The following is a 1058902-nucleotide window of genomic DNA, read 5'->3' on the forward strand; positions in this document are numbered from 1 at the left end:
GCCAAGACTTCCTGGCTGTCTGCTAAGTGTTTGGTGCTTCCACAACGCCTTTACCCCCTTGTTTACCGTCGGAGACAAGAAAATAAATTTCTATAATTCTCAATTAAATTACAGTGAGTTCCAGAGACTGACATTTAGGTTTTATACTACTTTGCTTGTACCTTGCGTCGCCTGCTGAACAGTAATACGCTCATTACTGGTTATTGGTAGGGATCACCCTGATACTAACCACCTTACTCTTCTAGCTAGATAACTAGCCACTCTAATATACTCTAATTTCACTAGCATAGATTTCTCTTATTACTTATCTTCCTAAGTTTTCTACCTTTTATAGTTAGACAGTTACCTTGTTTGTCTTTTGTTTCTTTCTTTCTTCTTTAGAGTATTTAGTTTTATTACTTTAATTTCCCTATCTATAACACCGCCCCCCTAGCCGCGGGCCAATGTTAATGGAGCCCGCGGGCAAGGTCTGAATAATATATTATTATAGAAGAGATTATGTCATCCCCCCCCCCACCTCAAATCCGTAGTAGTTTAGTATAGTATTTGATAAAGGACTGGAGGGGGGAGGTCATGTGACCTGGACTTAGAGAATATCACTAAGTCCAGCCATGTCGACCATAAGTCTCTTATATGTGGGATCCTGGGGTTTCTGAGTGCATAAGTGCGAGTATATGCGTGTTTCCGGTGGCCGTAGTGTGTACCATGAGTGCCCTGGTATGTGAATAGAGGGCACAATAGGGGTGTGGCTCATGACACCTGGGTGTTTGTCATGACCCAACTGTAATGTTGGTCACACACTAGTGATGGGTGCTTAAGGCTGTACTAAACAAGGTAACAGCTACTAACTAGGCTAACTACTGTATCTAATAGCGCTTAAAGCACTCTACTTCTATCTACTGTCAACAAGGGGGCCTTAGGCCTGGAGGTGTTGTTGTAGACACAATCAATACCACAGAATTTATTCCCATTTTCTCAAATTTAAGCAAAGGCAAACAGACTACATTTTCAATCATGTGATCTTGGCGCTCATATCATACGTGTCATGCCCTAGAGGCGTGACCACCTTAAAATCCACTAAGTCAAAGAAATAGTGAATATATGCGCTATTTTTATGAAGATTTATGGATATATGCATCTTTATGCTATTTTAGGCGCTGAGCGCTTATTATGTAATCTTGTCACATGACCTTTAGTCATGTGATCTTGTTTTCTTATCTCTGGTCATGTGACCTTATCTTTGTTGTTATGTTTGTACATGTTATTGTTGTAGACACAATTGATACCAGGGAATTTATTCCCATTTTCTTGGATTTAAACAAAGGCAAACGGACAACATTTTTGATCACGTGACTTTGGCGCTTATATTGTACGCTAAGCGCCAAGCCACGTCCCCATCCACGCTTACCTCAGCACGCGTAGCCACCTCCACCTGATGACATCACTATGACACGTCAGTGACACGTATGCATGAGTAAGGCCAACTGCGGATTGAGGTTCTTATTTGATACGGTATTGCATATAGTTGTATTTGTAATTAGGTAGTTCTGTAATATATAAGGAGGCCAACCAACCATGGTAACACCCAGGTTGATTACCTCTTGTTGCATCCTACATTGTACAAGGGCCTTACAGCCCAGTAAGTTACTTAGATACACGCCTTAAGCGTTGTCCTTGCTGTACATACGTAGCTCGCCGCCGCCTTAAAGCGCAGGGTCATTGTAGTTAGTTAGTTTGTTGTTGTAGGGTACCCCATTGCCGCCTTAAGCGGTTTTACTGTATTAGTCACATGGCCACAAGCGCCCGCACCCTTGACGTCCTTACAGACGTCTAGGACACTAGGTAATCAACCTTAAGTTGGTTGCAAACCGTGCCTACCAGCACACCCACTTAGTTCAACAACAAGAAGGCCCCTAGTACTAGCACGAGGGAAATCAGGTGATTGGGATTGCCTTTTGCTGTCAATAATCAAACCAGTGTCATCCCCACCTAGTACCAAATTGCTATAAGGCTAACGGGTTCTAATTGTCTGCATACCACTGGTTGCCGCACCTTTTGTTAGCGACCCTAGACAGCCAATCCACCCGCTTGCAGAAGCACTGCCCTGCATCACGCCCGTCCATGGCAGTTGATCAGGGTAAGAACTGTCCAACGCTAGGCCGGTTGAGGCAAGGGTTTAGCGTACACATACAATAAAGCGCTCATAATGTCATAACCCATATCTGGAGGGGTTATTACCATATATATCCACTGTCAAAGATATATATAGTATATATGATGCACAGTGATATATCAATAATATAAGTTGCTGGGGGACGTTGCACTCCCCCCGCCCCCCTAGCCGCGGGCCAATGTTAATGCCCGCGGGCAAGGTCTGAATAATATATTATTATAGAAGAGATTATGTCATCCCCCCTGTTATGGATATGACATTTCTTCTTGAATCTGTACTTATTTTATTAATTATACTAGTAATCTCACAGTAAATAAATGAGATAAAGATGCGAACTAAGGTTTTCAAGGTCCCTCTATCCAATAGTGACCTTCACAAAACCTACAAAGCTCAGGAATACCCTTAATATGCAATGCCTTTTGCATATATGCTGTTTTCTCACTCATTTAAATATATATAAATTCAGCTGAGTAGATAAACAGTAACAAGTAATATTTCTCTTGTTTGTAGTATTTATTATTCAAGATTCTATCTTGTGGCTACACACAGAAATATTCAGGGTCCCCCCTGTTGCATAGGCAAGTGCTCTGGCGCTTAATCAGCCCTTAAGCGCCGACGCACTAAATGCGCCTTTTCTCCATCACCCGGGCATCCCACACTGCCGAATCGCTTGCGCTTAGGTGCGCATGTTTGTGCGCTCCAGAACGCTGGGTCAAACTCCCAAAACGGACAGCATTTGGCTGAGTTATGCCCCATTTACTGTAAGTACCCAATGCAGTGGTATCCTACCTTTGGGACTGTTTACTCCAAGGATGAAACACTTAGCCTTGGGACATCTAAGGACCCACACAGGTAAATAATGCCTTGGGGCAAACATTGCCTTGGGGCAAATATTAGGATTTGTTGTTTGTTTACTATGTACCAAAGTATTGGCTCCCTCAAGTGTTTCAGTTGCCACATGTACCTCCTGTACCCCCTCTTGGTATCAATCATGTATATACTTGTTTGTGCGCCTTCTCAGGGTATAAAAGGACCCTGTGAAGACGCTTCTAATGCATCCATTTATCCACTCTTATATATTGACATATACACACAAGCCTTTAACAGCTTATCTGCGCATTTACTTTAGTGATTGACTCACTGTAAATAGCATAGGAGGTTATTCGGCGCACTAAGACCATAGGCCAGTCCCAACAGACACAGGGTAACCTATTAGTGTACTTACTGCAACCCTGTGCCCCTTGACTGTCACAGTTGTTGAGTTCAACATTGAGTATAGTGCGACAATACTGTAAGGATTGTTGTGATTGAGTGATAGTGTTTCAATCCACCATACCCCTTATATTGTAGATAGCTTTATCTACAATATCTCATAAATCCTAGATATATTTTAGGTAAACCCCATAAGTCTTAAGTCTTACTTAAGCATATATAAGTCCTATACTTATTAGGCAAATCCTATAAATCCTGTACATTAGTCAGGTAACCCTCTTACTTAAGGTACTATCCTAGAGACCTTAAGTAAACCTACCCTTAGTCACTTAGGCTTAAGTAACATTAGTCTAAGGTACTATACATAACCAACCACCTGCACTTCATAGTTGCTAGACTATTTGTTAGGAGTTGTTATTCCTGATAACCTAGCCTATATTGTGCATATATTCTGTGCATATATTCTGATTCTTAATACTAGTTCTTAGTTATTCCCATATACATTTTGTATATAGTAATTCTTTCTTACTCCTGTACTTACACGACTCTTAACACACAGCCCTTATCATTCCCCACTTGCCCACCATTACCTTGCGTACCCCCACTTGCTCCTCATCCCAGGCATCCTCTCATGCTGGCTGCTCCTACCCGCCAACACATCCCATGGCAACCCATTCCCGGCCACCCTCTTGAGCCCACTCCCCTATCAATCAAGGGGACATGGGACCCTTCCTTCCGTCAGCCACCGCTGTCAAAATTGGGGAAGTCTCCCTCAAACGTATCACCCGCCTCCTCCTTGGCCTCCTTGGCCAAGTTGAACGCCTCAAACAGGAGGTTGCAGAAATCAAGGAAGCAGGGATCAAGACCTGCACCAACATTGAAAACATCTCCCAAACCATCAATGTTGTCAAGGATGGGCTTAAAAGCCTCCAATCCCATGGGCCCAGGACCCCAGAAGACACCAAGCCCCTGGTTGTGGAAGCAACGCCACGCCCCTTACCAAAGGCCAACCCTACTGGATTGGTTAGTTGGGTCTCCTTCTGGCCTGAACCATTGAAAGGGCTCCCATCCTTTGCCCAACCAGCCCCGGTACAAGCAGTGCCCCCGCAAGTCCCATCTCCCCCTATCTCTCCGCGTCTCTGATCCCCAATTGGAGCTCCTACCCCTCTCCCTCCGGCTCCAGCCACCCACTACCCCGCTCTGGTCAAGGTTGACCACCCCAACGCCTACACAGGCAAAATAGGGAGCAAAGCCAAACAGTGGCTGACTTGTATGCTGGCCTGGACCCGCCTCAACTTGCGGATGTTCCCAACCAATCAGGAGGTTCTTTCCTTCCTCCTGATGAACATGAAAGATTCCGCTGGGGCCTGGGCCCACCCCCACTTAGACCAACTAGGCTCACACCAAGCCATAATTCAAACGGTCAAAGGGTTCAAATTGGAGTTTTTGGCGGCATTTGGCAACCCTGACGCCACAAGGGCCGCCAAGCGGAAGATAACTACTCTTACCCAGTCCAGCACATGCGCGGACTATATCACAAAGTTCAGAACCTTGGCAATGGAGCTGGACTGGAACAACGCGGCCCTTAGAGGCCAGTTTGCCTGTGGCCTCCATTGGGAGGTCAGCCGTCAAATAGCAACCCACAAGCACCGCCCCTGTACCCTCCTTGAGCTGCAAAATGCAGCACTTGTCATCAACAACGCTCTCCGCAAAGAGCGTGCTAGCCATCCACCAAAGGATAGTAAGCCTAGCAGACCATCCAACCCCGCAAGGGGGACAAGTACCGGTCAAGCCACTTCCAGTTCAAAGAAACTCTCCAATGACCCCAACTTTGTGTTGGAAGAAGAACAGAACCGCCGCCGCGCCACCAGCGCCTGCATCAAGTGCGGTAAAATGGGCCATAAGTTTGCGGAATGCCGCACAGGCTGGAAAGCCACCCCCATTGAGGATAAGGGGAAGGCTAAGGAAACCGCCAAGACTGGCAAAGAATCTGGACCCAAATTGGGAAAAGATTAAGGGTACCTGCTGCCGCGTGCAAGGGCCCCAAGGACTCTGGTTTTGCATTGGAATTTTGTAACATATCTCAATTGTATAGAAATAACCCCTATTTACAATTCCAATCAAACCAGAAAAGCAAGCAGATATATTAGAAGTCCTGATAGACTCAGGCGCCACTTCATCATTCCTCCATCCTTGCACAGCGGAACTACTCTGCCTCCCTTTAATAGACCTCCCACATCCCCGCACCGTTACTATGCTTGATGGGTCAAGCCCCCAGGCTGGAAAGATTTGGAAGAAGGCTCATCTAACCTTCCTAAATGATGGCAAACGCATGACGGAAACTTTCCTGATTTGCAACACCAGGTCACACGCTGCCATCTTAGGAATCAAATGGTTGGAAACGCACAACCCCAAAATCAATTGGAACTCACAAACCCTCTCCTTCCCTCACAATCCACCAGAACACGTGGCCATTGCCAAAGAGGAAGAAGCTGATCCAAACCCCTTAGAAGGAGTACCCTCCGAGTACCACCAATACGCCAAGGTATTTGGAGAAGAAGAATTCAATAAGCTTCCTCCCCACAGGCATTACAACATTGGGATTGAACTCACAGAGGAGGGACCCCTCAACTTGCCTCTTTACTGTTATGGATATGACATTTCTCCTTTAATCTGTACTTATTTTATTAATTACACTAGTAATCTTACAGTAAACAAATGAGATAAAGATGCGAACTAAGGTTTTCAAGGTCCCTCTATCCAATAGTGACCTTCACAAAACCTACAAAGCTCAGGAATACCCTCAATATGCGATGTCTTTTGCATATATGCTGTTTTCTCACTCATTTAAATATATATAAATTCAGCTGAGTAGATAAACAGTAACAAGTAATATTTCTCTTGTTTGTAGTATTTATTATTCAAGATTCTATCTTGTGGCTACACACAGAAATATTCAGGGTCCCCCCTGTTGCATAGGCAAGTGCTCTGGCGCTTAATCAGCCCTTAAGCGCCGACGCACTAAATGCGCCTTTTCTCCATCACCCGGGCATCCCACACTGCCGAATCGCTTGCGCTTAGGTGCGCATGTTTGTGCGCTCCAGAACGCTGGGTCAAACTCCCAAAACGGACAGCATTTGGCTGAGTTATGCCCCATTTACTGTAAGTACCCAATGCAGAGGTATCCTACCTTTGGGACTGTTTACTCCAAGGATGAAACACTTAGCCTTGGGACATCTAAGGACCCACACAGGTAAATAATGCCTTGGGGCAAACATTGCCTTGGGACAAATATTAGGATCTGTTGTTTGTTTACTATGTACCAAAGTATTGGCTCCCTCAAGTGTTTCAGTTGCCACATGTACCTACTGTACCCCCTCTTGGTATCAATCATGTATATACTTGTTTGTGCGCCTTCTCAGGGTATAAAAGGACCCTGTGAAGACGCTTCTAATGCATCCATTTATCCACTCTTATATATTGACATATACACACAAGCCTTTAACAGCTTATCTGCGCATTTACTTTAGTGATTGACTCACTGTAAATAGCATAGGAGGTTATTCGGCGCACTAAGACCATAGGCCAGTCCCAACAGACACAGGGTAACCTATTAGTGTACTTACTGCGACCCTGTGCCCCTTGACTGTCACAGTTGTTGAGTTCAACATTGAGTATAGTGCGACAATACTGTAAGGATTGTTGTGATTGAGTGATAGTGTTTCAATCCACCATACCCCTTATATTGTAGATAGCTTTATCTACAATATCTCATAAATCCTAGATATATTTTAGGTAAACCCCATAAGTCTTAAGTCTTACTTAAGCATATATAAGTCCTATACTTATTAGGCAAATCCTATAAATCCTGTACATTAGTCAGGTAACCCTCTTACTTAAGGTACTATCCTAGAGACCTTAAGTAACCTACCCTTAGTCACTTAGGCTTAAGTAACATTAGTCTAAGGTACTATACATAACCAACCACCTGCACTTCATAGTTGCTAGACTATTTGTTAGGAGTTGTTATTCCTGATAACCTAGCCTATATTGTGCATATATTCTGTGCATATATTCTGATTCTTAATACTAGTTCTTAGTTATTCCCATATACATTTTGTATATAGTAATTCTTTCTTACTCCTGTACTTACACAACTCTTAACATTGGTGACCACCGCAGGGCCTAGTGTTGGTTATCTTTAATTCTTACCTGTAATCTTTTGTACAAGCTTTCATACTTTGTATATACATTCTAATTGTGATACTCTACTAACATTCTTTTATGTCTAGAAGATCAAGCAGACCTGTATCCTCTAATAGGACCCCTTGGGACACAAGACTTTCAAGAGAAGGTATGCCTAGACATAGTACCCCTAGAAACTCTGTGCTTCCTAGAGACAGCATACCTACAGATAGTCCCAGCAACCCTTTTGGACCTACTAGGTACTCTATTGAGCAATCCTCTCCTGAGGAGCTAGTGATTCCCCAACCTATCCAACCCTATGAATCACCCATCAAGCCACATGCTTCCATGCCAGCCTTGGAAGACCCTCAAGCAGGACCTAGTAGCTCAAGAAGAATATCACCCCACTCTCATAAGTCATCATCCAGACACTCTCCAAGATTGTCTCCTTTGGAATATGAAGCTATTCAGGAAACAAACAAGCTAGCTAAGCCAAGTTCTTCTATAAGGAAGCCTTCACCTTTTGGTCATAAGACTAGCCCAGCTACCTTCCAGAGGATGATACCTGTATTTGGACTTCCTGATATAGATATGTTGGAACCTTCCTCTAGTAAAACTCAGCCCTCTGAGCCTATGAACTCTCATGAGCTTAAGAGATCTAAAGGAAAGACTTCTGAAGCCCACATATCTAAGCATAGGGAGACTCAAGCTGCCTTACTGGATCCTAATGATAGGTCTTTTACTAATGACCCAGCAATCCAGAAGTACCTACCCTATTCTCCTTCCACTACCTTATACCCTTTAAATGAAGAATCTCCAGGAGAATTCAACTATCAGCCTGACTGTACCCAAATGACCTCTTGGTGCAGGAAGAACCCTCAAGCTAATAGTTTTAGGAAAGTCTACAGGCAGCTAGGAAGAGTATTCTATCATGTGGAGATACCTCCAGCCCATGAGAATTGCTACCCCTCACCTTCTTGTGAGCAATGGGCTTCTCACTACTTCAAACTACTAGATACTGTAGTAACCTTTAGACCTACATGTTGCATCACTACCAAGTTAGTCCCTGCTCAAGAAATCAACCATTGGCCTGAATATGGTAAGTTACACATAGACCTGAATAAACTAATCAAGAGAACTGTTCATAGCGTCTATGACATGGAGGAGCTATTGCCCATTCCTGAATGGCCAGAACATGACTGTTTATTCACCTCTCATTCCTTTGAGGTAGCTGCTGTCACTTATAGGGATCAGATGGAGCGTTTCATTCAAAAGCTATATGAGATCCTTGGTAGACAACTTCAGACTGGACCACCTTCCCCAGTCATCTCTGCAGGACATCTCAGTGAGGTAGAACCTGGACAAGAACACCTTAGGGATAGGACTCTACAACTCAAGCAAGATATGACACTGTTAGTGCCCAAAAGTTCTAGAGCCTCTTCTGTCACTCCACAGGAGGCGGCTCAAGAAAACTTACTGAGGAGTCTTATCAAGCCCACAAGTCAAGTTACTATTACTAGTCCTTTACTCCCAGAACCTCAAGTCTCTCCTCCAGCTGTAGCCTTGAACACCTCCAGCAGTACTCCTCCAGGACACCCTCCTAGTAGCTTCATTCATCTAAAGCCTCTCTTACTGTTACTATGCAACCTAGGTATTTAGGACCTAATAATGGAACTTTACTCATTCCCTCAGAACCTTTACCACCACCTCCTAGTTCTATTGCTACTTCTTCCTCTAGATCTATACCCCTAGAAAGAATACCAGAGGAGTCACCCCATGTAACATTACAAGTCCCACCTACCTTAGAAAGGACTGAGAGACTTAGGAGAGAAGCCACTAGATCTCTAGGACCTAGGCCACCTACTCCTAGACCCACTGTAGTCCCTTCCACTAGCTCAGAAGAAACCTTACCATCATCCCTAGAGGGAATGCTAGTATTCCTATTGCACAACCTTCAGCTATACCTCCTTTCAATATACAAGCCCTTGAAGATTACATCAACAATCTTTCAGATGGAAGTATAGATGGCTTAAGTTCTTCTGAATCATCAACTGGAAGAGACCAAGTAGCCCCAGAACTAATAGCCCCAGCTACTCCTGCTGATTCTATTACTTCTGTCTCAAGTGCTGCTACTCATACCATGCAAATCCCAGTAGCACAGTCTACTCCCAGGATTAGGAGCCAAGTAGAAGAGGATAATGTTAGGAATATACCTTATAATCCACCTTTAAGCAATGCTGCTAGAAGAGTTAGCCTTGCAGGCCCAAGTATTCCTCTTAGAGATCCACCTCCACATGCTGACTTTATTAATCGCAGATCTTCCTTGGGAGCAAATCGGCGATCCTCAGGAAGACCAGCTATACCAGCTGAATCCTTTACCAGAGTATCTACAATCCCAGAAGAGCGCTCCTCTAGACTAGCTGAAAGTGCCCACAGGAGATCTACCTCCTCTCCTGAATCAAGAAGAACTCCTCTAAGTATCCATACCAATTTACCTTACTTACAGGAGCAGCCAGCACCAGTTACTAGAGAAGAAGCTAATATGAGTAGGAGAGGAAACTTCTTAGCCCCTCTACTAGCACCTGTCCCACAACTTCAAGTACCTCCAGCACCACCCATTGACAGGACTAGGTTACCTCCTCATATTGTAGGACGTATGGTCTCCTCTAGAAGGTTTAGTGAGCTGTTTAATGATCCACCTCCTAGGGATCAACTTAGAGATAGACTAGCTCCCTTAGCTGAAGGAGGAGGAGGAAATGACCCACCATATGATAGCGATAATGGAGATTTTGATAACTCTGGTAGAAGAAGGAACAATCCACCTAGAAGAAATGGAGGAGGACCTCCCAACGACCCAGAAGATCCAGGAAATGAACCATATGCTCAAGCAAATGCAGCTAGAGCTAGACCTTTCAATCCAGCTCCTGTACATTTTGATACTAAGCTGAAACCTGACATAATCCCAGAGTAGGATGGAGACACTAAGAAGCTGTCGCGCTGGATGACATCCATCAACAACATAGCTGAGTATAGTAGCTACACTAGAATTCAGCTTGGACAGCAGATTCCTCTCAGGTTCACAGGAAGAGCTCTTAGATGGTTCAATGCATTAGATAAGGACTATAGGCGAATTATAACTGAAGACTGGCCAGCACTTAGGCAAGCTATCACTATCCACTTCATGAATAGGACCTTCCTGAACAGAAGCAAGAATGAAGCCATGCGCATCAGGTTCAGGGATAAAGATCATTCAGAAGAGACTCCAGAAGACTATGTCATCAGGAAGATGGAAGCTCTCACTATTGTCAGTGACTGGACTGACTCTGAATTAATCTTTGAAATCATGAATGGTGCTCCTAAGTCCTGGACCACGCATATAGACACCTCAAGAATAGTCACTTGGGAAGACTTCCTTGACAAGATTGCATGGCATGAGGAGGACCTTTTGGGAAAAGATTCTTCTCATAACTCTGACATACAGCGTCAACTACACCAGATGCAATCTACTCTCAAGAGACTAGAAGGAAACAGGCACTCTAGGCCAAGTGCGCGCTCACACTTAGCAGGATCTAAACCAGTAGGATGGCATCAAAATAATCCTCCACCAAAATACCCTAAGGATGACTCTACAGTATCTAAAGGTAAAACTCCTAAAGACAAGAAAGCTAGACCTTGTAGACACTGTGGAAGTATGATGCACTGGGATAGAGACTGTAAGCATGCCAAGAAGAACTCCAGATTTGTGCAATCACATATGGCACAAGCAGATGATGATGAATGGGAAGCACAGGAAGCTTATGAAGATCTCTGTGATGAAGCCTACCTTGATGAAACAGAATATGACACTGAAGGAGAAGAGTCTGTTTCTGAGGAAGAGCAGGATTTTCATAAGCCCCTTCAGTCATTAGCTGTCTCTACCTCCAGCGCTAAGCCCAGCTCTGGATCCCAGGAGGAACAGCATGGTCTGGAGGGGACCACTGTCAGCCAGGGTACTAACTCTGCTGACCAGGGCAGTAAGGAATCTGATTCATCTGTATTTTCTGGATATGTACAACCCAAGCTCCCCACTAGGAAGAGCCTTAATAAGAAACTGAAAATGGCTAGTAGTCATACAGCTATTGCAAAAATGGAGAAGAAATCACTCTCAAGCAATTAATGTCAAGACCACCAGGAACTGCTTTCTTTGGATCCAAAGCCACCATCATCAAAGGTTGGCTTCAGACAAATAATGGACCTAAGAAGCGCATCACCTTTGACTCAGGATCAGAGATCACTCTCATTAATGAGTCAATACTTAAAACTCTAGATCCATCACCTAGAGTGCGCATTGGACAAAAACTCAAGTTAATTCAAGTTACTGGGAATAGTAGCTTATCACAGTATATTTCCCTTCCTATCATCTTTGATACTGAACAAGGATTAGTTAAAATGATTGTAGAAGCCTACATAGTTCCTAACATGAACACACCTTTTATCTTAGGAACAGACTTTGCATCTCAGTATCAACTGTCATTAGTTAGGAATGGAGAAGGAACAAGGATAGTTTTTGGGGATACAGGACGTTCTATTCCTGTGGAAGAATCAGATTCCAGCCCAAGAATTGACCAACAAGGTAATACCTTTATGGTTGAAGTTGCGCAAGGATTCATCAAGAATTCTGAGAAAATCAAGATCTCTAAGAAAGCCTACAAGAAGCAACTTCAACATAGGAAATTACCTCCCAATACTGTCAAAGTAAAAGTCTATGAGACAGTTACTATCCCAGCGCATACCATCAAGCTCATCAAAGTCAAGACAATATGGAAGGAAGGTCAAGCCTCTGGTTTTATGGATAGATCTTTCAATTCCCATCGACAAGAAGAACATCTGTTTGCAATAACAGACTGCCTGATAGATAGGAACAATCCTAAGATTCAGGTTTCTAACCTATCAGAACATCCTTTACAATTGCAAGGAGGAGAGATTCTTGGATATATGCATGATCCCAATGAATACCTTGCAAAGGAAAAGGACATTACTAAGGAAGAAAAAGACAGCATTATCAAGTATGCTACCTTAGTACAAGCCATGGTGCAGAGGAAAGCTGAAGAGAAGCCTACTGTGCAAGAAGAGGAATTAATGAAGTCACCTGAAGGAGGACCTAAGACTGCTGAAGTACCTGACCCAGAACCTGTCCCTTCAGATAGATTTCTTCAAGAAGTTAATTTCTCAGAACATCTCACCCCTAATCAAAGGACTAAACTAGAAAAAGTCTTGCGCAAGCATGAGTTAGCCTTTGGATTAGATGGTAGACTTGGTACTCATAACACTCAACTGGAAATTAGACTAAGGCCAGGAACTAAAGAAATATCTCTAACCCCTTACCATGCTTCTCCAGCTAAAAGAGAAGTCATTGACAAGCAGATTGAGGAATGGCTTAAACTTGGAGTCATTGAGCCATCCAAAAGTGCTTGGGGATTTCCTGTCATAGTAGTCTATCGCAACAGTAAACCCAGACTATGTGTGGATTACAGACGTCTCAATGAAGTAGCTGTACCAGATGAGTATCCCTTACCAAAGCAAACTGACATTTTGCATGCTTTGGAAGGATCTCAATGGCTTACTACCTTAGATGCGCTAGCTGGTTTCACTCAGCTAACCATCAAGGAGGAAGACAGAGAGAAACTTGCTTTCAGATGTCACAACGGCCATTGGCAACCTACCAAACTACTCTTTGGATATAGGAATGGACCAGCAGAGTTCCAGCGTGTCATGAATAGGATACTTTCAAGATTTCTATGGCAATTTGCCCTAGTATATATTGATGACATAGTGATCTATAGTGTTGAGTTTGAAGACCATTGCAATCACTTAGATCAAGTCTTAGGAGCTATTGAAGAAGCTGAAATCACCCTATCTCCAAAGAAATGTCACATTGGATACCAATCACTACTATTGCTAGGACAGAAGGTATCAAGATTAGGTCTATCAACCCATAAGGAAAAAGTTGACGCTATCTTAGAGTTGGAACCCCCTAAAAATGTTCCTACCTTACAGACTTTCCTAGGGATGATGACTTATTTCTCCAGCTATATTCCCTTCTACTCATGGATTGTAGCGCCTTTGTTTAAGCTTCTCAAGAAAGGAACAGCTTGGTCTTGGGAAGAAAAGGAACAACAAGCGTTTGAACTTGCTAAAGAGGCACTTGCATCTGCTCCAGTAATGGCTTATCCTATTATTGGAAAACCTTACAGATTATATACAGATGCATGCGACTATGGCCTTGGAGGAATATTACAGCAAGTCCAATCAATCAAGATAAAAGACTTAAAAGGGACAAAGGCATACAAGTACTTAAGGGGGGAATATGATAAAGGAAACCCAGTTCCCAGAATGACAATTCCTGCTTCCAAGCAGAGAGACAACGTGACTGGGGGGGATACATGGGATAAGCAAGACTTTGAAGAAACTGTACAAGTAGAGCGAGTCATTGCTTATTGGTCAAGGATTCTAAAAGAAGCAGAAAGAAACTACTCCCCAACAGAGCGCAAAGCATTAGCCCTCAAGGAAGCACTTGTGAAATTTCAGGTATACTTGGAAGGAGCTGAATTTGTTGCTATCACAGATCACGCCGCTCTCACTTGGAGCAAGACTTACAATAATGTCAACAGAAGACTCATGACATGGGGCCTAGTATTCTCAGCCTACCCAGGAATGCAGATTGTGCACCGCGCAGGAAGGGTACATGACAATGCAGATCCTATCTCAAGACTTAGGAGGAGAACCCCATATCATACCAGCCCTCTGGCAGATCAATTGACTCCACTCAAGCTCAATATGGAGGAAGACCCATTAAGAAACCTCTACAAGGAGATAAATGAACGTTTTGAAGAGAAACTTCTTAGAGTTGCAAGCGCATTCACCCAGAGTTACAAAATTGGAAATAGCCAGAAGCCCATCAAGAAGTGGATACCCACACCGGCAGAAGCTATATCTTATCAAACAACTACCTCATACTCTGTGGAAATATCAATAAACTCAGAAGAAATCACAAGGTTCATAGAAGCATACAAGAAGGACTCCCATTTTAAGCAAGTGATGGAAGAGTTCAAGTCGCACCACAATCCACTCAATCCACCCTTCCATCAATACCAGATTGGAGATAATGGATTGATCTACTTTATAGATTCCCAGGAAAAGTATTGGCTATGTGTACCTAGGGATCTACAAGTAGATATTTTGAAGGAAAATCATGATAACCTCAATCAAGGAGCACATGCTGGTTATGCTAAGACATATCATCGAATTGCTTCTGTTTACTATTGGCCTAAGATGGCTAGAAGCATTCAGAAGTATGTACACACTTGTGATATCTGTCAGAAAGCAGGACATCGACGGCATGGACCCAGAGGATTCCTTCAACCTTTACCTATTCCACAGCAACCCTTTGAAGTAGTATCAATGGACTTCATCATGGATCTTCCACCAAGTAACAACTACAACGCTATCCTAGTTATTGTGGACAAACTAACTAAGTATGGACATTTCATTCCATGTACTACTCAGATAGATGAAGTACAAACAGCGCAACTGTTCCATGATCACATATGGTGTCACTATGGTTTACCTTGGCAAGTAATCACTGATAGAGATGCTAGATGGACAGGAGCCTTTTGGGGTCACTTAGTTAGTATGTTAGGAATTCAGCGAGCACTCACCACTGCGCATCATCCTCAGAGTGATGGACAAACAGAGATACTTAATCAAACTACAGAAGTGGCTATTAGAGTATTCACTAACCCAGCTAAGGACAATTGGAGTAAGCTTCTATCAGGATTTGCGCACTCATACAATACAAGTGTGCATACATCCACACAACAGACACCAGCCTTCCTACTCCGCGGATTTCAGCCTCTAACATCAGCCGACTTACTGGCTCTCACTTCTGAGAACATTCCAAGACCAGCCCAAGAAAGTCAAACAGCTGAAGAATTCAAGGAATCCATGGAATTAGCACGATCACTAGCTAAGGACGCTCTCAAAGTAGCTCAGAATTATCAACAGAAATACTATAATTCTGACAAGACACATGTTACCTTTGAACCAGGAGATTTAGTCTTAATCAATCCCCATTCCTTAAACTTACTCAAACATCAGTCAGGGAAAGGGAATAAGCTAAATATGCGTTATGAAGGACCATTTGAAGTCATGGAAAGCATATCACCAGTAGCATATAGGATAAGATTACCTGCTAGCTATCGCATACACCCAATCATTAACATAGCACACTTGGAATCTTACAAGGCATCACCCCCAGAGTTTGGAAGCCGACCCACTCAGAATATACCTAGAGAAGACTTCCAACAGATGCCTGAATATGAGGTGGAAAGGATAGTAGAAGAAAGGACAATAAAGAAAGGCAACAGGAGAATTAGACAGTACAAAATCTGTTGGCTTGGGTACAGCTCAGAACATGATAGATGGAGGACAGAGAAAGAATTAAGGAATGCTCCAGAAGTCATCAAGGAATGGAAGCGAACCTCTGGCTCCACTACCCATCCCAATCACAAGAAGAAGAAGGAGTTCTAAGCTCCACATGGCTTCTCCTATGTACCCACAGGTGTAACTAAACTGGTCATATCCTCCAAGATAGGAAATAACAACCCACTCAACGTCTGAATCTCTAAGTCAAACCTATCTTATGGAGGATGGATTTTGTATAAATGCTCTCACTAAAACTCTCCCAATCACCATCCCAATCTTACTCAATTGTCCACAAACCATATCTACTATGTCCTTTTCCCAAGACTATTATTGCTATCCCATCTTCACCTCCTACAGGAATGACGTGCCTCTCACTCCTGAGCTAGGTATCATTGAAGCTAGTCATGTTTGCAATTTGTACTATGTCTATGCTAACCGTCACAATGATCACTACTCCCCCTACTCTGAGAACCACCCTGATCCCCTAGAACGTCGTATTCACGCCATGCCTGACATTGAGGTTTTCCTTATGGATGAGGACCATCCCCCTCAATGGTTTCTAGGTGTTGACCTCACTCACGCGTTGCACGGGGCTTACACCCATGCTCTTTGTGTCTTTGGCAAAGCTGTACAACCCGCTGGATGGAATCGTCGCAAACCCTGGGCCAATTACAACTACGCAACTGAACTTGTCAAGATTGGTTTTCCGTACATCCCGCGTCCCATTTGTTTCAAGGAGGACATCTATCACTTCCCTGCCGATTCGTTCCACAAGCTCCAGCAACAGGTACATCACAACAACTTCTACGCGATTTGCCTCAATGCTCTATCCATCATCATCACGGCTACTAAACAAATGGAGTATAGTAATATTGCACATGTTGGGTATATTCGCGGTTCCCCCGCCTGCGTTTTGGCGCATCGTTTTTGGTGCCGTCTGCATGGTCACCCGGTAGTTGAACACTCCGAAGACGATCTGTCCGACGCAGGTAAGACTTGTAGCATAACGCGACATAATCGTACTCAGCTCACCAGGTTATCAATCACAGGATTCCCTGTCAACGGATACGACGGCGACGACAAAGCACTGGGACCGATTACTCCGCCGCCTGAGAACGTTCCGCCGCCCCACTTGGTGGACTTTGCGGAAGTCCCCTTCGACTACGCCGCCTGGGGACTTCCCCCTCGAGAACCTTCCAAACAACCCAAAACAACTCACCTGGGTTACCAGAACGGCGACTCGTTTACGGCTCCGGAGTACGCCCCGTTACACGCCGCCAACGAAGCAGGCAAATTCCCTGCTCCGGAATACGCCCACAGCCACGAGCTCGACATTGCTGCCCTCACGCAGCAACTCTTGTTGGTTGCAGTCGCACATAGCGTCGAGTCCGTATTCCCGGGGTTCGGTAACGACTTCGTCGAATCTGTTTGGGAATGGCCGGGAGAACCAAATCCCGTCGTCGACTTGGGACCACCTGAATGGCCCACCGTACCGCAGCAACATACGCCGCCGTTCTCATGGGAAGACCACTGGCACGAGGTTCACGCTCGCGACCTCGAGCTAGGCGACAACCAGGACGTCAACATCGGCGGAGGGCTCGAAATCGGCTCTGAACACATCATTCGCCCCCTTCCCGTCGTCTCTAACTGAGCTAACAATATGTCTTGCTTGTATATACTACATCCCAACGTTCCCAGCGTCTCAATTCCTGTATTCTGCAACCACTAATACCTTACTCGCGAATTTGATCCTTTTGACTTGTCTAAATAATCGTCGCTAAGAATTCGACCCTTATTCGTGTGAACGTCCCACCACACTTAATACCAATCGATAGCCACGATTCGATAGATATCGATAGCACTTTCAACTAAGTCAAAAGCCTCAGATTTGACCCTGTAATAATTACAACAAGTAAATACCCTGCACCAGCTGAAGACTCAGAGCGGGTGACTAAGCCTTAAGCGCCCATGGCTCCGACACCTTAAGACTTAGCAATAAAAAGGAATCAAATTCCAATTTCAAGGGGTATAATCAATCAGCATCAAACCTTTAATCAGGAAGCCATCTCTGATAGGATAAGTCCAGATTGGGGGGGATATGTTATGGATATGACATTTCTCCTTTAATCTGTACTTATTTTATTAATTACACTAGTAATCTTACAGTAAACAAATGAGATAAAGATGCGAACTAAGGTTTTCAAGGTCCCTCTATCCAATAGTGACCTTTACAAAACCTACAAAGCTCAGGAATACCCTCAATATGCGATGTCTTTCGCATATATGCTGTTTTCTCACTCATTTAAATATATATAAATTCAGCTGAGTAGATAAACAGTAACAAGTAATATTTCTCTTGTTTGTAGTATTTATTATTCAAGATTCTATCTTGTGGCTACACACAGAAATATTCAGGGTCCCCCCTGTCGCATAGACAAGTGCTCCGGCGCTTAATCAGCCCTTAAGCGCCGACGCACTAAATGCGCCTTTTCTCCATCACCCGGGCATCCCACACTGCCGAATCGCTTGCGCTTAGGTGCGCATGTTTGTGCGCTCCAGAACGCTGGGTCAAACTCCCAAAACGGACAGCATTTGGCTGAGTTATGCCCCATTTACTGTAAGTACCCAATGCAGAGGTATCCTACCTTTGGGACTGTTTACTCCAAGGATGAAACACTTAGCCTTGGGACATCTAAGGACCCACACAGGTAAATAATGCCTTGGGGCAAACATTGCCTTGGGACAAATATTAGGATCTGTTGTTTGTTTACTATGTACCAAAGTATTGGCTCCCTCAAGTGTTTCAGTTGCCACATGTACCTACTGTACCCCCTCTTGGTATCAATCATGTATATACTTGTTTGTGCGCCTTCTCAGGGTATAAAAGGACCCTGTGAAGACGCTTCTAATGCATCCATTTATCCACTCTTATATATTGACATATACACACAAGCCTTTAACAGCTTATCTGCGCATTTACTTTAGTGATTGACTCACTGTAAATAGCATAGGAGGTTATTCGGCGCACTAAGACCATAGGCCAGTCCCAACAGACACAGGGTAACCTATTAGTGTACTTACTGCGACCCTGTGCCCCTTGACTGTCACAGTTGTTGAGTTCAACATTGAGTATAGTGCGACAATACTGTAAGGATTGTTGTGATTGAGTGATAGTGTTTCAATCCACCATACCCCTTATATTGTAGATAGCTTTATCTACAATATCTCATAAATCCTAGATATATTTTAGGTAAACCCCATAAGTCTTAAGTCTTACTTAAGCATATATAAGTCCTATACTTATTAGGCAAATCCTATAAATCCTGTACATTAGTCAGGTAACCCTCTTACTTAAGGTACTATCCTAGAGACCTTAAGTAAACCTACCCTTAGTCACTTAGGCTTAAGTAACATTAGTCTAAGGTACTATACATAACCAACCACCTGCACTTCATAGTTGCTAGACTATTTGTTAGGAGTTGTTATTCCTGATAACCTAGCCTATATTGTGCATATATTCTGTGCATATATTCTGATTCTTAATACTAGTTCTTAGTTATTCCCATATACATTTTGTATATAGTAATTCTTTCTTACTCCTGTACTTACACAACTCTTAACATTTACAGCATGACTGACGCCGAGTCCTCCACACTCAAGGACTGGCTCAGGGATGAATTAAAAGCTGGAAAGATCCAACCCAGCAAATCCTTGATCAGTTCCCCCATTATGTTTGTCCCTAAGAAGGATGGTTCCCGCCGCTTGGTTGTTGACTACCGCCGCCTCAACAACCAGACCAAAAAGAACATCTACCCACTTCCCTGTCCTGATGACCTAATGGCCCAGCTCCGTGGCGCCAAGGTCTTCACTAAACTGGACTTGCAATGGGGTTACAACAATGTCCGTGTTAAGGAAGGGGACAAATGGAAGACCGCCTTCTGCACCAAGTACGGTCTATGCAAGTCTCTGGTCATGACCTTTGGCCTGACAAACGCCCCTGCTGCCTTCCAGCACTTCATGAATGAACTGTTCAAGGACTTGTTGGACATATGCGTCATTATTTACCTTGATGACATTCTAATTTACTCTAAAGATGACGCATCCCACACACAACACGTTCACAAGGTCCTGAAACGGTTATTGGATAACCAGTTGTTCTGCAAGGCGTCAAAATGTACCTTCCACGTTACCTTGGTAGAGTACCTAGGAATCATTGTCTTGGATAAGGGTTTTAGTCTGGATAAGCTCAAAATCCAGGCAGTACAAGAATGGCTGGTACCCACCAAAGTAAAAGAAGTTCAATTGTTCCTGGGATTTGCCAACTTCCTTTGTTGTTTTGTTGCCAACTTTAGCCACATGGCTAGGCCATTACATTACCCAGTCAAGAAGGACACACCTTGGAAATGGGACATCAAGGAACAAGAAGCCTTCCAGGGACTAAAAGACGCCATCACCAACGCCCTGGTCCTTTGCCACGCTGACCCGTCCAAACCGTATTTTCTGGAAACAGATGCCTCCGGCGCAGCTCTAGGCTCCATACTTAGTCAACAACAGGAAGACGGATGCTTACACCCATTAGGGTTCCTATCAGAGTCTTTCAAATGTGCCAAACAGAACTACAACACTCATGATAAGGAACTTCTTGCAATCATCTGTTCCTTTGAGTACTGGCGCATTTTCCTGGAAGGGACTTGGCATCCAATCACCGTATTTACCAACCACTGCAACTTGGAATACTGGAAAGAGTCCTGCACATTCAACCAATGCCATGCACGATGGCACTTACTCCTTGCCGGTTATAACTTCCAAATTGTATATAGGCCAGGAAAACAATTGGGGAAGCCAGATGCCTTGTCACATTGAGCGGATCATGCGGATATCCCACCAGAACCCCAGTCCATGTTACCAGATCCGGTATTTGCCAACGTTGCCTTAGTTACACCAGAAAAGGAGCTACAATGCCAGATTGAGTCATCCCTGGACCAAGACAAGTCCCTGGAAGAAATCCTCTAATTCCTGCAGAACAAGTCCAAAGCACCCCCCTCCATCAAACGCGCGTTCAAGGATTATGAAATGGAGGCTGGTCTACTCTTCTACCAAGGACGGATTGTAGTTCCTGACATTGGAACACTAAGGACGGACCTACTCTGCATCTTCCACAACAGCCCCTTGGCAGGACATCCAGGAAGACAGCGCACCCTAGAGCTAGTATCAAGGAACTACTACTGGCCTGGCATCCGTGCTGAAACATATTGGCATGTGGATTCCTGTGAGATATGCCAACGGATCAGGAAGCCCAAATACACGTCTATTCCCCCTCAGCCCCTTGAACTCCCTGCTAGACCCTGGCAGCACGTGTCTTACAACATGATAGTAGACCTCCCTAAGGACGGAAACAGCAACTCAATCCTGGTAATTATTGACAGTTTCACAAAGTACGGAATATTTGTAAAATGCTCCAAGAAACTCAAGGCACCCAAGTTAGCAGAACTATTCCTGGAAAACGTATGGAAGCGCCATGGCATGCCAGAGAAGACCATATCCAACAGAGGAAGGGTTTTTAACAACAAGTTCTTACAAGCCCTATACAAGCGCCTTGGCATTGACCCTCACTTCTCCTCCGCCTATCATCCCCAGAGCAACGGACAAAAGGAACACGTCAATCCCTCTATTGAACACTTCCTCAGGGCTTACTCAGGGGTTAACCAAAGGGACTGGACCAGATGGCTTCCAATGGCAGAATTTGCATACAACAATGCTGTACATAGCAGCACGGGCAAGACCCCTTTCAAGGCCTTGTATGGATGGGAACCCACCTTAACCCCATCAAATGTACCAATGGACGTTCCAGAAGCAGATGATCTTGCCCAGACAATGGAGGCCCAGTGGAAGGAAGTAGAAGTGGCACTCCGGCAATCTAAACAACAAATGATGGCCAGGGAAAGTGGAAGTCCAACGGAATTTGAGATTGGGGAAGAGGTTTGGCTAGACGCCAAGAACGTCAACCTCAAAACCCTGAGCCCCAAGCTAACGGAACAACGCCTAGGGCCATTCAAGGTTATTGAGAAAATCTCCAACCAGGCTTACCGCCTAGAACTTCCCCCAACAATGCGGATCCACAACGTCTTCTACGTAGGGCTCCTGTCTAAAGTCAAAAGGGACAAGAAGCGCACCTTCAAGAATTGCCCTCCACCAGCCACCGTGGACAGAGAAGAAGAGTACAAGGTGGAAGGGATTACCAATGCCAAAGAAAGGGATGGGAAATGGTTTTTCCGAGTCAAATGGAAGGGGTACGGATCCAAAGAAAACACGTGGGAACCCCAAGAAAACTTAAAAAATGCCAAAAAATTTTTGGAAAAATACAAAAAAGACATGAAAAAGAAGGCCCTTGGCACTGCCAAGGCCCTTAGAGGGGGGGCAGTGTTGTAGACACAGTCGATACCAGGGAATTTATTCCCATTTTCTTGGATTTAAATGAAGGCAAACGGACAATATTTTCAATCACGTGACTTCAGCGCTTATATCATACGCTAAGCGCCAAGCCACGTCCCCACCTGCGCTTAATCAGCATACGTAGCCACCTCCACCTATGACGTCATCATGACACGTCAGTGACATGTATGCATGAGTAAGGCCAACTGCGGAGCAGGGTTCTTATTGGATTGCATATTTGATAAAATGTATTTGTAATTAGTTACTCTGTAGAATATATAAGGAGGCCAACCAACCATGGTAACACCCAGGTTGATTACCTCTTGTTGCATCCCACATTGTACAAGGGCCTTACAGCCCAGTAACCACCTGCTTAGTCACTTAGTCTACGCTGCCTTAAGCGGCCTACCCATTGTACTAGCGGAGGAAAAAAGTTTGGAAATGGCGCGTGATTTGGGCGCTAAAAGAAAACTTGCTCTCCCCCGGCCGCATGAATGTAGTATATAGAAACAGGAAATACATTGGTTAAAATACAGTAGGAGAGATAAACAAGTGTTAGAATTTTGTTGGGAGTCCCTTTGACTTAACTAAAGCTGTTACCCGAGATGGCATTTTCCGTGTGTACTTATTGATATCATCTGCTGTGAAGGATTTCCAGGCAGCTTCAGTGGCATTCCAAAGGTGCTCAAGACTTCTTCGGGCCCCAGGGGTACTGTACACACGTTGCTTAAGTTCCATCCATAATGGTTCTATTGGGTTTAGGTCTGGTGAACTTGGGGGGTGTGCAATGTGTTTAATACCAAGTTCTTCACAAGCCTGTTTGGCTAGCTTTCCTTTGTGTGCCGGGGCCCCATCTTCAACTACTAGCATCCTGTGTCCCTTGACTTTCTCCATCTGTGCAATGAAGTCCTTAAGTGGACCATTTAGGACCTGCATAACATATCCTTCTGAGTTGAACCCTCCCCCCCTCCACCTCCCATTACGCAATTGCAGCCGGGGAGCCATCTCCAGTTGGATAAGTGGCCCCTTATACCCATGGGAGATACACCCCCATACCATTAATGCTTCATGGCCACTTTGAAAGGTTGGGGCTAGGCATTCCGGGAGATATGCCTCTCCGGGTTTCCGGGTGACCATTGGGTGAACTGAGTGATTGCCGGTCCCCAACTGGAGCTTGTCAGTCCAAATGGCTTCATCCCAGTTCCTAAACCGGTTCACGCGAGCCCATTCTAGACGCTTTAGGACCTTTCGCTTATCTAAGAATGGCTTTTGGCGCGCAACATATCGGCGGTAGCGCCGGCTCTGGGCAATGTACTTGACTTGCACAGCAGTAAGGCCATTACCTACTCTAGTAGCAATAGATGAATATGGCTCAAAACAATGGCAAAGGAGGGTACGAATGACTAGACGGCACAATTGAGGTGAGAATTTGCGTGGGCGGCCAGATCAAGGCAAGGAGGCAAGGGTGCCGTATGTTTCCCAACGTTTAACAGTTTTGCATGCCACAGATGGGGGAACACCAGTTTTTGCAAGTATTTCAGGATATGAATTGCCCTCATTGTGTAGTGTAATTATTTGAGCTTGATGAGTCACAGGGAGCTCTCAACCGCGTTTGCGAGACATAGTAAGATGTATCGTACAAATTCTGGGCCATCACGTGCCGGCATTTCCAAACTTTTTCTCCCCGCTAGTACATACATAGCTTGCCATTGCCCTTACAGCCTTGGCCATTGTAGTATAGCTGGTTGTTGTCATAGGATAGCTTGCCACTGCCTTATGCGGTTTCTACGTAGTTGTACCCGGCCGCAAGCGCCCTCCTCCTCAATGTCCTTACAGATGTCTAGGACATTCTCCCTTCAACAATATACCTGTATCTATCTTGCTTCACAAACTGAAGAAAAGTAACTCATAACTGTCTGATAATTTGAGCAAACCAAAACCATAAATTAAGTATTCTTAATTATGCCTCAAGCTTCATCCAGCAATGCAGTTAGTGTTGTACCCAGGGTTAATCACAATATGCATATTTACCCTTGCATTTATGTAGAAGGATAATATGGGACCTTGGGACCCTTGCTGCACACTGAAACAAGTGTTGGGCTGGGTGTAATTCCTTGCCCAGATGGGTTTGTGTCGTAGACACACTCGATACCAGGGAATTTATTCCCATTTTCTCGATTTTAAACGAAGGCAAACGGACGACTTTTTCGATCACGTGACATCGGCGCTTATATCATACGCTAAGCGCCGAGCCACGTCCCCTTCCGCGCTTACTCAGCAAACGTAGCCACCTCCACCTGATGACATCATTATGACACGTCAGTGACACGTATGCATGAGTAAGGCCAACTGCAGAGCGGGGTTCTTATTGGATTAGGTATTGCACATAATGTATTTGTAAATAGTTCACCTGTAGAATATATAAGGAGGACAACCAACCATGGTAACACCCAGGTTGATTACCTCTTGTTGCATCCTTAAAACTGTACGAGGCCTTAAGCCGGTAACTACTAAGAAACCCCTTGTACTTGTCGCCTTAAGCAACTTCTCCATTGTACTTACATAGCTCGCCAACGCCTTTACGGCCTTGGGCATCGTAGTATAGCTAGCCGTCGTCGTAGGATAGCTTGCCACCGCCTTACGCGGTTTACTTAGACATTTCCCGGCCGCAAGCGCCCTCCTCCTCAACGTCCTTACAGACGTCTAGGACAGTTTGGGTGGATAAACTCAGTGGGGCTGCTATGATATGAGGGATGTGGATACTGAGACATAGATACTACAACTGGGAACAGAGGGGTGTATCTAACTCAAGGGCGTAATTGACACAAGGGGGGCCTGGGGAGCAAAATGTGGGCCGCATATATATACTGTCCTAGACATCTGTAAGGACGTCAAGGAGGAGGGCGCTTGCGGCCGGGTGTATCTAAGTAAAGAACCGCGTAAGGCAGTGAGCAAGCTACCTACAACAACAACCAGCTATACTACGGTGACCAAGGCCATAAGGGTGTTGGCAAACTAGGTAAGTACAGTGAAGAGGCCGCTTAAGGCAGTGTGGAGGATGTAGCTAAGTGTTTACTGGGCAGTAAGGCCCTTGTACAAGATGGGGATGCAACAAGAGGTAATTGACCTGGGTGTTACCATGGTTGGTTGGCCCCTTATATATTACAAGGATGAACTTAATTACAAATACATGTTATGCAATACCATATCAAATAAGAACCCCGCTCTGCAGTTGATCTTACTCATGCATACGTGTCACTGACATGTCATGATGACGTCATAGGTGGAGGTGGCTATGTGTGCTGAGTAAGCGCGGATGGGGACGTGGCTTGGCGCTTATTGTGTGATATAAGCGCCAAGATCACGTGATTGAAAATGTTGTCCAATTGCCTTTGTTTAAATCCAAGAAAATGGGAATAAATTCCCTGGTATTGATTGTGTCTACAACATATACATATATCTGATTGGCACACGTGTGCTCAGCGCAATCAACCTGGTATGACCAGCATGGGTTGTCTCAGTGTAAACCAATGTAGATCCCATTGGCAATCATTGTTCTGCACATGTGATTGTTGGACCACCTGAGGCGGATGCAGACTTGCTTATATATGACCAGGTGGAGTCACCCAGTATCCTCATACAACCACAACCATGCTGAGTATGATTTCTATCTCATTGTTAGTGCCTGCCTAACTGATCTTGAAATAATGATATGTTTCTATACAGCATAAGATATGGTTGGACAAGGTAGACAAAGCGCGCCAGGACATGTAGGTCTGCCATTTATAACATTTATTGCTTGAAATTCTATCTGACAAAACTCTGACCATCACAGACCTCCCCCATAAGCGCAATTTACTCCCCTGCAATGCATCCCCTTGTAAGTGACATACTTGTTGTTACATCAAGTATATACTAACTAACCCCTCAGGTTGTTGCAACTGTTGCTAGGTACATCTAAATGAACCAAGCATTCAAACAGGCAGGGGGCCTGGTCACTATTGGGGTCTATTGATTACATTTTGTATATACATACAAGTAATACACACATTGTAAACTGTCAACACTATTGTTTGCACAATAATTTTATAATTATATAGAACAAATGTTTGACGTAGCATTTATGGTGCATTTCTGCCCGGTTTCTGTGTGCGTGTATACACTGATAAACACCACATATGGTCATAGCAAAACGCGTGCAACCACATACCTGGGGGCAATATATGTCAAAATACGCGGCAAAATTTGATGGATATCCACTGGTCAGTATACCATCAACCAGTGTAAACCAATGGTGCCCAAGTGGATAGCGTCCCGCCAACTGGGTTGGAGTTCAACTGCTCTGCATGGGTCATTATTCCATTGGCAGCAACGGACATCATCGGCCAATGCGTGCAAGTATGGTCACGGAGCTCATAGAACAGCGCGGTGGAGTACCTGCATGTGAGATCAAAGACCAGTTTGGTCTTGATGGGTTCGTATGGTGCTGTTCTGGTATAAACAGGCGCTAAACCGTGGGTTTACGACCCTCCAATTTGCAGTGTGACTGCTGGGCATTACTGATCCATATCCCACCCAACTCCCAACCACCATGATCTCCCTTTGACAAAAAGGGGGTGAAGTCCTGCGTAAGGAAGGAAAATATAATGTGCAAATGTATAACATTGATTAATACACGTGAATATGGTTTTAAGTCAAAAGGTTCATGTGCCTCCGCTGCTTATCTTCCGCTCGATGTATGACTCGCCACATCAGATCAATCCAATCCTGAATTCCTCCCTTTCCTACCCCATGCGCCCACCTTGCGGCTAACCCTAACCTCTCTAGCTCTTTCCACTCTGTGCGCATGACGTATCCATGTGGCATCAAATCCCTCTTCCACTTGGGGATACGCCTACTATCGTTCGCCTTCTGCCATAGTAAATCAAGGAAGTCATACGACCTGTCGGCTCCAAATTTATGCCATGCTCTTGCCACCTCCAATGCCGAGGGTTGAGTCTTCTGCAGCTCGTCGTTCCATTGCAGAGCTCGTGATAACTCGTAATCAAAGTCTAATGAGACTCCACCCGTCATTTGGCGGACTGCGAGCGTAGCTTGAACCTCGACCAGACTGAACACGGTGATTCCAATGGGCAACCCGATGAATGCAAGAGAGTTCGGAGGAAACGCTGCTCGCAGGGGGAATGTATGTAGTGCAAGCGGGAATATATGGAATCCCGAGTTGTACAAGTGACCAGAGGTGTGCTGTGGTTCCTCGACCGGTAATTGCGTCAAGAACGAGCAGTCGTATTGGTACCCGGTTGCAAAAATAACTCGGTCTACGTATTCTCTCTTCCCGTTCTTGAAATGAACGAAGCCGTCGGATGTAAAGTGGGATATAGCGCCTCTCTGGATGATGTGCTCAAAGTCCTGGTCCCCGAGTGACCTGACCGAATGGACTGTCTTCCTTGCCACCAAGGAAATTTCGTCGCTACAATCAACTCCGGAGCGACCGCCTCCGATAACCAGGACGTCGCGGTTGCGGTATGGGTCAGGTGTACGGTACCATATCGAATGGATATAGCTTCGGTCGTTTGATGAAGCCCATTCTCCGAACCCATCAATATTTGGAACGAAGGGGTGTCGGTAGTGTCCATTGGCTACTAGCAGATGGTCAAAATAAGAGACGCTTTCAGCTCCTGGTCCTTCATGTGGCTTGGTGGCGACCTTCCATTGATGGGTTGAACTATTCCAAGTCGCCGAGGTCACCTGTGCATTAAACTGAATGTACTTTCTCAGTTCGAACTTGTCGACATAGCTCCGCATATAATCGTTGACCGTCTGAGAGCCTGTAAAAAGGGGAGTCGATGGCGGCGCTAAGTGCGAAGGGAAAAACATGATTGGATGTGGAACATTGGTAGTTAACGAATCGTACACGGGTGTCTCGGGCCATTTCTTTTTCGAGGGATCTGGACGTGGCTCGGAAAGCCTGAAAACAATGTTAGTGGACTTATTTACAGCCGACTCATAGTCATACCAGACGCCCCCGACATCTTCACGCTGTTCAAACCCCACTACCTCGACTTCCCCAGCTCGAACATAGTCGCGAAGCTCATCAAATAGTACTTTGAGTGAGGCGAGCCCTGCTGCACCTCCAGCTCCAATTATTGCGAAGCGACGTGGGCGACTTGGTCGTGTTGAAGTCGAAACCATTAGAAGGAATTACTCTCGGTTGGACGCTCGTCGAAAGTTACCACTGAACTCAGGGTATGGTCCAATTAACTAATAGTATATATAGCAGAGTCCATGGCATGAGTAAGATGTTCTGTCCTAGCACAATCGAAGCGCAGGATGGTGTGCTTGATTTACCAACTCAAGAATAGTAATTGTTATGACTTGTTGATGATGATTAATAAGTGGAGGTCAAGGTACAGATAAGAGACACAATGATTTCAGTTATGCGATTCAAAGGCGTCATGGGACGTGTGCAAGCATAGTGCGATTTGGTATACGAATTTACTGACCAGTTATGGTCGCTAGAACCATATATATTTGAGTATACTATCGGGTGTAGGAGAAACTATACACCTACGTCGACCCAAATTAGGCACTAACGAGCCTCCTTGCATGAACGTGCGCCTATGTCGAATCTTAGTTTGGAAGCCATAATATTGCAGTTAGTCAAGATATTCATACCTGTTGATTAATAAGCCCTTAAGCGACCTTATATCCTTCTTCAGCTGCTCATGGATTTCATTTTTGGGTTGAGTAGAAGTGGCCCCTGGCATAGAAAATTGGAAATTGTATGCTCGTGCTGCAGCATCCAGTGCAGAGGTGAGGTGGATTTGAGAACTGAGGTAGCCCGTTAGGTCAGATAAAGACTGTAGAGCGTGTTGTCTAGATGTTTTGGAAGGTGTTGGGGGTATTTGTGAGGATATGTTTTGCAACTGGCTGGCAATGACAGGCTACATGCTGTGAGGCAACGAAGATGTGTGAGTCGAGTGGATTACCAACCTTTGAATCTTCGCTGGGGGCAATCATAGATGGATTCAAACATTTGATTCTATGCTCGCTCAATTGTTCAGTTAGACGGTTCAAAAGTCCAATTTGATGCTCCCGTAGACGCTGCTTGGCTCTAATCATCTTTACCCATCGAGGAAACACAAATTTCTGCGAGGCAAATGTTAGTCACACGGATAGAGTCGAAAAAACAGACATACAGAATAAATCCAAGTAAGAACTGCAGAGGCTCCCGCAGCATATGTGAAGAAGTAATATATAGTAACAAGGTTGTCTAAAAGCCTCGATCGAGTAGGTGATACTAGTGCCTCTGGATAAGTACGTGGGGGGACAACCGGAATGGATACGAGCTGAAGAGTTTGGATTAGTCCATGACACTTGATTTGGTGCATTGAAAGCTTACTGCTTGCTGAAGTTCATCGATGGTGTCTCCCGAAAGCCCCTTGTCTGCTAGATACTGTGCTTTGCTTTTCGAGTCACTTTCTTTGAGTTCAGGAGACTCCAAGAAAGACTGTGCCTTCGAGACCAGGTCAGATGATTTTTGTTGTTCTTCAAATGCAAATTGTTCCACTTGTGTTAGCGGCGTCGTCGCAACAGGCTGAGTCGTAGCTTGGGGCTCCTGCGATTCCTTAGGCGAGGTCGTGATCTCGACAGGGTCGGTGGAAGGTGAGACAACGGGCTGCATCTCAGGGGGTTGACTATGTGTATCCATAGTAGACATGCTTTGATGTTTCTCGAAATAAATCGGTCGAGATAGTAGCTGACAGTCAACAAGCACAGGTTCAAGGTGGTTTCATCCGGCGGTGTGAAAACAGGTGGTTCCCGGTCGGTCATAACCAGAGCGCCTGAACCGGAGGATCTAAGCGCCGGATACTGATAAGATACCATAGTTTGTGTACTTCGACGACCATCGCAGCCGGCTGCATATCGTTTTATTCTTCCATTTTTCTGGTTTGTTACTACTCCCATCCTTTTCGATACTATGTCTCGCCACTTTGATTCTACACTTGTGTTCGACCAGGTCGACCTGGACATGGTGATAAAGGTCATCAACCACACAGTTCTCAGTGAGTGCCACAGTAGCTCCTCAACAAAAAAAAATCAGCTTGTTTATGCCCAATCGAGGTCCATTCTTTGCCTTTTTTGTACCAATCACGTATAAGGCTCAAGGCCTCCCATGGGACTCCCCGATTATCCAGTGGTCATTCGTATACGTGGCTGCTATCACCACCTTCTGTAAGGCATATATCCTAACAAATCGCCTCTCGGCTGCTAAATCAACACTAAAGGGTTCCTCAAATTTGCATCGAGGCTTTGGCGCAATGGTGGTAGTTGGCTCTACAGCCCAGAGCGCATTGACTGGGGCGAGCAAACTGTGCTCATCACTGGTGGTGAGTATTATGAAATACATCTGCTACACTCTACCACTGGCTGAAACCGGATGCAGGCTCCTCGGGAATAGGCGCGTTGCTAGCCAATACGTTGGCTGTTCGGAACGTTACCGTTGTAGTCCTAGACGTCAACCCGATTGTCACTGAAAACTGTAAGCTTCCCTGGCCATTGTTTGTCTATTGATAGTTATACGTTGCGCCGACAGATAACATTTCATACTATAAATGCGACGTCTCCAAGTGGGAGGAAGTAGAGGCTGTAGCAAAGGAAGTTATTGAAGATGTTGGTCATCCAACCATCATTGTAAATAATGCAGGTGTCGTTCAAGGTAAAAGGATCGTCGACCTGGCAGTTTCGGATGTCAAGCAGTAAGTAAATCATTGCTGTTTTATTAAAGTCTCCTGACACTATTCAGAACTCTCGATACCAATGTGGCTTCGCATTTCTGGACGCTGAAAGCTTTCCTGCCTGGTATGATTGAAGAAAAGAAAGGACACATCGTACGTTATTCGTTCTGTCTAAACAACCCGAAATTCAATTGTTATGGGCTCAGATCACCGTTTCATCGATCATGGGCCTCGCCGGAGCGGCTCGGATGGGTATGTGAAGACATTTGATTGAGTTTTCGATAACTGAGTGCTCTGTGAAGCCGACTATTGCGCCTCGAAGGCTGCTCTGCTTGGACTGCACGAATCGCTTCGATATGAGCTTGACAATGACTACAACACCCCGGCAATCCGAACGACATTACTTTGCCCAGGTCACGTCATGACTCCGTTGTTCAGCCATGTCAAGCTCCCTGAATCCTGGTGGTACAAATTCATTGTGCCCAGCCTCGCACCCCATGATGTTGTTAAGGCCATGATTGCTGCCATGGACGAACAAGAAAGCCGGACTATTTTCATGCCTTTCTACACTCAATTTGTCAGGCTTACCGGGGTCATGCCGAGCTGGGCCAGGGATTTCTGCCAATGGGTGAGTGCAGCCCAAACAATTGATCGTTCAGGGGGCTAACTTATGTACAGATTTCGCAAGCGGACTACGCTATGCGTGATTTCATCAAAGTCACCGGTCGGCGAGCTGACGAACCAGCACTCACAAAAGAATGACCGATCTTGGTTTATATCTCGAATCATGTAGAAACATAATCAATACACTTCATTCCTTCACGGTTTCTTCTATCAAACCCACGCTTGGGTCCTAAGCGTCTTTACCCACAATGTAGGGCTCAGGTGAGTTGAAAATAAGGCTAGGTTTGCGTTGAGCCAAATCCAGGAGCATCTCCGCAAAATAGCTGTTGGTTTTAAGGTGAGTAGTTCGGGAGCTATACGAATGTATCTTAGCTCGTACTACGTTCGCGTAGAGAACCTCTATATAGACAGTACCTATACGAATGTATCTACAGGTACTATAAGCATGATAAATATGAGAGAAAAGATCAGAGGAAAATACCTTAGCTCGTACTACGTTCGCGTAGAGAACTAAGGAAAGAGAGAGCACGCGTTCGTTCGTATATAACACATCACGATGGTAAGAGGTAATAAGTATGTAACGTGAATACGAGATATTGAAAATCCAACACGCCCACTCAATATCCGATAGATAGAATCATGAGAAAGGAATAGAAAATTGTCACTTCATACCCAGACCGCGCACGAAAACGGGAAACTTCAGTCGACCAAGTGGCTTTGTGAGCATATCAGCGATTTGTTCATCAGTTGGTACATATCTGAGTTCGAGTTCACGCAGGAAGATCATTTCACGAATAAAGTGGTACTTGATGCGAATGTGTTTAGTATTCTGGTGATTCGAGGGATTTCGCGCCAAAGCCATGCTTGACTGATTGTCAGTATGGAGAATCGTTGCGTCGTTCGAACGATGGTTGATTTCGCCCAAGAATTGCCGAATCCATATGAGTTCACGTGCGGCGCTTGATGCTGCGACATATTCAGCTTCCGTACTCGATAATGAAATCGTCGACTGTTTTCTCGAGGACCACGCGACACAACCTCCTGCTATACGGAATACCCATCCGGTAGTAGATCGACTGGAGTTCTTGTCACCCGCAAAATCTGCGTCCACGTACCCCTCGAGGTCCTTTACTTCGGATCCGCGGTATATAATACCAACTGATTTCGTTCCCTGCAGATAACGTAATACTCGTTTTCCAGCTAACCAGTGTTCGTCTCCTGGATTCGCGGCATGCTGTGCCAGCAATCCAGTGGCAAAAGCGATATCGGGACGGGTCGAGATCATCGCGTACATCAAAGACCCAACTAATCGTTGATAATGCGTTCGGTCGATAGTCGGTGAGTCCAGCTTCGGTAAATCGAGCGATTCGGCCATTGGCGTCTCACATGATTTGCAGTCGGACATCCCGAATCGAGTAAGGATATCATTGATGTATTGCTTCTGTGATATTTTCAAAGTGCCCTCGTTTCGGTCCCGTTCGATTTCGACTCCCACAAACATCTTCGCCTCGCCCAGATCGACCAGTTCAAACGATTCACGGAGCTTTGACTTGATTTCTTCAAGATATGTAAGTGGCTTTCCCGCTAGTAACATGTCGTCTACGTGCGCTAGAATGATCGCCAGATTGTTCTCATCTTGTTTGATGAATACGGCGTAGTCTGACTCGCATCGAGTAAAGCCTATACCCTCAAGAACCTCCTTCAAGCGTAAGTAGAACGCACGCGCAGCTTGTTTTAAACCGTAAAGGGCCTTCACTAATCGCCACACATTTTCGCTCCCGTCATCAAAACCTTCAGGTTGTTCCATATAGATTTCTTCATCGAGATTTCCGTGTAAGAACGCGGTTTTAATGTCAAGCTGAAGAAGTTCAAGGTTTCCTAGCGTGGTTAGAGCAAGAAGGATACGAAATGCGTCGGATGCTGCCACGGGTGAGGAAATTTCGCTGTAATCGATACCTGGCTGTTGAGAGTAACCTTTCGCAACGAGTCTAGCTTTGTATCGGACAATCTCTCCATCCGGTCCTAGTTTATAAGAGTACACCCACATGCACCCCACAATATTCTTGCCAGACGGACGTTGTGTAGCCATCCACACCCTGTGTTTTGTGATCGAGTCGATTTCTTCAATCATCGCCTGCATCCATAGGTGTGAGTCGTCTCGACTCATAGCCTCCTTGAAGTTTCGCGGTGCGTCATCCATTTTTAATGCGGCGAATGCCGACTTATATTCCCAGTCGCTTGACATCGCGATTCGTGCCGATCCGCCCACGTTCGATCCATATCGTGCTGGAGGACGTGAAATTCGGGTGGATCGACGTGTCGGCGGTGGTTCGTTCGATATGAGGGGCTCGTCGTCTACTCTGGTGAGTACATCGGGTTCTTGTTCTTCGACCTCGTCTCTAACGTTTTCGGGTTTCTCAGACTCGCCCACTTTCTCGGAGACCTCTTCGGCATTCTCGAGATCGTCATCGTCTTCGATTATGATGCGCTGGCGGGTTTCGCCTCCTTCGTCGAATACAACGTCGCGCGACGTGAAGATCTTTCCCGTGGAACAAATGACCAGTAAGTGGGCTTTTCTATTCGGTGCGTAACCCAGGTAAGTGCACTCGATTGATTTTGGTTGCAGCTTTGTTCGTTTGTTATTGGGTACGCGAGCCCAGGCTTTACAGCCAAAAGTCCGAAGGCGTGAGACGTTCGGTTTCCGGCCTGAGAAAACTTCTTCGGGGGTCTTGCCTCCGAGGAAACTTTTCGGCGTGACGTTCCAGAGAAGGGCCGAGTGGAGAATCGCGTAGCCCCAGTATTTCGCTGGTAAGTTGGCATCTTCCCGCATTGTTCGATCGAAATCACCCATAGTTCGAATGCCTCGTTCAGCAACTCCATTACTCGATGACGAATCGGCTTCGGTTTTCTGATGTCCGATCCCTTTCGACTTCATCCAGCCTTCGAATTCGTCCAAACAGTATTCGCCGCCTCCATCGGTACGTAGGGACACTATTCGATCGCCTGTCTGATTTTCTAACGAGGCGACTAGTTCCCTGAATCGCGCCGGGAATTCGTTCTTATGTTTCAGTAAGTGGACGAACATTTTTCGGGATTTATCGTCGATGGTAACTGAGAAGTATCGATAGCCACCTATCGCTTCGACGGCTACGGGCCCGTGCAGATCGCTATGAAGTAATTCAAGGCATTTTGAGGCGTGATTCGTCGATGTAGGGAATGGACTTCGAGTTTGTTTTCCTTTTACGCAAGGGGGGCAAGGGGATTTAGGCGGTATGCGGCTTCCGATAATATCCATTCCGTCCGCAGCTCCTTTTCGCACCATGTCTAACACGTATTCGTAGTTTAGGTGACCTAGGCGACGATGCCACGTTGACAGGTCTGCTCGTGCAACTGTCCCGGCACTGTAGGCGAATCCAAGGGCTTCAGAGTCGTCTTTTTCGTTCCGATCATCAGGTTCGACATGGGCAATGTGAGTCGTTATTTTGGCATTTTTTACTCGAGCATCTAGTCGATATAACTGACCCAACGCGCGTGCGTAGCTGACTTCTTTCCCCTGTCCCTTATTCGAAACGAGGATTGCTCCTCCGTGCTTGAACATCACATCGGTGCCGCCGTCGACTAGTTCTTTGACCGATAATAGGCTGGCACTTAGATCGGGTACGTGTAGGACTGACTTGATGTAAGCTTCGGTCTCTTGACCTTGGCGATTCTTTAGTGTTACGAGAACGCGGCCTACGCCGATGGCTGGAATCCGGTTTCCATCGCCAACTTGAATGTTTATCGGCGTGGATAGCGATTGGTACGTAGCGAACCAGTGACGATTTGGGGTCATGTGTCGAGATGCGCCGGAATCGAGCAGCCAGGAGCTTGCGCATGAACGATCGTTGGTTGCGGGAAGAGCGTATAAAGTGGGTTCGGAATCGTTCCCATTGTTTGTCAACGCGACCTTGGCTGATTCGCTTTTCGGTGCTGCGTTCGAAGCTTTCTCTTTCGCCTCCTTCGCTGCGCGTCGCTTCTGATGCGGTCCTGTTCCCTCTGCGTCGCCTCCCTTTCCCCAGCATTCTTTCTTGGTATGTCCCGTTTTCGCACAGTTTTCGCATGGAGGACCTTTGTCCTTTCCTTTCCCCTTCGCGTTACTCTGGGATTTTGATCGCGAATTCGACTTTGAGGCTTGCGTGAACATGGCATTGAGGCCGACTCCAGCTTTACGCCGTTTTTCTTCGGCATACGCGGCTTCGATAACCATATCTGACGTGACGGTAGAGCCTTGGTTCGAAGTGGAGACTACAGAGGAGATGATCGCATAAGATGGAGGTAACGCGTTCATTAGGACTTGGGCTAGCATTAGATCGCTGATTGGTTCGCCTAGAGTCTTCATTTTCGAGGTGAGCGATCGTATGTTATTGAACGCTGTGGTAAGGTCTTCTTCCTCCTCGATTTTCGTACTCATTAGCTGCTGGAATAGGAAAGACAGGGATTGCATTCCTTTTCCTTCCCATCGTTCGATCACGCGTTTCCATGCTTCATGCGCTCCCGATGTCTCGATGACTTCTGCCATCGCGCCGTCGTCCATATTCATCGCGATTTGCGCGAATGCTTCGTCGTTACGCTTGTCCCATCGATCTATCAGCTTCTGGTGTTCAGCAACCTTACTTGCGATCAACGCGTCTGCTCCCGTTAGTGGTTCGGGTTTCTTTTCCGTGCCGTTGGCTATGGTAAGTAATCCGCGTAGGCGAAGAACGGTTGTCTGACGAAACTTCCAGGCCGTGTAGTTGGATCCATCGTCTTTGAGCGACGGGATATCGAAGGTTTTCTTGCTGAGGTACGATGTATTGCTCTCTGACGTCGCCATTGATTTAAAAGCTGACTGGGGCTGGGTCGTATTCTCAGGGTTCTCGGTTTTCGCGTCGTTGACTGCGTCACCGGGGCTCATAACCTTTTAAGGTGAGTAGTTCGGGAGCTATACGAATGTATCTTAGCTCGTACTACGTTCGCGTAGAGAACCTCTATATAGACAGTACCTATACGAATGTATCTACAGGTACTATAAGCATGATAAATATGAGAGAAAAGATCAGAGGAAAATACCTTAGCTCGTACTACGTTCGCGTAGAGAACTAAGGAAAGAGAGAGCACGCGTTCGTTCGTATATAACACATCACGATGGTAAGAGGTAATAAGTATGTAACGTGAATACGAGATATTGAAAATCCAACAGTTGGCCCATGCGAACCAGGGCCGGGTATAATCCGAACCGTTGTGTACGTTTTGTGATTCGTGAATCAAGCCGAGGCCCGCCGTGTTCTAGATAGGTAAGCGAGAATAAATAAGGGCAGGTGGCGTATGTGAGCGAAGCTACTCACGTTGACGATCGTGTATAAGAGGGCTTCGATTTCGTTGTTGTCATCCGAGCCGTATATCGCGGAGATGAGCGACATGGGCCATGGGTGAACAGTATCTACGTGAGGACCTCTGTACAAGTATTAGTGTGAAGTCCGACATGGTAGATACAACCACTCGCCCAGTGCCAAAGAACGTCTTCCCCTTGGCATAATAAGGATTCCTGCGTGAAAGTATCATGTCTTTCGTCTTTACATAGGTAGGATCTGTCTTGTCTGCGAGGAAATAATTAAGTTAAGGTGCTTTAACTACGTCTATCAAGACGCACTCAAGAATCCAAGGTATGGCAACGACAGAAGCGACTGTTATGAGACGAATAAGAATCGGGTCAGAAGCACAGTTTTCAGAGGACTTACAGGAACGTTGGCGTCATCCATAAGGTATTGGCTTCCAAGTCCATTAGTCTCATAGGCAAATACTCCGTCGGAAACCTAGGGTTCGGAGACTCAACGCAAAACAAGATAAAAACAAAAATCCATCCCGGTCGACCTACCGTGTGATTCCAAATGGCATCCCGTATTTGAGAGCTCCATTCGCGGGCGCTATCAGACACATTCTTCAATCGACCAATACTATCAAGAGCGTCAGCAAGATGCGCAAGCTCTACCGAGAGCATCGCATTGGCAGGAGTCAAGAACGCTAAAACACGAACATTCCTTAGACACGATATTGAAGTGAAAAAAATGGCCAAGCGTACCGTATGTGCTTAAATCATCACTTGGTCGATGGTGTGTCCCAACCATACCGGTGTACCCTTTAGGCTCGCCATTGCCCCGGTTGGGCACTTGAGGACTGAGGGCACCGTTTCCTCCTGTCCAGTTGTAGTACGAGATGACATTGAAATCCTCATCAAAGGTCCCTTGGGATTGTTCCTCTATAACGCGAAAAATCTGTGAAATTGCGGCATCCCAATTGTCGTTGGCGAACGAAGGGTCTTTGGTCGCTTGATAGTATGAGCGAGATAACTTCCTGCAAGTCGAAATGAGCCCAAGAGAATTTTGAGCCAGCGGGAAGCGAGGAAAGCTTACAAGAATCCGCAGAGGGAGTCCAGCTCGTACTTTACGCCAAGAAAGTGTTAGTCTTTAGTTGCAGAGTAAACTAGTAGCTACAAAATACCTTGCATTCGAATACGGTTTGATTATTAACTGGCCTAAAAAAAGTACCCCATGAGGTAACTGAGACACCGTTGAAGGAAATTCACGTACGGGTTTACAGTAACCCCCAAAGCCCAGTCGTTGACGGTTGGTTTGAGTCCACTTTCTGGAGGCGGTTGAAAAGCACCACAATAAGGATACTCTGCAATGTAGCGAGCCTATAGGTTATATATCAGGCTAATGGTGGCCGCTAGATTATCAATGCTTACCTCGTTATTGATGACGGCCTTCACAAGTGTAGCAAGCTCTTTGTCTTGTCCGAGCAAGGAGTGATAATGAGCCAGTTGATTTGCCGTGTCTCGCAACCATTGTGCACTACAGAATTTTAGTAAGATACCCTATTTTACGAAGTACCGTAGCGTACGTGATATCCTGTTTTCATATTGTATGACCTAGTGAGAAATAGTTGGTTACGAACGTGAGTGGGAAGCTCACCCCAGTAATTATGAATGCCAGATTGTTTTCCTTACTGAAGTACTTGACTGTTGTGTCCAAAGTATTGGGAAATGTGTTTTCGAAAAGCCGGCCAACATCAGGATCTTTTAGACGCTTCTTCATCTGATCGATGACGGTCTATAACATAGATTAGACCTGGGATTAAAGACATGGCCGGTTCCGCCTTCGTACCTCAACTGATGAGCTGTTAAATGTCCGGCATTCTGGAGGAGGCCTCATCAATGGCAAACCTAGTACACCGGCGCTAGGTATTCCTTGAGGCTTCGTGGAATACTTGCTATAGTCTTCGCATTGTGCTGCGACAGGGAGTACCAGAGTCGCCGCGGACGCAAGAGCAAGAACAAATTGCATGTTGCCTGAACTGGAGGGCTCATCCTGAAAATGAGAAGAGTTGGTGGGGTTTTTATGTTCAACTTTTAGGCCGAGATGTTCAGAAGCGAGGCTCGCTACAACTCCGATGCAAGTTGAACTGAATACAAGTGGTGAGAACCACATCGGCTGAGAGAATGACGTCCCAGTGTCTGTTTTAGAAGTTAACTCCGGGTGAATTTGAAACTATACTACCGGCTAATTTCAAGGCTGAAGTTATGATTTTGCTTCCGTATACCAATTTTTGACTAGTGTTTATCATTGGACGAGTGCAAATCTGTATTGCTGATATCTACATGATCATAACATGCGGCTGAGACACATGTGCCTTCTATTTTTGCCTCCGTTGTTCTACTCGGCGTAGCACTCTACGCATTAATTCGACCCAGTCCTTCATTCCTCCCTCGCCAACACCTTTTGACCATGAATCGGCCTCTCCGGTTCTAACTAAATCCCTCCATTCATCTCGAAGTACCACCTTGGCCTGGTAGATCTCAGAGCTCCATTCCGGGCAGGTACGGCTCTCGCCAGCGAGGTGCCATAGTTCCTCACGATGTGCAAACTGAGCGTCACCATCGAGAACATGCCAGTTCCTGGCGACTCGCTCAGGACTCTTATAAACTTCTATGAGTTTTTCGTTCCGAGTCTTGCAAAGTTCAAGTTCTCGACCAAGGTCCAGGCTGACCCGGCCTGATATCACTCTCGCGACGAGAAGTGCCTGTGCCTCAAACAACGGGAAGGGCGCCAATCGGACAGGAATCCCGATGAATGCGATTGAACCCAATGGAAAGCTCGTGAGAAGAGGGAATATATGCCTAGCCAAAGGGTATATATGCGCACGAGAAGTGTAGAAACTCGTTTCGTCGACGCCCGGATTCCGTATAGGCAACTGCGGAAGGAAAGGGAAGTCGTATTCATAGCCGGTAGCCAGAATAACCCGATCTACATGCGCTTGTTTACCGTTCTCAAAAACCACCAGCCCATCAGCAGTAAAATGATCGATTTTACCACGTTTAGTTACCGGACCTAGATCTTCGTCCTCGAATGATCTGACACTTTGGATTGTTTTCCTTGCAACTGTAGATAGATCACTAGCTAGATCATTTCCGGAAGGGCCGCCTCCTACAACGAGAACTCGTAATCCGTGGTACTGAGATGGTTCTCGATACCACATAGAATGTATGACAGTTCGGGCGCCGGATGCACTCCAATCGTCAATTCCAGGAAATGTAACGAAATGGGGCTTCCCATAATGTCCATTGGTGACAAGCAAATGGTCGAAACATAACTCGCTGGAATTCTCGGGCTGGTTTCTTGGATGAGTTGTAACATCCCACTGGTGGGTGTTGTCATTCCAAAGGGCACGCGACACGACCGTGCTGAATCGAATAAAAGGGCGGAGTTTAAACCGAGTTTCGTACTTGTGCAGGTACTCCACTATTGCTTGCGCCGGTGGGAATAAATGCGTGGAGGGGGCAGGATCACAAGAAGGATACAACATAATAGGTAGTGGTAAGTTCGTCGTCAGACAGTTATAGAGTGGTGTGTCGGGAACATCGGATTGTGGTTTGGTATCGGAACGGTCTGGTAGCCTGCTACTTGTTCACCTTTAGTTTGCAGCAAAAGATTATATGAGCATACCAAATCCCGCCTGTGTCATTTCTCCTCTCGAAACAGGTTATCTCACAATCACCAGATGATATTTCTTTCTTGAATTCATCGGCCAATGTGCGAAGTGAGGCCAGGCCCGATGCACCAGCACCAATGGCTGCGATTCGAAGCTTCCCGTTGCGTGCATGAGGGAAACCCATTATATTAAGGAGATATATAGTTGACTTGGCGTGGTCCAGACAAGTGTGACAAACGATAAGAAAGTGGGGCCGTCGGCCGGTGGTGGCAGCTGAGAACAAGAACGTGCCGAAAAGCTCCGCTCACGTGTTCGATACCCGAGGGTTGCGCATACAGTCGATCAAAGTCAATTACACAAAGTTGTATTCTATGTGTTGGATGTGTGGTGGGTGCTATAATACAAAGGTCCAAAATATGTATAAATACAGCAGCATATCTAACTCTTAAACCAGGGAGACATAACACGAAAGCATAATAAAACGACAGCATGAACACGAAAACTATGAAAAACACTTGGAAAAGTACCGTGGTAGAGCAAATGAGAACAAGCCTTTGGATTGGCAATTTGTCTTATTGACAGCAATCCAGCTCGCGATGATTTCAACATCAGTTATGGAACAGTGGTGGACTAGTTTGCCTTCGATCTGTAGCCATCGCTTGCCTGCACGATGGCACTCGTCTGCAATGAGTCGCTTCTCTCTGTGATGACCAGCAAATAACTAGAAAGAAACAATTAGCCTCCTATATTTCGCAAATTTGAACTAGGAAGACTCACGGCTAATTTGTCTGTCTCTGGTATCCGCCGCCAATGAGCTCTTGAATGGCCTTTTGTAACAAGGTTGAGCGACCTACATATGGGTCAATTTGAAATTCAGCCACAAGCGAGTTGCTGCCTTACTGCTTGATGTGGTTCGTCGAGAGTGGGAGCCTTGTCGTGTGACCAGTGTCTCCAGAGTCCACGTCGGGGTATAATATGAGGCTCGGATCGCGGAAGTTATTGGATGGCCATTTGATAGTAGCGACCAGATGTCCGTGTGATATCATGCCCGTATGTTCATATATGTCGGTGGATGTAGTGCCATCAATAAGGTCAACAGAGGAAGTTGAAGTAAACTGCTTGTTGCCCGCTGCGTCCATGAACGCATATTGGGTTTCATCGTTTCCGGGCTGGTCAATGAAGAGCTTAGGCATGCCCACTGGGCGATTGGATAAGAAAGTAGGAGGTTCGAGGGCGGGGTGAGAAACGGCACATCTCCATGAGCCCATGCGCCTTTATAGCCGGAGCACACATCGGGCCTCAGAAGGCTGGCATCCCTTCTTGGATTAGTTGCATGTACATGGCTGCAGCGCCACGCGAAAGCACAATCACTTCTCGTTGATCAGCGGTTGGTTACTGGCACACAGCAACTGGCGAAATTAACGCGTTGGCTTTCCAGGGGACCCATGTTTGGCGCCCGTCACATTCCGGACAAGTCCATACTCTAATCAAAGGGCCACTAAACATTCGACGGCAAATTGCGCGCTTTAGGCGCTTGGTCATCCTTAACGGGTATATTGTAACCCTTCTCGTCCACCTATGGCGAAAGGCTCGGAGTACAAAGCCATTCGGTCGGAAAGAAATACCTCAATGTTCACGCCGTGACCGGAGCCGACATCACAATCTGCGGCGTTATGTGCTCATACTAATTTTAGTTGATGAAAGCTATACGTATACATATCCGCAATGCTTGTAGACCTCCACACATCAGTCAACATTTTTGTATCATCCCGAGCCCGAGCCTAAAAATAAATTTTAACCCAGCCCAAAATTAGTTCCCGTGACGCATATACGTATAATACTTGGAAATATTGTAACACAGAAATAGTGTCGCGGAGACAGTGGTTTGTCTATTTTTCTGAAACGGCTAGGTACTCTTGGCTGATATGAAACGGACTAACAAAAGGTGATGTGGTGAAACGAACTATACTTGTCTTCCCTTGAGCCGAATTTGGAGACTCGTTCGGATGACATAATCCACACGCGGAGCTAGTATTACTTTCCTTTCGACCTCGACAGGACTCACAGACCGACAGACAGAATGGCGTCGACACAATCCAACATATTGTTCGATGACCTGTTCACTATCACAGATATCGACATGGATGGGAAAAAGTATGATCGGGGTAAGTCATTTTTCGTTCAAGCCTATCAAAATAGCGCCATAACTTCGCATTAGTGTCTCGACTAGTCGCTACATCTGCAAATTTAGGGATGCATCTGACATTGGATTTCAATACTGAGATCTACCCTCTTCAAGCTGGAGAGAAATTTACGCTGGTGCTGGCTTCGACCCTTGCACGTGGTGGTGCTGCTGAAGCCACCGAAGGAAAGGATGTTTGGAGGCCTGATGGCAAAGGCCAACAAGGGCTGGAAGAAGATTACGAGTATGTCATGTACGGATATGTAAGTGTTTCATGACTGTGATTTTATTGTTTCCTCTTAAATTCCTCCAGGTGTACAAATACGATGAAGGAGAGGGGGACAACGTGTAAGTAATGTTCCTTGCACTCTTGATAACTCAACTAATGTATTGAACAGAACAGCATACATATCCTATGGCGGCCTCTTAATGTCTCTTACTGGATCGCACCGACACATGCAGGGCATTGTTGTTGGAAGCCGATTGTATTTGTTAATCAGGAAGTAAATTTATTATTTAAGTTCTGTTGACCATCGAAATTGGCACTGAATTTTACTGCGGATGCCTGTGCGAACGCTCGAGTCAAGATCTATTCACTGAGCTCTGGAAACTTCAGCGCTAAGGCAGTGTTATCACCCACCTACCAATCATGTGTAGAGTGTACGTACCTCTCGTATATCACGACGACCATGGATTTTCGGGAAATTGAGGAGTTGAAAAAACAATGGACAAGGTGAGAATGTTCTCGGCGTGACAATCGAGTGTTACTTCCTCAATTTGCAGGGAACAAGTGGGACTCCAGCAAAATGCTATTTTCGAGGATCATAAGCTCTCTTTTCACACAAGCCCTCCGATAACCTCCATCAAGTCAAGTGAAGCTGAAGCACCTGATTACGATGATCCGACCGTGCGTAACGAAGATCCAAAAGCTTTCACGGTATCAGGCTTGCGCTACGTCGGTGGTCTGGACATTAGTTTTATTGCTCAAGAAGGCGAAAGCGCGGAAACTGTGGGTTCTCCTGGCCATAATGCCTCTGACCCTAATGTGCCAGATGCCTATGCTGTCATCACGGTGCTAGAGTACCCTTCGCTCTCGGTGAGTACCATGCTTCTAACCAGTCCACGGAAGTTTTCATGGCTGAGGCAATTTTCCGGCTTGCTCGCCCCAGCTTGTCCACTCACTCACGCACCCTATTCGTCTGACTGCACCTTATATCCCATCTTTTCTCTCATATAGAGAAACGCCAGCTTATCTTGAGCTCATATCAAAGTTGAGAGAGAATCTTCAAAAAGCAGGAAAGGAGCATGAGTTTCCCCAAGTCATACTCGTGGATGGAAATGGCCAATTGCATGAAAGAGAAGCGGGAGTTGCCACTGCTGTTGGCGTGCAGGCTGACGTTCCAACGGTGAGAAACAGAGTACTAAAATAAATCACGAACGGATTGGCTCAAAAATCGCGCAGGTAGGCGTAGCCAAAACGTATCATCCGCCGACGCTCCAACATCACGAGGCCCACGACTTGCACTGGCGTCTTTCCCAAAAGGGCATGAAGCAAAAGTCCCGCGAAGTCTTGAAGAAACCTGGAGATTATTTGGGTGTATTGAATGCCCGACGAGATCGTTATGTTGGTGTGGTAAGTCCTAGTTGGGTTTCTCCTTCCTCAAATTAGAAACTGAATGGTGACAAGGCGTTACGTTCGGCGACATCTTCCAATTTTCTCTATGTGTCTCCAGGCCACCGTGTATCGATGATTCAAGCGATACGCCTGACGATGGCACTTAGTCGGTATCGGATTCCAGAGCCAATTAGACTTGCGGATAGACTAGGCCGTGATGCAGCCACAATGGTAACACCGATAACAGTAACGGATAGGGAAGAGTAATGGGATAGCATTGGTGGATCGCATATGGGTAGACATAATACAAACATATTGCTGCTTATTGCAAATGACTCGAGTTCAATATGTGCACAGATAACAAGGAATGTAAAAAAGAAGAGATTTTTAACACGAAAACAATTAGAGAGCGCCCGATGCATGATACAGCATATCCAAAAGAAAGTCCCAAAATTGCCAGCTCTACTGGTTGATATACCCCATTCTGCGTGCGTATTCCATTTCCTCTTCTACAGTGATACCATCGGTACCAGCCCAGTTGGCTGAGCTTGTCCGCTTGCGGAATCTTGAATGCCCAGTCTTGAACAAGTCTCCCATCTTGAGCGGCTGAATTGGTCCGAAAAGCGCATCGGGATTAAACCTTTCTTGGTCCTTGAGCGCATCCATGAGAGCCTGATCCTGTGTCCACGAGGGGAAGTCTTTGCCGCGATCCTCGTCATCCGAGTCCGAGTACTCCGAGTTAATGTCGGGCAACTCAATATTCTCACTCTGGATCTCGGGTTCCTTTTGCGCAGCCTTGAGTTGCGCCTGTACCCGTGCCTGCATCTGTTGTTGCAGTGCTTGGCCGGGCGCGTCGGATATGCTGCCCTTGGCTTTCTTTGAAGCAGCGGCTTTGAGGCTAGAAGATGACGCGGCAGGCTTGAGTGTCTTAGTTGTCGCTGCGGGTGGCGCAGACTGGAACGGATTTGACGAAGTAGTTTTCAATGCTGATTTTAATGCTGATGGACCTGGTCCAGCGGTGGCAGTCGGCTTGGCAATGCGCGATTTAGTAGCGGTCGAAGTCGTAGCAGCTGAAACCGTTGCTTGAGTAAAGGTGGAGACGGAAGGTACAGCGGGCTTTTTGCCCGCAGCCTTCATCTCGACCTCGAGCTTGCGTTTCTTGTTGGGATCTTCCGTGACCTGTACATTCCGTGAGTCCATGCAGTACTAGGATGTAACGATGATTGGCCCACCTTTTTCGCCGGAGCTTTGATGCTCTTGGCCAACTCTTCTCGCTCCTTGCGCTTTTTCTCCAACTCGAGAGTACGCGACTTCTCCTCCTCTGCCTTGCGCAGCGCCGCAGCCTGTCGACGCTCCTCCATCTCGCGCAGGCGTGAGGCCTTGCGGTCCTGTTCATCCGCAGCCTAACACAGGACTCGGTTAAGACACATTCCAGAAAACGAAGTTTTATGACGTTACCTTTTTAACACTGCCAATAGACTGAGCACCTTTGACAGGGGCTTTTTTGGTCGTAGACCGGGTCGACGAAGTACGCGACGAAGTAGTCTGAAGAAACCATATTTATCAGTCATACCACTTTAGACATTGGCTTGCTCTGAAACATACTTTAGCGTCATCTTCGTCACCCTCACCATCCACGTCATCATCGCCTTCAACATCTACATCAGGATCCAAGTCCAATTCCGGATCCAATTCATCCTCCATTTCGGCATCTTGAGTTTCGAGTTGAGTGGCAGCCGTCGATTGGGTGAATTGGTTCTGGCTCTGCGTAACCTTGTCAAACACACTACCGACTTCAGTCGCAACCGTCGTCTGAGTCTCAGTTCGGACAGGCGGAGCAGTAAACTTCGTTCCACCAAAGAGGCGAGCGGCTTCAGCTTTGGCAGCGCGCACGGCGTCTGCGGTGTTGCTTGCAGCAGTGGCGCCGGGCTTGGCTGCGTCCGAAACCTTTTTAGGAATCGGAGCAGGGTCGGGGAGAGAAAACACGGGCGGAGCAGGCAAGACTCGTCGAGTGTGAGGGGGCGAATCGACGGGCGTGGTGCTCCTGTTGGAAAGCGTAGATGCAGCAGGGTCGTCTGTCGAAAGCCCCAAGTGCAACCCAACAACAGTCTCCGGTTCCTTTTCCCTTGCTTTTCCCTTCTCAGCACTGGAGGACCCAGACGGAGGTCGGACACTCAAATCCGACAAGCTAAGCCTCTTTTCTTTCTCCGAGCTTGGGTTGGGCAGGTTCGCATTTTGCATCGTGGGTGTCCATACTCGGGAGGCAGCTGGTGTTTTGCCGCTCGTACTCTTTTCCAATCTCGCGAGCCTGTTCCTCAGGTCATCTAGCATGGACGTGCCTGTGTTCCATGACCCGCCGTCTTCGTCTTTGAGAGGGACCTGCATTTCTGTTTCGTCTTCCGAGCTTGAACCGCTCGAGCGCGATGACCCATGAGAGAGCTTTTGAGATTTGGAAGGAGGTGGGCGAGACGGATGTTGGAGTGCGGAAGACTTGCGTTTAAGACGGGGAGGTTCAGAGTCGGTCGTTGCGGAGCCAGTGGAAGTCGCGGTAGTGAGAGCACCAGTCCCATCTGTTTTTTTCCTCCAGCTAGATTGTCTTAATTCGCGATTGGCATTACCCGATACACTAGGTTCACGGCGAAGTTCTTTAAGAGAGGGACCTGCGAATGGACCACGCGGGACAGTCGAGGATGCACGCGGGGGATTAAGCGGTGGCTGTGAAGATGTTCCTGCGAGAGGCACCAGTACAGGCTGAGCAAAGGAAGGTGGCTTGAGTGGTTGTTGCATTCCGGTCCCCGAGTGGCCTCGTGAAGGAGGAATAGGAAGAGGTCTCGGACTCGTAACAGGAGGCAGCGTCGGCTCGGGAGGAGGTGTGGGCTGAGTCGTCGCGGATACTGAGGCCTTTTTGATAGGCTCCGGAATGGGGGCGATAATTGGAGTGGTAGCGGGAGCAGGTGCACTATCGAAAACGTCGGCAGCAGTGATATTTGTACTCGTAATGGGCTCAGTCGGTTCGTGTTCCGGTTCTCGGACGGGCGTTGGAGGCTCTGAGGCGGTAGGTGGAGTGTCCTCCGATGCCGGCGGACTAGGCAGACGTTGGGTGACGGGCGCAAGTGCAGGCGGGACATCTGCAATCTCAGTCACATCTCCTTCTTCGACCTCAACGGTTGTAGTCGAACGGGCATCGGTGAAATCCTCTCTTGCGTCTTCAAACGCAGCGACAGACTGTCCTTCATCGTCCTCCTGAATGACAGACAAATCCTGCTCGGCGGACTCCAAAGCCTTCTCAGGCTCTCCGGCTGGTGGTACGGGAAGCTCTTTTTCGGATGGCGCTGGTGATGATGGCTCAATCCCCAATTTGGTAGTGAACATCTGTTGCGCCGTTACGGTGCTTTGTATTGAGGTTGAGTGTTCCTTGGGTAGGATCGTAGCATCACGGAAAGGCGAAAGGGGGTCGTCTGAAGGCGTGGGCAGTGGTCCCTCGGATCTATTCGCAGAGCCAAACAAGGGCACACCAGCTCGAGCAGGAGTTGCACGAGCAATCGAGTCTCGAGGGCCTGATGATGTCGGTATGGGCTCGGGGGGAGGATTCGGTTGAGAGCGAGCAGGTTTGAATATATTCTGTTTTGGAGAAGTAGCAGACGCATCGTTTTCCTTGTCCTTTGGACCAAGCTGTGGGACAGTTAGACTTGACACTGATTAATGACTATTTACTCACTCCAAAGGCAATGGGAGCAACTGGCTTGATCTTTTGTGCAGAAGCATGAAGCGCACGAGCCTTCTTGGATGCAGTCTTGTTTCGTCCTGGAGTCTTGGTAAATTCGATTACATTGCTATATAAGTTAGCTTAGAGTTAGCTGGTTACCATTTCAAGTGCGGGTGGCACCTACTCTGGTCGGGGCGCATTGAGGACGTCGTCAAGATACTCATGCAAGAATAAATAGCCATTACATTGCACTTGGTCTTTGAAGTCGGTTCGACCGGGGTCAGCGGCCATACGATTGCGGATGGCACTCGCCCATTGTGCAAATCCGACGGACATGATTGTGATCGTTGCCAGTCAGGGGGGAAGTTAGAAGCGCGCTAGGCGCCGTGGTATCAACAAGGCCCCCCAGCAACGCGGTCACGTGAGAGGCGCGTCTGGGGTCTCACCTGGCCCTCACGTACCGCCAATTCACCGAGACAAATGTCAGTGTTAAAATTCCATTGAGCCGTTAATTACGTCTTGATGAACTAGGCTGAACTCGTCCGACCTCGACAACGCCACAGGTGTAGTAGGATCCGTGGAAGCGGTATTTGTCAGCAGAAGTAAGGGGGGCTAGGGTGGACGGGGTCCTGTTGGCTGAAAGTGGTGTTAGTGCAGACCTTAGCTCTTTCCACCAACCACACGCGGCAGCTGAACGCCGGTTGTTGATACTACTCGTGACGACTATTGGCCATGGCGGCGACTGCTTCAACGTCGGGTAATCCGACTTCTCCACTTAGTATTGCTACTCCTTCGAGTGCCGAGTACCCTGTTCGCGGTCATAAGCCGTCTACGACATCGTCTCTGTCTCCCCTCTCTCCCTCTACTGGCGGCCAACCCCATGTGCCCACTACCCCTCTGTCTACGCTCTACCTAGTCAGCGGTCTCCCCAAGTCACCCCATACTTGGACTCTGGCGGACACCGACTCAGTCGCCGGCCTTCACCATGTCGAAGGTGCTGTTGGACGCTGGTGGCGAGCCGAGGTCCTTGGCTCTAGCGTAAGCCCCGGAGTTGGTCGCTCCCGCAAAAAGTCGAGAAAATCCAAAGAAACAGACAGTAATGTGATTCCAGACGGCCCCAAGAGCACTCGGGGCTCGGGTACGCTCAGCAAGACAGACCTTGGTCGCATGCTTTCCAAGGCACTCAAGTTGTCTTTCCCTCGCGAGGTTGAAATTATTGCCGCGACGCTCCAACCTGCCAGCACAACCCACACATTTACATTCCAGATTCCGGCCGGTGCCTCGGCAGGGGTTGCTCAATCTCATTCCTCTCAGACGGCCCATTTGCCTGGTCTTCGCACGAGTGTCATGTCCTCTAGCACCACAGCGACGTACAACCACCCGTATGTTGACCCGACCTTGCCTCGTCCTTCAAGTACATATCTTGGTCCTCCTTCAAGCACACACTTGCCTCCGAACAGCTCCCCAACTGCTTCAACCGATCCCAGTGCAGACCGAGGCCTCGTCACATATCACGGTGTCTGCCTGACTGTTTGGTCACACGCTGACGAGGAGCGCTCCCTGGCTATTCGTCGCGCTCTGGAATCCGTTGCCCGCTCTCGTCGCGGCTCAGGAGCTTCGACGGGCACTGCTACCCCCGCTACTCCCCGTCGTCCCAAAGCAACCAATACTAGCAGCCCTGGCATCCCATGGAGTGATGCCGAAGAAAGCGAGATTGATGCTTTCAGTATGAGCGAAAGCGACGCTGAGGTCATGAATCCCAACGGCGTTGGCATGGGTGCCTCGAATCTGTTTTTGCCCCAGAACACGGTCTTCTGGCTTCCATATGCCCTGAGTGAGTTCCATAATTGACACTAGTCCAATATCATCTGACCATTGTTTTGCAGCCCTCGTATCAAGGCACCCTATCTATGACCTGATGCGTGACTATCTTACTCTTAGCTGGGCACGGTTCAGCAAGGATGTTCAATCACATACCCTGTAAGTATTTTTCCGCGCGGTTGTTCCGCATCCTCGATCTGATCTTCGAGATGCATCTGCCTCATGTTCTTCAAAGCCAAATCGCGAAGATTCTGGAGTTCCCTGCGCCTCGTGCTGGTGATGTAATCAAGTTGGATGCGTCTCCCGCCAACGAGACCGAAACATTGGAGGTCGTTTGCCGATTCCCTGGCGGTTTGGACTTTGGGAAAGGACTTGTCGATGTCAACGTAAGTAGATATAACGTATAATTTCTTTTCTTACTAATGATTCGCTTAGTTCACAATGTGGCCCCTCTTCCGTTGCTTGAACCTTGATAATATTTTGACAATTTGCGAGGTGCGCCCATCCATATTTAGACTCAATGCGGAACTTTATTCATCCGCGCGGGGCAGATTGCTCTCTCTCCTACTGGGAGAATCCTGTTCCTATCTCGTCACCCAGCCATGCTCGGAATTGCTGTCTCAACAATTCGTTACCTCGTGGAGATGCGCGGGTGGAGCGGAATATCTCTTCCTGTCGTCCATGCCCGCGATGCTCGAATCTACCTTGAGGACCCCGGCCCATGGCTGATGGGCCTGAGCACTGAAGCACGCTACGTCTCTCGCACAGCTCCCGAAGTGTGCATTGTTGATTTGTGAGTGCCAGTTTGCCAGCTGAAGGAATGTTGGACTGACCAAAGGACTGTACAATCCTGAACGTTTGTGTTCCGTCGGACTGGACTTAATTGAATCACATTCGGACCAATGCGCTTTGCCGAAACGCCACCAAACCTTGGCCGGCTTCGTGAACGCCACTCATTCGCTTGGGACCATTTCCATTCCGCACCTTTTCACAGGGATATCAATTATGTCAACTGCGCCTCGCCCCCACCGGGAGCAGTTTCGACAAAACAAAACCGAGACAAACTTCGAAAGATTCTACTGGGCGCGTTTGACCAGTTCTATCACCCCGACAATACCATCCCTCCCGAATTCAAAGAAGCCTTCCCTGCAGGCCGGTTCCGCCCGTTGTGCAAGATTCAGACCAAGCGCGGAAGCTCTACTGCCGTCGTCGCAGAAAGTATCAAGGCCCCCGAGTGGTGGCATCAGACCAAGGTCCTTCAAGCTTTCGATGCAGTTCTCAAGGATCGTGGTCGTAAACCTTCACTTCTCAAACGCCTGACACTCATAGGTGCTGGACGTCGCCAGTCTCAGCTCTCAGCCGCCGAGCAGCTCATTCAACGCTCGATTCGGAAGCGTGCTACTGCATTTGTGGACGCTCGTGATGACCTCGAGACCAAGATTGGTCGCTTGAGCCGTCGCTTGAACTTCTTGATGACCGAGAGTGAGCTTTGGAGGGAGAAGTTTGTTGCATTCGAGAGTTATGCCGAGAAGTTGAGTGCCGAGGCTACCGAGTTGAGGCAGAAGGTCGGAAAGGAGCAACGGGAGAGCCGCAGGTTGAGTGGTTTGGTTAGCGTTGGTGCGCAGGAAAAGGAAAAACTATCTCAAAGTGAGTGATTATACAGCCCATTTTTAATCCAGTTCACTGATTGTTGTCCAGTGCTCCTTGCCAAGGAAAACGAACACCGTGCTGCTTTGCTCGAGCTTGAGTCAATGCGTCAAAACATGGACGAGATGGAAAAAGAACGTGCACACATGGTCGCCGAAGTTGAAGCTCAGATTGAACGTGCGCTCGCCTCGATGGCATTCAGCGATGGAGACAACTACTCGGACTACACCCACTCTCGCCCTGGATCAGCTATGAGCCAAGTTAGCCAGAACTCTCGTATTGGTGGGCACTCGGCTATCGGAGTTGGAGCCCCTAGCATTGGTGGCTTGAGTGGCATCGACGGACGTTCGCTGAGGCACGTCGAATCCGGCCCTAGATTGCGCCAGGGGTCATCATCACGATCTGCAAGCGGCTCTATCTCAATGCAGAGTGCCTCTGAGTCTTTTGATGGTAGCATCCGTCGATTGAGGAGCATGGCTACCACGACTACTTTGGCCGACGATGCATCTGACGAAGCCACCCGCGTCGGAATTGACCTGAGCGCTCATATCAAGGGCGAACTGGGCGATCCTATCAAGCCCGGAATGATTCATGATGACGACTCGGTTATCCAGGTTAGACGGTTCTCCGTCACCGAGGAGGATGGCGTGAATACTATGGGTGCTGTGGACTTGGGGATTTCCGAGCGAAGCGATGTTGTTGCATTGAAGGTTCAACAGATTCAACAAAAGGTATGGATTGCGCTCTTCGTTGCGTGGCTGCTTTCTGATATCAGATGTTGCAGCTTGAGAATGCTTTGGCCGACCATCGCTCCCGTCGTAGCCACTCGATCACTAGTGGGAGTGCGAGTGAGGCTGACTCGATTCAACGTGTGTTGAGCGAAGCCGAGTCCACTGGCCGCCGCGGACTGAGTGAAGCCGAGTCTACCACCAGCTCAAATCGCCGTACTCGCACTCCTCGCGGTTCAAGCCGTCTTTCGGGACGCCATCGTTCTCGCTCATCGGCCTCACTTCGTGCAGCTCGTGAAGCCCTATTGGCTGCCAAAGAGGCTGTACCCCCTGTTCCCAGGAGCCCCGTCGGCACTAAGACTCCCATTGGCGCTCCCTCGGGTTCAGATAGGACCACCCCGACCGGAAATGAGAACAGGGGCGTCCGCAAGGCTACTTCTCGCGTTGGGATGACCACTCCCGAATCCTCGTCTTCCGAGTCGGGTAAAGTCCCCACGGTTTCCGTTGAGTCAGCTCCCGTTACCAAGCCCACCGTCTACCTGCCCGAATTCGGCAAACACTCGCGTGATGACATGCTTCCCACTCCCTCGACCATTGGGCGTAGTGGTGCCGACGACTCGGACGATTCGTATTTGAGTGCAGTATCGGAGAGCATGCGTGGTGACGAGAGTTGGAGCAGGGCTACTGGACGCCGTATCCTTGATGACCCTGGTCATCATGAGCCAGTTAAGGGCAGCTCTCGCACCCGTCGTAATCGAGCCGGATCGTCTTCTACCACTCGTGGACAATACGGCGATCTCCCTTCGCCCACTATCAGCGAGTCGACTGCCGTTGGAAGCGCCCGCGCCGTCTAAACTAAACGCCTTCGAGTGCGCTGAATACCAACAAAACGCAAAAAACTGCATGTCCGTTCTCGAATCTTGTTGTGGGTCCGCTGTCTCTTGGCTTTTTTTTTTTCGTTGTCTCGACTCGATTGCCTTGTCGATACCACTTTCATTCTTTTTTTGCAGAGCGGTCGGTTTTTTGGTTCAAGTCGATTACAAGTATACCTGTCTTTTATCCAACTCTAGTCACTCGTTTGACTTCTATTCCCTCGTTTCTCCTCGTACTGTTCTCGCACGCAGAGCCGTGCTTTAGTCTGCCCGCCAAGTCATGTTTGTCAACAATTATGCCTCTTGATTGATCTTATCTCGTGTTTTTTTGTCGGCTGCAATTTTCTGCTTTAATTTCTTTCGCTCGCATTCCGGCCTTTTAGTGCTATCGTTTGGTGTACATAAAGTAGTTTTGGGGTTCTCCTGCTTTTTCGTTTGTTTATACTTATCGATTTGTCATGACTAGAGAATAGCAAGTAACTGTTTTGTGGTTGCATTAATTAAATCAATGGTCCTTCTCAATTGCAAGCCCAAGTCTCCATGAAGTAGACTTTATCAAGTGCATTTATTCTCGGGTGGGCGAAACATGGGCATAATAGTCAATAACAAACATTCTGAAGTACGCTGTAATGGCGCAATCGGGAATGCACAGTGGTCCATTTCAACGGATTACTCAGATGTGCGCTGGTTCGAAACCCTCCCCTCGCAGACGTCTTGGTCTGAATTTCCACCGCACGGCAACGCGTGGTCGGACTTTCGGTAATCATTCCGCGTTCTTGTCAGGGAGTCAACTCCGCAGCACCGCAGGGTGACCGAGGCTGTCCACCGAGACAAGGAGGTGTTTCCAGACGCGCTACTGGGCCGTGCCCGGTGCAAACCTTTTGTCACCTACCCAAACTCGACTTCAACTAGCTTGGCTCGGGGGTCCTAAATGATCAAGTTTGGTGCACTAGGCAAATCCATGGGCTTCATAAATGAATTCTTCAAATTGACGCACGCTCATGGTGTTGGCCGTTAAGCCTTTAATTCATGCTTACATCACCTACTTCGTAGTAGATGACTTTCAAGGAACTCATGAGCCACTAGGTGTGATTATAACTCGTGTAAAATGAGACAAATTAGACAATGAATATCAGACACTGGGGTGGGTTGAATTGATTGTTAACATATAAAAATGTGACATGTCCGTAGACCTCATTCATAAAATTCCTTCACGGGGTTGGAGCGAGTAGAAGAGGGGTGCATGTAGACATGCATGTACCTTGGACGAGTGAGCATGCGGCCAAAGCGGCGGGAACACCGAGTCCAAGGGTAAAGGTCCCGGCTACGGATCCAGCTGATGCGCAGCAGGTAACGTAGCCTGACAAGCATTACTATTATACAAGCCACATATCTTATGTTCGGACTCACCTGCATTGCACGCAGAGTAGCACAAGCCCATTGCGATAGGGCCCGCCTGTGCTTGGCCGGCATTCAAGGCAACTATAGCCAGGGCGATAGCAGAGGTAATAGAGAGCTTCATTGTGGAAAGATCGATTGAACGTGGGGGTTTGTTTAGGAAGGTACCGAGTGGTGTCTGGCAAAGACCATGAGCCACGCTATTTTATACACAAATCAAGGTGGCTATTTGTATTGATGTGATATTTGCTTCTGACTCAAGTCACTCTATTCGACCAATCAGAAATTTGGCCGCTCAACGAACCCTCGTGGTTACCCTGGAATCACGTTGAGATCGCGCGCCCACTACCTAACTTCGTCTATGAATGCCATCATGTCATTCTGCTATATATCTATTAAGCTCCATGTGTATGTGTCGTAGCTCCTAAATGTCATGGGACACACGCTTCCGTCAAAGGAGTGGCTAAAGGACAGTGGTTTGACGCCTTGTCCTGGTCTTCGGAAGCGAGTAATATTATATGGCACTCAATGGAGCATGATCCCAGGACCTTAAACGCATCCATAACCAGACGAAGGTACGAGATTGTATGTGTGAAATTTGCTAAGATACTGGCGTTATTGTAGTGGTATATTGGTATTATTATAAAAGAAGGCCATTCCTAGTCATAAATGGCCATAGTTCTATGCAAATCCAATGTGAATGCCGAACTAACGCCCTGTTCTGAGTCCCGGTAATTTCAGTAGCCACACTATACCACATTATCGGCCATTAGTCATCCTTTTGTATGCACCACTGTTCCAGATAGCCGAGGCGCATAATCCGTCCAAGTAACGTCTACAATGAATAGCAATTCACACACCCCTAGGACTTGCCCGCCGGGTAGTTTCAGAGAGGAAATGTTTATTATACAAATTTGGGACCCTAGATAACATACAATCACCAACTATTTTACACTACTGTTTAGTCCATTTCTTCAATCTCAACATCATCGTCGTAATCCATCATGTCATCGTACTGAGCCCCAGTCCCCTCGTGATTAGGTACGATGTGGAGACGGTTATGAGGTCCATCGAACTTGACATTGACTACCTCGCCATCTCGGATACGCTCTTCGAGTATCAAGACCGAGAGTGGATTGAGCAACTCTTGCTGAATCACGCGATTTAGCGGGCGAGCACCATAGATGGGTGAGTAGCCAATAGAACCAAGGTAATGCTTGGCTTCCGGGTCGATATTGATTTTCAACTTGCGATCCGCGATGCGCTCTTCGAGCTCCTTGAGGCGAATGTCAACGATTTTCATCACGTTTCCGCGAGACAGAGTGCGCTAAGAGAAATAGTCAGTAAACTTGGGCACGCGTGTAAAATCATTGAGACTTACGAAGACGATAACCTCGTCGATACGGTTGACAAACTCGGGCGGGAAGTGGGCTTGGATTGCGCCCATGACAAGGTTGCGTGCCTCGGGCCTGACAGGACCCTCACCCATATCGTTTAGGTACGCTGCCCCAAGGTTAGAAGTCATGATGACGACCGTATTACGGAAGTCAACAATGCGACCCTGTCCATCAGTTAGGCGACCATCGTCGAGGACTTGCAGGAATAGCGTAACAAATTCACGAGAAGCCTTCTCGATCTCGTCGATGAGGACAATACTGTATGGCTTGCGTCGCACATACTCGGTGAGCTGTCCTCCGGAGTCATGGCCGATGTAACCCGGAGGTGCACCGATAAGTCGAGAGATGGAGTGCTTTTCGGAATATTCGCTGCCGTCAATACGGATCATGGCATCAGGTGAGTCGAAGAGCAGAGTTGCCAGCTGGAAGTGTAAGTCAGTATATGCGTACAACCCATAGTCAAATACGACTTACTGTTTTACTCAGTAGCGTTTTACCAGTACCGGATGGACCGGCCATGAGGAACGAAGCAATGGGGCGGTTTTTGTTTGCCAAGCCGCTGCGAGAGAGACGAATCGCATTCGCGACAGCCTTGACAGCCTCGGGTTGGCCGACGACACTCTCCGAAAGGATCTTTTCCATACGCAATAGTTTCTCGCGTTCGGTTGACATTAGGCGGGTAACGGGGATTGAGGTCCAGCGAGAGACAATTTCGGCAATGGCTTCAGGAGTGACTGCGTCGTTGGCTGAAGGCTCTTCGCTTTCCTTCTTGCGTTCGAGGGCTTCGAGCCGCTTTTGGAGGTCAGGGATAGCATAGTATCTTAAATCAGAGGCAGTAGTAATATCGTAGCGCCGCTCAGCGTCGTCTGCCTTGGCCCTAAGCTCATCTATCTTCTTGCGAATCTCGTTGAGCTCATTGCCGCGGCGCTTCTCGTTCTCGTAAGCGGCCTTCATAGGTTGGAGACGATCTTCGAGGTCTGCAATGGCTTTCTTGGCAATAGTTAGACGCTCCTTGCTCGCAGTATCTTTTTCGCGCTAATAGAGAACGATAAGTAATCATAGACGCTTTGAAAAACGCATGTAACTTACCTCAAGAGCATGAATTTCAATCTCTAGCTCGAGTTTCTTGCGCTCCAGTTTGTCAATCTCCTCGGGGCTCGTTTCGCGGGTGACCCTAACGCTTGCGCAGGCCTCATCGACCAGGTCAATCGCCGAGTCGGGGAGACGGCGGCTGGTCAAGTATCGGTGTGCGAGGACAGCCGCTTGAATAAGCGCGGGGTCGAGGATTCGAACACCATGGTGAACTTCGTATCGTTCCCGAATACCACGGAGAATACTAATGGTGTCGGGAACGGATGGCTCGTTGACGATGACCTGGGCGAACCGACGCTCGAGCGCCGCATCCTTCTCGATGTACTGACGGTATTCAGCATAGGTCGTCGCACCGATACAACGAAGTTTGCCGCGAGCAAGTAGAGGTTTCAGAAGATTCGCAGCATCTAGTAGAGAATGTTAGTAGTAAACTTAAGCATGAAGGAGAGAATACATACCGATTCCGCCACTCGAATTTCCACTACCAGCCATGATCAGGTGCAACTCGTCGATGAAAAGAATGATTCCAACGCCCTCCTCTCCCTTCTTCTCGATCTCGCTCAATACAGACTTGATCCGCTCCTCGTATTCACCCTTGTATTTGGCGCCAGCCATCAATGCACCCATGTCCAAGCTGAACAGTCGTCCAAGCAAGGATGCGGGAACATCACGCTTCACAATGCGTTGAGCCAGACCCTCTGCGATGGCAGTCTTTCCGACACCAGGCTCGCCGATAAGAACGGGGTTGTTCTTTGTTCGTCGACACAAGATGCGGACAACTCGCCGAATTTCGTTGTCGCGTCCAATGACGGGATCAATTTTGCCCTCTTCAGCCAGTGCGGTCAGGTCAACCGCATACTTGGTGAGCGCATCGAAGCCTTGCTCGGCATTCTTGCTATCAACCCGACGGTTTCCTCGAGTTGCTTGTGTAGCAGTCTTGATCGCGGCAGGGGTAAGATTTGCTTCTTTCAGCAAGGCGATAACTCCGGAGTCCTTGACGAGAGAGAGGATGAGATGGTCCTGTGCAATATACGAATCATGCTGCAAGAGGTAGTCAGTATTGTGTCTGACCCAAACTTTATATAACAACATACCATGTCCTTTTGTATACTCTGTGCCTCCCGAAGTACCTTCACAGTCGCTGAGCTGAATGTCGTTTCATCTGGAGGTGGGTCTTGAGAAGGTAATCGCACTAGTTGCTTCTGGATTGCACGGTTTACGGAGGCCTACAGCAAGAGTAAGAAATGAATAAAACTAATAATGGAAATTATACTTACAATATCGCCACCAGCTTTAGCAATCACTGATGCAAACAGAGATGTACCAGCCGCGTTGTCGGCAACACCACTCCCTTCGTTGAGTAGCGCATTAGCAATGTGGAAGGGAGTAACTTGAGCGTTGGCGTGGTCCTTGGCCGACTGAACCGCAGCCTGCAAGGGAGTGGATTGAGTCTTTCTTTTATAATTTAATTAAGTCATGCCACTTACGGCAATGGTAGTTTCAGTCTTGTCGGTAAAGTCAAAATTCATGTCGTGTATAAGTATAGGAGGGTAGGTAAGTGATAACTAGTTGAGTGGTGAGTCGGTGGGGCCAAAGAAGGTGGTCTATTTATACCCGTAACAACCAATCCTCGACCATGTTCCCCCATGATCGAGTTGCGCCCAGAATTCTATCGCACTTTCTGGACAATTCTGGCACTGGTGAGCCCGGTGATGTCAGGGAAGGTCCCTGATTACCAGCCACGGCCAGTTGCCAATTACCTTTTCTGATTCACTTTGACGTCACAGTGACCTGCGAGTTGCATGGTCTAAGCGCCTTGATCGGACCTTTCGTTGACATCGACGACAACCAGCCATAGATTGCCACTCCGAACGACTAGGCTACCGCTATGGTGTGGTCGTTTCTCAACACGGGCAAAGAGGCCCTACATGCGGTTAGCAAAGAGCATAGCTCGTGTATATCTCATCTCGTCCGAAATATTACTAACCTTAAATCAACTAGCTTCTTAATAGATTCTTAGCACCCTACGTCGAAGGTCTCGACACATCGCAACTTCAGTATGGTGTTTGGCAAGGTCTGTCCTCATTTGAAGTCGCAGAATGAGCTATATTCATTATATTATCAGGCCAATTATCTCTTCGAGGACTTAAGCTTAAGAAAGGCGCTTTGGACAAATTTAGGTTGCCAGTGGATGTGCTAGAGGGTATGCCAAGTTTGGTAATGTTGGTGAAGTCATTAAATCTATTTGCAGGATATGTCGGTACATTTACATTGACCATTCCCTGGCAAAATATCACTGGTCGACCTGTGGAAGTATATATTGAGGATGTGTATTTACTGGCAGTTCCCGCTGCAGAGAGCACAGTGAGGTCATTTGAGCCGCTGTTTACATCATTCTAACATACTTCTAGTTCGATCCCGCCGAAGATGAAGAGCGGAAGCAAGCAACTAAACAAGAGCGTCTAAATGCTGCAGAGATTGTCCGAGTTCGGGGGCAGATGGCCGACGCGTCCACTACAAGTATGTTTGTTCCTCGTCGAGCCATGACACTGAGTTTAAAATATCGGTCAAGACGACTCGCAGCAGCACCAAGGATTAATCGAAAGCATAACTGGGCGTATTGTAAATAATGTTCAAATTACCGTCAAGAATATTCACATTCGCTACGAAGATAGCATCAGCGCCCCAGGTGTGAGTAAATCGCTAATTGACATTGTGTTATATTGACATGTAATTTCGGTAGCATCCTTTCTCAGCCGGTATTACCTTGGCTGGCTTCACCGCAAATTCCGTCGACGAGAACTGGATTCCCACATTTATTCAGGATACCCGCGCTGGTGTCCATAAAGTAAGGATATCATGCTATCTAACAATCTGTAGTTATATTGAAGGGCTCCTTAGCTTGCAAAGTTGGAATCACTTTCGGTTTACTTTAATACCGATATGACCAGCATGGCCGGCCTTCCCTTCGCTGAGGCTATGCCTAAGTTCAACGCTGGAGTACGTGCTTGTCTCTCCTCTTCAACTACTCACTAAACATTCTTTCTAGATTGCTCATCGCGGAAAACCACAGCCCGATCATCAATTCATCTTGAAGCCTGTTACGGGCGAGGGACGCGTAAGTACCCAGCCAAGTATGCCTGTATACCAGCTCAACGCTAACTATGCGAATACTAGGTTATTATGAATACGAAGTTTGATAACCAGACAGCAAAGAATGATGTCCAAATACTCTTCGACGAAATCGGGTTCGTGGTCGACGACAATCAATACCGAGATGCGATTTCGATGGTGGATATGTATCATTTCTATTTACGGCAACAACAGGTCTGTGATAAATTTACGCCCAGATATATAATTAATTATTCGTGTGTCAATTCTATAGTATCGCGCGCATCGACCCACCGACGAACAATTGAAACCTAATAAGGCCCGGGCTCTACTCCGATTTGCGGGACAGATGATTCTGAAGGAGGTCCATGAGAAGAACTACAAGTGGACATGGCAGCATTTTGCGAAGCGACGAGATGACAGGAAGGAGTATGTGAGGTTGTTTAAGAAGAAAGAGTCTGACAAGAACAAAACCCTTTACGCGGAGGTATGCACATATCTTCCCAAATAATTTTTATTGTTGTTACCAAAACCCGCCAACAACAGGATTCGGCTACATTTCAAGCGTTGGAACGAGAGTTGGCGTACGAAGACATTCGATTCTATCGCTCGATTGCTCGGTCAGAGCTGCGCAAAGAGCGGGCATCTCGAAAGGCAGAGGAAGAAGCGCACCATACAGTCCCTGCAAAAGCAGCATCTGCGGTAGGAGGCTGGACGTCTTGGATTTTCGGGGGCGGCGGTGACACACAGTCAGAGAAGCCTGAGGAAGATACACTTGGTCTGGATACTATGAGCGACGAACAGCGAAAGGAACTCTTCCAAGCAGTGGATTACGACGAAAAAGCAGCGATTGCTGCTGCTTTCGAGGCTCCGCGCGATGCGATTAAAATGCGTATTGCTGCCCAACTTAAGCGCGGCTCGTTCGCCCTGCGCTCTTCACAAGCCAAGGCTGGAGACGATATGATTTCTGTTGTTTTCGATGCTTTCCGTGCCGATATTATTCAACGCCCGGACAACATGGATGCTGTGCTAATGTTGGGTGGATTCGGTGTCTACGATGGAACCGAGCAAGGATCTATTCATCCACAAATAGTGCGAGTCAAGGAAACTCATCGTAAATCTACCATGGATGAAGGTGTTGCTGTGTCAAGTCCTGACAAGGCTTCCAAGGATAACTGGGAGACCACCATTGACGACCGTGGCAGCGAAGCTGGGGACGAGTCACTTCCTGACGACTTGGATGATTTGTCTGATCATAGACCTGAGCCCGAAAATAAGCCGGAGCGTATGCAAGAAATTGAGGACCCATTCCTTTACGTCAAGTTTGAGAACAATCCTCTTGATGAGCGCGCAGATACCGGCCTTACCGTTCGTATGCGTTATATGGAGATTGTTTATCATCGTGGGTACGTCGAGGCAATCTATCGTTTCTTGAAGCCTCCCGAGAGCCAACTGGAATCCGTTGGTGCGCTCCTGAACGCGGCAGGCGAGACGTTGGAGGGGCTTCGGAAAGAAACCCGTGCTGGTTTGGAGTATGCTCTACAACAACACAAGACTATCGACGTCAAAATGGACCTACAAGCCCCAATTATCATCATTCCTGAGGACGTCAAAGTCAAGCAATGCCAACATATGATTTTGGATGCTGGCCATATCTCCATCGAAAGCCAGCTAGTCCCCAAGGAAACTATGCGTGAGATTGATGCGAAGAAGAAACGCCAATATACCGATGAGGATTATACCCAATTGGAATCTCTAATGTATGATCGATTCTCTGTCAAACTTCATTCGGCCCAGGTTGGTCCCACAACCCAAGTACCCTGGACGTTTTGACTGAATTGTTTTCATAGCTATTGCTCGGGAGCGATCTCGAAACTGTTCTTGCAGGCCTAAGTCATGGTCATGACCGTGCCCAAGAGCTTCATCTACTCGAACGTATCAATCTCGATTTTGTTGCCCAGAATACTATTGTTCCAGATGCCCTCAATCTCGCGAAACTCAAAGTATCTGGCAAGTTACCCGAGCTCAAAGTCAATCTTTCAAATCAAAAGTATAAGGGCCTTATGCGTATCATTGATATTGCCATTCCAAAGTTTGGTGACGACACAGACGTATCAGCCAGTAAACCCAAACCAAGCACTGAGCAGATCCCCGATCGCCCATCCGCCCTTCCAATACCCGGAAACGTATTTTCACGACGGCAGCAAATATCCTATGCTATCGATGATGATATGGAGTCTTCAAATGGTGCCTCGAATCAAGACTTTTACGAAACGGATGAGGGAGAAATTAGCGATATGAAACTTCATCAGCACACCGTTGAGTTCACCTTTGAAGTCGAGAAGCTCCAGGCGTCACTTTACAAGACGGCAGTAGATGGAACTGAGAAGCTTCTTGCAAACACGGTTCTGGAAGGTTTTGCTCTTGAGTTTGCGATGGCTATGTTTACTATGAATGTTGATGTCTCACTGAGGTATGCTCAACAATTCCTTATAGAAATACTGACTATATGCGTATGATTTTTTTAGATCGATTGGCATCAACATGATAACGGAAGAACAAAAAAGGATGCAGCTTCTCACTTCTAATCAAGGTCGAGCTGGAGGCGAGACTAGTTCCGACCTTGTTCGTGTCAAGTATGTTCGCGCACAGAAGGAATCTCCGGAGTTCACGTCCGTCTATGATGGGATCGATCAAAGTGTGGATGTAGCTCTTTCGACATTTAGTTTCAACGTTGCCCCAGAACCGGTACTCACACTTTATGACTTTATCATGTCGACATTTGTTGGCGGTAACGAACCAACTACAAATACCCTTACACCTGCTGAGTCTAGTGCGGGCACACCTGAAGCAGAGGAACCACCCCCACCGGTAGACTCCGGTAAAATCAAAGTAAAGGTCAAGCTCACGAGTATTCAACGTAAGCAGATTGTGATTGGTTTAGCCACAAATAACTCATTCCTTTTTAGTGCTCTTAATGAATGGAAAGAAGATTGGAACATTGGTGCTTCCTTCAGCAAACGTCGAGGTCCTCCTACGACCAGGATCTATGTTGGTAGAAGCGAAGCTAGGTCAACTATCTCTTAGCGACGACTCAGATACACCTGTTTGCTCCAAAGAATTTAAGCAACTACTTGCCATTGAAGGGGAAGATTTGGCCAACTTCAAGTATGAAACCTTCGACCCTACCGATCCCGATTTTGATGGTATCAATTCGTCCATTCACCTTCGTGCGGGTTCGCTCAAGCTCACTTTTGCCGAGGAGCCTCTTCGTGATCTCTACGATTTTTTGGTTAAGTTTGCTCGACTGAAGAGTCTCTATGATTCGGCAACTCAAGCTGCGGTACAACGAGCGGCAGAGATTTCGAAGATGAAATTCGATGTTGTCGTGCAATCTCCCATCTTGATATTCCCGTGCAACGCAACTGCCTCTGAGGACGTGATGATTATGAAACTAGGAGAAATCGCTGCCAGCAACAAGTACGAAGGAGATGACGGCTGTATCAATGCGGGGTTGCGTGGCATTCGACTTTCCTCCAAGCTCTCAGATGGCTCAGAGAGGCACAGACTCCGTGTTATGGAAGACGTGGATATTACCGCCAGCATCCAACAATACGCAAACGTTGATAGAAATGCTCATCCGAACAAACCAGACACATATGTACGTTCGACATTGTTCTAAATGTCAGCTCGATGCTAATATAAGCGCATACACTTAGATTGACATCAAGATGTCCGATATCCGAGTGGCCTTGACTCAGACCCAGTTCTGTATTTTAATGGACCTCGCAAATTCGGTGCCTCAAGTATTTGCTACGGCAGAGGAGACCGAAAAAGAAGTAGAGCAATCGAACAACAAAATGCCTACTCTTCAGATTGAGGCATCGGTGCCTACAACTCCGGCGGATGACAACAATGCTCTAGTTGACCTGGGTCCAGAAATATCTTTGCATGCCACTGACAAGGAAGGAAAACCGATTAACGTCTGGACTACTCTTGACCTTGTGTTCTCATGTCACGCAGTGAAGTTGCACCTATATGATCAAAACGCTTCTCGTGAAGACAACCTGAAGGAATGTGGAATAGCTCGCTTTGCCCTTGTGGACAATATCGTGAGGTACAAGGCCCTCTCTGACGGTGCTTCAGAAGCGGAGGTAGTCCTAAAATCACTGACGATGAGCAACACTCGCCCTGGTCCTACAAAGTTCAGAGAAATTATGCCCGCCGCTCAACACGATCGCAATCAATTCATGATTCTTTATTCAACTTCAGGGGGACCAAACCCATCTTCGCGTGCGATTGTTACAATTGATTCCCCCAAGATTATATTCTCCATGGACCCTGTCTTTGCCCTAGTGGATTTCTTTTCCAGTCCATATGCTAATCCAGAAGTGACAAACGAAGAAAATGCTGGCGCACAAATCGAAGAAGTGGATACTGGTGCACAAACTTCTGAACTGGCCTACCGTGTTGATATTCACGATCTTTCTGTCAACATATTGGAGAACGACGCGGACCCACACAGTCAGGCAATTCACCTAACTGTTAAGGAGGTTTCCACTTCTCAGCAAGTGAGTGTGGTTATTGCTAGCTTGACCAACTGATATCGACTTTTGATAGGGGGTTATGGCTTTGAATGTCACCCAACTTGGCATGTCTCTCGGTCGAATGGGACGCTCAGCTGAAAGCGTTCGCTTTTTAGACGATATGGATGTCACGCTTTCTCTAGACACAAGGAAGTCTACAGCTCATCAAATGACTAGCATCGAGCTTTCGATGCAACCAATCGTATTCCGTGCTTCATACAGGGACATTAATCTCATCATGGCTATCGTCAATCGAGCAATTGAATTATCGTCGAAACCTCAGGGACAAACTCAAGATAAAACGCAAGATGCAAGGCCAGATGCAGTCTCGTCTGTGTCATCGTCGATGCCGCCCTTATCCCAACGTAAACCTTTGCCCTCATCCCGTTCACGCAAGCCCATCCGAAGAGCGAGCCACCGAGCTACTTCTGATATTCCTAAGCTCATGATGTCTAAGGAGAAGGTCTGTCTAATATTACATGTCAATCCCTAATTGTTTATCGCTTGATTATTATTATTTAGCTCAAAGCGTCGTTCGACGGATTCCGTCTGGTCCTAATTGGTGATCTTCACGAATTGCCAATGCTTCACCTGAAGACAAAGCCATTCGAGGTCTTGGTTAGCGACTGGTCAGGAGAAGTAGGTATACCTTCTATGTCTATGAATTCGACTCACCTTCGTCTCAGCTGAAAGCCACAACAACATTTGGAACTTCGATTAACTATTGGAATCTGGTGAATTCACACTGGGAGCCACTTATCGATCCTTGGACTTTCTCGATTTCCGTAAGTATTGGTATGGGATTAGTATGTCAATGACCTTCTCATGCACCTATAGGCTGTTAAAGAGGAGACTGAGGGCACCCTGACTGTGACTTTGGGATCAAAAGAGCGCCTTGATCTCAACATGACCTCTGCATTCGTAGAATTGGCTATCAATACGGCTATGGTATGGCAACAAAAAGGCGACCAAGTGCTACAGCGAGCCCGTGGAGGAGATGCTCCTTATCGCATTCATAACCGAACAGGAGATGTTATTCATGTCTGGTCAGATCAAGACCCGTCAGCGAAGCATGAGAAGACACCTCAATCTGTTAAAATCAATGACGGTGAGATAGTCGACTGGAGGTTCGATGATTGGAAGGCAATGCGTGAAGTAAGTGGATCGTTAGATCACGGGAGCTCTCAGTAATAATCCCCTCCCCCCCCCCCTTCAGCATGTATCGACCACCCGCGCCCATCTTATTGGTATACAGTTCCAAGGCAAACCATGGGAGCCGGTCAAAGGGGTTCCTGTCGATCGTGAAGGGGAATTTGTCTATGGGCTTCGACCAAGCTTGGATAAAGTTATGGATCGACTGCTATGCGAGATTACGGTGAAAGACAACGTGAAGATTATCACGTTCAGGTCCACGTACAATGTTGAGAATTTGACCTCATATACCATGAAACTTGTGCTGGTCGATTCATCTAACAAGCCGGCATATTCGGTTCAAAAGATCGGTAGGTACAACGGTTTGCTGGAAATGATAACGGAGCTTAATTAACCCCACTTTATAGAGCCCGGTGGGCAATATTCTCTACCGATAGAAGCTGTCACCAAGAATCGTATCAAGATCAGGCCCGACGGTATGTATGCACGCACACGCCGTGTTTCTTGAGTTAACACGTATGTTTTTTTTAGCTGGCTTTGGCTTTGGATTCTCTCAGACTAGTCTCTCTTGGGATGAGCTAATCAAACGGCCAAATGTCACCGTGGCCTGCCGTCATAATGAGAATACTGAGGCACCGTTCCGTTTCCAAGTATTTGCCAAGTATGATGCTAACGATCCAATTACAAGGTAAGATGGCTTTTATATAGCTTCGACCCTAAATGACACGGCCGGTTATCAGGCGGTACCCTAAGATGAGTCTTCGGGTCCGTGCTCCAGTTGAACTGGAGAACCTACTCCCATATGACATCAAGTACCGGGTATACGATAAGAACGCCAGTCTCAACTGGACCTCGTCAGTACATTCTCATGTCTAATTTACGAAGGCTGACAGCCTGCGATAAGATATCTTCGACGCGGTGGCGTAATGCCAGTTCATTCGGTCGAACTCACGCATCTCCTTTTGTTGAATATCGAAGCTCAGGATTCCGGTGAGTCTATTAATTCCTATACTAATCTCTTGCTCATATATCATTTCTAGGTTTTGCCGCGAGCTCGTTTGCAATTATCAATGCTGATACAGACGCAGACTTTGACATTGAAAAGACTCTAACTTTACCCGATAAAGAAGGCCGCAAGCTCGATGTAAGGCTCAATTATGTGTGAGTAATTGTACGTATATGCGGTATACCCTAGTCCTAATTCTTTGGCTAAGGCGACACCCGGACTCTGGTGGAGCGGTAAAGATACAAATCTACAGTCCTTTCATCATGATCAATAAGACGGGATTGCCATTTGCCTTGCGCGCCAACCGTACAACCCGTGCAACTGCCGCGCGTGATGTGGCAGTTGGAGATAGCAGTAAGTTGATATGACTGTGATGAGATGTATTATAACACCACTGATCCAAAATTAAACAGGCGCTCTTACGAAACCAACGCCCTTCAGTACGATTATTGTAGATCCTACTATTACTTCCTTCACTAATCCGGTATTATAGTGTTCTCCCATAGCAGTAAAGGAGGCAATGAGTTTTCTATCAGCGTTGCTGGCTCCTCGTGGTCAACAGTACGCTATGCTCTAATATTCTTTGCATATGAGCTCATGTGTTGTCTTTTAGCCCGTCAATTTCGAGTCTTTGCGAACGGAAACAGAGATCGTAATGCGTGCATCCAAGAATGAGGATATCCACGTCGGGATTTCATGGGCGGAAGGTCTCGGAAAGTACAAACTCAGCAAGGTTGTCACATTGGCACCTCGTTTTATCGTCAAGAACATGACCTCGCGTCAGCTATCTTTCCGGGAGCATGGTGTCCCGCTACAAAATGGCTCCATCCTCGACCCCAGTGGCCAGTCACAGCTGATGCATCTTCGTGCTGGAATGGATGGGCTTCTTACTTTTGCCTACACTGCTCTCAATGCTAAATGGTATGGTTCTTGTTTCCAAGAGGACATCTTCCAGGTTTGGCTTAAACTTCTCCAGGTCAGCTCCAATTAACATTCAGGATATTGGTCGCGTATACCTTCGGATGCCAACTCCTGAGAATGAACAACACCATAAACCACACCTCCTCCGTGCTGATGTTGCTCTAGAAGGCAGCACTATCTTTGTTATCCTGAGTCGTGAGACTGGGCCATGGCCATTCAAAATTGACAACCAGAGCGATTACCCTATAACTGTATCTCAAATGGCAAGTAACATTTACCATTCCCACTTATCTATTCTCATAGTCCCTATAGGATACCACTCGACTGGAACGTGGAGACCAACCTCAAGGTACTGCTTCTTATGATGTTGGTCCGCATCTTTCGATATGGTACGCTTGGGATGCACCCGCGGCTCGCGAGAAGAAGATCCGTCTGCTCATTAACGGGCATGCGAAACACGTCGACATCAACGAGATTGGAAACCTACCGCCCTTTCAGTTCCCAGTGAGTTGCACATGCAAGAATTTAATTGCTATGCACGTACTGAACCTAGATCAGGTTCCTCCCAGGAGTCATCGTGCAGTATCATTGGATGTCAAGGCAGAAGGCCCCAGCCAAACGCTTACCATTTCTAACTATCTAGAAGAACGAAGTGTATACAAGAGGCGAGCCCGAGCGGCAAGCGGTACCTTACAGCGTCAAGATACTATGAGCAGTCAGGAAGCCTTCGAGGCGGTAACGGCAAAGGCAAACGTTGGGCTTGTGTTCAAACTGGATTTCGAAGGTGTCGGGCTCTCCCTAGTCAACAAGCGAATGATGGAGATTTTGTATCTCTCGGTGGAGGGCGTGCTCTTGCAATACACTGACACTGATGCAGCTCAGATATGTGACGTCTCCCTGCGGCGCCTGCAGATCGACAATCAACTTCACGACTGCCAGTTCCCTATCGTCCTGCAACCTACTCTACTCGCTCAAGATCCCAACGCACTTCCAGCCATTCAAGGGTCGCTGATGATGCTCAAGGACAACTGTAAGTATTTTGCATGACAGCCTGTTATTATGACTAACCACCTTGTCAAGCTCATGGAGTCACATTTATTAAATACGCCTCGGTTCTACTCCAATCACTTTCTGTTCAACTGGATGAGGACTTCCTATTTACTCTGCTCGACTTTGCCAAACTCGAGGGTGTTGCTTGGGGATCGGAGCCGCAAGAGTGAGTTTTCAGCTTCTCCTGAGAACATATCAGCTAATCAACCACTGTAGTGTATTCACTGAACACCCAGTAGACATTCCTGAGCCACAGAATCTCAACCAAGGCGGACAAGACCTGTATTTTGAGGTTCTTGAGCTTCAACCAACCGAGCTTTCTCTTTCCTTCATGCGTTCACCACACACGAACATCGAGGAAGCCGAGAAGTAAGTCTCAATCGCATTGTACGCTCTTGTTGGACTCACCTTTGGCAGGATCAACACTCGGAACCCTCTCGCGGTAGTGATCAACGCAATGACCATGGCTCTAGGAAATCTTAATAACGCGCCCCTTCGCTTCAACGCACTGGCCATTCGAGATATGCGTCTCAGCGTTCCAATCCTGCAAGAACGTATCATATATCACTACCGTCAAGAAGTCCTGCGGCAGCTGTATCGTGTCCTGGGCTCTGCGGACTTCCTTGGTAACCCTGTCGGGCTGTTTACCAACGTTAGCGGTGGTGTGGCCGATATCTTTTACGAACCTTACAAGGGTGTGGTTATGCACGGGAACAAGGAGCTTGGTATTGGTATTGCCAAGGTATATAATATTCAGTTTAGATGAGGGCGGATGCTGAAGAACTGCCGTCTTACAGGGAGCAGCAAGCTTCGTCAAGAAGACGGTCTTTGGCGTTACGGATAGTATGACTAAAGTGACGAGTAGCATCGGCAAGGGTAAGCGCGTCTGTCCCCTCTCAGGAGAAACTAACTAACGCATAAAAGGCCTCTCTGCAGCAACCTTTGACGAGGAGTATCAACGACAACGTCGTCTTGCCCAACGTACAAACAAACCCAAGCATGCTATGTGAGGCTACTAGACTTGCATATACACACATCTCCTGACCTTCGTCCTCGATCAAAAACCTTTAGTTACGGAGTTACGGCGGGCGCTGAAGCTCTAGCAACAAGCATAGCTAGTGGTGTAGAGGGCGTTGTTGTACGTCATGTGTGCACTAACTGTATTAGTACCTCGTTAACGCGCGTACCTTTCCAGATGAAACCCATCGAGGGCGCCGAGACTGGTGGTGCAAGCGGGTTCTTGAAGGGTATAGGCAAAGGGCTCGTGGGGTCAGTCTCGTTCGACAAACGCCATTTCGAGTATAGTTCTCATCTGTCTCTTACTAGCAGTGCCGTTACCAAGCCTGTCATTGGCGTGTTCGACTTAGCGGCCAACGTGACCGAAGGTAGGGTTCTTGCACTTGAGTATCCAAATATCGCTGTACTAAACCTTTTGCAGGTATTCGGAACACAACCACCGTGTTCGATAATAATCAGTCTGAACGAGTTCGCAAGGTACGTGACCCGCGCGGTAATGTGATCCCCAACGATTCTAACAGACTGAGTACACCAGCCACGGCACATTCCACCCGATGGCATTCTCGTCCCGTACTCTGGCGCGGACGCACTTGGGCAAATGTGGATGAAAGACCTCGACGGTGGACGTTTCCGAAACGAATTCTATGTCGCGCATATCGGTGAGTCACGCTCCCTTCCGTTGCTGCTTCCTTGGTCCTGATGGGCCTGGCTCCCCTCCTAACTTACCTGACTGACATGTTTTATTTCGCAGACTTGCCAGGAGGAGACAACGTAGCGATGCTCACGACTTCTCGCATCATGACCTTTTCCGTGAATAAACTTCGGCTCGAATGGGAAATGCCGTTTTCGTATCTCCAGGGTGTCACGATTGAAGACACAGGTATCCGGTTCACGAGCAAGTCGGGCCACGATCATGACCGATTCGTGCCCATTCCCAAGAGCTCACCCAAGAAGTGGTTCTTCCACGAGATCGAAAAGCAAGTTGTCTCAATTGGTCTTTGTCGTTGCTTGGGCTCCTAACCTATAATGTTTCGTACAGGGTGGTGAAGAATTACAGCGCATCGAAGCGAATTGAGCGGTAGACTGCATATAGCTTGGACTCTTTTGAATATCCTGTTTCTTTCTTACGTGTATCTTACTACTTTGATAACACCATGATCTATATGAAGCTTAGACCCATAAACGCACGGCGACTGTTCTTGTTTACGGACTCCTGGAATCACCGGTTCAGTGCGGGATCCACTCTGAAGGTAGGTTAAGCATAACCTTTTATAGCATACAAACCAATTCATGGAGCCTAACGCCATAGGAGCCCCGAGGTCAATTAGCGAATAACCCAACTCGGAACCTTGTTCGCTCATTCGATCTTTGTAATTCGAGTTCAGAGGCCGTTATTTCCATTTCGTTCATCGTCAACGCGTCGAAAATAACACGGCCTGATTGGTCGGTTCCGTCGAGCTCCGGCCTTTCAACGTGGAGTGATATCAAACAAAAGGACAAGAGAGAAAAACCAGTCTTCGAGCGCTGCACACACTGTGCGACGGACTCATTAACCAGTAATTATATATCGGTATATAGACTACTTTCTCCAACCAGATCGACAACAAGCCAACAAAAAAGAAAGTCACACAGCGCGAGTGAGAAATGTTCTCCAACACCGACCCCCCGGCCGGTTCCAACCAACTAGTCGACACACACACAAGAAAACGTACAGGATCCTCTCCCCACTTCTACCCTATTCCAGAAATACAGTGCCACAAGGGTGTTTGCAAGAATACAATCCATTTTGTCTCGTCTCGTTTTTTTGCGTGCAAGGCATTTACGAGGATTTCCTAAAGCAACCAATATTAGTATATGCACACGCCAGGCGAGATGGCAATCGACTCACGCCTTGCCCTTGACAGGTGCCTTGTAGGTGCGAATGTAAAAGTCGATAAAGAGGAACAAGTAGCTGGTCAAGAGCGCACAACCAAAGAGCGCAGCACCCTCGGTTCCAGAGCAAGTCCCCAGAGTAGGCATGAAGGGCCAGTAGGTAGCGCTAAAGTACGAGTAACCTATAGAAGGCACGTGTAAAGCTAGGACACTTATCGTACACCGCCAAACAAGGGGGGGATGAAATCTAAAACTTACTGGCAAAGTAGACAGCGCAGAGGTCAATGACGAACTGGGTGATTTGCATGGTGGTGAGGTACTTCTTCCACTACAATAGTCATATGCATTAGTGAACAGTGCGAGAACAAGCAAAAAATATGAGCTTACCCAGATCTTACGTCCACCAGCAGTAGCCCAGTAGTAGTAGTCTATAGAAGGAAAGAGGATGAGCGTGAGGTGATAGCGTGGGAGAAGACATGACTTACACATGAAAACGTGAACGGTCAAGTTGAGGACGATCGGAACCCATGACTAGCGATCCCACGCGTGAGAATGAATAACGCTACGTGGTGAGAGGAAAAAACACTTACAACACTGGTGCGGCCGTTCAATTGAGTAAAGCAGAGCAGAGCGGTGGCAGCGTGGTGGAAGACGTGCAAGAAGGCTATTTGAAATGAAACGCATGTAAGGTGGGTGAGTGTGCGAGTAAATGAAACGAGCAGGTACGCACCAAGAGGCTTCTTCTTGAGGACGAGGAAAACCGTGTCGGCAAGCTCAATATACTTGATATAATAGTTGATCATATAATAAAATTCGAGCCTCTACAAAGCGCGTCAGTCGAATGTATGGACCGAGTAAACGGGAATGTGGATGGATACGCGTTTTGTTGCGGAGTTTACAACTTCTCACGCATCCAGCGACAAAGAGCAAACAGTGAAAGAAAAAAAATTGGATTTTTAACTCACGGGAGTCCAAGAGGTCTCGGCGCACATGGCATTGAAGAGGCCGTTCTTCCACCAGATAGGGAAGATCTCCTCGACCATGAGGAGCAGGAGGAGACCGCTACCGGCAGTGAGATAAATATTGTGGATTTGGAAGGGAACGGTAAGCTTCATGGGATCACGAGCACGCATGACCTCGCGCAGACTGAAGATGGTAGTCAAATAGCCAATCAAGCATGCAACGACGACGGGGGGAGTCGAGAGCGGAGTGACACCGGCCTGGTAGGACACAAGGTATTCTGGCAGATGCCATTGCTTGGGAATTACAGACAACAGCGCGTCGGCGAGCGGAGCCATTACAACGAGTGTGAGGTAGAGGCTGGTGAGGTGGTGGGAGAGAGCAGTGCGCTACAGTCTGAAAAACTGCGAATTCGAGACGTGTTCAAATCGACCCATTTATAAGCGCTCAACCCGCGTGTCATCCGTGCATGTGATTTGGCCCAGATGTTTTTTATTCTTCCATTTCTGCGGCAATTACATCCCCGAACCGGAGACCACGTGCAACGGGCCAACGAACACTTTTGTGGAAAAAAAAAAAGGCATGTAGATGATATTGCCATGCATGCGTAACTATGTACTTTACAGAACGGGGCGTATTATACAGTATGCGAGAATTGGCAGCAGCATTAGAGAAAGCAAGAACCGAGAGTCCCAGTTGATGAATAGAGATGGACAGCACATAAAACTCAAAACTAGGAGGCCTTTTAAACTAGTATCAACTCCTGAAATAAACCAGGGGTAAATCAGGTGATGACGAGCGAAGGCACCCCAGAAACCGAAGTCAGGTAGAGTTTATCACTGGAAATAGGTTAGCCCCAGGTACCAAGAGTCAAGTACAGTAATAAATGACATACCTCGGGGCACCCTTCATCAAGTCTTTCATTGCCTCGGTCACTTTGCATGACCTGACACCGTCGGTGCGGTTTTGGGGAAGAACGAAAACAAGCGCCAAGGGACTGTGGCAAGGCGAAAGTTGGTAGCTTGCATTGATCTGGACTGAAATGAGCCAAGTGCAGTTATACGCATATTGCAATCGACTTACCCCCGAAGAGCGCAGGGAACCAGTGAGTTCGTGGACCAGGTCGAGGGAACGGCGCCGAAGATCATGAACATCGTGAAGGTCACTCCCTACAAACATATGAGATCCTGCTATTATATCCTAGTGTATGTGTGGCGCCTTACCCAGGACCTCTTCGGTAAAGCAAGTGGGGAGTGTGCAGTGCAGCTTAACAGCGTGGTTCGGGCCTCCAACCACATCCGCAATCCTAGCAACCATATGCAGTCAGCATTCGATTTCAACTGTGGGGAAATAGAAAGCAACGGGGAGGGGTCGTGTGACATGTATGTTCCTCCCAGCGTGGTCATATGATCGGAGACTTACTTGCACAACGAGCCAATTGCGTCTTGAAAGCTTGTAAACTGTAATGAGTGCGGGGTCAGCAGACTGATGGTATGAGTATGATTTAGGGAGCTGATCTTGCGCCTGCTCCCACGGGATGGAGACCACTAACCTCCTGCACTTGTTCAGCTCGGGGCAATGCCGCGTCGCGGGTTGCGGGGAGAGTAATTGGTGCTGGAACGCTCGAGACGGACAACATGATGGCTTATGGCTTGGAATACGAGACTGGTGAAGGCAGTCGGCGCGAAAGTACTTGAATCAAACCGGCAAGAGGAAAGATAGAAAGGGGAAGGGTGGAGGTCTTCAACCGAGCAACTGCTCTCGTTTTATATATCCCATGAGCCATGGTCGAGAGGGGCACGGCCACACCCGTGACAGATGTGATGTGACACTAGCTTGTTGCAAATATGCCTTTTTCGTTTCTTTTTCGGGCAGTCAGATGACCCCCACTGGCTGGCTGAAATGACGGTATTACGCGCGACTATTGCCGCCCATCCCAGCTCCACCGTGCAATGAGTCCTCCTCATCGCTCGTCGGGCTCGTGTATGAGCGTGACAATCGCCTTTGGCCGACTTGCGTCATTTAAGCCGCCACACCGCGAAATCTCCGCTCCTGCGAACGTCCTTCCTATCCCACTGCTATCCCCCACACCACTCTTCGGATCGAAGTCCGCTTGGGGATACCGCTACCCAGATACTGTGCTGTTACAATTCTATACCGGCACGATACCAGCGGTTCTTAGCAACGTTATGATCTATCTATAGCTCACACACTCAGACCAACTTCGTCGCGAAGGTGCTGCGCCATGTTGTGATTAAATAGCAAGAAGTAATCCGGACCATCTGTGTCGTGTGCCTCGTATGCCCGATTCATCCTTGTTGCAGTGCAGTCCGGGACTAAATCCCCACGGTGCCAAGTAGCACAAGTCTATTCCAAAAATTTGGACGGCTTACCCGATCACACATGGCTGTGATCCCACAATCCCCAACCCGACAAACGAGTCTATACTTCAAAAACTCGAGCGATTGTCTTTTTCGGGCGTGTGTGTGTGTGACACTGTGACTCGAGGGCACCGGGGGCACACGACCTCTTCCGGCTCGAGAACATCTGAACGTCGCACCCGGGCGCGAGCGGATTGTCTATATGCACCAAAAACGATGAGTAATAGAATATGTGCTGGAGCAGGAACGGCCGCTTACGCCGGCTACGATGTTCCAAAATAGGTAATTAAATATCGTATTCCACCCCCACCGCCTCCACAGTCCCCCTTCTCTTCCCATGCTCCCCCGCCTTCGTCGACCAACACGGCGCTCAACACCGAGGCCGTGCGCCCTAGCCGAGTCCGCCCGAGCTCGGAAGTGCTCGGAAAAACCCATCTGCCAAATAACTGCGACCTTGGGTCTAGGTCATGAGGTACCTCCCAAGACCATCAATGACTTTTCATTTCATATTGAATTCGTTAGGCACAATCTCAATGTTCACTATACATGTCTAGTTTGTGCGCCCTGGGCTCATATCCCGACAAGCGTCGAACAGCGCACTTGTTTCACCGAGATGCGGTCGCCGCTAGAAAGTAAAGGTTAATCCTTCAGTATGGTTACGCGACTTGGCTCGAAGCCGCAGAATATTTGTTTGAAACGTATGTTCGCAAGGTCCGGCCTGTCGCATACATGGCACCCTACTTCGTGCCAAGACCACCCTAGTTATCCAAAATGGTAACTACATCACAGGATTGTACGTTACTCTTACCATCGATATCCTGAGCGGTAGGCTCCACCAAAGAGTGACTACATGCGTGACACCTTGTTTTTGAATTCTAACCGACATTAGGCTCTCAAGCATCCGCACTGCCGCGCCCAGAGTATCGTAAAAATAGATCAACGGAGATAAAGGTAAATGTATTCTAGCCCAGCCATTCACTTTCCGCCTCGTTCTGACTACGCAACGCGCTTCTCCCGCAAGTCGAAGAATAGATCGAAGCCTCTCGGATTTTCATAAATATGCCTTCGGTGGCGAATGTCAGTATGGCGATTCGTCAGCTATGAATAGGTCACGTATCCCGCCGATCCGCACATCACAGCCGAGTTGGAAGGGTTACTCATAGGCGGAAGATACACCTATGCATATGGCGCATTCGCTTTATGGGCTCATTCGTTCGGCGGCCGCTACGTACGCACCACTCTTGTAGTAGTCGTAATGACGATTGTAATGGATCGCTAGTCGAGCCTCGGCGCACCACTTGCGATTTGCGCTTGTATAATAGGCACTGTCCTACCTCATGATCTGTATGTTGCCGGGGATACGCGGGTAGGGCGCTTGCGCGAGGACAGGAAGATTCATGACGTCTTTCTTCACCGTTAATTACATGACCGTGGTTCTGTGACGAATTATTCAACGTCGACACACGTCGAGAGGCGGTGCGCTTCCCGCGATGGTGTGCGCAATCGTATACACAGCATGTCATTTTCCATCGATCCACGTGTAATATATAAAAATTAGATGATTTTATTACCACCTAAAAATCTAACATTCTAGTAACATTGAGATTTCCCACAATGTCAATCAACAACCCGCGTAGAGCCGAACGGATTCATGTTGTGAGAGACAATAGCGTGGAAAACGTATGGTCACATCGGAGAGGACTGTGCTTCCACCATCGTTCGTATCTTATAGTATGCATCGAGGGCGCCTACGCAAACGGACATGCCTAAAAGTGCGAGTCTCATGAGCTTTTTGATCTAATTAATCAACGGATCACGATCAAAGGTCTAGACCACCACGTGATTAAGCTTGCGTCGTGAGGTCATAGCGAGTCATTGCCATCATTGAAAATGTTCTTCTTATACTCCTTAGCCACATCCAAGACGACACACCAGACCCACCACCTCGCCTCGCTGTCTTATTCTCGGAAATAATGGGAAGCTGCTCGTCATGCTGTGGCGGTGGTCGCCGACCTCAAAAAGGCGAACGTGAACCGCTGCTGCCAAAGGTTACCGAGTATGTCCCACCTAAGTCGGTGTGGGACAAATCGGCAGATGCTTTAGGCGCGCTCGCTGCCGGGAAAATGCCAACCCAGCGCCAATTGGACTCTGCGTTGAGTGCACTGCTGTCTTCTGATTTGCTCAAAGTTAGCAATACAGCGAGTGGTGCTCTCAGTGCCCATGGGCGAGCGTTGGTATTGGACATTCGCAAGATCGTGGAAGCAATCGCTAGAATTGGGCTTGAGAAGAACTGTGAGTAGCCCAGTGTGTTGGGATAATAGAAAGAACTTACCCAAAATCATTGTAAAAGCCGATGATCTCATACAAGATATCATATGGCAATATCGTTTGATGAGCTCGGCACCGATCCAAGTCGATGCCAACTGGCACAATCAAAGCAAACTAGATATCAATCTGAACGGTGCGGGTACGTACAGTCCCCTCTTCGCATCACCCTCAATCTTCACTAATACTAATTAAAGCCGGCCACCTTGGCGAAATCCCCACAATCGATCAGTCCGAGCTGACGGATGACTCGCTCGCCTTCGCTGCCTCGCTTCGCACGCTCCTGTCACTTGTTCTGACCTCGTCTGGATTTCGACTTCTCATATCTGATATTCTTATCACAACGAGGCAGATGTTGGCTGACACTGCGTCTGATGTAGCTGCAGTTGCAGCTTATGTTGAAACTCGGGCTGAAAACATTGAGCAGACTATTCGGCCCGGTGAAGGTGAAGGCGACAGAGAAATAACGGTGGAAGATGCTGCGAAGCAGGTCGAAAAGATTGACGATGCTGTTAAGGAAGACCTTGAAAAGGCTCGAAAGGAGGCAGAGCTGAAAAAACACGTCATCGAGGAAAGGCTCTCCGAGGAATCACCGGACAGGATTAAACAGACCATCATGGAAAGAGTTGAAGCTGTGCGTTATTCGCTTGATTGACACATCGGGCCGATTAACATGTTGATTCATTTCCTAGATTGTCCAACAAGCTCAAAACGATCCGGCCTACAGGTCAGCGCTGCGGACGATCGTTGTTATTTCTGAAAAGTACGCAAATGTTGCTGCGCAGGACCGCCAGTTCTACTGTTGCCGCCGCCCAATCCGCAGTCGCGGACTCAACGGTCGAGCCATCGGCATCTGTGGATCCGGTCATCGAGAGCGACCCGCACTTGAAGAAACTTCTGCAGGATGCTTGCACCTTGCTCGAACGCTTCGCAGGTGGTTACAGTCTTTCTCCAATGGTCAATTCAATGAAGCAATTCCTCCACCATCTTTCCATTGACGAAACGAGCGGAGTTTCGGACCTTCTTCGTGATGCTAGGAAATGGCTGAACAAGGCACTTGAGACCCCAGGCTGGTTGACTACGCACGATGCACGTAAGGAGTTGGATCAACTCTACGATCGCACCAAGGGGATCCTCGATAGCACACCTCCCTGGCGTGCAGATCTCCAACGTACATCGGCGGAAGCGAGTGAACTATCCGATCATCTGAAACGAGACGCTGCGACACAACAACTGCTCGGGGCCTTTGACGCTCTGGGTACACATACGCGTGCATTTGGAGCACAGTCAGTTCGTAGCATAGGATTGCGACAGATGCGTGCAGAGCTTTGGAGGGACGCTATAGGGTGGCTCCTTCCTCGCATCTTAGCCATACTCAAAGCGGTGCCTTTGCCTCGGGTAGAACTCAAAAGCGACGCGCTGGACGCTGTTGTGGACGACGTTACTTTCAGGGCACCATCCTTCATGCCTGACCACGTGCGGGTCGAAAACTGGAGTGAGGTGAGAGTTAGGGGGAGTGATGCCGCGGCTGAGGACAATAACGGAGGGGGGAGAGATTGGGTTGTTGAAGGAGATAGCATGGTACGGCTCCATATCGATGGGTTGCGAATCACTGCGAACGATATTGCTTATTTTTTCCATCTCAAAACCGCACTACTGGGTTACCGCGATAACGGGCTGCTCAGTGTTGATGTTGGTCACGAGTCCGCTGTGGGGCAAGGAGTGAATTTAGACGTGGCGCTCGAGACCGACCTTGATCCCTCTGCACATGCCGCCATCGTTCCCGAGTCAGATGATCCGCCCCCTTCATTCTTCCGAGTCAAATCAGCGACCGTTGACGTCCCTGGTCTTGATTTCACACTGTCTCGCACTCACCACTGGATATTGAATGCCTTGATCCAGCCTTTCCTTGGGCCCATCGTGCGTACTGGCATGCGTATGGCGCTTTCCCAATCGGTCAAGGGGGGCTTGCAAGCACTGGATCGAAAGTTAGGCGAGGTGTATGCGCAGGCCAAGGCCAACTCCTCGAGCTCACAGGAGCATAGGAATAGTAACGAAGCCGAACCTGGATTTTGGGACTGGTGGAATGCACTTCTAAAGGGCCAGGGCACAACATTCCATGAAGACTCTGACGAAGAGGGATCAATCGACGAAGACGGGCAACTCGAGCCACAAACCGAAACACAAGTGACAATGAAGGGTGTAATTAGGACAACCCATCAACCCGCGACGGATACACAAGCCGAATCCGAAACAGTTCTAGCCGTTGGGGTAGGTGAACAGATATTACCCGGACTTGGCGGCCCCGAGAACGGAAGCAACGTGCCGGAGATTGCAGAGAGAGCTAGGGATGCTATTGATGACGTACAGAATATTGCCGAGGATGCGACTAACCGTGTGGCAGAAGTAGAGAATGACGCCAGAGCCGCCGCAGGGGATGCAAGGGATAAAGCTGCCAGGGCGGCAGAACGGATGGAAGAGAGGCGTGACGCGGAGCGGCGCAGGAAGGGGTGGAAGACCAAGGCTTTCGATCTCTGAATGCTATCTGAATGATTCATGAGAAAACATTTAATTTTTTTGTCACAGATTAATCGCTGTATATCTATCGTATTCAGCAACATGTACTATATGCGCAGATACTTGTAAACATGACTAGTTTTTCCAGCTATACGTGCTAATTGTCAATGATAACAGCAACTACGTTTAAGAAACCGACTCACATTTTCACAACACAATCCTTCCCACCACTAACAATCTTATCCGCCACGAAATCTACACAATAGACTTCATCTGTATGACCTGGCAAGTCTGTTCCTATCTTATTGGTCTTCAGGTTCCATATCTTTGCGGAGAAAAAAAGGTTTAATGATTTGGGGTTTGACTAGAAGCATTCACTCACTTTGATGGTGCTGTCCTTACTAGCGCTCACCAACAATCTTGAATCCGCTGACCAGGTGAGTCGATATACAGGGCCAACATGCCCCCTGAGAGTTGCTACGTATTTTCCCGTCCGGCCTTCCCAAAGCCGGACAGATGAGTCCCATGCCCCACTCGCAGCCCAGCGACCATCGGGGCTAAATGCAACGTGGGCTATTTGTCTCTGGTGGCCAGTCAGCCGAGAAAGGGGTTTCACTTTTGTGGATGCTTCGTTGGATACAGGAGATGGATGCTGGCCGAACACAGACCAGAGAAATAGTGTATGATCGTCCGACCCAGATATCATGAGCTCTGGGGTATTGCTTGTAACGTCGTCGTAACGCTTATGAGCCCTAGATTTAGCTAAATGGAATAAACTTTCATGAGAAATTCGTTGTAAATAGATAGGTGAACCTTACTTTCTTCATCTGAGACTGATACTTTTCCGGTGTGGTCGTAAGGGCCAGTACGAAGGACAAAATCTGTGTTGAGCGCAAGAGTCGTTACCCAGTGTGCGTGGTCCTTCAGTGTGTGAAGCAGTCGGCCCTGCAAATTGATCAATATGTATGCACGCCCATGGGAGGTAAGGAATGACTTACACCGTTAGGGTCCCATACTTTCACCGTTCTATCGCTAGACGCAGTATATAGGGCCCCCTTTCCTGATCCACCTCCCCATCGAACGACATTCACACTCGCTGTGTGACCACCAATAGTGTACTCGAGACGTCGGTTTGTTGTATTCCAAACACGGACTGTACCATCCTTTGATGAAGATGCAAGCCGAGGGTTCGAGGGGTTACTAGAGAATCCGTGAGACTATTCAACAATGGTAAGGTCTAATCGCTCACATATGTGCTGGCTCCCAAGAGAGCGATGTCACCCATTTGGAGTGTCCCTTGAGAGCATCTCCGATAGGTTTCCCAGTTTTAGGTTCCCACAACCGTACCTGTATCCCGACCATTGTTAACATCCGTTCTCCAATATAACGAACAGAACCTACCTGCCCATCATGACCGCCTGTGGCGAGCTTTCTCTCGGTAGGCTCCCACTCTACACATAACACCCATCCTTTATGACCACTGAGGGTGTGCGACGGGGTTTCAGTGTCCAGATCCCAGAGTCGTGCGTTGTTATCTCCAGAACCAGTCGCCAACATTCTTCCAGTCGGAGAAAAGGCAGCACATAGAATAGCGGATGAGTGACCTGTCCGGATTATCCATGAACTTAGGTGTGAAAAAATAGCACAGACTTGGTTTACAGACCTGATAGAGTAGATGAGCACCGGGTCGCAGGCCGTACACGAAATACGGCTTGAGGCGAGCAATAGACAGTAATGATGTCCTCAGGGGTGAATGTACTGGCTGGTCTTTGAAGCACATCAGTTTGGATAGAATTGGATATCAGTACTCGGATGGTGTTCTCAGAATCGTTTGGTATTGGTGCGTTGACATAAAATGCGTATGGCGTTGGATCCTCATCCTACGTAGCGCCAATAAGAATAAGCAACAGTTTTGCATTTAAAGCATACCGTTGAAGTCAGCTTATTGATCATCATCTCAAGACCATCTCGACCAAAGTCTGCGGGTATATTGACCGCCGGTGCGAGTGATTTGCCATCGTCTTCCGAGACAAATGAACTACAATATTAGGAGCTGGCTCTGACGGCTCTGGCTCGGGGGCAGGAATAGGGACACCGTTGTCTAGTTTCACTCTCTTGGGTGGAGGTAATCGTGTTGCCATTATTTCTAGTTGATAAGAACGGTGGTGTTATCCAGGTTGTACAAATTTAATTTCCAATTACTTCTTCAAGAAGTGGCGCCTGGTATTTCCAATTGACCCGAGCTCGTTCCAGCAGGGGCCCGCTTGCCTTTCTAACGACCTCCTAACTTTTGATTCAAACGAAAAAAGGCTCTCAGACATACCGAATCGCCCATATATTATGAGTATTCATCAAAACTCGCTTGCTTATGCAGCATATGCAGTGTTTAATGTTATGGTCGCAAAAGAAGTGAATGATTTAGTTCAGGAGCCTTACATGGTCAGTCATGCAAAACATAAGTCATGAGCTATACTACACATCATAGTAGGACGAGCCCTTCCATATACCGCAGGCTCAGGCGTATTGCAGAGGTGAGTGGGACTATTGGGACCCCAAACTAACAACCCCGCCTGGCCTGTGAGTATCCCCTTGAATTGCTGCCACGTAACTAAATAACTCCTGAAATAGATATGTTCTTTCTGTGATCCTCAAGAGGATATTCTTGTTCAAGTGCACAGTCCCTGTCCTGAGAATGAACAGCTTGCTCCTGAACCTAATGCTGCCACCGCTTATCTCTCATTGTCTGGCACTCTACCGTTCCGACCGACCGCCCCGATCACTACTACAGCCAAGTATTGAATCAATCACAATCTCCGCGTTCCCCATTGCTTGGTTCTTCTCTTTCCTCTACTACACGGAACTTGGTAGTGTCTTTTTTGTATTGGCAACAATGCTGACCGCCGGAAGAGGTGCTCACGGCTGGGCATCGCTGGTAAGCACAGTGAGTCTAAAACATTATTTGAGGCACTCAATACTACTTCCGATCAGATGGGCGCCATCAGTTGCACTTTCCGTCAGACTAATATAGTTTGGGTCGCATATGCCGCCGCCTTTGGTATTCTTCAAGAAATGAGGCGAAAACGCATACGTTCGCAAGTATCGAAACATTCTACCGGGCCCACTCTCTACGACCCGATGGCGCTTGATGCCTCGTTGTGTATGTATACCCATTTGTGAACAGAATGCTTGGTACACAGCTAATATGGCTCAGCCGATATACCCAAAATCCTGTCTAGTATTCCTGCAATATTACCTTGGCTCGTGAAGACTGCCTGGCCTTACGTTGTGCCCGTCGTAGGCTTTGCTTCCTTTGTTTTCTGGAATGGAGGAATTGTTCTAGGTCGGTAAACCTGCCGCGGCCTCGTTAGCTGAGCTCCCGTACTGAACCGAACTATAGGGGATAAATCAAATCACGTACCTACCCTTCATATACCCCAATTATTCTATTTCGTAGCATTCGCCTCCCTGTTTGGGCTCCCTGTACTAGCATCAACGGAGACCGGAATTATATCTCTTGCCGGAGATGTTACGCGACGTATGATCGGAGGACCAAGGTCACAGGAACCCAATTCAACGTTTTAGAGTTGAAGGCTGATTTGGTTCTTCTCGCGTCCTGTAGCCGATTTATCATCAGCGTTGCCTTAACTGGACTCATTATGATATCTGTTCATTGGTTCACGTAGGAGCGATATCCTGTTGATTAACTTTATTACACAAAGTCTAATGGGACCACGCTACTACACAGGATCCAGCACCCGTTCCTATTGGCAGATAATCGTCACTACACGTTCTATATCTGGCGCAGAGTCTATCTGGCTCATTGGACGGTGCCTTACTTATTGGCCCCTCTCTATCTGACATGCGCGTGGGCATGGTTTATTCGAATCGGTAGAGCCTCCTTCTATTGTGTCGGTCCGTGTTGCTGAGTTCGATCTATGCACCCTAGGCAAACACCAAACTTTGCTTCAGACACTATTGCTCCCCGTCTGCCTGCTCCCCACGCTGCTCCCAACGCCGCTCATCGAGCCACGGTATTTTCTCATTCCTTACATATTACTTCGTTTGCAGGCGCGTATTCCCAATGGGGCTGTGATATCTGAAGCAGTTTGGTATGGTTTCATCAACTGGGCAACCATGTTTGTGTTTCTGTACATGGAACGGGAGAACGTCGGCCGGTTTATGTGGTGATTCGTTTCAGACATTCCTCTAACACATATGTAAATTGAGTGTAGTCATCGCGCGCAAGTCAGCGCGACAATTTACTTGAGCCACAAAAATAATGATATTTTGTAATTTCAAGCCACGCGTTACGCCCGTTGTGGCGTTTGCACAGCCGCGATTTGACTCGCAACTTCGCTCGCTTGACCAACAAAAGGAGCGGTAAATAAGAACTAATCCCGGAATGGGTCATCAACAGCTACTAGATTTGTAAATTATGTCAGTGGCTCATATGTCGTAGGCTCATGCTAAGCAGCTTAGACCGGATGGCGTCCCCCTTGGGGCGTAATCGAAATAGACAATAACATGGAAGAAGGTTGAGGGCAGGGGTGGTCTTCCGGCATCTGAACCCGGTAACCCTATTGTCAGCATCACGCTTGTTCCAAACTGATCCACTTCATCCGAAAAGTCTAATTCATCTAGCCACGGCTCCCCGGATCGTCTGCCAATCTCAGTGCCGCAGGCATGGGGAACAGCTCAGGAGAATACCGGCTTGCTAATTGACTGTCACAAAGTCATCGGTGGGGTTCAGGGGTCAGCCGGGCGGAATGAGTGTTCGGTAAGACGGAATCGGAGAAACACTTGGGCTGCTCAGTAGCTGCGGGGATAGCTCACGCAAAAGCGGGCAAAGTGCGGTTAGCGCTGTTTCATGGCCGAACACAGGACAATACTGTAGTGGTCCCTTGTAATTGGGGCGATTTGGGAGATCGGTCTCCGATCTTTGGAAATATACTCGTGGCCAATATGCCTTGACCTTCGTTTGGCTTGTATATAAGGCCATGGTGTTTCCCCAGTCGACTCATTAACATTCTCTCAACACAACCTAAAACAACCAGTACTCGATCCCCTCACACTTCTACTTCTACACCTTCTCCTACTCCTAGTACCACATCTACAACATGCCTGGATTCCCTAAACTCGCTCTCATCGACCGCTCCGCTTTCCCCTCCCAAATTCGCATGCCCGATATCTCTGGATATACCGGTGAAGTATTTGCACTCAAGGTTAATCCTCACTGGCACGAAGCCGAGGCGAGCTCGTATGCATGGTTCGACAGCTACGGTACGTGTTTTCAGTCAGACCGTCGCTTACTAGAAGTACTCATCTCTCATCAAATTGTAGGGGTTCACTCTGGTGCCAAGCGACAAGAGTTCTTCGACACCGGCTTTGGTCTCATGGCCTCAATGGCATACCCAGATGCCGACCTTGAGCACCTTCGCCCGTCTATGGACTTTATCCTTTGGTTGTTTGCTGTAAGCAGTATTCTGAGCTGAGAAAAGTGGGTATATGCTAATGTTTAGGAACAGTTCGATGATATGACAGACGAGGGCGGGCTTCGCGACAGTGTTGAGCGTGTCAAGCAAGCCGTCGACGTGACGATGAGCGTTCTCCGCAACCCAGAAGGACCCCAGCCCAAGTTCAAGATCGCTGCGACTCTTCAAAGGTCAGTACTTCGATCTCAATCGTTATTCATTCGGCTGATTGTGTGTATAGCTTCTTCAACCGCATGCGAGCAAACGCGACCCCAGCAACCATTCAGCGCTTTGTTGACTCCTCAGATCTTTACACTCAAGCTATTCTCCAGCAGACCGTCAACCGATCTGCTGATGAGGTCCCGACCGTCGAAGAATTCATTCAGTTACGCCGCGATACATCTGCTGTGAAAATGGTATTCGGTACGTTTTTCAGGATTCCCCTAGACATAGGCGAGTCCTTACGCAAAATACGTAGCCGTGCTCGAGTACTCTCTTGGTCTCGACCTTCCGGATGAAGTACACGACGACCCTATCGTGGCTGAGCTTGCTCTTGCCGGAAACGACATCCTGACTTGGGCCAATGACGTTTATTCTTTCCCAGTGAGTCAATATAATTCTGAGTCTTCTGACTATCATATTAATACACCAATTCGTTCAGATTGAACAGGCACGTGGCGATACTCAAAACCTCGTTTTCATTACCATGTGGGATAAGAAACTCGACCTCGAGGGTGCGATGGATTACGTCGACCAACTTACAAGGAAACGTGTCCAGGAATACGTGGAGGCCAAGGCAAAGTTGCGCTCATTTGGCCCAGAGCTCGACGAAAAGGTTGCTCTGTACATTCAGGGTATTGAATACTGGGTGCAAGGTGCCATTGATTGGACCTTCATGACAACTCGTGAGTATCTATTCGACTACGACTACCCCAACACGTGCTAACTGCAATACTAGGTTACTTTGGTGAAGACGCTGAGAAGGTCAGAGAGACAGGGATCGTAGACATTATGGCTCCGATCGCGCCTGCCGCTCCTCTCTACGTAGAGGCATGAGTAGATTGATTATTTGTTATGCTCGATTGTTTATTTTCACTTCGATTTCTCTTCATCTATATGCTACTTTTCTGAATGTCTTCTTGATACTTTTACCGTATGGCTGAGCCCCTATGTTAGAGATGATGGTTTAAAGTGTAGTAACCCAAGCATGTACAATAGAATGTTTTACTTTTTTGATTTAACATCCGCCGCGGATTCTCTTCGTATTTTAGATCACGGACACCAGAACGTTTTCGTATCCTGGGTGCTGCTCGCTTCTCGCTATTGTCCCATGCTGGCCTCTTCTTGACACAGGGTTCACATCAATCAGGCCTGCCGCGATGATTGTGCATTGACCTTTTTGTTCAGTGGGGACGACTTGATCGTATATCCATATCAATTCAAATGTACTTGCCCCTAGATGAAAAACCGGCAATCAGACCAAAAAACCATCTCCATTCATTTCATACATGCCATGATCGCTCGACACATGAAAATAATTTCGGGTCATAGCGAACAATAGATCGGTTATATTTCCATATCAGTTAATTATCCAAAACACATCAGTCCAGATATCCAGGCTGAAACCTCCGAGATATTAGTTAATGAATTGCAACACGGACCACCTTGTTAGCCACTTGAATACGGTGTGTGGGGCCACAGCTGACACATAGGCGTCGATTGAGGTACTCGATATATGCGCCACGATCGTGATATCATGGTTAAATAAGCACTGTGACATCACCATCCAATGTCAGCCCCGCCCCAGGCGTATATATAGTCATATATAAAGCACTATTCGATACAAGGATTAAACCTAGAGACCACCACTCACCACACTATCAACAATGATGTTTCAACGTGCTGCCCCCGCTTTCCGCCAAATCGCCCGCCCGGGCTATGCTGCCCAGACCATCGGACGCCGTATGGAGTCCGCTAGTGCCCAGGCGCCAGACCCAAACCGAAAGGCGAAATTGGTGAGTGCGATATACAAATTCCCAATGATGGACTCAGGATGACATCCTAACTCATATAAAAGGTATTTCGATTTGGACCTAAGGACGTCCCCATTGAGCTCTGGCCCATGGCTGCGGTCGTTGGCGCTGGAATTGTCGGAGCCGGATTTGCCATTTCTCGTCACTGTAAGTCTGTCACAGAACGTTACTAGTGGTCAAAGGCTTACACACTTGCCCCAGTCTACAAAGATGAAGACGTAAGTGTTGTTTCTAGGTAACCGATGCATACATGCGTTTTTGGGAACTGACAGTATGATTTCTGTATTAATATTGTAGCTGCGCCTTCACAAGACCCCCCTTTCTAAGTAATTCGAACGTTCCCGCAATTTGAATGGACTTTCCGATCAATCGTGTATTCTGTATCATAGCTCACCAATAAATGTCCGAATTGTATCACTCTGAAGGAACGGCAATATCATATATGCATGTGGAAGTGCTAACTGAGATGAACGCTTGATACATAACAAGACGAAGAAAGAAATGAGATGACGCTCCAAGGCGTCTAGAACCTTTCAACGAGGCAAAGTACTACTATGGCCTTGTTTCTGTGAAGTATTAGCACGCCTAATCCACCTCCATCTCCGTCCAGGGCTGGGTGTGCTTCCCTGGGCCTCTCCGCTGCCTGCCCCAGATTCATTGGAGGGCCCAGTGGTCACCGAAAATCCTTCGCTAATGCTTCGTAGACCGAGCCTCCGGCGTGCCCTGGGAATCAAAGCAAAGCCAGGAGATACAGGGCTAAGACCGATCGAAAATCCAGGGGTAACGAGTGCGCTCGGAGGTGCTTCTGCACCGAGCAGAGTGCCATAGCGTGGCCTGGTATGAGAGCGCCGTTGTGGAGAAATAGGTGGAGATGACGTATCAAGCGAGCCGGTCCGTATGTGCAATTTAGGGATAGGGCCAGCAGCGGGACTGCGGGGTGGTACATCCAAGGGGCTACGGGGAGGCGCGCTCTGTGACGATCTCTGTTCGGAGCTTTCATCAACTGCGTCGGGAGAAAGGGCGGGCGGTCGGGAACCATCCAAAATGGGTTCGAGGCTGTGTTCACTGCCACTGAAAGTATCGTGATGGGCCAACGTTCGTTCGATTTCTGACTCGTCGGAATCTTCTTCCACCCATGCCCCTTCCTTGATACCTCCGCCTTGTTGCACAGAGAGTGCCCAGACGCCACCAAGGAGCACAACAATTCCAGTACTGACTAAAGTGAGCTGCAGCCCAGTTAGCTCAGAGATTTGATCAAAGTAGACTAGACCGTTGATGATGCTCGAAAGGTTGTAAGAACAAAATGCCACTGTGTTGACCGAGGAATGTTTAACGGATGACGTTCCTGATCAACGGAAAGAACTCACGGGGGCAAACAAGTGTGGGGTCGGCATAGGTCAAGGATTTGTGAAGGTACCAAAGCTGTATAGAAACGTAAAAACGGGATTAGTTTGTTCGTCAGACCGATGGTCATCGGTTCCTTTGCGCACCTGAAGCAATGCAAATACTCCAAGACCGAGAACCAATATCCAGCTCTCCCACCGCCAGAATTGATTGTGGCCTTCAATTGTGAGCACCAGTAGTTCTACTCCTGATTTTGCGAATATCAAGCACATTCCAGACAATAGACCAGACACAAAGGCGTAAGATATGGCTATCCAAACGGCAGAGGGTTGTTGGATAGCCGAATTTTCTAGGATCTCGGTAGTCACCAGCTTGGGGTCAATTAAGGGACCTTGTTCAGAGCCACTTTCGATATTGCGTTCGGGTTGGGTTGGTGAGTGTGTGGGTGTAGGGATAGATTCATCTAGACGAATACGGCCTTCTTGACGTGTCAATTTCCATTCTGCTAGATGTGTCTGACGACAAAGGTCACTTGAAAGGGGAGGATAATAGATGAAAAATGACATACGACTACGAGCGCGATAATAACGGCGCATCCGAGTAGAGTAAAATATGCTACAAATGTTGTTCGACGGAATAGACGCAGCAAATCATCAAGTGAATGTGTTCTTTCGGGGACAATCCCGAATACTGCTATTAGTACAGCCCCAGTCGCGACAAAAAGAGTTCCCAAAACCATGTATTTCGAGAACAAGTCTCCAAGGATTAACCTTGCGAAGAATGCATTCCATAATAAGGACACTGCTCCAAGTGGAGCGAGGATAACCACGGGCAGCGAGGCGATCTGGAAGAGAGAGCCGAGAATGTTGGAAGATATGAATATACCTAGCATGGGAAAGATCAGCCATCTAGAGACACTTGTTCGGAATATAAGAACGTACCAAATCCAAGTAGCCAAAGACTTTGAGTATATAGATGTAAGATTCGTTAAGATTTTGACCAAACGAACGAACTCACGGGCGGCGGTAGTCGGGCCTCCTATCCTCCTCTGGGCATGCCTGATTCAGTAGATGACTTTTTCTCTGCACAGTAAGTCCTAAAATAATATATCAACCGTTTAATATACTCCTGTGTGCTATGCGCGACAATCACATGCCTAGCGATTGAACGCACGAGGCCAGTAACCCTATGGTAATACCCAGAGCGACGCTGACTTGTGGGCTTGCGTCTTCTACGGCCATGACGTAGTTCCGGTCCGTTCTGGTTCTCTAAGTGCCGACGACTGCGATCAAGTGTTTCTGGAGTCAAATGTGGTATGTTGGGTTGGGTCTCGGTCTACTTCGAGTTGGGGTAGTTGATCGGTAGCCTCAAAACGATGATGTAATCCATCAATCATCGAAGAAGAGCCGGGCGCTTGCAGATCACTTCTCATCCCAGACCATGACCGTTGGGACCGTGGCGGCTCGGCCGTATCCATAGCTTGCAGCTGGTTACCAATGCATATCAATCTATTAGGATAAAATATACCCTACATGAAAAAGATCTTTGTACCGTATACTTTTCGATGTTGTCGGCTCACCAGCTCGCACTGTGTCTACGACACCTGTGATTTCAACCACCTTGGCCGTGTACTTGGCAAGCCGTACATGGTTGTAGTACTCCGATTTCTACCCTTTTGAGTTGTGACAATATTACCGAGTGCCAGCGGGATTGCCTATGAGAGCAGCCCCCACAGCGTAACGATTGCACTTGACGCTACTTGAATGCAGATCAGTCCCGGTACTGGTTGCCCTGACTCTCCATCTATAAGTACTGATGTATAGCAATTGCTGCCTCTGCATCTTCTTTCACTGTGTTCGAGCTAATCTTATCAACCAACATGAGACTATTTCCAATTATGAGCACTGGGACTGGCTTTTGTTACTCTAACCTTGGCTCAGGTGTGTCCTCCACACTCTACCCTCAAGAAGGGGTCTTGTGGTATTTGCAACTGTATCAAGCAAGGCTAGGGAAATATAGTAGGCAATTTACCATATAAATTTAGTACACAATCTTATCGACCTATAGTTAAATCCACAGCCAGGGTGTTTTATTGACGATGGACGCGATGAATCCGGGAATACCTATTGTATCGCGGGGTGTTATATAGGTTCCGGTCTTCCGCACTTCCTGTGATCATCACACTAAAGTATGCCACAGCTTGGTGTAGATGGTACTCAAGGATTAGACCCCCCCCCCCCGCCAGTTCAACCTTCTGGCTCCGTCTGTCCTTCAGGAACATCACTTTATATCACAAGATATTATCTGATCGCGAATAATTTTCAACGGTCGCTGCGGCTACCTTGAGCTTACGCCAACCAATAATATTGAGGTAAGGAAATTCAGTTTGCCGACTCGAACGGGTGGGGAAAGAGAACAATAACGAGTGAATCCTAGTTCCCGCTTAATTTTGCGTGTTCCGCTAGATATAGTCTAAGCACCCGGTGGCGTGGAGACATATAATACCGAATGTAACCCGGTAAATGCATTTAATTTCTGTTGTATGAGCACAATCTGACCATCTTTGTCCAACTAGCCCATCGCACAGTCTGACCCTGCTGGTGCATGCCCGGCCGGAGCGGCGCTAAGCCTGCTCAGGACCTCCTCCGGGGGCACCAAGCGTGCATGCGTTTCTGGATCTACAAAAGCTGGGAGCATGAAGCCAGATAGCCTTCCGGTAGATATTGATAAGCTTTTCTAGGCTCCTTTGAATTCCGGATGCACTGCAGGATATAGTTTCGGCACAGACACCTATTACGGGCCTTGTTGAGCGAATAACGTGCCAGCACTTACTCTACTGTGGAATAGCGTATTTGATCACTATTTCGGTCAGGCTATGATACAAAGTATTGATTGGATTATTTACTAAATAGCATTTCTCTTCTGCTTTCTTATAAATGCATGCAGGGGTGGTAGCAAACATGGTTTACTATAGTTGTATACATACTCGGGGCCGACACCGCCGCAATCAATGCGCGCTTTTTTCTGAATCGTCTTCATTGCGCTTCGGTGACCAACCGGCCAAACAAGGAGCCTGAAATACGTTTCCAGAAACGATTCCCTGAATGGTCTTGCTAGTTACAAGTATCTGTAAGTTAGTCATATTCAGCCGATCTATCTTTATGTGAAAAGTAGTTGGTATTAGTTTACCCATAATGCGATAACGATGCCAACCATAATTGTTCCGAGAATCTTGAGGAACATCAAATGAAGCTCGGTGCCCAGAGCCAATACACAAAGTGTAAGCGATGCTAGCGGGAATGTGAATCCCCACCACCTGGCGCCGGTCGTAAACAAGCGTCATCAATGCACGCACTCAGACAAAAGACTACTCAACATACCCCATATTGAATTCAGGTTTGACTTCTCCCCCACCCATGCGACTACCGAATGCTAATATTGCAACAGCCCAATACCATAGTCCTAGTCCCATCATACACAAGGCACCGATTATACCTAATGCATATACTCCATGCACGGCTGATGCAAGAGTTTCTAGGCCGGGTCTCGAGAGAAGGTAGGGTCGCAACGAAACAGCTAGACGTCCCAAGTTACAGAGAGCAACTCCTGATTGGCCAGTGGGGCCAAGCGGAAGAAATACCGTTACCTGTGGTGCACGTAAGCCCCAAAAGTCCCAGAACTGCATCGTTTGCACTACTCACAATGACATCCGTAGCCGGAAGATGGTGAAATGCAAGTCGTTGTAAGTAAAGAGCAAGGATCATTAAAGCCAGAGAAGTTCCAATTCCACATGCAATGTAAGCTGAATCGTAACACGACGCGCAAGTTTCAGCGTAAAGTTCAGGCGAGTTACTCAGCCCTTACATGCAATCCACATATGAAAAACATATTCGGGATATTTGTCGACTAGGAGGTTCCCTAATGTGGCGCCCGTAGCCGCAACTAGAACCCATTCAGAGATAATTTCTATTTCAAGTTGATTTATAACTCACTTGTGATAGTTGGGACCACCGGTAACAAAAGCGCAGCTGTCACTGTTTCGGGTCGGTTACTGTGGCTTGTGAATTGCCTATCCGATCATGCGAATATCTCTTGAAACCAGTTGGGTGCAATGAAGTTAAGTACACTTACATCCATGGAACGAGAAGACCAACTGCTCCCGACATGACCCACGCGAACCACCAGCCATAGCTCGCGGTTAGAGCCCACTCCAAACTCAAATTATATGCTCGAGTGCACACAAGTCCTATGGCTCCGAGAATTGTAATCAGCCCCATGGGTATTGTTCCCAGGAACAGGCTCTAGAGTTAAGGATGTCAAGCCGAGGGAACCAGAGAGAGTTTTAAATGTTTATACTCACATGCGTTGCATGACCCAATGTCAAGCCAATGATCTCAGGATGCATCGTATATCGGGTAGCGATGATTCCACAGAACGTGACGAAGAGAACAATATCCAAGATTAAGAAACACGCTGCGATAGGTCGTACCACTTGGAGTATGGATGGCCACGGTAGTGTCAAAAGCAAAATCGCATTCACCTTTGCAGGTAGAAGAGTTTCAGTCGGGGATTAAAGAATAGCGAGGCTAATACCTACCCCCGTTCCCATTGTAACACTGATGAGTACACTTAATAATGGCAGGGATTAATCTATACGAGCAACAGCAACTTACCTGAACCAGGAAGGAGAGAAATAGATGATCCTACAGTGGATTTATAGAAGTCAGGGGGTTTATTATGAGTCTAAAGGCGACATAGAGAGCTGTTGTATTAATTACCGGTCTTTTAGTCCTCTAATACGTTTTGTAGCAATTCCATTGCCTGTTGTAACATTTTCTGTGCGAGTGGTGGAATGGATGTCTGCCTCAGATCCCCCCGAACCGTCGATTCCAGTATGACAGATTTCCGAGATTGCTTGGACGCTACGCCGAGCTAAACCACTAATCTGCCCTAATTGATTGGCCGAATTAGCTTGCTCCAGGTTTGCCATTTTGCTGTATATCCCTTGAGTGAAAGTGGAGAATGTATAGAATTAATGCAACCAAGATAATTTCAGTGTAAGCAATTGAAGCGATTTGAGAATCACGAGCCCGAGTCCGAGAGCGATAGAAGACAGAAGCCAATTTGACCACTACAGTCGTAATACGAGCTCTTAAGAGCAACGAGAGACAGGAGTTAGAAGGTTGAACGTTTGTGGGAGGTGGTCACGAGCTGGTGGGGCTGTCTGCAACAGCTGGCGATTTGAGTCAGTGTCGTAGTTGGAAATCAAACCTCCACCCAACGTTCTTATCTTTGCGTGATAAAATGTAGAATCGGGCCGCCTCGGAATATGCTGGTCATTTCATTAAAGGCATTCCCTAGCAAATGTCTTTATTTCAGTGTTCTGACTTCCACAGAAAAATGACCATAAAATGAGTTGTATTACATCTCTCTAACCCAACTACGCAATTTGGTTGTTATATGCACTAAGATCCCCCTGGAGCGGGAGCAGGTGGTGTCGCTGTCCCTGCTTGGGTGTTTGAAGACCCTGCTCCACTGGCACCTCCCCAAAATCCTCCCATGACTGTCTGTACGGTATCGGCCACTCTCCTAGGCTGTGGTGTATGCTTGACACCGAACAGACGGACGTTGGTCCCGTTCCATATGCTGAGAGGTGTTGTTCCTCGTACGTATATCTCACCCCAGAGAAGTGAGTTGAGCCATACAAGTGAAGCATCGGACCACTGAAGGATCGTGAGTAATGCATGTGGGTGCTACAAATGAGCGGTACTTACATGGAATTTTCGAGGGGCCAGTGGACCAGGTGGAGGTAACACATGGTTCAGGTTCGCTGATCGCAACAAGTCAAGAATTGCAGCCGTGCTTGATGCACGGTTCCCACTGGCCTGTAGTTCGTGTATCTTAGGCGCTAATTCAGCGATTGCGATTTGTACAACATCAAGTGGCAACCTGCATCAAACACATATAAGACAGACAATCTATGGTATAAACTTCAGAGGACCTACCCTCTTTGCCAGGACGAAACCCATTCCTGCGTTGGCACAAATCCATTCTTCCCAAGCGCAACAGCAGCAGCTAGTTCTTCCTCTTCCGATAAATCTATGCTCTCCTTACGACTCGGATTCGCGTCTTCTCTTAGTTTACCACGGGCTTTCTCTGACATGCCGATCGTTACCATAGGCTCATCGTCTACCCCAGCAAGGCCACCCTCGAGTTCTTCGGGCGTAGGCATTAAATGGGCTCGTTCTCGTTCGATTAAGTCCCGTTTTTCCTTGGAGAGGTCAGGATTTTCTGTACCAGGTACCAGCTTGGCCTTTCCTTTATTCGAACCTTTAGCGGCCTCCTCTCGTCTCCTTACTTCTCGTACGGCGCCTCGAAGCGTAAAAACACCGAGTCCCTCGATAACATTTCGCGCTCGAAGTAGTGCGTATACCACATTGGGGTTGTCCTGCAGGTGGTGTGCGATGACGTTGTTGAAAACCTCCAGAATGAAGTAAACTAGTCGAGGGTGAGACTCATCAGCAAGGAGGAATAAAGGTGACGAAAACGCCGTCAAAAGCGATATCAGCCGAGCTGAAGCTGTTATGGTGAGTTGAGTGAGATGAGGCGAGACATTGGAGAGCGTAATAATGAGGGCTGGGTATAGGGATGTAAGTTGGCCAGACGTTGTAGCTACGATCGAATATATTGACTGAACGCGTCAAAAGAGTCAACTCGGTTAGAAGCTGGACGAATACATCGGCCTATTAACTAGAATACTCACAGTGATCATGAAATCACATGTCGTCCCTGGTGTGGACCATTTTGCCGGGACTGCTATTTTTACCGGCAAATGTAACTTTGACCCTAATGCAAAGTCGGATGACATTGATTGGATGATGTATGAGAGTGCGCGGCACAGGCCCTGGGTTTCTATAAAACAGCTTCAGTACACATTGTAGGTATATACATGATACTTACGTGGTTTATCCTTGATTTCCAGGCATGTGCATAGTAGATAAGCAATAAGGTCGACACACTTGTCCGAATCCATAACGAAAGCACGGAATTTCTAAAAAGATGTGTTAATTTCGGTAAATATCTAGCAATAGCTATATGCAAACTTTGTTCAAATCGAGCATTTTCCAAAGAAAAACGTCTGTAGTCAAGTCAGCCGTACTTCGAAGCCCGTCGAAATTGTAAGAGCTTACAGAGTTCGACCAAATAGGGAACCCCTTTCCTTGAACCAGGCAAGAGACCGTGTGAAGCAACCATGTTCTGCTCCAAAATGGAAAGAATTCCATCGAACACGAATTCAAAATCACTGGCGCGATGCTATACACAGCACATGAGTACCTTTCAACGGTATTATACTTAACACACACACCAATTTTGCAATCGAATATCTAAAAGCGTTCGACTTGGACGTTGGGACCCACTCCGAATCCTCGGTCGCCTCTCCACCACCAGCGACGCGGTCACGGGCGTCGCCGCTTTGGTAATCCAATAGTACGCAAAGAGCAGAAATCGCAAGTTCGGGAACTGCATCAGCGTCCATGGCGCGAGTCACTAGGTGGTTATAAGGCATAGACGAGAGTGGTAATGGCGACAAATTTGGCGGGTGCAGGGATATATTGAGAAGTGAGCACAACAGGGTTAAAACACGTCGACGCGGTGTCCGCTGGGTCGCTACTGAGAGAGCTGGAGTGATCATGGAGAGGGTTACGGTCGGAGGTATGTATATTTGCTTGGAAAGAAGGACAAGGAGTAAGCCTGCGATATATTCATTAGCCTACGATCGTTAAACAAGTTCAAGTCAAACGTACGGAGGACTTCAGCTTTGTTGCTCTCCAAGTCCCTTGAGGTGCCCATGTCTGAAGCTGACCCAATCCCTTTGACCCAAATCATATAGTTAATCTTATGATTGTCGACCTGGACTTTTTTAGGGATAGTGAATCCGCAACAGAAGAGAAGGTCGATAGCCAAATTCATTAACCTCTCACCCCACGAAGGTTCAGTATCGGCCTGGTGGGGTATTGATTGAGGTGTAGGAGACTTGGGTGATTTAAGGACATCTTCGTCCTCTTCATCGTCGATAACAAACTGCTTCGATTGATCCACTTGAACTTGTTCAGGAGATGGTTCTTTGGGCGTACGCTTCCAAAATAGTTCTTCGACCCTGCCATGATCGGCGTCACCTTCGAACACCACGGGCAGGATGCGGGCCAGCACCCGTATGCAGTTAAGGGCCTCCTTATTTGGGTTTCTCTGGGTTGTGCCTGGATACAAAGATGAGAATGCGGGGATGACAGGTGCTTCGGTAGGAAAGGTGTGGTCTATCATCAAGAATTGCAGGCGCTTAATGAGGACGATCAACAGCGTCGACAGATTCTCTGGGGCATCGGATAAAGCGCGTCTAACTAAGCGAGTGTGGTTATTCGTGTGGCTTAAGACACCTAGTCTAGTTACTTACTATCATGTGGTACTATAAGATTGCTGACATCGGAAGCGCTATCGAACAGCAAGTAATACTGCATCGCGTAAGCAAAAATAGGGATGATAGGTACATCTGATTACCTGCGACCAATACGCATCATCTGAGTCCGGGATATTCTATCTGCTGGTGAGCGCCTCACTCGCAGCAACGTAATGATTCTGCCACTTACTCTATTTTCGAACAATCTAGCTATACCCGACTTTTTGGTACGGAATGACAGTTTTACATCTTCTCCTAAAATCCCGAATGGTGTCGATAATCTCTTTCCTAAATTAAACATTACACTTGGAGGGCAGATGAGAGAACGTGGCCGCCGAGCAGTAAGTCGATCCGCGTTCACGTGATCGGGCGAGTACACAGCCACCATTCGTGTTGTTGCTTCCGATCTTCATCCTCTGTAAATATATCTGCATCAATAAACGTCGAGAGGCCCGACGTACATGTCGGCAAAGCAGAATGCATCCACCTTTGTTTCCACACTATGCCGGTGCGGTCGGACATCATCCATCAACAATAATAGCCAGGTAGCGAGACGGCAATTGGAATGTGGTATGTTCACTCCACTCCACTCGTGTCATATATACTCATTTGTGATGTAGGCCACTACATATGCTCTGATTGTTGGCACTACAACCAACCGCTTCCGACCCCAGCCTGCAATACCTGCATCATCTACTTACAAGCCCAAGAAATACCTCGATTATCATTCTACGTAACCGCCTATAACGACGTGGTGAAGCGTTTCAAGGAGCTCGAAAAGATTCATTCGGGGAAACTCCACGAAGTCAAGTTGGCTAATGAGCATATTACTCTGTAAGTTTTTTTTAATTTTTAATTTTTTCATTTTGCCAGATTGTTTAGTCGTTGTCAGGCTCAAAACAAAGTTAGCGGCATCCCATGCCCCTGGTATTGTGGCTTCAAGTTCTCCTCTCTCGCTAGCGCAGCAGCTCCCTAATATCTCTACTGTATCTTCGACCTCCGCGACCAAACCCGCCACGATTGACTGGCAGTACGTCATCTACTCAAACCTATGTCTCAACTTATTCATTAGTACGTTAGATCCGAGAGCGGCAAACAGGTCTCGGCGTATCTTATGAAACAACGAGAGTGAGTTCGTCATGTTTCCAACTTGTGTTATGACAAGCTTATGGTATGTAGGACACTGGCAATGTACCAGAAGGAGTGTGAATCTCTCAAGAAGTAAGCGTTGCTGTCGAACACTTACGTTTGTGCTTGGTATTAATTCGAACACCTTGCAGGCGCGTGGCGGACCTGACGACTCAACTCGAGACTAAGAACCGTCCGACAGATGAAGCTGTAACTGCGATCGAGAAGGCTGAACTCATGGAAGCTGAACTCGAGGGCCTGCATACGTGAGCTACTATTCATTTCATTTCAATTGGGCTCATCCAAATCCGGCCTGACATTCTCCTGATAGGCGCTTGGCTAAATGTGAGGATGACTTGGAAAAGGCTCAGGCCGATTTGGGAACTGCCAACTCGTAGGTTACTGACGCCACTGGCTTAAAGTTTCGACTGATGATTTCTCAGACAAAATCAACAACTTGCGAAAGAGCTTGCAGATCTGAAGGAGTAGGTGAATTTTAACTTTAAAACGATAACATGCTCATCCTCAGCAGGAAGGCTACTCAGCAACGAACCGTTCTGGGAAAGGCCCAGCTCCATATTACGAGCCTTCAGAACAGGTGCAATAATGCCGAGCGAGACTTGGCATCTGCAAGAGAGTATGTGGAACAGCCAGGCAATCGAATCGCTTGCTTACTTTTTCATGTAGATCTCTGAAGGCCAAGGATGAGGCAATCAAGGCAAATGCTAGGTACGTTCCAACAGCCAGCTCTGGAGCTTTATGCTCAATTATTTCATTAGATCGCCACGAGGCGCTTCCGTTGATCTCCCAGGCTTGGGTACACCTCTTGGAGGACCGAGCATGGTTTATGTGCCAACGGCTGCCGAGCTTCAACAATCTGCTGCATTACTTACATCCCTGCAGAGTGATGTGTCGCGGCTCAACAAGGAGAAATCAGCCCATGAACAGTCAGTAAACCGTAACTCTGTTCATACTCGGAAATACTGAAATAGCTTCAGAGAGATCAACAAGCTGAAATCTTCCTTGAAGTCCAAAGAGGACGACAACCAGGTCCTTGGAGAGTAAGTATTGGAAGCACCCATCCATATTCGTGGCTTACAAGCATTACAGTAAATTACTCCAAAGCGCAGAGTTGGCGTCTGAGCTTGGAAAGTGAGTCGTTCCTATGGTATTCTTAATTGTCATTAATATTAACTTGGGTTCGCAGACTTCATTTGGCTGCCAATTCTCGCGCTGAATCTGCAGAAGAAAAACTCTTGGATATCCAAAATGAAATGCAAGAGCTTAGAGAACTTATGGAAGCCCAAGCGCGGGAGGACAAGGCAACGCAAAACACGGCCAAGATTGCAAGGTATATATATTTACCCTTTCCTTGCCTTTGTTACTTACATGCCCTCGCAGTGGACTCACAAAATTGGCCGAGTAAGCTTGATCGCGCAATTTCTAACACATTATTCGAACTGACTGGCACATTCATAGATACCAATCTCGAATTGCCCAACTAGAGTCGCAACTCATCGAGGCTACACGTGCAAGAGATGAAGCACTTGCCCAAGCCGAAGTGTGGCAAGAGAACCGGAACAAGTGGAAGCGTTGGGGAGAAGTGATGGCCCTCCAAGCCAAACAGTGGGAGGACGAGGTCTCCAGAGCCAAAATGTAAGTTTAATAACCTGCGATTTCTTGTGATCTAATACTTTTCCCAAGCCCACCCGCAAAGAACGCTTCAGTTCTCAAGGTAACATGAACTCACAATTCGAATGTTCATTCTGCTAATTCACTTTCACTAGCCGGAAGAACCTCCCGCCTTGTCCCTTGAGGCTCCCGAGTCGGGCAAATCTCGTAAGCGGCCCCTCGACATGCCTGACACCGACGTAGACGTAGTTCACGCTCCAGCTCGACCACAAGCCGATAACAATGCCCCACTCACAGTCGACTCGGGCGGGGAAGGCGCCGAACGCAAGCGAGCTAGATTCGCATCTTGAGATTGATTCATTTGGGGTTTATTGCGCGATCAGTGGGATTTAGGTAGTTGGATTTGGGGTGTAGCTATACGCGTTTCTTTTTCGGATGGACAGATTGTTCTTTTTGATTGTAACACGCATATACCTGCTATTGCTGTCGCTCTCTTGAATATTATCGCACGTTTACTCGGTTCAAATCCCGGCACAACACGTGAATCAGACCATCAGCAGGGAGATCATATATATATACCATGTATACGACGAACAAATCCCGGTGTGTAACTGGTTGACACAAGACCACGAAGAAATGAGGGGTGTGAACAAGGTTGTGCAAAAAATATCGGCTTTCAGCTAATGTTTGATATATATGCCCCATACGCATGGGGGAGGGAGATGCGTTCAAAGTCATAAACCGGATTCAAAAGAAGAACAGAAAGAAAAAAAAAAAAAACTAGAGAATACAACCAAATGATAACATGCAAGTACAAGACGACCGAACGCACACACATTCACGAGTCGACCGCCATCGCGTCCTTTCCGAGCCTCAAAGACGGCCGCTTCTTGATCTGTGCCCTAGATCCCGACATATCCACTTTAACAAGTTCAGTCGGACTCGCGTGTCTCTTGGCGCCTACGCCCGAACCAGCGGATTCACCTTTACGTTTCTTGTTCTCGTCCACCATGGCGAGCACGCCCTCGACCACCGCGCGGTGGACAAAGACGTACTGGCGGAGGGACTGGCACAGCGACATGCGCTGCTCGCGCATGTCCTCGACGACTTCCCGGATCGGCTCGTCCATTGACGTGAGCGGCGAGACCGACTTTTGCTGCGAGGCGAGGGCGAGCGAGCGCGGGGTGACATAGTCGAACGTGTCCCTCTCGCGATCGCGCATCTCGGTGTCGGGGCGCGGGGTGACGGCCGAAAGCGACATGGATGCGGGCACGGGTTGGGGTGCGACCAGCTCGGACCTCGAGGTGTTGTCCGCGACCTGGAACGACCATGCGTGCGTGGCTTGCATCGCGGCCGGACCGAGCCCGGGGGGGTGGTGGTGGTGGTGGTGGTTATTATTATTGTTATTGTCTGGGGGACTGCGTCCTTGCTTGGGGCTCCCGTTGCTCATAGTCGTCCCAGTACTAACCGGCAAAGAGGTCTCGGAAAAGTGAAAGGACGCTGAGGAATCAGAAGACGGGAACGAAGTTCCGCCGTTAGTTTCGTTAGTCGAACTAGGACCAGGAGCCGCACCGGCACCCAATTGGCTCCTCTTCCCCATCTCCGGGACATTGTGGGTACCTTTTTTGGCGCCCAACGTTTTCCGGAGCGAGGTTCTTCGCGGGCGGGCGGACGTCATCTGCAGGTTCGTCGGCCTGCGGTACGACGTCGGGTCCGGGGGCTCTGGGAAACTGCCGCGACGGAGTTTGGACGATCCGAGGCTTTCGGAGCTCGGTTCCCCGCTCGTGTCGAGGTCGCTGTCGCTTGGATCGTCGCTCGACGAGAGTTCGAGCGACGAAGACCGGGTTCCCTCGAGCTCCCTCCGCACCCCGTCCAAGATCGCATCAATGGCGACAAAGCTGCCGGTTCGACCGACTCCGGCACTGCAGTGCACCAACACGGGATTCGACTGGGTCGACCCGCTGTACCTGTCCGACTCCTCGGCAGCGTCTCGGACGTCCTTGACGAGACCCAAGAGCCCGCTCGGAGTCTCGGGAACGTTCATGTCCAACCACGACAAGAACTGGAACTGGACAATCTTCCGTGGCGCTTCGTCTGGGCATCCGGTGTGGGTGAGCAAAAACGTGCGACGAATCGTGGGCTGGGAATCGTCGTTCTTTTCGTCGTCCTTGAACCCGAAATCGAACCCGGTGACTTTTTCTACGTTTTCGTTCCCGCCCTCGGTGGCGATGAGTTGGAGCCGAAGCGGGCCAAACCGGGTGCCGGACCAGTAATCTCCACATTTGAGTTGATTACCTTCGACTTGGCGAGTGAGCATAACAATGACGTGCACATGCTGTTCCCAAACCATACTGCAGAAGGATGTTGCGCATATAGACACGAAAAAAAAAATGCAAAGACTTACGTCCAGAAATCGGTATAGGTAGCAGGCATGGGACCTTGAGTGGCGATATACCGCAAATTGGTTCCGCGCGGTCGAATGTAAGAGGCATTGACATAATCCGAGCCATCGTCTGCGGCCGTTTGAAGGCGTACACGTGCGTGTTCATAGGGCCAAATATTTTTGTATCTGTTCGGATCTGATAAATTGGGTTTGGAGAGTTAAGAAACGCATCTTGCGCACCTGTTCTTTGCGCCCTTTTCGACGCCGGCGGTAATACTATAGGGGAAGGAGAGATGTGCGTCGTTTGTAGAAATAGCATTTTGCTGTGATTTGTCGTGTTCAGAGACCCGTGACTCGTTTGAGTGATGGGACATGACGCCCTGGAGCCGGCGCTGCTCTCCGAGCTCGATACTTGAGACCGGAATGAGCGATGGGGAATATATTGGAAATGAGCGACGGGACATACCGGTAAAACTGCATGGCAAGAGCTTCGATTCCCTTTTCCCTGTCGCTGTTTTCGACGATTTCGCGAACCCAGGATACGGGAATCTCGTCCTTGCGGGATATGACGTCCTGGGACAGTGCAAGGGGGATGCGCTCGGTGATTCCCTGTGGAGGATGGTGAGCGAGAAAGGGGGCGCAAAAGTGACTGACATACATGTGAGAGTTCTCGATTCTGGCGAATGTTATCGTAGAAGGGATTCGAGGCCTGGAGTTTGTTGGGTCTGTGGCTGGGGCCGCCGGTAGTTGAGCCTTGAAAAAGGATAAGTAGGGGTTACGTCAGTTTTGAGATCACGTACTTTGCTGGAATGCGGACTGGGGGAGAGAATGGGCGTGGACAAAAGCGCCAATGGGAGTGGCCGATGTGGGCTCTGGGTCCGATGGTTGTGAAGCGCCAGCCTGGAGACAGTCGCGCGCGGATCGAGCGACGGCATTATGACCACCGATGAGCCAGGCGAGCTGTGCTTTGGATCCGGCAGCGGTGAATTTGCGAAGTAATCCGAGGACTCCACTACCATCGGCCAGGCGCGACAAGTCTGCATCGTATACGAGGATGCGGTGGGCACTCTGCCATTGGCTGAACGCGGCCTGTGCACTGGACGAGGCGATCATAGTGGCCATGCTGCCAAGTGGAAAATTGGGGCGCTTGAGCAGGGTGCTGGGCACGGAGAGAGAGATGGCGCCGCGGACATGGGAGAGGGCATGGGCACTGCTCGATCGCACGTCGATGACCAGGGGTGGCGGTTCCTGGGCGAGATAGAGCGAGAGGTCCTTGGGCGACACGGATGTGTATCTCGACTCGTCTGACTCGGTGCTGGCCGCAGGAGAGGGCCGGCGAGCAGGTGAGCGCAGACTCATGTTGGACAGTGTCGTCGCTGTCTGCGAGCTGTGGGTGCGGCCAGTGTCTGCCAGCGAGGGTGCGGATCCGGTGCCCACGCCCTCTGGCCTCGTGCTCGCTGCCAGCTGCAGTGCTGCGCTCTCAAGTGGCGACTCCTCCAGCACAAGTCTCGCCGTCAGCATCGGCGCAGAAGCACCGCTAAATCGCCGTCCAATCGCCTCTGCAAACGGGTCCGCCGTGTCCGTCGCCGTCGCCGACACCGCAGCTCGACTCGCATCAGCCGCAAAAAAATCCATAATTAGGTGAGAATATTCAGCTGGGTCAGGTCTCAACCCCGAAGTCGTCTCGCACAAATCAGATATAGCAGATGGTAGTGTCCCACAACGAGATGGAGCACGGACCCCCTGGGGTGTGGGGCTTCAATGTCCGTGGGTGGAGCATGTGTACTCGCAGTCTAGGCTATTATTTTGCCAATTATGATGTCACACTAGGATGAATACATAACGCTAATTCCATCTTGGGTTCCACCTATTTTCCGCTCTCCGGCCGATTTCCGCTGGGTAAAATCGTCGTCTGCTCGTCCGATGCTCGATTCTCCAGCACTTTGTCCACTATCCCAAACTCCAACGCCTCCTCCGCTGCGCACCCCACGCCTCGTCAGCCATCTCGGCTCCAAACTACCAAAAATCCGATCTCACCTGTCATAAAGTAATCCCGCTCCAATGCTTTCTCTGTACCCGACCATACACCCAGTCCAGCGCGCGTCATAACCCCCCCCGGCATACACACAAGATCGACAGCCGTCAGTTCACGATCACCCTGAAACATCCACCCATTCACGCACCGAATCGCTCATTTCCCTGGACAATACTCTCATCCTGCTTCTTACAATGACGCGTATAAATTTCAGTCAATCGCTCCCGCACACGCAGAATCTCTTTCGCATGAATCGCAATATCTGACGCTTGGCCCGATGCACCGCCCGACGGCTCTGATGGGACACCCAAGCCGGCGTGATCAATCATATGATACCCGGTCGAGGATCATCATCAAGCCGTATTACTTACGATGGATCATAACCGACGCATTGGGAAGACACTGCCGATGTCCACGTTCACCTGCAACACTTGAAATGTTAGAATTTCCACAGAGGGGCGTGAGTTGCGCTTACCCGCCGCTAAGAGCAACGAACCCATCGAGCACGCTTGGCCCATACAATACGTATGCACCGGCGATGAAATGTACTGCATCCTGGAACCCACAATATCCCTAATTCGTACATGCTTGGAATCTTATCCAAGGGGAACGTTCTTACGTGTCGTAGATGGACATTCCGGCCGTGACACTTCCGCCCGGTGAATTGATATACAGATGGATGGGCTTGCTCGTTGCTTCGGCTTCAAGAAATAGGAGCTGGGCCACGATGAGAGTTGCGTCTGCATCTCTAATCTATTTCATACGTGTGTAAAAAAAAAGTAAATTCGTGGCGCATAAAGCTGGGACCTTACCGGACCGTACAGCATGATCACTCGTTCTCGGAGTAGTCTGCTGAAGATATCATACGAGCGCTCCCCTCGGCCCTACATATCCGAAATGAATAAATTGCCCAGTTTATAAAGAGGACATAGGGGAGCAATTAGACTGTATCGCAGAGAGCCTGTCTGGTAATGCAAATAAATCAAAGACCATACCTACAGTCTGTTCAATCACAATCGGCACCAGCCCACTCGCACTAATTCCTTCATTATGCTTCCAGTCTGTAAACACTTGCCCGGACCCACTCCCGAATCCAAATGTCCGATCGAGCCGAGTGGGAAAAGTGCTCAATGCACGCAACCTAGTAGGCGCAGAAGCACTTTTAATACTCGGCGAGACAGTCCGAGCAAGACGACACAGAGATCTAGAGGAAAGGCTCATTTGTGCAGCACCAAATCTGAGTTGGAGTCCAAGGGACCAATGGTCACGTGTTATTGGGTTGTCCTTGCGCGTAAACGCGCTGATGCGAGAATAGTCAAGCCAACGTCGTTTTAATTTTTTGTCGCTTGGCAGTTGGCAGTATCTACAAACCACGGTCTTCGCATATGAGCCCGAGTCGACCACCATATGATCCAAGCATATAGTCTGACAAGTACTTTGGACAAGATTGAGTGACTTGTGGGCGATGCTAATGGCCTGTGATCTTCCTAAACACTCCTGTACTCTTCATGCGTTTCTCAAAAACGAGTGGTGTCAAGCTATGCCCGTGTTCACGACTATATCGTTCTACTCGCGCCATCCCCGTCAAGTTTTGTTTCCCTCTCCTCGTGCCTTATGTCACCTAGAGTGAATGCTGGTGGGTACTCAACGCGCATCGTGTGATATTGCTCCGTAATCTACGCATAATCCATCAAGGCAGCCCAAAATACTCGTCAATTCCTGCTCGCGACAATGACAGCAAGTTGCCTGGGATTGCTGTTGTTCTCCTTCTACTCTCACCCCCCACTGGGAGCGCTAGTGGTAATACAAACTTGCAAATCTTCCCCCTATACGATTCAAGGAATTGCGTAAAGTAAAAATAGTAGAGTTCGATATTTACGTACCTTGTCGTCGCACAATAGAATATCTACATGCAATGAGTCTGAATCTTCCCGCTCTTTGGGGCTTGGGAAGAATCCGCCATCAATATAATCGCTGTATGCTGACACCATATCCAATCAAAGTGGCAAAAGGCATGATCCATCAAACTGATTCGTTCTGTGGAGCGGCCGCGCGTCGAGCCTACGCCCCCGTTTCGACAAAATCTATGCTTTTTATATAAACATACACGTTTTCCCACTTTCCCTTGATATTCACTCAAGCACAACATGCCCCTTTTTTTCGGAAGTACCGCTATCCATCCGTGCACTTCGACTTCCAAACTGCATTGCTCTCTTGGTTCTCCTGCTAGCCAGCATGAGCCCCAGACGCTCCGCAGCGAGCCGAAGAAGTGTCTTATCACCTAGCCCCGCACCCAGCCCTTGCTCCTGAAGCGCGAGCCGTGGATCGACCTTGATCTGCACTGGAAGTTGGGCGAGATAAGAAACAAGAACCAGAGAAAGAAACGGGTAACGAGATTCGCGACCATTGGCCGAGATTACTCGATCGTCTCGTCCTAAATTTCGGGCCGGGAGTCTGTCCAAGTCTAGCTGAAGCTATAAAGATAGTAAGCATATAGTACCTTTGACAAGTACTATCCACTTGCCTCGGATATGAGTCTGTCCCATCCCCCCTGAGTATATGCTACCCTGTGACGCGAATACCCACCCAAGAGTTCGTCCGAGCCGAGCCCGCTAAGCAATACCTTTGCAGGGGTCACATAAACATCCTCCTCAGATCCATAAATTACCCCTTTCCCCCTAGAGGCAAAGTAAAGAGCGTTTGCTAAACTCTATGCCCACAGGATGGTGTCAGATTCATAAAAGCGGTGTAGGACTAACTAACCAGATCCATAACTGTATTAGAGGGATGCATAAGCGCCGTTACTCTGGGCTCCTCTTGTTTACATTCCTACTCTTCTTTAGTTGATCAAGTAACGGAAGAATTAATTATTTGCTCACATCATACGGGACATTGACGCAAACCTAGTACCATTATTAGTAAAATATCGTCCCTGCCATTGATATATTCTCACAAAGTTCCACCTACGATGAGGGCATAGCCTGCGTAGTTCATCAAGCTGCTCTAAGCCCGTAAGTCGATCCGGGACATCATACGTTCCCATTTTTGGAAGCCTATCAACGCTTAAAACAGGAGGCTTTGCTGGAATCTCTAGCGCATGAGTGCTCTTCTTTCGTTCCTTTTTGTCACGCTTTCCTTGGGCTCTGGCCTCTTGGACGGCTTGATTTTGCGAAGCGCTGAGAGTTCGTGGATTTTCAAAACCTACGTTGAGGAGATCGATAGGTTCATCACGGGGAATATGCCTATGTTTTATGGTTTCAGAAAAATAGAAGAAGAATCAGTATCATGTTACTAACCGGTCAGCCAGGTAAGCTACGATTGCCGAATCAATGCCTCCTGAGAATAACACACCGAGACGGGCAACCGGCCTGGGTAATGCATAAGCAGGGTCGTATGTAAATTCTTGCAGCAGGTTTTTACTTTTGGTCTTGAAGTAAATCCACATTGTTGCTTGGGATATTTTCGACGCGAGACCTAACGCTATTGTCTAGCTGAGAAATAAAGTCATCTATTTGCTCCAGAGAGAGAGGGCTCGAGGTCTCGGATGGCATCTCGCGATTGAGCGTCTTCCATCCGTCCTATCAACATATCTATCAGAGACCCCACCAGCATATTCTTGGAAATGAAGGTTAGCTCACAAACACCGAGTTGCTTCGTGGAGTGAACGTCAAACTTTGTACGCACTGAAGCGGAAAGTCAAGACAAACCTATTGATTGCCTTGCGGAACGACACACCTCGAAAATTTTCCCTTCAGAGATATTGAATATATGCCATCAGTAGATATCTCCTCGTAATTTATACCTCTATGGCTTGATGCAGAACATAAGAAGAAGATAGGCTCTGATGGAGTAGGGAGGTGAAGGAGCAGCGACCGCTGACCCAGCGGGTCACGAGCGAAGTGGAGCGTTCGGCTTGGTTTCTGTTAGGCCGAGGTTAGAAGCCACAAAAGAATATGAGCCGAGATACTTGCTTACGTGCAAATAAGTAAACGCATATCTTGAAAAATAGTTAGTCAGGATACTTATTCTAGGACGGTAGTTGTCATACGGGCCCTCTAATTCCGATAGGATATCCCTCAAAGAATCTATATCTCCTCGGCTTTTTTCAATCAAGCTAAAAAGCTTTAGCCCGTCGTTTTCGTCGTGTCTGACCTGCAGTATTACGTTGTAGCCCCTGCTTTACTGACAGGACTGAGTACGTACGGGTATACCATGGAATATCTATACGTCCTTATTTTTATAACTATGAAGCCGTGGCAATTAAATGCTCACCTCTCCATTCCAAGCAAAAATAGATCCATCATTGCTGATGTGGGGTTGACTAATGGTCAAGGTTTTTAGTTAGAGCTTATTCGATAAAGTCAATTAGTACATACCGAGTGAGTCCTCGACGTCCATCCACTCCTCTAAGATGCAACACCGAAGAAAAGAATACGGTGTCTAGTCCATCGTTCAAGACAGTTGTAGAATCAGACCAATCTGGGCCTGGTGCCAGTCTTTAGTATCATTTGAGCTTATCGACCTCTTATTGACTACTATGGTCCCTTACCTCGTTCTATGCATGCAGAGCACAAGTTTCTCCAAATATCAGTGTAATCACCGAGCGGCGACCCTTTATGGGCCTTGTCCGACTCAATTATAGCCAAAGCTATGCCGCACATGTACCGTCGATGCTTGATCGTAGACTCCGACAAAAGAAAACGGATCACGTGTATGCTCCGGCTCACTCTGGCTATAGCATTTAACCTAATTTATGGAAACCATATACAACCCACAATAACGGCTTCCGTGTGCAGCTGGCTTGGTATGCTTGCCTATCGTCTGCACCATATCACATATGTTCGTCGAATGCTCATCCAGGATGAAGGTATTTGACTGGAGAAGGCAATTACATACTGGCCGCCAACCGATTCAATAATGCTGAAGTATTTGAACTCACCCTCGCATTCTTCGACCTTAGACTACTTTGTCGTTATTTCAGGAATGAGAGTGTCCCTTGGCCCGTTATAACAGCCTACCTTGGGGAGACTAGCGTGGATTGACGACCCCACTATTACCTAACTGACAAAAATTAATTGCAAATATCCTGCATAAAGGTCAGATCACCCCTCGACATCAATATTAGTGCAATGAGAAACTTTGCTGCATACATAACTTGGCCTTCAAATAATATCACCAAAATCGTCAAAGATGCATTGCACGAGATAGGCGGCCCAGAAACGATATCCAACAAACCTCCAGAAGAGAACACTGACCCTGGCCTACTGCTTCAATGGTCGACTTACGATTCGCTAGTTCACTCGCTGACACTTGAATACCCTAACAACGTTCTTGCTTCATCTTACAATATAAGAAAAGCGCTAATACGAAAGCATTTCTTGTATCAAACTATCACCAATTATCTTGCTAAAACACCTGAATCTATTCTTCGCAAAGCCATACCTCAAACATGGCCGATCGATATATCTTTTGCTGATGAGCTTGAGGATGCTTGGGCGGATGAGCTATGGGATCTTTCCGTAGAATTAGAAAAGGGTGAAAAATACTTTATTTTGAAACCAGGGATGGGTATGTATCTCCTACCACTGATCTACATTATATACCATTAACTACAGACATATAGCCGATAGGGGACAGGGTATTCGAATATTCAATAGTCGCGAAAGTTTGCATAGTATATTTGAGTCATTTGAAGACGATAGTTCAGACGAAGAAAGCACCGCGTTGGATGAGGATACTCACGGCAACTCGAAAACCGCTGTCATAACATCTCAGCTTCGGCACTTTGTCATCCAAGTACGTCTTTCGCTCTTTCTTCATAGATAAGATGACTGAGAGAAATCTAGGAATATTTAGATAACCCCCTATTGATAGATCCAATGCAGGCAAAACTGGGTCCATTGGCTTCTTCACCATCCAAGGATTCACTTGAGGGCCGCAAGGCGAGTGCGTTTTTATGCTTTCGGGATCTGAATACTGACCCACCATACAACAGTTTCATTTGAGGGTTTATTGCGTAGCTTCGGGTGCCTTGAAAGTCTTTATGAGCTCAAATACCCTTGCGCTATTCGCTGGTAGCGCATATGCTTCACCTTCCTGTAAACCCGGAGACTCGCCGAATGACATGGATCTATCCGCGCACCTCACCAACACAGCACTCCAGGATAGCGTAGACGAATCAAGCGTTCGGTTACTCAAGGAACTAATCGGGTGTGATATTTTATCTGCGCAGGGAATAGGCACAACGTTCTCCTTGGAAGACGTTCAGGGTATTGAAGACCAAGTATCTGAGATCCTTGCTGAAACATTCAAAGCAGCCCTAGCTAGTGCAATTCACTTTCAGGTACTTTCTTGTCTTATTAATTATCATCTAGCCTCAAATATATTCACTCATAGGTGCTACCCAACGCATTCGAATTGTTTGGGGTGGATTTCTTGGTGACACATGCCACCAAACTTGATTCCGAATCTTCTAAATTTCAAGTCCATTTACTTGAGGTCAATGCCGAACCTGCTATCGAGCTTACTGGTGAACGCCTCAATTGGATTTTGGTAGATCTGTTCAAAGGAATCGCTCACGCGTGCGTGAAGCCGTTCTTTGCATCTGCTAAACCGGTTTCGGACCAGGACGAAGAGCCTAACCAGTGGCTGAGAAAGTGCCTAGACATTGAAACAAGAAAATACTAGCAGGGGGTAAAATAAACCACATACAAAAATGATGTGTAGACACCCTGAATGATCATATAATTGAATTTGTTATTCAAAGAAGATTTAAAATGCGATCAACCACTGAGACTCATTTTCAAGTTTCTCGGACGAGCTGGGGATTTGGAAGGTAGTGGACATTTCCAAGTAAGTCGCCGCTAAGATAAGGGTAAATTTAAGCAAAATAGATGTGTTGCAAGTAATTTACTCACGCAATGAGTGGAAAGAGCTGTGGGTCTTCACTTCCTATTAAACATCCGATTCCTCCACCTAACCTTGCGATTACCCGACCCGACTCGCTCCGCCTCGTATCCCATACTCTCACACAATGATCTGCACCACCTGAAACCAAGGTTTCCGACCCAAACCAAACAACCCCTTGAACACCAAATGAGTCTGCACTGGTAACAGGACTCTGGTCTATATCGTGCCGGAACACTCGCATACACCCTTTCTGACCGAGCCAACGTGTATCTAGCACATTCACAGAATTGTCCGCCCGCGAACAAGCAAGCTGTATACCATCTGGAGACCAAGCAGAGTCGATGATTTCACTATCCACCTCCGATTTTGATGATGGGATGCCAATTTCAGCTATCCTTTTCCAACCCATCCTCTGAGGGTCGTAAAGTCGAAGAACGAACCTTTTGGGGTTCCCGCCCCTTCCACTTCCTGTAAAGGCAGTTCTGGTACCTACAAGGCCATTTGTTTCATGTTTCATCGGAAACAGCGCATACACATACCTATAGGATCCACAGAAACGGTGCAACACGACTCCGAGTCTGTGGACACAAGGCACTGGCCAACTTGACCATCAATTAGTACGAGTTTTCCGTCAATTCCATCGTCGGCTTGTGCCCCACAAACAACGTTATCACGGGAACGGCCTGCCCCCCAAGAGGCATTGACAATGTTTTGGCCCTTTTTTTTCAAGTACCAATGATATTTTTTCTCCAACAATCCACCGGTGGCAAAAAGCTTGAGACTGAAAGAAAACTGTAAGTAATTCATGTAAGATTAGCCAAGGTGCAACTTTACCCCCTACGACAACCAACTGCTACAACGCCACCTCCTGGATGAAATTCCATACAACCTGGCTCCTTGACTGGCGCGGTTCCTATTTGGTTTATACGAATATTCAATTCACAAGGTTTGGTAGTCTGTATATCACTTACCAACATACTCAACTGTATCTTCATCTTCGTCAATATACCAGTGTTGAATAGTGCCATCATGCCCCGCAGACAGCAAGGACAAGTGGCTGTAGTAAGTGTGAGAATAGTTACAAATGAAAAAATGAGCGTGCCATACTTTGTAGGGTCAAACGATAATGTGACAATTGAATGCTGTCTCCTTCCTGGCTCTGGCATATCACAGTCACTACGTCTGGTACGAGACTCTGTTATGTGCGCCGGAAGGTCTCGTGCCCCTACCGAGGTCAATACTTAAACTAAAATTCTCGTTCAGACTCTTGGGACTCACTCTGATCCTTGACTTTCCACAAGACAAGCCCTCCTCCGTCATATGCAGCCGATTCCTCATATGTTCGACCAACAGCTACATAGCCTTTGGATTGTGCAATATAATTAACCGCTTGCGAAATATATCAATATATACTCGTAATACGTTCAAGTGTTAAATCTTACCGCCTCTTGGGGCGTTCATCCCAGGTATGCGGGTCATTGGTCGCGAATAGAGCACTGCAGTCTCCATGTATTTGACAGCCTCCCTGCCAAGGTGGCCCTGCTGAAATTTCATACGAGTTAGAAATGGCATCGTAGGAGCCAATCTAGGAAGGTACTACAGTAGCTTAGACTGGTTATTTGTTTCGTAAGCAAGAACAACACTTGCCAGTGAGTTCGCGATAACATTAGCGGGCCGAGATGAACGAGGCTGGTTAAAGTTGACTCGTGTTTCGATGAAAGCACCTGCACTCCTTGAACTGGTGCATTCTTCATGCATCCAACTCATAACAGGAGGTCTCCATACCATTTCGGGCTGTTCGTTTTGTATAATCTCGTGGTTGGGTGCAACAGCTGGAACAGTCGACCTCACGGGAGTTGTGGGGTCCCACAGCTCAAACCCTTCCGGAAGAGACTCTTCATCAGTGTCAACGCCAAGATCTTTTCAGCAACCGTTTTAATTATATCGATTTTACAAAGAAAAAAAACAGACACTACCTTGAGTTATAGAATGTGTGTCCAAGGGGATTATAGATGTGGCGGAGGTGCCATTCAAGATGGGTATACTTTTCCCGTTATCCAGTGCTCTGTTTTGTTTGCTCACTACTCCAACAAATTCAATATCGCTATCTGAGTCTCCATCCAGCATAATTACGTCTGGCTCGCTATCACTGTCTATTATGATCTCCTCGCGCTTAACATTGATAGCCGATGTCGAAGAAGTAGGCCTCTGGAGGTGAGAAGAGCCCATTCTAGAAGCCCCAACCCGGTTCATGATGGTGTATTTCAGTCAAATATCGAGGCGAAGGTGGCGAACCTGCACAGAAGCTGATTGGTCACGTGTGTCGCGGAGGCTGGGAATCAAAGACAAGGCTTGAAAGAATATTTACTCCGCACATCTATTTAATCCATAAAGCACCAATCAAGGATTACTGTTAGGGTATTCTCGAACGCTGATTGATACGCATAGCGTGGTATTATTTTGCCCGCAATCGCCTTACAAGTCCGATGGTCTTCCTAGGCTTAATTGAGTATAGCTCTCTTCCACAATTGTGCTCATCAATGTTCCCGATCCTCTTAGTATGGCATCAGCGTGTAAGCGATGTGAGTTGAGTATGGCACGCAAGACAAGTCAATCATCTCGCCAAGGTTTGGAATTATCCAATCACGTGGTTTCATGGGCTTCGAGCAGACACTTGGATTCCCCAGTTCCAGGTCCCCCACAAAAGCGAGACGATTCAAGCCGAGTCTTCTCATTCACAACCATCATGTACTCTCGGAAACTCTGCCTGTCTAGCTTTCGGTATGCCCTTGCAAGGCAGCGCTTTCAAGCTACCCGTTCTATGGCCATGGCCCCTCGGGGAGATTATGCCACCTTGACCGAGGATGACATCAAGCATTTCGCTGGAATATTGGCACCCACGTCTATCATATCTTCCCTTCCTCCGTTTAACAATCCTCAGAATGAACTGGACACCTACAATGTTGATTGGCTTGGGAAATATCATGGGCGTTCCAAGCTCGTCTTGAAGCCGAAAACGACGGCCGAGGTTAGCGCGGTCTTAAAACACTGTTACAGTAGGAAGCTTGCTGTTGTTCCTCAGGGCGGAAACACAGGCCTAGTGGGTGAGTGCCTCTTGGATTCTTATCGAACTTCTTCATTGAACCCTTGGAATAATAGGCTCCGGAGTACCTGCAAATGACGAAATTATCTTAAATCTAGCGAACATGGCGAATGTCAGATCTTTTGATCCTATGACAGGTATCATAGTAGCCGAAGCCGGGTGTATACTCGAAAGCCTGAGCAATTATCTGGCACCACACTCCCATATCATTCCCCTCGATTTGGGTGCCAAGGGCAGGTGAGCCCTATCAATATATGTACTTCGCATATGGTCACACTTGATATCTCTCCAGTTGCCAAATAGGGGGAAATATTTCTACAAACGCAGGTGGGCTACGCGTCTTGAGATACGGTTCTCTGCATGGCTCCGTGCTTGGCCTTGAAGTTGTGCTTCCCAACGGAGAAATCCTAGACCAGCTTTCGACCATGCGCAAGGATAACACAGGTTACGACCTCAAACAACTATTCATCGGGGCCGAAGGGACGCTTGGTATCGTTACCGCTGTATCCATTCATTGCCCCCCTGCACCTCGGGCACAGCAAAACTTGGTACTGGCTCTACCGTCATACAACCAACTGCCCGAAGTGTTTAAGCTTGCCAAGACACACTTGTCGGAGGTACTCTCAGCATTTGAACTGTTTGATCGAGAATCATATGAGCTTGTATGCCATCACACCGGTAGGCGTGGGTTAGACGAGAACGAAATCGGAGATAGCGAGTGCTTTGTGTTGATCGAGACCAGTGGTGGGCGAGCAGAACACGATGAGGAGGTATGTATGAGATTATTCAGGGTGCATACTCTAATGCGATATTTGGAAACAGAAACTTGCATCACTGCTAGAAATCCTCTATGACACATCGTCATCGTCTTCCCCTCTGATCAACTCCGGAGTTCTTTCGCAGTCCGCTGATCAATTCTTCTCCCTCTGGAGCCTGCGTGAGGGTGTTCCTGAAGCCGCTGGGAAAACAGGCAAAGTATACAAGTACGACATTAGCGTGCCTGTACGCGAATTTATGAATGTTACCAATATCGTGAGGAACCGGCTACAGGAAAAAGGTCTGTATAGGTCAGGCCCCAATTCCCGAGTGTCGCATGTCATGGGTTACGGGCATGTAGGAGATGGTACGTTAGTATTATTGAAAAACTGGGATCATCAAGCTCACGATGCTCCATGACAGGAAACCTTCATATCAACGTCGTTGCGAACGCATACACCCCTGAAATTGAAGCAGCACTCGAACCTTTTGTCTTTGAGCTAGTTCGTAAGTCCAAACAATCGCACTCAACGTGACCATCCTCACATACCCGACTCCCTAGAATCTCATAAAGGCTCTATTTCGGCTGAACATGGTCTCGGCCTCCAAAAAACTCAACATTTGCACTACTCCAAGGGTCAAGTTAGTCGGGATTGGATGAGAAAAGTTAAACTTCTATTCGATGATAAAGGAATCATGAACCCAGGAAAGGTCGTTGCAGTTTAGTATTTAGGAAAACATATATTCATAGATCTATTAAGGATAGGGAAAAGACATCATTTTTGTTCGTCGGCCGATCTCTGGCGCTTAAGTTAGCTTTAATTAATCCCGCTCCGGAAATCATCTACTGTTGCATTCTGACGAGCGTCCACCATTATCATCATGGCGACAAAGAAGGATACTAAGCCGTGGCAGTCTCTAGCAGCTGGTACATTCGCTGGAGCAGTCGAAGCATTCGTCACCTACCCAACCGAATTCGTCAAAACTCGTTCCCAGTTTGATGGAAATAAGGTATATACTCAACCGTTCATCTCGACTCCGAACCGGAGCTCATCTGACGTGAGCCCTCTGCCTAGCAAAGGAGGGCCCCATAACGATCGTTCGAAATACTTGGAATCAACATGGTATCCGAGGATTTTACTCTGGGTGTACGGCATTAGTGGTCGGGAACGCTGCCAAAGCTGGTGTACGGTTCGTTAGTTATGACAGATTCAAACGAGCACTTGCGGATAAAGATGTAGGTTTGTTGGAGCTTGAATATCTAGAAATACTGCTAATCCTAAGACAGGGAAAAGTCAGTGCTCCAAGGTCATTAGTTGGTGAGTTACCAATGACGCGCGACCAAATGGCCTCACTCATGGTTCGATGCTTCAAGCCGGGTTGGGTGCGGGGATGATGGAAGCCATTTTTGCAGTAACACCGTCTGAGACAATCAAGTTCGTGCCCTTGTCTATTATAATCTATCTATGCTGATATTATAATATCAGGACAAAACTCATCGATGATTCAAAACTCCCTCAGCCCAGGTTTCGTGGTCTGATCCATGGGACCGGTATAATTGTTCGTGAAGAGGGTATCCGAGGAATATATCGTGGACTGTTCCCTGTTGTAAGTGCCCAAAGTGCACACAATGGGGCCAATACTTACACTTTATCAATAGATGATGCGCCAAGGGGCCAACTCTGCCGTACGATTCACAACTTATTCGACTCTCAAGCAATTCGTCCAAAGCAATATGCGCTTACGCGAAGGTGTACCACTACCAAGTAGCGTAACTTTTGGAGTAGGTGCAATTGCAGGCCTTGTTACAGTGTATACGACAATGCCGCTCGAGTAAGTTCTTATCATCATTTCATTGCCACGCACATCTCATATGGAGCAGTGTCATCAAGACCCGCATGCAATCCCTCAAGGCTCGCTCACAGTACAAGAACTCATTCGACTGCGCTTACCAGACGTTTGTCAATGATGGGCTCTTGAGCTTCTGGAGAGGAGCTGCTCCTCGCTTAGCCCGATTAATGGCAAGTCGCCTCGAAATTGATGTCCTTCGCTCTACTAATTCATGTACTCACAGCTGAGCGGAGGGATCGTTTTTACAGTATACGAGAAAGTAATAGTGATGCTTGGGGGCAAAGAAGTTGCCTAAAATCACAGTCTATATGGAAGAGTGGGTAACTAGACAAATACACCATGCAGTGTCCCAATTTTTATGACATACTATTACAACAAGCCAAGCAAAATCTGTCTCTATCTATATGAGTGTGTCAGGGATCCCTTCTCGAGCCGTACGCGCTGCCAGACCAGGGAGCATAAATTTCCACGTTGCGCGGTCCGATATGGCGCGCTTGATACGCTCTTCAATCATCTGGTGAATTTTGGGCACATCGGCGAGTTTGGCTCGCGAGCCGAGGAGAGAGGTCGTGCGTAGCTCAAGGTGAAAGTGTGGGGATAAGGTAAGTGTGACCGAGGGAGCAATTGCGGTAGGGGAGGGTGGCTTTATCGTGGCCTAGAAACCCCGGTAGTCAAAAAATTGACCACACATACAAGAGAAAATAAATGCAACTCACGTTGCCGGAGAACAATGATAGAGATAGTGTCAAAGATACGGGAAGTCGCGCAAACATCGGCATCGGATAATTAAACAACACAGATGTCGAAAGTGAGACCGATACCGAATCAATGTAACTCAAATTACATTCTGCGACCTATTCAAAAACTAGATGTCAGTCAATTCGGTCACACGCAAAGAAAAGATAATCTCTCGAAACGTACAAATCCATTCGGGTCATTCAGATCCGGAACAAGTCTCGCCTCGCTAATCCTTGGCGCACTCGTTCCCAAATCAACAGAATGAATAATGATGTTGTCCTGTTCAAAAATCCATGTGTTAGTTTCTATGGTGTTGCGCAATGTATAAAAAGATGCGGACCATAATATCGGATTGCAACGTTGCGTTTGCCCATTTTTCGATTCTGGCCCGTGCAGCCTCGTCCCCGGCACCTCCCTGCAAGTTTCCCTTCAACTCTTCACGGTAGGTTTGTACGCACTTGGGCAAAGCTGTGAGCCGTCAGTCCGGACTGTCCCTCCAAAATAGGACGCTCACCAAGTTCAGCAGCAAATTGAACCATTCTGCAGTTTCCGCGTCTCCGGTCCTCCAGTCCCCCTCCTCGATCTTGGCCTTTTCCGATTCTTGGGGTGGTGGTCGAACTGGCAATGGAGCAGGGGTATGCACAGGCTGAGTCTTGCCCGAGTCCAAGAACAAATGTCGAATGATAACCCCCAGTAATAGCAGAATCGACAGTTGTCCGACGACAAGGCCTTGGGTAAACGTAGGTGTCAACGAAAACAACGACATGGTCAAGCACCAGAGCACACTTTCCCAGCCTGGACACTTGAGAGATTCACCCACGAGGCGGGGACGGGGCTATCGTAAATATAAGCGCCTGGCGTCATCCTAAAACTGATCATGACACATTTCACCATCACTGCCGGCCAAACAAATCCCGCCAGCAGGTGAATTTTACTCTGTATAGGATGAACCGTTTACTATGGCTTTGGATTGCAAAAAGAGCGACAGCGTACGAGGTAGTTACATGATAGATAAATTACACTGCACGCTATGATCTGGACCCCCATACGTATAAATTATAGGGACCCAACAACAAGACTCGAATGCAGAGGAAAGGATGAGTGAGTGTTCTGGTGGGTGACAAGAACTACATACAAGACGCGAATTAATTAGGTGGCTGGCTAGGCGCAAATAACTAAAGAGAGAGGACATAGAGAACGAACGAAAAACGCGAGGGGAGAAATAGTTCAAATGAGAGAGGGAGAGTGGGAGAGAGTGGGGAGATGCGATAGAATTACACGAAATCCGAGAAGGAACGAATGCTTCGAGTTTCAGGGCTAATCACAGAGATGCTTGGCTGGTCGACATATTTCATTCAACGGCCGCTCAGTCATAGGCTCGGCAGCTAGCTCCGGTAGGTGCGCGAGCTCGGCCGGTAACACCACCTTCAGGCTGACGTCCACACTTGTCGCATCGAGAAGCTTCGACCTCGGCCCTCAAGGCTTGAACCTGACTCTCCAGCTCATCGACCTGTTGTCGCGAGGCCCTGAGCTGTTCGCGCAACGACGCAATAGTACTCGCCGATTGAGACTCGGTAGACGACCGCGGTACACCTGGTGAGAATCCGAACGTGGACGGAGTGCGAGGATCAACCGACGAACTAAGGGCATCTGATCCAGAGGACGCAGTCGAAACATGGGTGCGACACGAGCGAGCCGACTGCGGGAAATAAGGAGTTGCCGGGGATAACACATTCGAGTCCTCGAATCCAGAGCTATCACCATTTCGGGATTCGCTCGATCCACGCGAGTTGGCAGCTACCTTGGGTGAACCGGTAAGGTAGTCTTCCGGCATGCCTTTGAACACAGACGACACTGGGCGAAGTCTTAGACTACCAAACGATGGGTCTTGGGAATCCGCGTCCACTTCCGGGGGCTGTGGCTCCGTGTTCGAGCGGTGCTGGTTGAACTTGCTCTGGCGATGGCCATGGTGGTCTCCAATAGAGGTATGAGAGTCATCACTAACATTCTGTGCCCATTCAAGCGAACGAGCACGACCAAGAGTGGGAGAGCAAACGACTACAGGCGGCAGTTCCTTACGAGCGCCCAACTCCAGAGGACTGGTAACCTTTGGTGCTTGGTATTGAGCAGGCACCTTAGGAACAGGTGGCATATCCATTCCATTGTGAGAAACATGGAAGGGGGCGCTTGGTGCACTGATATTGGGGTTACCAGAGCCAGAACCAGAACCATTCTTGAAGAACTTCAGGAATCCGCTGCGTTTGGCCTTGAGCTGCTTCGGAGGAGCGGTTTCCATTGGCGTGCCGGGCTGGGTCGACCTTGGCTCTGGAATGTTCTCAATCGCGGTGCCTGGAACAATATTGATGCTCGTGGTAGATTGGGACGCAATGGACGTGACGGTGTAGCCTCGAGTACGAGTACGTGAGGAATTGCCAGCACTGACCGTCCGGACACGGGCGTCTTCAGGAGCTGGTGAACCACCACTACTGATGGTCGACGAAAAGCCTCCACCGATCGGGCCTAACGTTGGCTTGGACTTCTTATGAATGACTTCCTTGGGACGAGGGGAAATCGGGAACTGAGAAGTATTACTGGTAATACTCCTACTTCGATCGCGCACCTTCATCTGCGCTTGCTCCAGAGAAATCAGGTTGCAAGCTGGAGAACCAGGGAACGCAAGCATGCCAGAAGGTACAACGACATCATCTCCAGCAGAAGCGGACATTGGGGGAGGGGAGGTTGGAACAAAGCTAATAGAAAGGGCAGAGGGGGACTTGGCCGAGCTTGTATAGGAGGCCCCTCGACCCAGGGGCAAGACAGCAATGTGAGGGGGACGATGCTTCTCTTTCTTCAAGTTGGATGATGATTCATGTTGTTCAGGTAAAGTGGCAGAGGACGACGTGGAGGAAGGAGTGACGTAAGAGGAAGCCGTGGATGCAGTGAGTGTTGCGCTTGAATTAGACCTTGACGGTGACACTGCTCCATCGTTACTAGCACCGGCTGATAATAAATCCAGATTGGCGTATGGGTGAACGAAATTTGGGGTGGTAGGAGACGAAGGAGAAACCGGTGATGGCCCCCGGGAATCCAAATGGTACGCGTTAATTTGAACACCCGCGTTGGAACCACCTCTGGGACGAATACCCGGGAAGATTGACTGAACAGCGCTCGTTCCCGATGACGCAGCTGAGGATGCACTAAAAGACGACAGACTGCGGCCACCAACACCTCGGATAGCGTCTGAAAATGAGCCGTTACGAGGAGAGGTGGGCGTTTGGATGTACGACGCGACCGAGGACTCCATGCTTCGTTTGGACGAATCGACAGACGGGCGGGTGTCAGACGAAGTTCTAGCCCAGCCTCCGCCTAAAAGTCGTCTCTCCAAGGTTTTGCTATGGCTCCGAGCTTTGCCTTTGAATTTGCCCGCAAAGAGGCTGAGTGCATCCGCAGGTGCTTCGGTGTCGGACAAGGCCTCTTCGTCTGCTCCGACATCTTCTTCCCAAGGCGCCTTGGAAATCATACGAGTCTTGGGGCCTAGAAAAGGCAACGGATCGACGACCACCCACGGTTAATGAAACAGAAGCCAGGGCTGGGTTGAATGAATACTAACCTAAAAACGAAAGTCTCGGGTCCGGAGTGGACTCCGCCTCGGCCGAGAGGGCGCTAGAGACCGAGGTATCGCTCTCAACAGGTCGGAGCATGCCGTTGTCAGACAAGGTATCGTTGGAAGCTGAAGCCTGCACATCCGACTCCGACTGAGCCTCGGTGCGCTCGTCATCGCTCGAGTCTCTCATTGGATCGACATAACTCGTATACTTGTCGTTTCTCTTTGGATGGAGCCTGGACGAGTAAGGAGAGATGTCGTCTGAAATGTCTGAAGACGACTCGTCGATGGACATCTGGTGGGAATAGCACGACGGAGACTCTGAGCGCTCGGTCAGGTGCGGCGACGTATGGGGCCCGTGCCGGGGGCTGGTAAGGGAAAATGCGTCAGCAGTAGGAGTTGGAGAGAGCGTGGCGGGCACGCCAGAACGGCCACAGCGCGAGTTGAGCAGACCACGAACGTGATCATCGTACCCCATCTTTATATCATCAAATACCTTCAACATCCGCAATGAAAACGATTGAAAAAAACGATAATTTACCTTGTCAAATCTGAAATTCCACACTATTGGTCTCGGGTCTCCCGTCTCGGATATGTCCCGTGTGCGAATTAACGAGTACGATTGGGCCTGTTGATATCGCCTCGTATTAAACGAATGTGGTGTGTCTTTGTGTGTAGGCCGAGCAGCCAGCTGGCGGTGGGAAGGAGCAGCCGACCAAGGTCCAAGCCACAAACACTTACAAGGGGCCGAGCACCGTCCGTCGAACCAAACACGGTTCTTTCCGCATTGGGATTAGCCCCTTGTGTGATGTTCATCTCTTCCGCTGCAGATCCCCAGCGACCCTATTATGGTAATCCATAGACAAATATGTTATTGTAGACCTGTGTTGTATTACAGGACGAGTCAACATAATCATATGCAGTATGTAAGTGTGTAAGCAAGTATGTAGGTGGAAAATGAGAGAAGAACAAAAGAGCGTCATAGAAGTCATACCAAGTCATGCACAAACAAATCGATAAAAAGATACAAATCGAGAGAACAGTGAGATGAGGATGAACGAGGGTACAATGAAACCAACCATCTGAATCTGAAAAGAAAACACGGGAGAAAAGGGGGGAAATAAAAGAAGGGGGAGAAAGGGGCACAAGAATGAAGACTAATAATCAATCAGAGATAACGCAGAGCAAGAAAAAAAAATGCACAGCGAATAGAACAAATAATCGAATTGGCATAGGGTTTATCAGTATTTTCGTGTTGCAAGAGCACGAATGTCGAAAAGATGAGTTCGCACAGGTGCTTCCTCAGCTTCCGTTGAACTTTTCACTGACCGGCTGCGCGAGCGCGATCGGATATACCATCCCTTCATTTCTTGCTTGTGTCGTTCCTCGGCCGCTCTACACGCCGCAACAAGCGCATCATCCACACCTGGGACCTCTTCATGTACGCTTTGTCCACCAAAGCTTTGGCGTCCGCCTCGTCTCGTCCCACGCGCACTCGGAGTATCACCCGCCTCGCTCTCGCTCTCAGACATCGACCGCGTATGTGATCGCGCGGGGCTCATCGTCATCTCGCGCATGCTGTCCATGGATCGCACCGACCCCTTCCAGTCCTTGCCGTCATCCGTGGCATTTGTGCCCCCAGTATTTGCGCGAATAGTGCCAGCCTTGTCTTCCCAATCACCTTCATCGTCAGCGAGTCCGGCAAACACGTCAGGCTCCTCTTCTTCGGGAGGCAGTCGACTAATCCAGCACATGCGAACCGGATCGAATAGCATGTTACCGACGATACGCGCACCGCTAGCAAGCATCGATCCCGTAGGGGACATGAGCCCCCCGATCGAGGAGCCCGTCAGATGAGTGATGAGTGCCGGCCGAGAAGGGGCGGCATGTGCATCGAATTCCTTGAGGACCTGCTCATTCCCCTCCCAACGAAGTGTCTTTGGATTCCACTTCATGTCGCCCACAGCTAAATACCGTCATTGTTAATATAAATCCACGACTGATGACCACATCCAGGCACTCACTCTTCGCAGTGCCGGCACCGCCCAAATTTCTGATCAACATTGGCTTCTTCCTAGGTCCTCCAACTGCCGTGACCGTGGGCTTCTTGCGCCGGGGAGTGGGCTCTGGGATAGCCACCTTGACCGGGAAATCCACCCGAGGCTTGTGCCGAAGGGACTGCTTTCCAGCACTCTTTGGCGGATCTTATCCATCAGTCCGAATCAGTACTGAATAGCTGAATCGTCATTTAGCAAAGAAAACTCACCAACGCTACCGTGGCTAGACGCACTCGATGGTGGTCTTCTCAACGTCCCGCCAGCTTTGCGTCCGAGGGTACCTCCAGAGGTGGTACTGGCGGAGCTCCCTTTCTCGCCGCGCGACGAGGACACGTTTCCGCGACCGGCCGGTTGGACCCGGAACTTGCGTTCCTTTTCTGTATCCTCAGGCAAATCGTCAAACGCGTCGAGCTCTGTTCCATCACTGAACGCTTGTATCCGTTTAGGCTTGCGCATCACTTTTGGAGCAGTGGCTGACGCCATACTCGATATGGAAGATGATGGTGTCCCTCCGTTGCTAGCTCCACTTCGGGTACGAATGCGTCGCGGACTTGTCGGGGTGCGCCGCGGGTTAGGCTGCGGAGATGTCGCTCGGTCGGCAGGAGCAGTGGATATAGGAGAAGGGAAGACGCTGCTAATCGATGGCCGGATTTTTTGTCTCGAGCTCGATGTGGGCATCGTTAACCGAAGCGACGCGGAATTGACTGAACCGGCCGATGGGGTTGTCGGCCTGCCGGAGGACTTCTTGTCGACCTCGTCACGCGGTTCAGGCTTCTGTCTAGCCTTGGAGGAAGCGGTAGGTGCGCCAAAGCCACTTGGGCGGGTCGACAAGGTAGAGGAAGGAGTGATCGATGAAGATGGATCTGCCAAAGAGGCCAAACTTGCTTTGCGACCGAGTTTCACACCAAGTGTAGTAGAGGTCGAACTGCTGGTTGACGAAAGCTGCAGCCGCCCCAGCGACTTTTGGTGTTTGAGCGGAGCGGTACGTGGTGCTATCCAGAAATTGATGATGGACTAGGGATCGATAGGAGGTTGGCTGTCGATGGCGACGCGTGGGATGAAGACGATGCACGAACCGAGGATGGACGGAGAGACGAGAAATTGGTTGGTGAAACAAGCGAGGACCGTGAATCCTTTTTTGACAAGGAACGCTGCGAAACTGAACTTGGCGAACGCGAGCGACTAATAGTTGGAACTTTAGACGCCGAAAGGACCTCCATAACGGATTCAGGACGTAAACGGGACGAAGACGAAGGGCGATAGCTACCGCTACCAGTACGAGGAAGCGGTACGCTTTTGCTTCGGTATTCTGCGGGGTTGGCCATGCGGCGCAGGCGAAGCCGGGTGATGCTGATATCCTCGTCCCCTATAACAAGACCTGACTCAAAGTCCTCAGTTTCATTTGCAGTCCTACGCGATTGAGACGTAAGTGACCCTTTGGCATCGTTCTCGGCTGCAATCTGGGCTGGGACAATTTGCTTCTTGGTCTCGAGGTGCTTCGCGAGGTTCTTGCCAGCAAGGCCCTCAGGAAGAATGAGGCCCTCAAACGCCTCATCCTCGTCCTCATAGATAGCAAAGTCCCCATCAGAGGGGTCCGTTTCGGTGCCAAGTTGAGAGGCCGAAGAAGTACTGGGGCTAGCATCGGGTGGATACAAGGACAATAGACTCGATGTGTCTGAGTAGGTAGAGGTGGATGTAGTCAATTCGCCCCATGGCCCATTGCCCTCGACCAAAGTGGAAGATTTTCGGAGCGAGAGCGATGACGTCTGGGGAGTCAAAATCCGGAGTGACAAATTTGACATTTCCGCGGGAAGAGCAAAGTCGGCCTCAAAGTCATCCTCTTCAACTGGCTTGGTAGACGACTTTTTTGCAACCAATGGGAAATTGTGCTTGGCAATCTTGATCGTCGAGACATCGCCCGCGTCCTCTGTGTCGGGGACGTTCGGCTGAGGTAGTGGTGCACGTGCGAGTGTAAAGTTGGTATGCGAGGGCTCGGGCAGCTCGAGGTCACCGTCGTCAGACCAGTCCTCCACATTCTCCTTGGTCTTGCGCGGCTCTATAGATCCGAGCCGTGTGATTTTACCGGTGAAGTGTGAAGTTGAGCTATTTGCAGACGAGGCGGTGGCACTTTTGATGGGAGCATCTTCAAACTCAGCATCCCAATCTTCGTCTTCCACGGGTGCTCCTCCCAACTTGGCAACGGCGCCAGCGCCAGATAACGAGGGTCGACTTCCCTTAATACGATTCCCAGGGTCGGCCTGCTCGTCGCCTTCGTTGTCAATAGCAAACGTTTCCTGGTCGTCGGGGAGGTCGAAATCGGCCTCGGGCCATTCTTCGGTGCGGGTAATGACGAAGGAGGGGGCTGGGGCTGGGACAGTTGCGGACATGGCAATGGGTAGATTATTCAAGCGTGTGCTCAAGGATTACGAGACGTGTGGATAATCTGATGTACAACTGTGAGCACAGGGCCAGAATCTCGTGTGAGTAGCACGCACAATAAAAACCTCGAGGTTTGTGCGAGGCGAGTGTAGGCCACAAGTGCAATGAGATGATAATGATAATGAACGTGTGTCGTGCCTTTCAAATGGCTAATGAACGAAATCCAGCGGGTAGAAGGTGGATGAGGGGGAGGGGGTGGTCGAGATGAGTCAAGGGTGAGGAGATGAGTGTTGGTCTGAGCGCTGAAACAAAGACGCAGCTAGCAAGCTAGTGTATGTTGTGTCGTGAGCACAGTCGACTTGGGGTATGAGAACCAAAAGACCCGGGTGCTCGTCCGAGTCCAGATGTGGTCTTGCTTCCCGTCTTGAGTGAGGCGATGGCCACAGCCGGTGGTAGTTGTGTGTGCTATTGGAGACGTTCTTCAGGGCAGGCTCACAGCCACTCATCCGCGGGTATCTCAAATTCGGCAGCATACTCCATTTATCAACAAACAAACATTGGCACAATCTGCAACCGCCCGCCCACGGACGCACACACAAGGCGTACTGAATCTTCCACTATAGGTAATTCCGGGCTCTGTTCAATCTGTAGGGCACGCTTAAGTTCCAAGGCTATTATTAAGTTAAGCACGCATGTATGCACCATCTGTATAATCGCCGCCCCAATACTTTCTAGCTGCCGACGCAGGCCCAATGTGTGGTTATCCGGCGTGTCTCCACTGAACACCCGCCGAAGTCCATCGCGCAGTGTTTGTGTCCATGGTGACGCTAAGATCATAGCCCCTATAGTAGGCCGGTCAAATGGGCACCGGCATTAGGCCAAAGCACGGCAAAATATTCTCACTCGTTTGCTTTCCCGTTGACCTGAGAATCGACAATAGTGACATACACAACGTTCCGCTCACCGCGACCGAGATAGCTTCTTGATCACCTAAAAACCTTTGCTGCAACGTTGAGAGTATTGTATCTTGTATGTGGCTCCACATTTCCAGCACCGTAACGGGGTCGTCAAGTATCCGGTCTTCTTCTGTTGATATGATATACCGGGCTAACGCGCCTGTTGTATGCACGCGCTAGTCGTCAAGGTCGCCACATGCACTCATGTTGGTTCTTGACTTACAGGTCTCTGACAATGTAAGTTTATCACTATCCAACACAGTGTTCACGAACACATCCAAATCAAATTCCGGGAGCCGTTTTGTCAGTACTGAGCAACAAATCTTAAACTGAGAATTCGTCAGCCCGAGTATCATCAAAACCGAGCTCCGGAGTGTATTCCAGTCTGTGGTGTCAGATATTGGACCTTTACCGGGCTGTCTTGAAACCCAAGGTATGAGTGTTGGTATAAACGTCGTGCTTGCTACAACAGCCGATGCGGCGCATGTTTTAGCGTGTAATAAGACCACCAGGGTGTCCAGGAGATGTTTCATCCGCAAGGTTTGTCGCTCATTCCAGCCGGCTTGTACATCGGGTTTATCTTCGGAGCCACCGGCGATCATCCTGCGTCCCAACAGGGTCAAAAATGAAAACAAAAAATGACAAAAATGACAGACCCCGCAATATCTTGAAGGGCTGGCTGGAGTTAAATTCACTCAGGGAGTTGACTGTCTAAATACTCACTTTGTTCGACAATCCCCCTGTTATTCCATCGGAATTCCGTCTTGGCTGCGTCACCATATGCGATCCTAAGTACATCAGGACCGACAGTGATTAGGAGTTCAACTATGACCTCCCTCACTACGGTACCATAAAATAAGCCATGAATCCGAATATTTGAATTTCATCCCCACAATTGGTAGTGCATTTATTATCGTCTTGAATCAAGACATAAGGGTGGATCTTCTTGCAAAATTCAGCCAGAACATTATCGTAGCGTAAGTCGCCGGGCGTGACCCTCTTAGCAAGCTGAATGTATGCGTCGCAGGCATGTTCGATTATTGATATTTCGTTCAGGGTGCTTCCAGAGGGAATATCCAGGACGTGCTAGGCTGTCGTTAACCTTGATTAGTTGGTCAGATATTGGTAAACGTACCAACAAGGCTTGAAATGAACAAGGCGCAGCTGCCCATAACACATCAAACTGAGTTCGGTGGTACTCGTCCTCACGGCGCCCGTAATGTTGGATCCACAGTCGAGTCTGCATGCAAGAACCAGAGTTTGTAGTTATTATTTTTCATCACGATTCAACCTACCAGCTGTAGTGCAGTTGAAGCAGCGGATGTTGATCCATCTCCCCAGCGTTCCCAGAACCAGCGCATAATCTCCAAGTCATTGAGTAGCATCAGTAGTGGTCCAGAAGACGAGTTGCTGGAAGTGAACTCATCCGGACAATGGTCCAAGATTAGATCAGTCAATTCAATGAGAATGTGCTCGTGGTGGCATGCAAAGGGTGCATCGAGTGGATCGTTGTGCCTCGAATTGCAATGCTATCGGTGGTACCATGCGGTGTAAAAAAGCAATCAAAGCACCATGAAAAATGCTCACAATATATAATGATATCGTCATTGCATGTTCCGCAAGCACTGAGAGGTATATTGCGGCTGGCGATGTATTCACCACGGTATGCTTAGCAATATGCCTGTATACGGCTGCTGCTAAAATATCTGCCTTGCTGATTGCCAAGTCAGTATTTGATTGAATCTAGGTAGAGTATTACTTACCCATCGTATGCCACAATAGGGGCCTGAAACTGTTCTCGCAGAGCGTAGGCACCATACAATACGATAAGAGCTATACGAGTAGTAGTGGGAGATGCCGTCTTCGATGACAGGATATTAGCAAGTTCGTTAAAATGAACTACAATAGCATTCAGTCATAAAACACTTGTCAAAAAAAGGTTTTAGACCTGGTAATTGAGTCGCAGATCTCCTGGCTTCGTTGCCTTGCATGGCTTTAATTGACTGAATTCCGGAAATCTTATGGATGTCTTGCATCCTGCCGTTGGTCGCCAGATGCAGAATACATGCGCATAGCTTGACGATGAGTTCATCAGCCCAACATATTACCGTGGAATTTGTCTCTTGTTGTGCTAGTTCATTGGTTGCGAGCCTTCGAAAGACGCTCCTCAAATTGAATAAACGAGCGAGAAAGGCAGGTCCCACTGAATGCGCATCACGGCCAGTTGAGCGATCTCAGGGGTAGTATTAACTCACAAAGCTCGATTATACTTGCGAAGGAGCAGTCCGGAACCTGTTCCCATGATAGCAGTGTGTCCATGAACCCTGTGATGTAGTCGACTGCCTCGACAATGTATGAATGAGCACGAGGGTCCTACGTCAAATTAGAGCCTAATGTTTCCGATAATATACCAGATAACTTACACACGCTTCTTCTTCTGATAAATTCTTCAAGAACTTGAGCGACGCGAGACACATTTCACTCGCATCACGTTCAATTGGCGGAGGTCTGAGAGAAGGACAATTGTGTAAATAATGTTCGTGAACTCCAGACGATTGTGTTTGTATATTATCTATGACTTCCGCTTCCGATTCCGATTCAGTCTGGGTTCCATCGAGAAGTGGGCTCGTAGAGTTGAACATGATCGCACGCGTGGAGTGATAAACAACATTTAACGCGGAGTAACACAGCCACGGTAATGAATTGACGTCACGTTACTGGGGCGAGCGCTCTATAACAAGGTGCCTGCTGTCATACCACCATCATCTAATCACAACGTTTAAACCAGTCTCATTGTGAGCATTTCTAGTGTACGTAGCATAACGTTATACTAATCGTTTCCGCCTAAGCACATATCATGTCTTCGGCATTCCCCAACTACTATGAACTCTTGCATCTTTCCCCTACCGCAACGACCGATGAGATTCGTACTGCGTATAAGAAGGAAAGTTTGAGGTAGTTATCGATGTTATCGATCTATCATGTCATGATTCACTACCTTAGTCTACCAGGACACATCCCGATCGGTTGGGAAACGCGACACAGGAAGAGAAACGTGCAGCCACGGAGAAGTTCCAGGTGGGTAATTGCTGTTGATGTCCCAGCGAACTACTGACGTAATCTTATCCAAGGCTGTCGCAGATGCATACTACGTTCTCTCTGATCCTGTTCGACGCAAAGAATATGATACCCTATTCGCCCAACGCACATCACACTTTACTACCGACCCAGGTGCCTCAGAGTCCTTCTTCGCCCAATTTGCTAATCTGTAAGCGCCACTACGCTATTCCGCCTCGCCTATCACCGACATTATATTCAAAGGTTCACTGGTGGTGGATCGAGCGAGCCTCCTCCACATCGTCCAGATCCTGAAGGCGTTTTTGGAGATGTGTTTGAAGACTTGTTACGTCCCGAGGTAGAGAAACATGCTAGCTGGTGGACATACCTCGGGGCCGCAAGCGGTGCTGGGCTGGGGTACATCATTGCAAATATTCCTGGCAGTAAGTGTTTCTCTGCAACTTTCTTGCAATCTGCTTCTGTGTGGTGGCTCCTGACTTTTTACGTCATGTAGTGATCATGGGCGGGTATGCTGGGAATCGATTGGGTGCTATTCGTGATGCGAAAGGCAAACCCGTTGCAGTGGTTTTCTCACAGCTCGGAGGAAGCCAGAAGGCAGAGGTGAGTGTTAGCTGTGGCGGCTTGAGACTGAACTTATCATTTCTAATAATGTAGATCTTGAAAATCCTTGCCATCAAAGTGTTGGGGTCAATCTAAAGTAGCACCTGCCCTACGTTTTTGATACTTTCAGTTCTCCTTCATTGAATTTTTGACAAACTCTATCTTTGTATTTTATTTAATCTCGCTCCCTACAGTTGGGTGTAATTCAGTGTGTGAAGTTGTTTCCGAATGACATTATATAAAGAGTAAAGCTAGATATATATTTACAGATATGCTGAATCTATCCAGCTGGTGCTTCCCGAAGCAGTCGAAATGGAAATGCTAGCGGAGAGCTTCGTAGCAAATGGGGCTCGCCCGGTCTTCCATGAGCCCTCACCAGAATTGTTGTATTCTCCAAATAGTATGTTATCGGTGTTTGGGGTCGAGGTAGACCATTGCTATTGATCGTCAACTAGTAATTCGGACGGGAACAAGATCCACTCACGGACCACCCTGCAGCAACGACATGGGAGCCAATGTTGGTATTTTGAACAATAACACGAGCGAAATTTCTGAGGTGTGCTTCGTGGTTAGAATGCTTTTACGAAGTTACTGGATGTCCTACCTCCAAGGCCGTCCTAAGTACTGATTTCCTTTCCCAGTAATCTTGCTATTGTTGATGACGTAGTAGGTGTTGTCGTTCGTCGAACGCCCCGATGCAGTGATATAGCCGTCACCTATGGTGTTTAACGTTGAATCGGTGACCCAGATTGATGCCCGCTGGCCGAATATAAAGTCGACGGCTCTGGGTTATAGCGTTTAACTCACCAGCCTAGCATATGCGCATATATACACGAAGCTTACCCCTCAATGAAGTTCTTTCCATAGAACTGGGCGCCCACGTTAGCTAAAAGTGTATCTTGATACCCAGCTATTTTGCAGCCATAGCAGCCAAATTGACCTGCTTGGACCGAGAGAGCAATGGCCTGTGATTGGGCAACAGGCTTGCCATATGTATTGGCGACATTCAAATTGTAAATGCTGTAAATTAAACTTATCAGAAGAACAAATATACGCTGAGAATTAAGGTGAATGTCTACCTGACGCCGGTGGCACTGGGTCGAATACGAATGGTGCCGCTTGCATCGTTACTACCTGCCGTTGAGGCTGGTACATTATTTGTAATAGTTGCTTGGTTTGAAGCGTAAGTTAAATCATCTTCGAAAGTTTGGCCGTAGACTAGTTGGTATTTAGACGGTTAAACACAAACATAGGATGGTCCTAATAGTACCGCAAAAACATACCCTTAATGTTAGGGCGGTCAATAATTACCTGCTCGGTATATGTACCCGCATAGACAAAGTAAATATTACTAGATATTTGAACCTGGTTTAGTCCTCATACTACTACACTCATTGTATAGCTCTTCCTGACCCCGAGGTATCTTCAAGGGCCTGCGATAAGCTGGCGTATTTACCGTTTTTGCCAACGGTGATCGCTTTAGGTGGCGGAGAGGCGAGTGCACCTACGGAAGAAATGACCGAAAGAAGAGAAACTGAAGAGATGAGTCGATTGCTGAATCGCATCTTAGTGGTTCTGTGAGTGAAAAATTTTTGAGTAGCTCGACCTTGTTGAGACAGTAATTTTATACGAGAATGAAAGGCTGAGTTTAGCTTCAGCCTTACCAACCATTGCATTGATCTCGTTCTTTGATACAAAGAAGGCATTTCCCTGACTCATGATACATGTACTAACGTTTCGGGGCGTTCTGTAAGTCTTATGAATTTTCATTTAGCCGTCAAGGAAATCGTGAATCAAAATAATTCAGCCCACGCTCGCGCTGCGACATAGGTAGAGGAGTCGGGGTCGACTTCTTGAAGGGAAAGTGTGGCAGGAGACGGTAGGTAGCGGGGACGGGCACGCCGCCTTGCAGTGTGCCCAAGAAACGGTGGTGGATTCAAGCAAAGCGCGGGTGGGTGGGCCAAGCGTGCTTCTACTGTACAGAGCGAGAAACGAATCAAGAGAAAAAAGAAAAAAGAGAGACCGAGACGAGGCTGGTATACAACAAAGGACAGAAAACGCGAGAGGCTGAGACAAAGTACAGAAAGATTATAATAACAACAGTAATACGATTGAGTAAGGCGGAGCAGCGTGAGAGAAACCGTGCGGGCGCGCAACGGGGGCGAGTAACGACTCGTCATCTCGACGCTGGGTATATGTGAGTGCTGAATCTAGGTGCAACCAAACAAACATGCACCTACCACTAGCCATATCCGAAGTCCCAGCTGACGGACTGCATCTGTGCAGATCACGCACACAGTTCGCGAGCATAGGAAGGCAAAGAGGATTCCCAAAAGGATAGGGAATTGCCTCCGTCGATTAGCGAATCTGACGGGAAGCGATTAGAATCAGCAGCGGCGCTCGCCAAGAAGAGGCCGCGGGCTATAGAATGGAACGATGGTGATCGCCAAAACATGAAAAAACTCCGGGCGCGGGTTAGTGGACCCGGACGCATGCAGTGGGGGAGGTGTTCAAGCACGCCGGTGCTTAAGAACGGTCCGAGTCTGGGTTCGCGCGTGCAGAACCCATGAGACTCCATTAAATACGGATTTATCGTCGATTAATGACTATGCCTATATAGATACCAGTAGGCTAAGTAGTGTTGTAAACAAGAGCTGCTTGACCGTATGCCCATAACAACAAATGGTTGATGTCAAGATAGAAATGTCCTGGAAGCTATAGGTTACTCTATCTTACAGCCCAATGACCAAGCCAGTATGACACCGGAGTATGACTAGCAAGATATGTACATATATCGGGCTGTCTCCGCGCATCCAGACGATACACATGCTGCTGTATATGAACAGATTTCCAATGTTTACAGTGTGATTCGAGTACTTCTTGTTCTAAACAATTGTATATAACTATTAATAATGGTGCCAAAGACTTTGCGCATTTTTTCCGAGATTTTGTTAGAACATGTTATCAACACGACTGTCCACTTACCGATCCTAGTGGCTAGGACAGGGTGGAAATCAAAACATTTGATGGCTGAGAATGGGAATAACCCACATTGTCAACTTCGTAATAATCCAGTCAGGTCAACCGGACTAGTAACAATCGTCGCGCGAAGGACAGACACCAATTTGGAAAGATACACCAAGTGTATTCTCACTATCTTGCTACATACTCATAACTATTCCCGGTTACAGGCGATTAGAGGTAGGCGGAATCAATCCAACTCGTGCTTCCTAGAGCAGTTGAGACCGAGACACCAGCCGACAGCTTGCTTGCGAAGGATGCACGACCTGTTCTCCAAGCACCTCCTCCCGAATTATTGTATTCGCCGAATAGGATATGATCGGTATTGGGTGATGAACTGGACCATTGCTAGAACCCGCGTCAAGAGTGATTGGAGCGATTGGTATGTTTGATCCAACTCACCGACCAGCCCGCAGCAACAACATGAGAGCCTATGCTTGTTCCCTGAACTACGACCCTCGCATAACTCCTAGATGGAGGATGAGTGACATTTTTGTAATAGGGTATATGAATTACCTCCACGGGCGTCCGAGGTATTGGGTTCCGGTTCCAGTGATGCTACTTTTATCAATGACATAGTAGTTTGAGTCACCAGTTTGACGGCCAGACGCGGTGATGTACCCGTTCCCAATAGTATTGATCGTCGAACCTGTTATCCAGATGGAAGCTTCCATGCCGAAAATGAAATCAACTGCACTAAATAATGCCAGTTAGATTCTTGAATATGGCGAGCTATACATAGCTTAAACTTACCCCTCGATGTAGCTCTTTCCATAGAACTGCGTCCCCTTGTTAGCCAGTAGGGTATCTTGATATCCAGTTAGTTTGCAGCCATAGCAGCCAAATTGGCCTGCTTGGACAGAAAGAGCAATGGCCTGAGACTGGTCAACCGGCTTGCCATATGTGTTGGCAATGTTTAGGTTATAGATACTGAGTTAGAACAACCACACGATCTTAAGCGGTTAAAGTAGCCATCCGGTATAACACTAACCTGACACCGGTAGCTAACACTCGTACTGTACCGCTTGCATCATTGCTGCCAGCCGAAGAAGCAGGAACGTTGTTTGTGATGGTCGCTTGATTGTTGGCATATGTCAAAGCATTGGACGTTTGTCCATAAACTAAAAGAAGTATCGTCAATGAAGGCTATTTTAGCAGACCAGGTGATTACAGCCTACTTTTAACATTGGCACGATTGATTACGACCTGTTCCTTGTAAGAACCGGCGTACACAAAGTACACGTTACTAAATAGCGTAACCACAACCGTCTAGGTTTGCTGCTAAAACAAACTTGGCTATGTTGACTTGCCTTGATGTATCCTTCAATGCAGCTGACAGTGTAGAGTATTTTCCACCACTACCCACTGTAATTGCTCCCGATGGCGGAGACGAAGCGCACGACACCGTCCAAGCAAGAGAAAAGAAGGTGACAGATGATGACAACAGTGCACTAAAACGCATGATTGGGCTGTGAGTGTGCACTCGCCCTGTTCACCAAGTACTTTATACAACCCCGTGCTTACCTGGGTTTCCCCGTCCGGACCGCTAAGGATCATAACCAATTTATTCCTGGCGACATCTTGGCATGGGTAGACACTTTCTTTGGTATTAATCATCGTATACATGGCCTGAAATTCGTCTAGAACTGGTTCTTCCGCTAGCCTAGGTATACTCGTGACCCCGACTTGGCGGACCGCTTGACCCCGCACTGAGTAATGCACGGTAGAATTCGTGAGTTCTCTGAGAAGCTGGAACACATGATTTGCAGTAGTGGTCCGAAACACGAGTGAACATTGTAACATGTCATAATAATAGCAAGCACCCTGATCAAAATCCTGTGGATCTCCAACCTTGGCAACCAACGTGTCCATATTTAACCAAATTTCAATGATACTCGGGATACGAATCCGAAAAACACCCCAGCTGTTCTAATCAGTGTGTCTTTTACCCAACTCGATACGAGTGCTTCGACCCGGCCCAAGCTTCGACGCATGAGTTTAATATCATTATAGTCTCGGGAGGCTCAATAGCTCTCGTTATGAGTTAAAATGAAAGTACAGCCTAAAAATAGAGCCGGTTACATAAGGTTTGAGAACGGGTATCAGAAGCTAGAGTAACATGCGCATATAGCTAGTGATTTACGAGTCACAGTAGCATATGAACGGAATGAGCATGGGAAGAGGACTAAAGTGTTAAAGAACAAGTGACATTTCCGGGATTCCTTACGACCAATCGAGTATTCATTCTTTAGAGCATTCGACTTAGATAGCCAGCTGTGGAATATTAACATTACTAATGCGACTGCCGGCATTCTATGTGCATTCAACCACTACCTAAAAGCGTAACTACAGTGCACAATGGTGATATGACTACAGATAAGCCGAATCAATCCAGCTAGTGCTTCCAAGAACGGTGGATATGGAGACCCCAGCGGACAGCTTGGTAGCAAATGACGCGCGTCCAGACTTCCAGGCTCCTCCACCAGAGTTGTTGTACTCGCCAAACAAAATATGCTCAGTGTTAGCGGCAGAGCTGGACCATTTCTAGGAGGCGATGTTAGAACATGAGTGGAAAATATTACACTTCAAATCCACTTACAGACCAGCCCTCAGCAGCAACGTGAGAACCAATGCTTGTGCCCTGTACAATAACCCTAGCATAGTTCCTAGAGGGTTCAAGCAACGTCATTGTCATGTTATAACATTATTTATGCACAGAATTAACTTACCTCCATGGACGCCCAAGGTATTGCTTGCCCGAACCGGTGATGGTGCTCTTGTCAATGACGTAGTAGTTCGAGTCTGCAGACGAGCGACCGGATGCAGTGATGTATCCATTTCCGATCGTATTCAGCGTCGAACCAGTGATCCAGATGGATGCCTGTTGCCCGAAGATGAAGTCAACAGCACTGCATGTTCACATGTCAAAACAAGGTCCGCAGTTACGAATGCAACTTTGAACTGACCCCTCGATGTAGCTCTTTCCATAGAACTGCGTCCCCTTATCGGCCAGTAGGGTATCTTGATATCCAGTTAGTTTGCAGCCATAGCAGCCAAATTGGCCTGCTTGGACGGAAAGTGCAATGGCCTGGGACTTCTCAACAGGCTTGCCATATGTGTTAGCAATATTCAGATTGTAAATTCTGGAGGATGGTTTAGTCCAAGCTGAATCGCGGGACAAAGATACATACCTGACGCCCGTAGCCAAAACACGGACCGTGCCGCTTGCATCGTTACTTCCTGCCGAGGAGGCGGGAACGTTGTTTGTGATGGTCGCTTCGTTGTTGGCATATGTCATGGCGTTGGACGTTTGCCCGTAGACTAAGGATGTGTACGTTGATAAGTACGAGCATTAATACTGGACACAACCGCTCACTCTTGATATTTGCACGATTGATAACAACTTGCTCCTTGTAAGAGCCAGCATATACAAAGTAAGTATTGCTGTAGGCCTATCAACATCGATGAATCTACATATGATAGGAGTTATAATTACCTAGATGTATCCTTCAAGGCAGCAGATAAAGTGGAGTATTTGCCTCCCTTGCCAACCGTGATCGAGCCCGAGGGAGGAGACGATGCACATGACACCGACCAAACGAGGGAAAGGACAAAAACAGACGATGTCAAGAGGTTAAACCGCATACTGAAGAGACTGGGGGATAAGGAGCGCTTTTCTGGCTGCCCTCTTTCGCTCTGGCATACTCTTTTATACCCGCGGCATGACAATCCCCGGGCCGCTGGGTGAATGTATAGCAAAATTTGAGGATCATCTTGTCAGGGAAGCTACCTCGACAATTCGCATCCCTTGAGTCAACCATTGTAGTGTGTCAGTGTGGAAAATGTCCTGGTTTCTGCTGGTTCTCGTAACACAGAATCCACGATTTGAAGGTCCGCAAACAGCTGTCTTGACTACCGCCCGCGGCAGAATTCACGATTTTGGTCGAGGCGTGACTATGAGATGCATATGGTGTGCCTCGGACTAATTAGAAGCTACAAATGTTGCTTCAAATACAATGGTAGTAACAGACCTCTAGCCAGCTGGCTCGATTGGCTGGACAACGAACTTGGCGTTGTTGAACAGTCTGGTAAACATTACAGCCTGCGTGCTGAAATAACGTTTAAAATCCCGTCGCTATCCTGAAATGACATGTTTGTTAAATTCTCTAAAATGTTGTAACAAAATACTTAGGCGATTCCCTACTGGAAAGGATCGACGGGACTTCATCGAGGAGACTCCTCTGTGATCACGGCATTCGATCGCGTCGACTATTCGATAGAATCAATCGAGCATGGACGGTAATGAATGAACTCTCTCCCCGCTGATTATCCAAATTCGAATGGGAATGTTATCACGCCAAGGGGTATAACCACATGCACATTTACTCACGATATTCCGCCAAGACATACACTATAATAAAAGATCACACTCAAAATTTCTCGCAAAGGCTATTTCATTGTCGGGTACAGTAACTTAACTATAGACTGGTCCAGACCCGTACAACATCCTGGCTGTCTTCTAATTCTTCCATCAATTCCTCCAATGACCTTTGGTCCGGCTCTGATAATTCCGATTCCGACGCCTCTGTAGGAATATAGGCGAGTTCAACACTGTGCAGTGTGTGCTTCGATAACTTGGATGCTAACGTTGTGAGCAAATTTGGGGGCGTTGTGATCTGAAAACCATTCGAACCGGAAACAAAAACAAACCGCATTATGCACGAACGTACCAGAACCTCGGCCGACCCGAACTCACTCTCGTCAGCCTCAATTTCTGTTATGTCCTCGGCACCGGCATCTACAGCCAAGTCCCAAAGTTCTTCGTACGAGGTCCCGTCGGCGGGCGTGAGCCTTATTTGCCCGCATCTGGAAAACAGGTACGCAACCGGAGCTAGGCGTGCGCTTTGCGGGCAAGTGAGTGCTGGTCTCTACACCGACAGTTTACACTACCTACTTGTTGTCCGACAAAATCTCCCGAACCTTCTTGGCAGTTCTTGTACTGTTATCGGTTAAACATTCACTAGCTTACCGGCGTTAGATAATCTCTACTGAACCTTGAATGAGACTGACTTACATGATCAACCCAACCTGCCCAGGACCAATCGCCTCGTACGTTGCACTCTGCTGCGCATCTTGAGAACTGGGGTTTGTAATCTCTCGAATTACATGAAGAGCATTAGACAAAATATTATATAATTGGACCGTAACTCACTCGGTTCATGGCTGCTTGAATATTGTCCTTCGGAACTCCTGCGGATCGTGCGCTTTTCAAGGCGGCCGCAAGAGCATGATTGGTCGTAGGATCATGGGACCCTCCAACTAGTAGATATGCATTCACAGAAATAAGGATTGAGTACACCATTGGTCCGCTTAAGGGCACTAACCTTTAGCGGCAATCGCTATATTCTAATACCACAATCAGACCGAGTACAAAATTCACTCGACCAACTTCCACTGCACCTGTATAGCCTTTGAATAGATAGCGCCCTTCTTCGCATCTGACGCCGTCTTTCGGCCCACCACTTTTGCCCACTAAGTTACGGTTAGACTACATTCAAGTTACTCCCCACGAAATATTCGCCCACTCTGCCATTTGTTATGGGTGTTTGGTGAAAACTTCGAACGTAAGGTGGTATTCTGGTACCTAATCGTCTTTGAATTACCCGGCCCCCATGAGCCGTGACGTGCCTGTGAGCTGGCTGAAGGAGCTTGGCGATATTCATTTTGGAGCGGGTTGTTTGCGAGGCTGACCAGCAGTTCTACACGTGACTCTGGAATAGACGCTGGGGATCCAGGACGAATCGCCAACTGCCATACACCAATTCCGGGCTAAATTGGGTTTACACGGGCTACTATCTATCGCAAACTCAACTTATTTCGCGGTCAGATTAATTGGAGTGTTATAGCATTTAAATCACAATCCTTTGGCTCTGCTTGTGTAAACCCTCTCTCACTGAAATGGAAACATGGCTGTACTATTTTGAGATTTTCCCTGGCCAGGTGGGTACCCACGCTTATTTTAAGCTGGGTATCGAATTTGTGTATACCCCAGTTATACGTGGCCGTCTCTCATATCAATGTATGCTGATATTTGAGGCGCTCGCCGGGCAAAATTTAACCGAGGCTGACGCCTTCATGCCGGGTCCCGATCATACATAATCGAGGTGACATTCAAAACGTTAATGTATGTGTGTTTTGGGTGGCTCGCTGAGACAACTTTTCGCGGCGCTACGCATACCGGGGCTCGGACAGTACATGCGCCCATGGTTCTACATCAGAATTATGCCAACCAAGCCGCTCAACCATTCGCCGGATGAGTTGTTCGGTTTAATCCGAGGATTCAGATGGGGCTAACCACGATCTTAATCGAGGCGTAAGCTCATAAACCATATACGTTCACCCGGGCCCTTGGTTTTTGATCACGACCGCTCGAAGTCTAAAAAAGTAGGGCACTGTGACGCACGATGCCTCGAACTCAGGACTTGAGATTTACGAAATGGGCTGAACCGTAAGCACCGTACGAGCCGCGGCTTGTGGAGTAGATGGGGCAAATAGCATAGAGCGAGTAGAACCAACTAGAATCCAGTAGTACGATTCATTTCGTGCCCAGATGGGACCTGATCCGACGCGAAATTCTATATTTATGGAGCTTATAGGGCATATGCCAGTCGATTACGTCGTCCACACACGTTGATGTACGCTCCATGTCGAAGCAACTCGATTGGGAGTTTGGCTAGGCTTGGTGAACCTGAGGCGAATAAACGTGCTAGGCGGCGGCAGTTGGCGATCTGTATGTGGTACGGAATGGGCTCGATCCGATGGTGTCCTTTGATGTTGTGAAGGCCTCGTGTCCGAGATACCGGAGGGACTGGTTCAAATGATTTTGGGGGTTTGGGTACAAAAAAAGGAATGGATAGAAATAAAAATTCCGTTGGAACAACGTAAGTGGAAGAATACGCCAAACGGACGCATATGCCAGACGGAAGTATATGCCATTACTATGGACTAGACAATTGAGCGATAGCGTAGAGGATAACACTGGTAGTTCATTAGAGCTTTGATATGCATGAGGTAGAATTTGACAGCGTGCCTCGGACCGTTTGTGTCAGGGGTCCGTGCCGGTGGCTGGGGGCCATGTACTGATTGGGCAGGGTGGGGCTTGAACTTCGGCGATCGCAGAGTGACACTCAATCTACATATTACGCTTACTGCCTGTGTCTCTTGTTCGGAGTTGACCACTCATCCATTATACACCCTCATACAACTCTTACATTTACATACTCTTGATCTACTCTTGTACGACATGACTTGTTCTATGTCCCCCTGTAGCCGCCGCCACGCAACTAGCTACGACTTGCACGCGTCTTCTGTCGAAAAGTGGGACGTTCTTGTGTGGAATAACCAGGTCAATTCGTCACATAACCAGGATCTTGCTACCGACTCGTCCGCTCACCGTCATGCTCAATCTTCATTGGTAAGCCCCTAATGAACTCATAGTTGCTGCTCAACTACAGCTCAAATATATATCGCAGCCCATGTCCGGCACACCGCGGGCGCACGTACCAAATGAAGAAATTGGCTCTTTCGCTGCTGGGACTCCCCAGCTCTCATCCCCTACTCGTACCAACGTCCCTTGTTTTGCTACCAGTCCATCGGCCTTTGGCTTCGGATCCGCGGCCTCTCGCCCCCGCTCAATCGCCCGTCGTAAATCGTCCCACGGCCCAGCCGTCGAACCACTGCATACCCGGCGTGAAGCGCTCTCCGCACTTCACCGGTCTGTCGAGCAGCATGATGCCGACTTTCTTGCTCGCATGCGAGAGCTCGAGCAACGATGTCATTTGCTCCCTGATTCCCTGACAGCATTACGTTCTGAAGACCTGTCGTGTACTACGCGCGGCCGCAAGCGCGATATTGCCTCGTGGGATGAAGATAACGATGTGGAAATGTCCTCTTGGAACGAACGCCGCAGAAAGCATCTTTCATGGGGTGGCTCCTCCGGTCTATTCGGCTCCAGTCTCCCTACTTGCGACTCGGACAAGACCTCTGTCCATAGCTTCGATGATGAATATGTTCCTCCCACGGCTGCAGTGGATGCAGATTCAGGTTCATCTTTAGGGGACGACGAAGATGACGAGCTGGACATTGTCATTGTCCCTGGAGGCAGCGACCATTCCCTGAGCTCCACCCCACCTTCGCTCTCTACCTCGCTTTCGTCCCTTCCCATACATTCAGGTCCCCAGTCACATCCCATTAACCCATATACCCCTTTGTCCTGCATACCAACCAACAAAAAAGGCGTGGAAGAACTTACCGCAGCCATGCATGGCGGCGCAGGCAGCATTGTCGAATGGTCTGTCTCCTCGGATGTTTCTGCTGATGAGGCGCGCTACATCAGTGCTGAAAATGCCCAGGCTGGAGCTCTCTGGGCCTAAGCTGGCGCTCCCATCCATTCCTTTGCTAGCCCCCTTCTCGGTGTTTATTATTCCCCTATCGATCTCCCTCAGCTGTATCTTTTTCGTCCCATCCCAGCCCGCTAAATTGTCCCAGCAAGCCCCGGTCTCGTTTCGTGCTATATATACCAAGACTGCTCAATGCACCTGAGTATTTCTTCTGCATCATAACTCCAAATCATGCAAACAACTAGTCCTTTCTACTTAACACTGTATCATTTTCCCTTCCCCATATTAGCCCCATTTTCTCATTTTGGGATTGTAGTAACTTTGTGTCTTTTTCGGACCCTTGTTATATATTATCCGCAGCTGCACGCTACAGGGTGTAGTCACGAACTTGTTACGAGGAATCACTTTACGCGTGTTGCTAGGCTATCTAATCCGGCGTTGTCACTGTCCGGGTAGCGCATATAATGACCGCTCAGGTGAGGACCGCTCCCGTATGTGGGAACAAAGCAAGCTACGGCATCGTGAATCCATGAGGGAGCCTTTGCTCCGGCCGCTCTACTTTTGGAATCCCAAAGTGAGTATATGCGGCTTAAGGTTGCTGTATTCCCGACTTCCCCAACATCATGACCTCAATCCGAAGGCCCCGAAGCTACCCCTGTCCGCAATGGTGTACCATCTTTCCGACCAAAAGTTCATTCGTTCTTTACGCTGATTTGCCTACCCCGCTGTACCTCCGCGGTATATTATCGCATTATAGTGGTGTTACGCCGTGAAGCCTCCGACTATTTTGATCCAAGTTCCGAGTGATCGAAAGAATATGGGTCTTCGATTTGACTGGTAGCACATTCTCACATTCTCGTAAGTAATGCTGATTGTCCGGGATGGATGCAGTAGCCTCGGCCGCAGTCGACTGTAAGAGTACATCAAGTGAACGAACCTTCCGCTACGAAAAAGGAACACCATAACTGAACTGCCTCTCATAGTATGGAAGATCAAGTTCCAATCCTCATACCTACCACGCCGAGCACAACTAAGAAAGAATTTGATGTGGTTACATGTGGACTCTGTATACGATACACCATATCGAGGTCAATCACAGCACTACGAAGAGCCTCAGTCACATGGTAAGTTATAACTTGTAGATTTCATGCAAAATGAATCAGAAACATGAAACACGGTAATGCAGTATATGCATACATGTAGGCTTTGTGTGCGTCGAAGCATTCATAGATCCCGGCGTGGTGACATCAGCACATGCACGTGACTCGAGCTCATGATTCTCACGGTCCACCGCAAGTGAGCTCATGGACCGAACAGACTTGCTCTTCGAAGCGGGTCCAATTGCCACCAGCTTTGTTCGAACGTGCGGGTTTTGGATACAAAAGACGGCTTGAGCGGGGAGTCATCTAGTTAACAATCCTGCTTGTCACTTGTCGTCTGTCAAAATGGCCGAAGTCAAACGTCCCATGCCTCGCATCTTTTTGATTCGCCATGTGAGTTGATATTTCAGGCTTGATGAACTCCATCATTTATGAATGTATCACCTGACTAGGGTGAAACTGAATGGTCCTTGAACGGTAAGTTATACAAAATGGAAGGGTGACTTTATCATTGAGTTGTCTTCTTACAGGTCGCCATGTAAGAAATTGTGGGACGGGGATAATGTCGTACACTTACAATTAAACTTAGACCGGAAGAACCGACATTCCCTTGACTGAACGTGGTGTTGGTCTCATTAAGGATCGTGCGCAGCATGCTGTTGGCCCAGGGAGTCAGTTATTGGTTCTTTAACTGCATGCGCCCAACTCAGCTCATTGGCATAACTACAGAGCTTCTGGACCCAGACAACATGTGCCACGTCTTTATTTCTCCTCGTCAACGCGCACACAACACCTTCCATCTGTTATTCGACACGTATCCCAAGGCGCCACCACATACTGTGACCGAAGAGGTTCGCGAATGGGACTATGGCGACTACGAGGGTCTTACTTCCAAGGAGATTCACAAAACCAATCCGGGTTGGGATATCTTTAGGGATGGTGCGTACCCCGTTTGTTATGCACTGCGCCGTACGTGTAACCGTATTTGTAGGTTGCCCAGGAGGCGAGAGCGTTGAAGAGATGACAAGGCGCGTGGATGAGCTGATTGCCAAGGTCCGTGAGATCCATAGGTTGTATTTGGAAGAAGGTAAAGGTCGGCGTGATGTATTGATTTGCAGCCATGGTGCGTAAATTCATGTACCAAAAATCCTGCCTGTATTCATGATTTTATAGGACACTTCTCCCGCGTCCTTGTCTCTCGCTGGGTTGGGTTCGATTTGTGTTTGGGAACTCACTTTAACATTGAGCCAGCTGGTATTTCAATGTTGGGTTACAATCACAACAACTTGAAGGAGCCAAGTTTGACTGGCCTCAACTTGTATGCGCTATGAATTATTGTATCTATACTTGTACGTTAGTATGATTACTATTTGAAGCTTAATAAAAGCAACTTTATATATCAACAAGTATTTTAAACTGAAATTGCTTGTTCAAAGAGCTGGGGTTTTTTATATTCGGTCGACCAACCGCTTGGCGTCGAACACCTCGTGTAGGTAGATCTAATCATCTATCCAGACCTCAACCACGACCTACGCGTGTCGAACCACGTGCATACAAAACCGAGAACAAATATCTTCATTTGAATGAACAATTCATTGTACATGTCCCTTGCATGCTGTCATTAAAAATGACGACTTCCAACTGCTGTATCCCTGATCGACGCAGTTTACCACGAGGAAGAACTGATCTACACTGGTCACAATGTCTTCGATGTGCGCCCCGGATTTACTAATACACGTGTCCACTTATTTTATCAGTGGCCCTTTTGTTTTTTGACGACACTGAATAGCACCCCTTATTGGTTATGTGTCGATATCCATGGCCCGTATGAAAATTTTGGATTAACATGAACGGGAGGGTTATGGGAGATTTCGATTGCCTGTTCGGCGGGACCAGTAAGCAAACCCGGACATTACCCTATTTTTATAGCGTATTTCCAGAGAAGTGGTTCATCCATGGCAGCGATGGTGATTGACCGTAACGGGCCATGCCGTATACCATTTCCGGTACCGGATCTTACTGAAGACGGTTTGGTTCGCTATATGCGTATATGCTATGGTAGGAGTGTGTGTACAGATGTGAATCAGGGGTGTGAGCTGGGATCGTCTCTTGGAGCTAAACTGTTCGGCATGGCCGTGCCCCATAGTCAACATCGAAGTCTGTGATGATCTTCGAGGAATAGGCCGGTGTCGGCCCCAAGGCTATAGCTACCAGTTCGTGGGTGTAGCTTCCCACTTCGGAATGCCGTTTAGAGCCTGTAACCTGTTGGAAGTACCGATGCATAAGGCTAGTCTATCGCTGTTATTTATTATTGTTTTATCTGCCAGTCCTTTTTGTACAAATTAAATGTGGCTGCAGCTGCAGCACGTGTGATAAGCATTGGTTTTTGAGCCTATTGGGGGATGAGCACCAGATAGCAACTCCAGGCGCAATTCTATTCGGTTCTTTGTTTTTACGAAACTCGAGGCTACAAAGAACGCTCACACTCGTCTAATACCATATCGACGGTAGTCGAGTCGCATGCCTTGTCGCCCGAACAGGTTTCAATCTAGACATCGTGTCGATAGACTTGAGATTGTCGCGTATCAATCTATTATTCAACATCGTCTATTGCAAACTATATGCGTGTGCATAAAACCTCCGTATTTAATAAGTGTCTCTAATTTCACGTTCTAATACAACCAAGTTAAGAACTGGCCGTCTTTCGAGCAGCAAGTGCCGAATCGACTGCCGCACGTAAAGTAGTGATAACCTGAGATGGATCTTGGGCCATAAATATAGATGTTCCAGCGACAATCACATTCGAGCCTTGGAATGTTCATCAGCAAGAGTTTACAGCAATGGTTGAAAGCGGACAGGATGAGTGCAGGATAGATGCGTGGGAAATATGAAATTGATCGAGGTATACACTGCTACGCCTCTTGAGCCTTAAACTCACCTGCGTGCGCACACGTCTCGATGTTTGAAGTTGAGACGCCACCGTCGACTTGAATGTCTTTGTCCGGGAACCGGGCGCGGAGTTCAGAGACCTTTGGCATGCAGCGTTCCATGAATTTTTGACCACCTCGGCCTGTTATCCAATAGGTAAAGGGAATGCATATACAAAGGGGAGAAAGGACATACCAGGGTTGACGGTCATGACCAATATCATATCGACCGCGTTGGCAATTTCGTCTGTGATAACTGTGGACGGTGTGTCGGGTGAAATCGCGATGCCTGCACGCATGTTGTGCTCGTGGATCATTTCGATGATCTCCATGTGGTTATCTGGATGTGACGAGTCGCGTTAGTGCTAGTGCGATGTAAACAGAGGGCGGAAGGTGCACCTGTTGCTTCATAGTGGAATGTGTAGGATGATCCGCCGGCTGCTGCAATGTCATCTACCCACTAGATTGTCATGAATAGAAGTGGTTGTTGTCATGAATGTAATACGAACGCGTTCAGGCTGAGAGACCATCATGTGACAGTCCATAAAGATATCTGGAATGCCCTTTTTGACACACGACAGGACCGGTGCGCCTGTCATCCCATGCACCTGTTTGTAAGTTTCCTATCCATACATGCGCTTGGAAAACGCACCGATCGTGAGATTGGGTACAAAGTGGCTAGTAGGAGCATAAGCTTCTAAACAGATGAGTGGTGTATTCAATGGGTGACGTACCCGTCCATGACATCTATGCACCAGGGTCAGAATTGATTCGATGTAAGCGGCCGCAAGACTGAAGACATACCCATGTGGAGCCAATCAGCGCCGTTTTGAATCATACGCTTACATTCTGCGGTGAGATGACCAAAGTCGGAGGAGAGAGCGCTGGGGGCAATGATGGACTTCATGGTGGGTGAGCGGAAGGCGTACTGAGACGCAGAGGGCGGAGTCGGACCGTAAGCGCCGGCTAGGAGTGTGACATAATTTGTATAGTAGCAGACAGGTCACATGACTCTGGAGTCGGAGCGTTCGACGATGAACGACAAAGGCAAGCCAGAAGCGAGAATCGAGTATTTGGCGTGGCGCTAACGAATGAATTGACAGATGCACCACCTCCGTATGCCAACTCGAATGGTCACGGAGTCCTGGGGCCTTGGATTGCAAAGACAACGACGACGACCCGGGTGACGACGACCACTACTGAAACACACTTTTTCCCTCTTTTTCGGCGCAGACAGAACAACACTGCTCCGCAGATTGGGGTTGAGACCGGCAGAGACAAAGCGCTTCCTCCACCGCCTGACGAGGACGGTGAGCACGCACACATATGCTGGTATATAGAGAAATGAGCTAATATCTGTCATAACAGGAGGCATTGGACTCGGCACGCCGAGTGCACATGTAAACGGCCGTCGGGACATAACGCCCCGCGCACAGATACAGCGGGACAGAAACATAACTCCGACGCCTCCCCTCCCAACAATCACACCCCCCACACCGATTGCACAGCGCAAACCATCGAAAGATATCCGCAAGGTACGGAGCTCTGGCACTCTCAGAGACATATTCCCAGTTCAACCCCGGAGGAGCGAACACACAGACCGCGACCGCACAACGTCTTATCCCGAGATGCCCTCAATCTTGTCTCCCCCACGCGGACGCCAAACAGCCCTATCTTCCCCTTCCCTGAGCCAAACTGGTCGTACTCTAAGCCCCTCGGTCCCTCCTACACGTCAGACCATGATATATACTACTCGCTCCCAGCCCTGGCTCGACCGCGAGCAAGGTCACCTCGCATGGGAATCTAATGCCGAGTTCGGCGGCCTTGCGCAGCCCGGCCCAGCTACATCACATTCCCTAGGCTCGCGCGACCAAAACCAGCACCGCGAACGTACCCGAAGACCGAGTGCTCCTGCCTCGCCCAACCTCAAAGGCAAGGCCAGAGAAATCGAGCCCCTCCCTCAGGATACAGCCAGTAGACGATCTATACTCGGCCGCCGCCCCTCGTTTTGGTCACGCAAGCCCAAGTCTAAACCCGAACTGGCGACTGCTACACTTGCGCCCAATGTTTCCAGCCCTTCATCTAAGCGGAGTCTGGATGTTCCAAAAGCTGGAGCAGGGCCCAGTCGCTCATCGACCAGTTTCGAGGACCTGATGTCTCCGCGTTCGAGCACTTATTCTCCCCGCACGGGCGCGAGCTCTCGCTCGAGCGTGCACAGAATTAATTCTCGACCAAGTATCGACAAGCTCTCTGGGTTACACCACCAATCCACAAACAACTCCCGCTTGACTCTACCCAGCCCTCGAGCGAGTGTTGAGTCCCGGACAAGCGTTGATCTCACACTTCCGAACGTCAGGCCTACCAGCCCCTTGTTTACGGAATTTGGAACATATCGTGCGAGTGTAGATTTTGCGGCGGCTGGGGGGGCAAGCCTCGTGGCGCGGAGCAAACGAATTAAAGGAGACGCACAAGTGATAATGGAAGGGGTCCCTACAACTGTCAGCCGCCCAGAATCATCTTCATCTCATCACCCGGCAGAATCCGCTCCTATATCAATACCAGGGACACATACTCCACCCCGCCGTCGGATGACAAACAACAGCAGTATCGGGCGCGCTCAGTCATGGCGGCGCAGCCTGGTTGAGAGCGCGCGGAATCTAATAGGTGGCTCAAATGCAAGCCTTGATGGCGGGGAGGATATCCTTTCGGGATCACCAATACAGGGGCTGGTTGGATCACCTGCGCAAGGGTCACCTTTGGGGACTGCTTCGTCGTCGCCTGTCCCCTGGGTAAACATATCTACCAGCCCTCGCGCATCTGGGTCATCGCCTGTTCCACCTCTTGCTATCGTTGCGCCCCCATCAGCAGCACCGGTCGGCTCGTTACGCTCAAGGCATGGCTCACCCATTCCGACGGGCATGATGTCACCCACAACCGCCCAGCGTGTAACCTTTGGAGACAATCCTCAACCTTCTCGAACCCGAACAGGGTCGATAACCGCAGCAATATCTAATTGGAGAGGGAATTCGGGCGCTGATGATGAAGGCCGAGGGACCAGAACCGTTCGACGCGCCAAGTCCACATCTCGACTTACAGCTACACTTGGTCCTACACGGCGGAGGTCGTTTTCTCTGTTTGGGCCAAGACCTGGGAGCGCGGGCCAGGCCCAGACTCAAGCACAAGTAGCACGGGAGCAAGAAATGAAAGGGTCCGCACTCGGGCATTCACATCCTTCGGCTTTTGGACCCGCTACCGACCCGGCTCTGACGCTGACGCTGTCCCCACCGATGTTATCACCTGGCAGCGTGTTCGCATCACCACAACCTATGCCGCTAGATGCGTTGTCTCCCGGGATCCCGGGCACGCCTTTGACAGGGAGCCAACTCAGTCTGGGTGCCCCAGGGTGGGGTGGATCTAGCATCGGGCACAGTGGAGGCGGATCTCAGTTTGGATCTAATACGAACGTATCGGGTACAACTACCGCTGGGGCAAGTCGAGCGTCTTCCATTCTGCTTCGGTCTCCTCTTCGTCCTAGGTCGAGCACGAACCCGCCCCTGCTTCGACGACTCAGCGGTGTATTTGGAAGTGCGAACAGTGGGGGATTCACAAGAGACAGGTCGGGTGATATGCTTAGTCCAGGGGGCAGGCCAGCCGAAATAAACGGTGTTAAGCCAGGCGAGGGCTCGAATTCGGGATCCAGACCTGAGTCTTATAAGAAGCTCATGGTACGTGCGGAGGACGATACACCCGTGGTCTTCCTTCAAAGGTTACTGGAAACCGTGAGCAAGAGCGAGATTGCAAGTGCCATTGCGAGCAAGTTCGTCCCATCCTATTTTTGCTTTAATTTTTGCTAATTATTCGGAATAGAAACGATCCCTTCCACACCGCAGCACTCGCATTGTTCATGGAACGATTTAATTTTGTGTACGACCCGCTGGATATTGCCCTTCGTCGACTGTTAATGGACCTGTCTTTACCCAAAGAAACGCAGCAAATCGACCGAGTGATGGAAGCGTTTGCGAAGCGCTACACGGATTGCAACCCTGGACTGTTCGCCTCGGACGGTACGCTCCTGATCCGTCAATGAGGACCAAAAAACTGATCTAAAATGTTCATTAGATCAAGCTTATGTTCTCGCGTTTAGCTTGATGATGTTGCATACCGACGCCTTCAACAAGAACAACAAAAACAAAATGACCAAGGTCGATTATGTGAAGAATACTCGGATGCCGGGTCTTCCGTCCGAGGTTCTTGACGTATGTTTTCTGTCCTGCCACACTGTAATTGAACTGACGGGCTCGGTAGTACTTCTTTGATAACATTGTCTTTGCTCCATTCATTTTTATCGAGGATGCAACGGACGTAAATGGCCAGCGCGGATTCACAGATAGGGTGACCATGACTCCTGTGTTGGGTCCAACCAACTCTGGATCGTTGTTGCCTACCAAACCAAAGATTGACCCGTATTACATTATCACTCAGGTAAATTGCCTTGTATTCACACTTCGTTGGCCATTTTACTAATGTGCTATGTGAAGAATCTGCTTGATCCACTGAGGGTACCTATCGAATCATATGTTCCTCAGGCTTCGCCGCTGAGGTACAAGGGAACAGCCGACAGGCTAGACGCGGTGCAGCTCCGTCGGGTCTTTGCATCCAGTGTTCAGTTGGAAATCGCTGGAACTGGGGCAGAATCAGTTCGGATCGGGGTGAACAAGTTTGGGCTCCTATCGCGCAAAGGTAATATATTGAATTTCATTCTGATTTGGCACCGCCACTCATACTCCCAACGTGGATAGATGACCTCCTGGAAGGTGGACGCCGAGCTGCCAGTCGCAAGTGGCGTCGTTGGGCAGTGGTTCTCACTGGCTCACAGCTGCTTTTGTTCCGCGAGACGGCTTGGGCTTTGCTGGATCCTCGACAGCCATCGCCCGAAACAAGTTCATTAAGGCCTGAAGAAGTTGTTTCCCTCAAAGATGCGATTGCATTGTACGATGCGAGCTATGACAAGGTTAGTTTTCCTCTCTTTAGGCAATGGAAGAATACTTAGTGTTTGGTCAGTATACGCACGTGTTCAGGTTCATCCTACCCACAGGGCGACAGCAACTTATCCAGGCGGCCGATGAGCAAGATATGAACGAATGGATCTCTCGTATTAACTATGCCAGCGCTCTCAGATCCGCCGGAGTCCGTGTACGTGAAATGACCATGAACGCCGAAGAGACCCGTGCTACTGGTGTTGCTGCCGCGGTTTCCCATGTGCGGGACCAACGGAGGGGCAAGGTCTCACCTCCATCGTGGTCCAACGAGGAGCTCGACTCTACACAACAACCTGGGCCGAAGATCATGGAAAACCGATCAGGACTGTCGTCAGAGGTCGAATTGGATGTGATTGTCGAGTCGTCGGACGGAGGCATGAAGGATACCTTTGATGAGATTAAAGCCCAGTTGGCCATTTCACATCCCTTCCCCATGGGCGGATTAGCACCTCCTACGCCCGACAGACATCAGGGGCAAAGCAGAGCTCGCGCACGAATGACCACACGCGCTGAAGTCCTCCTTTCTAAAATCAAGGAGCTCGAACAGAACATCAACTCGGCGCAGACACTTCTCCAAAACGAGCTGCGCATCGCCCGTAATTTCGCGGTGTTGTCCCCGTTCCAACAAGCTACTCGGAATAGGATTCGACTCGCAGTCGAGGCGCTTGCAAGGCGTGTGCAGGCTGTTCGGATGGATATAGCCAAGATGGCTTGCCACCGTGACGTGCTCGCAGCAGATTTGGCAGCTGAGGAAGAAGAGCGTGAACAATTGCGTACGATTGCTCTCGCAGCAGCCAGAGAACAGCTCTTGCTCACCGTCCCGCGCATGAAGCTTTCGGTTTATGAGGATGTTGTAGAAGAGGAACCCGAACGTCGTCCCTCCCCTGCTGGGTCTGACGCATCCGCATCCGGCGCATCTCCAGCCTGGTCTTTCCGCTCCACTACCGATTATCCAGACCCAAATGAGGATCCGACGCTCATGGCCAAGCGTGATACATCGCTCACGACCCCCGAAATGGAGAATGAGCAACTAGCTCCTTCACCGAGAAAATCCGAGGCATCATTACAACCCCGTCCATCATTTGCTGCATCAGTGTCTTCCCGTAGCGGTATCTCGTCCAGTGGCGATATAAACTTTACCCTGGCCGAGTCTGGGACTGCGGTCGCCGAAGAAACTGAAGAACAGGCCGAAGTCTGGCATGCTACGCGAGCTGGACGACGTGTGAGCTTGGTTGAGCTCCCCCAACCATCAGACAAGCTCAAACTTGCTCAACTCATCCGCCAGCATACGCAGTCTGAACAAGCGATCAACGAGGGAGATGGGCCCTCTTCTTAAACTAGACGTTCCTTAACTTTGACTTTTCAGCTGGGCTCTGGAAAGCACCTACTATCTTATTTTTGCATTGCACAGTCGGTTGTTCGAGTACTTTTTTTATGCATGAACTTGGACTTGTCTCTCCTTCATTGTTTCTCACTCCTGTTTGCATATATACCTTACCCCTACCAACCTCAGTCTTTCCATGCTCTTTCCATGCTCCCCGTCTTAGGCGTACCACCAGAGTAATGTCACTTGCACACTCAACTAGTTATTTATCATTCTCATACTCATATGTTGGATTAGTTCGTCAATTCATAATTTCTACTCAAGGCATTTAGCTTTAATTTGGGTACATGTCTTGAAAACTTTGTCTTATCCGGGGCGATTTATTGCGACTCTCATCCAAAGTATCTAAATTATCCGCACAACAAACCTACTCGTGACATGCATTATAATAACAACAAAAACCACAGGATCTACAAGAATCTGGAATCGAAATAATTTTTGTAATTGTCTCATTACCCCCCACTCGTTCACATCCCCGCAGCACGTCCCAACGTTCGTTCGCCCATCAGCAGGGGCGTGCGTCCACTGTACGTCTATACGGGACCAGCCCTCGTCTCGTTGCATTACGTGTCCCCTCATCCATCCGTTCACCACTTGATGTACTCTCCATACACGTTTGACCTCTCGCCCCGAATAAACGCTTCAAACGTTCGCTTCATTACGGTCGCCCACGACAAGTCGGGTTGATCCTCGTCTTGGGACCAGCGCTCGAGATGAGGAGCATGCACGGCTTTGTGGTCACCATCTTTTTGCGCCAATGCTTCCCGGGCCTTGCGCAAGAGCTCTTCTTTTGCAAGTTTCTCGCCGGCCGCGAAACGGGATCCGAGGTCCGGGTAGTTGCGGGTTCTGTCAAATGGCACCCACCTAGAAGGGCGGTAGTAAAATACAATACAATTGAGCTTCCAAACAAAGTATAATTGAGGAATCAAAAGTACCCACCAGGAGTTGTGGTAGTGGTATGAATATGCTCCCCTAAAGAATCCCTCAAATCCTAGCATGTTGGGCCCTGCACTGTCTTGTTTCGGAGATTCAAAGAATTGGCCGAACCTGCAGTTTGGCCAATCAGCCATAGGAAAGGTATGAAGAACAGACCTCGACTCACTCGGTGAAGAAGGGGAAGGCAGGTCGGTCTCGTTGGTAGTCTTCAGTATTCAACCATGCGCTATCGAACAACGCGTCCGGGAGGCGGAACAGCAATCCATTCAGTCCCGCGTCTTTGACGTACTGCCAGATTGTCATGGGGTGGAAATCGAGGCCTTTGTGCAGTGCGGTTCGGAACAGGAATGTACCCAGCGCACTCCCGCGGTTCAAACGAAGGACGGCGGTGTTGTACTCCTCCAGTCGAGACCATCGGTAAGCGAATGCGCCCTTGTATCCCCACAACTCCTCCCAGTCACGAAGAAGGAGAGTGTCTGCATCGAGGTATATGCCTCCAAAGCGGTGGCATAAGACGAAGCGAGCCATGTCTGACACTATGGTGGACATCCGGTCATACTCCTGGGCAGAACCCGAGCCGACACGGTTCATGACATCGTTCCCATCCTTTTTAATCTTGGCGGCGGTGGTGGTACTGTTATTGCTATTGCTGTTCGCCGCAGGCTTCTTGGGCTTATAGACGACTCCGCCCGAGTTAAAGAGGGACTCCAGACCTCGCCATTCATCCTTGATCTCGGGAATGCCATCTAATTGCTCGGTCGTATTCCAAAGTTTGAACTTGATGACATCTTTGAACCGCGGGTGTAGAAATGGGCTAGCCCAGGGACTGTTCTTCAAACCCTCAAACATGTCTTTGAGCGCCGTCTTGCTCAGTGGTGCCGCAGCCGGTCCGGGGCTAATCCACAGCCAAAATTCGGGGCGACACAAGCCCGGGGGCGGAGCCTTGCCAAGTTCCTCGCTCAAACCAAGATTCTGAGTAAACAAGTAAGACATGAGGGCCATGTAAGGCTTGTCGGTGAATGCGCCGGTCCAGTACATGTGAAAGATACGCGGGTGGTCAGGGTTGCACGCGTCGTTGGAGGCTGTGGGGACCCGAGGGGGTGGAAGTTGGAGCGCATGTTCAGTGTGTTTGCTATTGAAGGAAAGGCCCTCGTCTGGATCGTCTGGATACTTGTTATGCACTCCCGCGGGGGGCACATTGGGCGCGTTTTTGGGAGGGGATGACGCGTTTTTGTCCTTGATCTCGTTGTAGATGAAGTTGTACCTTTCTAGGTTGTCTCGTCTGAACCGTTTGTCGGCGTCGATCCCAGTTCCGATACGCATAAACTCCAGGCAATCCCTCACGTACTAAACCAAACGATTAATCACTTTCACAATAGTACGATTTCGCAAATCACCTTGTTGGTAGCAAAGTTGCAGTGTTCCATAATGACATCCAGATCAACCATACCTCCAGGGGGCGGCCTGGGTGGGAAATGCATATTGGGTGGTTCGGATTTTGGGGATAGATAATGGCGACCAGGCCCTGAGCCTATCGGAGCGGACTTCATGCTCAACGACTTGGGTCTCCCAACGATGGGCTCGCCTGCGGATGGGAGTCCGGGGTTCGGGGGAGGTACGGTGATGCCAACCTTGGCAGGTACTGCAATGCTGCGTGATTAGCATACAGACCAATGGGTACCTATGCTACTTACTTTCTCCGGCGCTAGGATAATGACCGCTAGCGATCTCCCACTCCCATATCTTTTGTAAATCAGCCCGCCTGAAAACGAGGGTGGAGGGGGGACCTGGGAGCGGAGGTCTCCATGTCTCTCCAGGTCGCTTGAACCATGCGGTAAAGCCAAAGCCGACCCAAGTCAAGAACAGCAGAGCAATACAGAGGACTGCCTTTCTCCTGCTCATCTGGGACGATGTCACGGCGGATATGCTTTGGGGTATGGGCAGGACAATTTTCAGACGCTTGCCCGGTCGCAAAGGAAATGGGACGTAAAATGCTGTTGTCCATGCCGAGCCCCGTTGGGTCAAGTGTTGCTTCTCCTCGACCGCGTTTGTGTACGACGGTAGCGGTGAGAGCCGCGGTTTCCCATTGTGAAACGGCATTAGGGCAAGGTAACTATAGATCGTAGGCAAAGGTCAAAAGTAAGCAGAGATATAGGCTTTGGGACACTCTCGCAACGCGTCAAGCGCGCAACTAGTATACCAGTCAAATAGAAGAGGTTACTGTACAGAGATCGGAAAGGTTCAGTCGCATAAACTACCAGCCCACACTCGCGTTTTGTCGCTCAAATGTGCTGGCGATGCAAATCCGTTTTCTACTTCCACGTGCTTCCCATTGGCCCCAAATAGATCCAAATAGTAGCGCTCGCGCGGGGCACCTCAAACCTCCGGACTCACGACGGTACCGCCCAGCACACAGCCTAGATCCAATCTGTCACATGCCTTCGAATAGGGGTTCTCCCTCCACAGCATATTCCTGCCTCACTGCCTATAGTATACGCACAAGCGCTCGACAATATATATGAGCTGTGGGCACATACGCCATCGGTCAATTCCAGCTCCAATCTTGGCAGCTCGACGGCCCTCGCGACGGCTAAAAAGTCTCACTCCCTCGGAAGCTGACGGCCGCCGTCTTGCTCATGATCTACAGGCTTGGTCTACCTTAACCACGGACAAAAACCACAAATTTCAGATTATTGCGACATGCTCTCGGAGACTGCGGAGACCATCTAACATAGGTCAAAGCCGGTTTCACCGTAGATGGTAAACAAGGTCGATGGATTGGGTAAGCAAGCAAGTTTGAAAGTTCTAGGCCTAATGCGTCCCACGAGACAACCAGCGCTACGAACAAACTGGAATAAATGTCCAAGACAACACTTTCAATCTAACCCTCGAAGACCATCTTGTCCGTCAGTTGTTCCTGTTTGCTACGCTTATAACGGGGGACGGAATGAAATAGAAAAGTGGTCCAATTAGATGTACTGGTAATCTTATTCTTATTGGCTGGACTAATACAATTCAAACTGCCTTGTCTACATATTGTATTCTAGTATACTCTACTGGACAGGCACTCGAGCATATACAGCATTTCCAACGATAGCGTAGAGGCGAGAAGTGCCGAGAACATGCGCATGTCGTCGCACAACACGATGATCAGCTCGACCTGCAAAAATAAAACAGCTAACGGGAACCTGTCGCCGCCCCTACGCGATTTTTCGGGAATATCAACTGCGTCATGACAGGTCCATCAAGTTAAACTTGACTACCCCAGATATCGCTGCGAAGACACAACCAATTGAATTTATGACACAGCATATTTGCGAAGTTGCCAAGCTCAAGCCTTGCATGAAACAAGTCTCACCAAACTTGTCTGAGTAATTGCATTGTATTTTACTACTACAGTAAAGTTATTCCTAAATTTCTTGTCAACTTCAAGCACCTCCCAAGGGCACGCTCTCCAAGTCCGCAGGATCAGTCGGCACGCTCAAAACCCTGAGAGTATTGGTGTGACCCAGTCCACCCTTCCAGCCCTGGATGGCGATAACGGTCGTACCCGTCTTGATAATCTTGAGCTTAAGAGCGCTACGGAGACCAAAGCGGATACGGTTGTCTACGTCACGTTGCCATTGTGCACCCTCGATACCTCGGGGCTCGGGGTACCAGAAGGGATAGCAGCCTCGGTGCAAGTGGATTTGGCGGGCGGTTTGTTGGTTGCGAGTGACTGAAAGTACATACATTAGATATGCATCGTGGGTAAATAATATTGCTCACTAGTGATGATAGGAACGCTTGGGCGGTACTTGGAGACCAACCTGGCAGTGTTCCCGCTGGTCGACAAAACCAAGATGGCGCTCGCGCCTTGCTCCTGAGCAGCAGCAACAGCCGCCATAGCCACCGTCTCGGCGGTCTCAGTGGGGCGAGGAGTAACAGCACGCAACTCATCGTACAGGGGAGGGTAGCAGATTGCCGACTCGGCAAGGAAGCAGGTCTCAGCCATCATCAAGACTGTTCATTTGAGTACCGTTAGTACCTTGAGTAACCTAGAACGTAATGTTAGACTCACCAGACTGGATAGGGTACGACCCCTTCGCGGTCTCTCCAGACAACATTACGCAGTCCGCACCATCAAGCACAGCGTTGGCGACGTCACTAACTTCAGCACGAGTTGGGCGGGGGTTGTACTATATAAACCATTAGCATACAACCATATATTACAGTCAAAATACTCACGGTCATAGACTGCCGAAGGACCAATCAGAATACTGTATTTATCTGGAAGTAAACTCAATCTCACCTCCAACATTTGGGTCGCGCAGATAACTGGCTTGCCAGCGATGTTGCACTTGGCAATCATCATCTTTTGGGCGATAAAGACCTGGCTAGCCGGGATTTCGATACCCAAGTCACCACGGGCAACCATGACACCGTCTGCCTCGCGCAAGATCTCGTCAAAGTTCTCGACACCTTGCTCGTTTTCAATCTTGACAATAATTTTAATGGCGGCGCCGTCGGGGCCAAGCACTTCGCGGATATCGATCACATCCTGGGCGCGACGGATGAAAGAAGCAAAGACCATATCGACGCCATTCTTGACACCAAACTGAAGGTCCTTCTTATCCTTTTCGGAGAGCGCAGGCAGGTCGACGGGAGTTTTGGGTAGGTTTACTCCCTTGCGAGATGAAAGGGTGCCGTTGTTGACCGCACGGACATGGACGTCCTTGCCGTCGATGCTCAAAACAAGCAGGGATAGGATACCTTTGAAAATGAATTATATGCGTGTGCAATCATAAACAGGCTATTCTTACCATCATCAACGTAGATGAGTTTCCCAGGAGAAGTCACCGCCGGCAAGTTTGCATAATCCATATACAAACGCTTGTCATCGCAAGATTCGGCATACTGCGGGTCGACAGTTACGATGAATTCGTGTCCGGCACTGATTTTAACATCCTGGGAACGTCCCGATCTGTTGTTAATTCCCTGATCTGCGGCCGATCGGCAAAAGATTACTCACGTCGCATCCAGGACGCATAGCACCGGTACGGATTTCAGGTCCCTTGGTGTCGAGCGCGATTGCTAGCGGGCGTGCATCATCGGGCTCCTCTGAATGGAAGAAGGTCGGTCCATCAGAGTTGGTTCTCACGCCCAGAGTGGCAAGGCAAGAGAAGAGTAGGGGTACACACGTTTGACGAGTTGGCGTACGTTATCGATAACGCTTTGGTGGTACTCGTATGATCCGTGGGAAAAGTTCATTCGGACTGTCATGGAACGGCGTGAGCGTCGGAGAAATCGCTCTGGGTAACAGAAAGGAAAAAACTTACCGACATTCATGCCAGCCTTGCGGAGCTGGCCGAGCATCTCGACATTGTTCACCTTGGGGCCTGTTCGAACGCATTTAGTATGTCTAGAGACACGTTCTGTACAACGTACCGATCGTTGCAATAATCGAGGTCTGGCGTGTAGAATGAGTATCTAACAACGAGATCGTTGACCAATTCACCAACCTTGCGCAAGAATTTGGTATCTTCAGATGGCTCTGGGCCAGCGCTGAGGGTTGAGAGCCATTCGAGGCGAGAGCGAACTTGGTCAGTCTGGATGCTCATATTCGTAGTCTGAAACGTTGCATGCGGCGGTTGAGGAGTAAATATGTATTGGGTTGAGCGGTATGGGTCATGCACGTAATTTGGGGCGAATGCCATGATGTATGCACGGAGCAAGGCATGAAAGGTGATCAGTAACGTGCTCCATAGCAGCTGGAGCTCCAACGTACAAACTAGGAAATGGGGTCTGTGGTGGATGAAAGAGGTTGGGCAAGGGCTGTCGGTCTTTCTGGGGCGTTTTTGTAACCGCACGAAAAAAGATGTCCAAATTCGTTCGCGTCAAGTCTTTGTTTGCCCCAAGCCGCGTCACTATCAAACCCAAGCGCCGACCAATCCGACCCCCACTATCGTAGCACCTTCCTGCGGCCGATGAAAAATTAACGCGGGGAACACTTAATCTGTCGAGTACTTGGCTCGGACTATGCCTAATTCTAGCGCAGGCGGTGTTCCCCCGACTATTATTGTTGCTTTCCGCCCCTCTACCATCTCTGGGCTTGAACCTAACTTTGGCTTTGTACTCACGGTTCTTGGGAACTCTGAGCTTGGCTTTGGAAATCGTATTTCGATCGATTGACATCGCAGTGGGATAGGCGCTATCTCCAAGCCGACTCGCATACAACCTCAGTACGGTAATGTCATTTCATGTTTGAAAGTGAAAATAAATGGAAATGTAGCCTAACACACACAGATACGTATGCTATCAAATACAGCAGACGAGACGAGCCTGGATAACAATAAAGAAACAACAGATCCAAGAGATACGAAATGACAATCGGGACAATAAATACGATCTTGATTATACAATCCTCAATGTTAGGCACGGGTCAACTCCAGCCGTACCAGCCGTGGTACCCGCAACGGCCTGCGCGGCTTGGACCCATTCGCCACTGGCCCCAGACGAAAATACACTTTCACAGGCAACAGAACGGCCGGAGTGGTACCCTGCACCATCGCTTGCACGAATAAATAGCAATGGGAGTCCACGAGTCATATGAGCTGATGGGGGCACGCCGGGTTCGAGAGCTTCGGGAGGGACTACTGGTATTGTACCTGCCGCGCCTTCGGTCGCCGCAACAAGCGCCGACGCGATCGCTGCTGTCCGTTCCGCTGCCTCATCTGAACGTTCTCGTCCAGCGGCCGTGTCACTCGAGCTGTCATCTTTACGGCGCGATACTTGCGCTTGCTGGGCAACTTGGCTTAGCAAACCAGCGGCGAGCAAGTGCCCGGGGCTCATCACGTTCTCTTGCATCGTGCGCACAATATCTGGAATCGGGGGCATATCGACTACCACGATTGTTTGCGATGGTGACATGACAGACGATCGTCTAAACACGCCTGTTGAACTAGAGCCGGTCGCATTGGTCGCTGAACTACCAGGCTTGTCAACAAAGTCGAGTACGGCCTTCTCAGCTGCGGATATGACGGCTGCCTGGTCGCTTGTACTAGGAAGCGCACCAGCCGCCGCCTTGGCATAGGGAACATTGGGCGGAGCAGACGTTTGTACGCTCCCAGACCCAGGGTTCGATCGGTATATGCGCTGCCGAAGGGGGCCAATGTTCCCTAGCCATATCTCAAGAGTTTCGGATTGACCTGTCTCGGGGTCGTCACGAGTAAAGTTAGACACGACAAGCTCCAGCGTGTGTGTCGAAGGCCGGTAAGTAGGCTGTGTACATATTGTTGGGAAAGGAGTAATAGGCCGGGAAGGAGTAGTCCCAAACGTGCCAAGTGCATCAAAGAACGTATACTGGAATTTAGCTGCAGGGACGGTCGTAAGCGGTGAGTTCTTGGGTGACACTCGGCCACTCTACAACTCACAAATTCCCACAATTGTCCAACAGAGCCAATCATCAACTTCATCCACAACCGTTACGCCGTGCGCACTACGCTCTTCACGCATACGAGGGGCTTGGTAATGCAAAGACTGCGACCCTGATTGTCGATCCGCACTCTTGACATCCGTGAGGCCAAGCCCATTGGTACCCGCGTTCCCGCCGAAACCAGAACCGGTAATCGTTCCCGAGGCAGAGAGGTAATATCTCTGTCCATCTTCTCCTATTCGCTGGAGGGCGATCTTCTGCATTTGACTCACAGGTCCACCGTCATCATTAATAATCCGGCTCTTATCGACTTTGCGAATGATTAGAGGGTCAGATGCAACACCGGTTAGAGCATCGGTCAATATGATTTCGGACCCGTAGGTGACAGGCCGAGCGCCAACTGATGACGAGTATGAACGCACGCTGGCAGAAGTTGTGCGAGCCGAACTAGCAGAAGGAGACAATTGGGCAGGCACCTGATCTGGGGACTCCTCCGACTCCGTGGCAGATCGAACAACAGTTACATTGAAGGCGGACCAAACGGAGTTGCTCGCACTCAAACGACCTTGTTCAACAGCCATATATTTGGTGCGTACGGTCTGTGAGTTGATCCGATTGAAAAGCGAGACAGGGCCGCCAGCAAGGATGCAGGATGACATGTTACGAGTTTTAGCCGTCTTCTTCGATGGCTTGGAGATAATGGCTACTTGTGAGCTCTCGAAGCTTGCCCATGGTGTATTGCCGAGTGGTGAATCGGGATCAGACACATCAAGGACGAGCTGGAAATTCTTGGCTTTGAAGCCGGCGGGACCCGAAACATGAAGCGTCTTGAAGCTGGCATGCATAGTTTCGTCAAGTGTGGCGCGCTGTTCGTTGGTACGTTCGCCAGTCTCGGTGACAATTCGCATTGCGAGCTGCTGAGTACGGGGCTGACGGAGTGGACCTTCTACCCGAACAACAGGAGGGGGACATAGGAATCTCTTTTCGTTTCCGTAGGACTTTTGGGCAACGGCTGCATGAAGGCATACGACCGTTGTCATCGAAGGGGTGGGGAGAACTCGGGCATAGTCGAGCACCAAATGGTCGCGCACAGTCCGTCTAATCTTGGCGCGTGACTCTTCGGGCGAGGTAGCTTCATCTCGCTTCCGTTTCCCGGACTGCGGCCAGCACACACCCAAGTCAGCGAGCCAGTGTGGGCGAACCTGTTTGAAATTACTCACCGAATCCTCTACTGTGCTGCTACCGGCGACGGCAGCATTCCAAACAGTTTGAACATCATTTGGCGTTGGTTGGGCAGCAGCCGTGGCGGTACGGTCGTCGATGGCGTTGAGCAGCAGCTCGAGATTCGCGCGTGAGGGTGGCTCCATGGGCCTTCGTTCCATCGGAATCGAACACACGGGCAGCAAAGGGGCCAGGCCGGGGGTCTGTATAACAGTGCGCATCGCGTTTATCCAAAGCTCTTACACCCCGCTGTAAGACGTGGGAATAAACTCTCTTTGGTTTTATTTGTCCACGCCACATCCCGGCGCTTCCCCATGTCTGAAACTCCTGCAACTGCTCTCGCTCCGGATCAGGTCCAACGACTCGCTATATGCTCGTCATCCCCACACCTCCTGTCCGTGTGCCGCCGGGTATGTGGAATATCAGCTATCAGGCCCTGTCCTTGGATACGTTGCTCTCGTATACCCCTGGTTTATTCTGGACCCCCAAAGCACTTGCTGACTTTCCCATGGGCAAGGGCTCTCTCGGCCTGTTCCCAGCTTGCTGATGACGCACCCATCACATCCACCCGAGACACGGACGCTGCGCTTTATCTGCCTGGCCTATGACCGTCCTCGACTGTCTGGACTGGAAATACCTATTTGGCGGAGATTGACAGCATACATTGATTGCCGGATAGCTCACTATTTACCCATTGGGTAAGATTTGCAGCGAAACAATCCGAACTGTCAATTCTTCCTTTCTGAACTTTCAGTCACATCCTATCATGCACAGCTTAGTCCCGCGAGAAGTATACACGTGGAGTCTTCCTGGGATAAAGCGGTTGCTGTATTCATTGTTTTTACCCACGCTCCATAACGACCTACTCAGGAACCCCGAGAATTTGTATAATCGTCTCGGATCGACAGCTATACAGTTCAATTTCGAGTAATTTGCGAGAGATCGAGCTCGTATATTGGAAATCGAGGCAATAGCTCTAAGCATACAACCAAACATCTATTCGATACGACTGAGCGTTGGCAAAGCTATCCGCGCAATATACATGTATACAGTTACTGGACAGGAATGTGTCGGAGCTACAGAATCCCGTTAATTAAGCTTTACAGGGAAAGATGAGGGCGCACTCGTATAACGCAACTTCACCTCGCTACCAAACCTAGTCTTATTACACCCACTAGAATGATCATATTAGTTTTCAAAATAAGAATCACACTGATAGTAAATATAAACCGGCCATAATCGGGCGCATTTATCGATCTTGCTTCACACGCCACGCCAAAGCGTCACATGATCTTTGGGGGCTGAACAGCAAGCGCCAAGAAATTAAACATTCTAACCATGTCAAGTTCTTTACCTCAGCTAACGCTCGTGGTTGCTGCTACACTCTCAAACGGAATCGGAACAAAGGGAAATCTTCCATGGAGGCTGTCTCGCGAAATGGCTTATTTTGCCAAAGTTACCCGCGAGGGTGGCCCACGGTCGTCCAGCCCAAACACGGTGATCATGGGCCGCAAGACATGGGAGAGCATTAAGCCACAATATAGACCACTTAAAGGGCGCCTAAACGTCGTGATTAGCAGCTCGATAACAAGTGTGTGAGTGTTTCAAATTTACATACACAGTCTTGGACAACAAAACGTTACGTTCGAGATTAGAGACGACTTGGCACCTCTTTCGGCATCGGAACACCCGGCTCTTCTGGCATCTTCACTCGACAATTCATTGTCTAGCATGGAAGCTGGAAATGTTTTTGTCATTGGCGGAGCTTCGATTTACGCGCAGGCACTCGAACATCCTGCAACAACTCGGATCCTGCTTACCAGGATCCTAGAGCCCGCTTATGAAGAATGCGACGTATTCTTTCCCGAACTCAAAGCTGATGAGTGGACTCAGGCCGAGCATACAGATCTGGAGAAGTGGGTCGGATTCGAGGTCGCCAAAGGGGTGCAAGAAGAGAAAGGGATCAAGTATGAGTTTCAGATGTGGGTCAAGAAACAGGACTCGAGTCCGTAATATGCGGATCAATTCAATTCAATGTAGTGTAGTGTACTCCCAGACCAAAATAGCAAATCCGCCAATAATGAGTCCAGACCCAACAAAGCTCCAAAATGTAATTACCGAAAGGTCTCGCGATATTATCACTATGCGTATCCCTTAGAATTCCGTAATTAAATGGGGGAGGAGATTTACATACCATCAGCTAGCATAACCAAAACAATCGTCAACAGGTTTCCAACGCTCGCTACGATTGGACCCCACAAGGATAACAAAATCTGCATTTATGGAATTATTAAATTCAGACACATCAGAACTGATTTGATCACTCACCATGAATCCAGCATTAAACACCAACCCCGAAAGAGCAATCAGCCCTACACACGTTCCAGTCCACACATCACCCGGCAACTCATAGCCGCCCTTTCCAAACCAATTCGAAAAAGTCATCGGAATCCATAAGACTGCAAACGTGACCACTCCAGCGGTTGAAGTCACAAAGTTCGCAAACAGACCAAAGGGTAGAGGTTCACCACCGTCTCCTGACAAAGGCGCAGCTTCGTCCTCTTCTCCATCTTCATAAGACGGCGCAATTGACGTACTCGGTACGGCCCATTTCTTATACGCAACTTGGTACAGTGCATACGAAATTGCCGAGACCAGCGCTAACAGGTTTCCTACGAATGGATTTGAACCCGGAGAGGTATCGTCCGAGTTTCCGTAGACAGTTATGAACACACCAATACATGCAAGTAAGACTGCTAAGAGTTTGTAGGGTTGCCATCGCGGTCGGTCGGGTGGAGGAGGGAGGAATGCGGTGCTTAGTATGTAGGCCCAGAAGGCGTGAGTGTTGAATAGAGCTGTTATGTCGCTCAATCTATTTGGCTAGTTACTTCGTGAATAATCAAATGAAAACGGCACACTTACGATGCGAGTGAAACGCTGGCATACCACATTAGAGCAGGACAAGTTATCCCTATTGTTAGCAACGAAATAAATACGATATATCGTGTCCATGGGAACTTGGAGCCAGGTGTCGAATAAGGGGCAAGTATGCAGGTCTGCATGATACTCCATAGAGAGGATAAGTAGCTAGATGGGCTATTGCCTGTCGAGTACTTTAGATATAGGAGGTGCGCTGGGAGCACAACCGCAAACGACGAATGGGCGATATAGCTATAGTCCAATTATGGTTAAATTGCTCGATCATGAAACAGACGACTCACAAGAGGAGATACGGTTGTCTAAATTGGAGCGAGGATTGAACGTACTGAGGCACAGTTAGCTCGTTCACTCGGGATTGACTGGCCAACTCACTTGCGTCAATTCCGTCTGTAATACATAAGCAAAAAGTATAGTCACGAATACAGCATTGGCGGCCGATCCTCCTGAAAGAGTATAGTTGCCCATTATTGTGTCAAAGGCTTGTATTTAATAGGTCTCTATTATATGACTCTGAAATCTTTGTCATAAAAATTAATATAGAGTCAAGCAAGGCGCAGTCCAAGTTTGTCCCAGTACCTCCGGGGTCGCAGGAATCCTAATTCACCCGGATAATCACGTGACCGTCAACCTTCACTCGTCCCAAAATGCTTCGCTCGCTATTATCTCTGGCTCGACCATTACTCGGAGCCTCCTCAAGGACGCCATTCTTTCGGTCTAATGCTGCTATAGTGAACTATTGCGGTCATGCGCATTCGCATGTTCACACACCACATACGGGGGCCGACTTGATCGCTACCAGGGGAATGAAAGTCCGGTCCTCTATCAAGTTGTTCTGTGATGGGTGCTCGATCGTGAGGAGAAAAGGGTACTTGTATGTCATTTGCTCCAAGAATGGAAAGCACAAGCAGGTATGTATATATGGTCTACACACTACTCATTATTCACCGATGGAATGTTTTATCTGTTCAGAGACAGGGATAAGACTCGTGGGTACGAGACAATTCTGTTCCAGATCAACTCGAGACTGATTCTGGAGTGCTAGTCTGGATACTCATGCTCGTGTCGCCCACGCAGCATTCTGGCTACACGTTTGTTGCGTTATTCTAAGCGACGTTTATGTACAAACCACTCGATTGAAACACCCGACTCCAATAGAATAACACGTTTGAGCCACGAAGATATGAATAGCTATAATTCGGTTTCCTCTTGTCTCCTTTATTTCGGGAGAAACGTGAATGTCAGACGAGTCTAACCTTTGAGCCGAGTAGATCAAATGAATATGGTGCAATGGATCCGGGTCTTTTCTATTGAGGAGTGGGTCTGTTCTTCGACATGTAGAATTGACCAACTGCTCACAAGACCATGCTGGTGTTATGTAATCGAATCGTTTTCCTAAACCTCCAAATGACAGTTCACGGAGAATGAGATAATAAGTGTAAACTCGTCCAAAGTACCAAGTACATATTCTTTAATTAACTGTTGTAAAATTCAGAGTAATATCACTAAATACGAATTTGGCAGAGCAAACGGCTTGATATAGTGTCTGGTGCTGCCCAGCTCCATACGGAGTACCCCCGGAAGCAAACCAGTGGCTTGGCCAATCATCGCACGTGCTCCCTAGGTATCATCAAGACACTTCAAGACACCCTGCCGCTCCGCGTGCCGACACACTAAAATGGCTGAGCAGGTACGAACGCGTAGCGCATATATAAATTAATATTAGGGCAAAATTAACGCTGCGCGCAGATTGAAAAAGCCTTCCAACAGCAACACCTCTTCCAAAACGCCAAGTGGCGCGGTGGTAAGTTTAATCTTGGTGTGCGAGTAAGGGGGAGCTAAACTGATCAAACGGGTGGGGATGGGTGCTGCTGGTATGGCTTGGTCGGTCGGGTGGATTTGGATGGTGATGTGAATAGGCAAGAAGGTTGTCACCAAGACCAAGAGGTGGTACAAGGATGTCGGTCTTGGATTCAAGACCCCCGCCGAGGCCATCAACGGCACCTATATCGGTGCGTCGATTGCAAAGCTCGGTTTGCGATGAGACACTAACATAGCATACACTCAGACAAAAAGTGCCCATTCACTGGTGATGTCTCTATCCGAGGCCGTATCTTGACTGGGCGTGTTGTATCGACCAAGATGACGAGGACGATCATCATCCGACGGGACTACCTCCACTACATTCCCAAATACAGTGCGTTGATTGTATAGAATCAGGTGTGCCTGAACATTGATGAATGGGCGACAGACCGATACGAGAAGCGTCACAAGAACTTGGCGGCGCACGCTTCGCCTGCGTTCCGTATTGAACTTGGAGACACGGTGACTGTGGGTATGTGAAATTTAATGATTCTATTCTCGGATGCAATCTGAGTGTATTATGATGGTTGGTAGGGCAATGCCGACCGCTGTCCAAGACGGTTCGATTCAACGTGTTGCGAGTATCGAAGAACAAGGCTGCAGCCAAGAGCTTTGGCAAGTTCTGAGAGATGGAGCGAGTTATTGTTGTTGTATTTTACTATGCTTTTCGGTCATGCCAATCAATTGTGCATAGTGGCAATATGTTTTATGCAATCTTACGTCTGTGTGCTGTGATCTTAGTGTGGAGGATATATTGGAATTTTGGGTTGGTCGAGACTTTTTGTCGGGGGGAGGACGGAGGCGGACCCTGATATTTGGCGGTGTTTGATATGGCCTCGTTTACTCCACCTGAATTGGAAGCTGGATCAAGAGCATCTCACGCTCGAAGCCGACGTCGACTGTCTAGTTCTGCCGCCTTTGGTACATAGTGTGTGTTGAGTGGACTATTTACGACGCCAGACTGGGTGCACACGTGGAGCAAAGACGCCAAGCGTTGTTCGTCTTCCTGTTTACCCCTTGTGTTTCGCATTTCCATTTCCACTTCTCCTCTGCTACTGACGACGACTGGACCGGAGCGCGTAGATGGCACCCATATCTGACTTTTTCAAATCGCTGCGGTCGTCGAAAGACACCAATGGGAGTTCGAAGCGGTCGAAGAAGGGGACCGGGGAGGGCGCGTCACCCGCGCACGAGCCATCGCACCTGCCCACCGACGCCCCAGCCCCCACTCACCGCGCGGACCCCACAACACACTCGACGCACGGACCAGATGGCACCAATGGCGTGGCCGCCAAGTCGCCGTCCCAGTCATCGTTCTCGTCGCAGACATACCAGCCTGGCCCAGGCGAGTCGAGCACTCCCCCAACACCGATCCCTGGCCAGACATCCGGACCCATCGACATCCCCACCACGACCACCATTCTCTCCAATCCCAACCCCTCATCGCCACCGGGTCCCGCCTCGGCAGAAAAGGTCCGCACCATCGACATTGATGACATGATAAACCGCCTGCTCGACGTCGGCTACTCGGCAAAGGTCAACAAGTCCGTCTGTCTCAAAAACAACGAAATTACCGCCATCTGCCAGGCCGCGCGCGAAGTCTTCCTTTCCCAGCCCACCCTAATCGAACTCAGCCCCCCTGTCAAGATCGTCGGCGACGTCCATGGCCAGTATTCAGACCTCATCCGCCTGTTTGAGATGTGCGGTTTCCCCCCGCAGGCAAACTACCTCTTCCTCGGCGACTATGTCGACCGTGGCAAGCAGAGTCTCGAGACCATCCTTCTCCTCCTCTGCTACAAGGTCAAGTACCCAGAGAACTTCTTTTTGCTGAGAGGAAATCACGAGTGCGCAAACGTCACGCGAGGTAAGACCGCCCTCTCTCACTATACCTTGGGATGCTGACTCACACGAGCGACAAGTGTACGGCTTTTACGACGAGTGCAAACGTCGGTGTAACATCAAGATATGGAAGACTTTCATCGACGTATTCAACTGTCTGCCTATAGCCGCAGTCGTCGCCTCCAAGATATTCTGTGTCCATGGTGGTCTCTCCCCTTCCTTGCACTCGATGGATGACATCAAGCGCATCCAACGTCCAACCGACGTCCCTGACTATGGCCTTCTCAACGATCTATTGTGGTCAGATCCATCTGACAATGCCGTCGACTGGGAGGACAACGAACGTGGCGTCAGCTATTGTTTCGGCAAGAGCGTCATCAACGACTTCCTCGTCCGCTATGACATGGACCTCATTTGTCGAGCTCACATGGTTGTCGAAGATGGTTACGAGTTTTGGAATGACAGGACGCTTGTTACCGTTTTCAGTGCACCCAATTATTGCGGGGGTAAGTCACTTTTCTCTCCCCCATTGGTTCGTCCCCCAACTGAATTGCTCTTTCCAGAGTTTGACAATTACGGGGCGTGTATGAGGTACGCAGCGGCTTTTTTAACGTTCACTATGGATTCCAATCTAACCGCTGATCATTTGGCAGTGTTTCCGAGGATTTGCTCTGCGCGTTTGAGTTGCTCAAGGTTTGTCCGGATTCAGACAGAAGCCAGATGTAGCTAATCTCATTTTGCAGCCCTTGGACGGACCAGCGTTACGAAAGGAGATGACCAAGGTCAAGCGAAAGAGGTATGGCCCTTTGTAACCGTCTGGTCCCACACCAGCTCATTCGCATCTTCCACAGTGGACAACAACCTCCGGCGATCACCGCATCATAGTGTGGTACACTTCTCACTCTTGAACCCAACACCCGTCTCATCTCCTCGGTTTTCTCGCTAGCTAGTGTACTCGCGCGCAGCGGCGCTGTTATTCCACCCCTTCATTTTAAATAACCTTTTCCTCTCCTCGCCTTTCTCCCCCCCTTTTTTTTGTCTCTGGATTATTGACGCATCCTTGTTCGCATGGGTTCTCGTCTATCTCTATCTCTGTCACGTGTTCTTTTGTTCTTGTGTTCTCTATCTCTCTCCCACCCGTAAACGTTTATATCAACATGCCGTTATCCTCTCTTCTTCTCTTCCTTGCTGTCAATAGTCGTTTGTGCTGTGCCAAACAGTAGGGAGTATGCCAGATAACTTTGCCATCCCCACCCAGGTGGTTGTGAAATGACTAACCCATCGATGAGATGAACGCCTTCCCGATATAGGACCCGTGTTTGTTCCTAGGGGGCCAAACTACCGTGAATCGAGTTGCTTGGCTTGGTCTTGGGATGACCGCATCTATGCATGTACCTGAGCGTCGTTTTGTACCAAATGATATCATTGGCGTTTGTGGGGGATAGTCACTTGGATCCATGGAGACACCAACTCCATAGTGGGCCCGCATATATTCCTCAGGTCGTCTTCCAGAAGGCTTGCGGAGCCTTGGTAGATCTGATAGCCCAAGTCGCTCATTAAAAGCTCTGGTTTATGTTGATTTATTTTCCAGGGTCATGATGTTGTTTTGGTAGTCTACAAACTTGATCCTCCCCTTTGTGCCCCTTTGTGCATACGATAATTTCAGCAAAGTACATTTTACTACATTATTTAGTTACGAGTTTCAATACATATTATCAACTTGTTTCATCTTCAGCTAGTTCACGCGCGCACACGCCGGTCTCGATTCCTTTGACCAATCGCATCCACCGCATCCAACACATTCCCAAGCGCCAGCAGCCCAAAACTCTTCCTCCCAAATGCCTCGCAATTCGCCTTGGCCACCTGATACGCCGCCCAACTCCTCCCCGCCCAGTCTTCAAGCGAATCTCCTTCCGGCCCACGCAACACATCCCGCACATTCTGGACCAATATCGCCGACGCGTTCCGCATCTCCGATATCCGGTCTTGTCGCTTTCGCCGCTGCGACGTCCGTTCGAGGATCGTACCTGCCACCACTTCTTCTTCGGACAGGGTCGAGCGCGGCGCAAGCGCGTAGTCGTTGCAGATCCGAACCAATTCGTGGGTGTATTCGCTCAAGAGCCCGGCGGCTTCGACGAGGTCGTTTCGCGGGGTGCTGGTGGTCTCGCTAATGCGGGTGCGGGTTCGGATGTGTTGAGCGAGCAAATCTCGAATTCGGCGCGTCATGTAGTCGTATTGGCTCTGTTCGAGGGGCCGGGCAATCAACTCCACGTCAAGGAGTTCAGGGCCGAACGTTACGTCCGGATGCGTTCCTCCCGCTCGGAGCTCGTCCCCTAACTGAATATCACGGTACAAGTGTCCTAAAGCCCGGTCGCTCGTGTACACCGTGTCCTGGGCCCCTCGGCGACCTCGAATCTCCCCGGCATCCCAGTCGGGTTTTGCTCGACCTGGGAGAGGGAGCTCTCCAAACACGACGGGTGTTCCCGATTTCTGAAAATCGACCGCCTTGTTGTGAAGTTCGGCTAGCTTCAGACAGTCTGGGTCGTTTACGCCGAGAGGACGTTCGTCGGCCAGCCGTAAATGGCGGAGCGCGACCATACCGAGCATATCCGAGTTGATATAGTCGCATATAAAATCTGTGACGTCGTCGATGGTGGCTTCTCTGTTTTGGATCATGCGCTTGGTTGCGGGCGGGTACTCGGCTGGAGGGTGTATAACTCGCGGAGCGAGCTGGGGTACTTTTGTGAGGTTGATGAGATCGTAAAGGTCGCTGTATGCGGGGTTGATTGTAAGGAAATTGGACTATAAGGTAGTAGTAGCGGTACTGACCCATCGAGGTCACCTCCACCTAAGAAATTAGGTAGAGGGCGATCACCTTGACACGAAAATACAATGGTATTTTCGAGGGGCTCTATATCGAATGGTGATCCTGGAGGTGGCCTCCCTATCGCAGTGACTACTTGTACATCTCCGCTATCGGAGCCGCATTAGAACATATCTATGAGTTAATTTACATATGGCTACTTACGGGTGGATCACCGGTGAACGAGTAACCAGAAAAGGCCCTTCAAGATAGATAGGGCTCTGGTCCCTATCTCGTACACAGGCTGTGGACCGTTTTATTAAGTTCGTAGCTAATTATGATAAGAACGACAGTACCAACCGTATATCTCCTGGGGCTCGAGATAATCAAATTCATCCGCGATACCAACTAGTTTCCAAGAATGAGGGACAGGGATCCTAGCATGGTGCTTGAGATCTCGGAGAATGTCGGCTTCAGCGTCCTTGAGCACGGTATTTAGCCCAAGGGACTCGAGTTGCCCCAGATCTACTTCTAGTTTCTCCATTTTTAGTAAAAGAGACGGAATCTTATATGAATCCCCAAGGCCATAGATCTCGAGGGCCCTCGCAGCACTTGAAAAAGACCGCATAGCAGCCTTTGTATCTTCCTCCGCCTTGCGTTGTAATCCAAGAAAGGCTTCAATGGGCACTTGACTGCCAGTGTCGAGGAGCATAATAAGTGGCCTGTTGAGGAAGCACGGCCCTGGTTATGAACTAAGCTTGTGTACTTTGGCGAGAGAGAAATAGGCTTACCAGGTCGATCAAATGCTCGGGAGACTTCGACGTCGAGAGAGCGTGAAGAGAACTTATCCATCGATCTACGAACGCATACAACAGAGCCTTCCAAGCGGTAGTCGATCGCAAGCATCCCTTTGTACCCTCCGAGGCGAACTTGGTATGATGCTGGGACAAAATATGGTCATTTACCTCGGAGTCTTACCAATGCTCTCCACATTTGTTCAGCAAACTCGGGTGATATTGTCCCTACACCTACAGTAATATCTCTATCGTAAGAATTAGGTCAGATAGTTTTAATTCACTGATTACCATCTGTAAAACAATATCCGTTTCGCTCAATATCATTGATAGCAATGACTTTGTCAGCTGGCACGGTGACTGATAGGTCTGTCGATGAAAATGCCTGTCCGATTCGAGCACCCATACGAGCGGGGCACTGAATGTCCCGGGAAAAGTCACCGATAGCGGTGATGATAGTGCTTGCGTTCTGAAGCCCATGCTGGGGATCGTTAAAAGGGTGAACAAACCACACTGTATGTGCTGTTTCGGGACATGTTTGATTTTAATTCCCACAGAACAAGCAGGATGCGTGGAGGAACTTACACTTTAGAGATGAATTCGAGTATCCCAGATACTCAAAACGTCGCCCAGCAATTTTTAGACCTCTTTTCAAGTACTTCCCTACCCGCTCTCGGACGAATTGTGGGCCATTCACGTCGGGATCCCTATAGTGAATTCAGCTTCAGCCCATGCGTTGTAATCCAAGGGGTTGGCGCTCACCATTTCAGTTGTCCTTTTTCTTCATCTGTGAAGCGGACACGAATAAAATGGTCCCAGTTGCCCGGAAACATACGCAGTACGCGATTGAGCTAGACGCATGTGCGCGAGTTAAATATAGCACTCGATTGGTTTCCAGTTTCTGCGTACCTGTTCTGGGACCGGGCCTTCCAGTAGAACCCGAGTTGGGGTGACGATGGCGTGGAGGCAAGGAAAATCTCCATTGCTGTTGTTGTCCCTGGTTTGTCTCAGTCTTGGAACAGGTGCGATAGGGTGCCTAATAGTAACAGCTGCGCGCTCGAGGCATTCTGAAACAGAAGGTGGGTCTTCCCAGCTTTCGCCTCGGTCCAAAACTTCCAACCGGGCAATGAAGTCCAGCAGCACTGTATAAACTTGAGAGATTGGTAGGCTTTCAACAAGCCTATCGATCGTAGGCATTATCGAAGCGAACTCCTCTGGGTTGATTAGCACATCCATGAGAATGCGCGAGAGCTGGTACATGACAAGATTAGTTACTGGGGGAAGGGGGAGAGGCAATATAAATGGACACCTGAAAGGCCACTTTCCATTCTTTCCCTTCGATCCACCTTTGAAGGGACTCAATAGAGGTTCCGGAGAACATGTTTGATTGCGTAAAGTAGATGGGGCTGTTGTGGATCCGTCGATGTGTTGTAGCGGGCTTGTAGAGTCGTTTGAATGTTACGGCCCGGTCGTGGGTCAATCGAACCAGGAGGTTTCGCGAGACGAATTTTGCGATTTTACTATGTTCGCAGTCGAAAGTAAGTGACGAGAGTCTGTTTCGCCGGCTAGGCTGGCCAGGAGATAATATTTGCAGGATTCCTGTCATGGTTTCAGCAGACTCGTAGGAAACGGGAGAGTTCAATTGGAATAATATCATGCTACTGGAGCGCCCTGGGTCAGTGTCGAAGGTGATCTTATATAGATCGGAATACCGAAACTTGATATAGTAGTTTGTGCTGCTCTGTAGTGAACCCAGGAAAGGTAGACTTCCATTGGTAGGTCCGGCCTTGATAACAGTAATTTCTAATAAAATGATGCGATTGGAGTCATCGATGTATAGGTCGATAGTCTGAAACCTTATTCTGTTAGACCGTTCATTATATATGCCATATGGGAAGGAAATACCCGGACATCTGAGCTAGCGCTCATATCTACCGAGTACTCGGACAGAAAAGCCCCGCTTCTTTGGATGTAGCCTTGATTGAAGCCGGCGATCCTAATTCGCTGGGAGAGATTCACATCTTCTCCACGAGTGGCTAGTTTTTCTCGTTCATCTTGAGGGCTCCTATACGGTGTGCTGCGAAGCCTATCCACAATACTACGGTTCACATGGTGCCTGGACCTTGTTACCAATATATTATACCCCTTAACCGAAATTCTTCCATGTGCATATTCCCCATAATTTGCGAGAAATTCACTTCCGAGTTGCTCGTAAGGGAGGGTAAGCGTGCCTGTTTGATTCTTGGATGAATTACAAACATAGTATATGGTAAACTAGTTGCTATCCTACCTATCCTGTTGCGAGCTGGTTTAGATTGCACAATAAAGCGAAAGTCGAAATTTATTGGCTCTGAAGATAAACGCGAAAAACTTCCCCCATGAAGTACGCTTGCAATCGACGATTGCACATCTTCTTGGCGTGCGCTAGGTGGTATACCGCGTATAAAAACTGTAGCCGCTCATCAGGACACGATATGGAACCACGTTAACAAATAAAATGTATGACATACGCTCCATGTATGGGTGTCTGCAAGTGTCGAGGTCACAACGGTGGTGGGAAGCTGGCGTTGAGCCACGAGCAGCGATCTTTATAAGTGTAGCCACATCAAGATGTGCAAAGTCATGTGCCTTTCCTGGTATAGCTGCCTCGTGGCTACAATCACGTGAGTAGAAAACTTGCAGAGCCCCGGACACCGCTTTATGACTATCTCTGGTTCATAATAGTAATTGAAAACGGTATTAAACATATAACATACTTTCAAGTCTCACACAAAAATATCAATGGCAGTTTCTTTATCGATTTTTGCTCAAATACATAGTGAAAAGTTATTTGATTCCTATTGTTTCATCGTATCAAATCCCGTTGTGTCATCGATTCCATCGCCTCGAAAGCGTTCCCGAGTGCTAGGAGTCCAAAACTCTTCCTGCCGAATTCATCAGATAACATGGATACTTGATACGCCGCCCAACTTCTCAGCATCCAATCCTCGGGGTCTGATTCGCCCGTCTCCATACCTCGAAGTATATCCCGGACGTTTGCTACCAGAGCTGAAGAAGCCGTACGCATCTCGGATATCATATCCCGACGTCGACGCCTCTGGGAAGTAAGCTCAAGGATAGTACCTGCTACAACCTCTTCTTCCGATATGATCGAGCGTGGAGTAAGAGCATACGTATTGCATATACGAGTGAGCTCTCCGACGTATTCTTCCAGTAACTCGACTGATTCGATGAAGTAGTTTTCAGGGACGTCATCAACATGGATGTAACGCGCAAGAGAATTGCGCAAGTAATGCGAAATAGGGTCAAACCTATTGCGAGGAAGAGGATGCGCATGAATTCTCGGATTAAGGTCGGTACCAAAACGTGTAGTCGGATGAGTTCCTTGGTGAGAAAGCTTTTCCTCAGACAGCCGAATGGCGCGGTAGAGGTGACCCAATGCGCGCTGGCTCGGGTACACCTCGTCTCGTGTGCTTCGGAATCCTAACTCACCAGCATCCCAGTCAGGACGGGGCATTCTCCCAGAGCGTGGCATATCAGAAGAGGCCACAGGAGTGCCAGACTTGGGGAAGTCAACCGCCCTACTATGAAGCTCGGCAAGTTTAAGGCAATCAGGGTCATTGACCCCCGAAGCACGAAAATCCGCCAGTTTGAGATGCTGTGTTGATATAATGCCAACCATATCTGATGTGATAAAATCACATATAAAATCTTTCACGTCATCCATAGTACAGGATCGCCCTTCGATACGCTTTTTGGGAGCAGGTGGATATTCTGCAGGTTCAGCGAGTACTTGAGGGGTAAGGTCCGGCCAGGCCGTTAAGTTTATAAGATCATAAAGATCACTATATGCGTTGTTACCACGCGGTTTCGACGTCCTGTGTATTGTACTCACCCATCAAGATCCCCTCCTCCTAAGCAACTTGGAAGCGATCGTTGGCCTTTGCATGAGAAAACCACAGTATTTGGTAGAGGCTCTTTATCAAAAGGACTGCCTGTGGGTGGCCTTCCAATAGCACGAACCACTTGAACGTCACCCCTTGAGCGACATTAGCGTTGTATTCCTAGCGAGATTAACGTAACACTCACGGATGAATGGCTGGCGATCGTGTGATCAGATATGGCCCTTCCAGGTATATTGGTCCTTGGTTTTTATCACGCAAACACGCTGAAAATGGATTGTATAACATCAGAAATACACGAAGGGTCTTGTAAGAGACTCACCATAAACCTCTCCTTCTTCCAGGAAACCAAACTCATCTGCGATTCCAACCAATTTCCAGGATTCGGGGACGGGTATTCTGGCGCGGTGTTTCAGCTCTCGAAGAATATCTGTCTCGGCGTTTTTGAGGATAGTCTTTATCCCAAGGCTATTGCAATATTCGGCCTCTATTCCAATGTTCTGCAGCCTGGTGAATAGAGACGGAAGCTTGAACGATGCACCAAGCCCGTGCATCTCAAGAAGCTCGGCAACGGTGTCAAAGCAGCGCATTGATTGACGGGTATCCCTGACTGCTCGGTGCTGCAACGCCAGGAAGATATCGGTTTGGACCCTATTTGCAGTCTCAAGGATCATGATAAGAGGACGATTCAAAAAGCATCGACCTATAAATACCAGTAAGGAAAATATAATATCATGCGAGTACAAACTTACCAGGTCGATCAAATGCCCTAGCAACTTCAACATCCAACGAAGGCGAGTCAAATTTATCCATGGACTTTCGCACGCATATAACAGAGCCTTCGAGCCTATGGTCTATCGCCAGCATCCCTTTGTGACCTCCTAGACGCACTTGGTATGCCGCAGGTAAAAAATATGATCTTCGTTTTCGGAGTTTGTTAAGTGAACGCCATATCATCTTTGCTACTTCAGGCGAGATCATGCCAACCCCTGATACAAATATTTCAACATTCTGCACAGCATCGAAACATTACTCTCACCATCAGTAAATATTGAATCATTTCGTTCAATATCTGGGATTGGAAGAATCTCTTCAACGCTAACACTGATAGATAAATCCGTGGAGGAAAATGCTTGCGCGATTCTCGCACCCATACGAGCTGGATATTGGCCATCTCTAGAAAAGTCACCTAAGGCCGCAATAATGGTTCGTGCATCCTGGCGCCCGCGTTCCGGGTGATCGAATGGTCGGACAAACCACACGGTATGCCCTGTGAGATGGAATCGTAAATCGTAATCGCAAAGGAGGGCGGAACTTGATGGATTAACTCGCCTTTCAAAGCCGATGAAGAATACGCAAGATATTCAAAGTGCCTCCCAGCAATAGTGAGACCATTTTTGAGCACCCCACCAACACGACTCTTAACAAAACGCGGAATATCAACTTCTTGGTCTCTAAGTCGTACTTCAATATAATGAACTTCGTATGAATATCGTAAAGGACTGACGCTCGAAACGGGGACTGCTCTTCATCTGTGAAGCGCACTCGTAAAAAGTGGTTCCAGTGATCGGGATACATCCGCAGGACTCGATTCAACTAGAATTCTATAAGTAATGAAACATATACGATTTCTGAGTTGGTGTACCTGTTCAGGATTCGGACCTTCGAGGGTGACGCGGGTAGGTGTTACGACGACATGAAGGCACGGAAAGTCGCCATCAACCCCCTGTCTCCGAGATGTTCGTAATCTTGAAGTCAGAGTTGGGCGCCGGGACTTTTGGAGCGCGTTCTGAAGACATTCAAGTACGGTTGCTTCTTCCCTACTTTCCTCTTTCTCCTGTCTTCTGTTCAAAATTTCGAGTCGACTGACAAAATCCAACAAGACTTTGATAACGTGTTCTGTGCGTGACGTCCTCACCAATTCTTCGATCATCGGCCGAACAGACATGTATTCCTGGGGGTTTAGTAGGCCATTGGAGAGGATTTTTTGTAACTGCGACGGGAGGTTTTCTTAGCACATTTCAATCATTCAGCCTAGTTTGACCATACCTGAAAGGCCACTTCCCATTTGTGTCTTTGGATCCATCGCTTAAGCTCAGCAATAGTAGCAGGCCCAAAGATATTGGACAGACTAAGCTGTATGCGTTTCTTCCAAGGTTTAGAAATACGGGCAAGCTCAGCTAATTTCTCGAAATCCTTGGCTGCGGGCCTCGATAAATGTACCAATATGGTGTTGGATATATATTTGGCTAGTTTTTCATGTTCACCAAAGGGAAGGCAGGTAATCCGATAACGTGTATAACGTCTCTCTGTAGGATTGAATATATCCAAGTGGCGGAGCTCAGTGAGCATCGATTCCTTCGCCTCGTAAGAGACCGATGTGCGTAGTCGAAAGAGAAGTTTGCTAGTATCAGAATGATTATCAAAAATGATGTCTTCGATGTCTGAATATCGAAATCTGATGTAGAAGGCGTCCACTTCCAGGTTCACGTCCGAGTCCGAGTCCATGGCTAATGTAATAATGATATTTCGATTAGTGTCATCGAAGTGCAAGGATAACTCCTACAAAATAAATGTGAGCCGACTTATCCCGGGACCTAAATCAACGGACCTTGATACTGCTCCCTAGATTGATTGAGTATTCAGAAGAGAAAGCAGAATCGGAGTTACGTTTTATCCACCCTTGCTCGATTCTCGAGAGTAGAACCTTAGCCGAGAGCTGCTCAGCCCTCTCAGCCAATCTTCTCTCGGCCTCGCTTTGTGGGTCGCGATATTTTGTCCTAAGAAGCCGTGCAACAACATCCTGTCTTAGGTCTTTCTTCGACTTAGCAACGAAAATTTGGCGACTATTCACGATTAGTTGAGCTGGACCTGAGTAACGCCGGATGAATTCTTCAGCTATTTCTACTTGAGGAAGAGTAAGGGTGCCTGCCCTACCTGTAAGCTAACTTCATCGAGTCAAGGTAACTGTGTACGAACCAGTGCCTCCATGGGAGAATCCTCCTCCACGTTTGTTACGGTGCATTTGAAAGTCGAAATTGATAGGCTCCGATCCAAACTGCGCGAAATCACCACCATGAAGGGCATTAGATAGGGCGAGCTGTACATCTTCGATTCGTGCACTAAATGCGATGTTTCTCAAAAAACCTGACAGGGAAGCAGAATAAGATAGAGGTTTGATTGTGAAAGTTATTAGGCACCCACACTCCATTGCGACTTTATGTCTGGGGCCCCGTGTTATGACTTAAGCTGGAGGGGCGAGATACGAATCAGTCCCGAGTGGCTAGAATATATAGCTCCGAGCCACTACGAGGAACGGTGATGAGCGGAATAAGGAATGATGATTTGATCCCCGATGGACCATCCTCATTGGCTAGTTGAGTCGATTTTGGAGATCACATAGTATACCAGAGTACCTATCACGGATATCAGTTTATTTGTTTCGAGGTTGGTAGTATCCGGAAAGAGGTATAGAACAATCGATTGATAGGAAGCAACACCGGCTATTAAGTGGCTTTAAAGGAGGCGTCATCCATTGACCGCTAACTGACTGTGGAGCCACGCTTTTTGATGGCGCTTAGGTCGCTTTTATCAGTAAATCCCCATTTTCTCCTTTTCTCGGACAGATTTGACGATTCTGAGAACGGACATCTCTGCGCGTCGAGCCTTTACATCTGTATATACATTTTGTTTTATCCCATTCGGCTTTGTTTTGGCTGCGCACTCCTTTGATTGCGACCGCTTAGCTCAGCATACGAGAGAAACTCGGTGGCAGTCCATGCGCGCAAGCTTACTAACATAGTCCGGGGGCCTACTGACCGACTGAAATTATGTTCCAAGTTGAAAGAGCGATTGAAAATAAGAATTTAATTGTTTGTTGTATGTACATAGTTAGGAGCAATCTCGTCGTACGGAATATGTGCTGGGGTCTCTTGGTGATGTTTGAATATCGTTGTAGCCCACGCAGCAGCTTGGGACCCGTCCATACCATGGTCATATCCATTGGCAAAACGTTGAGAACGAGCAGCGAACCTAATGAAAAAGTGAACAACCAACTAAAGTAGAGTTATAAGGTGGCATACTTGCGCATCGATAAAATTGGGGGTGATTCTAATGCCTTTAGTGCGTTCTCCTTCAACTTTTTTGAGCTACTATTAGGGGGATTATCTCGATAGTCTCTTTTTGCGTATCCCCAGACTTGCTCTATCATACTCAGCTCACAGTGGTACTTTGGGAGAAATACCACTTCAGTTCCCAGCTCTCGAGCAGCCTCTTGTAAGCCTGATTCACAATTATTGAAATCTGGCTGGTTCATCATTACCCGACGACAGCAACAGTCAGTCTTCCCTGGTTCACATCCCTTCGTGCAAACTGCGTTCAAATCGGCAAGATGACCGAGACTGCGCTCTTGAAGAATCCACAACATTCCCTTGAAACGATTGGGTTCGTTTGGGTCATAGAACTCCTGGGGTGAGCCGTCTGGGAGAAAACCATTCTCCATTCTCACAAACACGCGTTTGTCGTCCTTGTCCTTGTAGTAAGGCCAGTCCAGAAGCGGACCCTTGGGCATTCCATAAGCGGAAAGTGAGGAAAGCGAGCGTTTCGTGTGCGAAGGAGCATTGTCGTACACAAATATGTGAGTGAACTGGGGGAAGTGTTCGTTGACAATTTTGACAGCATCCTCTAGTTGAAGAATGACACGGTCGTTTGTAAACCATCCATCTTTGTCGCCCCCGGGAAACATTGTTACTCTCGCAGATTCACTAGATTCATTGTGAGTTTCAAGCAATACACATTCCACTGCAACTTACCCATTCGGTCCACGCAACCACCCAAACTCTGCACACACAAAGTCGGCCACCATTAAACTACACCCCTCTCCTTTCTTGTGTGGTACTGGGCTTTCTCCAACAAAGACCCATCGAACTTTACGACGATTGTTTGCGTAAAAAATTGTCTCGTCGTGAAACCACAAAATAATGGGTTTCTTGCCAGGTAGTAATCGCAATGGACGTGTAGGATCTTCAACACCATCCCGATTATAAATTATTCGCCGCCGCTCGATTTTCTTCAGGAAAGGTATGTATACCTTTTGCCGGTATTCAACTACATCTTGTTGTTTGTGACCGTCAAAGTATTGGCCCACAGGTTCAGATTGCCAAGAAAAACCAGCCCAAGAGAGCCAGCGTTGTGCTGTTCGAAGACTAATCTTTTTCTTGATGTCCAGTGTTTTCCAAACCTCTGGATCAGACAGAAAGTCCACCACATCCTGTGCACCCGCCAACTTCCCAGCTTTCTGTAAGTGAAGCCTGATTGCAGATGACACATCCTCATCCTCCAGTGTGGATACGTTCCACCAACCTCGGATATTCCCAGGTAAGTCACCATAATTGATGAGTTGACGGGTCCATTTACGGATTGTTCGGGCATATGTATCTCTTCGATTATGCATACGTGCTGCATCCTTGGATGCCTGAATAAATTTCTTTCCTTTTGGCTCAGCCTCAAGGAATTGGTTCAGACAGGCTTGTATTGCAGTGTATTGCTCAGCAGTGATCCGGTCCAGGTCTTTGTACTTGTATCCACCTGATGGAAGTTGGGTCCGGCGTGCAGAATCAAGTGTGGCAAGTGCTGTCTGCGCTTGGGCAACAGTTGGTGGGCGGTAATAACTAAGTTCCCATGGGAGTTCTCCACTGCTAGAGCCAGAGTCGGAATCTCCTTCAGAATCAGAAGAGTCAGAGTCAAAAGAATTGGGGGAATTGGGATAAGCTGGAGGATGATCCAGTTCGGAGCCACAGGGGTCAGGGGCTGCTCCAGTAAGTCATTTAATTTGCATAATCTGCTTAAAGAGCCAACCTATATAGACTACATCCACTCCTAGTCTGCAGAGTGATGTCTCAGAGTCATTGTACAAGTCCAGTGGCTTGAATACACTTTTGTTGTTGTTGTCTTCATTGTCAAAATGAGCTGTTTTTATACGTTTTTGCTACCATGATATCAAAATAAAATTCATAAGATCTATTTGACACACTTACATTGGCCCTGGCCTTTTCAAGAGCCTGTAATTGCTGCCTTTTTTTATTGCTGATAGTCATTGGGAAGTATGGTTGCTCACTCAATCTAGTTAGCGGTCCCCCGGACTGTGTTAGTAAGCTTGCGCGCATGGACTGCCACCGAGTTTCTCTCGTATGCTGAGCTAAGCGGTCGCAATCAAAGGAGTGCGCAGCCAAAACAAAGCCGAATGGGATAAAACAAAATGTATATACAGATGTAAAGGCTCGACGCGCAGAGATGTCCGTTCTCAGAATCGTCAAATCTGTCCGAGAAAAGGAGAAAATGGGGATTTACTGATAAAAGCGACCTAAGCGCCATCAAAAAGCGTGGCTCCACAGTCAGTTAGCGGTCAATGGATGACGCCTCCTTTAGCACTAGTCTGGCGCTTGGAGGCGAGAGTTCGAATTCGAGGCGCGTTCCACATGCGAAGGGACCCCTGACACCCTTAGCACTCTCGACTTTGACCTCCACTTGCCCAAAATCAACACAAAATGAGGCACGTAAGCTACTTCGTAAAATGGCAGAAAACTAACGCTAGTATATTTTGGCACAGTCAATACGCCCACGTTCCTAAGTCTGAATTGTCCGAAGCGGAGATTCGTCAATTAGAGGAGCACGAAATTAGCCAAGGACCGTTGTCGGTGTTGCAGCAGTCGGTACGCAACCACACCCAGGTTTTGATTTCTCTTCGAAACAACAAGAAACTTCTTGCTCGAGTAAAAGCATTTGATAGGCACAGTAATATGGTGTGTTGCGGAGGTGTTACCCTGATACCACGCGTCTGACGAACATCTTGTAGGTTCTAGAAAATGTTAAAGAGGTTGGCTTGCGTCACGTTTGAGCTTGACGAAAGAATCTTCTAATTTTATTTTAAGATGTGGACTGAGACTCAAAAGGGTAAGAATGGAAAAACGGTCAACAAAGACCGGTTCATTAGCAAGATGTTCCTTCGGTAAGTGGATTGATCTCACCTGTGGTATCTTGTTACTAATATTGCTCCCGCCTTTAGTGGAGATTCGGTCATTCTTAGTGAGTGTGAATTCTTTCCGGCGTGCCTGTTATCACTGACATGGTTCCAGTTTTGAGGAACACTGCCTGATGTGCTCATAATATCCATCGCCTTTCTGTACGTTATCTAATGTCGATTACACGTTCATGTCACAATATCAACTGGTTGTACCCCACATTCCGGAACGCCCTACGGCAGACCAACGTACGATAGTAAAATACGACCCCGTACAAAGCTGGCCCTACTTAGGCCAAATAGGAGGTTTCGCGTGTATGGTAGCCTGGTGCACCTGCAAACACCTCCGAGTCTCTCCGAGTTCATTTCGACGCGTCGAGACCTGCGGAGCATCTCACCGGTAAACAGCGGTCTATTCGAATATGGGAACGGCGTGGACATTAATTCGAAGATAATCGTAACTTTTTATTGTTTAAGGAGCATGGGAGATGCATTCGGTGGCGCGTATCGGCATAGTCCGAGAACGCAAGCCCGCAGCCTCGTTTGTTCAAGCGTAACCCGCCCGCCCGAAACCAGCCAAAATTCATATAATACACAACACCACACACGAGCAAACTTCAGGATCATCCCCCACCTTTAAAATGCCCCAACGAAATCGACCGGCAAGCCCTCTCTTAGACTACCGTAGCTACGACCACGCATTTTGATTCGCTTGAACCACCCTTAATCCACTAGGAACCCATACTACGCCATGTCGTCTCATGTGCTCCGTTCTAAATCTGCGCCTACCACAAAACCACTTTCGGCGCATTTTATTCCCAAAAATGTCTCATTCTCTTCTCTCGAGGCGAACCAACCTTCCAGACATATTCAAGGTCCGAAAGTGGAGTCAAATATGTTCGACGAATCGGAGGAACTATATCGATCACCTATAGAGTCACCACTCACACAACGAGTCGAAGCATTCAACCTTTCAGGGGGATTCTTTCCGTCTCAAGCTCACGAGTACGAATGGGCCTCTTCCAGCAACATTTCACATGGAGAAGAGAACCCAGGAGCACTGAGCCATAGTCCTCACTCAGCTTACAGCTCCTTACCAGCAACTCCTGGAGCCAACTTGATTCACCGCCCATTACCGGACGAACTGGACCTTATGGCCACTGAAACTATTCGATCCGAAGACAAAATGGGAGTTCTTAAGCTTACCGGTGAGTATAAGCTGGATTGTTGATCTCGGCTGAGCTGAACATACACTCTAGCTCGTGGTTTATCTTCTTTACTATTGGGTACCAGTGACGACAAGCCATCACGGGAGTTTACCTCTCACACAGAACCCTTGAGCGAAGATTCATTATATTCTTCTATCCGTGCACGAAGACTGGAAGCAACCACCCCTCAAGAGGAACAAGCTCATTTCGGAGAGCTCTTTTTCGGTCCACAGCCAGGTCAGACAATTGATCGACCTCATGGCTGGTCAGAATACCTGGGACGTTTTATATAGCACCTCTTTCATCTAGTACATGTACATCATCTCATTTTCATGTTATTTAATACATATTTTTTGTTCCAATTTTATTTTGATCTTATCTTATCTAACAAGGTGCCGATCACCGGGACAGTGTGGACCCTTAGCGCAACTAAATTTCTGAACCGCCCCAGGTTCGCTGGGCAACACCGATATCAGCACCAACACATTATATCTACAACCATACAATTAACCAAATCTAGGCCTCAAAATGAAGCTTGATGCGACGGATCTAAGATACATCACCAATGAGGAGTTCCGAGTTTTAACAGCGGTGAGTGAGAAGTCTATGCATTCACCAGCACGGTCTGATGATTCCTGTGCAGGTAGAAATGGGATCCAAAAATCACGAAGTTGTTCCATCGTCTTTAGTAGCTCAGATCTCGGGGCTAAGAAATGGTGGTATAAATAAACTATTGGGACAGCTAGCGCAGAGGAATCTCATTGCGCGAGTCCAAAACACAAAGTGTACGTCTAAAGAGCCACTGGATCTCATCACCACTCACGTATATGCATTCAGACGATGGATATCGGCTAACTTATGGAGGGTACGATTATCTTGCCTTGCGGGCGTTCTCCAAAAGGGACACCATTCATGCGGTGGGCAATCAGATTGGAGTAGGCAAGGAAAGCGGTGAGCTTTTTATCTCATTGTCATGTTAGTTCGGGGCGGCTAGAGCACCCACTAAATCCCGCTTAGACATATACGTCGCTTCAGATACCGATGGAGAACAAATGGTACTAAAGATCCATAGGTATGCTAAAGTCTCTTGTACTCGAATTTATTTGACGCAATGGCCCAGATTGGGGCGTGTGTCATTTCGTGCAGTCAAGGAGAAACGTGACTACATGGGTAAGCGTAAATCCGCGAGCTGGATGTACCTCAGCCGGCTAGGTGCGAAGAAAGAATGGGAGTTTATGAAGGTAGGTTTGATGTGAGACTTGCGGAAGAGCCTAGTTTGATGTAATCATGGACAGGTGTTACACGAGAATGGCTTCCCTATCCCAAAGCCCATCGATTATGCAAGACATTGTATACTTATGGAACTGATAGATGCATATCCACTGTAAGCGCAGCCGATAGCCCCTCGGATGAACACACTAATTTGTGTATAGGCGACAGATTGCATCACATCCCAACCCGGGATCACTATACAGTTCCCTGATGGATGTGATCGTCAGGTTTGCAAAAGCTGGGCTTATTCACGGCGATTACAATGAGTTTAATATTCTAATCAGACGGTGCGACATCATTTGGAAGAGCGAATCCTCAATTCTGTGCTAATCTGTCGCTTCCTGCCAGTGAGACTGGGGAGCCAGTCGTTATTGATTTCCCACAGATGGTTTCGACGCGACACACTAATGCGGAGTGGTGAGATGCTCCCTATTTTATCTTGATTAAATAATTGATCTGTCTGTTAAGGTATTTTAACCGTGATGTGGAGTGCATCCGACGGTTCTTTAGGCGAAGATTTGCATATGAGAGTGCTGTCTACCCTCGTTTTTCAAAAACAGTCACCGAGAGCGAGAGTGAAGAGGGATTCCGCCTCGACGTTGTCGTTGCTGCAAGTGGTTTCAGCGGGAAAGAAATGAAGACACTAGACGAGGTGCGCTGTGTTCATCAGTGCCTTGAATTCGATGCCGAACTCACCCCCTCACCCCCTCATTAAAGTATATGGAGTCTAGGCTAGGCGAAGATGTCGAAAGTTCTGAGCAGGAAGGTTCTGAGCAGGAAGGTTTTGAGCAGGAAAACTCTGAACTAGAAAGCGATGAGGAATCTGAGCCGGATGACGATGGCAATGAGTCACCTAACTTTAGGCAGGTCCGGCCAGCCGCCCAGGACCATGTTACACGTCAAGAGCGACGGCGCATCTTGGATACACCACTGTCCGATACAGGAGAGGATCGAGATTTAACCACAAGGTTACCCGTCGAGTCCCTGACAATTAAAGACGATGCCGATGGCAATCGGATTCTCGGCGCGACCCAGTCTAAGACTTTGGGTGGCTCCAGGACCTTTGTGGGTGGCGATGGTTCGGAGGGTGATGTGCCACAGGTTGTGCCTAAAAAGCCTACATCCGTTGTACGAAGCCTTGTTTCGTCAACGCTCGAGAAGGAGCGCCGCCAAAATTCCAAGCACCATAACAAACGGGGTACTGCAAAAGTCGGGAGAGCCAAGGGACATAAAGGGAAACAGAATCTCCGAGTCAGGGCGGACAGTTTGGGTGTTTGGGATTAGCTGGTAGGCCTCAGTCATCGTGTAAATATTTACGACATGTTTGAGTATGCGAAGGAATTCCTGAATTTAATAATACAACATCGAACTTCCAGAGATTTCGTGCATCCTCTTCACCCCATGCGCACGCATGAGATAACCGAGGATACAAGAAATATACAAATCAAATATACAAAGAGTCACGTTTGTCGAGAAAAAATCAGAGAATTCATACTGAATGGCGAACCGGAGCCCCAACTGTACAGCATATACACGACTACTACTTGCGGCGATGAGTGCATACCGTGACGGGAGCTGCCGAAAGCGGGGAGTTATCATCACCCTCTTCTATAAAGTAGCCGCTGCTCACGCTACGCGAAGAATCATCGCATGATTGGCGGAGGGAATAAATCTATAAAAAGTAGGTAATGAATGAGATAGAAGCTTCCCCCACAAGCCAGCATTGTGTTACCTCTTTTTGAGTTTCGATTAATTTCGCCCTCAGGTTTTCGAGTTCGCGTTGCAAAGAAGAGATAAGGATCTACAATTAAATGCCCTTGAATCAAATATTTTGCTATTGAGAACAACCCATAATCGGCTCACCCGTGCTGCCTTGGAGTCTAGCTCTCCCTCTTTGGACGCCTGTCTAGACGCCTGCATCGGGTCTCCGCCTAAAATGTCCACCTGGTGCACAAGAGATGACGCAGCTCGCTCATAGAAATCTCTTTGAAGCCGGATTCGCTCGTATGCTGCCTTGTACTTGGCCGAGGCATCTTGGCCTTCTCTGGAACCATCACTGCATCCAATCATTCGATTCAAAAGGTTCCGGAGGCCGGATAATCAATCAAAGCTGCTGACCTTGTTGGGGTAAGTTTGTCCCGGCAACCTTTCGAAGAACCCATCCGGGCTCGGGAGCGCTCAGTTTGTTCAACTTGTTGACATTGTTGGGCGTGTAGCATGATTCCAACTCGACGGCGTACTGCATTGGTCGAGCCGATTCCGTGTCGCTGTGGGCTCGCGGGTTCTTGGATCGGCGGAGCTTGTGACGAATTGGGTGTATGCGCGGTAGGCGAGGCACTGTAGGGCGGAGAAATAGCGAACGAGCTGGCGCTTTGTTCGGCTCCTTGATTATAGATGTTGTCGTGAGTTTCGTGGACGGAGTAGCTATAGGGGTGTTCGGAACCAACAACACTACCTCGTCCATTGTCGTATGTAGCGTAAGATGAGGGCTGGCTGTTGTACAACGATTGTGCTTGGGGTGTGTTCGAGTGCTCAGAATGAGTTGGTTCCGGACCTCCGCTAGAGTGATAGCCACCATCAAAGGCCGTAGAATAGCTGTTATCCAACCCAGTTTGATCTTGCCTCGCCGGAGGATGGTGGTATTGTGTCGATATGAACGAAGCACTTGGGTAATTTGACTCTGAAGGTATCTTGACTGCGTGACCATACGAAGATGTTTGGGGATGAGGGCTAGAGAACGAGTTTGGGAGCGCAATCGAATCAGTGTATGATGAAGGGCAATAATTCCCAGTGTTAGCGTAAGGTGACACGTTTGTTGGAGAACTTCGCGATGGAGAGCGTGACGGCAGATGCTCTTGGGATGTTGGTGAGGAGGTAAGCAAAGGCTGAAATGGTGATTGTACAGGAGCGGTAGCAAACGTGCATCTGTCCGACGCGCATGTCGATGCAAAGTTAACATTGTGATGGGTCACAGAGGGGACGCATACCCAGGCCAACTACCGTTCGAGGGGTCCCTATACGCGAAGTTGGATGTCGTGCTATGCTGCACAAATGAGTCCGTCGTTTCCAGGGGTTGCGTGGTGTCCCCCCAATACTGACCCTAAAGTGGAGCGTTGCGACACCACAGCATTGGAACACATACATAGACCTACCTGTTCAGTTAAACGGTACGAGCGCGCTTGAGCAACATAAATCGACATTGCTCGGGGCTTGGAAATAGAATAAGGGCTGGGTGCGTGTGAGGAACATGGATAGGATCTCATAGTGGAGGCTTAAAATGGTGGTAGCAAGAGGATCCTTGGACAGACCGACGTCTTCGGAGGGGGATTATAAGGTAAATGATACATGTGAAAATTATTTACTGCAACTCCGTTTGTCTGGGCCAGGCCCCTAAATATAATATTGCATTCTATCATATTACGGGTATGCAAGCTAGTTCTGGGGACTTCTTCGCTCCTGTAATTGAACGCTGCAGATCATAAGCCAGGCACTGGTGGGTTTCGTGGTTGATTCAATATATCCATATAGAGCCGGAAGGACTGTCAAACGACTGCGCGGAGATTACGGTGGATTTATCAGCGTATTAGCTTTTAAGACTCCAAGGGCATATCATGAATCGACCAGTCATATTCCGTCATAGTCTACATTTAATACAACAGCTGCTAAATTACTGACACTCGAATAAGAACAGAAGCAAGGGTACATCACATAGAATTTTGGGAGCCACGCCCGACGTGGTAGAAAGCTCGATTATCGGTATTGAACAAACGACCTGCATAGGCTAATGGATCAACAAAAAGAAAAAAGTTCAACGAACGATCATCTGAACAAACTATGGCGTTATGGACTTGACAGCAATGTAGAGTTGCCCCAACCAATCGTTGCGCAAGTTTCTTTAACATACATAAATGAATGCTCGTTCTATGGATAGTAGAAGAGAATTGACGCACTTTCAGTTCAAGATGCTTCCTCGGTAGTAAATTTATGTTTCTCCCTTGCAGCATATTCCGTCATCCCCTTGCCGCTACCAGTAACGCCAACTAGTATTTGAAATGAATACAAGTCATTATATACGATTAACGTGAGTACTCACCTCGGCCGTGTGGATTGTCCGGAGTTCTGAATATACTATTGCCCTGCACACCAGCAATAGCCACACCTTTTTTCTCGGATTTCTTTGCGAATTTTTGCCAGGCGGCCTGCTTATTGTTTTGCTCCTTGGCTTTTTGGGCGCGAACCTCGAGTTTCTTTTCGTTCTTCTTTTTCTTGCGCTCGCGTTCGGCCTCTTCCTCCGGAGACAACTTGCGCTTATTCATCATAGCGTTGTGACCGCGATAGCCACCGGCAGGCATTGGTTTCACCGATGGTGCATCGACGAGCTCGGTGGAGTTATAACCCTTGAACACGATCGAGAATACACGTCGTTCGTCAGATCCACCCACTGATATAATCCGGGCAGGATACCATTGACCATCACCAGAGTATTTTGCAAGGCATTCGTCGCCAGCTTGCAACGAGGCTGCGGGAGTTGCCGGTTGTTTGCGGTTGTTGGTTGAGCTGGCAGGGGCACTCGTGGCAGAGCCAGAGGCCGTAGGAGTAGATGTTTCTTGCGTAAGGGCTGCCTCGGTCAGGGAAATGAGCTCCTTGAGCTCCGAACGCAAAGACGTCAGCTCTTCATTATCAGGATCCGATGCAAGAGCAACTTCGACTTGCGAAAGCTGGACCTGGTATGTCTCCAATTCTTTTCGGTCCATCCTTTATATGAAAAAGTATGAAATCTAAAATACGGCAAGTGGAGTGAGAAGTGGTCGGGGTGGTCGTTCAAACTAGGCCCGGACAGCCACCCACCTGTACATTTGACATTCACACGTGACCACGCAATACCATTGGATTTGGTCCCACCCATATCATCCACCACCACCATCGACTATGTCTCGTATGTTTGGCGCTTCTGCGCAAAACATAGCTCGCTCTTGTCGTACCCGCCTGAACATCTCGGCCCAGCTACCTGAAGTCCGTCGAAATGCTTCAGGAGGAGTTCATTACAATCAGCCAACGGGCTATTTGTTCGGAGAAAAGGCAGGTCCAGATGATTGTTCTGAAAGTATTAGGCCCTAACCATTGCGCACATAATTAACAGCCCCCTCCACCTGGCCAAAGACGTAAAAAAGAGGACTGGGAATTCCTCTGGTATGCGGGTATGTTTGGCGGCATGATCTTCGGTGGGGTGTTATTATATTATAAACCAGATACAAGGTATGTAATTCACCCTACTATTCTTGAGCTTGACTTATGACCGTTCTGTCCCAGCATTCAAACCTGGGCTTTGAGGGAAGCCAAAGAACGCATGGAGGCTCGTGGGGAGAAGATTGAATACAAGCCCTCGTAATCCCGCATGTCCACTTTCTAAATTCCAATGTATTTCGATGACCTTTGATTTGACTTGACGAGTAACAAAAAACACTGCCCGTTATTCTCTTTCAGATCTCGTTGCTAAATACGAACTGATGTATTTAGACGCGCTTGCATGATACAGTTGAGTGTGTCTGCTAATTTCAAAGTTTCGCTGCCTGTGGAGAGGCGGGCGGCCATTCACCTTACGAACCCTCCTGACAAAACTTCTTGTATTGTTCTTCCGTGTAAAGCTTCTCGATCTACCCAGCTCGGAGTTAGATATAAATTTACGAGTGCTATTTTAGGTAAATCATTACCTCGGATGGGTCCGATACCTCGATTTTACAAAGCCAGCCTGCAACATGGATGTCAACTAATGTACCACTATCTCCGAATGAATTTGTCCCCACCTTCGCTCTCTGGGGACTCATTTAATAAAGAAGGTTTTCCTTCTAATGCAGAGTTGAGCTCCTTGATGGTCCCAGATACTGGAGCATACTATCACAAATATCACACTAACTCAGATGCTGTGTGGTGCTGCTGCGAGAGAACGCAAGCTTACAATATCACTGGCGGCCTTGACACTTTCAACAGCTCCAAGAGAATCTGGGGAAATGTAGAATATAATGGGAGCAACTTGACCAAATTTGGAGCAAACACACCTCCAATCTCCACCGTCGTACCCTTGCTCGCGAGTTCGACAAACACGACATCTCCCAACTGTGACTGAGCATATTTAGTGATAGAAATTGTCCCGATTTTGGTCTCAGAATCATAAGAGATCCACTCGTGATCCTTGGTGTATCGTTTGGCTGGAAATACTTCAATTTCGGAATTGATTGGATATCGTAGTCCATACTTACTCACAATCGTCCGGGCAAACACAGTCGAACGAGGAATTATATGAGGCCTTACAAGGCTAGTGGCACGAAATGGGGATGCGTAGATGGCACGGTACATGTTTATGGATTGGTCGGTGAAAGCCGGTGATGGGTCTCAACACAAATTGGCTGGATATAACAGCGCTTATTTTAAAATTGGAAATTTTATTGACCTCCAATGGATAACATGTGGAAGGTGAGGCGAAACTCCACTAAAGGTTCCAAATTATAAAGTACAAAAATGGATACAAGGAGCTGATACATATATCCTGATACAAGTGTCAATAAACTAGACTTTGGCTATCAGCCGACGGGTCTCTTGTGGTGTAAATCGCAAGATTGTCGAAAGCACACGAACAAGGTTAGGCTGATGGTTCAAAGTAAGCAACAATCCGGTACGGATAAAATTGACACTTACCCTCATCTCCTTATGCTCCAGGAATTGTAATATGACGTTCCGAATGTATTCGAGGTTGACCTCTTCCTCCTGTTTCGTTGGAGTCGCGCCGGCCTCCGAGACGGTGGGAGAACTGGGTCGAGGTGAAGTGGGCGAAGTAACCCCATTGCCATTCTTTCCTGTTTGATTACCAGGGTTAGTTCCCGACCAGAATCCACCTACTCCCCCTGGACGTTGCCGCTCCAACAACGCGGCTGATGACTGGACCTTTCGGAGTTCATCGCGCAAAGTCTGTCAGGAGCCCATATTTTGTACAATTAGAATACTGTTACCCAGCAGATACGATAAATCAAGGCTAACCTTGTTGCTCATCTTGAGCGATGTTTCTCTGCTTTTACTCTCTTCGAACTGTGTCTCTAGTGAGCTAGCCCGTTCTAATGCCTCAGCATGATCACTCTCGATCGTTTGCTGTACTCGTCGTGAGTGAATGCATCTGGACGGAAATTCAAACTACTTTACCAATTTACTTTGTACTTGTTTCAGCTGGCCTTCTAGCGCGGATCGATTTTGCTCCCACCCATCGCGCTGAAATTGTAACTCCTTGACATTTTGCTCAAGAGATGCCACTTTTTCATCCATGCCCTTCCCAACTCGCCCGCTCTCAATCCATTTGTCTTCAGCTTGTCGCAGCGCGAAGCGCAATTTTTCTATCTCTTTGCTGCGATCTGCGAGTGTCTTATTCCAGTCATCTTCGGCCTCGTTGCGCTCCTTTTCGATAGCCCTCAATTTGGCTCGCATTTCAGACAGTCGGCCTTCGAACTTGCCTTCTGCTTCCGAGAGCAGACGGGCGACCTCGGGCCCTGGAGTGGGTGAATGCGTCGACAGCCGGCTCCCATTGCGAAGTTCGTCGAGCTCATCCGTCAAGAGCGAGTTACGGTCCTCAGCCTCCCTTAGTTGAAATTGCATCTCGTTGAGTTGGTTCTGGACAGTTTGCAGGTGGGACTGAGCAGATTCAGCCTCGGCCTGACGTGTTTGGCACTGCTCGAATAGCGAGTCCTTCTCATTGACCAAATTAGAGACTGTGGATTCCAAATTTGCTATGCGAGTAGTTTTTGCGGATAGCTCTTTCGAGTGAGCAGCCTATTCAGAGTTAAGTCACGTCCCATGAGAACTAATTGCAACAAGCCAACCTTGGTTGTGATAGCTTCCAATTCATATTGCCCTTTTCGGGCAGATAGCTCTTTTTCATACCGTTCTTTCGTTTCCTTGAGTTCCCTCTCAAATCTGTCCCTTATTCCTGCAATATCCCGCTCTCGTTCGCTCTTGGCTCTTTCGGCGTCGGCCTTGATGCGTTCAATCTCCGCTCTGGCCGCAGATAGGTCTTCTTTATCCTTCTCGCGCTCCCTGATCACATCGTCTCTTTCCTTCTCTGCCTTGGTGAGTTTTTGACGAACAGTCTTGAGAAGGGTTATTGCTTTGGTACGTTTCTCTTCCTCGTCTTTTAGTGCTCGCTTGAGACGCTCAATCTCAGCTTCGTGTTGCAATACGATACTTTTGCTGGATACCGTATCCGATTCTGCGACTTTGAGCAATGCCTCGGACTCCGTCAGTTGTTGCCGAAGCTTTTCTATGAGATCAGATTGCGAGGTAGATTCCATCTTGTGCATTTCTCGGACCTCTTCTAGTCTTTCTTCTTGTTCTAGGAGGTGCAACGACATTTCAGGGCTTGGGTCCTAAGAATACACATGTATACGTACGTTTGATTTGACCTGTGAGACGTTTAATTTCTTCAGTCGAAAGCTGAAAGCCGAGCTCAGTACTGAGCATCGTCATTATAGTATATGCCATACCTCCACTTTCATTTTCTGATTCGTAAGGTATGCGCGTAGTCCATCTAAGTCTGCTATACCTTCCAATGGAGAAAGCTCTTTGATCAGTTTGTCTGCCGCTACTTTTTCGGCCTGTAGCCGCTTAAAGGAGGTTGAGATGTCTAGGTTTAGGTTAGTCAGAGTAATCCTATTTTCAATAGATACACACCACTAAATCGCTCTTCAACGACCTTTAGTCGCTCTCGTAGTTTTGTATCTCCATCCTCTTCACCAGCAACTCCAGTTTGGGCAGCATCTTCTATGTTGGGACTATTGTCTGTTGGATCAATAGTTGGTGGATGATCTGTCCCTGATACACGCCCTCGGGATAGCCCGCTATTAATAGGAGTGACCAGCGTGTCTGTCTCCAGTACAGTCAAGTTATCGGTCGCAATATCGAGGGCTCGCTCATCTACTGAATCACCAGAAGACCCAACGGTAATATCCGAGCGTGACTCAGCCGTCGCAAACTCGGAAGGGGTGGCAAGTGCACTTGATGGCGTTGACACGTCAACTATGATATTGGGTGGCCGATGAGGTGTTTCATTGACTTCCGGGACTTGGACCCGAGGAGGGGTCTTGGGCGTAGGGGCGTGGTTCGTAACAGGCATGGCTCATGATTTTCGGGTTGGATTTGGGATATGGGATATTCAGGAGGCGGAGGAGAAAGTGGATGGACTGCAACTGGTGATGGAGCCAGTATCTGATTCCGAGGCACAGGTATGATCAAATTGTCAAGTGAAGCGGATGGAATATGTGTATGCTGCGCAGGCGGAGACATCGGAAGGTGAACAGATGCAGGATCAATAGGACCTTCGGTCAGTTCGATCGGTTTGAGAAGGTCACGCTCAATGGGCGAGGCAGGGAGAGGTATTTGTGCAGGGTCGGCCGACACTGGTAGTCGCTGGACTGGTGTCGGAGTATCAGGCGTTTCCACGGCCGAAGAGCTTCTCGCCATAGGAGACACGGAGCCGTCTCCAGCAGAAAAATTGGCCCTTAGTCGCTCCTCTAGAGAAAGACCACTTCTGCGAGGTGTAGGAGCGTGTATAGGAGAGTTTTCACGAGAGCCCTTCGCATCAGGTTGACCAGAGTTTACCGATGCAGTGCGCTGTAGGGTCAGAGATCTTCGAAGGTTAGACATTGCAGAGTCCGCCAGTTGAGATGTCGAGCGTGGTTGATATGGGAGGTAACCGAAAGAACCCGAATGCTGAGTAGGAGAAGGCGTGTCTAGGCTATGCCGAACAGCTGGCGGGGAGCTTGAATACGTAGTATCAATGGGTGAAGATAGGCTATCCTGCCTTCCTGGACGAGGACCTCCTTGGGTGCCAACGGCCAATGCCTCGACTGCTTCCAAACTGTCCTCCAGACGCTTGCGGAAATTATTGAACATCAAGACGACCAAAGATTCTGGTTCGAATGATTAGAGCAACCGTGGTTCACAAATATTATACTTTCACTTTAAGAAACGCGTAGCTCGGCTCTTCCAGAATAAAGCACTTACATATAGTAACCAAACGAAGTAAGATACTACACACTTCCAGCCCTATTGATAAACCGTCGCCAAGAGGCGACACTCTCCGACAAACACAGAGGTTTTAATTTATCTTATTGAGACGACGAATATAAAAAAGGCAAGAACACCTGGATCGACAGCAAGTACAGGCAGTTCACCTGTGTGAGTTGGTACTCCACAGCCACACCACTTTCTACTTTAGGTCACGTGCCTTTGTACTCCTCAAACTGGGGTGCTCCAGCAAGTTAAATAACTTCAAATTACCTTGCCTACAAGAATTCGATGTATACAGTAACATAATATATAATCAGACATTATGAAACTCTCTAATCTACACCGCTCCTTTCGCCACAACAGTGTCTTCACTCACCACGATTCGATTGTTGAGTAGCAAACCCGGGTGAAACACATTGATTGCATACATAGCTACTACTATAGGCATTCCATCTAGGACGTCTTTGATATAAATAATAGACTCTTTCAGTAAATATCGATTAGCATAACACGCATATACTCACTGAAATACAACTCGTTTGTGATTATTGGTCCAGTCCACCCATCTAAGAGCTCGATAGTTCGGTAAATGGATCTAGACTATAATGAGCCAAAATTAATGTCCTCAAGAAGGACGAACCGTACCGGATGTATATAAATAACGTCGAGATTGAAAGGCCAAGGATCATGAATGTTATTTTCGTGTCGAGCTGGGATTTGTTTCGCTCAGTTTCAGAGTCGGTCCTCAATGTTTGACGTAGTGGGCGATCGAAGTGATATCGAAGTAAGAACTCTGATGCAAGGATTGTATATGCAGTTATAGCGACCAGCTGGAATATGATACCCCCAACCTATAGAATGATTAGCGTTTGTTAATTTGTTACAGAACTTCTGGCTAACCATTATTCTTGCCCCCTTTTCTGGATCTTCGTTCATAAATTGAACCGCGAGACTGGCCTTTGCACCTCCAACTGCTTGAATAACCAAAGCCACGATGTCGCAAGTAATAAAGACAACAGTATCTTTCAAGAGCGATCAATGGGGATACGGCTCAAGGAGAATCTCGAGGGTACTCACATAGCTTAGGAGAAAGTCTACTGTATTGGTAGCCAAGACTTTCGATTATCTTCCCAAGTATAACGAAGTTGGCTGCTGTCATGAAAGAAGGAGCAATTATGGTACAGCATATTCTAGTGGTATCGACATCAGCTCAGCTGCTTAGCTCAGATTTCATGGTACATGACGTCAATGTAACTTACTGCATCAGATACGGGCTCAAGAGGCCAGGCCTGGAGCTCGACCAAAGTCTACCCGTCCACCCAAGGATTTCTAAAATCCCGCCGGTCACGATTGTTGGAAAAAGCCACCACATTCGAGACCAAACCATCTGTCCGGTATGCAGGGCGGTGGACGCAGCATACAAGGCTACAAACAATATGCATATCCATTTCGTAGGTACGAAACCATATAAACTCCCCTCTATCTAAATACCATCTGTTGAATGGGCCACTACCCCAACGTATAATAAAAAGTATTTACCTCGTTGACTTTTACCAGTTTCATACTCGGATAGTTATTTCGATCGCTGTTCTATACCCGGGCCAATGGGCGAACTTAATGCACTAGTGCAAGCTCTCTCAATTTCTGTCCCTTTAAATAAACACCTCTAACCGAGGCCGAAGCCGAAGCCGAGATCAAGTTCCATTTATTCTAGCACGTGGGCGGTAATTTACAGTGCTAGTAGCAATCATATCACACATTCGAAGTATTGACAATATAAATGAGACTCACATTAAAATTCCACCGAACTTCATGCTAGGCCGTTCTCATAGTGTTTGATTTAGGCATTCCTCTGTAGAGCTAGCCTAGAACACGAGAGTCCATGAATTTCAATGATCGAGAAACCTAGAATTTTTATATAAGTGTGAAAATTATCTGTTCACCAAAGAAGCTAACGGTATGGGTAATGTAGATGTTATTTACATACAATGCGGACTCACAAGAGACTCACATCATCTTCACTCTTTTGGGGTGCTTGTAGTTGCAGTTTACAACCTCCAATTATTGTGGAATCCGAACGCGATGATTGGCAAGCATAGCCTGCATTCATCCCATATGAGTTCATACCCTCTGCCCCAGAAAATTACATGCACAAAGTTCCCTCTATCTACATGATAGCGACCAAACACCTACCGACGGTACCCGCACACTATTTTGTAGCTTCTTTGCCCTTCTTTGCCCTTCTCCGCCCGATACAGGATCTCACCCTCATGGATCGGAATCACAGGCACATATTTCACATTAGACTTTGGCAGGTTTGTTTTATGTCACCAGCACTACATGCTGTGCTAATAACGTGGGGGCGGATTAGTTGCTAGCCGGTGGAGAGGACCGGATTAAAATCGAAGCCACAGTAAGTAGCCGGTGGTCATTTATTGATCATGGGTAATCCAGGAGCCGGACGTCAGTAGATCTATAGATCGAAGCAGAAGTGATGTATCTATGCATACATAAACCTGAAACTGGTATTATTCTTACTCCACTCGTTGCGAAACGAACTCCAAAACCTTGGTCTCGTCCGGCCTATATATTTCATTTCGGGGATAGCTTCTGTGTTGCCAGGAAGTTTGTACAAATATTGAATGGGAGTTTCACATTGCGTATATGGATTCAGAGCGCTAGACAAGATTCTTGATCAAGACAGACCCCCATGTAGTAGTATTTGTTAAGTAAGGCCCAGGCCCCACACCTTGGTCGATAATGAGTTCTGTTCAAGGGCTTACGAATTTTGGTAGCCAATTGTAACCGGAGTTCGAAACGTATAAAAGCGAAGCTGCGCATATGACTTGGTCGCTGACTTCTTTCTCACCTCCCTCCCACCTCTGCTTCGCATACCCAATACCCATGTCCAACGTACACACTATCAGATTGAACGACGGAACCATCGTTCCCACCCTGGCCTTTGGTACCGGTAAGCAAATAGACCAGAGCCAACTGGCCTAGACTTTCTGATCCCAGTCGAATTCAGGCACTGCTCTATATTCTAAAGATTCAACATCAGCAGTTAGGCAAGCCATTTCGAAAGCAGGCTACATTCATATCGATTGTGCCGAATGTAAGTGAAGCAGGCGTGTTCAATGGCATAGTACCAAAATCAACTATCAGCCTATGGCAATGAGAGTTATACCGCACAAGCAATTCAAGATAGTGGCGTTCCTCGTGAACAGCTCTTTCTTACATCAAAATGTAAGTCGTCAGCGACGACAAGTATACCTGAACATATTATTACCCATTTTTTTCTTCAGGCTGGACCAGGGATCCACGAAAGTCACTTGAAAAAACTCTGAGAGAGGTAAGGGATCAATTATTGACGAATCAGTTATCAGCACTGATATTTTTTTAGTTGAAAACATCCTACGTGGATTTGTACCTGATACATAGCCCTATCCAAACATCGAACCTTGCCGAGGCATGGAAGATCATGGAAGATCTCAAGACAGAAGGCAAAGCACGTTCGATTGGTGTCTCCAATTTTAGAGCAAAGGACTTGAAGGCTGTAATTGAAGTCGCCAAGGTGTGTGAGTTTGTTGGCAGATAAGTACACTTCGATACAAACATTTTAGTAATAGATAATACCGAGCGTCAACCAGATAGAATTTCATCCATACGTTTTTGCGTCAGTTCAGCCCCTTCTCGAATTATGCCGCCAGCATAATATAACTATCGAATCCTATGGCCCACTCACGCCTCTTATTCGTCACTCTGGAGGGCCAGTGGATGACCCGGTTAAGAAAGTCGCAGCTCGAATGGCTAAGGGACCAGAGGCCGGAGCAGTAACGGAGGGCCAGGTGTTGCTCAAGTGGGCACAACAGCGAACGAACGGGGTCGTCATTACGTTCGTTGGCCTCATTTAACCGCTCATATCGCCAACTCACCTAGCTTCTCCCTTAGTACCTCCTCTAAACTTGACCGGCTGCTCGAACAAAAGGCCGCATTGGACTTACCCCCATTATCCAACGAGGAACTACGGTCAATTGAAACTGAGGCTGCCAAGAAACACTATCGTCACTTTGTAAGTTCGCATCTTCAGTTTTCAAAGATATGTCTAATTATTTCATTAGATGAAACATATGGATGACGCATAGATGTTGGTAGAGCCTAATGCAAACGGAAGGCACACAATTATCGTTCGTACGGGCTTGTAGGACTGGTATTCCTGCTTGCTGAGTAGATAGGAGCATGTGTCTTGGCATATGAAATATACCAACCAGTAGTTTTTTCATACATGTTTGCCCATTGGCTCAAGAGTCCGCCATTGAGGGGTTCTCTGCAGAGGTCGGGACTTTGGAGTTTCCTCCGGAGGTCGGAGCCTCTGCCCCACCTGAAAGTTGCCAGGCCGGTATGCTTGGACGCCCAAGATTTAGGATTGAGCCAGGAGTTGATGGGGACTCGGGGCGCCGGGTCACCAGGAGGGCTTTTAAGGATTTTAGTTCTTGTTGAAGCTCCGAAAGAGCTTGCGTTTGTGCCTCCCTGTTTGCTTCAAGCATCTACATGACAGTCAATATACTTATCCGGGAGGATTACAATACTATATCTCAGAGTACCTTGGGCAGCATATCCCGGATGGTGTCCACCTCGCTGCGGATTTCCCGGATCTCGTTCTGGGATTTCTCCTCTCCAGTTCGCAGTTCGGACATTACATTTTTAACCTGCGCGATAGCAGAATCTATAGCTTGCTGTTGTTGTTGGACCGCAGTCCGCGCATTGACAGTATCGTCTTGAATTTGTTTCAATAGCGTGGCAGCCTCGTCAAATTGAGCGGTAAGCTGAGAAGTGGCCGATTCGAAAGCATCCTCCGATGGAGGTTGCAGATGAGGCATAACATATTTCTGGATATCAATAAGCCTCTTATTTGTGAGTAATATATAGCTGTACTCTACTCACTCGTGCGAGTGCGGCCAAACCATACATCAATCCACCAGACACCAGCGCCATAATCTGAAGCAAGTCCAGTCCTCTGTTTCCATATTGTTAATCATTACTTACAAAGTAATCCCTCCAATCTCGCTGTGGAACTGGCGGGGGTGCCACCATGGTGGGTGGTGGTATTTGGAAAGTGTACTGGCTTTGTGGAGAAGAGTAGACCGACGAAGGCCGAGATGCGGTAGACGAAGATGCGGACTGCGCAACCGCATCCTCTATCTCAGCGGCCGTAAGTCCTTTAGTTTCCAAGAACGATATACGCTTGGTTAATGGAGCGGCTTGAATCTGAAACGTGGGTATATGAGACCATCCAAATATTCACACATATAGACACCGACCTTGGGATCTGATAAAAATTCAATCGCATTTTTTACTAGCTCCTTTCTGTCGGACATTGCGTACGCTGGTGGTGCTGAGTCTGACAAAGAGTTGTGTTCTCCGGTCTACACCTCAAGCGTCCAGCCGACATGTGAACTGGAATCACGTGTACACCCTTGGATCCCTGGCCGGAATAGGATAAGCAGGGTCCAGAACAGACCGCAAGCTCCCAAATTTCTCCCATCCAATAAGGTTGGATTTGAGACTTGACAGACAGAAAAATGTACAGAAACATTGCTCGCGGAGTCGCACGTAGGGCTGTGATTGCCTCTACTCCAGGTAGGCTTAAATCAGATACTATTGGAACAGGCATTTACTGAGCATATTCTTAGTTACTGCCCGTTTTTTGGCCACCAAGGCCGTCAGGCCATCGCTGACACAACCGACGATCTTAACACCCTTCCGCGCTCGCGTTCTAGCTGGTACCCTTAACACACTCTATTCGTATCTGACAATTCACTTAGTTGATCGCCAGGTTCGATCCGCTCATATGCCGATAACAAGTTTTCTCGTGCAAAGCCTCATCTCAATATCGGCACAATTGGGCATGTTGATCATGGCAAGACCACTTTGACAGCAGCCATCACAAAAGTACTCTCTGAAGCCGGAGGAGGGAAATTTATCGACTATTCGCAGATCGACAAGGCCCCAGAAGAAAAGGCGCGTGGTATCACTATCAACTCGTCTCATGTTGAGTATGAGACCGAGAATCGTCATTATGGCCATATTGATTGTCCTGGTTGGTTATATAGTTGGCTAATTAAAATATCACTAATTGTGTTGTTGTAGGACATGCTGACTGTAAGTAACACCCCACGACAAAATGCGCATAGACCCTCATACTCTCTGATAGACATCAAGAACATGATCACTGGTGCTGCTCAAATGGACGGAGCTATTATTGTGAGTCGCTCTTTACTGTGATCTGAATAGTAACAAACCCTACTCTAGGTTGTCTCCGCATCCGATGGACAAATGCCTCAAACTCGCGAGCACTTGCTTCTTGCACGACAGGTCGGCATCAAGAAACTTGTCGTGTTCATCAACAAAGTTGATCAAATCGACGATCCCGAAATGTTGGAACTCGTGGATATGGAGATGCGCGAACTGCTTGGTACCTATAACTTTGACGGAGAGACCACACCCATTATTATGGGCTCGGCGCTGGCAGCTTTGGAAAATCGCGACCCAGAGATCGGCGCAGAGAAAATCAAGGCTTTAGTTAAAGCTTGCGATGAATGGCTTGAAGTTCCTCCTCGCGATCTTGAGCAGCCATTCCTGATGCCAATCGAAGGTATGCACTAGGATGAAAAACTTTTCGATTGCGTGTACTCAACACTTGTTAGATGTGTTTTCGATCTCCGGACGAGGCACTGTATGCACAGGACGTGTGAGTGTTCAAGCTGAGGGGCATGAATTTTGCAATCTGACCCTAGATCGAGGTTGAGCGCGGTGTGATCAACAAGAACACTGAAGTTGAAATAGTTGGCCTTGGCAACTCGTTCAAGACTACCCTGACTGGTATTGGTACGCTTCTTAAACTGATGTCGATTTAAGCAACTACTAACTCCAGTGCTGCGCTACAGAGATGTTCCACAAGGAGTTGGATCGGGTATGTTTTGAGACTTAGCACGTTTACGGTGATTGACTGTTCGGTCTTAGGGCGAGGCAGGGGACAACATGGGCGCATTGCTCCGTGGAGTGAAGCGTGAACAGGTCAAACGTGGACAGATTCTATGTGCCCCTGGCTCAATGAAGTCTGTGAAGAAGTTCAAGGCTCAGGTTTATGTGAGTAATCTATAATTAATTCACCGAAGTATACTCATGATTCTATGTAGGTTTTAAGTAAAGACGAAGGAGGGCGATACACCCCGTTCATGAGCAACTACCGCCCCCAATTATTCATTCGAACTGCCGATGTGACCGTGGGTCTTACCTTCCCTCCAGGCACGGAGAATCCGGACGAGAAGATGGTGAGCGAGTCGTTTTGACTATGTTTACCTACTCACTTGGTTACTATATTTGCAGGTAATGCCTGGCGATAATGTTGAACTGATTGGTGACTTGGTCCACGATGTTGCAATGGAGAAGGGTTCTCGATTCACTCTGCGCGAAGGCGGCAAGACCAGTAAGTCTAATAAAGCTTTACTCATGAATAACTATCGAATAATTTTTATAGTTGGTACCGGTATTGTGACCGAGATTTATGAATAAAGCTAGGAACCGACTGATATCTGGCTTTGTTTTGTGCTTTTCTTTCCACTCCCCATTTCGTTGTTCTATATACTTACCCACCGCTCAACACGTGTTTTAACAATCAAATCACGAATGAAACATTAGAATTGAACTACATTTGCAAGACTACAAATCCACAAAAGAATCTTGATACGGCATCCACCCCGATTGTAAAGTTACAGTCAATAAGTTAAGAATTAAATAAAGCATTGAGGCCCAAGAAAAAATTTAAGCTTTTCCTTTCAGTAAAGTTGAGATGTTATTATATATTATCGAGAATCTCGATGAAGGGGGGAAGTCGAACCGCAGGCTTTGAGCTGACTATTGCAGGTTGACCGATGTAGGAGACTATCATTTTAGTACGATCGGCTTTCCGCATAATTACGATTTTCCAGCTATAGTTATAGGTGCGTTTTCAATAACTTGAGGGGACAAACAGAGAAACTATAGCTTACCCTTCACATAGTAGCTCGTTAGCGGGGCTAATGTCACGCATATACTGAGCCCGAGCGGCGATCAGAGCGTGACGACAGTCGGATGAAGTGCTTCGTTTAATTTCGTATGTAGAATTAGAGACTACTAGATGATCGCTAGCACGGACTACTTGAATATCTATGAATACAGTCATGAGCGTTCATCCTATCGTGGGCTGCATGTTAAATTACCTTCTGTCGGAAGCTCGGTAAAAGTTGGTTGTACTTCTTTGACACCAACAACCTCATAAGAGCGCTGCCACCTTGACGAGAATCGCATAGTTGGGTTCAAAGGACTAGGTAGGATAGGTATGTAGCAGGTGGCGACGCTAGAGTCTTTAGAGCAGGGATGAGAACACGCCGACCTACGAGCGAGATAGATATATAGCTTCCTCAGGCCCTCACTGGTTGACCGCCATGGAAGCGGACTTACCAACACAGCTTACGTGGTCTATCAAACTACGGCGCAGTTACAGGCTGCGAGTCATTGCGACCAGATGGTCGATCAGAGGCGTCAATGGGGTGGCGCCTACAAACAAATCACAAAATAACTTTATATTTCAATGTGCCCCTGCCGAAAAGCTAGGCCTTGGTTACCAACTATATCCCTGTGTGTTTGGCCAGTCTATCGCCCAGGATCAACTGTGGTGAACAGTTCATTGGCGCTGACAATCCTGATACTGTGATCGGAATCTTTACGAATCTGCCCGAGGCCGAGACTACACTGGGGGAAGGGGCTGTGCACTCCATCAGGAATTCCAAGACATTTGGTGTGCACGGCCACATTAGCTAACAGAACGAGATATCTAGTGTATAGATCATGTTGATCCAAGCGATTGCATATAATTCCAAGGCGCAACAACGTCATTTTTCAACTGACAGCTATCCCCTACTACTTAAGTCATTCTCACCGGTCCAATTCGATCTGCATATACTTTATTGTTATCTCAGTACTAATCCACGTTAAATTTAAATATACTATATTGTTCACTAAGCCTATGTTTACTCCAACAAATCCCATGGTTCTACCATAGCTAATTCGCGTGATGTCTCCCTTTATTCATTTGGCCTGTGACCGACGAGGTATGTATGGGCTCAAGCGATCCAACAACAGTTTTTCAGCGGGCTACCATGGCCAACGATGGTAATTGATCGAGGTAAACAAATTATCCTGGCACAGATAGCCCACTGACTCGGAAGTTACCCAACATGAAGGTATCCCACTCCCCTACAAAATCCTCAAAGAAGGTTTTAACTTTGCTGAGTCGAACGCCTATTGTTCCTGATGCAGAGCCTCCGAATCAAAGCGAGACCAACACAGTGAGCTCGAATCAGCCTCTTACCTTCCTGCCAGAACACCTCTGACTGAGATCATGGCATATTCGTTCTATATATCATGAAGCACGTCTGGGAATTCTTTCTGGATATCATCATGGTTGGCTACAGCGTATCTACTAGTCGGATCGGTAATTCAGGGAGTTAAATTAGCGTGGCGCCCTCTACTTGAAGTGAACCCATGCAGCGGCATTATAGCGAGTGCCGTTCGAATCAATGGAGTTTCAGGTCCGCAACCTAATTCCCAAACCAAAGGCCAAAGTGGCCCATTCGAGAATGATGTAGTTGGGCTTGTGTAATCTATCTTTCCGATTTAGGTGGGTAGCATGAACCCTCTCGGCAACCAGGGTATCTGCTCATACTATAGCTACTTGAAGGTCCTCTTAAGTGGATTCGGGTTCTAGAGGAACTTCCTGCACGTACAATTGAAATGGAGCCATATATGCGAACCAAATTCATGTTAAATTATTGACTGAACTTTGTCAATCTGGTATGCACAATTAGAAATAGGAGCCAGATGCACACATTATAGGGACACTGGTATGGTGATTAAGTAGCCTGTCCATGGTCTAGGCTTGCACCTTGATGTGTATGACTCTTCCAGACAACATTGAGACGCTATGGGAAATCAGTGAATAGGACCAAGGATTTATTAATTAATGAACCGACCACTTGATACCACCCTGCCATTGAGAGCATGCTAGCAAATGGAAACGCAATAACTTGTATGCTTTCCTTATTGGGTCGTGAAAACCCATTCATGTGAAACCAAACTGTAATCCGCCTTTACGCTGGTTATCATTCATATTAATATTACCGCCCCGTCTACCGATGGGTCGCTCCCATGGCCCTGCCATTTAGAACGGGACAAGTAGACAGCTGATGCACTTTAGATTACATGACCACGTTAACTTATAGGCCGAAAGCGGGAATTTTCTTGGTTGAAGAAAGCGTTTGGTAGTTGGTGAAGCTTGCAAGACCAGCAAGCCCATTTTCTACACCCACTCCTGATTGCTTTATGCCTCCAAAAGGAATCCAGGGTCCATAAATTTGTATCTCGTTGACCCAAACAGCTAATATATAAGCGTTAGCCGACAAGCAACACCTCAATGAGGGATTGTCCACTCACTTCCCGCTTCAAGTTTCTCTGCGATCCTGTCCGCACGCGCGATATCGTTTCCCCATACCGAAGCGCCAAGACCCCATTCGGTATCATCTGAAACAAATTTATTGTATGGAATTCGGTATGAGAAAGTTAGCACTTACTCGCTCGCCTAATCACGTCTTCCTCGTCTTTCCAGCGCATGATCGGTAGTATCGGCCCGAACGGTTCTTGTGTAACAATTTTGCTGTCCTCGGGTGGGTTGTCAATAATGGTAATAGGCATAAATAGCCCTGGTCCAGAAAACGCGTCCAAGTTCCCTCCCATTACAAACGAATACCCTTTCTCTGTGCAGTCCTCAAAGAAAGTCTTAACTTTGTTATATCTGGGGGTGCATCCCTCAGTTTCAGTACGATAGTTTCTCTAGTAACTTACTGCAACGAGTTTTGAACGGGACCTAGCTGCGTCTTCTCGTCGGACCCATCTCCCACTGTAATGTGTTTTGCGTACGCGACGAGTGCATCTCTAACCTTCTCATAGATATCATCGTGGATGTACACCCGCTTGGCTAAAGCCCGTAGCAATGAGTCAACTTTGTTACAAGGCCACAGTGACGTTGCGACTGACCAGCGTTACAGAATTGAGCATTGTTCTAGTAGTGACACCGAGTAAGTTACACCAGAATTTCATGCGAGAATAAACTTGCCTGGAACGCAGCCCAAAAGATATGACTAGACTCGGTAAATCAGATCGTTGAGTTATACGAATGTATTGGTATTTACATACGGTGCTATTTGCTCGGGGCTGACATCCGGAAGCACAATGAGAGGGTCGTTGCCACCTAGAAAGATATCGATCAATAACTCAAGACTCGGAAGCCAACCCGCGTACCGAGCTCCAGAGTAAGGCGTTTAAGATTGACGCTGGCGCTTTGCATAACACGTTTTCCTGTTTCAGTCGACCCCGTGAATCCTATCTATAGCCAGACTACATGCTTAGTTCGTTCTCGGGTGCTTCGTGAATGAACTCACCTTGTCGACTCCTTTATGTGCAGTGATCAAGGGGCCAAGGCCATCATCGCCGTTGAGAACGCTGAGAATACCTGGAGGAATCAATGACTGGCAACTAAAGTCTGCGTTTACTAGTGAGTCCATCCGGTTATTATTAACTACGCACTTGGCAATGAAATGAAGTGTTACTAGAGGCGTAAAGGGACTCGGTTTGATGATGATCGAATTTCCTGCTTGAAGAGCGGGGGCGATTTTCCAGGTGGCGAGTAGGAGCGGAAAGTTCCTGTTCCCGGTTTCAGATATATTTTGCAAAGAGGACGTCACAGTTATGCGTACCAAGGCACAATTCCTCCGACCTTTTGATTGAGCGTTATCAATAAACAATGGATGAAAATGGAAGATGTGATTACATACAACTCCAAGGGGAATATGACGAGTGACTACCCGACGCTCGGGTGTATCGACGTGAATCTTGTCCTCCAGTCGTTGCCGAGAGACTTCACGTAGCCAGTGGACAGAACCCCCGATCTCCAATGCCGCACCGGCCAGCTAAGGCGCCATTAGTGCCCATTATCTCAGGAATAGGTGAGGCCAACTCACAGGTTTGCCTTGCTCAGCAACTAATAGTTGTTTGTACAAGTCTGCATTCTTCTCAAGCTCGTCCGCAAGCTTGTTCAGCACTACGCCACGCTCTTCGTACGACTTGGCGCCCCATGCCGGCTGTGCGGCTCTGGCAGCGGCAACACATTCATCGAGTTGCTCGCTTGTCGCGATCGGGACGTCCGCAAGGTAAGCACCAGTGGCAGGATTGTGACCTTGTTGGTGGTCTCTGAGGAGACTGGTTTACCGTTGATGATGTTGAAAAACTTTATGGCCGTGACGTCGAGCTTGGTCATGGTTGGGATTTAATGGATGATGGGAGAAGAAATCTTGGTCGAGCGAAAGAGATTTATACCACGGCCGGCTTCGGAGATTATGTCAAACATGAGCGATTCGTCCTCGGGCATCTAACCCGGAAAGTACACAGAACAGATCTAGTATAGTTTATATTATTCGGAATAACACAAAAAAAAAAACTAGGAGAGGAATTCAGGTTCGTGTGTCATCAGAGCCGGAAAACTGGAGTTATAGTGGTTATAAGATGAACGGCAAGCCTAAACACCGTCAGCAGCCAGTGGCGTATTAGCTCCACTATGCTCCACAGGCAGATCCCTAGTTAGATGGTCAGAATAAATGGTTTGGAGATAATTATTAGGCAAGAGTTGACTCAATTCTTAGGTGGTATCAGAAGTGGCGTGCCGTGGCGGTACTGCCTCCACACTGTCAAATTAAAACTTGTATAGCACTATGTCATTTTTGGGACCGCTGGTAATAACTTGGGATTGGTGAAGGCCTAGGGCATGTGGTATGTGTCAAACCAATTTGCGCAGCAGAGATCTACATGAATATACAATCGGCACAGATGCGTCGATTGGATATCATGTTTTTGTCAATAATATGATTCGCATACATTCCAATGTCCAGCGACTTCTGTTCGGGATAGGTTCGTGGCGAGTTTTAATCCGTCTCTTACTCAGTGCTGGAAGAAGTGTACAGTTTGACTGATGGACTAAATAGTATGCTTAGGTATAATAAACTATCGGACATAACCTTACTCAACTCCTTGATTACTCTTCCAGCCTCAGCCTTCCATACTGTTTCAAACCTTCAAGCGCAACCAGCTCACAGGACTCCATAAATCTACGCCCACTCCCTTAATGTTTTACCCTACAGCAACGAGAAACATCCAGACACAGTAAACTCAAACTCTGTCGCTGTTTGAATGGAACGTGACACCCAAGCACGGCACCTCCCCAAAAAGTCCAAATTAAACCATTTGGCCATGCGCCAAGTCAGCAAATCTCAATACAGTACCATGCATGAGTAAAGGCTCCGCACAAACCTCTCCCCCCTTGGCCCATTTCATTCTGTTCACACCGGCCAGTTCCGTTGTTCTCTCAGCCTTTCCACCTCCACCCCCCTCGCGCCCACAAGTACCGAATTTCAAATATGGAATGTGATCGAAATTGCGCGTCTTTCGATGATGACTTGTGCGTGCGTACGTCGACCTGCTGAGCAATCGGGGTCTGCACATTTAGGGATCTATCTTACATCTTTGGGTTTCTGTTCTTGACTGCTTGCTCTTACACTTTTGACTTGACCAATAAGGTTATTGCGATTTTAATATGTCTGAGTTTGAGCAGCTACAAGACGAAGAGATTGAGGCTTTGACGGTAAGTGGCGGGTTGTTGGGAACGTTTGTGGCGATAGATTGACACACGGATCTTTCGTTTTGCCACCTGAAAATGTAACTGGGACTTTGCAAAAAATATGTGGCCGTTCTTAATCTATAGGCTGTGTATCCCGATATACTAACGTACAGCCCTACTCCTGCCGGGAAAGAAATCAAACTAGACATCTCGATCGAACTTGAACATGAACGAAAATTCGAACTCGTATCGAGCGTTGCAACGGATACGTCGTCCCCGGGAGCAGGTCCAAGCCACGCACCCGCCGCTCATTCGCCCGATTCGACCATCGAGACGACACTGACGCATCTCCCTCCGCTTCTGATTACGGCCGTCCTCCCACCGAGTTATCCACGCACGAAACCCGTTATTCAGAATATCTCAGCAAGACACGCATGGCTCTCCCCTGCCCTCGTACGAAAACTCGCGATTCGGCTGGGCGAGATGTGGACTCGAGAGGAGGGGGAAGGAGGTATACTGTGGCAATGGGTCGAAGACGTTCGGTCCGGGGCGTTTCTCGAATCCACACGGGATCTCGCGCACCCGTCTCCGAAAATACTGCTTTCGCACCTCATCACGCACCAAGCGACGGCGAAGCAGGCTCGGTTTTCGGCGCAGGCGTATACGTGCGGGATCTGTCTCTCGACGCAGCGCGGGTCAAAGTGTATCCAGCTCGACTGTCCCAACGCACATGTGTTTTGTTTAGGGTGTTTGAAGGAGTTTTGGGGGATGTGTGTGTCGGAAGGTGATGTGACCAAGGTCGCTTGTCCGGGAGTCGAGTGCGTCAAGGCCAAGAGTGATGTGGGGGACGTTGGAGAGGATGTTGTTCGTCGAGTGTTGACCGATGAACAAGTTGCGAGGTGGAAGTGGCTGAGGATCAAGCATGCTGCTGAAAAAGGTGTGTTCTTAAAAAAAAAAAGTGTTGAACCGGGCAAGGTTTCGTCTACTCATTAATGAATGGACAGACCCTCATTCTGTGCCCTGTCCGGTACGGATGTGTCAAGCGCCGGTCCCGCGACCGCAGGCGGCGGTCAATGACGAGACCGGGTGGTCCCGGCTCCGAACATGCGATGCGTGCGGGTTTGCGTTTTGCGTAGCTTGCAAGAGGACATGGTAGGTATTGAGAAGAGTATATGCGGTGGGTATATGCATGGTTGATGATTTGGGGAGTAAACAGGCACGGACCGGTTTCGCGCTGCGCGATTACTCAGACGCGAGAGTTTGTGGAGGCGTACGTATCGTTACCCGAGGGAGATCCTCGACGACGGGCGCTGGAGGGGCAGTACGGGCGCAAGGTGCTGGAAAGAATGGCGCAGGAGTATCGAGACGAGAAGGAAAATGAGGCGTGGTTAAAGGAACGGACGACGGCGTGTCCGCGGTGCGAGACTCGGGTGGAAAAGAGTGAAGGTGAGGATTGGGGGCGCAACTGCAGAAGACGGACTAAAATAACGGAATTGAACAGGATGCAATCATATGACGTGAGTCGCGTATTGGGTGCTTGGAATCGGGAAAGCTGATTCGCGTAGGTGTGCTCGGTGCTCGGTGCACTTTTGTTTTCGGTGCGGAGCGAAACTGCAGGCCGAGTCGCCGTACACGCATTTCTCGGTGCCGGGGAGCTGCTACGGCAAGCTGTTTGACGTTGATGCGTCAAGTTGGGTAAGGGTGTCGGGGAGTGTTTGGACTGGAGGCTAATTACAATGGCCAGGACCCGAACGAGGGGGATCTGCTGAGATTTGCGGTAGAATAAGGGGGAGGGTGGGCTGGACCGTGGCGGTGCGCTGAGCGATGACGGTTACATTACTGTGTGACGTTTGTTCTTTGGAAAAGGAGTTTGAAATGGTCACGGATGGTGGTTATAATTGGGTGGGGATCGGAGGAAGAGGAGACACCCTCGAATTAGTCCCGCTGTTTAAGTAGACGAGTGAGACATATACCCTTGAATAAAAAGCTGGTTGTCACTGCTGCATACCCGAACGACGACTGGTTATACCATGGATATCTATACGACGTCGTTTACCCATCCTCGTACTGGGCCGAGCGCATCCTACTCGCCGGCGTCCTCGATTGACTTTACGCCTGAGCTGCGCACGCCCCAGACGGCCTATTCCCCGGTCCGCCGCCCGGTCCGTGCCAGCTCCCATGTCGCAGAGATCATGCCCGACGCTGTCCAGGCCGTCTGCATCGATGCCATGCAGCAGCACGGCTGTCTCGTCACGTACACCCGTGCCGACGATGCCCGCGCCTGGAACTTCCACCTCTCCGGCGCCTATGCACAGGTCATGGCTGCCAGGGGGCACATCATTCGGTGAGACACATTTATCCGTTTTTCTATTTTCCTTTCTATTTCGTAATTTTTGCTCATCGTCTCCAGCGAGTGTCCGGTCCAGGTGCGCGCGGCGATCAAGGTCGCTCGACACGAGATACTCGACTCTCCCACGTCCTCTCCTGCCCTCAAGGCCGATGTCCGCCGGCGACTGGACGACATTGCCGGTCAGACTCTGGCCCACATTGCCGTTGTCAATGCCTCTGCCACACTCAATTCCGTTCCCGTTCCCGACGGCATCAACTCACAGGCATGGAGCGGTCTCGAGCCAGAGCGCATGTGCGAGCTCGTCGTCACCGGCACCCGCGAGGCCGTTGCCGTTGCCCGTCTCCGTCTCTTGGTCATGATCGATGAGCTCAGCGGCCTCCATGCCGACAGTTGCGACATTGACCACAAGCTTCATCCCATCATCGCCGGCCGCAAGCGCTCAGTCATACAGACCATCCAGGAAGAAACCGCAACGAATATCTACTTTCCCAGCGCTCTCGTCGGTCTCAATGTCCACATGGTCCCCTCTGCAGGTCCTGCCAAATCCCATCTCAACACCATTTGGATTACCGGCGAGTTTTTCGGCGTTCAACGCGCAAAAGACATGCTTGTCCAAGTCGCCGCTCTCAAGGTACGTACCCCTGAGTAATCCCATGATTTGTTTCACATCCAAGTTCCCCCAGGGCAAATCTCTCATTTCCCGTGATACCGCCGTCTTGCCTCGCAAACTCGATTGGATGCTCCTCGAGCGTCTCGACGAGCTCAAGTCCATCATGGCTGACAATGGCACATTCATCAATCTTCCTCCCGTCGGTAGTCAGGCCAGTTTGGTCAGCGTATTTGGCGATCATCGCGTGAATATTCAGCGTACATGTCGTGCCGTCATGCAATTGGTGAGCGCCTCATTTCATCTTTCTCTCAGCCCATGCTAATCCATTTCCCAAGGCTTGCCAATTCTATGTGGCGTCTTTTTGGCTTTTGCCCGTGCACTACAATGTCCTCATGCCAGTGGCTACCCTCAATCCCGCAAGCATGCCCGGAGTTTTGAAGCGCATTGCCGGCCAGTCGGGCGCAGAGGTCGTCTTCAAGAGCAATTGCTTCGAGATGCACGGTCTCGAGCACGAGGTCCGTGGCGCTGTGATCATGGTCCTCGAGTTGGACGTCATTCAGGCAAGTACACCCTCTTGTTGCGACGATCCCACCTCTCATGCGTCATCCACGTCACCAGACCTTTCGGCATGAAATTCGTTTCCAGATCGAACTTGCAAACGAGCATCGAGATTTTATCAGCGGCAAGAAGAACGGCAAGATCAACAAGATTATGCAAATGGCCAATGTCAAGATCAAGTTTGAGACCTTTAATGAATTCAATTTCCTCATGGATCTCTCGGGCAATGATGCCAGCGTCATTTCGGGCTTGGTTTTGCTTCAAGAAGAGCTCCCCGCCGAGATTTCGTTCCATGTCCCCGAGACTTACCACAAGCGCATTATCGGTGTTGGCGGGCGCAGCATTCAGCGTATCATGAAAAAGTATGGTGTGTACGTCAAGTTTTCTAATGCCGAAGAGTTTGCGGCTCTGGGCGGTTACGGCGACAATGAGGACAATGTCATTGCCCGTACCCCGGCCAAGAATGCCATCAACCTTGACAATCTCAAGCAAGCCGTCATGGAGCTCGTCCACCCCAAGGCAAGACCTGAGTGTATGCGGTCATGGCCATGTACTAACTTGGAATTTAGGACAAGGACTACGTAATCGAGACCGTCTCGATTCCGCGCCGCTACCACCGCACCCTGCTGGGCGAAAAAAGCATCTTTATCAAGGACATTGAGACCAAGACCAACTCCAAGGTTCGTTTCCCAGACAAGGAATCTGCCTCGGATGCCGTCGCCATTTTTGGACCCGAAAGTCAAGTCCACGTCGCCTCTGCAATGCTCTTGGTAAGATCACCGGTCTTTGGTCCCGCCATCGATAGCTAACTCGGGAAATTATTAGGATCACGTTCCGTTTGAAGCCGACATGGTCGTCCCACCTCACTCGGAGCTTGCTTCAATCGTCCAATCTACCGATTACCTCTCGTTTTCCGAAACCTGCAAGCGTGATTACCAAGTCGTCATTGTCCCCCAAATTCCGGCGAGCGGTTCTGGAGAGCGCCCGAGCTTCAAGTTTAGATGTCAGAGGAGCAACAGCGACTTTTTGGCCACGGCGCGCGAGCAGCTCGAGGCGTTTTTGGTCAGCGCTGGCATCGAGGTCTACCCCTCGACCATGGGCAAGCGAGCAGACTCGTACATTACCGATGCGTTCCCACATTTCGGAAGCAAGCTGCTCTCAACTACGGCGCCGACCGCATCTGCTGCGAGCACCGTTTCCGCTAGTTCGGGTACGTTTGGTGCTCCTCTCTTGATCATGAATGCTTATTTGTCTAACACTGGTGTAACCAGACTTGGTCGAGTTTCCCCGCACGGGCGATGGATACGAGCGTCGTATCCGTTTGGCGAGCTCTACCCCTGACGTCAAGGCCTTGTTCAATAACCCGTCGTACGTGTACAACCTACCCGAGCACGACGAGGCCGATGATATCGGCTTTGGGCGCAATTTCACGGTCTCTGGACCGCCGCTCACGGCCGACATGTGGAGTCCCCCCATGAATTACGTGAGTCTGGACGTTGTCACGGTTGTGTGACTCACTAACCGATAATTCTATAGCGCCCTGGGTTTTCCTTGACGCATTCTCGCGCGATGGAAGATTCTGTCAAGCGCGGCTCTGACTCGCTTCTGGAGAGCAAGCTGAAGGAGCGTATTTCCAAGCCACGGTCTCTTCAGAATAGGTACGCATCTTATTCAGTACAATTCAAACGGCAGTGGGGGGGATTCTGACTCGGGTATTTCCCATGCACAGGGCCCAAAGTCTGGACCTCACTTCGCTCACTTCGGTCGCGCGCCAGGTATCCTCGATCCATACGATCAACGAACGATCCGTTCGGCTTCTCCGACCGACTACTCGACGACACCTTCGAGCCCCACGAGCGCTACGATCCCTTCGTTCCCGTCTGTTAATGGACCCGCCCCAGTCAACGGAAATAATATCAACGGGCTGCCCAAGGTTTTGCCCCGCCAGACGATGCCCCCCGGTGGGACGGACGAAATCACCCGCGCGATGGCCTCTGTTCGATTCGATTCGATGCACTAGGTTTTCTTTCTTTCCTTCTTGCTAGGCAAGCTTTTCCGAGGACTGGATCGACCGGCGGACTCTTGTCTGGTTGCTGGACTTCCTCGACTCGATCTTTTTTTTTCTTTCTCCACAGCATCCCATTTTACCCGTTTTGCTCCCTATGCCCCGCTCGACATTCTAGCTCTATGCCCCTATTGTGTTTCTTTTCTCATTTTTCTCTCTCATCCAATCATCAGCATACGGACACCCTGCTCGTGCAATAAAACCCCAAAGCAAAAGTTACCCCCTCCCTTCCCGCACTGGAAGACTGTTATCCGTTTCTCCGTCGTACCTCCCGTGCGCGTGTGTATGTATGATGTTGTACTAGTCTATCCCCGCGTGTGTATGCATGTAAGGGCCTGCGTCGTGAATTGTATATCTTATCCATTTTCCATCAAGGAGTGTGTGTTGAATGATGGGCGAGGGCTTAGATCACCAAGATCATGAGGCTCATTGGCCAAGGAAACCGGTTTGTGAGACCAAAATGCGCGATAAATTATAAAATGTCTATGGCATTAGGGAATAAATCGACCGGGACAAGGATGGAGTGCGGTATCATAATGAGTACTTTTTGCTGAGCGATCTTGCCAGCCGAAGCGTGAGGAACGCAGCAACGCCCGAACAAATCCCCCCGATCCTGTTCCGTTCCGTCCAAGGGTTAGGCACGTATCAGCTAGAAACAAGTACACGTCACTCACCTGAAAACGACGCCTATGCTTTCTGCTTGCTTTCCGGGTGATAGAGTATCAGACGCATCCGACCCACCAGGGTGCAAGAGTTGTTTGGTATCGAGCAAGGCAAAGATCGCAGACGATACGCCGATGATAACAAACTGAGGGATGACCACAAATATGTTATGTATACCCTGTCCACTCCGAGTCAGTCCCTCTCTCTGTTTAACCCATACTCGAACACAGAGAGTGAACTTACCAGGATGACGCCCGCCTGCTGTGGTCCTTGTTCTGGAGCTGGTGCCTCGGGTAAACGCTGTGCGTTTTCCCAGTCTTCGGTGTCGTTGAGCAACACGAGGGATACGTCTAGATCCGCTTGGCTCGCCCCTCCGTGGATATGACCGCCTTGTTGTTCGGCCGCGATGGCTTCTCCTAGCTGGGGGTTGTGCGTCAATGTGAGTATATAAGCTTTCGAGGGAAGGGAGAGAGAGGGTATACCAGTGCATAGGGTGCCCATGCGCTCACGGCTGAGCAGAGTCCAATCAGGACGAATATGAACGATGCGAATCCGGGACCTCGTACGAGCCTATACAAAATAAGTCACAAGAAACTCGAATGTGAAATTACAAAAACTCACAGTGTGCTCAAGAGCAACACACCAAACACCATGTGCGATACCGCCCAAGTCTTGGCCAAATCAAACTTGGTCTCTCGCCACCTGTGCAAAGCCTGCTGCATCTCAAGAGGCAGTCGCTTCGAAAGCTCCCATATGATCCCTCCAATACTCTGGTGGTCTGCTTCGCTTCGGCTAACGACGAACAGGGGGAGCATGATTGATGCAAAGAGCGTCAAGAGCGCTCCGTGAAACAAGGCTCGGGATCCGGCGCGGGTGCCTTCCTCTTGGAGCGCCTCGCTAGACGGCCCACGTGAGTCTCCGTGCTCGAGTGCGTCGCGGACGTATATGTCGCCAATGTATTCAGTCGCAAAGAGCATAACTGGTAGCCAGCCGAGCCACGAACTGGATGTGTTTGTTTGGTTAAATGGGTTGTATGCGGTTAGGAGGGGGCGTACAAGAATTGGATGAAGCACTGTGTTACAGAGTCAGTGTTTGGGTCGGTCAAATTCTAGGCTTTGGGCTCACGATGCTGCGAATGGTGGCTGGTAGTTTGAGAACGGTATCCCACATATTTCGTAACATCTGTTTTAGGTCAGTTGCATCTCCTGGGCTGGAACCATTTAGTACTGCATCTGTCAAGTGCAAGAATATACTGACCGTGGCTGATGTACGGCCTCTTGGACAAAAACTGCAGTAATAACATGTGTTCCTAAGAGCAACAGACCAGCAATCACACTGAGTAGCCCGATCTGGCTCGAATTGCTCCCGAACATGTATGGTAGGTCGAGGTTACCGCTATCCGAGCATGTCAGTTATATCTCATCGATTACATTTCAATGCACCGACGTACATGAAGAAACCTAATACTTGACCAAGCCCCGAGGTGCGGCTAGCCCAGGCGTTGCTAAGAAAGCGATAAATAAGTCTCAGTACAAAGGGTTTCGACTACCAGCGTACCCAGAGTTTTGTTCATGAGGCGGCAACATGTCGACAATCAAGGCCCGATCGGCGGACATGACTGTTATGATACTGCGACGTAACTATGTGTGCAGCGGTTGATTTATTATAGCAAACGTACCAGCGTTCACAGCAAAGTCTATACATATGATCGATAGAACCGATATTAATATGGCGATTCCTTGGGCCTGTTTCAGATTTTTGTCAAGACGATGATAAGCAGCAGGAAAAGCAGGCTCACATGTGAAGGCCATAGTGCCTCGCCAATCCCTCGTGCAAATCCCAGCCCAAGCATCGCAGGTACACATACTAGACATCCTCCCATCATGAACGGCCTTCTTCGCCCATATTTTGAAGTCGAAGCATCGGCAAGCGCACCTGGTTGCCTTGATGTAAATCGTAACCCTGTTGAACAAAAAAAGTGATACGTACCTATTAATGGTTGCATGATAATTCCCGAAAGGGGCCCAGCGAGAAAAACAAGTGATAATGTACTTTTAGACATGCCGAGAGATAATAAAGTAGGAGTGGCATGAGACATCATTGAAGCCCAAAGTACAGCCGTTCCAAGGCCAGGAAGTGCCAAAATAGGAAGATGTAACCATTGAGGGCCAATAATGTATCCCAAGTTGGCCTCCGAGTTTGAGTTCTGCAGACTTGGGAAAAGAACCATTGTGAAGTGGTTGGCTCTAGGTTGACCACGTAGATAATCTAGTCGCTAGTCGTAGCCGGGAAGTTCAGCCAAGGAGCGTGACGCGCGACCGCGCTTGACGGCACACCGCACAGCCACGTTGCTTCTTCATGTGGGGTTAACATACGGAACTTGATTCGTTTTATCTATTCAACGCTAAAAGACGATAGGATCTGGATATATATCAGCCCTTATCGGGAGTATTTGTACTACAAGGCGAACCCAATTGTAGGAACCCATTCTGAAGCCATATGGGCGGGACACCATTCCACCATTCCTTCGCCTTTAGTGCGCTCTTGTTTTCTGTTTTTAATTTTGAAACAATCAACTGAGTTCCCTCGGCGCAGCCTATTCGTAAAGTGTTATCCGAGGGGTAAAACAAGGCTTTACCAGGTACGTTCAGTTCAACCTTTGTGTCGCTCTCGGCAGCTGTGCGCATCTCCAGTAATTGCAATCGAGAAGTGTGCTTGTCTGGTATATAGGTAAAAACTGGGCGCTACAGACCGGTTTACTGGGTGTATGCACAAGAATCGCCTTGCAACATACCTGGTGACCGATTGCACGGTGTGTGCGCTCTATGCGCTCGGCATTCCACGCCTTCCAATCAATCTCACTCTGCTCTGCCCTAATTAGCCTCGCCTTTGTGGCCCGCGAGTGATCTTGAGAATAGGCAGTAAACAGCTAATGCACCTATCAACAAAGAAATCGGGGATATTGGGCAAATGCTTACAGAATCTGATTTAGCTTTGCGCAAAATTTCAACCAATAGTTGGCCGCCCATTTTCGCTAATTTTGGTTCCAGAGACATGTAAGTGGAGCCCATAGGTATATCCTAACTTATATGAATTTGGTACCACTTGACGGTGTGCTCAAATACACCACTCACCATAGTTCTCTGGCCCCAGATATCTCCGAAATCAAATCCTTTCCGTCTTCCATCTCAATTACACTAACGCCCGTGGTATCAACTCCATCTAGGAGTGCATGCTGAATAGGAGCTGCGCCACGGTACTTGGGTAACAGTGAAGGGTGAACGTTAAGCTTTCTGCCGCGGTGAAAGATATCCAAACAGCTGCTTGGAATACGCCTGCCAAACGAAGCTGTCACTAAGATATTTTTGTTCGAGGATTCGTTAAAAGGTTCGGGCGGCTGTATTTTAGTTAATTGATCATTGTCGAGAAAACTGAGAGTGTTACTGACTATCCAGTGGGAGAATTCATCCCTATCCTCGGGAACATGAATCACAGGCACTTGGACAGATTGAGCTATCTGCTTGAGTGGAGCTGCACCGCTAAACATATCAAGACATCTCGTACGTACCCCTAGCACACGGACTCACCGACTGACAATGTTTGCCGCCTCCGTCCGATCCACTGGTCCGGCGTAGTCGCAACAACAAGCAAGTCCAAGACATCTAACCAATGTATTAGATACTGAGTTATAGATGCGCCGCTAGGATCCACCTTTGGCCTGACTCAACTCGCTAAACACTACACTGGAGAATGTGTCTCTCCCAAAGAATAATACATTGTAGTCTCGATGAAATGTTTGGGTGATTTTGTATTTTGATGGCGCAAATAATCTGCGCATATCGTGGATACAGGCCGTGTATGAAATGAGAGTCCTTGTGCCGCCTATGTGATACCTCCACATTTATGTGCAGGTGGCCGTCTTTTGAAGTCGGCGCTTGTTAGGCGTTGCTTATCGAATCCAAGATAAATTACAAGATCTCTTAACCGCGCGACCGCGGCTTTTGGGTCGTGCTCTCTTCCAGCCCCATCATATTCGCAATCGCTTGGTCACACTCCTCGTTCCTGGAGAAATTAGGTCAAACAGCTGCAGTGCTCCCTGGCTACTGCACACAATCTCTGGTGTTTTCCGCGACTCGGTCTCCTGGAAGCTATAATAAATAACTGGAACATGAATGGAAATCCTGGACATGCGCTTCACAACATGGCATCCCGTCGCTCTGTTGGCTCTCCTTCCGCCGCCATCGTACCAGCCGTCGCGTCTTCGCTCAGAAGTGTCATGATGTACAACCACAATGCACTTACTCAAGCAATTTCCCAAATTGAAGCTATTGGAGACATCCAAAACGAACTTGTGAATGCTCGCTCCGCGCACGCACAAGTATCCAAAGACCTCCAAATGGCTGTCGAGCGAAGTGCTAATCAGGCTCTTCAGCTCCAACAAACACAGGATGAACTAAGGGCTGCAAACCAAAAGTTACATGGCGCAAGAGAGCAACTGCGGCTACTTGAATCTAGACTTGTCGCCGCAGATGGGAGAGCATCGTCTGAACAGGCGGTTCACCATCCTAGGGTAAGTGGCTGCTCCGCCTATTTGAGTGTAATGTTGCTGAGGTGCCATGTGTCAATTTAGGTCCAAGCACTGGAATCGGCGCTCAATGGTGCAAATCAACAAATTAACGAACTAACCAGGAGGCTTCAGATGGCTACTTCTGCCGCTATTGCTTCACAACATTCGGATAGCCCGGTCATCAAAATAGAATCATTGAATCAATCTTCACCACGGGCTCAGACGTTGGAGAGACGTTTAGCTATGATACTTGGGCTATCAGACCAGGATTTAACAGCAGCTACCAACCAACTTGTGGAGACGCTGACGGGCCCAAACACAAGCGTCATTTCGGGAGAGGTACGTCACCGATGTACTACATGACTCCTCATGCCTGGAAAGGATGTGCTCAATTTTTTTTCTTTTAACTGAATAGATTGGTTCCCAACAAAAATTGCAGGCGAGTGTTCGTTCGCGGGCGACTGCCGTGATCTAATCATCAGAGAAAATCCAGATATTCGCACACTTCAAGGCGCTACGTAGTGAATTCAATACTGGTGAGCTATTATAACTTGCATATCAATCTCCAAACTTACCTATTCTAGTTCTTAACGCGGCTCAGACCTGTACCTCGCGAAACGCCATGTTAGAAGCAACTCTGACAACAATAAGGGACCTTCGCATCGGTGTGCGTATACATGTTTTTTTTTACAATTACCCGAATGGAATCTGATAATAGATTGTCATAGACTTCGCCAACGATACCACAGCCTACAATGTCTGAAACTCGTCCAAGCACTGATACCAATGCCCCTCAAGAATCACCCATTGACGGGGAAATTGAGATGGATATCGAACGTACTGAAGCTGCCAGGGTAGCCAGACAGAGTTCGAGCGCTACCCCAACGATACAACCTCAATCAGTCACCCCTCAACAACGACCTCCATCCACCCAACCTGGAAATACACTCCAGTTGGTGGGAACCCCCACAAACCATGCGTCCTCTACTCAACCACAAGACTCGCCCCAGCGAAAGAGACAAAGGACCTTGACAAGCGGAGGAACAGAACCACTGCCTCGGGATCATATATTACACGCCCACGTTCGTCTTGTAACTACTACTTACAAAATTGAACCAGCGGATGGTGCATCCAACGGTAGCGACACTTCAGCTGCGCAGAAGAAGCTTGTCTGTAAACTGTGCGAGTAAGTAGTACTTCTCCTAGCTTTTAACACTGAACTCATAAGTAGTAAAGAACCCGCCACAAATCACAGTCAGACCACCAAATTGCGGTATTTCCTTATGACAGGGACACCCCAATTACTGTCCCACAATTGGCCGAAGCCGAATCGACTCGGGCGCGGATTGAGCCATGGATCAGCCATATACAACAGCAGCACCAAAGGATGTATACCACGATAATGGGGAGAATGGGGGCAAAATCGAGTACCTCCACACCCACGGCCACGGCCACATCAATCCCCACGTCTGTACCCACGCCCGTATTACCAACACCGTAGTTGGACTTGAGTTTCTCAGTGAACGATTGCCATCCTATATATTACATTATATATTCTCCCTACTATTATTAAATATACAAATCATTCAAATCCAACAGCCATGAGCTTAAATGTTATCGGGTTCGGCACCGTCACCCGAGCGAAGAGTCTCTCCTTTCTTGGTGTGAGCATCCTTCAATGCTTGTAGAACCTGACAGTCGAATTAAGTAAACAGTCAACTATGAATGCAAGAAACAACCGCACGTGTGGTATAACTAGCTCGTCCACTTCCTGGCCCCAAAGCATGTCCAGGTGTTCATGATTAGGAACCTAAGGAGCGGGTGTTATTCACAAGACCGTAAATCCGCGCGGGAGTTTACTCACGCCCCGGCAGGTTGTATGTTTCGGGAGTTCAGCTAACATCACATCTATGTCTACCAAGCTATCGGTTTCACCATAGAGCAAAAATATTGGGGTAACGATGTTTCTAGTCGGAAACTACCGTTGAGTGGCGAGTCAGTTATAAGATGTATGCCGAAAACAGGATTGTTACCTTGGCCGGCTGATAGAATTTCTTCCCAAGGAAACTAACCGGTGACTGGACTTCATCATCGTACCTGTTTATCCTCCTGTGAGCTTTTGCGGCCCTGAAAAAAGAATGACTTACATTTGGAACCCAGCGTTACGCATAATCTGGAACCAATGGACCACAGACTTGGTAGATGTGTACGAATAGAGATGCGCATATGCTGCGATCTTTTGAGAAGCAGATATGTTTGCTCCGCGCCAGTTGAAGAGTGTGGTCAGAGCTGTATCGATTACCTTGATGAAAATTGGGGGATCTACAAACAATGATGAACCTGGGTGGAAATACGGGCCGAGAAGCTGAAACTCACACAGGATACTCTGCCAAAACACTGTTGACGGCAAAATGGACTTTCGTCCAAAGAAGAGGTACATCAAGGTCGGGGATGCCTTCATTAGCCCATCAACGATCGGCTGGTGCAATCCTATATCACAGAAGTCATGTGCCAGGGATCCGTGTATATCGGAGAATTGACGTACCAGGAGGTGACATGGCAGGAGCTAAAGCGATAAAGATGTCAATTTTCTCATTTAGAGCCGGGTGGATGCTGAGCGCAGCGAACGCCTGAGCGGTACCCTGGCTAGCTCCCAATGCATTTCAGCTGGGAGCAACGATATACCATCCACCGTACACACCTGAAGCCCACATAACTCAATGACTTGCTCTTGGTCAAGTTGAGAATATACTCGATCGAGTCTGGAATATCAAAAAGGCAAAATTCATCGATCGAATAATTCCAAAACTTGGCTTCGCTCGGAATGGAGTGTATAGACTTTTTGCTGTACTTGTTACCACGGTTGTTTCCTGAGTTGAGTTAATGTGGCATAAGTGAAAATAAGGCACGAAAATAGTTGCATAATATACCAAGCCACACGTCGTAACCTGCATCGGCCAGAATAAATGGAAGACAGCGCTCTCTATCGGTGAGACAAACCCACACCTCTGTAAACTCTGCTTAGTAATACGCGACTTTCACATGACAACGACCACTCACCAGAGTTCATAAGTAAACCTGGTAACGACGTCATATTCAACGAGCTTGGAGCAAGAAAACATCTAAACTTACCGTGATGCAGGTATACAACAGGTTTTCTAGTACGAGCGCCCGGGTGAAGTGATCTTTCGTTCTGAGCATTGGGCAACCGGTGAAGACCAAGCATGTATCCGTCCTTAGTTTGCACGACATGGCTTTCACTTGTATAACCCCAAATTTGACAAAGCTCTTCAAAGTCCTCGGCCTCGCGAATTTTCTCAGCTCTTCTCTCTTCTTCGCTCGTAGGGCGCTTGGAGTCTCGATCTGGGGAACTCTCCCGAGAGCTGGAGCCACTCCCATAGTGAGCAATGAATATCTCACGCGACTTTTCATAAAACCTGAGGGCCCGATTCTGGTCATTCTTGGCAAGAGGCATACAAGTATTTACGAACCATGCCAGAACCGACGTTGGGAGGGCAAGCGTCAGTATTCGAATAAGTGTTTCAAATGAGACAAAACAGAATCCGAGAACAAGTGCAGTATATTCTCGACTTGTATAGTTGATTAGTTGGGTTTATATGAAGCCAAAAAGTAACGTACAGAGAAAGTCGGCCAAGCACAGGTACATTCACAGCCATGATCGAGGAAGGAGCTTGGGAGCCAGGGGGAGTGCACGTGATATAGTCGGAATGGAGGCTTGATTAGTCAAGTGCAATTTACTTGATCAACTCTTTCCATCACAATCGTCACTTGTTTCTCCAGTCCCGCCCTTTGCACCTATTGGTTGCCCGTCACTTATTGTACGAGTCTCTAACGCAGCTGGCCCGCATATTAGAGATATAAACTAGAAATTCTCGACACTCAGTCTGAAATCTTTGCCTATTGGGATATACACCACTAGCGCCTGTGAGCCCAGCATGTCCTCGACCCTTCCTCCTGCTGCCCAAGCCGCGTCTCAGGCCGCCCTCAAAGCAGCCATTGAGCAGACCTCTCAGCTAGAAGCTGGTGAGATCGAGGAGGGCCAAGACGTCGTCCTCGACCCCGCTAAATTTGATGAAATGCGCACTGTCTTTTCAGACCCCCAAACTTTCAACGTCAAGGTAAGACATCTTCACTGCTCATACTCAATCGCATTTGATACGAATCCGGTCTGTAGCATCCCCTCTACTCTGCATGGACCCTTTGGTTTGATTCTCCAAACACCAAGGGCAAAACCCTCCCTCAGACCCCAGCGACCTCAGTGCCCCCAACCCCGGGTGGGGTCCCACCGACTCCAGGCGCTCTCAGCTGGATGGACGATATTAAACGTCTCATCAAGTTTGATTCTGTCGAAGAGTTTTGGGGGTATATCTGTTCACCTGTTTTGCCTAGCTACCGCGCTTAGCATTCTCACTTTAGGCTTTATAATAACATCATCGCACCGTCTAAATTGCCTCCCAAAGCCAACTATTACCTGTTCAAGGTACGTCGATACACATGCGACTACTTATACACGCGTAGCCAACTGTTATCTATAGGATGATATCTTGCCGGCATGGGAAGATGCAGCCAATAAAGATGGTGGAAAATGGAGTGTGCAACTCCCTAAGGATAAGAACCGTGCTCGGATTGACGAAATGTGGCTCTACACAGTAAGAATCTACCTTTGGCGAGATCCGGTACTTTGTCTTGCTAATAAACTCGGGTTAGATGCTCGCCGCGATTGGCGAAACTTTCGACCCTGCCCTCTCCAAAGCCGCTGACCCAAATTCGACCACTCCCCCTCCAACCTCCTTGATCACGGGAGTAATCGTTTCTTCTCGACCTCAATTCTACCGAGTATCCATCTGGACGCGCCTTGCCCCTGGCCTGGGAGGAACCCCCTCCAACCAGTATGAAACCGAGGAAGCGATTAAACAACGGATTGAACACATTGGACGGCACTTCAAAACTGAGGTCCTCGGGTTCCATGAATCGGCAAAGATCGGAGGCCCACTGGCTACCGAAGTCGAGTTTGCGAGCCACAAGGATAGTGAGAAGAAGGGCTCGAAAGGGAAAAAATGGGTTATCTGATCGTGTGAGACCAGTATGATTGGGATGTTCTTGTCTTTTATTGTTGTGAATATAGTGTGTTTATATTATCCGGCTATTTCTCTCTCTAGGCCCTTTCTCTGTGAGTTCTACGATTAACAGTTCGATTTACATTATTTCTACAAATATGGGTATTCACATCTTAAAGAACAAATTAGAAATCAGCATAAGGAGGCGGGACAGTCTTGCCATCTCCCGCATTCTCGCCTTGGTCTTGGGCTTGCCCACGAAGGAGGCGATCCCTTTCCTCCCGCTCTAAGCGTGCCTTCTCTTCCTCTGCAGTTGGATGAGCGGCCGATGGGGCCCCTGTGTGAAGCAAACGCTCGCGCTCTTCCCTGGCAAGCCGCGCCTTCTCTTCTTCGGCAGATTCGTGCCTAGTTGCACCAGCAAACCCAGGAAGTTCGTCCTCGTTATTTAATGGAGGAGCCGGGCCAGTCTGTGGAGGGCCTGCAGGAGGATCGGTCGTTGGCACACTGTCGCGGCTAAGGCTCCCACTCTTAGGGCCCGGCCCTGCGGCACCGGCAGCCAAAGGCACCCCGGTCTCAGCGACCGTGACATCGTGCTGGGCAGCAGGAATCGGTACGCCGGTAGCGGCCGGGCCAGTGGTCAAGGGTGTCTGGACAGTATCTTGGGTGGCGGTTGCATCACGGAGGGGCGACGATACAGAGGGCGAGTGATTAGGAAGAGAGGCGGGCGCATGATTCAACGAAGTTGGGTTAATAGGGGCAGGTTGCGATGGAGCGTGGCCTGCAGTTGCAGTGGTGCTGCTACCAGTGACTGCATCTCCTCCAGGCTGAGAAATAGCCGCAGACGCGGGATCAAGGTGTTGATTCGAGCTTTGTGACCCAAACCGCTGTTCGGCCAATGCTCCCGGGCCAGTTTGAGGTGTGGGTGCAGTGGTTGGTGGAATACTGTTAAGCTCCTCCTTGTGTGTTTCACCGAAACTGCGAGTGTCGGCCCCAGCACCAACACCAAGGGGTGCATGCGGGGCCTTGAATTTATTTGTCCTCCCTTGGGCAGGTTGGTAGGAATCAAGTGTGTTTTGGAGTTGAGAACGAATACGAGCAGTGTTCTGAGCTCCAGCATAAGCGCCAGTTGGCTCATGGTCAGGAAGCTCGTCCAACAATGCCTCGGCTGCATCGGAGAGTAGCTCGAGTTTGGCAGCGTATTCCCTGAAGGCAGCCCACTTCTTACGTTCGCACTCGACCAAGGCGCGGCGCTTGAGGAGTCCGACTTCACGCTCTTGGGGGGCATCATCTTGCTCGGCCTTGCTCAACTGAGCCTCGAGTTCGGCAATACGCTCGGCACCGTTGGAAGGGGCTTTACTGGTAGCTCCGGCTTGCCTGATCTTGTCGATCTCGGCCCTCATACCAGCTCGTGCAACACGACGTGGATGCAAGGTAGTTTCGGCATCTCGCAGGGACTTGTACGATGCACGTGAAGAGTCGAGCGATTTGGCAAGGTCAGCCGCAAGTGAACCATGTGCAAAATTGAGGTAGGCGATACGATCCGAGACTGGAACCAGAGTTAAATAACTACGCTATCTGGGAGTTCATAATGTGCCCTACCATCTTTAACGTCGTCTACTTGATCTTGGCCCCAAAGGTAAAGTTCTTTAGAGTGACCCTTGGATTCGCGCGAAACTGCCTCATAATCGAGCTTCAAACGGCTGATCAGAATGGCTCATGGGTAATCAAAATGCTTGACTCACAGAAAGGCCCTTCTGGCTAGTGATGAGTAATTGTAATTGGCGGGCATCAGGTCGCACCTGTGGACTGGAGACGATAGTAAGATCAAAGACTCGAGCTTTGAATCCATAGTATACTTACGAGTACTGCGTATGCAGTTGCTTCAAGGTATGCGTGATATTGTCGATAGCATGGTGGCGCCCACCCGACTGTTGGGTTGGTTGGGTTGGATCTGCTTGGGCTTCAGCCTGGTCGTTGTGATCGTTTCGATGTGTTGCGCTTGCAAGAGCAGCCTGAGCCTTCAAAATGGAGTTAGTACGCCAAATATTAACATCAGCCTGGTGTTAAGAAGTTACCTTAGCTTGAAGTTTGTGGAACATGGTTCTCGTAGGGGTAGGTTATACAGACGGTTCCGAGGGTCAAACTGTTTATATGCGATGGGGCACCCGCAGTCACGTCACCGCATTCGTCATATGTATCCATCTTCGTCTGTTTACGCAGTTGCACAGCCGCATACTCCGTTCCACTTTATTCTACCGCAGTCGCCTTGGCATTGACACAGTACGCATCACGCATATATACGAATATCCCTGCCACTAATCCATAGGACTTTTTGACTTGATGTATGTCGCCATGCCCATGTCATTCTAAGATTCATATTTCAATTACTAAGCAGTACGGGGTCTTAATATGTGCTCAAAACCAAGTGAACTGTGTTTATCTCCTCAAACCTAGTTTCCCGCGCATCCTCAGGAAGTAAGCGACCCCCGCTAGTACTCCTCCAACATGTCCTGCACTATCGGTCATTCCTCCTCGACGGCGGAAGGATCCGTAAAGATCCCAAGCAAATATACCACTAACACATAACCATGCTGGGACTGGTACGATAAAGAAGAGAAGGAATGTTGTACTTGGGAATAAGCAAGCAAAGAGTGATATGACGCTATTTGATGATTAGGCATAGGTTTGGCGCAAGGTAATAGCCAACTCTACCTATAAATAGCGCCAGATGCGCCATGCGCATTTCCTCCTCTATGTTGGACAACTGCATTCCATACCAACGAAAATGCGCTGGAGGCTATTCCACCCCCAAGGTATAACGCAAGGAAAGCAGAATTGCCTAGAATCTGCATAACCGGTGGCGCCATGAACCTGTGAAATGTTATAAGTTCGATTTTCGAATGGCATGAACTGAGCCTACCAGAATGACATTCCGTTGACCAACAAATGCCCAGTCATTTCGTGAGAGAAACAGGCTGTCAAAAGCGTCCAACTGGCAAAGTATCACCCTCGGATGGCTAGTAAACCTAATGTGCCCGCTTACATTCTGCCTTCAAGGACATTATTCCAGGAAGTAGTGAAATGCTTGAACATAAACCGAAGAGGTTCGGGATCACGGAACTTTTGCTAGAGTCGCTGTCATTTAAGAGATATAACTTAACACGACGAACGCACTTACTAAATTTTCCTGTGCCCATCCCCACATTAGGAATACCAATCCATTTACACCAAGTATAGCATAGAAAATATGATCGGGATTCATGCGGTCAATGCGTCTCTTCAACTGGCCGAGAAAACCGTTGCCATCTCCTCCACCAAACGGAGATCGAGGCGGGCGGACAACGCGTCGGATAGGAGTTCTCTCAAACGCGCTTCTTAACCCGCGTGCGAACGCCAATATGGATGTATGGTTTGTCGGGCCAGATGTGCGCAATGATGACTTAGTGAATAACTGGGCGATCCTGATAGGCGGGGCTATAGAACATGGAACTCTAGGCTGAGCTATTGGATACAGTCGTAGTGGGTGTGAATTGAATGCGAGAGAACGGCGGAGGATGTTAAAAGTATTCGAAGCCATGAGTAACAACTATCAGGGCAAGTGTAAGGCTGAGGCGGCGGATCAGTAAAGTAGCTATACAAAACTCGATTTTCAAGTTTCACAAAGCGCGAAACCCCTCAATGGGATAGTCTTCCGTGGCGCAATCGGTGGCGCGTCTGACTGTTACATACGTCAGCGCCAGCTGCTATAACGTAATCAGTAGCATCAGAAGGTCAATAGTTCGATCCTATTCGGAAGAGACATGTGATTTTTAGAACTTTTGCTGAGAAGCTATAGACAAACCTAACATATAACTAATGTTTAGACATCTATCCCGTGCACTGTTGGGTGATTATGGCGTGAATTGATTAGGATTGATTGTTTGGGCGTTCAATTTGATAGTGATCGACACTGAAAAGAATCCGCCATAATCTGACACCAAAGACATAAACCAAAACCCTACAGTATAACATTTGTAGAAAGCGAATGATACAAGAAAGATATGTTCAACGTGAAATAAAAAGTGTACAATGTATGTAGAACGGAGGTTTAAAGCATCATTTTATGGACGTGAAAGCGTAAATAGCCCGCGCTAACAGTTCATGGGTCGAGATTGGTGAAACCAGAGCACACTAGTGCATGGTAATTATCGGGTGTCTTATGCATAACTGCCAAACGAATGTCAGAAAGTGCTTAAGGTTATGCCAAACTTGACGTACTACACTTGTAACGTTCGGACACGTTGGGCATGATGCTCTACCAACACATGAAGAGGTCAGGTCGTGTTGGTCGTGTGAATGGGGGAATACACTTACACCATCCTTGAGCTTCACAGAATACATCCAGTGCCCGTTGACCTCCTTCATATCAACAACCGTCCCTACATTTGATCCCACGGCGTTAGCCACCCAAATATCATCGCTAAGGAGCTCCAAAAGAGAGAGAGAGCTGGGAAGCAGATTGGATAGACTTACCAGCTACCCAACGTACTTGCTGATATGTCTGAGGTTCCGCGCTCAAATATTTTGCGAAAACCTTGTCTCCTTTCTAAGTATATGCACGATTTCAGTTTCAGGCTAAGTATGGTCACCAAAACGTTGCTCACATACCAGATAGGGCATGGGCTGCAAGTAAGACATTGTTGATTAGTGGTGAAAAGAGTAGTTGTGAGAAGAAGGATTCGAGGAGATTGAGGAATAGAGCTGGCGTAGTTGGGGACGTTTTATACACTAGGCGGTATTCGTTTTGCGAAGAAGGGCGCAAATTACTCAATAAAGGATACCGGTGGGCGCCTTGGACAATGCGAGGTACAGTAGGCCCGCTCGGCGGGGGGTGACGAGACTGAATAGTGGTCGACAGCAGCGTCCAGGCCAAAAACCCTGAAGAGAAGCCAAATAAGGACCCTGAGAGAATACACTCTTGACCCAAAAGAGGTTCAAAGGGCCTCTCACTGTTACACGTGGAACGGCGACGAGAGCAAAGAACAAAGATACTAATATTTCATGCTATGGCAATGTCCATCTGAGTTGTCCCATGTTCCAGACTAGAAGAAGCTGTATCCAAAGTGAAAAACACATAAATTGAGTTTTTCGCTTAAGCAGGCTGAAGACAAAACATAAAAACCTTGTTTTCTTTTTGACGCGCACAATGGATAGTTGCGCAAATTGACAAGACAAAGTATTGTTGTGACGCTGAGCCATTGGGTTACAATCAGACGGATAACAACCGATGTTGCAGTCAACCGGAGGCTAGCATTTTCCTCTGCCAACCAGATCAAGTAGTGGTTGTGGTCAATCGTAACACAGAAGCAGAATTCAAAACAATCCTGTGGACTCGTTCGAATTATGATGGAAATAATAGTGGCCTAGCTGACAAATACAGTGTACTCACGCGTGCCACCCTGCTCTTACTTGAACTTTGCCACCACCGGCATGGCATCCCAAGCATCTGATCCACTGACTCAAAATCCTTCGCTCGCGGATGTTGTACACCCTGATTTTCATCAAGTGAATTCTACGGTGGAGCTTTACATTAAGAATCAATTGGGACTAAAACTGGATACAGGTATGCCTTTATTATTTTTAATCATATCACACAAGTACTATAACTTCCTTTATAGATGAGCAAATATGCCGCCTTGCTTTGACACCTGCTGGATGCCCGCTCGGCCCGAGACACTGTCCGTTGAGACACACCACACCCAGTCCGCTAAATTTCGGTTCACAGGACGGTACTTCCGGGAACCCGGGTCGTGATCGACTTGCCACCGTCTGCAAGCATTGGTTGCGTGGACTTTGTAAAAAGGGAGATGGATGCGAGTTTTTGCATGAATACAACCTACGACGTATGCCAGAATGTTGGTGGTTCGCTCGGCATGGAACATGCACGGCTGGTGACGAATGCCTATACGCACATCCAAAGGAACGAAAAATTGAGTGCCCTGACTACCAACGAGGCTTTTGTAAGCTAGGTGGGAGTCGTGATGAGATACCAGAAGCATATACATTGACTAGTGCTCTTAGGACCGGATTGTCCTCGAAAACATGTCAGGCGTGTTGCGTGTCAGTTATACTTAAGCGGATTTTGCCCTGATGGACCAGAATGTAAACGTGGCCAGTAAGTCCTCTTTCTTGCTCCCGCCAAGGCCTTGTCCACTCAAATGAAACGGCACAGTCCCAAACCTGGCATTCCTCCTCCCGAAGCATACAGACCCCCATCTCCACCGTCTCAACGCGACCTAGGCCCTCCTCCGCCAGGGTGGGGACGTTTCACCGAACATGGAGTGGGACCAAATGGACCAGGTGGTAGCTTTGTTGTTGGCCAGAATAACACAGGATTTGTTCCCAGGCGTAATTTGGACGACGTATTATGTTTCAAGGTATGTTGTGGCACATACATTACTTTGCGCGGCTGGCTCATATATTGCTTGGCAGTGTGGGCAAAAAGGTCACTACGCCAACACATGTCGGAACAAGAACGTACCTGGAAATCGTGGCGGACAGGAAAGAGGCACTTACCGACCGTATTCTAACGATGACAGTAATGAATAACCCTCTACTTGGTGGGATTCTCTTGCTCCGAAGCATTTACTAACCACATACTACGCTCCGCGCATTCGCGAAGTTTCCATGTAATGAGACCCTAATATTATTATATATCCAGTATTCTGCTATCTTGGCCGATATGCTTGCTCCCAAACTTGTGATTTTATTACAACAGACCCCCCGCCCCATGCTCGTTCATTCCACGCTCCTTTTGAATGACTTTATCACCGTTCAGCCAATAAGGCGACTGGAATCCCGGTTTCAGTCACCTTGATTGGAGCCCCCGTCAACAAGCATGGAACGAGAGTTCACTGTATAACTCCGGTTTTGACACTATGCACAACAATGCAACATTTACCGAATAGCTATGTTACGAGGCACCGCCACAATACCTGTAGGCTCTGTCAGCAGTGACCCACCACTGTTGATCAGGTACCGGCGTCGTCATATAAATCCGGCCGCCGTTGTAACTTTCTCTTGTGATTCTCCTCCGACGCGAAATTTAACCCTGCCGGAATAATATGGATACCCATACACTCGAGTCGCGTATCAAGGGAAGCCTATGGGGCCTCGCGGTTGGTGATGCCCTTGGGGCTCCTTATGAGGTGACTACATTTATTGATATACAGTATCTGTAGTCTTGTATTCACATGGTAACCTAAATAACAGTTTCGGCATAGGGGGACGTATGTCCCATCCAAAAATATGGTAACATGTACCACGTTCTCACACAACGTAGATCTTGTATCCGCATCCAGGCTTAAGCATATGTTGACATGAGTTTCAGGGAAAGCCTCTGCCTCCTGGATCTTGGACGGATGATACATCTATGCAGGCATGGTTACAACAATGGCTGACATATTTTTGCTCGATTTTGACCATGATTTGTAGTTATGCTTGGCTATGTCGCTGTCAAGCACCGAAGGAAAGCTTGATTGGGTGGATGCTGCACGCCGGTGGGCGAGCTGGTGGAAGCACGGTAAGCAAAGAGGCTATTGTCCAACACTGTTTAATATTCGAATAGGCTACATGTCGGTAACGGGCGTATGTTTCGACATTGGTGAACCGTGATTCGGAAATCTCGTCTTTGGGAGTGGGGTTTAATATTATTTTTAGGTGCAACCACTCAACTCTCCCTTTTATCGTACTCCAAGCTGCTTGACCCCAAATGTCCTCGGCCTACACACTTGCCAAATATGAATCCCGAGATAGAGGCTTCCGGTAATGGTTCCCTGATGAGATTATCGCCCGTGCCAGCGGCCCTTCATCGAGATCCTTTTTTGGCGATCCAAACGGCATCTCTCCAGTCCAAGATCACACACTCCAGTCCTCTCTGCGTGGATTCATGCGTGCTGGCCACTGCATATATGATAGGCTTCTATCACGCAGAAGCGAACACGGCAAAAGAGCGCAAGCAAGTGGTACTCAACCCGGACTTCACGCCATTTTCCGATGGGACACCGATTCCTTTAGAAAGTCCTGAGCTTATGGATCTTCATAAACAGCATCGCTATAAGGAAAGGATTGTGGCGGATGTTGAGACCAGTGGATATGTTTTACACACACTGGAGGCTGCTCTCTGGGCATTATGGCATAGTGATACTTTTGAGGAGGTGGGTTGAAAATTCTGTCTCGACCGGGATGCTGATTCCTTTTTTTTTTCTTTTGCCTTAGGGCCTGATGCTGTTGCTTCCTCTGGGGAGTGATGTTGATACAGTTGGTGCAGTTTACGGAGAACTAGCCGGAGCTTGCTATGGCTACGACGAAATACCGACAAGGTGGCTCGAAACACTGCAAAGACGAGACATACTCCATGACACATATAAGGGAATCATAGAGCTGGGGTTGAAACTTTAACTGTTAATCGTGTAAATGGAACGTTATGTGAAGATTTACTGGAGCTTTGTAATTTGAAACTGACTGTGATAGACTCCTTGTGTTTGTTGGCTTAGTGAACTGCATCTGGATATGTTCGGCACATTATGGGATGTTCCGAGCCTGAATAAGATAGAACTCAGTAGAGTAGCGCAACCCGAATTACAGGTCGAGACTAGAATGGCCGATATCTTCGGCGTGAGATGATTTTACCAGGACGGAACTACCGATCAATTACAAGCTGATGAATTCGGTACGACTATCCGGAATAAATCGCACGCCATTTTGGATACGGTTTATTTCATCACTTGCGTCAGTTAAGACATTTAAATATTTTGAATATGTTGGAATGAATTATCGTAGTTACTTAGCTTATGTTGGGGCCTATGACATAGTGGAGCAACGAGAGTTGCTGAAACGATACGCAATGGGAGTACCGTTTTGGGTATACAACGCGCTGTCCCTGACGATCGATCAGCGGAATCTAGCCGCCGCGGCACGGGTGTCGGCACTAGATTACAAATGTAATTAGTCCTTAAAGTTCGGCTTCTGACGCGTTGGCTCATCGGCAGTTCAAACTTGTCAGTGTTGTAGCGGATAATCGAGTATAGGGAGATGTTAGGATAAGCGAGAGAGATGTTATTATTAAATAAGGATTGCTTGCCGCTCTTACAGAAGCTCTAGCATACCAACTTCCTTGGTAGGTAATTATATCGGATGGAAGGTCTTGATTGGGATAGCGCCGGAGGTTAGCCGAGATGACCGAAGCACCGCATAGAGGGGTTTGTTGTGGCACCGAGATGGGCGCCACATGGTTCATCCATTGAGAAACCATCACAAGAACGCAAAACGGGACAGTGTGAGATAATTCGCTCACCAAGCGATATTCTCAAAAAAGCCCACTTCGAACCCAGAGTATGCTAGGGTGTTTCCGACATCAACTTCTCAATCAGAACGCACACTGCCTTTGCTGACTCAGTCACTGGGATTCACCAGTGTTCATCCAGATGCCCGATGGAGACGCCGACCAAGAAGCCTGAGCACACGGAATGACCACTGGGGTCCACGATCATATCTCACCGAGGTGATCGTACCTGTCTAGGTTGGCACAGCCCCTCCTCATAGGCCCTTCTCATCCGTCCCGTCGGTTTTGGATACTATTTCGTAGCCCTGTACATTTTGCAACAATGATGTGTGGAGAAGACGAGCGTAAACAAAGGTTTGTGGCAAGCTGATTCGACGTTTAAAGCATTCAGAGCTGTGGGGGCTGTACGTCTTGACCGATCTCACCCTCCCAAGTTCGATATAGCGACCCACACTGGGTTCACCGGACACACATACTCCCTTTGGCCGCCATCAGCGCATAGTGCTCCCCGGCCTGACCAACAGGCCGTGCTTCGCCCGCCAATCCTGATGCCTAAACCCGCCGCCAGCTCTGGTCCTGCTCTCCGCAGGAATCAAGTGAGTGAACTTCACCAAACTCCGGATGCAAGGTAACTAATTTGCTATACTATCCTAGGCTTGTCAACAATGTCGCCGAAGGAAACTCAAATGTGATGCTGGTAGACCGTGAGTACTTCGCTCCTTCGGTTGCATTCTATCTCACACAATGAGCTCCAGGCATTGCGGTACATGTGTCCGGCAATGGAACGCCTTGGTGGGTTACTGGATGAACGCTTTACAAACAGCTGCTTACCTCAGGGCCCCTGTTAGATTGCAGTTCCGCCTCCCGTTGGGTTCAGGTAAGAGTAAAGCGATTGTGCGAGATTATTTGTAAACCGTGATTTCCATAGCCACCCGCCTGCTCCAACATGCTCCTACGACCCAGTTGAGGGCGTCCCCGTCGTCCCCGACTCGATTGAAGATCCCGTGGAGCGGATAAAGATCATCGAGGCGCAGATTGAAGATCTTCAAAACAAACTTCAGAGTGCCCGACGTGAAGCTAAACAGAAGGGCCACGATATAGGAAAATCCCCGTCGCCACCGATGCAACTATCCCCGGAGATGGCAAGGTCCACACGTGGAACAACAAGTGGGTCAGATAAAAGTAAAGACCGATCTCCTACAATCCCGCCCCAACCATATCTCTTTTCGTCTTCACCGGCCTCCTCACGTCCATCTACTTCCCCATCGGTGTCTGTTTCAGAGCGTAAACATGCCACGCCTTATGCGCGTCCTCGAGCTGCCACACGAGCCAACACAGCGACCGACAGTTCATCGCACACACCAGTACGACGCCCGCCCACTTCGAGCCGATCACTTCCCGCCGATTATTCGCCACAAGCTCAGCCGGACAAAGATTGGGACCCGAATCTTCCGGCTCCTAACATTGTTGCTCACCTGTAAGTCCAATTAGGAGCTATGAATTTTCAAAGCTGACGTCTGTTCAGCGTCGAACTCTTCTTCCAAAACGATCCATGTGCTTCCCGTATTTTACATCGAAGTTCGTTCGTTGCCAGCCTCTCCTTGCCCACAACGCATCCCGAATTCCCTCCTCTAATACTCATCCACGCGATATGTTGTGCTTCAAGTCGATGGGCATCTCACGATGCACCGAGCCGTCAGGAAAAGTTTGCCGAGTTTCATGCAGCCAAGACTCGGACCATATTAGAAACGGCTCTGCGAGCTAATTCAACCGATTTGGCAATATTTCAGGCATCGATAATTTTGCAGTACTGGGCTTACGCAGAAGGAAGAAATCTTGACATGTGAGTCCAAGCATGCCGACCCTCGGCTTCGGACGCTTACCGAAATACTTACGGCGGCATAGAAAATTCAACGCACGGCCGTTCCTGGAGCCCACTCCGAGCAATACCCAAATGGAAGAGAAGCGAAGAGCTTGGTGGTCTTTAGTCATGTTTGATCGCTACGTCTCGCTGGGAGCCTGGAAGCCCTCCGTGGCAGAGGCAGATCTGATGGCGATAGAGCTGCCTATATGCACTGTGGATTTTGAGTGCGAGGTACGGTGAACGCATTGTTTGTATGTCGCTTAAGTATTGATCAGCTGGCTTTGTAGAGTTTGGTTTCTCCCAACCCACAAAAGGTTCACGATCCGTCATTCTTCCTTTCTCACCCAATCGGCTACACGGATTCATACATCATACTCATCAAGGCCACCCTTTTATTCGGAAAAGTGACCGACTATAACCTGACAGTTGATAGCCGATCCTCCAGACGGTCAGGTGATCCTAGAGATAGTGCCGTCTTTCGTGCTCTCGACCGCCTCGTTGCGGTAGATTTTCTTCAATCATTACCAGATGACTACAAATCTTGCCTGGGAGCAGGGTCGACCGGGTCTATGGTCGACGCGGATTTGTACCTGGCGCATGTGCTACCTTATGCGGCTACGATTTCTCTTCACAATGCTCACATCGATTATTCGAACCCTGGGTGCCCTTCTGCCGTACGATGCATACAGGCTGCCAGATCTATCATCCGTAATTATTTCCTACTAAATGGTACACTGTTCGACACTAAGCGGCTCCATCCCTTTGTAACGGTAAGCCCCCATATTTATTCATATTGGGATAGCGTGTTTGACGTCAGTCTCAAGGTCTGCTGGTATTTGGCCGCTGTAGTTCTAGTCCAGCTCTGTAAAAGACATATAACTACGGGGGACCGTGGAGGAGAAGCTACGGTTTGGGGCGAAATTGAAACACTGAAACTTGCGATGTTGGAGTTTGGAAATATCTCTCCGATTGGATGTAAGTGGCCACACATAGTACACAAACATGATGCTAACCGAATATATGCAGTACGACAAGAAAAGCTCCTTCAAGAAACAATTGGTCAGTCGTTGAATCTTTGCTCGCAAACGTCTTTATTGACTTGCCTTCTAGACGATGTGATTCAAAAACCTGTACTACCAGCCAATTTTGGGCTCGATATTCCCATGTACACATACCCACTACAGGATTTGGCGGTTTCGCTTTCTGAACATGGCTCCCCTGAAGGTTCGAATTCGTTCTCCACTACTGGCTATCTTTGAGGTGTTTCTATTGCGTCTATTTATTATTATCTCCGTCTATCTGTCCGTCTCTGGGGCGTCATGGGCATCAAGCATATGGACTCGGCATCTATTTATTTATGTCATGCTTTTACTATTTATTTGTTACTCGCGACGATGCTCATCGCCTTCAACTTGTATTTTGTTCAACATGCACTCTAGTATTATTATGATCATCCTGATACGACTCAAGTTCACCGAGTGGCCCGGGCCCCGGAAAGCACGCGTCCACGTGCCAAAACGAGGTATCAGTACAAGCGCCCACTGTTCTGGTATACCACCATATGGCAAAAATCGAAGTAGAGCCAGAATCCGACCATGATGATTATACAGTTGAAGATAAATTCGGAATACCTCTTTCTCGACCTTCAGAATTAGGAGAGATACCACACGATGAACAAATGCGGCTGATAAACGAGACAGGGATATTGGGCCGGTTGCCAGCCAAAGATGAGGAGAAGCTTTCGCCTTTAGTTGATAGTATACGTGAGTTATTGTCTATTACTGAATATGTGCCCTTGAACAAGCTATTATTTTTGCTCTAGTTGATACCACTATCATGGCTATACCACTCGGTACGCTCTATATCGTACTTGATCTGTGTGTTTCTTGTTCCATGTCATTGCCTTCTCAAGTTACTCACTAGAGAATATAGTTTGGTCCAGCAACAATACGCCCAACAACCGACTATCAAAGAGGAGGTTGGAAGAGTTGTGACAAACGTCCCTAGTGAGTTTATCTGTTCGGTCTAACACCCGTCGTCGCTAACACAACACAGTCCTTTTCATTCTGATCTATTACAGTACGCGTCGGAATTGCAGGAGCATTGGTGTATTCTAACCAGGAACTCAGCGAATAAGTACAAGGCGACTCCGTTGGCTCAGCTCATGTTGTTCTTGACGGCAATACTAGCGGGGCCACGTATGATTTGGTTGGTGAATAAAGGTTCTTGGCTACACGTCACTCGTCAGGTAAAGTGGGGTTTATCCTTCTGTTCCATCTCTGACTTTCTTGTACCAGGCGCCTCCTTTAGGCACAATTTGGATTTATACAATTATCCAGCTCAATCTTATGCCGGCTGTAGCCAGTCTCGCTATAGTTTTTGGTCTAGCCAAATTTATGAACTGGAAACTAGTGTTTTGACGGGTTTCTTTGTTTTCCTAAAACGATATGCGCTCATCAAGGTGCCCACCGAGCTCAAGAACACACCTCGAGTCGCGGCGTATGAATGAGCGCAGAGCAAATACTTGGGCATTCACATCCGTGTTCTGGGTGATTCGTTTACATACATGACGATAGGGTTTGGGCTCTATATTCAACTCACAACACTCGTCGCATTTTTCACCAAGTAACACAATTTTCTGCATCTACGATACTTGTAATTTATGTACTTTGAGCCAATAATCGGAGTATGGCCTGTTACTCCCAATACGTGACGTAAGCTGACGCCTCCGGATACATCCGCGTGATTTTGCTCTCCTCCTCATCGACCCCACAGGCGTCATTTCTTATTCCTCAGTCTAACAACATGGCAGTCACATCCAACGAATACTCTCGTGCAATATTTGTCAAACGAAAGCGTGTTGATGAGCCCATGGATGCATTAAGTCGGTGAAATGTTGTGGGCGGTGTGCTCCAAGCACTCACTAGGCCATCCTGTTAGTGATTGATCTGCCTTCCCAAACCAAGCGCTATCGAGGGGCAGGAGAGGGACAGGGTGTGTTCGCACTTGCAGAGACAATGACAGAAGATCCTTCCCTATTGGATGACCAAAAGGCCAAGGACCTACATGTACGTGTTTCCCCTTGGCTCTCCGGACTTAAACACCGCATTTCGACTGAACAATAAACCTTGGGAAGAAACGACTGGCGATGATCAATCAAGAGCCTAGAGCGTCACCCAAGGTATCGTCTCCGGTCGCGATGGTTATGTCTCCTCCTGGCGCGCCCAGATCGGCGCCTCCTCCTACCCGCGAATATAAAGTATTAAGAACTACTCGGGCCCCTTCCTCCGCTGTCACCTCTAATGTTGCTCAGTCATCATCACTGCCGACCGGGGCTGCCACTGCCCGAGCTCCGGTACCTATCCCTATCCCCGGACAACCATTACCCTCCACCTCCACTTCGACGGTTACGGACCAAACCGAACCTCCAGAACCAAAGTTTGTTCTTTATGAGGCTGTACTCGCGGGCCCATCAATTGTAGAGCAGCCGGAAGAACCCGCGCCCGAGATGCAAGAGTTCCAGGATCTTTTGCAAGAGTATTTGCGAGGTGAGACCCCACAGTTCAGGGACATTCTAGGGGCAAACTAAGCTTGGTCTGGCTAGTCAACGAGATTTCGTTGGATGCACCCCCTCCCAGAAAACCCGTGACGAGCAACTCAGCCACTGCATCAAAGAAGCCAGTTGATGAGGATGAGGATGAAGTTTACGTTTGGGATGTGTTCTATCAGCGTCAGAACTTGAGCGGAGACCTAAGTATTTGGGATGGATTGGCCAACGTCGGGACTTTGTATGCCGTACTCAACTCCCTTTGCCCCAACCAGTACTGACTCGCCTCCGAATAGATCAGGACTGCCGCCCACCGAGGGGGATATTCTCGCCGATGAAGAAGAGAGTGACTCGGTCAAAGACGAGGCTGATGAAGATTCGAATGGTTTGTTTACTAGCCCATCTGATTGAGCGTCCAATAATTTTATTCATTTATAGAGGAGGACTTTTACCGGAACGACTACCCCGACACGGAGAGCGAATCCGATGGTAAGCCGGAATGTCCAATTACGGTCAATCAATTGTATGACTCATCTGCCACGCGTTTAGTCTATGAAAGTGACGGCGACCACGAGTGGAGATGATATCACAATCAACTTTGTTCCGTTTTTATCGGCTTCTCGTAGCACCACTGTTAAGTATTAGGTATCGGACACTAACCATCCAATTGCAACGATATTCTGTATGTAATCATGTATCCTCAACGCAAAGCAATATCATGGATCTCGCAAATCGGTCAACCTGCCATTCAGAAACTAGCTCATCGGGTCGTGCGTTTCGTTTACACATGAATGACATGTACAAAATTTTCGAGAGCGTGAGAAAAGGGGTAGGGGATAGGATGGGGACAAAACGGACAAGGGGAACAAAGGTTGGAGGCAAACTGTCCAAAGAGGAAGAACGGTGAAATGCGTGCTCGATGAATGTACTGTCAAGCGACACACTTAGAATTGAGTATTCTGCTAAACGAGAACGTGGGGAAGGTACGTGAGGGGGCCAAGGGAGAGGGGTGGGGTGGGCCATAAGGGACATTCGGAGAAAAGACATCAAGGGTAGGTAAAGGGATGGGGAAAGGGATGGGAAGAGTGATAATGCTTGAACGAAGAACAAATCGGGCGTTTACTCTCCAACTGCCTCACGGCCAACGCGACGCTCCTTCTCGCTTTCGAGTTGGTTATAAAGCAAGAACAGGGCCTTCTCGTTCGCGTCGGGGGTACCAACGATGGTAAACATACGTTCGCCGGTCTCATCATGAGGGGTCTTGGCGATGCTGATTTTGCTACCAGAAAGGCGACGAATTTCGGTAATCTTGGAGCCAGCGCGTCCAATAATACATCCTACCATGTCCGAGGGAATCGAGATATTTTGAGTGCGAAGGGCGGCGGCAGGAGGTGTTTGAGACGGAGGGGGACTGCGAGAGGGAGGAGAGTTGTTGCCAACAACCTGACTGATACCAGATACTGAGCGACGATTGGATGCGCCACTGTATACATTGTCGGCGGCGCTGCTAATGCGACGAGGCGTAGTCGACGTTGAAGGAGCAAATGCGCCCGAGTTACGACGAGCACCAGTGCCTCCCAACGGGTCGGCACCTGTTCCCGGGCCGGGGTGGTACAGTACAGTACCCAATCCGCGCTCCCAATCCTCGAGCAAGCAACGACCGATTTCGGCGATTGCACGTCCGATGCTCTCAGATGAACCTTGAACTTCGACAACGCGCTCGGTTGACTGTGGGAGCATTTCCTTACTTGCTACCATGCGGGCACCCGAGTTATCCTGAATGGCCTTAATCTTGAGACCCCCGCGGCCGATAATGGTACCCATAAGGTTGTGCGAGATAAGGAGACGAAGGGAAGTATGTGTGCTGCTGGGAGGTGGTGGAGGTGCACCTGGAGACGAGGGGGCGGATTGAAGGAGCTGGGTGATAATTAGAGTGTATGCCTATAATGGGCCGTGTTAGTAACTGAGCAAGTAGGTTGTATTTGTGTTCAAATTAGATTATACGAAATGAAGAATTGCTGGGCGGTGCAGAGAGTACCGGGCCTAGTAGCCGCATGATTGGAATACAAAATTGAGAACGTGAGTACCCACCTTGGCAACATCCTCGACGGTGCCACTGACACTAAGCACACGCTCGTTGACGCCCTGGACGACCTTGCTCACACCAGCCTTGACGCCAGTTTGCTCACGCAAGTCGGCGACATTCTTACCGCCTTTTCCAATAATCACACCGGCTTCCTTGGTAGTGACAAGTGCACGCAAGGTGAGGGTATCCGAGTCCGGGCCGTTGTTCTGTGCAGTACCATCTGCAGGGGAACCGGGGCGGGAGTGGTTGTTTTGGTCCTCCGCAGGGGTTGGAGATGCTGTAGATCGGAATCAGCGGTTGTGTGTATGGTGCATATATTGCTATCTTACCGGAATTATTGGGGGCGGCGGAGGACATGGGGGGAGGGGGAAGAGGGTCGTGATCTGGGTGGATGGTGATGGCAGAGGAAGAGTGGCTTTGGGATTAGACTTCCATCCGTGACTTTTTTGTCATGGATATCCACGTGCGGGATTCTACAACGGTCACGGGGCGCTCCTATTTCGCATTGCATACTTGTGGACATCCATACTTATTTGCTAATACGTATTACCCTGGTCTATAATCACACCTAATGTTTCTGGAATTTCCGTACTTCATTTTGTGAATTTTTAACATGTGTGATCATCCATATCAATTCCCCTGATCGAGTCCCTGACGGTGAACTTTACAATCACCAAAATCCAGCGACACGACATGTGGCTGTGCTCCTCCTGCCGCCCCAGACGTTCCTCCAGATCCAAATTGATGTCTATCAGACGAGCAACACACGCCGGGTCATGGTATACTGACAATGGTAGGCAGTAAAAACTGAGTCATACCAGCTTCTGATCGAAGTCTAGCCGCAACCCTTGATTCACAACTCGATGGCTGGCTGGCACTCGTCCAAGATGGTGCGCTAGAAGGTTTCCGTCCACCAGTTACAGGCTGCAAGGCCATTATTGCTCCGTACGGATCACTGATTTTACGTATTGTGCATTGATCTGACATATATCTAGGCACGCCGGATACTCGTATTCTGGGCCTGCTGCGGCATGGGCATATAAGAGTATTGATACTACCGGCATGTGAGTGACCTTGCGACAAGCTCGTGTTAGTCAATATAATACAATCCACAGAAAGCGGGTGTTTATCCTCGGGCCTTCTCATCATGTGTACTTGAGAAGTTGCGCCCTGTCCAAATGCCAGTCATATGAGACTCCAATAGGCCCCTTGCCATTAGATCTGGATAGTGGGTGGAGGAATCTCCGTTATGAACATTGAGAACTGATATGTTTATATAGCCATCGCAAAGCTACGCGAAACTGGCGCTTTTGAAGATATGCCCCTCGGTACCGATGAGGATGAACATAGTATCGAGATGCATTTGCCTTATGTGAGGAAAATCTTTGCAGGGTAGGTGATCCGTGGACGTTATCGCTACTCTATCTCAAACAATAAACCTAGACTCGATATAAAGGTAGTTCCTATACTTGTGGGAGCAGTCGACCAGGACCAAGAGGCAGACTTCGGAGCACTACTAGCCCCATACTTTGCGGAGCCAGACACCATATGCATTGTTTCTAGTGATTTCTGCCACTGGTGAGCACCATCCGCCATACATCTGAAATTTCATCCGGCTAATATGGAATCAAAGGGGCACACGTTTTAGTTATACGTTTTACTACCCCTCCCCTCCCCCGAGTGCTACTCCAACGAAGCTCTCCCGGAGCATCCAACCCAACGAGGACTATCCGATTTACAAGAGCATTACAGCACTCGATAAGCAAGCTATGGATATTCTTACTCTACCAACCGAAGCTCCCGATACCAAGACGGCGGCTCAGACTCATGACGCCTTTGCTAAATACTTGAAGGAGACTAAGAACACGATCTGTGGGAGGCACCCTATTGGAGTATTGCTCGGAGCATTGGCTGAGCTTGAAAGGGGTGATTCACCTAGGGCTAGTGCGGTCAAGTGGGTGCGATACGAACAGAGTAGTGAATGCAGAAAGCTTCAAGACTCAAGCGTAAGTTACGCGAGCGCTTATGTGGTATTTTAAATGGAACTCCCTGAAATGAACGAATTGACGTGAAATGCATAATTTTGTTTCATCAAGAAAGTGAGTGCAAAGTATAGAGCGCATATTCATATGTCAAAGAATCCATCATGATACATGCAAAGTAACGAGTAAAAAAGACAGCAACTGGCAACCAAAACAGACGGTTTTACTCCTCGGAGCGGAGTTTTGCTGCGGGGTTAGTCACCTTGATGCTCAAAGCTTTTGCACTGAATACCAGAATTGAATTGGGTTCTGTTTTGAAAGCATAAATACAATACGTACCGTTCAAGGATGGTAACACGGTTCTTGCTGCTGACACCATGTGCAATCTCTGCCGCGAAGCTCTTGTTGTGCATCAACAAGAGCTCGAGCTCGCGGACGTTGTTAACAAGGAACTTCTTGAGTCCATTAGGAAGAAGGTGGCGAGTCTTCTTGTTCGAGCCGTACCCAATCTGTGTCCCCGACGCCTCTCAGCATGTGGTTAGCGATCGGAGAGCTCCAGAAACGCACCTTGGGCATAGGCAACTGGCCCTTGAACCGCCTGCGCACCCTGTTATCAATACCCTTGGGCTTCCTCCATGCCTCCTTGACCGAGACGTAACGGTCGGATTGGTGGCGCCTATGGATGTGGATTAGTGTGAACGCGCCGGGATGGGGACATAATAACGCACTTGAAGGGCTTGGTGCGCTTCTTGACAATCTTGACGGTCATTTTGGTCTGCAAATAATAATAAAGTCAGCTCTTGTCCCAAAACTCACAGCAATAATTATTGTCCATCCAAGTGCAGAATGCATAATCCAGCCCCAAACTTAGTATGATCACCCAGCCGCATGCAATGCGTAGAAATCATTCATGTCGACTAGAAATGACAAAATGCAAACTCACAGTGTCGGCGGGCCTTGAGGTGTCGGGAACGCCGTATGTTTCGTTGGTATCGTTTGGTGATTCGCAGTGTCCGGATCAACGACGGACTCAAATTTCACTAGCGCTTACACCGTTACAAAACTACTTTTGTAACGCAACAATCACTTCTCCTTGATAGACTACTAGGAGTCTTTCGGATTCGAAGCTGGATACTCTACTATCGATAGATCGATCCTCCCACCTCTCACCATTTGTATTGGATTTTGTATTCAAGTTTGTATTGATATTTGTAGTGCAATTTGTATGCGTGCTCACTAGATGCGTATATAAAGCCTAGAAGAGGACTGGCTTGAACATTCACAACCACTGAACCATCATGTTGATCACCAAGACCCACCACGACATTAAGGCCTCCAATGGTACTATTAGAATCTTTGTCATTTCTCCTGTAATTCAAGGTATAGTCTCTTTCTGGGAGACAAAGTCATTATAATTATTTGATTGATTGTTAGTTTACCCCGAGGCCAAGTTCCCTGGAGTAGTCGTCTTTAGGTATTGCCTATTCACATTACATATGCACTCCTTTTACCTATTCACTCAGCGAGATCTATCAAGTCACGGGTCCCGTCGAACGATTTGCGGGGCAGATCGCAAGTCAGGGTTATGTAGTTGGTATGTTAGCAAGCTTCCCTAGTCTCGTCTGAACTTGCTGAATAACTCTCCTAAAGCTTGTCCATCATCTTATCATGAATTTGTTGGGCCGGAGCCCCTCGCGTACGATACCGAAGGTTTGTTCAATATCAACCCCACATCCACGTGAAGTGTTCAACTGGGTATACAGGTACCGATCTTGGGAACAAGCTCAAAGTAGGTTGATCGTCCAGCAAAAGGATGAGGCCTATCAGCTCGAGAATTGATGTGAATAAATTATTTGTAGATCGAAAAAGAAGTGGCCGCTTATGATGAAGATGCGACACTCTCGGTTGACCTCCTCGTCTCACTTCCCAATTGCACGGGCCGGGTTGCCGCTACAGGGATGTGTCTCGGAGGACACCTGGCATTCCGTGTATGCGCATTTCACCTTCACCCGTCCAAAATAGTTAGCTTGAGCGCTCAAATACCTAATCAGGCTGCATTTGATCCCCGGGTCCTCGCCTCCGTGTGCTTCTTTGCGACTGATGTTCACTCGAGGACGCTCGGCAAAGGCAAGAACGACGACTCACTGGCTAGAGTAGAGAGAGGTGATCTTAGTGACGGCCGCACGGAACTTGTTATGATTTTCGGCAAGCAGGTATGCCCCATACCTAGAACTACGGGGACAAAAATGTCACTGTCTAATTAATTATCATGCGGGATCTTTGAATAGGATACGCACGTCCCACGTGCCGGTCGTGATCTCATCCGCAAGACCCTAGAAGATTCAAACGTTATCTTTAGCGTAAGTCGATAGATGCCGCATATATTCTACTACCTTTATCCATTCGTGACGTAGTTGTTGGAAGTACAAGCTCAGCATGCCTTCATTCGAGATGAACACTCCAAGGGCCGTTGGGACGCGGCTTTGACCAAGTCGTGCTTTAACTTTATGATGGAAGGTGCGTTACAATTTACGTGGTAGAAGGGAAGTTACTAAACTCAGTATCCTAGTATTCGACCGTACTGTAGCCCGCGATTTGGGTAAACATGTCCCTGTGTCCGGAGAAATCAAGCATGTTTGTTAGCGGTCTGAAGCTTCCACGCTAAGATACGGTCTGCTTTGTTTGTAGAACAAATAACTCAAAATGAATTGATGGTTGTTACGAGCACAGGCCGAAGGGATTTGATTCCCTATTTTGAGTCTTTTTCCGCGAGCATCGGACCGACATCCCAAACATCGGGGCCCAATGCTCTGCCAACTTTTAGACTCATCTAGTAGCCGATTTGGCTCGAGTCTCAGTATACCAATGGTCATGCGCCCAGTATTTGAGTTTCCTATTCGCATTTTAATTAGTAATGGCGTACCGCAAGCCGAGCTGACCAAATCAATTTAATTTTGTCGAACATTTGGGTGTATGTATGTGTCTTGAAGGTATCTAGTCCGTGTAAGAGACTCAGGAATCCAATAACCGGAATTAAGCAAGACGTGGATAGGAGAAACTTAATCCACACTGTATAGGCGTTAGTAGAAATGAACAAAACGACCGGGCTGGGCGAGGTACGATGTTCATGGCTGGAATAGAATGGTGAATTCGAAAGCAAGGTCATACATGAGTGACCTATGAAGACTCATCCTTTGAAAACTTGCTTGTCCTCTCCTCTAAGTGAAGTTTATTATACAATTTGAATTGATCGTAGTATATCCATATGCATTTAAATTATCACCCTCTCCGTAGCCCATATAATCAGCTTACAACCTCAATCATTCACCCCTTCTCGACACCCAGTATCCAATGAGTGGTCGCACCATTGATCAAACACTGAGGTTGAATACCGATTATATAGCTTTGGCTCACTTCCTGTGTGCTTCCCGCCTTTTCTTGGTACCAGAGTTAAATTTGAACGGACCTATATTCTACTACGTGAGTTGGAGCCATTCCTTGGGCTCAAAATAAATAATCGAGAAGTTCCAGATTGGATGTAATATGCGCTAACTAGTAGTGTCGTTCCTTCTCGTCCGAGGTACGCATTTAATGGATAATGGGAGAAAGTATAGGGGAGAGCTGAGCTGAACTCTTGAAACGCAGTCCACATCCAGCTCCTGTCTCTAAAAAATTTTATATGCAGGGCTACATCTTCAGGAGGAATTGAATACTCACTGTATTCTCCGGTTTGGTACTGCTTAACTTAAGTTTTGAAGGCTCAATACCCAGCCCCTCAACCAACCGATCGTTAATCTTGATCGGCTTCGAGATTTTGAGAATTATTCCAGTGAACAAGTAGATAAATTCGAAAGTTCGTAATGACTTCGACGCACACGATATACTACGACTCTCAATTGAGTTACCATTAGACGACTTGAGCAGTGAAGTTTTCGCTGAAAGCTAATCATGATACAGGCAACGCAAATTTGACCCAAAATCCTCAAATCAACAGAATCGAGTGGGGCTCTACGATCGACCTATTATTGTGGTATAGTGTATTCCCGAGTAATTGATACTATCCAACGGAGCCGATGTCTGATAAGCGCCACATCCATCGATCAAACCGCTTTCCATTCTTGTACTAATTTAGACCCATTTCCGATAGCCTTTGATTACGATCAGAGAAATTTTCAACGCGCGGGGCAAGTCAAGATAATGAATGATACAGGCCGGTTCGACCCCATTCCTTCAGTGCATTTCAGATAATTCAATGCATACAAATGATAAGAATGAGTACAAGTTGAAGGGAAGAAGAAAAAAGATGAAAGAGAGAGGAAGCGACTATGGCTACAATATTTACTTCTTCTTCTGGGCCTTCTCAGCAGCCTTGGTGACCTTGCCACCCTTTCCATCAGTCTTCTCAACTGTTAAAGTAATGAATATCAGTAAAGTGCTCGACAATATAGAGATGAATAATACGTACCAGCCTTGATGACACCGACGGCAACAGTCTGCCTCATGTCACGGACGGCGAAACGACCAAGAGGAGGGTACTCGTTGTAGGTCTCAACACACATGGGCTTGCTGGGGATGAGCTTGACGATGGCAGCATCACCAGACTTGATGAACTTGGGGTTCTGCTCAATGGCCTTACCAGTTCGGCGATCGATCTTCTCGATGAGCTCGGCGAACTTGCAGGCAATGTGGGCAGTGTGGCAATCGAGAACTGGAGCGTAACCAGCACCAATCTGACCGGGGTGGTTGATGACGATGACCTGGGCGTTGAAGGAAGCAGCCTCCTTGGCGGGGTCGTTCTTGTTGTCAGAGGCGACGTAGCCACGGCGGATATCCTTGACCGAAACGTTCTTGACGTTGAATCCGACGTTGTCTCCAGGGACACCCTCAACGAGCTGTTCGTGGTGCATTTCGACCGACTTGACTTCAGTGGTCACGTTGGCAGGAGCGAACGAAACAACCATGCCGGCCTTGATGACACCAGTCTCGACACGACCGACGGGGACTGTTCCGATACCACCGATCTTGTAGACATCCTGGAGGGGGAGACGGAGAGGCTTGTCGGAGGGACGGACGGGGGGCTCGATAGCATCGATAGCATCGAGGAGGGTCTTGCCCTTGACGGCACCAGCCTTGCCCTCCTTGGTCCAGCCCTTGTACCAAGGCATGCTGAGATAAAGTCAGTAAAATCCAAATTTAAATAGCGGAAAAATAGTGTACTTGGCGGACTCCTCCAACATGTTGTCACCGTGCCAGCCAGAGATGGGGACGAAGGCGACCTGCTTGGGGTTGTAGCCGACCTTCTTGATGAAGTTGGAGGTTTCCTTGATAATTTCGTTGAAACGGTCCTCGCTCCACTGTAAAAAATGAGTACAAGTTCCACTTGTATAACGGCATTTCATGTACCTTGGTGGTGTCCATCTTGTTGACAGCGACGATGAGCTGACGCACACCGAGGGTGAAAGCAAGGAGAGCGTGCTCGCGGGTCTGACCATCCTTGGAGATACCAGCTTCGAATTCACCAGTACCACCAGCAATGATGAGGATAGCGCAATCAGCCTGGGAGGTACCAGTGATCATGTTCTTGATGAAATCACGGTGTCCGGGGGCGTCAATGACCTGAGCAAGACGCGTAAGAAATGGATCGTTTCGAGCATATAGCAATGCTTACAGTGACCATGTACTTGGGAGTCTCGAACTTCCAGAGCGCGATATCGATGGTGATACCACGCTCACGCTCAGCCTTGAGCTTGTCAAGCACCCACGCTATAGCATACTAGTTAGAGATCGAGCTGGCCGACGAGTACATGCGTACACACCATACTTGAAGGAACCCTTGCCGAGTTCAGCGGCTTCCTTCTCGAACTTTTCAATGGTACGCTTATCGATACCACCGCACTTGTAGATCAAGTGACCGGTGGTGGTCGACTTTCCAGAGTCGACGTGACCGATGACTGAAGATCATGATCACCGTCAGCGGCGATCATAAACCCGGGCACGACAGACTCACCGACGACGTTAACGTGAGTCTTTTCCTTGCCCATTTTGTTTTAGACTATATATGTGTAGGTAGTTAGCAAGTGCTGGTTACTGGTGGTAGTCGAGGGTGGAGAGAAATTTTGTGGAGGACTGGATTAAATGAGATCAAACGACCCTCAACCCTAAGTCCATCCACAAACCATCTTGTCATCCACTTTATCCACCGCGCATAGATGGGGCAAAAACACCATCGACGGCAGCGTCGACAGAGAATAGACAGTAGACTCACTATAAATTTAATTCGTGAAAGAGCAAGCTCGTGAAGGAAGAGGGAGAGTGCAGCTCGTCGACTGGGTTTGGCTCCAACTTAAGGGCCGGAATTTCAATCAGATCGGAAATTTTTGAGCTAGCCCCATCTCATCGATTACGCGGACCTCTTCCGTTGAAAATTTTTTGTAGTTTCCCGAGTCACGAATCCACATACCCCCTTGGCTTTGTCCGGCTCCCCTGTGCCCTCGGCTTCGATGCTATCAGCCAAGTCACGCGCATATATCCAAAGCCGGTTTTCCATGTGTCACATATCAAAAAGGGGCTAACACACCATCTTTGACCGTCTCAGAGGCGAAGCTACCGCAGGTGTGGTATCGTAATGTTCACAAAATGTTTTATTGGGAAGCATATAAATGAATAGTACAGATGATTGGGAGGCATAAATGTTGTATACAAAAAATCGCACAGAGTCTGACCCATATCCCATTAACCATAACCATCCTCTCCACATTCATTTAGCCGGCGGTGGTGCCTCCGCAGGTGGATCCCAATGTGCCCATCCGACCTCACCCATCAAGTAGCGGCTGACCATAATCTTCTCAAACGTCGGACGCTTAGTTACGTCTATAGAAAGACACGCCTTGACAAGCTCTAGAGCATCGCCTAACCTGCCTCCACCATCCGGTTCCTCACAAGCGACTTCCTGCCCGTGTCCGCACCGTTCGAGCAAGGATTCTAGTGCCTTGGTACCGGGTTCGAGGCCTTCCTGCGCTTCTTGTGCTGACGCAAACGGACACTCGCCTACGAGGAGTACGTACGCGACCACTCCAAAGGCCCAGACGTCCTGAGGAGGCCCGGTGTACCTCTCGCCGCGCAAAATTTCAGGCCCGGCATAGTCAAGGCTGGAATGATGATGTTTAAAGCCGAGGGCTTCGAGTCTAATTAATAGGCACTCACGTTCCGCTAAACGTATCCCATCCACCCCTTCTGACCACACCCGAGCTTCCAAAGTCTATCAACCAACATCTACCACCTGGTCCGAGTACTGAATGAAGCGAAATGAGATCCGAAACGTTCATCGTTCATCAAGATCACGTACCGACGTTCTCGTCCTTGATATCTCGATGGCATATGCCTTTACTATGCAAGAACGCGAGTGCATCTGCCATCTGCCCAAGGTAACCTCTAATTAAAAATCCAGGCAATCCCTGCGGATACATTTCGACCAGGTCGAATAAGTCATTGGGTGGTGTATCTCTAGAGTCGATTCCGGGAAACTCTTGGCCATCTATTTTTGGGAAGGATGAAGATGAAGTGGGGAGCAGAAGGTAATAGAAATGTCCATCCTCCCAAAAGTCTAGTAGGGGACATATGCTAGGGTGACCTTTAACAACTTGACCCTCAACCCATTCCCAGGGTATTGATTGGAAGTCGTGGCTATACATACGAGGGGAATGGCCGCCTGGGGAGACGCCATCTTTAATCGACTTGGATTCGTGTCGTGCTGAAGTGGTCTGGAACCGTGATGGGTCCCAGGGCCTCTTGTGGGGAAGTTTGAATGAGGTATTTGATAGTGCGTTCATCACATAGATTTCGATGGGAATGGTGCCATGGATAGGATGCTTCTTCCAACAATCGGACAAGATACGAGACTTGATGATTTGTTTGATAATGACATTGGGCTAGGAGGCACCGTTAAGCCATTTGGCGCACAGATAAATTAGGAATCTCACCCCAAGACTGCCGTCGATCTTAAACTCTCTGGCGCGCTTGACCATACCATAAGCTCCACGGCCTGCTTCTCCGAGGATCATAAAGTTGTCAATTGATCGCCCGCCTATATAATGATTGTGTCCATCAGAGCCAGGACTAGGTGGGGCAGTGGCGGCTGTACTGGCGATACTGATGAATGAAGTTGTAGAGGCGAGCCTCGATAACCGCGGAGCAAGCGGAGGAGGGACGGGCGAAGGGTCCGGAGGGGGAGAGGGCATGCGAGCTACGGGAATCTGCCGGCCAGAAACGACTGATACCCTTCTGGATTGGTTCGAGCGAGATCTGGTCACTCGAGGCGAGTTGAGGCGGGCGGCGGCTAGCTGTGGCGAGCTGAGAGCACCGGGGAGATTTGCGTATGAGGACGAGGGTGAGAGATTGGGAGAGCGAACTCTAGGTGAATGAAAGGGCGAGAATTCAGCCGGGGTTGATGCCCCAGAGTATGAGAAGCCACGTTGAAGACCGGCCGAGCGGGGGCCCGCAGGGGGAGATGGGCCATTGAGTAAACCATTCAAACTGAGACCGAGAACTGCAGCTTGAGGTGGTGTCCTGACAAACATCGACGAGGAACGCTGCGGGAGTCGTGGGGCTTCGGGTGTGGGGGTATAACAACTAAATTGGTTTGTGATTCAGTCGGAAGGCCGTTCTTCTGAGTAGCAGGCGGGGTAGGATGCTCAGATTCGTCTCGAATCTCTGGGATAACTGGTGCTTTCTTTTCTTCTTCCTCCTCGTCATCATCATCGCTCTCGTTGCCCCATTTCCAGTCAAATCCCCGCCCTATCCCTGTGATCCCATAGCTGTTTCCCACACTGCTCGCTCGCGATAGCCGTGTTGGATGCACAGCGATCACAACGTCCTCATCCTGGTCGCTGTCCGATGACTTGGTTTCAACCTCTAGCTGGCTATCCATTGAACGCTTGAGTGCGTTGTGCTCGTCGAGGTTATTGGCGATGTCCTTGAGGGAGAAGCTGCTGAGACAGGGTGGAGCCGAGTGAGAGGTTCGAAGCGGTAGACGACCCCCAATGCGTGCGGGAGATGACGAAGGCAGGGGACTGGTGAGCTGAAAGTCGAGGTTGGTAGACATCACGCGGGCTGATTTGTCCTTGCCGTGTTTGGGCTCGGCCAGCGATGCGTCGACGTCAGACTCGAGCAGATACACTCCAGAGTCGATGGTGCTCATCGAGGTGGAGTACGGAATGTCAAAGTGTGTGAGGAATTCGAACCCGGATGATCGGCGCTTAGGCTTTATACAATCCCCACCTTTGGACCTTGGCACTCGGCAGTTCCATCGCCCTTTTGTATCACCTTGGGCCCTCAAGGAATCTTGTCTCTATGATTTCCCTCCCACCCGCTCTTTCTTGGGGCGTGCGATCCATCAGCCTCGAGGCACACCCGGCATTGGGCGGCACCCTGCCGCTCAAATATCAATTGTCCTATCCTAGAACTCCAAGATGACGAAAGGAGATCATCCGTGGCCACCCCTTACTGGAACACCGCTCCGCTGTATATACCAAATGAAATCCGATTATTTACAGACTATGCTACGTACACAAACTTGCTACACCTAGTACAAATCCTTGAATAATCAAGCACGCTCAGCCAAGCCCTCTTTGCCCTGCCTACAACCCTGACGTCGGCTCGTTGGGCGGAGTATCATCATGTTCATTCGTTACTTGGCCTCGGCTTAACAAGCCCTTGGTGGCTGCAAAATCACCGAGTCTTTTGTTCTCTGCGGATGCTGGAACGTAGAACTCATCGATAATAGGTATTTGGAGAATATTCATCTGTGACACTCGACGTCAGTGGGCAGATTCCTATTTCAGTTTTGCCATAATGGTAATTTACCTTGGGGGTAATTACTGCGCACCAACTGCGTTAGGCTGCGCTTAGTTTCAGCAGTACTTTTAGCTCACCTATTATCGTATTTGAGGGAATCTCCATCCAATCAGCTTTTTCAAAAGTAAGCGGCTCGCTCGCAATTAAAAACATATTCTCGCGTTTATCAGACTTGGTCATGCGGTAATGTCCGCCGGGCGCGTACTCGTGAAACGTCGTTCCGGAACTAAACCACTGCCATACGAATTCACGTCAAATCCAAACTAGGCTTGGGATAGGTTCCTTTTGAAACATACCAGTGAAGCCGCTTCATCCGTTCTTGAAGATACGTAACGTGTGGCGACTGTTCAACAACGCCAAGAGATTAAAACTCGAATGCCGTCTGCCGAACGGAATACACTCACCGACCGACTTGCCGTCTGTGATACAGAAGTTCATCAATGATGGCTGGTTGTGCGTGTAGAGTGGGATCAATCTCTATCAAATAAAAAATCATAAAATCATACTTCAGTAATCTTGGCTTCCTTGGCCCATTGGTTTAGTCGCGCAATGCAAGACAGCATTGCCTTTTTCAATACATTAGGTGTAAATGATTTGGCTTTAGGGTTTGGTAACTAAATGCGTCTTAAGTTGCCTATTAGGTAATTTGATCGCTCCAACACTTACAAACGACAAAAACAGTGCAAAAGCCCATTCTGAATCGGTGTTTCCTTGGGGGACAGCGAACAGCTCGTCGGATAAGGACGCTTGAAGCTTCCGTTTGATCAGGTGAAAGTCGGCAATACTCCCGTTGTGCATCCACTGGTTAGGGTTTGGTTTTTCGGGGCCAGTTCGGAGAGTGAGTAAATACATACCATGAGTTTGCCATGGCTCCATGGATGACAGTTGTCCAATGATAGCGAGCCGGCGGTTGTTGCTCTGACATGCGCACTGCATAACAGAATTTAAGCTACGAGAGTTGGCGGGAGGAACAGATTGACTTGCAATACAAGAGGCGATTTGATCTTGACAGCTAGCCGCGTAAGGTTTGCCTGGAAGTCGTGAGTCTCGTACCCTAGCGTAATCGGTTGGGACAAGCCCACTGACGTTATTCCAAGCCTGCAAAACCGTAAACCACGAGCCTGGGTCTCACGGAGAATGTATACTCACAGGGGTCACAGAATTGAATATGCATGGCTCGCCCTGTGTGGACGAGGGCTCCTCAGGTTGCTCCAGTTCTTGTGAATCGTACCAGCCTGGGCACACGTCATTTGAATCCTTATCCCATGCACATATATGCCTACCTACGCCGAACCCGTCTCCATTAATGGGCCTACGCCTATCCAAACGCAGTCTGCTGTCGAATGCTTGGTTAATGATGGAATGACATGGTCTGGTAAGCAACTAGATATTGATCATGCATGAGTGTCTATTGGCCAAATGGAGGAACTACACTCGCATGTGAAAGTTCGATCGCGTCGGTTCCCTTGTAGATGAGTAAACGACACATCACAGAGTGCTGGGAGGAATAATGAAAGTGTGCAAGCAGGCGCCTTATTTATACGTAGACAGTGGGTCCTTGACTGGGCGTACGCAAACTGGCAAGCAATTGTCAAGCATGATGTCGTGATCGCGTGTTCAGTTCGGTAATACCTAAGCGCCGGCCCCGCACCTCGCTCGACCGAGCGACCCGAAGAAAAGGATTTTCCCGAATACCGGTTCACATATAGTAACTGAAAGATTATATGTTTAGATTGCAATGGTTTCGAATAAAGACAAGCAACGACAGGTATCGCTCGGAGAAAATACAAGTACACGTATGTTTAGCCCCTGATAGTTTAGTAAAAACAAACAGCGTGAAGTAAGGAATGTGGGTGGCGTTCCTGCTGGGTGGCGAGGATTCTGGTCATGTCTTGATCGAGGTCGTCAGACCCTTCAATCTGTGCCAAGTGAGGTTATTTGAGGAACTATTAGTGAGACCAAGGAAACGTACTGCAGCCGCCAGATCTTGAATCGCAAGACCAGCTTTCAAAGCCTCTTCGTGGTTGTCTTTAATTTCGACATTGATAACGTGTACGGGCCGGTTCGACTCGCCGCCCCGGCTAAGCAGGTCTGATTTTAAAGTTAGGCTCCGTTACAGCCTTACCAGCCTTTAAACTCACCTTCACACACTGCGTCAAAACACCTTTCTTCGCATGTTATGACCACGTCTGCCTGTGTCCTGTTGTCCTGCCATCGCTCTGGTGCCCTCTTTATTTTACGGTTTCGGTCTAACATTTTCAATAGTCCATTGGCTTCGTACCTTAATAGCCGTTAGTCAAGCATAAATCACTGTTGTTGAGTCCCACTCACAACCGGCGATCCTGATTATGCAAATCGTTCCACATGTCATCGTACGGCGTTCCAAAAGCATAAATATTTGGACGGTCAGCTGTTGGGCCTGGGAGTCGCACGGCTGAACCAGTGCCTGAGGAGATAACACGGAACCCGGCCCGAGCGAGAACGTTGTGAGCCTCCATGGATCGGTTCTACTTGTTGACGAGTCGTTAGAATAAATTTGTGGCGGAGGAATGGGTAGTATGATACACACCTGATTCGACGCACATACTACGCAAAAGAGGGGGCGGTTACGTGTGCGATATAGAGCTTGACCATATGATTGAAGAAGGGGGTTTGGACTTTGGAGGCGGGGCGGCAAGAAGGTTGGAGTTGAATTCTGGCTGTATGGAGGATCGGTCGGTCCTACAGCATTCCCTCGAGCTAGCCTCGGGTCGATGCCCCTTGCACGTAGTCTAGGATCTTGGGACATGAGATTGAGGCGGAGATGGGCGGGCGGGCTGTTGAAGCTCGCGTGCAGGTGAGACGGATATAAGTACCGGGGCACTTATCTAGGGGAGATAAGACACGGCAAAATCAGTGAGAAAATCAGATCGATATCCGGAAATATCAAGGCATTCAAACGTTTCCCTCAGCAGTATCCATCACTGTCTCCATCTCGACCACAGCACCGAGAGTTGCTCCCAGCAAGCGCGCACAATGTACGGAGCCAGGGAGAAGCGCGGGTCGCCACAGATTCCACTCTGAAGTCATCTCTGGGACAAACTACATATAGTAGATAATGCCAGAATTTGAACATACCTATCCAACAGGGAAGTCCTGGGAACAAGTCTGGGGGTGGTTGAGAATCTAAGCCAAATGTTAAATCCTTGCGCCAATTGCAAGTTTGGGCAATCACACGTGACCCACCATGATCGTAGCCTAGACCCGGGTCACCCCGGAACTTGCAATAGCTAAAACATCCGCCCGTGTTCCCTTGGCTGGGCCTTTTGCTCATGAACGCCGCACTCCTTGGTACGTACTCTGCGTATTTCACGTAAAATATCTAACAGTCTCTAGATCCGTTTGGACAGGACTATCCAGAGTCTGTAGAGAATACGCTCGATGAATACGCAGTGTGCGCACGGTTCAATAGGACCGGGCGCTTCATTGCTGCAGGGAGGCCAGATGGAAAGACTAGCATATGGGACTTAGAAACGAAAGGAGTTGTTCAGGTTTTTACTGGACACGTAAAAACAATAACAAGTGTCAGGTACGCCGTACCTTGCGATTCTAACAGCACGCCTTCAATGACAACTTATCCGAAAGCTGGTCGCGAAATTCACGTTACCTCTTGACGTCTTCTAAAGACTGGAACTGCATAATATGGGACATGTCAAACGGGGAACGTTGCTCGACTGTCCGATTTGACGCGCCAGTCCTGCAGGCTTCGTTTCATCCTCGAAATAGGTGAGATACACCATGTCGGCACGTTGTGTGATATCTGAGGGTTTGGGCTGTAGTAAAGTGTTATTGGTCACATTACAGACACAACAAACGATCCTTGTGGATCTCCGAAAAGCAACCCGAAGCCGGACAGAGCTAATGGATTCTCAAGCACAACAGCCAGAAAGGTAAGAAGCAGAGATACATACTCATGGCCAAGACTGAATATACGTGTAGAATGAAAACAGTCACCGCAGTGTTTTCACCAGATGGAAAGATTATCCAAGTAGGAACATCCACTGGCGTGCTTGCAACCTTCAATACGAGGACCAAATCTATGCTCAGTTGTACAAAGGTATCCAATGGTAACAGTAGCATCAAACATATTGCGTGCGATAACAGTGGAAGGTAGCGTTAAAATCCATGTGTCCAGTTTTTTCTATTAACACTTACACACCAGATACCTGATAGTAAATTCCAATGACAGAATTGTTCGAGTTCTCGAGATAACATCCCAAACCTACGATCTTGAGCTATTGCACATGTTCTCTGACCCTATTAGCAAAACACCTTGGAACGGTATATGCTTTTCCGGCGATGGGGAGTACGTTGTAGCTGGTTGGTATTGAATCTTTGATGTGCGAACGGTTGTCCAACTGGAGATTATAGGGGCTGGCCACAAGTCGGGTCATCATGTTTACATATGGGATCGCTCTTCAGGTGCTTTAGTCAAGATTTTGGAAGGCCCTACCGAGCCACTAGTTGACGCTGACGTGAGTAAACCGAGTACAGGAAAATCTACTGACGTGTACTGACTCATCCTAGTGGCATCCTTTCCGCCCGATTATGTCTTCGGTGGCATCTTCAGGCTTGATCCATATATGGAAAACCACCTACTCGGAAAACTGGAGTGCTTTTGCTCCCGGTTTTGAAGAGTTGGAAGAGAACGTTGAATACCAGGAGCATGAAGACGAGTTCGATGTGGTGCGTTTTATTCTGAAACTTTTGCCAGCCTCGGCTTACATAGATGTAGGAGGACGAAGTTGATGCTTTACGTCGTAAGAAGATGGAAGAAGATTTTGAAGTTGACGTCGAGACAGTTGATCCCATTATTGTTGGGAAACAGGCAGGTGAAGCGCAATCATCGGGTCAAGACGAGGATGATCACTGGATAGCCCTCGAACCAGATGACGATGTTGTTCTTGATTATGTACCAGTGCTGGACGTCCTGGAAAGAGAAAGTGAGGAGGAAGATGATACTTAGTATCGCTAGTTTGTGTGGGGTTCTGATGGGGTGTAAGATGCTTGTGCTTTTTTTTAATCGATTATTTGGACATTCAGTACGTTACGTGGCTATTCAATTATTATGTTGGTTACAAAGTTTACGGAGCCGGCACCTCCACCGTGCGACCTTCCTTTGAGCTCAGCATGGCTAACTCGATCATTTGAATCACAGCTGCAGACTGCTCAAATTTCACTTGAAGATCAGCTCCGGAGGCAATCGCGCCAGCCAAATTCTCGAACAGGCTTTGGTAGGACCCCTTCTCGGATGTTACACTGCGTGCATACAGGTCTTAGTTTCGGTCGCGGTACAATATCATAGCGCATATACTTACGTGGTGGATTCAATAGTACCGTTATCATTGACGAAGTCCAATATACCAGCGATAGTCTCATCCTCACGACCAAATTGCGCATCGAGTACCGCTACTTTCCGTGCTTTCAATTGATCTTCTTGCGGGTCGAGGCCTCGTTTTTCATAGGATCCTTTAGACCCCCGGACACTGAAGCGAAGCTGAGACTTCTTCACAGATAACGATGAAGCAGCAACGGTCGCACGAATTGGATACGGCTTAGTATCATAATAGAAATGGATCAAGAACTGAGGCAACGGCCGGTCAATCTTTTTGCATCAATTCAATAATCGAATGTGTCAGTGCATACCGTATCATCGATAGCTGGTCCTCCGAATCCGCGCAAGTTCTGAATGGATGCTGTCAGGCGATTTGGGCGACCAAAAAGCTGGAGGACCTGATCGATTAGATGAGGGCCTAAGGGTAGTATCAGTCGTTGTCTACTGTGTAATTCTTTTCTTGTGTCTGACCTAAGTCAAACGTATGGCCCGCTCCTGGACCGGCTGCTTCGCGCCAGAATGCAGTTGTACGAGGCGAAGGGCGGTAACGATCGAAGCTTTCACCTTTGTGTTAGTGCATGTATAAGCTCTAACATTTCCCTAAACACACCGTGATTCAAATTCAACAAGGTCTCCGAGCTGCATAGTTCAAGTTGGATTTCGGTCTATCAGTAGCCCTCGGGTCTGTAATCGGGCTGCTTACCTTCCCTTCGCTAACCAACTTCTTCAAGGTCAAAAAGTCTGAATCCCATCGCCTGTTCTGGAATGCGCTTAGGATTATACCTTGGGACTTAGCTAGAGAATCCAACTCCTTTGCTTCAGCATAAGTTGGGGTAACGGGTTTTTCCAAGAGAACTGAAAGTATAGTAAATATCATGCACTTATAATAGAGTGAATATTTTGAATATTTACCGTGCTTCTTGGCTTGTATAGCTGCCTTGGCAAATGGATAGTGAGTCTCGTTGGGCGTAGTGATAATGACCTGATCAATATATACAACGATGTTCAGAGTCAGGAAAATTGTATATAATTCAGAGCTCACGAGTTGCAACTCGGGGTCAGCCAAGAACTCCTCAATGGTGTTAATTACACGAATGGCTGGAATATTGAATTTGGCTCCAATCGTTCCGCCACTCTTCTTCTGCTCGTCTGTTGCTTTGCGCTCAAGAACGGAGTATACCTCAAACAGATTAGGCAAGGCCAGTAAGAAAGGAACCTGGAATAATGAATCTTATGACTTTCAGCTCAACATGCCTTTAAAAATAATGTCTCACATGAAAGGTAATAGCACTGGAGCCGACGCCAATAACACCAGTCCTAATCGGTTGCACCATACTTATCGGCGAGGGCCAGAGTGGAGTATACTCTTCTATCCGGTAGTCCCTTTTGTAGCTGGTATCCACTTCACGCACGTAATGTATTGCTAAGGCGAATACGAAGAAATGTGGGGAGAGCGAGTTGAGGATCGCTTGGGGGGATAAACCTCCACCCCGGCACACCGGAGTGAAAGTTCCACAAGAATGCACGTGATTTACGCTAGCTCGCTAACGCCATAATACCTAATAGAGGAATAGGAGTAAAGAAACATTATATACATGCTTGCATTCCTAGCCCATTAGAAAGTAGCTCCAGTTAAAGCGAATTGTTGTACACTTTTTGCCACATAATATTCCTCTTCCCAAAGCCGCTCTATCATATCGAGTACACGTAGCCACTCTACGGGATCACTGGCTTCGCTGTCTGTTACCTGAGACCGTATAAAGGATATCTTAGTCTTGCTTCGTTCGACTACAGTTTTGCAGAGGTCGATCACTGATTGTCGAACTTTCAATTCGTTCTCTTCAGAAACATTATCCACCAAGCCCATAATCGAGTCCTCCCAAAGCTGTAGCTCATGGTTCGAATCATTCTCAGGGTTGATCGAGACATGAAGTAAACGTAGAGCAGTGATTACTCGGTACGATGGTCGTGCCTCTCCGCCTTGTACGTGAAAGGTCCAATCACTATGCGTGTTGGTCAAAGTATGACTACAATATATAAAGTACACTCACCCCCAATAGTTCCGATCTCTCAATAATTCTTGCTTTAATTGGGAGTTTTTCGCACCTTCAAATTGCTCTTCTAAATCTGGGTCGATAACGATCTCACCATCGGTTATATGCGCACCCTGTAGGCCAAGGGGCAACACGAACCCATATTCGGAGAACAGGAACGCGTTGGAGTGGCCTCCGTAACGTAAGTAAACTTGGTCGCCATTCTTCATTGGACCTAGTGTTGAAAATGCCATTCCTATATTTCGTTGAGATGTGGCAAATCATGGTACCATGTCAAGCTCTCACCGTCGCCGAGTGCGAACTCGTCTTGCGTTATTGACAATGAATCGATGGGCGTGTGATTGGCAAAGTCAAGGATAGGGCACATTGTGACATTATCACTTGGTTGGGGAAAGCCAAGTTCATGGTATAGACAGCGCGTGTTGACTTTAGCAGCGAGTTAGCTTGGTTGGGGTGAGTGTATCAGCGCATATACTCACCGTTTAACCATGCCCACACGTAGTCTTCAAACAAATAATTTGAATCCTCCATCTCTTCCTTCCCCGATAATGACAGGCCAGGAAAATGCTCCTACATGAATGTCAAGTCGGGCTCAACTAAGAGTTATGTGCAACAAACCATTGTCCGTAGCGCCAAGTTCCAATCATCCTTCAACCGTTTCTCAACACTCAACAGCATGTTTTCCACAGAGCGGGGTACCATTTTTATGAAAGCTAGTCTCAGACCTGAATTCTGCATAATGGCCAACGGGTGATCAGCAAAGTATGTCGGAAGGGTACTGATATATGCATCAAAGCTACCGTCTTCAATACCACGCTTGACACGATATAAATGTAACGAGAGTAACTGGATTGAGGTAAGGCGAGGAGGATCAATCGTTGATATGGGAATAAATTGAGGTAAAATGGGCTCTGGGTATTGGGCGCTCAGCGTCCTGGCATTCATAAGAAATTGACTTGGCACCGAGATGACTGTTTCTAGAGCCTACAGAACGACTTAGTAGCCAATAGCTGCAGGACAAGTACCTTACAGCAAGATCTTGGGTAGCAAACAATCCTCGACCGGCCCCTATAATACTTTTGGTATAATAAAGAAAGAAGAAGAAGAGCATGCATCTTACCAGCTACATAACGGGGCTCTACTCTGACAATAGAATTCTCTTCGGAATTGATCAATTTCTCGAGTCGCAACCATGGGGGATCCATTACCCCGAAGAACTAAAGAATAGGTTATGTCAGATTCAACGCAAGATAGTATAGTTATGTATCTTCTAGTAGGGTCTATGTTATCAGTCTAATTAGTTCGTCAAGCTATCAACCGATGTATGTGTCGTGTCGATCCGACTGATCGCAAGAGTACGAACCCAAGCATAATTTAGGCACGGTGGCGATGCTCGGTCCAAACACACGTACATAAGTCATAGTTCTGGCGAGTCCCACCGCATCGACCATAAAAGGCGCCGACATGCTTGTGGCTGTCGTCGACCGCAGCAATTTTGTTCTATATGTCTTTCAATCACATTTTCTTATTGCAAGACCTTGATTATCGAAAGCGAAGACTGCAAGCTCCATCAGTTTTCAGGCCAACTCCTCGAAAGCGGCTGAGCTCTGAATGCTGTCTTCCAACAACATTACCAAGCCTATCCTCTTTAGACAAGGTTGCTAGGAATCAAATACCTCGCACCGAAGTCAGGCAACTGCGTCAGCGGTCAACTTCATCTGAAGGGTCAAGCTCGTCGGAAAATTCGGATGACGCACCCACTTCTCCATCTCAACCGCGGGCTGACGATGCTCGTGGCTACACGCCACAAAAGTCAACACCTTCAGCGCGCCCCAAGGTATGGAAGGAGCCTGAGCACTGGGAAGTTGTTCAAGCTATCGAAAAGAGGGATGTTGTGAAGCTATCTGAGATTCGAGATTATTCATTTCACGTATGTTATTTATATAATGAAAATATGCGCGAGAAATAATATATATTTTGATAGGTGCTGTTGAGAAGAGTCAATAATACCTCGCCATTAGAGCATGCGGTACGGATTGGTTATACCGATATGGCAATACTCATCTTGGGAATGTTCAGTCGTTGGATTAATTATTTAGACGAAGAGGATTTCTCTCGCAAAAAGGTCATGATTAACCTTAATGCAATCCGTAAGTAATCCAGTTTTGTAATGTTTCGAACTATCATGACTCGATTCAAGGCATCAACCTAAGGTTTGCAATTACACAAGGTCTTCAACACAACCAGCCCAATCTTATTTCCTCGTACTTACAAACCATCGTTATGAGTCATGGTGAAGCCTGGCTAAAGGCGTCCATATCGGATGTTGCGAGAGAGTTGAACCAAGGAAGCGAGGGGAAACCTGCTCACATGGCTATTACATCAATCAAGTTAGTACCTGTAGCAACAGGTCAATTCTTGCGTCCTAGACACTACACTACACAGGAATTTCTTTACTCGGGAGCTTGCCAAAGCTGATTCGATCATTACAGTGGACGAATAGTCAGTGTTTGATTCAGCATGGATTTGCAAATAACTCACCGTCTTATCAGTGTGGCGAACGCAGGGTGTGATTTACTGATGTTAGGAGCATGGAACATTGCCATGCAGAAGCTCCCCAATGGGTACGTTTCCGTAAGGAATTTAGAACAATTGGGGTGTTCTAAATCGGTCCGTCGGGACGGGACGGATTCGGTCCGAGGATGGGAGGCTGTGCTGGCTTGGACCAACACTGGGCCGTTCTAAAGTGGCTTTCCGTAAGCCATGGGCATGTTTCTTGATAGACTTATTATAGAATAATCGTGTAAATAAAATATCATTTTCTTCTGCTTGAATTTTGTCTGTTTATTTTAGTTTAGTTTAGCGTATGCAACGTGTGTGTGGTGTGCAACTATGTGTGATATGGCGGAATGGTGCAGGACGCTGGGAATAGGGGCGCGCAATGTTTATCAACCCTTGGATATGTAAAGTGCTTTGACAGATTACTTTTATTGTACACAAGCATCTTACACTAGTTATCGAAACATTGTTCCAATTCATTTGAGTCATGTCACGTTGAATCTATCATACATATCTACAGTGCTGTGTAAATAATGTAATTATGATACAAATATATGCAGTAACACCGAAACACTGATGGCCTAATTTGGCCAACGATCAGGCAATCTTATCTTATCGGACGATCGTGGTCTGTTCTAAACTCAATGGTACGTTCTAAAGTTTAGAAGGGGGGGTCGACCCCCCCCTTCCAAATCATCGTTCTAAACCTTTAGGACACCCCCTCGTCGCGCTCCCAAACTGTTTCCGAGGCGATTTCACACGCGATTCCACGGTGCGAAATGCATCCGAGGTGGTCCACAAATCCAAATTCAACTTTAGAACGCCTCAAGCGTTCTAAAGTCCTTACGGAAACGTACCCAATGCCAAAGCTATTCCCGTAAGTGGTATTCCTGCCATATTGAAGTACACACTGGTGACATACAGCGGCTCCCACCTAGCTCCACTTCTTCGCCCGTGACGACCGAATATATCAGGAGTTTTCTGAAAGGCGTCGTAGACTCAGGGATGAGTGCCGGGCCCACTTGCCCAAAAAGCTACAGTGGCAGATGAAAGTTATGAAAAAGGTATGCCCTTTCCACCTACCCCGGATAAACTGCTATCGAACGTTTATCACAGACCATTGGGATACGGACATATGGCATATACCAGAAGCTCGAAATTCTCAAGGAAGAGCTAGATGGCAAGGAATAATCGGCGCAGCCACACCTACTCCATTCAACCCCACATTATTTTGTAATCATTTATTTGGTTGAGTAATATCTGTAGTACTACTTTGACATTTGGACAAACCAATGGTCGTCTTCCGGCGAATATTCGCGATGTTGGCCTCGAGGTCGGCTAGGCTCCGAGATAATCGAGGTGATATTCATTGCGATCTGTCGCGCGCCAGGGCATGTTCAAGGGCAAGAATTTAGACCGACTTCCCAATCGAGAAAGATGTAATCCTATCGTCATCATTGTGAAGATCAAATGGCCCCAATACCCTTACGCGGTACCCCCCGACAACTCAATCCGGAACACGTTCCGCGACTTGACCCCACTATAAGATTTCGGTAAGGAATATTATCTTTGCGGGATCCACTATAAAGCAGCGCTCACTTTCGTTTTGACCAGCATTCGACTACCACCACCCCCCCTTCCTATACACCATGGCCAGTGGTCCCAAGCTCACATTTAACCCCGATCTGATTATGTCGATCGACCCCTGGTTGGAACCAAACCTGCCAGCATTGTCAGAGCGTCGTGGTCACTTTGATCATGTCAAACACGACATTCTGTCCAGCGAGGGTAGCTACGACTCGTTCACCAAGGGATACAAGAGGTTCGGCCTCAATGTTCAAAGTGATAACTCGGTCACCTATACCGAGTGGGCTCCCAATGCGGTCGAGGCCTCCCTCATTGGCGATTTCAGTATGTGTACTCACCTTAGACCAGTATTCATACTGATCGCATGATATCAGATAATTGGGATCGCGGCTCTCACAAAATGACTAAGGATCAGTATGGGGTTTGGAACCTCACCATTCCCAGCAACAATGGAGCTTGTCCGATCCCTCACGATTCAAAAGTTAAAGTATGTATCTAGGTCGATACCCTTCAGTGTATTTTAATTAATTCAACTGTACTAGATTTCCATGGTCCTTCCTCATGGTGAACGTATTGAGCGTTTGCCCGCATGGATTACGCGCGTCACTCAAGACCTTTCTGTCTCACCTATATACGATGCTCGGTTCTGGAATCCTCCTGCCGAGCAAGCATATAAATTCAAACACCCCCGCCCACCAAAAGTTACTTCAGCCCGTATCTACGAGGCCCATGTTGGCATTTCGAGTCCTGAGCCTCGGGTCGCTACCTACAAAGAATTTACCGTCAATACTCTGCCGCGTATCAAGAATTTGGGATACAATGTTATCCAGCTGATGGCAGTCATGGAGCATGCCTACTATGCATGTATGTGCATCTCATCAGCACGCATAATATATACTGATTTTCCTTCTCAGCTTTCGGTTATCAAGTAACCAGCTTCTTCGCTGCTAGCTCACGCTACGGAACACCTGATGAGCTGAAAGAATTAATTGATACCGCTCACTCTATGGGGATCACTGTTCTATTGGATGTAGTACATTCACATGCCTGCAAGAACGTCCTCGATGGAATCAATCAGTTCGACGGAACCGATCACCTGTACTTCCATGGAGGAGGTCGCGGCTATCATGATTTATGGGACAGGTGCGATTATTGATCTGACATGGCACCCTTGTCGTCTGATTCTCTCTAATAGCCGTCTATTCAACTACTCTCATCATGAGGTTCTTCGTTTCTTGCTTTCTAATCTCCGTTTCTGGATGGAAGAGTATCAGTTCGACGGCTTCCGGTATGCTATCTCAATACTATGATTTGACGAAAGTAACTGACACAGTATAGATTCGACGGTGTAACGAGCATGATGTACGTCCACCATGGTATCGGAACCGGTTTCTCTGGTGGATATCATGAGTATTTTGGTCCTGGTGCCGATAACGAGGCGATTGTCTACTTGATGATTGTAAGCAGGCCGCTAAGCATATCTCGTTACACTCTGATTAATGACCTTTGCTGTAGGCCAACGATATGCTCCACCAATTGTACCCTGAGGTTATCACTATCGCAGAAGATGTATCAGGCATGCCTTTACTCTGCGTTCCCATTGAGAAAGGCGGTATGGGTTTCGATTACCGCCTCGCCATGGCTGTCCCCGATATGTGGATCAAGCTTCTCAAAGAAAAGAGTGACGATCAATGGGATGTCAACGACATCGTGCATACTTTGACCAACCGACGATACCGCGAGAAGACTGTCTCGTACGCCGAAAGCCACGATCAAGCACTTGTCGGTGACAAGACTCTTGCATTCTGGTTGATGGATAAGGAAATGTGTGAGTAACCACGCTCAGCGTCGATCGCTACCGGATTTGACACCCTCGTGGATGAAATTAGACGACTTCATGTCTGATCTCACCCCGATGACACCCATCATCGAACGTGGTCTATCACTGCACAAGATGATCCGGTAAGCAAATAAAACGATCGCTCGGATAATCCCGGTCTGAATATGACGATACAGCTTACTCTCACACACGTTGGGTGGTGAAGGGTACTTGAACTTCGAGGGTAACGAATTTGGTCATCCCGAGGTAGGTTCCGTCTCATCATCTGGAACTGCCTCCCAAACTTAAGCCTCGTTTTAGTGGCTTGATTTCCCCCGCGAGGGGAATGGTAATTCGTTCTGGTATGCCCGACGCCAGTTCAACGTTGTCGATGATGCACTCCTCCGCTACAAGTACCTCAACAACTTCGACTCGGCGATGAACCACACCGAGGAAAAGTATGGATGGATTAACTCTGAACCCGTAAGTACAACGTCAACCCTGGATCATGTCAACCCAAAAAGCTAATACAACCTTATTACCCCACAGGCTTACGTCTCGCTCAAGAACCAGGACGACAAGGTCATCGTCTTTGAACGTAATGGCCTCGTGTTCGCATTCAACTTCCACCCCACCCAATCGTTTGCGGATTACCGAATTGGTGTTGAGGTCGAAGGAAGATACCGTCCCGTACTCACTACAGATGAGAAGCGATTTGCGGGACAAGACCGTATCGACTACAACACTGATCACTTTACGACGCCTTTGGGATGGAACAATCGCAGGAACTGGATGCATGTGAGTTAATACATAAGCACAGCAAGTACTGTTGAATTAATTATACACAACCCGAATAGATTTACCTCCCTTCGCGCACCGCTATCGTCTTTGCCAAGCAAGATTAAATTCGCACTCTCGTTTGAATTCGCCAATATATGCACTAGATCCGTTTCGTTGTCATGAATATGCCAAATGCTCTCGCGTTTTTTGTATTGTTTAGTTCAATTCAGTCAATTCATCAATTCTAGACATAGCTAGACTTTGCTAAAGGAGAACTAGGCCCGATTGTGTGTGGTATACCTATATGCGTACCGTGCCAACCATGACATTTGATCACGCGCAATCGCCAACCCTAAGGGGGGCAGTGTGCGCTCGGTATCGAAACCCGACGTTGATAACAAGGTCTAGAGCCTACGGCTTTTGCCTCTCCTCTCCTTATCACCCTCTAACTATCCCAAGGCAAAAAGTACAACAGTGACGTAGATAGAATTCAAATGTGGGTAACTACAACATGGGATGCGAAGATCTAACACATAAGTTATAAGCTACAGATAACAGAAAAGGGTGTATGTGAGAGAAGCAAGGGGAATATCATATGAGTTTTCGGCAACACAAACATCCAGGAGAGGTAGGGACAATAGCATACATAAACAAAAGAAAGAAAAAAAAGGGCCGGCCATGAGGGGTTAGGACGGTGTTATCGGCTTGGGGATAATTTTGGGGAACATGTTCAACATGATCGAAGTAGAGCTTCCGCTCGCTCTGCGTCCTGGCGATCGACCTGCGAATTGAAATGAGCCCAGCTAGATGTACAGTATCGCCAGAACATACCAAAAGGTTCGCAGTTTTGTACGTCGATGAGTACAAGTGATTGATCCCATTGTTGTGGAGGGTACTGGAGAAATGGTTCACGAGGCCGTGAGCGTCTAAGCATAGAGCGGCGAATAAGTCTCTCGAAATCACATTTTCACGCGGGAAGTTAAAAAAAATGGGGTGAGCGACTTACCAAGCCCATGTGGAAGATCGATCGTGAGACAGCGCATCGCCGCCTTGACATCTCCAGATGTTAAAGCGATCTCATCCACACCTTCAAGTTCGTGTGCACTTAGCACCATGTGGCGATCTGCAGGAGGGAATAGGGATGCAAGTAAACGGACATCGGCCACAACGCTAGCGCATTCACCCTTGGCGCGGGTGAAGCTGAAGAACGGCTGAGGCGGTGACGCGGAACGCCGAGGTGATCGCAGGGTCGTAGACTGTGATCGGACTGTGCTCGAAGTCGCTTCCGCGCAGGATGAGGTAGAGGCTGCAGGAGAGTGCGAGGCCATCGACGACACCGGCGAAGCAGGGTGCTCTTCGTGGTGCTCTTCGGCATCGTCTGGCGAGCAATGATTATCCAACTCAGCAGGTGTTTCAGACTCTAAATCCGTTTCGTCTCGCGGCTTGCATGCGGATGGAGAGGCCCAGGGTGTGATGATCATATTCGGATAGAGCATGAGTAGGATCATGCGACTGAGCCAACTGTCCGATGCATCCTCGCTCAGACCAATGACGGCAAGGTCAGCAGCGACTGCTTCGACTGCAGGTGGAATCTTGTTCGTGATTCGACCATTGCGCTGTTTTGGCTCATCCCCTTCTCGTTCAGAGTCCGAAGACTCGGTTGAGAGGGAGGAAAGAGGAGAAATGGTTGATGCCAAAGTGTACGCTCCGGGGGGTAGAGAGATAGACTGGAAGGACGAATTGGACGTGCTTCGGTGTCGTTTGGGAGAAGATAAGGCAAATGTGTCGTCAATATTCATGAGCTCGAGGCCGAGTCCAAATCCATGTGTGCCCACATCCCCATCGAGCACGAGCGAACCCCGGACGCTGAGCCTTCTTTCCTCGAATGCAGTTGGGGGGTCAATGATCGGAGGTGATACTGTAGAGGTGAGAGCAACTGCGTCGGTGGAATAGAGGCCAAAGCCGGCGTGCGCCAATAGGGCAATGACAGAAGGCAGAGAAGATGATTTGACCTGATGTGGGGTGTATGAGTAATCGCGACAGGACAGAAGAGTATGGCGTCACAAACCAGAATGAAGTCGCTCATGTAGCTCGACTGATACAGAATGGAGATCCCCGCATGGGCAAGAGCGGCAGATATTTCGCAGACTCGAGTGCCGGCATCACCTATGAAAGACGCACGTTGGTGGAGAGTGTTGTAGAGAAGTAAATGCGCAGTTACCAAACTTGTCTTCATCTATTTGAAGTACACTCCATGTCTCTTGAGATATTTCTATGGGAGCACCTGACCTTGCGCCCAATCTGCCTCGGCGTGCCAACGGCCGGAAGTCATCAAGGGTCGTCTGTTCGGCAAAGATAGAAAGTTCGCTGGTATTGAGTGTGATATTGAGAAAGGTAGGCCGCTGTCGGAGGAATTGCTTGACCACATAGTGTGTTGTTTCAGGCAGGCGTGAGCGCGGAATGGTACATAGACGGAGTGCTATGTCGAGCACGGTAATAGTGACATCGGGGAGCGATCCAGGTGAGTCCTGGAACGACATGGGAGGTGCTAAGCAGGCGGATAGCAGTTCAGCACGAGAGTGGCGGCTTGATAAGGAAGAGAAAGCAACTCACTCCTTCAGTGGAGGGTATATCGAATGTGGTGGTATAGTGGAAGTGTAAGGAATATTATTTTTATAGCGGCCAGAAAATCAGACGAGTGGGCGGTAGAAAGGGAGGCGAGTCGAATGGTGTGAGTCAAGGGCACCCGCCGGTATATGAGAGTTTGAAAGAGTCCTAAAGCCGGGATGGACCCGATGGCTGAACCGTTCCCCTGGGTCGTTGGAAATTGCCTGGGCCGAGGAAGACATTCATATTACTATCTTCGATCTCTTTCTATACACACGTGCAAAACGCACATTTTGGATATACCCTGCTCGAATTAGTATATCCCACGACAACCTCGCACACTGTGTCTTGAAAATTTTTGACTGGAACCGAGCACGTACAAGTTGGACTGCTGATGGAAAGGGGGATCATCGCTGGTGTGACTAGCGGCTATTCTAGGGTGCACGAAATTGTCCAACCCCTTTTGTTCTGAAATGGGAAGTTGTTCTCGACCACAACTCCCGTTCTCTCTCTCTTACCACGCCGCTCAAAGACGCATTGGGTTCGTACTTGTGCTTCTGTGCCTCCAAGCACGCTACGTATTAATGTAATTTTGGCTAGTCCCCGGCGCTCCACCATCACCAGTTTGGAGACAGGCACCGCGCTGGGAACAGCCGTGTTACACCACGGCCCGCTCAGCAAACATCAGCAGCTGACCGGCTATCGCCCACCGTTTGCTGGATCATGATGTTACCCCGTTCCCCGGACCTGGAAGCAGGAACAAAACGGCGAAAGACAACTAATCGCCCATATCCTCGCTCGGGTCCGGCCAATGCCCCACCCGCAGGCCTATCTCGCAAAAATTTTCACCACGCCTGCCGAGAACTACGTATACGCCGGTCGCGCAGCTGGTTCCTAGCACTTGTTTGTTTACTCTTGATCACTCTTCTCGCGTCGAATGGCCTTCCTCTTCTATCCGAGGGAATACCAAGAATTCTTCTGCCGTGGCTGGACGCGCCCAATCATGACGATCAGGACTATACTCGTAGCGTCTATAAGCCAAGGAAGGAAGATTTGGACTTGGGCCCCACCCATACTCGAGGAAATTTCGCCTCTTGGCCCTTGGAATCCGACTCAAAGCCCGAAGTGGATCCTCGGAGCGCTCGCTGCTTCATCGCCTACTTGCCACACTCTGGATTTAACAACCAAAGAATCGCCTTGGAAAATGCGATGATGATGGCCTATATACTGAATTGTACACTGATTGCACCGCCCGCAAGACTGGGAACACCTCTCCCATATCGCCCATCCCGCACGCTGGAACAACACCATCTAATTTCGGCAAAGAAGGATCCAGAAGAGTGTTCAAAATTTTTGGACTATACTCCACCCGAATGTCTTGGTCACAACCAATTCACATTGATGCCTTGGGATGAGCTCATTGACTTTCAACCGATTCAAAGGGACCTTGGACTGGATATCCTATTCATGCATGGTGCGAGAACTCCTCGTGAGTTCTTGTACAACCTTGGCCTTCCTGAAAAGTCGATCACATTTCTAAACGACAGAGAACTCTATCAGTACCGCATATACGATACACAGCACCTGGACAACGAAACCAGGCCGAGCTCTAGGTACAAAGATGGATGGCACGTGGAGCATCTACAAGGCCTTCTGAGCACTTCCCCCGCGATCCATTTTGGAACCCTTTTCGGGAGTGGGCGTCTCAGGTTACAGCGACCTGAATATGTTACCACCCGCACTAGGATATCCCAGGGTATGGCAATATCGCATGGCGCGATACTTCAAGCTTCACGCGCCATTCGTACAAGAATCACCGAGTTCAGCCACGACAGACACTTATATTTAGCCATCCACGTCCGAGTCGGGGACCGCAAGTTCAAGGGCACTGCCGTAAAGAATGGGCGTTCCCTATGGTGGCAACTCATTACTAGACTTGGAATCTCTAAAGAGACAGGTAGGGTTCTCGAGGATCGCTTTTTGCAAAAGACTAGGAAGAGCAAACGGAAAAATGCTATTTTGGGCTCTTTGCCTGGACCTTTTATTAAACCTTGGTATAATTCAAGTCAACCTTATTATCCCCACGAGCGGTGTGCTTCGCCCCATAGGGACCTTGGATCGGCAGCCTCATACCTTGGAATACCGTTATTCATCGCCACTGATGCGGCCCATCCTAGGTTACATCCTTCGTTGGCTATTTTTTATGAAACTTTTCCTTGCACATTCGTGCTAGGTGACTTTCCCGATAAGATAAAATCCTTGGTTGCACTGCATAGGCCAGGTGATGTGTCTCCATTCGGGCGATTTCTAGTCCCTCTGGTCGATGCCGTTATTGCAGGTCATGCGACGCATGTGATTGGAACACAGAATAGGTGAGCAACAACCTAAAACTTCGGAATTGCCTAATTTCGGGCCTGGTATAGTACGTTTAGTAATTATGTGACAAGTATATTGCACCCCACGTATTCCGTTGCACGCGGAATCTGAAATTGGTATCGTAGATGTGTGTGATTCGTGTTATTAGTCAATGGAAGTCGTCTAGTTGTCCAATCAATCTTCGGCTTGAATAATAGAATATGCCGGGGCGTCGAGTTTCTCGTGCCCCTTGAGGAAAGGAAGGCCGACGACAAAAATGTATTCAACAGTCTTGCCGCCCTGTTTTGCGACAAGTTCTCCCGCAGCCTTCGCTGATCCCCCTGCATCACCGACGATATCAGTGGGATGAAATGAATAGAGATAAGAGGACTTGCCTGTCGCGATTAAATCATCGATGATAACAACGTTGGATCCTGCAGGAATAGCACCCTCTTGCATGTCAAACGAGTCCTATGATCCCCACCGTCTCATTCAGTCTACCCCGATACCCACACATGCTTCGAATCAAAGCTTGATCGTACTCACCGCTCCATATTCTTTTTCGTACGTCACCGTTGTACATTTTCCAGGAAGCTTTCCTTTTTTCCGCACAGGAACAAACGCGGCTCCCAGTCTCAGTGCAACAATCGGACCCAAGAGGAAGCCTCTCGCATCCAGGCCAACAACAGTATCAATCTTCTTGGACTCAGTCCTTGGGATCGTCTGCGAGGTTATGTGATGCACAAGATGGGTGATAAGCGTCTCGAACGCGACGGGATCCCGTAGGATGGGGAACAGATCGAGGAAGGTAATCCCCTATGCACCGAGATTATTTCAGTCCCCGTGTTGTCATATACCAAGCTATAGCCCCAGAACTACCAACCTTTTTAGGAAAGTTTGGGTGAACTCCCAGGAGATTGCGCAGGTATTCTACGTCTGCCATTGTCGTCGTTTGAAGACTTGGCCGCTATCGCCTATCCGGGATTGTAAAATTGATCGGCAATCCAATTTCAGCTATTTGGTAATTTATCCGAGATAGGAAATGGCCCCCTGGCCAGAATAAGGCTGTGTTCCCAGCGCTAAGCGCCGCACGACGTGGCGGTTAAGTCGTTTCTGCTTTCACAAGGATAACTCTTTTTTGATCGTGCGTCTGGGCTCGATGAATTGGAGGCAAATGTGGCCTCATACTTTGTTTATTGTTATCACTCTCTATATTGAAATCTCATATTGGACAAGCAAGTCGAGGTTTGGCGCGACGGCTCAGCCTTCACCGAGGAAAGATAGCTGGACCAAGGAACGGAAGCTCGAGTATAGGTGGGCTGGTCACGCTCTAGTGAACGAGAGGCCTGTGGTATTAATTGTTACGAAAAGAGAGGCGACGCGTCAGTTGTGGCATCATGGATTCGACTCGTACATGGATCATGCGTTCCCAATGGACGAGGTAAGTCGTGTCTTGGCATATTGTCAGACGCATCCAACCCCCCATCTCATACATCTAGTTAATGCCCAAAGCTTGCCGAGGGAGGGGTCCTGATTATGCCAATCCGCAAGTCGTTTTCTCTGCAATGTGCGCGGGGAATGCTTACCGATATCGCTACAGGGCTAATATAGGCCACAACGATGTAATGGCCAATTTTAGCCTGACCTTGGTAGACAACCTTGACACATTTGTCACGTTTAATAATTATTCTGGTTTTGAGTGGGCCGTTCGGCAGACGATAGATGGCGTATCGTTTGACCAGAATGTCAAGCCTCAGGTACGTCCAGAGTCTTCTCAGTGTCGCTTGTTTTGCTACAATACGAACCAACAGGTATTCGAGATTACTATTCGGGGCATGGGAGGGCTACTGTCAGCCCATATATTTGCGGCTGATAAGGAAGAGCGTTGGGGCTTTGGTATACCTTGGTATAACGATGAGCTTCTCCATCTAGCATATGATCTAGGAAAGCGACTGCTTCCCGCGTTTAGAACAAACACTGGAATTCCATTCGCAAGGGTAGGTAAAAGGTTTAGCATGCCGGCACTAATTTTTGTACTTACTAAAATAAATACAATAAGATTAACTTGCGGCACGGTGTACCTACAACGGAAACGTTTGAAACCTGTTCGTCTGTTCGATTTGTCTCGCCAGTATTATGGTATTAATAAGTTGCAATAGGTACTGCGGGTGCAGGCTCTCTTCTGCTCGAGTGGACAACTTTGTCCCGGTTGACAGGAGATCCGGAATTTGAACGTGTCGCACGAAAGGCATTCTTTGCTATCTGGAATCGCCGATCCGACCTTGGTTTGCTTCCAAACACGATAAACTTGGCAAGCGGGGTAAGCGGATTCGACCAGGCACCGATGGTTTGGTCTCAGTTGCTCTTTGCAGGCATGGCTTCAACCGGAAATTGCTGGGATCGGCGCTGGTATTGATAGTTTTTACGAGTATGCTTTGAAAATGTATGTGATGACGGGTGGGTATTCTTAATTTTATGCAGTGAGGTAGTGCTAAATTAATTCTCACAGGCGAATCCGAGTACTACGATGTTTGGAGAGAAGGTTACTCGGCTATCATGAAGTATTCGCGTGGTCCGGAAGGTTTTTGGGTAAGTAAATGCGCACACTTTCGAACAGCAGGCCCGATTGCTGACATCGCCATCGATAGTACAGAAATGTTGGAGCCAGCACGGGCAATCTTGCTACTGTGTACATCGACTCGCTATCTGCGTTTTGGCCCGGCCTTCAGGTAAGAGGCCCGCTTGAAGCGATCCTACAAAGGTGCTCAAAATCGGTATTTCAAGGTGCTGGCAGGGGATGTTCAAAATGCGATCAAATCGCATCTAGTCTGTAAGTTTAGATTCTGGGCAATCAGGACACTGTGGCTTGACAACACACATTCAAAGACTGGAATCTCTGGCGAAGGTTCTCGGGAATACCTGAAACTTTCAATATCGCTACCCGACAAGGTGTAACGCTGGGATATCCATTACGTCCAGGTTAGACCGCTAAATGCAATTCATAGGTTGGAATGATACTAACGGATTTGATACTAGAATTTATCGAATCAACTTATTTCTTGTATAGAGTAGGCAGCAATCCCATCACTCCAGTGATAAAATACTCACACACTTTGTGCCCAGGCGACTCAGGATCCTTTTTACCTTGATGTTGGAGAGCGGGTTCTTCATGACCTAATACGCCGGGCTAAGGTTAATTGTGGTCTTTCGACACTTTCCAATGTCCAGAGTGGCGAACACGAGGATAGAATGGAGTCATTTGCGTTGTCCGAAACTTTGAAAGTCGGTGAAGCCTGTACCATTTCCCTGAGCGAAGGCTGACACTTAGTAGTATCTCTTTTTGATTTTCGACGAAGAAAACAAAATTAATTCGGATGATCAGAATATGGTTTTCACAACAGAAGGTGAGTTGATAACAAGAAATGCATATAGTTACTAACACTACACTAAAGGACATCTTATAACGCTTTCCCAACAACACTTGAAGACACCCTCAGAGGCATCTCGTTATTTCAGACAGAAAGAACAAAACTTCTGCCCGGTTTACCAGCCCGCTCGAAACCCACCAAGCCTTTATCCCGGAGAATCTTATGGGCTGATTCAGTCTATCCGAAGTCGACCAGACTCGGACTACGGCCGATTCATCACTGGGTTAGAGTTATCAGTCGTAGGCGCGTCCGATTCACCATGGTGGGATTTGTCAGGACGGTGTGCGGTACCGCAGCCGGAGGAGTATGTGAGCACCTCTGTCTACCATGACCAAGCCTCCCCTTTTGATTTCGATCTTTTCGACCTCGATCTTGACGACGTTGCGGCGCGTTTGTCTGACCTACTTGGTGCTCCCATGGAACAAACTCCGCTCACACCAAAGTCCTTCGACTATGTGCTCAGCATAGATGGAATGGTTACGGAAGCTGACAAAGATCTCAGCACCTCAAAAGTGCACCGGGTTGAAGGAGGATTTATGGTTCGGAACATTACCGGTGTGAAAGCGTATGTATTATCAATTTAACGGTGGCTGTTCTTCACTAAACCATCTTTGTTTACAGGAGAATGACAGCCCGAATGGACGGACAAGGTTATGACGTGACAATGCGTACGTCTCTCCACTCGTTCGATTCCATCTTTGGCTTACACTGGATTCTTCAGTGGGACATCACCGGGTCTTGAGCGGCCAAAAGGTTTTCATCAATGATCCGGCATTGCTCGAGCTTCCTGGATTCTCTAAGCTACAGGAAAAAGAAAGGAAGCTTGCGGTTCAACTTAAGCTCAGAGTTGGCGACTCGGATGAGGAGATCAGTTTATTTGCTACCACAGCACTGTTTGGAGCGGATCCCAGCTCCGAGAACTCTCCAGGGACGTTTAGGGTTGACGCTCCTCCACTCCATGTAGTCCCCTCCAATCCTGAGAACCTCAATGGTTGTAGTGACCATGAAGCACTACCTATATTAAATGGCGCCGTACTTGTGGTCAATAGAGGTATGTCGGTCAGAAATCCATAACGCGGGCTGTTCTTAATTTTGCGTAGGGACCTGCTCCTTCTTGGAGAAACTGACCAAGGCTAAAAAAGTTGGAGCCGCTGGGGTGATAGTGGTGTCAGACGTCGATAGTCTTATCAACCCTAGCCTTGATAAGGAGGAAGAAGATTATGCTGCGTCGGAACTAGCCGACGTAGGACTTGTCGTTCTGACACATAGGGATGGAGTCAAACTATTGAAGTCTTTAGAGACTTCGTTGGACACGGTGGTTCCATTATGGGTGAAAGTCACCCGTCAACCATCCCTCGAGGATGAGATCACAAAAGAAGAGGAAGAAAAGCCTAGATTACTCTACATCAACGGAAAGGCATTGATTAACACTGGTAAGACCTTTATTTAAGATGTGTTATCCAATTACTAATATTTTTTTAGTAATTATGATTTAATACCTTGTCGATTGTTGTACATCGCCGTTTCATACATATGTATTTGTTAGCCTCGCATACACCAATAGACCGAACGCCTGGGTGTGTTCATCGAGACCTTTGATCCGTGTTGAGAAGTTGGCCGTTTTGCCAAATTAGCCTTGTGTTGGGTTAGAGCTAAACCTGTAAATTTGATTTCAAATTCTTGGTCCCGATCACACCTGTGCCACCACCCCCTCCCCGACTAGCTTGATCGGCGATCATGTCCAAACGACCATCTGGGGCGTCTTCAGACCCATCTATTCAAAGGTAAGATAAAAGTTTTTTTTCTTTCTTTTACCTTGGTTAGACAATGTTTTGAGATTATCTATTCCTCTAGTTCTACCAAGGATGAAGGGCGCGACAAATTGCTTGCCATGCTGAATTCTCATGGCCAATCTTTTATGAACTCATTTGAGTTCCCAGTAGCGAAGCCTAAAACATCCAAAACCTCCAAAAAGAAGAGAAATTTCAAGGTATATCACTCTTTACGCTATTCGCCTTTCTTGTTTACACGGCCAGTCAGAAACGCAGGAAGCAGAGTGCATTAAGCTGGATGATAAGCTTGAGATACACAGCACAAAAGCAGCAAGTGCTGGTAAGCCATGTTCTATTGAAATGTTCTAACAGAAGGCGAATAATCTTCTAGACATAGTTCCCAGTGCCTCTACTTCTAAAGCACCTGACGTGGTGGTTTTTGATGCACGAGCTGGAACCTCATCTCAGCCGGTAGTTCGAGGCAAGGGCAAAGGATTTATGGTGAGTCAATGAGCCTGTGGCCCGATCGCCGAACTCAACAGGGGTTACAGTCGTCCAAAATCACCCACGTCCAATCGGAGTCGCAGCCCAAATCATCTCAACCCAAGGACAGCGATGAGGATTCTGACGGAGAACATTCCAATAGCAAAAACGATAAACTGCTCCATGAGCTTGTGCACTCTCAGCTTCTGAGTAACCCGCATGCGTATGATGCAAAGCAGGGATCTGCTCAGCGGTCCCGGACCGTTGCAGGGCGACTGCTCGAGCTTGCCAACGATGCAAAAATTGGCCGAGGTACTGATACTCTCAAGACGAAGGAGAACTCGCACCATGCGAAACGCGTGCGGTTGGGGCTATTGGATAAGGCAAAGCAGCGTGAAGCTAAGGCGCTCGAAGAGGTAAATTGCAGTCATATTGTGTTATTAACTACGTATTTAATTTTATAATTAGGCAAAAACATTGGGTAACTACCACCCATCGATCAAGAAGAACTTTGATGCTCCTAGTTCAGGAGGGGCTAAACGGAGGAGAGAACGAGGGCTGGCACTGGGGATTGGGAAGTTCCGAAATGGTGCATTGACATTGTCCAAGAATGATATTAGGTCTGTGGAGGGCGCGCTGCCGAGTACTATTTCGAAAAAAGGCAAAGGTAGTAAGCGGCGCTGAAAGATTGCATTTGGTGTATCTGTAATCTCAGCTGCGCAGTATTTTAACGTATTGCCGGGTGTTTGTTGTTACGATTAGGCTGTACATATATTGTTTGTTTACCAGAGTGATTTTTAATAGGTGAATTACATAAGCGAGATTTGCGGCCGCCCTCTTCGCAGGATTCGTCTTGCCCACCACGTTGTAGACTTGAGTCCGGGAGTCGTGCCTCGAGGAGCCTTCCGGTGCAGATGCTGTTCTGATTACGATCGCAGTATATAACAGTGTTGCCTGCATCAGAGTCCTATTAGCCCCTCGATTCCCTCGACAGTAAACAATCCGGATTCTCCCACCATGCGCAAATTCGGGCTCCGTCGGGCGCTGAGCACCAAGCCCGTCCCCCGCCAATCCGATCCCGAGTTTGTCCAGGAGGACGTCGACGAACATGGCCATGTCATCCCCGCCACTCGCCGACAGCCAGGACGGAAGAACTCGCTGCTGGGCCGTGTGTTCCGAAAGAAGGTACGGTTGGCCCGTGTTTACGCACATTTTATCTAATATCCTATTGTTGTGCAGACCAAGCAATCAGACGATATACATACTATACATTCAGGGGAGGGCATAGCTGTCCATGTAAGCACACGCCTCGTGTTTTGTTTGTTTTTCGTTCTGACCTTTACCTCAGCCCGCACCAATGCACCCCACGCATGCACATGAGTATGAGGGCCAGCATAGCTTTGGCGGGGCTGGCTCTCATCTCATGGGTGAGCCGCCCATAATCGTCGATCCCTCTGCTCGTGACCACTCGGTCCGTGGCCATTCGGTACGCGACCACCACTCTGTTCGCGACCATCACTCTGTGCGTGGTGACCACTCTGTCCATGGCGGCACGGTCTACCGCGATGATATCTCCAGGGGTGGCTACCCTAATGATTACGAATCCACCGCTGGTGGCCATCGGCGCGTATACGAACACGATTATGGGCGTGACGACGGCTATCCCGAGCATGTTACCGTCATGACTGGTTCCCCACGCCATAGCCATGCGACATCCCCGCGCAGTTATCACCAGGTCCCGGTATCAGTTCCGGGCACTGTCATTCACGATGTGCATGATCGCCGTTCGAGCAGCTCTCGCAGCTCTCGCAGCGGCAGGACTGGTGTAAAGACCGTTCATCATCCACAACCGGGAGAAGTTGAAGTCAATCTGCAGCCTGGTGAGAAGCAGGTACGTTTATTTTCATGAGATCATTATCCACATGCCACAATAACGCTTGCTCCTTCCAAAAGGAATTTGTGATTGGCCCCAATACACAGCTCATTGTCCCCGATGACGTTGAGCTCGAGGTAAGATCGGGTCTCTTGCGACTAAAAACTTGCCTGATCTCTTGATTTTCAGATAAGCGACGGTAAAGGAGGTTGGATGCCTTACCACGAATCGCTTCTTCGTAGGCCTCCTCGCGAAGAAGTATACGTCATCTCTGGCGGATCTAACTTCATAGTCGAGGATGAGGTATGTGACAGCAAAACGCAACGTGAATTTATTTAATCTATTTTTTTAGATGGGGAATATATTGCACAGATCACAACCTTCAACTTACTCAGCAGCTCCCGTGTCTACTGCCGGATCAGTTGCAGGTCGCTCTACTCGAAGCAGACGAGATTATGGGCCGGTTTATGTGGATGGTTAAAGATTTATTTCGTTGCTTTACTTGTAATATTTGGGTTCTGGTTTGTACTATTTGTGTGTTCATCGAGTTGAGTTTTTTTATGCTTTGGGCCATCTTACGTTACACAAGTGTCTGCTGGAGTATTATCAGGTCTGCCGTTTTCATACCAATAGTATACCGTCCTCCCGCTCTCTGTCGCAATGCTCCCAAAGTGTGAAGAAGCAAAGCCGGGTACCCCGTTCCGAAATGAGTCCTCAGCTCTTTGCTTTGCACGCCATCAGATGCGCGATATCACTCAGGACTGACATGGGAATGGCGGGTCAGTTGCGAGACCCAACGGCATGAATGTGACAGACCGGCTGGATGCTATAAAAATGAAAGCAATTATGCAAAATTCCATCGGCACATTGGTATGAGATCAGGATGTGCGGGTGTGACTTCCTCATTATATCACGGCTCTCTGCTCCACACCGAGATTGGCGCCAGGGTATTACCCCGGTCCCTCGCTTCCGGACATAAAGCACTCAGCCCTCGTCCCCTTGACACACATGACCCCCTTCCGCTTGCCCAATACATAAAGCAGTGACTGAATCAAGATTTCTACTTGCTCCTCCCTTTGCAAAAGACGAACATCCAGACTTTCTCTGTAAGTGACGAGTGGAGCACTCCGTATCAGAGTCTGACCAAGCACACGACACAATTCATTCAGACAGTGTATACGTCCAAGATGCAGTCACCAGTTCCTAGACCTTCTCGCAATGGCCCTGGCTTCATTGCGCTTCCCCGATTAGATTCCAATCTCGGTGGATGGCGGACGCCAGCTAGCACTTCCACCGCAACCTCGCCTTGGGATGACGGAACACGCAATCACTATACTGATATGGTTACCCCAAGTGGCCGACCTCATCTCCAACCTCTGCGTCTGTCTTTATTGCAAACTCGTATGGATACTACCTCTTCAGTTGTCGCAAACGCTCCTGAAAGTCCGCAACCATTATCTCCACTATCGCCTCGACGTTTGAGTCGATCGGAAGGCTCTGCGCTGGGGATCATTGTGCCGCCCGGTACGCCACCTGCAGAGACTCTCCCCCGGTGGTTGGTCGATAGACGTTTCTCTAAGCAGAAACCATTGTTGTCGGGCGCACGGACTCCTTCTCGCTGGCCTGAACCTTATTCCCCATTTGAGTCAACGTTTAATCCGGCTACACCCATTAACGACAGTTGGCGTGCTGGAGACCAACCAATAGTTCAAACTCCAGAGCCATTGCCTATTATCGAGGGGCTTCAGACCCCCCAGGATGAATTTCCCTTTGACTTGGGCGTCGTTTCAGGCGAGCGCGTTCGTACACCTGGTGGGCCTATGATGCGTCCTCGTCCCCTTCCACGAACCTCATCGGACGATATGTCTGATCGAAGGCTATTTCGTGTAAACGCATGGGGGGAACATGAATCTCCGAGAGACGCTTCTACCGGTCTCTTTTCTCTTATGCAGGCTCAAGGTGCGCGGGAGTCATGGGGTCAATCACGGCCCCGGCATTTCCCGCCTTCAAGGCTCGCTTCAACCGCCCCATCTCCAATCCCATCCCCTCGCGAGTGATCTGCATGCGCCTACACGCACTATGAGCTCACTTTATGCGATTTTTGCTCATGACCCATGTGCTCATATTACACCTGTCCTTGTATCATATATGCTGCACCACGTTTATATCCTTTCATCCTTCGTCATATCCCCAGCCATTAATTACCCTCTCGTAGCTTTCTTGCTGTGTCTAGCGCCCGCATTACTGTTTCCATAGTCTCTGCCGTGTCTCTTACCTGCTTTGTGTTTATATCAGTACCGAGGGAAACTTGTACCAATCGCTGAGATAGCGCCTCTAGTGCTCCGCTGAGCGCCTCTTCAGCTGATCCAAACAGTGACGCAGCGGGGGCCTTTGGAATATTTTGTACGACCGGGGTTCGATCAGCCGTGGTAGAGGGTCCCACAATGCTAGGTGGTGGGATTGTCGTATTTAGGCTGGATGCCTTGGGTGTCACGTTCCGGGGGATTGGTTGTGGAGTTGGTACATTTGTTGCCCTTACAGGGTTAGATTGGGGTTGGGGGGCAGTTGTCGTCCGGGAGGGTGTAGCTCGTTGAGCAACCAATTGTCCATTTTCGTTGTTCACATAAACGGTACCGCATATAACGCACTCCTACAATTTGATAAATGAATTAAATTTTCAATCGTTAAAGAGGCTCATTGACCCACCTTGCGAGGGTCAGGCTCTGCACCTGGGCGAGCACGTGGAAATCGCACTAATGGAATCGCCCAGCAGCTGTCGTTTGGACATTCTTCAGCGAGCATAGCCCATCCCTTGAGCATTCGGTTTCCGATTTCAGTGGACGCGCGGTCCGATTGTGCTCGGCGACGAAGGGTTTCTTCGGAAGGAGGTGGCAACACGAAATCGTCAGAGCCTGGAGGACTGATATCGGTCGCTGGTGTTGAGTCCCTAGAGTACATGTTTCTACCGGCGGTACTAGAGGATGAAGACATTACAAAACTCTCCAAGTCACGTCTCAAAGTTGAGGTCAAATGCAAGGTGAGTGAATAAACGAAGGCCGCCCTGCTTAGTCATATACCATCAAGCGGGAAAAATCGGATTGGTATCTGAGAATTGTCGTGTAACCAGCTCGACACAACGATCTTACGGGGTTAGAACACTCTTATCGAGGAACTGAGTTTATTGAATGCTAGGTACAGCCAGTATCTGGTATGATATTCGTCCAACAAGGTGTATCCTGGGCACGCATAATCAGGCACCCTTGTTCTTCGATCTTAATAGCAAACCACCAAATGAGTATTGTGTAAGTTATAGATGCGTTGTTTATTGCTTACACTTGGTAGTAGGTAGCAATGAAGGGAATGGCGAAGCCGGTGCCCAGGAACGCAGTGACCTTGAAAGCAAATGCGGCCTTGTTCTGATAGGAGAACGGAGTGTTCTACGCACGTTGTCAGTTCATGAAGCGTCATAAGGGTACCCGTTTCTTGAACCTACATTGTTAAGCGTATTTTCTGGACAGATGAATGAACTCAGACTTGTTCACTTAGATTGGGTATGGGTAATCTGACCCACCAAAGTGCACAGAACGGCGTCCGATGTTCTGACGAAGCGCCAATGTTTGGCGAGCGGCCGAGCGAGCGAGCAAAGACATTTCGGTAAAGGAACAAGGTCAAGCGACGGTGACAGTCAAATGGGGAGAGGGGTGATCTTTGGGAAAGTCAGCGTAGTTTAGGCGCCAATGCCACGTGACTCGCGCCCCCACTGGCCAATCCTCGAACTTCCAATCTTCAGCTACATCTAGCGCCGATCTACCTTGTTTCGAGTCTCTGTAACGGAGACATACATCCCTGATTAATTTCAGTCGCAACTTTTGCGCGATATAACTCTGCGTGAAGGAAGCTCCATACATTTGCGTCAGTGGACCAAGTGTAAATAGCTCGCTCTCAGCAAGTCGGGCCAATCTATATTCAAGTGCTCAGTGTGCAGTAGGTAGCATTATAATAAACGTAACATTCATCTCAGATTTCATCTTACCAGGGGGTTTTGCTGAATTGATCTAAGCATGCAGCACGGGGAGGACGAACAACCGAACGAGGCTGTTCGTGGGCGTCACAAGCGTATCCTCCCATTTGTTAGGGATACATCACGTATTCAAGGCCAGAGAAAGCATCAGCTTCCCTCTGTCTTCCCTATCTCCGGCGAATCTTCTCGCGGACATGGGCGCGGGCATGGACGGGGTCGAGGCTTGGGTCGAGGCCAGGGTAAACGCAGGGGTAGGGGTGGAGGTCTTTCTCATCCCCCTCCCGAGTTGTCTCGATACAGCGAGGCTAACTCGCGCCCTGGTCCAGACGAATTTCGGCAGCATACTAATGAGCCTATTACTTCCGGGCTCTTCGCTCCAAGTGCAAGCTTCGGAGCACTGGCTAGCTCAAGCTCGGGTCACTCGCTCCTTGATCGATCTCTTTCCAAGGAGATGCAGAGGCTTACTGGAGACCCATCATCTGACCCTCATATAACTGTTGCTCGATCATCAACTCGTACGTTCCAAACTTCGGCGCGACCTCGTAAACGATTCCGTCCTAGAAAGAATGAGGAGCACAATAGGGCTGAGATCAATACTGGTCCTGCGGAGTTCTCTATTGAGCAACAGCCCCCCCGGCAAACAAACAACTCTTCGTACGACAGTATCGATCACCCCACTGCAAAACGTCCCCGCGTCAAAGAAGAAGCAGTCTCCTCGGGCAGTTCTCATGTTCCTCTGGTAAACCAACAAGTGATAGTGAAGCATGAAATGGAAGAAGAAGCCGCTATTGAACTCTTGCAAGGGCAACCCACTTCCGGCAGCAAGTTTATTTCCTATGATAAGCATTCAATGTGCCGTTTTGACTGCGGCGAACCTCCCAGCCAAGTTCGGAAACACCGTAAGGCGCTCAAGCAGCAAGAAATCCGAGCTCTACAAGACCAGGGTATGAATGTCCTTGCCAGTTTCATCCGGGATGATGGGATAGCGATTGACTGGTGTATTCCAATGAAGAACAAACATAGCACACTCGCTCCCAACCGCATATCTCCTATTGTTATTCTCAATGACCCGAAGTTCGAGACCTCTCGGCTATCAGGGAAGGCCAGTTCCCCAACCCCACCACCGCCTCAGAATCAACCATTACCGTCGCACCTCAACCCCATTATCGTATCTACCGATAGGCCTAGCAGCGAGCGCTCATCTAGCCCGGTCACAATAGAGATCACATGTAAGGAAGTACCAATTCCTCAACGACACCTGCCCCGGAGTGGGAGTATTCGCAACCTGGAGATATGGGCCCTCGAACAGATGAGGCTTTTAGAAGCCGAGTTGGGGCCCGTTGTTCTCCCTCCGCCTGAGCTCGTTGGTATCGGAGAGTATTTAGCAGGTCAGGAGCCACGCGAAGGGGCTCGTCCTTACATCAGGATCAGGTATAAACAGGTGGTGCGTGTTCAACCTCAAACTGGGTCGACTGCAAATCTTGGTGAGCGGAGTTTAATCAACTAGTTGTTCTCAGTATTAAGCTGCGTTCCAAATGAAACATGCATTTTTACTAAAGTTACGCGGGGCCTTCCAGTGATACCACCCGAGTATCCATCACCCACTACTCTCTCCTCTATCGATTCAACCAGACCTGAGCTACCTTTCATAACTTATATAGAATCGTCCTACTCATCTCCGTCTAGCATGCGCCTTCACAAGGACGAGATCGGTGAACTTGCGGATAACCCGCCTTCTCCAATTGCTCCACCTAGCCCTGGGCAGCCTATCATTAAGGATACTTCCACATCCATGGCAAACTTTGGAACCCTGGACGCAAATGCCTCACATGAACCCCAAGCTGCGATAAATGGGAAATCCTCGCAGACTACGCTTACCGGCCACGGCGAGGAGTTGGATGAACTGCAGCGTCTACGAAGGGATTTAGAATTATCTAAGCTCGAAGCGGAGCGAAAGCACAAAGAATTGGAGGAGCGCATACTCGAACTTTCGCGGAAGCGCCCAGAAACGCATACACCCAGGCCGAGCGAACAGCCGCAGCCACCAACAATCGTTCGGATAGCTAACGAAGAGCAATCAAGTATACTCCCCTTGAGGCGAGGTAAGTATGATAAGACTCGTCGCCTTTTGGCAGTCTCCAGTTCTGCAATTCTTCATGTTTCTTGGTTGGGGGTGATGCAACTTGTCAACAAGGGCTCAAGGTACCATCTATGCTCTTCCGTTTGTTTCAAACACTCGACCTTCTCCCAGACAAATTGCCGCAACTGGATTTGGATCAAACCCTCCCAGTAGCATCTCAATCGAAGACGCATGCTCACTTTCTCCGTCTTCAACTGCTCTCGCTCTTTCGGGGCACGAGTCTCAGCTGGCTGTTGCAACACTGGGAGAAGTAAGTTACAGTAGGATCACGGTTCGCGAGTGTTAGCATACCTTTTTTTTAGGGAAGTTTCGGCTTCCACCCATTGCCGGGCAAACCCCACGACGCCAAGGGTGCATGTTCGATTGTCACAGTTGACCAGCATTCAGTAATCACACTTGGACACGACCGGCGTTATATTCACTGGAAATTCCAATCCGACGAGTGTTTGACCAACCCTCTGGTTCTACCGAAGCTCCATTCTTGTACGGCGCTGGCATTTAATCCGCTGCACAATACTGTTATCGCGGCTGGGTCCGAGAGCAATAAGCGTAGTAAGCTGACGCTGCACAACATGGTCGATCCAAAACATTCACCGAATACTGTTGAACTGAGCAATCACCCCCATCGTGTACATGTTGATTGCGACAATCCTTTCCTCCTGGTACTTGAGGTATTGCATTGGCTCCTCGTCTATATCACAGTTTCTCGTATTGACTAATCATGCACGCCCAGCTTGCTCGACTCGACGATCAATTTCAGGTTCACGATACACGGATGCCTTTGTACCAATGTGTGCAAAAGTTTGGATATCAAAGCGCTACGCATGACAAAGGAGAATTTCGCGTACGAGGTATGGCTCTTGTGAACGAGGTCCAGCTTAATGTACTAAACCTGTCCATAGGAAGCACTAAAGGAGATTACTTTGCACGGGGAGATGCTAGTATTGTGAGGCTATGGGACCGGCGTTCATCTCAGTCTTATCAAACAGTGAGTGGTGGGGCCCTATGTAAACAAATCCTAACATATTCTGTGAAGTTACCTACAATTCCACTGCAGCGCGTTGTGGAGGTTGTTCTCGACCATACTTCAGTTTCGTGTGCCACCGAGGCCCACCACATAGTAACTTATCCTATTTTTTGATATAAAATTTCGTTCTTCTGGATCCCGTTAATATCGTATTTTATTCTATTCTTATTTTATCGATCTCTTTATTTTAGTCTCTAAGCCTTGTGATACAACCCCACAAAATACAGTACCAAATACAGCGCAAAATATACAACGCAGCAAATTAATAAGCACGATCCAATCCAATAACTTCTACAGCAGGATTAAGTAAAATAAAACGAAAGGGCAGAGCTAATCTACCCAGCGGATCAAACTGTCCAATCAATAAAGCCTATGAGCAGCATTCCAGTGCCCATTCATTGATCTGATGAGATCATCTTGCAACGATTCCTCAGTTATGACGTGTAGCAAACGAGGTGCTTGCTCTGCCCATTCATCTTCCGCTTCTGCAATCTCGCTCTGATCCAGTGTATCAGGCTCTGGTTCGATACAGATAGGATCGACGCTCTCCACTAGGTCATTGGCAGACCATTTGCTCGGATTATAAAGCGCATGTTCTCGTGTGGGTTCCATGTATGCGTTATATCCTTCAGAGAAATCATCTTCATAGTCGATATAACCAAGGTCGTCGACATCTTGTCGAAACATGTGATCCGCCTCCATGCTCTGATCCAAATAATCGGTATCTTCGTGCACAAACTCGGTGTCTTCGTACGAATACCCAGTATCTTCATTCAAAACCTGCGCTCCAGCGTAGAATGGAGCGTCCTTGCCAAGAGTATCGGAATGGATCTCGTAATCTTCATCTTCGTCAATAGAAAATGCTCCATGTGAGGGAATCCATTTGTCTTGGTTCGGAATACCGGGGCCATTCCATCCACATCCACTCGGCTGTTCCATATATTCGGCAGGTTCCAAAACGCCATAGCTCATTCCTTCCTGTGATTCAATTTCTTCCGTGCGCCATTCATTATGGGCGCTACCCTCTTGAAAGCTACCTGGCAACGGGCAAAATTGAGCATAGATAGTGTTATTTCCAGGAAATATTGTGTCTAAACCATGCATACAGGTTGTTTCCAAGGGTGATGGAAACTGGGTCCACTTGGATTGTTGTAGACACTCTGGTGTGCTGGGTGGGTTTCCTGAATACAAGGAACCAGAGGTGCGATAAATCTTCTTGCGGCTCGTCCGTTTATCTTCAGCTCCATCCAATTCACTCAACGGCGCAGTGGATAGCTGTGATTGCTCTTGTGTGGCCATCGACGCAAAGTATGCTGAAGTGGTCCGGGTTTGGGCGGGCGGGTGAGGTGGGAAAGATCTGGGGTTCGGATCCGTGTTCACCGGGGCTGTCGATACGCGCTGACAGGAGTTGCGGAGCCTGGAAGCCCAAACAGAGTGCTCAGTTCCAATAATAACGTTGTTTCGTGCTGGATATGATGGATTGCCAGCTGAATGATTTGCTGACTTGATGGAGCTCGAGACTGAAAGCGTGGTTTCTTCGATGGCCCAGGTAGGTGATGTTTCACGAACAGATCGAGATGAAGATGAACCAGTAGGGGACCCAGGGCGAGCTACTCGGTTCATAAGCGCTTTAGTACTAGAGTGTTGACTAGATTTGAGTGCTCGGTCTTTTTCGCGGCAGGCACGCTGAGCTAGGGAATGAGCACTGTGATCATCTGAACAATCTGAATGGTGCTCTGTATCTTCATCTCCAGAGCAGGGAGGTGCTGCCTTGTCGAGAAATCTAGATTCAGAGAACACAATATCTATGATTAAAATAGGCACAGATGAGATTAACTCTAGTCAGTATATGAAAAGTTTCCTTACTGGGCACTACCCTCGCCGTTCGCTTATTTTTCTTTGTTATTTTCCCTGAGTTCTTGCCCTTGTTAAAGACGCCAACGGTTGGGCTTGGCCGCACCTATGAGATCCGGGTTAGCATATATGCGAGTAATGTCAACAGACCCAAGTTCACCGTCAAACGCGACTTTCCCAAGTTTTGAGAAGAAAATTTTTGCATCAGTAACAGTGCAGGGGCAGTCTTGACCCTCTCTTTCTTTTTGCTCGTTTTGTCCTCGGGCTGTAATTTTTGTCGTTTACTAACCTTGCAACTGAGATCGATTTCAGAAGCATCGTCTCTTCGGTTAGTGGCGCCTTCGGCGACGTCCATAGCATAGCGCCGAGCTCGCCTTCGATTCCGCCGTTGTTCCAACCCTGCATAGTTCGTCAGTAATGACAATAGTGTAACGGTGAAGAAAAGCATATTTACTTTGCAAGCGCTCAGGTTCATCATCTGAACCTTGGTCTCGCCCTACTGATTTACGTGGAGGATTCATTGATTTACTTGGAGCAACCCGCGCAGATTTGGGGGACTTGACTGGGTTTGGCTTTGGCAATACGGCCATTGGGTCCGCTGAAGATTTGTCTGTGTCGATTCGGCAAGCAGGTACCGTCTCGTCAGGAGCTTCACGATTGAGCGTGGTACAAATATCATTGCCCTTGGCAGTCGCGGCTCTGGGAACCAGTATCGGACTACCCACGCGCAAATCTCCGGAAGACTGTTTGGGCCAGGTAGCGGTAACAGCCTTTCCCTCGGCGGCGTAATAAGACATCAGGCCGTGCTGACTTTCCAGGAAGGCGCTAACACGACTGTTCACCGTGGGTGGCCGGCGTTCACTCAGCATTAGTAACTAAGAGTCATGAAACACAGATTATAAAACAGAATTGTTGCTGTATAAGACAATCGGGTAGAAGGAGTCGAGAAAGTGACGCTGATGACGGATAAGACACTGTGAATACGGAGGAGGACGGCCGATGACTAATCACGTGGGAGGGGAGTGACCGGCTGATCTCTGAAACGTCTTATCAGATTACGAACCCCAGTTCAAGAGGGACCTCCAAAATGTCTACGGACTCATAACTCCCCGCTCGCACGCTATAGCCCCCCCCCTCCCGCTGTTCGGTCCAATTCCACCCCTACAACTTACCCCGGTTTTCGCACCCTGACTTTAGTCTTACTCAAATATCTCGGCGTCTTCCCCACATTCAACTGCGCTCCGAACTGAACAGTCACTTCTAGCAACGCTACACAAAGGCGCAATATTGCGGTTAGGTATCGCCAGACGTTTTCCGGATCGCTTTCTCTTTTAATCAGCCCACAAGAGAGCTTGGCGACTACGAACCAAAATGAGCGGCTTACTATCTGAATCCACACCGCTACTTCCATCCTTTCGTCCCCAAAGAAAAAACACCTCCATAATTGCTGTACTCAGCGCACCTAAGCTACTCTTCACGTATATTTCCCACCTCTTGACATTGCTGATACGCCTTTTCTCATTACAAACGACCGACCCCATACTTCCTATAGTCGCTCCAAGTCACCCATCCGCTCCAGACATTCCCACCGACCGTGGCTCTCCGCATGACACAGTCGAAAAGTCCAAGAAGCAAGCTGTTTTACCCAAAGATTCCTCACTGGTGGTTGTTGCTCGTTCGGAGCTTCCCAGTACCACATACCCAATCTCCTCCCTAAAAAAGGCACCCAGCTGCGACTCGATCCTTCCCATGAAGGAGATTCGATCTGTTCGCTTCTCGGCCATCATTGACATCCATGAATTCTCAAGGCTAGTTGGAGAACCTGTTGGGATGGTGCCAGTAAGTCGTCATTTGCTCGCACGAATTGGATACAAGTTACTAAGGTTGCCCCCCGTTAGGTATCAAAAGCGCCCGGCGTTAGAATACCTCACATTGAAAACGAGCTCCGGTATAGCCGGGAAAAGGCCCGACTCGCACTGGAGCTTGAGCCTGCGCCCATGAAATCGTCTTATAACTACAAACTAGATGATTACAACGGTTACTCCTCCGAACCGCGTTACGGCTCACCTATTTATTGACTTGTTGTTATCCTGCATATATTGTACTATTAATCATTGTATTTTCTATTCGCTTTCGAATTCATTGGTATCGCGTCGTATTCAGGTCATAAAGCACGGGTGATGCATAAATCTTTTGGACATATGTGACATGGAGTACACGAGAAAGAACAAAGAACAATCAAACGGATTCCAGGATCTCCGGCTCCTTGAAGTCCTTCGCCACCCTCGCGCCAGTCTCCTGCAATTCAAACTCAGTTAGTATGCGCATACATAGCGTACAAAAAGACGACATACATCGCTTCCTCCACCGTGAAGCTCGAGAAGTTTGGAGATATCGAACTTGGGCGCCTTGAGGATCTTGGCCTTTCGGACGTACACGTTCTGGAGAGGATAGATACCGCGGCAAGCCTTCTCGATCTCACGTCCAATAGCCTCAGGAACGAACTTCTGGACGAGCTCCTTCAAGTCACAGCTGGTCGCCTCCTTGGTCATGATCTCGAACATCTTTCGGCGAATCTCCCGGACCTGAGCAGTCTGGGCATAAGTGGTTTTGCGGACCTGGGTAGGTCTCCTCTTGGTGAAACCGATAGCAAAGAGACGGAGAAGGTAGCCATCAGTCGTCTTGACGTCGACGTGGGCCTCGATGAGGGTTTGCCACTTGCGGACGAGGGAGCGGAGCTTGTCAGAGGTGAAATCCATGCCGTGGAAGTTGGTCAGGCAGTCACGGTTCTGGACCTCGTCAACCCGTAACTTGATCTTACGGAAGGATTGGTCCTCATCCTTGTTGAGGTCACCGAGGGAGACCTCGATGATACGGCCCTTGAGGGAGTCGTTGGCGTTCTCTAAATTACCAATGTCAAATCAAGGAATAGCTACTGCCCGCGGTCGACTTACTAAGACCCTGGGACCTGTTGACCAAAGTCTTTCCAACGTTCCTGGTGTCGAACATAGAAGGAGCCTTGATATCATACCAGTCTGAGAGACACACTTTTCAGCCACCGTATAACATGTGTAGTGCATTTAGCTAACCTTTTCGGGAGAAGGGGTCAACGACCTTTTTCTTGATACCCTTCTTGCCTTTCGACAAACGCTTGTTCTGTGCACTAAACTGTGAGCGGATGCAAACGACGAGCTGGGCTTGAGCCTACTTTTCCAACGGCCATATTGATTTACAGCCTGAGTGAGAGAATGGAGGGGCTACACAAATTGCTACATTAGCGACACAAAACACAGTTTGTAGAACGCCCAAACATACGAAGTCGACGGGAGGTAGCCTTGAGGTGCGATCGACAAACCAGTCACAAGCGCTTCGGATGCAAATGCGTGGCTTGGTACTTGTCAGTACGAGCACGCCCAAAAGAGCTTATCATTTGAAATTGTACTCTGACGAAATGGAGCCACCAGCCACTCTATCTCGTAGCGAATTTAACCAAATATGCCAACTGTTTCCGAACGAGCCCCTGCTACTATCAGAAAATAGCACTAGCTCTTACTATTTAGGAACAAACTGTTGGAACTGGACCGCGCATAGTGTAAATATGTACCTATAAGTATTCTTGGATGTCTAATGTAGTGTTTTGGCAGCTAATTCCCGGCTGGGGCTACTTATCTCGAACCAGTTCCTCGAAAGTTCAGGCGAACAAAGACATAGTGCAAGCTGAGAGCAAATTTGAAGATGGTCATGAATTAGTCGAGGAAGAAGACGAATCTTGTCTTCCGATCGATGAGAACACGGCTCAACGTGTATATTTTCATGAGAGTATCGTTTGGCACCCGACATACATGGTCCCGGCGTACTATTTCCAGGCTGTAGACGTAGGCAAGTCAAGATATCTATTAGTTACCCGTATACTAAACTGGTAGGAAAGGCGGAAGCCCCGTGCCGCTGACCCAAATCGTGAACACGGACCGTTTCAGACAACGAGCACTTTTAGATATGGCTGATGAGGTATTCGAACACGGCATACAGCCGAGAGAGACAGGAAACGCACAGTTTCCCCTACTTTCGCAAGGTGACCATCCAATTACTGGGGCACCACACTGGTACCTCCACCCTTGCGAGACTTCATCCGCTGTTAAAGAGATCTTGAGTCAAATACTCGACATCCCTTGGGATCCAGATAACTCTGAATGTCTACTTCGTTGGTTTAAGGCCTGGTTGGCTGTCCTCACAACCGCGGTAAACTTCAACAAGTGATACCACATTGTATGTATATATTATCATGAACACGGAATGTAACACAAATTTGATGCAGCAATGTTGTCAAGTCCGTCGGGGGGAAACAGTATTAATTAGCGCACAGACAGATGGTTCGCAGACATTGACGGAATATGGGGGAGGTTGTTATCCACAGATAATGGATCGTCCTAACACAGAGCTATGGTCGTAGCATAAATAGAAACAAACGCGATCAGAGAGGTTTACTGCCAGCCATTATGCTGTGGCGCAACCATCTGAGGAGGCTTTGGTGGTGGGCCAGGATAGATGGTTGTGGTCGAAGGGCCCGGAATATTCCTCCTACTGGAACAGATTGACGCTGTTGTTGAGGATGAGGCGGTGGTTGCTAATATTTCTTGTTAATGATCGCCAAGGGACAGGTCTAATAATAGCTTACCTGATAGGCAGACGGTGGGGGTGGTAACTGGCTCTCCGCGTTGTTTTGGTACGATTGGAAGGACGGGTTAGGAGGCGGAGGCGGTGCCTGGAAGAGGTTTGGTGGTGGAGACTGAGTCTGCTGAACAGGACTGGCCGTCAGCTGAGGCTGTTGCTGCGAAGGCAATGGCGGAGGAGGGCCAGGCAACGAAGGCGGAGGAGGTGGGAATGAGTTGTTGCGCACATGCGCGGGAGGTTGCCATTGTTGCCCATTTGTGTTGGGCGGAGGAGGGTATGATGCAGGTCCAGAGCCGAATAAACTCGGAGCCGAGGATTGATTCTGAGTAGGCAGTGGGAAGGATCCCGGAGCCGATCCAAATGAGTTTGCTCCTGAACCTGGACCTTGTTGGGGAGTAGGCAATGGCCGAGAAGCGCCAGGGTTTTGTGTCTGCAACGACGGTGGAGGGGGTGGTTGCGTGGAATACGGCTGTTGGTGGGGTTGATAAGGTTGTTGTTGCGGTGGTGGGGGGAGAGTCGATTGATGTTGAGGGACAGGCGGAAGCCCCGCCCGAGGCGGAGATGCTGATTGAGGGGCCTGTTGCGGGGGATACCCACCTTGTCCCGGAGGAGCGGAATGAGTCGAAAACGGGATAAATTGGCCTAGTGGAGCACCATTCTGTGTTGGAGGTGCTGATGCAGGATTTGGTGGGTACTGCTGGGGAGGATAAGGGTGTTGTTGAGGGAAAGGGGTGAGAGACGGGTTAGGGGGCTGCTGGAACGGAGTCGCAGGAGGTGGTACATTAAATGGCATGGGTGTTGGGATAGGGGGAGGTGCGGTGAAGCCTAAGGATGCCAACCTATTGCCCTGGTTGGGCGGCACAAATCCAGGTTGAAACCCTCCATTTGGCGGGGCAGGCGTGGCACTAGGAAGACCGTATCCGAGACCTGGATAGCCAGGGCCTTGTGGAAAAGGAGGTGCGCTATCCTGAGGAGCTCCATAACCGTATTGGCTGGGAGCAAAGCTTGGGGCAGGAGTAGGCGGAGGGAACGAGGGAGCAGGAAGCTGTCCAATATGCATGCTTGACATGGACTGAACCAAAGTCGAAGTAGAGAAAGAATCATAAGCAGGTCGTTGGTACGCTGGCTGCAGCGCGGATCCGTTGGGAGGATTTCCATAGATGCTTGGTGGTTGATCAAAGCGCGTGGGCTATATATTTATTCAGACAACGTTTGCAACCCATCACTAGCAAATACTCACTGGAAAGCTATCGCGTCGGTGATTGAAGTTCGGACCTGATCTCCCAAATTCATCGTACGGAGGACCGGCTGGTTCGAGCGCAGACGGCAGGGAACCCTGAGAGGCAATAGAGTTCTGGGAACTGTATGGAGAAATATACAAGTCGGGCTGTCCTAGGGCGCTACTTGAAGGTTTAAGGGAGTCCGGTACACTTGCTGTTGGCGAGGTTTCGCGATTGGGACGAAGAAACGCGGGTATCTCATTGTTAGAGTTGGCAGCAGGGGGCTGAGCAGCCGCGCTGGAAGAGCCAGATGGTATAAAGGAACCCGGACCACCATATTGTGGGTTTGTCGTGCTTGTGCTTGGACGAGATGCCTTCTTCTTTGCGGGAGGCTTCGCATTGGACCAAAAAGTCATCTCCAGATATACTTCTCCTGCATATTTGTCCTTGTTCTGGAGAGTAAACCATTCTGCAATACAAACGGGAAAAAAATGTGTGTCAACATTCCAAAAAAGGCTGTTCGTACGCGTGTCAGACTAACCATCAACTTCTCCCTTAGTTAGCGCCTCCGTCAGGTCCACTTGAGTTTCTCCAATTAAATCTGGCTCTCGTGGATCGTCCGCATAGCATGAGACACGCATCGATTTACCGCCCTTAATATTTCGGAAGCGCTCCTTGGGCGGCGGAGTCTTGTCCCCGGCAGTCCTCGCAAGCTCATCTTCAGCATCTTCATAGATTGAAAACCGGACCTCTTCGTCCCATTCAGGATGCTGTCCTCCGCGTTTAACTGCCTTGGTTCTTCGGGTCTCTTGGTTGAAGGACATCCGACAGTAGGGGTCCTGCTTGCCGATGTGTCTTTTGTTCGGTAGATTTTTCTGTATTCTAGTGTGTAAACCCTCTACTATCAGTGCATTAGAATACGACTGCTACGAACCGCCCTCAATACCACCACGATCAGAGTCCCAATCTCCCTCGGTGAGGATGACATCGCGTCAGACCTGTCAATTACACAAGTAGGGGCTGTAGGCCGGTGCTAGCAGTCTGATACACTCGTTCTTATGGTTGTTGGGAGGCAATCACAGTAGAGTTCAACAAAAGCTCTGTCGTTGACGATTGCAAAGGAACAGAGCGCTCGTGACTGGAGATCCCACACACGGTCGTTTGATATGTGAGAGCCCCTTTTTTGGGCTGTGAAGGGACCCTGGAGCTGAGCTGATCGATGATGTCGGTCACCACAAGCGACCGATCGTACGTGCTTGCACTATACTGATTTGCAAAGACTGCGCTTTAATTTTGTCCTGATTGTTTTAAAATGTGTATTACAATTTATTATACATAGAAATGGCCCAGCATATAACAACTCTATCCTCCAATCTAGAGCTTTTGGATAACAATGGCGGATGCCGCTCCACCCTGCAATCAGTCGGTCAGTCTTTGTGTCTACAGTTGAAAAAATTGCACGTACTCCGTTGCAAATGCCTGCAGCACCGTACTCGCCGGGCTTCAAAGAGTGAGCCAGCGTAACAACAATTCGGCATCCGCTGTTGCCAATAGCATGGCCAAGCGCGACCGCTCCTCTATTGTAACACCGCATTATTAGCTACCGAACCCAAGTGCACAGCGTTCCGGTGCTCACCCAAGAGGGTTAATCTTTGCGGGGTCGATGTTCATTATCTTCTCCGCAGCGCGAACAACAACGCTGAACGCCTCGTTCAATTCAAATTGGGCGATGTCCTCAGCCTTGAGCCCAGCGCGCTCAAGTGCGATAGGGAGAGCGACCGTGGGTGCGATTGGGAAATCGATGGGGGCAATTGCTGCATCGGCAAAGGCTGTATTGCTCTCGAGTCAGATTCGAGAACGCACGTGCGCTATATCAAGGATTGCTTACAGACAATGCGCGCCAAAGGCTTGAGGCCCAACTCAGCGGCCTTGGCGGCAGATGTGAGGACGACGGCGCTGGCACCGTCGTTCAAGTTGGAAGCATTGGCGGCGGTCACAGTTCCGTTCTCTTTTTGGAAGACAGGCTTGAGAGTAGGAATCTTGTCAAACTTGACGTTCTTGTACTCCTCGTCCTCCTTAATAACAGTGGTACCCTTTCGGTCAGTAACAGTGACGGGAGCGATCTCGGCCTGGAACGCGCCAGATTCCCAAGCCTTAGCGGCGCGCTTGTAGGACTCGATCGCATGGGCGTCTTGATCTTCACGAGAGATACCGTGCTTCTTCGCAGTGTTCTCAGCGCAGTTACCCATGTGAACATCGTTGTATGCGTCCCAAAGACCGTCAACCAAGAGTGAATCTTTGGCCTGGACATGACCGAAAGGAGGATTGACGCGAGGGTGGTAGTACCTTTTCAGTCGAGAAAAGTCAGTCACGTGCCATAAGTAAAATGCATACACGGGGTACATACGGGGTATTGCTCATGGACTCCATTCCACCGGCAACGACTATGTTTGCGTGTCCAAGTTGAACGTTCTGAGCAGCAATGGTGATGGCCTTGAGACCTGACGCGCAGACTTTATTAATAGTTGTCGCGTCAGTGCGCTCGGGAAGGCCAGCTCCAAGGACGACTTGACGGGCAGGACTCTGGCCGACACCTGCAGAGATGACATTGCCAAAGTAGACTTCATCGACAAGTTCTGGCTTGACCTGTGCGCGTTCGAGCGCGGCTTTCACGGCCACAGCACCAAGCTGTGGTGCAGTCAACGATTTTAGTGCACCCTGGAATGAACCGACAGGTGTACGAGCGGCCGAGACGATCACAACTTCATTCGGCGACGAAAAAGACTGAGGCCGCAATGAGCAAGGAATTATATGCGAGAATTAAAGTACTAACCATGATAGATCGGATGGAGACGCGAGTGGCAGAGGGGAGACGAGTGCGGAGAGCAATATGTCTAGCACGAAGCATGGTCCCGGTTTTATAGCGGATTCTAAATACACGTGCGGGATTTTAGGGCAACCTGTATTGTCCGATATGGTGCGATTGTTTCAGTGGCGGATCAGACGATGCCAATTGCAATATCTCGTATGCACTTACCAACACACGCAATGGGTCGATGGAGGGCGCTCGTTCCCCAACTATCCCTTTCCCGCTATCTTTATACCAACGGCGCAAGTAGGAAGGCTCTACCGGGTCAGAAAATCACACCGCGCCGGAACTTGCCCTCTCGTCATGTGATTCGGGCTCGCGCGTAGAAATCCCGTAAATGCGCAATCCAGGAGGTTTCCTCGATTATTCAGAGTCACGACATGTTAATTTGGGACCGGCAAACCATCGCCGAAATCTACGAGCTAAACTCCCTACGCTCATCTTCTTGCTCCTCCCAATCACAGAGAATAGCGAACTTGCTCTATTGTACCTACTCTTGGCCATAATGTATTTCTTAGGCCATGGGGTTTCGCGCATTGCTCGCTCTTCGATATCAGTTTCAAATGCTAGGACTCTGGCTACTTCTAATTCAGGACTATCAAGTCTTTTGACTATTCATCCTGAAGTAGAAGATGCATTGGCACACGGTCGCCCGGTTGTAGCGTTGGAAAGCACAGTCATTACACATGGTATGTCGGCATAATGTTTGAACTCGAGTTCAATTAATAGACTCGTTCTAGGTCTGGCTTATCCACAGAACCTCAAAACTGCAATCTCGTGCGAGGAGAATGTGCGGATGAATGGAGCAGTTCCCGCTACGATTGCGTTACTCGAGGGAAAACTTCATGTTGGGCTAGAACGCAAGCAGCTGGAGGTAATAGCTGATGTAGAGAGTCTCAAGAATGCAGGCAAAGCACCTGTCAAACTCTCTAGGCGGGACATTGCACCAGCGATGAGTCTTGGTCGAAATGGAGGAACAACGATAGCAGGTACTACAGTGATTGCTCATCTGGCTGGAATCAAGGTATTACAAGTCCCCCCGTCTCGAACTATTTATTGAATTCGGACCTAGGTCTTTGCTACGGGCGGACTTGGCGGTGTTCATCGGGGCGGAGAGTCATGTAAGTCTGGTAACTGAGCTACTACCATATAGAGTGGCTAACCCGAAATAGCTTGGGATGTTTCTGCAGGTAAATGATCGTTGGACTACTCGTGACCGTTAATCATGTCGCTTCAGACTTAACCGAGCTTGGTCGCACGCCTATTGCGGTAATTGCTTCTGGCGCAAAGTCCATACTCGATATCGGAAGAACGTTGGAAGTTCTAGTATGTAACCAATTGTTCAGTAGATGCTCCTACTTCATTGTACTCTTAGGAAACCCAAGGGGTTACAGTAGCTTCATATGATAACAGTGGTGATTGGCCTGCCTTTTTCACTCCACGCAGCGGATACAAAGTTGGTTCATGCCCGTTACTACATGCGTTCAACTCTAATATGTCAATAGGCGCCATGGGCATTCGACAACCCCAAAGATGCTGCTAGGAGTATCTGTAAGTAAGCTTGACACATTTATTCTTTAGGTCAGCTAAGTGTTTCTTAGATTTTGCAGAGAAACTCGGAGTTCAATCGGGTACAATATTTGGAGTCCCCATTCCCAAAGAATTTGAGTCGGTTGGACTCGAGATTCAAGCAGCGGTAGACAAAGCAGTACTCGAATCCGAAGCGAATGGGATCGCGCAATCTGGCCGCGATGCAACCCCTTGGTTGCTTAGCCGCGTTAGAGAACTTACCAAAGGACTTTCTATTCCAAGCAGTAGGTCTGAAATCGGGGTTTAATGGCTTTTAGTTGACTTTTTAAATTTCTAGATGTCGCTTTGCTCGAAAACAATGCGCGGATTGGTTAGTTACCATTGTCAAGTCGTTGACGGAAAGCCTACTAATATTCGTATTTAGGAGCTCGCATAGCAGTCGAGTATGCAAAACTCAAGGCTGACGGAGTAGGGGAAACAGCTTCTTCTGTGCGTTCTTAATGTATGCGACCAAAAAATCGGGGGCCAACGGCACAATAGTATCAACCAGCACTTGCCAATACACCAATTATCAAAACGCCGGCTCAGAACGCAAAATCACCATTGGTAGTAATCGGAGCGGCTGCTATGGACATCACAGCACAGCCGAGTGTCTCTTCTATATCTGGTACTCATTCAACATCACCCGGAGTAGTGCACATGTCGCCTGGAGGCGTTGCACGAAATGTTGCCGAAGCTGCTCACCGAGTTTTACAAGTACTTTTGCCTGCATCAAAATTCGACTCAGAGAGACCCTTGTTGATATCTCCGGTTGGGCAAGATGCATTTGCAACTGCTTTAACTTATGAGACGGAGTCTCGAGGAATGAGGTCCGATGGCCTCTTAAGGTTCTCGTCTCCTTCAGTACGGACTTCAGTGTGCAACATGTTCTTGGATGCCAAAGGTGACCTCCAGATGGGCGTTGCTGACTTTAATAGCATAACGGGCATTGAAGGCGGGCTGAACAAGGTGAGTACTACTCTTGCGACTTATGCATGAATGCAAGGAGTCATTGTCACTTCAAACTTAGGTTTTGGAAAGATTAGAGGCAGCTGCTCCCAAAATAGTTGCGATCGATGGTAATGAGAGCTCGAGCACCATTTCTTCTATCATCGAAAAGGCAAAAGTGTTGGGATCTATGAGTGAGTTTCTCGAGAGTGACTCTCTGAGTTCAGCGTCTCAATACTTTGTATTGCTTAGCTTTTTATGAGGTATGTATGCGTGGCTTCAAGAAGATCGTGTTACCCACTCATTGGTGTGCCCTGGAAGCCAACCTCAACAACTAAATGCACTCGAATTATTCCCGCAATCTCGAACATGCTAGCCAAGGGGTATCAAAGCCCTTACATAACTGGATCGTTCCCAAATATTATCGAACTCCGAGCGATGTGGGAACTTGCAAGATCGGAGGATGGGCCGATCAACTCTTCATACTGGTGGCAGGTCATTGATGGGTTCGGTTCGGACTTGCATCGCATCTTGGCTGCCCAGATCAAGGGAGACATGACCTTCTTAGTAAACGATGGGATTGTTCAAATGGCGACTCAGCTCGTACCGTTTATTAAGCACTTGATCGTCAAATGTGGTAGCAAAGGCAAGTTTTATATTACATGAATGAAGAGCAATGCTAACCACTTTCATAGGAGTGGCACTAATTGCGCATATAACCGACACAGAAAGTGCTATGAACTGGGTTTCGGAGGGTTCTCAGTCACAAAAGCAACAGATAGTTTCCCGTGGCTCAGACGGCTCGGTGCTTGTTGTTCGATACTTCCCCGCACATTCACTGAGCCAAGATAGTCTGCATAACGTCACCGGCGCAGGCAAGTAGTGTTTTTTGAGTTTTGGACACAACGTGTATTGAGCGCTTGAAAAACCAGGCGATACACTAGTTGGCGCTCTTCTTGCTTCATTGGTCCACAACGAGATGACCTTTTCCCATCCAAGACTATTGGAGGCGGCTATCAATCTTGCACAGAAATGCGCAGTTTTGACTATTGGCAGTGAACTGGCGGTCTCTCCAGCGATATCTACTGTCTCATATTCTACAGAGTAGGCAGTTGTATACATAGCAACCTCTCACCGAGTTGATCGTTACCGGCCTCTTATTGAAAGAGTGCCCGCCCGGAGTGTACAAGGGTGTCGAAATTATCAGACAATCTCATTGAAAATTTTCATGACTTTCAGCTAAAAGTACACGCGTACTGACGAAACCAGCCTGCAGACCTTCAAGTTGAGTTCATACCTATCGCAAGTTACGTCAACTGTTAGCTCAGGCAGATATATACTATGATACCCCAAGTGAGCCGACCGTTATACGGTCGGTCCAAGAGTACTGCGGTCACTGCGGACTAAACGAGTTCCCGTGGAGTAACAGCGCCAAAAATTCAGTTCGTTTGCATACATCCACCTAAATAAGTAGGACTTTCCGATCTCTCCTCGGTCAAAATATGCTGAGATGGCCTTGCAGGCGCAACCCCAGCAGTATAAATCCCCCCTTCAATGATAGGTGAAGCTCAGCCAAGTCGCATTTTGAATCCAGTCAAACATGTACTTCAAGTCTATTCTCGCGACCGGAATCCTTCTTGCTTCCGGACAAATCGCCTTTTCTGCAAGTTTGCTTCCCGTACGAGACGATGATCAGTGTCGTCGTGCTCAGCTTCATGGCTGCACCGGTGTGTAGATACGGGACACCCACAAAGTGAGCACCAATTCAACTAACCTATGCTTTATACAGGGAGCGATTTCACCGGAAATTGCGAGGACACAGACCTGTAGGTTGAATTCTTTCTAATTTTGCTCCTATCATAATTTGAGAGCCTTGAATTACAGAGGATATACAGGAATCTGCTACAGAACAAGTGGTATATTCCGCGACGGTTTAGTCTCAGTGCGGTCTGAGTACCCCACTGGAACAGTGCTGTTTACTAGTGAGTTTTCTCGAGTTTCTTTACATATTCTAAGAGCTCTGACCTTAACTATGTATAGATCAAGACTGCACCGGAGATCCATTGTGGGTAGACACTGAGGGGCAATCCAACATTAAGGAAACGCAAGTAAGTTGGTCTTATATAAAACTTGAGTTTAAGCAAACCAAGACTCTAACCTTTTCTGTTAGTATCAATCCTACGTTGGTATCTTCATTCCAGAGTATTCATGAGGGTGTTTGGTTGAGAGCACCCAGGTTGTCATAGACTTGGACCATATGTAGTGTAAATATGCACCAAATTTGACAAGTGGCTCACCACCGGATTCCACGAAATGGGTTTCTGCATACGTTTTAATTGGCATACCCTTAGCCACGCGATATATTATTAGATAACACAAATCTGTTTCAATTTGGCCTAATGGGTCTATTCCTGAACTTCGACAATCTTCGGTAGAACCTGCTGTTGCGTTGCTGTAGCTATAACCCATGAAGCCATCCCCCAGGTCGTATGTACTAGAGCGTGATATTCTTTCAATTTATGCTGATGATAAACTGTCTAGGCTGTGTCAGCCCCGCAGACTCTTGTCCAAGTGCTAATAAGTTGAGCAGTCTCTTCGACGCTTGTCATACGCTCCATACAACTCTGCTGTGATATCTCGGAATTATCTGACATCCTACATATCTTCCGAAGCTTCTACGCGCGTAAGAACTTGCTCGCGATTCCGGAACTCTGCGCTTGGGGATAATGCTTCTCGTTAACCGTCAACACACGTGATGGCGACAAGTTGCCTGAATTGTATCAATCCCGAACGTTCCACCTCTGTGATCGCTTTGACACCCTCAACCAGTGCATATTCCCGGGCTTAAACATATAGTCCGATAGCCTTCCGATGGGTTCTGCTTGGAAGGCATTGTGTGCCTTGTGCCGCCTTAGCTTATTTAAATAGTGTAGCTAAGCGATAGACGATCCTATCCTCAGTTTTGGCCTATCATGCGCCCTCTAGCCTCCCTTTTGTCCGTAGCCATAGCTATCGCAGCTTGCGTGACAGCCGCACCAATCCAGGAGAGACAGAATGCCTATTCAGCCTATATGTTTGCCTATGTGAGTAACTTGAAATCGTATTTCTACTACAAAATGTCCTCTAACTATTTTGTTCTTCAGTTTACTGGTGAAGGGTACTCTAACGGAGAAACAATATCTTTTGCTGTGAGCAATGGGAACGACGCACTACACTGGACGGAGGTCAATCGAGGCAATCCTTATCTTACCTCCACCCTTGGAACTAAAGGGGTGCGCGATCCGTCCATCATTCGCGCTCATGATGGATCAAAATTCTGGCTGCTGGCAACAGTGAGTTTCTAATACGTTATAGCAATGTATTGTTATTTAACATAGCGGAATAAAACAGGACTTGAAGATGTATGGTAGTGGCGATTGGAACGCTGCAGTACGCACCGGTAGCCGATCCATTGTAATCTGGGAGTCCACCGACCTCAAGAACTGGGGAACTCCCCGGTATGTAGCATTGAACTTTCCCACCACAGCTACTAGCTCACATAGAACGTAGACTTGTTCAAGTGTCACCAGCTACTGCAGGAAACACGTAGGTCAACACTTTATTGCCAAAAGTCGTAACTCTCATCCATTACGTTTAGCTGGGCTCCGGAGGCTATTTGGGATCCATCTCAGAATAAATATGTTGTGTTCTGGGCCAGTTCGCTGTATGCCGCAAGCGATACCGCACACACTGGATCATCATATCACCGCATACTTCGCGCAACGACAACAGACTTCAAGACTTTCTCTGCACCGGAGGTATACATTGATAAAGGTTGGGCGGTTATAGATACCACTTTTGCCTACGACTCGTCGACAGCAACATACTACCGATTCAGCAAAGACGAGAGGGCCAACAGTTCATCTGCTCCTAACGGAAAGTTCGTTTTCCAGGAAAAAGGCTCAAGCATCTCCGGTTCGTTCTCATTGATCAAGGAGGGTGTCGGTAAAGGTTCTGTCTCCCGAGGAGAAGGCCCAACGGTCTTCAAATCCAATACTGAGTCCAATAAGGTAAGAATAACCATTGTCTGCGCTTTATACTGGAAACTAACCATCAAGTTAAACTCATGATCAGTGGTATATGTTTATTGACGAGTTTGGCGGTGAGTAATACTGATTTTCCAGTGTAATGTTGTTATTGATAAAGATAAAGGCCGTGGTTATGTACCTTTCGAGACAACAAATATTGCTTCAGGCGCGTGGACGTTATCCACCGGATATTCACTCCCAAGCCGACCACGCCATGGATCGGTTATCCCTATGTAAGTGTATTTTATTTGGTTGGTTGAAACGGATACCTATTGATTGCTCCTTTTTTGTCTAGCACGGAGGCTGAACGACAAAGGCTGCTCAGTTTGTAAAGACTACAATGGTACTTGGTGATATGATCGTGATGCATATATTCGGGGAGATTAAATTGCCGTCAATGTTGAATGTGATTTATATTTGGCCAAACTATTCCGATAGAATCACATACACATGTGACACCAGTTCCGCCGCATCCTTCCCCAAATTCGCGCTTCTTAATCGCCCAGAATCCGTTTATATTCGTGTTCCCGAACACCGTTTGGAGCAAGCCGGACCGCGTCACGACGAAGGCTTTCTAAAATTGGCATACAGTAGTCTATAAGAGTGGGCAGATCCGAGATGAATGGACAGCACTCCATTCATGATGCACTTTCCAAGATTATATTCATTATATGCCCTAGTAACCGCGAGCCTTGCTTTGGCTGGAGCCGTCAAAGAAAAGCGTGCAACATATTCTGCTTACATGTTTGCATATGTACGTCATTGTGGTTTATCTTAGAAGCTTTATGCTTTTTTGCTGAAAGATGGGTGATATTTTTAAAGTTCACCGGAGAGGGCTACTCAAACGGAGAAACCATCTCGTTCGCCGTTAGTAATGGCAACAGTCCTCTCAACTGGACGGAGGTGCATGGTGGCACGCCTTATCTTACTTCCACCGTTGGGACTAGGGGTGTGCGTGATCCATCCATCATTAGATCTCAGGATGGTTCCAAGTTTTGGCTGCTTGCAACCGTACGTAGCCATTTAACTAGAATATATGCGGAAAATGTTCTAATAACCTCAATAATGTACACTCAGGATCTGAAAATATATGGAAACGGTAATTGGAATGCGGCTGTAAGAACAGGAAGTCGTTCTATCGTAATTTGGGAGTCTACAAACCTGAAGGACTGGGGATCACCGAGGTAGTCTTTCATGAATCTCAAGCGTGATTTTCTATTAGCTGACGATAAAATATGAAAGACTAGTTGAAGTGTCGCCTCCGACCGCGGGAAACACGTACGTATACATTGTAGTCAGGGCTTCAGTTTTATTAATCTAATATATTCGAGTTTAGGTGGGCACCGGAGGCTATATGGGACCCACAACAAAGCGCATACATAGTCTTTTGGGCGAGCTCCCTGTATGCAGCCAATGATACCTCTCACACTGGGACCTCATATCACCGTATACTGAGATCCACTACTACCGACTTCAAGAGCTTCACGCCGGCACAAGTGTACATCGATTACGGTTGGTCAGTCATCGATACAACCATGGTACGGGACACTACTACTGGAACGTACTATCGTTTCAACAAAGACGAGCGCTCCCCAAGTAGCAATACACCTGATTCAAAATTTATTGCGCAAGAAAAAAGCAGTAGTGTGACAGGAACCTGGTCAGGAGTCGTCGCGGGAATAGGGAAGGGTGTGCTGACACGCGGAGAAGGCCCAACCGTTTTCAAGTCAAACACAGAGGCCAATAAGGTATGTGCATATGGGAATATTCAGTGCTCCTCGATTAAATTAGTCCATAGTGGCATATGTTCATCGATGAATATGGAGGTACGCATTGACTCCTTATAATGCATTGAGTGTCATAATTCTAATAGGATGTACATTCGGGCTGTTCAGGTCGAGGGTATGTACCATTTGAGACCACGAACATTGCTGCCGGCACATGGGCCGTCTCAACCAATTATGCCCTCCCGAGTCGGCCTCGCCATGGTTCAGTTATACCAATGTATGTCATTTAAAGCGAACAAACTCAAACAACAGCACTAAAATAGCCTATTGATCTAGCACTGAGGCCGAAAGGCAGGTTTTGCTCGGTCTGTGAATCCATATATGGCATTAGCGCCTTCTCAAATCAAAAAGTCATTTTCTATGGAATTGTACAATTTAGCACCAGGTGCAATGCAAGTAGTAGATACATTCATATGCAAAAGATGATGTAAGTCAAACTAGAAGGGCCCACCAAATGCTTGGCCTAATGTGTCAAGTTCGTTGGTAGATATAGACTCGAAGGACACCGGCGGGACATTCACGAGAACGCTCAAGGACGAAGTAGAAGTGTCCGTAAATAGGCTCGGTAGTGGGCTTGAGCTGCTAGTAAAAGGCGTCACTTCACCCTGGGAGCCACTTGAACGTGATTCTAGCCACGCGCTGTTTCCTGGGGAAATATGCAAATCTCCATGGTCAGAGGGAAGGCCTTTCTGTGAGACGCTGTAGGCCATGTGTGCGTAGTTGGTCTATAGCAATAGATTTAGCGGATTATTTAAGAATAGGCGGGGTCACTACCTGTAGCTCAAATTCTAGCACCTTGTTGTTCTTTAATGCAATAGGGAGTCGTGTCCCCAACTGGTTGAGGACATACCTTGTGAAGATAAATTAAGTCGCATGGGCTTTGGGATTCGGTTCATTCGTACTTAACAGACTGAATTTCGAGGTCGATAGCCAAAGCCTCTCCTTGATGTCCCCTGCCGATTTCAACCTTGTAGAATCGAATCTATAGCAGAAAGTAAATACGGTGTGTTTTAGAAAGTCTTTGTGGCATACCAGGATGGATGCCGCCCGGCCCCAACAGCTCTGTAGATTACCAACGTGAACGGTTCGCCTCCTGGGTGGAGATACACTCATACCATGCATCTATTAGATTTGATGAGCAACCCAGAAAGAGGTCCAATTGTCTTACTCACATCGGAGGAAGTCTGGTGATATCGTAACTCGTTGAACAAATGCTGTGCATCAAGTTAGTAATTGCCCGGGCCGCAATCATGAGCTTCATTGAAGATGTGCAATGAGGGGAATATAAATTGGCATGCTAAAGTTATAGAAAGTTAGACTTGAGCCTGTCCTTTTGAAAATTGCTTAGGTGCCTTATCGTGAAGCAGTATCATTGCACTGGAATGCAAACAATTACCTTCAGTGCTCAGTTGCTGTGATTATTACCAATACACTCACAGATGTGGCATTAAATGTGCTGCATATACATGGGTATCCAGTCCCCTCGAGAACTGAACGATTGGGGTAGTGTAATGCCGAGGAAATGATTTCCTTTAGTGTTATAGCCGATTAGTAAGTCATTATTTCCGCCAAACAATCACTTACTTGAACGAACCAATTAATTGCTCTAATTGATGAAACTCGGGAAGCGCCCGAACGTCAGCCACATCAGGATTCTTGTGTCGTACCCTCAAGTTAAACCATCTCGCCTACGTGAAAAAAAGCTCTAGTCGTCAAGAATCAGTGTATGCAATTGAAAAGTTATTATACTTTCGAAATGAGAATTGCTCCTGAAGGTTTGAACGCTAGGGTCAAAAATCTATAACTGCTAGCACACCACTATGAAGCGATACCTTTGATGTACAAGGAGAAGCCATCAGTTACTTCCGCGAAGTGTTGGAGAAGTGCATCTGTCGATTGTAAGAATTGCCTTGGCCCTTGAATATCACGCTAAATTAGATAATAAGACGAGGACTTGGTTAAATTAAGTAACATTATACTTACTCCCTCCTCAAAATTAGACAAACTGCCGGGCAAAACTTGATGAATATCTTGATCATCGAGGGACATAGCTGGAAAATGCTATTAGGATTTGTTTAAGTAGAATATTGACGGACCATACCCCAAGAGCAAGGGGTGTCGTGGAATCGCTCATTCGAATACGCTACCCAAAACAGGTTTACTCGTACTTCACGCTCTGTGCAGTTGATTGGGTCGGGAAGGAGAGTATCGGGGTTTTCCTATTTTTGATGTGTTAGTGGGCATCCCTCTTTATAGTCCCGTTGCACGCACTGACAAACGGGCCGGATCGCGCTTCGTTCCGTCTCCACGAAACCCCGGGCTGGTATGTAAGCCCAGAGGTACGGCGCACCTTAAGACATTGCCTATGGTCGACCATAATTCTACCGAGCGACCTTGACATTGATAGAAATCGGCCAGAATCACCTGGGCTAGACGACAGGTATGGGTGTGGTTAAATTAAGGATAAAAGACACAAGAACTTACCTTGCGTAATTTCAAAAAGGTTGAAGCCCATCGCCAAGGCCTGTTCTGAGGTCTCCTTTGCCCACCTCGCATGCATTTCTGCAAAAGACTCCTCCCTTAATTCGGGCCGCCTGCGATCCCCAAAAATAAAATCAGGATAAGTCTTGTCGAGATCGCTGCCAGGAGGCGGCTCGATAAGATAGGAAAATACGCCTGCATAAGCGCAGATGGCATGGAGGAGTGATACATGGGGGAATTCAGGCGACTTGGGCGATAATGTCAAGGAGAGCATGAAAGTTGGACGATGAATAATATAATGCGCATGGGGATAGCAGTTGAAGAATACATCGATAAGATGGTGCAGAAGGTCAGGTTTGGGAAATCGTTTCGACCAACCGGATATAATCAACTGCCTCGAACTCATAGAGCTGTCAGATGGCGAACTGGTGGTTTGGTTTGTACCCGGGGCCGCGAACCGATCCATAGATGTTGGGTCATATGGATCCAAGATATCTCCTGTATCAAACAGCTCGTGTTCACCGAGGTTTCCAATAAAAGCGTCTGAGGAAGTCGATTCGGATGCGAGGGGCATTGGTGGCGAAGGCTCTCCTTCCTTCAATAGCTGCTGCTTTAACAAGCTTTCCAACTGGCCTAAACAATGTCAACCCCGGATAAGAACGACACCTATGCTACCTACTTATTTTATCTTCGAGTACCTTGTACTTGGTACGAGGTTTAGCTGGAGACGATCCCGAAGCGGGGTCGTCATATGTGCATTCAGGCTCTATCTGTAGCAATGCCGGGTTACTAGAAGATGCGAATCGATGAGACCTCACGCATGTCGAGCAAGGTTTTTGGGCGTCACTAGGGTGAATATGAGTTGGAGTCTGTTCAACTGCGGCTCTTGCTAACCAACCATCTCTTTAGACAACCTCAATAACAATCAAGACATATCATATGCATGACGCTCACTCACCAGTTTCCGTTTCCTACATTGATGACATGCCTGAATATGGTGGGATAATCAGCCTTTGACTCGCTCGGGCAAAACGTAGGACGAACTTGGTTTCGCTTTAGCAGTTGCGGTAGCTGCCCGCTCGATGAATCGCTCTGTGGTTGTGCGCGAGGCATCTCAGCGATGTCTAATAGTGGAATAATATTATGGTAGCAACGAAGTCAAAGGCTTAAAGGAGGTGGGTTAAACAGAAGACAGTCCGCACAGCTTTATTTACAGCACATCACGCCGCAAGCTAGCCCGGCTGTGGAAGATCACCAGCGTCACACGGATTGCAATGCAAGATTTACAATTCGGATTCGATTATTCATCAGGTTGACGACAAATGTTATTCTAGACCTCGTATAGGTCGTTGAATAAGCAGGCACTGTCAGTACTGCGTCTGTCACTAGCACGATTTATGTATCAAAAAGGCTGGACACCAGGTATAGAAGATTAGGCAATAATAAACATGTTATTACACTATGATACTCAGTGGTGAAAGCAAAAACAGCTACTAGAACACAGCCTGAAATAAGGGATGTTATTTCTTCTGTATGGTTGCAACAAGCCTAAGCGCGAACGTTAATACTCTCGTGCGCGCATTTCAAGACATCTTACTCACCAATCAAGCCCTTCTTCAAGCCCCTCCCCTTTAGTAGCACAACTTCCTCGAACACTCCATTCCCTCCCCTTTTCTGCTCCAGCTAACCCAAGGCGGTCCGAAATCTCTCCAGGAGGCAAAGCTCCAGGAACGTCCTACGTGTCGTCTTTATTTAGACAGGATTTTGTTTCGAAAACGGTCGATATACATGCCTGTTTATTCGAAAAGACGAGTACAGGTACGCCTTTTAGCTCTTCTTCTGCCAGCATTGTAAGTAATTCTGCCCGGGAAGTCTGTAGCCTGTCGTGATCGGAGGCATCGATTACGTAGATAATGGCGTGGGTATTGGCATAATAACATCGCCAGTAGGGTCTGGGAGTTCAAGGCGTTAGTCATATATAGTCGGGACACGGCTATGGAAAACGTACCGTATGCTAGATTGACCTAGTGGGAGTAATATTCATATCAGACAGCGAGCCTTCCTAAAAGTAATGTTACTGACCGCCCAAGTCCCATACTTGGAACTTGATGTTCTTGTATGTTACGCTTTCAACGTTGAATCCAATAGCTTGAAAGCGGGTCAACATAGAGCCTCAAGTTATGTGCGGAGGAAACTTACTGGGAATGGTCGATACTACTTCCCCAATCTGTTTTGTACCTTAGGCGATGCTGTGGCGTCCCTTTCGCTGAAAAACGTACCTGAAGCCGATATAATATAGTCGTTTTCCCGGCACTGTCAAGTCTATAGATACAAAATATTTAAGTATGCTAACGGCTTACAATAGCGGAAGACATACCCGACCATGAGAATTCGGACATCCTTCTCCTTACCCCATGAAGCGAGCGATGACAGAGAGCTGAAAATCGAGGATATCGTAACACCCATAGCAGGCCTTAGACCAAATAAGTCTGGACTGGTTTGGGGGGTGTTTGAAAAGAGAGTGGATACGTGTGAGGTGGAGGAAGTGGTACGTTGGCGAATAGGCCCGGCTTGGAGGCGCGCTCGCTTCGGCGCTTACGAGAGCCGTGATCTTGCGATTTCCAATCGCGTGCCTCACCAGCCGGTTGACGTACACCAGCTTGGTACAGGCTTGACACTTGGGTCTAAAATTCGGAAATAGTCAAGTTCCTCGGTTCATTATGTCTGCCATGGAAGAAGATACCAAAGACGAAGGGGCGTTGCTTGAGCAATTATCTTCTGTGTTAACTGAACTCCAAGAAAACCCATACGACCTTGCCAAACATTATGAACATATTCGGCTGGCTAGTTCGCTCCCTGGCATGGAGGAACAGGCTATCTCAGCCAGGGAAATGATGATTGAAACATGGGCTTCCTCAGAAGGTGAGAGACGCGTAACTTCATCCAGTATTATACTTATCGTTTGTAGATGTATGGCTACCCTTGCTCGATCACAAGATTGCTGCCGCTGGAAATCTAACAACTGAAGGCTTTAACGAGATAACCACATGGTTCGAAAAAGCCGAAGCGGATTATTTCTGTGAGTCCGGCGAATAAAACCATATGTTCATTCTTCTAATACTATAACTAAACTTAGCCATCGAAATCCTACGCAAGCACATGGAGTTCATCCTCAACGCTTCCACATCCGGTAGTGATGAAATACAAGCGTTTCTGACACGCGATACAGTCCGAGAGCTATTGAAAGAAATAGTACTAAAAGGGTCGGGGCATATAACCAAGTGCAATATTCTATGGGACAAATGGATTGCTTGGGAGATGGAATGTTTCTCGGATTCATCTCATACTCCAGAAGACGTTGCACGCGTACAGGCCACTCTCCTCTCCCGACTTCATACCCCTCATTCTGGGCTTGACAATGCACTACAAGAATATTCCACCTTTGTTTCAACCCATCTACCGGATTCCAGTTATGAGGAGCTCCTAGTAGCAGCAAGCAAAGCTAGAAGCGAACCCCAGAAGAAGTTTGGATGGCGCGAACGATGGGAAACGTCCATTCAGCAAGCTGAAGATTCTCCAGCAATTTATGCTCAATATATTGATTACGAATGGAGGCGACCTGACCCTACTTTTTTGGTCCCATTATATGAACGAGCAATCGCGGCCACCGCTGCGCGAAGAATGGAGCCTGGCGGGGAGGAAACACTACAGAGGTTTTGGGCGGGATTATACAAGGCTGTGGTATGTTTGAACTTGGTGCACTTGATTTTCCATAACATTTTTGTTCTAGCAAAAATCTGCAGAAATGAGGGCAAAGGCTATGCACATCAAACGTTCGAAGAAAAAACGTGATGAGGATATGGACGAAGAAGTATTGGAGGATCTTGAGGATATTCAAGTACGCGCAACTCTAGTTGTGATGCGGGCGATACGGAGCGTCCCATTCTCAAGCTCTATCTGGGCATCACATATCTTGAATGCAGTGAGTCACTGTCATATATCGACTGTGTTTCTATTTACTAAAACAACTCAAAGGGTACATCTGCCACAAATGACGCCACAGCCACCATGGCTTCTGTAGACGGTAAGGTGGACGCTGATCTAGACTAGATAAATCAACTTAATCACTATACTACAGTATTAACTGATCGTGCGTTGACGCTCCTTCGACTAAAAGGTGCCGATAGTGAGGCGTTCGTTGAAGTTGGGCTCGCAAGTGCGGACGCACTAAAGGTACGCCTTCAAACAGAGGATGGAGCCGGTAAGTTAAATATAATGCCGTAAAAGAAGTATTTTATTAACAGAGGTACAGATGAAACTATATTTGGGGGTATCGTTACCACTCTTCCAAAGTGCATAGATGCGGTTCGCCAAGGTAACGAAATTTAGTTACATGTTATATTGATGAGCGCTTTAAGGTTTATTTACTCTAGCCAGCAAGGATGGCGATAGACTTTTGCGGCTTGAACAGTACCTATATGCGGCAGTATGACCATCCTTATTTTGTCACCGCAAGCGCTTACCATCTCACTAGTACACAAGACTTATTCAAGGCGCCGATTTCGGAGAATTGGCGGTCGATCTATTGAAAACCACCGAAGAACATTACAAGGGTAGCTATTTGGCATGTACATTGCGAGCCACGGACCTAATGTAAGTTTCTTTGATTTAACTACCAGGAGCATAGCATAAATACTTTGTTTGTTTGTTCAGTCAACGCGGTGAAGTGGTCCAAGCACGCGATGTCTACAAACGTGGTGCAAGCCGACCGTTGGACTGGCCAGAACAAGTGTGGGATAATTGGATTCTGTTCGAACACATATTTGGGGACCAGTCGAGTCTTGAGGCCGCGCAAGAGGTTGTCGACAAGCAAAGGGCAATCGTAATGAAGAAGCGTCAAAAGGTATGGCCAAGTCATATTTTTTTAGGAGGTGACACGAGCTGATTTTGGCTTAGGAAGCTGCGAAAGCTGCAGAAGCTTACGCTGCTGCCAATCCTGTTGCTACTACCACCGAAACTGAAGCCGTCGAAGATCAACCTCAAGACGAAAATGTAATGGACGTCGATGAAGGAATACAAGATAATCGAAAACGCAAGGCCGAATCCCCGATCATAAAACGAGTTGCACAGGAACCCACTCAAAAGAAGGCCAAGGCTGGTGAGCGACGTACACTTATGCATAATTAACGTGGCTAATCGAAGGTTAAGATACCACGACACTGAAGAGGTGCGCTCTCAAAAATCAAAATCGCCACTTTTTAAATAATATCTTTCACAGGGACCGAGAGAATAGTACCGTTTTCGTGACTGATATGCCCGCAGGAATTGATCAAGAGGAAATTCAACAACTCTTCCGTGATGTAAGTTATACAATTTTACCTGCTCTATCTTTCTAAGCTAAACCTGGGCAGTGCGGTGAGATTCGAGAAATCAAGATTATGCAAGTTGAAAGCGAGCCTATTGTGACCGTAGAATTCATGGACCGAGTAAGCTTCCTATCTTGATCCCAGACTGCAGTTGGTTGATGCGCCACTTAGGAAAGCGTTCCTGCCGCCTTGACAAAAGACAAAAAGCGACTCAACGATACTGAAATCAGTGTTCATCTGGCTTGGAAATCAACACTGTACATAACTAACTTCCTCGAGAGTACCGACGACGCCGAGATTCGCAAAATGTTTTCACCGGTATGTATGCACCTAGCAGTAGTTCATTTTGGATAGTTACGCATATAGTCAGTTTGGGAAAATTCTCGATGTCCGATGGCCCAGTAAGAAATTCAAAACGACTCGTCGGTTTTGCTACCTGCAATACACATCGCCTGTACGTCATTTTTTCCCCGACGGGCACTCCAGAGGCTTACGCTATTGCATATAGGCAGCAGCCCAAGCAGCGCTCTCGCTCCACAACAAAGAACTAGCCCCCAACCAACGAATGAGCGTGTATATCTCCAACCCAGAGCGGAAAAAAGAACGCACAGATGCCGGGGCAGATCAACGTGAGATATACATCGCAGGTCTATCGAAACTTTCGACCCGTGCCGACTTGGAGCAGCTGTTTGGTCAATTTGGGGCGATCAAGGAGATTAGGATTGCTACCGAGACAGACGGGAGCGCCAAGGGTTATGCATTTGTAGAGTTTGAGCAGGAGGCAAGTAGGGGTCTTTCGTGCTGTTTAGGTTGGTACTGACTTGGATATGCAAGTCATCGGCATCTCAGGCGTTGAGTATGAACAACCATGAACTCAAGAAGCGTAGAATTGCCGTGACGATCGCTGACTCCCGTGTTCACGCAAAGCACAAGTACGCGCGCCCAAACTGTCATATTCTCTTTTACCCTTGAGCTGACGTTTAAACAGGAATGACGAACACGCCGGTCTATCCCGCAAAGCAGAACAGCGCACCCGCAGCCTACGTGTCAAGAACGTCCCGGCAGATGCAACCGATGGGCTCTTGCAACAGACCTTTGAAAAGCTGGCGCCTGTTGTGAGCGTGCAGGTTCAAGAGGGAAAGGGCGAGGCGGTTGTGGAACTGAAGCATGCCTCGGTGCGTTTTGAATCTGACTGGCATCCAGCCTCATGGGGACCAGGTCGAATTGACTGTTTTGGCTTGATTTTAGGACGTTGGGAAACTGTTGCTCCTCACTGAGCCAATTACGTTCAACGGCGTGGCCCTGGGGCTTAGTGAAGAGTCTGCAAGCAAGGCGCCCTCCAAACCTAACGCTGCGTTCGTACCTCGCGCTGCTGGATCCAGGCCCCGAGCAGGATTGGGGAGCAAAAAAGCCGGAATCGGGGCCATCTCTGCATCAAATCCACCACCAGCCTCAGTTCCAGCTTCCGCTTCGGCTCCTTCGGCAGGAGGTAGCGGAAAGAATCAAGATGATTTCAGGAACATGCTCTTGGGGAAGAAGTAATCGAGTTAAATTAGGTGGGGCGCAAAACAACAATGAGCAAAATGAAGACAATAGGTTGTACACTATACATTGTTGCCTTTTACAAATCAAACATACTCGTCGTGTAACACTCTGTTGGGTGCCCGTTGTGTGCGATCTCGTGGTATGATACCTGCAATAGTTCCATTGTAGTGATCTACCTTTACTTGCATCGTTGCGCAACGATATTCGGTCCGTGTTCCTTCCACTCTTCCTTGCTGATCCATAGCTGGTGGAATGTCCCGAGACTAGCCAGAATACTTCCACCAAGCCATGGTGCGAACCTTCGTTCAGAAGGGTTTCCGGGAGCATGAATTTTGAGTTTAGACTGCGAGCCAAGTTCATGTTAGTATCCGTCTACTCTCAACACAACAGCCAAGCAACATACCTGAATCTGCAGCGGCAATGGTCGTCAGCATGGTACTCAAAAAGTACAGAAAGCAAAACACTTACGCCACCGGCTAGCCTCATCAGCTCGTTATTGATCCTATCCGCCATGCCCGGCAGCAAGCTGTTTCCACCAGTAAGGACGACATTGTTTAATAGAGCCGGTCGAAGGTCTGGCTCTGTAGCGTTCAGACACGCATGGATGAGTTGGGGGAGAGTTGGGGGGAGTTGGGGTCCGCCCTGTTTCGAATGGATGTGTTAGTAGATGTGCAGAGGGTGTACAGATATTATTTGGGGCCAGGAGGAAGAAAGTAGATGCTTACTCCAAGATGATGATGCGTAAAGTACACTTCTCCAGGTATGAAGCGTTCAGACGAAAACACCGAGCTGAATCCCGTCGGAAATTCATAATGTCGCGGAGGACGCATCGCAGCATGTCTAAATCGGCCGCATGGCCAGTAAAGGTTGGCAAGGGGGTCAAGTACAAGGGAATGGCGGGGTCAGTTCAAGTTCGATCAAAGAATACAAAGAAACGCACTGATCGTTCCATCCTTGATCTAACACGCCGACGCATCCATTGATCCATTCCTCGACTTCGCGATTTTCGGCCCACGATAGCCATGTTTTGGTTGTCCCTGGCTGGCGCTCCGGCCGCAGTGCAAAGGAGGGGGGCATGTTTACTTCAACGGGCTGAATATACATCAAATGAATGGGCGTGAATAGAGAACCAGTTAGTGATGTCGAATTGTTGGGGGAAGAGCGGAAAAGGACTGACCTGTTTGGAAGCAATGAGCTGGTGAGGTACGAGTGAAGCTCCTGGTCTTCCAACATTTGCGTTCCCGTTGGAAAGCATCGTGAACGCGGTTGTTTGTGCAAGTGGAGGAAGAGGAGATTGTGCAATTCCTAAACGATTCACAGTTATTACAATATGTACCGAATCATTAACCTTGCGCACCTTTTCTCAGTACAAAGCCATCCGAGACGGGGACAACGCTCGCGACACTCTTTCCGATATCAATAACGAGCGCCGTGCCTTTTCCAGCAGCAAAGCTGACAAATAAATTAATATAGGACTGTTTCAAGTGTAGTGAGGTGCACATACGCGCTAAGCACACCATTGTTGGCGATATAAAATGCTGGGACCTGGAACTCTTCAAACAGAATCTCGGCCATTCGTTCACGGTTAGCTTGTGTGTTCCATGCAGGCTCAGTCATAAGCACAGGATGCTCGGCCGGGTCACAATGCAGCGAACGGTTGATTGCATGGTTAATAATCGCAGGAACAGGGGTCCAATCGTAGACTAGAGAGCCCATGAACTTTCGAGCTTCGACTCTTGTCTAAAAAACTCACCAATGCCGTTCTGGAGGGGATTGCCAACCTCCATACCATCGCGCCAGAGACTAACGCCCTCATCTCCGAGATGAATCCTGACTTCCTTGTTGTTCTCGTCTCCAGAGTAGTGGGTAGTGTATCCAAATGTCGTCGGAAACACGGCTTTGGGTATGTCGTCCCCCGCGTACCCTGCTCGCGTCGTGGATGTCCCAATATCCAGCACAAGCGCCGATACTTCGTCTATTTTGATATTAGTACATACACACGGACGCTCAAAATACCTGAATTGACTTGCCTCCTCCGTACGCGACCATCGTAAACAAGTCAGATTGCAAGTTGTTGTCTGGGCGCTTAGTAGTATAACCAAAACACCCCCGATATAGCACAGCCACACGGCGCTTGATTCAAGAAATTTGGTTCTGCTCTCGATCGTCTAGTGCTCGTGTCTATTTCTTATTTATGGCTCCCAAGACGAATGGAGTTGCCAATGGCAAGGCAGCAAACAGAAAGCGAAAAGACTTGGAAGAAGAGGAGGAAGAGCAGTTGGGAGCGAGCCTAGATATGCCTGTGCCTAGCGATTCGGAGGACGACCATGACGGCGAGGAGTCTGACGGAGAGGCAGATGAATTTCCCGAGATTGACCCTGCTAGTTCAAGTGAGGATGAGGGAGAAAATGAGTCAGAATCGGAGGAAACAGACCACTCGGAAGACGAGGAGAGCAGCAGCGATGCCGAGTCCGACGGTCCTATACCCATTGGCGGCAAAGTTATTACCTCTGAAATTACGGGTCAGCCAAAACGAGTCTATAACCCCATTGAACCAGACTATGACTCGGACTCATCCACCGAAGAGGTAATTATCTCTTTATCTGTGTATTTCAGCTAATTGACTTTTGGTGCTAGGATCCAAACAGAATAGGCAACGTCCCCGCGCATTGGTATGATGACCTCCCACACATTGGGTACACTATCGACGGGAAGAAAGTCCTTCGTCCTGCTCGAGGCGACGAGCTTGACAAATTCCTGTCGACCGTCGAGGATCCTTCGTCATGGACCAGTGCACTCGACAAGTCTACTATGAAAGATGTTCAGCTGTCCGCTCAGGAGCTCGATATCATCAGGAGGCTACAAGAGGGCGAAAACCCCGACGCTGGATACAATCCGTACGAACCGACCGTTGAATGGTTCACAGGCAAGGGTAAAGAGGAAATTATGCCTCTCAGTGCAAGGCCTGAACCCAAACGACGATTCGTCCCCAGTAAATGGGAGAAACAAAAAGTGAGTCCTATGCCCGGTTGGCTCGCATAAACTGACTACATGCGTGCTATAGGTTATGAAGATCGTCCGTGCAATCCGGGCTGGCCGAATTATACCCCGAAAACCGACCACCGCGGACTCTGCGCCCCGATTCTACGAACTCTGGTCCACTCCTGCAGATGCAGACCATCAACCGCCCCTACCAGCTCCTAAACCATCCCTTCCAACAACTGCAGAGTCGTACAATCCACCCGAAGAGTACCTCCCCACCCCCGAAGAAACGAAAGAATGGGAAGAAACAGAAAAACAAGACCGCGAACAAAACTTCTTGTCTAAAAAATACTCGGCCTTGCGCTTGGTTCCTGCTTACCAGCAATTTGCTCAAGAACGCTTCGAACGACTTTTGGACCTTTATTTGGCCCCAAGAGTACAGCGTAAAAAGCTAAACATCGATCCTAACTCGCTTATCCCCACGCTGCCGAGCCCCGCAAGCTTGCGGCCATTCCCTACGCACGAAGCTTCGAGGTCTGATGTAGCTAATACACGAGTGCGGTGCGCGGCTGTGAGTCCGGACGGAGCGTGGATTCTTACAGGCGATGAGAGTGGGATTGTGAGGCTATGGGAGATGCTCATTGGGAGAGAAGCCGCCAAGTGGACGTTCGAAGGCAGAATCGGGGCGGTGGCCTGGTCTCCTCGTACCGACGCGAGCTTCTTTGTCGTTGGAGTGTAAGTGTCTTTTGGATTCGTCTCGAAACGATATTAATTCGGAACGTTTTAGGGAGGATACGATACATTATCTCATTCCGCCGTTTATTTCGCCGGCTGTTCACAAATTTACATTGTCCTTGCTCAACCCAGCTAATTTACCACCTCGTCCAGAGAGCTCATCTCCCTCGCTTAAATGGACGGTTCCAAACACCAAAACAGCATCCCAATATGTGCTCAGTGTATTATTACCAGCCGGATCAGGTCTCCCAAAACAAATCGTCTTTCATCGAAAGGGCGACTATTTTGCTTCTGTCTGTAAGTTATTTTTGTATCGGCGTGTCTCCGTGCCTTGGTGACCAAGTTGGGTTCGGAATTGTAGCCGGGAACGAAAGTCAGGGTGCAGTCTGGATACACCAGACGAGCAAACGCCACTCCCAGGCCCCGTTCCGTAAAGTCAAGGGCGCAGTTCAATGCGTACTGTTTCATCCCACAAAACCGCATTTCTTTGTCGCCGTAAGTTTAATTTGGTGCCATCTTCCGAGTTGACAGAATCTAATTTTTTCAATACAACAAATACAGACCCAAAGATATGTTCGCCTGTACGACCTCGCTGCGCAAAAATTGCTCAAGACGCTTATGCCGGGTATTCGTTGGATATCAAGCATGGATGTCCATCCTTCCGGGGACCATATCGTCGTCGGGGGATACGACCGCAAGCTTTGCTGGTTCGACCTCGAGCTGAGTTCCAAACCGTATAAAGTCCTGCGATACCACTCGCGTGCAATCCGGTCCCTACGGTTTCACGCAACGCAGCCTCTGTTTGCGTCCGCTAGCGACGACGGCACGGTTCAAGTGTTCCATGCGCGGGTGTACAATGATTTAATGACGGATCCATTAATCGTGCCGCTCAAAGTGTTGAGGGGACACCGTATCGTCGACGGGCTGGGTGTCTTGGACATTGCATGGGGTCCGCAGTTGGCGTGGTTGGCGAGCGCCGGAGCGGACGGAAGCGTCCGGCTGTGGTGCAACTAAACATGGATATTCAGTCAGTCATTTATAGAGATGAAGGGGAGGGGAGGGGGACTGATTGGCGTTACCAAGGAAGACGCCGAATTTGCAATGGCCACGTGTGGATATGTATGTCTCTGTGCGGTGGGAGACGAGGTGGTACTTGTCCACCACCGCACCCTCGGTGTCCACCTTGCCCTTTTGCCTTTGTTTTCTTCTTCTCTCTCGTGCTACTAGTTTGCTCTGAATACTATATAAAACACAGAAAATTGATAAATATCCCAACTTTTTTTTTCTCTGATTCTTTTAACTTTTGACAACCCCCTCTGCGTCTCGCTCGACCCGACTCCACTCGACTAATAGCCCACTTTTGCACTCGACTTGCTGACTTCTGCGCTTGATCGCATATCTATCCAACTCGACTCGTTGCTGCGAATTTTAACCTTCATTCATTGACTCTAGCCTATACACATATCCGCCACTATGCAGACGCAAGGAAACAGCCGTGCCTCCCTTCTGGCCAATCTGCGGACTGGCGGAGTGCGCTCAGTGTCTGGGGTCCCCCACTCTGCGGGGCCTACGACCACCTCGTTCCAAGTACCCCGGTTCTCGCAGTCGCATGCGATCTACGAAGACGACGATGATGCGATCGCAGCGCAGATGCAGCACCTCAACTTTGCTTCCAATGCCGCCATGGGCCCTCGCGCCATGATCAACGGTCCTATGACCGCTGGACTGGCTGGTCCTAATCAGTTCCAGCAGCAACAGATTATGATGCAGATGATGCTCCAGCAGCAGCAAGGGATGGGCATGGGTACGTCTTGATTCTGAAAATTTTCCACCAAGCCACGCTGATCCCGCATTGATAGGACTGAGCGCCGAGCAGCAGGCTTTGCAGCTCCAGCTCCAAAACGAGATCTTGATCCTTCAGGTGAGATGATCTTGCAGACCAATTAGGTATTCTCTGACGCTTTGCTCATCCCCTTGTTTGATTGGCTCAGGCAAAGCAGCAGCAGCAGCAACAGCAGTTCCAAGCTCAGATCCTCGCTCAGGCGCAGGCTCAACAGGCTCAGCTCCAGGCTCAGATTCAGGCCGCACAGGCTGCCCAACAGGCCCAATCTGGTCTCAACAACACTCGTTTGAACCCCGTCATCAACCGCCGTGTCTCGGCCGCCAATGCCGTCCCATCCACTGCTGGTCCCCTCCAGACGTCGTTCAATCTCGGGAACGCTCCCGCCCCTCGTCGTACGATGTCCATCGACCAGGACCCGGCCCCCATGACAGCTGCGATTGGCGGCCGCTTTGGTACTCGTGCTCCAAGCCTCTCAGCTACGACTGGGCTTAATCCTAATGCGGCTGCCTTTTCATTTGGAGCCCGTGTCGGATCGCCCACCAAGGAGAACCGTGAAGTCCAGGCCCATAGTGCAAGCGGGAGCCCGCCCCACCCGGCGACAACTGTCATCAGCGGTGGCACCTCGCTTGGGGGAGCTTCTGCGCCAGCTCCTACTGCCAACAGGTCCCAATCCGACCCCTCCTGGCGTCGTCCTTCCCAGTCTTCGTCCCCCGAGTCTCAGCCTCAGCGCCTGAGCCCGCCGGTCCGTGATCAATCTCCCATTTCACGTGCTCGTCCCCAACCGCTCAGGTTCATTTCGGGTCTGTCCACGACTGCGGAAGCTCCCCAAAGCTCTCCCAGCTCCCCCGAGCCTGATGTTGTTGCGACAGGCACTGACGGAGTCCAGACGATCTTGATTGATAATGGCCATAGCACCGGAAGCCGTAGCCCGTCGTCCAATTCCCCAACAACCCCTGTTGGGGGCGAGCCTCTCCCCGGACGCGAAGAAGCCTCGAAGCGTCTCTATGAGGGTCTTGGGATGGGCCGTTCCTTACCTACGAGCCAGAGCCAATTGTCTTCGGCAATGGGATCAAGTGCTTCCCTGAGCAGCCTTAGCGGTGCCTCTACCCCTGCTCGCGCTGTTTCCCAGGCTGTCCGCCAACCCCGCGGACCTCCGAGCGAAGTCAGCGAGCTCGGCCCACGCAACTTTGCATCTCGTGTACGTTCCAAGGCTATCGGCGGGCTTGAGGCCATGATGCTCGCCCGTAACCGCCGTCAGGGGCTCGACGTCGAGGCGTTCTAAGACGCAAAATTAGTCACTATTTTTTATTTTATTCAGCGCGTTTGGCATTCAGCGTGAGCGCGTCTGATAAAGCATGTAGGAGGACGCCGCGCGCTCCTCCCAGGTTGCAACAAAGAAATATAATGTAGTGGAAATGCCAATGCAATTCCAACGCAATCCTTAAACCTTTTCCCCTTCCTCTCTTTCCCCTTCTTTGAATTTTGTTTTGTTTTTCTCGCCCTGAACCAAACCAGCTCGCCTGGTTTTCCCTCTCGTTGATTCTAACCCCTTACCTCTGTTTGATAGTACCTGTAATACCACCATCCACCTGTCCGGGGGCGGTGCTGACCATCGTCCGTCTTGCTCTTATTCTCTTTACTCACGGACGCCTCCGCCCTGTGTTTCTCTGGTTTATCCCCTCCTTGCGTTATTCTTTGTGTTTAAGTACCCTGTCGTATGCAATCTTGGTTTTAGTACTGAAGTGGATTGCGTATACTTGTGTATTTGTTGATTGAATCTTTTTTGCTCGTTTGGTGTAATATGCATGGCTTGCGATAAGGAATTGATCGAAGCGGCTAAATTGGCACGAGCTTCGATGAGGCCATCCATGTGAGCAATGAGCTCTTAGTGCGCGGATAGCGCAAAGTCCGCATTTGCCCTCCACGAATGTGTCGTAAGCCCCAAATAATCTCCTACCTCTAGCGCACGACCACCATGCCGTCACCAACAACGCAAGAACGAGCGCCGCTCCTCCCGTCTAGCCACTCCCCCGACGCACACGGTCTTCCAGCGACCGACCCGGACACTCATGCACCACCACACAAACACACGAGCCTGAAGATTACGCTCTCGAGTCTACTTACGCTGCTGCTCATTTCGGCGATTGTAGCTCTTGTCACTTGGTTCGAACAGGGATTGCCGAGCGATCCTGAAAAAGCGGCGCTGGCAATTTTGGAAAGCGCGCCGGTTATCGTGAGTTTATTTTGTCTTCGGGGGAAACTCCTCCGGTCGCGGAGACTGATTTAGAGTTGGGGGTTGGGGGCGGGGAATAGGATGGACATATTGGTATATATCCCGCTTTGATCTGTTTCGAAAGATTAGAAATACTAAGATTGTGAGAACAGATTTGCCAGAACTCGTAAGAGTAGTGTACAAGAATAATATCACCGCCTTTGATCTACGCGAGCGCATGCCAGCCCATGTCGACATTCCTCGTATTCGTAAAGGCCGAGTTGGTGGGTTCTTTTGGAGTGTGTATGTCGGTTGTAAGGTGAGTCGGTCCGGGTTTGGACATTTGAGCACATTACTCATAGGTGGTGGTTTCCCTCCGGAAAAAGGACGATGGACCAGATTTTTTGGTTCCTACGAATAGAGTTAGGTTAGATCTATAATGAGGCGATTCGAGTTATGGTTTTGATTTGGTATTTAGGGATACTTTGGAGCAAATCGATGTGGCCAAGTTGTTGATTCAACAATACCCAGAAGTAAGTTCTTCCCTCCTGAGGAAAATCTAGTGTTCAACTCGAAAATTTTCAGACATTCCTACTTGCTACGAGCACTGTTGATATCAAAGAAGCGTTTCGAGTTGGCAAGGTCGCATCTCTCATAGGAGTAGAAGGGTGAGCGCTAACAACATCAACGAATGCGTATGCATATTCAACCTTGGTGTATAGTGGACATCAGCTCGGAAACTCGCTCGCGGTACTCAGGCAATACCAAGCCCTGGGTGCTCGTTATCTAACGCTCACCCACTCGTGCAACAATGCATTCGCCGACTCGGCAGGGATTTCGACACCTGTACCTCCCACTCACGGAGGACTTAGGTAACTTCTTTCGTCCCAAGATAGTGGAGGATAATCTAATCACTGCCTTTCTCTCTAGTAAACTTGGAGAAGACCTGGTTTTCGAGTTGAACCGTTTGGGCATGCTCGTAGATTTATCGCACACATCGGATGAAACGGCCGTTCAAGCACTGCAACTGAGCCGTGCCCCCGTGATTTGGTCCCATTCATCGGCTCGTGCTGTGCACAACCATCCTCGTAACGTCCCGGATTATATCCTGAGATGATTGGGATCGGTAAGGGTAAGAAGGATGGAGTCGTCATGGTTTGTGCTCTATTTGTGGTCAAACGCAAGTTACTCAGAGTACGGTAGATCAACTTTTCATCTGGTTTTGTGGCAAATCCTGGGAATGCTAGCGTAGCGGTTGTAGCCGACCATGTGGAGCATATAGGCCGCGTTGCGGGTCGCAAACAGTACGTTGTATCTCCTAGGTCCGAGCTGCGACTAAACGCCCATTGCTTTATAGCGTTGGTATTGGAAGTGATTACGATGGCGTTTCCTCCACCCCTGTAGGTCTGGAGGACATATCGACTTATCCAGCACTCGTAAGTGGGTCACATCCTTAGCTAGGCTCATTCTTAAGTATTTTCGTCCAGTTCGCTGAGCTTCTTCGCCGTGGTTGGACCCGTTCTGAACTCATTGGCCTTGCGAGTGGGAATCTGCTTCGTGTTCTCGAAGGTGCCGAGGTTGTTGCCCGCCAGCTATCTCGTCTCCCGCCAAGCATGGCTCGGTATCAAAATAGGACGGACTTGTGATAATATCAATGAATGATATGCACCCAAGCGATTTATAGTAAACGTTTAACTATTTAGTATTGCATATATCCAAAGTTGTGAATTACAGATTATATTCTCCCAAAACCATCGTGCCTAGTTCTGTTGAAGCACATGAAGACAACTTTCGATAACATCTACCGCATGATCGACCTCTTCGGAGCCGATATTCAAGCTGGGTACCAGTCGAACGGCATCTTTTCCAGCAGTGAGCAGCAAGACCCCGCGTTCGCGAGCAAGTTTAACCAACTTGGCTGGATCATCCGGGTTCTTGAACGGGACACCCCGCAAGAGGCCACGACCACGAGCTGGGCCAGCGATAATCGAAGGGAACATCTCAGGGAGCGCAGCCAAGCGCGCATCAAGCTGTTGAGCGACAGTCTTGACATGCGTGATAAATTCTGGCTGAGAAAGACGAGATAAAACGTGATGGCCCAAGCGAGTTGCGATAGGAGATCCGCCAAAGGTAGTTCCGTGCGATCCTAGTAAAGTAAATAAATCATGTGTTGATGAAAGATGGGGGTGACCGAAGTACGTACCGACTGTCATGGCTTGTGCAATGTTATCTCGTACAAGGATGGCTCCGACTGGGAAGCCGTTGGCAAGCGGCTTCGCCATCGTGACAACGTCGGGGTGACAGTCGATTGGGAAGGCCGCATGAGCCCAGAGCTTGCCTGAGCGGTACAACCCGCACTAGATAGGGAAATTCAAGGCTTGTTCGCATCAGTAAATGATATATATATATATAACTTGCCTGTATCTCGTCAAAGATCAACACAGCCCCGACCTCATCACACCTCTTGCGAAGAGCGCGCAGGAACTCCTGACTGGCACCGTGAACCCCGCCTTCTCCTTGAACAGGCTCGACAAGGACGGCACACGTGTCTTGACCGACCAAGCTATCGATTCCTGCAACATCATTGTACTGTCCCACGTCGAAGCCAGGCACAAGAGGCGCAAACGGCGCTTGATATTTGGGATTGGTAGTAGCGCTCAACGCGCCCATCGATCGTCCGTGAAACGCATTTGCGAAACAAGCGATCCGAGTCTTGGTCGATTCTTCCCACTTCTTGCCAGTCTGCTGAGCCCATCGCTCCTTCCCCACCTTTCGCGCAAACTTGAGCGCTCCTTCGTTGGCCTCGGTACCCGAATTAGAAAAGAAAACTTTGGCACCGCCAGCTACGCCCTCGGAGCCCGCTTCGAATCCAAGCCCACCATCGCGTTTGGTGAGGCCGACGATGAGCGAAGCAAGATTGCCGGCCCACTCGTGGTGAAAGGCGTTGGATGTGTGAAGTAGTATGGCTGCTTGTTCCCCTGCTACCTTGGCGAGCTCAGCATCTCCATGGCCAAGTGCGTTGACAGCGATTCCTGCACTGAAATCCAAGTACTTGCGACCTGTGGTGTCCCATACCCAGGAGCCCTTTCCACGTTGGAGGATGAAAGGAGGGCGAGCATAAGTATTGACAATGCTCTTGTCAAGCTCAGCCAGGTGCGCTTTTACAGATTCTGGGATTGACGCTTCATCTTCTGGATGAGTTATGGAGGTGTAGGTCGTGCAAGGCTTTATAATTGATTAATAAGGACGATATGGAGGCGATCATAGCAATGATGCTAACCTTGGTTGAAGCAAACCGTGCCTGCGTACGGAACAAAGAACGCGCATTACGTGTAACAATGGAGCGCATCATAGTGGACCGAGTCGGTGGCCTGGAGAGACCTAGTGGAACTGACCGAGTGATCTCGACAAACAAGTGTAGACTTCAAAGTGGTAGCCTTTAGTGATCAAGAGCCGGATTACTACACGGAAAGATGTAAATAACAATCAAGCGGTGTGCAATGCAAGAGGTGTTAGTGGAAGGGGATTGCTGGCAAGTCCTTGAGGCGGACAGTTGGAGGATGAGTCAAGTGGACGTAAGGTACAAAATAGCGCGCATGAATGTGGGGTCGCCGTAGAAAATTCATTTCAAATTGGAGCAGCATTGGCAGTATGGTAATCATACCACTACGCAGATTAAGCGTGAACACATGCAATAACATTGGGAAGCGAGCAGGAAATAATTAAATAGCATTACATTGAATGAGGCTCGTGATAGATAGCTCATTGACCGCGCTGCTCATCGCCAGACACAGACATAGCAGAATCCGCCGACTTGGAGCGGGCGCGTTTGGGGCTAGGAGATCGTGATTCTGGGCGGCCGCGAGGCGAATCAGGTGAAGGCGATCGACGACGCCTAGGTGGCGAAGCCGAGCGCGAATCACGGTCACGTTTGGGTGAGGGAGAGCGACTGGCACGTCGAACAGGTGACGGTGAACGAGAGTCCCTCCTACGTGGAGAGCGAGAATCCCTCCTAGGCGAACGCGATCTCCGGGAATAGCGAGCCCGTCTGGAGTAGGGAGATGGTGAACGGCGGCGAGGGGGGCTCCGGTCACGCCGACGCGGAGAGTAGTCACGGGGAGGGGAACGACGAGCATCATCGTCTCTTCCACGACCCGGTGGTGGGGGTGGGGGCATCCTTGATTCTCGCTCCCTGCGTGCCTGATCTTCCCGCCTCCTGCGAAGACGATCTTGCTCTCTACGCTCAGCATCTCGGCGCTTATTCTCTTCGTCACGCTTTTGACGCAGCTCCTCCTTGCGACGATCGTTTTCCTCTCGTTCAACGGCCCTCTGGCGACGTAACTCCTCTTGCTTTTCCCGGTTAAAGGCATCTCCCTCGACGTAGCTGGATGAGGTACCCAATGCTCGCGCCATTTTATCAAGTTCTGTTTTCTTAGCCAGAGCCATACCATGTGTATCGTTTGGCTTGAGATTTTTGCCAGAGTTGGAACACTGGTCATGCTAGCCATGAGCTGCTCCCGGAGCTTTGAAACTTCCGCCTCGATGTTTTCTTCGGGGATACTGACAGATAATAAGCAACCAAAATTGAAGCTCAAAATAAGTGTGCTTACTTATTTTCCTCCAACTCGAGCTGTAGTTCCAAGCACCTTACTTCAATCTTGCGAAGCCGTTCATGTTCCAGAATGCCTGCATCAGGCTCCCTGTGCTTTGGTGGCGCTTGGTCAAACTTGTGCATATCTTGTTGCCCATCTCGAGAGCGGAGATGGGAAAGGTTGCGAACAACATAGCCGTTCGTGCCACTGTAACAAGTTGAGTGTATTGAACGAAATGTAGCTGCTATATCAGACCAACCTTCCTCTTGGCGTTGTAAGTCCAATTCCGTTATCTGGATACCAACGTCAGAGACTACGCAAATTTTGAGTTCATATACATACACATAGTTGTTGACGATGGTGGGGAAGTCGAGGGCGCAAGCGCCAAAACAATGGTTTGTCACAGCGAACTTGAATTTGCATAGGCTACGGCGCTTACTCGTCGGGGGTATCAATCCACCATGTCCCATCATCTCTTTCTTCTTTCACCTACCGATACCCCACTGTATTCGCTAACTCATATATCAACCAAACCTTCCGCTCCCATATCTACCGGATTAAGCTCGAACCTTCCGAGTTGGTCAACGAGCGCATTTGCTGCTACTGCTGCTGCTCTGTCAGGTTCATACGAGACAAGTCAACTCCAAATACATAGCTGAAATCACGTCCAGGAGCATCTTCTAGTGCTGGTGAACGCTCGGTTAATACGAATGCTGGTGCTACACGTGTTATGGGCGGTGGGGTAGACCGTCAGGTAATAATGATGATCGCGAATGCGAGTCTTGATGTTATTGAGGATGTAATGAAGGTCAATGGGGCTATGTGAGTGTGCCTGAGTCTGGCAACTTCTGATACAGATTCACATCTTTAGGTGGCCAGGTACTTGAAGGGAGTTGACAAATTTAATGAATGGACTGTTTCAGCATTTATCACCCCAGGCAGTAAGTATATTGCACATAATTAGTGATCATCAACGAGGGTACCATGTTGCTTCAGATATGAAGTTTATTCTTCTTCACGATGGAAAGAACGAGGAATCAGGGGGGATAAGGAACTTTTTCATGGATATTTGGGAGCTTTATGTTAAGGTGTGATCGATTATCCGAGTGCTCATTCATCAACTAATATAGCGACTTGTAGACTGTAATGAATCCATTTCATACCGCGCATACTTCCATCAAAAGCCCAGTGTTCGACGCGCGAGTACGGGCTAGCGCGAAGAAACATTTGTAGAGGATCATAGTGGACTATCCTTGCTGAAAGTCGAGTAATATTTACAAATTCATCAGATACTACGATATGCTACAAAGAATCAACCATATTTTCACTTTCTTGTTATAACTAATCCGTGGGATCTCGTTTGTCGTAAAGCATCATGCTAGGCGAAATCCGTCCTTGCATCTCCCTAGAAACCTCCTCCACCTCCCGGAACACCCTCAAAAAGTTTCTGCTGGCAAGCCCCTCCAACTCCGCTCGAGACCAACCTCGCCGTAGCAGTTCGGCAAACTGTCATGATTTGAGCACTTTTGCACGCTTCGAATACCGATTTTGCACCTACCAATGCAGGGTATTTTGATACATCTTCCAACCCGTCAGGAACTATCTCTATGCCATCAAAGTCGCTGCCGATTCCAACACTAAAACGGTATGAATGGATGAGTGACTCATGCGCATAAGAGTACTTACTGGGCTCTCCCTGCCACTTTAGCTATATGCTCAATATGGTCTGCAACCGTATAAAGCGTTGCGTTGCCACCATTCTCCACCAGGAAACGTGGGTACAAATTGACCTAGAAACAGTCCCATTTTGAGGCCTTGGTCCACACAGGCCAAAATAGACTCGTACCATTACCACGCCGTCCTTTTGACCTTTGCCAGTACCGATCATCTCCAAAATGTGGTCCGGGACATTACGACTAATACCCCGCAATGCCCGCACCGAAGAATGAGACCACATTACAGGCGCGCGGGAAAGCTGTATCGCTTGGACAGCTGTATCATCCGATGTGTGTGAAAGGTCGACAAGCATCCCAATGCGGTTCATTTCTTGGATAAGCTCTTTTCCTAGTGGGCTTCAAGGGATTTAAGTTTATGTCAAGTAATTATACGAGAACTTGCTCACCTCAGGCCACCGTGGGTTGCTGGAACTGGTTCAAAGATACCGGCTGAATCGGCGAATGCATTGTTACACGAATGGGTTAAAGTCATGTACCGAGCTCCCAATCTATAGTACTGCCGAAGAACCGCCAAGGAATTCCCTAGTTGGTGAGCTCTAATATGCTAATGAGTGACACACTAAATAGGCAGATACAAGAGTACACACCCTTCAACGCCAATCAACGAGGCGATCTTGCGGACCCGGGTCGCTTGTTCGATCTCCTTTACGCTGGTGGCCAATGCAAATGTCTACACCCGTCGATTTGAACTCGAATTCGATTTTCGTGATTCAGACGACTCACATCGGCGTATTTCTCAATCAAGAGAGTAGATACATCAATTTGTTCAAGAGTATCCCTGGACAAGGCAAACCCTGTTACGATATTTCAGGTGTGCGTCTACATAGGACATACCTTACGCGATTAGTTGGCATCAGGAAATCAGGACCCGAGTCCTTTCGTAAAGTTTAGTACACTATCAGGAGCTGAGAGAGGTGTTTTCCGATTGGGCTTACTGCACACTCTACAAATACGCTCCAAAAGTAGCCTCCTACTTTGCCCTGGCGTAGCCGAGGTATATCTACGTGGTATTCCATTGCTTTGTTCATGTCAAATTGACTTATATTGTTTCGGTAGTGCATTCTAACCATGATAGGCAGGTCTAAAGAGTCTTCAGCTCAGATGTGAACATTACCAAAATAAGTCATTTGTACACACCAATATGCCCATCCTACCCCATTCGTTCGGTGAAACCCTTAAGTTTGATATCACACAAGACATCACAGCAACTCACGATTAACGGCGTTTTCTCGAGAATCTTAATAGCAGCGCGCTCCGGGTCATTAGGAAGCCGCTCGATGTAAAACACACCAAATATGACAAGACCTAGCGAGAAAAGCAGCGCAAGTATACTAGAAATCGCAACCCTTGGGTTGTACGCAGCCGCATGTCCATGATGGTCACCCCCTGTCTCGACAGAGCTGGACGCTTGTTGTGCCGCTTGCGAGTTGGGATTCGAGTTTTGAATGACTGTGGTTAGCAGTGGCGTCCTTTCGGAGCTACTAGTATGATTCATATTGGAGGGCTATCTTCCAGAGTTTACCTCCAAACTAGACGTCGTGGGTAATTGTAAGCCTTGGAGTTGGGTAAACATGCCTCACATGTTCCCTTGCTGTAAGCGCCTCGTGTTATGTCAATACAATATGGCGGTGGCGCTTGTTACTCGGTAACCTCGTACATCTATGGTAGCCAGATCATCCGTTCTGTCTGGTACACTGAACTGAGAAAGAAAGAAAAAAACCTTGCTAATCATATAAGCTCTTCAACACTGTACAACTTGCGTTGAGAAAGGGATTGCACAAGAAAACTCGGGGTAATAGTGGGCGGATGGCTTTATATGCGATTTATCACGTGTGTTTGAATCGGTTCCGGTGACCCCCTCAATCGACGAGTTTTGACCGATAGAATGGCGAGTGTATGCACCCCAAAAGTTGCTATCATCGATATATAGGCTTAATTTGGTTTAGGAAAAAAGGGGGTACAGAGAGGCGTTGTCTCATACGGTGAACCAGACTCCGGACGCCATAGTACTAATATCTATGTCAGGACATCGACCTGGCCACCGGGGACAATAAACCGGCGCTCAGTTTGGTACCACATCTGAATGCGGAAATGGTTCCGCAACAAAAAGACCCTGGACACTCTGGAGCATTGAATAGAAGAGACAAGCTACGCTCCTCCTCATCTATGATATATTCATCCGCTGTCGAAAGAGTTGCCTCGACTCCAAAGACGGCAAGTGTCAAATGGGTGGCCTCAATTTTGGGTATACGGAAGCATCGTACCGAGTCGGTTATCAGCGAATAAGATCTCTACCACGTCCTCGATACCCATATTAGTCTTTCTTCACATTTTCACCCTCCAATTGTGAGCGAGCCATTTGAACGAATCAGGAGGATTCGAGTGGAGTCTAGACAAGAGTCTTCGCATTTATCGGTAGCGAATTGTCCAAGGACAGAGAGGGGGGGGGTCAAATCTGGGGTGTGTCTGAAATCAGCACAGGCGATTTTTTGGAAGCCAAGTAGGGAGATGGGTATCGTAATGATTACAATAGAATGATTTCATTACCTTGTAGGCTTCAGTCATGGACACAAATAACTGTTTACGAAGTTGAGCAGGGTCGGGGATTTCGAGCGCTGCTACCCCGGAGCCCGTGTCCGAGCCCGAGGGACAAGAATATGCAAAAAGGAACCTTAAAGTCCTAGTATTATGAACACGTATACACGTTGTGCGCCTTCCGCGTATCTCTATGCGCGCTGCACGAAGCACCGTCGACAAATATGTATACATCTTTTACACCATGTACTGCCGCGGCTCCTGATTATACTATCATCCATACGTCAGCTGAGACAAAAATACAGGAGATTGTTCTTCCGCCCATTTCATTTTGGGATCGAGGCTAAGCTCGTATGACTCTTCAGACGGTAGGAGCGTACTAGGAGATGAGGACCGAGTTTGTACCGTAATCCCATGTGCTACGAGAATAATGGGGGGCAATCTTGACATGCGCGAGACTACCAATCAGCATACTGAGATGATGCACAAGGGTCGCCCTACTGATCCCCACGATGAAGCAAGACGAAATGGTCCGAGGGCGGGTCGGAATATTTGGAATTTAAATATTCGAGCAAGTATCTGGGGGTGTCCGGGGGCCGCGCACGGTACACTTTTGGACGAGATGCGATTGGTGAATCGGCCGGTTGCTCTGAGAGCTATATAGCCGCTCTAAATCACTCTCTAGACCTACCACCACCTCTCAGTAACTTGCCTCTCAGGTGAATACGAATCCTCCTCTGACGTGTTGGCATCTACTTACATTGGTGTAGTTGACCTGTCGGTATTGATCACAATCCAAGAGAATAATTTGTGAGCCCGATTCCCATACTTGTCGAAACCTGATCGACTGACTCGCCGACCAGTCACAATGCACGGAAATCAAGTTTTGGCTGCTCTGGCCAAGTACAACACTACATGCTCCTACCTGGGTGAGCTCAAGCCAAACGGAATGTGCATTCCGATTGCTCACAAACGTTATTAGGACGCACCAAAACGGCATCGATGGCCCGTCTATCGCTCAAGGCCCGTAACTGCCCAATCATGAGCCAGGCAATTGCCGCCCGCTCCGCCGGATATGCTAGTCTTGCCGGGCGTGCTGAAGTAGATGCCATTCACAAACAAGAAGGAGTGTACCCGGTTCCGAGCGGAGCGGTGTGCCCGCATGCTCAAGCCGGTCGCGAGGCTGCTCTCCGTGCAACTCAGCTTGCGCGCGCAAAGAGTAATCCGGCCTCTTCTCCCGCTGGCTGTCCCCACGCAGCCAAGACCGCCGCTGCTGCAGTTGCCGAGAGCACTCATTCCACCCGCTCTGGGTTCGATTACCAGGCCTTCTATGCGGCTGAACTCGAGAAGAAACACCAAGACAAGAGCTATCGCTATTTCAACAATATCAATCGTATTGCTCCCAAGTTCCCCGTCGCTCATACCGCAGTCGCATCCGAGGAAGTAGATGTCTGGTGCAGCAACGATTACCTCGGAATGAGCAAGAATCCTGTCGTGCTTGAAACCATGCAGTACGTGTATTTTCAAATTCACAAAAGTCTTCCCTTCTCACGTGTCTGATGTCACTCAGTCGTACTCTCAACCGCTATGGTGCTGGTGCCGGCGGAACACGCAACATTGCAGGCAACGGCCACTTCCACTTGGCTCTCGAAGACGAATTGGCCTCGCTTCATCGCAAGCCCGCCGCTCTCGTATTCTCCTCCTGCTATGTCGCCAACGACGCGACACTCTCGACTTTGGGTGCCAAGTTCCCAGGATGTGTTATCTTTTCCGACAAGATGAACCATGCGTCTATGATCCAAGGAATGCGTCACTCACGTGCCGAGAAAGTTATCTTCAAGCACAATGACGTTGAGGATTTGGAGGCGAAGCTTCGCATGTATCCCAAGGAAACCCCTAAAATCATCGCATTCGAAAGTGTATACTCGATGTGCGGCAGTGTTGGTCCTATCGAGAAGATCTGCGACCTGGCCGAGGAGTACGGTGCAATCACTTTCCTCGATGAGGTATGATCTCCCACTGCTATTTCTAGCGCCCACATGGTTGACCTTCTATAATAGGTTCATGCCGTCGGCATGTACGGCCCTCGTGGTGCCGGTGTCGCTGAACATCTCGACTTTGAGACCCACAAGAATGCTGGCCAGAACCCCAACCCCATCAAAGGAACAGTCATGGACCGCGTTGATATTATTACTGGTACACTGGGCAAGGCTTATGGTACTGTCGGAGGTTATATCGCTGGTTCGGCCGACCTGGTCGACATGGTTCGCTCCTATGCACCTGGTTTCATCTTTACCACCTCCCTGCCTCCGGCGGTTGTGGCCGGAGCTCAAGCCAGCATCGCTTACCAGATGGAGTTTATGGGCGATCGCCAGCTCCAACACCTCAACACGCGTGAGCTTAAGAAGCGTTTCAAGGCTGACGGAATCCCCGTTGTGTAAGTCTTATCGCATTTCGTTTTTATACACTCGGTCCTTATTATTTCCTCGTTAGTCCTGGCCCCTCGCACATTGTACCTGTGCTCGTGGGAGATGCTGCACTGGCCAAGGCAGCTTCCGATTCTCTTCTCATCGATCACGGCATTTACGTCCAGTCGATCAATTACCCCACAGTAGCTGTAGGCGAGGAACGCCTTCGTATTACTCCAACCCCCGGTCATACCGTTGAGCAGATGGATCGCCTGGTTTCGGCCGTGAACGAGACGTTTGACCGTCTCGGTATCAAGCGCGAGACTGAGTGGAAGGCTGTTGGTGGCCGCGCCGGCGTCGGAATGCCTGACGAGAAGGTCGTCGAACCCATCTGGAACGACAGGCAACTTGGAATCCTGGATGGTTCAAGCCCCCAAGTCTTGAGCAAGGGCATGAATCATCACGTCGGCCTGAGCGCTATGCGTATTGCTTCTGTGCGCAATGCGCACCTGCTCGGAACTCAAATTATTCCAGGCCTCAGCAAACCGAGCACTGCATTCGTCGAGTCTGCTTTGCATGCTCCCAAGCCAATCGCTGTCGGCGCCTAAAGTTTGATAAGCATATGGGAAAGATTATGTGGGATCGGGTTTACGATTTAGCGGTGTATTTGTTGTGTATGTTGTGGTCGGCCCCGTCAGCGACCCACTGCTTGACTTGTCAAATAAATTCGTCGCTCTTTCGTCATACCGCGCTAGAACTGCGTGATGAAACGCCAGATCGGGGAGTGGTTACCCAAGTAATATAAATGAGGAAGAAAAGAAAGGTAGTTAGTTATCTTTACCCATCGTGTCTCTCGCAGTAACGGCCTTGATGTGTCAGAAGCGAGTTTGTCGATCAACCTACGCCTGCATTTTGCCGGTACTGCTCGATAGATAGTACCCGGTTTGTCTAGGTCGCTGGTCTGACAGGTTCTACACAGGCCGAGGCCGGCACGCAAACGTTGTTATTCGTACATAGCAATGCATCGATCAATGGTCTTAACGGATCGGGGGAGTGCTTACTTAAATCGGGAGGATGTGGCTCACAATTTGCGGCGTTGCGAGCAATGCACTCGCGATAGCCGGTCCCATGTTCATCTGTTTCCTATTGTGGGTTTTATGAACTCAATTTTGTATCCAGACAAGAGTTGGCAGGGCGCCCGTTCAACCGGACGATTGATGTCCACCAAAATTGAAATTCCTTCTCTGGACTTCAAGCATCTAGGGGGAAGGCGACACGCTCCTAGCACGCTCTTGATTATTAGGAAAAAAGGATAGCGCTCCCATCATTTTCGGCAACATCCATCCTTCGCGCTTCGATCGTTCTTTCATAAATACGGTGCTCTCTATGGGGGCTGATGGATGGTACGAGCCACGCTTCCCCCTCTCATCGTCCACCCCCACCTCCTGCCCCCTTGGTGATCTTCATACTGGAACTAGCCGGGTTCACCAAGAGGTTTTTCTCTCTCTTTAATAGCCTCCTTTTGTCACCCGTCGTGCAACTCGAGTCGTGTCTTGAATCATGGTGAACTGGTCGGATCCTGAAATCATTGGGAAACAGGCAGCAGCCTTTTCCCAGCTTCTTCTCGTTCTCTTAGGCCTGTACACATGGGAGGTTTTCAACAGCCTGGATTTCGACTATAGTATCATTGCCAACTGGAGAGATTTCAAGGTGCGTGGTATTGTCCCCCCGATGCGATCCCGAGAGATCTCCTATTTAAACTTTCCTTTTTTGGTATTACCTAGTGGCCGATGGTAAGTATTTCAGTTGTTCATGGAAACACGGCTCCAACATTTTGCAGGTTGTTTACTTTGTCTGCCGGTATTCGATATGGGTTGGAGTAACTATGCTCATCGTTGCGAACAATTTCACGCAGGAGCTTGATTGTCAGGGTGAGTGTCGAAGTCAATGGTCTGTAGTAGACATTCTGATCGACCTTGGTCTTCCTCCCCCGAATCATAGTGTTCTATACAATAACCCAGGTTAGTACTGTTCTGCCGTTTTCGTAGCGTAAGCCGACTCACTGTGTTTAAACTCAGCTGTTTGGCAACATTGCGATCGGAACTGCTTCAGGTCTTCTCATGCTTCGAGGGTAAGTGTATTATCTCTTCAATTCACCCTCATACTCAACAAGGTCCGGATCAATCAGGATTGCGATATGGAGCCGCAATCGCTACGTCCTATTCGGTTTGCTTTTCATCGCATTGGGTCACTGGGCGATCCTCTTTCTGGGTACGAGGCCCTGAGACTAAAAAGCCGCGCGCGCGATAGCTAACAGAGGTTCTAGGAGTGATCTCTGTTCGTTCAGTTTGGGACCCACGGACGAGTGTATGCGTGGTCACTGGCACCTCGACGACCCTTTTGCGTCTGATCTATGGCTACAGTAAGTCTTATTCACCCACGACCCTATAAAACTTGGTATCGATCACCTCTTTACTGTACGTATAGCAATGGCTTTTGATTTGACTGTACTTGTTGTATCTACCGCTGGCCTGCTGCGCTCGGGCGGCTGGCAGGGCTCCGACTTGTGGAAGCTTCTGTTCCGGGACGGCATTGTCTATTTTGTTGTGGCTTTTGTTGGAAATAGTATTGCAGCTGTAAGTTGGTTGTTCCGGTCTATTCTTTCGATTGATTGAATCATCTCCTGCAGGTATTCACGATATTGCATTTGAATGCTGCGTAAGTCATTCAACCCCCCACATCTCAACCCCTGGCTGACAAGCCCTTGAATAGCATGGATATCATGTTCACTGTTCCGGCGGCTGTGTTTAGCACAGTCGTTGCGTGCCGAGCTGTTCGACGTCTTTCTGAGTGGGCGCGCCAGGATGTGTATATCCAGTCCGTGTTCGATCGATGGCTCCAATGATCATAGGCTTACCTGTTTACGTCGCAGCTCGCGTTCACGAAGCATTCAGAATAGTTCCGGAGCCAATGCAAACAAGCGAGAGCACCAAAAGCCCGCTGTGCAGATCACAATGGAGACCTACACGGCGTATGTGAACCATTCATTTCAGCTGTCAAAAACTTGGAGCTGACAAATGATACCAGTCAAAGAGAGGATGATTTCTACCACGTGGAGAGACCTGGTGCTCGATCTGCCATTGCAAGGGTTGACTTGGAGGCGCCTGATCACTCCGACGACGAGGGCACAACCCACAAGAGCATGTCTCAAAAAGACTTGACCTCACCATTCTGATGGACGCTCGTGGCTCGTATTTTTCCATTTCTCTTTTCTTTATCGTTATATGTTGTGTATTATATTACTCGCTTTGCAGCTTTGCTTACTCGTTTTCGCCCACTAAATTGCCTTCTTGCCAGTTTATACACATTCGTTCTTCCTTTGGCTCACTTGAAATCGGACATGACATCTACGATTCAAACAATGTAATATACATCATTGCACACATTGAATCTAGATAAATCAACAAGAAGCGAGAGACTAGAGCACGTTTGTCCAAGTTGTCAAGGCATAGCGAAGAGCGCTCCGGCCTCTGGCTTTGCGAAGCGTCTACCGGTACCTACTTGTATAATCCCCGTAATTGACGTTCGACCTCTTCGGCACTAAGTTTGATGTCTATTCGCTTAAATTAGCATGAATTGAAATCTAGGCTAGGAGTTGAATTGTGCACGTACATTTTGAAGGGTCTGCAATAAACGAATGAATGATATGCAGTCGATCGACAGGTCATTTGAAGGAATCATGTCAAAAAATTACTTACTCTTGCTGAATTCCTTGTCCCTGTGTTTTTGCGTGAACCGTTGTAGCGCAGGTATAACCAATCGCACCAGCTCTTCTTGGATCTTCTCTCTCCCTTCATCATCATCTGCCAAAACTCGGGCGTAACGGTGCCTCTCTGCAATCTCTTCTAGAGCTTCGTAGAATCTTGCAAATTTATCCTTGATCCCTGCCTTCTTGTCCTTTGCATCGTCAGTTAGACAGCTCAATAGTGTTGTAAAGTTGGTGTCAAAGTATGCAGCCTATGTCTAAAATGTCAATTGATTGCCCCGCATCGGTGTGTGTGGAGCAACTATGACTATCAGAAGGGGATTGAGCACACCCACCTTTGAACTTCGGTAACTAGAGTTCAGTACATCCTGTGTCGGAGCTGAAAGTAATGCATCAACATTTGTCCGGGGCGCGAGGAGTACCCGGTCTCGGAGATAGCTGATATTATTCAGCACAAAGATGGAGGTCAATGCTGGCCTCTTCAGGAACCGAGATATAGTGTTAACTGTGGAAATTACAGTGGAGATGATATCGACTTTTTGGCACGCTGGGGTTAAATTCGGCTCGATAAAATAATATAGGAAATGTCTCACAAGTAAAGTGTTCAAGGATCACCTGTTCTGGGTCGGTTGACTCCTCAACCCTGGGTTTCGACCCAGGGATCGTACCTTCGCCCATGCGCCAGTTGCCGTCACCCAATGTGATGAGCATTGAGCTCATTGCATCAGCGACATCAGGGATCTGCTCAAGGTAATTCGTAGCCTAGAGTTGTGTCAACTTTTCGGGACATCAGATGGTTGGCGCAGAAAGTGGCTATACCATGACTGTCACATCCGCGATGCCTGTGCCGATTTCTCCTCGACCAGGGGCAGCAGTAGGAGGCGACATTGCTGGGGTTTTGATCTCGAGTAGGAGTTCTGGGAAGCTACGAATGCATACTCCCTTCAACGAATGGATCCCTGTACTAAGGTCATTGTCCTTCCTTCCTGTACGTCGTAGCATTATATCCGTGTAACGATCTTGTGACTGGGATAAAGATGAGTAGATTGCTAATGCCATAAAGATATTGCTTTGGAGGCTTTTCTTGACCAAAGAGCTTAGAGTTGAGAGAGACGATGAGAATACAGAAACCAGAGGTCGGGTAATGATCTCAAATGAATCCTTGATAAAGTCTCGGCCAGGTAGCAATGCACACTTCTGTAATGTCTTGTATTCTGCCTATGTACAGTAGGTTTGGAAAGGGTCAAAATTTGAGAATAACGTTAGGGTCATGAACTCACATCGGCCAAGATCAACAACCCTTCCACCCATATCCCAAATTCGCGTCCGATTGCTATCCGGTCCGTGCCAGTATCGGCGGCAGCTAGAATCCGTCTCACACCACCATCCACGGCCTTCTTACACCACTGGCTACGCATATCTGCATATCCTGCCTGGGCTTCCTGTATCACCGCTAGGATCGCGGCGGCACCTGGGTGTGAAGGATGAGTAGTCGGGGTTGGTGATTTGCGTAATGCATCCACAACTGGGCCTAACTTGGTCATGGTATTCTCATCGAGTGTTGGGAGAGCATCTGGAGATTGTAGATAGTTTGTAGGGTCAACGGCTGGTCGTGATGTGGCCTCTGCAACAATCTTGGTGTATAGTTGGCATAGTTTCTTTGCCCCCGTCTCCACCAGACGCGACTAGAGTTGAGAGCTTCACCACACAACCTAAAGATTCGCCATATTACAATGCTTACCGTTTCTTTAGAGCGTGGGTCGCCGCTCTGAAATGCTATATTTGCGTTCAACCGTTCTAGAGCATCGACATACAAGTGAAGCTGACCCGACTTGGGCCTAAAAGCCCATCTCAGATTTGCACGTCTCTCGCACTAGATCACTCACCCTTTGAGAACTAGATTTTCTTCTGCGACCACATCTTGCTTTTGGCTTGCCATCGAATTGATGGACTCCATAGTACGATCAATGTCTGCCCTTCTACATTAGTTCTTCCCTGACCCTGACACAACAAGCTCAGCCTACTTGTCGCGAGTCGCGTCAGCGATTGTGTTGCACTATGAAGTGGTCTGATAGTCTTCTCTAGTTTGACAAGACGCGAATCAAACTTGGCTAGAATACCTGTGAGGGTTCCCTTCAGTCGTGAGTGGAAGGAGCCATATCTATTTCACTAACCAGTCATTTGCCTAGAAATATCTGAGGTCTTTTTCAAGTGTTGCTCAAGCTTTTGAGATTTATTTAAGATACAAATGTGCAGTTGGTCAAATAGCAAACATACCAACTCAATGTCTGCCATTTCGTCCTCCATTGTTCACGCGTGTATGTATCTGGGTTATTATTAGTCTAAACTTTCTCGGGATAATATGTTAGTATTCTCCAAAAGAGAACTCTCAGTTGCAAGCAATAGATTTGGATTTCCTTCGGTCGTGGTGGTCAAGTGAGCGTTTCGTTTCCAAACGCAATTACCAGATTCGAATTAATTAGATAGCGATTGATCGGGTTGAGATTGTCACCGAAGCATCCCAGGCTAACCACCACACGCAGGTCGTTCTGAGTCCTTTGATCGAGGCTTCTGTTTGCTACGTATAGATGGAAATTGATTCTTAGACGTGTTTCGACATCGCGATACATTCTACGTGATATTATCAATACCTTTATGCCAAAGCACCTTGTATCTCTTGGACTTTTTATCTTGGACGAGTTTGACTTCTTGGATGCAACAGGGAAGCCTACAGGGAAAATAATTCCTGTTCAAGTAGGCTTGTATTTCACGGAAATATCTATGAAGGTTGATGTTCACCGACGATGACATACATTCATAGATCGGAGGCGGCACTTACACGGCTATCGGCGCCCGTATATGGTATGGCAAAGTATTCTTTTCATAACGCGAATCCAAATGACATTTGCCTTTAAGGCTACCTGCTTCAAAAATTGGCCAGATTGTAGACCGTGGATTCGACTTTCCGCCCACAGTCCAGCAGGAGTTGAATCACTATGGCTTAGATATGTGGCACTTTCGTGACCAGCCCAATAACAAAACAACTAGAGCGGTAAATCGATATACGGGAGATACAAGAGAGTGAGCGGTTCATCATACGTGGTCCTTACTTCAATTATATTCCGTTTGTTTCAGATTCATATATCTTACTCCTCGGATCCGACTCACGCCCAAGGATTTAATCGGAACGCCACTTGAATCACCCAGCCAGATTCACTTTGTCTGCTCGCCAGCTCGGGCGTCTCAGATAATGCGGGATGTAGATCAATACGGCATAGAGGGCTGGAAGCCGTTTACGATCTACGAGCCGATTCCCGTAAGCCTTTTATACACTCCGCCCTCACATTACTTCCTACCCATCGTTTTAATGATATAGGCCTCATGCATCCCCGAAGAGCTACCATCATTGAGAAAGATTCTTCATCAAATAGATATCCTCAGCCCAAATGCAGAGGAAGCATTAGGATTCCTTTCTATTAACAAGTCTGGAATCAATGATCCAGGAGTAATTGAGCTCGCAGCAGCTCGGTTCTTGTCTTTTGGAATTAGTAGAGATGCTTCCGGCTATGTGGTTATTCGTTGTGGTGCCATGGGTGCATATGGCGCCACATTAGAAGCGGGGACAGTCAAGGGCTGGTGGACACCGGCGTATTGGACTCCTGAAGACAAAGATGCGGTGGTAGATGTTACTGGTAAGGTCAACTATCTTGAAAGCAACACATCTCTTAAGGACTCCTATGCTAGGTGCTGGGAATGCATTTTTGGGAGGACTCTCAGCGGGGCTTTATTTGACGAATGGGGACGTTCGCGAAGGTAGAGAGAGCACAATGAGATACTCGTATATGCTGAGAACGTGCTCCATTTAGCCATGCTTTACGCAACGATATCCGCTGGATATACTATACAGCAGGTCGGTCTCCCCCGTGTCGAATACAGAGCTCCAGAGGGAGAAGAATTCTGGAACAGAGATAGTCCGAAAGAGAGACTTGCACTCCTCAAGCATAGGTCTGCGTAGTAACTCCCCCCTCCCCCTCCCCCTCCCCCTCCCCCGGGAAGGTAAGCTTTTGAAGATCATTGAAAAAGATACGCGAGGATTGATCATTGAAGCGTCTCCTCTCACTTCAAGCGAACACATTAGAGTACGCGCCATTATTTCTTAATAGAGTTTATAGGTTTGCGGCTGGAAAGGAGCCCTCGCAAGCTGATAGAGATCGTAAAATGAACAAACCAGTGTGGGAGAGCGGCCCCGAACTATACTGATTGATTCGGAGTAAATTATGGTAAATTTGGTTGTTCAAAGTCGCATGCCCATCTATATGCGGTCATGAAGCCAACTAGTAACACAAATCAATAATGAATAAACGTGAGACACATGGACCGGCTGGGTGGAAGCTAACGCCGATTGTTTGGATAACGTTACCTCGAGTGCACCAATTTATCCCAATGAAGGGACATGTACAATGTAGACAATTTGGGGCACGCTGCTGAGTCTATTGTGGTCAAATAACCAATCAAATTGTGGAAGCGTCCTGGAATCCCCTACTATCTCCACTACATCGCAGCGACCTTGTCACCAGCCTGGGCTCGTTTACAATGCCCAAACAGTTCGTATCCCTCGGGCTTTTCATACTAGACGAATTTGAGTTCCTGGATGCGACAGGGGAACCCACCGGAAAGATACTTCCTACTCAAGTAAGCTCAATATTTCACTCAAAATCGTGAGCCCGTGAGACCGTGAGACAAACGTGGGTCGTACAATCACACAGGTCGGAGGAGGAGGCACTTATGCAGCTGTCGGCGCACGAATATGGTATTTTGAAGATTTCTAAAGTAGTCTGGATCTGATTTGAATAAGTACTCAAGGCTACCTGCTTCTGAAATCGGCCAGATCGTAGATCGCGGCTTCGACTTTCCTGCTGCGGTCCAGCGGGAGTTGGATCACTATGGACCGGATATGTGGCATTTTCGTGACCAATCCGAAAATAAAACAACCAGAGCGGTGAACAGATACACGGGGGAATTAAGAGAGTAAGTCGTGCGCTGTATGGGATCTTTATCGAGGTATTGTACTCATTGCTCTAGTTTCGAATACCTCACTCCCCGAATCCGACTTACACCCAAGGATTTAGCTGGAACGCCGTTAGAATCCCCCCGTCAGATCCATTTTGTCTGTTCTCCCACTCGAGCATATCAAATAATGCAGGATGCCGATACGTACGGCGTAAAGGATTGGAAGCCGTTTGTCATCTATGAGCCCATCCCCGTAAGTTTCCTTCTCCACGTGGATCCAAGGATTGTTTCTGACTGGCCTAATAGTTCCGCTGCGTTCCTGAAGAACTGCCTGCGTTGAGGCAGATCCTTCACCGGGTCGACATCCTGAGCCCAAATGCCGAGGAAGCATTAGGGCTGCTTTCGATCGACAAGGCTGGGGCATATGATTATTCGGTTATTGAGTATGCAGCGGCTCGTCTTTTGTCCTTTGGAGTCGGGAAAGATGCTTCTGGGCATGTAATTATTCGATGCGGTGCTATGGGTGCGTATGCTGCTAAGAGAGAGGGAGGTATTGTCAGGGGCTGGTGGACACCTGCATATTGGGGACCTGAAGATAAAGGTGCGGTGGTAGATGTTACCGGTAAGATTAATCATTTTGGGCATGACGGAACTCCTACCGGAACTTTTGTTCCAGGCGCCGGGAATGCGTTTTTAGGCGGGCTTTCGGCTGGACTCAGTTTGACGAATGGGGATGTTCGCGAAGGTAAGAACACCATAATAGGATATTCTCGTATAGTGACAAAAGCACACGCAGCTATCTTGTATGCAACAGTATCTGCCGGGTATACAATACAGCAACTCGGTCTTCCTCGTGTAGAATATAAGGATTCAGGGACGGTGGAGCTCTGGAACGGAGATAGACCAAAAGAGCGACTCGCATTTCTCAGATATCGGTGCGCGGACTTGAAGTGAAGGTCAAGTAATGATAGCAATAGAGAATACATACAAATTACAGGATAGGATGACTGTGCCGAAATTAACATCACTCGCCAATTACTTCAAATGTGCCAAAATTACTCCGTTGAACAATAGGTAGACGATTTCACAGCGTAGCCGAGTAAACCACGACCATATGCATTCACTGGCCGGCGTGAAACCGCGCACGGCTGGCTTCGAATAACTGCTGCTGCTCTGCAAGTAATTGCTCCTCGGACTTGCCGGATGCCTCAAACTTGGAGGTCTTCTTCTCCCGGTCCTGTGTACATGGGTCAACGTGAATTCTGCAAAAATGAGTGGCGCCACGGGCACCATACCTTCTGAGCTTGTTTGTGGTCCTTGAGCACTCCTTCAACTTCTTCTACGTAAGACTCGAATCCCAGTGTCTGTTAATGGAGATTTATTGAATGCCATGCGGTTCACATACGACAGCCAAAACGTTACCTTCAATGCCCCAACAATGTGTTCTGGAGAGATGGTCTTCTTTGCCTCTTTCTCGCAGATTTCGTTTGCCTCGGTTGAAATCATATGAATAAATTCTGTGGAGATCGCATCAGCAACAGGGGTCATGTCGACGACAAGTAAGACATACCAACGCAGCACTCAATAATAAGGTCCCGTGACTCCTTGGAGCTGAGTATGTCTTTGGGCAGAATTTCTGACAAGGAGAAGAGGGTCAGCGCTGAGTGGAGAGAGCTGTGGATAAGTTGTGCTGACCAGCAATCAATTTCTGAACCGTTGCCTTGGGAAGAGAGAGCTCATCATCAGCTGCACCACTGGGACCCTCGTGATCGGACATTTTCTACTTTATAATGTTGGTCAAGTAATGGGGAGAAATAAACGGTGGCGACTTGGTGATGGTCATTTATCTCAAGAACTCAGTGTGCTCGTGTTTGATTTCTTTCCCAACTCGTTTAGCGCCGAGCCACTCCTGGTACCAAACAACCATATCATGGCGACGGTCAGCAAAATGTATACTGATAAACCAGCATAAAACTGACGCCATAATTTCTTTCAGGTCGCACCAGTAAATCCCAAGCCCTTTCTTCAGGAGCTTACCGGAAAGCCCGTGTTCGTTCGTCTCAAATGGGGATTAGAGTACAAGGGTTACCTCGTTAGTACCGACAGTTACATGAATCTTCAGGTGAACTCCTTCGCTCTGAAAACTACCAGTACACCATACTAAATACCAGTCAGCTCGCCAATACGGAAGAGTTCGAAGACGGCAAGTCAAACGGTGCTCTGGGCGAAGTCTTTATTAGGTATGTTTGTTTCGACCGATTCTCTACTCGTTTTCTGAACGCGTCACGCGTCCAGGTGTAATAACGTTCTATACATAAGGTCAGTAGTTATCGCTTGATAGACTTTCACGACCCTAACTTTCCTATTTACAGAGAAGCACCTTCGGACACATAGCATTTTTATCTCATGTATCCCTGACAAAAAAATAACCGAGAAGCTTGCATATGCAGCTATTATTTATCGTAATGAGGGAATAAGGCACTCGGCGAGTATATTCACTCCAACAAACTGAACCAAACCCTTTGGCACATCCTCCAAATCAAAGATTGTTACGTGCCCCTCCCCAGTTCGGCGCGCCGTGGATATCACGTACGTGTCCGTCGCGTGCTGCACTAGAAGAGACACGATATCCCAGCCTGACGGTGGTTCTCCGTCTACTGTCACAGTTCCTTCCAAAACGTCATATTCGATCCTGGCAAAATCATATCCTAGCCCTTCTCCCAAGGCTTTCGTGTAAGCTTCTTTTATCGTCCACATTCTGTATAGTCTCAGCAAGCGAGTCGCCTCGTTGCCAGCCCTAGGGTGGAGTGCTTCTTTCTCGCATGCAGTAAGCTGTACCCATATTCGATGTCAGTGTCCGTATTGCCATCCGCCTTGATTCTCACCCACCTGCTCTGAAACAAACTCGATAAATTCTCCCATAGAAGTCCTCCGGGGCAACGCAATTTTCATCACATCTATTCCCACAGGCTCTCCAGCACCACAAGCGATGGCTACCATGTCCGAATCGTGAGTGGCATTGTAGGTCAGGGGAACAGAGCTTTGAGTCTGCCAAGTTGTCAAGTTGTCAAGTACAATAGGCTGGGTTTCTGGCTAATACTTACGATAATAGGCTTTCCGTGCTCGGTTGCTTCGAACTTGACCATCTCTGTATCTATTTGCTTTTGACGAAGCCAATATCGAGGAAGTAGTTGACCAATGAGTGATCCTTTAGGAACCAGTTTGTAAACTGCCTATTGTTCCAAGGAAATAGTAAAATACTCCATGAATCTTCGGCATGATAGAATTTTCTCAATTTCGCTTGTCTTTCATGTGGCAGAATGCTCATCAGATGGTTCAAACTCTAAGCCACCTTTTTTAGTTCTGTTGATACATATTTGTGGAAAACGTACTTGATTATTGATCAGTTCACTGTCCCATTCTAAGATTGTAACATATATAACTGCATTACTTTCTGCCATGGAGGGAGCGATTACGATGTTTATTTGTTTCCTGCATCACCCTCAGTGGTGTGGCTGTGGCCTCGGGCCTACAACCGTATATTGAACCACGACTGCCCAAGGTCGTGATAGCCCTTTAACCTCAGTTCAACTGTGCCTGTTAGCCTTTTGCAAGATGCTACGGTGGTGCAACCTCCAGGTGGTAAAATGTTTCAAGTGCATGGAACGCGCTGCGGACACATTTACCGGTGTCGCTGGTCCATTCTTCGTTGGATTCGCATGCTTATTGATGGGTTCTGGTGTTTTGGTGTTCTGTAAGTAGCTGTCAATATCTTAGTGAATGTATCTTTAATTTCGGCCCGCACATACCCAGTCGAAGTAATTGCTCCAGATCTTCCATACCCTCTTATTACAATTCCTCTGTGCCTACTTATTGCGGCAAACCTATTGGCACATTATTACTACGTGTGTACGACCCACCCAGGAAACCCGAGTGATGGCCTGGGCACAGCCGAGGGCCGAGGGTGGAGCTGGGCTCCAAAACGCCGCGGTGGCGGGGTACAATGGTCGCCGGTCAGCCTTACAGATCCGACGGGTACAAGAGCTGTGCCTAGGTGTAACAAGTGCCATGGGCCGAAGCCCGAGGTATGTCATTTGACTGTGGTACCTTATCGACTCGACTAATGCCACTTAGCGAGCTCATCACTGTCGTGAGTGTAGCCCCATTGTATATCCTCTAGTTGCATTCACCCACTCTGTTAGGCGTATGCAAATCTTGTATCCTCAAATATGTAGGTGCAGTCCTGTCTCTCGAACGAATGCTTAGGACTGAATACCAGTTTAAAGGACCATCATTGTCCAGTAGGCAAATTCCTCAAGCTACCATAGCTCGATATCTAACCATTGACAACTGTCAGTGTAAGTAGTACACATTGACGGAAATTCTACTCATGGTCCTGATGATTACAAACTACAAGGGATTAATCAATGTGTGCGTATCTATCTTCTCATCGGGTCCAGTGTTATAACTTATGACCCTGCACTTCAGGTCGGTCTTCGCAACGAAAGAGACTTTGTGCTTTTCATGTACGTATTGCGGTTGTCTTATTATGGTTCAAATCCAACTAACCAAATGACATGGATCGTAGGTTATATTTCGTGATCGCGACCTTTTGTTTTGTTGTTGCTGGATACCGAAAGGTTTGGCCGGCTCTTGACTTTGGCATGCATTCGGTGGGTATCGAGATAATTCTGGGGCGCATGACTAAGTGAATCTATCATACTAGTGGCCATATCGGACACCCGAGATGGTGTATCTTATTATATATATCTTATGTTTGGCATTAGGACTGGCGGTGTCCGTGATGTTAGCCTGGAATATCTATCAAATAGGGAAAGGTGTAACAACAGTCGAAGGGTATGACCATGGGATATATTCAGATAGGGCCCAAAGCCGTGGAGAGGTAAGTTCCAGCAAGCCTAGATTCGCCCCCTGTTTGGCTAAATTGTTTTAAGAAATTCGTTAATAGCTTTGATCTTGGCTTTTTCAAAAATCTTGCGTATTTCTTCAACGTCATACCATCTGGATAGTAAGTTTTTTGGCTTATGTTATAGGTATATGCCCATTCAATGACGATATTCAGCCCATTGTGGGTTCTTTTACTTCCACTCCGTACCGCCCCCTATACCAATGGATTTGTATGGGCGAGACGTCAAGGCTATACCAAGCATGGAGGACTAAGAGAAGGCGAAGAAATGACGGATGACGAGGATTGACTAGATAGATCTACTGTATGCATTTTAGGTCTGTCAGGGGAAAAGCATTTCACTTGGAATAAAGCTTCCCGTACAGCCACCCTTGCAAGAAGCCCACCTCGGCGCCTAGTCAAGTGAAAGCCAAACTCAGATCATGCGATCTCGCTCTATACTTGGACTTGCTCGTAGTCGACAACCAGGACATGTATGGTCCCGTACTTTTCAATCGGCTTGTCGTCTGAATCAAGAAAGTGTTCAGAATAAGTTTCTTGCTCACAATGGTTGGTCGAGACTGAACCCAAAAATTAGTCGATGAATCTTTGAGCTTCAAACCAGGTGTTTTTCCCGCTCGGTCCCATTCATGCGGAAACTTGACGACTGAAGATGTCGGCAAGGTTGTTACACTTGCTGGTTGGATTCAACCAGCTCGGTAAGTAACAGATGAATATCCACATGTGGAACAAACACCGAAATGAATTGCAGACCAGTCTCGAAGCATCTTACTTTTTTCACTCTCAAGGATGGGGACGGCCAGACACAGCTGTTGGTTCGCTCTCCTACTGCTGGCGATGCAGAAGCCGGCCCCAAACTTGAAGATGTACCGGTCGAATCTGTTGTCCTCGTCGAGGGTAAGGTAGTAGCCCGGCCTGGGTCATCAAAACGAACGGTGTGTGATGGATTACCTTGCTCCTCACAAGTCCTTGAACTCAATGTTATATAGAATACTTCGACGGGAGACGTTGAAGTGCACGTTGACAAATATACTGTGCTCAATCCCGCAACAAAATTACCATTTAGAAGTGACGATCGGTTCGAATTGGTTAGCTCTATGTCCTCCAAAGACCCTTTTAAGTTTTACTGGAGATATTATGACAGGTCAATGAGCAACTTCGTGCAACACACCGGCATTTGGATCTCCGTCGGGACAGCTTGACTAAAAATATCAAAACCCGAAGCAAGGTAGCCCACATTGCCCGAAACTACTTGTATGACCTTGGTACGTGATCTTTGGTGGCATGCATCAAATGTTTCTGACATCTCCAATAGGCTTTACCGAAGTAGAGACTCCCATCCTCCTCAAGTCCACACCAGAAGGTGCACGTGAATTCGTTGTCCCCACTCGACTTGGTTCCTCTGAACCTCTGTTCTATGCGCTCCCTCAATCACCCCAACAGCCCAAACAGTTGCTTGTATGCTCTGGAGCAGTAGACAAGTACTATCAAATTGCTCGATGTTTCAGGGATGAAGACGGGCGCAAGGATCGACAGCCCGAGTTTACCCAAATTGATTTGGAGATGGCATTTGTTGGATGGGGCGATGGTGTTGATGTCGGTGACGGATGGAGGATTGGAGGAAGAGAAGTAAAGAACGTTGTGGAGGGGCTGGTTAGAAAGATATGGAAAGGAACTTTGGGCGTTGACCTCGAGGACAGATTCAAAGTCATGCGCTATGCTGATGCAATGGAAAAGGTACTGGCTGATAATATTCTGCGAATAAGGCTGGAACTAAGGTCCCGAACTAGTACGGTTCAGATAAACCAGATACGCGATTCGGGCTCGAGGTGAGCGTTTGCTTATCCCCAGTTAGAGTTGATTTGACGACTGTCCAAGATCCATCCGGTCACTTCGTTGCTGCCTGAAGGTATACAAAATAAACTTTCAGAGACTCAGATGCAACTCGAGTGTCTGGTTGTTCGACACGACGACGAGACATTTAATTCTGCGTCTAGGGCAGCAGCTGTAAGTTCAAACCTCAAGCGAATGACTTTAAATGATCTTACATTATCATAGGGCGAACCCAGCGCGACTCGTATAACCATCACAGGAAATAACCTCCACTCATGGGCATCGGAAATTCTCAATTCTGAAGTGGACTGCAGCCACCTTTCCCAGTCCTTACGGCTTCATCCAGGGGACGAGGTTTGGGTTTGCCTCCGATCGGCTAGTCTGGATATGGTGAGTGATATGTTCATTATATGCGTGCAATCTCCCGAGTGCTGATATTATGCGCCAGGGCGGCTCAACGCCGCTCGGTCGGCAGCGTCTAGCCATTAAGGATATTGCAGAGCGATCCGGTATGTATTCAACTAGTCCGATCCGGATATCTGATAACCTATCGCTTGCGAGCACAGGAGCATACATCCCTACCCAAGTTCCTCACTTCCTATGGATCACCGAGTTCCCACTCTTTACAAGCGCAGACGGAGACAAAGAATTCCTCGCCAAAGGCCGTTTAAGCAGCTCGCACCATCCCTTTACAGCACCCATGGCCGAGGACGTGGACAAGTTACTGAACGGACAGCCGAGAGAGGTCCGAGGGCAACACTACGACCTCGTCTTGAACGGTGTCGAGATCGGAGGAGGGTCCGTGCGTGTACATGACCCTACGTTGCAGCGGTTCATATTCGAGCAAGTTCTTCAGGTGCGCTTTGTGGTTTGGGAGCGTGAGGATCACCTACCAAATTTGATCGCTTTTTATAGCTCACTCCGGCTGAGACTGAGACTTTTTCTCACTTGCTCGCTGCACTCTCTGCAGGAGCGCCCCCGCACGGTGGATTCGCAATTGGGTTTGATAGGCTGATAGCCGTACTATGCAACGCGACGTCAATCCGAGACGTTATAGCTTTCCCAAAGACGGCCGGTGGAACAGACGCGTTGTTCAAGAGCCCCAGTAGGGTAGACCGGGAGATACTGGCCGGACTGGGACTGATTGGCAAAAAGTAGCGCAAGTAAGAAACCGGTGTCGTATAAAATCACCCTTCAAATATAAACCGTCCACAAACAATGCAATTGACCAAGCCCATGCATACAAAAAGACTGACACATCCAGGCGAGACACAGCGCTCGAGAGAGGAAGAGTGAGAGGAAGAGAGTGAGCGTGAGAAAAGAGCCAAGAGAAATAAAAGCAACATGTCCAAAAAAAATCATATATGCTAACAAAACATATGGTCGAGCGGATTTGTACAAGTCTGGGATGTTGGTACAGTCTAGATCCAAAGCCGCTCTCGCCTATTCCGATCCTATCTTATGGTCTTCCGGTCGTCGTCCGTCCCAGCAGCAACAACAGTAGTCCCGCTTTCACTCGCTGCGTCATCCTTCTCTCCTTCCTTCCCAACCGTGTCCCCATTTCCTGTTTCGGATATTGAGAAGTTCGGCGCAGTTGGTGTGGGCCCATCCAGCGCAACCCCGGTTCTACCGTTTGCGTTCAATGTCGGGGCCGACGCCTGACTCAGGAGTGTTGGCCCCCTCTCCATAGACTGGACTCGCGATCTGGGGGGAAGAGCATAAGATGCCCATCCACCAGCATCCTCGTGCCTCTCCACACTCGGCTCTCTCGAACCAAAGCCGCTTCCTCCACTGCCCTCTCTCCTCCTCACTCCTTCAATCATTCCGATCAACGGCGGACTTGCCAGCGGCGATGATGCCGCAACTGCATAAGGAAGGTGCTGAGATTGGGACGTAGGGTATCCGCCGGTTCCGCTGCTGCTGCTGCCACTACTTCCCATAAGCGGGAGAGAATATCGTCTTGTGTTTTCTGTCCATTCACTGTGTTTGTCGATCCAGGCGTTTAGTCCGTTCTCGCTTGGGGGTGCACTGGTTAAGCCTCCCCCGGAATTGCTGTTACCCGCACTCGAGGACGCACTTCCTGGAGCGGTGGTTTCTCCTGGCGTTTTTACCCCGGACATGATTTCCAGAGGAGCGAGGATAGAAAATATGGCATCCGGGGCCGGTGCTTGTGATGCGTATTCGTCGAATGGGTCTGGGACAGAAGCCAGAATGTGCTCGAGAGAAGGATCGGAGCTGAAACACATGTGAGTATAGGGGTGAGTCATATGATAGGGAATAAACTCACGCTTTAGCTGTGATGCGATCGTACACGTCCATTGTAGATCTTACTACCACGGAAACCTATGGAAATCGAGTGAGTCAACGTTGGCGAATAGGGGAGGGGGGTGCGATTCCGTACATTGCCGAGAACGCCATCCCATATCTGCTGTTCGTGCTCCAAGACTTGCTGGTAGTAATCTGATTTCAACTTGTCAAGGTCGTTCACTTGAGCTTGCAGAGAAGCCAATGCGGCACGGAATGAATTAAGGTCTAAGGATGGAACCAGTTAGACTGAAATGTCGCGATCGCTAATACAAACGGACCTCGCAGTTTCTTCCTGCCGACTCTCATGTTATCAGCCTCCGTCTTCTGAATAAGGCGGCTCTTCTCTGTCGAAGCCCGCTCATACTCGGCGGTGCGCTCCTGATTCCTTGAAATAATTAACACTCTAAAAAGTTGGGCTGAATTCAGCCGGAACTCACAGCGACGGCAGCCTTGTACGCCTGGAGCTCCTGGCGCAATGGTATCTCGAATTTGTGGACTATCGTATGTTCAAGTATTTGTTCGTGGTTCGAAATTAGATCTGCCAAATGAGATCGCTTAGCCTGTGTCGAAGTATATGTGGCAACTGCGGTGGCATACGATGAAGTCCGGCAGCAGCCTAATCGAGTCAGACATATGTGAGCTTGGAGCGATAACGTGAATTGGCGAGCGAGACATACCTGGAGGTCCTTGCCACATGCATCCGAGGGGCCCTTGAGTCTATCGTGTGTTTGAGCAAACGATGGGAATATGACCTCATCAAACGTTACCTTGAGCACTTCTCTATCGCCTCTGCAAACTTGGCGCTCGCACGAGAGACTCCAGCCAGGGCATCTCGAAAGAAACGACTCGCATTGATTAACTGAATAGATAATTTCAGCTATTTACGATGTTGGCCGTGTTGGTACGACACACATACCTGTTCGTAGGCTTCTGCACTGGCCTTCAAATCGGCCTTGGTAATGATTCGTTCCGCACGCCCGGCAAGATCGCGAGCGTCGGTGGTATTGGTCGTAACAGAGTATGTGGGCGATGTGGGACGAGTGCTCCCGAGCATCTGCGTCGAGCTCAGCGAGCGAGTACGGACACGCATTCCGCTCATCGCTGTCGTCGCCGAACGGCAGCAAGTGTAATAAACGTAACAGCAACCCAGTATTAGTCAGCCAGGGTGCTAATCCCAAAACTGATCTTGGACTCTCTACCACATCCGCATCCACACCCACACCCATGCTCCGTCGTCTGTTTGGCCGTGGTCTGGCGACGGCTGCGGGGAAACCGTATCCCTTTTCGTCTCAGGTGTCAGTCCCTACGCCACCCCCGTTGCCTCCCACCAAAGACCGTATGCTCGTCGGTAAAGGCCTGATGGCACACTTGCATAAGACTCTCCCATCCGAACCCGCCCAAAATCTCATGAACACCCTGTTCTCGAAAACACACAAGGACCGTGTTCTTCCTGGCTCAGTCTTGTCGCTCTCACTCGCACATGCACCCAATAACTTCTCGGGCGTACTGATCGCCGTTCGTCGGAAAGGTCCTGACACAAGCTTTACTCTAAGAAATGTCGTGCAACGAACTGGTGTTGAGATGCGCTTCAGTGTTGGTAGTCCGGCAATCAAAGAAGTCAAGGTCATTCAACGCGCAGGAACTGGGGGAGGAAAGAGTGGAAGGAGGATGAGGAGGGCCAAGTTGTATTATTTGAGGGACCAACCTGCCAAGATGAACGCTATTTCAGCAGGTGTCAAACGCGCGACGGCCAAATGATGAGTTTATATGCGTGTGGTGGTACGTGTCACCTTGCTGCACTGTGCTTTATTGACACTCATGTTTATTCAAGCAAAATTAATAGGTATATTAATATCGTCTACTTCACACTCTATAACACCCATGTCCTCTTTAAATCTGAGATGCAAATGCCTGGTACGCAGGTCTGTCCATCGACTTGAGGGCCACCCGTTTGTCGGTTTCAATATCCTCTATGAGCGCTTCTGCATACACCCATCCATCACTTTCTTTTCTCTATTTGAATTCAATCAACGCACCTCGTGAAATGTAATCCAGCTCAGGTCTAATGTATCCGAGTACTACGACGCTCATTTCTCTGCCGTAGAAGTCATCCTTGTAATCGTGCATGATATGCACCTCCTAAAATACGATAAACATCGAGTCCCGTCCTAGGAAAAAAACGCCACTTGCCGCAGTCAACTTTTCATTCTTGTAATACGGATTCCAGCCCATACTCATCACCATCGGCCAAACCTTTTTATCCGACTCGGGAGCCTTGTCAGAAAAGTGGACTCTTGCGTATCCAAAATAAATTCCAGGTTTTGCCACACTGGTCATTGGATCGAGCGATTCGTCAGGCAGATTAGCTACAGCCACCATCAGCAACCTTACAATCCCCAGGAACGACCTCTAGTACTTACCAGTCAAACAACCCAGCTCCCTGCCTCCTCGCCCGAACCCCCTCTGCACTGCCCCTTTCATGATTACAGGGAACGGTGCTTCGGGTTCATCCCCGCCAACTATCGTCGGACGAGAGCTTCGGAACGACTCGGTCCGCAGAGGCGCAGTGGGACGAGTCGGGGAACGGATCAGCTGAGCAGCAGTCTGCTCGTCGATAGTTTCTTCATTATTAACGCGAGACATCGTACTACGGTATACGTGTTCAAGTGGAAGTAGGGAGGAGGAAAGAGGAGTGGTCGCTTTTCGGATTTTGGAATGCGAATTATGCTAGAAGATATGTAATCATCGGCGACTTTGCTGGAGCGTGAGACCTTCCACCCCGGTCGACTAGCACAGCCACATTTCGAATGGTAGCCATCTGACTCAAAGTCCGATTTCATGCCGGCGTTCGGTCCCGTAGCTGCACACCTATGGCCTAGCAGCGCCAGCACTGTAGCGCTTTGAGAGTATAGGCGCCCCTTGGCATCTCGGCAATCTCCCTGCTCGTCCTTGTACATATACAGGTAAAATCCTCACCTCCTCACGATTCATGATTCTCTCACCGGTACCATGGCGGTCGCCGCTGTCCCGTTGATAGACAATTTTACATCTGTGTTCACCGCGTTTGACCCTTACCATGAGTACTTTATCACACCACTTTCGGGAGGACTTGTAAACTTTACCGTGCGGGTTAATATATCGGATCCTACGGAAGAACACGAGTGCCTCTTTGGGAGCGCCCGCTCGGTAGTTGCGAAATATGCACCTGCTTATGTTGCTAGTATAGGTGAGAGCGCTCCATTCAGCCAATACAGACAGGCAAGTATTCTTCCTACTTTCAAGTCAAGTACCGGTACATATGATACTGGTTCACTCTTGTCATTCAATTGCCCACTATTTACTAGGTGATCGAAGCGCGCGCTCTTGCTTTGCTCTCCAGGCCGTCTGTCAGTGCATACATCGAGTCGAGCAACGTCACGTTTCCCAAACTGGTATACCATAATCCAGACACAAATATTCTCGTCATGTCGGATTTGGGAAATGCCAAAACACTGGACAAATGGCTTGTCTCTGGTCCAGACGTAGAGGCCGCAGCCAAGGTTGGGGCCAAGTTTGGCGAGTTCCTCGCCCGGCTTGGTTCAATATCCGAACACGAGAATATACAACAAGGCAAGAATACGCTAATTGCTAACTCCCTGGCGGGCTGAATTTCATGGTACTGTATCACTAGATGTTTCCCTGAATCTGTTCGAACACTTTGATAATCCATCCATCCACGAGCTCATTTTTGGTTACGCCATCGCTCCCATCGAGAGCCACTTGCTGAAATGTGGATACGACCCTAGTGATGCCGCATTCGTTGGGAAACTGTGCATAGCCATGCACGAGCGACAGCAAGTAAGGCTGAAACGTTTCGAAGGTGCAGTTTTTGGTATCGGGGATAGTTGGCCCAGGTCTTTCCTCGTCGATGGAACAAGTTACGATATTAAACCAAGTGTTGTGGACTGGGAATTTGCGGGGATGATTAGTCCACTGATTGATCTGGCCCAACTATGTATGCGTTCCTTTCTTTTTACTCCGCGTCAACGGGTTTGGCCTTGCTTATGAATTATTAAACTTAATTAGGCGCGCATCTTTACCTCTTATGCCAAACGTCATCCCCAGAAGTCAAGTCCAGAGTGAAAAAGTATACCTTGGCAATGGTTCGTGCTCACCATAATCAAGCACCAGAGTGGCATTACAAGGCCGAATATCGAGCGGATGCATGGTTATTGTTTGGACGCGAGATCATCATCAATACGATCGAAATGGAGTGGTGGGGTGGTGACGAAGTCAAGAAGCAGGCAGATATGAAGATGCTTGGCGGGCAGGGTGCGGCCTTTGTGACAGATGCAAAACGAAGAGGGAATCAGGTCGGAGCGCTGTTCGAGGATGTGTTTGATACGCTATGTTGAAAATTTAAATCAGGAAGTCAAAACTCGATGGTTCGGCCTACAAACAGCTTGGGGTTTACGTGTGTTACTTTCGTTTTTGAGCCTCTTCTATATATAGTTCTGTGTTATCTGTTTTCGGCTTCGAAGGATATACGCCATATTATACAGTTTCTTTAGACACTCTGGCGTTTCTGATACTTCAACAATCGCTTTTCCCGCATACTTGTGCATACTATTGCTCTTTTTATACACGGCTCCCGGTACTTCTCTCTTCCATTATGCGGATCACGAATATTCTACATAAATGCCATCTCACACCTATATTAACTATGGGCTAATCACCATTCCAGGGGAGATTGCCAGTGTGGGAGTGACGCTGATTATCTCCGATCCTACAGGGTAGTTGCAAAGTATTTGGGTCATTAATTTTCAATTATGTAGTTATACTCTGTTAGAAAATCGAAGTCCATGATAGAGTCTTCATAGACCACCCAATTTGTCCCAGAATTTATTAATAGGTGAAGACACGGTAAACCTCGCATATATTTCTGGCAGTTACTCGCATCTGTGCACATGGGAGGTGATCTGCAGCACTATCGAAGATCTATCAAGAACCGTAGATAACGGGACGGTATCACCTGGTAGTCCAACACTCAATATCGTATCAAACTGGTATTCAGTATCTGTATCTTCTACATAAATGTCAAGGGTTTTGTGCAACAACGGTAGCCCGTAGCAAATCTTCTGCAAGGATCTCCGCTCGCACTTATATATACAAACGTCAGTTAGACTACGCGAAATAAGTACATACTCACTCCTCATTCTTTAAACTCTTTAGGTAGTTCCAGACCAACCCGATGAGCTGTAGCCTTCCTTTGCTCCTCCACCGAAAGACCATGGAGTGGGTTGTATCTATCCATGAGGACCTGGGGACAGTTGATTACTAAGTCGAGGTCAAGAGCCGCGGATGTAACTTACCTTGTATTCGCGTTGGGCCCTCAAAAATGTCGCTGCGTTTAAAACATGGCTTTGAAAGGTTTGTGGCGTTTGCCCCGTCGAGTTTGCAACTGCATGCATTTGGTTGTTTAGGAACGCGCCACGTTCAGCACGTGGAAAAATTGACTTGGGAAGGGATGGCAAGGTCAATCATTGGGGGGCTAAATTATACGGGAATTAACCTCACCGACTTTCTTACTTCCCTCAGTAGGGTGCGATATGCAGCTCGGGCCTGGGATGTCATAGATGTGGTTGTCGGAAATGACTTTGATTGGTCACTTTGGGCCGCGCTTATTCGCATTGAACCAAAAGTGGGAGGTCCAATACTTGTTGGGGATCAGTGTTATAGTCTACACCCGCAGAATAAAAGTTTCGACACCAATTGTGCATGAAGATTTGCACTTTACTATGCAATATAATACAATATTCTAACTAAAGCTCGTCCTTCTCATTCTCCTGCTTGTCATCAAGTGGCCAGCACAACGCAGGCGATGTACCAGTGAATAGATACTCGCATTTTTCAGGCTCAGCGATCGTTTGGATCGTATTCTCGGTCCCGCATGTAAGATCGAGCTATGAATCAAAGTCAAAGTCAAAGTCAACAAAGGGGGAGCTAAGTCATTGGAGTTACTCACGATAACACTTCGCTCGGGTCCGTTCCAGCATCTTGCACCACCTTTATAATACTGCCGTGTGTAGTAGTCGTAAGACCCAGGCGTCACTCCTTCCTTATCATTCCACCCAGAGAAGCGGCTAGAAGAAATAGCATCAGCACCAACACTCTCATCGATTACAGGTTTACCTACCCAAGGCTATGAGATGCATGGTCTCTATTCGATTTTTGAGTAGCAGAGCCAAACAGGCACACGCTATACGTGTACTCTCCAGTGTCCTTTTCAAGACACACGCCGTCCAGCTTCTTCCATTCTCCATCTTTTCCAAAGTACCCACCAGTCTCAAGCTTGGCGAGAGCTTCTTCGCTATCCTTTAGCTCGCGCTCAGATTTCCGTAGAGCGTCGGCAGCAGAGTTGTGTGCATTACGTGCATTGACTGTAGCCTCTGAGGTTTCGCCAGTAGACTCTTGGGAGGAGCCAGTAAGCCAAGTCTTGAGGTTGAGGAAAACTGGGATCAGAGCATCTGGAAGATATGCCTGAATAGTGTCCACTGTATATGGTATCGCGATAAGTATCTCGAATAAGAAGGGACGAACGTTACGCACAGATGCTTTCCCTCTCATTATCACTCTGTGGGCCTGAGATGTGACGCGAATGCTCAAGCAATAGTGCGACGTGATCAGCCCTAGCAAGCTCGTCCAGTTTGGCCGTAGTCCATTCGTCTTCCTTGACAGGCTCAGGATCTTTTGCAGGCTCATGTTCTGAATCTCCTTCTGTGACATACGAATTAGCTTGAGCCTCGAGGATTTCTGCTTCGGTCGCGAGTGGGTCTGTACCTGCTTGTTTGGTCGTTGATTCGGATTCTGGTTCAACTCCATGGTATGCATCCCATCCACGTACTGCTTCAAGGACTCCCATATCCTGATCCCAAATACTAATAAACCAACTTGAGACATTGGATCAACTCAATAGCTGCTTACTTGGTAGTTGGGATTGTAAGATCGTTTCAGGTTTGCCAAAATTTCTTCCAGAGTATCAAGTTTAGCCTGAAGGTCTGCTTGTTTGCTTCGGAGCGACGTCAAGGCAGCATTGTGCGATACAAGGGATTTATATAGGGCTTTGATATTATAGGACATAAGTGAAGTTTCTCATGCGTGTCTAATGCATTGACTTACGCGATTGTTTTTGGTGCTCTAATGCAGCAGCATCTACCGATTCAGTATGCTCAAGGGCAGATTTAAGTCGTGTCTCCTCTATGCGCTTTTCTTCCACCTCCTTTTTCAAGGAGTTAATGGCTCCCTGCAGGCGAGCCGCTTCCTTTTTGGCGTAGGCAATATATGATGACCGGATTTTGGCTCCCTACAACGGCCCGAACGTATTATTGATACTCATCCAGCTCAAATCAAAGGAACAATGCATACCGTTTTTCTAAGTTTACGTTCTGCCTCTCTTTCAGCACGGTATTTTTCACCAATCTCTTTGCACTGGTTTGGGCATACACCACTCGGCTCGTCGGAGCCATCGCAGCATTCAGGTTCTGGGGAGCACTGAGAGGTGCGTTTATGCGACGGCTTTGATATACATACCACAAATTCCGTCATTCACACGAGAGCTTTTAATAGTCGCGCCAATGTGGCCCTCATTAGCACAATAGAAGGTCCCATTTGGACACGCGCTGGTACCTGTCCCTTAATTTCAGCGACGCGTGTTCGCATGCTATATGCAGCTAGCTAACCTGGCTCGTCACTTCCGTCTGGGCAGTCACAGAAGTCATCATTGATTGCAGAATATAAGATGGTTTTAGAGCCGTCAAGGCACTTCCATGTCGCAGGACTAGTTGAGGTTATGGGTGCGTATAAAGACGCATTTTGGGGAGACACTCCGGCTGGAAGTTTATTTCCCAATGCCAATGTCGGAATTACTATCGCTGTAGCGAGTGCCAGCAACATTGCGCGAGTTATAATGCTGTTGGGGTCGTGGTTGACCTGAGCCTCGCCCTGACTTATTTAGCTCTCGGCGTCTGTGACGTGGTTTGGGCGCTTATAAACTTGGATTACGTGAAATGTACTTAGTGGTTCTTGCTACCACTTTAGGCAGGCCAGATGAAGTCTGGTATGCCAACCATCGACCCGGCTGGCGTGGACGTACTGAGAACCTATATACCTGCGACGTTTCTTCTGACATGCGTATTTGCCATATATTTTATTCGGATATTATCCTTTTGGAAGCCGACGCGCGCTCTCCTCGGCTTTTTCAGTCACCCATTCCAATCATTTCTCACCCTGGACGATATATCTGAGTACAACTCCTCTATCAAGCGAATTGAAGTACCTGCTATTGAACGAAAATGTTTGAGAGCCCTCTGTTTTATTCAAGCTGTAGGTTGGGTGTGTTGGGCGGTTCTCTGTATTATCAATGGGGGTGGGCTCTCACAACTAATGGGCCCGGCATTACTAGCATTTTCATGGGTAGGCGGAGCCTAATGTTCAAGTTTTGGCATAGTGACCCAGAAACTCATTGAATAGATCCTTCAATTTGCAAGACTCTTTCCCCTACCAGCATCGGCACCATACGTTCTATTCTTGTTTGCCACTCTGAACTTACTCTCGGCCTGTGTCGATATAGTATATCATCATCCCGACTCAAAGGAAATGTATGATATTACCTCCCTCGCCGACGGTATTCGCGCAACTATCTGTGGAGCCATTGTATTCCTCGCTGGTAGATTTCCTGTTGCACCTATCTTACCAGGGCCTAATGTTGCCATGGCTGGAGACGTGAGTTATTATGCTTTTATCAAGAACGTCTAGCTGATACTGTTCTAGCCTTTGACAAGCGAGCTGACCTCGCCTGAGGATGGTGCTTCTTTGTGGGGTTGGCTGACTTTTTCGTTCATGGGTCCACTTTTTGCGCTTGCAAACGAACGTTCCGTGCGGTCATCGGAGAATGGAAAATTCAGTCTGAATGACGAAGACGTGTGGGCGTTGAGCCCTACGTTTGCACATCGTAATGTTTTCAGGCGATACTTAAGAGAGATGTATGTCAACTTTTTGGTGTTCTCACGTAAAGCTAACGTTGTTGCATCATTCAGTAAGGAGAAGGGCCAAAAGTTCTCATTGTTGTGGTTCCTTTTAAGAGCAAATTCACTTGATCTAATTATTGACATAACATTAGAGTTATATTCAGCAATTGCAGGTAAATAATCATATTTATCTCTTATCTTTGGCATTGACGTCCAAATTTCCCTCACCACATTTAATTTCTACAGGTTTCATTCCTCCGTATGCCTTGCAGAGAATTCTCCGTGCTCTTGAGCAACATCAGAATGGAAGCACTCCACGAGATGCATACATTTGGGGATTGATCACGTTTATTGCACATATGAGCTTCGCCCAAGTTGACGTTATACACCGTTGGCATACCCGTAGATGCTATGAGGTATGTTACATTAACCACTATTTTTAGAAAACAGATTGATAAAAAAAAAACGCAGCGCACTCGCGGGACACTGTTTTGCGCCCTGCATTACAAAGCATTGAAACGCCGAGACTTGAGTGGTGCAGCACATACAGACAAGCAAGATGAGAAGGACACCTCGAGTGCTGACATTGGGCGGATCGTCAATTTGATGCAGTAAGTATTTTTAATTTCCTTTATCGTGGGTAGAATTAAACATGAGGACAACAAGAGGTGATGCATACGCAGTAGCACAGCGTTTTTGGGAGTTTTCAGCGGTTTTCTCTGCGCCAGTTCGACTTGGGATCGCTCTTTACTTCTTGTATCAGTGGGTACCGGTAATATATCAGCATCCATTTACGCTCAAACAAATTATAGGGTTTTAGGATGGAGTTCCCTTGCGGGGGTATTGGTCGTTCTTCTCGCGTATGCGATCAACTATCCTTTAGCACGCTGGAACATTTCAGTATGTGCTCCTGGTTGACACCGACTCCAGACTGATCCCAATTTTCTCTAGATAACACGACAATCATGGAAAGCTCGAGACCGTCGAATGTCGGCAGTTAGTGAATTACTAACATCCCTGCGTTTCCTTAAATATATGGGTTGGGGTGCGTGGGCACGAGCGTACATATAATATAGTCGCTGATCTACCCTTTCGAAACAGAATCTCGCTGGTTGACTCAAGTTAAAAATGCGCGTGCGGTGGAGCTTGCCTGGCGGGTACAAGAAAACATTTGTAGCGTCTTGATTGCGTTTATCTGGACTTGGGTACCTTCAGCTGTGGTCCTGGTTGCTTTCACGAGCTACACGCTTCTTGCAAAGGAATCACTGACCGTCAGTCGAGCATTCACAGCTATCGAAGTTTTCAGCCAACTTCAAGGTCCGATGTCTCAATTACCACAACAAATATTTGCTCTTTTACATGGTGAGCGATCAAATTATTTTGATATTTTGATCGATCAATAATGAGGCAATAGCGTACGTTTCCATGCAGCGTATCCAAACCTTTTTGGACGAAACTGAGGTTGAAGATTGGGCGTCCTCTATCAAGCGCCCCGAGGAGGAACTTGATATCGAGGTATTCTCGAATAAAATGGGATTCCAGGAAGGGAATTTTGTATGGCACTTGAACTCATCAGAAACACAAGATCCCAAGAGCCACACCAACTTCAAGCTGACGGACGTTACTGTCGAATTCCCCCTTGGCCGACTGACGTTAATTACTGGAGCAACAGGTTCTGGAAAGTCATCGCTATTAGCCGCACTCTTGGGAGGTTGGTTGGCTTAGATTTGGCACATTACAAGTTTGGTTAACCGTAATATATTATAGAAATGACATGCGCTGGGGGACAAGTCTATCTTGACAAACGCCGCCATGCCGTATCTTATGCCGGTCAACATCCATGGCTTGAGCATGCTACGATCCGGGAAAACATATTGTATGGCTTGCCTTACAATCAATCTCGTTATGAAGCTGTCTTGGATGCTTGCGCATTACGACCAGACCTCAAGATATTCCCGGCCGGCGATCAAACAGGTCAGTCTATCCACCTGTTTGAGTCTCCAGTGACTGATCTGTCTCGACCAGAAATTGGAGAAAAGGGGGTATCACTAAGCGGAGGCCAAAGGGCGCGGTGTGCTCTTGCGAGGGCGGTGTATTCTTATTCCAAGGTTAGTATTGATTTCAATTATTGCCGGCTCGTTCGTAACCAAATTATAATTTCAGACTGTGCTCCTGGATGATCCGTGCGTTTAACCCCGCTTACCGTGACTTGGCCGAACAGTATGCTTACCCTTGCCTGTTTAGCCTCGCGGCTGTCGACATGCACACCGCAAGGCATCTAGTTGATAAATGTCTGGCCGGATCGCTCATGCAAGGCAGAACAATTGTGTGTATATTCACCACATTTGTGGTGGTAGTACTCACAGATCCGTTCAGATTCTTGTTACTCACCATGTTCGAATGTGTCTCGACGTAGCATTCTATCTGGTCGAGCTCAGTAATGGGCGGATCGCACGCCAGGGTACCATCTCTGACCTGCGTGGGAAAGGACAGCTTTCGGCAATCCTCCAAACCCAACCTGAAGATGACACGGCAGAAGCTGAATCAGAAATTACAGCTGTACCAAGCGAAGCTCCTCTGATTAACGAGGCTGATGTGGGTGCTATGGGCGCTACCGATACTCCTATGGCCACAGAAGAGACCATCCTACAACATAACAGCAACATAGGTAAACTAGTAGACGAGGAAGCCCGAGCCGAGGGTAGGGTCTCCCTGAGGACATATTGGACATATATTAAGTACGCAATTGCGGATCTCGATCAAATCTATTTTGCTCATTTCGTTAACCATATCAATAGGGCCGCATCAGTTTGGTCCTGGGTTGCATCATTGTTGCTTTTGCTTGCGGTCCGAGGAATTACGATAGGGTCACAGCTGTTTCTCGCCAAGTGGTCAGAAGCATATGGACGTGAACCGAACATTCTTTCTGTCCTTGTTTTTGCTCGGAATGTGTCAACCGGTTTCTGGTCTTGGCTTGACAAACTACCCCCTCCTATGGTAAACTCGGTCCCATGGCTGCTGATTTACCTCAGCATATCGCTAACCGGCGCATTTACTGTACTCTCCTATCTGGCAATTGGATATTGGTCGAGTCTCCTGGCCTCGCGATCACTTTTCACCTCAATGCTGGATCGTGTGGTTCGGGCACCAAGCCGCTGGCTCGACGTTACTCCCGTAGGTCGCATTCTTAATCGTTTCGTATCGGACATTGGGGCCGTCGACTCAGCTCTCAATCCCTCGGCCCGGGCTGCCTTGTCCGGAACCATCAACTTTATCGCCAGCTTCCTAGTCATTGTATTATTCGTGCCTTCGTTCCTTCCCTTCGCCCTAGTCATTGCTTGGCTGTATATTCGCATCGCGCCTCCTTTCGTTCGTGCGTCACGCGACCTTCGCCGGTTGGAGAGCATTAGCCTATCACCGGCCTTCAGTGGCTTTGATGAGCTGCTTCATGGGCTAATACATGTACGCGCGTTTGGTGCAGAAGCAAGATACCAGGAAGCCTTCTACAAAAAAGTTGATAGGTGGGTATATGCTATAATTGTCAGCAGATTCCATGGTCTTAGGACATGATTAGGTTCCAAAAGTTCGATCACCAGTATTGGAATTGCTCATTCTGGCTAATGTGGCGATATGACTGTAAGTCGAGCCGATGTCCCGGACCCCATATGTTCAATAATCATATTCCCTAGGTCTCGGATCGGTTGTAGTAATGTTGGGGACGCTCTTTGCCTTGCTGAGTGGGGTAGCTGCGGGAACAGCAGCAGTCGTCATTGTACAGGCTGGTGTTTTTGCTGAAGCATCGAGGCAGCTTGTCCGGTTAGTTCAGACTCTTTCAAAGAGTATTCATACGTGTTGATGACATCCATCCATTAGGGTGTTCGCTCAATTGGAGTTGGATTTCAATTCAGTGGAGAGGATAGGGGAGTACCTTATTCTTCCCCAAGAAGCTCCAGCAATCATTGCAAACGCACGTCCCCCCGCACATTGGCCGTCACGGACAGGGGGCATTACCGTGGATCATCTTGTAATGCGATATGCAGATGGCCTGCCTGATGTGCTTCGGGACTTGACCTTTGAGGTTAAACCCAGAGAGAAGGTCGGAGTCGTTGGCCGAACAGGAAGCGGCAAATCAAGCCTTGCCTTGAGTCTCCTGAGGGCTGTTGAACCCTCTGGGGGTCGCATAATGTGAGTATGAACGGCGTCAAAATTACTTACTTTGGCTATACTCATAATATCATAGCCTTGATGGAATTGATATCCGCACCATTGGCCTCGACGATCTACGTAGTCGTGTCACACTTGTCAGCCAGGACGTAGCCCTATTTTCTGGGAGCGTTCGCAGCAATCTAGACCCATTTAATGAATATACTGACGAAGAATGCTGGGACGTCCTCGAGCGTTGTCATTTAGGTCAACGACCTGCGCCCTCAGGGTTCGAAGGAGAACACTCAAGTGGCCGTATATTACTGTCAACCCTAGATGCCCCAGTGAGCGTTGGAGGCAAGGGATTTTCGGCGGGACAGAGGCAACTTCTTGCACTAGCGAGAGCCATGCTACGACGGAGCGCTGTGATCATTATGGATGAGGCAACTTCGAGTATAGACCTTGAAACCGACGATCAGGTGAGTTCCATATCAAATTAGGATTATACCTGTAGGGCCACTAATTTCTACTCACCTACAATAGATTCAACGTACTATCCGAGAAGAGATGTCGGATGCACTTGTTATCACTATTGCTCATCGATTGAAGACTATCATAGGTAAGTTCATATATCGGAATAGGTGCATAAAAACTTAACTGTATTTATAGATTATGATCGAGTGTTGGTCCTTGATCATGGACGAGTAGTTGAGTTTGACACTCCATTGAAACTGATGGAGAACGAAGGCGGCATATTCAGGAGCATGTGTGAACGATCTGCCGACTGGGTGGAATTGAGTCGCACAACCAAGCAACGCGCTACTATCTAACGTACTACTTGACATACAATCATTATAACCTTTCTGTGTACCATTGCTATAACTTAGATAAATTTCAATGACACGCAACTAAAGGCTACCTGTACCTGGCTGTTACCAATACTTTGGTAACGGCAGTGCTTAGTCAGAGATCGGTTTATTCGTCCTCGTGATCTACTCTCTAACCCAACCACATTTACCACTAAACAACTGCTTCTCGCATAATCATAGTATGGCAGCTCGGAAGGTAGGATATTATGATAAGATGCAAAATGTTTCCATCGCTCACTCTCCCCACTGTAGCTACAAAGTACGTGTCTTTTTATCCCCATGTTTTAGGACTCACTGGTTCACACCGTGTGTAGCCGAGATCGACCGCACCCTCAAGAAGGTTGCAGAGGGTGTAGAATTATTCGAGTCAATATATGACAAGATGCAGGCATCTACAAACCAAACGCAGAAGGAGAAGCTTGAAACGGATCTCAAGACCCAAATCAAGAAGCTGCAACGATTACGAGACCAAATCAAGACGTGGGTGGCCAGCAATGAGATTAAGGACAAAACACTCTTATTGGAGAACCGAAAGTTGATTGAAACAGTGAGTGTTCAGATGCATGAAGTGACCACATGTACTGACTATGCAGTGGTACCGTAGCAAATGGAGAAATTCAAGGCCTGTGAGAAGGAAATGAAGACTAAGGCCTTCTCCAAAGATGGTCTTAACGCGGCCTGAAACTTGATCCCAAAGAAAAAGAGAAAGCGGAGACATCAGCTTGGTTAGCGCAGCAAGTGGAGGAGCTTGGGCGTCAAATAGAACACACTGAGGCAGAAATCGAACAGCTCCAAGGTGGCACTACACGATCCCGACGCGCCAAGGCGACGGGTAATGGCGGAGGAAGGGCAGAAGAACTTGCTACCCTAAATGAACGGAGAAAATGGCACGTCGGGCGACTGGAACTCGTAATGCGTCTATTGGAAAACAATACTCTACAAACGGATGCAGTATTAGCGCTGAAAGAACACATCAGTTATTTTGTCGAGAGCAATACGGGAGAAGATTTCGAATTTGATGAAGGCGTGTATGACGAACTAAACTTGGACGAGGAGGAGGAAGCCTTCCGTATTGCTGGCGACGACAATGGCAGTGAAGGGGAAGAAGAGAGCGTGGATGGTATGTCAGTTCTTTCATCAGTTCAAGCTGTTTATGTACCTGGTATAGAACGATCGACGCGTCCACCAGCAAAAGAACCAAAATCCAAAGCTTTCTCATTGGACGATGATTCTCATTCAAAGAAAGATGAGGTGCGTATGCTTGGTAAAACACGTAAACCCGATCTTAAGTAGCAAATCGCTGGATCCAGAGCAGTCCTGTGTTGAAGAAAGCGGCTCCGCGTAAGCAATCTATACATGTTGAATGTGAGTAATTATACCTTTCCTTCTGGAAGAACGCCCATCATAGTTGTTATTTCAGCTAAACCGCCCCCTCCCCAAGCTACTCCTGTTAAAGCACCACCTCCAACGGCCCCAACAAAAGTGGTATGCACTGATTTCAGCTCAGTCGATATTCCTAGATCTACTTACGACGGCCAATTGAATAGTCTTTGCCTCCCATACGATACGCGGCAGCAGCTGCAGCTGCAGTAAAGAACGATTCTCCAGCGTCTAAAGAATCGCCAAAACCAACACCATCAGTAGCTCATCCTCCTCCCGCACAATCCACGCTTGGTTCGACGCAGACATCTGTTACAGCTGCCACCTCTGCCCTACCTACCACTGCACCCGCAGCGCCGGTACCATCAGTTTCAGCCACCGACTCTCCTAGCCAACACTCAGGCCAGAGGTCTCCTTCTTTAGCGTCCAGCATTGTCTCCCCAGCGCCAGTGCTACCATCATTACCTTTAGAAGCACCCCCAGGCATTGTACCGCCAAGTCAGCCGCACGCTGAGTCACGACACCAGAGCCCCGTCAGTAGCAGAGCTGGTGCCGATGCCAGCGTCGACAACGCAAGTGGTAAGCCACCGCCTATTCACGTCTTCGTATTCTAAATCATTTCATACAAAGTTTCATCCCCGTATGCCCTTAGTAGCGCTGCTCTTCCTTCTACAGGCGTATCCCCATACATTTCGGTATGAGATTACGCGCGCAGACCGCGCATACACTAACTGCAACAATATGCAGCAAGCAATTACCGCCGAACCATTGCCGATGAATGGAACATCGAATCAAAACAACTCCGGGGCGAATGGGGTCTCATCTTTCCCAATGTCAGCGTCACAATCCATGAATATGCCTTCCCCATTGCCTCAGCAAGTACAGGCGCAAGGCCCACCCGGTTTTAGTTATGATATACCTCAGCCTCTATCCCAAACCGCTGTTTCTCAGCAACAGCAGCAACAGTCGCAACAGCAAAGGCAACTTCCCAGCTCTCTGAGCGACCTGGTCTCGACTTTCGAAGCATCGAAAGAGAAAGGTTGGTTTGATTATGTATTAGTCAGCCCAGAGGTTTACATGTTTTTATTGAAGCTGCACGACGGGACCCAGAACAACTTAGCAAGGCTCTAGCGGCTGGGCTCGAGGGCATGCCACAACCACAGGACACATCCAAGTGAGTACCTATACCAAGAGCTATGAATTTGATTTTTAGATTGGCCTTATAGGCCAAAATACTATGTGCCCCGTAACCCTTATCCCTCACAACCATACTACCCACAACAACCTTTGACGGTACTCAGTTCCCCAGCCCTCTATTCCCAGTTGGATGTGGAAACATTATTCTTCGTATTCTATTATCTTCCTGGTACATATATGCAGTAAGTTTTCATATATATTAAGTAGCACAGCTCTGACCCGCGTCTCAAGGTACTTGGCCGCCAAAGAACTAAAGCGCCAATCCTGGCGCTTCCATGTCAAGTATCTCACGTGGTTCCAAAGGCACTCCGAGCCTCAAGCTATCACCGATGAGTACGAGCAAGGCGTATACGTATACTTTGATTGGGAAGGATCTTGGTGTCAGCGCAAGAAGAGCGATTTTAGGTTCGAATACCGTCACTTATCCGAGGACTAGGGCAAAGTTTATGGTCATTTCTTAATCATTCACGCTTGATTTTCATATCATGTTCGACCCCAAGATGCATTCACCTTGGTCGACTGTAATGGTCACACCTCCTCATTCAATGTATCAAATTAGTTAGAATTGGGCAAAATCCACAATTTTATTTGGAGTTTATGTAGCGTGATGATGGACACAAACAAGTGATTAAGGAACCATCACTCAAGGACGACGGTCGCGCCAAGATCCTTGAGTGTCTTCATCAATTTCTCGGCTTCTTCCTTTGGTACATTCTCTTTCAATGTCTTCGGGACAGACTCAACGAACTTCTTGGCCTATCATTGAACAGGTGTTAGATAAGGATGCCATCACGTAGCGGCGTACTAACCTCGACCAAATTCATATTTGGCATGATTGCCTTCACCTCTCGAATTATTTTCGCCTTGCTGGCTGCATCAAACTTCTCGAGCTTGACATTGAATATAGTCTTCTCCTTTGGTTTTTCCTGTTTGACACATGAATTAATATGGACTAGGGACGGCATATAGCGACCACTAACCTCCGCTGGTGCCTCTTCGGCAGCTGCCGCTACGGATGCTCCTGCGACAGGTGCTGATGCTGCGGGCATGGCAATTTCCGTTATATTCAATCGAGTCTATTTGACATTAGGTGGCCCTTCACGTATATCTAACGGCAACAAACCTTTAGCAAAGAGACCAAGTCTGCCGCTTGTAAAAGAGTCAACGACGAGATATTATCGACTAGGCCAACTATTTTAGGATCAGTTACTGGCGGTGGTGCAGATGAAGACGCTGAGGATGCTTCAGTGGTCAGGCATCTTTGGATGAGTCTACAGTTCAATAGTTCAACAGTAAGCGAAACACTACTAGTTTAAGAGCCGGGACCCAGCTACTAATCTCTACCTTGCAGTTCCCCGCCTGCGAACGGCTGAGCGAGCGACACCAAAGAGCCTGAGCTAGTTTGTTTCATTATTTTAGACAATCATATGGTATAGTAATGTCCGAAATTACTCTACTGACCGACATGGGAAGATCGAGATGCACAACCTCAAAAAGCTACAAACGAATGCCAGTCGATCACGTGGCTCGGTGCCCAACTGGCTGATGGAAGCGCCCAAGCCAAACACCAACGTCTCCAAAGGCGATTAGCGACGACCGCGCATATAGAAAGCAAGTGGGACCTACTACCACTCAATATAAACCATCCATCTCTTTAGTGCGCATTTATAGCTACTTTATTTCCCATGTGTTTCTCAGGTATCGCAACAACTTTTCTCGAAGGGCATTCTCAATTCAGACACCATGAGGGCTACGACTCTCGAAGTCTGTATCGATTCTTTGGAGTCTGCATCTGCGTGAGCATCTTTTAGTTACATGAGATCTCTACTTCAATATTTCCAAAATTCAACACAGAGCTGTGGAAGGAGGTGCTCATAGGTTAGAGGTGTGCGGGAACCTACCTCTCTTCGGTGGGACAACACCCAGTCTCGGCCTGGTCAGGTCGATTCAGAAGCGTTTTCCTTTGGTCCCTTTGATGGTCGGTATCTATATCTCCCTATGGTGATATCACTGGGAGATAATTGATATATGTGCTTCCCATTTATCAGGCAATGATCCGCCCCAGAGTGGGCGATTTCATCTTCTCCGCGGAGGAGATAGAGACGATGATAGAGGACGTTTCAATGTTTCGTACACTGGGTTTACATGGCGTTGTTATCGGCGCCCTTCTGCCAAATGGGCTTGTGGATCGTAAAACGTGTGGAATGTAAGTGAGACGTATCATTAACTGACGCTCCTTCCTTGGACTGATTGCTCAACAAGGCTCGCCGCTGCAGCGTTTCCTATGCAAGGTACTCCCACTAAAGCACTACTCTGTGGTAACAATCATACTTAACGCTTTGTATCATCTTCAGTCACCTTCCATAGAGCGTTCGATCTGACAGCGGATCCCAACCAAGGTACGCATCCCTTGCCAGTGATGTACATTGGAAGCTCATGCACAGTGGTCTATGCGCAGCACTGAAAGACATCGCTAACATTCCTGGTATTACACGTATCCTAACCAGTGGTCATGCGACTCCCAGAGTTTATGAACCAGCATCACTTGAGCGCTTGGCCGAGCTAGTAGCATCCGCGTTATCGAGTTCCCAACAGAACAAGGGTCCTCACAATATTGCCGATGCCACGCTGCGGATTGTTCCAGGCTCAGGTATCAACCCACAAACTATCGGGCAAGTATTCTCTGTCGTTGGCGAGCTGGTAGACGAGTATCACATGAGCGGGGGTTCCTGGATCGACAGGTCTGTTCGCGCCAGTAGGGGAGAAGAGTTTCAAATGGGGCCACGCGGTCATGAGCAGGCGGTCTGGAAAACGGATGCGAATCAAGTCCGAGGTGTTCTACAAGCGCTTGTCCGGATGCGAGGAGATTTGAACGCTTAAGATCATGGTTCGGATGATTACGGTGCTTTAGGACTTATTCGACCGGTGTTCTTAGCCACTTTACACAGGCGGAATTAATAGTTAGCTCCTGGCCCCTTGTATCAGTCTGATCGGACACCCATGCTATCGGATACGAGTTCGTGGCATCATTGACACGTCTACTTGTGTATCCTCTGTGATAACTAGCTAGCGCCAAAGTTTGATGCACATAGCAATTGAGCTATCCTTTTTCAGCTCAAAGAGCTTGGCCTGAGAATAGTACCTTAAATAGATCGCGCACATATATTATTTCAACAGTATACTTCATATGCGTGGGATACGAAGTAAAACGGTTTGACTCCCGCCAGTTTAGGCTCAACTGCCTGGTTCTCCGCGGCATTTTTTTGGGTCTACACCAAGCAGTGCGAAATGCCGTTATATGTTTGGGTCAATAGGAGTACTCCGTATGGAGATTGGGCATATAGCCCTTTCCCTCCTAGGCGAGGTGCACGCACATGACAACGGTTTGATGAAGCCAACAGTGTCCATATGACTACCTCCGATCACTTTCCTCTTCCCTTTTCCGCAGCATACAAGATATGTTGAAATTTCAGACAACATCCAGAGCGCCGAGTGATCGACTGTGCGTCAACCGAGTGTTCGAAACACCAAAATTGCGTGCATCTTCGCCCCTGAGCAGACGAGTATTAGAAGGTTGCAATTGGGAAGATCAATGATGTTCCTATTTCCTACTACAACCCCCAATGAAGAATCGCCAAGGAGATCTGCTTGGAGGGGAAATACTATCCATAATAGACGTTCATTGTGATGTCTCTTGGTATTTTATACCATTCCAAAGCTATCCTAGTAACGTCTAGAATTGGTGTGATCAACCAGTGAGGCTCGAGTTCCGCCCTTCGGGAGGGCCCACATGGCAACGTTCATGGCTTCAATTCCCCAGGCTGCGCTTTTCGACCGCTATAATAGCCAATTTCAAGCGTGCCGCAGGATGTCCAAATGTCAGACATTCGTCAACATACCGATTTTCGGCTGGGAAGTGCACGTTACAAGTCATTTCGTATGCCCGCAGTCAATGACTTTGAGAATATCAGTATCTGGTCACTATATGCAATCCAAATAGTCATTAGGCTACCCGGGTTATATACGCAGTGAGTTTCAACTGTCTCAAATGTCCCTTGCCATTAAACTCGGGCAATAATCAGTTTAATTTACACAATATAGCAAATCGCACATAGCCTGTCAGTAATATTGATGGGACGCGCCACAAGCTGTGGGTTCCGGCTTCGTAATCATGATTTTACGGGTCGGGTGCGCCCTATAACCGAATATATTCTCAGTGGTTTTATTCGGAAAGGTGTTAGCGAGGGGGTTAGATACGGATAAATTTTAGTATATTTCGCGTTCACCAGAGGTTTGACATGTAATAATAAATGAAGCTCTGGCCCACTCGGGGTGTAATAGCCCCAAACAAATGGCGTATTACGACTTCGATATGCATCGGCCCTGGCAATAGATATAGAAGCGTGTGCCTCCCGGCCTCATGTTCCCTAACGGCCACGTGAGGTACTCAAGGCAGCAGTTGAGTGTATCGAAGTTGTTCAAATACGTAGTGGGTACCAATTAGGCCGATAGGTTCCGACTGATCAGATTAAGCAAATATCAAACCCAAGGCGCTGGGTGCAGCGTCATGCCGTGTTTTTCTCCCCGAGTTACTGTCCGCAAAGGGGTCGAAAAACCAGATTTGAGGATGCTCTGAAGGATGCGTTGGTTGGCATGTTGGTCTGTTGATCTAGGGACTGCTCCGCAGTCAGGAACAACTTCCTAGAGTGACTCCCATTCCGACGGCCGGCCCGTAGGTTCAAGCCGATGTTTGTGTGGACTTGGCAATACCATATCTCAGTTGTCCCCTCCAGCAGCCAGCTCTTGGAGTTATATAACTAGTGCCAGCTTGTTGAGATCAACCTTCCCTCTAAATCAGATCCCACTGCTCATAGAGAAAGTGAGTATCCAGACTATCTTTCTTGGGCTCTTGCCGCCCCATTCGACCTATACCAAGTTTGTTGTCTGTAGCTCGGCACGACCCCTCCGTATCATCCCGGCACCGTCCTCTGTCCACAAACGTCGATTTGCCCCACCATTAATATGCAATAACCTGCGGGGCTGATCGTTCTCTAACTTGAACTGACTGTGCCTTCTCTAGACCAACATTTACGCCAAGGCGCCGGCGTCACTTCCGATCATAACATCTTAGCCGGTGAGCAATATTTAACCGTGTCAATCTCGACACTTCTTATTCACTTCCCCCATCCAGCTCGATATGGAGCTTGCGTCCGACCATCCTGTTCGTGACCACTCTGAGTCCAAATACTCTGACCCCCCTATTGGCTATATCAATGTGCGTCGGCGTGAAGTTCGGCGGCCCCCGCCCACGGTTAATGTAAATCAGAGTGATGATGACGACGATTCCTCCGTAGAGGAGCTCAGAGAGCGTGCAGTTACACAAGGTAAGCTCCTTACCATAACTATTCCATCAATCCAATTCAGGCGCCACCATTATCCTATCTCCGCTGCTCATGCATCACCTTGCAGACAGCAGTCAATCGGATGGTGTCCATGATATGCAATCACATTTTCGAGCCCTACTGCCTAAGCTCACAAGCATCTCGAGTACAGAGCGCGCATCTCTTGCAGAGCATGCATACCCGACTGCATCTTCCCGTGATGGAAATGCTCGATTCGCGCGTGCCCCGAGCAGCTCTGGTCTTGCCCGCCATCGCGGAGGCCCGTCGACTATTGCAACATCACCTCGTGACCCCCCTCAACGGCGAGATAGCATATTGACTGCATCCGAGTCCAGCTTTGTGTCAGCCCCTTCTCCTTCCGTTGGGCCAAACGATCAGCTGCGTTCGCACGGGGAATCATCTAGCAACCATCTGTCAGACCATCCGTATCGGAGGCCAGGAAAGCATCGCGTTGGCGAGAGTCCCACGCCTGAAGAATATATGGCGCTTCCACCCGAGGCGAAAAAGAAGGTCGACAACCGATTGAGTGCACGACGGAGCCGAGCGAAACGAAAAGGTACTTGTGGTACTGTCCTTCTCCAGATTGGATGCTTATCGTTTTCAAAGAGCATGTGCACATTCTTACTTCGACAATTGCGGAGCAACAAAATACCATTGAACTGTTACGAATTGAAAACAAGCAATTGAACGATCACATCGCCAATCTTTCGCGTGCAGGATACTCCCTCCACGCGCCTCCGTTTCAACCAGGGCTTGTTCCTCATCCCAGCCCGCATCTTAGTCACGTGCAAGGACCCAGTCATGCCCATCCCTCTAGCCGTCAACCCGTTTCTCACCCACAACTCCCGCACTTGTCCGGTTCGCCTCGCCGATCTCACCTTGCCCATTCTCCAACTCTATCACACCCATCCACCTCGTCCGGTTTAGTCGCAGCAGCCGGACTACCCAGCGGCCCTGGGCAAGTTCCTATCCTCGGACATAATGTAGCCTCAGCATCCCGTTCGGACGCGAGTGGTAGCTATGCGGTCCAGGGCCGAGGCAGGTCTCGGTATGACAGTCCGGGGCGTGGCACCAAACGTGAGGTGGATGATGAAGTAGATGACAGGTTGCGCACAAGGGTGCGATATGCTAGTCCGGAACGGATGAATTGGGAGCGTGAATCCGAAGGCAGGCGGATGTCACATTCAAGTTTCCGCGTAGGTTTGATTTTGAGATGATAAATTTTTGATACTGACTCGTTCACAGTCATCTTCCCAGTCAGTAGAGTACCGCTCTCGATATGCTCCTAAACAGCCTGGACCTTCAAGCCGTTCTCCATCTCCACAACGATGGGACAACCTTCCACAGTCACTTGCAGCACGTCAAGATACCACAGAAGATGTTTCCAATTATCGAATCCCGATCCAAATATCCGGACAGGGGTCATTTTCCGATCGCCTCGCTACCCTCATACGGGTCCACAAGCGCGCCGTTCTCACGTACCAAAGCTCTCGGCGAGGTCAGATGACGAATCGGGAAGAAGACCGGATGGAAGGTGTACTGGTTGCCGCAGAGGCAATTGGAAAAGAAGTGGAGGAATTGACGGAAGAATTCCACTTTGTGGGTCGCCATGATGGCGATTAGCCGCCTCGCTCGGATATAGTTCATGAACTAGGGATATTGTATACATGTATTTCTCACTGCTGTTTGCCTTCGAATTTCCTCCTTTGCGTGGTGCTTTTTTATGGTTGCATACTTATGGAACACTGTTGGCATTGGTCCTTTTGTTATTTATTCGCTTATACCCGTTGTTACATACCCGTGCCATGCTCACATTCTCGCGCCTCATAATCGCATAACAGTTACAGCCTTCATTTGGTCAGCCTAACAGAATCGTGATCGCGAGATTTGCACGAGCTATTTTTGCCAGGAGTTAGCCATGCAGGGGCTTCATGCAAACCGAACATAGACCTTTTCAAGGTGACAGACTCCGGTGCTTCCTAGAACCTTCGACTTCTTTTTTAGCTGATGTCTACTGAGTCACGTGCCCAGTGCATTGAGGCTTGCAACAACCACTGACATGGCTGGGCTTCGGAAGGAGAACAATAAGGCACCAAAGTCCCAGGAAGGACTGAACAAGAACACTAGTCCCGAAGTACGTATATTTTACTTCTTTTATGCGCGTTAATTCACCGGTGAAGCTACAGAAGCCTACTAGTACTGGTTCTTTTTACTGGGCAATTGTTGCCGGTCTCCTTGGTTGCGCCCTTGCGGTATTTGTATCCCTATGCTGTATTGTGAATGAAACTGATATCTAGAACCGTCAGTTTTCCGGATTGATCCCGTTGAGCCGCTCTCCTACACCCCAAGCATCGCCAGTATCGCGCATTAATGTGAAGCTCGAAGTAGATATAGAGAAGCGGGATGCGATTGTCGCAGCCTTTCGTGTAAGTAAAACATGTACATGTTTACTCTGGACTTATTCGAGCATTGATGTTAGCACGCATATTCTGCATATGGTGTGTATTTGCCACGTCAGTTAGCGCTTAAGCTTACTTTTGCCACTTCGTTTCTCGTATTCGCATTCAGAACGAGATGCATTTGGTGCAGACGAATATCACCCAATAAGCCAAAAAGGATCGAATCTAACAGATGCCGGCGGGATTGGCTATACTATTGCGGACTCATTGGACACGATTATAATGATGCAGCAACAAGGGTATGACTTTGATGCCGAGTATGAACGAGCGAAAACTTGGATACGAGACACCTTGAGCTTCGATCGTGATGCCAATTTCAATACATTCGAGGTATGGTTAGCACATTAGCATACACTCTCGCTCCACACTGCGCAAAGACTGAAATTCACATGGATAGACTACGATACGTGTATTTGGAGGACTTCTTTCAGCGCATTTCTTGACAGCCGATGACGTTTACCTTCATAGAGCTCGGTACGGAAAAACCACTGGCTGATCAGGCTACGACTGAATAATGCTCATTTGCATTCTTAATTCAGTGAACTGGCCGATCGGATTATGCCAGTCTTCGAGACTCCCTTGGGACTTCCAACTTCGATGGTAAACTTGTGCGAATCAAAAAAGGCAGGTGGTGCGATGGATATTCTACTGAATGGGAAAATTCTGATATTTGTTCATCCAGGACGGCAAATGCACTAGCAAAGGAGTTCTTGATAAAGACAACGGCAAAATGATTAGCGTAGCAGAGGCTGCGACGTTGCAACTTGAGTTTAAATACCTAAGCTACCTGACTGAAGAAGACAGCTACTGGCGGGCAGTTGAAAAGGTGCGCCATGCATCCCATTTTTGTACGTTGCTGACCAAAACTCGTGTTGTCTCAAGGTTATGGGAATCATCAAAAAGGCAGCAACCCAGCCGATCGTCCCCATATTTCTCTCGTACGCTCCTAACACCCGAAGCGTACCAACATCATATTCATATAACATCTAGCGCCGAAACAGGGCAATTTGTTGTATCGGACATTCGACTTGGCTCGCGCGGAGATTCATACTATGAGTACCTATTGTGAGTATATCAATGTATATATTTTATCACCACCACTTATATTTATGTAGAAAGCAATACTTGCAAACAGTAAGAGATTCTTCACAAAAGTCTTTCAGGTTGCTGAATAGTGATTTACGATAGGACCGTTCGGAAATAGTTTATCGAGTGGTAAGCATGAAATGACCTGATCGACACTTAGGTATAACAAGATGACCAGATGTACGATGACGCGATGGCCGCTATCCGGGAACACTTGTTGATGAGGACACCGACGAGTAAGATTGTACACACTGGGGAGCTTCAGCCTACCCGCGCTGGTGGGTATCAACAGCGGTTAGCTTTCTCTCGCCCTTCCGGGGGCTTCCGTGGGCTAAGCATTCATTAGAGATTGGAAACTGGTTCCCAAGCAAGACCATTTAGTTTGCTTCCTTGGCGGGTCTTTGCTCCTCGGAGTGACAGACGGTGGCCGAATGAGAGTTCCCCCCGACACTTCGAAATTCAATGAGCGCGAAAAAAATGATTGGACGATGGGTGTCAAACTTATAGAGGGTTGTATGGCAACTCATGAAACTGCTACGTACGTATGCTATCTACTGTGGGCTCCCCTCCCTGCCGGCTGAGCTGTTCCTCCTTATCGTATCTCTAGAGGACTTGCGCCCGAAATTGCCCATTTCAGAACAAAACATGACCCTCCAATGGTACGAGACCAAGCCCCACTTGATTGGTATATCAAAGGGACCACGGAGTGAGTTGCAGAAACCATACACTCCATGTTCATTGGGATTCTCTTGTGGTAACGGCTAATTTCCACAAATTAGCATCGAAAACGATACATCATACGACGCGAGATATATTCTTAGGTGTGTACCATTATGTATTTTTCTGTCCGTCGTTCACCTCTAGTTTAGACCTGAAACAGTTGAATCTCTCTTCTTAGCATATAGGCTTACCGGTGATCCAAAGTATCGCCATTGGGGATGGAACATTTTCCAGTCTATCGAAAAGCATTGCAAAGTGTCTACAGGAGGCTATGCGACCGTGCTCAACGTTGACAAGCTTCCTGTTAGCTGGGACGACAAACAGGAAACCTTCCTCCTAGTAAGTTTATGATTCACATATTATAGAAGAGCTCAATTTAGGCTATTGATTCTTAGAGTGAAACCTTGAAGTATTTGTTTTTACTATTTTCTGACAATACCGTACTACCATTGGATGGTGAGTTTAATGGCAGAGCTTGTCAGTATTGTCCCTGACATTCATACAACCTCTCAGAAATTGTTTTCAATACTGAAGTAAGGCGTTATTAACTCATCTTGGAGCTAATCAGAACTAATTCACTACCAGGCACACCCTTTCCCCGTGTTTACGCCTTCCTTGAAAACTGGGTTTGCTTGAGTACGCGCCTAAAAAATAAAAGGGCTTTTGCAGTTTGAATCAGGGTGTCAAATATACGAGAACCTGGCTGTATGCATATCTTGTATATTGTAGTATAGCCACCGATCGATACGATCGAGACCCCTATCGTGATAGAATTTACCTCATAAGGAAGCTGCCTTGCTGTGCTGCAATGAGGCCCGATCAATTCGATACAGCCGCCTTGCCCTCGACCTCGACCTCAACCACCAATACACTGATTACTATTATTTACTAACTACCATGTCTGCCGTGCGTAGCGATTTCCCCCATGAACAAGTCTTTATTTAGTTCATTTCGTTGTATGCTAGCCCCAGGAATACGATGAAGATTTGAACCCCACCACTACCGCTGGCTACAAGGTCACAGCCAAAAAGGTACGCGTGTATTATGCACAAGTCGCGTCATTCTAACATGTTGTCGTGTATTGGTCGTTTTTTACAGACAGTTGACGAATACGGTACGCGTCTTTCTCGTTGATCGCGGCCCCACAGTTACTGACAGCCATTGTGACGCGTTTGCAGCTAACCTGGACGCCAACGACGAGTCGCTCGTACGCTGGAAGGCATCCCTGGGAATCGGTGCTGGGGGCGCTCCAGGTGCTGAAGCCAAGGTGCGTGACTGTTTGTATATTGTGGACACATCCCAACGATCATCCAGTTTATTATCAAGGAACTCTTCTTGAAATCGGATACGCTGCCCCCCGGAAAGACGGTTAGCTTAAACTTGGCTGACAAGGAGGCTATGGAAGCAGCCAAGAAAAAGCCGATTACGATCAAGGAAGGGATAGACTACAGGTAGAGTAGATCACCTGTCACTTGTCTTTTTTTTTTTTACCAACCCCACTTAGCGTCGGCCTGAAATTCGAGATAGAAAACGACGTAATCTCTGGCCTTCGCTATCTTCATGTTGTTAAGCGGGCTGGTATCAAAGGTGAGGCAACCTAGCCCGATAACATCGCGTTGCTAAAGTGCCTCCTCAGTCGACAAGCTTGAACAGATGATCGGCTCCTTTGGGCCCAAGGAGGGGGAGCATAGTGTCAATTTCGTCACGGAGGAATCACCTTCAGGGATAATAGCACGTTCGGGCACATACGACGTTGTAAGCCGAATCACGGACGACGATGGGCACGTTCACGCAGGTAGGCCTTGTGTTATATTTGAGCATCGACCACCCACTGACCGTGTGTATTATTACTGCAAGACTTCTCATGGTCCTTCAAACTTGCCAAGGAATGGTAAATGGCCCGTGTGGAGTTATTCTAGTGTATCGTGCTTGTTTCCTTTATTCTGGGCAATATTTTCATAACCCACCATGTCATGACGAAATAATGACCAATGTTAGTACAGTAGTTATAAATTCTAGTACCGTGGGTCAATACCGTATAGTCCGAGAACAATAGGCGTGCCAAATATCTTGAAGGACCATGACCAATGTGGTGCGATGTGTTATGGCTGTGGTTAACGATCCTTGAATGAACATCAGAGAGCAGATTCTCCATGATTTGAGAGTTCATTTGTTTCCACCATAAGACTACTGACGTACAACAGCATAGGAGCTGCCAGTCATCTCATGAGTACTCAGGGTACGTGCAGCCGTAGTTCACACTAACTCGCCGTGGATTTGAGTTACGTTGTAGTTAAAGTTACAATATCATATATAATAACATTGGCTCCTCTATAATGAGTCAGGAATCTTGTGCCAGTGTAGTTGGCAAGGCAAATACTCATTCATTAGGTTTTGGATCTTACTCGAGATGCGGTCTCCGATCATTAAAAGGAGAGTCATATTGCAAGGCAAATTTGGCCCGGTGAATGGTTGGGCAGAGACTGCGTACAGTCAGTGCGGCAGTTGCTATCCAGAATATGTCCTTTTGCCGCACAACACGTCAGACATAGGCGCTTTTGTCAGGATACAATACATATCCATTCGTTTGTGTGGTAAGCCGCGAATACCAAGCGAGGGTTCTGGACACCGGTGACGTACATACTCTGACTTAATAAACATTCCGACCTTCGCAAGTCTATCACATTTTTAATTACTTCAGATATAATGCACTTAATTTACAGGACAAAATTTAGCTTGTTCTATCGATTGAAGTGAATAGCATGCTGCGGTAGATGCCTATACCTGCCCACAGGATCACTTGATGTTGCTCGGCTGCTGTTGGTGCCAAGTTACAGGCCAAGTGTTCAGAAGACTTCACGTGAGCTGGGCGGCTCTTGCTTGTATTGTTTTTCTCCGCAACGCTCTATGAAAAGAGCAACGTAACATGGGTTCCTTGCCTCACTCCCCGCCAACGTGGTCATGTACTCTCCTCTGTGCTTGTTAGCCGTCGCTGCTTGCGCGGTCGTCAGCGCTGCACCGATTGCGGATGTTCCGGTGTTGATGCTTTCAGAAGCACAAATAAACCTTGTCCGCCAAAGGCTTATCGAGGGTTCTCAGCTTAGGCAAGTCGTGCTATTTTTGTACCAGCCCAGTTCCTGGCACTAAACCGCCACAAATAGTTGGGAGCTAGGAACGTCCACACAGGCCCTGTTAGAATATGACTATCCTTCATTATCAGTCTATGGCCCACTAGGGCTCAAGATTCCAAATCCTATGGATGCTTCTCTTAGTCCTGGTTCGGTGTACTCGGTCACAGACAGGATCGTCCAAACGCGGAACCCCTTGATAGCTGAAGGTTTCGTCTCTGACAGTGCGGTCGGCGATCCTCCCAGTGAGTAGTGTTAACCTCACTCAACACTTTTTCACGGTCAAGTAACTGATGTGTCTGCCTGGCTTATAGGTCTAGGTGTTGCAATGCTTTTAGCAAACTTTTCAGGCGCAGCTGGAGGAGACTACAACACTGCTATTCAGCAACAATTGGATTATCTCTTGACCAAAGCCCCACGGAACACTGACGGCGCAATATCGCACCGAATCGAGCAAGTCCAACTTTGGAGTGACAACGTATACATGGTCCCGCCGTTTTTGGCCTACTATGGGGCGCTTCATAATAACGCTTCGATGATGACGGAAGCATTCCACCAAGTAAGTACTTGCATGGCGGAAACATAATTGCTTCCGCATGAATAGACCACTGTATTGATCTGACCTTTTACTTTTTAGGTGCAAACATACCGTAACACCTTGAAGGTTGACAGGTACACAGGATTATGGAGGCATATTCAACTTGGTGAAAACGTGGATGTGGGCCACTGGTCGACAGGAAACGGCTGGGCTGCAGCTGGAATGATGCGTGTATTGGCAACCATGGCCAACTCTCCACTAGGGGCGTCTTATCCTAATGAGCAAGCTCTTCTTGCTCGTTGGATTTCGGGGATTTTGACTTCGGCCTGGGCGTATCAACTGCCGAATGGCACTCTTTACAATTATGCAGACCTTTCTTCACCGGCTTCTGTAACGCCGTCCTATACTGCGTCCCCATCCACCGCCTTTTCGGATGCATCTGGGACTGCTCTTCTAGCAGCGACGACATATAGACTTGCAACGCACCTTGTACGCCATCCGACTCTCACTTTTCAAGACAATGGTGCTTCCACGACTCGGTCTCTGACAGCGATATTGGCTGGAGAAGGCTACAGTGTCCGCTCGCTACTTGACCCGGCTGCTCTTGCTCGCAAAGGTGTCTCCGAAAGTATCGATCCTAGCACAGGGTGGTTACAGAACGTTGCCAATCCGTACAGCTATTCGCAGCGCGGCACGGTTAGCCCTGAAGGACAAGCGTTTGTTCTTATGCTCGAAGCCGCAGCAAGAGACTGGGAGTCTACGATCAAGACAACCGACCGAAACGCTCTCGAAGCATCTTTGGGAGCATGATTCATACGTACCTTTTTTACGAGTTACGATTTCAAGAACAATTCACGAACTCTAGGTTATTTGCTGTACACCAAGCCCTATTATGGCTCACGGACATATTATATTTGTATGGTTCTGTGTTTTTCTCCTCTCTTACGACAGGCCTTTTTGCCTTTGGGTGCCACGTTCATCAAGCGTGGTACTTGAAAGGTACTTGTAGCTATGGTCATGTTTGATTTATGATGTATAAAACATACAAATGGTATAAACACAATAAACGGTTACGTAGTGACAGAACGAAGGAACATGACCAAGAACAAAAGTCCGTATTAGCATATACGTTAATTAAGGAGATCATTGATACTCGTCGATTTGGAAAGGTGAAATCAAGTCGTAAGTGTGATCATTCATTGTTCCTCCCCGATCCGAGCTAAATTTATCCTTGACGCGAGAAAACAGACCACCAAACGAAATGTTTCCAGAACCTTTCTGTCTTCCGCCTATTTCTTCGGCCGAATTGGACGCTCCTCCGACAGACCCATAGCACTCGATTAAGATTCTTTCCAAACGTTTGATGCTGTCATTTGATGAATGACATGCTTCGTCCAAACGTTTGACAATGAATGATGAGAGGGTCTGGAAAGGTAGTGGTAGTATCGGCAAAGGACCCGGGAGAACATAGAGCTTCCCACGAGGACCACAAGGCGCGGTAAACGATGAGTCTGACCAAAGCAGGGAGGTATCCGGTACAGTGGTGGTGGTTTCTTTATCGTCCGGCGTGTGAAGCTCAAGGAACAAGCGACAGAGCCATGGGTCGCGATCATGGTTTCCGCGGACGAAATACAAAGCGACACGAAGGGAATGCGTACCCGACTTGCTGCTGGCAATTGCTGCGGGGGTAGCCATGATGCTGGTGCTTCCATAATGCGAGAGCAGTCGCAGCAAATGCCGGAAGTTGGGCGCCTGGACATGGAATGCATCATTCTTACCGATCATAATACTCGGAGGCAAGGGGCTTGCGGGGGGCATTGAGACGGGTGTGGGGGGATCCGGATCCCGGAAGCCATAAGCTGAATTCCGTCTAGTCAGCATAACCTGTATATATGCGCATCAATAACTTACAAATTCCATGCAAAAGTGTCTCAACCGGCGGTGCATCGGCTGGAGTTTCTTGCAGGTTCGATTTGGATGCGTTACGTGAATGTAGTCGACCGAGTGTGCTACTTGAGGGTTGAGGTGGTTGTAATAAAAGTCCACCGGAACTACCCGGCGATTCTTCGTCTATGGCCCATGTACGGTTTGGAGGACCCTCCGCTAAATTAGTAGTAGAGCTCGACATCCCAAAGAACACAGATGCCCGAGATAAGCGTGAACTAGACTGGCCGAGTGCATGTGACACTGATAGAACTCTTTGCCGCTTGCTAACGGTAGTTAGCTCAGGTTCATGATGCGGCAACAGGTCAGCAGCCGGATGCGCTTGGGAAGCCACGCGTGGCCGAGTTTGAGTAGGGGGTGATACACTCGAGGTCCTAGAGAGCGCCTCGTCCCTTACAGGGGGGCTCTCAGTTGGTGTGTGACGATCGGAGAGCTACCTACAGGCTGTGGGGCTGACTGCTGACGCTGGGGTCTGGAAAGGCTATTGTGATGACTAGGTGGGACGACTTCGATTATAGGAACTTCAGCCTCTATAGACGGCGATCGGATTCCTTGGTTATTCCCTGGTTGGACGGCTGGCGAACGGGGATGGCCGAATAACGGAGCGGGAGATGAGCTGGTAGAAGCATGGTCCACTGGAATAGGTTCAATCGATTCAATAGGTAGCGCAGGGGAGTGAGTCGCAGAACCGGTAACTTCTTCATAAGTAGGTGGCGGCGGCTCATCTAGACTCAGACTCATGCTTGGTATCACAATACCTGCTGAGGAATCGTCGGTAGAGTTCGATGCCATTTCACCATGTGGCAGGGAGATCTGGTTAGGCGTGGGGATGGCAGAGATAGGTAAAGGGGGTGGAGGTTTGCGAGCATATGTAGCACCGACTTCTTCTGGCGACGACGACCGCAGAACGGGTGTCCATGCACCACTTCCTTCATTTAAGCTACTTCCCGACAGTAACTCCGAATCGGCACCGAGGACATTATGTCCCATCGACATCTCACGCATACTCTCATACATCGCCGCTTGGAGATCTCTTTCCTCATCCGGAGTACTCGAGACCTCGGATAAGCTCCTCTGAAGTGCCTCGCGCAGTTCGGCTTCTTGGTCGATTGGGGCCGGCGAGTTGGTAACAGGAAGCACAGGCTGAAAATCCTTTGGAGGCAGAACAGGCACCTTGGGCGGTAGGGGTAATTCATTAATTGGCGCGTTCTGGTCTTTAGTAGGAAGGGGTGGCCCTTCGAAATCTGATGATGGCTCCTTGGGAGGTAATGGGGCCTATGGGTAGTTGCAGTCCCAGACCTACTCAACCCATCTGACCATGGACCATGAGTAAGAATAGTCGGTGAAGTGACCGTGTGTTTTGGTGGTGGAGGAGGTGGAGGAACTGGCGGAGGAGCTGGGATTCGAAGTGCAGACACATAGGGAGCACCACCCGGAGGCGGAGGTGGAAGAACAGGAGGCGGAGGTGGTGCATGAGAAGGTGGGGGCGGGAGTGGGGGTTGAGGAGTTTGCGCTTGTGGTATAGATGGCATATTATTCCAGTCTGGCTGGAACGGTGCACGGAAATGCATACTAGATCGGGGAACGATTCCACCTACCCAGTTACCCGTGCTCTCCGTTCGTAAGGATACAGGCGCTCCTATTGTTGGCACAGGAAAAGAGGGGGCAGGAGTAGGTGTCGTCGGAATGGTCGTCGGCCCGGGAGAAAAGACGGGCAACGAAGTGTGTCGAGTCTGAACTGGTGAGTGGTTATAGTACATATGGAGATGCGGCTCGGAATAATGAGTTGGCATGGGTGGCGGGGCCATGGGTTGAGGTTGAGAGATTGGTACAGGCAGGCTATGATGAGCTGGCCCCGGGGTCGTTCCTCGGTTTAGGAGCGGGGGTGGAGGTGGAGGGGGTGTAAAAGGTAGCTGTGAAGGTGGCCTAGGAGGTAGTTCACTGGGAGATGCTAGTAGCGTAGAAGTATTCATTGCCGGGGTCGAAGGAGGCAACGAACCACTATGGGACGAAGTGCTCATGGGGGACCCAACGTATGCTCGAGGAGAGAGGCTGGCGTTGGACATCGCAGGACTGAACGGGTTTTGGTATGTCGTTGGTGAAATGTGATACTGGGAGGCATGAGGGATAGCCACCTCTGGCTTTCCCCCATCGAGCATCCTGACATGCTCGGGAGGAAACATATGTCCCATCCTAGGAATAGCGGACTGAGGAGGCAGAGAATGTGCTCGGTGGTCTGCCATGGCTCCGCTAGGGACAGGAGACGGTGCCCACTGGCGAGAAATATCGGGCGCGATACCAAATGGGCTAGAAACTTGATTGCCACGGTCAATCCAAGGAGGCCCATTATTAGAAGTATTTATCTCGGGTTTAGGTGGTAGGAACGGTAGACCATTGTGGGGTACTTGCAGATTGCCTGAGAGGTGTGGTGGTGGTTGTGGGGTAGCTTGACGCCATAGTTGGCTTTGAGGTGGTTGATACTGAGCTGGTGGATACTGAGCTGGTGGGTGTTGGGTAAACGGGGGATAAGCTTGGTAGTTTTGTGGGTTTGGTGCATTCTATAACCACGCACTGACAAGTCGTCAGCTGCTATATCCCAGCATGTTAAATTACGGAAGTTGAGAATTTGGTCCTCCCCCAAACGAGCGAGCACAAGCTGAGGGGTCAAGGGATACAAGCGCTTATTTGACACTTACCTATTAGCCCCAAGCTCCTCGACTTGATCTAGCCACAGACTTTTATAACTAGCACAATGGACTATAAAATCGCACAGTGGTACAAAAGTAAAGTACAGTCCAAGAACGAATTATCAGACACCACAGACCTCTTTTTTACATATTGGTTTCACACTCACCGCTCCGAATGCTTGCCAATCCGCAGACACAGCGCGCCAATCCGATCCAATGCCCGCACTTGGTTCGGGCGTTACCGGAGGGGAAGGGGAAGGGGCAGTGAGAAACCCAGACCAAGCCCAAGACTTTGCACGTTTTTATATGTTTTTTTCTTTTCTTTTCTTTTTCCTTAAGAAGAGGTGCCAAGGCTCGCCCGGCACTCGACTGCGCAAACGTCACGAGCAAAGAGAAGAAATCGGGACGAAATGTCTTGGGAGAAGGTAGCTTATAATGACGAGCGTGGATACTTTTTCTCGGTTTCGAGGCGGTGCTTTCGGCTCCTGCTGTATTCTCGCAACAGATGTAATATCGATGACACAATAGTTCTTCGGGAGACTGCAAGTACCCCAAGGCTTAGAGCAAGATACAAATTCCTCTGAGTAGGTTGCAGGTCGGATGTTTAGTGCGGTGGTAGTTGAAAGCTTGGCGTGTGTAGCGCCAGGTACTACTGACTGGTCACTTGTCTCGGCCTGATCGCTCATTCCAGACTTGTAATTGAATTCATTTATGATCGCTTCGTGCCTTGTAACATCCCCTTTTGGGCTCTGTCAGGCGAGCAACGCACGTGCAACTTTTTCAGGATTTCATCGTACTGTACAGGAGAGGCGCCAAGACACAAGTATTAAACATGAGGGAAACATGAGACATATGTTAGGTCCACCAAAACAATAAAAGCACGCAACAAGAGGGAAATAACACTGCCAGATGAACGAACATATACATACAGTGGGAAAGTTAAGATAGCTATTCAGTATTCAGACTCAGGGGAGGGGTATCCATTAAACTTTGAAGTGTTATTTTCTAATTTTAAACTACTGGGTGGCTGTTAATGAGCTATAATTACGCGAAACAGGATAATGTACTCACCAAGTTACCGTTCGATCGATTCACTTCTCTTTCTTCTCACACGCCTAGCCGGCACCGGTGTGCGTCTGCCTGTGTCGGATTCAGCGATGTCGACATCCAAGGGGGTACTAGGCTCATCGCCATCACCCCGCAACGGACGGCGCAAGGCAAGAGTCAAAGACACGGGCGATAATGGAGTTGCATTAGCGCCAGTGGCCGGCAACGCATTCGGCTCTTGAATCCAAGGAAGTTCCGAAAGTGCCAGCATAGGAGAAAGGCCCGCTCGAAGTGGCGTAGGGACAGGAGGTGGAGACCGCAGTGGTTGACGTTGCTGTTGGCCGACCAACGCGCTGAGCGTATTAATCACCGAATGAAGACCCGTGCCCATATTTGTTCCTCCCGCACTAGTAGACATAAAGGAATCCGAATCCGAATCGTCCGCATGAGTCTCGAGTTCCGAAAACGGCTCGTCGAGATGCGTATGTTTCGGATTGAACAGCACAGACGCACGGTCGATTCGGAACATGTGCATTGCGCACGGGCGGTACCGCACGCCGACTTCGTTCCCGCTGAACATCGGGTTATTCAGTCAGCACAACGAAGCGCCTGGTGAATGGTACCATAATCAATATGGAACGCACCATCGCAAGCAGCCCACTCGTTCTCGGGTACACTTGCACATCGATTTGGACTTGGGAACTGGGTATGTGTGTTCCGGAAGGCCGCCGATCGCTGCGTCCTCGTCGTCGGGCTCGATGAGAGCTGCGCAGGACCGCATGCGGGGGACACTAAGAGCGCTGTAGTGCAATATTGCGCCACATCCATTTTGGGTATGGCTACGGCCTGATTTACGGGGTGGCGCTGCCCGTGTGGGTACCGTGCGCAAGTCGATAGTGCTGGGGAGAGGTGAAGTCCGATAAGGAGATGCGTTCGTAGGAGAATAATAAGAACCACTGTCGCTTTCTTGGTCACTTGTATCCTCCTCCTCCACCTCCTCTGGTCCACCACATATAACCCGACGCACTCCATGTCGGTCATTGGCCCCGCGCAACGAACTGACAAGCAAGCAGTCCGGGTTTTCACGGCCTAGATAATGAGAACCAGAAGGAAAAAGATCTGTCCGTCCGCCACTCCTGATCGCGCCCCGTCGGCGAAGACGAGAGGCCTGAGCCGCATTCTGCATCAATTCGCTCGGAATATCGTCCATGTCGGGATCCAGGTGTGTGTTGTTGGTGTTTCGGCTTCGAACCAGCCTCGTGGTAAATGCCATGACTTGGTTTCGCTTGTTTTTAATGAATCGGTATCGGCCCGGAGAGGATAGGTGAGGATGAAGCGAGGTCGAAGATGGGTTTGCGGAGCGAGATGTGTATTTTCAATCTTTCTTCTTTGGCCGACATAATCATCCATATAATCCCTTGCAATATCGCCCCCCAGTCACCGAGGACCCCACAGCCACTCTTACGCTGGCGGAGCTGTGTAGTTCCATCTGTTTCAAAGGGACCAGGCTAACAAAGCAGTGTGACTGAACAAAAATAGACATCGACTGGTCCATTGCTATGTTGACTGACAATTGTCATGAGTCATGGCCAATCACTTTGGGCGCCACAGCACTCATATATATGGTATCCAACGGCTGAAATGGATCTTCATGGCTTTGGAAGTCATGGGAACCTTCCAGCGCTTTCATGACCGCATTTCACTTGAAGTCGGGAGCTATTTCCTGGGAGTATATGTAGTCGTTTCGTGTTGTCTGAAATGGACGTACCCGCTAACAATCTAGAACCTGGGTGTTCTGGCGACGCAGATCCATACGCATTCTTGAATATAACCACTACCCACAAGAAGGTACCGGTACTGCTATTCTGTAGAAATATATACAAACCCTACCTATTCAAAGTAGATGAGCGAGTGTTCAGGATGAGCACAGGCCTTATCTCAGTAGCCACCTATCCAATTTAACCGCTCATTCAAATTTCACTGCGCCCACGGGAACGACGAATTTCCTGTACATGCATTCCACACTTGTGCGCGCGTTTTTGTCCACGGATGACGAGAAGACAACAGCCCCGAGCCATCACTGTTTGTTTAGCACTGTTCAGCTGGGCCGGTCGGAGTTGTTTCAGTAGTCATTTCCTGCCCCTAGGCCCTCGAGCCGCGGCTTGGCATGTCCTGTCAATTCCAGCCCTGAAGCTGCGCATGTAGCCATCACACGTAAGCACCATATATAACTAATTTATCGAATAATGTCGATATTTGATTTATAGCGTGTAGACCATGTGTATTTGCGAACTCGGGTGCCCGAGCCTTTTCCTCTCTCTTTTCGGTTTTCAACCCCACCTTGTCAATGTTGGAGGACAAGGGCAAGGTACAAGTTTCGCATTAATAAGCATATGTGCATTTGGTAATTCGTATACACTGACGCACTAGCGATGTTCAAGCTGCCAACCTAAATGTTTACCGCCGGGAACATAGGCACCAAGGGCGCCGAGCGAACCAAGCCGTGCATAACCTAGATGTTGGGGTATATGCATATACAAGTCGGTTACTGGAGTGCGGGTAACGATATAAGGAACCTTGATCCCAATAAGTTTCATAGAAGACCCTAAATTAAATGTCTTTAATTCAGATACTGCGATAACCCAAGGGTTGGATTGACTCACGGCAATCAACTCGTGGGCATGGAAAGTAAGGATACAGGCGTTGTGGATGCAACAATGGCGACCCAACCTATAATAGCCAGTATCAGTGCGCCGTTCCGGACGTTCGATCCGTCTGAAAGGAACAGGATCCAAAAGGGGAGGACGGAACGCCTTTTGACAACCGGGATTGGGTATAAAGCGGGGGCCGGCCTCTGGGCAAGAGGGGCTACGATCCCCCTTTCCTACGCTTGAAAATCCACAACCCAACTGCTGCAGATCGATTATCTGGGCGTGTAAACCGATCACGATATATAATTTGCGAAACCGGTCGGGTGGTCTGGAATTAGCACAGCTCCAGCAGGGTTCTTGAATTATCCGAAGGGCAACATCACGACGACGACAACCACAGCGACTGCGGACTCCCTCACTTGGTCCTTTTTCTTGTGTACAACTTGTGCCTTTTTTTTAAACTTGTTTTATTACTTTGTTTGTTGGACGGATCATCGGCGGCTGTTTTATTTTCGTTGTTCGCTTGCTGATTGAATAGTTTTTTTTGCTCATTGGATTAACCCCTTATTGGTACCTTTCCGTGATGAAGTCTCTAAGGCGTTCGTTGAACAAGGACTCTCACACACACTCGCCCGTGGTATCTGCACCAGTACAGCTCCCCTCGCTGGGCAAACCGCTCCCGGCCACAGCCCCACCTCAAAAAGTGATCCGGGCGTTACGTCCATACCGCTCCAACGGCCCGCAAGAGCTGTCGTTCAGCAAGGGCGACTTTTTCTACGTATCCAAAGAAGTGGGAGAGTGGTACGAAGCGCACAATACTCTTACCGGATCTCGCGGACTCGTTCCGCGCTCACACTTTGAAGAGTTCTCAAGCACAAGTGGCGGCCAACCGTGAGTGACATTGTTATATTAATAATTAGTAATTGTAGGGGATAAGGCTGACGTTTTGACGCCGGGGTATTGTTGTTGTTGTGGCCTGCCAGCTCAAGGCTGTCTGCGCCAGGACCTGGTAGTGCACCCATGGTTGGTCCTATTTCCCCTCCGCTCTCCACCGCCACTGCCCCCGCAGGCTCGAAACCAATCGCACGAGCACCGGCACCGCCCAGGCTACGGACGTTTTATGCGATTGTCCAATACGACTTTACGGCCGAGCGACCAGACGAGTTGGATGCACGTGCCGGCGAACCGCTCACCGTTGTCGCCCAGTCGAACCGAGAATGGTTCGTGGCCAAGCCGATCGGACGACTGGGGGGAGCAGGCCTCATTCCCGCGGCCTTTGTCGAGATCCGGGACCCCACGACGGGCAAACCGATCGAGGATGTGGACAAGTTGATTGAAAGGGGTGAGCTTCCCCGCGTTGAAGAATGGAAACGGCGCACGAGCGAGTACAAGGCGAGCAGCATTCCTCTCGGTGTGCTCGACGATCCCGTCCCCCCTGTTCCTGCCCATGGAAACGGCATGTCCGACCAGTCCACCCCTCCTGGGCTCGATCCGTCCAGCGGTGCTTCGTCTCTCGAAGGAGAGTCGCGCCAATCTCAGGAGATTATGCTTCTTCCTACAGGACAGCTCGTTTACGCATCGGTTCCCTCATTCCATTTCGAGAATAAGGAATATTGGTTCCGCATCAACGCACGCTATGCTCCTTACCCCCCACACGATCGCGCACCCTCACCGCCAGAACGAGACTTGGTTCTCTACCGTGTATACGACGATTTCTACGACTTTCAGATTGCATTGCTCGATGCCCTCCCGGTCGAAGCCGGACGCGAGATGCCCGACGGAACGCCCATCCCTCCTCCAGAACCCAACATGCCCCCTCCAGATAGGTTGCTGCCTTACATGCCTGGCCCACTCGGATACGTCGACGACTCGATCACGACTATCCGATGCAAAGAGCTCGACGAGTACGTTGCCAATCTGTGCGACCTTGCGTCCCGCGGTGGCGCCCACGTCCTCGGCCACGCGCTCGTCCGCAAGTTTTTCTCTCCCCGGCCGGGCGATATTATGGACGAAATGGCGGTCGAACCCGGGCAGGCCCAGGCTTATGGGATGGCGGCCGGGAGCGATGCGCAGACGGCAACGCAGCAGCAACAGGACCATGGGGACGATCTCGCAGACCAGTTCTCGCAAATGGACGTGCGAACGCATTCCCGCTCCCACTCGCGTGCGCAGAGCCAGAGCCAACAAAGCCATACGTATAGTCACAGCCGGAGCCAGAGCCAAGCTGGACGGTATTCCGAGTATGAAGGGACGAACGGGGCGAACGGTCAGTTGATGTCTCCGCCGTTGCCTACAGCTTCGTCGGGAGGTGGGGGGTCAGGTCCCAATCCGGCGTTTATCAAGGTGAAGATTTTCAGTCGGTCGACGGACGATTTGATTGCTATTCGTGTTCCGCCGAATGTGACGCATCGGCAGTTGATGAACAAGGTATGTTGTTCAAACGGTAACAATGACCGAGACTGACTGGTCGCTCTATAGGTCCGAGAACGACTGGATCGAGACGTGGCGAAGCTTTCGTACCGAGACAGCCTCCGCGGGCGCGGAGAAGAAGGATTCATAGAGCTCGTAGGAGACGAGGCGCTCCGAGAATGGATACGCGCCTCGGACAAGTTGGTGCTCTTCGCCGACTAACACTCGGTACCCCCCCCCCCCATCTCCTTTTCCGGCTAGTTCATCTGAACTAGCGCTAGACCTCCCAATTTCGTTTTGTTCGACCTCCCTCTCTCCCCTAAGCATTTTGTGGAATTATCTTATCGAACCCTTTAGGATATATACTGTGCGCGGACTTGCTCGAGTTGCATTTCTCCTCGCTCGTTTTTTTGTGTATGAATTTTTGTTTTGTTTTTGTTTACATTTGTGTGTTATTTCGGGTGCTTTTATGGTAATTTCGATGAACGACCGTTTTGGTATGTGGTTTGAAAGCAACGTGAACAAGCTTGATCTGTAGATGATGGGACTATAAGGCACAGTCAAGTTGGTGTGTGCTATCTCTGTCTCCCTTTCTAGCTGGATGGTATCCGGCCGCTCGGGTTTTCAGCTACCACGAGAGTGAACAAAATGGATTCTATTGTTAGATCAAATTATATCATGTAGGTGTTGAGAAAACCATTAATGCTCTTTGGATCGCCCAGTGAACAAATTAATCACTCTACATACTCGAAAATATTGTGCCCCTCAGATTTGCAGGACCACACTACCTCGTCTTCATCGCGCTCACCCCGTGATTTAGAGTGAAAGGAGATGACTGGCTATTTCTAGAACATACTAACTCAAACTCGCGCGACAGCTCCTTTCATGTCGTACATAGAAGCCCTGGCCAGATAAGTGATTTCTAGCTACCCAAGTAACAATCATTTTCTAGCGCCCGCGGTCTTTTTGCGATACGTCAAGGGGGGCTGAGCCGCGCAGCACACTGGGAGCCTGGGACTGAGATCTCCTAGCTAGACCACTTCCAAGTACGGCAAGTCATCCTAGTCCTAAAGGACCACAACCACGTGCATTATACGTCATCATTCCAGATTCGTGAAGAGGGGGGGGGATGGGTGGATGTATGCGCCTGGCAACGAGAGGAGTGCGCGCTCAAGTGCGGAGTATGACGAGGGGTATGGTAAAGTGGAGACGGTGATGGGGCGCGGCGCACACGTCATTCGGTAGAGCAGCCCCCTTCCCCCCTTCGAGCTCTTTGGCTCCATAGCGTCACTCTTGTGAGCGCTCGAGTGGGAAACAAAGGTGGGGGGTAGTGAAGGCTATGGGTTGCGTGTATTAGTACAGCCATCTAATGTGGGACAGATAAACAAGGAGTTTTGGGCACAAGAATACTGGTGCTATGAATACAGTGGATGCGAGCAGACATGAAAACACAAATAAAACGTGATCGGGCTGAGGGTGTGCGTCTGAGTTCAAACGCGAGTGTGCGCAAAGAAAGAAAACAGAACAAAACAGGCGAGAACGAGCTCGTGGGGAGGGAGATGGTCAAGTGGATGCGTCAACGCATGTCTTGCTGAGCTCTTCGCATTCGAGGACGAGTGCGCGGATGGGTGCGGCGGCGTCTTCAGCTCCGGCCAACAAGTCCCTGAATCGGGCGTCGCAGTGGATGGGAATAGGGTCGTCGCAGCTGCGTACGGCGCGGGCGTAGACTTCGCTAAGCGCCTGTAGTCGGGCTCGAGCTGCGCCCGGTGGAATTCTCGGTTCGCCCGGCTGAGAGGGAGCCGGGGGGTGTACCAGCGGTCGGGAAACGGGCGTCGGAGGGCTGCTGCCGCCGTAGCCATTCGACGTATACGCACGGGGCGGGTGTGGAGGGCCTGAAGTGGGCTGAGCGAGAGATGTGGCCAAGTGTCGGAGCGAGTCAAGCTCTTGTCTCGAGTCTTCAAGTTGTTGACGCGCCATATGCAACGAGCGCTCGAGGTTAGCGATGTAGTCTGGGCGCATACAGTTTGTCAGCTCGGGCAAGTTGGAGTTGGGCCAGGTTGGGCGGACGGACCTTTGCGTCTCTCGCGGTGTCTTCGTGCAGCGAGTTTGTTGCGCTCTAAAAAGTCGCGTCGGGCCTCGTCGTCTTCGTTGCGTCGTGCGGCAGATGAGGCGGGCTGAGGTGTCCCATCCTGGCTCAGGCTGTCTGTGTCCTTTGACGGGCGGCGGCGACGAGTAGGCGACATATCAGCCATGGTTAATAGATTGTCTGTTGTAGAGATGCGAAATCGTCTGTCCGGGGAAGAAGAATACTAGTAATACCAAGCTCGTAAGCGAACAACCCATAAGTGTTTTTTTACTACCGCCATGACGCCTCTTCAACGTCATTTCGCACATGACATCACCTCTCAACTCGAGCTCCACGTGACTGTCGTCGGGAATGGATCGCTCGCTCGAGGGAAGAAGTTCTAATCAGCTCGAGCACGGCTTCGATACAATTGCTGGCCATAGGTCTGTCATGAACTTGAGCGATAAGCTGAATTATCTGATAGAGCGCTTACCTGGATTCTTTTCCCCCGGTCACCTCAGTCGTTCGCACGAATCTTGGGTGGTCCGTGAGTCTGCTTGTGGCCACCAAAACTATTGTGGCGCCAAAAACAATCGTCATTTGGGAGGCACTGGCATCTTTTTCTTTGATCTTTGCTCGCCGAGTCTAGATCGTTCGTTTCCTTGGCGCCTGGACATGTTCGCTCGCTCATGCAAGTCTAGTTCGACATTGATGTCATCTACAACCCCTCTAACGTATGACGCGCTCAATTTTCCGATCCCGGCGGGTTTAAATTTCCGGCTCTCTATGACGAGCACCCCCGGGTTGAAATGTGCACATCGACGGCTCACTGTTGATGTACAGATCTTATCCTTCCTTGGATGAAATGAATTGCTTCTGAGTTATCAGAACTCAATAAAGATGGGGAAGAATTCGAAGATTTAAGAAATATCTATTGGTTTTTTTCCCTAGCCGTACATGATATAACCTTGAGAGTATCCCTTGAAACTTTTTACTGGTAGACGCGGAGAGCGGCAATATCCCAGTAGGCGTTCTTGAATGCGGCAGGGTTGTTGTTGACATAGTCTATGCAATGTGATTAGTTCAAAAGATGAGATGAATAGATGGGGGGGGGGCTTACCAACGCAGCTGCCGGGGCATCCAGAGTTGCCGTAAACACCACCAGCCCAGTCTCCGCAGAAAGTCAAGTTGATAATAATATTCTCGGGCCCAAACTTGCTAGCAATATTGCAGCTCGAGTTGACAAACAAGGCGAACGGCCTTCCCCAGGTCGAAGTGTCGATCGAGCTCGCGCCGTTTCTAACTTGGCTCGGAACCGCCCCCGAGTTACGAGGCCAGAACCAGACTTTGATGTAGGTCGAGGTACGCTCCATTGCGTACCACCCGCCGCCGACCGAGTTGAACGCGGGGCCGTACGAGTTGGCGACAGGAGCTTGGACACCACATCCGGCGTTACCGTTGACCGTCCAGTCGCAGTTTGTGTTGGTCGTGGTTCTGTGGTACATTACGTGTGTTAGTCAAAGTGCGTTAAAAGAGAGAGAGATTGTTGAATGGTGACTTGCCCAGTCTGGTCACGGGTGTAGGGCTGAGTGCAACCGGGGGTGGTGTGGAGGGTCGCAGCGTTGGGACCTTGGTCGTTCACACCTTCGATGATGTCAATCTCACCGGCTTGGGGCCAGTTGACGGTGTTGGTAGTCCTATTAATATCGCAGCTCTGTTAGGCGCGCATATAGCCGGTCACCATCGTACTGTGCTTACCAATAGGCGGGCCACGAGCCACATCCCTGGGGCATGTGCCTCACATCCATAATCTCAACGTGAGTGGACCATTGCTTCCTGCTCTGGATACGGACCGAGTTCCGGCCTGGCCCGGAGGGGTTGAGCGTGGTAGTCGAATCAGCGCGCATGATAAACGTATTTCCGGACGCAAACGTAAGGTTCCTGCTGACAGCGGTCGATTGGTCGACGTAGCTTTGTAAAGTTGTGAGTATATATGCTACAGGTATACTGCTTGGCTAGTACGAGTCGGGTGACAACTTACTTGACACGTCCGTGGGTGGGGTCAGCGATGGCTTCATGGGTGAAACCGCTCAGGAAAGACGACCCGATAAAGGTGTCGGTGACAGAGTAGGTTGCAGCGCGGACCACAGAGGCAGCAGCAAGAGTTGCGAGCGACAGAGCGAGCATTGTGAAACGAGTTGAATAGGTGAGTGAGTGACCGAATGAACGAAGAGACAACTGGTTGATGGGTCATTTCAGCTCTCGACCATTGTAGCATTTATACCACCGAGACAACTATCGAGGGAGACATGCCCGGTCGCTCGCCAATAAGCGGTTCGTCGGGAAGCGGTCGTTTAGACGTGAATGGCTTGGGTCGGGCGGGGTTCGAGGAGACCGAGTGGTAAACGTCGGTATAACCTTTTTTTCTGTCGGAGGAATAAGCGAAGGTATTAGGAAGCGGAGGTAGTGGGAAAAGGAGTAATCGGTATCATCACGCGGACAAGCGTGTACAGAGGCGAAGCCAGACAACGTCCAGTGCCTGAGCATAGAAGGAAATGTGTAGTCGTCTATGTATCAATCGTAGGTATAGAAGTTTTTCGATAGAGACAGAGATGAGTAAGAAGAACATCAGAATGGGTTGAATATGATAAGAAGTCAAGACCGCGTGTCACGGCGAGCGCACACTTAGGCGAATTCGCGACCACATGCGCCCCGGGATCGCCGAATAAAACCCACATGATACCGACGTTGGCATATCGAAACCGGGAGAAAAACGCTAGATCATCGCTATATATGTGTGTCCAATCCGCATTTATCGGCCCAAACTTGCTTGGTCAGACGTTAGAGCGAAAAGAGGGAGGGGGGGTGCGCAAATGTAGATAAGAGGGAGAGTCACGTGGTGGCTATGCCTTGGCGCCTATTGTTTGACCGGAAATCCAATTGGTGATGCTCACATCGGTCAGAGGAGAGACAGCTTCTCTGAGCTTGACCACCGAGAGCCGAATGAGCGAGTCCGAGCCACGCGCGCCTGTGCCTGCTTCCACCATATCCAATGACGCAAACGATCAGCCTACGACTCGAGCAAATAGCAGGGATATTGGGAATGAGCCGGCGCCGATTCCAGATGTGCAAGGAGGAGGAGAGGTCGATGTGGGAGGAGTGGGACCCGGGACCGAGGAGATATCTGCATATTTCAAGCTCGAGTCGGCGCTTTTCACCTATTATTGCCAAACGCTGGTCGTGACGATTGGAAGGCGGCCCCCTATTGCGTCCAAGGGGGGAGTAGATCCGCCACCCAATGGGGGTGGGAGCGGGAGTGGGGGCGGAGAGTCGGGCCAACAAGACGGACTGTTGCCTCCGCACGAGATCCTTACCCTCTCAGGCCCCTCGGGGAACACTCAATCAGAAGGCTCGAATAATGGGATGAATGGCAATGGGAATTCCGGGTCCGCCGTCGTCGATGTTGATCTTGGTCAACTCAAGTCGGTTTCTCGTCTCCACGCACGCATTGAATACGACGAGACCGAAGCTTGCTTTGTATTGGTTGTTCTCGGAAGGAATGGCGCATGGGTTGATGGAGAGTGGTATGGCAGCGGGCGCAAAGCTCCATTAACAGCTAGGTGCATATCAGATTTTTTTTGCCTATTTTTCTGGGGCTTATCTACTAGTCCTTTTTGCGTATGGCAGATCGCGAATACAAATTGCCACGCGTGTCTTTTACTTTGTCCTTCCCGATACAGCTCCCCCACGTTCTCCTTCCCCAGATTCTCAATGCTCTCCCCATTCCCATTCTCGCTCGAGGTCTCAATCCCGTACTCGTTCTCTGGACGGGTCTATATCCATCGTGCGAAATACACCGCCTCGTCGGCGATCTCCCTCGGTCGATATCATGTCTGTTGCTTCAGCCGAGTCTGGAGATGAGACTCAATGGGTCGATGTTGAGCCCCCGCCACAGCCTGTGCCAGCCAAAGGAACCAGGAAGCCAGTAGCAGTCAAGGGGGTAGGAATTGGGAAGGGCAAGGGGAAAGAGAAGTCCCAGGACAAGGACAAGGGTGCTCACGTAGACGTGGCGCCAATTCGAGCCAAGGGAGGCAAGGGCAAAGGAAAGGGCAAGGGTCAGTTTATATTCATCTGCCGATTTGGTATCCGTCTCATTGCTTGGTAGCTCCAGCTGCATCTCGAGACCACAAGCGCAAGCAACCCGATCCGGAACCTTCCACGTCCAAATCGGTGCCGGTTGCGTCAAAGGCTCCGTCCAAGTCTGTTACAGTGATCAAGGGAGCCCCATCCTATTTGCCCACACCCGAGTCTGGCACAGAGCCTCCACCACAACGGCCAGCTATCACGTTTGCGACACATTGCTACCATGCGATTAGAGCTCTTGGTGGAAGGGCAACCTTGGCCGAGATTTGTCAGTGGATGAGAGAGCAGTATGAGTGGTTTACAAGTGCAGAGGGCCTGGCGACGAATTGGGAGGTCAGTGGAGATCTTGAATCATGTATTGAGATGCTGAGTTGCTTGTCTCTAGTCATCCGTCAGACATAATCTATCGTCAAACAAGGCTTTCGTAGCGCATAAGCGAAAAGAAGGGGAAAAGGGCAAAGGATTCTACTGGACATTTGACCCTGCCTGTGAGGCTAGTTTTCTCGAACGGGAACGGAAAGTACGGCCAGCGCCTAATCAATCCACTTCGGCCCAATCTCAACCCCAGCCTCCCACTCTCCCCCCTCTGGCGGACGATGGTACAGATGGATCTATCGACGTTGAAGCTGAAGAGGAAGAAATCCGAGGCACTGGTCCTCCACGACGAATCGACACTTCGACTGTTATTGATGAAGCCAAGCGACGCCGTGCGGAAAAGGAGGAACGTCGGAGGCTCAAAGCCGAGAAACGGGAACGACGGGAGCGGAGAGAAAAAGAACGAGCGATGAAAGCCGCCAAGCGCCTCGCTGCAGCTGGTGGACCGTCTGCCGTGCCTTCTGGCCAGCCTCCACCATTCTTCTTCCCACCTTATGGGCAACCGTACCCATTCCCACCGTTTGTTCCACCTCAGCCAACCGGAGAGAATGGGGCACCCCCTGCTCCTGCGCCATTTATGATGAAAGGACCCGATGGTCAGATGATCCCTATGCCAATGCCCCCGCCGTATATGGTCCCAGGTCCGGATGGGCAAATGATACCCATGCCAATGCCCCCATACATGATGGGCGCACCCAATATGGGAGGGAAAGACGGGAAACCCGAAAACGGGCAGCTACCGCCTCAACCGTTTATGGTCAAAGGACCAGATGGCCAGATGATTCCTGCTCCTGCCCCACCCTATGGTTTTCCTCCGTATGGGTATCCGTACTATTTACCTCAAGGGCCATATTGGATGCCATATGCGGCGCCAGACGAAAAGAAAGATGCTGGAGGATCTCCGACGGTCGTCAAGAGGGAAGAAATAGACGAGGAAAAGACTGTCAGTCCTCAGCCACATGCCCCTCCATGGATTATGCCACACGGTATCATGCCTTATCCCCCTCCCCATCATGTGGGCATGCCTCTCGGCACTCCTGCGCCTGTTCCTTCTCCAGGGACGAGCGGGGAGGTCCCCCCTTCCGCTTCGCAAGTCTCTGCGTTAAATGTGGCCGCTCCCGCACCTGTTACATTAGCACCTCCCGGACCAAGTCTGGCACCGACTATGAGTCCTGCGCCGACTATGGCTTTGCCTAGTCCTGCTCTTGGGTTAAGTCCTAGTCCAGTACCCGTTTCGGGCCCAACTCCTGGGACCAGTCTCAATCAGGTTCCTATGACTGGATTGAGCCCCGTTCCTGTAGCCCCTGCTGTAGTTGTTTCGCCGCCGCCCCCACTCTCACCTGCGTCTGTCCCTGTTTCTGCTCCCACCCCTATGGTATCTACAACTGCACCCTCTGCACGTGTATCTATGCCTATGCCGGTACCGACACCACCTGCGCCGACTACCCCTGTCACTCTCACACCAACTGCACTGACAGCCTCTGCTCCTGCTCCTGCTCCTATGTCTGCACCGACACCCACTCCAACTCCACAAACTCCTGCACACGCCTCAACATCCAGTGCCGACCTCTCCAAAGTCTCGATACCCATAGTCGTCGCCCCCCTGCCAGACTCGTACGTTCCTCCGCCAGGCAGTACACCTACGCCCTACATGGTATTACACGAGCAGAAACTATGGTTGTCTCCAGAGGTATTTGGTAAACTCACGGAAGAACGATTGGCCGAACTAAGAAAGTTGGGCATGCGAGAGGTCAGTTGGAATTTATGCGTTTAAACTTTTTTTTGTCGGGACGACGTTGTTTTGTCGTTTTGTTATCATCTCCCCATCTTCAATGGCTCGTGTTCTCCTTGGTGGTGCCAAAATTGGTTGAACGGTAGAGGAAACTTTGGGTTGGAGGTTAACTTAAACAAAGATCTCACGGATCTTGACATTGCCACCACGAGGACATATGCCCCCTGCCCACACCTGTCCGTTCAATCTCTAGAACCCCTATCAATCGCTGCTGTACGGCCTGTCTATCTGCCATTCACCTTAATGACTGAAGCCTATTTATGATTGACTGACATTTATGTAACTCGTTAGGTGATAAGCACTCTACAAGCCGACATCGTGCAATATCTCAAGCTCAAGATGCGCTCAGGCCCAGGCGCGGGCTTGGGGACAAATGCACGTGGCCGGGGGAGAGGAAGAGGCCGGGGACGCGGAGGTGTGACATCCAGACCAGCCCCTGGAACTGCGTCATCTACTCTTGGAGAAACACTATCCGTCGCAGTTCCTAATATAGGCACATCTGAGCCGAGTTCGAGCGGATCTCTACCTACCGAACAAGAAGCAATGGTCTCCGGCGACACGGGCTCCCCCAATCAACAAACCAACAAACCTATTGGCCCGCCCCCGAACGTGGACGGTGCGCTCCCCACGGACGAATCCGGCTTGAACATCACCCCCGCAGAGATATCACACGCCCCGGCCATTTCCACTGGTATTGTCCGTGCACGAGAAGGCGACGATGAGATTGCCCCAGAGCCGAAGAAACTCAAATCGGATGTGATTGGGACGGCCTGAGCTGAAGTTAGCCAGCGACTCATTTCGTGCGTTATCTCAAGTTTTATCTGACTGGGTTGTTTCGGGTGTGTTTTATTATAACTGCTGTCTCACTTTTTCTATCTTTGGTCTAGAGCTTGGAATTTTTTTGGTTGTTGATTTATGTATGTATGTGATATACCTCGGGCCATGTATTAATGAACACACCATGATCTACGAAGTTTTTGATACGAGGGTCTAAGCCGGCGGCATTCGGGAGATCCTGGGACCAGTCATCGACCGCGGAGGTGGGTTGCCGGGATATGTCATTTGTTGCTTAGTGGTACGTACGTAACGTTCGGCGCCTTTATTTCCGCTGGACGACAGAGACGGTTGTTGCGACGGTGAGATGGATTCGGGGTATAAGAGAATAGGTACCCCTTTGGGTGCAGGGCTACTCCCAAAAGTCCTGGTTGACTTGGCTGCGTCGAGTGCATCGCCGAGGGTTGGATGAGCGTAGAGCGCTCGTGTGGGGTTGGAACGCCGATAGCAAACTAAACAAGGCAGGTGCACATGTCACCCGCATATCTCGCGGCAGATGGGTTTCTTACATTGTTCTAGTGCAGTGACTCTGAAGATCTATAGATCTACCCGAAGTTGACCTTCGGCAGCCGCGGTGCACCACCTGACGTCGTTTTTGTCTTACCGTCTGAATAATCTCCACCAATCCCCGCTCGTACTGGCTGACTCGGCGTTTCGTCTCGACTCCCTCTACCTCCACTGTGCATTCCCACGCAGTCTCAACTCGAATAAATACGCATACCGGCTGTGCGTTACTTTTTTCGAACCAGATTCCAGAGACGGTCCCTCACTTGGCTCCCTTGCCCCCTGTGCTCCGGTCATATATTAGCCTTTGGCTCCTCGACCAGCAAGCTCGACAATGCGGAACCTCTCCAAGACTCTCCTGGCTCTTCTGGCCGCTGCTGCCGCTGTGGCCTCGTCCACACCTGGCTCCAGCGATGGGATTGTTGTGCGGCAGCCACTGCCCGAGCTCACTCAGCCAATTTACCTAAAGCCGAGGCACGGGGACGACGACATGCCACATAGTAGCACCATGTCTCCAGCTTCCAACTCAACTTCTCATGTGGTTTCTAGCCACTCGCATGGCCACGGAGAGCCTAAACTTGTGCTGAACGAAACTGAAATCCTCGAGAAGTTTGGGTCCGACCCCTTGTCTTACTATGCCCACGACTTTCAACTAGAGGGCGAGAAAGGTCTTGGAGGATTGATGATTTTCCATATTGTGCTTATGAGTTTGGCATTCTTTGTCGTCCTTCCCTGTGGTGAGCCAGATCTCAGTCCCCGGCGCACCCTGGGTTGCATCTAACTTAGATGCCTATCTCTAGCAATCGTTTTGCGCTCTTCGAAGCACAAAGCTCACGGACTTGTCAATGGTATATTTCTCGCGATGACTGCCCTTGGCTTCGTTTCCGGTGCCGCATACAAGAAATTGTCCCCTGACCTGTGAGTGTTCTCAACCTTCCCACGGCACTGTCTACACCGCCACCTGAAATGTCTAATTTCTCAATGACGTATCTCCGATCGTTTCTCCGATCGTTTCTCATACAACATTTGAATTGCAGGTACGAGGGATCCGTCCATGGCAAGGTCGGCAATGTGCTCCTGTTTATCGTGAACGTACTTGGGGTCATCGATGCGCTTCCACTTATTCGTCGGTTCTACGACTTTGTACGCGCAGGGCCATCTGAATGGACCCCATCTCGACTTTGGTATTTCGTCTTGCGTGGACAGGAAGAAGGACCGTCCCGACGATGGATTGATGACAACGAAGAAGAAATCAAACTAACGACTGATCCCGAAGAGATTCAAAACTCACCTGTCGAAGCAAGTGTTGATTCTGAACATGCACACCGTGTGCACGAACGATTATTGCGATTCAACACAGCATCTGCTTGGGTCAACCAGGGTGATGAGTCTCCCAATGGCCACCACCAACGCGAATTTGGCCGCATTCATGGGCATGGATCACCTATGTCTCGTCATTCAATTGGCTCAGAAGCCACGTTGCATGAGCTTGGCTCTCCTTCTCAACCATGGCCATTATTCTCGTCTCCCAAGGCTGGAATGCACGAGGCAGGCGTACAGAAAGGCTGGAGAGGTCGTATCCAGCGTGCTGGACACTGGACCTTCAACACTACGGAGCGTATTATGATTCCCTTTGCCTGGGGTGTAACTATGGTCGGAGGATGCGTTTATACTGGTATCTGCCGAGGGAGCTATCTTAATGGATGTTTGGCACATTTTATCAGTGAGTGCTAACAAAAAAGGTCGATTTCACAGTTGCTTAATTCCTTATCAGAGGGCTCAATCTTCTTCTGGTACGGAATGCTCACCTGGGGTCGTTACCTTGGTGCATGGTCGGACCGTGGCTGGGCATGGAACCGCACAGCGTCCAATCGGGTTTCAGCTGAAATGGTCGAATCTTTCGTTATCTTCCTTTACGGAGCAACGAACACATGGATGGAGCGCTTTGGTGCGAAACCTGGTGCTCCATACAGCACCAAGGAGATCCAGCATATCAGTATTGCCGTCATGTGAGTTCTAGTATATATGCCCTAGTACACGTTGCTGACGCATCCCAGGTTTTGGTTTGCTGGCTTAGTTGGAATGGCCCTTGAATCTCGCACTATCCGTCGCCTCCTGTCCAACGCATCGATAATCGGCAACCCTCGTGCACGCAGCCACCCATTGACAGAGCCCCCAAGTTATAGTGGAAGCTTCAATCCTTTCCCGGCAATCGTTATTGGTGTCACTGGTGCAGCCATGAGCGCTCATCACCAAAACTACGTTTTCCAGGTTAAGATCCACGAATTGTGGGGCAACCTTCTTGTTGCCTTTGCTGTGATGCGCTGCTTTACATATTTCTTTGTATGGCTTCGCCCCGCAAGGTCTATCCTCCCTTCGAGGCCTCCGACCGAGGCGATTTCGAGCTTTTTCTTGACCGCAGGAGGTCTAGCATTCATTTCTAGCTCGGAGCCAATCACCTTTGCTGCTATGCGTAACGGCCGTGGTGAGTATTCTGGGTATCTAGAGCGTCGAGTTTGTCCTGACTGAAATCTGCTATTTCAGATGATGTTATGATGTTCCTCAACGCCATAATTGCATTGGTTTCCCTCGCATATGTGATCAATCTATCGGTTCTTACGCTTAAAGGATGGGCGATCGCTCGTGGCGAGTTGGCTGTTGTCGCTTCAGATGACGAAGAATTGGCGTAGTTTTATGCTCAACACCTCCCTTTCCTTCCTTTTCTCGTTTTTATTCTCTGTAGCTCTTCCTCCCATATTATTTCCTTTCAATTGGGTCTCACATGTTTTACCAGCTATCTGTTTTATGACCATCAGTTCTCTCCGTTAAGACCTTGAATTCAACGAGAATATATCTATTGTATTTACCTCCTGAACCTAATAATTGATTATTCGGCTTTGATCGGATATTGGATACATACACGCGGCTTATTTCAACGAAGAAGTATTTCTTATGTGTGCATATACATTGTGCAAGCAGATTGAGCCTACTCCGTTTTTGGTGCTCTGATCGACCGAATGATGGATAGCTATGTCTAAAACGCCAAGTGCAAAGCACGTAACAGACATGTGCCTTTGCAGTACAAACAGCACCAGAGTGCAAGCGCTCCCAGTCTACACAATACACCCACTATGGCGACATCAAACGCTTGAATGGCGCCTATGGCGCGGTAAGAATATGATTAGTTCCTTCCAGCGAAACCCCATGTGATCCCGCCAGTGACAGCTCCAATTGCCTAGAAAGGACCATGGAATTGAAATCTTTCCAGCATCTCTTGGACCTTCCTTCGCTTACTTATCTATAGCTACTGCCCATGTACCGAACACCGAGGGGGGTATCAGAAAATTATAAAGCGCCGTAGCTCATGGTCCTCCGAACTCCACCTCGACCTCCTTCAGCCATGTTGTTGAATGTGATCGCATACCTAGGTTTGGTGTCCCTAGTGTCGGCATCCCCGGCCTATTATTTGCCTCGTGAACTAGCAGAAAGCAAGACATCGACCTACGGGAAACATGGTGCAGTTGCGACCGAAATTAAGCAATGCTCGGACTTAGGAGTCGAGCTCCTTAAAAAAGGAGGAAATGCGGCCGATGCTGTATGTTCAAAGTCGACTATATTGATCCATGAACTCAATAGTATGCCTTATTAATAGATGATCGGAGCTCAACTTTGCGTTGGAACTGTTGCTGCGTACCATTCAGGTATTGGCGGAGGTGGATTCATGCTAGTTCGATCGCCCAATGGGACCTATGAGACCGTTAGTATTTTATTTTATTTGTTTGCTTGGTTTGATACATAATTTATTTAGATCGACTTTCGGGAATTTGCTCCGGGTGCTGCCACAGAGCTCATGTATGTGAACAAGACCGGATCCCCCTCTCAGGTAGGAGGACTGGCTGTAGCCGTGCCTGGAGAGCTACGAGGGTTCGAAGCACTTCACAAACGACACGGAAAGTTGCCTTGGAAAAAGATATTCGAACCGGTAATCGAACTATCAAAGGGGTAAATCCAATTTATCTGGTCGCTCAACCATTACTAATTACGAGTGCTTACCCATCACATAGATTTGAGGTTTCCCGTGAACTCGCAAAAGTGTTGGCCGGTAACCTTACGTGAGCTACACTGCAACTAGTCTCCGAACTCAAGTAAATGATAAGCAATCAGGTATATCACAGAGGATCCTCTTTGGGCTGCCGTCTACGCGCCCAATGGTAAGGTCGCTGTTGCAGGTCAGACCATCCGTCGGCCAACGTATGCCAAAACTCTGCAGAGGATTGCTAATGAAGGTGGGTGTATACATAACTAGAAATAAGTACCATGTCTCACGACCTTGGCACTAGGGGTTAATGCATTTTACACCGGTTCCATTGCGAAGAATATCATTTCCACGGCACAAAACAACGGAGGAATTATTACGCTGGAAGATCTTGAAAGTAGGTTTGCTCGTCTTGCAACTCTCAATGCTAGTATGCTAAGTTATTCTCAGAGTACCAAGTTGTCATTCGAAAGCCAGTTCAGATAGTAAGCAATGGGCCCTCTTACCAAGATTTTATGTATTCTTACCTCCAAACCCATATAGAAATACAGAAACTATACCATCACATCTTGCCCAGCACCATCTTCGGGCATCATTGCACTCTCTGCACTGGGAATATTAGAGAATTTTGATATTTCGAATTCTTCTAGTATCAACACAACAACCCACCTGTTGGATGAAGCAATCAAGTTCGCATGTGAGTAATCAACGAGAACTTGATCAGCTATGGTCTGATACTTTGGTACTTAGACGGACAGCGTATGAGTGTTGGTGATCCCGCATTCGTGAAGAATGTAACCGATTTGCAAACCTTTTACCTTCAGAAGAGTACATCAAAGGAATTGGCAGACAAGATCTCCCTGAGCACTACCTTCCCATCCTATTATTATAATCCCGATAATTACACTGCTCAACGGGAATCTGGGACTTCGCATCTGGTAGCTGCAGATGCATCGGGTCTGGTTGTTTCCCTCACAAGTACTGTTAATTACTATTTTGGATCACAACTAATGACGAAGGACGGGATCATTCTCAATGATGAAATGGTCGGTAGCAATCCTACAGTCAGACGTTCGAGCTAACGCTTCTGTAGGATGACTTTTCTACTCCCGGAACCTCCAATGGATTTGGTTACATCGCAACACCTGCTAATTACATCGCGCCCTACAAACGCCCCTTATCATCGATTAGTCCAACGATAGTTGAAGACAATGAAGGAAACTTCCGCTTCGCAACTGGTGCAGCTGGAGGTTCGCGAATTAGTATGTATATGCGTGGCGTACGCGTGCAAGATAGCACACTGACTTCGCACATTAGTCACTGCAACCCTTCAATCGCTATGGCATGTTCTTGATCAGGGTATGGATGTGCAAAGCGCCATCAATTCCCCGAGGCTACATGACCAGATTGTCCCGCTTACCACAACGTAAGTTACTAGAATAAGCGCAAAATATACTGTGACCGTTAATTTCGTGATCGCCAGGTTCGAATACACTTATGACAACTCCACAACGTATGTTAAATGCTATTGTTATCTTTTCGACCATGCTCATCGACCGACTTTATACGAATAGCGCGTACATGGCTGCGTTGGGCCATAACGTGAGCTGGGTAGCTCCGGGGCAGAGTGTAGTACAAGGGGTTACTCGTGATCGTAATGGGGTGAGCAATATATCAGAACCCTAATTATGTTTTGTCGGGGTTAAATCTCATATAAAATTACGATAGGTGTTTGCCGCTGCTAGCGATGGCCGCAAGTTAGATTCAGGCGCAACCATTTATTGAGAAACTTCCACACTGAGATTAATGAACAGCCTGTGCGCGGACAAGAACTTTTGGATTGATCTATTCATTTCATTTCTATATGTAGACGAAAAAACCAAGCCGTAATAACACCGTGTGGAATAGCCAACCGTAGAGTATTCAACGACATTAGAGCCCTTCAATCAACTTTTCTGGAGGAGTTCCCTGTGTACAATTTGGTGATAATTCGGTTATATCATGCATGCATGCATGCACCTTGCTATTAGTACCCACCTGGTAGCAGATCTTCCACACATTCTCGATCAGAGGGAACCCACCAGACCGACGGACTTCGTCGGATCGTGCTTCGAGGAAGTTATGAAGCTGTTCAGCCGTTTGTGGACCTTGTAACGATTGACCCCCAAGCTCCTCCTTTTCAAGTTGTTGGAATCCCTTCCCGGTCTTGACCATGTCCTCTGCAACTTTCCTGTTTCGACCGCTTATACCTATAACACAGAAGTTATATCGAACGAACAGGTACGTGCTACATCGTATGCGGACATACATGAGGTCAATATGTCGGCAACACCACAGCTCTCTTCCAGGAACGTTTCCGCTTTAACTTCGGGGAAGAAGTGAACACAGAAATCCTTGATCTCCATTATTCCGATACGTATGATCGCGGCTATCAAGTTACCCAATTTGAGGAAATAGAAAGAGCACTAAACTAGGCATAATGCTGACATTTCGTATTGGACCCCCATCCAAGGCCATCAGAAAACCCGGCCGCCAGCGCGATAACATCTAACACACATAAGGTCAACGATTTTGAGCATAACCTTGCGGTACTCACTTTTTAGTCCACCGCATAGTGCGACCCCATCGACATCTGGTACTACTCGTATTCTAAAGGTCGGTCTATTGAACAACTTGTACCAGAGGTCGGCGTCGGATAGCGAATCTTCGCCATGGGACTTCATTCCTTCGGGCAGCACGCCTAGAGTAGACTCGCAGAATTCATCCTTTGCGACTGTATTATTGTTATTCACGATATTTGCAATTTTGTATAAAATGAGTCTAAATACCTCCTATCGCAATATTTGCACCCCCAAGCGTAGAGCATCGGATACCAAGTAGAGAACTAATAATACGAGGATACGTATAAATCTTGCCGCCATCTGCTTTGACACCCTAGTCGCTTATAGAGATTAGTTGCAGTATATGCACAGATCTCAGGCCAACCTTAATCAAGGATACAGCGCGAGCACCAGGCGCCAGGTGCTCCTTCACACCATCAAGCACTTTCTCTAAAAACTACCAATACAACGTGGTCAGCAGAATGTTGTCTGATACAGGGTGAACATACCTGATGCGGAACCACAACAATGAGCGCTGTAGCTCCCTTGATCGTCTTTATTAGGTCGGGCTCCGCTTTTACATTCGACCCTAGCTGTATTCCGGGTAGATATTTGACGTTCTCATGCTTATTATTAATAATTGACGAGAGAGGCTTTCCATCGACCTAGAATGAGAGCGAAATCGGTGTCTGCGACTGTGGGGGATCAAAACAAAAGATACCTTCTCTTCGTGAACGAACATCGTTATCTCTTCTTCCTATGTTTTATTGATATGCAAATTCGATGATTAGATGCTACCTGATATTAAGTGGATGTGGACCCACAAAGACATCGGGATGATCCTTGACGTTCATGGCTATTAATACGGAAAGCTCATTGATCGTTATCTTCAGACAAGATTGTTCAACTACTAACCAGCTATCCGAGCAATGGAGGATCCCCTATTATATCAATAGAATCAGAGACGATTTAATCATGATATGATAGATATCATACTCACCAGTTTCCAGATCCTATGAGGCATACTTTCTCCTTTGCCATGGTACAGATGGTTGGTCGGCGAGTTCGGAGGAATGTCGTGGATAGGAAGCCATCGAAAGCGAGGATAAGTAACTTCTTATATATGGTCACGACGTGATGTAATCGAGGTAGCGATCTAATCGCTAACTTATGCTCGAGACATCAGCAATGAAAAAACCATGTATATGCGCCCCGATGAGGTGACGTATCTATCATCAGAGGCAAGCCGGTTGTGTACTCATTGCACGTGGTTTAATGACCGATTGAAGTTAATTAGAAGCGCTAATAAATATATAATTATATCCAAGCTACAATCGCGAGCAAAGCAAATATTCAAAGTAGTCTTTTCAATACTCTAAAGACCATCAATTAATTTTTCAGGTGACATTCCCTACGTGGTTCGTATGAAACTCGTTAGCGTTGATTGACCTTAGTCGTCATCTAAGCATACCTCATAGCATATCCTCCAAACTGCCTCAAGAAGAGGATAGCCGCCTGGTCGACGGACATTGTCACCACGCGCAGTCAAGAACGCGTGCAAATCCTGTGCAGTTTGCGGGCCTTGGAGCTTCTGGCCGTTGAGCTTTTCTTCTTCGAGCTCACGAAAACCCTGCCATGCCCAAGGTGTTATTGGCACTGAATTAAACAGCCTAGCAAAAATAAGTCTAACCTTGCCTGTTTTTACCATCATCTCAGCGATCAATCTGTTCCGACCGCTCAGGCCTGTGCCACACAGGCGCCTCAGTACACTGCGATCGGGAGAGTCATCTTCATGACGGCAACTTACAGGATGTCATGATATCAGCTACCCCACAACTCTCTTCGAGGAACGTTGATGCACGAGTAGAGGGGAAGAACTCCAGGCAAAAGTCTTTGAGCTCCAAGAGCCCGATACGCATGATCGCAGCTATGCAGGCGCGAAACATCAGCCGCTCGATTAAAGGCGATTATAATTGAACTGACCTTTCGAATTCGACCCCCATCCGAGTCCATCGGAAAACCCAGCAGCGAGCGCAATGACATCTGTGCATACATGCTTCAGTTTAAAAGCAAAACCACGCATGCACTTTCCGATCCCAGTACATACTCTTCAGTCCACCACAAAGGCAGACGCCTTCGACATCCTGCACTACTCGAATGCGGAAGGTGTTTGTTTGAAATAGTCGATGCCAAAGCTGTGACTCAGAGAATGCGTGTAATTGGGCGTCTTCGTCAGGAGGTGTAGTCATTGGAGCGGGCGGAACTCCAAGCGTTGACTCGCAAAACTTGTCCTCGGCCACTAGATCATGAGGTCTGGCTAAGAAACAAGCGGTGCAGAGTGAAATATCCAAGAAAAGTTCACCTTCATTGGCGATGTTGGCTCCACTTAATGCTGAGCAAGGGATACCGAGTTCCGAGCTGATCACGGTCGGGAAGGTTGAGATCTTTGCGCCCTCAACTTCAGCCCCCTTTACGACACAGTCAATTTACTTATATTAGACGAAGAATGATGGATATGAACCTTAATAAGGGATACGGCCCGAGTCAGGTGGGAGACATGACCGCGTATTGCATTCAGCACTGGGGGCAAGAACTGAAAAGTTGTTAGAGTTGAGCAATAAACGGATATAAAAATATACCTGATGCGGCAAAACAAAAACAAGAGCGGTAGCGTCCTTGATGGATTTAAGCAAGTCGGGTTCTGCTACCACATTATGTCCCAGTTGAATACCAGGCAGGTACTTGGGATTCTCGTGTGTGTCATTAATCAGGGCCGAAAGTGAACGTCCCTGGAACTTTAGCACCCGTTATGCGTTAGGGATGACGCCTGCGCCCTACAACCATTGCTTACCTGCTCTTCGTACACATACATCGTGACATCTTCAGCCTACCGGTGTGAGAGTAGGTAAATGGCAAAGTCGCTCGGAAGCGGAGTTTAACTCACGAAAACATCTGGGTTCCTCTTTGTATTGATTGCAGCGATGCGGGCAATGGCCGACCCCCTGATTCACAACAGGCATTAAGAGTATTTCAAGATCTAAGTCAAAAGTTAAATCATACCAATTACCCGATCCTATCACGCATACTTTTTCCTTTTCGACTTTACGAATTTGAGTTGACATTGAGCACCTAAGATAAACCGTGTCGCTGAGACCGAAAGCCGGTGAGCGGGTTGTTGAGCAGTACCTACCTGAAGGCGAAGGTGGTAGTTGAGCTCAACAATCGCCTACGTGCAATGCCCCATAACATGAATGTTTCGGCTGGATTTACACGGGCCAAGTTGGTTGGGGGAGAGCCGAGACTGAATTCATGGGCAACTTACATAAGTTATGTACCAACACGTGAAACCCACCCGCCACACCTTTGCCACGAGCTCAAATGGCGCATATATTGACGTTGACAACTATAATTATGAATGGTTTGGCCTACCCTTGAGCGATCTCAGCCCATCTAATTGCCATCACCACGTGAAAAGAACACAAGTATCTCAGGCACCTCGGAACCGGGTCTAGGCTTGGTCTGAATGGCATGCAGAAAAGCGACGGGGAGCTCCGAGCTACGGTTGCTTATTGGGATAGTTTGGGCAGCATTCTGAGATACGGACTCTATCTACGATGGCCAGCTGACTAGCGATGGCAGCGATTGAAGGCGTGTCGAAGAACTGGATTCGTGGATCCGCAATTGATGGTCCTCTCCATGGGTATCGGGGTTCTATGCATGTGGGTATCCAAATTTATCACAAATAAGGACTCGCATGGATGGCATCATATGCATATGGATGTACGTGGCCGCAGCAGTTCAAGGTCGTAAGGGAGTGACGCTGCACGACAAGTCATAATTGGCAAAATGGGAGGGTACGACGTCATCGGGTAGGGCAAGCGGATCCAGAAAGCTCAAATTGCCGGATTGGATTTCGAGTTGGACGCAGAAGACTCCACCACAACCACCATCAGGCTGATCCATAAACTGCAGAGCTGTGTAGCGCGTTGCTCCTGAACCGAATCCGTTTCCGAACCTTGTCATCTCCCAATTAATAATACCTTGGCCACTCCTTTCGGCCGGTATAACTTGAACCCCGCACATGCACTTGCGATTACCTAGAGACCTAGTTTGCAAGGCTCTCAATTTCCCTAACCACTTCCACCTCTATCCCACTTGATATAAATCCACATTCTTATTTCCTTTTCAGCCTTTACCCACCAATTCACCTCATTCCCCTCTTATACTCCCCAACATGTCTATGGACGAAGTGATCGAGAACCTCTGGGTCGGCGACTTTGGTGCTGCAACCAGTATAGAACTTTTGGAGATGGCCGGTGTAAAGTATGTAGTCAGTTGTATGAGAGGCAAGGTTCGGGTCCATGAGGTAAGTTGACAGCTCTTGTTCCGGAAGTTGTCATTCTGTCAACGGTCGTATCTATTCCAAACCCAATAGTTCTTTATTTCTCCGTGTATTTTACTTACATCTCGGACACCGTGATCCTGGCTACCTACCGTACCAATGCTAACATGTCCCAACTTGACAGACCATGCAACGCCATCAAATACCCCTCGATGATACCGTAGAACAAGACGTCTTATCTTATTTGCCGGCAACGATAGCCTTTATCCAGAAATCACTTGCTAGTGGAGATGGTGTTCTTATACACTGTATGGCCGGGATGAGTGCGTGTGAACAACAGTCCGCTGGCAGCAGGGAGCTAATTTCATCATTTTCCGATCCAGGTCGAAGTGCGACTATTGCAGCAGCCTACTTGATGTACAGTCAAGGTCTCGACCCAACAGGGGCTCTCGAACTGATACGTGAAGTGCGCCCAACCATCCAGTATGCACTTTTGATCGAGTCTAGATATGGCACTTGACTGATCTACAATTTCAAACGAAATTTCCAGGCCAAACCCTTCTTTCCTCCACCAGCTCGACGTCTTCCACGCTGCCTATTGCAAGATTTCCAAGCGCGATAAGAACATTCGAGAGTATTATCTTGAGCGAACGGCCAACGAAATGATCAGTAAGTCTGTTCCTCCGCGGTGTTATGGCTTAGTTAACCGTTCTTGGGTAGATGGAGATGGGTCAGCGCCCGACATGAGCATGATTGCTAGTTATCCTAGAACACCTACTGCTTCTGCGCCAGGGACCCCTGGTGGACCTCGCCGTCGAATTCGATGCAAGATGTGCCGGTAAGTGTCGGAACAGATTAGCTGCTTGATGGTTGGCCTAACATTACCTCTAGTCGTGAGCTCGCTACTCGCGAGCACATGATGGACCACTCTCAGGGCGGGCCCACTACACCCATCTCTGTCAATGGCTCTGCGACTGTTTCTCGCAGACAATCATTTAGTGACTCGAACGGGAACGTTGCGAATGGATTGCAGCTCACTAGCATGTCTCCGGCTGGCTCTCGTCGGCCTTCTACCACTAAACCCCCACGCCGATCGTCCTTGAACCAATCTATGAAACCAGGAGGCATTCTGGGTGGCGGCCTTACCCCATTGACGACCATGCAGCCAACCGACAAGCAGGACAAGGTTGACAAGGACGACAAGGACGATACGAATGGGTATATTAGCCACCCTGATCGCCGCCCAAGCATCATTGCTTCCGAAGCCATCAAGAAACTGAGTACGCTCACGATGACAGCCGTCGACTCCGATGGGCCTGATGATTATGCTGTAGACGATGAAGACGAGGACGATGAGACCCCCAGCGCAACCAATACTAGCGCCGCCCCAAGTCCAATCACAATCAGCGGTCCTCTTGTTGGCAACGGCCGAGTCCACGCTTTACGCTCCGACCCACTCAACGGAGTCGCAATCCGTCGCGGCAAACCACACCGGATCTCCCTCTCAGGAGCCCATAAAGAACTAGAATTGCCACGCACCCCCGCGGACGAGGTCACGCCCGGCCTAGACGCAACCCGCGCCATCGATCCCTCTGTCGCTCAGGCCGTGGCCGCCCAGGAGAACGTAATGGAATTGGACGAAGTCGCTTCGAGCCCCACTTCTCCCCAATATCAACACCCAAGTGAGATGTACTCGGGCCTACCACCCAAGTTGGCTGCGCTCCGAAGGCCATCCGTCGCACAAGCGTTCAAGGCCTCGGGTTTGACCGGGATGACGCCAATTTCTCATAGCCCAGCTCTCAGTCCGCCAATCCTATACAACCCTAAGTGCTCTGGGTATTTTGTCGAACCGGTCAGTAAGATTTTAACCTTCCTGTAATTTTTTGGCTCATAAAAGCTTCTGCAGTTGAAATGGATGAAGCCCTTCCTTGAGACTGGCCAACTGGCTGGAAAGATCATCTGCCCCAACCCCAAGTGTGGAGCGAAGCTTGGAAACTATGACTGGGCCGGCGTAAGCTGTAGCTGTAAGGAGTGGGTGACACCCGTAAGTGATTACTCGGTTGGATACCCGAATTCTTTTAACGTGCGATCCGCAGGGATTCTGCATCCACAGATCTAAAGTCGATGAGATTTGGTAAACCCGTGGTTTGGGTGCTTGTGACACGATACCTACGAACTTGATGATACATATATTGGCTTTTTTGTCTCAATTCGGTCTTGATCTCTATATAGTGATATATTATTTAAATCGACTGTGCGACGAGTGAAACGCATGTATTATAAGCCATAAGACACTAAACCCGAGGTAGAGTAAGAGTGAGAACAAAATATAGTCATGGTCCAAAAACAAATCACAGAGCATGCATCGACATAATACAGTTGATGTTAATAAACCAATAGAGGGCCAGAACGAAACACCAGTCGCCCAAATGAAAACTAGAAAAGTTCATCAGAGTTGGTACTTGAGCTTGCCTGCCGCGATTGCCTCGGCAGCATCAAAACAACCCATTGCACCATACTCATCCATAATAATATCCCAGAACACCCCCGCGCACTTGGACTTATACAACAAATCAATGATTGCTTCCGGATTCGCGGGCAATCCGCCCAAGTCGATATTGGCGACTTCGCCAGATGGCATATCGACTTTGAGTAATCGAGCAGGCACAGCGGTTCGCTTGAGTTTGAAGCTCTGTTGCCGAGGAGGTTTCATGAGAGAAACGAATGGATTGACCTCCATCTCTGTCTGCTCAGTGTTTCGATCAACAATGTCAGACACGGGTGAGGAGAGGTGTGTTCGGGAAAGAGGCGGGCCCCAGAGCTGGACCATCGTTTTGGCAGTTGCTTCGGCAGTACGAGAAGCGTCCAAGTCGGATTCAACTCGTTGAATAGCTTGTTCAAGCTCTTGAATGCGTGTACGAGCAATGTGCAACAAGGCTAATCTCAAGATCAGTATCCGGAACAATCACCATTGGAACTCTGACTTACTGCGCTGCGTCTGCAACTGGTCGTTCGACCCCTGGCCCGATGATACTGCGGTCTTCAGCTGTGTTTGGAGCTCGGCCGCCTGTTTCGCACTGGCCGCCAACCTCTCCTCGGTCACCACCAACTTGCTCTCCAATTCCTTTCGCGAGATGCGCTCCTTTGCCAACGTCTGTCTTTCCATTATCAGCACATGCTTTTCTGACATAAGTTCGTTCTGGAGCCTTGATAACTCCACTGCATGTCGCCTCGAGATCTGTTCTACGTCGGCGACTCGATCCTCTGTTGCGCGGGCCCGACCCTCTGACATTGCGAGTTTAGTACCAGCCGTAGATAGCTGTGCTCTGAGAGCGTGTTCTCGCCCTGTGGATTCGTTGAGCTGATCCTTGAACGTTGTAAGATCCCGCTTCATCGAATTGTTGCCGTCTTGAACCTCGCTCAGTTTCTTCTCGATTGCCGCAAGCTGCTCCTTCAACAAAATCACCTCCTTCTCCGCCGACTCCTTTGCCTCCAGTTCTGCTCCCGTTTTTACTCTCTCGGCCCGAGTAATCTCGCGCTCGGCAGTCACGAGTTTCATGGCCATTGTCAGCTCTCTTTGCAGAATAGCATCCGCCTTTTTCCTGTCCTCCACCTGCTTGGCTTGTTCGTCCTTGATCTTCTCCTCCATTTCCTTGAGCTTGGCTTCCAGCTCGCCCCTAATCTCTTTCTCCCTCTCGAGTTTAGCCTCCTGAGCGCTAGCGATGGCCTTTTCGGCGTCCAAGAAGCTCTTAGCCTCCGCACGCTCCTTCTCCGCTTGATCCCTTGCCTCTGTGTACCGCCTCTGTTCAGCCGCAAGTCGAGCCTCCGCAGCGGCTAATTTAGCCTGAGCTTCCGCTCTAATGCCTCTCTCCTCGGCTAATGCTGCCCTCTCCTGACTGACCAGATCTCTCTCGGCGTCCAGCATTGTTCCTAGTTTAGTCCGCTCCGTTTCAGCTAACAAAGCAGCCTCCTCCGCCTTGCGTCTCTGCTCAGCCGCCGCCTGCGCCACTTCCCTCGCCTTTTCAAGATTTCCGGAAGATTCAGCCAATCGCTCTTCAAGTTGTTTAATCCGCTGCTGCAGTCCCTCGCGTGTGGCGTCTGATTGTTTCCTCAGCGCCTCACTCTGGGTCAAGAGCGACCTCTCGATCTCCAGTGCTTCAATGAGCTGAGTCTTTTCCTTGCGTTCGGCGTATAGTTCGTTCTTTACCGACTCGGCAGTTGGGAGCGTCATTTCGAGAACCTTGATCTTCAGCTTGAGAGCTTCGTTCTCATCTCTCATAGCCCTCAACGACCTAAGCTCCAGATCCAGATCCGACTCGACAGAGATCGATTCCTGCATTCCAGGAGAACCTTTGGACTTTTCCGAACCCGAGAGAACCCCACGGTTGGATTTGTCGGACCCAGAAAGTCGTGCCATTACGCTCTCGGCATAGTCGCTCATGTCAACACCGAGTAATTCTCGTACTCGTTCCTCTTCTGCTTGCAGCTCAGCCGCACGGGCCTTTTCAGCTTCCAGAGCAGAAATTTCGGGTTCGACGATGATGGGTTCGGATTTCGAAGAGGATGTACGGTGACGACGGCGCTTGATCAACCGGCTTTCGAGCGTGTCGGATTTACGCTTTGTTGGAGAGGACGAAGACGGAGGGAGTGCAGCGAGCAGAGAACCTGGGGAGCTTGAAATCCCAAAAAATGACAGTGGGTCACGAGATGGTGATCGGATTGGAGTTCGAGGTCGAGCCGAGGTGGAAGCACGCGGAGTGGTGGATAAGGTGGTGGACGTGTGTAGTGGATCCCGAGCAGGGGGGACGGGAGGTGAGTCTGGTAGAGGAGCAGGAATTGTCTCATCTGTGGTCGCAATAGATGGTTTTTGTGTAGGAGCGAGGGGTGGTAAATCTTGCTGAGGTGTAATGGAGGCATCTTCGGTCAGTGTCGTAGAGTTGGGGAACAAGTCTTCGGCGGATACACCAAACGAAGAGTCACCTTCCATAGGTACGGTAGACATAGATTCGTCCATGGGTGCGATTGACGATTGACCTTCAACGAGTGGTGGGGTTTCCGTGGCCTGAGTAGGAGCCAGGGTCTGCGCTGGTGGAGCGGGCGTGTCCTGCATAACTGGAATTGAGGGTAGTTTCTGAGCAACTTGGCCTGATGGGGCTTCTTGTAAAGATGGCCCTTGTGCAGGCGGAACAGTAGACGAGCCCCGCGAAGGGGCCAGAGTCGGCGGATCCCCCAAGGACTTATCATCCCCCAAAGGTTCTTGGTCCATCTCTTTCTTGACTTGAACCTGTTTAGACATTTCACCTGTAAAGGCGCAATCAATAACCAAAAATATCCACATATAACTAACAAGGCTCACCTTGAGCATCAAGCCACCCGAGTAAAGCCCGATGACGGGTCGCTTTTACAGAGGCCTTGGGAATAGTACTGGCGATGGTAGCTAATGTAGTTCCACTGGCGCCAGGGGTTGGAGCTCCTCCGGCGGGCGTGGAGCGCGAAGCAGTAGCATCAGAGTTATGACTCGAAGTACCGTTGGTAGCCTTGGCAGTGGCACTGGTACTCAGAGTGGCCGGACTTGAAGATCTCGTCCTAAAAGCGTTCATCAGTGCCCTCGGGCCTGTGGGTGGTGCCTTCTGTCCAGGTAAAGCAGCCATGAGGGCCCTAGGGGCTGTCGGTGGTGTGGTTTTCTTTGGCGCAGTCGGAGGTGTGGCCGCTTTTACATGTGTAGGTGGTGCGGTCGATTCTGGCACCTTTGGCAGAGTCGAATTTAGTGATGCAAGGGCAGTGGCCGACCCTGAGCCTATCGGTGGTGTGGCTTTCGCCGGTAGTCTAGTCGAATCGGGAGCCGCGATCGAGTTGAAAAGGTGGTGATGTGAGACCGTTTTTGGAGTTCCAGCTCGCGAACTCGTAGGTGCAGTACTTATATCTTTAGTCACCTCTGCTGTGGCTTTCTTTGTGCCCTCTGAGAGTTCCTTTGATACTTTTAAGCTTTTCTTGTTCGAGTCTGAGAGAGCTGAAACAGGTTTGTCTAACGCGGATGTTGAGGGGGTAGGTGTTGGAGTGGTCTGTCGAGAGGGTGAATCTCGGGGAACTGGGTTTGACGATTGAGATGCAGGTGCTAAAGGGTGAGAGCTTGACGTCGATGGAGATTGCTGTGTAGGGGCGGACGCAGCTAGAGGGAGGTCTCCTGGCGACGATGAGGCTTTTACAGGGATTACCCCCGAAGCCGGGTCCGTGGCTCCGTTTAATCGGTTTGCATCACTCGGTCCTGGGATAATACTAGATCTGGCCAGTATAGGAAGCGTGGCGGGTACAGTCGGAGGCGTATCCACACTCGCTTGGGGCGTCGTATCTGTCGAAGGGCTCTCACTCATCGGCGTAGGAACAAAAGGTGGTGCCTCTGCGCCCAAAGTTGACTTGGTCGCCTTCTGTGTACTGTTAATTCACCACCTCAGTAACCTCAACCGTGGATTTGCTCACCTTCGTAGTAGCCTTTGATTTAGAAGAAGTCGCAGGTTTAGATGTGACAACACCAAGTTTGGCTCGAGCACCATTGACATTTCTTTTGCTCGGCAACCACGCGTTGTGCGAGGCTTTCGATGACTTGGAGGACGCTTGCGTTTTAGTCATGTCTTTTTATATATAAATGAGTATGAGATTGGTCTTGTCAATAGGGAAGAAGGCTTACCAGATTGATCGTCATCACTTGCATGTTCATGAGCCGAATCGTCCTGGGACACATCAGCCCTCGATCAAACCGGAGAAAAGCGCGAAACTGACAGAGATATCGATAACATCTTCCTCCACTGGTTCCTTCTCGCATTTCAAGACCATGCGAGCAGCGGCCCAGAGCTTGTTGGCGACGTACATTTGCGCGACAAACCTCCACCACCCAGGACCACATTTAAACTCCTTCAACTTGCTGACGATAGGAGTAGCATCCTCGCTCAATACTCTCAAACAACTCAACGGAAACTCGGCAACTTTTGGAGGTGTAGGATAATTCTTGGTGACGTAACTGGGGACCATGTTCTGGGAGTTAAGCCACTGCTGAAAAGCTGGGTGATTTGGCTGGTTTGGCTGAAGAATCGTAGACGTGATTGACTGCGGATGGGATCCATTGGGTGTAGTGATGCGAGGTGCCCCAATACGATTGCAGCAGCTATTAGCTGCTAGTTCCGACTCGAACAGCAAGAAGGCGTGGGGGGCTCCAGTAGTCAAGTCTTTCCATCGTTGGATCAGCAATCTGCGTATCCCAACAAGTCAGCAAGTTCAGGCATTAAATAAATATATATGAAAAAACCTCACATTCTCCCAGCCCGCTCGTATATCGCTCTGAGATTCGTATCATGTAGTCGATCCACTGGTCCTTGGAGGTGTGCAACATGCAGTGGGTTTCTATCGAATAGTTGAGCTGCATTCATCAAATCCAGAGAAGGAGAAAAGAGCAGATCCAAAGTTTAGAACTAGTATAACAGAATATACAGCTCCCACGATCTACCCGGTAGCCTAGGATCGAGGATAAGTTGAAGGCACTAACATATCCTTCCCTCGCTTACCAACCTTTTCCAATTACAAATCCCCATCTCATCTGCTCGATTGCAAATCGTTTTCCGCCCACACACGATGATCCCGACTCGTGCAGTGCTCAGTAAAGCCTCTCGACTCCCGCTAACTCCCAAGCATGGAAATAAGGACTTTTACAAGGGTTAGCTATTTTAAAACTATCTTAAACAATGCTACATAAGTATGTGATTAGGAACAAGAGCGGCGTACTTGCCTGGTGGTCACCGCACCGGCGCACCCGGAAAACATGTAGTAGGGGGCAAGGCCAAATTCAGAGTCGTGGACGAGATGGTTCGGTATTTTGTCGCACCGCCTATACAGGATATTGTCAACTCACCTGTAAGTAGCCTGAGCTATACCCCTCACCCCCAACTCCACCTCTGACTGATAGCATAGCTGAAACCATACGTCCGTACTGGAACTAAGCTCTCCCTGTCCGAGCGAGAAGAAGCATATGGAAAACTTCCCCAGGGTGGATTCGGAGGTTCTCAGTATTTAAAACTCTCCAGAGCGCTGTACGAGGAAAAGTAAAATTTGAGTCTGCTTTACGAGAACTGTACTCTACCAGCATGTGTTTGTCGTATGAGGTTGGCTGATGTATATTAGGTCGGGACGAGGCTGGTGATTATTCAAGTTTTATAGAAGCAAACATTTGCCCATCACTGCGACCAATAGCTCGGGCCTCGTCAGTAATGCGTATCTTTGTAACAAACCTCACCACACATCCCTGGAATGCCTACGATTTGTTGATATACAACGAATAGTATCTACCATGTAATAGACGGGAATTGAAGAGCTCAGCCCGGTCCCAAGCAAACTCGTTGGGCCACTCTTTGCATCGAAGGTTGTTACTACAGAATTAGGGTGCGCAGCCCAAGCACCGAAACTCTTGAGTCAGAGTCACGAGAATAAGACAACGAATGCGTTGATTATGAGTGTGTTGGCGGAGAGTAATCATTACCTGGTCGTTCGGAAATAGCAAGATGGATGATGGCCCAAGTGCCGAGGTCTCCACAATTCCGGGTCAATAAACCAACAATAATCAGGACCAGCCACCTGATTATGTAGAAGGATGTTCTCTCGACCACTCACTCATATACACATCTTATCGCGTGGTGTGTTAATTACAAGGTAACAAAGGTGAAGGTGTACATATATAACAAGATCAAATATCATAAGCAAGATGCACCATGATACACCCAACACATCACACACTTTTTGTGGTTTATCTATGCATAACCTTGAGGAAGATTTAGCGTTAGTTAATATGTACAAATATTTAGATATCTACAAGCTTAGGACGAAAAGCCATTTGGTAGGCTGGGGATAGGTGATCTTGAGATTTACCGCCATATATGCGTAGGTTTTATTTTGAGAATTTGTCAGCTAAGAACTGAATGAATTTATCTACGCATACTAAACATTATAAACGTGTCGGGAGTGCTAGGGCATCGCCAGTGCTGTTTCGACGCTCTCCCGAGCTACCTTTAGACAAAGACCTTCCTTTCTTCCCTTCGATTTCGCCAGCATTATGTCCTAACAGACATTCATATTCAGGACCTCTACGAGTTTCATTACTTTCCATCATGGTTCTGGCCAACTTGAAGGTCTATCGCGGCATGGAGGTCGCGATAAAGGAATCTCCCAGCCAATACCCCCCTTCACCGCATTTTTGCAGATACTCACGATACACTATCCAATAGATAGGCACTTGATCTGTAGCTACCTCAATTTTTCCGTGGTGCGTTTTGATCCCCCGTGATCTACAATAGCTTCCAGTGATTTCCAAGAATTCGTGGACCAAGTCAGTCGGGTAGTCACCGAGAGTTATTTGCCATCGCACATACACATACACTTTCAGTCCCAAGCCATGCTATCTATGTTTATCTGTCAAAACTGGCGGACAAACGGCTTAAAGTACACTCCATTGTATTTCCACCCGCTTAAAGTGTAAGCATACATTCATTTCACGATAGTTCTTGTCAAGTTCCTATGGTCTAGTGGTTATGACGCTTCGTTGTGGTGGAGCATCATTCGGTGCTTTCGCATCCGAAGCAGCCCGTGTTCGATTCACGGTGGGGACATTAATTTTTAGTTACCGCTTGAGGAGAATAGGAAAGTGTGTAATACCTGGACATGCGTCTCCATTCTTCCTTCACCGTAAAGATATCTGTCTACCCTTCGTGCGTTACCTGATACTTTCAGCATGTTGGATCATTTGTTTTTCTCTATCATTATCGGCAACATTACAGGCTTACGCATGCGTACTTGTTGATAATTGCCCATTTTGGGTACTTAGCGTTGCATGATGCTCCTGTGCCACCTTCGAAAATCTAAAGTTCTCTAAAGATCACTTGGTCTAATTTTCAACATCAACCATGAGCGTCCGCCCCTCAGTATTGCACACGACCACATATGGCTCGCTTCATACATGGATCGAAGATCCGTCCGGCCTGGTAGATCTCTCCCCAAATTCTTCGCGAGGCCTTGAATTCGCTGTCCTTGGAGATCGTAGGGTTAGAGTAGATCCAGGCAAAACCGCATTGGTGATAGTGGATATGCAAAAGTAAGTCCGATTTAGCCCCCTTTTTTGTGGATGGAGACTGAGTAAAGAACAAAAGTTACTTTCTACACCCGGAGCTTCGAGACCATCCCACAGGGTTGGAGTGCGTGAAACCGTTAGGGGAAGTACTACCCGTACTTAGAAAGGCCGGTGTCCATATCATTTGGCTGTATGTCATTGTAGTCATTCGCTTTCTCTTGACTCACGAAAAAGCAGAAATTGGGGCCTGGAAGAATCAGATCTAGCTCTGATTCCTCCTTGCATCTCTCGCTGTTTCTCGAAGCCTAAACTAGGAAAATGGATAGATCCACCAGGACTTGGAGCGGACCTTGGCCCGAAATACGGCAGAATACTGATGAAAGGAGAATGGAATACGAGGTTGTACGAAGGTTTAGAGTATGAGGCTCAAGACTCGTGGGTAAACAAGACACGGTATGTCAGATCCTTTGGGTTGTTCGATGTGCTAAGGAGCGCAAAGTATGTCAGGCTTTCAAGGATCTTCTGACTCCGAGTTGGAGAGAAAGTTGAAAGAGATGGGGATTAGGACGTTGCTATTTGCCGGCGTCAACGCCGATCAAGTACAGTGCCAATTTTTCTTCAGGTTGGATTTGACTGACAAAAGTATAGTGTGTGTTAGGAACAGTGACGGAAGCATTCAGTCGTGGATATGACGCTGTAGTCATAGAAGATTTGGTGGCTACTACATCGCCAGATGGCGGAAAGAGCAATCTTGTATTCAATGCCCTCCATGTATGTCATATATCTCCGATTGGTGTTACTATACTAATTTCAGTAACAAGTGCTATGGCTTTGTGACAACCAGCCAGCACCTTCTTTCCGTTAAATAAATGCCAAATTGAATGGTTTCACCATAGTTTTTGAGTTTATATAGTTAATGAATGGCTTCTAATCACAAATTTGGGGTACATAAGCATACTCATATCAATACCCTCATTGCCTTGAGAAGGAATTAGTAACTGCTCAATTGCGAACAAATCAATGTCATAAATTTATACACTATTTTACACTAATTGCATCTTGCTAGATGCATTTCGTTTTACAGGTGTGTCCTAAGCTGCTCCGTCAAGGCAAGAAGGGCAAGTGCTTGACCGTATGGCATCCTATACAAAACGTCGGTCGCTGGCTCATAATTAATAAATATTAACTCACGAAGTAATCGGAATCTTCCTGTATCCATCCAGATCCTTGAAAACCGGGGTCCCGAAGCTACATTGCTCCAGCTCTCCCTTAGGCGTAATGCAATTGATGACCCCTGCGATAGCCTTCTTGGCAGAAGTAATGTACACGGGGTCATTGGGAAGAAGTCGTGTCCTCACGGCCTTTAAGATTCCGTATGCAAACCCAGCAGTGGCACTCGATTCGACGTATGAGTTGGGGTCATCGATCAATGTATGCCATAGTCCGGTCTTAGGATCTTGGTACTTGACGAGGGCATCAATTTGAGCTTTGAGAGTACTGACGAGGAATTCGCGCAGACCGTCACCCGGCTGGAGGTTCAGCAGCTCGATGAAATCCGGAATGGAAACCGTTATCCAGCAGTTTCCACGCGCCCATCGGGCATTGGCAAAATTGTGTCGACCATCGAATGTCCAGCCTGAGCGAACATCAGTTCAGTCAAAAAAAGACTGTAGGAAGGCATACCATGGAACCATAAACCAGTCTCCCTGTCCGCAAGGTATTTTGTGTGTACCATGAATTGCCGCTTTGCCTCCTCCACATAATGGGGGCGATTAAGTACCAATCCAATCTTGGCTAGGGGCAGGACACTCATCATCAGAGTATCATCCCAAAGTTGACCAAAGTGTTCATCTATGTAGGTCATGTGCTGTAGTCCGCCCTCCTCGGTTCGTGGCATAGTGTACATAACCCACTCAGCCCATGAATCAAGGTACGCGGAGTACTGGGCATAGCCCCGTTCGTGGAGATATGCAGCAGTCAAGAACGGTGCCATTGTGTTCACGTTCTTGGTTGTCCCCACGGGTAGGCGGTCTTCAAACCATTTGAGAGCAATCTTGAGTGCGGATTCGTCTCCAGTAATTTCATGCAGCTTAAGCAAGCCATAGAGACCGACACCGTGGGTCCACTGGGCAGAACATAAGATTTTGGTCTAAAATACTAGCGAAAACACCGACCTCCCAGTCATTCCATCCCTTGGTATCAATTACTCGACCATCATCAAGTTTCAACAAAAACTCTCCAGTCTCATCTTTGATGTTCACGAGCGAGTCAATGAGTTTGTGGATGTGTCCTTCGACATCCTTGCGAGAGAGATGGGAAGTGGGGTTGTTCGTAGCCATAACGGTGAAAGGATAAAATAACCGGTAGGCTCTTTTTCCTCGAGCCTGTTCTTTATATGCATCGCCGGTGCCGGGCGTACGGAGGAAGCGGTAGCCATCGAAGCCGCAACCCGGACCGCTTTCCGGGCGCTTCTAGTCTGCTGACGTAATACTATCCAAACACTAAATGATCAAATCGGAGCAGTCATGTGACGTTCTGTAACCCGCTTTCATCACTGATCACCGCATACTTCCTATCCTATTCTACTCTGCTTGATTGCTACTCAAAGTTTATACACTATACAGAGATCGAGACGGAGCTCATATCATCCACGCATATTCTTATATTGACCAAGCTTCAGACTTCTTGAACCAGCTCCTGCTTGGCCCCTCCCCCAGTCTGAAAAACTCCTGAAACAAGTTTCTCTGAATCCTTTGTTATTTTCTACCTTGCCATTTACTCGGTACATAGTCGTATTCCGATACAACTACACTGGTGCCTCTTGCATCATCTGTGGCGCAAGACGATACATATTTTTTGGAGATTTTGAGTACGGGCTGCACAGCTTGAATTACTGTTATTCACCAACACCTGTGGAGTAGCATTCCTGGTCCAAAAGGCCACAAGCTATCCAAATCGATCGATAGTAATAATCTCAATAAAAGGTTATCAATAAGTCGCCTTAAACGTAAGTTGTAGACATTTTTAAGACGCAATCAGTGTCATTTGGAGCTTGAGAACTTTTCATAATCCATCCTGGCACCCATCCTATTTCAGACCCATTGTCTGACCAAGTGTCTCTTTTTCCCCACAGGCTCTCCTGATCGTGTTATCCACTGTAATGGCATCTTCACAGCGCAAGTAAGTTTTCACGGGTTTCAAACTCGCCTAATATCTCACGCTTATGTGCATTAGGAGCTCTCGCATTATCCTTCGTCCTGGAGGCCCGAAACAAGAGCCAGATACCGACTACGTTCCTCAAGCCACCGTCGGTCCGTTGTCTTCAGCTCGCTCTTCTCCATCCACAGCGCCCACTCAGACTCGGCCAACATCTAAAAAGTCGTCTCGTGACCCAGCATCACGCAAGGCCGAATATAACAGATTATACTATGCAAAGTAAGTTTCGTCTTTTTGACCGGCTCTGGCCATAGTATTGGTATGATTTGTTATTGACATTGGCTATAGGAACCGTGGCATATTGCTTAAAAAAGCCGCTGAGCGGGCGCGCACGATTCGCAACCCAATCGGCACAACCAGATCTTCAGCCAAAAAGGCCACAATAAAGATACCACCTTCTTCAACTTCAACTATCCCCTCAACAACACGGTCATTATCCAGCGTGGCAAGCTCTGATCTCGGAGAGCCGAGCTTCGCTTCGTTCGATATAGAGACAACTCCAGACGCACCAGATATCGCATTACCACTCTGGGATGAATCTGAACTCGTTCAGGTACTTGTTCCACCAACGCCACAGAACAGCGAGATCCGACAGCTGTTGATCGATGCGCATAGGCATAGTCTAACAACGATGATGCTCGACCGCCAAAAGATGGAAAAGACGAGAAACGATAACCCTCTTCCAGCTGTGTTTTACAAGAGACGTTAGGCCAACCTGGAGACCCGACAGTCCTTATTTCGACCCTGTAGACCATTATGATTCGGAGCGCCCCTCAGTATGGTTTTTACTAACATATTTATCACGGTATTGCCATTGTACTCAATAATCTCAATGTGGAAGGATCTGTATCATAAACGGTTATTTGACTCCGTTTATTAAACACCTGGAATGTCACTAAAGCAATAATACAGAAAATGGGAAGCATATGTGGGTACTATAAACAAGTAAACAAGAGCGATACTGTAGCCAGCAACAGGTATACTAGCAATAACAACAATAACAAGGTATCCACTCGGTTCAAACGATGGACTTGGCCAAAATACAATTAACATTCCAGGGAGCGGCGTCGCTTTATTCCCATCTCGTCTACGTCAGGCATCTCCGTATCTTCATCCTCAACAGCAGAATTGGTCATTTCATGCAACGCGCTCATGCGCCCACGTTTACGTGAGGGCGTTTGAACCGTCCTGAATGCTAGAGAATCACAGTTGTATTGGCTGGTCCCCTCGGGTGGTGGGGAGGGCACAAACGCTCGTCCAGTCTCAATGGCTTCTCGTATCTTGTCAATACTACGAGGGAGGAGGGCGAATGGACGGATGGAAAAGTTTCGAGCGGCATCATAGCGTCGGGTGGTTTCGAAGCGATTCAGTGGATACGTGGGCAGGACATAACAGAGGTTAATAATATATGCGTTTGGCACCCGCCAGAAGCTTACCGATGTTGAAGTTTCAAGTTATCGGCCGCATATGGCTGAGCTTTGAGGTAATACTGCAAAGCCGTAGGCAAGTCGTCCCTGTCGAAGAAAAACTGGATCAGGTCGGGTTGCTGATAGAAGTGGCGTAGGTGGAGCAATGTATATTTGGTACATACTGTTGCTGGTACATCCGTGCACGCTTAATGAGGGACTTTGCAACCTTTTTCCTTGTAGTGTAGTCCATGTTGATAGCAATTTCTGCATCGGTAGGTTCACGGCTGAGTAAAAATCGTCAGATATAGAGAGCATACACTCGGTTATGAAGCTCACCTCTGATCCAAGAAGTCTACCCGGGGAGTAAGGAGGGAGAGATTCGCGTGGCGGCGGATCGAGGGGGTAGCCATTTCTACTTCCACAGTTTTGTTGCCGAGATGAGAGCTGGCTCCAGCAACAGATGTATACGACGGGGGGCCACCATGCGAGTCCTCGGCTTCCGCGGCCCTTCGACGTTGCCACTCTTCCTCTTGTTGTTTGAGAATCTCACGTTCTTGCCGGCGTCGCTCTTCTTGCTCGGTGCGCTTTCGTTCCTCTTCTTCCTCTGCCCTTCGTTGCCTTTCTGCCTCCTCCTTTTGCTTTCGTTCTTCTTCTTGTCGTTTCAGTTCGTCTATGCGTTTCCCCTCTTCTTCCAATCGTTTACGCTCTTCTTCCAATAGGCGCAATTCCTCGCGAGCCTTTTCCCGTAGTTCTTCCTCGCGTTTCGCAAGTGCAGCTTCCACAGCGCTCGCAATCTGAAATAGGCTAGTGTCAGGGTGTATGCACTGGGGTCTGATATGGGACCCACTGACCCTGGCTTCCATTTCCTCTTCTGTAAACCCAACGACTTCACCCCCGCCAGTATTATTGACGCTAGACACACTAGATCGGCGGCTATGGCTTCCATATCCAACACTGCTTGCCCGTCGTCCTTGTTTGGGAGCTTGTATACGACTCGTCCCCACCACACCAGCGGCAGATCCGGTCGGGCCAGCCGAAACATGCCTGGTACCCGTGGCACCCATAGAAAGACGACGAGAGTGGCCACCAGGGGCAGGAATACCGCTGGTTGAGACGGAAATAGGAAGACTACCGTGTGAAGATGAGGTAGCAAGTGATGCGCGAGGTCGCCCAATACCAAGGCTACGGCGAGAGCCAGAGGTCAATAGCGAAGGCACTGGTGCAGGTGTCGGTGCAGTGCAGGTGGAGGAGCTGCGCTAATGGTAAGCCAAAACACGCCGAGCGCTGAGGAAAGATAATACCTTGTTGATTAACGACCGGACGATTTTCAATCTCCTTAGTTCGGGTGGCAAAGTTCAGAGTGTTGAGTGTATCCTGCTTAAACTTTGCTCCTGGTGCAATGTTACATATCAACAAGCTAATTGAAGTCCCTCCCAATGCATCTTGAAGAATGCGGGTGAGCTTCGAGTCTCTGGATACAAATTGCTCATGGTTTAGTATTCGAGAGTATAGCTGAATTATTTGGACGTACCGGTATGGGATACGGGATGCACGCTGGTTGAGGGCATGTACAACTTGTCCAAGAACTGAAAGCGATTTGTTGATGGCAGCTGACTCTGCCATCCTGATGGAGTCATTTCCAGTCATCTAAAAATGTGGCGCTGAGTTAAAGGTCCAAACGAAATAATAAAATAAACTAACCTTGTTATTTTCTGATCCGGCTAGGTCGACCAAATTAACCTTGCCCGTAAGAGCTTAAAACAGTAACAAGTTAGTCTATGGCAGCCTACATAATTGATGGATCATACTTGGAGCTCCAGGGTAGTTTTCAGTTACGGAAACCTTGATGCCTAGTATGGCGTGCGATCGACTGGACGCTCGGTTGAAGTTAGTCGCCGCGACAGATCGACCTTTGCATGCGGCACTGGAATTTCTCTTAGTCCGCAAAAGTCTTTCGGGTTATCAAAGCTTACATGAAATGCGTATCAAACTCATCCGTAGACTCAATAGGGGTTTCGGTCAAGTTTGCTACAAACACCTTCCCCTTACCATCCTCTCGTACGGGCAGCTTTGTCCCCTAGGTATACGGACCAAATTGTTAATATAAAGATGGATACAGAAGCCAACAAGAGCACCCACCCTGGTGGACACCATGAGGTCAAACACATCGTCTTTGTATATCTCCATGTACGAGAGCTCGAACTTGACATTAGAACGCATATTAACCTTACGCTCAAAGAGTGCCTGGACAAACCTAAATTAGGGGTAATTAATTGTAATAGGTGAGAACGCACCTCCATAACACGAGGAATGATACCTGGTTGTGTTGCACTACCTTGCATAGTATGTGTTTTGCCCGAAGATGTGACACCATAGGCGAAGATGGTCAATGTCTACAAGGGGTTAGCCGATATACCGTGGGTTTAAGTACATATAGCACTCACATGACCAGTGAATACACTCGGAAGCAGAGGGCGGACATCGCTCTCGAACACTTGTTCTTGAGTAGCATCTTGGCCGTGCACAGATGTGAAGCTAGAGGCAAAATAAACATCGGCGATCAACAGGGCTCCTAATAAATCCGACTTACTTGAAACGGAACCGCTTCCCTGCGTCTACGGGGTTGACGACTGAAAGACTGGAGCTATCAAGAACCTCGACCGAGTCGTCTTGAGACTCGCTGTTGATGAATGGGCGGACCCGGCATGCGATTCGTACTGGAGCAGACATGTTAGCCGCCTAACTTGCTACACCCTGATAAAAGGTGTGGTCGAGTTCAACCTTCACTTATCCACGTGACCGTGTCAAGAGGCGCGTCGTTCAACCACGATGTCTACTACTTTAGGAGATGATCCATTGCTTGATCCAACGACGTAATTATTCCTGCTCTACACACACATTTAACTCTGCTAAATATATTGGTAGGGCACGCAATATCCTCGCACTTATAAAGGAACTCGGAGACCGACCCTCTCACTCCAATGAACTTAAAACAGCGTATACCACCATCCATGGTACACTGGGATCTCAGCTGGGAGTCGATTTGAGCAACCCATTAGCTATCGAAGAACAAGTTCACATTCAGAAGGTAGGCTTATTCCTTATACTTGTACCCGCAAGCGAATTGACAGTATGCTCCCAGGAATACGTTGCCAAACTCAAATTTCGATATGTTGAACAATCGGCTAAAGAAGATTTTATCAAGGCTCTCAGCTCTGCTCCCGAAGACGCCGATATGTCGTTACTTGCCTCTGATACAGCTGCTGCAAAATCAACTCTGAAGGAGGCCAAAGTCCAGCTCGACGCCACATTTGCCAAGCACCGGGAGTTGGCAGAGCAGATCGCGGAAGAAGATGCCAGAGTCGCCGATGAAATGGAAGAAGCGCAAGCACTTGCAAAAGAGATTGCGGATATGCAACTTGAACTGGCGCGACTACGAAGAGACCACCCACTTGCAGATGTGAGCCCTCATTATTTCTAGTTTCCAACTGTGCCTCACCTAATCTCTAGCGGGTGACTCAAAGCCAAGCTGAAGATATACTTGATCAACAAGTTGAACAGCTTCGAGATCTCGACGAACAACTTCAAACTCTATCAGCTCAGCACACGGAAACACGCGATGCACTAACTGCTACACTTGCTTCGGTCGATAAACTCCGCCCCGAGGCGGCAGCTAAAGCAAGGGAAGCCGTCGCCCGTGCTGAGAGTGGGGGTAGAGATATGATAGAAGCGGAAGCCCAATGCGCCTGGCACCGTTCTGCCATACAACTCTGGCGCGAATTGTTTAATCTAGAAAGCGTCAAGGCGGTGTCCAACAATGAGCTCTGGTTGGTTTATGCTAAACCGCGATTTACACTGGCGTTGGTCTTTGATCATATCACTCATAAATTTGCTGGCGCACGAGTAAGCCATTTTTAACCGGTTTTACTCGTACTGACGACCCTATAGTTGATCGACATTGACATGAATATCTCCGAGTCGGTTGATCTCGCAATCACTGCCAACAACGTTCCTCGGTTGATCAGAGACATTCTTTGGCGATTACAAGCTTGAACTTAATTTGTTCAACAACATTCGCCTTCGCCGCCCAAATTATACCAGTATCTTTCTCTAGCCCATTGTATTTATACATGTGTTTTATACTTATTCACTGTAAAACAAATATACACATCGCATCTGTGCTGAAAACTCCGAGACAACAGGCAAACCCCCAGAGAACTACCACGTCATGTTACTTCTGAACGTTTTGTCTACAAACAAAGTCCCGTTGATCAGCTCGAAACAATACTCGGTGGAAAGACATTGACTCACGAGAACTGGCCGATCACATTGCCATATGGGCTATAGTGGCAGACAAAGTAATTGGCGACCTATCATAGCGATTAGTGAACTCTACCACAGCAATACTTCCTCGAGAATAATAGGTAACTCACGCCCTAAGGTTGACATGGTTAACTCTAGCTTCTCTAACAGAGCTCTGAGAGAGGCACTCACGTAGCTAGCATCAAAAATTGTTCCTGGTGCACACTGCTTCATAGCACATCCGAGCTTAGTGGTTGACTTCCACACCACCTGAGTCCAGTGTGAGTACTGGGGGTTGCTTGGGTTATAGTCCTCTGTACAAGTGGTTAACTTGCTCGAATCTATCCGGTGCTAGGATAAATGCTTACTAGACTCGGCATTCCACCAACCAACTGCTGTGGCGGCACTTGGGTTGCCAGTCCCGGCAGCAAGGTTCTGGCCAGCTTGGCTATGCTAATTAGGAGCAATACATAAGCATCTGCACTTGAATCAAAAATCACAAATTCCGCCTTACTTCGAACTTGCATTGATTGGCCCAAGCCTGAGCGGAAGTGCTGAGAGAATTATCCCAAACGAGTGCTTTGGCCCCGTGCTTGGCACGCTCATTATTGTGTGCATTGAGGTAGTCTTGCTGCTGTGGCACAGCGCGAGAAGAGAGGAGTGAAGTCGCATTGAATCCAAGATGAGTTCCAGTCATATGGATCTCAGTGGCATTAGGGGCCCCATCGCGCCAGTGAGCAGAGGCGGAACCGGCAGCAACGACCAATGCAAGGATAGAGGCAGCGAAATGAACCATCGTATATATAGGTCAAAGAAAGGTGCCTTTCTGTATGTCAAGATACTGGATTTGATCTGGTATCAATACAACCAGTCTCTTCTCTCTTTTATAAGATCGTTAGCCTATCCAACGTAATACATGCGCGACTAGCACCATATGTAAACTCATTAGCGGCAGCTTCGTTAAAAATACTCTTCTCAGCCTGCCCCAAGCGAGCTGAAGCGAGACTCAAAACAAGACATCCTTGTGGTTTGGTGGCGCTAATCTATTGAAGGTCATGATTGTTGAGAGCCTGGCTAGCGAGTGGAATAAGCGGGCCCCCGGGTTGCCCGAATAACGAATATAGCTTTGACGAAGCAAGAGAGTATAAGAATTCATTCATACGGTGATTATAATAGCACTTATTGAGCTAGCATGTTCGGTATAGCCAGTTTGTCGATACATACATCCACTAAACCCCCTCTGGTCGGTTCAATGTATATCACGTGGGTCGAGCGGAAGGACGAATCATGTTTGATCCGTACTTATTGATCAAGATATCTAATATAATCAGCCCTAATGGAGGATGACATTGTTGCCCTTGACCACCAATCGTAGAGATATTATTTTTAGCAAAGCTCCAAGGGAATAAATTCGCTTTCTTCGATCAGGACCGGGTCTATCTGGCGGAAAAGCAACCAAGGTTTAACTATGGGTGTTTTTCTGAGATCTAGGCCCAGAGCCCTAATTACTTGCGTGATCCTCAACGTGCTGTCACCTCTTGGCTTTGATCTTATCCAGTTTTAACTTTTCGAGAGTGTCGTGGACTGCTCGTGTTCATCACGTCTCGAGATCTCCTTTTGCCAGCGTTGCGATATCCTATGTCTGATCATCCTCGACGCGCGATCCCACCGCACGAGCCCCAAGTAAATACCCTGATTGCTAAATCCAGGTAAAGCACGTATTGTCGATCATGATTCTCTCATTATTGAACCACCGAGAAATTACCTTTGAAGGAGAGAACACGCTCTACATAACAGATCCCAACGCCATGACTCTGCACCCACGCCCTTGTTTTCGGCCCTTACCCTAAGCCATCAGTTACGAGTTTACCCCAGAATCCGCGTGGCGGGCCCCCCTCCGCCACGAAGCTGGGCGTATCCTACCTCTACTTCTGTGGGATCGGCTGTCTCATCGGGTGCGACACCTGACCCCCAATGGCGCGCGCATGCCACGAGATGGATATTCTTGCACCTTGACCAACCGGGCCTAATTCCACATGCAGTATCACACTTGGATGAAGGGCAAAATATTTCGGATATACTGGCGGTACCCACGTTACGCGAGATGTGCGTTCGGTCCTTAGTTTCATTGGTCCACAATTCGGACGCGGAAGCCCGGTCGACGATTCACGAGAATATATTGGATCCGGATCTCCCGGGACACTTGCGAAGGTTCATAGTGCGTTATAGTGCTATACACTCCCCGCTTTCCTGGATTGCACTGGCCCAACTATGGGGCATCGAATATGGAGAACAAGGTGCTGATGGAGAAGTGATCCTTGTCGGTCCGGACGCAGGCGGGCCGATGGTGGCTGCTTCAGCGATCAAGCAATTGCTTGCACCACCAGACATCGAGCCGGACACTCAATCTGAGAATGAAGATTACCTGACCTGGGACGCCGAAGAACATACATCCGCACCCCCAATGAAAGCGTTCATCTCCATTACACACCCAATTTCGAAGTATCTCACATTATTTCCTCCGACAATCACTCACCTGGCCCTCGTCGCAATTCCACTCGATCGTGATGTGACCCCGCGAATAGTAATGGCCAGACTATCCCATGGGCTACGTCTGCTGGAGGCGCTCGACTTGAGCTGTAACCCATGGTTGGGTGTGTATAAAACAATTAAGCTATGCCAATGCTGTTATTGATCTAGCATATAGAGACAGATACCATCAATTCGGTAGACTGGCCAACACGTTGGTTGCGCTTACGCTTTGCTGCATTTATCAACTGCCCAAAATTAAAAGACCTCGAAAGTTTAGACAATGTTATAAACAGCAAAAGGAGTTGGGAGAGGTCGGTTCATATCGATTGGACATAGAAATAAACAAGAAATAAACAAAATATGAAAAAACGGGTCAAATTGTAGATATACATACATATAATCATTAGTGAGAATCAAGAAAGTAGACATATTAAAATACAAGATTAAAGACTGGGGATGAAATCACGCTCATGGGGATGACATGATTGCGAAGCTTGGGGCCAAACTCGACCTCGCAGCGCGAGACTGAGATAGGGTCTCCTAAGCAGAACAAAGTCCAGCATCGTTAGGCGGTTGTTCAAAGGGTCAAATTAAACCATGACTTACATCCCACTGGTCCACATCAATCGCTTCTTGAGTGAGCTCTGCCTCCTCATCCTTCAAGCGCTTTGCTTCGGCTTCGACCCTAGCTCGGCGCTTGCGCAAACTTTCGATCTTATGGTTTCGTAGACTATCAAGCTGTAGCTCGAGCTTGGAAATAACATCTTGATGTTCTTCGATAGAGTTCTTGTGATGGACGAGGTCCGCCTTTAGCCGGTTGATCTCCTGAATATTCGCTTCATCTTGCCTCTGAAGTTCGCCCGCCCGTTGATTGAGTTTCTTTGTCTCTTCGACTGAGCTATGCAACTTGCTTGAAATAATGTCTTTGGCGTCCTTGAGAACTTTGATTTCGGACCTTAATCCGGCAAGAGACGAGTTAAGCCGGATAATTTCTGCCTTACGATCGGAAAGCTGGCTGTTACTGGCTTTGAGGTCGTCTTGAAGTTTCTCTGTGGCTCGCGTGGCCTCCAAGTTGGCTTTTTCGCAATCGGCGATGCGATGGCTTAATTCAGAACGCTTGATTTCGAACTTGGCTTCGGCTGCATCCTTTTCCAGCTGTGCAGCGTCGAGAGATGACCGCAAATCTACAACCAGACCTTGCAGGGCTCCTGCCTCGGAAGACATGTGTTCCACCTGAGTGCGCAGATCGGCCACCAAGGCATCCGAACCTTTTATACGAGACATCAAGGTAACGTTCTCCCTTGCGAGTTCCTCTTTCTGCTCACGAAGGCCAATAACGGTGGTCTGCATAGCCTCTCGATCGGCTTGGAGACCCCCGATCTGTAAATTGCGCTCAGCAGCAATAGCTTCAGCAGTTGTGGCACGGTCCTCGGCGAATGAAAGGGTGTCACGTAAAGACTGCACCTCGCTCCGAAGAGTGCGAAGTTGCTCCGCGGCTAACGATTGAGTTTCCTGGAGGTCTTTGTAGGAGGATTCCCGAGCCGAGACATTTTCGTTCAAGACAGCTATCGTAGCTTCGGCAACTGCCAGACTCTCAGTAAGTCTACGGGCTTCTTCTTGCGATGACAGAAGGGAAGTGTTGGCTGTTTCGAGCTCCTGATTCGTGCTAATCAATGTGGCGCGTAGTTGTGACTGAATATCCATATGGGCCTTGATATCAACCTCTGCCTTTGAAACAAGAATCTTCAGCTCCTGCTGGGAGAGGTTCATTGACGCACACCTGGCCTCCAGATCGACTTTTTCGCGCTCGAGTTGCACAAGGTCTCGGCGAGTCGAATCGTGGTCTTTGTAGGCTTGTGTTAGCTCGACTCGGACTAGGTCTGCTTCATGTTTCTCCTGGGTCAAATGAGCAACAATCCCCCGTTCATGTTGTACTTGATTCTTCAGCGTGGCAATTTCTTCTGCCATTCGTGCCTTTTCGAGGGTTAATTCCGATACGGACGCCTCGTGCTGCTTGAGCTAAAGTACCGTCAATTAGAACCCCCGCCTAAATAACATTCGACCTACTTTTATTTCCGTTTGAGCTCTTTCCTGCAAGATCTGAGGCTCCTGTTCAAATTGTTCAAATCGAGAGATCATAGCATCGGGAGGTGATGAGTTTGGAGGTGTAAATTCCCGTTCTGCATCTATCCCATTTGTATAATCGATGTCCTCAGGGGCTTCGTATTCAGGAGACCCATGTTCGGTAGGTTCTGGGGTTGTTGGCCGGGTGTGGCGACCAAGGAACGAAAGCCCTTTCTTACCAGAAGGGCGAATGGGACTATCTACTACAGATCTCTGTGATGATAGAGCTTTCCGTGTAGGCGACCCAAAGGTATCGTAGTCGTCATCGTCGTCTAATTGTTGGTCCAAGAGGCTCTGGTTTGATTGCTTCAGCGATTTGATTTCAGACCGAGCAACAGCAAGCTCAAGTTTCAACTTCTCGATGGTGGCATGTTGGGAAGGTTGAGACGATGATATCACCCCCGCGGACATGCTACTGCGGCGACGCTTGGTGGGACGATCGTTGCCTAAATACGAATTAAATGAGCAAAATCAACTAATTTGGTTCCAGTTTACCGTACCTTTGAGTGTGTCGGACATCTCCTTGGCTATCCCAATATTAGATCGTCGATGGGATTTGGCATCGTTAAATCTGAATCCTACATTAGAATAAATGCACTACGAATTTTGCTGTTGCTCACGCTTTAACTGCCTTGGGTGTTAAACTGTACTGAAACGGCGCTCGGCCTTTACGAGGAGCCTCAGTGATCGCACCATTGTCACTCTAAGTGTGCTCGAACATGTCATTCATGGCGATATCCCATTGAAACCGCCTTACCAGTTTCTCGACGGCTTTTTTTATTCTAGTTCGGGCTTGAACTCCAAGCGAGAGCCCTTGCTCTTGAGCTCGACGTTCGGCTAAATATCAAACAATACACCATTAAGTAAGTATTCATGTTAACCGTTACGTTTGTTTGCTAACCATCCTTAACAATAGCTGATATGTTGAGTGGCTTCTTCTGTCTTTTTAAGCTATTCTCAGCCAAGGTAAGTAGGGCGCCTATAGATGACAGTTAACCATGACGCAGTTCAACGTAGGGTGAGCTGCTTACTTTGCTCATACGATAGCTTTGATCGTGAGCGAGTCCCGTTCGTGCTTGTCGTAGATACCATTGAGGCGACACTGGGCCTAGCTGAACGGTGGCGTGCCATCGCGCCAATAATAGAAGTAAATCAAAAAAAAAATTAAGAGGCAGAAAACGGTTTCACTCGAGTGTAGATAAGCGTGAACGCCGTGGTCGTAAGAATTAGGGGGATCCAAGAAACAACGAATAAGGATGGGTGGATCTGCCGCGTGGAGTCCACAAGGCAAGTGTGCCCCTATTGTAGAGTGATGTAAGTAGCCACGTGATCGTGCTTGCCTGTTTCAACCCTCACTCAAACCATGCCAACGTTGCCAGGGTAAGTCTCTGAAGCTGGTGTGATTACAACATACATATATAATATTACAAGTCTAAATGATACAAATACCAAACAGGAAATACAAGCATGAAATGTCGTTAAATCACATGATAACACAATCTGTTCCTCTCATCTTCTTCGATGACCTCTTGCCGTTTGGGGCAGTTATCACAAAATCCATCGCCCTAGTTCCTGCGGACTTGTGCACATCCTTTCTTCTCGGAATCCATTTTTCACGGGACCTCGATAAAAAATACTTGGTCTGGCCTCCGGCAACTGCAGTATCCCCACCCGGCACCACGCATACTGTTCGACGGATTCGTGCTGCACACTTGGTGCTGTTGTCATCATCAAATAACTGTTCTGACTCTGTCTCAGAGCTCGTCACCCTTCTTGGATAATCGGGGCGTGAATAAGAACGTATCCTGCCCATGTGGTCTGGCAGAGGAGCTTGATTTCTTGAGGAACTTGAATTCGTTCTATGCGATGAAAGCGAAAGAGGCGTCTGGCCGGCCTCAAAAGTGGCATGTACAGAATTTCTCAACGATCGGACGTCCAGAGCTCGATTTATATCGGCAAAGGCTGCTGCCGTCGAGACTCGGTATGGTGAAGGATAAAGACCAGCCGTTGGTAGGAAAGGTGGAACATGATGATCTGATGAGCACAATGATAATTTGTCTCCGTCGAATGAATTGGAATGCAAGTCGCCTGAGTAAGGGTATTCGGTAGCGGCGACAGGAGGACTCATGGTAAGTATAGAGGGGTGGTTCTGTAATTAGTTCCTGATCCATCCATTTTATGTCGCCAAATCTTGAAAGCATTACGGCATCAATTCCATATTGAATGATAGACCAGCGCTAGCTAAGACTCCAAGAAAAATAGCTCGGCCAAGACGGTGCCCCCCGAACCTGATTGTGTCTGTGCGATGTACCTTTGTAAGTTGTCCAGGAGCTCTTTATCGACGTATTTAACTGATGTCTCGATCTTTCGTATATAATCAATGAGCTGTCGGGACGTACGCTGGCGATATTAAGCAGCAAAACGAGAGCAGAATCCTCCACGAATACTGTAGTTTCTAATCTCGTGGTCACGTGTCAGTTCACATGATCCTAAATCAGGGTGGATCAACAAGGGGCAACATGAAATAAGGAGTGCACTGTAAGGATAAGCACAGCCCACTGACACGGCCAAGAGGTAGATCCAAGGGGATTGGGCGCCTTCAGGTACGCACAGGAGTACCCGTCATCGGTTACCATAGTGCGACGAACAAAGCGCAATGGCCGAATACACGTAACTGGGACGTGAATTACTTTGAGGTCGGCAAGCGTTGAGACTCAGCGTGCTTTCATTCCAAGGAAGCATTCAAATAACAACTATTTTTAGTTCGAAGCCTGAATTGAATAAGTCAAGATAAACTACGATATCAAGTGGATATAAATAGCGACCATGAGCCGGAAGAAACAAATGCATATAGCTACATGATAACACAGCTAGACCGATCCTTCAACGACGTGCTCCGGTACCCCATCTCCTGAAATGACCTCTCTCGTTTAGGAATTGAGCCCACGGTTGCCCACTGCGGGCTGGAGGGTGTTATCAATTTTAAAATCGGTCGATTGGGTCGGGTGTGTCCTCCGCTGGTGTGACTCCCCTCGTACCCCTCGTATCGACCAACTTCGTGAATAGGCTTTGAGGGCAAGGCAGATCTATCAGGATATAAGGCCGCGAGTGAAGATGCTATTGAAAATCTTGGGTTGATGGTACCATAATCCTGGGATGTATGCGCGTGAATAGATGGTGGGTAGCACTGCGATATATCTTCTGGAAGTTGGTCTTTTTTTAGCAATCTAGGTTGGTATGTCATTATTTCCGGATTTGGAACCCTAGGTTCTCGGGGACCCTTGGGTATCCGTCTTGGTAATGATTGGCGCGCATTCCGGGATTCAAGAGCCCTGTTGACCTCTGCAAATGCCTCTAGTATATTTGCGTTATCGTTCACATAGGATGGATGTGAGGGCGGGCCTCGAGTGGGAGCATATGTACTAGAGGCTGCAAAATAGCCGGATGAAATAGTCATAGGATGATAAGTGCGAGTGTCAGAAGCCATTGGTGAGAGTAGGAAATGCTGTAGGGGGGTGGATGATGAGCTTTTCTCTCAATCACCTTGGGGCTGAAATACGTCCGAGTCGGCAATGCAGCCTTGAACGCATATGCAAGTTTCCTAGACCAACGGCGATGTGATCTTCCTCTTGACGTATATACATTATCATTAAGTATTTAACGCAATGCCACCAAGCTTGACAGGGGGATTGAGTAATGGGCAGTGACCATTAGAATAATTTCAAGCATACCGTACAGCCACTGCATGCGCTAATGTAATCATCTCAGCAACGCAACTCGAATGACGGTCAAGGCTCATATCTGGTACGGTGGGGGATTACCTGTGCTTGAATAGGCAACTCGAACAACGATGTAGTGATCGCCGATGTCCCCGTTCAGCTATAATTCTCAATCGAGAGTGTATCTCGAGCGTGAAAGTCCTCGACGGCGCCAAGTTACCGACAAATCAGAGCCGATTGTACCGCATTGAATGGACCCCGTGGTAGTGCTTTCCCGGTTTGCATCACAAATCGGCCTATCCGGGCATCATTTTCTCAACGAGCAACACCAAAATCAATTGAGCTTTCAGAGCGGAGAGGGTGGATTTAACTACCCAGACTTGAGCTACCCCAGTTGTTACACACGATCGTTCATCAGCGATTACTTAGCCACCCCACCGATTGCGATAAACTTGTTGGTGCTCGACTACAGACAGGAGTTACACTTCTCACGAGAAACTTGACTTGTGATCGAGCTAGGACCTCAAGAACACCATTTCATTATGCCTCAGGATGACAACCCTAATATGGTACCTGTGTGAATATTTTGTCGGCGGCCTACCCCGGCCCGACCTCCCCGCGCGTATATGCTATACCTCTTGACTACATTATACCCTAGGTGATGAACATGCGCGATTTCGGCGAATTGACCTAAAGCAGCATGAAAATCCGGTAACCGGTAATTAATTTATATTCTGAAACGAGGATAAGATACATCCATGTTGCTGAAAATGATTGGAAAAAGCACACAGAGTGATCATCAGAATGTAATAATGTGAAAAGTCGATGTGTATATGCTTACTTGTCTATGATACGTCAGCGTAAGATAATTGTAAAACGTATAGTTCGCTTAGAGCAGGCTAGGCACGAACCAGGCTACTGTTCGCCTATCTCTACTTACGCTTCTAGGAGTTAGCCACTACAATCATCCATATCGACTCAGATACAGTGGGTACGTTTCCGTAAGGGATTTAGAACGGTCGAGCCTTTCTAAAGTGCTCATTTAGAGGTGAGGCCCAGCCCGGATGCAGTGTGCACCGTGGAACTCGATGTGAAATGCGTCGGATACAGATCTAGACGCTGAAGAAGGGGTGTTCTAAATATCTGGACCACCTATTTAGCAGGGGGGGTCGACCCCCCCCTGCTATTTTTTAAGGATGTATTTAGCTATGAAATGACACTTGATCGCGCTGATAAGATAACATCCCGCCGATCTCTTACCTTATCGGGACGTTGCTGACTTAAGGTGATTGCATATATTCGTCAAATAATCATTATTTCTCATCTAAGACACGGGATAGGGGCCGTTGTCAACAAATAGCGAGCGCCCCTATCGCAGCTGTCTCCAACCGACTATCACGTATGCTTAGCTGCAATGTCTAGCACAAATCGTTTGTCTATCTCCAACGTAACTCGCGGCCGGAAAGGCAAAGATTGTGCCTCCACTCCATCTAAGCCGCCCTTGACTTCCGCACCAAGCAAGGTGGATGTACTACATATATATATAACTTCAATGGCCCAAGAGGTGTTTGTATTAGGTCTCACGCATAGAATCAATATTTCAATTATGATTTTAGAAGTAAAGTCTATTTTACATGGACGTTCCTTACGGAAAGGCGATACATGAGGTCCAAGCACTAGCACAGCCTCCGCCGTGCGGGCCAAGTCCGTCCCGTCCCGACGGACCGATTTAGGACGACGAATTTAGAAGAAATCCTTACGGAAACGTACCCAGTGCCAAAAATCACTGGCCTCGTGCATCTTCAACGTAGACTTTGGCCTTCAACAAGAGCCAATAGCAGCCTAGTAGGCTAAACCTAAACCAAGAATCAGCAGATTGGCAAGGGACAGGCTCAGGTGCCCTAGGCTCGGCATGCATACGAAAAATTTCGGTCTGCGGGCCCCCGCAGGGATCAGTGACATCAATGAACCTCAGAACCTGGTAGGCTAAAAAATAGAATACCGGGCTGGTATGATCTAGACTTGATATGTTTGGTTGTATGCGTTAGGTACACATTCGCAAAGGTTCTACCCTTGGAAACGTGATTTCGTCTGTAATATAAATTAAATAATTTTACTTGAGAGCCAAGTGACGACAGGGAACGCGAACAATGCACGAAGTGTGTGTGTGGCGCGATCAATGTTCAGTCTACTTCGTGCGGATTGCAACGTCGAGACCTCGAAGTCCTACTAGACCTCCTTCGCACCCCATACCCCGCGCTCGCGCGCGCAAAAATTACTAAAAGAAATCATCACATCTACTCCCGGACCGTTCACTTTCCGCTTGTCGATCTGACACTGTCGTCTACACTAGCCAGAACTCCAGACTCTGCGATCCGGGACCTAAAATATCAGGCTGTTCTAGCGGTTCTGGGGCAGGTTAGACTTGCTGACATCAGCGGGACATTCCTCTTTAGGGATTGATGTCCGTTTGGGTGGCTCAACCGGTGGGCGCGGGGCCGCGCCATTCGGGTGCTTCGCTGGCGTTGTTTCACTTGTTGCCCAAAATGTCGTGATGGTTTTGGAAGTTATTGCGACTCGTTCTAGGGTAAATTACACCATCTCCGCTGTGATTTTGCCGCTCGGCGGCGCCGACCTTTAGCATCGGTCGAAAGCGGTAATGCCGAACAAGTGCAACCGATGTTGGCAAACGGATTGTGGTCGCTGAAGCAAATACCTGCCTCGTCGGATGCCATGACAGTTGTTATACCAATTAAGCGACCATACTTGTCGCTGCGACTCGCCAAACGTCCAAATATCATAATAATATTGATGTATCCGACTAAGATTTTACCTTTCATATTGGTTGTAGATGGTTAGGCTGCGCCATCCCGTGGTTGGCCTACATAGGCCTGGAACCGAGCCAGGTGGAGCATCGGGCTGATCTGAATGTAAATTGGGTGAATATTTTATTGTGTGGGTTGGCTTAGAAAGGGCATGAAAGCATGCGGAAGTGGGTCAACGGACGAATGGCCTAAACTTAGTCTAAAATCCGACGACATGATGCAGAACGCCTCTGTTATCGTTCTCCCTGTATGGATCAGCAAGCCAATCCTCTCGGATATTGATGCTCATTGTCGCCATTCTGGTACCGGACCGGAGGTCTACGTGAACAACAAGAACGCCGCAGTCGGCAGCGACGAACTACGATCTGAGACCGCTCGTTAAAATCGTGCAAATTAGACGTGTTAGAAGCCCGTATGGATTTTCTGACACACAGCAACAACCTTTTGAACCTTCAAACTCTTGGGACTGCAAACCGTGGTAACGATGAAAAACTTAAAGACTAAGATCCTTTCTGTTGGTATGTACCTTCCTTTTTTGGAAAGAGAGCCGCCCTCAACCTTTGACAGCTGAGCAAACTAAATCTCACATTTTCCTTTTCGTTGCCAGGACGTGTGAGTCGGCCGAGGGCAGTGACGCTACGCGAGTAGGCTAATACAACCCATGTTGGTAGGGCTTAAGCTGTTTCGGGAGCAGGGTATTCATAAGAGCCAGGGTCGCTTTTTTGGCATGGCTTTTTATTGGTGTCGGCGTGATTTCGGAAATCATTGGGTTTAAAGAGAACGAAGTAATGCCGCTGCGACCCAGCATACTTCGCCTGACAAACGTGGTCGAGGAATGGAGGGTTATGGGCCGGATCATGGATGCAAGTGACTGAAGGGCAAATGGATGAATGCGGCAAAAGAGGCGCGCATGTGCTATGGAACACTTAGCACGCTTATAGACGGGCGACAACGGACTCGAAGACGGCACATGTCTTGCCTCAAAAAGCGGTTATCCAGATGGAGGGAAGTCAAGGGCAGCATATCATCAGCTTTGATGCGGCCCGGAAATTCCGGATCAGATCATGATTGGCCCAGAGAAAAAGCATATAGGATGGGAAGAGGCTAAAGGACCTGAGATTTGGATGAACACCACCTCGGTCCCAACTACCCCGATATTCCCCTGCTCTCACAGCGTACTGCTGACTCCTGGGCGTTGGCGAACCGGACGCGACGATTACATTTAAATTGTAATTCACACTGTCGCGGCGACCTTGAACAGAAAAGCGGTAAGCCTCGTGTCCCTGGTCTAGAATGCTTCCGCCATGACGTTTCTTCTGTTTCTCTCTCTACTATTCGATCGTACAAATATCACCCTTCCTACCTGATGCATACGTTGAATCCCCTCCTCTTTCGTTGTCATTTGCGTGTGCTCGTCGCTGACGCCGTCGCCTAGCTGCCAAAAGCCTGTGAGCGACCAACCACGGCAACTGGGCTACCGAGACATATCCTGTCTCGATTTGGCGATTTGAAACATCATGTGAGTATCCGTTGGTTAACCACCGGGTCACATGCACCAGAGACAAAGTTGCTGACTTTCATGTAAAAGCAGTTCGTCCGCCACCAGCTCCAGCAGCCTTCAGCCATGGACGCCCTTGACCTCGATACGTCTTACTGCATTGTATGCAATCAGTTCATATGGCCAGAGCGATACCAGGTAGCAGTTGAGGGATCGGCACCGGCACCGGCACCTGCGCCTGTCTCCCCAACTGATACATCCACTCTCCGTGCTACCAAGAAACCTGTAGGGCGTACGACTCGCACGAACCCACAGAGGAAGCAGACACAGCCCCCCTTGCGCCGTAATGCATCGACTCGCAGGGCGCCCACTCTTCCCCCCCTTGAGGCCGCAATCGAAACTTCTGCGACAAAAGTCCGAACAGTTATTAGTCAAGGCCCCGCTCCTATTTACTGCTCTGACGCCTGTCGATCCCATGATGTCGAGTCTGGGAACCGTGCAGAGACGTCCCTGAAAACTCTGTTTGACCCTTCCTACTCCCCTTGCAAACCTTCCCCTATTTCACCTCTCATTTCGGGCTCCGAGAGCGACATGGACACCGACCATAGCAATGCCGGTTACTTCGCACGCTTAATGCCTCGCCGACCCTGGCTCGATCGTCGTATGAGCGGTGCATCGACTGTCAGCATGAGCTCCAGCTCGAGCGCATCCAGCGGTAAGGATTATCTCTATGAGAACCGCCGACGGGCCCGCGCATACCTCGCCGAATCAGCCGCTCGCCTGAACCGCTCCGATTCCCCATGTCAATCTGCTCTTCCTCGGGACCAGCCGGAAGCAGCTGTTGTACTCCCACCGGTTCCCGAGCGCCCAGCCGCAGTTCCGTTCACTCATCGTCGCTTCAAAGAGAGCTCTCATCACGCAATGGCTCTTCCCTTGCCCGTTGCCCCCGATGCTTCCGAGCTATATGCGTTCTACCCTCTTTCTGTTCGAACTCGATCGGAGGCTTCGGTCAGACGCGACCCCAGTCCGCCTGCGCTCTCATCGTCGTTGCCTGAAAGCGGAACCGAGCGTACACCAACCCCCAGCGTCTATGATGCGCCCCTGTGTGGCTCGTTGACCGCAGAAAAGACCAAGGGTCTCCTGGTCCGATCTGTTCTTATCCGCTCAGAATCAACTTCCACCATGGAGCAACTCGGTAGTAACTGGGATGAGGATAACATTCTTGACTCATTACGAGGTGTTCAGTTGGACTCTAGGAACAAGACAGATAGGGAAAGCCGTAGGTCTCGGAAACCTTTGTCCAAACCCAAGGCGCCAAAGAGCTTTTCCAACATTGAGAAGCGGCGCATACACGGAACCTCCACCCCCGAGGAGGTCGGCCCGACTTATCCCGTCCTACAACTTCCCAGGCCCAAGAAGACTGTTGTCAAGACCATCGTTGCCCGTGAAGTCCTCGAAGATGGTACTGAGCGGTTAGTTGAGCGCAAAGTAACAGAGGAAGTTGAGGAGGAACCCAAAAAGTGAGTGGCGTGGTTACCACGGCACTCCTCATACTTACAATTCACTTTTAGGTTATTCACTTTTTTGATTTAAAGTGACCAACGCAATTAATTGCAATTAATTTGCTGGCGCGTTTCAAGCCCAGCTTACCGTGAATTTATTCTTTCTTATTGGTTTTGCACTCGGGGCTCTCTTTCGTTCTACTTTTGATTCTGGTTTTCTACTATGCACTCCTTTTTTCCCTCTATCGCTATGCTATCTGGCTATCCGCTCTCTCGTTCGCAGTTTTCAGTCTTGTGCTATTACACTGTACTCCTAGCTTCGTCTTCGCATTCTAGCACTTTGTATAGTTTCTATATGCGTCTCCCACATCGTTTCATTGCGTTGCGTTAATCTTGACTATGTCCATTTTCCATCCATTACAATTGTCTGATCAAGTGTGAATCAACTAAGTTCAAGTCAAAATTGAGCCTGTGACCGTGCACCAACATATTACATAACGCATATGGTGATTACGTGAGCCAAATTTCTGGAACTGTCCCAATTCCGACCATCATGTCGCCGTCCTCACTCCCCCCGCAGAAAAAGCGTAAGCTGGCCTCTGGTGACTCTAAGGTCAAGGAATTAGAAGGGATTGAAGCCAATATCAACAAAAGTCTTGCGGAAGGCGGATCTCTGAACTGTCTTGTGGATCTTCTGGACATTGCCCGCTCTTCATCCGATCCTGCTTTCCTACACAAAGTACTCTATTCTCTTTATCGCTCCTGCGTATCAATAGCTGCATCTCCAAAGATCAATCTGTCTAAATGTCAAACTGAAGAGAGCAAGGTGGTTCGAACCTGGCTACTCGAACGTATTGGTGAATTCACAGATTTGTTGTGTGGCCTCATGACAGACGAAGAGAAGGCGCTACGCGTGAGTATACAGCATTTAATACACTTGTATCTGCTCCTTCTTGATTCAGTCATTTAGTCTTCTGATGTTAACTATCGATTGTCTAGACCGCCGCCTTACAGATTCTGATGTCCATGCTCAAACACCTCTCCACCGCTTTCTCGACTGCTTCGAATATGCCCCAGATACATTCTATACACTTCCGGAAGATTGTGGGTGCCTTGTTATTATGCCCATCATCTTCCAGGGATGGGCCAATAGAATCAGAGGACCATCACAAGGTGCAACCTGATTTACGCGATACATTTATCGATACTTGGTTGAGCTCTTATGACGACGTCCGATGGTTCTTCTTTCGGGATGCCACGTGAGTTATTGGCACCACATTTTGCCTAGGGCAACGCACATCCTCATACCCCCCATCCCTTTATTTTTTCGTAGTGCTTTATTGCGGTCGTACAAGGACACCAATTCAGTACCTCCCCAGGTAGTCGAGAACCTCTTGTCCTTCCTTGAACGCCTGAAAACGATGCCAACAGAAGCGGCAGAATTGAATGCCTACTGGATCATTGAATTGGGAACCAAGCCCCCTAAAACACCACACGGCCCTAATCCGCCAGGTGACGAACCAGAAGAACCGACTCCTGCAGATCAAGATGACTGGCGCACATTTTTTGACGATGCACCCTCGGCCAAATCCGCGACCCCAAAATCCAATCAGGCTCGAGTGCATACACTCTCAACGCACCAATGTCTTCACTCGCTCTCGTCCCATCGCGCCCAATTTTCTGCTTGCTGGATGACCCTGCTTCCTCACATCGCATCATCGCCATCACTCGCGGCGCGTGCATTGGCGGTCTTGTATCGGGGGGTTATGCCTCACATGGATAAGCCCGTCAGACTCATGGACTGGGTCGGAGGATGTGTTGATTTTGGTTAGTCCATACTCATTTTCCGACTTATTTCATGAACTTAATACTTCATTTAGGTGGCTCAATCGGTCTACTGGCATTGAATGCATTGTTTACGCTTATCAAAGACTACAATCTGTATGATTTCATTATTGCAAGTTGCTGGTCCAGGCACCTGATCTTACGCTTGGCCATATCAGTGACTTCCCTGACTTTTACACGCGGCTATATGCCTTCCTCACACGCGACGTCATGCATCTCAAGTATCGTGCGCGCTTTTTCAGGCTGACTGACATATTCCTTTCGTCGACGTGAGTCAATCAGCACGGGCCGCCACTCATCTCGTTTACCACGCTAACGACTCAGTCCAGACACTTGCCTGCTGCGATTCTTGCGTCATTCATCAAAAGACTCGCAAGGTTATCGCTCACGGCGCCTCCTGCGGCGATCATTATGATAATCCCATTTGTATATAATGTCCTGAAGCGGCATCCTGCCCTTATGGTAATGATTCACCGCGTGGACGATGAAGCCGAACTTGGTAGGTATATATTGATTCTAGCTGGTTATTCACATAACATTGATATTTCCGCCCCTAGATCCGTTTGACGAAAAGGAAACCTCGCCATTGCGGACAAATGCGCTAGAATCCTCTCTATGGGAGCTTGTCAGCCATAGAGATCATTATCTCTCTTCTGTCTCGACATTAGCGAAGATATTCTCAGAGGCATTCACCAAACCGTCATATGCTCTTGAGGATTTCCTAGACCACACTTATGCCACGGTAAGCATCTATGAGTCGAGTCTTGTCTGGTTGTGCCGGATTAATTAACGACGGACGATTATAGCTCTTTGAAACTGAAGCAAAGCGCAAGCTTAAAAAGGACCCTGCTGTAGCCTTGGAGGCGGCGGCTAACCTATTCCCTGCAAGCGCCCTCGGGGAAGGTCAAACAAGTGATGTTGTATCCGAGCTCTGGGTTTTCTAGAATAAAGGTGTAGTTTTCTGGTGTCGGTGGATCATTCGTACACAAGTGCCTTGTATAGTACCCCCTATCTATTGTTGAATCTACGCTATCGATGCTAGCTTACCCAAAAGGTGACAAATGTGACAGCTCCCAGATCTCTCGTTTGACGCCCCCCTGACCAATTCCCGTGACCGGATTACCCCACGAAAAACAACACGTCTCGAGGCGCGTCTCCTTTACAACTACATCTACACCCATGTCCCACCCAGAGCCTAGCAAAACATCAGAGGACCAGTCTGAGGCCTATGTGTCCGACATTTCAGGTCCTCGAAACTTTTCTTCAATCGAGTATGACGTTCGAAGTGATATCCAACACCTAGTTTGGAACCGTGTCTCGCATGGGATGGGAGAAGAAGGTGCCACTGTTGACCGCCAAGCGGCCGGAAACGGAATCGAAAATGACGAGCCTCCTAAAACGGCATCGGAAGAACTCAGTACGCTCGTCGTCGAGTTTGTTCAGTGTGTCTCTGAAGAGAAGCAGTGCACGTCACATCGAATGCGGGTCAAAATCAAGGGATCTCTTGCGCCGGGAGTCGTTATCGATACACCTGGCGCAAGTCTATTTTTCTGGAGATTCTGGGAAGCCGTCGTGGACCTGGCCACGATGACGAAACCGCACCTCTGGGCGGCTGGAGACAAGATGTTGATCTCATCTCATGATTGGGAGACGCTTGTTGAAGCGAGAAAACTCGCTGATGCGAAAATGGACCGGGCTATCGAACTTGTGAACGTAGCCCAGCGGATCGAGTGCCAAGAAGTTTCTGATTGGACGGTGTGGGGAAAGCCAGTACGATGGGCGGACTTGCCATTATTGGAACCTATAGTCAAGGACTTTCAGTACGGTAGGTCTTGATGGTGTACCGAGTAATCCACGGCAATTCAAAGTCATTTCCAGGGCTATTCTCTGCTATCTCAAACCACGAAGACCTTCTCAAACCACGCATACAGCGATACATCTGCGGGGCGATCCTTCCAGAAGCAGGCGAGATCCAAAAAGGTCCCGTACGTGAACTGATCAATCTGCGATGGAAGTGGTTGCAACTTCAGCGGTTCAGCGCCAAGTTGTGGAATAGCGCAGGGCGTCCGGAATACTTTCCGCACGCGATTCGGGTCCTGGATGCACTCGCCTGCTTTGCGCCTCCAGACACTGGGCTTCCCCCGATGTCGGACGATACTGTTCCTGAAGGCGTTGACGATAGTACGAAGGCGGGAGAGCCTGGTAGCAATATAAATGGCGTCACGGACGACAATTCGCCGGCGGACCAGGAGACCGTGAATGAGATCGATGGGGAACCTGTGATCCCGCCCCTTGACTTGTCATTCTACTATTCCCTACCAGAACCGTTCGAAGAATGGACTGAACCCCCTGCTCCCCGACCTCCGACTGTACTGCAGTTACTCTTGGCTGAGGGTGCTGCAATATGGTTATCAGAGGCTATGCCAGCGATTCTACGATACCAATTAGGCAGGCCACTCAGCGTCACTGAAAAAACATGGTTCGCATCTGCCCAGGAGACCCAGCAAGAGCGAGACGAGCGATGGATGAAATGGAAGCGAGGGCTGGCCGCAGTCTTTGCATGGTGTACAAACGGACACAGCGGAATGCCAGGCGAAGCAACGGTACTAATCGGCGTCACGCGTGCTTTGCGTATAATGACACAAGCCGAAAAAGATGCTCGACGGTACTTGACAAAGGGTCAACAATCGATTTGACTGTGGATTTTGTGTTTGTTCGGATTGTGTTATTGGTTCAGCCTCTGGGTATTTTCTTTTGTCTCTTCCTCGCAGCACTCATTTCATCATCTATACCATCCATGGTTCGCATTAGTTTTTCAGTCGTCATCTACACGTGTTATGGACAGAGGTATCAGATGTGTTACCTTACTTCTAATTTTTCCAATTTATTCGTTACATCGCCGCCTAATTCATTCTTCGCATCGGCCTCCGATTCGTTGGAGCCGTCCTGGTCTTCACTGCCCGAATCTTCCTCTTCGCTTTGAGTACCCCAAATCGTATTTGAATGGTTCGGGTTAGCAACGAGCAAATCATCATTTTCTGCTTGTCCTATTCACAATGGGAACTTAGCAAACTACATCGGCGCGATCAATTGAGACGAACCTTCTGCACGCCTTCTTTCATAGTCTTCCTCTAACTCAGCAACTATAAGTTTTTGCACGGCCTGGACTTCTGCAGCATCCTTGCACACTTGGTAACGCTTAAGCAAGCCACTGGAAGATGGTTCAATCAAACATTTTAAAAATTACGCAACTTAACTTGCTCACCCATTAACCTTCCAAAACGAATGTCCCCAAGAAAACTTGCTCAGCAAGATTTCAGCATATTCGCCCAACCCGACGATGTAAAACGCTGCCGCCAACGCTTCGACACAGTTCAATCGCCACGGCTTCCCGTAATTCACTGGATTGGTTGCAATCAAGTACGGTACTAAGGCCCAACAAATGAATAAATATGCTCATCCAATACAAAGCATATACTCACACAACCGTTCGTTGGGTGATCGAATCTTTCCAAATGGGACGTCATCCAATCGAGCCCAACTACATTCGACCACCGCCACCCCCGCCTGCGCGACGAGATCTCGATCAGCGGGGGACACGGGCAAAGTACCCCTCGGTCTTGAGTATGCGGACAATCGAGGCGAAATGCACGGTTTACGTCGATCATCGCCATCGAAGCCCCCGGCGATTCATTTCGCGTTCGCGCCACAAGAAGGAATAAACGAAAAGAAGGAGTAAGTAACCCCAGACTGAAGAGGATAAAGAGTAATAGGGACAGTATACGTACGTCACGACAATACCTCTGAACCGTTGACCAACACGTAAATCTGCAATGAGGCCGAGACGAGCGAGCTTTTTGCCGCTACATCGTTTAGGATCGCAGTGATCAAAGTCCTAGAAACATGAGGTTCGCTTGGGAAGGTGTATGAGGGACGTTTGAAGTTGGGGAGACGTACCCACATCGCAACGGGGACTGGGATACGAGCTTCAGCTTCATCCTTGTCAGAGTGCGTTTCGGACTCTATCAGGCGAAAGAAAGAAGGAATGTGTCAGCCGAGCGAATGATGTGTCCCTTCATGCTTTCCTTCCTGAGAACTATTGTTTTCCCGTCTGGAGGGCAATCAATCAAGCAAGGACTTTGGACTCACTGTCATCTAGACCCAAACCAAGCTCGTCCCGATCAACTGCCGACGCGGGCCGTGTCTCGTCATATACTTTAGCCCTGAATCCCCCTCTTCCGTGTCCTCGCCACGATGCGCACTTTTCCCTCCTCGGTTCGATCCTTTCTTGGGCGGCATAATCACTTTGACAGGTCGAGGTACAAATTAAAGAGATAGTGGCTGTGCAAGTCTCCGGATCACGTGGTGCAATGTAACAGTAATAAACTTAGGGGGGAGACGCTTGGGTGCTTAGGGAGTCAGATCCAGTCGGAGTTGCGCCCAAGGTAACTTACCTTTCACGAGTCGAGTCAAGGGAACCGACAGAGTCGCATGACCCCCCCCCTCTTCTGTACGTTAGCTTCTCGATAAACCTATCCATACCGATGGACAAGGAACAAGAACATGCTCGGCTCCACCTTGTCCTTTTTGGTGGAGCGAGGAGCTCGAGGGCTGAATCTCGCAAAAGGGGCTATCGGGCAGAATGCTCGCTCGTGAATATCACACACACATGCGCACATACACACCTTGGCGCCGCGGAGCCTGTATTATCCCGGCTAACGTTATCCCACCCAACCGTGTAGCCGTACGCACAATTCGCGCTCTCAAGAGGGGAATAGCATTTTTCTTTTTCTTTTTCTGCCTATTATTCTTCTGTTCCTGGGATTGGGTGAAACGCTTACGGTAATTTGCAACTAGCCGGTGCTTACGAGACTCGAGGGCGTAAGGCTGAAGTAAACCTCTTGAATCCATAACGTACGCAAAGGAGCATGCCTTCAACTCGAGAATACGCGCTAATTAGGAAAATGGCTCATTTTGTTGATGCAGCCAGTAGCGTATGCCCCCGGCTAGCTTAACGGACGTCAACGGAGGTAAAAGGCCCAGTTGAGCCACTGTACACAAACGGATCAACTATAGGCATATTTGGGGTTTGAGGCACTATCGCATATAGGTTACAACAATAAGTGACCGGTCTCATTCGCAGTGTAATTGTTTTGTCCTGACGCTCCTTTGCGTGGTTTCTGCTGTGGGCGGTCCGGTATAGTGCGCTCATCTTCCGGGTGTGGCTCAAACCTCAAACTCCGACCGGTGCATATGGTCAATCTTACCCTCAAAAAATGAGAAGCCCCAGAAGCGCAATTATTGGAGCAAGGTGGTAGGAAGAAGGTCGGGAATCGGGGTAGGTGCTGAGATAGGCGGGATCGGCCGTCGGGGCACTCCGGAGACTGTCGGCTAACTATTCCGACTCGCGTGTCCGATAACCGAATCACAAAGTTTTCAAGGCTCATATCTTAATCGGGCTATAGATAAATGGGATAAAATCGTATACGTTTTTTTTTTCGGTGATAAGGTAAGGTGCAAATAAGTTGCTAGTGATACATGGTAGACAAAGCAATACAACAACGGCAATTGAAAAAGCGGTTGTAAAGAAACGTGTGATAGTGTCCGAGATCCGCGGTAAAATAGAATACCAAGTCCGTTTGTGAGTGACGTTGAGGATGAGCCAACAGTCACAGACAAAAGGTGGAGTGGACGAGAGTCGTGCAAGTAAATCGTACAGTATAGACGTGAGGAAACAATGAACAGACCATGACGCAGGCCTGCATCATAACTAGTCGTGGAGTAGCGTAAGAATGTCGTAGTAGAGCCAAGGTACACGCAATAAGATGAACGAAAACAAAAACGGAAAGATGGGTGACAAAATGTCTGTGGGTGGCTAAAGATGAATGATATCACTGGTATAAGGGTTTAAACCATAAAGTGAAAGAGCCTAAAGGAGAAGACGTTAGTTCATAGCCAGAATACAAACGCAATAAAACGTACTTTTGGGGCTCTTCCCGCTCCCAGCAAGATTGCTCGACAATGCGGAGCTCCTTCTTTCCGTCAACCTCGACCTCTTCAATAGCATGACGCTTGACGGGGCCGGGAGGAGAGCGGGTAATTTCATACAAGGGGCCTGATGGGGCGGGCTCGCCCAAGGACGAAACCGGGCGGCTGCCTCGACGTTTGTGATACTCGGGGCCTCCAGCCTCACGGACGAGCTCCTGAATGGACTTGTCCTTGGGCGAACGGGGTGCTTCCGAAGTTGATTTAGAGTAAGAGTGTTTGCGTTGAGTGATGGTACGGTTACGGCGCATAAAGTAAGGTTCTGGCTCTTCGCCATCTTCACTTGGCGAGCGCGCACATTCGTCTTCGCGAATCATGACCGAAGGAACCAAGAGGCCACGGGTTGCGTCGGCGGAGAGCGCTCCCTGGCGCCTGGTCGATCCACGTGAGCTTGTGGTACGGATCGAGGCGGTGTCGGAGACAGTGGAAGCTGTCATGGAGCCCCGGCGCATGCTGGAGCCGGAGCCAAAGCTGGAGGCGCTCCTGACTCGCTGGGACATGGGATATTGGTCATAGAGGGCGGCAACGTCAACATCAACGCTGCGGGTCATGTCCGGGCGCATATCCTTGCTGCCCTCCTTCCAGCGGCGATGGGTGAATGGGACTGGTGCCGGTGTTTCATCTTGGTCTCGCTTGGGGAGACCGGGCTTGGACTTGGGTTTGGGGAGCGTGGTGGACTCGGCAGAGATAGCAGCGGGAGACTCGGAGTGACTTAGACGTTCAGCAGACTCGGCTAGGAGTGCACGGGACCACTGGCGATGCTCTTCGAGAAGCTCAAGACTGGACATGGATGTGGTCGAACGAGTCGATGTTGTGCTTGGTCGACGCGTCCAGGGAAGCGAGCCGCCGGCAATGCGAGTAAAGTAGTCCATGTTGTGCTGGGTGCGGTCATACGAGGGAGAGATGGGTGATGATGAAGTCGAGCAGGGAGAGGGCTGGAAGTGCTCCATGATGCGGCGGCCATTGGCACTGCCGGATTCCTGGTCGAGTTTCCTGCACTTTTCAGAGCAGTAGAGGGGGGCTTGTTCGAGTGAGATGACTGTGCGGATTTTCTTGACGGTGTTGGCACATTCGTCAGTGCGACGAGTAGATGCCTTGATGGTGCCCGACTTGCTCTTGGCGATGCCGGTGGCAGTGGCGGGCTTCGCTGGTACCTGTACCTCGACCTGGCGCTTCTCAGGCCAGATGTAGGTCTCGCAGCGAGTGCAGTATGAGTGGTCGAGATCGAGTGCGTCCATGAGTACGTGTGTGGGGTTGGAGGTGGAGGTCAAGGTTCTGTATTCGCAAGTGCTACTTATACGAGAAGCTATCGCACTCGCTAGAGTCTGATTGAGATGAGCCGATAGCGCTGTCGCTGTTGCTGTCACAGAGGGATGCAGATGGCGGCAAGTCGGCTACGGTCTTTTAGCTTTATAGAAGAAAAGAAAAAGGGGGTCAGCCAGCGTCATTAGGCCCGCCAGGGTTCTGGACCGACCTCAGGGTTAGAGTCGAGACTACCCGATTCTCCGGATGTAGATGGCCACCGACGTGGGTCTATGCGTTGTCTCGTTGGGGGGGATGGTGCTCGGACGAGGGGCCATCCTCTCCTTTATATCAGTAGATGCGATACTCCGGAGAATTCAGTTCCAGACCCGAGACATTCCCCCCCCCCAAATGGACACAGGCTCCAATCATGTCGCACAACTCCATTTCCGTTTCTCGGGTAAATCCCCCGGCCAATTTCTTATTGCATGTGTGGGCCTGACTGGTCGAACATCTGCACCGAATATACTCCCCAATGGACTAGATCCGCACTTCCAATCCGCCCTATCGATCCACTCATTCTGTTCCAGTTGCCCAGGTTTCAACTTACCCGCCGCCAAAATAGGCAAATCCTAAAACATGCCTCTGATTTTTCCCAGTCCTACCACCCAACGCTTGGACGATATGTACGTCCATCGGAACGCGTTGATATACTATTACGTCGTGGGCTACCGGGGCTCCATCCTCACTCAGCGAATGGCAGTGTTTGGGGCTCCTCAATTAGGGCTGCCACCGCCTCGTGGAACACAACGATCCTCTACTCTAAAAAAAACAGATTTTCTCAAAGGAATAGCCTTTTCTGTAAGCCGCTTTTCATACCCTTCATGCATTGTTGCCCGTACCCTCGCATCACTTGGGCCGCTCTCTATTTTTATGTTTTCGCTTTGTTGCATTCCGCAACTTCCATAGGCCAATTACTAGACCACACATAGCACGTTGTCGTGAGACGTTTCTGCGACGACAGACGCGTGTGACCGGCATGGTGGTACGTTTTTAAGCTGCCACCGGGCGACAGACGCCTTGACAGTCGAATCACATCGCGACAAGAACCGCCGCCCTCTCTCGCGCGCGCCCCGGTCCGGCGCCATCTCCGCGGGATTATGGGTAGGACCCAAGCGGGAGCCGTTGGTACTGCCCAGTCTCTCAAATTCGGCTAGATATACAGTTTCCAATATTGACTTCGGTGCCAACACCATGTTCAAAAAACACCTCCGACAAACTCGTTGTATGCACTATCGACGTTTTCCCGACAATTCGTTAATGCTCAGCCCTGCCATTTAGGCATTTAAGCAACTCCGTTGCAAATGACATCATTTGTACCTGCTGGTTGGTTAGGTCCTACCTTATCAGGCAGAGACGAGACAAAAAGTGCCAAGTCCGGCCATGAGTTTGATTTTATCTTTTCCCTGCCCCTGAGACATCAACGGCGAATTGACCGGAAGGTACCAGTATATTCTAGTTTTTTTTTTATCTTCCTGATATCAGCTGTCATAGAACCCTCTTGCACAGTCATTGCGAAATCGAGTCCAGGCCCCGCCCGCATGTTCCCAATTCGGTATAATCCTCAAACATAATCAAGTTTCGGAATGTGTGCCACATTAATTTTATCTGGGGGAAACCAGGGGTGTTATCTTAGTCCAGGTCCGGAGTTCTTAGATTTCATTAAGCGAGCCCGCAGTTCTTTGTTATCCAATATAAATGCAACGTGGTACGTACAAATACAAAGATAGAATTGATACAACAAACATTCCTATACTTATGCGTGGTGATGCGGAGGCGAGACAGCGAAGGGTATACAAGTGGAAAGCAAGAGTTAAATCAAGAGCAAGTGAGTCCAGCTACGCCCAATATAATAAGACAACATGCAACGCGGAAATCGTTCGCGAGAAAAAATAACAATGGGAAGGGGGGGGGGAATGGCGACGGCAGCTAACGAAATAGCAATTGATTTCGGCGTGAAGGAGGGGGAAGATGTCTCTTCGGGTCTACCACTTGGCGACCTTTCCCCACGCCTTTTTCCCCATCCATACACGGGCACTGTGTCCAGTCTTGCCAGAACTAATAACAACAGTTTCGCACGGTGGAGGAATAACCTGTACAACGGGTACCATCACCGGACCAGCAATATGTGTATGTGTAGGTGCAGGTGCAGGTGCAGCTTTTCGGACCACCATAAATTTGGCAATATTCATTTCAGACTTGACCCTCGGATCATCAACCAAGAACGCGCAGCACGAGAGTGTGAATACTCTGCTCTGCTGCGAGGCAGGCAAGAGCGCCTGAGGGAGGTTGATCGTCACAGTGGTATAAGCGCTCTCATCTAAGGAGATGAATAAGTCTTGGCTCTGAATTCAATTGTGTATATGAATCCACGTACCCACTGTCAATCGCTGGCCGAGTTGAATGAATGAACTGGGACGGTTGTTCGGCCCATCGTGGTTCCATTCCGAGCGCCAGTTCGAGTTTGAACCCAAGCCTGTGGGAGACCTAAGTTCAACCCCTATCGCAAACTCGGCATGGCGAGCAAAGTGCGATGTATCGACCTCAATCTCGCCTGTGATCGTTACTTCACTATCGGACAATACAAAACAAATATATTGTAAGAACACGATGTTATTGCATGGAGATTGCGAGTGAACTCACTTGCTGTCGTAGTCAATCACCCATACCGGTTTATGCAATTCCACACACGGGCGATGTGAGTCCCCAAGCGCGACCGAGGGAGGCTGGAGTGTGGAACCTGAGCGTCTGGGCGGAGGAAAGTACATGGCCGCGGAGGAAGGGAGGGTATGAGGAGCGGCTGAGTGGGCAGTGGCCATCATGTTGAATAAAGAGTCGTAAACGTAGACGCAGCGTAAGGGTAGCGTAAATAAAGCTTGGAGCGACAGAAGTAACTTTTCGTCGGACGTAGAACTCGAACTGTATGCGTTTCGGGGTCCGAAGAGGCTAAACCAGGACACGGATATAGGCGCAGGAGAACTCGGTAAACTTGAACCGAGAGCGAGAACGTGATGGTCGTGAGTGCGAAGAGCGATGGTAATACAATGTACAGCGAGCTCTTCGTGCCATATGGGTTGCTTTTTGTACAACTCGATGATCGCGATCATGTTGTGCGTCTGTAATGGGGGAACAAGGCTGGCCGATGAAAACATACAATTCCAATGGGCGCTGAGTAAACAAACTTCAGGGTCCGAGCCCGACACGGATAAAGGTTCGAAGTTGAAGATAAAGTGTTTATTTGGGCATAAATTTATTTACTTAGGGAATAATAACGAAACTTTAATGCTGTGTTTAAGCATCTATCATATTTCTTTGAATTGGTCAGGGGTTTCCGCAAGAGGTGGTAATTTGCACTTGCTAGGCCTTCAAGGAATGCACTTCCAACTCTGATAACTCATCCACCCATACACGTGTCCGCCTTCGCCGGGACATGCTTTGTTTTCTAGCTATTGCTAGAACGGAAGCCAAACCATTAGATGGCCGGGGGTGAAGCAAATCTGACCTCGGCATATCCTATCGGTGCATTGATAGGGCGCACATTTGGTGAACGTTGTGGAGCTATTTTCGGCCATGCGAACTAATTTTTTCGGAGCGCATTCTAAAAATCTGCAGAATATTTCAGGAAAGTGTTCAACATCTGCGTTCACTCCATGCGTCATGTTAGCTCCAATGAGTACATGATTGCGTTAGTGTGGCTAGCTATAGGATATCTCTACGTATTTGTTGTGCTAAATTTGAGCCTTGTGGCACCTAAGCTTGGTACGAGGACACGGTTGTTGGCTTCTTAATATTTTGTGGGTTCGATAACATATAGCAACGGCCAGATCCTTTTTCGAGATCGGGTCTTGACTAAGCACGAGTTGACCCAAACCCCCACCCTGCGACAAAGCAGTTGCAGCCAATTTGCAGATCAAGATCAAGACAGAGGTCGATCTCGCATAGAAGTCTTCGATCATATGTTTGACTCTTGTGAGAAAATGCTAATCGATAGGCGATGAGAGCCAATGACTATTCTACGACTACCAAGGAACTTTACAAAGGAATTTCGAATGTATGCGTGTCGAACCCAATTGAAAGAATCGATATGTGTCTTGGCATACGGTCCGGTACATCAATCGTGATGGGCACGATTTGGGTCTGTGGCAATTTCGCTGGCCTATGAGAACGAGGTGGGATTTATTTATTATATCACGTGACTCTCCGGACATCGGTCCGGAATATTTTGAAATGTACGGCCATATTTCAATCTGACTGACCAGCTACGCGAACCACTTGGTTACCCAGTTTGTCGAATTTGTGGAATTGTCGATATCTCTGTGTCTTCTCGACGGTGTTATTGACTAATAAAAGGCCTACCACTTGCAAGATAAAAGCCGGCACTCGGTCCGAGCGTTCTTAACCCATGTCATAGCTCCTCGATGAGCATCTCGAACTTCTGGCCCCGCTTGCGCGCTCTCGCGTATAAGAATGGTTGTAAGTCGCTTACCCCACATCCCCACATTCACGGTTTTAAATCCAGGTCTTCCACTCTCCCTGGATCGACTCGGTTTGACTCCAACCATGTCGTTCTCTGTGGAAAAAGATGTCAAACTCCCGACGCAGCACAACGAAAGTATCGACGATGCTGTCGCCGAAGTAATGCGCGATCAGGAAACTGGGGAAATCTCAGAGGCCGCCGTTCGTGCGGAAGGCGAGGAGAAGGTTACATTTTTTGTGTGGATTCTGGTCCTTGCCAGTAGTATTTCCGGTCTCCTATTCGGTAAGTCGATTTGCCACTTAGTGCCACAGCTACTTACATTAGTTATATAGGATATGATACTGGTGTCATTAGCGGGACTTTGGTTACCATCGGATCCGACCTTGGCCCGGCACAATTATCGAACACACAGAAGGAATTAATTACATCGGCGACAACTCTCGGTGCACTCATCGGAGGTCTGGCTGCCGGTATGATTTCGGACTTTGTGGGTCGCAAGCCTGTCCTTGCTGGTGCAAACGTAAGTCTACCCTAACCCCGAGAAAAAATATATCATATAATTTTGTTGCGAGAAACCAGGTTGTCTTTATTGGTGGTGCGATTGCCCAGGCAGTGTGTCACACGGTTGCTGCTATGATTGGCGGTCGGTTTCTCATCGGCGAGTTACTTGGCTTGTATAATAAGACAATTAATTAAACCCACGAGATAGGTATTGGCGTCGGTCTGGCAGCATGTATGGCACCCCTCTTCATCGCCGAACTCAGTCCGACAAAGCTACGTGGCCGGTTGGTAACTGTCAACGTGGTTTTCATTACTGGTACGCTCATCGAGCCTCTCTTGATAATATCATCTGACTTCTTCCAAAAAAGGTGGTCAGGTTATATCCTATGGCATTGGTGCTGCTTTCGAGTCTTCCCCGGGTGGATGGCGTTGGATGGTTGGTCTTGGTGCAGTCCCAGCTGCATTGCAGCTTGTCATGCTACCCTTCATGCCCGAATCTCGTAAGCTCATGTGGTTATTCAGTAATACAGCAATTTCTGATATTCCCTAGCTCGCATTCTTGTTCGTCGCGGTGACCTTGAGCAGGCTCAGAAGAATATGGCTAAAATTTATGCCCACGCCACCCCCCAACAACTTACGCAAAAGGTCGAGGGTTTTCAACTATCAAGCTCAGCCATAACACTAAACATGATTATAGGTTAAGCTTTTGCGTGCTTCCGTTCAAGAAAGTATCGACATCCAAGACAATACCACGTTCTTCCAGCGGTTCAAGAGCATCCTTACCGTTCCCGTTAACCGCCGAGCCCTTATTGTTGCGTGTGGGCTTCAAGGTTTCCAACAGCTATGCGGCTTTAACACCCTCATATACTATTCTGCTACCCTCTTCAAGAGCATTGGATTTGACAAGCCCACTGCTGTTGGTTTGATCATTGCTGCGACAAACTTTATCTTTACCCTCGTGGCCCTAAAATACATTGACATCATCGGTCGCCGTAAGATCATGTTATTCACGCCTCCGGGTATGATTTTTGGGCTTGTGCTTGCCTCTATATCCTTTTATTGTGAGTTCTAGACTATGACGAATGATAGCTATGCTGAGCGTTTTACCTAGATCTCACCAAGAGCACTGGTGGGGTTCTTGTCGACGGGGCGAAGTATCCGAAGTCATGGAGCGGGCTTGTACTTTTCTCGATGGTCTTTTATGTGGCTTCTTACGCAACCGGTCTGGGCAATGTCCCGTGGCAGGCAAGTGGTATGATTTCTTTGATTTGAGGGTGAGCATTAACGCCTATTTCGTCCGATAGCAAAGTGAACTCTTTGCTCTTGATGTCCGTGGTATCGGAGCCTCGATCGCAACAAGTGCAAACTGGGCGGCTAATCTTGTTATAGGGGCGACATGTACGTAGCCAGCACCCCCGGTCTCGCCCTGAGTCGATAGTGACCACCTTCGCGCCTAGATCTGTCATTGATGCATGCGATTACCCCTTCGGGTGCCTTCGGATTCTATGCCGGTTTATGTCTACTTGGATGGTTATTCTGCATCTTCTGCTACCCAGAAACTGCCGGATTGTCCCTCGAAGAGGTTAAACTCATTTTCCGTGAGGACTTTGGTATTAAGGCGTCTGAACGCCTACGTGCTACTAAGAGGGGATTGAGGGAGAGGGAGCATGAGCCAGGATCACCATGACGAACTCGCTCGGGATTGTCTTCCACGTGTAAGTAAAAGCTCGCACTAGAGACACTTGTCTTGTATTACTAGTTTTCCAATCTCCAATATACACACAATTTCGCCAGAACTTTAATGAGTTTGATGGATCAAAACGGATCGAAAGCTGGGCCTCTTGTGATTCCTCGCTAGACCTCTGTATCCGTGATAAATCCGTTCTACGTTGCGCATTCAATCAATATATCCGTGGTCGGGCCGGAGGATGCTAAAGTAGTCTCACCTTAATCATGAAGTTTGCTGTTTTACTTTGGTTCACCCGGGCCGGTGAAGCAACAAGGCGTACAAATCTAGGGCCAAGGCATAATGGTCAGTTTCCATGAAAGTTACCCAATCTGGATAAAACCGGTAATGGCATTCACCTCCGCCCATCATGTGGGTGTCTACCTAGCACCAGTCTGTATGTCTTGGAAGCCAGAGAGAACCCGTCGCCTGGTATGACTGGTTAAATTACAAGAATTGGACAAAAGCTCATGAGGCCAACCGAGAGTAGGTATAAGCAAGGCCTTGGTACCTGTAGAAAAGTTAGCTGGTTGGCCTTCATCATTAATGAGTTTCACGGCCATTGAAGTTGTGACCACCACCTGTCGCATATTAGGTCAAAGCGCTTGATAATTACACACATAGAACACCTACTGCCACTTGCCCGGTCCCACATGTTTTGGTCAGGTGCTGTTTAATATGTGTCAAAAGCTTCCCCTTGGCTTGAAGGGAGATGCGCGATGCTTGAATGTGATAGCTGAGCTGAGACATTATGACAAGCTTTATCTAATCCGTCCACACTGCGGGTTAGAACTCAATCTATATTACCATTGCGCCACTTACCCCTGGGTGGTCTACACAATATTGGGGTAACTTTGAGACGCACGAAAGGAGTTCAGGAAGGGATTTAACGCGAGCATGATGTACTTCAGTGGTCGTCTGTTTCTCTGAGAATGGGCTGTGAGTGTGCTGTCGCTTGATAAGTATAAACCAACCGACCACGGTCTACCGTCAGGGAAGAGACCACATCTTTTAAGCTTTCAATTGGTAAGTCTCCTCTCGAGTCTGACTCACGACGCTAAAGTCGATCAGAGATATACCAGGAGCGAGAGGATGTTTATAATGGAAGTCGAGAACCCACCAATAACAAGTATTTCGTGCCCCTCTCTTACGGCACTTGTCAATATGCTTCTCGTTACAGCACTCCTCCCACTACCAGGTACACCACTGATTTCAAGTAGAGATCCCTTTATTACGCCGCCATCTAGTATTTCGTCTATTGTTTTGTTCCCTGTTGAGAGCGCGGTGGCCGAGGCCGGAACTTTCAAAAGTTCAGCAGCCGTTTGTGATCCCGCAATAACTAGCTGAGTACGCTGGGTTTCAGGGAGCTCCACAGAGTCTGTGTTGATATGGGAGGAAATTTGGGGCTGAGTTTGTGCGACTGCGGAGATTGCATTGGCATCCTCTAGCGAGATCCCCAGGTCACGAGCTAGCTCTTCAACAGAGACAGCTTGAATATCGGCAGCGGTGGAATATCCATTTTTCATAAGTTTTGAACGATGAGCGGAATTGATTTGAAGGCTCGCAATAGGGCGATTTAATTGAGTCGGCATTGCAAAGTAGCTATAGTTGACGGAGAGTGCTGTCCCACCGATGAGTGTAAGCGCTAGCGCTAAGCAGTTGGATCTTTTCATAGACAAATATATGCAAACGGCATCCCACTCATGCATGCTCGAGTAGGCTCAAGTGCATAAGCTTAGCATGTCTTATGCCAAGCAAACGAAACATTTAAGAATAAAGCATAACTTCGAATCGAGCTTATTTTTTTTTAGCGGCGACGTATGCGCCCTTAAATAGCTAATGTAGTCGTATTCAGCACAAGGTACCACGCTACTTGCCATCTTCCCAACAAAGCCCCATGGAGCCAAGAGTTAATTTTTGATATTCAGTAATATTATTAGGGAGTTGGCAGTATGCTCGCTTTACAGAACCCAGGTACCATACCCTAGATTTTTTCTATCAGTTAGATAAACGTTTACAACTTGGATATACTTTCCTACCCAAAGTGTCACCAGTAGCCCCCACACCCATAACTTTAGCAACACTACAAGTACATCAATTCAACAGTTTTATCAACCTGAAATAATGATAAAGGCGCCTACCATTCCACAGCATCCGCAATTGTCGCTGTTTCTGGGAACACAAATGATGCAGCATGCGCGACCGAGAAGTTCATTAAGATGAGCAGGGCTCGTATCGCGTGCGGTCAGCTCGAGACCCGTTGAGGTGCGAACAGTAACTTTAAAGTTAACAAGATGTACAAAATATGAGCGCTTAGTATCCAAGTCCCGGACGCTCCAACTTACGTTCCGGATAAACCATATTATCTACAGCCGCTCTACGAGTATATGCGCTGGCACAATGAGCGACCGAGGTAAGGGCGAGAGCGGAAAGTATATTCAAGAAGTGCATGTTCCTCGAATCTTAGGATGGGGCAAGGTGGGGTCTTTAAACATTCATGATAAGGACTTTTATACGTAGCTTCAGTCGAAACTCAACAGCATACAGCCCGTGGGCCGGCGTAGATACTAATAGTTGACTGGTACCATATGGCTCCGACTTGATGTAGGGTGCGTGAATCCGCCTCCTTTTGTGATAAGGATACAAATCTAGACCACAGAAGAGGACGGCATCATCGTGGATAAACCGCGGCGCATATGGTCTCTATAGATAGCAAGGCATGGAATAGCTTGTGGTTCGCACAGAAGTGAGTTCATCTATTTTGCTGACGAAAGCTGTAATGTACAGGACTACCTGGCGATATCGGACGCTCAAGACCTTGAGTAGGACTTTGTCGGTACTATAACACATCCAGAGGTGGGAAGAAAACGAGATTACAGGTTCCAATCTAGTGCTTTTAGATCCAGAAGCAGGCATGCCACGACAAAACTTTATATCCATATATGTTTCGTATGATTATAAGCTACGTACAAAAGCGGCGAATTGTATTGTAAGTAATATGGCTAATAGGGGCTGCAACTTTTTCGCAAAGAAGTAGGTTGGGTTGTGAACATTGTTATATTGTTGCCTTTCAATGACCGTATGTATAAATTAGCCTTTTTTTTAAAAAAAAAAAAGAAAAAAAAAAGAAAGAAAGAAAGCGCATTTCTGTTACATTAGTACTACTAGAGGAAGCTACATATACGCATACCTCCATCTATAATCCCAATCAAGATAAAAAAGAATTACAAAGACGCATCCCCAACAACGTCGACGATACAAACAACCCAGCGAAGGCAACTAAGGCAGGTTCAGAGCGAAGCTCAGCAGTAGAACGAGAAAAAAAGGCTACGTTTCTGGGATATATGAAATACAGTAACGGAAAAAACCTTTCAAATAAAATCGAACTTTTGATTAAGTTGCCCATAACTACTTCAGTTTGGGTTGTATCACGACGCAGGTATATGGGTTTGAAAGCCGCATATACCTGCGTCGTGATACAACCCAAACTGAAGTAGTTATGGGCAACTTAATCAAAAGTTCGATTTTATTTGAAAGGTCTTGTCCGTTACCGTAGCTTTGAGCGGTTTGTCCAATAAAAGGATTGCTTGTAGCCATGTATACGAGTCGTCCAAGTATATGATAGTCCGGGGTAATTGTGAATCACAAGATGTACACACGCACAGCAAGTCCCAAAAAATTACTATATCTCAGAGTCTGGTGGGAACGATGCTGGTTCCGAACCCTGGTAGACACCCCAGAGTCAGTTGGGTAACCGGATCTAGTATTCTTGCCAAAAAGAGTTTCCAGAACCCCAGACTTGATTAAAGCTAGATTGGGCTAATTATAACTTGAGCATCCAAGCAATTAGCTCGGATAACACATCGATTATGAAAAAGACCCCATCCTGCGGCCATGGCTCGTTCTCATCGCACGTATTCAATGGAATTATAACGGCATAGCTCATCAGACAGTGAGAGAAAAGACTATGGGAGCTTTTAGGAGTGGCCAGAAGCAAGTATTTTCAGATAGCATATATATAGCCAAGAGAGTATTCAACCGAGGCTTGCCATGGTTTTCATTGCATCCGATTACAGGTGATCAGGATTGTTACGGAAATTAGCTACGAGAAACATGCACATCAACACGGCGAACCCCCTCCCCCCACTCCAAGTTTGATTTGAATATATGCGTTATGTATGACGAAAAGTCGTCTGGAAACGCCTGTGATATTATGACATGAACGGGAGCCATAGTTTAGGCAATACACTTGAAAGACGAATTGAGTGGTGTGCTTGTGATGCTGCCAATGATATCGAATTGAATGTACAGGTAGTAATGGAGTGAAAACAAAATAAAAATCGCAAAGACGAACGAATCAAACTACGCAGTTACCTCATCGGAGTCTGGATCAACGGGACTCAAGAATTTTCCAACGCCCTGTGAGTTATTTAATTAGGACACTGTTCTCAAGTCGGATCGGGCGATTACTCACTTCATAGCAGGCAATCATGATACCGCACGCAGGTGCGATCTTTGCAACGCGAGGCGTTAGACCAGCAAACAGCGCTGTTGGACCTTCAGTGTGGATTATCTGACGTATCAACCCCGTCATCCCTAACGAGACAGTGGAGTTGGTTGCGCCCTCGGCGCTGGAAATCAACGCGGCTTGCCGTCGAGTTTTGAGTGTGTCAAATGGCATAGTGACAAGAGCCGCGACCTATGAATTAATGGATCTTGTTTAACGATCCAGGCTACGTAGCAATCACCACACTCACCATTCCAGAGAGGGCGCCGCTTCCGAATGCCACTTCCACACCAGTATACCCACGGTTATTCGCTATGCGCTTGCCGCTTTCGTAACCAGCCCAGTAGATGCCACTGAATGGAACATCTCTCCAAAGGGTCGGCCCCAAACCTCTCCAAAGAGTTCTTAATCCATCATTGGCTACCATTTTTTGGATACCGTCCAGAACCGACTTCATCGTATGCGGAGTGCCTGGTGAGACAGGCGTGGACTGAAGTCGTGTTCGCACTAGTTCTAACGGAGACACAAAAGTCGCAACGATAGTCCGTGCCGCAATACCAGCGGTAAGTGGAGTAAGCAGTGGGGCTACTTGCGCCACTGGAAGGGAATGATTCAGGTAGTCATACGTGAGCATGTAGGCTGTAGAAGCAGGAACAGCAATCGTCCTTTAAAATTGTCAATAAGTTGAATACGATCGATAAGCAACCTATCTCACTCACAACGATGTTCCAACTCCTTTCCACAAACCCGCAATACCCTCCGATCGTGACACTTTTACAACTGCATCCCAGAATCCCTTTACTCGCTCTGTTCGCCACGTGCCATCCCAAAGACAGACTAGACTCTCGGAGTGCCCGGGAATCGACGCGTGTGATGGATAAGCAGCAGCAAGGGAAGATATGTTTCGAACACAGGGCAAAGACGATGGTCTGCAGCAGCTGGATGCGAGGCCTGAGGATACGCCTGCCTTGGCTTGCAGAGGGGGCCGCGGGAACAGCGTTGGAGGAGCTACGGTAGCTGTCGGCTGCGTTTGGAGTCGGGTCTTGATCAAATCAAAAGGCGTCACTGGGTGGATGGCTATGAGCAAGCAAGTCCAAGTATTTCCCGAAGTATCCGAGACCTACTAGTGAGAGCAGTCATTGTCGATCCAGTGGCAGCGGCTACTGCCTTTGCATAGACAGGTTGAATTTCAAGCATTTTTTGCTTTCCTTTTGCATTGGCAGACAGAGTCGATGTCATGTTGGTGGACAGGAGGAGTAGTAGGCGCAAGCAGATCTAGAATTTAAGGATGCTCCACAAGAGACGTCGACCCCGATGGTGGGCAAAAACTCATCTGCCGATTCCGACGTCAGCATACGGATGATCACGGGACTATCTGATAAGATGGCAAATTAACAGTGACTAATCGGCCGAGGCTGAATAGATAACTGTGATATTACGTGCAAGAATATAATATATACAGAGCAAATTAGAGCAGGTGTAGAGCATTGACGAGGGCATTTAAATAGTATCCGAGTGCAGATTTAGTTTGCTTTGAGCAAGCTTCGCACGGAACCTTTCAGTATGCGCAGACTCTCAAGCTGTTGGACAGGGTCGTCTGTCAGCTTCAGGCCACCCGCGAGCTTGGCAAGTTGGGCAAAATCAGCTTGGAGATCGAGTGGGATTCTCGAGACAGCAGCACGTTTTTCCAACTGCTTTTTGCGACTGACTTCTGCAAAGTCACGGGAGACTTGCTCTGCACGGTCCACGACTGACGCTGGCACTCCCGCCACATTTGCGACATGAGTTCCGAACGAGCCTGGAGCTACACCTTCTACAAATTTGTACATCATCACGAGCTAAATTGAACCAAGTGAGAAAGTGCTTAAGAACGTCTGGTCGTAGTAATTACCTGACGCTTCTCATCATCAACCACCGTTTGCATCGTCATGTTGCGAATGTTGGGATGCTTCTCACCCATATCAGTGAGCGATGAGTAATGGGTAGCAAAAAGCGTGAGTGGCAGGGTCTTCGTAGCCAGCTCGCGAAGTACAGACTATGGAGTTTTTCAGTTGGGATTCTAACAGTATTGGGATCGATACTTACGCTTGCTATAGCCATACCGTCCTAAAGGGACCACATTAGTATTTCCTCGTACCTCTTGTTGATTAGTACTCACATATGTGGATGTTCCACGACCAAGCTCTGCGAAAATGTTTAGTACATCTCGCATATAGGCACTGACACAGGGCTTACCGTCCATAATAACCAAGGATTTAGGAGTAGCGTCTCTTAAGATTTTGCAGCATTCATCTAACTCGACCTAGTTGACAATGCCACTCAGCGAACGATCATGCAGATTCCCAAGTTCAAATATTACCTTGAAGGTAGATGAATTGGTGAACACGCTGTCGTATGCTCCCATTCGGCTGGAGTCGACGTGAGTGATACTGAACGATCAGGACTGCAAGTACTCACGTCAAAATCGCATCTACTGGTGACAGCCTGGCATGACCCAACTGGTTAGAGTAAGTCAGGGATCGAACGGGGAATGACCTACCTTGCTGATTCGCATGGGACGAGCATGCCCATTTGAGCCATGATAACCCCCGCAGCCGTCATACGCATCACCTAGACGGTGTGAATATCCAAATCCGATCTCGTAATGACAAGAACAACTCACGGTAGATTTCCCTCCCATATTAGGACCGGTGCTATCGATGCCGGGTTCAGCTAATACGTTGCATCAAGGTAGTAGCTACTTACATCAAAGCGACATTAGGATGCTGGCCACCTAACACATAAAGTCAATCATTTGGTCAATTCATAAAGACTGAGTTTTTTTTAGAAACGTACCAAGCCTCACAGAGTTCGCAATGAAGTCTTTCTTCATATTCAACTCCAGCGCTGGATGCCTCAAATTCTCGAATTCTACGAATGCTCGTCCAGTATCCTCTACAAACTCGGGCCGACAGCTGGGCGATCCGAGAGCTTCCGAAGCCTTAGCAAGGCTCAACAAGCAATCCATCTCAGCGGTTACTTTAACCGCACGAAGCCATACGTCCCGGTCCGCGTCGAACTCGGCAAATACACGAAGTTTGAAGTCACGCACAATTCCTGTGCGAGTTTCGCGTGCTTCTTTCAGCGCACGAATTGTGGAGGCCAGGAGAGGGACTGTGTATCGAGTAATTGCCTATATTTCGAGGTCAGCCAGGTCAATGTATGCGTCCACAGGAGCGTACTTTGGTTCCCCCGTGTTTGGTCCAATCCTTAGGAACGCTAACTTTCTTGCCAACAGGAACTTGAACCTAACCAGTCGGCCAAATCAGACCTATTACAGACTGTGAGATGCAATGGATTTCGCTCACAATATAAATATCCTTAGTCCCAGTGGCGCTATGCCAGTAACTCAAGTCCTTGCACCTGTAATCCGAGGAGTGATTGGTTGCCGGATTTCAATCTCGAGAAACCGATAAACTCACCCAAGGTCTGACTTCAGACCGCTCAGTTTCTTCTCAAGCTTTTCTTCCAGTTGCTTGATTTCGGTCTGGATTTCGCAGTAGGCTTCGTCGACATCATCGGAACTGGGGACAAGCAGGTCGTCCTCGACTTATCAAAATCATGATAGTTAGCACCATTTGAATAGGCTTTAAGTAGTCGACCTTACCGTTAAAGAAGCTCTTTACCCTCTTTATATTCTTCTTCAAATCTGGGGCCTGTCGCAGCAATCCCAACACACTCTTGTTCTCGAAGTCTTCGGACATTTCAGCCAGAGTGGCCAGGCCCTTTGACAAGTTCTCGAATGCGCTCAAGACTTTCAGGAAGTCCTTAATTGAGCATGACTTGGCATGTACTCGAGAGACAATACGCTCGAGATCAGGAATACCAGAAACTATTTTACTAAAGCTCGTTTCGATCTCTGGGTGAGAAATCAGATCTTGTACAGCGTCGAGACTAAATCATATGGTTTAGCCTTCAATCTTCGAGGCCATAATTGACGTACCGCTCGTTGATCGCTTTGACATCCTGTAGTGGATTACAAATCCAAATTCTAAACAGCCGTTTGCCTTGAAGAATAGAATATAAGGACAACACCCAACAAGTAGGTGTAATAAACATACCGAAAGGCGTGACACATCGTCCCAAGAGCTTCAACAGTGTTCCTTCCTCGGTTCCTTCGCTATTCACCAGCACCTCAATGTGGGACAGAGTCTGGCCATCGAGTGCGAGCCCCTTGCCCCTCTGTAAAGGATCATACACATTGAAATTTTTCTGTGTGAGAATGTCTTTGTCGATATTAAGTTGCCGCAGATACCAAATCATTGATCCTAGGGATTCAATCGCTGTTTCGTTCCCGATAAAGCTTCGGATCGCATCAGGAACCCCACTCGACCAGGAGTTGTCGTCTTCCATGCCATCGTTATCGCTAGGCTCAGGGGGATACAATGCTTTGAGTTCTTCCAGTGTCCGATCGTAAGATAGGCCTTCGGATTTGCTAAGAGGTGTCCAGAGGCAATTGCTCGGTAATAGGACTTTCATAAGACGTGTAGTCGCCACAGAAAGATTGCCCTGCACTGCTATTAGTACGTCTACTACCACCAGAGTACTGGCCATACCTTGCTATAAACCAGCTCTTTTGGCCTAACCTGGCGCATGATAGTCTGTGATTGAATATTGTTAACACTCGAGTAGATAAACTAAAAAGATGGTTCGAACCTCAAGCTTCGTGCGCACAATGTCATCCTTGAAAGATGAAAGATTAAATTCACCAGTCGAGGCGTCCAGCACACAGATTCCAAACTCTCCTTCTTCCTCTGTTTCGCGAATCGAGATACAGTGTCCAGCTTGTTCGTCTTGCAAGAGCTCAGGATCAACAAGCGTGCCGTTGGTGAGGACCTTGTTAAGTTCCCTAGGTACAAGTTGAGGTATTTCTGAAGTTCGAGGAATGAAGCGTAACTTACCTGCGCACAATCTTATCACCCGCTGCAGCAGCTCCTTTTCCTTTCGGGCCCTTGTTCGCCGCCTGTCGCATTTCCGCTCCAAGCTGAGTTTCAGCTTGGTCGACGCGTCCAACCTTATAACCTGTGCTTGTTATTAGTGTCAAGCTAGAACATGAGCCACACACGATATATACCTTTAGCCAAGAATTTGGCCGCCCAGAACTACGTTACTTGAATGTTAGTGCTTATGGTGTAATGGAAACAATCGGTTCGACTTACCTGGAAACTCGACTCGGGTACCCCAACCTGCCAAGATCCAAAGTCCAGACATAGACAAGAGAGTAAGTGACAAAATGCACTCACCATTTTCATTTTAACGCGATCAGTTAGCTTGAGGTCGAATTCGGAGTGCCCAATCTGGGCGTCGTTTTCATACAGCTCGTAGAACTTGCCTATTGGATTGGTTACTTTCGTGCCCCAAAAAAGGGGTTGATAATGAATTACCGACCTTTTTGGAAGAAAAGAACAGTGTCGAAGTGGTTTTGCTTAATCTCCCAGAACTGAAAGGCCGAAGACGTCAGTCAAGTGCGGCACCAAACGGTCGCAACCAAACACCTACCTGTTTCTCAAACGGAGTAAACGAGCTCCAAGCCCCCTTGGGTATCCAGAGTGTCCGAGGATCAGACCCTTCTTCTGCATGACGAACTCCGTCTTTCTGCTCATCGAGTGAGAACCAGCGTGGGGGAAAACGAATGGACACTCACATCTTTGGGATCCTTCAGGAAGGAATACATCTCCTCATTTGCCTTTTTATCAGTTTTACTATTTTGCGCACGCTGCTCGGCGGCGGTGAGCATAAAATTCGTGGATGAGCCACCAGAGGGAGCTCCTCCGGTCGGTTTAGCAGGCGGACGGGAAGCTGTCTAATTATCCAGCAAGGTTAATAGCTACCTAAATTACAACAATCTGAACACACCTTTTTGCTTTTCTTCTTCTTGGGAGATTCGTCGTCGTCACCTAAATCATCATCATCCTCGGACCCGGCTTTTGAGGGAGCGATCTCTTCAACCTCATCGTCTTCATCATCGTCTACAATGAAATCATCATCATCACGGGAAGAGACAGATGTACGGCGCTTCTTGGCAGGAGTTTTCCCTGTTCCGAATATTAAATATCTAACATTGATAACAAACGTAGTGGAGACCCACCCTTTGGAGCCGCGTGTTTCGCAATCCTTTGCGAAAATGAAGCAACCGCTGCTTCGTCCTCTTCAGAGCCGGAATCCTGAACTTGAGCTTTGCGCTTAACCGCTTTCCTAGTCGACTTTAAGGAGATAACCGTAAGAAAAATAGAATCCTTCAACTAAGAGGATACTAACCATTCGAACAGGCGCCTCATCATCAGAGTCATCCTGAGACAAATCAACAGTCACGTTGGTGTTAGGACTGCTATTCTGAGCACTACTCGAGGTCTTGAGCGCCCGCTCAACGGGCGAGCTCATATTCGCATCCCCCTCGCTCGATGCCCCGCCCACTGGGGACGAAGCAACAGGCTTGACCGGACTACGGAACTGCGATAGAGACTTCTTGGGAGTTGCAGCAGCATTATTAGGTGTTTTGTTAATAAAGCTGAAAAGTGTTTTCTGTTTGGGTCCTTCGCTCGACTTGGATTGCTTGGGAGGCATGTTGTTAGAGTTGTGGCGGAAAGCGTAAGGAACGAGGCGCGAATAAGATCCAGATCGCCGTCAAAGTTATATAAGCGATCGGTGTTGACGCGTTGTTTGGTGTCAATATATTGCTCACTTCTATATGCACTTTGCTTTAAACACAGGTAGCTCTAGCCCAAATGGTATTCCATGGAGGTATTGATTATGGGAAGAACAGAACTTCTTCCTCTCACTCACTTCCACCTCCCAATCCACGCAACAACATTCGCCTTTCTCGCATTCAAATCCTCTTGGGTCCAAACCTCACCATCAGACATGACCCGCCTTTCTCCCCTCCAGATTCCATCATTTTCTATAGGTGTCCAATCTAACCCAGCTTCCTCACCAGCTTTCAAAAACGCCTCTCGTACAGATTCGTGAGTGTATACCCCCGCAGCAAGATAAATCCACGAATCTAGGCTCCGTCGTAGTGTTCTAGTGACAGTCGATAGTATGTCGGGATGAGACGAGTCAAAGTGCAGTAGATCAGATAGTATTAGAACTTGGTATCCTTCAGGCGCTAGGGAACTAAGAGAAATAAAGTCAGTTTAATCGCATACAGCCCCGTTTCGACTGACAGAAGAGATGAAACATCTGCTCCCCATGCGTAGCCAAGAGCACTTATCGAACAGTCTGGTCTAAGTTGTTCCCTATTGGCAGCGAGGTTCTGATGTAGAATTGAAATTATTGTTTCGTCTGGATAGTCTGTAAGCTGAGTTGTAAAGTCAGCTCATGCACGAAATGCACCAAACTCGCTAGTAGTATAGCTTACCATCACTAATAATGGATGCGAGTCGATCGTGGCCGACAGAATCAGAGGTAAAGCTGCTCCAGATCCAAGCTCGAGAACTAGACAGATAATCACAATGCGTCAACCGACAACTAACCATTGGTCACTCACCCGTTTTCCCTCTCAGATCAACATTTCCCAACTGAATCTGTTCAGCAAGAAATAGTGAAGGGGAGAAAACTGCATCGGCGAGTAGAGTGTTTGCCTAAAAGCAATCCCACAGTATCAATACTCTGCCAAAAACACAGGTCAGCCATACAAACCTTTCCCTCCTAACCCACGCTAACGAGTCAAATTTATTCCCAAATCAGATTTATCTAAGTCTGACCTTGGCGGCAACCCTCAGCGTGAGTGAACCGTATCGGACAATCCCTGCTTCGGATGGGTCCGCCCGCGTTCCCTCCATGATCGAAAAAGAGTCTGCAAGGATGTCTTCAGAGTCCATGATCGTTGATGGAATGAAAATGCATAGGTGATCGTCAGAAGCCTTCGGGTGGTTTGTAACAATCGATTCATGTAACGGGTTATGAGAAGGTAAATAATTAAAGCCATTCGATTAAGTTCTGATATGAACAATGTACAGTGCTACACGCGAATTAAATGCCTACACATAGAAAATTTCCTCCAGAGCTACATTTGCATGAGTTTCTCAAGGGCCGTGGTCGCGTCGTGGACCGATGTGGCCCGCAAAGCTTGTAAAGCCCCTTTTCTCCTGGTTGGGAAAAGTGGACCACCAGCCTTGCCAAGACTTCACCCAAGTCAACCAAGCAGGCAACAACAATCAGCCAAATGATAATCCAGCTGTGCGAGAAGCCGTTAGTATACAGTCCAAGAGTAGTTTACGAGTACTCACGTAATACGCATCATGGCGCCGTTATTCAGGTGTTCATGAATGATGTCAAGCTGCAAGTTTGTCAGTCAAGGGTGTCCTATAATTATTCCCCACTTACCAAATCGGATGCAACCCCAAGTCGCTCATTCAACACCTGAACCCTAGGCTCGATTTCGAAGTAATCCCTCGTTGCATCGTACAGACTCTTTAAACTGGCTTCAGACCAGAACAACTCGGGAGTATCAAGAACGTTAGACACCAAATTTACGTCCCGCCGAAGTTTGAACAACCGGCCTGTGAGTTTCAACGCTTCTCCACGACGTAGCTTGAGTTCTCCAGAGTCCGCGAGCTGTTTTGGAAGAGCCGTTACTGAGGGAGCAGCCAAGACAACTTGGGCTATGGTTTCATAGTGAGCTAGAAGAGTCGATTGGGCCAGTGCGTGTGCAAGAGATAGTTTCAGGAGATGTGACGAAGATTTGAAGGCTAAATCACTAGGTTAATCTCAAGTATGCTCCTGAATTTAGAGCGGACTGACTGAAAAAATCATTGTAGATTCTTGGAGAAGGTGCGCTAGGATCATACTATAGGCAAGGTATAGTTAGCAGGTGGTGGTGCTCGCTCTTGTAATTGCTTGCCTCGTAATGGCATTCCTCCATTTCCCAGTCATTCTCTGACCTTCGTCCTTGTAAAATTCCAGCATTATGCAAATCCTCCAGTATATCCTGCTCTTGCGTTTCATCTAAGCCAAAGAAAACAACAACACCTGAAAAAAAGCTCGTAAACACATCAAGCATGGGATAAAGGAGAAACTCCCTTACCATAATCGAAGAAGACAACATCTGCAATATCATTGTCATTGTCCGTCTGCCAATAGTCCGGGTCATTCCGGTGTCGAATTTGGGGCACCCTCTTATGTGGTTTGCGAGACGTAGGTGGAGACGAGGATATATAACCACCTCCTTCTAATGAGTACGGATTACTGGGCGATCCAGGGGCAAAATATGTTCCGTCATAGCCATACTCTTCAGCCTCGGACATTTTTGATAAGATCGATTTGCCGCCAGGCGACTTGACGGGCGGAGATGACCTGATGTTAACATGCTGCCCATAGCCAGGAAGGAGTGGTAAATGGTACACCTAACGTGTATTTAGCTAGGCTGTCAAAGAGGATAAAATAATGATACTCACTGCGTACACAGCCTCGTCAAACACTCTCGGAGCAACACCGTGCTCACGCTTCAAGAACGCCGTTAGAAGTTTCATACGAAATGATTCCGCGATGCAATACGCCGTAAGTCGCTTGTATCCGGCACGTTGCCTCTGCTCCTTGCCCATACGTTCCCCCTCGCTCCTATGGTCATTGCCCAGCCCACTGGGACCCTCTCTTCCATCGGCCTGGGGCTCGCGGGAAGGAGGAAGCGGTTGAACTTGGACATCCGAGGGAAGTACAACCAATTTCTGAGAAGTTTTTGAAGTGCGCTGGGGCTTGGAGGCAGCAGCGAGTGGAATAGAAGTAGTTGACCGTCGAGGCGTGTAAGCTCTCGTTTCTGGGATAGGAGGAAGGTGGGAAGCACGCAGTCGGCCAAGTCCAGCCATCGACGTCGATGTCCGCCTCTGGGGTATAGGTTTGCTCGCCATACTGTCAAGTGTCTACCACAGCCTGTGAAACCTCAAGATGTGTCGTTACGGACTTGGTTGTTGTAGTCCGTTTGGAAGCAAATGACGTTCGTGCCAGAGCGTCAGGGTCCCAGACCCTTCTCGACTTTGAACCAGCACCGCCACGCGTGCACCTACTCTCTCTTCAACCTCGTCATGTCCAGTCTCCAGGGATACGTTGATCGTGAGTCCAGACGCGCATAATGACAAAAAAGAAAACATGATTCTAATATTTCCACAAAAGGCAAAGTTCTTCTTGTTCTGCAAGACGGACGGGCGATAGTCGTGAGTCTCCGCGTCTACCTGAAATGGGCCTGTGCTGAACTTGCGCGCAGTCATTGGCCTTGTAATTTCATCCGTTGACGCATTATCTATCTATGCAGGGCACCTTGGTTGGATTTGACCAGCGGTCGAATGTTGTCCTCTCCGACTCGGTAGAGAGGATCTACAGCATCGAAGAGGGCGTTGAGGAAGTACCGTTGGGGTTATACTTGGTCAAAGGTGACATGATGTAAGTTGTTGGCGACAATCTTTGTGTTTGTTATTGACCATGCATCTTGGCTAGCGCGTTGATAGGGGAAATGGACGCTGCTATCGATTCTGCGACTGACTTGTCAACGATACGAGCTGAACCCTTGCCACCCATCCGCTACTAAACGGCTTGCTCTTAAAATTTCGGATCTCTGTACCATGGTATAGTCTAAAGGCACACTATACCGCCAAAACGAACCATCCCTAGCCCACTGTCACGTCTTGCTGTTGGCCTGGCACGTAACGAATGTATTTATTGGCTTCTATGGCGGCCTCCACTCAAGCATTTTCTGGAATATGTTGTCTCTTTTCCCGAAAACTGTAATTTGTGAGCCCGCAATGCATTCTGTTCAATTAATCATACTTGCTTGTTTAGTCACAAATGCCCCGAGCTGCCTCTTGATTTTATTTCTATTTAGCACACCCGCACAACCCGCTCTGATCTAATAATCTCCCCAACCCTCGGCCCACTAGTACCGCTGTGCGTCTACGACTATCCAGTATGGGCATTCTTCCAAACTACCCACCGCCAAACAGCCTCAAAAGCATTGGCAGACTTTACATCGGCCCTTGATCATTTACTATATTCGGGAATGTTGCAGGTACCGTAACTTGAAATGATTGGAATACTGCCCAGGGCCATGCTATTAGATGAGGTGATCACCACCACCGAAGCGAGTCGGCTGGTAGCTTTTATCTCGTTGGCATCACACTCCATCCACAAGCGCCGGCAATACTGAATTTGACGAGGGAAAGCTTCAGGCTCTGCCAGCCCAAAGCTCCCATGAAATGTCGTCGTACCGTATACACGCAGACGTATTATATACGAAACAGACAAATACATACAATGCCCCCTTTAGCAAGGTCAATAGCACTGGCAAAACCAAGTGTGTCTATTCCATCAGACTTGAACTCGCACACTGGGAGTCTGCCAAGCCATATCATACAGGTCGGACCGGTCGTCGCCGTAAGAAGAGGGACCAAATGCCCAAATGAGGATCCCACCAGCGAGCACGCACAAGCCGACGAGCGAAAGAGGCACTGCGAATCCGAGCATGGTGAGCGAGGGTGAGTAGTTGTAAAGAACAGGTGCCGAATCGGTCGAGCTGGGCGCCGAGACGGTGACCACGGCAGAGGGTGCAATGAGAGGAATGGTAGTGAGGATGACGTTGATACCGGTAATAATCAAAAGCACGATCATAGGGACGAGGTAAGCGAATATACTGTGGTTCTGGCGCGTTTTTCGGGATGCAAGCACACGGGACTAAATGCCAAATTATCAACTCTCCGCCTATAGTCAGTGAAAGCTGTACTGACCACATGGTATATGACCGATGTATTGGATGCCATTAGACAGAACTCTACCATTAGAGCTAAGATGCGCTGCGTTGCAGCAGCATAAGAAGGTCCAGTGCTGATAATGCCTCGATTGTGCAATGTTGAGCAGTAAATATGGTCAATCGTGATCAACGCAGCTGCTCCTAGCCATAGTGCACCACTCCAAGGCGGAAGGTGCTGGGTGTATTGGCCGCGGCCAGACAAGATACGAGGGAAATGCATTGGCGGTGATGGAGCGGTGCAGGCGAGACTGGCTGTACATGTGATAGCCGACAAATTCAAACTGGACTCGGCGCTTATTTGGTTTCTGATCACGGCATCCAGGAGCGTCAACTCACTGCTGATGTCACTCACACGTGATTATCCCTTCGATCCGTACCAACCACACCCAGTCGTAACATGCCTCTCACCACAGCGGGTGCGGCAGTTCACATAACGCCAAGTGAGCAAGGCTGAACTTTAAGTGATCCGCTTACTTACAGCCCAATATAGCCGTTCTCTCGACCTTTCTCAAACACTATCAGACCAAGGTCCACAAACTTAAGCATGGAGGTCAAGAACACCTCACGGATGATATTATATTCGACCAGTAAGCATACTGATGGTTTTATGTTATCGTGCATAGCTAATTATATCCAAGGGCATTCCATATTGTAAAGGCATTTGTGGAGCTGGGAACACACAACACAGTAGACGATCTTCAAGCATTGTGAGTATAATACATAGCTAGCGCATTCGAGGCTCACGCCAACACATTTCCAGTACGAATACCCATATCCCTGCTCCCTTTTGGACAACTGTTATTCCTACCCGAATACCCCTGTCTTCATGTAACGAGGCCGCCGATCTGCTAATTACCTTGCTAAGACGGACCTCGACCCCATCTGGTTCAGATTATACCGAGGAGGAGGCAGAGGCAGAGTTCAAGCGCGTCGTTGGTGGGGAGCGCTGGTGGCAAGTTCGAGGCTTGGAGGGAGTTGAAGCCGAATGGGTGGCGATGAAAAAAGACTGGGAGCAGATATCCAAGGCAGAACGGAGGAAGGAAAAGAAGAAACAACGTCATCGAGAACATACCATCAAACGGAAGTCTAAGCACGGGAAGCACCCTGCAGAAGATCCTCTCGCTAGTGAAGAGTATACAGAGGATATTGATAACCTAACCCGGGTTATGGTAAGCTCTTCCTTCGTGCTGGTCGACAGCCACTCACGAACCCATCTCCAGTTGTATATTCATGGTGGGGCATATTTCTGGGGATCGATCAGTATGTTTCTTTTCTTTGCGCTCCTTTTACTAGCCTAATCGGTCTTAGACACCCACAGGTACCAAATTACCCGTTTTGGTATGCATTACTTGGACTCCTATCAACATGACAGTGCCTGAAACCTCGTTGTCATAGCACGCAAATTCAGTGGTCGTGCGTTCGCAGTGAACTACCGTAAAGCACCCCAATACCCATGGCCATGTCCACTTCAAGATTGCTTAGCCGCATGTAAGTTCCAAAAATCACATGATTCAGCGTTTCTGACGCAATGTCTAGACCTCTATCTCATTCGACCTCCTCCTGGTGCACTTCACTCGGCAATCAATCCGAAGCATATAGTCTTAGCCGGCGATTCTGCTGGTGGGGCATTGGCTCTAACACTCCTGACGGTCATCCGGGACATGGAGCTTCCGATGCCTTCTGGAGCAGTTCTGATATCTCCCTGGGTAGATTTGACGCATTCATTTGATAGCGTTATGACGAATGGCGATACGGTGAGCACCCCATAACCAAACTATTGGCATCTTCACTTCTAATGATAGCCGATTCAGGACATCATTCCACCACACGGGTTCATCCACAAGCCAAGTCCATCGTGGCCCGTTCCTGCACAACCACCTAGTGGAGGTGGGCGTGCTCCACCTTTGTCTGAGGAAGATCAGGGCAAACGTGAAACTGGGACGATGCCTATCCCAACCGATACCGGTGAGACATCGGCAGCACGGCTTGGCGAAATGGACGAGTCCAGTGAATGGGTTCAGCAGCGTAAAAGCCAGGCTACAGAGCCAACGAGTACGGGAAATCACAATGGCGCTCCTACACATTCGACGAGTCAGGATGATACCGAAGAGCAAGCTCATTCTGACCGCGATGCCTTTGGTGGAACAACAACGCCTCCGGACGAACGATATCCCAAACCGGCGTACCCGCAACTTGTCAAAGTTCCTCTTGAGCCAGGACAGCCCCCGCTTGAATTACGTTCGCAAATCCAGGTGTATGCGACCAACGAGTTGAGTAGTCTAGTATTAATATATATCCTCCCTAACTTAACGTTATTATCTTTCAGACAGCTCACCCACCCGCTTGTATCTCCTGTGCTACACGGCTCACTGGGTGGTTTGTGCCCACTCTACATAGTCGCTGGGAATGGTGAAGTTCTCCGCGACGAAATCATCTACATGGCTCATCGCGCTTCCAACCCAACTGCTTTCCCACTCCGTGAAGAACTTCTAGCTCGCGGTCAACAGCGTCAGGTCGCAGAACGATGGACTGAGGGCACACCTGTGCATCTTCAGGTCCTTGATGACATGTGTCATGTCCCCACTGTTTTCACATTTACACTCCAGGTGCGTTGAAATGGGCAAATATATGGAAGTGGTCTAATATCTTTCCTCAATAGGCCAAACTTGTATATCGGCAAGTTGCTAGCTTCATGAAACACTTGACCACAAGCGCTTCCGCGCGTCACTCGAACGTCCACAAGGCTTTCCCGACCATTGACGGCGAGACAGTAGCAGGCAGTACAACCTCCCTAGCTCGTCCACAAGAACAGGAAGGGGATCAACACCAAAAGCAACTTTCAGGCTCAACAGTACAAGGGGACCGAGAAGTATATTTAGAAGACGGCAAGGTGGTCGCGTCTGAAATTACCGACTCTCCCCGAATTTCATACACTCTACCTCTGTCTGAAGACGATCCCAAATCTTCTGAACATGCGCAACAACTCTTGCGTGCAGAACGAATGGATATTCACGGTGTAGCTCGGCCCTTGTCTCCTGACGCACTGCACATCCCTAAAGACGGCATTGGTGTTGTGAAAGCTGCGCCCGTCCAGCGATGGCTTACTGGCCAAACCGCATGGGATTCGAAGTATAAGCGTATTGCTCGAGGCGTCGAGAAGGAGCGCGCGAGGTGGGAGAAAAAGGCCATGGAGGTCATGAAGAAAGCTGGTTTGACAGATGCGGAGATTGATGCTGTGTGGCAAGAAAAGACGGCCAGGGCTCGTATTCAGGGGGTCGAGGGTGAAACGCCGAAAGCCAGCAGTCCTGAGCCCACACAACCTGGCACCCATGTTGCCCTACAAGTTATTCCCGAAGTGGAGAGCGACGAAACTGATTCTATGCGCGAGGAGCGGATGCAACATGGCCGGAGATGGGGACCATTGGATCTTGCTGGCGAGATGCCTCCACCTAGCGCGATAGCCGGACGACTAGATACCCCCGATGCAATTGATTTGCTCAAGACATCACTTTCTCATATGCCTCGTACTGAATTCCGCAGGCAAAGTCAGGGCAAGGCCAAGCAAGCTGTGGATCGCGTTCTGCGTGTGGGCACGGAGCCCGTTGAACCTAGGAGGCAGAGCGCTGCCGAGCAACAGGTCCCTGCAAACCCGCTGCATGGTGTACGGATGTGGGGAGGCCTCATGGGGTGAGCTTAGCATATTCAATTCGTAGGAATATTGTTGATCAAGATCCGTATAGATACTTTGTTGACAAAACCTCTAACGGGAAACAAATTACAAAAGATACGTTGTCGAATCTGCCTAACGCTGCAACCGAAGATACAGATGAAGATCCAGCGTCTCCTCGTGGTAGATTACCTCTTTCTCCTTGATATCCATTTTCGTTGATTTCCTTACGAACATTTGATATTTATCGACCCTCGTTTGCATTATCCACAATACAGTATAGCATCTATTGGATACAGTATACACTATAAAATCAATATATACACGATTTAAATACACATACATATTCACCTCGCTTTCACAATACGAAGCAACATACCCATCCCCTAAGGGATCCCTACCCAAGTGTACAGTGCTGCGCCCTGTACAATTCAAGTATAAGGTGATATTACTATTGTCTAGGGTATATGGACCTACTCCAGCCGATGACTTCTTCACTACTTTTCGAGCAACAAGCGCAATCAAACATTTATTGGCGCGGGCCTGAGGGATCTCTGGGGGACTAACACAATCGGTAACTTTAAAGGAGTGTCAGAACATGTCACACAATCGAAACTAAAAACCATACCCCGAAGTCCCTTGGGCGCGTCCATGAGTTTTCCGATAATGATTTCCATATGGTCTCTCAGACGCTGAAAAAGGGGAATGAGATTCAAGCCTATTAATTCGAAAAAAATATCCTCACCGGCTCAGATCCCCGATACTCCAATGGCAGAGCATTGATAACTTTCTCAACTGCGACCTAAGAATAGATCTTTATAAGCAGTTTCTCTATATAGCTTGTTTACACCTACAGCTCTTTCCTTCTTTTCTTTGGCGCTCATTTTGGGTTTCGCCCCAGGACGGCCCTTTGTGGGCGCTGAAGTCGATGCCCGGGATACAGCACGAGAAGAAGGATCCTCTTGTGCTGTTTCAGCATCCGCTCCAGGCGAAGACTCACGAGTATCTGCCTCTGCAGGTTGTGGGGGCGGCGATGAAGGAGCGGGCGTGCGTTGGGCGGCGGCTCGAGCTGCAGCTTGTTCTGTAAATGGTGGTTGGTCAATGACTCAAGTCATTGCAGCTTGAACTTTACCAGCTCTATCTTCTCCAAGCTTGAATGATATGTCCGGTCGTGGTGCCTATTCACAAGACTATGAAAGAAAGGCATCATAAAGCTGTTCAGTTATCATACCTGGGGCCACTCGACAGTATAGGCATTCATATTTAAAGCGTATAGAAAACTGCTGAAGCTTTCATTGAAAGTTTCTAGTGTTTCATACAGGTCACCCATCCGTTCTATATTCCGGTGCATAGCTGCCGCCTCGTCTGCGAATTCAGCAAAAGCTGGCTCTAAAAAATCAAGACCAGTTGGGCCATTGTCTGCACCAGTAGATCGAGCGAGAGCAGATAGCGAGCCATGAGAGACGCGTTTGAGGGGCGTTCGATGCTCTCGAGCCATGTAGATTTAGAAACCGCGGTGTCAATACAAGTCAATGGGTGGTCAACCACACATCGCGATATCGCTACACGGTAATGCTCGAATCCACGTGATCGTTAAGTAAGCTATTCTCGTCTCCGACTCCTCTCTGTGATCGCGGCCCTCATTATTCGCAAACTATTTAATCAATATTATAAGCTGAACCAACTTCGTTTATCATCTGGTTTCAATGCGCCCTTTAGTATCTATTTATGAGCAAAATTGAGGTTGGCACGCTTGAAGCTGTCTCCCAGCTCTCGCTTTGAGGAGTATGCAGGATCTATACATGTATATGTGCATCAGTGCCTTTAGGCGAGTTTCGGATTGCGTAAACATTCTCCATGGATCGTTCTGACATGGCTCTTCTTGAGTGGATCTAGCATGCCACTCTGATACACCGTTGCATCGAGGTCAACTCGGCCCGATACTCCTTAGATCCGACAAAAGAAATATGCGCTCTGTACACGCTACAGAACCGAGTTTCTAATCGTTTGACTGGCATCTGAAGGTCAACCAGACGTTTCAGTACTCTTTAATGGCCTTGTATGCTGGTGCAGTATTCTCTAAGCTCACTGAGAATGGTCTTGTGAGTACGGAGACTTGATTACCATCATGAAACTAGCTAGAACAAAAGACACAATACATGAAGTGCTTTTTAGAGCTTAGCGTAACGTAGGTTCCACTCGGCGGTGAGATGGCTCTGCCAAGGGAAGGCATGTGACTGACCCAGGTGACCCCAGAGGAGAACTTTAGTTCTACAAAATGTTGAAATGTCAACTGTGGTGACATGATGCTGGGAGTACTGATCATTGGAGTATTGTGCTACTAACTCCCAGAATTAGAAGTAACTCCTATGAAAAGATTCAGAGTGGAGCTCTTCACATTTCCAAACCATTGTGAAGCGATCGAATCGAAGGGAATGCTGCATGACACATTTATAAACCAAGAGAAATCAATACTCTTTGGTTGGTATCTCGTACAATACAGATGTCAATACATTAGATGCGTTGAACAGATCTTGTACGTATTGTTGGACGGGGACGAGAAGTCTTGCCTGCACGTGGCTAGGGCCGAGTAAAAGTGGCGGGTGCCGAGCAAGGGAATAGCACCTGGGTGGCGCCCCACACATCCGCCGATCCCTACTAAAATCAAATCCCTATTTGAAGCTGAGCCGCACCTACCCCTCAACGTTACCCAGAAAGGCTTTTGATGACTTGGAATGAGTGCAGTAATATATAATGCCTCATAAACCTAACCTAGACACTTGATGGACCCGAGTGCTACATACGCCCGAGAGAATTGGGTATTTGTAACCCATAGTTTAGCACGATTTCTTACGATACGGCCATCTGGAAATCAAGAGGTCTGAAGCCCATTACCCATTCGAAGTGCTGTTTTCCTTCTACTGTAGTAATGCACTGGATCTGTCAAGACAAGATTTGGGGTATTGGAGTGCGCGTGATTCCTGGCGATTCGTGAACGCATGTGATACCATATCTGCATTTAGCGTGGAATTTCGGCCATCGAGTACAGGTGGCAGCTCAATGGGTCAGATGAAATGCCTCACGAGGGACAAGGCTGGACGTGCGGTTATTCCCAGAGAGGCTGATTCTTCGGTTTAGAAGCCTAACGAGGCAACATCGCTGGAATGTATGTATTGATAAATCAGACGCACAAGTGCTAATTCATACAATAGAGAGAGATGCCCAAGTAGCACGCATTATTTGAGATACGCCGACCAACGTACCGAGCTGGCTCGGCAGGGGACACGCTGCTTCAAAGTGTCGGTTGTACAGAAAGGATTGGCGATGATTTACGGCGCACCCTGAGCGGGACCGACCAAAAACGGTCCACGAGGAGCTAACTAATACGATTTGACGGAATAGGACAGCTGGGACACTGCGGCTGATCCATGGCAAGAATCCATGTGAGAGTTTTGTCCTGTTTTACACAGCCAAGGTCGTTGTTTGGCGTCGGACCGCGGGTGGAGCCCAGAGCCAGAATATTCTAGTACCGATCGAGACTTATCCTTTGCCCCTGGCCAGTTGTGTATAGCACCCTTTTCTCCCTCAAATAGGCCTCCGGACAAACTTGTTCTGTTGGAGACCTCGTCCTCTCCCCGGGGCTGTAGAGGTACGTACCAGTAGATTGTTGTTGCTAAACACAAGCGCCAATTAACCACCAATTTCAGGTTCATTTGCGTTTCATACGTATCTGTGCTTCTGTAGGTTGCAGACGACGACCCGACGCTTCTCACAAAGAGCTACAACATCCAACCCGACGACACGTAGAGCATATAGCTCTTTAACATCTCCACACGCGTGGTCAAGCCCGACTTCGCTAGGCAAGTTCACCCGCTTGGATCGGCTTCCCAGTGGTAGACCTTCCTTTTCGGTTAGTGCTACCACTTACCTGTTACTTGGTTCTTCTTGTGTTCATCCCGATCCGCATTTTAATTGGTCAGTTACACCAGTACGATTGATCGTCTCCGGTATAAATCCATAGCATTCCGACGACTTCTCGCACACGACACTCCTCTCCCCCTATCTTCTCCTCTTGCCATGTACCTATCGCTGCGTAAGTTGGCTGTTGCCGGGCTTGCTGCTCTAGCATTTCCCGGTATTATTGCCCAGGACACTTCCAGTGGTGTCAGCCAGACGTCATCGGTTGCTGGATCGAGTACCAACGCAAACCCAGCTCAGAGTACGAACAACAATTCCTCGCCATCTGTGACCGTTACTTTCAGTGATGTACCAACCACAATACCTGTGCTTACGACACAAGTCATTTCACGTTCGTTGTCGAGCGTACAGACGCTGTCTAGTGTGGCGACCACTGTTAGGGTCTCATACACCCTGACTCCATCCTCCACTTCCGCCTCGACTACAAGCGCCGCTGCATCCGCAACCTCGACCCCCTTTCCCCATCTAGATACGCGCGTAGATCCGACTTTCGGTGTACTCGGGGCTCTGCTTATCCTTACCGGATTGCCGACTGCCTTTTGGGGCCACAAGAATCGATGGTCTAGTTTCTTCCTGATCGGGTGGTACACCCTGGCTCTCACGACTATCGTCCTCATTCTCAAGTTTGGGGTACTTGACGCAATCAATCCCCCATCCAAAGCTGTTAGGGGCATGTTCCTACTGGCCTCGGCCGTGGCTGGCGTTGTCGGCGGTGGTCTCGGCATCTTTTTTTGGAAGCACACCAAATACTTTATTGGTGCATGGGGCGGTTTCGCCCTGGCTCTCTGGATACAGTGTTTCCGGGAAGGTGGGCTGATTCGTCAGATTGCTTACCGATGGATTTTCTACGTTGGATGCGCAGTTGTGGGCTTCATTCTCTGCACCATCCCAAAAATCCACTACAACATTCTCCTGATATCCACAGCCGTGGTCGGCGCATCGGCAACTATTCTTGGAGTCGATTGCTTTTCTACAGCCGGTCTAAAAGAGGTGGGTATCCATGTTTTGTAATACAAACTATTACTTAATTTGTTTCATATACGTATAGTTCTACGTTTGGAATTTGGGGTTCATGCGCATGTTTCCGGTGTTCTACGATATCGGCATGCCTTACCCTCTCTACCAGACAATGCAAATTGAACTGGGTCTTATCGCTGCCGTTGCGCTCATGGGTGGGGCTGTTCAATTCCGATTGCTTACGGTACTCAAGAAACGCTTGAATGAAATCAACGAAGAGCAGCGCAAGAGGGAAGAAGACGCTGAAATTGCGGCTGCGGAACGACTGGGCGCATTCGACGACCAACTGGAAGAATGGGAGAAGCGCCACGGAAATCTTGCCGGGTCCCACAAAGAGGTTTCCAGCTCGGGTGGGCTGACGCCAACCGCCACGGCCTATGAAGGGCGACCCAGCTCTCAGTTTAGCCTGCTTAACGGTCCCAAATCCACTGGCCTAGCAACCACTCCCGGAGCCCGAAGTGGAGATTACTTTGCCATCCCTCTTCAATCCCCAAGACTGCTACCATTGCTACACCTGAACCCGCTGCGACCGGAATTTCAGGCCGGCGTCAGAGCAATGGTGCACTCCCAGTACTTGACCTTGGCACTGACGATCTAGCTGGTGGAGCCGGCGGTGTGAAGCGCGACTCGGTCGCTCGAATGGAAGAGTCTCTCCAGGTCAACGAAGATACCGCTGCTGCCCGTCGTAGGGAAGAACTCAAGGCGGAAATTGATGCGCTCAAGAAGAACATAGCTCATCTCAAGACCGAAACCAGCGGCACCAACAGTCGTCCAACTTCGCTCCTTTTACTCGATACCGATCTCGGACGCACTAGGACCGTCTCGTTTGATGCGTTAGGATCTGCACCTCGATCAGCCCCCTTGGAGCCTACACCAGAGAGTGAATGGGACAAGTACGTTCGCGAGCGCAAGTTGTTTACCCCACCTAGCGGCGTTACCCCTCCGATTCCTTCTGGTACGATTAACGGACGACCAATGACCTTGATGATACCCGATGCTGTTGCCGACGCTGTAGAAATGCGCAAACGACGAGAGAGCATGCTTGAGATGGGTAAATTAGAGGAGGCCGTGGCTGCTGCTACCATTCCATCTCGCCACACCCGTAGTCGGACAATGAGCAACGGAACACAATTGGATTTGTCAGGCGGTTCGTCATCCGAGGGTCAGCGGGGCCGCGATCAACCAACGCATACACGCCAGCATAGCCAAGGCCCGCCGGCCATTCTCCCACCGCGCAAATCCATGTCACCCGGACCCCGACTTACGGACAACGGCAGCCGACCCCGTGTAAAAACATATGAAGAGATGCAAGAGCGCCACCGTGAGAAGATGCGTGCATTACAGGAGCCCCTGCGCCGTGCCGAAGCCGAGCTTGCTGAACTGGAGAACGCCAAGAGCCGATGGGAGAGGAGTCTCCAGGTTGAAAGGCAAGTTATGGAACGTCGCGAGGCCGAAAAGCGAGCTGCGTATGAAAGGAAGCGTGCTGAGGAGGTCGGCAAACCCAGCAAGAGTGGCGCCGGGAACCGGATCTCCAAGCTATTTGGTGCGGAAAAAACCCAGGCTCAACCCGGACCTACGAACGAATCACCATTTGTGGAGGAAGAAGAGAAATCGCAAGAGAGGCGAGCTGGGCCTGGACACTCGACTCGCGATTCAGCTGTAGCTAAAGTGGCGGCTTGGCAAGCCTATCAGGAGCAAGCGACCACTGATACTAGCCGCCCAAACGCTGACCGAGATGGCCATCGCAAGAAACAGTCGAGGCAATCCAACAGCCCTTTCGCTCCCACTCATGGACGCCAATCTAGCGGACATATGCATGTGGCTCCTAACTAGACTCGAACATTTGACTGAATCATGGGACTTTTTTCTTTTTCTTTTTGGAACTCGGATTGTCTTTGGCACGCTATCATTTTAATACCTCCGCATCCTGTTGTCTCGCATTCGTACTTTCCACCACGACCGCTCATCTGCATCCATCTTCTGCATCTGGACATTCTCATTGCATCCATCGCTAGGTCCGGCTTTCTACCCTATCCTACCCTCCATGCTACTCGGTCTACATTCGATTTCGTACTTCGGTTGTACATTTAATTGTTCATTTTGTGCGGACCGTTCATTGGGTTGTAACGCATGGACGTTTGTTTGGTCACTAGTGTACCTGGCGCTGTTTATTATCCTGTAATAATGTAGGCGTTCCGTATCATTTGGCTTATTGGACTCGTACCGTTGGAAGCAAGAGTTGTTGTGACGCCATTTCGTAGGTAAATACCCTGCATGACTCTTGTATCAGCCGTGAAATATTAGTGCATATGCGGTACCCGCAACCAGGGAGGTACACTTAGTTATTGATCGTTCTTGTGAACTGCGACTGATCGTAAACAAACGATAGCGTATGGCACTTTGGGACGACGCTCGCTCTGCGTTGTGATTAAATTCGATTAGACTAGACTAGATTACTCTTCTCTTCTCTGCGACTCCTCGAGACCCTTGTATCAGACCCATAGACTGCCTCTATATTCCCTCTAAGCTTTCATCTTTGCTTTTAACTCTACCATTTTCTTTACCCTTTCTTGATCCCGCCTTCTCCTCACTCTTTCGTGGCCGTGCTTGATTTCGTCCTTGAGTTCCTGTTTTCCTAGAACCTTTCCTCGTTTCAGACTTTCTTCTTCTCGTGCCCGAGCTATAATGGCAAAGGCTGAAAAACCTAGAATCTGAGCTTCTTCTTCGGTAAGCGCAGTCTCTCTCTTGGACAACTCGCTATAGGCGGGTACCTCCCAAGATGTAAGGCCAAACTCTCGAGCAATTTGGATCCGCTTAATCGCGCTAAGGTTGGCCTTTTCAAGCTCTTGCATAGCATAGTTGCGCAGTTTCGGGAAATCGTATGCGGTAGAAATGCGAAGAGCTGAAATGTAAACTGGAGACTCGAAATGGACTGGGCCGTCGATCACACTGAAATAAATATGACTCAGTAACATTATGACCATTATGTGTTATATGCCACTGGCCACCTTGCGTAGAGAATTTTAAATGTGTTTTTCATGTCTTCTACACCGCGTTCGTCTCGGTTGAGTCTAATCATCGAGCCTGGTCCTGCGGACTCGTACTGTCCGGTATTCTGCAGCATCTTATCTAGGTGGGTAAAATTGCAGAGGATATGTTTGTGGGTTTTGAAAGTTGCATTGTTGATCTTTTTGGCAAAATCGAGATGCCCGAGCCGTACGTAAAGTGTCAGAGCATCAAGGCACAATAACTCGATCACTGACCTGAAGGTCAACATCACCGTGACCCATATCAATGACCTCGTGCTCAGAGTTGTCTGAGGTGGTGAGTTTCGTGACTTCCCTCGCCGTTTCTTTGGAGCCGAGACTGAATGAACTATCACTGATACCAGTCGTACCTGTACACTCATATCAGAGATTGGGACCAGATGTGTGGGTTTGATAAGTTGAATAAATACTTGTTGGTGAATCCATTATGAATATATATCCCAGATGAATATACGCCGAACGTCCTAAGAAATTAGCCGACACCTATTAGGCAAGGTAGAAGGGATTGGTCGTGCGATTTATATGTAATCGACAGGTAAAGTACACCAACCAGACTCTCCGTTGGGGTAGTAATATGGTCCGTGCACATTACATATGTGTCAAAGTTTAGTCGTCTTCGTTTTCGGTCGGTAAAACACAGGACCAAAAGCACATAATGAACCCTTTTTGTGATCATCCTCGTGGAAGAACTTGTTTGATTCATTCAGACGGCTCCAGTTTATGGCCGGCTAGATGTTTCATAGTAAATTTGGGCGCGTGCCACTAGTACGATTGTCAAGAACTATAAAACGAACAAACGAAGCGATCTCGAGATCCAAACAGTCAGTCACTATAAATGCGGAATGTCCGTAGCCAAGTCTATCCTGAGATGGTTGGTGGCTAGGTTGTGAAATTTGATTTGGGACCATCAGGGGTTGAGAATGATGCAGTGCCTATCGCAAGGCTCTCCTTAACTTGGACACAGTTGGGACTCTTGACCTGCAGCAAGGGAAGACATTAGCTGAGCTTACAAATCAATAGCAAAGTGGCGCAACGCGCACCTTTTCAATACAAAGTCTGCAGGTCAAAGGTCCTCATTGTACTCCAACCAATTATTCAGCTTCTTTCTTTGTTTTTCTTCGGCAACCTTCTTTGCTTTGCCTTCTGCCTCTTTCTTTACCTTCTCCTGCTCCTTTTTTAGTTTATCTTTGTGCTCTTGCTCGCCCAAAACCTTTCCCCTTTTCATCATCGCCTCCTCTCGTTCCCGAGCCACTTTGGTAAAAGCGGCGAATCCCAATACCTGTGCCTCCTCCTCAGTTATCGCTGCTTCTCGCTCTGAAAGCTCTTTATATGCTGGCCCCTCCCAGGACGAGAGTCCAAATTCGCGAGCAAGTTGGATGCGCTGAATGGGCACAAGGGACGCTTTCTCAAGATTTCGGATAGCAAAGGCACGCAAGTTGTCGAAACCGTAAACACTCGAGACTCGGAGTGCTGATATAAGTATAGGAACATCGAAGCTGAATGGACCATCGATAACTCTGTGGAAGATTTATTCATTGGCTATACCTGACCCAGAACATACAATTGCTCACGAGGCGTAAATTATCTTGAATGTGTTACTAACATCACTGACTCCGCGATCGTCTCGACATATGGTGATGTATGGAGTAGAGGTTGAAAAATCGTGGGGCTTCATGTTCTGAATCATTTCTTCGAAACGTGCGAACTTGCACAGGAAGTGCTTATGTGTCTTGAATATAGTATTATTAACCTGATGGAATACGTATACCAATATACACGTCATTTGATGCGTATCGCGCATACTAGTGAGTTTTACATACTCGAAGTTCAATATCACTATGTCCCATATCCACTGTGTTTGGATCATCTGTCATGAACTGCGAACCAGTCGGGTCCGGCTTGCTCTTTTCAAGATGTGCACTGTCGTTCCCGTGTCGTGCATGTTCTCCCCCATCGGCAGACATATCGGAGTAGATATCCGGCGAGTTCATTATTTATCCCTAACGATAGACCCCGTATCTAAGATATAAGTGACTGATGCTAGTGGCGTGCAGCAGAAGTGAGCCACTGACACAGCCACCCCCGTTTTATCAAGTGGCAACTGTGACTCCGTGCTTGCAGCGCCTAATCTACTACAAGCCCCCACACATGCGTGTCTTGCATATTCGAAAACGAATAGATGAATTCGATATGCGGTGCACCTCATGGCGGGTGCGCAAAGTGTGTCCCCATCCCTGGGACGCACGGACCAGCTGTAGCCACTACCTGAGGTAAGATAAGGCTGCCTCCCAGCTAAAACCCCTAAACTTCTACCTTCATATCAATATTGGAAGCTCTTGTTAACCGCAAGAGATGCGTTCCACAGATATTGATTATGACAGCCCAACGACGCCTAATGGCGATTCGGTGAGTTTTGGAATAGGTTTTGGGTCTTAGCCACAGCTGCTGACTATCGCAACCTTGTTGTACCAGGGCAAATTCCCAGAAATCAGTAGCAACGGGCTTGGCGTAGCCAAATCTTACGACTTTGTGTTTGACAGAGAAGATGGAGATGTCGAGCTTCAGGCAAGTGGGCAACGTCTTCTTATAGAATCGCGCGAATTTGAGCATTAGTTGACCCCACGGTCTTCCCTATTTAGCTAAATAACACTTTATTTAAAACACGAAAATATTTGCTTAACAAGTTCAGCGTTCTGGCGGGGCTTGTCCGAGATAGTACTGAGTCGTCTAGACGGGCTTCAACTATCGGTCAGATACAATTACCACGAGTGACTGTAAAATGCGACGCACAGCTGGTTGGGGATTTCAATAACACACTCAAGATCCTATACGCATCGTGAGTCGTTCAAGAGCTTTAGCCTTAATTTAAAGTACCCAACCGTGTGATTACCAGAGTGATCGAAGGCCCATTCGACTTTGATACTGCTACTTTGATATCGGCTCTTCGCGTTTCCACAGTTTACGAATACGATGCACTCCGTCAATTTAGCATATCAAAACTCCAACAAGCCGAGTTGTCCGCTATCCAGCGTATCAAGATTGCTCAAGAACTGGACGTAGTACATTGGACAGAGCCAGCGTTTGAAGAACTGGCCAACAGGGTGGAACCAATCGAGCCGGAGGAAGCTCGTATCCTCGGTATTGATGCACTTTTACGTGTATCCAACATGAGGGAACAACGAAGGACGCGCCGGGCCGATGATGACGAAAATACACTTGTGTCGGATACGGATACTTTGATGGGTGTCCAGCCAGGAAAGTCCAGGGTGCAACTACCATGTAGTGAGTAGGCCTCGGAGCATGTTTGGTGTAATGGTTTGCTAAAGTTGTACAGTTACAGATGACGACTCGGACGAGCTTGATGCTGACGAAGATACTGTCTATCATTTTCCCAACTCGGACGACGATATGCTTGGTAATGCAGCACGACCATCGTTTTGATTAGCGTATTTACTGACTTTCTCTCTTAGGCGAAAAAGCCAAAACTGCATGGTTGGAGTGGCAATGCCCGGCCTACGAGTTCATGTTCCCAAGAAATCGAGGCGCCAACGACTCGAAGTAAATTTCCCTGGATGTACATGCACAAACCCCGAATCTGGAGATTGTGTATCATGCCGCATGCCACCGTGTATTTTCAAAGTTCTGCGCTCTCTTCAAGCGCAGCAGTTGATCCATTCCGACGAGATATTGGCTCTCCAATGTAATGTCTGCCATGGGGATGTAATTGAAGTTTTTGGTAGTGTGATTTGACTGAATGTATGCATGTAGCGTTTTCTGATTTTGAACACGTAGTTGGGCCTAAATTCGCAAGGTCTTGATAAGGATTCTGAAACTTATGAGCATGTATTAGGACCCAAAACTAACGTCGGCTTGCAAAATCCATCTTGGCTATTATAAAGTCGTCGTTTTCTATTCTGGTACAACAGCCAGGTGTAAGAACGCGCATACAATGACGTATGTACATGATTCGGTCTCTGAGTAAAGCAGTTTAGTTCACGCATTGAGTCATAACCACGTGAACGCACAGACCCATAGTTCCAATATAGTTGCCACATATAAAAAGGATCCAGTGGCTAGCCCCTCACTGCATCAACTACACCACCAACCGAGCACTCTATTAGTTTCTCAACATACAATTCTTGCTACAAGTACATGGCTGCTTCCATATCGCCTCTGAGCACTCCTCCTATTAGCATAGGTATCACACCGTCAGTAGTTTCAGAGATCGAGCGCAGCCAAGGAAAATCAGAAGAACTAAAGATGCCTGATCCCGTCGCATCGCTCGGTCCGGGAGAGCCCAATGTTGTATCGGATGTTCCAACAATCATAGACCTCGGAGACGGGGATATCGAACTTAAAGTAAGTTGACCCCTTCTTCCCTCCAGATCTCCTGTACCACCAAGTTAACTGAATACGACCCTCTCTCCAAAAAGGTGAACAATACCACGTTCAAATCGCACAAGCACCTCTTGAACGACTTTGCCCGTCTGAAAGAGATGATCAAAGGCATGGAGCGGTATAATTCGGGTGCACAGTGCATTACAGTCTATCGGGACGAACGCGGCGTAGAGGATTTCAAGAACATGTTTAAAGTGCTATATGCTTCGTAAGTCTGCGCCGCTCCTTCCTTCCCTCTGCTCATCACTGACGACCCCCCTCCTCCCCCTCAATTAAATTAAATTATAACTTGAAGATTAATCAAGGGCCCATTCGAATTCGACGCACCCACACTCGTGTCCTGTCTACGCCTCGCAACGGCCTACGAATACCCCGAGCTCCGCAAGTTCAGCGTCGACAGATTGGAGGGTGCTGCTCTCTCGCCGATCGAGCGAATCGAGCTCGCGCGCGAGTTTGATCTTTCTGCGTGGGACGAAGGGGCGTTTCAGGAGCTTGTGGGACGTGATGAGCCGATTACGAGGGACGAGGCCAAGGCGCTTGGGGTTGAGAGGTTTGAGAGATTGCGAGGGCGAGGGAGAATGAAAAGGTGAAAAAGGGGATAGAAGAGGAGAAAGCTAGGAGAGAGGCCGAGGAGAAGAAGAAGGCAGAGGAGGAAGAGCAAAGAAAGCGGGAAGAAGAGGAAAAGAGACAGCGCGAGGAAGAGGAAAAGAGACAGGAAGAGAAAAGAGACAGGAAGAGGAACGAAAGAAACAAGAAGAGGAGAAGGCGGAGACGAGAAGAAAAAGAAGAGGCTCAGAAAAGAGGAGAAGAAAAAGAAAGAGGCCCAGAAGGCGGAGGAGGAGAAGAAAAAAAAGAGACCCAGAAGTAATCCCAAGTTTTCAATCCTTTTTTTTGTTGTCTCTTGCCAAACCAAGTAATGAATCAATATATGCAGTTGAAACTCAAATATTCAAATTTGATCGTACGAGGGTAAGCGGGATTTATTTGCGCCGACATCCGATGATCAATTACAAGGTTCAACAGTGTTGAAGGCCACACTCATAGTCGCAAGGAACAGTGTGCTGTGCCTTGCAACCCGTTGTTTTCTCATGGACGGAGAGACGCTCCACATGTTGTTCTTTGTTGAGATGGAATCGATGCCATGCGTCGCGTCGTCATATCAATCAGCCGGAGGCGCCGTGTATACAACTTGGCCTACGCAACTTCCAAATGGAACGAAATGAAGAGAAAAAACACACACTCGAGCCTTATCGATTAAAAATGCGTTGAGATTACACAACCAAATCCAATTTTCATCGAGTCAATTTTTACATAAAACAACTAACACACAAATCCAAGCCTTGAGAGATCGAGATCGAGGGGGGAAAACGTACAACTAACTCGCAGGGGGATGAGGACGGAATAAAGACAATTGAGTATATACTGTAAAGGAGAAAAAAAGCAAGCAGCGCGAGTGGATGAGGGGGTAAAGGGGGAGGGGTCCGGTTAGCCCAGCTTTAACCGAAAATGCCGGCGATAAGTAAGTTGCTACAAACAAAGATTGCGATTGGCTCTATCGTGAAAAAGAAAGCGTGGATCTACGTTCGTTGGCGTGGTGCGTCGTGGTCGGGTTCTTCGACCGTGTTGGTGCTCGCGGCGTCGTCTTCGCCCTCGGTCATGGCGCTCTCGGAGCTAGACCAGTGAGCACGGATGGTATCTTCGTCGGTTGTGCTTCCGTAGCCGCTCTCGGAAGCATCAACAGAGTAAATTGAGGCCGCGTCGCTGTTTACGGCCGTCTGGATGGGGGTCGAGGATGAGCCGCGTTGTTGGGCGTTCCAGGCACGGGCTTCAATGTCGTGGTGAGATGTTTTGGGGAAAGAGTTGGTTGAAAAGCTCGTAGAGAGGTGACTGGGACTTGCTCCCGCGGGGGCAGGTGGGTTGGACCGGGGCTGGAGTTGAAGGTGGGCGGGTCGGTGTGTTTGGGATTGGGATTGGGGACGGGCGGCGGGTGGAGCGGGCACGAGTGGGGTATGAGGTGATGGTGGAGCAAGTGCGGTGGGTGGTGGGGCGGTGGCAGAGGGCGCAAAAGCCTCTTCTGGAGACATACCGGCCGAGTAACGCAACAGTTGCTCTGCATATCGTTGCATCTCGTCGATAGGGATGCTCAGCCTATATGAAAAGATCGACAGGGCGGGAGGTGAGATGAGATAATGTGGGATTTGATATCGCGGGAGATGGACCGTACCTAAAGTCGTTGAGGAGAAGAAAGTGAAGTTCGAGCTGGTTGAGCTCTGTCTGGGGCAGACCGCCGACTTTTGCATAACGAGAATTGGTGTAAAATACATCAGAAAAGAATTTGGATGCGACGGTGACTCCAGCGATGAGCAGACGATGGATGTTGTAGCTATCGATGGTGAGTGTGCGGTGGGAAGAGGGGGTATGAGGAAGGGCACAGTCGGTAGCGAGCCTTGACATGCTGGAGAGAGGTGAGCGACAGATGGGAGCGAGGTAATCTAGACTTACCGGTCGAAATAGACGAGCAAGCCGAGGAAAACCTCGTTTGTGGTTGGACAGTATTTGAGAATGCGCAACAAATACTGCTCAATGGAAATACTCGGAATGTTTCTGGCATGGAAGGCAAGGGAAGCAGCGGGAGTCGCGAGGGCGTTGCGGGATGCACTCGTCAGCTGGGACCACATAGGCGAGCGGGTGTCTGGGGACTCGGACGGCGGTGTGAGCGGGGTCTGCGGCGTGGACTGGGGTCTTAGTTTGTCGTTTTCCGTCGTTATTTGCGTCAAGAGGGCCGCCAGGAGACGCAGCAGGTCCGTCGAGGGATATGCACCCAGGTCGAGCGATCCATCGGCCAATCGCTGCATCCGGGCCACCGTGGGCCGATTCGCCGTCGTGGCCGTGGGCACATTGGGCGTTGCAGTGGGCGTGGGCGTCGCTGCTGGTGCCGTGGGGGCCGCCGCAGGGGTGCTGGTCGTCGCTGGCTCCGTCGTGGTCGGCGCTGAGCTCGTGGTCGTTGTAGCTGCAGTCGCAGTCGCGGTCGTGGTCGTAGGTGGTCGCCGCACCTCCTGTGTGCGAGAAGAAGACACGGATCGATGCGCTCGTTCACTGCGGCCGACGTGGGACGAGGGTCCGTGCGGGGGGGCAAGTGCAATCATAACTATCGTCGGTGAGGGTGGGTGGAGAAAGGAAGCACAAATAGGCACGTGCGTCCCCGCAATAAGCGCCCCCCTAATGCGTTATCAAATGTTAGTCATACACGTCACGTGTGTGCGCGATGCGATGGATGGCTTAGGGTCTCTGTGCCCAACAACGACGCCGACCGCGACGGACCATCTGCCATCCCAGTGCTATCCACCGCTGACTACCATGGAGAGAGACCGCCCTGCCTCACCGCCACCGCCCAAGGAAAAGACTGTCCCTCCGTCGCCTCCTGGCGTTATTCGAGACTCGATACGAAGCGTGGCCTACACGCGCGTTGGATTCCTCGGAGAGGTGCTTATATTACATTTACTCTGAAATAATGCTCACCCGAAATAGGGTGGCTTTGCCCGTGTCTATGAAGTACTCGACGCACGCGGTGGCCGTCACGCGATCAAGTGCGTCGCCAAATCATCCCTCAAGAGCAAGAAGAGCAGGACCAAGGTGAGCATACTCCCCATTCCATTTCCCAATCGCTCACCGCCCACTCAGCTCTACGCAGAAATAAAGCTCCATCGCGCTCTCCAGCATCCCAATATCGTTGGATTCGAAGAGTGCTTTGAAGACGATGACAACGTTTACATGACCCTTGAGCTCTGCGAGGTCGGGAGTATGATGGACATGCTCCGTCGTCGGAAACGATATACCGAGCCCGAAGCACGTTTTTTCTTAATCCAGGTCATCGGCGCCTGTCAATATATGCACTCCCACCAGGTCATCCATCGTGATCTCAAGCTTGGAAACTTATTCCTTGACCGAGAGATGAACGTTAAAGTCGGTGACTTTGGTTTGGCCGCCTTGATTGAGAAGCCAGGCGAACGCAAAAAGTGAGTTGCCAATTCCCGCTTTGAGCGAGTTTTGAATCCCCGGTCCAGGACCATTTGCGGTACACCCAACTATATGCACCCGAAGTCTTATTCGACACGGCCAATGGACACAGTTTCGAAGTAGACACATGGTCCATCGGGGTTATCTTGTAAGCCCCATGAATTCACCCACCTTCCTTTTATTCGGCTAACCCTCTTTAGGTATACACTTGTAGTTGGCAAACCTCCCTTTCAAACCAAAGACGTCAAAACCATCTACAAACGCATCCGCGACAACCAATACGAGTTTCCACCCGAACGACCCATCTCGCCCGACGCCCAAAACCTCATCTCGGCCATCCTCACGCCCATACCAGAGGAACGTCCGAGCCTGATCGAGATTCTCGAGCACCCGTTTTTCACGCAAGGCATCGTCCCTTCGCACATCCCCATCTCGGCCCAGGACGTCGCCCCCTCGTTTAGGAATGTGTCCAGGTCCGCGTCGAGGGCGAACTTGAGGCGATTGCGCGCGTTGGCGGGTGTACCCGAGGACGACGACCCAAGCGTCTCGATGAACACGTCCATCGCGCCCGAGAGGAGGGGTATCAAGACTAGCATGGCTCCCTCGGCCGTGCAGCAAGAGCGCGAATTCCAAAAGGTCATCAACCCGGGAAGTCCTATTTCCGCGCTCCTCAGTTCGGCCCGCCAACCCTTGCTCGTCGCCCCCCATCTGGACGGATCGACACCGGGCCAAACGCATACGGGCCGTGCACGCGAGCAGCCGTTGTACCGCAAGTTGGCGGCTGCTGCTGCTGCCCAGGGTACCGGCGCGTCATCGGTAAACGCAAACGGTCGCGGAGGAAGCGGGCTCAGGCCGTTGCAGGAAGAACAAGAACAAGACGACCTCGTCCCGATGCGGAACAATCGCGAGCTCGAGTCGCTCAAGGCGCGGATCGTGGCGCAGATGGCCGCTGGAGAGAGGGAAGAGGGAGCAGAGGAAGAAGAGTTTGTGAATGCGGGCGAGGTCGAAGCTGATGCGGAGATGGACGGACTGGTTGCACGGGTCGGGGAAGCAAGACTTGAGAATGGTAGTGGTAGTGGTGGCGGCGCTGGTGGTAGCGCGAGCGGCGCGGCGGAAGAGAAAAAGCGGTCGAGCGGAAAGGAAAAGATGAGCATTGCGCCGATTTTGCCCAGTGGTACGAGGGACGATGTGGATGCAGTTATGGAAGGAGCAGAGGGGCGAGCGAATACGTTTGATGCAGTCGCATTGACGTTGGCTGCCGCATTTGCGGGCAAGGATGCTGGAAAGGTGTGGCGGGATCCTGGTGCGTTTCTGCATTGTCGTTTCTGTGATGATTCGAATTAACCGTTCTCCTAGCGCTGGACACTGGATTGACGCGACCCAGAGTTTTCATCGTTTCGTGGGTCGATTATTGTAACAAGTACGGAATGGGATACGCACTGGCCGACGGCTCAGTCGGTGTTCACTTTAATGATAGCACATCTATCGTGCTAGCTCCTAACAAAATGTAAGTCCTACAGCTCCCGTTCATGCTACCTAAATAACCCCAAACAGCAACCTAGACTATATCTCCTCCCGACGAAACGGCACCATCTACGTGCGCAAAAACTATACGATGCGCGAACATCCCGAAGATCTGAAATCCAAAGTCTACCTCTTGCGACATTTCGAAAAATACATGATGGAGCGGCTGTACGGTGACCCAGAATACGCGTTTGAAGACGTCGAGCGAACCAAAGGGATGGATTTTGTTCAAAAGTATTTGAGGATGAAGCATGTGATCGTATTCAAGATGAGCCACGAAGTCTTGCAGGTGTGTCCTCGGTCTCTCTTACAAGGCTTCCCCTTTGTATATGCGTTATGCTGACCTCTCTGCGTTGCCAAGTTCAACTTTTACGACCACTCGAAGCTCATCCTGGGCTCACAAGGCCACTCAATCACACACATTGACAAGCACTATACGATCACGCATTATACCCTCTCTGGCGTGATGGCACGGGTCGTAGCAGGCGACTGGGCTGATGCGGCCGAAAAGAAATTCTACGATCGGCTGTTGAGTAAGCTCAAGTATTCGCGGGACGTGTTGCAGTCCATCCGGCGGTCGACGGCCAATGCAGGCTCTGGAGGGGCCGAGCCCGGCGATGGAGAGTAAGTTACTGTTTCTGTCGTTGGGTTCGCGTATTGGGTTATATATTCTCTCTCCTTACTCTTGCTTTCGGCTTCCTCCTTTGTGCATGTTGTACACACACACACTATTAGTCAGTAACCCCTCCACGCTTTGATTGTCTATACATGCTCTTTCTTTTCCTCCATTTCTCATGCCCATCTGTGTAAACTTGTGGAATAGGGTGCACGTTATACCGAAACTGCATTAAAGTGAATTATATACTAGAAAGCGAGATACACCCTGTTGAGGTGGAGGATACAAATACAAGCAGGCTATTGCGTAACTGGAGTGCGACAATGTGGACAAGCAGGAGCATCCTGTCGGACAAACCAAGACATGATGCAGTTTGTGTGGAAGCTATGGAGACAAGGGAGAAGTACCGCGCTCTCGTTATTCTATTGATTACCCGTTTCATCAGTCGTTTTTTTGTCTGTTTATAATTAGTACGAACCCTTACCTTGAACTGGGTAAGGCAAATTCCGCATTTGTCCACTCCTACACCCATGAGTGAAAGTTTGAGTTTAACTCGACCGTCTTTCATAACTCGTCGACGCTGAATCTCGATTAGTCCTACATTCAGGTCGAAATCGGGCCGGGGGACCGGAGGGTGTGCTGGGCCGAGGACTTCGCCCACCGCGAGAAGTTGCTAGAGAAGGGTCAAGACCGGTTGTCAGACGGGGAGAAAGAGGGAGCGCTTACTTCATAGTTGGCACCCTGGCGCGAGGCCTCGTTCTCTTCAAGGCGCGAAATGAGCAAGTCTAGGTCCGTGTATTCGAAGTCATCTGCTAAATGAGCTGGTGGTGAAACTGTGGTAGAGGCTGTAGCTGCGGTTGTAGGCATAGAACCTGATGGGCCCGAGTCTGAGTCTTGTGGCTGACTTGGCACCGGGGATAGGGGGTGGTATATAGATGATGTTGTAGATGATTGACGGGTCATGGAAGGTGCAGAGACATGCGGACTCAAGAACGAATCCTCGAATGGGTTGACCTCGGGCTCCCGGCTCGATGGTCCTGCCACCGTCTCTGAGGGAATACTAGGTAAAGGGGGAGATCTCTCGCCGAACGCTCCTGAACCTGGCGGTCGGCTTTGATATTCAGAATTTCCTACATTAGGTTGATCCAACCAGATGACCTCTGCATCAGGAATGATTTCAAGTTTTCCATCAGGCCCAACTCGAGCAGGTACGAGAGCCTGTGCCTGTATATGTGCAGAGGTTGGGCGCTCTGGCCGCTGAGGTAGGGGGGTAGCGAATGGCCTGGTCCCAGCCTCGTTCTGAGGAGAAGCTCGTAGAGGAGATGCGTCAACGTCTTGGGGTATTATGCTGATTGCCCGTGATAGTGACCTTGGCCGAGTGACTGCTGAGGACGAGTGATTGGCTATATGCGTATCTACTAGTACCCTAAGTGCCTCTGTTACAACACTGCCCGAGTGCGTTGGAGAGAGCATAGGCACCTGGGTTTGCAAGTTCATGGACACAGGACGGTCTGATTGCAAAGGTCCAGGTATGGGGAGCGGTCCAGATCCGAGACGATTACCTTGAGAAATCGGAGACGCAGCAGTCGGCAACACCATACTAGCTGGGCGTGACGGCCGAACTGTGGCCTGGGTGGTTGCATGTAAACTAACTGGGCGGGTTGGTGGTCTTGGCCTTTGAATCGGTACAGGTGGTCGTATGGCTGTATGCGGATCTGTCGGTACATCCGATGCTTCTGCTCCACTTGCTGACACTTGCTGGGGTTGGACATCTGAGCTTTCAAGGCCGGGTACTATCTCGGATGTACTGTTCGCAGGTCGAGCCGGAACATTGTCCAAAGTGGTTTGTGATCTTGGGCGAGGTCGGGGTGGTATGGGCGGTGGAACTTTGGGAGCGTTTGCGAGAAGCGACTCGTATGCAGATATACGCGCTGCTACACCTGAGCCCACTTGGCGCTGAAGAGGGCGTGGTGGAGGCGGTGGTGGGGGGCGACGAGAAATAGCAGTAGAGGACGATTGGGATACGTCGGCTGTTAATGGCGCTGAGGGGGGAGAAGTTACAGGTGCGATTGGTGTTGCAGGAGATTCAAGCTTTGGTGATGGTGGACGAGGACGGGAAGGGGACCGGGATGGACTGGCGCTCCTGAAAGTTGATGTTATCCTGGATGGCGATGCCCCTGAAGTGGCCTCTTGGGATGATACAGCTGAACGTGTTGAATGAACATGGGGAAAAGGAGTGTTTCGAAAAACGGTTTCGACGGGTCTTTCCGCTGTCGCTTGAGAAGACCCGTCTTCAGTTCTTGGCCGGATCTCTCGAATAGGGGAGCGTTCTCGGCGAAATTCAGGCGTAGTGGTACGCTCCGGTGAACTGTCTAACCTCAGCCTTGTGGTGAACAGGAGTGAAGTAAGAGGCACCTCGGAATTAGATGGTGTCTCTTGTACAGACGCTTTCCTCGAGTTCGTAGGTTCAGTGTGAATAAGTTGACTCGACGTACTTGTACTTGGCACATCCAACTCCGCAGGCCTGGGCGTCTGAGATTCCGTCGGAGCGTTACGTACGGGCTGTCCTGCGTCATGATCTGCCAGTGCTCCATTGGTTCTGGTAGGAGTATCGATGAGGTCGGGAGACTTGGAAGGAACTGGAGGTCCAGGAGTTTGTGGGGTTTCACTAGTCCTTGGCGAATTGGTCATTGAAAGAGGCAAGGCCATACCGGACGGTGAAGGTGATAGGTTTTGTGGCGTCAAGAAGTTGGACGCAGTTACAGACGTGGCAGTCGGAGAGCTGGGAACAGTGGCTGGTGAAGATTCTCTGGGTATTGACTCTTCATTATCAGCCCCTAGTGCCACTTCAGAGCCCGAGCGTTGCTTCAAGTTTCTCTCGTATTCCCGCCTTACTCTCTCCTCCAAACTAAGCCCCAGAAGTCTATCTCGTTCCCAGGGTGTAGAAGTAGTAATAGGATCGTGTGCAGGATCCGATAGTGAAGGAGGGGCTGAAACCAAAAACATTGGAGAAGGTGGGTCATTTGACCTGGGTAGTTCATTGGGTGGTGGTGAAGTTGGAGTAGACAAAGTGTTATTCTGGTCAAGGGCAAGAACTTCCTCGAAAGACGGTGGTGGGTAATCTGGATAAGGCGATGCTCTAACATCTGGATTAGAGACGGTACGAGCCTCTGAGCTCCGGCGGGGGCGACGAGGAGAACGTGGCTGGGACTCAGTGAGCATACGACTGGGGCCACTAGAACTACTGGGTCTAGCCAAAGTATCAGCCAGCGAAACAGAGCTCGTGGCGGCTTCTGGGTTTCTCCTTCTCCTAGGCTTGCGAGCTCGCCCTTGATTGACTGGAGGTACTAAAGTTACCTGGCCTTACAACGCAAATAACCATAAGTGATCCCCACGCTAGTATCGAGGTGCTCACCATGGTGTCTCACAACGTTCGTAATGTAGGGCTGATCATCATATTCTTCCCCATGCTGGGTTCGATTAGGAGACAGTCCTCGCTGGCGGCTTCTTCGATTTGGCGAGCTATTTGGGAGAGGAAGAGACGTAGTAGATGTCAATACATTCGAGGCGACGCTGTACAGGGACGTCGTGGGTTCCGGAGGAGGCGGTCTAAGAAGCCCATATGGATCTTCGTTCGCTTCTCTTAGCGACTAGCTGTTTCAGCAACTAAATATGCTCACCGTGCAACGGAGGCCGAGGACGAGACATGGAGATTGGCGCTAAGAAAGGATCAAAATGATGTCAGAATAGGCCATCAGATGGACCCTATTTAGGCTATGTAAGCAGCAAGCTGTCATCTGGCTGCTGCGACTTACTGTGACCTTTGGTTGGGTTTGTTCTACTAACGCGGGGAATTGCACTCCCTCTTAACAACCTACATAACTTGCTTGAATATATAAAAATGTTCAATAAGTATACTGCACCTTCAAGGCTGGGGAAGCCATGCACGACTTTGTTGGACCTATCACTGAACTTCAGACAGAACATCGGGCAAAGTTATACAGAAAGCTAAAGATACCTACAGGCCAATGAAATGAACTTTGAAGCTCCTGAGTCTCGGGTCTGCAAGCTCACTTTGTTAAACGAACTGGTTTGGAACATGCAATACCTTAATTCTCATAGTGATACCCCTCGCCACTGCCATGCACAAAAACGATAGTTTAGTTTCTAATTTCCTAGTCACGTTCGAGTTGCCAAGTACTTCGTTAATTCTGTGCCTTCCAACGACTGTTCATGCACAGTCTGACCGAAAACCATAGCCCGAGCTATCAGATTTCAGCTCTGATACACTGATTTCCGCAGTTCGTATTTCAGCCTTATATGACTATCCTGCTCTACATTTGTTTCCGTCAAAAAATTAGAGACTCTATCTTCAAGTCCAATAAGGCGCTTCCGAATTGGACGAATGCCGAATCTCAAATCCTGGGAGGAACGTGCACTTCCTGAACTTTCTGAACTTTCTGAAAGAGAAGAGAAAATCCCAAGGGGAAGGATAATGGTTTTGGGAACTGATATACGATGCATGCCTCCAGGTCGCAATCATGCGAGAGAACCACCGGCACGATCTCATATGACTCTAATAAACTACATCCCAACCTCAAGCGCCCTACGGTCTAAAGCCGATGATGTGAATAGCCCCGATTGATATCGCGAAGTTGTATTCAGTATTCGTGTACAGCTTTGGTTGATCGCACAACTAGGTTTTAAAAGTATACACCCTACGCCTTCCTAGAATCGTATATTGAGATTAACGAAGGTAGCAAATATATGCAGCCAATTTAACCAGACTACATGCGTGTCCCCAAGAAAGGAAAAGAGCTCTTCGTCGCTGCCTAGATTCAACTTTACATAAGTCACAATCACGCAAGACCACCCCACTCGCCACTTGCCACTTACCACGCTAGCCACCATCTGTAGCGAGCATCGATTTCGATATGAACAAGTCAGACGCAGATCCGGGAGCCATAAAGCAAGCCAAAGATGCTTGTGGGGCTATTAACGACCACTCTTTGAACAATGCGCCTCAAAATCTACCAAAGTCCTTAAAGACCATGTCCTCGTTGCTCAGCTTACGCGCATCTGCTGCATATACCACACATGATCTTACCGGAGTATGTATAAACCTTCAGGTACGCAATTGTTGTTAGTAATGAAGCTGTAATTACGATCGAGCTGAACGTCCCCAGGTCAACAATGTGACTATCAAAGTTCATGAAAACCAAATTTCCAAGTTTGCTTACCTGTATGAATTGGTCAAGAAGGCGCGGCTCGCCAACCCTCAGGGTGATACCCTTACTATATGTGTGCAGGGTGGCAACGAGCTTGTACCCGATTTTCTCAATACTTTCAAGATATTAAACACTTCGTTAGTACGCTTATAGTTCACTTGTGTACATCATCGCTAAAGAAATAAAACCAGTCCAATTGACAAGTCCGACAATTTTGGTACCGATATTCTTGTCTCCGCAGCTCGGATCGCAGATGCGTACAAACACCCAGCCCTACGCACGTTCTGCATCAAAAGATTAGAGGGGCTATCCATGAACTCTATGGAACGGCTCCGGATTGGACGCGCGCTTGATCTCAAGTCGTGGAAAGAGCGTGCATATGAAGAATTAATCGAACAGGACGAGATCATTACTAAAGCAGATGCGCTAACGTTGAGGGTCGATGCATACTGGAAAATTACAAGCGAAAGAGAGGCTCGATCCAGAGAGGTTTTGGAACGTTACAAACGGGTACTCTTTGTGTGCGCAGTGATCGATACTTTGTTTCAACGTTTTATGTCCATTGTCACTGCCACATGATAGGGGTTAGTGTGGGTGGTTTATGAAGAATATTGGTGGCTACTCAATTAATTAAATAAGCAATGATATTGCGAAGTAGAACAATGTAAGTTCCTTGATAGCTACACACTTATAGCTAGAGCTTGCGTTTTTCACCGGCCCATAAAGGGCCTGGTCAGCTGGACTATGTGCCGCCCATGGCCAGAAATCGATTGTGTTGTCTGTATATGCGCTTCAAGTGGAGCTGTTATATAAGCCATGATCGAGTATTTGCTATAGCCACTTGTTACTTGCTATCTGCTACGCAAGTTCTCATTGATTCTGACCATTGCCACTGCTATGAACAATTTGGATAAAAAATCGAGCACCGACGAGGCAGATAAGAGCACACGCTCAACCACTAATAGTTCCTCCTCGAATAATCCATCTCATACTGCACCAAGCTCCTTGAAGACCACGTCTTTGTTACCTGAGTCACGTACGTCCTCCACCGTGCACGATCTTATTGGCGCATGCATAAACCTTCAGGTAGGCAAATACTGGTGGTACTAAAATGATAATTGCGGTCGAGCTACTTGTAAATCATCCTAGGTCAATACCATAGTGATCAAAACGCATGAATACCAAATCTCCAATTTTGCTTACATGCATGATCTCGTCAAGAATACACGGCTAGTCAATGCTCAAATCAACCCACTTACTATTTGTGTAACTGGTGGCAATGAGCTCGTATCGGATTTCCTCAATACTTTCAAGATATTAAACACTTCGTCAGTGCGCTTCTAGTTCATTTGCGTATGTTACACCACTAAAGGAATTCGATCAGTTCGATCGACCAGCCTGACAATTTTGATGCCGATACTCTCGTTTCTGCGGCTCGCGTATCAGCTTCTTATAAATACCCAGCTTTGCGAGCGTTCTGTATTGAAAGGCTTGAGGGACTACGCCCGAGCTCGATGGAACGACTCCGGATTGGACGCGCACTTGATCTCAAGTCGTGGGAGGAGCGGGCATGTCAAGAGCTAGTTAAACGCGAAGAAATTATTACGAAAGAAGAGGCGCTACAGCTGAAGATTGATGCGTATTGGCAAATCACAAGCGAAAGGGAGACACGAATCAGACAGAAGCTGAGGAATATGGCAGTATGCGGGGTTTTAGTTTTATGCGTAGCAATGCTTTGCTATATCAAGTTTGTTTTAGTCCCATATATATACTATACAAAGCGATCGGTTGTGTATTATCTTCAATATTAATAGGCTTTTTTTGGATGTTTGGGATTTCGCTTCGCCGAAAGATATGGTACTTCTAGGCGTAAAAGCTTGATATCATTCTGTGAGCATCGTGATTTAGCTGAGGTTTGATTATATTGCGTTTTAATCAGTGTCCTTATATGCATGGGTACTGGGAAGATGCTGCTACAATACAGTTCGTTTACTAATACGTTTCATAGTCCAACTCCGACAAGCTGAAGACTTCCGGAAACAGTTGCAACAAGTCCTAAAAGGGCAACAACCTAGGTAACGTCAGATAAACTGAAGCTAGTGCGACTGTAGGTTAAACATACCTCGGTGGCAATACTCCACTTTTTCAATTGCTTATTGAACTCGTCCTGACCCTTGTTGGGAACTCCAGCTCCGGTACCAGCTAAAACTCGGTCAACACATGCGTGCCGTCGAGCAATCAAGAAGCTTACCGATCTGTTCGGCCTGGAGCTTGGTCCTCATGTTGATAGTCGATTTTGCGATCGGCCCAACAATCAAAGTTGAAAACGGAATCAAGAGAATCAACCCGGCTCCAGCATACAATAGTAGCCCACGGGAGGTGGTAAGCCTTGAGAACAACTACACAGGTTGTTCTTCAATCAACTCGTGCCTTTACAATGCAGGTGATCAAAGTACACACTCGGTCGCTTGGGAACCTTGTCCCAATCTCGCTTGCTCCTCTCCCCAAGAACTTGGGGTTATATGCAACTTCCTTTGGAGCTGCGTATGCGGCGACTAGGAACGCGGCGCCGGAGATTCCAGCGAGGTTCAAGCTGCTTGCCGCTGCCTTGTTCACATCTTCAAATTTCTCGAGGTCCGATGCGGGGCGTGCGCGGTCATAGGGCGTACGGTTGAGGAGAGATGGGAGCGTATAGAGTGGTGCGGAGGCTGCTAGACCTGGAGTGCATGTTAGTAAGGGAGCGAGCTGAGTAGTATCTGGACTGGAGAGCTTACCAGTGAAAATTCCAGCTGTGATGGTCCCGAGGACGCGGCTGGTGTCATAGATAGTTTCATAGGATGGCATGGCAGGTGTAGATGTGACTGAGACTCATTGCACTTTGTTGGATACTTTATATACCGTCTCGAAACGTCGAGTGACGTCGAGTATTCATAATTACTCGTCATGCGTCACAGGCGATCGAGGCGCATCAGTCCTGATTCGGTTTTGATCGAACAGGGAACTCGTGACCGCGGCGTGGGTGGGTCCAAGAGCGAGATCAACAACCATTCATATCTATGAACCAAATACGTCGTTCGATTCCTACTACCGATAACAACAGAGAAAATAGCAAACGAGCGAGTAGTAAAAAGAGTATCCAAGTAAAGGTATAGCGCGAACGAGAGACAAAGAGAAAAGAGGACTACTGGGGGAGTTTGAACTGAAGAGCAAGAGGGCACACCACAACGAATTGGCGGCTATCGGGTATCTGTCTAGAACTCGGCCTGAGAGCCCTGTGCTGCAAGCCTGGTCTCGAGGTTGCGGAGCGACTCTTCCTTGGCAAGCAGTTCTTGCCGCTTCTCGTTGATCTCGCGTTGGACCTTGAGCTCGATCTCGCGAAGCTAGAAGACGGATATATAAGTATCCTACTCTGAATTGAGTTACTGAAACTGACCTTTTCCTCTTCGCGACGGAGTTGTTCCTCCTTAAGACGCACGCTTTGAGTCGCGAGATCTTCAGGAAGGATGGAGTCGTCTGTGTTGTCTGCATGAACCATGCGCGAGAGTTTTTCGGTACGGTAGGTTTCGTAGAGAACGTCGTCAGTGAGGGACTTGAGGTCCATCAAGTGTGAGCTATAGGATCGTTAGTACATATAAATTTGAAATAGTAAAGATATCATACTTGAGCAAAGCTGAGCGTAACCTTGAAAAGTCCGAGTGCTTGGGGTTGTCGACTTCAACTACACCCCATGGGTAGATACGCGCACGAACGGGTTGGCCGTCGATCTCAACCTCGTCACCACTACCAACGATAGCAAAGGGCAACATGGCACGGAGTTCAGAGTTATCTTGGATGGTTTCCTCATCATCTTCTTCGACATCGTAAGGGAAGTTGTAGACCGGAATGCCGTAGTACTCAATATCCTCCATGACGCGCTTCTTGAAGCCCTTGAGCTCAGAGGGAGTAAGGGAGTCGGCTTTACCGATGACAGGGATAACATTGACACGCGGGGAAAGACGGCGCATCAACTCAATGTCCATCTCACGAAGGCTGCCGGACGCGTTGTTAGTGCATGTGATTGAATGTTAACAGCTATACTCACGCGTGACCTGTGGGAGGGATAAAGTAGAGAAGGGCATGGACGCGATTGTCGCGGAAACGTGGGTTACGCTTGATACGCGACTGTTCTGCAAGAATGTCGTCGTATTGACGCTCAAGATAGCCGACAATTTCTTGGAAAGCGAACTCGTTGTCTATGTTGTCACCAAATCCAGGGGTGTCGACAATGGTCAAAGCAATGCGGGTTCCGTCTTCCTCGAGCTCTGCAACAAATGGTAAACATACATTCCTGGAATAGAAAAAATACACATACCAACATTGACAGGTTTGATACGGATGCCCTCTTCGACGTGAGCAGTCTCTGCGTTGTCGGCGATCTTGGGAGCAAGGACCTCAGACTCGCACAAGGTGTTGACAAACGTTGTGCGTCCAGTACCACTCGCGCCTGGTTACCAATTAGTACCAAAAAACAGCAGGAATACTAACTTATACTGACCAACAACCATAAGAGTGAATTGGATGCCCTTCTTGGCATTTTTGCGGCCGCGGTGTCGGTAAGCCATGTTGAACGAAGGTGTTGAAGCGGTGGTGGTAGGTCGAGTGCGTTGAACAGACTGCCACGCAGATGCAAATCCAACCAAAGCGCCCGTCACGTTCACTATCAGTTCGTTGCCAATAAGTCTGACTCAGCTCCCCTCACGTGACCATCCAAACACGAGAACAACCCCCACGACTATGGCGACCCCTGCGCAAATGCAGTCGATGCCAATGGCGGGCAATTCACAGTTTCCCCCGGTACATATGATGACCCGAGAGGGCCTCCAGACTTTATTAATGGTATTTAATGGTATTATTGTGATTTTTCAGCGCTGACTCGGTTGTAGCGCTCGAATACACTGAAGCAAGCGGGGTTTACAAATCAAAACAACCAGGAGCTGGCAAACATCAGCCAGTATCTGAACATGGTCAAACGCTATCAGATGGCTCGGAGTGGTAAGCAACACAATGTGTAACATGTACATACAGGTGGCTTATCCATACCAGCCCAAGCCCAACAGGCTCAGGCCCAGCTCGCGGCTCCGACTCCCAAGCCCGCGATTGAAATACCGGCAACCAACGGGACTGCTCCCAGTCCTCCTGCAAGCCCGGCCGAGCCAATCACCTTCACCCAGGCACAACTCGTCACGCTGCGTTCTCAGATCTCCGCTTTCAAATTCCTCCAGCGCGGGCTCCCTATTCCCCTGGAGTACCAGCAGAGCATTCATCCACAGCCGGGCGCTAATGATTCGGACCAACTCACCGCACCTCCGGGCCAACTTTTGGAGAACGATACTTCGTCTCTCATCTACCCCTACAATGCCTATACCCACCCGACTTCTCGGCTAGCAACCGCTAAAAACCACCGTGCTATCGTACCTAGCATGACCCCACTTGGTCTCGATCCTCTTGCGCTCAAGGCCGCACGCGAACGATTTGTTGAGGCGCGAATCGCCCAGCGTATTCGAGAACTTTCGGCGCTACCTAGCACCATCGGCGAGCCCGAGCCAGAGGCCGACGAGGTGCAAGAGGGTGAAGAAAGTAAGGAGGGTGCACTAGTCGTTCACCCTTCGGCGAGTGCACATGGCAAGTTGCGTGCTCTCATCGAGCTTAAAGGTCTTCAATTGCGCGCTCGTCAACAGGCCCTTCGCCGCAGCGTCGTCCAGCATTTGCAAGAAGCTACTGTAATGACTGTCGACAGGAGCACATGCCGAAGATTCCGCAGGTCTGCTTTGCGCGATGTTCGCCATACCGAGGCCCTTGAACGTCAGCAGCGCAAGGAACGCGAACGCCGTGCCAAACAAAAACATCTCGATTATCTTGGTAGCATCATCGCGCATGGAAGTGAAATTGTCGCTACCAACCAAAATGCTCGCGCAAGGGTAGGAAGACTCGGCCGAGCAGTTCTTCAATTCCACGTTGCCACTGAAAAAGAAGAGCAAAAGCGGATCGAGCGTATTTCCAAAGAACGTCTCAAGGCGCTCAAAGCAGACGATGAAGGCAAGTTCCATTCGTATTGGGGCTTGGTTTCGAACTAACATGTAGTGCAGAGGCCTACCTCAAACTTATCGACACTGCCAAGGATACTCGTATTACCCACTTGCTCAAGCAGACCGACAGCTATCTCGACTCGCTCGCTCAAGCTGTTGTTGCCCAACAAAACGACGATATCCACCGCGATGCTCCGCCAATCCCTTTCGACACCGAAGATGGCCCTGCGAGCGAAGCCACATTCGGTGCCACTCGTCTCGACGATCCAAGCGAAGACAAGGGCAAGGTCGATTATTATGCAGTGGCCCATCGTATTTCCGAAAAGATTACAACTCAGCCCAGCATTCTTATTGGCGGCAAGTTGAAGGAATACCAGATGAAGGGTCTGCAATGGATGGTTTCCTTGTACAACAATCGTCTCAATGGTATTCTTGCGGACGAGATGGTGAGTTTCTTCGTTTGTGTTTTCTAGTCATAAGTTCTAATTTGGTTCGCAGGGTCTCGGAAAAACTATTCAAACTATTTCGCTCATCTCGTTCCTCATCGAGCGCAAAAAGCTACACGGCCCCTACCTCGTCATTGTCCCCCTCTCAACGCTCACTAACTGGACGCTGGAATTCGGAAAATGGGCGCCCTCGATTGTGACTGTCGTCTATAAGGGTTCGCCCAACGTACGCCGGACGATTCAACTCGGCCTTCGCGCGCAAAACTTCCAGGTGCTGCTGACAACTTTCGAATATATCATCAAGGATCGTCCGTTCTTGAGCAAGATCAAATGGGTACATATGATTATTGGTGAGTAGAGCTCTGTAGTATCGTAGATGTTTTGGTTGACAGTGTTTACGTACAGACGAGGGTCATCGTATGAAAAACACTCAGAGTCGACTTTCTCAAACTCTCAACCAATTCTATAGCTCACGCTACCGTCTCATTTTGACTGGTACCCCGCTTCAAGTAAGGTCCTTGGTTACTTCACACAGCCATTTACTTATTCTTGGACTAGAACAACCTCCCTGAGCTTTGGGCATTGCTCAACTTTGCTCTCCCCAAAATCTTCAACTCGGTCAAATCGTTCGACGAGTGGTTCAATACACCCTTTGCCAACTCGGGCACAGCCGACAAGATCGAGCTCAACGAAGAAGAGGCACTGCTTATCATTCGTCGTCTGCACAAAGTACTTCGACCCTTCTTGCTCCGTCGTCTGAAGAAGGATGTCGAGAGCGAGTTGCCGGACAAGATCGAAAAGGTCATCAAGTGCAAGATGAGCGCACTCCAGAGCCAATTGTACATGCAATTCAAGAAGCACGGAATGCTGTTTACCGACTCGAAGGACTCTAAAGGGTACGTGCCATGTGTTTTTGACTCGTAGCGCTACCTGTGACTAACTACTTTGTAATAGGAAGCAAGCCGGTATCAAAGGGTTGAACAATACTGTTATGCAGCTTCGAAAGATTTGCCAGCATCCGTTTGTATTCCCCGAAGTCGAGGATGTGATCAACCCAGGCCACGAGCTCAATTCAAGTGTATATCGCGCATCTGGCAAGGTTGCTCTCTTGGACCGAATTTTGCCCAAGTTGTTTGCGTTCAAGCACCGTGTAAGTTGTGCTCGCTTACTATTGTAGCTGATGTACTAATTCTACGTCCAGGTTCTCATGTTCTTCCAAATGACTCAAGTAATGAACATTCTCGAGGACTATATGACCCTACGTGGCTACAAATTCCTTCGACTAGATGGTGGAACCAAACCCGATGATCGTGCCGACTTGCTCAAGGCTTTCAACGCCCCTAACTCTGAGTACGATGTATTCTTGCTGTCGACTCGCGCGGGTGGTTTGGGTCTCAACTTGCAGACCGCCGATACCGTCATCATGTACGTGCAGAACTTAGTACTCTTGAATTTTCAACTGACTTGCGTGGTAGTTACGATTCTGATTGGAACCCTCATGCCGATCTGCAAGCCCAAGATCGTGCGCATCGTATTGGTCAAAAGAACTCCGTCGTTATTTTGAGGTTTATCACCGAGCGCAGTGTGGAAGAACACATGCTCGCTCGTGCTAAACAAAAGCTCGACATGGATGGAAAAGTCATTCAAGCTGGTCGTTTCGACAATCAGTCATCGGCAGCCGAGTCCGAGGCAGTCTTGCGTATGATGTTGGAAGCCGACAACGAGGAAGTCAACGAAGACACGGTTATGGACGATGATGAGATCAACCAGATTATCGCCCGCACAGACGAAGAACTCGAAAGATTCAAGAGCATGGATTACGAGCGAGATGTGAATGAGGAGCGCGAGTGGCGTGAGACTGGGAACCGTGGACCAAGGCCAGAGAGGATGATGACGTTCCAGGAGCTGCCAGAGGTCTATCAACGGGATGAGCCGTACGAGCCACCCGAGGCCGAGTTGAAGGCTACTGGACGTGGCGCTCGTGAACGCAAGGCTGTGATATACAATGATGGGCTGACGGACGACCAGTGGGTTATGGTCAGTTTTGGGTTTCGTTCGGCTGAGATCGCAGTATTGATGGTTTGTCCTTAGGCGATGGAGGAAGCCGAAGAAATGGATGACTATGACGATTTGCCTGCCAGGAGGAGCCGCGCTGCGAGCCGCCTAGGTCGTGAAGGAGCCAGTGGATCCGTTACACCTGCACCCGAGGAAAAGAATAAGCGCGGAAAGAAAGCCAAGGGCAAAGGACGCGCCGACGACCTTTCTGGGAAGCGCAAGCGTGGTAAAGCTCAGTCTCCTGAACCCTCGTCTGAAGAAGAGGATGACGATTCGCGTGCGCAGGTAAAACATTACTTCGTACCGTTGGTTTGACAAACAAGCTGATATTCCTCGATTCATTAGCAGAAGCGTCGTAAGACTCAGAACCCTGGAGCAGGAACTCCACAAGTACCTCAGCCTATGCGCGATCGTATGAGGGCCGCCTTCCAGGTTTGTCACCAGACTGTGATGGCCTTGACAGGTCCAGATGGTCACCAGCGATGCGAGTTGTTCAAAGACCTGCCGGATAGGAAGATTTACCCTGACTATTATGAAGTGCGTGACCGTTAGTCTTTTAGAGGGATGACGACGATTTACTTATTAAATCGATAGATCATTCCCAAACCGATTGCGATGTCTCACATGCGAAAACGCGCATCGAGCGGATATTACAGAACGGTAGCACAGTACCGGGATGACTGGCGACTTATGTTCAATAATGCACGTACCTACAATCAGGTTCGTTCCCTCCCTCCCTGCTGTTCCTTTCAGCAACATTTTCTGATAACGTTCATACATTCGCAGGAGGACTCGTGGGTATATCAGGATGCAAATGAAATGCAAAAGGTCTTTGAGGAAGTGTTCCTTCGCGAGACTGCCGGCACAGACATGCCCGGTGCGGAACCTCTCAATTCTGCCAACCCTATCAATCCTGGAAACACATCCCCATTGTCTGCGGCAGACGATGATGAGCCTGCTCCTCGTCCACCTGGCCAGAAATCCCGTCGTGCATCCGTTAGCGATGAGGAATACTTGTCTGGCAGCGACGATGACTAGCGGGAAATGTGAAGTCACTTGTGTTACACTCCACTTCTTGGGTTTTATTATATCTTTTCTTTCTTGTCACTTTGCCCATTTCGAGAGTCATGTAAATATGTTCCCAGCCATTTTGCGCGAAACTTGATGTTGATGTTCCTAATATGGCTAATTGATTTGCGTTGATTTTTCTGTTGACCCGAACCACCATCTGAGATTTGATCTACGCCGCATCATGGCTATTACCGCAACAAAAGATCTGCTTCCTGAGCTCACGCTTGTTTCTCAGGGCAAAGTTCGAGATATTTATTCTACTTCTGATCCGAATGCCCTGCTTTTCGTTGCTACAGACCGGATCAGTGCATATGATGTGATCTTGAAAAACGTATGCTTTATCTATGCGCTCTCTTCTTCTTCACTTATATCCTCCCTTAATAGGGCGTTCCAGGAAAAGGCATCATCCTCAGTCAGCTTGCACTCTTCTGGTTCAAGAGACTCGATGGAATCATTCCGAATCACTTGATAACGGACAATGTTGACCAGATGCCCTCAGAAGTTGTTCAGTACAAGAATATCCTCCAGGGTCGAACAATGCTAGTCAGAAAGGCCAAGGTAGTGCCGCTTGAAGCTATCGTGCGCGGATATATTACTGGTAAGTTTATGGCCAGATCCTGATGGCTGTACTGAGAAGGTACAGGCTCTGCATGGTCCGAATACAAAAAATCGGGAACTGTACATGGGATTCGAGTTCCCGAAGGGTTGGCTGAATCTCAAAAGTTGCCTGAGCCATTGTTTACACCCTCGACTAAGGCTGAGCAAGGTCAACACGACGAAAATATCCATCCTGATCGAGGTAGAGTCGCTCTTTTACTCCGCTTTACCTAGGACCTAAACAGGCCGTTCAAAGCTGCCGAGATTGTGGGCAAGGAACTCTGCGAAAAAATCGCTTCGATCTCAGTGAGGATATACAAGGAAGCTGCTGAATATGCGGCAAGTCGTGGAGTGATCCTGGCAGATACAAAGCTCGAGTTTGGACTGGTTGATGTACCAGGAGGAGAACCGGAATTAATCTTGATCGACGAAGTTTTAACTCCCGATTCTTCTCGGTACTGGCCGGCATCTGAATACAAGCTAGGCAAGTGGAAGCTCGCATATCGGGCAGGAACTACGCTGAATCAACGAACGTTTATAGGACAATCGCAGCCGAGCTTTGATAAGCAGTACTTGAGAGATTGGCTCACCGCGGAAGGGTTCAAGAAAGGCTTGGAGAATGGCAAAGATGGCCAGGGTTGGATAATGACGGATGCGGTGGTTGAAGGTACACGCAAAAGGTATCAGGAGGCATTGAATTTATTGACAACCGATTCCAAGTGAAGTCTCTGATGGCAGTGTTCCAACAATGAAATAGAATACACTAAAATAACAACTGAGTATAACCATAGAAAATAAAGAGTCGTCAGTCTAAAGTCATTGCTCTTCGGTGCAAGCTATTGCATCAGCACAGGCATCCAGGAGTAGCCCATAGCTCTCCTCAATGATTGCGTCGGAAAAACGTTCTCGAATCACGTCAATAAGGAGGTTGCGGCTGCGGGAAAATATGTCAGTGGGTTACGCCAGCCGTTCAGTGAATTCTCGTACTCTAGTTTCCCAAATACTACCTCAACATCCACGTCCAATGTATTCAACTGCTTTCCCCAATCGCGAATGTGTTGTTCTTGGAAAATGAATGTAATCTTGGTGAGACCTTTGGCACTAGGAAAACGAACACGCGTTGTTGCCTTGAATCCAAAGCCGCAATCCGCCCGAGTAATCGTTACGGGGTACTTCATTGCCAGCAACCGAAGATTGCATCGCAAATGTGACACAGATGTCCAGAGACGACCCAGCATCCTTACGACCTGGGATAATTTTAATCGCTTAGTCGTTTGTAGATGTGGGAACATATACATACCTTCTTCAAGTTCAAGTTCTGAATCCGTCGTATCATTGCTTGTGCTAGATCCAATACGAGTTCACTCAGTACTGGGAATTCGTCGGTCTGTTTCCCTTTGGGTGGGATAACAAGTATGCGACAGCCAGAGGGGATCGGTTTAAACGCAACACAATCCATCTGAACTCGATAATGATCATCATAGCGCAGTTCGATGAACTTCTCCTCGAGCTTCACAGCATGCCATAGGTGCAATCGCTGAAGTTTTTCAAACTCCTCTGTACTCACATTAGCTATTGTCTGGCGCATGCTAGGTAACGCGTACCTCGGAGATTCACAATCTCAACAGTTGGATGTAACGCATCAAGTTTCTCCTGATGAACCCGGATTTGATCCTGAAGGGTCTGCTTATCACCTTCGGCTTCCCCAAGTTTGGCTTTAAGCTTTTCCAGTTTCACAGTGCTGCTTTGGATGTCTGTTTTATAACTCTCGATCTGCGCGCTGAGGATATTTTTAGTATGGCTCGCTAATCGACGATCCAAGGGATAAATCCACACCTTTGCTCGGCAATCCCAACTTTGAGCTCACTCATAATCTCAGGATCGCAATCTTTTGCAGCTTCAACGGCAGCGCGTTCTGCTGCCAGTTGAGCCTTCAACTTGGCATGCTGTTCTCTAAGGGATGGAATAGGTTCGGTAAGCTGGGTGCCTATAGCCCGCAATGAATCCAGATCCTATAGGACTTTCTTAATAACCCAACAAATGCCAATTTTTTTGTGGAGAGCTCACCTGCTGAAGTAATTCGGTTTCCCTATCGCGGTAGCCTGCATCTCCGTGACAAAGTTGTGCCGCCATTTATACCATGACATTTTGGAGCGCATGCGCATCGCTTCCTTGTGTCCTCCTAAGGTCTCCTCAAGAGCCCTACGATCTTCTTCCCCGCTGGCAAGATACTCCTTGAACAAATAAGGGTTGTTTGCATCCAAGTCTTCTTCGAGAATCCTGATCGCCTTTTTCCCATTAGAAATATACTCCTTGAGTTCTTTGGCAGCCTGCGAAAACACATGCATAAATAGCTATCCCACCCACTTGGCCCAACGCTGGTCCAACTTACATAGTTGTACGTCTCCAACTGAGGAACGCCAATAGTCATCGCGGTGATATAATCTGCAACACCAGCTACTGGGTCCTTCTCGCCACTCTTCCTTCGACTCAATATTCCCAATCCAATAGTCGATCGTCGCTTTACGGTTAGGCCATCCATAAACGAGATTCGAGTCATTTTTAAGAATTCACTTGCTGAGATGGTAGGCACCTGTGAGCTGCAAGTTAGTCCTGAGTATGTGTGAGTTGACTGCGGGGGCCTACATCATCGAGGTCAGCTTCGGGCTGTCCACCACCAGTTCTCCATTGAGCGGGTGACTTGGGAGGAATGTTAATTCCTACTGAACTAACGCGCGACCGCAGCGGACTCGAAATTCTAATTTCCTCGAGAGCAGCAGCAGCTGGTCGAGGGGAGCCTTCCCTGAGCGACGGAAGTGGCTCGGGAGTCCTAGGGCGTGAAGGCTGAGCGGGCGAAGGCTCACGCATAGGTAAGGATGGTTGAGGAAGCAAAGGGCTAGGTGGCTGGACAGACTCGGGAGTAGGAAGTTGGATAGGCTCAGATTCGACCTCGGGTTCAGGTTCCGCCGGGATGATCGAGAGCCTGGCCCCAGGACGGCCCATAATTGACATACGAGGGGCGAAGCTCCGCCTACGAGGCGGCTTTGCGGGCCCATCAGCAGCCTTCTTGCTTCCTGCTTCCAGTGCTACACGCTTGGCAGAGGGCTCTGCTTCAACTTCTTCCCTTGAGCGTTTGGGGGTAGGCGGAGCAGATGTAGCACGGGCAGGGGCCTCAACAACCTTGGGTGTCCCAGCTGGAATAGGTGTTGTAGCACGATTGGGCGTCGAGTTGGTATCCAACGCAGGATTCGCACGGGTGCCGAAACAGAAGTACGACGTGGTGTTCCCAGTTTAAATTCAAAGGGACGAGGGGCATTGCGTGGGCTCCATGTAGCCGGTGGAGCACGAATAGGTGATTGGGATACTTCAAACGTAATTGGGGAGCGTGCTACAGGTTGAGGATCAGCTGGAGGCGTGAGCTTCGAAGGTCCGGCAGAAGGTGGTGCTGATTGCATTGAACCAATACTGGGCGTCCTTTCGGCTGGCTCAGCAGAAGAGGGTGCGATTTCAGAAGGCGCAATATCGAAAGAAAAGGCAGGAACTGTTGCGGTCGGTTTAGGGGCTGCAGCCGGCTTTTCTGTCGGTTTGGACGGAGAGGGGAATGTAAATGTAAAGGGAGCGGAGGGGGCAGCGCCAGTTTGAGGAACAGCGGGCGGAGGGGGGTCGATTGCGAACGTGGGCAGATTCGTTGCTAACGCCTGGGCAGTAATCTCTACTCTGCTCGCTGCTTCTGGCTGTGAAAAGAACTTAAATGCTGGGGTAGGTTCAGGAGGCTTGTCGGCGGACTGGGAGGGTTCGGAAGGTATCTTTTCAGACTCGGGCTCGGGCTCTTCATCTTCATCGTCGTCCTCGGTAAACCTCAGCCCACCCGTTACAGCGGTAACATCCATAGTGCGATCGTCGTCGTCGTATCCACCTTCAAAGTCGCCGCTGGAACTTGATTGGCCGTCTTCATCATCAATTGACATATCAGCTGCTCCAGCGCCCATACTTTGTCTGGCAGCCCGTAGACGTGAGATTGCATCCTCCAGTCCTATATCTCCCTCCTGTGAACTGACCACCGAATAAGTCCCCTGTGAACTGAAACCAGTTCCCTGCGAACTGAAACCAGCATTCCCCGAAGACTCTTGAGAGGCTGGAATAAAGCCTCCCCCTGTATCCGAGTTCATAGTGCTCCCAGTACTGTCCTCATCCATGTCACTTCCTCCTGCATTCGTAAGGCTTTGAAGCTCGGCCCAAGCTTCGCTCTTTCGACGAGGAACAATTGATTTGCCAGTTTTGACCAGATATTCGCCGTTGTCCTTGTCTGAAGTGGACTCCTGTGTACGGCTGTCTTCTTTGGCACGATGGTTGTGTCTTTCGATACTCCTGTCCAAAGGCGGAAGCGGTCCAAGAGGTGCTGATGACCGACGTCTAGAAGGAGTACCTATCTGATAGGTATCGGTCAAGTCCATGCTATCTTCCCCCGCTCCTTCGCCGCCATCAAATTCTTGTGGCTCGTCATCTCCAGCTCCAAAGCTATCTCCGCCCTCCATGCTCTCGTCGTCAAGTTCCATCGATGCTTCACCAGCCTCTACACTGTTCGCTCGGCGTGTTGAGACAGGGCTCTTCTGGGGGGTTGGGGCGTCATTTGATGTGTGAGGTGCAGCGGGGGATGAGGAGTGGGAGGGGGATGATGCCGTGGCGTTCGAGTTTACTGTCGGCTCGAACATCCTGCACTAGTGTCAGTAACAGCCCACTGCGTACGTAAATTGCACTCACCGAACCTGAGCCATTGCAGCAAAACTGACTCTGCGGGCAAGGCTCTTCCTGCCCATGGTCATGTCCGAGTTGATGCCACCGACAACAGTGGTCATATCCATCGTCTCCTCCTCGTCGTTGTGCATCTTCAAGATCGACTTGCGAGGTACCTGCGACATGGAGTTAGCACTTTATCACTCGAACAAGACAGATTACGCACCATACTCCGCCTCTTGCGCCTGCGTGGACTCAAGCCATCTGCCCCGATATTCGCTCCTTTATAGGCATCCATGGGTCCACCAATACTATGTGTGCGCTTCATCTTGGCAACTCTACTCCCGTTTTCTTTGTTGGTGCCAGAGGGCACTGCTATTGATTGCCGCCTGTGCATAGTGAGAGGTGTAATGGAAGTTGAAAGCCTGTTGGCGCTTATAGTTGAAATCAACAATCTCTCCGTCGCGACGCGTCCTGAGTATAATGTAAGCTGCTCGGTCACGCGGATGCTGGCCACATACAAAACGAATGTATTCAAAGATAATCATAAATTCACACCAGTGGCTACAAACCAGTACGTACCACAAGTTGTTCATAACAGATAGAGCCAGAATTATGTAAAGCGTTCGATGAGAGAGCAACTATAACTACCACTAATTAATCTTTCAAGTGATCCGGAAGCCAAGAAAACTATCAATGAATTCCCTGCAGCCAACGAATCACATCCTCCTTGAAACCGTCCACAATACTTACCAGAGCCTTCCGTGCAGAAACTTGGTCTTGGTCTTGATCACTGTCCTGTTTCTTCATCTCGTGAAACAGCCGTTCGAGCGTCGATGTCGCTTCCTCGATATCCCCTATACTCCACATGCGAATCCCTCCCGCTCGATATCCAGCCTCGTTTCGCTCCGATATAAAGTACAACACACTCGCCGGAATAGATTCAGATATCCTTGATAATGCTTGACGTGGAGATTCAGGGTAAGGACATGACGTTGGCCTTGAACGCAACTATTAGCCTACACAAGATATATTATCGGAATGACGCAAACACCTACCCCACTGCCCTCGATAAAACTCCATTTCGTCTGAGATTTCCCACCAAGTTCTCCAGTGGATCCTCATAAATCTGCGCATACACCGGTTCATGTTTTGAAGGTGGATAAGGCGAATACGCCATTGGTGATCTTGATATGTCGTCCATGTCGATGTCATTGTCATGAATCACATCGTGAGTTGATAGATTCAGCGACGGCTCCGGAACCACGACACGAGGAGTACTTCGAGATCGTGATGGAGGCCCTGCCCAGCGTGAAGCAGAAGAAGACCTGTCAATGGCTGTCTTAGATGAGTGTTAACTATACATCGCATCGATTATGGACATCCGTACGGGTCGCGGGTGCCGAAGGAGGATCCCAGCGCAATCCAGGCAAGACCTCTTTCAGAAAGTCTATTGTTGACATGTTCTTCGAGATGGACATGGTAGGAATTTCTAAACGGATCGTCAATTTAAGCTTGACAGTGATTAACGCTAAATTATAACTTACCGGATATTGTCGCCTTGAGGGAAAGATTTCGATCCTGAGAAAGCAAGCGGACTTGGCCCCCGTTCAATCGAGCAAAATACAGACAACAATCCAAAATTATGTTATCGTTTTCCTAGCCTGGCACATAAGACGCATAGCAATATTACGTGGTTTTGGCACTTACACCCCTCCCCCTTAAGTTGCGCCACGACTTTCCGCCCCTAAGAGTCTCATCCTCTTTCTGAGCCCTGAGCACGCCTTGTCCGGTACGAAGTCGTATTTGGATTTGATCTTGAAGCCAATTTGTCGCTGCAACCGCACGTTCTCGCACACCATACTTTGACTGATAGTCTAGTTCATCCACCACAACACCAGGGAGGACAAAGAACAATGGGGGAATACGACTTCCCTTTTCTAAGACTTTCTTGGCAACAGTGTCAAGGAGAGAAAGATGCTTTATAAGAAAGTTGGTGTCGAGTATTAGGAATAATCCTTGAGAAACCTGTTTAAGAGCATGGGTTAAGCACACAATCAAATAACGGTAACTCGGAAGCCGTACATCGTAGTCTATGTCCATTACATGCTGGTCCCAAGTACTGCTATATCCCTGAACAATATCCTCGGTCGGGCGAGGAATCTCAAATTCCATGACATCCATTGAAGACTCGTTCCAAGATCCCATTTCCAGTTTTATCAAAGGGCGACGCGTGTAAATCACCGGAGACCCTATTGTTTACTATTTTTATCCCTTGATGAATTTTTTGAAACAATAAAGTAACGGCAACTGAGTGAAGGAATACCAAGTCCCAGAGTAAGACACCAGGTCGCGCAGATGAGAAAGGTAGAGGGCGTTTAGGAGTCAAAAGACTTCACGTGACGTACACATCTTGGTAATAAATTGGCTTACATGAGACGCGTCTCCTTCGGCCGACACGGAAATATCTTAACGTTGGTTCGTCGACTGAACTTTTTGGACCGAGTCAACCACCCTAGACATCCGTTTGATTAGATAAATTCTCTAGACTACCGGGCAAGACTATGTATACCCTGACACGAACAGCCAGTCGACTCGGTCGAGGGTTCGCTACTCACGCCAGCAGTCCAACCAAGGACTGCTCAACCATAACTCCGCCCTATTCTACTCTCCTGAAGAAACTGGAAGATGTTAGAAACATCCTAGGTCGAGACAGGAAGTTGACTCTGGCAGAAAAGATCTTATATGCGCACTTGCACGAACCTCATGTCGACTTGGAGCGAGGAAAGAAGATTAGAGGGGAGGCGTATCTGAGACTGAAACCTCAGCGTGTAGCAATGCAAGATGCTTCTGCACAGTAAGTGTCTCTTATCAAGAGCCTATATGAATATGCTACTCAATAAAACTGTATTCTCTAGAATGGCATTGTAAGCCAAAAGTTCGTTTGTATCCCTGATCTTCTGACAGAGAATGGAATTAGGCTCCAATTCATGACTTGTGGCCTTCCCAAAACAGCTGTCCCTTCGTCTATCCATTGCGACCATCTCATTCAGGCCGCAGAGGGTGCAGAATCTGATCTTAAGGTACGTAGCTGAAGTACGTGAAAGAGGAGTATTTAACATAACCACTTTAGAGGTCAATTGTAACTAATCAAGAAGTGTTTGACTTTTTGGAGAGTGCGGCAAAGAAGTATGGGATCGAGTTTTGGAAGCCCGGGTCAGGTATTATCCACCAAATAGTACTCGAGAACTATGCTGCTCCAGGAATGTTAATGCTTGGAACTGGTCAGTTGCATTCAATCACCTGCCTTGCCGGTATTGTACTCAGCTGTGCGTGAAAATAGACTCTCATACTCCGAATGCCGGTGGCCTTGGAACAGTAGCTATTGGTGTGGGAGGAGCAGACGCAGTTGATGCTATGACCAATACTCCTTGGGAACTCAAAGCACCTCTTGTTACGGGTATCCACCTCACGGGCAAGATGGGCGAATGGTCAACCCCGAAAGATTTGATCCTTCATCTTGCTGGAAAACTCACCGTTCGGGTAAGTAAATGAAACTGGACCTCGTGAACTATCGCTCAATTTATTCAGGGCGGGACCGGTCGTATTTTGGAATACTTTGGCTCTGGCGTTCACGCGCAATCATGCACCGGCTTGGCTACAACCGCAAACATGGGCGCGGAGGTTGGCGCGACTACAACTGTGTTCCCATATACCGACAGCATGCGCGCATATCTGCACGCGACTGGTCGAGGACCAGTAGCAAACGCAGCTGATCAAGCGGCACAGGCCGGCTACCTGGCAGCCGATGAAGGAGCTGAGTACGACGATGTAATTGAAATTGTGAGTTCCTTGAAACTAGTCAACCGGGTCTCGAACTTGAATTGAAATTATTCCACCAGAATTTGTCTAAGCTGGAACCGACGATCAATGGGCCGTTTACCCCAGACCTTGCTACACCTCTTTCGCAGTTCGGAGCATTCGTAAAGAAAAATGGGTGGAAGGATGAATTAAGTGCTGGCCTTATTGGGTCATGCACAAACAGCTCTTACGAGGATATGGTACGTAATAATTACATTTGTATGGAGACATAATGCTGACTTTCGCTCTAGTCCAGGGTAACGTCTATTGCTAGGCAAGCAAAGGCAGCGGGCCTCAAGGCAGCGGTACGAGTTTCACTCCCTTGCGTTTGTCGTGGATCATGACCTGGGACAAATCGTTACAGGTCCCATTTCTATGTACCCCCGGGTCTGAGCAAATTCGAGCGACAATCGAGCGGGATGGGTTAACTGAATCCCTGCAGGGTATTGGGGCAACTGTGCTTGCGAACGCATGTGGACCATGTATTGGTCAATGGAAGCGTGAAGATAAGAAGGGGGAAGAAAACGGTAGGCGATTATTTATCCGAGTAAACAAAGTATTTCCCGTACTTACCCGCGCTCGTGTAGCAATCTTAACCTCATTCAATCGTAATTTCAAGGCGCGCAACGATGCAAATAGCCTGACTATGAACTTCCTCGCTTCACCAGAGATAGTTACAGCGATCAGCATCAGTGGGAAGCTATCATTCAATCCTATGATCGACAGCATCACTACGCCCAGCGGTGAACAATTCAAGTTTTCTCCTCCAGCCGGAGATACCCTGCCCAAGGCGGGATTCACACCTGGTGACTTAGCGTATACGCCTAAGCCCAATCCAGAACCCCTGCCCGAGACTGAGGTCGTGATCAACGAGACATCATCTCGACTCCAAGTTTTGAAACCTTTCGACTCTCCTTTCGCAGGTCAGTCTGAGAAAGAGCTAAAAGACATGGTTTGTTTGATGCGCGTGCGAGGCAAATGCACTACCGACCATATTTCCGCTGCGGTGAGATATTTGTCTTTGATGACTAGAGCCTTCATAACCGAGCGCATACAGGGACCTTGGTTGAAGTACAAGGGGCATCTAGAAAACATATCAGAAAATCTTTGTAAGTAGTGTTTTTTCGATGCGCCCAAGGTAACCAATTAAGAGTAGCCCCATATAGTAATAACTGTTCGTCCAAGTTCGACTGACTCCGATTTGAGCTCTCTAAGATATCCCCCCACAGGCCGTAAACGATGAAGGAGGAGATGTCAACGTTGCTTTTGATTGGGCACATCCACCCAAGGATGCTTCGCATAGGGATACGATCCCTGGTGTGGCTAAAAGGCTAAAGGCCCGGAATCAGCCATGGTGCTTGGTTGTGGACGATAACTACGGCGAAGGAAGCGCGCGGGAGCATGCAGCCCTTCAGCCTAGGTTCTACGGTGCATGCTAGGCCAGCTAGATACTCGCACGGTAACTAACTTTGATTGATTACTTGTATCCAGGATGTTCAATGATCGTCGCGCGGTCCTTTGCTCGTATCCACGAGACTAACCTTAAAGTACGTCTTTCCGACTATCACCGATTATCTTCACTGAGAGCATTGTTCTTGACAGAAACAAGGCGTGCTGCCGTTGTGGTTTGCTGACAAGGCGGATTATGGTAAAATCCAGTCAGGGGATCGAGTCGAGACGATCGGGTTAGCTCAGGTTATCGCAGGACAACAGGATGTTCAGGTTGTCCTCCGTATTTCCCCACGTAACGGAGATGCATCTTTCGACATCGCTACCAAGCATACAATGTCTACGGACCAATTGAAATGGCTTCAGGCAGGGTCGGCATTAAACTATATCCGTGATTCGCGTGCCTCTGCGTAACTTGATGTGTGTTAATCCTCTATATTTTTTTTGGTCGTATGTCCACTTTGATTGTGTACAGTATACTTGTGTAGTATTCAGCTATGATTTTCTCCGTAATCATGTGCCTTTATGCACTTAGATCAGGAACAAAGATATTAATTTTCCGTGGCATCCGGCCGGGCCGGCGCGATAATTGGCGTAGACCTCGCCATATAATCAAGGGGGTGCTCGAGCTCAGCGTGATGCCTCTCCTGATGCCTCTGTACTCTGGGGCTCCAAGCTTGCTCGTTTATAATTACTATACGACATCGACGTCAATACAATAACCTTGCTCCAACCTGAGGAATAATGTTGTTCCAGAGAAACAATACTCCTCCCCGGTCTGACCGATTTTGAGATTATGCCGGATTTCCAAAGGTGAGCGCATACATATCATGGCCTATCATGCCTTCATGTGCTAATTTAATATCAGCGCTTGAAAGATATCCTATTCACCGGATCATCTCCCGGTCGTGCCACAGTTAAGCACCCCAGAACCAGGGGGTCACCCAAGAGGGGGCTTCGGTCGGTTAATGGTTCGAGCTATGCTCCATATCCAGTGCAACGACCGGCGTTTTCATTGTAGTCAAATTTCCAGAACAATCCTCCATCGAGAACAACTCGGCTCTTACACCCGGTTCCTCACATCTCCGTGAGAGCATTCACGCAGACGCATGGATGGAACTCTTCCAAAGCTTGCTCATCTGACCGAGCGCCCACATTCATACACCTCGTGATCAATCTGGGCTAGACAATCTCACATGAAAAGCTGGCCTCTGAAGGTGGCTTTGCCTGCCCGTGCTTGGATAGCGGGGTGTTCCGGTATGCGGGATGGGTGCGATGGTCGCGAGTGATGGCCCTGTGATAGGTTCAACGGGGATTGCAGCTGGATGTGAGGCGTGTGAGACTGAACGGAACTGTCAGAAGGCGACTCGGTTTCCCAGAAATCGCCTAATCCCTAGGGCGTTCTCGGCTTAGCTGGATCGGTGAGTGTTGTTCAACTGTATCTGGTCGATCCCCAATGATTTGAGTTTTCCTCAAACCTATTGTCCTGATGTTTCGTTGCCTGCAGGCAGGCTAAAAATTGCACAATCGTCCCTGTGGGGAGAGCGGGATCTGTTTATAAAGTGTCAATTTAAGCCTAGGCCGTCGTCTGATCAACCCGTGCCTTTCATTTATTCTAGGGTCACGTGGCAGGGTCTTCGAAATGACGAACCAAATTCGCTCAAGGTTCCGTGATGCCACTCCAAATCTTCCATTTTCGTGGGGGTACTTGCCGACGCTGTAATGGGGCCTGAAATCCTACAAGCTGACGGCACATTCACAAACACGGGAAAAGTGTGGTTCGGCTCAGGTGTAACCGGTTTCTCGCGTTGAGCCAAGATCATCATGATTGGAGTATCTCAGGGGGCAAAGCAGTTGGAATATAAACCCGGTTGTCTCATGAAACTGAAGACCAGAAGTACTACAACCCCCACTCCTCCCCCTCGCTTACTTCCTCCAGGACCATGTCTTCTCCTCATACTCAAGCCATTACTCCTGATTCTCCTGGTGTGCACGGGCGTTCCAGTTATATATACAGCAGCGACACTGCACGAACACGCCCGAATTCGATGGACATTCACGAGAAATATGACCATACCAGGCACCTCGAGCAGGCCAACCAAGCCAGCTCTGACGACGACCTTGACCATGTTACGGAATTTCCTAATAAATGGGCAAAAATTCGGTACGCATCAACTATGTCTCAATTGATATTCATTTCCCATGTACTGACACCACCACATAGATACTTCCTCCGGGAGCCGGCGGCCGAATTTCTTGGGGTAAGTCATCGTTGCATTCCTTCATCTTACTCGCTTTCTCACGTAAACATCTGTAGACCATGATTCTCATCATCTTTGGCACGGGCGTCAATTGTCAAGTTACCCTGTCAGGTAGTACTGCAGTATCGTCAGGTCCAAAAGGAGTACGTTTATTTTGTTGCCGCCGCTGAATCTATATTATAACTCGAGCACAGGAATATCTTTCGATTTCTTTTGGATGGGCCATTGGTGCGGCGCTCGGAGTATGGGTATCTGGTGGCATCTCTGTGAGTGCCATTGTTAGCTATACCAAGAACTCACCCTAACCATACCCATAGGGTGGTCACATCAATCCAGCAGTCACCCTTGCCCAGGCTATCTTCCGTGGATTTTCGTGGAAGAAGGTGCCTTCCTACATTCTTGCTCAGACCTTGGGTGCATGCACTGGCGCGGGTCTTGTATATGCAAATTATCACCGGGCCATTGACTTGTTCGAGGGTGGGCTTGGCGTAAGGACTGTACCCGGCACTGCTTCTTTGTTTACGACTTTTGCTGTATGTATGACTTCGAGTCCCCACGCCTACGTGTTACTAACTTGGTTCTTTCCTAGGTGGACTATCTTTCTAATCGTGAGTAGTTCGCTGAACCAAGCTTTGTTATCTTAAGCTAAGCATTATGTCCAATAGTCCAATGCTTCTTTTCCGAAGTCCTTGGAACTGCTATCCTTCTCATCGTGGTCGCTGCGGTCACTGATAAGCGCAATGGCCCTCCCCCCAGCGGGTTGGTTCCGCTCGTTATTTTCATTACAATCCTTGGGGAGGGTGCTTGCCTTGGTATGCAAACTGCGTATGTTGGTCACCCCTACTGCGCATACATCCTAACTAATTCCCGTTATTGATAGATATGCGATCAACCCTGCTCGCGATCTTGGTCCTCGTCTGATGTGCTGGATGGCTGGTTATGGCCGCGAAGGTAAACTTCTATTCTTCTACGAAAAATGATCACATGCCAACGTTGAACTTTTAGTGTGGAACTACCGAAGCCAGTACTGGCTCTACACCCCTATTGTAAGTTTGTTTCTATTTTAACACATGACCCATCTGAGAATTTTCCCAGATCGGTCCTATTGTTGGCGCTATTCTCGGCACTGCCATTTATGACGCCTTCCTCTTCACCGGCTCGGAAAGCATTTTCAACAAGCCGTGAGTCCAATCAGTTTATTAGACAAGCAAATCTCATCTCATCTCGTTCTGTAGGGATGCTGCCACCCGCCGTCGCCGCCTTCATGCTCCCGCCGAAGCTAAGGGCAAGATTATTCCCTCTGGAGAGGACGCGGTTTAGATCACACCATCACGATTCGACATCGCCCTCCATTTTCTCCCCCTATGCGCTGTTTTCGTTTGCTATGAGGTTCTTTCGGTATCCGGGTTAATACTGGGTTAATGAGTTGTGTGTAACGATTTGGCGGTAGGGGGGAGGTCTGTTTATCCACTATTCATTCTGTTCAACTTTGCTTTGGGTAGCTTTCATTTGATCAACATGTACAATACCATCACAACTTGACAAATCCAAAAAAAAATTGTACCTGTAAAGCTTAGGCCCAGTGCGGCCATGTTTTCATGAGAGTCGTACTTATAAAGTTGGCGACGAAAGTCATCACACTGTATTTTGGAATCCAGACGGCTGGATTAGCGACAAATCTTCAATATCTTCTAATTCGTCTCTCCAGTTGAATGAAATGTTGTATATATGCAATTCACTGGGCATGGAGATCTTCCCCTATTACGTGTCGTGGCTTGACCTTAAAAACTGACTCTATACACTTCGGCATAGTCCGTTTGTGTCAGTGTTCGTATTCTTGCCCGGCCATCGTTTTGTCTAGAACGTACGGGTCGTGTCGAATAGAATGACGTGATTAATTAAATAATTCCTTTATCCATGCAGATCACCCACTCGAACACTGAATTCTGCTTACCTACTGTCGTGCGCCGCAATTGCAAGGTCCGCGTACCATGCATAGCAAACGCCCTGGTCCGAGCCCGAAGGTTCTCTCTTTGATCGACGAAGTAAGATATCTCGCCGCATGTCAATCCTTTCGTGATTCCTCGGAGTTGCCTGACATTTCGAGTTATTCACGTGCCAACTCGGTGTCCATAGACTCGCTCATTTTGGCAGGTATAGAAGTGGGTTTACGGCGGGTTATATCTCATAGTGTCCTATTGGCTCGTTGCAAACGGGCCAAAATAGTTAAACCCTCATATTTCCGTTCAAAAATGCCTGTCTTCCTAATGATATTTCCTACTTGTTTTGTCTATCCGGATGAATAAAGGCAAATCCGCATGGGCGTAGTTCCTTAGGGAAAGTGGATATAAACGAGCAGAGAGAACCGATAGATGCATAGAATGACCCCAAATATTCTCAGCAGTTGCGCTCCGAGATCAACCAACGCTGATTCGGGGTATATCGAGTCCAAAGCGAGCGCATCGTCGGTGGGACAGAATTCTGAACTCTTTGCTTTGTGACCCGATGAATTCCCATCTTTTCTTCGTCAAGACAGTTTTGTCCAATTAGGGTGCCAATGTACTTTAATAGTAGTCGGGCGTATTCCCGAATACGAGGGACACCAGTGGGGCACCCTATATGCGATGAATGCGAAACGGAGCGACCCATTACTGACATATCTTCCAACGTGTATATAGCGCAAGCCCCACTTAAGCGGAGCTAACAGCTTTGGACCAATTCCCCCCGGTCGCATATCCTCATTCACTGTAATTCTTTTTTAGTAAATTATGGCTGGATCAAAACGGTGAGTCACTTCCGGCCATAACTGATATAAATGCTGACTGTACACGCATACCTAGGGCATATAGTCGCGTTCAAGAGGGCCCCTGGATGCCTGTTAATGTCAGTGAGATTGGGATAGTAGGTTCAGCCTTTTTGCGTGCGGATCGCATTAATAAAGCGCGAGCAGAAACGGCCTCGCGTGGCGCTGACTACTCATGGCGCATCATACACGAGCCTTCCTTGGATTCGTACGAACAACCTACCAGTGACCCCAGAGGAAGGCACTCTAATCGCTGCAACCTACACTAGCGACAAGTGTTGGGAATCATTGCCACCTGCTCTTTCCACTGCCCCCTTGTATCCGCGTCCAATAAACCTCCCCCAATGCCAAGCTGCAACGTCGTTACCAACACGTTGCATATCCGCGCCCCCCTCTGGACCAATTCCTCTTTCAGAGCCCACGAGGCGCTCTTCTCTCGTCGAAACCTTGGTGCGTCCGAATCCAATTCGGCGAGACAGCGCACCTACACCGTTCTTGCCTTCACTTGCGTCGGCCACTGTACCTGTTTGCCGAACCGCTTTCGGCGACTCTTATTTTTCGTCTTCGCCGACCTCGGGCTCGGGCTCAACGACCAGTAGTATCGTCTCAGGGCCTGCTAGCCCGGTGACTATAGGTCGCACGAGTGGTGCTGCGGACCAGCGTCTCGCGCAATTTGCCCGGTGTAATGTGCAAAACGGAAAGCTTGGCGAATGGACGACCGAGAAGAAGGATATTCTATGCGCATATTTCCTTACCAATTCATTTCCGAATATGAATCAGCGAGAAGCGCTGGGGCGACAAGTCAAGCTCGAGGCGAGTTCTTCTCTCCCAGATTAATGTGATTAATGCTAATCGAGTGCTTATATGCGTCCATTTATAGACATCCCAGGTGTCTAAATTCTTTTCCCGTACTCGGTCGGAGATCAAGTATGCTCGTACGACTTTGGAACACCTTGAAGAACAGGCGACCTTTGGAATGAGGCTCGTCAACGATAATGGCTTCGTCATCCCCTACGAGCTCGGCGCCGATGCCAAGCCGAACCCTAGACGTGGCCGGGGGCGTGGACGTGGGCGTGGAAGGGGCCGAGGACGTGTGGATGACCAGGGGAAAGCACGAGGAGGTGGTCGGGCCGATTCGGTGTGCTCGGACGCCGATAAACTTGACGCTATCGCAGAATCGTTCGACTCACACTCACGACCCGGGTCTGATCACGTTGGTTCCCCTAATACAGTCGATATTCGCGGAGGATCCGACTCAACGCTGGGTTCAGGGATAATTCCTTCCTCGGTTCGAGAAGCTGCCCGTAGCTTGATGTCCATATCCTCTGCTGTGTATCACTCCACGCAGACTCAAGGAGTGCGTCCTGATAGAATTGATATCACCTCCACCTACGCTTCCACCAAGGTATCCTCCACCCGTTCTCCAGGGTTCAAACATGGGCCGCCGTCCAACCGAGTCAAGATAGTAGCTGGGGTGAACACGGCTGCTACCGTTCCATGCAACACACCGGGCTACCCTATCCTCCCCGATCGTCAAACTGCATCACTGTTTGGACCGGACGCTAGGAGGCTTCCTAGCCCAAACCCATCTATACTGCGCGGGCACTCGGGCAGCCATGGCCTTGGGGCAGGTTCTCTCACGAGCGCCAATCAGTTAGCTAGTGGGGATGGGGCCTCAGTCAAAGTAGGTTTAATCAGATAATGTCTCTCGACGATCCCTCCTGAGTGTGATATGCTATTTCGTTTCTCTTCTCTAGCCGATCAACGTGGATTCGTTGTCCCTCGCGGTAGATGTCTTTTTGGGTGCCACCACCTTGGCAAGGTGAAAGACCTTGCGGCCGGAAGCCGTTGTTTTTTGTATCTATTTTTAATACTTCACCTATCCATCCCGGGGTGGGCCGAGCCCTTTTGATACTTCCGGGACCATCAAAGACAGATCCAGGTTCTCATTCGTTCTACATATTTATTCCAATTTATGATTGATATTGTTTATCTCCTGTCTGGAGCATTCTTTTTTCCCAATCTGGCCTAATTTGTAGCATGAGCCGCGGGATGTATGTATGCATCCATATGTGCTCGAGTTTATTCATTCGCTTGCAACGAAAAGTTCGAACTCAGCCCTGCTGATCTATTGTTTGGCCGCTCCACGGACACAACAACCGGCAATCTAGTCGCCACGCGTCGTCGGCATCCGGAAATAAATGACTCGGGAGTCACGTGCGCCTGCTTTAGTTGGCTGAGTAAGGCTCATGTCGCTTTGAAAGCGGTGGCAGAATATACCAGAATATGAGAGGAGGGGGGAGGAGGAAAGGAGTAGCAATGCAGTGAGGATTGGGAGCCTTTAATAGACTCCGCAAGTAAGGAATTCGGGAAATTCCCGGGATCAAGAGGGGGCGTGATATGGCTGTGGGTCCCCCATCGGGTCCTTGAAGGATCTGTAAGCCCAGACAAGAATCTGTAGCGGACCACCACCACCTATCCTCCGCCAACTCTCGCATATATCGTTTTCTGCTGCATCTCAGCATCTTTCTCTCTCGTTGACAGTCACTGGCTGATACTTGCATAAGTTCTATATTCTCCCCAATCCCAATGGCATTCGACGCACAGGCGCTATGGGACCTTACCAGCCCTATCACGATGCCGTCGATGAGTGACAACGACTTTCTTATGCTACTCGAGAAACAGATGCAAGCCGCACATCCTACCTCTGGGAACGCTACTACGGCGACCGCTGACGGCCAGCAGGGCTTTTCAAATATCAATCCCATGGTTGCCCCCTCCTCGGTCATGGCCCCACCGCCCGTTCCCGCTGACACAATGTCGCCCCCACTTACTGATGAATCAAGTCCCAGTCCTCCCGGCACCAACAACGATAGTACTGTCGGCGATGGCTCTAAGCGCAAGGCTTCCCGAGATGACTCTCAAGACGTCGAGGGCCAACCACGCAGCAAGGTCCAGCACAAGGCCAATGACGATAGCGTCAATTCACAAACTACAGGTAGCTCCTTGCTTCTTTCTGCGCTTGCTGCGGCTCTTGGCCGTCGCCTGCCGTGCATTTCGACTGCTTATTAACATTATATAATACACCTAGACGAGCCTACCAAGAAGCCCCCCGCTCGTCGCAAGAGTGGCGGAAACGCAAACGTTAGCGACGAAGGCCGTCTGGCCAAACGTAAAGAACAAAACCGAGCTGCTCAACGTGCATTCCGCGATCGGAAGGAGAAACATGTCCGAGATGTATGTCACCCCCCTTATCGCCTGATTGAAGTTCTCTGTCTAATATTGAAGCTTCAATAGCTCGAGGAAAAGATTCAGGAGCTCGAGCAAAAGTTCAACACCTCGGAGTCTGAAAACACTAACCTCAAGGATCTGCTTAAGAGGTATACACATTTTATCCCTGTGATGCTTGGCGGAATGCTCATATCCGATCACAGGCTACAAAACGAAAACATGATGCTCAAACAGTCCGCGTTCACTTTCGAGTTTGCCCCATCCGAAAAGTCGAGTAATCAGATGGCTACATCCCCGACGGCGAATACCACCAGTAGTTTATCGAGCTCTGGCACTAACCCCTTTACCTCACCGTCTCATTCACAGTCGAGTGCATCCCCGGAGTCGACAACAGCCAACTATGTCTCCAAGAGCCCTAACAACTCGCTCTTTTCCACCAACAACACGCCTTCACCCAACCTAAACGCCCGCTCTAGCTCTCAAGACAACGTCACCTTCAACTCGGCTGGGATAATGACATTCAGCAATCCCTCGACTGCTCAACCTACTCCTATAACTCCCGCATTGTCAGTGTCGTCGCCCGGGGCCGGCCCATCCTCGATCTCTCAGAACGCATTTAACCAGGGCTCCCTATTTACGTCATACCGCGACCCGTCGGCATCTTACAGCCTTGGTCATCCATTTGGCGACTTTAATGCCTTTGGCACTCCTTCCAACGGTGGGATTGCGGAAGACTTTGGGATGGATTTTGGCATAGATATGTCTAGTATCAGCAATCACGACCTAGGTGCTTTTGGACTCGGCAATGACTTTGACGATTTGTTCGGTGGACAGCTGGGCGCGCTTGACGGGACAAACTCCTATGGTGGGGTAGGATCCATAGGCAGCCCTTCGTCAGCGGGAGTGATGACCAGTGCACCAACGCCCCAAACCACGAGCACTTCGGCCGCACCTACCCCAGCATCTACCCAGCCCCCCTTGATCATCGATGGTTTACCCAGCGCAGGCGAATCGGCGCGTGTCGAGTGCTCGATAAAGGCGCCCTCTGCCAGCGACTGGAGGCGCTGTCCCAAGACAAAACAAGATTTTGTTGAATTGGTCCGGAGGGATAGCAGCAATCAGCCGAGCACTTTTGGTCCCCCTCTCACCAGTGATGACAAGGCACAAATCGAGCAAGATTGGCAACAGTTTACCCAGCGTCCCGAGTTGAAGGTAATTATTTCTGATGGAATCAAATGAGGCGTGGACTAACTATCCATAAAGGAACTCGACGTGGATCACCTGTGTTACGAACTTTTTGACAAGGCACAATGCACTGAACTTAAGACACGTATGAAGCAGTCGATGATGCGTATAGCCAAGGACATGGCCGGCGGACAAAATCCAGCTTAGTCTGCCATCCGTCTGTGACCACATTCGATTAGAATAGCCATGTGTATTTTCTGTCTTGCATCGAGTCTGTATCTTCACAATCTTGTGCTTTCGTTTCACATTTCTGTCTGGCCGGCTACTCCAGTTTGTAATCTAACATTCATGGATAGGTTGCTATGCAGCGGAGTATGGTTTATTTTGATTTAGTCAATAATGTATCATATTAGGTGTTCTTGCTCAATGCCATTGTCGCGTAAAAACCCGCACCTTTTTTAACAAACAGAACCAGTTCATATTCAAAAATCCAAGAATATACATGATACGTGTAACCGATAACCGATAAATCTACAGTATAAACCCCCTTGCCTTTTCTCTACTGGACGGGCACATAGGGTTCCACGAGCATCTTTGAGAATGACTTGAGTTTCTCAGGCCCTCTGACTTCTTCGGTCAGAAGTGGGAGGGTGATGATATGAAAGAATTCATCGTAAAGTTCATGCGCTTCGGCAAGATATTTTTGCTGCATATTGTATCGCACATTGCAGTGCTCGCAGTCCGATGCTATGTAATGTCGTTAGTGTTGAGGGTTCTATGCGTGGAACCGAGCCAACTCACTTTTCTTCGGGAAGAGCAATTGATTCACCACAATGTTATGCGTGTCAATACCATATGTGGTTAGCTCCTGGACAAGTCGCTCCGTCTCATAAAGCGACAAGAATTCAGAAATGCACACGCAGACAAACGTGGTTTTTTCCTACGATACGTGAGCAACTTCTTCCCTACCCTACTTGGCAACCACCATTGGGCACCACAAAAACAAGAACTCACAGGATCTTTAAATTGCTGGTTGACCTCGGTGATAATGGCCCTCATACCATCCAATTTGGCAAACATGTCTTCCTGCTGCCCTGCGCCCGGCCCGCCCATCATTGCGGATACCTGCTGGAGCATAGGTCCGAATCGACCGGACAGGGACGAAATTTTACCCAGTGCCTTTTCTAGAACGGAGGGGAAAGATAGGAAGCGGAGAGTGTGGCCCGTCGGTGCGGTATCGAAAACGATGACCGAGTATTCCATTGATTTGACGTGTCTATCATCCCGGAGCAATTAAATTAAGATGGAGGGGAGGAGTGAGTGAGTGAGTGGCAAGAGGGGCGATATTAGACTCACTTCATGATCTCCGCGAAACCCATCGCTTCGTCCACGCCCGGAATCGCGAACGCCAGGTCTTGCATCATGGAGCCCATTGCGCCCTGATTGTCCGCTGTTCGTGCAGAACGTGAATCGAGGAACCGAGCGCTTGGTTTAGATAAACTTACACTGTTCGATCATTTCTTGTATAGAACTTGTAGGGTCAAGTTCCATTGCGTACAGGTTGTCAAAGCCATTGACCTTGGTAGCCTCTTTAGAGAACTTTTGGCCGAATGCATCTGATAGATTATGGGCTGGATCGGTGGACTAGTGGTACTTGGTATCAATGTTCTGCAAAAAAAGTTTTTGGCTGGCACTTACGATTAAGAGTACCGACTCCCTAACTGCGGCCAACTGGATCGCAAGCGAGCAACTGGTGGTCGTCTTTCCTGAACGGAATGATATGTAAAGAAGTGGTCCCTTTTACCGATTCAGGAACTAAACATGCGTACCGACACCACCCTTTCCACCTATATAGCACCAAAAACGTGATGAGACACAGGAGTCATAGGGAAAGATACTCTGTTTCACGAACCGCAAAATATCCATTTCAACGTCTTTTGGTCCAGTACATTCTCTAATGTTGGGGGAAGTGTCTCAAGTTCTCCGGCCATGGTAGCTGCTCGAGTAAGGGAGGTGTGGTGGAAAGAGGTGTGTATGCAATGTGCACGTAGGCGCAGCCAGGGCTCGAAGAGACGTGTGTGCTTACGTAAACGCGTTTGAGTTTGGCCTCGAATGTGGGATGTTCTTCCAGGGGCTTCTAGATTAACGCTATGTAGCACTGTACACACAAAAATATGCGAAAAACGACAGCATGGATATGTGAACTAGGGACGTGTATATTACACAGCGTAAAAGCGTCACGACGATAGCATGCAACTGGGTCACCAGGCTTATTATGTTATCTACGGACACTCACGCTCCTCCGTTGCCCAGGTACTTCCGAAGAGGCACGAATCATTTTAGGCCCCGAATCTCCTTGTCCTTCATTCCATCCTGCACTCCCCCATTCTGGCGGCATTACGGCGTAGGGCGCATGATATGGGTAAGGCGGAGCCTGGTATTCCGGCTGGTGTGGTGGTGGTGCGGGGCGCATCCATGAAGCAGAGACGTTAATAAATAGGACTAGGAAAGCCAGTGTCGAGACGCTGAAACCCTGGGTGATCATGAATTGTTAATTAAATTAAGCAAATTGAATACAAGTCACATACCAGCGTCTTCCATGTGATTGGTTCTACAAATCCGTTTACCACTTCCGCTAATGTTTCTGCAGCGATGCGAGTACGCCCAACGATACTCGCATCCCGTTTCATGCATCTCGCCCATTCGTCACAGAATTGTTTCATGTGTGGTACTCTTTCATCTTCCTTCTCACACTTGTTGAGAGTAAACTGACTGGTGCACTGTGTGATTTGGGCGGCATTTTCTATGAATCAAGAGTGAGGATAGTTAAGATGGAGTAGAGTAGATACTCACCTCCCATGTAAACCGAAATATTGTCCTCAATATCACGACGAACGGTCACAATGATGATCACGAGAATATACAAGAAGCCAAGGATCAGTGAAGTGTTGAATATGACTCTCACGTATCCGAGGAGTATGTGAGGAGCATAGGGAGATGTAGCCTGAACTGGAGCACTTGGTGCATTGACATGCATCGTGTAGTGATTTGACAACATTCGAGGCCCAGCATACCTATCCTCCTCCGCTGATGCTTCAGACTCGCTTCCCTCGTCTACAGGTGCACTCGTAGCTCGTCTGGGACGCCTCCTTACTTGATAAGGTTGCTTTCGGGCCTTGACAACGGGCAAGGGGGCAAGTGTACCTTCATCCAACTCTGACCCATAATTGGTAACCTGCGCCTTTTGAGGGCTGCTTGGGGCCGATTTTATTTTTTTCGGAGAGGATGGATCGATGCTCTCCATAGTAACGTCTGCGATCTCTGGCTCAGGCATCGCATTGGACTTTGTCGGCTGTTAGGAACAGGCATGCAGAACGTAGCGCTTGGCTCTCTTACCCGTGGATTCCAGCTACCAGCTGCACCAGCAAATCCTCCGGCAAACGAAGGCTGGTTGTATCCAGGTTGTGGTGTGGGGAAAGAGGGGCTCCGTGAGCCTAGTCTTCAATGTTATTACTTACAACGGGTACATGATAGAATTAGCGACACGTACTGGATGCTATTGATGTTACAAATGGACTACCTGGAGCATAAACGTTACGATCGGCGCTGTCATAGGTATAGTCCATGGGAGCCTCTTTGCTCCTACGTTCAAAAGGTCGCGGCATGATGTAGTTGAACGAGGCGCAAAGAGTAGGATGCGGTAAGCGAGCCAATGTCACGTGATATGCAGGAGAGCGCGTCGGACAAGCATCGCGGTCCATCCTCTGTAAATAACTACCACCATGCCGACTGACCGCGCCGGGGTAAGCCACCTTAACCAAAACATATCCATGTATATTAAATGGTATCAAATTAGTATACCGTCACGATGTTTGTCGTGGACGTGTCTCCATCCATGGAGACTATGCGGACGGTATTCCTCGAGCCTGCGGAAGACGGAACCGAAAGAACCAAAGAGGTGACTCATTTAGAATGGTCACTACAGTATGTGATGCTCAAGGTTCAGGAAATGGTACGCATGGAGGAATAAATATCTTTCTGCATTGACGATGAGCAACCAGATACACAATGGACGCAAAACAGACCAGTGTGGTGTTATCTTGTTTGGGACAGAAGGTTATAAACAACGCTACTCTTACCCAAAAACATTCTCATACGGTATCCCAAATCTAGAAACCAATAACGTCGTGGAAGATGCACATCCCGGGGAAGGATACACAAATATTATCGAGTACATTCCGATTGCTCACCCCACACCTGCCACATTAAGCAAGATAGCGGCAATTTCCCCGTCTACTCATTTTGGTGACCGTGAGTTCTAATTCTATAGACAAGGTTCCTGGCTCAGCGTTTACTCGTTTCAGCCATCAACGGGATTATCGTAGCAATCCAAACACAGTCTGAATACCTCGTCAGGAAACCCAGTTGGACACGACGAATGGTGCTTGTAACGGATGGAGAAACGCCGCTGGAAATCGAAGACTGGGATGCTACAGTCGACAAAATCAACGAACTTGCCATCAATACAACGATTGTGTGAGTTTCAACCGCAGTTATCCTGAATAGTAGCTAATCCTAGAGAAGTGGCGTCGACTTCGATGATGAAGACTTCCCCTTTGTCGAGCCTGACAAGTCACCGATTAAGGTAGGTGCTCATCTGTGTTAATATCCGCGTGATGGTATTCAGCAAAGTGGATTAGCGAGTCAACGAGAACTTCTGGGCTCAATTCATTGAGCGTGTCGAGAATGGCCAAATGGGAACTTGTGCATACGCCCTTCATGAAACCTCTCGGCCTGAACCCAGGCCCACAAAGTCGGCCATGAGCAACAATATATTCCGCATTGGAGATCCTGAATCGGCACAGGAGCAGGCCATTGAAATTGCTGTCAAGACGAGCAAGGCCACTGCTTTGGTTCGACCACACTCCATGAAGAAATTTACCAAGAGAGAAGTGTAGCTCCTACTCAAGGACGGTCAACCCAAGCTGGCACAGGATTTGATGACTATAGGCAATATGCCGAGCTCAAAAGACGGACCGAATTTATTGTAAGGTTGCCAAAAAGCGGTAACAAAGAAGAGGGCGAAGATGATGAGGAAGGGGAGGAAGGAAAGCAAGAGTTCCAGGAAGAATCAGTAGACGGAGAAACCCTCGTCAAGGCCTTTAAATATGGTTCCACTTGGGTCCCCTGTGAAGAAGGTCATTTCGAAGGGCTACACACACGGAAGGGAATCGAAGTACATGGGTTTATTCCGGAGTCCAAGGCAAGTATCCATTCTCTAGTTCCGCCATCCATAGACTAACGCAATGCATTTAGTACCGAAGGCATTTCAGCATGGGTGAAGTCCAGTACATATACGCGGATGTCGGCTCTTCCCGCGCGCAAGTTGCATTCTCCAGTATCGTGCATGCAATGTTCAAACAGGGTCTCATGGCACTTGTGCGCTGGGTCAATCGCGATGATTCTGACCCAAAGATGGGTGTATGCAAGGCCGAGCCAGGAGAGGTAGATTATATGATGTGGGTGCAGGTGAGTACTGATACGACTTTTAGCTGATTGAATTTGACTGTTCGCAATTTTCATCCACAGGTTCCTTTTGCCGAAGATATTAGACACTATAGCTTTCCTTCACTGGAACGATATGTATCAAAGAAAGGCGAGCTATTGACAGAGCATCCCTACATTCCAACAGACGATATGAGGGCCGCCATGGACAGTTGGGTGGATGGCATGGATCTTACAGACGCGGGTCCCAAAGATGAGAACGGGTGCGCCAGTTCCGATTTCTTATAATTGGAGCAAGACTGATACCTTTAATCAGTGTCCGAACAGAGTGGTTCGATCTCACACAGTCGTTCAACCCTGCCGTTCATCGTATCAAACAAGCACTCTTCCATGGAGCTGTCGTTCCTGACCTCAAAGCCGAACCAGTCCCCCCTCCTCATCCCGAAGTCACGAAGTATATGGACTCACCAAAGCGAGTGCTCAGGCGTTCGAAATTAGACTTGGAAGAGTGTATACAATTATTCAACGTTAAAGAAGGTTTGTCACCACCATCTCGTGATGCACTTGCATTTGGTTAAATCTCTTCGAATACTCTAGTTCCTCCAAAGATACCGAGGAAGAAAGAGCAGAAAGCCATCCCGGTAGCCACCGATAACATCGACGTGGATATAGAGGATATTCTTGGCCCAGCTGTCACCAAATCAACACCTGCACCAACTCAGGCTCAACCCAGGTCTAAACGTGCAACTGCTCCCGAAAAACAGCCTTCTCGAAAACCCGATCGGTCACTACCGTCTCCTACGCCTTCCTTTGCAGAGCTACCAAGTGCCTTTCATTCCACTCCCAAGCCCGATGCTAGGCCCAACCCGAACAGAATCATTAGCAATTCACGCCCACTTGCAGACTTCAAAAAGAATATCGAGGCTCAGGGAGATCTCGTTAGCAAAGCTGTCGAAGACATGTGTGCAGTCATACCCGAGATTGTGGGATCTTCTTTTAGCACGCAGAGGTATGGTGAAGCTCTGGAATGTATGCAAGCTCTCCGGGAAGTGGCACTTAAAGTAAGGCTCCGGTTTTATTTCATCCATGGATCAACTGAATAATTATGCGGTAGGAAGACGAAATCGACGCTTGGAATGGGTAAGAGGTTTAAAAGAGTGACTGTATGCACTTACTTATCATTGTACGAACAGTTTTTTACGGAAGTTAAAGGCATTATGCAAGTCCCCTACATCCCGGAATAAGGATTTTTGGCAACATGTTCAAAAAATTGGGCGTGAAATAAGCCTAATCAGCGACACCGAGGCAGAAGAAAACGAAGGAATGAGCGACGTGACAGATCGAGCTGCAGCTCAAGTGAGTAAACGTCTATCATCCACTTGTTTTTGACCGGATGCGAACTGAGTACCTCCCTGAATAGTTTATAAAGACCTAGCACCCACATTAGGCTTTATTTTTATCTATTACACTAAATTATACCTAACCTGCACACAGCTTGTTAATTAGAGTATATAAATTCATTGGTAGTTTTCTTTTCATGAGTACACATGGACAGACTAAAAACTGACCGCAAATAAAGAAAAAATACAATGAGAAATTATGCAATGTAAGTCGATGCAGAAACGTTTCCACCGCGGCCAGTCCAGTTGATGTCTGGGCAACGCAAATCGTAAGCCAAGGTGAGACCCATCAACAAAAGGATATTAACTTACGGATATCCTTGCCCTCGGGTAGACGCTCGTTCTCCTTTCCGGGCAAGACACGGAAAGTGTGCGCACCAAAGTAGTCGCGCTGGGCCTGGAGGATGTTGGCCGAAACGACCTCGGAGCGGTAGCCATCGAAGAAAGCGAGCGCAGTGCTGAACGCCGGAGTAGGAATACCCCAGAGGGTAGCCTGTGCGTTGACTCGTCGCCAGCCGGGCTGGGCATTGTGGATAGCCTTCTTGAAGAAGTCATCGAACAGGAGGGACTCGAGTTCGTGGTTCTTCTCATATGCCTTAGTGATATCGTTCAAGAAGACCGACTACCAAATCGAGATTAACCCGGAGAAACCCTCATCGAGAGTACACAACCTTACCTTGATGATGCAACCGCCACGCCAGATACGGGCGATGCCGGCGTAGTTGAGATCCCATTCGAGCTAGATCAAGAAACTATTTTCAGCACATGTCAGGTTTGATTATTACGGTACCAACCTCCTTGGCAGTTTGACGCATCAACATGAATCCCTGGGTGTAGGAAATGATCTTGCTGGCGTACAAGGCCTGTTCAAGGTCGTCGATGAATTGTTGCTTGTCGCCACGGAACTCCTCGCGAACGGGGCCGTTCAAGACCTTGGAGGCACGAGTACGTTCGTCCTTGATCGCAGACAAGCATCGGGCAAAGACCGCCTCACCGATGAGGGTGACTAAACAAATTTAGTATCCAACCCTTCTTGACTCCATCATTAACCTACCAGGAATACCAGCGTCAAGAGCGTTGACGGCAGTCCACTTGCCAGTACCCTTTTGTCCGGCCTTGTCGAGGATCTTGGTAACCATGGGTTCACCATCCTCGTCCTTGAACTTGAGAATGTTGGTGGTGATCTCGATCAAGAAGGAATCAAGGACGCCCTTGTTCCATTTCTCGAAAATGCCGGCAATCTCATCTTCAGGAAGACCGAGACCGCGCTTGAGGATGTCATAGGCCTCGGCGATGAGTTGCATGTCACCATACTCAATACCTGATCAAGAGTTAGATGATGAAATAAACCAATGACATAATGTTTACCGTTGTGAACCATCTTGACGTAGTGACCAGCACCAGTAGGACCCATCCAGTCGCAGCACGGGTCGGGTCCAACCTGAGCGGCGGTCTTTTGGAAGATCTCCTTGATCGCGGGCCAGGCAGCTTCATTGCCACCAGGCATCAAGCTAGGTCCGTGGCTGATAAAATGCTGTTAGAAAAGCTTATTTGGGTTTATATATGCGCTTACCGAGCGCCCTCTTCACCACCAGAGACACCAGAGCCGACGAACAAGAGGCCCTTGGCTCGAGGTCCTTGGCGCGGCGGATAGAGTCAGGGTAGTAAGAGTTTCCTCCGTCAATGATAATATCGCCTTGTTCAAGGTGGGGGCTGAGCTGCTCGATGAAGGCATCGACAGCAACACCAGCCTTGACAAGGAGAATGATCTTGCGGGGGCGCTTGAGCTTGGCCACAAGTTCCTCGATCGAGTAAGCGCCAACAATGTTGGTGCCTAAATGCGCGTTTCTCAGTTCCTTTCAAAGCTCAAATAAAGTACTTTGACCTACCCTTGGCCTCATTTTGCAAGAAGTCATCGACCTTGGAGGTGGTACGGTTGTAGGCGACAACGGTGAAGCCCTTGTCGTTCATGTTCAAGATCAAGTTTTGACCCTATTCAGAATATCAGCAAGCATTCAACCAGACATGGCAGCTCATGTACACACCATGACAGCCAAACCGATGAGACCAATATCGCCACTAGGAAAGAGAGCATATGAGTTGAGAGCGCGTCAATGGACTCGAGTAGGGTCCAGAATGATGTGATGTCTACTTACACTGGGGCAGCCATTGTTGTGTGGTTTAATATGGATCGGAGTCGTTGGTTCGTGGTAAAGATAGTCTGACAGGACAGACGGGAGACGATGGGACCTGTCGGGCGCAGAGCGATCGATTTTGAGCGCACCAGTCCGTTCCCACGGCTCCATCCGCCCGGAATCAATTCCTTCCCACGGCCCGCGCCTCCGCATCTTGTCTCATATCCCCAGGCATCTCGTCTTGACTCAGGATAAATAATCCATATTCTTACTTTGCCACTGCCTTTGTAAGGGACTATCTACCCTTATATCAGGCTTCTATTGCGGGAGGCGAGGTACATAACGGGCGTTACTATCTCACGCTCAGAGCTACTATGAAAGCATTCTATCTTCTTGCGCATACAGCATTCAGCTGCAGACTATACCCCACAGCCTCACTGAGAACATGCACTCTCGGCAGTGACGTACCGAAGCATGTTCTCGATCATGCGCCGATAACCTCACCTCAGTCGAATGAAAATCCTTGATTCTTTAACCACTTGCAACATCTTGACCATAATCTCTGAACGAACATATTGATAGTATCTATGGCTGCACGCATCGTACAACTAAAATAAACATTGTGGTTGTCGAACTAGTTGAACGAATATACTATCAACGATGATTCTCGCCCGCGCCTTTGCTACATGGAAGGGTCAGTGTTGTGCTCATTCTATACACAAAACAGTAAATACCTGGGCCATTAAAACTAGGTGAAACATTGAAAAGTCAGCAAAGTACTGCGCACAAGAGGTGCGGTGTCGACTCACTGTGTTCATCATCTACCATTACATAGTAGTGCTGATCCAGCCTCTCATTGATCAAGGTCTTGCGTAATGCAAAAGGTGTGTCGGCAGCATGTTCGCCTTCAACAAATGTATTCCGAAGAGAAGGCCCATCACTCCAGGTACCTAATACTGTATCCGTCTTGGGATAGAATATCTCGATCTCCGATTCGGTCAATAAGATTTCACGCTTGTTTCGAATAGGATCGAAATCGAAAAGGCAGAGAGATGAGCGCCTACGCAGTAGGGCGGCAGTTATTTCGTTCAAATCGCTATCGTCGTCGGTATGGTCAAGACCGACGCTAACGACGCGTTGCCCATATACATAACACTCATTTCCTGTGTACAATAGGTCAGTGTCCACCCAAGAAGTCCCTTTCACCCAATTCTCCCATGGGATGTTGAGCACCGGTTTGTCTGTAGGCCCCTCAAGTAAATGCGTGACGGCATCAATAAGATCCGTAAATTGGATGTAGAGAGTGCTCTCCATCTCGTCAATTGGGATTACTCCAGGTGATTTCATCTTCAAACAAAGAACTCGACTTTCAGGTGCCAAATCGAACAGTTTAGGACGACTATCATGCCGGGTAGCTGATCGGAAAGAGGGTCCAGGTGCAGGGTCACACCGGCATGACAACCCTTGAAGGTAAAGGAAAGGACTGCTCGAATCTGGGAGTTCAAAAGTCGCAATTTGACGAGCCCCTTCAGCTGGATTATCGTCATTGGGTTCGTTAAACGTAAAGACCGCCATTTTTCCATGCGTCCTGGGATGAAGTAGCCCAACACCGCCCGTGGACACAACTTCGAGATACGGAATTAGTATCAGTTGATCAGAAAGGAACGTAAAAGTTTTGGCTCCAGGTTTCCATGGCTCGATGTACTTGTACCGGTGTAATCAGGTTGCTTGGGTCGTGAACACATGCAGGCTTCCACTTACTGTAACGTCTTTCCCAGTAGTCCAATCCCAAACCCTCAACTTGAATTTATCCGACCCAGAGGCATTAGTAACCAAAAATTGTACAGCCAAGTACCTCCCGACTATTTGGAAATAAAAGGAAGAGGTGGTGCGTCTGTATGAAGGAGTACTATAGTTAATCGTCGGTCGTGCTGCGTCTGGGTGTGGTTCATTGGTCCCAAGGGTCCGCAAGTGAATCGTAAAATGGTGTGTTCGATCAGGTTCACCCTCGTTGATTCCGGCTGAGTTTGGATAGAGAACGGTTTGGTTGGACTCGAGTAGGACAAGCAAGTCATATTCGGGTTGCATAACAAAATCCCTCGTGTCTACGCCAAGATCGTCAAACGACCATTGCTTCCATGGGATATCCTTGTTGACCGAAGGGATCTGATAGAGGTCTAGCCGACGAGTGTATTGTCCGCCAGGAAAAGAAGATCCTTGTGCATAAACACCCCCACAATAGTCGTATGTTGAAGTATCACCGTTGGGATTTCTCTTTTTGAGTGGGTAGACATCGACTTGTGTCCACGAGGTGCTCTTCCATCTTTTTTGATGTTGCTTGAGAAGCTGTACTTTCTCGGTACTCAGGAGGTCGCGGCGAGGATTACCAGGAGCTACATAGCCGAAGGAATACAGTTCAATGAGATATTGGAGTTCGGCCGAATCGTCTATAAGGCGTTTGAATAGTTGGCACACCTGTCCGTTCAAAGCAATATATTTAAGAGCGCGCAGTTATGATGAGCGGATTGGTTATGACTCACCTGATACCACTTCAACAAATCCTTCGCTGGTGTGCGCACAAAGATACAAAGTATAATCTCCTTGGGGAGACCCAGAAACAGGGAAGTAGTCATTTCCCAATTTGCGTTACAGATACAAGTGCAGTCGTGTCGAGGTCCAATACTCCGGTTCTGTGTTTGCTTGATGGAAGGTGCTCGCGCATGGACCAGGCAATGTCGTCCCTTGTGTTCAAGTGGCACACCAAATCAATGATGTTACGGGTGTAATATTTCATCGTGTTACATCATCTCCGGGTCTTTGATTAGACATACGCACACCTAGTCATGATTCAAACCTTGGGGTAATCGACCAGCCAACTAAGCCTTGGATGAATTCGAAAAGTTTTGCAGCATCACGGCAGAGTACTGTCTGGGAGCTATACGTAATATTCTTATGCATACGGGGAATGTGGAGAATGCCAATCCCAGGTTTCACTTTTATCTATATCGGATGTCGAGATGAACCACAGCCATATACAACAATGGGTCGTTTAACCCATCATTTTACAATCGACCATTGTGGTCTCCACAAAGATGATATAACACGCTAGATTTTACAGTCTATAAGAACGACAACCGTGAATTCACCTTTCAAAACCCCAGCCAACGACACACAATCCTAATTGAATGTATAAACTACTAACGATGATTTGCGTCCCCCCAGGTCCTGCTGTAGAATTCAGCGTTAGCCAGCATCACACCTATAGGGTCGTTGTCGTACTTACCAACACAATGACAACTAAATGGGAGGAAGATATCAGGGTACCGATACAAGCACGGATATACAGACTCACCGTGTTCTTCGTCGATCATGACATAGCAATAGGGAGAATGGAACTCTTCATTGATCAATGTTGAACGCACAGAAAAGAGTCTATCCGCTTTTGTCTCTCCAGCCAGGAATAAATTCCTCATCAACTTTGTCTCTTCCGCTGGAATATCCCATGCGCTCTCGGCCTTGGGATCGCTTATCCTGACCCCGCGCCGAACTTGCCGAGACGCCTGTTTTACTCGTACCGGGTCAAAATCGAATATGACAAGTGAATGGATTCTAGTCGTCTCTTCTTCAGCGTCTTCAGCAATGTTTTCATTTCTGGCGTAGACAAGGCCAACAGTGCGTTGGCCATGTACATAGCACTGATTTCCTGTGTAGATTTGACCAATATCCACCCAGGAGGCCTTATTTCCCCAGTCTTTCCATGGGATTGTTACCACGGTACTCTCTTGAGTGCTTTTGTCGAGGATGTCCATGACCATATCCACGAGGTCCGCGCATGAGATGTACAGCATACTCTTGGTTCTCGTTCTTCCCCCCGTGTTGACTCTGATATTTAGAGCTTCCATAGCCACACAAAGTACTCGATTATTAGACGCTAAGTCATATATTTTTGGACGCCCGACATAAGGGACGGCTATTTGAGCGGAAGGGGAAGGCGGAGGGTCACACCGGCATGAAAACCTAGATATGATAAACCGAGTTCCCGTCACCTCTGGAACCTCTGGAAGATAGAGCGAAGCAATTAGTTGGGCTGGTTGAGCGATAGCATCATCTGTTGAGGGTTCGTCGAATTTGTAGATATCCAAATGGGCTTGGTGCCTCAACCCTCCATCGGTGAAGGTGACGGGACATGGTATTAGAATCAACTGATCGGATAGAAAAGTGAAGGATTCAGCTCCATCTATCGATGTCCCTATATACTACTGGTAGATAAGATAGACCGAACTCGCTCGTGTTAATTGGCGCAACTCACCGAGATGAGCTTCCCAGTTGTCCAGTCCCATATTTTCAGCTCATAGGAACGAGTCCCACGCCAAGCCAGTACTTGAAAAAAGACAGAAATGTATCTCCCTACCACCTGGGCATAAAAGGAGCACATGGATTGCATGTAAGACGGTAGTTGGCACTCAAGTATAGGGCACGCAGCAGCTGGGTGGGGCTGGCCGGTCTCAAGAGAGCGTAGGTGTATTTTGATATGTTGCAAGGCATCGGGAGAGTCCTCGGTAGTCTCGTGGTCACTTATAGGCTCTCCAGCCTCAAGCAAAACAAGTAGGTCATAGTCGGTTTGTAGTACAAAATCTCGTACGTCAACTCCTATATCAGGATGTGTCCACTCTCTCCATTCGCTATTTTTGTTGACCGAAGGTAGCTGGTAGACATCTAAGCGGCGGGTGTAGTCGCCCATTCCAGGAAGAGACGACCCTCGCACATAGTAGCCTCCGTGGAAGTCGTATGTCATACTGCGAGATTCGAGATCCCTGAGCTTGTACATGTCCACTCTCGTATGCGTGTCACTTCCCCACTTATCCTGATGCTGATTTAGAACGAACACCATTTCTTTATAAGAGAGGTCGAGGCGAAGGCTCCCAGGTGGAACATAACCAAGAGAATCAAGTTTGATTAAGTATTGGAACTCGGCTAAAGGTTCGATAATTTGCCGAAATAAACGGCAAACCTAAAGTTGTATGAGAGAGCCAATGTAAGTGGACGACGAGCTCTACACACCATTCCGCATCGTATGATATCCGGTGGTTCTGCGAGAGCAAGTATACGAATAATAATCTCACTTGGCAACGAGAGTAATTTCATGCTTATTTCCCAATGCTTTGGTATCTGGACTCTTGAGCCACGGTTCGATGGGCTAGATGTTATTTTCGCTGGAACTGAGGATAAGAAGACGACCAATTGACACGAGGGCTGAATTACAAATTCCCATGTAATTATGTAAACGTTAACTAGATGCATGCAATCATTGCAGCGTATGCCGTCCGTAATACGTGGTAAGGAAATACGAAACATTGTTTAAATAATAGGGAGTGTTATATTGACTCGATTTTCATTTTTAGTCACTTAATCGTCTATAAATATGTGTATATGCGCTTTTCATATCTCACTGGAACAGCCTTGGAGCACAGCGAATGAGATGTATATTGTCAAGTTACCTATGCAATCGATCGAAAACAGGGCACGAGGAAAGACCTCCATTAGTCGATATACTTTTCGAGTTCTGACCTCTTTGTTTCACCACTGCTACCCTTACTCTTCTCAAGTGTGTCAGTGAAAATCTATTAATAACTGACGAGGAGTTTAAGCCTAATTTTTTGGAAGAATTATTTATTACTCCCAATGAGCCCACAGTGCTATTTACTGGTTTGATTAATAATAGGAGATCTTTTGTTTCACAATATTGGCGCGTCGGAGGATTTTATAAAGATCTATCGCGTCTTCCATCGGTCGGCCCCAATAATGAGTGCACTACGACCGTCTAGAATTGTTGAGCGGACAAACGGGACGAAAAGACGGGGACATTCGATCGAAGTATAGTCCAAAGGATCAAAAAGAATCGAGTTGGCTCATGACACATGTCTAGTTTATCCAGGGGTCCGTGAAGTCCAGAGGGGGTAGGCTCGAGCGCTCGGATAAGAACGCGAGAGATACAACGCCGCCCCTCCGGCACAGAAGTCCGAATAAATACGCCAGCAACGGACCTTCTCTTGACCTCAAACTGAATTTATGAAAAAAATCCGCCATAGATTGCTGCTTGGTGACCTAGCTCTGAACTACTGGGTAGGAAATCGAGTTGGTGTTTGTATGTAAGATTATGACAGCAAGGCAACTTCCAACTGTTTGAGTTTACATCGACCACGCCTCTTCCACAAGTCCTAGGATGATACAATTCGGCTTGCGCCAAGTTGCATGAGGGAAGGATCATTGGTTTCAAGTGAGCGCAGATGAAAAGTTACTCTATATCGGGCATGGTTCGATATGAAATTGGTTCGCCAGCGTTGGACAGGGATTTGAAAGTGACCAGCAGACTGTGCGGTCACACCCGATCGTAAAGTCGTTAGCCTCAATGTCGAGGCCAGGGTAGAGCCACTGCCTCGACGTGGTACCTTTCATTGCAGAAGGGAGCTGTCACACGTCCAGATGACATGTACGAGTTGCTTCGGGGGAAGAAGATTCTCGTGCATAGACTTCGTTGCAAAATCTATAGGTTGCACCGATGTTGATGGGTTGGAGAGCGCATGCATCGGCTGGGGTGGCTAACCTACTAGTCTAGTTTTGTTGATATTGTGGAAGATCACGGCTTTTCCTTGAAAAGGATGTCAAGCCGAGGGTTGGGAGAAGCCAGTGTAACCGAACGAATAAGGCTCGAGAAGAACTGAAGGTCAGACAACGAACCAACGATTTGTATAAAAAGTGACAGACGCAGATTGTTTGAGAAGTGAAATTTGTATGAAATGTACGACGCACTCACTCAGGCCGCCAAGCGGCATCCGATGATATGCAATAGTACCAGCCACACCAGTCTAGTATGTCAACGATCATTTCCATGGTCAGAACGGGAAGGCCAAATATGTTGCCTGTCGAATTCAAATGACGACATTTATATAAGTCCATAAATACTAGACGAGGTGTCCATCTTAAGTGCGCACCATCTGGTTCCGGTAACGAAAAGTAAACAATCAATCGATGTATATGGAACTTCTGTGGTAGGTTCTGGGTTCGAGCCAAGTAAATCACAAATTATGATCGAGTTCCAAATCACCCAAACATATCGATAGCTATAACCATGGAAAATAGTGTATACTAAAGCAATTATAAGACACCAGCGAATATAGATTGGGCCAGCTTGAATAATGAAGCGACTGGTGTCTGGCCATGGTTATTTTCCTCCTCCTCCATCGCCAGCAGCTTTCTCAGCAGCCTTTTTCTGTAAGCGTATGAGTAAACCACCTTGGTATATGAAAAAAGTGGCTAGATTACCAATTGTTTTTGTCGAAGGGCATCGGCATCGCTGTGAAAGGTCGCAATCAATCGACATCCAGAAAATGAAGAGAGTATGTAACGTACGCCTCTCGTCTCTTTTGCAAGGAACTCCCACTCTCCTTGGGTTTCTTCTGAGAGGCAGCCTTCTTTTGCGCACGCTCACGGTCGTGATCGCGCTGATTGCCACCTATGATACGGAGTCAAAAAGAGCTCTTGGTGTATTTACTCCGTTCGCGTACGAGTCATGACAGAATGTGAAATAAAACAAGCGAGAATAAGAGCTAGGTAGACGGTGGTCACTGGTGAAAATGTGGGCTCTGGGCGCCAAAAGTCGTGCAGGTCACATGATGTATAGCCACTAAGAGGAAGCTACACAGCCACTAGCAGGCCCTTGCCACGCTGACACCTAAGAAGTATAATTATCACTGAGTTGTCCGGTTATGAGTGGGCCTTGGCTTTGATCCCGCGTTGGTCATCGACGCCAGGCTGAGATAGCCCCGTCAACATATGCTAACCGGGGACTTGCCGAATGAGGCGTTATTACGGATGGGTATTTTAAGCCAAGTTGCCGATCTCGTGCGGTACTGAGACAGACCCCAGACATCTCAGCATTCGGCACGACCCAAAGACAGGACTTCTCCAGACTGGTATTACCTCATGTTTAAGTCTCACGCTGTGACCGGGTAATTGTGATGACGACACCCCATGTGGACGCCCGGACTAGATTTAGCTTGGCGTCAGGAAGCACGAAAGTGTCATTTAGTTTAGAGACAAATGAGCGATTCACATGCACCCGTGATAGAATGTGCACTGGTCCGCCGGAGGGGAAGCTTCGGCTCACGGCTGTCATGAAGGAAAAGCCTGTACCATCAAAGAGCAGCCTGGATCCACATGTCTTCGACCCAGGGTAGCGGAGAGCACAGAACGAACCCATGGAGACCGACCCTGCGGCTCCTGGGCTGCGCACCGAGGGGTTTATTAATTGATCAACCTGCAAGGTTATCAATGTCAAGCACCTCAAGGGGTGATTGACGTGTTACGCATTGAGTATATGTATGGTTACCTGGCCATCACACCGTGGTGAGCTGAGAGCGCCGTTAGTCCCAGGATTGGCGTCCAAAACTGGAGTTCCCAGAAGGGGAAGTGCGGAGGACGGGTGGAGGCAGCCGGTTATTTTAATATGAGGGGTGCACAGCATCCGAGTGGAGCGAGACGCCATCTCAACATGGTTCTGACGTCGACATCTCAGGCCCAGAGCGTAAACAGATTGCTTAAAGAATCCGATGTTGCTAAAGAGCTCCAACCTACACGCGTCAGGCATTGTGCTGATGTGGGATGTGACCTCAGTCGAGTCAGCCAGTCGCATTCGAGTCTCAGTCCAATCAAGCGTTGATGCGATTGCTATTTCTCCGAATTTGGAATTCATGGTTACCCTGGGGAACTGCTTAAAAGAACACACATAAGGGGGGAAAGACATTCCACTGTAACAAGAAAAAGAGGTAATGTTCGATGAATGTGTTGCTACTTGGCAACGTTTTCCACCTATGACTAATTTGCGTGGACATCGGGCATATCAAAAAGAGACAGAATAGGAGCCCAACCTTCTAAGGGACGGGCCCTTCTGGGCTTCTTAAAGAAGAAGGAAGCATGATATCAGTGGCGGTGCAGTGGGCGTTGGTTATGTTAGATTGGCAATGTAAAGCTCGCTTGGGCACGGGTTTACGATGGGATCTGTTTGATTTTCGCACATCCGAGCCGGGGGGCAGGAAGCGACGAAGTGGCGGAGCGATCGAGCGATCGAGTGCGTCGATAGCAAGGAGTGGTCCGGAGTTGGCCATACAACGTTGTATGAGCGAGGCTGAATGGGCCGTCTGGGAACTGGCAACATAGGGCCGCCGGATAAAAATCAGGGGAAATCATGATGCGGTGAACCACTCGGAGAACAAAGCGATCATTCCGATAGGGGGAAGGGCCATTTTGGGTCACGCAGATCACGCAAGTATGCTTCTCAGGCTCGGCCAAGTTCGGGGTAGCGAGCCGAGTGTCCCCACATAATAAATTGAGTGACTGTGGACAGACATGCTCGAGAATATACTTTGTTCCGCGCGGTGGCGGACAAAGGGCCCAGTGCCAGATCCGCACAATTGCAACGATGTGAATTGACGGGTGAAATGGTGCAATGTGGTGAGGTCTGAGGTCTGTGGCGCAGTGAAAATAGTGTGGAGATTCCCGGACTCAGGAACTCGAGAAGAACGCATCTAATCTTATCTAACGGCTCGATCGGACGGCTGACTGTGGGGACGCATTGTTGTCAAGCGAACTGAATTGGCAAGTGGCTGATGGCCCTCTCGAAATTCTTGGTTATTCCACATGCGACCGGCGCCTGAATGCCGATCTGAAACTTGGCCGGAGGACATCGCGAAGTGGGCTCGAGAAGATGTGCATCAACGTCATGTGGATGAACGCAAATGGACGGGATTGAATCACGCGGCTTGACCGGATGCGGGGCTAGGCACTAGACAAGCTCGAGATAGCGAAGGCATTGCGTTATCTAATTGCTTCTCCTTAGTGACCGAAAGTCTGGTGCCGGACAGTCTGGGTCTGATGATGGGTGCCGCGGATTCGAAGAGGGGCTGCCAGGACGAAGACGTGTCGCATTTGCTTCCACCCGTCCTGACACCAGTGCTTCTCGCCGCTCTGAGGTACTTATAAAGACCCCCGCTCTCGGGTACGCGCGAGTTTCCCATTCCACACGATGGCCAACCATCACCACTACCATCTTCCTCCTCACCCGGCCCACCCGGCCCATCCCCCATACCCGCACCCGCCACCTCCTGGCACCCCACTGGCCACCAACGGCTCTGCTGCCAGTCCCGTGCCAGCCCCCATGTCCACCCCCTCTGCTCGCGGCCCTCCTGCTGCCGCCCCCCCAGTCATCCCCCACCCCGCTACTCAGCTCCCGGCCCTCCAGAAGCTCGCACAGGCCAACGAACAGACATGGTTACTCATAGGCAAGTCCACTTTCCCTTAGCGATCAACTTGTCAAAATAACTCCATTTTTATATAGGCACTGTCGCCGAGCAGATGAATGACCTCGACCGCGCACTTGGCGCCTATGAGCATGCCATTCGCCACAACCCCCACTCGATCGCTGGTCTGACCAACATTGCAGGCATCGCACGTTCCCGTGAAAATTACTCGATGGCAAGCCCAATAATATTACGTAGATGGGCTCCCACTGATCGCCACATAGGCTGTTGACTATTTTCAGCGTGTACTCAGCCTTCAACGCGAAAACGGCGATGTATGGAGCGCCCTTGGCCACTGCTTCCTCATGAAGGATGATCTCCAGAATGCTTATTCCGCCTATCAACAAGCGCTTTACTACCTTCCGAACCCCAAGGTACATGGTATTTCCAATCCATGCTATGCATGGCTCACACTCATTCAATAGCTGCAGGATCCGAAACTTTGGTACGGAATCGGGATCTTGTACGACCGTTATGGCTCTTTAGAACATGCCGAGGAAGCCTTTTCGAGCGTTCTTCGCATGGACAAGGACTTTGACAAGGCCGATGAAATATTTTTCCGTCTCGGGATCATTTATAAACAACAACAAAAGTATGAGGAAGCGCTCAAGGTGCGTGGAGCCATATCTCAGCGTGTCGCGCCGGACTGACATGACCTAGTGCTTCGAACGCATTCATCGGAACCCACCTGCTCCTTTGACAAACATTGACATTTGGTTCCAAATCGGCCACGTGTATGAGCAAATGAAAGATGTGAGTGCTGCGGCGTCTAATTACCCGTTATGTATCTAATCTATCCTACGTAGTACACTGCTGCCAAAGATGCCTATGAGCGTGTTCTCAAGGACAGCCCCAATCACGCCAAGGTGCTCCAACAGCTCGGATGGCTTTACCACCAGGCTGGGGCGCCCTTTGCGAATCAAGATACGGCGATTGTCCTCTTGACCAAGAGCCTCGAATCAGGTAGATCGTTTGACCACCTACCATATTAGGGTACTGACGTCTCTTCCAGATCCAGCCGACCCTCAGAGTTGGTACCTACTGGGTCGTGCCTATATGGCCGGCCAAAAATACCAAAAAGCCTACGAGTCCTACCAGCAGGCGGTTTATCGTGATGGCCGCAATCCTACCTTCTGGTGCAGCATTGGGGTGCTATATTATAATATCAACCAATTCCGCGACGCTCTTGATGCTTACTCGCGCGCTATTCGCATAAACCCTTATATTTCCGAAGTATGGTTCGATCTTGGTTCTCTTTACGAGAGCTGTAACAACCAGATATCGGACGCTATCGATGCTTATGCACGCGCTGCGGAGCTCGATCCGGGAAATCCTCATATTGCACAACGTTTGAATTTGCTCCGTAATGTACAAGCGAATGGAGGAACACTCCCCGCGGCACCCGGCCCTCAAGATATCCACCCTACGGCTTATGCTGGCGGCGGGCCCATGAATCCTATGCACACCCCGGTTGGCCCTCCACCTCCTCTTACTGGGGGTCCTGCTATTGGATCTGCCGCGCCTCGTCCTGTTCGCCCAGACTCTCGTGGACCCCCACCCGACGTCATTGGCGGATCATCGCGCGAACTTCCTGCTCTCGGCCTCGGTGGGCCCAATGCCCGCGGTGGATCTCCTCCACCATTCCACGCCCCTCCACCCGTTCAGCTGGACGAGTCAGGTCGTGGCTCGAGCACTCGTTTGCCGCAGATGCCTCCCATGGACCTTGACCGTGCACCTCCTTCCACTTCGCTCTTCCGTTCCCAGTCTCAAGGTCCCAACGCCAACCCGAACCAACTCCCGCCTCCACCAGCCCTTACTGCCAGTGCTGCCGGCTATTCCGAGAGCAACCGCCGCACTCGAAGCCCGTCACCTCATCATCTCCCACCTCCAGGAAATTATGTAGGACGCCCAGGTCCGAATAGCCATGGACCTGGATCGAACTATCCTGGCGCTTACCCGAATGGTGATCCAGCTTGGGAGCGTGAAAGGAGCGGGCGTGAGCGCGAACGCGAACGCGAACGCGAACGTGAGAGGGAACGTGAACGTGAGGCTCGTGACCGCGACTCTGACCGAGAGGGCCGCAGCAGCCGTGCTAGACAACCGAGTGTGTCCGATCGTGTCAAGGTTGAGATCCTGAACCAGCAGCAGAATGGTGATCGGTTTTTTCCTGGCCGAGGAGGACCACCCTCCCCTGTAGCTTCTCGTTACGATCCTCGCCGCTCCCCCCCACCTCCAGAGCGCCTACCAGCTGCAGGTCGATCGCCATATATCCCCGCGCCTCCTCAGCCCAATGCACCTCATCCTGGATACTGGGATCGTGAACGTGAACGCGAACGTGAGCGCGGTGCTCCTATCAAGGCGCCATCTCGCCAACACTCGCCGGCTCCACGTGACGTACCCACTCCTTCGAATTCTCGCCGCTATGATCCCCGGATGGATATCGACCAAGAATCTCCCAGGGGTGAATATTGGCCTACTGATCTGCCTCACCCTGGGCCGAATGCTCTCGATCGCGATAGGTACAGCGCGACTCCTGACGGCAGCAGACGCGGTCGTGGTCCCGAGGTCCCACCCCATGGATCCGAGAGCCCCACTCCTGGCGGCTCGGGACGCGGCCCAGCCCCGGAGCCAGTCGGCAAGACAGCTCGTCGCCGTGGCGCTCAGGCTGCGGCTCCCGCGCCCGTTCAACAACAACCACCGCCGCCACCGCCCAAGGAGAAGAAGGAGCGCAAGCCCCCGACAAAACGGGGTGGGCGTGAAGGCAGTGCCGTCCCCCCGGAACGTGAAATGTCAGCTCCGGCTCCTCGTGCAGCCCCTAGTTCTGCCCCTGTATCCCAGGCCGCTCCTCAGCACCCTACTTTCAAGGTAACCCTCGGGGACAATAACAATACACTTCCTCCTCCACCTATCCCGGGTACAACTGGTGCAAACCACCATCGTTCGCAATCTGGATCCAATGGCTCGGCTCGCTCGCGTGCTACACCTAGTCCCACCATGGGACCACCGCGTCGAGAAGTTGATGAGGATTACGACGAGGGTGTGGCTGATGCCTTGATGGGGTTGTCTGGGCTCAAGACTCAGGCCATGCGATCCCGTACCGCATCTGTGCATTCGGTCGCGTCCCCCGGACCTCATGCGCAGAGCATGAGACATGATGCATTCGCTCCTCCCGTGAACCGTTCGCCACCCGTCTCGACCGCGCGACCATCTTCGCCCTATGGCCGCCCGACGTCCTCTATTCCCGCCCATCCGCCATCGCCTCAATCGATGCGCAACGGAGCCTCGGGCCGTTCTCCTCCAAGCTCATTTGCAAGGCGCGGATCAGAACAGCCACGCGACAAGACACCTTCTCTGAAGCGCGGGATGGACGATGATGCATCTGGTCCTCTCGAGAAGCGTCATCGGGTTGATGTGCTGAACCATCCGGTCCCTACGGTGTTCCCACCACCACCTTCGACCGATGCGCGCTCTTCCCCCAACATAGGTCTAGGCCGCGCCCGATTCGACCCTGTATTGTCAGCGGCTGACATCCGGATGGATACGGATTCGCCCAAGGGAGAGCCGGCTCTTCCCCCCATTGCGACTCTACCACCACCACCTGATTCTCCCCCGCGTGGTGCCAAGGGCGATGGTGACGACGGACGGAGTGCTTCAGAGCGTTCTGGCGGATCGCGCACCGGTTCGCCAGCAGCGGCTCGTGCAGAGAATGGAGCTTGAATGCAGTGATATACACCCTTGATGATGATATCTTTTTGTTCTTTTTGCCTATATTAATAATATGCTCGTTTCGCCAAATGCTTCCCCTCGCTACATAGTTTGTTTGCTTGTTTGTTTGTTTTTCCCTGGTCTTTCATGCATACACATCAACATGGTTCCATTTTTTATGAGTGTAATTAGCGCTTCGAATGGGATATTCTCATTGGCAAAGAGAACTGGTGTGACTAATCGAATTGATTTGAAATCTGGGGACCTAGCCCTGACAAGAGAGAGCGACGACGGTAAAAAGTCATGGGATGACGGGAAACACGGACTTGGAAGATTCGCAGCCTCGGTTAACAGCCAACCACAACGAGACGCCGGCTCAGCTCTTGATGGATGATGATGCAAGGGGTGAGTTGGTAGCTGAAACTGCCGAAAATCTGATTTTTTATACTCTTATGTTTTCTCTCTAGGCAGCAATCGAGTATCTGGCATGGCCGACGTGGATAGCAGGAGCGACGATGGGGATATTACTGGCATCTACGACACTAGCGTTGGTGGAGGTACCCGAGGGGGAGCTGATATCGACGCTGTTGAACATGCATTGGATCATATAGAATCCCGTCCAGCGCACACACGCACTGGATCCGAATTCGACCCCGACGCACGCAACTCGGAGCCAAGTCCAGACGTCAACTTGGACTTGTCCTCGGTTGAAGATGCCGCTGGGGACGGAGCCATTCTCACACGTGATTATGTTCACCCCCTTGCTGCTGCCCAACTTGCCCCTGGAAAAATACTCGTGTCGGGTCAGATCCAGGGCCAGATAGGAAAGACGGCTAGTGTCAGGAGTCGGGGGAGAGTCCCAGATGCGTTGGAGGTTTTGCCGCTCGATGAACATGTGTAAGTTGTTTTTCTTTGCGTCGACTTTTCGTTAACCATAGTTTGGATAGCTCGACCAGGACTCGTCGGAGAGCAATACCCCATTCATCGTATTATAGTGGTCCTCCGGGACTGGACTCCGCCTACGGTTCAGATCCAGTCGCTCAGATAGGTGTTCATTATCCAAGGGAGATTTTGAGGATCGAGAGGGACTACTCTGGGGGCGAACTTTGTCAGTGCGTATTCGGTTGCTTTTCTTTTTTCTTTCTCCAATCTCATTTTTTTGACAGGTTCCACCCAACATTCCCACTCGAACTCGAAGGCCGCGTAAGTATTCACCCATATCTACCCAACTCAGAGGGTTGACCTCCTGGTCTAGATCACCCCTGTTCAACATCAAGAATCCATGAACTCAATCAACGAAGTTCTTATCAGTGCACACAGCCTACTTCCGAGCTTTGTCTACAACTCGGTCGCCATTCTGACCTTGTATGTGTCGACGTTGTTTGTTTCGTCGCACTACGACAAGGTACGCTGCCATTATCACTGGTCTTGGTCACCATGGGATTAATCTGGCCCACAGGAAATGCAACGACTAAGGTTGTTGATTGATCAACTCAATAGAGAGGTGTACAACCCACAGGGTCTGAATATCCTTTGGCCCCAGAGGACGGCGTTCCTCTTTGTGAGTCTACCCTACCCAACGTTGTACAGCCAACTAACCAAGTTGAGTGTCTAGCTGGAGATTGAGTATTATGTACGTTCTCTTTTTACACGATTATCGAGGCAAAGCTGACACTTGTTCACAGTAAATATGAAGTATTATTTATTCTCAATGCTACTCAGTCCATATAGTCGCCGCTTTCGTTCTCGAATTGTCGTATTTAGTAGTTTCTCTCATCCTCGTCCGTTCGTTTTGTTTACACTGTGATTACTTGTCCGTTTCTTTATTGTTATATTCAAGGGTGTTTTTTTGGCCACATGGATTCGGGGTACCAGCCGGTTACAAATGTCTAGGCCCAGACCGTAATGTCTACTTGTGCGAGGCGCGCGCTTGGGAAAGAATCCTATGAAACCCACGACGTGCAATTGAGACCGGTCCGAAACTCACTTGCTCGTCCTGACTGCATTCTCGCGTGACTCTTGAGAAAACAGAACACCCCGCCATCTCGCTTGATCTGGCCTGACTAGATAACGTTATAAGAGGTGTCTTGGTTGCTGTGATCTGCTGTAGTTTGCTCTCAGCGGAGTCTCGGCGTGAATATCAGTGCCAAAGCAAGCATAGGGGGTTGGAAGAAGTGCAATGACTACAGCGCCATACGATCCTAGCCGGGGTGTGGCAGCGCTTGCACACGCTTCTCACCTTAGTGCTGGCATTCCTGAGGCCGCCGTTCCGAATGATATACTTTGTAGAGGATGGATGCTCAAGAAACGAAGGAAGAAGATGCAAGGTACGTTCCCCAAGCTAATATCAAAAACTATCTCCCAAAACCGCCCAAATTAAATAGGTTATGCGCGCCGGTACTTTGTCCTCACCAACTCGGGCGTCCTCTCTTACTCGTTCGATCCCAAATCACCCACGCGGGATTCGATCCTCTTGCGCCATGCATCGTTATCGAGCAGCGAACGACGGAGAGATATTCATATCGATTCGGGAACGTCGACGTTTCACGTACGTGCCCTCACACAAGACGATTTCAGCTTGTGGATCGGGTCGTGTCGGTGTGTTCCTATTTTTTACTTTGCTGCCTTCCGCACAGGCCCGGGCGACTGAAATGAAATTCACTGTACCAGGAAATTTGTGAATATTTCTGGAGAGATTGAGCATGAAGAGCCTCTGCCCGCTGAAGGAGCTGGAACAGGTGCAAAGGCTGGTCATACGAGGTCGTATAGTCGGAGTATGAGCCTTGGAATTATGAGTGATCAGAGAAAGGCATTGGGATTATTGGGTGAGATGTCCAAGGTACAGGTCTATATAGTTTTTACCCTATGCTACTGATATATCATTCGAGCAGACGCTACATGACTTGGAGGAAGCCATCGCGATGGTCAAAGAGGATGATTCCAAGAAGAAACATCATAACAGTACCAAGTCAAAGAAAGATAAGGAGGTTAAAGAAAAAGAGAAAGAGAAAGAGGGTCTATTCGGCTTGTTTTCGGGCTCACACAAGAAATGTGGGTACCCCATCTCTTCGAGAGCACGAATTTCGACTTATGTTTGGAAAAAGCTTCAACTCCTACAATGACAACCGAACCACTTTCTCCCCCTCCTGTATCCGAAGACGGGACGTTGGTAGGAGCGACTCCACGCGTGTCCTTTGCCGGCTCGGTGGCATCTGCACCCTCGACAGTTCACTCGTACCTAACAAGCACGATCCAAACCCTCAAAACACAGCACTCGGCGCTCACAACTCTCCTCGAAGCACGCAACATCACACCCATACCCAACCGAACAGCATCTCCCCTCATGGGAGCTGCTATCGACTTGTCCCGCTCACGTTCCGTGTCACGCGTATCGAGGCACAGTATGGCTAGTGAAGTCACCTCCCAGATGTGGTTCGACGCGAGCGATGGCGCGGACGAGTTCTTTTTGGACGCAGATGAGAGTGAGAGTGGGGCTATCAGGGCTGTGAGCGAGAAACATTCGGATGTGGAATCAGACGAAGAGTGCGAGGATGTTGTAGATGAGGAGAGTTCAGAGGATGAGCCCGAGCCCGAGCCTGCCCCTACACTCGAGAGTGATGTTTCCGCTATTCCCTCGACTGCTGTAGTAAGGCGAACGAAGCTTCCGGCACCAAATACAGGCGAAGAGGGCAGTTTGTTTGCCGTATTGAAGAAGAACGTCGGAAAGGTGCGTTGATGTTGTTGTTTCAACTTTTTGTTGTGACTCTAACCGGATAATAGGACCTTTCGACAGTTTCGTTCCCTGTTAGCTTCAATGAACCAATTAGTGTTTTGCAAAGGTAAGTTAGCGAGTTAAATTTGTTTCAAGCGTGTGCATAAACAACTGTTTAGGCTAGCCGAAGATGTCGAATATACGAACCTGCTTGACGAGGCGGTCGCCGCATCCGATCCAGTGGACCGAATTGCTCTGGTAACTGCATTCGCGGTATCCGGCTACGCATGTACCCTGCACCGAGCCAGTCGCAAGCCTTTGTGAGCCGTTACCTCTTGTGCAAACTTACCGTTCTTACACAAGTTTACACAGCAACCCGATGCTTGGCGAGACTTTTGAAGACATCCGTCTAGGTTTCATCGCAGAAAAGGTCAGCCATCATCCCCCTATCATGGCTTGCCATGCGCATGGAGACGGGTGGGAGTTTTGGTGTACGAGTGGTGCCAAGAATAAATTCTGGGGTAAGTTCAACCCCGCTTGATACCCTGCCCAATTAACGGATCGATGTCATAGGCAAGTCATTGGAGATTATACCAATGGGTGCAGCATATGTCCGGATCGGAGATGAAGTTTACAGTTGGCAAAAGCCTTCGTCCTTTATGCGTAATCTTATCGCTGGAAACCGATACCTTGAACACGTTGGACCGATGAGTATCACTTCCACAGCTGGGCACAGGTGTGATCTCGACTTCAAAGAGGGGGGGTTCTGGGGCTCGACGCTTAACCACGTGGGAGGCTCCATTCTTTCTCCTGATTCCAAGATCGTGTCCAAGATTGAAGGAACGTGGCATGAAGGGTTATCGCAGCACCTCGATACAAAAGGATCTCATTTGAAGGTCCTTTGGCGGCCGAACCCATTCCCTCCGTTTGCCGACCAGTATTACGGATTCACGGGATTTACAATTACGCTCAACGAGTTGACTCCCGATCTGGTTGGGGTGGTGCCTCCCACTGATTCAAGACTACGACCGGACCAACGAGCGATGGAAGAGGGCCGGATAGACGATGCAGATCGATTAAAGATACAATTGGAAGAAGGACAGCGTGCCAGGAGACGAGCTCGAGAAGAAGCAGGAGAAGAGTGGAAGCCCCAGTGGTTCGAGCAGGGTACAGATGGGGAGTGGAAGTACAAAGGAGGCTACTGGGAGACAAGAAAGACGGGCAAGTGGAGCTCTGTCCAGTTGTGGTAGCTTATAGGGGCTTCTCGATTCATAGTCTGTGGACCATGGTTCGGAGCATCATAGATCATACCTTTTCCTATCTCACCTTGACAGGGATAATGTATAGTATAGGAGATACCAATCCATTACGCTTCGGTGTCGTGTGTTAGACTCATAGGGAGACCCTGTGTCGCCAGGTGGTACATGGCCATGGCACAATGAAGTTCATGTTGCTGCTTGTGGAGTTCTCCAAAGGCCATACTTGGTATGTCGTCTGCACTTGATGGAGGAAATTGCCCCCATTGCTCGCTTGAGGCTCTGTGGCCTATGCAGTGTCAGTCTCAGTGATGTAATGGTCGAAGGGAGCCTACCCGATGTTCCACTGTTCGCTCTACGCAACCTGTTAAGGCTTGCTGTTCTGACCAGGCTCTAAAGGAGAAATATTCTGAAATGATTCGCTGGTTCAACTTCGTTATAACTCACCACTGGCGAGTCCAGGTCACGGTCACGAACTTCGTGGATTATTGACTGCGATGAACCGAGAGCCTGTGGTTTTTCTTCATTACCGTATTTTTCTCTCTCCTGCTTGAACCTAGGGGATATTGAATCACGAAGATCCATGCCAATCCGAATACACGTACCATTTCGCGACAGTCTCTACTGATCTACCGCACTCCACGGAAATAGCCTCCATTTGTTTTCTACTGGGATGCGGATTCCTTTCGAATGCCTTTTTCAACATATTTTTGGCCTCTCGCTTATCAGGCCTATAGTCATTTGCTGGAGCCATGCTCTTTAACAGTCGGCAGTGGACACTTGTTGGTGGTGGTGGTGGTAGTAAAATTCGTGTCGAAGCGCCACGGTGATTGTTTATCCTTATTCCAGCGTCGAGTCTAATTCCGAATCGAGTTTAACCATACTTGGTGTACCGTGTTCCTTAGCGGGTTCATGAAACAGAATGAACTTGCTTAAAGCATCATTTGTAATGAACCAAAGTAAATTTAGCCGGGTGATGTGTACATTTCAGACTTAAATGGTGATTGACCCAGTCAATTTCTTGGAGCGACTGCTAGATCCAACCCAGACGGAAGTAGTTCCGCTGATCAAGGACCACTTTTGACCAGCTACGTTCCAGTAAGAGAAGTCATACCTATAAAAAAAACCCCCAATGGTCACTGGTTTTGTACTAAATTACACCAAGGAATTGACGAACCTGCTCAATGTGATTGTAACCGTAGTCGAGGCGCCTGGCTGGAGAGAGACATTTTCGAACCCCTTGAGTGCATTTGGCGGCTCACCAGACGAAGCTGGAGGAGAAATGTACAGCTGTGGTATCTGCACCGACTACGTCAGGATCGGCAGCGCTATGACTCATGCACAATCTTACCTCAGTACCGGCAACAGCACCAGTGTTCTTCAGTGTGAATGTCACCTTGACCCAGGGGTCTTGAAGCCTGTATTCCCAGGTCAGTTGTCGACCACAAATGTTGAAAAAAATTCGATTGATCGTACCAGCTACTTAGGGGGCTACCAGGCCCCGTCGGTTGAGTTCCTCCCGAAGCTCCCGGTGTGACAACCAAATTAGAATACTCGAATGTGGTGTAACTGTGGCTGTCGTATGAGCACGCAAAATGACCAAAGTGAAAATTAGGGCTCACGATAGACCAAACCCGAACTCGAAGCGGGGCGTGATGCCATTGGCATCAAACGCTCGGTAGTCCACTTTCAAGCTGCGTACAGAACTTACTCAACCCGATCGAAAATAGCATGCTTAAGATTTAACTCACCCTTCTGTATAAGGGATCTGTACGATCCCGCTACCGCTAGTGATGATCGAAGCAGAGTAATCCGAGGCGGATTTAGCGATAGTATACGGGAGTCTTCCGCTAGGGTTAACGGCGCCCCAGAGTACATCAACTACAGCATTGCCCGCTTCTTGGCCCTGCAAACCAGCCCAGAGGACCGCCGTGACTGTACAGGATAAGCTCCAAGTTGGCCAACTTCGAGCATATACTTACCATTTGCATGGTCAATCCAAGGTTCCATAACGATTTGACCAACAGTGTGGACAACAACAATCGTATTCTTGTTGACCGCCGCTACGGCTGCAACGAGAGCATCGCCATTATGCCACGCTTGGAGGTTGTTCCTACAAGAAAATGAGATACATACTGCACGCAGACAGCATATGCACTCACCGGTCGCCAGCATTACCTTCTACGGTAATGTACCCTTCACCTGAATCTGCAGAAATAAATACCAAGGCAACATCCTTTCCCCTCGCCGCATTTGCAGCTGCGTTGATGTCACTATCACTCAAAGAGCTTGTGACAGTTGCCCCAATACTTGATGCCTTGGTTTTGATCGCATCCAAGGGCTAGGATCCGAGGCAACTTAGTAGGTTTCTGTTGGATAGAATTCGTACATACGTTGACCAAATAAGGATACTCAGCTGTCCCACTACCCCAGCCCTGCGCAAGAGTCCCATCGTTGCAGCCACGATCGGTACATCCGTTAATCCCCTTAGAGTTAGGACCAGCGTCGTTTCCAACTACAGCAATGGTGGATGGCGTCTTGAGTGGTAGTGCTGAGTTCTTGTTCTTGAGTAGGACGGTGGAAGCGCCTCCGATTGTCCGAATGAGTCTGAGGGCATGTTGAGGGCGGTTTGTGATTTAATGAAGAGATATAAAACTCACGTTTTATGATCACCTTGAACATCAATATGTTTGTTGAACGAGTCATTGATATTCCAGGAATCAAAGTTGACGGCTGGGTATCCTGAATCCTGCCCAACAAGGTACCTAAAAAGACATCAAGGCGTGCAACACAAGAACAAACCAATTGATTTACCACGCGGCGAGGATACGGGTCGCTAAATCGTCAATGCGACTTTGGCTGACTTGTCCGCTGTTGACAGAGTTGACCAGGTTCGAACCGAAGTAGCTGCCGGCAAACTTGTCAGTACACTATGGCTCTCCTTACAGGTCTGGAATGACTTACGTTGTGCCAGATCCTAGAGATATATCACCTGGCATAGTCATATCAAGCCCAGCGTTGACAGAGGTTGCTCCTGAGTGTGTGGCCCACCAATCTGATTTACAGCTAAATTAGCAAATATATGCGTACTGCAATCTCAGCAACATACCCGACATGACATCTAAATCAACCAGAAGGCTTATTAAACTATGTAAAACCAGCGAAAAAATGACTCACAGCCTTGGAATCCCAGCTCTGATTTGAGTAGCTTGTTCAAAATATTGTTGTTCTCGCAAGCATACGTCCCGTTGACTGGAAAGTACAAAACACTAAATAAATGTCAAGCTTTGTGCACAGTGGTATCCCACCTTGGTCTATTTAAGGACGAGTTATTTAAAAAAATCGGAAGAGCTATGCATAGGACTTACTGTAAGAACACATAAAGCTTGCTACTCCAGCTTGTACGGCTTTTAGGAACTGGTCCCAGGTATTAGGATACGCTCGGGATTAGTACAATAATATACTCACGGGAGGTAAGTAGATTTCATGTTGCTGTTGTATCGTAGAATCTGTTAGTCATTGTGCCAGAGCCTAAAACAATCAAAACCAACCGTTCTGAGAAATATGTGAAAATACGCTCTCGTGCATAAGTTCAACAAATACTCACCTGTCATCTACATTGGACGAACTCGATTCGCGGAAATGCTCTTGCTCACTAGAAAAAGTTTCAATACCTATTGTCAGCCCTTTACTGCATCTCCCACGCACTTGTTAAGATAATGCTTAGCGCTAGATGCAAAAATTTAGCACGCGTTTTATGAGAAACTTATTATAAGTCTCACCAAGCCTGTACGCCCTGAGACTGAATACCAATAACGGTCTCGTACGACGCCTCTCCGGACAAATAGGGATCAGCACCGAAACCTTCCCAGTTCCTACCAGCCGCCGGGACCCTCGCGATGTTCCTGTCAATACACGTTCAGTAAATCGCGCTAATGCGTGCCGAACTATTACGCATCACATACATGGCAGGACCTATTCCCTAAACCGTTAGTTCCCCCGCCGTGAGATCATGGAAAAAGAAAGGACCGACCCAATGCAACATTTACACCTTTCCCTTTAAACTCTGCCCCTAACGCAGCTCCTCTTTGCCGGAACAAATCACGGTTAAACCTATAGTCAAGGCCAGATTAGACTTCTCTGGGCTCATTTAAGCTGATTAGCGGACGAACGTGGCGGCAGTGTTGACTCCGGCCGGGAAAACGGAGACTTTGTCTGCAAAGCGGACTCCGAGCGGGGAATCTTGAAGGCAGAGGCCCGGGAAGTTGATGCTTGAGATAGCAGGAGTGTTTCCTACACAGTGGCCCTTTTCCCATTGGACACCTGATAGGCGAGTTGAGTGAGAATGGTTATCGATAAACAAGAAGGGGATGTGATGGGACAAGGGCAACAAAGTTCAAAGCGAACAGTGGCGAGCTGGGTCCTTACCTGTTCCGAGAGAAACTTTCTCAGATAGTGTCAGTTTTGCGACAGCAGCTTTAGCCTAGTTATTCAATGTTAATCCACGCTGATTGAACTCAGGAAAGAGGAACAATACCTTGGTGATAGCAGTTGCCCATGCTCCGGTTGGTGCAGGCCCTGTGATCGCTGATTAGTACCCGCTTTCAGTCGGCATGCATATGATGGGTACCGACCAGAGGTAGTGGTAGGAACGCTCGAGGTTGGCGCCGATGTGGTAGGATCTGGGTCACAAAATCAATCAACATCTCAGCAGCTCTTCGATAGGGGTAACAAACGCAACTGGCAGGAGTCGTAGACGGAGGAACAGTTGTCGTGGTAGTAGCGCTTCCCGCCAGGCATTGATAGTAATCTACCAGACTACTTAGTAACACAGTTTGTTCCTCAAACAACCCACATACAATCATTGATCTTTGTACAGACTGTGCCTGACGCACAAGTCTTATAATGCAACCTTGAGTTTTCCTATATCGAATCATGAAAAAGGGGACATACCGTGCCCCCAGTCCAACCAATCCCTCCGCATTGAGCATAGATGGGCTGCTGAGCCGATGCGCTCTGAACCAAAAGCAAAGCAATTGAGAGCGTGAGCCAAGTATTGGTAGACATCCTTTAGCACCCCAATGCGAAACGTTTTCCCCTCCATCGTACCCTTTATATATGGATAACCACTATTGCCAGATGAAGAGCTTCGGGCGGCATATGGGCGGGGAAATAACGGGATAAGGTAGATGGGAAGAATGCATGCCAAGGTAAATCGAGTGTCAGTAGGCGTGAAGTTTACTCGGGCTACCTGACGGACGCTTGAAATTGTCGGGTAGAAGTATGCAACCATGGGTATGGTTGAAAAAAGAACCATAGATAGCGCTATACGTCGGCAATACCATAGCCATTATAGAACTCCCGGCAAGATTTTACCCTCTTCTCGGAAGATATATGTCGCGAAGGCAATCTTAATATTCATTTGGTCAACTCAGCGTTATGATGAGAAGACTTAAGGTAGTCACCCGACGAGATCACGGACAAAAAGTATACCGAAACGGAGATTGTTCGAACAATTGCCGGTGGATGAGTACAGACCCTTTCCTAGCCTTGTGAATCTGTTGAAATCTTGCGCAATCCATCAAGTCGTAAATAGATCATGACATTGGCCCATCCAATCTCAACTGCAATAGCTCATGAACCAAATTCCGTTAAAAATATGAGAAATACATTGCAGTTCTGTGAGTAAGAATGAGAGTTAAGCATACTAGGGGAGGAGGATAAAAAAGACAAGGGGCGTAGATCAAACTCTCATCATTACCCAGAGTTTGACACAACCAGAAATAAAGTCCACCAATGCTGCTGATTCAAATTATTTAGCAGTTGCAACCGTAGTTCTGAGTGTTGTCTGAGTCGATTCTAATAGGCTCCGGATACTCAGTGTATCTGTTAGTAAGATATGGTAAGTTATCCACTCGACAGGTACAACGGGAGGGGATTCATACAATTCAATTTCTTCCTCTTGGGCGAGGGCATTCTTAGCAATCGTCTGGAATGCCTGTTCGACATTAATAGCCTCCTTTGCCGATGTCTCAAAGTACGGAATATTCCCCTTGGATTGACACCAGGTCATGGCACGCTTCTGAGATACCTGTCGCTTGTTTTCCTCGACATCGATCTTGTTGCCCAAAACCACAAAGGGGAATGTCTCTGGGTCACGAGGAGAAGCTTGAATGAGGAACTCGTCCCGCCAGCTGTCGAGGGTCTCGAACGACTATCAAGGTCATGTGAGTCGGTGGCGGCTGGCCAGGTGGACGAGGAACGGACCTTGGCACTATTGACGTCATAAACAAGAACACAACAGTCTGCACCACGATAGAATGCGACTCCGAGTGACTGGAAACGTTCTTGGCCAGCAGTATCCCAGAGTTGCATAGTGACAAGGCGGTCATCGACCATGACTTCCTTAGTGAGGCTTTGCTACCATGAGTATCTTTGCGCAGGCGACAACAAGGCTATTGTTTGACTCACAAATCTGCACCAATAGTGGCCTTGTATTGATTACTGAATCGCTTGTTGACGTACTGGTTCATCAGCGAAGTCTTTCCCACACCACTGTCCCCGAGAATGATGACCTATAATATAGGAATTTGGTTAATATCTTCCATGTCGGAGCGCAACACAGGCCGACTCGCTTTGAGGAGAACTCGGCCCATAATGATAGAGGAAGCAAGCTACGGTGATAACAGAGGTGCTCTGACACAAGGTCGAGAAAATCAGTACATAATTATCGAATACCATAGACCGATAAGCAAGAACAAAACATACATGTGATTGCGGAGAAAACGGCAACTGGTGGCGAGTCCAGTGGTGGTTGGCAGGAGAGGCAATGACGATATGGCGGTTGTCGATTTAGATCAAAACAAATACGTCCAAACCAAACGGCGACAGCGTGAGTCCCCACAGCCTGTTCCTTGCCACAACACTCCCTATTTCTGTCTCAACTCGGTTGGCTGGACATATCGCTATGTGAGTGTTCATCATATAGAGACAGCTTATTTCTTAATAATTTATATAATTATTCGTAGTATGTCGTGGCAGGAGGAACTCAGACAGCGACTGCTTGAGAGAACCGCAGAGGAGACGGCCTATGCCGGTATTATCGAGCAATGCAAGTGTGATCATATCATTATCTCTATTAATGCGCTAATATTCGTGATAGACCGACGGTTGGCACAACAAGCGAGGCTATTGAACGAACGCAACGCGAGTCTTCTCCGCGCCGTCGGATCCGTCCAATCGCAGACAGGAGGCACATCTGCAGCAGGTACACCCGGGCCAGAGTAAGTCGATACATACTGGCCGTACATCTCGCTGACAGTTACAACAGTAATCCCGTACGAGTGGCCTATGTGGTATCGCTCGAATCACAAATTACTGCACTCCGTGATGAACTGGCAGCCGTATACAAAACACAGGGCCAAAATGCCCAACGGTTACTCTCAATGAACGAAACATTGCGTGAAAAGGAGGAACAAACGCGACTAAATCTCGAAGAACTCCGTCACACCAAGGAGGAGCTTGAGCGCCTGCGCAAGATCACAAAGGACCACAAGGAGCAGATTGAGGAGAAGAACCGCGCGTTGCAAGTTTTAACCGACGAGGCCCAGGCACACCACCTCGAGATGTCCCAGATCGAGCAGCGGAATGAGGAGTTGAAGAAGGATAATGCTGGGTTGTTGCAGCGTTGGCTGGATCATATGAACGATGCTGCGAACAAGATGAACCATGCCAATGCGTTTGTGAGTTGAGCCAATCCTGTCTTTACATCTACTCAATACATCATAATAGTATACCGAATTGCGCACAGCTGGATGGGCATCTCAGCCAGGCTCAACCGCCACGTCTGAGCTCGGGGATGATATTGTAGACGTAACAGCTGAACATCTGTCGGCGTCGGGAAAAGTCGAGCGCAACGGCGCGCCCTCCAGCTCGCCCAATATGTTGCAACTCAACCCGAACGGTTGAGCAGCATCGTTTGTGGGTGCAGCTCGCCCATAGACGTGGGGACCGCTATTGGAATAAACGGTCAGACGGCTGTGGCATGGTACGAAGCGAGACGCGCCGTTGCGGAACGAGATGTTTTAATGCAGAGTAAGGTCGATGAGGAGTGGTCGGTTGTGGATGCACCCGAGGTAGAAGTTGAGACTACGGACACTACATCTAATAATCCTGGTACCGACGATTGGGAGCAGTGCTCTCCCGTTGCCGATTAGCGTGCCACCGTGTATAATGTTTTCAGGGCCTATATATAGTATGTTCAGCGTACGAGCTTAGATGCACGCTTGCGGCTACTTGATCTTAGATCTGATCATAGGTTTCGTTCTCTCCACTGATGGGCGTGTAAAGCCTAATTCCTCGAACCGAAAAAAATTGTAGGGTAATTGTCTGATAATAATTGACAAAGACAATGTGTATAACTTCAAGCGAGACCGGGGGGTCTGTGTTAAACTTATAGATGCTTGAACAAGATAGAGAATCGTAGCAACGGGACAAGGGACACAATGATATAAGAGAGAAAAGATATTGAAACACTGGGATCAACGATGCGGTGTTAGACGTGCGAGGACGAGTCAAGTGCGAGCATGAAGAAGGCTAAAACCCAAAACCGAGAGAAGAAATTGAACTACACCGGGATAGAGGGAAATGAAGTAAAAGGTTTACAACGCCTGCGTTACTCGGCACTCCCGCCGCGCGTGGCCCTACCTAATTTGTTCAGTTTTGGCCGTTAGATCCAGGCTGAGCTTGATTGTAGTAACCTGTGGAATATTCAAATTAATTCAAACTTTACGAGAGAAAATCAAGTGAACTTGCCTCCCCAGTACGCTTGCTGCTGGTAGAATGCACTCGGGTCGCTTGCACCCCACTGGCCAGGAGCGGTATTGCCCTGACCACCCATGGCGGCATTGTCTTGTCCCATACCCATTCCAGCTCCGGCCTGGGCGGGGTTGGGTTGGGGCATACCAGCGTTGCCTTGCCCATTAGCAAATCCGCCATATCCAGCGCCCCCGAATCCGTATTGAGCATACGCGTTGGGTTGAGGCATGCCGTACATAGGCTATCAAACTATGAGTCAATTTGACACGAAATCCAAAACACAAGTCGACTTACTACTCCGCCATAGGCGCCAGCCCCAGTTGCGGGGGTGATCATGCTGCCAGGGGCACCAGTATCAGCTGCACTCCGATCCTTGCCCCAGCTGCACTTGATTGGGCGGCCGTGCACAAGCTGACCCTGCAGCTGCACAATCGCCATTGCCGCATTCTCGTGGGTGTCCAACTTGACAAACGCGAACCCTCGATCAGCCTGCATGCGGATCTCGGACAGATAGCCAATCGATTGGAACAGAGGAATCAAATCTGCCTGCGTGCAGTAGGGAACCAGGTTACCGACGTAAACGGTCGTATTGTAGGCGGGTGTCTGGGAGACAACGGATTCGTATGAGAGCGGGCCACCTTGGAAATTCATTGGAGCAGGAACACCACCCATCGCTCCACCACCCATTCCCATCGAATCGCCCATCGAGGGCATGCCGGGTGGCATTCCGCCTCCGCCGCCCGACTGGGTCTTTTGGTTGGCCCAGTTGACGCGAATTGCGCGGGAGCCGAGCCACTCGCCATTCATGGTAGCAATCGCCTGCTCCGCGTCGGTCTTGTCCCTAAACGCGAGGAACCCGTATCCACGCGACTTGCCCGAGTTCATGTCCCACATGACACGTGCATCGCTGAGGCTGCCAAATGCTGCAAAGGCCTTTGCGAGGACTTCATCGTTGACTTCTGGGGACAAATCGCCCACGAATACATGGTAATGGTTGCTGGTATCTTCTTTGTTCTGGGTGCCTTGGTATGCCCAATTCACGCGAATTTCAGTATCGAATATTTTGCGGCCATTGAGCGTTTGAAGCGCGGTCTCGGCAGCACGCATGTCCATGTACTCGACGAAACCATAGTTCTGGCCGCCGTGCTGATAGTTGCGGTCTGGAATGATTTTCACGTGCTGCACCGGACCAGCCACTGCGAAAATCTCGGTCAGCATGTACTCTGTCACGCGAGGCGACAGATTGCCAACGTAGAGATGGGCGCGGCGCTACAATGAACACGTTCAGTAATTGGTCAAGACATAGGTAGATGCGAACTCACAGGTGCTTCAGCACTTGGTCCATTCATCATTTTGTTTGGTAGTTATAGAGACTGGTGTACAGAGTAAAACTGAATGAGGATCTGTCATATCGGTCAGTTTAATCATGAGCGGTCAAACCCATTGACCTAATACCACTCACGAAAATTTATTGACACAAGCTAAACACCAGAGAGGAGATGGAAACAGAGGAGAGAGGAGAGAGATACGAGAGAAATAGAGAGAAAAAACAGACGAGGAACACGTCGAGACACTCAGACAGCCGTGGTCAGATGCAGGTGCAGGGCGGCTATCCACAGCAATGTCAGGCAAACTTCCGACCTGCCCTAAACTACGTAATCTTACCCTCATTTGAACAAACACAGGATTTTTACATCAGTTTACGAATTGTGATGAGCTGGGCGACTATATGCATCAACGAAAGGTATTTTACACAAATTTCACAAATTTTACTGTTGGGCAGGAACATTGAGCAGGATGTTGCCTCCAGAGCTCGGGACGTATGACACGTTGCGGTTGGGAGCCAATGCGGCTGCAATGGCCTAGACTCCGCGTAAGATGGTAACTGAGCCACAACAAGACAGCATCGTACCTTGCTCGCTTCAATTTTTCTAAAAGTAACAAACGCCTCTCCAGCACGATCAAGCGCTCGAGAAATTGTTGCAGCGGCCTCTGCTTCACCTTCGGCACGGATGACCGCGGCTTGTCGCTCTTGCTCAGCCTAGGCGGTAGTTAGTATGCTATACTTGGCTAGTAAAATACCAATGCCGGGCTTGCCTTTTCTACCACAAACTTTGCCCGCTCAGCATCTTGCTGCGCAATCTGTTTAGCTTCGACGGCCTGCGTAAAACTACAATTAGAGCACAGATCCGGAAGCTAACAGACTGCATACTGTTGTGAACTCCTGTCCAAAGGTAAGGTGCGTGATCGACACATCCTCGAGTTTGATATTAAATTCTCCGGCACGAGCCAGGAGATCCTCACGGATGCGGGAAGACACCTATCGCATTCATTTCAGAGGAAACCATCCGAAATGAAAGTTTATGATGACTCACCACCTCGCGCTGGGTGATCAGTTCGGCAGCATCAAATTGTGCAACAATGCTCTTGAGCACTTCGTTTCCGATCGAGGGAAGGACCTGATAGCCAATGTGAACGTATATAACACTATCTGGTATCTATCACCTACACGTTCATCATAATCCAGACCAAGAGTCTGATAAATTCTGGCCAGGTGGTTTACGTCCGGTCGGGACATGACTCGCAAGGTAATAGAAATCATTTGCAGGTCTTTGGACCCAGTAGTTGTCGAAATGTTCTACATCGTGCCGAGTTTAAGTTAGATTAAATATGGCTGTTGTCTAACCATGTCCTTACCCTAGGCTTTATGCGGCAATCATACAGAATAGCTCGTTGCAGCCACGGAACAAGAAAATGAGTACCCTCGGGCGATGCCTATTATCTATTTTAGTTTATTCAAACCTTCGAGTCTTTTTCACTCGCCTCAGGTTTCACTCCGGCAAACCTATCGAACATAACTGCGCGATAACCTCCAGGGACATCGTAAATGCTCGCCTGTATTAGGGCCAAACCGAAAGCGGCGGGGACTTCGTTAGAAATTTATTTATTAGTACAACCAACTCCCTACTCATACTTGCACTTACCGAGAGCTCGAGATAGAACGTTTGCTGCTGCCGACATTATGATTGGTGGCGCTCGATGATGGTCGATCTCGCTCACGAATTTTATCACGTGATTTGTAAGAAAATCATTGGTCTAAGACAACAGCCTGTCTAAAATGTCAACTTTCATCCACCACTACGCATACTAGTGGGATTGATGGCAGTCGATAAAAGCCACAATCAATTCGCATCTATGTTCCTGTTGGTACACCCAAAACGGTACTTGCCATTGCCCAACACGATTGACTTTGGACACCTCCACCCCCACGTACATCTCACCTCATCCCCCCTGAGCGCGGAGATAGCTGGGAAGCCTGGACTTCTAAAATGTTCGCTGGCTTACATGAAACTATTGGATTATATCTTGTTTCGGGTCTAAATCATGGAATGAATGGTACCCTCAGCTCACTTCCTTCTGAACCGCCGGCTTTGAGCGGCAAACTCGTGTGAATTGACACACATGGGTCGAATACAAAATCAGGCAGAGCACTCTGGATGCATGTAAAAAAGTACTGAATGGCTCTTCCTACTATTCATCGCCAAGTGGAACTGGTTCCTGTCGTGCGATTATCTCGGACATTCAGTGTCTCCGCAGCACATAGATTGCACTCAATCTACCTAACCGATGAAGAAAACCAGAAGTTATACGGGCCATGCAACCGACAATATGGACACGGGCATAATTATAAGATCACCGTCTCCCTTGTAGGTCAAGTAAGTAGGGCACCTTTCCATACTTGGTATGACTCATGGCCGATTACGAGTTTTTAGGTCGATCCCCATACTGGCATGGTTGTAAATCTCCGTGTGCTCAAGTCGATTGCGCAACAGTATGTGGCTGACCTTCTAGATCATCGAAATCTAGTATGTAAGCCAGTTGTCATACGATAGGAAAAGCGTTGATTGACGTGTTTCATCGAGGATATGGAAGTCGATTACTTCATAAAAAGACCATCCACGACCGAGAACTTAGCCGTATTTATCTGGCAGCAGATGCGTGTAGGACTTCGAGATATGGGGCTCCCTGATTCTCTACTAGATAACATTACGATCGAGGAGACAGACGCGAATTGTGTATCTTATTCGGGCAAGTGTGCTCCCAATTGATTGACGTTTACTCAGTCTGGGCCGTCGGTGTTACAAGGCAAATTTACATTGGCATGGACGGTTTGTAATGATCTCATTACAGCGAAAGTGGCAAAGTAACTTCTCCCCCCCTGATTATTTAAAATAGACTCTCTGTTTCAACTCCGCCCGCATTTTTAGTGCATCTCTTCATCTTCCTTTTGCCACCACCCTCACCCAACCAGACTCCCCGTTATCACAATGGACAATGACACCAAACCTGAACTGTAAGCCATGAGCCATGTAGTTCTTTTTTACTTTTATTTTTGGGGGCTCATGAGGCTTTCAGAGAGATGGGTCCCAATGCACTATCAGAGATATTCACGCCGGAGATCAAAGCAGAAGTAACAGCCCTGGTTCAGGCAGCTTTATCTAAGATACAGCCGTCAGGTTTCGATTGCTCTATCAACAAGGCGTCACCATGCACTATTCGAGTTTCGTCAGTCGATACTGAAACGGAAGCGGACCGCAAGTATAAAGAGATCATATCCGCATTTGACGCCAAATTAGCGGAAAGCGACAGGCAGCTTCAGAGCGCGTATCATGATCTTAGCGATGCGCAGGACCAACTCGAGAAACAGCGGGCCAAATCGGTCCAGCTCGAACAGAGAATATTACAGATGTCTGAGGCAGAGGGCATACTTAAGTCTACGCTTACTGCTCTTCACGCTGAAAGGGATAGTGCGTTGTCCCGTGAGCGGGAGGCTCTGCTGTGCAGAGATCGGGCCGAGATGCATAATGCTCAATTGTCAAGCCAGATCTCTGAGCTCCAAGGCGATTTAGATCTGAAGACAGCAGAGCTGAACGATGCTAGTTATAAACAGCAACGACTGGAGAGCCTAATCAACGAATTAAACAAGGAGAATGCGTCTTTGCGGCAGACTTTGTCCCCTCAGGGGGCTCCAACAGGGGCTCCGACTCAATCCGGAGTAGCAACCAGTCCGCAAATGGGTCAACCGCCTGCCAACTTGTACTTCTCTGTACCAATGGCCCCCGGTGGCCGTCGTCACACTGCCCCGAACGCATTTGCTCCTGTAGCTCCAACCATCCTCAGTATCCCGCCTACCAGCCGGCTACCCAAACGAGCTCGAGCTGACTCGAACGCTTCACCTACTTCAGACAGCACGCAATCTCGTGCTTCCTCTGGTAGCTCCACAAATTTTGCGCTTCGTCCTATCAAAGTTGAACATTCCGCTTCAAACCCACTGGCATCCACAGAAATTGTACCACCCAATCACAATGGCGATGTTCTTCCGCGGTACAAGGCTTATTCCTCAATATCTCCGGTCACACCCGTATCTCCCTATTATACGCAGCAAACTGCATTTGCCTCGCCTGCCCACCATCAGAATCAACCACCATATCAGGCACCTCCTGGCGTGCCTCAGGGATCAACATCTGCGCTCCCTGCTATGGCAGCTTCCCAAGTTAAGTGTCACCCTCCGCAATCTTTCGTATCTGCTCCTGCGCATACGACGAAGCCCGCACCACAATGGGGACCCATACAAGAATTTATCAGCCAGATGTTTGCCTTTACTGTTCCAGGATTCCCAGAGTGCAAAATATGCAAGTGAGTATCGAATCATTGATCTTCAGAATGCCCGGATCTAACCCTGTATCTCACAGGGTTCGGCCTATGAGTCCTAACAGACCAACTCTGCCACCCACTGTACCCGACTTGCTCGCGCATGCAGAACAGCACCATGGTAAAACCATGGCGCCCAGACCCACCCAACGGCAACAAACTCAACCATGAACTGAAAGTAAATGTTGATCTCTTGCATTCGTTCCTTAGTATTCCATTTCCCTCCGTATTCATGTAATATTTCCTGTATCTCTATCCGCTTTTTCTTATTTTCACTATGTCTACCATTAACCCTTATCTCTATAATTGATTCATCATAAAAGACATGAAAGCATGAAGTCTAATAAACTTCCAATACATATCGCTCTTCTTCTTTCAGGTCCTCAAGGTACTGGGCAGCCTCTTCTTGGGTCTTGCCTCCAAACTGAACCAACGAATCAATCAATGCTGCATATACGTCGGGAACAGGCCACGTCGGCCCGCAGAGATAGAAGACACCCTTGTCAGGTCCTGCGAGCATTTTGCCGAGCATTTCGCTATCTTCGCGCATCTTGTGTTGGATATAAACTTTCTTCTTGGTATCTCGAGAAAAGGCAAGTCCGGCGTGGGTGATGATGCCATCAGCGATGTACGCTTCGAGTTCCTCTCCATAAAGATATTCTTGCGATCGATGGCGGGAGCCAAAGTAGTAGATGAGAGGGCCAACGGGTTTGCCTTGGGAGACAAGCAGAGCACGATGCTGGATGAATGCGCGGAAAGGCGCGGCGCTGAAGGGAGGGATGTATTAGAAGGCATTTATTTAGAGAGTTTAAAACGTGGAGTGCTTACCCAGTGCCGAGACCCGCCATGATTATAGGTTGCATATCATCAGGAGGAAGCTTCATGACAGATGGTTTGATGGACACGGTCACTTTTTGGCCGACCTTGAGGCCAGCAAGGTAACGTGTGCACTGACCATAGCGAGGAGAACCTAAAATGAATGCGGGGCATCAGTTAATCGAGATCATATAGCATCTATGCGGCAAACTTACCGCTTGGAGTTACCCAGTCGACAGTAACGACTAGCAAGTCTACGCGGTCTCCAACTGCACTCTGGGCCGAAGCAATGCTGTAGTGACGCGGCTTGATATCGCCCACAAGAGTCGCCAGTTCGGACAGAGAAGGGCGAGCGCTGGGGAATTGGCGCAAGACGTCCGCATATGTCACAGTGTCGCCCTCGGACAGCTTTTTGAATGTAGCGGACCCCTCGGGTGCGGCAATGAAACGGAGAGCCATAGCATCGTCGCGATTTTTGGCGTGTTCAGCGAGTGCACCGTAAAAGCCCTTTGGCGGACGGCCAAATAGATCGATTTGTTGTTGAAGTGCGTGGAAAACAGTGCGCGAGTGCGTTTGGCTTGGATTGCCTGGAGCAGGAAGAGTGATTATCGACTTGGGATCGACACCGTACCACTCGCAGAATTCGAGGACTTCGGCCTCGTCGTTCCATCCATGCACGCCTAAAGCTTCACCAATAGCATATTTCAGGCCCGTTCCAGCGGTGTCAAACTCGAGGTGGAATACGTTGCGATCATAGGTGAGTGGCGTAAGGCGTTTGTTGACGGTGCAAGTAACGAGGAATCGCTCTTCAGTAAGATCTGGCCGCAATGCTGGGTCAGTGGCATGAGCGACTTGAGTCGACGACGAAACAGCTGGGGAAAACGCCTCGCGGAATATCAATCGCTTCGCTGCCTCGGCCCATGAGCCAAGTATAGGGATCGCGGGAGCTGGTCTGCCATCGTATGCAGGATCGTCGAGATTGAGGGCGTTGAAGGCAAAAGCGGCGAGCTTCTTGGGCGGCGTAGCGTCCTCGGCCAACGGCTCGGGAACAGGAATCTCAACGCCGACCAAGCCTGACCAAGCAGCATCACAGGCAACCGTGCTGGAAACACCTGCAACAACATCTCCGTAGATCCTAGCTGAAAGAGTCTGTACAGCAGCGGGAGTAGCCGTAGCTCCGAGGTAAATACGTAGGAGAACGAGATGAGCGAGCGCGGTTTGTAAAAGCGAGGCGTCCGAGCCGCTGTCGCCGATCTCGGCCGCAGCATTCTCGACATCAAAGGTATATACCCGGATCCCTCGTGCGTTTATATCCTCGATAGCTTCCCTCGGAAGGCGCGAGGCCACTTCAGGAGCTCCCCCACTGGCAAGTACGAGCACTGGAGCACCGTCCTTGACGAGGGTGAAGGTGTTGTGAGATGCAAGTAAACTAGGGTCAACAATAGTAAGACAGTCGACTTGTTTTTCTAGGCTCGCGATGCTGGAGACCGGCGCTTTTGAAAGGTGTTCATCATTCGAGGGAGTGAGCACAAGTCGTGAAATGACGGCGCCTTGGGAAGATGCAAAGGCATCGTAAACAGGGAGTAGACGCGCAGCGATAGGGCCTCCCTGGGTGAGGAAAGTGTGTGCGGTAATTTGAGGAAGGTGCGTCAGGGAGGCAGCGGTCGGAGTAGACAGGAACGCAAGGCTCTTGTATTTGGCGCCCTGCGCGAGGCTGGAGGGTATCAATGTAATTTCAGTAATGAACTGTGCAAAAGCATTTGCAGAATTGTGGAACGCCTCGGATCGTTTTGAGGGAACGCGGTGGCCACGAACGGAGACATTGGAGAGTCCGGAAGTCAAAACATCGCCGAACAGTGGACCGGAACCGGAGCCGTTGGGAACCTCCTCTACAACGTGAACTTTCTTGACGGATTCGGGAAGAGCTTTGCGAAGAGCCTCTATGTTCCATGGGGAGAGGGCACGAACGGAAACGACACCAAGGCCTGGAGCGTGGCTGGCCAATAAACGCGCAAGAGCTGCAAGAGGACCGTTGAGGAGAACAAGCGCAACCTCAGCGTCAGAATTCCCAGTGTAAGTGAACTGGGCAAAACTGGAAAGCTCAGATAGAGTGGAAGTGGCACTAGCAACTTCAGGGAACACCGATTTGCCGGTTTCGCGCGTGGCTCCAGAATGGTCGAATACGTGAACGACATGGCTCGAGAGTGAGTAAGAGAGGGCCGCAAATTCTGCAGCCTCTTGGGCGGTTGAGGAAATGAGGACAGTGAAATCAGACCCTAAAGATGCAAGGGCTCGAGCAGCAGGAGCAAGAGTCGGTGTCAGCTCGAGTGTGGGAGTGGGAGTGACAGCTGCAACCTGGATGACCAAGCGACCTGAAGACGAAGGAGCTGGAAGAATAGAGAGCGCAGGGACCATTTGGGCAAGTCCCTCGGGAGTCGTGAATGCAGTGATTGCACCCTTGGTGGCCCGCGCACCATCCTCACTCGTTCCTTCACTCAGTCTTCCGACGAGTCCAAGTCCAGCACCTGCTCGTGTTTGTGCACGAGTCACCTTGACATCAGTCTCTTCGGCCCATTGTGTAATGCGTACCCCAAAACCGGCTTGCTCTGCTAGGTCGAATACCACAACAGAGCTGCTATGTTGAGCCGCAAGAGCCTCGATGGTATAGGCAACAGGACTGGTTGTAGTAGTTCCTGGAGCAGTATGGGGTGAAACAGTATCGTATGCGTTCAAACCCCCCTTTTGACCCTTGGGCGAGGATGGCTCGCTAAGGGGGCCAGTGAGAGTTGAGGAACTGCTGAGAGGGGTTGAAACTCCGGACATGGCTTCGACACGACAAGGTCAGCAGAGTGGCTGTATAGATTCAAGTTTTCCCCTACCTGCTTGTTAAGTCCCAGTGGACTGGACTTGGTGGTTTTGAAAAACTGTCGAGTGACTTGAGTTCATATATTTCGGCTATTCGGAAAATGGTTGCAAATTGTAGATGGGTCGCGGATGGCGAAATCCGTATGGTGCTGTTTGGTCTCTTGTAACTTGTTGCAACAAACCCTAGAAAGTGCGAATACATTGATATGTAGAAATACCATAGACCAGCTATAAAATTTTACGTCGTTTATTTTATCCTATCTAATTGATTGACATTTTATGGGATAAATGTATAATGTCTTGTATCGATAGAGCTTCGTTGACAACCCATTCGGAAATGGATTCGGAAATCAAGCACGCAATCCTGTGTCATACCGCGTACGACCGAGAGCTAAACCCACCAATTACCCGTCGATCAAGGTCCAAATCTCATTAGATATGGTAAAAGATACATCAAGTGCCAATATGTACTCAAAGTCTCGACGAGGAAATGGTGCCTAGAAAGCCTTGGAGTTATGGGGGTTACCTCCACCACTCAATCGGATTCCTTTTCGACCTCACATATGCGTTCTTCTGATATTGGCGATACAGTCTATTCAAGTTGTTTTAATTAAACTATTTCAAGAAGCCATTGATCTGGTCGCAGTGAATTTATGTAAATAATCCTTTTGGTAGTTAGAAGCTCAAGAATTGGGTCAAAATAACCTAATTAATCAATAGAATACTGGTTCGTGAATTTAGACGCCGTTTTTTTTTCGAGAAGGCAGTCCGCAGGTACTAGTACTATTGGAGCCGTGATTGTAGTAATTCATTATGGCTCCCATTCAGTACTTTGGCTCCATTACCTCCTGTACAGCATCGCTTGCAACGATCCATGACCTGTAGATAAATAACTTTGTCAGGAACAAACGATTGGCGATGTGTCGCAGGGCTCAGGTGTGCGTTCGGGTGGTTGGACTCGCCAAGTCGGGCATACTGCACCCCGTGGCCGATGAACAAGAAACAGGCCATCAATTCATCCAAGCAAACCCACTCGAACCCATAAATCTAACTGTACCAAGTGGCGCTCTAGACTAATTACGAACCTAGACATGGAACTGCAAGCATCTTTACGGCGTTTACGTTCACAGCCTTTTCCTTTACTGACCAGCCAACCTAACCGCGGGGCGCTTTAGAAGGAAGAAGTCCCAAATCGGAGAGAAAGTGGAACTGTATAGTCACGCAAGTTAGATCCCGCAGGCCAATGTGGCCGTCTCGGCCACGGCGAATACGCAAGCCTTTCGATCGCAGCACAATGACATACGTATACGTGTTAGCCGTTTTATGCTCCATTTACATAAATACCAGCCCATCCAGTGGCAATTCCTACACATCCAACTCCACAGTTTCATTCTAATTGAACCTGCCATCATGGGAAATACCTTGATGAACCCACACTCAATGGTGTCCCCAGCTCTGAAGAACAGCCACTTGTCGTAGGCTTGGATGAAAAGGCCAGGCGTAGACGTCGTTGCCGCCGTTTCGCCCACTTCATCGTGGCTTCGATTGCGCTTATCCTTATTGGCTATGGCTCACTGCGTCTGTTTGCATACAAGGTACGCTGTCGTGCCTCGTTTCCTCTCCTTGGCTAAATTAACGGCTCCCATAGTACGCCCACTCGCATATAGAGTGCGTCCCATACGAGGGCGGCAAGACGATTGTCAATCTACCTATTCTCTACCCCCGATCGGCTGTCTTGTTGGATTCAAGCATCTCCTCCGGAGACGTCTTTGTTACTCGCGTCGAAACCCACACAAACGAGGTCAAGGTTACTTTTGAAGAAGACAGCTCGTCCGAGGAAGAAGCCGAGATCCGTCTATGCACGCTCAAAGGTGGAAAACTGACCGGCGTTGGTATCTATGTAAGTGCTCAAGCATATATTCGTATTTATTGCCCAGGAGGCTGACCGCATCTGGTCAGGCATCGAAGAAAGGTCAACAGGACTTGCTCCCGGTAATCAAGTCCGTCAAAGTCGAAATTCCCAAATCTGTACCACCTCCCAGTGTCGATCTGCTTCCTCCTCCCAGGCGCCACCACTGTCTGGTCCGCTTCTTCAAGTGGGCTGGGGTATGGGACTCCAAACAGACTGAGATGGCCAAGCTCCGGGACAACTAATTGACTCCTATTCAAGTCTAGCCGTTGTCGAGTTCTTTTTTTTAAATGTGTACATATATGATTTATGAAACGACAATCATTTGTCTGATAATATACTACTCTTAATCTACTTGACGCGTTCCGACAGTCGAGTCAATTGCTTCTTCTATGATCGCCACCAGAGCGGACGGCGATCACTGGCGCTAAACACCATCACCCCTATCTCACGTGCGCTCTGCATAGATCCTCCTGCTCATCCCCCAAACACCTTGACAACGAGACAATAATGATACGTCTAAGCCGAGTACAAAGGACCAATATACGACAACCGCTACGGCGCATGTCATCATCACCGCCGCTGCCACCACCAAAAACCCCTTCTCCACATGCTTCTTTCTATACGGACACGCTTCCGGCGATGGGACCAGTGTTTTTGATCGCGTTTGCTGTATACATGGCGAGTTCAATCCGATAGATTTCGGGATTGGAGGACATGACGACTGAGACATGGGGATAATATGTATAGGGGTTAAAGTTGGCCCAGTCGCGGTTGGCGCATGAGAAATTTGTGCTAGAGACTCGATCGCACATCGTTTCGTTGGAGCAAGAGCTTGAGCGGCTCAGGGAGGCGCGGCGGGAAGCTAGTTCTGCTCCGCGCGCTATTTCTACTCCTGCTCTTTCAGGAGGTACAAAGTCATGGTATGCTTGGTGGAAATGAATGCATCGATCACTTTATCAGCATGCATGAAAATTTCAACACAGTAGCGTCAAAAACCAAGAGTCCATTGACAGATCGGTGCAATACACAGATGGATAAACACTGAATACACTATGTACCAAGAATAAAAGCGAGATATAAACTCGAAACCTAGTTGGAATCACTCTTTGCAAGCGCGTTATAATGCTTGTCGTAGATTTTTGATGAACTGGTAACAAAAAAGTCAAGACAACGTGTCGGGCTCGATGATTCTCGTAAACTTTACCTGAGAATTGCCGAGGCAAAGCCGGACAGAGCCATGGCAGGTTCTCGTACCTTTTGGAAGTGGAAGACATCGTATGCTTTGATACAGACAGATGTCAAGATACTGATCGAAGCAGAGCAAGCCAAGTCACTCACAAACAAAGACTAAATCGCACAAGAGTTTCATACGCGAAACTTGTAACCACTTGTACCGACTCTTGAGCGTCTCCAGATCGTCCTCGTCTTGCTCTAGTGCAGCGAGGGTGCTATCATGCACATGTTTGGGGTTCAACTCCATTTGATCCTTGTACACTCGGGATTCGTCTAACGAGTGAATCCGTGACGTCAGTTGATAGCCAAGTCAGGTTGCACCACCAAGGAGACACACGTACGTTCTGCAATCATATTCTTCACCAAACTCCTATCAGCGCCAACCTCGACCAAACCAGCAAGGGTGCTCAACAACCAAAGCCAATTCGCAGCCTTTTCGGCCCGACCGCCAACCTTCTTGCCAACGAGCCCTAACCGGCTGAAAGTGTAGACATCATCCGCCAACGAATTGAAAAGTTCCAAGAGTACGGGCGGGGATGCGTGCAGGAAGCGGTGGAGGAGAGGTCTCGATTTGCCTGAACTACGAGAGGCTAGAGGGTCGGATTCGCTGAATGGGACGGATGCAGGGTTGATAATTTGCAGGAGGGGTCCGAGCCAGTTGAATAGAATAAGGCATTTGCGCACGAGAGAGAAGCCCGCGACGGTTGATCTTAGGCGGGGCTCGAGTTGGCCTGACCCTCGTTTGAGGCGTGCAAATGTACGCGCGTGGAACAAGAGATATAGTTTAAGAGAGTATTGAATGAGTTTCTGCTCGAGGTTGTTACTCTGTGGGTTCAATAGTGGATAGGGGCGGACGAACGTACAAATGCCTTGTCCCGACCGTTGGCGGATCCTATCATATCTCTCCAAACTTCTTCCGGGCGAACTCGTTGGGGCGGGCTGGGCATTTTTGTGGTTACACTTTTAGGTGGGCCATCATGGCGAACAACACTCTGACTTGGTACAGGTGTACGATTGCCAGTAGTCGAACCAGAGCTGTATATCGAAGCCGAGGGACCCACACTCGAAGTCATCGAAGCGGACAAGTCGCTGTCCCAAACGCCCCATTCGGATGAAACAGACGCGCGCGAGTGCGAAAGACTCGAGTCGGAAGGACCATGGCCGGATGCAGGAAATGTTTGTACTCGAGACCTCTTGGGCAATACAGAGCCTGGGTTTACATGAAAGCCAGGGGTATCTGTGGGTGGAAACGTGATCTCGGACATCGTAGTTGGGAGATGGAGCAATGGGGTGCTAAAGGGCTCGGGGCGCCACTCGCAAATCTGCCAACACGTTTTCAGATCGATATACGTACTCGGCTGCGCATCCCAATGCATATAGTGCTGATTGACTTACTTGGACCAAGAGATGGAGTAAACGTGTCGGTTGTGGCAAAAGCGCGCTCACCGGCAAAAGCACGCATCCAACGCCGTGCAGTCACGTGACATTCGTGATATCATAATTGAGGACTCGTCTGCTAATCATGGGCTGAATGTCGTCACATGCGCTGGCTGGCACGAGGAGCGCAGAGAGGGAAACCCCCTCTGCCCAGCAATTAGACAGGAGTACCTGCTGGATGCAAGTTGGCCGGTCGAGTTTGAAATGAGTCAATGGAAGGGACAAGCACTAATCCAAACTGAATAGATCCGCTGTCATAAAGAGAAAAAAAACTTTTTGTCGTTATTCATTAGGGATGGTGATTGGAGGTGTCGGTAATGGGGGTTTGAGATGTGTTTTGTCAGACATTATGTGGGTGAATGCGGGTCGGCAATCGCGAATAGTTCCAAAAGGGGCCCAGAAGCCCGTAATCAGACCCTGAGTGTTCAACAACCACAAAACGTGCCTTTTCAGTGGTGACCTCTGCACCGCCCGCCTCTTTTTCAGAGCGCGCTCCCTTCCGACCTCGGGTATCAGACAGTCTCTGACCACCTAGTTAGATTGAGTTTATTACTTTCTTTTCTTTATTATTTCTTTTCTTTTGGGTTTACTGCATTCCTACCACTCCACCATGGCTACCAACAATGATAGCACACCCGTGCCTGCGCCTGCGCGATCCAAGACGATGGGGCATTCGTCGTCGTTCTTGAACCTCAAGGGAATGTTCAAGATAGGAGACAAGGCGAAAAAAGACAAGGAAACACCTGGAACACCGCCTGTGCTGGGGATCGACACACAGTCCTTGGGGACACCGACTGTAACGACACCTACTCCCCTTGCTGATGGTCCTGTTACCTGTACCTCTCCCGCACAGATAGCCCCAATGACCCCTGCCTCCAATGACGGTCGTTACTCTTACAACTCGTCCGAAACTCGCTCCAGTGACTCGCAAGGTGCCACTCGCAAGGGCCGCTCCAGGCCTACCAGAGGCTCCCAAACCCCCTCTACATCTCCCTCGGTCTCTCGCTCGACTTCCTCGCACGCACTCACAAGCACTCAGAATGGTTCCAAGCCAGACAAGTATCGAAGCCTCGGCCGCTTTGAATCGGCCTCCAAGCCGCCTACCGCAAACTCATCACAGCAGTCGATTACTATTCCCACTTCTCCAAATACAAAGAATGCACCGCTCTCCCCCCGTAGCATGGGTGCGTCAGCATCGCGTTTCATCCGCCGAGTCGCGTCTGCTCCCAATGCCAAAAATATGTTCTCAATCAACACCAGCTCCAAGTCTACCACTCGCAACGGTCTCTTGTCGCCTGGACTCGACCCATCGATCCCACCAGTTCCATCCTTCTTATCCGGAGCTGACAAAACATCTGGTTCGCCTCATTCTTCTCCACCATACTCCCGTTCGTTCGTTAACCGTGCCTCTCGTACAATGTCAGCCTCGGGAAAGCAAAAGCATCTCTCCCCCAACGAAAAGGCCGCAGACATGGGGAGGGCACAGTTTCGACGAACATATTCCAGCAATTCAATCAAGATCCGATCAGTAAGTCATCCATTACCACCTCCACTCCTTGGTTCATCACTCAGCCATTTCCACAGGTCGAAGTTGGCCCTAGCAGCTTTCAAAAGATCAAATTGTTGGGAAGGGGTGACGTTGGCAAGGTTTACCTCGTTCGCGAGAAAAAATCTGACAAATTGTTCGCCATGAAAGGTAGGCGGGTCCCCGATCCTCCCTTGCCCTGTATATTCATCAATTGGGTTAGTCTTGTCCAAGAAGGAAATGATCGCACGCAAGAAAATCAAGCGCGCGCTTGCCGAGCAAGAAATCCTGGCAACGGCTAACCATCCTTTCATCGTTACCTTGTATCACTCCTTCCAGTCTGAAGATTATTTGTATTTCTGCATGGAGGTCAGTTTACGAGCAATTTCTGACGACTGTCGTTACTGACGTGGTTTTTAGTATTGCGCCGGTGGCGAGTTTTTCCGTGCATTGCAAACCCGCCCCGGAAAGTGCTTGTCAGAGGACGATGCTAGGTTTTACGCCGCCGAGGTGACGGCCGCGCTGGAATACCTCCACCTGATGGGTTTTATTTATCGTGATCTTAAACCCGAAAGTGTGTATTCACGTGCATCTGCTCCACGTCAATTATTGACTCGATCCTGTCCAGATATCCTGTTGCATCAGTCGGGTCACATCATGCTTTCCGATTTTGACTTGGCCAAGCAGGCTGGGTCCCTGGGTGGGGAGGCTCCGGCCATTGCACATCTTGAACCCAATGGCGTACGTCCCACGCGCGGAAAATGCCGCTGCTCCAATCCAATAATGCTGACATGTTTTTTGAATAGGTTCCGCTTGTTGATACGAAAACGTGTACAGCCAACATAAGGACCAACTCGTTTGTAGGAACAGAAGGTGTGTAACACTCTAATTGCATCTATGGAGCCCCAGCTGATCTCGTGATTTAGAGTATATTGCACCAGAGGTTATCGAAAACAGCGGTCACACCTCGGCTGTCGACTGGTGGACGCTCGGGATCTTAATCTACGAGATGATTGTGAGTCTCTTCCCAATAGGGCCGACTCTGTACTCATTCCGTAACAAACAGTGCGCCACAACGCCTTTCAAGGGCTCGAACAGAAATGCCACTTTCCAAAACGTAATGAAGTTGCCCGTTCAATACCCTGAGTCTGTCAAGATATCACCGTGAGCTTGCGCGCTATAACCTTGATATATCCCGCTTATTAAACCTTACCTGTTTCACAGACAAGGCAGGGATATCATCGTTAGGCTCTTGGACAAGAGCGAGCTCACCCGACTGGGTAGCCAAAGTGGCGCGAGTGAGGTCAAACAACACAAGTGGTTTGCAAAACTCAACTGGGGATTGCTGCGCAACCAACGACCGCCGGTGAGTCCAAGTCCGCTCGGTTGACAAACCTTTTTTTTCTAACAATGGGGGGGATCTTGTAGATCCAGCCTGCGGTAGCAAAAGGTATCGACGCGGTCAATTTCCGGAATATGAAAGAGTCGTCCTCTCTTGATTTGGATGGATCGAAGCGTGCTGCGACTGCACCCGGAACGCCGGTGCCCACTACACCAGCCTTGTTCACTAATGAGGATGGAATGGAGCCTGCGCCGACCAATCCTATGGATGACCTCTTTGTTGGATTCTCAAGCGTCACCCTTCACTATGACGGCGAGAACTAAAAGCTGGAACTCTTTTTCATATACATTTGGCATATTTTGACAATCTTTCTCACTCGAGACGCTGTGCTGGTCTTTTTCTTTCTTGCTTTTTTTTTTTTTTTGTTATCTAACACCCACTCTCACTCTCACTTGGTGGTACTTCTGTGTTGCTTACGGTACATATTCGTATTGTCTTGCTTGCCTGCTTGGTTGCTTGCTTTGTCGTTCTCTCTCTTTTTTTCCCTTATAACATTTGGCAATATTACATTCATGTGAAGTACATACCATACCCATCGACTCTCGCTACTCTATCACATACACATGTTTTACGATCTTCCTCGAGCCGCAACTCACCCCGTGTGAATTCTGTGAGAACCTGGGAGTCATGGGCCCCTTTGCCACCGAACCAAACCCTGGTTCAGCGATAGAACGTATACCTGGTACGCATATGACATAGTATACATGTATGCGGATGTCCAGTACGCAACTTGGACGATCTATGGCTGTGAACCCGCATGCTGTTCGGGGTTTTGGACTAGTCTGGAAATACCACAACGTCCCTCGGAAAAAACCGTGACTATTGGAGGGAGGAGGGGGTTCGAGTAATCCTATCTGCGTCACCAACTTGGATGAGTACTGGAGCGATCGGTGCTGCGCCCATCTCGCTTATTGCAAACGGATCTTCGAACCGTTGGGTGTCTCTCCAAGTACACCGAATCATGTGTTAAACCACCATATATGCCGGCTTCACTTGGTGTAAAAGTGCGTCATTGGCTTTTTTTTCGTGCGTCTACCCCGATTCAAGTTGCTGTTAACGTTACTGCGCTCTTTCGCCATCCCACATTAGATCGTGACCTTGTATTGGATGAACAGAGGAATAGGATGCTACATCTTATTCAAACCATACAAATTAATTCTTGATTCAACACCCTTCGTGGTACATACCACGTTATACATCGGGCACCTCGAGGCTCAAAATGGGCGCCCTGTCTGTTTTGCTAATCGCACACACTCGCAATAGAATACGGGCCGTTCCGAGGGGAGAAGATCCCCGTTCATAAACCCAATTACTGATCTGGTGCTGTCGCTTTATAATAGGAACAGCTCTTCATTCAGAAGAAATATGAGACTATAGTGACATCATCAAACTTGTCCAGGCCTAGGAAACCGCCCTGGGAAGGGATGCCACTGAGGCCATTCTAGTCCCCCCACGCTTGTTCGACACTTTAACGATTCCTTGGTGACTACGCTGAAGTCTTTATCGTACTTGACTATGTGTTTACCCTTGTAATCGTTTTCGCACTTGTCACGCCCCATAAACAATTGGAACGGTTCGATCCGGATTTCGGATTTCAATTCGGGTAGACTTGTCCATTATTGCAGTGGCTCGGAGGGATATGTGCAGGAAGATCAGAGTGCGCATCACATATCTCACCTTTTACTCTGCTGTATGTATGTGTTATAGACTTGGCGATATTACTTTGACTGTATGAGTAAAGTAGACCATGTTAATAATGTATAAATTAGATATACAAATGCAAGAAGGCTAAACAGCTTTGTTACCAAGTGTGGACCCTCTCTAATTGAATCCAGACCTTACAACCTCTTATTTTGGCAAAGCAACATGCGTATAGTGTATAAATCGGGAGATCTACGGCGTGGGTGGGATGTACTCCAAGTTTGGACTAGTGCAGAATAGATGAAACATTTCTAAAATGATTATAGTCGAATTTGGTAAATGAGTTATCCATCAAGAGTGCGCTTATGATGAATCTCGAGCCTATTCCAACAGGTAATCCACCGATCTCATAAATAATTCATTGGCTCATTGGCTAATACTGAACGCCCCATAAGAATCAATAAATGCGCCCATGGATTGCTAATTGATCATGAAGCGCCCAGGAGGCGCGTTCCGTATAAACGAGGCGCAAGCTACAGCTTTGCTTGGCCTGCTACCTCCGTACAACTGGGTGTAGTTTGTAAATGCTACAGCCGCACTTACCATTGTCAAATGAGTATCAATTTTACGCTCCATAATGATTTTAGAACAACAATTCGTACCTCTGATATCGGTTTACTCGCGTCCTTTTCGAACTCTACATATTTATCGTTATAGCCAACAAACACTTTTGCTTGGATTTGCATCATGGCAAACTTTGTAGATCAGATCCCGAATCACGATCACGAAAATATCATGATCCAAAAAATCACCATTCCATCCTACCTATGTTTTGACATCGTACTCGAGCTGTAAACGTCGTAGCATCGCATCATCCCTGTGTCTACTACTGTATAGGGTACAGGAGTCAGGGTGCTTTTCCCTCAGCTACGAGCTTCTCTCAATTGAATGGAGACTATACAGATGCATATCGCGGTTTCACACCTGCGTATATGGGCACATGTATGCAAGGGTTTGGACATGCCTATTTGTTCACCTGTGCTAAAGCATACTAACGGGGCGATGCGTAGAAGGTGTGGTGCGTCTATGAGCGCTCCCAGACTTCCCACAGTCCGGTTAACTATCACGTTGAGCTGGCCGATTAGGACTTGAGGATGATCTGATGCTACTCAAAGCGCCTCGAGCAGCCCGGGGGTGAGGGATAGTATGCCTATGGCGTCAAGCCTACCGAGAACCTAGTATTGGCTCCGAACAAATACGAGACCGTGTGAATGCTCCAAATGATGCTTTACTAGGATAACGCGCACAATCGGTCGGGATGCTCCAGGCTGGTTGCCGTAACGCAGAGCAAGTTTCTTCCTGTCAGTGCTGTGTCAAATAATAGACTCAGCTTCGACTATCATATGTAATGCTTCGGTGAGCTGGCTTCGTTGCACCGATATGAGTATAGAGGGATAGTCCGGAAGCCGCACGTTACAGCTCTGCGATTAGGTTAGAAGGGGCACAATAGTGCTAGTATGATGCACGGATCAGCCCTGTGTCGATGATGGATTAGGTGAGGATGTAATGTGCAGAGGTATAGCCGACATGCGGCTGAGCAGAGGCCAGGTGATTGGGACAGGGTACACACAATCCAGACACCATCCGCGCTCCACTACCAACGCCCATGAGCAAACAGATTTGCGAACGGTCCACCAGTGTAATACGGGTCCGTAACCATTATAGCGATTACGCCGTCTCCGAGAGCACAAAACGTTGCGGTTGCATATGGACAGAAAACGAGGGTTCTAAAATTCTTGCGCCTGGATTCCATCCGGGGTGACACGCGAACACTCAAGGAATGTGCACTTCCCGCGTTCCATTGTCAGGAGCACTGTAGTGCTGCACAATGTTACAAAGCATAGTGGTCTCCTTTGGGCGATGCAATATCAGGTGTCTTGCTGTAAGGATTCGAAATACAGTAAACCTGAATCCCTCATTGATGCCCCACAGAAATTCACTTCGTACCGCGGCAAAAGTAGATATGTCGTTCCGCCGGCGATCGCTCGCGCATCGGCGTATTGTAAAAATAAGGATTGAGGACTTGATATGCAAGACGTCTCAGGCGAGCCGGTCGGGAGAATACTCGGAATGCGCTACTCGGCTGGAAGACGTAGTAGCCGCAGCACTCAGTCACCTGCCGACGCATAAAAACGAATTTTCTACCATATTTAGATATTCGCATGGCCATAATCCGCGCCCAAGAGCTTTCAGGTGACTGACCAGTCAGTCATGTGTCGGTAAAGCAGGCTGTATGCACCACCGAGCTGACAAAGGTTTCGCTGAGTCATCAACCGGGGTTCATAATCGAATTTCTTCCAGAAGACGTGTACGGTAGATCTACAGAACGGGTCAAATGGGCCTTATGGAGTTGTCGCACGCCTCGCTCTGACCTTATCTCCGTCAGCAAAACGTAGGACCATACGAGGGTTTTTAGCGACCCAGTCGCACAGGCTCAAGTGACGTGTTGGGAGCATGTATAAAATACTTACCGTACAGTAATCTCGACAAACGGGAATAGGAAGCAATGCCTCTGCCGAATGATTCGTCCCACGATCTCAACTGTGGCGGCCACGAGCGTGACTCTCGCATCAAGCCACAGCACCATACAAGGTCGATATTGGGAAGGTTGTAGCCTATCTATACACGCGGCCATCGATAATTCCGCTGGCTGCCTGTAGAAAGCTGAGATTTTCATGAATCATCGCATTCAAGCAGTGAAGAAGGTTTTCCATGGGGTTCACAATCGGAGCAGCAAACATGAATCAATTTTTCCATCAGTCAGCCCCCAAGTCAGTGGGCTTCCAGGGTGGCAGAGTTTATCCCAGTAAATGGCATGAAATGAGCGGTCTGGATCTCATATCGTTCATTCCCCCCTCCCCATTCCTGGATTGAATCGTATGTGAGAGCCATTCACGGCGTTGATGTAGGGCTATCAAATAGACTATGGCAATAAATATAGCTTTGACATCGCATGAGACCCGGTGTTAGTCGAGCACTAATAGTCAACCTGCACTGATTCGTCTTAACGCCCGGCGCTGAAAGCTCCGGACCAGTGACCATATTTGTTAACCAAGGGGTCTCGAGGACATAGGTGGACTATCGAGGTACTGGAAGTCGAATCCTGGAAGTCGTGATGATATGCAATGGAGTATTGTGTATCCCGAGCGGAAATGGGGACAGTGTTGATCTTTCGAACTAGGTTTGCCTTGATGAAATATGCAATATATGGTGTGTATAACGAGATGAAATGTAAACTAGTACGGAATTGAGGTGAGTAAATAAAGTGAGTGCACTTTTTTTGGTCTGTCGAAAGTTCCAAGAAGAAAATCACCGATCATGACGAGCGTCGCGAGGGATATCATCGTACGCGCGTTGGCATAACACGGTGAATAGCGGACCGGAATTTCGTTTTAGCGGAAGAGAGTGGCTTAACCCGCGGGCGCAAAGTGCATACAATCGCCTCGTGGTGATATGGGGTAGTGTGATAGATGGTACCGTTTGTTGTGATACAATTTTGCAATTGACTAGATTGGATTACTATAAGCATATCGCCCGCCTCAGAACTCAGCCTATGTACGGATGGTTGACAGGATGTTGGAGAAGTGAACGCCCGTCTACGTGTGACTATTTTATATTATTAGCAGCATTTGGGTGATGGACGCCAAGTTTTATTGTGATTGTTCGGGTGCCTCGAAGGAAGACGAACATTGCGATTGCTTGATTGACTTTCTGTGGCAATGGGGGTTCGCGAAGACGGGGGTCGGTGTTCTTGACTTGGCCAAGTTATACAGCGTCTAATTATGCACACTACGTTGTATAAAGCACGTAACGGGCACACGGGGTTGCATGCGCACCCACGGGGGGCCATCACTGGGGTGCATATGTGGACGGCAGTGCCATCGTTTTGGTTTCTTATCTCGGTTACTAGTGAAAGCAAAGGTGTATCCCGCCGAGGGAGTACGGGTTAAGGTGATATTATATTAGGTTTTGTACAGCTCGTCATCGATTAGGGTATTTACAAGCTGCCAGCACAGCACTCATGTGAACAAACTGTGTGTGGGTGATTCACAACACACTGATAAACAAAACGCCTCAATGATAGTATTGATAGTGTGAATATCAATCTTGGGCGATGAGGCCAGAGAGTAGAGTAGGAGAGAGTTTCTCCACCCAGAGAGTACACCCCATGGCAACTGGGAGTGAGCTATGCGGCGAAATAAGCTCATAATCACATAATCATGGGACAAATAGTGTAAAATTATCGATGGAACGCAACGGCTGGAAGGAAGCCCCCAGATCAAAGAAGTCAAAAGGGTTTCGCAAATCAGCGATTACACTCAAAATACTTAGGTATGATCCTATAGAATGCGCGATCAGGACTTGTGGAGGGCAGAGTAGGTTTTATATGAGGTGTGTATGCAACTCCAGCTATGACTAGCTTGGGCAGCAGGAAGATCGAGTGGACAATGCCGTAAGACTGGCCGTAATACTATAGAGCAGAAAAGTAGGGTGGCGATCCGCGGATTGAGAAGCATGACCCGAAGTAAGGGATCGGAAGCAAGAATGATTCTTCTCCGCCGACAAAACAGTGCGGACCCCGACTGCCACTTTTGGCTGAAGGGTAGCACGGTAGCCGGGGGACGATGGTCAGTCAGGGTTTGTTTGGTCTCCTCAGAGTTCCTATATTGACTTCTGGATCCACAAATCGTCTTCGTGTCCCCTGCTCGCGCCCCGCCAGTGCCCGCCAACCGACCTTGAACGATTCCAAGCACGTCACGTGCATGCTTGACATCTTGCCTCGCACAATGTCCAGCTACTCACCTACTCAACAGTCTCAGATCTACCCGCCTGCGCTGCCGCAGCAATCACAGCAGCCGCCTCACTCTCAATCGCCTGAAGAGCACGACGATGGGGATGCTACTCCTCCCAAGTCTGCTGATTCCCAGAAACTCGAGACAAAGCCCCAAGCAACATTCTTGACCAAACTCTACGCGTACGTTCGTTTCTTGTCCCCAACGTCATTTTTGCTTATTTTTTCTGCAACATAGGCTCCTCGAACGCCCCGAGTACCAGTCCATGATCAGATGGGATGCTGCTGGCGAACAGATCATTGTCGAACGTCCGGAGCAGCTTGCACTACATGTTCTACCCAGCATCTATCGCCAGTCGAGGTTTGCGAGCTTCTCCCGCCAGTTGAATGTGAGTTCCAACCTTGTTTATTATTTGTTTTTGTCAACTTACAACTCGTCGATACAGATTTACGGATTTATGCGCAAAGTCAACCTACGCAATGTTGATCCAGCCATTGACGATCCCGATGCGAGCACCTGGTGTATGTATACCTACCAGCCGGTCCCATCATAGTATTGACATGTGTATATTTGTAGCTCACCCGACGCTCAACCGAAACTCCCCTCCCGAGGTGGTTGCCAACTTCAAGCGACGAGTACCGCCTCGTCTGCCCAAGCCCAGGAAGCGGGACCAAATCGACATTTCCCGGGTCGGCCCTGGAAGTCTTGCTCCCGGCTTGACTGTGCCGTCTTCCACTCATCCCATGTCATTGGGCATGGTACAAGGCAAGCCGCGAACGCGTGGTTTCTCCGCTCCATCTCTGCCATTTGGCTTTGCAGGCACCGCACATCTTCAACCTGCTGGTCAACCCCAGCCTTACTACAACGTAGCGCCTCCGCAAAAATGGGGTGGCTCCTATGGGACGAGCTTGCCCCCGCTCACCGTTCCCGGCGAGCACGGCTACGGTCCCAGTTACGGCCGTCACATGGATGATCCACACGCTCCCCACTATGGCCATTCCAGCCAATACCCACCACACCATTCCAGCCAGCAGTTACCTGTCCTACGTGACCCGGCCTTTCAGTACCCTGGGTACGGCACAGGTGCCCCAGGCAGCGGGGCGGACACTTCAAGCTGGTCTTTTCTCCCTCCCGCCTCCTCCCTCACCTCGAGCCACTCAGGTAGCCTTTCATCTCTCCTGAACCCGTCCGCAAACTCCGGATCGTATGCCCGTCCGCCGAGCTCCGGCGGATTTGCACATGGGTCTCCTGATAGTCGACCCAATACGGGATACAGTGTTGCGTCGTCCGTCTCTTCAATCGGTGGTGGTGGATATGATGGCGGTGAACAAAACCCTTTTGCGCTTCGCCCTACCACCGTCGGCGGACGCGACGAATCTGGACGGCCCCTCACTCCGACATCGGCCGGCGGCGTTCGCCCCGGCTCGAGTAAAGGGAATCCGCCTGGTGCGAGCTCCCTCAGCATACGCAATGGCCGGCCTAGGAGGCACAGCCAAGTGAGCCCGTATCCTAGCCCCTACAGCCCGTACGATTCCGAGGCTGGTTCTAGGCCGGGGACTGCTCCTGACGATCATCTGGGACCCCAGCGAAGTCGAAGCATGGCCGAGCCATATGGCTCCTTCCACAACGGTCCGGCTCCTGCAGAATTCGCCTACTCTGCATCTGGCGCGGGCGTTGACAATGGCGAGTGGATGGGACAACGTGGTGTTCGACCCAGCACATCGACATCGACCATGTCGGGTCATTCGCCAGCATCCAACTCGGCCCTCAACACACCACCGGGGATTGACGACAACGGTATCGCTACGACTCCACCGGCAAGCGGGCATGGCCCAACAGGCCCGTTCGGCGCATCAGAAGACATGTCGCGGTGTGAGTAATCGTCTACTTGTTTATTGTTGCCACTTTTTTTACGGTCTATGGGTCCCTTCGTCCTTTGCTTCGTCACTTCATTCACTTGGATCTCTTTCTGGGGGAAATACCGCTTTGCTCATGTCTAGCTCAATTCAGCTGACCTGCAGTTTTAAACAATCAGTCTCTTCCGATCTCAACTACTTTGGCATGACCGACGGAGGCAAGCCTCCGATCCACGCATAGATGACGGCCTACCTATGCGATGCCTCGGCACTATACCCCGGTCCCGCCTGGTCTCGCTTTGGTTCGGATATTGTTTTGTCCTTATGTGGTGTCTTTTGTCGACCTTGTCCCGTCCCCTGCCTAAAATTGTTGCCCTAGTGCAACGTCCGTTGTATCATGTTCAGTTACTTCTATACTTGTTAGCCTTTGATTCTGGATGGGACTGGGTGGTCTTTTCCACCGTTTTTGTTCTACACTTGACGATCAGTTTATTTGCATTGTCACCACCTTCAATGTGTCTATTTTTCCCCCATACCCCCCACACACCCTTTTTTTTTTTTACTATTCGTTGCAGCTTTCGATTTCGGGCCTTGTCGTTTCTATCTCCCTTTTGCTTTGCTCTTTATCAATTGTGCCAATACGTGTAAATTTGTGTCTACGTCAGTACCTACCGCTTTGCCTGATTCATCTTTTGATTCTTTTCTTTTTGCGTATGTTTCTAGTTCATCTCCAGTTCAAACGATCAAAATAGATGTGCATGCGTTATATTGTATAAAGTAAAAAGAATCAAGAGTGCCTTTTCGTACATAGTTTATCCATTTTAACAGTCCGCTTGCGTGAAAGACCCGTTAAACTGATTCCGGGCCCCGGTATAGTACCATCACACACACACACTAGTTGTGTGCATGGACAAGAGTAAATCCTTCCCGTTGATTGAGTGTAAACTTTCCGGGATTGGCTGGATACCAGGATGTGGAGCAGGAGCCTTTGCGTATGGTGCGATCACGGCTGATCCTTTTGCCTTTCGCCCTGCTTATTTCCTTCTTTTCCCTCGTGGGTTGTATTATGACATGTATATATGTTTGTTTGGGCATAAGTTCATTCCCACCAGTTGAGCTTGCGACGCGGACCCACGTCTCGACTTGGTTAGTCGCATTTACCAAGAGGTCCAGTCCTCTCTTCCCCGCGACGTGCCAGCCTGTGCTCCGTAGAAATCTAGTCAATCACCGAGGTTCAACAAGTATCGTGCAGGGCCACGAAATGTTATGATCCGTCCGACGAGACTGGAGCCAACGGCGGAGCGGGCCTTGGAACCCAGTACGGAAATAACAACCGGGGACAGAAGAACACTGTTACAGTTCTCTTTTCTTTCTTTCTCTCTACAACTCGAGGTTCTGCCGGGCCGTGGTTCATTTAATGTTGAATTAAATTTGGATTTGATTATTAATCAGCGACAGTTGCCTCTAGCCTGTATACATGTGTACTGTATTGGTATTGGCTGGGTGTTTTTAATTTGGTTCGGCCGAGCCTGAAGGCGTCTGTCTGGGTCTGTCATGCCCCGGCTAAATGAATCAATCGCGCGCGCGCATATGTCACTCGTGCGTTTGCGCGTGGAAAATTTGGTCAAGGTGATGACGATGCTCGTGCATGTATGACGGAGCTGGAGATGATAGGAATGGAAAGCAAAGAGGAAAGGGGGGGGGGGGGGAGGGGCAGAACTCCGACGCTCTGTCGTCACTGTTCACAGCTGCGACCCCGGCTGAGCTCCAGAAAACGCACCACAGAAGCCGGCTCTCGGTACGAAGCCATCGAAGCCCCGAGCCCGCACGCGGTAGTTTGCTCGTTTCGGAGCCTCGCACCACATGCTTGTGTGGCTGGCCGGGGCCTACCGAAATTCTTACCGATAAGTCAAGTTACGGTGCATCACTTCCCCTCCTTGGTTGTCAAGATCCAAATCCAAGCACAAGGTGGAATGTGAATGACCCGTAAGGCTTATTCAATTATTTGTCTTCTGAACCGCATTGCCGAGTAATAGACTCATCAAAATATAACCGCATACATATATGTATATACATTCCAAAAATTGTCCGGCGCATTGTATTCGTGTCGATGGCGTGTTGACGGCATCGCCCAGTCTAGTCCTTCCTCCCATCGACCCGTCCATGTTCGAATTCACGTGCTACAACGAGCGTTTGGGCGCCGGTCAACAGAAGCAAAGGAAGCATGCGTTGCGGAGAGTTCTAATCGAGAGCAGAGCCTGGGAAGCAATTGCCTAGGATGGACGACTTGACCGAGCATCGGGTATTGGAAGATCCTACCCAAATAGATCGCATATGACCATATTCCAACGAGCACATCGTACTGAGCCGTAAAGATAAGCATAGAGGGACAGGAGCCGTATGGATGCATCCATTCCTGTCGAAATCACAGATGGTGCAGTCGCGATGTGACCTCAGAGTCCTCGGTCGTCTTAGCTATTACTGCGATTGGATGAGAGTGCTGGTGACAGCAGCAAGTAACTAACCATTGTTGCAAGTATTGTAAGTGGGTGTAAATACAAATTTTGCTATGCCTACCAAGTAGGAATCAAGTCCGTAATCTAAGTCCTCGAAAAAAAAGCAAGAAAAAAAAGAGCCATATGCAATCAACTACTACCGCCATACAACCTGGAGTTTGGCGACGGGTTAATCTCGGTGGGCGGATAACTACGTTCCCTGAATGGGGACTGTCAAAGCGATAAGCGGAGACGCGAACAAAGAGCAACCACATCAGAACTTGAATCTAGAATTCACAACTATGCCTACTTACCTCGGTCATATCTGTCTCTCTCGAACGTGCACCGCCGTTGACGAATTCGTCCGACTCATCCATTACAGCGGGCGAGAGGAATGCTACCGCTTCCTCGTCATCTCGCCTTCCCCGCATTGGCGCTAAACTACGGGTCACGGGACCGCGCCCCCCGAATACCTCATCTTCATCATCGAGTTCGTCCACGGCCCGGCGGGCGACCCAAGAGAGGTACATAAACAACATCACACAGAGCGTGATTCCGATAATCGTCCACGCCCGTCCAAGGCCCGAATTTTCATCTTCTTTAGCGCCTTCTCGCATATGGTAATCAGCGAACGAATGGATACTTGCGCCAATGCTGGTATGAATGATGACTTTGAAGAGACTGAGTGCGGTACAGGCAGTGTAAGTAGTGAGGGTAAGTCGAGGAGAGGATGCAAGGAGCACGTTCATGACATTGTACGGGTATGGTGCTAGTCGAATGAGGAAGAGTAGTGACGGTCGTTTTTCGATGGCACGTAGGATCCTCTTGAAAGAAGGAGAGTGGGATATAAGACGAGCAATATGCCAGCGAAGGAAGGTCCGAGACAAAAGAAATACTACAAGTGCGCCACTGAGTGCAGCGAAATAGGATATGACAGCGCCTGTCATGGCACCAAAACAATAACCCGATAGCCCAATAAGTGTAGAGTAAAGAGGTAAAGGAGCTATGGATAGAGTTAGCGGCGATAGGCTTGTTTTAGACGATAAGACTTACGGAAAGTCGTGACGAAAATCAGGAAGAAGAGTATTAATTGCCCTTGGTATCCTTGAACCTGTAGCCATTGAGACAGCTCATCCAAGCCTAGAGGCAACGGTCAGAGGACGAAAAGGACTGGGCCTAGTTAAAGCATACCTGTGAATACTTCAGTCTTGTAATAGGTGATTGCAACCAAGAACGCAATACTGGAAAGCGCCCAGATCATCATTGGGATCCATGGCTTCAGAGAGTCAGGCACGTCGCAAGTGCAAGTGCTCCCGCCTATTCTTAATTCTTGTGTATACTCCGGACGAAGAGGATGGGGAGATCGTGTGGGGGCATATGGATAGCGGGGCAAGGGAGTGCGTGTGGGAGGAGGATGGGAATGCAATGCCAAGGTTGACGGGAGAGGCCGGCTCCGGTCGTCAACCGAGAGTGAAGACTGGTGTTGTAGTGGCAGTGGTGCATTGGTCCGGTCTACGGATCGTGCCCGACGAACACCAGAATCAAGTGGTCGAGCCTTTTCGTTTGGCCAATCACTGGTTGAACTGGATCGGGAAATATGAGATGCGGGGTAGAGGTTCGGGATATGTGCATTGGTGTTAGTATAGTGGAATGTAGGACGTTGTTGTCGTGAGCTGGTATGTGACTGGGGATCGAGAAAAGGAGAGGCAGGAGGTGTTGTGCTTGACGAGGGTTGGTTACGAGACATGGTTGTAAGGCTAGGTTCCCTAACTCGCTTCCCAAAATACCCTTATTTGTTGTTTTCACCAACGACACCAAGCGCTCTTTGCCAAACAGCTATCACAAGCGTCCGTGCGATTGAGAGGGAGGGGCAGTCAGGGATCGACGAGCGCTGGCCTGTTAAACGATGGCGATGCAAGTGCTGCGGAACAGGTCTGGCCCGATCTCCGAGAAATATGCTTAAAATAATCTTCAACACCACAACTGACAGCCCTTGATGCAGAAACAATACCGACCAACGAGCAAAGGCGATTCTACGTCGTTGCTGCAGACTTGATGCCAGGTAGAGACGGTGGTGGTTGGGCAACTAGAACTAGCCAGCAATCGAAGCCCACAAAGGCCCTGATGGCAGCCCTGATATCCATGTGCCAAACCCACCCTCGTGACCTCAGCTTCAAATGGTGGGACCACAGTAGCACCCCTCATACTCAATGCAAAGTCTACGTGGGACCTGGGTATATGCATGAGAATATTACATCGATTATCGACCGGTGAGTATAACTACTGCCGCCCACCCCTCAGCATAATTCATTAATCCCGCAATCCCGATCTATGGTGACTCACGACCCAACATGGCATCTACGAAATGAGCAAAAGAGTCAAACGTTTCTGGACGTGGGACGTCCGGTCCCCCTTTTTCCTCATCTCCTTTGCGATATTTCCCCGTCCGCACTGAGCACCCCCGAATGTGAATACAAATGCTAGCATATACAAATACATCTATATGTAGACTTACCCAAGACACGACGGAGATTAAGTTCGACTGCGCCTTCGCCTAAATCGTTGTTAACATCATCTCCAATTATTACAATACACCGGGATGGGGAATCGCTATGCCCCGGGTGCGCGTTCATCCACACCTCTTTCTCGATCCCATCCCTCGAAAGGCTTTCGAGAGTGGTCTCGAAGAACCGGCGGGTCGGCTTGCCAAGAATATGTGCCTTGACGTTTGCTGCCGTTTCAAGAGCCGTCACAAACGGACCTGCCAAGGGTTACAAGACACATTATATATTATCCAATCCCGCTGAAACGCATTTACCTGGCCCAAGAGATAGAGCACCGTCGGGGCTCCGAACGTACGACGCTCGATGCATCGCGATCAGCGGTGCAGGGTTGTGAATTCTGTCTTTGCCGCACGCCGTCGTATCATTCGGACGCTCTCCGGTTAATATTCGAAACGCAATGTTCATATTGTCATAACTCAGTTCTTCGGGAGCGAGCCCGACAACTACGGCATCATGGTTATAAACGTTGTGAGACCTTCGGTGCTCAGGGAATTCTTCCATTGCCGACGCTGAAATCAAAAAGAATGGGCTGAAGCAAGTGCATAATCAGTTTCTATGTCCAACCAGGCCTATATGCCGAGAAGCAATAACAAACTCACTTTAATTTCTGTCTACGTACGATCTCACGCGCAGCCCCTAAGCTTGTAAAGACTTCATGTAATTCAATTTCAAACCCCATTTTGTCGAGAGACCTGACTAGGGAAGAGGTTGATTCCTTTGAGGTATTGGAACTAATTTCGAAAAACTTAATATTATCTCTCGTGGAATTGTGTGGCAAGGTGTCCGCTCACCAGAATCTAACGGGGATACCTGCTTGTCGGACCCGCCGGAGAGCGTTCACTGCACCAGGCAGGGCATCTTTCCCTATGTGTAGGGTGCCACTCAGATCAATCAATAATGCGCGAACCGACGGTGCTACCATCGTCAAGGGGGGCAAGGGCCAAGTTGTGATCAGCTATCGTAGTCAGAACCGGACCGAGCTAATTTACGTCAGACTAACGGCCAAACCGTGACGGTACCGATTAATACGGATATTTGAATGGACACCATGCTATCATGATGACGACCAGGCCCGAGCAGAGAGAAGAGAACTGCTCACGGTCACGTGAGTATCCAGCTGGTTCTCCACGACTCGACTGCGTTCTCAGTCTTTGCTTTTTTTCTTGATTGCAAAGTTGGAATAGCTTGATATTTAGTTTCGCTATAAATAAAATCACCTAGGATACGCAATGTCGGACAATATGTTATCTCCACGCGTACGGTCGCCAAACCTTCAGTCTCCAACTGGGCAACGGACAGTACCACAATCGTCGGCACCACCAAAAAAGTGAATATGGTCCTCAGCGACGAAGAGTTTTTGCTAAGGAAACAAACAGATTTGACTCTGACCAACTGCGTGCCTATATGAAGAAACTGTTGCCTTCGACCTTGCAAGGAATGGTGTGGGACTCAAAAGACCGGGATCAGAGCAAGGCATGGACGAAAGAGATTGGAGAGAGAATAAAAGCTAGGATGCTTGGTGAGTGTGCAATTTTTACGAAATACGGTAGATTCTTTCTTACCGATATATGACAACAGAGATAGAACCTTCAGGATTGTAAGTGGTCGTGTAGACTACAATATCACTCTAATCTCCTTGTAGTAAATATGTGGTTACGACTCAAATCAACGAGAACCTGGGACAGGGAGGACGGTAAGGATGTCACTAATTAAGCCATTCTTACCGTACTTACCAAAAATCCGACAGGGCTGGCTTGGTCTGCCACTGGGAAGACTCCGATGCTTGCATCCAAGAAATGTACACAAACGTAAGTTTTGATGTAACAGTTTTTGACGTAGTGACTTATGATACTGTAGGATTCATTGATTTGCATCTGCATTGCATTCGCTATTCGCATACCCTGATCAGCTCAGATGTATTAATATGTGATATAATATGTATTTATTGGTTTGTAAGTGCTGATCCATACTAAATTGGCATACTCTGACCTTTCATCCAAATAGTATGTTTTCAATGGATGATGTAATCTTCCTTAAGCGCCGACTTGGATGTTCCTTGATTGGTTTTAGAGAATTCTCTGAGCAGGACCTGCGTGCTTCGCTATGGCGTTTGCTCTACCGCCTAGAAGAAAATCCATTTCGTAGTTTCCAGAGTTATTTGGTCACGTGCTGTGGATCCGTGGGAACCAATGACGGGATCACTTGGCTCTTTACAGAGCAATTGCGCGATCAGCACGAGTGTATATGGTTGTCGGTCGTTGAACCCGATATTGGAGGCGCAAATGATGGATAAGAGGGAGGTGCCACTGATCTTTTCTCCGTACTTCCCCCTACCCAGAAACCAATACTTGCATCTGAAATAGTACTATGCCCTCTCTTCGTCTCGGAAGGTATGTCGCAGCCAATGTCACTCATGCATTCAATTAATCTGCGATCGCCGGTAGCGTCGCGCCTGACTTCTCTGCGGAGACAACTCAAGGTCCCATCCGATTCCACGAATGGCTCGGAAACTCCTGGGGTGTGCTATTTTCCCACCCAGCAGACTTTACCCCTGTACGTCTACCTCACTTGAGTTTCATTTTTATTCGGCAACTAACGAGAAATGGGTTGTGCCTGTCGATCAGGTTTGTACTACTGAACTCGGTGAAGTTGCGCGCCGACAGAAGGACTTTGAGGCTCGTGGCGTAAAGGTCATCGGTATCTCTGCCAATGGACTCGAGTCCCACAGCAAGTGGATCGAGGACATCAATGAGGTTGGGAGCAAGATTGCCCCAACGAACGTAGACTTCCCGATTGTGAGTGATTACTCTTGTGTTGCTGTTATCCCATTTTAGATTGACAGAGAACTTGTGGATACGTACATCATAGATCGCCGACGCCGACCGCCAGATCTCGACGCTCTATGACATGTTGGATGCTGTCGATCCTACCAACGTCGATGCTAAGGGCATCCCATTCACTGTCAGTATTACGACATTCACCTTGAATAGTTGCGATGTTTCTGACTTGACTGTCACCCAGATTCGTACCGTTTTTGTAATCGACCCCAAGAAGGTCATCCGCCTCACGATCAGCTACCCCGCACAGACTGGTCGTTCGTTTGACGAGATCCTTCGCGTCATCGACTCGCTTCAGGTATATCAATTTGATAGGGCGACCTCGATTCCAATACTCATATCATATCTTTAGCTTGGTGATAAGCACCGTGTCACCACCCCCGTCAACTGGAAGAAGGGTGACGATGTGATCATCCACCCAGGTGTATCTGATACCGAGGCACAAACCCTCTTCCCCAACTACGTTACTCATAAGGTGCGTATCCTTATTGGTTTATGAATCGTGACACTTATACGCGCATGTAGCCTTACCTACGCACCACTACCCAACCCAACTAAGACGCACTTATATGTATCGTAGTTTAACTATACGAATTTCAAACTGAACTTGCACTTACTCTCTCGTTAATTCTGAGATGACATCTCTTTACGAGGAATAAATTACATGATAGTTGGACACATTATGGGATATATAATATAGGCACAACTGTCCGCATTCGGCATGTTTGTATCTTAAAACCCATGTCTATGTCCTGGTGGACCACCCATTGGAGGAGGTCCACTGTGGTGCATACCTGGAGGGCCCATACCTGGAGGGCCGTGATGCATTCCGGGTGGCCCATGCATACCTGGACCAAAGTGAGGACCACCTGCTCCATGCGAGTAGGGCCCTCCATGATGCCCAGGGCCATGACCCATATGCATAGGTCCACCTATGGGTGGAGGTGGGCCGTGATGATGCCCATGAGGAGGATGAGGAGGTGGGTGAGACGAATGGTGATGATGTGCTCCCGACATGGAGGATCCCATGAGCTCAATGGATGGAGATGGGATACAAGTAGTGTGAATAAGTAAGATTTCTGGGTCGAGGTGCAAGAGCTTTGGTTTACCAGATGAAGCGCACACTATTTATATGACTTAAGCTAAGTCAATATCTGAGAAGGAAATATGTACAACACTTACAATAATTGTATAGTACGGCTCAAGTTTAATGGGTTGTGGTCAATGTGAAGTCTCGTGAGTGTTCTTGGACTCTTTAAGAGGGTTTATAGAGGAGGTAGCGTTCAGCCTTCATCCTATATGTGCCCCCTTTATACCGACGCGCAATGCCAACGTATACCTGCGTCACCACTGCGGACGCTCCAATTTCAGCCGTGTCTCGTAAATAGAATCAATGAGGACAAACGATAGGGCTCATCGGTACGTTGGCTGATCAAACGTTTGAATATCCCGCAGTTTAATGCCGGCATATATAACCACTGTCATATTCCTCCAGAGGATCATGATGGCGGTATTGATTTGGCTAAAAGCGCACAAGTTACCTGCATGGACAAATAATCTTAATTGCTTCAGCCTATTTCACCCTGCCTATTTATAGTAAACAGTATCATATACATAAAGCTAGCATAATTTATATATCATCTAAACCACATAAAATGATATAGTGGGATAGCTAAATTTGAGTCAACTCATTCTGTATATCTCAACAAGCGGGGTGCCTTGGTCGTCAAATGCAGGTATTTGTCATGATCAACGGGCGCTCCGTGCTTTGCCACTAACGCTTGTTGCTCTTCTTCCAGTGAACCTTCACTTCCTCATGTCGTCCATCGCTACAAAGAGGCTGAATAAGGAGTTGAAAGAGCTGCTAGATCCCGAGAAAGGTCCTCCAGTCGGGATTAAGGTATTGAATACCGATGACTTGAAGGTCTGGGTAAGTAAATGCCAGCTTGACAATCGCTCGTGACTACATCTGCACAAAGACACTTTCCATCGAAGTCCTAGGCGAGAGCGTATATCAGGTAAGTTAGATATATCATATGACTCGGGATGTGGGATTTATGGAGTTAGGGCGAGATTTTTGTTCTACGATTCACTTTTACAGACCGATATCCTATGGAGTCACCAGAGGTAGTTTTTGTGGTGAATGAAGAGTACCAAGCGCCCATTCATCCGCATGTGTACTCCAATGGGCACGTAAGCTCATATATATTCATGTGTGTAGATTGGGTATTGATATATCCTGTTGAAGATATGTGCCTCTATCCTAGGAAGCGAATGGAGTCCCGTATTGAACACATCTTCGGTGTGTATAACTCTCCAGAGCATGCTAGCATCATGTAAGGTATGTAAGTTTTAGAGTTGATATCTCTGTACACCGGCTCAATGGGCAAATCTGATGCAGAAGAAGGAAAGGCAAGTGAAGTGGCCGCTTGGATGTGGAGACAACCTGATTACCAGTCTCAAAGACCCGTGGACAACGACCGCTACGTAAGATCAGCACCCCTGTCTCCTAAACAAACCCGTTTCCACTATGATGGTAAGTGCTTTTTCGTTTGTTCACCAGATGAACGCAATTAACGGTGGTTTAACTGTGGTTCAGATGACACGTAAGAGATACCCCAAAATCCACGATCACAAAACTGGGTAACTGACTTGGAGACGTAGCGTTTGAGGGAAATCAACATGTGCACAACTTTACTTTGTTCTAGGAATGCATCTAACGCTGTCGGCTAACCACTGGGAAGCGAACTCCTGAACCCTTTTCATCCCCGCATTGAGTGCACTCGCATAGAAATACCAGTGACGAGATAATGTATACTACCTAGGACTCAGTGGACCCATTTAATCATACCCTGATCCTCGAATAAAAGTTTCAAACCGATACTATTCACAAGCTATACACATTGCTCAAGACACAATCCAGTCCAAAAATCCTAGACCAATACGAAATCGAAGACATACCCGAGGAAAACAACCATAACGAATATCACATTCAGAATTCAGATTCGTATCTTTATTTACCAATAGCGTCTGCGGCTAGGCCAAGTTCCAAATCGACATCGATATCCAGCTGCGCATAGGCCCAACTCTTTGTTTGTCTGCCCAACAACCCAGTGACGGGAATTTCCAGCTCGCCAGAATCGCTTTCGCCTTCCGCATCTGCATCTGTGAGGCCATCGTCTGATGGAGAAGAGGAGCGCACTTGGCGCCGTTGACCGGCAGTTTGCTTTTTCAGACTTCGAGGGAGCATAAGCTTTGGTGCCACTGAGTTAGTTGGGAGTACCGTTGACACAGTGGGCGTGCAGCACGAGCGCGGAGCGGATACAAGACCGTTAGAATTGTCTGCACGTGGTAGAACAACTAAAGCTACCCTCTCCCCTCCGGACTGGGATTGGAACACACTCAATTGGCCTGGTGGGGGAGGGGGAAGCTTGGCAATCGCACGCGCAAGGAGGCCTTCGATGGAATTATCGTCAGAGACAGAGGGTCCTGTGAGACTCGAGACCTGCATGTTTGTAGAAGATAAATCCTGGCAAGTTCCGCATCGGTCCGGGCAGCTATGATGTCCTGCGGCGATAGCAGCCGCAGCGGCGACGGCACCACGGTGTTCCACGCACCCTGCACAAGCGCAGCCTTCGCCACATCCGCAGCTGTCCATTGTTGTAGTAACATGCTTATTCAAAGTCGGAATGGATGTAGGCGTTGACCATGTGGTGATACTGGGGAGTAGAGACGGGCCTGCAGAATCCAAGGGGAGACTTAGGGGCTTGATAAAGATAGAAGCACCATGATGATTTGATGATAGTTCGAGTTGCGAATGTTTGGGGGCGCAGCAGCTACCTGGCATGGGGGTAGTAGTTTGGGAGGATTGACGATTATTAGTTGGCGGTATTGATTTCTTTGGCTTGGGTAGTAGTCTGCGGGATGGGCTAACGCGCCGTTCGGTTTCGACGGAGGTGGAAGTTTCAGCACAACATGAACCACCCTGTGCTTGGTTTTGAATAGGACCCAGAAGATCTTCACCGTTGCATCGGCAACGCTTGGCATCATCGCAGCCGCAATTGCATGGGTTAAGCATGGCTTTGACTGTTGTCCACATTTCTAAGCATGGTTGTTTAGTCGGATTAATTTACTGACTTACAGCGCTTGCGAGATTCTTCCTTTTGTTCCGAATCGTTTGGTTTTTTATTATCGAGGATGTCTCGGATACCGTTTGGCAGTGAAGGTACAGCCGGAGCAGTTCTCGATGCTATAAATTAGATCGTCAAGATCGGATACCATATTAGTAGGTTACACTGGCATTGTGTCTCGTGAAGGTGACGTACACTTCTTGCGTTTACTTCCCGGAATCTCCTCGGTACTTGCATCTACCTGGTTATCGTTTTGCGTGGCGGCAGGTTTGTCGCACAAACATTTCGAGTGGTAGGATCTCGTCTTGCGTAGCTCTCGGCACCGTGCACACTGTGTTATTGGCCGGCCTTTCTTCTTGATCTCAAATAACGGGCGATCAGTGTGGTGGCACGAAGAAGAGCGATGTCCGTTGATGCATGCAGAGCTATATTAAGAACTTGGTTGGCATAGCTGTGGATACCTACCATGGTAGAGGACATACCATGCGAACTTCTGGTTGTCGATTAGTATCTAGGTGCCGGGCTCAGTAGTTGGATCAGATACATGGGACTGGTGCTTACCATAGTGCAGGGATGATTACAGCAAGAGCTGAGGGCCGTTGTTCTCGCTGGCAGCTTTAGCTGATAGTGGGAGCGGGAGCAGGCCTGTCGGGGTGCGGGAAGACATCGGTAGCGACAAATTCACCGGACATGACCTCCGGACACCCTTGGGGCTGCACAGGCTCCTGTCACCCTGCCTCGCCATACCGAGCACAGAAACGTGTTCATCCATACCTTGATTCTGAACGCCAATGGAGAAACGAAGCACACGCACGGCCAGCTCGATTTACATGTTAGGAAAGGCGGGATACATTTCCCTGAATTTTGGTACGAATATACCAGTATCCCCCAATCGATAGGAGCCACATGCTCCCAGCTTACGAGCTGTCCACTCACAGTAGCTTAGAACCAACGGAGCAAACAGCCCCCATACGTTGAATTAGCAAACATCTTGTTGAGAGGCAGCCTCTAAAATTGGTCCCAAGACCAGCAATGGCTGATTGGACTCATGTGTGGTAATTGATGGAGTATCGAGAAAGGAGGAGTCAGTGGTAAGGTTAAACGTGCTGTCGGGCTTTGAACTCGGAGCTGCGCAGGATGTCGTTTTGTAGAGTTTGAGCCTTGAACGCGCAATTGCCTCAATTTAGTCACGTGTCTATTACACAGTTCTCAAAAAAAATGGCGTATTCTTGATAAAAGTTCGTGAAAATCTACGATTAATATTAGATGAGTTAGTAATTCTAGATGTGCATGCAACCACTTTTGAATATACACCCTCATGATATAAACCGTTTTCTATATTGGGTGGATGGCCAGAGTATCAAAGCTATCACCTCTTTTAGACACTTAAGCTGAGTAAAAAAGATTGGACATGGAATGTGCCGGGAGTTTAGCTATCCAGACCGGGGAACATATGGTTGTAAATTTAGAGGTAGAGGGGGCGATAGGACTGTTCAGCTGAAGTATTAAGAGACAAAAAAGACCAAAAAGGTATGGACAAGCTGGAATTTGAATCCAGGACCTCTCGCATGCGTATCTGCAGTTCGCATTTGCTAAGCGAGCGCGCTACCAACTGCGCTACATGCCCTTGCATTTATATCCCCAATTTCTATTAAGCACTATGCAACTATGTCTAGTGGACCCTTGCCGCATCCTGATTCAAGACGTGGGCATCAATGGGGTCCGCGAGACGACCAAATACTAGTTTTGTAGGATGAGTCAAGCGTCAACAAGGAGCAAGTAGTTTGCTCGGCAATTATGGCCAAATCTGACATACATTCAAGCCTTGCAGGTTGTTAGCGATGAACGAGGCGCGTACGGTCTGCGATACAACGATCATGCACGATATCGGTAAGTGCTCATCACCGTAGTAGCCTGATCTATAGTACATTCGACTCCAGGAAGCATTGTGCAAACAAAGTGCACCGACTTCGACGAGGATTAAAGATCACTCATGGTAAAGGAAGAGAGTTCAAAAAACTACCGGTCATCTCTCCAGAGAACCTCAAGGATGGCCAGTAAGTTAAATCGTTGTAGGCTCCTCCCTACTCACAATATACTAGTCTTCAGCTTCGTTTGTTCGAATCTGAGCGGGCTTATTCTTTTGCTCAAGAGCTCTACGAACAATTTACCAAATCAGACGATGCGAAGACTCGGAACATCGCCATGGGACGCTTTCGTCGTGCCGTCAAGTGGTCTGGACAGCTATCATCCGATCTTCAAGCGCTTCGCGAGATTCAACCACCTCGTGTTTCCTCCACAGGTCTTGCTGAAGCCGTCGCATATCATCTAGCTATTCGAGGGCGTCTGCTTCGTTTGCAAGACGAATTTCAACCCGGACTCGAAGCCCTTGTTGCGGCAAGGACTCTATTGGATGCGCTCTCCAAAAGTGCCAGTTCTTCTCGAGATCATGCTATCTATGTTCAATTTGCAGATGAAATTGCGCCAGAAATTCGTCACTGTGCTCATGAACTGGGGCTTGCTCGAGCATACGACATCGATGGCATTGTATCGACCCTGGGGAGCAAAGTCGCATCTGCTTTGATTAAGGACTATGAAAATTTATTGAAGGGAATTCAGTCCGAAGGTGCGGAAAAGAAAGGCGGCGATAAAGCAAAGCAATTGCAAGAAATCGTCTGGGAGGGCAAACCTGTTCCAGTGAGAAGCCCCGAGTTAGTGGACGCATTGTTACGTGTGCAACAAGCCAGTGATGGCTTGCCTGCTACCGGACAAACCAACATCAAGCCAACTCAGACCCGAGGATTAGTTACCAAGTTCGATGGTGTCCTCTTGGCGCTCAGCGAAGCAGAGGAAGTAGCTAAAAAATTGGCCGATGCTCAAAAGGTGTGGTGGTGCACTCACGCGTTCACGGTTGGCTAATTTCCATGATCAGACAGCCTCAACTCAGCCCTCTGAACCGGGTGCGCGCGACGCGCATTTTATCAGCTCCTTCGTTACCTATCAACTTTTATCCCGTCGAACCCAGCGCGACCTTCTTCTTGCAGAAGCCTTGCTCGCTACTCCCGTGCCTACGCCCGGAAAGCAAAACGAAACGCCACAGAAAATCGACCATCGAGTCGCACCAGCTGTGGTCAAGTTGCTCGACACGATACTTCAGAGTCTGAACCAGATGCGTTCTCTGAGCGTTGTTGACGAGAGTGCTGATTTGACCATGGCGGTTGAAGGGAGACTATCCTATACCAAAGCCAGGCGGTAAGTGCATTCACTTAGTCTTCTTTCCTCACTAACTCCCATCCCAGGGCACTTTTCTTGTCAAGGACCTACGAGCCACACAATAAGTTCGCAGAGGCGGTTGCACTCACTCAGCGTGCGAATCTTCATCTGAGAGAGGCGCATACAAACTTTAACGATGTAGCGGAGGACACACCTGAAACTGCTTTCTACCCACTCACCCTGGACTCGGTTAAGGAGCTCGAAAAGGATGTGCAAGATACAGAGACGGACTTGAAAAAGCGCTGGTTCGCATACAATGGCGGAAAAGCGGTTGGAAACCAGCACCAAAAACCTGTGTTCTTTGATATTGCATTGAACTACATTGAATTGCCGATGGAGAAGCTTCAAGAAAAGGCTGGGGTTGCACCAAAGGCGCAGCCTGCCAAGGCTAGTCCCGTCGTTGAAAAACGGGTGTTCGCAGAGAGAAAGGCTGCCGAACCAGAGGCAGAAGAACCTGCTCCCGCTCCTCAGCAGTCACAAGGAATGCTCGGATCGCTTCTGGGTGGATGGTGGGGACGCAAGTGAGAACCTTTGAGACATTGGTTGCTTGTAGATCAATGATCCAATTGAATTGTAACTCAAACGTCTGGTCATCAAAATGTGGCGTGTGATATATATACATGATTGCGTTAAATCTGTCAAAGCAAATGTTTCTGTTATGAATGCATAAGTCTTTAGGTAAATCTCGAGTTTTGTCGCAATTTTGGCCCCAATTTGTAAAATATGAACCTAGAAGAACGTTGGTTTGATTGAGCTGAATTAAACCGTGGGCACTCACGGAAGAGGTGCCATCAATACAGTTAACCCTGCCAACAGGGCAGTCGCGCCCACCGTGCCGAGTCGATTGTACATCGGTCCAGAAATCAAAGGGAAGGCCGCGGCGAACGCGGACCGCAAGAAGGAATTTCCTGCCATAGCAGATGCGGCATAGGGCCTATACGCGACCACCAGGAAAGTAAATACGGAAGTAAATACGTATACAGTCCCTGTTCCAAAACTGAACAAGGGGAGTCAGTAGGGAGACGTTACCAGGCGAACAGGCACTTACGGAATAGACGCGATGATAGGCACCACCCAGTGAACGCTCCGAGGGGTAGTAAAAGCTAACCAAAAGAGGCCAATTGGTACGAGTATTCCACCGGCCATACCGATAAATAGGCGAGTTTCCGGAGGGGGCGCCCCTTGATGCCGTTCGTTGTACCTAGCTTGTAAACTGGGGATCATGTTAGTACATCCTTAGCGATAAGGATATAAGCTCACCGATTCCAAAAGGGTTGAGACGCCAAGGCAAAAATCATCCCAATACCTATCCCGATAAACGATAATCCAACAGACTGGGTGTTGAAGCCGTGGTTGGTGCCAAAGATTGTAGGGAATGCTAGGATAGTTGTGGTTAGGTCAAGCTCAAACAGGGGGACTTTTGCGACTCACCAGTGAAGCAAAGGTACAGGATTCCAAGAAGTAGAGCACACCTACAAAGTTGCGTAAGCCAAACACTGCGACCGCTATGCACACACGTACCATATATCCAGCAAGAGGGCCATGGGCTCGAATGCCAGAATTTCTATTTTGGTCCAATGTAAATGATTTGGAGTATGTGTTCACGGAATCATACTAACCAAATGGTTTATAACAACTCGCTATTATAGTCCGGATAATGCTCTTGTTACTCTTCTCAAGCGGTGCCCACCATCTATCATCCCCTGTCGTTTTTCTTAACCTATTGAAATAATTGGAGTTTGTATTCACGAAAAATGGCATAGCACTTACATTCGCGCCTTTTTCACTCGGAGCACGGGTTCGTATGTTTCTGGAACAAGCTGCATGCATACTCAGTAAACTGGAGCATACAATAAGGTAGTAAATATGCTTACCAGATAAAGCTCAACGAGCTGTACCGTCGCCCAAATAATCATGGTGTAAAATGTCCAGCGCCAAGTGGTGTTTTGGTTGATGAATCCTGAGAATGCGGGCCCCAGGACTGGTCCGATGAACGGGCTAATCGTGTAGAGTGCCATAGGACTGGCCACTTTATCATTGGAGAACAAGTCTGCGACTGACCCGCCGGCTACACTAAGGAAAGCCGCTGCAAAACCCTCAGTATAAATAAACATGCCCGCATACAGCACGCATACCTCCAGAGAATCCAGTCAAGAAACGAAAAATAAGATAGACCACTGCAAACCTGGTTAATAAACATCAATGTGCATGGCAAATTAAAAATTTACCAATATTCGGAGCAAATGCAACTGGGAGATTCAACAACACAAAGAACAAGAAAGAAACCCAGTAGATGTGTCGACGGCCAAAGAACTCGGAGAGCGGACCCAGAAGCAAAGGACCAATCCCTAAACCCTCCACGAACAAGGAAATTCCGAGGATTGCAACAGGTGACGAAACTCCAAACTCTCTTTGAATGCCTGGACGCGCCATGGCTGCCTAAAAAAATCGTCAGAAAAGAATTTTATGAAATGCTTCACGTCATCTGGGCCGGAGAGGTTCGGCGATGGATGAGGGAGGGGATTAGGACTTACAACAGACGAGGCGCACGTTACGCACGTTGACGAGGTTGACAAGACGAATACAATAAGCCATTTGCGCGCCGTTTTTCGATGCTTGGGATCGTCGGTCGAGTCCAGAAAGACCTCCCATGACTGTTCGCCTTTAGCAGTACCCTGAGCAGGATTTGTATGCTGAGTTCGGCCTTTTCAACATCAGCTAAATCGACACTCGGGCCAACAACAGAGCCCTGTCGAGTATGCTCAGAGGACGTCCTTGACGCTGATGATGAATCCGTCATTTCTCGAGAACCTTGAGATTTCGCGGCAGGTTCGAGTTGTGACGACATGTACTCGAATCAGATGGCCTCTCGAGCTTTGAAAACAAAACGTGAACCAGCGCCAAGGTCCCAGTCAGTTGAGCCGGTTCTATGCACTGGACTTGTCGTTAGAGTCGTCGGAGGTTCGTGTGCGGATCTCCGCGACACCTGCATGGTATTTAAATGATACGGCCCGAAAGGCATCAAGTCAGAAAAGAAGTGAAACATTTCGAGCTGACACATGCGCCGATCACGGGAACGGCAAGGAAGTGATATATATCGGACCACCTCCACCTATTCATTTCATTTGACGTATTGGGGACCCTCCAGGCACGATCCCACTGTATCTCTCAAATGCGTAGATTAATTACCACCCAAAAAACGATGAGAAACCATTGCATATTATTATCACAACACTGAGGGGAGTACAAGCAATAATACAGTGCACAGACAGCACGACGAGGCAATAATATTTTATCCGCAAAACTCGTTGACTAAAAGGGGAGAAGACAACCTCAGTCAGCAATATGCTCATCGGTGGAGCCCCAGAAAATGACGACTTACTCGTGCAACCCACAGATGTGCCATACTTGACACCATCTGCACCAACTCCTGCGACAGACAACAGCGCGAGGAGCACACCTCCGAGACCCTCGCCCGCAAGCATGCCCGCCGAAATCGGGAACATGTACATGTCAAAGCTGCGAGGGTTGCGGCGCTCCCAGAGGTAGTTGAAAGTCGCGCCAGCGGCCATGGCAGTGCCATAGTACGTCTGAGGAACGACAAACGCAAGACCAATGGCATTCCAGTTGGGGATGTAGCCCCAGTACTTGCGCGGGATCCAGAGGTGTTTGATGACAACGGTGATAACAGCTGCTATGGAGAGACCAATAGCGGTGTATCCACTCGATGGAGGGATGGCTATTTTTAGGCTATCAATCAGCGTGGGCCAAGAAATCCTAGTCGGGAAGTTGCTTACGGAGTTTATCGGCAGTAACAGCAGTTGCGACAGCTTGCCATGCGGCCACGGATGGAGCACCATAGGAGCAGATACCATCCTCAGGTGGGTACAAGATGCCTGGAAATTTCGTCAATCAAAGTATACGTACTCGTATGCATGGCGCTACTCACAAGGAGATGCCTTGGTAAAGAGCACGAACAAGCCAACGCCCAAAAAGACAGACACAATTGAGCCGGTGACTTGAGCGACAAACTGATTCTTGGGCTTGGCACGTAAAAGGTGACCGGTCTTCAAATCACCAGTCATATCACAAGCCTGAGCGGCAGAACCGGCAGCGATGATACCCGCGACCAAGTTGATTTCCTGCGCAGGCTTGAGCTCCGCACCAGTACCCTTGGTCACACCACCGAAAATGAGCTGAGAGGCCTTGGCGACTGTCGAAACGGGGTTGATATCGGTGTAACCGGAAGACTGGACACCAATGAACGAGAAAATAAAACCGAGTACTAGAGCACGCAACCGAGGTCAGTTATCACGTGGAACGGAACTTGCACCACATATGATCTTACCAAGCGCAAGAATGACTTCTCCCACGTTGAGCGAGAATTGAGTAGCCAAGAGAGCACAGGACATAATCAAACTGAGAATAAGACCAGTGCCCCACGCCCATGCTGGTACACGATCTTCGGGCTGTGAAGCAATGTGACATCAGTCGAAGCTCTGGTATGCACATGCAAGTGCGGCAAGGATGACTCACGAGAGTGGGATCGTTGTCCTCTTCGTGGTGAATGGTGTTCGGATCTCCACGAGTCCTGAGGCGACGGATGTTATTGACAATAGCAGGGCCAAGCTTGCCAAAGCTCTTGAATGCGGCGCGCGAGCTCATGAACATCTCGGCAAACGAGTAGACCAACATGATAAGCACACCAGGCCAGAGAAGCCAGTAGCGAGGTGAAGGGGAGTGAACATATTCATCGAGAGTCTTGAAAGACATCGCCTGGTAGCTCCATACTTCAGGGAAATCGTCGGGAGAGCGTTGTTTCCCGACTGCACCTCCAGTAGAAATGAGTGAAGGAGCGATGATACCCCAAGCGAGAACGAATCCTCCAAAGAAGCTCCAAGAGGCGTTCATACCCGAAAGCATACCAGCACCGAAGAAAGCAGGGGTGACTACGGCAGGGTCAGACATACTGCATTTAAAGTGAAAAGGAACGACGTACATTCAGGCCACCAGCCAAAGTTGTCGAGCTCGATCATGTTCGTCCATCCGAGACGGTAGAAAGTCCAACCGATGTGCCAGTCCCAGATGATGCCAGGGAGGTAGCCAGCAGCGACCTTGAAGCAAAACGCGACACCGAAGGAGCTGGCAAGACCGATCGATTTTTTCCGAGCGGCCTCGGCACCGGTGCGACCCGCATGAAGCGCGCGGATCGTGAATGCGGTGGCGGTCGGGGTAGGGAACATCAGCTTCTCCTTGAGGATATAATACTTGCGCAACGGAATTGCAAAGAATACACCAAAGAAGGCGGCGCTAACGGTGAGTGCGATCAATCTAACCACATCTATTGAGTTAGCACATGGCGACGGTTAACTCGGACGCATCTACTCGCCTTCCTACGTCGGCATCTGGGAATTCCGACATCAAACCCATGCGGTACATCGCAGGGACAGCAGAAACGAAGATGATGCCCATGCCTCCAGCAGAGGTGGCCGCAGTCTGGACTGTACAATTCTCCTTGGGACCGAATTCACCACCCCACACCCAGCCAGGGAGAAACTGCAAAGTGAATGCTTTGGACAGGGGCTTGAGGATGGCAAAACCAAAGATGGCACCAAATAGTTGAGGACCGAATGTGAAACCGGTCTTGAGACCGAGGTAGATGTTCTGCGTACGGGGTTAGACAGAATTAAATGCGTTGATCGAGTGACGCACCGAGGCACCGACGACAGCTCCGAGCATCCAACCAACTACAAGCGCACGAAGAGTTAGTTGGTACTCTTCATCGGCATGTTCTGGGTCGATTGGGAAAGGCTCATGTCTATATAAAGTACTCAGTCTTGAAACCATATGTATTGTTAGCTGGACGTACGGATCGAGCTTTTCGTCCCCGAACGAATCGGTGTGGCCATGATCTGAATCATGAACACCCAAGGACTTTTCGTTATCTTTCTTCTCGTCAAAGCTTGGCGTCTTTTCGTCCCGAGGGCTAGAGGGGACAGAACGGGAGCCTTCAGGCGCAATCCCAGAGAGCTCTGGTTGTTGTGTAGCCATGGGGGGCAAGCCTGAGTTCGAATGCATACGTGAGTGGGGAACTTATACGTAGCGTGCAACTTCGGGGACGGCATCCCTGTGGAGAAAGTTTGCCGAAAACGTCCGCCGGGAGCTGGAGGTAGCATATGGTGCATCGAAGCACATGGTCCAATCGATCACCCAATTGCCGGTCTAGAAATTATTGATGTGATCATATTATGAAATACACACCTTGCCATTTCCGAGTCTTGGTTATGATAATTTTCGGATGTATCCCCATGCCGAAGCGTGGTGCCCAGAACACCCCTGGCCTAGTGTACAAAACCGTGTATCTCACAGTGAAGAGTTGAAAGATAACTAAGATAAGCATATGGTTCGCCCGTGATGACCGGGGGGCGAGTCACAGAGTCCTCTAAGAATAGATTCTCATTAACAAGTTAATCGAGCAGCACCTCTGGAGCGATGGAAAACAACTAGACTTGATCATGAATTTCAACATCGTAACAACCCAGGCAAAACGTAGCGCGTAACACAAAGAATGAAAATATCCCCGCATAATGGTGCAATTGGGCTCGGGTCAAAAACTCCACGCGAGAGAAAAATCACGCGCAGGTCTATGTCCCGGCCATACCGAGGTTGCCGGTCGCGTCGCGTATCTTGGCTATTTCTCCGGCGGTGAGCTGCTCCTTGCTCGCGATGAGGAATGCTTCGAACGCGTTGTCGGCATCCTCTCTGTTTGAAAACTCGGCAGAAAGAAAAGCTTGCATCTTGTCCCAGAAGGCGGGGTTGGAGATGGTCTGGTGATAGGATTGGCGCACGGAGGAAGATACTGAAAAAGGTGTCGGCGTTACCATAACCGAGACGAACCAACGAGTGCGTAAACTTACTGGGAGGAGGTGGCGCGTCAAGTGCGAGCGCGTGCGGGGAAGGAGCCCTGCCCTCTGGATCCGGAATAGGAGAAAGCACAACCGAGGGAATGTTCTCCTGCGAGGGCAGCCGTAAATGGCTGGGCGATTTCTCAGACAAGGTTGCCATTGGGCGTTCTATGCCAGTCCACTCGACACCGGGTTTGATAAGCAGATTGATGGTAGCGCCGTCGCCTATATCGTATTCTTGGAGCAGCTTGTTGTCAGCGAGGGCCTTTCCCTTGAGCAACAGGCGCTGGGCGTCGGCAGGAGGAGCACGTGAGTGTTGAGCGAGTTGCTCTTTGATAGAGGCAATGGAGTCAGTGGGGAGCACAACGAGGGGAAACGCCAACGCAGGCTTTAAGGATTTGACCGTGACGTTTATTTGTCCTGTGCAAGCCGCGGATTAGAAAAAGACTAGTCTCACGAATATTCGATCGAAATAAACCCACCACTTGCACTAGGCTGGGCGTTCTTGCGCTCAGGAGGCGGGGGTATTTCAATCTATGACAATCCGAGTATATAACGCATACGTACAACACGACCCAAGTAAATGCACTCACCGGAACGACCGGTAACTTGCGCGAAAAATCTTCGGGAGCTGGCTCAAACGTGTTTGGATACGTCGTGGGTAACCCAGACAAGGCCGCGACGTGGGACTTGACGAACGTAGCCTCCTCCATCGTGGTTGCAGAAAGGGTTCTCAATCTCCTGGATTATGTAATACACCCAGACTTGCTTGTGACTACCATGGCGGTGAGATCTCCAAGCCATCTTGCGTTCATTCGCCGCATACTAATGTGCAACTAGTCGGGTTTCAGTTATACAGGCGGTAAGCAGGCCATTCAAATAATAACCGTTTAGCTCATTTCGGGCACAGGACGTTCGCGGTGCTTTGCCTTTTGGCAAGAATTTGCCAAAGTAAGTCTCTCCCACACACACGCATATCTTCGGCGGCGCAGCACCGAGCTCATCTCATTTGGCCGCTAGTGCTATGCAAACGCTGATACCCCATCTGAATGTCGGGCGCAATCTGAGGATTATCTAGAATGTCTCCACCATACGAAAGAGGTACGTGTGGTTTCTAGACGTTTCCCTTTCGGTAAATTTCATCCCGTCCTGGTTCATAGATTGCCCGCGCCAAGACTATCAAGACCCATTTTGTCCAGACTCAGGCGCACCAAGGCAAAGAGGGCCGAAAGATTGCGGACATTTTATCCGAGGGGGTGATTGTTGGTGTAGGATTAATAAACAAAGACAAGTAGGACGAATGTTTATATGGTTTGCCTCTACTTAATCAAAAGCTTTCTATGGTATTATGCGCAAGTAAATCGAAAGTCAGGACTAAATGTCTAATGTGCGTAATCGCATTGGTCGGAGCGCTAGTAAATACATGCGAGCCAAGTGACAAACTTAAATAATCCAGGGGATAGTGTCCATGCTTCGAGTGCTCAATCGTAGGTTCCTGGGCTAAAATGAGCGGTCGAAAGAAAATGTTCAAGCTGGTCACATACCTCCCCCATCATCTCCGCCGTCATCACCATAATCTTCGTCCTCTCCATTGTCAAAGTAATTATCTGCATAGTCATTCTCGTCCTATACCAACGGTCAGACCGCCACCGTACGGGCAAGCATGGCTATACGCACCTCATTCTCGTCATCATAGTCCTCTTGGTTTTCTTCATCCGATCCGGCGCCCGAAGCTTTCTCTGAACCTTCCTCCTGTTCCATGCACAGGTCAGAGAGCATTATGCAAGGCAAAATGTACTCACATCATCCTTTTCGTTTGCTTCCAGATTATCCAAATTCAACCGAGCACGCTCTTTCGCCTTCTTGGCTAGATTCCAGAAGTAGAATGTTAGGCAGGTTGATGCTGACAGTGAGCTACACGGACCTTTGCGCTTTTTGGGGTTAAAGTAGGCGTCCCAGAGGTCGGGCGGGAAGAACGCCGGGTTAAGGTCTTTAGCTTGGAGCTTAATCGGTACTGTAGATTTAAGGAACTTGTCCGAGTATCTCGTCTGTTCTGCTAGGGCGTTAAAGCGAGGTTCTGCATGAATGTAGTCGAACCTACCCTCTTTCTTTTGTGGTTCGACGATGTAATACGGTGACGCTCTTAATCTCATGGCTACACCTTCTTGAAGAGCAATGGCCTCCCGCTCATCGTCGGTAATCGAGGATAACAACGGCAGAGGGTCAATGGGCTAGTCCTCACCGGAACGAAACCAGAACCGAGTCAGAACTGCCAGCTTGTATTATATTAGATAAATGAGCTCACCGGGTAAAGAGCAGTCGGTTCTCTCGAAATAGACTGGATGTCTGCAAAGGATAGCCCCATTGGGGGCATATTAGATGCACCCCCAAACCCTCCACGCCCTCCAAAACCTCCTCTGCCACCTCTCGACATTACAAGCAAATTCAAGAAATGAACTTAGAGTTAGGAAATTGAGGATTCAAATTCAACCGCCGGATGCGGATGGCCCGTGCCTCGGGTTTTTTTGCCTGCCCTTATCAAAAGGCGCTTGTTGGTTGTTCGCCACTGCACCTTCTTCTTCCATCCACCTCCTACCCCCACTTCCCCGTTTCTTTTCTCTTTTATTTCTTTCTCTCTTTAGCCAACATGTCCGCAGAACTTGACAAGTCTCTTGACCAGGTTAGCAGGAATAAAGCGGGAAAGATAAAAACATGTGTTAATGTTTTTTTTTTTTAGATCATGCAATCGCGCCCTAAAAACCGCCGTGGAGCTAGCCGTCGCTCGAGTGCCCCAGCATCGACTAGTGCTCGTCAGCGCTACGCGGGTGCTGCACCCGAGTCGAAGCGTGGTCAAGTTCCGGCTTCTACCGCCGGCGGTGCCCCAGCGCAATCGATTGCCCAGAAGATTATGGTCTCTGGCCTTCCACCCGATGTTAACGAGGAGCAAATCAAGGTTAGCAAAACAATAGTAATACACTGACTCTACGAAACTGACTTGTCTATAGGAGCTCTTCCAATCCACCGTCGGCTCTCTGAGCTCCGTCCAGCTCAACTTTGATTCGCAAGGTCGCTCCAAAGGCACTGCCACGGTTATTTTCCAGAAAAAGGGCGACGCCAACAAGGCCTTTTCTCAGTACAACAACCGCCTTATCGATGGGAGTTAGTAGCCGATTCATATTCACCCCTTTCCATGCTCTGTGCGTTCAAGCATATGTGGCTCTCGATGCGGTGCTCTGGTTGCCTCGTTGCGGTCATATGATGACCATGAGGGATTGGGTTGGCTTTTGCACTGCTTGTTGCAGTTGCTATGGACTTGATGCTGCTCCCAGTATATCTGGTCGAGCGCTTCTATGCATCGGCTTGCGAATAGACATCGCACGAGTACCATCACTCGATAGCCCAGTTGCATGTCTAGCCACCCTTGGACAAGTGCGGATTTCGTATCCTGCCATGTCCCCCATGCATGTTGCGCCGGACCGCGGAGCTTGAAGATCCGAAGAGCGTACTTGGCCTTTATTCTCCTGTCCGTCGAGTCGCATCCGACTAATCAACTTGACATCCTTCACTTTACTTCTACCCAGAACGCCCGATGAAGATCGAAATCGTCATGGACCCCACCAAGGTTCCTCCCCCACCCCTGGCTTCTCGTGTGGCTCCTGCTCCAGAGGCCAAGCAACCCGCTGCCGCCAAGGCTACTGCAGGGTGAGTCTCCACCCCTGCTAATCATAGCGTCATGCTCATCATCAAAATCAAACCTTAGTGGGGATGCGAAGCCCAAGACCGGCAAACCAGGACGTGCTGGACGTGGTCGCCGTCGCAAGAACAACAACGAACGCCCAGCTAAATCTGCTGCTGACTTGGATGCTGAGATGGAGGTATGTAGTAGGGTTTCAGCGTGATTATCCGGTCTAACCGCGTGGGACTCAGGTTTACAAGGCAACCCCTGATGAGGCAACTGCATGATTGGGATGTTGTATACTGGCCTGTGATTAATATTAGTTTCTGCTAGTGTGGTTTATTATTTTGGTGGTACGATACGTGCGACAATACAATTCCTTGCGTTTGTCTATCCTTTACTTGAATCGAGTGCCAGCAAAGATGTGGAGCCCCAAAGGGCGGGGCTTATCTTTATAACGTGGCCGGATGGGCCTCCGACAGTTGCCATCCCGAGCAGAGTTGCTCAAGCTTCGTCGCCGAAAATTCCTCCGAGGGTTGAGATCATCATACTCTCCTTTTTTGATATTGCGCTCGGTCAACGCGATTGGCTCGTATAGTGGGCTTCGTTCCGATGATCGTGCTTACCCGACTATCATAGGCACCCATCCTGGTCTGAACCACCAACGACAGTGTTTTATACCCACCCTTAATCTTGACATCACCCAGTTTCGGAGGCAGCGGACTGCTATTTCAGAAAGCGGGCCAACCGCAACGAGGCACATCTAGCGCTGGACATCCCTTGAGACCGCGACGGGGGCACATGATAGGGTCTTGCTCAGAAATCAATAGAACCTGATCAGCCCGGTGGCCACCCCGCTCAGGCGCATATCTTGTGTGAACCTGCAGACAGCTGTGGGACTTGTCTTTCTCCATTATCTGGAGAAGTATCACATAGACACTGGTTCGCGCAAGGGACGCTCTCGAATCTTTCAACCGAAGAAGTTCAATCTAGACTTTCCGTTCGTATTCCTAGATTTCTGGTTATATATGTATGCTGGCTGCGACGCGAGCTCGGCTTGCTCTACTACTCGACCATCTCGCTCAGTGCCTGGTGTTTGCAGTCGTTTATCGCTGGATCCGCGCCGCATCGACAGGGCTCGCTTTACTTTTGTATGTCATCTTTACCATCGGCCATACCCATCTGCCACCTCCACTCATTTGGACACTTTTACTTTTATAACAGAAATCGAGAAATGTTTACAGCGGCACAATCATCATCTTCAGGACCCAAGCCTGTCGTCCGGCCCCATGCACCCAAACGTATCCCCCTTCCTCGGCGAACAAGCGCAGAGGTACCGTACGCCCGTACATATCCCTCTACACCGGCTCTTAGTCCCACCAGCCACTACAACCATCGAGAGCCAAGCACCAACCCGTTCTTCGTAGCCGACAAGGAAACGCCCCTCGTCACCACTCAGCGATTTCGCAACCCGCCATCCCCCCCTACCCACGTACGCCGGCCGACGTTGCCAGTCGAGATCAGTCTGGAGCACGCCTTCGGCAATACACGGCCAGATTCTGGTCAGGCGCAAGAGAGCAGGCCGAAAAAGGAGAGAGGGGTTCCTGCATCTGTCACCTCGTGCACTTCATCTCGCTCACAGCCTGAAATATCCAAGTCTCGAAAGAGCAGGCCTAAGAATCGGCCCCGAGCGATAACGAGCTTGCCAGCGCTGCAGACGGTGGGGTTGAGTTTGCAAACTCCGTCGTTTCGGTCGACTGTTCATACTGTTGGAGCCGAAACTGGAGCTGGAACCGAGACACCCCCAACTAGCACTGCTGGCTTGTCGGTATCGGCACCGGCGTCTAGGAATATTAGCATTTCAGAGATCCCGTTGTTGAGCGGACATATTGGATGTGCAGTGGATGTTTTTGGCTTGGCGGCGCTGCAGCCCCCGAGGGTTGATGTGCGACCTAGGCCCAGGGTAAGGCAGAGGGCTAGTGTTCTATCCAAGGATGGTTCAGAAGGTGGTCCAGCCTCAAATGGCCTGGTCTTTTCGGTCAGAACTGCGAGCCCTGCAAGGAGCTAGTGCGGTATTACCTCTTGTTGGCACCAAGTGGACATTATGCGAAACATGGTCTCTCTCTTCTCTTTATGTTGCTTAAACGTGGCTCCCCGAAAGGGGGACGCTGAAAATCGTGGGTTGTTTGGGTTCATGTTGGGTCTGTGATTGAGTGCTCTCCTCTCGTTGGTATTTGTGTTGCTTTCGCTTTGTGATCCTGTTGATATATTTATTCGCTTTCGATTTCGCACGTGTAACAAGTAGCATGAAGCAATGTGTGTTGTATGCGAGTTCGTCTGTAATTCATCGCTCATATGCGTTTTATTTACGACTTGGTATATAGTGTGACGACGTATTTTTATATCTAACTGCACTCTACAATACCTTTAGAGAGTAGGTCTGCCGTTATGAACCGTTTGGTCACGAAATCTCGATCAGCTCCTATTCGCCGGTTGAGGCCTTGCATGGGCTGTGTCAAGAACCGAGCTTGGCGACCAGGGTGCCTCAACACTCCAAGTGTTCCACAACTAAACAAATGCACGGGGGTGAACGTATGGACAGGCGGTGTGGACAGGTGGTGGTATACTACTATGCATAAATCTCATAAATCCAATTCGGGTCCGCCCGAATTATTTTCAAATAGTTCCTGGGTCTTGACTCGGGATGTGCAAGGATAAAACGCCTAGAACACCAAATCAAGCACTCTTGGCGCTCCGGCACCCACAAATACCGCCCCGTCGATGTGCATGAGATCGCACCGGACCTCGATGTTTTCATCGGGACGCACATGATGTTTCAAAAGAAACCATAGCCGCCGATCCCAACCTCAAGTGAGTTCACACGAATCATTGGCCCATTCATCGTGGGAAAATCTTATCCATACCGTCAAAGTATAAAGCATCGAATATTTGGCCGAGTTCCCACATTATGTTACTTGTCCGCCGCCTACCCAGGATAATAATCAACCCAAACCTATTACAAACGTCACTTTATCTACGAACTATGTCCACTCAGGATAAATCCGACGCACAGAAGAATATTACCAAATGGGCGAGCACAGATGGACACTTCAGGCGTCAGGTGTCTTCGTTTAGGGATATTATCGAAAAGGATGGCAAGTTTCAACCTGAAAAGGGTGAGTTTCAGCGTGTGGGGCTTATTGATAATCTAAGGTTTTTGACTTTTTGGGATAGGTCGGTACCATATCTTTGTCTCATATGCGTGTCCTTGGGCCCACCGTGTGTTGATCACCCGAAAGTTACTGAAGCTTGAAGATATAATTGGTGGGTGTCATGAAGTCGAGTCACTGTGAGGCAGGGGGTTGATTATGACCGACCGGCTAGGCCTCAGCGTCGTTTCTCCGCGCATGGGTGCGCTTGGCTGGCCATTCGCAGCTGCGTGAGCATAATATTTCAGGAGTTCAGTTCCCGGTTTGACAAAGGAGACAGCGACGAGTTCCCCGGTGCAGATCACGACCCAATTCAAAACTCTAATCACGTTCGTGACTTGTACTTTAAATCTGATCCGGAGTACTCCGGAAGGTGGGTCGCAAGGTCTTTGTATGAGTGTGCCAATTAATTGTGTGGGGGGTTTTATTCACAGATTTACTGTTCCAATCGTTTGGGACACGAAGACATCGACAATTGTGCGTGGGCCGCTCCAATTGTTTGAAATGATCTGATTGTGCGTTCGTAGGTCAATAACGAAAGCTCGGAAATTATCCGTTTTCTCAATACTGCATTCCGAGATCTTGCGGAGCCCAGTGATATTGATATTTACCCCGAAGCGCTGAGGAAGGAGATCGACGACTTCCATTCATGGGTTTATGATACAGTCAACAGTGCGTGTTTAAATCTTGTGGGTTCGATCCCATCTCAAGCCCGAGACACGAATTAGACGGCGTATACAAGTGTGGGTTCGCGACCACTCAGGAGGCATATGAAAGCGCGGTTGGACCACTGTTCCAGTCACTGGACCGCCTCGAGAAGATGATCGAAGGTAAAGACTATTATATCGGAGATCGTCTCACGGAAGCCGATATTCGATTGTACACCACGATTGTGAGTTCTGCGCAGCTAGCCACATCAAAACTCGTGCCTCAACGTCCTACTTTTGGTATAGGTGCGATTTGACCCAGTGTACCACGGTCACTTCAAATGCAACCTCGGCTCTATTCGGCACAATTACCCCAACATTAATCGTTGGATGAAGAACTTGTATTGGAATGTGCCCGCCTTCAAGGACACCACGAATTTTGAGCATGTAAGTTATGATCCCGCAGCCCGTGGCACAAGGCACAGAACACAGAGCTCAAAATTGACACCCCTTGCGCATAGATCAAGACGCATTACTACTGGTCCCACACGCAAATTAATCCCACCCGCGTTGTACCTCAAGGCCCAAACCCCAACATCGAAGCTCTCTGATTTAAAATTCGTGTGCATCTCTCTCGCCCTTTGTACACTATCATCCGAAACACGGAGATCGAAAGAATCCAATTGACTACCATAATTAGTTATGAGAATATATCAATATTATTGAGCCACTGGCATGGAGGCTCTTCATCCCAGACCCAGACCCCGCCGGCTCCGGGGGGGGGCCTTCGGGGATGCAGCATGGACGATGGGCTGGCAAGGCCGAATACTTGAGATATATCATGAGGGGGGTTTATTCTGCGCAATAGCGCTCGGTTTTGAGGTGTCTTGGTGGACCCTTTTCGGGAAGGGTTTAAATACGTTTTACCTGACTAAATACTCTCCCCCCTAACTTGTCGCGTGCTCGTTCCAGACGACCGTCTTGCTGAGACAGACCGTGACCGCCATGTCGCATCCATCAAGTTCCACCGGGGCTACACGTACCCCGAGCACGACCAATTCGCGCTCGACGCCTCTCGTACGTGTTCATTTCGTTGGATAATCACGGCTGTTGTGTATTGGGGCGCTAATTGATCTCGATTGTGCTGTTTGCTGTTGGCGCAGTTCCGAGGCTCTGGCTGTAAGCAACTAACCTACCATTATTTATCGTCTATACTAACGGGGGGCTGGGTGCACTTGGCAGGCCATCGCTGTCGCATGCGGAAGGTGGTGAGTCTAATCTTGTCCCTGTCGCGTTTTTCCTGTCTAACTAGTGTCCATATCCGGTTACTTGTACCCTAGAAATGTGATGCCGGTAAAGTGTGTTTTCTTCTACCCTGCTATCGTCAGATCGCGATTCACCCAACATGGTTCTCGCCACGCGCTTATTTGGTAGCCGCATTGCCTTCGATGCGTTCAGCTGAAAGCGACGGACGAATGCAAGTACGATGAAGTCAAAAAGAGTAAATTGACGCTAGTCAAGGAGGAAAATGCTGAGCTCAAAGAACGGATTGCTCAGTTGGAACGCCAACTACGTGGTATTTCTCCTCCGCCCAACGCGTCGCGTCCGGACAATGTCAAGCAAGCGCCGTCGTCTACATTTTCGCAGATGACCCTCGGCCCGGAAGAAGACTCGGAGTATGATTATGAACTAGAAGAAGAAGAAGAGACGCGTGGCGATCCGATTCGGCCTGATCTGTACGAAGCTCAGCCGCACCAACAACCGCCCCATGTCATTCAGCCCGAGCATATTTCAACAGTGCCGGTTCAGCATAATCGGCCTGACCAGTATCCCCAGCCCGAGGGGTTCGATACTGTACGCGATCAGGTACAGGTGCCTCCTGGCCAATATCGCCTGCCTACAGACCAGCACCAACCAGCTTATCAAGACCCCTATTATCCACATGTACCTCATAGCACCTCGCGTAGCGCTGAATTCACGCAAACAGATAGTCATGCTCAACCGGCGTCGTATGGTGCCCCACATGTGCAGACGGGTCCTCTGTCAGATGTACATGGGTACCCTACTTGGCCGCCAACCCCTAATGACACTGTGCCACCTAGCGCATCTAGTTACGGTTTCACTCCCTCACCGTCTACGAAATGGTATCACGTACCCCATTTGAGCCCCGAAACCACTCCTGGTCCCCTGGCACTCTTTATCCTTCGGCAGGTTACCCCCGCGGTGCTATGTTCAAAGAGAATGGGAGATACTTTGGTGGCGCAATGCCTCTTACAGTGCTTACCAGGGAACCACTCTTCAAGTTCCGGTTGCTCGTCATCGCCCTGTTCCGTCGCCTCCCGTTTTCGGTCAAGATCTAATAATATCATTTTTCCAACGGTGGAGGGCTGAATCTCAACCCCAAGCGTACGTTGCGGAAGAGCGCACACAAGCTCAAAATGAAAACAATAATTGGGCGTTGGTTGGAAACTGGTGGGAGCGGGTAAGTAAGCTCGGGCTTTATTACATGCTATTTTTAAATCTGTTGGTGCAGGATGATCTACCAGTCGCTCATAGGGATTATTTGTAAGTGCATATATTTGCAAAGCTTCTTAATCGAGTTAACAAATCCTATTCAGGCTTGGAATACTCTTGTAGGTTTCCATGGTTTGTCGCTTTCATGCCTATTAATCACGCAACAACTAGGCCTTATCGCAAGCAAATTGGTTTCGAGATATGGGTACCAGACTTTCTCGCATCTTTGCATCGCCCACCTCAGGGCCGTCCTCATCCTGGTACGTGGGTTTGGGAAAAGGTAGTCAATAATCAAGTACCTGACGATATCAACATAGGCTTGATGTGGATGCTTTACACCTTCGCTGCCTTTTTCTCTGGCGACCCGGAGCTCAAGGCGCTTGTTCCCGAGTTCATGGAAAGAGCTCGCCGAAATCTAGAAGAATCATTTGCCAGGGGTGATCGTCTGTTTGAGTAAGCAACTCTGTTGATCTATTCACAAAGTACAAACTAAGCCGCCGACGTAGCTATATTCGTGGACAGACTCTTTATGCAAGTATCAAGTACATGATGGGAAGATTCAGTGAAGGAGGGTTGGCTAAAGCGTCTGCATGCCATGCAGGTAAGTTGATCCAATGTAGCATCACTTTGTTCAGCTTATCATGAAACGATTCATTAGCCATTATATGTGGCCTACACAAGATCACTACTCCAAGTATCGCTCCGGTTACCCAAAGCCAAGAGAAATCAAAATACCATGTTAGGGAAATTGGGTTTCAGCTCCCGCCTGCAACATCACCACGCGAGCATGGCGAGAGAATTGCCGCGTTCTGGCAACTTATCCTTGTCGGTAAGTAAGACCGTGGTCTTGGCTTTCAAATATTCACATCTTCCAAAGATTATTCCGAAGCAGCTACAACAGGAGTGCCTGCGATGTTCCGTGACGATGGTGATGAACGCTCCCGAATAGAGACTGTGTTCCCCCGACCCCTTGAAGAATATTTGAGTGTAAGGAATATCTGTCTATGGTGTCCAAATTTTGCTGACGTCTAAACGTAGGGAGACGCCAATAAAGTTCCATATGGTACATTGGGGGACATATTTACCTCGAGAGATATCCCCAATCCACCCGATACCACTGCAACACTGCAAATCAAAGCGACTGCCTTATTGGAGCGCGCGGTTCGACTTGCAACCAAGTGGAATGGAAAGCACATGTAAGTTGGAATACTGTGGACCAAAGAAAGCGCTAACGCTTCGTACTTGAAAGTTCGGTCACCGACCCAAACAAGTATGGGGATGAGTATAACACTGTCTTGCAAGCCATTCAACACTTCAAGAGATACCTTCCTGGCCTGTACCCTCGAGAAGGAGATCCAGCTGAATCTCAACTGCACCTTACTTCTCGGGGTCTGGTCTATGAACGGCTGTTTCCTCATTTTATGGTTTTGAATGCTGAGATTGAAATCTATAACATTCTCGAGGAGCAGGAGCTTGCACGTGAGCAGCGCCTCATATCGGCACGGGAGATGAAAAACTTGATTCTACAATTAACGGAAACAGAAGTTGAACAAATCGGTGTGCTCCTCGCGGTGCGTTCACTAGCATTGATATAATTATAGTACTGATGCCTCCAAATAGAACTGCTTCGATTCAGCCATCAAAGCTCTGATGAAAGAGCGGAGATATTGTCGAGCTTATTCAGATGAAGCGGGTGCTGAGTTCATCGATAAGGAAATAGACGTCATCTCCCATGCGCTGAAGGTAAGTATATGCGTCAACTGTTATGGTCCCTAATAGCTAACAAAATCAAAAGGTACTCGGGCGCTCCCACCACGTTGCTTGTAAGAGTATATGTTAGCATTCCCTTCATTGAACAGTGACGTATTTTAATCTAGCCCTTCAATCTGACCTGGTCGATAAGAGCCGATTTGAGGAGTATTCCCAGACCATATAAGTACAATAATCACGACTCTTCTCTTTTCTTCACTCTTGATACGCTCCTTATCGTGTACTAGTTGGAGGAGGAATACGGTCGAAACATTTGGGCATAGTATGCCGGTCCGGATTTCTTCTCAAACTGTATCACTAGACTATTGTACTTTATCGCGCTTCTGTATATTAAGTTCTAGATTTGTTCGCGCATGGATAGTACGCGTTGCAAAACCAATGGGTGTTTTGTCCTCATCACCCACGAAAGGATTGCAGGAAATTATACTAAGCCTCATCTCACTGGACGAATGCACTAGGTACGCTCTGGTCGATCCCTTCACGAAAAATTTCAAATAATCTGCGCTTTTAAATGATAGACGATTTGTGCTCCTTGGTGGGTGGGAGCGTCAAGACTGGACTCAAAGTCATTGGTCCTTTATTCAGCAATCCCATTTGATCATCACATGCACTATTTCACGCAGAAACCCTTCCGGATAGCCTCGAGGAAAATTTACGTACCTGAGGAAACTATCTAGTTGGCTAGCAGCACATCCGAGTTAGTGAACAAACGGAAAGCCAAATTAGGAAACTTAATGGGGTGCCCAAAATGGAAGTTCATCAAAAGACTATGGTCAGTAGTCGTTAACTACTAAGGTCAGCGATAGGCAAATCTCGCAGGCGGCCCTGAGCAATAATATTTAATAAGCTCTTTTCTAGCGCAGTCTTGTTGAAAAACTAGTTGAACATCCAGTTGGAGCACCCAGTCCACAACCTTTTACCAAGCCAGATCTTGACAAATCCCGATGTTGGAAGAGAAATTGAACAAATAGTGTTCGGCGCTGCCTGCAAGTTCTCCATGTCGCCATTTTTGATTCATTCCGGCGTGCAGTGTTCACTCTGATCCTTGTAGAATTTCTGCATGTGAGTCGTATGTCATCGAGGACTGGGGGTCCGTATCTTGGGCTCGAATTATGCGGATGATGCTCCGGCGACACGCTACTGATCGTGAGCGTATTCATACTGTTCCGGAAACAGCTGCAGTCGAGGGGAGTCTCGGAGCTGGTGGTTAAATTTCACGCGCATTACGTGGATCAGTAGAGTTCTTCTTCTCGACCGATTTAGCCACAAAAGGACTGCCTTATTAGATCCATAAATCGTCAAATGAACTCAAGAGTGTTACTTCTTTGAGATAACCCCCGCCTCCTCTAGGTACGCTTCTGGGTTCCAGAAAGCGATGGAGATCAACTTCAGAACTCTACAAGCGCTCAAAGGTTTACAAGGGTACTATAACTTGGCGCTCAGACATGAGGTGTAGAGTTCACCCGATAGTGATTATCCTTCGCAAAGTCCAGTTATACCTGTCGATGTGCCTCGGACTCTTCCTTTTTAGTAGTGAGAATCTCCCGTTTATCCCTCAAGTTTCTCGAAATAGCTTGTTAAACGCGTGTTTCCCCTTGATCGTTATAGTTTTTTTTGCCTCGATGACGGAGCGATGCGGCCAGTTAATGAAGCGGCTCCTCGCACCTGGAACAGTCGCTGGGCAGGTCACGACTCGAGCTCTCGCCTTCAATTGATCTTCAGAACACGTACCCTAGCTTGCGCTTTAGCTTTTCGAGCAGAATGAGTTTCGCTCGCTACTTTAGTCTTTAAGTATCGGCTCTGAGGAATTTCGACTCTCATCCACGACTTCATTCGGGTTCTAAAGTCCCGCCATCGCTCGTGTGATTCTTGTTCTTTTTCTTGTAGCATACTTTAAGTTCGAACATCTCTTGTGTTTATTATGCCTAAATCTTCCCCCTCATCCCGAGCCTTGATGTATCATGGTTCATTCCATGGTATGCCCGATCTCTAGGGGTTATTCCGGATTGTATTGATCACTTCCATCTTATTCTAGATACATTACACTCTCAACCTGCGCCGCAAAAATCTTCGAACAATTACAGTAACGGGCTTGGGTCTGCGATTTCGAACGATAGTTCTCTTGGTACCCTTCGTTTTCCGACTGAGGCCGAGCGAGGGACTCCTCATCAATTGTACTATTCCGAGGATGACAACCCTTTACCCTCCGGATCTGTTCCTCAGACATGCACTTCGCTAGACTTCAACGACGCTCTGCAGGACCATGACAGTCTTGACTCGGCTCAGGCTGACACGGTGGGTCCGATGCGCGTTGCCAAGAACCATAGCCGCCGCCAACCACCCAATCACATTCCCCGTCCCCGTAATGCGTTCATCTTGTATCGCTCGTGGTATGTGAAGGAAGGGTTCTTGTCCGGGGTTGAGGTACGTGATCTCATATTATCAATCGCATTGTGCTCATGGATCTCTTCTGCAGAATGACCACCGCGAGATTAGGTGTGTTCCCTACCCCATTCCTAGTTACGCATATACTAATTTGTTGATAGTCGGATCGTTGGCAAGATCTGGAAGCAGTTGTCCACAGAAGAGCAAGAATCATGGAAGCGCAGGGCCGAAAACGAAAAGGCCGAGCACGCACGAATGTATCCTAACTACAAGTACTCGCCCAACTCTCGTCGAGATGCCGCTGCCGCTGCTTCGTCCTCAGCTGGTAGAAACTCCCTTGTCCGCTCGTCCAACCGTTCCCGCAAAGCTAAGGTGTCTGAAACGCCGCCTAAGGAGCGTTCAGACGCGATTGCGGATGCGTTTGTCACTGGGTCACGTAAGCTTAGCTTGACTCTTGACGTCCGCAAGATGGACGATCGAATCGAGGCAGAGGAATCCGAAATTCAATCGACCTATCTAACACATCCTACCTCAGCTTCTGGTCAACCATCCGCTGAGCCCGAGCGCCCAGATTTATCCGTGTATTCTCGTGCACCTTCGGTCGACTTGGTTTCGAATTCTGTCTCTAATGATAGAATCGATAGATCAAACGTACATGGAACACTACTGGATGTTAACTATGAGCCGACCAGTGACTTCTCTCTTGCCGCCTACTCGATTCTCCCCAACGAGTTGAGCCCGGAGTCGGTTCAGCTACTTTCCCCAGAGGAGTACTACACGAGTGAGACATTCTTGAAGACAGCACTCAGACAAGACTACGATGCCAGCGCAACGCTTGGCACAGGTGTGGTAAGTCGCGCACCGTTCCTCTATTCGCCGTAGCGCCACGCTAACTTATTGAATCCAGACATGTGGTCATGAGACTAATCTTAGTCTGACGGAGTTCCCGACTGATTCGAATTTGTACTCGCCAACTTCGTACACTAGCGCTACGCCTAGTTACTATGCTGTTGCTCCCGAGCCTGGACTCTCGCCATTTGGCCGTGTCCTTCATGAGGGAACCTGGGATGGTCACCCAGAGGCAATTCCTTACGATACACCGATATGGAACACCTTACTTTCGTCATGCTCTGCGGCGACTAACACAAACAGTAGCTTGCCCTCAGACTTGTTCTCAAACTTCTCGTGGGGTCATAATCAGGACTGCTCCACCACCGAAGAAGAATACTCCGCGTCTAGCGTCTCTAGAGGAGAGATGCAATCCGATGAATATAAACTCTTTTCTGAGTGGTGTACCCCCGACTCTCCTATTGCCACCGATGGCCCGGGAGACAACGTGCTCACCCACACGAGTCTTTCGAGTGGAGCGCCGCTGTCACTGATCTACCCTTCTCCGACATACCCCCCAAAGCCCTCGGCTCTGCTTTACCATTCCTGGGATACCGGTTGCGAAGATATGGACGCGTATAGGTGTGCCTTGGGAGACATCAGCGCCGAGCTTGACGACCACAGATTTTTTTGAGGTAGAGGTGATCGCCAACCCAAAGGGAGCGAGCTTGATGAAATTAACGGCACGATCATTCATGAACGGAAAATCATTTGCAATGAATATCATTCTCCATGTCTATCATACCCTTTCGATTTTCGTTCTCTCAATGTGTTTTACTATGTTAGTCCTCCGTATATGTTCCTTGCTTTGACCATGTCTCCGTGCCGCATGTATTTGAAGCTGTGTTTTTGACACTTACAAATAGGACACAACGATTATGTACGCTGAACCACTCATTAACCCTGAGATCCCTAACGGGCCCACATACACCACCGGACGGCACCACCCGCTCCATCCTCCTGACTCCCACTACCATGTCCCTCCCAACTACGAACGAGACCCCCGCGTCCTCCACCATGAAGTATGAGACGCTCGAGGAAGGAGCTTTAGTTCCATCCGATCCAACGACCGCGTTGATAGGAGTGCTGGAGCCCCTTCAAAATGAAGCGGACGGTTCGATATCCCGTCGACCGCGCAACCCGTTTATTCTCTTTCGAACATGGTATATCAAGCAAGGCCACCTGAAGCAGGTTACTGTAAGTTGATATAAATACGTTTCAGCACACCATGCTCACAAAGTTCGCCAGTCATCTGGTAGTGAACTAAGGTAATTCTTTTCTCTGAAAAGATACATACGGCATCTCATTTTTCTTAGTAAAATCACTGGGAAGCTATGGAAAGCAATGCACGAAGAGGACAGGAAGTTCTGGGCTGAACAAGCCAGGTTGGAACGGGAGGCATCCCAGGGGCGGACGTACGCACCACCCGCAGCCTCAAGACCTCGAGGTGCTCGGAATGCGCGCAAAAGGGCAATGGCCGCTAGTTTACGATACGATCCCCTGGCGATACGTGTACCTGACCCTACGGACCAACGTATGGACAACATAGTTCAACTGATTATGGCAGGCAAGACAGGTGACGAGATTGGCGGCGAACTACGAAAACAAGAGCTTCAGGCTGAAAAAGCTTCATCTTCATCCCCTGCGATGGAACTGCCATCTGTGAGCACCTACTGTTATTTCGTTGTGTTTTCTCTATTATAACCGTCTCTGTGCTCTTAGTTACCCTTGGTTGCCCCCGTACCTCGCTCTGCCCGCTCAAGTGTCTCTTTTGACACCTTGGAGTTCCAATCGCAACTTGCTCTTTCACAACTCGACCAAAACTCCCCTACTTCTTCACTGAGTCCAAATACGTCCTTGCAAGACCTGCCCATGACTCCAGATCTTAGCGTGGTGCCGTCTGGCTACAGCACCCCCCAAGGCTTGGCTTCACGACGGGGCTCGGCAGCCCTTGTCTCACAGGCCGAAAGATCTGGGACTCTCGACATCGCTACTGACTATACATTCGGCATGGCGTCGCTCCACAATCGGGCTGGTTCCATTGACACGGAGGCCTGGTCTCTGGCTGCAACGCCGGATGCTGGGATGACTAGCTTCCAGTCTCAGCCGGCGCCAATAGGTCACAAGGAATACGAGCCTCCGCATCTAGTCTACCCTCAGGGTTGGAATTATTACAGCACCCCCGTTCCCGTCCATGGTTTGAATTACCCGCCAGGGAACTATGAAGTGCCGGGTCATCCGAATTACGCTTCTTACGGTCTGGCTTCAACGGCAACCTGGTATGGCCCAGAATTTGTTTCACCATTCGACGTGCCTGGGCATGCTCCCTTGGTCCACGCAGGAGATCTATGCTGGCCTCCTGAGTGGGTCAACGATTGTTACTAGTTTATTTCTTTATACTGGGTCTTATCTACTTCGCTATCGTCGCTATCGTAGGTTTTGCAACTTGTCTATATGTTCTCAAGTTCATATTTAGTCTGTATATCGCTTTGTTCTGAGTTTTGCTTCTTTTTCGTTCATCTTCGAACAGATTACTCTCATATGCTATGCCTTGTCTATTTTCTACTTACATACGCTATCGATCAAGTATTTATAGTCGCTGCACTATGTCAATGGAATGAATCCTCCACGGTACACCAGTTTACATAGTTTTAATAGAAAGTGTATGACCCCAAAATACGAAGCGGCTTTACGATCAAGTCCCCCGGGATTGCGTCTGCCCATATAGACTGTCCCAGGAATCTGGATAGTAAATGCATTGTGGAGACGACACCAAAAAAAAACTAGGGACACTTCGGGTTGTTGCCATTGACGTATTATAACGCATATAGGATGATCGTCGCCCGTTAATGCGATATTCAACTCAAGACCTATGATTAAAAACAGGCAATGGATAAAGGGGAAGGTCTGAGCCGGGTGCTCGCGTGTGGCAAGTCCGCCGTCTGGACGTTCACCGCAATTTACAATCGGGTGTATCCGTCTTCCGGGCGGTGATTCCGGATTGAAAATGCTTCTAGTTCGTTAGCGTGGTCTAGCTGGAATCAGGGATCGACGCTCGCCTAAAAGTCACATTCACGACACAAGTTGAACAAGATAAAGTTAACTGTTCGCGCCTATGATCGATTGCCCCACTTGGGTTTCGGAGATTTGGTCCCCGAGCTGACGGACATGTCATTTTAATGGGTGCGTACGCGTACGGCATATGCGACGCGGTCACGCACATATACATTATATCCAAACTAGGATGTGGCGCTCATGTCAATTATAGACGCGAACGATATGAATTGCAATTCGCGGGAAGTTAGACGACCGAGTGGCGATCATGTGGAAAGTTGGTTGCTAATACTTTCTAGGAACGGGCAATAATCGGCCAGTATCACCATTTCGCTTTGCCAATCACACTAACCTTTTTACAGGTTTTAGATCGAGGGTGGCCAGCTCGAAATTCGTACCTGAGGACAAAGTGCATGGGCTGGAGTAGGAAAAGTGTGCTCGGTGGGAGGTCGGTTCTTATTCGCTCCAGGAGTCGTGGCAGATTAACTTTAGTCGGATTGTGTAAGTGGGAACAACTTAATTCTCGTGGGCAATTTCTTCGGCCTTCTCTAGCGCCACCCTGAACTTGTTCAATAAATCATCCCTTCCCTCCAGCCCCACACTGACTCTGACCAGCCCGGTCTCAACACCATAGCCCTCAGCCCAATCTAATTCTGCGTAATGCGCCAATATTGTGTACGGGCAAGCGAGCGTAAAGTTTGTGCCCAAACTGGGTCCCTTAGCACAGTCCAGATTATCGAAAAATGCCCGTGAAGCAGCAATGGTCGTGAAGGTTACAGAGAACAGGCCGCCAAACCCGCTTGGATAAGGGTTATCGCTGGAAGTGCGTCTGCATGTACCGTAGTTTGCGCGCGTTTCCCACTTGGGGTAATAGACTTCTTTGATGACCGTGCCTGGCGCGGGGGATGATACAGAGAATGAGCGGTTGCGAAGAAACTCGCACAGAGCCTCCGTATTTTCGTTGATCGTGTGCACTCGTGGAATAAAGTCGCGGGAATTACGTTCCATGAAAAGCGCATCTTCACCCCAGTACGTATCTTCGTATGTATGTTGTAATTGAGATTTCAAAGCCTCGTAGTGCTTTCCTTTGGGATTCAGGACCAAGCTACGTACGGTAAATCGGTGGGTCTATAGCATAACTTGAAGTGGCACTGACCTTCCACCCATCACGTTCACTTCTCCGCTGAATACTTTGGACAGGCTGCTTACAACGATGTCCGCGTAGGGAAGCACCTCGACGTTGACAAAACTGCCAACTGTCTCATCAACGACGATCAGGAAGTCATGCTTGTTCGCTAGCTCTCGCAACCTTGGTAAATTGGCAGATCGAAGCAACGGATTAGAGGGGAACTCGGTGTACAGTGCCAAGATAGATTCTCCTTGGAGAATTGAGCTCAGTTCATCGATGTCGGTGTCCTGTCCCCGCCCGAAAAAATGGCAACCTGGACCCCATTTCTGAAGGATCTTGAGGGTGTCGGTGTAGGGAAAACTGAACTGGGGTGAGACTGTGGTATGATAGATAAATTGAGATTTGCCTTACCCGAAACACACACTCTTCTGTTGCGGGCGGGAGGCCAGGGCAAGTTGGTGCGAAGTCCAGATTGCCGCCATACCAGTCGGAAATAGGAATACATCGTTCTCAGTCACATCTATCCCTCGTTGACTCACACCGAGCTCGGGTATCTGATCAGACAAGGGTGCTGACGGCGAATCGTTGACAAGCACTCCCGCAATCCGACGGCGAAGCGCAGTCTTTGCCAATGCGGCATTCGCCTTGGGTAAATTGCGCCCATAGCGTTCTTCGATATAGGCGTCGTGCTCGGAACCGACATTTTCGGCGACAAGTGGCTGAACGTGCTGCGGAGGTGGCGGCGATGTTTGCCCGAGCCGCACCTTGGTACCGTAATGCTTATTTCGCTGGAAGCTTTGGGACTTGGGCGCCGGGGATGGGGCAGTGGGGGCGGCTCCAAGAGCGGGTCGTTCACCGTTTCGAGCAAGTAGATCAAGGGCGGCCGACGCCAGGCGACTGGATATACCGAGACCAGTGTGCTGCCAAAACTGTTTACCCAACGAGAACGCGTCTTCTTGAAACAGCACAACATGTAGTTCCACACAATCCACATTAGACTTATCAGGGGTGCCGCCGGATGTGATTTGACTTGTGCCTTCTCCGGGACAAATAAAGTATTGGACTAGACGGACCGGGACGGGGGATGAAGGGTTGGGCGAACGATTGATGATAAATTGCCGACATGCGTTTGCGATGTACGCAGCTGGGAACAGGAAACATCTTTCTCCGGTGTTCCCAAATTTCTTCTCACACACACCGGCTAGCTTGACAAATAGGTAGGATCAAAATACTTCAAACAGCAGATTGAGCTTACTGTTTGGATGTCTCGATGTATGAAAAAGCGTGGATAACCATTAACCATTGCATCCACCACCCGTTTGTCTCCTTCCTCGTACCCAATGTTATCATCCCATGTTGGCAGTGAGACAGATATCGCATGGGGAAGGTTAGGAATGGAAGCCCCTAGTACATCAGATCTCGTTGGCATTGGTATGTTTCGCCGGTTTAGGAGTTGGGCTTGGGGTAATAATAAGGGGGTAAGGCGTATGCGTTTTACAGTCCGCGGCAGCTAAGGCGAGGTCGTGGTAAAGTGCATAAGATACTGGATAACTTTGACTCAATCACAACGGCTTGGTTCGATCGGAGTCTCGGTGGAGTAGAGCCGAAAGCACGCAAGAGAAGAAATTGAAATGTTGAGTTTCGCAAGAACCCATGCCTATACTGAGCGATAGCCGTGTGGTCGACGACTCTGACCTGTGGAAGCAAAACCATCCAAATGAAGGGATCAGCGGAGGTAGTTATAGAGATATGACTGCATGGGTGATAAATCGCGAACGAGGCAGTGGGGTGCCTATATGCTGGGTAATGGGTTTGGGATTCCATTTTAAGCAAACGATAATGGCTAACGCAATAGAACACTCCATCCGGCACACTGACTCAGATAATGTGGATATTTACACACGGCCACAGCTAAGCGGCCGCATTATTACTCAGTCGTAGCGCATTTACCAAAACAAGTGTCACTATGCGATATGCTTAGGTAACGGAGCCGGATGCAGATGTAAGCACCGACACGAGCGCCATCGCTTCCTCACGACCACCACACTGCCATCGGGCTTGCTAGAAGTTGCTAGAGTGAGTGGGATATAAAAGAGAGATAGGAGAGAGATAGCTTACCAGTTTTCCTGCTGGTTGCCACATCGACCACCTCCCCCACATTTCGCCCTCTGCCACCGATCAGCCAGACCTCTTTTTCTCCTCACACGATCTTCTCTGACAATGGCTCTTAAGCGCATTAACAAGGTCTGTGCATTTACGCGTACCCATTCTACTTGTTGCTGATAAGCCACATAACCACAGGAATTGATTGATCTTGGCCGTGACCCCCCCTCCTCATGCAGCGCTGGTCCATCCGGTGACAACATGTTCAACTGGACAGCAACAATCATGGGTCCTGTACGCGTTTTTCCCCTGATTTTTCAAGTCGCATTGTATCTGACCTTTTGTTTAGGGGGACTCCCCATATGCCGGAGGTGTATTCTTTTTGACAATTCAATTCCCTACCGACTATCCTTTCAAGCCACCCAAAGTCAGCTTCACCACGAAGATTTACCACCCAAATATCAATGCAAATGGCAGCATTTGCCTTGATATTTTGAGGGATCAATGGTCACCAGCTCTGACCATCTCAAAGGGTATGAAAACAATCCCATTCAGATAGGCGCCTGTCGGTATATTAATCTCGGCCTATGCAGTGCTGCTGTCCATCTGCTCGATGTTGACCGACCCGAATCCGGATGACCCGTTGGTTCCTGACATCGCTCATGTGAGTCCAAAAGAAAATCAGCCCTGATACATCTAACATTTCCCTTTAGTTGTACAAGACGAATCGGGCGCAGTATGAAGCAACTGCCAGGGAGTGGACTCGCAAGTAAGTGAATTTTAATTGCCAGCACTGAGAGGTGGTATTAATACATGCTCATAGGCATGCGATGTAACGTGCTGTTATACTGTCCTTTCACACATCTGGGTGTCCTGTATCATCATGTCATTAACTAGTTTACGAATCATCAATGTCTCGCTCTTTGAACCATAATGACTGAGACCATGAATTCTATTTGCACGATTTGGGCGGAATTCCATACATCGAATTCCAAATTGGACCAATTGGGCCTTTGTACACCGGATATTGGACAAGGTCTTGACGTTCACTGTCCCAGTATTCATTTATTAAGTCATGTGAAGCTTTGTTTGTCATGCCGATGATCGGGTATAAAAACGTCGGGGAGGATGCAACGTGTTTTCCTCCCCCGGTAACGGACACTCCGAATTTGGTGATACTACTAGAATAATATGACTGCAGTACCCCAGCGGCTCGTACGTACAGATACAAGACTTGATCTTGCGATAGATATAAAGTATGGACCTTTATCTATTACATTACGAGCCAACGGCCCGGCTCTGTTTCCGTTTGTTGATGATATTGAACGTAGAAGACCACTAAAGCGGACCGAATCGTTCGGAAAAGGGGGTAATGCACTTATTCCAGCGATATCTATGCACGAATCTCTCTTGGCACCAAAAGTACCCTCAAGATTTTGCAGGGACAGAATTGGGCCCGCCAATATCCCCGTGTTTAGTCCTGCACACGAGGTCACTGACAACGTGGGTCCAGATTTTGGTAAGTGGCACTTGATGTAGGCGAGGGCTACCCGCGCTGCTCCACCCGAGTTGCTGAGTCTACATCCCTCCTGCCTGTTCTGTTCCTGACCAAATCTTTCTGAATATTTCCTCTTATTTTTGATATCAACACGCCATGGTCATCTGGACTTCAGACACGGTTGGGATTGCGAGACCGGATGCGGACGGATTTGGTGTGGGATCGTACTTGGACGAAGCCCAAGTATCTACCAAGCAGGAGTCGATGCCGACTCCGCCATCGCTCACGGAAATCATCCCACGAATCGAGATGCTTGTCGAAGGCGGCCGACATCTCGAACTATGGGACGCAAAACCAGAGTGCGTGAAAACCTCGTTGCTCAACACGTGCGAGCAGAATGTTGACCATATAATCATTACTTTTCCCCGGTGTTTTTCTTGGGATGATGAACAGGTTGTCTGCGCGCGTCAATGGCTGCGTGAGTCTCAGCCGCAAAACAATGCGGACTATTGTGGACGGGCGCGGGGTTGAGATTGTTTTGAGGGGCATAGCCATAACTGCATCCACGGCAGAGAACCCTCGTCGATGCGAGAACAATCACTTTGATACGGTCCACCCTGAATGGCACGTCGGCGGTTTAAGCGGAGGCCAGCAAGTTCCGGGCCGTGCGGTCTGGTTCGGCCCAGGAGCGACTGGCTCGGCGTTGGGAGCCGGTCGTGCAAGGGCCGACGAGTTTTCTGTGCCCTTTCACATTGACATACCGATGGGCTTGGTTCAAGCTCGGCGCGACCGTATTATCGTTGTGGCTGCGAGCGCGATCTTTGGTTCAACACATCGCCCTGACGTAGTACGCCGGGTCGAGACTGAAGTACTCCAGCTTACGCTATCGAACCTTCAGTCGAACGAAGTGAAAATTCCTTTGTGGAGATAGACAGTTTGGACAACGCGTTGCATCTATGGTCCAATGGACACCCATCGGATAACATATGTTGTATTATTAGATATGTATTCTGGCAATGTTTTTAGTATGGCATATCTCTTGTACGGTCTCGAGCACTCACATTTTAATTATTACATGTAAATCTCTGGATACTTGTGCATGAGTTCGACAAGCTGGTCTACTACTTCGAGGTCTATGTTGTCTCCCTGAGGGAACACTTCAGATGCCACCATTCGTTGAGCATCGACGACTTTGCCAAGGATTTCGACGTAGTTGTCATTGCCAGGTCGGCTCTGCGCATAATGTTAGAATTAAGCTTGAAAATGGCGGCAATGACACTACTTGCCGTAGTAAGTTTGACCTCTACTTGTCCCCCATCCGAGGCCTGGACTATAATGTTCTCGCCTTGAGCCTAATGTTGAAATTCGTAAAAAGGTCGCTCAAGTGGCGGTGAAAGACAGACCTTGATAATTTTGCACGTCAACCGAACGTGGCGACCAACGTACTGGCTCATACGAGCAGAGTTAATGCGAGGGTTGCCGCTCTCCATGCCAATGGTGAAGAAGTAAAGAAAGACCGATGATTGATGGGCGCTATGCCCGCCTCGAACCCAAGACACGCGCCTAGTGGCGGCGTGGCGTGTTTGTACTGGATTGTGCAAGTCCCATTTTTGGTGACGTTTGGCTGTTGCTTGGTGTCAAAACCCCATCACAGCACGTTTGCAGAGTATCTTTTGCGTCTTGTGTAGTTAGTGTTAGAGATACTCTATAGGCTTTATCGTGTTTGTTTGCTAGTCTACAGTGATTTCGCTGGTTTTCGCTAGTTTTCGAACTGGGAAACTGGCCAAACAGGTGTTGCTGTTGATTCTTGGTCACTCGATCGGCCCAAATGCCTGACTTTTCTCGAGACGACCGCATGCCTCCTATATCTCAGAGCTCTATTCCTTCTGCTTCGCATACTACTACTCCTCGAGAGCGCCGCTTCTCCGGTCCTAGTGATTCTGGCACCAAGCCGGCTCGTTATCCCGGTGTTTATCAGGTTTGTTACATCTTGTCCGTGTCTAAAACAAATTCTCGCCCTCTAACTAGCATTATGCGATGTTTTATTGCAGCGTCCGCCACCTGCGGACTACTACAGGGCACCATCGCCCCCTCCCCAGTCGTATCGTTGGCCTCCGGCGCCACCATTGGATGAGCCAAATTACCCATCTAGGTCTCATAGCAGCTATCATCGCGACTCATGGGACTATAGGTATCGTGATGCCAGCGTAGGAATATCAGCGCCATCATACCAGTCCAGTCGTACGCCTCCTCCTTTTCCGGAATGGGGACACACTCACCCCGAAAGGGGCTGGTCCCCTGGATTTGGTCCCGAAGACTCCCGGTATGCACGCCGCGACTGGGATGATCGTGAGAGCAGCCAAATCTACAACCATGCATGGGATCGTCCGCCTTCTCCGGGTCCGCCTCCACCACGAGACTGGCAGCCTGGCCTGTGAGTCGTGTTCTTTGTTTGGTGACCTGGCGTCTCTTTTCCATCCGCTGTTTGTTTGTGCCGTCCATGTTTCCTGACACATTTCTGTTCTGTTCAACAGATATGACCGCCCATCCTCTGGTCAACCGCGCGGTTCACCGTCGTTAATGCATGAACCTGGTTGGCGCGAGCCAGTACCGCATTACGATCGCGACATGCGTGAGGATTGGATACCTCCTCCCGACGATTGGAGGGCCGAAGACCCTTACTTGCCGCCTGAGGATCCTTATATAAATGACCCACCGCCACCTAGTGTGCCATACGGACCACCCAGGGCGCGCGGTCGTTCGTTTGCGCAAGAGCGCCGTATGCCACAGCCACCACCGTCTGGATACCACCCCCCGGCCAATCAACTCTCCCCCAGGGGACCAACCCATTTGCCATTGGATAATCCGAACCGACGTCACTCTCAACATGACCGGCGATACAGCGGTGGGCCGGGGTATTCTGGCGATGGACGGGGATATGTTCCGCACAATGGCATTCGGCGATCATACCAATCAGCGCGTGGTTCATTCAACGATTCTCATGGTCTACAAAATCGAGGTGCGAAGATTGTACCACGCGACCAGTTACTCATGGCCAATCCGTCGGTCAAAATTGAAGAACACGATGGGTCACTCAGTGCTACTCCTGGTCCTGCCTCTGCTGGTTCCGGTCATCCTGAGAAGAGTTTGGTGGCTGGAAAAAGGTCTCGTACTGACTCTGTTGCGGCTGAGGCGGAACCCTCCTCCCGTCGTCCATCTCCGTTTTCTGGTTCCATTGCGACTACCACTACTGCTGATCCTGCACCTGCTACTACCCGGTCAACTACTGTAGAAACTCAACTACGACCAGCTCCTACGGAGAATGAGAAGCCTAAAGTCCAGCCTGTGGAGCCTCCTGCCCCTACTCCGATTGAAGCCGACCTCAAAGAGCCTGATACGACGCAAGAAAAGCGAGTATATGCGGAGTCAAACAGCGATTCTCGGCCTGCTCCAACTACCACTGAACCTTCCATTGCGCCCCCTGAACCTGCTATGCTTATTCCGTCTGCCAATGAACTCCCAACGGAAGAAATCCCTAGGCTTGCCGGCGATACTGCACAAAAGACCGCTGATGACGAAACCTCAATGGATGTTGAACCCTCTGCTTCCGAGCCTGGTCCTGTTCAGCCACAGCCTGACGTAATCTCGGCCAACTTCTCGACCGAACAAGTTCCTAATAACTCGGAGGCTCTTGACATTTCTGCTGCTACGCATGTTGAAAACGGGAACGATGCTGGCCATGATGCTGATAACGATGCTGTTGACAATAATATCGAACAATCAGCTCCGGCTTCACCAGCCCCTGCGCCTGTCGAGGAGAACCTGAATTTCGAGTTTCTTGAACCAGCTGATCCAGGGGACTTGCTCATTAAGTCTCAGCGAGATTTCATGGCCACCCGCCAGCTCGAATGGGAAAAATTCCGTGCAAATGCCAACACTGTGCTGGCGGACAATTTGAGGCTCGTATCCCAAAATGCGCGGGCTCCGGTTCTATACGAGGAGCGGATCAAGGTTGACATTTTCCATTTGCCCGGACCAAACTCTCGAGAATACATACGGGATTTTTTCAAGGATTACTTCAAGGAGCGGGATGATTATGTCGAAGAAAAAGTGGGCGCACTCGAAGAACAATATCTCACCCTGAATGAGGCATGGGCACGAAATTGCGCCAAACTCGACCTCTTGGCCGAACAACGAAGGGTCAAAGATGCTGAAGCTGCAGCGGCCGCAGCCCAAAATGTAGTTTCGGAACCCGTAGCTGCTCAAACGCGATCGACTCGACGAAATCCCGTCGTAAATACGGGCGTAATGGCTGACGCGGTTCACTCAGACATGGAGATGGAGAAAGTCATGAGTACTATGCGTGACGCTGCCGCGGTCGACCCCGATTTGCTCGCTCGACCCAATCTGGCCAAGATTCCCGATATGATTACTGTTCTCGAACCCGACGCAGAACGTTTGACTTTTGACGACGAGAACGGACAGGTTGATAACCCCCTTGAATTCTACGACTTCCGCGGCCGAGCGGCCGAGCAATGGACCCCTGAGGAGCGAGCCATTTTCATCGAATATCACCGCATACACAACAAGCGGTTCGAGAAGATTGCTGAACATTTACCACACAAAACCACCTCCCAATGCGTGCAGTACTATTATCTCATGAAGAAAGTCCCTTCGTTCCGAGCTCAAGTCAAGCGCGGGCAGCGCCGCCGTCTTGGAAGGGGTGGCCACCAAGGCAAGGCGAGTGCGCTTATGGCGGATATCGAGAAAGAGGAAGATGGGACCACCGCCTCGCCACGCGAAGACGAGTCCATCGCCACCCGTCGACCACGCAGACACGCAGCTGCGGCCGCCCTTGCAGGTACTCCCCCACCATATGCCACTCCAACCGAGAACACCCGAGGCCGCCCACGCTCCCGCGTCGTGGAGCTCGCTCGAGGAGATTCTTTCGGCGCAGAGCGAGACGGAACTGCCACCCCATTGTCCATATTGTCAGATTCCGAGACTGGCGGAGAAGGCCCCAATCCTGTAGATCTCGATGCGATGCTGTCTAGCCAAGTCTCTCGTAAAGGCGGGCCTGGTCGTGGGCGGCGCTGGGCTATCAAGGGCGAGACTGCCAACGGGAATGGGGGGTCGGTTCGACTGGATGGATCTGAGCCTCCCAAGAAGCGTCCGGCGACGACCAGTTACTGGACGGTAGCAGAACGAACCACTCTCAAACAGAATTTGTTGCGTCATGGGCGGGATTGGAACCGGATTGCGGCGATTATTCAGACCAAGACGGCGATTCAAGCAAAGAATTACTACTTCAATAATCAAAAGGAGATGAGCGTTTATGTAAAGGCTTGGGAGAGGGAACAGGCCAAGGTAGCTCTTTAGTTATATTGGTTAGGTCAATACTGAGTACCTAAGTACAGGGAAATGGGGAGGTTTCTTCGAACTTGACCCCAGAAGGGAAGGCAGACGCTAGCTCAAGCACAGCTACACCTACGTCGAATGCCAAGGACAAGAAATCTGGCGTCACCCCTGTAACCATTCAGCCTGCACCCGGACAGAGCACCCCAACCGCTGCGACACCTGGTTCGACTTCGCCCGGTAAAGGCTCCAGTGGCCGAGGTAGCTCTCATTACCCAAACGTCATTATCCAAACTCAGCCTTCGCCGTCCGTACCGCAACAACCACAATGGGCCAAGAACACCTTTCCTACCACAAAGACCAAGCCTCAATATTCCAATCAGCCGCAAGTAATACCTACGCCTCCTCTTCCATTGCCAGGGCCGACGTTTCGGGCATGGCCAGTATCAGCTACCCCACCTGCCCCTCCGCCAATGGGTTATTCGTTCGGAACCTTTCCCGGGGTCTCAGGATCAAGCGTAGCAAAGGGAAATGGGGCTACAACCCCTAATGTGCAGAGGACCGGTAGCGTGAGTGCGAATGTAACTCCAAGTCCCGTCTCGAACGCCAATCCCACCCTAACGGGGACAAACACGAACAGGGGCACGGGTGGAGCGCAGCGTACCAACGTGAATCATTATCCGGGGCCGATGCGGTACCAGCCTTACCCCGGTCCGGTGGCCAGCACCACCAACACCGTGAATAGGGGGAAGCAGTTGATCCCGCATGTGTCACTCTCCAACGGGTTTGGGAATGCTGCTCCCGCTACTGGGGCGATTATTACGCATGATGGGAAACCGGGAACCAAGATTTCATTGTCCAGGACAACCACAGGCAAGTTTACACAGTGGGCCGGAGACAAGGTACCCAAGTAGGAAATAGACCGGGCGAGCCAGTGAGGACGAAAGACGTTTTACTCATGCTATTATTTTGTTTGCTTATGATTTACGGATTCCCACACATTCTCATTTTCTGATGCGCTGTCGATACACTTACATGGTTGTATAATTACGTTTTTGGGTCTCAAGTATACGGTATAACTAATATGGTACATTGGCGTGACGTAGTAGTGCAAGCACTTGGGACCTAGCGGCGGCCCTCGACGAGGATAATGTGATATCCAAAGTTTGTTTTAACTAAGGGAGAAAGGATAGGTTTATCGAGCGTGCTCGGGGTAAGCGCGAATGCTGCATCCTGAAACGGGCCGACCATGGAGCCTCGTGTCATCCATCCCAGACTTCCACCAGCTGAGAAACAGATTAGTCGGGTAAATCGACATTGTTTTCTGACATACATTTGGCTTTGTCTTCGCTATATTCCTGTGACATAATAGGGTTGAAAGAGAAATGGTCTGGGACACACAAATGTACTAACCTGAGCGACCTTGTCAAATCGTTGTCCCTCCTGAATCTTCTGGAGCGCTTCCAGGGCTCGTGACTGTTTCTCGCAGAGAATATGCCGAACGTTCACTGCCGTGGCCGGCTTAAGCTTACCCTACAAATAATGACGTTGAGTCATAGATACAGGTGGCACTGACTCGACCATGTTCATAGATATATATGTATACCTTAGAATCACCCGAGTCAGTGTCCTTTGAAGCTGATTTGTTCTTGTCGCCTCCCTTGGCCGCATTTCCTTTCTTTGCAGGCATAGTAACTGGTAGGTTATTCGTATGTGACCAATGAGCACGACCGAGTTGGCTGGGGCGCTTGCTGGCTGGGCGCTAATGAACTAAGATCAGGGTTTATCCAATTTTTGCATCCGTCATCTATCACTTCAATTGTTGCCTGGTTGTGTATTATTTAGAGCACAATGCCGGCGGATAAAATTACACGTATTGCCATTATCGATTCGAATAAATGCAGGCCGAAGCGATGCGCTCAGGAATGTAAAAAGGTGCGTTTTAGCAGCCACCCGATCGCAAGATTCACTAATGACTATTCCAGTCATGCCCAGTCGTGAAAATGGGTTAGTCCAGTGGCTCACTTCTGTATTCGTACCATCTCACCCAATGTACAGGCAAGCTTTGTATCGAGGTCAAGTCAACGGACAAGATCGCGTTTATATCTGAGGTCCTATGTATTGGATGTGGTATTTGCGTCAAGAAGTGAGCCATGGTTCTGTTCTGCCAAACGCGCGTTGACATCCTGCCTTAGGTGCCCATTCGAAGCTATCACCATTATAAATCTTCCTACCAACCTCGACTCTGAGGTCACGCACCGTTACACTGCCAATTCGTTTAAGCTTCATCGTCTTCCTACCCCACGCCCAGGACAGGTCCTCGGTCTTGTTGGAACCAACGGTATCGGAAAGAGTACGGCATTGAAAATTCTCGCCGGGAAGCTTAAGCTCAATCTAGGAAGATATGATGTAAGTTCTGTACAATTATTTTATCCGTCTTAAGCCTCACTTGTGACGCACAGGATCCTCCGGACTGGGAAGAGATCCTGAAATATTTCCGTGGCTCAGAACTTCAAAATTACTTTACCAAGGTCCTTGAAGACAACATCAAGGCCCTAATCAAGCCTCAATATGTCGATCAGATTCCTCGCATGATCAAGGGAAAAATGAGCGTGTCCAAGATGCTTGATTCCAAACTCGAGAGGGACAATAAAGAGGAGATGTGTCGTCTCTTAGAGCTCGAGAAAGTCTTGGAACGTGAGGTCTCTCAGCTTTCCGGTGGAGAGCTCCAGAGGTTCGCGATTGCCATGTCATGCATTCAAAAGGCAGACGTGTGAGTATATGAGGGGATGTAGCTGACTATATGCGACTAATGGCCCCCTATAGGTACATGTTCGACGAGCCGTCCAGTTACCTTGATATCAGACAACGTCTACAAGCTGCCCAGGTTATTCGTGCGCTCCTCACACACGACAACTATGTCATCGCTGTCGAGCATGATTTGTCCGTGCTGGATTATCTATCCGACTTTGTCTGCTGTCTCTACGGCAAGCCTTCTGTTTATGGTGTGGTTACTATGCCCTACTCGGTCCGTGAAGGAATCAACATATTCTTGGACGGGTTTATTCCTACTGAAAACCTTCGTTTCCGAGAGGAGAGTCTTTCTTTCAAGATGGTTGAGAACGCCGAAGAACTTTTGCTCGAAAAGTCTCGGCACTACTCGTACCCATCTATGAACAAAACTCTGGGCTCTTTCAAACTCTCCGTCGAAGCAGGTGACTTTACCGACTCTGAAATCATCGTCATGCTTGGAGAAAACGGAACCGGAAAGACCACTTTCATCAAACTTCTTGCTGGAGACGAACCGGACGAGAAGACCAAATCTCTCAGTCTCAACGTGTCGCTCAAACCCCAGAAAATTGCTCCCAAGTTCCCGGGTACCGTCCGCATGTTGCTTCTCAAGCAGATCAAGCAGGCCTTTATGCACCCTCAGTTCAACACTGATGTTCTCAAGCCAATGCAGATTGAGAACATTATGGATCAGGAGGTCCAAACACTTTCTGGTGGAGAACTGCAGCGTGTTGCCATCGTCCTGTCCCTTGGTAAGTGGGTTTCTCGACTTGATTGGTATCGAGTTGATTTCAACAATATTTGCTAATAGGTAAACCGGCTGATGTATACCTTTTGGATGAACCTTCTTCGTTCTTGGATTCCGAGCAGCGCATTATTGCAAGTAAGGTTATCAAACGGTGAATCGCCCATCTGCGCCTAAGACCTGGAAACTAATTTTATTTCATAGCTACATCCTGCATGCGAAGCGAACTGCGTTTATCATCGAGCATGACTTCATCATGGCGACCTACCTCGCGGATCGCGTTATTGTATTTGGAGGACAACCAGCCGTGGCTGCCACTGCAACCCCGTATGCACCCCACCAGCCCTTTGGATTATAGCCGGGGCTGATAATCTATTGATTTTACAGACCTCAATCTTTGCTGACCGGGATGAATAAATTCTTGGCTTCACTCGAGATTACTTTCCGACGAGACCCTACCAATTATCGACCCAGGATCAATAAATTGAACAGTGTCAAGGATAAAGAACAGAAGGGTAAGTAATGCTCATACTATCCCTACAGTAAACTCGTCCTAATACAGGCCCCCCGTAGTTTCCGGGAACTACTTCTTCCTTGAGGAGTGAAAGTTCAATCATTCGCACTTTGGTCTCCGCGAGACGGCATTTATAAAGGGATGGGCGGGCGGGTAAATGCGACCTAATCACTATTGCCGCATCAATGCATCGCGCGGATTTTTTCTTTTTTGAATAAATGTATTGATTGAAATATGTATGACATCGAGATCTAACCCTGCGATCTGCGGGTAGATACGGAATCTCTTCTACTTCTATAGCCTTACCCTGCAAATCCTCCTCGAGCCACCTTCTTATCGTGGCCACGCTTGCGATCATGATTGCCTTGATGAGCCTTATTTTTGTCCTTGTATGCTCTGTCATGCGTTGTGTCCCCGCTGCCTCCACTTGGCCCTGCGCCTCCGTCGCCTGTACCTCTGCCCCTACCGCCACCTCTGCCACCACCTCGCCCCCCACGGCCACGCCCGCCGCGTCCACGCCCCCCTGGAACATGCTGTTAGTGGAGCTATGTATTAAGAGAAGATGAATAACCTAACCACGTGGCGCGTCGACTTGTTGGGTTGGCGGTAAGAAGGTTTGGTTGCCCTTGAATTCGTGCCTTTCCCGAATTTTAGCTTGTTGGCGGGGCTAGAGGTACCCATGAGATGAAAAGAACTGCTACATTTAGGATGATAATAGCATACGTTACGCTCAAGCATGACTTTCCATCCCTCGATTTGTTCGTCTGACATGCCAGTCTTAATTTTCAAGTCTGCCCGAGCCTTGGATCTCCGGGTTTCGGCATCTCGTTCGAATACTGTACGAATAGACAAGGTAAACTGTTGTTATGCAAATCAGACTCGACCCAACGTACCATGAGCATCTGCCAGCCATGCAAGTTCTAGTGCAGATTCTGGGCCCCCAACCTCGCTTCCAGCCTCACTATCGCTCTCGCTTGTTGCTTCCCCATCATTGACTACTCCCCCACCCCCATATTCGTCATCGTCGTCGAAGAATGCAACTACTGCGGGCCGTTTTTCTTCATCTGATTTCCATTCGGATTCAGCATCTGATACTTCAGCAGCTCTTCTGAGTATTTCTGCCTTTTGTGCAACGATAAATGATTTATCGTTCAAAACGGTTTCAGCATTTTCGGAGCTAGAAGGCAGCTTTTAGTGCCGATCTAATCTGAGGATAAACTCAAGAACGAACCGTTTCTTCCCTATTCGTAGTCTTGAGTAATCCATCTCGTCATCATCGAAGACATTTCGTCTCTCAGCAAACACAGATTTGGCTGTTTTTTCAGGTGGCGGAATATATGCAGGCAACGCGTTCCCTTCTGCTAGTTCGTTGATAATTGCCTCGGCAGAACGGTTGAACTTGGGCAATTGAAGTGCGGAGCGAACCGCATTAGCATCTTGCTCCGGAAATATCTCCAAAACTTGAGTGACAAGGGAGTCAAGTTCTAGATCTAGCGTTGGGTCGTTCTATGATAGCTTTGGTATCAGATCGACCATTCAAAGGTAGAAATACTCACCTCTTCTGATAGCTTGCCTTTTCCTTTGTCAATGCGGGTACGGGTAGGTGACGAAGGTGCGTTGCCTACAGGTGTAGGCAGAATACCCAGTGCGCCAAGGTCGAATCTTGAGGTAATGGGGCTGAGTTGGGCAGTCATTACTTCTAGGCGTAGATCTTCTGCTGGAAGGGCACCTTTAAATAAATCTATGAGACCGACTACACGATTGAGATCATCATTCATTCCAGTGTTAAGAAAGGGTACGGGGTCTAAGGCTGAAGGGCCAGGAGCTTCAAATACTTGGAATGCGACTTGGAGCGCAAGGTCCACAGTCTGAGAGGTTGTGACTGTGCGGATGATATTATGATATGCTTCGAGTAGATCCACTTTTGCTTCGATGCAGGTCAACTCATAAGGCTCCCGGTCGCCTCGTAAATGGATTCCCCCAAGCGATTCCACGAGCTTGGGTAACACAGTTTGGTAACATTCGGACAGTGATCTCACAAACGACTGGTGCCGAGCGAATAAAGATACAACCCTACTTCCGCAGCTAGTGAGGCACCTGAGTGTATAAGCAACTTCACGCAATTCGATGACATCCGGGTGTTTAGGTACCAGAGCAGAGGTGAACGCGGGGATAACAGTGGACTCAAATTCAGAAGCCCGAGGAGCAATGGAAAGTGATTGATCGAATATCTTCTGAAGATATTTGCTATTGAGAGGATGATATGCGACTGCTAGATCAACAAGCAGCGTAACTGATAGGTCTGCCTGGTGGGACGCCATAAGGCCGATGAGGCGAAGGGTATACTTTCTAATCATACGTTCCGGATCGGAGAGCAAGTCAGTATAAATTGAACCAGGCTGTGCACTAGTCTGAGCTAAGACTTGACGAGCTACGTCGCCCAAGTAACTCGATAGGAAGCCGACCAGAGATTGCGCTTGTAGACCTTTTGGGCTGGTGGCGGCATCTAGAATCACCCCTAGCTTCTGAGCAACATGATGAGTAATGATATTATATCTTTCATGCGGTATCGAATCTTTGAGCTCGTGTATAGGAAAAATAGGTAGAGTATCACCTGTGGCCATGGTATAGTCAGGTGGGTAGTTAAAATTGTTTTATTTCTGGTGCAAATAATTCGCGCCGTGCCAATTGGCAATTAAACCCCATATGCTTACCTCCACCACACCTCAGACCCCTCGGCTTTCCACCCCGTCATACCCGCATGACAAAGGGCGGTTCAAAATTATCATCGCGTACTGGTTGGTTCTTATAGCTGCGGGACCTGCCTGGTGGGTCCTAACTACAGTCCAACGCCTTCCGTTACCGGAGGTTCGAGTGAAGGAAGCAAGTTCTCAATCGGTACGCTCTAAGCCATTGATACATGTATTGATATCTAAATGATGTTTCTTAATTAGGTCCGAATACCCATTGATGTCAATGTCGACGTTACTGACGGGTTATGTGACGCGACTATGCTGGCGGCCAAGTTGCAGATTAGTTGGGACAAAAGTCATGGTACAGAACTACACGACATTTGGAATGTACTAGACGTTCGAATAGGTGCACTTGGTTCTCATCGCGTAAGTCGGTATCTCTCCTCAAGTGTTAAAAAGGCTCTGACGTGTAATCCAGCCAGATACGTTCCGTACTACTTACAACGTTACTGTTCGGTATGGCTATGACGATGACCCTGCAATTGTGCACGACCGTTCCTTTGAATTATTCAGCCGCAGTGGATGTAACGGTAGGTGCTTCCGTCTTTGTCTCGATTTGTTTTCAATAGTAACGATACGCAGAGCAACTTGTGGGCAAAGTGACCTCATCTTTGAGAGCTCTTCTGGCGCCACCAACCCAAAACACGGAACTTCGAGTTGCCCAGTATTCTCCAAAATATAGGCTCGCTTTTAGCCTACTCAATGAAGACGCTGCTTATGGAGGTGCTATTTCTGGATGGTCAGTCGAAACGGCCATTAAAGGTAAGGGACAGTAAAGTACGAAGCACATTTGGCGCACTTGGTTAATCAAATTATCCTGTAGAGTACCTACAACCTACCTTGGATGAACTCAATATCCTTCACAACTTTACGATTGAAAGTCAGGTTCAATTTTACGCACCTCTGACAACCGAACCGATTGCGGCTCAAGATGGTTATGCCCTCAACCAAGAACAACTTACAATATTTGTCAACTCGGCAGAATGGACGTTGTGTATGTATAATTCACTATTAGCATTCTGAAACTCATGTTGCTTTAGCTTCGAGTGTCTCGAATGACCCTGTTTTGCACTTTGTTCTCTTCGTCCCATCTCTTGCTAGGCGACCGCTGTACATACAGGATGTTCAAGGTTTGTGTCTCTCTATCATCTTTGCATAAGATTGCACTTAATGAGATAACTCAGGGAAAATAACCCAGTTTAACTCGTTTCTTCTTCCACAATGGGGCGGAGTAGCTATCATGAATCCCAAGTCTGACGGAACGGCCAATTCAGTGTTGACGCTCCAGGACCTTAGACCGATTTTCCACATCTTCAGGAAACAACTCGAGGGATTACTGGGCGTTCCTGTGCTCCCTCCTCCCGTCGGCCTTCAGCTAGATCGTGGGCTGTATCCAAGCAAGTTCTTACCGGCTGGCAGCTCGATACGCTCTTACGAAGGCGCGCCCTGGAAAACATTCGAGGCAGCGTTCAGACCTTGAACAGTATAATTGATCTTACAGGGCAGATTGAAAATATGCCTATTGGACTGAGCGTGAGGAATGACATATTGAGTGCGCTTGAGGAATTATCCCAGGTGCGTGAGACTGGGTGCGGCGAGAGTGTGCTAAATGGACCCACAATTTCAGACTCACAATGCTACTCACCCAGCGCAAACGTTGACTCACTCGGCGTTGTCGCTCCAATTTGCAAGCCGGGCATTCTTTAATCCCAGTATGGTTGGACTTCTATACTTTCCTGCCGAGCACAAGTATGCCGTATACACGCCTCTATTTGCCCCTATCGCCGTACCGCTGGTGGTGTCTGTAATCAGGGAACTGAAGTCTAGACGTAAGGGTGTGGCCTCGACGGGAAGGTCGAGACCCAAGGCCGAGTAGTGGCTTATGATCGGTATAATAGACGAGGATATACACTTCGACAACATGTGGCCAATTCGGCCGATCTGATGTAGATGTACCAATACCCACAATTGCGGGGTTGTATTTATATTTGTTACCAGCCTTGCCTAAACCACACTAATCTGATAGGCTATATAAAAATGAGATCGTTCCAAGTTGATATTGTATTATCGAGCGAAGATGATGCAGACGGTTGATACGCGCGCCGGGAGGCTTGCATCGATCATCGTACCCGAATTTCTGCCCATGTCGGAGATGGAGTACTGATTTCCACCGACAGAGTTTCGGGTGAAGGTGAATGAACAGTACCGGTCTTTCTTCTGGTTTCCGCTATCCTATCGGTTAAAATGAAAGTGTCTGCGCCTGCCACGATGGATCAGCATGGGCACGTGGGGTCGTGCTAATACTTGTTGAATCTGCTTCCGTGCAGAGTGTAAGGTGAATCTGGTGTCGGGATATGCCACCATCGCCACTCGGATCACTCGATACAATTAAGCAGACTATATAAATAAACATCTAGGTAGATTTCTTTGCCCAACAGTACTCCCTCCAACAAGAGGCATAAGATCAGCTCTATTCTCAATTCGCTTGGATCCTGTTTGTTGGACAATGTCCGTCGCTCTAGCTCGTACTGGCTCAGGCAGAATAATAAATCGGCCTCGACAGGCCTCGGTAAGCTCGGTTCGTTCAGCATCTGCCCACCTTAGTCCGCCGCCCTTCGGTGGTGTTGGCTTAGCGTTGGAAATGGGCGACCTGGATCCTATTTTGGCTACCTTGGACATCTCTCGTGAGTATTTTGGTGCGAAGGCATTGAAGAGACGCATAATTATAAGAATTGTCTCGATTTCCCATGATAAGACCTGATTGAGCCTATCACCGAGGTACAGGCGAATGTTTCTGTGGAGCGGGCATGTGAAGTACGTTACATAGGATATATCATCGAACCAGAGCATATCGTGTTTACTTCTTTGGCAGGTATTGTTGGAGAAGAAAGAGTGGTGTGTAGCCGTTATGACACAAGCAGCAGGTGCACAGCCAGTGTGCACAGGTCTTTTTGATGTGAGTCGTCTTGATTATGTATCAATATTATTTATTTCATTAATGAGTTGTCGAATTGAAGTTTAGTGATGCAAACGCCTACATGCACCTAGCTGTTACCGCCAACAGCCTTACTCCCGAAGACCTTCAGAATGACCGAATCTCTCAAATTGTGTCTAGCGCACGACTTCGAAAAGAAGTACCCGTTGAACTCGCGTGCAGTGAGTGCCCCATAAATCACGTTGGTCCTTATGTCATTAAAGGGCGGTCTGGACAATACAGATCTTTCAGAGAAGAATCCCTTGGTGATGCTTCGCAACGATACAACGTTAACCACCCTGCTCGAAATATTTTCACGAGGCACACATCGTGTACTTGTTGAAGGGCCTGAACAGCAAGTGAAAGGCATTATTACGGACGGGGCTCTAGTAAAATACTTTGCTAGTAACGTGCGTATAAAGCGTGTTACCCCTGAGCTATGCCTGACCTGGACTTTGGCATAGCACGATAAGATAACTAGCTCCCCCGTTATAACTCAAATTATATCTACTTCGCTTCTTGAACTCGATGTAATAACGCCACCTCCTATTGTCTCGGCGTCCCCTGACTCCACTGTCCTTGACGCTATGATTCTGATGTCTCGAGAGGGTGTCAGCTCAATCGCAGTCTTAGATCCTGGACCAGACATAGGAATTTTGATTTCAACAGTCACAGTCACTGATATTGGGCAGCTAGTAATCCCCAGCGAATCCAAGAGCGTTTTGTCGATGAAGCTGTCGGCATTTGTGTCAGAAATCAAGGTACAGTAAAGACTAAAGATACTTTCTAAGGGATTACTCTGAACAAGTAGCTTATCCACTGCGTAGAACCCACATGGTATGATTAACGGAGAGGATTTATACCCGGGTATGGTATTTTGCTAATGATAATTCTTGGCGTAATTTGATAAATCTTGGCAGTATATAGCGTGTTACCAACGAGCAGTTTTGGATATACCATCGAAAAGCTTCTTGCTAGTGAGTCTTAGTCGCCTTACTAGCTTTCACTCGCCTACTAATTCCTTCTAATTATTTAGCCAAAGTGAACCGTGTCTTTGTCGCAGATGAGCCAGAGCCAAGCTCTCCTCCTTTCGGGCAGGGAAACTTGAAAGGGGTCGTTTCACTTGTTGACGGTGGGTACTTATTTGCCCATTCCATTCCAATTTCCACATAAATGTGCTCTAGTCCTGGCTGTATTCGCCCGCTGCCTCGGAATTGAAGCCAACCCCGGAATGATGCGTGAACGACGCCGCCGAGGAAGCTCCACTTCGGTCTCGTCTGCATCCACTAAATCACATCGTAGCTCCCTGCGCCGAAATAGTAGTATCGGAAACTCGGGGGTTTTAGGGACTCCTCGGATTCCAACCTGAATCACGAAGTGAACGAGCATTAAAGTGGCTAGTCCTCGAAACACTACCAGGATTGAAGTTGTGCTGGCATTGAATGTATTACATGCAAATCTGCATATCGTATAGGCTTTTCATGAATGAATCTCTCCCGTTGCTGTCATTATTTTTTGTCACAAACTTTTGGGTCGTTTGGGTTGCTTTTCACCAAGTGTAAGCATGCACATGGGTGAGTGCGGCCCTTATATACATCCGGTGTTCAGGTGTAGCGTTACTACACATATATAGAACTCATACTTACTTTTAAGAGTTCTCGAAAAGTAGAAGCACTGGAAATTCAGGAGGAAATCGACATTTTAGTCATGTTTCACCAAATACCACCGCGGTTACTGCCTGGGTGTCTCGTATGTATGCGCTCTCCCCATCTCTGGTGTGTCCTGGGCATACACCATTGATCGCGAAATAGTATTAAGATATGTTGTCTACAAGCTAAATGCATTTTCAGACACATTGGCGTCGACTTTCGTATATTCCGAGTTCCCTGCGTTGTATATACGATACGGTCGGCATCTGGTCACGTGTTATCATTTCAATACAGAATTCTACCGGCAAAGGGATCCGGAAGGACAGCATAAATAGAACCCATTCGAGTCAAAGGTGTGCGCCACTATCCACCAGGTTCCACCCTTCGAGTGCCCTACTGGTGAAGTCAGACATGAGCACAACACCACACACTACACCCGGTATGGGACCCACCTCCCCTTCCTGCCCCTCGACGCTAGTCCACCAAGATGATGGCATACAGACACCTAGAAGCTCACGCAACACTGTAGTGATTGAGGATCAATCTTCTCGCCTGCCTTTCAGAAAATTATTGGTGGTCTTTTTGAGTCTTTTTGTATGTCTTTTCGTCAGCTTCCTGGATCAAACGAGGTAAGCACACGACTATATTGGCACATTTATTGTTGATCTTTGTCGAGTATAGTGTCTCGACCGTTCTGCCGGCAATTGCCCATGATCTCGGAGCGGCAGATCGCATAAACTGGGTTGGTATATCCTTCTTAGTTGCAACGACTTCTAGCCAGATTGTTATTGCGCGTTTGAGCGATATTTTCGGCCGCAAGTGAGTAGATCGCTCCTGCATCCAACTTTGAGCCGCTGATATAAGGCTCATATTAGGCTGGTGCTAATATCTGTTATTATCCTCTTCTCTATGGGAAACCTCCTGTCTGGTTTCGCACAAACACCTGTTTGGTTGGTGAGTAGAAGTACTTTATGAAGAGTACTAGTGTTGTTTTGTCTCATTATCAACCCCGGCTTAGTTCATCGCACGCGCAATCAGCGGTGAGATTTTTTCCCATCCCCCATTAGACTATAAGTAATTCGATATGAAATAGGCATCGGCGGCGGAGGTATAAATAGCCTATGTATGATCATTAGTGCGTATGATTTTGTAATATTAATTTCCTAATTCTGAGTTCCGGTCCAGCATCTGATGTAGTTAGCCTGAAGGAGAGAGGGAAATACCAAGGGTTTCTTGGAGCAGCAGTCGCATTGGGCTCGGGTATCGTGAGTCACTCTTCGGGTTATACACCATCGGTATTCTGAAAAAAAGTATAGGGACCACTTATTGGTGGTGCGTTATCTACCGCTGGGTGGCGGTGGGTCTTTTGGTTCACCGTCCCTATCAGCATTACATGCATTGCGCAACTATGGTGGCTACTTCCGCAGAATGAGCTGAGTGGCAATTTCTTGGAAAAAGTCCGCAAGGTCGATTTTATGGGAAGCATCCTCAGCCTTGCCTCTATCGTTCTGATTCTTGTAAGTTTGTAATGTTTATCCTGGGTGCTCAATGGTCTTCTGGCTTATTACGGCTAGGTGCCGATCTCGGGTGGTGGAACCTATTATTCGTGGAATTCTGCTCTTGTCATTGCGATGGTATCTGTGGGATCCGTACTCGTCATCATATTCTTGTTGGTTGAATGGCGTATAGCGACGCTCCCGATACTCCCTCTACATCTTTTTCGCGTCAAAAACATCCTGATCATCTATACGACCACTATCATGACCGGCATTATCTATTATTGCAACCTCTACTTTCTTCCATCCTATTATACAGACGCACGTGGATTTACCCCCATCCAGGCCGGTATCTATCTACTTCCGCTTGTTTTAATACAAACCTTATCCAGTTCACTTTGTGGACAAATTCTTGTGCGTACCCGGAGCCCCAAACCTATTATTGTTGTTGGATTCTCTATCTGGTGTATTGGAGCTGGGCTACAATCAACATTCGACATGACCACGAGCAGAGGCAAAATATGTGGGTACTTGATTTTGCAAGGCATTGGTGTTGGAGGAACTCTACAGACCAGTGAGCAGTATAGAACAGAGCTCTGGTAACCAAGGCTAACAGACGTTCGAAAATCTTCAAGCTTTAGTTGCGGCACAAGCCAGTGTGGCCAAGGAACACCGTGCTGTCGTGACCGGTGCTCGAAACTGTAAGTTCAGCGCATCTAATATGCGTATGCTGCATATTCAATTTCCTCCATAGTCTTTCGTACGCTTGGTGGTGCTATCGGACTTGTAGGTAAGGGGTACATATAACTAACCGAGAGAACAAGTAGTGACCGATCGTTTCTCATAAAGTTTGTACAACTGCCAAGAACGCAGAGCTGAAAAAGCAACTCCGGAAGATTTCTGAGCTTGCACCTGAACTTATTCCAAAAATTATCAAGTACGGTCCCGAAATAGCTATGGGTACTAGCGTAGATGAACCAGTACGTGATGCATATGCGAATGCTCTACATACTATTTTTGTTATCTTCATTCCAATTGCGGGACTTAGTGCCGTATTAGCGGTATTCTTAACGGTTGGTGTCATACTATATTCTCCGAGTCACATATTTGACTAACACTGTATGCTGTAAACATCAGCCGATGTTCTTGCCGGGTGATAAGGATGTACTTCCAACCGCTAAAGCGCCCCATTCAGCAAATGAACAGGGGGTGCCATTGGAACCGTTGCCCAGTCGAGGATATGTATCGAATCACAGCTTGCAGGCTGAGCGCATGGAAAAGCATGCCACGATTCCTGGTCAATAAACTCGGATAACGCAGCCTGTTTCTAGCCACTAGATCATTGTGTAAATTTTTTTGATAGAGCCCAACAATATATCGTCCGGAAGTTTGATTCCGTAGATGTAAATCGACAGTGAAGACAAAGATATTGGTTCAAGCTTAACACTGCTTAATTATAGTTTGTGGGATGAATGGTACAAGTTAGAGCTTGGAAGATAAGATATTCATTGTCCCAGGCTCTAGGTTTGCACTAGTTTATCCCGTTCGTATTGGCTCATTAAACTAATCATTAAAGGTATATGGGAGCCACTAGCTTTCTGATTACATAACATGACCGCGTAAATGGCTCGTTGGCGCTTAAACGCTATAAAGCCTCAATCTGGCAAACAGACACGGACAAGAGGCTCACTTCTGCCCGTGGCGGTACTTGCACCACTTGTAAGGTGGGTCATCCCTCCCATAAATCTCATGCAAAACCAACTTCTCAAATAGAAAATCCTTATTTGCTTGGTGTAATCAGTGCCCCTCATTTCCTCATGAGCGTCTCGGCTGTCCCAGTTATTCCAGGCTGAAGAGTTTAGACGCATAGTCGAACAAGTGCGGTGCGAAGCATTGGTGTGCATGACTGTCTTCCCAGTGCCTGGCAAGGGGAAGCTGTTGCGACAGTTTGATCAATAATAATATGGGCCATGCGGATTTATGCCCAACTTAATCGCACTCCACGACGCACTGTAAATCCATCTCTTCCCCACCAATCGGCCGAGATATTGGAGAGTTTATGCTTGATTCGGTACCCAATACTTCCCCTGCCAAGATTACTCCCTGCTTGCGACCGCGGTGGTTCTGGAACTACAGATGGATATAAAAAGCGCTATCCGCATGCATCAAAATCCAAGTCGCTTGACTTGTCCCTCCCCCGCTCTCTTCGAAAACCTCAAAAAATGATGTCCTTCAAAATTTCTGCCGCTTTTGTTATGCTGGGTGCTGCATCCACTGTTAGCGCTCATGGTAGGTGGCTATCTCGACCTGTGCAATGTCTCATCTAACTTTCCTGTTCAGCCGCCTCGCCCCTTGCAGTTGCGGTTGCTCTGGAAAACTTTAAGAACGCAAAGATCGTCCCAGACGTCCTGTCTACATTCAATCCAAGTGGCTTGATGACATTGAATTTTACTGCTGGAGTAGGAAGACCGTAAGTTATTATGTTTGCTATTGTCCGCGAGCATAAATAAATCGTGCTGTATCTAAGTGCCATTGGTGAAGCGGTCGCACGCACCAATGTTTCTGATACACCGGTGCTCATGATTCGCGGATCTGAAGAAGCGGAGGCTCAGGCGGGCGGTCCCTTCAACGTCACTAATACCCGCTACACTGTTCTCTGCATTGATGGTAAGCACGACCCGAGCTGATGATCCAAATTCGTCCATGACACCATCTCAGGTAACACCGCTGGAAGCTCCAATCCAGGTGGCTATAACCTACATTATCTAGAGAACAACTTGGGTAGGTACCCTTATTTAGGCAAAATACCCAGGAACTAATGAAGCTATTGTAGCCTATGGCGAGAACCACGACCACACCGTTACCCTCAACTCCACCGGCTCTCCTGTAGTTGCTTACGCTGCACCTAACCCTCCATCTGGGTCAGGACCTCATCGCTAGTGAGCATATCATTTTAGATAGCATCACTCCAAACCAACCAAAATTGTGTAGCATCTGGCTCACTTATGCACAGCCTGGGGATTTCAGCGCTCCGTCTAGCCCTGCCCCCGGAAGTGGTGTTGCACTCTTTAAGTAGGTGGCTCATCTGAACACTTGGGATGCCTCGAATGTCTAAAATTTAATCTGTAGTTTGACCCAATACACTTCTGCGGCTAATCTCGGTAACCCCATTGTTGGGACCTACTTCACCGTCCAGGAAGGTGCTGCTAACGCATCCGTGGCTTCTACCACTGCCGTCGACTCCACTACTCTTCCGCAGTACACAGCTACCGCCACTGCCAGCACAAACTCGACCCATGGGGATGGCCACTCTAACTCTGGCGCCAAGAGCACTGTATGGATTCCTGGTATTGTGGCATTGATTGGTACTGCAGTGGGGGCTTTGGTTACCCTCTAAAATGGACAACCAACAAAAGGTTTTGAGTGTTTGGGATGTGACATTATATTTGGGTAATGACTTTAGGAAATAGCAACGAATTGACTGTGGACAGTGACCTTGTATTTTTCAAATAAGTGATAGCGGGCGAATTCGCAATATGTCGACCTTCGGGTCTACCATCATGAGAGTGTCCAGTTTGCGTACATTGCGCCATCAAATACGACGTTCTTCGTCTCAACTTCTGCAAAGAACTAGTAATTATTCAGTAATTCTTCATACCGGATATTATAAAACTACTCCTAGTGACGCATTGTCTTGCACCCCGACCACCCAGCTTGTATTCCGTCGTTCCTTTGCAACGCCAGTAGATATTGCTCCACATAAATTGAACATACCTACGCCAGTAGCTGCTAGTACATCCGAACTCGCACCATTGGAAAAGTACATCTATGATTGTATTTTGAATGGCCCACCATCCGCTCCTCTCTCTCGCATACATACGGAATACAAATCACACGCAGGGCGCGTGCTTGATGTACAGCTTCCCTACGAATCTCGGCCTGGTGCTCAGAGGAGAGTGAGTCCTTTATCCCCCGACAATAATGAAATAGTCTTGGTCGCACATCTTGTAGTCACCAAAGCCGGAAGACGTCACGTCAGTCTCAGCTCGGGTTTCGCTTTGAACTTTGACACAGAGGGAAAAGGAGAACAGTGTATAGCTACATGTTGTCATTCATTAGAAGAGGCAGGTGCCACTTTTAGCTCCGTCGAACTAGAGACTATATTAAGTAGAACCACAGATAACGCGGATTGTATCTCCCGAGGCCTGCATGTCGCCCAGTGGTCTTTACATATTTCCCGCGTCAGGGAGCCCGGTACCGGTTACGGGGGTACATTCTAGTCTTCCTAGACACGATATTCTTCTTCTGTCCATCCCTCATACGACGCCTCGACTAAGGGCGCTCCCGCTTTCTCCCTATCCTGCTCCAGAGGGTAGCACACTCAGTGTGCGACTATTATCATCACATGGCCAACCAGAGCTTCAATCCCACGGCGGGAAAGAGGTATGGGGTGAATGGTTAGATGGATTCGCTCTACTAAAGTGGGTCACGGAGGGTAAAGTACTCGGGTATAGAGACCTGGCCGGAAGGGAATCCAAGGTGGGTTGGTTATTGATCGATATATTCAATTACCCATAATTGTGTTAATAGCCGGGTACATATGATGTACTCTCGCACATGTTGTTCAATGTATTACCCACTCCAGGGTCCTCGGGGGCACCTCTTGTGGATGAACACGGCGCCGTAGTGGGTATGGCGCTGGGCACCAGAATGGACAACCGCGTGGAAGGAAATCGAGGATGGGGCGTGCCAGCCGAGTTGATCTACGAGGTAATGTTTGGAGTAGATAGGCCCCATACCGGACTTACTCAACGAAGCCCCATAAGATGTTCACCCTGCCTGGGCTCAATCTCAAGAAGAAATAGGTTTGAATATATCTTTAAGTTCCGAATCTATTATTTCCAGTGAAAGGCCATTTGACAAAACGAGTTACAAGCCAATCCAAACCCGGTAACTTTGAGAAATTAGACTAAACATGGAAGTACCTTATTCGTACTTTCGGTGTTCCTAAGTAGAAGCGTATGAGAAGCAGCATGGCTTATGCAAAGCTAAGCCACTTACAGGTCGGTGAGTCGTTTCGTGGTCGACATGAACAAATGCACGTTCAACGCCAGGGAGAGTCTCCAGTTTATCCTGTAGCTGTTGAGAAATGTCGTGAGCCTTCCACAACGGGGTATCAGCACCCATTACGATGTCAATCTCGACAAAAAAGTTTGGTCCGCTCTGTAGGTGCCTATGTTAGGAAATTGACCCGGCGGTAGGGTTGGATGGACACACGTGGTAAGCCCGGACGGTATCCAATGCCTGAATTTCATCGCTAAATGTCGCGGCCTTGTAGATGACGAGCTGCAGGAACTCGTGGGGCGCAGACTTGCCGGCGAGGAGCTCGAATTCGCCATAGATCGTGCGTGACCATGAAGCCATAACTCCCAGCGCAATGATAAGGGCACCAGCAGGATCGAGCCCTGTTAACAAGGAATAAGTACGTTGTCGTGCGGGATCATTAATATAGATCAAAATACATACACCACTTGAGCTTGGCACCACCGGCCGATGTCAGGATACCGAATCCATTGATAAACAAGTCATTGCGGTGATCTTCCCAGAGCATACGGACTTGGGATGAAGAGTTGCGAAGCGCGTAGCAATATAGGAATAAAGCAAATTTGACACCTATGCAAAAGGATTCAGCTCTTATAGTCCCTATGAAAGACACGGACGTTACCTACCGAACGCAGTGGCAACAGCAATAATTGAGGGGATGTGAAGGTCGTTTGTTTCTTCGCCCCCATGATCGACAAGGGCGCGAACAGATTCAACAAGGATGACCAAGTTGACAGCAGCCATCCTGTGCGTTGTTTAGAATAATATTTAAGTTGATTCTTTGTATCGATCACTCACAAGGCACCTGGTAATGTGTGACGTATGAGTCTTGGGGTGGATAAAATAGACCCAACACGAACCGTAAGAGATGTTTCCGATTGTCTCCAAACGACTCCCCCCAACGGGCCATTTATTAGTGTCGAGTTTCGAGGCCTTCTTGTGAAGCCAGTAGAGTATAAGGTTGGAACCAGGGTCGAAGACGGAGTCGATACATGTAGCCAAAAGGGAGAGCGAACCAGAGCTGATTGCGGCATACACTGGGGTGTTCGATTAGTATTTCGGACAAATGAGCTTAAGCGAGTTCGCACGAACATTGCAATGCCGAAAGTGCGATGTTGGAGAGCAAAGAAGCCCAGACAGCGATGCGAACCTTGAATGAACTTTAGCACAGGTTAGGTAACTAAATATTTATCAAATAAACATACTGGAAGTCTATCCTCGGCCTCGGCTTCCTTAGCTTCGGCAGTGTGTGCTTCCATGGGCTTCAACAAGCTGCTAATCAACTGCACAGGATAGCTCAGACCATTAGAGTTGGGCTAAGAAGTATCAGCGTTACTTGGTGTGGCACATACATCATTCTGGCCTCTTTGGTACTTTTCAACTACTTTTCCTGCCTTGCTTCGTCTCCTTAACTCTGAAAGCTCATGGTCTGATTTGAGCGCGGACCGAAAAGAGTATGGGTCACTCGAGCCGGACAGCGCGGAGCGAACTTCGACGTCCCTTACAAACTTATTAAGACTTGCTGGGGACGTAGGTGGGTAGGCGGTATAGGACGGCCCAGGCGAGTCTAGTGTCTCGAGTTGGATTGCAGTGGACGACATGGTGGGGTAAAGAGAGACACATCTGGAACGCCAACCCGCTTGACGCTCAGGAAATCGATCTCCGGTGATTATCAAATCTCACTAGTAAAGATGGAAAATTCGACCAACGTGGTTCAAAAAAATGCCGAGGGTATGTTCTTGGCATAACGCTGGCACATGTATCTTATCTCCTATTAACCGTCAACAAGATTGCTATTTGGGGACCCTCTCGGGAAACTCCCAAAACGTCGACAACTTAGGAGAGGAAGCTCGAAGCCCCGGGCTTACTTCCTAGTTCAAGATAGACACATAATCCTTGATTAATCAATGGGTCTGCCCAGCAGCAAATCTTCCAAACAAAATCTCGCCCACGGCTGTTCCTGCAACAATGCTAATAATATAGGCCGCATTGAAAGTCCTGCCACAGTTATCAGTAATCCAGCAACATACGGTCTAGTTGGGTTCGCTTACATGACACCCAACATGATTGCGTAAACGAAGAATGATTGTACAATGAAAAGACCACCACGAGTAAGTTCGTACGACCATGAAAAGGGGGGCATGGACCTTTTACGTTGGGCTGGAAGTGGGCAGATGGTGAACTCGGAGGAAGCTTGCGAACCAGTTGAGCCAGTGGAAACATCAATTTCGATGACCTTTCCTGTGCAAGGTGGTTCTCCTGATACAACTGCGAGCCTCTCCCCCGCTGTCCCCCCACGAAACAATTCCCTCTGCCTAATAGTAACGGACAGTTTATCATCCATACTATAAATCAATAGTCTTCACTTACCGATGGACTACATACATGGTAAAAATTCCTCTTATCCCCGCAATGGCACGTTCAGTTACAGCAAGTATAGCGAGCACTATGCAAGCGCCTGCGATAGCCCCTCTTGAAGCAGGGGCTACAGCGTCGAAGAATAGATAATCGCCACCCGTAAAGTGAAGGTAGGGAATCATCATCGCCATTGCCCCTGAACTTGAGCTACTTGAGGATCCCGACATGTCCATGGCCTGTACCCCAGAGACAAGGAAGACCAGGCTCAAATAGGGGATATTCATACCGGTACCGTACATATTTTCGCTAGAATATCACTTGGGGCAAGGGATAGAACAACCTAAGGGGTCACATATCCAGCGCCAGTTATATACCCGAGAGAGTTAAAAATGGAAAGGCGTGGGACTACTGTTGCGATGTAGTAGATATCAGTTTCGAATCCTCCGCAGCTGGGTCGTCTACTCTTTTCTCTTCTTGTTAAATATTCACAATCGGAATTTCGTGAATTGAACTAGATCGTCAACCTCATGGTGATTGTCCCGTATAGGAGGCTCCAGCTTGGATAGCACTACGCCGACGAGGCAAAGCAAGCTTAAGGACATCAAAGATACATTCAATGAGGACTTCAAGAATGATAATTGTGGCCGAAGTTATAAGGAGCATGGTGAATTACTTCACAACTAGGGTTGATTGAAGTCGGAAAGACGTATTGAGCAACTTTCGCGCTTCCATGGATGGCAGCGCTTGCCAATATGGCCCTGGTGGCTGTGCTAAACTCAACCGCCTACTGACTCGAGAAAGAAAGTGATCATATTTACCATTTATAATTACGACCACCACTCATGGCCTCGTTCTTACGCGCTACCCTCCGCTCTCAATTTAGAGCCGCTACAAGACCTTCATACTCACATAGCTGCAGGTCGTTTTCTACTTCATTATCACGATGGAAGGTGGACCTTATGACGGGTGAGCCAACTGCTTTACCAGACATTGAGGCGAGTTTCAGCGTTCTCTCTTTCAACACTATACTCATTTTACGGGAAAAATAACAGTCGTCTCAACTCGAAATCCACAAGAACCTCAAGCCCAGGCCCCCACCCAAATCATCCAGCCTTGTGTTTGGACACACTTTTGTGAGTTAACCAGGTGTGTGACATGATCCGGATCATTTACGTCCCACCAGACCGACCACATGATCACTATCCCGTGGAATGTCATCTCTGGATGGGGCACGCCCAAGATTATCCCTTGTAAGTCCATCCTTTATTCGCCCTATATGCCGTGCCTAATCTCGCACAGATGCGCCCCTTTCCCTTGACCCCTCATGTACTGTCCTTCATTATGCTCAGACGGTATTCGAAGGAATGAAAGCCTACCGAGATGAGAACAACAAGGTCACCATGTTCAGGCCAGATATGAATATGAAGGTATGCTATATCTTATCCGCTTGTATAGTTTGACTCAGTGGTCTACGGCTTAGCGAATGAACCGAAGTGCGGCCCGTATATCCTTGCCTGTATGTCGATTTTGTTCTCCCACCTACTCACAGATTTTTTAAAAAAAATTCCAGACGTTCGATGGAGAAGAGATGCTTGAGATTATCAAAACACTTGTTAAGCTTGACTCACACTGGATTCCTCAAGAGCCAGGACACAGTTTGTACATTCGGCCGACAATGAGTTGGGTGTTTTCAAATTTACGCATGATAACGCTAGCGATTAACTTTTTGACACTCCTACTCAGTTGGAACGCAACGAGCCCTAGGTGTTGCCCCGCCCACCGAAGCTTTGATGTTCGTAATTTGCAGCCCAGTTGGGCCCTACTATAAAAACGGATTCAAGCCGGTACGATTGCTCGCAACCAGCAACTTTATTCGTGCGGCACCCGGAGGAACTGGTGGATACAAACTTGGGGCAAACTATGCCCCAGGCGTTGTGCCTCAAGTTCTGGCGGCCAAGGAGGGTTATGACCAAAACCTCTGGTTGCTCGGGGACGAACATTATCTGACCGAGGTACTTGATCAGGTGATTTGAGGGGTTAATTATGTACTAAACCCGGTAATTTGTTTAGGTCGGGACGATGAACCTGCTTGTGGTATTCAAACACCCTGATGGTACAACCGAGCTTGCTACCCCTCCCTTGGAGGATGTTATTCTTCCTGGCGTAACACGCGACTCTATTCTCGCGCTTGCACGTGACCACGAGTCCGGAAAAGCGCGTATCCCTGGTTTGCCTAATGATCTGAAGGTTAGGGAGCGCCATATTAAGATGGAGGAAGTCAAGGCAGCAGCAGAATCAGGAAATCTACTCGAGGTTTTCGGTGCTGGTAAGTAAACTCCTTTTAATGACCTAGTATATATATCCCAACGGGGTTATTACAGGTACGGCCGCGATCGTTTGCCCGGTCAAGGCGATAGGATACCAAGGGAAGGACATTGATATCCCGGTTGGCGATCAAGGAATGGGCCCGGTGTGCAAGGCCATTCTTGATCAGATTGTAGCTCGTCAAATGGGCACCGTCGAGAGTGATTGGAGTGTGGTGGTAACAGAGGGGACTAAAGGCAGCTTGAAAGGTCCTAAACCCATTGCTTAAATACCATTGATTTTGCCTAGTAGAAATTGTAGATAGATGCGCAAAAGTATAAAATACACAAAGACGTGAAAACAATAAAGTGCAATTGAAACACCCCAGAAAGAATACATCTAGTAACTGTACACATGGTTAGGTGCTAGCTCAAGGTGCATATCATTAATGTACATACCTTGTGAGAGCTATAATTCGGAATTCATGTCTTCCTAAGGGGTCGTTAGTCTTATCTAATAATTTACAAGTCACTTTGGCTGGCCCGGACGTATGTCCATAGACGATATCGCTGGATCTGGCAATATTTCTGATTGCCCGGGGGGATCAGAAACAATATGGGGAAAATAACATTAGTAACTCACAAATCTTCCTCCCAGTACCCGTCAATTTCGACTCCACCCCCGTTATCTTCGCCAATCCAACAGCGGATAAAACCCAGACCAAATGTCTTCGACCTCAAGTATTCGAGCTTTACCACCCCCATAGGGCCAACATGGATGTCAAATGTAACTATTGCACCGGGCTCACGTGCCAAAAAATACTTCTTTTCCTTCCAGGCCCATTCAAACCAGCCTATAGCACTTGAAGGCTTGAACGGGCTATTCTTGGCTCGTGTAGACATGCAGGTAGACCGGACCTGCTGAACACGGGTATCGGGTTCATAGTGTTGGAATAAACGAAGCTAGATGCGGAGTAAGTCTAGTACCTTGAACGTATGGATCAAAATACATACACGAGGTACTTGCTCCATCGTATCAAGTGTGGGAAGGAGTCCGTTATCGGAAGAAAACGGTTCGATCGGGCGAGCATCCTCAGAGGCCATTTGGCAAACAACCCTCTGGGTGTATGCGATCAATAAGTCGGCCATCATCTTGTGCCCGACACGGTTCATCTGCTCTGGTTATCAGCTAAATATATGATCAAAACTATTGATATACGAACATGACGTGTATCGTCGGGAGCCTCGGCAGGATAGGGGTCTCTGGCATGGAAAATTTCGTGAACGAGGTTTTCGTGCTCAAGGACATTGTTCAACAAAACATGGCGTAGGTTCACAACCGGGATGTCGTAATATTGTGATACAGCTATATATATGCGTGCATTTCTAAGCATTAGAGGAGTGCGATCTAGGTATCGAAAGAGCTTACGCAAATGGTAGTCGCCTCCAGTTGCCAAGTACTCGAAATGAATTGAAAAGACATGTGCGCTGATAATAGCCGGTTTATTAGGGAGCTGGAGTAAAAAACGAAGAAGCCATTCGTAAGTCATAGCAGCGGCCTCGTTTCTGCGAGTCCAAACGTGTTGTTAATTTTGTCAAATATAGGTCATGATATAGCCTACCTCAAATCGTTGATCGCCATCTCAATTATCACCAAGTCCACATTTTCATCTATCCCATATAGTTCAGGAATAACTCCAAGCTTTAATCTGAACAATGATACCCACCGATATGTTCAAGTGCACAAACAGAAAAGTATTCTGTACCTGTGGCAGGGACAGCTCCGTTCACAAAAACATTCTTTTCATGTCTGGCCGACGAGTTCAATGACAGACCCCGAGCACGCATACCAGACTTACGGATAGGTTTGGTTCCACCACTCAAAGAAAATATCAGTCCATAGCTCAGGATGGACAACTGCATGACCATGTGTCACTAAAAAGAAAATAGGTGAGTTGGTTCTCGACCCATCAGATAAATTACAATATAAATTCACCTGAGCCACCGATGACGCCAATGTTGATGGGTTCTCCAGAGGCGGCCTTACGAAGCACGCGTTTTAGGCGAGAATTAGTCCCTTCGAACCCGCGGGAACGCTGCAAATTGTGTTGTCTAATCGGTCAAATTGGTTATGTGGGTAAAAGTAAGATTAGACAAGTATTTAAAACCTGAAAGGATATGACACAAACGCACCCATATTCCTTGCACATCAAATCTTCCTTCCCACATTCGTCACAGTAAGCAGGGCCGGGGAAACTGGGAGTCACAGTTTGAAAAGAAGTGATGGTTTTGGTTGCTGTCACTGTAACCGGAATGCAGCCCGGTTTAATGGATACTGGATGTTGCTCTTGAGAAGGAAATGACGATATATTGGTGTCCCTAATAGGCAAGAAAAGTCTATTGAACCAACCATCCTGGACCCATCCGCCCAGAAAAAAGAGTGTTATAATTGCGGCATAGAGCGCGGTGAGTGAGGTAATAACGAACGAAATGCGCGGGGAGCGCAGCATTGAGCTCAAAGCAACCGAGGAAAGCGAGGTGGGGAGAGAATGAGTTAGAAAGCATCTGAAACCTGGCCTTTTATGCTTTTGTGTGCCACGAAGCCCGGCAATTCTGCTTTGTGGTGGGTACCCAGTTCCTGGAGAGGCTATTTCAGATATGTCAAAAGCGCCACACAATCACTATACCAAGCACGATCCATTATATTTATGCTATCAAACGAATATGTTTGATCCATAAATGAACAAAATATCCCATAATTAAAAAACTCAACAACTGGAACAAGTGTACAGTAATACATTCTTCGGTCACTGACCATACTATATGTATTTCCCCACATTGTCAAATGCCGAATCACAGAACCAGGGAACCTTATGAACTAAAGCCAGAAGTAAGAAACAAACCGTTAGTTGTGAGCAAGAGAAGCATACCTGGTAAGCGAGATGAGGCGGAATTCGTGCCCCCCTCCTGGGTCTCTAGTTTCTTGTAAAACCTCGCATGTAACTTCGTGTGAACCTGCAGGCACGCCGCCCGCCACTTCCGCGTCTCTGTATGATCCCGGCGTCAGACATAGCCCTTGTTCTGTGTTTATCTACCAATATCGAACCTTGACATATTACTATGATAGCCGTCAGTAAGGGTCGAAAAGATGAGGGACAACCCAAAAACTTACAGCCCGTCCTCGTTCCACCACCCTTCAATCACGCGGGCTGAGCTCTCGTTGTTATCAACCCAGCACTTGACGTTCCCCAGGCCAAATGTCTTGCTCTTAAGGTACGTGATTTTGATCAATCCCATTGGACCGACATCTATCACAAACGTCGCGCGTGCACCTGGCTCCTTGGCAATTAGATAGCTCTTTTCTTTCCAGGCCCATTCAGACCAACCCTCCTGACGGATGGGCTTTAGCGGGTGTTTCTTGCTTCGAGTGGAAAAACATGATGTCTTGACGGAATGTTCTCTCTCGTCACGAACATACTTTCGGAACATTCGTAGCTAAAAGGAGGGCGGAGATTAGAGTTTGAATTGCAACGCGAGCGACGTGGCGTACCCTAGGCATCACACCCAATTCTTCTGGCCCAGGAATAGTATTTCCTGGAGACTGGTACTCCAAGACCGATGGATTCGCCTTTAGTCTGCTCTGGGCGCAAATTTGGCGCTGCATATACGCGATGAGTAATTCAGCCAGCATCTTATGACCCACTCGGTTCATCTGCAAGTTGACACGATAATTCAGTGTGTGGGCGCAACATTTCAATACGGCACGTACGTGCCGAAGATCTTCTTGACTGTCTTCCTGAAATGGCGGTAGCCTATGGAACATATCGCGGTCCAGATGGGCGTTTTCGAGAACGTGATAAAGAACTACATTGCGGAGACTGACAGTAGGAATATCATAGTATTCGTTTACCCCTGACTAGATGTTAAGCATGATTAGAAACGAACGAGTTCAGGCTCACCAGTATGCAAATCACCGCCCATAGTAATGGTATCGAAGGCAAGAGCGATCACCTGGGCACTGACGACAGCTGGTTTATTCGGTAAGTCCATGAGCATACGAACGAGCCATTCGTATGATTGAGCAAAAACTTCAACTCTGACAAACACGTCAGAGTACGATAATATGTTGTAAAATAGCAACATACCTCTGGTCGTTGATGGCCATTTCTATAATCACTAGGTCCACCTCCTTGTCTAAGATAAGTTATTTATGAGAAATACGCATTCCTGGCTTAAGCAAAGCATATACCTATGTGTTCGAGTGCACACACAGAGTAATACTCCGTGGTAGTTGCGGGCACTGCACCATTAACAAAAACGTTTTTTTCATGCCTGTTTCACGGATATTAGCCACAGTAACTAAGACACGCCAAAGTAGCAACTTACGGAAAAGTGGTATTCCACCAGTTGAAAAATATGTCGGTCCAGTACTCTGGATGCAGTACGCCATGGCCAGCAGTAACTAAAAAAAAAACGCGTCAATGGACTGCTTTGAATCTGAAGCTTTACACACCTGAACCACCCAAGATTCCGATATTAATGGGGTGGCCGTCGGCAGCTTTTTGAAGGACGCGTCTGAGCCTTGTATTGGGACCTTCGTATGCACGAGACCTTTCAAGATTGTGTTGGCTGCAAATACGAATGATTGAGTGTCTCCTGTTTGTTGTAAAGAAAATAGTTACCCATATTTTTTACATATGTGATCTTCTGGGCCACATTCATCACAAAATCCAGGCAGGCCGTCAGCAACCGCCTTTGTCACTGTAACGGTCTGAGTAGCCATTACAGTGGCTGTGACGGTAGCCGTTTCGGTAGCCGTTATCGTAGCAGAGGAAGTCTTCACCTTGTGAAACACTCTTGTGCGAGTAACGTAGTTTGGAGCTGGTGGATTTGGGAAGTACGGGTCCTCTTTAAAACGGTGTTCGGCCTTTTGAGACTCCAGCAGGGTAGCTGCGCTCAGTTGATCTACTATCGCATTACGCGCAACCTCATTGGATATTAATATAGCAATAGTAATGAGGTTCGTAATGAAAAGAATCGCTATAGTAGGGGACCATATTAGCCGTCTGGCCATTGCAGACGTCGACGAGATTAAGAAACTTGGTTTCAAACGGCTTAATCCAGAATCGAATTATTGGACCCTGATTACAAACAGCCGGTCATCAGACATCATTTCGAATTTCTGAATTTGATATAAGTCAGATACCTTGTGCCTCTGCTAGTTATGGCGTGACTGTTCCCCCCTCGCGTAATCATCATGAATAGCACATATACATAGCCGATGCTATTGAGTCTCCCTCGTACTACCACCTTCTATTCCTTAAGTTCCTATTATGACAAAGGTTCAGAATAGCTTTGTTGTACTGTCCATTAGCGGGGCCACACTCTTGAACGTATGCATCCCGTAACACTGTGCGCCAGACCACCATGTCTCTTACCTCTCCATATGTTTCGCCTATAGACGTTTCAAACTGGATGTATGACTGTCGCACTTCCCTCCATCCAGACCGAACTCTCCATTTCCCAAGTGCGTATACTAGTTCATAACACAATCTATTAATGTATACTGATTCGTTCCAGAGTGATCTCCAGTGGCCGGTTTCAGTGTACTCGCTAACATACGGCTGCTTTCTACTACTATCCGGTAGACTTGCTGACATTCTGGGTCGACGTCTACTGTTTTTGGTCGGAACTGCCTGGTTCGCAGCATTTAGTCTCGGAATCGCATTTGCTCCCTCACAGGTTGCGCTCATAGTTCTTATGGCGCTCCTCGGCATTGGTCCAGCAGCCAATACTCCAGCCGCAGTGGGTCTATTCGGCGCACATTTTACAGGGCGCGCTAAAGAAAAGGCATTTGCCAGTACGTTTTCCTATCAGCGCCGGAGTCCAACGGTCGGGTCTGATATAACAGTTCTTAGTTCTAGGTGGCGCACAGCCACTCGGTTATATCGGTGGATTAGTTATCGGTGGAATATTGTGCCAGTCTCCGGTAGGCTGGCGCTCGTTGTTCTGGGTTCAGGCAGCTCTTGGGACGATATTCTCGGTTATGGCTTGGTATTGTCTACCACCCAATCATCCAGCACCGGATTCGGAGGATGAGCATGGGGATAACACTAGGAAGGTTATGCTCAAGCGTCTAAAGAGGATTGACTGGGTTGGCGCTGCTTTGAGTACTGCAGGATTTGGACTACTTACATTCTCACTTGCGTGAGTGAACTGAGCTTTATATGGGTCAAATTTTTATTGAAATTGTATGATAGGGGCGCCGAATCTGCACCCAGGGGATGGAAAACACCATATATTCCCGCACTTCTCTGTACCTCGGTAATTTGCTTAGTCGGATTTGTAGAATGGGAGCGCCGACGTGAACAAGCCGGAAAGTCAGTTCTGGTACCACTGTCTATCTTCCGTGCGCCAAATTTCGGATCTTTACTCGCAGTAGTAAGTTCTCAATAATCCGCCCAACCCACAATTTTTGACCTGAATTTGTGAACCATAGGCATTCACAGCTTGGTGGAGCTTCAATGCACTAAACTATTATGCCACTCTCTTGTACGTACCTATGCACTTGGATCTGTATCATTCTTCTCACCTATAGGCTCTCCAACGAATAGTTTCCAATCCGTCCAACTCCTGTCCCCGCTCCAGACTTCTATCAGCTTTTTGCCCTTGGCCGCATCTGGAATTTTCGTAAGTTTGTTCGAATGAACTGTTAGTATCAAGCTAATAAAATCATTAGTTGAACGTCTTGTCTGGACTTTTAATACACCGTGTACGACCTCAGTTCCTTATCTTGGTCGGCCTCGTACTCAGCGTTGTAAGTTTGTCCACAAATGGGCTTCTTTCTTACATTCACGATCTATATACAAATTTCAGGCGGCTGCAGCGCTATTTGCCGTTATTAAACCCAATGTCACTTACTGGGCAATGAGCCTTCCTTTTCTGCTTCTTCTTCCTGGACCAGACCTGTGTTATTCGGTACTAAACTTGCATATATGCAACGGGGTCGACATACACAACCAAGCACTTGCAGGAGCACTGTTCAATGTTGTCACAAGGCTATGTCAACGAAATTCATTCCGTTTGGGTGGCATTCATATCGCGCATATAGGTAGGAACATCGGTAGGATTGGCTGTAACATCAGCGGTATCCACAGCTATTCAAAAAATGGCTGCCAAACGTCACAACACAAGTGATTTGACTGGTCCTTTAGTTCTCATGCCCGGATACCGTGGCGCTGCGTGGGGTATGTCTGTTCTTTTCATGTGTGTACCGCCAAGCTTATCGGGAATCCAGTATGCTTCGGAATGGCCGTTCTTGCTGTAATCATCTCTTTGGCCAAGCTCCGTCATATGGAGATAATCAAACACACCGAAGCTAACGAGAACTTGGAACCAAGGACTAGCTTGGCTATCGAGATGGATCATATGCCCACCATAGAAAGGGGAGAGAAGGATGGCTCAGTTGCGGCCACCAGTGTGTAGGTTACAACCATGAGCATTATTATACATATTCTTTATCAGTGATCACAATCTAAGAAAACGTTGCATATGAAACTATTGACATTCTTAAGACTATCCAATTGGGATCTGGGATTCTTTTCGTCCGACGCTCTGCATATCGAGCGAAATAAACAATAAAACCATACGTAGTTCTATCCTTAGCATCCTTATCGCTTTGTATCCCCTAAGATAAAAACAACAAACGCAATATCGCCAATTTTAATGAAACAGATATCCAAACACGCGGCCTATCCTCGACTTGGTCGAGATATGCGACGCATTATGGCTAGGATTAACCCAAGCTCCCAGATCCAATACACCAAAATAGGATCGATATGGTGAAGGTATGGATAGGGGAACTGGCAACCTTTTGTAAGCATAAATATAAATTTGGCTATAATAATGCTCGCTCGACGCCAGACCCGCTGCCAGTGACACGCACGTGCATAGCATATATTTGCGCCTGAGCCAACTAGGGAATGCACCACGAAAGTATTTGCAACCCGGTCCATGCAACAAGCCTATCCACAGTTGCTCGTTACATTGAATTCATTTACACGTTGCACATCGTAAGAGGAAACCTAGGGGAAAAGGACAAGATTTTGGTTATCTGTAAAATGATTCCAGAAACCACGCACAAACTAGCCAGTTGAAATTGAGAGAAAATCCCACTGAACAAAATTGAGACATCGTAGACGTAAGAAATAGATGTCAATAAGGCTATATAATGCGCAAAGAAAGACAAGAAACAAATGATAATAATACAATGGGCTTGACTTGACACAACTTGAAAATATGAGGCAAGATGTAGAGGCAAGGAGCGGTTGATTGTTTTACAAGAGAGCCTCGCGTGAGCTCGAGAGGCGGTTCAGGTGGATGTAAACATCCGTCCCGTATCCTTCCATGGAAATCAATCGCAGATCACCACCGAAGTATCGCGCGTACTAAGACTAGCGTCAGCTCTCATTCAGTCTAATCCAGTCGTGGAGACCTACCAATCTTGATAGAGGCAGCCCATATCCAAATCCAGCCATGGGAGCTTTGAAATCGCTCGCCTGGAAGTCCTGGTCCAAGTTTTGTCCCTCCATTGTAGTGAACAGATATCCCCAAACGAGCGGTACACTACTTCTTGGGATTCCTCCTCCCTCATCCGAAATCTTGATCGTAATGTCTTCCTGGCCTTCAACAACGACGACCTTGATTGGCGGATAAGAGGCTTCATTGTCTGGGCCATATCGTTCAACAACGGCTCGGAGAGAGTTCTTCAGTAGTTCGAAAAGAATGTGGGACAAGTGCCCGGGGACATATGGGAAGTGAAGGTCACGCGGGCAGATCAATTGAACCGGGGGACCTTTGAAGAGAGCGTAATGTTCTTCGCAAACAAATCGTGCATTCTCAATAGCTTCGTGTGCAATGTCGTGGACGTTCTAAATATATCACCAGTCAGTTTTTCGAAGAAGAAAACAAAACAAATAAGTCAAGACGCACAGATTTCGTGCAAATGATTCCTACATAGTCTTCATGGGGCACTTGAGTATTGAGGGCAACATCTACCGAGCAGGTCAGTAACTTGTTCCGAACTATGAAGCCTAAGACTCACGTTGTCCGATGAGAAATCGGATGCCAATGCGAGACATGTAAAATCGGTCAAGCCATCCTTGGACCTCTGTGTCCAGTTGACCAATATTCAAAGATCGCTTCCATTCTAGCACACCTTGTGCAACAGTCGTGACCTATACGCCTCCTATCAGTTACAGTACTCCACCTTCTAAATATACGTTACTCACGGTGGGGTCGTGTCTTCGTTTGATTGCCTCGAGGGCCCGAGTGAAATTCTTGTTATATTCGTATACCTCGGGTGGCCACACGACGGAGCTCTGGGCAGAACAATAGAGTCTCTGCATGGGGATACGCATCTTTCCGTTTCCATTTCCGTTGTCCTTTCCATATCGTGATGATCCAATCGCACGCAAGAGTTTAGGCATGACGGGATTTTCAGTCGCCTGAGGCAAGTGTGTATTCTCGGGCGGTGGCTGATTCAGAATATCGCGTGTGCGCTTATCGAGTCTTGGAGTGGGGAATTCGATCAACTCCTAAATGACATTCATCGGCCGGGACATTGCAAGTCAGAAGGGGGGGTGTCACGTGTGGGGCTAAACCAAATGTCGATAGCTCACCTGAAAGGACTGCGCATACCAGTTCTTGACCTTTTTGATTGAGGGCATATCGCGAAGGTTGTGTGGCAACTCGTCGAGCTCGCGAATACGGTGGGCCAGTCTCACGGGGAGCTCCTCTGCAAAAGTGCGGGGAACACACGTGATGTGAGTCACTGAGAGCGATCGGCGGTATTGGAACTGTACTCACCAGAGAGAAACTGGCTGGCCTTGAGCAAGGTTCCTTGGGATGGATTCTTTCCGAACAGAGCCATCTGCTGCAACGAAACTAACAGCAGCTGTAAACATCCCCCTTCCCACCATATGCGATCTGAAGCTCGGAATTGCTTACCTCCAGTCTGGGGAAATGCTGCAAAGTGGTGAATTTTGTCCCAAAGGTGGGAGCTAATCCTGAATCCAGCCGACATCTCGAAACAAGTCCGGGCTGCGTCAAGGAGTGAGAGTCAAAGTGTCAAAGAGTCCAAGTCAAGTCCAAGGCAACTGAGAGCCGGTTATAAATGACGAATGGACCCTGTAATTGGAGTCCCACGGCTTCTGGCTTTCCGCGATGAATCACATGTCCAAGCACAAACAACGCCAGCGCCCATGGTCCGATAATTCCGGGCGCTTCATCTTCCAATCACCTCTATCTATAGCAAAATGCTTGGGCGACGCCTTGGCCTTGAGCTGGCACGGTCGACAAGCATAGAACAATGTCGTACACAATTCAGCGAGTATGGCTTGGGTTTACGGATGTTCACGGAAGACCTCAATGGGGTAACGCATGTCAGACGACTGGTTGGTACCTCTCCGATGCCTACCGGGTGGGGTAAGATACCTAGTACGGTCAGCCTCCCTCGAAGAACGGCGATACTTCCCAAGACCCTGCATATATCTGTCAAGATCGAAAGAATAGGCGTTGGGGATAGACGTTGGAGTCGGCGACACGGACCGGGGATTGATTCCCTCTTGAAACACACGCATAAGTGACCATTATGAACTGATATTGATTACACAGAAAATGATACAGGAATCCATCTGTCTAGTAGTTATCGAAAATGCTTGGTCACTAGGAACAATACCAGAAGATGGATACCGATTCCAAGAATATATATAGACATGAAAAAAGAAACAAAGCGGAAAATGTCAGTCGCTTAATATAAGAGGAAAATGAACGGACGGTCAACACGACCAAGATCAAAGCTGTCTAGAATTCAAGGCCCGTGTTAGGTAGGGCTCGAGGCCCACAGCACAGCGAGACCCGAAGCTACCCGGCGGCATCCCCACCCCACCACCTAACCTACGCAGTCTGTTTGAACTCTTGAGTGACCCCAGATCCTGCCAGCCCACCCCCGGGCAAGTCAAACTCGAGCAAAGTTTCTTTAGTCGTCGTATGCCTTGTGCATCTGTGCGACCCCGTGTTGCGTCTTGACCCGGCATGACCGAGCATACGCTTGCATTCCGGATGACTTTGGCGTGGTCGTGGTCGTGGTAGACCAGACCAGTCTCACACGCGTAGGACCAGACCCATGCGTGGGATCCGCGATGGAAACGCTCCCGCTGTGTTTCTCCTTGCTGGTGAGCTTGAGAACGAGCGTGAGCGGCCGGTCAGCGTAAACCGTCAAGCCCATCTCGGGTACCCGAACCGATCCTCCGCCGACGTTCCAGAATGCGGCACCGAGCGTGCGGGACTCGTAGTCGATCGCGGCGCTCACAGTACCATCGTTGATAATTGTCCGGGGTGCAGCCCACTCGGCTTGTCTTCAAACTCCTCGTGTGAGTTGGTAGCGGGAAAGATGGAATACTCGATCGGCGTGCCCAGATTCGCTTGGTCGTGTACAATCGAGGCGGAGAACATGTCCTTGGTAACATTTCCTTGCACGCTTGTACCAATATTCTTCCAACTGCCCGTCTTTTTTTCTGCTTCGAGCCTGATCTCAGTTCCCTGTGACTCGGGGAAGATGTACCCAGTCCCAGCGTGCCAGATACTATCCACATCACAGTAGTTGCCGCTCGAGACCTTTTCGCCATCGACATAAACGGGACCCTTGTGCAAGCGCTGATCGAGGACCGAATAAACCGGAGCAGAAGAAGTCGACGAAACCCCGTTGACTAGAACATGCTGTACGTTATGCTTGAAAAAGAACCAAGCCTTCTTGAAACTCAACCCTCTGGTGGTTGGGTTGGTGTATTCCATCGCCGCCACGCCAACGTCACCTGCACTAACACCTCCCGCATAGGTCGTGACACCAGCCTTCTCGGTAGCCGAGCAGTTGAGCACGGTGGCGTTGTAATCGACGGTTGTGCCCGGGACGAGGTTCCAGTCAAAGGTGGCATACATATCGAGATACTCTTGGCCGTTGGAATATTGATACATCGCTCCGTCTGAAAGGTGGAAACCAAATGGATTTTGGGTGTTGACGCACTCTGAGGTTTTGGTGCGGTTGGATAGCATTCGAAGAGTGGTGACGGTTTGGTTTGTACGGTGGACCTACAAATAAGTGAGTCGGGTATGCGCGTGAAATAGGTCAAACTTACCATGTAGTCCGAGTTCCAGAACATACGGTTACCCGTAAGGAATCCTGCGTTCGCAGTCTCGATAGGTTTGCTCAGATCGGTTGCGAACTTTTGCAATTCAGTCGAGTTCCAAGCGTCGCCGAGTTCTTGAACACGCGTCAAATTCATTTTGAGGTTCGCGCTTGCCCTAAAAAGGTGTATGTATCAGCTTTGTTCGACAGCAGCGGAGCTAGGTAACTCACTGATCATCGGCAATGGCGAATGCAATCATTCGACCAATCACGGTCTACGTTACAGATGCTTTTTAGAATTGATTCAGTGAGTAGTGTGATACCAACTCACATAGTCCCAATGCAAGGTATTGTTCTTGGTATCCGCAAAAGTCATCCATTGCGCACCCCCGATGTGAGAGCTGAATGCGTCTTTGACTGATTGGTTGGGTTGGAACGCTGTATCGGCAGCCTGGAGCTCCATCTCAAGAAGCGAATTAGAGCTATCAGTAAATTGTGGGGAATTGAATGGTCAGCTCCAACTGGCAAGTCTCGAGTTCTTGGCAAAAGGATAACTGACAAGTCTTTCCCGTAATTTCCTTTGTGATGTCACCCGTTAGTCGAGAAGTTGTCACCAAGTGTGAAAATCGGAACGTACCATCGTAGACTATTCCAATATGTTGTTGGAATGAACCATCGGGTTTGATACCATCTACGAAATCTTTTTCATGTACAACAGTCTGTGAGAGGATATATGCAATCAGTATGGACAGCGGCTAGCTTTTTATAATAAATGACCATACCTCATTGTGAACGCGCTCGTATGCATCCATAATACGCGATGCATTGCCCGTACGGTTGTTTTCCAATAGCCCAGCAGAGATCCCGATCGATGCCATGTCGATAATGTTTGCGCCGCTCACGAATCCTGGTGGAGGATTACGATAGAAGGGTGCATATGCGCGTGTAGTAATAGCTGTGCAATTGCCATATTCCGTAGGGGTGAGCTCGTCGCCAAGCAGGAGGCACGTTTTGCCAACCTGGGTAGGAACGAGGATAACGTTACTGTAGTTCGGGGATACCATGCGCTTCATTAGCGCCGGTCAAAGCGAGATCGCCGAGTAACAGACGAACCTGTACCAGTTGGTGTTCCACAGCCCCGGGGTTCCACATGGACATTCTTCGGCAGGTTGACCGCCTCTATCGAGACATGCGCCATTGGCAACGGTGCCAAAGTCGTTGGCAAACCAGTAACCCATAGCTCGGGAAAGAGCATCGCGCACTGTAGGGTTTTTGACGTATTGTTCGGCCCCATTAACTCCGCCATGGTAGGCAGCTGCCAGAATGAGAATACGATTCCAGTGGATCCCAGCCGGCCAGTTGGCTCGTTGAGCATCGCATCCCGTTGCATAGTTAACAGTCGGCCACGTTCCATTCTCGCTGAGTGTATTCAGGCTGAGCAATGTTAGATCCAGTGTTAGATTGCGATATAACTATGAACCACTCACTGCTCCTCCACTAACTGGGGAGTCGCCAGACTCGATGCCACAATAAAAGGCAATCGACGCTCATATACCGCTTGGATATCCTGGTCACTTGCCTGACCGCGAGCAAGCTCAAGTTTAAGGGCAGCCACCGCTGCAACAAGCAGTTGACGAAACAGCATGATAGTGAAAAGAATGTGGTAAAAAGAATGTGGGTTCGGGGGGCGTGGAGCCCTATAGCACGAGAATGGATCCACAGCCCTCGCCGCGTGCTTGATATATATCATAGTATCCCCATTCCGAGATCTAGAATATCAAGAGATGACACCAAGGAGTGATCGGCTACGGTCATCCAACCCACGTTCGAGAAGCGCCCCCAATTCAACCCTGGATGTTACCCCGGCGCTTCTCCATAACGCGAATAGGGAACTGGTCGCCGTGGTCGCGTCAGTTCATCACCGATCTTCCCGAGATTAAATGAAACATGTGCATCCATAACAACCATGTTCATATCGTGGTTCGTTGCCTGCACGAGTCCTTGATTTGGGCTAGCTGGGAGGTGCGCCAAGACTGATAAAACCTAATCTCTGATTTAAATTTTAGCCTCTAAGAAGCGCCCAGTCGACGTGCCGGTTGTCGGCATATACATGGAATTTCCCCATTACCGACAACTCTGCTCACAGATATACCCACCAGAGTTTGTCTCAACAGCTAGTCTTCATCTTGGCATCTAGTTATATGACTCAATGGGTACGTTTCCGAACGTGCGGTTGATTCGGTCCGAGGATGGGATGGACCAACACTGGGCCGTTCTAAATTTCCGTAAGCCATGGGCATGTTTCTTGATAGACCATATCATTTTCTTCTGCTTGAATTTTGTCAGTTTAGCGTATGCTCGATCAGGTATATCGTGGTCTGTTCACTCACGTTCTAAAGTTTGTCTTCCAAATCATCGCCTTTAGTCGCGAACTTCGGCAATTTGCGAAATGCTCCGAGGTGGTAGAACGCCTATAAAGTCCTTACGTACCCAATGTTGGTTTTGAGTGATGGCATCAAGATCTCCGAACTTGGTTGGCCGGTGCAACCAGGCACATTATCCCGTGTATGCTGTGTGCTTATTGATACCAACCTCCCACATGTAGTACATTCGATTCAGGTTTAGTCCGCTCAGTTATGAGGAGAGTTAGATTAGGTATTCGTCAGTAGATTGAAAATTTATTTGACAAGTCTAAGCGATAGTTACAATTCCTTAAGTCGCTTGTACAGTATTTACGAATCACACACGCCCTCGGGCCGAAATTCAACCAATTTGTCTGTAGGTATATTCATAATGTTCGGAATAATACAATAATAATACATGCTCAAAATCTAAATGGTATGGAATGTTGACGACGCTTAGTCCTTGGTCAAGTCGCTACACCTGCTATGGGACCCGCCCAACAGCCTACTTAACCACCCAATGTTTTCCGGCTCCTTTACCGAAACCTTCCCAGGGGCCGGGACAAAACTAACCCCAGTGTCTGATTCTTGAAGCCCAGCCATTCGGTCGACATGACAATACTTTTGATCGAGCCTTGAATCCGGGAGCTCTGCCACAGTTCGGTCTACCATGCTTTCGCCAATTGCAGCTCGTCGAGCAGATTTCTCGCCCTCCAGGGGCAAACGCTCGTCGATGTGCCTGATCCGTCGATTGATCGTGTCCTTGTTTTTGCCCAATCGAAGGGGCGCGGTGGTCTTGAATTGTTGCTCGCACTCATTCAGTCCCTTTGCTTCCAGCTCGGCTTGCAATTTCTTATCCCAGCGGGTGTTCAAAAGGTCAGCCGGTCCAGAATCTATAACCGCCTTGTAGTGTCGTCCTCGGACGTGACAGTATATGCGTTTATCGAGCGTGGCCTTGAGAATTGGACGGACGTGAGCTGGTGATGATGATGGTGCGGATGATCCAAGAGCAAGTGCGACTGGATGGCTTCTCTCTACAGTTGTGTCAATAGATATTCCATCATGGCTCTCTTGAGACACGGGAATTCCAAGCCTTAGTAACTCAGCCTTTAGATCCCTGGTGAGCTCTCCATCCAACATGTCGGTTGGAATCGGCCGTTTCAGCGCATAGTACCATCGGAGGTCTGAAATTGTTAGCTTGGCCATCCGTGCCGGCTCGATAGATGACTGTCCCGCATCTTGCTTGTATAGCAGTCCAGAGCCGAATATTGGGACAAACGAAGGCGTGTTGAGCAATGTAATATCCCGATTCTCCTTCCTGGACAAAGAGGCGAGCTGCCGAGCTTGGTGAGCCATTGTTTCGCGAAGGGTTTCTCCAACTTGGCCGCGCGTCCACGGTGAATCCTTATCCGGAGCAGCAACAAGAGTATCCACTACAAGCGACGAAAGCTCTGGACTGGTGATATCCCCGCCGTAAATAAAAGGAAGTGACTTGACGCCCGCGATTGGTGTTGAAGGCGGAGCAGAGGGTACACCAATTGGGGCGATCGTGCTCTTAAGCTCGGATCTATCTATTAGCCTTGATAAGTAACTGGCATTCATATCAGGGTTGAGTTGTGGGTATGGAGTGTGATGTAACGGTCCAAGAAAATGCGAGTTAATCCATGCGGCTTGAGGACTCGTATTCACTTCTAGCAAAGGCCTGGCCCTTTGGTTGAGTTTTGAGCTATTTGTAGCGGGAAAGCTCTTCTCTATGGTGTGTTCTTTGTCTAGCACTCCACGAACAGGGGTACATGGGGGAGATGCAAGTGAAGTATTTTTCTGATATCCAAGGGTGATAGGTGACGGTATAAAGGCCTTTCTCGAACCTTCGGCCACCCCACCGCCAGATTTGACAGTACTCCTAGGTGCGGAGCTTGATTTGACCGACAGAGAATACCTTTCCATCGGCCAGGGCTTTGGCCGTCCCTGGCCTAGTCGGAGTCGCTTTAGCGGTCCTTCTGCGCGCTCGTGAGAACTCAGACCATTCAGGCAGTCGCGTAGATCTTCTTCGTCGAAGCGCATATTGAAATCCAAGAGAAACAAGACATCTCGCTCCAGTGCAGCAGTCGCGTCTGGTCCAAACAGATATCCAAGTGAGGCTGATTCGGCCGGTTGAATGCATTGCGCTTTCTCTTTGGATATTTTAGAACTACGTGAACGATGGTGAGATGTCGATTCTACGAGTGACGAAATACCAAGAGCCGCTGCTGTGTACCCTGCCCAATGTGCTGTCGAAGGAGAGACATCATGACTGTATTTACTTGCTACTGTAAATAATGCCACAGCCAGCCGGTAAGGCGTTTCAGGGCCATGCTCTAAACCGGGTTGAGGATGAGATTGACTTCAGGCATATAAGCGTACGACTACGTACTCATGTTACCCGATTGGAGGCACTTCGTTATCCTCTTCAAGTAAATCATACTGCCCAATACTGACGCTGTATGAATGTGCGAACGTGCCACCAAGTCCTTGAGGAATATCTCAAGCGGAGGAAATTCGCACTCAGGAGAACAAGGAGCACTGTTCAAAGCGAATTTGCCTCGAATAGGAGTCACCGGAGGCGTTGGCAGATGGCGATTCCCTAGAGTATTAACAGCACCCGTAAGCTTGCACGCAACATAATGGATAATTTGATCTGTGACAGGCATGGCAAGAAGTCGCACGATTGCCTCATCGTGTTCATCATAGGAAACCATAGAGTATGGGCATACCCGAGCCGAAGTGGATGACATAGCGTCGAACCCTCTGATATCATGGGATGCAGTATTGAGTAAATTTTGGACATCTTAAAATAGCGGAAACTCACCTCTGAAAATTGATTTGAGGGTTGTGGTGGTTGCACAGAAACATCACACCGAGCCCCTATTCAGGTTTCGTACGACAATTGCCGCTCAGACCTAAACGAACTAAATACACAACCCAAATGACTACTACAACCATCTCTCAGTCCATCATAGATACTGATGCCCATGATATGATTAATTCCGCAATGAGTAGTACAGTTGTTGATCCAAGTTGTAAAATGTCGGATTGCTAGCCTTGGCTGGGATATTTAAAGACATGATCTATAGGTCCGTTGCTTGCTACAAGAAACTACGAATGACAAACGTATAATGAGATGGCTTGTATGCGTTGGTGTATATCAGGAATAAGTTTATATATCGACTTTCATAGTATTGGGGTGTCGCCTTCACTCCAGCCTTCTTTACGCTTCAAACCCTCAGACACAAGGCTACTGGGACCGTCGAGATCGAGGGGATCTTGCCGTAAGACCGCGTCGCTATCCCCGTCGTCATCATCAGCCTCCTCAACTACATAACCTTCATCCTTAATGACCTGCATTGCGTTGTCCATAACCTGCGGCAACAAGAAGTAAGTGGTGTATGATCATTTTCTATCATACTTACAATGAGGTTCTGCCCTGCGCTTATATGTTTTAATATCATGCCTTCCCTGGAGTCGTGCATTGTTCGCCGAAGTGATCTTTCTAAGAAGGAAGAAATAACACTGAGAGACCAAGAATCAGGAATGGCTTCCAGAACCTAATAAGTATGAAGAGATGGAAAGTTAATCAAGTCCGGTCAGCTGCGTTGGTTCACATACTTGAACTGCATCAAAATTATGAGCCTGGGAGTTAAGTAATTGGGCTGTTTGGATTGCTGTGGCCTCTCTTTCGGGTCGTTAGATCGCAGTCATGCATTATCATATGCTGCAAAACATACCCTCCAAGCGTATAGACTTCCATCAGAGTTTTCAAGAGCTCCCGCCGTTTTTCTTCGGTTACCGGAGCGGCACGCCTGCCTCCCGTACCAACTAACCAAGCATGAGATTGCATTCCACGGCGATCACCGACCAGATTGGCAACCTTTGGTGGAATGACCACTCCCCCAAGAGCACAATAGGCCTCAGCAGATACGCTATCGCGGACCTCGTGCACGAGAATTGTGAGTGCCTTGCGATGATGCCCTAGCTAATAGGTAAATAGATGTTAAACGTCTTGATTGACAAACATAATCGCGACTTGGTATTACATACCTTTCCGTCGATAATTGCCCTCTCATATGCAAAGATTTCGCTGATGCCCGAATTTTGAAGTTTCTCCCTTATTGACCGGGGGTTGTACAAACTGGATCCTTGTAGGAAGAGAGCAAGTTTTATTCGGATATCCAAGACACCAGGCATCGCGTCACTATTTGCGATGTATAGGAGAAAGGGATTTGGTGGTAATTTTGCATATTCCTGGGCTGTAAAGTTGGTTTGGTTAGATAAATAGTCAAAACTAAAGGGCCTCTTACATATTTCAGAAAATAGAGGTTGTACACCGGGCTTTTCAAGAGTAACGATCGCTTCGTCCAAATATCGTGCAGCCAGTTGGTTATGTAGATTCGAATCCTGAATGCAGCATATAAGGAGGTACTTGTGTGCCCAGAAGGACGAACTTACCGAACTATGCTTATTCAATACAACATGCTCCAAGAATCGACCAGCAGCGAGGTCGTTGATGGGTTGCATGTCGGCCAACACTGCTGCGTCATCTATTTTAGGTATGGTGCGAGAAGTGAAAATCTGTTATGAGGACAACTCAACGTTATGCACCATCAAACAGCTCAATAGTACACACCTTGAGGCCAAGAGCAGGGTCATGCTTCAATACCCAGATACCATAATTGTGTACTAGCGCAACGTCTTGAGTTCGGTTAAGAATTTTAATAGCTTGCTCAAAGGGCTCTTTTACTCCCGCCGCTGCGTCCATATATTGGCCATCATGAAGTCTGCAAGCGACAAGTGTTTGAGAATATATGGTCAGAACCAAAAAGGTACAACGCACTTAGCTAGAACACTAATTAGGTGGGCCTCATCGCCAACTTTAGCACAGAGCGTGACGAGTGCCTGGAACTGTCGGTGTTTCACAAGGGCTGGTTCAATTGCGCCAATAGTTAATAGCGTTGAGTCCTTGATCAGATCAAGTAACTCGGTAGTTTCCCCTGATTCAGCGAACAATCGTGCTAATACTGTATCGACAGCCTGTATAGCGAATAATAGTTATGGTATCATTGAATATTCGTAATGTGAATGACATAGATTTTTTGGACCTGCCTTCCATGCACTACCGTCTTCATGCATCCGCCTTGCCTGTGGTCCTCCATACCGTCTTCGATTTCTCGTTTTGTGTAGAAATGCTCGAAGCATATCACGAGAGTTTCCAATAAGGATATCCCTTAATGTCACAAGAGGTTCTTCCCTCTCTCCCAGATGCGGGGAATAGTTACGCACTAAGTTCAAGTCAACTGGTTAGCGGCCAGAGAGTTGTCATGAGCACGGTTCCAACGGATGAATGCGTGAGCGAGTTTGGAGAGTAATGAGGTTTTAATTAAGAAAGTACTCCAGTTGGATGAGTGGGAAGATAGAATAACGAGCGAAGCAAAATAAAATAAAGACACTAAAATCGAAGCTGGCATTAAGCTTACCGATTTCTTCGACACTTTTCATATCGCGTACAGTTTCCTCTAAACCTTTGAATATGGGTATAGTTTCTTCCGGGTTGTTGTATTCGGGTAGCCCTTCGCATAAATCAGGGAACAGCCGAATTAAAGCACGTGCGTCCATTTCTGCTCTGAAGAAATAGTTCCCAGCCTCTTCGAAATGAGTTTCACAGAGTTTTGCATAACCAAGTTGGGTATAAATATAGCGTATTTGGACGTCCTTCAATCGCACGTGAAATTAATGTCAGACGTGAGCCTAACATAAATCTCACCTGGTATTCATCACCCGTCTTCTTCCTCACGATATCCAGTAGACGAACGATATCCTTTTCACGACCCGCTCCTAATAAGCTCTCGGCCTGTGACAACAGCGTTGTAGGAACAAGTGACTGCACAGCATTGTTTGATGTTAGAAGAATTCTCGACCTTGCATAGCTTGTTGGAGCGCGATCTTTCGAAGGAGGCGCAGGCGTTGGAGGAGGCGTGAGACCGGAACCGGGCTGACCCTCTGGAACGTTTTCGTCGGATTGAGATTCCACTTTACTCTCAGGATGATCCAACGTAAGTGGAATCCGAATTGTGCTCAGCTTGGAATCACGTTCGCCGGCGGAAACAAGGTAACCTGAGCCACCACTCATACAAAGCCCATGTGGAGCAAAATCTTCAGGCCGGGGTATTACTTGTACAATTTTAGGGGGTTGCTGAGTATAATTGTGGATTTCGATGGTGTTGTTTGGTAAGAGCGCAATAAAATGAGGAGGATCAAGGGCTGTAATGACATCAGTTGCGTTACGATCATGATGCTCGGGATCAACATAAAATACCCACCAATATCGATCGGAAAGCAAGGCATTTCTATCAAAGCTCCTCCTGGATCTCCACCAGCAGTAAGGAAGACCGCAATGCTGCCCTCGCCACTTGCCTGCAAGACCACGAATCCACCATCGCCGGAAGGGATGATACGAGGCAAAGTTCCAGGGATTGTTAGACCTGGAAGCGGCATAACAGGGAGGAAAAAAAGCTGATCCAACCCAAGTATGTTGTAGTTTTCGGCGTCGGCACAGCATAGTGTAGAGCCCCACCGACGCGGCACCGTCAGTCCAGATGGAACAGGAACGTCCTAAAGAGTGTATATTGTTAAATGGCTTGGGGAAAAAAATAAAATAGTTACCCTCATATGCATAAGCCGTTCCCTTAAGGTAAATATGCGAATCTGGCCGCGGACGAACACGCACATGCCGACGGGCTCAACGGTTGGAGGACCCTGTTCGTTGGGTGGGGGAAGACGCATGACTTGTTCGTCAACTGCAAACGCCAGCACTCGTGTCATGCTTTGAATGAGTGCCTGTGGTACCGGCTCGATTCCTGGCAGCGTATAAAAGTGCAGAGTACCAGCTGACTAAAGTTAGGAATGGCTGCGCACGGCTTTCAAAGCTCGTGCTCACCCGAAAAGACGATAAGCCTTGCGATACATGGGATTAATGCGATTTGATCGATCGGTCTACGGCCGGCCAATATTTGTCGAGCAGTTACTTGATACAAATCCCTCTGATTCTCGTCAGGTGCATAACGAAAAGAGATCATCCGACACATACGTCTCTTGAAGAACCTTGATCTTGTAACGAATATCTCACTAGTGTGCCATCCGAATTTCCCACATATATATCCCGGCCTGGAATCCAAGTTGCACACAAATCGCGATATAAATCTATATGACATACCCAAAGCCTGTGCACATCGAACATTAACCTGAACTTGAGGCTGGGGAGGTCTTGCAGCTGACTTTCCAATCGCGGAGTTCGAAACCCTCGCAAAGAGGTCGAGCGGGCTGCTCACAGTGGGTGTAGGTGGCTCCCGATCTGCCAATGTTAGATATAAAGAAATAAAAATCCCCCAATATACCTTACTTTGACCCAAATCCAAGAGATCTCCCACATGTGGATTAATATCTTTTAATAAAGACTGAAGTTGGAAAGGCGGAACCTCCAGTGGGTCAATAGCCGCCATGGTCGGTGAAGCTATGTGCACGTGATAGCCGATGAACAGTGGCATAGCTATATTGGTGCCTGCCAGAAGGATCTAGCCACGCAAACCCCAATTAGATTTCACCATCACATCTATACTCTGGTGATATCAAGAATATACGAGATTCAATCATCATCAGAAAGCACACAGGAGCTTGGTGGAAATCTGTGTTTATTATTGCCGTCGCGATCCCAGGGGGGGGAGGGTGATCGGTATTGCATTTATTGGTGGGTAATTACACAGGCAGTGGCAATCAGGTTCCTTGAGCTTAAGCAAGTTTATCCACGAACACCGGAATGATTTTTCATATTAAATGTTAACTTTTAATGACACTAGATATGCAGGCCCACTGAGAAGGCTCAGAGGGGCAGTAGCCCCTTTATGAAAGGCGAAGACACAGGGACAACAATCAACGGGCACCGAATCACATAGGGGGGCTCATGTTTCCTTATAAGCTATGATTAATTCTTAAGTAGATAATAGACACAACCGAAACTCTCTGGAATGATTAATAGTGTTGAAGCCCGGGTATTACGTTCCGGATTGATTTGTATAAAGCTGTGTGTTTATGGTAACTCACTCCCGCAGCTCCTCATCAAGTTCGAGAATAACTAAGCCTCAATTGCTGAGTCCTGGATGATCTTTTCTGTCCTTGATGTCCTTGGTGTGATTGTGCATTGAAAGGGGTTTGGGGCACTACGAATCCATACACGTAAGTGAACCCACTCGTCGTGGTATATGTTTTAGGGTCATTTTAACCTACCTTATAGATGATTGAGAATACTTCAAGCTCGGCATAACAGGCCTTCCATCAGTGTCCAGGACGGGGGTAATGTCATAAACAGCCAGCACTGTAGCGATAGCCAGCCAAAGAGTTGATTGTGCGAGATGTATTCCAGGACAGCGCCTACCCGCCGAGCTTTGTGAGCAATATAGTACAAACAAATGTGAAGCACACACCTCCTACCAAAGCCAAAAATAAAGCTCTGACTGTCAAGCTCTGCTTCGTGGGTAACGGTACTCATGAAACGCTCCGGCTTGAACGTCTCTGGGTCCTGGTAAACAGTTGGGTCCCTAGACATTCCCCATATGTTTGGAACAAGTACACAGCCTCCAGGTATGCGCATCCCTAGAATAATAGATTGAGCGTACGTATCGGTGTATTCAATGCTCCCAAACATTACCATGATACATATCATCATCCGCTTCAAGTGTGTGTGGTATCGCAAAAGGAGCAACTGGTTGCCATCTAAGAACTTCCTTGTACACAGCCTCCACATACGGCAGTGAGTCTCGGTCACTTAATTTGGGTAAACGGTTATTCCCAATGATGTGGTCAATTTCAGTTTGCGCCGCCTTCTGAGCCTCTGGGGAATAAATCATTGCAAGGAAGAATGTTTGTATAGACGAGACAGTCTGTTTACAAACCTGTTAGTGCAAGCTACATTATGATTCAAAAATAACACGTACCGTATCTGTCGCCGCCCCATATATCGACGTCCCCGTCCACTAGAGTCGATGAATCATTCATTTGACTAGCCCGACGAAAGCTAATGGCGTGAGACATACCCTGATAAAGTGATCGGCTTCGCTTGTCTTTCCCCCTGGCTGTTCATCTGCTTGCTCGAACCATTTGGAGATCAGGCAAGGTTCGCATTTTCCTTGGACCTATTCCAGAGACCGTTTGACATCAAGTTATAGGAGGCTGAAATGTTACTCACCATTTGCTCGGTTGTGAAGTCCGCGGGCATATCAACACACTCTTGTACAAGCTTCTTCCATTCTCGAGCTTTAGATTTGAAAGGTGCCCATGGTAAATATTTCACTGTTCATTCGACTCAGGATAAGCGAATTTTCAAATGAAAGTAACACATGTGCTTACAAATAGGAAAGTAGTCAACAAGCCACATTCCAGGAAGCGTAACATAAGAAAACATATTAATCGCTTCTTCTGCCTTGGTAAGAATGGGGTCGCATTTATCCTTGACGCTGTAGCCATACGTAACTTTGAGTACTGTTGCGTTCGTTGCACTGTTTATTCCGCTCTAAGTTGAGTGAATTGTACCGCAGGGAGTATTATCACCCTTACTAGCGTGTATGCCTGTATAAATCTTCCGGGGTCTCGAGCAACTTTCGGGCAAACCTAGACATCTCATCTTCAATCATATGCCCTAGTTTCTGACAGTCGTTACACCCTATCAGCAACATCCATTAACAAATCTCCGGAATGAACGGACCTCTATCGCTTTGGGGCTCAGACCTTCATGAAAGAGCTTCCTCATACGCTTATGCCGCTCCCCATATCTCATGATTGCGAGACAATCACCCCAGCCAACTCTGTTGGCTGTATCAGCGTCCCTGCAGGTCCCATGCATATACGTAACAAATCAACTAACAGTTCACTAGCCATCACAAGACGAGGACGGTCACTATATTTAGATGACCGACGCTCGAGTAGCTCGAGTGCTGCCTCCCTAGAGTTTAATAAAACTATATCCTGACCCAACACTCGGGCGTATACAACGTCGCCTATGTCCAACAAGGTGGTATGTCTATGGGAATGCCTCTATTTTACATTGGATTCCACGTACCGTACTTTCGCTTCCACTCAGCAAATGTCTCCCTCATATTATTGTCACTTGGCATAGAAAGAAGACTTCCAATAACTGGCCATCGGTGAGGGCCTGGGGGTAGCGAGAGCGATTTTTTCTGGCTTTCTTTGTAGAGAATGGTAAAGCAAACCAGGGTGGTCACAGAAACAACGATATCTGTAGCAGTAAATGACATCCCGGCTGGAAACATCTCATGCATAGGCACAACGTTAATATAATCCGTGTAATAATGTGTAGATTTCGCTTACATCGTCGAAATAGCGATAAGGTAGTAAGCTTAAGATTTCTGATCTAAATTTTACAAAGGCTCGGGAATTAGGCCTATTTATAGAAGCAACTATGAGAGCAGTTGAAATTGCCTCGATGGCTCTTGGAAGGGGGGGGAGGTCGGCTTCGGCCAGCAATGACCGCATAATTTCACTCCTTGGTATAAATATTATCGACACTCGCCGAAAGAATCCCTCCATGCGATAGGAGCCCAGTTATGAGCCCCATATTAGGCATTTGCAGGCAAACAGGGGACTTGAACTAGAGTGGGGTTAGGGCTTGATCACGTTGGACGATCTCACGGTCCATCCACACATAGATTCCGGGTGGTTCTAGTAGATGAATACAACATGTGATCCACTCAGAAAAAGACCCCCATACCCCAAAATACAACAAGTATCTGATGGCTGTCGAAGGTGCCGGTGACATCATGACCACTGGTACGTACTGTTCCACCATTAGAACGTTCCAGACACCGGGTTTCCACAGACTTTCTCTAATCCCAAATCAAACAGACCGGGTGTTTGACCGATGTGGACTCTCTCTAGCTCACCTAAACAGTTTTTCCTTGTGTTCGTATCCGTATGAGAGTTGACCAAGAGCCTGTTTATTCAGGGGGGGCATAACTGTCCCAGCCTTTTTCATCCCGCATTTTCTCCGACTGATGAGGCATATAACTAACATGAAAACACAAGTCAAACCAGGGATTGAACGGGGCTGTCGAATAATTTCCACACTATTTATACTATGAGCTCTCTTCACCTGTAGTTTCTCATCCCACTCTAAACGAATATGTGGTTTCGTAGACTTGTAGCTTGGCCATGCTAACCTAACAGACTTGAAGATCATTATGTGCAATATCATCCTTTGCAGTTATGTCACATCATTGGCATTTCTGTCTAAATATATTTCATAGCATCCGAAAGGCTCGAGTATTGAGCAACATAGAGGTATCACTTTCTGGTAATATGAATCATCAATTGATTTGGATCAATTTTACGCTTTCAGCAATATGCTAATGCATATAGTTTGAGATGTATCACCGTGCATATGCCAGCCTAATTGCCAATACGCAGTCGATGGTATACACTGTGACATTCATGTATATTTTGGATCTATAAACAACCATAATTAGCATTCAATTTCAATGAATGGAGTAAAGCGATAGTAGTGGTGCCGATGTTTTAGATAATTCTGCGAGCGTATATTCAACACCGCATATATGCATGGAATTATATTGGACCCCTCTCGCATACGGGTTCGGAAATAACCTTGTGGAGCACTTCTTCATTTCAATGTATCGCTCTTCTCGGCCAATATATCTATCGCTTACAGTTGTTTGATAACCAGTTACATCGGATTTATCCAGCTAAATGCATATCTTTGATGTTCCGTTCCCTGCTCATCCCGATCACATCGTGTTGAACATCAATTACAGAAGACCACCTTGGTATGGGGGACCCCCTTTTGCAGCGCTCCGGTGTAATAATAGCCGGTAGCTACAAATCCGAAAAACAACACCTGCATTTGAACTATACGCTCGTCGTTTCGGCAGGCACGATATGCGCGCTACCTCAAAGCTGCTTTTGGGGCCCAAATGAAATGAAACATTTACCCGAACCGTCTCCCCTGTGGCACTTTGTTTCTCATGCAGCCAGACCAAGTTGAAAAGAATATGAATACGAATTAGATTTATGTAGATTGAATTACACTGTTGATGATTCAAAAATCCAGTCTATAAACCCAGGCGTACGGTATCATAAACCCATAGCAGAGAGATATGAACAAGCAAACATATTTCCTAAACCAGTAATCGCCACTAAGCAGCAATATGCCAAGCTCCCGATTCAACCCATTCGACAAAGCCTCGTGACAAACTGGCACAGTTGCTCACGGAGATGTACCGCAAATTAGACGGATTAGACTTGCGAGAGTCTATCAGCTCGCGAATATCTGTCTCGCCGACCTCGTGGCCCGAGAGTGTCAGCTCATGCAGATCGGGTAACAAGCCCTCGCTGACGAGAGCTCGGACGACCACCGCATCAAACGCACAATCGATGATGGAAAGCTTTTCGACCATGTGCATATGTCGGAGTAATGCCACGACCAGGGCGGGATCAGAAATCGATAAGTTTTCCATAACCAGAGTGTGGACGTAACGAAGCGGAGTGCGTAAAATGCCATCTACCACGTCCTTGACGCGCGCCAGGTCGGGATGCACGTGCATCTCAAGTAACCCCCGACCAGAAGTATATGCGGCACCCGGTTTGTCTGTGCCGATATTCCAGGGTAAGAGCCGCATCTCGCGTGCTCGTAAAAGTGGCGTACGGAAGCGGGTGAACATGGATAGAACGTGTGTGTCGACCGCGTGTAAAGTGTGAGGGCCGTGTGAGATCGAAAGCTGTGTAGAGGAGGGGAACGTAGTGTGATGTACGAGAAGCGCAACAACGTGAGGTGGTATATCATGTAAAACGACGTTCGCGAGTTTAGAAAGATCAATATTCTTGGCCGTATGCTCGAAATCGGCAGGAGGCGGCTGTGGGCCAGAAAGTTCCAGAGCGAGGCGACGGAGGCCCGGACTACGGGCAAGTAACGCAAGGAATTCGTGCATTGTTGGCCTGTGTATGGTCTTGTGTTGTCTAAGTGTGAGATCATGCAAGTTTGCAAAGATGTCAGAGTCCCAAGGGACAACAAAGCCAGAGAGTGTCAACGAACGCAGTCGAGGGGTAACACCGTTGAAAAGTGGTTCGGATTGAACAACGTTTGCATGGCGGGTGACCGAGATGCATAAAGTTTCAAGGTGGGGAGCCGTAGAGTTAGCCAGGGTAGCTGCCCATTGGTTCATCTGGCGTTCGTCGAGCTGCACAATCAACTGGCGCAGATAATTTGTAAGTGGTTCAGGCCAATATGGAATAGAGGCTTTGGTGGCTGTGGCAGGAAATTTGGATGCATGTGAAGCATCCTGCCTGGCGATCAATACGACATCAAATCCGGCCTCTTTGGACCGGTCGATCAACATAGGAACAAGTTTGGATCTGCTGGGATAGATGGTCGACCAAAGCCTTGCCGAAGCGATACTAACCTCCCGCCAACGCTTGCAGACACTGGAGAGGGTCATCGCGTAGTTAAAATCATGGTCAAGGGATCGAGCTGCTGGCCCGCTGACGTCCAACTGAGGTAGTGAATCTGCAAATGGCCACTTTTGAACGGCCGATTCGAAACTCTTGGGTGCGCTATTAACGACCAGGTTGAAGATGAAGCCCAATAATTCAGCGGGTAGGGTATTGATGGATACAAGCTCGTTCCGATGCATGCGGACTTTGCACAGTTCACGCTTGATCATTTCTTCGACCTGTAAGAGCTCTTCCTCTCGTTGCCCTAACATCTTCAGGTCGGAGGATCTGTCACTAAAGTAGATCAGTTAGAGGTTCATGTCTAAGCCGCGAAATCAGTTCAATGACTCACGCGCTCTTGGGGCAGCATCCGTCGTGACGTAAAGTTTGCATTAACGCATCGAGCAGACGTTGCCGCTCCAGCTTCTTTTTTTCGTTACACATTGTCGAATTTATTCGAAGGACGAGTCGAGCTTGGTTTCAGAGTCGAGTTGTCAATTGGGCGTAGATATATAGGCGATAGAAGACTTCAACTGCGGTACCCGATTGTGTGCTGATTAGCGGAAACGTCTCAGACTTGGTGAAGGGCCACGGAGAATGGGTGGGAAGATGGACTGAGAAGATAAAGACCTCGTGAATGTGCTGCTTGTTGAGTTATATACCAAGCACAAGGGAGCAGCAAGGCCGGACGTAAGTTGGCTCCGAGCGGCATGGCATGGCATGACACTAGCCAAGCCTTTATAGGCTGTTAAATTGTAACCAATGACACTATTTTTGCTCGAAGAATATTGGTCCCACGATGGAATACAAATCACTCTACAAATATGGTCAGGAGGTCTCGGCGCTCGTGATTTTATGGGATTACAAGTCCCGAGGACATGTCTCTTTCTCCCTAATGCTTGATCAAAACTCTCGATTCTCTCTAGGTCACATTGGAGCAACAGACAGGCCTAGGGCTTGGTGCTTTCTTGGAACTCTTGGTTATCGCGAGGCACGAGAGCGAGCACAGGAGTATGACCAGGTGTCGATCACATGCGTATTTGTGGCGTCGAAGGTACGCTGACCAATCATATGTGTGCTGACCAATCAGCGTTGTCTAGCCCCACCAAACTCTTACCTCAACCAGAACAAGATGCTTGGTCTCAAGGCTACGCTCAATGCAAGTTGCTAGGCCGCGGTGAAAAGCCAGCGTATATTAATAGATTTCACTTCTTAGATCATTGACAACTCTGGAGCGTTGCTGGCGGAGTGTGTGAATGTCCTAAAATCCAAGTCCACGGGGACCGGTGAGATCCTAGTCTCTTATAAGTAATTTATCAAAAATTTCTAATCTATCTACCATCAAAATGCGGTCAGGAATGGCCAAAGTAGGCGACGAGATAGTCGTTGTCATCCGGCGAGCGCGTCCGATCTCTGCAACCGCATTGGCCTCGGCAACAGCGATCAAAGTAAGAAAGGGAGACGTCAGGCGTGCGTTGGTAGTAAGTTTCTCTCCTAGACATACCACATTTTGAATTATTGATCGAGTAACCATCTTGTTCAGGTCCGAACCAAGAAAGAGGTGATGCGACCCGATGGTCGCTATATTCGATTTGATGACAATGCTGCCGTCTTGTTGAATAATAAGAAGGAGCTTCTCGGCACACGTATTGGCGGTGTTGTTAGCGCTGACCTCCGAATGAAGGGATGGTCGAAGATCGCATCTTTGGCACCCAAGGTATGAGTTCGCCCCCCACGGTTCGCCGGACCCAAACTTACATTTGCCCAGGTTGTATAAATTAAATTCCATTTGCATCAGTGTCTAGAAAGGAATGCCCCTTTACAGGAGCTTAACCTTAGCTTCACTAAAATGCGGTCTTATCACGATGCAATCATTTTTGAAAAAGTGCCGAAATGAAAGGACTCTATTGGATTTTTCTCATAACCTTGTCTTGCGATCGAAACTCGAGAGCAGGTAAGTTTTATTCATTGATAGATAAATGATTTCCGCACAAATACAACAGCATACAGTTTTCGTCCGTAGCTGGTTGGGACCCAATACAACTACAACGAGTCCAAAACAAGCTCCAATCTCCTAGGCCCAAGTATGAGAGAAAAATGAAGAGAGAAATGTTGAAACAGTGAGACAGTGCATGGAGGCATCATACAAACAGACTTGTTTTCCTTCATATGGGGGGTCGTGATTCGTTGCGTGTTGGCATAACAAGAAAGAAAGAAAAACGATCGACATGGTTTCGAAATACATTGCCTTTTTGAGTGCTTAGACCATCAACCACCGACGAGGCATAGTTGCGTTGCGCATGAGCTCATCAGCTGCCATGAGCGCCGGGCCAGGCAAGCGATGGCGCCAGTTGGAAGGATGATATGGGTATTCGCTGGTTTCCTCGTACGAGTCGCGTTCTTCGCGCGCACCCCAGGGACGGATAGGCGGAGATGGGACCTGTGAAAGGACGACGAGTGTAAGACTTTATGTTCAATCTAAAAATATTATGCAAAATAAAAGTTGGAGAATACAAAGGAGTGCGTGCGTGCGTGAAAGCTATAGAACAATTGCAAGGAGCGATAACACATGAAATGAAAGGAGCCAAAACCGGAAAGCGAGGCGGAAAGTACCCAGGGAAGAGTGAAACAAAATAAATAATCAACTTGAAGGGTTTCTCACCGAAACAGGGGACAATGCGTTGTTGTCTGGGGGAGAGAACGAGCGAAGGCTCATCGGAACCCATTGCGGTTGAGCACCCGAACCGCGGTGGACGTTGGTGCGTTGGCGCTTAGCAGCCGGAGCACGCGATCGGACCTTGGGAGTGACAGGGCTAGCAGATGCGCTGCTTGCACTGGCACTCAATGTGTCATCCGATTCGGTGTCCGAGTCGCGGTGGGCAGCCATCTTACGCTCGCGAGCAATGATGCAAGTCTTTTCGTGCCGGCGCATGTTGGAATAGACCCTGTGACAACATATACTGTAAGCACGTGGTCGGATTAAGCGGCGCAGAAACAAATGTGCTCACGAGAAGCGACGGCCACAGTCTTCGCAGGCATGGGCTGTAAACAAACGAAATACCGTTAGAATGAGGAATTACAAACACGGCACGGCAACACTCACGCTTCTCGCCAGTATGGGACAACATGTGCTGTTAGATCAAAACAAACAAACAAACAAATAGGTTGATCAGAGCCCATCGGCGGCGGTCGATCTACTGAACGTACTGTGCGGAGCTGGCTTGGACGCTCAAAACGCTTGTCGCAACCGGTGCACTGTATGAGAGTTAGATATGTGGTATCGTTAATGAGCAAAAACAACATACCTCGTATTTTTTGTACCTCTCAGCACGGCCCCCCGAGGGGCGAACCTGCATAGGCGAGCCAAGGAGAGGGGGGAGGGGCTGTTCGTTAGGCGTAGCGTAGTTCATCGACGCAAGCGCGACCAGAGAGGGAAGCGTGCGGCTGGCTGGCATGTCGTTCGTAACAGGAGGGAGAACGTGAGGAGCAGACTGGCGGTATACAAGCTCGTCGTGGGGCTGGAGGGCAGCGAAGCAAAGGAGATCGAGAGGAGTGGCAGAAGACATTAATATAGCGGTCGTGGATTGGAATTATACAGATTCAGTAGTGTGGTTCTTAGAGGGATCAGAGCGTGGTGTGAGTCGTGCCTGGGTGGTTATCAAGACTTATCGTGGACTGCCTAAGAGAAAAAGCAAAAGCAGAAAGGGGGAATGGGACTCTGGAATGTGTGAAACCGGCTGGTTATCATCTCGCCAGAGAGTGAACACGAGGCAGGGGCGTGCCCCATCGCGTGTTTTTCAAGATGCTTCCGGACCCATGGACCCTTGAACTGTTTCGATTCACGGAAAAGCCAATTGTTGTCCCTCTATAGCCTGTTTGACAACTCCAACGTATAATGTGCGTAAATGATAGCCACGCACATCACCAGCACCCTGTGGACGCGTGCACCCACCACACGAGGCCCCGCAGGTAGAGCATCAGGGTTCCCACCCTTCCAGAGATCGTCCGAGCGCACGTACATCCATACTGATGTACAACCACTACCTCAGCTCCTGATCGAGACCTAAGCCTACCAACAAAGGTGAAGAGTAGTCCATATCGCAGCGGGGAGCGCTTGTCACCCGCCTAGAAACGTGACGTGCTCCCGCAATTCAATTGCATTATCCGAATGTGCGATCTTTTGTCTAGAATCAAATATGTTAGTGCCAACTAAGATTATGGTTCGTCATTTGAGTCCCACTCACTTTTCTAGAAGGTGTGGATCAATCATACTCATATTTACGAACCTCAGTCCCATACCTAGGCGATCACCCAATACTCGTCGAAAAAGGAATTCGAGGGATCCGCAGAGCATCCGGCGCTTTGCATCTCGACAAAGACTTACCAATCGTGACACTCCCCGTTTACATGTTTTCTCATTTTCAGAATCGACCCAAGAGAGGAGAGTGAGGTAGGGATCCTGTGATCACTCCTGTAGATCAGTTCAAGAGCACTGACCAAATCCGGAGTACATCTTGATTCAAATTTGGATTGCCCCATGTTCGGCGCTCCTAATATCATTCGCCAATACGTCCATATTCCGGGACGATCTCAGAATGGGTAGACTGTGTTACTGGATAATTCATTCTTTCGCGAGGGAGCCTTCACTAAGATACTCCCTGAATTTCAGGACGCGAGGGATGGATTCAGCAATCCTCAGATGTAAATTACACCTAGCTCTCACCACGGATGATTCTCAAACGCCACCTCCCTTCAAGTTCGGCTCTCAAGACGCTGTGTCTGGTTGTTGTTGTTGTAAGGCCCAGTGAAATCACATAAAATTGACATGTAATGCTAGAGGAGGTAATAGGGTGTCATTTATCATCTAAACATGTATACTCATCGACGGACCTCCTGTCCAGGGTAATTTAACACCAAATTCTCACTAAATCGCTGTCGGGGTGGTGTTATTGCCACCACGAGCTCCGTAAGTCGCGATTCAGATCCGAAAGGCTGGATTTCGGGTCGAAGTCACGAAATTCAAGTAATAGCTTGGGGTAGCCCGTCTTGTCCAGTACGTTTTCATCCCATGCTGTGCGCCCAGCGTGGTGCATCATGATCGCCGGCACGCTTAGCTGGTATTTACTCACGAAAAATAAAGTTACCTGTGCGAGTCCCTGTGTTTCATCTCATATAACTGATGTTCTTGTACGTCAGTAAGACCCGACGAAGATCTGGATATGTGTGCTTTGGTCGGTTCAAAGCCCAAAATCGTCCCATAGAATCCGTAAAATCTCGGCCTGCATCCTTAACATTCTGCCTCGGGCAAACCGCGTGTAGCACGAGTCTAATTTCTTTCGGAAATACCATAGTACTTGTAAGCGGTAGGCGGACCCGGGCCGTAGCTCATAGGCCATAGTCCGTAGGACGTGCCTCGTGTAGAAAAAGTCAGGCAGGGCGGTGTAAAATTGATATCACCCACGATGTGATATTAGCCATGTCCAGAATATTTGAGAGTACTGGAGCGATATGGTCATGAAAGATACCTAAGAAGCAGATATGAGCTCCGAGGTATCAATTAATTGGTCTAAAGAGCGCATGATCATACCCTCAAATAGGAATAGCACATGGCTTAGGCCGGTTTCGTATCAGCAACGCGCTTTACGCGCGGTGTACAAGGGAAAGTCTATTATACTAGCTGGAAGGGTGCCACCCCGCGGTAAGTGAGATAGAAAGCTAAATACTTACAAAAAACAGTTTGGACATTCAGGTCTGATACTGAAGAGGTACTGAAGCAGATTATATAGAATCCAGGGTTCATTTGTGACATTCAAATACTGAAGTCAACAAAAAATAAATTATGTACCTAAATAAGCGCATTTAATTTGGCATAATCGAGCAGCGAAATTCATTTCATGAGGAATTTTTTTACGCACCTTGTTTTAGTTACTCGAGCTTACTTAGGCATCAAAGCGCTACCCGCTCCAGAGTTACATGGGATAAGTTGCAAACAATTTCCCAGGAAGGGCCTTGGCTCCCATCCATGTTAGAGTTCAGATGCTGGATCGTTGGAGCTAAACGCTCATGGATCGCGGTTAGGGTGCTCGTGGCCATTGATCCCGGATTAGAAAACTCCGATGGGCACGAGAACTTCATGAGCTGTAGCCTCAAAACCGTAAATTAGATTCAGTCGACGGAGCCGCCCCATAACCGAGTTTTACATACGACTCTGTAGTTTCAGAGGACTTCAGCGAAACTTCGAACACGTCGAGGGCTTCGCCTGAAAGAAAGGCTTCATTTTCTTGCGATTCTTCCCGAGGGAGAGGAACGTAAACAAACGAGTAATCCAAGAGGATCCCTGCTAGTGGTACTTGCACATAGGGGCTAAGGTTAGAACTGGGTAGCACCAAGACAGAAGGTACATCAGATACACGTTTATCGGGGCGAGTTTCTCCAGAGGGCTCAGTCAAATGATCCCGTATGTATGATAATAGCAAAACAAGTGGCTCGGGTAAGGATTCTAGCACTTGGGGTGGTTTATCCAACGAGATTAGCGTTACATCCTCCACTTTAATCGATGCACAGTAAGGTGGCCGGTGATCTGACACTGGGTCAGAATCAAAAGGCCTTGATCCGTTTAGTTTGTGAGAAAGCATCATCCAGTTAACGAAGAAGATATCCCCGCTCAAAGAATCAAAAATCACAAAGGTGTGCATGCAGCCTGGGAGATCCTTCTGTAAATGGAACAAATGAATCAATGAAAGATCATGAGAAACAAGTTCCATATGCATCACTTTTCTGAGATTGTCGATTAGGTATGGAAGCGTGTGTTGCGGGGATGGAATTCGACAAAAGTCAACCAGACAGGCAGTCCTTTATCGGATGCATTAGTGTCAAATTAGATATCTAAATGATATATCAATATACACGCCTTATTCCCAGACACACGAGTGAGATATCCTGGGATAAACGACGAATGGCTTGCAAGGATGGTCGATCTCGTCGTGATGATGGTTTGAGCGATTCCACGATGCATCCGTAAACGGCGACGCTGGTAGTATGAAATATTGATTTCATTTCCCAATCGGAGTAGTTCACTGGATGATTTGAATCTCCGATAGGTTATGTGCGTCAACTACCGGGATCGTGTCTGAGGAAAGAAGGGTGACGACAGATGGTCACGTGCAACTAACTAAGTGGCTATATCGCATATACAAACAACCAAATACATAGTAATTGATACGGTATCGATATCAAAGGTAGTTGAGATCGTCCGATATGAATGAGCTGAGGTAGTTCTACCCCTTTGACCAGAGCCGGAGCTAGCCGTGATTTAAACATACACCATTCAACAATCACATACGATATATCTATACACAGTCCAAATCACATCATTATCGTGGTATATGCATAGTATCTGATCAGTCAAGATGATGGTACTGGATACCCGTCATCTTGGTGCCTCGGTAGCATCATGGTTAATTTGGTAGCGGGCTCTAACCTTCCACAGATACAGTACATGGGGGTTTTAGGTTACGTATTGGTATGCAAAGCTCGTGATATGCCTGTCAGTACCACCTCATCCAACGCCGTGGGGCAGACGGGAATCGATGGCTTATTGGGTTGCCAGGTGGATGTTCGCAGAAATCAATCGATCATCGTTTGCACAGGTCGTAGATATCTTTATGATAAGACATCTCTCCCACTCAGATACGATTCGGACATCTGTCAGATTTGTATCGGTAAATTCATAATTAGGACGAAAATTTATCGTGTGTCGAGAGCCATTGTTGCATCGGGCGTCATGCATAGAGCTGCAATAGCATAGCCTGAAAAAAAGCTGCGCGTTCACGTTAGATACCTGTACACCGCTGTAGAAGCCTTGGGCATAGTCCCATCCAATTCGAGTACTGAAGTAGCACGGCGAAAGTACAGTTAGCAAGGAAAAATCCCAGCATACATACCCTCAAAACGAATTGGTCAGGCCAATATGCCTCAGATGATGGGCACACCTCCATGTCGATCAAACTTGCAAGTATGTTACGTAGCTCGCATATATGGGGTCCAAACCACGCATGTATTGACGTAGAGGCGAAGAGCAATCCTTCTTGAGTCTCGAATAGAACCACGGTGATCTGGAAGCCAGTGGTCGATCACACAGATCATCGTGGCATAGAACAAACGTGAGATTCAGATGCGTATGACGCAAGGTATAGGATGATCTACATGAGCAAGAGCGATCCATATGCTGGCCATTGATAAACATGTATCAACTGTTAAAATTTGATCTTTTTGGGAGCTGCGTCGGCAGGAATGTCATCTCTGAAGAATGCGCCGTAAGCGCCATGTGTTTTCTTTTTGATGGTCATCGGGAACTGAATGGATGCGGTTATCAGCGTTTAGTTCCAAGTACATCTTGTCAAAGTGTTATCGCGGTGCGTACCTTCTTTAGGGGGTCGGCGTCAAAGCCGTTGTCTTTCAAAACTCGTGCAAACTCGCCAGCAAGAGCACGTTCATGGTCAGCACCGGTGAAGAATGTGACGCTTTTGCCACTCTTTCCTCCGCGCCCTGAAGCGAATTGTGAGAATACAGATCGTCAGATGATGCGTGGGAGCATACCCGTTCTTCCAATCCGATGAATATACTCCTCAACTGTCAGCGGAAACGTGTAGTTGATCACTGCTTTGACCTCCGGAATATCCAATCCTCTTGCCGCTACGTCAGTGGCCACTAATAGTGTCGTTTTTGCGGTCTTGAAATCTTCAAGCGCCTTCATGCGTTGTGACTGGCTTAGATCGCCATGAATGGACAGAGCGTAGAACCCTCTCGACCCAAGCGACTGAGTAACGCGGTCGCATTCTTTCTTGTATAATGCAAAAATCAACACTCTGTCAGGGCTGGAGGCGTTTGGTTTGTGTCCGAGCTCTTTGAGCCGCTGAATCAACCGGCGATCTTTTTCGCGCACATCGTCGAAGACCTCGACAACTTCAATTAGAACCCATTTTGTCAGTCAAGCACACTGGTTAGTGTGAGAAATTGATGCGAACCTTGTTCGACACGACTGTTGGCCTGGAGCTCATCTTTCCCAACAGTCACACGGACAGGATCTCTCTGGAACGTGCTTGCCAGGCGTCGTACAGATTCGGGCCAAGTAGCACTGACTATTACAGTTATGTCAGCCAGTGTTTTAATCACCTGGACCAATCTCGTACGTACACATCAACGTCTGCCGCTTCTCCATGGGCGCTGTCTTCTCGATAATAGATCGAATATCATTCTCAAACCCTTTATCTAACATGCGGTCTGCTTCATCTAGCACGAGGTAGGTTACCCTATTCAAATGGCGGTTAAGTCCATAAATGAAAGCCACGCGATTTAACTTACCGGCTGAGATCACATACTCCTTCCTCAACAAAATCCTTTAGACGTCCGGGTGTTCCAACCACTATACGAGTTGTCCGCCCATCGCCATTTTGAGACAATAGGGCTTTACGCTGTCCATCTTTAGGTTCACCACCGTATAGACATACACTGCCTATCCCAAAAGGTGTGCCCAACTCATGTAAGGTCTGTTGAGTTTGAATAGCAAGTTCGCGAGTTGGTGCAACGACCAGTACTGTGACCTCGGTCGTCCCAGACTGCTTTTTCGACTTTTTCGACTTTTTGGAGCCCTGCTCTGCAGGAGCTGCGGAAGATGAGAGTATGTGTTGTAATGCAGGGAGACCGAAAGCCAGGGTTTTACCACTACAAGGGTATAACCAATAAGCTTTGGTGAAAGTTGGGAGACATAGGGATATGCTCCTTACCTTCCCGTCTCGGCGATTCCTACGACATCATTACCCCTCAGTGAAGCCGGCCAAGAGCACGCCTGAATAAAGGATGGCTCCTTGAATTTGTCCGTCGCTTTTATTAATCGGTCATCTACCCCAAAGGACGCAAGCTGAGAGAACTTGAGAATTGGAACCACCTCCCCAGATGGGGACTGTATAGTAATGTTGTTCTTGGCAAGATAAGCGGAGACCTCGGAGGAAGTTGGGGTAGAAGAGCCTGAAACCGAAGCAGTAGGTGGAGGGGTCGGCAGAGGCGCATCCACCACAGGAGTAGGATTCTGAGAGCTAGATTGGGCAAGAGCCTCGCGTTGCGCTCGTTTCTCCGCTTTCCTCTTCTTGCGCTCTTCTTTAGACTCCTTAGCTGGCTCCACAATTGTGTTCTCCTCCGCCGCTGGTACAGGATCGGCACCAGCCTCTCTCTTTCGTCGTTTGCGCTCCGCCTTGTCGATATTGGTATCCTCCTCCGGAGATGTATCACTGGACTTTTTGCGCTTCTTCTTGTCTTTCTTGGATAGTTCCTGAGTATCCTCGTTGGTCATAACGGTATCTTCAGCATTGGTAGTGGCATCCTCGGTCTTCGACTTGGACTTTTTGGATTTCTTGCTGTGAGATGCCACGATTATATCAGATTCTACTGAAGTCATATTTTTATACCAAGAGTATGAGCCCACACACAAAGGCACAGACAGGGAACTGTGAGGGGTGTAGCGGTTAAAGTAAAGGATTAACCAATTTCGAGTGTAAACAAATCTCGACCCAAATTTTGGTCGGTGATTAGATAACGTGATGTTTAGCGCCGATACTCCACTGCTGATCGACGGTCCAGCTCTGAATATAACATCGTCCAGGTTGAATCTATTTTCCTCACCACCCTCCGAGCCCAAGCTCTACATTCCTCGGAATCTCAACAATGGCACAGAGTACCACGTCAAAAACTACTCATAACATTATCAAGTATGCGTCTCACAAGGTTCCGCTGTCCGCTCAAGTTCCGACTAATGAAATCCAATGGTGGGTTCAATAGTATTTATGTTCTCCTGGGGTACAGTGAGGTCATTACCTATTTATAAGGAAATCACACGAAGGGGAGCACCTTAGATTGACGATCGCAGTGACGGCCGTCCGCGCGCCAAGCGGATCTGGCACGCAGCCCATGGCAAGGCATGTGCTGAAAATCGTGTATCTCTCAGAGGATGTAGAGGAGAATCAAAACGCTTCGCAGAGTATGGCGAGCGAAGCTTTATTGGTGAGAATGGTTAAATTTAGGCGCATACATCTGGTGATCTCGTACCACACAGGAAAACTTGGATTTAACTTCCTTCTCAGAGATAAAGTATAGTGGTCGCGAATTGCCTCTGAAGGCTGTATACAAGAATCGATCGGTGGCTTTCCGGTACTTGTACCCTATGATTCAGGGCGGGAACACACCACAGGTTCATTCTTTCCGACCCGTCTCGCATACAGCTGCTGACCAGACGTGATTTAGACGTACCGACGTTTTCAAGTAACTTTCAAGACGGCGGACGATGCCTTGAACTTCATCGACTCGATAAAATATATATGCCCGTGTAGCACCGCTCGAGACCAGCGCCCAACAGAAACACACGTAACCGAGCAGGCGAACAGCACCCACTGCCCGCCTTTAGCTATGGTTATTGAGGGTTCTGCTAAAACTGCCCCGCCCCGTCGCATAGCACCAATAAATCGTCCTATAACTCCATCTCGGATCTCTAATCCACCTTTACCAAGGAACGCGACAACGTACAGGAAGAGTACGATGTTTGCCGACATGCTTAGTTCACCATCGTTGGGCACTGGAAACTCTCAAGCCAGAGGAGCGCCTGGCTCAAGCTCGGGTTCAAGTGCGTCGGGTGGGAAGAGCGCAAATCCCACTCAGGTAAAGCCGACCATGGATGAGGTTGTGATTGATCGAGGCGAACTGGTTGACGAGCCAAATCACATAATTGTGGACGAGGGGCCATTGACAGAGCCCGGCAGGGCCGAGGCAACGAACATTTCACAGGTTGGTCGAGCAATCGCGCAACACGCACCCTCTCCAAACCAACCCGAGGAAACACAATTCAGTGCGCCGACGCGCGTTGGGACAAACCAATCAAGAGCTCATGTTCAAGTTTCAAGAGAGGGACAACAACTTCAGCCGAGAGCGATTGAAATTCTACACGCAGCCGAAGAAACCCCAGGGGAATCGACTAAGATCGTGCCCGGAATACGCCAACTGCGGGACGCCTCGGATATTTACACAATGCCCTTTGACGAACTTCAACAACTTGTAGCGGAGGTCATAAGAGAGCCGGGGTTTCCAGAGTTGGTGAGTTCTGATATGTACTTAATAGGTAAAGAAAAAGGGTACAAGTGATGGTTTAACCCTGCATTGATGTGCCACAGGTTGGTCGAGTACACAAAATGTGGAAAGAAAAGGCCTAGTAGAGGCACAGCTCGCGACGACGGTGGACCGATGTTGAGTAGTGCGGAGATGCTGATATCCCGGGTCTGGACATTATCCTCGTTACCAACCGGCGATTGCGGATGGAAAGTGACTCCCGACGGCTGTGTCGTGTATTTGTGTGGAGATACCGATTTCGAATTCATTGTGTTTGCATCCGCTGATATTCAAATGGGGATGTTGTGTCAAGCGACTTGTACTTGAGCTCCTCCCGGCCTCTGTGGTTTCGGCTGGCCTTGCCTGCTTCTATACACACGTAGTCGGTTTGCGTCTCGTGTTAAAATTGTATCTTTTCCCGCAAAGGTCTGTATTTTGCTCCTATTCTTTGTTTTCAGCCAAACTGAGACTTTTCGGGCCGTTGCCAGGTTTAGTGTCCGTTTCCGTGTGATAGGACACGTCTATCGTTTGTGGAGTACCCCTATTCTTGCTTATAATTTTTGAGGTATGTGAAGAGCAGGATTAGTACTCTCCCACCACCGGCTGACACGGCCTTGGGTGACAGACAACTATTATCATTCCTTGACCATGGCTACGCGCCCTCCACTTCCCCATCATGGGTCTCACCCAGGCCCAGCGCGCCATCATCTCACTCGACTACACGTTCCTCAATCTATATCGATTTCTCCTGGATATTTCAGCGAACAAGCACTTTTTACTCCCGGCCCGAACACCGCACAAGTTAGCCAAGCCGCGTTTATGGCAAACAACTTCCCCCAAGGTCCCCAAACAGCCTTTCTTCTAAATACCCCAGGTCCCACACAAAGCACGTTTCTCGCGCAGCAACAGCAACCCCGGCCCGGACCTATGCACCGGCATCATGCCAGTATCGCAATGGGAATGCCTTTAACGCCAGGTGGCGGCGTATTTCAGCAGCAGCAGCAATCCCATTTTGCATCTATGGGCGCTCAAAATCCTCCACCAATGGGCGGCCTTGGTGTACCACCTTTTGTACCCAGATCCAGACGTACAATTAGCATTGGCGGCCCTCCCAAAGCAGTGTTGGGTGGCCCAAACAGGAAGACGAGTCCCTTGCCACCTACACCAGCTGGAGAGAATGCTCCTCCTCTTCCAGACGTAAAGAGGAAAAAATGCACAGTCAGGTTACCACTGGAGTCGGATCAGGAACCCGAAGCTGACGCCGGGGATGCTGACGAATCTGCCAAGCGAACAAGGTCACTTTGGTCGAGAGAGCCTGTCCCACCTTCTCAGCTACCTCCCCAAGTTACGCTTGATGATCAGTTAGACATCATGTCCATGGAGCCGCACCCCGAGCATATCAAACAGGGGGAGACATTAGCTCCCAGAATCAACCTTTCCTCCAAGGTAAGCTAAACTACCGATATAACGGTTCGATTATGAATTGACAGCATGGTACGACAGATACACTGGGATATCATGCGCCAGGAAATAATAGAGCAGAAATTGGCCAAGCTGGGCGTCGAACGAGGGAGTGGCGCAGCATACTTGCCATCCCAGGCACATGGTCGCGCGTTCTCGGTGAGTGGCTTTCGACTCGCATCATCACATTGCATCACGCGTATTTGGTGATACGTGGTTTCAAGCGTGGTGATCAAGAATGGGTTGCTGATAAATTCTTATCTGGGAACCAGATTTCTACTCCTGCGGACCCCAGTCTTTTGTTTTCCAAGCTCAATAAGCTTCAAGCATCCCAATCGCCCTCTTCGACATCGTCGCCCGGCCCCAACAGTCCGTTCTTCACCCAACCAAGATTACCTCAGCATGGTTACACCCAGTCACTTGCTGTTAAGCCTCAATTCGGATTCAGCCCACAACTCAACGGAGCATTGGATCTTACAACTCAAAAATCACCCAACTTATCTACTTCCGTATCCATGGTCTCGGATAGTGAGAGCCAAGGTCCCATCCTCCATGCACCTCAGGGAATCGTCCCCGTCCGGGCTACCGCTCTTTCCCGCCCTGACTTTATTCGTGGATTTGGATTAGACGTTACCGAAGAGGAGGATGAAGGTCAAGAGGACGAAGAAGCCGCGGACACACAGACCCCATCCGATGGAGACGAGAATGGCAGCAATGTGCATCACGATGCCAACGGTGGTTTCACCCAGGCCTTTGGACAGCCGTTCCCAGTCAAACCTGCTCCTCTTGCTCATAGCCAGCCCGAACCCACAGCTGACGAGGAGGACGCGGACGACGAGGGCGACGATTCAATGACTGCAGCAGCCCACAGCAGACATCACTCGCGCCACCTTTCTCATGCTTCTCTTCGATCCTTGGGGAGGCGTACAATGTCTGAGGAACCGCCGGCGAGTCGCGGCGTGCGCGAGGAAGATCTGCCTGAAGGCGAATCGGAATATGAACAATCTCAGGCTCGTTCCGCTGTTGAGACTTGGGATATGCCAAATGATACTCCAGAAGTTGCTGAGTCCGATTCTGGTCACTACGAAGAGGGTCTTGATGGGGTAGCTGACTGGACTGGATCGGATACAGAGGTGAGTGTTTACGGCATATATGATATCTACTTGCTGATGTTATCTTGCCTTGCAGAGCACTGGCGAATGGTCCAATCCTTCCGACGAGGAGCGAGCGCGTGAGGAACGCAGGTTGCGCAAGATGAACCGTAGGCAAGATAGCGTCAACGTCCCCCGACGAATCCCCGAATTTCCTCATCCTCCACATGTCCCTGCTGAGCCATACGTGCCTATGCGCGTGGAGCGTGCCCAATCGGAAGACATCGTATCCAATCCCAGCGAGGAGGGATTCGTACACATTCAGACACATGAAGATGGTCATCTACACCAATCAGGCAACCTAAGCCCTCGTCCGTTCCGACCTTTGCCTCCCGTTCCTCAATCGGCTTCCCATTCGCGCCAGCCATCCGCAAACCTGATTTTCAATCACCCTGGAAGTGCAGAGTTGCGACACGTAGAAAGCGGCCCGCACAGCCGTGGCCAAAGCTTGGTCAGTCAACCCGGAGCCAATCGGGATGCTCTCAACCCACTTGCGAAACCTTTTGTATTTGGATCTATTCGAGGCAGCTCGACTTCGTCCATACCTATTTCACAACCCGTGCGCGGAAGCGTCGGCTCTCCCTCGGAGTTTGGCCCCATTGCTCCTCCCCCTGGTGCTCATTCGCGACAAGCTTCTGTTTCGACCGCCGCACCTGCGCCAACCACCACCAAGCTCAATGCCGGTGCTGTGGAATTCAAGCCCAGCGGAGGGATGTTCTCCAACGCGTCATTCACTTTCAAGCTCCCACCGGGTGTTCCTACTCTTGCCTTTGGTTCCGGAGACTCTACTTCGCGCCATTCCCTAGTCGAGCCACCCCTCCAATCGCCAGCCCGCGCCACCCAAGGCCGCGAGAAGCGCCAACGCAGGATATCAGATGGCGTTGGTCTCGAAAACACGGAGCTCGACTCTCCAGTCGAGCCTATGCAAAAAGATACTCCTGGCCGAGATAACATCGCTACATGGCGTTACCCTCAACCTGTTGGAAGCCCAGCTGTTGTCCTCAAGACGGAAACCACCATACCCAAGCCCATGCTCAACCCGGCCGCCAAACCATTCTCATTTAATGGCCCGACCACATTATCCCGAGCGACCTTGCCTGCGGATACCCCTCAGCCGTCAGTCATTGCGCCGGTCGAAAAGACGCCTCTCTCCATCTTTGCTCCTCAGAGCAAACGCGCAACGTTGCCTGAGTTTGCACTCCCATCCACCGGGAACACCGTTCCTGCTTCCGTATTCAAATCATTGGTCCAAAGCGATGGTCCAACTCGTCCAACTGTTCGCTCCAGACTCAGCTCCCGGGAAGCATTCGAGGCACACTCCAACCGACCCTCGCTCGACGACATCAACGTGCCTTCTATCTCATCACGCAAAACCTCGAAACCGATCCTTACCGTCCAGAACCCGAATACGCCTCCACAGCCGACTACCGACGTCTTTGGACCGATACACTCATCGGCGCAAAAACCATTATCCAAGTCACCTATCCCAGGATTCCTCAAGCTTGGTCCTCCACCTCGTCGTCCATCCCCCTCGCCTGCCAAGAGCCGTTTGTTCTCTCCAAACCTTGTTCCATCATCGCCTTCAGACATTGGCGCGGGTGACTCCGACATTCAAACTGCAGTCCAGAACGCCCTCGATGCGAAACTGGACTCTTGGCGCAAAGAGCTAACTGGCTCCCTGGCTGGCGTCCGCGATTCAAAGGAGACCCGCAAGGTCAACAACTTGAGCGGTCCCTCTGAACTTGATTTGGAGTTGATTCGCAGTACGATCGAGTCTGGGCAAGTCACCACACGCTCGATGCTCCAACGTGAACTTGGTACGATGATGGAGCGAATGGATTTGATCTCTGCGGCCCAGGTTCCTCATACCTTGGATTCGTCTCGTATCGCCGAGGGTCTAGGCTCGAGTGTTCTGCAACCACTTGCTCAACTTTCCTCTCAGATCTCATCATTGCAAGAAAACATTCATCAGCAGAAAGCTGCAGCTCAGCAAGATCTCCTTGAGCAATTGACTTCTGCACTTCGTCCACATCTCGAGGCTGCTCGTGCGGTGCCTATCGACACAGAAGCACTCACTATTCAACTCTCCCAGGCTGTCAAGCCACATATTTCGCAGCTTATCGACCTTGCTTCTGATAAACGCGAGACTGCTACCCTCATCGTTCAGCACTTGACTCCAGCCTTGAACAACATACAGCCACCAAAAATTGATGTCAATAACCTCGCCACGCAGATTGCTTTGGCCCTTAAATCGGCTATTCCACCTCCTACCGACCCACATGTGATCAAAGAGCATGTTGCTGACTTGGTGGTCGAGCGACTTGACTCGCGCCTTGCAGTTCGTGATAGCTCTTACAATACGGAAGCTATCTCGAAGAGGGTTATGGAGGCATTAGTTCCAATCCTTCAGCCCACTGAGCTTGCATCGGCCGTAACCAAGATCGATGAGATGGCCAAGCACCAGGAAAGCGTGTTACTAAAGACTCAAGACTTGCTCAAGGCCCAGGAAGTGCAGTCCGCAGGGCTTGGTGGTCTCCCCAAGTCCTTGGAAGAGGCCATTGCTACGCTCAAGTCTTCTCATACTGAGTTTATCGAAAAGCTTCGCTCGTTTACACCGCTAGACGAGGTGCAGAAGATTGGGGAAACCAACCTCGAGTTACACACCCAACTTGGGAATGCCCGTGCTGCCCACGCACAGGTTTGTGGCGAGAAGGACGTGCTTGCGGATCGCCTACGAGCTGCAGAGCAGGAGCTAGCCAGCTTGCGTGCTGCCGCTGCTGAACGCGAGTCAACTTCAACTTCTCAAGCTACCGAACTTTCGTCCCTCAAGGTTAAAGAAGCATCAGCTCAAGCTGCTCTCTCCGAGTCTCAGGTCAAGCTTGAAAGGTCGGAATCACTTCTCCGTGTCAATCAGGACCGTATCGCATCTCTTGAAAAGACCAACGACGAACAGAATCAGCAGAATCATGAGCTTCAGTTGAAGGTGCGTAGACACTTGCGCTCATTTGTCAGTTATTAACATCCAAGATAGGTGAATACGCTAGAGCTACAAGTCACCTATGCGACTCGGGATCTTGAGTCGTCGAAACGAATTGTTTCTCAGCTCGAAACTCAGCGAAACAACCTTATGGCTCAGCAGAAGCACTGGGATGACTTGCGCCGGACCGCTGAACGTGTTGAGAACCTTTGCCAACAGATGGAGCGTGAAGACTCGGAAGAGGTAGTTGAGCTCAAGCGCACGGTGGATGAAAATAAGATACTCCAGGGCGAGCACGCGTACCTCAAGAAGCGTTACGATGAACAAGAGCGTCGCATTGCTGATTTCACTCGAGGTCAACAAACTGCGAAGCAAACAATAACTCAGGCTCAACAACAGGCCGCTGAGTGGGAACGACGGGCAAAAGAAGCCGACACTGAGCTCGATACCTATCGTTCGCGTGCCGAAGAGCTTGAAGATGCCAACACTCGGTTACACCAGGACTTCACGCAGTTGCAGCTCAAAGTCAAGGATCTAACTGAAACTGAAGAGAAGCAGAAAGTAAGTCGAGTGATGCTTAGGCTGCATGAGCGGTGACTTACTCCATACTTATAGCAACAAAACCAAACCATGCAAAACCAGATTGTGGCACTAGAGCATCAACTCGATGCCCTCAAGACGGAGCTTGCGGAAACCGCTCGGCCCCAGACCCCGGTTGCACCCATCCCCCAGCGCAACGGTGTTGTGACTGGTCTTCCGGTCGGGCTGCCTAGGTCGATATCTCGTCTCTCCCAGGGAACACCAGTGTATACCCCGACTCGACAGGGTCCCGTGGTATCGCTGCACGGGACCAACGGGTTGACCAACGGGAAGTTGGACCTCGCTAGTGAACCTACAAGCGCATCGTCATCTGAAGGAGTATGGGCATCTATGCATGCCCCTTCCAACGATGGGCTTGCTCCTCCCCAGACCCCTCGCCCAAGCCATGCACGGCAAGCCCAACACCATCGCCCCCGTGTACCGTCACCAACCCACAGTGTCGTCTCTTCAATGACACGCGATGAGGATGGCTGGTACAGCTAAGTAATGCAATTTCGTTCCAATTCATCATCACAAAAGTCTCGGTTCGTATACATCTTTTGACATAAATATTTTTCTGGCGTACCTGTTGTATTCTCAGGTGGCTGTTCTAATTTGGGTCTCGTTTTCTTGATTCTTCTCTTTGCTTTCATCCTGTCCTCCTCTTGGCTCTCGTTTGTTGGTTTCTCTGGTGTGTGCTTATTGGATTGGATTTATTTCCTACATCAGACATCTATCTTGTACGTATATGTTACCCTTGTTGCCACACAAATATCCAGCTACACTAGTATCTTGCAAGCCCTGTTGAGTGCCTCCCTAACGCTGATGGTTACGTATATGTGAAGAGAATAATTGAAATGGTTGAGTATGACCTTCACGCAGAGGTGTATCCACCCTTCACTCTGTCACTCTAAACTAATTCATAGTGAATATATGAAGGTGTGTGGTAATACGCAGGTGCAGCAGGGTAAGCCAATAATTAAGGCCATTGTCATGCAAACTGCCACGATCATTGTGAGGCCCTCTGTTCCTTACTTGTCCTGCGTGACGGCGGCCGAACTTAAGATTTGGTAAGAGGCTTTGAGTACCCTGAATACACATTGAAGTTAGTGGCTGTCTGCTGTGGGAGCAAGCCGCTACGATACAGTTTTCGTCATCGAGTTCGGTCATCAGGCTTACCAACCTGTAAGGCTTACAAACGTTCTGACATCCACAATCTTACACTTTCAGCCACCTGATGAGGATATCTTCCAGTAGATCAAACCATTTAATCACAGGCTGTGATACTATATATACCGTTCCTGATTGCTATGAATCAACATCCCCATCCCCCCGCGACTTGTCAAACATTTGACCTCCTTCATAGGCTACTCGGGCACTCTTAAGCGTTTCTTCCAATCAGACAGATACTTTTGTTGTTTCTCTTAGCGATGGCTGACATCAAGAACATTGTCGTAGTTGGAAGGTGAGATTGGGATACTGTTATCTGCATGTATGCACGTAATGACCAAGTCCATTTATTTCCTAGCGGTGGCGGGGGCGTCCCACTGGTCCAGACGCTGCAGAAACAAATCAACCCTGTGACTCACCGGATAGGTATGTACATATTTGAATTGAGCTTGAAGTTTACAAGTCTGAAACGTGCTCGTAGTTGTTGTTGAGAAGCGCAACTATTATGCTCACTGGCCATCCCTTCTTGTGAGTCAATTGAGCTTGAGCTCTCTTCTTTTGAACGTGAAACTAACCTTGCGCTACAGCGTGCCTCTGTCACTGACGAGGGATCTATCGATGAACGAGGCCTCGTGCCCAACGATCGTGCATTTGATTCTGCCGTCAAGGTCGTCCGCTCCGGCGCCAAGCAGATCACACCCACTGAAGTCATCACCGAGTCGGGTGAAACTATCCCATACGAGCACCTTGTCTTTGCGACCGGTAGTACTTGGAGTGGTCCACTCGCTCTTCCTGACGAGAGAGAGAATGCTATCGCCCACTTCCGGTCGTTCAAGAAGCAGCTTGCTGCTGTTGATTACATACTTATCGTCGGAGGTGGTGCCGTTGGCCTTGGTGAGTTGATACTCGTAGTCTTTTCTTTACTCTTATTGATCACATAGTCTATAAGAGATGGCCGGGGAGATTCAGCATCACTACCCTGGCAAGAAGATCACAATTGTCCACGGCGGTACCGAGCTCATGAACTCCACATACCCCCACAAGTTCCGCAAGTCCCTCCTCGACGCACTCACAAAGAAAGGCGCTCACGTCGTACTCGGCGACAAGATATCACCCGACGTCCTCCCCGAAGACGGATATGTCACCACCCAGTCCGGCACACGTATCCGAGCTGACCTTGTCATCCCAGCCGCAGGAGGTCGTCCTAACAGTCAGTCTTTGTCTCATCTACTATCCCCCGTACGGCCTCTCATAGCCATCTTGTTCCAGCCGCTGTCGTGAGCACGCTCGACTCCAGCGTAGTCACCAAGTCTGGGACAGTGCTCGTCACTCCCGAGCTTCGCGTCAAGCTCTCTTCGGGTGCGCAGAACGTGTGGGCTATCGGAGACATCATCGAGTGGCCTGAACAAAAGGTGCGTGCGCTTGACCGCGGACGCTGGCTCGTTCGCTGACATGGGATGTGGGCACGACAGATGGTGTTCAAGGCCAGCACCGGACATGCGCCTACGGTAGCGAAGAACATACTGGCGAGCGTTCAGGGCGGGAAGGAAGCTCAGTACGAAGGGAAGCCTGAGATGATATTTGTGACACTGGGACCGAAAGGAGGGCGTGGGCTTGCACCGTTCTTCGGAGGGGTGGTTATAGGGGACTGGATAGTAAGCAAGATGAAGTCGTCGGGACTATTCTTGGACAAGATTCGCGGAGGTCTCGGATATTAAGCAATTAATCCCTCGTGAATAATGCTAAGTGGGTAATTGGGAACGCATACATGTACGATACGCCCAATAACGCGTTTTGGTACTTTGGGTTCGCTTCATTCCATACTTTTATGTATATGGATCCGGTCAATCAAAATATTTATCACCTTTTTAGCTTGTTTTTGGACCTTGACTACTGTCGAACATAGATCCACCAATAATCGATAGAACTAAGCCCCAGTGGAGTACGACCGCAATTCGTTCGTTCCGATGACCTTGTTGAGGTTTAAACTATTATTGATAGCACACATTTATCGAGTTGGGCTTCCGCCCGTACAACTACGTTTATCTAGGTGTCCTGATAGACTGATCACTATAATTTCAAAGACTTTCCGACTCCTCGACCTCCGACCGCGGGTTAGTATGGCTTAACGGCACTCTACGGCTTTACGGACAGAGTAGTATGATAGTCCAGGCATGATAGTCCAGTCCTCCATCCTTGACCACACGTACAAGCAATCATGATATCACCACACTCGCCCACCATTCATTCGGACGGTTTAACACTTTCTGATGTAGACTAGTTAACCCAGAAAGAATACGACCTAGCATGTTCACGACTCTCGTCTTGTTAGCTAGTAATTTCGCTATTGTATATTGATACCCGAGGCATCAAAACTTACTATCTAATATTACCCGCACCACAGGCCTGAGGTTGAGAGCTGGATCACACGACTCCATTGTCCATGAACATACATACAAAAAGGTCTCCAAAGCTTTGAATTTGCAGCATATACAAGTAATTAACTCTCTTCAACAAGAATCGAAAAAAGAATAGCCAAAATCGAATAGGGATGTAAAATCAAAAAGGTCTATCTACTGTTGAAAGATCATCGGGCCTGCCCAGCGGGATCATCCGTCTCAGTCTCATACGAGCTCAAAAACTCGTCAAAATCCTCCCCATCCTCAGCATCTGCTTTCACGCCATCCTCTTCGCTCATCACCTCGGGAGTACGTGCACCTTTTCCGGCTTTGGTTTTTCGCTCTGTCTGGGTTTGCTTTTTCCGCCGAGGGGTGCGTTCTTCAGTTTGAGGCAATGGTGTTTCGGTCGCTCCTGGTGAAGGGGAGCCCAAGTAAGGTATACTGGTAGCCGAGGTGGGAGTGACTAAATCCTTCTCTGGTAGTGGGGTGTGCAAGCTGTCTCCAGAGGGGGTGATGGTTGCAGTACTCAGCGGTCGACTCTTGGTACGGATGTTCAAGTTTGCGGGGCGATTAGAGGACGAGCGTTTAGGCCAGCCTTTGCGAGTTTCACCGGGTGCCAAAATTGGGGAGTCGGCGGCATCTGAATCGGCTGTGAGGGCTGGGGCTTGGGGCTGAATACGTGGTACAGGATTATCTGATAGCTCCCATTTACGCGGCGCGGGAGGAACAACAGGTGATTCAGCCGGAGATTCATGCATGATAGACGCCACTCCTAGGCTGAGCGTTTTGTTTGGAGCGGGGCCGTCAGTCAATTCGTATCTGTGCACTATTGAACGAGCGATAGTTTCAGGGTCCAGCTGTGCAGGCAGAGTCTCTGCCTTGGCTTTGGGTTCCACAGGACCGTCCGTTAGTTCCCATTTGCGTACGGGCGCAGGCTCAGCAGTGACTGGCCCATCGGCAAGTTGCCAACTTTTGGGCGAGTCGGAGCCTGTTCCGACACTTAGACTCAATGGAGAGCTGGTCCTCTTTAATTCTCTAGAGGTCGGTCGTTCACGCGGGACAATAAGTGGTGGACTGCCTTGGTCAGACGAAGCATTCCTGAGTCCAAGTCCAACAACAACAGCTTCGTCCTCGCTGGGCGCAAGTGAACCGGCTGCGCTAGCAGGCATTGATGCAGTTCCCATAGACCTTCTTGACCTCCCTGCAAATGACCCAGAATCTGGGCGTCCGATCATCGAACCCGAGTCAGAACGTGGGCTAAGTGAAGTCATGAGCTCCCATTCACGATGACTGCCAGTTGAAGACGAAATAGAGCTTTGTCTCGACATACGGCTAAAGCGCGATGTGTTGGTGGTCGTCTGGCGCGTCTTGCCTAGTAGTAGAGGCTTGGGACCGGTCGTTTTCTTTGCAGTAGATGAGTGCGATGGTGAAGCTGGAGGAGGCATAGCACTCCACCCGGGCAAGGTCATTGTGAACCGATGGTTGGGACTTGGAGCTGGTGCATGGTTGGCGTCGTCTTCCTGCGAACCAGGAGTGTCCAACCTATTGGGTGTGGGGAGCCAGCTGTCCCTCGGGTTCTTGAATACCGCGGGGCGCGGAGGCGGTTCATAGTCCGAAGGAGGATCCTGTGCAGATCGAGGCATCGGAGCTGGCAGATGAGAATACGTTGTGGCACGGGGTTGAGGAACAAAAGGTTGTGTCGTAGCCATAACTTTAGCCAAAGCAGTCGGACTGAGAGATTGACTCCTATCACCTGGTTGACGCTCTCGATCCTGAGGTTCCCATTTCCTGCTATCTGTCCTGATATGCGTTGGCCGCTCCTCGAGGGGTTCTTCAGCTACCGACTCAGGAATGTCTGCCGGGCGCGCCTTGGTTATAGCGGCGGCGCGTTGTTTAGCAGCAGCCATCGCCATAGCTCCCCATCCAGCCCAGCTACCACTTCTACCGTGTCCTCGGCTACTCTCTTTGGGCGGCGGAGAGGGTGCTTCCTCGGATGGTTGTTGCGATTCTTGGGTACCGCCACTCCGATTCCAAGCAGACATGACTGCCAGGCTCCAATTAGTTGATGCTTTGCTCAGGGACGCTGCCGCATCGCTCTGTTTGAATGTCTCGGTATACTGTCGGATTTTTCCGCCAACTGATGCAAGAGATGGTGCGCCTGGTGGTGGTGAAACGAGAACTTCGGGAACGGAGGCAGCGGGTGCTGCGTCTTCAGACTCGGGCCCAGGTATAGATGCAGGGACCGAGCCGCCAGAGACGGACCTCCATCCCGCAACACGGTTGCGCATAGCAGCAGCTACGTCCCATGCCCCGGCTCCCCACCCGGCGCCATTCGGATTATTCTGTTCGATAATTCCAAACCCAGCAGCCCGCTTCGCTCCTAATTCGAAAGCTTTGTTGATCACCCACGCCAACCCAACTGATTCGAGAGGATAGCGTTGCAACAGAAGCATACCCTGTACAAATGCATCGTTCATTGGCAGCGTGTTGGGACTGAGAGGCTGGGGTTGAATCATGCTTAGAGGGACATCATCATCCTCTTCCTCTTCTTCGCCCCATAGTCCGACACCGCCACGTTTGTTCCCGGCCCTGACAAGCTTATCGCGAACACCTAGCAAGAGCGCAACACACACATTGACGAGGAATTCGATTTTGGGATTGGTTTCTGGTGTGCTCGGGTCCTGTGCAAAGAGAGTATCCCAGGTCGGGAGAAGGGCTGCCAAGGGAAGGTCCTGTGCAAGTAAGCAGGCGATCCAACGGCTACGTGCGTTTCAGTTGATATAGACCAAGAATATCTGCAGCGGGCACTCACTACGAGAAATAGGGTAATTTTGGGTCCAGCGATTTCTTGACCTGGATAAAAACCGAAATGAAATGGTGTGTATGCACGATAAATGCGGCTACTAACCATATCCTCCCACAGTCTCGCATCTGCCCACTTTAGCCGGTCACTCAATCGGGTCATAACGCCCCTCACCCCTCTCCACTCCCAGAGGCAACAGGAGGTAAAGACCAGTCACCTGGATCCCCAACAATACTTCCCAGCTCGCCCATGAGTTCGACAAAGAGCCAGAACGTGTCAGCTTCGATATGTTGTGTCGAGTCATCCTCTTCATCTTCAGGCGGATAGGCTTGGCTACGTCCATGGATCTGCTGGAGCCTCTCCGTCAACTTGAGCAACAACCCCTCCTGCAGCCCGGATCGCCGCTTCCTCGACCATTTCTTCGTGTTTCACACCAAATCCATAGGACCGCAAACTGGCCGACCTACCTTCAAACACTGCATAATATAATGGCGCAAGGAGTTCGTTAAGTCCTTGGGTGTAGGGATGGTGTGGGTGCAGTAGAGAATAAACGTATAGAATCCGTAAGAGAATATGGGCATGAGTCTTGGCGTCGTCGTCGTTATCAGGTTCGGAATGCCCGTTAAGCTGGAGTGTGGGAGGCCGAGGTGATACATTTGGGGAAAGTCCGTTGAGACTCAAACCGAGTGAAGAACGGCCACCGGCCTTGAAAGCCAAGGGCTTGTCGTCAGAGTCTTCGTCAGAGTCGGCGTTGGTATTGTTTTCCTTCGAATTGGTATTTGTGGTATTTTCATCAGTGTTTGAATCATGTGTTCCATCGTTGTCTTCTTCGTTCGTGGATGGGGGCGCCACTTCCATGACCCTGATTTCGGGTGTGCGTGGGGCGGGCGGCGGAGCGCTGTTGCCAAACCGGACAACGCGTTGAACTATAGCCAGTCTATCAAATAAGGCATTGGCATATCGGACTCGAGAAGCTCAGGCTCCGAGCCAGAGGTCGACGGTGCGGGTTTAGGCCATATTTGGAGGGGGTCGATAGGTTGTCTGAAAAACGGAATACGAGGCTGTGTGCGATCTACATCTTTGGCAATCGTGTCCAGCAGCTTATCGCGCGCATTTAGTGGATATTCGGGCTAAAAATATCCCAGAGCATTAGAAACCATTTGGTTGAGAAGGAGAGCTGAAGCAACAGACCGAAGGAGCTGTTTGAATAGGTGCAAGAAGCTGTGCGGCTACGTCCTGAAGAAGTTCCAGCTCAATCAACGATCAAATTGGACAATGTTGGGCTCACATAGTAACGCATTCGAGATTTGTTTGCTGTTTCTTCCCACTTGTCCTTTTCTGGAGGAAGAGCGCCCAAGAGCAGACTGAGAGTGAATGTGAGCAGTATTCAGACGGGTACCAGATCTGGGACATACCGCCATATCCTTGATCTCATCCAGACCGGATGCTCGGGTATTCCTGTCCAGAGTATAAGACACGTCGAAAGGACTGTTGTTTGGCTTACCCTGTAGTGATAGAGCCCGAAGTTGAAGGACGTCAACGACACGAAGTGCCGACGATGAGTCCAGGATCTCTTCGAATGCATGCATCCTGGACACACAACATAAAATTTTATCAAAAGATTACTATGTTTGAACCTACCTGGACTGATAGTTCATTTGTTCCATTTCGGAAGCCATCCCTGCTGGTCGCCGTCGTTGCAGCTGGGAGAGACAAGCAAACTGACCAATCCAAGCGCTTAGACCGCTTCTCATTTGGATTACACAAGCATCCGTGCTGACCAAGGCTTAGATGAGAATAAAAGTGTTGTCTGTGCAATCAGCCACCAACAACGACGATCCAACTGACCTCGAGCATCGACATCGAGAGAAATATTCTATATTTCGCCTTTCGATTGTTCCCCTATACCATCACCGCGTTTATTCTGCATTGCGGAGAGGATTGGTCGCTTCATGCTTTTGAGACCCAAAGCAGCAACGAAACAGCAGACTTCACGCTTTATCCACAGTAGACATCTCTTCCAGGTAAATCATTTCATAGAAATTTTACTAGGGCTCAATTTGTTGATATCTTTCCTTGCTCGCCAGCGCTAAAATCACCACTCTTGCCCAGCATGGCTAAAGTTGTTAATATCCGCCGCGACGTCGATGTGAGTAATTGTATACCCTCTGCCCACCCATTCTAACCATGTATTACAGGACAAATTCTACCGTTACAAGTATGTCTATCTCGCCACCCTCTCCCTCTCTTGGGATGGGCACTTACTAATCAAACGTATAGGATGCCCTCGCTCTTGACCAAGATCGAAGGCAAAGGTAATGGTATTAAGACCGTTATTCCAAACATGTCCGACGTCTCCCGCGCTCTCAGCCGACCTCCTACCTGTAAGTGAATTTAGGCTCTGCTCTCTTACATCCCGCATGTCTGACCGCGTGCACATGTCCAGACCCCACTAAATTCTTCGGATGCGAACTTGGCGCTCAAACAACATTTGACGAAAAGGCTGACCGATACATTGTTAATGGTGCACACGACGCAACCCGTCTGCGTGAACTCTTGGACGCATTTATCGACAAATTTGTCCTTTGCGCTGATTGCAAGAATCCCGAAACTGATTTGATCATTGACAAATCTGAGATGATCACAAGAGATTGCAAAGCTTGTGGCTCTCGCACCGACGTTGACATGCGACACAAACTTACTACATTTATCATCAAGAATCCGCCCAAGAAGGCCAAAAAGGATAAGAAGGCCAAGGGAGAGAACAAAGACAAAGACAAGGAGGCCGGAAGTGCTGAAGAAGAAGCAGCAGATGGCGGTTCGGACGACGAGTTCACGAAGACCCTCAAGGCCCAGGCAGCTGAGCTTCCGACTGCCGAACAAGCTGCTCGTGGAGGAGCCGATGAAGACTGGGCCTTGGACACTTCCGAGGCAGCCGTCAAGGCTCGCCAGAAGGAAATGGCCGGCCTGAATCTGGGTGATTCGGATGAAGAGGCAGATGGCGCAGATCCACACAGCGAACTTGCGGTCTGGCTCGAAGGTAATCGGTCATCTAGCGCGGTCGATATCTACAAGAAGATCGAAGAGCTGGGTATTGAGCGTAAGCACAAAACGGCCGAGATCCTCGGACGTGCGCTCTTCACCGAGAATATCGAGAAGGAGATTCCTACGTATGCACCTCTCCTAGTCAAGGTGCGTACGTTTAGCTACTATCCTCGTCATTTGACTAACTGATCGTATCCTTTGTAGGTGGTAACAGGCGAAAAGCACCAAAAGTCTCTGCTTGGGGGCATCGAGCGGTTTGTAGGCGTCGACCACCCGAGCCTTATTCCGGCAGTGCCCAAGATTCTTATGGCATTCTATCAAGCCGATATACTCGAAGAAGAGATTGTCGTCCAGTGGGGCAAGCATCTAAGCAAGAAGTATGTCGATCGTGATGTGAGCAAACGTGTGCGCAAGGCGGCCGGCCCATTTGTCGAGGTTCGTTTATATTGTTCTAGACTTTTCTGAAAGCCAGTGCTGATCAGATCTTATACAGTGGCTTGCTGCAGCTGAGGATGAATCGGAAGAAGAATGAGCTAGTCGAGTCTGTTGAACCTGTGTCTGAGTGTATGCGCCTGAGCTTCTGTGGAATTGATATTTTTCGGATGACCTAGACAAGATGCTGGCGTGATAACACAAGCCCATGCCCCTTGGGAAGTAGATCATTAAGATCCAGCACTGTGTAAGCTACTATTACATGCAAGTTTAAAGTTACCCATCAGGGCCGCCGCAACGGTATGTGCCTGGGTGTATGCGCTATGCATAGATCGATCTGCCTGGATCCTGCTTGTTGCTCTCGGATCTTGAATTTCAACAAGCAAACCCAAACCTGGTCTCACCCCAAATTTCCGACTTACACAGCCCCTACAACCTAAAAACGTGCAAAACTCGTGGCCCATTAGTGTGCCCATCAAACATGATCAGCATAAACCAGGTTCAGGCGGCACCCAGATTTATATCTACAACGAATTAAACTCTTTCTTTTTTAACTTTCGCCGTGCATGCATCGTGACGATCTACCTGCTCTATTTGCACCATTCCAGGTTATACTGATACTGTAGATTAAGTAAAAAAAGAAATTCACATGGGGTCATCATATGAGCGAGAAAACGTAACATGTAAATCCGAGGCAAGGCTATATAAAAGTGGCTCAATTAACTAGACGTTGCACTGATCGCTCCTGGACTTCCGGCTGAAGTCGGCGCCGGAGCTGGCGCTGGGGTCGGGGCTGGAGCAGAGGAAGTCGGTGCTGGGGCCGGAGCTGGAGCTTTATTAGCAGCTTTGCTGGGTGAGGAAGGCTGGGCTGCAGTTTGCTTTGGCCATATCCACTCTTCAACGAATTTCACCGCTGCATCCGGGTTGGATGGAATGCCGTTCCCACCGCTGGTCGCCAGAGTTAGAAAAAAGGGTGAGACGGTGGGGTAACGCTATCCCGACTTACAGAATCTTGGGCACCCACTGTCCGGCCTTGTTCTGTTCAAAGAACCTGGGGACATGTTTGGTGCCTGTTTCTTCCCGCTTACGAGCCGCCTCGCGCTGCGCATTCTCAACCGCCGATTTGGCATCAGTAGCAGCCTCCATATCTTTATGGTGGATTGCGTCTGTAAGCTTTGTCCATAGTCTAAAATGAAGAGAAAAATGAGCGCTTGGGGTAATAAATGAATTGGAGCAGAGTACCTTTGAGACTCATTCGGTTCCTGCTCCTCCTCTGGATACACGAATTTCTCGACAATGTTTTCCTTGGCAGCATCAAACAACACCCGTTTGTCGTTGGTCTGCCGTAGATCAGATTATTAAAAAAACGATCCACAAACATAAGCTGACGAAACTCCTTACCTTGAGCGATTTGTATTCCATAGACGAGCTCCATAATCCAGATACTTCGGCAATATCTGTGTTACCTTGCTTCACACGTCCTGATACACCATTGTAACCCCCCGAAAAGAAGCCCTGTGAGGATTACGATCAGCAACCGATCACAGAAGTCCACGAACGAAATATCGAAGCAGATCGAGCTACATGGAGGCCAAACAATACGAGATATCGAGGCACAAAAAAGCCAAGGAGCTCGACCGCCAACCTCGGATAATCCATCCGAGGTATGAACAGTATAAGAAATCATTGGACGTTTCACAAACCTTGGTCTTGAATTCCACGTCACAGACCATCCCCGTCTTTTCGCATTTCACAGCACACATGTCGCCCAGCTCCAGTACCATCTTCCCGAATAATATACCCCTATAACAGATGTGTTAATACTGTAGTATCAGGTAGAACTTAGAGAGTCTCTTACTGACCTTGCATACATGTTAGGCATGGAGATAACATATTCACCATCCTCAGGCTTTCCCATCAGCAGCACTCGGTTCTCTCCTTCCATGACCGTCATAACACTGTTTCCAAGGAACTTGGATTTTGGCCGAAGTTCACCAACGATCCGAACCTAGAGATCAAGCATCCGAATTAGGGCTAATCAATTCCTTGCTTGGGGGGATGGCATAACGAACCTTGTTGGCCGGAGAAATGTAGAAATACGCAGAGATAGGCGGATGGTGGGATACTTGCTCGGCAATATAGAACGCCTGGGTGCCATTGGGATAGTCGTAGCGGCAGCGGAAGAATTCACCCAATACAGGATTATATCTGTTCAAGTGAGGTTAAGCGGAATGATATCATAAGATGAGACGTAACGTTAACCAATTAAAGGAGAGTGGTGAAGCACATATCATGTAAAGTACTTACGGCTTCTTGACACCCTTTGGTTTGATATGCCACCCAGAGAGGTAGTATCGTAGAACTCGAATGAAGCGCTCTTCGGGCTGAGGGTCGTTTTCAGCACTGCTGAGATGTGAGTTCGAACTGAGAGAGTAGGATCGAAATGACTTGCCCGAAAATGAGATCTGGATGGCTCATAAAATCTGTTATACGCTCAAGCATGCTTCGTGGTTCGAGCACAAAGGTCGGAAACGCAACACGCTGTAGGTCCATTCCAATTCTGTTTGTCCAACATGTCAGTCAATCACTGTGGATTCTGCCGCTGAGAGCCGATGGGACATACCGAAGTTGCGATATAATTGACATGACTATGGAACCCTCGTTCTCGTCGCTAGGAATTCAACATCAGAGCTATATTGATAGTATGTCTATGGCTATCTATCTTACAGGATGGATGTATCATCGGGATTGCTGCCTTCGGGAGCCCGGTCTTGGTCGCCACTGCCGCCGCCGACCCGTTTGCGGACGTTATTGGCACCGCCCTGCAACCCGCTAAGAAGGCCCATCATTGGTGTAGCTGTAGAGTTGGTGCGGAGAGTGTTCTGGTTAAGATCGGGTGGGAGCAGGTAAAGAGGTGGTGGTGGAAAATGTGATTTGAGTTTGGCTAAAGAGCTAGCCTCTGGCGCTATGACGGTGGAAATGGCGGAGCGCGCGCGTTTCCAGATGGAATAGGCATTATATCATCAAGACATCATTTGCACAAATAAGCCCAAGCAACCAGTCTCTGTGGCTCATCGGACGTCAACGAACAATGTGCCCAGGGAGCATTGACTCATTATCGACAGCTGCTAAACAGAATCGTGTTTCTGATACGCCAAGCTCCGATTGTTACCCTGGCCACAGGCCCCATGAGCATCCAGCCTCCCCAAGTTGGCACTATGCTGACCTCGGAAATCGGGCATTCAACTCACACTCGAATCGAGACTTGATCTGCAAACGGCCGAAGCTATCGTCATTCACTCAGCATCGACGCCGAATTAAGGCCGAAAAGATATGAAGCCAGGCCAACCCCTAAATCAGGCATTTGGCCCCAATGGCGCTTAACTCCTATAACCGTTTTCAGCTCTATTTGGAACCACCCCCATACACACATGCGCAACATCCAACAGGGGCTCAAGGCCTACTTATTTAAACCTGCACCCACCATTGTTCTGCTTTCACTTGTATTTTTCCCGATTCGCGATACCTTGCCTCTTTCTTTTGGTGACCCAACTTACTATATTGACTGCTCTAATAATTAAAATATGCCCGGGAATCGTAAAGTGACCTCTGCTCGTTCCCTGCATCAGTCCATTTCTCCTACCCCAAACGACAATCATTCCCTGAAAATATTCCCCTCTCCCGAGCTTGGCATAGACGAGCTGAACAGCCAGATCTGTGCCTTGCGGGCTGAACTACGCGACGGTCGCCTTCTCCAAGCAAGACAGCGTCAAGAACTCAACCAAAAAACCGCTCGCGTTGATAACTTGACTCGGAGATACAAGGAGCTTAGGCAGGAGCGCCAGGGGCTAAAGGCTAACCTTGGCTACGAAAGGGACAACGCCTCCGCGATCCAAAAGCGGCTCAACGTAGCGGTGAAGAACCACGCAGAAGCACAGGATAAATGCGCGAGAACAATGGTTGAGTGTGAACGTCTTCGTATACTGAACGAGCAGTTGTCTCTGCTTAATGGAAGATTCAATGCTTCGAAGACTGAACTAGAGGCAAATTTCGAGGAGAAGATTGCCGAAATAGAGTGTGCATTTCAGAACAAGGCAAAGGAGACGAAATCTGCGTTTATGCGCGAACTTGAAGAGACTCGAGAAAACTTGGCAAGTGAACGTATTGAAGAGACCAAGGTATGTACCCCTGCACTAATTGTGATCGTACATAGCCGCTAATCCAAACTTACATTCGATTCTAGGCTCTCAAAAAGGAGCTTGACAGCCGTGACGCGAGAATAAAGAAACTTGAACACGATCTTATTCGCCAATGTGAAATTAACGCAATGTTCACAGTCGACTATGAACGCGACACGCACGTTCGAGTTACAAATCGCTTGTCAATTCTGGCATCCGAGGCTGTTGGTTGTGCACATTCTGGAGTATCGCTCCACTCGACTGCGTCCTATTCTTCAAGCTCCCGGCACCCTTTGACTCAATTGGAGACCAACAATGTGACTGTTAGGAAACGCCCCCGAGAGGCTAGTTGGCGTAGTGACAAGGGTCAGTTCGTGTACGATGTTCAAGCTATGTGTATTAATGATGTACAGGGAATCAATCTCACTCGGAGGGAGATGACTCGAGTGCCAGTAAGGGCATTGCTGCGCCAGAACGCAATGGGCAAGGAAGAGCTCAGAAGCGTACTAAAATGGGCTACCCATCCGGTGCTCTAGTGGGTAGGGAACAGCCACTTCCTTGCTCCTATTCCTCATTTAGTTCCAATTCAAACCCAAGCGGACATCGTTAGTTTACGAAGACGTCGTCGATTTCGTTGTTTTGCTATCGTTTTCATTCGTTATGACTATTTGCAACCTTTTTTGTTTGTAGCACTATATAGTCTGTTGGTACTTGTTTTTGCCTTGTCGCTCCTTTTACTCTGTGTGTAGTTGTATTTTATTGCGGTTTTCTTCTGAGCTGTAAGAGATTACTGGTGCACCTGTACTGTATCCGTACCTTTCGCTTGTGCTGTCAAGGAAACATATTGTTTTGACATAAATTATCTCTAGTACTGACCCAGGTTTACATTCCATAATAGGCTGTTAGCCAATTTCGTGACAGGGTAGAAGAGTACATCTAATTACTAGGCCCTTTGTTTCCAAGCGCATATACCCATAATCAATCAGTGCTACCGCGGTCGACATCAGTGACACCATCAATTGCTGGATATTCTCCGGTCATTAATTTGGTGGATTGAAGGTTTGTTTGGCTATAAACATATTTGCTCATGGCATTGTCTTTATCAAAAATTGGGCGCCAAACAGTCGTTACATAGATAGCGTACTATATTTATGGGGACACTGATGTGGTTTCAACGGAAAGTAAATCGTTAGCGACGGAAGACCCGCAAATAGGTGAGTTACATGGATTTCGTTCGCCTCATGAATAGGTAAATCGACTGATGTACTAAACCGGAGAAAAAGGAATCGTGTTTATCAATGCTTCTTTAATACTGCGGTAAGAATAGTGATCATTTGGGTCGCAGTACTTGCTAGCTTCATCAGCATGGCGCTTATGTAAGTCAAATATCGAACCCACCTCCTCGATCGCGAATTAGTCTGCTCAACCACACTGCGCCGGACTCTTCTTACTTGGCCATAAACAAAAAACAGTCTTGGTCGTAATCATGGACATTGACGTTGCTGAAGAAATTCGGGAGCTAATTCCCAAGGCCGAAGAAGTACTTGTCGAATACATCGCCGGCTACATCGAGGACGCTGATGAAGACGAGGATATTATTGCTGTTACCCGGTCGTTCCTTGAATCGCCTGCGGAAGGCGGGCATGAAGCCGGCCTCGAAAAGCTTCTCTCTAAGATCGAGCGATACCTTGAAGAGAAACGGATTGCGGACGGGAAAGCGCGTCAGCCAAAACTTACCCGGCTCGACAAGGTGGTCGATATGAGCCAGGCTCCGGCCATGTCTAGCACTATCGCCATGTCGGAAGGGGTTGATCTGTCTTCAATTAATAAGGGAAAGTAAGTTTTGATCATATATGTTACATTAGACCCTTCCTAATGTACATCTTAGAGCATCGAGGGTAGATTTGAAGAAACTGGAGAAAGCTGAAGCTAAATTAAAGGTGACGACCCTTGAAATGACTCGTCGTTGCGGATAAATGTTTGACCTTTATCTCATTCTCCCAGGCCAAAATTGAGAAGCGTTCGAGACGCGACCTTTATGAAGGATCGAAGCTCATCGATATGCAGAAGAAACAAGTTGTTTTTATCTCATTTAGGCATGAATGCAGAACTAATGACTTGGCATTATTAGCAATCTTACGAAGAAATGTTTCTCAAGGTCGGAATTCTTCATTTAATATATGGTAATTAGTGTTTGATTCCATTTTTATAGGTCAACTCCCTGGAAGCACGCGCTGCAGGAAAGGGGAAGAGCAAAGACATTCATCTGCCGGCTATCGACGTCACGTTTGGATCCAACCGTATTCTGTGAGCTATTAATTACAGCTCAAGTTCTTATATTCACAATCGATTCCAGGCAAGGTGCAAGTCTTACACTCGCATATGGTCGTCGTTATGGATTGATCGGAAGGAACGGTGTTGGTCAGTCAGTCGCTATATTCTCTCATCATTATCGCTGAATCATTTATGTAGGTAAATCGACTTTACTCCGACATATTGCCATGCGAGAGGTCCCAGTCCCGCCACACATTACTATACTCTTCGTTGAACAAGAAGTGAGAACAATATTTATCAAATCGATGGCATACTGTAATATATCTTCCTTAGATCGTTGGTGATGATACCACAGCATTGGAGTCGGTTCTCAAAGCAGATGTTTGGTACGTCACAATTCCAGACATGTCGCTTATGAAACTGAGGTAGTCTATAGGCGAGACCGATTGCTCAAAGAAGAAAGGTCCCTTAACGAGCGTCTCCTGAAGCTTGAGGAAGCGGGCGGCGATGACCGTGTCGCTGACGAAGCTAAAGAGGAACTTTCTACCCAGCTGGCTGATGTACACACTCGCCTAGCTGAAATGGAAGCTGAGAGCGGCCCCGCCCGGGCTGCTTCGTTGCTAGCTGGTTTGTCGACTGAGCTACCCATTAGTCAATAGCGCTGATCTTTTCCTTAGGCCTAGGGTTTTCGGAATCTGACCAACATAGAGCGACAAAGACGTTTAGTGGTGGTTGGAGGTAAGGGTTTTTCCATCCTTGAATCAAAACTTCGGCTTTGATCTGATTGTGTTTAGAATGCGTTTGGCTCTTGCTCGAGCTCTGTTTGTGAAACCTGACTTGCTAATGCTTGACGAGCCTTCCAACCATATTGATCTGAACGCACTTGCTTGGCTAGAAGATTACTTGCAAACCTGGCCAAGTACCTTGCTTGTGGTCTCCCACGACCGTGCCTTTTTGGATGCAGTCGCAACGGACATCGTTCACCAGCACTCGTCCCGACTTGATTATTACAAGGGCAATTTTACACAGTTCTATGCAACAAAAACGGAACGGGATCGCAACGCGCGGAAGGAATATGAAACCCAAATGGCATATCGGGCACACCTGCAGGCATTTATTGACCGGTGGCGCTATAACGCTAATCGTGCGGCTCAGGCCCAAAGCAAAATCAAAATTCTGGAGAAACTGCCGGAACTTGAGCCCCCCGAAGAAGAAGAAACAGAGAAATTCAAGTGAGTTCTCGGGGCATTCTATGTTTGAGATTAGCTAACGCTCGTAACTCGGCTAGATTCCCTGAAACAGAGAAAATATCCCCGCCGCTTTTGCAACTCTCAGAGGTCTCATTCGGATATAGTCCCGACAACATCATTCTTCGCGACGTCAACATTGACATCGGTTTAGAATCTCGCATTGCTGTGGTCGGTAAGTTAAAGCTAACTCCAGGCACGAATTGCCATTAACTTTGCGTTTAATAGGACCCAATGGAGCCGGTAAGTGTTCGAACTTAGGTTTTGGGATGATTGATTAGAACTCGGCGTACGTATAGGTAAAAGTACCATGTATGTATGGTTTATATGCTGTGTAACCTAGGTGCTGATTTCTCGCAGGATTAAGCTACTTATTGGAGAACTTAACCCTATGGGTGGCCAAGTCAATCGTAATGGGCGATTAAGAGTGTATGTGGCATGTATCTTGTATGCAGCAGTCAATTCTTAAAATTTGCTAGGGCGTATTTTGGCCAACACCACCTGGAAACACTGAATCCGGCTATGTCTCCGGTTGCGTTCTTGGCTAGCAAATTCCCGGGAAAGAGCGAACAAGAGTACCGCCAGCACCTAGGAGCATTTGGCATCACCGGCCTTACAGGGTGAGGTTTCTGCGATAATTCGCATATACTGATTCGATCACTCATTTGTGTTTGTAGTTTGCAAACGATTGGCACATTGTCTGGAGGTCAGAAGAGCCGCGTCGCATTCTCTATTCTTTCAATGCAAAAACCACACTTGTTGCTTCTAGACGAGGTAAACCCCCGCTTACATGATCTATACCCCCTATTGATATCTATGTTAATTAGCCGACTAACCATCTCGATATCGAGGTAAGTCGTCCGTGTAGTCATGCCAGCGAAATCACTAATAAACTTCTAGGGTTTGGATGCACTGATGAATGCTCTTCAATCCTGGAACGGAGGTGTCATTCTAATTTCTCATGACGAACGTTTCATTACCACGGTTTCAAATGAGGTGAATTCTATTGAATGAGCATACTACACCGGAACACTCACTTCGTATATCCACCAGCTTTGGGTCTGTGGGGATGGAAAGATTGTGAAATATAAGGGTGACGTGCAAGCATATAAGGTATTTGATGGCTATGATTACTTGGTCACAATTTCTAACGGTTCGTTTCAGAGTTTGATTGTCAGCAACTTGAAGCAGAAGCCATAATTTTTAACAAATGTAATATTCTACCTCTGCACATCAAAATACACATGGGCCACCCCTGCTTACATAACATTTTCTGAGCAAAATGTTGCATACGCATATGACCAGTGTATGTGCATCACCTTGGATCCAGACCATGCATATCACCTGCCAGTCATATATTGTCCATTATGATCAGCTGTTCTTGCTGACTGCGTTCCCGCGTCGAATCTGCCGTACCTTAAGATGCGATGTGCCGGCTACGAACTGTTCCTAATATCGGTAAAATATAGACCACGTAACAGTATTGAGTGTGTTTCTACATTGGGTAATTTACAGTGCTTTCAAGTGAGTAGTCATGTGAGATTCAATATATGCAAATGACTGATTCACGGCCCAACCCAAGATTCTACATCACACGGTCGGCGATTACATATGCTACAACAATTTACAACGCTGCATGACCACCAGGATACCCCCAAATAAACTAAGAACAGGCTCTTCTACGCGGAATTAGACGAACTTCTCAATCAAGCAGAATTACAACCGGGTGTACTGACCCTCATTGGATTCACACGCACAAGGCGTTCTATTTGTGTGCTTTGGGACGCTGGTTCCCTCCTTGACATGTCCCTTTCGGCTGACTCGGACCATTCTCCAAATCTGGTCGCGGCCTGGAGTCTAAGTATGGTTGAGAAGGCACCAAGAAAGGAGGTTGGGGCAATGTGTTAACGGGTACAGGCATAATGGATGTCACAAGACAATGCTAGAGGTGAAATAGTGACTGGTGCGAGTGGGGGGATGGGAATGCTGATGATGGGGGATTCTAGGTCGAGGAGATGATCACATTTATACTCGTACATCTAATGTGCTTGGACATCCCTATTATCGGCACATGTTTGGCTGTGCATGAAATTGTGTTCATTCATTGGCGGTTCTTCATGTACATCATCATCTCGAATTAAGGGCTAGCCTAGCTCTTGCTATCTCGAGATAATACCCCTATCCTCTGATTCAAGTCCCCCCGGTTATCCATAACGCCTATTTGCTACAGCCTGACCCTCAACGCAATTCAATATCACGTAATTGGTCGAAAGTTGGATATATGCGATGGGAAATCATAGTGAAACTACCTGGTGGGAATCACAATTAGCTCCCATGGTGACTACAAATAACAGAATCCCAGATTCCAGGCTACACCTATATGCCAATAAAAGATCCCCAATAGAAGTTTCATATTAAAATTAACTTCTAACATCCTTGTTTGTTTGCATCGATCCTTTAGAATTAGTGCGGCATGTATACATTGATACAAGTCTAAGAGCTGGCTGCAAGCATCCACTAGCACCAAATAAATGCCAATCGTTGCAATTGACATATCACATTATAATTAGGCTTGTGGCAGACGCGATCGTACAAAAGATATCAGCCGCAGCCTGCAGCCAGGATACAGTATGCAGTCATTAGAAGGATCAACCGAGGTCTGGGATCTTTGGGACAGGAGTCAAAACGTGTATTGTCCGAAAACCAGCGTTTGGTTGTGACTTTGATGTATCAATTTAGCCTGACAACCATGCATGCCCGCCGTGACCCATTCTGGGCGTACTGGCCTTTGCGTGAGATAGCAATTAAACTTAAAATATGAGGCGATGCGGTTATTATATTTTAAGCGATGCGGTTTAATACGCCAAATGCGCCAGTTATTCTTCCCCACACCCAAGATAGCCTATTAACTTGTGGCACCTTGATCGGTTCTAACATACGAGGCTAGTTCAAATGGAGGCTGAAAGGTTTGGCTTGTTTCACTGGCAACTATTCGTTATATGCATACATGATGAGGATACTTCATTGGTTGCTATATCAGGTTCGGGCACATCTAATGTTAATGATCTATCAAAGCAGAAGGCATGTGCAGAGTATCCCTCCAGACAGTTGATTCGGATCCGGACTCGCTGGCAATATAATTTACATGTACACCGCCATGTGCTAATAATATTAGTTGGAACGGAGCCTATGATCCTGGACCTATATATACGTAAACTATATAAACACGAGCTGGAGATGATTGCTTACGCCTTGGCTATGTAGGATACGTTCTCAACGTGTACGTGTACTCATCAAGCTCATGAAAATGGGATAAAATTAAATAGCTTAAATAATAAAAACAATGATTCAGGAATGCATCCTTTTTGGTGTGCCCAGATAAACGCAAGAAGGAATATCACAGAAATAGGTAGTAGAGATTGGTCCCGAAACCAAATCCCGGTGATACCAAAGTATAGGAAAAACATGATTATTCAATATTCCAAGTTAGGTTTCCGGGGAAAGTCACGCTTCGTAATTCTGAGTTGTAGTAGTGAAAGTCTTGTAAGAGCTCCAACTGAGTTGCTTGATCAACCGGAAAACCACTTCCGCTATCTCCGAGAACAAACTGTAGGTACTTTAGGTTGGGGAATCTTGAGAGAAGCTGCGCGATGGTCGGATAGAATGACTGTAAGGCGTTTCAATTGAGTGCATACCCTCCAAAGAGCCAACTCACTGGACTAAATGTACTTCGTGTGGCGAAGAAACTAAGCTTTTGTACACGTGGTACGTGAGCTGAGCACCTATAGACAAAGTCTATGCAATTTGGCTCTTCACCCCTCGCCATAGGGTCAAATGCGACCCCGAAATGATCGACAGTGACTGTAGTTTTAGAAAGATTGTCTAAGTCAAGCATAACAGGGCCATTTAGCCCGAAACACACGCTCGCTATCGGGCGACCATTGATCGCCGACAACACTGTAGCTGGGGTACCAAAAATAATCGAGAGATCCGGAAGATGAGAAGGTTGTATTGAAAAACACTTCGCACGCGTTAAGATTAGGTCGCGGATGTATGGTTTCGTAGCTAGCCAATCGGCCAATTTGGCATCAAATTCAAGTGATGATTTGAACCAACGAATATTGGCAGAGCATTTTTCAAGTACCCAAGATTTGTTTCCTTATAACTGGTGAGTAAATCAAGAGATGTAAGAAGTAACTGATAGGTTTCTTACCTGGTATCTCGAATGAAAGGGAGCGCAAGTTTACCATACAACCCAAAGCCTTTGCTAACAAGCGGTAAAGATTTTCAGTTGGGTCGGCGTGTTTCAATGTGATTGTATAGGACCGGACCAATGATGCGAGCCTTGGCGATCGTGCTAGGGCGCATATAACCATCACCGAGCGCCTGACGGTCATTTTTGGAATAACGCGGTACATAAGGCGGGTACATTCCTGGTAAAACAATCGGTTGACAAGAGATGTTCTTGACACTATGGTCACATAGTTGGTTAGATATCATTGGATAAAATTAGGCAGGATGTACATACGATCACTCTTACTTAAATGAACCAGGATGAGTCCGATCACTTCCGTAGGTAGGTGTGCCGATTCTCGCTGCTTTAGCGGGTAGCATATAGTTCGTCCACTAATTTTAGTCTTGTACCGATAATAGGAAGGGTGAGTAGGAATGTCAGGGAGGCGATATCGCGAGGTATGCGTTCTCGAGGGCATTGCACAATAGATTACTGGTTGGTGAACGGCTGAGGCAGAGTGTTTTATAGAATAATCGAATTCTAGTGTTTGCCTATGTTCTGTCCTGTGGCTTGACGGGAGAACGATGGTAACCATGGTTGCACGACTGACAGTCGGTCGAGGTTTGGCCGTCCGGGTAATATTTTCCTCCTCGGTCCGTCCAGAGGGCGCACCAGAAGTGAAAGTCGTTGTAGTTCTGGCTCACGACGCAGCAACTACTTAAATACCATCTATGTGTTCCCGAAATAGAGTACATGGCAATCGTAATGTCGGGATACAGCGTTCTTATGCTGCGTGAGGCAGAGGTAGGCTGCGGATATGATCTTCGCGTACGACACAGCCACTGATTTCGCCACAGGATCGGGTCATTTCTCGGGTCAGCCACCAATATCTACTGTTATCAAGTGTATAATGTCAACAGTGGTGAATCAGATCTATTGTATATTATGAAGTTTCATCATCGAATCAGTCAGTTACCATAACTCTGATCCTATGGATACAATGTCAATGTTCATCAATGGATGTCTCGGCGATAGACCTGATCCAATGCCCAACGAACAGTCGCGGGGTCATACAAAGGTTTGTCCCCAGATGGCCCTTCCACTTCCACGCAGTGTACACCCGCAGCCTGTTGTAATACTCAACGTGTATCTTGTAAGTAAGACGGAATTTCTTACCGCTAGTTTTCCTTGGTCAACCCGGATGCTTGAACCACGAAGATAGATTACGTGGGTTATAAACGCTGAAACAGGGTAATCTCGAATTAAAAAATCAGGCGTCTGGGTGCCCTTTAGAGCTTTATGAGACAACCGGTCATGACGGTTGAGGACCCGAGCTATCGCACTGATTCCATGCAAAACGACCGGTTGGCGCCAATTCCAATGAAATGCATGGCACGTACTTTACATAGTCTTCGGCGCTATAGCCCTCTGTCTCGCGATCATTTTGACCGTTAACTTTTGAAAGCCGGAGTGTAAGCGGGACAGTATAACAGTGTATCGAACGTTTACTAACGAAGCAGAACTTTGGCTTGGATGGATGCTGATTTTGCAATGGCCGAGGCGACACCACGTAAGGCGAGGCATGGAATGATACTGCGCATCTGTTAGCACGTCAGGGATTGAAATGCTTATGAATTCCCAACCTCGTCCATAACGATCCGCAGCTATATACCAGTGTCTTACGTTTCCCAAGATTTTCGATAAAGTCAGAATTGGGCGATGGGAATATTTCCTAATAATTGAATGATAGGAGCATATATGCATGAGCCACGGTTTTCGCTAGCGGAACAAGTCACAAACTTACTTGACCATATGCATTAATATAAAAGACACCTAAATTTATATTTAGACATGGCCCACAACCTAAGCATTTAAATCTCACGATTGATTCGGGCCTCCAGTTTAGCATATGCAGCCGAACCTTCACCCTCTGGCGCTTTGCTGAACATCGCATTTAGCCTTGAAGTATCAGCTGCTCCGCCGCCATGCTCATCATCATCGTCATCTTCCTCTCCTTCGCCCGGTGTTTCTTCAGACTCTAGCTCACTCTGGGGCGTGGATGCGCCCGCTAAGGCTGAGGGCTTGGTACTGGGGACGGGATGGGAGATTTCACATTGGCCAACGATGGTACGCTTATTTGTCTACCATAGAGGTATTATTCAGTGCGACCCAATTGAAGGGGATAAGGGAACTTACAAGTTCGGCCGCGATTGTCACAAACTAAACATAAGCATGTCAATTGCCATGATCATAAAATTCTAAATCTACGTACGTGGCTCGTAACCAACACGGGAAGCACATGAGCCTAAATCAAATCACGATTAATCTAAATTGAGAAGAGCGTCAAGGACCAGTTTGTTACCTGACTGTGTGTGATACTTGAAAATAGGAATATGGCTGAAGGCAAAGAACGGAAAAAGCCTTGAGCCGCCGCCAGGAAGTAGTTCCCAAGGCTTCCATTACGAAAGTCGAAATTTTTATGTGCCCGCTTGAGAAGCTCAGATTCAAAGTAGACTAGAAAACCTTCGTGCTTTGTATTAGATTCAAGCTCTGTGATTGGTGCATAGAATGAACATACCTCGGATGGTCTCTTTTCGATCAGGTGGAATACCGGCCCAAATTTTGCTCTTTCCCTCAACGATGTCTAATACAGACGTCAAGTTAATTTAATTACGTGGAAATCTCCGTCTCCATAGTGGGCTAACCTCTCCAAAACTCACGTGCTTCGCGCTCCGAACAGTCGGACGGAAAGCGATAGGACAGCAAATTCTTAATCGCCGCGGCGGGTGGCGGCCCAGCAGGAATTAACCGGATCAGACGAGACCGAATGTCGCCTAATAGAGTATTATTTCAGTTAAAGGCGTAGCCCAACCTATCAAGCAGAAAGTTACCAATAGAAGGTCCACCTTTGTTGCTCAAAAATTAATAAGGCGAGTAAACTGACATTTGATGATGACAGTGCTTACCCAACACCCTAATGATCTGTTGGGGATGTCAGTTTAAAGATAGTTTGTTAGTCAGATAGGCAAACTTACTTCACTAGAACTCCCGCCGTTATCTGATACAGGCAGAACGTATGACGCATCTTTTCCGAAAGCTTCGCAGATCGCATTGCACCCTGTACCACCCGAAATAACGATAAAGGAGCCCAAGTCTATGTCCTCTGGTCTGGCAGGCGGATTGAGATCAACAGAACTGGGCGCGATGGTAGATGCAGGCGTTCCGGTGGAACGCTGAGGGGTTCTAGAGCCGACATCAAGGAAGTCGATGGACTGTGAATGGCTCGTATTTCTTCGAGAAAGGGGCCCAAAAATATCAGAACCCAAGCTAGAGCGTCTAGAAAGTGTGGGTCTAGCTGTCCATCCGTCTTTGAGGCGCATAGAATTGGGGGGATGGAGCGACATTTTGAGAATGTACAAAGTCTATTTGATGTTTCAAGTCAAAACAAATCTATTTTTCCCAGAGTCCAGCTTCAAGGTAAGGATGATAACAATCTAGTAGAAGGAAAATGTCTAAGCAGAGAGTGATTGGGATGCACTCGATCTCTATGCCGTTATATAACTCCGTCGCTCGAGTCCGGGATTAGATCATTTCAGCATCAACGGAGTTCACTTTCCAGAATATATGCCACGAAAAAGGTGGAAAACGGTATCTTGATCAACGTGTGGCAGTCGTGGTCTCGGTGGCCTCGCATCCTCTCACCATATTAGGTCATATGACGTGGGGAAGGTCGCGGGGTCCCGCACAAACACAATGCCACAAACCACACGAATGCCTATTACGGTACAAGGACCAACGCGTGCAACCAACTCCGAGCACAACATGTCCGTATGCCTACGTACAAAGGGTTTGATCTACGCTGTGCTGGCTCTCACGGCTGTTGGAATAGATGCGCCAATAGGCCTTCAGGGCGAGGGTGGTCGGCCTTGCCGTACGAGCCTGAAGGGGTTCAAGTTCTGGACCGGCAGCTCGTGCGTCTGGACAATCAAGACCTAGCAAATGAGTAATATCAGCCATTACAATTCAAACCTCACTTGAAGTCCTGTAGAAACTACGTAGCATGCGTCCATGAATATTGCTATAAGTTGAATACGCTGTTTGGACTCTGACATCATCGCCAGCCTTATTCCTTTTGCATCAAACCGGATGGGCGTTCCACTATGTCCAAGTTCTTCGAACTATGAACACCCAGTAGAGTGAACTGAACAATCAGTTTTCAAGAATCATATGTGGACCTAGAAAGGTATGCATCGAGTCCTACAACCGGCAGCATTTCGGACGTCCTACTTACCTTACCTCTTAATCCATAGCTAAACCCCGCATTTTGTTTGCAGGTGGTATTAAGAGCATCTGCACATTCTATCTTTAACGGGACTAAGCCGTTACTCCATTGGGCAGTAGCGTAGATCTAACTACATCGTGGTCATGAATGCGCTCGCTCTGAATGGGCCCGATAGCGCAGATTTCGTCTAGCTCAGACTCGGACAGTTCGGCCAGAATACTATGGATGATCGTGCGGATACATACACGAGCTGCCAATCTACGATTAAACACGGGGTATATGAATACAAGGACACAAGCGTGTTCGGCCTTGTATCGTTTATGGGCTAAGCCAATATATTGTACCAGCGAGTGGGGACTAGTGTATGCTGAAATCTACCATGTCTCTCTGGGGTCTTGATGCTCACTCCAGTCAACGCCTAGCTTGACAAGTAGAGGTTCAATCAAAGAAACGAAGGCCATTTCTTGGCCAAAGAAAACTTAACCTGAGATGCGAACCACAGTGAGCTAAAGCGCGAGCTGAAAGGTATTAATATTGAAATCATGGGTCCATTATTGGTAGGCGAAACCCCCCAACTATCCAGTCTATGGGCTGAGTATTGCACATAGTACCTGATAAGGCTCATAGCCCAAGGACTATTAATACAGAATACAATTACAGAACCTAACTTCGAACCCATGATCATGGATCCACTGTACAAGGTTATAATGCTGAAAATCAGTGCGTGTGTTTAAGTGAGAATTGAGCTGAAATCAAGATCAATACATACTGATTTTAGGTATCAATTCTTGCATAGTATGATTCATGCTGAGGGAGGCATACTAACATTGTAATTTTCAGGCCATATCCTACTGAAAAAAGGAATCTTTTACTGATGTACTGATTTTCAGGATCTTATCACACTACAGTGATCAACTTGGCCGAAAAACCAACATCTATGAATACTACAATACCAAGTAGGTGTATGCTAGGCGGCGTGGCTTAGGCAGTGTGCGTGTTTGATATGCATATAGCAAAATGGGTTACAGTAATTGTATCAATCAAGTGGTGCCCTTAGGTTTAGGCCCCAATTACTTCTTGGAGCGTTAATTCTTCACCGAACTTCACATCGCTCGAAACTGAGCCTTCATTCTCTAGAACATAGTAACCAGTTACAAAAGGTACGGGGTTCTTTGTTATGATAATGAACTTCTGAATTTCACTCTTACACCTGTTTTCAATTCATCGGAAAATTCCTTGGTGTAGCGTAGCTATCTATACATGAGGAAGGCATTACGGTGTAATTCAAATGGACATATCCACATCCACGTTGATTCACCAAGTGGAGCACCCCGGGCATAACCAAGGTATGGTGTCCGACGAGCACGAGGAGTCTCGAAGCTTGTTTTGAATTGCATGAATGCTGATGTGTACATAACGCATGTTCAAGAATAGGATATCGGATGAACCTGGCTTTAGCATTGTAGAAGAATCATAACTGTGCTGGCCATCGGAGTGTCGGATTCTGGGGTCATCCCTTAAGTCTTGAATGATAGGTATCTCATAATTGCTTTTACAACGTTCAGATTTGAACGGCTAATCTGGTCATACTGTAGCTAGTTGAAGTGATCGCTTTCGGTAATGGCTCAGCCCGCAAACTTTGAATTCCAAGGCTGAGGTATTTGATAGTCTTATAGAGTAGGTCGGGTGCCCCGCGCAATTAGGCTCGTGCGTTTGGTGGATTTGTGGGGGTGTGAGAACTGTCTTGGTACAGTTCATGGTCACCTTTCAAACCTCGAGTCGTATGAACAATAATCTTCGTTCAGGGAAAGATGCAGCCTCGTAGACCACCCTTTAGTGAGACAAGGCGCAAGTGTTCTACCGAGCTTGACTCCCAGGGAGAGTAGCGTAAAACGAAGTTAATTTACAGGCTTGTCCATCTCAGTTTGTACACGCTGAATGCATGTTTGGTGTCGACTTTTTAAGGAGCACTTCGTTCTAAGTAAAAGGTGAACTAATACATTGTACAGACATATAGAGACTTAGGAAGCTTCTAACTTGTTAATAGTCAGATTCATTCAGCTCCACTTATTGCACGCAGCACATAACACATCTATGTAAAGGACTAATCACGCATTTTCAGCATGTTAGGAGTGTTTGGGGTCTGGTGACGTATAGAGCTGACAAATCTCAGTGTCCGGGGTCAGTCGTAAGCGCCTCTGTTTGTGGTTAACGTTCATCCCACCACGCTCCTCCACACTCCAGAGGGGTTTCTTTTCTCACTTCTTTTCTTTAATTATACCACGTCGCCACTCGTCGCCTAGTCATGGGAAACCTTTGCTCCTGCTGTATGTCTTATTTAATTTTTATTATTATTTAAATGTGGTGTGGCTGGGACTAAACAAGACTTGTTCAATTTTCTACGTCTTCAGGCCGGTCCAACAAAGCGCAGGGTTATGAGCCGTTGTTGCTCGAGAATGAACGGGAGGCAGTTGCGGATCTCCTCCAGTTCCTTGAGAGTGCGTTTTCGTCACTATTTCGTCATCATTCCTACCGACCGCTTACTCTGTCTTGGACATAGATCGAACAACAACCAACTTTTTCAGCGGCTCCCCACTCTCTGCACTTACCATCTTATCGTTCTCGGAGAATGTCGATTTGCAGAGAAGCGCTGCGCTCGCCTTTGCCGAAATCACTGAGAAGGAAGTCCGTCAAGTCGGGAGAGATACGCTCGACCCCATCTTGTTCTTGCTCAGCAGTCACGATACTGAGGTTCAACGAGCTGCTAGTGCTGCGCTGGGTAATCTGGCCGTCAACAGTGAGTTAGCTTCCGGCTCGACAAGTAAACACAACCTAATTGCTGATTGGTTATTCCGATCAGCTGAGAACAAGATCCTGATTGTCAAGCTCGGCGGGCTCGAGCCTCTCATCAGGCAGATGCTTAGCCCCAACGTTGAGGTCCAGTGCAACGCAGTGGGATGTGTTACTAACCTGGCAACACATGGTGAGTCTGTGCCTCTAAACTGGACTGTTAAACTTAGTCTCGCCCTTGATTGTAGACGAGAACAAGACCATGATTGCCAAGTCCGGGGCGCTTGTTCCTTTAACCCGACTCGCCCGCTCCAAGGACATGCGTGTTCAGCGAAACGCAACTGGTGCCCTTCTCAATATGACCCATTCTGGTGTGTTTTGTTTGTATGTATATTCGGACAGTTCACTGACGGTTGCTTTTTCTTTTTCTCTTTTTTTCTTTTTGGCGGGACAACGTGGTTGGGCACGTGTTAGACGAGAACCGTCAGCAGCTTGTTAATGCCGGTGCCATCCCAGTATTGGTTGGATTGCTTAATTCTCCCGATACTGACGTACAATACTACTGCACTACGGCGCTCAGTAATATTGCCGTCGATGGTAAGCGGTTTAGACTTTGTTTGGGCTTCGTGATTGACACATTTTCTCACAGCTGCAAATCGCAAGAAGCTGGCCTCGAGCGAGCCTAAACTTGTGCAAAGTTTGGTTGCACTCATGGACAGCCCAAGTTTGAAGGTCCAGTGCCAAGCCGCACTGGCTCTCCGTAACCTTGCATCCGACGGTGAGCTAGCTACCTCGAAGAGATATGCTATCAAAGACTCATTTACTTGTAGAGAAATATCAGCTCGAGATTGTCAAAGCTGATGGCCTTCAGCCTCTACTTCGTCTCTTGCATAGCACCTTCCTTCCTCTGATTCTTTCTTCAGCTGCATGTGTCCGAAATGTTTCCATTCATCCTCTGAACGAGGCGCCCATAATTGAAGCAGGATACTTGGGCCCTCTGGTTGACCTTCTGAGCTTTGAAGAGAACGAAGAGGTTCAATGTCATGCTATCTCAACTTTGCGTAACCTTGCTGCTAGCAGTGAGAAGAACAAAGGCCAGATTGTGGCCGCGGGTGCAGCTCAGAAGATCAAGGACCTAGTACTCAGCGTGCCTGTGAACGTCCAGAGTGAGATGACTGCATGCGTAGCTGTTTTGGCGCTGAGTGGTAAGTCCTTTGAAGATTTGGTTTTGTGACGAGATCGGTCCCTGACTGATTGTGATAGATGAACTGAAGCCTCAGCTGCTCGAGATGGGTATCTGTGAGGTCTTGATTCCTTTGACGAATTCACCCAGTGTAGAGGTTCAGGGTAACAGCGCTGCTGCTCTGGGCAACTTGTCTTCTAAGGGTGAGTAAGGTCATACTTTGCCTAAATGCGGTCATTTAACGTCTGAGTTCAGAGGAGCGCTCCTCTTTGGATGACTACAGTGCATTCAATGAGGTCTGGGACAAACCTGAGGGCGGTCTTCACACGTACTTGTTCAGGTTCCTGAGCAGTACGGATGCTACATTCCAACACATTGCAGTGTGGACGATCGTTCAACTCTTGGAATCACGGGGTACGTTGCATAATATTGGCTTGCTTACGTGCACATCTAATCATTGCGTAGATGCTCAACTCACACACAACATTCGCTCCTCGCCTTTGCTTATTCCTCACATCCGACACCTTTCGGCCTCGGCCGCAAGCTCTCCTTCGAGCTCACCCGGGTCCCACTCCCAATCGCGTACCTCTTCTGACGATGCTGGCGAAGGTGGACAGGGCGAAATCGCAGCGCTGGCGCGGCGTATTCTCGAATTTACCGACGGAGATGGCCCCGAAGAGGAGGGTGCGTCAGTGTCTGCCGGCGATGACGAGAGGGATGATCATGAGCTGAGGAAGAGCGTGAGAGAGGCACTTAAACCCTCACGTCACGATTAAGTGCTCTGGAGTAGTGGTATGGGAGAGACGGAGATGAGGCTGGGAATCCTTCTGCATTGTTAATCTTTCTTTGCTTGTTCTTTCATTTCTAGTACTATCTTGAGAGTGGCTTTTAGTATTGGGTTCGGTTTAGTTTGACTGGTGTGATAGTGTATGCCCAGTGTGCGATTGCTATGGAAAGGATGGTTGTTTATGAAAGGCGCTTGTTTACAATATTCTATACAAAGATTGTATGTTATTCGGCCAAGTTGTCAAAGCCGGTGACGTATAACGTTGGCAACGAGGGTGCGCAAGAACACTTTGATGACAGGTGGAGAAGGCGGTCGACCGGGGACCCAGTTTGTCAGCAATTCAACAGAGCCCGAACTTGTAATTGGCCCGTGCATCGTTGACCACCGAAGAAACCATGTTCCCAAGTCCCTTGCTTATGCTGTTGGCACTGATCAGCAGTTCCAAGCCTAAAGGTCGTCGCATTTACTCTGTTTTCATTCAACAGTTGCTTTCACCCGTCTGTTTCCCACATAAATTTGACCTTTGTGTATATGTTGCAATGGCAATACGCGTGTTCCAAAAAAACGACCAAATCACGCGGATTGAAAGTCTTGGCTGATTAGCTAATATTTCGCTTCGGGGACCAGAGTGGTTAAATAGTACCTGACCACTCACGATCCGGTTCGTTGTTTTGCTTCCTTCCATCTCTTTCTTTCTTCCCCCAACGACTTTTTGAAGATGTTGGGACGGTTTTTCGCATTGGCGGCCTGCGCGCTTCCACTCACATCTGCTCTTCCGAAGATTCATGCCAAGGGGAAATATCTCTACGACGAAAGTGGCAATAGGTTCTACATCAAGGTAATGTTGGATCGGCCGTGGTAAGCATACACATGGTACTAACACACAGAACAGGGTGTCGCCTACCAGGAGGCTGGTGAGCTTGGGCCGGAGACCGAGGCAAATACAGCCAACGGAGTAAGTGACTGGGAGGCACATGGCTGTACGGGCTTGGCTGACGTATGGATTTTCAGGGCTATCCCGAGCCCAGCACTTACATTGACCCGTACGTCCTTCTCCGCAGTCAAAAAAAATTCCGCGGAAAAAAACTAATATATTCTGTCCGAAATCAGGCTTTCCATCCCGAGCGCGTGCAACCGTGACTTGCCGTACCTAAAGCAGTTGGGCGTCAACGCTGTCCGAATTTACAGTGTCAACAGCCAGCTCAACCACGATGACTGCATGGCTGCTCTTGATTCTGCTGGTATCTATACCATGTGAGTACATCGGTCAATGCAAGGCTGGCGCCTCGTTTCTAATAATGTTTTTGTTAGTATCGATCTGTCATTGCCCCTGAACGGCTCTATCAACCGTGCTGCTCCGTCTTGGACGACTAGTCTCCAGTCACTCTACACCGATACGATCGATGCCTTTGCCAAGTACAATAACGTAAGCCGTCTCTCCTTGGCACCGTTGTTAATCATTCTGACAACCATTACAGGTCCTTTCTTTCAACGTTGCCAATGAAGTCATCAATTTAGCAAATAACACACACACGGCTCCCTTTATCAAAGCTGCTGCTCGTGACATCAAGGCATACTTGAAGAGCAAGGGTTCCTCGGCTTTGGTTGGCTACTCGACTGTCGACGCGTCTGCTATTCGGGATAATGTTGTTCAGTACTTGACCTGTGACAAGGCAGAGACCAGTGTTGATGTATGTATCCGAAATCTTACACTTGCGGTATCACGTACTAACGCTAAATTAATAGATTATTGGATTGAACACCTACCGCTGGTGCGGCAATGACGATATTTCGAGCTCTGGCTACAACACGATTACAGAGTTGTTCCAAAAGTGAGTGCTCTTGTTCATCGTCGGCAACTCGTAACCGACCCCGTGTTCCCAGCGTTCCCGTTCCAGCTTACCTCTCTGAGTTCGGCTGTCAAAAGGAACTTCCTCGCTTGTTTACCGAAGTTCCTGCCATGTTCTCGGACGCTATGACCACAGTCTGGTCCGGAGGTGTTGCCTTTTCGTACTTCAAAGCCCAGATCCCCGACTTCGAACTTGTCACGCTTTCTGGCTCAAACAACGAGACCGTCACCACAAATGCCGACTTTACTCGTCTCCAAAATGCGTACGCAAGTGTAACCCCCACCAACTCGCCTGCTGAGGGCAGTGCTACTCAACTCCCTTACTCTACCTGCCCCGCCGAAAGCGACACCTGGTTGGCCAGCAACAACTTGCCTCCTACGCCCCAGCAATCCGTCTGCGATTGTTTGACAAGCACCACCTTCTCGTGCGTTGCTACCAACCAGGCTGCGCAAAGCCCCTTGATCCTCGGTTCGCTCTTGGATTACGGCTGCTCGCTTCTCGGACAGGCTGGCGGTGCCAACTGCGATGCTATTGCTGAGAACGGCCAGACCGGAACTTACGGCAAGTACGGATGTGAGTAAACTTTTCTCTAACTTCGTCTTCAAAAGCTGACCTATTAGGATTTAGTCTGTGACCCTGTTACCAAGCTCAACTATGTCATGTCCACCTACTACCAATCCCAAAACCGTAACGTCGATGCTTGCTCGTTCAACAACAACGCAACAGTCAACACCGGCGCACCTTCCAGCACTTCTGATATCGACCAAAACGCTAGCAAGTGTCTTGCTGGCTTTGTCCCTACCTCGACCCCCACCGCCAACCCTGGAGGAGGATCCTCCGGTGGATCTGGCTCAAGCGGTGGATCGAACGGTGCAGTTTCAATGGGAGTAAGCGCTATGTTTGTTGGTTTCGCCGGGATCTTGGGAGCAGCCACCCTGATCCTCTAAGGTGTTAAAACTCTCGATTGTTTCTGGACGTCCTATTTCTGAAGACGCGAACTCTGGTTGTTTTATAACCTTTGGACAATTTTTACCATGATCATTCCTTACTACGTATTGTACCTCGTTTGTGCTGTTTTTAATTGGACATTTTTGACCGAGTTACTCGAATCGAGTGTGACGGGATTTTCGAAGATATAAACGAACGAAAACGATGGCTGTTCCTACAAAGGTATGTTGTACACGAAAAGAATGCATGAGTTCCACAAGCATGCGTACGAGCGAAACTTCAAAGTAGACTATAACGAACAGTTGAGTTGATGAACCCATTGTAAGCAAAGCTGATATCGATGTTTCTACCCACCAGAAAGCCTACCTCCATCTCCGTGTCACCCGCATTTTGATACCCATCCGCCCCTTCTTCTCAATATCAAGGTAACACTTCACCGCCCCAATTATATCTAACAATGCACCCAGGCTGTCAGGGTTGGTCCCACTTGCCCAAAGTCGAGAGTGGGTGATCATGAGTTTCAGCACAAGTAGTGCATATAGTACATGCTTGTACTCGCATGTATTCATTCCAGTGCTAGTTATTGAGACAAATCCATCTGCTTTCATGGCAATTTCTAGTGCCAATATCAATACAGTTGATTCCAATGATGACCAAAGTGTTACAAGTTTAGCCGATTGAGGGGGAGAAGGGGAAATACCGACGGGCCGGCTCCCTGGTACCGCGCCAAAAGTACATGCAACGACATGGACTATTATGATTATTGTCACCGCTCTTTTCTCTATATACAAATTTATTACTGGATCTGAGAAACGTAAGTACTACGATAAAATTTGCACCAACCAGTCCGGGGGTGGATGAGCCCAGTGTCTACGAAGGAGTTCAGGCTTCGTCCTTTTCCCCCTATAGATAGTATATGCGCGAGCTGCTTGAGGTACTTGAGTGCAGGAACTTAGTACTGGCAGCAACAGTGGTGCCGGGGAAGAGCAACGATCCCTCGGGTATATGCGTCCGCACCTGAAAGGACAGGTTCAGCAACTCTCTGTCAATGAATATAAGAAAATTACCAAACACACACTATACAAGGTTGAAATACTGAAAATAAGAATGTGTATTTAAGTAGGAATTGAACTTTAATCAAGGCCAATATATGCTAACTTTAAATATAAATTCTCCCTTGGTCTGATTCGTACTGAGGAAAGCATATTGACGTTGTAGTTTTCAGACCAAATTATACTGAAAAAAGATGTCTTTTACTAATATACTGATTTTCAAGATCTTATCACGCCATAGTGACAGTGTTTGAACGTCGTGGCACTATTATATTACTAGTAGGTATTGCTGATAAAGTGATCTCGACCGAAACAGATGATTATGATATCAACGTTTGCGGAACTCCAGCCAGATTATGGTTACATCGAGAGTGAATTCCCAAATTAAAGTAGTCTCATTCTCAGCTATATGTAAGGACGTCTGGGGTAATAAAATGCATTAATTCTGAAATTATTTGTTAAAGCTACATTCCTGGTGGAAATTCTAATCATATTACAGACGGTCATACGATCAAAAGCAATAGGCTAAGTCCCCAAGTACTTATTGGAAATCATAACTTAGGTAGACTAAAAAGCATATCATATCACTGATTTAAATCCATGGCTTAGTACCCCAGAATGCCGCGAATCTTGTCCACGAACAGCCCCGACGACTTCATCTTACTTACTATCCAGTCCCCTATAACCACCCCTCCGAAGAACGGTGCAAGCCCACGTCCTCCTTTCGGTCCCAGTGTCACAAATATCATCTCAGGCTTCCCTTCGTACTGAGCTTCCTTCCCGCCCTGAACGCTCGCCAGTATGTTCTTCGCTACCGTAGGCGCATGTCCGGTGCTGGCCTTGAACACCATCTGTCGTGCCCACATCCCATGTCAGCGAACGAGCCAGCGGCCGTGGTCAAGCGCACGCACCTTTTGTTCAGGCCACTCGATGATGTCTCCGATAGCCCACACGTTCTGCGCACCCGAAGAGAGCTTGACGCGAAGCTCGGGAGTGACGAGCACTGTCCCAGACTTGGTGACTACGCTGGAGTCGAGCGTGCTCACGACAGCGGCTGGAACAAGATGGCTATGAGAGGCCGTACGGGGGATAGTAGATGAGACAAAGACTGACTGTTAGGACGACCACCTGCAGCTGGGATGACAAGGTCAGCTCGGATACGTGTGCCGGACTGAGTGGTGACATATCCGTCTTCGGGGAGGACATCGGGTGATATCTTGTCGCCGAGTACGACGTGAGCGCCTTTCTTTGTGAGTGCGTCGAGGAGGGACTTGCGGAACTTGTGGGGGTATGTGGAGTTCATGAGCTCGGTAACGCCATGAATGATTGTGATCTTCTTGCCAGGGTAGTAATGCTGGATCTCGCCAGCATATTCTTGTAAGCCAATAAATATAAGTAGAGAGGCCATATTATTTTAGTCATCAACTCACCAAGGCAAACGGAACCACCACCAACGATAAGTATATGCTCGGCTACGTCGAGCTGCTTCTTGAATGACCGGAAGTGTTCGATTGCGTTCTCTCTCAACTCAGGCAAGGCGAGTGGCCCGGTCCAGACACTACCGGTCGCAATGACGAGATGTTCGTATGGGATAGTCTCGCCTGTCTCAGTGATGACTTCAGCGGAAGTAATCCGCCTAGCGCCAGAGCGTATGATCTTGACGGTAGAATCGAATGCGCGGTCATTGGGCACAAGACTTCTCTCTCCAATGGAGTTTTCATTTGTCACAGCAGCACGCTACGTCGCAACGTTAACTTCGGGATGATGGAAATTAGCATTTTTGAGACTGCGCTTACAACTAGAGCTGGCCAGTGAGCATAGTAGTCGCGCTGTTCAATAAAAACTAAAAATATATGTCAGATAAAATAAATTTCAGTCGTGAATTACAGACCTATCTGATGAGTTGTAGTATTGACCTGTTTCTGCAATGCCTGGACAGGTGAGATCCCTCCTCCACCACTATGAAGCATAAGGACTCGGTTAGCATACGCATACATCAAGCCAAATCGCTTCAAAATCGCCTTCCGATTAAAACTATGTTTTTAATGACAACCATTATTGAGTATAGGTAGGTTGGAACGATGCTGCGATATTATAAACGGAGGAGTATAAAATTGGTCAAACCTACGAACGCAAGGGAAGGCCAAAGCTTTAAAAAGCAGTGGGTACTGGCCCATCATGTTCGGGGTGCATATATATCTTGTCAGACCGCACTGTAATCCCTAGTCGTACGATTGAACGGACAAGAACATTTGGAACTGTAGTCATCAAACTGCTGGTGGTGTAAGCCGTTAGGTGTCAAATCGTGTGTAAGTTGTACAGCTTGGTAATCGTATTTATTGTTGATGACGTGAACTTGATGACTCCCCCCTCGTATTATGTGATTAATTAATTACTGATTTGCTATCAACTTGTGTGTTGTATTCCTAACAAGATGCCCAGCTCTAGGGAGATTAGCACTTTGTATAGCTCGAAGCCGAACGTATACGTGGCACACAGTGCCCTACGATGAGATGCCATCCTTCTAAAAAGGACAGCCTTCAACTATTGAGCGCATACACTATAAACTCTTGGTGCATTGTGATTACGAGCTCAACTCGACTTTTATTATATGTGGTCCATGCTAGGTAGCTTCTTTCTTCGATGATTACAATGACTTGTAAGGATGGCTGGATAGATAATCCTGGGCCTAGCATAGTACTTATCATCATCATACGTGTATTTAATCCTATAAGATCTACTTAAGCTTAAAGTATGCCATGCGCACATCATTACGACGATGTTTATATGTATAGGAAAGATATGATTCAGTTGAACGAGCGTATTTATGCCTTATAATTAACCTTTATTACACTTATGCGGACAACAGACCGTTTAGGTACATAACATAAGCAACAGGAACAATAAAAAACGCGGCTGCTAGCAAAACAATGCCACCTGCTGACTCTGCCTTTGGAGGACCGTATCCCAGAGTCGTTCGAGCATTAGAAATAAACAGGCTTGCAGATTTAGCCTTGGTCGCCACCCAATCACCTACCACAATCCCACCAAGGAATGGTATGTTTCCTCGTCCGCCCTTGGGACCGAGAGTGATAAGGATCATCTCGGGTTTGCCCTGATATGGGTTTTGTTTGCCGCCATTGATACTGGCTATAATATTTCCGGCTACGATGGGAGCGTGCCCCATGGATGCTTTGAAAACCATCTGGTTTGGTTCGTTATTTTTCAGCCATTTTGCGTGATCAAATAAATACGAACTTTTTGTTCTGGCCACTCGATGATATCCCCAACGGCCCACACATTTCGTGCGCCAGATGCCAGGTTGATATTTAGCTCGGGCGTGACCAGCACAGTTCCTTTGGAGGTAAGCACCGAGTTATCGAGCGTAGATACAACAGAAGCTGAAGTTTGCAATTAAGCGATCAGTACTCCATGGATTCCAGTACGCATATAACTCACTATTCGGTCGGCCCCCAGTGGCATTGATCTATTAAATCGTCTCAGAATCGAAAATGTCAACTCTTGAGCATGGAACACACCACAAGATCAGCACGAAGGCGCACTCCCTTATTCGTCGTGACGTATCCATCCTTAGGAGTGTTTTGCGCCAACAGCCTATCTCCCAGAATTACTTGAATTCTCAGCTTTGTCACGCCCTCGAGCAAGGCATCGCGGAATTTCGCCGGATAAGTGTCATTTGTTAGCTTTGGTAGAGCGTGCACGAGAGACACCTTCTTATCGGGATAGTAGTGGGCCAATTCACCAGCGTATTCTGAAATCGAACGAAGTCGTATCAGTTTTCGAGAAAGAACTAATCATATCCACTTACCAATGCCAACAGCACCTCCGCCCAATATTACCACATTTTCCGCTGCTTCTAGCTGTCTTCTGAAGGCATTCAAATGGTCGAGCGCTTGGTCTCTAGAGTCTGGCAAGGCGAGCGCTCCATTCCATAAACTCCCGGTTGCTAATACAAGGTGTGAGTATGTGACGCGTTCCCCGGATTCGGTGATAACTTCCGTAGAAGTGATTTGCTTGGCTCCAGAGTGGACAAGTCGAATCGAGGGGTCGAACGCACGGTCAAAAGGGATCAGACTGTTCTCAGCAACCGATCCTTGCGATGTAACAGAGCCACGCTGGGAAGAAATTCAGCGCCAACGGCATGAATTTATCCAGCAAGAACATGGCTCACAATTAACGCAGGCCAGTGAGCATGATAGTCGCGTTTCTCGATGACAACTGTATAGGCTTCAATCAATCAACTCTATGCTATTTCATGATACCCACCTAACTGGTGTGTATCTGAGTTGATTTGCTTTTGAAGGGCCTGTACGAGGACAACACCTCCCCCTCCACTGATAAAAAGAAGTCAATTAGTTTATCTCTCGCTTATTTATCCCATTTGTAGGTCCATACGAGCCAACAATAACGATATTTTGTTTCGTGGACATGCGTTGCGAGATAAATGGCAAATTTAGGGCGACAATGGATAACGGTAGGGGGGGCGATTATAACACGTACTGTAGCTTGAATTTATATATATATATGTTTTGAGGATGACTGAGACTACCTGTGAGTCTGTCAGCATCAACGTCAGCATGCTTACGAGTGGTAAGTACCTTAAACACGTTTGCTTATGTCATCATATGTCTATGTGTGGCTGGGCTCTCAAGGTTGAAAATCTGGGGTTCAGTCACTTCAGTGGTAGAAGAGTAGCCGTTCATCGGTTACCGCACTCCGAGATGATATCTCGGCTCCGCGCTATCCGGTACTATGATGCATAGAGCAGGTAGTATATGGATTGACAACGTGTATAACATACTTGAGGATTAACAAAGGGAATCAAAGCGAGCGACTTTATGGGAGCTAAGACATTGGAAGAAACAAACTAACGAGAGGAAGCCATTGAGACAAGTAAATTTAATATGGTCCATACCCAAACCCAAGACGCTGAGAGGCGTGCTGATCCAAGTCATAAGGAGAAGGACAAGCCGATCGGAGAAAGTGAGAACTGGTTGCAACCAGCTAAGAAATAGGTAGCAGCGAGAGGATGATGCAACCCAACGCAGCAGGAAGCAGAAGAGAATAACAAGGACAGCGGCCAAAACTTGGACCATTGAGGGGCAAAATCGATCGATAAGAATTACTAGTGCCGAGAGGTTATTGTCATGAGCCCACTGACACCCCCGGTCTTGGCGGTGTCAATAGCAACTGGCTTCTGGGGGTCGTGAGCACCGTCTCCGATGATGAACACTGCTGCAGCAGTATAGTCAACCTTTACAGTATATCCAGACTTTCCGTGCTTGGATACCGTATACTCCCACCTATTAGCACGAGACGTCAGCCTTAAGTTATGCACGTGTATCAGAGCCTCGTGTACTTACGATTCGTCAACCAGGGTGTTTCCCCCGCGCGCTCGTGCCTCATTCACCAATGTACGACGACTGAGCGTAAGTAAACGAACCTAGAATGCATACATGCCGTAAATACGTCATGTCCTTTTCAAGCCTTTTAGAAAACAAGAGGCGCACCGGCTCTACTGCATTCTCGCATTCGAACGTCTCGTGAACATGAACGGGACCACATCTCTTCACTATTTCTCCCGTATGAGAATGGGAAACTGGCTCCCCAGAAAGACAGCGGCTTGCTTGCCGTGGGCGGATATTGATTCGGGGGGAAGGGGGCGGAGAAGGCAGCTGGGGCATCGACGCTGCCGGACCGGAGTTGTTAACCTCCCGCTCCTTTCCCTTTGAAGACAATATATGTCTTGGGGGGGAGTTTGCCTCGGAAATTCGTACTGATTTCTTCGAGGGGGACTTGGGCGAAGGTGGAGCTTGGGCCGACTGCGAGTGATCGTTCGCCTGTTGAATGTCGAACGCTGACTCAGATGCCGACTTTCCATTTTGAGGTCGACGCCAGCGTGTTACAATGCTGTGAATGGCCGGGATCTGGTGTAGCTTCATCTTCCCGCTCGTTGTGGTTGGAACGGAGTACGATTTCGGATCGTACGTCAAGCCAAGTCTTTCTCCGAAGTCAGCCACATCACATGACTCCAAAACTGATCCGCTGTTTTGGCTCCAAAATGGGATATCCCGCCGGCAGAATCCTTCGATCCAACATAATGCTTCGTACTTGATAAAAATAGAACCTGTGTTTATAGAGTTTGTTTATGTACACTTGGTGTTTTATTCCGTGAATATAAAACAGCCACTTCATCGAAAGCCAGTATTGAAGGAATCCACCTCAAACCTCGGGCTCGACTTTCACATCAGCCTCCGCCAGATCTTCAGCCTTTACGGGAGCAGGGCTTCGAGTCGGCCGCGCACCCACGCAAAATCACGAAATAGAGAACGTAAATTTTCCATTAATGAGCTTCCTCATGAAAGCTAAGACGTGCTGTATATCTGATCACTTCCATTTCCTCATCGGAATCCAAGAAGAATGTTTGTTGGGTCATCAAGTTTCGTACGATGCTCGCTTTATCATCAGGCTCTATTTTTATATCCTCATCAAAAGCATCAACGTCAATGTAGTTAGGAATATAGTTGGGAGGCACACAGGGTCGCTTAAAAGGCGGTGTGACCCCTTTCTCTTGGAACCACTCTAAATGACGTTCTTAGCGAACAGTGCATCAGCAAGATATCTGGCTCACTTAAAGGTGCATAACGAAACAAGAATGTGAGACAATCAAGGGTCGTGCCCCACTGGAAAGTATATGTATAGCTGCATGGGCTTATTTGAGACTCGAATGGATCCCCGAGGACCGCTGCACTATGGCTCATGTACTTCACCGCCGACTCACAGACAAGCCTTCACCCCGGAGCTGGTATCAACCAGGGAACTCCAACGGGTTGGCACCCGAACGGATGCCTTGGGATGGGTTGCTGAGTCAAATCCGTATGAACCAACCCGGTGGCAGTGCTGGGGCTGTGCAGATGAGTACCGTGCGGGTTGGCTCTATGCGGACAACCCGCAAAGGTTGCATCGGGCAAGGCCGGGCAAATAGCCGCGGCCTAAAGCCAGAGGCATAGTCATGTATAGTGCCAGCAATAAAATAATATATGAGTTCGACTCGCCTGTACCGAATCGTAAGGTTCGAATCACCTCATTCTCGTGATGGATACCGTGAATACACCCACTGTTCTACCTTCTGATGCTCTCGTTGCACCTCCTAATCCCGGCATCAGCCTTGTTGAGCTGTATAATCTAAGCGACCACGAAGCTCAAGCCTGCACCGCCAGCCCCCTTGTCGGTAAGCGCTATTTGTTAATTATTATTCTAGTAAGAGTTTAGTTTGATTCGTCCGGTTCAGAGGCAGCGCTCGCAGTTTGGACGTCGCTGGTCGGATGGCAATTAATTACCGCCAACATCGTATGAGCCTTTCAACCTTCCAAGCAAAGATGGCCCTGGGCTCATGGTACAAGACCCCTTATATAGATGAAGTAGAGCATATATTACATGACTGGGAGGGAAGTGAATTGGAACCAGTAGGTTTGTACCTTATATCCTGTGCAAGGTTTATGCCTTTTATGACCTTATGACTAATACTTCTATTATCCAACAGTCAGTTTGATGAATCCGTAGTCTTCCCTGTGCGTCACCTGTGTTGCACGGATCGCGGGTCTTGCTACAACCCAGCCTGATTACATGAACCACAGGTGACCGGGTCAGCTTACTCGATCACCTGCAGGAAGTGACCCAAGGTAAACCCGATGCAACCCGATCACAATGCCCTTAAGAAGATAGTGGACACAGATACCCATTTCTACACAAGGCACAGGTTTTGGTATTCTCCATTTAAGCTTACAGCTTGAGCTCCCAGTTGAAGCTGTCAAGGACATAAATAAATAGAGAACGATTCCGGAAGTCCCCAAGGCAGTCAAGCAACTTGGGTGGCTTGATTTTACTACGGTCAACCAATTTGGTCAATACTGTATTTGGGAGCCCCCTTTGTTTTCATCGAAACTGGTGATTCATGCTGCCATTTACGGGTGTTCGTTCGGCATCATGTTATGCAGTATGATATACAAGGGCAGTTTAGTTGGTGGTTCGATGAATTAGCGTGGGTCAGGCATTGTGACAATATGAATCCTATAGCTACTCGAGCTCAAAAGATCGATGATTGCTTGAGGTTCAATACACCGCGGTACCTTACTGTGTAGTCATGCATATACTACACTAAAGCTGAGATGATCACGTCTATAGAGTACAGTGACTTAAAGTAAAATACAGGAGTCAAGTATTTGGTCAGTGGACACGCACACATTCATAAACTTCAATGCAAAAAATTGGCTGACTATCACAATGATTCAGTTTATTTTATCAAGCTTTGGGACATCTTCTATGTATGAACACAAAAAAGGCCAACAACGAGTCCATCGCCTTGTCATCTAGATAGATGCACGCATTTACAAAATTCATTATGAAACTTGGTTTTGCTTCGTCAATTATGCTCACTTAACTCGTGAAGCATCATCTTGCATCTGGAATGCGCCAAATATGCGCCGATTTTTCCAAACGTATCTTTTTTCTATAAGGTGCCGTTGGACGAACCTGGAAACAGAACGAACCCCCCCCCCCGGCTTAAGGGACCTGGAGATCCAGTACGGGAAAGACTAAACTCACAACGCGCTTTACAAATACAATGTCGTCGTCATTTATCTCATATTCACTAGTGATAGTGGCCTCAGATACTGCTGTACTATTTCGATTCCTTCTTGAACAAATCTTGGGTTTGGGCATGGTATTTATTCGAGGGAGGCGCTCTATAATCTTGTGCGCTCTTAACCAGTCTATAAATCATATTAGTCCCATTGTAGGATGCGTCCCGGATCGTAATATAATCAGCTTACCCAGCGGAGCATAGCGAAATATAAACGTAGTAGATTTTACCCCAGCTTCCGGAAGAAATTCGCAAGACGAGTACTTGTAACGTGTATTTATTTCATCTTGACTCAAGCATGCCGACCCGGAGAGCCCCCGCATAGCTTTAATTTCCGTCTCATGGATCGGTGCTACCTCAGTGGGATTGCTGAACAGCCCAGCACAATCCACATTCTTTTGGTAACCCCATGCGAATCGAATTTTGATCGTATTAAGCTCCGTAATCACTGCTCTAGGCCGACCAGTTTGAAAGTCCTCCGTGTCTACAATAAAGTCGAGTTAGTGTTATAGGGAAACTGATCGTGCGGGTGTAAACACATGTATTCAGTAAAATCAGCCTACCTGTTACTTCTCGGTGTCCGAATTCATACTGACGGATGCTGGAACGTCCTGTCGGATGATGCCCTAATTCACCTACCTCTCTAGCGTTGACTTGGTCCTTTGTCCAAGAACAGGCACATAATGGGATTCCGTCGAAGAAGGGGAAAACTAATAAATCCAAGTCGGTGCCTGGAGCATTCAACACTTTCCACATAATTTTAAACTGAGACCTTTCGGAAACAGGTATCCAGCATCTAAGGGCTATAGTTGGTCACAAGTTCATCCCGAACTAGGCCTTGATACACACTGCATGGATCTGCGCCCACATGGCTTGACCGCGTACTGAGGAAGTTCTTCTCCTCTGTTGTTTTCTATCCAGGTAGATATACCCATGTATGTCAGAGGCATACTTTCACGTCCGCAGCGGGTCAGTAGAGGAGTCTGAAAACGTGCGCCCAGTATGCAGTGCAGGTCACGTGTCGCTATCCCGGAGCCGGCAGTTCGGCTACTGCTTTACCCCGTGGGGTGATATGTACAGTCGTGTCCCTCAGCTTGCACGCTGATGGGGAATTTGTTATTCCAAATTAGGTCCTGCCGAGCCGCTTCCGCAAAACATGTACAACGTGAAGAGTTTTCAGGCTTTTATTACATAAGACTAACCGAACAAACAATGAGGCATAGAACAAATGTACATATATGCATGATAATTAAACTAAATTAAATGGTTTAAGCCTGTACACGCGCTGTATGAAGGAGTTGCTCATCACTGAGGGGTTCCTCTGTTAGAGGATCTCGACTAAGGGCGTCAACCACTCTATAAACATCAGGATGAACCCGGGCGGCCTTGTTTCGAGGCAAGTTAGACTTCAGCATGAGGTGTGAGGGGATATTAGAGGCTTTCAAAAGAATTATTCATTCATTGCAGCTAGACAGAGTAGTTATATACAATAATTGGCCGAAATTTCTAGTATAAATGACTAAGTGGCTATGCCGTGGCGACTGGCGGTGTAGCTTAGTGAGCACGATTGCGAAGCGGGTGGCGGGGTTAGTCAGCTAATAAGCGACCGGTGTTTCCGGCGTTATTGCAAGCTGAGGGGCTGCGAGCTGAGGGACACGACTGTAGAGACATTCCTCGGCTTGGACTCTACCACTACAATACTCAACTCTTGCACATCGTTCTGCAATACTAGGTGAGCTTTGGTTGGTCTAATTGCACAGATCCTGTTCTAATTAATTCTTGTTTGATAGTCTAAACTCTGTGAAAGAGATGGCAGGCGGGAAACAAGGCCGAAATCGCGTATTTATTGTCGGGGTAGGGATGACAGCTTTTATCAAGCCTCGCGGACAGCGCGATACATCCGACGTATGTGAAGGTACTGTTATGTTCTTCGTCCGATGCTCAGTATCCGAATTTTTTCAGATGGGACTCGAGGCAGCGACTAAAGCACTGCTTGACGCTGGAGTCACGTATGACAAAGTGCAGGCCGCCTGGGTTGGTTATGTATGTTGTCAATTATTGTTTTAGCTCTCTTGCTCATTGAAGTTTACGAAAGGCTTATGGTGATAGCTGTTGTGGCCAGCGAGCACTATATAATCTCGGCATGAGTTCTATCCCAATCACCAATGTGAATAATGTATGTCTTTTCAAAAGCGTATGACTTAAAAATCGCATATTAACTCAGCCCGTAGAATTGTTCAACTGGTTCAACTGCGATATTCAATGCAGCTTCGTGGATTCGGGCTGGCCTTGCCGATTGCACCCTCGCGCTTGGATTTGAACAAATGCAAGCCGGTTCGCTGAAGTCGAATTTCCCGGACCGGGCGCCGCCCATGGTTCCCTGGAGCGTTGCAACTCTAGATATTGAAGGCAGCAAAGGAGTCAAGGGGCCTATGGCAGCTAGAATGTTCGGAAACGGAGCTAAAGAGTATGGTGAGAAGTATGGCTCCACGAGGGAACATTTGGCCAAAATTGGTATGTTGTCCAAACGATTGAGAATAAGATTACTTATCTTTGTGCCAAAATTATAGCTTCGAAAAATCACAATCATGCCGCAAAAAACCCTTATTCACAATTCCGGACTCCTTGGACGCCCGAGCAAGTTCTCGCCTCGCCTGCGATTACAGATTACTTAACTAAGCTGATGTGTTGTCCAACTTCGGATGGTGGTATGTGTAAATCCATGGAATGAATCAAGTCGGGTCACTGATAAACCGTTTAGCCGGCTGCATTATCCTCGCATCAGAATCTTTCGTACATACTCATAAACTGGAGAACCAGGCCATTGAGATTATTGGACAGGCCATGCATACCGATGGCCCGGTTACATTCGAGTCTGGTTCAGCTATGGAAATTGTCGGGTTCGACATGACCCGCCGTGCTGCAGAAGACGCATTCGCTCAAGCTGGAGAGGGGAGCAATCGGGATAATGTCGGTGTCATTGAATTGCATGGTAGGTACAGTGGTTCATGTATGCGGTATTTTGACTTACCTTCTTTAGATTGCTTTGCCGCCAATGAGGTATGGACCATAGTATCGTACCTCCTTATACATCAAGGCCTCACGTTTGATGTTTCCAGTTGCTTATGTACGATGCACTTGGGTTATGCAAGCCCGGTGAAGCACACAAATTAGTCGACGCTGGCGACAACACTTACGGCGGAAAATACGTGATCAATCCTTCTGGGGGTCTCGAGGCCAAGGGACACCCACTTGGAGGTATGTTTGAATGTAGGACTACATAAATCGGGATTGAGGTATATTTTTCTTTGATCAGCTACTGGCCTAGGAATGCACTTCTACATTACGACGCAACTACGAGGCGTACGTCCTTTTACAAATATTCACGGATCTAAAACTTACATAGTATGGGCGTAGTGGGCGGGGCCGATGCAAGCTCCCAATGTAACAGGAAAACTTGGGTTGGTGCATAATGTAGGACTTGGGGGTGCTGTAGTTGTGAGTATCCTGAAACGTCCAGAGTTTTGGAAAGGCGAAGGAAAGGATGGTCGCGATAGGTGTGTTGAACGAACGTATACCCTTTGGGCAGCAACTGATCGGTAATTGTGGTAGGGTCGGATATAACCATGCATGCGAATGCAAGCCAATTACCCGGGCAGACGTAGACCGTGTCAAAGCTGTGCCACACTCGAAAAAGCTGCTCGGTTTTGCTAAACTTTAAGAGAAGTTGCGTCTGTACGTGTAGCACCCGAGTGTATCGCAGCAAATTTCGGGATAATCTGTATAGCAGGCACTTCGAAATATTCTGAATAGCAATGTGTATGAATACCACAAAGTTGGAAATAGTTTCTTGGTAACTTACAACAGTATAAGAATTACTTTTTTTTTTTTTTTTTTTTTTGGTTGCAGGTCCCTGAATCAAGAGAACAATACATAACTTATAGTACACTTACGGACAGCCTCAGAACGCCCTCCTTTGGTACTCGATCTATAGGCATTATAACTCCGTCTGCTGGGACGTGTCGGTTGTATCCACCACGTATACCATTTCGTCTGCCTCAACTTCTTCCTCAACTTCTTCTTCAACTTCAGCCTCGGTTTGAGGAGCTGCACTGCGGGCCTGTGTCGCCATAATTGGGTACCATTGTCTGAGGAATGAGGGATTGACGTACATGATACATGGCCGCCCAATAGCCAGCCCAGTACGAAGCCGATACCGCCTTTTCGAAAATTTCGTCCTTTGCCAACTTTGTAAAGTCACCGGCAGCCATGGGGACATTTGCACCAAGAGTTGGGTCGTGTGAAGGCACAAACGTGTTGTAGTCGATGGGAACCGAGTCAGGCACTGTGTCCTGCTCCGTCTCATCCGCATTCTCTTCTATTTCTTCCCCCTCCTCTCCCTCCTCTTCGTCGTTGTCCTCTTTATCATCTTCTTGTGGCTTGGGTGGCGGAGCGTACCATCTGCAACGCGAACCGATTAGATATGATGCAAAGCGGAAACTCTCTTCTTACAGTGCACTTTTGTTGGTAGGTTCCTCCTTCCACTTCTTCTCTGGGCCGTTCAGTGACTTGTTGACAACGACGTTAGTTCACCTCTACCTCATGCCTAAGCAAACATCTAACTCACCTCGTACTCCTCAGTTGCTGCATCCCAAGCGGCTATCAGAGCCGAATCATCCCAAAGTTCGTCTTGGGTGAGTGAGTGGTCGATTTGGTACCTTTTCGGCTTTTTGGCTGGAGGAGCAGGTACTTCAGTCTGTTGAACAGTGGCGGAGTCACCAGGCTCGTCCCAATGCCTATGTTTAGGCTGCTGATGTTGATTATTGTTCCAGTTCCGGTTACTCTGGAAGCCGCCCCGGGCGCCATTCCCGCGCTTTCGTTTGTGCGGAACGCCTCGAAACATTGTGGTGGTGGGTAAGCACGGTCAACGGTCTGGCCCGAGTGTTTGCCCATGTGATTACGTCATGCTCAATCAGCGGGACCTAACTTGGATGTACCATCTCCGGGCTCCATCCCCACATGTTATGAGCCAGATTCGCGATCAACCTGTAAGAGTCAATCATATGAGACACAAACGTATATATACCACCCCTCCTTGCTCTTCCTGTGCTCTGTGGGCTGGATTGCGCCCATATTTTTATTCGAATTCATTTTTAAAGGCACTTGGCAGTGTAATATTTTGAGCCGGTCAGCACGCTCCGCAGGATCATTTACGGCCTAGCACGGCCATCCGTTACATCACTCGTGGTTGGGATAGCCGATATAGGACCCGGATGTGCTGATCGTCGCCAGTCAACGACCACTTTATACCCTCTCACCTACCTGTAGACTTGCCTGCGACAATGGGGACGCGCTCATGCTCGCTATTTCTTATCACTGTAGCTCTCACGGCTCTGGGAGTAACTCACGCGAAGGCAGGATTCGAAGGATTCGAAGGTCATTGGAAACGTTCATCGCCAGGTGGTCCTTCAACATTTGTGGTTCCCTTGGCGGTGGACAAGACAGGAATATATCATTCCGCCGTTCGTATGGTGAGTGTCTTGCATTATTCGGCTACATTTGATACAACATCGTGGACATTGGCTGGAACAACTCGTGGAAGTTAATTCCGTTTTCGAACACATTTGGTGGATTATCGCGGGTATTCAGGTTACCCCGAGGTATTTGACGCTCTCAGAAGCATCTGAGTATAGCCACCACACCCCATCTGTGATATGACTCGAGTCCCAAGCGCTTTAGTGATGCTAACCTAGCACGTTCCGTTCAGGGGTCCGACAACCAACAGTTCAACTTTTCATTATCGGGTTCGACTGGTTACACCGTAGTCGCAGGGGATGCGTGTAATGCATGTGGAGATCAAAACCCTCTGTAAGTAGGAAGGTTTGACTTGAAATTAGTCGTCAACTTGAGTTTTGGTCTAGATATTCATCAAGTAACTCATCATCATTCCAATCGATGGACGAACGCATTGATGTTACAGTGGATGGTGTAAATCAAGTGTTTGGTAATATGGTCAAGGAGAATTGTGGTTTGAAGCAAGCCAATGGCAATTGGTGGCAATACAAGAACCAGGTGCGTTCACAGAGGTTTGGTACTATTGTGCACCCAGCATTAATCCTCTATAAAGACTGTCCTTGTTGCGGGAAGCGTGAATGATGGGACGCGCGACATATTCAACGCAGAAGTCAGTGGCGTTCTGGGGCTTGCTCCCACTACCAAACTCCACACTTTCGGCGATACTGTCTTGGGCGCTTGGCTTCAACGAAATCTTGACGCAGAGAGTGTTTCTGTCGGGTTTGCTCTCAAACGACCAGATATTCTCAATGCTACCGCGGGTGGAAATAACTCTACTCTAACAAATTCCACAACACCTGGTGCAGGGGAGATGCACATGCTTGCGCCCGATTCTTCCTCGTACTATGGGGAGCTTTCCACAGTTCCGATAGTATCATACGCTTCTTCAGGAGGATCAACGACCGGGAACGGTGGCGGACAACAAATGCAAGCCGCAGGCTGGGTGACAAACTTGGAGGAATGGACTTTTTCAAATCCTAACGGGGAGCGAGTGAACGGTGGAAAAGGCGCTCATGCAGCTGTCGACCCATGGTATAGCTCGATTATCATGCCTAGAAAGGAAAGCGAGAGTATATGTGAGTGTAATACTAGCCTGGTAGTTATAGCTTAACAATAAACTCGACCCGTAGTTTCCAAAATTCCGGGATCACGGCTCATGTCAACCCCTAACGATCCACAGCAGTCATGGCATATCCCTTGCAGCACACACATTAACCTAACAATATCTATCGCTGGGATAGACTTTATTATCGATCCCCAGGATTTGATTTCACAAGCTCAGGACTTGGCCGCTGGAAACAACGTCGAAAAGAGGCAGGGCGCAATGTGTGAATGTGCAGTTCAAGGTTGGACGGATCCAAGTGTCCCTGGATATATGCTCGGTAACTCTTTTATGCGGAACGCTTACATGTGAGTCAACCAAAGCTGCATCTTAATGACTTGGTCCCGACAACCTTTACAGTGTGTATAACGTTGCTCAGCCGAATGGCTCCCAGCAGAACAGCATCGGTTTCGGTAGACGCTTTCCTTTCCAACACCCCTCCAGAGAGCAATCTCAGCGTGCTCGGACTATTGGCATTGTTGTCGGAAGTATAGCTGGTGTTATTATTATCCTTGGTGGAGGGGCGCTCGCATGGTTGTGGAGGCGCAGTCAACAAAAGTCACACCGTGCGCCGAGTGAAGAATTCATGAGTGGCAATCCTGAGCGATTCAACTATGGTGGCTTCCGGACAGCCAGCAGCGGATTCTTGGGAAGAGGTGTGCCGATTACGCCGGGGGTCATTTTCAACGCACGCCGCGGTTCAGACCCAGAAGCACATCCCTTGATGCAGACACCTCCTACAACATCCTCTCCGCCTCGTGATGGCGTACCACCCAAGACATTTGCACAACAACAAGGTCCCGTAACGGTACATGTCGAAGATGCGGATCGAGCCCAAGGCCTTGACATGCCCGCTCACCAAGTATACCTCGACCGCCTTGCCCAGCGCGCGCAGTTTCGTTGGTCTGGTTCGGGATTCGAACAGGGCTATGCACGGGTCAATGACCAAGAGATGGATGTGCATGCGTTTGGTGATCATGCAAGGGTGTACTCCGATGAATCAGAACAAAATCCCAATTCTCAGCAACGATACGACCCACCCCCGGGGCCCGCTACGTCATCTAGTTGGAATCATCCCTATCACCCGCCGGCATCATCAGCAGGCAACCGTGTGTCTATGGCAGTTGAGCCATTAGCAAAACCAGCCGAGGTGGTGCTCAAAGAAGAGCCGAACCAGAATAAAGAGTGAATGTAGAGGACCACAGCTCTGGATGTTTCGACTTGGGGTATAGTTGGCTGAATGATTTTGGATTAAATGGACAATTTTAATGCTGGTGTGAGACTCAGCTTGCGAGCAATGTATACGTAGTTCAACAAATCAAATGTTTATAACTGGCAAGCGTGTAGAACACCTCCAATCAGTACTACCTCTTCGCTTCAATTCTGAGTAAAATATCGAAATGAATAAAACAGCGCACAGCCCATCTAGAATTAGTTACACCGACTACTTTTTACTTATTTTAACGCCTCTGCATGACATTGATGTTTACTGATATGATGCCTCCCAGGTCCTTTTCACCTCTTCCCAATATCTCTTCCCATCTTTCCTTGCATGTGATACATGCATACTGCCCTCGAATTTTGCAAGTCTCACTAACTCAGCCCCGGCATTCCCTCCAATAAGTTCTCTTGCTTTCTTCGCATGCCCTTCTACGCTTTCACTTGGTATGATATCGTCAACATCTGAATATATGTATGTTCGTGGTACGTGCTGAGGTAGTAACCTTGGTTCGTTGAGTTCCCGGTGCAATCGGGTGAAGGCATCCTCTTGACCCAGAAGGTGACCGATGGTATTCCTCCAGACGGTTCCGATGACGTAGATCGCACCAAAAGCAACTTTGGCAAGCGACCGAAAGATCGGAGACCTAATTGGTGCAGTAAATGCCAAGATCGTGATACGGAGATCAAGTATGCCGGGCAAAGAGTCGTATATAAAAGCCTGGGCAGGCAAGGCAGATGTCGTCGCATCCGGCGGAAGCGACTTGGCGATGATCCGTGCTAACGACGTTTGTGCGAGTGCCCCGCCTAGCAAACAAATAGCATCAATTCATTCTTGTCAATCGAACCTAGTACTCACCATTCGAGAAGGTATGGACCAACAAACCCGATTTTTCTGCCGCTGTATGCTCGTTGATTCCTGCATCTCTTAGGAGTTTGATTGCAGGAAATACCGACGCTCTCTGGATATTGCAGATTAGTGCTCGAGTAGCAGTTCCCCAAGCAGATTCGTCTCATACATTTGCGGCCTCTCCCTTCCAGAAGAAGCTCTGATGTGCGCGAACGAGGATTTGAGTGGCGCCAGGATATATCTTATTGTACTGTTCGGTGTATTTATACAGATGCGGCAACTGGGCATCCACTGTTGGTTACGGAGATAAATGAATTAATTTCACCGTGAGGGAATTGGCACGTACTCCACCCAAATACAAGTATCACCCTTGGTGATTAAAGCGGCAACAAAAGTGAGGCCCGGTAGATTTCGTGTCCTTGAAATAACTCACGGGGGTGCTTTAGCCTGCCCTCGACCAGCATCGTCTCCTTTCGATGCATCATTCGGGTACGATACATAGACGTCAGACTCGTCTATCCTTTTAAACACACGATTCTCGGTGGCCTTTGGTATTGAGCTTGGTGTAGTTGACATGTCTTTCTTTGGAACTGATTGGCCTGTAATGCGCACAAAGGTGGGGGGACGAAGACGGGAACCAGCAACACAAGAAGCAAAATTCCTATGCCTGCTGCTGCTTTTACTATAAATCTCAAGTCCGAATAAAGTGCGGCAGCGCAGAGTGATCAAGGTGTGCATCCGCGAGAGACACTCCAAGCTGGGATTGTTTCAAAATCATTAAACCCAAGATAGGCTCAAATTAGTCACGTGAATAAGCCTCGATCATCCAGATTTAAGATAAGTTAAGGTACCATAAGAGAAGAGACCTTTCTCAACCCCGGGGTAGAAACTCTTATTGTCTCTTTATCTCTCTCTCTCTCTCTCTCTCTCTCTCTCTCTCTCTCTCTCTCTCTCATGCTCTTGTTTTGGCTCCTTTTGATAACTTTCGTGCTTTTATTTTACTCTTCAACTCTTTGAATAGGAGTCACCTTCGTCATGGTAGTTGGCGGGCTTCCCAATTCGAACCTGGTTGCCGAGAGGAACCCCTAATGTTTACGATCCTTATGTCAAAGAATGCTCGAGTCAGAAACTCATGATATACGGGTAACATAATCAATCGATTCGGCTGCATTCTCCGAGCACTCCTCAAGTATCGGCCCTTTGCAATTGTGCAAGTGGGGGTGTCCGACTAAATAGTACGATTAATCGAGTCGCCGAGTCTTCAAGTCCTCGAGGAAAAAGCTCCGTCAGTTCTCTACGACCTCGAGCGTGATTGGCGCAACACTTACATGCATCTCGCCTGGTAACACTGTGATTGATCAAAAAGCTATGACAACCGTTCCCAACGCTGGTCCGAGCTTGTAGGGTATCACCATAGGTGGGAGTTAAGATCCAGGGCGCCCTAGTACCCTCCTTCTGCCAAGAATTCCGTTTTGTACTGGCACAGAACGAGTCAAAGGCGATGAGCGAGTGGTCACTTTAGGTTAGTTTCAGCCAGGCTCGGATTCGAATAGTACACTTGTATGTTAGTACCTGTAGTACCACAACCTGTGAAACAGTCGCTGTAGGTATAATTGATAATCTCCAAGATGTAATACCAGGCACCCTCGGCCAAATCTCAATAAAACTTGGAGTATATTCGGATTGACAACAAATGCGATATGGGGCCAAGTGACACGTTCGGAAACGATATAACCCGGGGACGAAATTCAGCAAACTAACCACCAATCTGTTATAAACAATGCGTTGTCGAGGGAGAATAATTCTGGAAGTATATAGGGAACGAGCTCAGTTGGTGGATGTGGTGGTGACCAGAATTCGCGTGGCTGATCATGGTATGGGCTATACGCGTACCTGTTGTCATATCACCCACATTGCTTGGATATATATATCGCTGATCTTTATTAAGCCCAACTACCTTGTCCCATATCGTGCCTATTTTTTCTAATGGAAACTCATCTGGGAATGTAGTCAACCCTACTCGGCACAACATCCCATCTTTCGTTGCTGAGTCCCATACGGACATCAATATAATTTGCGTATCCAAAAGTCTCAAGTCAGAGTTTTATTTGAAATACCAAGGGCTCTATAGCTAGTTCATATCAAAGGCGCTCATAGTTGAGTGTGACCGACCAATTACCCTTTTCAGGTGTTCATGATACCAAATATAGGAATATGTGCGTTATGCTGCTCGACTTGGAGGAGTGTACCGGTTTATCTGCGCCTATTTCAAGAATTCTGGATACACTGGCATGTCATCGAATGTAATATAGGTACATTCAAATCATATCTTTTGAGAATCTAATAGTACTCAGGACTGTACCGTTCAATGTCGATCACCTATGGTACAGCATTAAAGTGTCTGGGACTGTATTCTACATCGCCACCGCACTCAATGACGACGCCACACGTAAGACAATGACGTACCGAATATCTGTAGCCAACATCGATCGCCATGCATATGAACAAGAAGAAAAAAAACGAAATCACGACTTGGCAAGCTGTTGCTCTTGGGACTCAAGAAGGGAGGGGTACGTAACCCACAACCACCCTCCAGCCCCAGAACAACCCCCATTACTAATAACAACGTTTCAGGCGGCAGCAAAGCGAGCGCGTATGAAGGCTGAAAAAAGTCCGGCTGGGGGGGAAGCACTTGATATATTACATTGATTTCGCAAGGCGATGTGGGAATTATACCCAGGTGCTTGATTCATTTCGGTTATACCCCCCTCTCCCACCTCATTCTTTACGCCCTTGGCTGAAGATCTTTCATACGTACATGTCAAAGCAGATGACTGTAAGAGGAGCGCTGGGGGCCCAGGCTTTGAGCTTAATATTCTGAATCGGGAGCGCCGAGCCTCGGGACTTGCTGCGGGCGGCCCTCCACTACCATCCGATTACAAAACCAGGGCTCCACATACACACTTTGGGAGATTTCGGACACGAGACCAACAATAGTTGTCAGGAGCGCTGGCGATCGAGCTCGAGCGACAGTTGGCCTGCTTCGTCTTCCTGTTCTTCTTCAGGTTCGGGGTTCCTCTTGGCGTCCTCGAGGTTTTTAGAACTTTATTTCCTCGGCTTGTGAGCGTAGACCGTTGTATGTAGTGTATATGCTGTAGTTGTGAGTACCGGGCCAAGTGCCTTTTTTGGTCTTGGGCAGGGGGGGGGGTCGAAGCTAAATGATTGTAGGTTGGGATTTATGCCCTAAAGATTGTGCCTGGTATTACTACCAGAGTACACTTCTCCGGGGGTGCAGCCATACTTTATCATACCGAGCGCATAGGGCTCTCATTCCTCACAAAGTTCACCCCATACCATCGTTTCGTCGACATCAGCCCTGGCCTCTAACCAAGCTTGGCCATCAGAGGAGAGGGATCGCATGCATCACGAGGTTTTAAGCTTGCTGAAATGTGTTAGAGTTCCCATATTTACCCGGTTTGGGAGTTGACTTGGCCCACTGGTTTGTAATTGGCCGGCAGCCGATCTCTAGGACCCCGCGAGCCGTTGCAATTGTTCGTCATGGGTCCTAATTTGTCGGTGCTGGAAAGGTCTAGCCGCGGTTAGGATGATCGAATGTTCTGTTACGAAGCCAAGCTCGAGTACGAGGCGGTGAGGAGCAGGGGTGCGGGACTGCGGCCAAGCGCAATGCGGAGGTGGGGGTGGGGGTGGAGGTTCAGGTTGAAGGAGGAGGGGACAGAGCGTGTAAGCAACACGGTCCAATTTACTGTATAGTAACGCACTGCCGTACGATGTACGTGAGCGCATTTAGTTGCATGGATTGTAATCGATTAGCAATGGGGTATCGTAAGAGGGAAGTGTTGTTGCCTGAGCGACGGATGTGGGCGCTTAGGGTAGCTCTTTCCCCGTTCGTTTCGCTGCGATTGCTCTCTCGGAGACAAGCAGCTGGCCTCACACTCCCTTGCTCTTTTTTTTCTATTTCTCTCCGACTCGCTTTGGTTGTGTGCGCCTCTGGTGCGGTGCAGTGTGACGCAAATTGCCGACGACTCTTGAGGAGTTTGGGCTTGGCTTTCCACGGCATTGCCTCACTCGGATTTTCGAAGGGCCATATTATACATATATACATCGCGGGGTGATCGGACTCGTTTGTTCTCTCTTTCTCTCTCTCTACTATCATGTGGTACGGGATACAGTCACTATACGTCCTGTTGGTGTTGGCGGGTGCGGTATCTGGTAAGTGTTGCGGCTAGGCGGAAATGAAGAGGAAGCTGAGAGTGAGACAGGATCGAGTGCACCTCCTCGACCGCTGAAACGACTTGCGCATCCCTCGACACTTGCTCTTGAGATTCTTCCGCGCACACCAGTCGCCCACGGAACACTCTTCACTCGCTCGCTCGAATCCCCTACATTGCGACATACAGACTCATTGCGATTGACGCTCGCCGCCTTTGGCCGCAAACACCGCCTCCATCTCCGACCCAATCACCATCTGATCCACCCTGCTGCCCGAGTCAACTACTATGCATCTGATGGCTCTATCTCTCGCACCGAGCCACTACTGAGGTCTTCTGTGTTGGTCTATGAGGGAGAGGTCATCGACGAAGCGTACTCGGCACATCGACTTCGGGAAGACGCTGCCGGCGGAGTGTCACGGCCATGGGATGAGCCCCCGGTGGGTGAACTGGGATGGGCTAGGATCATGGTCCACTCGCAGGGAAACCCCGAACAGGGCATTGCTCCCGTCTACGAAGGCGCTTTCTCCGTCCTCGGCGAGACATACCACATCCTCACCCGCGACAACTACATCCGCACCCGCGGGCCCCTCGACTTGCACCCCGACCGCCTCGCTGCCGTAAACGAGCTCGACGGAGGCTTGGTCATCTTTCGAGACTCCGATGTCGAACGGCCCCCCCTTACGGAATCTTCAACGTGTTCCCATGACGGGCTTGGCTTCAACACCGAGGACGATCATCCCGTTCTCCAGACGGGCAAGCAGCTCCCTCCCTCCCTCGACCACACTTCCCCATGGTATGATCCCTTTGGCTTCCTCGAGCCTGTCCCAAAGATGGGTATGCTCTCCAAGCGAGACGACGTCGCGGGGTCCAATTCCACGTCAAAGTAGGCTCTTGTCCTTTGTTCTAGACTCAGGCACCGTTCATTGACTCATTCAATTAGTTTTGTCGACCAGATCGGCAATACTGCTGGGTGCTCCAAGACCCAAAAGCTCGTCTACATGGGTGTCGCTGCCGATTGCGAATATACAACCCAGGCCGGAGGTTCTCAAGCTGCTACCACTCGCATCCTGAACAATTGGAATACTGCCAGTTCCCTCTACAAGGTTTGTCTCGTCACCATGTGTCTCCCCCGATGATACTAATTCGGGATATCAATAAACAGACTACATTTAATATGTCGCTCGGCATAGTCGAACTCGCCATCCAAGATTCCACCTGCCCGACCGGCTCGGCCAACCCAGCATGGAACGTCCAATGCACGAGCAGCGTAACCCTCAACGACCGCCTGTCTCTCTTCTCAGCCTGGCGTGGTGAGCGCGGCGGCGCTTCCGGTTCCGGCGCAGGCAACTCGGCCGGGCTGTGGCATCTCATGTCCGGCTGCCCGACCGGTACCGAAGTCGGCGTCGCGTGGTTGGGCCAGGTGTGCAATACGCGGTCGAGCGGTAGCCAGGGGAACGTCGTGAGTGGGACGGCTGTGAGTACTGCCGGGCGCACCGAGTGGCAGGTTGTTGCGCATGAGATTGGGCATAATTTTGGTGCGATTCATGATGTGAGTTGGGGTTTTTTTTTGGCGGGGCATTGGCTAATGTGAGGGGTGGGTGGATAGTGTACTACTGGATGCACCGGGACTTCTGCTTGTTGTCCTCGTTCGAGCACTACATGCGACTCGGGCTCGCAGTTTATCATGAGCCCCGTGTCAAGTTCGGGAGAGGTAGCATTCAGCCCCTGTTCCATTGGAAACATTTGTGAGTCTTCAATGTCTGCAATCACAAAGCGTCCGACGCTAGACGCATATTCGCAGGCTCGGTTCTCGCTGGTTCGGTCGACTCGTCGTGTCTCCAAGAGGCGGACACAGCTGCCCAGACCATCTCTCTCCAGATGTGCGGAAACGGAATCGTCGAAGCAGGCGAAGGTCAGTCTCTCATTCCACACACGCACTACATTTCTCCTAAACACACCACTATCCACCGCACACAGACTGTGACCCAGGCGTAGGCACAAACTCGACCTGCTGCGACAGCACGACCTGCAAATTCCGGCCCAGCGCCGTGTGCGACCCCAGCTCGAGCTCGTGCTGCACCGACTCTTGCCAATTCGCGCCCTCGACCCAGGTGTGCCGCCCGTCCCGGGACGCGACGTGCGACAAGGCCGAGATGTGCTCGGGCTCGTCGGCGAGCTGTCCGTCGGACCAGGTCACCGAGAACGGAACTTCGTGCGGGAGCGGGAGTTTGGCGTGTGCGAATGGGATATGCACGTCTCCTGACTGTGAGTTGTTTTCTGACCTTTGATTTTGTGTGTGTGTGAGGAGACTGATGGTTGTGTAGTGCAATGTCAGACTGCGGGCGTGTCGTTGAACTTGACTCGGGCGTGTCCTTCTAGGAACGATAGGAGTTGCCAAGTCTCGTGTCAGGATCCGCGAGCATTTAACCAGTGTGTGGTCCTCCAGACCAACTTGGTCGATGGGTCTCCATGCGGTACGTCCCCCCTCCCCATTCACATTCATCAAATCTAAATAATTCATTTGGATCGGGTGCAGGATACGGCGGAACATGCAACAACGGAAGCTGCCAATCCGGCTCGGCGCTCGACACGGCCAAAGCATGGTACACGTCCAACCTCCAAATCTCGATCCCCGTCACTGTCGTCGTCGGCATCATCGTCTTGCTCATTCTCTGGGGATGCTTGCGGTGCGTGGCAAGTTGCTGTGGGTGCCGGAGGGACAAGACCAAGCAGCGGATAAGCAGCTGGGTCCCTCCTGCGACTGGGAATCCCGCTGGGTGGAATTCGGGTGCTGGGTGGAACAGAGGGGCTGCTGGGTAGGTTTCCTTTAATGTGTTTATACAAGTTCGATTGTACTGATTGGGGGTTTTTTTTTTGCGATTATTGTAGCGGCCCACAAGCACCACCTTCAACGCACCAGCCGAATCAACGGCCGAGTTCAGGAGACGGCCACGCACGGTTGACCAGGGCCCGATCAAACTGGGTCGACGATCAGATGTACAATGGTCCAAACTATCGTAGCTAAGAAGAAGAATATGAGCTGTATAAATGTTATCCATCTCTCGGACTCGCATGCTATGGAAAAATCTTTATTGAACACTTTTTTTTTCTTTGTTCTGCGCACAATCGTTTGTTTATGTGTCTTCACATGCAATTCGTTACTCGTTTCCATCCGCCCTTCCTGCCTCACGCCGTTACCCACACTTTTTTTCCCCTTTCCTTTTTGGATTTTATGTGTATAAGTAGATTGCGCCCGATAATGGGAACTGCGAGCATGGTTACAGTAATTCAATTATTGTCTTACAGTATATTACAGCGGATTGGAGGGACCTGCTCATTTGTCGCCCTTGACGATGACGCTCTCGGGACGCATTGCGTATCCTGTCCAAGACTGGAACGGATACCAAATTAATTAATTAAAAAAATCCGTTCTTTCAATAATAATAAAACCACAAGGGGAACTTGTCTCACCTCGTCATAGATGGCGACAGGCGTATCCAGCAATTGACCAGCCAACCAAATCGTACCCGCGGTCATACCCGAACCACAACTCTGCGGCAAAACCAACCACTCGAATTCAATCCCGATATAGTACCCCACAAAGTGTATACTCACCGCAACAATCGATCGACCGCGGCCGTTGTCCCCGACCGCCTTGTCGAATACTGCTTTCAGCTGATCGCGCGGCAAGACGGTCGTATAGCCCTTTCCTGATTCGTGTTTTTCGAGCAGGGTGCTAAATGGGAGCGAGTGCGCATGCGGTATATGGCCTGACGATAGACCTGGGCGTGGTTCGGGCTGTTCGCCCGTGAATCTTGCATCACAAAAACGATTGAATGAATGGATGGATTCAAAGGGGGGAGAGGACGATGACATACCTTCCATAAGGCCGTGCATCCAAAACGAGTTCCGCAGCGGGTGCAGAGGAAGGATCGAGCTTGGCGTTGGCCACGATTTGCTCGTATGCTGTGTACCGAGCGCCCCCGAGATTTCACACACTGAAATGAAAAAAGGCAGGAGAGGAAAGAAAACGTACATCGGACCGCGGATTCGTTCAGCTTGGGTATGGTATACTTCGTAGACTGGACCTTGGCGCTCGGTTCGGCCGTTTCGATAGGCAGACCTTCGGCTTCCCAGCGAGGCAGCCCACCATCCAGGATGCCTGCTTTTTCGTGGCCGAAGCTCTGTACGTGCAAACAGGGTGACGATCAGGTTCTTGGCCGCGGAATTGGGGGTGATATGACGGACCTTGAACATGTACAGTGCGCGTGGAGAGGAGAATACGCCGTGGGTGTCGTAACTGCATCACATCGCATTCATCGATACATGCATGTTTTGGGGCGTTTAGTTTGCACTTGGACTTACAGAATTACTTGTGAGCTGGGTTCGATACCCATTTCCTCTGCGTCATAAGTGTTGAATTGCGAGATCATTGGAAGATTTTGGCTGCTCACCGCAAGCTTTGGCGAATACTTCGCCACTGGGCATCATATGCTTTAGTCCGAGCGGGTGCTGTGAGGCGACGGTGTCTAGATCGAGGAACCTTGCCCCGGGGATCCTACGTTGCTTCCATTCCTCATATGCAGACCGTGGAGTACCTGGCATAAACCACGTCGAGTCGACAAAGATCGCACCAGATGCTGCATGAGCGTCTTTGGGAGCGAAAAGTAATTGCTGTTGCATCTTTTGGCTTGTATGTATGCTACGAGCTGTGTTAAGAATAGCGAATGCGGAGAACTTGGGCCTTTGAGCTTGGTGCCTAAAGCTGTGGAAAAGCAATGGTCCGAGTCGATTCATTTTATCTAGGAAGAGTCAAGTTGGTCCTTGTTGACATGTCCGTTGGCGCTGAGATTAGTGAGCCGATCGGATACTTATAAGCAAGGGTCGTTTCAGTAATGAGCCGCTGGTACTCATGTAAATGTGACCATTCTATGGTCCAGATTACTCTTCTGGAGATATGGTGGCATAGGATGCTAAGAGGTTACCCAATAAACGCCGGTGTTATCTGTATGGCAATCTCTACCCATAATGTTTTGCCAACAAGTCGGTATAAGCATTCTAGCATTAGTGTATAATTTGGTCGAACCGTCCTATGATGACATCGTGATTTATACAAGATGGTGTATTGCATCGCCGCCTCACACAACCCATGGGACCTAAAAGATATTAGCATGTAAGCATGGAATACCCCTCGAGTACCTACCTCGAACAGCACGTAGTCAAAGATCTCCTGCTCCATGAGTGTCTGATACTCTCCAACATAGTCTTCATCCGCATTGCCCGATTTCTTGTCGCGGCTTCTCGATTTGGAACCAAGGTAGGCAAAATGGCTTGCAAGTACGTCCAGTGTACGCTTAGTAGTCTTTGGTTCTGGCTGCGATGACGATGAGAATACGAATGGGTCTTGGTTTATACATATTCACCTTGACAATAATCCCGGTGTAGCTTGCAGGTAATCCGTATCTCAACACGCTCTCTACAAACAAGCGAACGACCTTGATATGGACCAAGACTTGGAACGCCTCGGAGAAATTGGTCCGGGCGAGTCGTAGCAATTCAGTCTAACACAATTCCACGACTTGAGCTAGTTGGCCGTATAACCAGGATCGTTACATACCCAGAGCTCTTTCTCTGAAAGATCAGCCATCTGAAGTTCCTCGCGCTGTTTCTCTATTTCCTCCTCGTTGAAATCAAACTCGCGGATAATGAATCTAGTAAAGGTAAGTAAGACATCAGGTGAACAAACCATTGAACGCACTTGTTCTCCCGACATTTATTCGAAAATTCTTGCCTGACCTTGGTAAAGATTACGACCGAAAACAAGGAATACTCATCGTCCGCTTGAATCAATCTAAATAATTCGGAAGCAAGTCAGACAGAGACCATCAAATGATGTCATCACGCACTTTGAGGATCTAGGAACTACCATCCCAGCCAAGCGTTCATATGTAGAATTCCACTGCTTTACCAAATTCCTATCATGAATTCGTAAGCAACGAGGGGACAACCGAATTAATTCTACTCACTACTTACTTTGGTACGGCAACAAACACGGTCTCCATGTACTCTGATTCGGGAATGACATGCTCACGCTTTACAACATCAATGAGAGACCTCACTGAGAGGTTCCCGCTGTGCGAATTACAATAAGTTGTGGGTCCCAGCCATCCGGATGAGTACCTACGTCTTCTTGCGTTGCATTTGAGTCAGTGCACCTTTCGCAAGATTGTAGCTACTGAGTTTGGTTTTCATTACATTGTCTATAGATGTGCTTTCCTGATCACTGCAACATTACGCGCTACCCTTTAAATATCTCAGCCTCACTTACCTTGACCAATGCATCAACAGTGTCGCGTAGGCTCCTTTCAGTGTTATACTTTCCAGAGTTCCATTTCCAGTTCTTGAGTAAATAATCATCACAAGTCTTCTCTTCGACTAGCGTGTGTTGCGCGAGCCGTGAAGGGTCATTGTTTAGAAGATTGCGGAGAGTGTCGACAATCTTGCCAACCGTCGAAGTAGCATTAGAATCATGTTTAGGAAGTTCTTCAGAAAGAGTGATCAATAAGTCTAATGTCCCTGTCTAAAATCAAAGTTGTCTTTAGTCGATGTTCATTAATCATACCAGGCCTACTCACCTTCAACTCTGGGACCTTGAACTCGCCCAGATTGCTTCGCGAGAGTGCCTTTTGAGTTTCGAGCTTTCCAGAAAGCTCCTGATACAAACCCTCGGCGTCACCGTCGTTAGGAACCGCAATGAGCCACGAACTTTGGTCAGATGGCATGATGGCTCAGCGAAAGCGCGTTCCACATTGGGACCCTGCAACTCCTATTCCCAAGCGCTGACATCACGTGGTATATTAACATTGTCCTCCGTACAGTTTACCCACCTCTCACACCCATATAACTCTTCGCAATGTCTATGTTTGGAATTGGAGGCGGAAATAGGGCTGGCTCGCCCTCGGGCTCGATTAATCCCGCCCAGATTGAAATGGCAACCGCAGAACTTGACATGATCACAGATGTTTTCAACCGACTTGTATCGTGAGTGGGTAGCCTATCGTTGAACGAGGATCTGTCTGACGGTCTAGATGTGTTGGATGTATAGATCATGTCACTCCAAATGCATTAGTACCCGTTATACCGAACCTGATCTGAACAAGGGGGAGAGCGTGTGCATCGACCGTTGTGTTGCCAAATTCTTCGAAGTAAATCGCAAGGTTGGGGAGAAGCTACAAAATATGGGGCAAAGTGCTGCAGGAGCAGGATCAGGATCTTCATTCGGGTTCTGAATAAATGCGCAAAGGATAGGCACATGAAACCCAAAAACAGTACGAATTATTCGTGTAGCATATGTATTAATTACATTACGCCACCCATTCAGTGGCTTCGCATATCCCATTAACACCGAACCCATCTACCATAGCATTATCAAAAATAATCGGTATGTCACTGTTGACTAAATCCTTCCTATGAGCGCATCCCACTGGCCAAGGCCCTGTAACGTAACGGGCGTCAACAAAATTTGAAGCAAGGCTGTGTGCAGGGTATAAACACGCAAAGTCAGACCACACTGCACCAGCCACGACAGTTCCTCTTTCTCTGAGTACCCTTCCGTCGTTCTAGTACATTATGGGAAACGTGAGTTACATAGAATAATATTCTCCAGTCATCTCATCAATCAGTTCGTGCCTATAGGGTGCCAAGGCTCAACAAAAGCAGCAACGTAACGCAAAGAAAGCCGCGGATGCTGGTCCAAAGAGGCGAGTGAATAGTTCGTGCGGCGAAGCAATACCCAGGCTGAATGCCTTGAATGTTTCTCAGTCAGTTGAAAACTAACGAGGCGGCAAAAAGTATCATTTGCCAGACATGCAGACAGAGTTTTGTGAGTCTCAAAGTAATTTCCAAACTCGTCTTGATTCTGATGGTATATTTCCAGCTGACCACGACACGCCTGCCTGCGTAAGTGTATACATTGCACGGTTGTACCCTATTACACTGACCCGTGACGAATAACAGATTGACACAGCACGTTGAGAATAAGCACAGTGGTAAAACAATGGCAGACTGCTTCCCTAACTACAAGGAGTAGATCCTTCATATTCCCCTCATTTTCGCAGTCCGGGCGTTGGTCATGTAGAATGTCTACGAATTGATATTTGCTATCGTTAATTATAATACAATATCCACGATCAAACAGGGGCGAGCGAAGGCTATCAGCTTCTAGCCTTTTCCAGTATATTTTTGAGCCTCCCATTCCCTCCATAACGCCCCAAACACTTCCCTTCCAACTGTGTCCAACATAGTTACCATGATCATATCCCGAGCCGGGATTCCACACATAACACACAGGGCAAAAAGTCCAGGTTTCAATGCATTTCGTACGGCTGTGCTCATGTCAGCTGCCGATTCCGAATATGCTACTAGCAAATAAGGCGCATGACGTGCAAAGGGGCGAGCAAGTGATTCGGCCTTGGTCGCCTGTTCAGGCTTGTTGCTTCCAGACAGGCGAACAACGGTCTTGGTAGAGAGCCCGACAAGTAGACGAGCGAGCTCAGTTGCTTTCTCAGATAGAGTCGCTTGAGATTCAGCGCTACGCTGCGGCGCATCGAGTGCATGTGACGTGCGAAGTCGCAGGATGCGAATAAGTCGTGCGAGTAAAGCTTCGAGTTGTGCTAGAGTGGGGGTCAGGAGGTCACGCCGGAAACGCACAAGGGAATTCAGGGAAGCTACGATGGCCGAGTATGTTCTTAGGAAGATTTCCTCCGTCGAGGTAGTGGCGCGATCGAGTAGAATCCAGATGGCGGCCATGTCGGAGGCAGTGAGTGCATTGGCCTATAAAAAAGACGGGAATTAGTTCTATTAGTCAGATGTAGTGGAAATCATGAGTTACCCTGTCGGTACATATTTCTGCAACAAATTTTGCGGATGCTTCCTGAAACACCACCAGTAGCGGTAGTCGAGCAAGAGCATGGAGAGCAGCAGTCGTACTTTTCCGGCGGGCCTTTGATGTTCCTGTCCAACATTATTTCCATGTGAGCATGCTGAAGCGATCAATTGATGCTGACTGACCCTCTGGAGCAAAGCGTATAGCCAAGCTCGCCATTCGGATGGTCGCAACCCGGTATGAAAGGTTGGTTTCCGGCTCTGACAATAACGTCACAACCTCGTTGGTGAGGTTCCCATGTTGCTCTGCGCTAATTCGTCGGCAAGCATCTCCGAACGAATCTTCAACACCCAGGGATGTATCTATGCACGCGAGATGAAGTCATTGACGGAGCCATCCCTCAGTTATCACATACCAATATCACGGCTCTGTGCGTTTAGCGTAAAAGCCGCGATGAGCAAACAAACATCTTCACCGGCATGCTGAATTTCTTGTGTGAGGAGTTGCAAAAGCGTCTGGCTCGCAATCGAGTTTTGTGCGAGCAACGCCCGTAAAAAGCGACGAGCCCGGCGAGAAGTTCGTGTTCCATCTGCAATGCATATGAGCGCTTGTCGATAACTACTAAATGCGTGGATCGGCGGACCTAACTGGAGCCACTGCTCGTATAAATGAAGCGATCTAGCGACTTCAATTAGTAGATCAGAAACCGCCTGCTGAGTTTCCTCGACCCGGTTGTAGATTTGCTGTAAAATTTTCACCATACATGCACGGATCTCATCGGGAAGTCTGCAAACAGCCGTGGGACAACAGTAAGCCAAGGAGATAGAGTCAAGGTGGGAATAGGAGGCTGCGAAATGGAGAAGGCTTACGTAGATTTCGTATCCCAGGTCTCAAGGATTGTATTGAGTAATGATAGAGTTGCCCGGATGGATATCACAGTACTAGGATCGTCCCAATACGGCAAGTCGAATAACTGGAATTTTCAACAGCCCGAAGAATAGCAACAATATCATCTGGGGTGCCGGTGTCTTTTGCGAGCCGAGAATATACCCTGACACAAGACTCAGTAGAGGTCCAGATCTGTATACCCACAAATCCATACCTGAAAGACATTGTCAAGATGAGCAGAACGTCATCGGCATCCTGAGGGCTACTCGGGGGTTCTTTGATGGTTTGGAATTGGGGGTCGAGGAGGTACCGGATGTATTCCTCTGGCAGGGCCTATGAAGAATACACCAATTGGTCAATGCCGCATCCAAAGGATCGCATGGACTTACGACAGCACTACCCGAGCTCAGCTGGCGCAAGACGACTTGCACAGCAGCCCGGTCTATCAACCGAGTCGCAAGAACGTCAGCACATGGGCCCCGGGAAAGTAGTGCTACCTTGACTGATCGGTCAAGATAGTCTGGCGGAGCGAGAGCGGCAATGTAATACATTGAAATAGCGACATCGTGGGAGCCCGCTTGTTTGGATACCTTGCCCTTGCGTATTGCCTTGAGAGCTTTATGCAGGTCGGCTTCGTCAAGCGAGCTAGTGTCTTGTAATATTTTCTCATTGAGAGCCCCTATTGAAATTCCGGTGGGTTGATGACTATCTGCAAACCGGCTGGCACTCACTTCGTATATTGGCCATTTCCCAAAACTGAGCCAGGGTGACAGTCTTGTCAAACAATCCGGCCGAAGTGACGCTACTGCCACCATGCGCCGTTCGATTCATGGCGACGAACAAATTTAGTATAATCTTTAGTTGCTCCACCGACAGGTTGGATCTAATAAAAGTGCCAGTTCAGTAAACCTACCGACTTTGGCACGCCGCAGCACCACTTACTCAATAATGTGAAGTTGCCTATCAAGCAACAATACCCACAATGGAAACCATAGATGGTTTTCCGTATGGGCTAACGAGCCATTCCAAGACAAATCTTGCTGACTGTCGGCATCACGTTGAACCCGAGCGAGCGCGGCATCCCAAACCCTGCATATATGCTCTTTCGGACGCTGGCTTTGGGTCAAAACACGAACCTAAAAAAAGATAAGCTCAGAACACCAATCCAAAACGGGTACCTGGATGTCTCACAATTTCAGTGACCAGCTCTCCCGAAATAGAATCATTTTCAATCATGTTTAGCATTAGAGCCTCTTCAGCCATGACATCATGCTCGGGTATATGTCTCGACTGGACCGGAGACCTGCTCTGATGCAAGGCATACCGGATACGCAGAGCCGCAGCGAGCACAACTTGGTTCTCCCATGAAAGTTGCTCCATATCCACAAGCGCCCTAACGGTCTCTGACAAGACACCAGCATCAAACTCGTCCACACATATCCTCAACTGCTCGAATACATCAGCCTTGAGCGTTTTCACAGGTAAACTCGACAACACATCCACAATGAGACGTGATGCAAGTGCAACATGGACCGCACGGGATTCATGCTCCCCAGGTCCCACTCCCGAGGTCGTGCGTCTTTTTTTCCGTGGAGGTTCGGTGGCTCGTTCGATAACAACAGATCGCAAGTCGCTGGCCAAATCGGACAGAGCTCGCTGGGTGCAGGAGAGAATTTGACCGGGCGTGACGAACGCTGAGATTGATCGGCGTAATCTCGCAGTGAAAGTGGGCTCAAACACGGGACCCACACACGTCGCCCGGTAAAACTCACGAGATCCAGCGCTGGCCAACTGGGGCAAGAAATTGGGCAGGGTACGTGCTTTAGAGTGATAATCCAACAAGAGCTGGAATACCGCTCCGGCTCCGGCCAGAACCGCCCGAGGGGCCTGAAATTAGTTGCTCAGTTCGTGAGGAAGTCCGGATGATTTCATTCCAACGTACATCGCACAATCCGGAAAGAAGCCTCTCGGTAAACGGTTCGACCACGTCGAAGTTTAGTCGCAAGATGCATGCCAGAGTGGAACAAACATGTACTCCGATATGAACTTGTTCCTCTTATTACCAAAAAGAGATACCGAAACTCCGTATCAGTTCCAACCCACAACTAAGAAAAATAGCTTCGGGCGTACCGGACCATTCGTTATTCAATTCATGCGCAGCTGATTCCACGAGCGCGCCCAGGTCAGTCGCCCACTCGTCATCGACGACCTGTAACTCCTCGGCGCTCTGAACTAGCTGGGCAACCACGCTCCACTCTCTCTCGGCGACCGAACGAACAAAAATATCTCTCGCAGCCGCACGAATCCGTTTCGCAAGACCCCCAGTAGAGTTATTTTGGTCCAGGAATACAGAAAGTTTATGCGCACGTAGTGCAGATACATAAGTGACAAATATCCGGGGTGAAGAAGCAATTGCTAACAAAACAGGGTGGGTATCCGAATGCTGGAATATCGTACGTGTGTGTTCGGGCGTGAAGATGATGGAGGATCCAATCTCAAAGAGGCGGTGACGAAACTTGGATATGGACGAGTTCTCAGAGTGGCGAGCTGTTTGTCGCATCCAAGAATCTAGATGCTGATCCACCAATATGGAAGCGATCTGTAAAACGAACCCGATTCAATCAGGCCTAGTTGACGGGAATTAGCTCTGTCATATGCGCACCTTTTTCTTGTTGGAATAGTTAGCAAAGCTTGATTCAAACGCCGATACGACTATATCGCTCAATTCAAGTATAGCCAACAAAAGGTTCTCGTTGTTGTGCCCTGCTTCGAACAAGCCAAGGATTTCCCATAAGCATCCGGCAACAATATCACAGCTAGCTTTCAATCCCGCGGGCGGCATAAGTACACGTGCCACGGATGTAACATCCCCCAAGCCGCCAAAGTCCAAGTCAGGCACAGTCCCAAGGGCGCGCAATAGATGAGTGAATACGGGCAATACAGCTACCCTATTGATGACTCCATTTAGCCAAGTCGGTAGTTTGTTTAGGTTTGAGTTGGGACAAGTGCGAGCGAAAACATCAGCGAGTAGCTTCCAAGCTTTTTTGTCCAAAACCCCGCTATCAGCCGGCCCGTGTTCAGTTCCGTCTTTTGTGCCTTGCAGCTCAATTGGAGAACTCTATACATACCTTTCTCTTCCCTGTATGTTCCCACTCGACAATAGATACTGCAAGACCCACTCGACAATGACCTCCGCCTTGCTCGGGATAAACAGTGTTTCGAGCTCCCACGCTTGTCGTACCAGATCAAGCTTTCTTATACCTCCAGGGCGTGGCGGGTCCTTGGGTGCCTTGAGAGCTCGAATGAATTCTTGCGACGACGAGAGTTCGTCGGTCTGCATTGGAGAAGAGGGTCGTTGGTGGAGAAATTAACAGCTGGTCACGTGAGATGTCCATGAATAATTCATTTCCAATTGAGGTTGCTCTTTCGGGCTTGAATGTGCTTATTAGAATTTACGCAGGAAATAACAATGTTCTAGTGAAATTAGACAGCCTCGTAAGCTAATTCCGAGTGAGAGGCGGGCTGGCGCCACTTGCTGGGTGGATACCATTGACCAGTTTGAGACGGTTCCCGTACCTGGAGGCGGGCCCAGACGAGAGCAGAGACTCTGTCGAGGTGGGATGCGATAGAAGAGCATACTTCGTACTTCGCGGGGATACATACCAGACTAGTCCATTTTCGCAGGAGACTAGGGGGCTGAGCTGTATCAGACCACGCTGGGCCTCGAGCGAGACCACACGACGCAGCCGTGTTCTCAGAGCCATAGCCCGCTGTAGCCCGTGAGAACTTGGCCAGCGACATACTCAAAGATCGGCGGGGAGCCCGACCCTATTTACATCTGGGTGACACGATCGTGGCGCGCTCTGGGTACAATATACCAGAAGTAGACGAATCAGCTCACCGGAGATAGGAGGCTAGTTCTTCCCCTCCACCCCCCATGCTTCATCATCTACCGAACCATGTGCACCAAATAACATACAGCATAAATTAACTCTTTCCCGATGACGATTGCGCGCATGGTGCTCGGATTTTCTAGAATGAAGGAATCAAAAACGGAGAGAGAGCTGGGTTAGATCGCCCGGAGAAGGCAACTTGAAAGGAAATGGCGGCATAACGTGCTTTGATCACACCCGCGGTGGAGTTGCTGATTGGCTATTAGGGGTGAGAGCTAAATGGAGTGATAGGCAAGGCACGGAATAAGACACATGTCAGCATTACGCTCCGGCAAGCCAGGCACCAGGTTTGGGGGGGGGCCCTTTGGTGACGGAACAAACCGAGCGACTGTATCGTAGAAACCATTGTCGATGCTAGGCACACAAAGACGGGCATGCTGTAGCTTGAGGAGCGTGGCGACAATGGGTGAGTGTATGCGACGAAACATGATAAGCGCTGGGTGTATGGGCTAGTCGGCGGACATAGTCTCACGGCGGGTCTCGGGTCACGGCACGTCGTGCTCGAATTGGGACTGGGTTTGCCGCAGTTCGGCATGATGCAAGAAACACGCTGGCAGTTAGTTAACTTAGGTTTTCAATGCATTCCTGGCTGTGAGCTGCACAGATCGCTTGGCGTTGAGCAACTGGGCAAGGCACAGAACGGAGGTGCATACAATTTACAATTATGGCATCATAATCCGGGACGGTTTCGACCGCAGCAGGGATTCTAGGACAAGCCGGCAGAAAGACCCGTTTGATGGACCGGAAACTGGAACAAGGCACGCATGAGCGATTACATTCCGTCCACGCGCCTGGGTTTTCGCTAATTTGGCGAGCGCCAAGGGACGGTATCCACAGGGACCATATGTACGGATTTTCCGAACGCGATGATCCCGCTCGGTATATAACATCTCGCCCCTGGCTGAGGCCGGTTATCGACGTCTCTCCTTCCCCCCTGTGGATCTCATAGCACCGTATCTCTGCATACTCTTTTTCGAATTTGAACCCGAATCCAACCTCCACTTGACATAATTAAGTCGCCGTAACTAAACGCTTGTTCGACCGTCACCCAGCTATCTCCCCAAACCCACATCGATACCATGCGCTTCTTTGTTACTCTGCTCGCTCTCGCTCCCCTAATGGCCCTCGCTGCACCAATTGTCGCCCGAGCGGGCGACAGCATTGACGACTACCCCGGTCAGCCAGACTGGAAGAGGGACGATTCGGGCGGAGACGCTATCCGTTCCCCTACATGGAAGAGGCAGGATTCAGACAAAGACGGTGTCCGTTACCCTGGATGGAAGAGGGACGAATCGCACAAAGACGGTGTCTCCTCTCCCCCATGGAAGAGGGATGACAGCCAGGTAGATACCCCTTACATGCCCGTCTGGAAGCGCGACGGCAGCGAGGAAGATACCGCCGGCGCTCCCGATTGGTAATTTAGAGGTAAGCTCATCCACCTTGTTGTTCATCACCCACGCTCACAAGCCACTTAGGCACCGCCCCACTTTTTGGACTGTTTCCTGCTCGCGGTCCATCCCTCTGCACGTATGTCACAACCAATCGAACTTGCAGCTCTATCTGACTCCTCACCCAGATCCTAAACCACCGTCGTTCCCTCCTATCTCTCCGGGTCTCATCGAGCTTGTGCTATCGATCCACTATCTGTTGTTCCTTTTGCTCATATACATAGTCTGTCCTTACTCCCGCCGGTACCGCCTGAAGTCCAAGCAAAAAGCAAGCCCACCCATAGTTGTAGCTGGTCCACACTTGGTTTTTTTTTCGCCCGTACCCAGGTTATTTCTATCAATATTATTTTCGTTTCTTTTCTCTTGTTTTCTGGTCTCTCCGTCTCCCACTGTTTAGTATCCAATCTTATCCAATGTATCACTGGACATTTTCGCGAGTGTGTTTGAGCCAAGTGTTTCGTATCGTTGCTGGGAAGGAAAAGAATAGACTCCTGTGGCAAACAACCTTCTATGTTCAACCGGTAGAATAAGGAAACTTGACCCGAACTATGAGTGCTTAGTCATCCGTGAGTCCATGTGATTGTTCTCGGCAGCTCCACCTGGGCCTCCGCCCTGACGAGCCTTTTTGACAAGTGACGCATTGGGCTCGACCTCCGCCTCGTCATTGAACTTTGAGTTGGTCATCCTCTGTGAGTTGGTGCTAGTGGTGTGTTCAGAGTGGGTTGATGTGGAGCCAATTGCTCAACTCGTATTTAATCAGGTAAGCATCCTTATCTCACTACAACCACAACCTCGACCCCGATTCCAACTTGGTCATTTACCCACGACCCAAGTCTTTACCATGGCAGCGATTGCAAGAGTATACCAGGACAGCTTCACAAAACGGTACGCTTGTTTTGACTAAAAGACTAGCTTGAATCGTGCGTTTATGCGTTATCAGCCCAAGCGCGACTCTGGCAGTGACCAACGGTGCATTAAATGCATTTGCGGATGTCGTTGCCCAGACTGCTCAAATATTCGTAAGGCCTCCCTATCAATCACCGCACTACATACACCCTTAGTCTCACACCACCGGGGGGGGGGGTTCCAGTTGACCACACCCGATAAGGCGCCGCACAAGCCTGAGTTCGAGCCCCCGCCACCTCGCTACGACCCTGCTAGGACACTCAGGTTCTTCGCGTTTGGAACTGCCATGGGTAAGTCCCTGCCTGCTTTCTGATAAGGAGCTCTGGGTTGATTGATGAGGGTATAGGTCCCATAATTGGGCGATGGAACGTCTTTCTTGAAAACCGTTTCCCTCTCCGTTCGATTGGTGGAAAAGTCAGCATGGCGGCGTTGGGCAAGCGGGTCGCCGCGGATCAAATCGTCATGTACGTGTCCCTTCCTATATCCTGGCATACTCATCCTAACTAACCTTTTTCTTTACTAGGGCACCTATAGGTGTACGTTGCCCCGTCCACTCTAGTATATAAACCTCTCACTAACACCAAACAGTTGACGGTATTCGTCGGTATGATGGGCTGGATGGAAGGCCGCAACCTGGAAGGAATCAAACAAAAATATTCGGACATGTATGCTCCCGCGTTGGCGGCCAACTACAAAGTCTGGCCCGCCGCCCAGGTACGTATATGGTTATTCCCTTGTATGGGATACATCTCTTACCCTTCTGCTCCGTTTTGTTCTTAGCTGGTAAACTTCCGGTACATGCCGCTTCCGTGAGTATCGGATTACGTGCTAGGGTTGGGACATCATACTAAACCGGGATTTTTGAACAGGTATCGAGTACCATTCCAGGCTACGTGCGGTGTCTTTTGGACATTGTATCTAGTGAGTGTTCCTCATACAGACGTTGGGTATTGTAGCTGATTGCGGGCTGTTCATCCAGTCGTTGCTCAACGCAAGAGAGAAGAAGGTCGATGGACCTGTTTAACTTCTGGACGTTGCCACACTAGCCACAGTCTACCATCCTATTTCGGTTATGAACAACGAATGAATTATTCATGCAACATTTCAAGCTTTCTCGTACACCCGAACTGTATCTATATCCTTCACGTTGTGTTTCCTTCAAGATGCGTTGTCGTACTATTAATATATCCAGCTTTGGTCTGGCATGGTTATCGTAGTCGAGATTGTGGAATGATTTGGAGAGTGATGGACCACCGAAAATATCGGACACTGGGCCTGGAGGAGACTTATACATCTTTACGGCAGCTCTTCAATTCTCATAGCGAATCCGAGGGATCTCGTCGTCTTCCAATCAACAATATTAGTCGTGCTAAGCTACAAAGTACGGATAAATCGATTAGAGTTTATCAGAGATAACATAATCCTGCGAAAGGTGAGCTATCTGGAGCAGCACTGCACAGATCGTCCTGTCACTTCTATGCCCCAAATATCGTCTGCTTGTTTTATATATCAGCTCTAGACCCATTGCGCTCGGCAAGGTGGCACTTAGGAACCTTAAGCGGGTTAGTTGGCACGGAAGTAGTACTGAGCAGGAAGGTTAGATACCGATGACGGCTATATACCTTATACATAATATACTCTCCCTAATAGATCAGACGGGCTGCGAGGCGATCTATAGAAGCTCGTAATTAGGTTACAAACACTAGGCTACATAATAAAGTAGCTCGTATGTTGGTTCATGAGACCATCGACGAGATATATGTTTCCCTATTCCTCAATTAAAACCAATTGCACCCGCTTCATGCCATACTCACAGGTGCAGCACCCTTGCCTCCTTCCACCAAACATTGAATTATCTAGCTTTCCCAAGCATCCAAGTCGTACTTGGTACCTCCCAAACTTTCTCGTCTAATTACACGTCCAAGTTTAGGCTCGACATACTCTTTTAGAGCCGCAAATTCAATCTGAGCGTTACTCGTAGATCTCTGGAGATGTACCCCGCAAGCGCGCGGATACTTCTTTTCTCCATCGATCGGGCCCGGGGGGGAGATGAACTGGATTTGTATGTGCCTACGTCACGAGAGGTTTTCGGACCGAAGCTCTTAGAGATAAAGTAGGTTCACTCTCCAGGGGTACCTTTGAAATAACACCAAACGCATACATTCGGGTGGGTGCATACACACTGCTGTGCCTATTTTGCAATCTACATCATCTCGCCTCTTTTCTAATCGCTATTTCGCATATGGTCGGTTATTTTCGGCTCGTCGGTTCGGAACGAAGGTTTGACTTTTTTTTTTCTTTCTCTCGCGTGCGTGCGCGCTCATTCTCTCTAAATCTTCCCGCTGCTTCCCCAGAACCCTTTGTGAAGTTTCCAAGACTCGCTTCATCCTTGTATACGGTTCCAGCTTGGAATGTCGATGAAATATGTTATAGATCAGTAATTGGTACTATGACGACAAATCAAGGGGTTAAAAAAATCCCGCTGACGATTCCATGCGTGCGAGGCGTGCGTCTTACGAAGCGAAATGACCGATAGGGGTGAGAGCATTATTGTACACGTTGTCGATAAGATCTAATAGGGACACCTATTTTCGATAGAGAAGTGCGATGATCCCTGTGATGAAGGTATACTCGTGTTAACGTGAAGAAAAAGGAAGTACTATTGTTGAGTATCTTTCCAAACGGGCCCGCCGACAAAGGGTGGCTGTGGCACTCGCGGCTGAACATGAGGCATGGCACGTGCCGAATTATGTAACAAGACGGGAGCAGGGTGTTGATATCGCCCATGCCCAACGACAACGACGAGTGACGACCCGGTTTGTTTCCATCTATACGACCCCAGGGGCCGATCATATACAACGGCAAGTGACGGATGTATGGAGCTTTATTGTGAATTTTTAGCTTATTTATTTGATGATAGACTTGACGATTTACTATTGGAGGGGAGAACATTTGCGACCCTGTTTGCCAGCTGCTCTCCGCGTGTCTGTCGAATTAAACGAGAGAACTCCAGGAGGAAAGAGAAATGCCAGCTGTGACTGCCTCTACCTCTACATCCACCATGCAATCGTCTCCGCGAAACAAGAAGCTCGCGGGACCGCCGCCGGTGAGCGGAATCGCCCAAGCTCAAAACAAGCGCCCGTCTTTGCGATACTCGCTCAATCACCTAGGAAAAGCGCTGGCAGATGCGGTGGGAAAGGAAAGCAAATCGTCTGTGCACGTTCGGAGTGCGTCTGCCATTCCATCTTCACTGGTGGACCGATCGGGAAGTAGTACACCATCGACAAGACCATCGAGTGGGCTTGCTCGTCGACCGAGTATTGCGGGAGCGTTTGAGAGACCGTCGTTAGATGCTGCTAAACCTCCCCAGGTTCGTACTCGTACGATGTCTGCTGTCGGACGGGGCTTACCCTCCCAGTTAAAGTCTACAATTTCGCCCAAACGGGCATCGCCTCCCAAGCCGAGTCAACCTCCGCCCACGACCGCCCCTACTGCACAACCACTCACTCGCCGTCGATCCTTTATGATCAAGGGCTCTCTCACTGCCCCATCGACTACGGCACTTCCGGCAACTGCCAATCCTTCTGGTGCAACCCCCGTCGCCGTCGGAACAACCAAACTCACGATTCGACCGAAGATGTCAGCCCCTCCCCGTGTTACGACCGAAGACGAACGGCCCATCGAGGTCAAGGAGCGACGCACGGATAGTCCCCGGGGTCCGCCTGTTGCTACTATCAACCGAACGAGAGAACGAGTCGATTCGCGTGCTTCGCCCGTTCGCCTTCCGCTTCCGACTGCCAAAGGCCGAGCCTCGCCTACTCGCAATGACCAGACCCCCACAGCGCCTCCCAAGGACGATCGAGCTCAACGTAGGGAGCGTCGTGAAAAGGAAAAACAGGCTTCCGAAGAAAAGAAAGAAGCCATCGAGCGAGAGAAAAAGGCTGCACTGGAACGGGAGCGGGCCAAGGTCGCTGAAGCCAAAAAGGAGCCGTCGGGACACCGGACTTCTGGATCTACCGCTACTCTCACATCAACCTCGAGCATCTTTACTTCCGCCAGCCGTAGCAGTACCGGAGAATCACATACTTCTGGAGGCGCATCTACCAAACTTCCTAAATCCAACACTGCCGTCTTTCCTCGTGCTGCCCAAACCGTTGTTTTAACTCCCCGGACGATGACGACGAAGAGGACGAGCATAGCAACTCACAGACACCCATGACCCGGAGCCGAACTGCCACTGGAAGTACCCACCTTGGAGAAGTATCCTCCCCGGCGATCAGTCGCACTCTTCTTGCATCCCTCTCGGCCCAGACCGAATCTCCCATCATGGCGCCCCTCGATCAGCGCCTACGCCGCGCAGGGTCGTTTACATCGCTCAACTCGAGTCTGCCCAGTTCTACTCTTCCCAGCCCTGTACATCCTGGCACAGTCACCTTCCCTCCGCCCGCCCCTGGGCTCAAGGGCAGAGGAAACGTAAGCGACGATGACTGGCAAGAAGAGGGGGATGTATCTGCTTTACTCGAGACGGTTATTTCTCCCCTCAAGGGCCATGCAACTCCCGCCATGCCCCGGTACACCACCTCCAAGTCCAAGTCTTCATCGAGGCCTCAGCCTCCCGAAACGCCCTCCAGGACCACGGGACTGCCAGGCCGAGATGCACTGTCCTACGTCTCGCCAGCTCCACCGGTCGCCCCATCGGTCCAACGCACCAAGGCCGAAAAAGTGGGCAGAGAACGTCCAAACGGCGGAACACACCGTGGCCCGCGCGAGTCGATCCTTTCGTACGACGCACTCGTCGAGCGATCTCGGCTCGAAGAAGGGGACCTGGAAGATATGCTTCGCGCCCCTCCCCCCGCCGTCGGCCTCATCAGCCCCGACATGCGTCCTGCCCGGAACTTGCCTCGTCTGACAACGGCCGGTCCCAGGCGCATGAATTTGGCATTGGGCGGGATGAGCGATAGCGAAGCCGAGATTGAGGAAGAGGCCGAGGAGCAGACCGTGCACGTCCCTGCCGGTGGGCAATCCATTTCCCAAGTCTTGTTCCCCCTCCCTGGTCCTTCGAGTTCGTCTTCTCCTATCCGAGAACGCAAGAACAGTAAACTGGCTGAAAAGGAGAGGCTCTGGATGGCCAAAGAAGAAGCATGGAGCCGCGAACGGGCTGAATGGGAGACGGAGCGCGCACGATGGGAAACTGAGAGGGCAGAGTGGGAAGCTCAGCAAGCACATTGGAGCTCCCAGCGTACGCAGTGGAATACTCAGCAGTCCGCATGGTCCGGCCAGCAAACGCGATGGGAGACCGAACGTGCTGGGTGGGCCGCGCGGGAACTCGAGTTCAAGTCGGCCGTTTTGGCACGAGACCAAGATATCGAGGCGCTCGAACAAGAGACGAGTGCACATGTTGCTGAGATAAACCAACGTTCAGAGGAGCACCGTCTGGAGATTGAAGCTTTACTTAAACGTGTTGAAGGATTCGCTCAACAGTCGCAAGAGCTTAAATTGGCCAAGGAGCGAGAAGCCAAATTCGATGTCCAGTTGAGGTGTACCGGTGCTTTGAACGCGTGGACCGGGGTGTGTGCGAGCTTGCGTGCCGATGCGGCGTCGTGTGCGGCCGATCGCGCGGCCTTGAGGGTGATCTTGTCAGGATTGGAAACGATGATTAGGACGTGATGTAAATGAATGTGAGTGCCCTACCCTATCCTTGTATCTGAGCCCTGGCTGATTTATAAAAATGGATCCAGAATTACTCCGCATGCTAAAAGAAAACAAATCAAGCAAGGCACAGACTCTTTCTCCCATATTTAACATACCCGATCGTATTTAGCCGCGTGCGCGGGACGCATACACTATTGAACCTACGTCCTCACCGCATGCCCCTTGTCTCCTTCCTGTCTTTACGCCCCCACTACCACCACCACAGCTTACGAATACTGTCTTTTCTACGCATCATGGGTCTTGCTCTCACTGTTCTTATTGTCTTGATTTGTTTGACTTGTTTATTTTGTTTTTGTTTTGATTCTTGCTTTGTCTTTGGTATGGATTATGCATCTAGGCTTTTTGTTTTATATTTGAGCGAGTTTGAGCAAGGACGGGTGAGGGCAAGTGTGAGGGTGTGGTGGCTAGGTCCGGTCGGAGTTTGACTTGGCCGGATCGGTCCGATGCGGGATAGAAGAATGTATCCGATGCAGAGTTTGGATAGCTGTATGCGCTTGTTTACAGCAAGCTGCGCGGTGAGAGACTCTACGATTTGGTTGAACTGTGCATATCAAGAACGGATGTTGTTCAAGTTTTATCGAGTTTAAAAGCAACCATCGATATCCGAATTTTGGTATGGGGACTTGTAGCATATGCACGCGCCAAGGTTTCCATGTGTGGCTATGGCTAGAACTCTGAAAGTATATGTGTATTATTTCTGCGCCCTCCACAGCTGCTAGTGGAAGGTGAGTGCTCCTCGGTATGGAAGGTACCCGGCTTGCGAATTGAACGCATCGATTCCAAGACTATTACATTGCTAGGCACTAACACTATGGTATGTCCTTTGTACTCACTCGCATATATACGTTCTTGGATATTCACGTTGAGGACTTTGGGATGTTCAGGGAATAAGAAAGGGTACGGGGCAGATTGATTGTAATATAGTGTGTACACTATAGCATGTTTCTAACCAAATTCATCCTCGTCAATACTACTGGGGTACGGAATAAATGATTCAATTTCACCCGACTAGAGTCCTCGGAGTCTTACTCGGCCTCGGGTAGGGGACTGGCGATAAGCAGGCTGGGGTAGGGTAAAATAGTAATACAACCGATATCTGGTGCCGGCAGGATGGGCGGGGGGGGGGGGGGCAGGAGGTCTAGAGGCGGTGCGCCAAACCAGGGTGCTACTAGTGCCGCACCATCAAGCGAGCTTGGGTAGGCAGCCAAACCTGATCGTGTGTGTGTATATGCCGAACAATATATGGTAATCAGGCCCGAGTGCGAAAGTGGCATGGCTTGCAATATAGTGCGAGCCCTAACTGCTCGTGAGGCTAATTGGTTGCCCTTCCGTTCTTCGGTGAGTCCCACTCACACCGTTTTGTATAGAGGGAGAAGGCAAAGCGCGCAAGTGCCGTTGGGATATGTTATAAACAACACCAGAATACATTACATGGATGGACAGCGGCGACAAGCGGATAATTTAACCAACCTGACCCAGTATAACTTCGCAGACTTTGTGAACTCTGTAGCAAAACTCCGCGTACCAGAAACCCAAGTGCATACGATCGGTTACTTGTCTTTTCTATGATCCGGCTATGTATCGGGGTAGATCTGATCCCAGTCTATACATCGAATGAGAGCCCTGGACTAGAATGATTGCCTCATTCAATTCTTGGCTAAGTATATCGATAAGAGCCTAGTATCTACATAAGCTCGGCTACTGAATACCCGAGGCCGAGCATAACCGTCCCGAGCTATGTCACCAGTACTGGCTTGTGAACATTCCCGAGTCCTAGCTATTCTGACAGTTACCTACTTAAAGCTAGATACTGTAAATCAAGCTTGATAACAACAGAACCCGAGGTTTATCGTAACATTATTGCTTAGACTTGAGCCTGAAATTTGGTATACTCTTCGCTTGTGCACGCTCTGCTTGGAATATCGCTCTTGCCATAGAAATGTCGACCACTCCGCTTGAGCTATCAGGAACTGGCACCCCTTCAGGATCTCAGGTTGAACGCTCTTTCACTCCGATACCTGGATCTAACGTCTACATCTCGCATCCGCCTGCTGGTAACAACAAAGGTGCAGATGGAGGGAGGAAAGATCCTAGGTCGGTGTCATTTAAACACCAAACTACTCCCGAAACTGATCTAGCCTAACGTATTACTAGAGTGGTGCTGATCTTTGGATGGAGTAAGTAATTGGACGCGCCAAAGTCAAATGTTTCATCAATAATTGGAATCTCTAGTGGGGGCTCAGCTTCTGCACCTATACAAATACACAGAACAATACAATAAGCTGTACCCTTCTGCGACGTTGATAATTGTTCGGGCAAAACCAAACTATTTCTGGAGCAACGAAACCACTAGGGTGCGAATACAATAGGATCCGTTCACTTTCACCTACTGATATCCACGTGTACAGAAAGCTGCGGTTTTTCCCGTCGTCAAACTTTTACGAGATGCAGGTATCCATGAAAACACGGTGGCGAGGAGCTCTGGTCTACTTGTACATACTTTCTCCAACGGTAAGCAGCTTACACTTTATCTAAGTGTTTGAGCCTAGTAAGCATTTTTCTACTTACTAGGCGGCGCTCTCAATGAGACTACTCTGGGTCGTGCGATCACGGATACCTACCCACCCACCAATACTCCTGCAATTCCCGCTCAAGCTCTCATTTATGACTCACTTCCTGGGGTTCTCAATATGCGCGTCACACTCCTTGCGTTTACAGCTGCCATTCGTTCTCCGGCCTTCCGCACTATTGCCAAATTCGTTTTGGGGATATTATATGCTCTGGGAGCGACATGGGGATACTTTGAGAGCATTATGTTTGGTCAAAAGGAAGATCTCGTCGCCAAGTTGAAGAGGGAGCTTAATGAAGCGAAGCTTTTGCCCCAGCTTATACCCAGGACGTATGTGTATTCGGATGCTGACGAGTTGATTCCCGCCGAAAGTGTCGAGAGACACGCAGCGAAAGCAAAGGAGTTGGTTGGCGGTGACTCAGGTTTCATAAAACTGGTCAAGTTTCAAGGAAGTCCCCATGTTGCACATGCAAGGAAAGATCCAAAGAGATACTGGGATACAGTTGTGCAGACTTGGGAAGCATCCACTTCCTAAGTAATATAGCATTTTGGTCTTGTACGTTTCCGGTTTGGGGGCCTGACAATTAACAAAGCGGTGCTAGGACACAAAACGGCATAGATTATATTAAGCATAAGTGCATATAGACACATCCATGTTGGTTACGCATCCCACATCCGGAACTCGTGGTCCGGTCCCAGTTCTATTAGCATCGCGCCGGTACCATGATGATGCTTTGTCAAATGCTTGTTCCCTTGATCTCTCGTCGTAAACTGAAGATTACAAGTAGAAGTAGGGCACCGGAACCCTGTAATTGTTGGTTGTAAGTACCGGTATACGCTCCATACATCATGTCTTACATTTAACCTTGTTGTGCGCCATTATATGCCGCTATAGTATTGTGCGTAAATGCAAGAACTGTTGCTTGATAGGGGCGCACTACCATGCACTCACGATTAGATTGGTGGGTTTGACTGCCCATTCTTTGCCCGAGGCAGGATTAGCTCTGAGACAGAGTGAGCAACGGACTCTGGGAACAGGGCAGAATCTGCGAAGTTCGTCTGTGTATTGAAAAACAAAAGAAATAATACGGCCCCTAGTATTGAGGCCTGGTGGTACTTCCATTACTGGCACTAGCGTTGATAAGTTATATGTGATTTGGACGTCAATGAGGTTTTGGTTCGCCCCGAGTTCGCCGTCGAGGTTTAGTTCTGAGGGATTGTTAAGTGAAGCCTCAGATATTCCAGGTTGGTTACTCATGCCCTGGGGGATCAAAGTGGGCCATAAAGAAGAGTCTGTCAAAGCCGGTTCAATAGAGAGTAAGCTCATGGGTTGGATATTGGAGCTCCATAAATCGGAAAATTCCATGAGAACTTGTAGAAAGCAGATATGGGGGTACAACTTGCACGGGCTTGGATGGCCAACCCAATATATCTCTTATTAAGAGACCAGATGAGCTACCGAACCAGACATCGAATGAGCTGAAGCATACATAAATGTACAATGAACGAACCTTGATGCTTAAGAAAGACCATCGGATATTTGTTTATGGTAATGGTGATAATTCATGAAACCACCGAAAGTTTATAGTTAAGCATGCCAAATCTACAATTGATGAATCCTGCGAATACTGGCCAACGTAATGAGATGACCTGGTAAACATGATTTCAGGACATTGTACATTGTACATTATAGGCGGTAGTGATGGAGTTGCTCATTCTTGCTGGTCTAATTAGACATTCATCGTGTAACTCGGGTATATCGAATATGCGTACGATTATCCGAGATTGACCTAGCAAAGTTAACTAATGACCTCCCTTGCAGCCCTGTTCATCTAGCTGATCATTTAGGAAATGTACCGCTTTATGTTTATGATGGCTAAAACTATTATATGGTTTCAACTCTCAATCTATCGAGTTAATTGATGCGTGGTGTCAATATTAGCCACGGTAAACCCCCAAAGTACGGAAAATCGGCACCGATATACCGTGACCGGTCTCCCGAGCCTTGTACCCAGAAAATCAAAATCAAAATCTACACTGGACAACACACGGGGGTGAGCCAGGGATGAGGATTCATGGAAATCATGGTTCGGTTGTGCTAAACTCCGCATATAAGTTATAGCTTATTATGTACGGTAGATCCGCACTTTCGGAGTTCGCCGTGAGCGCTTTCCATGAATAATTATGAAATCGCGAAAAAAAAAACTATGGTACAGTAAAGCGGAATCGAAAATCATGATTGATTTAATAGCCCAATGTCTTTCTGATACTAGGAACGAATAGGTCCGTTGACTTCCCTTTCGTTACCATCCAATCACCCATGACCATGTTACTCACGAACGGCGCAAATCCACGCCCGCCCTTGAGGCCAAGTGTTACCATGATCAACTCGGGTTTACCCTTGTATTCAGAAAGTTTGCCACCACTGATGGCGGCCAAAATATTCTTAACCAGGACGGGAGCATGTCCGGTAGCAGCTTTCAGATACATCTGGAAATTTAAGCACGAATAAGCATAGCAACGGAGGGGATGGATGGATGATAAACCTTTTGTTCAGGCCACTCAATTATATCACCTAGTGCCCAGATGTTATGTGTGCCAGATGCGAATTTGACGCGAAGATCAGGGGTGACATGAACTGTCCCCCTAGCGGTAAGCGCGCTAGGATCCAGCGAGCGGAGGCATGATGCTGAATCGGTATATCAATCCAGGATCCAAGTTAGAGAGATAAAGCAAACTCACTATTAGGCTGGCCACCAGTGGCATTGATCTACGAGTTACTTGTATTGATTCCTCTCCAAATCTGTGTAAAGTCTCAAATCACTCACTACAAGGTCTGCCTGGATCTGCTTTCCACTTTCCGTAGTCACGATTCCATCTTGAGGGATGGCTTCGGGTGAGATCTTGTCTCCGAGAATTACGTTTACGCCCATCTTTGTGAGTCCGTTGTATAACGACTTGCGAAATTTCGGTGGATATGTTGCATTTATGATCATTAGTGCTCCATGAACAATCGTTACCCTCTTGTCCGGCATGAAATATCGCAGCTCGCCAGCATATTCTATGAACAGCGTATTAGTGCATTCAAGTTTATTGGTTGAAACACACATACCAACTCCCACAGCCCCTCCACCAACTATCACTATATTCTGCGCGGCTTCTAGCTTGGTCCGAAACGCTCGTAGGTACTCGATCGCATCAACGCGAGCAGGCGGGAGAGCCAGCGAGCCATTCCAAATACTTCCGGTGGCAAGAATCAGGTGCTCAAACGGTATAGACCCACCATCGGTAACTACTGCAGCCGAAGTTATCTCCCTCACGTTAGAATGGACAATGTTGACCAGGGGCCCGAAAGCCCTATCGTAGGGAATAAGTCCTCTTTCGTCAAAAGATCCCTCATTAGTGACTGATGCCCGCTACATAGATTGAGTGTCAGTGTGATCGAGGCTATGATAGGAAAGAAGTTGTGCGTACTATCAACGAGGGCCAGTGGGCATAATAATCTCGCTGTTCAATCACAACTATAGATTTCCATGTATTTTCAGGACTTTCAGAGTTGTATAGAAATGTTAGAAACATACCTAGTAAGTGCGTTTCTCGATTCAATCGTTTCTGAAGCGCCTGGATCAATGGTACGCCCCCTCCACCACTATAGACGCCCCCCAGTCAAAACCAGCCTATAACGGAATAAATAACAGCATGGTCAGGTACTCACGCGCCAATAACAACAATATTCTTCATAACTGGATAGCTGGTCGTAATGTGTCTTGAGATTAAATCGGTATTACGTTGATACAAGGGAGTTGGCCAAGCCGGTGGCAACTACAGGAGTGGGGACGTAGATCAACCACGCCATGGCCTCGCAGCCCTTTATAGTCGGTACTCTATTACAGATCAGTACTCCAGGTTAGTCCAACCCGCGGTACCCGGGCATGTCAGGCAGGCTGTGGCAGTTTGTCAAATCGATTCAGGGGAGATTGCCCAAAGGAGAGTTTGTAATTGAACTATGCGCCAATAAGATTCACGATCGACTTCGACACTTGTGCATAAAGATGACGTTTTGTTAATTTTGTGTATAACTGGGCGATGTACTCTAAGCACGAAGAAGTCCATGATGAGGCACTGATATCTTCGGTGAATGATGTATTGTGTCTGGCTAACTCAACTATTCTCTGGGTTGTTTATACTCCCAGGCTGAGGACATTATAATCAACCAAAGGCGATTCCAAGAGCAACATATTCGACGGAAGATAAAGAAAACTTCTTTATACAATTATCTCCCTTCTGTGAATCTAAACTCCGTAGCGGTGATCGGGTTCAAAGGAAGCTTATGCAATCTCACAATAAGAATAGATTATTCACAAAGGGATTAAGAGAAGCCCCAGAGAGTAGCTTGTACCTTTCTGCGCCAAGCCCTACTATTACCGTGAGAAAGCCTACCTCAGACAAGAAATATACGCTTGATATACCGAAAACAAAACCGCACAGCATACACCCGTCGGTCTTGATTTCCCGTGTGCCAATACGTCACTTGATAATGCAACCAGAAGGGCGAGCTTTCAATCGCCAATCGGTGGTTCATGTCCAGATATGATATATTTAAACGTGTGTATGTATGTTTCAATCAAAACGTGTAATCTGTGGATTCCACCAAAGCTAGAGTAAAGGTCAGAGAGACGGACTAGGCATTGCCAGGCGGTGGTGCGCCTCGACCTGCTCCGCCCATAAAGTTTGATGCCCTAGGTAAAGGTAAATCATAGACAGAGCGAATCAAATAGCGACCAAAACTTACAATTCTCTCAACGAAGGATCCGCCATAATCTCAGCCATGCTTGGCATCCCACCACCACTCTGAGCTCGACTTGCCTATTTACAGCTCAAGTTAGACAACACAGGATTAGTGTAACTCGGTGGCACGCACCATGTTCCTAATAGCCGGATTCTGCATCAGTTGATCCATGCCTCCATTTGCCATCATCTGCTGAGCCATGGCCATGATTTGTGGATTATTGAGCATGCTAGCCAGGTCTGGCATTCCCCCTCCTCCGCCAGCTCCACCAGCACCGGCACCGGCACCGGCACCGGCGCCAGCCCCTGCGCCGCCACCCATGCCACCCATAAGGTTAGCCATCTGGCTCCAGTCGAATCCACCGCCTCCTGGAGGCGGAGAAGCAGCTGGAGGCGCACGAGTCGTAGCGGCAGCAGAAGAGCCTCCAAGTTTCGATTGAGCGTTGGATAACCCCTGCTTGAGATTCGCGTTATTAGGCTCGATCGCGAGGCCGCGTTCAAAGGCAGCTTTGGCAGCTTCGTAGTCGCCCAGAGAGAAATGCGCATGTCTATCCGTGCAGTCATATTCGGTGGCTGTCGCGGAGTGGTTACTAAAAAAGAAGTGGAAAACTCACCCGAGCCTCGAGTAAGCCTTGACGAACTTGGGGTCCACGGCAATGGCCATTTCGGCATCGTCTGCAGCTACGGCGTGATCGCCCATTGAACTCCACGCGGCCGCACGGTTGGAGTAGTAAACCGGGTTGTTGGGATCCAAGGCGATAGCCTCGGTGTACGCGTCGACAGCGCGGTTGTATTCTTTGCTGGCTATGAAGTTGTTGCCGTCCTGCTTGTGCTTTTCCGCTTTTGCTTTATCTGCAGCAGAGGGTCCGGATGGCGTTGATGCAGCAGGGGTCGAGGCAGATTTGGTATCCTTAATAGCATAGATTGGTGAACAGGACATTTGGGCATAGGGAGAGAGACTGACCTGAGCGCCGACCTTATCCTTCGTCTTGAGATATACTTCGAATAGGGACTGGAGAGTCGCAGGCTTGATGCTAAGCTTCTCCTTTTGCTCTGTATTGGAAGGATCGACGCCAAATGCTTCTCCTATGCATTGGACTGCATTGATACATGAGAGACATATTCTCCAAATTCTAGATCTAGATACATACTTGCAACCTCAATGCCCTCTTTGTCGTCGCTTTTGATAGACCCATCTGTAATAGAGCTATCTAGGAACTCAATGATGGAAAGTACCAATTTCTGTTTCTTATCGGCCATACTCAGTCAGGCGCAGGATGGATTGGGATGAAATAGGACAGAGGGTGTACGCGCGGCAATTGGAATAGTCGAGTGGGCTGTTTGCACATGTATTTGTTGTTTAGCCACGCGCTTGTAGTTGACCACAACTGCCGTCGACATGTTTTTCTGTGCCATCTCTGGTGAGTCGCGGATTTCCACATTAAATAATTGTCATTAATGTGGGTGAACGTATACAGGAGAGCCGCCTCAAGACCCCGTGATTTCTAGCAAGTCGGGGCATATCTACGAGCGCCGGCTCATCACAAAATATATTGCGGAGAATGGCACAGACCCTCTCACGGGTGAAAAACTGGAGGAGGGTGACTTGCTAGCTGTCAAAGCGAGTAAGTAACACTAAATTTCACTAAATAGTTAGTATTTATATGGCTTCGTAGGTCCCAAGGCTGCTCCACCACGACCACCGACTTTAACGTCGATACCCGCTTTGTTGCACACGTTGCAAAATGAATGGGATGCCTTGATGTTGGAAACATTCGCTCTCAAGCAGCAATACAATTCGACGCGCCAGGAGCTGTCGCATGCATTGTATCAGGGTGACGCAGCTACTCGCGTTGTCGCCAGGCTCATCAAAGAACGCGACTCGGCCCGAGAGTGAGTACAGTTGCAATCAATTTAACATGGGCTAACAATTCCTCAGTGCATTGGCTCGCGTCCAAGAGTCTATTGGAGTTACCCCTGCGCCTGCTCCTGAAGCTGCTGCGTCAGATGTCGATATGAACACCGACGAAGGTGGTGTTCTCCCCGCGGAAATCTCAAAGGAGATTGTCGAAACCCAGGAAAAGTTCGTATTCGTCTATCCCGCCGTATGTATTTACTAACAGCCCATCTATAGGCTTTCTTCGGCGCGTCGCAAGCGAAAGGCTCCGGCCAGCTATGTCTCTACGGCCCAAGTTCGCACTTTCAAACCAAAAACTACCATATCCTCTCTCCATTCGGCCTCTACTCCTGGTATCAACTCCTTGGCGATTTCTTCGGTCACTCCTCCCGATGGCGGCAACCTAGAAGAGCCTTCGCTGTTCCTTACTGGTGGCAACGACAAGATTGTTCAGCTCTACGACCGCGCTGCTGGACGCGTCTTGGCCTCTCTCAAAGGACACACCAAAAAAGTCACACATGTCGCATTTTGTGAAACGGGTGGCGAGTCCATCAACCGAACGTTACTCTCTGCTAGCGCGGACAAGACTGCCAGGGTCTGGAGTCACGATACAGCGAGCGGAGAATACATTCCCAAGCACACGGTTAAACTCCACAAGGGCGAAATCACTGGTCTGGCTGTCCACCCAACACGTTCACTGTTTGCACTCGCCAGTGCGGACAAGACGTACTCGATTCATTCCTTGTCGACGTTCCAATCCGTGTACCAATCTCCTATCCTGACCGATCCTCCCCCAGAGGCGTTCACTTCACTCTCTATCCACCCAGACGGTCAGCTCCTTGCTGTTGGCACAACTGCTGGAATCGTCCAAGTATACGACATTCGCCAAGGTTCTCTCGCAGCCTCGCTCGCAGGTGAAAAGTCGTCGGGCTACTCGATCAATACCCTCAGCTTCTCTGAAAACGGCTACCAACTCGCTGCACCCTCGTCTCCGTCGAGCGTTGCAATTTGGGACTTGCGTAAACTCAAGACCTCGGCGACCGTGCCATTCGCAGATTCGTTCAAGATCAACAAGCTCACGTACGACTCGAGTGCGCACTACTTGGCTGTCGCAGGTTCAGAAGGCATCAAGGTGCTGTTGCACAAGACTTTCGAGGAGGTATTGAGCATCGATGATGCTGGGGATGTTATGGATGCTGCATTTGCGGGCGCGAATGGCCTCGAACTTTGGGGCGTTGGTCCGCGGGAAGTTAAGATTTGGGGACCAGGCGAAAATTGAGCGGGCGTGTAGTTGTTTATCGGAGGTGTACTATCTGTAGCTTGAGATTTATAACGAATAATGACTACGATGCTCTTATGCTTCCGTTGTTTAACTCGATTCGGTAATCCAGAACTAGCAAAATCGAACCAGTGTTCGTCTTTTGAGTGCGTGGTTGAACCATGAAACTGTGTTATATAGGTCGACCTATGTTCTTTCGCTGGGAAAGGTCGTTGCATATTTACGAGCCTCGTGCGCCCGCTTTCAAAAAAAGGGGTATAATTCGAACGTTTTTAAGAAAAGAGGCAGGCCAACAAACGGTGCCAGATGATTACGTAACAATAGGGGGGTCTACACCTTCTGGAACAAGAGCGCTTTGGGCTGTCCACAGTTGCTTGAACGTCATCAGACATTTCTACACAATATTCGTGGTTATTATAGCGGAATGCTAGAAGCCATAGTACTTGTGGCTTGAATTGTGTGATAGATAGTCAACTGATCAAGAAGGCTTGGTGCGTTCAAAAGCTTGAGGTGAACCAAGGTAGGGGCAATGGTTGGATTTTGCTAACATCTCCCATACAAGAGGCGAGCATTGATATCCAGAAAACCTCTACCTTTGGACTCTACCAGGGCGTTTACTATCTTGAGGTATCGAGGATACAGACTTTTGGTTTCTGCTCCCGGATGTATACTTGGCAAAACTTGGTCGTGGTAAGTGACATCTTTAGGGGTTTCACCCCGTGAAGTAAACCAGCACCGAGCCCAGTATGGCATTACAATATTGATGGTACACCATTCTATCGGATAATGATCATGGGACCTATTGTGTCCAATGAAGTCTGTAAACATACGCATGTTAGTTACCAGGCAGTTTACTGGCGCGTGTGTTCCGACTATTGAATAGAAGAGCATGGCACGTTAACATTATACTCTCTATATGATTTATCGCTTTAGTTCATAATCTTATTCCAGCATGCATTAATGTAGTGCACAAGCTACACTGATACACATGGAGGGTTCGCTCATATAAACACTTCAGCTTTGTATTTCTCGACCCCGCTAAACCACGCATATACCCTACCTAGGACAGGTACAACACACCCACAAGCCTTATTTAACCCATATACGCCTCATTGTTTCAAGAATCTTTGTTTTATTCCTTCGTAGTGACCCCATCACAAGTAGTTCCACATACATTCCAAAACCAAGCACACACACAAAAACAAGAACAACAAAAAAGGATAAAGAAAAAATCGAAGAGCTACAACGGAAAAAAAGCAACCAACTGCAAAAAGCATACACACGCGCGTGCACAAGAAGAAAAAAAAGGAGAGACAGAGTCTACAGGGGGAGAGAGAGGGAGGTAGCGCCACACATAGTTCGTACAATTCGCTCGCCATTATCATTTTCGTTTTTTTCCAAAAAAGAGAGGGGAGGAAGAGAAGTGATAAAGAGGAGATCAACTCCACGTATCATACCCAAACGTCGAGCCCTTGGTGAGCGGCAAATGCCCCAATGCTTTTCCGTCGACTGTTCGCTCTGAGACAGTGTTCCCCCACCACTTGAGTTCCAAGGCCCCGTTCTTTGGATATTGCAAGCCTAAAAAAAACACAAGCGCAAAAAACCGGCGTTAGCACATCCCGGATGGATATATGTGGGTTATAAAGAAGACAGAGAGAAGGGGAAAAGACTTGCAGAAGAAGATTAGGATTGTTCCGACCGCTACGCCCGAGTCGAGCGCTGCGGAGAGAATGTAATTGTATCGAGACCACCATCCAAAGTGTCTTCGGCGGATCCAGTACTAGGGAACATTCAATCAGTATCCTCCAGTTGCGCATCATAAAATAGGGGGAAGAAGGGGTTATTTACCTGGAAGATGAATCCGACCATAACCCATGATGAATAGTTGATTCCACTTGCGGGTGGCAAGTTACCGGTACCTAAGATACGATCGTTATTGGAGTTCCCAATGAGATGTGATCCCAAGAAGTCAGGTTTTGCTTACCTGTAAACACGACCGGCATGTTCACGTACTTGAACCACGAGTGCGGGTACCTTCTTGCCAAAAAGTACAATGGAATCGGCAAGACAGCTCCAATCAAGAAGCAGCTATTTTCGTGGTCGGGGGGCACGGATTAGAAGAGTAGGATGGACATTTGAAGTGGCGTAGTGTTATCAGCAACCCAAACTTTGGGACGGGACGGGACAGGAAGGCGGGAATGAGGACTTACAAAGTGAGTGGGTAGCTGTCAATCATATCCATAAGCTATTTTCGGAATATGAACAAAGATGGACGTACAAGATTTGGCCAGGATTGAACGTTCGGGCGGGGCCGATGCCGCCCCAGATGAGCGACGCTGTGCCGAACACACGTACGCCAGGACATGTGAACTTGTCTATCCGGTCAAAAGTCGGGCATCAAACGCCAGTGCAATTGAGAGAGGGAGGGTATCATAACCAGACCGGACCAGCCGAGTCGAATCGGGTGTCAAAACAGTCAGAGCAAGAAATTGGGCGCCAGATCCAGATCCAGATCCAGAGCCAGAGCCAGGTCCGAATTTAGGTACGACAAAAAGTCAGACCCAAATAGGGTGCCGAAACCGAATGGAACGTTCAAGGTCAAGCAAAGAATAGCATCCATCAGCACTCTTTCCGCCACTCGAAGCAAATCCACTCACTCGGCTGATGCATATCACACAGATCCGGAATATGCTCAAACATCCACCCCTGGACACCCACCACGACAAAACACGAGACCAGACTCGCAATCACTTGCGAGAGGTACATCAATCGCGGAGGGACCTCTGTTGGATCGCGCGGTTAGCTATTATTAGAGGGGTGCGCTATCGTAATCGTACTCATATAGTGTCCAAGCTCTACCATGACCGAAACGGCTGGGTTAGATTTTGCCCAGGTGGAGGGTGTTTTTGGCTAGACTTACTGAGATCAGAGACGAATGCTAGGGCCTGCGTCATTGCTGTTCTCGCGCATTAATACTGCCCATAACAAGGAGAGGGGACGGCACCCACTGATATACCCAAATGTCTTGAATATCATCATCGCGACCGGTTTACCGGGCAACATGTACCCGACAATCAGTTCTGTAATCACACTGTCCACCATGCATCAGTAAACCAAGCCTAGAAGAAGAAGAAGAAGAAGAAGAAGAAGAGGAAAGATAGAGAAATCTCAACGTACTTGAGTCCAACTTGTTGATTCGTAATCGCCTGGATCATCCCGACCGGAACCAAGTACACCAAAGAGATGAGAAGCGAGAGGATAAACGCCCATACAGGCAACTTGAACACCACCAGTTAGGACCCACCACCTCGTCGAGAATGCGAACAAAAAAGACAGCTTACCTTGGTGTCCCAAACCTCAATCGTGACGATCCCCAGCGCAAACGAGATGAGCCCGAGCACAATGTACCACCATTGCGGAACCTCGGGGTAAGCAAGCATCAAGCGCGAGTGCACGTCGGTTTCGTCTTTCATCGAGGACCGGAACTGGCGCACAATGTCATGGCGGTACCATACTGCCAAAAAGGGTGAGGGTGAGTACAAGGAAACAATGTATGCGGGTAGAGATATGAGACTTGCGCCAGGTATGCACGACGGTCGAAGTCAGTGCTCCAAATGAAAGACCGTACGAAAGTGCAAACGTCATCCTGACCCCACCCAGTTAATGGCGTGTTTCTCCCGTCGAATCGCTTTTAGTGGACTTACGAAATGTACAAGGGCGAATATTGTTTGTCTATGTGTGTTTGTTTAGTCTGGTTATTATCGAGAGAGGAATGCATGCTTACAAGCTTCAACATCAAACTCGCCGTCCCGGATGACATTGGCAGCCTGGTATAGGTTACCCCATCGGTCGAACGCGCCGGGGCTCGAGATGGGAAGTACTTGGAGAAAAAGACGTTGTTGTCTGATGTCGCGGATGAGAGTATGCGACAAGAGTATGAAGGCAAGGACTTACAATACAGGATGGGAGCAATGATCCAGTATACAATGACCAACGCGCCAAACACATTCAGTTCTGCCCAGACTATAGAAAAAAAATTATTGTCAGCAACGTCATCTCAGATCCCACAGTCCATCCAACCCCAGGTCCCACAACCTGTTCGTCTCAAAACGGTCCATCAAGGCCAAGACTCGCTCGTGGGCTTAAGTTCCTGACCCGGTCCCTGACCTCAGACAGCGTAGATCAGGCCCCTAGATCCATCCATCCCATCCAGGTGGCTCTTGCGTCATTCTCACCCCTTGTCCTCGCATTCGCTCCTTGGCCTCTCGTTATCCACTCGCACCTCTTGCCGAACCCGTTCATCACTCGGCCAAACGGCAGTTTGAACCTATGTCCATCCTCTGACCTCCAACCACCCAGCCGATTCCGAATTCCTCCTGTTGTGTTTGGAGCGAATAAAGGACTCACAAGGTGTAACCAGCGGACTGCTGTTGTACGCAACCATGGCCCAGTCGAACGTGATGAACCCCATGCCGAGGCCATGTTGATAGCCAAACAGAGCATTGACGACCGGGTTGTCGGGTGCGATCCAGCAGACCCATGTAAAGTTGCTGAGCGCAGTCTGGTCAATGGCGAGTGAAATTCGGGGTGTGCATAGTTCGAGATGCAAATATCAAAAGGCAACGGAACGGAAGGAGATCGAAGGCGGGGGAGGAGGAAGAAATGGTGCAAGATGATAATTAGAACCTTAATCGGGGGAACCGAGTGAGACGAGAAGCGAACGCACAAAGAGATATCCGGGTAGAAAGTACCAAGCGGCACTGCCAATGAATGCCAGCGTGAAGAAGCGTTCGCGCGACGTCCGGCCCCCTTCTTCTCGACCATATGTCGAGTGGAGCGTATTGAATAATCTGTGATGGCGAATTAGTGACCCGTATGTCCGAGTCCGACCGAGGCCACTCACGCGGTGTTGACGAGTGTAGCAGGCCAGATCATGGAGCTCGGCCAGACCAAGAAGCGTCTGCATATGCCAGCGAGACTGAAGCCAAACATTTGAGTGGAGATGACGAGGGCAAGCTGGTAGGTGGCCCCCCAATACTGCTGATAAAACAAGCGCTGGGCAGCAATGATGTCTGTTGCATATGCACCGCCGGCGACGACGTTGGCCATGACGGTGATGAGAGTGTGTTCTTTGATGTTGAATGGACCGGGATTGAGGGACCATGTGTATCCGAATGTGGTGATGTGAGCTCTCGGGAGTGTTTTCTCGAGCAATTTACCAGCAGGAAGAGCAACGAGCTGAGCAACGAGGGCTGTTATTTGGACCGATGGATCTGGAGGGAAATCATGAGAATAAATGATGTAAATAAACAAACGAGACTTGCATCGCATGCTGAAGAACTGGTTGAGACCAGCAATGAGGACTGTGAAGATGAGACCGAGGAACCACCTGAGGGAGAGACATGCATGAGCCGACATTCAACGTATGATATCCAACTCACATGCGAAATGTATTTGTCGGCATCGTCGGGTCATCTGTGTTGGCCACTGCAGCTCGAACCTCTGGATACGGCGAGTCATCCTCGAAATCACTGGGAACAGTCAGCCATAGTACACAGTACAAGCAGCTACTCACATGTCGTATTCCATATTATACCTCGAATCAGTCTCGCCTCCATCCTCCGAATTCTTGTCTGTCTTGGTATGTGTCTGTTGCAACGGATATGCTCGCACCACATGCTCGTCGATCACATAGTTTGGCTGGCTCATAGTTAGCACCATGTACCCCTTTGGCCACCGCCAGACTCACATCATTAAGATGTTGATGGGCAATACGATGGGTGAGACTGTGCTCGTCTATGTGTTGTGACGGATGTGGATCCATCGAGGGAGGGGAGGAGCGAGGGAGGGGAAACCAAACCCGCTAACCGTGGCCCCGGCCCGATAAGAGCCCAGACGAGAGACAGTCCATATGCTTCCACGTGCTTCTCCTTAGCCAGGCACATCCACTCCTCCGGGTCCACCAGCCTTATCATCATCATTACTGTCCACTCCTTGTATCTTTATCTTGGCCCTCTCTCTCCCCTCCGCCATCATTTACATGTTCTACCCGAGCTAAGCTCGTACCTCGACGGAACACATCATAACACTACCTATTACCCTTCGTCCAATGGCCGTGGGATGTATTCCTATCGAGGTCGCGCTTCAACTCTATTCGTTAGCGCTCGATCCAAACCGGTGATATTTGCCCATCTATTTTACAAACACATACAGCCTTCGCTTGGCCCTAGTGAAGCCAAACACTTGACGCTCCTCACTTCGATTAAATCGGGTTATATAGAGCAATCAACCCATCTCGCCTAAATTATAATATCGAAATACACTTACGCCACCAGGTCGTACCTCTCCACATGCTCGTGTGTCGATCTTACATCAAGGAGACACAATCTATCAATTCGGTGTATACATCTCTAAATAGGAAGGTTGCCCCCTCCGGTCCCCTTTCTATACGCGCTAGAATTCTCAAGCTCGTTGAAATCCGGAAGCATGTGAAAATACCTATCTATATATACTGGTCGGTGTTGGCCATTCGCCGTGACGCAATAACTTGACATGTACACAAATCCAATCCAAACAAAACCGTGTATGTGAATGATAGAATAGGTTTTGCTCCTTCTTAATAGCATTGTCCATGTGCATTGCCGTAGAGTTTCAGCTCCATTTCTTGCCTCATTTTACTGGTAGAGATGACGCCATCTCTTGGGGCTTCGCGCATGTACACCCCATGGTCAGTATAACGTTCCCTCGTAGAAGTCCCACCCTCCTCTCCATCAAAAAAGGCAACAGATCTAGGCAAACGCGCGTCCCTTTTTTTTTTTTTTACCCAGACGGATGAGAACAACGTCAGCCAAGACTAAGCGTGTTCAGTGTTTACCCTTTCTCAAGGGAGTATCCCCCCTCGACTGAACCTTGGTATAATGAAAGAAGAAACTGCATATGCATGCCAAGGTCCGACATTGACCACGAGTATACGCACTTCTCGAACCCGCCTATATAACGTGCAGTAAAAGAGCATCTATGGTAGTAATCTTCTTACCGTAATACACCATATCAAGCAGGTTCGCACCATCGAGTTCCACACAACTACATGGATTTGCCCGAACGCAATTGGAGTTGGTGTTGGTGTGTGATCCGAACCAAGTTATGTCCAAAAGGTACAGTGTATGCGGATATCTGTATACAATCATGTCCATTGCCGCTTGTATGCGGTTCGTTGTGAACACTCCGAAGTAAACAACCAAACCCCATCCTAAGTTGTTCGCACTCCCCATGGGCCACCCGCGGAGATCACCGCAACAGCCGGCGAAGCGCACGATCGCACATGGCATCTGTCGGTTTTACTCCACGCCCCCCCTTGGCGGGAGAAAAACTCAAGAATGTCCCATGTCCAACGATAGGTTCTTCATTTCGCCGCTCAGGCTCGGTCTCTTGTCTACCCGGACTTTGGGGGGGCATATGGGTATCAGACAGCCTGGATACCGATATCGGAATCGGTCGAAATTTCATGCGCAGCGTCGAGTCTGAAATGTTTCATGGTTATCTGGCGTCAACGGCCGCCAGGACCGAAATTAGTCGCCCCTGGCATGCCCCTCTTAGTGCAGAATCTCACTGGGATCAACGCACCCCATCCCAGCCTGCGCTTTAAGCATCAAAATACCATTGACATCCACAAGAAGAAGGGGAAAAGTATTATAACGTTAATATCCGGGAAAAAGTTGAAACACAAACATAGACAGCGTAAATCAGCATATGGTGGACCAAAATCCGGATCACCGACTCCCTCGACCAAACCGTCTCACACCCATCGTCTGCTTCTCATGATCGACTTTCATAGCAGCGGCCCAAATCTGGTCTTCAGTCATCGCAGAGACTTTACCCAGTTGTCTAATCCCTCCCACCGTCCATGAGTATTTGCGCGCATTAGATGTTGGTGAGAAACTCACCGTTTCTTCTTTTTCACAGCTTCCGGTTCGCCAGGTGCTGGGATATACGTACTTCCAGGCCCGGAGGCTGACAGCCGCGCGGCACGAGCACGTTTGTTGGGAACGATCGCAGCGGCCAGCATACTTTCGTCTCCGTCCTGGTCAGGGCCAGGCGGCGGGGCAGACGGTGTCGAGTCGCGTTTGGCCTTGGGGGTATTGCCAGGTGCTTTCCCCTTGGATTTAGGTGTTCGAGAGGTAGACTCGCGTCTAGATTTAGACTTGGTAGGAGGGGTAGGAACGTATTCTTCCTCTTCCTCTTCCTCGTCTTCGTCTTCGTCTTGCTCGTATTCTTCCTCGTCGCTCTCGACTCGTTGTTTTCGAGATTTAGATGGCGTTGACTGATCTTCTTCCTCAGTTTCTGGGATCTCGTCGTCGTCTTCAATGTCCATACTCGCTTCACCCATCGTCACCTGGGGCTCTTCTCCGCTTTCGTTGGATTCATCATCTGTAAGCTCGGACTCCTCGAAGCTTTCGCCCTCTTCGAGAGTAGCCAACGGCTGTCCAGTCAATCGTTTATGATGGGGCGTAGGACTTTCGGGCTCTTCTTCGTCTTCTTCCTCATCTTCGTCTTCATCCTCGTCCTCTTCGTCATCGGTTTCAGTTTCGTCCTCAACCATCTGGAATACATCACAATAAGTACATATCAAACCAACATAGTAAATTACACACGAACCAAGCTCTTCTCGATGTTCTCCTCGTCCTCGCTATCAGAGTCTTGTCTAGATTGTAAAAGACCAGCGCGCTGGAGCATATCTATCTTTCGATCGGTTTTGCTTTCGCCCGCTTCGACCTAAAAGCGCTTGAGCAAGGTACCCAGAGTGAATGTTGGGGGACAACGTACCTCGCTAGCCAACCGCCTCATGAACATCTTCTCCATAGTCTGCATCCGCTCTTCCATCTCCTTCATGACCTCCTCCCGGATCTCAGCCTCGATCGTACTTGCACGCATTTCAGCCTCAAAGAGCTACCGGCGTGCAAATTAGAAACCCGTAAAAGTTCACGCGTAAATGATGGTACTCACTCGCTCGCGCAAGTACTCGACCTCTTCAAATAATTCATCAACCAGCGTATCACGCGGAGTATCGTCATCATCATCCTCGTCGTTGGTTTCGTCCTCTGCCAAAAAGACCATCAGCCTTGACTCCGATTGACCCTAATCCATACACACCCTCTACGATTTCTAAAACAGTCTCTGCAGGAGTTCCCTCGGAAAGCCTGACCTTTCTTGCAGTCCTTACGGGCGGAGCAGGGCTACCAGCCTTGGGTGCAGGTCCGGTTCCAACGCCAGGACCAATGCTCGTACTCAATCCCCGAGCAGTAGCTAGACCAGAACTCTTTGCTGGGGGAGGGCGGGGTGGCAGTATTCTTTGGGTTGTTGTAGCCACTTCGCGAGCGAGAGCAGAGAACCGCATGACATGTGAGTTTTCGTCGAAACCGGTGTCGTAGGGGTTGACGTTTACAATCATTACCTGGTAGACATATGAGTGAAAGATAGATTGAGAGGAGGGAGACTCACAGCTCGACCCTCTCCAACGAAAAAGTCCATAAACAATTCGGTCAACTTGGAGTGTCTGAAAGGCACAACACCCAACTTGAGTGTTCCACCAGCTGAAATCTTGCGTTGGTTTGCTCGGAGCATTTCCATGCATTGACCAAGGACCATGAGAGATTTGTTAATATTTCCAGCTTCCTTGAGTCGGTCGCCTATAAGATAGGATATCAATACGGGGTCTACTAGGCACGGAAATATTCGAACCAGTGGCATGTGTGTTCTTGCTCCGTTCACTTCCGGCAAGGTCAACAACACTCAATCTGGCGCACTGAACCTCTTCCGGATCCTCCTTGTCTGCCCCTTTATGAACACGAAGAACTTTGATAGTGAACACCGCGTGGGAGCGAGAAGATCGTTCGTTCGCGACAGTCCCGAACACTGTACGGTTGATTTGGCCCAGTTTTAGGATCTGCCCAGAGGCATAAGAATACTCAAGCTAAAAAAGAGAGAAAAAACATACAGCCCGCCCCTCTTGCGCGCTCCGCACACGAATCTCTCTCAGTCCACTAACAAACTTCCCGTTGGTTACCGGGTCCGACTTGAGTGCCAAGGCCTTGCGTGTGATCGATCCAGGTATTTCACCGCCAGGTCCAGTACTTCCAGACATACTGTTCGCGCTGCTACTGGATCCAAATCCAAGGTGCGAACTGAAACTCTTGGGTAGTAACGCAGAGAGGTACTTGGGAAGTGGTTTTGCGTGCAAAGAGCGAGATAGAGATTGTCCAGAGCCAGAGCGGGACATGGAAGATGATTCAGATGTGAGCGACTCGCTGGCCAAGAGATCGAAGATTTTTTCATTATAAATTTCGGCATAAGAAACGAATACCGAGTACTCGTAGTTTCTATCGACCTTGATAGCTAAGGATCCTGTTAGACAGGTTTAGGATGAGTAGTAAGAGACTTACTGGTGTCATCCCTATCGGCAGCCTCCTCGCCCATCAGAGACTCTACATCAGGTTCCACTGCAGGCCCATTCTTAGACTTGATGGAAGAACCATAACTGGGCTCTTTCTCCACACTGGAACATTTAGCAGGGCGCCACTTTGCATCTCGACGTCAGCCACACAAGTCAGCCCCCCTCATCACGAGTTGAACGTACCTTGTTTTCTCCGTGTAGACCATCGATGCTATTGAATAGTACGTCCAAAGTCCGAGGAAGCAGTCCCCCTTCGCCCTTTCCGTTTCCTCCTTGAATAGTAAATGTTTTACCAGAATTGGTAACTCCGTAGGCGAATACGAGCCCGTTCTCGCCACTCAGCAAGTCCTTAACGAGAGGGAGGGTAGTAGAAGCAAAGAACTCGGGTTGAAGTGTTTCAGGCGGAAACACGCGAGTGAATGTGTAGGTCAAGCTAGGCGCCGGAGCAAGTGATGGACGCATACCAAAACGAGGGGCAGCTGGTGAAGGATCAGACATCTCGACCGTTGTTTCTGACAACGTAGCAATGTACGGGGTCGAATTGGCCGAGCTTGGAGCAGGTCGAATGCGCAGGAATGCCTATAATGCAATCTAATATAGGACTGAGCTATGAATGCAGAAGACGTACGCGCATAGGCTCCCTGTCATCCTTATCTTTCTCCTTCGTACCAATAGATTTCTTATTCGTAGGTAGCACTACCGACATCCTGTTTGTCGTCGAGCGACTCAAAGTCGATCCAACGGGCTTTGGAGGCGGAGCACTGCTCGTGGTTGTCGCTGCCAACTTGGACTTGGTTTCACTCGGCGATCTCACCGCTGAGGACCGAGTTGCGCGCGTCTGTTGTTGCTGAGTGGTACCAGATGCCGATGAAGACGAATCTGGAGCCTTGTTGCGCGTTACAGGCGGCATTATGTACAGTTTATGAGTGTCGTGGGGTTGGATAAGGGACAACGATTTGGATATTACAACACGCTGTCTCCCGAGTCACGTGATACTAGGAAAATCAGCGAGAAATTTAATAAATGACAGGTGATGGAGAGCAATGTACAACGTATTTACAACCGGCCAGATGCAGCGCTCCTCCAGTTTGCTGGCACACCCTTCGCCGGATCTTTCCCTTCATCACCTACATAACACCCCCTCTCCTTGGACCAAATAAACTCATGCGCCAGTAATCGTGTGAGCGTCTTGTATGCATATGCATTCGCGTATGGTATGCCCGTCCTTGAATCTCGGTAAGGTGCAGGAAGACCTGTTATGGCACAAGTCGGCTTGACTGGATCTATAAGACCAATCATCAGACTACGCGTGTTTGAGAGAAATGATGGCGGAAACTTACGAAGCGGTTTGACTCCGTGAAGCAGCACGTCTTCCCAATCCGCATGATTCCCGAACATGGCCTGCATGTTCCAGCCAAACGACGCACGAGCTCCTCCACCGTACTCTACAACCACATAGTTGCGCATTTGCTTCTGAACGGGGCAAGCAGTAGGTCCAGAGTGCGTAATAGGCGCGGAAGGGATAGTGCGTGCAGGTAAAGTGAGAGCAGCTGTGGAGGAACCGGAAGGACCGGGTCCAAGATATGGAGGAGGAATAGGGGTGGAAGATGGAGGATCGGACAGAGAGGAACGTTGTTGCACCATCCCGCCAGAACTCTGCTCGGTCCTCGCAGTCGAATCAGGTACCGGCGTCCCGCTCCTTTCCTTCTTCCGTACTGGTATCTCCACAAACATGATCATCTTTCCTTTACTTTTGCTCGAACTTGAGGAGCCCACACTCGACTGGCGTACGACTGTTGGGCGATGTAAATTGTGAAGGGGGTCAGCCTGGGGAAGAATGGATTCCGGAAGTTGCGAAGATGCGGTCTCAGAAGACTGGGTCGAAGTAATTCTTGAAGGTTGAGAAAGCACAGACCCAGGTGGCTTGGAAGAACCAATCTCAGGTACTAGAGGCTCGCAAGTACTCAATGGACTCCTAGGTAAGGATGCTGTCGAAGATAGAGGTGACCTGACCGGTGGCTGAGACAAGGGAGCACTGAGTCCTCGTGAAATTACAGGCGAAGGCGAAGCTTCTCGACCACGCAGAGCCAAGGACGACCCCTGTACTGATGAAGAAGATAGAGAACGCCGCATAGACTTGGATGGTGTGGGTATCTCGACATATACTTGCATGCGCTGAGTCCTCAATGGGGTGCTCGCTCGGCTTGAAGCGTGACTCGTAGTAGAAACGGGGGCGGGGGTAGAGACAGGGGTAAAGACAGGGGCAGAGGTAGAGGTAGAAACAAGAGGGGTGGAGTCCTCGAGTAATACCGGCGTTGAATTTTTTTCCACTGGGACAGAAACTGCATGAGTAACGGGGTCCTGAGTGGAAGGGGCTTGAATGATGGGGGGTTGAACCGGAGCCTGCGATGACACAATTGATGTTTCGTTCGTCCCTTGTTCTACCTTGACCTCTTCAATCCTGGGGACCTCCCCTCGACTGATCCACCTAATCACCGGTCCCTCGATCTTCAGCCGCACAACTTTGCGTGCAGCGGCCCGCTTCTCTTCTTCCTTTTGCAAAAACTCGTTCAATGCTTTGGTATTCTTTTCTTCTAGTTCAAGTGCCGCAGCAATCAGTTCATCTTGCGTTTTCGGAGCTGCAATGGGACGTGGACGTCTGGGTGCATGAGCCTGGTTCGAATTAGCCAAGCTATAGCAGGGAATAATCTTAGCCAGAGATGGAGGGAACGGGGTGACTTACTTTTCGGTTCTCAGCATCCTTTAGTCTCTCCTGTACAAGAAACTTGTGCTTGACAGTGGATGATCTCTCGCTCTGTCTTGTCGCATCCCAATATATACTAGCCCTTTTTTCTACGTTATTCTTGGTTGAAATGCGTCTCTTCTTGGGCGCAGGCTCTCCCCTCATGGCTCTTTCCAAAATCTTCTGCGTAGGTGCAGCTCCGATTTTGGACGCTTTTGCGCGAGCTGCCTGCCCGATGTGTTCTTAGCAGCAGATATTTGATGTAAGGATGAGCTATACTTACACGGCGTTCAGCCTTCTCCTCCATCTGCACTTGTTTCTCCCCATCGTCAACACCTTGTTTTGCATACTCTTCTTCATCGGTACTTTCAAAGTCACTTTCAAACACATCCTCCTCTGACACATATTTAGCATATATTTCATACGCTTTCATTCTTCCTACCTTCCTTCCCTACAAACTCTTCTCCTGGAGCCTCTGCATCTGGATCTGGGGCGTCTCCGTTCTCAAGTTGAACAGCTGCTAGAGCTTCCGCCCATCTGTAAACACATTAGTGTATTCCAAAGTGCTTGTATAAAAATATTCCACATGCCTATTCCCAGCATTGGACCTTCGACTGCGTGTCGCACTCAACGACATGCGAGTCCAGAATGAGAGTGGCAATTACTAACAAACGTAACCCCAGAATTACTTATAAGCGCCGAGGTGAGGTAAACATTTTGACGATCTCTCATTTCGCAATCACAATTACCCAACCTCACCATAATGAGTGCACCAAGACGAAAATTAACAACAGTTGGAAAATCTCTAGCGGAGCTCTCAAAACAGCCTATTCCCTATCTTAAACCTGCTGTGAAATCTCTGAGGTTAGATCTGGCACCGAAGAATGGACATTGGGGCGCTAGGTGCGTACGAAAGAACCAATGCAATAAGATGTCTATTAAAGATCAAGTCTTATAGACATTTCTTAAAAGAAGACTTGCCCCGGATAGCATATGCCAACCCTAGGGTCACATACAAGGTTAACAAGTTTAGACAATTAACGAAGGAAGCCCCATGGAAGCCTTCATTGCAACTCGAGTTTGGTGAGTTCGCATTGCCCTAAGATATATCCCTCTTTTCTAATGACTTTGTCCGCAAGCCGACGGGGCGACGCACGAGATCGAAGTCGATGGAAAACGAAGTGAAGAGATTATGAAAGATCTTATGAAGATTGCGGGCGGACCCAAACCTACACCATCTTCCCATTGAGTATAGAGTGTATTATGTTGTGACTGCTTCATAATCCCTGATACACATATACCCGCTCTATGTCTGTTCATTAGAAACTATTACACGCACCCTCATGTGTGCGTTAAAGATGCGTTTCTTCTCTGGGCCAAACACCCTTGTGAGCTCAATAAAATTACTCCGTAGGCGGGATCCTGGGGAAGTGGGGGATCAATGTCAGAATAATTAACGGGATTTGCACCCACCAAACCTCAGTTGGGGAACCGTAGTCATCAACAGCCACTTTGACCCAGCCCACCTATGCGATTTCATTCAATTATGGCCTACATATAATGAAATAGCACTCATTAATACCATATCCGTGACAGGGAGTAATATCTCACACGAAATTCCTACTAGTTTCTTCGAAGGTATTCGGCCTCGTACCGCGGGTAGTTTAATCGGTTGTGTTTGGTCATCTGCGCCACGTTGTTTGTGCATTAAACTAGTATGTCCATCGAAGCACGAGACAAAAGCACCGATTTCCTCTCCCTCCCTCCCCTCCTCTGAAGTATGGGTTCACCTGCTTCAAGGTCGAAAAACCTAATTGTCAAAGGCATGGTAGATTGCATACTCCAGGGTTGTGTTGCGAGCCTATTCTAGTACCTCTATTCTAACCAACGATTTAGGCATCCTCATTCCGTTACTCATAAACTTCTTCGCTTCCTCGCACCAGAAGAGAGACAAAAAATGGTTCAAATTCTACGTCATATATGTTAACACACTTGCGCTTGCTCAAACGATAGTTCAAGTGTATAACATCTTGGATTTCTTGGAGTCAAGCTTGGTTAAGACACGCCCGGTGGTAAGTAACCACTACAATCATATTCATGATATGATGCGATAACTGTCGGTCACAAAGGTTCTAGTGCTGGGTCCGGTCCTGAATGTAACATTAAGTGCATCTGTCCAGTTATTTTTCATCTTTCGTTGTTGGAAAATATACAAACGGCGGGTTTTGTTTGTGTTGCCATTCTTGACGTTGTGGCTCACCGCGTTACTTCCGGGACTAACCTTAGTAAGTATCAACCCATGGTTTTAAACTCAAATTCATACTATGATAACCCAAAGGGATATTATCTCGCCGAAAGTTTGAGACGAAGGACTTATCGTCAAGTGCGTCATACTTTTCATCCTCAACTAGTTTAATGACTGATTATGATATAGGCCGTGATTGCAAGTAAGGCCGTTTCTATTTACTATACTTTTGGTGCAGAATTTTAATACATCTTTCTTACCAACACTACAGTGGCGATATGGATATTTTCCTCACTTGCCCTGGAATTTTGTGTGACTATCACGAGTGCGTGTTTCATCTCAATTGTTTCTCGTATGGCTAACTTGGAGTTCGGTTCTAGCCGTAATATTCTTGTTTCGTTCACGAACAGGTAGTATAAACAATACTTGCTTCATTGGGAGCTTATAACTAAAGAACGTTTGTAATAGGTCTTTTGGAGCATAGTGGTGTATTCAGGATGGTCTGGCAAGTAACCTGGGTGAGACCTTCCTTTTAGCTAGTGAACGATGCTTGTAGTGATCTTTTGGATCAGATTTCAGCAGCTCTCCCACCAATCCTGATGACTGTTGTATCGATCAATACATACGTTGTACGTCCTAATTGAAATCAATAGGTATACCACTGATAGCTTTCAGATAAATAATATCTCACACCCCCTAACCGGGGTGACAGCTGACTCAACAGGTGTGTGTATGCGCCACTTCTTAGCCGAACTAAAGCTAACTCAAACTCCCTCCCCCCAGGGAAGGTTTATGTACTTTCACTTATGATCACCATCACTGGGTACTCTACCCTTCTTTAAGTACGTAGGAGCTACTAACAATAATGCCAAAACAGGAGAGGACTGATTCGCTCCCAACTTGATTCGGCTCCCAAGAACAGGCTTAATACGGTCCTCACGATGTCAGACCTCCCTGCAATTGTTGTGACTCGTAGATCTATAGAGGTAAATTGGATTGTATGTTTAAGAACCTGTCCTGATTATATGATACAGTCGAGCGCCTATGAAATGGAATCCAGAGGTCCAACGACGGACGCTCTCAACGGCGCCGGATTTGAATGCGAGGTTGTATATCCTCAGGAATCTGTAAGACTCTTTTCTCTGGATAGCTTCAAACTGGCTTTCTCTTAACTTTGCGCCAGAGGCACTTTAGGTCCAAGTCAACTATGAGTAATGTAGAAAGTGTATGCATCCAGCCATGTTCCAAAATGGTCCCACCAACCTTTAATACAAATGTTTAATTACTTACACTGTACATAACCACTTAAATTCAACGATTATTTCCATACGGAGTCGACAAGATTTCAGATTCGTTTTACGTGCATTTGTTTTTGTAACCTGTTGCTTTGCTTATTTTGAGTACACGCATTTGTATCAAGGACACTATGAACATCCCAACCCGCACGTTATGTACCAAACTAGCTGACTGAAATATCACGGTATAAGGGAGTAGGGAGATGATCTCTAACATACATACACACTCCATGTCTATTCATTAGAAACCAACTATTATATTCACCCCCGATCTGAGCCTTAAAGAGGCTTTACTTACTCTCTGCCTGCTCGTCCGCGTCGTCCACGAGACCCAGACCGGTAAGGTTTGGGGAACCCCGCGGCTGCGGAGCAGCGAGGGTGGACCGGGGCGCCCAACTGCAAGACTGGCTCATGGGTGAGCGGCCCAAACCAGCTCTAGCGGCCTTAAGGGATGAAGTTTGTTATGATATTGTCATGCAAAGGTGTACCGCAGCACTCGGTGTGTACGAGGCCAGACGGTGGAGGAGGGCGGACCGCAAGTCGATACGGCACAAAGCGGGTAGTCACGTGACTCGCTACATGCTCCGGCTAAGTCTCTGTTTTGCATCTCCGCAGGCTTTGTCGCAAAACGTCCATCTTATCTGGGCTAAACCCCCTTGTGATTTCAACGCAATTGATCCATAGGTGAGATACTGAGGAAGTGGGATATCAATGTCAGAATGGTCAATGCAATTGGGAAGCCATAGTTGGCAACTACTTTGGCGCAGCCCACCTGTGCGATTTCATTCAACCCCGACCTACATATCATGAAGTAGCGCTTGTTAAAATATTTTATTTGTGACAAGAAGCAATGTCTCGCAAAATCCCCACTAGTTTCTTCGAAGGTATTGGGCCTTGTACCACGGGTGATTTAATTGGTTGTGTTTGGTCATCTGCGTCACGTTGTTTGTGCATTAAACTGGTATAAACTAGTATGTCCATCGAAACACAAGACGGAAGTGCCGATTTCCTCCCTTTCCTTTCCCTCTGAAGGATGGGGTCACCTGCTTCAAGGTCAAAAAACCTAATTGTCAGAGGCATGGTACATTGTATACTCCAAGGTGTGTTACAAACCTATTTTAGTTCTTCTCTGACAAATGATCTAGGCATCCTCATCCCATTACTTGTAAACTTCTTTACCTCGTCACACCAAAAAAGAGACAAAAAATGGTTCAAATTCTACGTCATATATGTTAACACACTTGCGCTTGCTCAAACAATAGTTCAAGTGTATAACATCTTGGATTTCTTGGAGTCAAGCTTGGTTAAGACACGCCCGGTGGTAAGTAACCACTACAATCATATTCATGGTATCATGCGATAACTGTCGGTCACAAAGGTTCTAGTGCTGGGTCCGGTCCTGAATATAACATCAAGTGCATCTGTCCAGTTATTTTTCATCTTCCGTTGCTGGAGAATATACAAACGGCGGGTTTTGTTTGTGTTGCCACTTTTGGCGCTATGGTTCGTTGCGTTGATCCCGGGGCTAATGTTGGTAAGTATTGGGTCATGGATTTGAGTCTCAGACTCATACTATGATAATATAAAGGGCTATTATCTCGTCGAAACTTTGAAACGGAAGACTTTCCATCAGGTGCGTCATACTTTTCATGCCCAATAGGTTCAATCACTGATTGCGATATAGGCCTCGATTGCCAGTAAGGCCATTTCTGTTTATGATAACTCTGGCACATAAATTAGTCTGTCTTTCTTATTGACACCATAGTGGCAATATGGATATTTTTGTCGCTTACCTGGAGTTGTGTGTGACTGTCACAAGTGCGTGCACCATCCCGATCATTTCCCGAATGGCTCACCTAGGGTTCGGTCCTAGCCGTGATATTCCTATTCCGTTCACGAACAGGTACTGTAAACCATACTTGTTTCCTTTGCAGTTTGTACCTAAAGGATGGCTATAATAGGTCTTCTGGAGCATGATGGCGTATTCAAGATGGTCTGGAAAGTAACCTGGGTGAGGCACTCCTTTTCATTACCGGATATTTGTGGTGATCTTTCGGGTCAGATTTCAGCAGCACTCCCACCAATCTTGATGACTGTTGTATCTATCAATGGATACATTGTAGGTCCTAGTTAAAGATTAACAGGTATGCCACTAATAGGTTTTAGATAAATAACATCTCGCACCCCCTAACCGGGGTGACAGCCGACTCAACAGGTGGGTGTATGCGCCACTTCTTGATTGAATTCAAGTTAACCAAAACTCAAGGAAAGTTTATGCACTTTCGCTCATGATCACGATAACCGGGTATCCTGCTTTTTTTATTCGCGTTGGAATCGCTAACAATAAAACTAAATTAGGAGAGGATTGATTCGCTCCCAGCTTGATGGCTCAGCACCCAAGGACAGGTTTAACACAGTTCTCACAGTGTCAGACCTCCCTGCGATTGTTGTGACCCACAGATCTGTAGAGGTAAATTGAGTTACAAGTTAGAAGGTTCGTGCTGACCATATAGTGCAGTCGAGTGCCTATGAAATGGAGCCCAGGGGTCCAACAGCGAACACGCTCAATGAAGCCCCATCTGAGCGCGAGATTATATATTGCCAAGATTCTGTAAGAATTTTTTTCGTCAAGGGATTTCTAAACTAACTTTCTCCTCACTGTATATCAGGGACCTTTTAGGCCCAAGTCAATTATAAGTGCTTCAGAAAGTACATGCACACATCCATCATGCAAAATAGTTCCATCGGGCTATAACACGAATCATGTTTAATCACTTGGTATCGTACGCCTAAAATCAAAGATTATTTACATAGGGAATCGACGCGGTTCTCAGGTTTGTTTTGAGTGTATTTATTTGTGTAACCTGTGACTTTGCTTAAATTTGAATATACGCATTTATGTTATGAATATTATACACACATTAATCATCTGTACGTTGCATGCCCAATTAACGGGGGCAGTAAAGCAAAGAGAGAGTGGGAAGATCCCTGATGATCCTGGTTGTGGTTAAAATATGGTGGGCTGACATGCATGGGGATTTTCAATGACAGCGCTAGCCTAAGTTGACGGGATAAGCCGTGATACTTGAATAGCAAATATATTTTAGGAAAATATGGAGAAGGATGAGTGCGAGCAATTAATTGCACTTTCACCCATAGGATTGACATTGCGATTCCTTACTAAATTCAATAATCGAACGGTCTACACTCACCAGGACTTAATCACTAGCTGGTAAGATCGATCCGATCCAGCATAGGACCGTGAGAGCCTGGATCACGATGTTGAGGCGAGTCTGAAATGTGACCTTTTTCATCCAATCTGACACTCGGGCGGATGGGAGTTTATTTACGTAATATATAACAACCGAGCTACAACCAACAAGTAAGATAAAACTAACTGTATATAGCAATCGAATCGCGCAAGGATCCAACAACACCCTGTCAAAAGGGATTTCTATTTTTGTCTGTGTCAAGGGCGGCTTTACCCAGCACTCGGAAACATCTCTCATTCGGCAGCATTCAACCATTTCCGTTCCAAACGCAATTAATTCAGTCACAGGTATTTGGCCAGTCCTGTTTGGCCACTCGCGCCACACTGATCTGGTACTAGAGTCTTCTAAACCCATAGAAGAACACCATAGGCTTTCCCCCCCTCTGAACAATGGGAAGGACACGATGGTCGAATCAGAAAGTAGCAATTATTGGGGGTATGGTTCATTGTATACTTCAAGGTACGCCACTGCTCCTTTCAGTTTCTCGAGCCTATAGCCATCAGTTGAACGAAGTAATTAGGGGTTCTTGTTCCGCTCCTCATAGATTTCCTCGCTTCTCTGCGCCTAAAGAAGGGTAGATGGCCGTTCAAACTATACGTTGCATTTGTCAATGCACTCGTATTGGGGCAAACAATCGTTCAGTTATATGACATCGTGGACTCTTTCGACTCGGAATCACGTGTATCTCGTCCAGCCGTAAGCTCAGTCAAACCCCCACCCGTAATATAATGTACTAACAACTACCCTGAAAGGTTTTGGTATTGACTCCCGTTCTAAATGTGACAATAAGTGCATCGGTTCAACTCTTCTTTATATTCCGCTGTTGGAAAATTTACACGCAACGTGTGGTGTTCGTATTGCCACTTTTGGCGCTATGGTTCACTGCATTGATTCCGGGGTTGTTGCTGGTATGAATTAAAACATACATAAAATATTAGAGTACGTACTATAGCTAAAATTTTTAAAGGGGTATTATATGGTTGAGTCTGTGAAGCGCGACCTGCTTCAGCCTGTATGTTTAATATATATCACGAGTGTAGTGTATTAACCGACCTTGTTGTGCTAGGCCTCAATTGCGTGTGAGATCAAATCCCACCAGACTCACAACGCATATCTTTGACAACATTTCTTTATCTCTAGTGGGAATATGGACATTTTCATCACTCACGCTAGAATTATGCGTAACAACTAGTAGTAAGTACACAATTCGAGTTCCCTTCCATACTAATCTAAGCTTTAGTCGTCATATATTTGTTTCTCACGAAAACCAGTAAATCACGCCTCCCGTTCGCGTAGGGATTAGCACTGAATTGAATAATGGGTGTATTTAGGTCTCGTCAGGTACAACAATGTGTTTAAAACCATCTGGCAAGTGACTTGGGTGAGACCTTGTCTTAAATTGCCACTAGTTCACTCAATATCTCGAATAGGTATCGGCGGCTTTACCACCAATCCTTGTGATCATTGCAGTAATCAACGGGTATATTGTACGTCATATCTGAACTACATAGCTTTGATATTCACGAATTTCAGGTACACAACATCAGGCACCCTATAACTGTAGTCACAGTGGATATGACGGGTATGTATGCGCCTAATCCCTGACAATATCTGGACTAAGCTCGTCCCGCGTAGGGAAAGCTTATGCTCTTTCGCTGATGATCACTATTGTAGGGTAACTTAATTCCCTCTCTTTCATGGTCTATCGTTTACACGAGCCTGAAATTAGGAGGGGACACATCCGTGCTCAGCTAGAGAAATCAAACGCCAGAAGTGAACTGGCACCGGTTCTGACGAGGGCAAATGACACACCAACAGCAGCTCTGGCTCACACAGAGGTGAGTTTTCTCTAGCTTTTAGACCTATTACTGATGGTAGTACAGTCAAATGTATGTGAGCTAGAAACCAGAGGTCCAGCGGAGAGCACATTTAATGGGATTGGTTCAGAGTGTGGAACTACGTGCCCTCAAGACTCTGTAGGTATTTCTTGTTTGATTGGTTCCAAACGACTCATATCTATTTTATACAAAAGGCATCTATCAGGTCTAAGCAAATCGCAAGTGCTTCAGAATGCACTTGTATTCACCAAATCCAGCTCCCAAAATAACTTAGCCAATCAGCAATACGAATATTTACCCTACACAACGCCGTCCAAACCCGAATAAGGAAGCTGTCCAGATGTGGGGGTGGTAAGAATTTTTCGCATTCATACTCCATGTATTTATTTGTATGATCTATCGCTTTGTTCCACTCTGAGTTTGGGGTACGTACTTCGTATCATGTATATTGTTGGTCTACGTATCTGACGTGCGATTGCATCGTTAGGACGAATTGCGTATGGGAATTTAATGGTGGGAACGACAGTTAAAGACTTGGATTCACACAGTGATCGACCAGGTACAAGATCCTAAGAATTCAAGAAACATTGTAAACCTGAACAACACCGCTGTGATACGGAAGCAGTGGCAGTGAGAGATAGGCCCGTCGAACTCGGCCTTGAGATGGACTTGAGGTAGTTTTGCCATAGAGCTCTGGCGCCAGTGGCTGGGATCGATGGCGCTGGTATACTCCTCTTACTTTATAGTAAATGTGGCCTACTGAGTCGAACGAGCTGAAATGAGCCAATGATCCGTGTAGATATTCGAGGCCCAAGAGACCGTATTAATTTCCCATCCTCGTTGGTTCTCCGAATAAATCAGCCAAGCCTCACGGAGCTGTCATGATTGCTTTGGCCGGTTTGCTCGGCCTTCTGCCGCTGAATTCCGGCGCATGGGGTATTTACTACAACAGTGAGGCTCGACGAGTGGGACACAGCTTATTCATCTTCATGTCTGCCAAAAAAACAGTCAGGTGAACCGGCTCCTCCCTTCAAGAAGGTCCAGAGGATTTGTCAATGATCGTGGGTCTTGATACGCATAGCCTCATGGGTTAGGAGTAAATCTATCTATCCTTTTTTGAGGTACAGGTAGATAGCATAAGTGGCGATCAATTTGGTAAACGATCAAGGCATGTGGTGGGCGTCTTGCCGAGGTGCTTCGCTGCTCAAATTCAGGCCGGAGAGTCCGGTTGAATGGGGTTCTCGATCTTCTGTGCCAGGATATTATCTACACCACCATGGCTGACCTATAAATGGTTGGCCCCTCGCCCTTGCTCGTAAGACCTAACCCCTAGGTTTTCTTCGACCTCGACTTGGCTCGCCTGATACGAATTTGAAGCCATGTCAGATATCGAGAAGAGAGTCTCTCGTGACGATCATGAAACGACTAGCGCCTCGGTTGACCAGGCACCCACTGGGGTGGTTGGAATATACAAGAATACAATGACTCAGGTGGTTATGCTGGGATTTGTATGTTTTATGGGCCCCGTAAGTTACCTTTTGATTGCTTGGTGTAATTTGTGGTATTTACTCTTCGGTAGGGACTGTTCAACGCGCTGAACGGATTGGGTGGTGGCGGACGAGTCGACCAAACGACATCTGCTAACGGAAACGCCGCTCTTTATTCAACATTTGCTGTTGGAGCTTTCTTCGCAGGGTGAGCCGAGTATTCTCAAGAGGTTCACATGCACCATTAACTCTGGGATTGATAGTTCCATTTGTAATAAGCTTGGCCCCCGGCTCACCCTGCTTATCGGGACAACTGGGTACTCTCTGTATATTGGGAGTTATCTGTAAGTCCCAGCTGGATCATATTGCCAGCTCTTTTCAATTAAAGTTTTGGCAGTGCTACGAACATACATGACAATGCTGGCTGGTTCATTATTTTTGCTAGCGTTGGTAGTTTATCGCTCTACTCTCATCCAATAGCTAACCTATATTATACTAGGCTATCCTCGGTCTTTGCGCAGGTCTCCTATGGACGGCACAAGGCTCGCTGATGCTCGCGTATCCAACAGGTAAGAGTAGCGAGGTACTGCAATAGATTCAACGCCAATACTTTACGGATAGAATCCAACAAGGGTCTCTATATTTCTATTTTCTGGAGCATCTTCAACTTGGGAGCTGTCGTAGGCGCATCAGTCGCTTTGGGTCAAAACTTTCACAATACGGCCAATGCAGTGGGCAAGGGAACCTACGTATGAGATCTAATCCGTCACAAAATAAACCTGCTGACATCGTATAAAGATTGGATTCCTGATTTTGACCCTCATTGGAGTTGCTATTCCAATGTTCATGGCCGATCCAAAGACCATGTACCGTGCGGATGGCTCCAAGGTCACTGCTCCTCGCCAGCCGAGCTGGAAGACTGAAATAATGGGGTTATGGATCGCTCTCCGCACCGATCCTAGTATTCTATTGCTTTTCCCCATGTTCTTAGCATCTGTGAGTAATACAACCAAGTACACTGAAGTCCTGCTGATTGAATACCGTGTGTATAGAACTGGTTCTGTAAGTTTTCATTCATTCCCGGAAACTGCATCAGCAGCTAAGCTCTAACCCTAGATACCTGGCAATTCAACGACTACAACGGTGCCCTGTTTAACAGTGAGTCTACCCAAACTTGATTCTGCATATATTCCTTAAACATTACTCGCTAGTTCGTACTCGTGCATTGAATAGTTTGGTCTATTGGATTTCGCAAATCTTTGGTTCCGTGGCTATCGGGCTCCTGTTGGATAGTGGACGGCTAGGGCGCCGCCTTCGTGCTTTCTTGGGATGGGCTCTTCTCTTCGCTATGGTTTTTGGCGTTCATATCTGGGGCTATTTCTACCAAAGGTATTATATCAACTTTGTGATATCGCCGACTGCACTAACATGCATCCCTCAGAGAATACACTCGCCCGCCCCCCGGGAGTCCAGAGCTCCCTCGTATGGATTTTAACGATCACGGCTACGCCGGAAAAGTCTGGCTCTACATCTTCTGCGGCTTGCTCGACGCAATGTGGCAGACTTACTCGTACTGGATGATGGGAGCCATGAGTAACGATCCGGCTAAATTGGCTATCTTTTCAGGATTCTGTGAGTCTAGGCTAGGCACTCACACGGTTGTCGGCAATGAAACTTACCGTCTCTCGGCAGATAAATCGATTCAGTCCGCGGGTGCTGCCGGAATCTGGCGTGCAGATGGCATGAACGTTCCGTGAGCATACATGCACGTTCCAGACCTGAATCCTTTTACTAACCGATGGGCCAGATACATGAACATCTTCGTCTCGACCTGGGCCCTCCTAGCGGGTGGTCTCATTTTTGCTCTTCCCATGCTACATTATCGCGTAAAGGATCACACCGAACTCGCCGATGAAGCACTGTACGTGTTGACTTTGTGCCTGCATCTCGCTAATGACTGACCCTTGATTCGCTCTGCCAGCGCGCGCATGGACGAGACTGGACGTGTCAAAGAAGTAGATGAAGTCGCGCATAAGAGCTAGACTTGTTTTGTCTCCTTATTTCTCATCTTGTTTGGCGGGTCTGAGAGAGTTTCTGATAATACCTAGCTAGTGGAATGATATGACGTACTTCTTTGACGATAAGACATCTATTTAAACCGCCTATCTTTGAGCGATATGTGTACCCGGTTTCAGCTCCGAGTGGATGACTGGTGTGTACAGTAAGTCTGCCCGCTAGAGGTTCGGCCCAGTTCGTGTTCTTAGCGCCCGATTGGCCACACGATCACTGAAAAATCGGATAGGAATGCTACATATATTCGACCGGGCTACTATATATAAACTCAATAACTAAAACCAAGTCGTCCACGCATATATCGCACGAGCAATACATGCCCAAAAATTTCGCCCAGAACAAAAAAAAAAAAAAAAAGGAGAATTATTATAAAAACAACGGAAAGTTAATTTATACCGCGGTTGGAAATATTTAAGTCTCAGAAGCCTTGTCTCCAGTATTCGGGGCCTTTCTTTTCCTTGTGGTCGGCCCGGCTGCAGGAGCAGGTTGGCCAGTCTCGGGTGGATGGTATACCGCATATTGCGAGGGCGGCTGACCCGACTGAGGCCCTGGATATCCATTGGCGGATACAGGAGGAGCACCACGCGGGGGAGGTGGGTATGGATTATTTGGAGGAGGATAGGGGTGTCCAGGGGGTGGAGCGGGGTATCCTTGTGGAGGATATGGGGGATATTGGGGATATGGTGGCCCAGGCGGTGGTGCACCGTTTTCTCCAGGAGCTCCCGGAGCGGGGTTTTGTCCGGATCCTTGCGGAGGGTATGGTGGATAGTAGCCATATCCATAAGGGGGCATGTACCCATAAGGGTAAAATCCATAATATCCTTGTTCGGGCGGGCCTCCAGGAGGCGCAGGTGGATGATAGGGGCCGCCATGCGGGGGGTATGGAGGGGGATGTTGCGGAGGGTGAAGGTGGTGAGGTGGCATAGGCGGATGCAGTTGAGAGTGGTGTGACGGTTGCTGAGCACTTGATATATTGGACGTGGGTGTAGGCTGTTGGGCAGGAGCAGTAGTTTGCGCTGGGGTCTGAGCCTGAACCGCTGCTTTCCGCTGAGGTGTCTTTTGCTTCGATGCAGCTCTAGATTGAGCGCTTGCCCTAGGTTGGGCATTCCTGCCGTGAGCTTGTGACTCGGGCTGTTGAGAACCAGATGAATCCATTGTAGCTGAAGGTTGTGTACCGGTCGCCGATGCCAAGTCTGGGGATGTACTGACAACCCCTGTAACTAGCGCGGGAGCAGGAGCGAGAAGTTGAGCGGACATGGGAGTCATGTTACTCGCCTCGGTTGGAGGGACCTCCGAGCTGGGCCCCGCCTGATTCTTGGGAAACGAAAACCCAGGAACTTCGCCCTGTGGTACAAGGTATGCCATTGGGGGTTGAGTACTGGTGCTGCTGCCGTCCGACCCCACAGGGTAAGGTATGGCGAGTACAAAGCCTGGAGGGATCTGGGGCAAGCCCGTAGGCCAGCTCAAGGGCTGTGGAGCCGGGGCTGGAGGGCTAGTTTCAGAGGCGGTGGAAATCTCATCGCGGCCCGTCTGAAAGGAAGAGTAATTAGAAAAATCCGCAAGTCAGCAAGCTTGTTCCAGGAAACCTCACCTGCTTGAACGGAGCGGCTAGCTCGCCTTTGCAAGTGACATTTGGTTTCATTCGCCCATCGCAAGTTAGCAGCCTGCAATCATGACATACGGCCGGACAGCGCGCTCGGGATAAACGCCCAGGGCACTCTTTGGAGCCGCACTTCATACAATGCCGAGTACGACGTGATCGCTTTGGTAAGCCCCCCTCCTCCTCTCCTTCTCCCTCTCCCTCTCCCTCTCCCTCGCCCTCTGCATCCATGTTGACATCTACATCTCCTGAAGTGGCCATTACAATCCCTAGAGATGCCCGATTAAACGCAGCCCGTTTTTGCGCAACGCGTTTAGGGAATTCAGCTGAGAGGGTGGGGGGTAGAAGCGCACGGAAACGTTTCTCCCACGAGACGTAGTACACAGGGGAAGATAAATCAGGTTTGAGTGCTTTGGGCTTGGTTTCATCATTGCTAGTGCCTGCATCGGGATTTGAACCAGGTACTTGTACATACTTTGCTGCCTCTTCCGTTGCTGCAAAACATTGTGTGCATACGTAACGTCTACCAATGATCCAACATGGGCCATCCTCGTCTCGTATACCAAGGGGTGCATCCAACCAACCACCTCCTGCGGCGATAGCTAGGGGCTGGTGGCAAACCGGACAGCCAACCGAGGTTATGAACAACGGGTCCCAGTAAAGGAAGCGTCCAGGAGGGGCAGTGGCACCGCTATCAAAATATGCCGAACGAGTAGCTAACCAGAAAGACTTGTAGATCGAATACTGTTCTGGGATTCCACGTGAGTCGAGACGAGTGCGAAGGAGTCCTACATGATTGTTGAATTGGGCGAGAATATGGGCAGGAACTGGTTCTTCAGCGTTATCATGATAGTCGCTATCTTCACTGTTATCAATACGACCTTCTTCGTCGGTGGCTTCATTGCGCAGGCGCGGGAGGCTCGCGGGCGTCGTCACATTGCGCGGGCGACCTCTGGGGCGCTTAGCTGGAGGGCCTGTGCTTACTTCCGATTTCCGAGGACGCCCAGGGCCACGCTTGAGCGGCAAAGTATTTGTTGAGTTGGGCGTATTGGGAGTATTGGAAGCTTCGGGAGCTGTTGTAGTGCGAGTATTGACCAGGTGTGGTGTAGGAACATTGAGGGTGCCGGCAGCAACCGGGGTAGAGTTCGATCTATCGGCGGTCTTGTTGTTCATTTGGGGAGATTCGACGGAGGCATTTGTTTGGAGATTGGTGGGTTTAGTTGCCGGGCCCACAAAGGTTTGAGACCTTGTGGTAGCTGGTGTTGCTACAGATGAAGTAATATAAGATAAGATAATGATGATTTCAGCATGTCCCAGTTGCTGACTCACTCTGAGCCTCTCTGGCCTTCCCCTTCCCTTCTGGCTTTGATTCCATACGCTCCTTCGCCTCCTGTGTACTCATCAACGTTTCTGCTTGAGAAGGAGGTTGTACACAGATTGTGGAACCCCCAGCTTTTGCTAAATACATTCTCAGCACGGATCTGCGATTCAATAAACGAACCTTTTATCCTCACCCTGGTTGAGCCCCTGTAAGCCGAACGTATGTTTGGTCTCTTCGAGCGCGCTCATATGACCATCCGTCAATGGAAGTCGTGTTCACAAATATGAAGATTTCTAATTGTGTTGGCACAGTGATAGTATACGTTGAAGGCGATAGACTCTCTGTTGGGAGTTGGTACGGGCACAAACAGTGGCGGAGATTTACAGATTCCATACAATCAACAAACATACGGTCGGACCCCAGGCACCCGGATCGGTGTTTGCACAATATAATAAATTCAATTTGTGTTGGACTGGCACTCTTTTGCATAAGATCACTTGGGCGCGTCGGTGGGCTCCAGAGGTGGAGGGCCATCATCGTCCTCATCAGAGTCATCGGGAGCACCGCCCAGCGAAGTGGGGTCCAAGGCGCTCGCAGCATCGAGACCTGCCCCTGCCCCTCCTGCTCCACCGATCTGCGACATGAGCTTCTCCATATCCATACCGCCCATACCGCCCATACCGCCCATACCACCCATACCACCGAGCCCGCCCATGCCCTCCATACCCTCCATGTCTAAGTCTTCCTTTTCTTCTTGCTCGTCCTCATCCGCCCACTGAGTTATTATGTCAATTCAATTCCTTTGATCGAGGACATTTACACTATGATCTTACCTTGCTAAAGTCTGTACGGAGCCATTGCAGCCTAATCTTCTCCTTAGTAAGTCGTGGCCAGTACTCTGATTTGAGCTCCTTTTTACGCAATACAGCGACAAAGTGTCGGCTCGTTAGGCGTTTCACACATTCCTATGTGCCCAATATCACCCGTTAAAGACAGTCTCGCAAACTTAGCCCACCACGACCTACCTCAGGGACAATCTCGCTGAACAAATCGAGCTCAAAAGAATAGTCCTGTCGTGATTCACTATATCATGATCAGTCTCGGAAGAATTGCACTAGTTGGACCCAACAAGCATACCCAGGGGATTCGGTAGTACCCTCAAACGACAACTTGTTCGGTGTTAATTCATACTTCAAAGAGTCCTCCTTGAGATCGGGGAGGTTAATGGTCAAGTAGATGATGTTCTGCAAAATGAATGCCCCATGATCAGTATAATACACTCATTAAATTGCTGGTCACCATTAAATTCTCGCCTTAGACGAATCAGTTTCAGAACTGCGCTGAGCCCAAAGTACTTCGGGGCGTCTTGTGCCAGACATCTTCGAGGGTGGTGGTCAAAGGTACGCGCATCCATCGCACGCATCATAGGACTATTATATAACCCGCCACCACTGGGACTGGAATGTTCGAGATTAAACTTAAGCGCTGTCGTCCTTCTTTGTGTAGGATGCCTACCTGGAACATTGGGGAACAACGTTCGACGTTCGTATATGCTTTATCACGAAAACTGGATGTGGTTAATATTTCCCGTTCCAGTTTATTAATTGCACAATTCTATTAATGACCTATGCAAAGACTCAAAGCAAGTAGTAAAAATATAATATAGGTGTGTTGATACAAGTGTATGCATCCTTAAAATCTCCTTGGTGGAAGATTCTATTGCGAACACGATAACAACCCTTTCTGATATCCCCAATACTCAAGACTCTTCCTATATACTCGCAAAGATCTTAGTGGTGCTTTTCTTTGGCCCAGTATGGCTACGCGGAGAATCTGCAGGATGCTCTATGTCCAATTACGCACAACACAATCATCAGAGATGAACCCGGCTTTTATCCATAATAAATCAGATATCTAATGTAGGAATCAATCTACAATTTGATACCAATGTCACTCAACTCTAACAGTCGCTCCCACTTAAATTCTTCCGGTCGTTCGTGGAAACACTTCAGCAACTCCTCTCGATCCTTCGCAGCCTCTCCGGTTCCGGGTAAGTAAAACTTTTGCATGGCTACGACCAAAGCCTGTGCTTCCTCTTGACCAAGTAACCACCTCCCATCACCAGACTGCGCGGGTGTGATCTCTCCGCGAAGTAGCGCGACGCCATGCGTAGAAGCAAGGTCGGTATGAAACGTCAGAGCCAGATGGGGGGCGGCAAACGACTGGCGATGCTTGTATTCCTGCAGAGGAGTGAAAAGCAGAGTCATGATCGGTGGGTTCGACCCTGCGGACGCCGTCTGCTCCGTGGATTGAGAGCTAGGAAGCCCTAACTCATCGACCTTGGGGTTTGGCACGGTAGGACAGTGGTGCAACGCCCATTCGATGAAAAACATTTCGGTGCCACCTTCAGGCTCTTTCCCATCCTCTACTGATTTGACTCCTCTCGGTAGTGGGACGACGAATTGGCTGTATCGGCGTGCGGTTTCGATTAATTGACTATACATCTCCAATGGGACGACTGCGCATAAAACTCCCTCTTTTCGTGCATGGTAAGCCGTCCAGAGAGCACCGAGTTGGGCTTGAGTGAGTGGTGGAGATGATGATAGGAGTTTTGGGAGGTTTATTATAGTATCGAGAGACTGTTCAAATACATTTAGAGGGTATTAGGATGAGCTAAACTCACAGCCATACCTTGATAGGCGAACTATCCTTGCGTGTTTTCACAGCCGGAGCCGGAGGACTATTCCCCTGTGGTGCATGGTCGATGCCATTTCCTGTCTCCAAAGTCGGATTCTCGGCCCTTCGACGTATCCTTTCGGCCTCAAGCTCCCTACGTGCTCGCTCGCGCAACTCGTCGACTCCCGTGACTCCCATCCTGTTTAATATGGTTTGAATGATGTACATGGCCCTAATTATCCCATTCGCTCACTCTTTGGCTCGTTTTTCTAGCTTATCTCCATATTTTTGAGTGATATTGTTTCTTTGAAGGCATACGTGAAACGCTCTATGAGGTTGGATTATTGGTAAGCATCTGGGGTGGATAAACCGAAGACGGAGATGGTTCATTTTGAAGGTCATAACACTTGTTACATAATCAGATGCTTAGCCAAACAGCTTGGTCCTGTCAAGTTGAGGCATGAAGGTCCACTTCAGACCCGCGACCAAAGGTATGATATAGGAGAAACTGGATTCATTTTGCTACTTTTTGCTATATATTCAGCATTTTATTATTAAAAATATATGCGCCGAAAGTCCCGGTGAATCGTATCCCCTTGGATGTATTATGGAGCACAGATTAGATAGCTCAAGTATACAATAAATAAAGGTTCAGTCTTCACATCGCACTGAATACTAAATATTTCTTAACATCCACCACCCGAGGCCACTGCACTACTCGCAGAACTCGAACTTGCGGCAGCAGCACTACTCCTGTCTTGTGACTTTTTCGCAGCGATCACCCATGTCACTTTAGTTAGTCAGACAGTCAGACAATCAGCTAGTTGGAGCTGTATAAGATAAAATTTCCGCTCACCAACAAGAATATCCGTTAGGTGGGTCGCGTTAGGGGAGATATCTAGCGTGGCCTTTTTGCCCGTAAATGCTGAAGATAGCTTCTTGTGATTATACGTTGCGATAGGCGAACCATCGTTAGTGGAAACACACTGGAGCAAACAGTGAGTCGCAAAAGACACTTGTGATTTATTACATAACGTACATGTAACTTTGATTTATCTTTCCATTTTAGTCCCTCACCATTAGCAGTAGTGAAAATTCGAGATCTAGAATTAAACGCGCAGCGATTAGCCTATTGGTTCTCACCTCAGTAACTGTAATTTGCCCTACGTTGATAACTTTCCAGCAGACGGAAACACGTCGCTGACGGAAGCAGTCTCGCCGTTCATCGTAAGATCATCCCCAAACATACCCCACCTGACTGTCGCTAATACTTGTCCGTTCCGTGTAACTCTAGTTGTGCTGGGGCCAAGTCTGAAGGGCGTCGATACCTTTATACGAAAGCTCTCACTTAGTTTTGAGATACACAGTGGCTGGAGCTTAAATAGCCTACCTCGTACGCAACGTTTCCGTTGGCATCTGTAAGTGTCGTATTTCTAGGCGAACTCCTGGATACAGTAAGTCTACCAAGAAATAGACAGGTCAATCTCGTATAGATAGCAGCTGACAAGAACCGGGTACCGACGTGGTCATTATACAAAACTGAAGAGCTCGCAGAGGGGTGATAGTGAGATTATCAAACTCAAGCTATTATATACACCTCGTTTAAAGACTATCCGGGCTGACCTGTGTAGAGCTCCAGTGTGGCTCCCAAACCTGCTCGGTCAACTCGGTGTGGCTTTCCTCTATGACGAAATGTTAGAACCAGTCAAGTGGAGTAGAAATGATTTGTATCTTACCCTTCCTCGGGCGGCTGTATCGCCTTGGATAACGGTGGAGCGGGGTCAGCGCTAACAATTCACCAGATCTACATTGAGCGTAATTTACTATTTGATTAATTTGTTGCATCTGCTATAGGTAGCTCATGAGGCCAATTCTTCTTCTGCACCCAATTACAAAACGGTATTTATATCGTCAATGCGAATAATTGACGTTATTTTATTGTGCATATATGCACTGGTACGATAGTAATAACCGTGACAAATGTTGGTACGGGTCGCATGACCGCCTAACCAGCCGCGCAAGGTTGTAGATCATTGATGCAATCATCGACCAGTGTTAGCCAAACAGGAAAGTAGCCCCGCATTATGATACGTCACTCTCATTTATCCTTTTTCGACGAAGCAACCTATACTGATGGATTGTCCATGTATATCAGCATCCACGAGACAGAGGTGACGTTTTGTACTGCCGCCATCAATCCTACTCGTGGAGTGTAGGGTAGGTTCAAGTACAAACTTGTTCGTTAGGCACAAAAGATGCAAACACATCTCATTTAAGATCTACATGTCATATACAATGGCAAATCAAGGTACACTGATGCGTGCAATGAACCCTTATCTTGCCGTATTTCATCGTTTTCACTCCTGAATATCGCTAGAAAAACAAAATCTACGCGTGATGAATTATATATATATGCACGATTAGGATTTACCCAATTTGGTGGAAGAATATGGGCGTGCCATGATATGTCATCGATAAACGAAGGTGGGCCTGAAGGTCCAATCAAGTGTGTAACGCCAGTTTAAGCATGTGCAATGGATTCATTTCGGTTGAGTAAGAGTACACAGAACGCAAGGAGATTTACTCGTGATGGTACAGGAAGAAGGTAAAGATACAGTATGCGTAAGCCGGAATTCCATTTGTGTTGGCTGAGCTAACGGCCCAGCCCAATACTTCCATAATTCGATCAGAGGAGGTCATGCGCACGGTCAGCCAGACGATTGTAGACCGGTTTACTGGGGTCGACAATAGGAGTAGGCGAAGGAGTAGTTGTAGTTGTATTCACTGTGGCCTGCGCATTTGAGTTGTGGTTAGCGTCAATATTGCCAAGTAGCTGCCTCCGACTCTCAGAATTCAACACCACTCTCCCTCTCGCATCCACCCAGGCTTAAGGCTCTATGAGCGCGAAGAACGAAATGATGGATATGAAGCAAACAAATGATGAACAAAACCATACACTTACCCGATCCGAGCCTTCACCCTGACTCAAGATGGTGCCCAAATCGCCCTCAACGCCGCGGCGGGTCTTGAAACGGTGCTTCCATTCACTGACGTTATCACCAGGCTTGTGCGCCTCCCATGCGGGTGTGATAGTACCAAATGACTTGGCAGCATCATGGGTCTGCGACTTTTGTGCGAGGAAATAACCACCGGTCGCTGTGATGGCGAGCATAATAGCCGCCAGCTATAGGACTCAGTGAGCATACACGCAATTCTCGAGTCGTTCTCGCGGCACTCACAGGGTAGAGTTGAGGATCACGCTTTGCGAAGCGGTTGAGAGCGGATCCAGGAGCCTAAACAAGCAGCATAAGGTCAATAGTCTGAAACCCAACTGTGAAGACACGATAGACGCACACCACGGGGGGGTAGAGACGACATTTTCGATGTTTAAGTTGAGAGTGTTAAGAGTGTTCAAATGGTAAGGGAAGTGAGATTTCTGGTATCAAGACTGCACGTATTTATACCCGTTGGTTGCGCCATAATCTCACTGGATAGTTAGATGGAGCAACTGGTTCTGCGTTTGGCGAATGTGGAGCCTGGACTGGTGACATCATTTTAATTCAGTTGCAGCCTTCTATAACCAAAGATCAAGACCGTATGTAATGATACCATAATCAGTGATCGAAACGAATCCGATGGCCAGCCAAGTAGCATGCAAAGATCGTGAATATATGCGCATTTGAATATACATGATTAATCTGTGCTTATATAGCTACGTCATTTCAGCCTGGAGCCACTCCAATTGCCTGTCCGATGTGTTCACCGACGCGTACTTGGACCTCAATTCCTTGTTCGCTGGCATCAGCCAAGTCATCATCCCATTTAATATGATCGCTGGGAAACACGATAATCACAGTGCTCCCTCCGTACTGGAACCACCCAATATCGTCACCTTTTTCCGCCCTATAACCCTCAGATCTATCGGTCCAACCAATAGACCCAACGAGTAGTGCGCCAATTGCGACGAAGCCAACTGGTGTTGTCAAAGCAGATGCGGAAGGGATGTTGGATTCTATGACTCGAATATCTCGGCGGTTTGCCGTAAATACGTCTAATTCGGTGTTCACAGCTTGTGGATTCTGACGCAAAGAAAAATCAATCCCCGACCCGCACAGTTGAGTTTGAGGGTACTTGCCACAGTATAATACTTTGAACCTTGACTAGTGGGAGCGCTAAAAGTCCCTGTGCACGGACTGTGGAACCGGTGGTAGTCGGCAGGGGCAAGACGAAATATAGCCAATGAGGGGTTGGCACCAAACTTTTCCTCGGCTAATTTCGCGTCACCCAACAATTCAGGTACTGAGAAGTGCTTTCCTTTGACCCTGGAGGTATTTTTAAGGACAAAATCACCCGGAAATATTCAGGGGTGTTCGAAGCGTACCATACTTTGGTTGCAGTGGTCACATTGTTCCATACCGTCAAGCGGCAATCGGCTACTGATGTTATTATAGTGGGATCATGGGGAGCATCGATAGGCCTAGCATCAGGTTTCAGCCTACGTGCAAAGAACTCGTTGAATGTCTTGTTTTTAGAATTACATTAGGAATGTACTCGGAGGAGCCGAAACTAAACGCGTACTTTGTATGCATTCAAATCTGGTTGAAGCAACTGAGAAGTATCAATTTCGTATGTTTCAACGAATGATTGTATATGTGGTTGCACAATAGCCGGATCCTCTCGGTCGTAAATCTGGCCCTCTGTGAACAGATCTTCTAGGCTTCTACGTATTATCGCTTCAAGGCCATGTACCTACGTTTGAAAGACTGGTCTTTGAGAAGCTTGTCGACTCGTTTTTCACCGAGAAGGGTTTGCTATGCATCCCCCGCAAAGCATATGTCAGGGGCACAACTAATTGAAGGACAATTTAATGGGTGCTATAAACTCACCGATAGGTACGATTGATTAAATAGAAGGTGCATACCAATACGAACATAGATAGGCATGTCTTCAAATTTCTTTTCCTTGGTCTTCCGGTCCATCACATAGTTTCCTGGTTTCCGGGGTTAGACTAAACGTGGGAGTAATTTGGTGCGTCAGCACTTGCCCATATGTTCATATGCGAATATCTGTGTGTAATTAAGTTGAAAATGTTTCAGATAGCAAGGGTTGGATAAGAAGGTGCACATAGACTATCTAATTCCTGTTCGGAAAACATATCACGAATCCACGCATGTTTGCTAGCATGCGTAGTAGGGGCAATTGCACTATTATGAACTGAAGTTCATTGATGCCCAATTCAAAATTTGACATTAGGGACATCACAAACGAATCACACACTTGTGTTCGACCCAGGGCTCTCCGACTTTTCTGAGTTTTGGACTATGATTTGTAGAGAATGCGCAAGTTTGCCATGAAGTCCTCTTCCTTCTTGCTTGGGTCCAGGTGAAGAAGGGGGCGATGGTGCAACATCATCGGAACTGGAGCTTGAAGTTGAGTCAGACCTGTGAAGCGCACTACGCACTTTCCCAGCAATTTGCGAGATTCCGGGCATCTTGCAGACTCCGGAAGTTTAGACTTGATAGAGTTTGCTTAGGCGGAGCGGTAAGTTATTGCGACGAGAAGTAGAGGTATGGAGTAGAATACCCAATCTCTATATAATCACCCCAAGTGCTATTCTAGAGCACGACTTGACGTCATGGCTCGTGTTATATTATGGGCCCTCGTCATTGTACATCAGTTATCCTAGAATTAGCCTGTAGTGACAATCTCGTAGCCTGTATGGATTCCGAAATTAGACAATATAACTCCGAGACTTGTGAGTAGAGTGGGATGTAGACAAATACCATATTTTGTCACGTGTTGCGTGGCTAGATAATTCGCACCAACCATATACCAGGAGGCTGCTTTTTTGGTTTGTGGAACTTCAGGCGTTCCTGCTGCCACACCTCAGTCCAAGATAGAATTCGAAGCGACCGGTTGCCTAGGAGGTTAAAATCCGTCATTGGCTGAGCGCACCGCGGCGCGAGGAAAATGCCCGAGCTGCACAAGGAGCTCACCGCGGACATGGACAAACTTACCCAGTTACATGACGCGATCGAATCAGTACGCTGCCTTTCTGCTACGCATTATGGTACCTAATTGTTACTCCAGCTTCTTGTTATCATGAGCAACAGTGTTGTGTACCTTGTTACACGCAACTCTTTTCGACAAGTTAATCCCGATATCCCTATTACCAAAACGCGTCCTCCAGACAAAGAAGATTCCCCCGACGTATTCGAAGGTACTGTTATCAGACTATTGTACCAATATTCACCCAAACCTGGTTATTATAGCAAACAAACGCGAACTCGTTAACGACTTGATAACCAAGGCGAAGCAGATCGAGTACCTTATCAAATCTTTGCCGCCGCCCGAACCCGAATCAGAACAGGCATGTACATCCGCAGCAGGCTGTGGCTTCAAATTCAAATGCCTGACGTTTTTATTCGGGGATAGGCTGCAAGGTTGGTCTCACTCGAAGCGGAGATGAAACTAGCAAACGAGGAGTATCGGCAGGCGCTGGCTCGTGCGCGTAAGTGCTAATACTTTTGTTTGTCCAGAATTAGGTTAGCTTTACCAGAACATAAAACTAGGACGATTGCATACTCAGGTTGGGGAGGCGTTGGAACTTATGCTCAATGACGTAGAAACAAGTGGCACAAGTACAAAAACTTGAAGTGTAATCACACGTCAAAGGTAACTTCGAGGAAATTAATTGAGAGTGTGCTGCTTATTGTCGGTACAACTGTACTAATGCTTTTGGCATCAATGTATTATCAAGGTACGATTCTATGCCAATGTATCACAGCCAACCTCGTTACTATTTGTCACTGGGATCAAGGTGAAAATGGTATGCTTAAAGAAACAAAAGTTGGTTGCTCGCGATCAACCTTGCCTACAGTAACTTGTATTTAAGAGTATGGACCCAAACAGAATAGAATAATTTACATTGAAAACAAACGTATTTGTATTCGTTGCCCCACGTCCTTCGATAGTCGAGAAAGTGTGGCTAGACCCGTATGCAACTCGTATGTTCGCGAATTTCCTAATAAGCCATTCTGATTGCGTTCGTATCCTGGCTGTCCAGGCAGGCTGCCAACGAACGGATGTCCACTCGGTGGCGTGCTGGGCGCCACGTTTGATTTTTAGCGAACGTAGGGCAAAGTGAGGTTATAGAGGATTGCTCATAGCACGCAGAATGGCAGGAAATATAGAATAGACATCCAGTGAACTGAGCCAATGGAAAACGTATGCATTCAATCGAATGATACGTCTAATTAGCTTGAATTTATACAACTAGTGCGATGTTGTGCAAGGACCCCGCGGGTGAGGATCGACAGGCTATTTGCAATCGCTTCGATCATGTTCTGGGGTCCTGTTGTCCCCCTGTTCTCTGCTGCTGGCCGACCATCGCACTCCCTCAACGTACATAGTGTAATCTCGGGCTTGTTCAACTTTGGGAGCTCCCTGCCCGATCTGTACCCCGGCGTTGCTTTTGCGCACATAGGCTTCGTCTATCCATATCAATTTTTCATCTTAAACTTAGGTTTGTTGGAATCCTGGCTTGTCCACATTACTCATCGCAGATTTACGGAGCAATCGGTGAGTGAAAGTTAAAACATACAAACTATGGAACTGCTCGGGAGTATCAGTATGAGCATCGTAATGCTCTGGGAAAATTGGCCTACAGTGGTTGGGACCGTATCGATATGGCAGTCAATTCAGTCGTTGCCCTCGTGATTATTTGACCGCCCCATCGACGTCTTGCCAGCGTCAGACATTAGCCTGGGCCGTCACACACCCCACCCACACACCCGCTTAGACCCCAGTTCTCGCTCTTGTTTGGATTGGGTGCTGATATACGCTAGGTCAATTTCACAGATTGATTCCTCTGTAAACATACAAGCAGACTTAGTGACATTGGAGTTGTGGAGTCTGTATTGAGGGTCCTGGCTGCAGTTGTTTCATCTCCCGGGACGGGTTCGTACGATTTATAGTCCTTGATACTTTCATCCCAGTTGCCTGATTCACCTACATCTATTCAGATTAATAGGCACCAATCGAGATATTCAAACAAACCATGGGAAACTGCTTCAGCAATAACAACGATCCCGAAGCAACCAGAGCTCATCATGAAGTTGAGAGGGAGCTGAAAGCTGTACGTATATCACTGCTGAGTTTATAGTTGATATACTTACCTCCTATGTTCCACTTTCTAGCATGCGAAGAAACAGCAGGTTCAGATCAAGGTTCTACTTCTGGGGTCTGGCGACTCGGGCAAGTCAACAGTGCTCAAGGTCTGTCAATTGAGCGCTATGATGTATGGGGAGACCTCACATTTTGAGTCTTTAGCAAATGCGAATAATCCATAACGACAAATTTACTCAACAAGAGGTCGAGCTGTATCGTCAATTGGTATTTAACAATATCATCCGGGGTGCGGTCATGCTAGGCGATGCGTTGACGCTGATGCAATTACAACTCTCGCGAGAGAATGAGGTGAGTCCTTCCGCTTTGGGTTGCCTGTGATCAAGTGACTAAGCCTGTCCTTGCAGCGTTTTGTTGAAAAACTTCGCAGCACCAGTGACCTTCGAGATGGGGAGGCGTATCCTATGGAGCTGCTGCAACCACTACAGGATTTGTGGGGAGATGCTGCCGCTCAGCAGGGGTGGTCTAGAGCCAATGAAGTGGCGTTGCCTGAGAAGTAAATTCTACTTGTTCACATACGTGACTTTCACTGATCACAATCTGATTTTAGCCTTTATTAGTGCGTTGAAAACCGTCTATTTTTCACATTCACGCTGACTTACATATTTGAATAGCTTTTTTGGAGACTTGCCTCGAGTATTTCAACGTGACTATATCCCCACTACTCAGGTGACTCCTTTTTTAGACCCAAGCACATCTTATGCTTACATATTTTGCAGGACATCATCCGGTGTCGGGCTCAGACCACTGGTATTACGGAAACGGTGTTTAAGCTACGAGGGCAAGAACTCCATCTTATTGATGTCGGGGGTCAACGATCGGAGCGCCGAAAGTGGATACACTGCTTTCAGGATGTGACAACTATTCTGTTCTTGGTGTCGCTCAACGGATATGACCAGTGTTTGTTCGAAGACTCCAATGCTGTGGGTATATTTCTCCCCGAAAAGCTCGGTTTGAACTCAACAGTGTGTCCGTCTGGTTTCAGAATCGTATGCAAGATGCTATGGCCATTTGGGATTCAATTTGTGATTCCGAATACTTTAGATCCACTAATATTGTAAGTTTTCCTTCTACACTATCTTACGTGTTGTACCAGTTATTCACTGATGACACACGGGGATAGATACTATTTTTGAACAAAAATGACTTGTTTTCGGAGAAAGTCAAGAAGTCACCCATACGACGATACTTCCCTGTGAGTGCCTTTAGTCAAGGTGGTGATGGGTGTACTAGACACATAATAGGATTACGAAGGGCCGGAAGGCGATGCTGGAGAAGGCCGCATCTATTTCCGAAGGCGATTCTTGAAACTAAGTTCCAAGTCGGCGGCGCGAGAACCAACCTCTGGTAGACATTCTCCGCCGCGAAAACGAGAGATCTATACACAGTAAGGAGGTCCAAGGATTTGCTATGTGTAAACTGAACTCGCATTAGCTTCACAAATGCGACCGATACGGCGTTACTGCGGGTTGTTATGGCTGCTGTTGAAGGTCAGTGTGGTATTGTAATCCATTTACAGCACATTGGCTAACATTGTGGATTTATCTTTGCATCTTTGTTCCTTTAGAGTGCGTACCCTCTCTCCTTTCAAACATCCTCTCGCTTTGTTCTATCTGGGCATGTCCTAACCCCTCCTGGCCCTCAGTATCGCCTTTCGTGTTAGTTTGGTTGATGCACATTTGATCTAACATCCTTTCTTTACATTACATTTGGGTCTCTATGTCATATCGTGGTTACATTTCGGAACATTCAATCCATACCCTCCAATCAACTCCATTTACTGGGTACCTGTCAACCCATCAAAATCTGCCCCCGATACAATGGAACGTCGGAACGAATCGACGGTACATCACCGTATTGCGACACACAGTACAATCATTAGCCAGAGCGTGAGTCTATTCGCTTACTTTCTCGTAATACAACCCTATAACCGGGCATCATTTAGATTAGAGAATTGATGCTTTAAAACAAAACCGGGGGTCTTGTTTGGAAAGTTCACAAGGTGCTCCTTCCTCGAAGCTTTCTTTAAGGGAATTTGGGTCTGGATATCTACTACTCTACTTGTATTCTTGTTCGTTCCTGGGGTCGCAAGGCACGATGATGACGATGGGTGGTCGTTGTGCCTTCTCAATATTTCTTGGTATCGGATAGGTTTTTTGTATACTCCGTGTTAACACGGATACTGGATTGGATTGAATGGATTAGGATATTTTATTGCGGAAGCTCAAATGCCGTGTTTGGAATACACGAGGTTGAAAGCGGAGATCTCGGAATAACCTTCTGTGTGTATTCCTAGGCGCTGAAGGCTTCATACTCGAGCATTGCTGGTAGATCTTCGGTAGATCCCCCTAATCTCTTAACCGACACGAGGCGGACCCAACGCATCCGACGTCCCTTGGGGTGGGAGAACTCAGTAATATTTCCGGAAAATGCGAGTGTACGTTACACTATTGGGCTTGATGAACACCATCAAATGAGACACCCTTCTCGGGTCACCGATATCCATGGTGACTGAAATCCACAAGAATCCGTGCGTGGAGTAGCAGTGGTCTCGGGATCGCAACAGCCGGTGAGATCATGTGACCATGCGCTGGTTTGTTTGTACCGACGCTTTCATTTGATCGGCGCAGCTGCCATGACCGCAAACACATGCTCCGCAACTCGCAAGAGAAAGAATATGAAAGATCCATCGAGTATCAATGAAATAGAAGGATAGCTGAACTTTCATTTATCAGGAGAATAATGCGCTTAACTATACAGGAATACAGACGTACTTGTGGCTATCAAACCACAAATACTCGATTTCACTTCAACCAATTTCACTTCGTTGGAAACTAGCTTGAACAATCTCAATGATCTTATGGACGAACTCTCTTCGTCTCGATATGCAAAAAAATTGACACGAAATAATGGAGTAGCGGATACACTCGATCGAGAAGGTAAGCCCCAGATGTCTCGCACAACGTCATTACATGACAAACTCGGGCGAGCCCTCAGGTGTGCGTCTGTGGAACGCCTCGATCCTGCTTCGTGGCGTCCAGGATCAGGTAGAAGCTGAATCGAGAAAAAGGGCATTTGCGAGCCGTGAGTAATTAACTTGGTGATCCTTTTCTGATTTGATCCCGTACCTGCCATTAGTTCGACTAGCCGCCTTCCGACTTATCGAAGCTGGTAGTGACGTGCCGCCCACCGTTGAATGTCAGTGGATTTACCGTCGGCACGTTGACTATTTTTTGACGGCTTGTGGCGTTTTTAAACCTAGCATTGGTGCATTTGCTACAGCTGGCGAGCAAGACCGCCACAGCGCTTTCAGAGTGCAACGATGATCGAGCACGAAGCATAATGATCAGCGCAGCGGATGTGAGTCACCATGTCCACACCTGTCGACCACTCGGCCTAGATTCAGCTTGAATCCGACCAGTATGAGTCCCAACTCAAGAATTTAAAAACGGATGATCGCGATATATCCAAAAAAGAATACGCCACTGCCCAATACTACTGTGGGCGGATGGATGCGGTAGGTGCTAGCTATTGCTTTGATCGGTTTCGCCCTCATTGGCACATAGGCTTGGAAAGACGGCAATGAAAGTGTAGGTTTCTTCATGTTCGAACAAGCTACGGATGAGCGTCGGTTAAGTACGATGTCTATCCCAGAGGTGCGCGTTTCTCTCATTTTGTTGCTTCGCCTTGCACATTTGACTCGCATATATTTATATTTTAGATCGAAGAAATCCTCGGTCGCGCTCTTGAAATAGGAAAGGCAGCGCTGAGTAGATCATGGGATAAGGAAACAGACACGGACGTGACAACTCCAGCAGCACAAAGCATATCAAGCACCGCGGACGTCAAAGCCGCAACTATTGGAGTCAAGTGGTTCCAGAAAATTCTTCAAGTGCTTGAGCGAGTTAAGCACAATGAACGCTCAAGCTTACCGTCATTGAGAGTAAGCTTGCGCCACTAATTGAATGGTACAGGGCTGACTGTCGCCTATAGGAAACTCTCCTACGCAGCCTTGGTAAGTTGTACAATTGAGCCAACCCGATCATCCTGATTGCTCTACAAGTTTAGCTCGCGCATATTTTGCATCTTCAGGCGCTGTAGAATCAAATTTAGAGCGAGCAGAAGCCACAATCGAAGAACTTATCCAAGGAAAAGATACTACGGTAAGTTCGTATGCCCGAGGGGTGAGTAAAGGCTGACTCGTAACGACTAGAAACTGGATATCAACTTACTCTGGATGAAGCTAGCTGTGTTAAAAAGACGTGGAGCTGACAGCGTGCAGATATCAAATGGTATGATCATCAGCCTCTACCTACTTAGGCTCCAATGCAATTTGAGTTTTCTATAGTGTTTAGTTTAATATTGGATAAGTTGGAGTTTCAAGAGGGAAATGTTATGAGGCCAGTGATGAATCCAATTATTTTGTCGGCACCGCCAATTGACACGCATACACCCAGCTTTCTTCGCGAGGCGCAAACTATGGTTAGCCTTAGGTGAATAATTCTTCTGAAGCGGATGGTCTTGACTTCGTATGGTTACTGAGTCGGGGTATAGCGTAAATCTAGCTATTGTCACAATGCAGGAACTACTCGACAAGGCCCTTAGTTCACCGGATGGGAATGGATACTCGTTCGTAGGCACCATAACCATGGCATTGTTACTTCTCACCAAGTCACTGCAACATTCTGATGCCCACGGTGCCGCTGAGAAAGCGTGTCAAGGTAAATTGGCTAGTAAAAGCAACTGGCGTTTTAATTCCTATATCATCTAGACATTGCAAGGAGGGTAGACTTCGTTATGGAAAAGACCTCTGCTGCCGCGTGCCAGCTCGTACGTAAATGTTTCTAGGAAGGGATGATAGTTTACGCACTAATCCGCGCGGCTTCACCAGGTGCTTTGGCGGAATGGGGAAGCTAGTTACAAAGCGAAGAAATGGATGGAGGCAGCCGATTGGTTTACTTTGAGTGCATCTGCAGCATTTCAAAGTATGGCCAGTGCCCAATCAAGGTCTATCAGAAAAGCTGCACTGTGCTACATACAACAGGGCGAGTATAATCAAGCATCGATACTGGTTTCTCGGTGCTCCCAGGACGAATCGGTGTGTAACACAGTTAAATGAAAATACGGGCTCTGAAATGAGGGTTCGTGATGAGGCAACACATTATATTAGATTTCTAGCCGCTGTGCATCAAGGCAAGTCATTTCTATCATTTCAGGGGCATCTAACCCCCTTACACTTAGTTCCGTCAGGGCTCGAAGAGGAAGGTGCGTCCAGAACCTGTGTGGAGAAGATCGGCATACTGAAATCTCTATAGCTATCCAGACCGTGGAGACCATGCTGAGCACATTGGACTTTGACCGCAAAATGCTTCTACTAGCCATCCAGTTGGCTCATGAAACGAAGCAGAAAGCCCTTCTTTTGGCCGTCTTAGAGGCGATGTACAAAACAATGCAACGAGAACCACATGTAGATGCAGAGACCGAAGGCATCACCTTAGTTAGGTGTAGTATCCGGATAATACTCGATCTACTAAAGGAGCCGCTAGCTGCAATGTGAGCCTATCATTCCCAGAGTGATGGGCCTCTTGTTTATTGGTAATGTAGGACCCAACTGACCGATTCACTGAAGACGAATTTTCAAAGAGGTGGGAAATCCCTTTTTGAGCAAAGCCGGTCTGATGCTTTATTTGTCAAGCACTGGACTTGGTTAAGCTAATGGCTTCGAAGAACAACCTCGTTCTGATTGCGAAAGATCTGTCTTGGCTCTGGAGAACCGCGTACAACGCGGCGGTAACCGGCTGCCAGGACTGGGAAGAGCTGGTGGTTGCTGAGATACTGGATGTGTCTCGAGAGGTAAGGGCGGGAATATACTGCGCCTCTATTTTGCAATGCATCTCATTCATATCGATAGTTGATGGATGTGTATTCGACTACTTTGGCCGCCTCACAGGACTCCGAGGTAAAACAATGCATACTGCTTTCGTCGTTTACAGCCACTTCGGGACGATGTGAGCCGATTGTACCGAGGTCCGTAATACTACTGACTTAAGTATTATTCAAGTATTTGTTGCACGGCGTCTCGGGTCGACCTCACAGGCAGTAAGTCAAGTCACGAATTCCTTTTTTCAGCTATTTGATTTAAATTCGTTAAAGATTGAGCTATACACGAGATTAGCCAGAGATATTTCAGCTTTCCGGGAGCGTGTAAACGAAAGTCTGGCCGACGGAACATTTGATGGCAACGACAAACTGGACTATATGATCAATATATTCTTCACCTTCGAAATTGAAGCACTTTGTCGTATACAGGAATGGCAAAGAATCAGGGCGGTTGTTGAAGTAAGCGCGACCCCTTCTCGAGCATTTTTCGCTAGCTGAATAATTAAATGCAGGCGGCCACCGAGATGGAATGTATAATGTCTTCGACCCTAGAGGCAATGGCTGATTTGCTCGTAAGGCTCACTTTCATCCCTACATCCGGCATCTTGTTCACAAGCTTGCTTGACAGTGGTCGGAAGATGCATGTCCAACTGATGGTAGAGTATTCCTTAGAACTAGAAAGTCAAACTGGAGGTTACTAACGAAATCCCCGAAGTGCTCTATAGCGCTCTCGAGGTATGGGTCCAACTAACGTCAAAAGGAACAACCGGCTAATTTAGGTTTGGGGAAGGCGATGTTGCGTTCGTCCCTTAGGTCTAAAACCATATCCATTGACAAGTTTTCTCGCTGGCTGCGTGCACTGTGTACAATCCTTCTTTCCCGGAACAGGCAACAGGATCGGGCTAGCGCTCTTAGCTTTATTGAACAAGCAGCCGAAGTCATCAAAGATAATAAAGATGAGAGCGGCGATCAGGTTTGTTTTGCATGGCGAGAGGCTTTGCATATGTTGGACTAAGGCGGTTAACAGCAGGTGTATGCGCATGACGAGCGGGAATGGCTTCTGCATGTCACATTCAACACTGGTGTTGAGCGATTTACGTAGGTTTGGCGTCTGCCAACTGGAATATGACTAATCATTCTATGCCAATAGTGTTTCAGATATTGAGGAAGCGAAACGGTGGATTGAGACGGCAACCATGCTAGCCGGACTAGTCCATAACAGTGGCACAGTGTTGGAGAAGGTTTGTTCAATGGACTACATTTACAGGGCACAAGATTGAATTGTGCAATGCCTAGATCAATGCTGTCTACCAGCAGGTCCTCGCCAAACATGGGGCCCAATTAAGCTGATGATCTCGGAGCCTTGATCGGGCTTTTTACCTTTACTCTCGATCCTCCGTTTATTTGTTTGCCGTTGTTACTTTATTGGGTTAATCATATTCTCTTTGCATCTATCGCCTTCCCTTTGTTTGCAGGCGCATGGGAATGATATTCCGCAGCTATGAAGATCATTAAATCTGTACTAGTCATTCAATAACCATCACACCCAATCACCCTCATCGAGCCACGGCATAGTGCCGCAAGTTGTATAACAGCACGTTGCCTCGTGTGTTGCCAATTGCGAGGTATTCACTTCTTGTCGAAAAATCCAGCGTAGTAACATGACCAAGCGGCGTGCCCGATGTCGGCCAGTTAGCGAATGTAGTCAGACTTTTGGTGTGGATCTATCACATGTCACCAAGAACATTAGCACAGGCCATCAGAGCACCAGGATGTGAATCGTAAAGGAGCTTGGGGCTGAATGCTCAGTTGCGATGGTATGGCACTCACCAGTTTGAGTTGATCCTTCTTGGTTTTGCTAGCGCTAGCGAGAATCTGGGCATCATGGTTGAAGCATAATGATGTGACAGAAGTGGTGAGGTGTGGTAAAGTCTTGAGCGGCATGGGTGCCGAGTTGGCTAGGGTTGAAGGGGTATCATAGACGTTAACTATTCCAGATTTAGACCTGTGTGGGGAAACGCAGTCCATAAGCGGCGGAGATATGGTGACGTATCGAACAAGCGAATGGGTCCGACAAGGTGCGGGCCAAAGTCACTCACCCTACAGCCGTGTATCTACCGGGCCCTTCAGTTGCTATTGTTGTCCCAAAACCACCGTCATCTCGCCACCTTCTCAAGCATCTCCGCATGCGTACGTCCCACGCGCAAATTTCAGCGTTGGCGTCCAGGGTATACATCTCCGGGTCGGTATCATCGCGTGCACTCCACCAAATGGATTTCACTGATGCAGAAGCCTTTATTTCTCCTACAATGCCAACACTGGCCCAGTCTAGTAATCGCACACGCCCCTGTCGACCAGCAATTGCAAGGGTACGTCCATCACGGGAGAAGGCGTTGACATCGCACGCCCGATCTTGGGTGTCTGTCTTCGCATCTGGCCGGGTACCTATTGAATCATTTGAATGAGCACGTGATGTTAAGGAAATTGACCATGCACCCACGCCCTGATACGTGATGGGTAGCGACATGCGCCGACTGAAGATCATAGACGCATATAAATGGTCTTGGTCCAGATAGGAGAACTGAGGTTCCAGCTGGGTGGAAGCTTGCATTATTCGGGGGGAGCGCAGGGGTGTGCAAAGTTTGTAGCAAGGGGTTTGTAAGGCCGTCAACCTAGAATTATGATGGGATACGAGTTCGAATCAACAGCAAGTCAAACTGAATAGAAAGCTCACGTTGAATAGCCGAACCCGCTTGTCCGCGCCAGCAACCATAAGCACAGGTACACGCGAGGAGGGATGAAACTGTATTTTGGTCACTGGGCCATCGGTTCGTGCGGCTTGGTTGGCATCTCGCAGCCGCGTTATGGCTAATTCGGTTTGGGGGAGTGCATCGGTTGGAGCATCTGCAACATGCACTAGGCCTGTGGTTGGTTCTACAACTGGCTCCTCGTCTGAGTCGGAACCCGAGACAGAGGCCTGAGATAACCGCCTTGACCTCTTGGGACGTGTGGCTGCCCACTCAGGGACTGGATTGACCTTTTCAAACCTACACATCAGATTAATGAAGAGTCCGACAAAACGTTAAGCCAGCCAGGACTCACTGCCGCCTCAATCTGGATTCGTATTCCTTTCCTGATATTGTGTCCTCTACCGTGCTGTCACGAAGTTTCCGGAGACGTCGGTCTGATGCAATAGAGATATCTAGCTGAATATCATCTGGGTCAACCCAAGCTGCCTTCTTGCGTGATGAGGCCCCAGACAAAAGTGCGCTTGCAACTGCCTGAACGGGCTCATCTTGCTCATGCTGATCCTCGGAAACTTGCGGCACTTGGTCTGCGGTTGGGGCTGAATCGTCGAAGAAAAGCTACATTACTTAAATACAGTAACAGCAAACCATGCCTATAGTCGCACTCACCTCTTCATCCAATAAGTGACCCATAGACGTATCTGCCGCCTCTTTGCCCTGCTTTGTACCGCTCCCCCAACTACTTCCTGCCAAGGGGGTCCCAAAGAGCACATTCTCCAACCTCAACTCCTCGTCATCCTTGAGCTCGTACGCGTGAGTGGCTTGGTTGTCGCCTAGCGGTATAGGTATATCTTTTTTCTCCCTGCGTTGCTTCTTTTTCCTCGATTTGTTTGGAGCCGTAGAGGACATGTTATGGGTAGAACGATGAATTCACAAAAATTTGATGACTAAGTTGCGATCGGTGAATTAAGCGCCGTGATTACATAATTCGAGTGCCGTGGTGTGTCGTAATGGGTCAACAACAATCAACATCTGCTTCTCTCCCACTATCTCCCCCCATGTCGAGTTCAAGTAGAACGCGGTCGAACCGCGCTGTAGCCGGATTGTTTTTTATTGTATCACAAGCTGTCCGTGCGTCTCCCATGTTCAAAATGGCCCCTGAAGAGCCAGAAGAGCCGATTGGCAGTGCTGGCTTTTGGTGGAAAATGGTAATGTCAATGGGCTTAGTTCTTCTTGGTGGCGCTTTCGCCGGGTATGTACAAATACGTCATATGCCCTGCAATTCATACGATGATCACCAATCCTTATGCTTGTAGATTGACACTCGGGCTCATGGGCCTCGATGAGCTTCATCTGCGTGTGCTCGCAACATCTTCTGACGACCCGAATGAGAAAAAGAATGCGAATAAAGTCTTGAGATTAATGAAGAAAGGCCGCCATTGGGTCCTAGTCGTATGTACCTCATACATGCTAGCACGCACGTGTTTCATGCTGGCTCACTGACGCATAGGTTTTGCTCCTTGGCAATGTTATTGTTAACGAATCCTTGCCAATCTTCCTCGACTCTGCCGTAAGCCAAGGCTCCTCCCTGACAAAAATATACTCACGACAAACCTGACAGATTGGAGGGGGTGTTGCCGCAGTGGCCATCTCTACTGTCATGATCGTTATTTTCGGGTAAGCGTTTTACACACATTGTCGCTATCTTACGAACATGATCCACCTACCTTTTGATGGCGGCCCAATAGCGAGTAAGTCTCTGATCCTGCATCGAACCTCTGCGTCCTTAATGCCGCATCCTGTAGAATTATCCCACAAGCTCTTTGTGCACGATATGGCCTCCAGATTGGTGCGGCAAGTGCGCCATTGGTGCTTTGTATGATGTACATATTTGGTGTGTACCTCGTCAGTTACCGTTACATATATGCAGACACAGACCTCGGCTCCGTTCGACAGCTCCCGTTGCATGGCCTATCGCCAAGTTGCTCGATTGGGTACTTGGCAACGGCGAGGCCAATACTTATAAAAAAGCTGAGCTCAAAAGTTTCCTTCAGTTCCATCGTGAAGGTGCCGAACCACTCAGGGATGACGAGGCAAGTCAATCATATTCAGCACAATCGCTTCGTTCACCGGGTCGAGTCGGGTATTTATATCCAGAGGCTCTTCGAACTGTTGACGGCGACGAGCTTATATATCAAAGTATATTGGTTGACCCTTGATTGCGTAGATATCCATTCTGAACGGTGTGCTTTCGTTGAATGACAAGAGAGTATCTGAAATTATGACCCCTATGAATGTACGTTCCCTTACCGCTCCCAGACTGTGTTGTTGACCTGAATCATCTTCTTTCCCTACCCAGGATGTTGTAACCCTTGGAAGTGATACTATTTTGGACCACAAACGGGTTGATACAATGTAAGTACATCATTTCACTCGTGCGCAACCCCAAAGCTCACTTTATGGTCAGTTTGACAAGCGGTTACTCCCGAATTCCGGTTCACGAACCTGGCAGCCCAACTAACTTCATAGGAATTTTATTAATAAAGAAGGTACGTCAAACGCCTGGTGTACTGCCTCGGTTGGGCCGTGCGCTCTTCATTGAGTTTCCAATTGTACCAGGAAGACTTATGATCTTCACGAGCCAAGTGAGGTACCTATGCCGCATGAACTTCATGCAAATGATCCCGGCACGGGTAGCTCCTGAACTCAGATATACTTTTATCGCCCTTTTTTAGCCTGTTCAACGGGTGAATCCGTACCCATTGAAGTGGTCTCACTGATTCATGTACTGCCTTCGCAGTTGCTCTCGTACGATCCATCGCAAGGGCTGCCGGTCAGCGCATTCCCATTATCCATTCTACCGGAAGCCAAGCCCTCAATCAGCTGTTTCCAAGTACGTACCCTACTTTTTTCTTATAACCCACTAATTGAGTCGAAAGCGCTGACGTACGAATTCTCGACTCCAGGCTTTGGATTACTTGTATGCATTACACCAACCCCAAGTTAGAAATTTGATACAAATCTTACCTTTGTTTACAGCCAGACTGGACGTTCTCATCTCCTGTTGATCAGCGAAAACCCGGGGGAGCCTCATGGCGCACTTGGTGTGATTACACTCGAGGGTAAGGAACTAGGCAAATGACAAAGTTAAGATTTGAGCCTCATGGCGGTAACTCACCAACCCAAACCAGATATCATAGAGGAAATCATATCAGAAGAAATTGTCGACGAAACTGACAGATACGAAGACAACCGCCACAAGCGACGCGCAAAACGACAGTCAACAGCTGCCATAATGAGAGGGTAAGCTTCGGGAGAGTATGATTTAGGACTATTTGAAACTGATTCATTCGTGCTTCAATAGTATTGTCGAACGTGAAAAACGCCGTTGGTCGTTCAATTCTTATGGAGATAACGCTGCGGGTAGTGATACTCCCCGCACATCGTCTCGAGCGCCCACGCCCAAGCCGACGCCAAGTCGAGAGCCCATGGAGATTACACGCCTGCTTCCTATTGATGAGCATGTGGGAAATGGACACTATGAAGGACCGAGTAGTTATGGTGCAACCACACCAGTTCAAAATCCTGTCGCAAAGGGGCATGCAGAACGTGGAAGAGACAGAGATCGGTCTCAGTCTCGACACCGGGGTTCGTTTACCGATTCGCCCACGCGATCATAGGCTAGGTATGTTTGGGGCGGAACCCAGGAGCTGACACGGTGCTAGTGCTCGGTTTGCAAAGTCCCAGGCAGGTGGAGAGAGATGGGATCTCATTGTAGTACGCACAAAGCCCACGAGTCCAGGTTGCTTCTTCGCCTTTGTAAATTTTCTTCAACATTGTCTTCAGTGGTCTATGTCGATTCAGATAGCAATGGAATAGTAGCGAACATTCACCCCAGCAACTCTCGAGTTCTAGCGCCCTATTCATCCGATTGTTCGTCGAGCCGCCGAACGTACGCCTGAGAGGGAAATTCCAATCAGATGCGTCCTTCAACCCTGTTCGATGGGTTTGAACTGCCTGGCTAGCCCTACTTACTTCGAGTGCGGATAGATGGCTGTCATGGCTCTCGGGGGCGAGCTCCCGCACAGCGCGGGCCAACTCATAGAGGTATTCCTAGAAGATTGATCAGATTACTTGCTACGCTTTCGGAAAATGGGAGCCCCTGAATCTCGCATGTGAAGAATCCATCTGCGACTGACCTTATTTGGCCCTGACGGCCCTGACGATTCCCAGATTTTCTTTGCAAGTATAGGAACAGGTTCCGATCCAACTATAGATTTTGGCCAGGTAAGATACGTCAATCCGGCTCGCGCAAAAGGCCGATGGCGAACCGATCCTTACCAAATGCTGGGTTATCACTGCGACCAACATAACAGGTAGCCTACATGACCAATCCATACCCGTCAGCTTTTGGCTCTAAATTTGCCTTCACGATGGAAGGCTCCTAGTACTTGGGGTGCTAGAACTTCAGATGAGCTCCCCCTGACCTACGTTTGGAACAATGATCTTCTCGACACCATCAACAATACCCCAAACATCCAAGTGCTGAACTGTATATCCGTTCTTTTCACGCACGATCATTTGTTAACACTTAAGCGGAGATGATTCAAGGGGAGTAAGTTCCATACCTTCTCGCGATGATCTTTGTGGCGGAATTTACACAAGAGGTCAGCGTATTCCGAAAGGGCCTGGATCAGTTCGAATAATGCACGAAACGGCAACCGCACCCAGGTACTCTCTCATTTCCGCAGCATGTTCGGAATTGATCGTATAGCAAACACCCCATACGATATCCTCGTGTGGGAATTCATCCTAATGTAGAACAGTCATGGCAATGTTGTGTAATGGTAAAATCCAATTGTGGAATAGCATTATGTATAGATGACGAACCGTAGATGAAAAGCTGCTCCAATCTGCAGCGGCTATCAAGGTCACAACGCGGCCAGGATGCTGATCAAATGGAGTACAGAAACCGGACAGACCAAGCAGGTGTGATTTGATGAGTACTTTAAACTTGGTATTGAAGCACTGCCTATGCACTTCATACCTCGGGAGTTCCTCGGTGGTCACTTGATGATTGGGCAAAACGCCTAACATATCCTTTGAGAAAGCCGGGGACTAGTGCGCAATGCGTTCAGTCAGTTACCTCCCTTCGACGATCTTTCCACCTGTCGCAACCTGGCCGTTCGAAGTCTCACCTCTTTGGGAATAGTATGGGGGCGGCTTATTGTTTGTTGAGTCGGTACATTTGAGGAAGTCAGGTAGATGTGACGGCTATATGGGGGTTGATATAGCACCCACCTTCCAAATGAGTGAACCGTATCCGAATACGCAGTATTGTTGGGGGCTGCTCGTCGGGATTTCGGTCATGATCATGTATTGGCCAAGTCAACTCAGATATCGTGGTCGGTACCAAACTGCCAGGACTCGGTCGACACATGCCAGGGAAGAGCTCGCACAAGTCGCCCACGTGACAAGGGCTGAAATGAGCAAGCGAGCCCCTGTCTTCGACCCCCATTGCGCAATGGCACTTGCCGGAGTTCATACGCAATGTTATTTCCTCTGGTTACTTGCAATCTTATCCATCACCTATTGCATCGTTGGATTAATTGTATTCTTGAGACCCCACCCGCTCTTTCCGATACCGAATAGTACCGAATATGAGGCGCAGTCTGGTCTGTTTACGGAAGCCGAGGGGAATGTTCCTGTGCAACATTCTACCCCGCGCATTTACATGCTCAACTTACCTCGACGTACCGATCGCCGTGAGCGAATGATGAAGCTTCGGGCAGCAACCGGACTGTCGTGGACATTTGTGGATTCAACGGATTCCAATGCAGAAATCGTCACCCAAATCATGGAGCGTGTGAGATGGATAAGGGCAGCCGCGCATCTCCACGCCATCGACTCAAATTTTCGTGGATGGTGGAGCGATCATCACGATGTATTCGAATGGAGGCATATGTCCAATGATTCTGAATCTGAACCAAGTTCTGAACTTTGGGAACTTGCGCGTTCTGACCCGGCCTCTGCGGACCATACCCACCCCCTGCCTGTACCCCCTTCTATTGATCAGCGCCCGCCCTTGGAAGTAGCGACCAGCCGCATCATTCCCCGTAATGGCGAGGCTCAGGATTCCAGGCAGACTCTAAAGAATAATCCCCTATTCAATACAAGCACAAACTCTGCTCGGACCGCCACCCGAGGTGTGACGAATACCCTTACACCTCGCTTGCCTAAACTTCCCTACTGGCGTGTCCTGACTCGAGCTGCAATTGCATGTTGGCACTCTCATATTAGCGTGATCAGGGAGATCGCGTTGGAAACAATCCAAGCCGGCACTTCCGATGCCGGCGTCATCATCCTAGAGGATGACATTGACATGGAAGTAGACATACAGCAGCGCATTGGTCGTCTGTGGGAAGCCTTACCGCCCGACTGGGACATGTTATTCCTTGGTCAGTCAGATTGGGTTCAAATGCAATACTCCTTACATTGTTCTGCTCTCAGGACACTGTTGGTCGGCAGAGGGCACCTACCCGCCCCTCAGATCGCATGATCAACTTCACCCCTCACATTCGCCCAAATGTACTCACGCTTACGCAATATCCCGAAAAGGCGCAAGAAGACTGGTTGAACTACTCAGGAAACCATCTGTGGCATACAGCCGGCCACTGGACACCGCTTTCCTGGACTTGATTCGGTCGAACCTGGTCAACGCATATTCAGTTCACCCGAGCGTGGTTATCCAGACTAAGAATACCCCTAGTGATATCTTCCCAGGAAACGGTAGCAGATGGAGGGATATCCTGCAAATGCCAGCATTGAAAGGTTCCGAAAAGATCTGAGACTGACCGTTTCCTTTGCATTCCATAAACGGAATGCGTTACCTCCGAGATTAATTGTTCAAGGTTAAGTCTTGAATGGTTGATTTTCATGACCGTGACAGAGAGGCTGTAATGCCACTGAGAGTGTTGATAATGATTCTGACATGGGGAAACCATACCGTACATGGTCAAACTAAGTTACGGTTCCGATTTTCAGGCCTGGCTCCGAGCCCGCCTTGGCTCCGGCGTCAGTTTTTCCTCGAATGGAATACGCAAAGGATTTAGGTATGAGCCTATGTATTTGAAGAAAGGAACCCCACCGTTCATACACGGAACTACTGCTCCGTTCAATAGACCCAAACCAACGTGTTGCATGTAACAGCGGCGAGTCCGCAAAGGGACTGTCTGAAAATAACTTGCAATAGCTGAACATAATTGACACCAATCTGGGGACGATGGTACTTACCGCAAATGCTGGGCACACGGACAACCAACGTGGATACATTATCCACTGCCCAGACGTCCTATCGGCCATTATTACTTTGGCTCGGGGTGTGTTTGTATTTTGTCGTGTTGTAATCGCAACCGAACAATACCTTGAAATCAATTGCTGACGTGATGGTAAATGACGTTATAATATTCTGCCAACGTTTCCTTCATACCAACGCTGTTGTAAGCCTCGTACTCTCTCAGCTATCCATTCTCGTTGACTGCGCGCCCGCTCCTTTGCTGTCGCATATCTGTCATTGCCGAAAATTCTCTAGAGACACTTTTGGACTTGTTTGACTACGGACACGTTTTATAGACTTTTTCTCGTTTAATTGTTTTCATAATGAAGTTTGGGTCTTTTGACTCAATGTGTTCTTCCGCAGCTCTTGTTGTATGTCCTATATTGGGGGAGTACGGGTTAGAGCCCGACTGCTATAGCCGGAATGTTATGCTCGGGGACTACGTATTGTTCCAGCCAGGTATGTTCTGAACACACAATTTCCCAATGGTCTACTTACCGGGCTTGACGTAGCGGTGTTGTTCGTACACATATTGGCCCTTGGGATGACGGGAATTATGATTCTTCACATTCGTAGCAAGTATACAGCTGTGGTACGCGTTTATTCCACTCTATCACGCGCGTTGCCAGTGCAAAATCTTACGGGCATATCCAACAGGGTCGCAAAGAAATTCTTACGTTTTTCTATCTGTACTCGATTGTTGAACTCTTGGCTATTTTTCTTGACACTCAAATCATTCCGACTGCGAATAATGCATATCCCGTGAGTTTCTACCCTCGATTTTAGTCCTGTGCACACGGGAACTCGTAACTCCAACTAATATCACCCGCAGTGGATTGTGGCTATATACACTGGCCTCGTGGCAGCAACCTATTGTTGTCTACTGATCAATGGCTTTATTGGGTTCCAATTCGCGGAGGACGGAACTCCCCTTTCCATCTGGGTTCGTGTTGGGCCCTTACTTAAATGCCCTCCTGCTAAAACAACCCCACGTGTTTCTAGGGGCTTCGTGGTGCTTGCTTTGCCATGTGGGGGCTCACGTTCTTCATCAGCATTTGTACATTCCAAGGTACGTTCTTTGCCCTACTAAATCTCTCCTCTTTTGGAATGGCACAGCCAATGTGTCAATCCATGCCCGAGAAGCAACCCTACCCTGGCCCTGAAGGGGGAAGGGGAAGCCTAATACAGAATCAAGCGCTAGGCCTAGCATACTGACTAGAGTTTACTATATCGAAATTTTGTAGGCTTCGCCGGATTCAGCCCGACTCAACCAATTGGGCTCTGGGTCTTGCACTTTATTTGGCCGGCTGTCTGCGTGGTGATATATGTCGTGGCGCAACTCCTTCTTGTAATGCGTACCTTGCAGGATCGATGGCCCCTTGGGGATATTGTTTTGGGCACGGCAGCTTTTGTCGTTGCTCAAGTCGTTTTGTTCGGATTTGGAAACACCATTTGCACCGCAGTAAGCATTTCGTTTCCTGTTGCCTTATAGGGGTGTTCAGCTCATGATATCGCGCTAGGTTAAGCATTACATAGATGGCCTATTCTTTTATTCATTGTGAGTAGCATCCGAACTATCGGCGCAGAACTTTGTCAACCGACCTTTGTTCGGGCACTGACTTGCCGTACATAGATGCATCCTTCTGGGAGTAATGATGGTGTACAAGTACTGGGATTCTATCACGGGCGATGATCTCGAATTCAGCGTGGGCAACAAAGCCGGGATGTGGGAAATTAAAGACGAGCCGCCTGCGTTCGGAGTGAACAAGTACGTCGACAATTCACCATCGATGCGGTCGGCACCATCTCCGAACGGTGGTGCTAGGCAGAGTTTGTTCCCAGACCAAGGAGATGCAAGGACCCATTCCTTGATTGGGGGTGTGAGTGGCCAGAACGCGTATGTTGGATCGGGCTATGTCGGAGGTGGTACTCGTTGAGGTACACAGGTTTTGATTTGTATCCATGTATGGTATCCTTGTCCGTGTGAATGCATCATCACATTTGGATTATTAAGAGTTTTGCTAGTGAAAAACTAATGACACAGGGTTTGACTCGACGATTAAGCTATCCAATATTAAAATGATGTTGCCACCATAGAGACAGAATTCTGGTACAAATAGCCGATGACGATGTGCTTTGTCGCAGGCTGGTTAAAGATATAACAGCCATCCACATGTCAAATTACGTTGGTCTCAATCTCATGGGCGCCATACTGTGAGGCCTCTTGAGAAGCTTAAGCTTGTTTCGCGGTAACCCGGATGTTTTTTTTGCGGTGGGAGCCATACGTAGGCAACCCTCGTTGCATGCAGGGCCGAACGAATTTGATGACGCCGGTCCGGAGTTGCTCTACAAAAGGTTGGTCCTGGCGCTTTGGACAGACTATGAGATTCAACGTGCAATCATGCGTGGTGCCATTTGAACTCTGGAACTAGCAATTTTTTTTTTTGGTTTGCTTGTCAAGGGGCGGATACGGACTAGTACAGAAAGAGACAGATAGGTAAACCGGGGTATTCAGCCAATTGAAGTCAATTCAAGCTGTCTATCGTCATTGGTTTATCAGTCCGGTTAGTTTTTGCGCTCCCGCTAAATGAGCGACTTTGCCACATCATACCGAGCTTCCTCTCAGGATACAAGGCCGGTAAAACAATGTCTAGGCCACCCACAGGGTACGTTGTCCGAGTACGATTGTTTGGGCCACCGGGTATCTAATTGAGGTGGTCCCTGTAACGGGGTGAACAAACGCACGAGGGACATATGTCTTGTGAAATGTGGGCTTTTGTAGGCACTTTCAACGCCATCAATCGGGGTGCGGAAAAACGGTAGGCATCGCAGCGGTTTCTGATGTTGGGCAGAGTTCAAGTGATTATCAACCTGATTGCCCTCACGTGTGGCGCCGCGCATACTGATCATGGATGCATGCGCGATTCCGGTAAACACCGATCCGATACATGACGTACCGGGTTTCACACCAGAGCTAGCCGTATCGGGCAGAGACCCGAGTGCCGCGGACTGCACGTGCGGGTGCTAGGCAGCATTCCACATTTGTCTCAGCGGAGCCAGAGTAGCGGACAGGGTGCAGGGCTCAGGGATGGCTCCTGAGGATCCGAAATAGGGCCGGATGTAGACCAAAAGCGGTGGGTTTGCAATATGAGGCCATTGTCGCGGATTTGAATCGTATGGGCCAGTTGTTTGGTATTTGCGCCGCAGAACCGCCGAGCCTAGCGAGGTTAGACCATGGGCTCTGGAGGCTATTTGACGATCGCGGACCCTGGCGTTTATGTAGTTTCGAAATGTCTGGGTCGATGACCTGCTCGGTCTTGTCGCGATAATTATTTCCGCTTGCCAGTCGCGGTGGCGCTCATCTTTCCGCAAATGTTAAATACGCTCTGGTCAAACTCCCCTAATGATTCTTCCCTGCATGCCACAATGACTTTGCCGCCGATGCACGCTTACAACTTTGAGCACAGTGCTCTTCGCTACGCACACAGTACGCGACCCACAGACATGCTCTCTGTTTATCCTCAACGGGACGACACCCGAACACAACGGTCAACCCCAGACTCTGTCTTTTCCACACAACCCAAACCTTCGAGACGATCCTCTACACCAGAGTCCCTCTGCACGGTCGCCCAAAATATGTGCAATATGGTCTGCTACTTGTGGTTTGGGCGGAGGGGCCAACGATCATCATCCTCAAATACTGATTCGGTGCACCAATTTTCGCCAAGGCCCGAGTTTGTATCGTTCATTGCTGATTTGCTCGCAACAACCCAAGTTAGCCAATCGGTAATCACGCTCGCATTGCGTTATATCTATACGCTCAAACAAGCCAATCCCTCGATTCGAGGGCGTCGAGGGAGCGAATATCGACTTGCTGTTACGGCTCTGATGTTGGCGAACAAGTTTTTAGACGAGTGAGTGCGCATATACTCGCCATTGTTACCCCATATCTCATCCAACATAGCAATACATATACCAACAAAACCTGGTCCGACGTCTCTCGTATTTCTCTTGCAGAGATCAACCAGATGGAAAAAGAGTTTCTCAGTGGCTTGGGTCATAGCCTCTACGTTGATCAGGCCACCTACGAGTCGTGGGTGCTCATGCTTACGGGTCTGATTGATGCGTGAGTATCTCATCATTTTTCTCACATTTTCAATAACCTCATTCATCATTATACAGTAAGGACCGCGAAACAGAGGCCTATTGGAGTCTTCGTAAGCAGGAAACCAATGGATGCGCTAGACATTTGCCCCTTCCAGCAGGTCAGCAGCCGAGGACACACCGGGCTCGTTCGAGTTCTCCTACATTTCCCTTTACGTTCACGCATCCTCCGGTCTCGGCCCAACAGCCGGCCCCTTTGGTACATGTTCTTCCACCGCGCCCTATTACGCTTCCGCCCCTCGACATGTCACCATCGACCCTGGTGCCAACTCGAAGGGTGTCCACTGGCAAACGTTCTGCGTATGATGCGTTCTCTCCCGCGACTGCCTCAGCATCCGCCTTGCCGTTCAAGCGTGCGATCCCTAGCCCGGATTCGCTCTCCCCAGGCTCAGATGTCGGAGGTTATCTTGCAAGTGCATATGTGGTCGATCACTCGGCTGGTCCGCGGCCAGACCTTAAGGTTAGTATCCAAGGCATATGACTTCTATCACCCCCTTTCTAATCCCAATCTGTGCCTGTAGTACTTGCCTTACCACACATTGGCGTCTTCTCCTGCAGACAATTGCGGGCATGGGGTCCGCAAGGCTGTTCTTAGGTATCACGAACTCCAGAGCCCCTCCATACGTGAACACAGGTACCCCGTCCTGCCACCGATCCGTGTTCCTCAGTCCGCGTGCACAAGCCCAAGGGACTATGTGTACAGCTCTCAATATCCACCCCACCCTGCGCCTCGACACTTTCCCGTACCGCCGCCGATCACGCCGCAGCGAGATGTGGCCATGCACACCCCACCATCGTTGTCCCCTCAAACCAACGTTTCGATGTACACAGCACCTTACCAGCGCCAGTATACCCACACCCGTCAAGTATACGACACCGACATGAACGACCTCTCTCCACGAAGCCAGTCTGATAATGAAGTGAGGAGGCAATCGTGGTACCAACCCAGTCCCGTGATTGCTCCCTTTGCCAACGCGGGTCCACCGGGTGTGCACTGGAATCAAGCGCCTCCCCCTTTACGCACCTCTGTTTCTGTCTCTGCACCAGTCTATCAACAACATACTCCGACATGGAGCCCCATTCGCAGCCGCCGAGCGTGAACCACTTTGACGGCCCCGCATGGATTATGTGACTACCCTTTACTATTCTTTGTTCTTTTTTTCTCTTACTTGACGACTATCTTACATGCACACCTATGGTATCTTATTCGTTCCATCCCCTGCCTTAGGATTACTTTTCTTTTCTTCATGTTCATGTCGCATATACTCGTAAGCTTATCCTGTTTCGGGTTTTTGGTTTTTGGTTTGCGTCTCTACTCTCACGCACACAATTTTTTTTATTGATGGTCATCCATTGCACGCTTTCGTCCCAACCTGTATTTTGTACATCCCGATTTTTCGTTTCGTGTTACCGATCATTTTACTCATGATTAGAATCAAAATATCATAATAATTCCTGAACTACTTGACATGGTGTGTGAGGACAGAAAGAGTGGTGTACTAAAGATTGCAACCATGCGTCGCATTCCAAGATCTGTGGACAAAGTGTTGGGGCTCTATTCCACCGATGGGGACTGGTATATGCGCCCCTAGTTTTTTTGAGTTCTAGATCCGCAAGCGGGGTTTGTTGATCAAATATTTTCTCGACCAAACAGATTGAATGGCCTTGAGTGTTGATTATAACAAATTGCGGCATACATTCATGTGTTAGGCTATCGGGAATACCCGGCCTATCCGGCCAAATGGGTTGTTTTGTCTAGAGGAACATCGTACAGGCCTACAAAGAAGAGGAATTTGGCTTTGGCGTACGATTTGGGGTTTGGTTCGACGTGCGGCAGGCATTTGATAGTCTACCGCTAATCTACCGGCTTGACTGAGCCACACACACACGTGCAGCTGTGTTTTGGTTCGGTTGTCGGAGTTGGGGTAAGACTTTGGGCGATCGCATAATGTAATGGTGTCGGATGGGATTGGATCAGAGATCGAATATAAGAGGTTACCGGGAAGCAAACATGCGTCAACCTGCCTCATAAAGCAGACCGAGACAAAAAAAAAAACACGCTTCCGTTTTCCTTACGCTGGATATGCATATGATTGTTTGTGCGATCAACCACGTTGCATGCGGCGGCTGAGTCCGCGTGTCCCGTTTGCTTTCAGTTTTCCATCGAAGTCCCTGGCTACGGTCTCCGGCAAAATGAGTTCCGGAAATCATCTCTTTCTTTCCGTCCATGTGAGGATATACGATCGGTCGGGAATCCTGAATGGGGAGATGTGCCGTTGAGTTACATGACCATTTGGTCGTTGCGTTTACAATTTTGTCAGAGGCGGAGATGCTAAAACGGTAGCAACAAGCATGGCTTCTTCCCTTCCTTTCCCTCTTCTGGAACTAAATTGCTAGATCAACTATGTGGATCAACGTATCGCCGCACGAAGGACCATTGTAGGCTGTCTGAGTTCATCTCTTCTTACGCTCATGGCTTCGCAGAAGAAAACAGGGGGTTGTTCGGAATGAATCCTTAGCCCTGTACTGTACAATCCAGGTCCGCCAAGGCACATCATTGAGGGGGAAGGGGGTTTAATATTCTAAGGGATCAACATGACCAAGATTCGTCGATGCTCGATGACTGTCACTTCCACTGGGATGGACATCTTCACGCCATAGTGGGCTCAATCCCCTGGGATTGCTGTTCCGCAAGCAGACGTTGACGCTCCAAGTGAGCCAGCCTACTGGAAAGGAACGCTCGAGAAAAGTAATATCCTGAGCCGACGCCCGTCACTTGGTGCGTATATGACGATCACAAATGGTATTCAGGATACAGAGACGCCTGGCGAGAGAACTCACATAGACCCGTAAAGACGCTCATGTTTCTGTTGAAACCAAATGCACGAGAGCCAATCAGGGCTGTCTCACATACGAGGCAGGGATGCGCAAATGGCGGTGATGGATACCCAATAGGCACAATCCCCGCGGTTGAACGAGATGTGGAGTGGTAGTAGTGTCAGAAGCAGGGCAAGATGTATTCAGATTGAGCCACCAATATACGGACCTCCTAATAGCCCAGCCGTAACCCCAGCAAATGTTCCGTCCTTCTGAGCCTCCTATGTTTACGTGGCGAATGAGGAAACAATTTACACTTGTATTACTTAGTCTCCATTGAACTTACTCTATTACAGTTTGCGTAATCGTTCAATGTCGGTTTAGAGGTCATCTTCAATACGCGATATTTCGTCACCAATGTCACAACAAGTAGCTCAGGTGCTGATCGTAGCGAAGCGTACGTCAAAGTGAATTCGCTAGCTACAAGAAACCGTTTAACTATAGGCCTGCGGCGTCCGTTGGTAGGATGGTTGGAGGTGATAGGAGAATTACCGACAGAAGCGTTGAAGCAGGCAACGACAGTACTAGTTGTAATTGCAGATCCAGCTCCCAAATACATGACATAAGCTGCCGTGAATCTGCTATTGTGATTGGCGGACTTGGGATGCTCCTCACCAAATTTGTTTGTCGAATACGGCCACCACGACTACAGGCTGTTGCTTTATTGAGACCAGGCTATAGTAACCTTCTCTGCAATATGTCATCTATTCGAGAACTAAGTTCTCCCATCGGCTCTCCACCTCCAACCAAACGGGCTAAACTCGATGTGACGGAAGAACCCACTGGTGTGCATCACATAGCGGAAGCGCCTGTCGGTGAGAGCACTCTTTCTCAATAGCATTGTGGCATACTGAAGATTATTTCGTAGAAAAACAGCGTGATGAACACAAATCCAAAAAGCCAAAAAGGTCTCGCGTAAAACGCCAGGATATTGAACCATATTCGCATGAAGATGTGTTATGGCACGACGTCAAGGCCGTGCTCGGTTCCGAGGCAGTCGAGACCGCCACCTCACAGGACAAAGATTGGGAATCCCCGCTGCCGTTTGGAACAGAGTTAGAACTCACTGTAAGCGGACTCACTTCAACAGGTCAGTGGCAACTCATCCGCATTGATTCACTAGTGTGAAACGACGTTGTTTTGCAGGAGATTCCATCTCTGTACACAATTCTCCGGAAGGGCCATGGGCTGTTGTTGTTCCATTTGCATTACCAGGAGAAAAAATACGGACGAAAATCTATCGCTCCAGCAGACTCCACTCGTTTGGAGATCTACTGGAAGTTGCGGAAGCCAATAGTACTATGCGAGATTCCTCTTTAATCCGCTGCAAATACTTTGGGAAGTGTGCTGGCTGCCAACATCAGGTATGCGCGACCGTTAGGTGCTCATGTTGCATTGTCTGAAATATCGGTCTGGGCTAGATGATACCCTATGCGACACAATTACTTCTTAAAGAGGATATAGTACGCAAAGCGTTCGAAAATTTTTCTGGTTAGTAAATGAAGAACTGATCACCTAGGAAAAATTACATTTATAAATAGGAATACCTGGTGATTCCATACCCGCTCCTCTGGCTACGATACCATCACCCAAACAATACAATTATCGAACGAAAATAACGCCACACTTTGATGCGCCTCCTTCAAACAGGACACGGCGTGGTGGAAAGGCAAAGGTTGCAGGTAAATATATGAGTCCAGGCAAGGTACCTGTTCCAATCCGATCTATTTTTCGTAGCCAAGAATGCGGACGCCAGTTGGGAACTTCGGATTGGATTTAACCAGATGGGGCGCAGAAATGTACTCGATATTGAGGTAGGCGAATCGTTGGTTTTGGGCAGGGGATCTAGGACCAAGAGTGTAACCCGTATTACCGTACTTGATACAGGAGTGCCCGATTGCCACCCCGGTTCTGAACACCGCGCTTGTCCCAGCACGAGAGCAGGTCCGTAGGCAAGTGCATCAAATCCCCTTCACTCCAATTTGACGTAAATGAGATATCTCAGTAATATTCACACGTACAAGCGTGGTGCCACGCTGCTTCTACGGGACTCCCTCGAACCACGGTCCTCGCCCTGCGATGATGGCGCTCGAGTCCAGAACGAGGTACCCCTTTCAATAGCCAAGCATAAGGACGATCAAGGGGCTGAACATATATGCATCACTGATTCGAAAGCAGTAGTGCACGAGCGTGTTGGAGAATTTGAGTTTACCTTCCCGGCTGGGCAATTTTTTCAAAACAATAATTCGGTGCTAAAACCCTTGACCGACTATGTTCGAGACGCGATCTTGCATCCTATTCCCTTTGAAAAGGAGGGTGCTGTCGCCAGTCAACCGCCCACGCATCTCGTGGATACGTATTGCGGTAAGTCATACTCGCCACTTGCCACTCGTAAATAGCTGATTCAGGGAATCAGGAAGTGGCTTGTTCTCAATAACGTTGTCGCCGCATTTTGAAGTAATAGCCGGCATTGAAATATCTGCTGATAGCATTGCTTTTGCGCAACGTAATGCTGAGCTGAATAACATACCAACTTCAAAATGCACATTCCGTGCTGGGACTGCATCTTCGATATTTGCTAGTGTGGGCAACGGTGAATTTCCTCCTGAACGAACGGCGGTGGTGATAGACCCCCCACGAAAGGGATGTGATGAGCCCTTCATCGAGCAATTGGTAGCCTTTCTCCCGGCCACGCTGGTATATGTTAGTTGCAATGTACGTCATGGTTATCCACGCACAGATAAATTGCGTTTCAACTTATAATTTGAATTCCAGGTTCACACTCAGGCTCGAGACGTAGGCTCCATCCTGCGAAAAACGCAAGGCGCTGCAGTAGGACGCAGGTACCGCATAGAGTCTATCAGAGGATTTGATCTTTTCCCTCAAACTGCCCATGTCGAAAGCGTTGCGGTTTTGCGGCTTTATTAGCCTTGTAGTCGTATTTGAAGATACATTGTTGTGTGCAGACTGAAACCAACACTGGAGCCTATTAAGTTCATGTGATTGTATGCGATCCCCCAAAACGCTAGCTTGCGATTCCTTGAGTTGAATATTTTTAAATCATCAAGTTGAGCAGCCCTTTGGGAGTGGAAAGGTGTGTTCAAGGAATTTCAACACTTGACTTGCACAACCTAAAGATAGTATACACAGTTTTATCCTCGATCCAAACTCGAAGCTAAATCCCCTGTCCGCCGGTAACTTCGAGCGTGTGTCCACTTACGAAGCTGGCCAATGGTGATACTAAGAAAAGAACGGCAGCCGCAGCCTCCTCAGGGGTACCTGGCCGTCCCAGAGGGATACCAGGGACCGGGCCCTCGGGCTGCTTCCCACCACCTGGAATACCCAATGCAATCTGCTTGCCGTCAACGGTGATTGTGTTGTCACCACCCTTAGCAGCAGTCAGGCGAGTTTGAATATAACCAAATGCAACAGTGTTGGCCCTCACGCCAAAGGCGCCCCACTCCTTTGCAATAGTCTTGGTCATTCCCACCACCGCTGACTTGCCAGCAGAGTAATTGATTTGTCTGGAATAGAAGCAATTGGTATAATATGGTTGTGCAAATACGGGACGTGGACATACCCGACATTTCCGTGCAGTCCCGATACGCTGCTAACGTTAACGATACTTCGGTTAGGGACTGCCTTGGCGGCATCTCCCTTGAGACGCATGTGTGGCGCGGCGGCTCGAATTAGACGGAATGGTGCACGAACGTGAATCTTCATGATCAAGCTAACGTTATACCATCGGATCAGTGAAATCCATAAGAATTGCACAAAAAACAAAAGCACGACATACTCGAATGATTCGTCGTTCATGGTGTGAATCATTTTGTCAAACGTGAAACCAGCTACAAAAAAGGTTAGAAGGGCTGAAGTGAGTTGCATATTGATGCCTACCATTGTTCACGATATGGTTAATTTGACCATACGACCTGAAGAGCGAATACACATGGTCAGAACGGGCGACGTCCGTTGTGTACAGCCAAAATACTAACTTGATCGTAGCATTGACAATCTTTTCGGGGAAATCCTCGGCGCCAACGTCGCCCGCGACGGCAATTGCATCTCCGCCAGCCTTTTTAATTTCCTCAACAACAGCATTAGCTTTCTTTTCGTCCAGGCTGTGAATCTGATCAGTTACATGGTCCTAGAACAGATCCGCGCGCGACTCACTCGCTAACAACGATTTTGGCGCCTTCCTTTGCAAACAGCAAGGCTGCGCTTCGCCCAATGCCCTAGTGAGAGGGTCAGCCCAACCCAAACTATCAACCATGGGATGATCTCAAACCTGAGCAGCACCTAGAGCCCAAAGTAAATAAAGTAGATCATTCCCATACAATTTAACCCCACTTACCGGTAATAATTGCGACTTCTCCAACCAACAAGCCGCGTGATGCGCTGTTGGTGATGTGTCCGGATACCTGAGCAAGTCTCGAGGCCATTTTGAGTGTGAAGTTTAATCTGAGGGGTGGAGAGTGTGTGTGGGGAGGAGAGTACAACGTCACAGAACTGAGTTGCGTGTTATAACTTACCGGCTCGGGAGCTAGGGTAAGCCGGTGGACCGATAAATGCGCTTAGCGCTTAAGATCCGGGGCCTTCGTGATTTCGTCATTTGGACCAGATTATGAATGACCATTTCGACTATACCGAATTCATAACTACTTTTAAAGCTCAGGCTCAAGGTAAAGCCGCGAGTCACCAGTGGCGATTACGAGACTCAGACGTGTTTTTGATAGAACTTGAAGATGCGCTACCAAAGAGCAATGCTCCAGACGCGAAAACAATTGACCAGTTCTCTTCTGACATTGGGAAACTTCGCTTAAAGGTAACTGAAGCAATGGCTTCCGGACGTTTACCTGCATACGATCAAAGGCTTTGTGAAGAGGCAAGTCAAATCGTCACTCGTGCTTTCATTTACTTTACAACAAATATCAGCGCGTAGCTTCGCTGGAAGGTTCACTGGCCAAACTCAGGGCAAACGCGAAGCCCAAATCCAAGTTTTCGTTCAAATCGTCCGTCAACGCCAAGCCGGCATCGCAAGCTTTAAACAATGGTGGCACACCCACCTCTCCTGGAGCTAGTTTGGTCCCGAAGCGGCCCTCGACTGCGGCCGCTACGGCCAAGATTAGCATAAACAACCATGATCACAAGTCATTGACATTTACCGATGCCGAAGGGTTGGATTTATCAAGTTTAAGCTCAGCACAGAGCGTTGTCGTTACCATTGGAGGGCTTTCGAATTGTTTTGTTGATCTTGCTAGGTGGGTTCACCGTACAGCCCAGGTTACCTCGGACTCACATGAACATCATAGCGGAACACCGCCGATTGTTAATGCGTTGCACGTCCAGGGCTTAAAGCGCACTGTGCTCTACGCCGGAAAGATCCAGGGGAGTGTACTGCTTCACGATTGTATTGAATGCACCATCATTGTATCAACACATCAGGTGAAATTTCAGTCTCGATGCATATCACATTCGTATATTAATCGAGCAAATTTAGTTCCGGATGCATACCTCCAATGCAACAAATGTATTTCTTGAGGTATTATCTAACCCGGTAATCGAGAAATGCAATGACATACGATTTGGGACCTATCCACCAAGTGACGGCACGGTTGCCACGATGGAGCCGTCAAGGCCAGGCATGGTGAGATCTACTCCTCCGCCAATAGCTCCTTTCTCACGCTAGTGTGTCTCGTAGTCAGGGGATAGTTTGCCTTATGTCGTGCAGGACTTTGACTGGATGGGCGCCACACCATCACCCCACTGGTCCACAATTGGTTCAGCTACCTTTCATCTGCCCATCACCGCATCTGATGGCACCTTTGATTCTTTACTCGGTAAACTTCTGCCGCAGATCGCTTCAAGTAATACTTGTGCTTTATGAACGCCTATGTGCTTGGAGGCTAGAGCCAGATTATAATCAAGCAATGTTGCTATAATAGTACTAGTGACAGTGGACTTTATTTTACAAACGAGAGTTTGAATGTGATAGCACAATATGAATAACAACAGACACATGAGATTCCGACTAACAGCCGCTGTTAGCCCGTAAAACTCTGCAAGGCGGTCCAAACGCCACGAACATTCAGGCATACTATGAACATTGGTTAGTAAACGGCAGAGCTCGTCTGTAACGCTATACTCACTCTGGTAAAAGTTCCCCGAGTCAAGAAGGTCTCTTTAGATCCCTTTCCATCAACTCCGCCTTTGCCTTGATACAAGCTCTGCACGGCGTTGCTCATCGTCGCTTTCCGGGCCTTTTCAGCGGCTGCCAGCTCATTCGCTATCGCACGCGTGATACCCATGGAAGCATTGATCGATCCAGCCTCCGTCTTGGTCTTTTTCGACTTTTCCTTGGTCTCGTCAGTCTCGCCATCCGCCACAGGCGCTGCTTTGCGCTTTTTCATCGCTTTGGTGGGAGCAAATTCAAGCATCTTCTGGGCCTCTTCCGGTTCGGGGTTGATCGTTCGAATATCTCCGCCAACAGCCGCGCTCTTGTTCGTAAACTTCTTCCCACATTGTGGGCAGGGTTCTTTCTCGGTCGCCCCCTCGGTCTTTTCCTTGTCCTCTGAAGGTTTAGAGACTGCTTTGAGGCCGGCCGTACTGAAGACGCATCCACACGGGGCGAGGTACGAAAAGGGAAGCGAGCCTGACATTTCTTTTAGGGTTAATGGACAGACAAAGGCAGATTTGGGTTTGTCTGATTCCTGGGTAGCCGACGCCGCCGGGTTGGGCGTGAGTTTGAGTTGCTTGACATCCTAAAGACAGCCACATCCTAGTTTAGTCGTCATAGAGTAACAAAGAGGAGACACACACTTTTAGCGACTTTACATGGCCGCAGATCTCCTCACCGTCACCATAAGACGTCCTGTCCAGCAGGAACTCGATCATCGCATCCTTGTTGTACAGCTTTCCGAGTACGCATGACACGATGGGTTCTTGGAGCGGGCGCTACATTCAATAGATTAAAAGCAATACAAAGCGTAACAAATATTTAATTTACCTTTGAAAGGGCACAAAAGAACCAAGCGGCGAGTATCAGGTTATTCTTGTCTGCTTGCTCCGCCTTGGCTTTTGTGCGAACCAAGTCGCGACGGTCAGGGATACTGAGCCAAAGTAAGTAGAGCGCCGCCAGCGCAAATGCAGTGCGACGCACCTTCCTCCATCATTACCCATGGTTAGTTTTGCGGACTTGTTGGTGTGGCGGCTGGTGGTGGTCAAGCGAAAGATCTGGAGCCACCTGGGGCGGCACGCTTAGTCACATCCAATTTGAGCATAAGCGAGCGCCTATTGGCTGGCCCAATGTGTGATGTCAGCGCCGATCATTAGAGTAAAGTACATAAAGTTGTGATCACTAAGACGCAGCCTCTAGTTTCCACCACATCTCCCAGATCCCATTTGTATCCTAGACATGTCGTCTAGCTCATTACTTCAAGGCGTATTGAGGCCTACTGTCGAGGCCGCTGCTGCCAAAGCCAGCGCATCAAACCCTGCGAGCCCTACGAAACCCAAGTCACCTGTGGAGCAAAATTACAGCGATGCAGACAGTCGACGGGGCGTTCAGGTCGACCATCTGGCAGCAATGATGGGCCGCATAGAAATCAAGCGCCCAAAGACTCCTGATCAGCAGAACGATAGCGAAGATGAACTGATTGGAGTTGTAAGTCGCCCGCCACCACTGCCCATTGTCTGAAATGCTCATTAAAATTTGTCCCTTGAAGCAAACACTACCGAACACTCCTGGCGTACTCTCTCGACCTTCATCGAGGCCCGGATCGAGAGCCGCATCTCCCAGTCGGCTAGGTAAGTGATTCGTTGCAAGGGGCATAGGCCCATCTTATCTCTGTTCGGTCATCAGGAGCCTCTGGGCGAAAACTACGTGGGCCACTTATGCTAGGCGGCGCTGTTCGTCACACGGACCCGATCCGAGCATTCCCAACCGAAGTCGGTCAGAAGATATTTAGCCAGCTTGGCATCCATGACCTGGCCAAGTGCGCCAGGGTATGTGGTCGATGGAAGAGGAGCCAAACATTAAACTATGGTAAGTGATAGTCGGTTTATAATATGGGTCGTATTAACGCCTTCCAGTATGGTTCCAACACTACCGAAAGGACAACTTCCAGGATGAGCACTTGCCTGCAGGCAAGTGGACAAGGCGAGAATCCAAGCAAGATTGGGTGAGTTAGGGTGTTGCGCATTTCCAAACCAAGGTCTAATACCGTTTTAGCGCGTTACGTACCTAAGAATTCAGAGGACATCAGACTACAACGGCCCGCGAGTAGCCGCTGATGCAGACGCCCTCGGCTCGGGCTATGTAACTCCAAAGGAGATGAGGGAGGCACAATGGGCCAGCGAGGCCAGCGCTGCTAATCTCAAACCCAGCAGAGTAGAGGCTAGGGCGATGTATAAAGATCTAGGCGGCCGAAAGTTCAAAGGCAAGAACAAATTCGGAAGCGAAACTAGAGATCGTGGAGGCTGGGGCGACGGCGGCGATTAAATCGGTCCTTTTTCGAGACTTAATAGAGCGAAAACTGTCTATACAGCTGTGAAATATTAATCAACCCTATAATACATACATGTTGTGAATCACGGCAGATCCAAAATGTGAACTTGCCAGCCTGATATGAAGCGAGGTTACTGCGAAGGATCTTGCAGAACAATCAGGATATATCTCTCATCTATTTACGGTGGTTAGCATGAGCCCAAATAAAACGTTTGTCTACATACCTGGGGATATCATTAATTCGTGTTTCTTGGTTCGCATTCTCAAAAACTTGAGTTCATCCTATACGCGAGGTTAATACGATAGGCAGTCTATTACGAATATACTCGCCCCCTCATCACCGACTTCCTCGATATTCGTACGACAACAATCAACAATTTTTTTGACGGCTGCAGCATACTTTCGGCCCTGTTCTCCTTCAAACGCTACACCACTATAGCGAATGATTGCTCCTGGTATCTGTTGTGAGGCCGGCCCTGCCGCCACGTCGTTTTTGTATCACATACCTTGACGCGCAAGAACCAAAACTCCTCGTACATTCCTATGTCCACTCAGACGCGAAAGTGTATACTCGATTTCGGGGGGCACATTGGAGGGTGTCGTAGTAGAGGTCGCAACAGGACCCGGGGCGCCATTTGTAGCGGGTGCCACCCCATTCACTTGGGGAGTTGGAGGAGCTGTAGATGTACCTATCGAAGGCTTCAATTAGGTCTTAGACGTGTGTATTATTTGCTTCTGATATTATACGAACCATGGCGAGGCTATTGTCGGCGCGTGGTGGGTGGTGTATGCTTGTCGAGTAGCACGTGATTCAGGGGGTGCGCGTTTTCCATCTCGGATCTTGTCTATTCGACCGACCATGTCACTGGCGCAGCGGTATCATAAAGTGATACTGACCGTCGCAGCCATTGTAGTTATCCCATGTGCGTATAATTTTATTTATGCTGGAGCACTCACCTATCGTACCAAGCCGCTATCTATGGCGGTGTGGTTCTCCGTGACAGAATCAGTGCTCCGACCGATTATGCCCAAAGCCTAGCTGCTGTCCATACAGTGCCGGCATCTGTCTCTAATGACCGTCGTAAATTGTGAGTATATATTCAAATTGTCATACAATTACTGAAACAATCAAATTCATAGGATTCAAGACGAGTTACAACAGCTCTTGGCCGAAAGAGAGGAGGTACAACATAAAATCGATGAGGTTAAGGCTAGAATGGCAAAGTAACTATCTAGCTAAAGTGGCTCCGGGTCCCGCGAAAATTCACCGAACTACTGAACATTATGCGCCCCACTTGTTCATGGACTTGAGATTAGCAATATAATTTTTCAACACAATGTCTAAACAACTAGGCGGTAGTGTATTTTCTGTATCGCTTTCCAGTATCATCCAAATATGGCTCTGGCTTTGGGATTCCCCCGAACTTGGGCTCAGGTTGACCTAAAATATACAAGCTTAATGCGCTGTGCTGGCATACAACAAGGCACTTACCGAGAAATTTCTTGTACACAGACCCAACAGTCTCATCCCACGTCTCACGGAACATATGAATGCCACCCCCAACAGCAAAGTCGTATTCTTTGTACGCTTTGCGCACGTCAAAGTTCTCCCGAGGCAATTCAGACATGTTGACCGAAAGCTCCGAACTCTGGGGAAGGAGAAGCGTAGTGTATCTATGGTAGGGCGTTCCACGCTGAGGGTGGGGAGGAATATACGGAAGTGACGTTTCTGAAGTCTCCGGAGCTATAGTGAGTGAAATTTGCGTCTTGGTTGCGGAGAGTGAGATATTGGGTCTAGACGAGTTAGGACTGGCGCATGGGAAATCGGAACCGACTTACTGAAATGCATGAAGATAAGTTGTGAAGCTTTTCGTAGATGGATCGGGCACATCTGCAGTTGTGTTAGATCAATGGACGGAGATCAAAGATGTTTTCATTACCAGGGTCGATTATCAACAATGTGTATAATCTTTCCTCCGAGTGGTACGGCTGCGCCGTAATACTCGGCGCCGCCATGGTGGAATGCACGGGCAGGAAGACACCAGGTGTGACGTCCGTTTCCTCCCCAAATGAAATACGTAGATCAACGGTCGGATGAAAGACAGCCAATAGATCGGGAATAACTTTCATTTGGTGAACTCGCTCCATCTAAGGGCAAGTAAGATTCATTTCCAACAGCTAGACTTTCGACACACCAGCAAATCAAGAGGGCCGGTTTGTCTCCATTTTTGTTCTAATAGGTGACGATATATTGGCTGGGCGAGATCATCTGGGAGCCATTGGTAAATAAACTCCGGTGCCACAGTCTTTGGCTCACATTTCCCCTGAGCGAAGTTCCATCGTACTTCTGGCAAATTTATTTGGCTCAATATCTCTAACCTCGCCTTGTTTGCAGGATCTGTTTCTTTTTCCAGTAACAATTTCTTCTCAGCGCTGTCCTTTTCCAACAACTCGAGTGCAAGATCATAGACCGGAAGCTTTCCTGGAGGAAGGGGTCGCTGGTATGCTACATTTGACATGCATCGTGACTAACAAAGTTTAGTGGTGGTATTTAAGAGAATGATAGAGCTTACTATGGTTGGTATTCTCGCTGATCTCCTCCAAATTGCCTGCATGCTGGTCAGAATTTGAATCCAGCAGCTCGCGCGACGTCACGTGACAATTGGAATTGAAACTTTGCGACCTTAAATGTGACTCGGGTCTTCTTGAGCTTCTTCCTTCCAAGTCACTCAACACTTTACCCTTGCTCTAATATGCCTACCGCAATCGCAAAGCTCGAGGCTCTGCAACCAGCCCTATCTGTTACTGCCCAATCCCTTGGTGCCCCCGAGGACCTTCCCGGACTCGATGTAAGCTATATTCGCTTTTCCAAAGCTCGGTCTCTTATCCTTGATAGGCTTCCAAAGTGTTAATCACGCACTCGACCAACCTTAAAGAGCTCCCGCCCCCCGAGAAACTTGTTTTTGGCCAGGTGAGTGCCTCTCGAAATGTTATTGAGATTTTTTAGTCTGACCAAACTACAGACCATGACGGATCACATGCTCATTGTGAACTATAGTCCTGAGACCGGCTGGTCGGTCCCTGTCATTAAGCCCTATGCTCCTTTGCAACTTGACCCGGCATGCTCAGGTGACTTGGCTCCGGTACCTTTTTACAGCAGTCATCTGACACGTTTTCAGTATTTCATTATACTCCTGCGCTCTTTGAAGGGATGAAGGTGGGCTGAAATGGCTTCAAAACTCTCTAGTTGAAATTTATTGTTCGCTAGGCTTTCCTTGACCCATCTGGGCAGCCCAGATTGTTCCGTCCGGACCTGAACATGCAGCGGATGTCAACGTCGGCAGACCGGGTTGCTTTGCCTGTGAGTTGAAACGAACTCGAGCTTGCATGAATCTGACTTGCGTAGCACTTTGATGCAAACGAGTTGTTGAAACTCATCAAGAAGCTTGTGAAGCTCGAGGCACGATGGATTCCCAAGATCCAAGGCTACAGTTTGTACATCAGACCAACTATGATCGGTACTCGGCCTGGTGAGTAGTCTGAGCATCTTAAAACCAATATGCTTACATTCGGGTAAAGCTATCGGCGTCGCTGCATCAACGCACGCGTGCCTCTACGTCATCTGCTCTCCGACTGGTCCATACTTTCCTACAGGATATAAGCCCGTTAGCTTATGGGCGGAACAAGACGCTGTTCGCTCATGGCCAGGGGGAACAGGCGCATACAAGGTGCGACCTCCGGTTGTATGCTGAAATACACAGCTCATTTCTATGTAGCTTGGTATCAACTATGCCCCATGCTTCAAACCACAACAAGAAGCGGCTCGTAAAGGCTATCAGCAGATTCTGTGGATTTTGGGTGAAGCCCAGTAGGTACCTGTAGTTGCTCCAGCGCTTAATACTGACCCACATGTAGGCAGATCACCGAAGTCGGCCAAATGAACTTTTTCGCGGTGTTCCAGCGGGACGACGGAGGTGGGTTGAGCTTACAAAACTGATAGCATTTACTAAATGTCAATAGCCTACGATGTGGTTACTCCCATACTGGATGGTACCATCCTGCCCGGAGTCACACGAAACTCGGTCTTGGCACTTGTCAGGGCTGATGGCGACTCTTCTCTATTGGCCAACTTCCAGAGATCCCACAAGTTGTATGCACACGAACGGCAGTTAACACTTCCGGAACTCCACGAAATGTCCGAGAGCGGTCGATTGATAGAAGCATTTGGTGTTGGAACTGCGGCAATTATCTGCCCTATAGGGAGAGTCGGTTACCAAGACAAGTCCACCGGCGCTACGCGCGAGATACAAATGCCCGAATATAAGAGTGGGTTGGGGCCGTTATCGACGGTTCTTTTGGAGAGTATCGTCGCGATTCAAGAAGGGAGGATTGAGTTTGAAGGATGGAGTCAACCTATTGACGTGTAATCTGCCTTTATAATAGTCGTGATGTGACTATTGAACTATTGAGCACCCCCCCCCCCACGCGTCAGCATCCATCCGAAGAGTGATAAATCAGTAGTCTCCCATAAAAATAGAATGTTCAGAACCTGATAATGATGTGGGCCTCCAAAGGGAAGGATTTGAATCGCGCAACTGCCTTGGGCCTATTGCTCCTCCCCTGTCACAAGTCCACCACTCTCGCTTTGGTATTTCCGGCCCTATCAAACAATAAAACCGAGCCATAAATGATGAATGAAGACACCCAAACAGACGTATATACTAAGAATGTTATAAAAATGTCTGAGCCAGAGTGTACAAGCCTCAGTGGTCTAGTAGTATGATTCGCCCTTCGGGAGTCTCCCGTAAGCTGCTTAATAAGCAATTGCTTACGCAATTGGGTGAGGTCCTGGGTTCAATTCCCAGCTGGGGCCTTTCTTTTAGGCAATTTTATAGCCAGTTGTGAAGCTGGGGTCAAAAAGCCTTGCTTAGGGGGAAATACTGATGAAAATGTGATTTTTGACAGAGCTCCCCCAAAACCCAATCACTGTCCTTATTTATCTACTCTAACATGTGACCTAGATCCCCTAGAACAATACCTGATTATGACATGCTTCATTGAAGCAAAAGAGCGCGCATATATCTCAGAATTATGGAAGCGCCCATGACATACACCAAGTGTATGCGCAATATATCGTAAGCAAACATATGCCAACAGACAACCTACCTTGAATAAACCTCAAACTGTACCTCATACCCCCTTCATGCCTATTGTCCAGACATGGATTTGTGTGTCGAGTCTAATATAGCTTCAACAAGATTTAACAGGTAAATTTATGTATGAGTAGACAGAATGTTGCTCTTGTAGCTAAAGCTCAGTCAATGGTATCAATTCTAATTAGGGCTTCTAATACTGAGTCAATTTCCGGGCTTAGGATCTGTGAGCTTATAGATTGATGCCCAAAGTTTGAAGTAGAGATTATTGTATTGTTTACCTATCAAACAATTGCCATGCAACTGAGCCTTTACTTAAATCAAGGCTCAGAACAATCACACTCAATGTACTTAGTTGTAGCAATGGCATTCGATACCACTCATCTACACCCTTTGCTTCTTTCACTACTCCTGTAACTTGAGCAGGTAAATATACATTATAGATGAATCACATATCCTAATTATTTAGGTGCACACAAGACCCCCCCCCCCCAACTAAAAGTTCTTTGAACCCAAAAATATCAAGCAAACAAGTCTTCAGCCCAAGAGAAAAGGGTTCTAGTGCGGACCCACACAGTGAATTGTAAAACCAACCAAGTTTAATTATGCAATATACTCCATACCATCCACTGGGTCGGCAGTTACTAGCCTCATACAGTGGGTACCAAAGATATTTATACAAAATGAAGCAAAGAAAAGATGCACGGTCCAAGCTCATGATCAATGACAGTCCGAACGTTCCAATTACCAGCCATAAAATTGGCTGAAAATAAACTCAATGTCTGTACTTGACTTTAAACGTCCCAAAGGTTCAGGGGATAGACTGAATCAAGGTTACAGAGTTGAGATTTAAGTACCAGGGGGCGTAGCTGCTTCGCTGCTTGTCTTACCCATTAATCAAGGCCCCATTTCCCCCAAACAAGTAGCAAAGCTCCTATCAAATCACAAGCGTGCAAACTATTCCGCGCCGGCGAGTAAGCGTTCGGAAACCAACTAGAGATACATTCCTCATGAGTACAAATATTGCTTGTAAATTCATGTGTTGTAAATACACTAAATCTACTCTGCAAGTTCAACAATCCAGGCGAGAGCCAACTATAAATCAAAATCAGATACGAACAACCTCGTCAAACGTTGAACCCACCTTGACAAATTTGCTGGCCTTGTCAAAATCAAGCCTGTCGATCGTGTCGGACGCGGTATGATAGTAGGGGTTAAGATAGGTGTCGGAAGGACCCGACTCATCAATCGACACCGAAGGGTAGCCCTGGTTGTACCATGAAACTTTACCCAATGTCAATGTTGCGCGTTCTTTGAGCTTAAAGTGACTTACAGTGATCTGAGCAAGCATACCCACACTTGTTTGTGTACAAGGTCGCTTCAGGAACATAAGAGGAAATCAGTTTTTGGCTAAACGACTGCAAACTCGAGTCCGTATCAGTGAGAACTGTGAGCACAGGCTTTGAGGTTGGCTGGTAGGCAACCATATCAAAGTTCAACATCGCATAAACCGATCTATGTGAATAATTGAATGGCATTCACCAAAGCAGGTCTGAAGAAAACTCACTTTCCCGCAGACTTGTACTGCTTGGCGACAGTAGAGCTACCGAGTAGACCACCTTCTTCGCCACCATAGGCGTGGAACTCGACAGCGCGGGAACCCGACCAGCCGTTGGCCTTGAGGATTTGAAGAGCCTGAAGAATAATCGAAATTCCAGAAGCATCTAGGACGGCATTAGTAAATGTAATCTCTAGTAATGGTGTCGCATACCATCATCTGCGCCTGGAGCACGGGCAGTAGTGCTCGATCCAACCGTCGAGTCAAGATGAGCACCTACGCAGGGTCAGCGTAAAGTTTTTGATACGATAGCTTTCGTACCGAGAATGATGATGTCGTTTGCGGTAGATCCCGACTTGCGAGGGATGGTCGCGACAACATTTGGTTGACTGAACGAATTGGCAATCGTTTTGACGTTGGCAGACCCAGCAGCACTGGTAAACTGGGTCTGGATCCAAGTCGAAGCAGCAGCCGCGTTGCTACTCCTGTAGTAACGAGTGGTATAACTAGACAAAGTCGAAACAGTGCTCCTGAGTCCTGAGGCGCTAATGGAGTTGAACATGGTCGTCAAAGACGGGTACTACTCATGGCTTAGTTGGGTACCAAGAAGAAAAAGGGTCTGAAACCAACCTTGGACGGCGTCGGAGTGGGATAGGTAGCACGGGCCTGGAGGCCAGATTCATCATGTCGAACATACTCCATGCCAGTAATGTCGATGAAACCCGCGCCGCGGTGAGTGTGATTTCCAAGTCGGTTGATAACAGCATCCGACAAACCAACGAGCTCGGGGTGAGCAGCACGCAAAGCGTCTGTGCCCTTGGTCAGGTCTACATGTCCTTCACGCAAAAGAGTAAGAGCGCCTTGGGAGACCCATTCTACCTCGTTGGACCCAAATCCAAACTGGAGCTTTAATTAGATCGGGTGTATTTATTTGCTATAGCTACTTGCCTTGATCAGGCGCGCATCTGGGTTAATAGGCCGAATTCCAGCCGGGACGACGGCACCCAAAGTAAGTGATGTAAGAGCGAGCGAACCAAGTGCGAGTACTGCGAACATCGTAAAGGACCAGAATGCCCGACCCGAGACTGTGAAGGAATGGCTTGTATTTGTACAAGAGTCATATCGCAGTGTGCCATGCGGAACGTCTACGCGGACTTCGTGGAAGCCTTGTGAGCATTTGCGATCGAAACATAGCGCGTGCTTAGATGCCAAGACCCCACACGCTTCATATGCCTTGTCGTCGCGATTTGAGTTGTCGAAGTGGTGGAGAGCCATGTGGTTGTAGGACACGTGATCGTGTTCCACCTTATCCACCGGTACACCGGTCCTACAATCGGCCAAACCTGTCACTCTAGGGGTCTGAATGGATTATCTACAGTCTTGAATTGACTTCCAACACCACATGTTCTGTTTTCTGTACACACCAGGATAGTCCGTTTATAGCCGAGATGTACACTTATCGCCAGGCGGCTTCTACTAAATTTCGAATTCTTGGACATTTTCGTATGCCGCCCTCCATGGGTATACCCATGACGTAGAAGACACAACTTGTATGCCGAAAGTAGAATTCTGACGAACGGAAGCTATGCTTCCTCGGCCCTTGGTCGCAGCTACGGATGCGAGATTTCATCTGCAGGTCTGCTCGTCAATGTGTTGCCGCCCTGGACCTACCAGACAGTACTCCACTTGAGTTTTTTATAATAACTCACCATGAATGAGTTGGAGTACGGAATTATCAGTGCTTCAGCGAGGCTCCGCCCAACGCCCACCGAAAGAGCAAATATTTAATCATAATTTATTCTGGATAATACATGCAAACGATCGTCGCATACAGCTCCATCTAAACCTTGGTTTAGACAAAGTGTGTTAATAGATTAGATATGCTGCGTAGATAGTCAACAGCAGTCACAGTACCCCAATTCGAGTAACCTTCGAGTAGAGTCCTTCTTTGCTACTTGTTGAGTAGGTCCCTGCCCAACTACTCTATCGCACCCAACGAAAGAAGATGGATCGTAGACTATAATGAGCGTTAGGATGGACATATGATGCCTTACCGATGGGGATGGCACAATGGACCAGGCTAGTTCCAGAGGCCGGCAGCTCGAACCTCCATCACACTTGCCCGGTAAGAGTATCACTTATGAATGACCCCAAGCGTTGAACCATTTTTTGACGAGCCACGTCTTGGACCAAGCCTTGTTCGATACAATTTCGGTATTCATGTCCATTCACCTCTGGGACTATGCACGAAGGTCAGCGAGCAGTTGTGGGTGGCTTACCACGAAAATCAGCACATTCTGATACTGCATAATACTGGCTATCCATATTTTCGACATTCCGCTTGACCGCTGGGACACGAGCACGCTGCATTCAAGTATAAGCCTGATCGAGATATCAGCCTGCTCCGCCTGGTTCGCATTTACGAGAGAAGACACGAAGTGCTACGAACTCGAGAGGAATAACTGGGTAAAGTACGGGGGTCGCCTTTACCACCGAATAGACGGCGACCATTGCACTTTATAAGATGGAAATGGCCTTTGATATTATCGGAAACTTGGGGAGTGAACCCACCCCCTGCCCAAACCAACTATCGTAACGCCGGTGCATAGGGGTAGGACCAAAACAGCGCCTTAGCGAGACACGAGATTCAAGAAAATGGAATGCCCGGAATAGATAGTGTTACTTGTATTCCACAGCATCACAGCATGAGCCCCAGGTGGGGAGCTTGCAATAGCACTGGCGTGAAAGCATCCGTGAATTGACCAAGTGTGAACGCCGCTGGATGAGCAATCACATGCTTTGGATCAACGCCGTTACTTCTGTACAATACAAAGAACTGGACGGGGGGCAAGGATGAGAAACACACCTAATGGCTGGTTTACCGGAATTAACTCAAGCGCATGTAATACAGTTGCTCCCTTGTCGAGACACCGGTTTGTCGGGGATATGTGGCGCGACTCTATCGAATCAGTGTCCTATTCAGCCAAACTCCATCTCAGGTATGCATTAGCCGAGATAAAAGGCCAATAGAAGCGGAGACTGGGCGGCGACCAGATTGGCATTGGCGAATGAGCATTTAAGATTAGGCGTTTCCCGCTAGTTCACGGGGAGATAAAGTAAAATACTCATGCAATCGGCCAATGGGATGACGCCTCCTCAACTGGGGTGCAATGCACAATTATCAGCCACTGAAGCGGTCCAACCAAGGGACCAAGTCCAAGTCTTATCTCATGTCGCTGCATGACTTCATTAAAGCCAGCCGTTTTCGGGGCGTGTTGGTCAACATATGCGTTCCTGAAAGAAGTCGAGAGTGTCCCATCGAAGACCGTCCAGGCCTATAAGCCATGTCATAGAGGTTAGTTGGTGGAGTAGGTGGAGTAGGTGGAGTACGTAAAGGAAGAGGCGAGAGTACAGCTGTGTAAATCCTCACGTGACACACTGTCATTTGCAAATCTCTTCCACGTCGCGACCTGTCACTCCCACTCATTTATACCCCCTTTGCATGTCAGATTCTGTTGTTGTGAACATGGCAGCACCCTACGGCGGAACTTTGACCACCTACAAATACTCTGTTATTTTACCGACTTATAATGAGCGGAAGAACTTGCCCGTTATCGTATGGTTGCTGGCCAAAACATTCAACGAATAGTGAGTGTATGTCGGGCGCGAAAAGAATTGCTAGACTGAACCACTTCTAGTAATATCGCATGGGAAATAGTAGTAGTAGACGACGCATCTCCAGACGGCACGCAGGACGTTGCCCTAGAGCTGCAAAAGGTCTACGGCGAAGATCATATTGTTCGTTGGGAATGACTATTTCGATAGGAGCGTACTGATCCACGATAAACCTCAGCTCTTAAAACCTCGGAGCGGGAAACTTGGTCTAGGGTGAGACATTTATCACTAGTCAAGTTCTATCTCGATGTTTACCGCAGCTTTCAGCACGGCTTACATTCATGGGCTCAAGTTTGTCACTGGCGATTTCGTTATTATTATGGATGCTGACTTCTCGCATCATGTGAGTCATGCCACTGTATTACGAACGATACGCTAAAACTCCACATAGCCCAAGTTTATCCCCGAATTTATCAAGTAAGTATCACACATGCTTTTGCTTTCGCTCCTGGTTAACTTTATGGTCAGATTACAACAAGCATACAACCTTGATATTGTAACGGGTACTCGTTATCGCAGCACCTCCACCCCACCCATGCCTGGGGATGCCCTAGTAATACCTGGGGGTGTTCACGGATGGGACCTCAAAAGAAAGTTTGTCAGTCGTGGGGCCAATTTCCTTGCAGACACAGTCCTGAACCCTGGTGTCAGCGACCTGACCGGAAGCTTCAGGTGTGTACCATGCCGGATTCGAGAAAGTATATTGATAATCGATTTTGTGCAGGCTGTATCGTAAAAATGTACTCAAGCATATTATCGAGCTGGTCGTATCTCGGGGCTATGTCTTTCAAATGGAGATGATGGTACGAGCCCGCGCTCTCGGATACACTGTGGGAGAGGTTCCGATTACTTTTGTTGACCGCATCTTCGGAGAGAGCAAACTCGGCGCAGATGAGATTGTAGGATATGCCAAGGGGGTCTGGGCCTTGTTCGTTGGTGTATAAATAAAACGCACTTTGTACGATCCACTATTTGTTGTTTGATTGGAATTTATTCACTCTGCCTTCACCCAAGTGTTAGAAAGAAAAGCCAGCTACTTCAGTGCCGATGGTTCTAGACATATTAACATATGCACTCAATAGGTATCTTGAAAGCACACCGAACCCATCAGCATAGTTTCCATCGTAGCGAGCCCTGAGCTGGTCGATGGCCATGCGCCCACTCCTTGGTCGTGTCCGAGTTAACCAGTGACTGAATAGGCCATAGATTTGACCTATGCCTCTCAATTGAGTCATTGACTTGACTATTCTACTGAAAACATCCTTGCAAATACCTAGAAACACCCAAGCGTAGATTATCTAGGCTCGCCTATACACGCCAACAATGCTCAAATGTCGCTCTTTTCCTTTTCGGACTCGAAGTTACTATCAATAAGCTATACGGCTTAGAGCATTCGCTTGATGGATACATGTGATGAAAGTCCAATAGATATATTTTGGACACAAAACAGCCTACTACGGAGTGCACGTGATGGTCGTCATTCATATTTAAAGAGCTACATGCGAACAAGGCAAACCGCTCACGCACGTGATGGACGGTTTCGCCTAATCAAGTATTATCCTGTCTGTCAACATCCATTATGGCGTTTTTCATAGCGAAATCAATACAGGGGAGGCACACATGCAAACATGAAAACTAGTTAATACAGGTTATCAATTCCTATATATGATTGTCTGCTCGGGAGAGCATCCATGTAAGTACGTGCACATATGCATGTGTAGTATGAAAAGCCAATAGTTTTGGCTATGCTATAGCGCTATGCACTACATATACTATACATGTCTTGTAGATTTTGCCTCTTATATATGTTTGCATGCTTGGGTGATCTGTTTCCTCCCAGACCATAGGTTTGGAAGTAGATGTGATGCATATAATCGAGAACAATGCTATTATATCCATAGAAGATATCGTAAGCCGTAGGGGCCAAAGTGCAATTACACGGCTGGTCAATGGATATGAATAATAGAACCTAGAACGATTGTTGTGCGTCTAACTATTGTTGACCTGGTAATTTTACTTCATGAGTGAGAGCACAGTGATGCATTGGATGTTGTACTCACCGCGACACGTTGAGCACGAGGGCACAGATCCAATGCTTGTTGGACAGTAAGTTCTTTCTTCTCACTTCCCATCCCGGCTTTGTTAGTATACGCAGGAACAACACATAGTGTTTCGGGCATAGATGTCCAGTTAATGCTTTGAGTGGTTGTGCCGAAGGCATCCACAGCTGGCTGAGTTCGGTTGACACTCCTCTGCGCGTAATAACGAGAGTTAGACCTAAGCACTGGTACATCAGAAGCATAAAACTTACCACATCATCTACAGGCTTTCCCTCTTGAGCGGCAGCAATTGCTGCGGTTGCAGCGGCGAGTATGAAGCGAGCGTAGAACATAATGGTTGTGCTAGTAGATAGGAGATTGAATGGAATAGATTCCTTGCTTGTCTTGGCTACCGTCCCAGCTGGTTAAATAGCTACGAGCTCTTGAATCATTGGTCTCATACCATTTCCATTTACTGCGTATTTGAACATGAGCACTTCGACCAAATTTGATCCTGAAATGCACTCAATCGGTGGGTTATCGGCAGTAGTAAATTTGAACTTTCTTGGCAGTTAACCGAGGGGCAATGTGTCTTAGATATCCATAACTCACCCAAGTAAATTTGAATTTTCATTCCAAGCGCAGCAATACGCCCGCTTCGCTATCCGCAGTCGCTTCGAATTGATACAGAATACCGTATTTGCATTCCTATTGACCAACCAGGTTGCTATATTTAATCTTAACTCTTGTTCGGGCAAATGATTCTGGTTCGCGACCAATAGTGAGTATAGCTGCGCATTGAATGGTAGATCGTATCAATTGTGACAAAGCAGGGGTTCACCGTTAGTCGGCCAGATGATCATTTGCCTGAAAGGTGAGGAAACGAATGATTACTCAATGTATTACTGAGGTCGCGACAATACATAGTTATAGATACGATGTTTAGCTCAAACCCAAAGAAAATCCCATGATTCTCATATAGCAGCGCTTCAGGAATGTCCCATGGTCTCGGAGTACATTTTCAGCGAAGCGATCTCCCAGTACGCATTCTTGAAACTCTCTGGATTGTTGTTGACATAGTCTGCAAGTCAAGGTAAATAACAAGCATATTGACTGACTGTGGATCCATAGAGTTTCTCACCAATACAAGTTCCGGGGCATCCAGCTCCTTTGAAAATCGCGTCTTGGCCAGCCCAGTCACCGCCTGAACCAAATTTAGTGGATCGTTAATTATGTCCCACAGGGAAGAACTTACACATCGTCAGGTTGATAATAACGTTCTGCAGCCCCATGATCTTCTTGAACTCACACTCATCAGACGAGTCCCAGGTAGCAGCAGGAATGCCAAAGTCTTTGGTGCAAATCAGCGGAAGCCCCTGCTTGACAGCAAACGGGACGTTCTTGTCATTGCGTCCCCAGAACCAGATAGAGATCTTTTCTCAGTCCTTTCGGTCACGAACCTAAGTCAACTATGTTATTATAGGACTGGAAGAAATCGATCATTTTTCCTACCATCCCGCACCCATCTTATTAAGAGCGGGTCCGTAAGAGTCCTGGCGGGCCCATTGGACAGGGCAACCTTGGTTGTAGTTGTGCAACCAGCTACAGTTCGTTGCGGTTGGTGTGCTGATTCACAGCAATAGTCAGTATTTTTCTCGTTTGGACCAACATCAGCTTACCCCGTCATCACGCGATTGGGAGCCACGACACAGCCAGTCACGGTATGGAGAGCGGAGTGATTAGGTGGTTGACTGATTGAATGGATCAGTAAATAGACCAGTATAAAAAACCAAATCTCATACTCGTGAACCTGGACGTTGTATCAGACTAACATTCGGAATATATAGACAAACGGCACTTACTCCCTCGAGAATATCAATCTCTCCATTGATTGGCCAGTTTTCTACTTGAGTCATCCAATATCTTTTGAGAGATGTAAGACGGTGGACGAAATATAAAGGCCAAATTTGAAAACTCACGCTGGCCACGTCCTAACCGTAGCAAGATTAGTTCCAAATGAGACCACCCATGCAGCACATGGAACCGAACTCACCCACATCCTTCGGGCATATGTTTCTATGAAGTTATTTGTGAGTGGTCCGTCTTAAATTGACACGGTCGATTATGTCCATACCAGATCAAATACCGAAACGCCAGTCGTCCACTGCTTCTTGGACTGAATACGAATAGAATCACGTCCAGGCCCGTTGGGGTCCAAAACGGTCGTCGAGTCGGCTCGCAATATAAGGTTCCCATTTTTCACCTCAGTAAGGTTTTTTGATATGGCTGTCTGCATGTCAACATAGCTGTATAAAAAAGAAAAAGGCTTTGGTTACTGGTTCAAACTAAAGAGCAAACCCTACTTGACGCGACCGTGCGTTGGATCCGGGATGGCCTCGAACGTGAAATGCTTATAAAAATCCTTCCCTTGAAAATCGTCCGTAAGTTTCCAAGTAGGATGGTCCTTGGCGCCAATGCCGACACCAACACCAACACCAACACCAACACCAACACCAATTGCACCATTGACATTTACGTCGGCATCAACCTCAACTTTGACACCCCTCTTATTTCCATGTTTGTGTCCATGTCTACGCAAGTAATGATTGTTGGAGTCCTCAAATCCAAGAGTCCCAGGAGCAACCCCTAAGAGCAAACCAAGAGCACAAAAAGAAGAGTAGCGCATATCGTAGCCAGGCTCAAAGTAAAAGTGGAGAGTAAGTGAAAGACCTGGGTTGTATTGCCCTATATTTATAGGTCGCCTTGGCCGGTGGTCGGTCGCCGTGCGACAAAGTTAATAAAAAACTGCTACCGGGTTCCTCCGCTACTCCGAAGTCCAGGGCTGGACAGGGCGCGACACGACGTCAATACGCTATGTATTACTGGGACCGAATTGAGCGATAATAAGGACGTGGGCTGAGCTAGAAGATACATCACGTCTATGATCAACTTCGAACGGCCCTCATAAACCCTCAAAATCAGGCAAAGTAAGACATGAAAGCCCGCAGGTAGGCTTGAATCTGCTTCTTCGGGCATCACCCCTTACCAGACTGTTCCTGATCGATTTATGTTCAGCCTAGGAATGCCAGAATCGGAATACCAAGCCGGAATGTTCGAACGCTATGACACATTGGCACTCCACATCTTTGTTACGATTACTAGCTTTTAATAATACAATGAGCTGATCATGAAGATACGGTTAAGCCCAAGTCTAGGACACTTTATAAATATTGAGATTGGGGGAGGCCAAATCAAATTCAAAACGGCATCGGTTTGAGTGTTGACGTTATTGTAACATTTACCTAATCTACGCGTTCAGCACAACCCAATTGCAAGGGCCTTCACCACGAGGGTCCAAATCGGTTTAAAGTCTTATAGCCCTTTCGAAAATGTTGTGGGATTCTATTTTTTACTCAACCGGTTTGGTGACTCCCAGCGGAACTTACCGCACGTGAGTTGCCACCCATATGAGTACCTGCTCCACTCGAGTGCCGAGTCTTGTAGTCACTCCAGACGCTTCAAAATGCTACCAGCGCGTAACATAACACCCGAGATGCGTACGTGCATCGTTCACTAGCGCTTGAAGGAGAGGTTGCGCGTCGCTGAATGTGCCGAGCTTTCCGGGCGATCGCAACAGAGGTCTATGTCCGATATGTTCATTTGTTCGCTGTAGTTCTTATTCGCGCGTATATGTTGATTTTCGAACTAATACAACTGCCTGTGAGCATATAGATAGGGTGGATGCGTTTTGTAGACACGCACCGGTGTGCCATCGAGGAGCACATCTCTATCTGGTACACCAGGGTGGCGGCTCACGTGCGGTGCGTTCCGCGGACAAAGTCACCAAACAACCGGTGGGGTAAAAAATCTACAGCCGTCGCGGAAATAGTGTGCACTTTTAATTTTCCGTCCGCTGTGGCCCCACCACAAATGATAATTACATTACATGACAAATTTGCCAATCGATTCATAGCCTAAAAAGTTCAGCATACTCAATGGAACAGCGTGCTCTCGTTACGGTGTAAGTGGGTCGTGCGTGCCCTCATCTATGGTGTGATTGTCAGCGCCATATTCAGCGTGTCGTTACAAAACAAGGCGAGCGGGGGGTACATTGGTGGCCATTCACGTGAGGCGTGTTCCGCGGACTAAGTCACCAAACAACGAGTAGAGCCACAGCCAGGCGGAAAGTTGAAAGTGCACACTATTTCCGTAACGGCTGTAATCCCACAACATTTCCGAAAGGACTGTAGCTAGTGCAGATCTTCAGCCGAATTATGACGATACCGTGTATCAGTCGTCACCGCTCATAATTTTTTCTGCTCATTTTTGTACCCATGATTTGGGCACTGACCATGCCCACAACAACTCTTGGGTTATGGACCTGCACCACGGCGAAAACTTCCACAATTTCGGACATCATTATAAATTCATTTAGTACCCACTTCCCAGACTGTCTGTTATCCAAATTCTCTGGGGCTATGATAAAATTGCATATCCCGTATTACCGCTGCCAATCTTTTAAGCGATTCAACGCTTAGTTCTAGATGGCCGCCAAATTCACACTTAGCTTACCTTAGAACTCTACCATTCCTCGGAGTCACATAACGAATCTATTTTGTTCTAGATCTGGAGTATTTCAAGCACTGTCTCATCGCTTGGGCGCGACTGGCTGGACCAACAATAAGGCATACGAGGACCGACGGCCAAGAGCTCAAGACATTGCGCAAGGATTCAGGCAACCACGCGAGAACTGGTTCATCGATTGTTTCTATGACGCTTTCTCGAAAATAGTAGACCTCAAAATAACTATTGGGACACAATGGTTAATCAGAAGCTAACCTGCAAAAGCTGTGGAAAGATACAACCATTTCACAGGAAGTATTACAAGACTATTCACCAAACGGACGACACTTCACGAATTCTCGAAGAATACTAAGTGCGCGAATGAGCCTAACCTGTCCGCTACTGCAAGATGTGTACACATCAATGGCTAGGTCTTGCGCTTTCCCTTGCCTATCCCTCTTGCGACCGCTCAGCCTTTGTATGATTCAGAGGCTGAAAAATCAATTATGGATTTAGTACGCGCATTACGGGCAATTTTTTGCATTTGTGCGATGGGGAGTATTGGTGGCTTGCCATATACGGTAGTGATGCGCAAACGCTCATCCCGACTAATTGACATTATTGTCCAAGGTATGCCGCCACTCCTGGGATGTGCGCATTCTCTCCGAGCTGTACTTCATTCTGTGCACTACACACAGCGCTTTTTATCACACTTCAACGAGTTATAAAGGGTGCCACGAAATGAGCCCTTTCGCTATCCCGCTCATTAGTTTGTTTAAACTCTCATTTATATGACTTCTCTGGTCTGTAGCCGTATTTACACTCCTGAAAGTAGCTCGGAGTTCAGGGATCAAATAAACAACTGGTGTGACCGTGTTCGCATTCCCCACATCCGATTCAACACCAGCGAAACCACGTATTTTGACAAGGCCGGTCACAAACTATACCGAGCTGTGCCTATTCGTAAGTCCCAGCTTCAAATTTGATAGATAAAGTTTTTGACGTTGATCACCTAGTTCCCAAAATAATCGTCCTGGGTGGCAGTAAGTCTTTTCGAATATAACTTTCCCTCATAGCACTGCTAACAATGGCTACCTCAGACCGAGCACAATACGACGAGCATTTTACAATGGTCCCAACAGATGCCCAAATCGGGTGGGGGACCAGCATTCGTAAAGCCGAAGAGAATTCAGCTCAAAATTTAATGATGTCTGGTTATTGTGTAAGTCTTTCTCGCTCTAAAGATGTACAATCCGAAATAACGCTGGGTCAAATAGTGTATTTAAAGGCTGAGGGCGGGTCTTCGACAAGGCCTTCTGGTCATGCATACACTCCTTTCGGGACTCTTACGAAACGCCTCGTCCCTGCTCTATGCCTCATGTGCTCAATCATTCCATCACTACCCTCCGCTCAGTCTTTCAGCGCCCATCTATATCCAGTCAATATGCCCGGCTCTATACCCGTGATTAGACTCAACTCTGCTTTCTTTTTCACAGCCTGATTCAATACCCCAATACATCTTCCTCCGTCCTAAACGTCTATCATGGCTACCCTTCCATCTCCAGCTCGTAGGCCCAGCCTCGGGTGTATCTGTTCTCTCTTCGGTCAGGTACACCCGGTGATGGATTCACATTTCATATACCTTTGCGTCATATCAAGTAATTTACGTTTTATCTTTTTACATCTTTACGCTGTATTGGTGGTGATCCTTGTGTCTATGATTTATGCGCGAAATATACCACGATGTACTTCACACCCACTCAGACTATTCAATTGATCGAATAACTTTACCCAGACTGATCAACAACTACGAGAGCACTCATTTGTACTGCCACTGTTCTTCCCGACTCGGTTGCCAAGACCAAGAAACAGCCAATCATATTTCAGGTAACAACATTTGGTGCTCACCTGCCAAGGTGTCCGAGTTTACAACATATGAACAACATGATAGAAAGGGTAGGAGAAGCCATGTAATAACATCGGAACTATATCATACATCAGATCCAGCACGGAGCAGACTGCACACCAAGTAACACAGAGTGGCGAAAGTGAACAAAAAAGCATCCACCAAGGCGAAGAGAAGAACTAAAACAAGCGCTAACGGAAATTGAAGGGAGAAGTGAACTGGTAAAGACTGTGTGGGTATGCGCTGAAACAAAAAAAGAAAAAGAAAAAAAAAGAAAAGAAAAAAGTTATGATACGACCAGTATCAAAACCAGGTATCCAATAGTAGACGACAACACAAGCACCTCTTGCAACGTTACACTTCGCTTGATACACCCTTACATAGGTGGTCCGCTAACCACCCCTGCTGCTACACCTCGCACGATCGCACCAATAGTCCTTCCCATAGAACTCACGCTACTCGATCGCCTCCTTCCTGCACTAGGCCTGGTATCTGGGGACACAGATGTAGGAGGCCTTGTGAACTGTTGGGATTGAGGAGGAAGTTCGTCAACTTGAGCCATCTCCAACTTGGTTATTTGGCTCCTTCCGCGATCTTCCTTAGGCGGAACCGCCGGTTCGGGGTCACAATTTGGAAAGCTTGGAGCGGTAGGTGTTCCAGATCGAGGAGTGGGGGCTTCCGATCCAGGTACGGGACTCAAGCGGTGTCCTTCGAACGCTTGTTGCTCCAACAACCGTCGCATAGCGGGCACAACGACTTCAGTCTTGGCCTTTTCGGCGCATTTGGTAGCAATGACCTCAGCACACTTGGCAGGGTTGGCCGTTTCAGCACATTTCGTCGTTAGTTCATCGCTCGCGTTAGGCGAAGGCGTGGCCGATGAGTTGGAGTTGTTGGGGCTGAGCTTGCCTTGGGATTTGGATCCGCGACAAGTTGGTGAGCGAGCTCCACGAGGAGAAACAGGAAGAGGAAACAAAGACTCCTCGTCTGTATCGTCTTCGGTACAAGCTCGCGGAACAGGGCAGGGAAGCGCCAAAGGATGTTTGAGCGCTTGTGCGGCAATAGCACCACATCGTCGAGTGGCAAGTGATGAGGGCGGCGGAGATGTTGTCCGACGCCCAGTGGACTTTGAGGGTCCAGTATGACACCCTTTATCTTCTGTGTCAGATTCAAACGCAAGCATATCTTCCCAACCATATGCAGTATTAGAACCTGGGTCACGTAGACCAGCTCGAGTTTCACGCTCTCGCTCTTCACGATCTTCTCTTCGCTTTCGTCGAGCGCCAGGGGACCAATGAACTACGCCGTCGAGTTTGGAGCAAGCACTTATGCAATCAGGGCAGCATTCTCGGAGTGGTACGGTGGCACATGCGGAGGGAGGAGGCATACTGTTCGATCGGGTAGGGGCCCGAACGAGTACGGACGGCAGGGAGGTGGACTCATCATGTGGAACGAGTGGGCTGTTGTTAACCGGGGACGAGGAGCGACAACCGGTTCGGATGAAGCAAATGACGAGGCAGGCTCTGTGCTATGCTGAGAGTCTGAACGATGCACAAGACACGGCCTCAGCGGAAGGGATGAATAGGATGACGGCTCACAAGGGGCCTGCTTGTGTTTACGCCCAAGCCTAAAGTTAATTCAGCAAGGTCAGAGGCGTGAAATTACGTTTGAATTAACGGGAAAATGAACGCACCCTGGGATGCGAACACCAAGCAAGGGGGCTGAGGGGCTATGCTCTCTATCCGGGTCTGAAACGCGGCGCTTGGAAGTTGTCCAGGAGCCAACCGCCAGCATACGAGCTGCAAGGCCAGGGGATTTCATCGGGTTGTCGGGAATGATAAGGCAGGTATTCTGAAAGCGTACATGAGCAGGACAACCATCACTTTCAGATTTTCCGCTCGACGCAGAGGGACTGTGTGCTGCTGGGCTTGATACTCGAGGTAATTCGAGGGTAACCCAGCCGTTGGGGGAAGTGTCGGATGCAGATAAAATCGAGCGAGAGAGTGAGGGTACTGGTGAGGTTATATCTGTAGGTGATACCGGCGCTTGTGCGGTACGCGTCTCTTCCATATCTAGACCTAGACTAGACCGGGGGATACGCAACGCAGATAACATAGCGAGAGGTGCACGCAAAGTGGGTGTGGTCGTCTACAAGTGCATTTGCATGGAACGACTAGCTCTGTCAAGCTCAGGTACCCCTGCAAACCACGTGCCGCACAGACCAGCAGTGGGGATCTCCATTGATTGGCAATAGACAAACAATTTCATCACAAGTTGGAGCCTTGTTGTCGAGATCCCTAGCATGACCTCACTGCCACTCTGCCTTGCACACCCCTCATGGTCGACTGACCTCATTCTCTAACTAAGTCATCCATATATTCCTCAGTTTAGTGACCAGCGTCAGTTACATCATACTTATCGACCTAGTTCCACTCGTACCACACGAAGGTGCTGGCATTGTGGTCCCTGAACGCGTGATACCTTGAATTACATTGATTTGAAATATTTCTCTCTGTTGTCAACATACTAATTCTACGACACGTTGTTCGTCTCGATCCCGCATACAACTTGGTTCTCAGCAAGTCAAGCGAGTGTCATTGGAAGGGATTGAGATTGATAGTGCGCCTGGACAAGCCTGGAATAACTTCGTTTTCCCATGCTACCTGTTGCTACTCCTTTTAGGCTTCTTGTGCGCGAGGCCAGGGACTAACTTTGGTAACCGATTAGGGCTGCCGTCCACGGTATATTTCGACGAATACTCACGTAACGAAGTGTAACCTTGTCGTAACCTTTCGGTGCACAGTCTGGCTCTAGCTGCTGTAAGTCGGCAAGTGAATTGGGTTTGCACTTAGTATCTGACGATTATGGACGCAATATTCTATTCAACATTTTGTGTAAACATGTTACGAGATAGTGTACCTCATGAAAAAGGACCTTCTTTCAATCTCCAAGTGCTTCTAGGATATGTTTTATAGAGGACTCCATCTTGTCGATATTGAGGAAGTTTGGTATCATATAGTTAGGGCGATTTTTCCCGTAGCTTATCATGGAGTCACGAAATATTCTATAGTTCTGCGATCGTTTTGTAAGCTACATACAAGCCTGATATTGTCAGGCTAAGTTTGCGACAACTAGCTGGGAATGGCGTTTGACCATGAATCTGCACAATCAAATACTCAGTTCAGGCAAAAAGGCTAAATATGGCCGATGGTGAACGAGGATCATGCCAATCTGAGTTGAATAAAGGTATACACGAGGCCGGGGCCTGAGGCAAGAGGAGAAGAAGAAAGATACCACTGTAATGAGGGGTCTCTCCTAACCAGCATATATTATATACCCCACCCTGTTAAATTAAAGGTCTGCCGATTTGTAAAAGCGGGTTGGTCCGGAGCTCGTAGCTCTCACGAGGCTAACCTAGAGTAAAAATTGCTCATTGAGCGAAGTGCCATGTGTCCCAACGAGACTGTAGGTTGGTCTTCCAACGCCTATCTTCCTGATCTTTTAAATGACAGTGCTCATCATCGTGTTCGAGGCGCGATGCGTATATCTATTATCGGAATTCAATATTGTATTGATCGGGGATTGAGTGCGTGTTGTATCTATCTCTCTGTGGGTATGTTTCTAGTGAATAGCCCACAATTATTTATAGGTGTAACATATCACCACTACGACACAGAGTGTGTTCGCTAAAGCACGAGTAGAGCCTTGTCTGAGGGTGGGTGTCTGTGTGATTCAGGAGGCTGAATGCCGATACTTGGACTAGATAGACGCTCAATACCTTTGAAGTTGATCGCTCCTGCATTACACAGAAGGGAAGAGCAAGTATAGGGGGAAGACAGACAGTCGAGACTTACTCGGCATGAATCGGCTCTTCACCATCAAGATGCCGAACAAATATCTCGAACAATTACACGAGTGGTGTCTCGAACAATCGCTGGTCGGAGAATTCTATGCAACGGCCCTACCGATCTAAGCGAGGGCACGCGAGGATTGGCACTGGGGTGCTGGATGATTGACTGCGTAACTTCTCCAAGGCATCATTTCGATTGACGTTGGTAGCACAAGGGCTTAGATCAGGGGGGTGAACATGTGTACCTGGATCTCTCATTGGAGCGCGGAACCTGATCGGAAAAGCGACCCATCAATGAGTCGCTGGAATGTAGATTAAAGCGGAAAGCGGAAATTGAACCATGGTTAACAGTCGGTTTTATTTGTGGATCGCTTTCTCATACAAGCAACCAGAGAAACTATCTGGAACTTTGCTAGTTCAAATCTTGCTTGGATATCAACCCTACTCTAAATTAAACAATTAATGTCAGACACTGACACTATTTTCTTGAAACTCATCAAATCTTTTATTGGCATCAGCCATGTCTGGTTACAAGCTGGAACAAGCGGTCGACTTTAAGACTATATATTGATTATTTATAATTGATAGTGGCGCATACACTCTTATAGCTATGGCATTTCTCGGGGGGTAAAACATCTTAAAGTGAGGTGGGGTCACGAGGTCGGCGAGGATCGGGCACCATGATTAACTCCGCTGGCTTCACTTCGTTTGAAAAGCTGTAGGCTTCTATGCTTTACAAAACAGTTTACTTCACCTGACCCATAGGGGGTAGTCGATATGTAGCTCTCGCGGCGTTGTTTTCATATACATGTAACTCTGGCCAAATGAGGGTCTGGGCTTTCTAAAGATTTGAATTGTATCCACAATCGATCGACTCGTGATCGAAGGGTAGGCTCAAAAAGGATAATCTGTCCAACAGCGTTTTTAACAAAACTTCGGAGATGACAAGTCTTTCTGGAGCTCATAGAGGCAATGCCCGTACGTGATAACTTGATTGTCTCCGAGTTCGAATACAACATGGTGAACATCACTATCTGAATTTCACACTAACACGAAGTCATCACTGAAAGAATACGTTACAAGGTCGAACACATCATGTTCAAATAATACCATGGTCTAGGCTATTCAGAGACTGGAGTGGGATGGTGCCTTTATCCACACTTTCTTTTTGGTCAAGCTCCGGAGCTAGTTCACGCCGACTGTTACGTGGGAGGCAAGTAGTACCCCATGCATGTGGATCATCTATTGCCGAGCAGAAGTATAAATCGCTCATGTACTCATCGTGAAACTTACGTCTAAATCCGATGGCTTTATATCTATTCGATCCTCCACCAATCAATGATCGAGTTGCGTTGTTATACGTTAAATTTGACATTGGACACTCCCCTTAATAGTACATTTTAATTAGCACATATTGGCTATCAAGAATCAAATATTCTAGCGTATGATTATTGGTTATGGTCATATGCCAAGACGATTTGTTTGCCTACCAGGTATGCATGTTCCGATTTATCGATCATCATTACCAATTTAACCCGAGCGTTGCGAGGACTACTTCCTGTACCAACCAGAGGAACAGGTGTTCCATCGACTACGGACGAATAGTGTACAATTGGTCAATACAGCCCGAATATCACGAATGCTAATGATACTTACTCTTCACACTTGCGGTATACATATCGCCAGACTTATTGATATCCCATTCAAGTTTACGATGTGTCCTTTGCGACCACGTTTCGAGTTGCTCCAGCCAGTTGACAGTTTCTTCAGGGACGCCGGGGGGACAGAGCATGTATCTTCTCATAGTTCCGTAGAGAATACGTAGTGCAACTAGTGGGTGGTAAGTAGACTTATCAACGCTACATGGGTATTTTATAGACTTGCATGCCCACCGAGTTGGTATGTTATTGACGCGAAAAAAACACGAGTTAGCTGCATGTTTTTTTGGCGCCCGTCTTAAACCTGTGGGCTGGCGGTAGCTATCTCAATGAGAAAATCTAGATCTCGGCGTAAATCCTGGACTTGCGACATGCTCTTCCTCGGAGATTGGTCCGGGTAGTCCATTGGTTCATACCTACTAGTAGAAGCGTTCCGTTGATTTTCCTAAAATTGCATTCGCCCTAATCGGAGTCGGAGGAGTTTGACACAATAGCCTTGAAGCTCGTTGCAACTTGTGCATAGCCTAGGAACTATGAGATATTTGCGAGTGTTTGAGGAAAAAGTTGTTCTAACCAATCTCGGGTGGCAGCGTGCCACGCGATTTTCATTTAATCCCCGTATCATAAATGTATGCATCCCCAACTCGGAATCTTTGAAAAGCTCTCAGGGAGAGGGCCTTAAAGGCCTGCTTCTTAGGGTACGCACAACGGTCTCAGAACGGTAGCTATACATGGACTTGCAAGAACTCTGTTTGCTTTTCAAAGGGCAAAAGAAATCTGTCCAATCTGGAATGAAGATGGAACGCTTTTATTTTTTTATCGTATCTAGACAAGCATCTGATTTATTCTGTGTGGGATTACTGTGACAGGTGAGCCGCAGCGTGCGGAGGACTCACATGCAATACTTGACCAGGGAACGGAGGTCCCTAGTCACGTGAGCCACCTTATTCGATTCCGTCCATACCACCTAGAATAATGCATCAGCCGCGCTGATTGTTCCTGCCCTTTTATATCATAAAGTTCTGTTGGGTCGCACTGCGAGATCTTATATTGCTATAGGTTCAAATCACAGGTGGCATCCATTCTTGCTTGATTTTCAACAACCTACGGGCTAACGTGTTCAAGAATCTTACGATATCAATGTCCACCACATCGAACCATCAATTTAAACACGACGTACTATGTCACCTACAATGGCTGACCAAGGGAGTAACATGGGCCTCAGATGTGAAGGAATAAAAGGCTGGTCGGGGTAGTGACTGTATGCGTCATTGTGAGTGTCATATCTATTACACATTGCAGGCTTTAAAGGTAAAAACAATCCGGATTTCTATGTGGATTTCTAAGAAGTTCAGCATAAGCCCTTAGCTACTTATTGGCAGCCATATATTCATAGCAATGATAAAAGATTATGTTTCCCCTAAAACTTTTGGGTGAAGCACAGGTTATGGCATACAGATGATCATCTGTGGTTCCACATTGAAATGTAGCAGTGCAAGGAGATACATCTGAAAAAAGATCACGAGCGTTAATTCTCGTGTGCCAGAGAGCTAGCGATGTAACCGAGTGAAATTCTATAACTAGCTTACAACACCCAGCTTTCAGGGCCAGAAATCCCCCCTCCCCGGCTCTTCAATCCGGTCAAATACCATGTTCGAACAACTACATATATAAAATGTAGCCGTAGTTCGGTTACTAATATCTTCCACTCACTCTAAATACACTGTGTCTTGGCTGAACGAATCTATTTAATTCGATCAGTCAAATAATGGATTGAATAGCTTGGAATTTTGGGTGTGTATTTACATGGCTGGATGCGTGAGTGAAGTACGATATATGTGTCCTCTAAGATCATGGTTTTAATTTGATTGGGGTAATAATAAAAGCTTTACCTTCTGGATCCTGCTCATGATGAGGATGACCATCCTGTGGCTGAAAGCTACATACTAGGATGTAGGGATATCGATGAGGACTAAATATAGAAAGTACTACCTGTATTGTTAAGCTCAATGTTAGTGATAGTGTAATCCTATTTATGTGGGTGGGTCTCACCAAACCGTGTTCATCCTGAGAGTATGAATTGCTTGTTGATGTTCGAGTAGGCATTTGATACCAGCGCTTCTTTCTGCATTAGGGACTCAGGTGGGCGCTCGTGGGGCTCGGACGTAGGACCATAACACGATCACCTGTTTACTTCATCAATTGCGCGCGTCATATACCGTCATTCATACATTCCAAATATACAATATTGTTGGCGAGCTTGAATAGTCTGGTATGGAATTCTTATCACCTATATGTGTTGGAACCATAGCGCGATTGGACTTTAGTAACAACCATCCCCATTTCTTATACAGTAACCGGTTTATATCTATGGTACACATTCAGCGAATTGGTACGCACAACGGAAACATCTCAGCGCCGGACCATAAGCAGAATTTGTTCCAAGTTTATAAACAGTGGAAAGAAATATCCGAACAACTCTCGTCGACTGTCAACGACTATGCTGGTGCCTGTAGTAGATTAGCTACTGTAGCCTCAACGGCAGATCGGTCGACGATCGAAACCGTCTTTACCAGTGTCGACCAGGGCTTGCATTACCTGGGGGCAAATGAGGAAAAATTGACTGCAGCAAAGCAACTTCTTAGCGCACTCAGAAATAGAGTCTCAACCCTATGCCCGATTGACATACTACCGGACGAAATACTCGGGTACGTTTTTGAGTTGGCAAGCGTGCCTTGCGTACAATCGAATCGCAATGAACAAGCACAATGCCATATAGTCATATGCCCCGAGTTACTCTCAAGTGTCTGCATTAGGTGGCGCCATGTCGCAAGCAATACATATAACCTATGGACTCACCTTGACCTCATTCCTACCGCTCAGTCATCCCACAAGCTATACAACCGTTCGCGAATATGGCTCCGCAAGGCTAGATCTGCCCCACTTCACGTTCATATCCGCCAACGTTCCTGCGCAAAAAAGGATGAGATTATACAGGTTACTGGGTTTTTAGCGCCCATTATGAGGCAATTACATACAATCCACCTCGAGGCGGACTGTCATACTATGGAATTATTCCAGGCGGTTTTGGGATGCTGGATTGAATTTGGCCAACCAGGCTCGACCAAGTCTCTTATTTTGCACAGGCCGGGCCCAAGTAGTCTCATGAGTCATCCAGGTATCCGCTCGCCAGACGAGCAGCTACTTGACCATTTACAAACGCAACACCCCGACGAACATTTAGATCGATTCTTACTACCACTGCGCACAATCCGCTTGCACAACGTATATATAGGATGGGGGACAGCGGCTCTTTGCAGATTATCTGAATTACATCTCGAGGCACTTCCAGCTTGGGTTGGCCTGACGATTAGCCAACTGATTTTGACGCTCCGCGCGAGCCCAGAAATTCGCTCGCTGAAGATAGCTAGAGTGGGTATTGTAGATGCGCTTACGGAGGGTGAAGATCCTTCTCAACCTATCTATCTCGGCAACCTTGAGTGTCTGGGCTTGCTTGGGGCCGACTTTGAAGTGCTAAAACGGCTCCTGACCCTTGTTGTCCCAGGAAAATCACCACTATCTATAAGTATGAACTTATACGAGCAAGACCGTATTCTACCTGAACTCCAATCATTCCTTGATCGATCAAGTGTTTCGGCTTTGTACCTCGATGCAGGGGAACAAAATTGGGTACCCGCTCTTTTTGGATGTATGCCGTGCTTAAGGTCCCTGGCTATACGGGGCTTTCACCTCTCTCGGGATAGTTTCCCTGATTCACCACCGGAGCAACTAACTGCTATATGCGCTCCCAATCTCGAGTCGCTTTACTTTATTGGGTGTCGAGTAGGTATAAAGCCGTTGCGGGGTATGGTCGCTGCTCACTCGGGCACTCTTCGATCTCTGAAGCTCTGGCGGACCAATCTATATGCGGATTCTCTGTCGGACGTTCCCGACACTGATACTGGTGATGTGCTCGACACATTGACCGATCTAATCCCGCACGTCCAACGTTCCTGTCAAATGAATGATTACCCCGTGTTGAATTGGGATGTGTGCGATCGTTTTAGGGGGTGTAATGTCATCACCCCCTATGATTGATAGTCTGGGTCTCGAATGAATATTCTGAGCTCTCCATGGTTTCGCCTGTTTCTTTGTAACAATAACTTGTGCATGTGAAAATAGTGATCGGTTATGTAACCGCAGTCGAGCGGAGCCAAATAAATCGCGCGATCGCAAATCAATTTGGCCTTTCAGGGAAACGTATAACCGAGCTCACACGCTGATGGAGAATTCAACAGTCAATCACTAATTCTATGCGACAAGATATCCACCGATGGTACAGGAGACACACTCTTTATAAAAACACAGTTCTTCGGGCCGAGTGCAGAAAGGAGAAGGGATGAGAAATGAAAATCACACTACAGGCGAGTCAAAATGACATGATCTTCAGAGACTTAGAGGCTGTCGTTGACCTAGAAAACAAGAGTATTGTCAGAATCAAAGGATTAAAATAGGCGATGGTGGCCACGAACAGCATCAGTGCTCACCTTGGTGCGGAGAGAGTCGGCGGGAGCGGGTCCAGTCGTGATGTAGGGGGCAACCACGGGGCGGAGGACGGACTGGTGGAGGACGCGGGCGCCACGGGTAGCGGGAAGCTGGAGCCAGAGGACAAACGCGGTCTTGAAGATGTAGTAGAAGGGGAAGTAGTAGAGGACCATGCGCAGGGCAAAGGACTCAAGGAAGTTGAAGAATCCAAAGACAGTCCAATAGGTGAGCCTGGAAGATGGATTAGGTCATATGCATCGATCTAAGGCGCAAGCTTACCATTGGATGTCATCCTCAGCTTGGGGAGACTCGATGGCTTTGAGCGAGAGGTAAGCGGGGAGAGCCCATCCGATGAGGTTGGAGACGGGGGAAGCAAAGGCGTTGATGAAAATCACTACCGTAAATCACAAATTTGATCAGATTACCATGCTCGATTTTATGTAAAACGGATATAAATTTTACTTACGGAGTGTGATGAGACCAGCGGCGCCGATAACACCATAAGCCTTGGGGACCTGAGTGCGTTGCTCGAGGTTCAGGAGGACGGGGTACTTGTTAAGCTGGATTGCGATCAAACGCATTAATTCACGCGACCATGATTCCGAGCTAATATAATGTGATCCTTACCTCCTTATCGAGCTGGGCGACGTAGTAGGAAGCTTGGGTGGAGAGCTGTTGAACAGCGGGATGAGTCTTGACTTGTTCAGCGGACATCGTGATCTAGGGATATGCGATGCGCAAATGGGCAAATGGGCAGATCAGGGCTCGTCAGTATCTGATAATGCGTTGAACACTGGACATTGACCACACTTACGTTGGTTTACTGGGCTTTTAATTCAAGTTAAAATTTGAGGTCGTGCTCGTCGAGTCCTGGAAGGGGGAAAGACGAGGATGGTACATGACGACACCCGAGTTTTTTAGGGTGAATGAGGGAGCAGGACCCCGGGGGCATTCTCCTAATGCAATATTATCGAGTTCTTCCACGTCCTTACCTCACCTGTTAGGAAGCTCCGATTTACCACATAGGAGGATAGGTCCTGGGTAACACGTTGTGCGTCCCGCAGGGCACTGCAGGTGAGAACACGAGGTGATCACACAATAGACGAACCAGGTATGACGCTAATTTCAGACGTCTCTGGGGTCCCCCCGCATATAGCCGCCCGGCGCATATTTCACATCTATATTGACACGTCGAGGTGGCGGTACACTGCTCGAATTAGTTCCTGGCTTTGCGGACAACAGCCCTACTACGACAGCGACCATGGTGAGCTCACAATTGGAGTCGGCGGATTATGCACAAATAAAGGTAGATGGCACTATACCATGATGCGATGACGCGCACTAACACGTTGAATAAAGGCGTTGCATGAATCACTTCCGGCTTTTGCGCCGTTGATTCCAACTGGAGTACTCCCATACCTTGCGTTTGTGCTATTGACTAGCACGTTCGCACTCGGGTTTTACTTTTCTACGTAAGTGCTATTCTTCCTATCTAGCTAAGGTTCACCCCTAAATGTCTCCGACAGTCTCCCCAAAAACATCACGCGGCCACATGAAATCGTCGTGTCTGTCCTCGCCAGTGTACTGAGCGGCCTAGGTGTTGTCGCATTGTTCAATAGTGTTGGAGTATATGTCTGAATCCTATCCAATATACCCTCCGCTGCTTGGTACTTGGCATATAGCGTGGTCCTGCTGCGGAGCCTAGTTGTTGATACGCCATCCATGTCGGCATTCCGGGTTGAGACACTGTGGACGAGTTAGTATGTCGGTTGAGGGATGACAGGCGTAACACATGCCTCCAAAAATATGGTACTGCCTTCGTCGGCACTTCGCAACTAAAGTCGACCGTCAACTATTGAAATCACATTTATAGTCAAGAAGAGTACCTGTCGCTCTTGGGAAAGAGCCTCTTTGTGGCCGCACTTAGGGCATGTTTCCGCAGTCTATCGATACAATCTCAGCATATTCTAGACGATTGGGAGGGTGCATGCACACTTACTTTGGTTTTTACATTGGCATCCAAATGCTCTTTGGTCTGAGTGGTGCGTTTCAGTTGGAGAACAGAAGGGAACGCATCAGGGCGTGAGCGGGTCTCGACTTGGTGATTCTCGTAGGCTGTTTGTTTTCAATTGAAGGAACCATGTTAAGGAATATGCAGACATACAGCTAGCAGGCTCGAGGTGACCGCATTGCTCGCACTTGACATGCGGGGCATCCTCCCCAGGAAGATCCAAGAGGGTGCCGCAAGTCGGACAAAAGAGGAGAGAACCTACGTGTGCATCAGTTATGAGGTATATCCCAAGTTAAGATTATCTCAGACCAATGCGATGAGCACGCGGCGGTTCGACTTTGGCAGGCATCGAGGTTGAAAGAGGGTCAAAGAAGTCCCCATAAACTGACGCTCGGCTTTTCTGAAAATCTCCATCTTATCTTATCTCGTTTTGGATAATCACGTGATAAATCAAACAACGCTCCCCTTTCCTTGCTGCGACCCCTATTTACGACATACTCACGACCTTTTACCTTTACTGAAATGCCTCATATATGGAATCGTGGTGGGGTTGATAGCTCTTTCAGTACGCCACCCGCATCCCCGAAAAAACGTGGGGTCGAAGGATTACCCAATACAGACGAAGACGTACATATGCTCACGGCCAAACTTGCAATCGACGACGTTCACATGGATACTGCTCGCACTGGTACTCGAAAGGGAGCTGGCCTCCAGATATGGGAGCGCGAGGCACTCAATAGTCCCGAGGTTAAACGAAAGGCGGTGGTCGCGCAAATGTGTAAGCACACGCTACGCGTTTAAATATATCCAGCTTACCAGTTCCATGATTCTTTTCAGTTTTTCTCGACTATTATTTCCAGAACCTAGGATATCTTGCATCTAGAAAGGAACGACGCGCCGCGTTTGATGCAGATACGCGTGGACGCGGGCTCAGTCCTGCCGAGTATGCGGCCGAGTTCAAGTCGTACTGTGGTCGTGAGCGTGTAGTTCTGCGTAGGCGCCGTGCCAAGCTACGCGTCGACCAGTTCCATATTATCGCACAGGTTGGGCAGGGTGGATATGGAGAGGTTTACTTGGCACGCAAGAAGGAAACAGGAGAGGTTTGCGCGCTCAAGAAGATGCGCAAAAGGACACTACACAAGATGGATGAGGCGAGTATGAGAATATAGCTTTCCAATCACATAACTCATACTTCTTTCCATAGATTCGGCATGTATTGGTAGAGCGTGATATCCTGACTGCAACCAAGACACCTTGGCTTGTTCGCCTACTTTACGCTTTCCAAGATCCCACATTCGTGTACCTTGCGATGGAATATGTACCAGGTGGTGACTTCCGTACCTTACTGAACAACTCGGGAGTCTTGAAGGAAGAACATGCGCGCTTCTATATTAGCGAGATGATCCAAGCTGTCTCGGAGCTTCATAAACTAGGATACATCCATCGTGACTTGAAACCAGAGGTGAGTTCGCTTTTAGCACGCGGTGCCTCGTATTAATCAGAATCTATTCAGAACTTCCTGGTCGATGGGACTGGTCATGTTAAGCTCACTGACTTTGGGTTGGCCACCGGTGCACTGAATCCTAAAATCGTTGAGTCTCTTAAGCACAAGGTATGGGCTTTTCTTCGGGTATCCCACATACTGTCACTTATTTAAATCATCTATGCAGCTCGAAGAAGCATCAGATGAGAACGTTGTTCACCGAAGTACATGGACAGGCGTAGTATGTACCGAAGTATGCGGAATGAGGATGCCCGCTATGTAAGCATTGACACCCCAGCGCGGTACATGACCTGGTATTAATGCTTAAAATGATACCCAGGCCGACTCAATCGTCGGCTCTCCTGATTACATGGTGTGTATTCGCCCCCGATCTGACTCTACAATCGGTCTAACACCATACTAGGCCCCCGAGGTCCTTCGCGGAAAGCCGTACACATACAGTGTAGACTTCTGGTCGCTGGGATGTATCCTATTCGAATTCCTCTCGGGATTCCCTCCATTCTCGGGTGGATCATCTGATGAGACCTGGGCTAATCTCAAGAACTGGAACAAGGTGTTGAAACGGCCTGAATACGACCGACCTGAAGATTTGATCTTCAATCTGAGTGATGTCGCCTGGGACTGCATCACCAGGTAAAATCACCCTACTAAATGTCCATGAATGCATGCACTAACAAACAGCTTAGGTTAATTGCAGGCGCCAGCACCCGACCTTCCAAACTCCCCCAAATCGCAGACCATCCGTTCTTTGAAGGATCTCACTGGGAAGATCTTCGCTCGATCCCTGCGCCCTTTGTACCAGCATTGGACAGCGAGGAGGACGTTGGTTATTACGACGACTTTACCAACTCTGAAGATATGGCCAAATACGCTGAAGTCCAAGCAAAACAGCGATCCGTGGACAAGGTGGCCGAAAAAGAAGAGAAGTTTGGACGGGGCGTTTGGGTTGGATTCACGTTTGGAAAGAACGGGATGGGTCCAAAGGGAATGAATGCGATGGTTACGGGCAGCGGGATTGCCGAGGTCGAGGAGGGCCATTTGGACACGATTTTCTAGTGTGGGCTTTGGTGTAGACTATATTACGGCTATCATGAGATTTAATGATTTCGATTGTTTGGTTTAAACTCTGGGCGAGGCCTGAATTCCTAGTTGGACCGGGTAATACTTATCAACTCAATCAATCCTGATCGGGTACGCACACAATGATATGTTTATAAATATCGAGTGTTCGTACTTGGGTATCGTGGTCGGCGGCGCAGTTGATGCAGAAATTTATTGAGCCTTATACATCAGTCTTTTATTGATATGACTGTGCCGCTGTGACCGTCGCAGCAAGTGGCTGTGCCCGATCACGGCTGGTCCGAACCGATGTCGGCCAACAGTATATGATGCCTGAAGCCGAGATAAATGTATCAAGATAGCCCTTCATAACACTCACGCACGTTGATCAAGAAACAAGTATAAATGACACACTTCGAGCCACATATTTATCCATAGCGCACTTCTACCTCTCCCCCCCTCGCATACCAGGACCATGGCTACGCAAGTGGATAACTAGGCCGGGTGTTTGCTTCTACTTATAGACGCTTTCAGGTACACCCTTTCGAGCAATGATCCGAGAAACACAATTCTTACAGATCAGGAAGGTAAAATCATATATAATGTATGTTTCAGACTCACAAGATCGAGACAAACGAGCTAAGGGAATTCTACAGATATCGACACCAAATCTATTAATGAACGTGTCCACCACAATCACTCGAGGCGACGGCTCCGTGGTCGCGGTCATCCACTGGAATGTCCTTGGTAAAAACGAAATCTCAATGAATGGGACAACTCAGCGGGTCGTTGATGTTTTTCCCAGGTCCAAGACACTAACAAGGTGGGTATATGCATATATCTCATCATCTTGGGTCTAGTTCTATTTTCTTTGTTGCTAGATCTCGAGTATACACAGCAGGTGCAGAACCGTTTAAATGGAAGAACAGCACCAAGTTATATGTAAGTGGTTCCGATATGTGATTCCGATAGCCGGATGGCAACTATGTTCGTAGTGCGTGTCGGAGAGCAGTGGATTGAATATAGCAACCTACTACAAGTCACTGTTCGCGATGTTTAGGGAGAAGAAGTCGACCCTTGATATTTCGCCGAGTGCACTACACCTTTCAGATCTTCTAGTAGGCACGTAGTATTAACCATTAATTCCATTGAAACTATGACTAACTGCGGGGCTTAGTGACGTGGTGCATCATGGAAAGGGAGGGGGAGGATTAGGTTGTGGTTGTTGTCTAACCAGAGCTTAAATCACCTCTTCAAGCAGGTAGTCGGTGAATTGTTCTCAAGTCGATACTTTCATCTTCCTTCTCGACAGAAGCTTTCACAAATCTGGCAGAGTTTTATCATCGGGTACGCATATAACTCGAGCATATCTCACAATAAATTTCCCTTGTTATTATGAGAGGATTCGTAGCTCTGCACGGTACACGAAACCAATCGACGCCATCTTTATTTTTACTTGTTTTATTTTCTATCGCCAATTCCTCTCAGAACTTGTGAATATATCGTGACCTTCCATAGACCTTGGGCTTGGATCAGTTCGTTCCCGACGGTCATTATGAATCAGTAATCATCAATTAACCCCTAGTTTGCATGCATCTATCTCTTTTCAATTTGACTATGACAGTCGCAGACCCTCCTAACTACCACACCTTATGGCGTGACAGCAAATATAATATATCTCAAATCTGACATAATACTCGAATATATTGGGACTCAATTGTGGATCACATTATAGTTTCGCTGAAACCGCAGAACCCACCCTGGAGCGATCCACGGCGCTTATTCCTTCCGCTTACCAACGCGGTGCCAAATCAACCGCCCAGCGCTTTATCTTACACCAAGCTGACTGACGACCCTAAAGAGGCGCTCGGGCACAAAGAGTGGTATATAGGGCTGCAACGCACGCACTGCCCATGAATCCAGTATATTTGAACTCACGCTGGCTCCACATTTACTATTATTTTTCTCCCTCTTCATTACCGCTATCGCTACGATGATAATTCCCGACATTGACACCGTGGCTACGAACCAAAGTTCAGCCTTGCCTCTAACAGACGACGCATGGGAGACAGCTCTGGAGTCCCTCCCTTCAGCTGAACGTAATAATGGGAAGATACCTGCTTTTTTCTTTGCTCACGGAAGTACGTCCTTTTCTCAATTTGTGGCGGCTCGGTAATTTAGCTTTGATTATCTATGTTGATAGGCCCCAACCTTCTTCGCGACACTACTGGAGACCCCTTGTTCTCTAACATGCGTAGTCAAGATATTAACGGAACTCTACCACGTTTTCTGAAGAAATTTGGACCCGCATTGATGGATAAGTACAACCCCAAAGGCATCGTAGTGTTTAGCGCACACTGGGAAGAAGATGAAGAGGTCCTAGGTACGCTTTAATGCTCCTCTTTTTGAAATTATATATCGACAAAAGTAGTGAGTAACTATGATGAGAATCCATTGTTAATGGATTACTATGGTTTTGAGCCTTGGGTATGTGTATCAATAGGTCATTCAACCATAATGGAAGAAACTAACAGATGCATAGATGTACCGAGTCAAATTCAAATCCCGTGGTGATCCGGAGCTTTCTGAGCGAATCGTGAATGTCCTGAAAGCTGGGGGGTTTAAGTCACGTACACTCGGGAAGACAGAGTGGAGGGGGCATGACGGAAGACGTGGGGCTAGCGGAATCGGGGTTAGTTACTGATTGAAATATTTGACTACAGCTGGTAGACTGACTTGAATATCTGCATTGGCTTTGGCTCGCTCTACCTAATTATCTTTCGGTATTTGTATCCGATATGACGATATGGTCTTGCGGACATTTCTCCTTTCACAACCCCTCCCTAAAAGTTCGACCATGGGGTGTTCGTCCCTTTCAAGTTCATGTTCGGTGATGAATTCACTTCTATACCTATAGTTGAAGTTTCCCAAGACGGAGACCTTTCTCCAGAACGGAATTGGAAAATCGGAAGAGCCGTGGACTGCCTGAGGTAGGGGTGCCCTATTTATTTCCTTCCGTTTTCTCGTCACCACCCCCGACCTCGATTTTAACGTCAAGGGATACCACTTTACAGGTCGGAAGGCTATTTGGTACTTTCTGGGGGTTAACTATACACACTTTCCAAGACTGGTCAGCATGGCATGAGGACAGTGCCGCCCCGCCGTACCTGGCATTCCATAAAGCTTTGTTGAGAGCCTTGATCGTTCAGGATGTGAGCTATTTTTTCTTCCATCCCCGGATGTCGTCTATTTAATGCTAACAAATTCATATAGCCGACTGAACGAAAAAAGGCCCTCCTATCACTTACTTCTCACCCTGCATTCCGTATTTCTCATCCAAGGGAAGATCATTTCACTCCACTCTACGTTGCGGCCGGTGCCGGAGATATTGGCGGGTCGATTGTGTTAGACGCAAACTATGGCCTAGCTAGCGTTGCATTTGGAATCGAGAATCAGAGAAATGCATAAGAGGATAAATTAATGGGATTGGGTATCACGCTGAGTGTATTATTCTTTACTATACACAGCCCTTATGTGAATATTCCTCTGCCTACTCCTTTCGAGTGCTTTGATCCCGCAGCTAGCATTGGAAAAGCTAGGGCAATCCACGAAAGAAGTACGCCCAATCCAAAAAAGTGTGCGACCTTGATCCTGGTAACTAATTGGTCAAACGTAACTATGTTGAGCGAATGTAGCAAAAATTCCACTCTTGGGAAAATACCAACGCTATCCAAAAGTCGCTAATTATAACTTGCTATCATGATTGATGGTTTCGAGCGGGTGCGTTCCAGGGTGATTCTCAAACATGTTTGATTATCTATGCTTTGTTTGACCAATTGTCTTAAAACCCGCAGCGAGGAAGTAGTCATATGAAATATGGTATGAACAAGAATAGCCGGAGTTTGTGACTTCTTGTCATTTGCCGAGGGATTTGGAGCATCGGTCAGTCTTCCTATTACACAAATACGGTTCTAGCTCCGTAATTATGCTCATAATCTCTAAAACACGCAGTCTTTTGACGCCTTTAGGGCCAACGAAGTGCGGACCGCAGCATTTTCTCTCAACGCTTCAATGCACAGGTTCTTACCACTTAGCCCACCTGGAGGAGCCTGTAGACTGAGGTTATAGCTATATAAGACCACTAATCTCGACCGATCAGCCCAACATTCATCCACTCTCGTTCTATTTGTACTCACTGATCATTGTATCTCCCTTGACCTCATCATGTTTAAGCTTACTCGTGCTTTCGTCGTCGCCGCCGTCCTCAGTAGCAGCGTATTATGTGCGCCTGTTCCTCAAGACCTTGGTAAGCCTATCAGTGCTGGCGTGAGTATCGCACATATATTACAGTTTATCGATATCACTCAATATGGCCTGCGTTTGCAGCAATCCGCCGATCCGTCTGCGCACGCGAGCAGTGTATTCGGCACCACCGCACAGGACCCCAACTACCAGTCTCGTCCCACCGCACTTTGCATCGTCCCTGACATGGCCAAGGATGCTGGACTCTCACAAGGTCAGGAGCAGCTGGTAGTCAAGCAGGCACTCGAGCTGTGCCCTCAGGCAAAGACAATTGCTGTACGTCCGCTCGCCAAGCCAAAGAGCTATGTACTGATGTTGCATTCGGTAGGTCTCGTCAAAGAGCCCAAAGCGCAGCCGACAAGTCCCCAATGGTGGCGTACCAGCACCTCCACCCGTCCGTGAGCCTCAGCCAGGTGCCCCTCACGCGGTTCGTTCAGTCAATGACCAACCTCTAAACGTGGAAGCTCCTCAGCCACCACTCCCCAAGCCTGTTCCCGCTGTTCCCGCTGTTCCCGAGCCACATGTAGCCCGCGACCTCCCACCTAACCCCGAACCTGTTCCACACTTTTCACCCGAGCCACTTCCTGCCGTACCTCACCAGGTCGCCTCTCGCTCTCCGCCTACTCCAGCACCGAACCCCCAGGTGCCCCCTCAACCAGAGCCTATGCACCCTCACCCGGTCGCTCGGACAGATGCGGGGAAACCGCCAAAGGACGAGCAACCTCCGCGTCCGCTGCCATCGCCTGTTCCAGAAGCCCCTCGGCCGCATGTGGCCCGGTCCAAAGGTCAACCCCAGCCCGTTCATCAGCCCGAACTTCAGCCAGTACCCGAGGCAGCTCCCCAGCCAGATGCTCCTCATCCCCGTGTAGCTCGTTTTGAACACCCCCAGGTCACGCGCCCGAACACTGAGCTCCCACCCCAGTCGATTCCTCAGCCAGACGGACCTCTCCCAGTTGAGCATTGATTTTATTTTTGCGTTTCAGAATGTTGTACAGATAGGTAGAGCACTTGGACATTCGTGCATATAGTCTCTCCTATAGCTTCGCTCCTTATTTTTTAATGCATATTAGTTTCCTTGGACAGATACTCGCACGTGGTGAGAAACTTGCAGATGAAAAAAAAAGCCGCTGCACTTGAACACTCCCAATAATCCGATTGACGGTATCTCCCGTTGAGTACCACACGGGCCAGTAAGCTCAAGAAGACTGCTTGAAGGATGGTATTGCTACTATTCGTATTAAGCATCGGTTGTACTGGTGATACATGATGGATATATCGGAAACATGAAGACAAACGTGGGCACAATGAAAGAGACGAAGTGAATTCGAAAGATGTATTTCAGGACGAGAAATGCGAAGGGTATGAATTACTGAGAGTATCCGGATGGCGAAAATAAAAGTCTAATTCCCGGAAAAAAAAGAACCGAAAAACAAAGGACAGAGTAACAATAAGAATACTGGACGATGATGGGATGCAGTTCAAAAAGTCAATGTCTTAGCCGTGCCTCCTTTTTCTATCCGTATAAGTGTAGATACCGACTGGAAATATGACTCGCTCCAAGTTCGGATGAATCCGGTGCCATGACTTTACTATTTGTATATGGCATTGCTGATCATGGAGCGCGTCAGAGATTGGGATCGACCAGCTATCTGTGGCTCCGAATTCCGATTGTGGGAGTATGTAGCGAGGTGAAGGTACCGAAAGAACATTAGAAATATTTTCTGTTAGGGTATTCGTCTGTGATAGCATATCAGAAGTTGTTCTGGTAGGCCGTGGGCCAGGGATTTTGCGAATGTATGCGCCTAGATCTGGTGGCCGAGACATCAGGACGAGGGTTCTGAGGCTTGGAAACTTGGGTAGAATAAATGCGAACATATTATGCAGTTCATCCTGACCATGGTTGCGCTAAGTAATATAAATGAGTGGTCATGGACTCCAACTCACCCGTTTGATACAGCCTTCGTGTATTTCCAGTCTCAACAGGGCGATGAACGGAGCGTATAGACCGAGAACAGCTAGTCCCGGTGTCAAAATCTTCGGGACCATCGAAATAGCGTTAACGTCCACGCCGACAACAAGCTCTAGCGATTCCGGCGGCTTGGCCGACCGAAGTGCCATGATAAGTTCAATGAAGGAGCCGGATTTGCCGATTGTCCCCAGTACGGAGAGTCGAGAAAGGCGTGACAGACGCGTCCGTATCAGCACGGGGAGCAGCTGTAATGGAGCAGCCAGGTCTCGTAGCGCGGGAAGCGCTTCAGGGTCAAGAGTAGATATATCTTCCGGTCGACAGACAACATACAGTTCCTCAATACATGGCTGGGTTGACAAGAATTGGGAGACTGGGTATGAAGGGTCGGAAGCGATAATGCAGACGAACTTTTTGAGCCGACAGGACATTTGGCTCATGACACTAGATGTTGCGTATGTGCCAAGCTGAAGCGAGAGTGTGTGCAACTCCGTCATGTTACCTAGCGCACGGGTAAGGAGGGCATGGAATGGTCGTAGGATGTTGGAAGGGGAAAGATGAAGAGAGAATGACCGTACCATATGCGCCAGCTCCAAGTTTGTTGATAGCGTAAGCAGGCATCGTGTGGTGCGAGATATGTTCATGTGCGGGATGGACGCGTACAATGTACGAATAGAAATGGAATAAACACTGTGGGATACCAACGAAAGTTGAGCTTGAGTGCCCATATCTGCGTATCGAGATACGAGATCAAGCAGCTCGGTGGGGAGTCTCACAACCATCGTGGTCTCTCTCTGGCGGTGATGGACTTGGCTAAGCCGGGGAGGTTGATCGGCAATGTTGGTATATCAAATTAGCTAATCACCGTGGGGTTGGTTCTTGACCCTGGCCCTATCCCTGTCCTCTGAATAGTATCTATGAATTGACGTTCATCCATGAAAAGCACTCAAGCACTTAAAATATCTGTGTGAATTCTAACTCTCCGGATTTCAAAAGGCTTTTTGTGGACTTTTCACAACAAACAGCAGATTTTCGAACGAATAAAACTAAATGTCCGGTGAACGCGTAAGTAATACGCCTCCGGACTATGATTGCCTCTGTGGACAACTGACTCAATAGTAAGAATAAAGACACGAGCACGATTCAACACATCTTAAATAATGTACTGAATGATGAAAGCTCGTTAAGAAGGACTGATTTGCATACAAGTTATCAGATACCAGTGGTCGATCATAGTGAGCATAAAAGCGATTCTGAAGCACTTTCTCCATCGACTCACAATCGTACGCGTGCCCGTAGCTTATGAAGCCCTGCTTCAGCTAGGAGCTTATCATTTTAGTCAATATCGGCACTCCAAGAAACTCGAAGATATCCATAAAACAATTGAGTATGGAACTCGCGCACTCGATCTGACTCCCCAAGATCATCCAGATTTGCCACGCCGCCATGCTGCGCTAGGCATGTCATATGCCCATCGATATCAACGACTTGGTGATACCAACGATCTCGAGAAAGCACTTGAATGCAAACATCGGGCCCTCGCACTCACTCCTGACGGTCACCCAGATTTACCGCGCCATTACGCTGCATTGGGCGTATCATACACGGATCAATACCGACACTTTGGTAAACTCGCTGATCTTGAGAAAGCGATCGAATACGACTACCAAGCACTTGAACTTACTCCAGATGGCCACCCGGACTTGTCACGCCGCCATGCTGCACTCGGTGTGTCGTATACCGACCGATATCAACGTCTGAACGAAGTCGGCGACCTTGCGAAAGCAATCGAATTCAAGTCTCGAGCGCTTGCATTAACTCCCAGTGGCGACCCGGACTTGCCAGATCGACATGCAGCGCTAGGTGCTTCATATGCTGATCGATATAGGCATCTGAGCGAAGTCAGTGACCTTGAGAAAGCCATTGAATACAAGTCACAGGCGCTCGCCTTGACTCCCAGTGGCCACCCATCCTTACCCGACCGGCATGCTACGTTGGGTGTGTCACATAGTGATCGATACCAACGCCTAGGGGAAATCTACGACCTCGAGAAGGCAATTCAATGCGACTCTTGCGCACTTGAACTCACCCCCGTCGATCACCTGACTTTGCCAGATCGGCATGCTGCGTTAGGCGTATCATACCGTGATCGACATCAACGCCTTGGTGAACTCGGTGACCTTGAGAAAGCACTCGAACATAATTCCCGGGCACTCTCATTAACCCCCGGCGATCATCCAGCCTTGCCAGGCCGATATGCTGCGCTGGGGGTTTCATACAGCGATCGATATAGACATCTAGGCGAACTGACAAATCTCGAGAAAGCAATCGAATACAATGATCGTGCCCTTACACTCACTCCCGATAATCACCCCGACTTGCGGCGTCGCCATGCTGCAATGGGTGTCCTATATGCCGATCGATATAAACGCTTAGGAGAGCTTGCCGATCTTGAGAAAGCAATCGAATACGACCGCCAGGCGCTTGTCCTAACTCCCGACGGCCATTCAAGCTTGCCAGATCGTCATGCTGCACTAGGCGCATCACACGGCGACCGGTATCGACGCCTTGGCGAACTCGTTGACCTCGAGCAAGCAATCGAACGCAACCATCATGCACTCATGCTTACTCCCGAAGGCCACCCGAACCTCCCAGACCGACATGCTAATTTAGGCGCGTCACACAACGACCGATATAAGCGCCTTGGTGAACTCAACGACCTTGACAAAGCAATCGAATGCGACTCTCAAGCGCTCGCATTGACCTCGGACGATCACCCAGACTTTCCGGCTCGATATGCTGCCCTGGGTGTCCTGTACACCGATCGATATCGACACACGGGCGAAATCGCTGACGTTGAGAAAGCAATCGAAACCAAGTTCCAGGCGCTCACGCTTACTCCTAATGGTCACCCAGATTTGCAACGCCGTCATGCTGCGCTGGGTATATCATACATCGACCGATATCGGTGTCTGGGTCTAATCGCTGATCTCAATGACGCTATTGAATTCTTCACTGATGCGCTCACATTCACTCCCGAAGGACACTCTGATTTGTCAGACCGCCATGCTAATCTAGGGGTGTCGTATAGTGATCGGTATCGACGCCTGAGCGAGCTTACGGACCTCAAGAAGGCAATGGAACACCACTCTCGTGCGCTGAACCTCACCCCCTATGGCCACTCGCAATTGCCTTTAAGGCATTTTAATTTGGGTATATCTTGCCATCAACAATACCAGCAGACACACGATTCTTCCCACTTGAACAATTCACTCAGCTCCTTCCGTGAAGCTTCTCAACTATTGAACGGAGTACCGCGCGATGTGTTTGACAATGCTTTCCGCTGGGCAAACCTTGCGTCCAAACATAGCCACCTTGGATGCATTGAAGCCTTCCAAGCCACAATCGATCTTCTTCCTCATTTCATATGGCTTGGCTCTACAACGACTCAACGATATCGTGATATATCATCCACCGAGAACCTAGCCGTGCGAGCTGCCTCTGCTGCCATCCTTTCGTGCAAATACGCACTGGCACTTGAATGGCTCGAACACGCACGATGTGTAGTTTGGAGCCAAAGCCTTATGCTTCGGTCTCCTGTGAATATACTTCAAGCCTCCCACCCGGACCTTGCTACTCAACTTCAGTCGATTTCTCGGCAGCTACATCATGCGAATTCTCAGTCTTCATCATCTCATCCGGTCGTAGATGCTCCAGACCATCGCCACCGTCTAGCCAGGGAGTACAATGATTTGGTAGCCCAGGCACGCAAGCTACCAGGATTCGAGGGTTTTCTTCTACCGACAAAGACCAGCGAGCTGATCGAGGCTGCTCGAAACGGACCCGTCGTGGTTATCAATTGCGAAGAAAATCATTGCGATGCACTCATAGTCATGCCTGGGAGTGGCGACATTACCCATGTTCCTCTTCCTAATTTCACTGGCACAAAAGCTCAGTACACTCGTATTGAAATGGAAAAGTCAATCAGGAGTAGGCAACCAAGTGAACGTGGCACGAAGCGCCGACCGGCACAAGAGGAAGAAGTTGATTTTGAAAAAATACTCGCAAGTCTCTGGTATGACATCGTGAAACCAGTGCTAGACTTCCTCGAATATACGGTACGTTCAAATATTTGGACCAAATAAGATGTCGCTCATCATGTCACAGCATAAAACTGATGAAATCTCCAGAAAAATGCCGCATATAACATGGTGTCCAACTGGTGCAATATCGTTCCTACCGCTGCACGCTGCCGGAGATTACGAACGACCACAATCAAGAGTGTTTGACTACGTGATATCTTCTTACACCCCCACCCTCACTGCTCTCCTCTCTTCGTCTTCTAGCACGCTGGATCGTGACTGTCGCGTACTAGTCATTGGCCAAGAGGCTACACCAGGTCATTAGCAGCTGCCAGGAACTACGAAGGAGCTCGAGTGTGTTGTAGGTCGCATACAAGACCGAGCGGGATACTTACAATTACTGGGAAGTCAAGCGACTACCACGGCCGTGCTCGATGCAATGGAACATCATGACTGGGTTCACCTCGCCTGCCACGCTCACCAAAACGTCCACGATCCAACTGACAGCGGATTCTTCCTGCACAACGGCACCCTGAACCTCGCGTCCATCAACCAGCGGTCGCTCAAGAACAAAGGCCTGGCCTTCCTCTCGGCTTGTCAGACCGCAACAGGCGATGAACAGTTACCTGACGAAGCGATACATCTCGCATCCGGTATGCTGACGGCTGGGTACTCGAGCGTTATTGCGACGATGTGGTCGGTTTATGACGATGATGCGCCGCTGGTAGCCGATAGGGTGTATGCGCAACTAATGAAAGATGGAAGGATTGGTAACGGAGAAGCAGGGAAAGCGCTACACAATGCACTCGGAGAACTGCGGGACAAGGTCGGAGAGAAGGAGTTTAGTCATTGGGTACCTTATATCCACATAGGCTCATAAGTAGGCGGGGATGAATGTGATCAAGGGCTTGAAAGATTCCTGAAGGCTGCGGTGGAATACGAAGTAGATAAAGAATACTATAGGATGTGATAAATGTATGAAATGCTACCTTACCGCCGTAAAATGGATAGAATTAAGATAGAAGGAGTGTATAACACATAGCACCTATCAAATCAATTTCGCACATGCATAACGCCATTATTCTAGTTCGTCAATCGTTCTAATTGGGATATTCTGGTTTGAATTTATCTAGGGAGAGAGGTAGCAACAAAGTTATGTAGTTATAAGTGATCACAAAGAGAGTGTACTACAGTAGAAGGATAGAACAAATTGCCCAATTGTTGTACAGTGAGCAAGTGAACATGAGGAGGGGTTGACTTGGATTTGAAATTTAATGCCACCTTAGGTAACATCCAGTGGCACACTACCACCCAGCCACCACCATTGTGGAAGAGGCTCAGAAAATGTTTGCTATTATATCTTGGGTATCTTGCTGTGTAACTTGCTGAAATAATAATTTACAACTTTACAAGGTCTCCTTGCCCAGATCTGGTTCCCCAGAGTCTCAAACGTGAACTACTCACAGTCAGTAACTTGTCACCCTGGGAGTAAGCCTAAATGAAGTGAGAAAGCAGTTATGACTTCTGCACTACCCAAATCCCAGAGTTCAGCTGCTACAATAACAAACTTATGAATCCAGCCAACATACCAAGTAGTGCATATTGATACCTTAACACAAGGCAATGGCACTTGTGGGACAACCAGTTGGCTATGTTGCTTAACTCTCTAAATGATTCAGGTTGAATTCACTCCAAATAAATGGGACTTGGCTTGATAGGAGAGTTAACTCATTTATTTATGTGCTGCATACATGAATTTACTTCTGGTGTAGACAACTATATAAGAAAAGGTCCAAGATTCATGTCCAAAATTTGCCCCTACTTCTGCCCTTACCTTTCCCATATCCTTTATATTGTTTCTAGCAACCCTTACCTCCTCAATTACAACAATAAGTACACTTACAATGCAAAGCAATAGAACAACCACACCCACCCTCCCCTATTATTCCTCCCTTCCTACACATCAACATCAAGCTACCAGAAGCCCCTATCCTGTTGGCCAAAAGCCTATGGTCTCAACCATTCCTGGTCACAAGGCGTTTGAGCAGGTCAAGTTGGCCCTCTCAAGCTTCATGTTTGGCAGGGCCATGAAGACAAAACAGGCAGCAGTGGCCATTGGGGTCTCTGGCAGTCATGTACATGCACTTGGTGACCAATTGGTACCAATGTATACAAATAATATTCAAGCCAAAAATAGTAAGATAGTGAGTCATTACTGTTATCCCATCCTCTGCTGGTCTGTATTTCTTGATTGTTTACATTTAATACAGCCAGCACATGTCAGAGGGGGTTATATATCTGACGGTCAATTGGCACCAGAACACGCAAATAGCACTTGACAACATTTAGATGAGACTGTGAGTCTTCAGCTATCTGCCAATAATGGTTTATTTGGCTAGATTTCCTATGTTGATTTTGAGGAGTACCATGGATGGATGCAGGCAGCCAGGACCGGTGCCAACTTCCTATCCACTCTTCTCTGTTGCCCCAAGACACTCCCATCACACAACCCAACCAAGTCCTACCCTGATCTTGCTCATTTCATTACCAGCGCCCTCTACAAAGCTTGCCTTCCATTGTGTGTGCATGAGTATGCACTCTACCTTATATGGCATCTCAGACTCCTCAATCCCAACTTTGCTCCAAAGCATGCACATGGCACCTACTTGACTGCACTTATGGTTGCATCCAAGCAATCTTATGACTGCAAGTACTCAATTGGCAATTGGGCTTCAATTGGTCAGAATATCTTTGAGCCTTCACAGCTACAAGAAAACAAGTGGCAAATGTGCAAACATCTTGGTTGGAAGCTGCTTGTGCACCCAATGGATCTGGTCAAGATGACATGGATGATTGAAATGAAATATGGCAACCTGACCAAAGATGCTCCTGTCTCAAGTCCAATTATGCATACAGAGTCAGATGTTGGTTTAAGCAGGATGTTCACCACCTTGGTTGCATCTTTGCTCTTGGAACTTTTGTCATTGTCAAGCTGCAGCTTGAGCTCCCCTTGGTCTGGCTGGAGTGACAAAGTGCAATCAAATTCATCCACCTTGACTCTGTGTACTTTTGATCTCACCTGTCCTCCAAATGTTTTGTTATGGATATGACATTTCTTCATTAATCTGTACTTATTTTATTAATTACACTAGTAATCTTGCAGTAAACAGATGAGATAAAGATGCAAACTAAGGTTTTCAAGGTCCCTCTATCCAATAGTGACCTTTGCAAAACCTATAAACCTCAGGAATACCCTCAATACGCAATGCCTTTTGCATATATGCTGTTTTCTCACTCATTTAAATATATATAAATTCAGCTGAGTAGATAAACAGTAACAAATAATATTTCTCTTGTTTGTAGTATTTATTATTCAAGATTCTATCTTGTGGCTACACACAGAAATATTCAGGGTCCCCCCTGTTGCATAGGCAAGTGCTCTGGCGCTTAATCAGCCCTTAAGCGCCAACGCACTAAATGCACCTTTTCTCCATCACCTGGGCATCCCACACTGCCAAATTGCTTGCGCCTAGGTGCGCTTGTTTGTGCGCTCCAGAACGCTGGGTCAAACTCCCAAAACAGACAACATTTGGCAGAGTTATGCCCCATTTACTGTAAGTACCCAATGCAGCAGTATCCTACCTTTGGGACTGTTTACTCCAAGGATGAAACACTTAGCCTTGGGACATCTAAGGACCCACACAGGTAAATACTGCCTTGGGTCAAACATTGCCTTGGGGCAAATATTAGGATCTGTTGTTTGTTTATGTCCTAGACGTCCTTAAGGGGTGTCAAGGAGGCAGGCGCTTACAGCCATATGGAACTAAGTAGAGGTTGCTTAAGGCAACAAGCAAGCTACCTACAACAATGTCCAACTATACTATGGTGACCAAGCCTGTAAGGGCAATGGTGAACTAACTAAGTACAACTGAGAAGCTGCTTAAGGCAGTGGGAACTAGTAGGCTAAGTAGTTACTGGACTTAAGGTCCTTGTACAATGGGTGATGCAACAAGAGGTAATCAACCTGGGTGTTACCATGGTTGGTTGCCCTCCTTATATATTCTACAGGTGAGTTATTTACAAATATACTATATGCAATATCTAATCCAATAAGAACCCCGCTCTGCAGTTGGCCTTACTCATGCATACGTGTCACTGATGTGTCATAATGACATCATAGGTGGAGGTGGCTACATATGCTGATTAAGCACAGATGGGGATGTGGCTCAGCGCTTATTTGTATGATATAAGTGCCAATGTCATGTGATCAAAAATGTAGTTGTCCTAGACATCTGTAAGGGGCGTCAAGGCAGCAGGCGCTTGTGGCCGTGTGTAACTAAGTAAAACTGCTTAAGGCAGTGGGACTGCTACCTACAACAACTAACTATCTAAGCACAACAACCAAGGCCTTAGGGGCAATGGCAAACTAAGTAGCTACAATGAGAAAGTTGCTTAAGGCAACAAGTACAGGTGGTAGTGTCTAAGTGGTTACTGGCCTAAGGCCTTGTACAATAGGGGGATGCAACAAGAGGTAATTGACCTGGGTGTTACCATGGTTGGTTGGCCTCCTTATATATTACAGAGAGAGAGCAATTTACAAATACATCATATGCAAAACTGTATCAAATAAGAACCCTGCTCTGCAGTTGGTCTTACTCATGCATACATGTCACTGACGTGTCATGATGACATCATGGGTGGAGGTGGCTACATGTGCTGAATAAGCGCGGATGGGGACATGGCTTGGCGCTTAGCGTATGATATAAGCGCCAAGGTCACGTGATCAAAAATGTTGTCCATTCAACTTTGTTTAAATTCAAGAAAATTGGAATAAATCCTGTGGTATTGATTGTGTCTACAACAGTAGTCCAATTGCCTTTGTTTAAAATTGAGAAAAATAGGAATAATTCCCCTTGGTATAATTGTGTCTACAACAGTTTACTATGTACCAAAGTATTGGCTCCCTCAAGTGTTTCAGTTGCCACATGTACCTCCTGTACCCCCTCTTGGTATCAATCATGTATATACTTGTTTGTGCACCTTCTCAGGGTATAAAAGGACCCTGTGAAGACGCTTCTAATGCATCCTACTTTTACTCTTATATATTGACATATACACACAAGCCTTTAACAGCTTATCTGTGCATTTACTTTAGTGATTGACTCACTGTAAATAGCATAGGAGGTTATTTGGCGCACTAAGACCATAGGCCAGTCCCAACAGACACAGGGTAACCTATTAGTGTACTTACTGCAACCCTGTGCCCCTTGACTGTCACAGTTGTTGAGTTCAACATTGAGTATAGTTGTCCTAGATGTCTGTAAGGATGTCAAGGGTGCAGGCGCTTACGGCTGTGTGGAATACAAGTGAGAACTGCTTAAGGCAGTGGTGTCTACCCTACAACATCTAACTAGCTAACTACAGTGTCCATGCGCTATAAGGCGGCAGCAAGCTACATATGTACAGCAAGGACAACGCTTAAGGCGTGTAACTAAGTGACTTGCTGGGCTGTAAGGCCCTTGTACAATGTGGGATGCAACAAGAGGTAATCAACCTGGGTGTTACCATGGTTGGTTGGCCTCCTTATATATTACAGAGAGAGAGCAATTTACAAATACATCATATGCAAAACTGTATCAAATAAGAACCCTGCTCTGCAGTTGGTCTTACTCATGTGTACGTGTCACTGACATGTCATAATGATGTCATCAGGTGGAGGTGGCTATGTATGATGAGTAAGCATGGATGGGGATGTGGCTTGGTGCTTAGCATATGATATAAGCGCCAAAGTCATGTGATTGAAAATGTTGTCCAAATGTCTTTGTTTAAATTTGAGAAAATGGGGATAAATTCCCTGGTATCAAGTGTGTCTACAACACTGCCCCCCCTCTAAGGGCCTTCCTCTTCATCTCTTTTTCATAATTCTTTAAAATTTTTTCTGCGTTTTTCAGGTTCTCCCATGGTTCCCGGGTGTTCTCCTTGGACCCATATCCTTTCCATTTCACCCTGAAGTACCATTTCCTGTTTCTTTCCTCAGCGTCTGTTATCCCTTTGACTTTGTATTCTTCTTCCCTGTCCACAGTGATTGGTGGTGGACAGTTTTTGAAGGCGCATTGCTTGTCCCTTCTGACCTTAGACAGTAATCCCACATAGAAGACATTGTGGATTCTCATGGTTGGCGGAAGTTCTAGACAATATGCCTGGTTGGAGATTTTCTTGATAACCTTGAACAGTCCCAGGCATTGTTCTGTCAGCTTGGGACTTAGGGTTTTGAGGTTGATATTTTTGGCGTCAAGCCAGACTTCTTCTCCAATCTCAAACTCTGTTGGGTTTCCTTCTTCTCTGGCCACCATTTGTTGTTTGGACTGCCAGAGGGCAGATTCCACTTCCTTCCATTGAGCTTCCATTGTCTGGGCAAGGTCATCCGCTTCTGGAACATCCATTGGTACATTGGATGGGGTTAAGGTAGGTTCCCACCCATACAAGGCCTTGAAAGGGGTCTTGCCTGTGCTACTGTGTATGGCATTGTTATAGGCAAACTCTGCCATTGGGACCCACTTGGTCCAGTCCCTTTGATTGACCCCCAAGTAGGCCCTGAGGAAGTGTTCAATAGATGGGTTGGCTTGTTCTGTTTGCCCATTGCTCTGGGGGTGGTATGCCAAGGAGAAGTGGGGGTCTATCCCTAGTTGTTTGTACAGTGCTCTTAGGAACTTATTGTTAAAGACCCTGCCCCTATCCAAGATTGTTTTTTCAGGCATGCCATGTTGTTTCCAGACGTGTTCCAGGAATAACTCCGCTAATTCAGGGGCCTTGAGTTTCTTGGAGCATTTTACAAATATCCCATACTTGGTAAAGCTGTCAATGATGACCAGGATTGAGTTGTAGTTCCTGTCCTTGGGAAGGTCTACTATCATGTCATATGATACATGTTGCCAGGGTCTAGCAGGGAGTTCAAGAGGCTGAGGTGGTATTGACGCATACTTGGGCTTTCTGATCCGTTGACATGTTTCACAAGAGTCCACGTGCCAGTATGTGTCAGCACGGATTCCAGGCCAGTAGTAGTTCCTTGACACTAGTTCTAAGGTACATTGCCTCCCTGGGTGGCCTGCTAAGGGGCTGTTGTGGAAGATGCAGAGCAAGTCTGTTCTTAGCATGCCAATGTCTGGTACTACAATGCGTCCTTGGTAAAACAACAGCCCTGCCTCCATTTTGTAGTCCTTGAATGCGCGTTTGATGGAGGGCAGGGCCTTTGACTTGTTCTGTAGGAACTGCAGGATTTCTTCCAAGGATTCATCCTGGTCAAGGGATGATTCTATCTGGTGTTGTAGTTCCTTTTCCAGCAATACTAGGGCAACATTGGCAAATACAGGTTCCAGTAGCATGGTTTGGTTGGCAGGAGGGATGTTGGCATGGTTGGCACAGCGTGAGAGGGTGTCTGGTTTCCCCAACTGCTTCCCTGGGCAATACACAATTTGGAAGTTATATCCAGCCAGCAATAGATGCCATCTAGCGTGGTGGTGGTTGAAAGTCCGGGATTCTTTCCAATACTCCAGGTTCCAATGGTCAGTAAAGACTGTGATGGGGTGTGCCATTCCCTCTAGGAAGATGCGCCAATACTCAAAGGAGCGGATAATTGCAAGAAGCTCCTTATTGTGAGTATTGTAGTTTTGCTCAGCTCCTTTGAATGATTCTGACAGGAACCCAAGCAGGTGTAGGCGGCCATCTTCCTGTTGCTGGCTGAGTATGGATCCTAGGGCAGCTCCCAACGCGTCCATTTCAAGGAAGTAAGGTTTTGTGGGGTTGGCATGACAAAGTACCGGAGCATTTGTGATTGCTTCTTTTAGGCCTTGGAAGGCTGCCTGCTCCTTTGTATCCCACTTCCAGGGTGTGTCCTTCTTGACTAGGTTATGTAACAGCCTAGCCATGTGGCTGAAGTTGGCAACAAATTGTTGGAGGAAGTTAGCAAACCCTAGAAATGATTGGACCTCTTTGACCTTGGTGGGTGTTGGCCATTCTTGGACTGCCTGGATTTTGAGCTTATCCAGACTAAAACCCTTATCCAATACAATTATTTGCAAGTATTCCACTGAGGTAATGTGAAAGGTACATTTGGAAGCCTTACAGAACAATTGATTTTCCATTAAACACTGTAGGACCTCATGGACGTGTTGGGTGTGAGTTGCGTCATCCTTTGAGTAGATCAGGATGTCATCAAGGTAGATGATGACGCATATGTCTAATAAGTCTTTGAACAGCTTGTTCATGAAATGTTGAAAGGCAGCAGGGGCATTTGTTAAGCCAAAAGTCATTACCAGAGATTTGTATAGTCTGTACTTGGTCCAAAAAGCTGTCTTCCATTCATCACCTTCTTTTACCCGGATGTTATTGTAACCCCATTGTAGGTCCAACTTAGTAAAGACTTTGGCACCACAGAGCTGGGCCATGAGGTTGTCTGGACAGGGTAGCAGATATACGTTTTTCTTAGTCTGGTTATTGAGACAACAGTAGTCAACTACTAGGCGGCAAGAACCATCCTTCTTGGGGACAAACATGACAGGGGAACTGATGGATGATTTGCTGGGACAGATTTTCCCAGCCTTGAGTTCATCCCTGAGCCAGTCCTTGAGTGTGGCGGACTTGGCGTCAGTCATGCTATAGAGAGGGGAGTTCAGGGGGCCTTCCTCTGTGAGTTCAATGCTGATGTTGTAATGCCTGTGGGGAGGGAGCTTATTGAACTCTTCTTCTCCAAATACCTTGGCGTATTGATGGTACTTGGAGGGTACTCCTTCAAGAGGGTTTTTGTCAGCTTCCTCCTCTTTGGCAATTGCAATGTGTTCCGGTGGACTATGAGGGAAGGAGAGTGTGCATGAGTTCCAGTTGATCTCAGGATTGTGGGCTTCCAGCCATTTGATTCCTAAGATGGCAGCATGTGACCCAGTGTTGCAGATTAGGAAGGTCTCTGTCATGCGCTTGCCATCAACTAGGAAGGTTAGGTTTGCCTTCTTCCAAATCTTTCCAGCCTGGGGGCTTGACCCATTGAGCATAGTAACGGTGCAAGGTTGCAGGAGGTCTATTAGGGGGAGGCAGAGTAGTTCTGCTGTGCAAGGGTGAAGGAATGAAGAGGTGGTGCCTGAATCTATCAGGACTTCTAATGTATCCGCTTGTTTCTCTGGTTTGATTGGGATTGTAAACAGGGGTTTATTTCTATGGGATTGCAATATATTACAAAATTCCAAAACAAAACCAGAGTCTTTAGGGTCCTTGCGCGCAGCAGCAGGTACCCTTAGTCTTTTCCCAATTTGGGTCCAGATTCTTTGCCAATTTTGGCGGCTTCCTTTTTGATGCCTTCCTCTTTTGGCATGGCTTTCCAGCCAGTGTGGCATTCTGCAAACTTGTGGCCTGTCTTTCTGCATTTGATGCAGAGGCCTTCAGCCCTGCGGCAGTTTTGTTCCTCCTTGGAGACAAAGTTAGGATTGCTGGATAGGCGTCCTGGTCTGGTGGCCTGTTGGCCAGTACTTGCCCCCCTGTTGGGGGTGGTGTTGGAGGCGCCAGACTTATTACCCTTTGGCGGGTGGCTGGCACACTCCTTGCAGAGGGCGTTGTCAATGACCAGGGCCGCATTCTGCAGCTCAAGGAGGGTGGTGGGGCGCCATTCTTGGGTGGCTATGAGGTGGCTGACCTCCCAGTGGAGGCCACATGTGAATTGCCCTTGGAGGGTGGCGTTGTTCCAATCCAGGTCCATAGCAATGGTCCTGAATTTTGTAATGTACTCAGCGCAGGTACCTGTCTGAGCAAGGTGGGTGATCTGCCGCTCAGCAGCTTGCGTGGCATCTGGGTTACCAAATGCAGCCAGAAACTCTGTCCTAAAGTTGTCAACCGTTTGAATTAGGGCCCTGTGTGACCCAAGTTGATCAAGATGAGGGTGGGCCCAAGCCCCTGCCACGTCCTTCATGTTCATCAGGAGGAAGGATAGAACCTCCTGATCCATGGGGAACATCTGTTGATTTAGGCGTACCCATGCCAGCATTCTTGTGAGCCACTGGCAGGCTTTGTTCCCTATCTTCCCAATATAGGCGTCAGGGTGGTCTACCTTAACTGGGGGTTGATACGTGGCTACAGGGGCCACTGGTTGTGGGACTTGGGGGGAACAGAGTTGGATAGGCAAAGATGGAGGGGGAGTATAGCCTTGCAGGGGGACCCAGACAGGAGTTGGCTGTGCAAAGGTAGGGGGAGCTTTGGTGGGGTTGGCCCAGGCAATGAAGGGCGCACTAGGCGCTGGTAGAGGGTTGGTTTTTGATATGGGCCTGGGCGTGGCCTTGACTGCTGGAGGTTTCTGGTCTTCTGGTGTGTGGGGGGCTCCACCCCTAGCCTCAATGCAAGTGAGGGCTTGATTGACTGCACCCATCCAGTCTTGGGCTTCCTTGGTTGCTTCCTTTGTTTCCTTGAGTTCCTGCTTGAGCCGGAGGACTTGGTTTTGTAATCCCAGGATGAGGGAGATTGCTTGGCTGAGGGAGATTTCCCTGTAGACCTTGGGTTCAAGGCTTGTTGACTCAACAGCAGTTGCTGGAAGAGTGGGTCCCAGCTCTCCTTGATCAAGAGGGGACAGGGGACAAGAAGAGCTCCAGGAATGGGTTGCCATCTCATGAGGGTATGAGCGGCCTTGGTGGGAAGCAGTGCGCTGAGAGGCACAGGAGGAAGCGCAAGAGGGGGTGCGGGAAGTAATGGTGGGCAAAGTGGGGGGAATGGTGCCTATAACAGGACTTATGGGTTGCTTTATTGTTCTAGCGCTAAGAACTTGCGTCAACCGCCTAGCATTGGACAGCCCCTATTGACCAATCAACTGCTGTGTGCGGGTGTGATGTGGAACAAGTTTTCTGCAAGCAGGTGGATCTGCTGACTAGTTCCACTGACAAAGGGTGCAGTAACCAGTGGTATGCAGACAATTAGAATCCATCTGCCTTATAGCAATTTGGTACTACCTGGGGCCAACGCTAGTTTGATTATTGATAGCAAAAGGCAAGCCTGATCAGGTGATTTCCCTTGTGCTAGTACAGGGGACCTTCTTGTTTGTTGAGTCTGAGTATGGGTGCTTTGTGGGCATGGTTTGCAACTGACTTAAGGTCAATTACCTAGTGTCCTAGATGTCTGTAAGGACGTCAAGGGTGCAGGCGCTTACGGCTGTGTGTGTCCTAGACGTCCTTAAGGGGCGTCAAGGCAGCGGGCGCTTACGGCCATATAGAACTAAGTATGAGCCGCGTAAGGCGGCAAGGGGTCTACCTACAACAATGAACTAACTAACTACGGAGACTAGACGCTATAAAGCGTCAACAAACTACCTAAGTACAGTGAGAACAACGCTTAAGGCGTGTAACTAAGTGCTTTGCTGGGCTGTAGGGCCCTCGTACAGTGGGTGGATGCAACAAGAGGTAATTGACCTGGGTGTTACCATGGTTGGTTGGCCTCCTTATATATTACAGAGCTACCTAATTACAAATACAACTATATGCAATACTGTATCAAATAAGAACCCCAATCCGCAGTTGGCCTTACTCATGCATACGTGTCACTGACATGTCATAGTGATGTCATCAGGTGGAGGTGGCTACGCGTGCTGAGGTAAGCGCGGATGGGGACGTGGCTTGGCGCTTAGCATATGATATAAGCGCCAAAGTCACGTGATTGAAAATGTTGTCCAATTGTCTTTGTTTAAAATCAAGAAAATGGGAATAAATTCCCTGGTATCAAGTGTGTCTACAACAGTGTGGAATACAAGTGAGAACTGCTTAAGGCGGTGGTGTCTACCCTACAACATCTAACTAGCTAACTACAGTGTCCATGCGCTATAAGGCGGCAGCAAGCTACGTATGTACAGCAAGGACAATGCTTAAGGCATGTAACTAAGTGACTTGCTGGGCTGTAAGGCCCTTGTGTCCTAGACGTCTGAAAGGACGTCGAGGGCGCGGGCGCTTGTGGCCGTGTGGAAGTACAGTAAGTACTGCGTAAGGCAGCAAGGTCTACCCTACAACGTCTAACTACTAATCTACGATGACCAAGGCCGTATGGGCGATGGCAGGCTACGTATATACAGTGGAGTCAACGCTTAAGGCGTTGTAATACTACTTAGTGATCTGGCTGTAAGGCCTCGTACAAGTGTAGATGTGACAAGAGGTAATTGACCTGGGTGTTACCATGGTTGGTTGGCCTCCTTATATATTCTTCAGACAAGCTATTTACAAATACATTATATGCAATACCATATCAAATAAGAACCCCGCTCCGTAGTCGGCCTTACTCATACATACGTGTCACTGACGTGTCATAATGATGTCATCAGGTGGAGGTGGCTACGTGTGCTGAGATAAGCGCGGATTGGGGACGTGGCTCGGCGCTTAGCGTATGATATAAGCGCCGATGTCACGTGACTGAAAATGTTTTCCAATTGCCTTCGTTTAAATTCGAGAAATTGGGAATAAATTCCCTGGTATCGATTGTGTCTACGACACTGCCCCCCCTCTAAGGGCCTTGGCAGCGCCGAGGGCCTTTTTCTTCATGTCCTCCTCGTATTTTTTCAAAATTTTTTCTGCGTTTTTCAGGTTCTCCCGGGGTTCCCATGTGTTCTCTTCCAAGCCGTAACCCTTCCATTTTACTCGGAAAAACCATTTCCCGTTGCGTTCTTCTGCATCGGTAATCCCTTCCACTTTGTATTCTTCTTCCCCGTCCACTGTGACTGGTGGGGGGCAATTCTCAAAGGCGCGCTTCTTGTCTCTTTTGACCTTAGACAGGAGTCCTACATAGAAGACGTCGTGGATTCGCATGGTAGGGGAACTTCCAGGCGGTAGGCCCGGTCGGAGATCTTCTCAATAACCTTAAATGGTCCCAGGCGTTGCTCCGTAAGTTTGGGACTCAAGGTCTTGAGCTTGATGTTTTTGGCGTCCAGCCAGGCTTCTTCTCCGATCTCAAACTCTATTGGGCTCCCATCTTCTCCGGCCGTCATGCGTTGCTTGGATTGCCGGAGTGCCGATTCCACCTCCTTCCATTGTGCCTCCATTGTCTGGGCAAGGTCATCTGCTTCTGGGACGTCGGTTGGTACGTTTGACGGGGTTAAGGTGGGTTCCCACCCGTACAAGGCTTTAAAAGGGGTCTTCCCCGTGCTGCTATGTACGGCATTGTTGTACGCAAATTCCGCCATTGGGAGCCATTTGGTCCAGTCCCGTTGGTTGATCCCTGAGTAAGCCCTGAGGAAGTGTTCAATGGAGGGGTTTACCCTTTCCGTCTGGCCGTCGCTCTGAGGATGATAAGCTGAAGAGAAGTGAGGGTCTATCCCTAGGCGTTTGTATAGCGCTCTCAGGAATTTGTTGTTGAAAACCCTTCCCCTATCCGAGACCGTTTTTTCAGGCATCCCGTGCCGTTTCCACACATGTTCCAGGAATAGTTCCGCCAGTTCCGGTGCCTTGAGTTTTTTGGAACATTTGACAAAGATCCCGTACTTGGTGAAGCTGTCAACAATGACCAAGATTGAGTTGCAAGTTCCATCCCTGGGCAGGTCTACTATCATGTCATAAGACACATGTTGCCACGGCCGTGTAGGTAACTCTAGGGGTTGAGGAGGGATAGACGCGTACTTGGGTTTCCTGATGCGTTGGCAGGTTTCACAGGAATCTACGTGCCAGTACGTATCAGCGCGTATGCCTGGCCAATAATAATTGCAAGAAATCAGCTCCAAGGTTTGTTGTCTTCCTGGATGCCCTGCCAGTGCGCTGTCATGGAAGATTTGTAAGAGATCCGTCCATAAGGTTCCGACATCGGGAACCACAATTCGCCCTTGGTAGAAGAGCAATCCTGCTTCCATTTGATAGTCCTTAAACACCCGTTTGATGGATGGCAGTGCCTTTGATTCATTTTGGAGGAAGTTTAGGATTTCTTCCAGGGACTCGTCTTGGTCTAGGGCAGCCTCAATTTGGCATTGGAGTTCCTTTTCCGGTGTGATGACGGCTACATTGGCAAATACAGGACCTGGGAGCATTGTTTGATTGGCAGGAGGGACATCAGCATGATCCGAGCGGCGTGAGAGGGCATCTGGTTTTCCCGACTGTTTCCCTGGACGATAGACTATCTGGAAGTTATATCCGGCAAGGAGTAGGTGCCATCGTGCATGGCGTCGATTAAATGTCCGGGACTCCTTCCAGTATTCTAAGTTACGGTGGTCTGTGAACACGGTGATCGGGTGTGGTGTTCCTTCCAGGAATATGCGCCAGTACTCAAAGGAGCGTATAATAGCTAGAAGCTCCTTATCGTGCGTGTCATAGTTTTGCTTGGCTCCTTTGAACAACTCCGATAAGAATCCTAATGGGTGCAGACGGCCATCTTCCTGGCGTTGGCTAAGTATAGAACCCAGGGCTGCACCGGAGGCGTCTGTCTCTAGGAAGTATGGCTTGGATGGGTCCGCATGACAAAGAACCGGAGCGTTGGTGATGGCGTCCTTTAGTCCTTGGAAGGCATCTTGTTCTTTAGTATCCCATTTCCAGATTGCGTCCTTCTTGACCAAGTTGTGCAAGGGCCTAGCCATATGGCTAAAGTTGGCGACAAAACGACGTAGGAAGTTGGCGAACCCCAGAAACGATTGGACCTCTTTAACCTTAGTGGGTATCGGCCATTCCTGTACCGCCTGAATCTTGAGCTTATCCAGGCTGAACCCTTTATTGGAGACAATGATACCCAAGTATTCCACCGAGGTGACGTGGAAGGTACATTTAGACGCTTTGCAAAACAGTTGGTTCTCCATTAGCCGCTTTAGGACCTCATGAACGTGTTGCGTATGGGATACATCATCCTTAGAGTAGATCAGGATGTCATCGAGGTAGATGATGACGCATACATCCAATAGGTCTTTGAACAGTTTGTTCATAAAGTGTTGGAAGGCGGCGGGAGCGTTGGTAAGACCAAAGGTCATGACTAGGGACTCGTATAAACCATATTTGGTGCGGAACGCGGTCTTCCATTCATCGCCTTCCTTAACTCGGACATTGTTATATCCCCATCTTAGGTCCAGCTTAGTGAAGATCTTGGCGCCGCAAAGTTGGGCCATGAGATCATCTGGACGGGGTAATGGGTATACATTTTTCTTGGTCCTGTTGTTGAGGCGGCGGTAGTCGACAACCAAGCGGCGGGAGCCATCCTTTTTGGGCACAAACATTACGGGGGAGCTGATGGAAGACTTGCTTGGGCGGATTTTCCCAGCTTTGAGTTCATCCCTTAGCCAATCCTTGAGTGTGGCGGATTTGGCATCTGTCATGCTGTATAGGGGCGAGTTCAAGGGACCTTCCTCTGTGAGTTCTATGCCAATATTGTAATGTCTGTGAGGAGGAAGCTTATTGAATTCTTCTTCTCCAAACACCTTGGCGTATTGGTGATATTCGGAGGGTACTCCTTCAAGAGGGTTTTGATCAGCTTCCTCTTCTTCGGCAATGGCCACGTGTTCTGGCGGGGTGTGTGGGAAGGATAGGGTGCGCGTATTCCAATCTATTTCCGGATTGTGGGCGTCTAACCATTTCAAACCTAAGATGGCCGCGTGATTGCCGGTGTTACAGATAAGGAAGGTTTCCGTCATCTTCTTGCCATCATAGCTGAAGGTAAGTACTGCCTTCTTCCAGATTTTTCCTGCCTGGGGGCTCGACCCATCAAGCATAGTAACGGTACGGGGAGTAGGGAGATCAATGAGTGGAAGGCGGAGTAGTTCCGCGGTACGGGGGTGAAGGAAGGATGATGTGGCGCCTGAATCAATCAGGACTTCTAGTGTTTCCGCTTGTTTCTCTGGTTTTATTGGAATAGTGAAGAGTGGTGTGATTCTATTGGTACTAGATATATTACAAAATTCCAAACAGATGCCAGAGTCCTTGGGGTCCTTGCGCGCGGCAGCAGGTACCCTTACTCTTTTCCCGATTGGTACTCAGAGTCTTTGCCAATTTTGGCGGCTTCCTTGGCCTTCCCCTTATCCTCCTTTGGGGTAGCCTTCCATCCGGTCCAACACTTGGCAAACTTGTGCCCTGGCTTGCCGCATTTGACACAGAGACCTTCTGCGCGGCGGCGGTTACGTTTGTCCTCCGAGACGTAATTGGGATCGGAGGAGAGGGGACCGGTTTTGGTGGCCTGTTGGCCGGTACTCGCCCCCCGGTTGGAGGTGGAGGAGTTTTTACCAGACTTATTCCCCTGTTGCGGGTGGCTGGCTCGCTCCTTGCGGAGGGCATTGTCAATGATGAGGGCAGCATCTTGTAGCTCCCTCAGGGTTCGGGGTTGCCTTTCCCTTGTGGCGATTTGTTTTCGGACCTCCCAGTGGAGCCCTTGCGCAAATTGGCCGCGGAGTGCGGCGTCGTTCCAATTGAGTTCCATTTGCAGCGTGCGGAACTTAGTAATATATTCGGCACAAGTGCCGGTCTGGGTGAGGGAAGTAATCTTCCGCTCCGCTGCACGGGTTGCATCAGGGTCGCCAAAGGCGGCCAGGAATTCAATTTTGAACTCATCCACGGTCTGGATGAGTGCGCGATGGGACCCTAGTTGGTCCAAGTGAGGATGGGCCCAGGCCCCAGCTGCTTCCTCCATATTCATGAGGAGGAAGCTGAGGACCTCCAAGTCCGAGGGGAACTGCCTCTGGTTGAGGCAAACCCAGGCCAACATGCGGGTTAGCCATTGCTTGGCCTCCGAGCCTATTTTGCCTTTGAAGGCATCTGGATGGTCCACCTTTACGGTGGAGGGGGCTGGAGGCTGCGCCGGGGTAATGACAGGCGCTGGTGGAGGTCCCTGGGGGGCTGGAGCCGGTCCAGAAGGGAAGGAAGAGGAGGGGTAGGGGTTGAAAAGGGTGAGGGGGTCGCGCCTAGGGGCCCCTGTGGAGAAGATGGGGGCTGGGGCCCCGAGGGATGGTTGAGTCTTGCCAAAAGGCTCGACTTTGGGCGCGGCCCTGGGAGTTTCCTCGACCGCGGGGGGTTTTTGTTCTTCTGGGGTGTGGGGGCCCCGGGATTGCTGGAGTTGGGCAAGCCCATCCTTGACAGTATCGACCGCTTGTGAGATGTTCTCGACATTGGTCCAAACCTCTTGGCTAACTTCGGCTTGTTCCGAGAGGGTCCGCTCGATGCGGTCAACCTGGGATTGGAGTCCCCAGAGAAGGCGGATGACCCGCTCGAGAGATACTTCGCCAAGCTCAGGGGAGGCTGGCGGAAGGAAGGGTCCCAGCTCTCCCTGATCAATAGGGGAGCGGGCTCGAGAGGGTGGCCGGGAGCGGGTTGCCATAGGATGTGTGGGGTAGGACCGGCCAGCGTGGGTGGATGCCCGGGAGGAAGAACGAGGGGGAGTGCGGGAGGTAATGGTGGAAGGTGTGGGGTTCTAGTGTGCCTATATCAGGACTTATGAGCGCTTTATCGTATGTGTACGCTAAACCCTTGCCTCAACCAACCTAGCGTTGGACAGTTCTTACCCTGATCAACTGCCGTGGACGGGCGTGATGCGGGGCAGTGCTTCTGCAAGCGGGTGGATTAGCTGTCTAGGGTCGCTAACGAATGGTGCGGCGACCGGTGGTATGCGGACGATTAGAACCCGTTAGCCTTATAGCAATTCGGTACTAGGTGGGGACGACGCTGGTTTGATTATTGACAGCAAAAGGCAATCCCGATCACCTGATTTCCCTTGTGCTAGTACTAGGGGCCTTCTCGTTGTTGGGCTGAGTGGGTGTGCTAGTGGGCACGGTTTGCAACCGACTTAAGGTCGATTACCTAGTGTCCTAGACGTCTGAAAGGACGTCAAGGGCGCGGGCGCTTGTGGCCGTGTGGAAGTACAGTAAGTACCGCGTAAGGCGGCGAGGTCTACCCTACGACGTCTAACTACTAATCTACGATGACCAAGGCCGTATGGGCGATGGCAGGCTACGTATATACAGTGGAGTCAACGCTTAAGGCGTTGTAATACTACTTAGTGATCTGGCTGTAAGGCCTCGTACAAGTGTAGATGTGACAAGAGGTAATTGACCTGGGTGTTACCATGGTCGGTTGGCCTCCTTATATATTCTTCAGACAAGCTATTTACAAATACATTATATGCAATACCATATCAAATAAGAACCCCGCTCCGTAGTCGGCCTTACTCATGCATACGTGTCACTGACGTGTCATAATGATGTCATCAGGTGGAGGTGGCTACGTGTGCTGAGATAAGCGCGGATTGGGGACGTGGCTCGGCGCTTAGCGTATGATATAAGCGCCGATGTCACGTGACTGAAAATGTTTTCTGATTGCCTTCGTTTAAATTTGAGAAAATGGGGATAAATTCCCTGGTATCAATTGTGTCTACGACACCTTGTACAATGTGGGATGCAACAAGAGGTAATCAACCTGGGTGTTACCATGGTTGGTTGGCCTCCTTATATATTACAGAGAGAGAGCAATTTACAAATACATCATATGCAAAACTGTATCAAATAAGAACCCTGCTCTGCAGTTGGTCTTACTCATGTGTATGTGTCACTGACGTGTCATAATGATGTCATCAGGTGGAGGTGGCTATGTATGATGAGTAAGCACGGATGGGGACATGGCTTGGCGCTTAGCATATGATATAAGCGCCAAAGTCACGTGATTGAAAATGTTGTCCAAATGTCTTTGTTTAAATTTGAGAAAATGGGGATAAATTCCCTGGTATTGAGTGTGTCTACAACAATAGTGCAACAATACTGTAAGGATTGTTGTGATTGAGTGATAGTGTTTCAATCCACCATACCCCCTATATTGTAGATAGCTTTATCTACAATATCTCATAAGTCCTAGATATATTTTAGGTAAACCCCATAAGTCTTAAGTCTTACTTAAGCATCTATAAGTCCTATACTTATTAGGCAAATCCTATAAATCCTGTACCTTAGTCAGGTAACCCTCTTACTTAAGGTACTATCCCAGAGACCTTAAGTATACATACCCTTAGTCACTTAGGCTTAAGTAACATTAGTCTAAGGTACTATACATAGCCAACCACCTGCACTTCATAGTTGCTAGACTATTTGTTAGGAGTTGTTATTCCTGATAACCTAGCCTATATTGTGCATATATTCTGTGCATATATTCTGATTCATAATACTAGTTCTTAGTTATTCCCATATACATTTTGTATATAGTAATTCTTTCTTACTCCTGTACTTACACAACTCTTAACACATTTCCTCTTAATGCTTCCTGGATTATCCCCACCCCCTGCCAACTTATTATTTGCTGGTCTTGGCTTTGACTCTGGTTTCAAACAAAAAAAAAAACACACAAAAAAAAATGAAAACACAAAACTACAAAAACAGATTGGTTGGATATTTTACATTGTTTTGGAGATTTGCTTTTGACTTGGACTTTTCACTATTATCACTGTCCCCAGAATTCCTGTGCTTTGACTTAGACTGTTCTTGTATTCCTCTATGTGTTACTACTAATCCACTTCTCCCCCTGGACTCTCACAGGTACAATTGAGTATTCAAGGCTCAAAAATCAAGCCCAGATCTCTTGTTGGAACTCCCTCCCCCCTTGGAATTAACTCTCTGGTGCTCTGGCCTTGTCTTGGTTCTCTCTGGCTATCTGGGTCTCTGGGTCTCTGGGTCTCTGGGTCTCTGGGTCTCTGGGTCTCTGGGTCTCTGGGTCTCTGGGTCTCTGGGTCTCTGGGTCTCTGGGTCTCTGGGTCTCTGGGTCTCTGGGTCTCTGGGTCTCTGGGTCTCTGGGTCTCTGGGTCTCTGGGTCTCTGGGTCTTGTGCTCTTGTGTTCTCTGGCTCTCTGGCTCTCTGGCATTCTGATGTTCTGGTTCTCTGGTTCTCTGGCGCTCTCTGGTACTCTCTGGCCATTTGGATTTGACTTGGGCTATCAACTCTGGATCTGAAAGGCTATATGGTTGTGGTCTGCTCTGGCGCTCTGGTTCTTTCTGTATGACACTCTTTAGCTCTGGCTTTCTGGTTCACTTGGAAATCCTCAAGGCACTCAAAAACTCAAAGGTCAAAGGTAGAATGTGGGCTAATACATAGTAAGTATATCTATACACTTATCTTCTGTTCATTGAAAAGTGAAAAAAAGGGCCGGGTACATGAAGTCATAGCCTTGCAGCTTATGACTTTGTATATCCGGCCCTTTTTTTTGTTAGGATTGTCTACCTGGCGTTGGGCGTGGAGCCGGCATCATAATCATGTTTGGTTTGTTTTCTTATCTTTGCTTTAGGAAGTAAGCAGCAGAAGACGACATGTATGCATAATAATGTGTAGAAGACGTACGGGTCGAGTATTGTCAGAGAGAAGGGTCAGCTACACAGAATGGTTCCAAATTGTCTGGAACGGATTAACCCTGAATATCTATATCATTTCCACCAATCTTACTTATGTCCTTATACGGCTGCAGTCGTCACAACTCTTATGTCGCATTATTAATACAATTATAATGTTTTGCATGTTTCTGGCATTTCCTATGTCGTGTGAACCGCATGCTCTAAGAGAAACAATAGTAGGTAGGACCGATAGGATCAAGCGCTGCTTTCATAGCTGCGAGATCAATTTAGGTTACTATATTTGGCCGCAAAGATGAGTTTCTACAACAAAGCAAAGTACTAGAACATGGGATCAAGTACCAATAAAAATACACTGTATAACAAGCGACGCATGCGTTTGAGGGCGTAACCCGCTGCGTTAGGGTATGACTACGAATGTGTGCCTCTGGATTCAGAATTGAGACAAAATTACTACTGTTCGAGGTTTACGGCTCTCGACGGAGTAGACATGAGCATGTAATGTAGTTAGTCGCGTTTTACATTGTATCGGCGGTGGCCCGGGCCCCATGTGTACGCGGATAGGATCTTGCCTAGTAGATAACATGTCCTCCTATTTTCAATCTTGGAAAACTAAGATGCAGAACTGCTGTACCAATAATAGCCGGTTCTGCGATACGAATTTGCTGGTCATTAGTAGGGGCGGCGTGGTATCCACTTGAAGCTTTCAGTACTATTGAACGCAATAAATTCCCGGAATGATACCATAGGTCCAATTACATAAATCGAGGGAAAGGTGAGGCAGTCGAGAAGGTAGAAGTATGTTCAGTAACCCTGACATGGTAGAGACCCTGCATCATAGTGGACACTCGAGGTTTGACACCTTGATCCGCGCACAATTCGTAGCCTTTTGGGAGCGGACTAGTCCAATAGGGGTTGCTAAATTGAACACGATGACTCAGTACCCAATATACAAACAACCTTGGCCGGTCTACAGAATGCTTTCCGCATGACAGTGAAGTCAAGTGAGTCAAAATAAAGGGAAAACCTAAACCACCCAGGTCGGCCAGTGCTTGGGTAACAAGTATATGAAAAACATGTGTAAAATACGAGAACGAGAGATAGTCAAGTGTGCGTACCAAGTGCGTCAAATCTAGCCTTCTTGACAATATAGGTAGAGATAGGGTGGTACGGGTCTTGTTCAAGCAGGGAAGGTTTGATCGACGATGGGTCGAATTTGCTAACCACCAATCTCCAATTATTGGTTTTGAACATTGCCAGGCTCATCTTGGGTATCCAGGCAGTAGTGGTGGATCTACTCCGAGTACGCCGAATATTCTGAAACGGCGAGCACCTGTCCCTGAACAACTGCGCACTAGGTTAACTATAGAAAGTTAGTTTGTTGGTTTCTATCTTGATTTCTGATTTCCGACGTCAATGCCCGAGCGATGGAGACTAGTTTATGGGATATGTTGAGTGACTTGGGTTGACTTTCTCACCCATCATAGACCAACCTGAGTAGCCTGCGCATCCTGTTGTATAATATGAGTACAATAGTATTTTCAACATTGGATACTAGCACTGGCTGGTCCCTAACTGGTCGATCGACCTCGATTACGCCCATAAACCATACTGGTCACATATCTAACTCGATTACAACACTCTCGTCTTCGTCCATAGCTTTGACTAGCTTTGCCTCCCTCTCGTCTATCACAGATATCAGTTCAACCACTCCAACGGCTAAGCTCACGCCAGTGACACAGAGCCTCCCGGTATCAACGTCCAAGCCCGCTGCAACCCAATTTTCCACCGTGTTATCACAAACATCTGTTAACCAAAATTCACTATCCCAAACGCCGTCGATCCCATCCCCAGTCACTAGTGGTCAGTACTTCGGCCACCCGAAGTTGTGAATGCTTTGACAAATGCCCGCACAGTTGCAGGGGTGTCATCGGTCACAGCCTCATATCACGAGACCACGCTCTCGAACCAACAGTCCGAGACACCCGTCCATCAAAATACCAGGCCAACATCGACGGAAGAGCCCCACCCTGTTCCCACCACCTCACCGGAGACAGTGAAGCCTAGCGCTCATCGACTGTTCATTAGCCTGGGTGACTGGTATGAACTTTTCTATCAAATTTCTGTGCGCCCACTCACACTCTCGATTCAGTGCCGATTTCACTTCGCCAAGATTGCGCCTAGGAGGGGGAGAACTAAGTGACCTAGTTGCCGTTGACGCTGGAAGGTTCGAAGTAGAATTAAGGTCTGATCAGGACTCGAACTATTTCAGTCTTGATATTTCTTTAGATGACGGTGGGATCCGGTGTGGTACCAATGAGCAGCCTTGTGAGTGATCCTGGGTCTATTTCCTGTGTTAAATTCTTTCTTATCAGCCTTTAGCATGTACAGCTATATTTCTTGGCTATGGAGGGGCCTCTTATTTGGAAGCCAATGTGATAATCTCTCGCAAGGTCACGGCAATGTATCCGTTTAGCATCTGGTTGGAAGACGGGGTGGCATGGGACGGCCGTCTTACTGATTCTGCCGAGAAGAACTATCATTGCTGGGGATGGAGCGATGCTGAGTGCCCTAATGCTTTTAAGGTGAAGCGCCAATTTGCCCTCTATGGTGAGCGATGAGTGACCCAAGTTGCAGAATTCTGGCTCTAACAGCGTCTGGTGGACGCTCTCTTCAAACAATCCAACTGGAAGTGTGTATATTGACTTTTGTCCGCCCGATGGGCCTACATGGTCCAATGTCCCCCCGAACCCTAGTTCTGCTTCTCTCGGTTTATCTGGTCCAACCGGGAAAAGCACGTATATTGTACTACCGACTCAAACTACTATACCAGTCTCGACATTTATCAGGCCTATTGAAGTCACTAAACTCGGCGCTCCGGCTCCAGATGACGACTCATTCACTCGCGGCACCCGCACATTTTTTGTCGGAAAAGAAACGATTACCCATATATCCACGTTTATAACTCCTATAGCAGAGACCACGCGGGATGGAGAAACTGGGCTTATTATTGGCTCTACGACAACTGTACTGGAAACAAGTTTCCTTGGCATGCCTATGCCAACCAGAATATCGTCGGAAGCCAATACGAGCACTGCATATTTGCCCATTCAGACAATACGGTCTCCTTCCACCTCATTTTCTGCTCCTGAAGCCGCCTCGACATATAGCTACATCACAGATAGCCTTGGGCTTGTTATCTCTACTCTGACCTATGACCCAACGGTTCCCCCCGCACCCACTATTACATCAGCTCCCGGGGCACAGTATACCTTTACCTCATGGTCGACATGGATGACGATCAACGGATCGATCGCTCCAGCTATTGCTGGCGAGGTTGGGGTGGTGTCCACAGTCTCGGAGACGTATCTGTTCGAGTCTGGGTCTATTATCCCTGTCTCAGAGCTGAGCACTCGAAGTACGAAATCCGCGCAAACAGGCACACCATCTCCCACCGGGTTTGCCAAAACCAACGGCAATTCAAGCGGCCAAAGCCAAGGCGGGAAGATTGCAGGCGCAGTAGTCGGTACGCTTATGGGACTGGTGCTAGGGAGCTTGCTGCTGTGGTATATCTGCCACCGCCGACAACGGAGACGAAGACGAGACAGCTTTGCGCGAGGTGATCCTTCATGGCTTGTACCCAGGCATGAAGTCGGGTCGGGTAGCAGTTCAAGGCTGAGGGTGGATCTGAACGAGGAGCCAAGGATGAGTAGGTCGTATATCGAGCCATGGGTGCCACCAAGGGCTATGGTCCAGTCATCAAGAAAGGGAGACCGGCCAGAGATGGAGCATGTGCCTAGAGTATATGGCGTTAGTAAAATGGCTGGTGCGTCGCCTACGAGTTTATTTATTTGCAAGTACCGACTAACGCTAGTGGGATAGCCACGAGCAGAGAGACCGAGTCATCAAGCAATGAAAGCGGACCAACGGAGTCTAATCACAGTCTGATAATCCCATACCAAGTCCCCGTAACCACCACTGCGCAAACCAGCAGATCGACATCTAAAAATGAGCCAAGGCACCGGCCAGATGTGATGGCATCTCACCAACCAGTCCCGACGAGCCACCTGAACTCATCATCTGCCAACCCATCCTTGTCATTGCTCCCGACCCCCTCTCTAAACGAGTCCCCTGGCCTGCTTACGTTGATAACCCCACCTATTCGAACTGTATTGTTACCGACTCAGGCAGACCCTCCAACTCAAGCAGGGCCATCTCGCAGACGACACGGAAGGGACGAGGAGCAGGGTGGGCATGATGCTATCCCTCCACTGTATAACGAGGCATGGAAAACCGCACGATAGCTGAGTGATGCTGGATTGATATCTTCTGCGGCATTGTACTTCATTCACATCTACGCTCGATAATTTACGAGCATCTACCTTGCTATCTATCTTTCTATATACTTTTTACCAGACAAGTTCTTAGCTGTAAATATTATAATTGGTGTTATCAACAGGATGATGATGGCGTTCGGGACTGATTTGATAGGTGTTGTACTGCTGGGTGTGAGCGATAGTTGCGACTTAACTTATCACTCTTTTATGCACTCCAAGCTCGATTCTACTGCCGTGCTATCCTCTCATCTATAGTTATTATGTTCCTCTATTTTGCGGTCTCAAAGTTGACGTTTGAGTTTGGAAGTTTGTTGGTATTAGTTGGTAGAGCGCACTAATGTTTAACAAAGCACGTGCAGAGCAATCTTGCGATAAAGTTAATCCACTTCTTTTACACGCGTATCTACTAATACAACCCAATATAGAGCATATTCGAGACCCCAGAATTTGCGAACCTAGATCTTCTCTCTTTCTTGATCCTCTCATAGAGCCCCACTTTTAAGCATTCCAGCTATTCCACCTCTGACCCAACTATTGGTCTGTTGTCTGCTCTGATTTTATGATGGCTGGTTTCTTTCGGCTCGTTTTTTTACTGATTTTCCGGAAGCTAAGTTATGAGTATAGCTTCATCTTCGGTCCACGAATGGTAAAAAAAAAAGCTGGATGTCCGAAATCCCCCGTCGTACAGCTTTGCTCTGCTGCGCCTGACACTCCTTTTAGCACTAAGAGCTCTTCTGAGTCTGAATAGACTGTAAGTAATAGATCGAGTATTATTACATATTGTTCTTTGCGAGGTGTTTTAAATACTATGAATGATCATATATGCGCGGTTCCCAGAAAGTATGTGGGTCAGCGTTTTGCGTCTGGAACAAACAGAGGGTCACACGAAACAAAGTTCGCTACAACAACCGATTACAACACCGTGTAACTAATTTACATTTATCAACTACCTTATAACACAGGCATTATCGACCAGGTCGAAGTGGAACGTAGGGGACTCATAATGTTTTCCATCGCCCTCTATAGCTCATGGACCCCATTGGGAGGTATCTCATTCAACTCCCTCTACCCAATTACACTTCCCAAAAGTTGACGCTTTGCATAGCTCAGATTATAGAGCTCTTTTATATGCTTTTGAACCAAATATAACATGCTATATGCACCCTAAACTTGATGCCAAGCTCATCTCTGGTCCCCCAGTGTCTGTCCCAATTCGTTCAATGTTTCAACTTTTTAGACAGTTCTAGGTAGTATGTTCGGAATTTCACAAGTATAGAAGCGTTCAGTTTTGTGCATAAGCTCGCCTTACATGCGCGCATCGAGATAATACATACGTTTGAGAACTTTGTTATACCACAACTTTCCACCCTACCATTGTATATATATTGCGCAAAGTTATGAGGGTAGGCTTGATGCAGTTGCGTATTTGAGATAAAATATTAGAATACGGGCGGTCAATATAACTTTCCCTTGACAGGACGTGCACAAACTCAATGAGGGGCCTTGCGGGTATTATCTCACCTCCGCCCGTATATTTATATGAGTTGACCCAAAAACAGCTTCCAAATCACGTGCCAAGGGTCCATTATTCTGTTGCTGCCTGGACCCTGACTGGGGATCGAGCAAGTAAGTCCGCACCGGGTCGTCGAGCACGAGCTTTGTTCTTTTTTCCGTTGCTGTCTGGGGGTGAGTCTCGCAGCGGAGGCAGTAATTATATGCGCTAACCAGCAAGACTACAGTTGCCCCAGTTAATTGTTTATTTCTTTTTCGTACAGGAACCGGACGGAGTCTGACAAGTCCCTTTCCTTTTGCCCGAACCTGGATCCTTTAATCGACCTTTTCCGTTTTCGAACATGGCAGGACCTAGACGCTCTCCTTTTGACCAAGCGGATGACGGCCACCAGGTCTATTCACCCCTTACAAACCTAGTACGCAGGGCCTCTAACCGCCAACAACACTCTGGAGGTATTCCAACTCTACGCTCGCTTGCCAACTCCAGCTCGACCGGCACATACAATATGGACCACCGACCGCCTAACATGCGCTCTATTTCAGACGAACCCCGGAAGAGATATGTGCCTCCCAGCTTGGTCTTGAATGACTCGTCGTATGAAGTCCCCATGACCGGTCATCGACGAGCACAACCTTCTTCTCCACTGCTACACACCCGTTTTCGAGCTAGCGTGGCCACGTCTATCGACTCTTCTTCGGACTTGGATTCTCAGCATCGCGACTCACAAGACTTACAGTACCATCACCAGCCTCACTCTTCTGGATCGGACTATACACCCAGCCCCACTGCTCACCGTCCGTTTCAGTATATTATTGACGACACTCATGCGGGAGACAGTCCTACCAGCCAATACTCTGTTCCTCCGAGTCCCAATCTTTCGAAAGGCTCAAGGAGCCCCTCCAGCCCATTGGCCGGTTCCTACATAGCACCTTCCAGTCCGAACACGGGTCCAAGCAGCCCAAGTTTTCAATTTGACGCCCGAACTAGCGTGGCGCCGTCAGACATAACATCCACACCCCCCTTCCAATACGATCCTCGCTCTTCCTCGATTTCAGACCCTCGTGCCTCCTCGCTCACGGACACCGTCCCATTCCATTACGATCTTCAGCCCGGCAACACCTCCCTCTCATCCAACGATGCGCTTTCCCATAATATGATGAGAGCATCCACTCGCTCTTCGACCGCGTATAACCCGCGTGGAACCTGGAGAAGCAGTGCTGCTCCAGAACCTGATCCATTTTCGTTCAGGGACTATGAAGCCCCAAGGGTCGAACCGCCTATTGTCGTTGTTCATTCTCCAATGAGCACGATTCAGGATTTGGGTGATGAGGACGTCGATGGAGATTTCTACTTGGGTGATCGTACTGCTGGGTCCAATACGAGCAACCACCGCTCAAATTCTCGGGACTCCACCAACACGGCGACTGTGGATGAAGATGTGGGGAAAACATCTTACCATGATGCGTACGAGTATGTGTATGGGGCTATTGAGGCTGAAGACGAAGATGATGCCGCAACGGAGACTGGACACCAGCTACCTTACATGACCCAAGGATCTTCTGTAGCGTACTCTCAGCAACGAGGAGGCTATACCTCACAAGAACCAAATAGGGGCTCCCTCGCTCAATCCGAAGGGCCCGATCGTTTCTCGGTATCTGAGTATACCGATTCAGGAAGCTTCTTTACCCCCGAGCCTGCACCTGTAGCGAACTCGAACTCGAACTCGAACTCGAACGCGGCAGGAAGAGCTGCGAGTGTTGCTGCAACCGGACCACGGTATAATTATTCGAGGCCGATGAGAGCTGGTGGAGGAAGCATTAGTGGAACTGGAGGTATCCAACCTCAGCCTTTGCAACCAGGAGCTACACAACCCAATTTGGCACTGAACACAAGCGTATCTGGCTCAAGTGGCCAAACGAGCCCCGTTGCCGGACCTCCTAATGGAAGGACACCCATGCGGAAGGGAACTGGACCATTGATTTTCCAGGATAACAGTCCTGTGGAGGAGAGGGTAGAATATCCGTACCAGTACAGCCCGGTACCCCCAAGCGCTACGACCGAAGGCTATCATTCGCAGCACAGTGCTTCACCACATCAGACTCGGCATGCCTCCGCTTCACCAAGATCTCAGCCACGAAACGTGTCGCCAAGTTCTGGGCCTCAGAGAGGAGGCCCCTCACCACAAGCGTCATCACCCAGCTCTCAGGAATATACCATGTCGCCCAGCTCCCAGCAGACCATGATACCACATTCCCAAGGGTCCCCACAACCTCCATCTCCAAATGGCCCCACACCTTCGCTATATTCACAATACTCGTTCTATTCTCTCCCCAATTCGACGCCTCCTGGGTCCCCTCATTCAGGAATCGATGAACAGTCCCGACAAGTGAAGCCAAAATCGTCCGGTAGCCTACTTAACCCGGCTAATCAGGCTCAATCTCAACAATCAACCTCTCGCTCGGGTTCACCAAATAAGCCACCACCATCGGCAGCTCAGCAGGCTTTACAACTGGGTATCACTGCACACGAGCAAAACAATCTTCGCGAATCTGCACGATACTTTGAGCGTAGCGCGACTGTCGAGGGAGGATGCGGAGTTGGTATGCTCATGTGGGGACTAAGTCTTCGGCATGGGTGGGGCTGCAAGAAGGACGAGCGAAACGGGTTCAAGTGGTTGAGAAAGGCGGCCGAGGCAGCTGTTGCCGATCTGGAGGGTGCAAGGAGCGGAGATGAGGCTAAAGCCGTCAAGGTCAGTATGGCTTTTATGGATGAGCAAAACCAATAGGCTAACTGGAGTTATCTAGAACGAGCTCGTCCTCGCGATCTATGAAGTCGGACAGTGCTTTTTCCATGGATGGGGAGTGGGGCAAGATAAAGTCATGGCTGTCGTATGTCATAACCCTTGCTCTAGTTTTCAAATACTTACGATCCCTCCGCGAACAGAGCTATTTCCAAGTTGCTGCTCGTCTCGGAGATTGTGACGCCCAGCAAGAATTGGCATTTTGCTATCTCAACGGAAAAGGGTGCAAGAAGGATATGAGACAGGCTGCGAGGTGGTATCGCGCTGCTGTAAGTTCGAGGGCCTGTATATGCGTGTGTAATAGTTTCTCATTCGTGTGATTTCTAGGCTGCACAAGGTGCAAGCACAGTCGGACTTGCATGGATTTATAAGCCCAAGTACGCGTGATTCTCGATTTGGTTTGAGAGCACGCTTGGCTTGGATCGGCTATTACCTTTGTCTTGGACACTATTTTCGTTTTAGGGCACTTCCAGTTTTGCGGATTATGGATTAATTCATTTTGTTTCAGTTCCAGTTCATCTCTATTTTCTTGCTCCTATTGTTCACTTTGCTTACTTGTCCAACTACCCTTGGGGTTGATTTGTCTTGGACCACTATCTCACCTCTTATTGTTACCACTTTCGTTCCTCTATTTTCTGCTGGGCGGACTTTTTATATACTACACGTCGCGTGTTACAGTCACTCGTTTAGTCATTTTGTTTCCTCTCTACTCGTCGCATATCTGGCAATTACATTCAGTAACATGTACATCGAACTTAGCGTCCTCACTTAAAATGCATTTCATACTATTCGTTCGCACCAAGTCCCCTGTTTCATGCGTGACTGGTAGAAGCGGTACAGCAACCCCCTGCTCTCCCTTTGCGATCGCTAACATTGCTACTCTGGCCAGTTGATATGCTCGCTTACAGCTTAGGTGGAGCCGGGGCAGATCCACAACCCGTAATATTCCCGTGCCTGGGTCAAGGTCTATGTGGATTGTTACGCATAGTCCGGAGCCCCGGTTACGGTCCCGGACTGTGGAGGTCATATACGAGAATATTAAATCTCAGCATTATGGAAGGTTAGCATCTCCCGATATCGATGCAACGTGCCGGCGCGCATCTGTATCCCATAAGAAAAAAGATTTTCCCAGTTTAAATTTCCTGCTTCACTTCTATGCGAAATGAAAGGAAGCAAGGGGAACGGAGAGCGTGACCAAGGGGAATCGGGCCGTTGAACCATGCATATTGCCACGAAGGTTAAGCGAAGTCCAAAAGCAGGATCAACGCTGAAAGTCGTCATATATGCACAGTCGGTAAACGTGTCCGACCTCCTGTCTCTAGATCATTTTTCAACGATGGATGCGTGAATAGGATCGGCATTGTCATGCGGGGCCAATCGTTGAAATGCGTGGGCACGCGACGACGACAAGACAATGGAAAGAGTAATCGAATCTGCGCCGATTCGTTTGCGTCGAGTCGCAGCGTCCTTGGCTCGATCCGACTCTAAGCGAGGCGTGACTTTGAAATATTCGGCCATGAAATATGTACTCCGAGGAGATATGTGAGATGTATATTGATAAGACAAGCCTTCTTGCGATCCGTTCTTGTCCGTTGCTCTCTGTTAAATTTAGTTTAATCATATTTCATAAAATCGACTGGATCAACGGATGGTCCGACACGTGAGCGTTTGAAATATCTTTATCGAGAAAAGCCCCCCCCACACGTCACGTGACTGTGACTAGTGGCGCTGTGGAGCACCACTGGTTCTACAGCCTACCGGCTAAAGTGGGGCGGTACGAGCGAAAGCAGCCGATCCGCACGACGATCGGAGTTCGGTGAATCTTGTATCGGCACGGGGAAAGTGCAAACGTAATTGGCGAGGGCGAAACGAGCCCGTGCTAACCACAACCGTACAGGTAAGTTGTGACGCCAATGGAGTAAAGACTTGTTTGAATGGCATCGTCCCTGACTAATCATTTTAGGTACTTGATTAACGGCGACCATAACCTGAGATTGCCTCCATGCCATTTGAGTCTATGCCTGACGCGCCACTGCTCTGCCCATCCGACAAGGCTCGTCTCGTGATTGTATGTCGCGCGAATGTCGAACAGAGATTGTAGGTTGATTAGGTGTCTAGGCCTTCGTCATTGCGAAGCACGTGCCGAATGGCCTTACTCCTATAGGTAGGTTCCTTTATCATCGATTACAGGCCATTTACTTACATTCAATGGATCAACAAGAGTATGTGAGGCGGCTTCGAAACGCATTTCCTGTATCATCGAGTAACGATGGTATTGCAAGCCCGTGGATTGAGCAAATCGAGCTTCTTCAACAAGAGTTGAAGTTTGCTCGGGCAAGCGAAGCCCATGCGAAGCTTGGTGAGAACTTGTCTCGGGCACAAATGTCCTCGAAATATGTCACATATATTTATCGTAAAGCTCCCGGTTGCTCCAGAGCTTGCATCCTATCAGATCCAGCATCCCCCTTCCTCGGCGCCAGGGATAGATGTTGATCTTCCAGTGGGCGAGGCCATAACCAAACGTTCTGCCCCAGACTCTCCATCATCTGGGTCCAAAAAGAACCCCAAAAGGAAGAGAAAGCAAGCCGATACCCGTTCCACGAATTCTTCATCAAAACTTTCTTCCGCTGAACTTGAGCTTGCGTTAGAACAAATACAGTCCGGCAAGTTATCGTTCTACGGCATGCCAAGGCGCTAACCCGAGACCGTGTATTACCTTAGTCTTTGATCCCGGGGCGCACATACAAAGTATAGGTCTAGTTGCGACCCTGCTACGTCTCAAAACTCAAACTCAATCCGCCCAACTCTTTGTGAGCAAGGATAAGCATATCTACACAGTAAATTAACTTCTGTCTAAAGGAGGATCCAGGAACAATATCGCACATACATAATCTCGTCAAACGCTGTTTGACAGATGTTGGCGCTCATATTCGCCATGTATGCACCAATCCGATAGACGAACGTTCGTTTGATGGCTTGAACGCCCTGCAAACAATTCTTCCACCACTCCTAATTGCCACCACTCACATATCCCGCCCAGGTAAGTACCCCCGATCTTATCTTGTACGTTCCAGGCTCCATAGTCTAATTAAACTAAATGCCATTAATGCATCCCTTCCTCCTTGCGCCGCACCCAAACACATACCGAACAACTCCGACGATAGGCCCAGACCTTTCGCACGCCCTGGTCACACTCGTTCTTCCCATTATCCATGCTTTTCATCCTATTTCGTTGGCATTGGTTTATCCTGCCATGCGAGCGACCGTGCCCAGCCGGACTCGGCGGGGCAAGCCTAAAACAGGTGCACGCGCCGTACGAGAGTCCGAGGAGATGTCTGCAGCATATCTAGCCGACGTTCGACCGGGGCTATCGGCCATTCTGTCTATGGTGGCGCGGGCAGGAATCGGGAATGGCATGATGTATGCGGTCTTACCGGTCGCATGCAAGGCAATTCGTGACCTCTGTGCAACAGTCACGCAACCCCGAGACTCTGACCGACGAACGATCCGTACAGGTGCCTGGGCGGTGCGAGATTCCGTATGGTACTTGTGCAGTGCTTGCCACACTGTATTGGAAGGCATACGACTTACCAACCAAGATGCAGAGCTATTGGGTAGTTGTGCGGATCTAGTCGTCGAGGCACTACGATTGGGTGTATGCACTGAGACGCGCGTTCTTGATAAGGCGCAGCTCGGAGCCCAAGAGGCGCGTCCGAGTCAACCTCTACCAATTGCTTCGCGAACGCACATGAATGATGCGGTGCGAGATATGCTATGCGCGCTCCTCGAACGGATCATGCTCGGGTTTCCAAGTTCCTGATTTATGAAGCTTTTGTTGATGCCATGCGAGAAGTTCGCTTGTTGTTTGGTGTATGTGTTATTTATTCCATATATTACCTGTGTCTTATTATAAATAAGAATGTAATTTACCTTTATCCTTCTTTGGGTCCTGTTCGAATAATACATGCCATCTTATGCGCCAATGGCACAGGAGCAGTAAGCGAGTGCTGTGCAAGGGTGTCCTGAGTTCCCAACTCGACGACGAGATCCCTGGATAAACCAATCGGGAATCATAGCTATGATTTCACCGTCGATTACCCAATAAGCTAGACGTTCTTGAAGCAATGTCACCTCATGTCACCGTATGTACGTACGAACAAATAGCAAGCCATCTCTCCGTGATTGACACCGAGAGGTTTTGATTTAGTCTCGAATATTTATGATTTTATTGTTGAATATATTTACATTGACCGCGCCACGAAGGATTGTCAGGTAAAGAAGGTTATATTTTACGACTAATAATCAACACGCGCGCTCCTATGGCTTAGTCTATCAGGTTTCAGTTTAGGCGATCCAGGAAGGAGTATCCAAAGCAAGCTCACGCGAAGGTTTAACAGAGAGCACCCCAGACGCTAGGGACGGGCCGGGGGCGTCAAACCATCACCACCGCCCATGAACTTTGTCCGGGCGTAAAGTGCCCCCTTTCATTAGTGTGCAATAAACATTGCATGCCAGCGCACGTCCAACAGCCTACAGCCCTGGGCGTCGGTAATACTCCACTCTGGCAATCATACACGGCTATCATGAGTGAGCCAAGTGCTCAGGGTCAGGACCTATTTTGACTATAGCCCCAATAGGCGTGACAAGGATCGCCATAACTCGACTACCTCGTAGGGTGTATCCCTTTAAACTCTCCCATGCATTCTGTCGGCAACGGGAGTCTGGCGCCGACCGGCGGCAGGAAGGACGACGGCCGCTCAAATTGTCAGCCGGCTAGATAAAGACATCAACGCACGATTATCTATCCCTTCAGCCTTGGCGGACAGGTAGATGCGGCAAGACAGGAGGGTATCATACGGGTGTGTCTTAGTGTGAGAACTCCATTAGGAATTATATCCAGGAACACGCGAAATGACCACACAACCGAGTTGATCACGGGTGACCAAGTATAGACGCAAGTTCATCGGGCAGGTAATATCGACAAGATATATATTTTTGATCCTAGTCGCTACGATACCTGTCCTCCCGGCAAACTAAGCGGCAGGCTTAGGTTATCAAGCTATATTGCCGACCGGGGCGCCCAGACAAAAGCGAAAGCTGGAGCCCTATGCCCGGGCAGAGACAACGGAGAATAGAGCACAAGGGGAGTAGAGTTGAGTTATTGACCAGAGAGCTGCGACAATCTCAACACGTTGTCCACTGCACGGTCGTCGACCAACACGTTTTGTAAACGAATTTAGGTCGACTGGACAGAGGAGCCGCCGCTAGCGGTCCGAGCATGGGCGCGTGCGGGTGGAGGTGACTCGAGATTCACCTAGGATGACCATATATGGGTTCCTGAGGCACCGGACGGGGCAGATAATACGTAGAGATGGTGTCAATGGCCGAGTATACGCCACTTCTCCAACACGAGGCTGCACATCTATAACGTGCATCCCCCTGGTAAACTTTGAGATCCAAGCAGGTAGGAGTTGTTTCTGAAGCATTAAACTGCAGATAGGGGCCCGGTGGCCAAGTCTCCCATATATGGGTGTAACGCTTGGTTACATGTATTTCTCCGAGCCAAGTGCCATGCTCTTTTTTTTTTTTTTGTTAAGAAAAAGAAAATTTAAATTTTTCATTGTCTTCTTTTCTTTCTTCTTGTTCTTCTGTTGCGCGCGCCCTCCAGGTTCTGAGCGTGTTCATATTTCTCATGCTTGGGTTGTCCAGAGCGGGCCGGGAGCGGAGCGGTAGAATCAACATCTATATATGTGTGACAGATGGGAGAGGGAAGTTGAGGAAGGTGTTGAATATCTTACAAGTTTGCTTATGCGTGACTGATGACTGATGGCGCGACTCGCCCTGGTTTGAAAATGCGAGTGACAGATGGGATAGACTGGAACAGATGTTTCGAAACACACACAGCAACAGTCGATCCGAAATGAGACCTAGACCGAACAAGCCACAGTGGCCGCCCCAGGTGCCACAAGTGGGTGTCGCGCCTACCTGTTCCGGGTCGATCTCCCTTTCATATTTCTTCACTCTCTTTTCGCCTATTATCACTATCATTACTATTGTTTTTATTGTGCAGCGCGAACTCTGAGGGAAAGAAACGGGTTGACAAAAGGAACCAGTGGGTCCGTTGTCGAGCGGGGCGGTGGAGCCTTCCTCGTATGGCCAATCAACCTCGATTAAGCCAAGTTTGCATCGCACTTTGAAAAGCCAACGTGAATGACCAAATGTATACCAGCACGGAGTCCGTTAGTGCCGAGATAGGCAAAAGAAGAGGGAAAGCGAGTCGGGTTGGCCGTATATCCAATACCGGGCGCAGTCTGCGACTTTGTCCGGACATGACTTTGACAGCTTTTATAGAATAGCTCCAAAATGGCCGATTATTCGTATCCCATACGTGAATATATTACGATTTAGTCCAATGCCGCTTGTTTACCTTTCCGGCCGGCCGAGATGTGTTGAATTCAGTTCGCCCGAGATGATTGACAGATGAGCTCAAGCCGGGACTACGTAGATAAGGATCAACGGGCACATACACGCTCATGTATATTTTAAAAAAAACGTAGCTTTTTCTACTCGCTAGAGAGATAACATCAAACAAACGTGGACGGCAATACGGCTTTACATTCGATCAACTTTCTCGTCCGGCGGTCCTTGCGTTACCCAATAACCCAGTCACACACGTACACGCTGTATAACATAACACGTATTCCAATCAAAAACACATTAATTAAAGAATCATAAATAGGTCCCGTTTGGCACGTGGACGAGCTGTGATGGGAGATATAAATGGGCCAAACTGGCCGGTCAGAGACGGGCTTCCCGTGTAACAACGTGCAAATGACCTTCTATATGTGTAGCATACGGTGCATGTGCATGCGCACGGGTCGAAGGGATGAAGATGGAGGGGGAGGGGGCGATGTAACATGTGCGATTGCGTCGTCGTCGTAGGTCCGGCCGCATACACCTCGTGTCGTTAACGGGTTGAAAAAAATTTTGGGAGCTCTCTTAGGGGTTGAAGAGATCTGCAAAGAAGGAGGGGGGGGGATGAATGGGTGCATGTATGCGGATATGGATGCGATTATTATCTAGGTTCATCGTCGAGCTGAGATGGTGTGGGGCAGAGACCTAGGAGGGGGCATACCAAGGGGAACGAACCACTACTGGCATGTGACCTCGCCCGGTCCCTATGTCGGGATCCCGGATCCGGGCCCGCCCCCCCCCTCCCGTGCCCCGACGTCTTCCGAGAAGGCTATACCTAAAGTGCCTGACACGTCGATGTGATTTTGGACTCTAGGTGGGGGGTGGGGTGGTCAATCGAAGCTCTGGTTGTCGAGTCGCGTGGACGGGGAATCGTCGCTACGCCGCGGATAAATTCTGAGCATTTACCATCACGATCAAATCAAGGGGCAGACCAGACACGAATATTAGAACTTTTTTTTTTACATGTGTGCAAAGGTAGAACTCTGGAAGGATGCCGGGAGAAGAAAGAACTTGGCCAACTAGAAAAATAATGGGGAATGTTTACTTGGCTACGAGCGGTATGGACTCGTCCGTCATGATCATCCATCACCCAGAGGCAGGGAGCGCTCGAGTTTCCTTTCTTGGCGGAATGGAACGCATTGCAAATTCATTTCACGGGTGGCTGAACTGTTAGGTCGTTCTCAAACACGCCGACGAGGACACTAAAGGGGGGGGGGGAAGACCACCAAGACGACGAGCGACTGTCGACCAATGATTTGCAAGCTGGTTGTAATTGATGTGTGTCCCAAGACGCGACACGCTCCGCGCGGCATGTGATTTTCATTTCGCGAGTGGGTGGTGCCACCCAAGCGGACTAATTGACTAGCGGACGGGTTGTGGTGGCTGTGGCTTCAACACCTATGCGAATTCCGCATGGCACATGTGGGATGTGGATGACATGTCGGCTCAGGCTTATCGCCATAACCGGTCGCCAAACCACGCACGACCTGTCGCGAAACGTCGCGCCGCATGGGTTAAATTAGGCAACTCGCTAAAAGTGCAACGCCGTGTCAAGTGTATCGTGTGACAAGTTGGAACCATTATACTCCACATGGAGTAAGGGAGGGGGGGTTCAACATATGAGCTGAGATTATATTAGAACCAACGGAACGAGCGAATGGGCTTCGAACAAGTAGTAGGAGCGGTCGATCGTCCATGACTTCGAATGGTTCTCTCTAAAGGCTATTGGAGCGGGGCAAGACTGACGGATTTAGCGAATGGACCGAGTTTTGAGCGAGGTATGATTTACGCCGTTGGCGATCATCTGGCGAATACGAACAGAGTGCCTAAAGAGGGCGGTATATGCTTAAACCGCAAGTGAAACACGGAGACTGGGTCCCTGTGACTAAAGACTAAATGGCTCGCTGAGGCGGGCGGGGCCCAGTGGTACCCCGAAAGTGTCATGCGAGTCTGGATTCACGAGCCACGGCGAATTTTAGGCAATCGGGGGGCTGTTTTCTCGTAATTGGACTAAGAAATTGTATAATGTACATTATGTTTTTAGTGCTACGCGGGGACAGCATGGGACGGCAGGGAATATGTGCGGGGACAGGCCGGTTCACGTGGAAAGCTCCCCGCCGCTTGTGCAGCCGGGCCGGAGGCAATGGAAGAGTGGATTACCGGAAAATAAAAACGAAATTGACCCTGGATTGCCAGCGACTCATGGACTCATGGAGTGTGTGTGCGCCACGGCAGGGAACAGGGATACCGGCAACTCAGGACGACGGCAGACTCGGAGTGAGCAAGGCTGTCGAGAGCACAAGGGTGAGAGCGCAAGGGAACGAGTGTGTGACGGGTACCGTTACGGTGGGTGGAGTGGTGACGGATCCGCGGGTGGGAAAGAAGCGGGCGATTGGAGATTGGGTGTTGCTTCGTAGCGGCGTTGGGCACGCGGTAGATTTGGAGTGATGAAATTTGAATCAAATTCTAGAAGCGGTTAGCGCTGCTGGTAATTGAGAGAGGACCCGGGAGTATATACAGACCCGCCCCAGACCTGTCCCCACATCGTTCCCCCTCGCCACAATGTGCCTCTCCGAAGTCCTCGCCCGCCATGCTCACGAGCAGCCTGTTCTGGCTCGTCAACCAGCGTCTGCGCCCTCGTCGGCCTACTCTGATGAAGACTTGGAAGGATCGGTCGAGTCGGGTGCGTACTACCGCATGCCTCCATACATGCGCATATGTGCTTACTTACTTGTTTGTCCAGATGCCACCTCTACCTCGAGTGTGCCCGCCACTCCCGATGTGACCCAGCCCGCCTCCCCCTCGCGCCCCGCCCTGTCTCTGCTCATCACCCAGATGCGACCGAAATACGCGGTGAGGCCCAATGAGCGCCTTGCCGTCCTGCTCCCCAAGTCTCTCTGGAAACCAGACAACATGGCGGACGAGTGTGATATCTGGACTTGCACTACCCGATTCTCGCTGTTCGAGCGCAGACATGTAAGTCACAAGCCCCCTATGTCTAGTGGCGTGTGCTCACAAGTATATGCAGCATTGCCGCAAGTGTGGAGGTGTGTTTTGCCAAGCGTGCTCTTCCCAGCAGACGCTCTTGCTCGATACGACGGACCTTCCGTTCTTCTATCCTCCGGCTGATCTGTCGCTTGCCGACGGACCCCCAGGGCCGATGGTCAACTCGCGTGTGTGCGACGACTGCCATGCGCTCATCTACGGACGACCCACTCCCTCGTCCCTTGCCTCCCAATCCTCCACCACCGACCTCCCGGGTCTCTCCCACTCTATCAGCTCCGCATCTTCGTCGAGCGTTCCATTCCCCTCTCGCCCCTCCCTTTCCCGCACGAGCTCCAACTTGTCTTCCGAGCGTGCCCGTGTCCGCCGCAACAGCGCCCAGCAGCCGAGGTCCTCTTCCTCCTCTGTGCGCTCTGTCAACTTCAACTCCCACCCGGCCCACCGCCGCACCATTGTGCCCGAACCCCCAGCTCCGGCCGACCTCGGTGTGCTCGCGACATACCCGCTCCGCCAGCCAAGTGCTCAATGCAAAGCCAACGGCGGTGGCCTCTGGCAACCCCGCCAGTCCCGCTACGACTCTCGCCGCTCCTCGCCCCGACGGGTCCTCGAGGAAGACGACGAGTCCGAGGACGAGGGTCCATTGCCCAAGCAATCCCGACTCCGCATGTACCGCGCCTGGGACTGAGTCCCTTGTCTGTTCTGCCTTTTCGTCTCCCATCCGCGCTAGTAGCCTCATCTTAATTGCTCTCGGTCTACCATGCCACGCTTTCTATGCAACCGACTGCATGCTTTCGGATACTCCGCGTCGTCCCTCCACATCCGTATAATCATTTATGATACTATTTATCACCTTCTGTATCGGTTAGCGCTTTGCGTTGTACTGGTGCCCCTGTTCTTCTATGTTGTCTTAAACCTGTACTTCTGCGATGTTATGGTGGTCAATCTTTTGTTTATCCTCTATGTCTTACATCTCTCTGTCTCGCTGGGCTCTTGTTCATCTGTATTTTTTCTGCATCGGTTTTGTGTCAATCGATATCTCTGCGTTCATCCCACACAATTCATCCCGCGTGAATAAGTAACAAGGTTCAATTTCAACCCGGCCAGGACGTTCCAGTTGGAAACAGAAACACTCTTCTTGGCGCTCAAGAAGGCAAGAGAATGTTCCAAAAATGGATACCCGGACTTGAGAGAGGGGATCCCCATTCCCCAAGGTAAATCGTGGATCGTCCTCTCTCTTGGGTGAAAACCTGCCCAAGCCGGGTCCGATAAATCCCTTGGACTGGCAGGCGGGGGAGGGAGCGACGTCCGAGCACCCCGAATCTCGACAACTGAATGCCACACGCAGGTATATGCGCATACGGCCGAGACCGCGCCATTCCCTTGTGATTTCGCCCGCACCATTCAGTCGCTCCCCATCTACATCCGTATCAGTATCTGCATCTCCCATCCTCTAGATCTCCTACCCACCTCCTCTCCCCTTCCGACACTCTTCCCTGGCTCAAGCTTTGAGCCGTTCCACAACTCACCACCCACTCCTTCCATGTCCGGATCTGATCCCACGAAATCAGGGCCATCTATAGGGGCTCCTCACTATTGCGCGCAACGTGTTGGGTTCTGCATATGATACCTACCCAAACCTCCTTGGAACATCACCTCGAGAACTCGAACTTGCTGAGGTTATGCCGGGTGGCTGTGTTGACTTGTGATCCCCCCCCCTCGTACACGTCTCGCAAGTCTGGCCTTGGAGCGTAGTCATGTGTTTGTCTTGTCATGTTCGAGTTATTTTGGGATTACGAATCCGATGGGGGGGGTCATTTCGCCGTGGTTGTTCAAATAGAGTCTTGTTCTGGGTCTTGCGTGATCTCGCTAAACATTGTTGGTTTTTTTGGTCATTCATTTCGTCCTTGCCGTTGTTTGAGACCTGTGTAAATGGGGAAAATGGGGCGCAATGTCCTTTTTTTGACACACCCCGCTCACGTACAGAATTATTGGATACCAGGTCGCATAAATTCATCCTCCATCTGAACAACTCCGCTTTGTCCTGTGGCGCGCGTCGGAGGTCGGTGGGATGAATTTGATTTCTGTGTTCTCCCGACTCGCTCCTTGGTTTAAGCGAGCGAAATGAACGAATGAATACATGAATGAATGGACGAATCCATATCAGATCTCTCTCGCTCGATGACAACTCGGCAGAACATGTTATTTTTCTCTTGTTTTTTTCTCTCTCTCGCTTGCTGATATGATCAGGTTGAATTCCGTCCTTGTTCTGAATCAGATCATGATCAGGTTCAGTGTGGGGGAACAGGAGGGGGGGACACTTGGTCAACTGGGGATCGAGCTCATGGCCAAGATCACAGAATGAACTGTATGACGATGCCGGAATTCAAATGGGTTATTCTGTCCCCCCCCTTAAGGCCTCCCTTCTTCATTCCAGGCCCCCCGAACCTTTATTCATTTCAACCTGCGTTCCACGCATAATTACAACAACGATCTGGCTATGCCATATAAAGTGATCAATCAGAATCTATGATTGTATGCATACGTGATCGACATGACTAGGACTAGATGATAATTAGTCCCGTTTATTTCATCGAGACGTCACTGGACCTGCGTGGCTCACCGGTGAATAGTCTCGGCCCAATCATCAGCGGGGATCTTTAAAATTCAATACCAATAATTTAATGTGGCGGAGACCTAACATTCGTTAGTCTATCTAGGCTAGCTAATGAGTGGGCAGAACTTTACACACGGTTTGAGGGTGCTCCCTCTTCTTCACCAGAGGTGCACACGAAAGGAATTTTGACCCACGCAAGATACGCGATTCGCCCTTTGGTTCGTGGTGACCTCACTATGACAGCCCCCACCCCGATCAACCTTCTCCTACGGCTTCCCTCGCCACATACAGCACCCCCCTCCTCACCGCATACCCGAGCGCGAACCCGCCCGGGGGACAGTCCTGCGCCTGTGTCCGCTCGATAAAGCAGGTCCAAATGAGCTCATCATGCTATCTCCGCGATAACCCCTCGTCGCGTGGAAGTTTCTGACGTCAGCTTTTGGGGAGGGGGAGGAATAGGAGCTTAACCGTGTGTGGTGCCTGGGGTAGAGTCCCAAGGCCCGTGAGTTTGGTGGCGGATCATACGCATCACCATCATCATGGGGAGTGTTGTTTTTACCCCATGTAATGGTTGGAAGAAGGTGTGGAGTCGTCGAGGCAGAATGGCCGTACACGGCCAAGTCGAGAGGATACGTTCGCACGCGAATGCTTGTCAACCTAGGATTATTTTCGGCCTGTTTGAGTGAGCTCGGTCTTGGTGGGTGGAAAAGCTGGTGGAGTCGAGTTAGCGCAATCGGTTAGAAGACCGCGAAAATTAGGAGGTATTCTTCATTACTATGAACGCATAGTCTCCACCGCCCGAGTGTGACACTCACCAAAAGATAGATGCTGAAATAACAATCGAATTTACTCTTCTCGAACATCGACCATATGCTCAGTGGCGTTTGGGAAGGGCGACACCAACAATACGCGACGGGGCTGAAGCCCGTTTAACTCACTAGTATATCCAGGGGTAGATATATTGGCTTCTAGTTGTGATCCATGACGCAACACCGAAGCTAAACGTACACCCGCTACACATCGGGTCGTGCCCAGAGATCGACACATAAATAATTGAACAAAGCAAAGCGTGACACGGATAGATCACTCGTGCTCGTCGTGGGTGATCTACAGAATCATCATTCAGTTGGTTCAATAGGAGCAACACAACCGCCGACTGAATATAATTGATCTATATGGACTCACCCTAGCGAATCTAGACGCATCCCACTCGTCTTCGTCGCTCAGAACATCCAATTGATCACGGGGCAACCACCACTCTAAAAATGCAAAGAAGAAACAATCAACGACAAGAATGATCACGTAGATCGGCCCGGCGAACATCCCCAAGTCGTATGTCCTATTGAACGTCATCAGTAACTAGACCGCCACACGGAGGTCCGGTCCATACCGGCATAATCGTTCCCAAAACGAGAGAGGTTCCTTGGTGGCAACCCAATTGTATATCTCATTCGTCCGCTGCGCCACGTCCGTCCAGCTATACATTGATTTAATTCGCTCGTGTGCTTTTTGTGGATTGTGTTTGCCTTTTGTGACAATGGCAATAGCTTCTCCAAGTGCGCGGGTCACATCTGTGTTGCTTGTGAATAAATACAAACATATTTCAAACAAGCGCGTACCGTCTTCCTCGGGCATTGCGAACGATATCATATCTTGAGGCAGAACTTCAGGTACACCTCCGACTCGGGTGCTCACCACATATAATCCTGTGCAAGCGGCTTCCAGAAGACCGATTCCGAAAGATTCGGTTAATGACGTATTCAGATAGATGTCTCCTTTCAACAATGTCTAGATATGAACATTGGAGCGTCAATCAATCAATTGAGGCTGAGCAGATACATACCTCATGAACTTGATCATGGCGTAAAGAGCCCAGAAGATGAATTCTGTCTTGTAACATGTGCCTCTCACGCATCTGAAGCAGGTTAGTCAACTTTGGACCATCACCGCCTGAATATAGATCAACGAATGTGTTGCTCGCATAGACAAAGGACTTACCAATAACAAAGTGCACTTGAGGGAATTGAGCGCATATTCGCGGAGCGGCTGCGACTAGCAAGTCTACTCCTTTTCGGTAGGCCAAACGCGAAATCACAACGATAGTGACTACACCAGACAGAGTTAAAACGCGTAGCTACGCGTAGCTACGCGTCTCGGACTGAAACGTACTTTGCTTCTTTAGGTCACGCTGAGTTACAGGGCCTGGCTGAAATTGCTCTGGCAATATTGCATTCGGGACGACAAAGAATCGCGGATCGGCCGGATTTTGGAGAACTTCAACAACTGCATTAGCGCGCAACATGGTATTCTCGCGGCTGCGGATGTGTTAGAAAGTTACGGACGAAAACAAATGTGCAAGTACCCGGTATGTGAAACGCCAATTATAGCATCTACACTTTTCAACGCCCCAGCCAAGAGTTTATTTGTCAAAATACCGGTAGCGTCGTCAAGGCTAAATAGGCTATGATCTGTAAAAACCGTGCGTATGCCGAGGTGGTGTGAATGCAAAAGCCCTTCGTGGGCAAGGGAACTCAGGCTGCACAAACGAATATGAATACATTGGGCGAGAGCCGTGTATATGTCGTACCTCGCATGTCCGTGAACGAATTGTACCCGCTCTCGCAACATAATCGTTCGAAAGTACGGGAGGAACGTGAAAAAGTTAGGCAACGTCGCTGAAGCCGTGAGTGTCACGAATGGTATATGATACACTTTGATCCCGGGATTCAGCCATCGCACACCATGGCGATTGGGTGGATGGGAATGTGTTATTATAATTACCTGGTCTAGTCTGGTTAAGGAAGGCATCTCGGGTATAGAATAACGCGCCTGACCTTGTGACCCAGTCTTTGGAGATGTACACTCAGCATATAAATGTGATTCTCTACTCCGCCGACGTTTGGATGAAAAAAGTCGCAAATCATACTATCATCAAACTCGTCAAGATGTACCAAATCATTTTTCTCGGCATGATACTTGCGCGACCTTGAAGCCCATGATAGGCTATGCCGTGTGATTGTATTATATTCGTTAAGTCTATACCCAGATGAGGTGTGTGTATAATAATATGCCGAGGACAAGTGAGGAAGTCGCCACCCGAATGGGAAGTCAGGAATCGAGATCAAGTTCTCCTATGGTCACGTGTACTGGAGACGTGGCTATAGTCAGGTGATCCGGCAAACGATTCATTTGTCCCTATTCAGGAAATCCTTGGGGCTTATTCATTCGCGGAATATAACATTTGTGAGCAGCGATCATGGTAAAACTGTGGCTTCCATCGTGGATCATCAATGAATGGAGAAGCAGAATCTGGTATCGACCTTGAACATCCGAATGTTTACTCAAATTTCAGGTACTTCCGCCTCGTTCGCCGACAATATCATCCATCCAATCATCGGTTAATTAAGGTTAGAATGTATCCTTCAAAGCGTATACCGCCACATACTCAAAAGGTATAGATGTGTAGTTATATCTTGTAAATCTGTGCATGCCTCGGGCGAGGTTGATCCCCCATCAAGAGCACTGCCTTTCCGATATCCAATCTCCCCAAAGGATCGTATCCGTTGTATATTTTGAGAAGAGGCCCATGCCTATCCCCCATGATTTCATTAGTGGGTTAATGTGCAAGCGCGATGACCACGTATGCATTGGATATTCCACATCTATCGACGTTAATCAAGTGTCATTCAGATCGATAGGCTCAAGCTTTCCTTGTCTCGAGATTCGCCGATGAACTCTACCTTGAGTAGCCTAGATGGAAACATATTGTACGTTGCGAGTGGTAACGAACAGGAGACTGGACGCTTTTGTAAAGCCGGTGACTGGACCAGGATCGAGCGTAAATGCGAGTACGAAATTACGGTCGTATGGCGTGTGGATAGGGATGAAATGATATATGTAATATGAAAGTCACCCAACGACGAATGCTCTAGTAGAGTCAGGCAGGCTGACCCATTTACAGAGCTACTTCAAATAGATAATAGGTTGTGGAGCAGGTGTGACCAACATTGGCGAATAATGATGGTCAACGCATATCGTGTTTCAGCAACCGATTTTTCCACAATACTACCAGTTAAATGTTTCAATGGGAAATGGTTACTGGGTGACTTTAAGTTAGTGCGTACAAACCCATCGATCCACTACCCGAAAGATGATTCTCATTGTGTGAAAAAGCGCATGTATGAAACAATGAGACTGGCCTGCAATGGCCTATTGTTAGCCAAATCGGGGCATTTTTAACGAAAAGAAGAATGCATGTATCGGCCTATCTGAACAGACGGCTGATGGCTAAGATCATTTTATCAGTGCGGCTGATTCACTTGTCCAGCCGAATATATGCCAAACAGGTTTTGACAGCTATCATGAAGAGCGTCAGTTATTATCAGAGGCGATCATATGCTCTGGAGGGGGCCGGTGCCTCACCATACCGTGACCCGCCATTGACTAGCATGTTTCTGTGCACCTCTAATGAAACGACCTATGACGTGCCGGAGCGTTTTGATTAAAAGCCTCCATCAACCTTCATCTTTGTACATCATCGATAGGCTGTCAACCTTTGTTCTGTCGTTTGAGATGAATCTCGATATACTTGCGCATTCGGATCTCGGCTCGCATCCATTGTTCACTTATCGATTAGCACGCTTTTAGATGTCTACAAATCAGGCTCTGTGATGCTTTTAATTCTTCGAGTTGGTTCCGTCATGTGTTCCAGTACCCATAATCCATCTGAATGACCGTTATTTCGCGGGTACCTTGATTAGAGTCATTCATGAACTTACTCGGCATATCATTGTTCTCGGCCCGCCAGTTGGCTTCTTCTAGATCCTTTGCTACCCCTGTCACAACATGCCTGTGATCCACATTGAGAAACTCTGGTCTATAAACTATGCGCCAGAAGATACCTTTGAACCAGTCTTCGAGTGGCTTCTGGTATGTCCACCTCGATCAACCATCGCTCGTCAAGTGCTTCTGCCGCGAGTTTCCACTCTGGAGTATCAATGAATGTGTAGAGCCCTTCGATTACTACTATCCGATGTGAAGGAAGAATGGATTGACCGTTTGGGGTAGGATCTTTTAGCGCGTGGTCGAATGTGGGTGCATATATGATGGAGGTTTGCGGCGGGGGCGTGACGCTGAACGAAGGGCTTTGTCGGAGAGCTGTTACGAACTTGACGTACGAAGCAGAGTCAAACGTAAAGGCTGGTGACGACGGACGGTTAGATGGTGGGACTATTGTTAGCTTGGTTAACTCACCGGCCCCTCTGCGATCATAGGCTTCTTTCACATTGTCGAATTTATCTAATTCTGCACGACTGAGGTTGATGCATAATGATTCATGACTCAATCATGCATGAGTAAAGATCTAAATTACCTGTAATGCCAGCCGTCCAACCCTACGAGGACAGCAGCTCCATTCTCTAGCAAATTAATCTTTTCGACTATTTTCTTGGATAGAGTGGTTTTACCACTGGAAGGAATTCCACATATCCCAACAAGGAATCGGCGCTCTGTGGATAGACTGAATCAAGACGAGTTTATATTAGCCGAACTGGACTAGTGTTGAAATGGCCGACGGCTTGAGATAATACCCTTTAAGTTTGTCAATGAGATATGTAACTAGCGAATCAGCCACTGCGTCCATTGTACCTGCCGGTCGTCCCAACTTCGTTAATTAGAACTGTGGTTGATCTTGTGTTCAGTTGGTGACAAGAACACTGGCGTCATAGCCACCTCTGGCTTGGTCAGCACAGCGCCTAGTGGAGAGCTCGTCGGCAACCACCATCACAGTCGGCCAAAATCTCGTTCTCGCAGCAAAATGGATCGATCTGCCGGCCACGAAAAGTCCCCCGACTCGAGCGAAGTCGACCCGTTTGTACACAATATTGCTATCAAACTATCTCGAGCTCTGAATATTGTGAATCCCAACGACCTACTCGCCACGCGAGTTATTAACATTGTTAAATCTAATAGCCCCGACGGGTTTATCAAAGGTGCGCCTAGTTTTCCCCACTTGGGTGGATTGTGATTGAGTACAGCTGTCACTGATAAAAGGTCTTGTGTGATTTGACAGCTGCACGAGCATTTGGCAAGTTTCAAGATTCGTTTTTACAGGATATACATTCGGAAATTAGTATACATCTTGACCAGCAGAAGGATGGTCATGTACCCCAACCGATAGCCGGGATCGAGGTGCATGACAGCGAAGTGCTGGAGCCGGAAGCTCCAAGGGCAGGTGGATTAATGCGGCCTGACGGTACTGTATGTTCTTTTTCTCTTGTGGCAGAGTCACCACATGCTGACCACAATACACAGAGACACACGTTCCGGGCCCCAGCTAAATTAGAACCGCCGACACCTCGGACTTCTGTTCTTGGTCTTGACAGGCTCGCCCGGGAGAAACGAATCAATGCGACCCTAGAGGCAGCAAGGAAAAAACCCCGACTTGATATGCCTGCTGACGGAGATGTGAACCAGTCGGTATTTAAAGGTACGGTGAACTATTAGTAGATCGTGTAGCCAGGCTGACTCACTGTAATACGTCAGTTCCCGCGTTACCTGCGAGATTACAGAACCAGAACCCACGTCAACGAGCAGAGGAAACCCCTTCGCATGGTGGGGGTTTGAGCGACGCGGCCCGGAAGCGTTTGGACGATTATCGTCGATCGAGGGACCAGCAACACGGTACGTTTCTTATCAGCCTCTGCGATTTCTTAACCTTACATTATTATATCTGTCTTTTTGTTATTAGACGGAGTTGCTGCGCCGCGTGAGTCTCGAGACGATGCACCTCGTGGACTGGGCGACTTTCAACAGCGAGCCAACAAGGACCGCCGTAGGGGTAGATACGACCGAAGCCAATTCGCTGAACCTCCTACCCCAAGTGCGAGTGTCCGGGTTCCGAACGTCGGCTGGGATTCTACTCCCAGGGTAGGTGGAGGTTCAAACGAAGGCGGCTGGGGACGTGTGAAGGAACAGCGATGGGATGCGACTCCCATGGCCAAACGAAAAGGAGACGAAGACGAGGATGAATTTGGCGGTGCCCTTGAAACAAGAGAGTGGGAAGAAGAACAAGTTAGGTTGGACCGAGATTGGTATATGACCGGTGAAGAAGGCGGGGTGGTAAGTTTCTCAGCCCAACAGTCGGATCACCTCTCATGCCAAACCTTAGGTTGGAAACGAGGAGTATAACCCACTTGCGCAATACGAAGATTTGGATGCTGTTAAACAGGCTGAGATTGCTACTAAGCAAGTGGTACGTGATCAGTATCTGTGACCGCAACGATTGACTAATGGGAATGTACAGAAAAAGATATCCGCTCGTCAAGCCCAATATGTATGTGCCACACACTTCGGACCGATGGTGCTTGCTAATGCCTTTGATAGAATGCCGACAATGACCTCTGGGAAGCCAACCGGATGGTTACGTCAGGTATCGCTTCTCGCAAACAGCTCGACCTCGATTTCGCAGAGGATGATTCTGAAAGTACTGTCCATGTCTTGGTACACGATCTCAAGCCTCCTTTCCTCGATGGACGCACGGTTTTTACCAAACAACTTGAACCCATCAACCCTCTGCGTGACGCAACTAGTGATATGGCCGTATTTGCCAAAAAGGGGAGCGCTCTAGTTAAAGAGAAGCGTGAACAGGCGGAGCGGGCCCGTGCAGCTGCTAAAATGGCAGCCTTGGGAGGAACAGCTTTGGGCAACATCATGGGTGTCAAGGACGAAGAAGCAGAGGCGGAAAATGAGGCGGAAAAAAATGCGGCGGGTAAGAAGGAAGAGGATTACAAGGGCGACTCCAAGTTTGCGAGCCATCTCAAGACGAATGCTGCCACCTCGTCCTTTGCCAAGTCTCGAACGCTCAAGGAGCAACGAGAGTACCTGCCTGCGTTTGCCTGTCGTGAAGACTTGATGAAGACTATTCGCGAGAATCAAGGTACGGACGAATGTGCTTTTTATTACTCATCTCTAATTTCTGTTGCAGTGATCGTCGTCGTTGGTGAAACCGGATCCGGAAAAACGACTCAATTGGCACAGTTCTTGTACGAAGACGGCTATTGTAAACATGGTATTATTGGATGCACACAACCGCGTCGTGTTGCAGCAATGTCCGTGGCGAAGCGTGTTAGTGAAGAAATGGAGGTAAGTTCATCAATACCACCGCCTAAGATGGGAGTGGGCTTAGACAATCTCATAGGTCACTCTCGGTTCGACTGTCGGATACGCAATCCGTTTCGAAGATTGTACCTCCAAAGAAACAAAGATCAAGTGTGCGTATCTCGAGCATTGTCATTACCTGCAATGCTAATACGGATCCCTAGACATGACTGATGGTGTCTTGCTACGTGAATCCTTGAATGAGGGCGATCTCGATCGTTACAGCGTTATTATTCTTGATGAGGCACACGAGCGATCGCTTAGTACTGACGTACTGATGGGTTTGCTCAGGAAGAGTACGTGTTTTTGTGGTGGTTCGAAACTGCCGACTAATTTCATTTGTTTAGTTTTATCACGCAGGCGAGACTTGAAGTTGATCGTCACCTCTGCTACTATGAATGCTGAAAAGGTAAGTATCACAATTACGACACTGGCTTGTAATTCACATTTCTTCTCTCTAGTTCTCCGATTTCTACGGACAGGCCCCTTGCTTTACAATTCCCGGTCGTACTTTCCCTGTCGAAATGTTCCACAGCAAGTCTCCTTGCGAGGACTATGTCGATAGCGCAGTCAAACAAGTACTTCAAATTCATTTGTCCCTCCCTCCTGGTGACATCCTAGTGTTTATGACCGGGCAAGAAGATATCGAAGTCACTTGCCAAGTAGTCACTGGTGCGTCTGCCTCGGTCACATGTACAGCCTGTTACTAATGTTTATTTCGTACAGAGCGTTTGTCTCAGCTAGATGACCCTGCACCGTTGGCCGTGCTTCCTATATATTCTCAGATGCCGGCTGATCTACAAGCCAAGATCTTCGAGGCCACAAGCGATGGCCGACGCAAGGTTATCGTTGCCACTAACATTGCCGAGACTTCCTTGACCGGTATGTGTTTACGTATAATATTTCGAGAATCAATAGCCGATGTATCCCGTAGTGGATGGTATCCTTTATGTCGTGGACTCTGGGTATTCGAAGCTCAAAGTTTACAACCCAAAGGTCGGTATGGACGCGCTACAGATCACTCCTGTCAGCCAAGCCAATGCAAACCAACGTACTGGGCGTGCCGGACGAACAGGTGCTGGGTAAGTGTCCCACGACGATGGTTTCCCAAGTACCCCACTGATAACGACGTAGATTCTGTTATCGGTTGTATACTGAGATGGCCTTTCGAAATGAGATGTTTCCAAATACCATACCCGAAATTCAGCGTACCAACTTGGCCAATACTGTCCTGTTGCTTAAATCGCTGGGCGTCAAGAACTTGCTCGAGTTCGATTTCATGGATCCTCCGCCACAGGTACAACTTAAATTTGGTTACGTTGATGTTCTGATGTCTAATTATTCCAACAGGCGAATATCTTGAATTCCATGTACCAACTTTGGGTCCTCGGAGCATTGGACAACGTTGGTGACTTGACACCGGTTGGTCGCAAAATGTCGGAATTCCCCATGGAACCGTCCATGGCGAAGATGCTCATCACCTCGGTCGAGTACAAATGCTCCGCCGAGATGCTTACCATTGTCTCGATGCTCTCGGTCCCTTCCGTGTTCTACCGACCTAAAGAGAGGCAGGAAGAAGCCGATGCCGCGCGCGAGAAGTTCTCAGTCAATGAGAGCGACCACCTCACCCTTCTCAATGTGTTCCAAATGTGGAAAACCTATGGGTGGGCCTGACATTTTTATCTGGTTGGAGCTATCGGCTGACATCATCTATTCAGGTATCGGGATGACTGGTGTATGAAGCATTTCCTCCATCCCAAGCTGTTGCGCAAGGCACGTGAAGTACGGCAGCAGCTGGAAGATATTATGAAAATGCAGAAAATGGAAATTATCTCGGCAGGAACAGATTTCGATGTAGTCAGGTGCGTGTATGCTTTAGAAAACCTCAGTTATCAGAATTCATGTGATTGTATCCCCTTAGGAAAGCAATTTGCTCTGGATACTTCCATCAGGCTGCACGCGTGAAGGGTATTGGTGAATTCGTGAACATTAGATCCGGGTAAGTCGATATTTCATTGTTATTCTGAACCGAGGAATGCTCACCAAGTGGCGTAGTTTACCTACTCATCTGCACCCCACAAGTGCACTCTATGGCTTGGGATGTAAGTGCGCCCATTCAGGATGAGGGGCTCGGCTAACCGTTTGAGAAGATACACCATCATATGTGATCTACCACGAACTAATTATGACGTCAAAGGAATATATGACACAAGTCACAGCAGTGGATGCATACTGGCTGGGTGCGTTTTACTAATTCAGATCGCTCATCTTTATGCTAACTCCTTGAATCTATTACCAGCTGAGCTTGGTTCTGTATTCTATTCCGTCAAAGAGAAGAACTTTGATGAGAGAGGAGCTAGGCGAAAGGCCGATCGCGAGTTTTCTAAACGAGCGGAGCTGGAATCTGAGATGGCGCGCCAGCGTGACGAGTAAGTTAGAACTGGGCATATTGGTTTTAAAAAACTAACATCCCTTGCTAGGGTTGCCAAAAAGCAGGCAGAATCCGAGGCCTCTTCGAATGAACGGAAATCTTCTGCGCGCATTGCCGTACCCGGTACTCCTAGGCATGTAGGAATCGGTGCGGGCGCCAGGGTCGGCCAGACACCCCGACGAAGAGTTGGATTGTAAATCAGACGGACATTGTGTTATCATTTATGAGGATCGAAGCTACATGTATGCGTGTTATCTGCTTAATGCTATCTCGTTTGGTTGGTATTGTATTGAGAATATCAAGCGCTGCATCGGTAGCCGATAGGCTTTCTACGCAAGTGCTATAGGTACAATCGATATTGGAACATAAGTGGGAGAGGACGCTTTGAAAGAGGGTCGTGTACATGTAACGATGCTCGTGTATTTATTAGAGGAACTACCTCTACAGATGGCCTAGTAGAAGCCTGGCTTCCTCATAACGGTCAAAGAGAACAAATTAATTAATTTGAGTGTTAGGGAAGGACTAATTGGACCTCAACCAGATGAGAAGTCCGCCAGGGTGTGAGGGCAGAGTATAGGAGGGCCGGAGTCTCACGTGGCTCCTATAGTTGGAACATTGATTTGGCCACCCGATTCGAACTGGTATGTAGCGTAGCTGCAACTTCACTTTCTTTATCCCTCTTGATCACATCAGATAATTGAAAATCGAGGCCACATATGTCTCCCAGAGTTAATCTGCAGCCTTGCGATGTATATTGATGACGGGTATTCCCGTATGGCCTTCAATCATGACTTTAGACTTCGTACGAGTGACATTGGACCACTCAATCGAAGCAACCACTGCACCATCTCGAGTGATCGTAGTCATAGACCCAGGGCGCGACGATGTGTTGATCTTTAAGCGTGGTGATTTAGGTACTGTATTGGCATTAGCGCGATGCCACTCACCTTATAGGTCTTCACTCTCTGATGATAAAGTGTACAGTACAGAGGAGAGCCGCCCGAAATACCGAAACTAGCGCATTGCCTCAGCGAGATGGATAGAGGAGAAGTCATATTGATTACGTTTGTATCATGTCGTTCTTTGTCAATCCGGGCTCGAAATTGCTTCATGAAAGGGCGGGGGGTGATATTAAAGGGAATGTTCGACGACAAGTCACTTTATTGTGTCCACGACTTTGTCACGGTCGATCAACAGTGAAAAGCTGCGTCTGTTCGCTCTAAGCCAATCAGATCCATAGATGAGCATAATCCCCGTATGGAGCTCAGGCGTCCGCAGCCAAGAACCGTCACTGCACGAATTAGAGTCGTTTGCGTATACCAAGAAAGCGAGGGGTATATCAAGTAATTCGAAGTTTGCCATCATGGGCAGTTAAAGCCTGTGGGTTAAGTACCGTAACGAGTCGAACTACAACCTTCGAGAACCGCTCTTCATCTTCACCGTCATCTCAGCGCTAGTGCCGCGGCGGGTCACGCGGCGAGCAACACATTACGACGCATGTCTCATAGAACTACCTGAATATGGCGAAGCTCTAAAGAGCTGACGATGACATGTTGCCCATAGCTCGCGTTGTGAGACACTATGGCGAATACAGTTGACTAACTTGGTGACCAAATTGCGAGATATTCTCTGACTGTAACTCTTCGCGAAGCCTATTTGTTGAGACTAAACACTTTTGACCTTGAATGAAGCTTTCTGAAAACAAATTTACGCTGAACTATTTCTTACGTTCCCATACTTCACATGCACCCCACCGAGTATGTCCCTTTTAGCAGTATCCGTAGGCCAATATCCGGCCGACCATCTCGGCTAGGAACCCCGCTCGCCCGGGCTTCCTGCCTATCCGACTCACCCAAGAAGTAGTATCGAGGATATTAGTTGATGAAAGTGATGGAGGATCGGCGTCATGTGTTGATCCGCACATCTGGCCATCTGACCAACTACATGGTATAAAGAAGAGGGTATCTTTGTCGAATGGGTAGCTCCCCTTTCCCTCAATGCGAGCTTTCTGGGTCGGTGCTGTATTAACTGGCTTTGCCGCAAGTGCGAGAGCACAGGCGTCTCACACGGATGTAAGTTACGCACACCCTGGGCTTCGTATTCTTACGCGGCTAACATTCACCCTACTAGCCATTCAAAGAGTATACCATCGCTGCTTCCGATGGCTCCATAAAGGCAAAGTTTATTGGAAGTGGAGCCTCGTTGAGCGAACTCTGGGTCAAAGACAAGTATGGCCGCTTCCGGGATGTTGTTCTTGGCTATGATAATACGGTGTGTCCTTCAACACGCTGTTTTTATATCGCCTAAAATGTCTGTGAAATACTGTACTAGACTTTGTGGCAGACAGACCCGGGCCACCCTTTCCTCAATTCTATTATAGGGCGTTACGCCAATCGTATAAAGAATGGTAGGTATCCAGCACCAGAACGGGCTTAGATAGAATCAGTATTTACATTGAACATTATCAGGTACCTTTAGCATCCCAATATCGAAAAATCCCGACCCAAATTCTCCTAACACTTAGTAGGTCTCCCTGGTAGAAACGTGGTTCGGGTGGTCTTAACGAATGCTACTAGCCATATATTTAGGAACGGACCAGACGGTAAGCTTCACTCATACAATACCTACGGTTACACTATAACAATACTTATATAGATGCATTTGCTGCACATGGTGGAGAAATCGGATGGGACCGTCGTAACTGGACACTTGTCAGCTCAACCCCGAGCAGCCTGACCTTCCAACACTTCGACCCAGCCGATGAAGGATTCCCAGGAGATGTGACGGCCAAGGTAGGTACTTGGATCCAACCATATCATACGTACAACATAACAGATTGTTAGGTCGTCTATAGATTATCTCCAGGCGGCAAGTACGATGCTGTTGTGACTGCCACAGCGACCCAGAAAACGCCGATTATGGTGACGACACATGTGTATTGGTGAGAACTCATTATAGTCTGTATTCGTTAGAAGCTAACATCAGTGCATTAAAAGGAATTTGGATGCATTTCAAGAAACGTCCAATATTTTCAATCACAGCCTGCGAATAGGCTCATCTAAGTATATTCAAGGAGACATATATCTCATACCCACTGGGAACCTTACTTCAGTCCAAGGAACCGCGCTAGACTTCCGCAAGGAGCGAAGCCTTGGTCAGTACTTTCCTGAATACATACAGGAACCGTCCCAACACATTCGCAGGTTCCAAATGGAACGAGTCCATTGGATACGGTGGTTGTCCAGGTGAATAGCTCATTACCCCCAGTAAATCCACTCTAATTCTACCTGGCTTGCAGATTGTTACGGCTACGATACTCCTTATATGTCAGCTACCTATCTGATATGCATACATCCGACTAACATCCAGATCCAGACACGATAAGCCGGAAAGTAAGACCCCGAACCTATCCCTTTACAGCCCAAACTCAGGCATAAGGTTGGACGTAACTACAAACCAACCGGTGGTCCAAGTCTATACCGGGAATTGGCTTGCGATGCCACGGAAAAAGGTGCACGGTGGACCGAGCCTTCAGTACGAAAAGTTTTCGGCAGTTGCAATTGAGCCCGAGGGATATGTCGATGCGATTAACAATCCGGCTTGGGGGGTGGATCAGATCTGTGAGTGACTATATGCTTGACAACGCATGTGGCATGGTGTAACCCCGAGTATGGCTAGACTACCCGGGCAGGCACTTTAAATGGGCGACAACATACCAGTTCTCTGTCCAGAAGTGATGCATGTTGCTTAAAGTTGACAAATCCGTTCCAATGAAGTGATAGTGTAGCGTATGTTTCAAGGGTAGCATCGAAATCTAAGGTTCCAATCGAACAATTGATCGAGTCTGTCACATCACGAGGCCACAGCAATGCTTGTCTCGCCCAAAACATGTCTCATTCCCTTAGATTCAGAAATATAAAAAAGTAATGATTACCTCCGAAAACGACCAAAATATTTACAGGGAAAACTGTCCAACAAAAAGTCTCTAAAAAGACAAATAATAACCAACATGCATACTCGTACAAAAGCGTAAGCATAAGACAAATACAGTTCCCACCAAGGAGCAAAGTAGAAGCCGAAATCAGTCCATTACCGCGCAGTTTTCCATGCTTCGTTATACAATGGCGGGATGACATCGTGTCTGCCCTGCTCTTCATCGTGTAGCTGGCGTCTGCGAGACGGCTCTGCTCGAGTCAGCAGGGCCTCTTGTCTTGATATCGGAGTGGCTCGACTAGGTGGGCTCGTTGGCGTGCGTTCGCTGGGAGGTTCGTCTTGGAAGGGTGTTGGAAGAAGGCTCATGGATGGGCTGGCAAGTGATGTGCTTATGTGGCTCGAAGAGACTGGTCGCTGAGACACCATTGCGTTCGGCTGAAGAGTGGACTCGCTCCTAGTGCTGGGTTTACCAATTCGTGTAGCAGTGGCAGTAGGGACTTGATGCTGATCAGTTGAACCATGAGACGAAGATCCCCCCTCATTGCTTAACAATTCGGGCTCTCTACTTGAACCTATCCGTAGTGAACCAAGATTAATTAATATTCAAAACGAAAACGATACGAGGACGACTCACCGGATAGCACGCTAACACCATACGCCCCGGCGCACTCTCCATCCCTAGCTGGCCCTCTTTTCTCGGTGGCCAAACCACAGGCCTCGGCGGAACCCAAGGCTGAATGTACGAGCTGCTCATCCGCGGTCCCTCGTCCAGATCCACCAACAACCTCGATCCACCGCCCAATCCGGCTTCATGCTCAGGGGCCACCCAAGACGGATCGCCTCGCGCAAAGCTGTCCCGCATTTGCCTCTGCCGACGGTAGCAAACGTACTATACTACCAAACTCCCTGGACATAGTAGAGCCTAGACTATCAGTGATGTAGCTGTATGTCGGGACGAGAGTGGGTGCCGAAGTTGAAACTGCAACGCGAGATTCAGTTGACAAAGTTTCCGTTGGATCGCGGATCCTTGTCCTGGTCGGTGAAGACGACCATTCTGACTGGAAGGAGGAAGATTGGGGACTCGTGGTCTGGACTGTCGAAGATACTGTAACTGGCGTGGGTGTAGTAAGAAAAGTCGTTTTTGGTCTTGTATATTCGGGACCTGAAGGGGCACATCCAGTAAAACTAGCCTTGCCCAGTGTAATCCAGCCTACCTGGTCAGCCTCCCGGCCTTGGGAAATGCTTTATCCAGTTGTGGGTGGAAAGGTTCTGTTCACAAAAGTGGCTACCAACATTGAACTGATAAATACATTCAAGGTGATTCTCGTAGAATATTAGTCTCCTTTTCAGCTTCGTGTTACTGTAACTTAGGATGTACGACCAGGTCAGAGTCAGTAAGCCGAATTGGCCCTCTACAATGATATTGGCCATGGGCCGTCGAGCCAAAAAAGGGTCTGTGGTTCGTTAATTTCACATCGACGCCCGCCGATCAACCTTCCTGGTTTGAGAGTGAGACTGTTCAACACCAACCGAACCACAATGACAGTCGATCTTCCTAACGAGGTACTCGATCTCGTAGTACAACATGCAACGAGAGGCACACAAGCTCGACTGTCTGCTGTGTCTAGTCGTATTTATCATGTTTCTACTCGCGTATTATACGCGTCGATCCCCAATATGAGCATGACGCGCACGACCCAGTGTCTACTCACACTGTCGCAAAAGCCCGAGTTGGCGCGTCTAGTGCGTTTGTTCTCATATATATCCTATTCCCATGTTCTACGATCCTTCTACGCGCTCCTTGCCCGTGCGCTGCGCAACATGACCAGTTTACAGACGCTCTGGTTTTATCACGACACATATGTACCAATGTCTGGTGTCATGAGCCAGACGCCTTTTCGACTTACCAAACTTATTTATGTAGCTGAGTCCGACCCATCGTACTCTATCTTTCAATTTCTATCGACCCAACCAGCCATTGAAGAGTTGCACATTTCATGTCGGCTGGATAACATGTCCACTCTTAGCCCGGAAGCACTCCCTGCATTACGAGATTTGACTGCTCCATTACACCTGCTTCCGATATTGCTGCACTCACGGCTATCTCGTCTATCTCGTCTCTCTGTATTGGGGACAATGAGCAAAGCTGAAGCCTTTATTCAGCTGCGCATGGCTCTCGAATCGACCAAACCACCAGATTCAATTGAACTAGTGATTGGCACACATGCACGCATTAGGGCATCTTCGATCCTTCACAATGTTGTTACACCGGGGCTGGCCTTTCTTGGTTTGCGTATCCCGTTCATAGGTTCGCTGAGGTTAAACATACACCAAGGGCGTGTCGGACGGGTAAGTTGCCGTTCATAATTTGTACATATGATCAATATTAATACGATTGGGGCCAGGAACAATTACAAGATATGTTCACTTTTGCTTTGCCCAACTTCCCGAACCTCAAAACACTGGCCGTTATGTCTCACCTCCCAGCCTCATACACACAAGTTTACCAAGACCCTCCAACATGGCTAGTACGAATGTCCTCTGATGCGCCAACTCTCTCGCCTCAGTCCCAAGACCTACAATCTGAATTGGTTTCGACGCAGCGCCGGTTGAACCCCGACCCGCTCTACGATACATCATGTCATATGCAAATTCTGAAGTCGTGGCGCCACGTTCATCCTGGTCTCGAGCGCGTGGTGTTCCCAGTTGGCGCGTACATTATTACAGATTAGCAACGCGGAAGGACACTTGGGGAAGTTGGATCATAGTTGGAGGCCCGCCAGTCCCTACTTGTTTAAGTAGCTCTCTTTGATTTCCTGTCTGCGTGATTACTTCAACTCCACTTTTTCAGGCCTACACTAGTTCAGCCCGTAAGCTTGCCTGATTCTCCTCCCCCCCCCCCTAACTCATGAGACTCCCATATTGCTTGCATTGTGCATTCTAATATTTCTCTATTTTGTGTCATCGTATCAACAATAATCTTTGTCCCTGTACATTCACCATCCAATAAATCAGTATGGCTATACAGCTATCCTGCTCAACTTCGGCCGTTATTCGATAGCGTCGACAGGAAGTTTATTCAACCAAGATAAACTCTTTTAATAAGAGAAGGGGCGATTGTCTATGAGCTATCCCGAATGGTGCGCATATATAACGATTGCAATTGAGCGTAGGTCCGTAACTAAGTTAGTTCAATGTGTAAACTGATATCTCACTGATTATCTCTAGATCTGAATAAGCTTGCCATTCGGCGGCAATGTTGCGATAGCAGTCCGGATTGCTAGGCCTTTATCTCGAAATTCAAAGCTCAATAACGTCCGCGCAAGCTGAGCAACCGCCTGCCCTATAACTAGATCGGCGTGCTTATTGTTCTAATTAGCTCCGATCAATCCCATAATAGGCCGGCTGGATTTAAACTGCTTACCATGAATTCCTGCCCATAGCGCATTAATATTACGCCTAGAGCTCGAGTTTCACGTTTCTGGCGTTTGAGCCACGATGGCAAACAACTCAAGTCAGACATTTGTTCTTAGAATAGCTCGAGCAACACTTTTATAAGAGCCAAAGCATATATATTAAAAAGTAAAAGAGGGAAATACAGGAGAGACTATATGCACGAATGTCCAAGTGCTCTACCTATCTTTACAACAGTCTGAAATGCAAAAGTAAAACTAGTGTCCAGTCGGGAGAGGTTTACCCAACTGAGGGACTGGCTGGTGCGGAAGCTCAGAGTTAGGACCCGGGACATGGGGTTCTTCAAAGCGAGCTACATGAGGACGAGGAGTATCTGGCTGAGGAGTTACTTCCGGTGCCGGCTGGAGCTGGGGGTGGGCCTGAGGGACGGGCTGGGGTTGACCTTCAGATCGAGCTATAGCAGGACGAGGAGCTGGAGCGCCTTGGATAGGCTTAGCCGGTTCTCCGATCTTAGGGGGCTGCTCGGGAATAGAGCGGACTGTAGCGGGGTGAGCAGGGAGAGGAAACGACTGGGGTGGCGCCTCAGAACTCGGATGCGGAGCCTCGAAGCGAGCAGTGATGGGGCGATGGGTCTCTGCCTCTGGCTGAGGTACAGGTACGGGCTTAGGCACAGGTTCCGGCTGGCGAGGAAGGTCACGAGCCGCATGCGGCTGAGGGGTTTCTGGAACAGGCGATGGCAGCGGACGTGGAGAGTGCTCGTCCTTTGGCGGTTTCCCTGTACCAGATCGAGCGGCCGGGTGAAGGAGAATAGGCTCCGGCTGGTGCAGAGCTTGAGAGCCCGGCGCCGGGGCAGGGAGAGAACGAGCGGTATCCTGATGAGGTGCTCCAGGAAAAAGTTCAGGTGAAAGGTGAGGAACAGTCTCAGGATGAGGTGAGAGGTCGCGGGCTACATGTGGCTGGGGAGCAGCAGGAACAGGCTTGGGGAGTGGCGGCTGAGGAGCTCCCACGTTCGGAGGCTGGTCATTGACAGAACGAACTGGGTGAGGAGCACCTGGCTGGGGCTCACGGACGGGTGGAGGTGCTGGTGCGCCACCGTTGGGGACTTGCCGGCTGCGCTTTGGGCTCTTTGACGAGACCTGCCGAACACAACATCAGTGTGTGACTCTTTTCCTTAGAGAGTGAACGTACAGCAATTGTCTTTGCCTGGGGACAAAGCCCAAGTGCCTGCTTGGCTGCCAGCTGCTCCTGACCTTGTGAGAGCCCAGCATCCTTGGCCATGTCAGGGACGATGCAAAGTGCGGTGGGATGAGACTGATAGTTGGGGTCCTGTGCGGTGGTGCCGAATACACTGCTCGCGTGAGCCAATGGATTGGCGGACTGCTAAAAGTATGATAGACGCCGAGTAAGTCAAGAGTGACGGGCCTATATGTATGCGGCACTCACGCCAGTGCTGGTGGGCTTGCCAACGTCCTGAGGAATAGGTGCGCAGAGCACACTGGAGCTGATAACAGCGGCGACAGCAAAAGCACGAGTAAGCTTGAACATGATGAAATGAGTGAGAAAGGCTAAGAGGTGGGTACTGAATATGAGACTATGGATGGTTGTTCAGTTGGTTCGCTCACCAGGTGGTCTTTTATAGTTGTTATATCGCACTAAATATTGTCTCAAAAGACAGAACGATGGAATGTCCAGAGTTGAAACATACCAGGCTAGTGCTGCGCCTGTTACATGCTCCAGCCTAGCAGTTGTAAATATTACTGCGAGCCAACAGTCAAACTTGAGGGATAATAGTGTGAGACAAAATAAGAAGACCAACCTGAGGCCTAAAGCCCTCGGCGAGCGCATAAATCCTGGCTATTTTTATTTTGACAATTGGTATAATATCTTCTTCACTGCGCACCCAAGACTAATTGATCAAAGAAGCGCTAAAATGATCGAAATGTGTTTCAGAAATGGATAGGCGGCATGACACAATTCGTACAAACCTTTGGAGTTGGAATTATAAGCTTGATATCACATAGAAGACCTCCTAGAAAACACCAGCTTTGTGAACATTACCAGAATTGCATTGTAGCATATTATGTTTTGGACCAATGTGAAAGTGGATATGAGCTGTTGGCCCCGAAAATCTATCATCACCAACCACTGTATTCAATACCAACCACTGTACTCAATACCAACCACTGTATTCAACACTAACCACCCAACCACTGTCTAGGGCGTTCACGTCAGGTGAAAATTTCCTCGAAGGCTAAGCTATACACACTGATTCAAATGCGGTGTCTGTGTTTCCCCTCCCACGGTGAGAATGCTCCACTTTTTGACATGCCAGCTGCGGATGAATACCCGCCAGCTGATTTAAATAAGTGATACGTCTGCAACTAAAATTGAGCCAACGCTTTAAGTGACAAGAGTGGTTATGTGTGCAGTTGATAGTTTAGTATATTCCGGGAAAGAACCTGTGTCTACAGGCTGGCCAATATGACTTCAAGAGTATCCTGCGTAGACGGCGTTACTGTCTTAGACTCTTCGCAATGGGTTGTCGGGGAGGGGGGGGGGGTTGGTGATAAACATCTCTCGTAATATGATTAAATGCAGGGTGGAAAGAGCTTCCTCAGTGAAGGACGTAGCGATGAAACTTAGCAAAGACGGCTTTTGATCGTGGTGGGACTGTTTGGTACTATCCCACCGGCGATTAGCTAAGCGAGTAGTCTTGGCCTCGGTAATTCCTGGAATTTCACATAAACATCTGCCGATCAAGTTTCCAGGCTCAGACAAATTATCACCACCAGGCTCGGGACCACGATGGTGGCCAGACTGCCCATCGAGCTGCTTGAACTCGTGGCGCAGCACTCAAATAGAGGGAATCAAGCTCGACTATTAGTAGTGTCTCGTAGCACTTACTCTGTTTCCGTTCGAACGTTATACGCATCAATCCCTCATATGAGTGCATCTCGCACAACCCAATGTCTGCTCACATTATCGACAAAGCCGGAGATAGCATGTCTCGTCCGAGTCTTTTCTCTTCGTCTGTCTTCCTCTCGCATACTCCATGAATCTCCCAACATTCTCGCTCATGCATTGGGTAACATGACCAACTTAATTTCTCTTTCTCTCCATTTGGCTGTATTCGCCACATCTGCTATCCTCAGCCAAGCCACCTTTCGGCTTACAAAACTCGTTTGTATTATGACTTCTGATGAAGCATATTCTATATCGACGTTCCTATCAACCCAACCGGATATCGAAGAATTGTACATCGTCGGCCAGCCGAATGGGTTAACTGACCTCGACATAGATGCGCTTCCCGCGCTACGGGATCTGGCTGCACCTTTACGACTAATACCCAGTCTAATACGCTCTAGCGGTTCTAAAATTTCTCATCTCTCCATCCTCGGAACAATAGCTGAATTCGAAGAATTTGTACAACTTGGCACAATCCTTGAAGCAATCCAAGCACCAGGACGGGTCGAGCTGGTCATGAGTGTCGATATCACAGCTTTTCTCATGACGACCGATATACTCGCGAAGGGGCTGAGCCTACTTGGTCAAAGAGCTCCATTTACTATTAGCCTGCTAAGGTTAGAACTTCACCGAGGGCATATTAGACAGGTAAGTTTCCATTCATGCACACGCTCTAATAGGACATTGACCATATGAAAACTAGGACGATCTGCGAGACGTACTTAAATCTGCCCTTCCCGAGTTCCCAAATCTTAAAACGCTAGTCATAATGTCCCATTCACCAGTTCGAGGCGCATACATCCGTACACCAACGCAAGCACTGTCCTATTCACCACCAATCTGTAGCATACCAATCGGCGCCCTCTCCACCCTCGCGCCTCTCCACCCGTCATCTCGACTTGAATATGATGAAGCACGGGGCTGGATTAGTCTGATACCTGGTGTGCTTCATGACAAGTCGTGTCATAAGAAATTGCTAGGCACATGGCATCGCGTTCATCCTGTGCTAGAACGCGTTGTGTTTCCAATTGGCACCTACACATTTGTGCACAAGAAGCGGTAGAAGGACGACGCTTGTAGAGAGTTGAGATATTCCCCCTTCTTATTTTTTTAATTCTTATTTTCGCCTTTCGGGATCGATCGTACTTCTATTCGGCCTCTCATTGGAGGTTGATTGTTTCTAAGCCGGAACGAGTCACCAGCGGGCTTCGCTCTCTGCTGTTCTATGGGACACCACATACATTTTCCCGGGACTCTCTCAGGCCACGTTTTCATACTTTCGCGATACTTCACTCATCTCGTACTACCGGTGCACATTTGTACACTTGAACCCGCCACACATAACTAAATGCTACGGTCTAGACTCTATTGGCATGAATCAATACATTAACTTCATCCTTTCAGTTGGAGTGTGGTCAATATTCCAATTCTCTAGTAAATGATAATAGGAAATTATACAGGCTTAAAGAGACCTGAATGTCAAATCTTATGCTCCAAGCTCATATGATAGAATTATGTGTTCAATGGTTCGGTCACAAAGGGTTGAGCGCTGGGTAGGTATGTTGCGGGTACAACCAAGTATAAAGTCGGAAAATTACTCTTAAACTTGTGAACCAAATGAATCAGTAAATAAGACGCTACGTATTTTGAAGTACATGTATTCATTCCTCTGACTCTCTTTCCATGATCATCCAAGATACTGAGCCACCAATCATTAATTCAAGATATGCTTATCTTTCAGAAAGTGTTTACTTAATGACTAAAATGTCTGAGTGCTACACGGCACACGGGACAACGTCGATCGTAGATTTAGTGCTCCTTCGGTCTGCAAACAATATCTGATGATAGGTTGCCACGTTCAGGCCCGTGTTCTCTGAGGTGCACCACCAAAAAAAATTGATCAGCAGCAGCGTTAACAAGAAATGTATCGCACATACATGTAGTTTCGAGGTATACTTCTATTTGAAGACCTCTCCGTCTCTGGTCGTGACTAGCCGAGCCCAATAGTTCTTTAAATGCTTGTTTAAAATGGGATAACGGGCCAACTTACGTACTTCACTTGCTGGGCTTGGGAGAGACATCATTAATTTTTCGTGTAATACCCATTGATTGTGACTATATACAGGCCTCGATTCCTGCGCTTTTACTTCTCAAGTGACTTTGCTATCCCACAGTGCTGCTAAGATAGTTCTCGTATTACAATACCACAGCAACAAATACCTGTTTGTATTCCTTCAATCCTACTTGTACAGTCTATCCACGACACCATACGGGCATGACGGGAGAATAAGCTGAGTTTTATCTTTGAGAATTTAATTTAGCAATAAATAAAGGAGGGCTCGGGGCGCGGTTCATGTTGGGAGGTGGAGGTCCACCTATAGCCAAGCAGCACAGCACCTTTGAGCCTCTGTTTCTTTCACTTTAACTACTACAGGTACAGAAATTGGTACGCCACCCGCGCATCTATCGATTGGACCAATCATTCGTTACCTGGTTCTTGCGCATCGTGTTCCATAACCACCCATGAGGCTAAACCGTCAATCGGTATTACAACATGACTTTATATTTAAGATGCATTATGCTCACCGATTAAGATGTCTGAATGTTGTACGGCAGACGGAGCAATGTCGATTGTAGATTTAGCACTCCTCAGATTCGCAAATAACACATGGTAATAGGTTGCCACGTTCAGACCTGTGTTTTCTGACATGCACTAGCCGAGTCAAGCAAGTAAACATTAGTGATACATATGCTAACGCATGATGTATGTGAGTTAGACCCTACGTACGTATAGCTTTAGGGTATACTTCCATTTGAAGACTTCTCCATCCTCAGTTGTAACTAATCGAGAGCTTTGTGGGGCGGTGCTTCATCACACTAATTCGGAACAGAATAACGAGTCAACTTACGTACTCCACTTGCTGGGCTTGGGAAAGACATCGTTGACTTTCCGTGTAATACCATTCATGGTTATTGTATTGTTTTCGCTTGCATTCCAATGAATGACGGCGACGACGTCCAAGTCATCACCCCGAGTGATGGTGGTAATCTCATTTGGGAACTTGAATATCGTTGATATCTATGGAGTATGCGCTTCAGCCGGAGTTAACGTTACTCTCGACAATGCCTTGCGTACCTTATACATGATGTTATCGTCAGGGTCAGTCAATGTTGTATTACGGTAGTCGTTCTTGATGAGTGTGTAGCTATAAAGATCAGAACATTGCAGCGACTAATTTATAACATATGTTTGTAGCATACGTGGTCATTATGCGGTGTTGAAAATAGGTGATAGAAGATAGCAAACAGAAGACTGGTGATTCTGGTGGGCCCGTTGCTCGTCCCGGCGCAGACTTATCACACGTATATATACAAGACTTATCCAATAGGGTTAGAAGCTCGTGGCTGAGTGATATTTGATCCAATTGTCCACCACAAGGATTTTTGCATAGCCACATGGCTATGTACATCACAACAAGTGCAACAAATCTCATGATATCAGCGTTTAGTCCACAATTGACAAGAACACTCTTCCAACCGAAGGCTTCGAAGCCCCTTACTCATCTATGCATCCCATTTCCTTCAAGTAATACTATGTTTTTACCCCCCCCCCCCCAATACAGTAAACCGGTATATCGGTCTGCCTAGTGTTATATAATTAAAGTCACGGACTTGCGGTACTAGAGTTCGTACAATGCTGACGGGTTATTTCGGAAATTTAAACGCATACAACGATGTCCCATTGAACCCAATGTAATATAATCCATTTCAATAAAATTTGCTACCAGCCGACCACCGACTCTTTACCGGCCAACTCCAACTAGTCTTGCTGGGTTCTCTACCCAAGATCTCCAGCTCTCAACAAACGCCGCGAGCTCTGCCCCTTCGACAATCCGATGATCCGCACTCCAGCTGACACCAACCTCGAGTCTCTTCTCTCCACTAGGCTTGACAACCCACTCTGCCCTCCCTATTGCAACAATCGCAACCCCGCCTCCTTGCACAAGTCTCGGTACAGCCCACTTGCCCGCTCCGATCGCTCCAACGTTGGACACCGTCAAAGTTCCGCCTCGTTTGGGCATATCAGCGGGGGTTAGACCTGATGGCGTTTGCCGTCCGAGGTAGGCAAGGCGGGCCAACGATCCAGCGATGACATAGGGGGAGTGAGTATTCAGTCCGACAAGAGTTGGAGTATACAAGCCAGTAGGTGTTGAGAGCCCAATACTGATGTCCGCCGATGGTCGGACAGTCAGGTTGGGTTTTGCCGATGGCTCAGTAGTTGGGTTAATGTGAGTGCGCATGACAGGCCATTCCATCATTGCGAGAGAGAGCGTTTTCAGTAGAAGGGGAAGCATAGTCATTCTCTTGAAGTGTATCGCGGGGTCTGATGACGCCATTAACACCTGCTTAGCTTCTGGGGCGCCAGAGAATATGGAATCAGGCGATATGGATGGAGGATGCTCAGCCGCAGGTGGAGGCGGGCAATACTCCCGGGGAATGTGGGCGTTTAAGACGGGTAGCATGTCATTCAAAGCTGTAAGGTCCAATGTTGCCGAGTATCTATTCAAGTTACGTTAGAACCGCTAGCCTTAAGTGGGCAATAAAACGACGCACCCGAAGAGAGGTATTTCTAGGCTCTGTTATGATTCTCGGTTGGTTATTGATTCTCTGAGTTATCTTACAGCAACAAGCTCACCTTGGTCATGCTCTTCCACATTCCCCATCTTGTTCTGCCCATCTCAATAACCACATCCTGTCCAAGATCCTTCTTCGCAGGAGTAGCTGCAGAAGTTTCGCTCTTCTGAGACCGTTTGAGATAGCCATCAATGTCGGCTCGTTCAATCCGCCCCCCTCGGCCAGATCCCGGCATCAGAGCATCCAAATCCGCAATGCCTTGAGAGCGGGCGTAATGCCTGACCGAAGGAGTGGCCAGTGCTTGATTACCACCTTTTTCAAAGCCCTTATGCTTTTCATCACGTCGGACCGTCGCTGCTGAAAGCGCCTCAGCAGGACGAGCAGGGTCCAATGGGTGGTGTCTTCGTGTAGGAGACGGCGGTGTGTACGACCCCTCGGTTGCAGAAGTCGTCTTTGTTTGCAAGGTTGTATCTGGGGTGGAAGAAGGCGCCGAAACAGGCTCATCACCGCTCGATGCCGAATCAGCGTCTTCTTCTACTTCAATTACACAAAGGCCTTCTCCGACTTTAGCAATGTGACCCTCTTGAACCAGAAGCTCCTTGACCACCCCATCGAACGGACTGGTAATTTCTACACTTGCTTTATCGGATTGGACCTCACACAATGGGTCGAATGATCCTATAGGACTCTGAGGTTTGACGGACCTTCGAACAAGGTTAATAATTATCTATAGATGTGACGCAACAATAGATATATACCATTTCAGAACCTCGCACTCTTTTGGCGCGTCAGACACTATGTTGCTTGAAAACCTAAAGAAGTAAACCACTTACCAGTGATTCCTTCGCCAATGTCCGCCAAATGGAACGTCTTCAGTGATTTCCTCTTTGCAAACAATGCAGCACTACAGTGTAGCGACCGTAGTCGATGTCCGTGACGGCACAAGGAAACCGGGCGAAATAACGAGAGCATAGCCAAGAACCAATGTAGTGGAATTCCGAGGGCAAATTAATACGAGTCCAAACGGGAGTTGGGCCTGAACGAAGGGACCCAGCCGGTATAAGCTCAGAAGAAGAAATAGAGGCTCCCGGGTGGTAGCAGTGGTGGTCGAGGTTGAACGTTATAAACTTTCTGTCCAGGCATCACGCGTCTTGAATAGGTAAACCAGCGGACGGATCAAGGTGAGTGATCACGTGTCTATCACACGCACGTAAAGACAGGCAAACACGGCGCCATTAATATAAGGGATAGACATGTAGGTTGACATGTAGTTAGTTACAAGCATTGGGTCACCGTGTTTATTAAATAGCGTCCGTAAAATTCATAACACACAAAACCCAAGTTGGTCCGAAATCATACCACAAACACCGGCATATTCAAGGCCTTATTCAGGGCTATATGCGACTCCATAGTTGTCTCCGAGTTTGTCCCCAACCGTACCCATACTTCCAGGATGTTTCATGCCCCTCTCCAATTGTTTTTGATACGAAACTTTTCGCAGTCGGGCAGTTTCACCTGGTGTGAGGTGAATGTAGATCTCCACGCTATATCCAGTCAATAGAGTGACCAACCACATATTCAAGGCGTACTCACCCAATAGCATGAACGAGACTTGCAATCCACAAGGAAGGCCCGAATGTTAGACGAAGAGCGGAACCGATGTTTATGGCCTCGGTCCAGACGGCTGAAACCGCAACATGGACCGACTCGAGAGAACCCGATGAACAAGCAGGGAACATCTCCATCAACCGAGTAGAATTGTTATCGATAGTATACAGGATTTCATCACAGCTCCATACCTTGTCCCCGGTCCCACTATTAGTCAAAAACAGAGACAAACGACATATGAACACTCACAACATAATACTGCCCGATCGTGGATAGAATATTGGCGCTAATGATCATGATTAACCTTGCAGTAATGATCGAAGACGCATAGAACCAAGTCCTCAGCATCCACTTGCGGTGCTGGTCAATCTGCAACCTCTTGATATTCACCCACCCCAGGGTCGCCATGACGAGAACCAACGGCCCAATCGTCATCGTCCATGTCTGACTGGCCATCTCGCCCCCAAACGAGCGACGGGTAATGACAAATGCCGAGGCCATACCGATGAACAAGAGAAAGATGGAGACGTAACCCGAAATTCGGTGGACGAGAATAGCCTTGTATCGGATGGCGGGGACGAACTGGAAGACGGCGAGGAAACCGGATGGGAGAATGCTCCCGAGGTGAACGAGCATACCGGCCTTGTATATGCCTCGACGGAACCAGTAGGCTTCACCTGGTGCTATCTCCGCCAGCATCGTTGGGACGTGAAGATACATAAACCGGGCGAGAACGAATCCGAGCAATCCGCCCCTACAAGTAAATTGTGTTAGTGTTGAATTAATCAGGTCGTATTGTGTTTATCCGCACCCAAAGATGAACCCTAGTTAAAACGTGAGCCTCTCTATTCACCAACACAGAGTGAGACACTTACAAAGTATAAAACTACATCCTTTCTTGAATCCCAAAGTCTGAAATATTCGCTGGTACCCTCGAATAAATGCGTTCGATTGCGTTCCATTCAAGGAATCTTGGGATTCCTTCGATGCAGAAGGAGCCGGTGTCAACGGTGGAACGACCAAAGCAGGGGAAGCCATGAATGTCAAGGTAAGTCGATGCAGGTGCTGGATGTGATTCTTCAACCGAAAATTATGCTCTTTCATATACGCTCAACCAACCCCATAGCGAACAGCATTCGGCCAGGCTGCTCACCGTTCCCCGGGCATTGTATACACTCCAGGCCTACTTGCATTTTCTCCCACAATATGACCAAGGGGTTGGATGACGCCGAGCTCGTTTCCAGTTCAATTATTTGGTTCCAAACAAGGAAGATGTCAGCCCGAACGAGACTCGGTGATGAAATATGGGAATAGATGCCAGTTCGACTTTCTCAACTCCAGCACTGCTTCAGCTCACAGATACTGTATGCCGAACGATATTCGGCGAGCTGAGAGTATAGAAGGGCCTACTGCGGTCTGGATGAGTGTGTGGTAATATAGTCTTTGATCTGGCATGCTTGGCTCCGCGAGAGGCTTGGCTTTCCATCGGGAGTAAAGCGGAGGGTTGTGTCAAAATCAGGTACTTGGATACCCCAATATCTAAACCTAGTAAGGTGGTTGAAACAAATTTGTAAAAACGGCACTTGGGTTTAGCGCCCACGAATCGAATGGTTCGGATTGGTTGATATCACTTGCTGTGGGTTTCGGGTGTGGGTTTCGAGTGTAGTTTCAAGGATGAAAGTGATCCCGTCGACAGCCCGTACATTCTAAAATTATAACCCACCCAGACCGACGCTAAACTTACTATTATAGTAACAAGACCTGAGTCGGTCATCAAGGGCTCTCCAAGTCCCGTCTGGATTTTAGCTTCTAACTGTCGTCAGAGGCAAATATTGATGCTTCCGCGATTTGCTGAACTGTCTGGACCATAGCGAACCCTGAAAACTATGTAGAGCACACCTCTGTTGAGTAGAGTCAATCATATTGCATACATTCAAAAATAGTATAGACTCGCCTTGCAACTGCATGGGCATCTTAGTAGTTGTGTTTCTAGCATACTCACAATCATACCTAACCTAATTCGTCCAGCAATTTACCCTGGGGTTCCCGTGGTGTGCACCCGTAATTTCCCGATATGAATAGATACCGTGCGAACGTCCAGACGAGTAAAATAGCCATATTTTTTGAGTAATTGGATTTGGGTACGCGAGGGTGAGACAACAGAGAGTAGGGTAATGGCTACATGCAAGGTGACGAATCTATTCGTCAGAGTCTTGCTCAACATATCTAGAGCGGATGTCCTTCCATAGTTTCTGTGTAACGAGGTTCGAGTCAGTATGGACGTAACAGCAGATTTAGTTGACAGCGGTAAAGGGGTGAGATGGTAACGAGTGGCTGAGGATTGGATAGTGTTGATTCGCCAGGGATTTCCCATGAAGATCATAATGGCGCAGCACATGGGATCGTAAAATCTTTGAAACATGGCACTTACCCCCTTGTTACGGTTTTCCCAATACGCGTTGATAGCCTGATCAAAGCCAATGCTAAAGGCAAATGCACTGGCAAAGATGGTTGTCGCAAAGACACTGTTGCGTCGAGCAATAGCGTTGTAGAAACCAGAAGCGAGCTATATAATCATTTTAGTTATCGGGTTTAATATTCGCTTGGCACTATCAGCACGAAATTAAAACCACTTACACCCATCGTGAATCTTTAAAAGTGGGTGAGTGAGAAATGGAAAGGGATGTCCTGTTAGAATCGGGCAATTTGCGATGCCCACAGACATCCCTGAAACGCCGAGCGCTTGTTCCTGAAATATTGGATGCTAGCCCGACTAGAAGCCCGATGACAGCGGGTTCCATATGTATACTCGCGTGTTCAATCCTAATTTCTGATGTTTACGCCCCCGAATGATGGAGACCAGCACGAAACCTTCTTATACATCGTGTTCGATGACTTGGTGTCTTTTCTCACTCGTCGCCGACCAACCCGCCTAGAGATTTTCAAGGGGTACTAATGTCCTTCAATTCCACAAATAGCACCAGTGCCCAGTCGAGCAGTCCGTTGGCCAGCACAACCGTAATTCTGACCGGCCCTATAGCCAATTCGAGTTCGACCTCCTCGGTCTCAGCTTCGTCTTCCACCAGCTCTGGCTTCCTCTCAGTTCCTATAGCTACTGGTTCGGCCAAACTTACCACGAGGGTTCCGTCGACAGTTCACAGTCATTCAGGGTCGACCACTTTTGCATCTCAAATACTATCGTCGACCTCACTATCTCGGACTTTTGCAAGTCAAGACTTTGCCTCCCGGGCATCATCAACCTCGCCATCGACCAGCAGTGGTAAGTGTTCGGAATATGACGAGCCGCTATGTTTTTAACGCCTTCGTAGCATCCTCAGTCACAACCGCATCATCTAGCCGTCACGTACATGCAGCTCGGCCTACAAGTCAGAAGCCCGAGGTATCCACGCAGACAAATTCCACATCACTACTTCGGACTACATCATACGAACCATCGCTCACCAGTCAATCCTCCGATACTCGCTTCTTCCAGACTATAAGCTCAACAACGACCAGTGGGCTCCAGCCTGCTCTCACTGCTGTTCCCGAAACGTCAAGGCAGATCATTCACCGACTGATCATTGACCTAGGAGAATGGTAGGCCCTGTTCAGAATATATATCCTAAGCGTAAAAATTAATATATTTGCCTCAGTGCTAGCTTCACCTCCCCAAGGTTTCTTCTCAATGGAGGACAGCTGGGTGACCTGGTGTCCATCGGTAATGGAATATTCCAGATCGAGCTGAAGTCCGACCCAGATTCTGGAATTTTTGGTCTGGTTGTTTCTTTAAGGGACGATGAAGTTCGGTGTGGGGCTGCTGATAGCACTCGTGAGTTGCTCGGCGCCTTGGAACGAATCTTTTCTCACCTACTGTTCAGAGTGCATGGGTGTATTGGTATCGTTTGGGCTACCCGGGAATGATATATCTGTGAGCATACTAAGTGCCGGCGACTCGGGTATTGCAATGTACCCAGTCAACATGTGGTTGGAAGACGGCGTGACATGGGGTGCTCAGCTCGCCAACTCGCCGGCTGATATGTATCACTGTTGGGGGTGGGATGATACAGAGTGTCCATACGCGATCAAGGTAGGGTCTACTATATCTATCCTCTACCGACCGATGGTTGAATCATTGGTGTTGTAGGGACATGGGCCTGACGTTCCTTTATGGACGCTTTCTGCGAACAACCCGACAGGGGACATATATGTCGAGTTTTGCCCATCCGACGCACCCCCATGGTACAATATCCCCATGAATCCCCATCCTGATCCGTTCGAGCCGACTCGGCAAGGCACATATATTGTACTCCCAACCCAGACGACCGTATCGAACTACACGTTTGTCAAGTCTACCGCTTTACCTACAACATTCAGCCCCGTAGCTCCGAGTGGAGAAGCCCACTGTGATGTGCTCTCGACTTGCGTGCGCCCGAATACGTATGTGATTGAGGAAGAGACTACTACATCCTGGTCGACGTTCATGACTCCGCACTTTCTGTCCATGTACCCGTCAACTTCAGTGCCTGTTTACGCCACAGCAACTACGCCCAAGACGACTCTTGCTACTGCACCCACGTCAGCTGCAATGCCGTCGGCAGCCAACACGAGTATGAAGCCGTTGCCTCTTCAGACAGTTTGGCTGTCTTCCGCTCTGACCGGGTCAGGTACCGGCCCGACAGCTTTATCCGGTGGTTATAGCACTCCTACCCCAGCCTCCGGCCCTCAAGTTGTCCCGACATACAGCTACATCACCGATAACCTTGGGTCTGTGGTCTCTACGTTGACCTACGATGTCACGGTTTCTCCTACGCCCATCACCACATCGCCTCCTGACACGGAGAACATCCTAAGTTCGTGGACGACATGGATGAAGGTCAACGGATCGACTGTTCCAGCTATCGCTGGTGAGGTTGGGGTGGTGTCCACAGTTTTGGAGACATATCTGCTCGAGTCTGGGTCTATCATCCCTGTCTCGGAGCTGAGCACTCGAACCACTAAATCCAGCCAAACAGGCAGTCCGTCATCTTCCACCGAGCCTGCGTCAGCCAACGGGGATCTAAGCAGCCAAAGCCGAGGCGGGAGGATTGCAGGAGCCGTGGTCGGAACGCTGGTGGGACTGGTGCTAGGGAGCTTGCTGGTGTGGTATATCTGCCATTGCCGACAACGAAGACGAAGGCGAGACAGCTTTGCGCGAGGCGACCCTTCATGGCTTGCACCTCGGCATGAGGTCGGGTCGGGTAGTGAGTCAAGGCTGAGGGTGGACCTAAACGAGGAGCCGAGGATGAGTAGGTCGTATATCGAGCCATGGGTGCCACCGAGAACTGCGGTCCAGTCGTCGAGAAAGGGAGGCCAGCCGGAGATGGGGAGCGTATCAGGCTCATACGGAGTTAGCAGAATGGCTGGTGGGTTGCATATAGGTCTCGTGTGTGTTTGAGTGCGGGCTAACGTTTGTGGAATAGGCCCGAGTAGGGAGCCCGAATCATCGAGCAACGAAGACGGATCTTCGTGGTCCCATCACAGCTCAAGCGACCAGCACCAGGCTCCTGTGGTTGCCGCTACGCAAACTGGCAGGCTAACAACTACGAACAAGTCGGTCCGTCGACCAGATATGGTATCTCAGCGAGCGGTTCCAGCAAGCTACCTGAACCCATCACTCGCCAACCCATCTCTATCGCTTCTCCCGACTCCCTTCCAAAACGAGCCTTCTAGTCCGCTTGCACCGTCAACGCCACCCGTCCGGGTCGCTCCGTTACCGAATCAGGCGAGTGCCTCGCCTCGTGCCGGACCATCTCGAAGGAGACTTGTAGGCGGCGAAGAGCAGGGCGGACACGATGCTATTCCACCACTGTATAACGAGGCATGGAAAGCTGCGCGATAGCTAGTATTGTTTATACTGCCCCTTGTAGGACTTTGTATCTGGCCGCGTTTGCGGCTTGTATGACTACACGACTTTTTTGTCATTTGTCTTTTACACACGTTTTCTTTGGATGAACTCGGACCGATGAACGTTGTGCTGTAATTAGTGTCTGGGGCTGGAAGAATGAAGTTATATTCGATTTGATGAGTGGTATACCCTCCCTCTTAAGTATGGATCTTGGATGTATTCGCTTTTTGATAGACAAAGTAACATAGCATACATCGACGATTGACTACGTAGTATTATTCAGCTCGTACCGCATTTTCACTGTCAGACCCACTCTCGATGTCCTTGGGCATATCTGCATATATCCATCCTACGAGCCTATATGGATGTAAGGCACCCAGTGACTAAATTCTTTCTCTCCGACTCTGTCTCGCAGCTCTCCAACTGCATTGTGTAGCGCTTTCCCTGCTTCTCCATTACCAATCCTTCCATCTTTCATCAGCTGTGCATATACCCTATCAGCTACATCCGCTGCATCATCGTCATACACCGACCACATCGTTGCAATCACGCTCGAGTACCCAGCCGTCAGCATACCAGATGCAAGGTGTATCGCTTCGTCAGGCAGCTGCTCGTCGCCTGTCGCGGTCTGACAAGCCGAGAGGAAGGCCATGCCTTTGTTCTTCAGGGACCGCTGGTTGATGGACGCAAGGTCCAAGGTACCATCGTGCAGGAAGAACCCGCTCTCGGTTGGATCATGGACGTTCTGGTGAGCATGGCAAGCAAGGTGTACCCAGTCGTGTTTCTCCATCGCGTCGAGCACGGCAGTAACAGTCGCCTGACTTCCCAGAAGTTTTGAGTGTCCCATTCTGCCTTGTATATGGTTCAGGACGCCTTCGAGCTCCTTCGTAGTTCCGGGCAGCTCCTGATGCCCTGGTGTATCTTCTTGACCAACCACGACCATTTGAGAATTAGGGCCTATAGTGCTAGGAGAGGAAGAGAGAAGAGCAGTAAGTGTAGGAGTGTAGGATGATATTACATAGTCGAAGACTCTCGATCGAGACCCGTCGTAATCTCCAGCAGCATGTAGGGGCAGGAACGATAGTGCACCAGTCGGGCACCAGGTTACATGGGGTATATTATCGGACACTATGTCATCTTTATGCTATGGTTGCATGCTGAGAAAGGTGGTATTAAAATAAACAGGTTGAGCGCACCGTATAACCAAGAAAATCTAGCACTGGCTTCACGATGTCGTACCAAAGATCTGCAAGTACTTGCATAAATTCGATTTGTTCAACAGGCGCCGGTCGGCGTTGGACGCTACGCTCGTTTGGTCTTCTGTTCCTGATCGATTTTGTCATCTCGAAATGAATATACTGAGCTTTCGCGGCAGTAAAGCCAGGGAGAGGAACGTGAGTAACATTGCCACTGCCAGGCGTCACAATCAGGGCATCGCAACGAGTCACTTCACAATTGATGACTACAATCGGCCCGTTTCGAGCGACCTTGACCAGCTCATTGGCTTTTATTGGCAGAAGAAAGTCCTCGAAACCTTCTAGTTTACGTACTTGGGCTACCAGATCATTGTACACCCTGGCCAGACGATGGCGATGCTCCGGGGTATCAGTGGCTAAGTGGGTTGATGAGGATTGCGAGTTGGCGTGATGAAGTTGTCGAGCAACCGAACGAAACTCAGTAGCAAGGTCTCGATGGGAGTCATAAAGTATGTCCACAGGAGACCGAAGCATAAGGCTCTGGCTCCAGACCACACATCGTGCGTGTTCGAGCCATTCGAGTGCCAGAGCATATTGAGACGACAAAATGGCAGCAGAGGCGGCCCGTACGGCCAAGTTTTGGGTTGACGATAGATCGTAGTACCGCTGAGTGGTGGTAGCGCCAAGCGAGATGTAGTGGGGAAGAAGGTCGATTGTGGCGCGGAATGCCTCGATAGGGTTTAAGTGGCTATGATGAGAGGCAAGATTTGCCCAACGTAGGGCGCTTCGAAACACATCGCGTGGTGGCCCATTGGACAACTGGGAAGCTTTGCGGAAGGAGGAAAGTGAGGCATCCAAATGGGAAGTATTGTGAGTTCTCTGATATTGGAGAAAGCAAGATAAGGCCCAACTGTCGTGCCTGACAGAGAAGTCTGGGTGAGCCCCGGGAGTGAGTTTAAGTGCACGAGAGAAGTATTCCGTTGCTTGCTCGAGGTCACTAAGCTCGCCGAGACGATTGTATCTATCATTATATGATACGCCCAGCGTAGCATGGCGGTCTGACAAGCTTGGGTGGCTGTCGGGAGTGAGTTTGAGTGCACGATACTTGGATTCGATTGACTTCTCGAGGTCAGCAAGCTCGCCGAGGTGTTGGTATCGATCGGTATATGCCATGCCCAGTGCAGCGTGTCGTTCTGGCAAGCGAGGGTGACGGTCAGGAGTGCGTGCAAGTGCATGAGAGCGGTATTCAATCGACTTTTCGAGATCAGCGAGCTTTCCAAGGCGTCTGTATCGATCGGTGTATGACACCCCCAGTGCAGCATATCGGTCTGGCGAATCAGGATGGCTTTCAGGAGTGAGTTCGAATGCACGAGACTTGGATTCGATTGACTTCTCGAGGTCAGCGATCTCCCCAAGGCGTTGATATCGATCTGTGTATGACATCCCCAGCGCAGCATGCCGGTCGGACAGGCGAGGGTGACGGTCAGGAGTGTTTGCAAGCGCATGAGAGTGGCATTCAATTGAATTTTCAAGATCAGTGACCTTGCCAAGATGCTTGTATCGATCGGTGTATGATATGCCCAGCGTAGCATGTCTGTCTGCCAAATCGGGGTGACCGTCAGGAGTGAGTTTGAGTGCACGAGACTTGGACTCGATTGACTTCTCAAGATCAGCAAGCTCTCCAAGGCGTTGATACCGATTTCTGTATGAGATGCCTAGGCCAGCATACCGGCCTGGCAAGTGAGGGTGGTGGTCAGGGGTAAGTTCTAGTGCGCGAGAGTCATACTCGATTGACTTCTCAAGGTCAGCGAGCTCTCCTAGCCGTTGGTATCGATCGGTGTATGACACACCTAGCGCAGCATGGCGGTCTTGCAAACGAGGGTGACCTTTGGGGGTGAGTTTGAGTGCGCAGGACTTGGATTCGATTGCCGCCGCGAGGTCAGCGAGGTCACCAAGACGCTTGTATCGATCGGCGTATGACACGCCCGGCGCAGCATGTCGGTCTGGCAAGTCGGGATGGTTTTCGGGAGTGAGTGCTAGCGCGCGGGAGTTGCATCCGGCTGACTTCTCTAGGTCAGCGAGGTCACCAAGGCGCCTGTACCGATGGGCGTATGACAGGCCTAGCGCAGCATGTCGCGATGGCAAGTCGGGATGGTTGTTGGGAGTGAGTTCGAGTGCGCGAGAATCACATTCGATTGACTTCTCGAGGTCGGAAAGCTTGCTGGTGTGCCCATATCGACTGGTGTATGACACCCCTAGCGCAACATACCGACTTGACAAGTCAGGGTGAGTGTCGGGAGTGAGTGCCAGTGCATGGGTCGCATAGTTCACTGCTTTCTCTATGTCAACCGCTCGACCTGAGCGTCGAAATTGAATAATTTGCTTGTTCCATAGCCCGAACAGGATCCTATGGGCTCCGGACCTGAGCAGAAGTGGACGAAGAATCCATTGTGTAATTGTCTTGGTGCACCAATTGACCGCTCGTATTCGTGTAGCTACACCCGGGCTGGTATTTAATGTTGCGCTTTCGCTATTTCTGTTTTCATATAGGATACTCCCAAGTATGTCTCTGAGTTTGTCCTTTGCTTTTTTATCAGCCCTTCTGTGCATAGCATGCGCGGGGGGGGGTCTCTAGGAACCCCACTTACGCTTTTAGCCTTCAAATATACAACCGCCGAATCCCATGTGTTCGACAAATGCTCCATCCGTCTGCAGTATTCGAATAGTAGTTATTATGGTATAGTTTAGAGAGTCCAATTGTAGCTTTATTCCTTAGATATGTGACGCTTTTCGTGGACTGAAGGCGGTAAACTAAATCAATGTACTGATACCAACCAACACTCAAGAATACAAGGCCTACAGAAATGTGCACGTTCGTTTGGGAGCTCTTGCCCGGCCTCGAAGAGTTTGGGGTCTTGTACTTTACTGTGGCAGTCGAATAACAGAATAGCCGAAGTTGTCTCCAAGCCTAGGTCTGTCCTGCCTATCAATGGGCGAGTTGCAGTGGCGAACAGTTATTTCAAGGACAATGACCTGCACTCAGGCTATCCTTGCCGCACTTCCTTCATATTTATAGCGCTGATTTTATACATCACAGCATTTGACGTGACCAGTGTGCTTGCTATTTCACCTGTATGACGCATCATGATTTTGTTTTCACAACGGTTTGAGTACTTGGTGGAGCGATTGTCCACATCGCGGTTTCCTTTACTCCGTCGTCACAATAAGCGCTAGAAACCGTGGTTGACATAAAGCGACGATCGGCGATGTTTGTAATTGTGAGCGCCGAGCGCTTGTTCCTGAGCAATTGGACGTCATAGCCACTAGAAGCCCCTGGTTCCGCGTGCAAACACGCATTCTACCCTAATTTCTGATAGCGAAGCCCAAGCGATGGAAACACGACACGAAACAATGTTTTACCCTCTGTTTGGCGGTCGAGGCTGTTTTTTCCACCCATCACCGGGTAACCCGACTATCCTGTGTGGCCAGAGATCATCAAGGTCGGGTGCGGGAGGATGGTGTCTTTGAGATTAGCGGTTGGTCCCGACCTAGCTCTAACTAGTCAGCCAACCTCGACCACGGTCCTAATTGTTCCTAGCCGAACAGCAAGCCCTAGTTTGACCACCTCGGTTTCGGCTTTGACTTCGATCGACTCTGGTTCTTCCTTGTCTACCACACCTACATCTACGACTCAATTCACACCAACTCAAAATCTCACTGATCCAACTAACACCACATCTCAGACAATCTCGTCGGCAACACCGTGGGCATCTAGTGGTCTATCTCGGTCGTTGACGCCCTCGCCGAACCTTGGTAGTAAGTGTTTGGGGTATCATCAAGCTGGTCAAGTTTGTAATGATCCACCCTTGGTAGCCGCACCTACATCGTCGTTGTCGTCGTCGTCCACTCATGGCAGCACCACGAACCAGCACCACGGCGTTTCGGCTGCGACAGACACCACATCCCTGACCGCCGTCTCATCTCACGAACTTCCATTGACTAGCCATTCCTCTCAGAGCATAACACTAACGACAACCAACGACCCAGTGCCCACCACAACTGCTGCTCCCGGGACGACTGAAAATTATAACCACCGGTTGATTATTAATTTGGGCGACTGGTGAGAATATTAGTCTTCTGATCCAAACCATGCGTATGCACCGACATTTCAATTTAGTGCTGGGTTCACTACGCCCAGATTAAGTCTCATTGCAGGAGAGATGAGCGATCTAGTTCCTATAGGGGACGGAAGATTTGAGATTGGACTAAAGGCTGATCCTCAAAACTCAGTTTTTGGTCTTATTGTATCCTTGAAAGACGAAGGGGTTCGTTGTGGAAGCGAAGACTATGCTTGTGGGTACTATCTGTCACCGATTGAGTTCATTCTAACTCGTTTTTAGCATGCACGGCGATAGACATAGGCTTTGGAGCAACATCCGAACTGATTATGAATGTGCTCATGGCCGGCGACTATAGCAAATATATGTACCCATTTAGTATCTGGCTTGAAGATGGAACGGTGTGGAATGCCCAACCTGCCAGCTCGCCCGAGGCAATGTACAATTGCTGGGGGTGGACTGATGCCGAATGTCCTTACGCAATCAAGGTAAAACCTAAAAGCTATCCAACAATGAGTACTTGTTCAACGGTTTGGATTCTAGCATGGTGGCACTAGTGGGGCCAGTTGGACACTTTCCTCAAATAATATATCCGGAGACATGTATATTGGTTTCTGCCCGTCCAATGGACCTGCGTGGTCCAGCATCCCCTCCAATCCCGAACCGGACTCACATGAATGGGGCAACGAAAGCACATATGTCGTCCTTCCATCACAAATGGCAATTCCAACCTCGACATTCATCAAGCCCATCGGGCCTAGCGCGCTCAGTGTCCCGACACCAACCACAGAGCCTCTCTGCGATCAGCCTTCAGATTGCGCCACGTTTAGTACATATATCGTTCAGGAAGGGACTACCACGGTCCGGTCTACTTTTGTAACTCCCGCACCAGATACGACGAGGTACGAGGGGACTAAGGTTATTATTGACGCTACAACAGCCGTACCGGAAACAACCATTATTACTACCGGTGGCCTATCAGCAATAAATCCATCAACGGCAATCGTCCTTGATTCCACAACAACTTCCCGAAAGACGACTTTTCTTACTACACCCACGCCAGTTACAGTATCTTCGACAGTCCAGACCACGAGTCCCCAATCTTCCTCCTTCCAGTCAGAATGGTCGTCTTCGCCGACCAGGACAAGGATCCGCGATCCAACGGAAACTTCGTCAATTGAATCTCGCACTGCCATTTCAACCTTGGCACCCACTCTCATCCCGACATACAGCTACACCACTGATGGTCTAGGCTCTACTATGTCCACCTCGTCGTATGATCTCACGGTTTCTGCTGCACCCACTACTATCCCAGCTCCTACGGAGTTTATCATTAGCTCATGGACGACATGGATGACGATCAATGGCTCCACGGTTCCAGCAATAGCCGGCGAGGTTGGCGTATTGACCACTGTTTCGATGACTTATTTACTCGAATCAGGTTCAATTATCCCTGTCTCGGAATTGAGCACCCGAAGCGTTAAATCTAGCCAAACAAGTGATCCGTCCCCTACTTTAGCTGTCTCGGCCGACAAAGATCAGACTAAACAAAACCAAGGCGGGAAAATTGCCGGAGCGGTAGTCGGTACGCTTGTAGGGCTTGTATTAGGGAGTTTGGTAGTATGGTACGTTTGCTACCGTCGGCGGCGGAGGCAAATGCGGGACAACTTTGCGCGAGGCGATCCGTCTTGGGTGGCCCCCAGGCATGAAGCCGGATCGGGCGGTGGATCGAGGTTGTTGGTGGATCTGGACGAGGGACCGCGGATGAGCAGCTCGCACATTCAGCCTTGGGTTCCGCCGAGGTCTGTGGTTCCGCCACCGAGAAAAGGGGGCCAGCTGGAGATGGAGAGTGCGCCAGGGGCGTATGGTGTTAGCGTGCTATCCAGTGAGTCGTCCTCGTATCGTTTTCATTTTGAATGTTAATCAATCTTGGTTCACTATGGATAGGTTCAAGTAGAGAGCCTGAATTGTTAAGCAATGAAGGGGGATCTTCGTCCCATGGCTCGACTGATCAGCATCAAGTCTCTACTGCCACTGCTACACGAATTGGAAAACCCAGCACCAGGAGCGAGTCCACTCTTCAGCCGAACGCAATGGTGTCTCAGCGACCAGTCTCTTCGAGTCACCTAAGCACGTCACTTGCCAGCCCATCCATGAGCCTCCTCCCAACACCCTTCCAAGACGAGCCTCCCAGAGAACGCACACCAACGAGCCCACCCATTCGAGCCGCTCCGATACCAAGACAAGAGGCCCCGCTGACTCGAGCGGAGCCGTCTCGCAGGCGCCAGCTACACGATGAAGAGCAGGGCAGACACGATGTCATCCCGCCATTGTATAACGAAGCATGGAACACTGGGCGGTGATGAACTCATTTCGGCTTCTATTTTTTTCCTTGGTGGGGATTGTATTTGTCTTATGCTTACGCTTTTGTACGAGTATGGATCTTGGTTATTATTTGTCTTTTTAGAGACTTTTTGTTGGACAGTTTCCCTGTAAATTTTTTAGTTGTTTTCGGGGGTAATCATTGCTTTTTTTTTTCTTTTTCTATATTTCTGAACCCACAGGGAATAAGACATGTTTTGGGCAAGATAAGCATTGCTATGGCCTTGTAATGTACTAGACTCGATCAATTGTTCGATTGGAACCTTAGATTTCGATACTACCCTTGAAACATACGCTACACTATCACTTCATTGGAACGGATTTGTCAACTTTAAGCAACATGCATCACTTCTGGACAGAGAACTGGTACGTCGTCGCCCATTTAAAGTCTCTGCCCGGGTAGTCTAGCCATACTCGGGGTTACACCATGCCACATGCGTTGTCAAGTATATAGTCACTCACAGATCTGATCCACCCCCCAAGCCGGATTGTTAATCGCATCGACATATCCCTCAGGTTCAATTGCAACTGCCGAAAACTTCTCGTATTGAAGGCTCGGTCCGCCGTGCACCTTTTTCCGTGGCATCGCAAGCCAATTCCCGGTATAGACTTGGACCACCGGTTGGTTTGTAGTCACATCCAACCTTATCCCGGAGTTTGGGCTGTAAAGAGATAGGTTCGGAGTCTTGCTTTCCGGCTTATCGTATCTGGACCTGAATGTTAGGTGGATATATGCGTATCAGATAGGTAGCTGACATATAAGGAGTGTCGTAGCCATAACAATCTGCGAGCCAGGAAGAATGAGAATGGATTTACTGGGGGTAATGAGTTACGCACCTGAACAGCCACCGTATCCAATAGACTTGTCCCATTGGGAACCTGCGAATGTGTTGGAACGGTTCCTGTATGCATCTAGGAAAGTACTGACCAAGGCTTCGCTCCTTGCGGAAGTCTAGCGCGGTTCCTTGGACTGAAGTAAGGTTCCCAGTGGGTATGAGATACATGTTTCCTTGAATATACTTGGACGAGTCTATTCGCAGGCTGTGATTGAAAATATTGGATGTTTCCTGGAATGCATCCAAATTCCTTTTAACACACTGATGTTAGCTTCTAAAGAATACAGACTATAATGAGTTCTCACCAATATACATGTGTCGTCACCATAATCGGCGTTTTCTGGGTCGCTGTGGCAGTGACAACAGCATCGTACTTGCCGCCTGGAGATAATCTATAGACGACCTAACAATCTGCTATGTTACGCGTATGATGTGGTTGGATTCAAGTACATACCTTGGCCGTCACATCTCCTGGGAATCCTTCATCGGCTGGGTCGAAGTGTTGGAAGGTCAGGCTACTCGGGGTTGAGCTGACAAGTGTCCAGTTACGACGGTCCCATCCGATTTCTCCACCATGTAGAGTGTATGCACCTATATGAATATTGCTATAGTGTAACCGTGTGTATCATATGAGTAAAGCTTACTATCTGGTCCGTTCCTAAATATATGGCTAGTAGCATTCGTTAAGACTACCCGAACCACGTTTCTACGAGGGAGACCTACTAAGTGTTAGGAGAATTTGGGTCGGGATTTTTTGATATTGGGACGCTGAAGGTACCTGATAATGTTCAATGTAAATACTGATTCTATCTAAGTCCGTTCTGGTGCTGGATACCCACCGTTCTTTATACGATTAGCATAACGCCCAACAACAGAGTTGAGGACAGGGTGGCCCGGGTCTGTCTGCCACAAAGTCTAGTACAGTATTTCACAGACATTTTAGGCTATATAAGAACAGCGTGTTGAAGGACATACCGTATTATCGTAGCCGAGAACAACATCCCGGAAGCGGCCATACTTGTCTTTGACCCAGAGTTCGCTCAACGAGGCTCCACTGCCAATAAACTTTGCCTTTATGGAGCCATCGGAAGCAGCGATGGTATACTCTTTGAATGGCTAGTAGGGTGAATGTTAGCTGCGTAAGAATACGAAGTCCAGGTTATACATAGCTTACATCCGTGTGAGACGCTTGTGCTCTCGCACCTGCGCCAAAACTAGTTAGGACAGCGCTGATCCAGAAAACTCGCATTGGGGAAAGGGAGCTACCCTTTCTACAAAGATACCCTCTTCTTTATACCATGTAGTTGGTCAGATGGCCAGATGTGCGGATCAACACATGATGCCAATCTTCCAGCACTCTCATCAACTAACACCCTTGATACTACTTCTTCGGTGAGTCGGACAGACAGAAAGTCCGGGCGAGCGGGAGTTCCGAGATGGCCGGCCGGATAGTAGCCTAGAGATACTGCTAAAAGGGACATACTCGGCAGGATGCATGTGAAGTATGGGAATGTAAGAAATAATTCAGCGTAAATTTGTTTTTAGAACGCTTCATCCAAGGCCAAAAGGGTTTAGTCTCAACAAACAGGCTTCGCGAAGAGTTACAGTCAGAATATATCTCGCAATTTGGTCACCGAGTTAGTCGACTGTATTTGCCATAGAGTCGATAACGTGTCTCACAACGCGAGCTATAGCCGACATGTCATCGCCAGCTCTTCAAAGCTTTGCCATATTCAGGTAGTTCTATGAGACATGCGTCGTAACTACCACAATGTGTTGCTCGTCGCGTGACCCGCCACGGCACTAGCGCCGAGATGACGGCGAAGATGGAGAGTATATACGTAGTTCTCGAAGGTTGTGGTTTGACTCGTTACGGTACTTGACTCAAAGGCATTGACTGTCCATGATGCTAAACTTCGAATTATTTGATATAACCCTCGCCTTTCTTGGCATACGCAAACGATCGCGACTCTAATTCGTGCAGTGACGGTTCTTGACTGCGGGCGTGCCCGAGCTCTATACGGGGGTTACCCTCATCTATGGGTCTGATTGGCTTAGAGCAAACAGACGCAGCTCTTCACTGCTGATTGACCGTGTACAAAGTCGTGGACACAACTCATAAAGTGGCTTGTCGTTGAACACTCCCCTCAGTATCGCCTCGCGCCGTTTCGTAAAGCAATTTTGAGCCCGGATTGACAAAGAACGACATGATACAAACGTAATCAATATGACTTCTCCTCTATCCATCTCGCTGAGGCAATGCGCTAGTCATGGTATTTCGGGTGGCTCTCCTCTGTACTGTACACTTTATCATCGGGGAATGAAGACCTATGAGGTGAGTAGCATCGCGCTAACACCAATACAGTACCTAAATCACCACGCTTAAAGATCAACACATCGTCGCGCCCTGGGCCTATCACTACGATCACCCGAGACGGTACAGTGGTTGCTTCGATTGAATGGTCCAATGTCACTCGTACGAAGTCTAAAGTCATGATTGAAGGTCATACGGGAATACTAGATAAAGCATTTCCCAAGGCCGGGAAGCTGACCAGGTAGGCTCAATTATACTAGGCAAGACTAGTTTTACCGGATGTATCCCCTGAGATCTCGAATATACAAGACTACGGGCGGTAAGACTCTCAAATGGAAGATCAACGGAGGCGGACTTTCAGTAAGTGGTTCAGACTTTGCTGGTTGAAGTCTAAATCCTGTAAATTAGTGCGCAGCTCCCGACACTGGGTTCAACCTGGCTTATCACAATGGTGTGGCTATAAATACTTTCAGCGCAAATAAATCTGCTTTGGATATATTTGATCAGGGGCTTGATATCCAGGATGTACTTGTAGGTAAGCCGAGCCACAGCTAAATTGATTTTAAAAGTCCATATTAAGCAATGACAGCAACCTGGGTTATGATGGAGGTCATCGTCCGGGGCCGTAATCCTGCTACTTACCTTGGTGATATGTTGGGTGAGGGGCCATGTGGAGGGAGCAGCGGCGATGGCCACCAAGAAGTCTCAGGTGCTGGGGGAGATGGGGGAGATGGAAGCGGAGGTGGTGACGGAGGTGGGGGCGGAGGAGGCGGGGAATAGCTATGAGCAATGGCAACGATGCTTTCATTTACGATGTTCAATATATTATAGGTTCTTGCGTTTATCTACATATTTGTCCCCCCCCCCGTTCTTTACTGGCGTCAGAAATCACTGGGATACCAATTAACTTTCATCAGAACTTCCCCTACTAGAGCACCTGAGCACATTCAGCACCATAGAACTCAGTGAATTGGATAAAAAACGAAGCCCAATTATGCTGTTTGTCAAACATACAAGGTAATAAGGCCCGCTGCACAGTTCAGGTACTATTTTGGGGCCTCATGCATCATGGCCCAGGAGCAGGCTGAATGCGAGGGTTCTTGCGGCTGAAAAGAGACAGTATAAATATTTACATTGTCATTCTCCCATCCTCTACCATCACAACCTCCTCCCTATCCTTACTACAAGTTCCAGTCCTAGAGGATGGTGAATAGCTGCGATCGTTGTTGGAACTGTTGCCCTGCAATCGAATCAGTAGTATCTTTTCGTCGTCCGATGTCAGGGTCTGAAGGTCCGGTCGTGAACGGATCTATTGGTTGGATTTCAATTCTCAAATCATATCATGGTGCAGCTCACGCTGACCAAGTCCCGGTCCCATTCCATACATGACACCGAGATTTTGTAGGACTTACTGGAATTCAAGCGGAATGAATTCATCGTAGCACCTCCCCCATAGGCATGTACATCTCGCAGTTTACAGTCCGTAGGAGGTGCTCCTGCTTCACGGTCAATGCGCACAGTGCTATATATAGTTCTAGTGAAACTGGCCCAAGAATACAATCGGTATGAGCGAGCACCGCGACTAAAGTAAAGGGCCTCGGCTCTAGCGTATCAAAACGGATTGGAATTAGGTAGCGTGTGGCTTACGAATGTTGACCTCGATGACGTGAAACTGATTATACATACCATCTCTTGACTAACGCTCAGCGCCTCACCCTTGATGTTGCTGACTGACAATCCACACTGGTCTGAGGTTAAATAACCTGCACTAGGTAGTCTTATGGCATATCACCATCCTGGCATCCCGAAATAAGCTCCTACTGTTTGCACTCGCTCCTCTAGTGCTTTTCGCTCTGGCTCAGTTCTTCCGTACACTCAGCACTCGCTTGTTTTCTGCTGCACCCGTCTTGCTCAATAACCCTACGATCACCAAGACCATGTCTGGCGCGGCACCTACCCTTCCCACTACCGATGAAGCCTGGAAAGCTGCTCTAGATGCTCTTCCCACTGCTGAAGCCAACAATGGAAAGATTCCTGCATTTTTCTTTGCTCATGGGAGTAAGTTGCCATGTCCCTAGCAAGTAACTATCGCAAGACTGACATGCTATAGGTCCCATGCTACTTCGTGACACGAGTCCCGATCCGCGCTTTGATAGCTTGAAAAACCAGGCTGGTAAAGGTGCACTTGCACGATTTTTGTCGGTATTTGGACCTGCTTTGCTGGACAAATACAAGCCCAAGGGTATCGTAGTCTTTAGCGCTCACTGGGAAGAGCGGGGCCAAGTTCTTGGTGAGCTGTCTTTGATAACCTGTCCTCGCTATAGACGGACACACTAAATATAATGATTAGTGACGGACTACCAGGAGAATCCCTTGTTGATGGATTACTACGGATTTGAAGATGAGGTAAGTGTGTTATTACTTTTGGTAGTATTTCAGAACCTTATCCGGGCTGTAGATGTACCAAGTCCAGTTCAAATCCCGGGGTGACTCTGCGCTATCAGCCCGCGTCGTTGCTGCTGTTAAGGAAGGTGGCCTTAAAGCACGTACACTGGGGACGATGGAATCAAGAGGGAAGGACGGCCGCCCACGTATGCCCGGAACTGGGGTATGTGTTTTAACTCCAGCTCGCTCTACGTATCCTAATCAATGAGCGGAACAGCTTGATCACGGAGTCTTCGTCCCATTCAAAATCATGTTCGGGGACGAATTCACATCAGTTCCCATCGTTGAAGTGTCTCAGGATGAGAGTTTATCCCCAGATCGGAACTGGGAGATTGGAAAGACTGTAGACGTTTTGAGGTACGCATATATACTGTGACTTAGTAGTTTAATATCAATTGAACTTTCAGGTCTGAGGGATACCTTATTCTTTCTGGAGGGCTCACCGTACACACTTTCCGAGACTGGTCAGCGTGGAAGGAAGAGAGTGCCGCTCCGCCATACATTGCGTTCCACAAAGCAATCCTGGAGGCAGTTCAAGTCCAAGATGTAAGACTCTTCAATTTACAGATAGGGCACTGATATTGATTCCGTGCATAGCCCTCTGACCGTCGTATAGCACTATCGAATCTTACCCGCCACCCTGGCTTCCGCCTCGCACACCCTCGAGAAGAGCATTTCACGCCAATTTACCTAGCTGCTGGGGCAGGTGAGAAAGGGAGAACACAAGTATTAGATGCTACGTACGGACAGGTTACTGTAGCTTTTGGCATCGAAGTATAGTTAGGGTATAATCAGCAAGGTGTATTCGTGTATTTGTGACCATGATAATTGTTAGTCGCCTGATCAATATTGAAGTACTCCAGTCATACAGAGCCTACTCTGGATGCATAGTGGACACCGAGCTGTACAACGAGTAACTCGCATATGGAAATCCATGGTCAACTGTACAGGAGGGGAAATGCCATCAGGTCCCTATACTATTTTGTCGCGAGTAATGCAAGAGGCGCGAAAATGAAGTTCCGGAAATATCGGTAACGTTCAAATAGCATAGAATCATGTTTAGGAAGAGATTTCATAGCGCTGAGAGATATGAACTATTGGGTGGCTAAAAAATATAGTATTCTGGTAACTCATACTTGTATTTTTCTATTCTTGGACACGCGGTTTGGCCATGGGAGTTGTGATACAGATTTGTAATCACCATGGGCGCTACCCGGTGAAATGATCTCGGACTTGCCGGGCTCCCATCAACTACGACCATATGGTTTCCCATTCCGAGATCAACCATAGTAAGGGCTGCGCCGGGAGCAAACGTACCTTGTAACTGATCTACTACCGGTGGCCTTCAAGGCCATTCAACTACAGCCAGTCAACCCAAGAACTTCCGTCGCTTGGGATAAGAGTTTCGTAATGCTACTATGTCTTTTCAACTTGCTTTGATGGTTTCTTTGTATGGGTCTCTTTTGGCTACACCAGTGCCACAGTTGCCCCGAACCCCTCGTGATTTTCGTACCAACACTACAGCGCATCTAATCTTCAGCTCGGCCTCTGGTCTATTACAACACTGGCCAAATACAGTGTACAGAAACGGTATGCCTACCAATAATCTTGAGGACGCTGGCATACTAGAATAACTTGTACCAGGCCATACCTTTGTTCCGGCCACGGTTCCTGTTGGGACATTACTGTACCACTCTCGTCCAAGCTTCGAGCCACCTCCATCACCCGAGTTCTTTGCTTTCGATTTTGACCACTCATATATCTTTTGCTCCCAAGTGCCATGTGTGATGTATACCTACATACCTAGACGTGACCTAAAGCTCGGGTACTTTGACGGTACAAGTGCTGCCACCCTGGAAGGGCCACGCGATCTTCAAGATATTGCATTCAATGACAGATTTGTTTCCGGAAAGACCTACAATCCTTGGGTCCATGCAGTAAGCATGTGTAAATGGGCAGAGCAAGTGGGACTGGATGGGATCGTGAGGTTAGTTCTGTTGTCATCACCAGCAGTAGCCCTGAGCTAATTGACTGGCTCATACAGAATGGAGCCATCTTTGTGAGTGCTTAATCCTGGCCAACAGTTGAACAATGCGGCTGACCGGAGTTATCAGCGAGGCCGTCTTATGCCATATTGAATCCGATCTCCAATTAACTTCGAGGCGAGACCTTCTTTATCATGAGACAAACTTATTTCCTGGTCAAGGTGTGCCAGGTGGTCCTAGCGCTACGTCCATGATGGATCTACATCCCCGACTCGGACCAAATACACCACATTTTCCCGGGCCTATGATCCCTGCCTACCCATCTCCTCCGGGCTGGAAAGGAAGGCAGCGTAACTTTGCTGACGTTGCCTTTGAGTCGATCCGCGCTGGGATGTGGCACAATCATTTCCCTGGAGAATCACGCGTCATCCTTGATTATTCTAGCATAGTTTCTGCATACGACGAAACATATAGCAGTCTTGTTCACGATCGCCAAGGAGTCCCACGTATGAAGCATCGCCTGAACAACATCTCTGCTGGTGATATGTCTCGATTAAAAACTGAGATGGAAGAGGTCTTGAAGACTGGGCGCCCCGCTCCTTCAGTGAACTGGCGCTCGTTGTTACAGGATATTATTAGCCGATATGGCGAGCGGCTCGAAGAACTGCGGTATTTACTTAGACGTTCTGACCTTGACGCCGAAGCTATCGTAGCCAAGGCAAGAGAAAAGATCCTCATTATGCTCACGCCTCACATCGTTCTCCCAAAATCCAAATCTAACAGCATTAGGGTGAGGCGGGGAGACCAACAACCCCTTCATACTAGCTCCAGCGACACTAGTGCTAGCCATAGCACTCCCGACGACGACTGGCCAACACGCATATATGATGCTTGTGCGAACCACCCGGCTATTGATTTTGCTCGTGAACGACAATTAACAGCGCAAGAAAAAAGGCTCGCGAACAGTATTGAAAGGGTAAATAGGGCTATATGCTCAACTCTTACTACTGTGTGGGCGACCGCATTTGACTCAGGTGATAAGCCGCTGCTCTCCAAATACATGGTTATCGAGTGGAAAAAGGAGATCGAGGAGTTGATGGATTGGCTTGACTGGACTATGTGGATAAAATGTGACCCCCCGTGTGGGCAGGGTGTGAGTGTGATATACACGTGCAAAAGCATAGCTAACCAATAAAACTTATAGTTTCAGTGCATCCTTGCGACTTGGCCTTGGGAAGTCTTTACAGGGGAAGAGGACGTTGGACCCGTGTGCCGAGATCATGCGGAGGGCGATATCTATTAACTAACCAACGATCGGGGGCTGTGGTATCTTCCGAGATCCTGTGATGCTGTTTTCGCTTTCTCTTGCAAAAGGAGAAAACGGGGAACAAAGATATGCGGCTCCTATTGACCTTACAAAACAGAGATAGAATACGATAGACTAGATGCCTGATTTCCGCTGTAGTCCGCAGATCTGAATTTGAGCTTATAAACTATATTCTTCTTCTCCTTGCGCCAGTGAGCCTATAAATTTCCATTATCCATACTCTAAAAATACATAAATTAAGAGATACTTGGCATCAAACTTCATCAATCTTGAGAAAGATACCCCCTTTTATTCAGGTTTGTACATCACCCCAAAGTTGTCCCCAAGCCTATCTGAAGTAGTTCCCATACTCCCGGGGTGTTTCATGCCCGCCTCCAGCTGCCTCTGGTACGAGACTTTTCGCAATCGCTCGGCTTCACCTGGTGTGAGATGGATGTAAATTTCGACCCTAATTACGAGTCAGCACAAATGGAAGTTGACTGGCCGAGCGGACGCACCCTATAGCATGAAGTAGGAAACCAACCCAGACGGCGGGACCAAAGCTTGCACGAAGAGCAGACCCAATGTTAACCACACCAGTCCATACAGCGAGCACGGGTACATGGATAGAGCCGAGCTGGTCTCCGGTGCACATTGGGTAGGATGCTATCAATCTAGTCGAATCGTTATCAAAGGTGTATAGGACTTCGCCGCAATTCCACAGCTAAAATCAGGTCAGTTATTCATGTCAAGCATTTTTGGCCAGTGGAACTTACGGTATAGTATTCTCCAATCGTTGAAATAATCTGGGCGACAATGATCATAACCAGCCGGACGGTGATGATAGACCCAGCATAGAACCAAGTTCTAAGCATCCACTTGCGGTGCTGATCAATCTGAAGCCTCTTGATGTTGATCCAAGCAAGGAGCGCAGAAATCAGAGTTGCTGCACCAAGCACTACAACAGCGCTTTGGATACTAAGATCGCCCCCGAATGAACGGCGCATGATGGCAAGTGCCGACGCAACACCGATGACTAGCAGGAACAATGCGATGTAGCCCAAGATACGATGGACAATGATTGATTTATATCGGATAATAGGGATGAATTGGGTCACAGCGATTATTCCGGCTGTGAGCGTGACGGCAACGTGCAGGATTATGCCCACACGATACACGCCTCGATGGAACCAGTATCCCTCGCCAGGTGCTATGTTGTTTAGCATGATCGAGGGGTTCAGGTACATGTACCGTGCCAGCGCGAAGCCGAACATAGCTCCTCTACAAGTGCAGGTGTTAGCGTTTTGGTTCTAGAAATATGAATGAAAGCATTGATCTCGTACCCAAAGATAAACCCTGAGGATATAGCCTTTGGTCAGCTGGACAGATCAGCAAACGGCATGAGTAACTTACAGAGAACAAAATTATATCCCTTTTTGAACCCCAATGCCTGAAATAGGCGCACGAAAAGGTTGGGTCGCTTAGTTTCGGCTTTCTGATTACCCACAGAGTTTTGTGAGCTTTCAGACGTTTCGGAGAGTTGTGGTTGTAAATAGTTCGACGACATATCTCGAATTTAAGCTTAAGAGTGCTCAAAGAGTAGAAGTGAGAGGTGAGAATAGTCAGAAACAGCCGGCGAGCTGGATGTTTTAAGTCGAGAGTGCACGAGTCTAGGTTGGTGCAAGCCATACGGCGTTCGGGCAGTGAATGATGCATTTTGCTTATCTTGATGCAAATAAGGAAATATAGGTGTTCAGTTATAGACTCAGTACTAAGCTATGCTTGATTTTACACGCTTGCATAGCCTAGAACTTTAAGGGAGCCCGAGGTGTATTCGGTATAAGCACCTTCCCTCCCCCGAGTCCGAGCCCCAACCAAGTACCAAGACATGAAGCACTTCCCCCGAGTGTTGTCCGGAGGGATGACGGTGGGCCCAGCACATAGCCATGGGTGCAGATCGTAAGTGGACCTTATCCTACGGCCAATTGGTGTCGTAGTTGTGACGAAGCCTCGATCTATAGTTTTAGCTCGAACTCATTACACCGATCGATCGAGACAAGGTATTTCATTTTGTGATTATCAAATATACGAATACATCATCTCCAGAGTACAACACATACCAAACTACATATCTGTTTATAGAATTACAATGAAGCTTTCCCCCGTGGTTCGAATGGAAGTAAGAGGGCAACAAATCCAGCCAGAATGAAGAGAGCGCCTGACACGTAGATAGGCACCGAGGTCTGAAAACGCGTTTTGAAATGAATAGACGTGCGGGATACTACCCATCTCATAACTTACCGATAAATTTGCATATAATGCAATAATAGGAGCCATGATACCAAAAATACGATTTGCGGTTGCGGCGATGCCGTTTCCAGTTCCTCTATCTTTTGTTGGGAATAGCTCAGGAGTCATTGCGTACAGTACGCCGTACATGATCTGCAAGCGGATCAGGAGACCATTCAGTATTGGGACACGCAAAACTCACGTTGCTGGTAAAGCTGTACCCGCAGTTCCACCCGAGCAGTGCATCAGAACTACGGGCGGTTGTGCTAGCGAATAGAAAGACACCAGTGAGAACTGCAGCAACTCTATTAGTATGTTGATACCAGAGATCTTCAGGGGGAGCGCTCACTTGTAGTAATCGAAAGTGTTCCACGCCGTCCCAGGAAGGGTACCTCGACAGCCCATCCTCCTAAAAGAGCCCCGGGTACACCAATGACGCTGAGTATAACCTGGTTGCGGTATGTTATGTAGACCGATCCATCGCCAAAGTCAGCTCCTCGAGTAGCAAGGAAATAGGTGACAAATGAATTATACAACGGGAACGCCAAGCCAATAATAGCTATAAATATAGTGATCAGCAACATATGACGATAAGCGCTGAGTGGACGTACCCCAAATCGCGATGACTAACGAGGTCGAAATAGCCATCTTCCTCGTTGCAAACAAGGATCGGACATGGTCTCCGTTGAATTGCTCAAACTTGCGCTTAAGCGCGGCTCGAGCAGTCGTATCTAATTCACGAGGGCCTTCCTCGATACCCTTTGCCGTGTTCGCATGATTGCCAGAGACACCTGCGGTCTCGAGCTCTTCGGTCGTCAGTGATACAGACTTGCCATTATACTTGGCAACGGCGTGAACGACTTCGACTGCCTCGGCGAATCGACCACGACCCATCAGGTATTTCGGTGATTCGTAAAGACGGAATACGAAAAATCGGATGAACCATAGTACTATCATGAGACCACCCATGGCAATGAGGAAGTAGCGCCACCCCTGTATAGCTCAGGTAAGATAATGAGAAGAAGACTACTAGAAATAGATATACCATGTTATCTCTACGAGCACATGTCGTCGCGGTTGCGTCGCACGAGTAGTTCGAAATAATCGGCCATGCTATTAAGCTCCCAAGTAATTGACCGAACGCCCACCAAATTGACAGTATTGTTAAGAGATACTGGTGAGTGCCCGGCAGAAATTCTAAGAATATAGCGCTATCCACAGGAAGATTACCCCCCACCTAAGGTATGACGATAAGTGTGGAGCGGAGCCAGGTGGAACCCAGGTACTTACGCCGACACTCCATAAAGGAGGCGTCATCCATTGACCGCTAACTGACTGTGGAGCCACGCTTTTTGATGGCGCTTAGGTCGCTTTTATCAGTAAATCCCCATTTTCTCCTTTTCTCGGACAGATTTGACGATTCTGAGAACGGACATCTCTGCGCGTCGAGCCTTTACATCTGTATATACATTTTGTTTTATCCCATTCGGCTTTGTTTTGGCTGCGCACTCCTTTGATTGCGACCGCTTAGCTCAGCATACGAGAGAAACTCGGTGGCAGTCCATGCGCGCAAGCTTACTAACACAGTCCGGGGGACCGCTAACTAGATTGAGTGAGCAACCATACTTCCCAATGACTATCAGCAATAAAAAAAGGCAGCAATTACAGGCTCTTGAAAAGGCCAGGGCCAATGTAAGTGTGTCAAATAGATCTTATGAATTTTATTTTGATATCATGGTAGCAAAAACGTATAAAAACAGCTCATTTTGACAATGAAGACAACAACAACAAAAGTGTATTCAAGCCACTGGACTTGTACAATGACTCTGAGACATCACTCTGCAGACTAGGAGTGGATGTAGTCTATATAGGTTGGCTCTTTAAGCAGATTATGCAAATTAAATGACTTACTGGAGCAGCCCCTGACCCCTGTGGCTCCGAACTGGATCATCCTCCAGCTTATCCCAATTCCCCCAATTCTTTTGACTCTGACTCTTCTGATTCTGAAGGAGATTCCAACTCTGGCTCTAGCAGTGGAGAACTCCCATGGGAACTTAGTTATTACCGCCCACCAACTGTTGCCCAAGCGCAGACAGCACTTGCCACACTTGATTCTGCACGCCGGACCCAACTTCCATCAGGTGGATACAAGTACAAAGACCTGGACCGGATCACTGCTGAGCGATACACTGCAATACAAGCCTGTCTGAACCAATTCCTTGAGGCTGAGCCAAAAGGAAAGAAATTTATTCAGGCATCCAAGGATGCAGCACGTATGCATAATCGAAGAGATACATATGCCCAAACAATCCGTAAATGGACCCGTTGACTCATCAATTATGGTGACTTACCTGGGAATATCCGAGGTTGGTGGAACGTATCCACACTGGAGGATGAGGATGTGTCATCTGCAATCAGGCTTCACTTACAGAAAGCTGGGAAGTTGGCGGGTGCACAGGATGTGGTGGACTTTCTGTCTGATCCAGAGGTTCGGAAAACACTGGACATCAAGAAAAAGATTAGTCTTTGAACAGCACAACGCTGGCTCTCTTGGGCTGGTTTTTCTTGGCGATCTGAACCTGTGGGCCAATACTTTGACGGTCACGAACGACAAGATGTAGTTGAATACCGGCAAAAGGTATACATACCTTTCCTGAAGAAAATCGAGCGGCGGCAAATAATTTATAATCGGGATGGTGTTGAAGATCCTACACGTCCATTGCAATTACTACCTGGCAAGAAACCCATTATTTTGTGGTTTCACGACGAGACAATTTTTTACGCAAACGATCGTCGTAAAGTTCGATGGGTCTTTGTTGGAGAAAGCCCAGTACCACACAAGAAAGGAGAGGGGTGTAGTTTAATGGTGGCCGACTTTGTGTGTGCAGAGTTTGGGTGGTTGCGTGGACCGAATGGGTAAGTTGCAGTGGAATGTGTATTGCTTGAAACTCACAATGAATCTAGTGAATCTGCGAGAGTAACAATGTTTCCCGGGGGCGACAAAGATGGATGGTTTACAAACGACCGTGTCATTCTTCAACTAGAGGATGCTGTCAAAATTGTCAACGAACACTTCCCCCAGTTCACTCACATATTTGTGTACGACAATGCTCCTTCGCACACGAAACGCTCGCTTTCCTCACTTTCCGCTTATGGAATGCCCAAGGGTCCGCTTCTGGACTGGCCTTACTACAAGGACAAGGACGACAAACGCGTGTTTGTGAGAATGGAGAATGGTTTTCTCCCAGACGGCTCACCCCAGGAGTTCTATGACCCAAACGAACCCAATCGTTTCAAGGGAATGTCGTGGATTCTTCGAGAGCGCGGTCTCGGTCATCTTGCCGATTTGAACGCAGTTTGCACGAAGGGATGTGAACCAGGGAAGACTGACTGTTGCTGTCGTTGGGTAATGATGAACCAGCCAGATTTCAATAATCGTGAATCAGGCTTACAAGAGGCTGCTCGAGAGCTGGGAACTGAAGTGGTATTTCTCCCAAAGTACCACTGTGAGCTGAGTATGATAGAGCAAGTCTGGGGATACGCAAAAAGAGACTATCGAGATAATCCCCCTAATAGTAGCTCAAAAAAGTTGAAGGAGAACGCACTAAAGGCATTAGAATCACCCCCAATTTTATCGATGCGCAAGTATGCCACCTTATAACTCTACTTTAGTTGGTTGTTCACTTTTTCATTAGGTTCGCTGCTCGTTCTCAACGTTTTGCCGATGGATATGACCATGGTATGGACGGGTCCCAAGCTGCTGCGTGGGCTACAACGATATTCAAACATCACCGAGAGACCCCAGCACATATTCCGTACAACGAGATTGCTCCTAACTATGTACATACAACAAACAATTAAATTCTTATTTTCAATCGCTCTTTCAACTTGGAACATAATTTCAGTCGGTCAGTAGGCCCCCGGACTATGTTAGTAAGCTTGCGCGCATGGACTGCCACCGAGTTTCTCTCGTATGCTGAGCTAAGCGGTCGCAATCAAAGGAGTGCGCAGCCAAAACAAAGCCGAATGGGATAAAACAAAATGTATATACAGATGTAAAGGCTCGACGCGCAGAGATGTCCGTTCTCAGAATCGTCAAATCTGTCCGAGAAAAGGAGAAAATGGGGATTTACTGATAAAAGCGACCTAAGCGCCATCAAAAAGCGTGGCTCCACAGTCAGTTAGCGGTCAATGGATGACGCCTCCTTTAAACCGGATCGACGGAGCCTTTCGGTAGAATATCGTCTTCTGCTGCGCTGATCGAAACCTGGTCCCGTGTAGCTGTAGGTTCAAGCTCAGCATTATAGCCCGGAGGCGAATCTTCACTTTTTTGAGCCATAGTGGAGGTAGAAAACAAAAAGAGGGCACTCGGAGAGGAAGCAAACGTCGACGGATAAGAACCTACCACATGGTGCTTCTATTCAAGTACTCGAATAGCTTCGCCTCGGCAAGGGTCGATAGATTCGCAAACCAGCCGAAATGAGTAGGTTCTTGGCACGCATACATATCCTCGGTTAGACGTTCGTCGACTGTATTGAGTGGATTTCAGGGCCGCTGAAGGATGGCGTGATTGGATTGGCGTATGGCGTCGTTACTTGTTCCATAAAAGGTATTTGTGGGGTGCGAATATCGATATAAAGTGAGTCGAAAGTGATGTATGAGGGCGAACCTGTGGCGAACTGTACAAAACGCCTAGGGCCCCTGAAAAGGTACTTCACCATTTATAGCTACAAGTGGATTACAGCCATGTGACATAATATGAACCTAAAAATAATAGGCTCGTTGATTGGCAGCGTCTACAATATTGGACCATGACAGCATTTATAATTACAAAACAGCAAGTAAATAAGACACGAAAGCTACATGCGCATGCGATACAAAATAAAAATCTAAATCTTGACAATCATAGCTCGTAAGCCTCCGTATGAACCCATACACCCCCGGCGCGTCGAATCCCGCGAGCAGGAAGACGCGCCACAGCCGCCTTGGTCTCACGAACCATTGGCATGGGTCCGCAGCATACAACAAACACCCCCGTTCCTCTGCGCCCACCAGTAGGGAGCAAAGAGGATGCACCTCCAGTAGATAGACTATGTGCATCGTCATCATCACTCTCCTCTCCTGCAATCTGCTCATATGCATCTCCTTCGCTCTCGACGTCTACTTCGGGTGCTGCCCATGCGTTGATCTGTTCTTGTACAATGTCACCAATGCAAGGGCGCGCAAACTCAACGCTTCCAGGTAGGCCAAGTCCCAAAAGTCCACTCTTGCTCTTGGTTGTAACAATATACGAGTGCTGTCGAGCATCGAGTTCTGAAAGAGTAGAAAGCCGGAAATCCTTGGCCGCTCCACTAGGACTATCGACGCTATCCTCGCTGGAGATCCGTCGACCTTGTTCTCGAGTTACGCAAATCCGCAAAACGATGCTGACTCCTCGTGCGCGAGCCAAGGCCCCTATGCGTCGCAGGTTGTCGGCAAACCAACGTACGCATCGAGCTTCCCGGATGTACCATATAAGAAGAATACTGTGGACACATGAAGGTCCTGATGATTGGTGCGAGCCCGACTCGTCTTCGTCCTCGTCATCCTCGGGAAACACATCTCCTTCGTCAAGCCAATCAGCGAGCACTCCGAAAATGTAGGCAGCGCCGGATCCACCGCAAACCATGACCACTCGTTCTCCTAAAGGTTTCGGTGGAGCGCCATATGGACCATCTACAAGTACACGTATTGGGCTCTTGAGGTCTGCCGCTGGAGTGCCTTCAGCCGGTGCCAAAGGTTGCGCGGTACCGGGTTGCAAGATAGATGGAACTCCTGTTTGGGCAAGCGAGTTTAGGTCTCTTGTCCATGTACCTGTCACACGTGCTGCCAGCGTGAGAAGGCCTTGCTCTTCCGTGTTCGGTGTGTCCGTGTTTTGTATCAGGGGCGTTGCCGAGTTTGGAGTTGCGGGGGGAGCTGATTGTGAGAAAACTGAGTTTTTGAACTTGGACGCACGAGGCGCATTGACAACCGAAAAGGAATGCGACTCGTTGGAGACACCAGTCGGTGCGATGAGACGGACATGAACGTGTTGTCCAGCCCGCCAGCCCGAACCGCAATTTTGAATATGAATCTACCACCCAGTTTTGGATAAAATTTAATATCTTATGTCATACTACGGCGAAAATACGCACCAACGTCATCTGATCGTCAATTGCCTCAAGCTTTGCGTCCTTGACTCGGAATCGGATGGATCGTAAAGCAAGATCAAGGGCGTAAATGATCGTCGGTGTCAAAATCCAAGTGCCGGCCAAATACCACTTTACATGGAAGAAAATAAGAACCATAAATATAACAGTGCCGACCACACTAAAGGTGAAATAAGTAACGAATTACCAGCGGAGCAAGAAATTATTGACTCACTGGGACACAAAGAATAACTCATAGCATCGTCTTCTGACCTGGCTGCGCGACAGCACTAGCATAATGGCCAGTACAATAGTAGCGGCTATTCCAGTTGTATCCGCCTGATAGGTATACAACCTGCATGCCTTTCCGGTCCTGAAGCGCTTCCACACCCAGAACACAGCGTGAACCGCCACAGCTAGTGATACTCCACGGCCCACCCATCGGTGCAAAAAATTAAGCTTGTCGTGTCCTCTCCCGATAAATGCAAATAACGGGTTGTATTTGGCCGCCGTGAGGAAAAGAACGGGGAATTGGGCAACAGCGATGAAGCCTGAGAAGCATCAATCAATCGAGATTCGGAGCACGCCGGCGTATAATGTCAACGTACCTGGTCGGTTGGGAAAACTCAAGAGGTTAGGGTGATCAAAGATGCAAAAGGCGGCAAGCAAGAGGTAGGATGTTACAACAAGACCTGGGGTAACATCTCAGCCTTGGGTCTCTATGGCACTCGGCTCATCGGCTGAAATTTACTCACACTGCCCGACATCGAGCTTGAAACCGGGGGGAACATACATCAACCATGCACCAACCACAGATGCCCATACTGTTATCTTGGAACGACCAGCCGAAGGAATAGAGTGTGCAGAGCTCCCATATTTAGGCGCCTCAGTCCCTTCTCGGATGCCTAGAGCTAAGGCCGGATGAATTCGGCCAGGTTCTTGCCAAAGAGAGCGTAAAGCATTGGGGAGTCGGAAAATTGCGATAGTAAGAGCAACAGAAACCCATCCTGCAGTGAATGCATAAGCATACTTGGGGTCGGTTTCTTTCCAACTGTAAACCCGGTGGTAGTTGGCCATAGAAGAACAGATTGAGGTTATCAGATAAAACTCCACAAAATCAGCACAAGCGCCCATGGTGCGCACTTACTCGTACGGCCCCGATCCAAATAATAAGTGAGATGAGAGTACAACTTGGGACGACATCGCAGACAGATACCAATAAAGAGTGACAGAGCTGTTGAACAGGTAGTTGTCGTCGCGGTCGTGGGGGAAACTTGGTTAAAGCTGCGGAGCTTTAACCTATCGGATAAGATCGGACACTTACACAGCCACATATCTTACGACACCGATGTAATGAATCCCACAAACTGATCTTTGTCAGGTAAACTTTAGCGCTCTGTGCTTCGTAAGCGGATTACTTAGCCTAAGCGCTAAGTAATTTACTCCCAGGGTAGAGCAATTGGTAATCCGGAGTGACATCTTACGAAAAGTCATCTGGTAGTCGGAAAATCAAACTACAAAGCCAAATCCTTTGCCCATGTCCCTATTCTATGCTGCACAACAAGCATTAGTACGTGGCTGTCGATGCGAAACATCACTTATTGAACGATCCCATCTAACAACGGATTCTTATACTTGGCTTTATGCGCGTTGGGAACTGACTCTATAGAAAATCTATTCTCACCATCCCAACGCAGCACCCCGTTCATCACCACATTCTAAATGTTGTCAAGATATTCAATGCCAGAAACCGAGTTATGATTGACTAATCGTAAGCTCACAATTGCAACAAGTCGCTTACTTGCCGTAACGATATGTGAGAATGGCTGGGAGATAAATAACTATTTTGCCTCTTTGAAGGGGATAAAAGACCGAAAGAGCCAAGCTCAAGAGCCATTAGTGAAAGAAATTTCAGCTCTGAGACTATTGAGCAGTACAACAGGAGGGTTGAGCTCGATAAAAGTGTTCAAGAAAGAGCACGAATGAGATGGGGGTGATAAGTTCTATACTAAGTCTGAAAAGACTTCTTCCCCCAGTAGGCTAAGTTTTACCAACCTTTTTGCAATCGGAAGCATATACAATAGCTGTTTTACTCCAAGCAAGGACGCAATGAACCGACAGATATCCAAATAAAAATATAGTAAATTGATGCCGACCCCGATATTCTATAGTACCAATCTCCCGTTCCATATGATTTCCGACTAACGTATTGATTGGTAAAATCATGAAGTTCAATACTTCTTTAGGCGCAGTTGCCCTCTAAGCCCGACTATACCTCATGATCACGTTGCGACTGATCTTCGCATGGCAATCGCGGAAACTGATAGACCTTGAGAACCGATCGAATCCATGTGATTAAATCCTTCCTGCTATGCTCGATTATATGGGGTCGGACCCGGAGCTTAACAGAACTCACTTGATCGAGCATTCCCGGGTGGCATTATTCCTCTAGTACGAATTTAAGGGCTCGAAGTAACAGCCGGTGCTGCTCTCGGTGCCGAGAATGGTCACTCGTTCCGCTGTGGCTCATTAACCAGTGGGGTTAGCACCTGATTGAACATGCTATCCAACTATAACTCATGTGTAAGAGTTTCCATTTTAGTGGAGAGGGAGTTAGGAAGCTGAAGTAACATGTGGTTATATGCGGCGAGGTCATTCATCCGCCGATTAACCAAAGTACCGTGTCATTCTTCACTTCCACTCCTTGTATTATCTGACCTTATGTATGCCTATATTTAATTGGATTGCTAGAAGTTGTTTTCTCTCTCTGTATGTATATGAACCATATATCTCATGGCAGCATAACTTATGGTGCACAAATGCAGAGTTTCCAATTGTAACCACTTTACGTGCGCGTCTTCACGCACCGTATTCTCGACTCTTCACGCTGCTCGCAAGAAACCAATAAATCATATGTAATAGATAACTCAGAACCCAGGGCCTACGTACATGCGCATGGTCATTTCAGTCAGCACGAAGTATAAAAAGGCTCACCTCATATCGACAAAGATATCAACCAAAGCTTGAGAATATTCAGTTATATTTGAGAAATGATCTTCACTTCGGCTCTTACTGTCACGGCGTTTGCCGCTGCCGCTTTGGCCGGTTCCATCGTACCCAGGGGAACAACCAATGCTCCCGCCGATGTTATTGACAAGATTCAACTTCATGCCGCCTTGCCATGGCGGCATACATCAACCCAGGTGGATGCGAGTCGTCCATCTCGGGATCTAAGGTACTACAGCAATTTACGAGTCCAGCCGGGCAGAACGGGCACGTTGACCATCCCTGTTAGCGTGCTGTGCATCTAAAAGTCACGCGTCTGTTTAGATTTATCATTCAGATGAATGCAACCAAGGAGGTGAACATTGTATTCCGCGGTACGAGAGTTTTCTCGCGTGTTCTAGAGTTATACTTAATTGCTTTATATGAAGGTACATTGAGCCTTCGAAATGGGCAGACCAACGCAGATAGCACGCCCACCCCTGTTAGCTGGCCAGGTAAGGGGCATGAGTGTACGGGAATTTTTGTGACCAAGGTGCATTTGCCCTAGGATGTACTGGCTGCACCGTTCACCATGGCTTCTACACCAACGTGAGTGCTTTGAGTGTCACCTCGAAGATAAATTCACAGCGTCTGTGTAGTACCTGGACGCCAAGAACTATACCAACGGATTCGCAACTGCGTTCAACGCCGCCTCAGCTCTGGTATGTACCAGTATCATACACTTTGGACTCTCAATTTAACGAATAACTTTTCAACTCAATAGGGCTATAAAGTCAACTGGTAGGTGATTTTCGTACCGTTTACATGCTACTATAAGTACTTATAAATGCTGACATGATGTTCAGTGTTGGCCACTCTCTAGGGGCTGCGGTTGCTGCAATGTGCGCGTGAGATTTATACCCCTCTGGCAAGGTTTCTGAGATATATACCTACGGATAATTCCGCACTATGAACCAGGCAGCTGCCACTTGGGTGGACTCTCGCCTTGGGTGAGCATATAAGGCTCAAGTCTTGGCACACACTGATGGTAGCAAAAACTTCAAGCTCTAAGGTATACCGTGTTGTCAACGGAGGGGTGAGCGCATACGTACTCTAAAAATTACTCTTATATAAAACTATCTTTCAGGACTCGGTTCCGGCTCAAGTTCTTGATGCGACCTACGTACACCATGGAGTTGGCTATAAGCGTGATGGTTCTAATGCAAGAACCTTGGTTTGTGCCAGTGACACTGATCCCGAGTGTGCCGGAGGGAGTAACGTTGTTGATCAGTATGTGCGCTTCCATTATATCCTGAGAAAGAGCACTAGGACTAACCGTTTCGAACAACTATCTCGATATTGATATGTTCAGTGGTAGGTACACTCTGACCATCACACACTTTCATCGATACCAACGCTATCAATACAGCGAGCTACTACTACACCTTTGGCTTTTGTGGATGAGTTCAGATGGTGCATAAAAGTCGACTACTCACTCCAGATTCTCGACTAGGGTGCATGAATATGTAGTGACTTGTAAACTTGAAACTGTGAATTAGAGCCTCTCTACATTGAATTTGGTCATATTAGGATAGTTTGCAAGACGGAAACTTTCAGAAAACTCAAGGGTTTGATCTACACATATCGGGATAATTCAATAGTCAAAAATGACGAAACCTCTTATACATTTGTGGAAAATAGAAATTTCAACTAGGGAAAGAAGTGTGCACGACGATACTCGTGAGTGAGAAGTTTGCTTTGGTAACTAAGAGACATACAGTTTCAACTATCTCTGCTACTGAAGGTCGAGAATCAGGCTCGAAATTCCAACAGCTCATAAGTAGCTCCCATATCTGATTACCTCTCCCATCATCCTTGATCCGGTCTATCGGACGAGTTGGTAGAACTTTTTTTTGCACCATCAATATTACTCGATAATCCATTTTGCAATCCGGATAAGGAATGTTTCCAGTAAATATTTCCTGAGTCTTTTCTGTCAGTGAATACGTTAGAGCTTATGGGTTCACCTCACAAGTATTGTCTAAAATAAGTGAGTGTTAATTTAGACATCGTTGCTTATCACAAACCTCTCACCATTCCAAGGGCGTATACGTCACTCTGCTTGCTCCTCTTGGAAGGGGTTTCCGACAGTAGCTCTGGTGCCTAGAGAAGGAGGGTTGGGAGGTTGAAGGAAAATGTGTAGGTGTTGGCGTACCGCCCATCGCGTGCTTCCAGGTTGGTTGTTACTACTACTTCCAGAGAAAGCGAGACTAACTCCTGACATAATCGAGAAGTCGAAATCGCTTAGCTTGGCGACACCTTCGGAGGAAACCAAGACATTCATCTTCGGACCGAATGAGAAACTCAGTTACATCTAAAACTGTGCAAGTCACTTACGGCTTTGAGGTCACCGTGTATCTATTAAATGATGGCCATGAATATTTGTATTTGCTCTTCAAAGGTCCAGAAGTGGGACGCACCGCTTGACTATTATGCATATATGCGAGGCCTGAGGCGACTTGAATAGCCTAATTGGCGGATGAGGGGGGTTAGGGATGATTTGGCACCGTGTACGAACCATTTGGTACCGGTCGACCCGAGGGTTTCTTAGTATATATTCACGTAGGTTACCATCATCCATCCACTCCGAAACCATCCCGAGAAATGCTCCTTTGAAGATAATAATACCCATCAACTGATGGATATTATCATGTTTCATTCTTGACCAGTAGAATATCTCTCGTGTAGCGCGCTAATTTGGGTTTACGTTACCGTTAATGTAGCTTTTTCATCCGAGGAAACTAAAGGGAGAATTATAAAGACTGGACATGGAACACACCTTGAGCGTTTTGTAGTCGTGATTGTCAATTTCGGAAGAGCGCCATGCCTTAATTGCTACCTTATTTCCGCTGTACAGCTCCCCCTTCCATACATCACCAAAGCTACCCCCAGTGAGTATTCTGGCATTATCCTGTCTGATGTCCATTCGGGTCGACAGGTCAATACAACCATGATCAAGCAGACGGTCGAACATGTCCTTCATAGTCTTCAGCCTACGTTAATAGCTAGACAGACAAGGAAGATATTTGTTTAGTCACCATATTCCGGGTAACCTTTCCTGAGTTATCGGATCTAAGAACACTTGAGTCTTTGTCATCTTCAAGTGCAATCGTAGAGCCATCATCATCGTCTGAATCAGAGCTGTTTTCTATGTCCCAAATCATAACTGCGTTGTCGTTTGAGCCTGACGCAATGCGTGTTCCGCAGGGCGAAAATGCAACCGCATACACCCAGCTCGTATGCTCCTCAAACGGCTCAGTAATCAAATCCCCTCTTCGTGTATCCCAAACGCGAACAGTCGAATCTCCGGAACCAGAGACGAACCGGACTCCATCAGGAGAAAAGGCGACAGAGCTGACCCACCAGTTGTGCCCTTTGTACGGATTACCTATCATTTTTCCACTTCGGATATCCCACAGACTGGCAGTCCCATCGTGTGAGCCTGACAAAATCTGTGTGTCGTCGGGGGAGAGCGCGACTGAATTGACTCCCCAGGTGTGACCATCTATGGTCATCGCTTCCCCTCGCTCAATATCCCAAACACGTATTGTTCGATCTCCTGAACCTGAAACTATCCGGGTGCCGTCGTGAGAGAATGTCACGGTATTGACCCAGTCTGTATGCCCGGTAAATGGGCCAGGGGATTTACCGCCTTTAAGATTCCACAGCTGCACAGTGGTATCATTCGAACCCGAAACAATGAGATTGGCGTCCGGAGAGAACGCAACCGAGGCAACGCCATCCTCATGTCCTTTGAACGGTTGGTTTATTTGTTGACCAGTGTTCGGATCCCACAAGCGAACCGTCGAGTCGCCAGATCCAGAAGCTATCATATCACCGAGGGGAGAATAGGAGACCGATTTCACACCCCATGGCCAAATATGTCCCTTTATTGGGTCGCCTCTCGAGAACGTGCTCTGCGCGTCCCAAATGCGAATAGTGCTGTCATGAGACCCAGAAACGACCGAATTGCCGTCCGGTGAGAATACTACTGAATTGACTGCGCCTTCATGTCTATCTGATATGCGCATATATATTCAGCATGGTCAAGTTTGATCTGGCAAAATTGATCGACTTACCGTGGAGGATCACGTTCCGCCGAGATCCTGGTGCCTGGGACTGAGGCATCCAAGCTTAAGAAGTCTGCTAGTAATTAGAAGGTGAATGCTAGTGTGTTGATCTCAACTATGGTGTCTGAGTATTATATGTGCAGATTAAGATGACGCATTGAACACGTGCATGCGCGGAGCCTGTCAGCTTTATCCACTTAGCCTCGTTTAATGGACGTCATTAGACACCTTAAGCACCACCACTATTTCAAAAAGCGGTGGCCGATTTCTCCCCTTGGCTCGGCCTAAAGTTGTCTCAAAAGCTTGTACATTTTACTGTCCGACGTTAATATCCCCTCCTTCACAGTCAGAAAGTTTGCTGCTTGGCGGCGTTCGCCTGAACTGGCTCGCCACTTTTTGAAATTGTGGTGGTGCTTAAGGTGTCTAATGCCTGTGCATAATCCTTCTGTGCTGAATAAGTGTGTCAATCTTCCTGAACATTTCGGTACACCTCGAGCAGTGGGGCCAATAAAACTTTATGAAGCCAGTGTAACCTTGCCGTCTTTGTAGTTTGAACCCTCCTGGGCTTAACAGAACCATTGGAATGGGCCGATTATCTAGGGGTATTGTATTCAGAGGTGTTCAGAGGAATGTCATTATGAATGCTGCGTGTACGCTTCGCAAGTCGTGCTGGAGCAACCGCAGTCAGCTTCCCTTGGCGCTGACTCTTTATTGTGTTTGCTGCACTGTTGGCCGACAAGGTGTCCGATTTAGGCACGATATCTTTCTCGACTCTCAAGTCTAGGGTTCTACTTTTCGTTTTGAGGGAATCCATCATCCAAGACTGCATAGCTTGAATGCGTTAGCTGCTTTTGGAAATTGTTTTTGATTTTCGTAGTGCTTGTATGTAGAATAGTTTTGTCTCATTACTTACGATCTAGTCAAATAATTGATCTTAATCTTTCTGACAAACTGCGCTGGAATTGAAGCAAGATGCCAGCAGTCCCTAGACGGTCCGTATCTGGTATTCCTATCCAACAAAATAAGATGGTGTTAATGGTGATAGTTTATTAGCCGCATCCTTAATGTACAACAAACTGATAATGAGAGTAGGTTCAACCAACCCGTCCGGTGCCGTTTTTTTTGCTCACGCATGTGTGGTGGGCTTATAAGATACATTGATCGCACGATCAAGTGCGGGGTAACACATAAACAGAGTAAAAGAGCGGAAACACAAGATGTACGATCACCTATTCACACCTACTTCCATGACGGCGACGCTTGGTAAGTTGCCGTGTTACCCCAAGGAGATGTCTGCCCATTCGTCTGGTTCTGCTGGTTCTGGTTATTGGAATCTCCAGGTGCGGGAGCTAGGTCACGTATAGGGTAAGTTTGTGGTTACAGAAACCGTGCGCTGAAAGCTTACATCGTGGCGACCAAACAGGAGAGGTAGGGCCTGCAAGAAGGATCAATTTAGTATATAATAACATTTAATTTCACCAAAGAACCCACTGTAAGCTGGCGATACTGGAGCTGTAAAGTTGGTTAGAATACGTATGCTAAATGGCATCACTGCCACTTACTATAAGCCGGAGACGCAGGGCTGTACGTCGGCGATGTTGGTGCTGGAGGAAATAGGAATCAGTAACGCTCGGCATATGCCAATGTAGACTCACAGTATCGCGGCGATGTCATCTTTGGCGATGTAGGCGAAGCTTGCATGGGAGCTGCAAGAGAATAAGAAAGCGTCAATGATACGATGTTTAAAGCTTACAAGTAGGACTGTAACGAGGCGAAGTTGGGGAGTAACGGGGTGACGCAGGACTGAAGCTCGGTGCTAATGAGGAGGATATAAGTAATACATCCTTGCCCTCTTGCCAAGTACTCACATGTGCTGTAATAACGTGGTGAAGTGGGAGAATATGTTGGAGCTAATCATAATGTCAGTTAGAGTCTTAAAAAGAGATCGACAAACTTACAAGTAGGACTGTAAGTAGGTGATGTTGGAGAGTACTGTGGCGAAGTAGGGCTGTACTGTGGCGACGTGAGGTTCATGTTTGGTGATGTTGGGGAGTACGCTGGCGACGTTGCATACGGCGACGTTGCGCCAAACGGTGAGGCACCATAAGGAGAAGTGGCTGCGACCATCGGCGAAGTTGGCATAAACGGAGAAGTAGGAGAGTACCCAGGAGAAGAAGGAGAGTAACCACCGAACCGCGAATCTGGACCCATTGGACTTTGACCAAATGGAATAAATGAGAAACCGCCCGATGCTTCGTCAGCGTTGGTTGCCAAAGGCGAGAACGCTGCACCCTCGGTTCTCCACGCCTCGGCCTGCATAGGGGACGCGGAATCGTACGGTGTCATGGCCAGGCCTCCAGCCGGGGTCGCTCCTCCGCCCATTTGAGCCGCCATCATGTTTTGGATCGGCAGTCGCGAGTCAACAATGACGTCTTTGAGCATGTCTACATCGAGCGCAACATCGAAAGAGCCCGTTCCCATCGGCGCCATTTGTCCAAACAATACGTTCTCTGCAACACCATAACAATCGTCCTTTTCACCAACTGCAGCGGCCTCCATCAGGATTTCGACAGTTTCTTCGAACGAGCAACGCATGAGAGCACCCGTATCTGCTCGGTTAATACCGTGTCGAGTAATAGCCATCAGCGTGCCACGGTTCGTCATCAGGTCGGTGAGGAGCGCCAAGTGTCGGTAATTGACGTAAGAACCATCAAACTCGATAACGTTGCGCAGTTCTCTCAAGATGGCAGCTCGCGCAGCCTCGATACCCAGAACCTCGAACACCTCAGGGCACTTGTTGGAGTAAGTACGTGTAAAGTCAATGCCGTCGACGCTGAGCACACTCTTCAAGTTTACGCCATCGGTTTCGAGGACCCACTCCTTGGCCGAACGTGGTTGCAGCTCTCCAGCAGCGTCGATCATAGGCTTATCATGCTCGACCATGAACACACGACGAATGCCCTTGACACCACGGAGCGTGACCGAGTCGAGCATGTTATGTTCAATCTGACGGATGAAGATATCTTCTTCGGTATTTTCGAATGCTTCTTCGTCCTTGTCTTGCATGACGATAGGTCGGCAGCGGAGGATAAGCTTCTCGGCGTTGTCATCGGAAGGAATAACTTTCATATCCGGGTAGAATGCCTGTTCAATGCGATCGGCAATGTAGGCCATGTCGAGTTTCTTATCGAGGACCTTGGCACGGTCAAGTTGGATACGAAGAACCCATGGGGATTGCTGAGACAACGTCCGCTCGACACTCTCGTCGGGGATGGCAAAGAAGGTCTCGACGAAATCGCGATCCTCGTCAATGATAGTGTTGGTGGGATCGGGATCATAAACGATTTCGGTCGTGGCGGTAATAGTACGAAGCGTAGTATGAGCAAGCTCAGTCTGGATCGTCTTGGCCTTGTGTTTGCTCGAAGCATACTCGGACTGGAGGTACACCGTAAGCGAAGGGGTCTTGATGTTCGTTGCGACGTTGATGATTTCCTTCAAACGAGGCACACCAAGCGTGACGTTCTTACTCGACACACCAGCATAATGGAAAGTGTTGAGCGTCATCTGCGTAGCCGGTTCTCCGATAGATTGGGCAGCGAGGGTACCGCACATTTCTCCGGGGTTGACAATCGACGCGTTGAACTTGGTCTCGACTTCACCAATGATCCAGTCAAACGCCTGTTTTGTCAGGCGAAGTTCTTCGAGGACGGGGCGAGTGGCGAATGTGGAGCGAAGGTGCATGTTGAAAAGCATCGTCGCGTTATCTTGGGCCTCGAGACTGATAGGATCTTCGCCTCGCACGACGATTAATCGCGAACTAAGTCCTGAAACCTCATCCATGATATACGCAGGCTCAAGATCACTTGGCTTGCGTCGGTCAATGTGGAAAATCTGTTGCGCGTTCTGGATAACACGACGGAGGTTAACGGGGAGGTAATGGGGTTGGTTAGGGTCCGCAGTCTTGAAGATAAACTCTCGGAGCATCTTTCGGTCCTTGACGAGTTGGGCGTACTCATTGTCGAGCTTGTATTGCAGTTCGGGCGAAGAGGCATCGAGTCCGACTTGGAGAGTGCCTGGCGAAAAGCCGCTTCCAGCTTCAAGCACGTCAACGCGGTATTTGCGCTCAAACGCGCGGTTCGAGAGGCGGTAAGGCTCGACGGATTGTCGTTCGATAAAGGCGCCATCCATTCCGTCCTCGCCATACGCGAATTGGACAATATCACCCAGCGAATTTCGGACGGTTCCATCGTAGCAGACGGCAATATCTTCCATAGCCTTGACCAATCGACGTTGGATATACCCAGTTTCGGCAGTCTTGACGGCCGTGTCGATCAAACCTTCACGACCAGCCATGGCGTGGAAAAAGAACTCTTGGGGAGTCAACCCACGGAGATAGGAATTCTCGACGAACCCTCTGGACTCGGCGCAGTAGTCGTCCTTGTTGAAATGAGGCAGCGTGCGATGCTTGAATCCGAACGGAATACGCTTTCCTTCGACGGATTGTTGGCCGACACAACCGGACATTTGGGAGATGTTAATGAAAGATCCCTTGGAGCCTGCGACGACCATTTGCTTGACGTTGTTATCGTTCTTGAGACTGTCTTGAGCATCTTTACCCGTCTTGTCACGAGCCATGTTCAATTCTCGATTGACGTGACTCTCGAATGACTCTCGGATAGTCATACCCGGCTCGGCCCTAAGACCATCGTACTGCGCCTTTTGAATCAGCTGGAGCACGTTGTTCTTGGCCGTCTCGATGTGAATAGTGATCTTGGACATGGTATCCTTGTCTGCAATCGTGTCGCCGATACCGATACTGAACCCATTGTGAAGGAGCCAAAAGTTGACCACCTTTTGAAGCGAGGTGAACAAATCGCGCGTAATTTCGGGCCCCTTTTCACGGAACGTGATGTGGATGAGACCGGCTTGGGAAGCACCGACAGTCTTCTTCTCGACTACACCGTAAAGAATTTCTCCGTTTTCGATGCAAATACCATCGTCGTTTGCGGGGTTTGCAGGAACTCGGTTGGTGCGTTTATCCTTGTCAGGTGCACGGAAAACGTTGATACCCGAGGGAATACACAAACTCAAGATTTGCTTTCCTGTCCAAAGGGGTTTAGGTTTCAAGATAGTCGGGACCGGAACTTGGCCGTCCCATTCGGGGACCCAAAGGAGGATGTTCTGAACAAAGTTCCAGTCGAGGAAGTTATCCCTGAGGGTAATCTTTCGGATACCGCAAAGCGTGTCCTGCACAATACCCATGACGGGTTTGTTCGCTTGAGGGGAGATAATCTACGTCATACAATCAGTATAAAATGATACTTTCCGAGGACTGGCGGCATACCTGACGGGGCACCCAAGCAATCTGACTAAGTTCGGCTCGAGTCTCTTCGCTCTGAGGGATACTGAAACCCAATCAATATCATTCATCGAACGTGCACAAAAGACAACGTACTGCATGTTCATCTCATCACCATCAAAGTCGGCGTTGTAGGGAGGAGTGCTATAACAACCGTAAACACTGGTCGTCTTTCAACGACAGTTGACAACTTACACGGAAAGATTGAGTCGGAATGCTAAACCAATCATTAGGCGCAACTTTCGATCCAAAAACGGGACAGCTTACTTGAATAAGGCATAATCTTAACACGATGACTCATCATACTCATCTTGTGCAAACTAGGCTGTCGATTAAACAGCACGTAGCTATATCACATGTAAGCATCTTGAACTAATGAAAATTAAATTCTACTTACTCTCCATTCTTCAAGTGTCGCTCCACGATCCATCCATATTGCAATGACGTATCCGCGCGCTTGTTGTACCTCAAATCGATACGCTCGCCGCTGTCACGAACAACATAGCGTGCACCGGGATATTCTCGCGGCCCATTTCGGACGAGCATTTGAAGCCACTCAATGTTATACGGGGTTACTATTTCCGTGGTTAATTCAACGCATGAAAACGACAAATAAACACGCACCTCGCTCAGGATAAGTCAAATTCATAGCCATACTCCTTGGCACTCCGACCTCGTCCAACATCAAGTTCGGATCGCCAGTAATGACAGTACGAGCCGAAAAGTCGACACGTTTTCCCATCAAATTTCCACGAAGACGGCCTTCTTTACCCTTTAATCGCGCACGAATCGCCTTGACAGGACGACCGGATTTCTGAAGTGCTTGCGGGATACCGGCAATATCGTTATCCATGTATGTCGCAACATGAAACTGAAGCAGCTGTTCAAACTCGGAAATGACATGCGCAGGAGATCCCTCCTCTTCGCACCGTCGGACGTTGATGGACGCTTTGAGAATGTCACCAAGCTTGTACGTCAAGTCGTCTTCAGAGCGGACAGTTCCTCCATCGGCAGAGATACTCGGACGGACAGGTGGAGGTGGAACAGGAAGCACGGTCAAGATCATCCAATCAGGACGCGCAAACTCTTCAGAAAGACCCAAGAGTGCAAGGTCCGAATCAGGAATCTTCTTGAGAGTGTTGTACACGTCCGATGCAGGGTACAATCGCTTCTCGGGTTGAGACGTGCGACCGTCCTAGTGTCACAATTCACACAACCAGGGCAAGTCAGTCGTCATCACGATCAAACGTGAGAACCAGACAAACCATTTCCTCATCGTCGGCGCGGCCCTTTTTATAAACGAGGAAAAGCTTGAGGCCCTCCTTACGGATGAGCGGTTGTACATGACCGCACCCTCCGTGTCCGACCTTGGCAGGTTGGGCAGCTGCACCTTCATCGTCCTTGGTCTCGTCGGCCTCGCAGATCATTTTGCCCTTGCAGTGGGCCCAGACGAGCGCCATGCGCTTCTTGGGGTCCCGGACGTGTCGGATCTTCTCAGCAAACTGGGTATCGTTCTGCATCGAGCCGAGTGAGGAGTATCACATGCAAGGCAGAAAAGAAAGAGAGAGGTACGGGCGGTCAACGAACATGATTCCTTACGAGCGAGCAACGGCCATGGAAATAAAATGAAAGTAAAGAAAAAACTTGGTACAGAGATGGTACATGGCCGCCTTGGTGAGCGGACGAGGTGTGCGGTCAGCACGCGCCAGTCCAGTGCGCTCGAAGCGATCCGCGTCCTTGAGACGGGACCGATTGTCATCGCGACATGGACATGACTCCTCTTCATCCCCCCATTTCACCACGGCCGGTGGTGCCGGCGCTACACCCAAGTCCAGTGGTGCAATGACCCAGCATGGCGGGAAAGAGAGACTAACGCGGCGGTCAAGCGACCGAAGACGCGCGCTAGCCCGGCATGCACAGGTCCCACATGGACTGCAAGTGTAACGCCAGACTTGGAACCACGAAAGCAAGTGGCTTGGGGTTCTCCGAGACGCGGAGAGAGCCCCCAGAAAATGTACGGGTATATCGGGTGGGGGTACCGAAGGGGAGGCTTCGTAATATTCACTCACAATGTCCGCCTTTAACTTTCCACAATTTACACAAATACACTCGAGGATCTTCTTGACCTTGTTGAGAAACCCTGCAATTCGATTAATACAAATTTGTCAAGTGTGCAATTGAACGCACCGATGTGAAAGACTGGGCGAGCCAGCTCGATATGGCCAAAGTGGCCTGGACACTCGGCCATGCCCTCGCCACATGTCTGGCACTTGAAGTTGCGATCGACGGTGCCAAGACGCGGATCCATGAGACCGGCAGTCTTGACCTTACCAGTGCCCTCCTCCAACACTTCGGGAAACTCGATCTTGCATACCGAGTACGCTTTCTGCGTGGGAAGCCACATGGTCAGCGCCCCCTAGCCACCTCGGAAAATAATGTAAAAAATACGTACGATTTCTTCGGGAGATAAAATGCCAAACTGAACCTCTTTTACTTTTCGCAGGGGGACGCTACTGTATGCAAACGCAGCTCCGGTGGACATGGTGGCAAACTACGCACAGACCACTCTCTTTCTCAACACAACCAGAAATTATTTGTTTTGTTTGTTTATAGTCCGAGCCAAGACACCGAGAACAGCAGAACACGCGGGATTAAATGAAGAAAAGGAGCAAGGAAAACCAGAGACGACTATTTGTTGTTTTTCGAGGAGACCAACAACACGCGAAACGAACAAATCACTCGGGATTTCCCGATTTTTTCGTCGATGAGCGAGTGAAGAGGACTATACGTTCGGGACTGCCAGCAACAAGCAGTTCCAATACGAGGTTTCGGCGATGGAACAGCACGGTACGGAGACGCGGCTGTAACGTCGGGAGGGTGGCGATAGAGTCAAGAACTAGAACCAAACACGCTTCAGGGCCGGCAAACTCGACGCAAATTTCCAATTCTTCAGGGCCGGCCTTGCATACATGATACCCATCCGAGTCAATCACCATAAGTATACACCGCGAATACAAACACAATGCACCACAGTCCGAGTCATACAAAATACATAACAAGAAGAAGAAAAAGAAAGAGTCAGAGTCAGATTCAATAGTAGTCCAAATCAAGTTGCCTCGGTTTTAGCCGTACTGGAGACACATACAACGACGCACTCGACTTGCGCAAAATCAATGGGCAAGCTCCATATTTTGAACGTTTTCGGCGGAGCAGGGGGGACTTGCGCTCCGGCTCCGGTTTGGGTTTGACGACTTGCTCCTGTACCGCACCAAACCACTCATCCTCCCCAGGCCTCGACGTCTCACTCTCTATCGGCTCCTCACTCAACTCGACTGGGAGTTCAACAATCGTCTGAGCAGGTGTCTGACATTCAGACCACACTGTGCCGTCCGAATCTACAGAACTCATCGAGATCTTACGAATGACCCGTCCCCCATTTTCGTGGTCGCCCTCTATGGAATCTGCATCCATGCGCTACAAATTAAAAGACGGTATCAGCTCAAGTACGGTAATCTAAACCCGAAATAAACCGACGTACCGGAAATTCGACTCGGTCTGATTCAGTACTAGGCGCCTGTTCGTCGTGGACCATAATTTCGGTGGTTCGGAATCTACGACGGGGGTTGCCAACTCGAGGTTCGAAGTCGTAGCTGGCAACTCTGAACCCACAATAGGCAACTGACAAGTCACCTCTTTTTCTTCATTATTTTCAAAGGATACACGCGCCCTGGCCATATCCCATCGGTACTCCAAATAGCATAACTATATATTCCAAATTAAACCCTCGGTCAAGTCTCAGACCCGGAAGAAACAAAACCACTCACCCCGCTCAATGCAATCCTCAGTCCAAACCACCCAGCAACAGCCAACGCCTTACTCTTTTCCCACAACGTCATTTCCTCCGTCATTTCGGATTTACGTACAAAACTTGTCCTTACCTGAGGGACACCCACGACCAAAACGACCGGAATCCCAACAACATCGACTCCCAAGATACACAGTCGGCTCAGTTTACCGGGAACGAACGACTGGAAGAGGTATGACATGAAATGAGTGGGTGTTTTATGCATTGTAGAAACCGAGACGGAGGAAAGAAAGAAAGAAAGAGGAGGCAGACGCTTATCGGCTGGTTCCTGTGAGGACGCCCTGAATTTATAAGGGTTGACAAGGAGACTAGTCCGAGGGTGGGCCCTGGCATATTAATCCATCCAATACACGCCGAGCCAAATAGATCCCGCCGAAATTTTAATTGGTCATATCAAGTTACTGTATAGTGATAGGTACAACTGTCTACTACTCGGTTTACTTGTTATTGTGAAGTCTCCCCCACACCTTCGTCCCAACTGCAAAAATGAGACCGCATCAAAAAATAGCACCTCATACGCAAGGAATAAACCAAATAAAACGCACCTTTGAAGGCACCCTCCAGGCCTTGCTCGACCTTCTTCTTCGTATCTTGCCCCGCATATTTACCTATAATCCCTATGGCCGTATCAACATACTGTCCACCAGCCACGCTATTCCATTGCGGGTATTGTGGCCCAGGAGCCGTATGGCCCTGCCCTTGTCCCTGTCCATACACCTGCTGTTGACCTGGTCCCCCGGGTCCTTGAGGCGGATAGGGATTGTAACTCCCTGGAGCCTGAGGAGGCCAACCAGACTGGGGAGTCGAGTGGCCTCCCGACTGGGACGGGCTCGAACCACCATAATACCCCGAATGTCCCGAATGCATCGAACTGCCCGGGGATTGAGGAGGTTGCTGCCCACCAGGACCATAAGGATGTTGTCCGCTAGGCCCTTGGGGTGGGTACTGTCCACCCGGACCTTGATTGTACTGTCCACCTGAACCTTGTCCTTGAGGCGGATACTGTCCTGAACCAGAAGCAGGCAGATGTCCGTGCTGGCCCGGTGGGTTCGGCGAAGGCCCAGCAGGGGCGTACTGCTGATGAGGCTGGAAACTCGGCCGAGGGGACTGCGAAGTCCCAGGCCCGAGTGTAGACTGGTGGGTCGGAGTCGGCCCAAGCGTAGGCCGATGATGCGGACTCGGTGGTGCGTATTGGCCGGGTCCCAGCGTACTCTGATGTTGGGGGTGCGGGTGCGGGCCAGATGGAGGGCTCGTGTTATGGGGTGAACCAAATAACGTAGCCTGGTGTACTGGTCCAGGACTGTGTTGATGTATAGGCCCGGGGCTCGTGTGCAGCCCACCACCCTGTAGCGGAGCAGGATAAAGAGGATTGCCAGGCATCCCAACCGATGGGGTAGAAGGACCAGAGCCCGAAGTTTGTCCATACGAGTCTCGCCTCGCATCCGGTCCTCCAAATCGTCCAGGATAATTAATTCCCTCGAACGGTGAATTGGGCGTTCCGGGCGGTTGAGTCATTTGGGGACGTGGTTGATTCGCACCCGCGAACACATGTTCGGGCGCAGGCCTATTAGGCTCTCCAATATTCATACCTCCCAATTGGTCCGTCAGTCCGCCAATTCCAGCCACCGTGAATGTGTTAGGAGGAGGAGATGGATGGGTACTGTCCGAAGACTGAGGACGACCCGGTCGGGAAGGTGGGCGAGGGGCCATGGCCGGTGGACGCGACGCGACAAAGGGGTGCTGGGGAGGACGTATGGGCATGACAGAAGGAGACGTCTGCCCTCCGATTCCAGCCATCGGTGGAGCTGGGCCAGAGGGGAATCCCACTTGAGGTTGAGTTGTATATGCAGTGTATGTAGTAGGGGTTTGAACTGCGATGGCAACAGGTGCATTTCCGGGAACGGCAATGGGTTCTGGGCGGTGTTGTTGTTGGCCGGGATAGCTACCGTGCGACCCAACCGAATGCGTCGAGTCAACGCGCGAGACCGGAGGACGATCTGCAGGAGGGAAAGGTGCATTGTGATATGACGTTATAGGGGAAGCAGGGTTGGCCGGACCAGAAGTAAGTGATTCTGGTTCGGTCGTGAAAGATGAAGGCGCGGGAGCGGGCAAGCTATCATCCTCAATACTATAGGGTGGTGGAGCATCAGACATATCAACCGTCATAGCGCGCGGCGGCGCGGGTGCAGATGCCTGGGCAACGTGCGCGGAAGGGCCAAACCCACCAAGTGGGTTCGCGCTACCACTCGCAGTAGGGATTTGGTCGTCATCGCGCTCTTCATAGCGTGGTCTGGTTGACCAGTACTCGAAAAGTTCTTTACGAGGGAATTCTTCGTATAGGCGTTTTTCGCCTTTGAGCGCCTCACTGGCGGAACCGGCTATCCGAAGGTACCAATCCGAAGGAGTGCTGTCGCTCTGAGCCCCTAAGCTAGGTAAAATTGCTGTCCCTTCTTCGAATCTAGATTCAAGGATGGTACCAGCAATTCAAATAGAAATAGAATAAACGTACCCGTCAAACATTTCAGCATACATGAATCTCACACTAAAGGTAAAGGTTAGACGACAGTTTCATACAATAAGCGACGGATTTACCCGTCTTTGTATCCATTATAGATTTGGCGCCAGAAGAATGCGCCGTCTTGACGAGGGGCAGGTTCAGTACTTGATCCGGTGTTAATTATAAGAGGTCCCTGAAGAACAACGCGTTAACTAGCATGAACAAGTAAAACGTTTGTGCTCACCTCATTGCCGGGCCATACAACCCCAACATAATCAGTCTTCGTCTGGCCGGACTTGGACGCCTGAATGCCCGGTTGCTGAAAGTCCTTGGAGAAACGTTCAGCGCCTGATTCGTCTTGGAACGTTCCAATGCACATAGGCGCGATCGCGTCAGCTACAGAATAGACGGCTTGCCAGTTCTGGTCTTGCTTCTGCCATGTGATCGGCACTGAGTTGGGTTATGTATTAATATTCAGGTTATTATTCATCCATTCAAGTACATACCTCCAAGTATGATGTAGGCTCCACCCGCGAGCTCACGAATTCGGCTAATGAGTCTCATTATCATTTCGGGTTCTTGGCCCGCATGCTTGAATCCGACACTCTGCAAGGATTAGTTAGTACCACGCAACCGTTAGACATTAGATACTCACCCAGAGAGCGACCACAGGTTGTCCGTGTTCGCGAACATAGGCCGGGCTATTTAGCACATTCTTGGAGTTTATCATAAAATCCCAATCTCCCATTATCCATTGTTCGATTTGATGTGATGGCAATCCGTTGAGGTCGTACCTGAATGGGATCATACGTTTCTTCGATGCCATGACTCCCTTTCAAAAACTGCACTCACATTATGCTGACAACACGGGCCTCTTGTTCTGCCGCCCGAAATATATTATTGATGCCTTCGGATCGCAACCTGTACATATATCAGCACCGTATTAGCTTCTGTGCAAAACTACGCACTTCATTATCTTTATCCCTACCCTTCCAGGCTGGTAGGCAGCAGCAATCTTTTATGTGTGTCAAATTCCTCGCGTTTCCTACGCTGGTGTGGAGCAAGTCACTGACCTCACTACCTCGCCGGGTCAGAAATAGACCGTCTATACCATGCATAGCCATAATATTGAGGTGACGCCTAATAATTGCAGGATTTCGCGATGAGAACAGCCGGTGTTGAGCTCGAGGCATCACGGCGAGGTCCCCAGAAGAATAGTACTCGGGATCGGGTAATAACTCAGCGTTAAACTGGCCATCTTTGTCGGTCCTACACTACAATATCGGTACCTGCTATTGAAAAAAAAAAAAGAATATATATTACCAGTGTGCCCATTCGTTTGCTGTAGGTTTGTAACGTCAGACCAGTTAGAGGTGCGTAACCAAGCAAAGCCTGTAGACCAACCTTGAGCTACAGATGGACCATCGTTGGGACAAGTGAACCTAGACACGAGGAGACGATGGGCGTTTATTAAAATCCCTAAAACATAACGTTATACGCACCATCCTTGATAACCGACTAAGAATTTCCCTCGAATAGTCGTCGGATCGGCCCTTTATTATTCGGAGTTAAGACACCTTGATCAGTTCATTACGAAACCGCCCTTGGCACACACCGAGTTAACTTTTTACCCGGATCTGAAGGCTGTTTGGAAGTCATAAGGAGCGGTCCTCAGAGCACTAGGTGTCGATGTTGTTGAGGTTATCTCCAAGTGGGGTATCTGGCAACGGCGCTCCAGGCACAGAGGTAAAACATGCGCCAAGGTCCAGGGATCGTTGCCCCAGTGTCATTTCGGCGCTTCGATCACATTGGAATTGACTCAATGGGCGCTCGATTTCCCCTAACGACCATCACAGAGTTTCTACTGCTGTACAATGGATTTCTATACAAACAATACATCTCTGGTACCTTTGATCTTGGCTACCCAAATAATCTCTTTCTAATCTTTTGACCAATCATTCGACGTTCTGTGGTAGCCCCTCCCTCACCCCCAAGGACCGACTGGTTCTCTATTGCCCTACATATTAATTTCTTTTAGACAAGCTCAATTTGATTGGTGTAGCGAGAGAATTTCCTTACCTCCTAGCCAAGTACGGCATCACCTATAGTCATAGAGTTAGTGAATTAATTCAATTATATCACAATTTCACTTGCATCTGCCAACGCTCCATAGGGCACGTATCTACAAACCCCAGTAGTAATTATTTGTAAGTTGCTAAAAGAATACTACAACTCACTTAAGTACCATCGGTGAGTTTGCCTTGACAGTATGTACCATCCAATCAGTTAGATCATCGCGCATGCCTATTTATTGGGATTCAATACACATGCTCTTGAATCTTCTATAAGCGCTAGAAAAACCCCACCATAAAGTTGTCCAAAGCACAATCGTTCCTCGACGCCGTCCGCTATAACCACTTCTTTGTCGCCAGACCTATGCGCAAGCCCAGCATCAACCAAGTTTTCCAGTATATATGTGCACGAGAGAGCGTTATGAGTCCCAAATAATATCCCGATGTCTGTTTGAGGCGAAGAGGTACGTGTGGGTTTTCCTAGCCACCCTGCTCCTGTCAGGATGGCATTTTGAGAGCCAGAGAGCCTATGATGTTTTGCAAGTTCGTTGATCAAAAATTTCGCGCAGGTATTGTAACACGCGTCTGTTTGTGATTTCTCAGCCCATACCGGGCAGTTAGGGCTTTGCGACTCGGGGTATTCGGCTGTCTCCTTGTCGTAATATGCACCTCTCACTAATTTAACGCCTAGAGTGTATCCAAATGCTTGTGCGTCTTCAATTGATCTTGCTAGGTGCAATGGCGTTCTAAATTATGGTAGGCTCAGATAGTGATTGTTGAAACTCAGACGCACCCACCGTTTCAGGTATGCCTGATATGTTGCATACACAAGAGGCTGCTCATTGAATCGGCCGCTGCTCGAAGGCTTGTTGAACTCCCTACTCAAAGCCAATACAAATGCATCGATCCCAGGCTGGTACCATGTATGCTCAGCATCGAAGATGAGCTGTATTTTGTAAGTAAGCTTTAGCGGTTCGCAGAGCGTCATCACATACCCTGATACCTCTCTCCTTTGCTCGATTACATACGGTTCTCAGATCTTCATAAAGAACCCTAAGCGACTCGATATCTTCTTCTGTGAGCCCAGCCTTGATCAGAGGTTCTTTTGCTCCTCTAAATACCACCATATCAAAGGAGCCTGGCGTTCCGGGAAATGGTACATCATCCGCCGGTCGCGATTTGAGCAAGAATTTAGACATTCGCTTCAAAGAATCTGCAGATGGGACCAAAGCACTCTACGTGGTGGTCAGTATGTATATGCCCAAGCCTACACATTATGCTGAGTTACATAGATCCGTTACTCACCAGTTTGATAGCTACCCATGTCTTTCTTGATCCCTTTCGCGTGTCTTCAAAGTCTCCGGCAAACTCCACACTAGCTATCATTTCTTCCACATTCCTCTTCCATTGATCTGCCCTCCCGCCCTGGTTTTCGTCTACTTCGACACTGTACGCAAGGAGTGTGCCCTTGTTCTGCTCTCTCAGTGAAGTTATCAAGGGCAGAGTATCCTCGCAAGTATCGCCTCCTACGAACTATTATCGAATGAAACCGATTGGTCTGTAGCTATAAATAGTTATATAGATACTACCGACCTGCGCAAAAAATGTCCGTCTCACGACGGCTTGGCTCAACTCTCGTACTCCTGGGACGCTCGCACACGTCTCCAAGATAGTTGGTGACCAGTTTACCAGAGTGGGTACGGAGCATATTGAGTAGACAAAATAGCCTCGCAAAAGCTCCCCTAGAGATGTGACAGGTTCCGTTTCAGTATCGGCATAGATTGTAGCGATAGCACTCCAGGAAAGTGCACAGGTGCCCAGGCCAATTCCTAAAGTTCCCGCTCGCCATTGAGAATTACGTGATGGGTGCGATCCGCGCGTTGTGTGCTTTAAACGTTGAGGTGCCAGTTGGCATCGTTCATGACGAAGCAGACGGCCTGTTCCGTACCTAAGCAGCATATCGGGCAAGTGATAGTAATTGAGATCCAATGCCGATTACATGCAAGTGGCGCCTTTATATAGTCCTCTAAGATCTGAAGATCGAGTAGTAGGAATTGTCACGCGGATATCGAGGCCCTCCCGGGAGGACTCCCGGCGCAGAGCTTCTTTCTAGATAAGATAAGCATAGCATATGCTTCTTGAAGTCTAAATGGGTCTAAGTTAGTGTCTATGTGTGCAAATGAATCATCCTGTCTACATGAATGCTGAAAACATGAAATACTATCAAAATCTCGTAATTTATCCCATAATTCGTTTACGAATAAGATCCCCAGCACGTCTTCTTTCCTCTGCAGCCCCTCCCTCCCCGCTCAAAACAGACTGGTTTTCGATTGCCCTAAGACATATAAATCAGCTTTTCGTCATGACTTCCGTAACATGGCTACTAACCGTCGACTCAAGTATGGCATAACCTAATAACTAGCGATTAGCGAACGACATTTATAACCTCCAGTAGGTCACCTACCTCAGCTAGTGCACCGTAAGGAAGGTATCTGCCCATGACATGATCAATTGGCAAATTCAGTACGTTTGGTATCAAATGACCTACTTGAAAGCCATCGGAGATTCAGATTTGAAGACGCTCGCAATCCAGTTGGTGAGTTCATCACGCATACCTACAAAAGTTGGTGCATATAGTCAGCTATTGGGCTCGATTTGCTTAAGCCTCGGAACAACATACCATAAAGTTGTCCAAAGCACACCATGTCTTCAACTCCAGTTTTGACTTCTGCCAATCCTTCTTCGTTCTTGTGAGCAAGCCCAGAAGATACCATGCAATCCAAAACCTTTTGGCACGACTGTTTGTTGTGTGTCCCAAAGAGCATACCCAATCTTGGTTGCTGAGGGCGACGAGGGTCAAGAGAGGAGGCGGTATGACGGATCAATAACTCGGCTGCTTCATCAAAGCAGCGATCCGTTTCCTCTTTACGAAGCCATACAGCGGGATAAGGCTCAACGTTTATATCTGACTTGGACTCAGCCATTCTCCTTTCATGATACGCAATCTCTTGCCCGTGGTAAGCACCCCTGACTAGCTTGACACCCAAAGAATATCCGTGTCTCTTTGCATCTTCCATAGCGCGAGAAAGATGCAAAGGTGTCCTGTTAATCGGCGAAATCGCTCAGCGCCAGCCGTTGACACTGGACTTGCACTAACCTTCGAAGATATGCCTGATAGGTCCCATAAACCACTGGCTGTCCATTTTGGATCTTGGACTCGCTCCCAGCATTTGGTTGGTTGAATTCACGACTCAGAGCAGTCACGAAGGCGTCAATACCTGGTTGGTACCACGAGTGCTCTGCGTCCACTGTGATCTGGGTATTGTAAGCGACATTTACATTACAACTGAAACTGAAACTGGACTGTTACTTACTCGAACTCCGCGTTTCTTCGCCTGGGCGCAAATCTGCCTCAAACTTTGATACAGCTCATGGAGTGCTGTGATATCCTCGCTACTCAGCCCCTTAACAGGAAGGCTACCTTGACCTTTGCTGAAAAACGCAACATCTGTAACATCAGGTGTTCCTGGGTAGGGCACATTTGATTTAGGCCTTGAAGCTAACAAAAAGGTTGACAGTCGTTTGAGAGAGTCAGGAGAAGGTAATAATGCCGTCTATTAACCGTTAATTTTGACACACTCTTAGATATGGCATAAAACATACCAATTTAACGGCGACCCAGGTCTTTCTCCCGCCTGATTGAGTGTCCTCAAAGTCCCCGGCGAAGTTGACACTGGAGAGAATTTCTTGGACGTTTTTCTCCCACTGAGCCCCTTTGACGTCACCATCGGCCTCGACACTATAGACCAACAAGGTTCCCATGTTTTGCTGGCGCAATGACGTTATGAGTGGTAATGTGTCCGGGAGTGAATCGCCTCCTACAAACTATAAACAAGGTCAAATAAATTCGCACTATATTGAATGAGGCTAGCGAACCTGGGCAAAGAAAGTGCGTCGAACAACAGCCTCGCTCAACTCCCGGAGTCCAGGGATATTTGAACAGGTCTTGAGTATCGAAGGCGAATTGTTCACCAGAGGTGGAACAGAACATAGCGAGTAGACTAGGTAGCTACGAGCGAGAGAACTTAAGGTGGTGGCACCGGGAGGGGCGGTGTTACTGTCTGCGTATATTGTCATGCCAGCTACCCCGAGCCCTGCAGCACTCGCACCCAATCCCAAAGCGAGCCGGGAGCTCCTTAAGGGATTTGGCGTGGTGTGTAACTGACGGGCTGAATGACCTAGGTAGCCCATACGTGGAGCTCGACGAGTACACGTGCGGAGCATTGTTGTAGCTGATGGATGCGAGGAGATGTTGGAACCTAGCCCGAGACATCTGACGTTAAATACTGTAGTTTGCAGACACCGGAGCTCGCAAAGGGTTGATCATGTGGGCGTCGAGGCCCTAAAGTCTAAAATCCAATTGACCTTCGACATGTATGATAAGATAAAGAATTGCCGAGCTTGTAATTCCATTTATGGAAAGCAATACGAATACCTGTGGGACGATTCAGGCCTCCGGATAAAAGTTTGTAGCAAAATTTTATAGAGTATAAAGATGATTTTGCAGCATTTCATCTGCCCTAATGATTGTTGAACACGCACTTAGCTCCGCTGCCTCACGTGATAAACGTCCTTTTGGAAGTCAACTTAGGTTATGACAGGATTGTATCAGCAACATTACCACTGATTGGGTCATAAGAAAACCATTGAATCACGAAAAAAGCCCATTTGATATCAACCGTTTATACCTTTGATAGTCTATATGTTTCAACCCCATCCAGTATATGTACAATGGCTGACACTGAGAGCCAAAGACAAGAGTTAAATGAAACTATTGCCAATTCCTAATCCCGACTGCCCGACACACCGGCGTTTCGCTTCGGGACACTAACTCTAATCAATGTGCCCTTCTATTTATGTACTTGCTTTGCCAAGACTTCGAGGAAGACACTAAACATAATTATATATCACAACACCACGATTTCCTATAAGCATGCATGTGCAAGCACTCTACGTATGTCTAATATCGAATCTGGCAGTTTTCGTGAGGTGGTAGATCATTCTAATGGTCCAAAATGCACATATCAAATAATGCTAAAACAGTGCTCAGACATTCATTCTTCATTCCACAAATGCAAGAGACTCCTCCATACATGCCTCGAACATGAGGTCCGTCCGCACCGTGATTTTTGTTCCCTCTTCAACGTCCTCACCACTATGTATTAATCCATGCTGTTCAAAAATCAGCGCCCTTCCTATCCTTGGCTCTACATCTAAAAACTTTTGCAATGGCATTCCCGGTTGAGCCTTGCGTCTCTCAGGTCCATTTATATTCCCCATCTTCCAAAACCGAGTAGCACCGCCTTTTAGCTCTTTGGCAGATCCATTGAGATAAAGTTGTAAAGTATAATAGGATATTCGCTTCTTATCTGGTGTAGAGTATGTACCGTCACAATGTTTGCGGAAGAATTGGCCTTTGATAGAATAGAAGCTGAATCATTAATTAGGACATATATGCCAAAGTTGCTCACCAGGTCTGTATTTCAAGAACCTTAGCCTTTTGTTCAGTCCTACCAACCGAGCTGGAGGATCTGTGAGTTGTTCGCAGGTGTTTCTGTGCAATGAAGAGTGGTCCATATGTTCAATATCCTTCAGATAAGGCTTCAGCTTTTCAAATATTTCGCTGGCTAGTCCTTCATTGTCGTACAAAATACGGCTCGAGTGACGGTAAGAGGAATCTACCATCTAAAAACTGAAGTACTTTAGTGATTTGCTTTTTATTTCCGCGCCGAGCACAGACCTGCGCATTGCCCGCAACAATTCCGACACCCGCTATTTCCCACTGTTTTTCGGACTCCACCTTTGCAACATACTGAGCACAATCCTCTGGAGTAAATAGGTTGTCGATGATCATTGCGAACCTATTTGAATTGTATCATTTACACAGGTCAGGCCATATAGCATGAGCCTATACTTATGCTTATATTCTGGCAGGCCTAACTTGACGAAATCGAGGCGGTTTGCTACGACAGGGAGTGGTGCATCTGGGCTATCAGAGCTACGTCCCAGAGGTACGATTGAATTTTCGTTTTTAATGAGGCTCGGATCCATATAACGAATCTGGGGAATCGATGTTCTCCCTGTGAATCTAGCTGGTTGTACTATAGTACACTACATAATTATAATCTCACGTACCACAACTGCAAGGTAGAGACCACTGTGACTGAATTGAAATAATATTTCGGGATCGTTAACTAACTGGCTGTTTTGAACGACGTCGTTGCGGACTATGAAGTGTTGTTTGCAGATTGTTAGCACGCAGTAGATTCAGAAAGCTTATGAGGCAAAACAAACTACAGTAATTATGTCATCTTGTCATGACGCACCCAAATGAGCGCCAGCGACGAGCTATTTGATCCGAGCAGGCACGGCCGTATATGGGCTAACAAGCATTAAAAAATGGCTATACTCAAAACCACGCTACAATGCATCATGGCAGCATGTAGCGGTGCTAGTATTATCGGCGAGAGCGAAAAGAGTACCTGCGAGAATTGCTTTGGCGACACTAGCAACACAGCAGGGTGAACGAGGTGATAGTTGATGGAGTAATGCATCAAACGGGAGCTTGTTAATTAGAAACGGTTTATACAGTAAGTCTATGATGAGTATGGTGGATTTCTATGTCTAATGAATGATATTCCGGTCTATCTCCGAGCGCCCGGCCCAAGGTGTCTACCATTCACCAGGTCCGACGATTACCGGCTTGACCTTCTGCAATTGTGAGATGGTCTCGTCAGATAGTTGCAAATGGGCCTGCATATGTTAATTTAACAGTTTGTTGTAGCGTATTCAGACTCTAACTTACCTTGACCATGTCAGGTGGAGTTAACGCAAGCCATTGGTTGAGACTAATATCTTCATAGACGTTAGTATTGAAGATCTCGAGGTACTTCAGTGTTGTGTTTCCGATGTTCTCGACATAGTGACCGAACGAAGGCGGAACGTAACCTGAGATGTATGTGTGAGTTCGCTCAAATTCATCCTGCTTCCCAGTCCACGCACCGACGTCTCCAGCCTGGTAGTCAAAAGTGCGAGCATTACCAGAGGACGCAAACACGGTTACACGCGCACTCCCCTCCCTGTATTCAAAAGCATGTTTAATAACGAGTGAAGCGCTCATGTATACCAAGTTGGCTCACAGGAAATATGACCACTCAGGCTGAGTTGGGTGCCACTGTTGTGAGCAAATCGTGTTAAATTTCGAAGAGATTGATCTACTGCCATCTGCTTACGTGAAGCTCGCGAATACCCCCAGGGACGACAGTCACTTCGCCAAGAGCGATAGTTTGAGAGATGTTGAAGGTACGTGAGTCGACAATCTTAACAGTCCCTCCGGTGGTCTGAGACGTCGCACGACAGTCAGTCTCAGGGCATATAATTCCCAGGAATCAAATCTCACATTTGTTGCCGGTGCTTTGCTCGCTGCAAATGTGAACGGTAGAGGGGCAATACCAGCTGGGCTGGAGGGATTTGCTTCTGCCACGCTCTGTGTCGGAACCGCCGAAGGAAGCATCCACAACTGATGGTCAGGAATATGATCAAAAGCAGATGCATTGACTCGGAAATTCTTTGCAAGGACCTCTTTGGGTACGTGCGCCATCCAGTCGGTGAGTAAGAAAGTAGAGTCCTCACTAAAGGACCCGTCGTCGAGGACCTAGAGTAGCTTTTCAGAAGAGTGTGAGATACACTTATGCTGAAACTCACAAGTAGGAATTCACAGCCATCGGCCGTGTCGTTGAGACCTTGGATGGAGTGTGGAATTCCTCTAGGGAAATACCACAAGTCACCAGGATACTGGGCGCGAAGCGGTCAGTTGTTGCTCTGGGAGTACAAGTCTTTGGATACTATGCTTACCACATCGGCAAGGTAGTTTCGGCCAAGTTGATCAACTGCATTCACGCGACAACTTCCCTATAGTAACATCAGACTCATTGAAACTCCCTTTGTAATGTATGAAGGCTTACGGCCATTGTGTATCCCCACTGAGTAAAAGACAAAGAGTCAGTAAGCTTCCTAGAACATTGTATGCAGCTTACACACCTCAGCTGTCAAATGCCAGTGCATCTCTCTTTGGCCAACATTAGGAACGCGTTCAAACTAGACCAAATAGGGCCCTCACCGAATACCACCGGCATTGAGACGCATGTTTACACCTGCCATCGTCGTCGCAATCGGCATGTCGTTTTCTTGACGTCCCCCATGGTAATCAGTCGGTGTCGCAATAATTTAATATATTCACTTACCATTTTGCTGTCTCGCCCAACCTCCGTCCTGCACTCTGTTGTGAGACAAGCTAAATGACCATTTTACGTTTTCGCTAGGGTGTCTCATAAAATTAGCGCATATATTTGTATGATGTGTATCAGGCACTTACACTGAACCAGAATCAGTAGTGGGAGGTGCCATAAAGTCCGGACTCTCGCGTTCCAGAGGGACGTTCTGTGGACCCAAGATGTTTGCACCCGTCGACCCAATGATGGGCTCTGGAGTACCGCTCTGGTACTGGTTCCATGACGAGTCGTTTAGATCATCGGAGGCATATGCGACGGTGGGGCTTGGAACAGCTGCCGTAGCTGGAGTCGAACTAGGAATAGTTGATACTGAGGTAGATGTAGAAGAGACAATCGCAGTACTGGCAGTACCCGCCGGAGCTGCCGAGGCATAAGTGGCAAGAGCGAGAAGGGAGATGAACCACATAGTGAAGTATAAGAGTGTTTAGGGTAGTAAAGTAACTGTCGTGATTAGCTGGGAGTGTGTGATGAGCAGTAGAGTCGATCTGTGTGTTGGTTTTATAGTCTTTCCTTGTTTTTGCTGTGACATACATTTTAGTAGGCGAAACAAGCTTACCATGAACCGAAGTTACAAGCTGGATCCGTCCTCTGCAGACTGTCCATAGCTGCATGTAATCAGAGACAAAACAATATGCCTGCCTAATCAAGCGAAGGGAAACACGTCAATCGGATCGAACGATATGCGGCTCCTAAAATAGACCCGTATGCCGGCGGTGACATCCAAGGCTGTGTACATGGCGTGAACTGTGGTGTTTCACGCAAAATATCGAGGACTCACTTTCCCAGTTTTGAACAATTATTATAACGCTCTTTGAGATGGAATCTTTACTATAAGCTTAAATTTGGCCTTTGATCAATTGATGAACCATGATGAATCACATATGCGCGGTACAAGACATCCGTGAGTAGCTATTTATAGCTCTGATTGCCTATCAAGATCCCCATGAAGTTAGCAGAGCAGTAATCATGTTGTGTCCAATCGCAAAAGGCCGTTCAGCGTTGGTATGCCATGACAATTGGTGCGGGCGAGGCAATCGAGACATGGCCGAGAATATAGAAGCATGCCGCTGAGCACAAAGTTCCTCAAGCAATATCGTGTATAATATGGAGAAACAGGCGCTAGAACCTAGCGACGACATGTACTTCAAGGATCAAGCATAAACCCCTTGTTAAGTCATCAGGTGGGTTTCTGACATTGGGTATGTACATATTGTGAACAAGTCACCTCCAAAACCCTGCTTCTCTAATCAACGATATTGGACCTACTACTAGCGTGAAATTTTTCTTACCCGCTGCAATATCGCATGGGTGCACGGAATTCAATACATCAGGGCACATATGCATGTCTATTTCCCAAAAGAAAATCGAGGGATTGCTCCAGTCATTCAATGGGATTCCTCGCGCGCAATGAATAGAATTTTAGATCCTGTATACGTGTAAAATTGGCGAGCTTGCACATTATAAAACATGATTTATGGGATGGTGGGTCGTATAGGCTTGATCATAAAAATCCAATGTATATACTCGCGTGGGTCTACACTGAGGTCTGAGAGGCATTGACCCAACTATCACCAACATATGAATCTTTGTAATATACACACTACGCTTACAAAGAAGCTATTGCCGGATCTCCCTGAAGACCAAGTTTGCCTCACAAACCAAACCCGATCCATTCTCGATCTTCCATCCCCATTGACAGAGCAACACAACATGTACATCCCCCTCCCTCTCCAATCTTACACATACGTCATCCCCAGCATCCACGCGATCCCATCGACGCATATATGTAATCCAGAAGCATCGGGGGGATGTTGCCAAGAGGAGAGTACACCCGTCCACATCGCATCAACCATGTAACACAAGATTCACATGATACTTGTCTACTCTGAAGATCTGCGATAAAGATGCTATACGCATATACCCATACGAATGCTATATTTGGCATATGACCACGCACCACAATTTGGGGGGGGGGTTGTCCACGGTCCCAAAATGAAGATGCGATTCGGATTGAAATACAGCACACAAAAGGCCGCCTCCTTCCGACCGACGTTGTCAGCCAATTACGCCCTGGATCGCTTACCGCATACATCCATATACTGACCAAGTTATCAGCCTTTACATTGGCTCAAAACTTGCGTTGGTATGAGATTTTTCTTCAACTGACTATATAATGTAAACGCGAGAGATACAGAAAGAAAATGCTTATCTATTCTCTCTCACGCCAAGACCCAAGATATTGCCTCTGGTGATAACCAGCTATCTATCGCTTCACCATGCATACAGCCAAGCGCCCGACCTCGATTGATCAAGATCATCATCGACCTATTATTCCACATCAGCCCCACCAAAAAAAACCCTCACGTAACACATCTCGTTATATACCCGTACAACAACGTTATCCCCCAACGTCACCTATAATTGGAACCACAAACTTATCATGGAACCAGTATCACTTGGCAAGTACCCTTTCTTTTACTTTAATTTCTTGTCATCGAGCACCAAGCACAACCCCCCTCCCCTCCTTTTCCGGCCATCTAATACAATACAATACAGTCACTTCGCCAAGCCAATCGAAACTCATTTGTACCTGAGCCTAACCCGATCCAAGGAACACGCACCAACAACCGTGACTATGCAAACCCATATATATATAACATGTATATATTCAGCTCCTCCCTCTCCATTTTTACCCAATCCAGCACTCTAGACCTAGATATATTTTCTCGCGGCCCCCCCCCCCCCAAAAAAAAAGCCCATGGCCAGAGCTCGTGTGATCCTTGCTCAAAGAAACATCTCACCACGACTTGCAGCGGTGGTCCTGTTTCGCACATGTACTAGACTCGCAGGATGGTAGCTAAAGAGTGGCGGTGGCGGTGGTGTAGTAGTACACTCGATATCATATTCAAAATTCCGAACCAACAAGAAACAGAAAACCAAAAACCGGTACCTCGTCCCGTCCCCGTCCCCGTCCCCGTCCAAAACCAAAAACCAGGCAATTGCCAAGGTAAAGTAAAGCAATGAAAAGGGGTGAGAGGGGGTGAGGGGGCCAGCGTCAGTTATTTACATCACGCGCGTTCAATCTCGACAACTGGAAGAAAAGCAAAAAAAAAAGCAAGAAAAAGCGTCGAGAGAAAGGCGGTGAAGAAACTAGGACGAGAGGTACATGAATATCGCGCAAGAGTAAAAGAAACCACACACAGAGAAAAAGGAAAAAAGGAAAAGAAAACACACAGAGGGGAAACTTAACGAAAGAAAAACACAGAAAAAAAAGTTAAAGAAAGAACAGGTACTTGAATGTCAAAGGGTCCATGGGGGATGTGTAGCTAGTATGAGAGGGGGTATGATTGAGTTGGGTTTAAGGTTTAAGAGGGGGATGCGAGGGTACAGATTGGATTGATTTTTGGGCCATGGTCATGGTAACCGAGTCGCGCGCGACCAAGTGATGGGTAGCGCACGAAAAGGAAAAGAAACCGCGACAAGACCATGTTTTTTTAGGTTTTACACAAAAAAGGAGGTATGCATGTAACGGATGTATATAAAACTTGATGCGAGACTACGGTCAAAAAAAGAAGTAAGGGGAAGGAAAGAAAGAGTAGAGATAGCGAGTGAGAGAATGAGCGTGCTGAGCGTCCGTTGCGCAAATGAGCAGAGAGTGACAAGGAGAGAGAACGGTGCAGATGGATACGAGGGCGCTAGACCTGAACAGGGGGACTATGCGAAAAAGTGCGTGCTAGCGCAAGAGTCAGTAAACAACCCCAGTGTAAATCAAACGCAAGACTCACTGTATTCGAGAGCTAGCGTGGACCTCCATTTCCTCCATCTTGTACGAATTCAACTCTTCCTTGATCCTCTGCGCAAGGGCAGGCGTCAAACGGTTGCAGGTAGCAGGCTCGCTCCTCCGGTCATAGGTGCTCGGGGCAAAAGTGTCGTACACGGACAGATTGGTCGCAAACGTGAGTCGTCGTCGGCCCGGGGCGGTGGCGCTCCGCTGGGCCATGGTCGGGGTGTTGCCGATCGAGGACAGGACGGGTGCAGACGAGTTCAAGGCCGGGTGGGTGTAGGTGAACGAACCCTTGTCGGACGAGATCTTGTTCTCGGTGAGCGAGAGCGAAGGGGTGGTAAATTCTCCAAAATCGGCGCTAAAGGTGGACTTGACCGTCTCATGCGGAGAGCTCGAGCGGTGCAGGCCGTCGATGTGGTCGGGGTCGGGAGAGGGGATGCGGGCCAGGGGGCCAGGCTGGGAACTCGGGTTGGTTTCCGAGTTGGAGCGCTGGCGGAGAGAGGTCGAGTTTTCCTTGTCGAGATATTGCTCTTGGTTGAAATTAGAGGCATCTGCAAAGTCGTCAGTATAGCTCAAGTAAGAAAACGGGGGACGCACTCCTAAGAATACCCTTGACAGGCTTTCTCGTGCGCTCGACGGATCGACGGATGCCGACTGCCCAGACTTCATCGTCGGCCTCGGGCTCGGTGATCCGGGTCTGCTCGAGCCGGACGGTAATGTCCTCGTCGTCGAATCCGCCGTGCATATTGGCAACATGGTCAAGCTCTTCGCTCCCGTCCTCGTCTTCTTCGTCGAGACGGTTGGCCTCGGCGGCTGCAGCGGCATCCGCAGCGGCCTGTGCCTCTTGCTTTGCACGCTCGGCAGCCTGGGCATTGCTCTTGAGGGTGTGCTGGCGAGCGAGCTTGGCGGCGGGGGAGAGACCGGTCATATCGTCCATGGTGCTCGTCCCGACAACGCTCGGACCGGGTACGCGGTCGACTTCGACGGTGGCGTGGGTGACGCTGGCTTCCGAGACCTCGGCCTTGTGACCCTTTTCCTTCTTGTCCTTGAAGAGACCGGTGAGGCCAGCGAGCGAGTTGCGGCGGGCGAGCTTGCCCATAGAGCCGAGCTTGCGGATCATGACCGAGGCAGAGCTGACGGTGGACTGGAGGGAGATGTTATCGGTGGATGCGTTCAACTTGCGGTTAAAGAGGCTCCTGCTCGGTTTTTTCGACGCGGTGGTGCGGATGGACTCTGCGGCGCCAGGCGAGTCGAGTGGGGCGCCATCTTGCTGCTGCTGTTGCTGCTTTTGGAGGGCGGCATTGGCCTTGTTGGCTTTTTCAATGGCCTTGCGACGCGAGCCGAGTTTTTCCTTGCCCTCTTCGGCCTCGTCGAGGGTCTGGATGGCGCTAAAGGAGAGTGCACGGCGGAGACGGCCCTTGAGACCGTTGGTCTTGGGGAGTGCGGCATGGGGAGCCTCGAGGGCGCTGTCGTCGCGGGAAAGGCGCTTAGTAGGGTCGGCGGCAAACTGCTGGGACTGGGAGAGCGGCGAGGGCTTGGCGGTGCGCATGGTCGGATTGGCGGCGGTGGGTGAGCCGGCGGGGGACACGGGCGACGCAGTGGTCTGGCGCGCAGGCGGGGTGACAGAGCGCTCGGGGGCGACCGAGGACCCCGCGGACTGGTTCCGGCCATGGCGCGGGGCGGTGGGAGCGGGATTGGGATTGGCATTCGGGGCACGGGGGTTGCTCGCTGTGCGCTGGCGCCCCGACCCAGAGCCATTGGAATGGAGCGACGACGCCGATCCATTGTTCTCGCGCGCATACGGCCTCTGTGGCTGTGGATACCCCCCATGGCCAGTATACTGCTGTTGCTGCGGCTGCGGCTGGAACGGATGCTCGCGCGGCTGGCCTGGAGCTGGCGGCTGTGCCTGCCCCGGCCCCGGTCGTCGGTACGGATGGAACCCCTGTGGTCCGCACCCGCCGCTCGCCCAACAGATCCATAGTGCATCGGCCCAGGCGGTGGTGTTCCCGACTGCTGGAATCCCATATGGGGCGGAATCATCTGCCCATACGTATAGTCTGGCCCGGACCCCGTGCGCGCACCCGGTGGGACCCCAGCCATCGCCTGCTGTTGTTGTTGCTGTTGTTGTTGTTGCTGCTGCTGCTGCTGGGAATTGAGCATCATCTGCTGGAACGCCCAGTGCGCAAACTGCTGCTGCTGTTGCTGGTCCGGGCTCTGTGCAAAGTAGCCCTGGGGATAGCCGGGCTGGGGATAGTAGTAGCCTTGTGGGTGGTGGTACGGAACGGCAACTGGCACCGGGTGGTGCGGAAACGGCTGTTGGGCATGCAATGGCTGGGCAGGCGACGTTGCCTTGCGCGTCGGTTTCGGCATCGTCGACGAGTCCATCTTCAGTCTTGTCGTCGTGGCCACTGCCATCTCTCTTAGCTCTCTCTCAGCACGTTGACAACCGAAAACATCACTCACTACAACCAACGTCGTGTTCAGAACTAGGTCCCTATTTCTGCAACAAACACTTGCAAATCACAGCAACCGTCGCCACCCTTTTCTGTCATCATTAATTGCAACTCGCTACATCTCTATCACTCCTAATAAATAATAGCCCCCCTTATCTCCGCCACGTCACTGTGTCTGCCGAGCACGCCGCTCGTCCTGCACATACTGCCCAAACGCCATCCGTACCTGTCCATCTTAATGAGTACCAACCAATCACATCTAATTGCGCCCCACCTTTTTCACAAACCAGTAAAATTCACGCGTCTCGTTGAGCCATTCCACCAGACCTGACATTTGCGGAAGAAGCGGCGAAGATGTCGTCACTGCATTCCGAGTGTCAGCCTTCCATTCTCGTCCAAAGACGCGCACAACGAGACCAAGAGACAAAAAGGTAGTCCCGTGTGGGGACACACACGATAACGGATCATCCTCAGAAACGGGGGTCACAGGGGGATCTCACCCCCACCCCATGGCAAATAGGTAATCGCTCCCGATTGGTCATCACCCAGTCGTCGACGGCACACGTACTGTACCGGGGCGCATACAGTCCCCTACCTAGACCCATCTCCAATTGGATCACTTCCAACCATGAGAACCCAGCCTCTCACACAAAGCAACCCCCAAACGCAAGCCCGATCTGGATCAAACGACGCAAGAATGACGATGGGCGCCTCGACCGCCTTGCCAATCCCGAGTCCCGACCCCCCTCCATCCCCATACTTGCCGAAACTCAGAACCCAAAAAAAAAACGCGCGCATGAGAATGAAATCACCACAGATGTCCAAAAACGCGGTCTCGAACTGCGCCCCTCCGAGCCCCCCTCCCTCGCCGAACCCAATCGCCAATCACTCAATCGCCCATCGAGGTCGAGGTCGAGGCCCCGGTCATATAATTAGAATTACATATTCCCATTCGAGTGGGGGGCGGGGCGCTCGGAGCGGGGAAAGTTCTTATTGGCCGGCGACGGCAACGGGTGAAACTCGTATCCACAGCATTGAACAAGTTCACCCCTACACCACCCCTCCCGCCCAAGTCCCCCTCCAGGATCGACACGGAAAGGGGGATTCAAATGGGGGTTCAGCCCTTGGAGCAGGGAAAGATTCGATTCGGGCGTTTTGTTCCGAGTCCCGTGTGTGTGTTTTGTAAATCCCTTGGGCCACCCAATCGACAGTCGAGCCTGTGCTCTCTACAAACCGCCGCAATCGCTGAAACAACTTCAGCGAAGAATATCCGATGACATGGCCTCTCGGACCGTGGATTTTCCACAGGTTTTGAGAATCTCCAACACGTCCAAATTGGGTTTGGAAGCACTGATGCGGGAGCAACCAATACTCGTGCACACGACAACCAAAGAAAGAAAAAAAGAGTCACGCGCAAGATCAACCAGGGACCTCCCCATGGCAGACCACAGAGAGAGAGCAGAGACACACCCAAAATAGGAAAACAAGGATAAAAGGGATCAAAACAAGGGGATCTGAACATACCTTTATACGTTTGTTCGCTCAGATCGACGACAAAACTAAACTCGCGTGCCCAGTCGGATTCGTCAATGTGTGTAAACTTGATGCGGAGCACGTCGCCTGGTTGAGTGTAACCCCACGTGAGATTAAGAAGCTATTCTTGGGAATAAGACGTACGCTGTACACCTTCGACCGTCCATTTGAGTAAATCACTCAGTGCACGGGCTTCTGGCTCGTTCAAGGCAACTTGATGTTCAAGTTTAGCCATGTCTTGCGATTTCTCTGTCGTACGAATTAATATACAAGAACAAGGGAAAATTAATAATGAACAACGTACCAAGTTTCAACTTGTCAGTCCTAGACCGCAGATCTTCCAATTCCGCATCCACAGTCGCTCTAGTCTCTTCCACATCTTTCAACTGAGAGTTGTACTCTGCAAGCTTCGCCTCGGCCTCGGCCTTTTCTTCTTGTTCCTTCTTGAGCGCTGTATACCATGTTAAACGAGGCGGCAGGAAAAAAAAGGAGCACGAAAGGGGGGACACACTCTTCATCAAATTCATCTCGTCCACCCTAAACTGCTCAATCTCCGCATTCATCTTGACCACTTTTTCGTGCTCTCTTCTCAAC

At 48.5% G+C, this 1058902-nt stretch overlaps 364 protein-coding genes and 4 non-coding genes across 368 annotated transcripts in view; 186 read left to right on the plus strand and 182 right to left on the minus strand.

Annotated features, from left to right (window-relative positions):
* Positions 1-4105: 4105 nt before the first annotated feature.
* RhiXN_00772 (Retrotransposon-derived protein PEG10) lies at positions 4106-5401 on the plus strand (the record flags this gene model as incomplete). The annotated part of the gene is made up of 2 exons (XM_043320591.1): positions 4106-4520; positions 4569-5401. 2 exons carry the CDS (start codon positions 4106-4108, stop codon positions 5399-5401), a joined length of 1248 nt encoding a protein of 415 aa, XP_043179603.1.
* A 238-nt stretch (positions 5402-5639) lies between these two features.
* On the plus strand, positions 5640-6107 carry RhiXN_00773 (Retrotransposable element Tf2 protein; the record flags this gene model as incomplete). The annotated part of the gene is made up of 1 exon (XM_043320592.1): positions 5640-6107. The coding sequence occupies one exon, from the start codon at positions 5640-5642 to the stop codon at positions 6105-6107; it is 468 nt and encodes a 155-aa protein (XP_043179604.1).
* A 1634-nt stretch (positions 6108-7741) lies between these two features.
* RhiXN_00774 (Retrovirus-related Pol polyprotein from transposon) lies at positions 7742-16138 on the plus strand (the record flags this gene model as incomplete). Its single annotated transcript, XM_043320593.1, has 5 exons — positions 7742-9221; positions 9263-9348; positions 9465-10496; positions 10542-11603; positions 11678-16138. 5 exons carry the CDS (start codon positions 7742-7744, stop codon positions 16136-16138), a joined length of 8121 nt encoding a protein of 2706 aa, XP_043179605.1.
* Positions 16139-16340: 202 nt separating this feature from the next.
* RhiXN_00775 (uncharacterized protein) lies at positions 16341-17684 on the plus strand (the record flags this gene model as incomplete). The annotated part of the gene is made up of 2 exons (XM_043320594.1): positions 16341-17022; positions 17083-17684. 2 exons carry the CDS (start codon positions 16341-16343, stop codon positions 17682-17684), a joined length of 1284 nt encoding a protein of 427 aa, XP_043179606.1.
* A 1979-nt stretch (positions 17685-19663) lies between these two features.
* Positions 19664-22462, plus strand: RhiXN_00776 (Retrotransposable element Tf2 protein; the record flags this gene model as incomplete). Its single annotated transcript, XM_043320595.1, has 2 exons — positions 19664-20845; positions 21056-22462. 2 exons carry the CDS (start codon positions 19664-19666, stop codon positions 22460-22462), a joined length of 2589 nt encoding a protein of 862 aa, XP_043179607.1.
* Positions 22463-23020: 558 nt separating this feature from the next.
* On the minus strand, positions 23021-24024 carry RhiXN_00777 (DDE superfamily endonuclease; the record flags this gene model as incomplete). Its single annotated transcript, XM_043320596.1, has 2 exons — positions 23021-23808; positions 23880-24024. The coding sequence occupies 2 exons, from the start codon at positions 24022-24024 to the stop codon at positions 23021-23023; spliced, it is 933 nt and encodes a 310-aa protein (XP_043179608.1).
* Positions 24025-27154: 3130 nt separating this feature from the next.
* On the minus strand, positions 27155-28657 carry RhiXN_00778 (flavin-containing monooxygenase/FMO family protein; the record flags this gene model as incomplete). Its single annotated transcript, XM_043320597.1, has 2 exons — positions 27155-28433; positions 28482-28657. 2 exons carry the CDS (start codon positions 28655-28657, stop codon positions 27155-27157), a joined length of 1455 nt encoding a protein of 484 aa, XP_043179609.1.
* Positions 28658-28960: 303 nt separating this feature from the next.
* On the minus strand, positions 28961-30185 carry RhiXN_00779 (peroxisomal membrane anchor protein (Pex14); the record flags this gene model as incomplete). Its single annotated transcript, XM_043320598.1, has 6 exons — positions 28961-28980; positions 29037-29083; positions 29141-29409; positions 29459-29614; positions 29665-29814; positions 29868-30185. 6 exons carry the CDS (start codon positions 30183-30185, stop codon positions 28961-28963), a joined length of 960 nt encoding a protein of 319 aa, XP_043179610.1.
* A 261-nt stretch (positions 30186-30446) lies between these two features.
* RhiXN_00780 (short chain dehydrogenase) lies at positions 30447-31965 on the plus strand (the record flags this gene model as incomplete). The annotated part of the gene is made up of 9 exons (XM_043320599.1): positions 30447-30531; positions 30635-30700; positions 30754-30855; positions 30912-31007; positions 31062-31224; positions 31272-31356; positions 31410-31455; positions 31506-31831; positions 31882-31965. The coding sequence occupies 9 exons, from the start codon at positions 30447-30449 to the stop codon at positions 31963-31965; spliced, it is 1053 nt and encodes a 350-aa protein (XP_043179611.1).
* A 523-nt stretch (positions 31966-32488) lies between these two features.
* RhiXN_00781 (Copia-like polyprotein/retrotransposon) lies at positions 32489-41017 on the minus strand (the record flags this gene model as incomplete). Its single annotated transcript, XM_043320600.1, has 16 exons — positions 32489-36763; positions 37191-37299; positions 37364-37442; positions 37496-37529; positions 37584-37658; positions 37721-37866; positions 37925-38196; positions 38256-38284; positions 38344-38377; positions 38433-38539; positions 38591-38696; positions 38746-38753; positions 38817-38954; positions 39009-39358; positions 39579-40801; positions 40848-41017. The coding sequence occupies 16 exons, from the start codon at positions 41015-41017 to the stop codon at positions 32489-32491; spliced, it is 7155 nt and encodes a 2384-aa protein (XP_043179612.1).
* Positions 41018-41335: 318 nt separating this feature from the next.
* RhiXN_00782 (flavin-containing monooxygenase/FMO family protein) lies at positions 41336-42101 on the minus strand (the record flags this gene model as incomplete). Its single annotated transcript, XM_043320601.1, has 3 exons — positions 41336-41554; positions 41611-41683; positions 41734-42101. 3 exons carry the CDS (start codon positions 42099-42101, stop codon positions 41336-41338), a joined length of 660 nt encoding a protein of 219 aa, XP_043179613.1.
* Positions 42102-42913: 812 nt separating this feature from the next.
* On the plus strand, positions 42914-43522 carry RhiXN_00783 (RNA polymerase rpb8 domain-containing protein; the record flags this gene model as incomplete). Its single annotated transcript, XM_043320602.1, has 4 exons — positions 42914-42998; positions 43052-43278; positions 43329-43363; positions 43414-43522. The coding sequence occupies 4 exons, from the start codon at positions 42914-42916 to the stop codon at positions 43520-43522; spliced, it is 456 nt and encodes a 151-aa protein (XP_043179614.1).
* A 182-nt stretch (positions 43523-43704) lies between these two features.
* RhiXN_00784 (RNA polymerase rpb8 domain-containing protein) lies at positions 43705-44897 on the plus strand (the record flags this gene model as incomplete). Its single annotated transcript, XM_043320603.1, has 5 exons — positions 43705-43748; positions 43799-44111; positions 44185-44421; positions 44478-44648; positions 44703-44897. 5 exons carry the CDS (start codon positions 43705-43707, stop codon positions 44895-44897), a joined length of 960 nt encoding a protein of 319 aa, XP_043179615.1.
* A 195-nt stretch (positions 44898-45092) lies between these two features.
* RhiXN_00785 (inner centromere protein-related protein pic1) lies at positions 45093-48672 on the minus strand (the record flags this gene model as incomplete). The annotated part of the gene is made up of 6 exons (XM_043320604.1): positions 45093-45809; positions 45863-46033; positions 46089-46175; positions 46236-48302; positions 48349-48463; positions 48521-48672. The coding sequence occupies 6 exons, from the start codon at positions 48670-48672 to the stop codon at positions 45093-45095; spliced, it is 3309 nt and encodes a 1102-aa protein (XP_043179616.1).
* A 396-nt stretch (positions 48673-49068) lies between these two features.
* RhiXN_00786 (DENN (AEX-3) domain protein) lies at positions 49069-53386 on the plus strand (the record flags this gene model as incomplete). The annotated part of the gene is made up of 8 exons (XM_043320605.1): positions 49069-50170; positions 50223-50316; positions 50393-50543; positions 50593-50652; positions 50709-50950; positions 51152-51804; positions 51856-52535; positions 52589-53386. The coding sequence occupies 8 exons, from the start codon at positions 49069-49071 to the stop codon at positions 53384-53386; spliced, it is 3780 nt and encodes a 1259-aa protein (XP_043179617.1).
* A 2377-nt stretch (positions 53387-55763) lies between these two features.
* On the minus strand, positions 55764-58820 carry RhiXN_00787 (heat shock protein HSP104 family protein; the record flags this gene model as incomplete). The annotated part of the gene is made up of 8 exons (XM_043320606.1): positions 55764-56129; positions 56184-56621; positions 56674-57234; positions 57289-57698; positions 57750-58332; positions 58386-58517; positions 58569-58721; positions 58779-58820. 8 exons carry the CDS (start codon positions 58818-58820, stop codon positions 55764-55766), a joined length of 2685 nt encoding a protein of 894 aa, XP_043179618.1.
* A 359-nt stretch (positions 58821-59179) lies between these two features.
* On the plus strand, positions 59180-71209 carry RhiXN_00788 (vacuolar protein sorting-associated protein 13; the record flags this gene model as incomplete). Its single annotated transcript, XM_043320607.1, has 45 exons — positions 59180-59224; positions 59293-59365; positions 59417-59494; positions 59543-59655; positions 59703-59811; positions 59864-59982; positions 60035-60139; positions 60193-60291; positions 60341-60409; positions 60469-60618; positions 60677-60889; positions 60949-62199; positions 62253-62875; positions 62931-63322; positions 63372-64063; positions 64122-64973; positions 65023-65451; positions 65511-65627; positions 65675-65773; positions 65826-66143; positions 66205-66490; positions 66548-66616; positions 66672-66828; positions 66881-66994; positions 67045-67130; positions 67181-67301; positions 67355-67500; positions 67560-67586; positions 67640-67707; positions 67760-68122; positions 68145-68318; positions 68380-68571; positions 68626-69097; positions 69148-69283; positions 69334-69486; positions 69535-69859; positions 69915-69993; positions 70042-70123; positions 70189-70255; positions 70313-70386; positions 70444-70502; positions 70556-70611; positions 70670-70793; positions 70886-71118; positions 71174-71209. The coding sequence occupies 45 exons, from the start codon at positions 59180-59182 to the stop codon at positions 71207-71209; spliced, it is 9645 nt and encodes a 3214-aa protein (XP_043179619.1).
* A 744-nt stretch (positions 71210-71953) lies between these two features.
* On the minus strand, positions 71954-73304 carry RhiXN_00789 (fatty acid elongase; the record flags this gene model as incomplete). Its single annotated transcript, XM_043320608.1, has 8 exons — positions 71954-71966; positions 72023-72188; positions 72265-72334; positions 72394-72434; positions 72492-72537; positions 72597-72670; positions 72737-72827; positions 72972-73304. The coding sequence occupies 8 exons, from the start codon at positions 73302-73304 to the stop codon at positions 71954-71956; spliced, it is 834 nt and encodes a 277-aa protein (XP_043179620.1).
* A 446-nt stretch (positions 73305-73750) lies between these two features.
* RhiXN_00790 (uncharacterized protein) lies at positions 73751-74605 on the minus strand (the record flags this gene model as incomplete). Its single annotated transcript, XM_043320609.1, has 6 exons — positions 73751-73805; positions 73862-73998; positions 74050-74135; positions 74190-74272; positions 74389-74426; positions 74519-74605. 6 exons carry the CDS (start codon positions 74603-74605, stop codon positions 73751-73753), a joined length of 486 nt encoding a protein of 161 aa, XP_043179621.1.
* A 2715-nt stretch (positions 74606-77320) lies between these two features.
* On the plus strand, positions 77321-80210 carry RhiXN_00791 (uncharacterized protein; the record flags this gene model as incomplete). Its single annotated transcript, XM_043320610.1, has 5 exons — positions 77321-77639; positions 77698-77814; positions 77870-78306; positions 78365-78399; positions 78458-80210. The coding sequence occupies 5 exons, from the start codon at positions 77321-77323 to the stop codon at positions 80208-80210; spliced, it is 2661 nt and encodes an 886-aa protein (XP_043179622.1).
* Positions 80211-80324: 114 nt separating this feature from the next.
* Positions 80325-82330, minus strand: RhiXN_00792 (ribosome assembly protein 4; the record flags this gene model as incomplete). Its single annotated transcript, XM_043320611.1, has 9 exons — positions 80325-80337; positions 80393-80514; positions 80572-80951; positions 81008-81134; positions 81188-81389; positions 81439-81536; positions 81591-81793; positions 81853-82069; positions 82229-82330. The coding sequence occupies 9 exons, from the start codon at positions 82328-82330 to the stop codon at positions 80325-80327; spliced, it is 1464 nt and encodes a 487-aa protein (XP_043179623.1).
* Positions 82331-82529: 199 nt separating this feature from the next.
* On the plus strand, positions 82530-83771 carry RhiXN_00793 (alpha-1,2-glucosyltransferase; the record flags this gene model as incomplete). The annotated part of the gene is made up of 6 exons (XM_043320612.1): positions 82530-82628; positions 82678-82766; positions 82818-83121; positions 83178-83346; positions 83401-83529; positions 83587-83771. 6 exons carry the CDS (start codon positions 82530-82532, stop codon positions 83769-83771), a joined length of 975 nt encoding a protein of 324 aa, XP_043179624.1.
* A 1535-nt stretch (positions 83772-85306) lies between these two features.
* RhiXN_00794 (terpene synthase) lies at positions 85307-86716 on the plus strand (the record flags this gene model as incomplete). Its single annotated transcript, XM_043320613.1, has 7 exons — positions 85307-85469; positions 85530-85660; positions 85715-85851; positions 85902-86083; positions 86139-86263; positions 86322-86565; positions 86619-86716. The coding sequence occupies 7 exons, from the start codon at positions 85307-85309 to the stop codon at positions 86714-86716; spliced, it is 1080 nt and encodes a 359-aa protein (XP_043179625.1).
* Positions 86717-87546: 830 nt separating this feature from the next.
* Positions 87547-88023, plus strand: RhiXN_00795 (uncharacterized protein; the record flags this gene model as incomplete). The annotated part of the gene is made up of 4 exons (XM_043320614.1): positions 87547-87675; positions 87738-87840; positions 87895-87911; positions 87991-88023. 4 exons carry the CDS (start codon positions 87547-87549, stop codon positions 88021-88023), a joined length of 282 nt encoding a protein of 93 aa, XP_043179626.1.
* A 203-nt stretch (positions 88024-88226) lies between these two features.
* Positions 88227-97793, minus strand: RhiXN_00796 (uncharacterized protein; the record flags this gene model as incomplete). The annotated part of the gene is made up of 29 exons (XM_043320615.1): positions 88227-89002; positions 89061-89115; positions 89184-89552; positions 89606-89922; positions 89979-89998; positions 90055-90133; positions 92095-92164; positions 92227-92353; positions 92418-92683; positions 92739-92839; positions 92902-92979; positions 93030-93106; positions 93169-93338; positions 93398-93577; positions 93635-93653; positions 93711-93740; positions 93816-94031; positions 94504-94760; positions 94812-94986; positions 95043-95728; positions 95801-95949; positions 95998-96088; positions 96141-96175; positions 96228-96351; positions 96404-96789; positions 96843-97436; positions 97490-97547; positions 97594-97629; positions 97683-97793. The coding sequence occupies 29 exons, from the start codon at positions 97791-97793 to the stop codon at positions 88227-88229; spliced, it is 5652 nt and encodes a 1883-aa protein (XP_043179627.1).
* Positions 97794-97953: 160 nt separating this feature from the next.
* Positions 97954-100602, plus strand: RhiXN_00797 (autophagy-related protein 16; the record flags this gene model as incomplete). The annotated part of the gene is made up of 18 exons (XM_043320616.1): positions 97954-98062; positions 98113-98326; positions 98385-98522; positions 98573-98620; positions 98672-98713; positions 98773-98886; positions 98952-99014; positions 99064-99105; positions 99153-99257; positions 99308-99349; positions 99400-99567; positions 99619-99681; positions 99731-99772; positions 99828-99971; positions 100022-100042; positions 100100-100276; positions 100325-100355; positions 100408-100602. 18 exons carry the CDS (start codon positions 97954-97956, stop codon positions 100600-100602), a joined length of 1758 nt encoding a protein of 585 aa, XP_043179628.1.
* A 488-nt stretch (positions 100603-101090) lies between these two features.
* On the minus strand, positions 101091-104270 carry RhiXN_00798 (protein-tyrosine phosphatase; the record flags this gene model as incomplete). The annotated part of the gene is made up of 6 exons (XM_043320617.1): positions 101091-102603; positions 102657-102821; positions 102876-103046; positions 103102-103244; positions 103294-103388; positions 103436-104270. The coding sequence occupies 6 exons, from the start codon at positions 104268-104270 to the stop codon at positions 101091-101093; spliced, it is 2922 nt and encodes a 973-aa protein (XP_043179629.1).
* A 2532-nt stretch (positions 104271-106802) lies between these two features.
* RhiXN_00799 (asparagine synthase) lies at positions 106803-109331 on the minus strand (the record flags this gene model as incomplete). The annotated part of the gene is made up of 16 exons (XM_043320618.1): positions 106803-107144; positions 107294-107380; positions 107434-107499; positions 107550-107573; positions 107624-107912; positions 107967-108038; positions 108091-108248; positions 108309-108353; positions 108406-108419; positions 108473-108590; positions 108646-108667; positions 108719-108822; positions 108874-108891; positions 108943-108991; positions 109047-109155; positions 109220-109331. The coding sequence occupies 16 exons, from the start codon at positions 109329-109331 to the stop codon at positions 106803-106805; spliced, it is 1629 nt and encodes a 542-aa protein (XP_043179630.1).
* Positions 109332-109799: 468 nt separating this feature from the next.
* RhiXN_00800 (tubulin-tyrosine ligase) lies at positions 109800-111357 on the plus strand (the record flags this gene model as incomplete). The annotated part of the gene is made up of 5 exons (XM_043320619.1): positions 109800-110238; positions 110294-110466; positions 110517-110616; positions 110691-111013; positions 111067-111357. The coding sequence occupies 5 exons, from the start codon at positions 109800-109802 to the stop codon at positions 111355-111357; spliced, it is 1326 nt and encodes a 441-aa protein (XP_043179631.1).
* Positions 111358-111472: 115 nt separating this feature from the next.
* RhiXN_00801 (WD40 domain-containing protein) lies at positions 111473-113832 on the minus strand (the record flags this gene model as incomplete). Its single annotated transcript, XM_043320620.1, has 10 exons — positions 111473-111533; positions 111588-112068; positions 112119-112371; positions 112431-112492; positions 112551-112636; positions 112687-112804; positions 112858-112968; positions 113022-113121; positions 113365-113498; positions 113556-113832. 10 exons carry the CDS (start codon positions 113830-113832, stop codon positions 111473-111475), a joined length of 1683 nt encoding a protein of 560 aa, XP_043179632.1.
* A 574-nt stretch (positions 113833-114406) lies between these two features.
* Positions 114407-116164, plus strand: RhiXN_00802 (FAD-binding domain-containing protein; the record flags this gene model as incomplete). The annotated part of the gene is made up of 6 exons (XM_043320621.1): positions 114407-114683; positions 114739-114919; positions 114975-115452; positions 115505-115805; positions 115862-115945; positions 116001-116164. 6 exons carry the CDS (start codon positions 114407-114409, stop codon positions 116162-116164), a joined length of 1485 nt encoding a protein of 494 aa, XP_043179633.1.
* Positions 116165-116320: 156 nt separating this feature from the next.
* On the plus strand, positions 116321-117516 carry RhiXN_00803 (mitochondrial carrier protein; the record flags this gene model as incomplete). Its single annotated transcript, XM_043320622.1, has 7 exons — positions 116321-116586; positions 116639-116675; positions 116727-116757; positions 116814-116874; positions 116926-117046; positions 117099-117271; positions 117321-117516. The coding sequence occupies 7 exons, from the start codon at positions 116321-116323 to the stop codon at positions 117514-117516; spliced, it is 885 nt and encodes a 294-aa protein (XP_043179634.1).
* A 173-nt stretch (positions 117517-117689) lies between these two features.
* RhiXN_00804 (maintenance of mitochondrial morphology protein 1) lies at positions 117690-118793 on the minus strand (the record flags this gene model as incomplete). Its single annotated transcript, XM_043320623.1, has 5 exons — positions 117690-117944; positions 118006-118143; positions 118211-118306; positions 118368-118484; positions 118542-118793. 5 exons carry the CDS (start codon positions 118791-118793, stop codon positions 117690-117692), a joined length of 858 nt encoding a protein of 285 aa, XP_043179635.1.
* Positions 118794-119393: 600 nt separating this feature from the next.
* RhiXN_00805 (uncharacterized protein) lies at positions 119394-122548 on the minus strand (the record flags this gene model as incomplete). The annotated part of the gene is made up of 5 exons (XM_043320624.1): positions 119394-121561; positions 121638-122127; positions 122173-122322; positions 122373-122474; positions 122528-122548. The coding sequence occupies 5 exons, from the start codon at positions 122546-122548 to the stop codon at positions 119394-119396; spliced, it is 2931 nt and encodes a 976-aa protein (XP_043179636.1).
* Positions 122549-122872: 324 nt separating this feature from the next.
* Positions 122873-126075, minus strand: RhiXN_00806 (uncharacterized protein; the record flags this gene model as incomplete). The annotated part of the gene is made up of 4 exons (XM_043320625.1): positions 122873-123597; positions 123656-123835; positions 123898-124702; positions 124765-126075. 4 exons carry the CDS (start codon positions 126073-126075, stop codon positions 122873-122875), a joined length of 3021 nt encoding a protein of 1006 aa, XP_043179637.1.
* A 1124-nt stretch (positions 126076-127199) lies between these two features.
* Positions 127200-129665, minus strand: RhiXN_00807 (uncharacterized protein; the record flags this gene model as incomplete). Its single annotated transcript, XM_043320626.1, has 11 exons — positions 127200-127626; positions 127680-127698; positions 127747-127863; positions 127917-128109; positions 128159-128263; positions 128319-128552; positions 128611-128737; positions 128787-128922; positions 128972-129226; positions 129279-129396; positions 129447-129665. 11 exons carry the CDS (start codon positions 129663-129665, stop codon positions 127200-127202), a joined length of 1950 nt encoding a protein of 649 aa, XP_043179638.1.
* A 215-nt stretch (positions 129666-129880) lies between these two features.
* Positions 129881-130797, plus strand: RhiXN_00808 (DnaJ domain protein; the record flags this gene model as incomplete). Its single annotated transcript, XM_043320627.1, has 6 exons — positions 129881-129978; positions 130035-130101; positions 130155-130291; positions 130345-130523; positions 130595-130701; positions 130756-130797. 6 exons carry the CDS (start codon positions 129881-129883, stop codon positions 130795-130797), a joined length of 630 nt encoding a protein of 209 aa, XP_043179639.1.
* A 167-nt stretch (positions 130798-130964) lies between these two features.
* RhiXN_00809 (pectinesterase) lies at positions 130965-132266 on the minus strand (the record flags this gene model as incomplete). Its single annotated transcript, XM_043320628.1, has 7 exons — positions 130965-131138; positions 131186-131252; positions 131306-131485; positions 131545-131721; positions 131781-131919; positions 131985-132052; positions 132115-132266. 7 exons carry the CDS (start codon positions 132264-132266, stop codon positions 130965-130967), a joined length of 957 nt encoding a protein of 318 aa, XP_043179640.1.
* A 1630-nt stretch (positions 132267-133896) lies between these two features.
* On the minus strand, positions 133897-139445 carry RhiXN_00810 (pectinesterase; the record flags this gene model as incomplete). Its single annotated transcript, XM_043320629.1, has 20 exons — positions 133897-134070; positions 134125-134191; positions 134239-134418; positions 134476-134652; positions 134714-134843; positions 134901-134968; positions 136097-136266; positions 136322-136388; positions 136452-136631; positions 136689-136865; positions 136914-137043; positions 137099-137174; positions 138225-138398; positions 138453-138624; positions 138677-138742; positions 138797-138876; positions 138935-139041; positions 139107-139128; positions 139183-139254; positions 139308-139445. 20 exons carry the CDS (start codon positions 139443-139445, stop codon positions 133897-133899), a joined length of 2427 nt encoding a protein of 808 aa, XP_043179641.1.
* A 1592-nt stretch (positions 139446-141037) lies between these two features.
* RhiXN_00811 (uncharacterized protein) lies at positions 141038-142154 on the plus strand (the record flags this gene model as incomplete). Its single annotated transcript, XM_043320630.1, has 2 exons — positions 141038-141196; positions 141255-142154. The coding sequence occupies 2 exons, from the start codon at positions 141038-141040 to the stop codon at positions 142152-142154; spliced, it is 1059 nt and encodes a 352-aa protein (XP_043179642.1).
* Positions 142155-143566: 1412 nt separating this feature from the next.
* RhiXN_00812 (histidine phosphatase family containing protein) lies at positions 143567-144552 on the plus strand (the record flags this gene model as incomplete). The annotated part of the gene is made up of 7 exons (XM_043320631.1): positions 143567-143614; positions 143674-143698; positions 143752-143759; positions 143811-143892; positions 143951-144160; positions 144213-144344; positions 144395-144552. The coding sequence occupies 7 exons, from the start codon at positions 143567-143569 to the stop codon at positions 144550-144552; spliced, it is 663 nt and encodes a 220-aa protein (XP_043179643.1).
* A 1355-nt stretch (positions 144553-145907) lies between these two features.
* Positions 145908-147055, minus strand: RhiXN_00813 (ribulose-phosphate 3-epimerase; the record flags this gene model as incomplete). Its single annotated transcript, XM_043320632.1, has 8 exons — positions 145908-146029; positions 146160-146291; positions 146345-146488; positions 146548-146608; positions 146658-146740; positions 146801-146826; positions 146883-146895; positions 146953-147055. The coding sequence occupies 8 exons, from the start codon at positions 147053-147055 to the stop codon at positions 145908-145910; spliced, it is 684 nt and encodes a 227-aa protein (XP_043179644.1).
* A 223-nt stretch (positions 147056-147278) lies between these two features.
* Positions 147279-152523, plus strand: RhiXN_00814 (Sec7 guanine nucleotide exchange factor; the record flags this gene model as incomplete). The annotated part of the gene is made up of 9 exons (XM_043320633.1): positions 147279-147331; positions 147382-147458; positions 147517-149965; positions 150016-150212; positions 150268-150404; positions 150454-150630; positions 150687-150888; positions 150948-151159; positions 151210-152523. 9 exons carry the CDS (start codon positions 147279-147281, stop codon positions 152521-152523), a joined length of 4818 nt encoding a protein of 1605 aa, XP_043179645.1.
* Positions 152524-153158: 635 nt separating this feature from the next.
* Positions 153159-155607, minus strand: RhiXN_00815 (Glycosyltransferase sugar-binding region containing DXD motif; the record flags this gene model as incomplete). The annotated part of the gene is made up of 5 exons (XM_043320634.1): positions 153159-153435; positions 153511-153618; positions 153674-154854; positions 154905-155149; positions 155202-155607. The coding sequence occupies 5 exons, from the start codon at positions 155605-155607 to the stop codon at positions 153159-153161; spliced, it is 2217 nt and encodes a 738-aa protein (XP_043179646.1).
* A 1328-nt stretch (positions 155608-156935) lies between these two features.
* Positions 156936-159203, minus strand: RhiXN_00816 (pyruvate kinase; the record flags this gene model as incomplete). Its single annotated transcript, XM_043320635.1, has 11 exons — positions 156936-157225; positions 157276-157509; positions 157568-157685; positions 157735-157743; positions 157799-158259; positions 158310-158454; positions 158519-158607; positions 158688-158762; positions 158826-158885; positions 158935-158956; positions 159009-159203. 11 exons carry the CDS (start codon positions 159201-159203, stop codon positions 156936-156938), a joined length of 1698 nt encoding a protein of 565 aa, XP_043179647.1.
* A 697-nt stretch (positions 159204-159900) lies between these two features.
* RhiXN_00817 (transcription factor cbf12) lies at positions 159901-162363 on the minus strand (the record flags this gene model as incomplete). Its single annotated transcript, XM_043320636.1, has 2 exons — positions 159901-160859; positions 160920-162363. 2 exons carry the CDS (start codon positions 162361-162363, stop codon positions 159901-159903), a joined length of 2403 nt encoding a protein of 800 aa, XP_043179648.1.
* A 1117-nt stretch (positions 162364-163480) lies between these two features.
* Positions 163481-164155, plus strand: RhiXN_00818 (dihydrofolate reductase domain-containing protein; the record flags this gene model as incomplete). Its single annotated transcript, XM_043320637.1, has 2 exons — positions 163481-163737; positions 163765-164155. The coding sequence occupies 2 exons, from the start codon at positions 163481-163483 to the stop codon at positions 164153-164155; spliced, it is 648 nt and encodes a 215-aa protein (XP_043179649.1).
* A 173-nt stretch (positions 164156-164328) lies between these two features.
* On the minus strand, positions 164329-165547 carry RhiXN_00819 (uncharacterized protein; the record flags this gene model as incomplete). Its single annotated transcript, XM_043320638.1, has 5 exons — positions 164329-164415; positions 164471-165014; positions 165065-165313; positions 165364-165407; positions 165455-165547. The coding sequence occupies 5 exons, from the start codon at positions 165545-165547 to the stop codon at positions 164329-164331; spliced, it is 1017 nt and encodes a 338-aa protein (XP_043179650.1).
* Positions 165548-166757: 1210 nt separating this feature from the next.
* On the plus strand, positions 166758-167568 carry RhiXN_00820 (ribosomal S17 N-terminal; the record flags this gene model as incomplete). Its single annotated transcript, XM_043320639.1, has 6 exons — positions 166758-166769; positions 166829-166883; positions 166999-167091; positions 167148-167276; positions 167331-167414; positions 167477-167568. 6 exons carry the CDS (start codon positions 166758-166760, stop codon positions 167566-167568), a joined length of 465 nt encoding a protein of 154 aa, XP_043179651.1.
* Positions 167569-168025: 457 nt separating this feature from the next.
* Positions 168026-169666, plus strand: RhiXN_00821 (protein phosphatase; the record flags this gene model as incomplete). Its single annotated transcript, XM_043320640.1, has 6 exons — positions 168026-168806; positions 168862-169287; positions 169345-169372; positions 169435-169474; positions 169525-169577; positions 169633-169666. The coding sequence occupies 6 exons, from the start codon at positions 168026-168028 to the stop codon at positions 169664-169666; spliced, it is 1362 nt and encodes a 453-aa protein (XP_043179652.1).
* An 855-nt stretch (positions 169667-170521) lies between these two features.
* RhiXN_00822 (RNA-dependent RNA polymerase) lies at positions 170522-182375 on the minus strand (the record flags this gene model as incomplete). The annotated part of the gene is made up of 31 exons (XM_043320641.1): positions 170522-171551; positions 171611-171754; positions 171810-171888; positions 171945-172325; positions 172376-172525; positions 172670-172900; positions 172964-173085; positions 173141-173229; positions 173288-173629; positions 173688-174227; positions 174284-174609; positions 174669-174827; positions 174889-175031; positions 175324-176223; positions 176274-176417; positions 176468-176546; positions 176603-176983; positions 177033-177269; positions 177320-177469; positions 177538-177734; positions 177788-177876; positions 177926-178273; positions 178330-178842; positions 178892-179217; positions 179260-179427; positions 180075-180102; positions 180168-180312; positions 180363-181043; positions 181092-182088; positions 182137-182266; positions 182316-182375. 31 exons carry the CDS (start codon positions 182373-182375, stop codon positions 170522-170524), a joined length of 9309 nt encoding a protein of 3102 aa, XP_043179653.1.
* Positions 182376-182686: 311 nt separating this feature from the next.
* On the plus strand, positions 182687-183433 carry RhiXN_00823 (small nuclear ribonucleoprotein Sm D2; the record flags this gene model as incomplete). The annotated part of the gene is made up of 6 exons (XM_043320642.1): positions 182687-182834; positions 182926-183080; positions 183134-183154; positions 183210-183286; positions 183344-183363; positions 183414-183433. The coding sequence occupies 6 exons, from the start codon at positions 182687-182689 to the stop codon at positions 183431-183433; spliced, it is 441 nt and encodes a 146-aa protein (XP_043179654.1).
* A 616-nt stretch (positions 183434-184049) lies between these two features.
* Positions 184050-187062, plus strand: RhiXN_00824 (atypical/RIO/RIO1 protein kinase; the record flags this gene model as incomplete). Its single annotated transcript, XM_043320643.1, has 12 exons — positions 184050-184506; positions 184558-184743; positions 185027-185097; positions 185150-185291; positions 185344-185441; positions 185487-185578; positions 185627-185747; positions 185802-185890; positions 185940-186065; positions 186127-186195; positions 186247-186430; positions 186496-187062. 12 exons carry the CDS (start codon positions 184050-184052, stop codon positions 187060-187062), a joined length of 2202 nt encoding a protein of 733 aa, XP_043179655.1.
* A 256-nt stretch (positions 187063-187318) lies between these two features.
* RhiXN_00825 (uncharacterized protein) lies at positions 187319-188978 on the minus strand (the record flags this gene model as incomplete). Its single annotated transcript, XM_043320644.1, has 6 exons — positions 187319-187450; positions 187511-187579; positions 187642-187834; positions 187897-188703; positions 188766-188878; positions 188931-188978. The coding sequence occupies 6 exons, from the start codon at positions 188976-188978 to the stop codon at positions 187319-187321; spliced, it is 1362 nt and encodes a 453-aa protein (XP_043179656.1).
* Positions 188979-189735: 757 nt separating this feature from the next.
* RhiXN_00826 (glycine cleavage system H protein, mitochondrial) lies at positions 189736-192132 on the minus strand (the record flags this gene model as incomplete). Its single annotated transcript, XM_043320645.1, has 8 exons — positions 189736-189818; positions 189872-190533; positions 191380-191432; positions 191490-191527; positions 191583-191670; positions 191735-191778; positions 191835-191984; positions 192036-192132. The coding sequence occupies 8 exons, from the start codon at positions 192130-192132 to the stop codon at positions 189736-189738; spliced, it is 1215 nt and encodes a 404-aa protein (XP_043179657.1).
* A 210-nt stretch (positions 192133-192342) lies between these two features.
* On the minus strand, positions 192343-197212 carry RhiXN_00827 (RTA1-like protein; the record flags this gene model as incomplete). Its single annotated transcript, XM_043320646.1, has 14 exons — positions 192343-192420; positions 192472-192741; positions 192811-192918; positions 192970-193590; positions 193641-194149; positions 194208-194250; positions 194301-194440; positions 194488-194810; positions 194870-195725; positions 196350-196420; positions 196471-196676; positions 196726-196847; positions 196903-197015; positions 197085-197212. 14 exons carry the CDS (start codon positions 197210-197212, stop codon positions 192343-192345), a joined length of 3588 nt encoding a protein of 1195 aa, XP_043179658.1.
* Positions 197213-198729: 1517 nt separating this feature from the next.
* On the plus strand, positions 198730-199970 carry RhiXN_00828 (aldo/keto reductase family protein; the record flags this gene model as incomplete). The annotated part of the gene is made up of 8 exons (XM_043320647.1): positions 198730-198796; positions 198854-198940; positions 198991-199071; positions 199131-199177; positions 199229-199399; positions 199455-199720; positions 199777-199897; positions 199947-199970. 8 exons carry the CDS (start codon positions 198730-198732, stop codon positions 199968-199970), a joined length of 864 nt encoding a protein of 287 aa, XP_043179659.1.
* A 156-nt stretch (positions 199971-200126) lies between these two features.
* Positions 200127-201203, minus strand: RhiXN_00829 (peroxisomal membrane anchor protein (Pex14); the record flags this gene model as incomplete). The annotated part of the gene is made up of 5 exons (XM_043320648.1): positions 200127-200372; positions 200430-200714; positions 200770-200823; positions 200872-201093; positions 201147-201203. The coding sequence occupies 5 exons, from the start codon at positions 201201-201203 to the stop codon at positions 200127-200129; spliced, it is 864 nt and encodes a 287-aa protein (XP_043179660.1).
* A 204-nt stretch (positions 201204-201407) lies between these two features.
* Positions 201408-203400, plus strand: RhiXN_00830 (Elongation factor Tu GTP binding domain; the record flags this gene model as incomplete). The annotated part of the gene is made up of 13 exons (XM_043320649.1): positions 201408-201465; positions 201519-201608; positions 201662-201925; positions 201976-201987; positions 202040-202089; positions 202138-202480; positions 202533-202576; positions 202623-202713; positions 202773-202798; positions 202849-202974; positions 203025-203159; positions 203215-203314; positions 203366-203400. The coding sequence occupies 13 exons, from the start codon at positions 201408-201410 to the stop codon at positions 203398-203400; spliced, it is 1374 nt and encodes a 457-aa protein (XP_043179661.1).
* Positions 203401-203683: 283 nt separating this feature from the next.
* RhiXN_00831 (uncharacterized protein) lies at positions 203684-204174 on the minus strand (the record flags this gene model as incomplete). Its single annotated transcript, XM_043320650.1, has 3 exons — positions 203684-203816; positions 203877-204033; positions 204087-204174. The coding sequence occupies 3 exons, from the start codon at positions 204172-204174 to the stop codon at positions 203684-203686; spliced, it is 378 nt and encodes a 125-aa protein (XP_043179662.1).
* A 1967-nt stretch (positions 204175-206141) lies between these two features.
* Positions 206142-208237, minus strand: RhiXN_00832 (aldehyde dehydrogenase family protein; the record flags this gene model as incomplete). Its single annotated transcript, XM_043320651.1, has 13 exons — positions 206142-206302; positions 206359-206445; positions 206496-206716; positions 206767-206899; positions 206959-206983; positions 207034-207067; positions 207118-207172; positions 207223-207307; positions 207363-207624; positions 207678-207697; positions 207756-207890; positions 207942-208156; positions 208189-208237. The coding sequence occupies 13 exons, from the start codon at positions 208235-208237 to the stop codon at positions 206142-206144; spliced, it is 1482 nt and encodes a 493-aa protein (XP_043179663.1).
* A 1329-nt stretch (positions 208238-209566) lies between these two features.
* RhiXN_00833 (E3 ubiquitin-protein ligase RNF14) lies at positions 209567-211376 on the plus strand (the record flags this gene model as incomplete). The annotated part of the gene is made up of 7 exons (XM_043320652.1): positions 209567-209614; positions 209735-210527; positions 210595-210742; positions 210807-211036; positions 211092-211107; positions 211156-211285; positions 211335-211376. The coding sequence occupies 7 exons, from the start codon at positions 209567-209569 to the stop codon at positions 211374-211376; spliced, it is 1407 nt and encodes a 468-aa protein (XP_043179664.1).
* A 244-nt stretch (positions 211377-211620) lies between these two features.
* On the plus strand, positions 211621-215128 carry RhiXN_00834 (meiotically up-regulated protein; the record flags this gene model as incomplete). Its single annotated transcript, XM_043320653.1, has 10 exons — positions 211621-211934; positions 212001-212571; positions 212624-212833; positions 212886-213065; positions 213196-213603; positions 213678-213878; positions 213934-214318; positions 214380-214591; positions 214645-214766; positions 214801-215128. 10 exons carry the CDS (start codon positions 211621-211623, stop codon positions 215126-215128), a joined length of 2931 nt encoding a protein of 976 aa, XP_043179665.1.
* A 576-nt stretch (positions 215129-215704) lies between these two features.
* Positions 215705-218066, minus strand: RhiXN_00835 (MFS/sugar transport protein; the record flags this gene model as incomplete). Its single annotated transcript, XM_043320654.1, has 13 exons — positions 215705-215786; positions 215848-216014; positions 216080-216256; positions 216319-216406; positions 216458-216838; positions 216892-216908; positions 216962-217046; positions 217094-217231; positions 217287-217340; positions 217394-217454; positions 217515-217581; positions 217635-217771; positions 217826-218066. 13 exons carry the CDS (start codon positions 218064-218066, stop codon positions 215705-215707), a joined length of 1695 nt encoding a protein of 564 aa, XP_043179666.1.
* Positions 218067-218240: 174 nt separating this feature from the next.
* On the minus strand, positions 218241-219674 carry RhiXN_00836 (methionyl-tRNA formyltransferase; the record flags this gene model as incomplete). The annotated part of the gene is made up of 9 exons (XM_043320655.1): positions 218241-218257; positions 218307-218580; positions 218631-218765; positions 218815-218916; positions 218971-218979; positions 219039-219233; positions 219285-219367; positions 219424-219498; positions 219548-219674. The coding sequence occupies 9 exons, from the start codon at positions 219672-219674 to the stop codon at positions 218241-218243; spliced, it is 1017 nt and encodes a 338-aa protein (XP_043179667.1).
* A 363-nt stretch (positions 219675-220037) lies between these two features.
* Positions 220038-221904, plus strand: RhiXN_00837 (uncharacterized protein; the record flags this gene model as incomplete). The annotated part of the gene is made up of 7 exons (XM_043320656.1): positions 220038-220406; positions 220467-220742; positions 220819-220848; positions 220897-220939; positions 220988-221070; positions 221132-221589; positions 221640-221904. 7 exons carry the CDS (start codon positions 220038-220040, stop codon positions 221902-221904), a joined length of 1524 nt encoding a protein of 507 aa, XP_043179668.1.
* A 106-nt stretch (positions 221905-222010) lies between these two features.
* RhiXN_00838 (alpha/beta hydrolase family protein) lies at positions 222011-224080 on the minus strand (the record flags this gene model as incomplete). The annotated part of the gene is made up of 13 exons (XM_043320657.1): positions 222011-222094; positions 222148-222213; positions 222268-222381; positions 222437-222500; positions 222551-222725; positions 222780-222893; positions 222949-223049; positions 223105-223273; positions 223334-223411; positions 223464-223481; positions 223536-223840; positions 223895-223993; positions 224043-224080. The coding sequence occupies 13 exons, from the start codon at positions 224078-224080 to the stop codon at positions 222011-222013; spliced, it is 1425 nt and encodes a 474-aa protein (XP_043179669.1).
* Positions 224081-224359: 279 nt separating this feature from the next.
* RhiXN_00839 (eukaryotic translation initiation factor 4E type 2) lies at positions 224360-225494 on the plus strand (the record flags this gene model as incomplete). Its single annotated transcript, XM_043320658.1, has 5 exons — positions 224360-224542; positions 224599-224786; positions 224841-224904; positions 224960-225073; positions 225132-225494. The coding sequence occupies 5 exons, from the start codon at positions 224360-224362 to the stop codon at positions 225492-225494; spliced, it is 912 nt and encodes a 303-aa protein (XP_043179670.1).
* Positions 225495-225666: 172 nt separating this feature from the next.
* On the minus strand, positions 225667-227580 carry RhiXN_00840 (sphingolipid long chain base-responsive protein LSP1; the record flags this gene model as incomplete). The annotated part of the gene is made up of 5 exons (XM_043320659.1): positions 225667-227027; positions 227081-227171; positions 227224-227287; positions 227342-227499; positions 227557-227580. 5 exons carry the CDS (start codon positions 227578-227580, stop codon positions 225667-225669), a joined length of 1698 nt encoding a protein of 565 aa, XP_043179671.1.
* A 337-nt stretch (positions 227581-227917) lies between these two features.
* On the minus strand, positions 227918-229058 carry RhiXN_00841 (rhomboid family protein; the record flags this gene model as incomplete). Its single annotated transcript, XM_043320660.1, has 5 exons — positions 227918-228143; positions 228194-228352; positions 228402-228473; positions 228525-228607; positions 228660-229058. 5 exons carry the CDS (start codon positions 229056-229058, stop codon positions 227918-227920), a joined length of 939 nt encoding a protein of 312 aa, XP_043179672.1.
* A 110-nt stretch (positions 229059-229168) lies between these two features.
* On the plus strand, positions 229169-229279 carry RhiXN_12368. The gene has a single exon. It is a non-coding gene; the product is annotated as a tRNA-Asn (tRNA).
* Positions 229280-229619: 340 nt separating this feature from the next.
* Positions 229620-230158, minus strand: RhiXN_00842 (uncharacterized protein; the record flags this gene model as incomplete). Its single annotated transcript, XM_043320661.1, has 5 exons — positions 229620-229687; positions 229739-229775; positions 229835-229948; positions 230010-230066; positions 230129-230158. The coding sequence occupies 5 exons, from the start codon at positions 230156-230158 to the stop codon at positions 229620-229622; spliced, it is 306 nt and encodes a 101-aa protein (XP_043179673.1).
* A 792-nt stretch (positions 230159-230950) lies between these two features.
* On the plus strand, positions 230951-232069 carry RhiXN_00843 (mRNA 3'-end-processing protein YTH1; the record flags this gene model as incomplete). The annotated part of the gene is made up of 5 exons (XM_043320662.1): positions 230951-231083; positions 231139-231489; positions 231542-231635; positions 231693-231897; positions 231953-232069. 5 exons carry the CDS (start codon positions 230951-230953, stop codon positions 232067-232069), a joined length of 900 nt encoding a protein of 299 aa, XP_043179674.1.
* Positions 232070-232966: 897 nt separating this feature from the next.
* On the plus strand, positions 232967-233920 carry RhiXN_00844 (ADP-ribosylglycohydrolase; the record flags this gene model as incomplete). Its single annotated transcript, XM_043320663.1, has 4 exons — positions 232967-233042; positions 233088-233123; positions 233180-233676; positions 233738-233920. The coding sequence occupies 4 exons, from the start codon at positions 232967-232969 to the stop codon at positions 233918-233920; spliced, it is 792 nt and encodes a 263-aa protein (XP_043179675.1).
* A 1431-nt stretch (positions 233921-235351) lies between these two features.
* Positions 235352-237926, plus strand: RhiXN_00845 (Fungal Zn(2)-Cys(6) binuclear cluster domain; the record flags this gene model as incomplete). Its single annotated transcript, XM_043320664.1, has 11 exons — positions 235352-235399; positions 235458-235507; positions 235559-235595; positions 235652-235680; positions 235732-236280; positions 236329-236646; positions 236709-236898; positions 236955-237437; positions 237492-237642; positions 237694-237726; positions 237778-237926. 11 exons carry the CDS (start codon positions 235352-235354, stop codon positions 237924-237926), a joined length of 2037 nt encoding a protein of 678 aa, XP_043179676.1.
* Positions 237927-238228: 302 nt separating this feature from the next.
* Positions 238229-239087, plus strand: RhiXN_00846 (uncharacterized protein; the record flags this gene model as incomplete). Its single annotated transcript, XM_043320665.1, has 6 exons — positions 238229-238430; positions 238490-238544; positions 238600-238673; positions 238723-238746; positions 238797-238915; positions 238965-239087. 6 exons carry the CDS (start codon positions 238229-238231, stop codon positions 239085-239087), a joined length of 597 nt encoding a protein of 198 aa, XP_043179677.1.
* Positions 239088-239472: 385 nt separating this feature from the next.
* On the plus strand, positions 239473-240859 carry RhiXN_00847 (Transcription factor Iwr1; the record flags this gene model as incomplete). Its single annotated transcript, XM_043320666.1, has 7 exons — positions 239473-239551; positions 239608-239735; positions 239804-240215; positions 240272-240455; positions 240511-240599; positions 240653-240703; positions 240774-240859. 7 exons carry the CDS (start codon positions 239473-239475, stop codon positions 240857-240859), a joined length of 1029 nt encoding a protein of 342 aa, XP_043179678.1.
* Positions 240860-241333: 474 nt separating this feature from the next.
* RhiXN_00848 (cytoplasmic protein) lies at positions 241334-242657 on the minus strand (the record flags this gene model as incomplete). Its single annotated transcript, XM_043320667.1, has 3 exons — positions 241334-242155; positions 242306-242577; positions 242630-242657. 3 exons carry the CDS (start codon positions 242655-242657, stop codon positions 241334-241336), a joined length of 1122 nt encoding a protein of 373 aa, XP_043179679.1.
* A 387-nt stretch (positions 242658-243044) lies between these two features.
* On the plus strand, positions 243045-244339 carry RhiXN_00849 (AmmeMemoRadiSam system protein B; the record flags this gene model as incomplete). Its single annotated transcript, XM_043320668.1, has 7 exons — positions 243045-243093; positions 243140-243245; positions 243296-243364; positions 243416-243528; positions 243581-243692; positions 243744-243878; positions 243934-244339. The coding sequence occupies 7 exons, from the start codon at positions 243045-243047 to the stop codon at positions 244337-244339; spliced, it is 990 nt and encodes a 329-aa protein (XP_043179680.1).
* A 166-nt stretch (positions 244340-244505) lies between these two features.
* Positions 244506-245134, minus strand: RhiXN_00850 (ribosomal protein L32; the record flags this gene model as incomplete). Its single annotated transcript, XM_043320669.1, has 5 exons — positions 244506-244566; positions 244622-244791; positions 244850-244958; positions 245011-245057; positions 245099-245134. The coding sequence occupies 5 exons, from the start codon at positions 245132-245134 to the stop codon at positions 244506-244508; spliced, it is 423 nt and encodes a 140-aa protein (XP_043179681.1).
* Positions 245135-245580: 446 nt separating this feature from the next.
* On the plus strand, positions 245581-246925 carry RhiXN_00851 (dienelactone hydrolase family protein; the record flags this gene model as incomplete). The annotated part of the gene is made up of 10 exons (XM_043320670.1): positions 245581-245662; positions 245717-245756; positions 245806-245876; positions 245933-245992; positions 246046-246071; positions 246142-246270; positions 246334-246495; positions 246571-246642; positions 246697-246799; positions 246852-246925. The coding sequence occupies 10 exons, from the start codon at positions 245581-245583 to the stop codon at positions 246923-246925; spliced, it is 819 nt and encodes a 272-aa protein (XP_043179682.1).
* Positions 246926-248620: 1695 nt separating this feature from the next.
* On the minus strand, positions 248621-250323 carry RhiXN_00852 (Elongation factor Tu GTP binding domain; the record flags this gene model as incomplete). Its single annotated transcript, XM_043320671.1, has 7 exons — positions 248621-248688; positions 248748-249448; positions 249500-249636; positions 249686-249898; positions 249951-250045; positions 250099-250233; positions 250290-250323. The coding sequence occupies 7 exons, from the start codon at positions 250321-250323 to the stop codon at positions 248621-248623; spliced, it is 1383 nt and encodes a 460-aa protein (XP_043179683.1).
* Positions 250324-251039: 716 nt separating this feature from the next.
* RhiXN_00853 (CAMK/CAMK1 protein kinase) lies at positions 251040-253478 on the minus strand (the record flags this gene model as incomplete). Its single annotated transcript, XM_043320672.1, has 5 exons — positions 251040-251430; positions 251486-251573; positions 251628-252210; positions 252262-252870; positions 252912-253478. The coding sequence occupies 5 exons, from the start codon at positions 253476-253478 to the stop codon at positions 251040-251042; spliced, it is 2238 nt and encodes a 745-aa protein (XP_043179684.1).
* A 439-nt stretch (positions 253479-253917) lies between these two features.
* RhiXN_00854 (RNA polymerase II subunit A C-terminal domain phosphatase SSU72) lies at positions 253918-256922 on the minus strand (the record flags this gene model as incomplete). The annotated part of the gene is made up of 14 exons (XM_043320673.1): positions 253918-254082; positions 254144-254157; positions 254212-254368; positions 254431-254477; positions 254539-254581; positions 254641-254748; positions 254801-255232; positions 255284-255369; positions 255418-255517; positions 255967-256053; positions 256107-256225; positions 256276-256415; positions 256466-256641; positions 256704-256922. 14 exons carry the CDS (start codon positions 256920-256922, stop codon positions 253918-253920), a joined length of 1893 nt encoding a protein of 630 aa, XP_043179685.1.
* Positions 256923-257445: 523 nt separating this feature from the next.
* Positions 257446-259139, plus strand: RhiXN_00855 (retinoblastoma-binding protein 5; the record flags this gene model as incomplete). The annotated part of the gene is made up of 9 exons (XM_043320674.1): positions 257446-257464; positions 257510-257702; positions 257759-257899; positions 257953-258063; positions 258113-258283; positions 258336-258493; positions 258545-258648; positions 258701-258859; positions 258909-259139. 9 exons carry the CDS (start codon positions 257446-257448, stop codon positions 259137-259139), a joined length of 1287 nt encoding a protein of 428 aa, XP_043179686.1.
* Positions 259140-259257: 118 nt separating this feature from the next.
* RhiXN_00856 (oxidoreductase family, NAD-binding rossmann fold protein) lies at positions 259258-260842 on the minus strand (the record flags this gene model as incomplete). Its single annotated transcript, XM_043320675.1, has 9 exons — positions 259258-259432; positions 259492-259757; positions 259820-259926; positions 259980-260065; positions 260119-260147; positions 260212-260363; positions 260421-260490; positions 260551-260724; positions 260783-260842. The coding sequence occupies 9 exons, from the start codon at positions 260840-260842 to the stop codon at positions 259258-259260; spliced, it is 1119 nt and encodes a 372-aa protein (XP_043179687.1).
* Positions 260843-261123: 281 nt separating this feature from the next.
* Positions 261124-263028, minus strand: RhiXN_00857 (SET domain protein; the record flags this gene model as incomplete). Its single annotated transcript, XM_043320676.1, has 8 exons — positions 261124-261511; positions 261560-261797; positions 261848-261988; positions 262042-262132; positions 262181-262546; positions 262593-262630; positions 262683-262779; positions 262975-263028. The coding sequence occupies 8 exons, from the start codon at positions 263026-263028 to the stop codon at positions 261124-261126; spliced, it is 1413 nt and encodes a 470-aa protein (XP_043179688.1).
* A 38-nt stretch (positions 263029-263066) lies between these two features.
* Positions 263067-265312, plus strand: RhiXN_00858 (uncharacterized protein; the record flags this gene model as incomplete). Its single annotated transcript, XM_043320677.1, has 7 exons — positions 263067-263492; positions 263547-263712; positions 263763-263952; positions 264008-264064; positions 264115-264186; positions 265119-265185; positions 265238-265312. The coding sequence occupies 7 exons, from the start codon at positions 263067-263069 to the stop codon at positions 265310-265312; spliced, it is 1053 nt and encodes a 350-aa protein (XP_043179689.1).
* A 458-nt stretch (positions 265313-265770) lies between these two features.
* On the plus strand, positions 265771-268432 carry RhiXN_00859 (alpha-amylase; the record flags this gene model as incomplete). The annotated part of the gene is made up of 12 exons (XM_043320678.1): positions 265771-266032; positions 266083-266195; positions 266251-266572; positions 266623-266851; positions 266904-266996; positions 267047-267167; positions 267224-267536; positions 267598-267670; positions 267725-267794; positions 267849-268010; positions 268077-268325; positions 268385-268432. 12 exons carry the CDS (start codon positions 265771-265773, stop codon positions 268430-268432), a joined length of 2055 nt encoding a protein of 684 aa, XP_043179690.1.
* Positions 268433-269037: 605 nt separating this feature from the next.
* On the minus strand, positions 269038-270847 carry RhiXN_00860 (uncharacterized protein; the record flags this gene model as incomplete). Its single annotated transcript, XM_043320679.1, has 5 exons — positions 269038-269088; positions 269139-269233; positions 269314-270319; positions 270376-270473; positions 270529-270847. The coding sequence occupies 5 exons, from the start codon at positions 270845-270847 to the stop codon at positions 269038-269040; spliced, it is 1569 nt and encodes a 522-aa protein (XP_043179691.1).
* Positions 270848-271387: 540 nt separating this feature from the next.
* On the plus strand, positions 271388-273290 carry RhiXN_00861 (O-FucT domain protein; the record flags this gene model as incomplete). The annotated part of the gene is made up of 2 exons (XM_043320680.1): positions 271388-271459; positions 271515-273290. 2 exons carry the CDS (start codon positions 271388-271390, stop codon positions 273288-273290), a joined length of 1848 nt encoding a protein of 615 aa, XP_043179692.1.
* A 174-nt stretch (positions 273291-273464) lies between these two features.
* On the minus strand, positions 273465-274212 carry RhiXN_00862 (adenine phosphoribosyltransferase; the record flags this gene model as incomplete). Its single annotated transcript, XM_043320681.1, has 3 exons — positions 273465-273740; positions 273816-274085; positions 274153-274212. 3 exons carry the CDS (start codon positions 274210-274212, stop codon positions 273465-273467), a joined length of 606 nt encoding a protein of 201 aa, XP_043179693.1.
* A 216-nt stretch (positions 274213-274428) lies between these two features.
* Positions 274429-278193, plus strand: RhiXN_00863 (glycoside hydrolase family 47 protein; the record flags this gene model as incomplete). The annotated part of the gene is made up of 20 exons (XM_043320682.1): positions 274429-274583; positions 274641-274710; positions 274782-274836; positions 274881-275026; positions 275081-275266; positions 275329-275374; positions 275429-275589; positions 275642-275726; positions 275779-275858; positions 275918-275998; positions 276054-276099; positions 276156-276248; positions 276306-276337; positions 276393-276551; positions 276601-276673; positions 276722-277262; positions 277319-277365; positions 277419-277748; positions 277798-278130; positions 278180-278193. 20 exons carry the CDS (start codon positions 274429-274431, stop codon positions 278191-278193), a joined length of 2733 nt encoding a protein of 910 aa, XP_043179694.1.
* Positions 278194-278434: 241 nt separating this feature from the next.
* Positions 278435-281306, plus strand: RhiXN_00864 (uncharacterized protein; the record flags this gene model as incomplete). Its single annotated transcript, XM_043320683.1, has 12 exons — positions 278435-278481; positions 278552-278687; positions 278734-278809; positions 278861-278970; positions 279021-279368; positions 279421-279622; positions 279947-280137; positions 280192-280248; positions 280301-280843; positions 280906-280962; positions 281015-281128; positions 281178-281306. 12 exons carry the CDS (start codon positions 278435-278437, stop codon positions 281304-281306), a joined length of 2010 nt encoding a protein of 669 aa, XP_043179695.1.
* A 706-nt stretch (positions 281307-282012) lies between these two features.
* On the plus strand, positions 282013-282882 carry RhiXN_00865 (uncharacterized protein; the record flags this gene model as incomplete). Its single annotated transcript, XM_043320684.1, has 1 exon — positions 282013-282882. One exon carries the CDS (start codon positions 282013-282015, stop codon positions 282880-282882), a length of 870 nt encoding a protein of 289 aa, XP_043179696.1.
* Positions 282883-282997: 115 nt separating this feature from the next.
* Positions 282998-283816, minus strand: RhiXN_00866 (uncharacterized protein; the record flags this gene model as incomplete). The annotated part of the gene is made up of 3 exons (XM_043320685.1): positions 282998-283048; positions 283101-283475; positions 283532-283816. The coding sequence occupies 3 exons, from the start codon at positions 283814-283816 to the stop codon at positions 282998-283000; spliced, it is 711 nt and encodes a 236-aa protein (XP_043179697.1).
* A 259-nt stretch (positions 283817-284075) lies between these two features.
* RhiXN_00867 (Cytochrome C oxidase subunit VIIc) lies at positions 284076-284475 on the minus strand (the record flags this gene model as incomplete). Its single annotated transcript, XM_043320686.1, has 4 exons — positions 284076-284097; positions 284159-284262; positions 284319-284335; positions 284397-284475. 4 exons carry the CDS (start codon positions 284473-284475, stop codon positions 284076-284078), a joined length of 222 nt encoding a protein of 73 aa, XP_043179698.1.
* A 411-nt stretch (positions 284476-284886) lies between these two features.
* Positions 284887-288127, plus strand: RhiXN_00868 (uncharacterized protein; the record flags this gene model as incomplete). The annotated part of the gene is made up of 7 exons (XM_043320687.1): positions 284887-286330; positions 286406-287048; positions 287098-287236; positions 287289-287657; positions 287720-287837; positions 287889-287974; positions 288023-288127. The coding sequence occupies 7 exons, from the start codon at positions 284887-284889 to the stop codon at positions 288125-288127; spliced, it is 2904 nt and encodes a 967-aa protein (XP_043179699.1).
* Positions 288128-288373: 246 nt separating this feature from the next.
* On the minus strand, positions 288374-290736 carry RhiXN_00869 (uncharacterized protein; the record flags this gene model as incomplete). Its single annotated transcript, XM_043320688.1, has 5 exons — positions 288374-289050; positions 289120-289818; positions 289880-289973; positions 290028-290266; positions 290322-290736. The coding sequence occupies 5 exons, from the start codon at positions 290734-290736 to the stop codon at positions 288374-288376; spliced, it is 2124 nt and encodes a 707-aa protein (XP_043179700.1).
* A 502-nt stretch (positions 290737-291238) lies between these two features.
* Positions 291239-291945, plus strand: RhiXN_00870 (uncharacterized protein; the record flags this gene model as incomplete). Its single annotated transcript, XM_043320689.1, has 2 exons — positions 291239-291706; positions 291766-291945. 2 exons carry the CDS (start codon positions 291239-291241, stop codon positions 291943-291945), a joined length of 648 nt encoding a protein of 215 aa, XP_043179701.1.
* A 160-nt stretch (positions 291946-292105) lies between these two features.
* Positions 292106-293090, minus strand: RhiXN_00871 (ribosomal S3Ae family; the record flags this gene model as incomplete). The annotated part of the gene is made up of 5 exons (XM_043320690.1): positions 292106-292165; positions 292222-292769; positions 292822-292902; positions 292957-293023; positions 293076-293090. 5 exons carry the CDS (start codon positions 293088-293090, stop codon positions 292106-292108), a joined length of 771 nt encoding a protein of 256 aa, XP_043179702.1.
* Positions 293091-294338: 1248 nt separating this feature from the next.
* On the minus strand, positions 294339-296582 carry RhiXN_00872 (C2 domain-containing protein; the record flags this gene model as incomplete). Its single annotated transcript, XM_043320691.1, has 4 exons — positions 294339-294491; positions 294543-295727; positions 295779-296227; positions 296300-296582. 4 exons carry the CDS (start codon positions 296580-296582, stop codon positions 294339-294341), a joined length of 2070 nt encoding a protein of 689 aa, XP_043179703.1.
* Positions 296583-297132: 550 nt separating this feature from the next.
* Positions 297133-298666, minus strand: RhiXN_00873 (3-ketoacyl-CoA-thiolase, peroxisomal protein; the record flags this gene model as incomplete). Its single annotated transcript, XM_043320692.1, has 6 exons — positions 297133-297171; positions 297224-297335; positions 297395-297587; positions 297647-298104; positions 298166-298542; positions 298592-298666. The coding sequence occupies 6 exons, from the start codon at positions 298664-298666 to the stop codon at positions 297133-297135; spliced, it is 1254 nt and encodes a 417-aa protein (XP_043179704.1).
* A 298-nt stretch (positions 298667-298964) lies between these two features.
* RhiXN_00874 (indigoidine synthase A family protein) lies at positions 298965-302027 on the plus strand (the record flags this gene model as incomplete). Its single annotated transcript, XM_043320693.1, has 15 exons — positions 298965-299316; positions 299368-299651; positions 299700-299748; positions 299800-299817; positions 299865-299953; positions 300003-300083; positions 300133-300178; positions 300229-300441; positions 300495-300527; positions 300582-300646; positions 300698-301165; positions 301227-301338; positions 301397-301407; positions 301466-301781; positions 301840-302027. 15 exons carry the CDS (start codon positions 298965-298967, stop codon positions 302025-302027), a joined length of 2325 nt encoding a protein of 774 aa, XP_043179705.1.
* A 717-nt stretch (positions 302028-302744) lies between these two features.
* RhiXN_00875 (indigoidine synthase A family protein) lies at positions 302745-303356 on the plus strand (the record flags this gene model as incomplete). Its single annotated transcript, XM_043320694.1, has 5 exons — positions 302745-302871; positions 302934-302970; positions 303029-303126; positions 303185-303252; positions 303315-303356. The coding sequence occupies 5 exons, from the start codon at positions 302745-302747 to the stop codon at positions 303354-303356; spliced, it is 372 nt and encodes a 123-aa protein (XP_043179706.1).
* A 760-nt stretch (positions 303357-304116) lies between these two features.
* Positions 304117-307311, plus strand: RhiXN_00876 (glycoside hydrolase family 43 protein; the record flags this gene model as incomplete). Its single annotated transcript, XM_043320695.1, has 16 exons — positions 304117-304227; positions 304288-304476; positions 304535-304641; positions 304694-304729; positions 304782-305193; positions 305258-305285; positions 305336-305444; positions 305507-305535; positions 305892-305965; positions 306034-306222; positions 306289-306395; positions 306454-306489; positions 306548-306959; positions 307010-307037; positions 307107-307215; positions 307275-307311. The coding sequence occupies 16 exons, from the start codon at positions 304117-304119 to the stop codon at positions 307309-307311; spliced, it is 2013 nt and encodes a 670-aa protein (XP_043179707.1).
* Positions 307312-307435: 124 nt separating this feature from the next.
* RhiXN_00877 (Fungal specific transcription factor domain) lies at positions 307436-310592 on the minus strand (the record flags this gene model as incomplete). The annotated part of the gene is made up of 15 exons (XM_043320696.1): positions 307436-307723; positions 307773-307848; positions 307901-307980; positions 308031-308120; positions 308171-308212; positions 308465-308528; positions 308583-308686; positions 308748-308782; positions 308831-308927; positions 308982-309049; positions 309100-309217; positions 309270-309427; positions 309483-310112; positions 310159-310325; positions 310438-310592. 15 exons carry the CDS (start codon positions 310590-310592, stop codon positions 307436-307438), a joined length of 2172 nt encoding a protein of 723 aa, XP_043179708.1.
* A 407-nt stretch (positions 310593-310999) lies between these two features.
* Positions 311000-311945, minus strand: RhiXN_00878 (ADP-ribosylation factor family; the record flags this gene model as incomplete). The annotated part of the gene is made up of 8 exons (XM_043320697.1): positions 311000-311027; positions 311081-311214; positions 311296-311431; positions 311488-311503; positions 311562-311627; positions 311679-311706; positions 311759-311801; positions 311857-311945. The coding sequence occupies 8 exons, from the start codon at positions 311943-311945 to the stop codon at positions 311000-311002; spliced, it is 540 nt and encodes a 179-aa protein (XP_043179709.1).
* A 254-nt stretch (positions 311946-312199) lies between these two features.
* On the plus strand, positions 312200-316387 carry RhiXN_00879 (RNA recognition motif protein; the record flags this gene model as incomplete). Its single annotated transcript, XM_043320698.1, has 20 exons — positions 312200-312401; positions 312448-312558; positions 312616-313220; positions 313270-313461; positions 313515-313563; positions 313618-313740; positions 313792-313854; positions 313913-313965; positions 314014-314132; positions 314193-314382; positions 314436-314637; positions 314688-314706; positions 314758-314839; positions 314891-314965; positions 315017-315163; positions 315216-315299; positions 315354-315608; positions 315680-315777; positions 315834-316020; positions 316094-316387. 20 exons carry the CDS (start codon positions 312200-312202, stop codon positions 316385-316387), a joined length of 3150 nt encoding a protein of 1049 aa, XP_043179710.1.
* Positions 316388-316568: 181 nt separating this feature from the next.
* Positions 316569-318439, minus strand: RhiXN_00880 (actin; the record flags this gene model as incomplete). Its single annotated transcript, XM_043320699.1, has 11 exons — positions 316569-316733; positions 316794-316799; positions 316859-317032; positions 317116-317230; positions 317331-317482; positions 317568-317695; positions 317748-317842; positions 317895-318093; positions 318144-318287; positions 318314-318365; positions 318407-318439. The coding sequence occupies 11 exons, from the start codon at positions 318437-318439 to the stop codon at positions 316569-316571; spliced, it is 1263 nt and encodes a 420-aa protein (XP_043179711.1).
* A 145-nt stretch (positions 318440-318584) lies between these two features.
* RhiXN_00881 (ribosome biogenesis protein ERB1) lies at positions 318585-321121 on the plus strand (the record flags this gene model as incomplete). Its single annotated transcript, XM_043320700.1, has 6 exons — positions 318585-318977; positions 319028-319402; positions 319455-320107; positions 320160-320404; positions 320469-320602; positions 320669-321121. 6 exons carry the CDS (start codon positions 318585-318587, stop codon positions 321119-321121), a joined length of 2253 nt encoding a protein of 750 aa, XP_043179712.1.
* A 459-nt stretch (positions 321122-321580) lies between these two features.
* RhiXN_00882 (uncharacterized protein) lies at positions 321581-323232 on the plus strand (the record flags this gene model as incomplete). The annotated part of the gene is made up of 3 exons (XM_043320701.1): positions 321581-321911; positions 321967-322028; positions 322099-323232. The coding sequence occupies 3 exons, from the start codon at positions 321581-321583 to the stop codon at positions 323230-323232; spliced, it is 1527 nt and encodes a 508-aa protein (XP_043179713.1).
* Positions 323233-323925: 693 nt separating this feature from the next.
* RhiXN_00883 (Membrane dipeptidase (Peptidase family M19)) lies at positions 323926-325808 on the plus strand (the record flags this gene model as incomplete). Its single annotated transcript, XM_043320702.1, has 11 exons — positions 323926-324183; positions 324308-324481; positions 324525-324589; positions 324641-324695; positions 324748-324830; positions 324885-325034; positions 325093-325234; positions 325294-325317; positions 325366-325466; positions 325520-325598; positions 325650-325808. The coding sequence occupies 11 exons, from the start codon at positions 323926-323928 to the stop codon at positions 325806-325808; spliced, it is 1290 nt and encodes a 429-aa protein (XP_043179714.1).
* A 114-nt stretch (positions 325809-325922) lies between these two features.
* On the minus strand, positions 325923-327514 carry RhiXN_00884 (aminotransferase class-III protein; the record flags this gene model as incomplete). The annotated part of the gene is made up of 4 exons (XM_043320703.1): positions 325923-326308; positions 326366-326519; positions 326614-327387; positions 327443-327514. 4 exons carry the CDS (start codon positions 327512-327514, stop codon positions 325923-325925), a joined length of 1386 nt encoding a protein of 461 aa, XP_043179715.1.
* A 410-nt stretch (positions 327515-327924) lies between these two features.
* RhiXN_00885 (pre-mRNA-splicing factor CWC21) lies at positions 327925-329100 on the minus strand (the record flags this gene model as incomplete). Its single annotated transcript, XM_043320704.1, has 5 exons — positions 327925-328653; positions 328695-328722; positions 328773-328961; positions 329014-329047; positions 329097-329100. The coding sequence occupies 5 exons, from the start codon at positions 329098-329100 to the stop codon at positions 327925-327927; spliced, it is 984 nt and encodes a 327-aa protein (XP_043179716.1).
* A 115-nt stretch (positions 329101-329215) lies between these two features.
* RhiXN_00886 (uncharacterized protein) lies at positions 329216-329987 on the plus strand (the record flags this gene model as incomplete). The annotated part of the gene is made up of 5 exons (XM_043320705.1): positions 329216-329375; positions 329426-329576; positions 329634-329695; positions 329751-329842; positions 329895-329987. 5 exons carry the CDS (start codon positions 329216-329218, stop codon positions 329985-329987), a joined length of 558 nt encoding a protein of 185 aa, XP_043179717.1.
* Positions 329988-330095: 108 nt separating this feature from the next.
* On the minus strand, positions 330096-331985 carry RhiXN_00887 (Membrane dipeptidase (Peptidase family M19); the record flags this gene model as incomplete). The annotated part of the gene is made up of 11 exons (XM_043320706.1): positions 330096-330260; positions 330313-330391; positions 330441-330544; positions 330601-330826; positions 330877-331026; positions 331078-331160; positions 331214-331268; positions 331325-331365; positions 331426-331571; positions 331628-331640; positions 331704-331985. 11 exons carry the CDS (start codon positions 331983-331985, stop codon positions 330096-330098), a joined length of 1344 nt encoding a protein of 447 aa, XP_043179718.1.
* A 1908-nt stretch (positions 331986-333893) lies between these two features.
* Positions 333894-336041, plus strand: RhiXN_00888 (aminotransferase class I and II protein; the record flags this gene model as incomplete). The annotated part of the gene is made up of 5 exons (XM_043320707.1): positions 333894-333954; positions 334008-334536; positions 334596-335031; positions 335086-335462; positions 335519-336041. 5 exons carry the CDS (start codon positions 333894-333896, stop codon positions 336039-336041), a joined length of 1926 nt encoding a protein of 641 aa, XP_043179719.1.
* A 952-nt stretch (positions 336042-336993) lies between these two features.
* Positions 336994-338668, plus strand: RhiXN_00889 (uncharacterized protein; the record flags this gene model as incomplete). Its single annotated transcript, XM_043320708.1, has 12 exons — positions 336994-337143; positions 337218-337226; positions 337274-337364; positions 337435-337454; positions 337512-337564; positions 337622-337704; positions 337760-337855; positions 337921-338069; positions 338123-338151; positions 338206-338310; positions 338366-338464; positions 338521-338668. 12 exons carry the CDS (start codon positions 336994-336996, stop codon positions 338666-338668), a joined length of 1032 nt encoding a protein of 343 aa, XP_043179720.1.
* A 322-nt stretch (positions 338669-338990) lies between these two features.
* On the minus strand, positions 338991-341506 carry RhiXN_00890 (exocyst complex protein exo70; the record flags this gene model as incomplete). Its single annotated transcript, XM_043320709.1, has 12 exons — positions 338991-339046; positions 339106-339117; positions 339192-339450; positions 339535-339746; positions 339793-339961; positions 340019-340417; positions 340480-340884; positions 340941-341037; positions 341086-341170; positions 341224-341319; positions 341374-341422; positions 341477-341506. 12 exons carry the CDS (start codon positions 341504-341506, stop codon positions 338991-338993), a joined length of 1869 nt encoding a protein of 622 aa, XP_043179721.1.
* A 348-nt stretch (positions 341507-341854) lies between these two features.
* RhiXN_00891 (PfkB family carbohydrate kinase) lies at positions 341855-343214 on the plus strand (the record flags this gene model as incomplete). The annotated part of the gene is made up of 7 exons (XM_043320710.1): positions 341855-341953; positions 342021-342061; positions 342116-342280; positions 342335-342515; positions 342576-342891; positions 342944-343012; positions 343066-343214. 7 exons carry the CDS (start codon positions 341855-341857, stop codon positions 343212-343214), a joined length of 1020 nt encoding a protein of 339 aa, XP_043179722.1.
* A 578-nt stretch (positions 343215-343792) lies between these two features.
* On the plus strand, positions 343793-345163 carry RhiXN_00892 (PfkB family carbohydrate kinase; the record flags this gene model as incomplete). Its single annotated transcript, XM_043320711.1, has 6 exons — positions 343793-343891; positions 343966-344009; positions 344063-344227; positions 344282-344462; positions 344516-344954; positions 345006-345163. 6 exons carry the CDS (start codon positions 343793-343795, stop codon positions 345161-345163), a joined length of 1086 nt encoding a protein of 361 aa, XP_043179723.1.
* Positions 345164-345329: 166 nt separating this feature from the next.
* Positions 345330-345986, minus strand: RhiXN_00893 (Histone-like transcription factor (CBF/NF-Y) and archaeal histone; the record flags this gene model as incomplete). Its single annotated transcript, XM_043320712.1, has 5 exons — positions 345330-345446; positions 345505-345573; positions 345632-345726; positions 345780-345845; positions 345905-345986. 5 exons carry the CDS (start codon positions 345984-345986, stop codon positions 345330-345332), a joined length of 429 nt encoding a protein of 142 aa, XP_043179724.1.
* Positions 345987-346139: 153 nt separating this feature from the next.
* On the plus strand, positions 346140-346603 carry RhiXN_00894 (small nuclear ribonucleoprotein F; the record flags this gene model as incomplete). Its single annotated transcript, XM_043320713.1, has 5 exons — positions 346140-346148; positions 346206-346331; positions 346385-346449; positions 346505-346528; positions 346582-346603. The coding sequence occupies 5 exons, from the start codon at positions 346140-346142 to the stop codon at positions 346601-346603; spliced, it is 246 nt and encodes an 81-aa protein (XP_043179725.1).
* A 63-nt stretch (positions 346604-346666) lies between these two features.
* RhiXN_00895 (4'-phosphopantetheinyl transferase superfamily) lies at positions 346667-347355 on the minus strand (the record flags this gene model as incomplete). The annotated part of the gene is made up of 3 exons (XM_043320714.1): positions 346667-347041; positions 347099-347257; positions 347314-347355. The coding sequence occupies 3 exons, from the start codon at positions 347353-347355 to the stop codon at positions 346667-346669; spliced, it is 576 nt and encodes a 191-aa protein (XP_043179726.1).
* Positions 347356-348145: 790 nt separating this feature from the next.
* RhiXN_00896 (uncharacterized protein) lies at positions 348146-348514 on the plus strand (the record flags this gene model as incomplete). Its single annotated transcript, XM_043320715.1, has 4 exons — positions 348146-348294; positions 348344-348359; positions 348412-348440; positions 348496-348514. 4 exons carry the CDS (start codon positions 348146-348148, stop codon positions 348512-348514), a joined length of 213 nt encoding a protein of 70 aa, XP_043179727.1.
* A 560-nt stretch (positions 348515-349074) lies between these two features.
* Positions 349075-349425, plus strand: RhiXN_00897 (uncharacterized protein; the record flags this gene model as incomplete). The annotated part of the gene is made up of 3 exons (XM_043320716.1): positions 349075-349112; positions 349179-349238; positions 349293-349425. The coding sequence occupies 3 exons, from the start codon at positions 349075-349077 to the stop codon at positions 349423-349425; spliced, it is 231 nt and encodes a 76-aa protein (XP_043179728.1).
* A 133-nt stretch (positions 349426-349558) lies between these two features.
* On the plus strand, positions 349559-352127 carry RhiXN_00898 (asparaginyl-tRNA synthetase; the record flags this gene model as incomplete). The annotated part of the gene is made up of 12 exons (XM_043320717.1): positions 349559-349685; positions 349714-349834; positions 349888-350071; positions 350126-350224; positions 350281-350401; positions 350452-350873; positions 350927-350965; positions 351015-351143; positions 351195-351359; positions 351418-351478; positions 351536-351825; positions 351885-352127. 12 exons carry the CDS (start codon positions 349559-349561, stop codon positions 352125-352127), a joined length of 2001 nt encoding a protein of 666 aa, XP_043179729.1.
* A 296-nt stretch (positions 352128-352423) lies between these two features.
* RhiXN_00899 (uncharacterized protein) lies at positions 352424-354375 on the minus strand (the record flags this gene model as incomplete). The annotated part of the gene is made up of 9 exons (XM_043320718.1): positions 352424-353204; positions 353257-353312; positions 353371-353501; positions 353555-353654; positions 353714-353814; positions 353874-353892; positions 353954-353993; positions 354044-354135; positions 354193-354375. 9 exons carry the CDS (start codon positions 354373-354375, stop codon positions 352424-352426), a joined length of 1503 nt encoding a protein of 500 aa, XP_043179730.1.
* A 125-nt stretch (positions 354376-354500) lies between these two features.
* RhiXN_00900 (ribosomal protein L19) lies at positions 354501-355034 on the plus strand (the record flags this gene model as incomplete). Its single annotated transcript, XM_043320719.1, has 1 exon — positions 354501-355034. The coding sequence occupies one exon, from the start codon at positions 354501-354503 to the stop codon at positions 355032-355034; it is 534 nt and encodes a 177-aa protein (XP_043179731.1).
* A 132-nt stretch (positions 355035-355166) lies between these two features.
* RhiXN_00901 (riboflavin kinase) lies at positions 355167-355919 on the minus strand (the record flags this gene model as incomplete). The annotated part of the gene is made up of 4 exons (XM_043320720.1): positions 355167-355258; positions 355313-355415; positions 355530-355642; positions 355697-355919. The coding sequence occupies 4 exons, from the start codon at positions 355917-355919 to the stop codon at positions 355167-355169; spliced, it is 531 nt and encodes a 176-aa protein (XP_043179732.1).
* Positions 355920-356285: 366 nt separating this feature from the next.
* RhiXN_00902 (APH domain-containing protein) lies at positions 356286-357670 on the plus strand (the record flags this gene model as incomplete). The annotated part of the gene is made up of 5 exons (XM_043320721.1): positions 356286-356568; positions 356621-356662; positions 356724-356852; positions 356947-357270; positions 357342-357670. 5 exons carry the CDS (start codon positions 356286-356288, stop codon positions 357668-357670), a joined length of 1107 nt encoding a protein of 368 aa, XP_043179733.1.
* A 797-nt stretch (positions 357671-358467) lies between these two features.
* RhiXN_00903 (protein kinase C substrate 80K-H) lies at positions 358468-361208 on the minus strand (the record flags this gene model as incomplete). The annotated part of the gene is made up of 12 exons (XM_043320722.1): positions 358468-358575; positions 358628-358771; positions 358833-358971; positions 359079-359218; positions 359281-359398; positions 359452-359809; positions 359865-360180; positions 360240-360376; positions 360435-360618; positions 360681-360796; positions 360846-360941; positions 360995-361208. The coding sequence occupies 12 exons, from the start codon at positions 361206-361208 to the stop codon at positions 358468-358470; spliced, it is 2070 nt and encodes a 689-aa protein (XP_043179734.1).
* Positions 361209-361910: 702 nt separating this feature from the next.
* Positions 361911-367254, plus strand: RhiXN_00904 (ABC transporter; the record flags this gene model as incomplete). Its single annotated transcript, XM_043320723.1, has 22 exons — positions 361911-362036; positions 362085-362296; positions 362351-362454; positions 362528-362697; positions 362753-362892; positions 362948-363043; positions 363094-363181; positions 363233-363326; positions 363383-363643; positions 363696-363992; positions 364049-364255; positions 364307-364389; positions 364445-364464; positions 364526-364607; positions 364658-365019; positions 365080-365802; positions 365856-365917; positions 365971-366097; positions 366155-366466; positions 366522-366903; positions 366968-367043; positions 367094-367254. The coding sequence occupies 22 exons, from the start codon at positions 361911-361913 to the stop codon at positions 367252-367254; spliced, it is 4185 nt and encodes a 1394-aa protein (XP_043179735.1).
* A 220-nt stretch (positions 367255-367474) lies between these two features.
* RhiXN_00905 (general negative regulator of transcription subunit 3) lies at positions 367475-370306 on the plus strand (the record flags this gene model as incomplete). Its single annotated transcript, XM_043320724.1, has 14 exons — positions 367475-367489; positions 367546-367552; positions 367608-367840; positions 367898-367958; positions 367991-368413; positions 368462-368544; positions 368604-368658; positions 368714-368778; positions 368841-369252; positions 369304-369368; positions 369421-369712; positions 369766-369847; positions 369900-370052; positions 370102-370306. 14 exons carry the CDS (start codon positions 367475-367477, stop codon positions 370304-370306), a joined length of 2151 nt encoding a protein of 716 aa, XP_043179736.1.
* A 203-nt stretch (positions 370307-370509) lies between these two features.
* RhiXN_00906 (ribosomal protein L7/L12 C-terminal domain) lies at positions 370510-370919 on the minus strand (the record flags this gene model as incomplete). The annotated part of the gene is made up of 3 exons (XM_043320725.1): positions 370510-370626; positions 370680-370796; positions 370851-370919. 3 exons carry the CDS (start codon positions 370917-370919, stop codon positions 370510-370512), a joined length of 303 nt encoding a protein of 100 aa, XP_043179737.1.
* Positions 370920-371921: 1002 nt separating this feature from the next.
* RhiXN_00907 (copper homeostasis protein CutC) lies at positions 371922-372750 on the plus strand (the record flags this gene model as incomplete). The annotated part of the gene is made up of 4 exons (XM_043320726.1): positions 371922-372076; positions 372133-372161; positions 372225-372269; positions 372329-372750. 4 exons carry the CDS (start codon positions 371922-371924, stop codon positions 372748-372750), a joined length of 651 nt encoding a protein of 216 aa, XP_043179738.1.
* A 2317-nt stretch (positions 372751-375067) lies between these two features.
* RhiXN_00908 (basic region leucine zipper protein) lies at positions 375068-376895 on the plus strand (the record flags this gene model as incomplete). Its single annotated transcript, XM_043320727.1, has 4 exons — positions 375068-375254; positions 375340-375828; positions 375879-376468; positions 376518-376895. The coding sequence occupies 4 exons, from the start codon at positions 375068-375070 to the stop codon at positions 376893-376895; spliced, it is 1644 nt and encodes a 547-aa protein (XP_043179739.1).
* Positions 376896-377331: 436 nt separating this feature from the next.
* RhiXN_00909 (glycoside hydrolase family 47 protein) lies at positions 377332-380173 on the plus strand (the record flags this gene model as incomplete). The annotated part of the gene is made up of 20 exons (XM_043320728.1): positions 377332-377406; positions 377459-377524; positions 377579-377698; positions 377752-377770; positions 377841-378061; positions 378129-378205; positions 378271-378331; positions 378414-378557; positions 378614-378669; positions 378722-378796; positions 378847-378865; positions 378920-378946; positions 378996-379111; positions 379164-379355; positions 379425-379523; positions 379597-379638; positions 379687-379876; positions 379933-379993; positions 380051-380070; positions 380123-380173. The coding sequence occupies 20 exons, from the start codon at positions 377332-377334 to the stop codon at positions 380171-380173; spliced, it is 1731 nt and encodes a 576-aa protein (XP_043179740.1).
* A 261-nt stretch (positions 380174-380434) lies between these two features.
* RhiXN_00910 (Rho GDP-dissociation inhibitor) lies at positions 380435-384013 on the plus strand (the record flags this gene model as incomplete). The annotated part of the gene is made up of 10 exons (XM_043320729.1): positions 380435-380443; positions 380503-380568; positions 380636-380651; positions 380716-380804; positions 380852-380988; positions 381042-381124; positions 381174-381332; positions 382758-382910; positions 382980-383224; positions 383303-384013. The coding sequence occupies 10 exons, from the start codon at positions 380435-380437 to the stop codon at positions 384011-384013; spliced, it is 1668 nt and encodes a 555-aa protein (XP_043179741.1).
* A 333-nt stretch (positions 384014-384346) lies between these two features.
* RhiXN_00911 (Formin-like protein 5) lies at positions 384347-390154 on the minus strand (the record flags this gene model as incomplete). Its single annotated transcript, XM_043320730.1, has 6 exons — positions 384347-385062; positions 385115-385539; positions 385605-386391; positions 386451-387705; positions 388946-389453; positions 389526-390154. 6 exons carry the CDS (start codon positions 390152-390154, stop codon positions 384347-384349), a joined length of 4320 nt encoding a protein of 1439 aa, XP_043179742.1.
* Positions 390155-392115: 1961 nt separating this feature from the next.
* Positions 392116-394163, plus strand: RhiXN_00912 (SH3 domain-containing protein; the record flags this gene model as incomplete). The annotated part of the gene is made up of 3 exons (XM_043320731.1): positions 392116-392423; positions 392516-393959; positions 394011-394163. 3 exons carry the CDS (start codon positions 392116-392118, stop codon positions 394161-394163), a joined length of 1905 nt encoding a protein of 634 aa, XP_043179743.1.
* A 1341-nt stretch (positions 394164-395504) lies between these two features.
* On the minus strand, positions 395505-396193 carry RhiXN_00913 (bZIP transcription factor; the record flags this gene model as incomplete). Its single annotated transcript, XM_043320732.1, has 2 exons — positions 395505-395950; positions 396013-396193. The coding sequence occupies 2 exons, from the start codon at positions 396191-396193 to the stop codon at positions 395505-395507; spliced, it is 627 nt and encodes a 208-aa protein (XP_043179744.1).
* Positions 396194-396997: 804 nt separating this feature from the next.
* Positions 396998-397379, minus strand: RhiXN_00914 (endo-1,3(4)-beta-glucanase; the record flags this gene model as incomplete). Its single annotated transcript, XM_043320733.1, has 2 exons — positions 396998-397071; positions 397127-397379. The coding sequence occupies 2 exons, from the start codon at positions 397377-397379 to the stop codon at positions 396998-397000; spliced, it is 327 nt and encodes a 108-aa protein (XP_043179745.1).
* A 140-nt stretch (positions 397380-397519) lies between these two features.
* On the minus strand, positions 397520-398193 carry RhiXN_00915 (glycoside hydrolase family 16 protein; the record flags this gene model as incomplete). The annotated part of the gene is made up of 3 exons (XM_043320734.1): positions 397520-397703; positions 397765-397977; positions 398048-398193. The coding sequence occupies 3 exons, from the start codon at positions 398191-398193 to the stop codon at positions 397520-397522; spliced, it is 543 nt and encodes a 180-aa protein (XP_043179746.1).
* An 816-nt stretch (positions 398194-399009) lies between these two features.
* RhiXN_00916 (Forkhead domain) lies at positions 399010-403090 on the plus strand (the record flags this gene model as incomplete). The annotated part of the gene is made up of 5 exons (XM_043320735.1): positions 399010-399626; positions 399694-400121; positions 400172-400482; positions 400535-402274; positions 402608-403090. 5 exons carry the CDS (start codon positions 399010-399012, stop codon positions 403088-403090), a joined length of 3579 nt encoding a protein of 1192 aa, XP_043179747.1.
* Positions 403091-403988: 898 nt separating this feature from the next.
* RhiXN_00917 (uncharacterized protein) lies at positions 403989-406344 on the plus strand (the record flags this gene model as incomplete). Its single annotated transcript, XM_043320736.1, has 6 exons — positions 403989-404391; positions 404455-404572; positions 404692-405377; positions 405429-405663; positions 405712-406139; positions 406199-406344. The coding sequence occupies 6 exons, from the start codon at positions 403989-403991 to the stop codon at positions 406342-406344; spliced, it is 2016 nt and encodes a 671-aa protein (XP_043179748.1).
* Positions 406345-407018: 674 nt separating this feature from the next.
* On the plus strand, positions 407019-409475 carry RhiXN_00918 (gamma-glutamyltranspeptidase; the record flags this gene model as incomplete). The annotated part of the gene is made up of 14 exons (XM_043320737.1): positions 407019-407249; positions 407307-407411; positions 407463-407656; positions 407719-407766; positions 407819-407940; positions 407995-408087; positions 408141-408175; positions 408234-408387; positions 408441-408736; positions 408784-408952; positions 409008-409116; positions 409174-409203; positions 409265-409352; positions 409419-409475. 14 exons carry the CDS (start codon positions 407019-407021, stop codon positions 409473-409475), a joined length of 1731 nt encoding a protein of 576 aa, XP_043179749.1.
* A 147-nt stretch (positions 409476-409622) lies between these two features.
* Positions 409623-411331, minus strand: RhiXN_00919 (NAD-dependent glycerol-3-phosphate dehydrogenase C-terminus; the record flags this gene model as incomplete). Its single annotated transcript, XM_043320738.1, has 12 exons — positions 409623-409658; positions 409728-409939; positions 409999-410118; positions 410178-410237; positions 410287-410463; positions 410519-410624; positions 410676-410747; positions 410800-410955; positions 411012-411047; positions 411115-411146; positions 411206-411231; positions 411291-411331. 12 exons carry the CDS (start codon positions 411329-411331, stop codon positions 409623-409625), a joined length of 1074 nt encoding a protein of 357 aa, XP_043179750.1.
* A 334-nt stretch (positions 411332-411665) lies between these two features.
* On the minus strand, positions 411666-413412 carry RhiXN_00920 (NAD-dependent glycerol-3-phosphate dehydrogenase C-terminus; the record flags this gene model as incomplete). The annotated part of the gene is made up of 11 exons (XM_043320739.1): positions 411666-411701; positions 411762-411920; positions 411981-412033; positions 412098-412217; positions 412274-412333; positions 412398-412758; positions 412812-412883; positions 412930-413085; positions 413142-413177; positions 413235-413292; positions 413351-413412. 11 exons carry the CDS (start codon positions 413410-413412, stop codon positions 411666-411668), a joined length of 1173 nt encoding a protein of 390 aa, XP_043179751.1.
* A 1112-nt stretch (positions 413413-414524) lies between these two features.
* On the plus strand, positions 414525-416770 carry RhiXN_00921 (Dual specificity phosphatase, catalytic domain; the record flags this gene model as incomplete). Its single annotated transcript, XM_043320740.1, has 8 exons — positions 414525-414656; positions 414817-414955; positions 415016-415115; positions 415183-415301; positions 415353-415470; positions 415524-416484; positions 416539-416676; positions 416729-416770. The coding sequence occupies 8 exons, from the start codon at positions 414525-414527 to the stop codon at positions 416768-416770; spliced, it is 1749 nt and encodes a 582-aa protein (XP_043179752.1).
* Positions 416771-417081: 311 nt separating this feature from the next.
* Positions 417082-422053, minus strand: RhiXN_00922 (uncharacterized protein; the record flags this gene model as incomplete). Its single annotated transcript, XM_043320741.1, has 7 exons — positions 417082-417569; positions 417621-419933; positions 419989-421057; positions 421110-421261; positions 421318-421360; positions 421410-421875; positions 421938-422053. 7 exons carry the CDS (start codon positions 422051-422053, stop codon positions 417082-417084), a joined length of 4647 nt encoding a protein of 1548 aa, XP_043179753.1.
* Positions 422054-422255: 202 nt separating this feature from the next.
* RhiXN_00923 (ribosomal protein subunit L27) lies at positions 422256-422726 on the plus strand (the record flags this gene model as incomplete). Its single annotated transcript, XM_043320742.1, has 3 exons — positions 422256-422337; positions 422389-422534; positions 422592-422726. The coding sequence occupies 3 exons, from the start codon at positions 422256-422258 to the stop codon at positions 422724-422726; spliced, it is 363 nt and encodes a 120-aa protein (XP_043179754.1).
* A 1455-nt stretch (positions 422727-424181) lies between these two features.
* On the plus strand, positions 424182-424279 carry RhiXN_12369. Its single transcript has one exon. It is a non-coding gene; the product is annotated as a tRNA-His (tRNA).
* A 294-nt stretch (positions 424280-424573) lies between these two features.
* On the plus strand, positions 424574-425606 carry RhiXN_00924 (isochorismatase domain-containing protein 2; the record flags this gene model as incomplete). Its single annotated transcript, XM_043320743.1, has 6 exons — positions 424574-424761; positions 424817-424927; positions 424975-425190; positions 425237-425336; positions 425386-425508; positions 425559-425606. 6 exons carry the CDS (start codon positions 424574-424576, stop codon positions 425604-425606), a joined length of 786 nt encoding a protein of 261 aa, XP_043179755.1.
* Positions 425607-425815: 209 nt separating this feature from the next.
* On the minus strand, positions 425816-427076 carry RhiXN_00925 (glycoside hydrolase family 88 protein; the record flags this gene model as incomplete). Its single annotated transcript, XM_043320744.1, has 4 exons — positions 425816-425879; positions 425929-426373; positions 426421-426862; positions 426912-427076. The coding sequence occupies 4 exons, from the start codon at positions 427074-427076 to the stop codon at positions 425816-425818; spliced, it is 1116 nt and encodes a 371-aa protein (XP_043179756.1).
* An 821-nt stretch (positions 427077-427897) lies between these two features.
* RhiXN_00926 (uncharacterized protein) lies at positions 427898-428662 on the plus strand (the record flags this gene model as incomplete). The annotated part of the gene is made up of 3 exons (XM_043320745.1): positions 427898-427917; positions 427972-428172; positions 428242-428662. 3 exons carry the CDS (start codon positions 427898-427900, stop codon positions 428660-428662), a joined length of 642 nt encoding a protein of 213 aa, XP_043179757.1.
* A 337-nt stretch (positions 428663-428999) lies between these two features.
* RhiXN_00927 (kinesin motor domain protein) lies at positions 429000-432092 on the minus strand (the record flags this gene model as incomplete). Its single annotated transcript, XM_043320746.1, has 14 exons — positions 429000-429243; positions 429390-429467; positions 429545-429646; positions 429699-430156; positions 430214-430618; positions 430677-430833; positions 430894-431009; positions 431064-431116; positions 431171-431286; positions 431336-431439; positions 431502-431606; positions 431657-431755; positions 431807-431897; positions 431953-432092. 14 exons carry the CDS (start codon positions 432090-432092, stop codon positions 429000-429002), a joined length of 2268 nt encoding a protein of 755 aa, XP_043179758.1.
* Positions 432093-432191: 99 nt separating this feature from the next.
* Positions 432192-433415, plus strand: RhiXN_00928 (uncharacterized protein; the record flags this gene model as incomplete). Its single annotated transcript, XM_043320747.1, has 5 exons — positions 432192-432235; positions 432288-432450; positions 432505-432822; positions 432873-433265; positions 433311-433415. The coding sequence occupies 5 exons, from the start codon at positions 432192-432194 to the stop codon at positions 433413-433415; spliced, it is 1023 nt and encodes a 340-aa protein (XP_043179759.1).
* A 178-nt stretch (positions 433416-433593) lies between these two features.
* RhiXN_00929 (cysteine-rich Secretory family protein) lies at positions 433594-434460 on the minus strand (the record flags this gene model as incomplete). The annotated part of the gene is made up of 5 exons (XM_043320748.1): positions 433594-433612; positions 433674-433732; positions 433857-433978; positions 434033-434117; positions 434179-434460. 5 exons carry the CDS (start codon positions 434458-434460, stop codon positions 433594-433596), a joined length of 567 nt encoding a protein of 188 aa, XP_043179760.1.
* Positions 434461-435302: 842 nt separating this feature from the next.
* Positions 435303-436532, plus strand: RhiXN_00930 (uncharacterized protein; the record flags this gene model as incomplete). The annotated part of the gene is made up of 3 exons (XM_043320749.1): positions 435303-435373; positions 435462-436318; positions 436372-436532. 3 exons carry the CDS (start codon positions 435303-435305, stop codon positions 436530-436532), a joined length of 1089 nt encoding a protein of 362 aa, XP_043179761.1.
* A 132-nt stretch (positions 436533-436664) lies between these two features.
* On the minus strand, positions 436665-439451 carry RhiXN_00931 (reovirus sigma C capsid domain-containing protein; the record flags this gene model as incomplete). The annotated part of the gene is made up of 8 exons (XM_043320750.1): positions 436665-436736; positions 436803-438215; positions 438264-438766; positions 438821-438891; positions 438941-439023; positions 439078-439157; positions 439222-439299; positions 439352-439451. 8 exons carry the CDS (start codon positions 439449-439451, stop codon positions 436665-436667), a joined length of 2400 nt encoding a protein of 799 aa, XP_043179762.1.
* A 352-nt stretch (positions 439452-439803) lies between these two features.
* On the minus strand, positions 439804-440448 carry RhiXN_00932 (reovirus sigma C capsid domain-containing protein; the record flags this gene model as incomplete). The annotated part of the gene is made up of 1 exon (XM_043320751.1): positions 439804-440448. One exon carries the CDS (start codon positions 440446-440448, stop codon positions 439804-439806), a length of 645 nt encoding a protein of 214 aa, XP_043179763.1.
* Positions 440449-445015: 4567 nt separating this feature from the next.
* RhiXN_00933 (Ecl1 domain protein) lies at positions 445016-447886 on the plus strand (the record flags this gene model as incomplete). Its single annotated transcript, XM_043320752.1, has 3 exons — positions 445016-445207; positions 446300-446383; positions 446453-447886. The coding sequence occupies 3 exons, from the start codon at positions 445016-445018 to the stop codon at positions 447884-447886; spliced, it is 1710 nt and encodes a 569-aa protein (XP_043179764.1).
* Positions 447887-448417: 531 nt separating this feature from the next.
* Positions 448418-450653, plus strand: RhiXN_00934 (ribosome biogenesis protein; the record flags this gene model as incomplete). The annotated part of the gene is made up of 8 exons (XM_043320753.1): positions 448418-448777; positions 448864-449123; positions 449198-449691; positions 449745-449805; positions 449868-449978; positions 450039-450208; positions 450267-450451; positions 450516-450653. The coding sequence occupies 8 exons, from the start codon at positions 448418-448420 to the stop codon at positions 450651-450653; spliced, it is 1779 nt and encodes a 592-aa protein (XP_043179765.1).
* Positions 450654-450888: 235 nt separating this feature from the next.
* RhiXN_00935 (uncharacterized protein) lies at positions 450889-452405 on the plus strand (the record flags this gene model as incomplete). Its single annotated transcript, XM_043320754.1, has 2 exons — positions 450889-451534; positions 451588-452405. The coding sequence occupies 2 exons, from the start codon at positions 450889-450891 to the stop codon at positions 452403-452405; spliced, it is 1464 nt and encodes a 487-aa protein (XP_043179766.1).
* Positions 452406-452568: 163 nt separating this feature from the next.
* Positions 452569-454620, minus strand: RhiXN_00936 (uncharacterized protein; the record flags this gene model as incomplete). The annotated part of the gene is made up of 8 exons (XM_043320755.1): positions 452569-452756; positions 452811-452920; positions 452975-453137; positions 453192-453276; positions 453511-453731; positions 453859-454013; positions 454252-454339; positions 454395-454620. The coding sequence occupies 8 exons, from the start codon at positions 454618-454620 to the stop codon at positions 452569-452571; spliced, it is 1236 nt and encodes a 411-aa protein (XP_043179767.1).
* A 996-nt stretch (positions 454621-455616) lies between these two features.
* On the minus strand, positions 455617-456992 carry RhiXN_00937 (uncharacterized protein; the record flags this gene model as incomplete). Its single annotated transcript, XM_043320756.1, has 2 exons — positions 455617-455638; positions 455692-456992. The coding sequence occupies 2 exons, from the start codon at positions 456990-456992 to the stop codon at positions 455617-455619; spliced, it is 1323 nt and encodes a 440-aa protein (XP_043179768.1).
* A 2049-nt stretch (positions 456993-459041) lies between these two features.
* Positions 459042-460163, minus strand: RhiXN_00938 (formin-like region domain protein; the record flags this gene model as incomplete). The annotated part of the gene is made up of 3 exons (XM_043320757.1): positions 459042-459376; positions 459434-459627; positions 459700-460163. The coding sequence occupies 3 exons, from the start codon at positions 460161-460163 to the stop codon at positions 459042-459044; spliced, it is 993 nt and encodes a 330-aa protein (XP_043179769.1).
* Positions 460164-461616: 1453 nt separating this feature from the next.
* Positions 461617-463721, plus strand: RhiXN_00939 (Sugar (and other) transporter; the record flags this gene model as incomplete). The annotated part of the gene is made up of 10 exons (XM_043320758.1): positions 461617-461815; positions 461866-462053; positions 462113-462176; positions 462243-462350; positions 462403-462534; positions 462585-462679; positions 462732-463095; positions 463146-463286; positions 463424-463432; positions 463492-463721. The coding sequence occupies 10 exons, from the start codon at positions 461617-461619 to the stop codon at positions 463719-463721; spliced, it is 1530 nt and encodes a 509-aa protein (XP_043179770.1).
* Positions 463722-464140: 419 nt separating this feature from the next.
* RhiXN_00940 (DNA repair helicase RHP51) lies at positions 464141-465352 on the minus strand (the record flags this gene model as incomplete). The annotated part of the gene is made up of 6 exons (XM_043320759.1): positions 464141-464341; positions 464394-464525; positions 464583-464686; positions 464739-464817; positions 464881-464906; positions 464956-465352. 6 exons carry the CDS (start codon positions 465350-465352, stop codon positions 464141-464143), a joined length of 939 nt encoding a protein of 312 aa, XP_043179771.1.
* A 2770-nt stretch (positions 465353-468122) lies between these two features.
* On the minus strand, positions 468123-469506 carry RhiXN_00941 (mitochondrial carrier protein; the record flags this gene model as incomplete). Its single annotated transcript, XM_043320760.1, has 5 exons — positions 468123-468179; positions 468235-468459; positions 468518-468932; positions 468987-469332; positions 469392-469506. 5 exons carry the CDS (start codon positions 469504-469506, stop codon positions 468123-468125), a joined length of 1158 nt encoding a protein of 385 aa, XP_043179772.1.
* Positions 469507-469790: 284 nt separating this feature from the next.
* RhiXN_00942 (DNA mismatch repair protein MutS) lies at positions 469791-474870 on the minus strand (the record flags this gene model as incomplete). The annotated part of the gene is made up of 29 exons (XM_043320761.1): positions 469791-470105; positions 470159-470302; positions 470353-470373; positions 470426-470451; positions 470503-470569; positions 470627-470675; positions 470725-470751; positions 470807-470877; positions 470930-470960; positions 471013-471040; positions 471103-471439; positions 471489-471554; positions 471615-471669; positions 471729-471855; positions 471914-472200; positions 472250-472313; positions 472368-472815; positions 472863-472907; positions 472963-473155; positions 473208-473328; positions 473381-473408; positions 473466-473492; positions 473550-473638; positions 473695-473746; positions 473806-473901; positions 473951-474109; positions 474163-474341; positions 474395-474509; positions 474565-474870. 29 exons carry the CDS (start codon positions 474868-474870, stop codon positions 469791-469793), a joined length of 3573 nt encoding a protein of 1190 aa, XP_043179773.1.
* A 215-nt stretch (positions 474871-475085) lies between these two features.
* On the minus strand, positions 475086-476126 carry RhiXN_00943 (methyltransferase domain protein; the record flags this gene model as incomplete). Its single annotated transcript, XM_043320762.1, has 6 exons — positions 475086-475419; positions 475470-475603; positions 475664-475740; positions 475793-475886; positions 475945-475953; positions 476010-476126. The coding sequence occupies 6 exons, from the start codon at positions 476124-476126 to the stop codon at positions 475086-475088; spliced, it is 765 nt and encodes a 254-aa protein (XP_043179774.1).
* Positions 476127-476311: 185 nt separating this feature from the next.
* Positions 476312-478151, minus strand: RhiXN_00944 (Sad1-interacting factor 3; the record flags this gene model as incomplete). Its single annotated transcript, XM_043320763.1, has 7 exons — positions 476312-476385; positions 476436-476482; positions 476535-476584; positions 476632-477004; positions 477096-477276; positions 477332-477650; positions 477702-478151. The coding sequence occupies 7 exons, from the start codon at positions 478149-478151 to the stop codon at positions 476312-476314; spliced, it is 1494 nt and encodes a 497-aa protein (XP_043179775.1).
* A 174-nt stretch (positions 478152-478325) lies between these two features.
* Positions 478326-478825, plus strand: RhiXN_00945 (U6 snRNA-associated-like-Sm protein LSm8; the record flags this gene model as incomplete). The annotated part of the gene is made up of 4 exons (XM_043320764.1): positions 478326-478353; positions 478414-478454; positions 478553-478680; positions 478735-478825. 4 exons carry the CDS (start codon positions 478326-478328, stop codon positions 478823-478825), a joined length of 288 nt encoding a protein of 95 aa, XP_043179776.1.
* Positions 478826-479601: 776 nt separating this feature from the next.
* On the minus strand, positions 479602-480260 carry RhiXN_00946 (uncharacterized protein; the record flags this gene model as incomplete). The annotated part of the gene is made up of 2 exons (XM_043320765.1): positions 479602-479964; positions 480018-480260. 2 exons carry the CDS (start codon positions 480258-480260, stop codon positions 479602-479604), a joined length of 606 nt encoding a protein of 201 aa, XP_043179777.1.
* Positions 480261-480437: 177 nt separating this feature from the next.
* On the plus strand, positions 480438-483913 carry RhiXN_00947 (carbohydrate esterase family 10 protein; the record flags this gene model as incomplete). Its single annotated transcript, XM_043320766.1, has 12 exons — positions 480438-480480; positions 480531-480627; positions 480679-480747; positions 480801-481209; positions 481261-481300; positions 481349-481378; positions 481436-481528; positions 481577-481794; positions 481852-482292; positions 482371-482646; positions 482700-483727; positions 483781-483913. 12 exons carry the CDS (start codon positions 480438-480440, stop codon positions 483911-483913), a joined length of 2877 nt encoding a protein of 958 aa, XP_043179778.1.
* Positions 483914-484093: 180 nt separating this feature from the next.
* Positions 484094-485205, minus strand: RhiXN_00948 (DASH complex subunit Dam1; the record flags this gene model as incomplete). Its single annotated transcript, XM_043320767.1, has 7 exons — positions 484094-484129; positions 484185-484285; positions 484336-484399; positions 484453-484509; positions 484562-484788; positions 484840-484885; positions 484939-485205. The coding sequence occupies 7 exons, from the start codon at positions 485203-485205 to the stop codon at positions 484094-484096; spliced, it is 798 nt and encodes a 265-aa protein (XP_043179779.1).
* A 2579-nt stretch (positions 485206-487784) lies between these two features.
* RhiXN_00949 (uncharacterized protein) lies at positions 487785-490535 on the plus strand (the record flags this gene model as incomplete). Its single annotated transcript, XM_043320768.1, has 3 exons — positions 487785-488675; positions 488734-489160; positions 489244-490535. 3 exons carry the CDS (start codon positions 487785-487787, stop codon positions 490533-490535), a joined length of 2610 nt encoding a protein of 869 aa, XP_043179780.1.
* Positions 490536-491224: 689 nt separating this feature from the next.
* On the minus strand, positions 491225-492175 carry RhiXN_00950 (uncharacterized protein; the record flags this gene model as incomplete). Its single annotated transcript, XM_043320769.1, has 4 exons — positions 491225-491651; positions 491711-491889; positions 491966-492099; positions 492160-492175. 4 exons carry the CDS (start codon positions 492173-492175, stop codon positions 491225-491227), a joined length of 756 nt encoding a protein of 251 aa, XP_043179781.1.
* Positions 492176-492812: 637 nt separating this feature from the next.
* Positions 492813-493713, minus strand: RhiXN_00951 (uncharacterized protein; the record flags this gene model as incomplete). The annotated part of the gene is made up of 3 exons (XM_043320770.1): positions 492813-493266; positions 493321-493499; positions 493570-493713. The coding sequence occupies 3 exons, from the start codon at positions 493711-493713 to the stop codon at positions 492813-492815; spliced, it is 777 nt and encodes a 258-aa protein (XP_043179782.1).
* A 388-nt stretch (positions 493714-494101) lies between these two features.
* RhiXN_00952 (uncharacterized protein) lies at positions 494102-495311 on the plus strand (the record flags this gene model as incomplete). Its single annotated transcript, XM_043320771.1, has 6 exons — positions 494102-494155; positions 494222-494361; positions 494439-494585; positions 494643-495031; positions 495090-495164; positions 495220-495311. 6 exons carry the CDS (start codon positions 494102-494104, stop codon positions 495309-495311), a joined length of 897 nt encoding a protein of 298 aa, XP_043179783.1.
* Positions 495312-495901: 590 nt separating this feature from the next.
* Positions 495902-497015, plus strand: RhiXN_00953 (uncharacterized protein; the record flags this gene model as incomplete). Its single annotated transcript, XM_043320772.1, has 4 exons — positions 495902-496108; positions 496153-496355; positions 496443-496689; positions 496743-497015. 4 exons carry the CDS (start codon positions 495902-495904, stop codon positions 497013-497015), a joined length of 930 nt encoding a protein of 309 aa, XP_043179784.1.
* A 709-nt stretch (positions 497016-497724) lies between these two features.
* Positions 497725-499293, minus strand: RhiXN_00954 (cyclin; the record flags this gene model as incomplete). The annotated part of the gene is made up of 3 exons (XM_043320773.1): positions 497725-498295; positions 498372-498602; positions 498650-499293. The coding sequence occupies 3 exons, from the start codon at positions 499291-499293 to the stop codon at positions 497725-497727; spliced, it is 1446 nt and encodes a 481-aa protein (XP_043179785.1).
* A 124-nt stretch (positions 499294-499417) lies between these two features.
* Positions 499418-502316, plus strand: RhiXN_00955 (Serine/threonine-protein kinase; the record flags this gene model as incomplete). The annotated part of the gene is made up of 8 exons (XM_043320774.1): positions 499418-499630; positions 499676-499780; positions 499829-500163; positions 500277-500312; positions 500365-501467; positions 501521-501671; positions 501719-501977; positions 502050-502316. 8 exons carry the CDS (start codon positions 499418-499420, stop codon positions 502314-502316), a joined length of 2469 nt encoding a protein of 822 aa, XP_043179786.1.
* Positions 502317-502603: 287 nt separating this feature from the next.
* Positions 502604-506012, minus strand: RhiXN_00956 (Zf-rbx1 domain-containing protein; the record flags this gene model as incomplete). Its single annotated transcript, XM_043320775.1, has 5 exons — positions 502604-502726; positions 502789-502977; positions 503031-505666; positions 505720-505932; positions 505985-506012. The coding sequence occupies 5 exons, from the start codon at positions 506010-506012 to the stop codon at positions 502604-502606; spliced, it is 3189 nt and encodes a 1062-aa protein (XP_043179787.1).
* A 1343-nt stretch (positions 506013-507355) lies between these two features.
* On the plus strand, positions 507356-509290 carry RhiXN_00957 (uncharacterized protein; the record flags this gene model as incomplete). The annotated part of the gene is made up of 7 exons (XM_043320776.1): positions 507356-507433; positions 507491-507669; positions 507724-508053; positions 508498-508618; positions 508682-508860; positions 508917-509232; positions 509261-509290. The coding sequence occupies 7 exons, from the start codon at positions 507356-507358 to the stop codon at positions 509288-509290; spliced, it is 1233 nt and encodes a 410-aa protein (XP_043179788.1).
* A 244-nt stretch (positions 509291-509534) lies between these two features.
* On the minus strand, positions 509535-510376 carry RhiXN_00958 (uncharacterized protein; the record flags this gene model as incomplete). Its single annotated transcript, XM_043320777.1, has 5 exons — positions 509535-509603; positions 509655-509734; positions 509784-509931; positions 509993-510249; positions 510307-510376. 5 exons carry the CDS (start codon positions 510374-510376, stop codon positions 509535-509537), a joined length of 624 nt encoding a protein of 207 aa, XP_043179789.1.
* A 407-nt stretch (positions 510377-510783) lies between these two features.
* RhiXN_00959 (Septin) lies at positions 510784-512133 on the minus strand (the record flags this gene model as incomplete). The annotated part of the gene is made up of 6 exons (XM_043320778.1): positions 510784-510912; positions 510966-511143; positions 511193-511561; positions 511614-511833; positions 511884-512015; positions 512067-512133. The coding sequence occupies 6 exons, from the start codon at positions 512131-512133 to the stop codon at positions 510784-510786; spliced, it is 1095 nt and encodes a 364-aa protein (XP_043179790.1).
* A 172-nt stretch (positions 512134-512305) lies between these two features.
* Positions 512306-517136, plus strand: RhiXN_00960 (SNF2 family amino-terminal protein; the record flags this gene model as incomplete). The annotated part of the gene is made up of 14 exons (XM_043320779.1): positions 512306-512407; positions 512455-512563; positions 512615-513620; positions 513653-514043; positions 514096-514393; positions 514449-514552; positions 514602-514939; positions 514998-515193; positions 515245-515468; positions 515519-516080; positions 516135-516383; positions 516444-516635; positions 516693-516818; positions 516885-517136. The coding sequence occupies 14 exons, from the start codon at positions 512306-512308 to the stop codon at positions 517134-517136; spliced, it is 4149 nt and encodes a 1382-aa protein (XP_043179791.1).
* A 214-nt stretch (positions 517137-517350) lies between these two features.
* RhiXN_00961 (phosphoribosylaminoimidazole-succinocarboxamide synthase) lies at positions 517351-518518 on the plus strand (the record flags this gene model as incomplete). Its single annotated transcript, XM_043320780.1, has 5 exons — positions 517351-517500; positions 517554-517767; positions 517813-517968; positions 518023-518433; positions 518487-518518. The coding sequence occupies 5 exons, from the start codon at positions 517351-517353 to the stop codon at positions 518516-518518; spliced, it is 963 nt and encodes a 320-aa protein (XP_043179792.1).
* A 64-nt stretch (positions 518519-518582) lies between these two features.
* On the minus strand, positions 518583-524708 carry RhiXN_00962 (kinetochore protein spc7; the record flags this gene model as incomplete). The annotated part of the gene is made up of 18 exons (XM_043320781.1): positions 518583-518700; positions 518754-519013; positions 519067-519323; positions 519371-519546; positions 519603-519719; positions 519834-520096; positions 520159-520359; positions 520413-520960; positions 521041-522479; positions 522528-522676; positions 522727-522889; positions 523083-523141; positions 523254-523500; positions 523559-523838; positions 523891-523992; positions 524048-524159; positions 524211-524528; positions 524586-524708. 18 exons carry the CDS (start codon positions 524706-524708, stop codon positions 518583-518585), a joined length of 4932 nt encoding a protein of 1643 aa, XP_043179793.1.
* A 356-nt stretch (positions 524709-525064) lies between these two features.
* On the plus strand, positions 525065-528224 carry RhiXN_00963 (aconitate hydratase; the record flags this gene model as incomplete). Its single annotated transcript, XM_043320782.1, has 15 exons — positions 525065-525357; positions 525419-525427; positions 525481-525583; positions 525634-525784; positions 525844-526043; positions 526092-526343; positions 526403-526561; positions 526613-526666; positions 526726-526888; positions 526949-527367; positions 527419-527470; positions 527528-527535; positions 527591-527789; positions 527853-527908; positions 527964-528224. The coding sequence occupies 15 exons, from the start codon at positions 525065-525067 to the stop codon at positions 528222-528224; spliced, it is 2379 nt and encodes a 792-aa protein (XP_043179794.1).
* A 1529-nt stretch (positions 528225-529753) lies between these two features.
* On the plus strand, positions 529754-531391 carry RhiXN_00964 (aquaporin, Major intrinsic protein family; the record flags this gene model as incomplete). Its single annotated transcript, XM_043320783.1, has 11 exons — positions 529754-529974; positions 530035-530071; positions 530128-530214; positions 530266-530337; positions 530389-530604; positions 530661-530679; positions 530737-530896; positions 530952-531022; positions 531077-531117; positions 531167-531252; positions 531307-531391. The coding sequence occupies 11 exons, from the start codon at positions 529754-529756 to the stop codon at positions 531389-531391; spliced, it is 1095 nt and encodes a 364-aa protein (XP_043179795.1).
* Positions 531392-532839: 1448 nt separating this feature from the next.
* On the plus strand, positions 532840-534700 carry RhiXN_00965 (homeobox domain protein; the record flags this gene model as incomplete). The annotated part of the gene is made up of 5 exons (XM_043320784.1): positions 532840-532856; positions 532912-532972; positions 533022-533675; positions 533755-534558; positions 534632-534700. The coding sequence occupies 5 exons, from the start codon at positions 532840-532842 to the stop codon at positions 534698-534700; spliced, it is 1605 nt and encodes a 534-aa protein (XP_043179796.1).
* Positions 534701-535463: 763 nt separating this feature from the next.
* RhiXN_00966 (bZIP transcription factor) lies at positions 535464-537497 on the plus strand (the record flags this gene model as incomplete). Its single annotated transcript, XM_043320785.1, has 5 exons — positions 535464-535914; positions 535966-536111; positions 536172-536254; positions 536309-537317; positions 537369-537497. 5 exons carry the CDS (start codon positions 535464-535466, stop codon positions 537495-537497), a joined length of 1818 nt encoding a protein of 605 aa, XP_043179797.1.
* A 352-nt stretch (positions 537498-537849) lies between these two features.
* On the minus strand, positions 537850-540955 carry RhiXN_00967 (arsenite-transporting ATPase; the record flags this gene model as incomplete). Its single annotated transcript, XM_043320786.1, has 13 exons — positions 537850-538037; positions 538092-538230; positions 538305-538566; positions 538647-538740; positions 538796-538934; positions 538989-539056; positions 539120-539137; positions 539203-539371; positions 539587-539823; positions 539879-540093; positions 540144-540633; positions 540687-540784; positions 540841-540955. The coding sequence occupies 13 exons, from the start codon at positions 540953-540955 to the stop codon at positions 537850-537852; spliced, it is 2232 nt and encodes a 743-aa protein (XP_043179798.1).
* A 117-nt stretch (positions 540956-541072) lies between these two features.
* RhiXN_00968 (ATP-dependent DNA helicase II subunit 2, related protein) lies at positions 541073-544215 on the plus strand (the record flags this gene model as incomplete). The annotated part of the gene is made up of 14 exons (XM_043320787.1): positions 541073-541093; positions 541147-541302; positions 541352-541601; positions 541655-541826; positions 541875-541935; positions 541991-542244; positions 542301-542526; positions 542607-542819; positions 542880-543058; positions 543112-543332; positions 543393-543856; positions 543910-543935; positions 543989-544151; positions 544201-544215. 14 exons carry the CDS (start codon positions 541073-541075, stop codon positions 544213-544215), a joined length of 2421 nt encoding a protein of 806 aa, XP_043179799.1.
* Positions 544216-544392: 177 nt separating this feature from the next.
* Positions 544393-546365, minus strand: RhiXN_00969 (6-phosphogluconate dehydrogenase; the record flags this gene model as incomplete). The annotated part of the gene is made up of 10 exons (XM_043320788.1): positions 544393-544448; positions 544508-544817; positions 544872-544934; positions 544990-545201; positions 545250-545516; positions 545564-545729; positions 545785-546029; positions 546085-546187; positions 546241-546274; positions 546352-546365. The coding sequence occupies 10 exons, from the start codon at positions 546363-546365 to the stop codon at positions 544393-544395; spliced, it is 1470 nt and encodes a 489-aa protein (XP_043179800.1).
* Positions 546366-546964: 599 nt separating this feature from the next.
* RhiXN_00970 (F-box-like protein) lies at positions 546965-551475 on the minus strand (the record flags this gene model as incomplete). The annotated part of the gene is made up of 10 exons (XM_043320789.1): positions 546965-547012; positions 547065-547078; positions 547140-548034; positions 548092-548777; positions 548871-548896; positions 549533-549558; positions 549614-549627; positions 549683-550586; positions 550640-551341; positions 551392-551475. The coding sequence occupies 10 exons, from the start codon at positions 551473-551475 to the stop codon at positions 546965-546967; spliced, it is 3399 nt and encodes a 1132-aa protein (XP_043179801.1).
* Positions 551476-553552: 2077 nt separating this feature from the next.
* RhiXN_00971 (uncharacterized protein) lies at positions 553553-555082 on the minus strand (the record flags this gene model as incomplete). Its single annotated transcript, XM_043320790.1, has 6 exons — positions 553553-553600; positions 553654-553684; positions 553741-553843; positions 553896-553955; positions 554587-554647; positions 554720-555082. The coding sequence occupies 6 exons, from the start codon at positions 555080-555082 to the stop codon at positions 553553-553555; spliced, it is 666 nt and encodes a 221-aa protein (XP_043179802.1).
* A 1329-nt stretch (positions 555083-556411) lies between these two features.
* On the plus strand, positions 556412-560402 carry RhiXN_00972 (general transcriptional corepressor ssn6; the record flags this gene model as incomplete). Its single annotated transcript, XM_043320791.1, has 6 exons — positions 556412-556671; positions 556939-557059; positions 557111-557296; positions 557346-557438; positions 557492-557648; positions 557698-560402. The coding sequence occupies 6 exons, from the start codon at positions 556412-556414 to the stop codon at positions 560400-560402; spliced, it is 3522 nt and encodes a 1173-aa protein (XP_043179803.1).
* A 296-nt stretch (positions 560403-560698) lies between these two features.
* On the plus strand, positions 560699-562078 carry RhiXN_00973 (coiled-coil vesicle tethering family A protein; the record flags this gene model as incomplete). Its single annotated transcript, XM_043320792.1, has 8 exons — positions 560699-560795; positions 560858-561287; positions 561338-561502; positions 561557-561593; positions 561646-561795; positions 561850-561951; positions 562006-562023; positions 562076-562078. The coding sequence occupies 8 exons, from the start codon at positions 560699-560701 to the stop codon at positions 562076-562078; spliced, it is 1002 nt and encodes a 333-aa protein (XP_043179804.1).
* A 491-nt stretch (positions 562079-562569) lies between these two features.
* RhiXN_00974 (oxysterol binding protein) lies at positions 562570-565352 on the plus strand (the record flags this gene model as incomplete). Its single annotated transcript, XM_043320793.1, has 9 exons — positions 562570-562717; positions 562775-562988; positions 563061-563229; positions 563282-563441; positions 563495-564117; positions 564171-564229; positions 564282-564422; positions 564475-564623; positions 564676-565352. 9 exons carry the CDS (start codon positions 562570-562572, stop codon positions 565350-565352), a joined length of 2340 nt encoding a protein of 779 aa, XP_043179805.1.
* A 116-nt stretch (positions 565353-565468) lies between these two features.
* RhiXN_00975 (glycoside hydrolase family 3 protein) lies at positions 565469-570675 on the minus strand (the record flags this gene model as incomplete). The annotated part of the gene is made up of 32 exons (XM_043320794.1): positions 565469-565647; positions 565694-565751; positions 565806-565914; positions 565964-566215; positions 566368-566472; positions 566536-566657; positions 566710-566776; positions 566835-566927; positions 566981-567052; positions 567110-567293; positions 567341-567471; positions 567521-567699; positions 567752-567965; positions 568019-568123; positions 568173-568265; positions 568323-568413; positions 568468-568479; positions 568536-568610; positions 568667-568672; positions 568727-568775; positions 568827-568850; positions 568910-568913; positions 568966-569013; positions 569067-569087; positions 569141-569263; positions 569324-569333; positions 569392-569471; positions 569531-569681; positions 569787-569841; positions 569896-569936; positions 569993-570040; positions 570312-570675. The coding sequence occupies 32 exons, from the start codon at positions 570673-570675 to the stop codon at positions 565469-565471; spliced, it is 3165 nt and encodes a 1054-aa protein (XP_043179806.1).
* Positions 570676-571170: 495 nt separating this feature from the next.
* Positions 571171-572014, minus strand: RhiXN_00976 (Ras-related protein Rab7; the record flags this gene model as incomplete). Its single annotated transcript, XM_043320795.1, has 4 exons — positions 571171-571572; positions 571626-571773; positions 571830-571933; positions 571982-572014. 4 exons carry the CDS (start codon positions 572012-572014, stop codon positions 571171-571173), a joined length of 687 nt encoding a protein of 228 aa, XP_043179807.1.
* Positions 572015-572195: 181 nt separating this feature from the next.
* Positions 572196-573574, plus strand: RhiXN_00977 (autophagy-related protein 16; the record flags this gene model as incomplete). Its single annotated transcript, XM_043320796.1, has 6 exons — positions 572196-572327; positions 572400-572475; positions 572521-572641; positions 572689-573100; positions 573150-573321; positions 573360-573574. The coding sequence occupies 6 exons, from the start codon at positions 572196-572198 to the stop codon at positions 573572-573574; spliced, it is 1128 nt and encodes a 375-aa protein (XP_043179808.1).
* A 584-nt stretch (positions 573575-574158) lies between these two features.
* Positions 574159-575527, minus strand: RhiXN_00978 (RNA recognition motif protein; the record flags this gene model as incomplete). The annotated part of the gene is made up of 3 exons (XM_043320797.1): positions 574159-574416; positions 574470-575444; positions 575498-575527. The coding sequence occupies 3 exons, from the start codon at positions 575525-575527 to the stop codon at positions 574159-574161; spliced, it is 1263 nt and encodes a 420-aa protein (XP_043179809.1).
* A 417-nt stretch (positions 575528-575944) lies between these two features.
* Positions 575945-577196, minus strand: RhiXN_00979 (SPFH domain / Band 7 family; the record flags this gene model as incomplete). Its single annotated transcript, XM_043320798.1, has 9 exons — positions 575945-576037; positions 576088-576216; positions 576258-576335; positions 576388-576495; positions 576551-576634; positions 576685-576813; positions 576873-576950; positions 576978-577102; positions 577160-577196. The coding sequence occupies 9 exons, from the start codon at positions 577194-577196 to the stop codon at positions 575945-575947; spliced, it is 861 nt and encodes a 286-aa protein (XP_043179810.1).
* Positions 577197-577693: 497 nt separating this feature from the next.
* Positions 577694-578284, plus strand: RhiXN_00980 (6-pyruvoyl tetrahydrobiopterin synthase; the record flags this gene model as incomplete). The annotated part of the gene is made up of 3 exons (XM_043320799.1): positions 577694-577891; positions 577949-578041; positions 578099-578284. 3 exons carry the CDS (start codon positions 577694-577696, stop codon positions 578282-578284), a joined length of 477 nt encoding a protein of 158 aa, XP_043179811.1.
* Positions 578285-578503: 219 nt separating this feature from the next.
* On the plus strand, positions 578504-580058 carry RhiXN_00981 (PTPS domain-containing protein; the record flags this gene model as incomplete). The annotated part of the gene is made up of 3 exons (XM_043320800.1): positions 578504-578529; positions 578592-579872; positions 579929-580058. 3 exons carry the CDS (start codon positions 578504-578506, stop codon positions 580056-580058), a joined length of 1437 nt encoding a protein of 478 aa, XP_043179812.1.
* A 169-nt stretch (positions 580059-580227) lies between these two features.
* Positions 580228-583526, minus strand: RhiXN_00982 (sulfite reductase (NADPH) flavoprotein alpha-component; the record flags this gene model as incomplete). The annotated part of the gene is made up of 3 exons (XM_043320801.1): positions 580228-580654; positions 580716-580857; positions 580919-583526. 3 exons carry the CDS (start codon positions 583524-583526, stop codon positions 580228-580230), a joined length of 3177 nt encoding a protein of 1058 aa, XP_043179813.1.
* A 1285-nt stretch (positions 583527-584811) lies between these two features.
* Positions 584812-585722, plus strand: RhiXN_00983 (uncharacterized protein; the record flags this gene model as incomplete). The annotated part of the gene is made up of 4 exons (XM_043320802.1): positions 584812-584879; positions 585022-585163; positions 585217-585468; positions 585528-585722. 4 exons carry the CDS (start codon positions 584812-584814, stop codon positions 585720-585722), a joined length of 657 nt encoding a protein of 218 aa, XP_043179814.1.
* Positions 585723-586569: 847 nt separating this feature from the next.
* Positions 586570-588089, minus strand: RhiXN_00984 (peroxisomal biogenesis factor 11; the record flags this gene model as incomplete). Its single annotated transcript, XM_043320803.1, has 5 exons — positions 586570-586627; positions 586685-586760; positions 586819-586986; positions 587055-587538; positions 587577-588089. The coding sequence occupies 5 exons, from the start codon at positions 588087-588089 to the stop codon at positions 586570-586572; spliced, it is 1299 nt and encodes a 432-aa protein (XP_043179815.1).
* A 671-nt stretch (positions 588090-588760) lies between these two features.
* On the plus strand, positions 588761-591340 carry RhiXN_00985 (Tyrosine kinase specific for activated; the record flags this gene model as incomplete). Its single annotated transcript, XM_043320804.1, has 10 exons — positions 588761-589678; positions 589735-589846; positions 589899-590044; positions 590096-590249; positions 590304-590416; positions 590482-590548; positions 590602-590690; positions 590742-590839; positions 590900-591041; positions 591104-591340. 10 exons carry the CDS (start codon positions 588761-588763, stop codon positions 591338-591340), a joined length of 2076 nt encoding a protein of 691 aa, XP_043179816.1.
* A 6225-nt stretch (positions 591341-597565) lies between these two features.
* Positions 597566-599668, plus strand: RhiXN_00986 (HSF-type DNA-binding domain protein; the record flags this gene model as incomplete). Its single annotated transcript, XM_043320805.1, has 5 exons — positions 597566-597753; positions 597809-597959; positions 598017-598092; positions 598148-599443; positions 599607-599668. The coding sequence occupies 5 exons, from the start codon at positions 597566-597568 to the stop codon at positions 599666-599668; spliced, it is 1773 nt and encodes a 590-aa protein (XP_043179817.1).
* A 2404-nt stretch (positions 599669-602072) lies between these two features.
* On the minus strand, positions 602073-603669 carry RhiXN_00987 (Golgi apparatus membrane protein TVP38; the record flags this gene model as incomplete). The annotated part of the gene is made up of 4 exons (XM_043320806.1): positions 602073-602153; positions 602237-602925; positions 602976-603062; positions 603114-603669. 4 exons carry the CDS (start codon positions 603667-603669, stop codon positions 602073-602075), a joined length of 1413 nt encoding a protein of 470 aa, XP_043179818.1.
* Positions 603670-604251: 582 nt separating this feature from the next.
* RhiXN_00988 (haloacid dehalogenase-like hydrolase domain protein) lies at positions 604252-605408 on the minus strand (the record flags this gene model as incomplete). The annotated part of the gene is made up of 5 exons (XM_043320807.1): positions 604252-604373; positions 604438-604683; positions 604741-605015; positions 605086-605217; positions 605278-605408. The coding sequence occupies 5 exons, from the start codon at positions 605406-605408 to the stop codon at positions 604252-604254; spliced, it is 906 nt and encodes a 301-aa protein (XP_043179819.1).
* Positions 605409-605890: 482 nt separating this feature from the next.
* RhiXN_00989 (uncharacterized protein) lies at positions 605891-606391 on the plus strand (the record flags this gene model as incomplete). Its single annotated transcript, XM_043320808.1, has 5 exons — positions 605891-606005; positions 606065-606083; positions 606129-606179; positions 606234-606294; positions 606344-606391. 5 exons carry the CDS (start codon positions 605891-605893, stop codon positions 606389-606391), a joined length of 294 nt encoding a protein of 97 aa, XP_043179820.1.
* Positions 606392-606853: 462 nt separating this feature from the next.
* On the plus strand, positions 606854-607881 carry RhiXN_00990 (AhpC/TSA domain-containing protein; the record flags this gene model as incomplete). Its single annotated transcript, XM_043320809.1, has 7 exons — positions 606854-606876; positions 606931-607039; positions 607111-607281; positions 607355-607447; positions 607508-607621; positions 607676-607798; positions 607849-607881. The coding sequence occupies 7 exons, from the start codon at positions 606854-606856 to the stop codon at positions 607879-607881; spliced, it is 666 nt and encodes a 221-aa protein (XP_043179821.1).
* A 1258-nt stretch (positions 607882-609139) lies between these two features.
* Positions 609140-609994, plus strand: RhiXN_00991 (ubiquitin-conjugating enzyme; the record flags this gene model as incomplete). Its single annotated transcript, XM_043320810.1, has 7 exons — positions 609140-609253; positions 609303-609341; positions 609391-609516; positions 609572-609625; positions 609682-609859; positions 609923-609929; positions 609988-609994. The coding sequence occupies 7 exons, from the start codon at positions 609140-609142 to the stop codon at positions 609992-609994; spliced, it is 525 nt and encodes a 174-aa protein (XP_043179822.1).
* A 342-nt stretch (positions 609995-610336) lies between these two features.
* Positions 610337-612017, minus strand: RhiXN_00992 (metal-binding regulatory protein cuf1; the record flags this gene model as incomplete). Its single annotated transcript, XM_043320811.1, has 5 exons — positions 610337-611409; positions 611465-611572; positions 611649-611878; positions 611936-611964; positions 612015-612017. The coding sequence occupies 5 exons, from the start codon at positions 612015-612017 to the stop codon at positions 610337-610339; spliced, it is 1443 nt and encodes a 480-aa protein (XP_043179823.1).
* A 969-nt stretch (positions 612018-612986) lies between these two features.
* RhiXN_12371 lies at positions 612987-613080 on the minus strand. The gene has a single exon. It is a non-coding gene; the product is annotated as a tRNA-Ala (tRNA).
* Positions 613081-613113: 33 nt separating this feature from the next.
* RhiXN_00993 (signal recognition particle 68 kDa protein) lies at positions 613114-615251 on the plus strand (the record flags this gene model as incomplete). The annotated part of the gene is made up of 6 exons (XM_043320812.1): positions 613114-613173; positions 613285-613343; positions 613394-613510; positions 613556-614336; positions 614386-614705; positions 614753-615251. 6 exons carry the CDS (start codon positions 613114-613116, stop codon positions 615249-615251), a joined length of 1836 nt encoding a protein of 611 aa, XP_043179824.1.
* Positions 615252-615500: 249 nt separating this feature from the next.
* Positions 615501-622344, minus strand: RhiXN_00994 (OPT oligopeptide transporter protein; the record flags this gene model as incomplete). Its single annotated transcript, XM_043320813.1, has 26 exons — positions 615501-615723; positions 615775-615829; positions 615875-615939; positions 615987-616104; positions 616158-616198; positions 616248-616290; positions 616346-616446; positions 616497-616546; positions 616601-616812; positions 616862-616903; positions 616955-617165; positions 617261-617430; positions 618109-618465; positions 618524-618622; positions 618676-619011; positions 619075-619195; positions 619263-619675; positions 619726-620057; positions 620104-620390; positions 620439-620544; positions 620596-620788; positions 620847-620948; positions 621388-621585; positions 621644-622051; positions 622114-622165; positions 622225-622344. The coding sequence occupies 26 exons, from the start codon at positions 622342-622344 to the stop codon at positions 615501-615503; spliced, it is 4455 nt and encodes a 1484-aa protein (XP_043179825.1).
* A 67-nt stretch (positions 622345-622411) lies between these two features.
* RhiXN_00995 (NADH-ubiquinone oxidoreductase family protein) lies at positions 622412-622926 on the plus strand (the record flags this gene model as incomplete). The annotated part of the gene is made up of 5 exons (XM_043320814.1): positions 622412-622417; positions 622472-622493; positions 622542-622582; positions 622652-622732; positions 622792-622926. The coding sequence occupies 5 exons, from the start codon at positions 622412-622414 to the stop codon at positions 622924-622926; spliced, it is 285 nt and encodes a 94-aa protein (XP_043179826.1).
* Positions 622927-623112: 186 nt separating this feature from the next.
* On the minus strand, positions 623113-624065 carry RhiXN_00996 (DNA-directed RNA polymerase III subunit RPC31; the record flags this gene model as incomplete). Its single annotated transcript, XM_043320815.1, has 7 exons — positions 623113-623126; positions 623176-623257; positions 623309-623383; positions 623434-623498; positions 623556-623684; positions 623733-623862; positions 623937-624065. 7 exons carry the CDS (start codon positions 624063-624065, stop codon positions 623113-623115), a joined length of 624 nt encoding a protein of 207 aa, XP_043179827.1.
* Positions 624066-624278: 213 nt separating this feature from the next.
* Positions 624279-625594, plus strand: RhiXN_00997 (RNA recognition motif protein; the record flags this gene model as incomplete). The annotated part of the gene is made up of 6 exons (XM_043320816.1): positions 624279-624311; positions 624369-624584; positions 624637-624790; positions 625213-625333; positions 625392-625506; positions 625559-625594. The coding sequence occupies 6 exons, from the start codon at positions 624279-624281 to the stop codon at positions 625592-625594; spliced, it is 675 nt and encodes a 224-aa protein (XP_043179828.1).
* Positions 625595-626541: 947 nt separating this feature from the next.
* Positions 626542-627375, plus strand: RhiXN_00998 (uncharacterized protein; the record flags this gene model as incomplete). The annotated part of the gene is made up of 1 exon (XM_043320817.1): positions 626542-627375. The coding sequence occupies one exon, from the start codon at positions 626542-626544 to the stop codon at positions 627373-627375; it is 834 nt and encodes a 277-aa protein (XP_043179829.1).
* Positions 627376-628350: 975 nt separating this feature from the next.
* RhiXN_00999 (glutathione S-transferase) lies at positions 628351-629774 on the plus strand (the record flags this gene model as incomplete). Its single annotated transcript, XM_043320818.1, has 9 exons — positions 628351-628483; positions 628542-628631; positions 628692-628746; positions 628797-628889; positions 628951-628993; positions 629044-629188; positions 629245-629408; positions 629470-629610; positions 629685-629774. 9 exons carry the CDS (start codon positions 628351-628353, stop codon positions 629772-629774), a joined length of 954 nt encoding a protein of 317 aa, XP_043179830.1.
* A 394-nt stretch (positions 629775-630168) lies between these two features.
* On the plus strand, positions 630169-633613 carry RhiXN_01000 (glutathione S-transferase; the record flags this gene model as incomplete). The annotated part of the gene is made up of 15 exons (XM_043320819.1): positions 630169-630240; positions 630622-631386; positions 631451-631645; positions 631697-631728; positions 631782-631796; positions 631849-631937; positions 631995-632130; positions 632184-632278; positions 632336-632506; positions 632555-632664; positions 632716-632873; positions 632927-633248; positions 633298-633420; positions 633473-633500; positions 633555-633613. 15 exons carry the CDS (start codon positions 630169-630171, stop codon positions 633611-633613), a joined length of 2370 nt encoding a protein of 789 aa, XP_043179831.1.
* Positions 633614-635368: 1755 nt separating this feature from the next.
* On the plus strand, positions 635369-639105 carry RhiXN_01001 (HMG (high mobility group) box protein; the record flags this gene model as incomplete). The annotated part of the gene is made up of 9 exons (XM_043320820.1): positions 635369-635423; positions 635483-635871; positions 635924-635943; positions 635994-636681; positions 636740-637302; positions 637587-637917; positions 637969-637988; positions 638037-638382; positions 638443-639105. The coding sequence occupies 9 exons, from the start codon at positions 635369-635371 to the stop codon at positions 639103-639105; spliced, it is 3075 nt and encodes a 1024-aa protein (XP_043179832.1).
* A 1185-nt stretch (positions 639106-640290) lies between these two features.
* RhiXN_01002 (Cys/Met metabolism PLP-dependent enzyme) lies at positions 640291-642332 on the minus strand (the record flags this gene model as incomplete). The annotated part of the gene is made up of 4 exons (XM_043320821.1): positions 640291-640879; positions 640931-641263; positions 641315-642108; positions 642159-642332. The coding sequence occupies 4 exons, from the start codon at positions 642330-642332 to the stop codon at positions 640291-640293; spliced, it is 1890 nt and encodes a 629-aa protein (XP_043179833.1).
* A 791-nt stretch (positions 642333-643123) lies between these two features.
* On the plus strand, positions 643124-645435 carry RhiXN_01003 (ubiquitin-conjugating enzyme; the record flags this gene model as incomplete). Its single annotated transcript, XM_043320822.1, has 8 exons — positions 643124-643147; positions 643205-643300; positions 643356-643539; positions 643600-643670; positions 643720-643775; positions 644338-644525; positions 644680-644863; positions 644958-645435. The coding sequence occupies 8 exons, from the start codon at positions 643124-643126 to the stop codon at positions 645433-645435; spliced, it is 1281 nt and encodes a 426-aa protein (XP_043179834.1).
* Positions 645436-645575: 140 nt separating this feature from the next.
* On the minus strand, positions 645576-645994 carry RhiXN_01004 (replication factor A domain-containing protein; the record flags this gene model as incomplete). The annotated part of the gene is made up of 3 exons (XM_043320823.1): positions 645576-645737; positions 645782-645856; positions 645908-645994. The coding sequence occupies 3 exons, from the start codon at positions 645992-645994 to the stop codon at positions 645576-645578; spliced, it is 324 nt and encodes a 107-aa protein (XP_043179835.1).
* A 338-nt stretch (positions 645995-646332) lies between these two features.
* Positions 646333-650773, plus strand: RhiXN_01005 (Myb-like DNA-binding domain protein; the record flags this gene model as incomplete). The annotated part of the gene is made up of 4 exons (XM_043320824.1): positions 646333-646482; positions 646556-646938; positions 647039-649871; positions 649922-650773. 4 exons carry the CDS (start codon positions 646333-646335, stop codon positions 650771-650773), a joined length of 4218 nt encoding a protein of 1405 aa, XP_043179836.1.
* Positions 650774-650984: 211 nt separating this feature from the next.
* On the minus strand, positions 650985-651549 carry RhiXN_01006 (peptidyl-prolyl cis-trans isomerase NIMA-interacting 4; the record flags this gene model as incomplete). Its single annotated transcript, XM_043320825.1, has 4 exons — positions 650985-651145; positions 651193-651217; positions 651273-651392; positions 651466-651549. 4 exons carry the CDS (start codon positions 651547-651549, stop codon positions 650985-650987), a joined length of 390 nt encoding a protein of 129 aa, XP_043179837.1.
* Positions 651550-651710: 161 nt separating this feature from the next.
* On the plus strand, positions 651711-653999 carry RhiXN_01007 (ABC transporter; the record flags this gene model as incomplete). Its single annotated transcript, XM_043320826.1, has 10 exons — positions 651711-651794; positions 651845-651866; positions 651918-652005; positions 652055-652268; positions 652322-652632; positions 652686-653401; positions 653461-653548; positions 653599-653721; positions 653782-653909; positions 653968-653999. 10 exons carry the CDS (start codon positions 651711-651713, stop codon positions 653997-653999), a joined length of 1806 nt encoding a protein of 601 aa, XP_043179838.1.
* Positions 654000-654210: 211 nt separating this feature from the next.
* Positions 654211-656532, minus strand: RhiXN_01008 (uncharacterized protein; the record flags this gene model as incomplete). Its single annotated transcript, XM_043320827.1, has 6 exons — positions 654211-654431; positions 654485-654575; positions 654632-654744; positions 654802-655085; positions 655140-655414; positions 655465-656532. 6 exons carry the CDS (start codon positions 656530-656532, stop codon positions 654211-654213), a joined length of 2052 nt encoding a protein of 683 aa, XP_043179839.1.
* An 82-nt stretch (positions 656533-656614) lies between these two features.
* Positions 656615-658537, plus strand: RhiXN_01009 (GPI transamidase component PIG-S; the record flags this gene model as incomplete). Its single annotated transcript, XM_043320828.1, has 9 exons — positions 656615-656806; positions 656863-657027; positions 657080-657191; positions 657244-657423; positions 657485-657655; positions 657702-657791; positions 657846-658043; positions 658163-658236; positions 658289-658537. 9 exons carry the CDS (start codon positions 656615-656617, stop codon positions 658535-658537), a joined length of 1431 nt encoding a protein of 476 aa, XP_043179840.1.
* Positions 658538-659167: 630 nt separating this feature from the next.
* RhiXN_01010 (TRI12 domain protein) lies at positions 659168-661004 on the plus strand (the record flags this gene model as incomplete). Its single annotated transcript, XM_043320829.1, has 10 exons — positions 659168-659345; positions 659417-659475; positions 659534-659617; positions 659679-659817; positions 659879-660045; positions 660100-660396; positions 660463-660502; positions 660556-660612; positions 660672-660767; positions 660820-661004. The coding sequence occupies 10 exons, from the start codon at positions 659168-659170 to the stop codon at positions 661002-661004; spliced, it is 1302 nt and encodes a 433-aa protein (XP_043179841.1).
* A 691-nt stretch (positions 661005-661695) lies between these two features.
* RhiXN_01011 (major facilitator superfamily transporter) lies at positions 661696-664085 on the plus strand (the record flags this gene model as incomplete). Its single annotated transcript, XM_043320830.1, has 12 exons — positions 661696-661913; positions 661966-662103; positions 662160-662238; positions 662303-662324; positions 662378-662419; positions 662470-662549; positions 662601-662801; positions 662859-663354; positions 663422-663481; positions 663535-663570; positions 663630-663853; positions 663918-664085. 12 exons carry the CDS (start codon positions 661696-661698, stop codon positions 664083-664085), a joined length of 1764 nt encoding a protein of 587 aa, XP_043179842.1.
* Positions 664086-665002: 917 nt separating this feature from the next.
* On the plus strand, positions 665003-667645 carry RhiXN_01012 (trypsin-like peptidase domain protein; the record flags this gene model as incomplete). The annotated part of the gene is made up of 13 exons (XM_043320831.1): positions 665003-665069; positions 665121-665250; positions 665308-665447; positions 665499-665561; positions 665614-665719; positions 665772-665852; positions 665910-666114; positions 666301-666413; positions 666463-666736; positions 666792-666814; positions 667070-667319; positions 667371-667550; positions 667607-667645. 13 exons carry the CDS (start codon positions 665003-665005, stop codon positions 667643-667645), a joined length of 1671 nt encoding a protein of 556 aa, XP_043179843.1.
* Positions 667646-667766: 121 nt separating this feature from the next.
* RhiXN_01013 (cation efflux family protein) lies at positions 667767-669484 on the minus strand (the record flags this gene model as incomplete). Its single annotated transcript, XM_043320832.1, has 10 exons — positions 667767-667787; positions 667842-668003; positions 668058-668245; positions 668307-668453; positions 668510-668628; positions 668682-668688; positions 668744-668920; positions 668976-669033; positions 669089-669199; positions 669236-669484. 10 exons carry the CDS (start codon positions 669482-669484, stop codon positions 667767-667769), a joined length of 1239 nt encoding a protein of 412 aa, XP_043179844.1.
* A 303-nt stretch (positions 669485-669787) lies between these two features.
* Positions 669788-670540, minus strand: RhiXN_01014 (copper transport protein CTR2; the record flags this gene model as incomplete). Its single annotated transcript, XM_043320833.1, has 3 exons — positions 669788-669881; positions 669935-670198; positions 670254-670540. The coding sequence occupies 3 exons, from the start codon at positions 670538-670540 to the stop codon at positions 669788-669790; spliced, it is 645 nt and encodes a 214-aa protein (XP_043179845.1).
* Positions 670541-671433: 893 nt separating this feature from the next.
* RhiXN_01015 (amino-transferase class IV protein) lies at positions 671434-672834 on the plus strand (the record flags this gene model as incomplete). The annotated part of the gene is made up of 7 exons (XM_043320834.1): positions 671434-671491; positions 671541-671668; positions 671722-671757; positions 671812-671896; positions 671985-672253; positions 672312-672567; positions 672623-672834. 7 exons carry the CDS (start codon positions 671434-671436, stop codon positions 672832-672834), a joined length of 1044 nt encoding a protein of 347 aa, XP_043179846.1.
* Positions 672835-672944: 110 nt separating this feature from the next.
* On the minus strand, positions 672945-677618 carry RhiXN_01016 (GDSL-like lipase/acylhydrolase family protein; the record flags this gene model as incomplete). Its single annotated transcript, XM_043320835.1, has 23 exons — positions 672945-672951; positions 673004-673132; positions 673188-673507; positions 673559-673717; positions 673768-673910; positions 673974-674110; positions 674167-674215; positions 674272-674354; positions 674404-674479; positions 674541-674656; positions 674738-674923; positions 675475-675591; positions 675651-675662; positions 675717-676039; positions 676095-676202; positions 676248-676256; positions 676314-676456; positions 676504-676640; positions 676690-676738; positions 676794-676876; positions 676931-677006; positions 677058-677173; positions 677227-677618. The coding sequence occupies 23 exons, from the start codon at positions 677616-677618 to the stop codon at positions 672945-672947; spliced, it is 2970 nt and encodes a 989-aa protein (XP_043179847.1).
* A 405-nt stretch (positions 677619-678023) lies between these two features.
* On the plus strand, positions 678024-680029 carry RhiXN_01017 (major facilitator superfamily transporter; the record flags this gene model as incomplete). Its single annotated transcript, XM_043320836.1, has 10 exons — positions 678024-678071; positions 678125-678404; positions 678463-678751; positions 678805-678985; positions 679044-679096; positions 679159-679234; positions 679284-679361; positions 679421-679522; positions 679656-679791; positions 679842-680029. The coding sequence occupies 10 exons, from the start codon at positions 678024-678026 to the stop codon at positions 680027-680029; spliced, it is 1431 nt and encodes a 476-aa protein (XP_043179848.1).
* An 851-nt stretch (positions 680030-680880) lies between these two features.
* On the minus strand, positions 680881-683184 carry RhiXN_01018 (alpha-ketoacid dehydrogenase kinase; the record flags this gene model as incomplete). The annotated part of the gene is made up of 10 exons (XM_043320837.1): positions 680881-680991; positions 681043-681474; positions 681536-681597; positions 681648-681780; positions 681835-682140; positions 682225-682340; positions 682412-682489; positions 682553-682645; positions 683022-683095; positions 683153-683184. 10 exons carry the CDS (start codon positions 683182-683184, stop codon positions 680881-680883), a joined length of 1437 nt encoding a protein of 478 aa, XP_043179849.1.
* Positions 683185-683582: 398 nt separating this feature from the next.
* RhiXN_01019 (polysaccharide lyase family 8 protein) lies at positions 683583-686373 on the minus strand (the record flags this gene model as incomplete). The annotated part of the gene is made up of 10 exons (XM_043320838.1): positions 683583-683961; positions 684006-684691; positions 684739-684904; positions 684960-685003; positions 685060-685210; positions 685288-685306; positions 685366-685447; positions 685511-685772; positions 685842-686162; positions 686216-686373. The coding sequence occupies 10 exons, from the start codon at positions 686371-686373 to the stop codon at positions 683583-683585; spliced, it is 2268 nt and encodes a 755-aa protein (XP_043179850.1).
* Positions 686374-687586: 1213 nt separating this feature from the next.
* Positions 687587-690022, minus strand: RhiXN_01020 (uncharacterized protein; the record flags this gene model as incomplete). The annotated part of the gene is made up of 3 exons (XM_043320839.1): positions 687587-689487; positions 689544-689917; positions 689979-690022. The coding sequence occupies 3 exons, from the start codon at positions 690020-690022 to the stop codon at positions 687587-687589; spliced, it is 2319 nt and encodes a 772-aa protein (XP_043179851.1).
* A 318-nt stretch (positions 690023-690340) lies between these two features.
* On the minus strand, positions 690341-694662 carry RhiXN_01021 (vacuolar protein-sorting-associated protein 39; the record flags this gene model as incomplete). Its single annotated transcript, XM_043320840.1, has 18 exons — positions 690341-690529; positions 690580-690714; positions 690776-690842; positions 690895-691142; positions 691208-691416; positions 691468-691564; positions 691616-691738; positions 691794-691944; positions 692001-692197; positions 692447-692460; positions 692641-692875; positions 692928-693424; positions 693484-693775; positions 693827-694050; positions 694101-694203; positions 694251-694327; positions 694377-694514; positions 694563-694662. The coding sequence occupies 18 exons, from the start codon at positions 694660-694662 to the stop codon at positions 690341-690343; spliced, it is 3096 nt and encodes a 1031-aa protein (XP_043179852.1).
* Positions 694663-695439: 777 nt separating this feature from the next.
* RhiXN_01022 (cytochrome P450 family protein) lies at positions 695440-697482 on the minus strand (the record flags this gene model as incomplete). The annotated part of the gene is made up of 11 exons (XM_043320841.1): positions 695440-695587; positions 695641-695809; positions 695865-696096; positions 696151-696189; positions 696250-696348; positions 696402-696505; positions 696563-696711; positions 696770-696858; positions 696918-697017; positions 697077-697209; positions 697272-697482. 11 exons carry the CDS (start codon positions 697480-697482, stop codon positions 695440-695442), a joined length of 1473 nt encoding a protein of 490 aa, XP_043179853.1.
* Positions 697483-699378: 1896 nt separating this feature from the next.
* Positions 699379-701116, minus strand: RhiXN_01023 (F-box-like protein; the record flags this gene model as incomplete). Its single annotated transcript, XM_043320842.1, has 2 exons — positions 699379-700960; positions 701025-701116. The coding sequence occupies 2 exons, from the start codon at positions 701114-701116 to the stop codon at positions 699379-699381; spliced, it is 1674 nt and encodes a 557-aa protein (XP_043179854.1).
* Positions 701117-701471: 355 nt separating this feature from the next.
* On the plus strand, positions 701472-702449 carry RhiXN_01024 (ribosomal protein L14p/L23e; the record flags this gene model as incomplete). Its single annotated transcript, XM_043320843.1, has 5 exons — positions 701472-701726; positions 701889-701958; positions 702029-702153; positions 702216-702389; positions 702441-702449. The coding sequence occupies 5 exons, from the start codon at positions 701472-701474 to the stop codon at positions 702447-702449; spliced, it is 633 nt and encodes a 210-aa protein (XP_043179855.1).
* Positions 702450-702932: 483 nt separating this feature from the next.
* RhiXN_01025 (C2H2 zinc finger) lies at positions 702933-704238 on the minus strand (the record flags this gene model as incomplete). Its single annotated transcript, XM_043320844.1, has 6 exons — positions 702933-703112; positions 703335-703617; positions 703681-703714; positions 703776-703803; positions 703880-703927; positions 703978-704238. The coding sequence occupies 6 exons, from the start codon at positions 704236-704238 to the stop codon at positions 702933-702935; spliced, it is 834 nt and encodes a 277-aa protein (XP_043179856.1).
* A 2380-nt stretch (positions 704239-706618) lies between these two features.
* Positions 706619-707310, minus strand: RhiXN_01026 (uncharacterized protein; the record flags this gene model as incomplete). The annotated part of the gene is made up of 2 exons (XM_043320845.1): positions 706619-706817; positions 706877-707310. The coding sequence occupies 2 exons, from the start codon at positions 707308-707310 to the stop codon at positions 706619-706621; spliced, it is 633 nt and encodes a 210-aa protein (XP_043179857.1).
* Positions 707311-708927: 1617 nt separating this feature from the next.
* RhiXN_01027 (DEAD/DEAH box helicase) lies at positions 708928-711125 on the minus strand (the record flags this gene model as incomplete). Its single annotated transcript, XM_043320846.1, has 7 exons — positions 708928-709026; positions 709095-709219; positions 709271-709636; positions 709699-709812; positions 709868-709983; positions 710036-710395; positions 710458-711125. 7 exons carry the CDS (start codon positions 711123-711125, stop codon positions 708928-708930), a joined length of 1848 nt encoding a protein of 615 aa, XP_043179858.1.
* A 266-nt stretch (positions 711126-711391) lies between these two features.
* RhiXN_01028 (pyridine nucleotide-disulfide oxidoreductase) lies at positions 711392-712877 on the plus strand (the record flags this gene model as incomplete). The annotated part of the gene is made up of 5 exons (XM_043320847.1): positions 711392-711492; positions 711553-711727; positions 711780-711914; positions 711968-712780; positions 712836-712877. The coding sequence occupies 5 exons, from the start codon at positions 711392-711394 to the stop codon at positions 712875-712877; spliced, it is 1266 nt and encodes a 421-aa protein (XP_043179859.1).
* Positions 712878-713470: 593 nt separating this feature from the next.
* RhiXN_01029 (pyridine nucleotide-disulfide oxidoreductase) lies at positions 713471-719494 on the plus strand (the record flags this gene model as incomplete). The annotated part of the gene is made up of 6 exons (XM_043320848.1): positions 713471-714268; positions 714326-714442; positions 714508-715416; positions 715472-718417; positions 718466-718972; positions 719027-719494. The coding sequence occupies 6 exons, from the start codon at positions 713471-713473 to the stop codon at positions 719492-719494; spliced, it is 5745 nt and encodes a 1914-aa protein (XP_043179860.1).
* A 926-nt stretch (positions 719495-720420) lies between these two features.
* Positions 720421-721878, plus strand: RhiXN_01030 (pyridine nucleotide-disulfide oxidoreductase; the record flags this gene model as incomplete). The annotated part of the gene is made up of 7 exons (XM_043320849.1): positions 720421-720455; positions 720519-720586; positions 720642-720688; positions 720748-721054; positions 721110-721370; positions 721430-721572; positions 721633-721878. The coding sequence occupies 7 exons, from the start codon at positions 720421-720423 to the stop codon at positions 721876-721878; spliced, it is 1107 nt and encodes a 368-aa protein (XP_043179861.1).
* Positions 721879-722747: 869 nt separating this feature from the next.
* RhiXN_01031 (Rab-GTPase-TBC domain protein) lies at positions 722748-727116 on the minus strand (the record flags this gene model as incomplete). Its single annotated transcript, XM_043320850.1, has 11 exons — positions 722748-725291; positions 725372-725412; positions 725468-725490; positions 725537-725712; positions 725744-726299; positions 726329-726492; positions 726554-726598; positions 726651-726726; positions 726778-726820; positions 726867-726952; positions 727004-727116. 11 exons carry the CDS (start codon positions 727114-727116, stop codon positions 722748-722750), a joined length of 3867 nt encoding a protein of 1288 aa, XP_043179862.1.
* A 359-nt stretch (positions 727117-727475) lies between these two features.
* Positions 727476-728939, plus strand: RhiXN_01032 (eukaryotic translation initiation factor 5; the record flags this gene model as incomplete). The annotated part of the gene is made up of 6 exons (XM_043320851.1): positions 727476-727511; positions 727561-727580; positions 727643-727746; positions 727809-728554; positions 728612-728842; positions 728901-728939. 6 exons carry the CDS (start codon positions 727476-727478, stop codon positions 728937-728939), a joined length of 1176 nt encoding a protein of 391 aa, XP_043179863.1.
* A 619-nt stretch (positions 728940-729558) lies between these two features.
* RhiXN_01033 (oxysterol binding protein) lies at positions 729559-731688 on the minus strand (the record flags this gene model as incomplete). Its single annotated transcript, XM_043320852.1, has 11 exons — positions 729559-729787; positions 729846-730025; positions 730082-730179; positions 730241-730354; positions 730543-730642; positions 730702-730847; positions 730912-731047; positions 731147-731223; positions 731288-731399; positions 731463-731510; positions 731567-731688. 11 exons carry the CDS (start codon positions 731686-731688, stop codon positions 729559-729561), a joined length of 1362 nt encoding a protein of 453 aa, XP_043179864.1.
* Positions 731689-732423: 735 nt separating this feature from the next.
* On the plus strand, positions 732424-733627 carry RhiXN_01034 (uncharacterized protein; the record flags this gene model as incomplete). Its single annotated transcript, XM_043320853.1, has 3 exons — positions 732424-733017; positions 733083-733383; positions 733431-733627. The coding sequence occupies 3 exons, from the start codon at positions 732424-732426 to the stop codon at positions 733625-733627; spliced, it is 1092 nt and encodes a 363-aa protein (XP_043179865.1).
* Positions 733628-734503: 876 nt separating this feature from the next.
* On the plus strand, positions 734504-737738 carry RhiXN_01035 (ABC transporter; the record flags this gene model as incomplete). The annotated part of the gene is made up of 21 exons (XM_043320854.1): positions 734504-734853; positions 734906-734957; positions 735022-735093; positions 735149-735175; positions 735230-735324; positions 735374-735438; positions 735490-735572; positions 735625-735677; positions 735728-735918; positions 735969-736029; positions 736086-736523; positions 736580-736713; positions 736767-736781; positions 736838-736850; positions 736899-736967; positions 737018-737158; positions 737216-737312; positions 737366-737389; positions 737439-737534; positions 737592-737651; positions 737703-737738. 21 exons carry the CDS (start codon positions 734504-734506, stop codon positions 737736-737738), a joined length of 2172 nt encoding a protein of 723 aa, XP_043179866.1.
* Positions 737739-741785: 4047 nt separating this feature from the next.
* RhiXN_01036 (uncharacterized protein) lies at positions 741786-744176 on the minus strand (the record flags this gene model as incomplete). The annotated part of the gene is made up of 15 exons (XM_043320855.1): positions 741786-741899; positions 741949-742114; positions 742173-742227; positions 742286-742373; positions 742445-742504; positions 742577-742605; positions 742655-742913; positions 742969-742992; positions 743045-743077; positions 743135-743286; positions 743351-743416; positions 743493-743606; positions 743664-743678; positions 743739-743754; positions 743808-744176. The coding sequence occupies 15 exons, from the start codon at positions 744174-744176 to the stop codon at positions 741786-741788; spliced, it is 1560 nt and encodes a 519-aa protein (XP_043179867.1).
* A 3183-nt stretch (positions 744177-747359) lies between these two features.
* On the plus strand, positions 747360-749803 carry RhiXN_01037 (vacuolar protein 8; the record flags this gene model as incomplete). Its single annotated transcript, XM_043320856.1, has 11 exons — positions 747360-747381; positions 747466-747552; positions 747615-747851; positions 747915-748037; positions 748093-748215; positions 748319-748441; positions 748494-748622; positions 748675-749049; positions 749108-749230; positions 749283-749441; positions 749493-749803. 11 exons carry the CDS (start codon positions 747360-747362, stop codon positions 749801-749803), a joined length of 1812 nt encoding a protein of 603 aa, XP_043179868.1.
* Positions 749804-750532: 729 nt separating this feature from the next.
* RhiXN_01038 (beta-1,3-glucanosyltransferase) lies at positions 750533-752611 on the plus strand (the record flags this gene model as incomplete). The annotated part of the gene is made up of 9 exons (XM_043320857.1): positions 750533-750652; positions 750707-750769; positions 750826-750857; positions 750925-751068; positions 751126-751240; positions 751293-751505; positions 751561-751646; positions 751699-752237; positions 752292-752611. 9 exons carry the CDS (start codon positions 750533-750535, stop codon positions 752609-752611), a joined length of 1632 nt encoding a protein of 543 aa, XP_043179869.1.
* A 1658-nt stretch (positions 752612-754269) lies between these two features.
* RhiXN_01039 (pyridine nucleotide-disulfide oxidoreductase) lies at positions 754270-759627 on the minus strand (the record flags this gene model as incomplete). Its single annotated transcript, XM_043320858.1, has 17 exons — positions 754270-754515; positions 754576-754718; positions 754778-755038; positions 755095-755401; positions 755461-755507; positions 755556-755623; positions 756610-756869; positions 756923-757065; positions 757124-757151; positions 757204-757436; positions 757494-757800; positions 757857-757903; positions 757952-758019; positions 758812-758988; positions 759049-759128; positions 759196-759411; positions 759463-759627. The coding sequence occupies 17 exons, from the start codon at positions 759625-759627 to the stop codon at positions 754270-754272; spliced, it is 2796 nt and encodes a 931-aa protein (XP_043179870.1).
* Positions 759628-760780: 1153 nt separating this feature from the next.
* On the plus strand, positions 760781-766047 carry RhiXN_01040 (peroxisomal 3-ketoacyl-CoA-thiolase P-44/SCP2; the record flags this gene model as incomplete). The annotated part of the gene is made up of 13 exons (XM_043320859.1): positions 760781-760916; positions 763992-764058; positions 764117-764231; positions 764289-764369; positions 764422-764502; positions 764558-764840; positions 764897-765034; positions 765088-765318; positions 765367-765386; positions 765446-765584; positions 765643-765689; positions 765744-765883; positions 765939-766047. 13 exons carry the CDS (start codon positions 760781-760783, stop codon positions 766045-766047), a joined length of 1587 nt encoding a protein of 528 aa, XP_043179871.1.
* Positions 766048-766323: 276 nt separating this feature from the next.
* RhiXN_01041 (uncharacterized protein) lies at positions 766324-767229 on the minus strand (the record flags this gene model as incomplete). The annotated part of the gene is made up of 4 exons (XM_043320860.1): positions 766324-766446; positions 766499-766787; positions 766839-766894; positions 766954-767229. 4 exons carry the CDS (start codon positions 767227-767229, stop codon positions 766324-766326), a joined length of 744 nt encoding a protein of 247 aa, XP_043179872.1.
* Positions 767230-767668: 439 nt separating this feature from the next.
* RhiXN_01042 (aspartyl protease) lies at positions 767669-770191 on the plus strand (the record flags this gene model as incomplete). The annotated part of the gene is made up of 6 exons (XM_043320861.1): positions 767669-767857; positions 768094-768194; positions 768248-768398; positions 768454-768976; positions 769031-769310; positions 769363-770191. The coding sequence occupies 6 exons, from the start codon at positions 767669-767671 to the stop codon at positions 770189-770191; spliced, it is 2073 nt and encodes a 690-aa protein (XP_043179873.1).
* A 297-nt stretch (positions 770192-770488) lies between these two features.
* RhiXN_01043 (uncharacterized protein) lies at positions 770489-771646 on the minus strand (the record flags this gene model as incomplete). The annotated part of the gene is made up of 5 exons (XM_043320862.1): positions 770489-771027; positions 771080-771182; positions 771240-771361; positions 771417-771439; positions 771504-771646. 5 exons carry the CDS (start codon positions 771644-771646, stop codon positions 770489-770491), a joined length of 930 nt encoding a protein of 309 aa, XP_043179874.1.
* Positions 771647-775242: 3596 nt separating this feature from the next.
* On the plus strand, positions 775243-778323 carry RhiXN_01044 (reprolysin family zinc metalloprotease; the record flags this gene model as incomplete). Its single annotated transcript, XM_043320863.1, has 11 exons — positions 775243-775300; positions 775351-776185; positions 776243-776405; positions 776465-776851; positions 776909-777047; positions 777104-777214; positions 777280-777567; positions 777627-777776; positions 777839-777989; positions 778047-778118; positions 778203-778323. The coding sequence occupies 11 exons, from the start codon at positions 775243-775245 to the stop codon at positions 778321-778323; spliced, it is 2475 nt and encodes an 824-aa protein (XP_043179875.1).
* A 313-nt stretch (positions 778324-778636) lies between these two features.
* On the minus strand, positions 778637-779985 carry RhiXN_01045 (thiosulfate sulfurtransferase; the record flags this gene model as incomplete). The annotated part of the gene is made up of 8 exons (XM_043320864.1): positions 778637-778693; positions 778774-778854; positions 778918-779116; positions 779181-779268; positions 779339-779486; positions 779551-779602; positions 779668-779704; positions 779757-779985. 8 exons carry the CDS (start codon positions 779983-779985, stop codon positions 778637-778639), a joined length of 891 nt encoding a protein of 296 aa, XP_043179876.1.
* Positions 779986-780440: 455 nt separating this feature from the next.
* Positions 780441-782084, minus strand: RhiXN_01046 (V-type H+-transporting ATPase subunit C; the record flags this gene model as incomplete). The annotated part of the gene is made up of 10 exons (XM_043320865.1): positions 780441-780458; positions 780506-780676; positions 780726-780863; positions 780920-781013; positions 781061-781153; positions 781209-781277; positions 781336-781434; positions 781487-781578; positions 781631-781882; positions 781938-782084. The coding sequence occupies 10 exons, from the start codon at positions 782082-782084 to the stop codon at positions 780441-780443; spliced, it is 1173 nt and encodes a 390-aa protein (XP_043179877.1).
* A 131-nt stretch (positions 782085-782215) lies between these two features.
* RhiXN_01047 (import inner membrane translocase subunit TIM10) lies at positions 782216-782591 on the plus strand (the record flags this gene model as incomplete). The annotated part of the gene is made up of 2 exons (XM_043320866.1): positions 782216-782343; positions 782408-782591. 2 exons carry the CDS (start codon positions 782216-782218, stop codon positions 782589-782591), a joined length of 312 nt encoding a protein of 103 aa, XP_043179878.1.
* A 340-nt stretch (positions 782592-782931) lies between these two features.
* RhiXN_01048 (uncharacterized protein) lies at positions 782932-783391 on the plus strand (the record flags this gene model as incomplete). The annotated part of the gene is made up of 5 exons (XM_043320867.1): positions 782932-782940; positions 782998-783122; positions 783175-783184; positions 783239-783261; positions 783319-783391. 5 exons carry the CDS (start codon positions 782932-782934, stop codon positions 783389-783391), a joined length of 240 nt encoding a protein of 79 aa, XP_043179879.1.
* Positions 783392-783522: 131 nt separating this feature from the next.
* On the minus strand, positions 783523-788414 carry RhiXN_01049 (uncharacterized protein; the record flags this gene model as incomplete). Its single annotated transcript, XM_043320868.1, has 16 exons — positions 783523-784134; positions 784193-784314; positions 784372-784548; positions 784602-784775; positions 784830-784972; positions 785056-785075; positions 785129-785237; positions 785289-785407; positions 785464-785753; positions 785806-785957; positions 786017-786210; positions 786266-786961; positions 787017-787129; positions 787205-787673; positions 787737-788133; positions 788203-788414. The coding sequence occupies 16 exons, from the start codon at positions 788412-788414 to the stop codon at positions 783523-783525; spliced, it is 3999 nt and encodes a 1332-aa protein (XP_043179880.1).
* Positions 788415-788557: 143 nt separating this feature from the next.
* RhiXN_01050 (uncharacterized protein) lies at positions 788558-788875 on the minus strand (the record flags this gene model as incomplete). Its single annotated transcript, XM_043320869.1, has 1 exon — positions 788558-788875. One exon carries the CDS (start codon positions 788873-788875, stop codon positions 788558-788560), a length of 318 nt encoding a protein of 105 aa, XP_043179881.1.
* A 1231-nt stretch (positions 788876-790106) lies between these two features.
* On the plus strand, positions 790107-790445 carry RhiXN_01051 (uncharacterized protein; the record flags this gene model as incomplete). The annotated part of the gene is made up of 1 exon (XM_043320870.1): positions 790107-790445. One exon carries the CDS (start codon positions 790107-790109, stop codon positions 790443-790445), a length of 339 nt encoding a protein of 112 aa, XP_043179882.1.
* An 871-nt stretch (positions 790446-791316) lies between these two features.
* On the plus strand, positions 791317-792405 carry RhiXN_01052 (integral membrane protein, Mpv17/pmp22 family protein; the record flags this gene model as incomplete). The annotated part of the gene is made up of 9 exons (XM_043320871.1): positions 791317-791360; positions 791416-791494; positions 791566-791671; positions 791728-791845; positions 791905-791917; positions 791970-792095; positions 792162-792190; positions 792251-792302; positions 792361-792405. 9 exons carry the CDS (start codon positions 791317-791319, stop codon positions 792403-792405), a joined length of 612 nt encoding a protein of 203 aa, XP_043179883.1.
* Positions 792406-794406: 2001 nt separating this feature from the next.
* On the plus strand, positions 794407-797048 carry RhiXN_01053 (uncharacterized protein; the record flags this gene model as incomplete). The annotated part of the gene is made up of 2 exons (XM_043320872.1): positions 794407-795534; positions 795591-797048. 2 exons carry the CDS (start codon positions 794407-794409, stop codon positions 797046-797048), a joined length of 2586 nt encoding a protein of 861 aa, XP_043179884.1.
* Positions 797049-799032: 1984 nt separating this feature from the next.
* Positions 799033-800197, plus strand: RhiXN_01054 (uncharacterized protein; the record flags this gene model as incomplete). Its single annotated transcript, XM_043320873.1, has 5 exons — positions 799033-799187; positions 799248-799270; positions 799326-799447; positions 799502-799604; positions 799665-800197. The coding sequence occupies 5 exons, from the start codon at positions 799033-799035 to the stop codon at positions 800195-800197; spliced, it is 936 nt and encodes a 311-aa protein (XP_043179885.1).
* A 125-nt stretch (positions 800198-800322) lies between these two features.
* On the minus strand, positions 800323-805710 carry RhiXN_01055 (pyridine nucleotide-disulfide oxidoreductase; the record flags this gene model as incomplete). Its single annotated transcript, XM_043320874.1, has 16 exons — positions 800323-800468; positions 800521-800551; positions 800615-800666; positions 802004-802152; positions 802209-802351; positions 802405-802432; positions 802491-802723; positions 802775-803078; positions 803137-803183; positions 803244-803311; positions 803378-803413; positions 804345-804401; positions 804455-804528; positions 804584-804998; positions 805065-805548; positions 805602-805710. The coding sequence occupies 16 exons, from the start codon at positions 805708-805710 to the stop codon at positions 800323-800325; spliced, it is 2376 nt and encodes a 791-aa protein (XP_043179886.1).
* A 139-nt stretch (positions 805711-805849) lies between these two features.
* RhiXN_01056 (mRNA splicing factor) lies at positions 805850-807626 on the plus strand (the record flags this gene model as incomplete). The annotated part of the gene is made up of 5 exons (XM_043320875.1): positions 805850-805871; positions 805929-806075; positions 806127-806343; positions 806390-806533; positions 806585-807626. The coding sequence occupies 5 exons, from the start codon at positions 805850-805852 to the stop codon at positions 807624-807626; spliced, it is 1572 nt and encodes a 523-aa protein (XP_043179887.1).
* Positions 807627-809064: 1438 nt separating this feature from the next.
* RhiXN_01057 (OPT oligopeptide transporter protein) lies at positions 809065-813450 on the minus strand (the record flags this gene model as incomplete). Its single annotated transcript, XM_043320876.1, has 15 exons — positions 809065-809204; positions 810547-810582; positions 810635-810717; positions 810804-810904; positions 810968-811140; positions 811331-811358; positions 811411-811529; positions 811581-811649; positions 812034-812187; positions 812353-812476; positions 812530-812899; positions 812942-813015; positions 813068-813157; positions 813202-813326; positions 813376-813450. 15 exons carry the CDS (start codon positions 813448-813450, stop codon positions 809065-809067), a joined length of 1761 nt encoding a protein of 586 aa, XP_043179888.1.
* A 1945-nt stretch (positions 813451-815395) lies between these two features.
* On the minus strand, positions 815396-818986 carry RhiXN_01058 (kinesin motor domain protein; the record flags this gene model as incomplete). The annotated part of the gene is made up of 12 exons (XM_043320877.1): positions 815396-815510; positions 815570-816225; positions 816282-816398; positions 816450-816572; positions 816630-816724; positions 816777-817077; positions 817125-817312; positions 817365-817569; positions 817621-818018; positions 818066-818201; positions 818260-818655; positions 818705-818986. 12 exons carry the CDS (start codon positions 818984-818986, stop codon positions 815396-815398), a joined length of 3012 nt encoding a protein of 1003 aa, XP_043179889.1.
* A 146-nt stretch (positions 818987-819132) lies between these two features.
* On the minus strand, positions 819133-821422 carry RhiXN_01059 (kinesin family protein; the record flags this gene model as incomplete). The annotated part of the gene is made up of 6 exons (XM_043320878.1): positions 819133-819359; positions 819417-820749; positions 820820-821047; positions 821103-821215; positions 821262-821356; positions 821406-821422. The coding sequence occupies 6 exons, from the start codon at positions 821420-821422 to the stop codon at positions 819133-819135; spliced, it is 2013 nt and encodes a 670-aa protein (XP_043179890.1).
* Positions 821423-821582: 160 nt separating this feature from the next.
* RhiXN_01060 (ribosomal l51/s25/CI-B8 domain-containing protein) lies at positions 821583-822068 on the plus strand (the record flags this gene model as incomplete). The annotated part of the gene is made up of 3 exons (XM_043320879.1): positions 821583-821722; positions 821778-821902; positions 821959-822068. The coding sequence occupies 3 exons, from the start codon at positions 821583-821585 to the stop codon at positions 822066-822068; spliced, it is 375 nt and encodes a 124-aa protein (XP_043179891.1).
* A 5952-nt stretch (positions 822069-828020) lies between these two features.
* RhiXN_01061 (uncharacterized protein) lies at positions 828021-829796 on the plus strand (the record flags this gene model as incomplete). The annotated part of the gene is made up of 14 exons (XM_043320880.1): positions 828021-828090; positions 828152-828327; positions 828384-828539; positions 828599-828643; positions 828698-828710; positions 828772-828825; positions 828963-829012; positions 829062-829118; positions 829165-829213; positions 829267-829306; positions 829361-829469; positions 829515-829520; positions 829579-829607; positions 829664-829796. 14 exons carry the CDS (start codon positions 828021-828023, stop codon positions 829794-829796), a joined length of 987 nt encoding a protein of 328 aa, XP_043179892.1.
* Positions 829797-830848: 1052 nt separating this feature from the next.
* Positions 830849-832998, plus strand: RhiXN_01062 (major facilitator superfamily transporter; the record flags this gene model as incomplete). Its single annotated transcript, XM_043320881.1, has 14 exons — positions 830849-830995; positions 831049-831164; positions 831220-831300; positions 831354-831402; positions 831456-831525; positions 831578-831705; positions 831755-831952; positions 832009-832018; positions 832073-832114; positions 832168-832345; positions 832398-832588; positions 832649-832709; positions 832764-832877; positions 832938-832998. The coding sequence occupies 14 exons, from the start codon at positions 830849-830851 to the stop codon at positions 832996-832998; spliced, it is 1446 nt and encodes a 481-aa protein (XP_043179893.1).
* A 442-nt stretch (positions 832999-833440) lies between these two features.
* Positions 833441-836198, minus strand: RhiXN_01063 (F1 ATPase assembly protein 11; the record flags this gene model as incomplete). The annotated part of the gene is made up of 4 exons (XM_043320882.1): positions 833441-834559; positions 834621-835894; positions 835959-836087; positions 836144-836198. 4 exons carry the CDS (start codon positions 836196-836198, stop codon positions 833441-833443), a joined length of 2577 nt encoding a protein of 858 aa, XP_043179894.1.
* Positions 836199-836443: 245 nt separating this feature from the next.
* RhiXN_01064 (heat shock protein HSP20-like chaperone) lies at positions 836444-837252 on the minus strand (the record flags this gene model as incomplete). The annotated part of the gene is made up of 5 exons (XM_043320883.1): positions 836444-836725; positions 836784-836915; positions 836976-837033; positions 837088-837194; positions 837250-837252. 5 exons carry the CDS (start codon positions 837250-837252, stop codon positions 836444-836446), a joined length of 582 nt encoding a protein of 193 aa, XP_043179895.1.
* Positions 837253-837881: 629 nt separating this feature from the next.
* Positions 837882-839016, minus strand: RhiXN_01065 (F1 ATPase assembly protein 11; the record flags this gene model as incomplete). The annotated part of the gene is made up of 3 exons (XM_043320884.1): positions 837882-838589; positions 838642-838825; positions 838880-839016. 3 exons carry the CDS (start codon positions 839014-839016, stop codon positions 837882-837884), a joined length of 1029 nt encoding a protein of 342 aa, XP_043179896.1.
* Positions 839017-839312: 296 nt separating this feature from the next.
* Positions 839313-839852, minus strand: RhiXN_01066 (uncharacterized protein; the record flags this gene model as incomplete). The annotated part of the gene is made up of 4 exons (XM_043320885.1): positions 839313-839416; positions 839483-839612; positions 839666-839729; positions 839794-839852. 4 exons carry the CDS (start codon positions 839850-839852, stop codon positions 839313-839315), a joined length of 357 nt encoding a protein of 118 aa, XP_043179897.1.
* A 1460-nt stretch (positions 839853-841312) lies between these two features.
* Positions 841313-844117, minus strand: RhiXN_01067 (phosphatidylserine decarboxylase family protein; the record flags this gene model as incomplete). The annotated part of the gene is made up of 10 exons (XM_043320886.1): positions 841313-841417; positions 841589-841810; positions 841866-841919; positions 842400-842705; positions 842765-842948; positions 843008-843147; positions 843205-843323; positions 843380-843437; positions 843513-843616; positions 843904-844117. 10 exons carry the CDS (start codon positions 844115-844117, stop codon positions 841313-841315), a joined length of 1506 nt encoding a protein of 501 aa, XP_043179898.1.
* A 479-nt stretch (positions 844118-844596) lies between these two features.
* RhiXN_01068 (subunit 21 of mediator complex protein) lies at positions 844597-845141 on the plus strand (the record flags this gene model as incomplete). The annotated part of the gene is made up of 4 exons (XM_043320887.1): positions 844597-844668; positions 844717-844846; positions 844899-845000; positions 845062-845141. 4 exons carry the CDS (start codon positions 844597-844599, stop codon positions 845139-845141), a joined length of 384 nt encoding a protein of 127 aa, XP_043179899.1.
* A 1544-nt stretch (positions 845142-846685) lies between these two features.
* RhiXN_01069 (G-protein alpha subunit) lies at positions 846686-854043 on the plus strand (the record flags this gene model as incomplete). The annotated part of the gene is made up of 39 exons (XM_043320888.1): positions 846686-846763; positions 846825-846902; positions 846958-847104; positions 847161-847309; positions 847364-847372; positions 847428-847482; positions 847533-847736; positions 847799-847870; positions 847937-848008; positions 848058-848200; positions 848248-848303; positions 849582-849752; positions 849811-849897; positions 849952-850011; positions 850076-850173; positions 850235-850330; positions 850380-850469; positions 850535-850756; positions 850807-850828; positions 850882-850976; positions 851027-851105; positions 851162-851306; positions 851368-851534; positions 851585-851643; positions 851705-851911; positions 852055-852078; positions 852137-852366; positions 852418-852458; positions 852509-852666; positions 852725-852821; positions 852875-852912; positions 852967-853152; positions 853206-853265; positions 853322-853349; positions 853409-853428; positions 853484-853666; positions 853721-853791; positions 853844-853934; positions 853990-854043. The coding sequence occupies 39 exons, from the start codon at positions 846686-846688 to the stop codon at positions 854041-854043; spliced, it is 3942 nt and encodes a 1313-aa protein (XP_043179900.1).
* A 206-nt stretch (positions 854044-854249) lies between these two features.
* RhiXN_01070 (WD40 domain-containing protein) lies at positions 854250-856349 on the minus strand (the record flags this gene model as incomplete). Its single annotated transcript, XM_043320889.1, has 7 exons — positions 854250-854417; positions 854524-854698; positions 854793-855138; positions 855194-855365; positions 855428-855740; positions 855796-856058; positions 856110-856349. 7 exons carry the CDS (start codon positions 856347-856349, stop codon positions 854250-854252), a joined length of 1677 nt encoding a protein of 558 aa, XP_043179901.1.
* A 149-nt stretch (positions 856350-856498) lies between these two features.
* Positions 856499-859120, plus strand: RhiXN_01071 (uncharacterized protein; the record flags this gene model as incomplete). The annotated part of the gene is made up of 15 exons (XM_043320890.1): positions 856499-856692; positions 856757-856892; positions 856951-857010; positions 857062-857117; positions 857246-857334; positions 857397-857611; positions 857668-857736; positions 857800-857855; positions 857908-857989; positions 858176-858187; positions 858241-858333; positions 858407-858420; positions 858480-858562; positions 858632-858743; positions 858805-859120. The coding sequence occupies 15 exons, from the start codon at positions 856499-856501 to the stop codon at positions 859118-859120; spliced, it is 1587 nt and encodes a 528-aa protein (XP_043179902.1).
* A 239-nt stretch (positions 859121-859359) lies between these two features.
* RhiXN_01072 (cation transporter ChaC) lies at positions 859360-860021 on the minus strand (the record flags this gene model as incomplete). The annotated part of the gene is made up of 5 exons (XM_043320891.1): positions 859360-859398; positions 859476-859553; positions 859640-859710; positions 859782-859821; positions 859932-860021. 5 exons carry the CDS (start codon positions 860019-860021, stop codon positions 859360-859362), a joined length of 318 nt encoding a protein of 105 aa, XP_043179903.1.
* Positions 860022-860748: 727 nt separating this feature from the next.
* Positions 860749-862288, plus strand: RhiXN_01073 (glycosyltransferase family 25 protein; the record flags this gene model as incomplete). Its single annotated transcript, XM_043320892.1, has 2 exons — positions 860749-861898; positions 861951-862288. 2 exons carry the CDS (start codon positions 860749-860751, stop codon positions 862286-862288), a joined length of 1488 nt encoding a protein of 495 aa, XP_043179904.1.
* Positions 862289-863204: 916 nt separating this feature from the next.
* RhiXN_01074 (Chitin synthase III catalytic subunit) lies at positions 863205-864713 on the plus strand (the record flags this gene model as incomplete). Its single annotated transcript, XM_043320893.1, has 8 exons — positions 863205-863235; positions 863289-863368; positions 863434-863538; positions 863609-863719; positions 863779-863845; positions 864021-864238; positions 864297-864334; positions 864410-864713. 8 exons carry the CDS (start codon positions 863205-863207, stop codon positions 864711-864713), a joined length of 954 nt encoding a protein of 317 aa, XP_043179905.1.
* Positions 864714-866280: 1567 nt separating this feature from the next.
* Positions 866281-868040, plus strand: RhiXN_01075 (cyclin; the record flags this gene model as incomplete). The annotated part of the gene is made up of 4 exons (XM_043320894.1): positions 866281-866690; positions 866741-866902; positions 866959-867400; positions 867462-868040. The coding sequence occupies 4 exons, from the start codon at positions 866281-866283 to the stop codon at positions 868038-868040; spliced, it is 1593 nt and encodes a 530-aa protein (XP_043179906.1).
* Positions 868041-870514: 2474 nt separating this feature from the next.
* On the plus strand, positions 870515-872745 carry RhiXN_01076 (tRNA (Uracil-5-)-methyltransferase; the record flags this gene model as incomplete). Its single annotated transcript, XM_043320895.1, has 10 exons — positions 870515-870632; positions 870686-870907; positions 870964-871181; positions 871239-871308; positions 871359-871499; positions 871555-871631; positions 871705-871761; positions 871842-872181; positions 872234-872532; positions 872593-872745. The coding sequence occupies 10 exons, from the start codon at positions 870515-870517 to the stop codon at positions 872743-872745; spliced, it is 1695 nt and encodes a 564-aa protein (XP_043179907.1).
* A 247-nt stretch (positions 872746-872992) lies between these two features.
* RhiXN_01077 (Enoyl-(Acyl carrier protein) reductase) lies at positions 872993-874259 on the minus strand (the record flags this gene model as incomplete). Its single annotated transcript, XM_043320896.1, has 8 exons — positions 872993-873341; positions 873398-873547; positions 873614-873665; positions 873715-873749; positions 873813-873938; positions 873991-874052; positions 874106-874116; positions 874172-874259. The coding sequence occupies 8 exons, from the start codon at positions 874257-874259 to the stop codon at positions 872993-872995; spliced, it is 873 nt and encodes a 290-aa protein (XP_043179908.1).
* A 182-nt stretch (positions 874260-874441) lies between these two features.
* On the plus strand, positions 874442-875704 carry RhiXN_01078 (tubulin-specific chaperone C; the record flags this gene model as incomplete). Its single annotated transcript, XM_043320897.1, has 5 exons — positions 874442-874694; positions 874760-875078; positions 875130-875262; positions 875318-875464; positions 875519-875704. 5 exons carry the CDS (start codon positions 874442-874444, stop codon positions 875702-875704), a joined length of 1038 nt encoding a protein of 345 aa, XP_043179909.1.
* Positions 875705-875905: 201 nt separating this feature from the next.
* RhiXN_01079 (uncharacterized protein) lies at positions 875906-876996 on the minus strand (the record flags this gene model as incomplete). The annotated part of the gene is made up of 5 exons (XM_043320898.1): positions 875906-875914; positions 875967-876578; positions 876637-876771; positions 876824-876926; positions 876977-876996. The coding sequence occupies 5 exons, from the start codon at positions 876994-876996 to the stop codon at positions 875906-875908; spliced, it is 879 nt and encodes a 292-aa protein (XP_043179910.1).
* Positions 876997-877231: 235 nt separating this feature from the next.
* RhiXN_01080 (F-box-like protein) lies at positions 877232-878317 on the plus strand (the record flags this gene model as incomplete). Its single annotated transcript, XM_043320899.1, has 5 exons — positions 877232-877480; positions 877542-877623; positions 877679-877861; positions 877909-877997; positions 878048-878317. 5 exons carry the CDS (start codon positions 877232-877234, stop codon positions 878315-878317), a joined length of 873 nt encoding a protein of 290 aa, XP_043179911.1.
* Positions 878318-878454: 137 nt separating this feature from the next.
* RhiXN_01081 (dynein light chain roadblock-type 2) lies at positions 878455-879077 on the minus strand (the record flags this gene model as incomplete). The annotated part of the gene is made up of 5 exons (XM_043320900.1): positions 878455-878498; positions 878548-878605; positions 878669-878775; positions 878830-879022; positions 879075-879077. The coding sequence occupies 5 exons, from the start codon at positions 879075-879077 to the stop codon at positions 878455-878457; spliced, it is 405 nt and encodes a 134-aa protein (XP_043179912.1).
* Positions 879078-879182: 105 nt separating this feature from the next.
* Positions 879183-879551, plus strand: RhiXN_01082 (uncharacterized protein; the record flags this gene model as incomplete). The annotated part of the gene is made up of 3 exons (XM_043320901.1): positions 879183-879246; positions 879294-879411; positions 879464-879551. The coding sequence occupies 3 exons, from the start codon at positions 879183-879185 to the stop codon at positions 879549-879551; spliced, it is 270 nt and encodes an 89-aa protein (XP_043179913.1).
* Positions 879552-879672: 121 nt separating this feature from the next.
* On the minus strand, positions 879673-880842 carry RhiXN_01083 (phosphatidylethanolamine-binding protein (PEBP) family; the record flags this gene model as incomplete). The annotated part of the gene is made up of 5 exons (XM_043320902.1): positions 879673-879764; positions 879816-880117; positions 880163-880214; positions 880264-880471; positions 880519-880842. 5 exons carry the CDS (start codon positions 880840-880842, stop codon positions 879673-879675), a joined length of 978 nt encoding a protein of 325 aa, XP_043179914.1.
* A 234-nt stretch (positions 880843-881076) lies between these two features.
* RhiXN_01084 (amino-transferase class IV protein) lies at positions 881077-882750 on the plus strand (the record flags this gene model as incomplete). The annotated part of the gene is made up of 10 exons (XM_043320903.1): positions 881077-881172; positions 881220-881294; positions 881347-881452; positions 881503-881540; positions 881592-881684; positions 881730-881853; positions 881903-882051; positions 882100-882191; positions 882239-882297; positions 882344-882750. The coding sequence occupies 10 exons, from the start codon at positions 881077-881079 to the stop codon at positions 882748-882750; spliced, it is 1239 nt and encodes a 412-aa protein (XP_043179915.1).
* Positions 882751-883083: 333 nt separating this feature from the next.
* RhiXN_12370 lies at positions 883084-883196 on the plus strand. The gene has a single exon. It is a non-coding gene; the product is annotated as a tRNA-Pro (tRNA).
* Positions 883197-884535: 1339 nt separating this feature from the next.
* On the minus strand, positions 884536-886309 carry RhiXN_01085 (Peptidase family M28 protein; the record flags this gene model as incomplete). The annotated part of the gene is made up of 8 exons (XM_043320904.1): positions 884536-884571; positions 884621-884760; positions 884810-884991; positions 885044-885200; positions 885248-885310; positions 885356-885614; positions 885665-885909; positions 885979-886309. 8 exons carry the CDS (start codon positions 886307-886309, stop codon positions 884536-884538), a joined length of 1413 nt encoding a protein of 470 aa, XP_043179916.1.
* Positions 886310-888560: 2251 nt separating this feature from the next.
* On the plus strand, positions 888561-889653 carry RhiXN_01086 (glycosyltransferase family 2 protein; the record flags this gene model as incomplete). Its single annotated transcript, XM_043320905.1, has 7 exons — positions 888561-888682; positions 888733-888832; positions 888888-888922; positions 888977-889052; positions 889101-889126; positions 889178-889381; positions 889434-889653. 7 exons carry the CDS (start codon positions 888561-888563, stop codon positions 889651-889653), a joined length of 783 nt encoding a protein of 260 aa, XP_043179917.1.
* A 1045-nt stretch (positions 889654-890698) lies between these two features.
* Positions 890699-891101, minus strand: RhiXN_01087 (uncharacterized protein; the record flags this gene model as incomplete). The annotated part of the gene is made up of 3 exons (XM_043320906.1): positions 890699-890713; positions 890770-890961; positions 891021-891101. The coding sequence occupies 3 exons, from the start codon at positions 891099-891101 to the stop codon at positions 890699-890701; spliced, it is 288 nt and encodes a 95-aa protein (XP_043179918.1).
* Positions 891102-891737: 636 nt separating this feature from the next.
* Positions 891738-893434, minus strand: RhiXN_01088 (glycoside hydrolase family 16 protein; the record flags this gene model as incomplete). The annotated part of the gene is made up of 11 exons (XM_043320907.1): positions 891738-891829; positions 891890-891952; positions 892004-892186; positions 892271-892374; positions 892428-892499; positions 892551-892558; positions 892611-892671; positions 892728-892739; positions 892802-892824; positions 892883-893054; positions 893112-893434. The coding sequence occupies 11 exons, from the start codon at positions 893432-893434 to the stop codon at positions 891738-891740; spliced, it is 1113 nt and encodes a 370-aa protein (XP_043179919.1).
* Positions 893435-897593: 4159 nt separating this feature from the next.
* RhiXN_01089 (uncharacterized protein) lies at positions 897594-899329 on the minus strand (the record flags this gene model as incomplete). The annotated part of the gene is made up of 4 exons (XM_043320908.1): positions 897594-898539; positions 898575-898755; positions 898813-898841; positions 898908-899329. The coding sequence occupies 4 exons, from the start codon at positions 899327-899329 to the stop codon at positions 897594-897596; spliced, it is 1578 nt and encodes a 525-aa protein (XP_043179920.1).
* Positions 899330-902512: 3183 nt separating this feature from the next.
* On the minus strand, positions 902513-902868 carry RhiXN_01090 (uncharacterized protein; the record flags this gene model as incomplete). Its single annotated transcript, XM_043320909.1, has 2 exons — positions 902513-902655; positions 902721-902868. 2 exons carry the CDS (start codon positions 902866-902868, stop codon positions 902513-902515), a joined length of 291 nt encoding a protein of 96 aa, XP_043179921.1.
* A 2224-nt stretch (positions 902869-905092) lies between these two features.
* On the plus strand, positions 905093-906820 carry RhiXN_01091 (F-box-like protein; the record flags this gene model as incomplete). The annotated part of the gene is made up of 1 exon (XM_043320910.1): positions 905093-906820. The coding sequence occupies one exon, from the start codon at positions 905093-905095 to the stop codon at positions 906818-906820; it is 1728 nt and encodes a 575-aa protein (XP_043179922.1).
* A 356-nt stretch (positions 906821-907176) lies between these two features.
* RhiXN_01092 (protein YOP1) lies at positions 907177-907981 on the minus strand (the record flags this gene model as incomplete). The annotated part of the gene is made up of 5 exons (XM_043320911.1): positions 907177-907194; positions 907270-907498; positions 907547-907661; positions 907734-907827; positions 907895-907981. 5 exons carry the CDS (start codon positions 907979-907981, stop codon positions 907177-907179), a joined length of 543 nt encoding a protein of 180 aa, XP_043179923.1.
* A 547-nt stretch (positions 907982-908528) lies between these two features.
* On the plus strand, positions 908529-908905 carry RhiXN_01093 (uncharacterized protein; the record flags this gene model as incomplete). Its single annotated transcript, XM_043320912.1, has 3 exons — positions 908529-908573; positions 908627-908739; positions 908794-908905. The coding sequence occupies 3 exons, from the start codon at positions 908529-908531 to the stop codon at positions 908903-908905; spliced, it is 270 nt and encodes an 89-aa protein (XP_043179924.1).
* Positions 908906-909024: 119 nt separating this feature from the next.
* On the minus strand, positions 909025-909627 carry RhiXN_01094 (transcription elongation factor S-II; the record flags this gene model as incomplete). Its single annotated transcript, XM_043320913.1, has 5 exons — positions 909025-909102; positions 909154-909210; positions 909267-909382; positions 909432-909536; positions 909588-909627. The coding sequence occupies 5 exons, from the start codon at positions 909625-909627 to the stop codon at positions 909025-909027; spliced, it is 396 nt and encodes a 131-aa protein (XP_043179925.1).
* Positions 909628-909800: 173 nt separating this feature from the next.
* Positions 909801-911838, plus strand: RhiXN_01095 (AGC/NDR protein kinase; the record flags this gene model as incomplete). The annotated part of the gene is made up of 8 exons (XM_043320914.1): positions 909801-910056; positions 910116-910433; positions 910502-910740; positions 910792-910890; positions 910949-911002; positions 911102-911134; positions 911186-911415; positions 911469-911838. 8 exons carry the CDS (start codon positions 909801-909803, stop codon positions 911836-911838), a joined length of 1599 nt encoding a protein of 532 aa, XP_043179926.1.
* Positions 911839-913834: 1996 nt separating this feature from the next.
* Positions 913835-915309, plus strand: RhiXN_01096 (aromatic ring-opening dioxygenase LigB subunit; the record flags this gene model as incomplete). The annotated part of the gene is made up of 6 exons (XM_043320915.1): positions 913835-913982; positions 914045-914224; positions 914273-914328; positions 914384-914533; positions 914916-915053; positions 915115-915309. The coding sequence occupies 6 exons, from the start codon at positions 913835-913837 to the stop codon at positions 915307-915309; spliced, it is 867 nt and encodes a 288-aa protein (XP_043179927.1).
* Positions 915310-916065: 756 nt separating this feature from the next.
* Positions 916066-917107, plus strand: RhiXN_01097 (uncharacterized protein; the record flags this gene model as incomplete). Its single annotated transcript, XM_043320916.1, has 3 exons — positions 916066-916167; positions 916228-916419; positions 916472-917107. 3 exons carry the CDS (start codon positions 916066-916068, stop codon positions 917105-917107), a joined length of 930 nt encoding a protein of 309 aa, XP_043179928.1.
* Positions 917108-917637: 530 nt separating this feature from the next.
* RhiXN_01098 (uncharacterized protein) lies at positions 917638-918891 on the minus strand (the record flags this gene model as incomplete). The annotated part of the gene is made up of 2 exons (XM_043320917.1): positions 917638-918033; positions 918088-918891. The coding sequence occupies 2 exons, from the start codon at positions 918889-918891 to the stop codon at positions 917638-917640; spliced, it is 1200 nt and encodes a 399-aa protein (XP_043179929.1).
* Positions 918892-919569: 678 nt separating this feature from the next.
* On the plus strand, positions 919570-923071 carry RhiXN_01099 (CHAT domain protein; the record flags this gene model as incomplete). The annotated part of the gene is made up of 3 exons (XM_043320918.1): positions 919570-922227; positions 922277-922508; positions 922557-923071. 3 exons carry the CDS (start codon positions 919570-919572, stop codon positions 923069-923071), a joined length of 3405 nt encoding a protein of 1134 aa, XP_043179930.1.
* Positions 923072-928061: 4990 nt separating this feature from the next.
* On the minus strand, positions 928062-931235 carry RhiXN_01100 (Retrotransposable element Tf2 protein; the record flags this gene model as incomplete). The annotated part of the gene is made up of 1 exon (XM_043320919.1): positions 928062-931235. The coding sequence occupies one exon, from the start codon at positions 931233-931235 to the stop codon at positions 928062-928064; it is 3174 nt and encodes a 1057-aa protein (XP_043179931.1).
* Positions 931236-931474: 239 nt separating this feature from the next.
* On the minus strand, positions 931475-932830 carry RhiXN_01101 (Retrotransposon gag protein; the record flags this gene model as incomplete). The annotated part of the gene is made up of 1 exon (XM_043320920.1): positions 931475-932830. One exon carries the CDS (start codon positions 932828-932830, stop codon positions 931475-931477), a length of 1356 nt encoding a protein of 451 aa, XP_043179932.1.
* A 1855-nt stretch (positions 932831-934685) lies between these two features.
* RhiXN_01102 (Retrotransposable element Tf2 protein) lies at positions 934686-939471 on the minus strand (the record flags this gene model as incomplete). Its single annotated transcript, XM_043320921.1, has 3 exons — positions 934686-934964; positions 935018-938045; positions 938120-939471. 3 exons carry the CDS (start codon positions 939469-939471, stop codon positions 934686-934688), a joined length of 4659 nt encoding a protein of 1552 aa, XP_043179933.1.
* A 4526-nt stretch (positions 939472-943997) lies between these two features.
* Positions 943998-946778, plus strand: RhiXN_01103 (alphaherpesvirus glycoprotein E domain protein; the record flags this gene model as incomplete). Its single annotated transcript, XM_043320922.1, has 6 exons — positions 943998-944337; positions 944391-944574; positions 944627-944802; positions 944857-945059; positions 945112-946300; positions 946357-946778. 6 exons carry the CDS (start codon positions 943998-944000, stop codon positions 946776-946778), a joined length of 2514 nt encoding a protein of 837 aa, XP_043179934.1.
* A 1886-nt stretch (positions 946779-948664) lies between these two features.
* RhiXN_01104 (Sel1 domain-containing protein) lies at positions 948665-951511 on the plus strand (the record flags this gene model as incomplete). The annotated part of the gene is made up of 4 exons (XM_043320923.1): positions 948665-951073; positions 951129-951212; positions 951268-951393; positions 951452-951511. The coding sequence occupies 4 exons, from the start codon at positions 948665-948667 to the stop codon at positions 951509-951511; spliced, it is 2679 nt and encodes an 892-aa protein (XP_043179935.1).
* Positions 951512-953126: 1615 nt separating this feature from the next.
* Positions 953127-954944, plus strand: RhiXN_01105 (uncharacterized protein; the record flags this gene model as incomplete). Its single annotated transcript, XM_043320924.1, has 7 exons — positions 953127-953192; positions 953243-953288; positions 953346-953483; positions 953560-953782; positions 953829-953934; positions 953984-954164; positions 954289-954944. The coding sequence occupies 7 exons, from the start codon at positions 953127-953129 to the stop codon at positions 954942-954944; spliced, it is 1416 nt and encodes a 471-aa protein (XP_043179936.1).
* A 5216-nt stretch (positions 954945-960160) lies between these two features.
* RhiXN_01106 (Zinc finger, FYVE-type protein) lies at positions 960161-961286 on the plus strand (the record flags this gene model as incomplete). Its single annotated transcript, XM_043320925.1, has 3 exons — positions 960161-960281; positions 960342-960574; positions 960627-961286. The coding sequence occupies 3 exons, from the start codon at positions 960161-960163 to the stop codon at positions 961284-961286; spliced, it is 1014 nt and encodes a 337-aa protein (XP_043179937.1).
* Positions 961287-963517: 2231 nt separating this feature from the next.
* Positions 963518-965843, minus strand: RhiXN_01107 (glycosyltransferase family 4 protein; the record flags this gene model as incomplete). Its single annotated transcript, XM_043320926.1, has 9 exons — positions 963518-963925; positions 964401-964554; positions 964606-964786; positions 964835-965003; positions 965059-965165; positions 965214-965321; positions 965385-965530; positions 965578-965751; positions 965803-965843. The coding sequence occupies 9 exons, from the start codon at positions 965841-965843 to the stop codon at positions 963518-963520; spliced, it is 1488 nt and encodes a 495-aa protein (XP_043179938.1).
* Positions 965844-967866: 2023 nt separating this feature from the next.
* RhiXN_01108 (uridine kinase) lies at positions 967867-968856 on the minus strand (the record flags this gene model as incomplete). Its single annotated transcript, XM_043320927.1, has 6 exons — positions 967867-967940; positions 967994-968064; positions 968117-968414; positions 968469-968527; positions 968587-968733; positions 968789-968856. The coding sequence occupies 6 exons, from the start codon at positions 968854-968856 to the stop codon at positions 967867-967869; spliced, it is 717 nt and encodes a 238-aa protein (XP_043179939.1).
* A 174-nt stretch (positions 968857-969030) lies between these two features.
* Positions 969031-974000, plus strand: RhiXN_01109 (Helicase associated domain (HA2); the record flags this gene model as incomplete). Its single annotated transcript, XM_043320928.1, has 23 exons — positions 969031-969205; positions 969286-969473; positions 969528-969702; positions 969759-969896; positions 969964-970334; positions 970384-970467; positions 970519-970548; positions 970599-971151; positions 971200-971357; positions 971413-971485; positions 971537-971668; positions 971720-971781; positions 971834-972044; positions 972099-972254; positions 972307-972454; positions 972507-972669; positions 972723-973036; positions 973091-973234; positions 973294-973371; positions 973428-973474; positions 973523-973612; positions 973672-973801; positions 973853-974000. 23 exons carry the CDS (start codon positions 969031-969033, stop codon positions 973998-974000), a joined length of 3768 nt encoding a protein of 1255 aa, XP_043179940.1.
* Positions 974001-975800: 1800 nt separating this feature from the next.
* RhiXN_01110 (galactose mutarotase-like protein) lies at positions 975801-977431 on the plus strand (the record flags this gene model as incomplete). The annotated part of the gene is made up of 11 exons (XM_043320929.1): positions 975801-975875; positions 975934-976074; positions 976135-976210; positions 976272-976326; positions 976380-976405; positions 976459-976595; positions 976647-976744; positions 976800-976957; positions 977007-977048; positions 977102-977129; positions 977179-977431. The coding sequence occupies 11 exons, from the start codon at positions 975801-975803 to the stop codon at positions 977429-977431; spliced, it is 1089 nt and encodes a 362-aa protein (XP_043179941.1).
* Positions 977432-977892: 461 nt separating this feature from the next.
* On the minus strand, positions 977893-978598 carry RhiXN_01111 (uncharacterized protein; the record flags this gene model as incomplete). The annotated part of the gene is made up of 3 exons (XM_043320930.1): positions 977893-978240; positions 978303-978308; positions 978371-978598. 3 exons carry the CDS (start codon positions 978596-978598, stop codon positions 977893-977895), a joined length of 582 nt encoding a protein of 193 aa, XP_043179942.1.
* Positions 978599-979557: 959 nt separating this feature from the next.
* Positions 979558-980468, plus strand: RhiXN_01112 (uncharacterized protein; the record flags this gene model as incomplete). The annotated part of the gene is made up of 2 exons (XM_043320931.1): positions 979558-980085; positions 980142-980468. 2 exons carry the CDS (start codon positions 979558-979560, stop codon positions 980466-980468), a joined length of 855 nt encoding a protein of 284 aa, XP_043179943.1.
* Positions 980469-981407: 939 nt separating this feature from the next.
* On the minus strand, positions 981408-982695 carry RhiXN_01113 (uncharacterized protein; the record flags this gene model as incomplete). The annotated part of the gene is made up of 3 exons (XM_043320932.1): positions 981408-982286; positions 982339-982530; positions 982594-982695. 3 exons carry the CDS (start codon positions 982693-982695, stop codon positions 981408-981410), a joined length of 1173 nt encoding a protein of 390 aa, XP_043179944.1.
* Positions 982696-984093: 1398 nt separating this feature from the next.
* RhiXN_01114 (uncharacterized protein) lies at positions 984094-985177 on the plus strand (the record flags this gene model as incomplete). Its single annotated transcript, XM_043320933.1, has 2 exons — positions 984094-984762; positions 984818-985177. The coding sequence occupies 2 exons, from the start codon at positions 984094-984096 to the stop codon at positions 985175-985177; spliced, it is 1029 nt and encodes a 342-aa protein (XP_043179945.1).
* A 2740-nt stretch (positions 985178-987917) lies between these two features.
* RhiXN_01115 (2-oxoglutarate dehydrogenase E2 component (dihydrolipoamide succinyltransferase)) lies at positions 987918-989721 on the minus strand (the record flags this gene model as incomplete). The annotated part of the gene is made up of 5 exons (XM_043320934.1): positions 987918-988674; positions 988729-988751; positions 988811-989453; positions 989508-989526; positions 989583-989721. 5 exons carry the CDS (start codon positions 989719-989721, stop codon positions 987918-987920), a joined length of 1581 nt encoding a protein of 526 aa, XP_043179946.1.
* A 412-nt stretch (positions 989722-990133) lies between these two features.
* RhiXN_01116 (uncharacterized protein) lies at positions 990134-991395 on the minus strand (the record flags this gene model as incomplete). The annotated part of the gene is made up of 5 exons (XM_043320935.1): positions 990134-990293; positions 990343-990548; positions 990607-991111; positions 991169-991181; positions 991233-991395. The coding sequence occupies 5 exons, from the start codon at positions 991393-991395 to the stop codon at positions 990134-990136; spliced, it is 1047 nt and encodes a 348-aa protein (XP_043179947.1).
* Positions 991396-992555: 1160 nt separating this feature from the next.
* RhiXN_01117 (ubiquinol-cytochrome C reductase UQCRX/QCR9-like protein) lies at positions 992556-993000 on the minus strand (the record flags this gene model as incomplete). The annotated part of the gene is made up of 3 exons (XM_043320936.1): positions 992556-992609; positions 992789-992923; positions 992995-993000. 3 exons carry the CDS (start codon positions 992998-993000, stop codon positions 992556-992558), a joined length of 195 nt encoding a protein of 64 aa, XP_043179948.1.
* Positions 993001-993190: 190 nt separating this feature from the next.
* Positions 993191-996235, plus strand: RhiXN_01118 (uncharacterized protein; the record flags this gene model as incomplete). Its single annotated transcript, XM_043320937.1, has 7 exons — positions 993191-993306; positions 993398-993637; positions 993715-993954; positions 994011-994186; positions 994236-994444; positions 994502-995759; positions 995817-996235. The coding sequence occupies 7 exons, from the start codon at positions 993191-993193 to the stop codon at positions 996233-996235; spliced, it is 2658 nt and encodes an 885-aa protein (XP_043179949.1).
* Positions 996236-996590: 355 nt separating this feature from the next.
* Positions 996591-1000047, minus strand: RhiXN_01119 (CHAT domain protein; the record flags this gene model as incomplete). Its single annotated transcript, XM_043320938.1, has 2 exons — positions 996591-997385; positions 997438-1000047. The coding sequence occupies 2 exons, from the start codon at positions 1000045-1000047 to the stop codon at positions 996591-996593; spliced, it is 3405 nt and encodes a 1134-aa protein (XP_043179950.1).
* Positions 1000048-1000952: 905 nt separating this feature from the next.
* Positions 1000953-1003918, plus strand: RhiXN_01120 (uncharacterized protein; the record flags this gene model as incomplete). Its single annotated transcript, XM_043320939.1, has 6 exons — positions 1000953-1001253; positions 1001311-1001557; positions 1001615-1001790; positions 1001838-1002043; positions 1002099-1003440; positions 1003503-1003918. 6 exons carry the CDS (start codon positions 1000953-1000955, stop codon positions 1003916-1003918), a joined length of 2688 nt encoding a protein of 895 aa, XP_043179951.1.
* A 364-nt stretch (positions 1003919-1004282) lies between these two features.
* On the minus strand, positions 1004283-1006022 carry RhiXN_01121 (galactose mutarotase-like protein; the record flags this gene model as incomplete). Its single annotated transcript, XM_043320940.1, has 12 exons — positions 1004283-1004341; positions 1004400-1004644; positions 1004694-1004721; positions 1004775-1004816; positions 1004866-1005023; positions 1005079-1005176; positions 1005228-1005364; positions 1005418-1005443; positions 1005497-1005551; positions 1005613-1005688; positions 1005749-1005889; positions 1005948-1006022. The coding sequence occupies 12 exons, from the start codon at positions 1006020-1006022 to the stop codon at positions 1004283-1004285; spliced, it is 1140 nt and encodes a 379-aa protein (XP_043179952.1).
* Positions 1006023-1007093: 1071 nt separating this feature from the next.
* Positions 1007094-1007867, plus strand: RhiXN_01122 (uncharacterized protein; the record flags this gene model as incomplete). The annotated part of the gene is made up of 5 exons (XM_043320941.1): positions 1007094-1007108; positions 1007162-1007328; positions 1007381-1007447; positions 1007496-1007622; positions 1007677-1007867. The coding sequence occupies 5 exons, from the start codon at positions 1007094-1007096 to the stop codon at positions 1007865-1007867; spliced, it is 567 nt and encodes a 188-aa protein (XP_043179953.1).
* A 1157-nt stretch (positions 1007868-1009024) lies between these two features.
* On the plus strand, positions 1009025-1012820 carry RhiXN_01123 (aromatic ring-opening dioxygenase LigB subunit; the record flags this gene model as incomplete). Its single annotated transcript, XM_043320942.1, has 11 exons — positions 1009025-1009145; positions 1009198-1009377; positions 1009438-1009493; positions 1009546-1009695; positions 1009750-1009889; positions 1009940-1010078; positions 1010130-1010238; positions 1011177-1011519; positions 1011577-1011591; positions 1011647-1012670; positions 1012722-1012820. 11 exons carry the CDS (start codon positions 1009025-1009027, stop codon positions 1012818-1012820), a joined length of 2376 nt encoding a protein of 791 aa, XP_043179954.1.
* Positions 1012821-1013132: 312 nt separating this feature from the next.
* RhiXN_01124 (uncharacterized protein) lies at positions 1013133-1014390 on the minus strand (the record flags this gene model as incomplete). The annotated part of the gene is made up of 5 exons (XM_043320943.1): positions 1013133-1013292; positions 1013342-1013547; positions 1013600-1014104; positions 1014167-1014179; positions 1014237-1014390. The coding sequence occupies 5 exons, from the start codon at positions 1014388-1014390 to the stop codon at positions 1013133-1013135; spliced, it is 1038 nt and encodes a 345-aa protein (XP_043179955.1).
* Positions 1014391-1014967: 577 nt separating this feature from the next.
* RhiXN_01125 (major facilitator superfamily transporter) lies at positions 1014968-1016429 on the minus strand (the record flags this gene model as incomplete). Its single annotated transcript, XM_043320944.1, has 7 exons — positions 1014968-1015066; positions 1015125-1015265; positions 1015315-1015406; positions 1015462-1015671; positions 1015724-1016105; positions 1016158-1016349; positions 1016403-1016429. 7 exons carry the CDS (start codon positions 1016427-1016429, stop codon positions 1014968-1014970), a joined length of 1143 nt encoding a protein of 380 aa, XP_043179956.1.
* Positions 1016430-1016744: 315 nt separating this feature from the next.
* On the plus strand, positions 1016745-1018973 carry RhiXN_01126 (DDE superfamily endonuclease; the record flags this gene model as incomplete). The annotated part of the gene is made up of 7 exons (XM_043320945.1): positions 1016745-1016804; positions 1016854-1016983; positions 1017032-1017424; positions 1017479-1017600; positions 1017751-1018028; positions 1018077-1018757; positions 1018808-1018973. 7 exons carry the CDS (start codon positions 1016745-1016747, stop codon positions 1018971-1018973), a joined length of 1830 nt encoding a protein of 609 aa, XP_043179957.1.
* A 1042-nt stretch (positions 1018974-1020015) lies between these two features.
* Positions 1020016-1022356, minus strand: RhiXN_01127 (Ferric reductase like transmembrane component; the record flags this gene model as incomplete). Its single annotated transcript, XM_043320946.1, has 5 exons — positions 1020016-1021224; positions 1021286-1021460; positions 1021515-1021830; positions 1021888-1021971; positions 1022035-1022356. 5 exons carry the CDS (start codon positions 1022354-1022356, stop codon positions 1020016-1020018), a joined length of 2106 nt encoding a protein of 701 aa, XP_043179958.1.
* Positions 1022357-1024329: 1973 nt separating this feature from the next.
* On the plus strand, positions 1024330-1025642 carry RhiXN_01128 (Lipase (class 3); the record flags this gene model as incomplete). Its single annotated transcript, XM_043320947.1, has 11 exons — positions 1024330-1024569; positions 1024623-1024659; positions 1024714-1024779; positions 1024833-1024873; positions 1024924-1024986; positions 1025049-1025065; positions 1025131-1025166; positions 1025243-1025274; positions 1025317-1025360; positions 1025412-1025558; positions 1025637-1025642. 11 exons carry the CDS (start codon positions 1024330-1024332, stop codon positions 1025640-1025642), a joined length of 729 nt encoding a protein of 242 aa, XP_043179959.1.
* Positions 1025643-1026133: 491 nt separating this feature from the next.
* Positions 1026134-1028452, minus strand: RhiXN_01129 (Tyrosine kinase family catalytic domain protein; the record flags this gene model as incomplete). The annotated part of the gene is made up of 10 exons (XM_043320948.1): positions 1026134-1026257; positions 1026292-1026305; positions 1026359-1026427; positions 1026480-1026608; positions 1026662-1026682; positions 1026745-1026792; positions 1026843-1027016; positions 1027104-1027310; positions 1027363-1028342; positions 1028404-1028452. 10 exons carry the CDS (start codon positions 1028450-1028452, stop codon positions 1026134-1026136), a joined length of 1815 nt encoding a protein of 604 aa, XP_043179960.1.
* A 1181-nt stretch (positions 1028453-1029633) lies between these two features.
* RhiXN_01130 (DNA-directed RNA polymerase III subunit C5) lies at positions 1029634-1035273 on the minus strand (the record flags this gene model as incomplete). The annotated part of the gene is made up of 15 exons (XM_043320949.1): positions 1029634-1029743; positions 1029800-1029829; positions 1029886-1029906; positions 1029957-1029998; positions 1030050-1030100; positions 1030148-1030210; positions 1030263-1030304; positions 1030353-1033686; positions 1033739-1033799; positions 1033850-1033897; positions 1033949-1033970; positions 1034021-1034100; positions 1034151-1034328; positions 1034378-1034948; positions 1035019-1035273. The coding sequence occupies 15 exons, from the start codon at positions 1035271-1035273 to the stop codon at positions 1029634-1029636; spliced, it is 4908 nt and encodes a 1635-aa protein (XP_043179961.1).
* Positions 1035274-1035348: 75 nt separating this feature from the next.
* Positions 1035349-1046471, minus strand: RhiXN_01131 (proline dehydrogenase; the record flags this gene model as incomplete). Its single annotated transcript, XM_043320950.1, has 31 exons — positions 1035349-1035893; positions 1035941-1036139; positions 1036206-1036266; positions 1036493-1036649; positions 1036909-1037227; positions 1037292-1037383; positions 1038164-1040076; positions 1040128-1040160; positions 1040211-1040308; positions 1040360-1040565; positions 1040622-1040721; positions 1040771-1040909; positions 1040968-1041036; positions 1041084-1041130; positions 1041189-1041384; positions 1042353-1042419; positions 1042482-1042933; positions 1042985-1043133; positions 1043183-1043422; positions 1043493-1043720; positions 1043781-1044135; positions 1044187-1044289; positions 1044446-1044522; positions 1044576-1044598; positions 1044652-1044679; positions 1044736-1044802; positions 1044868-1045289; positions 1045345-1045502; positions 1045562-1045801; positions 1045851-1046072; positions 1046124-1046471. 31 exons carry the CDS (start codon positions 1046469-1046471, stop codon positions 1035349-1035351), a joined length of 7353 nt encoding a protein of 2450 aa, XP_043179962.1.
* Positions 1046472-1047308: 837 nt separating this feature from the next.
* RhiXN_01132 (2OG-Fe(II) oxygenase family protein) lies at positions 1047309-1048101 on the minus strand (the record flags this gene model as incomplete). Its single annotated transcript, XM_043320951.1, has 3 exons — positions 1047309-1047661; positions 1047719-1047932; positions 1047988-1048101. 3 exons carry the CDS (start codon positions 1048099-1048101, stop codon positions 1047309-1047311), a joined length of 681 nt encoding a protein of 226 aa, XP_043179963.1.
* An 818-nt stretch (positions 1048102-1048919) lies between these two features.
* On the minus strand, positions 1048920-1050944 carry RhiXN_01133 (oxalate decarboxylase; the record flags this gene model as incomplete). Its single annotated transcript, XM_043320952.1, has 13 exons — positions 1048920-1049000; positions 1049053-1049195; positions 1049250-1049326; positions 1049387-1049421; positions 1049480-1049587; positions 1049647-1049901; positions 1049952-1050041; positions 1050102-1050158; positions 1050212-1050229; positions 1050288-1050315; positions 1050367-1050433; positions 1050491-1050564; positions 1050622-1050944. 13 exons carry the CDS (start codon positions 1050942-1050944, stop codon positions 1048920-1048922), a joined length of 1356 nt encoding a protein of 451 aa, XP_043179964.1.
* A 3289-nt stretch (positions 1050945-1054233) lies between these two features.
* RhiXN_01134 (uncharacterized protein) lies at positions 1054234-1056737 on the minus strand (the record flags this gene model as incomplete). The annotated part of the gene is made up of 4 exons (XM_043320953.1): positions 1054234-1054252; positions 1054324-1054873; positions 1054920-1056228; positions 1056294-1056737. 4 exons carry the CDS (start codon positions 1056735-1056737, stop codon positions 1054234-1054236), a joined length of 2322 nt encoding a protein of 773 aa, XP_043179965.1.
* Positions 1056738-1056941: 204 nt separating this feature from the next.
* RhiXN_01135 (chromosome segregation protein spc25) overlaps positions 1056942-1058902 on the minus strand; it is a gene marked incomplete at both ends in the record, with an annotated part of 2233 nt that continues 272 nt past the window's right edge. The window contains 6 exons of the mRNA XM_043320954.1: positions 1056942-1057001; positions 1057050-1057138; positions 1058300-1058395; positions 1058453-1058557; positions 1058613-1058759; positions 1058820-1058902. The exon at positions 1058820-1058902 is cut by the window's right edge and continues 53 nt beyond it. Coding sequence (XP_043179966.1) covers positions 1056942-1057001; positions 1057050-1057138; positions 1058300-1058395; positions 1058453-1058557; positions 1058613-1058759; positions 1058820-1058902 — 580 coding nt within the window. The remainder of the gene's footprint in view (positions 1057002-1057049; positions 1057139-1058299; positions 1058396-1058452; positions 1058558-1058612; positions 1058760-1058819) is intronic.

The sequence above is a fragment of the Rhizoctonia solani genome, chromosome 4 (assembly GCF_016906535.1).
Source record: "Rhizoctonia solani chromosome 4, complete sequence".
NCBI lineage: Eukaryota > Fungi > Basidiomycota > Agaricomycetes > Cantharellales > Ceratobasidiaceae > Rhizoctonia > Rhizoctonia solani.